The sequence below is a fragment of the Phacochoerus africanus genome, chromosome 6, assembly GCF_016906955.1.
Source record: "Phacochoerus africanus isolate WHEZ1 chromosome 6, ROS_Pafr_v1, whole genome shotgun sequence".
In the NCBI taxonomy this organism is placed as follows: Eukaryota; Metazoa; Chordata; class Mammalia; order Artiodactyla; family Suidae; genus Phacochoerus; species Phacochoerus africanus.
This window is the reverse complement of record NC_062549.1, coordinates 49,494,747-50,596,677: the sequence shown is the minus strand read 5'-3', so window position 1 is coordinate 50,596,677 and position 1,101,931 is coordinate 49,494,747. Positions and strand designations below refer to the sequence as shown.

The 1,101,931-nt window shown below is 34.8% G+C and overlaps 2 protein-coding genes and 2 pseudogenes across 2 annotated transcripts; 1 reads left to right on the top strand and 3 right to left on the bottom strand.

Annotated features, from left to right (window-relative positions):
* Nucleotides 1–15,030: 15,030 nt before the first annotated feature.
* On the bottom strand, nucleotides 15,031–166,291 carry CNGB3 (cyclic nucleotide gated channel subunit beta 3). The gene is made up of 18 exons (XM_047782944.1): nucleotides 166,181–166,291; nucleotides 160,249–160,330; nucleotides 143,295–143,421; nucleotides 91,307–91,452; nucleotides 89,528–89,656; nucleotides 88,458–88,666; nucleotides 82,643–82,693; nucleotides 79,793–79,879; nucleotides 75,806–75,870; nucleotides 74,951–75,073; nucleotides 64,773–64,914; nucleotides 59,732–59,891; nucleotides 57,268–57,365; nucleotides 46,193–46,276; nucleotides 38,902–39,020; nucleotides 18,767–18,913; nucleotides 17,861–18,035; nucleotides 15,031–15,291 (listed from the first exon to the last, which is right to left on the bottom strand). Exons 1-18 carry the CDS (start codon nucleotides 166,289–166,291, stop codon nucleotides 15,031–15,033), a joined length of 2,316 nt encoding a protein of 771 aa, XP_047638900.1.
* Nucleotides 166,292–257,838: 91,547 nt separating this feature from the next.
* Nucleotides 257,839–259,802, bottom strand: LOC125128660 (tigger transposable element-derived protein 1-like; annotated as a pseudogene).
* Nucleotides 259,803–321,303: 61,501 nt separating this feature from the next.
* CNBD1 (cyclic nucleotide binding domain containing 1) lies at nucleotides 321,304–881,980 on the top strand. Its single transcript, XM_047782853.1, has 11 exons — nucleotides 321,304–321,391; nucleotides 341,126–341,198; nucleotides 382,263–382,370; nucleotides 400,895–401,053; nucleotides 612,727–612,872; nucleotides 627,028–627,221; nucleotides 691,124–691,261; nucleotides 692,378–692,510; nucleotides 738,565–738,674; nucleotides 740,242–740,392; nucleotides 881,796–881,980. The coding sequence occupies exons 1-11, from the start codon at nucleotides 321,304–321,306 to the stop codon at nucleotides 881,978–881,980; spliced, it is 1,485 nt and encodes a 494-aa protein (XP_047638809.1).
* LOC125130021 (ornithine decarboxylase-like) lies at nucleotides 575,770–577,199 on the bottom strand (annotated as a pseudogene).
* Nucleotides 881,981–1,101,931: the final 219,951 nt, after the last annotated feature.

The window sequence follows — 1,101,931 nt, the reverse complement described above, 5'->3', positions numbered from 1 at the left end:
AAAATCCAACTGCTGAATAGGATAGAGTGGACTTTACATGCTTTTTTTTCCGAGCAGAATTTTTTTTTCCTGATTTTTTACCCTTTAGAACATAATACTTAGCAAACATTACCTTTTCAGAATAGATTCAGTAACACTTTATTGAGGACCTGTGTGCCAAGTATATGCATATCTGTATATTGGCCAATCATCTTGAACAATTTAACATTGAGAATTACATGTTTGTCCCATATCCCTAAGTGAATGCACCTTGTACCAGGCTGACGAGCCATTCAGTCTTACTGAAAGCTTGCACCACAGCTGGTGTCTCTCATTCCCTGAAAGGTCAGCCATGAACAGCGTTTGGCTTCCCAGAAATAGCTGGTGGAGTTCCCGTCATGGCTCGGTGTTTAACGAATCCAACTAGGAACCATGAGGTTGTGGATTTGATCCCTGGCCACACTCAGTGGGTTAAGGATCCCGAGTTGCCTTGAGCTGTGGTGTAGGTCACAGACGCGGCTGGGATCCTGCATTGCTGTAACTCTGGTGTAGGCTGGTGGCTACAGCTGCAATGAGACCCCTAGCCTGGGAAACTCCATGTACCACAGGTGCGGCCCTAGAAAAGACAAAAAAACAAAAAAACAAAAAAAAAAAGAAGGAAAGAAAGAAATAGCTTGTTACGAAGGGCAGGATCAGAGGGTATCTGCTTGCCATTGTGGCTGCCTAGCCTGGTGAGCAGTTACCATTTTCTCACTTAGCTTTCTGGCCTCTGGATATGTATGGTTAACCTGCAGGTACTTAGCTAGTAGTCTGTTATGCTTTATATGGTGTATCTGTCTAATTAGCTGACAAGTCATTTGACATCAGTTAGGGAAGGAAAAAGCTGATGATTCTTCCAATAGTTGGGAGACTTTGTTGTCTAAGATGTCCTAATTTCAATTCTCTTTGTGTGCTTGGAAACAGGTATATATGCTGCTCTGGTTTTCAGAATTTTCTTTTATAAACATAAGAAGCCTTTAAAGAAGTGATTTACATATATTCTCAGTGTATGGTAAAACAGTAGTAGAGGTTTTTTTGTTTGAAGCTGGGACACTTACCAGAGCCCTACCCACTGGGCCTCCTCCCTCTCCTTACCCAGATCCTGGCAGCACCTGAGTCACCTGCGCAGCACACCTGGGAACCACTGGACTTGAGCATTCATTGTTTTCATTGGCCAAATAACAGTACTTACTTATGTCACCACTGTCAAATTGATTTGGTCTTCATAATTTTTTATTCTGATTTTAACCAGAATTATTCGTTTTTGAAAATTAATTTTGTATTATGCATTCTTGATCTGGTTCATCAGTAGATGCTGTTATTCATAAGAACTGTGATTCCAGCAAATTAGGATAATTGATACCTTTTTGCAGTTTTGAAGAAAAGCATTTATAATTTCAAAATTATCATTTTATAAAATTCTTACAATTTCAACATTTCACCTCATCACATGCTGATTTAATATTATTTTATATTAATATAGTTATTTTCCTATTGTACCACCATTCATTCAAGTGCCATTCATTCTTAAAATGCATTTAAAGAAAAAAAATAAACCAAGTTGACTTTCACACTTCATATGAACAGGTATATTACAAATATATATTGGGGTGACAGTACCCTGGATAGATGTAATCTTTCTCACATCTCCATATACTGAGAAAACAGTTTACCAATTAGCATGGCCATGTCATCTTGTGCTTAGAATTAAAAGTTTTAAGATCATAAAAATTTAAAGTCAGATCAGGGATTTACAACTGTCTATGTTGGTAGTGCCTTAGGCAGCCTTTCCAGAGTAAGTTCAGGGTCCCATTCCTGTTTCTGCTTAATTTGACATACTTTGCCTTTTTCATTTTGTAAATTTTCTGGAAAGCCATCTGCAATAAACATCTCCTACTCTCTTCATGTGTGTGGTTGATAGTCAATGAAGTAGTACATATGGTAAACCAACATTTTTGTTGAGATCGAGAGAGTTGCTTTTGTGCTTTTGTGGATGTCATACTTGATAATAAGTTACTAGTATTTGAGTTAATGTTAAATGTATCTTCCATTTGAATTCCCTTTGCATAAAGTTATTACTTGATGTGATGTAATAGTGCCTTGTTTTCATTTTTATTCTTTCTCTAAATGTTAGCAGTTGAAAAGTTAGAAATAAAGTATAGTATTTTAAGCAGACTGTATTCCATATTTACTGAATTAAACACTTTAGGGGGATTTTATTATTTTGCAGGATTATTCATTTAAAAGACATTAAATTCTGGAGTTCCCGTTGTGGCAGAACCCAGCCAGTATCCATGAGGATGTGGATTTGATTCCTGGCCTCGCTCAGTGGGTTGAAGATGCAGTGTTGCCATGAGCTGTGGGGTAGGTCACAGACGCAGCTCAGATCCCATGTTGCTCTGACAGTGGCATAGGCTGACAGCTGTAGCTTTGATTCACCCCCTAGCCTGGGAACCTCCATATGCCACAGGTGTGGCCCTAAAAAGCAAATAAATAAATAAGTAAATAAATAAATAAATAAAAGACATGGAATGCCTTCAAAATTCTTTTGAGGGTACAGTAGGGGAAATGTTCGAAGCTTAGCTAGAATGGCCTGAGAATTATGATGCTTACATTTTAACAGTTGTATTAACCAGGAGAGTATATTCGCCTCACTTTAAAAAAATTCACTTCTTTATGTTGCAGTCAATTGGCAAGTTTTTTTGGTGATCTAGGCAGCCACAGTTGCTGCCTTCATAGAAATAATATACTGAGGGAGAGAGAAAACATTAAGTGGATTCTTGTAGAGACATGAGATCAGTGTGTGATGTAACATATTGGAAGGGGAGACCTGACCATCTGGCTGTCAAGAAGCGCTTTCTCAATAGGATGCGCCATTTAAGCTAAGACCTGAAAGTTCACTGGATGAAGAAAATTTAAAGCATTTACGAGAGTGTCACATCAACAGCAGGTATGGAGTTGAATGTTTTAGCAATGGAAAGAAGTTAAGTTTGCTGGAATACAAAGTGTGAGAGGGCAAGTGGTAAGAGAAGAATGGAGAAATGAGGTGGAGTGGTTGCTGGGTTTTACATTCTGTGAGGGCCTTTAGGGCATGCAAGGAAACTCACTCTTAGGCTCAAAGGTAATGAGGTGCTACTGAATGAGACTTAATCAGAGGAATCTTTTTTTTTTTTTTTTTTTTTTTAGTAAATATACTTTTCTTTCTGGCCATGCTGGTGGCATGCAGAAGTTCCCAGGCCAGAGATCGAACCCCTGCCACAGCAGTCACCAAGCTGGATCTTTAACCCACTGAGCTACATGAGGTGTGTTTTTCAAAAACTGGAGGGCCTAATATTTTGGAATTTGTAGGTGGGACCCTGTTCCCAAAATTGGTGTGGCTACTATGGCTTTGTTTTGGTGAGGCCCAGATGAGGAGTCAGTGATGGTCACCTTATGCCAACGATTCAACTGTCTGGTTACATACTTGCTAAGGCTGATTCTAGGTCACCTTGTGAATTCTGGGCTTTTCCTGGCACAACCTCGCCTCCACATCAGATCATCTGTTAGCCACATATTATCAATTCCTTAATGGTTCCAAGACTGAGTCACACCTGATGATGATATGGATCCCCAGGATTGCCAAAACTTTGCTTATAGCAAGACCATCACCCTTGTTATTTGATCCCGGTCATGGCTATGTCTGGAGAAATTGTCAAGAAAACTTGGAGCGGATTTCAGTGTCCTTAGAGAATTGTACTTTGTCTTGGTTATTGATTCTCTCTTCTGTAAAAGGAAATGATCAGTGAGGCAAATATTATAAACACAGACATGACTTCTTACAATAGGGAAGGAGAGCCATAAAACTGCACTTTTCACAAGCAGACTTATTACATACCAGGTTTTGTGATAGCACTTGGTTTTCTAAGACTGGACTCAAGAATGTCAGGGGTTGGGGAGCTCTTGAGGGTTCTCAGAGGGAAGACTGAGTGCAAAATCATCTATCTTTTTTCAACCACTCCTTCCATCCAGTAAAAACTATGTATTTGTTTTTGAACAAATATTTATTGACAAATTTAGTACTGGCCATCAACATGTGTGGTCAAAATGAGGAAAATTTCTTACTAACCTCAAAGAGCTTATGATCTAGTAGGAAAAATGAGACAGTATATGCTGCTGAAACAAAGAGAGAATGAGTAAGTGAGGCAGTCCTTTGTGCTTGGAGTGAGACTGCCCCTTCTCATGCTTTCAGTTATCTGTGGTTGTGGATACAGAGGGGACCCTGAACACTGCTTCTGGCAAAATGTTCCTCCCTCCCGCTTTCCAGCATCCATTGCTTCCCACTGCAGACTTATAACCACCAGGACTGACCTGCCAGTCCTCACAAGAAGATCAGTTATGAACTTTCTCACTCTAATCTCCAAATGGATCCTCTGTATAACCTGTATTCTGACCGCAACCCACACTCCTCTCCAATTCCCCAAGCTCTTTCACTCTGTCCTTGGGAACCGAGTCATGCATTAGCAAAATTCTTATATCAGTGTACTTTCTGACCAATCTCTTCATGTTTTTATTCTAATTAAAATCTGGCTCTCTTGGTGGTTCAGTGGGCTAAGGAACCGACATTGTCTCTGTGAGGATAAAGGTTCGATCCCTGGCCTTGCTCAGTGGGTTAAGGATCCAATTTTGCCACAAGCTGTGGCTTAGGTCACAGATAAGTTTGGATCTGCGTTGCTGTGGCTGTGGCATAGGCCCCAGCTGTGGCACTGAATTTGACTCCTGGACCAGGAACTTCCATATTCCTCAGGTGCAACCATAAAAAGAAAAACAAACAAACAACCCCCCACTCCCCTGCTGGCTTTCTTGTAACTTGCTTCCTCGAGAGCCCTCTCAAGTGGTTATTTTCTCTTCCTCATCTACCACTGGGCTTGGAGGTAGGTTAAGTGTTCCCCTATATTCTCCCTTCTGCCTTCAGATAACTTATCCCTCTTCTTTAAAACAATCAGTTCTGAATATCATATCATGAGACTAGACTACACTTTATCCCTTGTTCTAATAATCTTATTCTCTCCCTTTCCTCAGCCCTCACTCTGAAGGTGATACTCTAGACCTTTTCATTATCAAAACTTATCCTTACAAATAACCTCCCTAATCTCAATTTCAAGTGTCCCATCTTCTAAAAATGACCCACTTTCCAACTCACTCCCTCTAGTTCTACAACTCTAACAAGTAATTCTCCATTGGTACCGTCAATCCACTATACTTCCCAAGTGATCAATGGCTTTCACGGTGTAGCCCCTCTTGCTCCTTTTCTAGACTTCTTTCCTATTGATCTTTGCCTTGGCCACTCTGTTTCAACTACATGGGCTTTCTTGCTCTTATTCCAGGGTGCCTGGTGTCCTCCTGGCTCAGGGCTCTTGCGCTTGCTCTTCCCCTTCCTGAAGAATCTTTCCTGGTCGCTTGTGAGCCTTGCTCCCTCACCTCCAAGTCCTCTGTCCAGTATCAGCCAGTGAGGCCTTCGCTGATCACCCTATTTACAATTGTACATCTTTCCCCAGGGCTTTCTATCACTCTTCCCCGTTTAGGTTTTTAAAAAAATTTGTTCCATGTCCTCTTCACCCACTGGCATGTAAGTTTCAAGAAATCAGGGATTTTCGTTTATTTTGTTCACTACTGTATCTGCAGAACCTGGAAGAGAACTTGGTATTAAGTAGGCTCTCCCTAATGGACATCGAAAGAATGAATGAATGAGCTATGCATTAGAGCAATGTAAGGACAGAAGTTAATTTATATGAGAAAATGCTGAAATGTAGAGTCGGAAGATTTTCTTTTAAATGTGGGGTGCAGTTGAAACAATGGGGAGATCTAGGAGACTTTTGTGGGAGGTTTGGCATTTCATCTAGGATTTGAGGGTTACAGGGCTTTATAATGTAAAGAAGAGGCTCCAGACAAAGAAACTGATGTTGTCCATGGCTTGAAGTCAGAAAGTAGGGTGAACTGGGAACATTATGGTACAGGGAAATGAATATGTATTTACAATAACTCTGTTTCATAACTGGATCTCTTTACTCACTTTTACAAATGAGATATCAAAATTCCAACTATATTAATCTTTCACATTCCTATTTTAGTGCAATCTCTGGTTAGTCCCTTTCTGAAGGACAAGCTATATCTGGAAGTTTCCTGTAAAATTTGGAATGTAAATATGGTCCTAACATGGCAGACTTGACCATCATTTTGCTCCATGAAATCTTTGGAAATGCACTTGTTTATTTGAAAAAGTTCTTCTTCAGTGGATGTTCCTTATTTATTTATTTATTTATTTTTTTGCCATACTTTTGGCATGCCAAAATTTCTGGGCCAGGGTTTGAACCTATACCACAGAGCAGTGACCCAGGCCACAACAGTGACAATGCCAGATCCTTAACCACTAAGCCACCAAGGAACTCCAACTAAGTGGATGCTACTTTTTATCAGGTTTGTCCATTATCTTCATGTTTGAAATACAATGCAGAAATCTTTGTTCCTAGGCTCTGCCATCACACACACACACATCTGCTGGTACAATCCTGGACATAGGATTTTGTTTTGTGTTTTGTATAATGGGGCCATAGAGTAGGAATCTCAAATTTCATTTCAAGTCTGAGGTTCTGGGATAAACAAAAGAGCTTGATCTTATTTAAAGCTGAGTGCAAGAAACTGCATCACAAGCTGGTTAATAACACTCAGTATGTCCTTGTGTGCTGAATTCTGTATTACCTAGGAATGCCATCAGAGAGATTCCTCATAAATTTGTAGCATAATCATTGCGTTCAGCCAGCAGATGACCTGAAGAGCAAAAGGACATCAAGAAGGGCTGTGACATTTCAGGCATGTGTCCCTTTCCTCATCTGAGGGAGTTATTGTCTAGAAATGTCAGGTTGTATTGCTTAATGGTGTACATTTATTTGACCTTTGCACTGTCACTTCCAGTCACAAAAGTTATAGTAGGAAAAATACAGCAGTCATAAAAAGTCATAGAGGAAAGCATCAAATTTTACTACAGTGTATGAATGGGGTATTTAAAACATGAATTTCAAGTATCCTTGGTCTGATTAGGTATAATAAATTCTAGGACAGCATAATGATTAATATTTTCCAAGGATTTAAAAAATTCCTCTTAGGTAGGTAAAAGAATTATTTTAAGTATAGAATGGTCCAAATTGTAGAAAGGATACTCTTCTCTTGTTAATGTTCTATGTAGCATTTTTTCCTCTAATGCATATCTGAAATGAAACAGAGTATGTTATATATTATTTTTAGGGTTATTTAATACCAGTTAAGCCAAGAAGTTTCCTAGACTCTGGAGAGGGGGCCAAGTTACTCATTTCCTTTAGGCTTACTTGGAGCTCATTCTAACATCATTTGCTATAATTGTATACTTTAAAATTAATTTCAAGTTCAAAGTTCTCTTTCTCTTTTAGATAAAGAGAGGTTTTATTTATTTTTGATATGATCAGTGCGTAGGGTTGCCAGGTTTAGCAAACAAAAATACAGGATATCCAGTTCAATGTGAATTTAAGATAAACAAAGAATCATTTATTTATTTTTTTATAGACTTGTCCTAAATAAGTCATGGGACATACCTATACTAAAATATTCTTCATTAACTGGGTGTCCTGTATTTTATCTGGCAATCTTATCTGGATGATAGATTGCAAAAATGGCCACAATTCTTTGCCTCTATATCCACACCTTTTGCAATGTGACTTTGCAGTCTTCCCATTAAGATGTGGATTTTATTTCTCCACCCCTTGCAAATAAGCTGGTCATGTGACTTGGCTAGTAGAATGTGGCAGAAGTAATTATGTGCTAATTCTGAGCCTATACATCAAGAGCGTCAATCACTTCTGCTTTCTCCCTCTTGGAACTCTGTGCAGCCTCCAGGCCCAGCCTAGCATTTTGGAGGATGGGAGACCACATGCATTAGAGACAAGCTGTCCCATCTGAGACTTTCTAGACCAGCATCTCCCAGCCGATCCAGCAACTGACTCCAGAGCATGAATTAGCCCAGCTAAGACCACAAGAGCCACCAGCTGAACCTAGCCCCAAATGGCAACCTACATAGAGAATCATGATTGTTATTTCAAGTCCTTAAGTTTTAGTTAGCAAACTAGAGTTTCCATTGTGGCTCAGCAGGTTAAGGATATAATATTGTCTCTGTGAGGATGTGGGTTTGATTCCTGGCCTTGCTCAGTGAGTTAAGGCTCCTATGTTGCCACAAGCTATGGCGTAGGTTGAAGATAGGGCTTGGATCCAGTGTTGCTGTGACTGTGGTGTAGGCCCCAGTTGCTGCTCTTCAGCAGGAAATTCCATATGTAAAATGATGACTTTAAAAAAATTTTTTTTTAGTATAGTTGATATACAATGTTCTGTCAATTTCTGCTGTACAATAAACTGATCCAGTTTTATGTATGTATATATGTATTCTTTTTCTTGCATTATCTTCTATCATGTTCCATCAAAGTGATTACATATAGTTCCCTGTGCTGTCCAGCAGGATCTCATTGCTTATCCACTCCAAATACAATAGTTTGCATCTACTAACCCCGAACTCCCAGATTTTGCTTCTTTGACTATTTAATGTTTATAAGGTGTAGGACTTCTGCTGAGTGGCTCTCTACTTGCTTCTGTACAGATCGTTTAATGATTCATTCCTTTTAAGCAGCCCATTCTGTATTATATTCTGCATTATACCTTTGGCAACTGATTATTGAGGTGAGATCCAGGGAGGGGGTGGTTGATGGGAATCTCACTTCTCCACTAGCTTGTTTCTAGACACAGTGCAAGCACATAGAACTGAGTTAATCATGCTTCTCAGTTCATGGCACATTATCCTCCTTAGTTGAAACTCTTGATGTTTATTATTTTCTCTCGCATCTATCTGTTCCTATTGCTACTTCCATGTTCCTCTCCCCTCAAAGCCACTCTATCTAATGCATTTAACATAGTTCAACAAAGGACATAGTCCTGGGAAATTTATTCTACAAAATCACACATTGTTAGAAACTTTGCTCTTTGAAATTTTTTTTTTTTTGTCTTTTCTAGGGCCGCACCCATGGCATATGGAGGATCCCAGGCTAGGGGTCGAACCAGAGCTGTAGCTGCCAGCCACAGCCACAGCAACACCAGATCTGAGCCACATCTGTGACCTACACCACAGGTCACAGCAATGCCGGATCCTTAACCCACTGAATGAGGCCAGGGATTGAACCTGCAACCTCATGGTTCCTAGTCAGATTCATTAACACTCCTACTCTTTGAAATCCTATCAGTAAGACTAAAACATTCCACTTTTTCCCACCTAAGTCATTCTGACATGAGAAGCAGCCAGGTAGGTATACAGCTTCAGATCAGGGGATTCTGGACACAACATCTATGTTTAATTTTTTTTTAAATTTTATTTTAGCAAGAAAAGTCTTTATTACAGGGAGGCAAATACCTCCCAGGGCTGCTGAGAAGGGGGAGAAGAGTCCCCCCCCATTGTCTTATAGGGGTTTTTATCCCTTATAGATGGGGGGGTACCAATGTGGGATCCAGAAAGATGTGGTTTTCTCCATTGGTCCTTGCCCAATTTTCTATATCAGTCCTTGTCCAATAGGGATCTTAGGGGTGGAAATGTCCCATAAGTCTCATGGTTTCTTTGCCTTTTTCTTCCTGTAAACCGAGTCACAGGGGGTTAGGGATTAATGTCCATCTGGATGTAGGTACACTTCCTATAATAAAAAAAGGTCTGTGGGGATGTTACTCTCTGGAGCTCTCAAGCCACAAATGTTAACCAATAACCATATCAAAGAATGCATCAAAGCCCATGTTCCTACACTGACTACCTGAGTTATTATTCTGCCTCAATCCCCCCTTCTAGAGTTGGAGACTCTTCAGGGAGAAAGGGTGACGACTGCTCTGACTGCTTCCTTCTGTAAAGGGGCATCATTGGGGGAAAGCAGTTAGGTCTCCCTCATGGGCTGGTTGAATGGGTTTCCATATATTACATTGGGTAACCTTTCTATCACCATTTGAAGGTTGAGCGAGAAATACAATTAATTATACAGGGTCTGAACAAAAGGACCAAGATCACAATAATGACTATGGTGAGCAAATATTTCCACCAGGAAGAGGTCAACTAGTTCCAGAGGTCAACCAGTTTGGAGCTGGATTGGACATCTTATGAATCCGCTGCCCAGACATCTTGCAAGGAATCAGACACATTCTTGTGAGTGCTGGTGTGTTGGACAGGATTCCAGACTAGCCCCCAAAAGATGATGCCAGAAAGACATTAGTGGAATCTGGGTTCTTGTTCATGAAGACAAAAAATGAAATTCACAAACACACAGGTAGCAAGCAAGCAAAGTCTGTATTACAGGAAAGCAAATACCTCCCAGGAGAGTTGGAAGCGGGGAGAAGAGCCCTCCATGTCTATTTTAACTGAGTAGTTTCCAAGGAACAGGACCCTGAGTCTGCTTTTTGGCCCATGAATGATGTTATCTCCTTTACATACGATCTTACTTTAATTTGAGCTTCTGGAAGCATGACTTTCATTTAACCTCTACCTAACCTCTACCTTTCCCTAAGATCCTATCATAACCTGCGCTTGGTGAGAAATCCATGTTTCCTCTGGTGAATGGTCTTTCTTGCTGAAGCAAGTTAATAAACTCAGCTTTGTTGGCCTACGGATTTGTCCCTGATAGTCTTGATCAGATAGGATTTATAAAAATATACATGTATAATGTTCTCCATGGTGTAACCCCAGTGGGTTAATGACCCCACGTGGTCATTGCAGTGGCTCAGTTTCTGCTATGGCGCAGGTTCTATTCCCTGGCCCAGGAACTTCTGCATGCTGTAGGCATGGCCAAAAATATAAATAAAAAATGAATAAATATAGAATGAGACCTTTAGTGATACCATGCATATATTATTATTATTATTATTATTTGGTCAGAACCATGGCATGTGGAAGTTCCTGGGCCAGGGAACCAAACCTGAGCCACAGCAATGACAACACTGGATCCTTAACTTGCTGAGCCACTAGAGAACTCCTCATTCTTTTTTCTTACTTAAAAAAAAAATCCACACTAGTTTTAAAAAGAGATCTACCCATGTTGTTATGTGTAAATCTAATTCATTACTTCAAATGATAAATAGAATTTAATTTTAAAAACACATCGATACTCCACACACCATTATTTTTAAACCCATTCTCCTAGTGCACACACCCCAGTTGCCTTCAGCTCCTTTGTACTACAGACCGTGCATTTCCTCTTGCATTTTCTTTTACAGAGCTGCTTGAGGACTTTCTGGGATATGTATCTGAAGTAGTACTGCCAGAATAGTAACTCCAATTTACATGCTTGTCAGCACTGGGTATCACTGTTCACTTTCAAATATTTTCCAACCTGATGGGTATAAAGTGGTATTTCATTTTTGTTTCCATATATATTTATTTGAGCACAAGTGAAATCACAACCTTTTCTAGGTTGCTTTCTTATTTATTTTGCTTCCATGATTTGACAATTAATGCCTTCTCTCCTTTAAGAAAAACTGGGGTTTCTGTCTTATCCAAATCTTTGCCTTATTATCTTAAAACTAATCAGAAGTTAGAGAACAATGGAGTGCTGTACTCTGTGGTACATCCTGAAAGTGCAAAAGATAATCCCTTGAAATTAGAACCATCATGGGTTGATTTTTGCTTTTTTTTGGCCATGCCTGTGGCATGCGGAACTTCCTGGATCAGGGATTGAACTTGCGCCACAGCAGGTATCTGAGCTGCTACAGTGACAATCCCAGAGCCTCAATTCCATGTGCCACAAGGGAAATCCATGGATTGATATTTTTAGATGCAGTGGGAGAGATGTGAAAGTCTAGGAAAGAAGTAAGTGGTGGAGCAGAGACAATGCTCCATGCTATGTTAACGACATGGACAAATGCCAGAGAAAGAAAGGTAGGAGGGGTTCTAGAAAAAGCAAAAGACTAGCTTCAGTGGAGGGTAGAGTTGGGATAGTGGTAATTAAATTTGTATAAATAAGGTTTAATTAGTAGGAGGGACTAGTAATTCCCTGAGCAAAGAAGTAACATGGTCAAAAGTGGTTGCTTTGGTTTGAAAGTTAGTGTGCCTTCCCTCTACCACCCTTTCACCCAGAAAATTTATGTATTAAAATTCCAGCACCGAAGATGACAGTATTAGGAGGTAGGGCCTTAGGAGGTGCTTTGGGAGGTGTTCTGTCCTCAAAAATAGGATCAGTGCCTTTATAAAAGAGGCTTCTAGGGTTCCTGCCCTGGCACAGGGGGTTAAGGATCCAGCGTTGTCTCTGCAGTGGCTTGAGTTGCTGCTAAGGCAAGGACTTGATTCCTGGCCCAGTGCAGTGCGTTAAGGATCCAGCATTCTCACAGCTATGGTTTAGGTTGCAGCTACAGCTCCAATTCAACCCCTGGCCCGGGAACTTCCATATGTTGTGGGTGCAAAAAAACCCCAGCCCCCCCCCCAAAAAAAAGGCTCCAGAGGGATTCCTCCATGTGAGGACACAGTAAGAAGGCGCCTACTGTAAACTGGGGGGAGAGGGTCCTCCCCTCACCATGCTGGGCCATGGCCTTGGATTTTCCAATCTCAAAACCTTGAGAAATACATTTCTGGTGTTTATAAGCTACCCAGTCTGTAGTATCTTTGTCATAGTGGTCTGAATGGACTAAGATAGTTGTATTTTAGAAAGATCTGACTTTACCCATGGCAAAAGGATTGAGAAAGACAAGTGGTTGTAGCCAATAGTTGGTAAAAAGTGAATATTTATTTGAATTGAACAGAAAATATGTACTGAGGTATTAGCATTGGAATTGAAAAAGAAAGGACAGACTTAAGAAAGAAAAAGGATTTGGTGACACTAATGGAAGATGTACTGATTATTCTTAAGATTTTAGTCTAAGAGACTGGAAAAATGAAGATATCTAAAAAAGGATACTTTGGGAGGGGAAAGAAGTGACAGGTAAAGAGCATTGCAACGGAGTTATGTTTTATTTCCTTATAGGATGTGAGGGGAGAACATATAGTTCACAACTTCAGGATTTCTTCCTTTGTCTTTTTGCCTATTATCAGACATTTTTCAGGCTCTATTTTTACTTTTTTCTTTTTGGCTTTTCTAATCACTCTTTCTACACAAAAACTCCCATTAACAAGTAAACACAAATTTTTTTTTGGGGGGGGCACACCTGTGGCATATGGAAGTTCCCAGGCTAGGGGTCAAATCAGAGCTATAGCCACCAGCCTACACCACAGCCACAGCAACATAGGATCCTAGCCACATCTATGACCTGCAGCACAGCTCAAGGCCACACCAGATCCTTAACCCAATGAGCAAGGCCAGGGATCGAACCTGAGTCCTCATGAATGCTAGTTGTGTTCATTACTGCTGAGCCATGATGGGAACTCCAAGTAAGCATTATTTAACACTTTCTCTCCAGTCCCTTAAATCCTGGAAAACACCAAGCAACCTTTTGTAAAACTGGTCATGTTTCTGTGACACTTGAATATTATATTTTAAAAACAGTGAGTTCCAAATGATAAATTTTATTATAGTGATCAATTTATACATGGTTTGCTGAGTGTATCTATGTTGTAGACCTTTTGGCTAATATAATTTGTTAAAGCCTTCTCAGCAAAGTGCTGTTACAGTGACCATCTTCTGGGACTTGAAAATAGCCTTATTATACAGAACTTAATGTTATACACTAATGGCATTTTTTAGAATGGAATTCTATTTGTATTATTACTTCCGACATCAGACTGGCTTTTTTAGCCTCCTCACAGCATGAGACTTTGGTAATTATGCTAATGCCAGCTGATTCATGAGGACAACTTCCTAAAGCGCACTTAATTAACTTGGAGATTTTGTAAACAGCTGTACATGTAGGTTCCGCAAAGTGTAGGGATATGACAATTTGACGTGTACAGTCTGCCCTCCTAACCTCATCATTTTTTCCTACAGATGGAAAATTTTCCAAGAAATGTCACTTTAGCCTCCATGAAGATGGGGACAATCTGACTCCTGTTTATTGAGTCAGATGATCCTTTTCTGTTGATATGAGGGAAAATATTAAAGTTTGTTTCTTTAGCAAAGGGTACAGTTTTTCCAACATGTTGTTGCCATGTGATTTTGCTCCCATTTGTTAGTACTGCTGACCGACAGCACCCTTCAGAGGACTCCTCTGCAAGTCAGATTTCACATTCCTAGGTTCATTATCTCTGCTTTCCTTTAGTCCCAGCTGCTGGGTTGATTTGATAATTGACTGACTCATCAGTCTCTCTTGAATGGAAATCACCTGACTTTTGACATTTTATTAAAACCCCTAGAACCCAAGTAAGAGGTAATATACATACACATAGAGCATTTAGCCAAGACTAAAAGTGCAATGCAAGACTTTCATACACGAGCACACACACACACACACACACACACACACACACACGCAGAGAGAAAAAGTTATTTAAAGTTACTTAAAATTTCATGTTTAGAAAATAAATAAGTAAATATTTAAAAAGCAAAGAGTCCTTAGCACTAAGTCAAATAATTCAGAGACCAAGAGGGCCAACAGGAAGTGAATTCCTGGGCAGGGACAAAAATTCAGTGCAGACTAAGACCATAATTCAAATGTGACAGCTCAGGCCCCTTCTCCAGCACATCATTTCAGAGCCAAGACCAAGCTAATCAAAATGGAGGGAAGAAACATCAAGAAACAACGGAAGAAAAATAACCTTCTACATACAATTAGGAGAAATGCTAAATGAAAAAAGCTAATGACAGTAGAGAATAGGGATTTTTTTTAATAATCTTCTTATTGCCACTGCATAAGATCACACTCTTGGGTAAGTCCTAGAAACTAAGCTAGGGATTTGCCTACTGTTTCTCAAGGGTCTTGGCAAAGTCTTTCCCTCTCATTTAATTTAAGCTCCCATCCAGCCTACAATCTCTTTGGAAACCAGGTAGATTATACCTAAAGATAATCAAACATTCATTGCTTAGCTTTTTCTTTGACCTCAATCGTCAAAACTTCTTCCCCAGCCTCTACAGAAGGAGCCATGCTGATGATGAGTGACTGATGAGAAGTTCCTCTGGGTAAAACTGCCCTTCTAACTGACTGGGGTGTTTCCTCTGCTGCGATAGAATTTGTTTGACATTTGGATGTGTCCTGTGGTTTCTCTGCTGGCTCTCTTCCTTTATCTTCGTCTTCTTTTCCTTTATCCTCTTCTCCTTCGGAGTTTTCACTTTTTTTCTAGAAAAAACAGTTATTGAAGAGAATGGGTATTGAAATCACAGTCAAGGGCATTGGAGACTTTTGATTAATATGTAACAGCTAAGGAACACCACCAATACAAAGACTGTCTGAATTAAGTTAATGAGAATCATGTCTGCTTTCGATGATCATTTGACTAAGTTTTCTTTTTCTTTCTTTTTTTTTTTTTTTTTTTTTGTGTGTGTGTTTTCTAGGGCCGCTCCTGTGGCACGCGGAGGTTCCCAGGCTAGGGGTTGAATCAGAGCTGTTGCTGCCAACCTACACCAGAGCCACAGCAACGCAGGATCAGAGCTGTGTCTGCAACCCACACCACAGCTCATGGCAATGCCAGATCCTTAACCCACTGAGCAAGGCCAGGGATGGGAACTCCATGACTAAGTTTTCTGAGGTGCTAGAGAAGGGGGCTAAGCTGTCGCATTTGAATTATGGTCTTAGTCTGCATTGCATTTTTGTCCCTGCCCAGGAGTTCGCTTCCTACTGGCCCTCGTGGTCTCTGAATTACTCGACTTAGTGCTAAGGACTCTTTGCTTTTTAAATATTAACTTATTTATTTTATAAACATGAAATTTTAAATATTTACTTTTTAATAAAAATATTAACCAAATACCATAAAAATACTATAGAAACTATGGTTTTCTTCCTGCATAAACTCATGGGAAAACCTCAGGGAGATAATTCAAATCTCTTTCCCAGTACAGTCTCCTCCATTTGTCCCATGGGTGTTTGATATAGTTTTAGGACCTATTGTATTTAGTGTCATCTGCAGAAATTTCATAATAAAGTTAGCAAAAAAGTACTATGTTCTTTATTGGTGATGCCTGGGATCAGTTTGAGAGAGGCTTGTACAGGATGTGAATGTGCACATACAAAGTTGAGAATCTTAACACACTGATGTCCATATTTCTTAACTCCCATAGTCTTTTACACAAATTATTATTTTGATGCTAATTAAATGAGGCATTTGGTATATACACTGATTTTCATTGCAATGCTGTGTGTGGAAATGGAAGAGGCAAGTTTTAGTTTCTTAAGTGTGACTGACTATATAATATTTGCTTTACCAATTTTCTGAAAGATGCACAGCCATTTCTTACAGTTTTAGAGATCACAAAATGACCAGATTCAGAAAATCAGAATTCCCTGTTCTGCTTTTCAGTACCTGCCCTCAAAGGCTTATCAGGAAAATAAAATATATATGGAAAAAAGAGAAAACCAGTAACATTTGAATTTTTTGACATTTCTAGGAATTGGGAGATAGCTTGGTGTGGACCTGGAAGTCTGAATACGCAAGTAACAGCTTTTGCTCTGTCATTGATTGTGATCTTATCCAAATCAATTGATCTGGAGCTCAGTTTCTTTCCTCTCATCTGTATCATGAAGGCTTGGATGCAATCTATGAGATTATTTCTGGCTTTAAACATTAGTGGTAGTAATTGTTAGTGAATGAATCAGTTTCACTAATTAATAATTAGTGAAAATGTATGTTTTTAAAAATGTATGTGTGTTTATACGTATACAGTTGATCCACATTATTCATCATAGTTTTGGTCTATAAAACTGCCATAAACACTGAATTAGCAAAGCCTGAACTAATCGCTCCTAGGGGTAATGTAGGTTTAAGTTCCTGCGAGCCTCTGGCTATAACATTTTTGTTAATCAATTAGTACATAATCTTGTTTTGTGTGGATTTCTGTTTAGAGACATTTTATTTAGTACACATTGTTTATTCATTACATTGAACACACAGCCATCAGCTCTGTTAACTTATGCCTGAATGAAACTTAATCTAACACATGTATTTCTCCGTAAGGCACATCAGAGCATTTTTGCACTTACAAACAGTAGACAGTGCACTATGCTTGGGGGCCATTTTTAACAGCAGAGGAAGAGACACAAAAATGCAAAAACATGTCCATAAGTAGACCGTGAAAAGGTCACTTGTTTACAGCGTGAGAGTCGAAACAAGAAGGCAATGTTTCCTTGTGCAACCTTGGCTGGGAATATGTGCCTCCAGCAACTTAAATTTTTCACTGCTGTGCACATGTATATCTGTGAATGACCACAAAAACACTGTAAGTATTGATTTTGAGGTTACAAACACATTTTAGCGAGTAGGCAGATTCACAAATACAGAATCCATAAACAACAAGGGTCAACTGTATTTATGCATATATATGTTAAAACTATCCATAATAGGAGTTCCTTCTTAGGAACACCAGGTTAAGTATTTGGCATTGCCACAGCTGTGGTGTCCGTCATAACTGCTGCTTGGATTCAATCCATGGTAACATCTATATGCCATGGGTGTGGCCAAACAAAACAAACCCCCCCCCAAACTATCCATAATAAACCCATGAAGATTAAATGGGATGATATACAGACATACAGTTAGAATAATAATAAGTGCTACATATAAAGTAGTAATCATTTGCATTAGATGAATCCACAGTTTGCTAGTGTTTGAAATGGAACTAAAGTAGGACGCTTGTCTGGGTGTATTTAGCCCGGTGTTCTCTGTTACAGACCTCCTTTCACTGTATTTTATTACCTGAATGGTTTGTTCTCTCTTCAAGGTGAGTAGTCTTGCGAGGCCAGCTTTTCCTGAACCTCCCAGGAGAGCTTTAAACATTTTGGGTGTCTCTTGTTTTGGTGGGAAGAGAAAGGCAAGTCCTTTATTTGGTGGGGTTACTCCTGGGCCTGGAGCCTTCTTCTTTAGAAGCACTCTGTGGACAGGAAAGAAAAGACATTTTTGGATAGCACTGTGAGAGTTCTGGAAAAACTTAACCAGAAATACTATCATTTCTCCTAATCTGTGAGGTTTTCAATGTTTAACTGCATAAACAGTGGTTTTCTAAGTGTATCTCATGGAGAAAGTTGACTGCAACCATCATTACATAGTTTTTGCCTTAGATTTTTACAAAGTAAAACCATCTTCTTTCTAATGGGTGTCTTTTTTTTCCCTTTTCTTTATTTTTTGTCTTTTTTAAGGCCACACCCATGGCATATGGAAGTTCCCAGGCTAGGGGTCAAATCAGAGCTGTAGGTGCTGGCCTACACCATAGCCACAGCAATGTGGGATTTGAACCCCATCTGCAACTTACACCACAGCTCATGGCAATGGTGGATCCTTGACCTACTTAGCAAGGCCAGGAATGGAACCCACGTCCTCATAGATACTAGTCTGGTCCATTAGTGCTGCACCACCATGGGAACTCCCTAATGGAGTTTTATTTTATTTTTTTTTTACTTTTTTGGCCACCCTGTGGCATATGGAGTTCCCGGGCCAAGGATCAGACACAAGTGCTATAGTGACCTATGCTGTAGCTGTAGCAACGCTGGATCTGTAATGCACTGGGCTAAGCCAGGGATTGAACCTATATCCCAGCACTGCAGAGACACCACCAATCCCATTGCACCACAGTGGGAACTCCTGTAATGGGGTTTTGAAGGGTACCTGGCTTTCTTCATGAGGAGTTTTTCAGAATCTGGATAATGTACTAGAATTTCTTGTAGGGTCTTTTTGTCCAGAGTTAAAAGATTAGCAAAGCCATGGGCCACCACGTTGGCAGTTCTACGGTTTCCTCCTCTTGCTGCTAAAAGGCTGTAAGAGACAAAAGCAAATCTTTGCCAACAATTTCACTCTTCCTCCACCACAACTTTCTAAAAAAATACATAGCGAATATTATAACCATTTATACTGCTTCAGCTCATTCCCTGGAGGTGAGAGTTTGAATGATTGTGTGGAAACAGTCAAGGTGTGGTGGTGATAGAAGTGGCAACAGTTTTCAACATGTTTTGCATCTAACTCTCTTCACAAATCAAAGGCCTGTAGCTATCAGAACGCTGGGAAGTCTTTATCCCAGAGTCTAGAAGTGCAGACTGGGTATCCTCCATTTGTTCTTCTGGACTCACTTTTCTTTTTTTTTTTTTTTAAGGGCCACACTCACAGCATATGGAAATTCCTGCTGCACCAGTGCTGAATTCTTTAACACACTCTGCTGGGCCAGGGATCAAACCCACACCTCTGCATTGGTCCAAGCTACTGCGGTCAGATTCCTAACCCCCTGTACCACAGTGGGAACTCCCAGACTCGTTTTTCATCCTGTCCCATCTTCTTTGCACTCCAGGAAGCTGCCTCTGTGCTCTTGCTCTCTGACTTTCATTGGGTTCGGCCAGTGAGAAATACCAGTAAGAAATGGGAAAACAGGAAGAGAATAGTATTGGAGTATTTATTCCCCCATTCTTTCCCTGCCAGGCATTAGCAATGGTTAGAGTTCCTACCAAAATCCACAGCTCCTGACACATGGTCATCTCCTAGAAGTATAATTCCCACAGTTTCTGACTGAGTTCTGGTAACAAGCCTGCCCTGGTCCCCTTTAGGCCTAGAGGTGGTAATAGCTCCGTTGTAGCTTCAAATGTATCACCATCTCTTGTTGGATAGTTTTATTTATTTATTTTTTATTTTTTGGTCTTTTTAGGGCTGCACCTGGGGCATATGGAAGTTTCCAGGTTAGGGGTCGAATCGGAGTTACGGCTGCTGACCTACGCCACAGACACAGCAACGATCTGAGCTGCATCTGTGACTTATGCCATAGCTCCAGGCGATGCCAGATCCTTAACCCACTGAGCGAGATCAGGGATCAAACCCGCATCCTCATGGATACTAGTCGTGTTCTTAACCTGCTGAGCCACAATGGGAACTCCCTTGTTGGTAGTTTTAGATTTCCCTTCTAATTTCCTTCTATTGACTTCTGTCAATAATTCCTTTAGCGTACTTCTGTTTTTGGCCTGGACTCTTGGACTCTGTCAGATAAAGCTCTGACATCTAATCTTAACAATACTCAGGAGTTCCTGCTGTGGAGCATCAGGATAGGTGGCATCTCTGGAGCACCAGGACACAAGTTCAATTCCTGGCTCAGCCTAGCAGGTTAAAGAATCAGGCATTGCCACAGAGGTTACAATGGCAGATCTGATCCCTGGCCCAGGAACTCCTTATGCCCTGGGGTGGCCAAAACAAAACAAAGCAAAACAAAAACACCTTGATGATACTCTGGTTACATGAGATGAATTCCAATCTCTTCCCATACTTAACTCCCAGATAAAATTGTTCCTCAATATCATATATCGCTCTGTAGTAAAGTCATTCCCAGACAACTCTCCTCTTGGAATGTCAGTGAATTCTGGGCTTTATATCTCAGGGACAGAGCTGGGGCATTTTGTTTAGAAGTGACCAACAAATAGTTATGAAAGAAATGAACACTTGGGTGAATAAAACAAATGAATATAACATCTATCATTCAACAATAGTCTGGAAAATAAGGGTTGGCCTTTGAAATCAAGACAAAAAAAAAACCAAAAAACCAAAAAACAAAACATTTCAAATGTTAAAAAACAAACAAACAAACCGCTACAGGCTCTTCAGTGAGATGGTAACACAAGAGATGCAATCTCTTGGAGTCGATCATTTGGAAAGAAGTCTCACATTATTAGAAACAATCTTCAGAGATGGAAAGGACAGAGAAAGCATTCTGGCAATAGGAATATTTATGCTTTCACAGCCCTGCCTTTGGGGGCAATGAGGTGTGAGAATCTGCATGGGCCCCATGCCTGAAGATTGATATCAGACCATGTGTATTTCCTCAGCTGTTGTTGCAGAAAAGGAACATTTCGACTGGCTGTTAATCATTAAAAAACCAACACAGGGTTTCAACTCTGACTTGTAAAGAGCCTTCATGTCTCCTGTCCTTACAACATGAAAAATGTTGAACAAACTGAAAACCAATGACTTTTTTTGGACCTGTCAGAGAACTGAGGGTGCAGGGTCAACTCCTGCCCCAATCTGGAGAGTCAGGTGAATCCAGAAAGCCATGGCCAGACCCTCTTACCTGGAGTAGAAGCCCTTGGAGCAATAACTCGTAGGAACACTTAGATGATAATGTTGACAAATTGTTGTAGGTTGAGAGTGACCTATCGAGAGAGTGAAAAGCTCTGGGGAGTGGGGGGCACAATTACGGGGAAGCTGATACTTATGTGGGTTTTCCTCAAGAAACACTTCAGCAGTTTCTCATGATTAAAAGCCAAGATGGAGTTCCCGTTGTGGCTCAGTGGTTAATGAATCTGAGGGACCATGAGGTTGCGGATTTGATCCCTGGCCTTGTTCAGCGTGTTAAGGATCCGGTGTTGCTGTGAGCTGTGGTGCAGGTTGCAGATGCAGCTCAGATCCCATGTTGCTGTGGCTCTGGCATAGGCTGGTGGCTATAGCTCCGATTAGACCCCTAGCCTGGGAACCTCCACATGCCACGAGAGTGGCCCTAGAAAAGGCGCAAAAAAAAAAAAAAAAAAAAAGGACAAAATAAGTAAATAAAAGCCAAGAAAGATCTTGTGACTCTGGCAATAGAAGGGGATGATTAATAATTGTAAAATACACTCAGCGCTTATTTGTTCTCCATTATAAAGGCCTACTATGGAGGGAAAAAGATTACCAGAGCCTTATCCCACCTGGAGGAGATCCACTTTTCTCACCCCCGGCACCTCTAGCCTACCTGCCTTCCCTAAGGGGGTGAGAAACACTTGTGAAGGTCACACCCCAGGGACACAGATCCATTGAAAGATTCAGATTTAATCACTAGGTTAGAGTTCTCCCTCATACCTGAGCACCATGCCAATGGGGCTTCTATATAATAACAGTGGACCCTAGCTGCAAAATGCAGACTTTCTCTGAAGAGGAGTACTTAGGGAAAGCCAAAGAAATAGAAACAAGGGCACTAGAGACATTTAGAAGCTCTACCACCTTCAGCTGCAGCAGACATTAAGCACAGCCCAACTCCTAGCCAGATTAACATCAAACCTCATTCTAATGACCTCTTTACCTCAGGTCCTACCACCCATTACCTCATGTACAGCTTTCAACAAAAATTACAAAGCACACTAAAAAAAAAGGAAAATATAGTTTAAAGAGCCAAAGAAAGCATTAGAACAAGACTGAGATATGATACAGGTGTTTGAATTATCAGACAGAGAATTTAAAATAACTATGATTAGTATGTGAAAGGCTATGTTGGAAAAAGTAGGCACCATGAAAGAGCAGATGACTAATGTAAACAGAGAGAGAGAAATTCTAAGGCAAATTCCAAAGGAAATGTTAGGAATCAAAAATGCTGTAATGGAAATTAATACTGGCTTCGATGGGGTCATCAATATAATGGGCATGGCCAAGAAAAGAATAGATGAGTTTGAAGAAAGGTCAGGAGAAAGTTCTCAAACTGAGGTGCAAAGAGAAAAAAAACAAAAAAAACAAAAAACAACCAGAACAGAACATCAAATTCTGTGGGACATATTCATAAGGTATATACATATATATGAGATATATACGTAAGCATTTACCATTCTCTAACGCTAGAAGAAATATTTGAAATAATAATGGCCAAATACTTTTCCAAATTAATTACAGACAACAAACCATATGTCCAGGAAGCACAGAGAATACCAAGCTGAATAAACATCACCCCCACCTATTCCTAGGCATAATATATTCAAACAGTGATAAACCAAAGACAAAATCTCGAGAAGAACTAGAGGGGGAAAAACCTTACCTATAAGAGAATAAGGATAAGAATTATAGTAGACTTTTCATCAGAAACCGTGCAAGAAGAGAGTGGAATGAAATATGTGTTGAAAGAATATCAGCTGCCTAGAATGCTAGGTATAGTGAAATTATCCTTCAAAAGTGGAGGGACAAAGATTTTCCTCAGTAAACCAAAATCTGGGTGATTTTGACATAAACAGAACTACTTTTAAAAGAATGTTATAAGGTTCCTGTACTACATGTGAAGTGGCATAGTGTTAACATGAATTTTTTGGAAAAGAATTATAATTGGTATGCTAAGATAAGAGGGAAAGTGGAACCATGTAAAAAATAAAATTCTCAATGAAAACAGAGAAGGTAGGGAGTTTCTGTTGTGGCTCAGTGGTTAATGAATCCAACTAGTATCCATGAGGATGTGGTTCGATCCCTGGACTCACTCAGGGGTTAAGGATCTGGCCTTGCTGTGAGCTGAGGTGTCAGTCACGGACACGGCTCAGATCTCTCATTGCTGTGGTTCTGGCGTAGGCCGGAGGCTACAGCTCCGATTGGACCTTAGCCTGGGAACCTCCAAGTGCCGCAGGTGCTGCCCTAAAAAGACAAAACAAAACAAAAACAAAAAACAGAGAAAATAGAAAAAGAGGGGAAAAAAGCCTCTTGCAAAGCCACCTTAAAGCATCAAACAGGACTTCTTACCCATACTTCGTATTAAACTTGGGGCCAGGACTAGTCAGGCCGCTTTGGAATGGATTTACTCCTTAAGACAGAAAGTATATACTTGGAATCCACAAATGTTGACCATGTTAATGCCTACTTATTTTGCTTGATTTCACATTAAAATTTGTTTCTTGCTCCATAGCAAAACCCCCCACTTAATTTTTAATCCTTTTTTGAAGTTTTCCCTGAAATAAGCTCTGACTTAACCTTTTGTTTTTTTTTTAAGGAAGAGAAATGAATTTTACTCTATCATACATCTATTTTTATCTATCTATCTATCTATCATCTACTATTTATCCATAGTAATCTCTTCAGTCACTGATTTATTCAACCTTCTATCTTTCTACCCATCTGTCTATGAAATGGATGTTAATATCTGAAGGACAATGATTGGACGAGCCTATTTCATTCACAGTCCTGTTGCCTTGGACACAGTGTAATCCTCCAGTAGTTAGGCAGGAGTGATGGCAATGGGGAGCTTAATTTGGACCTGAGAATATCTCTCTGTGTGTCAGACTATGAGAGCAGGACAGAAATAACATATTTAAATGTCAGGTTATTTTGAGATCTCTCAAGCTTTAATTAAACTTGCCTACAGGTTACACGTTTGGAGTGCCTGATGAGGTTTTGAACGGAAGAAATTGTCTGCCAGATGGATTTTGCCCAAAACTCTCTCAGCAACGTTTAAAATAGCATCTTTTTTTTTCTCCTCTTCCTGTCCACAAAATGCTTCTCCAGCATCCACCAATGGAAAGTTTCACTCACTAAATAGCTTAGTAAGAAGATTCCTAAATATCCCCAAGCTCACATAGAATTTCTGAAAAAGCATGTGCCAGAGGACAAACAGCTGAGGTTAATGTTGACTGTCCCCAGGTCACAGAAACTGTGAACAAAGCAGTGGCCTAGGAAACAAAGGAGTGGATTGTAATTCTAGATCCACCTCTGTTTGTTCTGAATCAGAAAACCTATCTGATTTTCATGCCAGTCATGTAAGTATTTATTAAGCACATCATATATTCAGCAAGTGAAGCAGTGCAGAAGGAAAAATATTAAAGCATGGTATAGTTTTGTGGAAAGAATATAGATTTTGGGAACAGATAGCTCTACCATGTAATTAATTGTTATTTTAAATTTTTAATTAAAAATTTTAAATTGAAGTATAGTTGAATTCTACCATTTATTAAGTGTATTTCTAAGCAAGATACATAATATCTCTTTTAGGAAACAAGACCATCTTTTAGGACCTACTATAGGTATCTTATTATCTTTAGGGAGAGACAAGTGTTTACAGATTCCTGATATTCAACTATGAAGGGGTTATTAGGCACAACTCCTGGCTGAGAAGTTTGAAACCCTAATTTGTGATATGTAACTGTAAAAAGTAACAATAAGTATAATAATATTTATTACTCAGGGTTCTCCAGAGAAATAGGAAAAAATAGGACATATACAGATATATATAAAAAAGGAAATTTATTATGGGAATTGGCTCACATGGTTAGGAGTCTGAGAAGTCCCATAGTAAGCCATCTGCAAGCTGGAGACGCAGGAAAGCTGGTGGTGGAATTCAGTCTGGGTCCAGAGGCCTGAGAAGGGGAGTTTGGGGAGCCTCTGGTGTAAGTCCAGGTCTGGGTATGAAAGCCCAGATACCAGGGGCACTGATGGCTGATGTCTGAGGGCAGGAGAAGACAGATGTGTCTGCTCAAGCTGAGAGAGCCTTTTTGTTCCATCCAGGCCCTCATGGGTTGGATGATCCCATTTGCACTGGTGAGGGTGATCTTCCTTACTCAGTCTACTGATTCAAATGCTAATCTCGCCAACACCCTAGCCACACACACAGAAATGATGTTTTGTCAGCTGCGCAACCCTTAGCCTAGTCAAGTTGACACAAAAAGTTGACCATGAGAGTACTGGTGCGTCAAAGGTGAATAAGTGAATGAAATCATAAACGTCAGAGGGAGAAGGTATATTTAGTGTGAGATGACCCATATGTGCAAAACACTGTAAATGCCAGGAATAAATAGCAACATGGAGATTATATACACTCACACATACACTAATAAGTGTATTTCTATACACTTATACATACATTTTATATATATACCACGTAGCTATATATGTATGTATATAATATACATGTACATATAATACATGCATATATAATACCTTCATATATGTAAAAATATGTAAATGTATAGGTATTTACATATACATAGATATATGTGTGTGTATATGTCAGGAAGAGCAAGAATGTTCAGGTATTCATTGTCCCTAGTCAGTTATTCATTCTCAGCTGTTTTCCAGGGCTGCCACATATGGCATCATAAATTGTGCACTGCATACACTGACTATAATGTGACTGGAGCTCACTGGAGTTGTGCAAAACAGAACCTGCATAGCCCTTTTTAGCAGAGCTAGTTTATCCAGAAAGCACCCACAGGGATAAGTAGAGTACAAAAGAGCATTGAATTAGGGAGTTCCCTGGTGGTGCACAGGGTTAAGGATCCAGTGTTGTCACTGCAGCAGCCTAGGTTGCTATTGTGGTACAGGTTGGATCCCCAGCCTGGACTTTCCACAGGCTGTGGGTGCAGCCAAAAAGAAAGAAAAAAAAGAGCATAAAATGAATGGAAGAACAATAGGAAAACAAGAACAGAGACATAAAATATTTCAGCAGTAATGAACCCAACTGGTATCCATGAGGATGTGGGTTCTAATCCCTAGCCTCACTCAGTGGGTTAAGGATCCAGTACTGCTATGAGCTGTGGTGTAGGTTGCAGATGCGGCTTAGATCCATTGTGGCTGTGGTTGTGGCTGTGGCTGGCAGCTGTAGCTCCGATTCAACCCCTGGGCTGTTCTATACGTCACAGGTGCAGCTCTACAAAAAGATGACAAGAAAAAAAAAAAAGAAACCTAAAATGGGATTCACACAAAAACATAGTTTTTGCTCCAAGAGAGCTTCAAATTTGGCTTTAAATCTCATAAAAATTGATGAATTCTTAGATTTAAGACAGAAGTATTCCCTGAAAGGCTTAAGTAGAGAGGCCCTTATGTAATTGTTGGATAATATCTTCATATTCTTATTATAGATGCAAAGCTAAATTTGCTAGGACTGTTTGTGATGTAGTCCTCAGTAAAGGCTGTGTGTCACTCTAAAGGCCAATTCCATAACAGCAATTCTGTAGATAGGGTGGAGGCCAGTGCAGTGCATATCTGAAACTCAGCTCTCTTTGTTTTCAATGGTACCTAGACTATCTAGAGAAAAATAATTCTTAAACCTCGCCTTTCTCAGCTGGACTTTTGATGGTTTTTTGGATGAGTTTGAGATTGTGCAGACCATTATGTTTTGGAGGCTAATCATGCACAAGCATGATTTTCTTATGGAAATCACTACATAAATTGAAAACAAAAAGAAAAAAGAAATTAGAGATAAATTAGGAGTGCGTAGAAATAACATACTCCATAATGACCTAGATAATATGCCAAATTCTGGGGTTTAAAAGATGACCAACATCTGCCCTCAAATGAAAAGGGAACCCTCCTACACTGTTGGTGGGAATGTAAATTGGTATAGCCATTGTGGAAAACAGTATGCATATTCCTTTAAAAAAAGCGAAAAATGGAGTTATCATATGATCCACCAATCCCACTCCTGGGCATATATCTGGAAAAGTCAAAAGCTCTAATTTGTAAAGATACATGTACTCCAATACTCATAGCGGCAGTATTTACAATAGCCAAGACATGGAAGCAACCCAAGTGTCCATCAGCAGCAGAAGAGGTAAAGAAGATGTGGTTTATATATAATAGAATGTTGGCCATAGAAAAGAATGAAATAATGTCATTTGCAGCAACATGGGTGGTCCTCGAGGTTATTGTACTGAATGAAGTAAGTCAGATAGAGAAAGACAAGTTTTATATGCTATCACTTATATGTGGGGTCTAAAAGTAGTGCAAATAAGCTTATTTGCAAAACAAAAGCAGATTCACAGACATAGAACACAAACTTGTGGTTACCAAAGGGCAAGCATGGGGAGGGATGAATTGGGAGTATGGGATTAATAGATGAATACTACCATATAAAAAAGAGATAAAAGGACTTACTATATAGCACAGGGAACTATATTCAATATCTTATAATAAACTGCAATAGAAAAGAGTCCAAAAAAAGAATATATGTATAACTGAATCACTTTGCTGTATACCTGAAACTAACAAAGTATTGTAAATGAACTATACTTCAATAAAAAAAATCTTGGGAGTTTCTGCTGTGACAAGTTAAGGATCTGACATTTTCTCTGCAGTGGTGCAGGTTCAATCTCTGGCCTGGCACAGTAGGTTAAAGATCCAGCACTGCTGCCGCTGTGGTGTACGTCGCAGCTGCAGCTTGGATTCAGTCTCTGACTCAGGAATTTCCATATGCCATGAGTGCAGCCAAAAAGAAAAAAATCTGCCCTCAAACTGCTTATAAAATAGGAGTAGGATTAGTATGAGTAAGAGTTGTCTAGTTGACTTGCAAATATTTAAAAGAATGACATTAGTAACAATAATAGTACTAGCTAATATTTTGGCTGCTTATTATGAGACAGATATTTTTCTAAGTATTTTTTTTTTCTTTTTAGAGCCACACCCACAGCATATGGAGGTTCCCAGGCTAGGGGTCGAATCAGAGCTGCAGCTGCCGGCCTATGCCACAGCCACAGCAACCTGGAATTGAAGCTGCATCTGCAACCTATACCACAGCTCACAGCAACGCCAGAGCCCCAACCTACTGAGCAAGGCCAGGGATCAAATCCACATCCTCATGGATACTAATTGGGTTCGTTACTGCTGAGCCACAATGGGAACCCCTCTAAGTTATTAATATTAATACATACAATGCTTTTCAATCTTATGAGGTAATTGTGTATTATTATTTCTCCATTTTAATTGATGAAGAAATGACACTTCAGTTGAGTAACTTGCCTAGAGTCATACATGTCATAAGTTGTGGAGTTGGGATGCAAATCTAGACATACTTCTTCAACAGATTAACATAATTCAGAATGATGAATGCTTTGCTAACTGTAAAAAATGAGAATGCTTCCTAAAACAAAGACGTTTCTTGTCTAAAAGCATTTTTTTTTTTCCAATGTGGAATCATTTCCTATAGTGGAAATAAAACTAACTGTGAATACTATTGATAGAGAGTATCAATCACATCCAATGCTAAGCAAGAGGTTATGACTTCAACTATCTGTTCTCATTAAGCAAATTTCCAACCGGGTTATATTTGGAAGTCAGGAGGTTAGGTCACCTGTGTAGACTTTTTCTGAGATATTCTCTTATCCTTTTCAATGTTACTGGAAAACACTTTGTTGCTTGAAAATTTTTACCACTTCACTTAAAATAAATTCTAACGAAATTTCTGTGGGTGAGCAAATATCAGAAGATGTTCTAGTGTCACCCCTGCCCAGGCTTCTTGCACTTTGTAGATACTTTGATATTCATAAAACTCCTGCAAGGCAAACACATGTTAACCTAGATTTTTTTTTTTTTTGGTAAAATAACAGTTTGAGGAAAATCTGTATGTATGGATTTTTATGAGTTAGAGTTCAAATTTCCCAGGTACAAAGCAGGTAGCCCCCTTTCCCCTAGGAGGTCTTGATTTCAGAGTTGAGTGAGTGATCGATGAAGAATCCAGGCAAAAATTCTAAGGAAGGAGAGAGGAAAAAAAGAATAACATGTACATTTTATTCCATGCCCTGCTCATTTATGTCCCTTCAGGTACTCAGAGAATATATGATACTCTCTGGCTAAAAAAATACTGTCTCAAACAGACCAAAATTCTAACTTAACTAAATGTTCTTTGGACTCAAAATAGCTGACAATGTCGTATATTAAGGACCACATCAAACTGGTGAAATTCTTACCTACCCTTACTGACATGGAAACTAAGGACCAGAATCCAGTGAAATGACTAAGAACAAAAATATTAAAGAGTTTCATTGTTGAAATTCAAATCCAAGACCACAGCTGACTTTAAGTCATGGAGTCTTTTCTTTACACCCTAACTCCAGTGCTGCTAATGAACTCATTGTTATTGTTCTGATGATACAGATTTGCCCACGGACGTTAGAAAAAAAGATGAAGCTGGTTAGGCTGGTTGTGGTAAGCTATGCCAAGGTCTGACAATCAGGTTCTTTTCTCCCTCCTTGCTATTCCAAATGGTGGTAAAGAGCTTTGATTTTCTCAGAATTAGAGTCACCAAAGTCACTTTATTAGGAGCCCTGAGAATATTTGAATACATGTTTAAATAATGGTATTGATAATAGAGTTGTTCACAGAACTATTGTAAAACTAGATAAAGTCTCCTCTTTGATCTAAGCAACAAGATGCCTCACAATCTCAGAGACTGCATGTAAAAGAATGTAGTAAAAATGCAAACACACATTTTTTACAATGTTGTATTAGTTTCAGGTATGTAGCAAAGTGAATCAGTCATAAATATAAATATATCCACTCTTTTCCCCATATAGGTTATTAAAAACCATTGTGTAGATTTTTCGGTGCTAGTCAGTAGGTTCTCATTAATCATCCATTCTATACAGCAGTGTGTACATATATTCCCACTCTCCCAATTCTTCCCTCCCCCCAACGATTTCATCTATGCTAACTACAAAATTGGTTTTGAAATCTGTGAGTTTGTTTCTGTTTTATAAAGAGGTTCTTTTTTGTCACTTTTTTTAGATTCCACATGTAAGTGATATTACATGGTATTTGTCTTTCTCTGCCTAACTTATTTCACTCAGTGTGATAATCTCTAGGTCCACCCATGCTGCTGCAAATGAAAATAAATATTTTTACCACAGGTAGTAGTCACAGGATTGAGCTAGAAAAAATGTAAAAGAAAAATTTACCCTTCAAGAATAATCAATCTTCTTACCCCTGCTCATACTTCCAATGTAACTACTCTCTCTGTCTTTTAGGGAAGGCAGGGTAGGAGGAGAAGGAATAACAGAATTATTCTGATGAAGAATAAGATTACGTAATTAAAATAGTCCAAAAAACTAAAAGTGTACCTTGGTACTCTCATTTTGAAAACAGAGTGTTTAGGAGGACTAGACAAGCATTGTTTGGAGAGAACAAAGAGATTTAAAATTACTTTTAAAAATATTTGGTCTTTTCACAATGGTATAGAGTAAATATTTGTTAAATATGTAGAATGGGTGATTTGACTGATACAGCTGTTGAAAAGTCAGAACTTAAATACGTTAAATGAAAACCAGATTGTCTAAAACATATAAGAATATATCAGTATCTAAATTCTACTCAATAACTTGTTATATATGATGGAAAAATGATGTAGCACAAAGAAAGAAATGACTGCAGAAAGTTAATGACTGTGTTTATGAAAATAAATAAGCCCAGGGGAAGTTAATTCATTTAGCAAATATTTATTGAGGACCTATTATTTTCTAGGCACTATTTAGAGAAATGCAAATTAAAACAACCTATTAAAATGCAAAAACAATGAGAACAATGAGGTAATATCACTGATGCTAGGGAAAAATAGTTATACATTGCATGTTATATAGTAAATTGGTTCAATTTTTCTAGCAAATCATCTGCTCATACATTCTAAGAATTATAGAAATGTTTCTGCCTTTTGACCTGGTTATTTCACTTTGGGGAATAAGCTTCAAAGAACTAAAAGAAAAGTGAAATGATTTTATAAAAATAAACGTAGCAGAGCTATTCTTAATAATAAATGGACAAAAAGGGCACAAAGGTTGAATATGAATATTCATGACAAAAATGAATGTGTATCTGTACATTTGCAAAGGTAGAAAGATAATTATGTTTGTTTATTTATTAAATAACTATTAGGTACTTAAGTAGGCCAAGCACTGCCCTAAGGGCTGGAAATCAAGTGCAGATCGAATGGGGTATCTGCTAGGGCCTGTGACTTTGTGCAGAATGGAAAAATACATCCTCTCTGGTGAATGAATCATGTAGAGTCAAAGCTTGGCCAGAAAAATGCCCCCCTTTGAAAAATAAAAGGCGTCTGTTTATGAAAAGGAGTGCAACAGTGGGGCCCTTGGTCAGGAGTGGAGTTTAGGCTGCATTCCAGCCTTCCCAGCCCCTCTCTGGACATGCTGATCAGGCCATGACTGGCACAGACATATGTAGTGGTCCGGATGCCTATGATTAGTGAGGAAGGAAGAAAGACACTGAAGAAATAAATGCATCAGCAAGGGTATAATTTCAAGTAAGTGCTCTGAAAGAAAGGAATGTGATCCAGTCAGAGCATATAGCAAGGAGACCAAGGAGGTTCCTATAGTGGTGAATAAAGGAAGTCCTGAAAGATGCTAAGATTAGGTTAAAGGAGTGGGCAGCCTGTCTAGGCAGAGGTAAAACATGTGCCAAAAACTCCCTGTGTCTGCTATGGAGAACAGTATGGAGATTCCTCAAAAAATTAAGGATAGAACCACCATCGGATCCAGCTATTCCATTTCTGTATGTTTATCCAAAGAATACAGAAACACTAATTTGAAAAGATATATGCACCCGTATGTTCATTGTAGCATTAATTACAATAGCCAAGATATGGAAATAACCTGTGTCTATCAGTAAAAGAATAGATAAAGAAGTGTTATATACATAAAATGGAATACTATGAATAGGGACAGAGTAAAGGGACAAAGTAGGTGATTAAACAGTTAAATCCACTAGGTGATTATAAGTAGAAAAAAATTATTGTATTACTTAAGAGAGCAGCCTTGCTTAGCAACAAAACCATGCAACTGAAGCATGAGACATGCCCCCAAATAAGAAAACAATGGTGGACGAAACCCAGTTTTCAGTGAGGTTAGTAGGTTAAAATTCCTAGGACGTGATTCTCTGCATATACTAAAAATAAAAATATAGAAAAAGGTGATGTCATACTGAAACTGAGATGATTTTAGTGTATGTCATCGCCATTTTGCTCATATCCATCGCACAATGATAGTCCCAGCTTGACAATGTAGGGACAAGAAGACTCCCCTGCTCAACCTGGAAGAGGAGCTGATGATAGAAGACTGATGTCTACTCAAGAATGAGGAAGAAGGTGGTCTTCTCCCCCTCCCCACTCATTCTTCCTTTGATTGTAAAACTGTAGCCCACTAGTTCTCTGGGTGCCACATTCCCTTTCTCGCCCACTTGTATTTCTCACAAGGGTCCTATTTTAATAATATTTCTTATCTATCACTTTGCCTCTTACTGAATCCTTTCTGTGATAAGACAAGGAACTGAAACTCCTCAGAGCCTCCCACCCACTGAAGTGCCACCTAGTGGTTTCACCACTTAGCCAAAAAAAGATGAAATCCTGCCATCTGTGACAATATGGATAGACCTGGAAGATATTATGTTAAGTCAAATAAGCCGCAGAAAAAGATAAATACTGTATATTTCCTTTTTCTTTTTTTCTTTTTACAGCCACACCTACTTCATATGGAAGTTCCTGGGCAAGGGGTTGAATCGGAGCTGCAATTGCAGGCCTATGCCACGGCCACAGCAACACTGGATCTGAGTCACATCTGCAACCCATGCTGCAGCTTGGGGCAATACTGGATCCTTAACCCACTGAGCGAGGCCTAGGATAGAACCTGCATCCTCATGGAGACTATGACAGGTTCTTAACCTGCAGAATCATAACAGGAACTCCAACTCAAGATACTGTACCTTTTCACTCATAGGTGAAATATAAAAAACAAAACAAAATAAATGAATAAACCAAACCAAACAAAAAAACCTTATAGATACACAGAACAGAGTAGTAGTTACTGGAGGGGAAGGGGGTTGAGAGAGGGTGAGATGAGTAAAGGGGGTCAACTATATGGTGACAGATGGAAACAAAACTTTTGGTGGTGAACATACTGTGGGACATACAAAAGTCATAATGTAATGTATACATGAAACATATATAATGTTATAAACTCAATTTAAAAAGGCTTTTAATTCCAAAATAAGGTGGAAAAAACCCCAGCTCCTTATGGCTGGATGGCATGGGTAACATGCAGGGAACTGAAGTCTGGATTAAAGAGAGAAAGGGCAGGGGGTGCACGCTGAAGTAGAGAGGCAGGCACAGGCTAGACTCTGCTCTGCAGGATCTTGTAGGTTAGGGACAGAACTCTGATTTGTTTCTAAGAACATGTGAAAGCACGGCATGAGGTCAAGCAGGAGGCCAGTGATGTGATCATATCTGTGTTTCCCAAGGATATCCTCTGGCTGTTAGTTGAACCTGGATTAAGAGGGTGCAGTGGTTAGACTGGGAGACTTTGAGTAGCAACTGCAGTTGTCCAGTGAGAGAGGGAGGTGCTTTGGGCAAAAGGAAGGGCAGTGGAGAAGGTAAGGTACAATGGATTGGACACACAATTTGGAGGTAGAATTGATAGGTCTTAGAGGTAGACTGGCCAGGGAATGTGAGTGTCAAGCAGAACTTCCTTTCCCCCAGTAAAATTTCAAAGGTTAATAATGTAAAAATTTAGTATTACCTTTGTTTCCTAGGGCTGCTTACAGTTACTGAAAAATCAGTGACTTAATGTATTCAGTTTTGGAGGCCAGAAATCCAAAATCAAGATGTTGACTGGGCTGGGCTCCCTCCAAGGACTCTAGGAAAGAATCCCTTTTGCCTCTTCCAGCTTCAGGTGGCTCCAGAGACTCCTGGGCTGTGGACCTGCATCCTTGTGGACACTATGTCAAGTTCCTAACCTGCTGAACCACAATGGGCCCTGCAAATTATTTTTGAATGGAGGCAGAATATCAATGAAAACCAGAGTTTTATGTAGCTGCTGGTGATATAAAGATGGAAAGTCCTAGTTTTTATATTTTAATAGCTTAGGCTATTGAGGAGTTCCATCTGAACAAATTAATTATTAATTAGTGGTAATTCCTATAGTAAAGTCATGAATGAAATATTATGGAAGCATAGAACAGGGAGCAACTAGTTGGGGCATTTGGAGATGGCCTTAGGGAGGTGACATCTGAATTGAAGTCTTGAGAGGTGAACAGGTATTTTCCAGGGAGAGGACATTTCAGAGGAAGATGAAACCAATGGGGACTCCTATTGAAATCATGATAGCAACAGCAAGGTTAAAAATTCAGATGCGTTTGAAGAAAAGTGAGATTTTAACAGATGCAGAAGGAGGACAGGAAGTGGTTAAACACATTCAGTGAATAAGACTTGGCAATAAATATATTTGTAAAGAAAACAGTGGAGTTAGAACTACCACAAGGCCATCCCCTGCAGACCCTGGGTCTTTCTATTAAAAATGGGGTGTCTGAACTCTTCAGATGTTAATTGGAAACGTGGTCTGGGTTTTCTCTAGGACAGGCTGTAAATCTATATTTTAGTCAGGGCTTTGCTCTTTTGGATTAGTATGTAATGTCCTTGAAAGCCCTCAGTTCTTTTCTTTCTTACTTTTTTCTAAGAAAAAAGAACCTTCTTTAAAAAGCTACGTGATAGTGCTGGATTTAGCTCATTTTAACAAAGGTCACAGCATTTTTGAGTAGTAAACAGGATTACTAGATCTTTCTAGTATCTAGATGTTTGGCAGACATGCCTCCATTGCCGGAATAAATAACTAGAGCCCCAGAGTGTGTGACAGCTGTGGGCCTGTGAAGCCTGGGGATATCTGGGAAGAGGCAGATGCAGACTGTCTCCTCAACCACTGCCAAGAAAAGAGTTAAGGCAAAAATCTCCCTTTTGCTTGAATCCACCCAATTTTGAGCAAATTTAGAGCTTGTCTGGTCTACTGCTTTCAATTTGGCCTTAGAAACCCAATGGGTAATAGGAGATTTATTTGAGAAGCTGCTGTCAAGAATCTCTGATTCCTTTCAATTGCAACTCAGCAGCACCTGGACTGTATTCCTAGTGTATTTCCTCCTATGATGATAATATCAGCAATTAACATACTTGTATTTACAAAGCTTTGTTCTTCAGGGAGTACTCAACCCTTGGAAGAGGTCAGCTAATTAATTTCTGCAATGTTTTAGATTAGACTGTTGCTTGTTTTATGACCTTGAAGATTATGGTGATTATTAAGTCACTAAAATATTAAATAACTTTTGCAAGGACTCCCAGTAAGGAAGTGATTGAAAATAGGCAAAGAACATACAGAGCTGGACATTCTGAGAAGTGCCACTGCCCCAGTTTCCACCACTGCCCCAGGGTACAACCCTCACAGAAGTGCCCACCCAGTTCTAAGCCAGGAGGAAAAATAAAAACGAAAAGCCTCATCATCAATAGACAAATAACATGCTTTAACATTCTAAGGAAGCCCTAATTATGCTAATTATAAAGTTATAAATTATGCTTTATATCTCTAGACCTGAAGATAAATTCTTCTTATTCTTTATTTTTTTTTTCCATTTTTGAAAATTAGGGGAGTTCCCATTGTGGCTCAGTGGGTTAAGAACTCAACTAATACCCATGAGGATGCATATTCAATCTCTGGTGTCACTCAGTGGGTTAAAGGTCTGGTGTTGCCGTGAGCTGTAGGTTACTGACGTAGGTGGCTCAAATCCTGTGTTGCTGTGGCTGTGGTGTAGCCCTGCATCTACGGCTGTGATTCTACCCCCCCCAACCTGGGAACTTCCATATACCACAGGTGTATGCATAAAAAGACAAAAGTAAAAAAAAAAATAAAAATAAAAATCAGGACTTTATTTTTTAGAGATTAGGTTTTATAGCAAAATTGAGGGGAAGGTACAAATGTTTCCCATATACTTCTGTTCCCCCATAGGTATAGTTTTACCAACATCCCTTATTGCATTTATTGTAATTTACGAACCTAGAATGACACATCATTGTCATCCTAGGCCCATAGTTTACATTAGGTTTCACTCTTGTTGGAAGATAACTTAGCAGCTATGAAATCTGAGGTTGGTTGAACACCTTTCTTCTGTGGTGTGGTGGAAAAATCACTAGGCCCTAAACCATAAAACTCATGTTTGAATATTGTCCTTTTCACTTTTTAGTATGTTACCCTGGGCAAAATAATTGATACCTCAGAATGGCAATTTTCCTAGTTGTGAACTGACTATTTTAGTAACTGCCTGACAGTGCACTCTTCACCTTAAGATCCAGCATCTTACTTCAGAACTCCATCTTTCACTTAAACACCTGCAACTGACTTCCAACTGATTTCCTCTATTTCATTCTTCCTCCTTTACTGCCCCTTTTCTTTTTTTCTTAGTTAAAAAAAATTTTTTTTTCTTCTTTTTTTAGGGCTGCACCTGAGGCATATGGAAGTTCTTGGACTAGAGGTCAAATTGGAGACGCAGCTGCAGGCCTACACCACAGCCACAGCAATGCTGGATCTGAGCCGCATCTGCGACGTGAGATACAGCTTGCAGCAATGCTGGGTCCTTAACCCACTGAAAGAGGCAGTGGGTTAAGGACTCACATCCTCATGGATACTAGTTGGGTTCTTAAACCACTGAGCCACAATGGGAACTCCCTGCCCCTTTTCCACATAGCTACTAGAGGGGTCTTTAACATCATAATTCAAATTGTATAATTATTTTGCCTAAAATCCTCCATTGGCATCCATTGGTGTTTAGAATAAAATACAAATTCCTTACTGTGGCCTAAAAGATCTGTATAATTTGGTCCTTGCTCACCTCTTTGGCTTCATCTCCCCACAGTGTTCCTTATTAACTGAGCTCCTGCCATACTGACCTCTATGTCTTCCAACCAGACAAGCACCTTGCTTTACCTCTAGGCTTCTGCACTTGCTGTTTCACCATCTGGGGAACTTTTCCCCCATTTATGGATGGCTGCTCCATTTACTCTCAAGGGTTAGCTGGAATATTATCTGTCCAGAGAGGTTGTCCCTGACTGCTGTATGTAAAATAGCATCTCCAGTTACATTCTTTTTTCTTAAACCTTTTTTATTTTTTGTCTTTTTTAAAGTTTATTGAAGTATAGTTGTTTTAAAATGTTGTGATAATTTCTACTGTATGCATCACTTTCTAACAATTTTGCATCCTAGCAGTTATCACAGTGTGAATTTATCTTATCTAGTTAGTTGTTTATTTATTGTTAGTTTTCTCCCACAAGACTGTAAGCTCTTGTCTACTGTTTTCACAGTATATTCCCAGAGCTTAGAGTGCTATCTGACAGTCTAGCATGTATGAGATACTCAATACATGTTTATTGGATGAATACATGAATATGTTTATATACGATAATGCATAGAAAATATTTAGCCCACAAAACACTTAAAATTCCTATCTATAGTGTCAGATCTTTGTACCCATGAATTGTGCAGTCCCACATGGGCTGTGCAATCTGCTTTGCTAAATCCTGGGGTGTGGAACCCTCAAGGAGGGTGGACTCTATCATACTATTTTATATAAGGAACTTGAGTATTAATGAATTTTGGTAACTGTTGGGGTTCTGGAACCAATCTCCCCATAGATACTAAGTTGTCACTATTCTTACTCTTGGGGACTTGTAGGATAAATTTCTCCTGGCCAATAGGAAATAATAATAACTATAGTTAATACTTATTGAGCTCCAAAAGATGCTGGACTTTGTTCTAAGTACTCTTAATAAATTAACTTACCAACCCTCTAAGATATGTACTATTTTTATTCTAATTATTAAGATGAGGAACAGAGGGGTCAAGTGACAAAGGGACAAAGCTTGTAAGTGTTGGTACTGGGATCTGGACTCAGGCAATTTGGTTCTACAGTGATAATCATTATCACTCATCTACTCAAAACCACTGTCTTAGCTTGGAATTCAAATTTTCCAGCAGTCTGACAATTAACTCCCCCAGTCTCTTTTTTCATCATTCATTCATTCATCCAATCCCTTCATTCGTTATTTAATATTTACTGAGCATTTACCTTATGCCAGGCACTGATCTAAGTCCCGGACCCAAAGGGCTAAATGTGCTAGGTCTTTTGGGGAAGGGAAGGGATACATAGAAATGTGAAAACACTTATTTTATGAATTCTGTCAGCATAATCAAACCACTGATGAATTTGACCATGAAATTTAATTTTTTTTTTTTGGCTGTAACCATGGCATGTGGAAGCTCCCAGGCCAGGGATTGAACCTGCTACAGCAACAATACTGGATCCTCAACATACTGTGCAACAAGATAACTCTGTAACTTTACTTATTTTATGACCTAACATTTTTCTTTTATGAAAAATGACAGACTTAATTACTTACAATAATGGACATTGTTCTAAGGGCTCTTAATAAATTAACTCACTTACCAACCCTGAGAACAATGTCCAGAATCTTTCAGTACCTGATTTCTCCAAACACTGCCCCCGCTTTCAGAGTAACAAGAACTTGAGCACCATCAGCACCTCCAAGAACTTGGACTTCTCCTTGCTTGATGATGTACATTTCCTTGCCAATTTCTCCCTATATGCCAAATATAAAGAGGAAATGGTAGTAACTTTTTTCTTGACAATTATGTCCTAAATTAAGAAATATAAACTCTTCTAGAGGATTAAATGTAGATGAAGGAAGCAAGGAACACCAGTATAAAAGTATCTTAACACTTGAGGTAGTTTTGGACATTGGTTAGACATATCATGTGAAAGGAAATTATTAGGAAAGTGATACTCTCCAGAATGTGAGCACTGTATGCCATTGTTTCACATTGTTTCCAGAATGGGCATGGATAAAGGAAATAACAGATTTTAAGCATGATCTCCTTAGCTTTGGTGACCACTGCTATTGCTTTAAAGAAGTTGCTTGGTTTATCCAAAAAGCATGTGTTACAGACATTCAAATGTCAACTCCACTCTTCTGTCTATAACACTGAGGTCTGATTGTAGTAATTGGAGCACAGGAAACCTTTAAGCCATTATTCTTGTTCTCTACTGAGAGGAAAGTGTTAATGCAGCAGGTTGTTTTACTCAGTTCTTGCTTATCTCTGGGGACTCTGGAGCCGGGGAAGTGACCCTTGTTCAAGCCCTGAAAACTAAAATCCTGAAATGTTCACATAGCCACTGGTTAATGATGTTATTCTGTATGCTTTAGGCAGTGTGGCAGGATATACAAGGCTGTCAACACTGTTTAATGTAAACACAATGATTTATGATGTGTGCTTGGTATCTAGTTTGGAATCTGAGCCATGGCTGGTTATGCAGCTATGTGACCAGCCCCATTTAAAATTTTTGGACTCCAAGACTCTGATGAGTTTCCTGAGGCAGAGATATTTTGCCCTTGTCTCCATGGTCCCCAGTGGGAGATAAAAATGCATCCATGTGACCCTCTCAGAAGTAGGACCTGCTTTCTCTAGCCTTTGCCTATGCATATCTTTTCCCTGCTGGTCCTGTGCTGTATGATTTGCTGTAATAAATATTAAGTGATACATATAATTTTATGTTGAGTCATGCACATCACTGAACTAGTGGGTGATTGTGGAACCCGTGCAACATATCTTCTCACTCCAGGATCTGAAAAGAATAAATACGTCTCACAAGAGACCTAAATGGCACTTGGGTCAAGAAAAGTTGTTAAACTTTATTATTATTATTTTTAATCTTTTTTAAAAAATTGAAGTCTAGTCGATTTATAATACTAGGTTAGTTTCTGGTATATAGCACAACAGCTATTCAGTTATATATATAATACATATATTCTTTTTCAGATTCTTTTCCCTTATAGTTTATTACAAAATGTTGAGTATAGTTCCTGTGTTATACAGTAGGTCCTTGTTGGTTATCTATTTTACATATGATAGTGTGTATATGTTAAATTTTAAACCAGTGTGTATATTACTAGGCAAAATATTTAGATAATAGTACCTACACATCTTAGTAAGTTGAGTCTTGGGCTATTAAAAATATTAGCATACAATAAATTCTCTTAAACGTGGTTCAGGATTATTCGAATTCATCCAGTATTTGAATTCATCCAATATTCTTTTATTTTTTTTAAATTAGAGTATAGCTGATTTATAGTGTTGTGTCAATTTCTGCTGTACAGCATAGTGGCCCAGTCATACATACATACATGTATATATACATTCTTTTTCTCATATTATCTTCCCTCATGGTCTATTTCAAGAGACTGGATATAGTTCCCTGTGCTATATAGTATGACCTCATTGCTTATCCTCATCAAATATTCTTGTTAACCATATTTTCAAAGGATTAGAATACACTAAAATTGATAAGATTAAACAATGTTGATTATAGCTTATGCTCTGCAATGGCTGAGACAACGTCTATTTCGTTCCTGAGTGCTGAGCATAGGGATTATGACATAGGTGCTCATTTATGAATGATTTATAAACTAACTATTCTCTGGAGAGTTTTGAAATCCTTTAATATGAAGGGTTATTTTCCTAAACATTAATTATTGTCATATTTTAATTGTTAGATTAAGGTTAAATTTTTCAGACCCACTTCTTAGTTAACATCTATGACTGAAATTCTCATTTTATCTCCCCATGACCTTTATAAGGAAGTTAGAATATTATTACTTCCATTTTACGGAATGAAAAATAAAGGCTAAGATTGATGAACCAACATTTGGCTGAGTAACCAATGCTTCCCGTGACAGTAATTAGAAGGAAAAGGAAGCCTAGAATGCACATTTCCTAACTAAGCAATGCAAAAAGTATATTTAAATTTTGCATAGTGCAGAATATTATTCTCAAATATAGATCTAAGTAGAAATTCCAATACAGATGGATCGAATTATAGTTATTTCCATGATATCAATGCTAATACATCTTGTATTTGCCAAGGAATTTTAAAATTCATAATATCTGATTTTTCATTGCTTCCTATTTTAACGCTTATATTCCTTCTATCAGAACATGCTATTTTATAGTTTCAAAGCATTTTCATAGATATGAACACATTTAATTCTTGCAAAAATCCCAGGAAGTTCAAAGAGGAGAGATATCATTATTCTTATTTAAACATTTGTAGTAGAGGCTTGAAAAGTTAACTGTCTTGAGCAAACTTACAAGGCTGACAGATGATAGCATTAGAACTAGACACCTATGCCACTTAATAATATAATATACAGATAGACCATATCTAATGATGAATCCAATATCAAGATTGACCTCTTTAAGAATGAATACCATGGCTATGAATTACTTTAAGAATAAGAGAAAGTGTCTAAAAATTAGTTTTCCAAGAGATACTCTAGGAAGTAATGATTAGGACAGGGTCATATTCCTTAATTCTTGGCATGAAGTAATTCTCAAGGAACTGGAATGATTTTTCAAAAGCAGTTATTACAACTGACTGGAGGGAGAAGTACATAATGGGTACTTAAATATAGTTCAGCACTTTTAATTATTTTTTAACGATCATTTCAATAATTTTCCAAGGAGATCTGGCATAATCAACGAACCAAAACTTCCACTATTTCTTGCATATTTCTAGGCTAATTTAAGACTTTCCTGCAAGTTTAATTAGCATTCAAATGAAGTAGACGTCCCTTAGAGAACAAGGTCTGACAGCATGTGCAAAATAAGATCAAACCAAGCTCTTATGGTTGGTTTGTGTGTAGAAATGCAAGCCCTTCATGTACAATAGGTAACACTTAGAGAGAAAGCACTTCAAATTTTGGGGGTTCCTGTGTAGAATGCTATTTCTGAGGCTAGTGGGGCATTGTGACACTCAAGTTAATTCTTGCAAATTAATCCTGGGAAAATTCCCAAATGCTCTTTGAAGGAGTCCAAGCTATGCACTTGGTACTTTAGGGCCATTCAGAGGATTAAGCAGGTCAGCAAACTCAGTCTGAGCCCTGCAATTTCTTCAATTATTTGGACTTCCTCCAATGGAACATTTTTTTTTCTTACCTTTTCCTACAGTGATTTGTGGAAATGATAAAGCAAAAATAAAGCTGAATTCAGCTATTAAAATCTGGCCAAGGCAACTTTTCCTCTCTGTCAATATCTGCTATTAATTCAATCACTTCTTAAAAATAGAAACAAAGAAATGTGGCTTGGAATCTCATGGCTTTTTATTTCTGCTCCCCACTCCCATTCTTTTCTCATCTGTGTTCACTGATTTTGTTTTTATTATTGAGTGATGGATGTGATGTGAGGAAGAAATTAGAAATGAGAAGGTTGCATCCACTCTGCATTTCACACTTTGTTAAGCAAATTTTCACTGTCGTGGCATGGGTGCTGAGGCTTCTATAAGTTATCTCAAATTTCAGTCCTTGCTGCTATTGGAACAAATTGAAAGGCCATTTTGGTGCATTAAGGCCATGCCATTCCCAAGGCATCACTGCTCGAAAGGGGTCCTTAAACTGAGCCGTGGTTTGTACTTCCCATTTTCATGAAAATGATTTCATATCACCAATCTGCCTACTTTTTTTTTTTTTTGTCTTTTTGCCTTTTCTAGGGCCGTTCCCACGGCATATGGAGGTTCCCAGGCTAGGGGGCGATTCAGAGCTGTAGCTGCTGGCCTACACCACAGCTACAGCAACGCCGGATCCGAGCCGCGTCTGCAACCTATACCACAGCTCACGGCAATGCCGGATCCCTAACCCACTGAGCAAGGCCAGGGATGGAATCCGAAACCTCATGATTCCTAGTCGGATTTGTTAACCACTGAGCCACGACGGGAACTCCAAATCTGCCTACTTTTAACTTGTAATGATTTGTGTGGGATTCTACATTCTTCGTTCCCACAATATCACAATCCCTCCTCTATTTTTCCTCTTTTACCGCTGACAGCTCCTTTTCAGGTGCCCTGTAGGATCCTTCATTGATTTCCTCCATAAATACTGTATTCTTCAGAGTTATAGCACTGGTCTTCTTCATTTACCTTTTCTTGAGTTTCTTATGAAATCAGTTTCCATTTTATGCCAGTCCCCAAAGATTTACCTCCAGTTCTGTCCTCTCTCATGGACTAGATAATTTCTACCTGTGCATTAGTTATCTCTACTGGGTGCCTTAAAGTGCCTTCCACTCTATTTGACTGTTTTTCACCATTATCCCAGCTGATTACTTGGTTCTATTCCTTGAAAATGCCAAGCTTTGTCCTGTCTCATGTCTCCAAGTCTTCACCTAAAATACTGTCCTCTCCATTTTTTTTTTTTTTGGTCTTTTTGCCATTTCTAGGGCTGCTCCCGCGGCATATGGAGGTTCCCAGGCTAGGGGTCGAATCGGAGCTGTAGCCACCGGCCTACGCCAGAGCCACAGCAACGTGGGATCCCAGCCGCGTCTGCAACCTACACCACAGCTCAAGGCAACACCGGATCGTCAACCCACTGAGCAAGGGCAGGGACCGTACCCACAACCTCATGGTTCCTAGTCGGATTCATTAACCACTGCGCCACGACGGGAACTCCCTCTCTCTTTTTTTTTTTTTTAACTTGCGAACCATTTCTCTTTATATTTTCACAAAGATCATGTCTGACAACCTGATAATCTCCCCTTTCCTGAGTCCCCCAATCTAAATTAAGTGCTTCACCACCACACAGTCTCCTGTCAAATTCTATTTTTGTTTTATAATAGTTAACACATTTGGAGTTATGCATTCATGTAATTTCATTTGTTATTGTTTGTGTCTTCCATTAGGCCAGTGACACTCAACTTTGGCTGCAATTTAGAATCATCTGAGAGCTTTCAAAAAATATTGATCTGTGGGGTCCACCCAGACCACTTGAATTACTGGATATAGAGCCCAAACTTCTAAATTCACCTTATTCTGGTGTACACTGTGAATTGAATACCCTGCTGCTGGACTATAAGCCCCTGGAGGACAAGAACCATCCTTTTTTTTTTTTTTTGTCTTTTTTCTTTTTTCTTTTTAGGGCCCCACCAGAGGCATATGGAGGTTCCCAGGCTAGGGGTCTAATCAGAGCTATAGCTGCTGGCCTACGCCATAGCCACAACAATGCCAGATCCAAGCCGTGTCTGCGACCTACACCACAGCTCATGGCAATGCCGGATCCTTAACCCACTGAGTGAGGCCAGGGATTGAACCTGCAACCTCATGGTTCCTAGTTGGATTTGTTTCCACTGCGCCATTATGGAAACTCCAGAACCATCCTTTTTCATTTGTTGCTGAATATATTCAGTACCCAGCACAGGGCTGGTCCATGGTATTTCAAAATTATTTATTCCATTGAGTAAATGATACTAAAATTTTCTAAGTTTTGATTTACCGTAGTTCTGTGCACTCCCTCTGAAGACACAATTCCCTCCTTTCTTCCTTAGCTCATGTGAATACTTTCCTCCCTCAGGAAGTCCTATTCTTTCTCCTGGTTCATGCTGATTAATTTTTTTAATCACCTGTGGCACATGGAAGTCCTTAGGCTAGGGGTTGAATTGGAACTGCAGTTGCAGGCCTATGCCACAGCCACAGCAACACTGGATCTGAGCTGCATCTGCGACCTATGCCGCAGCTTGCAGCAACGCTGGATCCTTAACCCATTAAGTGAGGCCAGGGATTGAACCTCCATTCTAATAGACACTATGTCAGGTTCTCAGCCCTCTAAGTCACAACAGGATCTTCTTGCTTCATTTTTAAAGACAGGTTGACTAGCATCTTCTCCAGGAAATCTTCCAGTATCCCAGTGGATAAGTGTCTTCACTCTGTGTCACTCTGCTTGTGCTTACTTCTACCATGGCACTTAATACATTATTTTGGAGTGATAGAAGTGCTTCTTAACCTATTCATGTGTGAACTCCCCAGGGTTTGAGGTCATCTCCCACTTCTTTGAATTGCTCACCTTTTTCTATGTTTCATTATGATTGTTACCTTCACAACTGATTTAATATCTCAATATTTAAAACTCTAGGTCATTATTTCTTCTCTTCTTCCTTAGTAATCAGAGATATGCAAAAATGTTCATTTTATAGTTCTTTGTAATAGCAGACACTTGGGAATTTATTATCATATATTTATAGACAAGAATATTATGCAGCTTTAAAAAAGGAGGTTGTATATTTATTAATAATATGTAAAAAGTTTCTATGATACATCCTGACATGACAAAATAAATTTCAAACATAAGTAGGTATGATGCCAATTTTATAATTTTTTTTCCATCAATAGGTAAAAAAACACAGATTAGAATATATTAATATTGGCTATTTCTGGGTGGTAGAATTTTTGTCTTTGTGCTTTTAAGTGTTTTCCATTTAAAAAATAATGAACATGTATTACTATGTAATCACAAAAAGCACAATAAAAATTTTAAAAATGTGGTATTTTTATCCACTAACTGGGTGAGCTAAATAGAGGTAACTGATGGTTTGCCAAAGACATAAAAAGGGGGGAACCACCTCTCATTTCTGTAACTTTTCCCAACATTTGGAATTAATGGGGTGTCACAATCAATGGTTTACATTTACACAAAGCAAATTTTTAGACCACCCACATTTATATTCTATAATTGTAAGTAATGAAATCCATATTGTCTTGCTCCATTTGAACTCTGAGAGCACATTATCGCTTTAAAGAATTGTATCTCATGATTAGTTCTATACTATGGAATTCACCCTGGACAAATTTTCTCTAAACTATTCGCTTGACTTATGTCTGAACTCTTCAAATGTATTTATTTACTAGGCATGTATTTGAAAAATAGCACATACTCACCTTTTTGCAGACAAAGTCGCCAGGTAAATAGACAATGGATTTCAACCTTAGCAACATGTCATAAATCATCTGTGTATCACAACCCTAAAGAGAAAAATAATAAAGAGAAAAATAATTCCTATGGACTCAGCTAAAAAGCCAATATTCCAAATGATTTTAAAATGCAATATTAATAAACAGTAATAGATGATGTCTGCATTAACTCTAAAATATTAATTGCCAGTAGATATGGACTTGTCTTGACCTAAAATTTAGAAAAAAAAATATCTATAATATAATGGCAAGAATTTGGATTCTGGTCAGTTAGATTTGGTTTTTAATCCTGTTTCTACTACCTATTGCTATGTATCTATGTATCTCATGCCGTCAGTCTCAGACTGGAGAAGCTATAGCTTTTGGTTATCTTGAATGGAAAGAAAAGGCAAAAGCCAACAAGAATACCTCCAACAAATACTGCTGAGAAACTGCTATGAGCAAGCCTTTGAAACATGCCCTTGGTGCAATCAAAGATGAAAGAGAGTAAGTCTAGTTGGGAAAATGTTTTATATAAACAGAAAAGCTGTAATTTGTGGTAGACTTTAATCATGTCATAAGACATCCCAAGTAAAGATCTTTAGAAGTTTTAAGAGGAGCAGGGTTTACTTCTGCCTGGGAATAGAGATGCAGGAAGAAGGTACTCGTGTAGGTGATGAAATTTGAGTCATTTGAAGATGACAGTGATTTGTATTTGCAAAGATTCACAAAGGTCCTTTCAGGCAGAGGGATATTTACCTTTTCTTTACTTGTTATGTATTTGTTTTGAGCGTAAATGATCATATATGCTCAAGCAAATGACAAACATTAATTTCTTTCTAAATATTGTTATTTTGTTTTCAGTAAAGATTCTCTAAATTTGTAGCTCATGTGTCCTATTTCTTTTAATGCTGTCATTGACTCAGAGTCATTTCATTTTGGAAATTATTCTGATTGCTCAGATCTCTCTTAGGAAAAAACACAAACTTTGGATTGATTTCAGGGAACTCCCCCACCAAAAAAAGTTGGTATTCTTGTTATTTTTGAGAAAATTCATTAGAAATATATTTGGAAGTTCTTAAGCTTAAATATATCTGGATATCATTGCAATGAAGTTAACTCTCAATCATTCATAGCTATAAAGAATAATAGCATTGTTATTATTAATGATCAGAAAGAGAGTATCTAAAAACCCATTTACACTTACTTCCATATGCACAATTTGAGTTTTTGGTGTTAAATTTTACAGTTATAGTTTGTAGGGCAAAATAAAGTTTTTCATTACTTGAACAATTCTTGTTGGATTGAACTTTAATGACAATTCCCAACTGTATTAAATTATATTCATTGGAATTACTAATGATTTTAAATGTTGTTTTCCCATGGCAATAATTCTATAAATATACAAAGGTGTTTGTGGTAGGATTATTTTCAACTGAAGACAACAAAATGACAATCTGTGGGCAGATAAAAATATTGAAGATTTCCAGATTGCAATAACCATAGAGTGGTTAAAATAAATAAACCAGTTTTCTCTCTATACATAGATATGATTGATTTCAACAAATAATGAGGTCTGCATAAAAGCAAGCTGTAGAATATATTCAATATGACTCTAACTATGAAAAAACTATACAAAATAATACTGCCTATCATTGATATTTATATAGATAAAAATAAAATAAAAATGAGATTGGAAGGCTAAAATCATCTTAGTGGCCACCTCTGGGGAGGAGAAAGGAGAATAGAATAGGGGATTAGAATTGTTGAGACTTTGACTTAATTTTACTTACATTAATAAAAATAAAGTAAAACACACATCCCAATATCATTTGGAGGAACAAAGTCCTCTTTGTGAAGGAATGTTTTTCATCTTTTCTATCCTTCAGCTTAGCTCACCAGCAGAAAGCACTATAAAGAAACCCAATTAATGGAAAAGGTTGGACCAAAATAGGGGATAAACCCTAAAATAAATTAGCAAACAATTTGTGCTTTCCTCAGTAGAAATGCCCAAATATATGGATAGCAGTTAGCTTATAGCTTGGATTTCCTCAGAGAAAAACATTTAAACCATTGTAAGTACGAGTTTTTATCAACATACTTGCATAGTATGTGTATTAACTCATGTAAATGGAACATAGTAGTTGTGTATAATAAAAAGTACAATACAAGAAGTTCCTATTGTGGCACAGTGGAATCAAATCTGACTAGTATCCATGAGGATGCAGGTTCGATCCCTGGCCTCACTCAGTGGGTGGAGGATCCCATGTTGCTGTAGGCCAGCAGCCGTAGTGTCACTTAGTCACTTAAGAGATTCTGTCCCTTAATGATTGCTTTACGGACAGAAGCCACTGGCCTTGGGGCAGCTGTAATTTAGGACTAGACTTTTCCCTTCTGTATTTTGGTTTAGTGAAATCAGTTTGCATCATGAAGTCATTATATTTTATGATGCATTTGAGAACAATTGTCTCCCCAAGTGACCTCCCCAAATGATTATTTTTGTGTGATACAGTTTGCTCTATTATTGTATGATTAAAAAGAATTATACCCCAGCATTTTTATCTTTATAATACACCTCCATTTCCTTTATAGAAGTAATTAGGGAAATTTCTGATTTAGAGAAAGTCGGAACATAGTTATTGCTTCATATATGTTCCTTTTTCTATAAAGTGAGAGTACCCATGTAAATGTCAATATTAACATTATATTAACACAATGTTTGTATTAAATTGTACTATTTTCTTATTTTTACCTGTTTAATTCTTCCAACCTCCCTGTGTTGCTTAGCATTAATTAATATATTGTTAACACTCTTGGCTTTTAGATGAAGGAACACAGGCTCAGAAAGTCTACTGATTATTTTCCAAATGTCACCCATGCAATAGGTGTCAAAGGAAGAGACTCATCAGACAGTGAGTGTGTGTGTATGTGATCTTCATTCTGAGCAACTCAAGGGAAAGATTTATATATTAGTTATTTCCATACACCCAGGGTATTGCCAGTGCTTGGGGCATGCCAAGCACTAGATAAATATGGGCTGATGTGTAGAATGAAGTTGTTAGCGATTATTCCATTTTCAACACTGGAAAATTTGGTGGTGTATAAAAACTGTGTTACATATTTGAATAAGGCTTCTGGTGATTTGAATGAAGTTGGGAGAAATACAATTGAACACAATTGTAAAATTGGTAAAATTTATCTTTGGATGCTTACTTTCTCAGTCTTGAAGGATATCTCCATTTCTAGCCTCCTTTGAAAAGGAACTTAAGATAGTATCAGTAATATATAACTCACTATGACTTTAAGTCACCCTCAAGTATAACCAACAGTTTTCAGGGCTTTTCTCAACTCAGCCTTGTTTATTATAAAAAGAAATGCTTTATTCCATATTAAACTCCATTCCCACTGAGCAAATGATGGATGATATGTTTAGGACAGGGAATTCTGAATCTAGTTGCCCATGCTGTTGACTCTGCCAATCATGCTACTGATAGGTAGCTGTTGGGAGCAGCCAAGTCAAATGCGATAAATAATTGGTAAGGTACTATGATGTCATAACTCACTGAGTTCTAAGTGATAGCAGACTTAACCCTACATTTTACAGTTTCAAACACTAATAGAGTCATTGCCATCAAGCTTTCCTTGAGAACTGACCATAATTCTACTTTTCTAGGAGCTTCAGTATCACATAGTTAAAGTCAGAAGTCACAAGTTGGATGGAACCCTGAGGATTCTAATCCATCTTCTTATGATCGGCAGAGACATACACTGATTTTACCCATATGGAAACTCCCTCGGAATTGATTCAGTTATAATTCTTGGTAATAAGAGTAATAATAATAATAATAATAATATAACTTACTACATTCAGGGTATTGATATAAGCACTTTAAGACACTGAATCATCACACAGCAACCAAGGGCATCATCTTATTTATTTAGAGTTTCCTGACCCTTCCGTCCAGGAGGCATGGGAAAACAAGAACTGTATGAGAGTAGTATCTGGGGTATCCTAGGAGTGCTTTAGACAGAGTAATTGCTCAGCATGTGTAGTTGAATGGAGTTCATCTGGGGTTATAAACTCATTGTTCAAAATACTTTAAAAAGTCTAGCAACAATGCTACAGTTACTGTTAACACCAGGATTAAAAATAAGGTTAAAAATGAAAGGTAGTAAGTCCTCCTGTAATGCTCTGATTTCAGGCCCTAGGGAGGAAATATGCGATTAGACTGTCATGGCCGGAGGATTCTTCTGTGAGGGGAAGAAATAGCTTTACCATTTCCAATCCATTCCTGGCTCAGTCTGCCACTCATGTATAAAACTCTTCCTCCACATATTTCCTGCCACTGAAGTCACAGTCTTTCCAGGTTCTACTCGGCACATAATGACAATGAGTCAAGTTCTGTTTGGGATGAATTCTGAATTTTCACCAGAGCAGAAGATAATAAGACATTTTGTGCTTTCCTTGACAGACTGGTGGTACCTACATTCCCATTTTGGTGTCTCTGGGTCCTTCCTTTCCTAATATTTAGCAGAGGGCTGTTTCAGTTTCTAAAGGATGAAATTTTAATTCCAGACACTAGGTGGCACAACAGAACTTTTATTAAAATTTTCCCCAATTTTTATAATTTAGTGGTAGAAGCAAAATGTGTTTTCCTTAGCATAATTTGATAAAATATATTTAAAAATCAAAATCAAAATACTACATCATTAGAAAGGAAGGGAAACTGCCCAACCTCATAGAAATGAATCACTCCTTATTGGCCTAACACTTGACTTAGGCTGGAAAAACATGTGATCTGTAAGGAAGGGAAACATTTTTGTGAAAAAAATTTTAAAAATATGACTATTCATCTCTAAGCTCTTTAGAAACTCTGATAACCTCATGTGGAAGCAGAAAATTTTGCTAATTAACCACACTTGATTTAAGCAAATTTTTTTTTGTGAAAGTCTGTGACTTTATTTCTACCTGCTTTGATTAAGAGGGAGAAAAGGTCATGAGATTCAAGGTCTTTTCTTAGTAGGAGAGTAGAAAAGTGTGTGAATTTAGATATCTGGATATGAAGCTAACTGACGTGCCAAGTCTAAGTCTGTGAAAATTGCCAAAGGATGGCCTTAAGCCTGAACTGGTTTTTGACTCTAGGGAAACTTCTCGGGATTTTATCACTTATCCATGACAGGTCTGGTGGAGAACTAAAAAGTAGCATCATCGAATGGTTAAGTTTGTAGACTGGAGTAAGAAAAAAAAAACAAAAAAACCCAAAAAACCAAAAAAAAAAAAAACCATGTTCAAACTCTGTCCCATTGCTTCTAGCTCTTTGGTCTCAGTCAGATAAGTTGTTGGCACTTTTTGTAAAATGGGGATTGTAAGACTTCTCAGAGGCTTGCTGTGACAGTTAATTATCTATCAAAGCAGATAATACAGTGTAGCACACAGTCAGAACTCCATAAGCAGTAGCTATTGTTTTTGAGAAGATACAACTTGGCTAGGTCATGGTACTCAGATGTTTGGTCAAACGCAAGTCTAAACATCACTGTGAAGGTATTTTTAAGATAAGATTAACATTTAAATCAGTAGACCTTCATTCAGGAAAGCAAGGTACATACCACTTTGTGGGTTAGCTTTACCCAGTCAGCCGAAGGCCTTAAGAGAAAAATGTTTGAGGTTCCTTGAGGAAAAGAGAATTCTGCTTCCAGACTGCCTTTGGACTTGAGCTGCAACATTAACACTTCCCAGGGTCTCCAACATGCTGGCCTGCCCTGAAGGTTTTAGATTTCTCAGCCCTCACGACATGAGTTATTACTTAGAATAAATCTCTCTCTCTCATTCTCTCTCTCTCTCTGTATATATATCCTATTGATTCTCTTTCTCTGGAGTACCCTGACGAATACAGAGGCCATGGAAGAACTGGCTATAGCAAGGTATGTGGTGACAGCAGTGGAATGAAGGATTATGGACAGCAGGGACCACTTTCATGTAATGTTGTTCATTTTACAATGTGTGACACTCCAGCATTACTTACTTTACTTTTGTTAAAACATTAGGACACTCATTGTTCCACTAATATTTAAACAAAATTTTCAAGTCTAAAAGGAAAGGAATATAAGCACATCTTTTTTTTTGAGTTTTAAAAATTGAATACGATACACAATTAAAACAACAGACGTGTGTCTCTGGAAAAACTGAAGCAAGTTTACTTAGAATCATTTTCTGGTGCTGCATTGCAAACAAATTCTTCTACATCTGTATCCATTCACAAATTTACAAAATGGAGAAAAGTCCTTGTGATATTTTTGACTCAGGGACCAAGATATAAACCTAAAATATTCTTTAGGGCAACTTAAACTAGGTATTTGTGAGTTAAAAGGTTTTTCAAGTACCTTTAATTTACCCTGATCCTGAAGATTGGAAAGCTACAAAGCATGACTGCCAGCCTCCAATCTTGGTGTTAGATCTTTCTTCTCTTCTCCTCTCGCTCTTTTCCTTATCTCTTTCTCTCTTTCCTGCTGCCTGCTTTTCAAAGATATGGACAATTCATTTTCAGGGAGAATTCAGGATTTTTAACCATTGACAGTCACCCTTCTTTGTTATCTCTGGATATTCTGGTTTATTCAATGTATCTCCATCTTCTGTCTTTTGTAAAACTGAAATTTGTGCTGTGGGTTTCCCCCTTTCCAGCTTCCTTGGCCTCTAGGACTGGGCCCACATGCCATGACCTGGCTTCAGTTCTAGATTCACTTTTGGTTGTTACCCTAAGTTCTGGTCCTAATGAGTGGTAATGAGACACCTTCTCAGAAACCTCTTCTTTTTCACTCCGTAGCCTCCTAAGCATCCTCTGGGCACACTTACTCCAAAGGCTTCCTCCTTTATGTCTCAGCCCTTGAAGGCATAGGTGGCATTCAATGAACTGACTGAATCAGTAACAACACATATCAACTGGGTCTAATTTATGAGGTAAGGGTGTAGGTTTGTTAATCAAACTATTTCCTTTCTAATAGCAAATGTATATAAATGACTGACTGTCTTGGATTCGAAAAAGGAATAAATTTAGGAAGATTCCATACCTGCTTATTTCCTACCTCATTTGGCTTTAGGAAAAAAAAATAACTTTTTTTTTTTCATTTACCAGAAATATAAATAGAAACGGATTCTTTCTGGAAGGAACTACATCTTTAATGGAAATGTCAGGAAAGAATGAATCTATGTTTATGTACAACGTTAGCCAAGATGTGAAGATTTAACCTTTTTTCTCAATCGGATGTTGCTGATTTTATAGATTTCCAAAAATATATGTAAAAACAAAGGAGAAAACTCTGAGGCTGAAAACTAAGTTTCCAAATAAGAGATAATCCCATAAAAGTCATTGGTATATAATTTAAAGCTTTTGTTTTCTTTAAAAGAGAGCTGGTCATGCAAATTTAATTAAGTTAGCTAGTCATTAAGTTATACAGAATTTTATAATGTTTAAAAATACCATTTAGCCTTGTAGCTGTCATACGTTTTTTCGGCCATAATTTACAGTAACATGGACATTTACATTGTGCCCAGTACACGCATATGTATATGTGTATTTAAAAAATAAATAATAGAAACAAAAATTTTGTAATATGCTTACCCTTACTTATGTGTAAGGCACTCTGATATTTTCTCATCTATTTTTCTATGCCTGTTATGACCTATATAATTGATTTCAGGATCCTCCAACGGATTGCAAGCTGTAGCTTGAAAACTGCTGTTTATCTAGATGAACCCGTTAACCGAAATAGGAATCTTTTCCCAGTCTCCCTGATAGAGGATCAGAAAACTGTGCACATTTCCTTGATGCTTCTGCTTTACCAGAGCTTCCATTGTAGCACTCCCACTAGAAACTGGGAACCACTTTCAGATTAGGAAACTACTTTCCTGTAATCTCCAGGAACTGGCTCCAGTACATCCTTCTTACCCTCCCTTCTCTTTCCTTCTCCTTCTTCCCTCTCTCTTTCCTTTCTTTTCTGAGATCTTTACTCAGCAGTTATTCTGTGTCTGAAACTGTGCTGTGCCCTGTGGGTATCAAGACTGTTAGGACCAAGCCTTTCTCCAAGGACATTTTATTTCAGTAGATGTGTTTGCAGCTCAGAAATAGGCTTTTCAGTCGAGTGTTATTTTGCTGGACAACATAGAGTAAGTCTTAGTCCTTGTTCATGGACAGACATGTACATGTAACTTCTGCTGCTCATGAATTAATTTTTCTCTGTAGTGAAATGTCCTCAATACCTACACATTTTCTTTTGAAACTATTCTTTTTATTTAATGGATGAATAATTTATATGCAGTGAAATAAACAATTTTAAGGGATAGTTAGATCAATTTTGACAAATGCATACACTGTGGAGCTTCCCTAGTTAAGACAAAAAAATTTTATCACCTCATCAAGTTCCCTTATGCCTCCTCCTAGTCATCCCCACTCCCCACTAGAAGCAGTCCTTGTTCTGATTTGTATCATTATAGAATAATTTTATTTCTAAAACCATCATTTTGCTGTATCCTTGGTCCACTACTCAACCCATACTTATCCCCTGAAAAACACTCTTATTTGTCAAAGTCTTTCTTAAAACATTATTTGCAACAATGTTAATATAGATGTAGTAGAAATAATCAAGAAAACTAATATTATGCTAAAATTCAGGGCAATGACCCCTGTTAACTTATGTGGAGTTTGAGGTCAACTAAAACTCCCAAGTGTAAAAAAATTGTTATAAAACTATTGCTCTTTTATATTTATAATATTTAATTTTAGGACTAAATTCAAAATTTTACTTTTATGCTTGTGGAAGTTAATCTTGGCTTTGCTCGTTGTTTCAAAGTATTCAGTTAATTTTAAGTTTCATAATCTAACACATTTAAAACCATTTCTCTAGCTTTGTGCCATCTGCCAATTTGAAAATTGCATGGTTTATATTTTCATTAAAATCTTGATGGAAATTTACAACAGGACATATCAAGAAAAGAGTCTAGGATACTGACGTAACTCTAGTTTCTTTCCGAGTCTTGGGTTAAGCTAACAATGAGTGACTCTGACTAACCATTTGACATATAGTATCTGCTTCTTTATCATGTCCACAACAGGATCGATTATGCATTTTCAAAGCATATCCTTCTGTCTGGATTACGTCATAGGGGATTATATCTAGTTCCTGGCTTAAAACCCATCAATACCTTGATTTGCTCAAATTTATGGCTCCAGCTTGGATCTCTCCCTCGAAATCAGATTTATTTATCAAACTGCCTACATGACATTCTATCTGAACTCTAATGCCCACTTTAAACTAACACATCCCCAAACTGTCTATATCTACCCTCCTTACCTTACATCTACTCTAAAATTCTCAATTTTGCAAATAGTATGTTTTTCCTGTTCCTAAGCTTAAATCCTGAATCATCCTTGATATCCTCCCTCCCCCCTTTTCCCTTCCACCATCAAATAGCAAAAACTGTGGGCTCTTCCTTTGAATACATCCAATATTTGGCCATTTCTTAACTCTACTCCTACTATCCTGGGTCTGATCACCATCATCCTTATAGATGTCTATAGATCGTTACCCCTATCTATTTGACCTCCCTGCCTGCCATATTTGCTTTCATGGTCTATTTTCATACAGCAGGAAAAATAATCTCTTTCAAACAGTCCAGTAGGTCACCTTCCTCTCAGGGTCTTCAGTGGTTTTTGCACCTTGGAGTACAATCCAAAGTTTATGCTACAATTTCCAAGGCCCTCTATTAACTTACCCCCTGACTCCGCCTCTCTCTTTTTATTCTCCTCTGACTACTTTTGCTTTCCATCACTCTGCCTTTGCTCCAGCCTCTCAGCTTGGGGCTTCGTCTCATCCATCCTCCTGTAATATTCCCTTTCTGTCCATCCCTCCATTCTGGCTCCCAGTATCTGCATGGCTCACTCCCTTGCTTCTTGCAGTCCTCTGCCCAGATGCTCAATTGCACTTCATCAGAGCAGAACTTTCAAGCTCAGTACTACCCTCATTCTCCTTAATCTGTTTAATTTTGTTTACAACATTATCACCTTCCTACCTGTTACATAATTATTTTTCATTCCTTTCTTTTGGAATTTAAGCTCGATGTTGCAAGTATTTGTTTTCAAGTGTTGTATTCCGAGGGGCAAAATTGGTGCCTAGAATATTGTAGGAATTTAATAAATGGTTGTTGAATGGATTAATTAAATAGATGAATCAGTGAATGCCATACCCAGAATGAATGTTAGGTGAGAAAAACTTACCTGTAGTATAATGCATTGAGAAGAAGGTTGTGACATGAAAAACATGCAAAATGTTAAAAATTTCTCTGTCATACATTTTTTTTTTCTTTTTACAACTGTACCTGTGGCATATGGAAATTTCCAGGCTGGAGGTCCAACTGGAGCTACAGTTCCAGGCCTATGCCACAACTATGGCAACACCGGATCCAGGCTGCATCTGTGACCTATGCCACAGTTTGTGACAACACCTGATCCTTAACCCACTGATTGAGGCCAGGGACCCAGCTCTCATCCTCATAGAAATGATGCTGGTGGTAAACCTGTTGAGCCATAATGGAAACTCCTGGTATACTTTTTTTTTCCCCTTAAATCAAGACCTCTGTATTTGAATCTGGCCATGTAAAAAGTCTAAACTGAAAGCATTTGTGTTGGAGACATGATTAGGTATGATTCTCTGTTTGTCAGACCAATCCAGAGCTAATTTGGGGACTGATCTGTCATGCGTTGCTGATGTACATTTGTAAATGGGAAATGACGTGCGTAGTAGCAAAGACATAGAGCTGTAGAATTTAATTACATTTAAATTCATGCAGGAAGAGCCTGAAGAACTCTTCTTCTTTGACACCAATTAGGAGAGAGAGGCTTCTGAATAGAGAGCCATAGTTTATTTGACTCTAATTTCACATAAATTTTCCAGATTATTTTGATTTTGTTAAAACATAAGGCAGAAAGTCCTAAGTGCTGTACTCAGCAAGAGATTTGATTTTTACAGAGAAATTGATATGGTGATTTCCTATGAATTGGAAAACTACTTGCCTTAAACAAGTCGACTTTGCTGATGATGCTGAAGTTCACATCAATGGTGAGGGCTAACTGCATTGTGGTTGGCAGGGTCTCAAGTAGATCAGACTCATCTTCACAAAGATAAACACATCAACCCACAAAGCAGAATAATTAATATAAAAGACCAAAGTTTGAGAAAAATTTAAAATAGAGGAAACAAAATACCAGCTCTTTTTATAAATACACAGCTGCACCATAGTCTATATTTTCATTACTTCCCTTCCATGTACATATCTATCATAATAGCACTATGACATTCAAGACAGAAAAGAAGTATTTTCATCATTGGTGACATAATAGTTCTGAATGATTCCAGAACTTTGTGTTTGCTGAAACTTTAGATTTGAAGCTTAGTGATAATGGGTCCAAGACTAGCAAACAACTGGGATGGGAAAAGATCTAGGGCTTATCGTATGATTCGGCAGACCAGCCCTAACATCCTAGGGATAGCAAAGAATAATGAGCACCATGTAGCTTAGAGATCTCTGTCTCCATCTTATTTGAACCTCATGACAACCCCAAGGGTAAATATTCCTATTCTTGTGTTCCAGAAAAAGAAATAAAATTGTAACTGAAGCTCAAAGAAGCTGTAAGGGACTTGCTTATTTGTGCATAATTGGTGGGTGGCTGAGCTGAGAATGGAATAGAAAAAAACGTGATAAGTGAATAAATTCAAGTTATTGTTATTTACTTGCTCATTAATTCAATGAAGTATGTGATTATATTAAAGATTTTTCTATAGGTGAATTAGAAAACAATGTGCCTCCAGGCTGATATAATGTTCCATGAACAAAACTGCCCATTTTTAGTCTACAGTGTAACATGGGTTTCTGAGGGTTGATTATTATTATTATTTTTTGTCTTTTTGCCATTTCTTGGGCTGCTCCCGCGGCATATGGAGGTTCCCAGGCTAGGGGTCAAATAGGAGCTGTAGCCGCCAGCCTACGCCAGAGCCACAGCAACGTGGGATCCGAGCTGCGTCTGCAACCTACAATCACAGCTCATGGCAATGCTGGATTGTTAACCCACTGAGGAAGGGCAGGGACGGAACCTGCAACCTCATGGTTCCTAGTCGGATTTGCTAACCACTGAGCCACGACAGGAACTCCAGGGTTGATTATTTTTGATGTTTCCTTTTTTCTTTTTCCTTTTTTTTTTTTACAGTGGCACCTCTGGCATATGGAAGTTTCCAGGCTAGGGATTTGTTTGGAGCTGCAGCTGAGGCCTATGCCACAGGTGCAGCAGCAATACCAGATCCAACCGGCATCACAGCCTATGCCACAGCTTGTGGCAATGCTGGATCCTCAAACCGCTGAGTGAAGACAGGGATCAAACACACATTCTCATGGAGATAAAATCAGGTCCTTAACCCACTGAGCCACAATGGGCACTTCTATTTTTGATGTTTTCCTACATCTATTTAGAAAAGAAAAAAATTTCTATACTATGTCAAGAAATGGCAAAAAGACAAAAAAGGAGAAGAAAAAAAAAGAAAGAAAGAAATTGGAGCAGTGACCACAGGGAGATAGGGAAACAGCCTGTTATGGCCCCTCCTCCTGCCCTGCCCTCCTGCTTTGTCCTCGGGAAGCTGGGAATGCTCAAGAAAAAGGTATGTTATTTTCGCCATTTAGATTCAGGAATGCATTCTTCCAATGGTTGGTGCGAGAGTGGCAGAAAGGAGAAAAAATGGTCTTACCAGTAACAACCAGTGGTTCTTATTTGTTTTTATGACCCTTTGTGATTTGTGAATCATGTAACTTGCCTTCTGAAGGCAGTAGCTTCTTTTTTTTTGGCCTCTCAGTAGCCCTAATCCCTATTTTTATATTTTATATTAAGGAGCAAACTAAAAGTTGAATCTAACTGTTGTCAACTAGCATATTATCTTTAACTTATTTTTTTACCCTTTAAGTAAACATTATTTGTGACACCAGTTTTATAGTACCATGGTCTGTGTGCCATGCAGCAGGTTGGAAGTGGCCTGATAAAATCACTATCCTGATGGTGATATTGCAGAGAGAGCAAGGGTTTGGAGAACAGGTGCACATCTGAGTTCTATTTAGGCCATTTTCTGTCTCTGTGCCCTGGGCCAATCTTTCATTTAGAAGCCTCCATTTCCTTGTCTCCTAAAAAGGGTTGATGATATCTAATTTCCCCCAATTTTTTTTGGTGAAGATTATATGGGGGTAATATGTGTAATATATAGTGTCTGGAAGCACTGAATAAAACTCTATCTTTGTCCTCCCAGGATTTGCATAACCAGTAAGTTATGTATAGATAGTTAAGAAAAAATCCCACTGTATTAAATTAATGCTTTAAAGATTATTTAGTTGTTTCCCAATCTTTTGTTCAAATCCAAATAGTCTCTGCTTCTACTCTACAGGATTTTCATTATAGGGCAGAGTTTACAGGGATTTTAGTCAGTAATTTCCATGCTTACCTAACATTCTTTGAGAGTCCCATGTGTATTCATACCAAGTTCGGACCCGATTCTGCACAATCTTAGGAATGGAATAAGTATTCATGTAGGCAATGGTATGATCCATGCAGATGCGGAAGTTGTTCTGATTGGCTGTAGCAGCCCCAATTACATCTTGCATCTAAAATTACAAATACAGTCACTCCATACCCAGCAGAGGAAGTGGAAGAGCTACTCTAAGCTTAGTTGAATTAAGAGTTCTCACATGACACATTCCATTCTAATGAGGACTACTTGATTTTTAACACACTGATATTGAATCCTAATTTCAACCATTTACTTAAAACATTGCGCAAAGCCTATCTTCTTTCTGATCCAATAAGGGCAACAGGACCTGTTTTACCTACCATGTGAGAATTTTGTGAGAATTCAGTCACATGGTGCATGTGACTGCTGAAAATCTTCTTTGCAAACTTGTATATTACTGCAAAGATGTTAGTTGATATTTTAAAACTTGTATATCTTGGGCTTATGCAAGAAATGTGCAAAGAAAGTTGAGCAATTACCTGGCAGAACAGCTAGTCCATTTTGGTGAGTCTTGCTTTGAAAGCATCCTTCATAGATTTTGCAGTGTGACTGGCTATATAGACTCCATTCATCACGAAATTGCAACCTCTGTACTTCCCTTTGTGTTGTTTAGACAGATAAAATCAAATCTCATCATGCTTAAGGCATAGCATTCAGCAGAAGTTGAAATGTGCAGAAATTACTGAAGCATCATCTACTGCTGTGACAATACTTAAGGAACTGTCAGGTTTTAGTTCTTGGGTGTTTATAACTCAGCCATAAAAACCCACTCTAGGTTAAAAGCTGATCTTTAAGGTCTCAGCACAAAAAAGATATATAGCTCGACTCTTCCTCTCACATAGAGGGAAGCAAGTGGTTGTAAATTTGCTTTGACTGTGGATTTATAATAGGGAGGAAAACCTGGGCCTCACTTTCTTACTCTTAAGACTTTGCTCATTCATTCTAGTAGCTGAGCCTTTTCTGCTTATGGAAAAACTACTCATTCTTTGAGGTCTAGATCAAATGGTTCTTTTATTGCAATGTTTTCCTTGGTTTCCATCTTTAGAGTTAATAGGTTCTTCTACCTGTCAAATTATCTGCTGAGCAGCTATGCAGAGAGTCAAACTGGGTACATCTTTTTCACTTCCCGACTTAAACCTTAAGGGCTATTCTAAATATTCTTCAACAACCTCAATTCTCAGATCCTTTTTTTCCATTACCCAGTCACCTAAGGCCTTGAGAAGTGGGATATTAGAGAATGGGTTGAGAGATTTAATACAATTTTAAATTGGAAATCAAGGGACAATTAAAGCATTATTGATCAGTGTTGAGGGCTGAGACTTTGTGGTGACAGTCATCTGAATGCATTATGTGCAATGCTGGATTTTGATGGTGCAGGTGATGATGATGTATATTCTAAGATGTGTGTTCCAGGTGAAAAGAAGTAAATGTCAATCTCTATGAGTTGTATGTGAGAATAGAATATTGCATTTAGGATATGATGATCACATCCGGAGTGTAGTTCGTGGTGTGGTTATATGTGAGAAGTTTGAATCAGTGGAGATTTTGTTCAGGGCTTTCTTACTTTCATTTCTAACTGTCCTCCTTCTCAGCATCTTTTATTCACTGTGAAAGTTAAGGCACAAATCTCTCTCTCTCTCTTTTTTTTTTTTTTTTTTTGCCATTTCTTGGGCCGCTCCCGTGGCATATGGAGGTTCCCAGGCTAGGGGTCTAATCGGAGCTGTAGCCCCCGGCCTACGCCAGAGCCACAGCAACACAGGATCTGAGCTGCGTCTGTGACCTACACCACAGCTCACGGCAACGCCAGATCCTTAACCCACTGAGCAAGGCCAGGGATCGAACCTGCAATCTCATGGTTCCTAGTGGGATTCGTTAACCACTGTGCCACTGCAGGGAGTCCTAAGGCACAAATCTCTATCTCCTGCCTCAACCTTTCTTTTGGGCTCAGGGTCCTACATTTTTAGTGGCTTGATATTTCTTCTTGTTCCTGCCGAAACCTTACAGTCAATGTAAAGGCAGTTGTGGTCTGGTATATAAAGCAGCCCTTTCAGACTTTCAAGTGCATATGAATCACCTGAATTTCTTATTAAAATGCAAATTTTGACTCAGTAGGTCTGGGCTAGGCCTGAATTCTGAATTTCCCAAGTGATGCAGTAGTCCAAAGACCACTTAGAGCAAAATTTAACTGGAGATAGACACAGTTTTTTTAACTTTGTAAAAATTGCCTTAGATACAGTAGGCACTACATACATGTATGTTAGACTTTATTATTTTTATTAATATTATTTGGCCTTATCATGACTGTTTGAATTACATATATGAATTAGGGATGCCTCAATCTCTTTAAACTAGAGTTTTCTCAACCGCAAAACAGAAAACATTGAAGGGGATCTGGCTATCTCACATAGATTTTAGGAGGAATTATGAAATAACATTACTTCTACCATTTATATTCACATTAACTGCATTTCTCTATAAACCAGCATCTTATTTTCTTTCTTCTTTTTTTTTTTTTTGTCTTTTTGCCATTTCTAGGGCCGCTCCTGTGGCATATGGAGGTTCGTTCCCAGGCTAGGGGTCGAATCTGAGCTGACCTACACCAGAGCCACAGCAACTCGGGATCCGAGCCACGTCTGCGACCTACACCATAGCTCACGGCAACGCCGGGATCGTCAACCCACTGAGCAAGGGCAGGGACAGAGCCCACCACCTCATGTTTCCTAGTCAGATTCGTTAACCACTGAGCCATGACGGGAACTCCACCAACTTCTTATTTTCAATCACTGTTAATGCAGTCTCCCCAACCTTTAAGATTATTATAGCTTATACTTATAATATTTAACTGCTTGGTCTTTATCTTCCAAACCTAAATATTTTCTAGATAGAGTTTCCTTTACAGTCTTTCTCACTACTTGATTACCACATTCAGGCTCAAGTTGCCATATTGCTGAGTATCTGTGTTAACCACTTTTTTATTTTTTGTACTTTGATGCTTTGATACCTGGGACTATCTCTGGAGTTAGCTAATTCTTAAAACAGCAAACAATTCTAGTGGAAGTGCACCTTTCATAGGCAAAATAGCCAATCCAGAGCCCGTCTTCCAATGGCCTTCTTTATTGGGCACTTCTACATGAGGTTAAAATCCACCTTCCCTAATCACCCCAGAGCCAGGTAAGGCAGCGAGAGATAGAGAGATAGTTCCCTACACCCAAGAGCCTGCTGAAATTATCCAAACTAGCCAATCTTAAACCCGCTTATCCTGCTTATCCTCCCACCAGTTCCTGGTGTTTTTCTTATGTAGCCCTCTTGGAAAGGTGTAACCCCTCCTCCTGGATCTGTTTATATAACAGACTCTCTTTTTAATGTCAGTAGTCTCCTGATTTGGCCTCACCATTTCTAAGTGATAATAAACCTGTATTTTAAAACAGCATAACCTCCCTAACTCATATATATGTTTGCTAAATTTACATTTATTTATTTATTTATTTTGTTTTTGGCATGTGCAAGTTCCTGGGCCAGGGATGGAACTTGTGCCACAGCAGTGACAATGCTTAACCACTAGGCCACCAGGGAACTCTGAATTCATATTTTCTTTTGATTAAACTTTAAATATCTTCTTTGTTCAAAATTCTCCCCTTGTTAACTTCCCATTGCTCTTAGGATTTAGTTCAACATATTTAATTTAACCTTCATAGCCCTTAAAATGTCTCATCTCTAGCCTATTTACAAGTGTCTTTCACTCCAGTTACTCTGATACTCTATTTCCTCAAACATATCTTGTACTTTATCATTATTGTCTTCCACACATTATTTCTGATTGACTGAAGTACCTATCTATAACTATTAAAACCTCTGTTTTTTTAAGATATTGCAAATTCTCCTCTATGAGACCTCCTGGGAACTTCCCTTTTCTGATCTAATACAAAGCTTTCAAACTCTCCTTTGGCACTTGCCATGGAGAGCAGCCCCTTGACATTCATGGAGGTAGGATTTGAGTTTTGACTATTTGTAATCAGCTTAAAATGTTATAAAGAATAGTTTTCATTGCTCAGTTTCATTGAGGCATGGGTTTGTTTTATACCATTGTGTGAACTAATCATTTATCTAGTGTGAATAATAATTTAGTGATTTTTGTCTATCTAGTACATAAATCTCAACATTGCTTTTTTTTTTAAGCTGCACCTGCAGCGTGTGGAAGTTCCTGGGTCAGGGACTGAACCTATGCCACAGCAGCAACCTGAACCAAAGCATTAACAGGCTAAGTCCTTAGCCTGCTGAGCTACCAGGGAACTCCTCAACATGGCTTTTTTTTCTATCAAACGTATAATATGTAAAGTGCTGCCCAAAGAAATATGACTTCCAAAGATGCTATGTGGTTGAGCTTTTTATTTCTTGTGAATCTGAGGATTCACAAAAGTGTTGGGTTCTATCCCTTGCAAACACCAACTATCACTGTCATGCAATAGAGTTATTTGTATATTTGTTTTACTTTTTTACTAGACAATGACTCCTTGAGAATAAGGATCAGGGGATGCCATAATAGATATTTATAAACCAATGATTTATTAATTAAATTAATTTGGATAGCATTTGGAAGCCTCTGGTTTAATGGATTTTAACCCAGGAATTTTATGACAATATTTGATAAGTAGAGAGTTTCTACAGTTTTTTTTTTTTGAGTTTCTACAGTTTTTTAAGGAACACTAAGGAAGAACTTCTTAACTAACTTAGAAACTTTACTCTCTGCGAGACTAACCTGACACTCATTCTCTACAGGTCTTCTGATAGATTTAATGGATTAAAAATTGAAAGGTAATGTTGACCTATTCGCATTACCTTCAATTTATTAAAATAGATGAAAGTCAGTTAAAAAAAGCACCAGATGGATTTTGATTGTTCCTCTGTAATGTTTAAGACTTGTTAGCCTTTCAAAAGAGACAACTTTATGTATCTATGGATTCACATCTCAATTTACCTGACCAATTAAGCCGGAGAATACAAAAACTCCAGAAAAAAAATTCAACAGTTGAAAAACAATTTCAAAAGTTGTTTGTGGTTCTGGAAGGCCCCCGATGGTAATTAAAGTTCGAACTGCCCAATAATAACACCTAAGATACCTGTGAAAAAAGAAGATATATATATCGCTTTTTACCATAACAGTAAAATACCCCTATGCTTGGGAGTATAGATTATTACTAGATTTAAACACATTTCCTCCTAAACCAGATTTTCTTTTTGCAGGCGGCATTAGCAAATACCATTTGTAGTAATGTAAATTTCTTGATAAACATTGAAATGACTAAACAAACCCAAGGAGGGCATTTACTAGCTGTTCCATTCCCCTTATTTCCCTCTGCAAAACAAATCACCATAAAATTTAGTGGTTTAAAACAACAACTATTTTATTAGCCTCAAAATATTGTTGGTCAAGTATTTGTGAAAGGGCCCCCAGAGATGGCTCATCTGTGCTCCCCGGTGAGAGGATCCTCAAGTGACTTGAATGACTAGAGACAGCTGGGAGGACTTGATTGAGGCCAGAGGTCTGAGACCTTGATTCTAATTGTCGTTTTTTTTGGGGGGGGGGCACACCCATGGCAAATGGAAATTCCCAGGCTAGGGGCCAAATTGGAGCTGCAGCTGCCAGCCTACACCATAGCCACAGCAACACCAGATCCGAGCAAACTCGGTGACCTACACCACAGTTCACGGCAACACCGAATTCTTAACCCATTGAGCAGGGATTGAACTGGTGTACTCATGGATACTAGTCGGATTTATTATTGCTGAGCCATGAAGGAAACTCCATATTCTAATTGTTGACTGGGTTCCTCTGTTCTCCAGGTTATGTCTGTTTGGAATGTCTAGGTTGTCTTCTCTCACAGTCTGAAATTGAGCTAGGATGGTTGGAACAGCTGTGGCTGGCTGGGTATCAATCTCTTTTCATTGTCTCTCAGGATGACTAGCTTGGGCTTTCTTACATCTTGGAAATCTTACCGAAGGAGAACGTCTTGCCTGGTGGCTGGTTTCCCCTGGAGTGTTAGCAACCCAGGCAGTAGCTGCAACACTTCTTATAACTCAGAAGCCCTGAACATCTTAATCTCTTGTCACCTATATTTGTTAAGCAAGTCACTTAAACAGCCCAGATTCAGGGGAAGGGATATTTGAATCTACCTTTGAATAGGAGGAACAGCAAAGAATGTGAGGCAACCTTTAAATTAGTGATTTGTGAGAAATATCATAGACATCAAAGGATATGGGAGAGACTTACAGTTAAGAACTACTCATTTTTTTAATGATGGAAAAATAGAGCATATATATCTCTATGTATATAGTATAAAGTATATATCTCTATGTGTGTGTATATATATACATATATCTCTATGTATATACGTATATATCTCTATGTAGAGATATACATATATATCTCTATGTATATAGTATAAAGTATATATCTCTATGTATAAAGTATATATCTCTTCTTTTCTACACATATCCTATTATATTATTGAACATACAATCTATGGCAGAGACAGAGGGGAGCTAAATTCTATCTTAAAAGGGAAATTACTCTTGGGTGTAATAGGTTATTTATCTAGAAATTTAGTATTGAAGAAAACCAAGTATGCTCAGAAATATACTTGATAAAGATTCTTAACTTAAGCAATAGCATATGGAAGACCAGTTGTTATAGCCCAAATAGGAAGAAAATCAGGAATCAGGGCAAAAGAAAAAAAAAAGAAAGAATATGATAAAGGTTAGGGCAGAACATATAAGATTCACTTAGCTATATTTGGTGAAGGGTTTCCTGGAGTCCAGAGCGAAGTAGGAATTAAGTTACTATTACAACCACATTGTATATATATTGTACTTTTTGTGCATAATTAGGTAAACTATTTGGAAAATTCATATGGTGCTCTGATAACCTTGTCTGAATCAGCATTTCCACTGAATTGTTAAAGATGTCTTGCATATACAGAACATTGCCAGACACGGTTATAGAGAAGCATTTGGATTTAGTGGATTCTAGCTACCTATTCTAGTTTTCAGGTTAGACATAGAAAAGCAGCATTTTTTTTTTTAACAGAATCCTGCCATAGTAAGTCTTTTATGTCTTATCTGGGTGTGCCATATAAACATCTATATTTTAGGTGACTGTGTGTCTTTGAACAAGGATGGTCTTTTTCTTGGGAAAATAGATTACAATTTTCAGATCTTCAAATAGTAAGACCTTAAGGTTTACAAAGAAAGAATCAAACTGAAGTTAAAGTCAATATTAAAATAAAAACAGATCTAGAAAGAAATCACTTGTTTTGAAATTCTAACCTTGAAGGACATGAGGTTTTTTTGTTTGTTGTTTTACCTGGTGGATATACGAACACACAAATAATTAGCTCTGTGGTAGGGTTTGAAACCACTGTGCCAAGAGAATAAAAATATTACTACTCTGCGATTTTTTTCTAGCAGGCTTCCTAGGCCTTACAAATATTATAGTGAACTTGATGTCAAAGAAAACCACCTTGAAGAACTATGGAATTAATTTTATGGATTGTATTTTAACTTTTCAATTCCAATTTATAATATCCAGTCACCTGATTTCATCTGATCACAGGTCCTGGAACTGCGGGTCTCTTTGAATTAAGGAAAGTTATTGACCCCAATACAACCCATGAGAGGGAGGGGGACCTGATTCTATACCTAAGAGGCCAACTCCATTACAAGCATTTGGATTGCTTTTCCCTACAAAGTCACTCTAGTGTTAACAGGAACAAACATATGAATTACTTTTTATCTTTTTCTTATTTACAGATGTTAAAAATTCTAATTAAATGTAAAATGTAGGCATCGATTTTCCAAATATGAAGGGTTAGCTTTGAACTATTTTTTCATAATGAAATAGTCTGCTATTTTAATTGGAAGTTTTCTGCCCTGATGCTTTGAGGTTTATTTTGGGATTCTGTTCTCAGTCATGTCTTACACCCAGACATGCACAACCAAAGGTAAGATTTGTAATTTAATTAGATGGCATCTTATTGATCTTCTAGGATTAACTTAATTAGTCAAGTGTGTCCACCTCTAATATTTACACCCCAGGCAGACAGATCTTTTCAAGGAGATTCTGTCTGGCTGATTTAAGACATGAGCTATCTAACAGGCTGTATATATACAGCCCCAAGTTAAAGCACTAAGGCAGAATTTGACATAACACCATAGAACACATTTAGTGTGAAAACAGAAATTCCTCCTCTATGAAGCAAACATGACATGAAACTTTTTCTACAGTGTTTTGTTTTGAAATATTTCAAACAAACAGAAAAATTGAAAGAAAGAATTTTACAGTGAACACATATATCTACAACCTGGATTCCAGTACGGACTTTTACTCTACCTGCTTTGTCCATGGTACTCCATTTTCCTTCCATCAATCCATCTTATTTTTTGGATGCATTTCGAAGTAATTTGCAGACAGTAGACACTTCCGCCTAAATACAGTGCCTCAGACAACACACACATACATACACACACAGTGGGTTTCAATATTTGTATAAGAGTTATTTTAAAATTTTGAACAGGAATTCCTGTTGTGGCTCAGCAGTAATGAACCCAACTAGTATCCATGAGGAAGTTGGCCTCTCTTGATCCCAGGCCTCACTCAGTGGATTAAGGATCCGGCATTTCGGCGAGCTGTGGTGAGGGTCACAGATGTGGCTCAGCTCCTGTGTTGCTGTAGCTGTGGTGTAGGCTGACAGCTGCAGCTCCAATTTGACCCCTAGTCTGGGAACTTGCAGGTGCGGACCTAAAAAGCAAAAGAAAAAAAAAAGAGAGAGAAAAGAAAAAAAAATTTGAACATACATTGAAAGCACAAATCTTAAGTTTTGTGATGAATTTTAATGAATTCATATACTTGTGTACCCTAGAACCCTGTCAAGACATGGAATATTTCCATTATTTCCATCTATGTTTTCTCATTCCTTTTCCCAATCTCTGCCCCTAGAGCCAAATACTGTACTAATTTTTTCTATCTTTTGCCTGCTTTAGAATTTCACATAAATGTACAGTTTTGTGTAAGATATCTTCCACTTAGAATCATGTTTTCGAGGTTTACCCATATTGTTGTGAGTATCAGTAATTTGCTCCTTTTTGTTGCTGAACAGTATTGCATGAATATAGCAGTGTATGTTTATCCGTTCTCCCATTAGGCAGTCTCAAGTTTTTGGCTCTTATGAATAGATATTCTATAAATATACTTATATAGGTTTTTTACAGACATATATTTTTATTTCTTTTGGGTGAAATTTTTTTTTTTTTTGGCTTTTTAGGGCTGCACCTATGGCATATGGAAGTTCCCAGGCTAGGGGTTGAATAGGAGCTGCAGCTACAGGCCACAGCCATAACCATAGCATTGAGGGACCTGAGCCACATCTGTGACCTACACCACAGCTCACGGCAACATTGGATCATTAGCCCCCTGAGAGAGGCCAGGGTTCAAACTTGCATCCTCCTGGATATGAGTCAGTGTCGTTTTCTCTGAGCCACAACAGGAACTCTTGAGTGATTTTTTTTTTTGTTTTGTTTTTACAGTAGGTGTTATTTTTAGTTGTAAAAGAAACTGTCAGATTTTATACTTCCTACAATGTATGAGAGTTCCAGTTCTTTCATATTCTTACCCTAACACTTGGTATTGTCAATCTTTTAAAATTTAGCCATTGTGGGAGTTCCCTTTGTGGCTCTGCAGGTTAAGAAACCGATTAGTATCCATGAGGATGCCAGTTTGATCCCTGGCCTTGTTCAGTGGATTAAAGGATCAGGTGTTGCAGTGAGCTGTGGTGTAGGTCACAGATGTGGCTTGGATCCCATGTTGCTATCTATGGCTGTGGTGTAGGCTGGCAGCGGCAGTTCTGACTAAATCTCTAGCCCAGGAACTTATATATGCCACAAGAGGGGCCCTAAAAAAATTTAGCCCTTGTGGTGGATGTGGAGTGGGACATGCAACTTTTAAAAGTACCCAATTCAATACTGGACCTTTTAACCACTCTAATCCATCCTGGTTCTAGGTTTCTCTAAATTTATCACTCACTTGGAGAATGGTCTCATTGGAAGATAAACTCCTCAAAGATAGGTATTGCATGATAGAGGCTTAATAATATTTGCTAAATAATCTGAAAGAATAAGTGAATGGTTATGCATACCCTGACTTGAGAACATAGGAAGGCTGTATCTGTGAGCACATCTGTGTAATTCCCTTCCAGAATCCTCCCTGTCATGTTGCCAGCTGCCTTCATCTCCTTCTGGTCTACTGAATTCCGGTCTGTTACATTTAAAGGCTGTCTAAGTGTCTAGTGTAAAGACTGCTCTTTTTATTTGTTTGTTTTGTCAGTGTCTGAACTGAAATATTAGGGGACACTGAGTTAATGCCATGATCTACCCAGGTCTCATCTTCTTTATGTGTAAAATAAAGGGAACAAATTATCTTAAATTTTCCTAGCTCTAAGGTATGGAAAATCTGATTCCTTTTTTACCCCATGTGAAGTCATGATTCCCATGATAAACTTGCTTGCTTTTTCACTCTTTCTTTTGATGATCTAAGTTTTAGGAATTGAGGCTAGGGATTTGCTAAGAAGTTTGTGCATATTGGGAAATTTATGTTAGAAAATAAATAAATTGGGGTATATATAGATGAGGGGACATTGGGAACTTTTCTGGGTACCAAATAACTTTAACTGCTTATGTTTTCCTTTTGAGTGAAGTAAGTCTTTTCCTGCTTTGTCAAATTTCATGGTCAAATGAAGAATGTCATCTACTTAGGATAAATGAAAATGACTTCTTGTCCTTTACTGAAATGAACACATGTTGTTGTTCTGATGAAGATTAATGGAATAGTAATAAATGACATTTATTTTAAGTGTTCACTATGCTCCACTTATGTCTCACAGCTGCTGCATAATTCAAACCAGGACAAAGTTTACAAGTCCAATGACCTCGCAAGCCACCTTTGTTTTATAGGTCATCAGAAACCACTGCAAGGGTCAACTAAAAAAATGCTTAAAGCTTATAAGGTCAAAGGGTAATGCGATGTGACAGAAGGATATCTACATTTAAGAAAATGTAAATATACTAATAATTGCCAATTGCACATTATCTTAAAACACATACATACATATTTGCTTTAAAGGCATTTTCTTTCTGTTTTTAAAATTCTATTTAAAACTCTATTTTATGGCTACATCCATAGCATATGGAAGTGCCTCAGGCCAAGGACTGAATCCAAGCCACAGCTGCAACCTATGCCACAGCTGTGGCAACGCTGGATGCTTTAACCTACTGGGTGGGGCGGGGGATCGAACGTATGCTTCTGCAGCAACCTGAGCTACTGCAGTCAAATTCTTAACTGAGGGTGCCATAGCAGGAACTCCTAAAGGAATTTCCATTGTAAGAACATGCCTCTGACAGTTGGTAACAGGATTACTGGAGCTTTGATTTTGAATGAGAATGCTCCTATCAAAAGGAGAAGAGAATATGGGTTGTATGATACCAATGCTGTGAAATGTACTGAAACTTGCTTTTTGAACTAGAAAATGACCTCTTTTTGTAATCATTCCATGTGTGATTAAGAAGGATGAGTCCCTCTTTTTCCAAAGAGAAAATGCAGATGGCCTACAGATGCATGAAAAGATAACACTGATAATCATCAGGGAAATGCAAATCAAAGCCACAATGAGATATCACCTCACACCTGTCAGAGGATGTGGAGAAAAGGGAGCCCTTGTACACTGATCATGGGAAGTAAATTGGTGCAGTTGCTGTGAAAAATAGTACAGAGGTTTCTCAAAAAACTAAAAATAGCAATTCACAGTATCTGTAAGGATGTGGGTTTGATCCCTGGCCTTGCTCAGTAGGTAAACAAACCTGGGCATATATCCAACCCCCCCCCCCCAAAATATGAATTTGAAAAGATACATGCACCCCAATGTTTATAGCAGTTTCACATACAATTTCCAAGATATGGAAGCAACCTAAGTGTCTATTAAGAGATGGCTGGATAGGGGTTCCCGTCGTGGCTCAGCGGTTAACGAATCCGACTAGGAACCATGAGGTGGCGGGTTGGGTCCCTGCCCTTGCTCAGTGGGTTGACGATCCGGTGTTGCCGTGAGCTGTGGTGTAGGTTGCAGACGCGGCTTGGATCCCACGTTGCTGTGGCTCTGGCGTAGGCCGGTGGCTACAGTTCCGATTCAACCCCTAGCCTGGGAACCTCCATATGCCGCGGGAGCGGCCCAAGAAATAGCAAAAAGACAAAAAACCAAAAAAAACAAAAAACAAAAAAACAAAAAAAGAGATGGATGGATAAAGATGATGTGCTATATATACAATGGAATAATAGTCAGCCATAAGAAGAATACAATCCTGCCATTCGCAATATTTGGGTTGACTTGGAGGGTAATATGCTAAGTGAAGTAAGTCAGACAAAGATAAATACTGTATGATATCACTTATATGTGGAATCTAAAATATACAACAAACTAGTGAATATAACAAAAAAGAAGCAAACTCACAGGTAGAGAGATCAAACTAGTGGTTACCAGTGGGGAGAGGGAAGAGAAGAGAGACAATATAGGGGTAGGGGATTAAGAGGTTCAAACTATTAGCTATAAAATAAACTACAAGGATGGGGTCCCTGTTATAGCTCAATGGGTTAAAAATCTGACACAGTATCTGTAAGGATGTGGGTTTGATCCCTGGCCTTGCTCATTAGGTAAACAAACCAATGTTGTTGCAAGCTGTGGCAGAGGTTGCAGATGTGTCTAGGATATTGCGTGGCTGTGGCTCCAATTCAACCCATTATCTGGTAACTTCCATATGCCGCAGGTGTGGTGCTAAAAAGAAAAAAAAAAAAAACTACAAGGATATACTGTACAACATGGGGAATGTAGACAATATTTTACAATTACAATAAGTGGAACATAACCTTTAAAAATTGCGACTCACTATATTGCACATACAATCACTTAATATTGTACAACGACTCTAACAATTTTTTTTTAAGTGACTGGTCTCTAATTCTTGGGTACAAGATTTCATTTGTATCTATTAAATCAAACTTGTTAATTGGGTTCTCAAATCTTTTATAACTTTAATAATTGTCTTTGGTTGCCTGATCATTCAATAGCTGTGTGTTCATGTCTCATATTTTGATGGTGTCTTTGCCAGTTTATCTTCTAATAATGTTTGCTTTATGAGTATTTTTGATTCATCATAAGTATTTTATTAGGTGCATACATATTTAGAATTGGGAAATTCAATGGTAAATTAAAACTTTTGCCATTTTCACTAAAATAATTTTTGTTTTAAAGTCTAGTTTGAATAATTTTATTTAGCAATCTCTTTTAGTTGCTGAACTTAGTTGATATTAACTTACTCTTCCTATTGACATATTTTCAGTTGTTTCTACCATCTTATCACTTTTTTTTTCTTCTGCTAATTGTTATCCTCTCTGTTTATTTTCTTTAGTGATTATCTTACCATTCTACTCCAGCTTCAGTACACACTTTTGTTTTTTAGATTTTGGAGATCCTTTTTACTTTCTAGAGAATTTAACAATTATTAAAAACTGTTGTAATTATACTTTATCTAGAAATTTATCTTATAACAACCAATTACAATAAAAAATAGAACAAAAACATACATTTTCCTGTATTTCAGTGAAAGACACTTTGGATATCTGGTCTACACTATAGCTGGAATTAGAACTCTAAAATATTAGGACACAGTAGCTTAAGTTTGAAGCTGAGGTTTCTTTTTTTTTGTAATACAGATTTGGTCATTCCTTCCTTTTATCTTTTTTCTCTCTCTTTTCCTTTTTGCCTTCTTTAAATACCTAACATATACTGAGTGTTAATTATATAATTAACAGTATTATAGGCATTGAGAATAAGATATATGCGCTAGAAATGCTGAAGACTGGCATCCAGACTGCTGAAAAGAGAAATGGCTCCATTTTTTTTAAATGGATAGCAACTATATATTATTTTGCTAATTTAATAAAGGTGGTTATTAGACTCATGCATCTAAGGATGTTGAATTATACACTTCTAGGCCATATTTTAAATAGTTGGTACCTTATTCAGTTTTTTATATAGTTACTTATATTAAACAAAATACATACTTAGGTTAATTCACATTCTAAAGGGCATTCCTTATAGATTTGGTTATAAACATTCGTGCTTGTGTGTGTGTGTGTGTGTGTATTTTCTTATCAGTGAAGCTTTGGATTTTAAATTTTAAAAATCAGTTCTGGTTAAAAGTTCAAAAAATGTTCTTATAATCCCTCATTCACATCCTACTCACTCTAGCTAGTGTGTAATTATGTGAGGTATCTTCACTCTCTTTGCTCTATCCTATAATTGCTTTCCTTCCCAAGGCTTCTGTGAGTTGCCCTTCAAAGTCATGCTGGGACCTGCTATTTTTCAGTACGGATATTGCCTTATCATATGCTCAATGTCATTTCATTGGAGCAGAAAGTTAGTGGAATCTACTTTCCGCCAGGCCTTTGTAGCTACCAAAAAGAAACATCACTATTAAATAAGTCAGTTGCCATTATTGAGTCCTTATTCTACTGTATTAAAATTTTCAGATGATCTTTTTTATTCTTGGGGTACTTGCATATCTAATTGTCAAGTTTAGTTTATGATCCTTGTTACTCTATAAGTGTTTAATTGAGTTAGTGGTTATGGCTGACTCATAAACCCATAAAACCCTTCAGTGGTAAACTAATTAGCTGCTGCACCTGCCCTCCAAATAATTAACATCATTCATTACTAACAATCAGCGTTAGGGTTATTATAACTTACCACTCAGCTGTCTAAAGCAGAGACTTTCAAACTTTTTTGATTATAATCCAAAGTAAGAAATGCATTTTCCTGGTCAACTCAGGATACACACACATACACACATCCTACAGGTACGACAGACTGATAATTTTTTTCTGTTCTCCTCTATTCTATCCATTTTCACTTAAAAACATACCGACCCCCTAAAGAGTTTTTATTGCGTATTAATGGATTGTGATTTACAGTTTCAAAAACACTGGCTAAAAAAAACTCACACTGAAACAGAAAGTTAAGAAGAATTATAAGTGTTTCCTTTAACATTTAAACTTACTTGTTTCCTTCACCATCATACACCCATCTAGTAGTTCCAATTCCTTCATAGTTTGAAGCCCAGTAATACACACAGGCATTAATGTGCAGAATAAATAGCAAGTATCCAGTTGTTCGAATGACTCTGTCAAGGAGAATAAATGCCAAGTAAGACTCATGTTGTTTCTGGAATACAGCCTATTTTAACATTTTCTTTTCCATAGTCCCCACTGAATCTCCCTGCTTTAAATTTGTGAACTGTTAATTCTCATTAGTACAGTGTAAAATGATGGTGTCATCACATGTTTTCTGATTGCCATGTCTTCACTGAGACTGACAGAGTGGAGGAAAAAAAAAATTCTTTCTTTTCACAGATTGTATGAGTCAACACCCTGAAAGACATGCCTCTAGGGTCACCTCTCCACTTCGAGTCTCATAAAATGCACCACACTGATTTCACTGGATATCTCTGAAAAGCTCATGGGATTTTATGCTATGATTGACTGACTATAGAAGTCTCTGGGCAAGTTAAGTTCTGAGCAGCAAATGAATGAAAATTCAGATTAGAATGAATTTGTCATGAGAGAGATGTAAAGTCAACTTGCGAACAAGCATGTTTGTCTGTCCTTGTTCTCACTGAAGCAGGTAATATGTCCTCTTTTTTTTGGTCCTGTAGTCTTCTAAAATCTAATATAATTTTCATCTCACTTCAAAATGTTCAAATCTGTTTTAGAACAAAGCCCAGTATTTTACAGAGCCCCCAAATCTGACATTATTCCCTTCTCTTTTTCAGAGGGTCATATTTTTCATAAATCCTGACTAATATGTTATACCATTGCTCTCTCTCCCACCCCCAAAGTTCACTGAGTTATGTTACCTGTAGATATATGCCTTGTTCATTGTAGACTCTAGGTGATGATTAAACTCAAAAAATGAAGTGTACTATGAGAAAAGAAGAAAAAGAAATCCAAAAATACACTAGTTTTAAGTACATCTACATAAATAAAACAATAAAAATAGATTTTGTTACTGAAAATAATTCTATCCATATCTTAAAAAAAATTAAGTTCTGTTTAAAGGTATTTTCCTCTGCGCAGTGCATTTTAGCAAAGTGCCAAACTTCCATAGCTTCTTGCTTTATTTTATTTCTACCCTCTGGTTATCATCTTGTTTGTAATGCTTATTGAAAATCAAGCTTAAAAAGATTTTTTTTCCTTTTTTTGTTTTTAAAGCATATAATAGAACTTGATTCCACAATAATTAAAATCATACCCTACCAAAACATAAATAAAATAGGAATGGAATAATATAATACATTGAAGTCATAAATAGGTGTTAAGCCCTGTTGCTCATCACTACCATTATACTTAAGCAAATTGCATTAAATATATAGTTATTTCAATAAAATTTAAAGTTCAGTAAATATTAGCATTGGTTACCTATTCTTGACATTGTTCACAGATGCAGTGAGTTTATATGCATTTAATTCACAGAGAATTGTTATTTGCCTCAAGTTTTTTTTCTTTATATCTACCTCTATCTGAACCCATATTCCTTCCCTATACACCCTCCTACTTACCACCTCCTCCTTTTAACCTACATGCAAGAGCAAGAGCATGGAATCCAGAGACAAACACCAATCTCATCTCTGCTATCTACTAGCCTTGCAACCTTGGAAAAGTCTTTTGTTTCCATACTTTGGTTTCCTCATCTGTAAAATGGGGGCAAAAAGAACGTGTTTCCTAGAGGAGTTGCATGCATGCATGAGTTAATGCATTTAATTATATAATGTATTTAGACTCATTGGCTCTCACAGATAGATTATTTAGCTCAAAATTTCATCCAATGTAGATATGACTGTAATAGAACATTTAGTATTAGAAAATATCTATAATAGCAATGATTATTTGAGTAGAAATATACACGAATGATTTGTTTTTCTAGAATTCCTGAGTAGGAAACATCCATTAAACATTCAAATTAAGATAATTTCAACCCCCCCCCCCTTTTTAGTGGTTGCATCTTATGACATATTGAAGTTCCCAGGCCAGGGATTGAATCCCAGCCATAGCTGTGGCAATGTCAGATCCTCAACCCACTGTGCCACAGTGGGAACTCCCAGTTTGTGGTAACTTGTTTATCGTATGCTCTTAATAAAGGTTTGCACCAAAGGTACATTTTAAAATTTAGCTTAGGAGTTCCTGTCATGGTTCAGCGGAAACAAATCTGACCAGTATTCATGAGGATGCCTATTAGATCCCTGGCCTTGCTCAGTGGGTTAAGGATCTGGCTAGTGTAAGTCACAGACGTAGCTTGGATCTGGCCTTGCTGTGGCTATGGTGTAGGCTGGCTGCTACAGCTCCAATTTGACCCCTAGACTGGAAACTTCCATATGCCGTGGTGTGGCCCAAAAAATCCAAAAAAAAAGGTAAAAAATAAAAATAAAATTTAGCTTATTTACTGTAGAGAAAATTTATAATTTTAACCTGTTATGTCATGTATAATTTAGAGACAAATAAGTATTTTTCCTGGGAATCATGCATTAACATTATACACATGTGGAAATGACTGGACTATGGGGCTATGAAGAGAAGATTGATGTTGGCTTTCAAGATCTCCTACATTCAAAAAAAAAAAACCTTCTGAGTATAGTGAGCTCTGTAGGGATATAGAGATGGAGGATGAAGAGTTAGCATTTTATAAATTTTTATTATAATGCCAGTTAAACACTCTAATCCATAAGAACCTGAGTCTCTCTCAAAGTTGGTTGTCTCTGAGCAGTGGCTTCTTGAATTGGAAATTTGATGCTAAACAGCCAACTCACTAAGCTGCTTAGAATGTTAAGTGCTGCTCAATCTAAACCCACATTCTGTGGTGAAATCAGAAATCTCTAGAGTCGTCTTTAATGTATGAGAATATAGAGTAAAGTCCCTTTTGACTTGGAAAAATCTTGAGCGTGGAAGGAAAGTCCTTTTGGCCTGGAGTTATTTGCCCACTGAATATGGTAAAGCATTAGGAATCAGAAAATTATGTGATAGAATCCAGATACTGCCACTCGCCAGCAGCGTGTCTAGACAGATTTTTTTTTTTTTTAACCTGCTAATTCTCATTTTCCTCATCTCTAAAATGAGGCTGTTTGGAGGAATAAATGAAATAATGAATGTAAAGTTTAACAAAGTATGTAGCCCTGAGATGATATAACCTGGAGATGTGGTTGGATCCTGACCTAGAGATGTGGGTGGATCCTGAGGGTAACGACCCACCCACATTTCTAGGTTATGTCATCTTGTCTTCCTGAGGTGTCAAAGAGATAACCACCTAAATTGACAGAATCTTTGGTATTCCCTTAAAGAAGGCTGTCTAGTATTAAAGACAATATAAAATTGAGTATTAAAGACAATATAAAATTTCACATCCTGACTCTCCTCAGATTCATTTTAGGTACCTGATAAAGCTACGAGTTATAAAATATTTATGTCTTAGAATCTTTTTTGAATAGATAATACATTCCTATAGTTCAAAAACAACGGTTCAAAGTCTTTTCTCCTATTCCTGCCCCTATCCATTTGATTGTCCCTTCAGCCTCCCATCCCACTTCGGTTAACCATTTTTATTAGATTTTTTTGGTAGTATTCCACTGCTTATGCAATACAGAGAAGTAGAATACTTTTCCCTTTTTGTTACAAAAATTAGTATTGTTCTATAAACTGTTTTGTAACTAGCTTTTAAAAAATATTTCATACTTTTTCTTTATTAGTATATGTTATATTCAGAGTGATCAGTAATTTAAAAAATATATATTTTTTTTATGGTTGCACCTTCAGCATATGGAAGTTCCTGGGCAAGGGACTGAATCCAAGCCATAGCTATGACCTATGCCACAGCTGCACCAATGCAGGATCATTTAACCCATTGTGCAGGGCCCTGCATTGAGCCATTGCCTCCTCAGCAACTCGAGCTGCTGCAGTGGGATTCTTAACCCACTTCACCACAGTGGGAACACTCCAGTTTTTTTTTTTTTTAAACTTAGAAGTTTAACTTGGAGGTCTTTATCAATTCATAGAAAACTTTTTATTTTTACGTTACAAAGTATTTTGTTGTATAGATGTACTGCAATCTCTTTAAATGTCCCTCTTGATGAACATTTGAATTGTATCCAAGTATGTAAATAGGTTTATTATGCAAAAATGTGTTTATATTGAATGTTGTTTTATCTCATTTTATTTTTTATCTTTTTAGGACTGCACCCACAGCATAGGGAAGTTCCCAGGCTAGGTGCTGAACTGTAGCTACAGCCACCGGCCTACACCCCAGCCACAGCAATGCAGGATCTGAACCATGTCTGTGACCAATACCACAGCTCAAGGCGATGCTGGATACTTAACCCACTGAACAAGGACGGGGATTGAACCCTCATCCTCATGGATACTCATCAGGTTCGTTGCCACTGAGCCTGATGGGAACTTCTATAACTATAGAATTTTGGATAATTAACTTAGAGGTCATCTACTCTAATACTCTCCTTTTTACAGCCAATATTCCGGGCATTCACTGACTATGTAATAAAAAAAGAACAAATGGAAAAGAATAGAATTATAAAATATTCATTTGTAATTATAGTTGTATTTAGAAATACAAAAGCATTCCTATCTTGTTATAAAAATACCTGTTATGAGAGGTAGAATCAAAACAAGCAGGAGCAACTTTTACCAGTAGAAGCAATAATGATTTTCCTTCATTCAGTTTTTAAAATTTATAGCACTGATGAGGGCAGAAAAATGGAGGACAGTTTGGGAAAAATTAAGAATGTAATACTTCAAGATTTCCATTATTATAAGAAGACAATTAAATATAGCTATCTTACCTTTAACATCCTATTTATCCTAAATATTGGTTTAAATCCAAAAAAGAGGTAGAAAACATCAAATGGCATTATTGATGCGACATCCAACTGTTGGAAGAACACATTCACAATTATGTTGTGTTTACATGCTTTTTTGAACATGAATTGATTTATACCAATGTATGTAAAAGCTGACCAGTCATCATGAATTATTTGTTGTTTAATACGAAATTGCTTTTAGTTAGATGTGCATGGTGTTCTTGAAAAGTGTATTAATACCATGAAAACAAGAACACTATCTCGTAGCCTATTTCCAATGAATTTCCTTTCCAACGTCATACAACTGATCTTGCCTTAGGCACTTCATTTTCTTGGATTTTTTGAGCTGTCACATGTATTTCAGAGATGGCAAAGTCGCTAATGTTAAAATACATTTTAATAGTGTTTTAAGCATGGAACTCTTGGGCTGAAAATTGAGCTTATTCTTGATTTTATTTGAAACTACTGGACATTCATTGTAATGATATATATTTATATTTTAGCCAATTCTTCAATGTTCAGGGCTGATTATATTGTTGGTGGTTCATCTAGAGTCCTCAGTTCTTTCTACTGCTGTCTACTTTAGATCACGTTGCTAGCAATAAACTGCTGTGAACATATCTATCAGAGACTGTGCAGGCTAAGAGAGAGGAAAGAAATCAGTCCCATTTACAATTAATCAATAGGCCTAATGGTAGAAGATATTGGAAGTACTATTAGAGCTAAAGATACATATTTTTAATTTGTCATCTATTTAAATTACTCTGGCTTTCTATTACCTTAGTAATTGTGAAATGATGACATCACACTTGCATACTTTTCTGACTGTAGTGATAACAATAAAAACTGTTTTATGTAAGATCATTATTCATTTCCATTAATTTTTATCTCATCTTGAAAAATAGGGTGCATTAAAAAACATTTAATTTATTTAAGACAATTAAGAGCAGTTAAGACTTTTCTGTAAGACTATACATATAAAATAGAAAGTTGAGGCAATTAATTGTGTATTAGAACTTCAAAGCTTAGTGCTGTTTAAAAGAAATGGGACTTTCAGTTTGAATAAACCACATTGGATATTATAAAAAAAATTACTTACTAAAAGTATTGACTAAAAATTGCATAATATAATCTAACCTCATCGATGTTATCCTACAGATATTGAGCCTCATAACAAATTGAGAGGTGTACAGAACAGTTACTAAAATAATGTCTTATAAATAAGCAAGCAGGGGCATGGAACTGTTGACTTGCCTGGTGCTATTTCAGCATCCAACTGCTTGACTGTGCATCTGGCTTTTCTATGCAGTTATTAGTTGTGTTTGATGTTAATCCACTAGGGTGGATTTGTCTAGATAGAGAGGATTTATTTCTTATTGAATTATACAAAATTGAATTAAGCATTGACTAACACTGTACTCTGTGCAAGGAACTTTTCAAAGCGTGTTGGGTTGAAATAAGAGTAAGACATTGTTTCTGTGCTCAAGAAATCAACAATCTAATGGTGGAATAACCAAGCACAAAAATAACTATAATACAATGCTATAAGAATTGCAGGATGCACTAAGGAAATTCAAAAGGAGAAATGACTGTAATTAAATAGATGTAAAAGTTAACATTTATAAACTGAAATTAAATATACGAGTTAATTTGCTCTTATTCAAATTCAAGAAAGTGATTAAGCATTTGGAATAAGCTTTGTTGCACTTACAAAACAGTTAATCCTCTTCGTAGTGTTCATCAAATTATTTTAGATCTTTTATGAATATGTCTAAGAAAGTGGCAATATTTTACAAAGAAAATTGGTTGGTGATAAAAACAAAATGAAAGAAATTTTAATCTCCATAAATAGCCAATAGAGACAATTTGGCACGTAACCCAGATTTGTACTTTTAACAAAATCTGGAGCCACTAATTAAGTGTTGTCCTTGAAATTGGAGGTTGGAGGTCACTCAAACAGATTGGGTAACCTTGGATAATCCTCCAAATTTCGGTCTAGGGTTAGGAGGAAAAATAAAAGATAATAAAGTACTTTGTAAATAATTATGTTTGAGAAAAACCATATATCGATGGAAAAATATTATACAGTTATGTGAGAGAAGAAAGTTGCTATGTTATCTAAATAATTGCTTCTTTTTTTTATTTTTCTTATACCAACAAGAAAGAAATAGGAGTAGAAATAATTTTGTGGACTTCTACATCATCGTGCTACATGAATTAGAGTCTAGAATTCTGTATGGACAAGACAAAGTACACTCCATACTCATCTACTGATGTGTGTGTGTGTGTGTGTTTGTCTTCTAGGGCTGCACCCGTGGCATATGGAGGTTCCCAGACTAGGGGTCGAATTGGAGCTGTAGCTGCTGGCCTATACCACAGCCATAGCAACATGGGATCCAAGGAGTGTCTGCAACCTACATCAGCAGCTCACAGCAACACCAGATCCTTAACCCAATGAGTGGAGCCAGGGATCGAACCTGTATCCTCATGGATGCTAGTTGAGTTCATTAACTGCTGAGCCACGATGGGAACTCCTATTGATGTTTAAATAGGAATATAAATGTGGGCACTAAGATTTTGTTCTGCCTAATAAAGACTCACATGTTGAATTATCTATGTTGAATTACACATTTGGACATCTAAAGAAGTATATCATGTAATTTTGAGAAGCAAAAACTTTGCCTAGTAAAACTTTGTCTATATAAATTTTGTTACAAAGGCTACAATTTTGAAAGTAGATTATTATTTTTTTCAGTACAAATTTACAGGTGGGACTTAAAGTCAAAATGGTATTGGATTATCTGAACAATTTCAGAATTGTAGGTCACCTACCTGAAATTTTCTAGAACTTCTGTAGTGTTTCTTTAGTTCATTTGACTCCACCTGAAATATGTTATATTTATATTTCATATTAATTTTAGCCAATTTCATTAATCATTTTCTCACTTAAAATATTTATAGTTCCTTCTTTCTATTAGTTCCTCCCAACATTAGCCTATAAATATGCTCTTTCTTCCCATATCTTAAATCACAAAATCTTCCATGGCTTTGTTTCCTTTTTATCATTGCTCTATTGTTTGTCATACTCAAGCTTCTCAAGAAAGTTGCCTACCTTGCTTTGCTCCACCTCCTTCCCTCATATTTATTCCTCAATTCATGAAAATTTGGTGGCAATTTGACTTTTGCTCACTTCCCTTCTTCCATCAAGGCTATCAGTGTGAAAGCCAACAATGGCCTCCTCATGATCACACCCAGGAAGTCCTTTATAATTCTAACATTCTTTTATGGCACTCACCATGTTTTAAAATTACACATACATTTCTTCGTCCATTTATTTAAAATAAGTTTACTCCATGAAATGGCAATCTATCTCAGGACAGGTTTGATTTCGTTTAGCAACTAACTATACATAACTAATGACTAGTATATATTAAAAGCCCAAAAATATTTGAGTGGATGAATAGATAAAGGAATGAAGAGATGAAAAAAAAATTTTTTGACGTATTTGACTTTGGAGAATGATTTGGTCCTTGAAACTTTCTCTTTCCAAAGGATATGTAATGACATTCTTACTTTACTTCTTCATTTCCAACTTTCCAGTGTCCTTGGATTATAAGGCTAGCCATTAAAAAAACCTGTATTTCCTAGGATTCAGCCCTCTTCTCTTTTCTCTTTCTATTTACTTCCTGGGAAAGTTCATCCACTTTCACAGTTTCAAAATCACCATGTTGATACTACAAACCTCACCTCCCCTTAATATCACTTTTTGGAGCTATTAACCTGTACAGCAAATGCTTATTGTCTTCCTCACTTAGCAGTTCTACTCACCTCAAATGTAACCTGCAATGAAGCTGAATTCATCATCATTCTCCATTTCCCCTCAAGCCTAACCATGTTCCTTCTTCTGCTGAGAAGCCCAGGAACACCTTCGTCTACACTGGATAGTAATCTTAGACAATTCACTCTCAGCCCTCATCTAATCAGCAACCAAGTTCTGCTGATTCTCCTTCCTAAAATTTTCTCATACCTATTTTCTCTTTTGGGCATTGGTTTCCTTTCCTTTTGTCTTAGCTTTCTTTGAATATTTCTACAATGGCAGCCAGATGATCTCTCTAGATTAGATCATTAATAATTCCTATTTATGTCAAATCCTATGATTCCAAATGACTTAAAGAAGAAAATCCAAGCTCCTTTTCATGCTACACAAGGCTCTCCTTTTTCTGTTTCACTTACCTCTGGCAGCATCTCACACTTAGTCTGTTTAGCAGTGCATCAGTTTCTTACTTTGATATCTTTACCTATTTTGTTCCCAGAACTTGGGACGTATCTTTCACTTTTTTATGGGGACAAAGGTGTGCAGATAATTTAATTCATCCCTCAAAATTTGGACCAGGTGTTCCATCCTTTATACAATTTCCTCTGCATCACCCAGCCCCAAGGGCTTACCTTTTTTACGACTCATATCACAAAACCCAACGATTTCCCGTAAGAAAAAAAAGAAAAAAAAAAGGGAGTTCCCGTTGTGGCTCAGTGGTTAATGAATCTGACTAGCATCCATTAGGATGCAGGTTTGATCCCTGGCCTTGCTCAGTGGGTTAAGGATCTAGTGTTGCCATAAGCTGTGGTGTAGGTTGCAGATGTGGCTTGGATCCTGTGTTGCTATGGTTGTGGTGCAGGCCAGCAGCTCCACATTTGACCCTTAGTCTGGGAACCTTCATATGCTGTGGATGCAGCCCCCCCCCCCCAAAAAAAAAGACAACCCCCTCTCTCCCCCAAAAAAACCTCTTTGGTGCACTAAATTAATTTGGCATCATTAAGCCTTCTGAGGATCAGCATACTTACTGGTATCAATTAGGCATTTATTTATTTATTTATTTTTGGCCATCCCTATAGCCTGCAGAGGTTCTGGGGCCAAGGACTGAACCTGTGCTACAGCAGTAACCAGAGCCATAGGAGTGATAATTCTGGATTCTTAACCTGCTGAGCCACTAGGGAACTCCAGGCACTTTTTTTCCTTTTCTTCTTCTGCTTTTCTAGGGCCAAATCTGTGGCATATGGAAGTTCCCAGGCTAGGGGTCTAAGCAGAGCTACAGCGGCTGGCCTAGCCCCAGCCATAGCAACGCAAGGATCCATGCTGAGTCTATGACCTACACCACAGCTCAGGGCAATGCCAGATTCTTAACCCACTGAGAGGCTGGGGATTGAACTGGCACCCTCATGGATACTACTCAGGATCATTACCTGCTGGGTCACAACAGAACTTCCAGGCACTTTTTTTTAACCTGTAACCCTATTTAACTCTTTCTTTCTCTCTCTTAAAGGCTTACTTTAGAAAGGGTATGATAATTGTACTTAAGCATTTTTCCAACAGATAGTCTTTGAAGACTTTTTTTTTTTTTTTTTTTGTCTTTTTGCCACTTCTAGGGCAGCTCCCACGGCATATGGAGGTTGCCAGGCTAGGGGTCGAATCGGAGCTGTAGCCGCTGGCCTACGCCAGAGCCACGGCAACTTGGGATCCGAGCCACGTCTGCAATCTACACCACAGCTGACGGCCACTGATCAACCTTAACCCACTGAGAAAGGCCAGGGATCGAACCCACAACCTCATCGTTCCTAGTTGGATTCGTTAACCACTGAACCACAATGGGAACTCCTGAAGACTCCTAACTAAAGTATTATTATATTTATTTATTGCTTATCTCTTCCTTTAAGCAATTCATAGAAATTCCAAAATTTCACAGAGATATAAATGTTTCAGGAATAATAATATTATATAAAACTACCATGTAGATTAAACAGTTATTCAAGGAAAGAAAGTGTTTGAACTAAGACTGCCATTCTTCACTCCTTCAAACATTTCCTAAGTATACCCTCTGAGTTCCAGGGAAAAATAGGGAAATGAATTGAACACTGCCCAAACTCTCAAGAAATTTATTACCAGGTAAGAAAGCGAGATATTAGTAGATGCAAACTATTACATTTAGAATGGATAAGCACCAAGGTCCTACTATATAGCACAGGGAATTATATTCACTCTCTTGGGACAGACCATGATGGAAGATTACATAAGCAAGGGTATATATATATATATATATATATAAAACTGGGTCACTTTGGTGTACAGCAGAAATTGGCACATTGTAAATCATCTATAATTTAATAAAAAAGTGAAAAAAAGAAAGTGAGATATATATACAAATAGGAGACAAGAGATTAGTGTGTGGACATTCATTCATTTGATTCAGTCAGCAATTTACAGCACATCTTCTAGAAGCCAGACCCTGGGCTAGGTATTTACATTGTCTTACTTAGTCTTACAATAAGTTTATAAGGTGGATGGTACTAGTCCTATTTTATAGATGAAAAAGATAGTACTCAGTGAAAGGGTAAATTATTTTCCTAAAGCATTGCTATTAGTAAATATCAGGGGTGAAATTTGACTCTGGTATATTTGTTTCTATTACATTATTGTGAGCTTAATTGTTATTTAACAATATGGGGACCTGATGTATAGCACAGGGAACTCTAATCAATATTCTGATAAGCTATATGGGAAAAGAATTTGGAAAAGAATGGATATGTGTATATGTATGACTGAATTACTTTGTCGTGCAGCAGATTATCCCAACATTATAAATCAACTATGCTTCAATAAAACTTAAAAAAAAAACCATGGAAGAATTAGTAAAGTGTGCACAGCACAGAGAAGGGAGTGGTTAATCTCCTCCAGATTTATAAATAGTAACCACAGTTTATAAATAGTTACTAAAACACTAGGTGGCCCTGAGTGTTTCCATGGATCCTTGTGATTGGTAGGCTTAGCAAAGTGCTGTGCATTTAAGTCTCACATCTAAATAACCTCCACTGTCAGTTCCGGCTCTCTTCGTGGTCTCTATAAAGGAAATTTTAGATAGATTTTTTTTTGTTGGTCCTTGAGTCAAATTCTGTTCTCTGTGCAGTACCATTTTTGGAAGAAAGATATTGCATATAAACACTATGGAAAACTTGTAAATCTTCCCAGTTCCCTTTATTGTGGCCTCCAGGACCTTAGTCTGGTATCTGTTTTCTCTCAAGCTCTTGGGGAATTAATATTTCTATCCTCCAGCCCTGGAATATCTGGCAACTATAGGTATTTAATAAACATTTGTTGAATGAATGAATGAATGTTTTGTCCAACAAGGTCATATAGATAGCTAAATGTAGTGAGGTCTTCGGGTTGGGTACTCAACTTGAATAGTCCTTTTACCAAAATGTAATCAAGTTTAAAAGGCTAAAACTACCTACTCTAAATTAAAGAACCCATTAAATTACATTTTAACAAACAAAGCAATTAGTTCCTGCTCTGTATTTGTAGCTTGGGATAATGTATTTTAAATAGGGCCCATTGAGTGTATTTTTATTAGTTATTTTTCTTGGTTTTAACACTCCATTGTGTACAAAGGCCTTTTAGAAAATTGAAAATAAAAGTCTTTCTTTACTGATTTTGTCATTTTCCATTTGTCAAACATTGATTTTCTCCCCCTTTGTGCATCTAATGGAGGTCAAAATTAGTGCTCTTTTTTTGGGGGGGGGTGTTTTTTACTTATTTGCACATCATCATCATCATTCATCAAACTGCTAGTAAAAGCTCTGGGGATCATGCTGGTGAGTTAACTAATACTCTAAAGTCTGCACAATGAGTATTTGAATAGATTTTTGCTATAGTTTTAGTTTTGCCTTTAGAATTTATTCCTAGAAAAGATTTCAAATACAGGAGACATTCCCTAACAAATAATACTTTTTTAAAGACAAAAAAAGCCAAATGACTCCTTTCAGCTTTCTGATAATTTAAAATCATCTGGAGATTCAAAATAAAGTATTCAGGAATTTACCTCTATTCTTTAAAAGCATATATGAATTCAAGGTGCCATACAGTTGGATGCTATGCTCTTCCTACTGTGACCTTGGAGGATTTATTCTGTGTGGCCCTCATTGGGGCTGTGACAAGGATATCACAGTGGCCATCAGTTGGAAAGGAAGCATCATTCTAGTTAGCTAGGGAAGGGCCTGTGGGCAGCGGTATAAGAGGCTATAAAATTTGGGTACAGTGCTTGTGGAAATATATTCTATTTCTGTATTAGATTGATTGGATTGGTTATGAAATTCCCTCAACAGGAAGAATAAATTCAGAAGATAATTTCTTCTAAGGGTAAGAATGTTTCTGAGATAGACTGCTGCATTTGATGATAAGGAATGGAGTGTGATGAATCTGGAAAGTGAAGAGTGAAAAGAAGATAGGCACCAGACACAGTTCCAGGCACCTTACACACATCAAGTCAGTCAGTCTTCCCATCAATACTATGAAGGTGCTATTGTTTTTCCCATTTTTAAGATGAGGAAACTGAAGCACAAGGAGGAAACTGAAGCACAAGGAAATTCATGGTCCTCAGCACATGGCGAGTGGTCAATGGCTGTTGTGTTATTGTTATTATTATTGCAAGTATTATTATACTGGTGGTTCCAGTGGTTAAAGACATACAGACAGTGAGACAATAAAGCAATGTTGTTACCAGTCAGACATTAAATAAAGCAATGTCATAAGCTTTTTTTTTTGTAGTTCAGTCTGATATTCCTTTGTCAGTTTTTATTTCTCCCAAGCCCTACTTACTATTATGTCTCCTCCTCTCATAAACTGGAGTCTGGGTTGGATTAATAACAAATCAAAAATGTAGATGATGTCGCATATGATGTCCGTGATAAGCCAGTAGTGGACGTTGTCTGGTGTTTGATATGGAAAGACGACGCGCAGCGGTATAAGCCAGCAGTTCCAATTATAAGCAACGGTGACAAGCAAGAGCCACAGAAGATAGAATCGATCTGGAAAAATAGCGACTGAAGTAATCCCGCGGCAGGTAAAAAAACCCTTAAAATAATTCTGTTGCTTAGTTTGGTAAAGTTGGGGCACTTCCCCCTGGAGATAAACAATTTGTTTAAGAGGTTTTATTGAAAACATTCAGCACGGTTCTGCCCCTAGAGCAGAAGCACCGGGATTTGCAAGGGATGTTCAGTGATCTTATCAGCTTTTCTTTCTCCTAGAGATGTGCCCACTCAATCTGTCCCCAAGAGTAACTACACTAGTTGGATCAGGAAAGGGGAACCCAGGAAAAGTCGGAGGTACCGTGTCCGGGAGAACTTCCTCAGAGGGCTTTCTGCTGGTGGGTAGTTACCCTGCAGGGCCACCCAGTACCAGTGAGCCAAAGGCTCCAGCCTGCCTGCAGGGATGTGACTGAAGTGAGGAGGGGAAGAATTAGCTGGTGAAAGCAGCCCCTGACTCTGCACACGTGGCTTTCCTATACCCAAGGAAGGCCGTGGGAAGGGATTTGTTCAATGAAATTAATTAACAATGCGAAGCCATATGTTAGAAGATAGATATTTTATCAAAATTTTTCTTTTTTGAGGGGTGGGTTTGTCAGTGAACATACTGCTGAATGCTTTGGGACTTTTTTCAAAAGTAATTATGTACAGACAAGCCCTGGACTGTCTTATAAAAACAGACAGGAATATTTAATCTATTTTCACCAGAAAGGGGAAAATGATTCATTGTAGCAATACAGTTTAAATTCTGCTTTCTAGAGAGAATGCGGGCAGGGAAAATGGAAGCTCTTTTTGACTTTGGGTTTCAGAGGTTCCTGGTAATCGCCAGCCCTCCCACTGAGACGGTCCACCATTTGATGGTACCTGTGTAGGAGTCAATGCTTTGTGGAAGTCTAATTCGCTTTAGGTACTCTGTCAGAGGCACCTTCTGGTAAGGTTCTTCTTTTAGCTTAGCACTGCTTTCTTGTGTTGATGATACAACTGTGGGCTTTGCTTTTTAGGAAAAAAGCGAGGAAAACATTTTTAAGAGGTTAGGTTAGCATAGTGAAGAAAAAACTTGGATTTCTTGGAGTCAAAACATTCCAGAAACTTCTTTCCCTTTCAATGCAGGCAAATGAGGCATTTCATGACATTTAATATATTGTCATTTATGAGAATATCCAGATAATGAAAACAATGAAATTTGGATATAAATAGCAGATTTCAATCTCACTAATTAAGTGTCCCAAAGGTTATCACGAAAGGAATGTTTTAAATACCGAGCTTCATTCCCACGTACATGGAGCAGAAATAAGGCTTTGGATTTACACTGAACAGAGAAATTACAAATTATACCCTCCCACAGGTTTTAGTTTCATGTATCTTTAGCTGCATATATATCTTTCTAGTTATGGGTAAGTAAAGCTCAAAATATTGCTTTCAAATAATTCAAATCTTTATCAAACTATGGTGACTATATTTTAGACTCTCTCTTTAAAAAGAAACTAGTATACAATACGTAGTTTATTTTGAGAAGCCAATTTCCTTTCTAAAGAATTATAAGGAAACTCTCAACACCATTCCATGTAATTAACAATTTTATTTTTATTTATCTTTTATTAAACAACCAAACTTTCTCCTCTACTTTGTCTATACATATATAAATGTTTTATATAGATGTAATCTTGGTATATATACTATATATCTCTATATATGACATATCACTTTTACTTTCTGTTGTATTTACTAATTTTTCATAAATGCATTTCTATAATTATTAGAGACTGATAATTGTCTCTCCCCTTATGTGATTAGCTCATTGATGTCCTTTGTTCTGTTGTATACTTAGGTAGTGTTCTTGTATTTTTATTATAAATGCTTTGTAGGGAGTTCCCATCATGGCTCAGCGGTAGTGAATCCAACTAGTATCCATGAAGATACAGGTTCCACCCCGGGCCTCGCTCAGTGGGTTAAGGATCCAAAGTTGCCATGACCTCTGGTGTGGATCACAGACATGGCTCAGATCTGGCATTGTTGTGGCTGTGGTGTAAGCCAGCAGTTACAGCTCTGATGTGACCCCTAACCTCGAAACTTCCATATGCCTCCAGTGTGACCCTGAAAAAAAAGCTTAAAAAGAAGTGCTTTGTATAGTGTAGGTATTATTAATTAATATTTGCAATAAAACTTGCTAGAGCAGATATTGTCATTGGCCTGCACATTATACCATGGACCGGAGGTCATGTGCAGAGGGATCTGCGTCTTTCTCTCTGGAGATTTTCTCCCACCTGGTTTGTGGAGTGCTGGAGTATTAGGTACATGTCCCAGCAGCAACCCTTAGCCATTGAAGGGCAGGACTTAGTGGATTGCTACCCCATCTTCCTCTATCAGGATAATTCTTAGGTGTCATCCACATACATTTCAGCTGAATCAAATCCCAGTGGCCCACAGCAGTAACTCTGTCATTAGCATATTTTTATTGTCTTAAATCCCTTCTCTATCTCTCTTACCACTCTCACTTTCCTGGATCATTATTAACATAAAATATTTGTAGCTAAATCTTTGTCTTGGAGTCTGCTTTTAGGGGAACCTGAACTAAAACATTTGCAGAATACATGTTCACTCATAACCTCCTCCTTTCCAGTACTTTGAGGTAACACTGCTCACCAGTTTTGGGGCTGGCTTCAGGTGAGGACAGTTCACCTTCCACCAACTTTCTCTTGTAGAAATCTGTTCTCTGACGCAGTCTTCTCACCAGATTGTGTAGTTGGGCATCGGCATACTCATTAATAACTGGGGCTTCAAGCGGTTTGCTTTTTGGATGAAAGGAGAAAAAAGAATGATGACAGAGTTGGCCATGAGGAGATACACACAAGGAAGGGGTTATCTTCACTTTCCTTATATACCCAACATTATTAAGTGCTCCTTTCCACAATGGAAAAGAACAACTCAAGAATTACGTTTGCTGGAAATAGTGCCTATGCAATACAGATTTGCCATTGAAAAATTAGAATCCTGGAGTGCCTGTTGTGGCACAGTGGAAATGAACCCAACTAATATCTATAAGGATACAAGTTCGATACCTGGCCTTGTTCATTGGGTCGGGGATCTGGCTTTGCCTTCAACTGTGGTGTAGGACACAGATGTGTTTCAGATCCCATGTTGCTGTGGCTGTGGCATAGGCCAGTAGCTGCAGCTCCGATTTGACCTCCAGCCTGAGAACTTCCATATGCTGCAGGTGTTGCCCTAAAAAGAAAAAAAAAATAGAATCCACAAGTACCAAATAACTGTTCTTGGACATATTGAATCTTGATGACTATAACTCTGCCATTAGATCGTATCCTCGGAAGACAAAAAGTTGTAAGTGTCATGGTAGGCAATGCCATTAATGTGGGTTTTTGGTGTATATGTTCTGCATAACCCAGGGACAATGATTATTATAGATTTTACTCACATAATTAATAGTGTTATGTGACTGAGTTGACTTTTATGATAAGGGAATTATATAGGTGGGTCTGATATCATCAAATGAGCCCTTTAAAAACAAGCAGAGAGTTTTTCCAGCTGGTGACAGAACAGAAAGTCAGAGATTTGAAGCAAAAAGGAATTTTACCTGAAATTAATTCCCCATTTTTGGCTTTGAAGGAGAAAGAGGCCCCCTGATAAGAATTGTATGAGGCCTCTAGGAGCTGAGATTGATCCCTGGTGCATTGATAGCAAGGACACAAGGACCTCAGTCCTACAGCCATAAGAAACCACATTCTGCCAATAATTTGAGTAAGTTTTGAAGTAGATTCTTCTTCAGTGATTCCAGGTAAGAACTCAGCCAGGCCTGGATGACACCTTGGTTTAATCTCTGTAAGACCTTAAGCATAAAACCCAACCAAGCACATGAGAATTCTGATCTAAGGAAATGTGAGCTAATAAATGAATGTGGTTTTAGGTCTGTAAGTTTGTGATAATTTGTCATAGAAATTTATAATTAGTTGTAGAAAACTAATTTATCTCATATGTTTTAATGAATTTCTTTTCTCTAAGAAAACATACAAACACAGTATAACATATAAACCAGTATATTTCATAATGATCTAGGTTTCCCTACAGATTTTCCTCACTCCCTGCCTTTCTTTTGAGGTCTGAAACTGGGTCTACATGGGCCCTTATAGGTTCTAACCAGTCTCATCTTCTCACATCCATAGCTGCTCTTTCCATCTCACTTCCAGACTGGAACCCATGGGGTTCACATTGGCACTGGTAACCAGTGGATTCCATTTAAATGGGACATTAATATGAACCCTTCTCCTTTAATCTCCATTTTCCACATGAATCACAAACACATCATATCTGATTGTTTACAAATTCCCAGACTACTGATGTCTTTCTCCCTCCTCTTCTAATTATCATCATATAATTTATATGCATCAAGGTTCTTCAGGTGTGTCCCACTAAGACCTTTATAAACAATTCAAGGATGGTGAAGATGGAGTGTCAATGGAAGCAAATCTGATACATATTAAACAATACAGAAATAAGAGGGCATTAGGTACACAAAATCAGTAAAACTTTTTTTTTCTGATTAAGAAATCCCATTTATATCATTTAACAAATTTCTGCTTAAAAATCTTAACATGCCTAGAAGTTTATTTATATATCAAACAGTTATTGAGTTTCTACATTATGTATCAGAAATAGAAAGATGATGTAGACAGAGGCTATTCCTATGGAGGTTCACAGTTTAATGGAGGAGGCAAGGAGGTAAACAAGTAGCTAATAATAAGTAATTAAAAATATGTACAAAATGCCATGCTTACACTGAATTTGGCCTGCAGTATTAAGGAGAGGCTTCACAGAGAAAGAATCCTTAGTTCAAAAGGATTAGAAGGACTTTGACAGAAAAATGAAAGAAGGAACTTCCAGATCTTGAGGACAGTATGTTCAAAGATGTGAAAAAAAAAATCATGACGTGTTCAGCAAGTATTTTGGTTTGACTGGAAGAAAGTGTGCCTGTGGAGGGGGCCAGGTGGTGGTGGGGTGACAGGAGTGATGGGGGTTCTGTCTGGACAGGTGAGTGAGGTCAGCTTTTGATGGTTCCTTATGATCTGCTTAGGAGTTTAAACATTAACCTGAAAGCTGATGGGAACCTGTGGAGAATATTAGGCAAATGAGGAGTATAAGGAGATAGACGTTTTGGAAAAGTAACAACATGGGAGAGTTGAAGAGGAGCAGGGTAAATGCATGGAGGCGAGGAAGGAAGTTAATAGGTTAGAGTTGATGAGGAAAAAAGAGAGTGACTAAAGAAGTATTTTAGAGGCAGATCAAAGAATTTGAACTTTTTGGATAAATCCAAATAAAGAATCAAGAATAATTTGTACAAGAGACTATATTCACTAAGATAACTATTGCAAGAGACTAGATCCATGAAAACATTAATATAAATTGGAATTTAGAAATGAAATGGTTGTATGTAGTGAAAAAAATGAGTTGTGTGGACATACATTGTGTGTGTGTGTTCAATTCATGTATTTATAGGACCTCTTGTAATAAGACCTTGTTTGTGATACCCATGAAGAATTCAGATATACAGTTTTGGCAACAAGATCTTGATGATTCAGTGCATATTGGATATTTAAAGCAATGTTAGTATATGACATAATCATCAACTGACATTCTCAAGGTCAAGAATGGTATATTTTCTTTATATTCCACGAGATCTAGGACAATGCAAATTTTCAAATAAATGCTTATTAAATAAACACACCCACTACTTCCAACCTTTTTTTGGACCTTATTTGATGTGTCTCAATACACTAAAATATCTATAAAAAATAAAGTTGAGTGTTGGTGGATCATTAACTGTAAAGTCAGATAGTCAAACTATCAAAATGTCTAATTCAAGCCCTAAGACCTAAGGAGAATGTTTTCCTTTCTTGAATTATCTATAAGCCCTGTTGTCCATATAACTGCCACTTAACACAAGTTTGTACTATACAAATATACCTCATAGTTAAAATACTGAAAATTATATTAGAAAGCATGTCAGCATTTCTAAACCATAGCTGTACTTTAACTACTATGTACTTCTCTTTTGTATTAGCTGAGCATTAATATGTCAATCTATTATAGCCTTTTTTTCCCCCAGCTCTTTTCTACAGTAATCCTTGCCTGTTTTCTTTCCCACCTAAACACTTACAGAAGCCATGAGTGTATTTCTCCTTAGGTAATTTTGTGAATGAAAGAAAAAGTTAAATGGAGATGAAAAAATGTATATTTCATAGAATAAACAAAGACGTGAGTGGAATTATAAGAGGGAACCAATGGATATGCTTTACATAATAATGCTACATTTGAACTATATTTGATAATTCTAGTTTATATTATTAATTATATTTATTTCCGTTTAAGACAATAATTGTGGCATATGGAAGTTTCCAGGCTAGGGATCAAATCAGAGCTGCAGCTGCCAGCCTATACCACAGGCATGGCAAGCCAGACCCAAGCCACATCTGTGACCTATGTCATAGCCTGTGGCAGTGCCAGATCCTTAACCCACTAAATGAGGCCAGGGATTGAACCTGCATTCTCATGGACACTATGTCAGGTTCTTCACTCACTGGGCCACAATGGGAACTCTTAATTGTATAATTTTAAAAGAATTATTTCTCACAATTTCTTGATGAAGATTTGGGAAAGAGTAAACATATTTTATAAATTTTGGTAAACAACCATGAATGGAAAGTTTTATTGGTAGTCATCTCTGATTGAGATGGGTAATATTTTTAAAATTTTATATGTACCTATGGAAGAATAAAGAATTGGTTATTGTTAAGTACAATTTATTTATTTTTTTGATAGAGAGGAAACTCTTCTTTAAAAACAGTTGATACCCAGTAAGAGAATTATAGCAGTATTCCTCACTTTCTAAAGTCTAATGACTGGAGTCCAATCAGAGATATAGGCAGAAAAAAAAAAGTTATATAATCAACAATTGACCCTGTGTCTGGAATTGCAGAAAATTTTGCTTTCCAGGGCAATGTATCACAGTAATATTGAGATGGGTTAAATAGACCTTTCTTTTGTAAAGTGATAGGAAAGCCAGTGTGAAAGGAATGGTCTGCAGGTGTACTCAGGAATATCAGTAGCACTGGGAACTATGTCTAGTCACTTATAATGGAGCATGATAGTGTGAGAAAAAAGAATGTATACATGTATGTGTAACTGGTTCACCATGCTGTACAGTAGAAAAAAATAATGTATTGGGGAAATAAAAAATTAAAAAAATGAAAAAACAAAACAAGAAAGAGTACATAGGTAAAGTGTAGATTTTGAATTGATTCTTTTAAATTGGTATTTATTTGAACTCTAGGAAAGTTTTCATGTACACATTGAATAGCTTTCTGCCAGAGTAAACTCAGAATGTGACTGTATTTGGAAACAGGATCTTTACAGATGTAACTATTTAAGATGAGGTCATACTGGAGTAAGGTGGACCTTTCATCTAATGACTAGAGTTCTTGTGAGACGGCCAGGTGAAAACACAGAAGAGTCACACTGGGAGAATGCCATGTGTCAACAGAGGCAGATACTGGGGTGACACATGTACAAGCCAAGAAATACAAATGATTGCTAGTAATGACCAGAAGCTAAGGGGAAGACATGGAACAAATTCTCCCTCAGAACTTCCAGAAGGGCCATCCTTGCCAATACCTCGATTCCAGGCTTCTAGCCTCTAGAATTGTGAGAGAAAATTTCTGTTGTTTTAAGCCCCTCAATTTGTGGTAATTTGTTATGGCAGCCCTAGGAAACTAGCAGGACTAACAAACTGGATGACTATGATACCACATGGGCAGCACAGATGGAATCATAAGTTGTAAGATAAATATAAATACATTAAATTTAGTATATGTTAAACTTGAGGTGTGAATGAAGAATTAAGGTCTTTAAAATACATTCAGTATATCAGGCAGTAGAGAATTTGGGTCTGGAAGACAGTAGGGGAGACAGAACTGGATGTGTTGAACAAGGAATCACCTGTCTAGAGGAGATGGTGGAAATTGCACAGAACAAGCAGGGATTGGGAAGTCATAACCTTGGAATTTGCTGACATTTAAGGAGTGTCCTAAGTAAAAGACCTGAGAAATAGCTATTATGGAGGTAGAGCTGAGAAAGAAAAATGTCACAAAAGTTAGGGAAGCTAAGGGTTCGAAAAAGGAAGTCAGTAGTGTTTTATACTCACAGAAAGTGAGTAATACGGGCAATAAAAGAAGACTTGAAATTTAGCAAGTAAGATTTCATTGGTAGTTTTTAAGAAAATTGGTTGGGGAAAAGTGTAATGTCATCAAATTTTGTCATTTTTCTCCTCATTTGTCTTAAAAATATTTTGTAAGAAAAGCACTTAGAATCTGCCTTTGTTAGCTAAATAATATTTTAGATTTCCATTCATTAGTTCCTAAACTCATTTGAAAGTAGTATTTCTTTCCAGTAATAAATTCTTCTTGAATAACTTTTGGCTTTTGCAAACTTTGCTAGATTCTTCCTAATGCCTAATTAAGAATTAATTCACATTTCAGTGGCTTAACTCGTTAAAAAATTTCAGTTGGTTAAAGTCATTAAAACCTGCTATTTCTGTCTTAATAATACATAAGAATTAGGCAAATGATATACACATTTCGGGAAAGAGGTGGTCAAGATGGAGGAGTAGGAAGACCCTGAATTCACCTCCTTTCACAGGCACACACAAATTACAACTATTTACAGAGCCCCCATCCATGAGAAAGACCTGAAGACTAACGATTTTTTTTTTTTTTTTACAACCAAAGATATAAAGAAGGGATCACAGCAAGGAGTGTAGGATGGGTGGAGACATGGCGCTGTCAGGACCCACACCCCTGGGCCAATTAATCACAAATGGGAGGAATATCACAATCACAGAGGTTCTCCCCAAGTAGTGAGGGAATTTGGCTCCTCATCCCAGTGGTCCTATATTTGGGAGGTGAACCCCTAGATTGTCAGGCTTTGAAAACCAGCAGGGCTTATGTTTGGGAGAGCCAGAAGGCAACAAAAAACAAAGATTCTGCTCTAAAAGAGTGTCTATGAAATCTCACACACTACACGTCCTAGCACAGAGACAATAGTTTAAGAGGAGCCTGGTTCAGATCTGCTTGTTGATCTTGAAGAGCCTCCTAGAGAGGCAGGAGGCAACTGGGACTCTCCTGGGAATGGAGATGCTGGCTGCAGCCGTTTTGGGGAGCTTATTGCACTCTGTGGACACTGGTGCTAAAAAGCGCCATTTAGGAATCTTCCCTCTAGCCTATAGCACCAGTGGCTTACCTGCCTACCAGTGGACTGGCACCAGATCCATTGTCTCCTTTACTATGCTGCAAGTCATGAGGGTATCTTGCTGCAGCCACTGGCAGGTCCCTTGGCGTCCCCTAGCATAAGTAGCCAGGCATGTGGGGACTCACCTCCACTTGCCAGTAGGTCACAGTCACTGCATGAGGAAATTCCTTGCAGTCAAGTGAATGGGGAGAGCCTTGCTTACCAGTGTGCCCACAGGAGTCAGACCTACTACAACAAGAGGAGAGGAGAGCACACAGCCCACAAAGGGGCACCCCTATTTGGTCACCCATCTTTGGTGACCAGAGGGGAGTGTGTTGCTGGGTCACAGAAGGTGTCTCCAACATAAGGTCTCTTCTCCAAGATTGAGAATTGTAACTCAATTACTTAATACATAGAAATAAGAGCTGTGGGATGGAAATCCTGTGAAATCAGATTGTTATGATCATTATACAACTACAGATGTGATAAATTCATTTGAGTAATAAAAAAAATTAAAAAAAGGTAAAAACAAACAAACAAACAAAAAAGAAATAAACACAGAGAATTAGGCAAAATGAAGAGACAAAGGAATATGTCCCCAAATAAGGAATAAGACAAAACCTTAGAAAAAAAAACAAATGAAATATAGATGAGTAATTTACCTGAAGGAGAGTTTAAGATAATAATCATAAAGATACTCATTGAATTTGAGAGAAGAATAGATGGCACAGAATTTCAACAAAGATAAAAATATAAGAAGAACAAGAGATGAAAAATATAGTAACTGAAATTAAAAATACACTCAAAGGAATCAATAGTAGATTAGATGATATAGAAGAATGGATCAGTGATCTGGAAGACAGAGTAGTAACATCACCCCAGCTAAACAGAAAAAAAGGAAAAGAATTTAAAAAAAATGAATGCTACCTAAGAAAACTTTGAGGAGTTCCTGTTGTGGTGCAGAGGAAACAAATCCTACTAGTATCCATGAGGATGCAGGTTTAGTCCCTGGCCTTGCTCAGTGGGTCAGGGATCCGGTGTTGCTCTGGGCTATGGTGTAGCTGGCAGATGTGAGTAGGATCCCATGTTGCTGTGGCTGTAGTTCAGGCTGGCAGCTGCAGCTCTGATTGGACCCCTAGCCTGGCAAAATCCGTGTCACAGGTGTAGCCCTAAAATGCAAACAAACCAAAAAAAACCCAACAACAAAAACAAAAAAATACTGAGATAATATCAAGTGTACTAACATTTATATTACAGGAGTGCCAGAAGGAGAAAAGAAAGAAAAAGGAAAAATACCATTTGAAAAGCAGTAAAAGTAACCACTTATGTACAAGGTTCTAATAAGACTATCACCTGATTTAAGAACTATCAGCTGAATTTAAGAGATTATCAGCTTCAAATAATCACACACACATATATGAATATATATATATATAAAATTATATATAAATTTCATAGTAACCACAAACCAAAAATCTGTAGATACATACACAGAAAAGAGAAAGAAATTCAAACATAACTCTAAATTAGTTATCAAATCACAAAGGAAGAGAGCAAAAAAGAAAGAAAAAGAACTACAAAACAGAAGTACCCACCATGGCATTGTGGGTTAAGAATATTCACTGGGGAGTTCCCATCATGGTGCAATGGAAATGAATCCGACTAGGAACTGTGAGGTTGTGGGTTCGATCCCTGGCCTTGCTCAGTTGGTTAAGGATCTGATGTTGCTGTGAGCTGTGGTGTAGGTCACAGATGCAGCTAGAATCTGGCATTGCTGTGGCTGTGGCGTAGGCTGGCGGCAACAGCTCCAATTAGACCCCTAGCCTGGGAACTTCCATATGCTGCGGGTGTGGCCTTAAAAAGGACCAAAGATTTAAAAAAAAAAAAAAGAATATTCATTGAGTTGAGTTGCTGAGGAAGTATGGGTTTAATCCTTGGCCTGGCACAGTGAGTTAAAGGATCCAGCAGTACCATAGCTGTGGCATAGATTGCAGCTATGGCTCAGATTCAGTCCCTAGCCTGGGAACTTCCATATGCTATATGGGCAGCTATAAATTTTTTTTTTTAAAAAGAGCCACAAAATAACTAGAAAACAATTAATAAAAATGGCAATAAGTATGTACCTATCAATAATTACTTCAAATATAAATGGACTAAGTGACTTGATCAAATACTTAGAATGGCTGAATGGGTTAAAAAAAAAAAAGACTCATCTATATGCTGCCCATAAGATACTTATTTCAGATCCAAAGACACGCAGGCTAAAAGTGAGGGGATGGAAAAAAAAGTATTACACGCAAATAGAAACAAAAAGAAAGTCAGGATAGCAATACTTATATCAGATAAAATATGCATTAAAACACAGACTACAACAAGAAACAAAGAAGGACATTGCATAATAATAAAGGGATCGAGCCAACCAGAGGACATAACCCTTTTAAGTACTAGTGCACCCACTGTAAGGGCACCTAAATGTAAAGTGACTATTAAGAACCATATAAGTTGGAGTGGATAAGCAATGAGATCTGGCTGTATAGCAGAGGGAACTATATCTAGTCACTTCGATGGAACATGTGGAGGATAATGTGAGAAAAATAATGTGTATGTGTATACACACACACACACACATATATATATATATGATTGGCTCACTTTGCTGTATAATAGAAATTGACAGAACATTGTAAATCAACTATATTAGAAAAATAAAATCTTAAAAAATACATTAATTCAAAAGATATATATATATATATATATATATATACTACAATAATAGTAGGGGGTACAATAATAGTAGGGGACTTTATCATCAAACATATCAATGGAAAGATTATCCAGACCAAAAAAATCAATAAGGAAAGACTGTCCTTGAATGATATATTAGACTAGAAGATTTAATAGAAATATATAGAACATTCCATCAAAAACAGAAAAATACATATTCTTTTCCAGTGCACATGGAATATTCTCCCAGATAGAACACATTAGACCATAAAACAAATCTTGATAATTTGAAGAAGACTGAAATCATGTCAAATGTCATTTCTGACCATAACAGTATGAGACTAGAAATCAACTACATTTTTTTTTTCCTTTTTAGGGCCACACCTATAGCATAGGGCTAGGGGTTGAATTGGAGCTGCAGCTGCTGGCCTGCACCGCAGCTGTGGCAATGTTGTGATCTATACTGCAGCTTGAAGTAACACTGGATCATTAACTCACTGAGTGAGGCCAGGGATTGAACCCTCACGAACACTATGTCAGGTTCTTAACCCACTGAGCCATAAAGGGAATTCCTCAGCTACAATTTTTAAAAGTGCAAAACAAACACATGGAGTTTAAACAATATGACACTGAACAATGGGTCACTAAAATTATCAAAGAGGTAATAAAAAAAAAATGCTGGAAGACAAATGAAAATGGGAACATCATATTCCAGAATTGATGGGAGTCAACAAAAGCAGTTCCATGAGGCAAGTTTGTAGAAAGTTTATAGTGATATAGATGTATCTCATAAAAACAGGAAAAATCTCAAACTCTCTATCCTTAAACCTAAAAGATCTAGAATAAAAAGAAGAAACAGAGCTCAAAGTTAGAAAGAAGGAAATTATAAAAATCAGAGCAGAAATAATTGCAGCTGATACCCACATAACAATAGAAAAAATCAATGAAACTAAGAGCTGATTCTTTGGAAAGATAAACTAAATTGACACACCTTTAGCTAGACTCATCAAGAAAAAGAGAAAGAACCCAAATAAATAAATTCAGAAATGAAAGAGGAGAAATTGCCCCTGACATCACAGAAATACAAAGGACCATAAGAGACTACTATGAGTATTATACACCAATAAAGTGGACAATCTGGATAAATTCCTAGAAACGTATAATCTTCCAAGACTAAATCCTGAAGAGACAGGAAATGTGAATAGACCAATTATTAATAATGAAAGTGAATCAGTACTAAGAAATTACCCCCCCCCCCAAAAAAAGTCAAGGACAAGACAGCTTCACAACTGAGTTTTAGCAATCATTTAAGGAAAAGTTAACAATATTTTTACACTACCTAAATGGATATATTTTCAAGAGGACATATAGATGGACAAAAAACCACAAAGAAAGATGCTCAACATTGCTAATTATTAGAGAAATACAAATCAAACTACAATGAAGTTTCACCCCACATAGGTCTAAATGGTCATTATCAAAATCTACTATCAGTAAATGCTGGAAAGCGTGTGGAGGAGAGGAAACCCTCCTGCACTCTTGCTGGGGATGTATCTTAGTACAACCACTATGGAAAACAGTATATGTATATTCCTCAAAAAACTAAAAATAGAACTGTCATATGATCTAGCAATATCACTCCTGGGCATCTATCTGGAGAAAACAATAATTTGAAAAGATACATGCACCCCAGTGTTCTTTGCAGCACTATTTACAATAGCCAAGACATGGAAGCAGCCTAATGTCCATTGACAGAGGAATGGATAAAGAAGAGGTGGTAAATAGATATACAATGGAATATTACTCAGCCATAAAAAGAATGAAATAATGCCATTTGCAGCAACATGGATGGACCTAGAAATGATCATACTAAGTGAAGTTAGAGAAAGACAAACATCATATGATATCACTTATACATGGAACCTAAAAAAATTGATACAACTGAAATTATTTACAAAACAGAAGCAGAGTCATAGACTTAAAAAACAAACTTATGGTTAGCCAATGGGAAAGGAGGGGAGGAGGGATAGAATGAGGATTTGAAATTGACATATGCACACTGTTGTCTATGGACTGGATGGCCAACGGGGACCTGCTGTACAGCACAGGGAACTCTACTCAATATTCTGTGATAACCTATGTGGGAAAAGAATCTGAAAAATCCTGGATATGTGTATATGTATAACTGAATCACTTTGTTTTACAGCAGGAATTACCACAACATTGTAAATCAACTATACCTCAATAAAGCTTTAAAAAATTTAAAAAACAGAACTACCATATGGTCCATCAACTCTTCTTCTGTTTGTTTATCCAAAGAAAATAAAAACACTAATTGGAAAATATATATCCCAATGTATATTGTGGTACTGTTTATAGTAGCCAAGGACTTCCCATGTGGCTCACAAGAATATAGTAGCCAAGAAATTGAGGCAACCTGACTGTTATTGAGAGACAAATGGATAAAGAAGATATGGTGTATGTATGTGTGTGTGTATGTATAAACTATACATTATATATAAATTAATATTGTTGATGTTATATTATTCAACCATAAAAATAAATTAAATATTGACATTTTTAACAATGTGGGTGGATCTAGAGAGTATTACACTAAGTGAAATAAGTCAACTAGAAAAAGACAAATAACTTATGTGTCGATTCTAAAAACAAACAAACAAAACAAAATATAATGGACTCATAGATACAAAGAACAGATGGGTAGCTGCCAGACAGGAGAAGGTGGAGGTGGGTAAAACTGATGAAAGGGTTTAAGAGGTACAAAATTTCAATTATAAAATAAATAAACCCCAGGATATGACATCGTAATAAATGGTCAATAATATTTAATGATGGTGAATTATGGTTGTGATCATTTCATAATTTGTGCAAATGTCAAATCTCTTTGCTGTATACCTGAAATAGCATAATATTGTACATCAACTATGTTTAAATAAAAAAGAATATTATATTCTAGTTTGGGAAATTTAAGGGGGAGACAGTCACGGGTCACTTTTTTTGACTTGTGTTTATATTAATTAAGGATAAATTCAGAGAGTTGTCTTCAAAAGGTACAACTGAAGAAAAGAAATCTGATTTGAATAAGTGAAAAACTTTTCAGGATTAAATTTCTGAATGAAAACACTTGAAATTTTCACAAAATTCTGATTTTTCACCAATGTGTCTGGTGCTCTATGATATAAACTACAAATGTTAGGCAAACTTGGGTCATTAAGATATAATTTAACCAAGCCTCACTTTGCTGTCTTCTCACATTTACCTCTAAATACTGTGAAAATTTTGAGCTGTTTGTCACATTTCCCTTCTACATATGGTATTGTTTGTACACATTAGTTTGTACATATGGTAATGTACATATGGATATTATGATGCACAGTTTTCTAACCTAAACTATTCTTGATCTGTGCAGAACATCCTATGATGCATTTATGGCTCCAAATCTTGTTTGCAAACCTCCTCCAGCAGTCTACTTTCTCGACCTCTTCTGCTAAACTTGTAAGTGCTGGAGGTTGTATACATAACACTTATTTTATTGTTAGTGAATCACTTTCTAATGGTCCATAAATTTGGTACCTAATTTCGTTGAAAGTTAAACAACTGTTTAAGACTAAAGTCACATAAAATTTATAAAAATATTGCCATATAAATTTCATTTTATTTTTATTTTTAATAACTTTTTATTAACGATTTTTATTTTTTTCCATTATAGTTGGTTTACAGTGTTCTTTCAGTTTTTTCCTGTACACACACACATGAGTATGTATATATATATATATATAAAATTCTTTTTCTCACATTTATCCTCCATCATGCTCAAATTTATAGCCATAAAATCCATATGTACACATGTATGCACACATAGCATACAGACGTACACTAACACACATAAGAATCCTCTCCAAATCTTAACCCAATTGGAAAGAGAATTTGGGTTTCTTTTATAGCATTTCAATATAAACATAAAATGATCTTAAGAACTAATATATTTCACTTTAATAAACATCTTAAATTCCCTAATGAGTTTCAGGCTTGAGAGTAAAGTAAGCTATAACTATGTTTTTATTATTTCTTTTATACACTATCAGTCTGAATAGTTAAAAGTATGTATTACAAATGTTCCTAAAAATTGGTGTCATGGGGAAGTTGTGAGGTGCATTTTGAATGTCTCATTCATTTATTCTACAGATATTTTTGCATGTTACTTTTCATCAGGAAAGACGGCATATTCTACATTCACCACTTACTTTGAAGATTCTTTTTTTCTCTCAAGATTTTTTTTTTTCTTCTTAGGGCCACACCCACAACATATTGAATTTCCCAGGCCAGGGGTGGAATTGGAGCTGCAGCTGCCGGCCTATACCACAGCTATAGCAATACCAGATCTGAGCTGCATCTGCAACCTACACCATAGCTCACAGCAACACCCAATCCTTAATCTACTGAGTGGGGCCAGGGATCAAACTCACATCCTCATGGATACTAGTAGGGTTCATTACCACTGAGCCACAATGGGAACTCTAAGATTTTTATAAAGTACAGAAATATTTGGTGTGTATAATAGATAAATTGTAGATACTAATTATGAAATGAACACAAACATACCTAAACCTAACACTTTGAAGATTCTTTAGTTAATACCCCTCTCTTTCATTTTACTTGTGCCCTTACATCTGTTCTAACTTATTATCTGCTTCTGAGTAAATCGTATTTTCTTATTTAAGAACTGGCCTATTGGTATGTGCTACAAACTGAACCCTCCCATTCATATGTTGATGCTCTAAACCCCAATGCAACCACTGCAGACAGGACCTTTAGGAAGGTAATTCAAGTTAAAAAGGGTCATAAGGTTTAGATCCTAATCCAATAGGCTTGGTTTTCTTATAAGAAGAGGAAGAGACACCAGAGGGCTGTCTCTCTCTCTCTGTACATTTGCAGAAGAAAGGGTATGTGAGGACATAATGAGAACATAGCTGTCTATAAGCCGGGAAGAGAGGCCTTAACAAACTAGTCTTGAGAGCACTTTGATCTGGACTTCTAACTTCCAGAACTGTGAGGAAATAAATTTCTGTTATTTAAGCTGCCCAGTCAGTACTATTTGTTATGGCAGCCTGAGTAGTCTATTAGAAAATGCGTACATGTCTGGGAACAAAAGGGCTAAAGCTATTTTAAAAAGCAGATAAAATAGATCAAGATAATAGGCTGAATGCCATAAATCTCTAGAAATGACAAAAAAGCCTGCAATACTGGAAAACAGGAAATTGCTAGCTGGAAAACAGGAAATTTGAGAAGTTTCTTAATGATGGAAAGCACATGGGTTCATATGGTAACTTATTTAATTCTTACACAATATGAGGAACTTAGAAAAGATCACTGTTGTTATTATTAATGAAAAAAAAAAAGCATTGCCCAAACTACTCACAGGAATGTTTCTTGCAAAGTGAGAATGGTTCTTGCAAAGTGAGAATGGTTCTGGAAGTTCTCTACCTTTGAAGAGGGTGGATTCAAGAGCCATGGTCAACCATTAGGGTGATTACATGGGAAACCATGTTCACAGTAAATGAAGTAGGTTGCCTTTTTGCTCACCAGATCTTCACAGAGTGGATGAAGGCAGAAGCAATTGTCTGCAGGTTGGTGCAGTAAGATGCCATTTGCACTGAAGAAGCCCAGCTGTATTCCCAGTTGATGGGAAAAATCAGAGGGCATAGGGGACTCTATGTCTCGACAATGAGTGTTAGTTATAACTTTCTTAGCAATTTTAAAATTAAAGTATAGTGTGTAGTTACAATGTTTTAGTATCAGGTGTACAGCATGGTGACTTTTTTTTTGCTGATACAATTTCAGGTTTATAGGTTATTAAAGATATTGGGTATAATTCACTGTGCTATACAGGAAGTTCTTGTTGCTTATCTATTTTTTTCTTAGCAGTTTTCTTCCCCACCATCACTGCAGAAAGAAGACAGTAAATGTAACAGAATCTGTAGCAAGTTATTATCAAATGGTGGGATGAGTTGAGAAGGTGGAGTGAGACGAGGTGTAGTGGGATTGATCCCCCTCAGATGATATCAATAAGGCGAATATTGTCTGCAGGGAAATTAAAAAAACCTATACATAACTAAAAATCAGTCTTTCAGTTGTTAATATGTGCTAATAATTCTAACATTCTTGATGAGAAAATACTTCTATTCCTAAGGAAGACCATGCCTATAATTCCCTTTTTGTATACTACTGATCTACATAAGTTATGGAAAATTTCAATATAAAGAAAATCACACAAGCTCCAAATTGTCAAATAATTTTGCAAAATCAGCGCTCTGAGAAGCATTAAATAAAACAAACATAAAAACCAATACCTGAAAATAAAATGAACAAAATAGATAATAATTTTTATAAAAGATTAATATCTTCTTGGAGATAAGCAAGGGTATTTATTTTATGTCAGTTGGAATGTTAGGGAAGGAGAATCAACTAGAGACTTCAGTTAAAAATTTTAATCATTCAAAAAACAAAAATAAAACAGCAACAAAAGTAAAAACAAAAAAGAGATTAGCTAAATTGCAGAATGGACGCAACTGAAGAGAGAATTAGTGAGCTGAAGAAATTCTCCCAGAATATAACACATTAGGATGGGAGATGTAAAAATGTGCAAAGCAAGGTAAGAGAGGATTGACAGTTAGACAGGTAAGGAAGGCGTGAAGGGTAAATCTACAAGATCTAACTAAAGTTAGATATGTTCCCAAGGGAGAAAATAGGAGATAAATTAATCAAAAACTATAGAGAAAACTTTTTTTTTTCTGAGCTGAGGAAATGTGCAAATCTTTAGATTTAATTTAATTTGAATTTTTGACCACAACTGCAGCATTTGGAAGTTCCTGGGCCAAGGACTGAATGTAAGCCACAGTTGTGACCTATGCCACAGCGGCAGGAATGCCAGATCCTTAACGTGCTGTGCCACAGAGGGAACTCCGCAAGTCTTTAGATTTAAAAATCCACCAAATGTTGAGTTCCCATTGTGGCACAGCAGAAATTAATCTGACTAGTATCCAAGAGGATGTGGATTTAATCCCTGACCTTGCTCAGTGGGTTGAGGATCCAGTGTCGCCTTGAGCTGTAATGTAGATTGCAGATGTGGCTTGGATCCCAAGTTGCTGTGGCTGTGGTGTAGGCTGGAAGCTGCAGCTCTGAGTCAACCCCTAGCCTGGGAACTTCCGTATGCCATGGTTGTGGCCCTAAAAAAAATTAAAAATCCACCAAATGTGAGTCAGATGAATAAAACTTAAACCTTGCAAACTGTTATAATATAAGAACATTAATATTAAACAGAAAAACCCTAAAAGTTTCCAGAGGTGGAAAAAAATCCCTATAAGGAAAGACGCATGATATTGGCATGAGATTTCTCACTGGCACTGCTGGGTACTAAACAATTTCTAGAAATTACTAGATCTAGAAATTTCTAAGGGAAAATAAATTTTCCTTGAACTCCATGGCGCCAAACCCTATGTAAAGACCATCTCTTTGTTTTGCTCAGGAAAACTTAACTTTCCAAGCATAGCTTTGATTAGTTTAAAAAGCAGCAAATTCAGTATTTATTAATATTGACTATTTCAATATTAATGAATACAAATCTGGTATGTCCAATATTGTATGGTTGCCTCTTCCTTTGACACTAGGAATATAATTTAAAATGTAAAACGGTTTAAAAAGAGGAGGAAGATGAAGGAGTTGGGATTTTTGTTAGTGGAGAATATAGACTCTGATAAAAGCTATGTTGAGAAATTCATTTTAGACTAAAGTAAATTCTCCAATATTCCCTGAATCTAAATTTTGAAACCACATGCTGAAGAGAAATAAGCTATTTCTGTAGGGCAGACTGTGGCCTACAGTCTAGTTATGCCACTTACTAAATTTAAGTAAAAATCTTTAAATAGCAAACCACACCCTCATGGATTTACTACATGGGCAAAGACAAAACCTAGAGAAAGGGCAAGACTTGGTTTCCTTCCTTTAAGGCAAAGTAATCCCAACCATTACTCAACCATAGCGGAGGATTGCTTTGGGTTCTGACTCTCCTGTTTTGAGTAACTTGGGAATGAGAGCATGGATAGCAAGAGGCAGATGCAACAAGGGGAATACAGAAATATTTCACCCCCAACCCCCAAGGAAACGTCAATTACCCTGAAGCAGGTTTGTCATTGTCTTGGCAGCCTTGTTGTGGCCTGAGGACGGAGCACAAGCTCATGATGCAGAGACTGGTTTCCTTTATAAGGATGCCAGCAGAGGAGAGCCTGTTATGGTTCAGTGGTAACCAACCCAACTAGTATCCATGAGGATGCAAGTTTGATCCCTGGCCTCACTCAGTGGGTTAACGATCCGGTGTTGCCGTGAGCTGTGGTGTATGCCACAGATGCGGCTTGGATCCTGTGTTGCTGTGGCTGTGGTGTAGGCCAGCAGCCACACACCTATTCAGCCCTAGCCTGGGAAATTCCTTATATCACAGTGTAATCCTAAAAAGAAGAAAAAAAAAAGAAAAAAAAAAAAAAAGAAGAGGGAATGCCAGCAGAGAGCTCCTGAGAGGAAGGGGTTCCCTGTGGAGCCATTCAATATTTTATATGTGACGAGAGGCAATTTGTAGAAAGAGGGAAACCAAGACTGTCTTGAGTCAATGAAGCAAAATGAAGCAAAATCACAAGAGTTTCAGAAAGACTAGAAATAGCACAGAAGTAAATCTGACTAGGGAGTGGAAGAGAATTCAGGGTGCTGATCATCAGACATGTGGAATTATTAGGTCAGGATTCTGCACCTTGGGGTACAGGACTATTGAACAGAAGTCTAAACTCTGGTGGCCTGAATGTAGTCATGGTCAGCTTTTTAAGAATTTAAGTATAATTGACATACATTATTATATTAGTTTCAGGTTTACAACATAGTGATTTGATACTTATACATGTTATGAGATGACCACCATGATAAGTCTAGTTACCAGATGTCAGCATTTAGAATTATTATAATATATTGACTATATTCCCTATTCTGCATATTACATCCCCAGGATTTCTTTTATAACTAAAAGTTGTATCTCTTAATCTTCTTCACCCATCCTTTACTCTCCTTCTCTCTGGCAACCACACATTTGTTCTCTGCATCTACGAGTCTGTTTTAGTTTAGTTAAGCTAGTTTTGTTTTTAAATTTTACATATAAGTGAGATCATAAAGTATTTGTCTTTCTCTAAATGACTTATTTCACTTAGAATAATGCCCTTCAGTTTTACCCAGTTTGTACCAAATGACAAGATTTCATTCTTTCTTATGACTGAGCAATGTTCCATTCTCTCTCTCTATATATATATATAGAGAGAGACTCCTGCGGCATATGGAGGTTCCCAGGCTAGGGGTTGAATCGGAGCTGTAGCCGCTTGCCTACGCCAGAGCCACAGCAACTCAGCTCATATTTTTTGGTGCTTTGCTGGTGGCTCCTGAGTTCTGTGGGGTTGGCACATTTCAACACTGATCAGCGTTGCTTGGTCCCAGCCAGCATGGTGTCCTCACAGGCTCTGGAAAAGGTCTCCCAGTTCCTTGTTGGGCTAGGGGCTCAGGCTCTTGGCCTGGGTGGTGGTGGGGTTCCAGCTATAGTCACACTGGGTTATCTGCCACACCTGGACATCCATGATATATATTTTATACACACACACACACACACACACACACACACACATACATATTCTTTATCTATTCATCTATCATTAGAGACTTAGGGTTAACTTTTCTCCACATCTTCATCAACACTTGTTATATTTTGTCTTTTTTTTTTTTAAGAGCTGCACCCTTGGCATACAGAAGTTCCCAGGTCAGAGGTCGAATCAGAGCTGCAGCTGCTGGCCTATGCCACAGCCATAGCAATTCAGGATCCTTAACACATTGAGAAAGGCCAGGGATTGAACCTGTATCCTCATGATAGTAACCCACTGACCCACAATTGGAACTCCTATATTTTGTCTTTTTGATGATGGCAGTTCTGAATTTTTCTTGCATAAGTGGAATAAATCCCACTTGATCATTGTGTATGATCCTTTTAATGTATTGTTGAATTCAGCTTGCTAATGTTTTGTTGGGAATTTTTGCATCTATGTTCATCGAGGATATTGGCCTGTAATTTTCTCTTTTTTGTGATATTTTTGTCTGGTTTTGGTATCAGAATGATGCTGACCTCATTGAATAAGTTTAGAAGCATTCCTTCTTCAATTTTTTTGTAGTAATTTGAGAAGGTTAAGTGTTAACTTTTCCTTAAACAATTGGTAAAATTCACCTGTAAAGCCATTTTGGTTTTGACTTTGGTTTATTGGAAGTTTTTTTTAGTACTGATTCACTTTCATTATTGATAATTGGTTTGTTAAAATAACCTATTTCTTCTTGATTCAGTCTTGGAAGATTGTATGTTTCTAGGAATTTGTCCATTTCTTCCAGATTGTCCATTTTATTGGTGTATAATTGCTTATGGTAGTCTCTTACGATCCTCTGTATTTCTGTGGTGTCAGAGGCAAATTTTCCTCTTTCATTTCTGATTTTATTTATTTGGATTCTTTCTCTTTTTTTCCTTGATGAATTTGGCTTAAGGAGTTAATTTTTGTTCTGATCTTTATTATTTCCTTCCATCTAAATGAGCTTTGTTCTTTTTTTCTAGTTCCCTTAGGCTTAAGGATAGAGTGTTTTGAGATTTTTCTTGTTTTTTTGAGATAGCTCTGTGTTGCTATAAACTTCCCTCTTAGGACTGCTTTTGCTGCCTCTCATTGATTTTGGAATGTTGTGTTTCCATTTTTATCTGCCTTCAGGTATTTTTGGATTTCTCTTCAATATTTTTAGTGACTTTTTGTTGTTTTGTAGTATATTATTTCGACTCCGTGTGTTTGTGTGCTTTGCACTTTTAAAAGTTGTAGTTTATTTCTAGTCTCATACTGTTGTGGTCAGAAATGGCATTTGACATGATTTCAGTCTTCTTCAAACTACAGAGACATTTTGTGGCCTAATATGTGTTTTATCCTGGAAAATGTTCCATGTGCACTGGAGAAGAATGTGTATTTTTTGTACTTAATGGAGTATTCTATATATATATCTCTATAAAGTCTAATATGTCAGTGATTCCTGGTCCAGTATTTATTTATTGATTTACTGTCTGGAAGATCTCTCCTTTTCTTTGGGTGGTGTATTAGAGTCTCTTACTATTATTGTATTATTGTTGATTTCTCTTTTTATGTCTATTAATATTGTCTTTATATTTTTATGTACTCCTATTTTGGGCACACTAATATTTAAAAGTGTTATATCCTCATGCTGGATTGATCCCTGTATCATTATGTAAAATTAAAAAAAAATCTCTTTTAGAGCCTTTGTTTTATGTCTATTTTGTCTGACATAAGTATTCAGCTTTCTCTTTTTTTCCCGTTTGCATGTAGTATCTTTTTCTATCCCTTCACTTTAAGTCTTTGTTTATCTTTAGCTCTGAAGTGTGTCTCCTATGGGCATTTTATAGATAGGTCTTGTTTTTGGATCCATTCAGCCATCTCTACTTTTTTTTCAATTGGAGCACTTAGTCTATTTACATTTAAAGTGCTGATAGATATATACTTATTGCCATTTTGTTGAATGTTTTCTGTTTTTTTAAAAAATCTTCTCTATTCCTTTCTTCTTCTATTGATCTCTCCCTTTGTGATTTGATGACCATCATTAAATTAAAAAAAAAAATCATCATTAATCTGATTGGCGGGCTACCTGCTTAGTTACATTTAGCATACTTAGATAAGAAACATGGCATTCTATAACCTTGATACTCAAAGAGTGGTCTGTGGACATGTAGAATTGGCATCCCTTGAGAACTTTTCAGAAACTCAGAATATCAGACCCCAGTTAAGATCTATTGAAATGGAATCTGCATTTTGATAAGCTCCTCAGATAAATTGTGTGCACAGTAAAATTTGAGAAACATTATTGCATAAGAGTAGTCCTACAAGCTTAAATTTGTATATGTTGGCAGAAACCACATTTTTTCCTTTGCTTAAGCACTCATTATCTCTTCTTGAAGGCAAGGGGAAAAAAATCCTAATTTTTCTTGAATGCTGGTTGTGTCAATATCATATTTTTCTCAGAAAACTCAATGAGATGGGCTTTATCTTCCCTTTTCTGATGAACTGAGGCCAAGCCTATCTGATTAATAAGCCCTGTATGAAGATGGATAATAGATGTTTAGTAGCATATTATGACAGAACCATAGAAAAGAAAAAATGGAAATAATTAGAACACAATATTTGGTGACCTGTGAAATGAGAGTATTTTGATTTTAAGAGGCCAAGCTAGTCTTATAACGGATTATTTTTCTTAAAAAGTAGAGAACATTCAGATTACATGGAACATAACTGAGTGAGAATTTAGTCAGTTGGTCCTATTTTAGCAATAGGAGCTAGAAGGTGAACTTGTTAAATCTGAGTAACACTAACTTAAACTTAGTTTGCTCATATGTAAAGTAAAGTGAATATTTTATAGGGGAGAATAATATGATAAACTATGGGAATACACTTGAATCTTTAAGAAGAAAATGTGGAAAACAATGAACTATAACAAATTTCCAAGGCTTTTTGCAGAGTCAGGCCACACTGCCGATGAACATTATAACCAAGCTTTACATTCAAAAACACTTACCACATCTTGTGCAAATAATTTGTATAGTCTGTCACACACTGTATTACACTGAATATTCATTCAAATAACCTAGTTCCTGAAGGACATAACAGCACATAGTGGTAAAACTTACTCATAAATCATACGAGCATGGTTGAGAGAGCTTGCCATTTGATCTATTTGTAGTCAGTACAGATCTCGGATGTGCATCACAGATTTTTATGTAAATCAGGGACATCAATAGTCACATAAATTTGCATGTGCAACTTGATTCCTCTTAGTGAATGTGACAGAATCATCCTATTGACCACAAGCAAACTGCAGAAATAATGTAAAGGAGGTTACAGCTTTAAAATATTGCTGACACCCTATGGCTCTGTTCTTTTTAATTTGATATTTGAGAAAAAGAGGTAATTGTCAGCAGAATTGTGTGTGTATCCTTTTGGAAATAGAAATTTATGTTTGGCTTTCTAACAATAAGCTGGATTCAAGGTGTCCCACAGTTGATAAATGGCTGGGATTATTATGATTCCTGTTGTGCTACCTGCAATACTAGGTTCTTAAACATCTTACTCAGGTGGTAAGATTATTTGTCATAAAGGCTTTAAGTCAAATATGGTGACATCAAAAGCAAAAGAATACACCACCATAGCTGGAGATGAGGATATTGCTGTTATACTCCTGAAGAGCAGATATTCTTAGTTGCTTGTGTGCACAGAAAATTAAGTTTTGTGGCTGGAAACATAATTTAGAGGGCTCTTTTAATGAAAAAATAGAAAACTGAATTCTAATTTTAACACAGAATCTTCAGAGAGGAACTCTGAAATAAGATTTTTTAGCTTCTTAGTAAATTCCCCTCTACGGATGTTCAAGATGTGCTCAAAACAGTCCAATGTTTTAAAGTCACCATGAAGTGGTACCACTTCACACCCAATAGAATGGCCTTAAATTAAAAAAATGAAAAATATGTTTTGGCAAGGTTGTGGAGAAATTGGATTCCTTGTACCTCATACATTATTGGGAATATAATTCAGCTGCTGTGGAAAGTAATTTGACAATTCCTCAAAACGTTAACCCCAGAATTATTATAAGAGCTCACAATTCTCCTTTTAAATATATAACCTAAATATTGGAAAACAGGTAGTTAATCATGTGCATGTACAGACCCTATTCACAATAGCTAAAAGATGGAGGTAGCCCAAATGTCCATCAGTGAATAAGTGGATAAACTTATAGTACACTTATGCAATGGAGTATTATTTGACCATAAAAAAGAATGAGGTACCGATACTTGTTGTGACACAGATGAACCTTGAGAACATGACCCTAAGTGAAAGAAGCCAGCAACAAAAAGTTACATATTACATATTACATGATTCTATTTAAACAAAATATCCAGAACAGATAAATACATGGAGACAGAACATAGATTGGTGGACAGTAGAAGCTGGATGGAGGAAAAAATGGAGAGAAACTGTTTAATGGGTGTAAGTATTACCTTAAAGTGATGGAAATGCTTTGAAATTAGAGGTAGAAGTTAAACAACACTGTGAATGTACTAAATATAACACAATTGTTCACTTTAAAATGTTAATTTTATGCTCTATGAATTTCACCACAATCAATTATATTTTAAAAAGTCCACCATCCATTCATTCATTCAATTAGTCACTGTTACCAATGTTGTAATCTTATAATATTACCTTATATTGCGATGTGCTAAGTTCCAAGGAGAAGTGATCAAATGCTTATGGGCTACCTATTATGAACTAGGTATCTGGATATGCTAAGAAGGTAAGTCACATTACTTGTTCTTAAATAATTCAGTATAAAAATTAAAAAAATATAATCATTAACACATCTACAGAATGTGCGACATTCACAATGAGTGTTAAGAAAGGAATTGTCCTATATGTAGAATCTAAAAAAAAAAGGGTACAAATAAACTTATTTGCCAAACAGAAACAGACTCAAAGACTTTGGAAAACTTATGGTTAACTAAGGAGACATGTGGAGGGGGGATGGGCTGGGGGTTTGGGATTGGTATATGCATACTGAAGTATATGGGATGATTGGCCAATGGGCAGATGCGGTATAGCACAGAGAACTCTATTCAATATTCTGTGAAAATCTATGTGGGAAAAGAATCTGAAAGATAACTGATATGGATATTTGTATGACTGAATCACTTTGTTGTACAGCAGAAATTATCACAATCTTGTAATTGAACTATACTTCAATAAAACTAAAGAAAAGAATGGAATTGTCAGAAAAGGCTTCAAAAAGCAGGTAGGCTTGAGAACATTGTGAAGGTTATGTGGGTTTAACTAACCGAGGAAATTAAGGGGTGAGGGAGTGAGCAGATGCATGGAGATGTGAATGAGTGCAGATCTCATAGGAGCTAAAGAGAGGACCAGCAGAGAGATGCTGTGTATAAATTGGTTAGCTATTATGGGAACAAATTATAGAATTGGTGACCCAGGGAATTCCCATTGCAGCTCAGTGGAAACAAATCCGACTAGTATCCCTGAGGATTTGGGTTTGATCCCTGCCCTCATGCAGTGGGTTAAGGATCCAGTGTTGCCATGAGCTGTGGTATAGGCCCGAGGCTACAGCTCTGACTCGACCCCTAGCCTGGGAATTTCTGTACCATGGGTGTGGTCCTTCCTAAGAGCAAACAAACAAACAAAAATACCAAAATAAAACAATAAGAATGAATTGGTGACCCAGCAGGAGGCAGGTGGGAAAGGAGGTTAGTGGGAGAAATAGCATGAACAAAAGTATAAAGGTGGGAACTATCAAGTATGCTCCTGCAGGGAATCTCAACTTAAGGTTCATTGATTATTTAACGGTTCTTCTTTTGATTTCAGAAATTCCTTGAAACCCTGAAATTGCATACAATTTTTAAAATGTGCATGTTTTCTGGAGAAGATATCTCTCTATATTTTTTTAGTAGATTTTCAAAGGGTAACACTTCATTGGTTAGGATTTAGCAAAGTTCATATGCTGCTAAGAAATTGCTAGCAAACCCTCTTCTTCTTTTCATGTTTTAGGAATGCTTGTTCTTCATAGAGCCAGAAGCTTAACTTTGGGTCTGAAATAGTAAAAGGAATGTCTTATTTTGGAATCAATTTTGGAAGTAGCTTTTATCTAAAATAAAGAGGGTTGGTATCCTAACCAAAGAGATCAATTCCACTGGAATAGGAATGATTTCATGTTTGTGGTAGGAGACAATGTTGGTCTATGCTGTGCCTGGAAGGGGAGCTCAGTTTTCCATCACAGACACACAGAAAATCTTCCCTCCCAATCCTGTTAGATTGTGAGTGAGGGGCATAGTGGGAATACAGGCATTCCTAGTGGCCTTAGAAGCAGTGAGAAACAAAAGGAGATAATTTGGTGAGAGATGCACCTTGATCGTTTCTAATGGATTGAAGCTTCTTGTGATTATCCTCCTTTTCAGATGAGGAAGCTGAGGTTCTACCAAATTAAGAGTTTTATTCAGGTCTGTAAGTGGACCTTTGAAGAGAAGAATCAAGTTCCTTTAGTCTCATTTGTTTTAATCTATTATTCCAATCTGTTACTTTTTTTTTTTTTTCCTTTTTAGGGCCTGCATATGGAAGTTCCTGGGCTAGGGGTGGAATAGGAGCTGCGGCTGCAGGCCTACGCCTCAGCCTTGGTAACACCAGATCTGAGATGCATCTGTAACTTAATGTTGCAGTGCTGGATCCATACCCGCTGAGCAAGGCCAGGGATCGAACCTGCATCTTCACAGAGACAATGTTGGGTCCTTAACCTACTGAGCCACAACAGGAACTCCCCAATCTGCTACTTTTTTACACAATTACAAATGTACTTGCTATCCTACCTTATTTTGTTTCATTCATATATTTGGGACTTGCATCTTTTATGGCTTTCTCCTAGTCACTGAAAAAAAATATTGGGCTATACAATATAACATATAGAATCTGTAGTTATATCATTAGAGATCAGACTTATTTTGGTTCGCTTATTAAAATTTAGTAGGTCTGTTTTTTCAGCTAACTATGAATTCACTGAACACATTCAAATTCTTTTCTAAAATGAAGTTAATGGTACTTGTTTTTTTTTTTTTGCACTCTCATTTGCTATCTAAGGAGCATTATTTTATCTTCCAAGTGCTCAAAAATAATATTTAACAATCTATTCTAAAGTTCTGTCAAGGGTAAACATAAAACTGTGTGATCTGTAGTTTCCAGATTCTACATCATACCCCTCTTTGAAAATTAATACATGTGCATATTTTTATGTAGCAGATTCAAATCAGTTGTAATTGAAGATTCTTCTAAATGTTATTTGTTATTTAGATGTTCCTTGGAAATTAAATATAAATATCATTTTGCCTTGATGAAATATAAATTTCATCAAGGCAAAATGACGCTTCAGAATCTGCCTGTGTGTGAGCATTATTGTGACCTTACAGTCAAGGGTAAGTCATTCTCTTGAGTGGAATAGAACATATTTTTCAAGCTTGTGCTGGCTGGAGGCTTTGACTGAGTCAAGGACATCTTCATAGAAAGAAAGGAAAAGACTGTTGTTTGATTCCTTTGCCCCATTTCCTTCCTAGCACTTCCCTACATGTTTGATGATATTCAACATTTCTTACTAGGGGAAAAAAAATCTTTCCATTTCTCAACTAGAATGAGGCTTAAGTTGGTTTTTGGAAAAGTATTATATAATTTATGTTAAGATATAAATTACCAAGATTGCTTTATTTCCTGAAGTAGATTTAGGAATGGGGGTGTAGATAATGGAGTGAGCAGTAGTGAATAGTGGGAAAGGGTATGATGTTGGATGGAGTATTAAGATCTTGGGATTTGATGCAACCGACAAGGGCTTAATCTCTAGAATATATAAACAACTTATACAACCCAGCAGCAAAAAAGCCAATCAATCAATGGAAAAATGAATAAACATTTCTCCAAAGAAGATATACAGATGGCCAACAAACACATGAAAAAATGCTCAACATCGCTGATTATAAGAGAAATGCAAATCAAAACTACCATGAGATACCACCTCACCCCAGTCAGAATGGCCATCATTAATAAATCCACAAATAACAAGTGCTGGAGGGGCTGTGGAGAAAAGGGAACCCTCCTACACTGTTGGTGGGAATGTAAACTGGTACAGCCACTATGGAGAACAGTTTGGAGATACCTTAGAAATCTATACATAGAACTTCCATATGACCCCGCAATCCCACTCTTGGGCATCTATCCGGACAAAACTCTACTTAAAGGAGACACGTGCACCCGCATGTTCATTGCAGCACTATTCACAATAGCCAAGACATGGAAACAACCCAAATGTCCATCGACGGAGGATTGGATTCGGAAGAAGTGGTATGTATACACAATGGAATACTACTCAGCCATAAAAAAGAATGACATAATGCCATTTGCAGCAACATAGATGGAGCTAGAGAACCTCATACTGAGTGAAATGAGCCAGAAAGACAAAAACAAATACCATATGATATCACTTACAACTGGAATCTAATATCCAGCACAAATGAACATCTCCTCAGAAAAGAAAATCATGGACTTGGAGAAGAGACTTGTGGCTGCCTGATGGGAGGGGGAGGGAGTGGGAGGGATCGGGAGCTTGGGCTTATCAGACACAACTTAGAATAGATTTACAAGGAGATCCTGCTGAATAGTATTGAGAACTTTGTCTAGATACTCATGTTGCAACAGAAGAAAGGGTGGGGGGGAAAAAATATAATTGTAATGTATACATGTAAGGATAACCTGACCCCCTTGCTGTACAGTGGGAAAAAAATAATAATAAATAATTAAAAAAAAAAAAGATCTTGGGATTTTCAATGTGGGAGAGATGAGGAAGGTGAAAATCAGTTAAAAAGCACTCTGTAAGGGTAAAGTCCAGAGCCAGCATGTGGGCCAGCATGACAAATTTTAGCTACTTCACAGTTTAACACTGGATCCTCCTAGACCACAGCAAGTTTACAATTAAGGCCATGAAGAGAGTTTGTCATTGAAAGTATTTCCCTCTTCTCTCTTACTTCTTTTCCTCTCTTGAACTTTCTCCTTCTGGACTCTTCTGTGTTCTCTGCCCCCTACACCACCATCCTTTTTTATTAGCCCTTCATCTACTTCAGCATATAATTTGCTGTCCTGGATGCTGGGTTTAATCTTCTCAGCTAATGTTTGTTTTCTTAAAATTAGTGATCAATATAACAGGGGAGGTGATTATTTGGGTGCAGCTTTCCATTTTGAAGTTTAACATTGTAGAATACTCCCACAATTTATTTTTCATCTGAAAGCATATATTTTAAGTTCCTCTCAAGTTGACCCTCTTTTTCTATTCCAACTATTGTACCTTAATGTCATATTAGAAATTATAATTTAAAAATCATCTTCATTATAATCTTCTATTACTGTGTTAATAATTTAGTTATAAATTAATTGGCTCTTATTTAAAAATAAACAATAGAATTAAGACTATTGAATGTCAAAATATTGCAATGTGTACAATTTTCAGTGGACCACTTTTTAGCACTTATTGATTCTTGTTGAATATTGTATATGATGCTGGACCAGGACAGATAATATCTTGACATCCATAATAATCAATAAAAAGAAAAAAAAACTGCTTAAAGCTTTCAAGTCTTTCATTGCTTGAACATTGCGTTTAGTCTGGATAGAAGTTTAATTTCCCATATTTCAATCTCATTGTGTTAGATTCTTTTTGCTAAATTTATGATGTTGTCAGGGTATTTTTTTTTTTGTACAATAGTCATAATATTCCAGTCTTAGCAGGTGGTGAATCTTTTAACCTTCCCTCCCAGGCTCTCTGAGAGGAGAGTCAATTGGAATAAAAAATAAAATTTATCCTTTTTTCTACTTTTATTCTTCCGTTCTTCCTCCTCTCTTCATCCTTATCCCAATTCCCTCCCCTCTCCTTTCCCCTCCCTCCTTCCCTCCCTCCATCCCTTCCTTCCTTCCTCCCCTCTTCCTTCCCTCTCTCTCTTCCATCCTTCCTTCTTTCCCTGTTTCTTTTTCAGTCCAAATCAAGCTAAATAAAATAGCAAGACCTTGGGAGTCGCCGCTATGTTGCAGTGGGTTAAAGATCCGGCTGTTGTCTCTATGGTGGTGCTGGTTTGATCCTTGGCCTGGCACAGTGAGTTAAGGATCTGGCATTGCCACAGTCATGGTGTAGACCCCAGCTGCAGCTTGGATTTGATCCCTGACCTGGGAACATCCATATACTGAGGCTGTGGTGGAAAAAGAAAAACAAAAATAGCAAAAACTTGACAAAATTTTAACATGCTCAATCTCTTATTAATGCAAAAATACCTCACTGCTATAAACTTTAAAAAAAGGAGGCTAAGACTTTGAAAATTAGTTATTAGAGAATAAGAACAACATCCTATAAGAAGCATTATTTTTTAATAGGATTATTTCACTTTAATATAAACATCTGAAACCCTTTGTGATAATTAAAAAAATTATCAGTGATGAACTCAGCTCTGTCTAGGGCTTTTGTATACATCTTAGAGATTATGAAAGTATATTGCCTGCCATTTTCAAACCCTTATATATTCACCCCATTTAGTTGACCATATGAAAATTTACCATTAGGGAATTTCCATGAATAAATATTTTCAGCTTAGTTGTATTTAAAAAGTAGCTATAGTAAAACTTCTGGAAAATGTCCTTAATGTATTTTCCTTTTCTCCCTCCCTTCCTTCCTTCCTTTTTTTTCTTTCTTTCTTTGCTTTTTAGGACCACACCTGCAGCATATGGAAGTTCTTGAGCTAGGGGTCAAATAGGAGCTGCAGCTGTCAGCCTATGCCACAGCCACAGAAACACAGATCTGAGCAGCATCTGTGACCTACACTGCAGCTCATGGCAATGCTGGATCCTTAACCCAATGAGTGAGGTCAGGGATTGAACTTGCATCCTCATGGACACTAGTTGGGTTCTTAGCTTGCTGAGCCACAACAGGAACTCCTTTAATGTTATTTTCTATTTACAAAAAGTCTCCTAGTTACAACAAACAATATTAAGTTGTTTAAATTCTAACTCCTTTTCTACCCATATCTCTAATTCCTTCTGGTTATGATATGAATCAAAACCAGAACAGCCCCAAAGCGGTACATTAAAGAGAAGAAGTGTTTTTGGATATTTCTAAATTGTGATTTTTAGCTTTTGGATAATTGTAATTTTCAATATAATATAAAATATAGACAATATTATGAATATTGAATCCTATTTCTACTAAATCCCTGCCTCTTTAGCCTGGAAAGAATGCTTCATTTTTTAATACTTCAATAATCTATAAAAATGAGTTATTTTTATATTTTAATAGCTATGAGCTTATAATTTTCTAAATCAAAATTCATGCACATAGTATCTATTGCTCTCTTCTTTTAGATTCAGATGTTCCTTGGCTATAGAAAAATCTCTTTGGCAAGCAGAAGGAAACATATTATGAACTGGAATTTCAAAATTTCAAGTCTAAGATGGCAAAATATGTCAACATTAGCAATATTACAGATTTGATGGGATTTAATTTCTTTCAGTGTTGAAATATTTCCTGAAATATGGTCCTCTAGTGCTACTAATAACACATACGTTTCATGGACTGGGGTACATAAGGCAAGCTTTGAATAATATCTCAGAGGAACTGTAATGCAATTCTTAAGCAAGACATCTTTCTGCATTATGTGTAGACAGATAATTATCATGTTTTGAGGTGTGTCTGCTGTAGACTTCATGAAGTAATTTAAAAGATCAAAAAAACTGGAAGATCGCAGTGAAGTTGCATGTTACCTAAAACAGTTCTCCTCTCTCTCTCTCTCTCTCTTTTTTTAGCCGTGCCCACAGCATGGCATGTGGAAGTTCCCAGGCCAGGAACCCTCACCATGGCAATGACCCGAGCTGCTGCATGACCTTTAACCTGCTGTGGCACAGAGAACTCCTAAAACAGCTATCTTACTGGACAATCACTATTGTGCCATCTCATGAGACATGGAAAAACTCATTCGATACATAATCATTTGGCAAAAGTTACTTCTCCCGTGTTTTTTTTTTTTTTTTTTGTCTTTTTGCTATTTCTTGGGCTGCTCCCGCGGCATATGGAGGTTTCCAGGCTAGGGGTCCAATCGGAGCTGTAGCCACCGGCCTATGCCAGAGCCACAGCAATGCTGGATCCGAGCTGCGTCTGCAACCCACACCACAGCTCACGGCAACGCCAGATCATTAACCCACTGAGCAAGGGCAGGGACCGAACCTGCAACCTCATGGTTCCCAGTCAGATTCGTTAACCACTGCGCCATGACAGGAACTCCTCCAGTGTTTTTATATTCTTTTGTATGGTTTTCAGTTTAAGACTTTTTAATGATTAAAGATGAGTAATCATTATTGAGTTGGAAAATACATAAAGATGAAAGAATAAAAACAAAATGAGTTTTCGGCCTATTATTCAAAGAAAATCATTATTAATATTCTGGTGTATTTTCTGTAAGTCTTAGTTCCATACGTATAGACTTGAAAACATATATTTGAGAATTGGTAATATGTACATTTCTATTTTCTTTTTTGTGACTAATAGTCTAACTTTTTGTGCATGTGTCTTGTTTGTTTTTCCAGTTTTATTGAGATATAATTGACATGTGGCACTGATGAGTTTATTTGACTTACATTTATTATGAAATGTTTGTCACAAAAAAATCTTTAGTGAGTATTCATCATCTAACTTTTTTCTTTTAACATTTTAATGATATAACTTTTTTCTTTTAACATATAATAGCATACCTAGAAAATGACTATTTTAGAGAAACTCTGAAAGTGATTAAAGTCAGAGGTAACTGTCCAGGGCATTTGGCTGCAGAGACAGACCTTGTTATTATCTTAACCTTTGAGAATGCTTACTTTATCCCCCATTCCTCAGCATTGGCTGTTATTTTGAAAACATTTCTGCTATTTTTGGTAGGCTGAAAAATGACTTGTAATTTTAATTAGCATTTTTGGGGGGTTGTTCTAAAGGGGAATTCTTTCACATTTATTTGTAAGCCATTTTTTACTTTTTCATCGCCAGTTTTGAAGTCGTAGTGTTTTTCTTATCTTTCATATGAGCTTTTCATATGCTATATAAGTGTAAATATTTCTCTGCTTGTTACATCCTTGCTCATTTTTTTCAATAGGGAAGTTTTATTTCGATATAGTTAAATTATCCACATTTCCTTTATAATTTCTTACAGCTTAGAAAGTTCTCGATGTATTTGATAAAGCTTGCTTTAATTTTCTTATAATTTTTGAGAATTGATTTTGGTTTAAATTTCATGCACCTGAAATCTATTCGGCTCCTTAGACAGATGTGAAGATCTTCTTCAGAATGGCTCATCACTTAACACAATTCTTCGAATGGTCTTTTCTTTTTCTTTTATTTATTTATTTATTTTTTTTGTCTTTTGTTGTTGTTGTTGCTATTTCTTGGGCCGCTCCCGTGGCATATGGAGGTTCCCAGGCTAGGGGTTGAATCGGAGCTGTAGCCACCGGCCTACGCCAGAGCCAGAGCAACGCGGGATCCGAGCGCGTCTGCTACCTATACCACAGCTCAAGGCAACGCCGGATCGTTAACCCATTGAGCAAGGGCAGGGACCGAACCCTCAACCTCATGGTTCCTAGTCGGATTCGTTAACCACTGCGCCACGACGGGAACTCCTTTCTTTTTATTTTTGACGTTAACTTCATTTGCCATTAATGTATTATTTTTTCTATTAATCAGATTTCTATTTTAGACAAGGCTAATTAATCCTTCACAACTATCCAAATATTTATAAATAACATGTAATTCTTAATCCATAGCTTATTATAAGATCCTTTTCCTTCCAGTTACAGGTATGGTCAGGTGTGTGTGTGTGTGTTTGTGTGTGTGTGTGTGTAGGGATGTGTGTCTGTGTATTGTATTGGAAACGAGAGATGGGGGTGGGGATAGGTTGGGGAAGAGGAGGAGAAAACGAGGGCTTTTTGATAATTTATTTTGCCGTAATAAAAGTTTGCTGAGGGCCCACAATTTAATTTCTTTTCTAATCATTTCCTTCTACCCCTTAGTCATTGCGTTACTTTGATCTTTTTTTTCAGCTTTGCAATTATTCCGATGATGCATGTTGCTGCATTACATCTATAGCATGGGCACTAGAGGGCAGTATATGTGCACGTTTATGGGTGCAAACTGACGCTGCTCAAAGGCTTAGTTGTGAGGCAAGTCCAAGCTTTGTTGTGGCTGATAGCCGCTGTGCCTCTTTTTCTTAATTTAATATGTGCTTTGGTTCAGCAGCCCACAGCACGGTGGGATCCAGTGCTAGGCAGACTATTGCAGATTGTCACAAAGCTTATACAACTGAGTAAAATCTCCTTTTGGTCTTACACCATGAACTTGTTCATTTACTCATTCATTCATTCATATTTTTCAACAAAGAGTGAATAGCTCTAGTGTTATAGCTGACTGTTGTGATTATGAATGGTTTTTACTTTTAGTTTGTGCTGTTTTTCAGAATTCCTACAGAGGAATTCTCATAGTAAAAACATTATGAGAAAGAATAAATGCTATAAAAATTAATACTTATTTTTTTCTATCAGTCAAAACTTCTGCAAATTATGAAAGTGTTGTGCTTATGATAGAGTCAGAGGGGAGGAGAAATCTGCCAAGCTATATTTTCCTATATTGTTAACCATAGGTACTGAAAACAGCTATCAGGCATTGATGGAGCCAATGGGAATTGTTGGTAGGGGAGAAAAGAAAAATGTAAATCACTGGAGACTACGCCTATTTAAGCCTGCTTGATTGGGAAGCTCTGTCTCATCCTCAAAAGCCAAAAGCCTTGTTGCTTTGCTGGTTCCTTGCAGGCCTTGATCAGAAGGGCTTTCTGCCTAGGCTTTGGAACCACATCATGGGCTTGAAGGCCGGTCTCTAGTGGATGCATCTCTAGCTGATTTGATTCATCCAAGGGAATGATGAAACTCTGTGTCAGGACTGATGTGTTCTAAGCTAGAACTCAGAATACATTTACTCATAAATGAGTTCTGTAGTTTTTTCCAAGCAGTGGTAGTCTTAAATCAATTATAATCTAAATTGAAATCTGTAGGTCTACATTGTCATCCAACTGTTACTTTTAACATTGTTACAATGGAGAAATGCATCAGGAGTTTCAAACAACCAGTGACTTTCAAAACTTAATCTTTTTTTTTTTTTAAGTTTTGGGGTTCATCTGTACAAGAAAATGACAGGGGGTAGTAGGTCTTCTTCAGTTAGGGGTCACTAGCCTCTGAGGAACTGGAAATATCATATTAGCAGCTATATTTAAGAACAGATTAGAGTTAAAATTAGATTTGCAATTAATTTAAATTGGCCAATGTCCAAACATTTAAAGTTATCCACAGATGACAAACCCCTCCTCACACCTCTCAAAAAGCATCTTGGAAGAAGCCAGTTGCCTAGGAATTCTAATTATCTGCTGAAGTTGTTTGCCCGTATTTCACTTTGAGTAGAATTCTCTTATGTATTTCTGTCAGTAAATAGGCAATGTTTTCTTTGGCCAATTAAAACATAGGTCTTACAAAGTTTTCACTGTCACTGTTTAAATTTCATTCAGTCTTTTCCTGTATTTACTTGCTAAAATTATGCTGTGGTTCAGTAAACTATTTGAATTCTCATGAGTGGTTAAACCTCAGATATGAGTAAAAGGGGTTAGTAGATGCAAACTATTGCATTTAGAGAGGCTAAGCAATGAGGACCTGCTGTATAGCACAGGGAACTATATCCAATCACTCGTGATGGAACATGATGGAAGATAATATGAGAAAAAGAATGTGTGTGTGTGTGTGTGTGTATACACACACACATAATATTTACATATATGTATATATTTACACATATATGTATATTTACGTATATACATATATTTACATACATGTGTATGTTTACATATATACATATATTTACATATATATATATATAAACTGGGTCACTTTGCTGTACAGTAGAAATTGACAACATTGTAAATCAATTATAATGAAAATTAAAATAAAAAAGAATTTCAGTGAGTAAACACCAATAACAGCAACAAAGCAAAAAGTGGCTCTTCCAAAGATGTCCATGCTTTCAAACTGGCCCTATAAATAGGTGATGTTAATGGTAAGAGGAACTTTGCAGGTTACAGACTTTAAAATGGGAGATTGTCTAGCTGGGCCCACTGTAATCATGTAAGCCCTTAAAAGCAGAAAATTGTCTCTGGTTGCAAGCAGAAGAGATTCTGCAGACAAAAAATTGTTTAATCCAAATACTGTTGGATATTAGGGACGTACCTGTCATGCGTATGACAATTCAGAGGAAAGTTATCGCCTGAGCTTCTGGGATGAAACTGTAGACAGTTTACATATGGTGCCAGAGGCTTTGGCTTCTGGTGGGTGGTGAAATGGTTAATTGCTGGGCCTGCTAAATTTGTGTTTGTCCCAATGCATAGTGTTGATCCAAATGATGTGGACATAGTGAGACCTGGAATAGGAACAGGGGTGATGCAGAACCAGGTGCTGATCTGAAGCAGCCAAGACAGGAACTTATTGTTACACCTGGCTAAATGTTCATGAAGTCACTGATGAACAGGAATTGCTAACTTCAGGATTATTCTTTATTGAGGCCCTTAAGAATAAGCTAAGTATGGTAATTTAATTGTAGTTGCTTGTATAAATTGCCTGTTAGTTAGAATACATCTCCTTCCATATTGTAGTTTATATTCCTTAGTGAATCGTTTCAAAATGTCTTCATAAAGTAGAGAATGAGGTACTTTTTCAGGTCCCATTAAAACCAGATATCTTATCTAAGAAGAATACATTAGTGATTGAGTAAAGATTGCTGTGCCTAAGGGGGTCAGTAGGCAAACAGCTCCTCTTCCCCTCAGATTAATGTCTGAACAAGGCCTATTTAAGTCTACATGAACCATATGTTACATTTCCAGTTCCTTTCAAAACACATGTTGGTACGGTTTAAGCAAAACATTCATTACTTTAAAAAATACCCTCTGATTCTAATTTTGAAAGCATATGAGTAAATGCATTGCTCATTAGTGCGAGAAAAACACTGCTTTAAGCTCCAAGTGGGTGAAAGTGCAACAGCCTTGAGAGTTCTTTCATGTGGCCACCATTTGTATCTTAATCCTGGAAGCAGAACCTTTCTACAATTAGCTTTGCCCTGAATAGAAAGCTTACTGTGTCGCATAGCCTGGTGCTTTTGTTACATGGACAGATGCCTCCTGAAGTCCAGATTTTAACCATTGTTTTCCTTTCGAGTCAAAATCACGTGCAAAATTCTGGAGGTGAATACCAAGTGCAATCACCTCCTGATTACAGCGTTTTCTCCAAATCTGGCTGTCACATGAGTCATTAAAATGATTGCGGTTGAAACCAACAATTTTAGAGAGGAAATTGAGTGTATGCCTTCTACTTATATGTTTGGAATCAGTTTAAGCATGAGGGTCCAATTTTGTTTTTGACCCCAAATAGCTTAAAAGCACATTAAATTGTGAGTTTGCTGTGAGCCATAGGAAAAGACGTGGTGGTATTTTATGATAAAAATCTTGTGAACTCAGACATGTAGGTAGATCAAATATATTCATGAAAGAAGATGTGCAGTTACTAAGTGAAATTAGCTTGACAACATTTAAAATTTAAGAATTTTAAGAATGAAGTAAATATTTATGGGAAAAACATTACCTTCTCTCCAAAATTATGTAACTTGGGAATCCCATTCAATCATGCAGTCACTCATTCATTCATTTATGGTAGGTCTTTTATATGCCAGGAGTCCTCTGGGCATTGGGAATATAGAAACAAACATAATGGAAGTCCTACCCTCAAGTACCTTACTTTCTAGAAGAGAGAGACAGATGATATAGGCATTTAAAGAATATGGAATATGTCAGGTGGTAGCACAGGTGATGGCAAATGCTACCAAGAAAAACAGATCAGGGTAAAGGAGTTGGAAAAGGGTAAAGGAGTTGGAAAAGTAAAAGGAAGTGCTATTTTCTGTTGGATGGTTGGGGAAGGTCCCTCCAATAAGGTGACATTTGAGCCAAGACTGAAAGGAATGAAAGAATAAGTTATGTGGAGGTCTGAGGAAAGCCTGTTCCTGTGTGACTTGGTCAGAGTGAGTGAGTGAAAGTTGTGGCAGCTAAGGTCAGAGGACCAGTGGAGAGGGTTGGGAGGATAATATAGGGCTCCATGGGCCATTGTGAGGACATCAGCTTTCACTCAGAATGAAATGGGAAGCCATGGGAAAATCTGGAGGAGAAAGGGGTGGTTTGCATTTTAACACAATCACCCAGGCAGTTCTGTTGGACAGATTATAAGGGGGAGCAAACAGTGGGAACTAGTATGCTCCCACTGTTAGGAGGATATTTCATCAGTTAGGAGGATATTTCATCAGCTATGGAGAGATGATGTACTAGGTATTAGCAGTGGATGAGCTTTTGAGATGTGCTAAGATTCTGAATATATCCCATAGGAATGGCCAACAGAATTTGCTATTGGATGAGCTGTAATGTATGAGAGAAAGGACTAGGTGAATATTTGGCTTGAGCAAATGGAAGAATGAAGGTGCCTTATACTGAGAAGGAAATATTGTAGGAGGAACACATTTGGAAGAAATGAGGGAAATTTCTTTTGATTTTGGACATGTCTAATAACACCATAATAGAGATATTGAGTAGGCAATTGGTATTTGAAACTGAGGTTCTGGGGAGAGATCTGGACTGGAAGTATAAATTTAGGGGAGTCATTAGGGTGTCAATGTTGCTTAAAGACATAGGACCAGATACAGTCATGTAGTAAGAGAATGTAAGAAGAACAAAGGAAGGGTATGAAGATTACGCTTGGGGCTTTCCAAGTTTAAAGGTTGGGCAGCTGAGGTGGAGCCATCAATGACCAGTAAGGACAATGTCCAGTGAGGTAGGGTGACAGTCAGAGAGAGAGGCATTTGGGAAACCAAATGAAAATAATGCTTCAAAGAGGGATTGAGAGATCAATACTGCATGGCTGCTAATGGGTGGAGAAAAGCAGAACCAAGATCTGGCCACTGGCTCCAGCAGCGTAGAGGGCATCGCTGACTTTGGTAAAAGTGGAAAAAAACAATAAAAACTTTCATAAGAGTAGATATAAACTGGTGGAATGAGGGAATAAAATCTGGTTGAAACAAGTTCATTAGGACATGGGTGGATGGAGGGTAGAAAAAGTGAATATAGGTAATTGATTTGAGGAATTGCTATTGTTTATTTTTATTACTTTATTTATTTTGTCTTTTTAGGGCCACACCTGTGGCACATGGAGGTTCACAGGCTATGGGTCTAATAGGAGCTGTAGTTGCCAGCCTCTGCCATAGCCACAGCAATGCCAGATCCGAGCCGCATCTGCGACCTCTACCACATCTTATGGCAATGCCAGATCCTTAACCCACTGAACGAGGCCAGGGATTGAACCTGCAACCTTATGGTTCCTAGTCGGATTAGTTTCCTCTGTGCCACAACGGGAACTCCTGTTGCCATTGTTTAAATGTAAGAACTGCTACAACATGTTTATACATTTATAGAAATGATTCAGCAGAGATAGGAAAAATTAGACGTTGCAGGAGAGAAAGTGAACACTGCCAGAGTGACATTGTTGAGTAGGTGATGGGGGGTGGGGGGTGGTGAGCACTCCTGGAGGGGCCAGCTTTGAAAGAGAGTGTGTTCAGCCATCCATTGTAATAGGAACAAAGGCTGATTAAAAGGCTACAGACCAAGGCTCCTGTTACACATGGTGGTGGAAGCATGTGGAACTTCTCTTCTGATTGCTTCTGTTTTGTCAACTTGTCCTTTTGCTGCTTTTTCCTATTTGCAGCATTGTTTCTCTGTTGTCCGTCAATGTCTTACCATGACCAGGGCTTGGCTGGGCTCAAACAAGCCCTGTTTTTGTGAGCTGGCTACCCGAATATGGGCTCTGGTGAATACTTGCACATGAACAGTTAGAATGACATAAATCATTAGGCTAGGTAAAAGCTATTTACCTAACTGATGGTCAGCACATAAACTAGTTGTGAGACTACTTCTTGTCTCAGCAAAATTAGGGTGAACATTTATTGGTACAGGATTATTAGACATTTAAGCTCTCAGTTTTATAATTTACCATATCATATAACGAAGTGACCAGATACAATGGGATGCTGGAAGAGGGTAACAGTAAATGAAAACATTACCTTTAATATAAAGGAAAAACTAGAAATTCCAGTTGTGGCTCAGCCGTAATGAGCCCGACTAGTATTCATGAGGATGCAGTTTCAATCCCTGGCTTTGCTTAGTGGGTTAAGGATATGGGGTTGCCATGAGCTGTGGTATAGGTTGCAGACACAGCTTGGATCCCACTTTGCTTTGGCTGTGGTATGGACCGGCAGCCGTAGTTTTGATTCTACTTGTGGCCTGGGAACTTCCATATGCCACAGGTGCAGCCCTAAAAAGCAAAAACAAATGAATAAATAAATAAATAAATAAAATAAAATAAAGGAAAAACTATCATGACATTTCATGGCTAGTGAAAACAACCATATCTGAAAACTTTCCTATATTTAAAATGACAGTATTTAGGCCTTAAACTATAAGAACTCATAAAATTTTTATCAGAAAGTTAGAAAAATATGTATATGTTTCACTTTGTGATTCCCCTTCTGGAAATCTGCTTGGAATGGAATAAAATAAAAAAATAGACATAATGTCTTATTCACAAAGCAATTTTCTTCCACTGCATAAGTAAGTGCCAGACCCTGTGCTACACATTTGGGATAAGACTTTCAACCCTGCTGGCAATTGCCCTCCTCTAGCAGATGAATAATTCTTCATTACCTTTGTTGACTTGCTAAAACATTCAAGTTCCTTCCTCAGAAAGGGAGGAGAGAGTATGGGGGTGTCTGCTAAGCTTCCATTTCTCATCCTGATCCCCCAAATCAGATTACTTTTAGGTTGCTTATGGGGTTGCTCCGCTCAAATTAATTGTAAACTTTTTGCTACTTCCTGAAACTTTCTATGCTGCAAATCTCTGTGCCAGTTTTGTAATTCCCCATGGTTGAAACTTTCTCTTACTGGGTGTAAATCTCTATTTCTTTAATGACTAGGCTCTTTTGTCTGCTACTGTCACTAGGTGAGGAGGTACCTACTCCTTGGTCTCATCATGTTCTTGTCTCCTGCTAGTTCTAGGCAGACCCATAACTTTCCTCTTCCCAAGGAGATAAAGATTTAAAAAAAACCCAATGAGTCATCTAGTTATTCTCTCACATTAGGGAGCTTCCATTTTACCTATTTTAACCAGATCTTTCAGCTTCCATCAGTCAATTAACTTTCAAAGAGAATCAACAACCAAAACCTCTTTTCTTGGCTCTTGCTATTTGGATGCATATTTGGACTCTTATGAATGCATTAAAGAAACTGGCTATTAAAAACCTCTTCTTCTTATGGAAGATTGCTTATTAAATAATGTCAGATGAAAGATATCAAAAATATCCAAGATGTACTATCTAAAAAAATACTACAATATAAATACAAATCCCCAAAATAACAAAAATAATACTGAAAGGAAATGCACAAAGTTATTAATTATAACCCACAAAATAGTCTTCAGTTTCAATTCTCTCCTCTATGTGGTTTTTACATTGGGAATAGCATTAATGAATGTTTTTCCTATGGACCACATCTCTAATTTTATGAATTTAAAAAATTTTATATTTTTTAATTGAAAACTTGTTTAGAACTAGCCTACTCTTTTAAGGCAGTGGTATAAACTAGCCTATAGTTTGGACTATAGTTTTTTTTTCTATTTTTTATTTTTCTCTTAAATGGCCATACCTGTGGCATATGAATTTCCAGACTAGGGGTCGAATAAGGGCTGCAGCTGCCAGCAACTCCAGATCCAAGCCACATCTGTGATCTACACCACAGCTTGCAGCAACACCAGATCCTTAACCCACTGAGTGAAGCCAGGGATCGAACCTGAACCCTCATGGACACTATGTTGCATTCTTAACCCACTGAGCCAGAACAGGAAGTCCAGAGTCTATAGTTTAAAAGAATTTCATTTATTTTGGTGGTATTCATTTTGAGGTTTCATTGAACAAAAAAAATCAGATGCTATTGCATCACTAGACTCTTTCTCATGGCAACTCTCAGCTGAATTGGCTCTTTGTGGGAAGGAGGAACCTCTCACTCAAGTTCACTTCAAGTACCCCCTTCTCTCCTGTCTCTTACTGCTGTGCATGCTGTACTGTTTCAATACCCTGTGTGCTTTGCCTGCCTCATAGTAACCTGAATTTGCCCACTTGCATAATTTTTAAAAATTTTCAATCAATCCACCAATTATTCTCTGGTTCTTTTCTCTGTACTAAGTAAATAAGAAGACCTATTTTTTTTAAAAGTCATAATTTAGGTGCCATAAAACAATACAAAAATTGTTCCTTCTTTCTATGCTAAAAAAAAAAAAGAAGAAAAGAAAGTAGGCACAAACTCTGTCTGCTCTGGTTTTCTATGGCAACAGGCAAATGATTTGTCATCTCTCCGTGCTAAAGAGTGAAGTGATTTAAATAGGACCACAAACTGGGTCTGCAAGTTTGTTCCTCTTTCAGGGTAACTACACATATTCATAAAATTTTTGTCTTTTGTCTTCTGACATATCTAACTGCCTACTGGTAAATAACCCTTGTTGTTTCTGATAATAGACTGTTTCTTCTTGATGTGCCATGTCTGATTTTTGGCAGCAGTACTAGTGACTATGAAGAATTGAAAGCACAGACAGAGCATTAAGCAGATAATTTGCCACCTAATATACATATATATAATAAAGTATAATTACATATGTATATTTATTATGTATAATATATGCTCTTAGATACACCACTAATGATTACTTTTTTTTTTTGAGGTGAAGATAATAGACCTTTAGATTGCATCAAATTGAGTGTTAGGATCATTGTTTTACTCCTGGGATTACATGACATATTGGTTGTACTCTGTGCTATTAGTTAAGTACATTGGGCTTCTGGTATTAAATTTTGAAAAGAGGAAAATGAAATTGCAGTAGTAACATATCATAAAGATATCAACTTGGTTGAGTCATTAACAATTGTAAAGTATCTTAATGAAAAAAATTTAGATATCTGTTAATCCCCAAGAAAAATGATCGATCTTCAAGGAAAGTAGCAGTGAGAATTTTCATATCTGCATAATTTGCAGATTTTTTCTTTTTGTCTTATACTTTTTTTCATAATATGACGTTTTTAATATAGTGAAATGTGTTAAGCTCTTCTTTTTTGCTTCTGAATTTTGAATTTTGGGATTAATGTACCTTTATAGGTTTTGGAGGAATTGGCACTTTTTTTGGATTTCACTATTTTACATTTAACTGTGACTCACTGGGAATTATCCTCATGTGCTACATAAGGGACAGATCCAATTTTACTTTTTATATGGCTACCACTGATTTAAATCTACCTTTCTTGATGCCAAATTTATCATACATTTTTATATGAAATTACACATTTCTGTATTCTCTATTCTATTGGTTTATCTGTTCATGTGTCAATATCACATTTTTTTTTAAATTATAGAAGTTTTAAATAGGTTTTAGTATCTGGTAGGACCAACGCCACCTCCATTACTCTTTTTTTTTTAAAAAAACTTTTATTATAGTTGATTTACCATATTCCGTCATTATCTGCAGTACCGCAAGTGACCCAGTTATACAAATATATACAAAATATATATTAGGGTTTTCCTTGTTATTTTTGCTTGTTTGTTCTTCCAAGAAACTTTATAATCAACTTTTCTAATTAAAAACGGGAAAAGGAAAGAAAAATTCAAAATAGACAAGAAAAAACCATAACCTGATAGAATTTTTAACATTCTACAAGTTTGATGTGCAATATTTTCATTGGTTCCTTTCTGAATATTTTCTTATTTCACTCATGATTTCTTTGTTGACCCAAGGGCCACTTAAACACTTGTTTTAAATTTTAATTATAAAAGATTTTTCTTCAAAATTTTAGCTTTTAAAAAATTAACTTTTTTCTTTTTTTTGGTCTTTTTTAGGGCTGCACCCACATCATATGGAGGTTGCCAGGCTAGGGGTCTAATTGGAGCTACAGCTGCCAGCCTATGCCATAGCCACAACAACGCCAGATCCGAGCTGTGTCTGCGACCTACACCACAGCTCACCACAATGTCAGATCCTTAACCCACTGAGCAACACCAGGAATCGAACCCGCAACCTCATGGTTCCTAGTTGGATTCGTTTCCACTGTGCCAGGATGGGAACTCCTAAAAAATTAACTTCTAAGACCTACTTCAGGTTTCAGCTTGTGAAATAGTCATTTCTAGTGAAATGGTTTTCTGCCCTGGAAGGAACTTAGAATCACCTGAGGAGGTTTTCAGACACGCTAATGCCTAGAACCCACTCCAAACGAATGAAATCATGGGGGTAGAGCCCAAAATTTTGTATTTCTTTCTTTTTTTCTTTTCTTTTTTTTTTAGGGCTGCATCTTTGGCATGTGGAAATTCTCAGGCTAGAGGTCAAATCAGAGCTGAACCTGCCAGCCTAGACCACAGCCACAACAACTCCAGATCCGAGCTGCATCTGCAACCTACACTGCAGGTCACAGCAATGCCAGATCCTTAACCCACTGAGCAAGGCTGGGGATTGAACCTGCAACCCAATGGACAATAGTCGGGTTCATTACCACTGAACCACAATGGGAACTCCAAACATTTGTATTTGTAAAGAGCTCCTGGAAGGTTTTACGGTGTGCCTTGACATAGTATATCATGAAATTTTGTAATGTTCTATGTAGGCTTGAAATAACTGCTTATTCTTCAGTTTATGGACATAAAGTTTCTCTAACTGTCCTTTAGATTTAATTTCTTAATTGTGTTGTTCAAATGTGCTATATCATTAGTGACTTTTCTATTAATAAATAAAAACAAGAATTTTAAAGCCACCCACTCCAGGAGAATGGAATCATCAATTTCATTTTGTAATTGATAGAATTACTTCTTATCTCCCATCTTATAGTATTAGAATCATGTAAGTTTAGTGTAAGGAGGCTAAATACTCTGTTTTAATTAAATTAATTTTTTTCAAATATATTTTAACATGCATGTTTAATTAAGAAGTTCTAAAGTTCATCAAATTCTTAATTCTTTTGTATGCCAATTACTCCCATATAGAGGGAGTAGTTTTCTTCCATCTCACTTTTTTACCTTCAACTTAGACATTTCTGGAATTATTTCAAGGTGTCATGTTTATTTCTAATTTATCCACATGCTGCCATTTTCCTCACTCACTTCTTGAATCTGTGCTGGAGTGTCTACTTGCAATCAGTGGCTTTTCTTTTCTTTTTTATACTCTCCCATGTTATCGCAGTGGCTGAAAGCCTGAGAACCTTATTTTTAAGAATCACTTGACAGGAGGGTTCTGATTTAGAGTCCACCAATGAGCGAGGTGTAGGAGGTTTGGAAGTTGAAAGGAAGGCACAATTCAGTTGTCATCTGAAAGAAGCCCAGGGAATATTTCCTCAGAATCAGCACCAGCTTCTTGAACCTTCTTCAGACTCTATATTCTACTGCTCATCTCTAGCTTTGGAATGAAGGTGCAACTGTGGCTTTGGCAGTTACTTTCTGTACTTTCTTAATTTCCAGGTTGCAATCTCCACCCTTGAACTTTGCTCTCCTACATCTTACAACAATTTTTAAACTACCAAATTCCTTGTATTTAATTACTTCTTCAAATATTTAGAACAAGTTCTTTTTCCTAACTCGTCCCTGACTACCCCATTTTGAATATTTCCTCCTTAGATAATTTTTCTTTTCAGATGTATACATGAAAAAAATTCTAAGTTCCTATCATTTTTGCTTGCCAGAAAATATTTATATTTTACCCTAATTTTTGGATAATAATTTCACCAGGTATAGAGCCCTAGGGTGACTATTACTTTTAGAATATTGATAATGCCATTCTACTCTCTACTGGTTCCCATTGCTATTACTGAGAAGTCAGATATTAGTTCCTTCCCTTCCTATTTTATGTAGTCTGTATTTTCTTTCTGGCTAATTTAAAAATCCTTTTCTTTTGTCTTTTCTATTTTTAAGTTTCACTGGACTATATTCAGTGTTAATTTATTACATTTGCATTTATTCGGCTTATTGAATTTAAGGATTACTATCATCAATTGTATTTTCTCTTTGAATATTGATTTATTTTATTTTTTATCTTTTTCTAGAATTCTGATTCTATGCATTTTGTACTTTTTCATACTTTCCTCCATGCTTCTTAATTTGGGGTCACTCTCATATTATCCATTTTTTTTCTTTAAGGTGGAAGTTTGAGTGATTTCTTCAGATCTTTCACTCATTTTACTAACTCTTTGTTTAATCTTCTGTGAGGCTCACTGACTTACTAATTTTAGAGACTGTGTTTTTCATTTCAAGTTAACTTGCAAAGATGCCTTGTCCCTTCTGACAATGTCTTTTTCCTTTGTCTTATTTTCAATCTTCTCTTTTGTTTCTCTTAATATAAATAACATTACTTTGTATACTGTTTTTGATAATTTCATCATCTGTAGGTATTAAGTGTCTGATTCTGCAGTTTGTTTTTTCTGTTGTCTTGATCACAGTGATTTATTTCCTAATGTTTTTAGTAATTTTTGGCTTTGAGTTCATGTTCATTGAAACTTTACCCATAGGGATATTTTGAGATTTGGCTTTATTATTATTATTATCATTTTACAGTTGTACTTATGGCATATGGAAGTTCCCAGGCTAGGTTGAATAGGAGCTTCAACTGAAGCCTACAGTGAGATCTGGTCTTAAAGTTTGTCTTCTTCTAGATTGTGTTGGATTTTTGGCAGATGTCTGGGCCCTCAACCTCAATAATTCCAAATATATTTTTTTCAGAACACAGATATCTTAAGAATTTGTGCTCCATATCTATTCTAGGATGGACTTATGGCTAAGAATTTTCTTCCTCTTCTTTCCCTTCTCTTTCATCTCCTTCCCTCCCCTCTCCTTTCTCTTCTCCTCCCCATCCAATGACCCCAATTTTAAATTTCTTTCCCTTTTTTCCTGCTCAGAGCTAGGACAAAGACAAATATTACACATACTCTTTCTCTCTGAGGAATAGTTTACCTACCAGTGAGTTATCCTTTAGAATCCTAGTTTTATAAAAGAATCTCCAACCTGTTCTTGCATCTAGTTTAATCCCAGGTTTTGTTTCACGAGTGACATATTTCAACTCAAATCTAGGCTGGAAAAACTTCTCAGAGCACACAACAGTTCTTAAAACTTTCTATCCATAGAATTTATTTATCACTAGCTCAGACTACATTCAAATAGAGGTTTTATATTCTACCTAGTATTTGTAATTGCATTCTCCCCAAGGAATTTTCTACAAATGTTTAGTGTGTTATAGTGCCAGAAATATAAGTCAGCAATCATTACTAAAGATGAATTGCCAAGCTGTTGTAAAAAGTGTTTGCTGTGCTTAATTATAAAAGTATTGCTAATCACAGGAAAATTTTAATTTTAATTCGAGGCTAAAAGTAATAGTGCATTGTTTTTATTATGCATCCCACAAATTTGGCAAATGTGTAGCTAACTTATTTTTGACAAGCTTATAAATTGTTGAAGTATAAGTTGTATTTTATTTTTGTAAACTTGATAGGTGACATTCCTTTTCTATTTCAACTCTAAAGCCACATGGATTTTTAAGCATCTTTACTGCAGCGATTCTTGCTTTTTCTAGCTACGAGGCAATAAACGTCAGTGTTTATAAGTGCTGATAAGATTCTGAATTCTATTCTGCTCTCATTGTTCCTGCTGTGAAATGATTGCCTATTTTAAAACCACCCAAATAGAGACTGATTGCTATTATGAACAAAGAAGACTATTCATAGAAATAACCTTCCTTCTCGGCATTATGGGTAGCAATGGTGATGAAAAGCCATATACTGTACTATAAAAGTCAGTCTTGCGGTGCACCCCAGTCATGGGCATTGAATGTTTCAGTCACTTGCTTGTTCATCATTTAACCACTTAACCTATCAGGCATTCAACTCTGCCTTCTTTTCAGACATAGCTATTTGACATTTCCAGGCAAAACACATATTTTGCTTGCTATTCATTAGTGTCCATCAAAATACACTTTTTTATATTAAAAAATAAGAATGTGCTGAGATGGAATGCCAGAAACAGGTTGTTTTTCTCGGTAATGGACAAATGGCATCAATGGCACTTTCCAGGGGTGAACACCATGTCTTTCAGAAGCTAAATGACTCATCTGACAAGATAATGAAATTGGTTGCTTTTTTCTGGGAAGATTTGGAAAGAATATTTTTCCCCTGGATAAACAATTTAGAAAATGTTCTGAAAGGACATATAAAAGAAAAAAAATAAAGCTAGTTTAATAGAAAAAGATTCCAGTCAGAAATTTGGACATGTAATACTTGTATATCTTAAAAAAGAACTCTCCTCCTAGGCTGATATGTATTTGAGATAAGTGTTATTACTGTGGCTGGAAAATTAATTTTAGGGTCTATTTAGAATATTTAGAGTTGGATGAAAAAAATTACAGAAGTGATTTTTGTTTTATGAAATTCACATCTTTATAATCATAATGTAAACTTTACCCACCTCTTCTTTTTGTGTTTCTGTTAAAGATCTAAATAGACCTAATATGTGAATTTTGGCTTAAGCATCCATACTCTTTTATCCTAACAAAACAATACTTGAGACAAGGGATTGTTTTATAAACAAGCTATCCAACTTTGTAAACAGTTAACAGTAGAATTTCTGTTCTGTGGCAAGATGAAGATGGTTATTGTTATGTATGCCCGAGGGTACTGAGGCTCCGTGTTAGAGTTTTGGGTAAGGCTGGGCTGGGTGATATCCTACTTAGATTGGGCTGCTGTAGCAAATACAATGAACTGGTGGTATATAAACAACAGAAATTCATTTCTCTCAGTTCTGGAGGGTCTCTGGAAGTCTGAGATCACAGTGGCAGCATAGTCGGGTTCTGGTGAGGGCCCTCTTCTGGTTTGTAGGATTCTCATTGTATCCTCATGTGGTGAAAAGAGGGCAAGAGAGCAAGAGAGCTCTCTAGGGTAGACTTCTACCTTTAAGAAGGGCACTAACTCCACTCAGGAGGGGTCCATCTTAATGTCCTAAATTACCTCCTAAAGGACCCGTCTCCTAGTGCTGTCACATTGAGGGTCAGAGCTTCCACATATGGATTTTGAGGGAACAAAAACACTCAATCCATTGCAGGGGAGATGGGAGGACTATGTGAAATGGTGAGAAAAGACTGTATTTTAGCAACAGAAAAAGAAGAGCTCGTACAGTTTGAATCCCCTTACATGAGTAATGGAAATGGTGTGATGGTTATTTTTTTGTGTCAGCTTGACTGGGGCATGGGGCCCCCAGCTATTTGGTCAAACATTTTTCTGGGTATGTCTGTGAGGATGGTTTTGGGCGACATAAACATCTGAATCTGCAGACTGAGCAACACAGATTGCCCTCCCTAATGTAAGTGGCCCTTATCCAAACAGTTGAAGGCCAATCTGTAGAAAACAAAAAGGCTGACGCTTCAATGAGTGAGAGGGAATTCCTCCCGCCTGACTGGGCTGGGACATGATCTCTAGCTGCCTTCAGACTCTAATGGAAATATTGGCTCTCCTTGGATCTTGAACGTGCCAGCTTTTGAACTGGGATGACTCTATCAGTCCTCCTGTTTTTGAGACTTTCAGACTCAGACTGGAACTGTAATTGGCTCTCATGGGTCTCTAGCTCACCAACTAAAGATCTTGAGACTTCTCAACCTCCATAATCTTGTGAGCCAATTCTTTATAATAAACCTCTTTGTGTATACATATACATACGTGTATACATATATATACACGTATGTATATGTATATGTATGTATATGTATATATGTATACAATCTTGTTAAAAAATATATCCTGTTGTCATATCTATATCTATATCCATATCCTGTTGCTTCTCTTGGTATCTACCTCTATCTTATGCTGAATGTGACAGAAACTAAAGGTATAATCAATAATATCACACTGAACTTCATGCACAGAGACAGCAAAATCCACCACATGCCTTCTCCCAAATGCTCATGGATCAGCCTAGAAACATAATTCCTATTCAACCTAGGGCTTAGGCCAAAGGATAATGTAAACAAACTTAAAATGAAAAAAGAAAACTTTTAAATTTTATTTGTTAATAATCTGACTTTTTTAAATTCAAAAGTTGAGGTAAGAATCAGTCACTCACTCAGCATCTATATTTAGTGCCTGCAATCAATCAAATCCTTGGTTCAAGGAGAAAAAGCTTTTTAAAGCCTGGCCTTGCTCACTATTAAAGTTGTCAATTTTTAGTGACTGCAGATACCAAAATCATTTTTACTCAATGAGAGGATTATGAAATAACACTTTTATTTTTATTTATTTTTTTGTCTTTTTGCTATTTCTTGGGCCGCTACCGCGGCATATGGAGGTTCCCAGGCTAGGGGTTGAATCGAAGCTGTAGCCACCAGCCTTCGCCAGAGCCACAGCAACACGGGATCCGAGCCGCATCTGCAACCTACACCACAGCTCACAGCAACGCTGGATCGTTAACCCACTGAGCAAGGGCAGGGACCGAACCCACAACCTCATGGTTCCTAGTCGGATTCGTTAACCACTGCGCCACGACAGGAACTCCGAAATAGCACTTTTAATAGCAAGTTACTTCATTATTGATATTTTCTAGTTATGTCTAAAAACTATTTTCTAGGATTCTAGATGTGGTACCAGTGATGTCCATGAAATCAAAGTAGGAAGGCTTTGGTAAGTCTGATGTGGAACATTACGATTCCCAGTCATTAGTCAAAAGTGACACTGGAAATTTCAGTGACCATTTTATCTTTTATTTTTAAATGTTTTTGGCTGAATCTGTGGCATGTGGAAGTTTCCTGGGTCAGGGATCAAACCTGCACCACTGCAGTAACCAGAGCCACAGCAGTAACAAAGACAGATCCTTAATCCACTGAACCACAAAGGAACACCTCAGTGGCCCTTTTATGTTGCCCCTTGAATGCGGCTGTTACTGTCTCAATCCTGAGGAGAAGTTGGCCAGCCATAAAGCAAGAGCTTGAAACTAACTTGAGTCTACTCAGCATGTCAATAATTTTCAAGTGCCTTTGCTGCCTATATTACAAAAAAGTAATGGGTTATTCCAGAGAATAATCAATTGCAGAGTACAAGAGTCTGAAATACAACTGATGTGATGGGACAGAGAGAGGAAGGTAGGTGAGTTGTGTGCCAGGACAGGACAAGTTAAAAACAGGTGGGAGACAGATAAAGCCATGCCAAGGAGTTTGGTGTTATTGAGATATGACCCACTTTCTGGGTAATTGAAATGTTTCCATTTTCATATTTCAGAAGAGTGAAAGTACTATACTGGGTTAACAAGTATACATCTCTAAAAATGTCAGTTATGGCTTCTACTTCAGCTCTTTGAAAACCTACCTATCACTCTAGTTATTACCAAAAATTAAATATACTAAAATAAGTGCTAGAAAGAGAGATCAGAAAATGTTCAGCTGTTGATTAAGAGTGAGTGTATTGGCAGAAGGGAGGAAAAAATTCCTCTCAGGGATTCGTCTTTTGCAGAGCTGACCTTATGACTATAGGCAAACTAATTAACCTCTTTGTGCCTTTGCTTCTTATCTGTGGAGTAATGATAACAATGACTCACTAATGGGACTGTAAATCATCTGTAAACACCAACAGTTATAGAAATAACATCCATAATCACCCTAGTTGTAAGTGTCTAATCTTGACTTCAGAGTTTAAGTATCTTTTCTCTGCCTAAATAATATGTCAGGCTTAATTTTTGTCAAATTGTCTTTTTTTGTGTGTGCGTAGTAGAGTGAGCTTGTGTTTGTTTTCATATACAATCAAATGTGTGCTTATTGAAAATGCACTCTTTCTGATGCCTATTGTTTAATCTAATACACCAGGCCCTAAATTATTATGGTAACACCTATTGGCAGCATGTAGTATAGCTGCTGAGAGAACAATGGGGATGGGGAGTTGGGAGGGAATAAGTGCTTTTATACATTTTATAAATGACAACTCTTCTTGCTTGTTGAATAAGAAAGGTGTGCTTATTAACTCCAGTCAAGCAATTCAAATTGGACTTGAGGACACATAATAACTTGCCAAGAAGTGTCAAAATAAATGGGCTCCTAGTTGGGTTTTATTGTGGATTCACTGATTCCCACTGAAATTGCCATCTCCTTTGGATATTTCCAGTAATTTTGTAAGAGTTATTTATATAGCTGTATTCCTTCAGTGGCATAAAGATGATCTGTTTCTATTATTCTTGGTTATCATACCACACTTTCTTTAGCACATGAAAGGAAATAATAATCAATCTTCTGGAACAATAAACTATTTACAGAATTGGAAAAGCTATTTCTTGGTGAATTCAGAGAAAAATCTTACATTCTTTTTGATTCTTTTTTAAAAAATTCATGTCTAGTAAATGCGCAGGTTGTTTCAAGATGCTATTAATGACTGGGACATGTGACTGCAGTGTTTTTGTTTCTGTGCTTCAGCTTATGGCCAAGCTGCCTAGAATCCTGGTTAGTGGCCCTGACAGGCTGGTAAGGAACAGTGAACTAGACAGAAACAACTTTTTAGTTCTGGCCCAGTTCCCTTATGTTATGTGATGATTGCAGTTCTCTTGACCTTTGCTCAGCTAAAATGGGGGATAGCTGAGTTTTTCAGTGCAGCATTATGTATTTTATTGAACTCTCACCTGACCAGGCCTTCTTTCTCAGTCCCCACTTCCTTCTGCTCTGGCTTTGTTCCTGCTGATTCTGCAAGATTTTGAGAGTCAGGGTTTGTGGTCTGATCTCTGAGCGCATTTTTCTCGGAGATTTTATCTATGGAAAGGAAATAACATATAGATAGAAGAATATATGCCACTATTAGTACAACTATATTGGACAACATAAGTAACAGAGATGCTTCTTGTTTTTCCAGAAGTGTCTTCCCAGAAACACCTCCCCTAGGGGTTCTGCTAAATAAACTAGGACCTTGTGCAGGAGTTAACCTGCAGACAGCTACAGACTGATGAAAATGTAGACTTAAATTTAGTGTATTATGGTACAAAAAATTCACATTGTATATTTCTTTTTGATATTAGCAAAGCAGAAATTAAGAATTATTGTTCAAAAGGCATTTTCATTTCTGATAAATTATTCATAATTTATAGCTGAAGTTGATTACATCATAAAATTAAAAAAATAGGTAGAAATGATATCATTGACATAATTTTAGAATTTTACCTTCTAATTTTTTTTGATAAAAATTTTTAGTTTTGGTTCGATCGTCTTTACCTATGACCTCTTTTCTGAAGAAGCAATGAAAACTAATATGTACTAGCTTCATTTTCATCCCAAAATTAAATTTTTCTTCAAGCCTACAAATACGATTTCCAATTATTATAGTTTAAATGGTAATTTACCCAGAGAATAATCAATTCACTGGTAAATATTTGTATTTTCATAAAGATTTTAATGAAAGTAAATTACTTAATATAAAAAGAAAATATAGAGGGAGCAAAGGAATACAATAAACACAATTTAATTCACTCTCCACTGTTTCTAATTTATTTTTAATTGGATGTACTATACTTAGAAATTGAAACCAAGGCCCAAATAATAATTCTTATTTCACTGTAATACATTATAGTTTGAAAAACTTATGCTAACACAGTATTGAAAACCTGGATTTGCAAAACTGATGAGTCAGGAGATGATCACTTACTTTACAAAATTTATCAACATCCAAATACTTTAATAAGAAAATTCTGTGATCCATCTAAAAATGTTTCTATGTACTAAACTTTTCAGGAACTTGTTTCAAGAATAAAGGAGATCATAAAGTTGAGTCACTATGAAAAAGAAAGCTTAAACCCCTGGGTTTCCCAAGATGGTTTTCTTCATTATGCATCTCCTATCTACCTTTATTTTGGAATTATGAAGTAATTTTGGATGGAAAATAAGAAACACACACTTTCCATATGTCATTTTGCATGAAGAGGTTTTTGATATAAATAAGAGAAAAATATATTTTTCCCTATGTACTTAGGTCAAGCCATATTTTTGCATTTTTAAAATCCAAACTCTTCAAAAAATCATTTTTTTTTCATATCCCTGACACTGTGCCATGTATTTCTGCCTAAGAAAATGTTAGCCAAATCTTTTTCCTCTATCTACAAATACAGAGGACAATTGCTGTAAAATATTTTAAAACAGAGTTCTTAACCTCTGGCCATGGGTATTTAGTACTTTCATGGATTTTGAACCCTTGAGACTGTATGTTGTATATGAATTTTTTACATGGAGAGGATCTGGGGTTAACATGAGCTTCTCAAGGAAGTCTGGATCAAAAAAAGGGCTGTGAATCCCTTTGTGCTTGTGCATGTTTCCAGGAACACATGTCCCCAAAAGAATATTAGGATACAAATAAAAATGACAAATGAGTAAAAGAATTGAGAAAAAAACCCATCCTGAATATAAAATAGGAGAATCTGTAAAACAGAGTATTCCTTAAGAGGCTTTTAGGGACTGTTTCTTATAGAGGCACATGAGTATAAGCTATAGCATAGTCTTCCATCACTCATTCAAGCCAAAGCAGATGTGTTACATTTGCAGTGTTATTTTTCTGCTAGTACGAATGTCATGACTAAATGCTCTGCAATAGTTCTTTTCTTCCTTTCCAATAAAGAATTTTTGCTTATTTTCATAACATTTGGATTAAACTAACTCTAAGTAGATCTTCATACTTACCAGGTCTCCTCTAGACATTATACAGCCCTTCTAAGATGATTCCACCTCTATTAAGACAAATCTAGGTGATTTAGAAATTAATTAACAGTGTAATTTGCTTTGTGGATAAGCATTTTAATTACAAAATAAATCCTTAATCATAGCTTGTTGATGATGAAGATGAGAAACCAGTTATTTCCCATTCTTGGATTCAATGCAGACATACTCATGAGGGCTTAAAACAAAAGCATCTCCATTAATTATAGTCAGTGTGGGCATCTTTTTTTTTTTTTTTTTTAAATCCATGCAGAATGTTATTTGTTTGTGGGAACAGATGGTCAGATTGGTTGCACCATCCTCATCATGAAAGAGATCTACAATACATGGCCAATCTTGCTTTGGCATCTGGGTAAAGTTTTGTGAACTGTGCATTATACTTCTTCCCAGCTTCACACAGGGACAGCGGATTTCCTCTTTTGTACCTCCCCAATGAATAGAGTAAGTCTTTCTGCCAACTGTGCTCTTTGCATGTAGTGTAGCAACCGCCAGATCTCATTAGTACGCTGGGTCAAATTCTGCCCTGGAATATGTGCCCCTGGCAGATATCAAAGCGTTCTGATATGGTTGCTTTTATTGAATGTGCAAGAGTGAGAATTGAGTTTGCTCCCCACACACCTGGCTTATTCTGTCTCCAGTCTGGCAGCATCTCATTCTGGGCTTCTGTAATATACTTCCAAACAGTTTGACCTCCGTGTAGCAGGGCATGGTGGAGCCCTGCACAGGTGTTAAACACCTGCTTCCCTTTCCAAGAGAAGACATAATGATGCAGAAAGCCAGTAACCGTCCACATTTTATCAGTGGCACTAAATAATTGCTGGAAAAGGAGGGATTCAAAGAAAGAACCTAATTTGGAAATAAGGTTGTTAATGAGTAATTGGCTAAATTGGCTCTTTTTTTGATGATTATAAAAAGGAGACGTGAAAATGCTTTCCTTGGTTGGAATATTTGATGCAGATGATGATACCACTTAGTTAAGTTTCTAGCTCTTTTTTTTTTGCCCCCCCGCTTTGTGGAAGTTCCTGGGCAAGGAATACAACCCACCCATGCCACAGCAGTGACCCGAGCCGCTGCAGTAGCAATACCATATCCTTAACCTGTTGCACCACATAGAATTACAACTCTTAAAACACCAAATATATTGTGGGATCTGTCTCAAACGTGAATTCCCTTTTATTAGATACAAAGAGTATCTGAGTGTTAGATGTTAGATGAATTAATAAGGTCTAAATCTGAGGACTTTGATTAGATTCATAAATGGTACTATTATTTTCATCTTAATGAATGAACATTTGGAGTTATAATAATAACACAGTTTTAAGAAATGTATGATTAGTGATTATTTTCTGTCACCCGAGATTATATTTTTGACTCAGCTTATGGTTAATTTTGTAGTTGACAGACTACAAAATTGTTCTTAGAATAATCATAACACTTTTATCACACTTGAAATTTGAAATTTTATTACATCTGTGTAGATTGAAAAATGACATTGAGGAAGTTGACAAATATTATAGCAATGAATATAGAATGGGATCTGATGGAGTGCCCTAAAATTTCACAGAATAAAAGCATGGAGTACTTTATATTAAGAAGTGCTCATGCAATCTATAAAAATATAGAGGGAAGGAATCACAGTAGATGAGAATTATGGAAACCATCCTATAAGAGGAATGGCTAAGGAACTTACATTCTTCAGCTAAAGTATCAAAGACTAACTAGCAACCTAGCAGTTATTTCAAATTCTTTGAAGGGCTGTTTTATAGAAAAAAATAGGTTTATTTCATACATTGCAGAAGGCAAGAGAGGGATCCATCAATGGGATTTAAAAAGAAGCAAACAAACCAAATCCCAAATATTCTAACAACTAAACTTGTCTAACAGCAAAACATACAGCTTTGTGAGGCAGTGAAAGCCCCCTTGCTGGAGGGGTGCAGCAAAGGTAAGATCAAGTTCTTCAGTCGGGTCAGAGGTTAGAGTTCCTCTAGGCAGATTTAACATTCTAAAAAGTCCTGAGGGACTTTTACATTTGGGCATGTTTTTGCTTTAAGATACATCATCACAAATAAAGAAATGAATAAAAGCAAATAAAAGAATAAAGATCCATCAAAGGAAGCTTTGGTACTGTGTCAAGATCAAGGAATCCTGTCCTCTCTTAATGTCATGCTTGGTTTCAGGGACTTTTTTGTTGGGATTAATTCATCTAGAAAACACATTTTACATGCAGGTATTAAGGGATGTGGTGAGTTAGTGGTGCTGAGTACCGAATAGAGAGCTCTAATCCTTACATCACTAATTCTCTGGGTGACTCTGGCTAAGTCGCTTTTCTATAACAGTTTCCTCATCCATAAAATGAGAAATACTTTTGTCATGGGGATTTCTGTGAGGATTAGATAAAGACTCCATTTGAGAAAAATGCAGTATAAACACAAAGTGTTCCACCAGTCAGACTGGGGTAAATTTAAATTGTCTTTTTTTTTTTTTAAATATACATTAACTCTTTCATGTCTGCACAGCCCTGATGTATGTGGAACATGCACGAGTTTCTATTTACTTAAAGGGGTTGCAGGGATCAGGAAATCAGAATGTAATTTCCTACAAATCAGTTATATTCTTTAGCAGAAATAAGCCTAAAAACATTAAGTTTGATGTAATTAAATTATGCAAATGTATTTAAATCATGAAAAATACAAGAAATATGGATTTCTATCCCCCCAAAAAAAGAAAAATAAGAAAAAGCGGAAACATCCATCCTATCCACATTGGTTAGAGTCTCAAGATTTTAGTTAAAAAAAAATAGGTGGAGGTGTTCCTGTTGTGGCTCAGTGGTAATGAATCTGACAAGGAACCATGAGGTTGTGGATTTGATCCCTGGCCTTGCGCAGTGGGTTAAGGATGCGGTGTTGTCTGAGCTGTGGTGTAGGTTGCAGACGTGGCTCGGATCCCACGTTGCTGTGGCTCTGGTGTAGGCTGGTGGCTACAGCTCTGTTTAGATCCCTAGCCTGGGAACCTCCATATGCTGCAGGTGCAGCCCTAAAAAGACAAAAAAAAAAAAAAGGTGTAAATTGAAAGTTCCTGCTGTGACTCAGTAGGTTAAGGACTCAATGTAGTCTCCATGAGGATGCAGGTTCAATCTCTGGCCTTCCTCAGTGGGTTAAAAGTCCAGTGTTGCCACAAGCTGTGGCGTAGGTCTCAGATGTGGCTCAAATGCTGTTGCTGTTGCTGTGACTGTGGTGTAGGCCAGCAGCTGCAGTTCTGATTCAATCCTTAGACTGGGCAATTCCTATGCAACAGCTGTGGCCATAAAAACAAAACAAAAAAATGTCCCAAACTAAGGAATTTTTTGAATCTGGTCTTCTCTGTGCTATTTAAAACAGTGTGTGATTTCTCTGTCTACTTTCTCCTTTTAGCTGCTACAGCTCCCTCCACCTCTGCTGTCTCAACATGCAGGGATGGTGCCTGACTGCGCACAGCTGGACACTGACGTGAAGGAGGTAGCCATCCACAGCTGGCTGGTGACATGTGGTGGTGTGCAATGGAAACAAAGGTTGTATCTAAGTTAGGCAGACTGCACTCTCTGGAATGTGGACTGGGCAATGGGTAGCTGGGAGTGAAAGCCATCCAGAGTAGCTATGCAGAGAGGTAACAGCAGTCTTGATAAATGAAGCCGTATTGACTATGGGCAAGTCAGAGGAAGTAATTGCCTCCTCGAAGCTGCCTCTGTCCCCTGAATGGGTTTTCAGTTCCAGTTATCTACAAATTTTCTTACCATGAGCGCTTGCCACACAAGGTGCCCTGACTGTGTCTTCGTTCCTTGACAACTCAGCATTCTTAGGGATTTTCTTCATCATTTCAAACTATGGAGCATATGATAGTTATCTTTTTTTCTAGACTAAGTTTTCACAAATTTCACATCCCAGGTTTATTCTTTTCTCATTTCTTCCATTCATCATCACATTAGATATCATTTTTGAAAGAATATGTATTATTGAGTTGTGTCATTCTAATTGTATACTATATAAGAGTATTTCTTTCTGGACGAAGCAGAGAAATATGCTTGAGTAATTTTAATAAAAAGTTACATTCTTTTTTTGTTGTTGTATTTCCTGTATTCCCATTGTTACCCCGTGATTGATAATTGCCATGGCCAAGAACTAAAGGGTGGTTTCTTTTTTAAACAAGCTAGGATTTTCCTTCCTTTTTTCTGTCTATATTTAAAAAATTACTATATTTTTATTTATTTATTTATTTATTTATTTATTTATTTATTTTGTCTTTTTGCCATTTTTGAGCCACTCCTGTGGCATATGGAGGTTTCCAGGCTAGGGGTCTAATCGGAGCTGTAGCTGCCAGCCTACGCCAGAGCCACAGCAACGCGGGATCCGAGCTGCATCTGCAACCTACACCACAGCTCACGGCAATGCCAGATCGTTAACCCACTGAGTAAGGGCAGGGATCGAACCCGCAACCTCATGGTTCCTAGTCGGATTCGTTAACCACTGCGCCACGACGGGAACTCCATAAAAAATTACTATATTTTTAAATGGAGTTTTAGCTCTGGATTTCTGTTCAAATGAAGAGTTGGCTGAGATGCAGGCTAGGTCAATTTGGGTGGATGGTAGGGGACTGGTGGGGCTTGGGGGGCTTCTGCTGATCTGGTAATTTGCTGTACTGGAATGCTGCCATCTTGGCTGTGGAGAGCTATTTGGCCCAGAAGGTCCAGGGAAAACCCAACCTGTAGTCTGTTTGCAACACAAAGTCTGTGCTGGAGTGAAGAGGAAGGAAAGAATAAGGGGATAAAAAAATCCCTCTTGTCTAGGGCTGTTAATGCTTACAAATTTGAATAATATGGAGTACCAACATGTGGTTGGTTAGAGGTCACAGAATGGTAGTCTCAGCTAAATATTATAACTGAGCAGGACCCTATAGGGCCTTCCTGGGACAGACTCCTCTACTACGTGTAGAAAAACTGTAGCCTTCCAGGCCTTTCCTGAGTTCCAAACAGCAAATTTAATCAAAGTGAGAAAATTCAGAAAGAAAGAAAAACAATCAAGCAAGAAAAAATAATAATAGTTTATCCATTCAGCAAAGTCAAAGACTTTTATTTCCTCTTCAAGGGCTATAGATAATATTCTGAACCATATCTTTTGGATGGTTTTGCAGATACTGAAATCCCCACCAGGTGAGAGAAGTTAACTGCATGCTGCCCACAAGCATGTAGACTCCAGACCTGTTGATGTTGTTTGACTCCTGATTACCTCACCACCAACCAATCAGAAGAATTTCCACAAGCTGTTTACACAGGCACAACCCTTATTCTCACAGTCTCTTTAAAAACCTTTCCCTGAAAGCCTTTGGGGAGCTTGGGTGTTTTAGCACTAGCTGCCCTGGACTCCCTGCTTGGTGCCCTGCAGTAAAACCTGCACTTTCCTTCACCACAACCTAATGTCATTAGATTGGCTTTACTGTATGAGGGCAAGCAGACCCAAGTTTGGTTTGAAAATAATACAACAAGAATTCAGTTTTTTTTTCAGTGATTTAAAAAAGAGAATATTTAAAACATTAGAAAGTCAACATTCAAAAAATTGGAAATCTCAAGTTAAAATTTGTATTTGCAGTCTCTCTAGACTGAAGATGGAATGCTTGGCAGCACTTGACCTCATTCCCACATGGCAGTGATTAGTAGACACTTAATGGCCTCTGGGCTCTTTAGACAGGACATACACGATCCTCATTTATACTATTTGACTTCTATCAACCTTGGAATTTACCAACCTCAATGCCTCAATGCTAAATGCTTTACCTATGTTAATTAAATTCATACCCACAACCTAGAGATGACAGTATTTTCCTTATTTTATACGTGAGTAAACTGAGACTCAGAATTAAATATCCTGATGAGGTCACACAAAACTAGTAAGTAGTAGAGTTATAATTTGAATTCTTGTGTGTCAAACTCTAAAACCAGTGCTCTTCTAGTATAAAATGCTCTCTTTAGTATTAATTGCATGGTTGCTTGGAGTTAAAATTTCTTTTTTTTTTTCATTGTGACTTTTTAAAGTATGGAATATTTTAAAGCCATTTATGTTAGTTTTCTATTACTGTAGCAAATTACCACAAACTGTAGTTCTGTTAAGTCAGAAGTCTAAGACAGGTGGGAATCCTTTTAGAGGCTTTGGGAGGGAATCCATTTCCTCATCTTTTCCAGCTTGTAAAGGCTACCTGAACTCCTTGGTTCATGGTCCCTTCCCCTGTCTTCAGAATTCATCAGTTCAACCTTTGCTTCCATCATTCCAACTCCTTCTTCTGCCTTTGGCTCTCTTGCCTTCTTCTTATAAGACTGTTTCATTGCATTGAGCCCCCTTGGATAATGCAGAATTATCTTCCCATCTCAAGATCCTTAATTTAATAATGTCAGCAATTTTTTTTTTTAACGTGAGGTAACAAATTCATGGGTTTGGGGGGTTAGGGTGTGGATATATTAGAGGGGTTATTGTTCTGCCTACTATGCCATACCAGTTATGGGAACCCAACTTTGATCCACTTCCAAACAAGCAGAGTCACTTTACAGCATCATAAATCACTAGGTGAGTCATTTACATATCCTCTGCTGGAACCAAAACGTTTGTTTAAAGAAGCATTTAATGCATTATAAGTGAAGTGGAAGCCTAAGAAAGATGATTGTAATCAAAAGAGGACTTTAGTAAGTTATCTTTATTTGAATCCAAAATACATTGCATTCTTCATTTCCATGGCAGATATAAATTAAACCATGCTCTGCAGAAGATAAGAGTTCTATAATCAGAAATCAACATCTGCAGATATTATGACATTGCACCTGCATGTTTTGAAGTGAAGACACAAAAATACCAAGCATGTATAAGAGGCTATCTTTAAACACTAATAATTTTGCTTTTCAAAACAAAATATCTTAAATATAACTGTTATTCCTATTAAAGTTTTTTAAGACATGCTAAGCCTGCAAATTTAAATGAAACTATTTTTTTTCCTTCCCACTCAAATAGCTTCTCTGTTAAATGAAGCTTGTACAAAAGAGTTTTTATTACCAGCCATGAAAAACTAAGCTTACAATTATACTTTGAAAAAAAAAAATAGCAAAAATAAGAATGAACTTGAATCCCAAAGATATGATCCTTGATTACCTGCCATTAAGCCTATGTTTTTATGTGAGAACTATAGATTTGAAACCATTACTATTATAAAATAACTCCTAGTATTAAAATAATATAAAAAATATTTAGTAATAAATCTGAGCAAGGGTGAAAGATTTATATGCTGAGAACTATAAAACATTGATAAAGGAAATTGAAGAGTATTCTAAGAAATGGAAAAATATCCCATGCTCCTGGGCTGAAACAATTAATATTGTTAAAATGGCCATACTACCAAAGCAATCTATAGATATAATATCATCCCTATCAAATTACTGATATTTTTCATACAACTAGAACAAATAACCCTAAAATTTATATGGAACCATAAAAGACCCAGAATTGCCAAAGCAATCCTGAAGACAAAGAACAAAGATGGGGCATAACCCTTCTAGACTTCAGACAATACTACAAGGCTATAGTAATCAAAACAGCATTGTATTGGCACAAAAACAGACATAATGGAGCAATGGAACAGAATAGGGAGCACAGAAATAAACCCACAACTTACATTCAATTAATCTTCCACAAAGAAGACAAGAATATACAATGGAGAAAAGACTGTCTCTTCAGAAAGTGGTGTTGAGAAAGCAAGACAGCTGCATGTAAATCAATGATGTTAAAACATAGCCTCACGCCATACACAAAAATAAATTCAAAATAATTAAAGACTTACATTTTATAAGACATGAAATCATAAAATAGCAAGATGAGAATGTAAGCAAAACATTTATCTGACATATATCGTACCAACGTTTTCTTAGATTAGTCTTCCAAGATAATAGAAATGACAGCAAAAATAAACACATCAGGCATAATTAAAATTGTAAGGTTAATGGAAAAAATAAAATTCATTATAAAAAAAGTTATAAGGTTTTGCACAGCAAAGGAAACTATAAACAAAACAAAAATACAACCTAAAGACTGGGAGAAACTATTTGCAAATGATATGACCAATGAGGGCTTAATTTCTAAAATATACGAACAGCTCATGCAACTTAATACTGAGAAAAACAAACAATCCAATAGAAAAATGGGCAGAATAAAGGCAGATGGCCAGCAGCCACATGAAAAGATGTTCAACATTCGTAATTATTAGAGAAATTCAAATCAAAACTACAGTGAAAAAGAGAGAGAAAAAAGAGAAAAAGAAGAATTAGGATGGAGGAAACCACAATTGGAAAGCAATCACTTGAATAAGCCAGCATACACAACATAAAGATGTTAAAAAAAAAACCAAAACACAAAAATCATACAATGTGGGGAAGGAAAGTAAGAAAATATAGATTATTTTTTTTATTTTAATGATGTGTCTGAGCCTATATGACTATCAGGCTAAAGCAAGCAGATATAGGAAGGGGTTAACATACTTAAAAAGCAGGGCAACCACAAATCAAAACCAAACATTACTTTCACGAAAACTGAAAAGTACTCAAGCATAAAATAAATGGAAACCATCCAACTTCCCCTAAAAAGGAGAAAAGTTAAACATAGAATCAACTGGAAAACAAGGTTTAAAATGGCAATAAATATGTATCTATCAATAATCACCTTAAATGTCAACGGACTGAATGCTCCAATCAAAGGACGCAGAATGGCAGATTGGATAAAAAAGCAAAAACCTTCAATCTGCTGCCTACAAGAAACTCACCTTAGGGCAAAGGACACATATAGATTGAAAGTGAGGGGACGGGAAAAGACATTTCATGCCAATGGACAAGACAGGAAAGCAGGAGTTGCAATACTCCTATCAGACAAAATAGACTTTCAAACAAAGGCCATTAAGAAAGACAAAGAAGGGCTCTATTTAATGGTTAAAGGAGGCATACAAGAAGAGGATATTTACAATCATCAATATATGTGCCCCAATATAGGAGCACCCAGATACCTCCAACAAATACTAACCAACATAAAAGGAGAAATTGATGGGTGTGGGGAGCTGAGAAGATGCAGGGACTCAAAAAAAGGACCTTGCCTGATGGCAGAAAAACCTGAAGGCAGCTTCCTAACCAAGAAAGGGAGCTCACCTGAACGGTACAAGCCAAAGGTGGGCTTCCGGTCAGGATAAAAAGCCTACCTACATGGAACAAGCCGAGGGCAGGGCTCAGGTTACACAGCTCTCATTTTGATGTTTACAGGGAAGAATTGGGGCTTTCCTGGGAAAGCAATGTCCATGTTTGCGCCGGAGAACATGGATTGTTTCTTGGGTGACCTAGTCTTTCCTGCTGTTTTATTTGTTATTCAGTTTCCCTCAGTCTTTCCTGATTATTTACTTATTATTCTTATTTTCCATTCTTATTTTCCTGTGGTTATTTGTGATTTAACAAAGTTACAACAATAATATAATAAGAATTTCATCCTGAAGGACTTTCCCCTATTTAAATCCAACTTAGTTAAAACATGGTGTTTATCTATTAAGTAGTTATATAGTAAATTTTAGAGTTAGGATCTTAATGATGTTCATAAAAGTTAGACATATATTATCCAAAAAACCTAGCTGTGAGTTTTGCCTTTGATTTTAAAAGCTTTTAAGTGATAGCTAGTTTAGTTAAGTTGGTTTATATTTACTTACACTATCTCCCTGCCATAACGCTTTGAAGATAAGCACCAGTACACAAACAAGGTTTGTGAATGCCAAATTCTTGTGTCTATGGCCTCTTCAAAGTACTCACTAAGTTTAGTTAAGACAGAGATCTTAAAACGTGACGTATAGCTGCTATACCATGTAATAGTTAACCAATGTACTTTTAACACTGTAATGTAATCTGTAGTGAAAAATTGTCTACATAATCAACCACTGTTGCCAATAAAGTCCAGCACCCTGAAAGAAGGGACAAAGAGGCTGTCTCTGATACAAAAGCTGATGTCTGTCCATCTTCTTCGGGAAAGTGTACACTCCCTGGCCGCCGGAGCTGGCCTCTGGCAACAGATGGGAATACAATCATAGTAGGAGATTTTAACACCCCACTCCCATCAATGGACAGATCCTCAAGACACAAAATCAATAAGGCCACAGAGATCCTAAAGGACACAACAGAAACCTTAGAGACTTAGTTGACATTTTCAGGACATACCATCCAAAAAAATCAGAATACACATACTTCTCAAGTGCACATGGAACATTCTCAAGATTTGATCACATACTGGGGCACAAAGCTAACCTCAACAAATTTAGGATATAGAAATTATTTCAAGTATCTTCTCTGACCACAATGCCGTGAAACTAGAAATCAACCACAGGAAACGAAATGCGAAAAAAAAAAAAATGACTACATGGAGACTAAACAACATGCCACTAAAAATCCCATGGGTCATTGAGGAAATCAAGAAGGAAATTAAAAAAATACCTCAAGACAAAGAATAATGAAGACACATCCACTCAAAATCTATGGGGTGCCACAGAAGCAGTGCTCAGAGGGAAGTTCATAGCAATGCAGGCCTTCCTCAGAAAAGAAGAAAAATCTCAAATCGACAACTTAACCCACGACCCAAATGAATTAGAAACACAAGAACAAACAAAACCTAAAGTCAGCAGAAGGAAGGAAATCATAGAGATCAGAGAGGAAATCAATAAAACAGAGATTAAAAAAACAAGAGAAGAAATCAATAAAACCACGAGCTGGTTCTTTGAAAAGGTAAACAAAACTGTCAAACCTCTGGCTAGACTCCCCAAGAAGAGGAGAGGAAAAACCCAAATAAACAAAACCAGAAGTGAAAAAGGAGAAGTCACAACGGATAGTACAGAAACACAAAATACCATGAGAGAATACTATGAACAATTGTATACCAACAAATTTGACCACCTGGAAGAAATGGACAACTTTCTAGAGACTTACAGCCTGCCAAAACCGAATCAAGAAGAACTAGATCAACTGAACAGACCGATCACTAGAAATGAAATTGAATATGTCATAAAAACACTCCCCACAAATAAAAGTCCAGGACCAGAGGGCTTCACAGGTGAATTCTACCAAGCATACAAAGAGGCACTTATACCCATCCTCCTTAAACTTTTTCAAAAGGTTGAAGAAGAAGGAACACTCCCAAAGACATTCTATAATGCCACCACCACCCTCAGTCCAAAACCAGACAAAGACACCACCAAAAAAGAAAACTATCGGCCAATATATTTGATGAATATAGACACAAAAATCCTCAACAAAATTTTGGCCATCCGAATCCAACAACATATCAAAAAGATCATACACCACGACTGGGTAGGGTTCATCCCAGGTACACAAGGATGGCTCAACATAAACACATCAATCAACGTCATACACCACATTGACAAAAGAAAAGTCCAAAACCACATGATCATCTCAATAGATGCAGAAAAAGCCTTTGACAAAGTCCAACATCCAGTCATCATCAAAACTCTCACCAAAGTGGGTATAGAGGGAACATACCTTAACATAACCAAAGCCATTTATGACAAACCCACAGCAAATATAACACTCAATGGAGAAAAGCTGAAAGCCTTCCCACTAAAATCTGGAACAAGGCAAGGATGCCCACTCTCACCACTGTTATTCAACGTAGTCCTGGACGTCCTAGCCATGGCAATCAGACAAACAAAAGAAATAAAAGGCATCCAAATCGGAAGAGAAGAGGTAAAACTGTCACTGTATGCAGATGACATGATACTCTATATGGAAAACACCAAGGACTCAACTCAAAAACGACTTGAACTGATCAAAAAATCCAGCAAAGTAGCAGGATATGAGATTAACATTCAGAAATCAGTCACATTTCTGTATACTAGCAATGAAATATTGGAAAAGGAATGCAGAAATGCAATACCTTTTTAAATTCAATCAAATACCTGGGGATACACCTGACCAAGGACGTAAGGACTTATATGCTGAGAGCAATAAAACATTAATCAAAGAAATTAAAGAAGATGTGAAGAAATGGACAGATCTTCCATGCTCCTGGATTGGAAAAATTAATATTGTAAAAATGGCCTTACTACCCAGAGTGATCTACAGATCCAATGTAATCCCTGTCAAATTACCCAGGACATTCTTCACAGAATAGAGTTGTGGTTGCCAAGGGCGGGGGGAGGGAGCTTGGGGCAAATAGATGCAGACTGTTGCCTTCAGGATGGATTAGCAATGAGATCCTTCTGTGTAGCACTGGGAACTCTGTCTAGTCACTTATGATGGAGCATGATAATGTGCGAAAATAGAATGTGTACATTTTTGTGTAGCTGTGTCTCCATGCAGTACATTAGAAAAAAAAATTGTATTCAGGATATATCTATTAAAAAATAATAACAACAAAATAACTACAATGAAGTAGTACCTCATACTGATGGGAATGGCCATCATTAAAAATTCTGCAAATAACAAATGTTGGAGAGAGTGTGGAGAAAACAGAACCTATACTCTTGGTGGGAATGTAAATTAGATCAGCCACCATGGAAAATAATATGGAGCTTCCTTAATAAAATTAAAAATAGTGTTGCCATATCCTACTTATCAGCATATACCCAGAGAAAATTCTAATTCAAAAAGAGACCTGCCCCCCATGTTCATAGCAGCACTTTTTTATAATAGCCAAGATATAGAAGCAACCTAAATGTCCATTGAAAGATGGATGGATAAAGAAGATATGCTACATTTATACAATGGAATTCTACTCAGCTTTAAAAATAATGAAATTATTCTATTTGTAGCAACACGGATATACCCAGAAATTATCATACTAAGTGAAGTCAGAAAGAAAAATATCATATGATATCATTTATTTGTGGAATCTAAAATGTGATACACATGAACTTATTTATGAAACAGAACAGACTCAAAGACATAGAAAAAAACCTTAAGTTTACCAATGAGGATGGGTTTGGGGGATAGATAAATTAGGAGTTTGGGATTAGCAGATACTACTATACATAAAATAGATAAATAACAAGGTCTTACTGTAAATCACAGGGAACTTCACAATATCCTGTGATAATATCCTGTGTCAAACCATAGTGGAAAATAATATGAAGGAGAATATATATATATATACATACACACACACACACAATTGAAGAACCTAGATTTAGTAATCATTTGGCATGTAATATTAAACTGCATTCATGTTGAAAAATTTATTGTAGAACATTTTACTTTTTCTTTCTCATCAGGTAAGTAAATGCTGATGGTTTGGAAGACATTGTTTAACTGTCTTCTTGGCTGAGATGAAAATGCAAAAGAGAGAAGAGAAAACATCTGATTTGTACTAAAAAGGAAGTATTCTCTACATTATAATCAAATTATTAAAACCCTAGGGTTTGCTTTAAAATAAATAAGCAAATAAATAAAATAAAATAAACAAAGTGAAATTCTTCCCTCTTTTAATGTAATGTTGAAAGTGGGGAAAGAGGAGATCATGCAAATAGAAATATGAATTAACTTCAAAAATAGAATTTATAATGCTATCTTCCAAACTGGGAACATATTATTTTCCTATGGTTATTTAAGATTATTCTGTATATTTGTATTAAATTGTGATTTTCTTCACATAGGCCTTTTGTTTTTCTCTTAAATAAGAGTAGTTAAGTATGATGAAAGTGCGACCATTTCTTCAGCTTTTGATTGTGGGGCTACTCCTTTTGAGGAATTTTGTCATTTTTGTGTTTTCTAGGTGATAGTGTAGTGTTCATATATGAGAGAAATAGGAGAGGAGGCCCAGAAAGAGGATATGGGAATAGATTTCATTAGTTCCTACCAAGTCAGGTGAAGTAATTTAGATTTTGTCCTACAGGCAATATTGAGGCACTTAAGTTCCTTTAGAAGAGACTAGCAGAAACATGAGATCAAAATAGTGACTAATGGAAAGTAATCTGCTAATACTTTTAGGGCGAATGAAAAGGTGAGAGACTGGGTGAAATCAACATCCAGGAGAGATAATTTAGAGGTTGGGAATCATGTAGGCATGAGTTACTAATAAGAATAGTATTGGTGGTGGTGGGATTGGAAAGGAATGAAGTGGGTTAGAAGGCCATTATGAAAGGAAATTTGGTGACATATTTTCTTTAAAGGACAGCCTAGATTGAGGAATAAAGCATAAATTAGGTTTTGAGTTTGGAAGACCGAAAAAGTGATGGGAGCAGAAATAGAACTAAATCAGGAGAGGGAGCTTATTTGAAGGGGAAGATAAATAATTCAATTTTAGACATGATTTCTTTGGGAAGGCAGCAGAACATAAAGGTATATTTCTCCAGTGCTTACTTGGAAAATATTGGACAGGGTTTTAAAAAAGAAATTGGTCTGATATGAATTTAGAATCCTCAATGTAAAAATGAATGTGGTAGCCTTAGGAGCTGATGAGAATTTAAAGAGAGAAGAGCAGAGTTACAAAGATAGAACCTTTAAACATGTACAATCCACATCTGTTTTATTGGTTTTATAATACTTGTCTGAGGTTTCATTGTTCATTATATGCTTATGTTAACACCAACTTGGCATGTAATGTCCACCACTGTATCTCCAACCCATAGACCCATGCCTGGCACATAGTAGGTGATAAAAAGCATTGATTGAATGAGTGACTGAATAAAGAAATATTTTTTGTAAATATTCAGATCTTCAAATAGTCTCAAGTGCAACCCTAGATAATTTATCTAGTCAAGGACAAGTGTTTCATCGGACAACACATTTCAAAAAAATACATATTTTACTTTTTAGGTTTTTTAAATACAGATTTGGGTTTTTACCTTGGATTTTGGTGTGTGACTCTTGAGATGAGGCAGGGGGCATCTTGGTTTTGAGACACTTCTTTTCATTTTTGTTTTCTTCCTTCGAGAAAAAAAATAGAGGTTGTACATGTGGTTTTATATAACAGGAATGTTGAACGTAAAATGTAACAGAGTATTTCATTCCATTATCAAGCCAATCAGGAAAATTGATCATTTTTTAAAATATCCTAAAAAATGATATTTCTTGCACTTAAATGAATATTCTTTTCTCTACTATTGAAGAATCAACTTCATTCCCACAGTTTGTGTGTCACGGGCACTCTGTTTTTGTCAGTGTAGTTGCTGCATCTCTCTGGAATATTTCTCTCAATTCTGGTCCCAACTTCCCACAGCCCTAGCATTGGTCCTGGTCTAAGTCTTTAGTGGTGGAATATAAAATGGTGGAGAAAATAAAACACTTTATTGCCTTTACCCAGAGCTCTCTTCTTTTTTCTCTCCACTATTTGCCACTACCTCTTTATTCTTCTGAACATTTAAACTTTTCTTTGAAATGTAGGTATAGCTCACTGGATGTGGCCAATGTATACCTGAAGATTTTCCTATTGGGATGGAGTTACAACAAGATATAAAGTTAGAAGATAGAAAGCTTGACTCCCAAGCTGCTTACAGTCTAGTAGGGGGAACAAAAACGTAAAAATGGAACTGACACAAAATATTAAAGGTGATGAGACAATGTTTGTAGATGCTAGAGGTGGGGCATAAAGGTGGAATTGTCAATTATACTCAAGTTGAAGGGAAGGGAAGGACACTATTCAAAAAGAAAGGACTCTTGAATCTGCAAATCAAGACAAGATTTCTGTTTTTCAGATGGAGAAGGCATGAAAAATATGCCAGGCAGAGGATGCATGTTTACCAAAAACCTAAGGTGTGGTTGCATGTAGGTGAAGGAAGATTGCAGAAGTGCTTAGAAGGGAAAAAATGTGAGAAGATGAGGCTAGCAAAGTAGGAAGGGATGAGGACCTTGAGAGATTGTAAGCCTTGATATATATGAGTTTGACATTATTTATAGACACTGTATGTCAGAAATATTTTAAACTTGAAAGTGAATTAATCAGATGATTTAAGCCTCATAATAACCATGTGTTTTAGACAAGACAGCTATTCTTCTTCTTCTGTTATTGTTCTTCTTATATTATTCATATATTATTGCGTAGGAAATGACTAAGTGGCTAGAAAATATGATCTCTGGATATATTATGAAGTAGTAATAAAGGCTTCTGACTTCAATCAAGCATTTGTACATCATGCTATATTATTTATAAACATTTCCATCATATTTTTATGTACATATAAATGTAGATTTATGTGAATAATGTCTTATTCTGGAGCATGAGAGAGAGTTTAGATTAGTCTGAGTTTTCAGTTTTTGATTTAATGGTTATTGACAAAATTGAATTACTTATATTTTGGTTTGAGAATTAACTATTTGACACTTAAAATACAATGTAAATTGATTTATTCATTCCTAGATATTCTCTTGTAGGATTTAAATAATCTATTTTTATTTCAGAAACATGTTTATATGTCATTTTAAAAGGTTAAATTCTGCAGAAGAAAATAGGATTTCAACTCTGTGTCATTTTTAACATTTAGCATATTTGAAACAGGAAAAAAGTCTATTTTTCTTTTACCCACATGTTTCTGGAAAGAAGAGATGCAAGTAACTCCCCAAATATGACTTTTAAGATACATGATGCCAATAGACTTCCTGATTAACATCCATAAATTACAGCTGTCAGAGTGGCACAAGATTAATCCAAGAGTTGTTCTGCTTGTGTCTAGTCTGAGTAGCTCTCCAGTATTAACATTTCTAAAGGAAAGGTAACTCTTTAAGGAGTTTCTGCAATTTTTGCCTTCTCCCTAACATCCTTTTATCCTATAATTAAAGTCTTTGAAAAAGTTGATGTGACTACTCTTCCTCCTGTTTTGAACTGATATAACCTAGTGATTTAGCTCTTAGGAACAGATTTCAGAGAGAACAGGGTTCCAATCCAGACTCTGCAATGGGTTAGTTGTTTGTAAGCAGCAAATTATATCAGAGCCCACAAGAATTGTGAGAATTTAATACAATAATGCTTGGAAAGTTATAGCACCTTGCTTTGCAAGTAGTAATTTCTGTTAGCTATTTGTTCTCTAAGAGAAAAATGTATTAGCTATTTTTATGTGCTCTGTGAGAAAACAATCATGATAGTTGGCAAGGGTTAAACATCGTTGTAATGACTTTCCCAGAGAGAAATACAACAAGGATAACTGAAGTGAAGTAGCCAGATCAACATTTTTAAATATATAAGTAACTTTTATTTATTTTTTGTTGATTGTAATATTATATAGAACAATTTGGTCTGATTAACTTTTTTTTTTTGGTCTTTTTTAGGGCCCACACCTTCGGTAAACAGAGGCTCCCAGTCTAGGGGTCAAATCAGAGCTGTAACCAATGGCCTACACCACAGTCACAGCAATGCCAGATCCGAGCTTCATTTGCAACCTACACCACAGCTCATGACAACACTGGATCCTTAACCCACTGAGCAAGGCCAGGGATTGAACCTGTGTACTCATGGTTACTAGTCAGATTTGTTTCCACGGAGCCACAATGGGAACTCCTATACAGAACAATTGAAGGGCTGAAGAAACAAACTTAAGATGAAAAAAAGAATAAATAATTAGTTCAGAGACAAAGTTGAAAGATATTAAATAACAAAATATATGTCAATGGTGAAAAAAATACAATAAAAAAATGGTCAGGGAGTTCCCGTCGTGGCGCAGTGGTTAACGAATCCGACTAGGAACCATGAGGTTGCGGCTTCGGTCCCTGCCCTTGCTCAGTGGGTTAAGGATCCGGCGTTGCCGTGAGCTGTGGTGTAGGTTGCAGACGCGGCTCGGATCCCAAGTTGCTGTGGCTCTGGTGTAGGCCGGTGGCTACAGCTCCGATTGGACCCCTATCCTGGGAACCTCCATATGCCGAGGGAGTGGCCCAAGAAATAGCAAAAAAAAAAAAAAAAAAAAAAATGGTCAGAAGATCTAAATAGGCATTTCTTCAAAGAAGACAGAGGGTGGCCAAAAAGCACATGAGAAGATGCTCAACATCACTAATTATTAGAGAAATACAAATCAAAACTACCGTGAAGTATCACCTCACACCTGTCAGAATGGCCATCAAGAAAAAGCCATCATCAAAAAACATCAAAAAATAATAAATGTTGGAGAGGGTATGGAGAAAAGGGAAATTTCCTACACTATTGGTGGGAATGTAAATAACTTTTTTTGAGGTGGGGGCACACTCACGGCATATGGAGGTTCTCAGGCTAGGGGTCGAATCGGATCTACAGCTGCCGGCCTACACCAGAGCCACAGCAATGACAGATCTGAGCCGAGTCTGTGACCTACACCACAGCTCATGGAAACACCAAGTCCTTAACCCACTGAGCAAGGCCAGGGATAGAATCTGCAACCTCGTGGCTCCTAGTTGCATTCATTTCCACAGCGCCACGGCAGGAACTCCAGGATGTAAATAACTTTTAAAGTGTGAGATTATTTATTTTGACCTAAGAGTTAGAAAGCAGTCAAGGCCACTCTCACGAAGCCATGGTGAGCACATTCTCCTCACCTCCCCTTAACTGCAAAAACAGTCAATATTAATCAGAAAAGGAAGAGAACATAGGCAAAAGATTCTCTGACCTCAACCTTACGAATATTTTCTCAGGCCAGTCTCCCAAAGCAACAGAAATAAAAGCAAAAAAAAAAAAAAACCAATGGGACCTCATCAAACTGACAAGCTTCTGCACAACAAAGGAAACCAAAAAGAAATCAAAAAGACAACTTACAGAATGGGAGAAGATAGTTTCAAACGATGCAACGGACAAGGGCTTACTCTCTAAAACATACAAACAATTTATACACCTCAACAGCAAAAAAGCCAACAACCCAATGGAAAAATGGGCAAAAGACCTGAATAGACATTTCTCCAAGGAAGATGTACAGATGGCCAACAAGCACTTGAAACAATGCTCCACATCCCTGATTATTAGAGAAATGCAAATCAAAACTGCCACGAGATACCAGCTCACACCAGTCAGAATGGTCATCATCAATATGTCCACAAAGAACAAATGCTGGTGGGGGTGTGGAGAAAAGGGAACCCTCCTGCACTGCTGGTGGGAATATAAGCTGGCACAACCACCATGGAGAACAGTATGGAGATACCTTAGAAATCTATACATGCAACTACCATATGACCCAGCAATCCCACTCTTGGGCATATATCCGGACAAAACTCTCCTTAAAAAAGAAAGACACGTGCTCCCGCATGTTCATTGCAGCTCTATTTGCAATAGCCAAGACGTGCAAACAACCCAAATGTCCACTGACAGGTGATTGGATTGTGGTATATATACACAAGGGAATACTACTCAGCCATAAAACAGAAGGAAATAATGCCATTTGCAGCAACATGGATGGAACTAGAGACTCTCACACTGAGTGACGTAAGTCAGAAAGAGAAAGACAAATACCATATGAAATCACTTATATCTGGAATGTAATTTATGGCACAATGAACCTTTCCATAGAAAAGTAAGTCATGGACTTGGAGAATAGACTTGTGGTTGCCAAGGGTGGGGGGAGGGAGTGGGATGGACTTGGAGCTTGGGGCAAATAGATGCAGACTGTTGCCTTCAGGATGGATTAGCAATGAGATCCTGCTGTGTAGCGCTGGGAACTCTGTCTAGTCACTTATGATGGAACACGTAATGTGAGAAAAAAGAATGTATCCATGTATGTGTAACTGGGTCACCATGCTCTACAGTAGAAAAAAATATAAATAAATGATAAAAAAAAGAAAAGGAAGGCATATTTTCCCAGGGTCAACATTAGGTAATCTCACTATTTTTATACTCTAGGCTACTTTAAAACTGAATCATTAGACCATGTTATTCTAGTCCCCGAGGTACCCTCCTGCTTGTAGTTGACTTCTTTCATCCAGTTCTTTTGGATGGGAAGATAATTGTTGCTCTAAAAATTTTATGCAGTGCTTTTAGGTAAATCTAGTGAATAATTCATGAAAATTGTTATAGAAATAGTTGTGAGTGAATAGCGATCATGCAATTATCATGTGGACTTAAATCTGTCATAATAACACAAATTGTTAATAATAATGATAATAATTGACACTTAGGGAAGTCCCTATTATATGCCTTGTCTCTACTGTCTCTAGTTTGTATAACAAGACTACAAAGCAGTAATCATCATTTTATAGATGGGCGGACTTAGAACTTATGAAGAGATTTGTGTAGAGCAGGGTTCCTCCTATGTTGGCAATATTAAAAATCTTGAACTGGATAATTTTATGTTGTGAAGAGCTGTCCTGCACATTTTGGGACATTTAGTAGCATCTCTTGCCTTTACCATTTAGATGTCAGTAGCTTCCATACGCCTGAGCTGTGACAAATAAAAACTTCTTCAGACATTGCCAATTGTCCCTAGTACAAACTGCTCCTTATTGAGAACCCTTGTTCTAGAGAAATAACTGTTGAAATGTAGTTTACTAAGACCAGGATGTTTAACATTCTCTGTTGGAACCAGGTCACACAGCCAGGTTAACATCTGATAAATAATTTCTTTTTGGATGATGTTAGAAGTGAAAATCTGCAAAGTGAAATCTTAGTTGGCTTTTCCAAATCGTAGTGTCTTCTAAGTAGTTATCATTCCATTTTAAAGCCAATATATACAGAATCTACAAAATGATGGGTTGAACCCCAAAGACAAACAGCCCATGACCCAGATGGTAGCAGGTAAAACTGCAGAAAAATCATATATAACAGTGTTTATTAAAACCCATCCCCAGATAAGGAATGATGAGAATCAGGAGTGATTTAAGGAGTAGGAAACGTACCTGTCTTGTGGGTTGCTCCAACTCACTGCTCGGATCAGGACCTTGTTTATTCTCATTGTTCTCTTCACTAGGCTTCACCTTGTTAAATCTTATTGTCAGTGATTTAAACATCTTTGAGGTGGTTCTGAAAACCTCTGTTTTTATGACCCTGTGTCTTGAGGTAGAGAAGTGTACTTTGTTTTTCATTAGCAGACAAGCCAATTAGTGGTTTAATCAGGATTGTGCTCTGGATAATTCTTAGAAACAACTCTCTAGCTAGTCAGGGCTTTGGCTTAAAAGCAGCAAATTACTTCTGCTTCAGTGCTTTGAATTCTGTTTATGAACTTTAGAGAGTCAAAATACCCCTGTGAATAATTTATAAGTGAGAATTCGACAAAACTTCATTGTTGATTTAAATGTGATCAAGTTGCCCATTGGCTTGTTTATTTATTTTTTCTAATTATCTACCTATGTATCTCCATCTGTCTATTTTTTGTCAAAATAATACACACAAATGATTTAACAATGTGCATAATTGCTTAAAGCAACTCCACTAAAGTCCTCATGTGTAGTTCTGCACTGTGAAGTAAATACTTTTTCATTTTCTGTACTTATGGTGATTCCATTTAAAAAATAGTATTTTATTACCTAATTAGATTAGTGACATTCTTAGAAAATATAATGAAAAATGAGATGTAGTGCTTTCCATTCCTAGTAGTCCTTTGATGCATAATGATGATTATATTAGAATTAAGCAAAGAGAATGTGTTAGTTTGTTGGGTGGGGCTGATAGGGATAGGATGATTAAATAGCCTAAAAATCCCACTAGGTGATTAAAGACAGAAAGTGAATTTTGGGGGAGTATGGGGAGACTGTTGTAAGCTCATGACAACTCAAGAAAAAATTCAGTATCTGGAATCAATCCACACTACCTTGAAGGGAAACCAGGCTCATCTAAGCTCAGGCATACTCAAGCTACAAACTCTATAGTTAAAACCCAAGACAGTAGATATGGGGTCTGAATCTTGTTACATAGAATCAAGGAGTGAACAGTCCTGAAGAGTAGCATATCTGCATGTAGCCAAGATACAAATATAGGTAAAAGGGGAAAAAAATCTGTGTAAAAGGGGACATTATACTGAAACCTGGGACGAATTACCATATTTTAGTGTATGTTACTACCTTTTTGCAAAGATATGTATTATTTAGATAGCTCCATGTTAGTCCCCATTAAACCATGTAGGGTCAAAGGAGGAAGTAATGATGTAAGCCTTGATGTCTACCCCAAAATGAGGAAGAAGGTGGTTCTCCCCTCCCCACTTTTTCTTTGATTATGAAAATGTAGTCCTCTTTGTTCTGGGCTTTGCCAGCCCACTGGTGTCTCTCACAAATGTCCTGTACTAATAAACTCACTCTTTGTCTGCCACTTTGCCTCATGCTGAATTCTTACAGTGGTGAGACAGAAGAACCTGAGCTTTCATAAGTCCTGGCACTAGGTGAGCAATTTCAATTAAAACACAGTGGGTTTGAGTCTCCTCCTAAGTTAGAGATTATGGGCTCAAGTCTCAGTCTGAAGTGTGGGTGAATTTGAGGCTGAGCCCATGGGTTTGCATCCCAATCTGAGTTTGGGCTGGGTTTGAGGCATAGCCAAGAAGGAGTGAGGTTTCAGGGCTGCCATAATAAAGATGGGGTAACTTAACATAATTTATTTCCCCACAGTTCTGGAGGCTAGATGTCTGATATCAAGATGTCAACAAGGTTAGTTTCTTTCGAAGGCTGTGAGCAAAGGAAGTCATTCCCCTTGGTTGTAGATGGTCATCTTCCCCCTGTGTTCTCACTATGTTCATGTTTGTGTTCAAATTCTCTTTTCTTGTAAATTGTATTAGATTACATTACAATCTAATATTAAATTAGATTAAAGGCCACCTCAGTGCCCTCATTTAAACTTACCTCTTTAAAGACCTTCTCTCCAAATGAAGTCACATTTTGAGGCACAGGGGATTGGAACTTCAACATGATATATATATTTTTTCTTTTTAGGGCTGCACCTGCACCACATGGAAAATCCTCAGCCAGGGGGTTGAACTGGAGCTGTATCTGAGACCTATACCACAGCCATGGCAACACCATATCTGAGCTGCATCTGCAAACTACCCTGCAGCTTTGTGGAAATGCTGGATTCTTAACCCACTGAGTGAGGCCAGGGATTGAATCCTAATCCTTACAGAGTATGTTGGGCCCTCAACACACTGAACAACAATGGGAACTCCAAAATGAATTTTTGAGGGGTACTATTAAGCCCATAACAGAGAGATAGTATGTTTGATAAATATTACTTTAGAGGACATGAATTGCATTACTCAGAAGAAATTTGTTCCAAAACATCTTACAAATTTATTATTTTCTCACAAATTGATGAAATGTTATCAGTTATATATGTGATTACTAGTTTTATAAGTCTAGAAAATTCTGTTGGATTTTTAATTTCATAAATTGTAAAAAATATGTGTCTTTCTCCAGCACGAATTTTTTTATCTAATTCACCATTTAACCAATAAGGCTAAAATCCTTGAAGGAGGACACAATGCAGTACTTATTTTATTCCCACAATGCCTTTACACAGAAAGAAACTCAAGAATCTGCTGAATAGAATTTGATAGAAGGTTCTTTAAAAGATCTGACAACTCTAGTCCTCACTTATATCTGCTTTAACTCAAAACTAAGTAAATGTATTACACAGGCAGCATTTAAATTTATACATTTCTTCAATACTTGGCAACACAATATGCCATTTTTTAAGTAATGTTTTCCTCTATCTGTGTCTTCTCCCTGAATAGATGGAAGGATCATTACCATCAGAACTTTTGCTCTGTCAGTTCTAGTATCACCTTGTCGTCTAATATGGTGTTATTTCATTGCATCTCTATCATTTTATTTATTTTGTTTTGTATTCCCTGACTACTAATGAAATTGAGACCTTTCATTCTCAATATTCTTTGAACATTTAAATTTCTTCTGTGAATAGTGTGTTCACGTGCTAATGCACTAAGGGGCTGATGTTTTATTTTTATTTTTATTTTTTTTTATGGTTGCACCTGCAGCATATGGAAGTTCTGGGGCTAGGGACTGAATCAGAGCTGCAGCTGCCAGCCTATGCCACAGCCATAGCAATGCAGGATCAGAGATGCGTCTGGGACCTATACCACTATTCACATCAATGCTAGATCCTTAACCCTCTAAGCCAGGCCAGGGATCGAACTTGCATCCTCACGGATACTAGTCGGGTTTGGTACTGCTGAGCCACAATGAGAACTCCACAAATATAGTTTATAAATGGCACACATTAACATTTTATACAAAACTCCTCTAGATTCTATGATATTGTATTCTGCACATGTATGTCTATACATTTATACCAATAAGTGTTATTATACACATGAACACAAAGATGGTAATAAAGTCATACTGAAATTTTAAAAAAAGAATTGTCAGTGGCAAATAGTACCATGGTCTTCCTGTTTAATTTCAGTAGACCATTATCCATCATTTCAATACTATTTACATTGATTTTATTGATTTTTGAGTTTTAACTTTACAAATAAGTTTTAGCTTTGTATTTATGTACAAATAGGCAGATGGAGTTTATATCTGGTTGCAGGTTTGAACACATCTTATTCTTATTAAATTATTCAAATCATTAATAAAAATTTTCACGTAATAGAAATAAAGTTTGAAAAGCACTAAGTTTCTTTGAAAGAATCTTCAGTGATGAGATTTCAGACATCCCCACTGAGGAATGATTTTGTATGGGGAGGAATTCCTAGTAGTTATAAAATCACTGTTTCCTCTGTTTCTAAGATGGATCATGGGCTGGAATTCTTTTTTTTTTCCTTGCAAAATATTGGAAACAAAAACTTAGGTTATATTTTCCCCTATGCCTACCCAAGGAAGTAGCTTTTGGATAATTTTCTGAGATAACTCTGAATTAAATAATAAATATGAATAATATGAATATTATTTCAATATGAGAAGAGTAACCACTAAGTTATAAAGGGAATAACAAGTTTTCAGTTACTTGAATGGAAACAATCTGAAGTCTTTTCTTTCCAGATTTTGAGGGAGTTCCATTTTTAGGAGAACATAATAAACTGATAATAAGTCTGAACTTTGACTAAGTCCTAAAAAAGTCAGTGTGCTGAATACATTACATTTAGTAAGGCAGGAATGTAGATAAACTATGAGCATTTTTTCCTTTTTTTTCCCCTTGGATACCCAGCTTTTATTTATTTATTTATTTTTAATGTATAATGTTTTTATTTTTTTTTCATTATAGCTGGCTTACAGTGTTCTGTCAATTTTCTACTGTACAGCATGGTGACCCAGTTACACTTACATGTATACATTCTTTTTTCTCACATTATCATGCTCCATCATAAGTGACTAGATACAGTTCCCAGTGCTACACAGCAGGATCTCATTGCTTATCTATTCCAAAGGCAATAGTCTGCATCTATTAACCCCAAGTTCCCAATCCATTCTTCTCCCTCCCCCTTGGCAACCACAGGTCTATTCTCCAAGTCTATGATTGTAACACTTTAAAGGAAAAAGTAGGCACACTGTTGCATCATCTGTGAAGCCAGTTTTAGCCCTCAGCTGCAAAATCGAACAACAAGCTCTTAAGGATCTGGGGAAGGTTACAAAAGATAATGATTATGTGTAAAAAGTATCTGGTAAAAATTAAAGTGCTCAACAATTTAATTTCTTTAACAAAACAAATTATGTTTCTGGAGACTTCTAAAATTTAAAATGCTCTGCTTACTAAAGTATATAATTTAATGGAGCATTAAACTTTTGCGTTCTTACTGTGTTTCAGGTCCTCGGCTAGCTTCTGTTGGTCCATAAGATGATCAGCCTGTGCCCTGCTATCTTCTCTTGGTGTATAGAGATAATCAACCTGTGCCTTGTGATACACTCAGAGAGATATAAAAACAATCACAATTCACTTACTCTGAAGGATGAATGTCAGTAATGCTATAGCAGAAGAGCAGGTGACTGAGCCTGCCTATGTGTGAGTGGGCAATAAAATGGAGAGTGAATCTTTGCAGAGAAATTAATGCTCACAGTGGGTTTAGAGGAGGAGAAATTCACTGAACAGCTGTGGAAAGATAGGACATTCCAGACACAGACACAGCATAAAGTTAATCAAGGTATTACAGTAAGTGACAGCTAATGTGGCCAGCACATTGACCTTAGTAGACATGTAACAAGCTTTATTGAACTACTGTTGAATATTAACAATAAATATGCATACATACACAGTTTTCTTTACATTAAATGTTAACCAAAGTCTATATTATTTCCAAAGTGGACAAAAGACCCTGATTTTTATGTTCTTTTCATTTTTGTAGGGTTAGCAAAACTTTTGCATTAAGTTAAAAAAATATCCAAAGGAAACTTCTGAATACATTTTTTTGAGTTGATGACATTGACTATTTAATGATCTTACAAGGTAGATTTATAGCAACTTAACTTAGAGCAAATTTTCCATAATAAAATATGTATAACACTGTTTAGAAATACTTGCCAGTGTGATTTTATGTGATGACAAATTTAGAGAAGGTATTTTTTTCAATCATCTGCAGGTGTAATGGGTCTAGATGTAATGCAACTCAGGTGACATGAAGAATTTCTGAAACTTAAGTGATTTTAAATATAGTATTTCAGTAAGTAGAAATGCTGTTTCTCTGATTATAATATTTGCATTGCTTTTAATTTATAATTAAAATGCATGAGCAGCAAATGTAACAGATATTAAGGGTAAAAATGCCTTCAGGAAATTGTTAATAACTAGTGGCATCTGTGACTAATGAATGCTATATTGGTTTAGACTGTGACTAATAGAATAAATGTTTTGAGAAAAAACCCTTCTGTTAGTATTTTATCAACAGTAATCAGGTCGTGATGGATTTGTTATGTGAATATGGATGGGTAACTATGTGAAGTTTCCTTATTCTTTTACAGTTTTTTAAAAAGTTGATTAGCCTGTTTCAGTATTTGGTTGCAATTATAGACTATCATTGCTTATTTATTTATTTTTTTATCATCCAGTGAGCTAACAAAAAGCACTTCAGTTAATTGAACATCATGATCTACTGTTATGTAAGGAGATTAATAGTGCATTTCGTAAAGAAGATTGTCTGTACAATTAGCTCCCTAGATAAGCTGCTTTTAACTGGATTTTTTGGTTTTCTATATTCTAAATTTATCAATGATCTAAACCTAATGTTTTAATAATTTTTGGCCTACACCAGGGTGTTTGTAATTCTAATAAAAATATATCCAGCTACTAGTGAAAGTGGGTATTGATTTATGAATAATAGCTGTTGGTTATCTTATATAAAAGTGAATATATTAATCCATGACCCAACATGAGGATGTTATTACTTTTCAACACTCATATTTACCAATAGTGAAAACTTTGATCAATCTCTTAGTTCTAAGGGATAAATGTAATATATGGCAGTTTGAAAATCTTCTGGGAATGATTATTATTTACTTAGAAGCCAGAATCCATTTCATTCTTGGGTTTTAGTCTCATGGTTCTTACAGTCTGCAAGATGTTTAATCCGAAGTGTCTTTTATTCACTTATGATCGACACAACAAATTTGTCTTTATCACCAAAGTAGCAACTTCTTCTGACTTCCTGTTTTGTTAAATGCATTATTATTCCTTAAACTTTCTCTCTTATCCAAACTATATGAAGTATTTACTTGTTTCTTTGATTTTTCCTTTACAATCTCTATTCTTATCCTTTCCTCTTCATTCTCATTTTCACCATCCTATCTAGGCACTTAGAGAATACTTTACTATTGTAATGACTTCTGGGTTGGCGGGAGGAAGCTGGAAGCAATGCATTTGGTGTCCAGATGGCTGGCTTGTGTATGTGAAGTGAGAAGTCCATCCCTGAAAGGTAATGAGGAGTCCAGCAGAGCAGATTTTGGAGCAATGTTGTCCACATTTTTCTGTAATTTCAATGAAGTAACTGGTTTCATTGAATGTGTTTTAAAATTGATTTATAAATATCTCTCATGTTGAATTTCCAAATGCATGCATTAGAAATCAAAGAAATCCTTATTTTGTCATAATTTAAAATTTACAGAAAAGTTTCAAGAACACTATTAATAAATTAGTATTTGCTTAATTAAGATTCCTCAATTGGGTGTTTCCATCATGGCTCAGAGGTAACAAACCCATCTAGTATCCGTGAGAACATGAGTTCAATCCCAGGCTCAGCGGGTTAAGGATCTGGCATTGCTGTGAGCTGCAGTGAAGGTAACAGATGTGGCTCAGATCCCACATTGCTATGGCTGTGATGTAGACCGGCAGCTGCAGCTCCAATTTTAGACCTAGCCTAGGAACCTCCGTATGCCATAGGTGTGGCTCTAAAAAGACAAAACAAAAAACATTCCTCAATTGAAATACATTTTACTATATTTTTTCCTTTCCCTGTCTCACTCTCTATAGATATACTAATTAAGATAGTCTTTTCCTGAACCATTTGAGTACAAGCTGCCAATATTATGCCTCATTACTCCTAAGTTTTCCAATGTGTTTTTCCCAAACAGGCTCTCATACATGACCACAGTTCAAACCTCCAAATCATGGACTTAACATTGATATAGCACTGCCACCCAATTCACAGACTATCTAAATTTTTGCCAACTGTCTCAACCATTCCCCTTTCCTTCCTGATCCAGAGTCTGTTTAGAATCATGGACTGCAGTTAATTGTCATGACTCCTTTGTTTGTTTGTTTATTTATTTATTTATTTTCATTGAAGTATAGTTGATTTACAGTGTTGTGTTAATTTCTGCTCTAAAGTGGCTGAGTCACACATATGTACATCCTTTTTAAAAATATTCTTTCCCAGTATGATTTATCATAGGATATTTAATATATTTCCCTGTGCTGTACAGTAGGACCTTGTTGTTTATAATTTTATATGTAATAGTTTACAACTGCTAACTCCAACCTTCCAATCCATCCTTCCCTCAACTCCCTACCCCTTGGTAATGAAAATTCTGTTCTCTATGTCCATGAGTCTGTTTTTGCTTCATAGATAAGTTCATTTGTGTCATATTTTAGATTCCACATATCAGTGATATCATATGGTATTTGACTTAACTTCACTTAGAATCAGAATCTCTAGTTGCATCCATGTTGCTGCAAACGGCATTATTTTGTTCTTTTTATGGCTGAGTAGTATTCCATTTTATATATGTACCACATCTTCTTAATCCATTCATCTGTCAATGGATATTTTGGTTGTTTCCATGTCTTGGCTATTGTGTGTTGCTATGGAAATACAGGTGCATGTTATCTTTTTGATAGAAATTTTTAAATGGATATATGCCCAAGAGTGGGATTGCTGGATCATATGGTACTTCTATATTTAGTTTTGTGAGGTGCCTCCATACTCTTTTCCACAGTCATTGTACCAATTTACATTCCCACCAACAGTGTAGGAAAGTTTCCTTTTCTCCATATCCTCTTCAGCATTTGTTATTTGTATATTTATTATTGATGGCTATTCTGACCAGTGTGAGGTGGTACTTCACTGTGTTTTGATTTGCATCTATCTAATAATTAGTGATGTTGAGCATTTTTTTCTTATGTCTACTGGCTAATCTCATTGGAGAAATGTCTGTTTAGGTCTTCTGCCCATTTTTCATTTGGATTTTTTGTGTTTTTATTGAGTTGTACAAGATGTTTGCATATTTTGAAAAGTAAGCCCTTTTTGGTCACATCATTCGCAAATATTTTCTCCCCTTCTGTAGTTTGTCTTTTTGTTTTGTTTATGGTTTACTTTGCTGTGCAAAAGTTTGAAAGTTTGATTAGGTTTTATTTGTTTATTTTTGTTTCTCTTTCTATTGCCTTGGGAGACAGACCTAAGAAAACATTTGTACAATTTATGTCAGATGACTTTTCAGTCTCTATTTATTTTTTAAAATTTTATGATCATACCCACAGCATATAGAAGTTTATGGGCCAGGGATTGAATCTGAGCTAAAGCTGCAACATTCACCATAGCTATGGTAATGCTAGATCCTTTAACTAACTGCACTGGGCCAGGGATAGAACCTGCAACTCTGCAATGACATGAGCCTCTGCAGTTAGATTCTTAACTCACTGCAACATGGCAGGAATTCCTCCTCTGTCTCTTTAAATCTAGAATGAATCCTCTGTCCTTTCCTGTCTTTCATTACCTTGACAATATATATTTTTTTCTTTTTTGGCCACCCCATGGCACACGGAGCTCCTGGGCCAGGGATCAGATCCTCGCTGTGGTTGCTACCTTACACCACAGCTGTGACAATGCTGGTTTCTTTAACCCACTGTGCTGGGCCAGGGATAAAACCTGTGTCCTGGTGCTGCAGAGATGCCACTAATCCCATTGCACTACAAGAGGAACTCCTTGACAATTTTAAAAAGTATCAGCTTGTTATTTCACCCAACGCTTTTTTTTTTGTCTGTCAGTCATAGTGAACAGTTGATTATCATAATAATTATGTATTTTTTTCCATCATAACTGCAGTCTGGTTTATTAAAGAGTAAAATTATAAATAAATAAATAAATAAATAAATAAATAAAAACGAACCAGCCTGGAGTTCCCATTGTGGTGCAGCAGAAATGACTCCAACTGGGAAACATGAGGTTGCCGCTTTGATCCCTGACCTTGCTCAGTGGGTTGAGGATCTGGCATTGCGGTGAGCTGTGGTGTAGATCTCAGACATGGCTTGGATCTGGTGTTGCTATGGCTGTGGCGTAGGCCAGAAGCTGTAGCTCTGATTAGACCTCTAGACTGGGAACCTCCATATGTCACGAGTGTGGGCCTAAAAAGACAAAAAGACAAAAAAAAAGTACCAGCCTGTCTTCCCATAGGATGGCACTGTCTATTTTATACAACCTTGTCTGATTAGTATTCTTAAAAATTTTAATCAAATCTTTCAGATAGTGCCAGTCCAATTCCCACACTGGTTCTCTCTCTTTCTCTGCTTTTTTTTTTTTGACTATTCCTGTGGCATGCCACAGCAGCAATCCAAGCTGCTACAGTGACAACACCAGATCCTTAATCCGCCATGCCAAAAGAGACTCCACATACAGACTCTCTCATGCTTACAGTTGACTTTGGAGGTCAAGGGGTTTCCAAATGTTGCTTTTGTCACTCATGTCATTTATTAGATATTGTCACAAATGATGCCTGTGTTCATTCATTTGTTGATTTAGGGATTCATTTATTCAGTCATTAAATGTTTCAGCAAACATAATCAGAGACAGGGAAGGTAGTCACAATACATGTGTTATTTTACTTAAAGCTAATAATTACTTATCAGATAGGTTTCATTATTGGCCTCATTAATCAGATTAAAAAATTGAAACTTATTGGTAATTTGCCAAATCATATAGTAATAAACATCAAGCCTGGGGCTCTGATGCCAAAGCTATAATGTTTTTAAGTACTTATTTGTCATGGATTAGTGATGTAGAAATTAAGATACTCTGTTCTTCAAAAACTTACAGCTTAGTGGAAGACATAGTCATACAGATGAATAGGGTAAGTATTTAGATGCAGGGAGTATAATTCATCCATTTTGAGACCTGGAAGTGCCTTATAATATCCAGACATCCACTATATCCTGATGAATAAATAAATATATTAATTGGAAAGGTTAAAAACACTGTGTTTAATTAGTTACTTAATTATACCTAAGATTTGCAAATCTGTTTTAACTCGAAGTATGTTTAAATTTGGATATTCAGTGAAAATATCCTCCATTTAAAACTGTATGTAATTTTATTTATTTTTTATTTTTTTGTGTCCTTTTCCCAACTTTATTGAGATATAATTGACTTTAATTTTCTTCATTTTGTTACTCTTTAATTAAAGAATTCACGTGATCATTGAAACAAGTGAAATACAGAGAAATATAAAGAAACAGTTGATAGTCTCCCCTTCCCGACTCCACTCTCCTAAGAAAACTTGGCAGTGAATCCTCCATTTTGTTCTTGATTTCTTAGGACTGATATACATAAATAATTCGTCTTCCTTCCCTCCTCTATTTCCCCATCTCTCCCTCCTTCCTTCATTTATTCCTTCTCTTTTTGCCAAAACAGGATCACACCATTTTTGTTATTCTACAACTTGATCTTAGAACCTGAAACTATCATGGCCATCTAGCTAAATCAATAAATTGGTCCATGAGAAGGAAGTAAAGTCAATTACATTTCTCTATTTTTTTTTAATATATATTTTTTTATTTTCCCACTGTACAGCAAGGGGGTCAGGTTATCCTTACATGTATACATTACAGTTACATTTTTCCCCCCACCCTTTCTTCTGTTGCAACATGAGTATCTAGACAAAGTTCTCAATGCTATTCAGCAGGATCTCCTTGTAAATCTATTCTAAATTGTGTCTGATAAGCCCAAGCTCCTGATCCCTCCCACTCCCTCCCACTCCCATCAGGCAGTCACAGGTCTCTTCTCCAAGTCCATGATTTTCTTTTCTGAGGAGATGTTCATTTGTGCTGGATATTCGATTCCAGTTATAAGTGATATCATATGGTGTTTGTCTTTGTCTTTCTGGCTCCTTTCACTCAGTATGAGAGTCTCTAGTTCCATCCATGTTGCTGCAAATGGCATTATGTCATTCTTTTTTATGGCTGAGTAGTATTCCATTGTGTATATATACCACCTCTTCCGAATCCAATCCTCTGTCGATGGACATTTATGTTGTTTCCATGTCCTGGCTATTGTGAATAGTGCTGCAATGAACATGCGGGTGCATGTGTGTCTTTTAAGTAGAGTAAAACTGTATGTAATTTTAAAACAGTTGATAGTTTTTGTTTGCAAACTATCTCTACACAGGCAGATAAATGGAGAAATTTTGATTGTTACTAATAAATTTGTATAATAAACTATCAAATGCATCTTATTATGGTAGGGTCTATATTAGCAGAGTTAAATTATTGCATTTAATTCATAGGATACTTTATAAATTCTACACCTTGTTCTACTTCTATAGAGTACTACCAGCTATATAATTCCAGTTTTGTAAATTTTTGTAAAATTTCTGTTATGATTATTCTGATTTCATAGAACAGTTGTAACTAAAGCATTTATGAATATCACCTAGTCCATTCCTTTGTTTTTAGGCTGTGTCTCAAAAATAAACTTGTTTGTATTATTATATGAACCGTAATTTTCTCCTCTGTGAAAAAGAGATAAGCATGCCTCCGTTACAGTATTTCCATCCATAATTAAATATTTAGATATTTAACTAAATGATATCTTTCTGATAGTAATCTAGAGAATTACATTTACAAGTTTGAAAGTGCTTGACAATACAAGTTTTAATGGTAGTTATAAATAATAGGTTAAAAATAAAAATTAGCATATATTTGAAACACTAAAAATAGGTTATTCTGGCATATATACACCAGAATAACATATGATCCAATGTTCAGACCCACTTGATTCATAATTAGTTCTAAACTGGAAATCACTCAAATGCCCATTACCAAGAAAATAGTTAAAATTGTGGCCTATTCATATATGGAAATATCTCAGGGCAGTCAAAAGGAACAGAGGACTGATGTATGCAATAACATGAGTTATCTTAAAACCATATATTCAAAGAAGTCAGACACCAAATAATACACAGTTAATGATTTCGTTTATATGACATGACATAACAGATAAAGCTAATCTATGCTGTTATAAATTAGAATAGCATTTGCCTCTAAGTGGTGGGATGGCGTTGGGGATATTAGGGGAAGTTAACTGGAAAGAAGCAGGAGGGAACTTTCTCTGGTGGTGGAAATGTTCTATATCTTGAGCTGAGTGATGCTTTCATGGGTGTATTATATTTGTAGAAATTTAGTGGTCTAAATTTAATACTTGTGCATTTTATTGTATATTAATATGAGCTCCATTTATATATAGTGAGTGGTTTTTACTTTGAGGCAACGTTTTACATCTAGATTAATCAGATGAAGTCTTGGACTGAGTGAGTCACATCCCAGTGGAGGTGGAGAGTGATAAAGCAGCTGAAGATACACAATTATAATAATCTTTCAATAGAGGGATGTACACTGTACAGGGACAGCAAAAGGATGGAAAAATTTACTTATTTGTTGCATGAGGTTTTCAGAAGGCTTCCCAGAAGTTGATTCTAGATGGCTTAAATAGAAACTTGTGGGGAAGTCAAGTAGGGGCAAGGGAGAGATGTAAGGAGGGACTCAATTGTATGGGGTTGTTGAGGGGGAGAATTCCAGGCAGAGGAAAGATGACTATGAATTGTGAGAGACTGAACTGAATTTGTATGAAGATCAGCCCAAGCTATCCTCTAGAAATTGCATTTCTGGACAAAATCTCCTATTTGCTTTTTGGTCATATTAAGAAAAGAAGCTTAAATGCTCAATTAGCTACCTTTCTAAGGTGATGATAATCACCTTAACACTTAGTGACTTAAAAGAACAATCATTTAGTTTTTCTCACAATTATGTGGGTCTGTTTGACTGTGGTCAGCAGGCATTTCAGCTGGTGCTGGCAGCTAGTGGATTTTGTCTAATAGTTAGGATTTTGATCTGGCTTCCTTGATTATCTTTCATATTGTCTACCATTCTCCACCTCACTTGAGATCTCTTACATAGTAGGTTTAGAGTACCAAGGAATCAAGTCTCTATATGTAAATTCTTTTTATGTCTTTTGCAGTAATTTTGGTAATATTATGTTATGCCAAAGCAAATAATGTGTTCAATCCAGTTTGAATAGTTAGAAAGGTAGAGTACCCCTTTTGATGTGGCAAGAAAGAATTTAATAACATTTTTAAGAATCTTCATTTAAAATTTGTTTTATATATTTAGTTTCCCTTTTTTTAAACTATTTTACCTAGGCAAGATAATTCATAAAGAGGTAGTTAAATAAATATATTAAGCCATGTTATAGAATTTATCACAGTTTCATCTTTAAAAGCCTAGCAGCTAAAGGGAAGGCTGGCAAGAATAAATTTTTGAAAAAAAAATTTACAAACTATAAATAAACCCATTGTAGGTATATTAGGAATTTTACCATTTTTATACTATTTCAGTTACTTTTGATTTCATGTAAGAGAACACCAATTTATACTAGTAAGCACAAAGAAGAATATAATAAAGGTATATGGAAAGAACTTGTGGATCCCAGGGAGAATTCTATTTTGCTCTTAGCATATTTAAAATTCTCCAATATTCGTCCCTTCTCATATCATAAATTATTTATTTTGATCCTCACTCTTTGACAGAAAATAGCTGTTAACACACCTGGCCATTGATATTAGAATTCAAAATCTTAGAGAGAGAATGATGTCTGTCACAGGTCCAAAATTTTGACACACTGATTGGCCTGTTTGATGTCCTTAGTAGATGCCTGCTCATTGAGGGCAGGTAAAACCATGCAAAATAAAGTAACATTTCTCATGGCTAACATATATAGAATGGGAATAATTTCCAGAAAATTTTGGAGAACATCCTGGGAAGAAATGTGTCAAGAACATTTGGTATAGCCTTATGCTTTTAGTCCAAATAGTACCTTGTTTTTTCCCCTTTATTATTTGACACATGTTCCCTCTCTACCAAATTTGTTGTTTGCTTGCTTTTTTTAGCATGAATAAATTTTAATTTTTTTGTATATAATGATTTTTATTTTTTTTATTATAGCTGGTTTACAGTGTTCTGTCAGTTTTCCACTGTACAACATGGTGACCCATACATGGATACATTCTTTTTTCTCACATTACGTGTTCCATCATAAGTGACTAGACAGAGTTCCCAGTGCCACACAGCAGGATCTCATTGCTAATCCATCCTGAAGGCAACAGTCTGCATCTATTTGCCCCAAGCTCCAAGTCCATCCCACTCCCTCCCCCCGCCCTTGGCAACCACAAGTCTATTCTCCAAGTCCATGACTTACTTTTCTGTGGAAAGGTTCATTTGTGCCATATATTAGATTCCGGATATAAGTGATTTCATATGGTATTTGTCTTTCTCTTTCTGACTTACGTCACTCAGTGTGAGAGTCTCTAGTTCCATCCATGTTGCTGCAAATGGCATTATTTCGTTCTGTTTTATGGCTGAGTAGTATTCCCTTGTGTATATATACCACAATCCAATCACCTGTCAGTGGACATTTGGGTTGTTTGCACGTCTTGGCTATTGCGAATAGAGCTGCAATGAACATGTGGGAGCATGTGTCTTTTTTAAGGAGAGTTTCATCTGGATATATGCCCAAGAGTGGGATTGCTGGGTCATATGGTAGTTACATGTATAGATTTCTAAGGTATCTCCATACTGTTCTCCATGGTGGTTGTGCCAGCTTATATTCCCACCAGCAGTGCAGGAGGGTTCCCTTTTCTCCACACCCCCACCAGCATTTGTTCTTTGTGGACATATTGATGATGACCATTCTGACTGGTGTGAGCTGGTATCTCGTGGCAGTTTTGATTTGCATTTCTCTAATAATCAGGGATGTGGAGCATTGTTTCAAGTGCTTGTTGGCCATCTGTACATCTTCCTTGGAGAAATGTCTATTCAGGTCTTTTGCCCATTTTTCCATTGGGTTGTTGGCTTTTTTGCTGTTGAGGTGTATAAGTTGTTTGTATATTTTAGAGAGTAAGCCCTTGTCCGTTGCATCGTTTGAAACTATCTTCTCCCATTCTGTAAGTTGTCTTTTTGGTTTCTTTTTGGTTTCCTTTGTTGTGCAGAAGCTTGTCAGTTTGATGAGGTCCCATTGGTTTTTTTTTTTTTTTGCTTTTATTTCTGTTGCTTTGGGAGACTGACCTGAGAAAATATTCGTAAGGTCGAGGTCAGGGAATCTTCTGCCTATGTTCTCTTCCAGGAGTTTGATGGTGTCTTGTCTTGTACCTAAGTCTTTCAGCTGTTTTGAGTTTATTTTTGTGCATGATGTTCTAGTTTCGTTGATGTGCATGCAGCTGACCAGGTTTCCCAGGAATACTTGCTGAAAAGACTCTCTTTTCCCCATGTTATGTTCTCGCCTCCTTTGTCAAAGATTAATTGACCATAGGTGTCTGGGTTTCTTTCTGGGTTCTCTACTCTGTTCCATTGGTCTGTATGTCTGTTTTGGTACCAGTCCCACCCTGTCTTGATGACTGCGGCTTTGTAATATTGCCTGAAGTCTGGAAGAGTTATGCCTCCTGCTTGGTTTTTGTTCCTCAGGACTGCTTTGGCAATTCTGGGTCTTTTGTGGTTCCATATAAATTTTTGGATTGTTTGTTCTCATTCTGTGAAGAATGTCCTGGGTAATTTGACAGGGATTACATTGGATCTGTAGATCACTCTGGGTAGTAAGGCCATTTTTACAATATTAATTTTTCCAATCCAGGAGCGTGGAAGATCTGTCCATTTCTTCACATCTTCTTTAATTTCTTTGATTAATGTTTAATCGCTCTCAGCATATAAGTCCTTACATCCTTGGTCAGGTGTATCCCCAGGTATTTGATTGAATTTAAAAAGGTATTGTATTTCTGCATTCCTTTTCCAATATTTCATTGCTAGTATACAGAAATGTGACTGATTTCTGAATGTTAATCTCATATCCTGCTACTTTGCTGGATTTTTTGATCGGTTCAAGGCGTTTTTGAGTTGAGTCCTTGGTGTTTTCCATATAGAGTATCATGTCATCTGCATACAGTGACAGTTTTACCTCTTCTCTTCCGATTTGGATGCCTTTTATTTCTTTTGTTTGTCTGATTGCCGTGGCTAGGACGTCCAGGACTACGTTGAATAACAGTGGTGAGAGTGGGCATCCTTGCCTTGTTCCAGAATTTAGTGGGAAGGCTTTCAGCTTTTCTCCATTGAGTATTATATTTGCTGTGGGTTTGTCATAAATGGCTTTGGTTATGTTAAGGTATGTTCCCTCTATACCCACTTTGGTGAGAGTTTTGATGATGACTGGATGTTGGACTTTGTCAAAGGCTTTTTCTGCATCTATTGAGATGATCATGTGGTTTTGGACTTTTCTTTTGTCAATGTGGTGTATGACGTTGATTGATGTGTTTATGTTGAGCCATCCTTGTGTACCTGGGATGAACCCTACCCAGTCGTGGTGTATGATCTTTTTGATATGTTGTTGGATTCGGATGGCCAAAATTTTGTTGAGGATTTTTGTGTCTATATTCATCAAATATATTGGCCGATAGTTTTCTTTTTTGGTGGTGTCTTTGTCTGGTTTTGGACTGAGGGTGGTGGTGGCATTATAGAATGTCTTTGTTCTATAATGTTCCTTCTTCTTCAACCTTTTGAAAAAGTTTAAGGAGGATGGGTATAAGTGCCTCTTTGTATGCTTGGTAGAATTCACCTGTGAAGCCCTCTGGTCCTGGACTTTTATTTGTGGGGAGTGTTTTTATGACATATTCAATTTCATTTCTAGTGATCGGTCTGTTCAGTTGATCTAGTTCTTCTTGATTCGGTTTTGGCAGGCTGTAAGTCTCTAGAAAGTTGTCCATTTCTTCCAGGTGGTCAAATTTGTTGGTATACAATTGTTCATAGTATTCTCTCATGGTATTTTGTGTTTCTGTACTATCCGTTGTGACTTCTCCTTTTTCACTTCTGGTTTTGTTTATTTGGGTTTTTCCTCTCCTCTTCTTGGGGAGTCTAGCCAGAGGTTTGACAGTTTTGTTTACCTTTTCAAAGAACCAGCTCGTGGTTTTATTGATTTCTTCTCTTGTTTTTTTAATCTCTGTTTTATTGATTTCCTCTCTGATCTCTATGATTTCCTTCCTTCTGCTGACTTTAGGTTTTGTTTGTTCTTGTGTTTCTAATTCATTTGGGTCGTGGGTTAAGTTGTCGATTTGAGATTTTTCTTCTTTTCTGAGGAAGGCCTGCATTGCTATGAACTTCCCTCTGAGCACTGCTTCTGTGGCACCCCATAGATTTTGAGTGGATGTGTCTTCATTATTCTTTGTCTTGAGGTATTTTTTTAATTTCCTTCTTGATTTCTTCAATGACCCATGGGATTTTTAGTGGCATGTTGTTTAGTCTCCATGTAGTCATTTTTTTTTTTTCGCATTTCGTTTCCTGTGGTTGATTTCTAGTTTCACGGCATTGTGGTCAGAGAAGATACTTGAAATAATTTCTATATCCTAAATTTGTTGAGGTTAGCTTTGTGCCCCAGTATGTGATCAAATCTTGAGAATGTTCCATGTGCACTTGAGAAGTATGTGTATTCTGATTTTTTTGGATGGTATGTCCTGAAAATGTCAACTAAGTCTCTAAGGTTTCTGTTGTGTCCTTTAGGATCTCTGTGGCCTTATTGATTTTGTGTCTTGAGGATCTGTCCATTGATGGGAGTGGGGTGTTAAAATCTCCTACTATGATTGTATTCCCATCCATTTCTCCTTTTATGTTGGTTAGTATTTGTTGGAGGTATCTGGGTGCTCCTATATTGGGGCACATATATTGATGATTGTAAATATGCTCTTCTTGTATGCCTCCTTTAACCATTAAATAGAGCCCTTCTTTGTCTTTCTTAATGGCCTTTGTTTGAAAGTCTATTTTGTCTGATAGGAGTATTGCAACTCCTGCTTTCCTGTCTTGTCCATTGGCATGAAATGTCTTTTCCCGTCCCCTCACTTTCAATCTATATGTGTCCTTTGCCCTAAGGTGAGTTTCTTGTAGGCAGCAGATTGAAGGTTTTTGCTTTTTTATCCAATCTGCCATTCTGCGTCCTTTGATTGGAGCATTCAGTCCATTGACATTTAAGGTGACTATTGATAGATACATATTTATTGCCATTTTAAACCTTGTTTTCCAGTTGATTCCATGTTTTGCTTTTCTCCTTTTTTGGGGAAGTTGGATGGTTTCCATTTATTTTATGCTTGAGTACTTTTCTTTTCAGTTTTTGTGAAAGTAATGTTTGGTTTTGATTTGTGGTTGCCCTGCTTTTTAAGTATGTTAACCCCTTCCTATATCTGCTTGCTTTAGCTTGATAGTCATATAGGCTCAGTCATATCATTAAAATAAAAAAAGAATCTATATTTTCTTACTTTCCTTCCCCACATTGTATGATTTTGATTTTTTTTAACATCTTCCCGTTTAGATCTTTATGCTGGCTTATTTAATTGACTGCTTTTTTGATCATGTTTCCCTCTATCTTAATTCTTCTTACCCTTTCTTTTTTTAATTTAGAGAAGCCCTTCCAATATGTCTTTTAGAATGGTTTTTGTATTGCTGTACTCTTTTAGCTTTTATTTGTTGGTGAAATTCTTTATTTTCCCTTCTATTTTAAATGATATTCTTGCTGGATAGAGTATTCTAGGTTGCAGATTTTTTCCTTTCAGCCCTTTAAATATATCTTGCCACTCCCTTCTGGACTGTAGTGTTTCTGTAGAGAAATAAGGTAATAGCTTTGTGGGGGTTCCCATATAATTAATGCTTTGCTTTTCTCTTGCTGCCTTTAGAATCCTGTCTTTAACTTCTGCCATTTCTTTTTTTTTGTCTTTTGTTGTTGTTGTTATTGTTGTTGTTGTTGCTATTTCTTGGGCCGCTCCCTCGGCATATGGAGGTTCCCAGGCTAGGGGTCCAATCGGAGCTGTAGCCACTGGCCTACGCCAGAGCCACAGCAACTTGGGATCCGAGCCGCATCTGCAACCTACACCACAGCTCAGGGCAACGCCAGATCATTAACCCACTGAGCAAGGCCAGGGACCGAACCCGCAACCTTATGGTTCCTAGTCGGATTTGTTAACCACTGTGCCACGACGGGAACTCCAACTTCTGCCATTTCTATTATAATATATCTTGGTGTGGGCCTGTTTGGGTTCAACTTGTTTGGGGCCCTCTGTTCTTCCTGTATCTTGACATCAGTGTCCTTTAGATTTGGAATGTTTCCAGCCATAATTTCTTCAAATATATTTTCAAACCCCTTTTCTTTTTTTTTCTCCTTCTGGAATTAAATTTAAAAATTTTAAAATCCTTTTTCTGCATGTATTAAGGTGATAAAGTGATTTTTATTTTTTTTGTGTGGTTAACGTGGTGTGTATCAGATTGATTCATTTGCAGATATTTTACCATCATGCAACCTTGGAATAAATCCAGCCTGATGATTATTGTGCGTTCCTTTTGTATATATATTATTGGATTTGGTTGACTAATAATTTTGTTGAAGATTTTTGCATCTATATTCATCAGTGGTATTGGCTTTAATTTTCTCTTTCTTTTTTTTTTTTTTTTGTACTGTCTTTGTTTAGTTTTGGTATCAGAGTAATGGTAGACTCATAAAATCAATTTGGGAATATTTCCTCCTCTTCAGTTTTTGGAATAGTTTGAGGATTGTTATTAGTTATTGTTAGGTATGTTAGGTAAACTTCCCCTATAAAGCTGTCCACTCAAGGATTTTTGTTTTCTGGGAGTTTTTTTTTAATTCGAAATCCAATTCCACCACTGGCAATCAGCCTGTTCAGATTGTCTGTTTCTTCCTGATTCAGTCTTGGATGATTTTATGTTTCTAGAAATTTATCTATTTCTTCTGGGTTGTCCAATTTATTGGCGTATAACTCTTCTTAGTTTTCTCTTATTTTTTTTCATATCTGAATGATATTGGCTGTAATTTCTCCTCTTTCATTTATTACTTAGTTTATTTGGGTCCTCTTTTTTCTTAATGATCCTGGTTAAAGGCTTATTGATTTGTTTTGTCTTTAAAAAATTAATTCTTTGTTTAATTGCTCTTTTCTACTGGCTTTTTTTTTGATCTCTATTTTATTTCTTCTTTGATCTTTATATTTTCCTTCTTTCTTTGGGATTTTTTCTTTTTCTAATTCTTCTGGATGCTAGGTTAGGTTGTTCATTTGCAATTTTTCTTGTTTTTTTTTTTTTTTGAGGTAGAGTTGTATCTCTATAAACTTCCCACTTAGGCGGTTCTTGCTGTGGCACAGTGGGTTAAAAATCTGACTGCAGTGGCTCAGATTGCTGTGGAGGTGTGGGTTCAATCCCTGGCCTGGTGCAGTGGGTTAAAGTATCCAGCATTGCTGCAGTTGCAGTATAGTTGAAACCGTGGCTTGGATTCAGTCCCTAGCCTGGGAAATTCCATATGTTGTGGGTATAGCCATAAAAATAAAAATAAAATATATATTTTTAAAAATCTAGCAAAACCCTCCCTCTTAGAATTATTTTTAGCTGCATCTCATGGATTTTGTAGTTGTATTTTTATTTTCATTTGTCTTGAGATATTTTCTGATTTCCTTTTAGGTTTTCTTCACTGAGCCGTTGATTTTTTATGCATTTTCTTTAGTCTCCATATGTTTGCATTTTCTCCACTTTTCTTTCTGTAATTGATTTCTAATTGTACTGGTTGGAAAAAATAATTGACATAATTTCTATCCTTTTAAATTTTCTGAGTCTTGTTTTGTGGCCTAACATTCAATCTGTCTTGGAGAATGTTACATGTACACTTGAAAAGAATATGTATTTCGCTGTTTTTCAATGGGATGTCCTATACATACCTATTATATCCAACTGTTCTAATACATCATTTAAGGATACTGTTTCCTTATTGATTTTCTGTCTGGATGACATGATGTAAGTGTGATGTTAAAGTCCGCTAGTATTATTGTATCATTGTTAACTTCTCCCTATGTCTTTTAATATTTGTTCATGTATTTAGATGCTCCTATATTACATACATATACTTTAATGAATGGTATATCTTCTGTGTTAATCTGTTATCATTATATAATGTCCTTCTTTGTCCTTTGTTATAGAATTTGTTTTAAAATCTATATTTGTTTGATATGAATATTGCTATTGTAGCTTACTTCTTACTTCTATTTGCATGAAAGATCTTTTATTCATCCCCTCACTTTAACTCTGGGTGTGTCTTTAGCTCTGAAGTGAGTTTCTTGTAAACAGCATATGGGTAAGTCTTGCTTTTTCATCCAGTCAACCAGCCTAGGTCTTTTGACTGGAGGTCTTTTGACTGGATTCTTTAGTTCATTGACTGTTAAAGTGATTATTAATAGGTATCTATTTATTTACCTTTTGCTACTTGTTTTCTATTGTTTTTGCAGTTCCTCTCTGTTATTTTCTTCTTTTGGTGTCTTCCTTTGTGATTTGAAGATTTGGTCTAGTGCTATGCTTATGTTTCTCTCTAGCTTGTCTGTATCTATTGTAGGTTTTTGATTTGTGGTTACCATGGTGTTCATTTATATTGACTTACTATATCTACTTGTTTTAAGTGGTTTTAAATTCAAACTCATAAAAAATTTTGTTTTTATTCTTCTCTCCCACATTTTGTTTTTGATGTCATATTTTTCATTTTCATATTTATCCCTTACTGTTTATTGTAGTTCTGGTTAATTTTACATTTTTTTTGTCTTAATCTTTGTACTAGCTTATTTAAGTGGTTGATCAACAATGCCTTTACTCTATATTTACCTTTACTAGTGGGATTTTTACTTTCCTATAGATTCTTACTTCTTGTTGTAGACTTTTTTTTTCCACTTAGGGAAACCCTTTAACCTTTTAGGGTTGGCTTAGTATTGATGTACTCTTAGTTTTTGCATGTCTGAGAAATTGTTAGCTCTCCTACAATGCTGGATGATAATTTTGCTGGGCAGAGTATACTAATTTGTAGGTCTTTCACTCTCAGCACATTAAATATATGATACCACTCCCTACTGGCCTGCAACATTTCTCCAGAAAAATCCATTGGTAGCCTTATACAAGTTCCCTTGTATGTGACTCTTTGCTTTTCTCTTGCTGCCCTTAGAAAACTTTCTTATATTTAATCTTTGCCACTTTAATTATAGTATGTCTTGATGAGTGTCTGTTTAGATTCATCTTTGCACTTTCTGTACCAGGCTATCTGTTTTCTTTTTCAGGTTTGAGAATTTTTTAGCCACACTTTTATCAATACATTTTTGAGACTCCTTTATTTCTCTTATCCTTCTGGGACTCCTATAATGTGAATGTTGGTGTGGTTATGTTGTTCTGGAGGTTTATTAAACTGGTCTCATTTTTAAAAATTTGTCTTCTTTGGAGTTTCCATTGTGGCTCAGTGGTAACGAACCCAACTAGTATCCACAAGGATGCATGTTCAGTCTCTGGCCCAACTCAGTGGATTAAGGATCCATTGTTGCCATGAGCTGCAGGGTAGTTCACAGATGAGGCTTGGATCTGGTGTTGCTGTGGCTGTGGTATAGGCCTGTAGCCATAGCTCTGATTCAACCATTAGCCTGGGAACTTCCATATGCTGTGGGTGTGGCCCTCAAAAGAAAAAAAATTTTTTTTTTGCTCCTCTGATTGAGTGATTTTTATCCAGATCACTTATGCATTCTTCTTCATCACCTAGTCTGCAGTTAATTCCTTCTAATGTGTTTTTCATTTAAATTATTTTAATCTTCAGCTCTGACTGGTTATTTTATATATTTTCTAATTCCTTGTTAAAATTCTTACTGTATTTACCCACTGTTTCCCCCAGTTCAGTTAACATTCTTTTCATTTTCTTTTAAAAAATTGAAGTGTAGTGATTTATAATATTGTGTTAGTTTCTGGTGTACAACAAAGTGATTCAGTTACATATATATTTCTATATATATTATTAAATATATTATATATACTATATTATAATATATATATATATATATATATATATATAGAGAGAGAGAGAGAGAGAGAGAGAGAGAGAGAGAGAGAGAGAGAAAGAGAAAGAGAGAGAGAGCAATTCAAACTCATTTCCATTATAGGTTAATCCACATTCAAATGATAGCATAAGATATTTGTCTTTCTTTTGTTGACATTGCTTAGTATGTTAATCTCTAGGTCCATCCATGTTGCTACAACCAGCATTATTTCACTTTTTTTATGGCTAAGTAATATTCATTGCATATATAATGGATTTTTCTTTATACATTCCTCTGTTGATAGACACCTATTTTGCTTTCATGTCTTGGCTATTGTAAGTAGTGATGCAAGTAACACTGGGGTGCAGGTATCTTTTTGAATTAGTTTTGAGTTAGTTTTTTTTCCAGATATATGCCTGGGAGTGTGACTGTTTTTGTTTTTGCTTTTTTTTAAGGAACCTCCATATTATTCTCCACAGTGGCTGCACCAATTTGTACCTACCAACAGTGTAGGAAGTTTCCTTTTTCTCCACACCCTATCCAACATTTATTATTTATATATTTCTGATGATGGCTATTCTGACCAGTGTGAAGTGATGCCTCTTTGTAGTTTTTATTTGCATTTCTCTAATTATTAAATATGTTAAGCATTTTTTCATGTGCCTGTTGGCCATCTGTCTTCTCTGGAGAAATGTCTATTTAGGTTTTCTGTCCATTTTTGATTGGGTTGTCTGTTTTGTTTTTGAATTATTTGAACTGTTTGTATATTTTGGAAATTAAGCCCTTATTGGTCACACTGCTTACTAATATTTTCTTCCATTCTGTATATTGTCTTTTCATTTTACTTATGATTGCCTTTGCCATGCAAAAGCTTGTAAGTTTGATTAGGTCCCATTCACTTATTTTTGTTTTATTTCTTTTGCCTTGGGAGAAACATATATGAAAAGATTGGTAAATTTATTTCAGAGAATGTTTTGTCTATGTTCTCTTCTAGGAGTGTCATTTCTTATATTTAAGTCTTTAACCTATTTTGAATTTATTTTTCTGTATGATGTGAGGGAGTGTTCTAACTTGATTGATTTACATGCAGCTGTCCAGCTTTTCCAACACCACTTGCTGAAGGGACTGTCTTTTCTCCATTGCATCCTTTGTTGAATATTGACTGTAAGTGTTTGGGCTTATGTCTGGTCTCTCTATTCTCTTCCATTAAGCCATTTGTCTGTTTTTTTTCCAATACCACACTGTTTTGTTTTTTTTTTTGCTTTTTTTTTAACCTAACTTTGTAATATTATCTGAAGTCTGGGAGGCTTATACCTCTAGCTTTGTTCTTTTTTTTTCTCAGGATTGCAATGCTGGATCTTTTGTGGTTCCCTATAAATTTTATGATTATATTTTCTAGTTGTTTGAAAAATGTCCCGTATTAATTTTGTAGTGACTGAATTAAGTCTGTTAGATTGCTTTGGATAGTATTGACATTTTAACAATTTCAATTCTTCCAGTCATTCATCAAAGATACTGCCTGTGATTTTCTCTCTTTCTTCTTCTTTTTTGTTTTTGGTAGTGTTTACTTCTGGTTTTGGTATCAGTGTTAAGGTGGCTTCATATAATGACTTTGGGAGTATTCCTTCCTCTTCAATATTTTGGAAACATTTGAAAAAGATCAACATAAGCTGTTTTTTTGTATGTTTGATAGACTTCCTCATTGAAGCCATCTGATTCTGGGCTTTTTTTTGTGTGGCAGTTACCATTCTTATTACTAAAGCTTTGAATTCTTTATCTGGTAAATTATTAATCTGTTTCATTAGTTGTTTTTTTCAGGGTTTTTTTCCTTATTTTTTTTTTGAAACAGGTTTCTCTGACTTCTAATTTTGCTTAACTTTCCCTGTCTTTGTGAAATTAGGTGGAACAGTTACATATCATTGTCTGGAAGGAGTGTCCTTGTTTGTGGGCATTGTTTTACAGTCTGCATGTGGCCAGTGACTTTAGCGGGAAAGCTATATCTGAAATGTACATGGGTTATGTCTTCCTCTATGCTGTGCTAGCAGCTAGGTAGGTGATAGGGCTGGAAATGGACAGGCTGTGGCCAGAGCCAAGTGTGAGCCAGAGCTTCTCTGCTCTGTGGCAACTCTATCCTTTCTGGTGTGATTCCAGGAAAAGAAGGTAATCTTCCACTGAGAATGTGAACATGAGAAAGGCAGAGTTCCTTGTCTTTATACACCCCATTCCCACCCCCAATTAATTTCTTTAATTAGTGCTTATACTGGTGTGAGAACTACCTGTGATGCTTCAAGCCTGTATAGCCCAGCATGGAAACTTCTTGAACACGGGTTATTATTACATTAACCTTCCTGAGCTAAAAAGATTCTATCTTATATTTAGTTTGAGAGGCAACAGCTGGAATGAGCTTTCCACTATCTAAGAACACTGAAACTGAGCACTTCAGACTGAATTAATACTGCTCCCTTTTGATCTTAAATATAACATATGTTTTTGAAGAACTGGAAACTGAGGGGGAGGAATTGAGAAAGTTGCTGAAGAAGAAGCCCTGAGGGTTGAGTATGAGATGGTTTTATTCCCTTCAAGTTGTTTGATCTTCCCCTTTAAGCATTTAAACCTTGCCCTAGAGTGGAGCAGTGCTGGAGCAAAAGGGGCCAGAGTGGGTGCCTTGAATAGGCTGGAGTGAATATTGGGGTGGTTCTTGAATACCAGAGTTCCAGATTGCTCCCAGTCTGCTGCCTCCATGAGCACCCAAGTCTGCTCTTTCCCCACTCTTGTGCTGTTTCAAGTCTAAGACAGTTCCATCCCTCACTCTCCTTGTGCACTGTACTTGGCTATGGCAGTCCTTGCCCTTATGTGGAGTTGTACTGTGAAGAAAGAGCGACCAGAGTGGGCACTTAGCTTGGGCCTGGATGGGCACTGGGGTGGTTGTGGGAAAATGACCAGAGCTCCAGGGAAGTTTCAGTCTGCTTCCTCTGCCTTTTTTGAGAGTAAGCATGTATGATTGTGTTCTTCATGAGAGTAGCCTAGTTTTTACAGCCACACTGTTAGTCCTACTGGTTTTTCAACCAGCTAAGGGGACTTGTTCTCCTGATGTCACACCCTAGAGCCCCACCCCAATATGTGGTTAAAATTGCCTGCTCCCCAGGGAATCTCTGAACCCAACTAACCCCCCTCCTTTTCTGTGCCACCTCCAAGGGGCACAAGTCCTGACCTGATCACTTCTCTTCCCTTCCTACCTGACTCTGTGTGGACTTCTTATAGCTTTGGTTGTATAAGAGTCTTTCTGACAGTTTCCAATTTTATTTCAGGGAGAATTGCCCCACATGTAGATCTATTTTTGATGTCAGTGGGGGAAGGTGATCTTAGTATCTATCTCTGTCATATTAATCTCCTCTCTTCTTCCAATTTTTTTAACTTTGCATATTATGTTTTTTCCTTTCTTACGCTTCCAATTATCTGTAACGTTGTTTTATATGTATCTCCTATAAACAGGAAATACAGTAGTCCTATATTATTTTTAGCCAGTCTAAAAATTTTACCTGAACTATTTAGTGTATTTATATTTAATGTAAATTATCAATGTGTTAGTTTCAAATATACTGTCTTATTTTGTGCTTTCAATTTGTCTTATTTTATTTGTGATGGGAACAGTTTGCTCTGGGTATGAAGAATTTTTATTGCAGATTATTATTTAATATTGTGAGTATGTGGTAAAATAAAATAATTATGCTTTAGTTATCTAAAATCAATACAGCTCTTTTGTTACCTAAAAGGGACTGGCAACTTGCTGCTCCCCCTCCGCCTTGATATATCCATTTACCTTCTAATCTTTTTTTAGTACTCTTTTTAAAATTATATTCTTCTTCTCTCCCCACCCCCCCACAAATGTTTTGGATATCCATTCTGTTTCTATTCATTTTATGGTTATGCTAAAAATTCCTACATTTATCCCCAATCTATCAAACTTTGATACAAATGCCTTCACTCTTCTTCCAGACAATATAAGGACCTTAGTATATTTAACTATAATTATTTTCTTCATGATATAAATGTTATTGTTTTACCTCTCATTTTCTTGTTAAAACTTCATGCAACCTTATTTATATTATGATTTTGTAGAGTAAAAATTTGGTTTGATCTATGCACATTATTTATCATTTTTGGCCCTTCATTTTCCCCCTGCATTTTCAACTTTTTAACTGACATAACTTTCTTTTTGCCTGAAATACTTTTATTGGATCTTCTTTCATGAGAGTTTGCTAAAGGCAAATTCTCTCATTTCTTTATTTGAAAATATCTTATTTACCTTCATTCTTAAAAAATTTCTTCTAGATATATTCTCACATTGGCATATTATTATCCCCTAATTTTCTATACTGCTTTTGAGAAATCAGCTCTCACTCTAAAGATTGTCCTTTGAAGATAATCCTTTTTCTTTATTTGCTTTAAAAATCTATCTCATATTGTTATTCTTCAGCTTCACCATGCAGTACCTAAATGTAACTTTTTATTTATTTTTATGAGATTGTTGGGCACCTTAAACCTATGGATTAGTGTCTGTGACAGACAACCTCCTCCCACTGGTCCCTGCCTCCTGGTATTCATACCCTATCTAGTCCTCTACCACATTTACCAGAGTTGGTTTCTGTTGGCCAATAGAATATTGACAGAAGTGATGGTATACTACTTCTGAGGTTATGTTTTAACCCTTCTCTCATGTCACTCTTTCTCTCTCTTTGATCGTTTTATCTAAGGAAGTCAGTAACCATGTTGTGAACAGCTCTTCTGATATACCCATGTGCTGAGGAATGGAAGCCTCCCACCAAGAGCCATGTTGGGGATCTTGAAAGCAGATCCTCCAACCTGGACAAGCTTTCAGAAGACTGTAGCTCCAACAGACATCTCGATTATAGCCTTATGAAATTCTCTGAGCCAGAACATCCATTTAAGTCATTTCTGGATTCCTGATTTTGTCTTTGTGAAATAGTAAATATTTGTTGTTTAACCCACTCAGCTTGGGGGTAATTTGCTATATCATAATAGATAATTAGTACAGAGTTTTTTATCATTTCTGGAAAATTGCCAACCATATCTCTTCTTGTGTTTTTTCTTGTTTTTCTATGTTCTCTTTTGCCCTTTTTGATCCTCTCATTAAAAAATGTTTCCTTCCCTCTTTATTTTCCATGTTGTTTTGTCTCATTGTGCCATACCCTGGATAATTTCTGACTTACTGTACCTCATGAAATCGGACACTACTGATTTTAAAGGAAGTCTTATGAAGTGTTTTCTTTCTTTTTTAAAATTACTTAATGAACTTTATTACATTTACTGGTGTACAACAATCATCAAACCAAATTTTACAGCATTTCCATCTCAAACACTCAGTGCATCCCCCCACCCCCCAAAATGTCTCATTTGGAAACCATAAGATTTTCAGAGTCCATGAGTCAGTGTCTGTTCTGCAAAGAAGTTCATTGTGTCCTTTTTTAGATTACACATGTAAGTGATAGCATTTGATTTTGGTGTCTCATTGTATGGCTGACTTCACTTAGCATGATAATTTCTAGGTCCATCCATGTTGTTGCAAATGCTGTTATTTCTTTCCTTTTAATGGCTGACTAATATTCCATTGTGTATATGTACAAAATGTTTTTTATCCACTCCTCTGTGGATGGACATTTAAGTTGTTTCCATGTTTTGGCTATTGCAAATACTGCTGCAATGAACATTGGAGTACATGTGTCTTTGCGAGTCCTGGTTTTCTCTGGATAGATGCCCAGAAGTGGGATTGCTACATCAAATGGTAGTTTTATTTTTAGTTTTCTGAGGAATCTCCATACTGTTTCCACAGTGGTTGCACCAATGTACATTCCCACAAACAGTGCAATAGGATTCCTTTTTCCTCACACCCTCTCCAGCACTTATTGTTTGTAGACATTTTGATGATGGCCACTCTGGCCTGTGTAAGGTGGTACCTCATAGTGGTTTTGATTTGCATTTCTCTAAGAATGAGTGATGTTGAGCATATTTTCGTGTGTTTTTTGGCCATCTGTATGTCTTCTTTGTAGAGTTGTATGTTTAGATCTTCTGCCTGTTTTTTGATGGGGCTTTTTTTTTTTTTGGTATCGAGCAGTAGGAGGTGTTTATAAATTTTGGAGATGAATCCCTTGTCAGTTGCTTCATTTGCAAATATTTTCTCCCATTCTGTGTGTTGTCTTTTCATTTTGTTTAGGGTTTCCTTTGCTGTGCAGAAACTTTTACACTTAATTAAGTCCCATTTGTTTATTTTTGTTTTTAGTGTCATTACTCTAAGAGTTAGATCTGAGAAGATGTTGCTGTCATTTATGTCAGAGGGTGTTTGGCCTATGTTTTCCTTTAAGAGTTTTATCCATCTCAAACCCACAGTTATCGTATATATATATCTTTAATCCATTTTGAGTTTATTTTTGTGTATGGTTTGTTCTAATTTCATTCTTTAACATGTGGCTGTCCAGTTTTCCCAGCACCACTTATTGAACAAGCTATCCTTTCTCCATTGTACATCCTTGCCTCCTTTGTCATAGATGAGTTGGCTGTAGGTGCGTGGGTTTAATTCTGGGCTTTCTATCCTGTTCCACCGATCTATATGTCTGTCTTTGTGCCAGTACCATATGGTTTTTATGACTGTCACTTTGTAGTATAGTCTGAAGTCTGGGAGCCTGATTCCTCCAGCTCCATTTTTCTTTTTCAGGATGTCTTTGGCTATTTCAGGTCTTTTGTGCTACAAAATAAACTTTAAAATACTTTGTTCAAGTTCTGTGCAAAATGTCCTTGGTAATTTGATAGGGATTGCATTGAATATGTAGATTGCCTTGGGTAGTATAGTTATTTTGATAATATTAACTCTTCCAATACAAGAGCATGGTATGTCTTTCCATCTATTTGTGTCATCTTTGATTTCTTTCTTCAGTGCCTTGTAGTTTTCAGAGTACAGGTCTCTTGTCTCTTTAGCTAGGTTTACTCCTAGGTATTTCATTCTTTTGTGTCTGATGGTAAATGGGACTGCTTCCCTAATTACTGTTTCAATGTTAATATATAAAAATGTAGTTGATTTCTGTGTATTAATTTTGTACCCTGCGACTTTGCCAAATTCATAGAGGAGCTCTAACAGTTTTCTGGTAGAGTCTTTAGGATTCTCTAGGTAGAGTATCATGTCATCTGCAAATAGTGATGGTTTTACTTCTTCCTTTCCAATTTGGATTCCTTTTATTTCTTTTACTTCTCTGACTGCTGTGGCTGGGACTTCCAAAACTATGTTGAAGAGTAGTGGCAAGAGTGGCCATCCTTGTCCTGATCCTGAACTCAGCAGGAATTCTTTCAGCTTTTCACCATTGAGAATGATGGTCGCTGTGGGTTTGTCATATATGGCTTTTATCATGTTGAGGTAGGTTCCCTCTATGCCCATTTTCTGAAGGGTTTTTTTTATCAGAAATGGGTGTTGGATTTTGTCAAAGGCTTTTTCTGCATCCCTTGAGAGGATCATATGGTTTATTCTTCAGTTTGCAAATGTGATGTATCACACTGATGGATTTGTGGATATTGAAGAACCGTTGCATCCCTGGGATAAATCCCACTTGATCATGATGTACAATCCTTTTAATGTATTGTTGGATACAGTTTGCTAGTATTTTGTTGAGGATTTTTGCATCTATGTTCATCAGTGAAATTGGCCTGTAGTTTTCTTTTTTTGTGGAAACTTTGTCTGGCTCTGGTATCAGGGTGATGGTGGCCTCATGGAATGAGTTTGGGAGTGTCCCTTCATCTGCAATTTTTTGAAATAGTTTCAGAAGGATAGGTGTTAGCTCTTCTCTAAATGTTTGACAGAATTCGCGTGTGAGGCCATCTGGTCCTGGACTTTTGTTTGTTGGAAGTTTTTTTAAATCAGTTTCAAATTCAGTTCTTGTGATGGGTCCATTCATCTTTTCTAGTTCATCTTGGTTTAGTCTTGGAAGATTGTACCTTTCTAAGTGTTTGCCCATTTCTTCTAGGTTTTCCCTTTTCTTGGCATATAGTTGCATGTAGTAGTCTCTTATGATCCTTTGTATTTCTGTGATGTCCGTTGTTACTTCTGCTTTTTCATTTCTAATTCTACTGATTTGAGTCCTCTCTCTTTTTTTCTTGATGAGTCTGGCTAGGGGCTTATCAATTTAGTTGATCTTTTCAAAGAACCAGCTTTTTGTTTCCTCGATCTTTTCTATGGTTTTCTTTGTTTCTATTTCATTGATTTCTGCTGTTATCTTTATGATTTCTTTTGTTCTACTAACGTTAGGTCTTGTCTGTTCTTCTCTATTGAGCTACTTTAGATGTAAAATTAGCTTGTTTATTTGAGCTTTTTCTTGTTTCCTGAGGTGGGCTTGTCTTGCTATAACTTTCCTCTTAGAACAGCTTTTGCTGCATCCCATAGGTTTTGGAGTGTTGTATCTTTGTTGTCATTTGCTTCTAGGTATTTTTAAATTTCCTCTTTGATTTCTTCAGTGATCCATTGGTTGTTTAGTAGCATGTGGTTTAGTCTCCACGTGTTTGTGTTTTTTGCAGTTTTTTTCTTGTTGTTGATTTCTAGTCATACAGCGTTGTTGTTGGAAAAGATGCTTGATATGATTTCAATTTCCTTAAAGTTACTGAGGTTGGATTTGTAGCCCAGATGTGATCAATCTTAGAGAATGTTCCATGTTCCCTTGAGAAGAATGTGTATTCTGTTGCTTTTGGATGGAATGTCCTATAAATATCTATTAAGTCCATCTGATGTAATGCATCATTCAGGGCCTGTGTTTCCTTATTGATTTTCTGTCTGGTTGACCTGTCCATTGCTGTAAGTGGGTGTTAAAGTCCCCCAGTATGACTGTGTTATTGTCAATTTCTGCTTTTAAGGTTTTTAGCAGTTGCTTTATATATTTCAGTGACCTATGTTGGGTGCATATATATTTAAATTATTATATCTAATTCTTGGATTGATCCTTTGATCATTATGTAATGTCCTTCCATGTCTCTTAAAATATTCTGCATTTTAAGGTTTATTTTGTCTACTCCAGTTTTCTTTTGATTCCCATTTGTATGGAATATATTCTTCCATCCTGTCATTTTCCATTTGTATATGTCCCTAGAAGTGAAGTGGGTCTCTTGAAGACCGCATATATATGTGTCTTGTTTTTGTATTCATTCAGGGAGTCTAGGGCTTTTGGTTGGGGCATTTCATCTGTTAAGATTTAAGGTAATTATTGATATGTATGTTCTCATTGCCATTTTAATAATTGTTCTGGATTTGTTTTTGTTGCTCTTTTTTCTTTCTTTTTCTTGTTCTTTTCTGCCTATAGAAGTTCTTTTAGCATTTTTTGTAAAGCTGGTTTAGTGTTGCTGAATCCTCTTAGCCTTTGCTTATCTGTGAAGGTTTGATTTCTCCTTCAAATCTGAATGAGAGCCTTGCTGCGTAAAGTAGTCTTGGTTGGAGGTTTTTTCCTTTCATCACGTTAAGTATATCATGCCACTCCCTTCTGGCCTGCAGAGTTTCTGCTGAAAAATCTACTGATAATCTTTTCGGGGTTCCTTTGTATGTTGTTTCTTTTCCCTAGCTGCTTTCAAGATTTTCTCTTTGTCTTTAACTTTGGTCACTTTGATTAATATATGTCTCAGGGTATTCCTCCTTGGGTTTATTTTACGTGGTACTTGTCGTGCTTCCTGGATTTGAGGCAGTGGTTCCTTTCCCATGTTAGGGAAGTTTTGGGCCATTATCTCTTGGAATATATTTTCTGTCCCCTTCTCTCTCTCTTCTCCTTCTGGCACTCCTATAGTACGGATGTTGGTGCGTTTAATGTTGTCCCAGAGTTCTCTGAGACCCTCTTCATTTCTTTTCAATCTTTTTTCTCTTTTATGTTCTGCATTCATAATTTCTTCTAATCTGTCTTCCACCTCGCTTATTCGTTCTTCTGCCTCCTGTATTCTGCTGTTAGCTGCTTCTAGGTTTTTGGTGTGGTGACCTTTTTACAGATAATAGAGTTGTAGCCTCTCTTACTTCTGGTGTCTGCCCCCCTTGCAGCTGAAGTTGGTATGGGGGGCTTGCTGTAGGCTTCCTGATGGGAGGGGCTGATGCCTGCCCACTGGTGGGTGGAGCTGATTCCTATCCCTCTGGCAGGTGGGGCTTAGTCTCTGGATGGGATTAGAGGCAGCTGGGTGCCTGAGGGGTCTTTAGGTAGCCTGTTTACTGAGGGGCGAGGCTGTGATCCCACCTGGGTTGTTGTTTTCCCTGGGGCTTCTCAGCAGCTGACTGACGGGTGGGGCCAGATTTTCCCCAAATGGCCACCTCCAGAGAAAGGCACAGCTGCTGAATATTCCCAAGAGCTTTGCTTCCAATGTCCTTCCCTCACAACAAGCCACGTTCACCCCTGTTTTCCCAGGAGGTCCTCCAAGAACTGCAGTGTGGGTTGACCCAGATTCCCACGGAGACTTTGCTTTGCCCTGGGACCCAGTGTAGGTGAAAGTCTGTGTGTGCCTTTTAAGAATGGGGTCTCCATTTCCCCCAGTCCCATGGAGCTCCTGCACACAAGCCCCACTGGCCTTCAGTGCCAGATGTTCAAGGGGCTCTTTCTCCCCATGCCAGATCCCCACACATGGGAGTTTGATGTGGGGCTCAGAACTCTCACTCCTGTGGGTGAGTTTCTGTGAACCAGTTAGTTTCCAGTCTGTGGGGCTCCCCACCCATGAGGTGTGGGGTTGCTTATGTCATGTAAGCGCCCCTCCTATCTGTCAATGTGGCCTCCTCCTTTTCTTCTGGAGTAGAGTATCTTTTCTAAGGTTACCGGTCCATTTGGTTGAAGGTTGCTCAGTATTTGGTTGTAAATTTTGTTGTTTTTAGGATAGAAGTTGAGCTCCAGTCCTTCTATTCCGCCATCTTAAGTATGGTCCTGTTTCTTGCTACTTGAGTGGGTTACTAACAACAATCACAGATCCAATAAGACAAGGTTAAACATGTGTCCAGACCAGCTCAGCAGGATGGGGCTGAAGAAAGGATGCTGTGAAACTTAACAAAAAAAAATTTAACATAAAACAAGACACAGAGACATTTATCTTAAGTAGAGGTGGGAGCCGGGGGCCTCAAGGTCTCAGGGACCAAGAGCCCTGCCTCAAGAAACCACACTGCTTTTATTGTGCTCTTTAGATGAGATCAAGTGAGGAGTGGCTATGGGTGGATGATACAGAGTTTGTTTACTATTATATAAGTTCTTTTACTATTTAAAAAGCCACTTATGTGGTAAAGCTCTTACTCTGACCTCTAGGCACATAACAGTTCTTAAGCTTAAGTCACTTATGCCTTTAGGTCTTTGTTCTTAAGCTTAAGTCATTTACTAGCACTGTGACTGTTTTTCCAAGTAGGAAGATGGGATAAAGTAAGACAAGAAGATGGGATAAAGTAAAGAAAGACAAGATGGAGTTTTCAAAGAAACGTGTCTTGCGAGGAACATGGTCAGTACAAAGTCCTTCTCCTAGGAGCATCACTGCACTGATAGGCACAACTGGGCTGCTGCATGGAAAAGGCCAGGGTATGGGAGGCTGGTTGACATGATGCTTGGTATGAGCTAAAGGTCTCACTGGGCTTTGCTTCCCTATCAAGGGGATGAGTGGTTTTCCAGGTACCAGATGGAATTGCAGGGCACTGTGGTAAAGGCAGCTGCAAGCCTCTGTGCCCTTGGTCCTACGACATCTGCAGGAGGCCTCAGCCTGGCCAGGAAGGTGCGACACCAGGATCCATCCACCTAGGGTCCTCAGCATATAGTTCTCAGCTCTGCAATCATGCTGCCCATTCCAGTCGGGGGCCTCATGAGCCCTTCCCCCTGGCTTGTCTGAGGGCACCAGGGCCTTCCTCATGCTCCTCAGAAAACAGCTTGCAGTGTGCAGCAGGTACCCTGTACCTTGTGGATACTGGTCCTGCCAGGTGTGTGCAAGCCACGACCTCGCCAGCCCAGGGGGCAGGAACCACAGTAGAGCCTCTGGGCCAAGCCTGGCCCTGGCACTGAACAAAATGCTCGCCATTCCCTCTTCCCCTCTGGCCATCTCACTAGCTGGATGTGCCATCCTGTTCCAGACCCATGACAGCTGGGCTGAGAGCTCAGGGACTTGTCCAGAGCTCACTAGACAGCAGTTAGCGTTACAGTGATAATGATGAAGATGCTCTATTTAAGTTCAGGTGGAAAGGATGGGGCCGTGCTCCAGGCCTCTGGGGTCTTTCTGGGCTTGGGAGGCTGCAGCCTGGATGGTGTGGCCCCAGTGGGCCGAGGTGAAGCGACAGCTGGTGGAAGGCCATGTCACAAGGAAAAAATGTTTTTCTTTCCTTCCCTTTTTAAAAATGATTTTTATTTTTCCATTATAGCTGGTTTACAGTGTTCTGTCAATTTTCTACTGTACAGCAAGGTGACCCAGTCATATATACATATAGAAAAAATGTTTTATATAACTAAACAAAAAAAAAAAGTGCAAGTCATGATACAATGCCTTAGCACTTAGACCATTTTTCTTATATTTATAGAAAAATATTTCTAGGTTCATTTAAACATAAATTAAAAAATAATACATTACTCTTTTCTGTATTTGTATTTGTATAAAACATATATTGATTAAAATGTTTTTCAATAAGATCAGTAATAAACTTCTTTCTTCTGAATCATTTTTCAATTTAGAGCCATCGACAGAAATGTTTTCCATACACTATCACCATCAATGTCATCAAAAACACTAATGATGCAGTGTTCAAAAAGTGCTGTATTGGTTTATAAGTTTTGATGTTGGTCCTTTTCTATCTGATTACTCATAATTACACTTTTTTCCTCCATTGAATCACAGGTAGCTGGAAGGTAAGTGTTTCCCTTCAAAGACAGCAGGAAGTTTTTTTTCCTTCTTGTTTTATTTACATATAAATGATATCTAGAACTGTTTAAAGTATACAGAATTATAACTTGACTTACACATATTATGAAATGATTACCACAAGTTTAGTAAACATTCATTTCATATAAATAAAAAAATTAAATAGAAAAAATTCCTCATGATGAGAACTCTTAGGTTACTCTCATAATAACTTTCATATGTAATGTTAATTATATTTATCATTTTGTATATTACATTCCTAGCACATATTTATCTTATAAGTGGAAATTTGTATTTCCCAAATGCATTCATCTAATTACCACTTGTTCTACCCTTTCCCCAGCCTCTGGTAATCTCAAATTTTATCTCTTTTTCTATGTTTGTTTGTTTGTTTTTTTTTTTTGTCTTTTGTCTTTTTAGGGCCGCACCAATAGCATTTGGAGGTTCCCAAACCAAGGGGTCTAATTGGAGCTATAGCTGCTGGCCTGCACCACAGCCACCGCAATGTCAGACCCAAGCCACATCTGCGATCTACAGCACAGCTCATGGCAACCCCGCATCCTTAACCCACTGAGTGAGGTCAGGGATCAAACTCACAACCTCATGGTTCCTAGTCGGATTAGTTTCTGCTGTGCCACGACAGAAACTCCTGTTTGTTTGTTTTTGAAGTATAATTGACTACAGCACTGTTATCTCCATAACTGTTAGCACTGTTAGCTCCACTGTTAGCAACATAGTGATTCAATATTTCTATACATTTCAAAAAGATCACCATGAAAATTTAGTTATGTCACCACAGAAAGATATTACATAGTTAATAACTATATTCCACACACTGTACATTTCTACCCATGGATGAGTCATTTCACTGGCATATATAGTATTTGTCTCAGCAGAAAAGTTTTTGAGTAATGGTAGTCCTATGTAACATATAAATTGATCACACCGGTTTTTCATTGCTTTCAATTGTTTCCATTTACCTAGAGGGAATTTATCCCACCTTCAGTTGCATTGCATAATATAGAGCAGTAATATAGCACCTTGAAACATCAAAATCACCTGGGAGCTCATCAGCAATGTAGAATCTCTGGCCCCACCCTAGACTCACTGAATCAGAATCAGCATGTTTAACAAGTGATTCAAGTTAGTCATGCATTAAAATACATCATAGCTTTATCCTGTTGTGGGATTCTGCTTTTCTTAATTGCTGTAAGGTTCTTGATTGCTGCTTTGCAAGAAAATATGGATTGTGTAATTTCTCCAATGATTATTTACTTACCATTTTCCCCACTCCTCTATTTCTATGTTTTCTGTCTTTAATGATGAATTGTCATCTAGTATTTTGAAGACATTTTGAATAGTAATTCCACTCCTAGGACAAATAGGGCACATAATTCAATTGAAGAATTAGCAATATGAACAATTTATGTTCATGATCCCTGGCCTATAGTGATTATAAAATGGTGTAGTTCACTTTCAGATTTGTTAAATATGGACAAGATGTGTGTACACTATCTCTAGGGTTAGTGAAATATGGTAATTATTTTGCTAAATACTGGGCTCTTTCCTAACTTTTGATTCTTCACTTCTTTATTCTGAAAGAAAGGAGATGAAAGTAAAGTTGAGATTTTAAGTTTAAGCTTGTGTTTGGAGGATGAGAACTCTGTGGAGATAAGAATAGGAAATAGTACTGGGAGAAGATTTCAGGATGGCAGATCAAACCTATGGCTTCAGAGCCAGTTTGTGAAAATACATATTTCTTTCCATATTCATCCTCAACACAGCAATAACTGCCCCTAATCTGTTGTATTCATAGGTCTCACTTCTCCAGAATCTCCATGGCTCTTTGAATAGGGTTCTTACATATGGTATTTGCATTGCCACCAGTTCCACCAGATAGAGTCAGTTGCGAGTACCACAGAATGGTTCAGGGTTTAAGGCCAGAAGTAAAAACCCATCAAACTAATTTGGTTGGAACAAAATAGGGATACAGATTCAGTTTAGTGCAGAAGTGTTAGATTGCTCACTCCATATTTTTTTCTTTGCAAATTCTCAAGTGGTTTGGGGCTAAAGTATAGACAAAGCACTAAAAAGTTGGTATACTGAGCTTAGAACAATCTAAATTCATCCACATGAAAGCTAGATCTTAAATGCCTTTTTTAATGAATTTTTATTATTTGCATTATAGTTGATTTACAGTGCTATGTCAAATCTACTAATTTTCATACAATCATTTATCCCCCCTGTATTACCAAATGCCTTGCTCATTGAAATTCTATAATATTTCTGGGCAAATTTGACTTATAGGTCATGAATCGATGAGAAATGTATACTTTTGAACTTTAGTATGTCTTTCAAAATCTTCAGGATAATATTCATGCTAAAAAGCAAATGCATATAATATTTACTTGATATAATTTTCTTAAATTATATGATCCTTGATCATTTATTTTTATTTTTGGATATATTTTATATTCGGAGTAAGTAATTACTAGAGGAAAAATACGCATCTATTTTTGTGGACAAGGTCCTATAAGCCTCAGGGCTTTTACACATCAAAGAAAGAAAAATAATGTATTTTTCTTTCAGTAGAGAGTGAAAATAGAAACCTTTGCTTGTATTGACCTTTAGTAACCTGTAGCTCCTTGGGAAACTAAAATGTGCCATGATATCAAAGAGATATATTCCTTAAAGCTCTCTTGTTGTCTGCACTTCACCAGTACTTCTTTATTCTGTGTTGATACTGAGACTCCTGTTCTTTTATCATGAATATTTAAAGCTTGTCAGTATAAAAATCACATTAGATATTTACAGGTGGAACCTGAATATCAAATACTTCAGAGAGTGGAACTGAAATAGTCAAAAGTGAGAAACACAAAACAAAACAAAAACAATCAGGTGTGCATTACTATATGAAATCCAAAATAGGAAAATCACAGATTTATTATAATTACATTATGAAGGAGTTAGGCAGATTTATTTTAGCCCAACTCATTATTCTTTTGAAACATTTAGATGGAAACTTATCTGTGTATCAACTGTGACCCTACTAGAATGTTATTTACTTACCTTAATATGTAATGCTACCCTGCTGTGTTCACTTGGTTCTCTTGAAGGATGTCTATGAAGCATGTCTATTGCAGAATTACAAGGTTATAAGACACCGGATCTTTCTGAAATTTTGCCATGAAGCCACTAATATACTTTTACTTCCATTTTATTGCTATATTGTGGAATGAAATTAACACTTAAAAAATTGGTAGTTGTTTATGATGTATGGCTTTTTAAGTAAGTAGTAAAGTGATTTCAAAAGCATGTTTAGTGCATAAATACATGTGAATATTAGAAATACAAGCAAGTATACAGGGCTATAGCTAACTCAGGCTTCTACTCTTCAGAGATAATCCCTGTAAAAACCTTAGTTTTCAATCTCTCTCTCTTCATGTGGATAGATATGAATATAACTATCTACTGACAAATAGATAGAATACCTTGGATTATACTGTATACGATTTATACTTTTTTATTTAGTAATAACATGTCATGAACATCATTCTGTGTCTGTAAATATTATAGTACAACCTTATCTTCAGTGATGTAATAATTGCATGAATTTTACAAATTAATTAGGAAAATTCCTTGATGTTGAAAAATTTACCATGAAATGGAAACTTATTAAACCAGGTACTAATCACCTAGAATTTAGATTATCAGACTGTGTTTATACAAACAAGAGATTAAAATGTGTCAAGGAAGAAAGTGTTCAGCATTAATTATATGTTTCCTGTATGCAAGATATGCTAGAAAAAAAATGTGCTCAACTTTCAGGTTAAATAATGAGGATGGTTATAATATAAAATGGGATACAGTTAACTTTACCACCCAAACAGATTTAAGGAAAACAACCCCAGGGAATCTTGGGCCACACACTTGTGCTTAGACAAGACTTTGAAACAGACCTGCTCTGTATTTTCCTGTCTTTTGGGTATCTGGAACTATTAACCATTCTAAAGAACTTTAGACTTGAGAAGATTGTGTAAGGACCAAGGAATAAAGATCAGATTTTGAAAGCTGTTCAAACTGGAGACTATGTAATTGTAGGGAATTGTTGGCAAACATCTTGTTCATACCACTCATGAACTAGAATTATTTTGTGGAACTATGGTATGTCATAAATAGATGGCAAAATGATTTTTTTCTCTCTAAACTTCCACATTCATTGAGGGATATCATTTTCTCCAAATAATAACTTATACTTTTAATTAATATCCTTCATAATATTATTTAATATATTGTTAAATTAGAATATTATTAAAATATTCTTTTGTTTTAATTATACATCTTAAAATGACTGGAAGAAATTCACTCAAATATTTCAAATATTATTTAAATATTCTATGAAATAATTCCCCATTTAAAAGTGTATGGATGTTTTTTACAAGCTCTTCCTGATCATTTTCTACATACATATATATAGGCTTTCTCCCATCTTGTATGAATGAGGCTTTTAGGAAGATGTTAGTCTTAGTTAAACATATCCTGCCATCTATTTAGCCCCTACTATCTACACATTTTTCAGCTTGTTGCTATAATATACATATGAACTGAACATAGTTTTCCTGCTGTGTCTCTTAATTTATGCACTAGGATTATGTTCATATGTATATAACAAAGGCTATGGAAAAGTGGCTTATGATAAGGAAAAATGAGTATAATTATGATAAGTATTCTGGGAGCATTGAGAGGATATGACAAGTTCAGTTTCAATAAGGAAAGTTTTTTGGGTAGGTCAAGATTTGAGCAATATCCTAAAGGAAGACTAGATAAGGGAAATATCAGGAAGTCCTATAGCATGAGATTAAGTGAGGATGTTGGATTTTGACAGACTGGGTTCACATTTGTGCTTTCTCTGTTTTGATCAGAGTCTAAGTCCACAAACTCTGTAAATTTCAGTTTCCTTATCTAAAGAATAGAAAGATACTGTGAATACTACCTAGGCTTTTGGGAAAGATTAACAGGATAATATTCGTGTCAAATAGACATTCAATAAATTACCATAACTATTCCTACAATCTAAGCTCCAGCACCTGGGATATAGGGCTTGGCGTTTAAAAAGGGCTCACTAAATATTTCTTAAATAAAAGAAATACCAACTTGGGCAAAGACACTGAAAGTGTATTTAGGACAAGCTAGAGGAATGGTGACCAAGTTTGTACGATGTTCCACAGGGAAAGCATTGACAGTATTGATCACATGAGTTTTATACGAATGCATGGTAATGGAGGCATCAACTCTGGCAATGTCAGGGAAGTCAGATGGAGGAGGTGGGTCTATACTGTAGAACTTTTAAAGAATGTCATGTTTGATGAAATGTGAGGGAAGGGAATTATGAAAATGACCCTGATAGTCATAGGAGAAATATTCCAAAGGTGGACTTAATACATTCTATTTAAACAACAGAAATTTGATACTCTTAAGGGGCAATCTTCGTAACATAGAATAATGGCACAAACACTGATTTTTGGAGACAGGAAACTCATGCTTAATATTTGATTCTTCTGCTTAACATATGGTTACTTTAGGGAAGTTACTATACCTGTTAAAACTTCAGTTTCTTAATTTCTAAAATAAGGATAAGAATATTCATATATTCATATATATGTAGTAAACAGTGAAATATTTAACAGAATTAATTGCTTTTGCTTGATTTTGGTTCAGAGATTTTGAAAAAGGTGAAGATTAGAGGAAGATTTGAGAATATGTTGCAATAACTGTTTTGGCAATAGATGTTGTTAGAAGAGGAAAGGATGAAAGATCTATGTATTATACCCATATTTAGATGAAGAAGCAAATCCAGAGACCAAATGGAGAAGAGACTAGATAATTGTAAGAATGTAATTAGAAGCAGGACATAATGATAATCTGTTTTCTTTGCTGCTATACTTCTAATATCTAGAACAGTGCTAGCCATATATAGGCCCTCAATAAATATTTGCAGTAAAGGTAAATAAACAATGACCAAGAGATTGTAGATTTGAAACAGCAAAAAAGAATGTTTAGTTGTTGATATAATTGGAGATAAACAGAAATTAATGATCTTCCTATATGGCAATTTTATTTAGCCTAAAATATAAGGAAGCACAGAAAAAAATGCAGAATAAATTGACTAGTTGTCTATCAGGTTTATAGGAAATGTAAAGTAAATAGTAGTACTGTGAGCTTAGAGGGATGCAGTTAGTGTTGGCCCTGTGCTTTTCTAATTCTGTACACTTTACCTAGATGAGAGCATGCATTCCTGTTCCTTTAATGAATGTCTATCAAAATGTGACTCTAAAGCCTTTTCCTCCAGCTTAAATCTTTTTCCTTAAGTCTAGACCTGTATATCTAATGACATACTTTTACATATTTATATTTTAATTTCACAAAGAAAACACAAACTCAGTACTAAAAATCTGGACTAGTTCTCCACAAATCACTTTTCCTCATATATTTTCTACTGAAGTGACCATAACACTTATCTACCTACTGTGAAACTTACCTTTCCCATTCCAGTAAAACATCTGTCCATTTTCTGTGGTTATGAGGGACAGAATCCCACTCAGTGGTGCCTCAAAACATTATAGGGCTTATTGCAAGAACTAAGAGAATCATTTAAAATTTTTTTATTGAGTATAGCTAACTTACAATGCTGTGCCAATCACTTCTGTACAGCAAAGTGACCCGGTTAGATACATATATACATAACCTTTTTTATATTATTTTGTGTCATGGTCTAACCGACGAGACTGGATATAGTTCCCGGTGCTATATAGCAGGACCTCTATACTGCTCATCCATTCCAAATGCAATAGTCTGCATTTATTAACCCCAAACTCCCCATCCGTCCCACACACTCACATCTTCCCCTAACCCTAACCCTAACCCTAACCCTAACCAAACTCCCATCCATCCCACAGTCTCACATCTCCCCTTTGGGCACCACAAATATTTTCTCCATGTCTGTGTGTGTGTTTCTGTTTGTAGATAGATTAATTTTTACCATATTTTAGATTCACAAATAAGAGATATCATGGTATTTATCTTTCTCTTTCTGGCTTAACTTCATTAAGTATGAGAATCTATAATTGTATTCATGTTGCTGCAAATGTCATTATTTCATTCTTTTTAATGGCTGAGCATTATACCACATCTTCTTAATCCATTCAACCATTGATGGACATTTAAGTTGTTTCTGTGTCTTGGCTATTGTGAACATGTAGTACATGTATCTTTTTGAATTATAATTTTGTCCAGATATATGCCCAGGAGTAAGATTTGTTTTTGTACTCTTCTTTTTTTTATATCCCCAATACATTATTTTTTTTTCTACTGTACAGCATGGTGGCCCAGTTACATATGCATGGATACATTCTTTTTCCTCACATTATCATGCTCCAACAAGTGACTAGACATGGTTCTTAATGCTACATGGCAGGATCTCATTGCTGATACATTCCAAAGGCAATAGTCTGTTTCTATTAACCCCAAGTTCCCGAGCCATCCCACTCCCTCCCCCTCCCCCCTTGGCAACCACAAGTCTATTCTCCAAGTCCATGATTTTCTTTTCTGTGGAAAGGTTCATTTGTGCCATATATTAGATTCCAGATATAAGTGATATGCAAATCAAAACTACAATGAGATACCACCTCACACTAGTCAGAATGGCCATCATTAATAAGTCCACAAATAACAAATGCTGTAGGGGTTGTGGAGAAAAATGAACCCTCCTGAACTGTTAGTAGGAATGTAAGCTGGTACGACCACTGTGGAGAAAAGTATGGAGGTACCTTAGGAAACTATACATAGAACTACCATATGACCCAGCAAATCCCACTCTTGGGCATATATCCAGACAAAACTTTCTTTAAAAAAGACACATGCACCAGGAGTAGGATTGCTGGATCATATGGTAGTTCTACATTTAGTTTTCTGAGGAACCTCCTTACTGTTTTCCGTAGTTGTTATATCAATTTACATCCCACCAACAGTGTGGGAGTGTTCCCTTTTCTCTACACCCTTTCAAACATTTGTTATTTTTAGACTAGTTAATGATGGCCATTCTGACCAGTGTGAAGTGCTACCTCATTGTTTTGATTTGCACTTCTCTACTAGCAATGTTGAGCATTTTTTCATGTGCCTATTGGCCATCTGTATGTGTAATTGGAGGAATATCTATTTAGGTCTTCTGCCCATTTTTTTCAATCAAGTAGTTTTTTGTTGTTGTTGTTGGGAGTCTTTTTTAGCACAGGAAAATTAGCAAAAATTCAAAAGTTTTCTTAGAAATGAGATATTTAAGAAAGGATAGCTGGTGCTTTGAATGAGATGTTTCAATTTAACACTTTGAGAGCAAGGACTGTGTTGAATTTTTACACTCTTATTTCCCCAATTCTTAGCATGGTACCTGGCATATAGTAAGGGCTCATTGAGTCTCACTGGGAATCAGAAGCTAACTTGCTAATTACAGAATGGGAGAAAAAGAAAGTAGGTAGACTGATGAAACATTTTACTGATCCTCTAGTAACAAGAAGAACTTCTTATAAGAGCTAGAGATCCTAATAACCAAAATACCTAATATTTCAAAGACAGTCTCAGTATCTGTCTTGCCTCCAGATTGGTTTTCTCCCCATTTACCCAGCAATGTGGATAAACCTAAGCATTTCTTACTTTTCCATTCTCTACTTTATGTTTGCCCATGCTTCAAGTTAACTATATTTGATTATTGATGATAAATGGTCTGGAGATATCCTTCCCTATCAGCCCCTATTGGGCACATTCTCTGCCAAGAGGCAAACTCTGCATGGAGACACATTATATGATTCCCCTCCCCACTCCACACCTTATGAAATAGCTAAAGCGGCACTCAAGAGAAGGTGATTTATAGTATTAAACTTTTTATCAGAAAATTAGAAAGATTAAAAACAAACCAGCTAAGCATTCAACTCATGAAGTTAGAAATAGAGCAAACCCAAATAAGCAAGAAGGAAAGAAATAATAAAGGGCAGAAATCTGGGAAATGTAGTACAAAGATAACGCAAAACAGGATGGGATTAAGATGGTGGAATAGAAGGACTGGAGCTCAACTTCTATCCTAAAAACAACAAAATTTACAACCAAATACTGAGCAACCTTCAACCAAATGGACCGGAAACCTTAGAAAAGATACTCTACTCCAGAAGAAAAGGAGGAGGCCACATTGACAGATAGGAGGGGCGCTTACATGACATAAGCAACCCCACACCTCATGGGTGGGGAGCCCCACAGACTGGAAACTAACTGGTTCACAGAGACTCACCCACAGGAGTGAGAGTTCTGAGCCCCACATCAACCTCCCATGTGTGGGGATCTGGCATGGGGAGAAAGAGCCCTGGAACATCTGGCACTGAAGGCCAGTGGGGCTTGTGTGCAGGAGCTCCATGGGACTGGGGGAAATGGAGACCCCATTCTTAAAAGGCACACACAGACTTTCACCTACACTGGGTCCCAGGGCAAAGCAAAGTCTCCGTGGGAATCTGGGTCAACCCACACTGCAGTTCTTGGAGGACCTCCTGGGAAAACAGGGGTGAACGTGACTTGTTGTGAGGGAAGGACATTGGAAGCAAAGCTCTTGGGAATATTCAGCAGCTGTGCCTTTCTCTGGAGGTGGCCATTTGGGGAAAATCTGGCCCCACCTGTCAGTCAGCTGCTGAGAAGCCCCAGGGAAAACAACAACCCAGGTGGGATCACAGCCTCAGCCCCTCAGTAAACAGGCTACCTAAAGACCCCTCAGGCACCCAGCTGCCTCTAATCCCATCCAGAGACTAAGCCCCACCTGCCAGAGGGATAGGAATCAGCTCCACCCACCAGTGGGCAGGCATCAGCCCCTCCCATCAGGAAGCCTACAGCAAGCCCCCCCATACCAACTTCAGCTGCAAGGGGGGCAGACACCAGAAGTAAGAGAGGCTACAACTCTATTATCTGTAAAAAGGTCACCACACCAAAAACCTAGAAGCAGCTAACAGCAGAATACAGGAGGCAGAAGAACGAATAAGCGAGGTGGAAGACAGATTAGAAGAAATTATGAATGCAGAACATAAAAGAGAAAAAAGATTGAAAAGAAATGAAGAGGGTCTCAGAGAACTCTGGGACAACATTAAACGCACCAACATCCGTACTATAGGAGTGCCAGAAGGAGAAGAGAGAGAGAAGGGGACAGAAAATATATTCCAAGAGATAATGGCCCAAAACTTCCCTAACATGGGAAAGGAACCACTGCCTCAAATCCAGGAAGCACGACAAGTACCACGTAAAATAAACCCAAGGAGGAATACCCTGAGACATATATTAATCAAAGTGACCAAAGTTAAAGACAAAGAGAAAATCTTGAAAGCAGCTAGGGAAAAGAAACAACATACAAAGGAACCCTGAAAAGATTATCAGTAGATTTTTCAGCAGAAACTCTGCAGGCCAGAAGGGAGTGGCATGATATACTTAACGTGATGAAAGGAAAAAACCTCCAACCAAGACTACTTTACGCAGCAAGGCTCTCATTCAGATTTGAAGGAGAAATCAAACCTTCACAGATAAGCAAAGGCTAAGAGGATTCAGCAACACTAAACCAGCTTTACAAAAAACGCTAAAGGAACTTCTCTAGACCGAAAAGGCCACAACCAGTAAAAAAAAATACTACAAATTATAAGGCTTAACAGTAAAGATACGAAATCATCCAAGCACAATTATGCCACCAAAATCAGAAATAGTGAGAAGAGGATTGTACAAATGCAGGAACTGGAGATGCACTTGCAATTAAGAAGTTAACAACTTAAAACAATCCCTTATATATATAGACTCTTATACCAAAACTTCAGATAACATCAGCAAAAACAATAGAGAAATTTTAAAATGGATCTTTTAAGTAATTAATAAAATATGGAGACCTCTGGCAAGACTGTTAGAGAAAAAAAAAGAAGATACCATGCAAGTAGACAAAATACAGAGAGAAAAAGGGAAAAGTTTTAATAACATAGAGATTAAATGTGAAAGGATTAAAATGACTTGTACTTTAACCAATTTAAAATTTAATATGAAATATATACATACTTGAAAAAACACAGAGGGCACAAAATTGGAAAAATGGAAAATTGAATAGACTGAGAACATAAATAAGTTGAAATGGTAATAAAAGTCTCCTATTGATGAAACATGGGTCAAAATTTACCAATCATTCAAGAATCTATTAATTACAAACTTATAAAATTTTTTTTCAGAATATAAAAATAGCAAAATTTTTATAGTTAGCTTAAGCTTGATTCTAAAACTGGGTAACTGGCAGCTCAAGAAAAATACCTACTTTACTTACAGACACACATGTGAAACTCCTTACTAACTAATTAGCCAACTGAATTTAAAAGCATATAAAAATAATTCATTATGAAACATTTCATCTAGGAATTCATAGATGTCAGAATATATTCATGGGTATTTTAAAACATCTAATAATTAATTGACCAAAGGTAAAAAAATTAGTTACCTTAAAATTGCTGAAAGATACATTTGTAAATTCTATATATTATAATACCCTTAGAACATAAAATGGAAGAGAAATTCCTTAATTTGGAAGGTTATGTACCAAATTCTTGCTGCAAGCACATTTGATGGAAAAAAATAAATGTATTCTTTTGAGGATCAGGAACAAGACAAGAACTTCTGTCACTGTCACTGTTTTACACAATATTGGATGTTTTGACAAATACCATCATAAATAAAGAAAAAGAAATGAGCTATGAGGAATGGTAGGAGGGAAATACATGTTGTTATTTACAGATTTTTTTTTATAATTTTTTAATTTTCCCTACTGTACAGCAAGGGGGTCAGGTTATCCTTACATGTATACATTACAGTTACATTTTTCCCCCCACCCTTTCTTCTGTTGCAACATGAGTATCTAGACAAAGTTCTCAATGCTATTCAGCAGGATCTCCTTGTAAATCTATTCTAAGTTGTGTCTGATAAGCCCAAGCTCCCGATCCCTCCCACTCCCTCCCCCTCCCATCAGGCAGCCACAAGTCTCTTCTCCAAGTCCATGATTTTCTTTTCTGAGGAGATGTTCATTTGTGCTGGATATTCGATTCCAGTTATAAGTGATGTCATATGGTATTTGTCTTTGTCTTTCTGGCTCATTTCACTCAGTATGAGAGTCTCTAGTTCCATCCATGTTGCTGCAAGTGGCATGATGTCATTCTTTTTTATGGCTGAGTAGTATTCCATTGTGTATATATACCACCTCTTCCGAATCCAATCATCTGTCGATGGACGTTTGGGTTGTTTCCATGGCCTGGCTATTGTGAATAGTGCTGCAATGAACATGCGGGTGCACGTGTCTCTTTTAAGTAGAGTTTTGTCCGGATAGATGCCCAAGAGTGGGATTGTGGGGTCATATGGAAGTTCTATGGATAGATTTCTAAGGTATCTCCAAACTGTTCTCCATAGTGGCTGTACCAGTTTACATTCCCACCAGCAGTGCAGGAGGGTTCCCTTTTCTCCACACCCCCTCCAGCACTTGTTATTTGTGGATTTATTGATGATGGCCATTCTGACTGGTGTGAGGTGATATCTCATGGTAGTTTTGATTTGCATTTCTCTTATAACCAGCGATGGTGAGCATTTTTTCATGTGTTTGTTGGCCATCTGTATATCTTCTTTGGAGAAATGTCTATTCAGGTCTTTTGCCCATTCTTCCATTGATTGATTGGCTTTTTTGCTGTTGGGTTGTATAAGTTGTTTATATACTCTAGAGATTAAGCCCTTGTCCGTTGCATCATTTGAAACTGTTTTCTCCCATTCTGTAAGTTGTCTTTTTGTTTTCTTTTGGGTTTCCTTTGCTGTGCAAAAGCTTTTCAGTTTGATGAGGTCCCATGGGTTTATTTTTGCTCTGATTTCTATTGCTTTGGGAGACTGGCCTGAGAAAATATTCATGAGGTTGATGTCAGAGAGTGTTTTGCCTATGTTTTCTTCTAGGAGTTGGATGGTGTCCTGTCGTATATTTAAGTCTTTCAGCCATTTTGAGTTTATTTTCGTGCATGGTGTGAGGGTGTGTTCTCGTTTCATTGCTTTGCATGCAGCTGTCCAGGTTTCCCAGCAATGCTTGCTGAATAGACTTTCTTTTTCCCATTTTACGTTCTTGCCTCCCTTGTCAAAGATTAATTGACCATAGGTGTCAGGGTTTATTTCCGGATTCTCTGTTCTGTTCCATTGGTCTGTCTGTCTCTTTTGATACCAGTACCACACTGTTTTGATGACTGTGGCTTTGTAGTATTTCTTCAAGTCTGGGAGAGTTATGCCTCCTGCTTGCTTTTTGTTTCTCAGGATTGCTTTGGGGATTCTGGGTCTTTTGTGGTTCCATATAAATGTTTGGATTGTTTGTTCTAGTTCTGTGAAAAATGTCATGGGTAATTTGATAGGGATTGCATTGAATCTGTAGATTGCTTTGGGTAGTATGGCCATTTTTACAATATTGATTTTCCCAATCCAGGAACATGGAATATCTTTCCATTTCTTTACATCTTCTTTGATTTCTTTGATTAAAGTTTTATAGTTCTCGGCATATAGGTCCTTTACCTCCTTGGTCAGGTGTATTCCAAAGTATTTGATTTTGTGAGGTGCAATTTTAAAAGGTATCGTATTTTTGTATTCCTTTTCTAATATTTCATTGCTGGTATACAGAAATGCAACTGACTTCTGAATGTTAATCTTATATCCTGCTACTTTGCTGAATGTATTAATCAGTTCAAGTAGTTTTGGGGTTGAGTCCTTAGGGTTTTCTATGTATAGTATCATGTCATCTGCATACAGTGACAGTTTTATCTCTTCTCTTCCCATATGGATGCCTTTTATTTCTTTTGTTTGTCTAATTGCTGTGGCTAGGACTTCCAAAACTATGTTGAAGAGCAGTGGTGAGAGTGGGCATCCCTGTCTTGTTCCAGATTGGAGTGAGAAGGCTTTCAGTTTTTCCCCATTGAGGATTATATTTGCTGTGGGTTTATCATAAATGGCTTCGATTATGTTCAGGAATGTTCCCTCACTTTGGCGAGGGTCTTGATCATGAATGGATGTTGGACTTTGTCAAATGCTTTTTCTGCATCTATTGAGATGATCATATGATTTTTGACTTTTTTTTTTGTTAATATGGTGTATGATGCTGATTGATTTGCGTATGTTGAACCATCCTTGTGAACCTGGGATGAACCCAACCTGGTCATGGTGTATAATTTTTTGGTATGTTGTTGGATTCGGTTGGCTAAGATTTTGTTGAGAATTTTTGCATCTATATTCATCAATGATATTGGGCGATAGTTTTCTTTTTTGGTGGTATCTCTGTCTGGTTTTGGAATGAGGGTGATGGTGGCATCATAGAATGTCTTTGCGGGTATTCCTTCTTCTTCGACCTTTTGAAAGAGTTTCAGGAGGATGGGCAGCAATTCCTCTTTATATGTTTGGTAAAATTCACCTGTGAAGCCATCTGGTCCTGGACTTTTATTTGTAGGGAGTGATTTTATGATCTCTTCAATTTCATTTCTAGTGATCGGTCTGTTCAGTTGGTCTGTTTCTACTTGATTCAGTTTTGGCAGGCTGTAAGATTCTAGAAAATTGTCCATTTCTTCCAGGTTGTCAAACTTGTTGCTGTATAGTTGTTCATAGTATTCTCTTATGGTTTTTTGTATTTCTGCTGTATCCGTTGTGATTTCTCCTTTTTCAGTTATAATTTTGGGTATTTGGGTTCTTTCTCTCCTCTTTTTAGTGAGTCTGGCCAGGGGTTTGTCCATTTTGTTCACCTTTTCAAAGAACCAGCTCTTGGTTTTATTAATTTTCTCTATTGTTTTTTGAGTCTCTATTTTATTGATTTCTTCTTTGATCTTTATAATTTCCTTCCTTCTGCTGACTTTAGGACTTTTTTGTTCTTCTTTTTCTAATTCATTTAGGTGGAGGGTTAAGTTGTCAATTTGGGATCTTTCTTCTTTTTTGAGAAAGGCCTGTATTGCTATAAATTTCCCTCTGAGCACTGCTTTCGCAGCATCCCATAGATTTTGAGCGGTTGTGTCTTCATTATCATTTGTTTCAATGTAGTTTTTAATTTCCTTCTTAATTTCCTCATTGACCCATTGGTTTTTTAGTAGCATGTTGTTTAGTCTCCATGTAGTAGGTTTTTTGTCATTTCTTTTCCCATGGTTGATTTCTAATTTCATGGCATTGTGGTCAGAGAAGATACTTGAGATAATTTCTATGCTCCTAAATTTGTTGAGATTAGCTTTGTGTCCCAACATGTGGTCGATTCTTGATAATGTTCCATGAGCATTTGAGAAGAATGTGTATTCTGCTTTTTTTGGATGTAGTGTCCTGAAGATATCAATGAAGTCTAACTTTTCTATTGTTTCCTTTAGGATCTCTGTTGCTTTATTGGTTTTCTGTCTAGAGGATCTGTCCATTGATGTGAGGGGGGTATTAAACTCTCCTACTATGATTGTATTCTCATCAATATCTCCCTTTATGTCTGTTAATATTTGTTGTATGTATCTGGGTGCTCCTGTATTTGGGGCATATATGTTGACGATAGTAACATCCTCTCCTTGGATGGATCCCTTAATCATTAAGTAGTGTCCTTCTTTGTCTTTCTTTATGTCTTTTGTTTTAAAGTCTATTTTGTCTGATCTGAGCGTTGCGACTCCTGCTTTCCTGTCATGTCTATTGGCGTGAAATATTTTTCCCCACCCTTTCACTTTCAATCTATATGTATCTTTTGTCCTAAGGTGAGTTTCTTGCAGGCAGCATATTGAAGGTTTTTGCCTTTTTATCCACTCAGCCACTCTGTGTCTTTTGATTGGGGCATTCAGTCCATTGACATTTAAGGTGATAATTGATAGATGATTATTTATTGCCATTTTGAACCTTGTGTTCCAGTTGATTCTATGGTTCTCCATTCTTCCTTTCTTTTTTTTTTTTTTTGGTTGGATGGTCTCCTGTTATTATCTGCTTGAGTGTATTTTTTTTTTCATTTTTTGCAGATGCCATATTTGGTTTTGGCTTGTGGTTGCCCTGTTTTTTAAGTATGCAAACCCCTTCCCATAATTGTGTGTTTTAGCCTGATGGTCCTGTAAGTTCAAACACTTCATTACTATATTAAAATTAAGAAGAGAAACATACAAACAAACAAAAAGGGTTATTGATTTCCTAACATCCCTTGCCCACATTTTATGGTTTTGATGACTCTTTTTTATTTTTTTCTTTTTAATTTTATTTTGTTTGAAGCATGTTCATGATTAAATCTGTATGCTGGCTTATTTGAGTGAGTGCTCTCTGATTGCAGTGTCCTCAGTCCTAGTTCTTCCTCTTCTTCTTTTTTTTTCTTTTCTTCTTTATTCCCTTTCCTTCCTTTCTTTTTGGTTTAGAGAAGCCCTTTCAATATTTCCTTTAACCTGGGTTTTGTGTTGCTGTATTCTTTAAGTTTTTGTTTGTTGGAAAAATTTTTTATTTCCCCTTCTATTTTAAATGATATTCTTGCTGGATAGAGTATTCTAGGTTGCATATTTTTTCCTTTTAGCACTTTAAATATCTCTTTCCATTCCCTCCTGGCCTGTAGTGTTTCTGTAGAGAAGTCAGCTGATATTCTTATGGGGGTTCCCTTGTAGGTAACATTCTGCTTTTCTCTTGCTGCCTTTAGGATCCTCTCTTTATCACTAACTTTTGCCATTTTTATTATGATGTGTCTTGCTGTGGGTCTATTTGGGTTCAGTTTGTTTGGGGCCCTCTGTGCTTCTTGTATCTTGAACCCAGTATCCTTTAGATTTGGGAAGTTCCCAGCGATAATTTCTTCAAATATATTTTCCATCTCCTTATCTTTTTCTACTCCTTCTGGAATTCCTATTATGCGTAGATTGGCCTGCTTTATGTTATCCCATAGGTCTCTTATATTGCTTTCCAGTTTTTTGATTCTGTTTTCTGTCTGCTGACTGGATTGGGTGATTTCCATTATTCTATCTTCCATATTACTGATTCATTCTTCTGCATTATTCATTCTGGTTTTAATGCCCTTAGTTCAGTTTGCATCTCTGCAAATGAATGTTCTAGTTTTTCTTGGCTCCTCCTTATATTTTCTAGTTCCTTTCTGAGGGTATCTGCATTACTGTTCATATCTTCTCTTAATTCCTTCAGTCTTTTCACTATTTCTCTTTTGAACTCCAGGTCTGTCAGACTGCAGAGATCTGTTTCATTGTTGACTGTTTTAGGTGAGTTCTCCTGTTGGTTTGACTGGGGGTGGTTTCTCAGTTTCTTCATCTTGCTTGTTGTTTTCTTTCTCCTGAGGGAGTTGTACTCTCCGTTATCGGGCAGTGTTTGCCTTGTCACTGCCGTGGAATATTTCCTTAGGGCTGGCGTTGTTGGTCAATCTTTTTTGAGGCAGTGTGGCTTTTCTGGAGTGTTGATGGGGCTAACAGTGTTTCTTTGAAGCAAAGGAGGACTTCCTGAGGGCAGACAGGACTGGGAGGTCCACACCACGATGGTAGCAGATTTCACTTGGTCATGCAGAGCTTGCTCTGGTGTTTTTAGGCTGTGGGGTTCTTGCAGGGTGTTGGCGGTGTTGGGCAGCTGTTCCTCAGGAGTGCAGCACCCCCTGGGGGCTGGAGCAACTATCTGGGTCAATGAGAACTTAAGAGGCTCTTCCCTAGGTCAGCCCAACTCAGGACGGCCTGAGAATGTAGACGGATCTTTTCACAGTCTGGCCAAGCTTGTTACAGCTTTTCTGGGCTGCAGGGGCTCCTCCAGGGGGCTGGTGGTGCTGAGCAGCTATTCTGCGGGAGTGGGGCACCCCCTGAGGGCTTGGGTAGCTAGCAGGGCTGCTGAAAACCCAAGAGGCTCCTCCCCAGGGCAGCCAGACTCAGAAAGACCATCTGAAATCTTTTCCTGGCTCGGCCAGGCTTATTGCAGCTTTTCTGGGCTGTAGGGGGTCCCGCCTGGAGCTGGCAGTCCTATGCAGCTGATCCACTAGGTCTTGGCACCCCCTGGGGGCTTGGGCGGGTGGCAGGGCCACTGAAAACCCAAGAGGCTCCTCCCCAGGGCAGCCCGACTCAGAAAAACCATCCGAGAATTAGGCAGATCTATTCACGGCCTGGCTAGGCTTGTTCTAGCTTTTCTGGGCTGCAGGCCTTTTCTCTGGGGCTGGTGGTGTTTGGTGCTGCTCTGCAGAAGTGTAGCCCCTCCAAAGGGCAAGCAGGCCTGTGCAGGGACAGCCCCTGCAGTGGTAGGCTTCAGGCAATTGTTGAGGCCAGCCCTCCCGGATTGCAGGCAGCCCCAGGTCCGGCGAGAGCGTAGGGGGTGGTGGGGGGTGGGAGGAGGGGATGCACTGGGAAGCACAGCTTTCTGCTAGCTAGCGGGCCTGTAAGCTTGCTGTGGCATGGGGAATATTCTATGGGGACCCACCCCTTCTTCTCTCCCCTCCCCAGCACGTGCGCAGACCAGGCTCTTCTCCCAGGTTCCCTCTGATGCGGCTTTCCACTCCCCACCCCTAGAGTATTGCTCCCTTCCTCTGCAACAGCTTTGTTTTCTAGTCTTCCAGGCAGTCTCTGCCCTGTCAAACTTGATGGACCGGTTTCTAGACCTCCCAAGCAGTCTCTGCTCCGACCCGCCCCCCTAGCCCGTTCTCGGGGACTAACCTCTGGAGCCAAGGACTTGGTGCCCAGCCCCCACCCAGGCGTCTCAATTTTTGGTGACTGTGCCCGTAGTTCAGATGGTCCGTTCGGTTCTTGATCAGCTTTTCAGTACTCCAACTTACTGCTACACTCTTCTCTGCATCTGGGGATTCCTCAGGTTCGTTTGATCTTTCCCCCGAGTAGGTGACTTTCCAGGGTGCGGGATCCCTTTCTCCTCCTCAGTTCCCTTTCGCGAGCGCCCGTCCCACTCGGATTCACCTTCTCTCACTCTCCTCTTTTCTCCCGATCTGCCCAGTAATGTAATGAACTTCTTGCCTTTATTGGAGTTTAGGTTCCTCTGCCAGCGATTGGTTGCTGTTCTGTGCGAGTCATTTATTCTGTAGATGTGCTTTTTTTTTTGTGTTTGTGGGAGAGGGCGAGCGTGTCCCCCTACTCCTCCGCCATCTTGTCCTCTCTCTATTTACAGATATTAGGATTATCTACTGTATTATTTTCCTGGGGCTGGCGTAACAAATTAACATAAACTAGGATTAGCAGATACAGACTTCTAGACATAAAACATAAATAGCAAGGACCTGCTGTATAGCAGAGGGAACTATACTCAATATCTTGTAATAACCTAACAATGGAAAAGAATCTAAAAAAGAACATATATTTATATAAAACAGAAGCACTGCTACACACCTGAACCTAACATGACTTTGTAAATCAATTACACTTCAATGTAAGCAGATAAAAGTCCACCAGCTGGTTGGCTTAAAACCAAAGAAACTAATTCTATAACAATTCAGCCAGCCAGAAGTCCAAAATCAAGTTCCAAAATCAGCTGGAAATTTTGAGGGATAATCTGCTCCATGTCTCTTTCCTGGCTTCTGGTGGTTCCTTGACATCCCTGGGCTTATAGCTGCATTGCTCCAAAATTTGCTTCCATCATTACATGGCCTTTTCTTCATCTGTATGTCTTCATGTGGCCTTCATATAAAGACATGAGTCATTGGTTTTAGGACACATCTTAATCCAGCATGACCTTATCTTAACTAATTACATAAGCACATGCCTTATTTCTAAATAAGGTTGCATTTTGATGTTCTGGGTGAATATGAATTTTTAAGGACACTATTTAATCTAGTAAATCTGCATAGAATAAAAAATCCAACAGAATTAAGAGATGAAATTAGAATAAATATAAAGTTTTGGCAAAATTGTCAGACATGAAATCGACATTTAATAATCCTCGACATTCCTCTGCACTGTAGAAAATGCAATCATAGATCAGGCACAATAGCAACAAAACCTACAAAGTTAATAGGAATAAATATATCAAGGAAAAAACAAGACATCTACAAAGAAAACTTAGATGATCTTTTAAAATATATAAAAATGATCATAATAAAAAGAAAAGTTTCCATATCATTAATGGCATGGCTTATAATTAAATTTAAGCTTAAAACTTTAAATTTTCTTATTAAAGTATAAATTCAATGCAATCATATTAAAATTCTAGGGTTTTTTAAAGAACATGATACATTTATTTTAATAATTTTAATGTGGATGAATAGAGATCTAGGAATTGGAAAGCCAATTGTAAAAGAGGGAAAGAGGAGTGAAACTGCACATTTTACACATACAAATAAAAGGGTTTGCATTCATTAGGCACATTAGATTGGATACATATGTGAAGTTAGGGAAATAGGTAGGTGAATTAAAGTTAAAAAATACTCGAATGAAGAGAGACCTTGTTCAGACCAATGTGTAAATGACCTGAGACTTAAAATAAGTTGCTTGGTGAGTATGGAGTCAGAACAATGGCATTTTTAAAGGGATTTCACTCTCTATACAAAAGATAATATTTTTGATATCATTTCCATGTGTTAGGTATCTGTGTGCCAAGTCTGTATATCTCTAAAATGTTTCTCTTTTCTTTCTTTTCCTCCTTCCTTCCTTTCTTTTTTTTCAATCTTTTTCTTTCTGTCTTTCTTTCTCTCTCTCTTTTCTCTTTCTTCTGTCTCTAATTTCTCTATCATCTATCACCTTTATTTCTACTTCAGGTACCACAGCATCCCTATTTGGTAAGTATTCTTTCCCATTTAATAAATACATAACTGTTGCTCAAGGAAATCTTGTGCCTTTCTCTTTCCTTACCTAGTGCAATCTGATTTCTGCTTCTTTTTATTCTCCTGGAGTTAGTTGCCTTGTCTCTGTGTGTATTTTTTCTCCCAAACAATTACTGGGTATACTTGTACTCTTTATGTTTTATTCTCCTGTAATCACTTGCTTCTTTATGCCCGGACCTCTTACTTCTCCCTAATGCTCTCTGAGTGTTGCTTATGTCCCTTGTGGATTTCTTTTGCTATTAATTCACCTTAACTGTATTCTTTTTACACTCTTCTTACTCTTCTCTTGAACTTGAATGTAAGCTCCTGAACCACTAGCTGTCTGACTAGATATAGAGATTAGATGGTTATGCTTCTCACAGGCTCTGCTCTTTCTTGCTTTCCTGATGATGATGATCTCCTCGGCCTGGGCTGCTTTTCCTTTCAGACCCTGTTCTCAGTGTTCCCTTCCCTTTCCCACTCTACGCACTCTCCTCCTGCTCCCAGACAAAGTCCTCATTCAAAGTAAGCATTCCATAAATACAGTTAAATGAAGGAAAAGAAGGCACAGAAAGGAAAGGAGGGAGGTCTCTTCCAAAAGACCACTCAGGTAGGAAATGGCAAAGTTCAAGTTCAAATGTATAATTTTCAGCCATAAAAACTGGCCTCTCCAGTATGTTATTTCCTCTTCAGTCCTGATAGCGAGGCCTGCAAAAGCCACTTTGGGGACTGAGTAGGGGTGAGGTAGGGCCACACCTTGTTTCCACATATATCTTATATATGTACATTTGTAGTCTAGCAGGTCAATATGCGTTCAGAATCTGTTCATTATTGACTTTAGCCTTGTAGATTGACATTTTCTAACCTCATCCTGAAAGTCTGAGAGTATTTCTTATTTTAATCTATAATCTGTTTTCAATTGAATAGACTGAGTACTTCAACAAATCATGTTGGCTATGTCTCTTAATCCTAGCAAGGATGTCTTCTTAGAAATTCTAGCCAGATTGGTTACCTTTTTTTCATGGTTCAAAATAGTCACTTAGCTCCTCTTTCACATGCATTCATTGAACAGGTATTATGTACTTGCTGAGTGCCATGGAGCAACTGGGCACTGGGAATATTTCAGGGAACAAAACAGACCGAATGTCACCATTTAAGAAATTAATGTGGGGAATTCCTGAAGGAGTCAGACAATAAGTTAAAAATATAATATAAAATCCAACAGTGGTAACTGTCATGAGAAATAGAGTGATCAGGAGAGAGGAATGAGGGTAGATCAGGAGGCTGCTAGTTTAGATGAGATGGCAGAAGATGCCTCTGTAGGTAACATTTGAATTGAGACCTGCATGAAGTGAGGGCATGAACTCTGGCTCTCACCAGGTAGGAAGAATGGCAGGTGTATTCTTCCTACTTTGTGTGTCTGAGGCCAGGGTTACTGGAATAGAGTGAGTGAAGGAGAGTGGTAGAAGACACATTGGGAGGAGTAGCCAGACCAAGAGGTAAATTATAGGCCTGGTAAGGGCTTTGAACTTAAGCTTCAAATGGGGTAAAATTTCAGGACTCACTCTCCCTGGCCTCATCTTAATCATGGCCCTGCCAGACTGTGTCTGCCTCCCCTTCTGCTGTGTCTTTCCCTTGTGCTCACTCTGCTCCAGCCACACTGGCTAATATGTTGCTCCTTGAGCATGCCAAGCACACTTCTGCTTTAGTGCCTTTGTACTTGAGAGCTCTGGAATATTCTTCATCTAGATATTGGAATAGCCTAATTCCCAACTTCATTTAAATCTCTGGTCAACTCTCCCTTCTCTGAACAGGGAGGCTGTTCAGAGAAGGGGACCGTTCTAGATTCTACTTGAAATGTCAGCCTCCATCACATTTATCCCCTTACTTTTTTCCTCCTGGTACTTATCCCTCTTGACATCACATTATTGTTTCTTTGTTTCCTATTTTTTTTTTGGCTGGAATGGTAGAGTCTTTGTCTTCAATACCATTAATTACCAGGTATAGAAGAGTGTGTGGTATATAGAAAATACCCAATAAATATTTGTTACATGAAAGAATCCAAGAAAAGACTTGGCAAATTTACTTCTATGAGTTACATACAAAATAGTGATCAAGAGCCTTTGATAAGCCAGGCACTATTCTAAAAACTCTAAGTATATTAACATTTCATCCTTTCAATATTTGCAAATGAGGAAGCTGAAGCAGAGAGAGGCCATGTAACTTGCAAACTTACACAACTAGTGGCATTAGAACCAGATGTGAATCTAGATAATGTGGCTCTAAAAGCCAATGCTTATCTGTGTGTAATCTCACATTGTATTTTTCATTTTTATGCTTACTGTAGGATGTTAAAAATTAATATAACTGTAGTATGCTGTTAACTTTTAACATTTGACTACTGCTCTAAACATGGCAACAAATTATTTACTTGAACAAACTTTAATATTATTAAAAGTTTTATCAGGAGTTTCTGGATAAAATTATGGGAGAGGGAAAATTTACTGTGCATTTATTAATTTGTTTATGTCAGGTTGTTAGAGAAGTTAAGTATTGTTTCCATTCTAGTACATTCACTGTAAATGGCATTTTTTACTTGACTATTTTTTTCCCAATAAGTCCCAGAATGAGAGAAAAGAAAGGAATAATTCTTAAGTAGATAAGCTTCATAGGGTGGCACAGAATGAAAAACAGGACAAGGGCTTGTTTTATAAATTACTAAAAATATGAACTTAGGAAAATTATTCTTCATAAACAAGAGTGTTGTAATTTAAGAGATGTAGGCCAGATGGTCTGATAGAAACTCAACACTATTTTCCCCCTCCTATGCTTTCTCCTGAATTCTTGGAAACAACACTTCTCCAAATCTATGCCAGCAGGGTTCTGGATTAGATTCCACCCATGAGAGGCTCTTGTGCAAGATTTGGAAAGTGGAAGAGCAGCAGAAGCCATTATTGCTCCTGCAGGCAAGTTCATGGATTTAGCAGATGGGCATATGTGAAACCCTGCCAGAAGCTTCCCAGCATCCTCCTGTGAATCACCCGAAACTGCGGGCAATTGAGCTCACTGGTGGTAGTGGCCTGCACTTCCTAATTTCCTGAAAACCAGAAAATGCTTTTCCTGACCTTTGCTGCCTCAAACCATTTAACTGCTTTTTTAATAAGCTTCAAACACATTTTACTAAATTTATTTCTGCATGAACTGCTTTAGACTGGCTCTGTTTTTCTGACGTAATTCCTGATCACCATACCCACATTTTTCAGGAAAAATATTTTGTTTGGTATGTGTTTTATAATTTGTTTCCTTCCACAAGATACTTTTTTTTTTTGGTTAGAAAATAAATGAAAACATTAGTGTCAACTACTGCCTTAAAATGTTTTACTTGAGTTATTAAAATGGGTAAGTCAAAACAGTTATTTATATTTGATAATTTATATTTATACAATATTTATAAATTGTTTAGCACTCTTACAGTTTCTGGAAGAAAGCTAATGGAGATTTCCTTGATAGGTAATCATTGGCAAATTTTCAATACAAAGGAGCACCAGAAATGTCTTTCAAATACTGTTTAATATTATTTGGATGCAACTAATGTCTTCTTCAAAAGAAGATATTTACACTAACTCCTGATTTTTCCATCCACTCCTACTTTCTACCATGTTCTATGTTATTAAACTAAGGACAGAACTAAGTTGATTCATATTTGCACAAGGCTTTAATTTACAAAGCACATTCCATATATTGTATCATTGGCCTCCCCACATGTTTAAGTTCACTTCCTGGTTGTTTCCACAATTTCCTGTACTTTCTCTTAGCATAGCACTTATGCGTTGCATTTGCATTTTTATGCCTCTTTTACTACTTCTTTATTTCAGACTTTTTTTTCCCCTTATGCCTTTTATTTTTTTTATTTTATTTTTTTTTAATTTTCCCACTGTACAGCAAGGGGGTCAGGTTATCCTTACATGTATACATTACAGTTACATTTTTCCCCCCACCCTTTCTTCTGTTGCAACATGAGTATCTAGACAAAGTTCTCAATGCTATTCAGCAGGATCTCCTTGTAAATCTATTCTAAGTCGTGTCTGATAAGCCCAAGCTCCCGATCCCTCCCACTCCCTCCCCCTCCCATCAGGCAGCCACAAGTCTCTTCTCCAAGTCCATGATTTTCTTTTCTGAGGAGATGTTCATTTGTGCTGGATATTCGATTCCAGTTATAAGTGATGTCATATGGTATTTGTCTTTGTCTTTCTGGCTCATTTCACTCAGTATGAGAGTCTCTAGTTCCATCCATGTTGCTGCAAGTGGCATGATGTCATTCTTTTTTATGGCTGAGTAGTATTCCATTGTGTATATATACCACCTCTTCCGAATCCAATCATCTGTCGATGGACGTTTGGGTTGTTTCCATGGCCTGGCTATTGTGAATAGTGCTGCAATGAACATGCGGGTGCACGTGTCTCTTTTAAGTAGAGTTTTGTCCGGATAGATGCCCAAGAGTGGGATTGCGGGGTCATATGGAAGTTCTATGGATAGATTTCTAAGGTATCTCCAAACTGTTCTCCATAGTGGCTGTACCAGTTTACATTCCCACCAGCAGTGCAGGAGGGTTCCCTTTTCTCCACACCCCCTCCAGCACTTGTTATTTGTGGATTTATTAATGATGGCCATTCTGACTGGTGTGAGGTGATATCTCATGGTAGTTTTGATTTGCATTTCTCTTATAACCAGCGATGTTGAGCATTTTTTCATGTGTTTGTTGGCCATCTGTATATCTTCTTTGGAGAAATGTCTATTCAGGTCTTTTGCCCATTCTTCCATTGATTGATTGGCTTTTTTGCTGCTGGGTTGTATAAGTTGTTTATATATTCTAGAGATTAAGCCCTTGTCCGTTGCATCATTTGAAACTGTTTTCTCCCATTCTGTAAGTTGTCTTTTTGTTTTCTTTGGGTTTCCTTTGCTGTGCAAAAGCTTTTCAGTTTGATGAGGTCCCATGGGTTTATTTTTGCTCTGATTTCCACTGCTTTGGGAGACTGACCTGAGAAAATATTCATGAGGTTGATGTCAGAGAGTGCTTTGCCTATGTTTTCTTCTAGGAGTTGGATGGTGTCCTGTCGCATATTTAAGTCTTTCAGCCATTTGGAGTTTATTTTCGTGCATGGTGTGAGGGTGTGTTCTAGTGTCATTGCTTTGCATGCAGCTGTCCAGGTTTCCCAGCAATGCTTGCTGAATAGACTTTCTTTTTCCCATTTTACGTTCTTGCCTCCCTTGTCAAAGATTAATTGACCATAGGTGTCAGGGTTTATTTCCGGATTCTCTGTTCTGTTCCATTGGTCTGTCTGTCTCTTTTGATACCAGTACCACACTGTTTTGATGACTGTGGCTTTGTAGTATTTCTTGAAGTCTGGGAGAGTTATGCCTCCTGCTTGCTTTTTGTTTCTCAGGATTGCTTTGGCGATTCTGGGTCTTTTGTGGTTCCATATAAATGTTTGGATTGTTTGTTCTAGTTCTGTGAAAAATGTCATGGGTAATTTGATAGGGATTGCATTGACTCTGTAGATTGCTTTGGGTAGTATGGCCATTTTTACAATATTGATTTTCCCAATCCAGGAACATGGAATATCTTTCCATTTCTTTGCATCTTCTTTGATTTCTTTGATTAAAGTTTTATAGTTCTCGGCATATAGGTCCTTTACCTCCTTGGTCAGGTGTATTCCAAAGTATTTGATTTTGTGAGGTGCAATTTTAAAAGGTATCGTATTTTTGTATTCCTTTTCTAATATTTCATTGCTGGTATACAGAAATGCAACTGACTTCTGAATGTTAATCTTATATCCTGCTACTTTGCTGAATGTATTAATCAGTTCAAGTAGTTTTGGGGGTTGAGTCCTTAGGGTTTAAGAAAATATATTTAACTCCATATGTTGATAGATTTGAAATGTGTTAAATTATTAAATATTTGCAAAGAAAGGTAATGATCAATTGTGGGAAAATAGTGTTATTTCTAAAAAAAAAAAAAAGGAACTTTTTTTATCACTCAAGTGTCAGCAATTCTGTATTTGTTCCCATGAAAATTTTTGAGGTATGTGTCATCCTTAGATAACCATTATCGGTACAAGCAAAGAAGAATCATACACCTATAAGTTACAACAGTAAGTTATCTCGAAGTTCCTATTGCAAAGTTATAATCTCTCCCCATAGCAGAAGTAATAGTTTTAAAAATGGCTTGCATTCATAGTAACTTCCTTTCAAAAATAAAACTCTTTCAATCCAAAATATTTCCCTGAGGAGGGTTTTTGTCAGAGGATAGACACACTGTTTTTTCATTTGAAGAATTCTTTCAATGTCCCAAATATCATGTTCTCTCCTATAGTATATTCTAATGAATAATTACTCAAACTACTCTTCCTGACAAAATCAGAACTGTATTCTGCATAAATGAGTTACATACTCAAATCACCAGATGAATAAATGAATAAAACACCCAGGAGGATTTTTTAAATTAATAAAATCTCATATAATTCATGAAAACAAAGGAATGTAAAGCTTTGGGAATTGTTATAGATTACATTGTCATTAAGCTTTTGGCACCATTTCTATCCACCTGCTCCATGTTCCCCTTGATGATGCAAGAGATAAGAGCCTGTAAGCTACATTCTTCAAAATTACTGTGAGCAGAACTCTAGGTTAGAATGTGCCAGCCAGGAGCACTTGCATAAAATTTGAGTGGCAAAAGAAAAGAGGAAACTGTATTATTGTTTCTCCACTGGAGGCAGATAAAGCCACAGATGTACAGGCTTCTATAGATGGGATATTTTACATCTGCCTTTGGGTGTTTTCCTGGGAATTACTCAGCTCAGCTTTGGAAGCACATGTGAAAATAAGTGGTAGTTTCCCATAATTCCAGAGTTGTCAGCAGTTTTAATTGCTTAAAACTGCAACACTTGAGATTAAATGGCACTATTCTGTCACTCTTCCACCTCTGCCAATGGTTTTGTAAGCATGTAAGTGCTTTATAATCTAGTTTAATTTATTGAATTAAATGTATCTAATTTTTATTATATTATAGTTGATTTATAGTGTTGTGTCAATTTATAAATGTATCTAATTTAATTCAATTCATCATCTCATTTATTGAATCCTTGTCAGCTTGAGATATCTTGAGTGGTTTTTGTTTTCCTGACCAAACTTTGGACACCATATGCTATACTTTTCTAAGATGGCATATGGCTTGTTAGCAGATTTTATAAAGTTAAGAAAAATCAATAGAAATGTGTTCTTAGTTTTATGACTTGGTACATCACACAATGGTTCAGAGCTTGTGGGTGGTGTTATGTGCTCAGCTGCTGTTTTGATTGAAGTACCACTTAAATACAAATGGGTTGACACTTTGTGTATTTGCTGAGCTCTTCTTTTCCTGCCAAATAACAGAAAAATTAGAAAATGCCATGGCCCTTGCCTTCCAAATACACAAAACCTCAGAGGAGAAGTAGTAGTAATATGAATTTTAAAATATTGATCAAAACAAGGGAGAACCTTGTCAGAGAGAACAATTCCATGTCAGAGAAAAGATTCACCTCTGGTCCTTTTCGCCCATCCTCTCCATTCATCCCATCCCATCTTAACAGCAAATTAACTAGATAACAATCTCTAAAGGAAGCCTTTAATGTGTTAGAAAATGTTCTAGGAGTTCCCGTCGTGGCGCAGTGGTTAACGAATCCGACTAGGAACCATGAGGTTGCGGGTTCGGTCCCTGCCCTTGCTCAGTGGGTTAACGATCTGGCGTTGCCTTGAGCTGTGGTGTAGGTTGCAGACGCGGCTCGGATCCTGCGTTGCTATGGCTCTGGTGTAGGCTGGCGGCCACAGCTCTGATTAGACCCCTAGCCTGGGGACCTCCATATGCCGCAGGAGCGGCCCAAGAAATAGCAAAAAAAAAAAAAGACAAAAAAAAAACCCAAAAAGAAAATGTTCTAAAGGCAAAGAGGATCAAGACAAAGCATAAAGAACGAAGTGAGAAAGTGGGCTGGGGAAAAGGTCACAGGAAGAGATACTGTGGGGAGAGACACGTTTTCAAATCCATAACATCGCTTGGAGCAAAAGCCATATGAGGAGGTTGAAATGCTTACCCCTTAAGTCTAAGAAAACCCAAAGATTGCAAAATATCATAAATGGCATTAACCTGGAGCTCTGGAAGCCTGGATTTTGATCACATTTATGCTACTAAATCTGACTTTTTTATCCTTCAGCTGTCTGAGTCTTCAACTCATTGTCGCTAAAGTTATGGCTTGGAATGGATTATTCCTAGAGTCTATTTCAGCTCTACCATTTAGGCATCAGACCAACAATTCATCCAAGGTGTGTGGGATCTTCCAGCATCTTCCAGACAGTCCCATAATTCCCCCAGGGCACTAGGCAATGATCCATTCACTCTATGTGGATGTTTTTAAGCAGAAATAGATATGTCAATTTTCAAAATTCAGATATTCAATATTTGAAGCATTATATGCAATCAAAAGGAATAAGAGAATAAATTATTTTTTCACAGCCAAGGCAAAAGCATCTTTATCCACTCCATCTGACTCAGAAGAAAAACTCCCTCATTGCTATTCGCTACCTTTTAAATATACAGAAAGCTAGACAGACATATTCCATAGCTTTCTCAGAGCTCCACCATGGGGAAAAGGATTGATTTATACGAAATGTGAACGTACCTTATCTTTAAATACAGCATCTAAATTTGGAGACATTTTCTCATGAATATTTAAATAATCAGTAATAGTAGTAATCATTCTCATTTTATAATTAAAGTAGATGAGTCTTATTTTTAATTTAGGGTAGTTTCTCTCTCTCTCTCTCTCTCTGTTAGGCAATCACAGCAATTCTTGATGAATATGTTCTTTATCTGGAAAGAAATATCTACCAAAGTAATGTCACTCTGCTTTGTAAAAAAAAAAAATATATATATATAGTGAATTAAATCATGCAAAATCTTTTGACTATAATTAAGATGTGTATTTTTTTAATTTTTTGCTGTGGATATACAAGCAAAAATACGTAACATTAGTATACACACCTGCAAGAATTCAATTCAGTGCAAAACAGAACTATGAAATCTCCTTGCATTCAAAAAGGAACCCCATTCCTAAATCTATGTCCATGTTCACATTACACTCTATATTCCCACCAGTACTTTCTACTCCTTGATTCTGTGTCTGTTGGCTTGGCATAAAGGAGATACTCTTCTAGCACAATCCAAGTATGAAGCGCATCCTTTAATGTAAAGTCCCATCATTTACTTTGTGGGCTACTCAAAAAGTATCACACCTTATTGTACCTGTCGAATGAATACCTGGTTCTTCCACAAGGTGTTATACACCTGGAGGATAGACACCATGCCTCAGCACTTGTATAGCTCTTTGCCTATAGTAGTGTTCCAGAATGAATAACTCTTCTTCACCAACACAAAGACTGCCTAAAACTTGGCTCAAAATAAACCACCCCATCTGTCACTGCTTTTTCTCTGCTTCCCTGAATTTCTCAGACATTTTCTCTGCTTTCCTGAATTTCTCAGACATTGAACCATCTTTCAAGTTTTCTAGGCATATAACGTGAATTATTTTTGTTAACCATCTCCCTGTTATTCACAGCTATTGGATGGCATGGAATATTTCTGTTGGAGGGATCAGAGAGATATGTCTGAAAAGGTAGATTGAAGTTAATACAAGTTAAAAATAGTAATAAAGCCAAATTACTCCTTCTCTTTTTATTGGTTATGTCAAGTCATTTCCTTGAAATATGTTGTGGGGTTTGGTGTTTTGTTCTGTTTTTTCAATTAGTTTACCAATTTATTTGGTATCATAAATATACTCTGAAGGAGAAGTAAAGTGACATCATATAAAGACTATAAATTTCAGAATCCAAAATGCCTTGTATCAACTCAATCTCAGGCTCTTCCATCCATCTATTAAATATACCCTTCTGAGCATTCACTTAAAGCTTGGCCCTCGAATAATCATCAAGCAAGCAATGATCATGAGGACACGATTCCTTCATCAAAAAGTCTGAAATAGATTCAATGCAATCCCTATCAAATTACCCATGACATTTTTCACAGAACTAGAACAAACAATCCAAACATTTATATGGAACCACAAAAGACCCAGAATCGCCAAAGCAATCCTGAGAAACAAAAAGCAAGCAGGAGGCATAACTCTCCCAGACTTCAAGAAATACTACAAAGCCACAGTCATCAAAACAGTGTGGTACTGGTATCAAAAGAGACAGACAGACCAATGGAACAGAACAGAGAATCCGGAAATAAACCCTGACACCTATGGTCAATTAATCTTTGACAAGGGAGGCAAGAACGTAAAATGGGAAAAAGAAAGTCTATTCAGCAAGCATTGCTGGGAAACCTGGACAGCTGCATGCAAAGCAATGACACTAGAACACACCCTCACACCATGCACGAAAATAAACTCCAAATGGCTGAAAGACTTAAATATGCGACAGGACACCATCCAACTCCTAGAAGAAAACATAGGCAAAGCACTCTCTGACATCAACCTCATGAATATTTTCTCAGGTCAGTCTCCCAAAGCAGTGGAAATCAGAGCAAAAATAAACCCATGGGACCTCATCAAACTGAAAAGCTTTTGCACAGCAAAGGAAACCCAAAAGAAAACAAAAAGACAACTTACAGAATGGGAGAAAACAGTTTCAAATGATGCAACGGACAAGGGCTTAATCTCTAGAATATATAAACAACTTATACAACCCAGCAGCAAAAAAGCCAATCAATCAATGGAAGAATGGGCAAAAGACCTGAATAGACATTTCTCCAAAGAAGATATACAGATGGCCAACAAACACATGAAAAAATGCTCAACATCGCTGGTTATAAGAGAAATGCAAATCAAAACTACCATGAGATATCACCTCACACCAGTCAGAATGGCCATCATTAATAAATCCACAAATAACAAGTGCTGGAGGGGGTGTGGAGAAAAGGGAACCCTCCTGCACTGCTGGTGGGAATGTAAACTGGTACAGCCACTATGGAGAACAGTTTGGAGATACCTTAGAAATCTATCCATAGAACTTCCATATGACCCCGCAATCCCACTCTTGGGCATCTATCCGGACAAAACTCTACTTAAAAGAGACACGTGCACCCGCATGTTCATTGCAGCACTATTCACAATAGCCAGGCCATGGAAACAACCCAAACGTCCATCGACAGATGATTGGATTCGGAAGAGGTGGTATATATACACAATGGAATACTACTCAGCCATAAAAAAGAATGACATCATGCCACTTGCAGCAACATGGATGGAACTAGAGACTCTCATACTGAGTGAAATGAGCCAGAAAGACAAAGACAAATACCATATGACATCACTTATAACTGGAATCGAATATCCAGCACAAATGAACATCTCCTCAGAAAAGAAAATCATGGACTTGGAGAAGAGACTTGTGGCTGCCTGATGGGAGGGGGAGGGAGTGGGAGGGATCGGGAGCTTGGGCTTATCAGACACGACTTAGAATAGATTTACAAGGAGATCCTGCTGAATAGCATTGAGAACTTTGTCTAGATACTCATGTTGCAACAGAAGAAAGGGTGGGGGGAAAAATGTAACTGTAATGTATACATGTAAGGATAACCTGACCCCCTTGCTGTACAGTGGGAAAATTAAAAAAATTATAAAAATAAATAAATAAATAAATATATTTTCTTTGCCAGATAAAAAATTATTTCCTAATTCATTTAGGCAGTCACAAAAAAAGCTGATAGACTGCTTGTGTAAATAACAGCTATCTATAAATAGGAAGAGAAATAAAAAAGAAAACCTTTCCACTATTGTTCTTGGAGGGAAAATATCAATCTTTTGTGAGTTTGATAGGCCAAAATTTATTAATGTTGTACTGATCACAGTGCTTTATTAATTATTATTAGTAATATTATTTGCATGTTTGGACTGTACTTCTTTAAATGTAATATTGCTCTTGAATTGAATCACATGAGTTATGGCTCAAACAGGTTTTATGTGCACATAAGGCTCATAATTGGAAAACCCTACCTGGATGGGAGTGAGCCTAGGGGAGCAGGAAAATTTCTGCTCCCTAACCACTCAGGGGATCAACTACTATGCATCCTGACATGGGGGCCAGATTTGATTTGTGTGACTATGTTCTCATGCAATGATCAAGTCTCCCTTGTTGTATGAAACTTCAGAGGCTGCTCATTTCATATTTCATAGTTGGATAGTCCTACATAGAGGAGACTGACCTCCATAAATATCAAGCTAATCAGTCAGGTAGCTCAAGAAAACCCAGCTTCTGTTTTTATTTTTTTTTCTCCTATTCTCTCTCAGAATCTTTTCACACATAGATTATGACGGAATATAGGGTAGAGTTCACCATTACTATACAGCAGGTCCCTGTGGGCCAATCATTCCATATACCTCAGTGTGCATATGCCAATCACAAATCCCCAGTCCGTCCCTCCCATGCCCCACCTGGCCCCTTTGATAACCATAAGTTTTTCAAAGTCTGTGAGTCTGTTTCTCTTCTGCAAAAAAGTTCATTTGTATCCTTTATTTTAGATTCCACAAACAGGTAATATATGATGTTTGTATCTCACTGTCTGACTAATTTCACTTAGAATGATAGTTTCTAGATTCATCCATGTTGCTGCAAATAGCATTATTTCATTATTTATTATGGCTTAGTAAAATTACATTGTATATATGGACCACATCTTTTTTATCCATTCCTCTGATGATGGACATTTAGGTTGCTTCCATATCTTGGCTGTTGTAAATGGTGCTACAGTGGACATTGAAAACCCAGCTTCTTGTCCAGCCATCCTATTTACTTTGTGTGTTTGAATTAGTGTCTGAATAACCCAAGAGTTTGATATCCTGGGTAGGGGCTCTCACTGCCTTCCCTTAAGGACAAGCCACACTCTTAGACACTTTTCTGTCAGAATTCAGTCATGCATTTAATAACTATTTACTAAACAGTATGTATCAAGAGGTATGCTCAGTTTCGGAAATAAAAGGAAAGTTTTACTTAAATAAAATGTAAGTTTTCAGTCTTCATGGAACTTTCATTCAAGAGGAAAAAAGACACATTTAACTGGTGAGAAAACTTAAGATAATCACAGACTCTGATAAGTACACTGTAGGCAATAAGTAAGGTGATTAGAGACAATAGGAGAGGATACCATAGGTCAGGAAAGAACTCTGGAAATACATGTCTCATCAATGAGAAAGATTCATCAGTGGAAAAATTCCAACAGCTAGGAAGAGGGGGGAAAAATTTGCCATATGGCTCCCAGTTTGCAAAAATTTACCTTTCTTGATCCCCTTCCTTCTTTCTCCTCCATTTCATAACTTTGGGAAATTTTATTTAAACTTACTAAGCCTCAGTGTTCCTACCTTCATTGCAGAATGATGATATATAATTTTAAAGATTGTTATGTAAATTAAAGGAGACAATGAAACACCTGACATGGTCTCCAACACCTAATATGTACTAAGGAAATGATCACTCTTATCATCATCATCACCACTATTATTAGAAAAATAAAAACATAGGAGTTCCCGTCGTGGCGCAGTGGTTAACGAATCTGACTAGGAATCATAAGGTTGCGGGTTCAATCCCTGCCCTTGCTCAGTGGATTAATGATCCGAGTTTGCTGTGAGCTGTGGTGTAGGTTGCAAATGTGGCTCAGACCCCACGTTGCTGTGGCTCTGGTGTAGGCTGGCATCTACAGCTCTGATTAGACCCCTAGCCTGGGAACCTCCATATGCCGCGGGAGTGGCCCAAGAAATGGCAAAAAAAGACAAAAAAAAAAAAACTAACCCATAAACTAAAGGTGATGATAAGCCTTCCAGAATTGTGTCTATATCCTTTCAGTTTTATTCAGCAGAATGGCTTAGGTTGCCATTGATATTGTATTGGAATTACAGTTAGAGCTGTGTACCTGGAAGAACATCTGGGGAGAAATGTTACAGTTGTTATAAGCCTCTCCTACTCAATCATTTCACTATATTCATTGAAATTTAAAAAAAATCACTGAATCACTGCATAGAGGGAAACACTTTTATCCCAATTCCTCTGTGCAGCAAATCCATATGAATGCCTTAAACAAACAAACTGTCTCTTTACCAATGGTTTGGGAAATCAGGCTCAAGATTTTAATCATGGGAATAGAAAACTTAATAGTACCCTATAAATAAGTAATTAACTACCAATATTTTTTTATTTTGATTGTCTAGACTCCAATGACTAAAGCTGGGATAAATTTTACACTTGGCATGCTGCCCTGATTATTTCCATGAACTTCAAAACAACACCCCACTCAAATCAGCTTCACTGAAGTGTGCAGTTAGATAAGCTCATTTCTTCAACTGAGAAGTGTGGATTTTTTCTAATTTATTTTGCTTATGAGACACACTTGTAGAATTCTTATTATTTAAGAAGTACTTTGTAAGAAAAGTAAAATGTACCAAGTTTATATTTAAAACTCATACATATGCAAGCCCTAACTTACCTAGCTATCCTTCTTTGAATGTATCTATTCTCTACATTGAAGGAAATAATCCATGATCCTTCTAAAGATAGCAATACAAACTGGTATTAAATACAGGAAATATATATATATATATATATATATATTTTTTTTGTTGTTGTTGTTGTTGTTGTTGCTATTTCTTGGGCCGCTCCCGCGGCATATGGAGGTTCCAGGGCTAGGGGTCTAATCGGAGCTGTAGCCACTGGCCTACGCCAGAGCCACAGCAACGAGGGATCCTAGCCGCGTCTGCGACCTACACCACAGCTCACGGCAACGCTGGATCGTTAACCCACTGAGCAAGGGCAGGGACCGAACCCGCAACCTCATGGTTCCTAGTCGGATTCGTTAACCACTGCGCCACGACGGGAATTCCAGGAAATATATTTTTAAAAAGAATTTTCCTGAGTTCCCATCGTGGCTCAGTGGTTAACGAATCCAACTAGGAACCATGAGGTTGCAGGTTCGATCCTGGGCCTCGCTCAGTGGGTTAAGGATTTGGCATTGCCGTGAGCTATGGTATAGGTCACAGACACTGCTAGGATCCTAAATTTCTGTGGCTGTGGTGTAGGATGGCAGCTATAGCTTCGATTAGACCCCTAACCTAGGAACCTCCATATCACAGGTGTGGCCTAGAAAAGATAAGACAAAAAAAGAAAAAAAAAGAATTTTCCTGAAAACAGGCAAGAGTTTCCAAATAGCTGCTGGAATCAGTTGCAAATGGCATTGACTTCTGTATCAGACCAAAGCTTCAGTTAGTTTTCTTCTGCAAAAGGCAAAATCTTCCAGTATAATAATAATAATATTCCAGTACATTCACCTAACTTGTGAAGTTTTTGTAAGAGTTAAACACATGTGACATGATGACACATAGCAAATAAAAACCACCATGACAGATCCAGAGAAAAACTAGGGAAGAAAAGAAAAAAAAAGTTTTATGTCTCAGTAACTTTAATGGTAGTTTTCCCCTCCTCTTTTGTCCAAGTGGTCTCCACATTTTCATTTAGCCCTGGAACCGCCAGCCTTGCTTATTTTTGTTCTTTCCTTTCCATTGCTATTACCAGTATCTCTTACTCAGGCTTTGCAGAAGCCTCCCAGCTGGCCTCCCTACTCTCATATTCATTTCTGCTCTCCATAGTATATATTATTTGTCATTTGCCATTCATATGAGTAGGTTATTATTATCATAACTTGCAGTAATAAGATAAAATAAGTAACATGAATAGACATTCATAAATTATTGCTTTAGAAAAATAAGTTAAATATTAATATGCTCATATGTTAATAAGGAATTTAGAATGAATGACTTTCTGTGCAAGTTGGTACCTATGAGGAAAAATGTATACATGGAGACTACTTTGAATAAGAGTTTCAATATTAAGAAAATGCCCCTCAGAGTGCTTTGAATGTTGCTCAGGTGCAAGGTCTCTGAAATCAAGACATAAACTTAGAAGATAACTTGGGATCCAAGAAAAGACAGTATAATATAATAAGAAACTAATAGGCTTTGGTGCTGGCAAGATTGGAGTTTGAACCTTTTGCTCTACCATCACTACCACAATGAACTTGAAGGAGTTACTTAACCTCTAAACATTAATTCTTTCCTAAAAAATATATTCTAAAAATTCTTACTCCCTCATAGAACTGTTTTAAATGCTGAATCTGTTAACACATATAAATTTACAAATATGCTGTCAGGGAAAGAGGAGAGTCAGTAAATGCTAGTTGTTAACACAGTGACGATGTGATATGAATGAGATAAAGAATAACTGCTAAAATTTTGACATTTTCCTGAACATTGGGATGCTAAACCATCAATATGGAATCACATGTTAAAAACTGCTAAGTAGATCTTGGTAGAGGGAACAAAGGAGCTGGAAGAAAATTTAGGGAGAGAGAAATAATTAACTTTTGTGGAGATGGTTTTATGGGTGTTTACATTTGTCAGAACTGATAGAACTGTACATGTTAAATATGTGCATTTTATTGTACTTCAATTTTACCTCAGTAAAGTTGTAAAAATATTTCACTTTAAGAAAAAACAAAACAGAACACTAAGCAAAGGAAAGGTTTTTGCAAAGTAGGTCATCTCTGTATGCAAGAAGGAAGTTATGCCACATACTGGATAATGAACACAGACCACAGAAATGGAATTTGATGAGAGCATGCTGTTGAAACTACAACTAGAGCTCTCTTTCCTTTCTCTTTCTAAAATACCTAGCCATTTCAGTGCAATCACCAATCTATGGTGATTTACGAATTGAATGTCTGAACTCTGTGAACAGGAAGGGGTATATGTGAGTTTCTATGTGTCTTTGAACATTAGTATTTTTCCATTTGGCCCTTCCCCTCTCCCTAATGATTCTCTGGTCCTTTCTGCCAGAACTGCAATCTCTGTAAACTCCAAGCACCATGTCGCTTCCTGACCTCCTTTGCCCTATAGCTTTTATTTGGTTCCACGAAAGGTCACCAACTACTGGGACACAGAAGAGTGGAAGAGAGCGAGGTTGATGTATAGATGTCCTCCACACTCTGTTCTGACCTACAGCCTCCATTTGTCTGGGGCGCTCTTCCTTTCCCTAAGGACACCGCTCTCTTTAAGCTCCATTCCTGTGACAATAGAGCTACCAACCTCAACCTGAATTCTCCTTTTGCCCCTTCAGGACTCCATAGATAATGGCTCAAGTCTTGGGTTGCTTGTCCCTGGATTCCCTTAACCTTGCTTACACGCCAGCAAACAATACCTTTGGGGATAATGTATAACTCTTAGAATATATCATCTAAGGAACTTGACTGATAACACTGTTTGTGTTTCTGTGCTTATATTTCAGAGAAGAGTGAGGAAAAGGGTGATGATTCACTTCTTAGTAAACCCAAGTCTGTGGCCTTTTGCAATTTGCCTTAAACCCTTCTTACCAATATGCCATTTTGCAAAAGAGATCAGTGAGGTGATGGGGAAGAAAGATGTTTAAAAAAGAAAAAAATAAAGGATGAAAGAAACAAGCCTGAAATCCTAATTAAATTAAAAAACACTGTTTTCACAGTGGATTCATTAATGGTTAATGTAATGATGGGAGAATAGGTGGGAAAAATACCAGCTTCATTCATTGTCAGAAGAGTTCTGAATAGTAGAAGTTTATTACTATCTTCTTCTAAAGGTTACCATTAGCAAATATCATCTTAAAAAATAGTCCAGCTTTTTCATGATTGACAAAAAATTCCATGATTGAAATCATGAATGAAGATGACAGTAATCTTTAGATGTTTAATTTTTAGAAACAGGAAAAATATGGATTTAACACTTAAAGTTTGACTTTGTTCTAGAAATATATTAGATAACTGAGCTTGGATTAATAAGTGATTACTGAATAGTAGGATCTCCATTTGTTAAGAGGATCCTATAGAAAAAGAAATGATCTAGAATGCATTGTACCTGAACCCTGCTGCCAGTGGTTGATTAGAAAAAAAACTATATATATATATAAAGATGAAGTAAATATTATAATACTCTACCTACTTACCTTACTTTTAATGAGGAAAAAAATACATATTCTGTGTAGGGATACCCTTCTTGAAAGACAGACTAAAGGAAATTTAGGTAAATAGAATCACATTTCTCTTTTCACACACTAAAGAAGGAAGTCAATTGACGTTAAAATATTTTGAGTCCAAGATAAAAGATATTTTAGAATACTGACTTAGAATAATTTATAATATATAAATGCTGTGCCAAATTATTTTAAGTCTCTATGTTTTGGATAGGGAAATGAAACTCTGAGTTAGATCTTTTATAATCAACTTCAGCTCTTTCTCCATAAATGATCTCTAACCTTTAAATACCTTTATTTGAAGTGTTTATTTTAAATGATATTTTCAAAATAGGAATTTACTTAACAGTCCTGGATAAGGCTATTCACTGACTAGTGATATAGTTTGATTTAACATTTGATAAAGATATTGATAAACAATATTGTTGATATTGTTAAAAGGAGAGAGAGATTACAAAAGACACTTTGTTGCCAGGATTTTTTTACCAGAAAGGTAAAATTTTGGCTCCACACACTTCTTACTCTGCTTGAAAATCCAAAAGGATTTAGCCTTTACATTCTTGTTGATCAAATTTTAGACTGAATCAAATTTTTGTAAAATGGGCTCTTCAATATGACTCTTGATTAACAACGTTATAAAAGTCTTGGACTGGAGGCTGGAGGTTGGGGGCAGAGAGTTTACTGAGGCTGGAGTATATCAGAATTTGGTGAAAAATTATCAATCACCCTATCCTTTTTCTGATTTTACAGATTTGATTATATCATTTTAAATAATAAATTATTAAAATTAACTTTTTGGTTCCCATTTGTCCAAATTGAAAGTACTCATCTTTTTGAAACATAAATTTTATGGAATAATTTTTATCATTGACCTGAAGATTTTAGTAGGTCTTAATTTCATCCAACTTGTTAATATCATAGTTACGTAGGGTGTTATTATCTGTTTCCCTCTGATTATTCTAGTTTAGGAAAACTTGAATTTCTGGTTTATTGGTTTCTTGTGATTGGCAGAATATTTTAATATGAGATATTTTCACTGTGGGTTAATTTAATATTATTTGCTGTATATATTTATAACATTGAATATTCCATATAATATATATTTTATATAATAATCTATTAAAAGTCAGGAAATATTCATTTGGTTCTAACATAGTAGTTATGCAGGTGTATTTTAAGTTACATTCCTTTTTTTTTCTTTTGCTTTTTGCTGTTTAGGGCCACACTTGCGCATATGGAAGTTCCCAGGCTAGGGGTAGAATTGGAGCTCCAGCTGCTAGCCTACGCCACAGCCAGAGCAACACTGGATCCAAGCCACATCTGTGACCTACACTGTAGCTTACTGAAATGCCAGATACTTAACCCACTGAGTGAGGACAGGGATTGAACTTGTGTCTTCCTTATGGATACTAGTCAGGTTCGTTACCACCAAGCCACAATGGGAACTCCTTCTTCATAGATAATTTTTTTGTGTGTGACAGGATTATATTGTAGTGTAGATATGAAGTTCTATTTATAGAAATGAACAGCTGATTTGACAAACTTTTATAAAATATTTCAGTTCAAAATTCATTTCTAATTAGTTTTTTTAGTTTTGTCTGTGCAAACCTAGATTCAATTTAAGAATTTTTGTTCCACTTTTTTTCTGTCTACCCATAATTTATGTAATACTAGCAGTACAAAGGATTTAAAAAATTAGGTGCCTATAATCCCAGGAGTCTGATTTTCAGAGACTGTGTTGTACAATATTTTTTTTCTTATTTGGATATGAATCAGTTTGTGTTTACAAAATCTTTTCTAACTCCCTATTTATTATTTGTTTTGCATCTAGAAATATTTGCTTGTTTTCATAATTTCAGATACTTTAAGACTAGTAACCAAACACTATGAATATTTTCTAAGATTTATGATATTTACAAAGGACGTATTGCAAACCAACTTTTTAAGCATAGGCACTTTAAAAATGAGTTGTTTTATTGCATCCTTTGAGGAAGAAAATTTTAGTTTCTAAATGATTGTTTGAGAAGAACTTAGCAACCATTTGAAGCATTTCAGTTTATCCTAGTTATCTTATTTTTCCTTTATTGCCCATAAAATTATAATTATAAAGCTACTTTAATGTTTAGTTATAATTAACAACTTCGGTTATATTTTAATTCACATTAGATAAATCACACAGCATTAATTTTATTTATCTTACAAATTTTTTCATTAAAAATAATGCACATTTATTATAGTTTGTAAATAAATGATACTGGAAAAATAGAAAATGAAAAATTAAGAGCAATTAAAGAGGTTTTTAATTGAACATTTATTTTAAGGAAAAATGTTTATGCTGTGGGTTAGATTTAAGCTTTTGGAAGATGAATGATCATAACCAGACATAAGAACACAGTTGGACTTTTCATTTTCTGTTATTCCTCATGTGTTTTATTATGATGGCAATCACCAACCAAATGTTTCTGCCTTGGTTTAATGTAACTATAATTAAGTAGACTTAGTTTGAGGAAAGTTACATAATGAAAGAAAAGGACTTTTAAAAATCTTCGTTATGTTGGTAAAGAAATCATGGACTTTACTGGCTCAAAACATTTGATGTTCTGACATGGAGGAAATATTTAAATCTATCATTCATAGAGTACTATGTAAATGAAAGTAAATCTTCTGTCTTAAGTTTTTAAAGAGTGGATGAGGACATTTCCTTTTTTTTCAAAACGACCAAAGCCATACACTTTCCAAGTCCATTAAAGAAAGAATAGGACATCTCTTATGTTTTATATTTTGGTGGGTTTGTGCTCAAGGTTAAACCTGCATTAGAAAAAAATTGTAAGTCAATCCTGAAAAGACACATAAAAATAAATTAATTCACAACTAAAATTAATGTGGAACAGTGGAAGATTGTTATCAACATTCCATCTATTAGGAGTTCCCACTGTGGCACAGCAGGTTAAGGATCTGGCCTTGTCACAGCTTTGGCAAAGGTCACAGCTGTGGCTCAGATTTGATCCCTGGCTCAGGAACTTCCATATGCCATGGGTGCAGCAAAAAAAAAGAATAAAAATAAAAAAAGATTCCTTAATATTTTTCAGGGAAATCATTTTTTTTCTTTTTCTCTTTATTTCTTTTAGAGCCACACCTGTGGCAGATGGAAGTTCCTAGGCTAGGTCTCAAATCAGAGCTGCAGCTGTCAGCCTATGTTACAGCCACACCAATCTGTAACCCACACCACAGCTAAGGGCAATGCAAGATCTTTAACCCACTGAGCTAGGCCTGAGATTGAACCCACATCCTCATGGATACTTGTTGTAACCTGGTGAGCCACAACAGGAACTCCCCAGAATACAGAATTTCTGTATACAAAATGTGTATCTATCTAGCAAGGTGATTAATAATACTTTTAAGTTACCTATGAACATGTGCTGGAAAAAATTAAACTCATATATGAGCTCAACAAACTTTTCCCTGGTGGTAATCAAAGACAATGTAAGACTGAAATTATTATTATTTTTCTTTTGTCTTTTTTTTTTAGGGCCATTCTCTGTGGCATATGAAGGTTTACAGGCTAGGGGTCCAACTGGAGTTGTAGACCCCGACCTTCACCAGAGCCACGCAATGCCAGATCCGAGTCGCGTCTGCGACCTACAACCACAGCTCACGGCAACGCCGGATTCTTAACTCGCTGAGCAAGGCCAGGGATTGAACCCGCAACCTCATATTTCCTAGTTGGATTCGTTAACCACTGTACCACCACAGGAACTCCTGAAAGACTGAAATTATGATCAGTAAGATATTAGCTTATAGGTTGTAAATGTCCCACATGATGCTGAACAACAAACTATGAAGATGCTCTATTCTATTAAAAACACAGGAAAAACTCTATAGGAAGAATATAGTTGTTGATTTTCTTCTTGAGTTATTTTCACTACAGAGAGAGTGAGAAAAATAATATTTTTTGAAGGAAAAATAAAGAGCAAGTTAAAGGCATTCAGATGGTCAAAAATAATTGTGGTTATCTACAAGGGATAAAAATTGAATTCCATAAAATTTAAAGATTTAGAGCCCACTGCCACCATCTCAAACTGAGGTGTTAGCATGGTGCTTCTCCGTAGGGCTTCTCAAAAGGGGATGTTGAAAGCCATGGTTCTGCACTGAGAACTCGAATCTGGACTGTTTGGGGTGAGGCCTCTGCACATGGCCTTCTGTAGGCAAGCGAAACTATGCTAAGCACAAAAGAAGAGGTGTGACCTTACCTTAGCACCTGGATTCCATCCTATTATCCCCCCAGAAATCAATGGGGTTTGCCAGTCAAGAAAGTTCCTTCATGTCACTTTCCCAGTCAGTCCTCTCCTCTTGACCCTAGGGCTTAGAATCTGTCACATCCTTCATAAAATATCCTCAGTGATGAGCAGTAGAGATTAATACTTCAAAGTTCAATGAACTTTAAATTATTTCTTAGAGGTAAGATGGTGGAAGAGTAAAAGGATGCACTCACCCTCTCCTACAAACATCAAAAAAACACATCTACACGTAAAATGACTCTCACAGAACATTAACTGAATGCTGGCAGAAGAACTTAAACCTCCAAAAAGGGAAAGATTTTTTTTTGTCTTTTTGCCTTTTCTAGGGCTGCTCCCATGGCATATAGAGGTTCCCAGGCTATGGGTCTAACCAGAGCAGTAGCTGCTGGTCTATGCCAGAGCCACAGCAATGCGGGATCCGAGCCACGTCTGTGACCTACACCACAGCTCACAGCAACACCAGATCCTTAACCCACTGAAAGAGGCCAGGGATTGAGCCTGCAACCTCATGGTTCCTAGTCAGATTCATTAATCACCGCACCATGATGGGAACTCCAGGGCAAGAAATTCTTGACATAACTGGGTAGAACAAAAGAAAAAAAGAGAGAAAAGGAATCAGAATGGGACTAGCATTCCCAAGAGGGAGCTCTGAAGGAGAAAGGGAACCCACACCTTGGGAAGTCACCTAACTGACGGAGTCGGAGGGTTCTCCAAGATGCCAAGAAAAGCACAGCAGCAGATCTGAGAATGGAAAAGCAGAGTGAGAGATGCACAGATCATTTGAATCACTGGCACAGACACCACAGCCTGATATGCTTGGGTGGGGGCTGGGTGCTGAGACTTAGGCTCCGGATCAGTCCCTGGGAATGGGCTGGGGTTGGCAGTGTGGAGATGGCCTAAGAGGATAGGGAGCAGTGCACTGCAGGCAAGGGGAGCAATATGCTAGGAGCTGGGGAGTGGAAAGCCATGGCAGAGGGAACATGGGAGAAGGTCTGGACATGAAGGAGAGACAAGGCACCATTGTTGGGGAGGGGAGAGGAGAAAGGGTGGGCCACCATAGAAAACTCCTTGAGCCCCAGTGTGTGTGGTTGCCTGCAGGCTCCCAGAGGGTGGAGCATCCCTGGCACAACACCTGCCCCCATGGCCAGAAGCCACTTGCCATTTGCCACAAACTGGGTCCCCCCACCAGCAGGAAGCCACTTGCCAGCCTGCTGCACTCTGGGTCCCCTGCCCATGGGAAGCTGCTCACCAGCCTGCCATGGACTGTGGCAAACTATAGTTTGGCATCCCCAAATTTGCAGAAAAAGAAAAACACAAGCAAGATGAAGATGCTCAGAAACCCTTCCCAGTTAAAGCAACTGGAGAATTCACCTAAAGCAGTTAAAAATGAAACAGACCTATGCAGTCTGACAGACCTTGAGTTCAAAAGGGAGATAGTGAAAATACTGAAGGAATTAAGAGAGGATATGAATAGTGCAGTAATGCAGATTCCCTCAGAAAGGAAGTAGAAAATATAAGGAGGAGCCAAGAAAAAGAGGAAAATTGATTTGAAGAGACATAAATGGAGCTAAAGGCAATAACGACTGGAATGAATAATGCAGAGAAATGAATTAGTAATGTTGAAGATAGAATAATGGAAATCACCCAATCAGAACAGCAGAGAGAAAACCAAATGAAAAAACATGGAAGCAATATAAGTGACCTATGGGATAACATAAAGTGGGCCAATCTATGCATAATAGGAATTCCAGAAGGAGAAGAAAAAGATAAGGTGATGGAAAATATATTTGAAGAAATTATTGCTGGAAACTTCCCAAATCTAAAGGATACTGATATCAAGATACAGGAAGAACAGAGGACCCCCAAACAAGTTGAACTGAAACAGGCCCACACCAAGACATTTTATAATACAAATGGCAGAAGTTAAAGAGAGGATTCTAAAGTCAGCAAGAGAAAACAAAAGCCTTAATTAGAGAACCACAATAAGGCTATCAGCTGATTTCTCTACAGAAACAGTACAGGCCAGGAGGGAGTGGCAAGATGTATTTAAAGCTCTGAAAGGAAAAAATCTGCAACCTAGAATACTCTATCCAGCAAGAATATCATTTAAGATAGAAGGGGAAATAAGGAATTTCTCCAACATCAAAAGCTAAAAGGGTACAGCAATACGAAAACAATTCTAAAATAAATACTGAAAGGGCTCCTCTAAATTAAAAAAAAAAGGAAGATCTAGGATGGAGGAAATCACAATTGGAAATCAGTCACTTAAATAAACATAATAAACAGATCTAAACATAAAGATGTTTACAAAAAAAAAGACATCAAAATCATTCAATGTGGTCAAGGGAAGTAACAAAATATAGTTTCTCATTTTATTTTAATGATGTGTTTGCACCTATATGACTGTCAGGCTAAAACAAGCCGATATAGGAAGGGTTTAACATACTTAAAAAAACAGGGCAAACCACAAATCAAAATCAGAATATTACATTCACAAAAACTGAAAAGAAAAGTACTCAAGCATGAAATAAATGGAAACCATCCAACCAAAAAAAGAAAAGAAGAAAAGAGAAACATAGAATCAACTGGAAAACAAGTTTTAAAATGGCAATAAATAATCAATCTTAAATGTCAATGGACTGAATGCTCTAATCAAAGGACATAGAGTGGCAGATTGGATAAAAAAACAAAAACCTTCAATCTTCTGCCTACAAGAAACTCATCTTAGGGCAGAGGACACAAATAGATTGAAAGTGAGGGGATGGGAAAAGATATTTCATGCCAATGGACAAGAAGGAAAACAGGAGTAGCAATACTCATATAGACAAAATAGACTTTAAAACAAAGACCATAAATAAAGACAAAGAAGGACACTATTTAATGGTTAAAGGATCCATTCAAGAAGAGGATATTACAATTGTCAATATATATGCCCCAATATAGGATTACCCAGATACCTACAACAAATACTAACAGACATAAAAGGAGAAATCGATGGACTACAATCATAGTAGGAGACTTTAACACCTCACTGACATCAATGGACTGATCCTCTAGACAGAAAATAAGTAAAAACAGAGATCCTAAAGGACACAATAGAAAAGTTAGACTTAATTGACATTTTCAGGACATTACATCCAAAAAAATCAGTATATACGTTTTTCTTAAGTACACATGGAACATTCTCAAGAATTGATCACATATTGGGGCACAAAGCTACCCTCAACAAATTTAAGAGTATAGAAATTATTTGAAGTATCTTCTTTGACCACAATGGCATGAAACTAGAAGTCAAAACAGGAAATGAAATGACAAAAAATGGACTACATGGAAACTAAACAACATGCCACTAAAAATCCAATGGGTCAATAAGGAAATCAAGAAGGAAATTAAAAAAATACCTCGAGACAAATGATACTGAAAACATATCCACTTAAAATTTATGGGATGCCACAAAAGCAGTACTCAGAGGGAAGTTCATAGCAATACGGGCCTTCCTCAAAAAAGAAGAAAAATATCAAATCAACAACTTAACCCACGACCCAAATTAATTAGAAAAAGAAACAAAACCTAAAGTCATCAGAAGGAAGGAAATCATAGAGATCAGAGAGGAATCAATAAAACAGAGATTATAAAAACAATAGAAGAAATCAATAAAACCAAGAGCTGGTTCTTTGAAAAGGTAAAAAAAATTAACAAATCTCTGGCTAGACTCACCAAGAAGTGGAGAGAAAAAACCCAATTGAGCAAAATTAGAAATGAAAAAGGAGAAGTCACAACAGATACTACAGAAATACAAAATGCCATGAGAGAATACTATGAACAATTGTACACCAACAAATTTGACAACCTGGAAGAAATGGACAACTTTCTAGCGACTTACAGCCTGCCAAAACTGAATCAAGAAGAACTAGATCAACTGAACAGACCGATCACTAGAAATGAAATTGAATATGTCATAAAAACACTCCCCACAAATAAACGTCCAGGACCAGAGGGCTTCACAGGTGAATTCTACCAAGCATACAAAGAGGCACTTATACCCATTATACCCATCCTCCTTAAACTTTTTCAAAAGGTTGAAGAAGAAGGAACACCCCCAAAAACATTCTATGACACCACCATCACCCTAATTCCAAAACCAAAGATACCACAAAAAAGGAAAACTATCAGCCAATATCTTTGATGAATATAGATGCAAAAATTCTCAAGAAAATTTTAACCAAATGAATCCAACAACATATCAAAAAGATTATACACCACGACCAGGTGGGATTCATCCCAGGTACGCAAGGATGATTCAACGTAGGCAAATCAATCAACATCATACACCACATTAACAAAAGAAAAGTCCAAAACCACATGATCATCTCAATAGATGCAGAAAAAGCCTTTGACAAAGTCCAACATCCAGTCATCATCAAAACTCTCACCAAAGTGGGTATAGAGGGAACATACCTTAACATAATCAAACCCATTTATGACAAACCCACAGCAAATATAATACTCAATGGATAAAAGCTGAAAGCCTTCCCACTAAAATCTAGAACAAGACAGGGTTGCCCACTCTCACCACCATTATTCAACATAGTCATGGACGTCCTAGCCACAGCAATCAGACAAAAGAAATCAAAGGCATCCAAATCGGAAGAGAAGAGGTAAAACTGTCACTGTATGCAGATGACATGATACTGCATATAGAAAACCCTAAGGATTCAACCCAAAAACTGCTTGAACTGAACAACAAATTCACCAAAACAGCAGCATATGAGATTAACATTCAGAAATCAGTCACATTTCTGTATACTAACAATGAAATGTTAGAAAAGGAATACAAAGATACAATGCACACCCCAGAAAATCAAATACCTGAGTATACACCTGACCGAGGAGGTGAAAGATTTATATGCCAAGAACGATAAAACATTAATCAAAGAAATTAAAGATGTAAAGAAATGGACAGATCTTCCATGCTCCTGGATTGGAAAAATTAATATTGTAAAAATGGCCTTACTACCCAGAGTGATCTACAGATTCAATGTAATCCCTATCAAATTACCCAGGACATTCTTCACAGAATGAGAACAAACAATCCAAAAATTTATATGGAACCACAAAAGACCCAGAATTGCCAAAGCAATCCTGGGGAACAAAAACCAAGCAGGGGCCATAACTCTTCCAGACTTCAAGCAATATTACAAAACCGTAGTCATCAAGACAGTGTGGTACTGCTACCAAAACAGAGATACAGACCAATGGAACAGAGTAGAGAACCCAGAAAGAAACCCAGACACCTATGGTTAAGTAATCTTTGACAAAGGAGGCGAGAACTTAACATGGGGAAAAGAGAGTCTTTTCAGCAAGTATTCCTGGGAAACCTGGTCAGCTGCATGCACATCAACGAAACTAGAACATCATGCACAAAAATAAACTCAAAACAGCTGAAAGACTTAGGTACAAGACAAGACACCATCAAACTCCTGGAAGAGAACATAGGCAGAAGATTCCCTGACCTCGACCTTACGAATATTTTCTCAGGTCAGTCTCCCAAAGCAACAGAAATAAAAGCAAAAAAAAAAAAAAAAAAAAAAAAACCAATGGGACCTCATCAAACTGACAAGCTTCTGCACAACAAAGGAAACCAAAAAGAAATCAAAAAGACAACTTACAGAATGGGAGAAGATAGTTTCAAACGATGCAACGGACAAGGGCTTACTCTCTAAAATATACAAACAACTTATACACCTCAACAGCAAAAAAGCCAACAACCCAATGGAAAAATGGGCAAAAGACCTGAATAGACATTTCTCCAAGGAAGATGTACAGATGGCCAACAAGCACTTGAAACAATGCTCCACATCCCTGATTATTAGAGAAATGCAAATCAAAACTGCCACGAGATACCAGCTCACAGCAGTCAGAATGGTCATCATCAATATGTCCACAAAGAACAAATGCTGGTGGGGGTGTGGAGAAAAGGGAACCCTCCTGCACTGCTGGTGGGAATATAAGCTGGCACAACCACCATGGAGAACAGTATGGAGATACCTTAGAAATCTATACATGTAACTACCATATGACCCAGCAATCCCACTCTTGGGCATATATCCAGATGAAACTCTCCTTAAAAAAGACACATGCTCCCACATGTTCATTGCAGCTCTATTCGCAATAGCCAAGACGTGCAAACGACCCAAATGTCCACTGACAGATGATTGGATTAGGAAGAAGTGGTATATATACACAAGGGAATACTACTCAGTCATAAAACAGAACGAAATAATGCCATTTGCAGCAACATGGATGGAACTAGAGACTCTCACACTGAGTGACGTAAGTCAAAAAGAGAAAGACAAATACCATGTGAAATCACTTACATCCAGAATCTAATATACGGCACAAATGAACCTTTCCATAGAAAAGTAAGTCATGGACTTGCAGAATAGATTGTGGTTGCCAAGGGGGAAGGAGAAGTAGTGGGATGGACTTGGAGCTTGGGGCAAATAGATGCAGACTGTTGCCTTCAGGATGGATTAGCAATGAGATCCTGCTGTGTAGCACTGGGAACTCTGTCTAGTCACTTATGATGGAGCATGATAATGTGAGAAAAAAGAATGTGTACATGTGAGTGTAACTGGGTCCCCATGCTGTACAGTAGAAAAAAAATAATAAAAAAGTTAAAAAATAATTTCTCAAATATACAAACAAATTTAAAGATTTAAATTTTCAATAACTTTCAAATATGTTTTGTTAATGATTACAGTGGGGATACTTCTTGAATTTTCTCTACTAGTTTTACAAAGACAGTGAATTGTCACACCAAAAACTTATACAGTGAATGTGAACATTTTTAGTAATAGCCCACCTAGGATATAAAATCTTTGATTTTCTTTCCTTTCCCTCTTTGATTACTTTGGTGTTAGGGAAGAAATTTGTTGTTTCCCATTACCAATTTTAAGAAGTGAAATGTTCTCCTTTGTTAATGGAGAACATTGTATTGTTTTTTTTTTTAACAGTGTGGTTGTGCTATTTTTCTTTGTCACTTTACTTTAAAGTATTAGCACCAGTATTTTTTATTGTATAAGTTAAATGTGGACAATGTTATAAGCTGACACCTGCCTGCATTACAAAGTGATCACCCCCTAAAGTCTGGTTACCATCTGCCAGAGTTTTGGTCTTTTGTTTCTTCAGAGATTTAGCAGAGGCAAAATAATTCTAGAATAATCTTCATAGGAAATCACAGATGCACAAATCTTTAGAATTGGATGCAGAAATACTACTCTGTTAGTAATCAAATACAAAAATCCTCTCCAAATGTTAACATTAATTCATATAGTCGTTCAAAAAATATTTATCAAGTACCTCTTCTGATCCAGGCCCTGGTGAGCTAGTTAAAATATGATCTGGTCCTCAGTGAGTTTATAGTTGAGTGGGAAGTCAGACATACATACCAGCATATATAATAAAATGTGCAGAGTACAATGATAACATTAATTTTAGAGTATTATGATATCACTTAGAAAATTATCTAGGCATTCTCATTATGGCTCAGTGAATAACCTGATGACTATCCATGAAGATGCAGGTTTGATTCCTGGCCTTGTTCAGTGGGTTAAGGATCTGGCATTACTGCAAGCTATGGCATAGGCCACAGATGCCATGTGGCTCAGATCTGGTGTTGCTATTGCTGAGGCTGTGGCGTAAGCCAGTAGCTGCAGCTCCAATTTAACCCCTATTCCAGGAAATTCCATATGCTGCAGGTCCAGCCCTAAAAAAGAAAAAAAAAAAGAGAAAATTATCTAATTCCTGTATTTCTGGTGATGGAAGGGTAACTTCATTATATAACAGTTTCATTTTCAGGCAGCTCTTTTTATTTTTTTATTTTTTAAATTAAAGTATAACAATTTACAGTATTGTGCCAACTTCTGGTGTACAGCATATATATATATTCTTTTTCCTCAAACTATCTTCCATCATGTTCTATCCCAAGAGATTGGATATAATTCCCTGTGTTGTACAGGAGGATTTCTTTGCTTTTCTATTATAAATGTAATAGTTTGCATCTACTAATCCCAAATTCCACATCCACTCCACTCTCTCCCCACTCCCCTTTGGCAAACACAAGTCTGTTCTCTATGTCTGCTAATCTACTTCTGTTTCATAGGTAGGTTCATTTGTGCCAGGCAATTCTTATAACCAGAAATGTCTTTCTCATTTGATTTAATTATTTTAAGTCATTTCATTTGGTATGTGCACATTTATTACCAACTTTTCCCCTTTCCTGTTATTCTTGAAGTATATAGTCCATTTCCATTAATAAAAATTATTTCATTAGTTCTCAAAGGGAAGAGATAGGAAGGTATTAAAAAATAGAGGGTGGGTAGCATGTGTACTTGGTTTTCAGCTACTTTCTTGACTTGAGGTGAAACATATAATGTCAGGCAACTTAGGCCTCTTCAGTGCCAGGTGTTAGGTGGTAACTGTACAAAATGAAACACAAAGCTACAAGACAAGAATAGCTGGGAAAACTGTTAAATTGTAGCAACATAACATATCTTCCCTGTTTCATATTCCATCAAGAACCTGTGCTAAAAATAGAAACTACCCCTTTCCCTATATAACTAGCTGTTCCCTAAGCTGCAGGGAGCCTGAGTTCTCTCTGCTCAGTGCTCCCAGCCACTTCGTTGGTTGATAAACCTGCTTGAGATCTCATTGCTCCTGTCTCTTCCTCCTTCTTCCCTTGCCATTTCTAACAATGGGGAGAGGAAGAGTTCTAATATTCACTCATTACCTGAGATGCCTTGATTGAAGAAAGCTAATTGATGCTCTTACTTTCACCAGAGTGTTACAGGACTCATTATGAGGCTGAAGATAAGAAACCTACTGCCTCAGTTACAGGTACATGACCCACTGGATGTTCTGCTATGCCTCCTAAAAAATGAGGCTCATTGGCTTTTCTATTTATGGTACAATGTTAGGTAATACAGAAAAAAACTTTGAGAATATAAAAATGCCTTTTAAATATCTTAAAGAGTATTGGATGTTAATCATCAACTGTGGGATAACTTACCAGTGATTTGTGACTAATATTATTTAGAGTAATGTAATCTCGAATTACTTAAAATAACAGGATATAAATTCAACCTCATTCCTGTCAATTCTCTACCTTTCCCCTCCATCTCAATTTGTTTTCCAGAGTGGAAGAGAAAGAAATAGAATGACAGAGCCCAATGACATAGTATTGCACATGTGAACATCATCTGTTTGATGTATAATTTTTGAGCAACAAAAGGGTGATAACCATTTGACAATGAGAAAAGACAAAATTATAGATGAATATAATTTAAGGCTAAATGTTCCAAGAGTCTAGAGTAAAGTAAGAATGGAGGAAAATGGAGATTCACATAAAAAAGCAATCACATTGTGTTGAGGAATGGATGAGTAGAGAGAATACAGAAGAGCTTTAGGAAAGGAAAAGAGGGGAAAAAATTGAGCTGTGTCTTAAATATTTGTAGGGCTTAGTTGAAACAATGTGAGCAATGATGAATGAGCTTGTTATAGGTGTAGGTACCCTAATAAATTGCCAGATAAAGTTGAAAATGGAAGTTGGAGCCTGATCAGGGTGGAAGAAAGAGTCCAAATTCTATGGTCTTAGTCATGGACAATCACTAAGGATTTTGGATTTAGGGAACAGCTTGGTTATAACTGGAAATCACCTTAATTTCATCCTTATTTCTGCCATCCACCCCTTCCTCATGTCCTGTTCTTTGTTCTTTAGCTCAATAAATATTTACCAAGGTTATGTTTTCAGAATTGTGACAATTTAGTAAAAAAATCGACAATAATCTCTACCTTCTTGAAGCTTGTATTATTTCCTTTCCCTGCAGATCTCTCCTTTTCGATGTTTTCTTTGTTATCTGAACAGACTTAACAATTACAAACTTCTTTAGGAATTTATGAATAAGAGAGAGCTGAGAAGACATGAGAAATGGTAAGCACATTGGTGGAAGGCAGGAGACTGAGTAGGTAGAAATAACTGAAGGGCATTATTTTGTTTTTTTTTAAGAACAGAGGTATCTCATATTTATACTTCCATCCTTCAGGTTGCCATAACTTAAGCCCTCTCCATTTCTGCTAATGTACAGTCGTGCACATACAGACAGAGGAAGTAACAAATGTTCAAATGAAAACCTATAAGCCAGCTGAATTTTTGATATTCTACCAAAGCATTAGCAAAGTTTTAGGTTTTAATTATCCGTAGCTGACAATTCCCTTGCTGGCAGCAATAGAAATTATAAAATTTTGGATGTACCACATGTGAAAGAAAGGAACTTGAAATAAGAGGAGATGACTGAAACTGCCACAGCTGTAAATGCTCTACAATGCTGTGAATATGTCAATATTTCAGATGATACTCTTTGAAAGAAGTGACAGTATGTGTAGTAAATATAGTGTGATAAATATTTACAGTCTAGATTAAATTTCTGTGGAGAGCTTTTTCTCAATTGAATTTAAGTTCACAGTCTTTAGATCCTGAACAATTTGCTTAAACTGACTGGCATCTTGGCAAGGTTGAAACCAAGATGATGTCAAGCTACTCTCCTTCCCTCAGATGTTACTAAAGTTTTGCTGCAGGCTTTGGTAAAAGTAAAGATTGTGTGTCTTGGAAATATTCTCTCTGAGATAGTTGTTGAGGGGTTAGGTACTATTCACTTTCTAAATTTCCAAAATGGGGATTTTGAAATATGTGTTGTATTAACTTGGAATTTTTTTAAAAGTGAGGCATTTTAGTGACTTGGTGTAGAATAAATTCAATGGCTAATGTCCTGAGGGTAGGTAATACAATGAGATGAGTTTCCATAATTTATATTCTCCTAGAATGTCGTCCATTTCATACAGGCTTTTGAATACATGTGAGGGAAGTAGCTTCTAATCTTGTCTTTGAGTCATTTCCTGTTAATGATTTATCATTTTGTGCTTTTACATGCTCCTTTTCTTTTATCACCTTTCCTCTTGATTAATTTAATAGCCTGTTGAAAGTTTTTTTACAAAGAATTACTTTGTGCAATCACTTTCATTAATTTATACTTTATTTTTAACAGCTAATGTCATTATGTTGGTTTCCTTTTTTTTTCAGCTTCTTGAATTGGATACTTTGTTTTTATTTTCTTTTTTCAAATGTTAATATTTAAGACTGACTGTCCCTTTGAGTAAACGTTATCACATTATTTTGCAATACAAGTTAATTTCCTTTTTATTATTTTCTAGATGCCTTGTAGTTGATTTTTTTAATTTCCATTTTGGATTCAACAATTTTTTAAGCTAGGTGGTATGTTTTCTTTTCTCATTTTGTTATTAATTTATAGTTTTATTGTGTTGTGATCCAAAATATATTGCCTTCATTATTTCAACTTTTGGAATTTGGTTGAGTTCTTTTTGCCTACTAAATAGACAAATTTTCTTAATATTTCAGTTCTAAAAAACAGTTACAGTTTTTTTTCTTTTTATGATACAGGGGTTGAAAACACAGTGATTGCATGCAACATTATTAATTGTACTCTTTGTGATTTCCATACTTTTTACTTGTCCATTAGATATATCAATGATGAGAGAAGCAAATTAAAATTCCTTATGACTAATGCACTTGACTATTTCTCCTTGTATATCCTATAGACAATACCTTGAAAATGATGCTGGTTCATTTCTAGACCACCACAATAAAATGAATATTTCAATATAGGGTCAGATGAATTTTTTGGCTTAACAGTTAATAAAAATTTTTGTTTATATTATACTCTAGTTTATTAAGCATACAACAACTTTATGTCTAAAAAAGTACACACCTTGATTAAATAATATTTTATTACTAAAAAATTCTAACCATTATTGGAGCCTTCAATGAGTTGTAATCTTTTTACTAGTGGACAGTCTTCCCTTGATGCTGGTGGCTGCTGACTGATCAGGGTGGTTGTTGCTGAAGGTTGAAGTTGCTGTGTTAACTCCTTAAAAAAAACAACAATAAACTTTGAATGACTCTTTCATGAATGTTTTCATGAATGGCTTCAGTACCACGCAATGCTGTTTGATAGTATTTTATACACAGTAGAACTGCTTTCAATATAGAAGTGAATCCTCTCACATCCTGCCTCTGTTTTATCAACAGAGTTTATGTAATATTCTAAATCCTTTGTTGTCATTTCAAAAATGTTCACAGCATCTTCACCAACAGTAGGTTCCACCTCAAGAAACCATTTTTTTGCTTATTCATAAGAAGCAACTCCTCATCCATTGAAGTTTCATTATGAAATTACAGCAATTCTGTCATATCTTCAGGCTCCACTTCTCATTCTAGTTCTTTTGCTATTTCCACCACATTTTCAGTTACTTCATCAGCTGAAGACTTGAGCCCCTTAGAGTTATTCATGAGGGCCGGAATCAACTTCTTCCAAACTCCTGTTAATATTTTGAACTTCTCCCATGAATTACAAATGTAATTAAAGGCATTTATTATGGTGGATCATTGCCAGAAGGTTTTCAATTTACTTTGCCCTGATCCCTGAGAGGAATCACTATCTATGGCAACTTTAGCCTATGAAATGTATTTCTTAAATAAGGAGTAAATTGCTCCTTGATCTGTGGGTTGCAGAATGGATGTCATGCCAACAGGCATGTAAACAACATTAATCTCGTTGTATATCTCCGTCAGAGCTCTTGGGTGACCAGGTGCATTGTCAATAAGCAGTAATATTTTGAAAGGAATATTTTTTTTTCCACAGGAGTATGTCTCAAAAATGGGCTTATGATATTCAGTAAACATACCTTTTTCTATTTATGGAGCACAGGCAGAGTTTATTTGGCATATTTCTGAAGAACTCTAGAACTTTTGAAATGGCAAGGGAGGATTGGCTTCAACTTAGTAGCTGCATTAGCTCCTAAGAAGAGAGTTAGCCTAGGGAGTTCCTGTTGTGGGGCAGCAGAAACAAATCCATGAGCATGCGGGTTCAATCCCTGGCTTCATTCATTGGGTCAGGGATCCAGCATTGCCATCAGCTGTGGTGTAGCTCACAGACGTGGGTCAAATCTGGCTTTGCTGTGGCTGTGGTATAGGCCAGTGGCTGTAGCTCTGAGTTGACCCCCTAACCTGGGAACTTCCATATGCCATGGATGCAGCCCTAAAAAAAGCAAAAAATAAAAATAAAAATAAAGTCATCCTGTCCCTTGAAGCTTTGAAGCCAGTCATTGACTTCTCTTCAGCTACAAAGTCCTAGATGGCATCTTCTTCTGATATAAGGTTGTTTAATCTACACTGAAAATCTATTGTTTTGTGTAGCCACCTTCATTAACTATCTTAGCTAGATCTTCTAGATAGCTTGCTGAATCTTCTGCGTCAGCACTCAATGCTTTATTTTACTTTTATATTATGAGCGTAGCTTCCTTAAACCTCATGAACCAACCTCTGCTAGCCTCAGATTTTTCTTATACAGCTTCCTCAACTCAGCCTTCACAGAATTGAAGAGAGTTAGGAACTTGCTCTGAATTAGACTTTAACTTAAGGGAATGCTGTGGCTGGTTTGATCTTCTATCTAGCCCACTAAAATTCTTTCCATATCATCAATAAGCTGGTTTTTCTTTCTTAATATTTGTATGTTCTCAGGAGTAGCACTTTCACTTTCCTTCAAGAACTTTCCCTTTGCATTTACAACCTGGTTAACTGTTTGGTGCAAGAGGCCTAGCTTTCAGCCTATTTCAGCTTTAGACATACCTTCCCACTGATCTTAATCATTTAAAGCTTTTGACAAAGTGAGAAACTCTTCCTTTCACTTAAATATTTAAAGGCCATTGTACAGTTATTGTACAGCTTTTTTTTTTCTCCTGCACCAGCAGCATGTGGAAGTTCCTGGCTCAAACCCATGCCACAGCAGCAACCCAAACCACTGCAGTGAAAACGTTGGATTTTTAACCCACTGTGCCACAGGATAACTCCAATTGTACAATTATTAACTTGCCTAATTTCAATATTGTGTCTCAGGGAAAGCCTGAGGAGAAGTAAAGGACAGAGAACAGTTACGGAGCTGTCAGAACACACACACAACTTATCAACTAAATTAACTGTTTTGTATGGGCACAGTTCATAGCACATCAAAACAATTACAATGATAACATTAAAGATCAATGATCACAGATCGCCATAAAAATATAATAATAATAATGAAGAAGTTTGAAATTTTATGAGTTGCTAAAATGTCACACAGAGACATGAAATGAGCAAATGCTTCTGGAAAAGTGGCACTGATAGACTTGTGCCATGCAGTTACTGTGAAACTTGCTTGTCAAAAATGTACAAAGTGCAATGAAGGGCAGTGCAATTAAAATGAGGTGTGCCTGTAGTTTTAATTTTGTGAATATTTCTGCTGTGTTATTTGATCATGACTGTACTTCTGCATCGTGAATCATGCACATTTTCTTATAGAGCATGCTATTTTTCATAGTTTATGCTTTTTAATATGTGTACCTCAATTAAAAATGGTTATGGCAGAGTTCCCATTGCAGCACAATGGAAATAAATCTGACTAGTATCTATGAGGTGGTGGGTTTCATCCCTGGCCTTGCTCAGTGGGTTGGGGATCCAGCATTGCTGTGAGCTATGGTGTAGGTTACAGATACTGCTTGGATCATGTGTTGATGTGGCTGTGGTGTAAGCCGTCAGCGGTAGCTCCAATTTGACTCCTAGTCTGGGACCCTCCATTTGCATCAGATGTGGGCCTAAAAAGCAGCAACAACAACAACAAAAAATGGTTATGGTATTTGTTTTGTTTTCATTTGCCTTACGGATATGTGTATGAGTATGTGTATCCACATACACATATGTCCATCTTTTTATTTTTACCTTCCTGATTAGTTTTAGAAATCTCCATGGTCAAACTAACAGGTGGATTTAGCCCACTAATATATAAAAGATATGTTTGGTGTTTTATATTTTATCATATTATTGCACTTTTTTGTTTTTATATTTTTGCTTGTTTTTTTAAAATTGCAATAATAGTTTGAATTTATTTTGCTGCTTTCTTGTTTTGTGTAATTTATAGTTAATTTTTTAAATTATTTATTTTTAGTTATTTTGGCTTTTTCCTGAAAATAACATTCCTAAATGTAAATTTATAAAATGAACTTAATTCTTTCTCTCACTCTCTTTTTTTAATGGCTGCACTTGTGGCATGTGGAAGTTCCCAGGCTAGGGGTTGAATTGGAGCTGCAGCTGAGGGCCTATGCCACAGACAAAGCAATACCAGATTTGAGGTGCATCTGCAACCTAGACCTGTAACACAGTTTGTGGCAATACTGGATTCTTAAATGAATTAAGTGAGACCAGAAACCCAATCTGCATCCTCGCAGAGGTAACGTTGGGTCCTTAACCCACTGAGCCACAATGAGAACTCCAGTTCTCTACTTTTTAATGTAGAGTCTATTAACTAGTTACTGTTACTAATAATAAAATAATTATATGTCTGTTTTCTCAACTTAGGTTGTTTCTCTCTGTACCTGATTTTAATTAATAGAAGTGCTTTTCTTTTTTCTTTTCTTTTCTTTTTTCCTCTTTAGGGCTGCACCTGCCACATATAGAGGTTCCCAGGCTAGGGGTCCAATCGGAGCTATAGCTGCCAGTCTACACTACAGCTCATGGCAACAGCAAATCCTTAACCCATTCAGAAAGGCCAGGGATCGAACCTGTGACCTCATGGATGCCAGTCAGATTCATTAACCTTTGAGCCATGACAGGAACTCCAGAAATGCTTTTCTTAGTTTACATTTTTCCTTTGATTATTTTTGGACTTCAACTATCAGCTTTTGGTGACATCTCTTTCCTCTACACCAGATACAAAAGATATGAAAATAGGAGCTAAACTCAGAAGTACCTTGGTGTCAGAAATTTTGTATGCATTTTTCCCTGAGATAGCCTATGTCCTGTGAATCCATGTTTTAGTATTTTTAAGCTTCTGGATACATTTCTTAAACCAAAGCTTTTAATTTTTCTATACCATTATATTAGATTTCTTTTTTATGAACATCAATTTTGTAGATGATGGAATGTCATTTCTCCTCCATATATATGATTTTTCTCTAATTAACTTATTCATTTTTTATCTTATTCTCTTCCTCTTCCCAATCCTGCCTTTCATATCTTTACTGTATTTGCAGCAGTATTTACTGATTTAGCTTTGCACATGGACCTCATTTCTAGGATGGCATTGTTTTTTCCCCCATTTCTTTTCAAAGTTCAGCCATGCCATGTTTTACCTTATTCTGTTTTCCTACTATTTCTCACCAGAGTTCATGTCTCTTTGTTTTGAGATTTTTTTTTTTGGTGCGATATTTTCATTATATTAAAAAAATGGTGACATTAATGGTCACAAAATTTATTTGCTTTTCTTATGGAAATATAGTTGATTTGCAATATTATATTAGCTTCAGGTGTACAACATAGTGACTCATTTTTTTTTCGTTTTTTGTCTTTTTCGGGCTGCATATGGAACTTCCCAGGCTAGGGGTCGAATTGGAGCTGTAGCTGCTGGTCTACACTACAGCAACAGCAATGCAGGATCCAAGCTGCCTCTGTAACCTACACCACAGCTCACAGCAATGCCAGATCCTTAACCTGCTGAGTGGGTTCGGGGTTCGAACCCACATCCTCATGGATACTAGTCAGGTTCATTACCACTGAGCCATAATGGGAACTCCAGTGATAAAATATTTTTAAAGATTATATTCCATTTAAATTTATTTGCTTTTATCAATATTTTTCTGGTGAATTACTAATCTCTCCTGTTTTTTTCACTCCTTTTATTTATTTTTTGGTATATTAGTAGGGGCTTGTACAAAGTACTTACATACTATCACCCATTTAGTTTGAAGAGACTAACAAATGGGTGACTAATTAACATACATTCTGCCTGGACATATTTTCCAGGAGTTCATGTGAGAAAAAGGTCAAGGTAGTCTTTCAGGCTGGTAGAAGTTCTTGTTATAAAACAGCATGTGTGGAGTGAGGTATTTTATAGTATTTACTTCCTCCCAGTCATCTAAGATTGGCAACTCCAGGGCTATTGATGATTCAGTCTTTCTTTCAACCTGTCTCACCAACAGACTACTTCCTGACAACACAGTCTGCCTGCCTGACTCCTCATCCATCTCGGCTGCCAGCTTCTGTTTAATGACAAGGCATTTTTGAGACACTCCCACAGCTAGCCTGTGTGCTCTGTTCTTGTTAGGCCCTAGTTATCTCCTAATTTAAAACACAAGAGGCTGTGTTTCAGGTTTTTTTCCTTCTTGTTGTAGGTAATTTCTGAGATGAGAAGGGGTCAATACTGTCTTAAAATAAGACGTCCCATTGTCACTATCAATCTTCTTTGTCAAAATCTCTTGTTTTATTCTCTCCAAATATGATGCTATGACTAGTTGTCTGCATTTCTTAATTCATCAATATATGCACAGTGTTGTATTTTAAAGCAGTTAGTTATCTTTCTTCAAGGTTGGAGAAGTGATGTGAAGGAGTCATCTGTTTATTTCTAAGACAGAAGTAAAAATTAATGATATCATTATTGGTATAATGGCTTAAGTATAAATTTTGGGGCCTTACTGCTCAGATTAGAAACTAGATCCTATTTCTCACTGGCTATGAAATCTTTATGCCTCAGTTTTGTCATCTGCAATATGGTAAAATAAAAAATGACAAAACAAAAACTGTGCTTGAACATAATAATGAATATTTGATAAATGTAGCTCTTACCATCTCATTATCATCATCATAATAATTATTTTCACTATTATTGCGCATGCTTTTTTCATTAAAAATAAGCTTAAATGATTATAGGAACCTCTGTTCACTAGGAAAACTTTTCTTTAACTTTTCTGATCACACCAGCAAAAATTTGAAGCCAAATTAAGAAGGAGGTGATCAAATTATAAATCCATAAAATTATGAATTTTTTTGAACTATGAATGGTTAACATTTACAAATGTTAAAATATTTATGAATATTTCTGGAACTATTTCACAATTTCACAGCTATGCATAGTCTTTGTACTTCAGATGTTGTCTAATTTTAGTACTTTTATCTGACGACCAGGGCTTCTTTATTGTTTTATGTGTTTTGTTTTATTTTATGGCTGCACTTGTGGCATGCAGAAGTTCTTGGGCTGGGAATTGAATCTGAGCCACAGCTGTGAACTATACTGAAGCTGTGGCAATGCCAGATCCTTTAACCCACTTTTGGGCTGGGGATGGAACCTGCACCTTCACAGTCATGGGAGCCACTGCAGTCAGATTCTTAACCCACTGTAAGACAGTAAGAAGTCCTCTGTGTATTGTTTTTGACTAAGTCATAGATACATGTAGAAATTTGAGGGAACAAGTGAGAGGTATGTAATTGTAAAAATTATATGAAGGCAACTTCTGTTGGTGAAGCATTTCCTAATTGCAACAGAAGTCTAAATTTGTCATATTGCATTTTAAAATTTAATTCTTCCCAGCAGTTTCCCTTCCTTTAAAAATACTAACTCACAGGAGTGGTGCAAAATGTAATTGGGAGGTAATTAAAATCAAGTCTTAATTTAAGGTTTTGAAGAAATGATGTGAATACTAATTTGATATAGACTATGTTGAGTATTTATAAGATGCTTAAGAAAGCCAAATGTTTCAAATTTCCCCTTGATTTGATAATGTTGAAGTGGAATAATCAATAAAGGAGCTTTCAGGTGGAAAGAAGAATTTAGGAATAATTTAGGAATAAAATGATCAGTGAAAAAGACCAACGTGAACATCCAATCATTTTAGACTAAAGTGGAGGTCATGTAATTTCTTGTTTTTTTAAAATTATGTTATTAAACATATCTTTGTGCAGGGATCATCAATGTTTTATTATTAGTTAAGTAATTACATTACACATAGAAGAAAATTGTGATTTAATTAACTCTTACAGTTGAAAGGGACTTTGGAGTTCATCCAGGGAAAGAATTCTCCTTACGATACTCCAAACATGCAGTAATTCAGCCTTCGATTAAATTTCTATCTGAAAAAGCAGGCATGTCTAATTTGGGACATTTGTAATTGTTACAGAAACTATTGGACTAAAATCTGTGTCTCTATTGCTTAAACCCTTGGAGCCAATCTTTCCTCCACTGTCACATTAAGTATAATCACTTTTCCACTGCGAACATGAGCTTTGGGTTCCCTAGTACTGAATTAATATGGTCTCTGTTCTGTTCATTAATAGAATGACAGGTTATTAATTTTTCTCAGTCTCATATGAATCTGAGGGTATCTTTGATGAAAATCTGTTACCATCAATGTCAGAGGTAGAAACATGACTGTTTTTGCTCACAGTTAAATCCTAAGTGGTGAGCACAGTACTTGGAAAAATATAGGGATGATATCTGCCCACAGTATATGATCCTTCGAGGCCCAATGCAAACACCACCATTTTCTTAAGCCTATCTTGTCATATACAGTGTCACCCAAAGGACAACCAAAAGTGTGGTGCTACTTGACTCTATGGTGAAATCCTCTCTAGCAGTGATGGTTGGACAACTTGTCCTAGTTCCTGGGGTTGCAGGTGGTAGGAGGCTTTGGCTTAGTGAAGCAGATAACAGGTAAAGATTGAGCAGTTAAAGTAGGGTGACAGTTTCTTGGTGAAGTAGAATTTTCTGTGGTAGTAGGCCTTCCTCCTTTTCAGGCAACTTGTTTGGGCTGAGTTCTGTGATTTAAGGTGCCCCATTAAGACCCCAAACTCACTCTTTTTCCTTTCAGATTCTTTTCCTTACATTTTCTTGATTACTCTGTTACTTCCCCCAATTCCTTGTCCCTCCAGTTCTTCACTCTCTTTTTTATTTTTTTCTGGTAGATATTGAGGACTCATTAAGCTTGAATTATTAGCAAATGAAAATTAGAGGTCGAGAAGGGTACAATCTTCCAACTCTCAGAAAGAGAGGAGGAAATAATTGTATTTCATTCTTCTAATGCAAAAGATAGAGGAAGAAAACTAAAATGTTAGCTTTCCATAAAAAACATAAATGTTCATATCCTACTATATGATTCTTGATATATTTATATATTAAACAAATTTCAGTTCATGAGTGAAAAATACCAACCTGTTTATCTATCTTCATCATCATCATTTAATCTACCTATATGACCTATCACATTTTAGTAGCCTCCCCTGCTCATGAAACATAAACTGAGTTAATTATATATATTTTTGGAATGGGAAATTTAGATTATTTTGACAAGCATTTTTAGCTTCTGTTAATCAGGGAACATGGGAATTTTGGGAAAAGAAAATATCTTAGGAAGCATATTATAATATTTTTTACATATATAAATCCACATTTGTAACTACTGTTCTCAACTGCCATGCAGAGTAATTTGGGTCACTTCTGTAAAACTGTAATGAAACAGACGTTGTTTTTAAAGAGTGCAGTCTGTTCATATTTCCTTGAATCATCTTGATTCCATAAGATTGTATATCTGTGAGCCAAAGAATTTTTTTTTGGAGTAATGAATCCTAAGCATAAATTCAACTCCTAAATAGCAATTACTGCAAACAATATGAACGCTGATTTGGTATTTGGACTTTGTTGATAGTGGTCTGCTCAAAGCGAGGGAAACTTTTGTTTTGCTGAAGTTCCTCCTTCCCTCCATATGTACCTAAGCAAGGAGGATCAGTCCCTATGTAGTTATCAGCCCCATCAACAACATATTTTAGGAAACCGAAAAGACAGGCTTCTGTGGTCAGGTTCAAACTTTCTCTCGTCTCTAAAATATCCCTTCATGAATGTCTAAATATGGAGGAAAACGTAATTCTTTTTTTTTTTTAACTTTGGCATTTAGTAATAGTTGAATAGAATTTTATTATTTGTATGGGACTTAGATTTTACAGGTTCTTTTGAATTTTCATTTTTTTCTAAGTCTTTCATTAGTGAAGTTTAGAAAAAGTTTGATTTCAAATTTAAGCAAAGAACCCTGATATATATATTTTAGGCTGCCCAACCTAATTTTTTTTTTCTGGAAAGAGTAATATAAGAATATCTAATAAAATAGCTAGGAAAAAGCGAGTAGTATTTTCTGAACTCAAAGAATTATTTCCTCTTGCTTTTTACAAATGATAACAGTTTTATTATGTAAGTTTGGTGAGTTTGGGAGCAAAGGACTCAAGATACATTTATTTTGTGGTAAGTATCAAAAGGCAGTGTGCTGTTTCTGAAAACAACAAAACTCTAGGAGAGGGTTTATTATGTGTTGCCAAAAAGCTTTTTCTTCTGAATGTGTTCTGTATGCTTTCTTGGGCACCAAATCTCTGAGAGTGTCTCTTAAATGCTCATTGATGCACTTGTTCTCAACAGTGAAGCTGTATCTTTAAGGTTTTCTGAGTAAAGCCTTCTTTTATAATTACCTAAAACCCCATATATGTTCTCATGACAGCATGCAGTGGCTTATGCAAAATGATTGTAATTTTTTTTTGTAAAATATATTCTTTTAAGTCTTTCACCAAAAAGATTTAATTTGCTCATAGATGTAGATATTATTATTTAGAGATGTAGAAAGTGACTCTTGGAACATGAAGTAACTTGCACAAGTTCCCCTTATAGAAAGCAACAGAGCCTCTGAGCTTTTTTATTCTACAAACAGCCTCTTTCCATCAAACCATTGCTAGTGCTTTAGGAAACTGAACCCAAACTCTAAACTCACCCTTGCTATGATTGAAATCTCTCTTTTCCCCTTTGACTTCTTTCCCCTCTTTTTGAAAGTGAGTATCCTCCTGTGAAGAACTTCTGTCTCCCGTGGTGATCTCTAAGTGCAGTGTCTGCTACATTGATATGGATGGATATACACAGAGTAGGCGATGTTATCAAGAGCTTATAAAACCCTTTCTAGGCATGAAGAAAAAAAATGTATAAGCTTTGGGATATCACCAACAAATTTTACCAGGACAGGGAATTAGGTCATTGGTAAAGAACAGATTTTGCCAAGACAATTTATTCAAGAGTGGTGCTGATGACAATATCCTAAAAGATTATAAACTCTTTTCCCTAGAAAAGAATTGTGTATTTTAGCAGATTGTTGGAGCAGATGGAAATTTGACATTCACTACCATAATTTACATTAACACGCTACAAGACAGATTTGCCTTGATAAGGAAAAAAAGCCCATACCACTTCAAAGATTCAGAAACAGCTTTTCACCAGTTCACTTCATCTCATTGAAACTTGATTTAATTGAGTCGAATTTGAAAAGGACTTCACAAATTTATACCAGGTATGATGATATACTGCAGCAGAGTCCTTTAAAATGTCCCACCTTCAAAAATTTAATTCATAAAAATGATGATCTCTTGTTGCCAAATGTGTCTGTTTCATTATCATGTTCCCTGCTTACTGAAATAGAACAGTGAATGATGCATCTGCTCAAGGAAGCAGAGTAACATTTAAACATCTGTCTAGTATCCTCACATATATTTAAACCTACACTGAAAATTCCTTTCTTTAATTCTGGGCCTCACTTTAATGGAATTAATGTTTTTTGAGATTATCCTCAATCAATTTAATGTTAAGAATTTCCTATCATTGACAATGACAATGTAATCCTCACTTTGGAAGACTCAATCTAATTTGAGTTGTTCTGTTATTAACAATGTTTTGATTATTGAGAGGCTTATAAGAATAGAAATATGATAGGATCAAACAGATGGGATCTAATCATAACATGGCTGTTCATGTGAGGAAAATTATCTGACAAGTCTTACCAGTCTGTTTAGATCACAACTAGATGTTCTATATAGGTGATGTTCTTATAATACAGCCTCATTATATATTAGGTGATTTTGTTTTACTTCATATTGGCTGGATACATTACCTAAAGTTTAGATAAATTAAACTTTTCTGGACTGCAAGGTTAAAGATGGGCAACTGCTGCTTTCTTGAGCTAAAACTTAATACATACGATGATTAAGGTCTTAATATGAGGCTGTTCCATACCATCTTTCTAATTGCTGCTTTACAGTGGCCTTGTCTAATTTACACAATAATGAGCTACTGGAATTTATTAAGTTGAAACATGAAAATCCATTTGTAGTAGTTTATTTCTATCAAAAGAAAATGTATATACCAAAATCATATGCATTTTTTACTATATTGTAAACAAGCTCAGTTTTTATTCAATCTGTTGAGATTTGTACATGAATCATCTTTTCCACAAAGCAAGATTTATGAACTTTGATGCAAACAATGACATGTGATGAGTCAGAATAAGATCAAGTAAATTAGTCAGTATGTTCAAGGCAGTTTCACATATGGTCTGAGTTTTTATGAAGCTGTGCAAAACTCCTGGGTAATATGCAAGAGCTTAAAGCACTTCATATAAGGAAATTATTAATTATCACCTACTATAGGAAAATATTGTCATGAAGCAGAGTTTATACTAAATGAGAAGACAAAGCTCACAACTCTTTCAAGGACTTGGATAGGAAATAAGGTACACTCTGGATAATCTAGGAGATAAAGATACAAGAAACTAATATGCCTTTATGTTGTTGACTCTTTATTGGCATCTCTGCAATTCTTCCAGATAATCATTTTTACATGGACTCTGATGATGCGTTTGATAAAACTTCCTTGTGAAATGCTCTCCCTGGACCAGAAATGCAAAATTCTAAACTGGGCATATGTCACTTAGTCTGAATTGTTTCCAATTTGCAACTAAATACAGGCTGATTTAGATGCACTGCTTCTTTGAAATGTCTGTCACAACCCTTAAAAGATCTCAATTGCTATCACGTTGGTAAGCATTCTGAATTTTTAGTCTCTGACCTGAAATATTCAACTTAGTCCTCCATAGTTGGATTCTCATCCAAGTTGCTAATTATATATTCATCATTTATCAAAGTGATGATGTGTCTGCTTGTCTATCACTTGAATGTCAATAAATGTGTATAAATATCACTGTAAAGAATTGTGTGAGTTGTGCCTGATGAGGAATATTGAGGTCGATCCATAGGAAATTGGTAATCCAACATCCTATGTTCAACTTTGTATCTTTGGGCTTTGTTATCTTTGGGAAAATCATTACCTTTGCAAGCTTTAGTTTTAAGAGGGTGTGAGGTTACAGGATAGTGGGGTTATGTGGTGAGGCAATGAAAAAATGTGACTTTAAGTAAGTTTTTTTTTTCTTTTTAGGGCCACACTTATGGAAGATCCCAGGTTGAATTGGAGCTGCAGCCACTGGCCTATGCCACAGCCACAGCAATGTCACATCCTAGCTGCATCTACAACCTAGGCCACAGCTTGCAGCAACACTAGATCCTTAGCCCACTGAGAGAGGCCAGGGATTGAACCCACATCCTCACGGACACCCTGTTGGGTTTTTAATCCACTAAGACCCAATGGGAACTCCAAGGAAGTTTTGATAGACTTGATTTGATAGAATTTAAAGACATTGAAGAAGGAAAGTTTCAGATGCGTGTGTGTGTGTGTATGTTTATGTGTTTGCATGTGAGCATAGATGTGGTGAGTGTGGAGAGGGTGCTACTGGAGGGGGGACATAATAATTGTCTTCAAGTATTCAAAAGACTAGCACCTGGATGAGGGATTAAGTGGTTTGGGATAGACAGAAAAAAAAATCTCAGTGAGTAGAATTAACCGAGGACTAATTTTTGTTGCTTTTAAACACAAAGAAAGACTGGCAGGCTTATCCTTATTCTAGGATAGAATGTTCAAATAGAAGTTGGACATGCACTTGAATCATTGATGCTGGGACAGTTATGAGTATAAACAATGACATTAGGCTGACCTTGATTTGAATATTACTTTTACCACTCAACTAGTTTTGTGACCTTTAGCAAATCCCTTAATAGTTCTCAGATTTCCTTTCCAGCTCTATAATATGGGGATAACGTGGCTTAACCATTGAGCTTTTTTTTCACAAGTGGCCGCATTTGTGGCATATGGAAGTCCCTGAGCTAGGAGTCAAGCCACAGTCACTGTAGAAGCAACACCGGGTAGTTATGTTGTGAGCCACATGGGAAGTCCTCCATTGGGCTTTTTATGAGAATTAAAAGACATAATACATCTGAAATTATCCAGCATAGTAAGTCCTCAAGACTTTTTTTATATTATAGGAAGGAATTAAAAGATCACACGAGAGTGGTGGGATATTATGCAGAAAGTCATAAATAATAAAGCCAAAAAATAGCTAATTTCATCATCCAGATGATTCTTGTCATGGCTTAAAAAGTAATTTGTGTATACTGTTAAATAATTCAGATAATACAATAAGGTATAAGATGAAAAATAAGAGCTTACTTCCTCTCCCCCTTGTTATTTCATTCATGATAGCCACTGATGTAAGACTTTCTGAAAATTTTTTAGATTTACACACAAAAAGTTTAGGACTTTTTTGGATGTTTTTCATTGCAAGCAACATAAAGCTCAACTCCAAGGCTTAAATAATAAAGGGAATTTAATAAAATAATAACTAAAATATCTAGAGGGTCAAATTTAAGGCAAGAGCTTAATCTAAAAGTTTATGATGTTCTCAGGGCCAAGTCTGAGTTTTGGGGGTTCTCAACTCTGTTATCCTTCATGTGTTGGCCTTATTTTAAATTGGCTTCCCTTATGGTTAAAAGAAGAAATAATATCAGCAGCTATGGATTATCCAGACAAAGAAAAGAACTTTTACAGAAAATTCCTAGCAAAAGTCCTAAAACTCAACTTGAATATTAGACTCTGGCTTCATTAAAGTGCACCTGCATGAACTAATCTCAGCAGAGGAGAAAATATTAACAGTTTGATTGCCCTGTATCACCTATCCTACTCTTGGAGCTGGGGGACAACTCAGTTGTCTCAGAATGACATGGACTTGAAATGAATTGGGGACATTTGGAAAGTGGAGAATGGGATACAAAGATGGGGAGGTGTTCTAGTTGTCTATTATTGTATACCAAGCCACCCCCAAATTCTGTGGTTTAAAACAACTATCGCTCTATCACTCTCAGTAGTTTGGTGTATCAGGAATTTGGACAAGCCACGGAGAGAGTATCTTGTTTTCATAACATCTAATGTGTCAACTGGTAATATATGAAAGTTTAGGGGCTGAAATCTTTTTTTCCCTATTACTCAATGAATTTTATTACATTTATAGTTGTACAATGATCATCACAACCAAAGGGGGATGTGCTGAGGGTTTGGGATGTAAATGGTATAAAATTTGGTTAGGGACTGAAATCTTTTACAGAATTTTTTACTCATGTTTCTGGAAGCTGGGCTGTAATGCTGGCTCAGCTAAGACTGTTGACCAGAGCACCTGCATAGAACACCAGCTCCCATTCTTTTTAACTTAAAGGAAACTTTAGTTTTCTTTTTAAAGCAATCTGGTTCAGAAAGAAGTTGAAGTTAAGGGGAGAAAGAATAGGACACCTTCTAAGAGAAAGAGTAAGATAGGCAGACAGGAGGGAGGATGGCATGAGTTTTCCATCTTGGAAATGAAGTTGTCACAGATTCTGTTGAGTTCATTGTTTTCTTTAGTCTTCTGCCCAGTGAGTGGATGTATACATGCTCCTCCCTCAGGCTTTCCTGGAAAGGCCAGGAAAATCTGGAGCTGGGCGATTTCCTCATTTGCCAGCTCAAGCTTCTCTTCTGCATGGGCCTTCAGTGCTTGGTATCTTTGGCTTATCTTTTCAATTCTTCCTATGTAATCTTCCACACACTTCTTCAGTGATTCTTCACTGTGTTTTAGCTTTTGATCAACTTCTCTTTCTCAAACTGCTTAGAAAATCAGAGAAGACTTTTCCACCATGTGCAAGTCTATGATAATTTGATCATTTTCTATCAGGCCTTTCTGGATTTTCAGAGGTTCTCTTTCAAGGTGGTGACACAAGAGAATCCTGGGCTCATATCCTCTCAAAGACACACAGAATTTGCAGTTACATATGGAACAAATGCCTCTGAAAAATGACCCTAAAAATTTCTTGAGTAACTCCTATGCATCTGGTGAATACAAGAAAGCCTACATCAAAGTGAGTAGTAAACACTAGGACACAATCTCACCATAAACCCCATCCCAGCACAGCAACCCACTATCAGGAGGGGACTCACTCCTGGAAACTTCCCCCTGGGGAGCAAGGGGTTGAAACCTCACATTGGTTACTCCAACTTTTAAAATGTGAACCTGAGAGATGAGACCCCAAAACATGTAGCTTTGAAAATGAATGGGGCTCATGTCCATGAGAACCACAAGGCTATAATGTTCTGAAATGGCCCTTAAAGGGCTCAGGTGCTTGGACTCACCTGTCCCAGGACTCAGCTCAGAGGAAGCCCATTGAGAGGTGTCTACACTTTATGTGAGTGAAGCTCATTTGCTAATTTAAAGTGACAGCAATAGTGACACATACGTAATTTAGGACATTTAGAAACATCATCTTAACACTTTCCCTCTGATTCAATCTAGCCAGCAAGCACCATCTTTTTCTGGTATTATTTTTACACTCTTCTTTTCCTAGAATGCTGTCTATATTCTCATCCTCTACATCATTCTAGCTGATGAAACACACACCTAGTATTTCTATGAAAGAAGTCTATTTCTTTGTCTAGAAGCTTCAGCCTGAGGGGCCAAGGTTCAGGTCTGCCATTTAAATAGGGGCCTGCAGAAGTGCTCTTAGGGAATGGAAGCTTGTGGATGCAATCATTTTGCTCCTCTCTGCCTTGCTCCAACTCACCTGTTTCTCTCAGAAGGGAGCTTACATCCATGTCTGGCACTCTGATTTTTATAACTGCCACCAGGTGAAACCCCTAGATCTGCTGTCCCTGGTGGGCAGTAGGGCTTGTGACTATGGGTAACCAAGAAACATAATTCTTAAATGGCTACTGTTCTCAGGGTACAGTGAGAGGTAAAAGACCCAGGAGCTGTCTTTCTATGAAAGTTATCTATTAGCATAATAACTGAAAACTGATAGGTAGGCTTCTAATTAAACACACATTAAGGGGTAACTGTAGTCCTTTCCAGAGACCTTGGAGGATGGGCACAATATTAATGCCCTCTCCCAGCCATGCTCCAGAGAGCAAATAACTCCAGGAGGGGAATTTTACATATATCTGGTTCTCCATTTTTAAAGTCTGGTTCTCTGGCTTTTGCAGATGTTGCCCAGAGAGCACCTCTTGATCACCTGGCTCTGATGGCCAGAAAGTTTGTGTTCTTGTGTTCCATGATATTGTAACAATTGAAGAGACAGTTCTTGGAGACTACCACCACAGGGCACTGCAGAGATACCCAATTGAAACACATCCCTTGTCTTTCTCTAAAAGAGACCTATTTGTCCTGGAACTTTGGACTGAGGGGCTGGCTTTGGGTATTACAAACAACTAGGGGCCTAGGAAGTACCCTCAGGGAATATAGGTTAGTTGATACCATCTTTGCACTCTCCCAATGCCTCACTATATCTTGCTGATTGCTCCCAGAATGGAGATTAGATACTTGAACAGAATCCCTATTTTTGCAACTTCTCTGCAGGGGATATCTCCTGTTCACCTGGCTCTGGTAGCCAGCAGGCGTTATGCTTGCAGCATCACAGAGCTGTATATATTTTCATACTTTAAAACTGCTGTCTGAGAGTCTGGCTTCCAATCAGTCTGTATGCACGTGCTGACTGAGATTCTTCCCTTTGGGGCACTGACACTGCCCCCAACTACTGGGGACCATTTAAAGTAGAAGCCTTGGAGTTCCTGTCATGGTGCAGTGGATAACGAATCCGACCAGGAACCATGAGGTTGCGGGTTCGATCCCTGGCCTTGCTAGGGTGGGTTAAGGATCCAGTGTTGCCGTGAGCTGTGGTGCAAGTTGCAGATGCAGCTTGGATCCCTCGTTGCTGTGGCTCTGGCGAAGGCTGGCAGCTACAGCTCCGATTAGACACCTAGCCTGGGAACCCCATATGCTGCGGGAGCAGCCCAAGAAAAGGCAAAAAGACGAAAATAAATAAATAAGTAAATAAATAAAGTAGAAGCCTGTATGAGTAATTACAAAATTTTGAGAGAGGTGAATGAAAGGTTTATCTTCTAAACAAAGCCACCCATTCGAGACTACAAGACACGGCTGTTTTATCTAATGCACAGAACCAATATGGAGAGTCAAGAAAAATAAAGAATCAGAAGAATATGTCCCAAATGAAAGAATAAGATAAAACCTCAGAAAAATCTTAGCATTAATGAAATGGAGATAAATACTGTATCCTATAAAGAGTTAAAAGTAATAGTCATAAAGATGCCCACTAAATTAGAGAGAATGAACACAGTGAACACTCCAACAAAGAGATAGAAAATATAAGTACAAAATAGAAGTCATACTGAAGAATGCAATAACTGAACCAAAATACACCAGAGGGGTTCAATAGCAGACTAGATGAGGAAGAAAAAATAATCAGTGATAGGAGCCCCAGAAAGATAAGAGAAAGAGAAAGGGGCATAAAATTTATTTGAAGAAATACTGGCTGAACACTTCTCTAATTTGAGGAAGGAAATAGACTTCATATACAAAGTCTATGCATATGAAGGAGGCCCCAAAAGTGCCAAGTAAGATGAAACAAAATAGACTCATAGAAAGACATATTATATTTAAAATGTTAAAAGGTAAAGATGAAAATATTATCTTACAGAAGCAAAAGAAAAATAACTTGCTACCTACAAGAGAACCTCCCATAAAACTATAAGCAGATTTTTCAGAAGGAAATTTGCAGGCCACAAGGGAGTGGCACAATATATTTAAAGTGCTCAAAGAAAAAACTTCCAACACAAAATATTCTATCTCACAATGGTTTCATTCAGAATTGAAGGAGAGATATTTTCCACATAGACAAAACTAAATGAGTTCATCATTACTAAACTGGCCTTACATGAAATGTTGAAGGCAATTCTTTAAGCTGAAAAGAAAGAGTGCTAATTAATAACATATGAGAGTATATGAAAGTATAAACATGAAAACATATGAAAGTATAAATCTCACTGGTATGTGTAAATATAAAGTAAAATAAAATTATCACATATAAAGCTAGTATGACGGTTAAAAGACACATTTAGTAAAAATAAATCTGACTACAATAATCATTTAAGGGATAAACACACAAAAATTAAATGATATAAAAAACATAAAACTTTGGGGGGAGAGTAAAAATGTAGAACATGTTCAAACTTTAGTTGTTATCAACTTAAATGGATTTTTATAAATATAAGTTGATATATGTAAGCTGCATGGTAACTACAAAGCAAAACCTATAGTAAATTTGCAAAAGATAAGGGGAAAAGAATCTAAGAGTAACATTATAAATTCATCAAGTCACAAACTAAGAGAGTGAGAAAAGAAGAAAAATACAGTGCAAAACAGCAAAACAGCCAGAAAACAGCTAACGAAATGGCAATAAATAGATATCTCTCAATAATTACTTAAGTGCAAATGAACCAAATTTTCAAATAAAAGACAGAGTGGCTAAATGGATTTCAAAAAATGACAAAGCAATCTGTGTAATGCCTAAAAGAGATTCACTTCGCATCTAAGGACACAAAGACTGAAAGTGAAGGGATGGAGAAGAAATTTCATGTAAATGGAAATTAAAAGAAAGCAGGGGCAGCAATATTTATATTAGACAAAATAGGCTTTAAAATATGGGCCATAATCAAAGATAAGGGGGATCAGAAGACAGTGGATAGAAGGACTGGAGCTCAACTTCTCTCATAAAAACAACAAAATTACAACCAGATGGTGAACAACCTTCAACCAAATGGACTGGAAACTTTCAAAAAGGTATCCTGCTCTGGAAGAAAAAGAGGCCACATCAGAGGTAGGAGGGGTGATTATGCAATATAGGCAAACCCATACCTCACGGGTGGGAAGCCCACAGACTGGAAAGTAACTGTATCACAGAGACTTACCTACAGGAGTGAGAGTTCTGAGCCCAACATCAAGTCCCCATGCCTGGGCATCTGGCATTGAAGGCCACTGGAGCTTGTGTTCAGGAGCTCAATGGATCTGGGGAAAAGAGAGACCGCATTCTTGAAAGGTGCATGCAGATTTTCATGTGCACTGGGTGCCAGAACAAAGCAGAGTCTCCATAGGAATCTGAGTTGGACCTGACTGCAGTTTTTGGAGGATCTCCTGGGAAAAAAGGGGGTGACTGTGGCTTGTTGTGAGGGAAGGGCATTGGAAGCAAAACTCTTGGGAATATTCATCAGTGTGTGTTTCTCTGGAAGTGGCCATTTTGGGAAAATCTGGCCCCACCCAACAGTGCTGAGAAGCCTCAGGCCAAACAATAAACCAGGTGGGATCACAGCCCCACCCATCATTATTCAGGCTGCCTAGAGACACCCAAAGCACACAGCCTCCTCTAATCTCACCCAGAGGGATAGGCATCAGTCCCACCTAGTAGTGAGCAGGCACCAGTCCCTCCCATCAGGAAGCTTACAGAAAGCCCCTGTACCAACTTCAGCCATGAGGGGGCAGACATCAAAAGCAAGACAGTCTACAACTTTATTGTCCACAAAAAGGACACCACACCAAAAACCCTTTAAAATTAAAAGGCAGAGAACTATGACTCAGATAAGGAAGAAAGAAAAAAAACCCAGAAAAACAGCTAAGTGATCAGCATATTCTTGGGCTCCAGGAAAAAGACTTTAGACTGTTGATGCTGAAGATGATGCAATACATTGGAAATAAACTGGAGGCAAAGATGGATAATTACAGGAAACACTGAGCAGAGAAACACAAGATTTAAAACTTAAGCAAGCAGAGATGCAAAATACAATAACTGAAATAAAAAATTCATTAGAAGCTGCCAAAATAAGAATACAGGAGGCAGAAGAATGAATAAGTGAGGTGGAGGACAGACAAGTGGAAATCTCTTTGTGCCAGTACCATATGGTTTTGATGACTAATGCTTTGTAGTATAGTCTGAAGTCAGGGAGCCTGATTCCTCCAGCTCCATTTTTCTTTCACAGGATGGCTTTGGCTATTCTGGGTCTTTTGTGTTTCCAAATAAACTTCAAAATATTTTGTTCTAGTTCTATGAAAAATATCCTTGTTAATTTGATAGGGATTGCATTGAATCTGTAGATTGCCTAGGGGAATATAGTCATTTGGATAATATTGACTCTTCCAATCTAAGAGCATGGTATGTCTTTCCATCTGTTTGTGCTATCTTTGATTTCTTTCACTGGCATCTTATAGTTTTCAGAGTACAGATCTTTGGCCTCTTTAGGTAGGTTTACTCCTAGGTATTTTATTCTTTTTGATGTAATGGTAAATGGTATTGTTCTCCTAATTTCTCTTTCTGATCTTTCATTGTTAGTATACATAAATGCAACCTCATAAATAAGCTAACATGAAGAATAAAGACAAAAAGTTATAAAGTTTAACTGCAATAATCAATAAAGGGATAAATAAGATATAAATTATGACATTAAAAACACAAAATGTGGGGGAAGGGAATAAAAACATAGATCTTTTAGTATGTGATTGCACTTAAACGACCAAGTAGATAGAGTTAACATATATGAATCCTATGTTAACCACAAATCAAAATCCCACAATGGATACACAAAAACTATACAGAAAGAAACATAAACTTATGAGGAAAAACATCAAATCACAGAAGAAGAAACTAAATGAAAAAAAGCAGAACTACAAAAAATCCATAAAACCAGTAAAAAGATGGCAATAAATACATAGCTTATCAGTAATCACTTTAAATGTCAATGGACACAAGACATCCTATCCTTCCTTCTCAGACTATTACCAGGCATTAAAGGGAGAAAGTCTCCAAAATTTATTCTACTGGGTCACAATTACCCTGATACCAAAACCAGACAGACACTCCAAAGGAAAAAGAGAGAGAGAGAGAGAGAGAGAGAAAATCAGGCCAATATCTCTGATGAAGATAGACAAAAAACTTCTCAACAAAATATTGGCCAACCAAATTTAACAATATCTTAAAAGGATCATACATCATGACAAAGTGCAACTCCAGGGATGCAGGGATGGTTCAATATCTGCAAATCAATCACTGTAATACATCACCTTAACAAAAGGAGGTATAAAAATCACATGATCACTTAAATAGATAGAGAAAAAAATTGACAAAATTCAACATCCATTCATTATAAAACTATTACCAAAGTTGGTATAGAATGACCATATCTCAACATAGTAAAATCCATTTTTGACAATACCACAGCTAATTATACCAGACAGTGAACTGAATGCTTTTCTTCTAAGATCAGGAACAAGACAATGACGCCCACCCTCATTACTTCTATTTAATGTAGTATTATAAGGCACAACCATATCAATCAAATTAAAGCATCTAAATTTTAAGTAAAGAATTAAATTGTTACATTTGCAGGTGGCATGATACTACATATAAAATACCCTAACATCTCCATAAAAAATATTACAACTAATAAATGAATTCAGTAAATTTGCAAGATGCAAGATTAATATAAGAAATTTGTTGCTTCTCTATACAGTAAAAATGAATTATCAGAAAGAGAAAACAATAAAACAATCCTGTTTAAAATTGCATTAAATAAGAATAATATACCGACAGAATTCCCATCATGGTGCAGTGGTTAACGAATCTGACTTGGAACCATGAGGTTGCGGGTTCAGTCCCTGGCCTCGCTCAGTGGGTTAAGGATCCAGCATTGCTGTGAGCTGTGGTGTAGGTTGCAGATGCTGCTCAGATCCCGCATTGCTGTGGCTGTGGTGTAGGCAGGCAGCTACAGCTCCAATAAGACCCCTAGCCTGGGAACCTCCATATGCCACAGGTGTATCCCTAGAAAAGACAAAAAGACAAAAAAAAAAAGAACAATATACCAAGGAATAAACTTAATCAAGGAGGTGAAAGAGCTATAATCTGAACCTTTATAGTTTTATATATGTTTTATGAGGAAAACTGAAGATGATACAAAGAAATAGAATGACATCCTGTGCTTTTGGATCAGGAGAATTAATATTGTTAAAATGTTCACAGTATCCAAAGCAATCTACAAATTTAATATAATCCCTATTGAAATATTCATGATATTATGTATAAATATATCAGGAAAAGTGGTCCAATAATTAGAAATATTAAAAGCTAATATTGTTATCTTAAAAAAATGTCCATGAAATCTCTTGATACTGAGCAGACCTATTTAGTTCATTGCCTCCCAGAGTAAAATCCCTTTGAATAACAGGACTCTAATTTAAATAACTAATTGTTATCTTAGTGCTACCTGTTTGTTCTATTGATATGCAAATGTGTTATTATCTAAAAAATACTAAATTTAGATCTACTAGGATAATAGGGAACAAGAGATTGGAGACTATTTACTGAATCTTTGTCTCATCACTCGCCATTATATCCCTGAGGGGCCAACTCCTCAGGATCTTGATTGAGACATAACCTGCCTGGGATCATAGCCCTAAGGTACCTTGTTATTCAAATCCAACCCAAACCTGAAACTCTCTTCTCTTTCTCCTTTTCCCCTAAGCCAGACTTCCTGGGGCAGACCTGCCGCAACTCCATCTAATTGATACGAAATCTTGTTCGTCAATGCTTTCTGGAAGAAAGATTTTTATTAAAAGTAGGAAATGATGATAGCTGGAAAACATATGATACCAGATGATATCATATGAGTAATCATAGTTTGGGCATACAAAATGGAGTTGGGAAGCCACTGAGCATCTGGCCTCAAGCACGTCCTTACACCAATGAGAACTTGAATTTTCTCTGAAATAGACCAAACTCAAGGACACCAACCATTTTATTTATTTATTTATTTATTTACTTACTTACTTACTTATTTATTTGTCTTTTTTTTTTGTCCTTTTAGTGCTGCACCCACGGCGTATGGAGATTCCCAGACTAGAGGTCCAGTTGGAGCCACAGCCGCTGGCCTATGCCACATTCACAGCAATGCCAGATCCAAGCCATGTCTGCCACCTACACCACAGCTCATGGTAACACTGGATCCTTAACCCACTGAGCAAGGCCAGGGATCAAACTCGAAACCTCATGGTTCCTAGTTGAATTTGCTTCCACTGAGCCATGATGGTAACTCCAACACCAACCATTTTAAAACAACATCTGATAGCTACAAACTTTTGGTCTCAAGATTTTCCCCCCTTTCAGCCATTTTGGACCTCAACAAATTTTGGCTTAAAACACTTTTACTCTTTGCTGCCTCCAATTATAATACTTGATAAAAAACTCATATAACTTACTGCGGCCTTGTGGTTTTCAGCGTCATATATTTTATCCATTTTGTAGTTCAATGGAACACAAATCAAGGGCTTCTTAATCTGTGTCTCCTGGGTTGTAGTCCTAACAAATCCCAAATAAACACCCTCTTTATTTCAATCAGGTCTCTGTTTCCGAAGTTTTGGTTAAGAAAGTTATTGAAAATTTTAAATAAAATCTTCCGCAAGAGACAACGAACTAGTGTACATCCTTTCAAAATTTACTAAAGTGACAATGCTGTGCACTATGATTCTTTTCCTTTAATTTTTAATCTTGGGAGCCTCGTCCATGTTATCTGTAGATCAAATTCTTTTTTTTTTTTTTTTTGTTCTTTTAGGGCCACACTCACAGCATATGGAGGTTCCCAGGCTAGGGGCCAAATCAGCCTATGCCACAGGCACAGCAACGTCAGATCCAAGCCACATCTGTGACCTACACCACAACTCACAGCAACACCCACTGAGCGAGGCCAGGGATTGAACCTGTGTCCTCATGTATGCTGGTCAGATTCATTTCCGCTAAGCCAGGACAGGAACGCCCAAATTCATTTTATCTAAAGATTTCAGGGTATTTCATTGCATTCAGGCAATCCAGGTATCTACTATTATTTTTATTTTTTAGAGGTATAGTTGATTTACAATGCTGTCCAAAATTCTGTTCAGCAAAGTGACCCAGTCATACATATACATCATGCATATATACACATTTTTTAATGTATATCATTTCCATCATAGTCTATATTTTTATGGAATCTTATAATATTATCCTCGAGGTAAATTCTTTGAAATGAAATTGGTGAGTCAGAAGTTATGTGCTTTTAAGTTTGTGATATATAGCCAAATTGCCTATTCAAAGGCTCTGCTAATTTACATTCTTATAAACAGTGAATGAAAGTAACTTGTTTCCCATATCTTGGTGTATACTTGTAATCATACAACTTTAAAAATTTTGCCAATCTGATAGATTAAAAATATTATCTTGTTCTTTTGATTTCAATGATTTATGTGTGAGCGAGGCTGATCATTTTCCCTGAGCTTATTGGCCTTATACAATTTCTTTTTAATTGAGGGTGGGAGAGGGAGATTCTATTCATATTATCTTTTGTTTTTATTAATATGAGCCCTCTGAATATTATTAGATTTATCTGTCATACATATTGTACACTTTCATTCGTTTTTCATTATTTAAGGTATTTACTTGCCAAAATTAAGGTATTTTCTGTAATTTTAAGTGATTAATCTTATACATCTTAATATATGGGGTTTTTCTTATCATTAGAAAGTTTTCATCATAATTATAAATATATGTGCGCTTACATTTATTCTAGAATTTTAGTGATTTCATTTTTTGAAATGTTTAAGTTTTTGAAACATCTAGAATTTGGTTCCCACTGCTAGCTCATTGATGTTGATAACTTTCAAGCAAACAGTTAGTGAATATCAGAGTCTAAACCAAAACTTTAACTTTTTGATACCTAGATTCTGGCATTTCCACTAAGGACTACAAGAGATGGAATCCATTACAGTCAATTTAAGTAGGAAAGGAATTTATTGATAGAGCTTATGTAGCTCATAGAATCTCTACAATGGTCACAGAAGGACCAGGGAAGCCTAGTAGTCATAAGTGCCTAAACTGGAAGCTTATGTAATAAAGACAATTGCTACTGCTCATACAGGTGACAGGTGGGAGTGGACACCAGAGGCTCTGATACTGATGCTATGTTACAGTCTGCTACCAGAGGCAACAAACTAGTGAACATTACACATATATATCCTCCTTTAAGAAGCTTATCACCTACCTCGCTTCCCTTTGCCACCTAACTTGCCAGATCACTTCCCCAGAGTGCAGTCTCTACATTGCTAAATTGCAAACCCAACTCCATATGGTGCATTTGATCAGCAAAATTTAGGCTATGCCTTAGGTGCAAAGGGTCCCTGGGAATGCAGAAACTGTCATAAAATAAGTTGGCAGGCAGGAAGGCCTGCTTCAGCCTCCATCCATTCTTTTCTGATTTGTCACTAAGTTTTTTGTGTTGTTTCTTGGGAATAGAGATATCTGTTCCCTACATAGTACCTGAGTAAGATAGAATTTTCTGGCACACCATTGAAATCAGAAAGCCCTCTCATTTTTATCAGAAGACAAAAAAGAACTTGAATATGTCTGCTGATTTTTCCTCTAGTATTCAGATGAGGCAAATATACTCACAGTAGAGAATTTTTGAGCTGAATAACTTGTTTGAAGTCACATTTTTAGAATTCCACATAAACAGAGTTAATTCACAAATGATGCAGTTATTTCACCCAAAACTATCTGAAAACTTAGATCCAATTAATTTAATGCACCCCTGCTGAACATACATTATAAACTAAGCCTCATGCTCTTCTTTACATTCACTGAAGATGGGAGAATGCTTTTATATCCTGTAACAACATTTTAAGTTATACAGTTTAGTATTCAGGGAGATGATGAGAATATACAATTATTTATATTAAAAGAATCTAATTTTGGCCACTTTTTGATAGTATTTTGAACCCAAAGTATATTTACTTGCTGCTACAATACGATTGAACAAAGTCATAAAGAAAGGACATGTAAAATTAAATAGTATGATTAATCCCTTAAAGCCTCCTACTTTTATATTGAATTATTGAGTGGAAAAAATGTATTGACAGTAAAACTGTCAGCTTTAAACTATACTTTTCTTTGTAGAGCTACTAAACATGAAATATTTTTGAGAATTTTTGAGACTCATAAGTCATAATTTGGACATTCAGTTGGTGCATATATGATTTCTACTCTTGTATTTATTACTTTGACTACCCTCATTTATTACTTTCACTACTTTCCTATAAAAACAAACAGTTCTTTAAAGAGCATCACATCCAGGTACCTGAAGACAGAAATAGTCTGAAATAGAAATTCAGTAATAATCTCTAATTACTCTCTGGTTTTTCTTAAGTTTCATGGAAAAATCTATTTTGAAATTGAATATATTTTGATTAAAAACAATTATCATCAACTCTATTATAAGTTCTAAAGTAAGGGTTATTTACAAGTGAGTAAAATATAACAAAAAGTAAATATACTTTTTTCCTCAATTGCCAGGCCTATATATTTTTGTGGGTGGGGAGTATTCAGAAGAGGATCAGTTATGGCCAGGAGTACAGTTGGACTGCAGGGTCAGTGCATAAAAAGACAAGTAGAGGGAATAAAATTAAGTTACAAAATATGATACAAAGATCACATCCAATTTTTAACACAGAAAAATTTGCTCAAATGCAGATTCTAAAGTCTTTAGGGTACCTGAGGTAGAAAGTTGACTCATCAAAAACATAGCAGGCCATCCAACCATTTATCCTACATTCCATAGAAATGTCAATGTATACACTTTATCAGTGTGGTAACTAAGATTCCAGGATTACTAATTTTTTGAGCAAGATTGATGAAATGGCTTCGGACCTTGCCTATGGCGCAATAGTTGTGGCTATGCTTCCATTTATTAGCTTCTAATTATAATATTCTGTACAGAGCACATCTATTTGAAGGCTGAAGAAAAGGAAGAAGTCTTCATGTTCATAAAACATTAGTCAAGCAGAAGAATAGGCTAGAACTGGATAGTTCAAATTGGGTTCCATTACCTGGTAGCAGCAATAATATGTAATTACACTACTGACTAGTACTTTACCCACTTAAGCTTCTATGGCCAGCCTTTTGATGTATCATCTCATTCAACCCTCACAGCAACCTTGTGAAAGTGGTACATTTACTAATTTTATTTAAGAGATCCAAACAAAATCTTCAGGAGTTTAAAAATATAGCCAATATTATACAGGCAGAAAATGACTGAGCTGGGATTCAAATTCAGTTTTTATAAGATTACAGAGATCCAGCAACAAATCACTGAATTTTACTGTTCTTTCAATTGCTTCCTTTTATTCAATAAATATATCATTACTCTAGATCTCCTAAAGTAGAAAAAAATCAAGGGAAAATTTATCATAGTTTCAAAGCTGAAAATTTAGTCCCTCGAAAGAGTAGAGTAAGATAGATCTAGTACTGACTATTTATGCATTCATTTAACTAGTTCATTTAACTAGTATTTATTGAACACCTACAATAAGCCAGACCCTCTGCATATAACATTGTCCCTCTTCCAAAGACATTGTAGTCTAATAGAGAAATATGAAAACAAATAGGTATGATTGAATATCAGAGATATTTTGTTACAGAGCTAATTAGATAAAAAGAAAGATGAAGATAAAACGTGAATATATGTATCAAGTTTCAAGTGGTAATTTTTGGGGGTAGGGCTGGAATTTACTGAAAAGAAAATCTTCATGTGATAGATGCTTGAAATCAATCTTCGAAGGCAAATGCATCATTTCCAGGCTAACAAAAAGTAGTGAATGGGATAGGATGAGAGGCAGTAGGTGGCTCTCATCAGAGATGCACAAGGGCTAGGAAAGTCCTGGGTTGAGGAAGCTGAGTTAGAGAAGGCATGGAGACATGGAAGAACACTGACTGTGCCAGGCACTGTAAAATCTAGGAACTGATTGCTTTAAAAGGTGAAAAAAGAGAAAAGAGTGAAAGATAAACCTGGAAAGAGAATCATGAGTTTTAACCTATATGATAAAAAGAGTTACTGACCAGTTAAATTTAAGCCATGAAAATAAAATTTATGTGCTGAAAATATTAAAAATATATGAAGGATGAATTAAATTGTGGGGGAAGCTGTATGGAAATTTAGCCTAGAGAGTGGATGGCAGAAGAAATATCCATGAGGAGGAGTTCCCGTCATGGTGCAGCAGAAATGAATCCGACTAGGAACCACAAGGTTGCAGGTTCGATCCCTGGCCTTGCTCAGTGGGTTAGGGATCTGATATTGCTGTGACTGTGATATAGGCCGGCAGCAACAGTTCCAATTAGACCCCTAGCCTGGGAGCCTCCATTTGCCGTAGGTGTGGCCCTAAAAAAAGACAGAGGGAAAAAAAAAAAAGAAATTCAGTTTTTGGAGTTGCCGTTGTGGCTCAGTGGTTAACGAATCCGACTAGGAACCATGAGGTTGTGGATTCGATCCCTCGCCTTGCTCAGTGGTTTAAGGATCTGGCGTTGCCATGAGCTGTGGTGTAGGTTGTAGACTGCGGCTCGGATCCCGCGTTGCTGTGGCTCTGGTGTAGGCCGGCAGCTACAGCTCCAATTCGACCCCTAGCCTGGGAACCTCCATATGCCTCAGAGCAGCCCAAAAAATGGCAAAAAGACGAAATAAATAAATAAATAAATAAATAAATATCCATGAATTATGAACATAAATTGATAACTCCCACCCCTCATTATGTGACCATTATAATTCTTTATCTACAGGATTACATTTAATTAATGCAGTGCAGTGCTCACTACATATTTGTCACAGAATTATGGCCTTGAGGTAATTTGAAGGAAAGAAATAATTGTTCAGTAGAAGGAATTTTAAAATGATTTTAGGGAATCATGGAAACCTTAGTAGATTTTTCTGCAAAACTTTCATCACTTATTCCTGAAAGTACACCATCAAGGTGAAACTGAACAAAATAATAAATATGTTGCCTTTGTGTTTCAAACATCACTATATGTGCCCAGTAGGAAGGAATGAAGAAGGACTTCAAATAATCTATGACTTTGTTTCCAAAAAATTCCCTTTAAAAATGGCTTTTGAGTAAATTACTTTTTAAAACCTCTAACCACTTTGGGAAATATAGTTTTCTATTATAAAAAAAATCACTGTTGGACCTGAGAGAAATAAAAGATTTAATGTGTTTTAGAAGCATAGCCGAAAATTTCCATGTAGTACTAGTTATGCCCTCTGAAGTGTATCCCCCAGATATGCCAAATAATTTGTTTTAAAAGTAAAAAAAATGCTTTGACTGGCTTTAAATGGCAAATCTCTTTTCATTTCTCATTTGTAATGTCTGCATAACCATTATCGTACTGTTGCTGTTACTGTGACATGGTTATTGTATTGTGCAAAACTATTTCAGGGTTCTTAGTAAATTAACAGTTAAAAGATGATAAAGTTTTCTCACTATTATCCAGATTCAAATCATGCTATCAAAAAATCAGTGCTTGGAAGGAGTATATGGCCTCCTCCCAACTTAAAGTGCACAGCCATTCAATGAGGGGAAGTGGTTATAGACCCTTTTAGGTTTGCACACACACAGTGCCTAATAGAACTATTAAGGTTACTGATACTCCAGCTCACTCCCCTCTGAAATCACCTCAACATTCTAACAATTCATTATTTGAAAATAATGGTGAGTTTAGACTGTGACCTTGTTTCTATGTTGCAAGGATATAGAAAATTTCAAGATACCAGAGACATTTCATGACAAAATAATGGACCTATTTCCTTACATATTCATCTAGTGAGGCCAGAAGACATTCCCTTATTGTTTACCAAGGTCATGATTTTCCCTTGCTTTTCCTTTAGGACCTTATGTTAAAATGTTTCCATCTTGAATTTTCATTTTTAATCATTACCTCTTACCTGGCCTAGAAATATGCTCGCATTTTGCATATTTTAAAATAATTTTCTTAAGAATTTTCCTTCTAATATCTAAAATTACTGTCTTTTCTGTCTCTCTTTTTCCTCTTACTATAACAATTGCTGGTCCCCTGACTTCTTGTTTCTGGGAAAAATATTTTCTATCATTCAAATATCAAAACAGAGTCATTTCAACTCCTTTACCTTCAAAGTTCTTTTCTAATCTGTCACATAGTCTATAGCTTTTTATCTATCAACTCCTTTGTTTTGCATATCTGTACTCTTTTTAACCTTGCTGCCCAAGAGGAAACTTTCATAATTTCTTATCTGAATTATTGTACTTGCTGTCAAAGTGGTTTCTTCACTTGAGAACTACTCCCCTTTAATCCATACTGCACAGAACTGTGGATTAATCCTTCAAAATACAGCCTTGAACACATTATACTTGGGCCAATAATAATAGCACTAGCAATAACAACTACTACTACAACAAAATTCAATTGCTTCTCATTTTCTTCTGAATTTCTTTACCTAGCACCCACAATTCTTCCAATTCCAACCCAACTCTTTCCACCATTGTCTTTCTATTTCATGCATCTTATGTGCTTTCTCATTTTATTCCTGTTTCTCATCAACTTAGGTGTTTCCATTCCTATTCTTTTGTGTATGTTGTTCTCTTTGTCAGAAACTCTGTCTTCTCCAATCTTTGCCAGTTGAAATCTTTTCTATCACATAAGGCTTATCCCAAACCCCATCTTTTCTATATTTCTTTCTACAGTTTCTTAATAAGTCCCCTCCCTCCTTTTTCCTGTTAACTGAGTTTTAAAAATTAGTATTTTGTGTGTGTGTGTGTGTGTGTGTGTGTGTGTGCAGAAACAGTGTAGAAACAAGTTATCTGGGCAAAAGTTTGCTTCTGGGGCAGTCATTTTCTTCTATGTAAGTTTAGTAAGAGACAAAAAAATTATAGAGACAGCCTAACTAAACAGAAAATGTAGTTGTAAATGGAATATTTTGGACCTTACCATCATTGATTAAAAGACTCCTCTTGTTAATTTGCTCCCCTTCATCTTCATTCCATTTTGCCATTTCCCTCTGTTAATTTAACTTCTGCAAATAAAGTATATCTTTTGTTTATGTGTTCTTATAAAATGTTTACTGTTGCTTGTGTGCAAATATATTTAATTTAAGTGGTATTCTGACTATATTGACTCTTTCAGTCCAAGAGTATGGTATATTTTTCCATCTATTTGTGTCTTCTTTGATTTATTTCATCAGCGTCCTATAGTTTTCAGAGTACAGTCTCTTGTCTCTTTAGGTAGGTTTATTCCTAGGTATTTTATTCTTTTTGATGCAATGGTAAATGGGATTGTTTCCATAACTTCTCTTTCTGATCTTTACTTTTTAGTATGTAGAAATGCAATAGATTTCTGTGTATTAATTTTGTATCTGGAGATTACTGAATTTATTGATGAGCTCTAATAGTTTTCTGGTAGTGTCTTTAGGATTTTCTAGGTACAGTATAATGTCATCTGCAAACGGTAACAGTATTATGTCTTCTTTTCTAATTTGTATTCCTTTTATTTCTTTTTCTTTTGTAATAGCTATGGCTTGGACTTATAAGACTATGTTGAATAACATTGGTAAAAAAGGACATCCTTGTCTTATTCCTGATCTTAGTGGAAATGCTTTTAGCTTTTCACTATTGAAAATGATGTTAACTTTGGGTTTGTCACAAATGGCTTTTATTATATTAGGAGGTAGTTCCCCTCTATGTCCACTCTCTGGAAAGTTTTTATCAGGAATGGGTGTTGAATTTTGTCAAAAGCTTTTTCTGCATCTACTGAGATGATCATATGGTTTTTATTTTTTAGTTTGTTGATGTGGTGTATCACATTGATAGATTTGTAGATATTGAAGAATCCTTGCATCCCTGGGATAAATCCTACTTGATCATGGTGCATAATCTTTTTGATACTACCAAAGCAATCAACAGACTTAATGCAATCCCTATCAAATTACTAATGACATTATTTACTGAAGTAGAACAAAATATTTTAAAATGTGTATGAAAACACAAAAGATCTTGAGTAGCCAAAGGAATATTGAAAAGAAAAAAACAGAACTGGAGGAATCAGGCTCCCTGATTTCAGACTCTACTACAAAGCTACAGTCATCAAAATGTTATGGTTCTGGAAAAAAAAACAGAAATAGAGATCAATGGAACAGGATAGAAAGCCCAGAAATAAACTCAAATACCTATGGTCAATTAATCTATGACAAAGGATGCAAGAACATAAAGTGGAGGAAAGACAGACTCTGCAATAAATGGTGCTGGGGAAACTGGACAACTCATAAGAAAATGAAATTAGAACTTTGTCTAACACCATACACAAAAATAAACTCAAAATACATTAAAGACCTAAATGTAAGGCCAGATACTATAAAAGCCCTAGAGGAAAACATAAGCGGAACTCTTCTTGACATAAATCATAGCAACATTGGGTTTGACCTACCTCCTATAATAAAGACAATAAACACATAAATAAACCAATGGGATCTAATTAAATTCAAAAGCTGCATGGCAAAGGAAACCATTACAAAATGAAAATACAACCCACAGAATGGGAGAAAATTTTTGCAAGTGACTCAACTGACCAATGTTTAATCTCCAAAATATACACACAATTCATACAACTCAACAACAAAAAAACAAACAACTCAACTGGAAAATGGGCAGAAGACCTAAATAGACATTTCAAAAGAAGTCATGCAGTTGGCTAGCAGGCACATGAAAAAATGCTCAACATCACTAATTATTAGATGCAAATCAAAATTACAGTGAGGTACCACTTCACAGCAGTTTAGTGGCTATCACTAACAAGTCAACAAACAACAAATGCTGGAGAGGATATGGAGAAAAGGGTACCCTCCTACACTGCTGGTGGGGATGTAAATTGGTACAACATTATGTGAAACAGTTTGGAAATCCCTCAGAAAACTAAATATAGATCTATCATATGACCCAGCAATCCCACTTCTGGGTATATATCCCGACAAACTTTCGTTGAAAAAGATACATGCACCCGTATGTTCATTGCACCACTATTCACTGTAGCCAAGACATGGAAACAACCTAAATGCCCATCCACAGATGAATGGATTAAGAAGATGTGATACATGTATAGAATTCTATACTACTCAGCCATAAAAAGAACAAAATAATGGCATTTGCTGCAACATGGATGGAACTGGAGACTAATACTGAGTGATGTAAGTCAGAAAGAGAAAGACAGACATCATATGATATAATTTACATATGAAGTTTAAAATATGGTGCAAATGATCTATCTACAAAATGGAAATGATTATGGACATGTAGGACAGACTGGTGTTTGCCAGGGGGAGGGGGAGGGAGTGGGATGGATTGGGAGTCTAGGACTAGTAGATGAAAACTCTTGCATTTGGAGTGGACAGGCAATGAGACCATGCTATATAGCACAGGGATCTATATATCTAATCACTTGTGATGGAACGTGGTGGAGGGTAATGTGAGAAAAATGATGTATATTTATGTATGGCTGTGTCACTTTGCTGTATAGCATAAATTAACAGAACATTGTAAATAAATCATGTAAAAATTAAAAAAATGGTATTCTTATATACATTTCATTTTATTCGTTAATTTCTTTCTCATTAGAATTTAACTTTTTTTGGCCATGCCATGGCATGTGGAAGTTCTTAGGCAAGGGAGGGCCAAGGATAGAACCAGCACCACAGCAGTCACCTGAGCCACATTAGTGACAATGCCAGATCCTTAACTGTCTGGGCCACCAAAGAACTCTTATTTGTAATTTTCTTGATATATATTTCTATGTGAACATTTAGTCCATTTATATTAATTCATGCTTAGTACTCCATACAGGGCTGTTTCTCAGTTGATATGGTCATACAAATTGTTAAAATATAGAAATGCCTTCACATGGATTGGTAAATAGTCTCTACTTAAGGTCTGCTGAGGGCTCATTCAATATATCTCTGGATTTCTCTACCATCTAGCATCTACAGTGTTGACACTGAGATCTTTTTGGGGGAGGAGAGATGGGAAATCTCTAGGATCCTACTTCCGTGCCAAGGCTGGTATTCATTTAGACTGACTGATACTGATATCACAAAATTTGCTACATATTTTGAGCATCACCCAGACTTGTATAAACCCACCACATTTTACCTTTCTGTTCTTCCAGTGACAGACAACTAGATTGCTTCCAAAATACTGCTACATCAAGCGATGCTTGATGTACATCATTGTAAGTGTCTCCTTGCGGACATGTGAGAACATTTTGGGGATATATTGTCAGATACAGAATTTATGGGTCATAAATTGAAGCCAAATTGTTGACCCATCATTGGTCTTATAGGAATGAGCAAACTAAGAAATCCCATGGTAAACATTTTCCTTTTAAGCAGAATAGTGGGATTTTCATATAATCTTTGGAGATAACTTGGTTACATAGTCATGATTAGCTACAAGAAAAGATGGGAAATGTTTCTAATTGTCTTGCCAAATGCCCAGATAAAATTATTACCATATAAGAAAAGGAAATAGATTTTATGTAGCAATTAACATTCTGCCATGTAGGGAAGAGTTAACTCAGAAGACCAGGGTTACTTAACTACTTCACAGTCCCAAGAAAAGCTTATCTTCAGGACTGACCCTTGGAAGATGAGCTCTGAGACCTTGGAATATTTACCTGATAAGAGTGTGTTTGTATGCCAGGGGCTGTAGGCCATGAGGTACCAGTGTGATTTGATAATTTATGTAAACAATATGATTTATAGTGAACTGTTGTTTTTGCTCTGTGAGGGCTAAGGTATGAGTAACTGAGGTCAGTCATGCAAGCAAGCACCATATGCCTAGGTTGCTGAGCCCCCACTAAAAACCCTGGTCTTCAAGGTTCAGTGAACTTTCCTCGTTGGCAATATTTGACACATGTTGTTACACCATTGTTTTGGGGGCTCCACTGAAAGGACACCTGAAAACTTGTGCCTGGTTTCTCCTGGAAATTGTCCCATAAAAGTCCTTTCCCTTTATTGATTTAACTGGTATCTTTTTGAAACCATACATGTGAGTTTAACAGATTTTCCTGGGTCTGATGATCTTTCTGGTGAATCATGGAGTCTGGTGTAGCCTTGGGGATTCCTGACTCACTCAAATTTCATTCTTAAAATTTTGAAAAAAAGAAAAGAATTCAATACTTTAAAAATACTTGCAACCAAGTGCATTAATATATAAACATTTCAGGTGTTCCCACTGTGGCACAGCAGGTTAAGGATCCAGCATTTCCACAGTTGTGACATAGGCTGCAGCTGTGGCTCATATTCAGTCCCTATTCTGGGAACTTCCATGTGCCACAGAAATGAAAAAAAAAATTCCAGAAATAAGTCCTCCTTCCCTCCTTTTCAAAGTTTCTGAGAATAAATTGGGTATGTGAGAAATTGTGTTAACTCTTTCAAGTAACAAGGATACTCTGTAGCTCAGCAACTCTGGCATTGAGTCACATTAGAGGGTTTTACAGAATCAAAAACATTCATTCAACTCAGCATCAAACTGATTAGGTCTCAGCAACTGAGGTTGAAGTGAGGGGGCAAGCATTGTCAAGCACTACTTTATCATACTTGATAAGGTTCGCTGTATGAGAGATCAATCTGAAGGATAGAATTGGAAAAACAACACCCTTTTACTACCCATCATTTGAGTTGGCAGGGAAATATTGTTTCAACAAGTTGGCATGGAAACCATCTTTTCCATGATCCTAAAGGACCAGAAAGGTAGGGCTTGACATTTTGGTACAGAATTTAGAAGGTTGCTGATCCTTAATACAATGCAATTCTTTTCTGATTTTAATTCTTACTTTTCCTCCTATTTATAGTTATGTACTTCCTTGAAAATCAGTATTTCCTGCTTACTCTTCTGGATAGGTTACTTTAACTTGAGAATCTAGTGCAATTATTTTTCATGATAATTGCCTTTGAAAGTCATTTAATTTATTTTTGTAGTAGTCATTATGTGGTAGTCATTTTCTTTTGGGCTAATTGCCATTGGCCAAATTGTCTATTTCTTATTCTCCATGTTTATTTGCACTCATTAAAATGTACTCATTTTAATAATATCAGATATAAAAGACGTGCTATAAGATTATTTTGTTTTGAGTCTGAAAGATGCCACTGAAAAAAGGGAAAAGAAATAAAGATGAATGCTTGGGCAAATAGAGGCCAATGTTGACAAACATACTATGTAAGTTTGTCATAATAACTATAAGTTTAGGAAGAGAGGTTTCAGGAATAAAAACTGAATATAAACTGCCTATTGATTCTCAATATTTGGTAATTTTAGTTTATTATCTGTTTAGCCTAAATTTCAGGTTGAACCATGTGAAATTGCCATTTAGTTCAATTTTTTCAGGCTACAGTGATATAATGTAAGTCCAAAGCAACTAGTTCCTCAGACTCTAAGTTTCTTAATGACAGGACTTGTATCTGGTTCATCTTTCTCATCTATACATTTTTTGAAGATAGTTTTGCATATAATACAAAACATTATAAGGAATATTTATAAATTTTCTGGCTGGATGATATCAATTTCCTTTCCTAATTATACTCTTCTTTTGCTTCATGGAATTGTCTCTCTTCCATCATGGACCGTCTTGGTGGGCAGTTTCACTGGTAGCAATTTCCCCTTATGAAAGCAGAAGTATTGATGACCTCTCTCTCTCTGCTAGGTGATGGGCTTATGAACCTATGTCAGGTCCATTGATCACCAGGAGAACTTTAATGCATAAATAAGTAATGCCAGAATGGGAAGAGTGGTGAAGTAACAATGGAGTAATTACCAGAATGTTTTTTGCTCAAAACTGCTCCTTTGGTTTCTACTGTCATTTCTGGTTCTCCGCATTCTTTTGGCTCTTGCCCACCTCCCATTTTAAGCCTCCAGCATATAGCCGATTCTGTGGGCCTCCTAATACTCTTCTCGTCAACCTTTTTTATTTAAAACTATAATTTATTTCTACTTCCCCTAACAAAGAACCATATTGATATGATATTTGTGTTACTTACTTATCATGACTCATGGATGAATAAATATGAGTAAATACATAAGCCAGGGTCTATGAAAAGTGAAGAAAATACTGATTATTTAATGATGCCAAAATACTTAATTTACCTGTAAATTAATCCTTACAGAAACAATTTGAGCAATCCTTACAAAAATTTTTAGAGGAATAATCAGATATACTGAAGAATAATTTTTTTCTTTGGAATTTTTACAGCTGCTTCCTTTCTGCTGCTTATTTCAGCCAGATGAAAATAGTAAAAGGAAAGATTAAATATAATTCAAAACAGCTGAATGATTAAATATACTTCTACTTCCTAATATTCAATAAATTAACCAATCTGTTGATTATTCTGTAGACATTTATTAAGTACTTAATATGTCTCAGGCATTATACTTTACCTTGAAAGTGCAAGGCTGAATAAACACTAGATGATGACAAGGTACCTGTCCTAAGGAGGAATCATTCTAGTAGTGGAGGGAGAAATATGTTAAATAAAATAGCATAAGTTCTGTGTTGAGTTTTTGTGTAAATACAATGAAGGCTTAATGAAGGAGTATATCTGGGGAGGAGGAAAGTAAGTTTGTCAAAGTAGAGAAAATGATGTTTGGCTCAATATTGGAAGAGGGAAGAAATTTTTACACTCAGAAGGAACAAGGGAATAAAGTTGATAAATCGTAAGGGGTATATCATAGTGGCTTACTGCAGGTATTTTTAAATAGATGAGTGGATTGATGAATAATATTGTACAGGATATACCAACATTTTGATTTAATTCTAGTGTTTTAATTACTCTCCCTTTTATTAATCCACTTAGGTAAATTATAAATTCAAGTTCAGGAATTTCCCTGACCATGTTACACAAAAATAATGTAAATATATCATACATTTGCAGTGTAAATCTTCAGATTTTCTGTAGAAACACAGATTTATCTGAAAATAGAATTATCTCCTATGAGCAAAACTGAATTTGAACACTAACCATGTTACATTCTTATTCATTTTTATTGGGAAGGCATATTCCTTCACAGACTTGCAGCCGTTAGACCAGCTAAATCAATTTTACATGGCTTCCACATCCATCCCCGACATATTTAGCCCATAGAGGTGAAGTTTAAAATGAAAAGTGGTAAATTTCCTGAACTCAGCCTTGAGTATACGTGATTTGGAGTATGAGGGAGGGAACTAGGAAGCACTGTTGAGAGATGTTGCTACGCTGTCATCATGATGTTGCTCACCATCTTATATTCACAGGCAGTTAGAAAATGCCTTTCTCCTCAGACACCTATCTTTACCTTTATTCATTTGTGTTAAACTTTTACAAGGAATTTAATGATATTCTTTATTATGTATATCACACTCACTTCTTTATCCATGTTCTTTCTCTGGCTACTATCTATTATGTGGGAGTTTTTTTTTTTTTTGTCTCTTTGTCTTTTTGTTGTTGTTGTTGTTGTTGTTGCTATTTCTTGGGCTGCTCCCGCGGCATATGGAGGTTCCCAGGCTAGGGGTTGAATTGGAGCTGTAGCCACCGGCCTACACCAGAGCCACAGCAACGCGGGATCCGAGCTGCGTCTGCAACCTACACCACAGCTCACGGCAACGCCGGATCATTAACCCACTGAGCAAGGGCAGGGACCGAACCCACAACCTCATGGTTCCTAGTCGGATTCGTTAACCACTGCGCCATGATGGGAACTCCAATGTGGGAGTTTTTGTTTAGTCAAAATCACTTACTACTTTATCAGGTGTAAGTGATTTTAAACAGGTGTATAAAATGCATGCAAATTAAAGTTGACCCTTGAACAACACAAGCGTGAACTATGTGTATCACTTTATAGTTGGATTTTTTTTCAGCAAATAACATACTACAATACCACATGATCTGCAGTTAGTTGAATAAATTAATGTGGAATCTTGGATTTCAAGGGCCATCTATAAAGTTAAACAGGGATTTTTCAATTGCATGAAAGGTGGGTACCCCTAATCTCCACTTGTTTACGGGTCAACTGTATATGAAAAAATTGCAGGTCTATTGTCACTAAGAATTGAAGGCTTTAGTTACTGTAACTGAATATAGGTGCTCATTTTAGGATGGAAGGAATTAAATGGAATGGTGGTCAAAGGGACAACTCATGCCAAAATTTCTCAGATTATTTATATTTGCACTCTAGTAATACAAGACCTCTATTCTCTTAATGATGGGCAACACTGGAAAAAAGCCACTGACTTGAGTGCTATGGTTATTGCCAGACTCAATATGACTGCTTGTTATCCCCACTCTTTTATGAGTGTCTTGTAGAACATGCCTAGCCTATGGTAATTAAGATACACATATCTGGCTACAGAAAACAGAATGGGATGATTTACACCAAGAGGTGGGGGATGGGGCAGAAAAAAAGTGAATGGCTACCTTGCAGGTATTGATTGCTGGAGAGGGGCAGTCATTTGGCCAGGTATACCATCTTTATAGTGTTGAGTTTAATACTCCAGAATCAGGCTCTCTATCTAGCCAAATAAGAGAACAAATGTCCCTAACTCAAGAAGAATTTCTTATCGGTGATAGGAGGAGTGAGAAAAGAACTTCTGTGAGAAAGAGGTAGTTATAGTGTGGTCTTTTGGAGACAAACCATTTGGAACAACATCTCTCAGTTTCCACAGTTGCCTCTAGGATGGAGCCTCACGTGTGTACTATTACCCAAGTAGGTATTTCATGAACATACCCTAGTGAAAAGGCACTTAGAGATTCAGTTGCCCAGAGGACTAAGTCTTAGGCAAAGATAATCTGCATCTAGGTTTAGATAGATGCTGCTACTCTGGGCAGTGACAAATTCAGAGATGTCAAAAGGACTATATGCTCTGGGCTTGAATATATTTTTGGGGAATGGGACCGAAATTATAACTTCTCCATTCTGAAGCAGAGATACCTGTCTATTTTCTCCTGGAGCCACAGAATACATTTCCACTGAACATCTTGCAGGATAAAAGAGAAAAACAGCCCTAAAAAGATTGCTCAATTTGCTACGTAAAGATTCAATTTGTTCTGAAATTTAGATACTATATTCATAGAGTATTTTGCTAGAATATTGTATTTGAAGTCAAAGTCAGGAAGAAAAAATGTAATATAAAAAGTTGAGTTTTTTAAAAATATTCTGGTCAAAATAGTTTTTAAAATTTTACTGACTACCCAATTTTTTAAAAAAGTAATTTGTAATGCAATTCTGCTTTTGTCATGTTGTAATGAAGAGAATAATAGCAGGAAATTGAATAGTTTTTGATGCATTAGATTTCTATACTTTAGGTTAGCAAATAAATTGTCTCTTGTTTCTCTCTCACTCATGTTTCTGGAAAACATGTTATATATTTACATCTTTTTTTTCTTATCTGAGTTTAAATTCATGTCTTTTACTCTCCTCTTTGACTCTTTTTAGCAAACACCTGTATTCTTTTAACATTCTGCCTCCTTTTTAAAATTTAAATATAGTTGACATACAATATTATATTAGTTTCAGGGGTACTACAGAGTAATGACATTTCATACATTATGAAATTTTCACCATGATTAAGTCTAGTAACCAAGAGTCCTTATACAAACTTATTACTATATTATTGACAATATTTCTTAGGCTGCATTTTACATACATGTGACTAATTTATTATGTAACTGGAAGTTTGTATCTCTTAATCCCTTTGACATATTTCACCCATTCTTCACTCACTTCCCCTCTGGAAACTACTATTTATTCTTTATATCAATAGTCTATTCTTGTTCTGTTTGTTTGTTTAGGTTCCATACATAAGTGAGATCACATGGTATTTTTTTTCTTATTTCACTTCCTTCCAGTTCCATCCGTATGGTCACAATAGCAAGGTTTCATTTTTTATGGCTAAGTAATATTCCATTGTATATGTGTACATATATATGTATGTAACACATCTTCCTTATCCATTCATCTATTGATGGACATTTAGGTTGCATCCATACCTTGGTATTGTGAGTAATGCTGCAGTTAACATAAGAGTGAATATGTCTTTCCAGTTAATGTTGTTTCCTTTGTGTAAATACCCAGATGTAAAATTCCTGAGTTATATGGAAGTTATATTTTTAAATTGTTGAACCTTCATACTGTTTTCCATTCTTGCTCTGCCAATTTACATTCCTACCAACAATGTATGAGGGTTCCCTTTTCTCCACATCCTCACCAACACTTTTTATTTGTGGTCTTTTTGATGATAGCCCCTCTGACAGGTGTGAGGTGGTTTTAACTTGAAACTCCCTGATTACTGGCGATGTTGAACACCTTTTCATATGTCTATTGGTCACTTGCATGTATTCTTTGGAAAAATGTTTATTCAGCTCATCAGTTCATTTTTATTTTTATTATTTATTTATTTATTTATTTTGTCTTTTCGTCTTTTTTTTAGGGCCACACTCGTGGCATATGGAGGTTCCCAGGCTAGGGGTCGAATTGGAGCTGCAACTGCTGGCCTATGCCAAAGCCACAGCAACACCAGATTTAAGATGTGTCTGCAACCTATGCCACAGCTGACAGCAATGCCAGATCCTTAACCCACTGAGAGAGGCCAGGGATCGAACATGCAACCTCATTGTTCCTAGTCAGATTTTTTTCCACTGAGCCATGATGGGAACTCCTCATCTTCTCATTTTTAAATCAGGTTGTTTGAGGTAAAGTTGTATGAGTTCTTTGTATATTTTGGATATTTATCCCTCATTGGATATATTGTTTGTGAATATCTTCTCCCAATCATTATGCTTTTTGTTTTGTTGATAGTTTCCTTCACCATGAAAAACTTTTTACTTTGATTTAGTCCCTTTTGTTTATTTTTGCTTTTGTTTTTTATGCCTGTGGAAACATCCCCCCAAATATTGCTAAGACCAGGACCAAAGAGTGTACTGCCTGCTTTCTTATAGGAGTTTTATGGTTTTAGGTCCTATATTTAAATCTTTAATTCATTTGAGTTTATTTTTGTGTATGGTGTTAGCAAGTAGTTCAGTTTTATTCTTTTTTGATTGTTTGTTTTTATATAATGCTTTTTTTGAAGTATCTTACAGATGAATTTCAATAAGGATATTATTTGCTAAACAGCTGACATTTAAAATATCATTTAAAATATTTCTTTATAGTTTTTAAATTTTACACATTGATGAGTTATTGGCTTTTTTAAAATTTTTTCTTTTTTTTAAAATTATTTCCCCAATATATTTTTTTTCTACTGTACAGCATGGTTACCTGCTTACACATACATGTATATATTCATTTTCTCACATTATCATGCTCCATCATAAGTGACTAGACATAGTTCCCAGTGCTACACAGCAGGATCTCATTCTAATCCATTCCAAAGGCAATAGTTTGCATCTATTAACCTCAAGCACGCTATCCATCCCACTCCTTCCCCCTCCCCTTTGGGGACCACAAGCCTATTCTCCAAGTCCATGGTTTTCTTTTCTGTGGAAAGATTCTTTTGTATATATTGGCCCAGCTTTCTTAGAACAATTTATTTAAGAGATTCTTTCTCCTGTTGCCTCCTAGGTTGTAGATTAATTGACTATTTAAGTGTGGGTTTATTTCCAGTCTCTCTATTCTGTCCCATTGATCCGTTTGTTTTTGTGCTGGGATTATTCTGTTTTGATTACTGTAGCTTTGTAGTATAGGTTGATGTCAGAGAGTGAGATAAGTCCAGCTTTGTTATTATTTCTCAAGATTGCTTTGTTATTCAGGGTCTTTTGTGTTTTCATGCATATTTCAGAACTATTTGTTTTACTTCTGTGAAAAATATTTTTGGTATTTTGATAGAGATTAAAATGTATCTGAAGAGTGTCTCAGATAGTATGATCATTTTAACAATATTAATTCTTCCAATCCATGAGCACAGTATATCTTTCCATTTGTTTGTGTCATCTTCAATTTCTTTTATCAATGTCTTATAGTTTTCAAAGTACAGGTCTTTCACTTATTTTGTTAGTGTGTTTATGATTTTTTCTCTCTATATAATATTATGACATCTGCAAACAGTGGCAGTTTTATTTCTTTCTTTTTAAATTTGGATTCCTTTTTCTTATTTCTCTTGTCTGATTTTTCCAATACTGTGTTGAATGAAAGTAGCAAGAGTAGGCATCTTTATCTTGTTCCTGATCTTAGAGGGAATGCTTTCAACATTGTGTCTCCTTTTGCTAAACATCTTATTGGTGCTCTGCACTGTATTTTAGGGAGGGGAGATGTGGCCTATATTTGAGAAATTTGTACAAGTTTAGATATATAATTTCCTTTTTCAGCCATCAGAAGAGAAAAAAAAAATCAATGGGATTTTTCCTGACTTTGAATATTAGAGTTCTACCACAAGAGAAAAGGACTTAGATCCAAGGAATCTTGCTGAATAAAACTGTCTTTTTCCCATGTTATGTTCTTGCCTCCTTTGCCAAAGATTAATTGACCATAGGTGTCAGGGTTTATTTCCGCATTCTCTATTCTGTTTCATTGGTCTGTATGTCTGTTTTGGCACCACTTCCACACTGTCTTGATGACTGTGGCTTTGTAATATTGCTTGAAGTCTGGAGAGTTATGTCTCCTGCTTGGTTTTTGTTTCTCAGGATTGCTTTGGCAGTTCTGGGTCTTTTGTGGTTCCGTATAAATTTTTGGATTGTTTGTTCTAGTTCTGTGTCCTGGGTAATTTGATAGGGATTGCATTGAATCTATAGAGTGCTTTGGGTAGTATGGACATTTTTACAATATTAATTTTTCCAACCCAGGAGCATGGAATAGCTTTCCATTTCTTTGCATCTTCTTTAATATCCTTGATTAATATTTTGTAGTTCTCTGCATATAATTCTTTCACCTCCTTGTTAGGTGTATACTCAGGTATTTGGTTTGGGGGGTGCAATTTCAAAAGGTATTGTATCTTTGTATTCCTTTTCTAACATTTCATTGTTAGTATACAGAAATGCGACTGATTTCTGAATTTGATCTTTTACCTGCTACTTTGCTGAATTTGTTAATTAGTTCAAGTAGTTTTGGGTTGAGTCCTTAGGGTTTTCTATGTATAGTATCATGCCATCTGCATATAGTGACAGTTTTATCTCTTCTCTTTCTATTTGGATGCCTTTTTTTTTCTTTTGTTTATCTGATTGCTGTGGCTAGGACTTCCAAAACTATGTTGAATAGCAGTGGTGAGAGTGGGCATCCCTGTCTTGTACCAGATTTTAGTGGGAAGGCTTTTAGCTTTTCTCCATTGAGTATTATATTTGCTGTGAATTGCTTTGAAACCTGGACAGCTGCAAATCAATGAAACTAGAACACACCCTCACACCATGCACAAAAATAAACTTAAAACAGCTGAAAGACTTAAATATAAGACAAGACACCATCAAACTCCTGGAAGAGAACATAGGCAAAACATTCTCTGCTACCAACCTTATGAATATTTTCTCAGGTCAGTCTCCCAAAGCAAAAGAAATAAGAGCAAAAATAAACCAACGGGACCTAATCAAACTGACAAGCTTTTGTACAGCAAAGGAAACCAAAAAAAAAAAAAAAAACCAAAAGTCAGCTTACAGAATGGGAGAAAGTAGTTTCAAATGATACAACTGACAAGGGCTTACTCTCTAAAATATACAAGCAACTTATACACCTCAACAGCAAAAAAGCCAACAACCCAATGGAAAAATAGGCAAAGGACCTGAATAGACCATTCTCCAAGGAAGATATACAGATCGCCAACAAGAACATGAAAAAATGCTCCACATCCCTGATTATTAGAGAAATGCAAATCAAAACTACCATGAGATACCACCTCACACCACTCAGAATGGCCATCATTAATAAGTCCACAAATTACAAATGCTGTATGGGTTGTGGAGAAAAGGGAACCCTCCTGCAATGTTGGTGGGAATGGAAGCTGGTACAACCACTATGGAGAACAGTATGGAGGTACCTTAGAAAACTATACATGGAACTACCATATGACCCAGCAGTCCCACTCTTGGGCATATATCCAGACAAAACTCCCCTTAAAAAAGGCACATGCAGCCGCATGTTCATTGCACCTCTATTCACAATAGCCAAGAGCTGGAAACAACCCAAATGTCCATCAACAGACAATTGAATTAGGAAGATGTGGTATATATACACAATGAAATACTACTCCGCCATAAAGCAGAACAAAATAATGCCATTTGCAGCAACATGGATGGAGCTAGAGACTCTCATACTGAGTGAAATAAGTCTGAAAGAGAAAGACAAATGCCATATGATATCACTCATATCTGGTATCTAATATACAGCACAAATGAACATCTCCTCAGAAAACAAAATCATGGACTTGGAGAATAGACTTGTGGTTGCCCAGGGGGAGGGGGAGGGAGTGGGAGGGATTGGGAACTTGGGGTCAATGATGCAAACTATTGCTCATGGAATGGATTATCAATGAGATCCTGCTGTGCAGCACTGAGAACTATGTCTAGAATCTTACCACACAGCCCAACAATGTGAGAAAAAAGAATGTATACATGTAAGGGTAACTGGGTTCCCATGCTGTACAGCTGAAAAAACAAACAAATAAACAAACAAACAGCATGTTGGGGGAAATAACAATAAAAATAAATTAAAAAAAATAGAAAATAAGAAAATAAAAAAATAAAAATTCAGATCCAAGGAATTAATTTCTAATCCTAATGCCTCTATTTATCATGAGTCTGTTGGAAAAGTCATTTGATCTCTCTAAGACTCAGTTTTTCACATACAGAGAATGATGATTATAGTTAACATTTACTTTAGAATGGTTTTAAAGATCAAATAGGATAATATTTGTGTGAGTCTTTCATGAAGTGTAAAGTTTTATTATGGGTGAAACTGTATTGCTGTATTATTTAATAAAGGCTCATGGACAATTTTGAACCCATGAGAACATTGATAACTTTAATGTGTTCTCGGTGTATTAAGCACATCATTTTCTACTATGTACCAGGCACAATTTTATGAACTGCAGACATAACAGGAAGTAGCATCTCCAAGAGTTAGACAAGATCATGTGACCATAACTGCCTTTAAAGACTTGGAAATGATTATTTTATTCCATTGGGATTCTTCAGTGAGAGATTGGATTTGTTCAATTAGGCCTAGTCTTCCAAACGTAAAGGCCACAGTCCTCATCATTTCTTAGTGGCTTTTCTCCTGGAAAACAAGCCAACTATATTTTCCTGTGGCCCTTTTGGTTCCTGAATTGGGGTTTATTTTATTTGGTTGCAGTGAAATGTGTTCTCTTGACTTCAATATTAGCTTTTCCCCAAGGCTTTATCGGATTTTGACTTTTTCTAAGTCACTTGTCTGACTTCAGTTAACAACTAGGTCAGTCATTTGTTCTAACTTTTATCACAGCTCAAATTCACAGCCATGCCCTACCCTGATAATCCCAAGAAACTGTTCTTAATTTTGAAGTAAGTTCATTATCATTCTTCCTCAGGGGTGTTTAGTTCAGCAGTTCAATTTTTTTCATTTTTTTTGCTTTTTAGGGCTGCATCTGTGGCATACGGAGGTTTCCAAGCTAGGGGTTGAATCTGAACTACAGCTGCTGACCACAGCCACAGCCAGCAATTGGGATCCAAGTCACGTCTGTGACCTACACCATGGCTTATGGCAATGTGGATCCTTAACCCTCTGATCAAAGCCAGGATAGTACTAAGATTTGTTACCTCTGAGTCACAATGGGACCTCCCAGTAGTTCAAATTTTAACCTAAAGCACCATGACACCTAAAGAACAATTATAATTGTGGGACATGCACAATACACTCATGCATTTAGGAGAGGATAGTTAATGATTTCTTGACTAGTCATTCACAATTTCATTTTCCCTCTTTTTCTGTATAAAGTTGTATCATTATAATTGTTAAAGATATGTATATTAATAGCAGCCAGGATTATTCATAGGAAAGCATGATGTTATGTTTTCTATTAAATTACATTACTCCGAAAAGTCATACAGTTATTTATGTTTCTTTATATTCACCTATGATTACAATCATAAAGTAATAGGCTTAAGAAACACTTCCTTTATCATATTCTTTGGGGACATGCTTAGCCATTCGTGAATAATAACATCTTTATCTTAGATTTATTCCTGACCTTTCCTGCAATGTGAAGAATGTTGTATGGTTTGATTAGGCCCCAATTATTTATTTTTGCTTTTATTTCTGTTGCTTTGGGAGACTGACCTGAGAAAACATTCATAAGGTTGATGTCAGATAATATTTTGCTTATGTTCTCTTCCAGGATTTTGATTGTGTCTTGTCTTATACCTAAGTCCTTCAGCCATTTTGAGTTTATTTTTGTGCATGGTGTGAGGGTGTGTTCTAGTTTCATTGATTTGCATGCAGCTGTCCTGGTTTCCCAGCAATTCTGGCTGATAAGACTGTCTTTTTCCCATGTTATGTTCTTGCCTCCTTTGTCAAAGATTAATTGACCATAGGTGTCAGGGTTTATTTCTGCATTCTCTATTCTGTTCCATTGGTCTGTATGTCTGTTTTGGTACCAGTACCACACTGTCTTGATGACTGTGGTTTTGTAATATTGCCTGAAGGCTGGGAGAGTTATGCCTCCTGCTTGGTTTTGTTCCTCAGGATTGCTTTGGCAGTTCTGGGTCTTTTGTGGATCCATATAAATTTTTGTATAGTTTGTTCTAGTTCTGTGAAAAATGTCCTGGGCAATTTGATAAGGATTGCATTGAATCTGTAGATTGCTTTGGGTACTATGGCCATTTTTACAGCATCAATTTTCAGATGAACCTTTCCGCAGAAAAGAAAATCATGGACTTGGAGAATAGACTTGTGGTAGCTAAGGGGAAAGGTGAGGGAGTAGGGTGGATTGATGCAAACTACTGCCTTTGGAATGGTTTAACAATGAGATCCTGCTGTGTAGCACTGGGAACTATGTCTAGTCACTTATGATGGAGCATGATAATGTGAGGGAAAAAAATGTATACATGTATGTGTAACTGGGACACCATGTTGTACAGAAGGAAAAAAACTTGTATTGGGGAAATAACAATTAAAAAAAAAAAGAATGTTGCATGGAATTGCAGGAAGGCTTTTCTGTTATTCCAAGACCAGAATTGTGTTTCAAATACTGTGAAAGACACAAAAGAAGAAAGAGGGTCCACATAGTTAAAATGATAGATGTAGCTGATACTCAGACATAATTAGAACTATCACTCTCTTGGAACTTTTCACTTTATTCCAGCAGTAGCCACAGATTGTATCATCAAATCAAATATATTTTTCAGTATTACATTTAGACAAAGGATCAGGAATCTCGTCAGCATGGAATCCTGCTCTAGTTGGAGACACAGAGACCCATGCAGACCTGATTTAATAAATTCCTTCAGAAGTTTTGAGTTCAATTTTTGCTGTTGGTGCATTGTACTAGTTAACAATTTTGTTTGAGTTTCTCGAATCCTTATTGGGCAGACTCTTTTCTGGGTCCCCTTTCCTTTGTGGCCTGCCTATCTTGCTAGTTCCAGGATTCCTCTTCATGAATTCATAAGTAGGACTTCTGATGATGTTTCTCTTTACTTTGGGATTCTCATGCTATAATGTTCCCTGAATTGAACTGAAGAAAAGGAAATGCTTTACCAGAGTTGCTATTCTCTCTGCCCCTGCCATATCATTTCTGTTCTAAGTTAAGTACTTCTTAGGTACACCGTTATTCTCAAAATATTCTAGTGCTGAAAAACTCTGCCATGCCTCTTAAGTCAACTGGTACATTAGTAGTAATTCTAAAACTGTCCTAAAATTTTTTAAATTAAAGTTTTATGTTGGTTGAATTCTTAGTTGTTTAAGATATCTGTTTTAATTGTTTGAAGTTATACTTAAATTTGCTTTTATTGTAGAGTGTAATTCAGAAGATTCACAAAGGGGTAAATGCTCTTAGGAAAGAAGAAAATAAACACCTTCTCTTTGATTAAAACTCAAATTCAAAGGCCAAAGTTTTTTTTGGTAGTTTTTTTTTCAGCTTTCATGAATAGACAGATATGGCTGGAATCTAACAGTAATTCCAGACAGATTTGCCAATTTATCAGGAGACTGAAAAATGACTTTGATGCTTTTGAAAACAGAGCTAAGAACAGACATCTCAAGTAGGGTCAAGTGTTCAGCTTGACAGTCTTTTTCAATGTTTAGTCAAGACTGCATTGGAGTATTTTTTTTTTCCTTTGAAGAATCTTTATGATATTTTCCCCAGAGAACCTTCTTTTAAAACTTAAAAAATAGGGATGGCATTCTAAATTTGGGGCTCAGTGCATGTCTTAAACTTGATGTCAGTCCATAAGTATAATTTAGTATAAAATAAGCGAGTAAAAGAGTGAGAATATTTTTAAGGTCTTTGAATATTTTTTATACTGCTAATACATTCTTAGCAATGACATACAAATACAGCCCTCCTTATTTTCTCTTTGCAATGTAGCTATCTCAAAATACTTTTGACCACTATTATCATCATTATCATTATCAAGAAACTTTAAGACCAAATTACATTCATCGTACATAGAATTTTTAAAAGCAAGTGATCCCTGTTTTTGAACAGGAGACAATGTAGGAAAATATTATTTGTGCATGTTATTTCAAAATATCTGCATTATAATAAAAAAATAGTGATGGGTGCTAAGTTTCCTTCTCCATTTGTTGTGAAGCCACAGAATGGCTAAGTAGAGGCAGCAAGTCTTTGGTACCCAGAATTCATTTTAATTGCCCAAGAAAGAAGTACACTTAAGTTTAAGGATAAATTTCATAACTCCAGTTATCAGTTGAAAAGATGTAATAGAAAATTATGTAAATCCATTGTACTTGCTAAGAAGAACCTGATACAAAAGTCCACTTGTGATGAAAATCCTTTTAATGAAATTGCCAATTAAGTAAAAAATAAAAGTAATTCTTATTAATAAAGCACTGACACATTATATAACAATAATTAATAACTAAAAACTTTAAAAGTAAAATCTGTTAGTGCTAAAGAATTTTAGAAAATTAATGTGGCATGCTCAGAATACAAAATAAATACTTCATTAAATATAATGAAATACAGCAAGAGTTGTGGTGAGATACTAGAACACTTAGGCAAATTCTTCTCAACTTACCCATCAATCTGAAATGATGATATATCATATATCATCTCTCTCTCTCTCACACACGCACACATATATGTTCATACTTACATAGATATATGTATGTATCTATTGATTATTGGATGGGCACTCCTCTGGGAAAGAAGTACCTTTGTGAATGAGAGACAACTTTCTTTATAGCTGAGACTAACCCTGTTGCTGGGGCAACATGTTCCTCATTGAATGAAGATTCTGGTAGTTCATGTCCATATTCATAAGTACAATTCTAATAAGCCAGTTTAACAGATATCCTTGGACAATGCTAATTCGAAGGAACAAATTAGAAGTGAGAGAAGTTGCCACGTTAACAGTTCCAGAAGTAACTTCAAATATGTTAAAATTAGGAAGAATTATCTGAAATTAAAAAAAAATGAGTCCCTTATTGGTTTCTGTTGGCATTACACACCTTAATAGCATCCAAGTCATCATTACAATACTATAGTATAATAATTTAGTTCCTACAACCCTGAACTACAAGCCAAAATGTATGTTCATCAGCTTGTTATTTTATACATGTGTGTATGTATGTATATATTTGAAAATTTTCCATCTAAAATGGTGAAAACATGAAAAAGTGCTCAATGTCACTAAGTATTAGAGAAATGCAAATCAAAACTGAAATGAGGTATTACCTCACACTAGTCAGAATGGCCATCATCAAAAAGTCTACAAACAACAAATGCTGGAAAGGATATGGAGAAAAGGGAACCCTCCCACAAACAACAAATGCTGGAAAGGATATGGAGAAAAGGGAACCCTCCCACAAACAACAAATGCTGGAAAGGATATGGAGAAAAGGGAACCCTCCCACACTGGTGGGAATGTAAATTGGTACAACCCCTATGAAAAACAGTGTGGAAGGTCTTCAAAAAACTAAACATAGAACTAACATGTGATCCAGTAATGCCACTCCTGGGTGTCTATCTGGAAGAAAACATGACTTGAAAAAATACATGAACCCCACTGTTCATTGTAGCACTATTCATAAGAGCCAAGACATGGAAGCAAACTAAATGTGCAATGACAGAGGAATGGATAAAAAAAGATGAAGTACATCTATTCAGTGAATATTACTCAGCCATAAAAAATGAAATAAAGACATTTATAGCAACATGGATGGACCTTAGATTATCATACTAGGTGATGTAAGGCAAATATCATATGAGATCACTTATATGTAGAATCTAAATAATGATGAAAGTAAACATTTAAAAAACAGAAACAGATTCACAGACTCTGAAAACAAGCTTATGGAGAAAAAGGAGAAAGGTAGAGGGGAGGGATGAATTGAGTGTTTGGAATTGGCACATGCACACTATTATATATGGAATGGATAGTCAATGGGAACCTACTGTATAGCATGGCAAACTCTATTCAATATTCTGTGATAACCTATATGGTAAAAGAATCTGAAAAAGAATGGATGAGTGTATAACTTAATCACTTCTCAGTAGAGCAGAAATTAGCACAAAATTGTAAAACAACTATATTTCAATAAAATTTTTTTAAAAATTTAAAAATGGAAAAAACTTTAAAAGTATTTTGGTGCTTTAAACTTTAGGTTCAGTTACCTAGAAAAAATGTTATTGGTCTTCCTATTACCTAATGATAGTGTTGTCATATCAGGCTGTGGGCAAGGTAAGAGGCAATATGAATGGGTGGTATTTCAGGTGCTGTGCTCCTCTGAATCATTGGCCCACACAGGCCTGGTCTCAAGAGGGGAAATAAAGGACAGAGAGTCTAGAATTGAGCTACTTGTGAAAGGGGCCAAATTGAGTGTGGGAACCAGTTGGGGAATGAAAGAGCAGGAGTAGATGGAATAGATGACTGAAGTTTGTTAGAGCATACCATAAAAAGCAAATCTGAAAGAATTTGCAAGGTCATGGATGGGTCCCTACAGAAGCTTTTAGTGCAGTTCACATACCAACCTGAAGGGATGACCAAGGATACTTTAAAAAGAGCTGGCATAGGGCCACATTATGAATTATGCTATGTGAAATATCATTGTTAGTGTATTACATTCCTGAGGCTGCTGTAACAAAGGACCAAAAACCACGTGGCATAAAACAACAGAAATTTGTTGTCTCATAGTTCTAGAGCTAAATCAGAAGTCAGGATGTGAGCAGAGCTGTATTCTTCCTGGCAGCTCTAGAGGAGAAGCTTTCCTTGCCTCTTCTAGCTTCTGGTGTTTACTGGCAATCCTTGTGACTCCTTGGCTTGTGCTCCATCACTTCAGTCACATTGTCATCTCCCCTCTTTGTTTTCACAATTCTTTCCTTCTGTGAATGTCCGAATTACCCCTTTTAATAAGGACACCAGTCATATTAGAGGACGGACCCCCCCTAACTACCTCATGTTAAATTGATCATCTCTGTAAAGACTCTTTTTACAAATAAGGTCGTATTTTAAAATATTGGGGATTAAGACGTTGAAATAAATTTCTAGGCTCAACATGGAGCCATTCCTGATGGGATGTCATATCAGCAAACCAAAACTCAAATGACTTTCATGTTTCTGTAAATAATCCCCAGACATTAAGTATGTCCAGGCAGCCAATCCCCAACTGCCAAGAATCTTTAAAAACTTTGTTATAAATAAGGTCATATATGAAAGTCTAGCCAATAAATTTAAGCCAAATACTCTCCCGTTATTCCCTGATTTCTTTCTTTTATAAAAGCTCATAGCCCTGTTCCTTGCTTTGAAATTCTCTGGACTCTGGAGAGGGGAGACAGCTTGCTTCAGAAAGTGTGAAATGAAACTTGCTTAAGTCAACTAAATTGTTCTATTTGACTATTTTAACTATTTTCACAGTTCACTATTATTTTGTCATCATGTTGTCTATCACTCTCAATTATTGATTTTATACACTTTTGTCTTTGTTTAAATTTTATAACTAATTTATTAAAAGCCAAGAAGAGTTATCCTGGAGTTGGTATCCATATATTATTTTTTAATATAATGATTGGAATGTATTAGCATATAACATTTTGAATGATATTGGTGTTCTGGTCTCTTTAATGTATATTTCATGATGATTTGGCATTTTTATTTTTATTTTATTAATATTTTTAATATTTTTAGGAAGATGTTTATAGGAAAAATGGAAATCAGATAAGCTAAAATTTGGGCAATGAGTTGATGAGGTGGATTTAGATCTCTATAATAAATCCCTTATTCCATATATCTCCTAGTGGTTCTTATTCTCTGATCAAACACTGAATGATACAATTGATAGAGGAAGGAGCAGTTCAAGTTCTGAAAATCAGCCAGAATTTTTTTTTAAATCTAATCCATCAAAAAAAATGAATCATGTACAATTTTGAAGGGCAATTTGATATATCACAGAAAGTAGACAAAGCATCAGAATTGATGTGATCCAAAGCTGTTTTTCAGCCATTTTTTGGGGGGATAGTTGTTTCTCTTTGGTATTTGACCTAATAAAGTCAGGGATTTCCTTCAACCTAGCCATTTGTCATTGCCTATAAATCTTTTCTATGTTTGTTGCAGATACCATATAACAAAGTAATGATCAATAAAAATATTTAAATAGACATCAGCCATCTCTTAGTGACCTACAGTTTATTAATGCCTAAACACATATGCAGGTTTTTTTATTCAAAGACATTGTATCTAATAAGGACTAAAGCGTAGTTTTAAACAATAGCAGCCACCAAACAACTACCCCCCAAAAAAATCCAGGATAACATGACTTGTACCAGGATTTCTGAATAATAAAATGTGACTATAGTTGTCTAGAGAAAAAATGCACAACAGTGGGTATTTACCTAAGTAACATATTATGCTAAAATAGCACAATGATTTATAATATTACGGGCCATTTCAGAAGTTGCTACAGGACAACTTGTCCAGATAGTGTACTGTGTGGTGGAAATTATAGTGATTTGTGGAAGTGTATAGTGGAAGACTGGAGCAATAAAGAAAGAAGAATAATGTTCTTCCTTGAATCATTGAGGAAAAGCACAGCTCAGCACATGTCCCCAGGCAACTTTGAATAGTATAGTACATTGAAGTTCATCTCTGAAATGTCAAACCTAAATGACAAAAATATTATATGACAAAGAAAAAAAAGTCAAGATGGCAAGTGGCTCCTTTGACATTGTGAATGGTATCTTCATTAAAGTCACTTATGGTGTGGAACACTGGGAAATTCTTCAAGTTATTAGGTAAATAGGGAAATAATAACTGAGGGAAGAGAAGTTAACCAGGTGGCAGAATTTGGCTGGGCAAAAACTTTAATCCAGGTTTCAATAATGACCCCTTTTTTGATTCATTTTGGGATTTTCAGAAAGTTGAAGGTAGATGAAATGAGGTATATGGTACAATTCTGTCTGGGTACAAATGAAAAGGAGAATCATATGTTCAGGATGTAGAAGTGCTCAATAGTCTCACTCTGAGAAGGAGGAAATGTCTCATGTTCTTCATAGGCTCTGTATGTGTGTTTCACTCCTCTGATTATATAATCCTACAAACCAGAAAGTAAGAATGGGCAGGATTGGACAAGCAATCTTATGTCATGCATGTTTCTGTTACCCTTCTAGATGCTTCTCTGGGCAGTTCAGATATAGTAAAGTGAGTCTTTAGAATATCTAAGTCATACAAGAGAAAATGCAATAGAGGAGGAAAGAAAAAAAATGAACTTTTTTCCCTCTTAGCTTAGGGGGACATGGTTCACATCCTCCTGTGTTTAAAGGGGATATTGCACTTTTAAATTTAAATGAATTTTGAGCACCTGTAGAGCAAAATGTTATGAGTTCAGAGTAATATATCTGGAAAAAATTCCAGAGAAACAATTGATTGTGCATCTAAGGAACTCATGCCAGTCAGTATTCAAAGCATGCAAGAACAATCAGTAATGCTTGTCTTTGTTAAAAAACACTTGCTTAAATAGGGGCTTCCTTCAAACAAAAGGTATTGACATTTTTAAAAAGTTTGGGAAAGTGACTGATGAACATATTTTCCTTTGCTTGAATGCTGAACAGTCTGAAGATTCCAGTGGAATTTGAATCCTGAAAGTGCATTTTTAATGGCTGAAAGACCTGAGAAATTATTTATCATCATCAAGAATTTGTTTTCAAATTGTAAAATGAGAATAATACCAGTTTATGCCTCAGGCTTTTGCAAAGATTGAACTAAACAGGAAATAATGCATGGAAATTAGCTTGGCAGTTGGAATATTGTCCACAGATGTTATATATCATTCGATTATTACTTTTATGAGAATAGAAATTCAAACAGAAATGCCATGAACTAGCCTTGTCTCACCATGTTATTGATCAAATAAACTCAAAGACCTTGGTAGAAAGTTGACTACAAACAGGTTTGTGCTTTCAGAGTGAATTTTGAAAACATATTGCCATGCTATGGCACTTAATAATCTAGTAAAATGAATGGCTTAACATATGTAAATGGGAGATTGGCACTTGCCATCTGCCTCTACAATGACAGAATCATGAGCTATTGCAACAACTGACCTTCAACATGCCCTGAAAGGAGCACAGGGTGGAGATCAGGAGTGAGGCACTCTGTGCTCTGGGAAAACTGGCAGAACAGGTCTTCAGATAGTTGGATATTTTCAGGAGAAAATTTTATGGGCCCAATTCTCGTATCTCTTCATATCTAGAAGAGCTCTAGAATCCTTCATGGTGACATCTGCTCCTTGTAAGTAGTAGTAACCTTCTCAAGTCTAGGAGCAACGATCTGCAAAATGTGTGCTTGATTGCATGTACCTACCTCTTCACCCAGATCACATTTATGCTGACATTCTCCAACTTCTTTAGAACAGATTTTCAGAGCTATCTGATATGCTATCTCCCAGGCTATAGCCCTCATTTTGTCCCCAATAAAATTTAACTCTCAACTTTTAGGTTGTGCATATTTTTTAAGTTGATAATGCCACCATGGTTAAAATTCTTGGTAATGTAAATATTTTTGTACTTTTCCCCTGTTTTGTTTAGGAAAAATCTATTTTAAACAGGGAGACTCCATCTGTTTCTGAGCACCTATAAAGGGAAATAATTTTAAATTCAGCAAGAGGAGATATTTTTAAGGTTTTGTGACATATTAAATGTGCTTCAAATAATTTTTCCTGAAAGCTCTGAAAGCTATCATGGGGATTGCTAATGCCATCAAATCTGACAAGGATTTCTGATCTCAGTGGTTTTCCAAGCTACAGAGTTGTTGCAGAGTTTAATTATTCCCTTGACTTGATTTCATTTAAAGTGTTTTTCATTTACAATCAACAATTGATAACATCTTGATCATTTTAGACAGTCATTCTGCAGTGTTAATATGTTCTGCCTTTCCTGCTGAATATTTATACTTATTATAAATAGGGTTGGCACAAAATCTTACTTTGATCCTTTTGGTTAATACTATTAAGAGTTATTTAAGAAAGATAGTTTATGTGTTTTAAGAAAAGATTTGTCTGGTATTATATCTTTGGAGAAAATTCTCAATTAAAAAATTGAATTACATCAGGATTCATCCTCGTAGTGAATTATATATTAAAATGATAGGCCTATAAATGAGGCCCCAGCATTTCATACATATTTGCCTAAGAATACAGACATAGAAAATAATTGTAACTCATGGATAAAATACAGCTTTGTTATTGTGATAAAGGAGAGAGGAGCATATATCTTATGTCTCATCTTTTCCTAATCCACTCATTCCTTTTAATTTTGTCATTTTTAGGGATGCATCTGCAGCATATGGAGTTTCCAAGGCTAGGGGTCAAATCAGAGCTGTAACCACTGGCCTACACCACAGCCAAAGAAATGCTAGATCCAAGCCACATCTGTGACCTACACGACAGCTTATGGCAACACCGGATCCTTAACCCACCGAGTAAGGCCAGGGATCAAACCTACATCCTCATGGATACTACTCAGATTCATTTCCACTGAGCCATGGTGGGAACTCCCCATTAATCCACTCGTTCTTTTTTTTTTCAGCTGTACAGTATGGGGACCCAGTTACACTTACATGTATACATTCTTTTTTCTCACATTGTTGGGCTGTGTGGTAAGATTCTAGACATAGTTCTCAGTGCTGCACAGCAGGATCTCATTGCTAATCCATTCCATGAGCAATAGTTTGTATCATTGACCCCAAGCTCCCAATCCCTCCCACTCCCTCCCCCTCCCCCTAGGCAACCACAAGTCTATTCTCCAAGTCCATGATTTTGTTTTCTGAGGAGATGTTCATTTGTGCTGTATATTAGATACCAGATATGAGTGATATCATATGGCATTTGTCTTTCTCTTTCAGACTTATTTCACTCAGTATGAGAGTCTCTAGCTCCATCCATGTTGCTGCAAATGGCATTATTTTGTTCTGCTTTATGGCGGAGTAGTATTTCATTGTGTATATATACCACATCTTCCTAATTCAATTGTCTGTTGATGGACATTTGGGTTGTTTCCAGCTCTTGGCTATTGTGAATAGAGGTGCAATGAACATGCGGCTGCATGTGCCTTTTTTAAGAGGAGTTTTGTCTGGATATATGCCCAAGAGTGGGATTGCAGGGTCATATGGTAGTTCTATGTATAGTTTTCTAAGGTACCTCCATACTGTTCTCCATAGTGGTTGTACCAGCTTCCATTCCCACCAACAGTGCAGGAGGGTTCCCTTTTCTCCACAACCCATACAGCATTTGTTATTTGTGGACTTATTAATGATGGCCATTCTGACTGGTGTGAGGTGGTATCTCATGGTAGTTTTGATTTGCATTTCTCTAATAATCGGGGATGTGGAGCATTTTTTCATGTTCTTGTTGGCGATCTGTATATCTTCCTTGGAGAATGGTCTATTCAGGTCTTTTGCCCATTTTCCCACTGGGTTGTTGACATGATACTATACATAGAAAACCCTAAGGACTCAATCCAAAAACTACTTCAACTGATTAACAAATTCAGCAAAGTAGCAGGATATAAGATTAACATTCAGAAATCAGTCGCATTTCTGTATACTAACAATGAAATGTTAGAAAAGGAAAACAAAAATACAATACCTTTTAAAATTGCACCTCCAAAAATCAAATACCTGACTATACACCTGACCAAGGAGGTGAAAGACTTATATGCCGAGAAGTATAAATTAATCAAGGAAATTAAAGAAGACGTGAAGAAATGGAAAGCTGTTCCATGTTTCTGGGTTGGAAAAATTAATATTGTAAAAAAGGCCATACTACCCAAAGCAATCTACAGATTCAATGCAATCCCTATCCAAAAATAAAGGACATTTTTCACAGAACTAGAACAAATGATCCAAAAATTTATATGGAACCACAAAAGACCCAGAATTGCCAAAGAAATCCTGAGGAACAAAAACCAAGCAGGAGGCATAACTCTTCCAGACTTCAAGCAATATTACAAAACCACAGTCATCAAGACAGTGTGGTACTGCTACCAAAACAGACATACAGACCAATGGAACAGAGTAGAGAACCCAGAAAGAAACCCAGACACCTATGGTCAATTAATCTTTGACAAAGGAGGTAAGAACATAAAATGAGAAAAAGATAGTCTTTTCAGCAAATGTTGCTGGGAAACCTGGACAGCTAGCTGCATGCACATCAATGAAACTAGAACACACCCTCGCATCATGCACAAAAATAAACTCAAAACAGCTGAAAGACTTAGGTATAAGACAAGACACCATCAAACTCCTGGAAGAGAACATAAGCAAAATATTCTCTGACATCAACCTTACGAATATTTTCTCAGGTCAGTCTCCCAAAGCAAGAGAAATAAAAGCAAAAAGAAACCAATGGGACCTAATCAAACTGACAGGTTTGTCACAGCAAAGGAAACCAAAAAGAAACCAAAAAGATAACTTACAGAATGGGAGGAAATATTTTCAAATGATGCAACTGACAAGGGCTTATTCTCTAAAATATACAAGCAACTTATACAACTCAACAGCAAAAAAGCCACTCATTCTTTAAGGAACTCCTAAGAACCCCTTTTTAGTTTTAACCTCTAATCCTTTTGCTACAGATTAAAAAGTAGATCTGCTCTGCCCTTTATGATCTCTGAAGTTCATACCTCAGTTTTTTTTTCTGTAAAAGAAGGTGTCAAAATTAATGCTTGGCAAAAAGTGTGTTCTTAAAATATTGGCTATGTCATTGTCATCATGATCATCTTCATTATCATCATCATCTCATCATATCTTTTGGTCTCTGTTTCAGTTAGTATAGCTGGATCTATCGTAACACAAATGCAAAGTTCCAGGAATTCTGTAACTCATTATTCTCCCCTTTCATTCGCTTGTAATTAACTATTTCTCCTTTTCCTTCCCTGCTACCCTGCCCTAACTCAAACGCTCACCGTCACTACCCAGAACAATTCCAACAGCTCCTTACTGGATCCCTTTTCATTCACCTTGTCATCTGCAATTTATAGTCCACTAGCCCCAGAGTTCAGCTCTGAAACAGACCTCATTAAAATTCTGAGCCCTGGGGCCACTGCATATTTTGGAAAAATTTCTTCACATTTCTTGGTTTCTTCATTTGAAAACAACTATTGACCTTTCTTATGTGGAAATGTTATGATGCTCAAGTGCTGTCAGAACCTTTTGATTTCATAAAGCACCATGCAATATTAGTTATTATTAAGATGTAAACTAACAGAAGCCTGATTTAGAAGAATTCTAAATATATATTAGATGTGATTGGTTTATCCTTACATTTTCAAAATAGCTTATATCATTCATTGAATAAAATTACATGCCTTTAGTCTGGAATAAGATTGGACCACACATAAAAAAGGAATGTGTCAGGAAAGTGTAAATCACTCATTACATGATTTTTGAGTGTGCCACTATTTGCCAGAACTGGGGACACAAAGACAGGAGCTTAACATATCTGTTCTGTTCTTATTCTTATTGTAAAAAATGCACACTCAAGTTGGCATTCAAATTAGGTAGTGGATTCTACCTAAAATGACAGCAGATTTGTTAGTCGAAGAATGTTAAACTCAACATATGGAATACTATTACTACTGCTGCTCTTACTGCTGTTATTGAAAATGCCTAACTACATGAAATGATTTTGAGTACTTACATGTGCAAGGCCCTGTGCTAAGCCATTTAAAAACATTATTTCATTCAATTCTTATAACAGTCCTGTAAGGTTGAGCTATTATGGTCATTAAACAGTAACATAAATATATGAACATACAGAGAAAACTAAAAAAAGATGAATACTAATTGGACAACTATATTAAAAAAGCTGTATTACATTATCTCTATTTTTTTTCTGTTCTACAAAATATTCCTATGGATAGATATCTTTCCATTTTTACATACAAGGAAACTGAGGCCTATAAATAACTTGCCATATGGTGCAGAGTTAGTTAATGCTGAGCTGGCCTCTGAACCTCTGTCTATCTGAACCTTTATATGATAACAATATACATGTAAGAGTAGTGTGGTTTACTATAATTGATTCATTCCTTTCCATAGGTTATTGGTGAAGCTTTAGGCCTGGAGAGGTTTGAGTATTTACTCTGTCCTGCTTATCATCCTTTGATCTTGTTTTCTATTTTCTGAGTCAAATGTTGACCAGCTTTGCCTGTATTTGGGGTCTATTTTCTATATAATTCTTCAGACTTTTGCTTATTTTCTTTCTAGGGCTTTTCTATTTAAGAGTTACATGCCTGAGCTAAGGATTACAGAAGGACTGGAAATGTGACTAGTTAGTTTTATTCTTCCAATAAATCTACTTAAATATAATGAATGCTATACTGGGGAGGCTCCAGGATGACAGGAAAATTGTTTTGGTAAATCTTTTGAGATCCTCTATTAAATCATGCAAGTTTATCGTAAGTTGAGATAGTTTTCCTAATAAATAAAGTTACAAATATGCCAGAATGAAGCACTCAAAATAGGTCTAAGTTCACAGGTGCAATGATTAGTGAACCTCTGGAGAAACTGTCTTAACTGCAGAGCAACAGATTACACAGATGTGTGTAACTACATCTGTTGAGAAATTTGGTCCCTTCTTTAAGTAAATAAATAACTCATTAAAATAGAACACCACGTTTTTGTGATTTAAAATTTCATATGCATTTAAAGACTATATGCAAATCTGTGTAAGTACTGTGAACATTTGTACATGAACATACTATTATTTAGTTGCAGTATGGCAAAAGATTGTCATGAATCAAAAATAAGATTTTTAAATTTGGAGCATGATAATGTGAGAAAAAAGAATGTATACATGTTTGTGTAACTGAGTCACAATGCTGTACAGCAGAAAATTGACCGAACACTGTAAACCAGCTGTAATGGAAAAAAATAAAAATCATTATATAAAAAAATAAGATTGTTAAAATTACTATGTATCATATTATTTTTACATTATAAATAGATATTCAACTGTGTGTACACCAATATATCATTGCCAACTGGGTCTAGGAAATAAATTTGTTTCTTTAATAGTGTATTTATCAATACATTATCCAACTTATCAGTTGGGTTTTAAATTGCTTATAAATTAATCCTGAAGTAAAAATGACCATTTGGGAAGATGCAAAAGCTATACCCCAGAGAAATTTTCAAAAAACGAAACAGCAGAATTTGTTTAATGTTAATGACAATATTTTTGTACCGTTACTCATTTTTTATTAGCAAATTTGATATAAATTGAAGTAGGTATACAAATTACCATGTTTCATTTCAATACATGTGTATATTTGTATAAATAAATATTGTACTTCATTAATCAAGGTAATATTACATACAGATTATATATATTGCAGCTAATTTAAATATTATTTTTAACCATGCACATGAAAAATATGTACATATAGAAATATATTTATATATTAATAATTTAATTTGTTTTGTAGTTATGATAGGCATGTGAACATGTAATTTACAGACTGTCATTTCAAAGGACAGATTGGCCAATAATATAATATGTAACATTTTATTTTATATAAATCAGTTTTGTATCTGATCAATTTTTATTTATATAAATATTTTGATAATTATACTTTAAATGCAATAATTTTTAATCGAATTGTTTTAACTTTAAGCATTTGTCTATCTGGAATTCATTTGAAAGTTTCATAGTGCGTGGGAAATTATCATGGTAAATTTGGTTATTACTATTATATTTTTTTTGTAATGTGGAATGGATACCTAAGGAATATCTCAAAAAGTGCCCAAAATATATTCTTGCTAACTATATAACAGAAAGGGTGGAACTCATAAGAAGTGAATATTTGAGTAAAATTATTTAAAGCTTTTAAAATTTTTTTAATCCATGTGAATTTATCAAGATTTACCTCAGCAATAATATTGTTACTAGTAAAAATGATAATTGAGTGATTACTATATCTAGAGAATATGCTAGGACTTTAATATTGTTCAGAGCTAATTTAATAGGAATTTTGCAAGAGAGGTGTGTAACTTTTGTAATACAACTAAAATTTTCAATTCTAGTTACTAATGTTTTCTAGATGAGGTTGGTCTATAAATAGTTACCATGGTATATCAGGCTCAGAAGTCAGTCACAGCCCTTTTGTGCATTGCGCATTACAGTTAGAACACCAGAAAAATATTTTTGAAGTCTTTCAGAGACGACACAGAGAATTAAAAGATACATTAATTGCTAAACCCTAGCCACTGTAAGGAGCCTTAATTATCGTGAAGCAGAAGAAAATAACAAAAACATATGCCACACCCTAGCAGATATGGTTAAATATAAACAGAGGTGAGTTTATCCCTGTCTGACAATTAGAAGGTATGTTTTACCCTATGTATGTAGTCATGCAGACCAATATAAATATCCTCTTGCTGCTGCTACAAAGAGATCTCTGATTCTAAACATAGGCATTCAATAAGCAGAAAAAAGGCTCTGGACGATGGAAAACCAATTACATGAATTCTTCCCTTATCTAACTTCACTTATGTGTGCTATTGATTCTGCCCTATCTGCCCGTGGATTATAAATTGCCTCATAAGTCCTACTACTTGCTATAGCTCACAAAGCCGCTTTCATACTTTCCAGTGGACTAGGATTTGTTCTGGTCCAGGTAGGGTTCATGCCCCAAAATACTGTACACACGTTGTAGAACTGTGCTACGAAGATTCCATTATACTCAACCTATCAGAGAGTACCTCGAGGGTTCTGCTTTGTGATTCCTCAAGGAAAACAGTGGTCACTTGACCCTCAAGTAGCCTTTGGTCAGCTGCTTTTGAACCGTCAAGATGCCCATGTCCTCTCTCCCAGCAGCCATTTTGTCTCATATGATAGCAATAAGCAATGTGCCTCCTCCTCCACTTCTCAGGATTCCAAGTGAGTGGGGAAAACCTAGAGGGTCTGCCAAAGTTTTCAGTGGTATTGAAAAGAGGCATTGATAGGCACACTAGGAATTTTAGTGGGATGGAAAGAACATAGATGTTTAATCCAGCTTTGTCCTCCTGAAGCCATTTCCATTTTCTAGGTCTCAAGTACTTTATTTAGTAAAAGGATCTTTATGAACTCTTAGAGCTTCAAATAACACAATTCTTTTGAAGAAGAGAGAAAATGAAGGCTTAGAAAGATCACAGGGCTAGCCAGTGATTGGGGCCTTGTTTCTGACATGTCTTCTGGTGCCCACCTAGAATTACTTTTACTGCCCTTTGTGAGAAAATTAATGCATAACTTTTACTAGGAGAATTCTTACATAAATTTTTAAGGAAGAGAGATAATTCTCATCTTTGCTATGAAATTTATTCCCATTTTGTTTTAATTTTGTAGTGTTTTTAAAATAATATCCTAAGAATTAGAGTTAAATATTTTGAAGTTTATACAATTTACAATATTTTCTTATTTTATATAGTTAGACTAACTCAGCACATTTTTCTCAAGACTTCATAGCCATCAAAGTCATAGATCCATTATTTGATCACCAGTATACTGACTAATAATATATATATATAGTCAGTCTTAGAGATGGTTGAGATTTAAAAATCTTTTAGATACTGGAAGTAATAATTGTGACCCTTTCAACTTCAATAAAGCATTTACCCTATTATTTTAACATTCATTTGATAGATTTCTAGCATTGATTTGAAAAAGCTAACCCATCTATTCTTTTATCTTCTTGTGAGACTTTACTCTTTTATGTGTATATATTTTAAAATTAATGATCAGAGTCTCCAGGGAAAAATTGTCACAGGAAGCAGTTGGTATTCTTTGAAAGCCTATCCTTATGTCTTGAACAGCTTTAGATGAAGTCCTTACATTAAATCAAATTAATTCCTGCATATGTTATTTTATACATTTTCATTATTATTGTGAAAGACTTCTTGTATGTAGTCGGTTATACTTCAGCGCAAGTTGAAATAAGTATTGAATGTAATTTTGCAAAACCCCACATTTTCTACTGTACAGGAAAAAAATTCACCCTAAGACAGATTCTTTTTTTAGCAGTCTAGGAAGTGCAGTAGCTGGGAGTTAAAAGATCAAATTAATTTAGAATCAATGGGATGAGATATGTGCTACCCTCTGTAGTGTCTCCCAAGGAAACACTTAACTTGTGTGAAGTGATTAAAAGATGAAAAATCAGCAGCAATTTAGATCTCAGCACTGAATAGAGCATAATGGAAAGCAGTGGAGTTCCTGATTTTCCTTTTAGATGTTCCTGCTTGATGTTCTGTGTGTGACTTCTCTTTGTAGACGTGTCCTGCTTGCTTAGTAGCTGTTTCTTTGTGCTAACTCTGGCAAGGCGGCACTTTCCCTTAGTGAAATTGTCAGTGCTGAAACAATGACCTCAGTAAAGAGTATGTGAAGGTGCTTTTAATCCATAATATGGGTGAGTCTGAATTATAAAGAAGATATTAAAGGGAGTGATTGCAAATGCAATGGACATACATAGGGAGGTTCAGTTAAGGACCGTAAAGAAAATCTAGGCATTATACACATTCTTGTTTACTATGGGTGACGTTACCTAGGTTATGTTTAGTGAGTCATGTTTACTTTCTCTATAAATTTTATATGTGAATAACATTTATCGAGGGCTTCCTATAAACAGTATATAAGCATTTTATGTTGTTAGTTCATTCACTTCTTACAAGAACCTATGAACTCTGTGGTCAGCAGAATAACAGCCCTCAATGATATTCGTATCATAATCCCCTGATCTTGTGAACATCCTATGCTGCTTGGCAAGTGGAATTAATGTTGCTGATGGAATTAAGGCTGCTAATCAGCTGACCTTGAGATAGGAGAATATTCTGGATTATCTGTAATCACCTTATAAGTAGAAGAGAAAAGCATATGAGTCAGATCCATGGTGAGAAAGGCTCAATGGCCATTACTCTCTTTAAAGGGGACCATGAGCCAAGGAATCCCGGCAGCCCCTAGATATGGAAAAGACGAAGAAACTGATTCACCTAGAGTTTCCATAAGGAATGCAGTCCTACTGACAATGTGATTTTTGCCTAGTGAAACCTGTTTCAGACTTCTGACTTCCAGAACTATGAAGTTGTGTTGTTTTTAATACAATAAGTTTCTGGCAATTTTTTACAATAGCTATAGAAAACTAACACATATTCTATTTTCTTGTTAGGGATAGTTAGGCTTAGCTTTCATACTAAAGTTCACGTAATTGTCAAGTGGTAGAAATTCTTCATAATGTCATCCATGTGATGAATTTTCTCTCCTCATAAAAACAACAAAGTCAGCAGCGCTCTGGTTTCCTCCTGGCCCAGTACACTGAAATCTCTTGCACATTTTATCAGTTAAATGATGCTTGTGCATTTGTTGAGTTTTGCCATTTTGGCTACTTCAACCAACACTGTTTTGATTTAAAAAAGAGAACACATCAAACATCTTTAAACACCCATCCAATGTTGTCTCCTTAACTCTGAAATTCAGAGTCACAAATACTCCAAGTAGTTAAGCTTCTTAAGTCACTTAAAAATATTTTCTTTATAACTTTCAAGTCTTCTCCTTCTACAGTCTCTCTGACTTGTGTCTCTGGATTCTTCATAGCATGCTAACTCTAGGAAAGAGGATTTTTCTCAGAAGCCAAAAGGCCATGCCACTTTTCATTCTGAATGAGAATTGTTTCAAAAACATGGTTAGTAAAGCCTGCCTTAGTTTTACAACCTATGTGAAAAGCACCTTGTCTAGTGACAGACATTGACCTGTTATTATTAGAAGCTGATTTTCTGAAGAGACAAAAGACAAAAGGTTGAAAAATGTCCTCCTTTTTTTTTTTTTTTTTTTTTTTTTTGCTAGAGCTGTGGCACGTGGAAGGTCCCAGGCCAGGGATTGAACCCATGCCACAACAGTCACTACCTGAGCCGGTGCAGTGACAATGCTGACCCTTAACCCTCCATGTCACAAGAGAACTCCTCATACTTATGATTTGGGTTAATAAGGATTGCCTTTATTTTATTCATGCTTACTGGGCTTATCCTTCTGAGAAAAGACAGTTTCAGAAATGTACTTTACATTTTGTCTACTGGTATATCTGGGAGAAAGAATTTCTGTGCTTTAATAAAAAGTTTTAGTTTGTTTTCCCAGTAATATAAGAATTTCAGGTTCACAAGATATCCGTAGGTACATTTTGCTTGTTCCAATATACAAGGATGTAGAAGAAAAAAAATTGTTCACGAGGAGACCAGAGACACTTCAAGGAATTTAGAAATAAGATGCTACTCTTAAGTGAATGTTTTTTTCCTTTGCTCTTTTTTCATTTTATGAGCATGCATTTACAGAAAAACTAAAAAAAAAAAAAAAACCTTGTCATTATTCCTAACACTTCAAGGGCTTTTCCTGTAATTTGAGAGTTTTCAGTTCTTTAGCAGTGAAAGATGAAAGGAATATACATATATCTAGAAAGGTGAATGTTTCTCCATGTAAGTTTTACACCATTCAAATCCTAAGAGTTCAAGTAATAAAAATGGGAGCTTGTCAGAGGAGAAGCAGATTTCGTAAGGTGTAAGGAAAGCAGGATTAAAAAGCAGAGGTGAAAGAAATGAGAAGTGACATTATAAGAAGGAATTCAATTTGGAAAAAGTGGTTGAATGCTTATGTTTTTACGTTGGTGTAATAATAGTCCCTATGGAAAACACCATCAGATAATTTAGGAAAAGAAATATTAGGAAAATATTTTCTCTGTTTTTTTAGTGTAAAGGAGAAAAGATGACTTTTATTGAAAAAGCAGTGCTTCTATTTTTTTAATTACTGCTGTTACAACTATCTCAATGTGCTTATACTTTCTGTCAGAAAATCTTTAGTGACCTTTTGAAATCAAGCTATAGCAACTTAAATTTGAGCTTAATCATGACTGGGGTGTTCAGGCAGCAAACCTTGAAGTAAAGTTCAGTGCAAATCAGGTCTCTCTACTAGAGGTCACCCCTCAGTCTCAAGCTACTGCTCTGTTCCTCGGCATCTGTCTCAGACTTCTGCATTGGTCCTGATATCAATCTTTCAGCCATTCACATCATCTATCACTTGCCTTCCAATATATGTTATCAACTACATTTCCATTCTGATATGATTGCAGAACTTTGATCCTATTTATTCTCTGCTCAAAAGTTGTCAGGGCCTTACTTTCCTCCAAAATTTAGATTACAATCCATTTCTCTCAATTTGGCATTTAAACTTTTCATGACTTGGCTAAAATTTCTCTCTCATGTCCGAGACTTTACACTTCTATCGATAGAACTCTCCACTTCTGCTAAAATACTTTGATAGATGTACTCTAAACCCATCCATAACACTGCTCAGGGGAACAAGATAACTTTCTAGGTCCAGGTAAACCCTCAGATGGCCATATTTGGAACACGTGCTCAGATAGATGTAGGATAGAATCACAGTCATCCAGAATGGCAGTGTCAGCTGTGTCCCTTTTGTGGAAGCAGGCCTCACAGCTGCCTGGGCAGCAGCTCACACAGTTCTCTTTTAGCCCCTCAGGTGGTATTTCAGGTCCAAGGAAATAAGAGTCCCAAAGGGCAGACCCTAAAAAGCCCTAACTTAGAAGCCCCATACATACATAGCAGGCGACATCTCATAAAAATTCCATAGGCATTGTTTCCTCCATGGAAACTCTCAGTTAGAAGGTCATTGTGCTGAGGGAAGTCCATTTCAAAGGCTCTCCATCAAGTTTTGTACATCATCTTGAGCTTCTCCTAGTCCAGGTACAACTCACCAGTCAGAGATCATTATTATCATAAGCAACGTTACCCAGCAGTCTGGTTGGCACTTTATCACCACTCTAGGGAATAGAGCTAGAGATTACTCATCCCCGGTTGTGGGGAGGGGGAGCTACTCCTTGAGTTACACCATCACAGTCCCACTCTACCCTTCTGCCCTAGCTCGTATTTCCCCTTGGGTCTTCCTTCTATTTGTTCCTGTCATTCCAGTTCTTCCAAGTTCTGCATCTTCAATCTGCACAGATTCAGTCTTTGTCTTCTCCAGTATGCAATAATATCTTCCATATCTGTGAACTCCCTTAGCACTTTCTCTACACCCTTTCTGTTCTTACCACCTTTTAACCTCACATTAGACCCCTCATATTGGGTGCCTTAGGGCTATGATTCTTACTAGACGATTATCTGGAGATAAGTGGTTATTCTTCACCTGTCCTTGTTTCTCCAATGTCTGGCATTCAAGTGTGTAGTAAATTGACAGAAGAATGAACAAATCTCACACAATTTATGGGAATTTTGGTGAATAGTTCTCATTCAAAAATTATTACATAAATAAGACCTGCAATCAGGCACAAGGGAATATCAAAAAGTGAGTGACTTTTCCTCCCAACCCATACTCTAATCTTATCATCAGAAATAACTATCACAATTTTTTTTTCTTAAAATTTTCCATGCATATTCATGTTTGTATGTACATACATTTATTTTAATGGTTATGTTGTGTTTCATTGTTTGAATACACCAAAATGCTACTAACGGATGTTTTAGTTATTGTGTCTCATCTTCAAACCTACCCTTCTCTATTCTGTTGGGACTCCACAAACTAGTTTTTTCCAGGAAGCCAGGGGGCTTCCTTTTAGGATCTGTCAACATCAGGTGTTAGAGGGGGATCAGAAGACAAGACGATGGTTAAGGAAAGTGTTTATTCTCTTAATTTCCATTTCTGGTTTGCCTCTCTTTGTGAACATCTCTCTAGCAGTGGATCTTTTTCACCCAAGCAATGGCTTTTTTGCTCCAACAGAAGCAGTTAATTCCTTTTGCAGTTTTCCCAACATTCCCAGAAATAACTCCAATCTCACCTCCTCAAAATTCCAATGCCAGATGCTTATGGCCTGTCCTCAGATGATCACATTTCACCTTGGAGGGGCCATGGCTCCATATTCCTAAGTTTTAGTAATTAAACCTCTTTCCTTTGCTTCATCAGCAGAGATAGTAATGGTAGATGCATGATACTTGGTGTTCTGTTTATAGTCTCTTTAGTTCTTTAATACCTAATGGTTCTTTGTATCATTTTTTTTTTCCATTAAAAGTACTGGTCTGGTTTCTGTTTCCTGACTAGTGGGTCCTAATTAATATGGTGGTACCCTATTTCTAGTTCCTGTTACTATTAAAATCAAATAAACATCCTCTACCTGACTTAAGTTGTTAAGCAAGTATATCAATAAAACTGCAGGGCCAAATGATATGCACTTTTAATATTTTGATAACTACTGAGAAATTGTATTCCAAAGAGGTTGTACTAATTTCTAGTCCTATAATCAGTATATGCAAACTTCTATTTCACATTATTCTATATCATGTATTATAAAATAAATATTTCACCAATAAATTAGTTAAAAAGAGTTTTAGTTTCTCAAGTTTTTTTTCTTAAAGAGTAATGTTTAGAATCTTTTCAGGTATGTATGGCTATTTATATTTATATGAAAAGCCTGTTTTGTGTTCCTTGCCCATTCACTGAGTTTTATTTTTCCTTTTATTAAAAAAAACCACTATTTGTTTATAAAATAAATTAGCCCTTTGGTGTATACTTTAAAAATATTTTTCTCAGTTTGCATTTTTCTTTTGTCTTTATGACTTTTGTGTTCTACAGAGTTTTAGAATGTTGTGTATTTTTTTTGTCCTCTGTTATTGTTTCTTGTTTAGAATGTCATTCTTGATGCCAAAACTTAAGCATAATTCCTCCTTGCTTTCTTTTAGTACTTATGTAGTTTTATTTTTCAATATTAAGCTTGTTAAATATTTGGTGCATCTGAAATTTATTTTGCATGCATTTACTTTAAAATAGTGATGTAAAGCTACAACTTCCTATTTTTCAAAGTGACCGACCAACTGTGCTAATGCTGTTTGTTGAGTAATTCTCTTTCCTACTAATTTGAAAGGCCAGTTTTTATTATATACCAATTTTTATGTGCACTATGGATCTATTTCTGGAATATGTTATTTTTTCCACTTATCTCTCATCTATTTATGCATTTGTGTTGAACAGTTAAAAATTTGAAGCATTATATTTCAAAGTATAGTAAGATTAACCTTTATTGATTACTCCTTTTAAAAAGACTTGCTGGCTATTGTCTCATTTCTATTTTTCTAGGTGAACTTTATTTAACCTTTCTACTTTTTTAAGGTTTTATTGAAGTATAGTTGATTTACATAATAATCTGTGATAATTTCTGCTGTACAACAAACTGATTCAGTCATACATATATGCATATCCATTCTCTTTCTGATTCCCTTCCCACATAGATTATCACAGAATTCTAAGTAGAGTTCTCTGTGCTATACAGCAGGTTCCCTTTGGTCAATCATTCTACATATCTCAGTGTGCATATGCCAATCCTAAACCCCCAGTACATTTCTCCCCCCCACCCAGCTATCCCATTTGGTAGCCATAAGTTGGCTCTTTCAACAAATAAATATTTTGGTATTTTAATTGGAAAAAAAAAGGTACTAAATTTAAAGATTAATTTATGGGGAATTGACATCTTTATGATCTTGAATATTTCTACTGAGGGTCTGTTATCTTTATTTAACCTTTCTACTTCCAAGTTATGCAGTGTCCTTTTATAACACAAAAAATTATTACTGGGCATTTTATCTTTTTTTCTTGTTATTATAAAGATTTTTTTATTATATTTTGTAACTATAAAAGTCATCATAGGAGAAAGCTATTGATTTTAAAAAATAAAATAAAACAATTTGAGACCACAGTCTTATCAAAATATTACAAATTCATGATAAAGAAATATACTTTTCCAGAGCCATTTGACACTCTATCATCCTTAAATATTTTAGTGTTTATTTCTTAAAAATGAGGACATTATCTTAGTATATAATCACAATACATTCATCAAAATCAGGAACTTAACACAGAGAAATTATTGTAATATAATCCTTAGACTCCAATCAAGTTTAGCCAATTGTCCTGATAATGTTCTTTAAGTGAAAGTATTCAATTCAAAATCTCACGGTGCGTTTCACTGTCTTGTCTCTTTGGTCTCCTTTAGTCTGGAACAGCTTCTAAATTTTCTTTGCTTTTCATGACCTTGATGCTGGGAGATTACAAACCAGTAGAATATGCTTCAGTTTTGTTTGTGTGATGTTTCTTTATGATTAAAGTTAGATATCTTTGGCAGGAATGTTATAGAAGTAATTCTGCGTTCTCTTTCTGTCTTAGGTGGCACATAATTTCACTTTAAGGTGATACACAGAGTTTCTCTGTTATAAATTTACTCTTTCCCCTTTTGCAATGAATAAGTATTTTGTGAAAAAGTATTTTGAAGGTGTATAGATATCCCATTTCTCATCAAATATTTAATCAACCATCAATCAATGTAAGATTATGATTTCCTAGTTTATTCAAAGGGTTTTAATGAGTTACTATCATATTTTTTGATACCCAAATTGTTCATTTGTTCACAGTCTGGCCACTGAGACTGTACTCAAGGTGATTTAACATTTATTTGACTTCTGGAGCAATAGTATTTTTCAGGCTCATCTTGTACTTTTCTTGTACAAAACTCTGGAGTCAGCCATTTTCCCAAAGAGCCTTAGTTCATTTTAATGCAGAATTGTATTTAGTTAGTATTTTTAGGGCCACACTTGTGGCATAAAGAAGTTCTGCAGGCTAGGAGTTGAATGGGAGCTGCAGCTGCTGGCCTATACCACAGCCACAGCAATGCAGAATCCGAGTCACACCTGCAACCTACACAACAGGCAATGTAAACACTGGATCCTAAACCCACCAAGTGAGGCCAGGGATTGAACCTGCATCCTCATGGATCCTAGTCAGGTTTGTTACTGCTGAGCCATGATGGGAACTCCAGGATTGCATTTAAAAATCAAGATCTGGGCACTATGTATGTTCATTGATGTTAGAGGGTCACCTCTCCCAGGCCCTCTCAGGGGACAGATCTAAAGAATAAAATTTACATTTATGTTTGTTTGCACATCAGTTTGTATCTACTGAAAACCAAGAATTTACACCAATTTGTTCAAGTCCAGTGCAACATTACAGTCTTTCTGGTCTTCTCCCTTCTCTCAAGTGAGAAACCTGGCTCCTATTAACCTTAACACCTTTGATCATTTCCCCTGTGTGTAGCCAATCTTTCACACCACTGCCATCTCATCCCCATGAAGGGTCCTATACCCAGCACTGGCACATCACCTCTGTCCCCCACCTCCCATCCCTTGCTCTCCTTACCCCTCCTGGTGTCTGATACTCTGCACAGGCCCACTTCACATGTGGATGCTCACCACCACATGCTGGTCTTGTTCATTTTAACACTCCACCACTCACCCCACACCTACTGCTGACATTGATGCCTACATTCCTCTGCTGCCCTATGCATTTTAGGACTCATTTTTTCAGAGAAAGAAATGAGCTTCTGAATATTTAGTTATTTTAATAATCAACCACCTCAGTCAATATCCTAATGGATTTTCAGTCTATGGAATTCTATTTTCTATATAATTACTTTCATCTCTCTTTTTTTCTAATTTTTATAACATATTTCTTTTATCAGATTATATTATTCATACTTCCAAAAATATGTAGCACTGGTGGATATTAGTATCCTATTCCTGGATTTATGCTATTGCTGCTAGAGTTTCAACATTAAACATGATGCTCTCCTTTGTTTTGATAAAATTAAGAAAATAAACTTTTTTAAAAAAATATTTAAAAAAACATTGAGTTTTATTGAATACTTTTATATCTGTAAAGATTATGATTTTCAAATGTAAATTCTGTGGATATATTTTTGTTGTTGTTGTTGTTGTTGCTATTTCTTGGGCCGCTCCCGCGGCATATGGAGGTTCCCAGGCTAGGGGTCGAATCGGAGCTGTAGCCACCGGCCTATGCCAGAGCCACAGCAACGTGGGATCCCAGCCGCGTCTGCAACCTACACCACAGCTCACGGCAATGCCGGATCGTTAATCCACTGAGCAAGGGCAGGGACCGAACCCGCAACCTCATGGTTCCTAGTCGGATTCGTTAACCACTGCGCCACGACGGGAACTCCATAAATTATGTGGATATATTTTGTATTTGAATTTCTTTGAATTACTTGGATAAATAAATCTTACTTTTTTGTAGTGTTACTTTTTAATATGTTCCTGAGCACCATAAACTTATTATTTTTCATTTATAAATGAGATCAGTTTCTGATTTTCTTTTTCACACTGTTGTCACATTTGGGTATGGTTGTTTTGCTTGCTGCATCAAATAAATTTGGAAGCTTTTCTGTGTTCTCTAACATTAGTTGGTATTAGAATTTTTCTCCTATAAGGATTTCATAGAATTAACCTATGATAACACTTTGGTATGGTGCATTAGTGTGTGTGTTTATGTGTGTATGCATGTAGCAGAGAGAAACTGCTGTGAAGTTACTTTTTACTTCTATCAAGGCATTGATTCATTTTTCCTCCCTTCTATGGTCAATTTAGGTAATACACATTTTCCTGAAAAGTCATTCATTTTTAATCAGAATTTTAATTATTTTGGTATGTAGTTGTGGAAAACACTTTGATCACCTTTATAATGATGTTCATATTTAATGACTTCCCAATTATGTGTCTGACATTGGGTATTTGTGACTGTTTTCCTTGTTTAGATAAGCCAGTAGTTTATTTTTTCCTTTTATAGAACCAACTGTTGAACTTGTTTACTTATCTACAGTCTTTCCTGGTTTATAAGTTCATTAATTTCTGCTTTTCTATTTTCTCTCTTCCATTTCTCTTTTTAAATTTTTTTTTTATTGTTATTTCCACAATACAATTTTTTTCTACTGTACAGCATTGTGACCCAGTTACACACACATGTATACATTCTTTTTCTCCCAATATCATGCTCCATCATAAGTGACTAGACATAGTTCCCATAGTTCACTGATTCATTTCTACTTAATTTTGGGGTAATAAGGGAAGTTACTAAATATGTGGAAATTATTTTGTCTTCTGATTTTTTTTCCAATTTGCTCTTTTTTTAATCTGTTTTTAAAAACTGAAGTATAGTTAAATTTACAACTCCTGAGACTTCTGATTTATAAATTTATGCCATATAATTTGGAATGCAAAAAATATTTAATAGTAAGACTTCATAACTAAACCTCTATTTCTTAATTTATCAGCTTTAGACAACAAATATTCACAATCCAGTGTGAAATGAGAAAACTTTCCTTCACATCTTAATTTGACTATTATTGTCTAACTTGAATATTAACATCTAAGTCTTTGGCTAATTACATTCATACCTTCAAATATTATTATTAAACATCTAGCATATAAAAATATTATTTAGACTGTTACTATTAATTATCTGCTATATGAAGGAATCTATATAAATGTATTTTATTCTTTTACTTCTCTTCTGAAACTTCTAATTATTATTATTTATGCTATCTCCACTAGACTCTATGAAGAATTTATATTAAGGTTTACAGAATTTACCCACTCTTTATTATTACAGAGTCCATACTATTTAAGCATTAGTTATATGCTCATCAAATTGTATTTTTCAAAAGAGGGCTCATGGTACTTTATATTATCTGAGGTCTTATATTTATATTTATTAATTAACTTTATATTAATTTTAGACTAAAACTCATGAGTCATGTTTTTTTCCTTTGAGATGGCCTTGCTATTTGCCAGAAATTTGCTGGGGGGAAGACTAAGTCCAAACTGAGTTTTCACACTTGTATGAGACTTCCTGTTTTGGCTGGATGCTAAAATAATTGTTTATCTTTGAAACTAACATTTAGTTATTAACCTAGTGACATCTAGAATATCTAGTCTTTTTGTACTATTATTTCTTTTTCTCTTTCTCGGTCATGGTACTGAATTTAACTCTTTAGGCTCAGGTATTTATATGAAACAAATACTCTCGTATTATATGTTTGATCAATTTTTTGGTACCATTATTATTTTCTTATTCAGGAACCACTTTCACATGAAGTGTATCTATCTGTCTTCATTTATCACTTTCTCCTTTTCTTTCATCAATTTATTTGAGTATGTTAACCTCTGTGTTTTGTGATTATATTTTCTTAAATCTCTGTTGCCATTTTTGCTGTTTCTAATGTGGATTTTGTCATAAAAATATTTTTGTCATTTCCCAAATATACCTTGTTTGTAATTTATTTATATTATCTTATTTATATTTAATGCCTTAGAGTTCTTTTTTTTTTTTCTTTCATCAAGGGTGTGTGTGTGTGTGTGTGTGTGTGTGGCCTTTCTCCTCATTTCCTACCATACTACATCTTCTGATGTGTATTGTTTTATTTTTATTTGGTAAGTATTTGTTTTTCACACTTTCCCTAAGAGTATGCTATACCTATATATCAGTATTATTGAATGACGGATATTTTTTGAAAGTAGATTACTTGCTAGAAAAATAAATAATGGTGGGGAATGAGCCTGGATAGCAGACAGATGGAATTTTCTTGTATGTTAACTTTCAACACTTTCTCATCAACTCTGTTCTGTACTCTTCCCTAAATCATATGTCTTTTGTTAATGCTATCATAATTCATATTCCCATGGTTTCTTGGTAGTGATTTGACTTCTACTTCTCTTCAGTGACTGAGATCGGCTGCTTCTGTGTTGATTGCTACCTCACATCTGTCCTTTATTTTACCACCACCACCTCTTAAAAAATATGAGTATATGTGGCATCCTTGTTTTGCTCTACATTCCATATATATCATGGGCTTGAGGTTCCTCTTAGGCTGTCCAGTCTCAAAAACGTTCCATTCCAGGTGAGAGTTCATTGGTTTTACTCTTCAGGGCACCACTTTTCCTGGAGAACTTTACTTACTCCCTTAAACAAGAGAAGTATGCATTTGCATGCTTCTTTTAAAGTTTATTTAAATTACACTATGTGGCTGATATTCTTCAGAATTAGTAGTAAGGAAATGTGCTTAATCTTCATATTTAATAAAGATCAAAATTTTTTTTTGCCCTTTTACATTTTGTTAGCCAAATCTTTGCCATGGTGAACATGTTTTTAATGTCAAAAATTACAATTACATGATCTTCAATCTCATGTAGAAAGGGAGGTGTGATGATTAAAGTATAATACCTTACGAGAGGTAGAGAATGTTTGCTTTTTATTGTTGTTTATTTTTAATTAGTTTTTGGTGAATATTCTTTGCCACATTCTTTAAATACACCTTAATATTCTGCTTCCTGACTTAATTATTTTTCCTTGATTTATTTTCCTTACATACCATTGACCCTCACCTGACATACTACAGCCATGTTCTTTTTATTTATTCATAATAATTTTAAAAATAATATTTATTTAAATTCAAGCACTGTGATAAGTTCTAGTGTTTCATATATGAGTAGGAAAAGGATCCTACCCTTAGGTGATAGTGATAAACTGAAAAAAATATTAGGTATAAATGAAAAGGATAAAGCTTAATTCATTGCAACTATTTTCAGGTTTAATGCAACCACTTTTTTTCTAGGAAAGATAAGTATAAATGTCACAGAGAGGTTAACTTCTGAGCTGGCTCGAAATGGATGGATAAGTTTTTCATAAGTTAGAAAGAACGAGAGAGAATATCGTATTGAAGGGATAAGTTATGTTCATGGAATAGCCAGAAAGTTTGTTGTTGAAAGATGGGAGCCATGGGTGACAAACATGGCGGTGGTATTCAGTGAGGGTCAATGAAGGTAAATTGGGTATGATTATAAAAGGCATCGTATTCCATACAAAGACACAATAACATTGGAATTTTAGAAAGTACTATGGTAGTAGTGTGAAGGTTGGGTTGGAAAAGAGGAAGTTGAAGTTAGGGAGACTAGACAGGAGGTTAAAAAATACTGACTTGTTTCATGCAAAGTGTGCACACCATATAGCCCTATTTAGTGGCCCTGCCGTTAGAGAGGATATGTTTGAAAGATGCATAGGATACATTTCAAAAGATGCAGAACTGATGGTTTTCATTAACACATTGGTCCTGAAGGGGAAAAATAGAATAGGTTCCCAAGGTTGGTGACAGATTTATGAAAAGTGGTAGGGATTTTCTTTTTTTTTCTTTTTTCTTTTTTTTTTTTTTTTTTTTTAGGGATGCAGCTGCAGAACTTATAAGTTCCTAGGCTAGGGGTCAAATCAAGGCTACAGGTACAGCCACAACAATGTGAGATCTGAGCCATATCTGGGACCTGTACTGCATCTTGTGGCAATGCCAGATCCCTAACCCACTGAATGAGGCTGGGGAGCAAACCTGCATCCTCATGGTTACTAGTTGGGCTCTTAACCTGCTGAGCCACAGTGGGAACTCCCAATAGAGATTCTCTTAATCCAGGTGGAGAATTCATGAGGGGGATCAAGTTTTTGAGGAGAAGTATGAGAGAAATTTTAAGTGAAATTTTTGTTATCCTGAAATTGATTTTCCTGGGTGAAATTTATGTGACTGTTAGTAGAGTGAAGGTTAAAGTCCTGGGCTGGAGAGTTTCATTTGAGGATCTGAAGTGTATGTGTGATAGCTGGAAAAGTGGGTGCTGACAAGGAGAGAGTCTAAATTGAGAAGAGGAAGATACTGAGAATGGATTGGTGGACAACATCAATTATCGAGGGAAGAAGATAGGAGTTAGTAGAGTGGTCTAACAAGGAAGAAGCAAGCGCAGAGAGAGTGGTGTCAGAAGCCTCCTATAAAAAACTTCACCAGTGTTAAATGTCACACAGGCTAACACGATGAAGACTGAAAAGAGGTTATTGTACTAGAAACTACAAGAATTCCTATAACTTTAGTGAAACAAATAGTAATAAATAATGGAGGATGATAAATTTTAAAGAGTGGAGAAGCAAATTTGAGTTGAGGAAATAAAGATGAATATAGATGACTTTTCTAAAAACGGATATAAAAGGAAGTTATTTTGATAATTTGTTGTATACATTTCCCCCTTTTTCATTTTGTGTTAATATATTTCTATTTTAACATCTAACGACTCATATAAGGGGCAGGGACAACATAAGCCCGCTTGCATAATTGTCCAAGTTGGCATGCCAACTTCTATTCATAGAACTCCTTGATTAGACACTATTGCTCTGCCTTTTGATGTCAAAGTTTTTAAGTCAAAATTTTTAAGGTGCCTTAAGTTTACTGAATGTTATTTGAAGAAGGATTAACTTTGGGTTGTATAAAACGAAAAATTATTTGAAAGGGAGAAAATAAACACACAATTAACCGTTAACATAAGTATGTTTAATTCCCTTTTATTATACAAACTTAAATTTATTTAAAAATATAGAACTGGATCAATTAATTTTCCAAGTATATAGGGGGAAATAGTTACACATATAATCTCTGATGGATATTTCTTTTTCTTCTGTCCAGCTTCTAGCTCTATACTTTAGGTCTATTCTAGAACTCACTTCTGTGAATTAGTGCAAGAACTGCTATTCTCACTACAAGTTTGTTGATGTTTCTGTTGCTATTGGTGCTGAAGTGTTTCTTTGTGCTCTGAATATTGTATTAAGGAAAGTTATCACTGGATTAACTATAAGAGTATGCACTACAATTACTTTGAAGAAGTCTGCTTTCTAGTCTACTGTACTCTGACATTTATACATGTTGTTGTCACATTTCCTCTTCAGCTCTGCTGTCTGTCCCCTTTACCTTGTCCTATGAGCCACACGGGGGAGTTTAGTCTCATTGTAAACAGTGATATGCATTTACAATACTGCTAAGTCTTCACTTATTCTATTGCTTCCTTTTAGCTCTACACAAGGGATATTTATCTATCTTTTAAAGGAAAGTTCACTGGAGAAAAATAGTTTTAAGACACAACCTCCAGAGTTCCCATCATGGCTCAGTGGGTAACGAATCCGACTAGGAACCATGAGGTTGCGGGTTCGATCCCTGACTTGGCTCGGTGGGTTAAGGATCCAGCGTTGCCATGAGCTGTGGTGTAGGTTGCAGACACAGCTTGGATTCTGCGTTGTTGTGGCTCTGGCGTAGGCCGGCGGCTATGGCTATGATTCTATCCCTAGCCTGGGAACCTCCATATGCCGCGAGAGCTGCCCAAGAATTGGCAAAAAGACAAACAAACAAGAAAAACAAAAGCAAGACTCACAACCTCCACCCCCTTTTATTTGGCCACACTCACAGCATGTGGAATTTCCCAGGCCAGGGATTGAACCTGTACCCTAGCAGTGACCCAAGCCTCTGCAGTGACAACACTGGATCCGTAACCCGCTGAGCCGCAAAGGAACTCCCTAAACCCATTTTTAACATATCTTTTAAACCCCCATCACAAATACACTTAATTTACCATACTATGCAAATATGAAAATTATATGTCTACCCTTAAGCAAACATTAATACGTGTAAATTAAATATCATTGATGTGACACTCAGATAAAACACTGGATTTCAATTTCTGTATTCAGTAATATGCAGTGGGCCTTATATGAATAAAGATAATTTTTTAAATTGCATCATGGATTTTGAAGTTCTTTGTAACCACCTTTTATATCAGCCTCCAAACCTCTTTCAAACTGGAGCTTGGGGTTAATGGATGCAAACTATTGCTTTTAGAATGGATTAACAATGAAATCCTGCTGTGTAGCACTGAGAACTATGTCTAGATACTTACAACGGAGCATGGCAATTGGAGGAAAAAATATATATACATGTATGTGTAACTGGGTCCCCATGCTGTGAAGTGGAAAAAAAAAATGTGTTGGGGAAATAACAATTAAAAAAATCCTCGATTTTTATTCCTATTACAAGGTTAAGACCCCTCTACTTTGCCAAAAGTCCGGGCAAGACATTTTCATGAGGAGAAATATAAATATTGAAAAAAAAATGTAAACGTAGTACTCTTTGAACTCTTTAAGCTTTATATACTTTTTATATATATTTTTGTCTTTTTGCCTTTTCTATGGCCACTCCTGCGGCATATGGAGGTTCCCAGGCTAGGGATCCAATCAGAGCTGTAGTTGCCGGCCTACACCAGAGCCACAGCAACACGGCATCCTAGCTGCGTCTGCGACCTACACCACAGCTCACGGCAACGCCAGATCCTTAACCCACTGAGCAAGGCCAGGGATTGAACCTGAAACCTCACGGTTCCTAGTCAGATTCGTTAACCACTGAGCCACGACGGGAATTCCGAGCTTTATCCCTATATTAAATTTGATCACCAGAGAAGCTCAACTTTACAATTTCATGGTGAAGTCTTTTGCTTTTTTCTTTTTAATGAAACTGCTTCAGTGACAAGATCTAGTTTGTTACTCAGTGGCCTATATAAAAGCCCCTGTGATAAATACTTCTTGGAAATGTGAATTAGTGAAGACATTTTTTGATGAGACTTGTGGTTGCCTGGGGGGGCGGTGGGATGGACTGGGAATTTGGGGTTAATAGATGCAAACTATTGCCTTCGGAATGGATAAGCAATGAGATCCTGTTGTATAATAGCGCTGGGAACTATATCTAGCCACTTATGATGGAGTATGATGGAGGATAATGTGAGAAAAAGAATGTATATATGTATGTGTGACTAGGTCACCTTGCTGTACAGTAGAAAATTGACAGAAAACTGCAAGCTAGTTACAATGGGAAAAATAAAACTCATTTAAAATAATAAAATAAAATAAAATGTCCTTCTAAGCTATGAGTGCTATATAGCCTGTTTGGGTTTTGAGTTTATTTGGCTGTGCCAAGCCTAGCGCAAAGCCATACTGTCAGGTGCTGTAACTTTCCTCAGGCCAAGGGAATTTTCAATTTTTCTATTCTTTGCTGGCAATTCTTAGTCTTATGATATCTGTCCTGCGATTTTTATATTTTTGTAAGTTGGTTTAACTGAAAGATGAAGATATTTACTTTTTTGAAGTGCCTTTTAAAGTCAGAATTTCTCAAACCTTGTCTATTTTCCAAATCTCTATGGCACCACCCCCCTTTCATGTTCACACCAGTCCCCAGGGTTATTTCTGACCCTGTTTTTAAACAGGGTTAGGAAAATAAACTAAACCAGTATTTAGCAGAAGTCTTTTCTTAATCCATGTATATAAAAATACTATATAAAGATTTTATATAATATCCTATATTCCTAGGGAATATTACTGTATGAAAAGTATTTTTTGGTATAATCTAGCTGTAACTTGACTCATTTAAAACAATTATTCTGGGAGTTCCCATCGTGGCTCAGTGGTTAACGAATCCGACCAGGAACCATGAAGTTGCGGGTTTGATCCCTGGCCTTGCTCAGCGGGTTAAGGATCTGGCATTGCCGTGAACTGTGGTGTAGGCCGCAGATGTGGCTTGGATCCCGCATTGCTGTGGCTGTGGTGTAGACCAGTGGCTATAGCTCTGATTCGACCCCTAGCCTGGGAGCCTACATATGCCGCAGAAACGGCCCTAGAAATGGCAAAAACACAAAAATAAATAACTAAATAAAATAAAATAAAATAATTTTTCTGTATAATGGTAAAATGTAATTAGGTTTTTTTTTTTTTTTCTAAGGCCTGAGTAATGGAAGAAAATATCTAAATCATGTAATTATTATTTTCAAGTTTACTAAGTGGTAATGATTTATGTTAATAGCAACTAGTTTTCTGTTCAAATTTTCCTCATTTAAATTTCAGATTTAGAAAGTGGTATCTGTTATTGATGATTCATTTTTAGATCACCAAAGGCTTAAACAAAATGTTTTTGATATTTTATGACTCAGTACCAGGAATTAAAATAGATAAATTTGGACAGGTCAAATTCCAATTCTTCATTATTGGGATGTGGTCCATGAAGACATTTTAAAAAGCTTAGAAATGCATCAGACCACTGATTTTCTCCATACTTTTTTACTAAGAGAAGGAATGATGTACATCTTGGTATTTATTTTTTCTTTCTCTTTTACAACATTTCGAATAGCATGAATTCTCCTGGGGTAAGGAGAGACCTGTGTGATGTGAGTGCCCATCTTTGCAAAGGTGCTTGTTGTCAATATTCTATCTTCCTTTTCATCTCCTTTGAAGGAGGTCAGTTCTTTCTGGCACTAAAGGAGAATCACAATTAGTTTTCTTCTTGGCTATGATTACTATCTTTCTGCTCATGAAGGAGAGTGTGTGATTTGCTTACACTTGAACTTCAGAAAGAATTGCACACTGAATCCAGACACTAAAAGCTGCTCTTAAGAGGGGCTAGCCAAAGATCGGCCTTGTATAGGACTGATTAAAAATTACTAATATTCCAGAGAGGGAGAGGTAGACCTCAGGGAAGCTCTTCTTTGAATTCATGTCTGGAGTTTTGGAACCAGTACACATGCTAAAGGAATAGGAAAAGGATTATGAAAGGCTTACTTCCTGAGTAGTGACATTGTATGACTCATACAAATTCTGGCGTTTACTGGAATTAAGCAAATAAACAAACAATGCCAGACCAGATTTGACATCAATGAAAAACATTAAATTCTTTCTCATTTTAATCACTCTACTCAATTTTGCCTGTGTATCAAACAAACATTGTTAATACCTCACTCCTATAGTCACAGAATTATTTTACTATGATGAATATTCACAATTAAACTCTATTTACAAATCTGGTTAATAAGATTACAGAAAATTACTCACATTCTAATTGATTTATTTAAAAATTTGCAGGCTTGCACATGTCTAAGAATATTGATTATAGTCAACTGAATGCATTATGCCACATGAGAGGGCTACAGCATAGGTAAGTTATCATGGATTCCTTTTCCTGTCAGTCAAATAAATATGAATATGTTTGTTTCATGGATAAAGTATAGTAATAAAACCATTCTTGACTCTCAGAGGTACCTGATTTACCACACAGATAAAAGCATTTGAAAACCTGGAGGTTATTTCTCCAGACTGAAGGGCAGAATATATATGTCATGTTTTAAGGAAACAACTTAGTGTGAAACGAACATAACTCATCCCTAGCTGAGCCCTTTCTAGTACTCAAAAAGCAGTCATAAAGGAAAAAAGCTTTAAATGGTTGAAAACACAAATCCTCAGTGAAATAAGTACTTTAGCAGTGCCTAGGAAATGCCCAGTTGAAATATATTGGCGCCGAAGAACCAAGAAATATCACGGTTCAAAGTTCAGTATTCTTAAGATATATGATACTTGAAGATATAACTTTTAAAAATCTATTTTCTTGTCAACTCCTTTTCCCAAGATGGATTTTTGAAATTATAAAACTACTTAGTTTCTCCCTTATCCATCAGTGTCCACGTACCCTCCTGCCTTTCTTCACTAGGAGAGGAGCGTGCCTCATCTTAAGTCATGTCCTCTTAACCACTTCAAATTATTTCTATATCTTCATTGATCTTTCCACTCCTCCTTTTTCAGAGAAAGGGAGAGGATACCACAAAAGCTCAATCTTTAACACTGATTAATATTACCAATATGGAGCCACATATACTCAAATACAGTTGTAGTTATGCTGATTCTTATTTATATACTTGGAGAGACTATAATTCATAAATAGGTTTAGTCTAAAGTTCACTTACGATTAGGCTACCTAGCATTCAGGATTTTCCCATGGATACAGCATTGTAAATTTAAAGGATTGGAGAAGAGGAAATCAACTTAGAAATCATCTAGTGGAAACTCCTTAATTTACAGATTGTTAAATGTGCCCAATTGACCCCAAATGTATCTTTAAATTACACACTTTCATGATATAAAGATAAAAATGATATTGTTCAAAGTACGTAATTAAATATGATACCAAAAAAGTTGTGATTATTTTTCTTTCATTGCTTCCTATTAAGGTAAAGTACATCAAATTAGTCGAGTATTAGAAGTTGAAAGAGACAGTTATGATTTTAAGGAGACTCCTGGACAAGATCAAGACTTTAATTAATTATTTAATTTTTATTTTTTATTTTTTTTTGCTTTTTAGGGCTGCACCTGTGGCATCTGGAAGTTCCCAGGCTAGGGGTTGAATTGGAGCTGCAGCTACTGGCCTACGCCACAGCATTTCAGGATCCCAACCGAGTCTATAATCTACACCACATCACATGGCAATGCCAGATCCTTAACCCACTGAGCAAGGGCAGGGATTAAACCTGCATCCTCATTAATATTATTCAGGTTCGTTACCACTGAGCCATGATGGGAACTCCTAATTATAATTATTTTAATTTCAAAATGTGTTATCTTTAGTTTCTAATTAAAGGTGCTTTGCTAGTTTTGTTGACTTACCAGATATGGACATTATTTTCATAAAAAAGAAGATATGAAGAAATAGATAATTTTTTTTAGGGAAAATAAAATTTGGAAGAGATAAGGGAGACAGGAAGAGCTTTAAAAAGATGGCTTATGTATATATGAAAAAAAATTAACTGAGTTGTGATCCCATAAACACTGCTCTGACTGGAATGATGTCCATTTTTATTTTGAACAATTTCCATTGACAACTACTGATTGGCACTGCCAATCCAAAACAGATTTGTTGTCTTTTGTGCTGGCCAAAAATGTGGGCAGAGACTGAGGAATCTTGTTTTTATTTAATAGGTCATGAACAAGTTGGAAGTTTATGATTCTAGGTTACCTATTGATGTTATTTTACCTAAAGTTTATACTCCAGAATTGAGCTGTCTGGAGCAGGATTCTTTACCTGAGCATTACCTCTCCTAGGGGGGATTTGGAAATGTTACACATTTATAGATCACACAATGACTGAGAGGTAGCACTAACACTAAGTTAGGCATTGTGAACAGCAATGTGCCCTAAAATCCTGCACATTTTTCCATCTAAAAGGCCAATAGACCTCTGTGGTATTATAATTTGTAATATGAAGTGTATGTTTGGTTTTCAACCCCATTTCTGGCATACTGCTCCAAAAACCCTTGGAATTTCCTAAGAGATGAAGTGATAAAAGGGGGCCTTTTGTTATGCTAATGAGGTGACTTTGGGACCCTCCCCCACACCTAAGGGTCCAAGTTGCCAGGGAAACCAACTCTGTGATTGGAGGATTGAAACTTTCATTCCTATTTCCTGACCCTGGGCCAATTATTTAATCAATAGTATTTATGTTATGAAGCCTCTTTCTAAACCCAGGACTGGGTTCAAGGAGCATCAGAGTTAGTGAACCTGTGGAGGTGCTGGGGTAGTGATGCCTGAAGAGAGCATGGAGGTTTTGTGCCCATTCCCACACACCTTATCCTAGGGATCTCTTCTATCCGCATGCTTATCTGTATTATTTATCATATCCTTTTATAATAACCTGGTCAATGTAAATAAACAGTTTTCCTGAATTCTCTGAACTACTGTAACAAACTATTCAAACTTGAGGTGGGGATTGTGGGAACCTGTGTTGGCTTCGATAGTTTCCTAATGTTATCTATCTGATACATTTAGGTTAATATATTTGAATATCATGTCGTCAGACTATCCAATGCCTTTTCGCTATGTAAAAGATAAAGTCAAATCTACTTATACATCAAACGGTAACCTCAAACTTCACAAATCTAAAGCAGAACTTTTGACTTTTTTCTTTTCATCTATTAATCTCCTGAGCTTACATTTTAATGAATGACAACTGTACAAATTCCATCTGGTTGAGCCCCAAACCTTGGAATCATCAGAGCCTGATCTCTTTTTTTATACACCATACCTAACCTTAAAGATATTCTGATAGCACCACCCTCAAAATACATCCAGAATATAACGATTTCTTACTACTTCTCTGTTGATACCGTCCTAGTCCAGAGCACCAAGGCTCTTACCTAGATTACTGCAATAGCCTGTTGATTGGTTTTCTTACTCCATCCCTTGACCTTTTATAGTCTGTGATTGGCACAGCAGCCAGATGAAACTTGTTAAAATATATATCAAAACATGTCAGAACATTATTTGCTCATAATATTCTAATGGCTTCCATATCACTCAAGGCAAAAGCTAAAATCTTCACTGTGGTTTGCAAGGTTACACATGGTTTCATCCACACTGCATCCCTGACTGCTTCTTCTGGACAATACCCTCTTGCTTGTTTTGCTCTAGTCACAGTGGTCCAAGCTCTGTTCCTAACACAAGTAAGGTCCTGCCTCAAGGCCTTCACACTTGTACTTTCTATCTGGAATGCTCTTTCTTCAGATGTCTACTCTCCTTTCTCCCTTATTTCCTTCATTGGTGACTAGCCTATATGAAACAGATACTTTTTAGCTTTTCTTATCCCTGATCGTCTTCATTTCTTAATAGTATATCTGATGTAGAGTTACGAATTTTATACTTACAAATTTATCTTTATCAATTCTTCATTCTACATTGAAAACTTCATGAGGACAAAATTTGTTGTATTTGATGATGTATTCCCAATGATTAGAATAGTATCCGGCACAATGTTGGTGCACAGTAAATATTTGTTGAATAAATCTTTTCTATCTGGTAGTTAAAATCCTTTACAATCTGAAACAATCAATATATATTTGTTACTACTTGCTAATGTGAATATTACTCCTGAGCAAATAACCTCTAAACTCCCAACCTTTATTTATAAATTCATTTATCCTGATATACTTATTAATTTCCCCAATTCCTAGTTTAATTTTACTTATCCTTCAAGGTCTGGATTCTCTTCCATCAAACTTCATAGTTTTTTTTTTAATTATTATAGTTGATTTACAATGTTCTATCAATTTCTGCTCTACAGCAAAGTGACTCAGTCATACATACCTATACAGGATATACATCCTGTTTCTCATACTATCTCCCATCATGTTCTATTCCAACATAGCTTTTTATTCTGCTATACGTCTGTTCTAAAAAGACTGTGGGCTGAGAGTCTGAAGGAATGCATTCTAGCCTTTGCTTTACCATTACATATGATTGAAGCTCTTGGAGTATCGGTTAAACTCTAAGGCCTTAGTTTTCTCATTTGAAAGGGGAAGGACATGCATTTTATTTGACACAAAAAAAACCCTTTTAGTCTTATTACTATATAAAGCTGAAGTTATATTTCTATCTATATTTTAATCTTAGTGAATGGTAAGATTATCTACCCAGCTGTCCAAGCCAGAAACTTTTAAAACACAGAATCCCATCTTTCCTCCATCTTAGGCACACATTTGATATGGCAATTGTAATCACACTACTTATAAAAGCTTTTATTATGGGACATTTTCCACATTTAGAGCCTACTTTCCCAGTGACTTTCCCTTTCCTCCCAGCCATGGCATGATTTGTAGTTTCTTGACTACACCCTCATCATGTTATTGAGAGCCTTGTATTTTTAATCATATTGATTTTTCTGTCTGAAATATCATCCTCCCACTCATCCTCATTCACCAATAAATAGGTGAACTAACCTTTTATATTCAATCTGAAATCTCCTTTTCTAAGAAGAGTTTTCTTGATTTCCACTTTACTCTGCATTTTTTTTCTATCAGAACACTCCTGATAATTTCTTATTCATTTGTTTAAAGTCTCTTTCTATATTTTGATATAGGTTGCTCCCTTAAGGCTGCATTCATTGGATTAGCCCAGTATGACATTAAAAATAATACTAAAAATGACTGTGGTTTAAGTAAAAGCTTTTTCATCCTTACTTACTAGTCTGAAGGTGACACTCTGGTTGTGTATAGAAGTTCTAGCCCATGAAATCATTCAAGCATGTTTACTGGCCTCATGTTGGTGTTTTGATATCAGCTTATCATCATTTTCTTCTCAATATGATTGAAGACGGCCACTGCCGTATCTGGTTTCTACTCCACGGAAAAGAAAACTGTGAAGTCAAGGAAAGCAATTTCCTATTTGTCAAAAGGAGGCAGAATTTCTGCAATCACTTCTTACATTCCTCTGGCAAGAACCTTATCTTAGGCCAAATTCAGTTGAAAAGAGGCTGGGAAATGCAGTCTTTATTATGTCTGGGAAAAAGTGGACGGTGAATTTGAGTGGGGTCAAAAAAAATCCTATTTTACTAATCCATCTGTTACTAGAACCTAGAATACCCTAGGGGCTCAATAAATGTTTTTAGTTAAAAAGAGAATGTATTATAATTCTTTATTCTGGTTTTGATCTCTTTATTATTCTATGTAGATATTTGGAAATATCTATAGATATATATTTTCAACTTTATTAATCTCTCATACAGCAGTCTCTAATTTTTAACCCATTCATTGTTCTTAATTTTAATAATTATAATTTTCATTTTGAGGAGGTCCACAATTTAGCCTTGTCATTCCTGATAGTCTTTTGTTGTTGATCATCATTGTAATTTCACCTTTTATTTCTATAATCTTTTATACCTATATGTTTTATACTCTATATCTAGCACATTAGGAATTATGGACTCTAAGAGTGCAAATCTTATGTTTGTTGCTTCTGCTGACATGCACTCATGGTAGCTGGCCTTTATAGGTAATCTTTCCATGAATTTTTTTTCTTGACATATAATAATGTATGACCTAAATTGTGCTTAATTTTCCCCAGAAATAATTTATATCTGTCTCTACTTCGAGCCAGGTTGCTACCATCAAGCTAGGACTACTTCATTCTTTTCCTAGTCCTTCAAAGCAGGTTCTGAGGCTGGGGTCCCCTCTTTTATCCTGGGCCAAGGCTCACATTCTTTTGAGCAGTGCTCTTATCCAGTGACTGCTCTCTACATGACCTTATCCTTCTTCTGTGCTCATTGCTCACATCACGGTCAGTTTCACTGATGTTTTCTTACCACCTTTGGTAGTCCTTGGCGATCTCGATTACCTCTTGTAAGACTTACAGTTCACCAAAGACTTATGAAGGTATGTGCAACAAGAGGATTTTTCAGAGAATCAAGCCTGTCATGATGTAAGTAACTTGAAGATTTTTCTTTTCTTTTTTTTGTCTTTCTAGGACCGCACTTGCGGCATATGGAGGTTCCCAGGCTAGGGGTAGAATTGGAACTACAACTTCTGGCCACAGCCATAGCAACATAGGATTCAAGCTGCATCTGTGACCTACACCACAGCTCATGGCAATGCCAGATCCTTAACCCACTGAGCAAGGCCAGGGACTGAACCTGCATCCTCATAGATGCTAGTCGGGTTCATTAACCACTGAGCCATGATGGGAACTACAGATTTTTATTTCTAAGGTAAGATATTCTATACCACAGGACAATGAGTACCAGGTATTTCATCTTTAACATTCTGTTCCAGTGATGAAACATCTCCTTCAAATTGATGGTCTAGGTCCTTTTTTTAATAATGAAATCTCTTTCTCATGGATAGAATACTCTAGTACCAATAACATTTGCTTTGACATGAATTTAATTCAAAAATGGTACTATAGGAGATAAGGACTTCAATTCTTATCTCCTTTCCATTGAAAATGGAGTTTATATCCCAACATTTTAAATAAAATAAACAATTTTTTAGTAGTGCTATGTATTCTGTACTTTAATTTACATTAATAGTTATAATTTTTACATGATAATATATTTTCAACAGTGAGCCACCATTTACATTTGTCTATAATTGTCCTATAGGTAGCTGTCCTATAACTAGGTAGAGGTAAAAATATAAATAAGAGGCTGAAATACCTTAAATAGGGATAAAACACAACTTCAGCTTTAAAAATTTTAATTATGTGTTTCAGGCATACAGCATTACATTTAAACATCTGTACACACTACAGAGTGATCACCCCTTCTACTTACCATCCATCGTCATACAGTTAGTTGATCTTCTTCCATTTTATTGCTCCACCCCCTTTGTCTCTGGTAATCATTAATCTGTTCTCTGTGTCTATGAGTTTGTTTTTATTTTATTTTGTTCATTTTTTTTTACATTCATCATGAGTGAAATCATATAGTATTTGTCTTTCTCTGTCTGACTTATTTCACTTAGCATAGTACATTTGAGGTCCATCCACATTGTCACAAATGGCAGGATTTCTTTCCTTTTATGGCTGGGTATAATTCCATTATTTGTACATACTGCAACTTCTTTATCCATTCATCCATTGATGGACACTTATGTTGGTTCCCTATCTTGGCTATTTTAAATAATGCTAGAGTAAACATTGGAGTGCACAATTTTTTTTCAAAGTAAGGTTTTGTGTTCTTTGGATAAACACCTAGAAGTAGAATAGCTGGGTCATATAGTAATTCTATTCATAACCTTTTGAGGAATCTTTTTACTGCTCTCCACGGTGATTGCACCAATTTATAGTCCCACTGACAGCTTGAGAGGATTCCCTTTTCTCCACATTCCCTCCAATATTTGTTAGTGCTCGTTTTTTATACCCTTCTAACTGATGTGAGGTGTTATTTCCTGTGGCTCTGATTTGAATTTCCTTGATAACTAGTGATATTGAACATCTTTTAATGTGTCTGACAGCAATATGTATGTCTTCTTTGGAAAAAGCTCAGTTCAGATGTTTTGCACATTATTTAAGAAGGTTAATAAATAATTTGAGATATGTTTCCTCTGAACCCATTTCATAGACAGTTTGTCTTAATCATAAATGGATTTTGAATTTTGTGAAATCTTTTTTATACATCTATTCAGATGATCATATGGTCTTTATCCTTCATTTCATTAATGTGATATATCACATTAATTGCTTTGAGGATGTCGAACGGTCATTGCATCTATAGGGATAAATCCCTCTTGATCATATATCCTGATTATCATGTATGATAATTTTTAATGTATTGTTAGATTTGATTTACAAATGTTTTGTTGAGAAATTTTACATCTATGTTCAATGATATTGGCCTTTAATTTTTTTCTATAATGATTTTTATTTTTTCTGTTATAGCTGATTTACAGTTTTCTGTCAATTTTCTACTGCACAACAATATACATACATAGCTACATTCTTTTTTCTCACATTATCATGCTCCATCACAAGTGATCAGACATAGTTCCCATTGCTATAAAACTGGACCCAGTACTTATCCATTCCAAAGGCAATAGTTTGCTTGTATTAACCCCCAATACCCAGGCCCTACCATTCCCTCCCCCACCCTCTCAGCAAACACAAGTCTGTTCTCCATGTTCATGATTTTCTTTTCTGTGGAAAAGTTCATTTGTGCCATATATTAGATTTCAGATATGTGATATCATATAGTATTTGGCTTTCTATTTCTGACTTACTTCACTCAGTATGAGAGTCTAGTTTCATTCATGTTGCTGCAAATGGCATTATTTTTTTCTTTTTATGGCTAAGTAGTATTACATTGTGTATATATACCACATCTTCTTAATCAAATCATCTGTCAATGGACATTTAGGTTGTTTCCATGTCTTGGCTATTGTGAATAGTGTTGCAATGAACATGCAGGTGCATGTGTCTTTTATAAGGAAAGTTTTGTCTGGATATATGCCCAAGAGTGGATTGCCGGGTCATATGGTAGTTCTATATATAATTTTATAAGGTACCTCCATACTGTTTTTCATAGTGGTTGTACAAATTAACATTTCCACCATAGTGCAGGAGGGTTCCCTTTTCTTCACACCCCCTCTGGCATTTGTTATTTGTGGACTTATTAATGATGGCCATTCTGACTGGTATGAGGTGGTATCTCATGGTAGTTTTGATTTGCATTTCTCTAATAACATTTAGAGAGCATTTTTTCATGTGCTTGTTGGCCATATGTATCTCTTCCTTGGAGAAATGTCTATTCAGGTCTTCTGCCCATTTTTTTCCATTGGGTTGCTGGCTTTTTTACTGTTGAGTTGTATAAGTTATTTGTATATTCTAGAGATTAAGCCCTTATCAGTTGCATCATTTGAAACTATTTTCTCTCATTCTGCAAGTTGTCTTTTTTTTTTTTTATGGTTTCCTTTGCTGTGAAAAACCTGTCAGTTTGATTAGTTTCCATTGGTTTATTTTTGCTTTTATTTCTGTTGCCTTGGGAGATTGACCTGAGAAAACATTTGTAAGGTTGATGTCAGAGAATGTTTTGCCTATGTTCTCTTATAGGAGTTTGATGGTCTTCTGTTATGTCCAAGTCTTTAAGCCATTTCTTTTTTTTTTATTTTATATTTTTATTTTTTTCATATCCAATTTTTTATTACTCAGTGAATTTATTACTTTAACAGTTGTAAATGATCATCACATTTATTTTCGTGCATGGTGTGAGAATGTGTTCCAGTTTCATTGATTTACATGCAGCTGTCCAGGTTTCCCAGCAACATTTGCTGAAAAGACTATCTTTTTCCCATTTTATGTTCTTGCCCCCTTTGTCAAAGATTAGTTGACTGAAGGTGTCTGGGTTTATTTCTCGTTCTCTATTCTGTTCTGTTGGCCTGTGTGTCTCTTTTCGTATCAGTATCACACTGTCTTGATTACTGTGGCTCTGTAATATTGCCTAAAGTCTGGGACAGTTATGCCTCCTGCTTGGTTTTTGTTTCTCAGGATTGCTTTGGCAATTTTTGGTCTTTTGTGGTTCCATATAAATTTTTGGATTGTTTGTTCTAGTTCTGTGAAAAATGTCCTGGGTGATTTGATAGGGATTGCATTGAATCTGTAGATTTGCTTTGGGTAGTATGGCCATTTTTGCAATAGTAATTTTTCCAACCCAGGAGCATGGAATATCTTTCCATTTCTTTACATCTTCTTTAATTTCCTTGATTAATGTTTTATAGTTCTCTGCATAAAAGTCCTTTACCTCCTTGGTCAGGTGTATTCCCAGGTATTTGATTTTTTGGGGTATAATTTTAAAGGGTATTGTATTTCTGTATTCTTTTTCCGATATTTCATTGTTAGTATACAGAAATGCGACTGATTTTTGAATGTTAATCTTATATCCTGCTACTTTGCTGAATTTGTTGATTAGTTCAAGTAGTTTTTGTGTTGAGTCCTTAGGGTTTTCTCTATATAGTATCATGTCATCTGATACAGTGACAGTTTTACCTCTTCTCTTCCAATTTGGATATCTTTTATTTCTTTTGTTTGTCTGATTGCTGTGGCTAGTACTTCCAATACTATGTTGAATAAAGGTGGTGAGAGTGGGCAGACTTGTCTTCCTCCAGGTTTTAGCAAAAAGACTTTTGTCTTTTCTCCAATGAGTTTTATATTTGCTGTATTTTTGTCATTAATTGCTTTTAGTATATTACGATATGTTCCCTCTATACCCACTTTAATAAGATTTTTCATCATGAATGGATGTCGGACTTTGTCAGATGCTTTTTCTGCATCTATTGAGATGATCATGTGGTTTTCGACTTTGCTTTTGTGCGGGGAGCCGAGGAGATACAGGAGGCTGAAGAAGGGAACTAACCTGATGGCACAGTTCCGAAGGCAGGGTTCCTAACTGAGGAAAAAAAGCCTACCCACCGGCACAGTTCAGAGGGCAGGTTTAGAAATAGGGAATGGGGCTTACCCAGCGGGCGGCACAGTTCCAAGGGCAAGTTCTAAAAATAATGAGGCTCACCTGCTAACCTGACAGCAATGGCTACAATAACAAAATGAAGGCTTTGCACAACAGTGCAAGAATAAAAATCGCTTCTTGGAAAAATCAGTCTTTCCTGTTATTTACTTACTATTCAGTCTTTCCTGTTATTTGTTTGTTATTTTTTGTTATTTTCCTATATTGTTTTGTGATTCAATAAAATTGGAACAACAAAAATTGGAACATTAATAAAATAGTAAGAGTTTCACCTTGGTGAAATTCCCCCTATTCAGATCTAATGTAAGCAAAAACAAAGTGTTCATTGGTTTGTTACAAGTAAGAATAGGTTTTAGAGTTAGGTAATTGTGGAATGTACAATAGGTTAGAATAGATTAGACATACATTATTCTTGGTGGGAAAAACAATAATATTGCTTTTAATAAGTTTTGTAGGGGGCTTTTAAGTTTTATGAAATTAAGTTGCTTTGATATAAAAAATATTTTCTCATACTGTCCCCTGACTATAATGCTTTGAAGTTAGTACCCCAAGCTTTAATCTAAAAAATGAGTTTTTGTAAATGTTAAATTCTTGTGCTTGTGACCTTTCTATTGTTAAAGATTAGCTTAAAACAATAATGGGTGGCTCTTGCTGAGAGTAACCACAAGACGTTTTATACCGAATTGCCTTATTTTCATATAATGTTTTTTCCACATAATATTTTGTACCCATTATAATTTTACATGATGCATTGTATCCATTAGTTTTAATTAAAATTCTTAGAACACAATGTATATCTACTGTACCATGTAGTCTGAAATTTAACCTTTGAAAATATGATTTAAGCACTGTGATGTAAGTTACAATTAAGCGGTCTATATAAACTGTTACCTATGTTAATAAAATTTGAGCAGTCCAGCACTCTGAAAGAAGGGACAAAGAGGCTGTCTCCGTGTGCTTCGCTGACACTGTACATCCCCGGAGGGACACCCTGGCTACTGGAGCTGGACTCCGGCACTTTTGTTAATGTGGTATATGATGTTGATTGATTTGCATACGGTGAACCATTCTTGTGCACCTGGGATGAATCCCACTTGGTCGTGGTGTATAATCTTTTTTATATGTTGTTGGATTCAGTTGGCTAAAATTTTGTGGGGAATTTTTGCGTCTATATTCATCAGAGATCCTATAGTTTTCTTTTTTGGTGGTATCTTTGGTTTTGGAATTAGGATGATGGTGGCATCATAGAATGTCTTTGGTAGTGTTCCTTCTTCTTCAAACTTTTGGAAAATTTTAAGGAGGATGGGTACAATTTCCTCTTTGTATGTTTGGTACAATTCGCCTGTGAAGCCATCTGGTCCTGGACTTTTATTTGTGGGGAATGTTTTTATGACATATTCAATTTAATTTCTAGTGATCAGTCCGGTCAGTTAATCTATTTCTTCTTGATTCAGTTTTGGCAGGCTGTTAAGTCTCTAGAAAGGTGTCCATATCTTCTAGGTTGTCAAATTTGTTGGCATAAAATTGTTCATCGTATTCTCATGTTTTTTTTTTTTTTTAATTTTTGCAGTGTACATTGTGATTTCTCCTTTTTCTTTCCTTATTTTGTTTATTTGGGTTTTTCCTCTCCTCTTCTTGGTGAGTCTGGCCAGAGATTTGTGAATTTTGTTTATCTTTTCAAAGAACCGAGCCGCGTCTGCAACCTACACCACAGCTCACTGCAACGCCGGATCATTAACCCACTGAGCAAGGGCAGGGACCGAACCTGAAACCTCATGGTTCCTAGTCGGATTCGTTAACCACTGCGCCACGACGGGAACTCCCATGTTGGAAGTTTTTAAATCACAGTTTCAATTTCAGTTCTTGTAGTTGGTCCATTCATCTTTTCTATTTTATCTTGGTTTAGTCTTGGAAGATTGTACTTTTCTAAGAATTTGTCCATTTCTTCCAGATTTTCCATTTTCTTGGCATATAGTTGCACATAGTAGTCTCTTATGTTACTTTGTATTTCTGTGACGTCTGTTGTTATTTCTACTTTTTCATTTCTAATTTTATTGATTTGAGTCTTCCTTTTTTCTTGATAAGTGTGGCTAAGGATATATCAATTTTGTTGATCTTTTCAAAGAACTATCTTTTAGTTTCATTGGTCTTTTCTATCGTTTTCTTCATTTCTATTTCATTGATTTTTCATCTGATATTTATGATTTCTTTCCTTCTGCTAACTTTAGATTGTGTCTGTTCTCTCTCAAGCTGCTTTAGATGTAACGTTAGCTTGTTTATTTGAGCTTTTTCTTGTTTCCTCACTAGTCTTGTATTGCTATAAAATTTCCTCTTAGAACTGCTTTTGCTGCATTCCATAGGTTTTGAAATGTCGTATCTTTGTTGTCATTTGCTTCTAGGTATTTTTTAATGTCCTCTTTGATTTCTTCAGTGATTCATTGGTTGTTTAGTAGCATGTTGTTTAGTCTCCACATGTTTGTGTTCTTTGCAGTGGTTTTTGTTAAGCGATCTCCAGTGGCAGTGGGCCATGCCTACCTGTGGAGTCATTGATAACTGTAGTGGTTTGCCCCCACCACATGCAGACTGCATAGAAAACACCCCGTCCCACATAGCCTACACAGGATGTGCTGCACCAACTGCTCCCAGTTCTACGGCTTTGGGAAGGGACAGTGATCAAGCATCTAGGTACCACCCAGAGAGTTTGGTAGTGCAGCTGCAGCACAGGTGTGTTACCACGGTTGTGAGCAATAACATGTGGTGCTTGGTTGAAGTGCCCTTTTTTTTTTTGCCAACCCCTGAGGTGACTGGGGCTGCAGGTGGAGCCCACTTACAGGCCCCCTATGGTGACAGGCCAGGCCTCCCTCTGGTCTCTGAGAAGATTGCTGCAGTCTGTCCCTGCCACCTGTAGATCACAGAAGAGGCACCACATTGCACTTAGCCCCCTGTTCTCCCCAGCCCACACAAGAGGTACCCAGCCTCCTGCAGCATGTACAAGAAGCACCCAGTCTCCTGTAGCCTGAGCAAGTGGCTTCTCACCACCTGTAGCCTGTGCAAAAGCTTCCCCACCCTCTGAGAGCCTGTGGGCATTCATGGGGAGATTCCTATGGTGGTCTGTCCCTCCTCCTCTCACCCTGCCCAACAATGGCACCTTACTTCTCCCGCAGGCCCAGATCTTCTCCCAGGTTCCCTCTGCCATGGTGTTCCACTCCCCAGCCCATAGCACAAGGCTCCCCTGCCTGTGGCACACGTCTCCTTACCCCCTCAGGGTGTCTCCAAAGAGCCAACCCCAGTCTTCTCCCCAGCACTGACCTCTGAACCTAGGTCTCAGCTCCCAGCACCCAGCCCCCACCTGAGTGTCTCAGGCTGTGGTGTCTGGGGCAGTGGTACAGATGATCTATGTGGCTCTCATTCTACTTTACCCTCCTCAGTCCAGCTGTTGTGCTTTTCTTGGCAACTTTGAAGTCCCTCCATCTTGGCTGATCTCCCTGTCAGTTAGGTGGCTTCCCAGGTTGTGGGTTCCTTTTCTCTGTCACAGCTTCCTCTCAGGAATGCTAGTCCTGTCCTAATTCCTTTTCTCTCTCTCTCTCTTTTTTCTTTTGTTCCACCCAGTTATGTCAAGATTTTCCTGCCCTTTTTGGAGGTTTAAGTTCTTCTGCCAGCATTCAGTGGATGTTCTGTGCAAGTTGTTTTACATGTAGATGTGGTTTTTTGATGTGTTTGTAGGAGAAGGTGAGTGGGACATCTTACTCCTCCACCATTGATCCACTTCCCTCTGGCCTTTAATTTTATATTTTTATGATGTCCTTGTCTAGTTTTGATTTCAAGATAATGCTCACTTTGTGAAAGGCGTTTGGAAGATTCCCCACCCTGCTTCAATTTTTTGGAAGAGTTTGAGTAGACTAGGTATTAAATCTTCTTTGAATGTTTTATAGAATTTGCTGGTGAATCTGTCTGGTTGGGTTTTTGTTTGCTGTGCCACAGCAATACCATATCCAAGCCTCATCTGCCCCCTATGCTACATCTTGCAGCAATGCCAGATCCTTATCCACTGAGCAAGGCCAGGGATTGTATCCATATCCTCACAGAGACAACATCAAGTTCTTAACCCAAAGAGTCACAATGGAAACTAATGTTGTGAGTTTTTTGATTACTGTTTTAATCTCCTTATTAGTAATTAGTCTGCTAAGATTTTCTATTTCATGATTCATTCTTGGAACAGTGTATATTCCTACAATTTTTCCCATTTTTTCTAGGTTGTGTAGGAGTCACCTGAACCTTTGTTTATTTTGCTGTTGGGTGTAACTTTTTTTTTCATTTTTGATTTTATTTATTTGAGTCCTCTGTTTTTGGTGAATTTAGATAATGATTTCTAGATTTGGCTTGTATTTGCAAATAACTGTTTTTTAGTATGGTTCATTTTATTTATTTATTTATTTTGGCCCATATTTTATCTATTTTCAATCTTAGATTTATTATTTCCTTACTTCTGCTAATCATGAGCTTTTTCCTTTTTCTATTCCATTTATGTATAAAGTTTGATCTTTTCTTTGATTTTTCTTGCTTCTTTAGGTAGGCCGGTGTTACTATAAACTTCCTCCTTTTACTCTATTCTGTAGATTTTGGTATGCTATATTCTTGTTCTTATTTTTCTCTTGGTATTTTTTAACTACTTCTTTGATTTCTTTGAAGACCCATTAGTTACTAAGTAGCATGTTGTTTAATTTCCACTTTTTTGCTTTTCTCAGTTTTTTTCCCTGTGTGTGATTTCTAGTTTCATACCTCTGTAGTTAGAGATGATGCTCAATATGATTTGTCTTGAATTTATTGTGACTTATTTTGGACCTAGCATGTGATCTATCCTGACAAATGTTCCAAGTGTACTTGAGAAGAATGGGTACTCTGCTGCTTTTGGATGAAATGCTCTATATATACTTATTAAGTACATTTATTCTCATGTGCCATTTAAATCTAAAGTTTTCTTACTGGTTTCCTGTCTAGATGATCTATCCATTGATGTAAGTGGGGGGTTAAACTCTCCTACTATTATTTTATTGATTTCAAATTCTTCTTTTAAGTCTGTTAATATATGCTTTATATATCTTAGTGCTCCTATGTAGGGTGCCTATACATTTATAAATGTTATATCTTCTTGAAGACTTGACCCTTTTATCATTATATAATTGTCTTTGTTTTTTATTACAGTGTGTTTAAAGTCTATTCTGTCTGATATATGTACTCCAGCTTTCTTTTCATTTCCTTTTCCATGAAGTATCTTTTCCCATCCCTTCATCTTTAGTCTGCATGTGTTTTTACTTTTTTTTTTTTGTCTGTTTAGGGCTGTGCCCATAGCATATGGAAGTTCCCAGGCTATGAGTTGAATTGGAACTGCAGCTGCTGGCCTATGCCATAGCCACAGCAACTCAGGATCTGTGCTATGTTTGCAACCTACATCTCAGCTCACAACAATGCTGGATCCTTGACGCACTGAGCAAGGTCAGGGATTCAGCCTACATCCTTGTGGAGGCAAATCAGATTTGTTTCTGTTGAACCATGATGCGAAATCCTGTTTTTATTCCTGAAGTGAGTCTCTTGTAGATGAGCCTTGCTTTTTAACCCATTTAAACACTCTATGGTTTTTGATTTGCAAATTTAATCCATTTACATTTATAGTAATTATTGATAGATATGAACAAATTAGCGTTCTGTTGTTTTCTGGCTGGTTTTGCAGTTTTTGTCTATGCCTTTCTCTTTCTTTTTCTCTCTTCCTTTGAGCTTTGGTGATTTTCTTTAGTGTTATGTTTAGATTCCTTTCTCCTTTTCTTTTGTGTACTTACTACAAGTTTTCTCTTTTCTTTTCTTTCTTGTGGTTAATGTGAAATTCACATACAGCATGCTATGTAAAAACAGTCTGTTTTAAGTTGGTAGAAACTTAATTTTTAAGGCATTCCAAAGCTGTATCTTTATACTCTGCCCCATGTTTTTTATACTTTTGATGTCACAATTTACATCTTATCATTTTATGTATTCCTTAACTAATTATTGTGATTTTAGTTAATTTTATTATTTTTGTCTTTTTTTTGTCTTTTTTGCTATTTCTTGGGCCACCCCTGTGGCATATGGAGGTTCCCAGGCTAGGGGTCGAATCGGAGCCATAGCCACTGGCCTACGCCAGAGCCACAGCAACGTGGGATCCGAGCCGCATCTGCAACCTACACCACAGCTCACGGCAATGCCGGATCATTGACCCACTGAGCAAGGGCAGGGACCGAACCCGCAACCTCATTGTTCCTAGTCAGATTCGTTAACCACTGCGCCACGATGGGAACTCCCTATTTTTGTCTTTTAACCTTTATGCTTGCTCTATAATGATTGATCCACTACATATCTATCTTTTTATGTGAGATTTTAGTTTTACAGATTTTATTATTTATAATTAGTGCAATTACTTTTAAGCTTAAATAATTCACTTTAACATTTCTTAAAGGGATATTTTAGTGGTGAGATTCTTTAGTTTCTGCTTATCTGGGAAACTTTTAATCTCTCCTTTTATTCTGAATGAGAACCCTGATGGATAAAGATTCTTGAAAGTTTTTATCACTTTGAATATTTTTCCCACCTCATTTTGGCCTATAAGTTTTTTGGTGAAAATTCTGCCAGAGGTTTATGGAATTTCTGTAGTACATATAATAATTGTTTTCCTCTTATTGCCTTTGAGATTCTGTCTTTATCTTTGAATTTTACCATTTTAATTATAGTGTCTTGGTGTGTGCCTCTGGTTTATTTTTATATAGGCACATTCCTTTACTTTGTCTTAAACCCTGCTGATTCATTCTGCTACCTCTTTCAATCAACTATTGAACCCCTCTAGTGTATATTCAGCTCAGTTATAACTTCTTTTTGAAATCTCTTGTATTTTGTATCTCTTTGTTGAAGTTCTAACTGTGTTCTTCCATTCTTCTGAGTTTTTTAAGCATCTTTATTAACATTGTTTTAACCATCATTTCAGGTAGATTGCTTATGTACATTTAAAAATGAATTAAACAATTCTTTTCTTGGGGACTTTGCTTGTTCTTTCAATTGTAACATATTCCTCTGCTGCTTCATTTTCCTAATTATCTGTGTTTATTTCTATGTATTATGCAAATTAGAGACCTCTCCAATTCTTAAAGGAATAGCCTTACATAATAGATGTCCTGTGGGGCTGAGAAATGCAATTATTCCTGGTCACTAAGGCCAGGCACTCGAGGAGTGTCCCCTGTGTGGGCTTCATGCAACCTCCTACTGTGGCAGGGTTGTAGCTGCTGTGACAGTATGCTAAATTGTGCTGGGCCTTGGAAAAACTGCAGGACCTGGTCACTGTGGTTGCCAGGTGCCAAAGGGTAGGGCATCATCCAGCTGTTTTTGAGGCCTGGTAGAAATGTAAGGGTGGATGAGTCTTTCAACATGTTATGCCCACTGACATTAACATGTTAGATAGAAATTTCCAAAATGATGTCCACCAGTGCTGATATTAGCAATGTAGCCTGAGATCATAAAAATAACCCCTACTGGTTTCTCAGTCACAGGAGGTGTCTCAACTGATTCTTGCCTCTATAGAAGATGCTTCTAGATTTGTAAGTGGGTTTCCCTCACTTATGGTCCATGCACTTTTCAATCTAGTGTTTTTTTAATTGGTTTTTGAGTCAAGAGAGATTGGATGAACCTGTATGTGAGCCCTTTAAACGTAGGTTTAGTGTTCTCTGTAGAACTGCATAATTTTCCTGCACATATTCTCCTTTGGTTTCCAAAGCCAGGTATCTGGAGACTTGTCTCTTCTGTTCAGTATCTAAGGGTTGAGCAGCTTGATGTGGAGTTTGAATCACTTACTCCTCTAGGAAAATAACTGCCTTGTGATACTTCCTGATTATGGATTACTGTGGCTAGGGTGTGATTTTTTTTCATTAGTGAAACTGTATCTGTTTCTCCTACCCATTTGATACTTTCTTTTTACCCTTTGTTGTGGAGATGCTATTCACCAAGTTTTCAGGTCCCTTTCAGAGGGAATTATCCTACATGTAGCTGTATATTTTCTGTGTTCACAGAAGGAGGTGAGTTAAGGGTCTTTCTACACCATCATCTTGAATCTTCTCCCTCGTAAATTTAGTTTTATACACAATTCAGATATTTGTTATCAAAATAGGGAGGCTTTCAGTGATTTTACAGGAAGTAAAACTTTAACAGATTATTGTCTCTCTTAAAAGCTTCAATTCAGTTTTTGAATCCTAATTTTGTAGTTTCACTTTGTCAACAAACTTTGTTAAAACATATTTTTAAATTATTTTCCAGGAACTTTGTGAAAATAAAAGAAAGTTAGGAATTAATTTTTTATGATTATCTAATTACAGTGGCGTGTGGAACTCCTTTGAAAAAAATATTATTTTGAATGCACTTTATCCATGGATAATGAAGATGATTACGTGAATTCATAAATGGAGACTAACATTTCCAAAAATTAAACAAAAACAAGTACTGAGGATATTGAATAAAGTGATGCTTTGTAGTGGCAATATCTGAAATCTGCTGATTTATTGCTCTTTTCATTTAGGCCTAGGGCATGTTAAATATGTTGGAATTATTACAGAGAATTTCTTCTTCAACTTAATATTGTAAGAAAAGTATGAATCCATTATACATAATATACTAAATTAACTAAATATATAAATCTATTATACATAATAAATTATAATATATAAAGTATATTTTATATCCATATATATCATGTACATTATATAAATATGTATATATATATATACATATAACATTCCTATTGCTTTCAATTTTCATCAAATAAATGTATAGAAGCTACAATATTTGTATGACAAATTCAGGAGAAAAAATCTATAAGCAGTTAAATAGATTCAGATTTTATTACTTATTTTAATTGATTCAAAACAAAAATGTAAATTTCCTTAGGGTAATCACATAAATGTAATTAATTAATAAGCATTTTAGTAAAAGCTTATTATGTTCCCAGACTTTAAGCATAACTGAATGGGATGCAGAAGATACAGTGTAGTAGTTAGGAAATTTCTAGCTGCTATAGATAAACCCTAAATCACAATGGCTTAAGAACAGAAATTTATTTCTTTTCCACATCAAATCTTGTAGGGCCATTTTTGACCAGTAGGCTGTTTTTCTGGTTTAGGAACTTCCAGAGTCTTGCTTTGCAATCTTTGTGTGTGTGTGTGTGTGTGTGTGTGTGTGTGTGTGTGTGTGTGTGTATCTTTCAAGCCTAAACTACTCATTTGCTTCAAGCTTGTAAGGAAAAAGACATGGAGGATCTCCCATGGGAGGAACTTTTTTGGAGGCTGGGGAACAATTCTGAAGATCCTAGTCTAGAGGTGGTACACATCCCTCCTACTTCCTCTTCCATATTCTCTTGGTTGTAACTTAGCCACATACTATACCTGATTGCAAGGGAGGTTGGGAAATAGAGTCCAGCTCTGTGTCCAGGAAGAAGATATGGTTTGGGGGAGCACAAAGAAATCTTTGAGATAGATATAAAGCCATTGAATAAAAGACATAGAGATGTTGATCTTATTTAGATAAAGCTATCATTTCATGGTAAGGAAATGAGGGACATAAAGTATAAATGTTTGCCTAATTTATGTAGAATATAAAAATTAGTACACAAATAGATCATCTTGACTTCAAGACTAGGATTCTTCCATTTCTCATCATAAACACAGTCTAGTAGAGTAGACAGGAAGTAACTACATGCTATCCAATCAGGAAACTCTCCCAAAGTCATTAACTGGTTCCCCTTCTCCTGACCTCAGATAAGTGTACCACCCAAAGACTTATTTTGATTGATCCACATAGAAGTTTAAATATTTTAAAAAGTAAGTTACTGTCTTGTCTGCTTTAGCTGCCATAAGATAATACCATAAACTATCTTAAACAACAGAAATTCTCACAGTTATGGAGGCTGAGTTTTCTAAGACCAAAATTCCAGCCAATTCAGTTTCTGGTGGGAGTGTTCTTCCTAGTTTGTAGATAGGTGTCTTCTCACTCTGTCTCTCATGACCTTTTCTTGGTTCTTGCCTATGGATGGAGAGATATCATTCTTATTCCTGTTCTTATAAAGCCACCAATCATGCTAGTTTAGATACTCATCCTTATAATATCATTTAACCTTAATGATATCCTAAAACCCTGTCTCTGAACACAGTCAAACTGGGTACTAGAACTTCAACATAAATTTTAGGGGAGACATAATTCAGTCTATAGTAGCTACAATTTATTTATTGATTTATGGATTTATTTATTTTCTTTTTATGGATACACCTATAGAAAATGAAAGTTCCTAGGCCACAGCCACAGCAATGTCCGATCTAACCTGTATCTGTGGCCTACACCACAGCTTGTGGCAATGATGGATCTTTGAGACAATGATCAAGGCCAGGGATTGAACCTGCATCCTCATGGATTCTTAAACCACTGAGCCACAATAGGAACTCCCAGTTACTAATATTTAAAAATCAGAAATTTTCTCATGAGAGTTCAGATTTCTGGCCTCTGTTAAAAAATTGTGGGATCAGACCACTTCAGACCTCTCTTACTAGGTGAAAAAAAATGGGCTTTAAAGAGGGGATATGGCTCTTTCTTTGTGGGCATGATCTCCCCAATTCACCACAGTACACATCTTTTGAAACCTGCTTGGCCATTATAAGCATTTAATTTTGTGATCCCTGAATAAACAGCATCCCGGAAGTGCTCTAGATTTCTGGAGTGTAAAACTATATGTTTGTATATTTATTTATTTTTAATCATTAGTTGATTTAAAATATGTTAGTTTCAGGTGTAAAGCATAGTGATTCAGTATTTTCATGGAATATTCTCCATTAAAATTTATTACAATGTAATGGCTATAACTCAACTCCCTGCACTATACAAAATTTGCTCTTTGTATATTTTTGATGCTAGATATTCCAACAGGTGCACTTGATCACTGTTGTTTCCTTTTCTCTTTAAAAAAATTATTTAAAAAACTTTCAGTGCAATATTAAAAAGCAACACAGCCAGCTGGAGCAACAGCAAACAGAAAGATAACAGAGGGATAGGAAAAAGCCAGGGATCCCATCCCGAGCTGCTCTCAGAGGCTGGAAGCCAGGGAAGGATTGGGGAGGGGCCTTGGTGGTAAGAAGGGTGGAAAGATAATCCACCAAAATGAAAAGGCAAAATAAAACATTTACATCAGAAACATCTGGCTGAACTGAAAAGGATCTAGGGGAGATGGGAAGCCCCCTTGTTTTTTAACCTCTTGTTAGTCATAACATTGTAAATATTTTCTCCTAGTTCATAGGCCATCTTTTCATTTAGTTGATGGTTTCCTTTGCTGTGCAAATACTTTTAAGTTTAATCATGTCCAATTTGTTTTTCCTTTTTTTTTTGTCGTAGAAAGATTGACAGATTAAAAAATATGGTTACGATTTTTGTCAAAAAGGGTGTTCTGCCCATTGTCTTCTAAAACTTTTATGGTTTCTGGTCTTACACTTGGATATTTAATCAATTTTGAGTTTGTTTTTGTGTATGGTATCACACCACACACAAAAACATGTTTCCCAGCACCACTAGCTGAATAGATTGTCTTTTCTCTACTGTATATTCTTGTCTCCTTTGTTAAGATTAACTGAACATAGGTGTGTGGGTTTATTTCTGAACTCTGTTTTGTTCCATTGATATTTGTGTCTGTTTTGTGCCTGTACCATGTTGTTTTGATGATTATAGCCTTGTAGTATAGTCTTAAGTCTTGGAAGATAATACCTCCAACTTTATTCTTTTTTTCTGGAGATTGCTTTAGCAATTGGGAATGTTTGTGCTTCTATATGAACTTTATGATTGTTTATTCCATTTCTGTGAAAAAATGGGCATTTTTATAGGGATTACATTATATTTTTTTATTATTGCTTTGGGTACAATGGCCCTTGAAACAATATTAATTTTGCCAATCCAAGAGCCATGGGATATTTTTACATTTCTTTGCATGTTTGATTATTTATTTATTTATGTATTTACACCACATCTTTGGCATGTAGAAATTCCTGGGCCAGGGATTAAACCTGCAAGAAGCTGCTGAAGTGACAATGCTGGATACCCAAACCACTCTGCCACAAGGGAACTCCATTATCTTCAATTTCTTTCATCAGTGTTTTTTTTTTGTCTTTTTGCCTTTTCTAGGGCCACTCCTGTACCAATATGGAGGTTCTCAGGCTAGGGGTCGAATCGGAACTGTAGCTGCCGGCCTACACCAGAGCCTCAGCAATGTGGGATCCAAGCCACGTCTGCAATCTACACCACAGCTCATGGCAATGCCGGGACCTTAACCCACTGAGCAAGGGCAGGGATCGAACCCGCAACCTCATGGTTCCTAGTCGGATTCGTTAACCACTGCGCCACGACAGGAACTCCTTTTTTTTGTATTTTTGATGTTATTTTAAAAGCGTTTTTTACAGCTTTTTCTGATAGTTCATAATGCATGTATTAAAAAACAAAAAATATGTATCCTGCCACTTTGATTAATTTATTTTTTAGTGGTAAAAGGTTTTTGGTGGAGAGTTTAGAGTTTTCTATATAAAGTATTATATCATTCACAAATAGTGGCAGTCTTAGTTCTTTCTTTCCAATTTAGATGTTATTTATTTCTTTTTCTTATCTTGCTGTGTCTAGGACTTCTATAACTGTGTTTATATAAGTGGTGATAGTGGGCATCCTTGTCTTGCTCCTGAGGGGAGGTTTTTGTCTTTTCACCATTGAATTAGCTGTGGGTTTCATGAGTGGCTTTTATTATTGAGATATGTTCCCTCTATACACACTTTTATGAGCTTTTTATCATGAATGGATGCTGAATTTTGTCAAAAGCTTTTGCTACACCTTATGAGATAAACGTGAATTTTATCCTTCCCTTTATAAATGTGCTGTATCACATTAGTTTATTGACTGACCTTGCATCCCTGGAATAAATACAACTTGATTGTGGTGTATGATCACTTTTATATTGTTGGATTCAGTTACCTAATATTTTGTTGAGGATTTTTTCATATATTAAACAGAGATATTGCCCCGTAATTTTCTTTTTTGTAGTGTCTTTGTCTGGTTTTAGTATCAAGGTAAATGTGGCCTCTTAGAAAGAATTTGGGATTGTCTTTTGGATAGTTTCAGGAAGATAGGTATTGGCTTTTCTTTGTATGTTTAGTAGAATTCCCCTTTGAAGCCATCCAGTCCTGGACTTTTGTTTGCTGGTACTTTTTTTGATTACACATTTAATTTCACAACTAGTGATCTGATGTTTAGATTGTCTATTTCTTCCTGATTAAGTCTTGGAAGATTGTATGCTCCTAGAAATTTATCCATTTCTAAATTGGCCAATTTGTTGCCATATAACTGTTTATAATCTCTTCTGATTTTCTTTACATCTGTGTGATACCAGTGGTAATTTCTCCCCTTCATTTCTTCCTTTGGGTCCTCTCTCTTTCTTCTTTTTATTATTATTAAAGTATAGTTGGGAGAAGGGTCAAGATGGTGGAGGAGTAAGAGGTTGCATTCACCTTCTCCCACAAACATAAAAGAAACCCACATCTACATGGACAATGGTTTGCACAGAACATCTACTGAATGCTGGCAGAAGAACTTAAACCTCCAAAAAGGGCAAGCAATCCTCCACATAACTGGGTAGACCAAAAGAAAAAGAGAGCATGAGAGACAAAGAGAGAGAGAGAAGGAATCAGGATGGGACCAGCATTCCTGAGAGAGTGGTGAAAGATAAAAAGGAACCCACACCCTGGGAAGAAACCTAACTTGTGGGAGATCAGCAAATCACTGAGAAAAATACAGCAGATGGGCTGAGGGCTGCAAAGTAGAGTATGTCAGACGGGGGCTGGGAATTGAGACTCAAGCTCCAGAGGTCAATTCAAGGAGAGGATAGTGTTGGCTGTGTGGAGAAAGCCTGAAGGCTAGGGAGTGGTGTGCAACAGGCTGGGGAATGGAATGCCACAGCCAAGGAAAACCAGAAAGGGTCTGGGCTCATAGGAGAAGCAAGGTGTCATTGTCAGGGAGGGCAGGAGAAGGAGGGGAAGACCACCATAGGAATATTCCTGCACACATGGGCTCTCAGAGGATGGGGTGACTCTTGTGCAGGCTATGGATGGCTAGAGGCCATGTGCTCAAGCCATAAGAGACCCAGCATTTATTTTGTGGACTACAGGTGGCTGGACATCTCTTGTGTGGTCTAAGGGCTGCAGGGGTCTAAGTGTGACACAACGCCTCTTGCCTGATCTACAGGCAGTGGGGAGAAACCAAAGTAGTCATCTTAGAAGCCAGAGGTCAGCATGGCCTGCCACCACTAGGGGTCTCTGAACAGGCTCCACTTGTGGCCCCAAATCACCTGAGATTTCAGCAAAAAAGAGGACACTGCAACTGGACACCACCTGTTGTTACTCTCCCTCCCCTGGGAACTCACATACTCTGCCTCTGCCACTGCCAAATGGTCTGGGCACCATCTAAATCTGCCTGAGGCTCATTACTATTTCCCAGGGCTCTGCAAATAGGAGTAGCCTACGCCACCCTCCTGTAGTCCTTGCTACAGTCAAGGGGCCAGCAACTAGGCACTGACTACTAGCCCTACCCAATGACTCCTCCTCCCTGGAAACACACTCAGCACCCTGGGGATTATAGAAAGCTCACACCAAAGTAAGAGACAGAAAAAATCCAAACTCCCAAGCCAAAAATAAATAGAACCCCCCCCCCAAAAAAAAATACAAAGGCACACACTGGCATAGAAATAGCCCTCCAAGACCTCAGCTTGATTCCCCTAAACTCACAAAAAAAGAAAAATATAAGCATGATGAAGAAGTTCAGGTACCATGCCCAGTTAAGAGAACAGGAGAGTTTACCTGAAGCAGAGAACAGTGAGACAGAACTCTGCAGTCTAATAGACACTGAGTTCAAAGGAAGAGAGTGAAAATACTGAAGGAATTAAGGGTGAATATGAAGGAATTAAGAGGGGGAGGGAGAGGGGTGGATTGGAAGCTTGAGGTTAATAGATGTAAACTATTGCCTTTGGAATGGATTAGCAATGAGATCCTGCTGTGTAGCCCTGGGAACTATGCCTAGTCACTTATGATGGAGCATGATAATGTGAGAAAAAAGAATGTATACAGGTATGTGTAACTGTGTCACCATGCTGTACAGTAGAAAAAAAATTGTATTGGGGAAATAACAATTTAAAAAATAAAAAAATAAAAGAAATGTACTTTAAAAAAGAGCACATATAAACAATAATGAAGATTATATTAGAAAGAAACTAGAAGATTATATTAGAAGGAACCAAGAAAAATTAGAAAATTCATTTGCAGAGATGTGAACTGAGCTAAAGGCCTAAAGAGCAGAATGAATATTGCAGAGGAATGAATTAGTGACTTGGAAGATAGAATAATGGAAATCACACAATTAGGACAGCAGACAAAAAACCAAATGAAAAAATACGAAAGCAATAAAAGAGATCTATTGGATAATATAAAGTGGGCCGATCTATGCATAATAGGAATTCCAGAAGGAGAAGAAAAAGAAAAGGGGATTGAAAATATATCTGAAGAAATTATGTCTGAAAAGTTTCCAAATCTAAAGAAAACAGATTTCAAGATATACAAGAAGCACAAAGGGCCCCAAACAAACTGAACCCAAACAGGCCTACACCAAGACGTATTATAATAAAAATGGCAAAAGTTAAAGAGAGTATTCTAAAGGCAGTAAGAGAAACACAAATCATTAATTATATAGGAACCCCTATGATGCTATCAGCTGATTTCTCTACAGGAACACTACAGGCCAGAAGAGAGTGGCAAGACACATTCAAAGTTCTAAAAGGAAAAAAAAAATTCATCCTAGAGTATTCTATCCAGCAAGAATTCCATTTAAAATATGAGAAATAAAGAATTTATCTAACAAACAAAGGCTAAAGAAGTATAGCAATACTTAATCCATTCTAAAACAAATACTGAAAGGGCTTCTCTAAATAAAAAAGAATCAAGAAGAAATAGGATGGAGGAAACCACAATTGGAAAGCAATCACTCAAGTAAGCCAGTATACAGATTAAAAAGAAAATAAAAACCTACTGTAAAAGTAGAGCAAGGAAAGGACAAACATGAAGGTGTTTAAAAAAGGATATCAGAATCATATAAAGGGAAGGAATGTAAGAAAATCTACACTCTTTTTTAAAAATAATGTGTTTGAGCCTATATGACTATCAGTATAAAGCAAGCAGATATAGGAAGTGGTTAACATACTTAAAAAACAGGGCAACCCAAATCAAAACCAAACATTTCATTCACAGAAATTAAAAAGTTCTCAAGCATAAAATAAATGGAAGTCATCCAACCAAAAAAAGGAAAGGAAAATAGGAGAAACATAGAATCAACTGGAAAACAAGATTTAAAATGGCAATAAACACATATCCATCAGTAATTACCTTAAATGTAAATGGACTTAATGCTCCAATCAAAAGATACAGAGTGGCAGATTGCATAAAAAAGGAATAGCCTACAATCTGCTGTCTACAAGAGACTCACTTTAGGGCAAAGACGCATATAGATTGAAAGTGAGGGGATGGGAAAAGAAATTTCATGTCAATGAACAAGAGAGGAAAGCAGGAGTTGCAATGCTCATATCAGACAAAATAGACTTTAAAATGAAGACCATAAAGAAAGACAAAGAAGGACACTATTTAATTGTAAAAGGATCCATTCAAGAAGAGGATATTACAATCATCAGTATATATGTCCCTAATATAGGAGCACCCCAATACATACAACAATACTAACAGACATAAAAAGGATAAATTGATGGGAATAAAATCACAGTAGGAGACTTTAACACCCCATTCGCATTGATGGACAGATCATCTAGACAGAAAATCAATAAGGCAACAGAGATCCTAAAGGACACAATAGAAAACTTAGACTTGACATTTTCAGGACATTATATATTAAAAAATCAGACTTCACATTCCTTTCAAGTGCACATGAAACATTCTCAAGGACTGACCACATACTGGGGCACAAAACTAACCTCAACAAATTTAAGAGTATAGAAATTATTTCAAGTATCTTCTCCGACCATAATGGGATGAAACTAGAAATCAACCACAGGAAATGAAATGAGAAAAAACTGACTACATGGAGACTAAACAACATGCTACTAAAAAACACATGATAAATGAGGAAATCAAAAAGGAAATTAAAAATATCTTGAGACAAATGATAATGAGAACAAAACCATTAAAAACTTATGGGATGCCACAAAAAGAGTGCCCAGAGGGAAATTCATAGCAGTACAGGTCTTCCTCAAAACAGAAGAAAACAATCCAAAAATTTGTACGGAACCACAGAAGACCCAGAATTGCCAAAGCAATCTTGACGAACAAAAACCAAGCAGGAGGCATAACTGTCCCAGATTTCAGGCAATATTACAGAGGCATAGTAATCAAGACAGTATGGTACTGGTACCAAAACAGACATATAGACCAATGGAACAGAAGAGAGAACCCAGAAATAAACCCAGACACCTACAGTCAATTAATCTTTGACAAAGGAGGCAAGAACATACAATGGGGAAAAGACAGTCTTTTCAGCAAGTATTTCTGGGAAAATTGGACAGCTGCATGTAAATCAATGAAACTGGAACACATTCTTACCATGCACAAAAGTAAACTCAAAATGGCTTAAAAACTTAGACGTAAGAGAAAACACCATCAAACTCCTGGAAGAGGACATAGGCAAACATTCTCTGACATCAACCTTATGAGTATTTTCTCAGGTAAATCTCCCAAAGCAACAGAAATAAAAGCAAAAATAAACAAATGGGGCCTAATCAAACTGACAAGTTTTGCACAGCAAAGGAAACCATTAAAAAAAACAGAATGGAAGAAAATAGTTTCAAACCATGCAACTGACAAGGGCTTAATCCCTAATATATACAAGAAACTTATACAACTCAACAGCAAAAAAGCCAATCACCATGTGAAAAAATGGGGAAAAGACCTGAACAGACATTTCTCCAAGGAAAATGTACAGATGGCCAACAGGCACATAAAAAAATGCTCAATGTCACTGATTATTAGGGAAATGCAAATCAAAACTACCACGAGATACCATCTCACACTAGTCAGAATGGCCATCATTAATAAGTCCACAAATAACAAATGCTGGAGAGGGTGTGGAGCAAAGGGAACCCTCCTTCACTATGGTGGGAATGTTAATTGGTATAACCACTACATAAAACAGTATGGAGGTACCTCAGAAATCTAAATATGGAATTACCATATGACTCGAGCATATATCTGGCAAAACTTTTCTTTGAAAAAGACACAGGTACCCATATGTTCAATGCAGCCCTATTTACAATAGCCAAGACATGGAAATAACCTAAATGTCCATCAACAGATGAATGGATTAAGAAGATGTAGTATATATACACCATGTAATACTACTTAGCCATAAAGTGAACAACAACAACAACAACAAAAAACATGGATGGAACTAGAAACTCTCATACTAAATGAAGTAAGTCATAAATAGAAAGACAAATAACATAAGATATCACTTATATCTGGAATCTAATATATGACACAAATGAACCTTTCCACAGAAAATAAAACTCATGGATTTGGAGAACACACTTGTGTTTGCCAAGGAGGAGTGGGAGGATATGGGATGGCCTGGGAATCTGCAGTTAATAGATGCAAGCTATTTATTGCTTTTGGAGTGGATTAGCAATGAGATTCTGCTGATAGCACTGGGATATATATCTATGGAAGATAGATGTAATGGAGGATGATGGAGGATAATGTGAGAAAAAGAATATATATATGTATATGACCGGGTCTCTGCTGTACAATACAAAATTGACGAACTCCATAAACCAACTATAATAAATAAAAAATCACTATTAAAAATATTATTGATTTATAATGTTTCTCCAAGTTCTGTTGTACAGCAAAGTGACCCAATCATACACATTTCCCTGGGCTATATAGTAGGGACCCATTGACCATCCATTCCAAGTATAACAGTTTGCAACAAAAAAAGCCCCCAAATGCCCATCCATCCCACTCCCTCCCCTCCCCTCTCCAGGAACTCCATCTGCTCTCCTGGGCCATGATCTGTTTCTGTTTTTTTAAAATAGGATGACCTGTTCCATATTTTAGATTCCACCAATAAGTGAAATAATATACTGTTTGTCTTTTTCTTTCTGGCTTAATTTAGGATGAGATTCTCTAGTTCCATCCATGCTGATGCAAATGGAATTAGTTTGTATTTTTTATAGCTGAGTAATATTTCATTGTGTATATGTACCACATTTTTTTAATCCATTAATCTCTCAATGGACATTTAGGTTATTTCCATGTCTTGGCTATTGTGAATAGTGCTGCTATGAACATTGTGGTGCATGTATCTTTTCCAATGAAAGTTTTTTTCGTATATATGCCCAGCAGTGGGATTGGTGGATCATATGGTAGTTCTATGTTTAGTTTTCTGAGGTACCCCCATAATATTTTCCATAGTGGTTTTACCAATTTACACTCCCACAAACCATGCAGGAGGGCACCTATTTCTCCACACCATCTCCAGCATTTGTTTTATATTGACTTATACTCTTATCTGCAAGGAGATACAGTTTTCTTCCTTTCCAATTTATTTCTTCTTCTTCTCTGATTGCTGTGGCTAGGAATTCCAAAACAATCTTGAATAATAGTGGCGAAAATGGACATCCTTGTCTTGTTCCTGATCTTAGTGGGAATTATTTCAGCTTTTCACCATTGGGAATGACGATAGCTGTGAGTTTTTCATATACGGTTTTTATTATGTTGAGGTAAGTTCCCTCCATCCCCACTCTCTGGGAAGTTTTTATAAGAAATGTATGTTGAATTTTGTCAAAAGCCTTTTCTGCATCTACTGAGATGATCACATGTTTTTTATTTTTCAGTTTGTTGATGTGGTTTATTACATTGATAGATTTGCAGATATTGAAGAATCCTTGCATCCCTGGGATAAATCACACTTGATAATGGTATATATTCCTTTAAATATATATTTGGATTCAATTTGCTAGTGTTTTGTTTAGGATTTTTGAATCTATGTTCATCAGTGATATTGGTCTTTATTTATTTATATTTTTGGTGGTATCCTTGTCTGGTTTTGGTATCAGAATGGTGGTGGCCTCATAGAATGAACTGGGGAGTGTTCCTTTGCTATATTTTAAGAGTTTAAGAAGAATAGGCATCAACTCTTCATTGAATGTTTGATAGAATTCAACTGTGTAGCCACCAGGTTCTGGACTTTTGTTTGTTGGATTTTTTTTTGGGGGGGTTGATTTTTAGGGCTGCACCTATAGCATACGGAAGTTCCCAGGCTAGGGGTAGAATTGGAGCTGCAGCTGCCCGCTTACACAACAGCCATAGCAATGCCAGATCCAAGCTGCTTCTGTGACCTACACCACAACTCATGGCAACCCACTGAGTGAGGCCAGGGATTGAACCCACACCCTCATGGATACTAATTCAATTTGTTTCCACTGAGCCATGATGGGAATTCTTTTGGAAGTTTTTAAATCACATTTTCAATTTTGGTACTTGTTGGTCTGTTCATAGTTCAATTTATTCCTGGTTCTGTCTTAGTAGGTTGTACCTTTGTAAGAATCTGTCCATTTCTTCTAGGTAGTCCAGTTTATTGGCATATAGTTTTGTATAGTAGTCCCTTATGATCCTTTGTAGTTCTGTCATATCAGTTGTACCTTCTCCTTTTTCATTTCTAATTTTATTGATTTGAGCCCTCTCCTTCTTTTTCTTGACATGTCTGGTTAAAGTTTTATCAATGTTGTTTATCTTTTCAAAGAACCAATTTTGGTTTCATTGATCTTCTCTATTTTAATTGTCTCTATTTCATTTCTGCTCTGATGTTTATGATTTCTTTCATTCTGCTAATTTGGGGCTTTGTCTACTCTTCCTTCTCTAATTGGTTTAGGTGTAAGTTTAGCTTGTTTATTTGATCTTTTTTCTCTTTCTTGAGGTAAGATTGTATTGCTATAAATTTTCCTCTCAGAACTACTTTTTCTGTGTCCCATAGGTTTGGAGTTGTTGTAGCTTCACTGTCATTTGTCTATAAGTATCTTTTAATTTCTCCTTCGATTTCTTCAACGATCCATTGGTTGTTCAGTTTAGCTCCTAGGAGCTTGCGTTTTTTTTGTTTGTTTTTCCTTGTAGTTGGTCTTACAGCATTGTGGTCAGGGAGGATGCATGGGATAGTTTCAACTTTTTTACATTTACCAAGGCTTGGTCTCTGTCCCAAGAAGTGACAGATTTTCTATCTTGGAGAATGTTCCAGGTGCACTTGAGAAGAGTGTATTTTCTGCTGCTACGGGATTCTATAAATATCAGTTAAATCTATCTGGTCTAGAGTATTGTTTAAGGCCTGTGTTTCCTTGTTGATTCTCTGTCTGGATGATCTCTCTCTTGATGTAAGTGGGGTGTTAAAATATCCCACCATTATTGTGTTGCTGTCAATTTCTTCTTTTATGGCTGTCAGCAGTTGCCTTATATATTGGGGTGCTTCTATATTGTGTGAATATATATTTACGATTGTTTTGTATTATTCTTGGATTGTTCCTCTGATTATTAGGTTGTGTCCTTCTTTGTCTCTTGTGATTTTCTTTATTTTAAAGTCTATTTTGTCTGATATGAGTATTGTTACTCATGATTTCCTTTGATTTCCATTTGCATGTAGTATCTTCTTCAATCTTTTCACTTGCAGTCTGTATATGTCCTTGGGTCTGAAGTGAGTCTCTTGTAAACAGCATATATATATAGGTCTTGTTTTTGTATCTACTGTGCCAGTCTGTGTCTTTTGTTTGGAGTATTTAATCCCTCTATATTCAATGTAATTTTGGATAAGTATGTATTTATTGGCATTTTGTTAATTGCTATGAATGGTTTGGGTTTTTTTTTTTCTTCCCTTCTTTTGTTGTTTTCTCTTGCTATTTGCTGGCTATCTTTAGTGTTGTGTTTGGATTGCTTTTTCTTTTTTATGTGTGTGTCTACTAATTGTTTTTGTTTGCAGTTTGTTTATTTTTTTAATGCTTTTTCGAAGTTCTCCATTTGTCTTCTCCTCTTCTTAGGTCTGCTAGTTTTGATATTTTGTCAATGGGTGATTTTATACCTTTATATTATCTTTGTCTTTACTGATGAGTTTTCTCTTTTGAAATTTTCTTGTTTCTATTTGTGATATGTCTTTTCTGCTTAGAGAAGATCCTTTAGTAGTTGCTGTAGGGCTGTTTTGGAGTTGCTAAATTCTCTTAGCTTTTGCTTGTCTGAAAATCTTTTGATCTCTCCCTCAAATTTGAATGACAGCCTTTCTGGGTATAGTATCCTTGGTTCTTGGTTCCTCCCCTTCATCACCTTAAATATATCTTGACACTTCCTTCTAGCTTGCATAGTCTATGCTGAAAGAGCAGCTGTTATCCTTGTGGAAGTTCTTTTGTATATTATTTGTTGCTTTTCCCTTGGTGCTTTAAATATTTTTCTTTGTATTTATTTTTTGTCTGTTTGATTAGTATATGTCTTGCTGTGTTTCCCTTTGTGTTCATCCTGTGTGGAATTCTCTGTTTCCTTGACTTGAGTGACTGTCTCCTTTCCCATATTAGAGAATTTTTCAACTATACTCTCTTCAAATATTTTTTATGGCCCTTTTTCTCTCTCTTCTCCTTCTGGAACCTATATGGTGTCAATGTTGGTACATTTAATGTTGACCCAGAAATCTCTTAGGTTTGCCTCAGTTCTTTTTATTATTTTCTCTTTATTTTTTTCTGTGGCTGTGATCGCCACCATGCCACTTATTTGTTCTTCTTCCTCTGTTATCCTGCTGTTGATTCCTTCTAGTGTATTCTTCATTTCAGATGTTGTGCTATCTTAGTTTCTTTTTCTTTAGGTCCTCTAGCTCTTTGTTAAACATTTCTTGTAACTTTTCTATTTGTGTCTTCATTTTTTTCCCAAGGTCTTGGATCATTTTTACTATCATCACTCTGAATTCTTTTTCAGGTAGATTACCTATCTCCTCTTCATTTAGTTGTTTTTATATGTTTTTGTCTTTTTCCATTGTCTGATTATTATTTCTTTGTCTAACTAAATTATATAATGTCTAACTTTCTGTATATGTATTGTCCCCTCTATCTCAGGTATGCAGATGTCATGGTTGGTGTCTTGTCTTGAAGTTTGCAAGGATGTCAGTGGCTCACATGTACCTAGATAGAGCATGAGATGGGAGCAGTTTTATTACACTACCTCTGTGAATCTAGGTGGCTATTAGGGATGAGGTCCTTGTGAATGTTGGTAGTAGTTAATGGTTCACAGGATTTCTTTCATGCCAGGGGTGGTGGTGAGGGTCAGGCCTGTCTCCTTTGACTAATCCTGCTTCCAGGCAGCTCTCAGTACTGTTTCCTGTGATTTGAAATATTAGCACTTGATCCTGCAGTCCCTTCTTTTGTCAGGGATGTTCTAGGTTCTAGCTCTCTGCAGCTGGGGTGTAGGTGCCTCTCTGTAGTCACTCCCTTAGTTTGACCAGTCTAGGAGACATTCTCTGTAGCCCTAGGGGAAGGGCCTGCTCTCTAACTGTTGTTAAAGGCTTTCTCTGTAGCTGTAAGGCCTCCTCCATTCCAGTGGTCCCTCCCCCTACCAGCTGATGGTAGAGAGCTCTCTATAGCTGTTGAACTATAAAAATGCATTTTGGGGGTCCCTCTTAACACCTTTGGCCAGCCATGCAACACAAGCTGCTTATGCAGCCCGCTGGTTGATTGTTGGCAGGAATCACAGAGCTTGTGCTTTTCCTAAGATCACTCTGCCAATTCACCAGGATGTTTGTGTCTCCTGAGCTGTGCATATTATTTCTAAGTTCACTTTGCCCCTTCACTAGGCCTTTTGGGGCTTTCAGCCCACTCACCTGGCCTCTTGCAAGTCCCAGGATCCTTTGTGCTGTTTCCAAGTTCACTTTCTCCATCTCCTATGCAGACTGTAGCTCCTTGCCCTCCCACTAGGCCTTTCATGATTCCCAGGATCTTTTGTGCTGTTTCTGAAATAGCTTTACCAGTTCAACAGTCTTTTCACAGCTCTCAACCTGCCCATAAAGTCTCTTGCAAATTTCTAGGATTCTTTGTGCTGCTTCCAAGATACTTTTCACCACCCTCTAGGCAAATCACAGCTCTGTGCCCAACCAGGAATTCCCTTATAGAACCTGGAGAGTCCATGCTGTTTCCCTAATCACTCTCTGTCTCTTAGGCAGATTGCAATTCTGTGACTGCCCCAAAGGCCCCTTTTGGAATCCTGCCCCTCCCCCCTGCTTCAGAAATAACTTTCTCTATCCCTTAGGAAATATGTGGGTCTCTGTCAGCTCAGTATGTCCCCTTGCAGAATTCCAGACAGTCTGTGCTGTTTCCAAAATCCCCTTCTCTCCCCTAGGCAAATTGCAGGTATGCACCTGCCCAGAAGACCCTATGTGGACATCCAGGAACTTTCCCTGTTTCTGAGGTAAATTTCTCCACCCTGATAGGAGATAGCGGCCCTATGCCCACCCTGGGGGGAACTTTCAGAATTCTGCCCCTCCCTGCTGCTCCATCAACTCAGGAGACCTCCTGCTGAATTCCCAGATCATCCACACTGTTTCCAAAAATACCTGTCCCTGAGGGGAAAAAGGGGCTCTTCACCTACACAAAGGGTCTTCTTAGACCCCCCCCCCCTCCAGCCTTCTGCACTGTTACAGCAGTCACTCCTGCACTCCTCCACATGGCTGCTGGCTGGGGCTGTGTGGACTGCACTATTCCCAAGTTTCATCTATCTGCTCAAAGATGTCCCTCTGCTTGCTCCACTTTCTCTGTAGTCTTAATGACTCTGGGCTACTTCACAACTGCTGCTGAGCAGCCACTGCTTGAGGATAAACCCTGGAGCTGGGGAAGTTGTGGTCTTGCAGTCTAAGAACACTTGTAAGGGATAAAACTGTAGTGGTGGATCCCATTCCTTCTCTCCAGCACCTCCTAACAATGGCATCTAGCCTCCAAGCCTGAGTAGGATTCCTCAGCTTACAACTTCAAATGTGGTCATTCTAGACTTCAGTCCCTCCAGGCTCTCTCTGGGCTACCAATCCTAGTTTTCCACCAGTAGCCAGCCCCAGTTTTCTGTCTGAGTCTGATCTCCAAAGTTGGAATTTCAGTTCCTGGCCCCTATCTGCCCTTGCTTATGGTTGGGAAGTGCTGTGTGATGACACTAACCATTTGTAGAGGACTATTTCCATTTTAACTACTTTAGTCTGATTGCTGTGTTCTCCTCCAAAACTCCAAAGTTCTTCCTCTGTCTCAGCTGGTCTCCTCGCTGGTGTCTGTGACTTCCAGGATGCAGAGTTTTGCTTGCTTGTTTGTTAGTTTTTCCTCCTTTTCCTGCTCCCTCCCATGGGCTTGTGTCAATGTGCATTGTTTCTTTTTTTTCTCCTTTTTTTTTCTTCTTTCTTTTGTCCTACACAGTTTTGTGAAGATTTTCTCTTTCTATTGGAATCCTGGGTTTTTTTGTAAGCATTCAACAATTTTTGGGTGCATGTAGTTACACATGTAGATGGATTTCAAAGAATTTGTGGAAGTAGGTGAGCCTCGTGTCCTACTCCTCCACTGCCATCTTTTTTCTCCTCTCTTTTCTTCATGATCAGCCTAGGTAAATACTTATTAATTTTTTTATCTTTAAAAAAATTGTTTCATTTTTTCTTTTATATTGTTTTTGTCTCTATTTTATGTATTTTCTCTATGATCTCTAATTATGATGTGTCTTGCTGTGGCTTCATCTGGTATGGGAAACTCTTTCCTTTCATTGATATCTATTTCCTTCTTCAGGTTTGGGAAGTTTTCAGCCATTATTTCCTCAAATATATTGTGTTCTCCTCTTTCTCTTCTCTTTCTGAGACCCCTATAATTCAAGAGGTGATGTACATAATTTTATCACAGAGCTATCTTAAATTACCTTAATCTATCATCTATCTATCTATCTATCATCTATCTATCATCATCATTTTCTGTTCTGATTGGGTAATTTCCATTCATTATTCTCTCTTCCAGATCACTTACACATTCTTCTCTATCACTTATTCTGCTCTTTATTCATTCTAGTGTGCTTTTTATTTCACATATTGAGTTTTTCCCTGGTGCCATATTGCTTCTGCTTCCCAAAGTTGGGTCTTTCTGTGTTTTGGCCTTTCCAGATCCAGTGCCACACTGTGACATGGAGTGAGCAAGGCTGTAGTGTTTGTTCGACTGAGGCTGGGGTACTTGTCAAGGTGGTTATAAGAAATCAGCAGTGTCTAGAGTAGATCTTTCTCTTCCTTGCCTTGGGGGAAAGCCAGAGTGCATGTCCCTTATAAGTGGAATCCAGGCTTCCTGCAGTCCTCCTTTTAGTCCTAGAAATCTTTCAACCAGCCAAGGGGGCTGGTTCCCACCCATGTAAGGCATCTGGACTGGGGCACCCAGTCTGGATTTTCACCACTCACTTGCCATGGCAGTGTCTTATTTTGTTATCTTTCTTTTCCTTTGAGACCCTTCCCATGGGTACAGGCCGGACTCCATCACTTTTCTCCCCTTCCTACCAGCCTTGGTTGTACAGAATTCCTTCCAATTTCACATTTGTTTTCAGTGAGGATCATTCTTCATATTGATATATTTTTCTGTTTTTTAATTTGACTTTTGTTAAGGTATTATTGATTTACAGTTTTATAGTCCTTTTTTTTTTTTGTACCCATGATGACCTATTCTTTTTCCTCATACTATCTATGTATTTCTTGATGTATTTGCTAAGGGGAGATGAGTTCTATTGCTCTTACTCTGACATCTTGATTGATCTCTTAGAGCTATAGGTTTTGCATGTATTTTTCCTTCATCTTCTTGAGAAAGTTGGGATATTTTTTCCTTATGGGAAAAAAATTCCTTGCAGATGAACTTTAATGGAGTGGAGAATTTTGTTCATAGGCAGTATTTATTCATAACCTGGGAAATTATGAAAGTATCTTCTGGAAAGTATTCAAATATAAAATGGTTATTTGGATCCACGATTTATTCTCCAACCCGACTATAATTCTAAATCTTTCTTTGACTCTGGCTTTCTGATTATATTTATTTCATGTTTATTCTAATACACTTCTCTTATTCATATTTAGAGGTGTTCATTTGCAGATTTTTTTTGTTTTTTAAAGTTTTGTTGAAGTATAATTGATTTACAATGTTGTGATATTTTCTGCTGGAAAACAAAGTGATTCCGTTATTCATGTACATGCATCCATTCTCTTTCAGGTTATAGATTATCCTGAATATAGATTATCACAGAATATTAGGTGGAGTTCTCTGTGCTACACAGCAGGTCCCTTTTGGCGAATAGTTTCATATATCTCAGTGTGCATAAGCCAATCCCAAACACAGTTCATCCCTCCCTCTGCCCCACAATCATCCCTTTTGGTAATATAAGTTTTTCAAAGTCTGTGAATCTGTTTTTATTCTGCAAATAAGTTCATTTGCAATCTTATTTTAGATTCCACATATAAGTGGTATCATATGATGCTTCTCTTTCACTAACTTCACTTAGTATGATAATCTTTAGATCCATCCATATTGCTACAAATGGCATTATTTAATTATTTTTTTATGGCTGAGTAATATTCCATTGTACATATGTACCACTTTTTTAATCCATTCTTCTGTTTATGGACATTTACGTTGCTTCCATGTCATGGCTATTGTGAATAGGGCTGCAATGAACATATGGGTGCATGTGTCTTTGAATCATGGTTTTCTCCATATAGGTGCCCACAAATGCTGGATCATATGGTAGTTCTGTCTGAAGGTTTTGAGGACTCTCTGTACTGTTTTTCGTAGTGGTTGTACAAATTTACATTCCCACCAACTGTGTAGGAAGGATCCTTTTTCTCCACACCCTCTCCAGAATTTTTTGTCTGTAGACTTTCTGATGATGGCCATTCTGGCTGGTGTAAGGTGAAACCTCATAGTATTTTTAATTTGCATTTATATAATAATTAATGATGTTAATCACCTTTCATGTATCTTTTGGCCATCTGTATGTCTATGTATAAATGTCTGTTTAGATATAAACAGTTTTTGATTGGGTTATTTGTATTTTTGATACTGCAGCTGCAGGAGTTGTTTATATATTTTGGAGTTTATTTACTTGTCAATGACTTCATTTGCAAATATTTTCTCTTGATCTGTGGTTTCACATGGTTTTGGACAAAAAAATGTATTCCTACTGGACATATAGGACTATATGTTTTTGTTTCAACAATAGAGTTAGAAATAAGAATAACTGCTAAGTTACATTTTATGACACAGAATATCTATCATAGAACACTTAGGGCCTCATTCTGATAGTCATATTTAGCTCTGGAATTTGACTAGCATCTTTCATTTCAATCTTCCACATCTTTCCCTTCTTGGACCAATTACTTTGCAGGTACAAGTTATAAACACCAGGTACATGTATACCAGCCACCACATCTTGAAAATTCTTGAGGATGAAGCAGAGGAAGCAGACATTTCAGTCATACACATTGCAAAGGACAAGAGTGAAGGTTTTGGCATTTTGGTATATTCTTACTGGCCACTCCAAGGGTGATTTATCTAGAGCACAGACTGGAATAATGTTCCAAATCTTTTAGCATGGGCTCCATGTAGAAAAATAAAAATATTACACTTTCATACTGCTTTGGGCCTTTGTTTTATTAACTACAAAATGGAGGTGATGGGATATAAGCTAATATATTGGTGTAAAGATGAAAAGATCTGATGCATGTAAACTTCCTAGAATAATGCCTGACAATTGTTAATAACCAGTATATTTTATTATTTAGGGGGACAGTATATCCAAAAGGTTTAGAGAATTGGTTCAGAAGCCAATTCATTTTTCATAGTACCCTTTGTCATCCATTTACTAGTTATATGAATTGAATTAGTAAGTTTCATACTTAATGTGTAAAGTGAGAATTAAACAATACCAAAATATAAATATACAATAAGACAAAACAATGTCAAGACCTTAGCACACAATGTGTGGCATATAACAAGTACCCAAAATATAACAGGTAAACTTGTAAAATGGATATTTGTAGAATATGAGTTACAAATAGGGAAAAAAGGGAGAAAGATCTTGGGAAATCTTCCAATGATTTTAGTGGTTTGAGATTAAAAAAAGTATGTTTTTGGTCAATGTATCTTTATGGTGTGAGCAGGGATGAAAATTCCTAATGACATATTAAATCATATTCACATTGCATTATTTGAATCAAGTCAAATTAAATTAAATAGGATTCTAAATAGCATTTGTTTTGTGTAAAGAATTAACACGGTGTTTCATGAACTCTGGCCCAGGGAAAAAAACTTGTTATAAATATTTTAAAATGTGTTGTTAATATTTACATTGACAATGCAGTAAGAAAAGCCTTCTCAAGGATTTTCATATTCATTGCCAGGAGGCAAATATTGAGATGTTTGTAAGTTTTCAATCTTTATGATTGTTTTGATGATTATTGAAATAAAGAGTCAAGTTGAATGTTCTGCATTAAAAAAAAAACTGACCAATTTTCATGGTTGTTGTCAATTGAAAATTGAATAGGGTAGATTTTCCAGAAACAAATATCTTTACCTGACATGGAATGACAATTTTCTATATTCCCGTGAATCTTTTTATTTACATTTTTAGTATTCACAGTAGATTGAAACTTGACTGCAGTTAAGAATCACATGGAGGCTGATATTTAACATAGAGAAATCTACCCATACTCTAACTTTGGAGTTCTTGCTTCATCAATAAAAGGATTATAAATCTCTACTTGTTAAAAAAATTGCAGATAATTCCAGTGATTCGGATTTGGGAAATGCGGACATTTTGGTCTAATACATCTGTAGTCCAGTCTCAAAACAATAGAGCACGAAACTTTCATAAGTTATTTCAAAGATTCATATAAATATACCTTCCACTAGTGTATATGTAATCTATAGATGAATCATTTTGGGGGAATTTTAATTATGTGGTATATTTTATACAAGAGCTTTAACCAACTACAGAAATCTAAGTTTTAAAAAGGCTAAGCTTAAAAATTAAAATTTTGGCAATTACCATAAATTTCACATTCTTAAAATATTTTCTACTGAAGGACACTATATACAATTTTTATAGTGGCTATTTTTAAAGTATAAAATGTTTCATATTTTTGTAATTGGATTCTTAGATCAAATAGTATAGGATTAAGTTGTATATATTGAGTTAAAAATCTTTCCTTTTGGAATCTATTATCTTATGAAGCTTATAATTTAATTTCTCTCTCTTTTTTTGAAAGCCGGACCAATATCCTGTCAGCTCACAATGCATTTATAAAGCAATATCCTAAAATATTCATTCAGAAAAAAACCAGACTGCCTAAAATTGTCAAAGAGGAAGTGAAAAGGTAATGATTCCTTTTTTTAATTTAATTTTTAAAATTTTTTTTATATTTTATTATGTTCGCATGAGTGTCATATGGAAGTTCCCAGGCCAGGGACTGAATCAAAGCTACAACTATGACCTATGCCACAGCTGTGGCAACATCAGAGCTTTAACACACTGTGCCACAGTGGGAACTCCTAATGATGTCTTCTTTTGAAAGCAAAGTTGACATGTGTCTGTGGGTGTACATATGGGTATGTGGGTGTGTTTGTATGTGTGCCTGGAAGAACAAGTGGAACTCAGTACAAAAAGAATTTGATCAATTCTCAGTGCTCCATGTCAGGATCTGAGCCATGTTAGTAATTTACACCACAGCTCATGGCAACATCAAATCTTTAACCCACTGAGCAAGGCCAGGGTTTGAACCTACATCTTCATGGACACTAGTTGGGTTCATTACTACTGAGCCACAATGAGAATTTCCATTCAGACTTTTAATCAATACATTTTAATCAATTATTTCTGGAGGAAAAATAAGTTTAAGGAAGTGATAACAACAGGAAACAAATAGTATGCATCCACAGAATTGTGGAAATCTGTGTAAAAGATGTTTTTTAAAAATGAGATTGGAATAGGAATTCAATTATTTACAAGAAAACCTGCCTTCTTGTTAATATCTTACTTGATTTTTATAAAAACTACTGTTTGATGCTATTTTAAGGAGACATATGTAAGGAATATACATATTGGTATCATATTATATTTGGTTAATATATAACCAAATATTACATTGGTTTCAGAGAAAATAGCAGGATAAATACTACTTTGAGAAGCAGGACGATATACAATGGGGGCATATGGGGGAAAGGAGAGATATAGAAAAAGAGGAAGTTAGATGAGCTCCAGAACTGTCTTCATCCACTCTCATCCTTGGTATGAATATGTCCATAAGGATATGAAGGCTCTAGGAACATCCAGATAACTTTTGAGGAAGCTGCACCCTCTAGGGCAGTGATGAACAACTTGGATTGCACATTAGAGTCACCTGGAGAGTTTTTACAAAATACTGGTTCGAGGTCTCTATCGAACCCAGACTGTCTAAATTGAAATTCCTTGACTTGAAGCCAAGGTCTAAGTATTTAAAATAAATATCTAGGAGTTCCCATCTTGGCTCAATGGAAATGAATCTGACAAGGATCCATGAGGATGAAGGTTTGATCCCTGGTCTTGCTCAGTGGGTTAAGTATCTGGCATTGCCATGAGCTGTGGTATATATTGCAGACACAGCTTGGATCTGACATTGTTGTGGATGTGGCATAGGCCAGTGGATACATCTCCAATTCAACCCCTAGCCTGGAAACCTCCATATGCCATGGGTGTAGCCCTAAAAAGACAAAATAAAACATACAGTATAATAAAATAAAATAAAACAAATATTTAGATAAATATCTAGGTGATTCTTGAGAATCATTGTTACAGTAAGACCTAAACTGGGCTTCTTTTAACATGAATTAAGAATAATAGCACAGTGTTTGTGGACAAAGATGTCTAGAGATAACCTGGAACTAATGCCATTGGTTCCACTTGGTCTGTGTCTAACATGTACGAAGTCCATAAAATTTCACAAACACTGGTGAGGAGACAATGAGATACTGAAAGGACTGAAGGTCTGGACAATACTGGAGGGGGAAGAGAAGGCTGCTAGGGTAGAAATCTGGATGACCCAAGGGAAAGGCAGTCAGCAAGAGCTGATGACATAGCCAAAATTAGAAGTCTTGCCTCAATAGATGCCAGTGTAGGTGCCTGTGTAGACCTACAGCCACCTTGTGACAGGAACATGATGTCAATCAGCTGGTGAGAAGAATTCCGACCCAACCTTCCCCAACACACCCAAACCAAGTTCCAAAAGGAAGTGGAATGGACAGAAAATTGGTATGACTGAGCCTTATTTAACTGAGAAACTTACTTTAATCAAACTATTTCACATTAATGGACAGACGCATTTGATGATATTGAGGGAAGAGTGTCTGTGACCTTATGAGAAAGTCTTATGTTCTTTATAAAAATAAGCAAGTTTCCTTCTTTGTACATCTTAAGATTTAAATAAATTTCAACCCCACTAATCTATTTAGGTATTAAAATATACAACCTGCATCTATATAAAGAGGAATAAGAGGAAAATGTCCTTGAACAAGAGGCTACAGTGGTTCCTATCTGTATAAAATGGGGTTTGGGATTGGCATATACACAATGAGGTCTGTGGAATGATTGGCCAATGGGGATCTGCTCTATAGCACAGAGAACTCTACCCAGCATTCTGTGATAATCTATGTGGGAAAAGAATCAGAGAGAATGGTTGAGTGTATATGTATGACTGGGTCCCTTCGTTGTGCAGAAGAAATTATCACAACCTTGTAAATTAACTATACTTCAATAAAACTTCAAAAAAAGTTATTCTAAATTATCACAACTCAGGGTGGCTGTGTTATGGCACAACTAACATGGATTCTGTCATAACACTTTTAAGGATAAAAGCAACTGGAAATCTAGTTAGGACATTGTGCAAAGGAAATTTCATAGAGTAATGATATCAAAAAATAAACAACCTCATATGAATAGATGCTTTACATCATGTCAGGGAAATGCAACTTGAAACAACGAGTTATCACTCCACACTTACTAGGATGGCCAAAATCCAGAAACTGACAGGGCCAAATACTGGCAAGGATGTGGAGCAACAGGAACTCTTATTCTTTTCTGATAAAATACAAAATGGTACAACCACTTTGGAAGCTAGTTTGGTGATTTTTTACAAAACTCATCATATTCTTACCACGTAATTCAATAATTACAGTCTTTGGCATTTACTCAAAGAAGGTTAAAAAAACTTGTGTTCACACAAAAACTGTCACATGAGTATTTATAGCAACTTTATTCATAATTGCCAAAACCTGGAAGTGATCAAGATGTCCTTCAGTAGGTGAATAACTAAACAAACTGTGGTACATCAGATAATGGAATATTATTTAGTGCTAAAAAAGAGCCATCAAGCCAAGAAAAGACATGGAGGAAACTTAAATGTTATATTAAATGAAAGAAGCCGAGTAGTATTCCATTGTGTATATATACCACATCTTCCTAAAATAAATAAATAAATAAATAAATAAATAAATAAATAAATAAATAAATGAAAGAAGCCATTCTGAAAAGGACATACTCTATAATTCCAACTGTATCTTGTTCTGGAAAATGCAAAACCATGGAGACAGTAAAACCATCAGTGGTTGCCAGGGGTTAGGGGGAAGGGAGGGATGAATAGGTGGAGTGGAGAGGATTTTTAATGAAAATACTCTATAAAATACTATAAGGGTGGCTATATATCATTATATGTTGGTCTAACCCATAGAATGTCCAACACTGAGAGTGAGCCATAATGTAAATTATGGGCTTTTGTTAATATTGTTTAATTAAATTTAATATTAATGTTGTAACAATGTTGGCTAGTCAATTGTAACAAATGCTCTAGTCTGGTGGAGGATATGGATAGTGGGGTAAGCTGTGTATGTGGGGGGGGCAGGGGATATATTGCTGTACCTTCTGTTCATTTTTTATAAACAGAGAGATGCAAATACATATAGGATTTAATTATTTTGTGATCCAAAAAGATATACTGTGGAAAATAGTAATCTCTCCTATGTGGGAATTTATTGTTAAGGGGTAATTGTTAGGCATTTACAGAGGTAGCATTACTTGAGATAAATGACAAAAAAAAATTGACATTGCTTTCAAAGTAACTTTCAAAAAACTCCAGATCAGTGCTTCTCAAATTTTAATATGTGCACAAATTCTCCCAGGGGTTGTGAGTGGGAGCTTATTCAGAAGGTGAATTCTGATTCAGAAGGTCTGGGGTGGGGCTGAGACTCAGTATTTCTAACAAGTTACTTGCTGCTGCTACTGGTCAACAGATCACAATTTGAGTATTAAGCCTAGCAACTATCTACTTTTTTTTTCTTTAAGAAAATGAAAAAAAAAATTAACTAAACTTCAACTTTTTTTTTTAGTAGGGAAATTTAGCCACCATTTAAAATAATAAGTTCATCTAAGGGCTTCTTTCAGTTAGTTAAACTACATTGTTGTGCTGGGCCTTCAGTAATAATGTACTTCTTTCATTCAATTTAGCAGCAAATTTCATGTTGCATTTAATATGCAGAGTGTGGCATTTGAGATTTATTTGGTAGATTTTTACTCAGGACATTTTAATGAAGTCCAATTAGCCTCTATTATCTTAAAATTTTGAATTCTAATTAGGCAAAGAATCAGATAAGGGAAAAAAGAGAGTAGCTTGCTGTGTTCAAAAGGAGAGTCTAGGTTTATAACTTGTAGCAGGTTATGACAAGTTGATAACCAGATGATGGTCATATTTTGTAAAATTATTTTCTCTTAGTTTGTGTTATATAATAAGCAACTGAATAATTTAACTTTGGAAGAGCAAAAGGATTTTGGTTGTGTACAAATGCTGTTCTCCCTACTCTCCAGCCCCAGGACCCCACTAAGAGAACTCTCCAAGGTGCCAAAGACAGCCTGACCAGCTGGCGATGTTCCTCCTGGGCCCAGAAGTCTATATGCTCAGTTGGCCAAATTACTAACCACTCCAAAAGCTGTCAAAGTATGCTTTGTGCAATGAATTAATGCTTCCTTTTGGACTTTAGATTCTAAAAAGACTAGGATATCCCAGCTGCTTGAATTGAAGCTCAGAATTTCACTTCTAGATCTAAAAGCTGTAGTAGCAAATGGCTTTTATCTGAGTTAAAATGGTGTGAAACATTTGTAATACGCATATTGTTCCAAACATTTTAAAACAATCATTTGATATAGTACATATACTAGGTAGATGGATTATATATTATCTCTGAAACTGTAAGTGTGAAAGATATTGGAAAATAAAGATGCATATTTGGAGATTAAAGCAACTGAATACCTAGACAATTGGATTCTGATAGATTGACTTAGAAATATCTCTCTGCAAAATTGCTTTTTTGCTTGTGATTTTCTTTCGAAATTTTGGATTCAACTCAATTCTCTAGCCTTGTCAAAATTACTCATGTGTTAAGTTACATCCAAGTCATACTTATTTCATGCTAGCTTGGATCTGGCTTCAGGATAATTAACCATAGTCTATTTGAAAAATATGTATTTAACATCAGAACAAATGCAGCTATTCTTGTTATGATTGTAAAACCCATATTTTCACTGAAGTTCTGAGATCCATTGAGTGAGATTCTTCTTGTATTTTTTTTGAAGTAATTTGAAGTAAGAACTAGAATAATTCTGTTTCACTATTTTATTCTAAAAAGACAAGTAAAATTTTATGTTATCTGGAAGGAAACCATCACAAAATCTTATTTTATATATATATATATAGAGAGAGAGAGAGGGAGAGGGAGAGGGAGAGAAGTGACCGTGTGCTGAGTGTTAAGCCAGACAGGATCTCTGTATACAGAAGGTGCAGGTTGATGGCACTGACAAGCCACTAACAAAAGGGATAAATGAGGTTTAATGGGTGACAGAGGTGATTAAAGGTTCAGGGGCTCATTATACTGAGAATTCTTATATTAACTCAGATGTTGTCCTGACAGATCAGTGGAAGCATCCCCCAAGAAAGGATGTTTAAATTCAAGGAAAGTAAGAGTTGGCTAGATCAAGAAGGGAAAGGGTCCCTGAGGCAAAAAACTGCATGTGATAGTCTTCACCATTGATTGTCCAAATGCTTTTGAAGCTGTCTTAAATGATACTTACCCAGTTAATAGTTGTGACCAGACACCTGAAAACAATTTTTTTTTCAAAACTTGTACATGATCCCCTCCAAGGATATCAAGATAGAAATGGTAGTGCAGGAAGAGAAAGAAAGAAGAGAAGGGGAGAGAGGAAAGAGAGAGAGAAAAGCAAAGAAGGAAATATATAGGAAGAAAGAAACAGAAAGGGAGAAATACAAGGGAGAAATAAAGGACCATCATGCCAGCTCAGGAGTAATATTTTGACCTTTTGAAGAATTCTGTGAAGGGAAAAGGTAGGAACTTTATAGAAATAAATTGCCTCAGTCATACTCTGATGCCATTCTTTGTGGCCCAAATTATGACATAAAAATGAAACTCTATACAGCCTGGGACAGTATTGTAGGGAAGTAGTGACAATTTGTAGAAATTGCCTACATGGATACGGTTTACCCACCTGAGCTGATATAAGAAAGTTTCAAACCCGAGTGTAAAAAAGAAGTGCCATTTATGTTTATAACTAACACCTAGGAATGGTAGATTATGCTTTTTTCCTGTTAAGGTGTCTAGGAGTAGATGCTGATGAGGGCTTAATTGCTCTGCCTGACAGAGGTGTTCTAATTTGGAGCTGTGGAGAAAGCCAGGAGCGAGAACAGGCAGAGATAAAGGGGTAGGAAAGAAATGAGAATATCTGGGAAATGAGAAAGATGTGCACTGAGAGAGATGAACCCCCTGGTCCTGGGGAAAAGAGTGAGGACATTTAAAAAAAGGAAGATTTATTAGTTATTTTCAAGTACTCTGGGTCATATGTGATATAAACATCTCTTTAAGATAACCCCAGTATTTGATGGACTCCACTATGCTTATAAATGCTCTGAGTACTTGGCTTAGTTTAGTTTAGTTTTGCTGTGGAAATATAGGAAAGCTTGGTTTTACTTTTAGATAAATAAGACATGGAACAAAGAGGGCATTTAAGGAAGAAGCTCAGTGGCAGAGGTGACATCAGGATATCATCTCTTGGGAAATTACTGAAATTTTAAGAAAAGCTTTCCACTTTCATGAATTTTCATGGGATATTTGTTTGTTTATTTATTTATTCATTTATTTAATTGCTGCATCTATGGCATATGTAAGTTCCCAGGCCAGGGATTGTATCTGAGCTGCAGCCACACACCGTGGCATATGGAAATTCCCGGATTTTTTTTTTTAGGGCCGCACCTGTGACATATGGAAATTCCCAGGCTAGGAGTTGAATTGGAGCTGTAGCTGCTGGCCTACGCCAGAGCCACAGCAACATGGATCCAAGCTGCGTCTGCGACCTATACCACAGATCTTGGCAACACTGGATCCGTAACCCAATGAGTGAGGCCAGGGATTGAACCTGCAACCACATGGTTACTAGTCTGTTTTGTTAACCACTGAGCCACGGTAGGAACTCCCAACACCAGATCTTTTAACTCACTGTTCCTGGCTGAGGATTGAACTCAAGCCTGGGCCACTGCAGTTGGATTCTTAACCAACTATTCCAGAGTAGGAACTCCCATGGGACTTTGTTTAGATTTTAAGAGGCCAGTAGATCCCAACTGATACCATCTGTATTGCATGTAACTCTTGACTAATATCCCAATAATGGGAAAAATGTGATACCATCAGTTAAGAGTTAGGTCCAGTGGATATGATGAAATTATGAGTCTAGCAGAAGAAATAATGTCATTGATGTCTTGTCTTATAAATCCCATTGACCATATACAAATTATGTTAAAAAGTCATTTTTGATTCAAAGGGAGTCAGTTCTATGGTTCAAAAGGGTGTAGTTGAAAGTTTGGAGCTTTTACCAGATCCTATATCATTCTTGGCATGAAATTTCCCTCCCTGACTCCAAATTGGCCATCTCATCCCCCATGTTAAGTATTCTATTCATTATTTATATTAACCCTATGGGGTTAAGATCTACTTGAGGAGATTAGTATGACATCAAAGTAGAAATTCTGAAAATTCACAGGTCACACTTTTTGCCACATTAAATTTTCCTCTACAATAAATTAAAATTTTGTCCAACTTGAGTGACAGAACACCTGAATGATTGGAATGATGTTTATAATTATTTCTCAACAACCATTAATAATAATCATTTCCTATATAGAGGTCAGATAGGGAGTGTTATTACTGAAACAAGGCTGTCTATAGAATGTGGAAATGGGGATGGAAAGGAAGTAGATGAAAGCCATTGAGGAGAGTTAATTTAAGAATGCTAAGCAAAATCAAAGATTAGTTAAAATTAGATAATATAGATTTGTAATTATTCAAGTGTGTGACCAATTCAGCAATGTTCTATGGGTGGAGAAAGGGTGATTTCAGTAGAAAAATGGAAATGATTCATATGTGGGAGCTGAGATGGTGAACATAATGAATTTTTCTTGGGCTAAATGATCAATGAATGTTTACTGAATTGAATTGTGACTGTAGGAAATTTAGATTATAAGTAAAGGTAGCACATGGAAGTTGATATATATATATATATAAAATATATACACTAATTTATTGCCATATTAAAAGTTTTCCTAATATATCTCATTTTGACTTGAGCTTTAACTTCAATTAATCCTTAGGAAGTAAATCTGTGTAACAGTCTTTTTTTAACTCAATGAATTTTATCACATTTTATAGTTATACTGATCATCACAACCCAATTTTATAGCATTTCATTCGCAAACCCCAGTGCATCCACCAATATGTAAACCACCCCCAACCTGTCTCCTTTGGGAAGCATAAGTTTTTCCAAAGCCTGTGAGTCAGTATCTGTTTTGCAAAGAAGTTTATTGTGTCCTATTTTTAGATTCCACTATAAGTAATAGCATATGATGTTGGTGTCTCACTGTCTAACTTCACTTAGCATGATAATTTTTAGATCCATCCATGTTGTTGCAAATGCCATTATTTCTTTCCTTTTAATGGCTGATTAATATTCCATTGTGTATATGTACCACATCTTCTTTATTCACTCTTCTATTGATGAACATTTATGTTGCTTCCATGTCTTGGCTATTGCATATAGTCCTGCAATGAGTTTTGGGGTAAATATATCTTTTTGAGTCATGGTTTTCTCTGGATAGATGCTCAGAAATGGGATTGCTGGATCAAATGGTAATTCTATTTTTAGTTTTCTGAGGAATCTCCATTCTGCTTTCCGCAGTGGTTTCTGCAATTTACATTCCCATCAACAGTGTAGTAGTGTTCCCTTTTCTCCATATCCTCTCCAGCATTTATTGTTTGTAGACTTTTTGATGATGGCCATTCTTGCCTTAGTTTTGATTTGCATTTCTCTAATAATAAGTGATGTTGAACATCTTTTCATGTGTTTTTTGGCCATCTGTATGTCTTTGGAGAACTGTCTGTTTAGATCTTATGCCCATTTTTTTGATGGGGTTGTTTGGTTTTTTTTGGTATGAAGCTGCAGAAGGTGTTTATAAATTTTGGAGATTAATCCCTTATCAGTTGATTCATTTGCAAATATTTTCTCCCATTCTGTGGGTTGTCTTTTCATTTTGTTTAGGGTTTCCTTTGCTGTGCAGAAATTTTCAAGTTTAATTAGGTCCCATTTGTTTGTTTTTGTTTTTATTGTCATTACTCTAGGAGGTGGATCTGAGAAGATATTGCTGTGGTTTATGTCGGAGAGTGTTCAGCCTATGTTTTCCTCTAAGAGTTGTGTAACAGTATTTAAATAAGTTTCTTACATATTTGTATAACTTGTCACATATTCTAGAAAATGCATTGCTGCTTTATTCTATAGAATGCATGTAAGTCCAAATATTTGTTTCTATCTGTGGATTCTCTGTTGCTCTTTGCAAGTAAAAGAGAAGACTGCAAGGACATTAACTTAGTACAAACCAGGGAAATATTGCTTACCTCTGTCTAACCTTAAAATATTCTTTCTTAGAAGAGATGACAGGATTCCAGTGTTGACTCTCAAGAGTTTATAATGGAACTTGCCTTCAACTCTCCTCAGTTTTAACTTTGGATATGTTGGCAATGTGTGGGACAAAATCAGCATTCCTGCTCAGCAGAAAACAAAGTCTGCAGCTGACCAACTTTCATCCTGGGGGTGCAGATTGATCCATTTTTATTTCCCTGGCTTGGCATCAGTGGTAATTAAGCTAAATTCAACAGATGAAGTTAACTTAGTGCAGTTAAAGTGACAATTTAATTTGTATTTTTATGAGTCAAAATAACTTCGATCTAAAAAAAAAATGATTGAGGAATCCAAACATCTAAAGAAAGAGTCCATATATTACCTTGGATCTAACTACTACCTGGTAAAATTTGTATCAATTTCCAAAAATTGATGGAGGGGTTAAAGAAAACTCTTGAGGAATGATAAAAAAGAGTTTGTAAGAACTCTATTGCAAGAATTTATGGAGAATAAAGTTCTATGAGAGCTTCCGGACTAATCAGATCTGGGTTTGAATTTCAGTTCTGAAATTTGGCAATTACCTTAAGAAAATTACCTCAAATTTTGAATCTTAGGCCCTTCTTCTGAAAATGAGGACAGTAATGAATATTTTACAGTGATATTGGAGGATTTGATGAGATAATGTATGCTAAATTTTATTTTGCTTGGTGGTGGTGCTAATCTTTATCATCTGAGTTTACTGAGACGTTTAAATAACCAAGAATACAGCAAGTTTAAATCACTGATATCTATAAAAACTATATTTTGCACATGATTGGCTCTTTCACCAATGTATGGTTTTGTAATACATGCATTGGTCATTTGGAAAACATTGGTCCATTGAACTATGCAGAACTTGCAAATGTTGGTATTTCTTTATGTAATATTAAAAAAATCACAATTGTTAATATTACAACTTACTTCATCAGAAAAGCCTTTAAGTATTGGGAAGCTGTCAAGTTTATAGAAGGTGATAAATGGAAGTTTTCCAAAATTCTAATTTTCACTTGAAAGCTTGCATTTTATCATTGGCAACTTCTTTGAACTGACAATCTTCATTTTAATATTTTCTGAAAAAAATTCCAAATATCCAAGTCATATTAAAATATCCAAGTCAATTATTAGAGTTTGTTGATTGTTCTTTCAAGTAAATATAGAGTGCAATGAAGACAGTAGATAACTGAGCTTGCAACTCAGTAGCAGAAGCACTTTTCTTTGGACAAAAATTTCCTTGGAGTGCTACAAAAACACTATTATCTTTTCTCTATTGTATACAGTGTCTTCAATAGTGGTATTGGGAAAACTGGAAAAATGGATTAAAGACCTAGATATGAGACAGGGTACTATAAAAATCTTAGAGGAAAACATATGCCAAACATTCTGTGAAACAAATCTTTTCAGATCCACCTCCTAGAGTAATGAAAATAAAAAAAAAAATAAATGGGACCTAATTACAAAGGTTTTGCACAGCAAATGAAACCATAAACAGAATGAAAATACAACACACAGAATTGGGAGAACATGTTTGCAAATGAAGTGACTGACAAGGGATTAATCTTCAAAATATATAAACACCCCCTGCAGCTCAATATCAAAAAACAAACAACCCCATCCAAAAATGGGCAGAAGATCTAAATAAATATTTCTCCAAAGACATGCAGATGGCCAAAAAACTCATGAAAAGATGACCACCTTGTGTAATTATTAGATAAATACAAATCAAAACTACAATGAGGTACCACCTTTCACCAGACAGAATAGCCATCATGAAAAAGCTCACAAACAATAAATGCTGTAGAGGATGCAGAGAAAAGGCAATGCTACTACACTGTTGATGGGAATGTAAATTTGTGCAACCACTATGGAAAACAGTATGGAGTTTCCTCAATAAACTAAAAATAGGAGTTCCCATTGTGGCTCAGTGTAAATGAGCCTGACTAGTATCCATGAGGACAGGGGTTCAATCCCTGGCCTTACTCAGTGGGTTATGGATCCAGCATTGCTGTGAGCTGTGGTACAGATGTGGCTATCTAGTGTTGCTGTGGCTGTGGCAAAGGCCAGAAGCTGTAGCTTCAGTTTGACCCCTATGAAGGGAACATCCATATGCTGTAGGTGCAGCCCTAAAAATCCCCCCCCCAAAAAAAAAGAATAATAAGAACTACCGTATGATCTAGCAATACCACTCTTAGGTATCTATCAAGATAAAACCATAATTTGAAAATATACATGTGCCAAAGTGTTCACTGTAGCACTTTTTACAATATCCAAGACATGGAAGCAAGCTGAATGTCCATCAACAGAGGAATGGATCAAGATATGGTACATATATACAATGGAACATTACTCAGTCATAAAAAAAGATTGAAATAATGCCATTTGCAGCAAAGTGGATGACCTAGAGATTATCATATTAAGTAAAGTTAGACAGTGAAAGACAAATATCATCACTTATATGTGGGATCTAAAAAAAGGATACAAATGAACTTATTTATAGAACAGAAACAGACTCACAGACTTTGATAACTTTCTGGTTACTAAAGGGAACAGATGGATGGGGGTTTTGGGATTGGCATATACATACTGAGGAGTGACTAGTCAATAGAGACCTGCTGTATAGCACAAAGAACTCTACCCAATATTCTGTGACAATCTATGTGGAAAAAGAATCTGAAAGAGAATGGATGTGTATACATGTTTAACTGAATGACTTTGTTGTGATTCAGAAGAAATTATCACAATATTGCAAATCAACTACATTTCAATAAAACTTTAAAAAATGAAAAAAATGCTTTAGCTTCCCTTCTTATTTTGTCAGAGAGAGTGTTTATATTCGAGGGTCAAGGGGTTAAGATTCAATAATATCAATATTTTACTGGCTTTTTAAAACAGCAAATGTGTGGCAATGAGAAATTCAGTGACTGCTGGTAGTTTGTTGCCATTGTTTTGATTCACGCTTACATGCAGAACAATGCCAAAAAATTTTTAAAGTCAGTAATAGAGAAACTAATAGAATTATAAAATTACTGGCACTCTCTGATATCTAATTCTATAAATAATTTCATGCAATGGTATAATTTACTTGGAGTAAAAATTAATTCACAAATAATTGGACATGGTAAAACCAAAAAATTATGAGTAGATTCATAGAGGATACTTATTTGTTGAACAGTGGCTTTACCTGTTTGACTCAGTAAATATATTTTTGAGTAAAATTTAGCATTTTTTAGAAATTTTTCCTCCAGAAAAATTCCTTTTATCTTCTTATTGGAATATTCTTTGCATAATTCTTTGTCATTTTATGTCTTAGCTTAAATCTCTCTTTTTAAGAGACAATGTCTTTTCTTGGCAAGAGAAGGTTCTACGCTCTTTTAAACTTTTTAAGTCCACTGTGCTTTTTTTTACAACATGTATATTCTTCACATCACTTTTAATGGCTTTCAGTAACACATTTACAGAACTGATTGTTCTAACAGTGTTTACTTGCATTAGATATTAAGACTATATAGGCAGAAATACAACTGATATTTTGCGTAGTAAACATTTACTCAACTTTTTTACTGAATTCCCTTATTGATTCTAGCGTCTAGTGTCTAGTGTAGATTCATTTGGATTCTCCATGTATATAATCTGTCATCTAAAAAAAAAGCTTTACTTCTCTTTCCTAATTCTTATACATTTTAGTTATTTTTATTTTCATTTTTAAATTTTTTGCTTTGTAGGGCTGCATCTGTGGTGTGTGGAAAGTCTCGGCCTAGGGGTTGAATAGGAGCTACAGCTGCCAGCCTATGTCACAACCACAGCAACACAGGATCTGAGCTGCATCTGCAACCCACATCACAGCTCACAGCAATGACAGATCCATGACCCACTGAGCGAGGCCAGGGATTGAACCCACATCTCATGGATAATAGATTCATTTCTTCTACACCACAGTGGGAACTCTGTTCTCAGTTATTTTCAAAATTTTAATGCCCAAGACCTCCACTATGGTATCATATAGGTTAGAACAATTTTTGATTTCAAAGGCAAAGCTTTTTTAATATTTCACTCTAAGTATTGTATTTTTTTACAAAAACTTTTGTTATATTAAGAAAGTTCACTTCTGTTTTCAATTTGGTTAAGATTTTGATTACAAATACATATTGTGTCATATAAAACAGTATTTAGATATTATTACTATTATTATTTGCCTGTGTTCTGTTATTATGTTGAATAACATTCTTGGAATAGTATTCCTGGTATAATCTCAACTAGGCTATGTTTTCTTATCTTAAATTTATCACTGGATTCAGTTTGTTAATATTTTTCTTCAGATTTTTTTTCATCTATAGTCATTGGGTATTGGCTTGTAATTTTCCTCTCTTGTAAAATCCTTGCCAGATGTTGATATCAAGACTACGTGGGCTTCAAAAAAACTCGACAGAAATTATGTTTGACCTTTGTATTTTCTGGAAGTGTTTGGTTTTATTTATTTATGAAGAATTTGTAGAATTTTTCAGGAAGGTCACTTTTGCCAGGAGTTTCTTTGTGAGATGATTCTTACTTATTAATTATATTTAAAATGTCTAGAAAAATTCAAATTTTCTATTTATTCTTGTGTAATTTGGCAATTTATATTTTTGTCATTATTTGTTCACTTTACCTAAATTTTCAAATTTATTACCATGAAATTTTTCATTGTGTAATCTATCTTTTATTCTCTGGGATATGTGATGTTTCCTTCTTCATTCCTGATATTATTTATTTCTGCATTTTCTTTGTGCTTGAATGTTTTGCCAAGCTTATTAGATTTTTTTTCCCAAATTTATTACATTTTCCTCTTTATTGTGTACTTGTACTTATTTTGGGTGTAATTTGCTCTTTTTTCCCTCACTTCTTGAGATGGATCCTTAGCTCATAGATTTCAACTATTTTTTCTTAAAAATATGCATCTAAAGAAAGAAAATATATTTTACCTGCACCTTTTATCTGCCACGTAAAAAAATTCTTAAGATTGTCAACTGAAAAAAAGAGAGCTCATTAAATTAGATTATTACTGGGAAAAGGAAAAAATAGTTTTCCTATGCAACCACAATGGTCAGTAAAGCCAATTTTAGAAAAAAAAATCCTAAACACATCAGATACAGAAATATTATTACGTATATACAAGTAAAATAATAGCTCAAATATTATATATCTTGGAACAATCTTATGTAACAAGTAAGACTTGTATTAAGAAAAAAACCTTTACTGTCCCAAGAATAACACAAAGGAGTCAATTATTATATTATACCCAAAAGAATCAGAGATCTTGCCCAGTATCCAACTTCACTAAAAATTTAAAGGTACAGGTAATTGTGAAAACACAGAAACATAGAGAAGATGGATATTGTCAACATAGCGCCCCAGAAATGATATGAAATCCTGTCCATGACCTGCTATATTCCCACTTGCATTGCCATTATCACATAAAATGATTTTGTATTTTATATGACTGAATTTTTAACACTATATATATTGAATAGTTTTACTATATAAATATAATGATGAGGTAGATGGTTTTTCTCTTTTTGTTTTTTGTTTTTATTTTTTTATTCGTTAAATACTTCTTTTATTTGTGTGTATATTTTTTCTACTGTACAGCATTTTGACCCAGTTACACTTATATGTATACATTCCTTTTTCTGACATTACATATTCCATCATAAGTGACTAGACAGAATTCCCAGTGCTACGCAGCAGGATTCCATTGCTAATCCATTACAAAAGCAACATTCTGCATCTATTTACCTCAAGCTCCCAGTCTCTCCCCCTCCTTCCTCTCCCCCTTGGCAACCACAAGTCTATTCTCCAAGTCCATGATTTTCTTTTCTGTGGAAAGATCCCCTTGTGCCATATATTATATTCCAGATATAAGTGATTTCACATGGTATTTGTCTTTCTCTTTCTGACTTACTTCACTCTGGATGAGAGTCTCTAGTTCCATCCATGTTGCTACAAATGGCATTATTTTGTTCTTTTTTAAGGCTGAGTAGTATTCCATTGTGTATATATATCACATTTTCCTAATTTAATCATCTGTGGATGGACATTTGGGTTGTTTCCAGTCTTGGCTATTGTGAAAACTGCTGCAATGAACATACGGGTGCATGCGTCTTTTTTTAAGGGGAGTTTTGTCTGGATATATGCCCAAGAGTGGGATTTCCAGGTCATATGGTAGTTCTATGTATAGTTTTCTAAGGTACCTCCATACTGTTGTCCATAGTGGTTGTACCAGCTTACATTCCCACCAACAGTGCAGGGGGTTCCCCCTTTTCTCCACAACCCCTCCAGCATTTGTTTTTTGTGGACTTATTAGTGATGGCTATTCTGACTGGTGTGAGCTGGTATCTCATGGTAGTTTTGATTTGCATTTCTCTAATAATCAGGGATGTGGAGCATTTTTTCATGTGCTTGTTGGCCATCTGTATATCTTCTTTGGAGAAATATCTATTCAGGTCCTTTGCCCATTTTTCCATTGGGTTGTTGGCTTTTTTGCTGTTGAGTTGTATAAGTTGCTTGTATATTTTAGAGATTAAGCCCTTGTCAGTTGCATGGTTTGAAACTATCTTCTCCCATTCTGCAAGCTGTCTTTTTGTTTTCTTTTTGGTTTCCTTTGCTGTGCAAAAGCTTGTCAGTTTGATGATGTCCCATTGGTTTCTTTTCACTTTTATTTCTGTTGCTTTGTGAGACTGACGTGAGAAAACATTTTTAAGGTGGATATCAGAGAATGTTTTGCCTATGCTCTCTTCCAGGAGCTTGATGGTGTCCTACCATTTCCCAAAAAGCATAGAAGACAACTTAATTTATTAAACGATTAAAGTATATGATCTTCTATTTGTGCTTTTTTGCTTTTGGTGGTTTGGTATCTCCTGGTTTGCTGCAAATGGCTTAAATATCATTGAGAACTATTCTAAACGCTCTGTCTGGCTTGAGATTTTTCAATGCAAAGTCAGGAATTCCAGGAATTTCTTGCCTTGGGCAAATATAATGTATTAGGCCTAGAAGAGTACTAGGTCCATGGGAAATCACTCTCCAAATTTCTACCGCAATATCTGCCATATCTACCTCCACCTTGCCCTCGTACATGAACCTCTCTTCTCTAGAAGATAAGAACTTTACTGTATTTTCATTTGAGAATCAGAGCTAGGTGGAGGAAAGCAGCCAATTGCTTTATATCTGAATCTTGATCGATGCTGAGTTTTACTGTACTGACTACAGAAGTAAGTAGGGACAGAGTTTTAAATAAATAGCATTATAAGTGTCTATGGATAGAATGGCTGAGGTTCTGTGAAAGTGAGAGAAAAGAAACTGATTTTGCCTTATAGATTTTAGGAAATGGATTTTGGTTTTTAATTTATTTTTGAAAGTTATGTTAGGATATCTTATTTCTGAATATGTCAGGTACGTAAGTTTTGCTATTAAGCTTTAATAGTCTGTGAACTTTAGAATATACAAAACTCTTTCCAGCTCTACTGTATATAAGTGGTTAAACAAATTATATAAACTCTTTAAGCTGCAATTTCTGTATCTTATATGTTGGGAATGATAGTGTTTATTTTACATAGGTAACACTAATGACATTTATGTATATACTGTTTAATAGAGTAACCATCACATTTAAAAGAACTCAAGTATATATTAGGTGTTAATGTGATTATTGTTATTATCATTCCACACAATGTTTACCTTATATTTAACTTTATTTTTATCTTTCATGTATATACTTAAAGGTAACTAATTATGATAGCTTGAGTTTTTTTCTTTTTCTTTTTTTCTTTTTTAGGGCCAAACCCATGGCATATGGAAGTTCCTAGGCTGAGGGTCAAATTGGAGCTACAACTGCTGGTCTACACCACATCCATGGCAGTGTAGTGTCAGAGCCATGTCAGTGACCTACACTATAGATCACGCAATGTTGGATCCCCAACCCACTGAGCAAGGCCAGGGATTGAACCTGCATCCTCATGGGTAATAGTCAGATTCATTTCATCTGTGCCACAGCAGTAACTCCAATACTTTGTGTTTTTAATCATCTCCCTCACTAATTATTTTTTCCATAAGGATAGATAACATTTGCTCAATTGCTTTTCCTTATGTTTTTGGTGACCTCCTAATAGGAAAGCTAAGACCTGGAGAAATGAATGGGAAATGATCATTCACTCCACTCTTAGAAACTTACACATATAACATACTATAGCATAAGAATGAAGTATGTAGCTGCTTCCAAGATGTTCTTAATAATGTACCTTTTGGGAACAAAAGTCTAAGAAAAGCACTTTTGTCATTGATGGAAAAGCAGAACAAAACAAAGCCCCAAAACCCTCCCACCAACACTGAAAAACAACTGTGAGAGTGTAAAAGAAGTGTATTAACCATTGAATGGAAATATTTCCCTAAATATATGCACCTAATTTATTATGAAAGATATTTTGATCACTTGGGGCAGTTATAATACCTCTAGTCAAATTCTGTACATACAAAATATTTTATATGTGCTAATTTTTTGTAGAAATATATTTATTTTTTTAATTAATTTTTTATTGTTATTTCCCCCAACAAGCTTTTTTTTTCTCCACTGTACAGCATGGGGACCCAGTACCACATGCATGTATACATATGTGCTAATTTTTAGACAATATTTAATTTCATTACTGATGAGTGGAAAAAAATAGACATTGAAAAAAGAGTATGTTATTAAAATGCCAAATTATCTCAAAACTGCACTTCTACTCTTGACAATAAAGAGTTCATGTCAGTAATTTTTGTGCTTAATGCAACACCATAAAATATTGTTTCCTTGTTCAGAAAAACTGCTGAAGGTGCAGAAGAAGATAAACCCCAACAACCTGATGATTCTCACAATATAGCTGTTCATGTTAAAAGAGCACGTGGTGGCCGTACTTTATATGGACCCAAAAAATCTGAAGAAAAGTTAGTAGAATTCATGGCCATTTTAAAAATACTGTAAGTATTTTAAATATATTACATTTTATAGTTGAATAATTTTTTTTGAAAAGCTGTGTTTGAAGCTAAGTATACTTTATTTATAATCTAGCACTAATGGTTGATTTAGGAGAGCTGGAAATACTGGAGACTATTTCTATATGAGTGCAATTTGTATCAATTTAATCTTCATGGCATAGAATGGATATGTTGGTAATATATCCAAATGTGGCACATAATTTTAAGTTGCAAGAAAAATAGGTGTCATTTACTGATTATGCTAAATCACAATTGTGTTCAAGATTTCATTAACTTATGATTAGGCAGTCCTTCACAGAATTTAAACTGTCTTCCCCATCAAAGAGCTTTTACATAAATTTACCTCATATTCTCCTTAAGTTTCTGGATCCCTTTATGCTGTGAATGGGGTACAACTGTCTGAAGGAGAAGAAGCTGGAGGAAGAGAGAATTATATCTGGGTGGAGGCTGTTTACTGGAGATGCTATCAGATTTGTGAATAAAACTAAAGTTGAACTGAGATCATGGAAAAGTGTTGGATATTGGAATTGAGATTAGCAGCAGAAACAAAGCCAAAAGTGAAATTATCAACACTAGAACTGCACCTAAAAGAGAGACCAATAGCATCGATAAGAAATGAAAAATTTGGCATTTATGTTTGGAGGAAGACACTAAGAATTCTATGCTATGAGCACTGTTCTTCAAAATTGTAATTGCAAATTTGAGAAAATATGATAAAAATTTCCAGGAAATTTGAGGGTGGCCTGATTTCTGATGTTTTTACTTGTAATAACGACAAAAAAATAAACACTATAAAGACTAGTTACTTTATAAGAAAGCATGTGGAAGGGAATTTTAGGGAGGCAAATCACAACTCTTGCCACACAGAAGTAAAAATAAACTGGTAAGCTTTAAAAAATAGGAAATTTAACTAGAAAGTGTTCACCAAATGTGCTAAAAATATACTTTGGTAGAAAATAACCAAAGCACTGAAAGTTATTGGAGCTATAGGATGCTACAGCCAATTTTATTTCATTAAGTCATAACATTAACTAAAATTATACTGGATTAAACATTTTAATTTTCTAGAAACCCATGAATAACTGCTGATTTCAGATTGTTCGTGGCTGCAGAATTTTCAGTGGATTTTCAATCGCATCTTTCTGAAAATAAGGTAGCAATTTCTGGATAACAAAAAATTTCTTATCTTAGATGCAGGAGGGGTTCTTGTGGCTATGGTTTGCCAGCAAAATGTCAAAATACTTGGAAGTCTATGTTCAATTCATAATAGGAAAAAGAAATGAATGAGAAGCAAGCATCATGTTAACAATGGACTATTATGAAAAGGAATCATGGTAGAAGGTTATCTAAACAGAAGAAAATAACTTAATTATAAAAAAGAAACAAACACAAAATAACTTATTTATAAAAAAGAAAATAAACACACAGATTTCAAAACCAATCTTATTTGAAAATGCACAGATTTCAAAACCAATCTTATTTATAAAAAAGAAACAAATACAAAATAACTTATTTATAAAAAAGAAAACACACAAAATAACTTATTATAAAAAATAAACAAACACACAGATTTCAAAACCAATCTTATGGTTCCATTGGTAAAACCATTGTAGGGAAGGAGGAATTGGGAGGGTGGGAATAACGTAACATACTACTGTATAAAATGGATGATTAATGAGAACCTACTGTATAGCATAGGAAAATCTACTCAATAGTTTGTAATAATCTATATGGAGAAATGGATATATTTAAATGTATAACTGATCCACTTTGCTATACACCTGAAACTAATACAACATTGTAAGTCAACTACAAATAAACATAAGGGAGAACAAATAAGCTACTGTTGCATCCATATATTGACCTCAGTGGTCCACATAACAATAAGTCTACAAATACTATAGGCAATAGATGCTGAGACAGTGGCAATTTCCATACCCCACTCCTAACTCAAATGCGAGAGAATGGATAGATGGGCAGAAAAGATACTGAAGTACTGCAAGCTTCCACTTCAGTGGCTCAGAATAGGCCAATTCTTCAGGGCCTTGACAGTTGCCAGTGGGTGGGGCTGTGACACTGTGAATGAGAAGGAAACTCACTTTAAAAAAAACATTATGATTGATTTACAATGTTCTTCAATTTCTGCTGTATAGCAAAGTGACCTGGTCATGTATACACACACACACACATATATATACATACACATATACATATATGTGTATACATATATTTTTTTTCTCGCATTATCCTCCATCATGTCCATCACAAGTGATTAGTGATTAAATATGTAGTTCCCTATGCTATTCAGCAAGATCTCATTGCCCCTCCATTCCAAATGCCAGAAGGAAACTCACCTTTATGAGATGCTGAATATTCACACAAATCCTTAATCTCTATAATAAAATTTCTGATTTAATCCTCTCACCAATGCTTTGAAGTTATGATGAACTAGTAAGTGAAAGAAAAATGCATATGCTAAATCCACAATCTATGTTTGCTCTACAGACATGCTTTTTAAAAATAAAGTAAAATTTAGAGTAATGTTGTAATAGTTTCAGGTGTATAACAAAGTGAATCAGTCACGCATATAAATATGTACTCTTTTTTCCTGTATAGGTTATTAAAAATTATTGAGTGAATTTTCCTATGTGATACAGTAAGTTCTTGTTAATTGTCTATTTTATACAGTAGTGTGTATATTTTGTTCCAACCCTCCCAATTCTTCCCTCCCCCAATAGTTTCACCTATAGTAACCAAAAGATTGGTTTTGAAATCTTTGAGTTTGTTTCTGTTTTTAAAATAAGTTCTTTTGTATCATTTTTATTAGATTCCACATACAATTGATATCATGTGATATTTGTGTTTATCTGACTTAATTCACTCAGTATGGTAATCTCTAGGCCTACAGGCATAGAATTTATTTTCTTGTCTCCTTGATACATTAAGATAATTGTTTTCTATTACTGTGTAACAAATTATCATGGATATAGTGGCTTAAAATAGCTACATTTATTATCTCTCTGTGCAAGGTTTAGCTGCTCATGTTTCAGAAGCCTTCAACCAAAGTATTTGCCAGGCTACACTCTTTTTCAGAGCATGTGCTGTTTAGCAGAATTTAGTGCGTTGTGGTTGTAGGACTGAAGTCTCTACTCTTTTTCTGGCTCCAGTTGAAGGGCCCTCTCAGCACCTGAGGACCCAAAGGTCCTTTTGCTGCATCATTGTCTTTCAAACCTTCTCACAACATGGAAGCTTAAATCTTCAAAGACATCAAGGGAGAATCCCTCCCTTTCTCATTCTGCTAAGATGAAGTCTTATATAATTAATTAAGGGCATTCGTAGTCCATCACTCTTGCCATAGTATATTGGTTAGAAGCAATCACAGGTTTTGTTCCCATCTGCCAAAGTCCAAGAAGGGAGGAGGGTCTCTTTGGGGTGTGTTAACCATTTTTGGTAACATTATAAATCTCATTGTGACTCTGTTAATCACATTTTCAATGAGCCTGTATGCTTTAAGTACTCACGAAAAACTATTTTGATTAAAATTTGTTTAGTTGATGGATAAGTTGTCATGCCTATAAGACCCCTGTTTATTTCTAACTGAACCATGATCAGATTGATGTGCTACTTGAGTGATGTTATTTAATACATTATTAAAGGTAACTAACTTATACTCTCTAAAATTCTTCACTTTGTTATCCAACTGGAAATTTTAAGAACTTCATTTTAAGTAGCAATAGCCTCTTTTTAAAAAATTAAAATACACATGTCAAGATTAAGAAGCTATTGATTATTGATAACTTTGTGTATTTTGGCTTACTTGTACTGATTACCTCTTAACTCCTGTTCAGCAGCTCTGAGTAAACAGTGCTAGATGGGAGGAAGGAAAAATGATATTGAAACATTAAAATAATTGGAAAGGGTGCCTATGGGGGATGTCGCCAGAGAGGAAGGGTTTAAGGAACTAGAAGGCACTGTGTAATTGGGAAGCATGTGTAGAGAACAGACAGTGGGTGGGAGAGATGAGCGAGAGAAAAGAGAATTGAGAGACTTTCTGTTAAATTTTTTATTTTGAGGCATATCACATTTAATATAAGCTTATCATGTGTGAAATTTTGGATTCTAAGAAACAGAAACTGACTATGGTTAATTAAAACAAACAAAAAAATGAAGGGTAGGGGAGAGAGGGAAAACCTGTGGAGGAAAACTGGACATCTCCCCAAATGAAAGATGAACTACTAGATGTAGTATATGATATGCACCTCTGGGTATCTCCTCAAGGTACAACAATGACTCAAATCAGCTACAATTATTTTTTGATTGGGGTTATTAGGCTCATATTTTAGTTTTAGGGATAGGAAGTCAGATTGTTACAGTTTGTTTTCATATCCACCTCTTGGATAAATTCTGAAGGGGACAGTATATTTCAGTTTACAATTTCACTGAATTTATATTCAATTGGTAAAATGTAGAATTTCAAAAGAGAAAGTATTTCAGAAGGAGAGGGAAATGGATCATGGATAAACAATATTCAAAGTAATGAACTAAAACATGGCTTGGAATTTTAAGTTATAAATAATTTGGACTTATTTTATTTTTTACCTCTTAAGGAATTCAGTATACACTTTTGAATTCCTATATGCTTCTGGTAATACTCTTGATGTTGGGACTGCACTGGTGAATACACACTACCTGTGCCTTCATGGGGAGCTTGTATTCTAATGTAAGATAAATAATAAGTATGTATATATATACACACACACATATATATGGACACACACACACGCATATATATAATGTCAATTAGTAATAAGTGCTAGAAATAAAAACTAATGCAGAATAAGTACACAGGGCATGCTGGAAATGGTTAAAAAAGTCAGATAGTTAATGAAATGAGAAAGGTAGTCATTAAACTACCTTGAAGATGTGCATTCCAGACAGAAGAAACATGAGTGCCAGAGCACAGGATGGCAATGTGTTTTGCAAACTATAGAAAAAATAATAAGCAAGGAGGCCAGTATTGTGAAAGTGCATTAGTGTAGAGAAGAGTTGGTGGAGGTGAGTCTTCAGAGGTAGCTAGAAAGCAGATCATTAGGGTTTTATAGGCTACAGTAGGTTTTTAACCTTGGTGTGATTGGCAACATGGGAATGATGTGTTTTGATTTACATGGTAATGGGTCATGTGTGGAGAGTCTACTTTGGGTGCCAGAAGCTGGTTTGGGATGGCCTGTCAGAAGGCTACATGGAATTGGTCTAGAAGAGAGGACCATGGTGACCGTGGACTGATTTCTATTTTAGGGAGTTCAGTTTGACATGTAGAATTTGATTTATATTTTTTAAAAAAGATATGAGCTGAACAGTTTTCAATTTGATATTCTTGGAAGCACATTAGATGATTTGCTCAACTTGACTAACAGCAAGAATACTGGGCAAATCATCTAATGTTCTCACATGTTTCTTTTTTTATGGTATTGTCTATAACACCATTGGCTTTAAAAATGCAATTATGGATTGCTTTGGTAAAAATAATTGATTTCTTTATAAATGACTAATTTCTGACAAAAAAAAGGTGATGTGCATATGTAATTGTGGGGGTTGTAGAAAGAGTAGGAGAAGAGAAGTTTATAAATGAGCTGTGAAAAGCAGTTTAAGATCCTCTGAGAAAACTTGGCCCAAATGTTTTTTTCTCCTACTTTCTCCAATTAAAGATGTTACCTTTGAGGGAACGAGGCATCTGAAGTTCATAATGTTTCAGTGGAGCAGTGATGCAAAGCCACTTCTCAGGAATGATTCAGAGGAATTGCTCCCTGAAAGGACATGAGGATTTTTGCTTTTCAGATTCAGGCTGTTTAAAATCCAAATGCAATATGGTTCTTACAGTGCTGTTTTCTAGTCAAATGGCATATAAGATGAGGAATTGTAATCTCAAACTATATTTTTAGGCTATGTGCTGATGAGAGAAAAACACTTTCTGGGTTATTAATTCTTTTAAAAATACAGAGCTGGGTTAAAAAGTAAGTGAAATTGGAGAGGCCCTATGCCCTAGAAAAGAAAGTATTTGAAGCTAAAAGGAAACAAGCCAATAAACATTGGTATGAATGCTAAAAGTAATTTAGATTTCTGATACAAACCATTATTGTTTATAAGAATGGGAACTAAAAAATGCAAGTTATTTGTGTTAAGGAGATGAAATGACAGATACTAAAACATCCTTGACAGGGCATTGATAGTATAGAAGAATAAGGTACTGAATTTTGGTCCACCAATGACAGTGATATTTAAAATTACATTTGGGTCACACATATTGTAAAATGCCTGGACTTTGGAATTAGGAAGGAATATGTTCTGAACTGGACTCTTCTAATAATTAGTTGTATGATCTTGGGCAAATTTCTACCTCTTGATACACAATTCACTAATTAATAAAAATGGGCACAGTTATTAACCTCATAGAATCATTGTTGTGAAGACTAAATGAAGTTAAAAATGTAAATGGATATTGCTTGGTCCATCACAGACCTTTTGTACAGGTCAGTCTTCCCTTTCCCAAAAGCCCTTCCGTATTATGGTAGAGTTTTTTTGTAAAATATTTTGCTATTTACTTGCTACAGCTGAAGTACAAAGTATCACAGAATAATAATGTCTCATTTTTCTATTCTTTTTAGAAAGCATATGCAAATTTTGCTTACAGTTTGTGAATAAATAATAGCTATTAATTATTTATCATATATTTACATTAGTTTACAAAGTTGCCAATGATACTTTTGTACTGGATTTTCAGAAACTACTGCTTGGTCACAAATTAACTGATGTTTAAGAAAACTATAGCTTTGTATTTTTGCTGTTGTTTGGAAATAAGCAAATACCCTTGATTACAATATTTCTTGCAATTTTTTTTTCACTGTGTTGCTATATCTTCCTTCATATGGGTTGCTGTAACAAAAATACCTGGACTTGGTGGCTTAAATGACAGGAATTTATTTCTCAAATTCTAGAGTCTGGGAAGTTCAAGATCAAGGCACCTTCAGATTCTGTCTGGTAAGGGCCCACTTTCTGTCTCATGGATGGCCCTTCTTGCTGTATCTTCACATGGAAGATGTATTGAGAGATCTCTGGGGTCTCTTTTACAAAGACACTAATTGAGGTGTTCTGAAACCCAGTGTCCAATGTGTTGAGTGGGGGTTCCTCACACCAACAATCAATTTAACTCAATTGTGACACTACCTACTCAGAGAGAATGAGATTGCACATGTTATGGGTTCAGTACTACAAGACCACTGCCCCTTTCCCACCACAACCTACCCTTTTGGACACCAGTTGAAAACCTGTGCTTCTGTTTGACCTCCTATAGATTAGAGGTTCTCATAAGGCCTTCCTTTGACTTTTGATGCCTGTTATACATCCATATTTTTACATGTACTTCTGACCAATTGACTATAAATCATTCTCATGCCACCTTCCTTAGATTCAATTAATGTGCTAGAGTAGCTTGTAGAACTCAGAGAAATAATTTGCTCGCAAGATCACTAGGTTAAGAGTTCCCATCATGGCTCAGTGGCAATGAACATAACTAGTATCCATGAGGATGTGGGTTTAGTCCCTGGCCTTGCTCAGTGGGTTAAGGATCCAGCATTGCCATGAGCTGTGGTGCAGGTTGCAGGTACTGCTCAGATCCTACATTGCTGTGGCTGTGGCATAGGCCGGCAGCTCCATCTCATATTCAGCCCCTAGCCTTGGACCTTCCATATGCCACAAGTGTGCCCTAAAAAGAAAAAAAAGTCACTAGGTTCTTATAAAAAGATATAACTCAGACGGAAAAGATGTATAGTGCACAGTATATGTATAGGATGGGGAGCTTCCATGCCCTCTTAGAGCACATCTCCCCAAATCTTCACGTGTTCATCAACTTGGAAGCTTTCCAAACTGCCCTCTGGGTTTTTATGGAAGCTTCATTATATAGCCGTGATTGAGGAAATCACTGGCCATTGGGATTAATGCAACCTCCAGGTCATCTCCCTTCCTGGAGGTTAGGTTGTGGTGGGGAGGTGAGGTGGTGAGGGTTGTGGGTAGAAGATAGTTCTGAAAATTCCAACACTCGAATGGTATGGTTGGTGCTCCTGGCAACAAGCCCCCTTTCTAAAGTGGGGTCTAAAAGTTACTTTATTAACCTAAAAAGAGACTTTTTTTGTCACTCTCAATGCTTAGAAAAGTCCAAGATTTTGGGGATCCATGTGCTCAAAACTATGGACAAAGAACAAAACATGAGAAATATCTTTTGGTCACCTGAATGATCAGATCTATATTACTGGTAAATCACAATATTGAAGACACTAATCCCATTTATGAGGGCTCCACCTTCATGACTTAATCATTTCCCAAAGGTTCCCCCTCCCATTACCACATCACATTTGGGCTTGAGATTTTAACCTGAATGTTGGGATGACAGAAACAGTCAGTCTATAAGATATATGTTATTTAAATATAGATGTGTATGTTAAAGCTGAAACTTCTTACCTTGGGTGACTATTCATTTGTGCATTTCAAGTTAGAATCCTTTTTCCTCATAGAAATATTTTACTAAGTGGTATATGTTCTTTCTTACTATATTAGATTTATGTGTAATGAAAATCACACTTTGTGCATTGAGAGATCAGAATGAAATAAGTGCAATGGGAGTTTTTATCATGTGTTATATTACAGATTTAATGACACAATAGAATATGATGCTTTAAAAATATTTCTGGTGACAACTGCTGACATTATCAAAAATGCAAATTTTTGCTACAAATTTAATATCTGGCCCTACATAGAACATTACTTGCCATCTTAATGTAATTACTTATTTTAACAGTCTATTAAAGTCATCTTGAAACTTAGTTCTAACTTTATCAAGCAAGATGTCTTAATTTCATAAGTATGAAATTGTGTGTTTTATATGCTCGAGGAGTTATTATCTTATGGCACGAAGCATCATTTTGGAGAGACTTCAAAAATAAGTCCAGGTTCAAGTAATACCATATTAGAAAATCTTAGAAATACTTGATTGTTTCTAACAGAGTGTAGGTCTTTATAGTCTTGTGTTTCAAATCCTGGGTTTAACTAGAGAGAAGTAGTGAACAATCCCGATGTGGTGCAGAGGAAATGAATCTGACTAGGAACCATGAGGTTGCAGGTTGCATTCCTGACCTCACTCAGTGGATTAAGGATCTGGCGTTGCTGTGAGCTGTGGCATAGGCCAGCAGCAACAGCTCCGATTAGACCTCTAGCCTGGGGACCTCCATATGCCACGGGTGCGGCCCTAAAAAGACCAAAAAAAAAAAAAAAGAATAAAAGCCTGGAACGTATTTTCTATATGTCTCTCCTCTTTCATCCATTAAACATTTATTCTTACAAAACAGTGATTTAATTGGTTCCTTTAATATTCAAGGATGACATGGGCCTTATACATGCCTCGATTTGGCTAAAGAGAGTATGGATAGTCGTCTGCTGTTTCCAATATCCATGTGTACCTCTCAATGGATTTGTGACTCTGCTTCCTATCTCATGGTCTGCATGGAATTTAATTTCAAGATGATCTACTTCTTTGGGCTTGTTGTACAGCAAGTTATACTGTCAGCATATACTTCAGTGTTCTTTCTTCAGTGCTCAATGTATTGTCGACTAAACTGATCTGAAAACTATATTGGCAAAAATTCTTCTCTGAAGCATTCATTCTCTATTCGGTTAATTGATAATTATTGTCATATTCTTGCTAAACATTTCCAAACATTACTTTTCTGTTTGCTATTTGGTATTACATATTTAATAATTTCAGAGTTAATTCCTACTTGGTTTTAAGTTTTTAACGTGTAAGATTCTTATTTGAAAGCAACAAAACCTGACTCTTTAGCTAAGAGAAACGATCAAATTTCTGGTTATTTAGAATGATTTCCTTGGGGTTCCCGTCATGGCTCAGCAGTAACGAACCTGGCTAGTATCCATGAGAATGCAGATTAGATCCCTGGCTAACTCAGTGGGTTAAGGACCCAGTGTTGCTGTGAACTGTGGCAGCAAACAAACACAGCATTGCTGTGAGCTGTGGCAGCACTGCTGTGAGCTGTGACAGGTTGCAGACACAGCTTAGATCCTGCATTGTGGCTGTGGCTGTGGTATAGGCCAGCAGCTACAGCTCTGATTCAACCCCTAGCCTGGGAACTTCCATAGGCCATGGATGTGGCCCTAACAAAACAAAAAAAATAAAAATAAAAAAGAATGATTTCTTTGAAATGAAATTACTAGTAGATAAAAGAGTACAGATAACATAAGTATTGATATTTCTAGCTACATTTATTTTCGGAAAGAGTGAACTAACTGGTATTGCCCTTAGCAGTGAAATTAGCTTTAAAATATTTTTCAGGTTCATAGAATAACAAAGCTGTCACTTTGCCTTTGTTTTTCTTCCTTTTTAAGCTGATTTTTTTCTTCATTCTTTTATTGATCTTTTGTCAATTTATTTGTTTTGGTATGGTCTATCTGATCATAGCCTTTTCCCATCTTTTCTATTGTGCTTTGTGAATTATTGACATAAAGAGCTTTGTATATTATATTGTATATATTGTAGATATGGATATAATATGGATTGAGTGTCATTTATGAAATGGAGAGCAAAAGCTTCAGAAAAGGATTTTACCTAGTACATATAGGTGCCCAATATACTTGATATTTATTCAGCATATACTCATAGGCCATGATAGAAGAAATGGAGCAGAAAGAATATATATGCATATATAATATTATTACAAAATATATATCATATCTTATTAATATGTTACCAAATTTACTGAGGTATAATTTACATATAATAAAATGCATATTTTAAGCATACAATTTGACATGTCTTGATGTATGTATGAAACATTTATGAAACCATTGCCACAATCAAGATAATGAACATAGTCATTCTCAAGAGTTTCTTTGTGCACCTTTGTAATCCTTTTCTCTTCCCCAACCTTATACCCCTTTCCCTGTCCCTAAGCAACCACTCAACTGCTTTCCTTCAGTGTAGATTGGTTTATGTTTTCCAGAATTTTATATTCATGGAATCACGTAGTGTATTTTAGTCTTGATTTTCACTCAACACAGTTATTTTGGAGATTCGTTGATGTTGTTTTGTGTAACAGTAATTCATACCTTTTTTTTCTGAATGGTAATACACTCTATGAATATGCAACAGTTTCTTTATCTGTTGATAGACATTTTGTTTGTTTTTTGTATTTGGCTATTGCATAAAGCTGCTATGAACATTCATGTACAAGTCAGTATGGGCATTTGCCTTCATTTCTCTTAAATGAAAACCTAGAAATGGAACAACTCAATCATATGGTAAGTGTATTTCAAACTTTTTAAAAAAATGTCTAACCACTTTCCAAAATTCTTATACCACAAGACATTTTCACTATTAGTTTATGAAAGTTTTAGTCCCATTATAATTCTTGTCCAATCTTGATTTGACCATTCTTTAAATTTTAATCTTCCTAATAAGTTTGTAGTAATATATCATGATTTTAATTTTCACTTCCCTAATGACTAATGATGATTCATGTATTTGCGTGTCATTAAAACCTATTCTTTTTTTTTCTTTTATTTTTATGGCCACACCTGTGGCATATAGAAGCTCCTGGGCTCGGGGTTGAATTGGAGCTGCAGCTCCTGGACTATACCACAGGCACAGCGATGCTGGATCCTAGCTGCATCTGTAAACTATGCCACAGTGGGTTAACCCACTGAGTAAAGCCAGGGATCAAACCCACATCTTCATGGAAACTATGTTGGGTGCTTAACCTGTTGGGCCACAGTGGGAACTCCCATATGTATTCTTTGGTGAAAGGTTTATACAAATATTTTGCACATTTTGAAAGTGAAAACCTAATTTTAAAAATGGAAAATATTTGCATAAATATTGATAATTGTTTACATATTGTGCACATATGTCTGAATATACATCAGATATATGCTTTGTAAATATTTTCCCAGTCTTTGATTTTTCTTTTTCATTTTCTTAACAGTGTTTCAAAAGGTAAAAATATTTAATTTCAATTAAATCCAATTTAATATTTTTCTTTTATGAACATGCTTTTCATATTGTATATAGGAAGCATTTGTCCTACTTAAAATCTCAAGGTGTTTATCATATGTTTTCTTTTACAAGTTTTATAATTTTAGGTTTTGCATTTAAGTCTATTTTCCACTTTAAGTTAAATTTTTATATATGGTATAAAGTATAACGAAGTTTTTTTGTTTTGTTTTGCTCATTGATGTCTTTAGCACATTTATTGAAAAGAAAACTCTTTCTGGATTGCAATGCCTTTGTAGCTTTAGTGGAAATTATTTGTGTGTATATTTGTGAGTCTACTTCTGGAATTTCTATTTTGTTCCATTGATCTATGTTTATCTTAGTACTACACTGCCTTGATTACTATAACTTTTTAAACATGTTTTGAAATCAAGCAGTCTGAATTCTTCCACTTTGTTGTTCTTTTTCCAAAATTGTTTTGGCTTATCTTCAGTCTTTTGTATATTCATATGAATTTTTAGAATCAGCTTGTATGTTTCTAAAAAAGAAAATCTTCTTTGAAATTTTACCTATTTATTGCAAATTTTCCCTCATTTTTTATCTGCTTCTTAATTTTATGTTTGTTTTAGGTAACAGAAGCTGTTGATTCTTAATAGATTAAAAAAAAATCTAGCTGTAGATCTCATTTCAAAATAAACTTTATATAGATAAATAATCTGTTAAATAAAAGCATAACTATTTTGGTTGAGAGATGGTGGGATCTGAAAACCTTCCTACTGTGTATAAATCCTACTAAGACTTTAAAGACACTTTTTTTTCTCCAGGTAGATTAATCCACAGTTTTAACCTTTCCATCTCTTAATTTTTTTCTGCCTAAAGTATACTCTTTAATATTTTCTTTTGTGTGGTCTGCTGATGAAAAATTCTTGCAAGTTTTGTTTTTTAAAAAATGACTTTACTCCTCATTTTTGGAGAATGTTTTTGATGAATATAGAAATTGAGATTGGCAATCATTTTCTTTTATCACTTTATGGTTTTGTTTCAATTACAAAGTCAGCTGTCCTGTTGTTACCACTTTGTTACTTCTTTGAAAGTAATATGACTTTTTTCCTAGTTGTTTTTACTATTTTTATCCTTTTACTCAGTTATTAAAAACTTTACTCTGATTTCCCTAAAATTTGACTTTTTCTTCTTTGCATTTAAGGTCATTTCTCAAGGGGTTCCCATCATAGCTCAGCAGTTAATGAACCCAACTAGTATCCATAAGGACGTGGGTTCGATCCCTAGCATCACTCAGTGGGTTAATGATCTCGCATTGCTCTGAGCTGTGGTGTAGTTTGCAGATGGGGTTCAGATCTGGCACTTCTGTGGCTGTAGTATAGGCCAGCAGCTGCAGATCTGATTTGGCCCCTAGCTGGGGAACCTCTATATGCTGTGGGTATGTCCCCAAAAAGACAAAAATATAAAAAATAAAAAATAAAATTCTTCTCAAAGTTAAGACTTGATGTCCTTAGTTTTGGAAAACATCTAACCATTAATTTATCAAACGTTGTTTCTGATGAACTCTATTTATCCTGCCTTTCTGGAACTCCACTTACACATGTGTTAGAACTTCCTATAATGTCCTATATGTGTTCTTTTTTTTCCCCTGTATTTGCAATCATTTTTTCCCATTATCTGTCATTTTGTGTATTTTATTTTGCTCTTATTTTTCTGTTAATCCTTTCTCTTTAGCTTATTCATGGATTTCTTTATTTGTTACTGCATTTGTCATTTCTAAAAACCTCCAGTGGAAACTTTTATATTGTTTGCTGTTCTTTGCTGAAATTTTCATATTATCTCTTAAGTCCTTGGATATTTCAGTCATAATTATTGATATGTGATGCATTTTGGTCCCATTTTAAACTTATATACTTGGGATGACTATTGTTTTATTGAGGTCTAGTCTTATGCCAAATTCATCTGAATTAAAAATAATCTTAACTCTATGGAATGTGTTGATATCTGGCAAGACAATTTCTTACTATTCCATATAAGGAATTCTCTTGTGGTGCAGCAGGTTAAGGTTCTGGCATTGTCACTGAAGTGGTTCAGGTGATTGTTGTGGTACAGGCTCAACTCCTGGCCCAGGAATTTCCATATGCTGTGGGTGTGGAAAAAAAATTAGATGTATGAAATAGTGACTTTCTCATTCAAGAGCATGAAGTATATTTTGCATTTATTTTAGTCTTCTTTTGTGATTCTTAGTAGAGTTTTATTTAAATTCTTTATTTTTTGAGGGAATAATTTCCTAGTTTTTATATCTTTTTACGAATGTTATAAATGCATTTTTTCTCATCGTATTTTTTTCAAGGCCAGTCTCAAAGGAAACTTGTGAACAGAATTTATGTTAAAAAGTACTTTCTCTTTAAGTTTTATTGATGTATAATTGATATACAGTACTGCGTACATTTAATATATAGCATAGGGAGTGCCTATGTGGCACAGCAGCAATGAACATGACTAGTATCCATGAGGATGTAGGTTTGATCACTGGCCTCATTCAGTGTGTTAATGATCCAGCATTGCCATGAGCTGTGGTGTAGGTTGCAGAGGCAGCTCAAGTCCCATGTTGCTGTGACTGTGGCATAAGCTGCCAGCTGAAGCTCTGATTCGACCCCTTGCCTGGGAACTTCCATATGCCATGGGTGCAGCCCTTAAAAGACATACACACATAAAAGTTATACAGCATAATGACTTGGCTTACAGGTATTAAGAAATGATTACAAAAATTTAGTTAAAATCCATAATCCCATATAGATACATAATTTTTTTTTCCCATTTGGTGGGAACTTGTAGGATCTACTCTCTTAACTTTCAAATCATTGAATTTTCTAAGTATTATAATTCTATGGGAAATCTATTTAACTAGGTCTATATATGTTTGTAACTGACTTCCTTTCTGAGCAAATATTAATTCTAATAGATTTCATTTGACTTGACTGATTATTTTTAAGTTCCATAATACTGAGGGTAATTGTCATTTTATTTCCTTTCAAATAGATATATTTTGTTTTTATTTATCATCTTAATAAACCAGATATAACATTACAATAATATTAAATAAACAATTGTGGGGATAGCGAGAAGCTTTTTTCATGTATTTTATTTTAATAGTATGCCTCTAGTGATTTACCATACTGTGTGATATTGGCTCTCAGTTGAAGGGAGAAAACATTTTAGTTTTTATTTTTAATTTTTTTATTAAAGTATATTTGATTTACAATATTGTGCCAATTTATGCTGTAAGCAAATCATACACATTTACATTCTTTTTTATATTATTTTTCATCTTGGTCTATCACAGGAGATTGGATATAGTCCCCTGTGCTATACAGTAGGCCCTGATTGCTTATCCATTCTAAATAGTTTACATCTACTAACCCCAAACTTCCAGTCCCTCCCACTCCCTCCCTCTCCCCCTTGGCAGCCACAAGTCTGTTCTCCATGTCCATGATCTATTTCTGTTTTGTACATAGGTTCATTTGTGCCACATTTTAGAGTCCACATATAAGTGATATCATGTGGCATTTGCTTTTCTCTTTCTGGCTTACTGGCTTTTGATAATCTCTGGTTGTGTCCATGTTGCTACAAATGTCTTTTTTTTTTTTAATGGCTGGGTAGTAGTCTATTGTACATATAATATGTACTACATCTTCTTAATCCAGTCATCCATTGATGGGCATTTATGATGTTTCCATGTCTTGTTTGTTGTGAATAGTTCTGCTATGAACATTAGGGTGCATGTATCTTTTTGAAAAATTGTTTTGGTCTGGATATATGCCCAGGAGTAGGATTGCCAGATCATATGGTATTTCCATATTTAGTTTTCTGAGGAACTTCCTTACTGTTTTCCATAGTAATTTTACCAGTTTACATTCCCACCAACCACTGTAGGAGGGTTCCCTTTTCTCCACATCCAAGAGAAAACATTTTATTTTATTTTATTTTATTTGTCCTTTTTGCTATTTCTTTGGGCCACTCCCGTGGCATATGGAAGTTCCCAGGCTAGGGGTCGAATCAGAGCTGTAGCCCCCGGCCTACGCCAGAGCCACAGCAACGCGGGATCTGAGCCGCGTCTGCAACCTACACCACAGCTCACAGCAACACCAGATCGTTAACCCACTGAGCAAGGGCAGGGACCGAACCGCAAACTCATGGTTCCCAGTCAGATTAGTTAACCACTGCGCCACGACAGGAACTCCAGAAAACATTTTAGATTAGAACATTCCTTTCAAAAAATCCTGAGTTAAAAACCTAACACAATCAATCAACATCATACACCACATTAACAAAACTCAAAAACCATACAATCATTTCAATAGATGGAGAAAAAGCATTTAACAAAGCCCAACATCCATTTATGATAAAAATTCTCACCAAAGTGCGTATATAGGGAATCATACCTTAACATAATCAAAGCCATTTATGACAAACCCACAGCAAATATAATACTCAATGGAGAAAAATTATAAGCCTTCCCATTAAAATCTGGAACAAGACAGGGATGCCCACTCTCACCACTGCTCTTCAACATAGTATTGGAAGACCTAGCCACATCAATCAGACAAACAAAAGAAATAAAAGGCATCCATATACGAAGAGAAGAGATAAAACTGTCACTGTGTGCAGATGACATAATCCATAGAAAACCCTAAGGATGCAACCCCAAAACCACTTGAACTAATCAACAAATTCAGCAAAGTATCAGGATATAAGATTACTATTCAGAAATCAGTCATATTTCTGTATACTCAAAATGAAATGTTAGAAAAGGAATACAGAAATACAATACCCTTTAACATTGCACCTCAAAAAATCAAATACCTCAGAATACATCTGACCAAGGAGGTAAAAGACCTATATGCAGAGAACTATAAAACATTAATCAAGGTAATTAAAGAAGATGTAAAGAAATGGAAAGATATTCCATGTTTCTGGATTGGAAAAATCAATATTGTAAAAATGGCCATACTACCCAAAGCAATCTATAGATTCAATGCAATCCCTATCAAATTACCCATGACAATTTTCACAGAACTAGAACAAGCAATCCACAAATTTATATGGAACCACAAAAAACCCAGAATCACCAAAGCAATCCTGAGAAACAAAAAGCAAGCAGGAGGCATAACTCTTCCAGACTTCAAGAAATATTACAAAGCCACAGTCATCAAGACAGTGTGCTACTGGTACCAAAACAGAAATACAGACCAATGGAACAGAATAGAGAACCCAGAAATAAACCCAGACACCTACGGTCAATTAATCTTTGACAAAGGAGGCAAGAACATAAAATTGGAAAAAGACAGTTTATTCAGCCAGAATTGCTGGGAAACCTGGACAGCTGCATGAAAATCAATAACACTAGAACACACCCTCACACCATGCATGAAAATAAACTCAAAATGGCTGAATGACTTAAATATAAGACAAGACACCAACAAATTCCTGGAAGAGAACATAGGCAAACCATTCTCTGACATCAGCCTTACGAATATTTTCTCAGGTCAGTCTCCCAAAGCAATAGAAATCAGAGCAAAAATAAACCCATGGGACCTAATCAAACTGACAAGCTTTTGCACAGCAAAGGAAACCAAAAAGAAAACAAAAAAAAGACAAAAAAGAAATGGGAGAAAATAGTTTCAAACGATGCAACGGACAAGGGCTTAATCTCTAGAATATACAAGCAACTTATACAACCCAGCATCAGAAAAGCCAACAACCCAGTAGAAAAATGGGCAAAAGACCTGAATAGGCCATTCTCCAAGGAAGATATACAGATGGCCAAGAAGCACATGAAAAAATGTTCCACATCCCTGATTATTAGAGAAATGCAAATCAAAATTACCATGAGATACCACCTCACACCAGTCAGAATGGCCGTCATTAATAAGTCTACAAATAACAAGTGCTGGAGGGGGTGTTGAGAAAAGGGAATGCACTGTTGGTGGGAATGCAAGCTGGTACAACCACTATGGAGAACAGTATGGAGGTACCTTAGAAAACTATATGTAGAAATACCATATGATCTAGCAATCCCACTCTTGGGCATATATCCACACAAAACTTTCCTTGAAAAAGACACATGCACCATCATGTTCATTGAAGCTCTATTCACAATAGCCAAGACATGGAAACAACCCAAATGTCCATCCACAGACGATCGGATTAGTAAGAAGTGGTATATATACACAATGGAATACTACTCAGTCATAAAGATGAATGAAATAATGCCATTTGCAGCAACATGGATGGAGCTAGAGACTCTCATACTGAGTGAAATAAGTCTGAAAGAGAAAGGCAAATACCATATGATATCGCTCATATCTGGTATCTAATATACAGCACAAATGAACCTTTCCACAGAAAAGAAAATCATGGACTTGGAGAATAGACTTGTGGTTGCCCAGGAGGAGGGGAGGATGTGGGTGTGATAGGGAGCTTGGGGTCAGTGATGCAAACTATTGCTCATGGAATGGATTAGTGGTGAGATCCTGCTGTGTAGCATTGAGAACTACGTCTAGAATCTTACAACACAGCCCAACAATGGGAGAAAAAATTATGTATACATGTATGCGTAACTGGGTCCCCATGCTGTATAGTGGGAAAAAAAGTGTGTTTGGGGAAATAACAATAAAAAATAAATTAAAAAAAAAACTAACTTGCTTATGTGATCATAGACAATTTATCTAAACTGAATTTCTTTATTTTTAAAATGTGTTAACTATATCTAGTTCCCATAATTTTTATGATGCTTAAGAGTGCGTATGAGGTACATAAATGTACAGAGTTGTGCACATAGTAGGTGAGATACATACACATATACACATACACGTCTTTATTCCTTTCTACCCTGATCTGTGCCCCAGAAGGATAACCTATATAAACTGTCAGCTACTCCTCCTGGGCATCTTGTTGAATTTAGTACAATAGAAGACACTAGAAGATAAAAGTGGATGGAAGGAGATTGAAGTCAGAGTTATTACTTCTTTGGGTCCTCTCTTGCCAAGTAGACAATGTTGGCTATGCCCTTACATTGAATGATATTGTAGACCCTCTTGTACAACTATAGCCCTCTTGATATAAAAAGGACCCTTCCTTTCCCTGGTACTCTCAGACCTACTGGTGGTAACAACTTCCCACTGTCTCTCATTGGTCTTTACTCCCTTGTAGTTTTCCCTCAATTTGGTCTAAACTCCAGTAAGTAATTCCTTCATTAAAATCTTCTTAATTACTCTTTCTGAGTGTGTATAATCTAATTCCTATTCATGTTTATATATATATTCATGTTTATATATATATTCGTTTATATATATATTCATGTTTATATATATATTCATATTCATTTTCATGTTTATATATATATATATATGTATATTTTTACCCAAACTCCCTAGAATGCTACATCAGCATTCTATTTCTAGATAGAAATACTGTAAACCTTATATTTGGTCCCTATCTTTTTGTGTTCTAAGACCTAGCCATGCCAAATCAACTGTAGTTCTCCAACCAGGCTGCTGTTTCATGTGCCTGTGCTAGTGCTCTTCCCTCTGCCTTGAGCATGTTTCTTCCAAACAACTTTTCAACTTCCTCTATGAAGGCTTTTTCTGACACACCAGGTAAAAACCTGCAATTAGCTCTTTGAACCTCTATGAGCAAACATGAATATAAACTTTTCTCCAAGAATAGTTTGTTTGCATGATCAAATGTTATAATTTTGTTATTAAACTGGAATCTTCCTGAAGGTTGGGACATGTTTCCTCATCATTTTTTTATTTAATGCCTAGTATATGTTTTCTAGTAGAATGTAGGTACTGAAGGAATATGTACAGAATAGTAGAATCTAGTCATTATTTATAGGAATTAATCTAATCTAGTCATTATTTATAGGAATTAATCTATTACAATCTATGTTAGGACTGAAATATTGTGGATAAGGTGTAAACCACAATGATTCGGAAGTTACATTTAAGGTGAAAATCTGGCTTATATGTTTTACTGCCCTGAAATTATTTTAATTTTTTTGATTAAGCATTCTGTTTTATAATACTAGGTTGAATTCCACAGGGCTTGACTTGACAGGGATTAACTCTTTTCCTGACAGATCTGAGGCAGATGGTGGGAGTTTGAAGAAACTAATTATTGAACTTCTAAAAAAAAACAGTAATTTTCTGGTTTCTGGTAGTAACTTGTTACCATGGAATTTAGCGCCTCCCCCCGCCCCCGGAGTCCACCTGGAACAGAGTAGGGTTAATTTTTATTGACTATTTCACACACAAGGATTCAATATTCTAGGGAGATATTTTATATTGGAAAACATACCCCAAATTATCACTCTGAAAAAGGGAAATATTTTGTCTTGTAACGCTAATTTTAAAAGTTCAAAGGCATAATTAGACTGTATAATTTTATAGAGGAGGAAATAGTAATGAACAAAACACATATGAAAAACAGGAGAATACAAGTTAAAATTATTGTGGAATACCAGCACATACCAAACAGATTGAAAACATCACTAAATGGGAAAGTAAAAACATTTGGCAGGAATGAAGTACAATAGTTATTACACACTGGTTTTGAGAGTATAAAACAATGCAAACACTTTGAATGCATTTAGTGTTCCTTAGCGTAGTTGAATATTCATGTAATTACAATCTGCTCCTAGGCATATACCACAGAGCAACTATTACACATATATGTACTGAGGCATATATAAGATTATTCACAGTACCATTTTTCTAGATAAAAATACTGTAAACCTTATAAATGCATGGTAACAGTGGGATGTATAAAAGTAGCAGCATATCTATAAATGGAACTGTATATTGCAGTTAATGAATAGACTCTTACAACAATTCATGCATATCACCGTGGATAAAACTCAGAAATATACTAAATGTAAAATAACAAAGTGAGTTTAGTGACATACAGCATTATACCTTTTGTATGAAATTCCCAAACAAGTAATACTGAAGATAATGTTATTTATATAAGAATACATATGTGTATAGCAAAATATAAAGAAAACAAAATGAAATGTCTTGAAAATGTTCTATTCTTTTTTACTTTCAGTTTTATTGAGATATAACTGACATAAAGCACTAAATAGATACATACGTATAGACGTATATATATATATATATACTTATATGTATTTACAGCATACAGTATATGATGGTTTGAGTTATATACCATTGAAATTATTATTTATCAAAAAATCCATCATTTCATGTAGATGCAATACTAAAGAAGTTGGAGAAATATTTTTTCCTTGTGATGAGAACTCTTAGGATTTACTCTTTTAACAACTTTCATATATAACATAACAGCAGTCCTAATTACATTTTTCATGTTTTACCTTACCCTAGTGCTTATTTTTCTTACAAATGGAAGTTTGTAATTTTTGACTACCTTCATTCAATTCTCCCCTACCCTAAACCTCTGGTAACCACAAATCTAATGTTTTTCTATGAGTTCGTTTTTATGGTGTTCTGAAGCATAATTGACCTACAACACTATGTTAAGTTCCTAGTGTACAACATAGTAATTTCATATTTTGATAAATTTCAAAATAACCATGATAAATAATGATACAAATGTATCACATAAATACTTACTGTATTTTCTACACTGTATACCCATGACTCATTTATTTTGTAACTGAAGGTTTGACCTTCTTAATATCTCTCTCCTATTTCTCTTCTCCCTCTAGCCCCTTCCCTTCTGGCAACTACGTGTATGTTGCTTGTGTCAATGATTCAGATTCTTAGTTGTGTTTTTTTCATTTGCTTTGTTCTGTCAATTTCTACTCTATAGCAAAGTGACCCAGATACACACACACACACACACACACACGTGTCTATAATTCTAACTTTTTTCTAAATGTTTGGTATAATTCACCTGCGAAGTCATTTAGTCCTAGACTTTTGTCTTTGGGGAGCTTTTTATTTTCTTAATTACTAATTCAATTTTATTACTGGTAATTTGTCTGTACATGTTTTCTACTTATCCATGATCTGTCACATTAATTGTGCATTTCTAGGAATTTGTCACTTTCTCCTTGGTTGTCCATTTTATTAGTGTATAATTATTTGTAGTATTATCTTATAATCCTTTGTATGCCTACAGTATCACTTTATCTTCCCTATTTTTTTTCTTTGTCTTTTTAGGACCACACCCATGGCATATGGAAGTTCCTAGGCTATGGGTCGAATTGGAGCTCCAGCCGCTAGGCTATGCCACAGCCACTGTACTGTGGGATCTGAGCTGTGTCTGCAACCTACACCATAGCTCATGGCAAAGCCAAATCCTTCACCTACTGAATGAGGCCAGGGATCAAACCAGTAACCTCATGGATACTAGTTGGGTTTGTTACTGCTGAGCCATGACAGAACTCTGATCTTCTCCATTTTTGTTTCTAATTTTATTTGGACCATCTCCTATTTTATTTTCTTTTTTTCATTTTTAAAAGTTGTATTGACATACATTTGACTTACAATGTTGTGATAATTTCTGCTCTACACCAAAGTTGTTCAGTTGTGCATATATAGATGGTCATTCTTTTTCAGATTCTTTTCCCATTTAGATCATCACAGAATATTGGATAAAGTTCCCCATGATACACAGCAGGTCCCTGTAGGCCAGTTATTCCATCTACCACAGTGTGCATATGCCTGTCCCAAACCCCCAATCCATTTCTTCCCCTCACCTGTCTCCTTTGGTAACCATAAATTTGTTTTCAAAGTCTATGAGTTGGTTTCTGCTCTGGAAATAAGTTCATTTGTATCCTATTTTTAAAATTCCACGTATAAGTGATATCACATAATTTTTGTCTTTCTCTGTCTGACTTTCTTCACTTAGTATTATATCTCTTGTTCCATCCATGTTGCTGAAATGATGACATTATTTCATTCCTTTTTATGGCTGAGTAATATTCCATAGCATATACACATTGCATCTTTATCCATTCTTCTGTCGATAAACATTTCGGTTGTTTCCACCTCTTGTCTATTATAAGTAGTGCTGCAGTGAACATTGGGGTGCACATATCTTTTTGGATTATGTTTTTCTCTGGATAAAGGCCCAGGGGTGGGATTGCTGGATCATATGGTAGTTTTATTTTTTGTTTTTTAAGGAACTTACATACTGTCCCAATTTACATTCCCACCAAGAGTGTGGGAGGATTCCCTTTTCTTTGCACCTTCTCCAGCATTTATTTTTTGTAGACTTTTTGATGATGACCATTCTGACTGATGTGACGCAATACCTCCTTTCAGTCTTAAATTGCATTTCTCTAATAATTAGTGATGTTAAGCATCTTCTCATATATATATATATATTGGCCATCTCTCTGTATTCTTTAGAGAAATGTCTATTTAGACATTATAGTTGTCTTCTTAGGTTGATCCAACTGGGGACCCCCTTTGCTTGTTGGGCCTAGAGATCTTTTTCTTTTTCCAGTTTAGGGGAGTTTTCAGCTATTATTTCTTCAATTATATTCTCTGCCCAGTTCTTTTTCTCTTCCCTTTCTGGTACCCTTGATGAGAATTTTATTATGCTTAATTCTATCCCAGAAGTCTCATAAACTTCTCATTTTTTAAATATTCTATACTGTTATTGTTGTTCAGCTTGGGTTGTTCTCCCTTTGATTTCTTCCAGTTCACTGAGTTTTTATTCTGTATCATTTAATATACTGTTGATTCCTTTGACTACATTTTAATTTCAATTATTATATTTTTCAGCTGATTTTTCTTGTTTATATTTTCCAATTCTTTGTTAAACTTCTCACTGATTTTATCAATTCTTCTCCTGAATTTTTTGAGCATTTTTATGACATTGCCTTGAACTCTTTATCAAGTAAATGGGTTATCTTCACTTCACTTATAGCTCTTCTGTGGTTGTACCTTCTTCCATTGTTTAGAGCATATTCCTTGGTGTTCCTGTTGTGGCTCAGTATATTAAGGACCCAGTGTGCTGTGAGGATGCAGGTTGGATCCCTGATATTGGCCAGTGGTTTAAGGATCTGAATTGCTGCAAGCTGTGGCATAGGTCACAAATGTGACGCAGATCTAGTGTTGCCATGGCTGTGGTATAAGCCACAGACACAGCTCTGAGTCAGTCCCTGGTCCAGGTAATCCCATATGTCACAGATAGGGAAGAAGAAAAAAACAGAACATATTCCTCTGTTGCTTCCTTTTGCCTAATTTGCTGTTTTTATATCTATGTATTTGGTAGGTTGATTAGTTTCCTGACTTTGGAGAAGTAATCTTATATAGAGAAATCCTATGGTGGGGCTATATGCTTTACAAGTACCCTCTTGTGGGCTGTATGGGTTCTCCTGTAGTTTCAGGATGGCAAGTGTACAATGCAGGTAGGTATGTATGGCCCAGTTTGTTTGGTTGCCAGGCTATCTTTGGCAGAGGCTGCTGGCTGCAAGTGGCTGGGGCTGGGTCCTGGCACAGCTTGCTATGGGGTTAGGGGAGTCCCAGTCCTGGTGCTGGCCTGCTCATGGCTAAACTTGGTCATGAGTTGCCTGGCGGCAGAGCTCCAATGGATCCTTAGGCTAGGGTTGGCACACTGATGGGGAGAGCCAGATTCAGGGCTGGTTGGATGTGAAGCCAGGGATCTTTAAGCCAGTGATGGCCTGCTGGTGGGCGGGGCCAAGGCCCATGGTGTCCTGAGACGATGCCAGCCTGCTGATGGCTAGGCCAGGTCTTTATATGACTGGCTGCATGGTCCTGGGTATTCCTGGTCTGGTCTCTACTTACTTGTTGAAGGGGGGAAGGCCCTGGAGGTCCTTGGGTTGGTACACACCTTCTAGTGGGTGAGGCCAGGTCCTAAAGCTAGTGCCAGCTCATTGATTAGCAAATCCATGTCCTTGGTCTTTGGTCATTGGTCATGGAAATTCCAGCTCTGGCCTACTAGTTGGTTAGACTGTGGCCAGTGGCTTCTGGATCTATTGCCGGCCCACTCATAGGTGGTGCCAGGTCTGGACCTGGGTGATTTTCAATTGTTTTTCTGCTTCTTTGGGAAGCTCTTCAAGATCATCAAGTGGGGGTCTGACTCAGGATCCTTTCAGATTACTGCTTCTACTCTGGGTCTCATAATGTGTGAGATTTTGAGTGTGCTCTTTAAGAATAGAGTGTCTATTTCCAACAGCCCTAAACTAAGTGCTACTTTTATTCAAAGCCAGACATTCTGGGGGCTCATCTTCCAGGTGCAGGACCCCTGGGTTTGGGAGCCCAGTTTGGGGCTTTTTCCTCTCACTCCTTGGGGAGAACTCTACAGTTATAATTATTCCCTCATTTGTGAGCCCCTACCCTTTTGGTATGGGTCTTGATTATACTGCATCTCTGCACCTCCTACTTTTCTCACAGTACTTCTTCCTTTGTATATTTAGTTAAAGAATACTGGGAGTTCCCATTGTGGCTCAGTACTTAATAAACCCGACTAGTATCCATGAGGACATGGGTTCAGTCCCTGGCCTTACTCAGTGGGTTATGGATCCAGCATTGCCGTGAGCTATGGTATAGATTTCAGATGGGATCTTGTGTTGCTGTGGCTGGGATATAGGCCAGCAGCTGCAGCTCTGATCCGACCCACAGCCTGGGAAGTTTTAGTGTGTGACCCTAAAAAAATGACAAAAAAAGGATACAAATTCTGTAAGTTTTCAAATCATGCTCATTAATAGTTGCTCTATAAATAGCTTGATGTTTTGCTCAGGAGAAGAAGGTGAGTTCAGGGTCCTTCTGCCATACCATATTGGACACTATCTTGGAAATATTTTATTCTTGAGCTAAGTGATGAATACATGGGTGTTCAGTTTCTTTTTATTGTTATTTTTTAAAATATGCAGGTGCATTATATTTTTTACATATCTGACATACTAGGAGAGTTAATAAAAATAAGTAGACCACCTTAAATTGTCTAATCCTATCTTAAAATGCAAAAACTATAAATCCATTCTATGTAAGGCTAAAAATTTGGTGATAAAAGTTATTGGCAAAACTCCTTAATGAACAAATGGAATGACAATATTCTCTGGACAAATTACATTGCTGTATGTGAACCCTTCCTATTAAAGCAATCTATACGACTTATGAATTAGTACATTCTCATTTGGTTCCACAAGATGAGAATGCACTGTTCCATCCCCCCCCCATTTTCTTGTCATTTGAGCTTATGTTTGTCATTTACAGTCCCATTAATTGTTCAGTAGATAATTTAGAGAATAAACAAGCCACTTTTCACTAAAATTTACCTTGATGCATTAATCTAATTTCTAGAAAGCCAATCTCCATATTGACTTTCATTGCTTTATGTGTCAGTGTGGGTTGGTGAGATTTCTCTTGAGGAAACAGCAATAACATTAATGGCAATAAAATTCAGCTTTTAATCTTATCTTCTAAAAACATAAATGAGGGGAAATAATCTAGACATTGCATTTAAAAAATGTGTCACTAATTCAAATGTAAGGCTGGATACTATAAAAATCCTAGAGGAAAATATAGGCAGAACACTCCCTGACATAAACTACAGCAATATCTCTTTGGATCCACCTCCTACAGTAATGAAAATAAAAACAAAAATAAACAAATCATGCCTAATTAAACTTAAAAGTCTTTGCAAAGAAAACTATAAAAAATGAAAAGATAACCCATCTAAATAGAAAAAAATATTTTCTAATGAAGCAACTAAGAGATTAATCTCCAAAATATATAAATATCTCATGTAGCATTATGTAAAGAACTCTGTACAACACAATCAAAAAAGGGACAAAAGATATAAATAGACATTTCTCCAAAGAAGACAGATAGATGGCCAAAAGAAATATGGAAAGATTTTCAACATCTTTGGAGAGAATCTTAGAGAAAAGATTCTCTGATTATTAGAGAAATGCAAAGCAAAACTTCAATAAGGGACCACCTCACACAGTCAGAATGGCCATCATTAAAAAGTCTACTAACAAATGCTGGAGGGTTTGAAGAAAAGGGAACCCTCCTACACTATTGGTGGATATGTAAATTTGTCCAACTACTATTGAGAACAGTATGAAGGTTCCTTGAAAAACCTTAAATAAAACTACCATATGATCCATCAATCCCACCTCTGGGCCTCTATCCAAAGAAAACCATAATCCAAAAAACACATGCATCCCAATGTTCATTGCAGTGCTATTTATAAGAGCCAAGATATGGAAGCAACCTAAATGTCCACTGACAGAAGAATGGATAAAAAAATATGGGAGACACACACACACACACAGAGAACAGTATTACTCAGCCATAAAGAAGAGTGAGATAATGCCATTTTTAGCAACATGAATGGACCTAGAGTTTATCAAACTAAGTGAAGTAAGTCAGACAAAGACAGACATCATATGGTATCTCTTATCTGTGGAAACTAATAAAAACTATATAAAATAACTTATTTACAAAACAGGAACAAACCCACAGATTTCAAAATCAAACTTTCCGTTACCATAGGGAAAACCGTGGTCAGGAGGGATGAATTAAGAGAAAGGAAGGTGATTGACATATACACTCTATTGTATAAAATAGATAATTAACAAGAACTCACTGTGTAGCAAAGGGATATCTATTCAATTGTTTGTAATAACCTATATGGGAAAATAATGGATATATATATACACACACACATATATATAAAACTGAACCACTTTATTGTATAGAAGAATTTATCACAACATTGTAAATCAACTAACTCCAATAAAATTTTTAAAAAAGCGAAACAAATTTATATTGACCAGTGGATTTACTTGAAATTAGATTTATAAAACATTATGAATTTAGTGTTCCTGATAAGTAAGCATGTCTCTTTGCTTTCATTTCACAGCACATACACAAAATCCTTGTAACTTATCCTAATTTCAATGTTTATAAATGACATGCTTTTTTAAATTCTTTTTTATTGTTATTTCCCCAATACAATTTTTTTCTACTGTACGGCATGGTGACCCAGTTACGCATACATGTATACATTCTATTTTCTCACATTATCATGCTCCATTATAAGTGACTAGATAGTTTCAAGTGCTACCCAGCAGGATCTCATTGATAATCCATTCCAAAGGCAATAGTTTTCATCTATTATCCCTAAGCTCCCAATCTACCCCACTCCCTCTCCCTCCCACTTGGCAACCACAAGTCTATTCTCCAAGTCCATGATTTTCTTTTCTTTGGAAAGGTTCATTTGTTTTAGTAACTGTATTCTTATATCTCTCTATGAAGCAAATGAATATCCTTTTATAGAGAGAAGTTCAATCTATACAATCTAGGCATTTGAATTTGAGTATATATATACTCAAATTGAACATTCCAAATAACAAAGCACACAAACAATGTAATTTCTCTTCTTTTTTTTTTTTTACTTATGGAAATATTATGATCATGTCTTAGAATCAGTTCAAGTTTTGAATCTATCAATGAGTTATTAATCCATAAAGTAAACTTAAAAATAAGGTCACATTTTCCGGTTTTAATCAACATTGTCTTTATCATTAATCACTAAAGAAAATGAGTATTTGTTTTCTTGTCTATTTGTAATATGGGCAATATATTTCCCTCAGTTTAAATAAGAAAGTGTCAGAATGAAAACTATAATAACTATGAACATCTAATTCCAAATTATTACTCTCCTAAAAATATTTCTTAATACTTTGGTATTTCATATAAATTAGCTTTTCACTATAGAAATAACTTTTTATTTAGAAGCAAAATAGGTTTCTCCTATAGGTGGTCCTATAGAGCTGTGTTTCTAAAGCTATTGCCTGTCCCAAAGGCTGCATATGTTCTCAAAATCTCAGCTTGGACCACCTACCATCTGATTCTCAGGTTAACAGTCATGTTTTTACAGAGTAACAATAGAATATAAGCACAATGTGGTGATGTAGGAGATTCTTGTAGTGTTATTGAAAAATGTAACAATTTAAGGTGCTTGACAGAAAAATCTTTCTGATTGAATAACTTTACTTATAATAAATAACTGCACTCTCACAAACACATATTACTCAATTTTTGTTATTTTCTGTGATTTTGATACTTATACATTCTAAAAGGCAGATTTATCAACAGCTCTCAAGCATTTGTTTTCTCTTCTGACTACCTTTTTTGGTTGCCTTTATGCTTGAGACAGAATTTATAACATTTGGAAATGTATTACTTTAAAGAATGAGGCAAATCAAACAATATACCAAGAAGAATTACTTCAGTTTTGGTATGAACAGTCTTCTTGCCCTCAAGGTGATTATTCCCATAGCTCTTAGCAGTGTCGCCAGCTCCTGGGTCTCAGCTGTCATCTCTGAGTAAGAGAGCTGTCCAGCCCAAGCTTCTGTTCTCTTTCTGGCTTTCAATGACTCCGGCAGGGTTGGAGGTTGTTTTATACCACATTCACTTTACACATTTCTTTACTTCTTTAGTGGATGTCTAGCTCACTTCTCAATTTGTATCTCAGTGTGGATTTATTTTCATATTTTAAACACATTTTGATAAAATATAGAAAATTCACTAATTTAGATGTAGCACCAGAGATACGATCCACAAAAGAAATAATTGATAAAATAGAGTTTATTAAAATGAAAACCTTCTGTGCTGAGAAAGACCATGTCAAAAGAATGAGGAGTTAAGATACATTGAGAAACTGAGAGAAACTATTTGCAAAAGACACATCTGATAAGGAACTCTTATCCAAAAGATATAACAAATTCTTAAAACTTAACAATAAGAAAACAAACCCATTTAAAAACTAGACCAAAGACCTTAACAGATACTTCATTAAAGAAGCTATGTTGATGACAAATTAGCATCTGAAAAGATATTCTGCATCACGTCATCAGGAAAATACAAATTGAAATAACAAGGAGATACCATTATGCACCTATCAGGATGGCTGAACACTGACCATTTCAAATATTTGTGAAGATGTGGAAAACAGGACCCCTCATTCATTTTTAGTGGAAATGCAAAATGGCACAGAAGCTTTGGAAGGTAGTTTGGTGGTTTCTTACAGAACTCAATATTCTCTTCATATTTATCATCCAGCAATTACACTCTTTTGCATTTATCCAAAGAAATTGAAAACTTATATCCCCACAGAAGCTTGCACATGGATATTTATAGAAACTTTATTCATAATTGCCAAAACTTGGAAGCAACTAAAGATGTCCTTCACTAGGTGAGTGAATATGTAAAAAAAATGAAAGTAACCTAATTTTATGACTGAAAGTAATCCCTGATACATTTATACCAATTATGTAATAAGCATGTATTCTTCCCAAACCATCAAATAGGATTAGTAATTCTCAAATAATCTACTTGTTACCTTTATATATTTTTGAGTAAATCACCCTGTTTGTATTTCTCTAAATAGCAGATAAAACCACATCAGTTAGATCCTGATGTCTATTCTTAAAAACTTTCAGTTGAAGTATAAGCACTACATAAAAAGTTCACTGACTCAGGCAAATACACAGTTAACATGCTATAGTAAATTAAAATTAATATATGGTAGATTTTATTTTAGAGATAAAATTTATTTTAATAGCTTTGTAAATGACTCCAGTCATATGTATCAGAGAATCATTAAGAGCCTAAAGGGATTGCTTAAGATTTTTGGTTACACTTTACTGTGTTTTATGGGGAAAATTATTTGCTCTAGTGTTTTTAAGGGATTTGTGAATATCTTAAGATATAGGCTATAATAAAAATGTTGACATTTATTGAGCTTTATATTTGTTATCACTTTTAATATTTACAACATCTAATTACATCTAATGAGGTGGGTGTTATTGTTCCTAAGCCTTCCTCACCCCGATTTTAACAGATGAAGAAACTAGGGTTTGCCAGTATTTATTAGGACTTGGATTTGGCACTCAAACTCAGAATAGTCTGATAGTAGAACCTCAGTTCTCAATCAGTTCAATATATGGGCTTGAATATTAGTGACCTGCAGAACTACTGCACACATAAACTCAACATCTTTTGATTTACTCATAGAGGGTATTTTCAGAAAATGTGTTCAGTGGGTGGGGGTGGGAGATTGGAAACAGTAATTTTGTCAGAAAATAAGTCAGGCTCCTGAAGCTTTACGTAAAATTAAGAACATTAGCATTCTACATAAAAGAATAGAAGGCCAGTTGGATTAATGCAGATTGTAGGAATACTGTGGCCTTGCTCTTTGTGTGCAAAGTGTATGTGTATGTTTATACATATTCAAACCTTTCCAAAAACATGGTATAGGTACCTGACTACAAGGGTTTTAGATTCCACTAAACGTCATGGTATACCACTTTCTTTTTCTTATGATGTCATTTTTTTTTTTTTGTCTTTTTGCTATTTCTTTGGGCCGCTTCCGCGGCATATGGAGGTTCCCAGGCTAGGGGTCGAATCGGAGCTGTAGCCACTGGCCTACGCCAGAGCCACAGCAACGCGGGATCCGAGCCGCGTCTGCAACCTACACCACAGCTCAGGCAACGCTGGATCGTTAACTCACTGAGCAAGGGCAGGGATCGAACCCGCAACCTCATGGTTCCTAGTCGGATTCGTTAACCACTTCACCACGACGGGAACTCCGTGATGTCATTTTTGGTTTCATTTGTTTTATTTTCTTCACATATACTGTTTCTCTCTCTCATTTATAGAGCCCTAAGGATTTTGTTATCCACTTCCCTTGGTGGCATCATAGTTCTTACTATTGAGCTTCTGTTTTTTTAATCCAAGCCTTGTTATCATTTATGTAAAATTAAGTTCCCACATTAAAGTGCCCAGTTTGATAGATTTTGGCAATTGTATACATTTGTTTAACTGTCACCACAATCAAAAGACAAAACATTTCATTACCCTGAAAAGATCCTTCACCTCCTATGTAGTCCATTTTTTCCCATCCCTGAGCCAATGTATCTTTTAATCTACTTTCTTTCATTAGAGTTTGGCGTTTACTAGAAATTTATAGAAAAAGAATCATATAGCATGAATCTTTTTTATGCTTAACTTTGTTTCAATTATGTTAATATTTTTTTTGAAATTCATTCATGTTGTTACATGCATTAGTATTTTATTCCATTTTATTGTTAAGTGGTATTCCATGGTGTGACTATACCACAATTTGTTTATCCATTTACCAGGCCATAGCCATTTGAATTGTTTTGAGTTTTTGACTTTTGTAAATGATCCTTTTATGACCATTCATGTACAATTTTATTTGGACATTGTTTAGATTTCCCTTGGGTAAACACATAGAAGTGAGATTGCTGGGTCGTACTGTATTATGTCTCACTTCATAAGAAACAGACTGACAGTTCTCCAAATAATCTGTACCAGCTTTCATTCCTATTGGGCCATGCATGCATGTACTGTTTACTCCCATTCTTCATTAACACTCAGGGCTCTCATCTTTTAAATTTTAGCTATTTTGTGAGTGGGTAGTGGTATCTCACTGTGAATTTGTTTCATTTCTATAATAAGGTTGTGCATCTTTTCATGTGCTTATTTACCACTTTTACATCTCCTTTTGTGTCCCCTTAACATTTTTTTGGCTGTCTTACTGAGTTTTGTGAGTTTCTCCCATTCTCAGATGTATTCTGTGTAAATATTTTCCCTCAATTTGTACCTCTCCCTTTTATTTTATTCATTGTATCTTTCAAAGAGCAAAGGTTTTAATAAGTAAATTTATAATAATAATTTTCTCCTATGTTTTATTCTAAAAGTTTTAGAATTTCAGCTTTTACATTTAGGTCTGTGATTCAAATTATTGTTTTTCTCTTGTATATGGTGTAAAATAAGGGCTGACGTTCCTTTTTTTTTTTTTTGTCTTTTTGCCATTTCTTGGGCCGCTCCCTCCGCATATGGAGGTTCCCAGGCTAGGGGTCGAATCAGAGCTGTAGCTGCCGGCCTATGCCAGAGCCACAGCAACGCGGGATCTGAGCCGTGTCTGCTACCTACACCGCAGCTCATGGCAACGCCGTATCGTCAACCCATTGAGCAAGGGCAGGGACCGAACCTGCAACCTCATGGTTCCTAGTCGGATTCGTTAACCACTGCGCCACGACGGGAACTCCTGATGTTTTATTTCCATACAGATAGCTAGTGCCATTGTTGCAAGGGCTGTTTTTCCCACTGAATTACCTCAGTAAGTTTGTAAAAATCAGTTGGTCAATAATTATGAGTCTCTTTCTAAATTCTCTTTTATGTTGTGTATATCTATAGGTTGATTCCTGTGTTAGTACAGCATTGTCTTGATTATAATAGCTTATATTAAGTCTCATAATCAGGCAGTAAGGGTTCTTCTACTTGTCCTCTGTTAAAATTATTTTTGCATTTTTAGGTCCCTTGCTTTTCCACATAAGTTTTAGAATCAGATTGATAATTTTATACAAAATGCATGCTATGATTTTGAATAGGATTATAGTGAATGGATAGATCAATTTGGGGAGTTTGCCATTTTAGCAAAATTTAGTGTATTAGCAAGAACATATTATCTTTCTCCATTTATTTAGATCTTAATTTCATTTTGCAATGTTTTATAATTTTCAGTGTATAAATTATTCACATCATTTGTTGAAATGATTTCTAGGAATTTTAATTCTTTGATGTTTTCCTTTTTTTTAGGGCTTCTCCCGTGGCATATGGAGGTTCTCAGGCTAGGTGTCAAATTAGAGATGCAGCAGATGATAGCCTATGCCACAGCCACAGCAATACCAGATCCAAGCCATGTCTTCAACTTACAGTTTATAATTCTGGATCCTTAACCCACTTAATGAGGCCAGGGATTGAACCCACATCCTCATGAATACTAATCTGGTTCATTACCACTGAGCCACAAGGGAACCTCCAATTATTTGTGGCTTTTATAAGTGAAATTTTATAATTTTGGTTTTGAGTTTTTTAATTTTATTGGTAGATTATTAAAATATTAATTTTTGGTTTTTATATTGACTATATACTATGATCTTGATAGTTTACTTCTTAGTCCTAGTTGCTGTTTTGTAATTCCCTTAGAATTTCTACATACACCATAATATCATATGAAATAGTAGTTTTACTTATTCTTTTCCAACCTTTTTTTTTTTTTTTGTATTTTTAAGTCTGCACCTGTGGCATATGGAAGTTTCCAGGCTAGGGGTCAAATCTGAGCTGTAGTCACTGGCCTACACCACAGCCATATCATCACCAGACCCGAGCTGCATTTGTCACCCACGCTGCAGCTCATGGCAACAGTAGATCCTTAACCCACTGAGTGGGAGCAGGGATCAAACCCTCATCTTCATAGTTACCAGTTGGATTTGTTACCACTGAGCCACAATGGGAACTCCTGCAGTTGGATTCTTAATGCCACCGCAGGGATTCCTTTTGGCTTTTTCTTAATCTTAGAAAAATTAAATCTTTCGCCATTGAGTATGTTGGTTGCAAGTTTTTTGTAGATGTTCTTAATAAGGTTGAGGAAAATTTTTCTATTTCTAGTTTACTAATATTTTATTATTTATTTACTCATTCTGCTTTTTAGGGCTGCACTTGCAGCATATGGAAGTTCCCAGGCTAGGGGTTGAATTGGAGCTGCAGCTGCTGGCCTATGCCACAGCCACAGCAACAATGGATCTGAGCTGCATCTGCTACCTACACTACAGCTCAGGATCCTTAATCTACTGAGCAAGGCCAGGGATCAAACTCATATCTTCATGGCTCCTAGTCTGGTTCATTACTGCTGAGCCACAACAGGAACTCCCTACTAATACTTTAAAAGAATGGGATTAATGGGAGTTCAGTTTTGTCAAATGTTTTTTCTGCATCTACTGAAATCATCTTAAGTTTTTCCTATTTTATTTTATTATATGGTATTACATTGATCAATTTTCAGATATTTAACTTGTGATCCCAGTTGAATTGCAATAGATCATAATGCATTATATTTTTTACACATTGTAACATTCAATTTGCTTGTATTTTCTTAAGAATTTTTACCTGTATATTCATGAGAGGTATGAGTCTCTAGTTTTATTTTGTGACCTCAACTTTATATTTTTCTAGATTTAACATTGGAGTCATATTAATCAATAAGGGAATTTTCCCATCTTTATTCTGAGTTTGTAAGAATTCATTTTATTTATATCTAAATATTTGATAGAATTCACTGGTTAAGATATCTGTGCATGGATATTTTTCTTAAGGATGATTTTTAATTATAATTTCAGTTTCTTTAATAAAAGCTTATTCAAAATTCATATTTTTTCTTTATCAATTTTGCTAATTTGTGATTTTCAAAGAATTTGTCTTCAAAATTGATTCTCAAAATTACAGGTATTATAATATTCACTTTTTCTTTGAATGTCTATGGAACTTGAAGTGATATCCTTTCTTCATTTCTTAATTGTTTAATTTGTGTCTTTTTTTCTTGATCAGTCCACCTAGAGGTTTATCAATTTCAGAATCAGAAACTGTGCTAGTATTTGTGGTAGAATTACTAGGTCACTTGAGGTTATAGTGATGAAAAAGCAGACGTGTTGCTCACTTCCATGGAAATTCACAAAATAATCAGATAATTAGCAAGTAAATGCTATGAATTAAGTATATTAAGGTATTAAGTATATTAAGTATATTAAGGTATTTTGATAAAGAATAGTAATAGGAGTGGAGGATGGGGGTTAGGGGTTACATATGATATTCAGGAAGGAGGTATTTTAAAGTCTATGATAATTAAACTTAAATACAAAGCATGACAAAGAGCATGCCTTATGAATGGCAAAGTGAAAGTTGCTCTGGACAGAGGGAAAAACCTGTGTGAGGGTCTCCAGTTAAGAACACTTTTCTAAAAGCATTAAAATAACTGAGTAGAAAAGTCAATAGAGATTGAAGAGGATGCAAATAAATCAATAAATTTGAAGAGTAAGGCAGGATTTAGCTTAAGCTGGGATTTATGGAACATTGTAGGAAACAGTTTCTGATTTAATTTATGTATGATAAGCATACATAAGTAAATATTTATGAAACAGCATAGTAAGTTCTACCATGGAGGTATAAATTATAAACCAAAGTTGGCATTTTTACTTTAAATGTCCACATAGGAAATATCTCAGTTTTTTTGGATCATACAATCTCTGTTGCAACTACTTACCTCTGTATTATAGGACTGAAACAGTCATGGTAAATAAATAAGTGATAAAGGCTGTGTTCCAAAAAATCCTTGTTTAAAAACAAAAACAAAAACAAGATCAAAAAGCAGTCATGAATTAGATTAGCCTATAGGCTGTGGTTTTCTGACCCTTGGCATAAACAAAAAGTTTTCACTTTTAATTCTGATTTAGACCACAAATCACACAGTTGGGAACTTAAGTGGAGTATTCAAGAGTGAGAACTACTTTTTAAAATAAAAATAGTGTAGATCTATAGTGTAGATCACAGACACGGCTCTGATCTGGCATTGGCTGTGGCTATGCCGTAGCCCTAGCCTGGGAACTTCCATATGCTGCAGGCATGACCCTAAAAAGACAAAAAAATAAAAAAATAAAAAACCTGTGGGGATTATTGTGCTAGATCAAGAAAAGCATAGAGATGTAAAAGAGAATATGTTATTGCTGAAGTGGCATCAAATGGGGTACTATTTGGGCAGCAGTTTTTTATAAGGGTGGTGGTGTGCATGTGTGGGTGTGTGTATGAGTGTGTGATATAGATGCAGTGAAATGACCAGAAATGAGACTAGTAAGGTAGCAGGACTGAAAAATGTGCTAAGGTGTTTGGAACTGGCTAAGATGTAGAGTCTTAAAGTGTTTTATAACCATACTTATGTTTAGATAACATTTAGTGAAAGATAGAGATGGATAAAAGTAGAAATATTTTTGTCAAAACACCCTGATGTCTTCCTCTTTCTTGCCAAATAAGTCTAAACTCCTGTTGCTATTGAGACTCTCCATGATCTCCATCCATTATATCAGTCTAATTTAATTTTTCCTTATTCCCTCAAGTAGAAATCTCATCTCTTAGGCTGATTCCTACTTGGTAATTTGGAATCTGTTATAAGCCATAAGGATCAACTGCCCCTGTTTATTATTATTATTAATTTTATTTTTATTATTACATATATATATTTAATTTGGGAAATACTTCTAGAGGTTTCTAAAGCTTATTTTTCTCCCACTTCACCTCTCCTTTGTTGACTGCTGTTCATAGTTATATAAGGTGTTCTGCATGCTTTTGTTTTGTTTTGTTTGGTTTTGTTTTGGCTGTAGCCATGACATGTGGAAGTTCTGGGCCAGGGATTGAACCTGTGCCATAGAAGTGACACCATCCACTGCAGTGAAAATGTCATATCCTTCACCTCTGTGCCACAATAGAACTCCTGTTTTTTTGTTTTTTTTTTCTTATATCTCACCAGGATTATAAACTTCCTGAACATAGAAATCATGGCTTCCTACCAAGTGCTTATCCTAATGCTGTGAATCATTATCATGCTCAGAAAGCACAATAAACACATTGATTTTCTGATACAAATATCAATAACATTGCTAATTCTACCTGAGAGCAAGCTAATGCAAAAACTATAAACCAAAAAATGCTTTTATTAGGATTTCTAGAACATTCTTCATGTTCTTGTTTAATATTTATACATGAATTATTTGTGCTTTAAAACACTGTAGTTTTAACAGAGTATTTATAAAGTTTTATACCTTCTGTTTTCAGTTTTAAAAACTAACATATTTTCTGCCCTAGGGCAGAAAGACATGTTCTATCTTAAATAATTAGATTCAGAGGAGATAGGAGAAGAGTTAAGTGTCACAAAGATGAGGCAATGAAAACATAATGAGGTTAGATTCTAGGCAATGATGTATTCTCCACCTTCAAAGACCCAATGCTTATTATACTACAAAGCCACCACTGAAATTTTTGTCCTAAGATCATAAATTCCTTGCTACATTTCCTGAGGACACACAACATAATTAAGAGCCTTTAACCTTTTTTTTTTTTTAATTTTTGTGAATTAAAGTGACATATTTAGAGGGGCTTATTGCTTAAACATAAAATTATAAAAACTCTTTTCAGAAAAGAGTTCTTTAGTCCTTTAGGCATATCTTAGAAAAATCCAGATATGAATCAATCTCCTTGGGCATTGTTACGGTTTCATTTTGCTCTTCCTGAAGGAGGAAACTATCTTCGGTACTTTCCTACATTATCAAATGTGGTTAGGTAATGATTAATTTTTCAATAATCACAAATTTGGCTATTCCAAACTTTTAGTCCTCCTTGAAAAAAATTAAGCCATTAGTCGCCATTGGGGCTTCCTTATTCTTTGAAACAGTGGTTAGAGAAATATTTGCTCTGAGGCCGATTTCCTATTTGATTGAAACTGGCCTGTAAAGGTGGAAGACAGTTGGTGAGTCCTGATTGCTTCTTCCCAGGCCCATTGTGACTTTGGCTTGTGTGTTATAAAATGGCCTTTATTGCAGTAACCTCAAGCTCTCTAAGGAGTCACATCTAGCAGGGTTTGTAGATATTGTTCCAGCTGATTTAACCTTCTTCTCTTAAGTTTTCCTTCAGACCCAGCGGTGGCTACTTTCTTAGTAGTTCTCAATCTTTGTTGGTGGCAAGGTTGTGCTGCCTTATAATATGGCTTCTCTACTACAAGCAGTTCCTACCTTTAGGTGCAGCGCAAGAGCAAAACAGAAGTAGAGTTTAAGTAAGCCCATTGTGCACTCAAGATTCCTTTCCTACACACCCACATTGCAAAACAAAGGCAAATCTATTTCATAAATACTAAGTAGATATCACTGATTTTCATTATCTGCGGTAATTGTGGTCTATAATGTTGTTATCAGTACTGACCATTGCTTCCATGGGAAATATAGGGTTAGCTCCCTTGTGGCCTCTGGGCTCTTTTTTTATTTTTAATTTTTATTTTTTATGGCTGCATCTGTGGCATACTGAAGTTCCCAGGCTAGGTGTCAAATAAGAGCTGCCTCTGGGGCCTACCCCACAGCACAGCAAAATAGGATCCAAGCTGCATTTGCAACACATGCCACAGCTTACAGCAACACCAGATCCTTAACCCACTGAGCAAGGCCAGGGATCAAACCTGCATCCTCACACAGCTATGTTGATTCCTTAACCTGCTAAGCCACAATGGGAACTCCTAGGCGCCTATTTTGATCAATGCATATCCTGTTTTTTGTGTGATTCTCTTTAGAGATATTTTATTTAATGTGTATTATTGATTAATTAACATTAAATTCATGGCCATCAACACTATAACTGATACCTGAATGAAGCTACTCTAACACATGTATGTTCTTCATAAAGCGCACTGCAGTTCTCTTATATTGGGAACACTAGAGGGTAAGCACTTAGCACTGTGCTTGATGGCCATTTTTCTTGAAATCACCAAAAAAAGCACAACAATGTGAAAAAAAAGGGGTACTAAATAGACCCTGAAAAGGACACTTGTTTATAGTATGAAAGCTGAAGAAGACAGAATGTTGCCTTTGTTGACCTTAGCTGGAGTTCTCTGTGTTGGGAGTTTTTTGGTGCCCACTTTCCATGTGCTCATGAATCACTGTGAAAACATCATAAATATTGATTTTGGTATTATAAATAAATTTTAGTGGGTAGGTGAATTAAAAAATACAGAATCCATGAGTGATGTGAATCTGTATACCACTGGCACCATACTTAATTTTATATTTTCTGTACTCTAAACCCTTAGAATAAATTGGAAATGTACATTTTAGAACATCTCAATAATGAAACATACTAACCAGTGTAGACTGTCTCACCCAGTTTTGATATCCTTTCACAGAGATTTTATACACAGGCAGATTTATACCTACAAATGTGTCTTCCCTTATACGGATATTCAGAGTTTCCCACACTCCATCTCAGTGTAGCTGTTTTGTTTGTTTATTTTGCTTTTTAAGGCTGAACTTCATTCCTAATTAAAGTCTCATTTGGAAGAGTGACTTTTGCATTGAAGAGAGGGACTATTTTAGGCTTCTTCTCACTTTTGTGGACCAGTTTTTTGCTTTTTCTTTCAAAAACCCACAAGCTAAAATTTTGCTACTCTCAGGGTCCAGAGGAATAGGATATTAGGGAAAAAATACAGCCTTTGGTATCTAGGATTCTAGTGATCTTTACTTGTCCTCTGGTTGGATCACCTTCTCTGTGCTAACTATTTCATTTTGCACCTTTTGTGGGTTTCTCAGGTATACTACTTCTTGGAACTTTCATGTGCAGTTAAATAATGTGATCAATGCTTCTGCTGTTTATCTTTTGTAGCTTCCAAACTTCAGCTAAACCTCTCCTTCCTTGACCTTCCATTATGAGATATCTATCTGGACCTCCAGCTGACTCCCTTCTGAGAGTCCAACCCTTCAAGGAAAAAATCATATGTTCTTTATTTCAAAGGGCAACTTGTTCTCCAAAGCAGTTTGGTCTCTTTCCCTTTGCCTGCCCCTCAGGTTGAAAGTCTTTTAGGTTTGTTAAGCACATATCAGAGACTAATCCCTTATTTCATCAAACTTTAGAGGATACCATGTAAAACTCTTACAATTGATTTTTTCAAGTTCTTTTCACTTATCTTGAGGTTAAGTGGATATTCTCTTCCCTTTACCTCTGGTAAGAAAGCTACAAACACTTCAGTGATGCTCTTCAGGCATCTGTTCCATTCCTTTATTGATTACACATGGGCATTAACTCACTGGGTGAGAACCAGCCGCATAATTACTTGGCACGTTCTATCTATGTATTCTACAACTTTGCTTTGCAGTGGGGCACTTATTATTTTGTGTGCCTGAGGCTGAACTTTATCAATTTTCTTTTTCATTTTTGTTTACTGAGAAAAGCTCATAGGTGCTGTAGTCATCAAATATTCTTTAAGTTCTTAAGCTTTCATTTTTCATAAAGGAGACAGTATAGCTAAACATAGTCTCTGGAGCCAGGCTGTCTGGATTCTAGTGGGACTTTGGGCAAATTATGTAATTTCATTATACATTAGTATTCTCATATATAAAATTGGATAAATAATAGGACCTTTCCCATAATGTTATAAAGTTAAATGAACAATTCTAAAGCATTTAAAAACAGGCCTGCCACATGGTAGATGGTAGATATGTAATAAGAGTTATTATGCTCAATAATATATTATGATTGCTTTTACATCTGAATAACATCTTGGTGGGTGTAATAATCTTGACTCAATCTTTAGAACTTTTATTTATTTTTAAATATTTTTATTTTTCTATTAAAATTGATTTACCATGTCTGTCAATTTTTGCTGAAATGCTTTTCTATCATCATGCCATTTATTGTTACTTTGTAGAAATCTGATGTTACCTTAACTTTATTTTTTGTGGGTCATTTACTAGAATAATTATTTATCTTTGAAGTTCATTAATATAACTAGAATAGGTCTCAATATCAGGTGTTTAACAATCAAATTTTTTCCTGTAATCTTCATATTTTCTAGATAAAGAACCAATAAAGGCAATAAGATCTATATTTACATCTATATTAATGTATTTAGAAATACAAATATAGTATATATATATGAAATATAAATATTAAAATGACTATATGCAATGTAGGGCCACACATTCTCCTGAAGAAAGAGAGAAAGAAAGAAAGAAAGAAAGAAAGAAAGAAAGAAAGAAAGAAAGAAAGAAAGAAAGAAAGAGAAAGAAAAAGAAATAAAGAAAGGGAAGAAGAAGGAAGGAAGGAAGAATATGAAAATGACTTATGCAGTCAAGGAGGCTGAAAGTCCATGACCTGTGCCTGTGAGTTGGAGACTGAGGAAAGCCAGTTGTGTAATTCAGTCTGAATGTGAATGCCTGAGAAACCAGAGCATTCAAGGAAGATCCATGTTTCAGCTTAATCAGAGAGGAGGGGGAAATACTATGTTCCTATGCCTTTTGTTCTGTTCAAACCTTGTACAGATAGAAAATGCCACCTACATTGGGGAGAGCCATCTATTGAGTCCATGAATTCAGGTGTCAGTCTCATCTGACAACATTCTCACAGATACACCTAGAAATAATGTTTAATATTAATGTACCCTGTGGTTAGTCAAGGTGACACATGCAATGAAATACCACACTGCTGTTTTTTCAATTGTCCTAATTAATTCTTCATTTTAGGAAAAGTTTTTATTGGATTTTTATGCGTTGCTTGTGTTATGTTACCTTTCTGGTTGAGTTATTTGTATTTTTTAGGTGTCACTCTTCCTTCCCTCTTATTTCCCTCCCTCTCTCTCTCTCTTTCTTTCTTTCCTCCCCCTCCTTCCCTTCATTCATTTCCTCTCTCACTCTTTCTTTTTCCTCCTTCCTTCCTTCCTTCCTTCCTTCCTTCCTTCCTTCCTTCCTTCCTTCCTTCCTTCCTTCCTTCCTTCCTTCTTTCTTTCTTTCTTTCTTTCTTTCTTTCTTTCTTTCTTTCTTTCTTTCTTTCTTTCTTTCTTTCTTTCTTTCTTTTCTTTCCTTCTTCTTCTGCTTCTTCTGCGTCTGCTTGTTCTGTTTCTTCTTCTGCTGCTTCTTCTCCCTTCCTTCCTTCCTTCCCTCTTTCTATCTTCAGGAGAATGTGTGGCTCTACACTCTCTGGATAGGTGCCAGCTCTTTCTTTTCCTCTTGACCATATGTAAGCAGATCAGATAAGGTAGTATATTTGTGTTCTGTCTGATAGAGCCTATGTGATTGGAGGAGGGCGTCTTTTTACACTCTTTCTGAGCCCAGTGGCTCTTGCCAATAAGCGGGTGTTTAAGACTTGGTTATTTTATTTATTTACACACAAGTTTTGCTATAACCTGGGAGCATAAAGGAACAGGGATAAACTCAACTGAGGGAATGTTCAGTCTATTTTTGTGAGAATACTTTTTTACCTTAAAAACTGTTTTACCTCCTGGGATTTTTTTTTAAAGTCTTTAATTGAAGTTCAGTTTACTTAGGGAGATATTTTTTTATACCCATTGTGGAGCATATCAAAGTCTCCCACTCAATCCAAATTTCACTTTAGTGACTACCAGTGAAATCTTTAATTCTTTAAGTCAGCTGCCCTTTTAATTTTCTCTAATTATTTTTAACTATTACTTCTAGTAGTCACATATAGATGCTCTTTGTAAGAAGAGGGGAAGAGAGAGACATCCCCTCAGTTTGTTTATCTCAATATTGGGGGGAATAATCAAATTCTATAGATACTGTTATTTGCTGATATGGCTTTTGGAGAGTGGAGTCAGAGATAGGAGTCTCCAGTATATGCCGTTGCACATTGCATTCTGCTATAGAAATTTTAATTTGATGGAAATTCACATACAAATTGCATAGTACTCTTTTTATCTTTCATACCTTACATCTAGTTCAAAAGTTAGTCCTTCTCAGATAACCTTAAAAATAGGGTACTTCCAGAAGTCAATCCAGTTACTCTTCTCTGTCTCCACTGAAACAAATCTAGTCAGAGCTGCCATCACCTCTCTCCTGGTTCATTTTCATAGCCTCCTAACTTGTCTTGGCTTCTATTCTTCGTCTCCTGCAGTCTATTCTCACCACTTAAAAGAGTGGTCCTTTAAAAAATAAATTAGATCATGTCTGTCCTCTGCTCCAAATCCTAGAAGATAAAATCCAGGGTTCTTTAAATATTTCATAAGGTGGTATATGTTTTTCCCTCCCTCTATTACTTCTAACCTCATCTCTTAGTAATAACTCCAATGTTCATTCTAATCTAGCCCCATGATCTCCTTGCTGTTTGTCAAAAATGCCAAGTACATCCTCTCCTTTGCATTGATACTTACTTATCCTGAAACCCTTCTCTCACATATCCTTATGGTAACTCCTCATTCAAGCCTTTGCTCAAACGTCACCTTTTCAGTAAAGCCTGTCTTGGTCACCCAGTTTAAACTGGCAACCTATTTGCTCTGCTTTACTTTCCTCATCCTCCTTTCCTTAACGTATTTTTCCCATATTGCTTATTATCATCTAACATGCTATATAATTATTTAATTATACTTATTTATCTCCTCTCTTTACAGTGTTAAGTGCACAGACACAAGCCTCTATGTCCCAAGACTCTTGCATCTCAAGTACCTAGAAATGCGCCTGGCATGTATTATGTGTGTAAGAATATATTTACTATTTTCATCATCTCTTTCTTAGGACAGATGATAAGAAAATGAAGTTCAGTCACCTTTTTTCCTTGAAGCACTTATCAGTTCATGCCCATGAAACTTGGCCAAGGGCACAATTTTTTTCCTTTTATGCTCTTCATTTTGGAAGGAGTCCAGTTTTGTTTGAATGTTTGAAAAGACACTTATACATCAAAGATCATAAAAACACTGTAAAATATTTTATTTAATATGATCTTGTGCATAAATGAAAAGATATTTTGGAAAAACCTTTGATTGTTCCACATTCCTTGCTTCTTAGTAGTTGAAATGTTTGTGTCACAACTTTCAAAAATAAATCATTGATTAAAAATGAGGGAGTGATTCTTTATTTTATGATATCCTAAAATATCTAGACTTTAGGATATGAGACTCCTTGTTTTTGTAACAGGGTAATATGGAGGCAGGGTAGTATGGAAAGAGCAGTTTTGCAGTTGGGTAGATTTAGTACAAATCTTAATTCAGCTGCCACTTATCACTATGTGATTTTGGCAAAATACTATTGAATTTTGGGGGTCTTTATTTGTCAAGTAGGACATAACAAAGACTTTTCAGTTGAAAAGGAAAACAAATAATTTTATTAGGAAAAAACAAAGTCTTTTATATAAAAAAGAGGGACTTTAACCTATGGAACTGGTAACAGATGAAATGCCAAACAAGAAAAAGCTAAGAAACTCAGAAACTATTACAACAGGAGGGACCAAGAGAAAAAGATGAAAAAGTAGAGTCCATGAATTAGGGTCCCCAGTAGAAATGATAACAATGGGCTGGATCAGATGAGCCTGAAATTAAGTAGGAGGCTAACAGTTGCGGGAGATGGTGCCCAAGGAAGAAAGAACATGGGGAAGAATTCTCTGGCTTCTCTCTCCTGCCTATCCTCCAATTCTGCCCCAGTCCCTCTGCAGACAGAAAGAGAAGTTGGGGAAAATCAAGGAATATATGCAATGAATATGCCAACACTGACCCAAATGCTTGTTAATTAAATATGATACAATATATGAATAAAGAACCTATTATTTTGCTCCTGCCTATAGTAAATCATCACTTTGTATTTCTTATTATTGCTACTCCTAGACTTATTTTTTCTTAGTTCTATTTTTGAAAATTATAATTTCTGTCAGAAATGGATGTAATTTTACTTCTAATACACAAAGCACAAAAATCTAAGGATATATGTGTCTCTGTCTCTATCTGCCTACCATCTATTTCTCATATTTCTCTCATATTTAAGAACCTCTCTTAATTATTTATTGTCATCAGTATAAAGTTTAAATTCTTTAGCTGTAAATAAAGGTTCTTCTCAAGTAGCTACAACCTACCTTACCAGTCATTTTTTAGCCTACACCAGACTTCCTTCTTTTCTCTGAACACAGTTTTCTATTTCACACCTTTGTGCCTTTTCTCATATTATTCCCCTAAGGAAAATGCCACTCCACTCACTTTGGCCAATTCATTTCCTCCTTTGGTGCCCAACCCAGATTTCAACACCTTGCAGAAAAGACACCCTCTTCAGCTTCCAAGGCAGACTTCAGGGCAAGATATATGATATTTAGAGCCTGGATGGAGAGTTGTGGAGAACCAAGCTCAGCGTATCTCCCAATATTCAGAAATCAGGAAGGATTCAACAAAAGAGACTGAAAAGGAACAAACAGTGAGGTAGTAGAAGCAACAGTGTGGTGTGATGGAAACCAAACAAGAGGGGAGAGATCATGCTGGGAGGGTAGTAAAATGAAGATGGACAATTGAATATTGGATTTGACAACATAGTTATTGCTGTCAAATCTAATAATAGATTAAATTGATGTATCAAAATTCAACAATCAGCAGTTTAAATTTCAAACTTTTTGCTCTAAAGGTAATAAAAATTACAAAATCAGACTTACTTAAATATTATGTAAGACAATTCATTATGTTGGTTGAAGTAACACAGGTATGGTCTTAGCTACAGGTTTTTTTCTCACCTCTTCTTTTTATATATTGTATTTTTATTCAAGAAATGCCTTCTAGATAGTGTATCTATCCTATGCATGGGTTGCTGTAATGTATAAATGAATCTTCAATGCTGAGTCTTCAAATGTATGTGTTATACTAGAGAACTGATACAAAGTCTTTCCTGGACTAACCCTACTCCACCAGCATACCACCTTCAAGTTTAAGACTTTTGAATATAATACTGCTAGTTCTTGAAATTTGATACATGAAAACTAAAGTTTTTTTTTTTTTAATGAGTGATGATAAAATAATTTTTTTGACCACAGTTCCCAAAATTATCTTGGATAATCCCAACTTAAGACAGATTCTGAAATAGAAGTTTTCATTTGATTTATTTAATGTTAAAATGGTTGTTGAAGTATTTGAAAAAAAAAATGTATTAACATAGGACCTGAAAGTGTAAGCTCCTAGCAGAAAACATTGGGAAAAACATACAAATAAATCTTGACATTGGCTTTAGCAATAATTTCTTGGATATGACACCAAAAGCTCAGCCAAAAAAAGAAAAAAAAAGCAATATAAACAAGTGGGACTACAAAAAACCAAAAGCTCCAGCAAAGGAATGTCAACATCAACAAAAGAAAAAGGAAAGAATGGGAGAAAACATTTGCATATATTTGCATATATCTTCTAAGAGCTTAATATACAAACTATTTAAGAAAATCATACAGGTCAACAAGCAAAAACCCAAATAATCCATTAAAAGGTCAAAAAGTTGAATAGCCATTTTTCTAAAGAAGACATAAAAATGGTCAATCTGTTCATGAAAATGTGCTCAAACTCAATAATCATCAAGGGAATGCAAATCAAAACAGCAGTGAGATATCAACTCATACCTTTTCAGATGGCTATTATATATTAAAAAAAAGTATTGGGAAGGATGTGGAGAAAAGGGAAACTGCAGATTATTGATGGCAGTATAAATTAGTGCAGTTGCTGTGGAAAATAGTATGGATGCTCCTCAACAAATTAAAAAATAAAATTAATATATGATCCAAATTTCAAGAATTCTGAGTATATATATGCAGGAAACAAAATCAGTGTTTCAAAGAGATAGCTGTACTTCCATGTTCATTGCCGTATTGTTGCAATATCCAAGATACGGAAACATCCTAAATGTCCTTCAATAGATAAATGGTTTAAAAAATGTAATATATACATACAAAGGGATGTTATTCAATCTCTAAAAAGAAGAAAATCCTGTCATTTGTTAAAACTTGGGATGGATAAATGTGGAAGACATTATGATATGTGAAATAAGCCAGACACAGAAGAACAAATACCATATGATCCTACTTACACTGAGATTCTTAAATAGCAAAACTTACAGAAACAGAGTAGTTTGGTAGTTACTGGGGGTTGGGTGGTGGTTGGGATCAGGGAGATGTTGGTCAAGGGTATAAATTTCACTTATGCAAATGCATAAGCCCTAGAGATCTACTCTCCTGCATAGTGCATATAGTTAACAATACTGTATTTGTTGAAGGTGACTTTATTAAATGTTCTTATAAAAAAAGAGGGAGATAATTTTTAGAGGTGATGCTAAATTTATTGCATTGTATATGATGATGGTTTTGTGGGTGTTTACTTATCTTCAAACTCATCAAGATACAGGAGGATGACATCTGGGAACATCTGTCCCAGGAAGGCATCATAAAGTCCTGCCTGGTTACAAAATGTATTCATTAATTATGTACTGATTTTGTATGTCAGTCAAATATCAATAAAAATAAAATTATAACTTCTAAATAAGAAAATGAAATCTTTGGGTCACCAAAGCTATAACTTGTGATAATAAGAAGGAAGATTTGATTGATTAATTTAACTTAATATTCCTTCTAATTAAAACACTGTAGGATCTCTTATTACTCATGTCGAGAATAAAATATTAATTCCATAATTTCTTCCCACATTTTTAGCACTTTATTTATTGAGCAACAGATATGCCTTTCTCTTATCCTTGTAACTGAGTAGGGCCACAGTGTCAAAGAAAAAAAAATACTAGGTATGTTAAATAGGAAAATAAGACTTTATTCAAGACTATTGCAATAAGGAGAGAGAACGGAGCTCAAATCTGTTGAAACAAAAGATGGGAGAGTTTTTGAACACTGGGATGAGCTTGTAGAAAAGTACCAGACAGCTAACAGGAGAGAGTTTGGTCAATGTGTTTAAGGCATCTGTATTTCTTAATCGTGCTTATCTAAGTTGGGCTCCTACCCTCCCATCGATACTGATAAATAGGGTCCCTATGTTTTTGGATAATATATTTCAAGTGACAGCTCCCAGGTTCTTGAGAAAGACCTTCCTGGGTTGTAGAACAATTATGCCTCAAAGAGTTAGAAAAAGAATTTATAATTCTAAAGTAAATGCTCTAAGAAAATGGAGATTATGGGCTTAGAGTCAAGAAAAATTCTGTCTGAAATTTAGTCAAGCTGAGGGGAAAGTTAAAGTCCTCTTGGTCAAAAGATCTTATAGACACATTTTGGAGTTGAGAATTAGGTTAAAGGCAAGACTGAGCAACCTGCTTCAGGCATCTCTTTTCCATAAAATCTGTCTATATTCTGATTGACCATTTCACTCCATTTCTCTAAGTGGGGTAACAACAGTGACCTTCTTTATTAAGTTTCCCTGTTGTCCATGTCCTCTGCCCTTACATTAGTTCTAAGAGAAGTTCCTGGTAGGAAATAATATTTCCCAGACAGAAGGCATTAGTACTCCCATTTTCTATAATTATAGCAAGTTGTGAAAAGAATGAGCCAAGAAAGACAATTTTAACCTCCTTCCTTTCTTGCCTTAAATGTTTTACTTCCTAATATAAGCTGTTTTGCTGATGAAAACTAAAGACATTAACTATTATGATTTTCTTATGTTAGCATTTAATTGAACATTGTGAAATAAAAATATACATTATTATTGATTTTCCTAAATATATTCCCTCATTTATTTCCATCTTTTTATACTTTAGAGAATGCAGAAATATTAAACTCATTGGAGACTCAATTCTCAGAAAACTGGAAAATATTGTCTTAAAAAATTTAAGCACTTCCTTTTATATTTTCAAGTACCATGTGCTTTTGTATAACATGACTTAATTTTCCCTTACTTTATATTTCATGCCTACTGGATATAAAAGTATCTTTTGAGTTTATAATGCTAGGTTTCAACAACTGACAGGAATTTTGCTTTATCTGAAATTGTAACTTCCCATTTTTGTTCATTGAGCTAAGTTATCTTGGTCTCTTTTTTCATGTTATTGATATTTTATCCCATGAAGAAATGGTTCTTGATGTTAATTTTGCCAAGCCTATTAAATTTTTTCCCTTATTGTACTTCAGTGGAATGAAAAAAACTTTTATTACTAAAACATACATTAAAGATGACATTGTTAATGTTTTCCTTAAAAAATTTGCAAAAGAATATTTAAATATTCCTACCTATATGTTTACAGCAATTTAGTAATTTTCTTATTACATTTTTTGAGGTTGGGCTCAGGACTCTATATGTTTTTATTTTTTTAATTCTTCAAATTTTTATACAGAATCAAAATTTTCTCTCCATTTACAGTTATTAAAAATATTTGCTATATTCCTTATGTTGTATAATACATCCTTGAGCTTATCTTACACTCAATTTTTTGTGCCTCCCAATCCCCCAACTCCTACATTTCCCATTTCCTCTGCCCAGTGGTAACCACTAGTTTGTTTTCTATATCTGTGAGTCTGTTTTATTTTTTGTTGTATTCACTAGTTGTATTTTTTAGATTCCACATATACATGATATCTTTCAGTATTTGCTTTTTTCTGTCTGGCCTATTTCACCTAACATAATCCTCTCCAATTCCACCATGTTAACTAAAAATTACAAAATATCCTTTTTATGGCTGTTTAATATTCAATGTTATATATATATGTGTATATATATATATATGTGTATATATATATATATGTGTATATATATATATATATATGTATCTATTGAAGAAACTTAGGTTGCTTCCATATCTTGGTAATTATAAATAATGCTGCTATGAATATTGGAGTGCATGTACATTTTTGAATTATTATTAGTTTTCTCAGATATACACCCAGGAGTGGAATTGCTATGCCTTATGGTGGTTTACTGGTAGTTCTATTTTTAGTTTTTTATTTTAATCCTCCATTTTTTTTCAACTGTTGCAGCACCAATTTGCATTCTTACCAACAGTAGACAAGAGTTCTCTTTTCTCCAAATCTTCACCAATATTTGTTATTGGTGTTCTTTTTGATGATAATCATTCTGACAGGTGTGAAGTGGTATCTCATTATGGTTTTGATTTTCATTCCTCTGATGGTAAGCAATGCGGAACATCTTTTCATGTGTCTGTTGGCCAAGTGCATTTTCTTTTTGGAAAAATGTCTATGTGGTTCTTCAGCCCATTAAAAAATATATATATTTGGACACACTTGCAGCATGTGGAGGTTCCCAGGCCAGGGAATGAATCTTAGCCACAGCTGCAACCTATACTGCAGCTGTGGCAATAGTGCATCATTTTTTTTTCCACATTTTTAAATTAAGTAAAGCTGATTTATAATATTGCTTCAATTTGTTTTACAACTAAGTGACCCAATCACACATAGTATCCTGTGCTGTACAGTAGGACCCCATTGCCCATCCATTTCAAATACAACAGTTTGCATCCAAAACACCCTAAATGCCCATCCATCCCACTCTCTCTCCCCTCACCCCTGCTCTCCTTGGCTGTGATATGTTTCTGTTTCGTAGATAGGATCATCTGTGTCATGTTTTAGATTCCACAAATAAGTGATATCATCTGCTATTTATCTTTTTCTTTCTGGCTTACTTCATTTAGTGTCAGAAACTTTAGTTCCATCCATGTTGCTGCAAATGGCATTTAGTTTATTTTTTATGGCTGAGTAGTATTCCACTGTATATATGTACCACATTTTCTTAACTCATTCATCTATCAATGGACATTTAGGTTATTTCCATGTCTTGGCTATTGTGAATAGCACTGCCTTGAACATAGGGGTACATATATCTTTTTCAAGGAAAGTTTTTTCCAGATATATGCTGAAGAGTGGGATTGCTGGATCATATGGTAGTTTTTTATTTAGTTTTCTGAGGTACCTCCATACCATTTTCCATAGTGATTGTACAAATTGACTTGTTAATGATGAACATTCTGATTGGTGTGAGGTGTTATCTCATTGTAGTTTTGTTTGCTTTTCTCTAATAATTAGTGATGTTGAGCATTTTTTCACGTGCCTGTTGGCCATAAATATGTCTTCTTTGGAGAATTGTCTATTTAGGTCTTCTGCCTATTTTTCAATTGGGTTGTTTGTTTTTTTGTTCTTGAGTTGTATGTGTTGTATATTTTGGAGATTAGGCCCTCATCTGTTGCATCATTTGCAAAGATTTTCTTCCATTCTATAGACTGACTTTTCATTTATTTAATGGTTTCCTTTGTTGTCCAAAGACTTTTGAGCTTAATTAGGTCCCATTTTTTTATTTGTGTCTTTATTGTCATTATTCTAGGAAGTGGCTCAAACAAGATGTTTATGTCAAAGAGAGTTCTACCTATGTTTTATGTCAAAGAGAGTTCTACCTATGTTTTCCTCTAGGAATTTTTTTATGTCAAAGAGAGTTCTACCTATGTTTTCCTCTAGGAATTTTTTTGTATCTGACCTTATATTCAGGCCTTTAATCCATTTTGAGTTTATTTTTGCCAATGACATTCTTCACAGAATCAGAACAGAATATTTTAAAATTTGTGTGGAAACACAAAAGACCCTGAATAGCCAAAGCAATATTGAAAAAGAAAAATCAAAATGGAGGAATCAATGTTCCTGACTACAGACAATACTACAAAACTAGAGTTATCGGAGTTCCCGTCATGGCGCAGTGGTTAACATATCTGACTAGGAACCACGAGGTTGCAGGTTTGATCCCTGGCCTTGCTCAGTGGGTTAAGGATATGGTGTTGCTGTGAACTGTGGTGTAGATCACAGATGAAGCTTGGATCCTGCATTGCTGTGGCTCTGGCATAGGCCGAAGGCTACAGCTCTGATTAGACCCCTAGCCTGGGAACCTCCATATGCCGCAGGAGTGGCCCTAGAAAAGGCAAAAAGACCAAAAAAAACAAAAAACAAAAAACAAACAAACAAAAAAACTGCAGTTATCAAAATTATATGGTACTGGTATAAAAACAGAAATATAGATCAATGGAACAGGACAGAAAGCCCAGAAATAACCCTAAGCACCTCTGGTCAACTAATGACAAAGGAGGAAAGAACGTAGAGTAGAAAAAGTCTCTTCAATAAATGGTGCTGGGGAAACTGCAAAGCTACATTTAAAAGAATGAAAAGAAAACGCTATTTAACAACATACACAAAACTGTGGATCATTTACACTGCACCAAGCCAGGGAGAGAACTTGTACCTCTGCAGTGATATGAGCCACACCAGTCAGATTCTTAACCCACTGTGCCACAGTGGCAACTCCATTCTGTCCATTTTTTTATTTAGTTTTTTTTTTTAATATATGTAATGATTTTTATTTTTTTCCATTATAGCTGGTTTACAGCATTCTGTCAATTTTATACTATACAGCGTGGTGACTCAGTTACACATACATGTATACATTCTTTTTTCTCACATTATCATACTCCATCATAAGTGATTAGACATAATTCCATTTGCAGCAACATGGATGGAACTGGAGACTCTCATACTCACTGAAGTAAGTCAGAAAGAGAAAGGCAATTACCATATGAAATCACTTATATCTGGAATTTAATATACAGAAACTTTCCACAGAAAAGAAAATCATGGACTTAGAGAATAGACTTGTGGTTGCCAAGGGGGAGGAGGAGGGGGAGGCATTGGGATGGATTGGGCAGTTGGTGTTAATAGATGCAGACTATTGCCTTTGGAATGGATTTGCAATGATATCCTGCTGTGTAGCACTGGGAACTATGTCTAATCACTTATGTTTGGTTTTTTTGATGTTGAGTTGTATGAGCTGCTTTATATGTTGGTTATTAATACCTTATTGGTCATATAATTTGCAAATATTTTCTCCCATTATTTTGTCAATATTTTCCTTTATTGTGAAAAAGCTTTTAAGTTTAGTTAGACCCTATTTGTTTATCTTTGATTTTATTTCCTTTACATTAGGAGATGGATCCAAAATTTTTTTACTAATTTAAAAATTCATTTATTAAATTTCTAAATGTCTAAATAAAATAATCAAGCAACTTTATTAATCTTTTTCTTTAGTAGGATAGTGCTCATATTATCACAAAATATTTCTAGAAACATAATTTTTGCATAAACATTCTTTAATGGTATTTTAGGTGAAGGACAAGAGAAGAACTAATCCTAGTAAATTAATATTTTGGTCTACATACTTACTTTCAAACAGTTTGGCCTATTACATTAAGCTTTTAGAATTTTATCTATATACATTACTTCTGTGAGATGGAGAAACTTCTCTTATCACCTACTAGTCTGAAATGCACATCATTTATTTCTTCTTTTTCAAAATGTCAATTCAGGGCTAATGTAGTGGGTTGGTATAAAGGCCAATATTAAATCTCATGTTCTCCCAGTTGTTTATTTGTTTTAAATGTCATCTTTATTTGAATCTATTTACATTTGTTTCTGAGCATGTTGCTTGATGTACTCTTAGTTTTATGTGTTTTTTATTATATGCTTAATTTAATTTTAGAAACACTGGATAGAGAACTGTAGTGCTAAATGTCACTGTTCTGGTATTTCTCAGATGTTTTACACAGTAATTGCTTTCCTTACTATAGCTTTTTTTTTTTTTTTTTAATCTTAAAAGTGCTTCTTGAAGAATTTATCCAGGAAGCACTCTTAGTTTTTAGATGTGCTGTGGTTTATCTTCAATGTGTATCTGAATGCTCGGTGTTGACAAGTCAAATGTATCCCTGCATCTCAGGTCCTGCTGAGTGAAATGTTTTGCCATAGCTAAATGTCTGGAAAGAAAAGCAGAAATCATCAGGGAATTAACTTGATGTATGAAAGACCCACCAGAAATAAAATTGAATTGATGTTAGCCAATAGTAGCAATTAAGAAAGAATGGGCCTGTGCCAAAATATTCCTGTAAGCTTATTTGGGGAACCTGTATTTCTTTGCTTTACCAAACATTTATTCATCTTTTTATAATAAAAATTTCCTGTTCATAATTGCAAAAACATTTTCCTTCAATGCAAAAAAGTTTTTGTTCACATTTTCAAAAAGTTTATGTAGAAAAAAATTTATTTTCTGACAATCTTTGCTTTAATTATGACATCTATTCCATTTATTATTTAATGTAAGTACGATATATTTGGGTTGAAATTTGCATTTGGTTTTCTATTTGAACTATTGATTATTGTTTATTTTTCCTATTTCATGCTTTCTTTGATATACATTATCTTGTTACCATGTTTTATTTCATTTATTTCCCTAGTAATTATTACATGTAACCTTGCTTTAAGAGAGTCTATGATAAATTTGTGTTTTTCCACTTTTTATTTTAAGTGCATTAAAAAAACTATTCCATTGCCTCAGGCCTCTGCTGCTGCTTCTTTGCCCCCATCCATCCTCTTCCCCCCTTTCTCCTCCTTATCTTTCTCTTCCTCCTTCTCCTTCTTTTCTTTGTTCTTTTTTCTTTGAAATAAAGTTGACTGAGAATCTTATTTCCCTGTTTGAATGAGATATCCTTTCATCACTCTTTCTGCTTTTAAATTTTCTTCCTTATATTTGACTTTTAGAATCTTTTCCTGCAATATATTGATTTGTTGTTTGTTAGTATGAATATTTCAGGTTAATAAAATGCAATAAATCTACAGTTCTTTTATTACTCTGGAAAAAATTTGCACGGTCTCATCAAATATTGCTTCTGCCCTCCTTTTTTTTTTTTTTATTCTCTGGCACTTTAAATGTATGTGTTAGGTGTATAATCAAATGGCCTATGTATTTCTGTAATTATTCTAGTTATTATCTTTTCATATATACAAGCTTTAGTCTGGATATTTTCTACTGATCTAAGTTCCAATTTAATAGTGCTCTATTTGTGTCTAATCTTTTGTTAAATCTATTTACTAGGTTATTTTTTCTGTTATTGTATCTTCAATTCTAGAATTATATATTTTTCTTTTTTATAAATTCCAGGTCTGTGCTAAAAGTATCCACATTGTTATCTATTTTCTTGAATATATTGAAAACATTTATTTGAAATCCATGCCTAAAAACTATAATATCTGGATTACTTCTAAGAATGTTTCTTTTTTCTCTTTTTCCTCTTTCTTGATTTTTAATTATTGGGTTTATTCTCCTGGCACATCTAGTAATGTCTGTTTGTAAGTCAGACATTGGGTGTTTAGAACGTAGAGACTGAATAGTGAAATCTTTTGGAGGAAATTAAATTTTTTTCTGACTGGAGAATGGAAACAGAGCACCACTTTGTAGACGTAGTTGGAGAATTTAGGACTAGATTTAGTCTTTCCTAGGGATAGTTTTGTTTGTTTTGTCTTTTTTCCTAAAGTATAGTTCTCCAGGGATTTCATTTGAAAATATGGGAGGCTTACTAGGGTTTTCTTCCTTTTTGGCAGTCTCTGAATTCTAGTATTTAATCTCCCCAGTACCATGAGACCACAGAAAACTCTGCTTAGTTTTTATCCTGTTAAATTTTGTATTTTGCTTGGATTCTTAACTTCTTAGCTTATGTAGCTTATGAATTACCGAATGCCTTGGGAGGAAAATTGCAAAAACCGTTGGGCTCATCTCTATGAGTTTCCCTTCTTGGCAGCACTTTGACTCCTGTCTACCTAGGTTTGCTTTGATACATTTAAAATCATGTTTTTGTTTTTTTCCTTTTATTGAATTTATCCAACTTTTTATGATTTTTCTTTCTTTCTTGTTGTGAGGAAGTAATCTGAGAAGAGTTGTTTTTTTTTTTTTATTCTTTTTTTTTTTTTGTCCTAGCCAGAGCAGAGTACTTGTTTAAATCTTCATCTAATATCTTCCGGATACATTTTAAAGATACTTTATTAAGTGGGTTAAACCTTTATTTCCTTTCATTTGAATAACCAAGTAATAATTTTGATTAAAGAAAAATATTTTGTTGAAAGGACACATTTTCTTATTCTTTGTTTTCAGAGTTATTACTAGGTATTGTCAGTTCGTTCCATGATAATACTTTAAAGAATAGACATGAGGATCATAATGTTTTCAGAGAAGACTAATTGAAACTCTGGAGAAGATAAACAATATTAGAAGAGTAACACAGATAATTGACACTAAGAATAATTGCAAATGGGAAGTTTGTGCTGGAAGGAGAACAGATTAATTGGAGTATAAAAGATAAGGAACATCTGTGAACTTTGTTTTTGTACTTTTTTTCTATGAAGCAAGAAATTCTATTGTAAATAAAACCACATAGGTGAAATTCCCTAGAGGACATCTAGATCTCTTGTGGGACAAGCTCATTGTGGTTTTTAAACTTACAAGCTACAAAGTATTAGAAAGTCACTAAGCAAAGACTGGAGAAATGTCATCTCTAACAGCTGATGAAGGAGCAGGAAACTTGTCCAGCTTTATAGCAGAAACCTTTATCTGATTTTGTTGGTGGTGGTTGCTGATTTTTGTAGGGACAGGGTTGTAGATGAGACATATAGCTTATTAGACATTTTTTATTCTTTTAAAGTACTTTTATAAATATTAGAGTTTTCCTACAGCTGGAAAATGCTTTCATAATAAGTATATTATTATTCATGTTATATTTCAGTGTGTTATTCATCTTGTATAGACACAAGGAATAGGTATGGATAATTAAATATGATTTGAGAGCTATATTTCATACATATTTGAGCTACTTTGAATTACAGACTTTCTAGTTTTTAGCATTTTAATGACTCTATTTTCTTATGAAAAGTTAAAATTTATATTCATTGATTTAAACCAGTGGGTCTCAGCTGGGGATGGTTTTGCCTCCTTGGTGACATTTGGCAATATCTGTAGATATTTTATGTCACAACATGGATTACGTTCTCATTGGCACCCAGGGAGTAGAAGTCAGGAAATCTCCTTAGTTCCTTAAAGTACATGAAGTATCCCCTTACAACAAAGCATATCTAGCCCAATATGTCCATAGTGTCAAGATTGAGAAACTTTGACCTAAAGATAAAATTAATATAAGTAAAATTTTGGAGAAAATACACATATATACACTATTATTCAAATCAGCAAGGATGATGAATGTCTAATATTTATCAGACACATACATTTTCAAAAGTGAATACATGTAGATCCTGTGTTAGAGAAAATTAGCACATAAACATACATTTTAATAAATGAAAATCTGTTTTTTCATGAAAAATAATTTTTGTAATAAAAATGGTATTAATAGTAAGAATATGTGCATGCCAGGTCATGTCTTCATTTTGGCTTATAATTGTACCTGCACTATTTTCCATGGCTAAGACATGGAAACCACTCAAGTGTTCATCAACAGACAATTGATTTAAGAAAATGTGATATATATACCACAACAAAATATATACATGATGGAAAGTTACCCATGAAAAAAATGAATGAGACAATGCCATTTGCTGCAACATGGCTGGATTGGAGGGCACTATGCTAAGTGAAATAAGTCAGACAGCATAAGACAATACTGCATGATATCACTTACATGTGTAATCTGAAAAAATAATACAGATGTATCTGTATACAACACAGAAACAGACCCATAGACATAGAAAACAAACTTATGGTTAACAAAATTGAAAGGGAAGGGGGAAGAATAAATTAGGAGTATAGGATTAACAGATACAAACTACTATATATAAAGTAATAAGTAAGCAACAAGGATTTATTGTGGAGCACAGGTAACTATATTCAATATCTTGTAATAACCTGTAATAAAAAATCTGAAAAAATATATAACTGAACCACTTTGCTGTGTATTTGAAACTAACATAATACTGTAGATCAATTATACTTCAATAAAAATTTATTGTGGAGAGTTTTATCTTTTTCTTTTTCTTGGTGAGAAGAGAAAGAAAAGATTGCATCAAATGAGGCCCAATGAAACAAAGAAATGAACAATAGTTTATCTCAGATGTTTCCAAGTGGAGTACTCTACCATAAGAAAACAACAACAAGAAATATTGGATGCTCTAAGCTTTAAAGTTTTTGCTTCAAATTTCAGATGACCTTGATTATACTTTGTTTTCTCTGGCCCTTGTATTTATTTAAGGCAGAAATCTTCAGCTGAATACACATTTATATTATAGCTTTTTATAACCACTATTACTGAGATCATAGTTTTGAAATGATTTAGCCTTTTTTTTTTTGCGTATTGTCAAATCTACGGCTCAACTCTTAGAAAGGTGAGTATAATACCAAATCGTTTCTCAGTAAATACCTAATTGCTAAAAACATTTAAATAATTTATTTGATGTAGATAATTTGATATACAAAGACAACTTGAGGATTTCCCTTCATTGCTCAGTGGAAATGAATCTAACTAGTATCCACAAGGATGCAGGTTCAATCTCTGGCCTCACTCAGTGGGTTAAGGATCTGGCGTTGCTATGATCTGTGCTGCAGGTTGCAGACACTGTTCAGATCTGGCATTGCTGTGGCTGTGGCATAGGCCAGTAGCTATAGCTCTGATTTGACCCCTAGACTGGGAACCTCCACATCCCATGGATGTGGCCCTAAAAAGAGAAAGAGAAAGATAGATAGATAGATAGATAGATAGAAAGAAAGAAAGAAAGAAAGAAAGAAAGAAAGAAAGAAAGAAAGAAAGAAAGAAAGAAAGAAAGAAAGAAAGAAAGAAAGAAAGAAGAAGGAAGGAAGGAAGGAAGGAAGGAAGAAAGAAAGAAAAGAAAAAATAAAAAGCTAGACAACTTGAATTTGCTTGCTTGAAATCACAAAATTTGGATTCCGAATTTAAAAGAAGGGAGGGAAAAAATTGAGCAGTATAAGAAAAAGACATTCTGAGGCCAGCCATCTTCAAATATTACAGTTTTTAAACATTACAGTAACCCTTCTAAATGCAAATTATCCTCACATAAAAGGAAAGAGAAACTACTATTTTTAGTGTCTCTCAGTCCCTAATTAGAGAGATGAATTTTTTTTTTTTTTTGTCTTTTTGCCATTTCTTGGGCCGCTCCCTCGGCATATGGAGGTTCCCAGGCTAGGGGTCCAATCGGAGCTGTAGCTGCCGGCCTACACCAGAACCACAGCAACACAGGATCCGAGCCGCGTCTGCTACCTACACCACAGCTCACGGCAACGCCGGATCCTTACCCCACTGAGCAAGGGCAGGGACCGAACCCGCAACCTCATGGTTCTTAGTCTGATTCGTTAACCACTGAGCCACGACGGGAACTCCGAGAGATGAAACTTAAAAGCAAAGGTAATTGATTGTTATGGAATGAAAATTTGGGCCCCCTTCCCCCCAAATTCATATGTTAAAGTTTAACCCTAAAGTGGTTTTATTTTGAAGTGGGGGGCTTTATAAGATGATTAGGTCATGATGGTAGAGTCCTCATGAATGGGATTAGTGCTTTGATAAAAAGAACCCTGAGAGCTCTCTAGCCTCTTCCATCATGTGAGAACACAGCAGGACAGCTTTCTATGAATCAGGAAGTGGGCTTTCACCAGACACTGGACCTGCTGGTGCCTTGATCTTGGACTTTCCATCCTCCAGAACTGTTTTTCTGTTGTTTATAAGTTACCAAGTTTGTGACATTTTATTACAGCAGCCCAAGTCAACTAAAACAGTTTTTCTTCAAATCATGCTTCCTCATTTGACAGAATACTGTACTTACGTTCATGACTTCATTGAATTTCTTTTGTATGAGTGATTTTGCTGAGGATAACAAATGGAAAATACATAGGCATTGCTGATAAGGGGCTCACAATGAAGACTCTTTGGATTTTGTAGATTGAACACAGAAACCTGCTAACAGTATAGAATACTATAGTAAAATATACTTTTAAACACCTCTAAAACATATTAAATAATCATCTCAAATTAGTTATAGAATTTGCAAACTGCTTTATTTTATATTGCACTTTTATTCTCTTAGTGTGCTCTTTGAATCTGAAAATGAATGTCACATATCCAAATACAGTTTTTACACTTGGACTTTCTGTACTATTTATTTATCTTTAGGAACACTTAATACTTCTTATGCAAAACAGTAATTGGATCATAAGTTTCCTTAGTAAAATTTTAATTGAAGTATTCAGTTGTCATCTCAACCACCTCTTCCTTGTAAGCCTGAACACCAAACAGTCTATATTATAATGAGTTAGAATTCCTAACCACTCTCTTAATGTGGGAGCATGGTTCAATAATATGGCTAAATGTCTTCACCTGCCAGAAAACCTAGGCTTTATCACTTTAAATGTTTATTATGACTTAAAAATTTTCTTAAATTTACTTATCTTGATCATTAATGAAAACAAGTATAATCAGATATTTAACTTTAAACATACATTTTCTTAATGTTAAAAGACAGATTATACCTGAATAGTATTTCGCAAAAAAGAGAGCTGTCCATGAATTTGCAATACATAAAATATAGAAATATCTTTTTAGAATCAAATATTTCATTACTTATAATTTTATAGTTTTGATAAAGCATAGCATTTTGATAATTGCAAACTCATCCTGTCTTGTTTTAAACACTTCCTCAACTAGATGACAGTGGGATAATTTGGTAACTTAGATGATTCTGAAACAATTTCTATGATTTCTTAATGGCAGTTTATCCTATTGAGACTGTGCAAATAAGAATAACTTTGAAAAATTATATTGTGAGGATGGAAGAAAGGTTTATAAAAAACAAAGTTAAATCATTTGAAATATGACAACTTTACTTGAAAACATAGGAAGTAAGAAATAAAAATAATTTGACGTCCTTTTGTGTATATTGGAATAATTTGTTGGGTGGGATGGGATGAAGTGCAGAGTAGGGAAAATGGATTGATGGAAAAGAAGGGAAATGAGATAAAGTCTATGATCCTAAATTATGGTTGATATATTTTACTTTATAGGAAGCATTTTACAAGTTTTCCAAAAGAAACACCATTATGTTTTTAAGCAGTTTTTTCAAGTTTTACTTTTTTCCCCCACAAGTCATCTTTTATTTAAGATAAAAAGTTTTCCTTTTGTTTTATTTTTAAATTTAACTAATTAATTAATTTGTTTTTCTTACAGCTGCACCTGCAGCATATGGAAGTTTGCAGGCTTGACTTTACAGGCAAGTCAGAGTGGCAGCTCTCTGCTTATACCACTGCCACAGCAGATCCAAGCCTAGTCTGTGATTTACATCACAGCTCACAGCAATGCCAGATCCTTAACCCATGGAATGAGGCCAGGGATCTTACGCACATTCTCATGAATGTTAGTTGGGTTAATTACTGCTGAGTCACAATGGAACTCCTTTATTTTAAATTAGAATAAATTGATGTTGCAAAAACTTTCCTTTTAAAACATCTTTTCAATTCCACACAAATCAGTGAGCCATAAACACTGGGAGAACCAAAATTCTGTATTTATAGTGATGATTTTATTCCATTTAGAGTACCATGACTAAAGAGTTTTCTTTTTAAATTTTTTTCTTTTCTTCTTTTTGTTTCTCTCTCTTTCTCTTTTCTTCTGTCTCTTTCTTTTTGCTGAAAGTATAGAGTTTCTCTACTTGAGAGGAACATGTGATATTTCTAATCTTTAAAATATATAAATAAAAACTCTTCTAAAAGCTACCTAATTTTCAGATTATGGACTTAAAGTTCAAAATGAAATATGGGGTCTAGGAGACTATTTTATGATTCGAGAGGCTTTGGGGCCCAATAATCACTCCTTCTTAGAAACAATTTCAGGAAGAGGAGTAATGCTAGAATATTAAAGTGTCTCATCTAAATGACTATTACATATGAATAAGGAAACACATATAAAAAGTTCTTTTGTAATATCTATTTATTCTACTATAAAACAAGCAAAATATTTGATTTTAAATTGAAGGTGATCTGTGAGGAAAGAAAAGCATTTGTTTGTCCTAAAAATTTTTTTTGTGAGAAGAATGTTTTTACCTCTCTTTCCCAATATCCTTCTTTTTTTTTTTTTCCATTTTGAAATCAGAGTATGTCTCATTGAAAAATATTCTTTCAGGGGAGTTCTCATCATGGCTCAGTGGAAATGAATCTGACTAGCAACCATGAAGATGCAAGTTCAAATCGCTGGCCTTGCTCAGTGGGTTAAGGATCCAGTGTTGCTGTGAGCTGTGATGTAGGTCACAGATGCAGCTCAGATCTGGTGTTGCTGTGGCTGTGGCATAGGCCAGGGGCTACAGCTCTGATTCATTCCCTATCCTGGGAACTTCCATATGTCATGGGTGCAGCCCTAAAATAAATAAATAAATAATAAATATTCTTTCAGATTTGCTTACATGAAGAGCAAAATACACAGCAGTTTCGTGCAGGAGAGACCAAACAAAAAACAAACAACAAAAGAATCACAGTCATGGTACTCTTCAAGGGCAGAGTACCATGCCTTTTAAATGCTAAATATAGACAGAACCAAAATTATTGCAATTTTCATATAGTTATATTATTATTATAAAATGGGGAGTTAAACTAATATAGATAAAGAAAACAAAAATAGTCAGGGTGGTTGACCTATATGTGACAGAGACAAGGAAGGGGTGAGAAAGGGTCTCAAGTATTTTGTTAGAAGTTTTTTAAAAATAGTATTTGGAAAATAAAATTGTGTCACTGGAAAAAAAACCTTAACCTTAACAGAAAATAATTTATATATCATTACTTTGAATCTTAATTTTACTTTATTGGTATAACTACTCTATTTAAATTGTAAGATTATGAGGTGTTATTTTTAAGGTATACTTTCATTTTGAGGGATTAATTTCCTGAAATACCAAGTCTAACCTATTTAAAAAATAAAATAGTTATAATCTGCCATAACTAACTTTATGACAATCTGATTTTTCATATATTGTTGCAGGCATATATATGTGTGGGTTCAGCATTCCATATCCTCAGAAAAGAAAATCATGGACTTGGAGAATAGACTTGTGGCTGCCTGATGGGAGGGGGAGGGAGTGGGAGGGATGGGGAGCTTGGGCTTATCAGACACAATTTAGCATAGATTTACAAGGAGATCCTGCTGAATAGCATTGAGAACTTTGGCTAGATACTCATGTTGCAACAGAAGAAAGGGTGGGGGAAAAAAAAAAAGAAACTGGAGTCACAAATATAATCAGTTGAAGATGAAATAAATTTAGATATGCATTTTCTTAGTGAATGCTGTACATTGTTCGCTGAATTTAACACATATGCTGAGTTTTCAAAATTATTATCATCGTACAACAGAGACGATTAGTAGTCAAGATAAACGTTTCTAAAAATTTTTTATTAATTCTTGACGACACTATCTTTTTTTAAGTAGTCTGCTAAATGTTTTATGGTTTGTGGAGCTAATAGAGGTAACCATGGAAACTGTCTTACAATGCTTTGTGGTTGAATGGGTCTTAAAATATCCATTTTAAAACATAAACACTTTGACAGCTGTGAGACTATTTACATTGCCTCAAGTTTGAATTGATGGCATTATTTCAAAAATGGAAGAGATAAGCATTAAAACAGGAGTAGTTTTAATGATAAGCAAAAATGGGAGAGATAAGCATTAAAACAGGAGCAGGAATTCTTATGAAGTAATTTGGTTTACCTTTATAGACTGGCCTACGTTTGGGGAGGTAGTGAAGGACTGGGTAAATTATAAAATTCTAGAAATCCTATCCAGGTACACAGAAATCATCTGTTTTTTGTTGTTTTGTTTTGTTTTTTCTCCTTATATCTGTATAATCCATTCCTTTTGGTCATTCTTCCCATGTCCTCTCTTTCTAGTCTACCTGACTAAAAACATTTTTAAATATTTAATATTTTTGAAGTAAAATTGCTAGTGTATTTTGATGCTCCAGAATTTATTTAGGGATGCAGTATTTCATTAGTAATATTTCATTAGTAATATTCTTAGTAAAAACACACACATTTGTCACCTTATCTGAAATGGGATATGCAGTTATTCAGCTAGAGCTCAGGATATGATGGAGGGAAATACAGATCCATCCATAACGTCTGTGTTCAAGGAAAGAAGGAGAAAAGATGATGATGATGGTCTTTCTTTTTTATCGGCAGGAAAATGTAGCTTTCCTGGAAGCCTTCTTCACTGGGCATATTTTTGATCATGTTTCATAGTTGGGTGTTATGGATGCTCCTAGGTTTAAAGTTTGAAAAAATATAAATATGTCTTTCCACCATCAATGTGTAGTGAGATATTATGGCAAGGGAAAGAGGCTTGAAAACAGCATTTTTTAATAATCAACCAGCAATGTCTCTCCCAGAGAATTAATGATGGGAAAAGTGGAGAAGGAAGATGTGTTAAGCCCACATTGAAGTTTTAGATGAAAATTACTAAATTATAACCTTCAAATATACTTTGTCATGGAAATGTGCCCAAAGATCTCTGGCTAATTACACATGTGAGGGTTAAGTAATCCAGTATCAGGTAATAAGGGATAAAAGCTCTAAAATTCATGATTGCTTTAACATGAAGGGTAAGGACATTTCTTTTATAAGTAAGAGAGACAGAGATAGTCTGTGTTTTAAGGAAGACCCTGGAAAACTAACATGTGTCATATCTACAGGTCAGAATTCAATTCTGTAACTGTATCTGGAAACAAAAGAAGTGGGAAATACAGTCTTTGTTTAGAGCAGCTATGTACCTCCATAGTTTTTATTGTTGCTGTGGAGACATATGGGGGTGTAGAAATATGGGGGGGGGACCAATTGTCTCTGGCACACTTTTATTTCTTTATTTTTCAATTTTAGATATTCTCTATTCATTTCTTATTATGGAAATTTAGGATATCCATCAAATCCCAGGTCTTACTCCCTCTCCCTATCATTCATGCTTCTTATAATTTTTGACTAAATCTCTATTTGATGTTTTCCATTATTTTTACAGAGTAAATATTAGTCACAGCTGTTCTATATAGCATTTATATTTCCTTTCTCACACAAAACTTTCTGCTTTTCCTGGAAATAATAAAGTCTTTGATTTTTTTACTTATTCACTTATTTTTATATTTATCATTAATTTAAATTTATTTCCAACTTGTTCAAAAAAAGTACTCTCACTTAGGTCATATATATCAAGTTATCTATCTATCATCTATCTGTCTGTCTATCTATCTATCATCTATCTATCTATCTATCTATCTATCTATCTATCTATCTATCTATCATCTATCCAGCAAGTTTTTTTTTTTTTTCTCTTAAGGCAAGCTGCCTGGAGACTGCTGTCCTCCTGCTTCAATCTATAATAAGTGCTGCCAAGGCCTAATGCACAGCTGCCATCCTGGGACTTTCTCATCCTTCACCCTGTTAAGTCCCTTCAACTATCACTTGTGATAGTTCACTTGGAAAATTCTGTGTCTTCCCTCCTTTATTGACTCCCTCCTTTGAGGGTAGCAGTTCCTCTATGAATTTCCAAGCATGCATGCATTTTTTGAGAACTTGAATAAAAAATAGGTCTTTTATTCTACTTTTACATTTAATTATTAGCTTTACTGGACATGGAATTGTCAAGGTAAAAATAATTTTAATCAGAATTTTGTTAACTTGTCTTTCAGCTTCCAGTTTGCTTCTGTGAGGGGGTTTGATATTATTGTGATCGACAGTTCTTGAAAAGTGTATTTTATTTTTTCAAAATGTTTTTTCCTTCTGGAAGCTTTTAGGATCTTTATTTATACAGTTCTGAAATTTCACAATGATGTAACTCTTGTGGGCATTTTTTTCATTCATTTATTTTTTTCACCATCTGATTTCCATTGAGGGCTCCGAGTTATATCCTTATAAAATTTCTTATATTATTTCTGTGATTACTGACTCACATTTTCCATTTTTTTTGGAAGATAAATATCTTTCAAATCTTCCAACACCTTCCATTAAATTAGTATAGGTGCTTTTTTTTTCAAATATTTTTTCTTTCATAGCATATTTTCATTATTTTAAGGATTTATTGTTCTCTTGTCTTTCTTTTGTTACTAAATAAAAATATTATTGTATGTATTATTATATGTATATTTCCAAACCCTTCATAGAACATTTTTTGATTCTTCTTTTTTTCATTTTTAAAAGTTTGAAATATAGTTGATTTACACGGTTGTGATAATTGCTGCTGTACAACAAAGTGATTCAGTTATACATGTAAGTACATTCATTCTCTTTCATATTTTTTTCCACATAGATTATCACAGAATATTGGGCAAAGTTCTCTGTGCTATACAGCAGGTACCTGTTGGTCAATCATTCCATATACCTCAGTGTTCATATGCCAATCCCAAAACCCCAATCCTCCCCTACCTCCTCCCATCCCCTTGGTAACCATAAGTTTTTCAAAGTCTGTGAGTCTATTTCTGTATGCAAATAAGTTTATTTGCATCCTTTTTTTTTAGATTCCTTATATAAGGGATAATATATGATATTTATTTAAAAGTTTATTTTTGTGGTTTTGTTTTTGCCACTGTATTTCATGTTGGAAACTTTTCTTGACTATCACCTGTTGTCTATTAATATTTGAGTGAGATACTAAAATGCTGATTCACAGTTGTGCTTGTAGGCCTTCCATTGGATGAAACAGCTTGTTACTAAGAAATTGCCGAGTATCTCTGTGTCATTTCCTAGGGCTATGTTCATTCACAAACTGGTCCTCATACATGGAGGGCAAGGAGCGACTAAGAAAGAGACCAATCCAGCTAAATAGGGGCAGGTTTAATAGGCCAGAACTTATGCACAAGGCTTGTCTTGGGCAGCTGCAAGATAAGGAGATCTCTGAACCTGCCAACTAGACCCTTAAATGTTTTTATAAGGGCCTTAACTTGGTTTTGGTCACATATATTTTCCAGATGGTCTCAACAACACATTGCTTTCTTAGGCTGAGTCCTATGAAAATAGTTCCTACTGTGGGGCCTTCTAAGAATAGGGGAGGGAGTAAGGAGCCTCCTATTGCCCTGGTCCAGCTTTAAGGTCAAATGATGGTCATGTCCTCTAATGACCTCCTCCAGTAAATGAGTTAGTTTCTGCCACATGTAATTTTTCAATCTCTGGTCTATTTAGACTATGGGTCAGAGTCAGTGGGTCATGGCCAATGTTCCTGGCACCTGATGATGGGGAAGTGAGCCAAGAGGGGTCTCACAGCTTTCTGGATAAACTTACACTTTAATCTTCCTGTTTTCAGTAACATACCTCACTCTGTCTTCTATTTCCCAGAGCCTGCACAAATCATAAACATTCTAGTGTCACCTATATGGATAAGGAAGGGAATCTAGAGACCTAATATCTCTATGCTCATGTTCAATCAGCATCCCTTTTTTAGAAGTCCCACCTCCACTTCCCATGAATGCCTTTAGTGAGACCAGTGCCTCTAATTCCTGAGACTTTCCTGGGGTTTGTGTAGTAAATCTTCTATTTTTGTGGGTTTCCTCCCAACTGCAAAGCTTTAGTATAGCAAAGAAAGTTGAAACTTAATTAGTATTATGTAAAATTTTGTTGACCTCTCTTGTCTGCACTTAATTTTTCTGCGTTATGTATGAGTGTATTTGAATTTATATATCTTTTAAAATTCTATCACTTGTATTTTATTGATATTTTAGGAGGAGAAATCTTGAACCTGCTATGTTCCTTTGCATGTTGGTTATCTATTGCATATGCGTACTTTTTAATCTCTGATGATTTTTTTATGGGTGTACATCTTTGGGATTAAAAACAATGATTTTTCTATGCAATTTTCTACCTCTTCCCAAATTTGCCTTACAAATACAGAGAGTGGATCACAAATCTCTAAAATATTTTTGTGCTGACAGGTATTTGATCTTTTCCTTAGCCCTTTTCTCATTTTTATTTCTGAATATTCATGAGTCCTCCCATTTTGGGGTGTCACATTTATCACAGACATCTATTCCATTGTCTTTCTCTATGAAACTATTCTTGGTTTTATTTCCCACTTTTACTATTTCTTTTTTTTAAAGTGTGATAAAAATGGATTAATTATTTTTCTGTCTTAATTCTTAACATATAATTTTCTTGCTAGTATTTTGTGGTTCTTACTCTTGATTATTGTGTTGAATGCTTAATTAACCTATTTTTACTATTTTTCATTTAAGAATAAAAAAGCTTTATTTTATTTTATTTATTTCTTTTCTTTTTTTTTGTCTTTTTGCCATTTCTTGGGGGGCCACTTGCGTGGCATATGGAGGTTCCCACACTAGGGGTCGAATCAGAGCTGTAGCCGCCAGCCTATGCCAGAGCTACAGCAATAGGGGATCTGAGCAACGTCTGCGACCTACACCACAGCTCACAGCAATGCCCGGTCCTTAACTCACTGAGCAAGGCCAGGGATTGAACCCGAAACCTCATGGTTCCTAGTCAGCTTCGTTAACCACCGTGCCATGACGGGAACTCCAAGAATAAAAAAGCTTTTAAATTTTCAATTGAGTATTATAAATTATTATATGTTTTGTTTGGAAGTATTCTTCCTATTATTAATTTCTGTGTAGTACATTATTTTGCTTTCTAATTAAAATAATTTATTGTTTTCAAATTACAAAAGTAATGCAAATATTTTAGAATACTCAAATATAGAAAAAAGATTATATTTGTTAGGGAGATTGCAGGCAATATAAGGTAAAAATTAAAAAAAAAAGTGTAATCTGAAGTTGTGATAAATGCTGCAACCACAGCTCTGGATCCTTAACCCACTGACTGAGGCCGGGGATCAAACCTGCAACCTCATGGTTCCCAGTCGGATTTGTTAACCACTGAGCCACAACAGGAACTCCTATAGTGGTTTCTTTTACTCTAGGAAAAGGCTCAGGGGAGAACAGACTTTTGGGGGACAGATGACTCAAGAAATGTCTTCAATACATTAATTTTGATATATCTATTCAATATATTGCAGTTGAGAAATTGATTTGACAATGGAATGTAAGCACCTGAAGCTCAGGTGAAGACCTAGGGCAAGAGATAAATGAGTCATTAGCTCATGGATAGTATTTAAAATGATGGGCCTGAATAGAATCACCTGAAGTGATTCTTTTAAAGACATATATGTAGAGAAAAGAGTTAAATAATAAGCAATATAGTGAGTCTGTGGAAATCTGAGGTAGTTAGTGATTTCAACAAAAGTTAAATGATGGAAAAGAAATCTTGGTTGAAGTGGATTAAAGAGAGATTGGGTAATGAGAAGCAAGCAACACTCCTTTGGGGAGTTTTATGTGAAAGAATGCTTACAAAAATTCTATGCCCAACAAAGCATATTCTGTTAATCTGTTTTCAGAGAAAAAAATTGTAAATACATAGATAGGGAGATGTATACTATCACTAACAAGTGTTAAAAATACCAATTATACAATAACAATAATGTATATTTAATAATATATACTATATAAAATATATTAGAACACAATTATAAATAACTAGTTATAGTTTTATTTCTCCATAACATCAGAAAAAAATATATATTTATAATCTGAAATTTTGGTTTTACCAATTTCTCTTTATGTTATTCTATATATAGAACTCTTTTTATTGTAGTTGATTTACAATGTTGTGTTTATTTCTGCTGTATAGCAAAGTGATTCAGATATATATATATATATATATATATATATATATATATATACATATTTGTAAAAATATTCTTTTCCATTATGGTTATCCTAGGACTTTGAATATAGTTCTCTGTGCTGTACAGTAGTATCTTGTTGTTTATCCCCTCCATGTATAGTAGCATATACCAACTAACCCTAATCTCCCACTGCATCCCTCCTCCAACCCCCTCCACCTTGGCAACCGGAAGTCTGTTCTCCATGTCCAAGAGTCTGTTTCTGTTTTGTAGATAGGTTCGTTTGTGTCATATTTTAGATTCCACATATAAATTATATCATATAGTATTTGTCTTTCTGACTTAACTTCACCTAGAATAATAATCTCTAGTTGCCTCCAGGTTGCTGCAAATGGCATTATTTCATTCTTTTTTAGGGCTGAGTAGTATTCTGTTGTATATTTGTACTAAGTCTTCTTTATCCATTCATCTGTCAATGAACATTTAGGTTGCTTCCATGTCTTGGATATGGTATTGCTATGAATGTTGTTGCTATGAACATAGGGGTATATGTATCTTTTTTTAAATTTATTTTTTATTGTTATTTTCCCCAACACACTTCTTTTTTTTCTACTGTACAGCATCAGGACCCAGTTACACATACACGTATACATAATTTTTTTCTCCCGTTGTTGGGTTGTGTTGGAAGTATCTAGACATAGTTCTCAGTGCTACACAGCAGGATCTCATTATTAATCCATTCCAAAAGAAATAGTTTGCATATGTTAACCCCAAGCTCCTGATCTGTCCCACTTCCTCCCCCTCCCCCTGGGGCAACCACAAGTCTATTCTCTGAGTCCATGAATTTCTTTTCTGTGGAAAGTTTCATTTAGATACCAGATATGAGTGATATCATATGATATTTGTCTTTCTCTTTCTGACTTACTTCACTCAGTATGAGAGTGTCTAGTTCCATCCATGTTGCTGCAAATGGCATTATTTAATTCTTTTTTATGGCTGTATAGTATTCTTTTTGAATTATAGTTGTAGCTGGATATATACCCAGGAGGGAGATTGCTAGATCATATGGTAACTCTTTCTCTATAGAACTCTTGATTCAACTTATTTTATATATAAACTTTATAAATTTTACTCTAATGTTTTCTAATTTTTGACACTTTAGTTTTGATATCCAAGTCAGCTCATGTCCTATACTCAGTGGCCTTTGGACTCTGATATTAGGACCAGGTCAGTCCCCTTGAAACTCTGAGTCTTTCAGTTTTCTTAGCAGGGTAGGAAAGAACCTCTGGATCACGTGTTGATCACATACAGGCTATAGTTAACCAGAACTGTTGCCTCAGAGAACTCACCACTACTTCTGTCCAACTCTGTTGGAGTCAGCTGTATATCTTAGAGGTGTACAACCTCCCCTACTCCCTGCCCACTGGGAAGGGTGAGTATAATGTTCTTAGACTCCCTCCTACCTTTCCTGATATTTTTGAAAACTCCTTCTTTCTTCTTGGGGGGTAATAGTGAGAAACTTGGTATTTGGCTCCACTGATACATCCCCTGCCATCATTTTGTCAGAAGGGATTTCCTCTTCCTCTTCAACAGCACACTCATTGTTTGATGTAATCTAGAAAGAACCACCCAGTATGCAAAATCCCCTGATATTAATCACTCTTGCTCTTTGTATGTTAATGCAAGGTAAATGATTTTAAAAGGAGTTTCATTTTACTTTGAAGATGTCTTTCTTTAAAATTCAATTTTTGTCACCTATAAATCATGTCCATATATTAAATTTTGGTAAAGCATACATTCCTTGAATTTAATGAAAATTGATTTTCAGGGTCATTAACCTGAATAGTGTTGCCAAGGCCCTGGGACAAACCCTAGCAATTTGTTCACAGGTCTATATGATTTTGTAATTTTGCAAACCACATTATTTTTGTATTATTTTTATTAAAGAGAGCCAATATTATACAAAACTCTAGCTCTATAAAATCTGGAAAAGCCCTTGGACTTTTCTTCCAGTTTTATGAATACATAATTGGCATACAGCACTGAATAATGTATAAGGTATAAGGTGATCAACATACATCATGAAATGATTATTACATTTTGGTGATAATCACATTTTAATGATTTATCATATTGGAGTGAACATCCATCATCTCATATAGATATAAAAGAAAACAAAAAGAAAAAAATTTTTCCTTTTGATGAGATCTCTTAGGATTTACTCTCTTAACTTTCATATACAAAGTACAACAGTGTTATTTTATTGATCATATTGTACATTATACTTTTAGTACTTATTTATATTATAATTAGAAATGTGTACCTTTTGATTGTCTTCATCCAGTTCCTCCTTCTTGACCCTCCACCACCCTTGGATATTTTAAGTAAAATATTTGTTTTTCCTTCATTCTTTCCCTCCTTCCTTCCCTTCCTCTTGCCCTTCCTTCCTCCCTCATTTTTCTCACTGATTTTTTTCCTTCTTATCCATCTCCTTTTATTCTTCTTTCTTAAAATGTTCTAACAATCTTAATATTCCTAAGAAAAATGGAAAACTTTTTAGGAAGAAATACTAATAGGAGTTCCTGCTGTGGCTCAGTGGGTTAAGAATCCGACTGCAGCAGCTTGGATTACTGTGGAGGTGTGGGTTTGATCCCTGGCCTGTTGCAGTGAGTTATAGCATCTGGAGTTGCCACAACTGTGGCTTGGATTCAGTTTCTGTCCTGGGAACTTCCATATGTGTTGTCGCAGCCATAAAATTAAAATAGTAATAATAACAGCAACAACAACAACTACAGTTAAAGTTTACTAAGCTCTTACTAAGAGCCAGAAATTGTTAGTTTACACAAATTAATTATCTATGTAGTGAGTAATATTCTTATCACCACTTTACAGATGAAGAAATCTAGGCACAGAGAGGTTAAACAACTTGCCTAGTATTACCTAGAAAAAATAGATAAAACAGAAGAGTTGTTAGCCTATACAGAGCCCTTGGACAGTTTATAAAAAAAAGCACCTCTACCTCTGAGTGCAGAGATTACAAAAACACCTCTCAGGGGATGAACCACTTTATTTTAACAAGAGGCATTCTTTCCACCGCGATGCCTCACTACATAGTGCACTATAGTAAGCCAGTAGTGCAGGAATGGATGTCAGGCTCCTCTTGCACTTTTGCCTGTTCCTTTGGGAAGTACACAAACCACACAACCATGCACAGTGTCTTAGCTTTAGAAACAAGGAGGATAAAGGAGAATGAACTTTAACACTTATATTATTAAAAATATCCCAGGGAATTCCCCTCGTGGTGCAGTGGAAATGAATCTGATTGGAATCCATGAGGATGTGGGTTTGATCCCTGGGATCACTCAGTGGGTTGGGGATACAGCATGAGCTGTGGTGTAGGTTGCAGACATGGTTCAGATCCCACCATTGTTGTGGTTGTGGATAGGCCCACAGCTGTAATTCTGACTGGACCCCTAGCCTGGGAACTTCCATATTCCATGGGTGTGGCCCTTAAAAAAATGATCCTAGAAATCTGCAAGAAGTTTCTTAAAAATTATATTAGAAAGAACAAAATATTTCAAAAATGTTTTTAGACCCAATATAATTACAGCATATAAATCAATGTATTTTAATAAATGAGCAATAAATAATCATAGCATTTAACGTTTAATAAATACAAATCTTAATCTCAGACATACACTTGGCAGTGGAATTGTTGGGTCATGTGGTAGCTCTACTTTTAGCTTTTTGAGAAAACTCCAAATTATTTCCTACAGTAGCTGCACCAATTTACATTTCTACCAACAGTATATGAGTTCCCTTTTCTCCACTAATTCAAAAAGAAACATGCATCACAATTTTCATAGCAGCTTTCTTTACAATTGCCATGATATGGAAGCAACCTAAGTGTCCATTAACACATGAGTAGTATATATGTATATGTGTGTGTGTGTGTGTATAAAATTGAGTACTACTCAGCCATAAAATAAGAATGAAATTTTGTCATTTGCAGTAAAATGGATGGATTTAGAGAATATTATGCTAAGTGAAATGTCAGAGAAAGACAAATACTGTATGATATCACTTAAACATGGAATCTAAAACATACAACAAACTAGTGACTATAATAAAGAAAAGCAGACTCACAGATACAGAGAATAAATTAGTGCATTGCCAGTGGTGTTCATGAAGGGGGAAGTGCAATATAGAGGTAGGAGATTAAGATGAATAAACTATTATGTATAAAATAAGCTACAAGGTTATATTGTACAATACAGAAAATATAGCCAATATTTTATAATAACTAAAAATGGAATATACCCCTTAAAAATTATAAATCATTATATTATACACCTGTAAATTACATTATATTGCACATCAACTTTACTTCAATAAAAAAGTAAAAAAAAATCAGTCTCACTGGCCATTAATTTCAAAAAAAAATCACTCAACCAGAATATATATAAACTATGTGAAGATAATTATTCTCATTATAATATTTTAATAACATGAGCATTTGGATAGATCTGTGACTAATGTTTCCAATTGGGAATATAATATATTGTAAAGGTAACATTTTCTTCTGAAATAAAATTTATAATTAATTTAAACAGATGTATTTCACAACTAGAAAACTAAATTTGTAAAAATAACAAACACACATCTGAAAAAACATTAAAACTTATTTTCAAGCAAATCTGTAGATCAAATTCTACAATGGGTCTTATGTCCTTTGTCCCTGGTGTTATGCTTGTGACTCGCTTTGTGTGTGAATGGAAACTGTGAATTATTCCTAATGAATAGAATATGAAAAAGGTGATGGAAAGTCACTCTCATGATTTTGCTACATTTTGTCAGACAATTTAGCAGATTGGAGAGGACTTTCCACTTTAGAGAAGTGTCCTGCCATGCTGTGACTGGTTATGGAAAGGCCCACGTGACAGGGAACTGTCCATGGCCAGTAAGACCTCCACCTGATGGCCAATAATAATTGGGGCCCTCAGTCACACAAATGCAAGAAAATAAATTCTGCCGCCCTTGAGTAAGCCTGTAAGTTTTCTCTTCATTAGTTAAGCCTCCAGATGGAAATGTGCTCAGTTGAGACATTGACCACAGCCTAGTGAGACCCTATGCAGTGGATCCAGTGAAGCCATGCCCAGACCCTGGACCCACATAAATGGTTACATAATAAATTACTGTCTGTAGGGATCATAGAGCATCTTAAAAAAATAAGACTGTTTGCAGTATTATTATGCAATCTGCTGTCAGTGTAGTCTAGTCAGTCAGATCCAAGTTCCTTCTGAACTTTTCTAACCACAATTATTTAATCCTCTTAATCTCCATCCTCACTGACTTCCCAGAATAGCCTTCATAAGGTTTATACTTATGTTGAATTTACTATTTTTTTTTCCAACGGAGATTCATTCACAAAAATAACCATTTAGTGTGAATTTACCAGGGCTGAATAAGTTATGTGTGCCCCATTCTGAGATTTGTTTAGGAATATGGGAATAAGCTGATCACATTCCTAGTAGCTTAATTTGTCTTTTTTTGTGTGTTCCAAGCAAGTGTATTTCAGAGGATGTGAAAATTGCATAAGAATATTTGTTTTCTTTTCTTTCTTTCTTTACTTATTCCGCTGTACAGCATGACGACCAAGTTACACATACATGTATATATAATTTTTCCTCCCATTGTTATGTCGTGATATAAGTATCTAGACATAGTTCTCAATGCTACACAGCAGGATCTCACTGTAAATCCATTCCAAGAGCAATAGTTTGCATCTGTTAACCCAAGCTCCCGATCCCTCCCATTTCCTCCCTCTCCCCCCGGGGCATCCACAAGTCTATTCTCCAAGTCTATGATTTTCTTTTCTGTGGAAACCTTCATTTGTGCTGTATATTAGATTCCAGTTATAAGTGATATCATATGGTATTTGTCTTTGTCTTTCTGACTTATTTCACTCAGTATGAGAGTCTCTATTTTCATCCATGTTGCTGCAAATGGCATTATGTCATTCTTTTATGGCTGAGTAGTATTCCTATACAAGCACATTTCCCCCAGGAATTATATAAAAAAATAAACAGTAGCTCTGACAGAGGACATATAGCTCTCTTTAATGGCTTCTCTGCAGGCATCTCCATAGTTATTATACCCTGTGAAAGTCTGACAGAGAAAATGAAATGATCAATATTATTCAGGATCTATTTTCAGCTGAGCACAGATAGTCAATTATCTATTGGTGTGTATAGGCCATTAGTGACACAAATGTGTGACACCAGCCAAATGAAAAGTGAACTGAGATTGTTGCTAGTCAGCAACTCAACTCCTGGGCAAGTGGTAACATCCATTGAAAAACACTAGCCAATTGCAGAGGTCTGCAATGACGACTCAGTTACTTTCAATTTCCACATAGGTTTATATATTTTTTATCATTCAGGGTAAAGTTAGTTTCAGTGAATAATTCTTGATATTGGCAGTTTCTTTCAACATTGTAATTTTAGGCTTGAGAAAAAATTACACATCAATGCCTATATGTGTATTTGTGTCGAATGCTTGCATATAAGTGAGCTTTGATTGTCATCTTCTTAGAAAGTATCTAAATTATTTAAGGAAAATTTGACTTTTTTTTTAAAAAGCCACTTTTTCATTGCTTACTATAAACCAGATATCACATTAAAGTGCTATATATGAAATTAGGGCAGCAATCCTATTTACCATCACATCCAAAAGAATAAAATACCTACGAGTAAACCTACCTAAAGAGACAAAAGAGCTGTACTCTGAAAACTCTAAGACACTGATGAAAGAAATCAAAGATGACACAAACAGATGAAAAGACATACCACACTCTTGGATTAGATGAGTCAATATTATCAAAATGATCACACTACCCAAGGCAATCAGTATTAAACTACCAAGGACATTTTTCACAAACTCAAACAAAATATTTTAACATTTGTTTGGAAGCACAAAAGACCTAGACTAGCCAAACACATCCTGAAAAAGAAAAATGGAGCTGGAGGACTCAGGCTCCTGACCTCAGACTATACTACAAAGCAACAGTCATCAAAACCATATGGTACTGGCACAAAGACAGACATATGGATCAGTGGAACAGGATAGGAAGCCCAGAATTAAACCCATGCACTCACCATCAACTAATCTATGACAAAGGAGGCCAGAATATACAATGGAGAAAGGACAGCTTGTTCAATAAGTGGTGCTGGGAAAACTGGACAGCCACATGGAAAAGAATGAAATTAGCACACTTTTAACACCATACACAAAAATAAACTCAACATGGATTAGAGACCTAGATATAAGGCCAGATACTATAAAACTCTTAGAGGAAAACATAGGCCAAACACTCTCTGACATAAATGACAGCAACATCTTCTTAGATCCACCTTAGAGTAATGACAGTAAAAACAAAAACAAACAAAAGGGACTTAATTAAACTTAAAAGTTTCTGCACAGCAAAGGAAACCCTAAACAAAATGAAAAGACAACCCACAGAATGGGTGAGAATCTTTGCAAGTGAATCGACTGACAAGGGATTAATCTCCAAAATTTATAAACACCTTCTATTGCTCAATTCCAAAACAAACAAACAAACCCATTGAAAAATGGGCAGAAGATCTAAACAGACAATTCTCCAAAGAAGACATACAGATGGACAAAAAACACATGAAAACATGTTCAACATCCCTTATCTCTGGAGAAATGCAAATCAAAACCACTATGAGGTACCACCTTATACCAGCCAGAACGGCCATCATCAAAAAGTCTACAAATAATAAGTGCTAGAGAGGGTATGGAGAAAAAGGAACCCTAGTACACTGTTGGTGGGATTGTAAATTGGTGCAACCACTATGGAAAACAGTATGGAGATTCCTCAGAAAACTAAAAATAGAACTATCATTTGATCCAGCAATCACACTCCTGGGCATCTATCCAGAGAAAACCATGACTCACAAAGACACATGTACTCCAACGTTCATTGCAGCACTATTCGCAATAGCCAAGACATGGAAACAACCTAAATGTCCATCGACAGAAGAGTGGATAAGGAAGATGTGGTACATATACATGATGTATATGTATATGTACCATTAAAAGGAATGAACTAATGGTATTTGTAACAACATTGGATGGACCTAAAAATTATCATGCTAAGTGAAGTCAGCCATACAATGAGACACCAACATCAAATGACATGTGGAATCTGAAAAAGGACAGATTGAACTTTGCAGAACAGATACTGACTAACAGACTTTGAAAACCTTATGTTTTCCAAATGAGACAGGTTGAGGGGTGGGGGATGCACTGGGCATTGGAGATTTAAATGATATAAAATTGTACAACTATAAATGTAATTGTACAACTATAAATGTAATAATTTCATTGAGTAATATTAAAAAATAAAAATAAAAAATGATAAAAACAAAGTGCTATATATGTTATACCTCACCTTCCCCATAACTTTAATAAGTTTTTGTAAACCTTGGGGCTTAGATTAAAAGTATTATGCTACTCCACAATTCAAAATTGTGGAGATAGGTCTTAATATATGTGGAAAAAAAAGTTTTTGCTGATAACATTTTAGTACAAGGTATCTACTGATGTGGTTGCCAAATAATTAACATATAATTATATAAAATTGAAACACAAGAAATTATAGTGCAGATAAGATTCACTCAAAGTGTTTATTCACTTTTGGTTGTGTCCTGAAAAAGTGATTGGTAAATTGTGGTTTACTGGGATGAAGGTAACAGTAGTAGTGAGTGGCCTAGAAGCTATGTCATATGATGGACAGTTCAAGCAACTTTGGAATTTAGTTAGAGACAAGAACACATAGGAGTGGTTCAACAGTGAGAGCTGCCTTTAACTTCACTGCACCTCCTGAACACAGGGCCTGTGTTCCTGGAAAAGCAATTGTTTACTGAATCAGTATTAAATGTCATGGTCCATGTGGACCCCATGTGGATAACCAGCTGCCACAGAATTACTTACTGAAAAGACCATTAATTTGGAGTTCCCATGATTTCTCAGGGGATACAAATCTGACAAATGTACATGAGGATTGGGTTCGATCCCTGACCTCACTCAGTGGGTTGGGGATCTGGCACTGCTGTAAGCTGTGGTGTAGATCAAAGATGCAGCTTGAATCTTGCATGGCTGTGGCTGTGGCATATGCTTGCAGCTGTAACTCTGATTTGACTTCTAGCCTGGGAACTTCCATATGCTGTGGGTTAAGACCCTAAAAAACAAAATAAATAAATAAATAAATAAATAAATACCAACCATGAATTTTCCAATGCTCTGCAATACTATGTTTGCTGTAGATGAAGTGTCCAAATTCAAGTGGTTGCTTCTGGCCTCTATAGTCTATTTGTATAGCTTTATGCTGAGCGTGATCACCTTAAATACTTCTAATTAGGCTTAATAATCTCAAAACTTCTCAACTGTAGTTCTATAACTATGAGAATCATAGTTACCCTTGAATCTCCATACAAAGTTTAGAATCAATTCATTAATTTCCAGAAAACTATTTGGTATATTGAGATTCCATTTTCAATATATTGATTTGAGGAAAATTGACCTCATTTTAATATGTCTTCCAACTCATGAATAACATGTCCTTTCATTTATTTATAACTTTCAAAATTTCTCTAAATAACATTTACAGTTTTTTAAAAATAGGACTTGATATCTTTTTAAAAGTTATTTGTAAGAGTTTCGGATTTTAGTATTACAAATGGTATATTTAAAAAATAATATTCTGTTTTATTAATACCACTGTATAGAAATGTAACTGATTTTGGTATATTGACTAAATAGCAATATAATTAGTACCTTGTTAAACTCACTTGTTAATTCAAATAATTTGTCTGCAACTCTGTGTTTTCCCTGGACACAATCTTATCATCTATGAATGTTGAGAGTATTTTTCCTTCATTCCAAACTCTATAATATTTTCCCCATAACATTATTACTACACTGGCTTTATTATCATAAAATGTACCTCTTGGAAACAAGATTGTGATTTTTCCCTCTACTCAGTGAAGCTTTAATTATTGGGGTTAGTCCATTGTTATTTACCCAAAGTCTTAACATATCTAATTTTAAATCAATTATCTCACTTCCTTTCTACTTTAAAATTTCTATATTCTGTTTTCTACTAGCTTGTCTTCTTTTGGATGTTTCTTATCATGTAAGTTTCCAGTATATTAGCTTGAAAATTAAGAGATTATTTTCCTTTTTTGTTTGTTTGTTTGTTTTTCTAGAAATCACCACATATATCCTTGACTTGTCAAAGTGCAATGTTAATTGATATTTTATTCTCTTCTTAGACTGGGAAAGAGCCTTAGGACATTGTAAATCCATTCTTGTCTGCCCTGATAACATGCCATTTTTTTCATGTCTTTTAAATTTTTTAAAATTAAATTTATTTTAAAATTTTATTGTTTTTATTTATTTATTTTTATTTACTCAATTTTTAGTTTATTTTGGCTGTGCCCATGGCATACAGAAGAACTGGGGCCAGGGATCAAACTGGAGCCACAGCAGTTACAATGCCAAATATTTAGCTGCTAGGCCCCCAGGTAACTCCATGTCTTTTAATTTCTCTATATTCAAACTCCGAAAAATGTTATTATTTTACAAAGTCAGTATTATGTTTTAAATGCCTTTATTTCTACTTATATATCTAATTTTCTTAGTCTGAAAAACACCCTTTTAATATTTTATTTATAGCTCAGGTATTCTAGTGACACATGTACTCATTTTCATTTGTGTGTTTGCCTGAAAATGTTATTACATCTCTACTTTAGAGGCTATTTTTCTCTATAGATAGATTTGTGGGATTTTGCTGTGGTATAGGTAGGTTTCTCATTATTAATTCTCTTTTATTTTCCATGGGCTTTTAAAATCTATGCCTTGTTGTCTTTTATTGCTCAATAAAACAGACACTACTTAAAATTTTGCTCTGTTCCATTCACACTTCTCTTTTCTTGCAACAATTACATGTATGTTGGACCTTCTCAATGTATTCTCTATAAATCTTAGCCTCGTTATAATTTTCATTCTTTCAATTCATGCTTCAGTCTGGCTATTTTCTTCTAATTAGTTTTGGTTCATAAATTCTATATTTATGTTTATTCTTCTGTTACTTCCATCTATTCAATTCTTAATTTGATTGCTTTGTTTTTTCATCTTTGTAATTTCAAATCTTCCATAGGCTTCTTTGCAGATTTTTCCTGTTCTCTGCAGAAGTTCTAATGTCTCTTTGAAGCATCATAAATATGGTTTATTTTATAGCCTGTGCTTGATTTGTATCTAGAATTGTGAGTTTATGTCTATGACTGCTTCTCTGTTGTTTTGTTTTATTTATGGTCTCTTTCTTCTTCTGCACATGATTTTTTTTAAAGTGCCAGCCACTGTATTTGAAAAATCATAGAAACGCTGTGAGCATTAGTAATTTTACTTCTCTCTAAACAGAATTTATATTGCTTCTGGTGTACTTTCAGGAGCACCTGCACTATGGTCTTTTTAATTAAATTTGAGGAATTGGAGTTATTCAACTTTGAACTATAGTCCCTCTGTGGTCCTAATTCTAATTTACTCTTAGTCTGAAAATTGACTTTTTGGACTACCAACCAATTTGTAGGGTATTTAACTGGTACACCTTTATCAGTCCTGGATTCTAATTTTTGTTTTCCATTTTCCATCTTAATAGTTTAGGAATTAAGAGATTTCTAAGGTAAAGGCAACTCCAAATACTGAGGGTACTTTTCTTCATGGCATTATTAACTTTCTGATGCCTTCATGTAAATATTTTTATATTTTTTCATACATTAAAATTGCCCTCCCAATTTTCCATCAAACTTAGTAATAAACTGTGCCTTGTCAAAATGCAGATGCTTATTAATAATTTTGCTTAACTCAAAGCCAGCTCTCTCTAGTACTAAAGCACATATTCCTAACCAATATGTAGCTTTTTCCTACTAACACTATGTCTAAGTTTCAAAGGACAATACACAGTGATTCCTAGATGCCATATGAAGGAAGTACAGATTACTGGAAGTTATGAATTCCAATCAAGTTCTGTAGCAAGATTTGGGATTTCACCACAGCCAGGACTAGACTTCATACTGTTAGTTTTAGTGACCCAATATTGTAAGCTTAATAGTGACAAATCCTTGGATACAGTACCAAGCTCAAAGAAGGTGATGTATAAGTCAAAATGCCAACCTACTCATCTATGGTTAAAAAATAAAAATATCTTGAAGATTAGGTTTATGTCACCAAATTATTATTCTCTATTACTGTTGGTAAGTAACTAGAAAAAAAATGAACTATAATCAGAAGGTCGTATGTAATCAGAAAAAGAATTACTTGTATGTTACATAGGCTACCCTACTCTCATAGCCAAGTATGGTTCAGAACATTCTCTTCTCTGGATGAGTGAGTGATACTGCCTTATAAATTTTGGTTTTGCATTTTTTATGAACTAAGGTGTCAGCCCTTGCCTCCCTAAAAAAAATATGTTGTATACTTTGATCAGAGATTTAAGGTATTTTTTCTTTTTTTTTTTCTTTTCTTTCCCTCTTTGTTTTGGCTTTCCATGGCATGTGTTCCTGGGCCAGTGATCGCATCAGAGCTACAGTTGCAACCTAACCCACAGCCTTGACAATGCCAGGTCCTTTAACCCACTGTACCATTTTGGGATTTGAACTACATGCTCAGGTTCAGAGAAGCCACTGATCCCTTTGCACCACAGTGGGTACTAGGTATTTTCAACCAAAGAATTACAGATATTCTTGGTGTATTTCTAGAGTGGTTAATTACTTTGATTGTGTTGATGAGTTTTTTTTTTTAATTTAGTATGTAGTCTTATGTGTACTAATAGAAGCTATGTATGTTTCATTGCCCGATATATTGATAAACCCTTGTATTTAGAACTTCACAAGTTCTGGAAACTGCCTATATTAGACTGTAATTTAATACTTTAAAAACTAATAATTTTTTCTAAAAGTGTGATTAAAAATATATATCTTATGTTTGTATAGGTCCATATAATTTTTAAAATGCATTTCATTTTACTTCCTATAAACTACTAATTGTGTTACAACTTATAATTAGTTCCTCCTGTCTCCAGGCTAGCGACTTTGCTTCTCTGGGTTTTATTTGTAAAATAATAGTTTTGGATTAGATAATACCAATTTCTTTCCAGATCTAAAATTTCATGACTCTATGATTCATGTAGGCTTAAAAAATATCATTATACCACCTGCATTTTTAACTTAGCTACTGTTAACTTAGGTACTGCATTTTTAATTTAGGTACTCTTGTGCTGCCATCATTAGGGGCACATCATGCATTTAAGTGTTGAGCTCATTTCTCTCTTTCTTTTTTTTTTCCTGTCTTTTTCTCTTTTTTAGGGCTGCACCCACAGCATATGGAGGTTCCCAGGCTTGGGGTCTAATTGTAGCTGTAGCCTCTGGCCTATACCACAGCCACAGCAATGCCAGATCTGAGCTGCTTCTTCAACCTACACCACAGCTCATGGCAATGTCGGATCCTTAACCCACTGAACAAGGCCAGGGATTGAACCTGCAACCTCATGGTTCTTAGATTCGTTTCCGCTATGCCATGATGGGAACTCCAGAGAGCTCATTTCTTTAGAGATGGAACATCAAGCATGTCTATATATATATACACACACAAACATATATATATATATTTCTAATTCTCCTGATGGTCTTTTGACTTTGCTTTCAAGATCTTAATTCACCTGATGTTAACAGAAAACATTTGTTGTGGACAAATATAGCATTTTTTCTTTGGTTTTTGAAGATAGTATTTATTGAAGTTTTATGACAGAGTGATTCTATACACACTGAAATACTTGAAAAAATTAAAATAAGACCAATAAGGAAGTTTTAAAGTGAAAGCAAGTTGTATTAAGTCACAAATATTTAAACTGTTTTCCATATTTCTCTAGGGTAAATGTCAGCATTTTCTTTCAGAGATTTTGGAGCATTCTTTTCACTTTTCAATCATCACAAATTAATTATTAATCAATGTCCATCTGTTTTCACTCAGTACTTAATTCATTACTTTGTATCTTTGTATTTTTAAAATTTGCCTTTTAAAAATGTGATTGTTTTCCACTAATATATTATTTTTCTGTGTAATGTTTTTCAGGCCTCCTAATATATTGAAGGTTTTCAATTGAGGAGACCTAAGACTATCCTTTCATTTTCATGTTTCTCTCCAATAAATAATTTAAATAATCACTCACAAATAGGGGAGTTTTGACCTAAGAATAATTATCTACTAAGGTTTTCTAAGAAATAATTATCCAAAAAATACTGAATAATTTTGTACTCTAAAAAGATGTAACAAATATTCTCCTCTATAGCTTTAGAAAATTAGACTTTGATAATGCATTAAGCATTCTGAGGTGTGGACAGGTAATCATCTGTTCTTTCAGCATGTAATTGCTTTTCAAATTGCATCTGTGATTTTGATCTCCAATGTAAAGCAAGCATGACTTATCGGGTTGCTCATAGAGCAGCAGAATCACTTGTAGATGTATGGTATCTTACTCATTGGATTCCAACAAAGTTTTTAGTTAATCTACAGTGCCTTGGACATGGGGACACTTAAAATGTGTTTTCAATGAATGAATGTAATAAAGTTTTAGATAATATTTCTTAAAATGGTAAGAAATATCCTTTTTTTTCATTTTGAATGTGTTAAAGTGTCTAATAAAGAAATATTAATTGCTTTTCTGCATTAATTTAGTCTTCAAACAAAACTTTGTGTTCATTAAAAAAAACAAAAAACATAAGAAAACCAAGGGTCCATGTGGTTAAATATTTTACCAATGTGCCAATATGTACATGTGCTCAGTTTTTGTGTGTTTAGGCCAGGATTTGAGCTGAACTTGCATAGTTAACCTTCATTGTGTTTTGATGTGCTGATATCAAATCTTTTCTAGAGCAAAGGGACATATCAGACAGTAAGTTCATACAAACTTAATAAATCAGAGGAAAAGGATAATTTGTCAGAATGTTTTGAGTTTGAGGTTCAACATGCAAAACATCATTAAAAATGCACTTAAAGAATCCGAAAATAGTTATTTTCTCTTCTCTTTCTCAACCAGCCCATTTCCGCTCACTTAGTCTTCTCCCTTCTCTCAAAGTATCTCTCAGCCAGGAAGGCCATGCTTTGGAAGGATCTAAATATTGCACCCTGGAAATATGTAAAGCTTTAGATCTCTTAGAGTAAAATATAAGATTATCTCACCCAGAAAGGAAAATAGTGGACAACTTTTAGGATTGCTCAGGAATATTGCCAAATGCAGAAAATATCTTCAACAAAACTGTGTGTTCATTGAGACATGTGAACAAAGAATATAAGCCTGGTCAAAGTGAGAAAAAGGAACAAGTCTTGTTCTTATATAAGCTATACCTCCTAGTTTGGAGCAAAGATGAAGGACTTTAGAATGTATAAACCTCTACTTCATAAACTTATCTGTTAATATCTTCTGTATTATCTAAATGATTCTGGTGTTATTTCATCATTTATATGTTGTAACTATGGCTACTTCTCCTGTCCTTGTTTTGAATAATTACAACCATAGAGAAGAAATTTTGTAGATGCTTATATCAAGAAGTAACAAATATAGTGAACAGTGGAAACTTGGAATGAAAAGTTCTAGGGATCCACTCACCATTCTCATTCCACTTTGACTTAGTCTTATAAATCTTTCATGCTTTTGCTATTTAGCATTTTAGGTGTAGGTAAATCTCATATAAGCATTTGTTTGAGCTTTTACACTGCTCGAATGTTCCAACTTATTTTTCTCATTAACTCACTCATTCACAAATAGTGGTGATGTGTTCACAGCTGCTCAGCTCCTAGGAGAATTCCCTTATGGTTCTGTCAGACTCATTTTGATTGGAGAATGAGGCTTTTATTTGATGTCTCTATCTCCAAATAAATGTGTAATCCCTCACTGTGTTCAGGAGTTGTCAAAGACTTGGATGCTCACAGGCAATAAATAAGGGCATGTCCTCTCTCGCTGACATTTGGGCACGGTGTCTCCTGCAGCACCTAGTGCTTAATGAGGGAAGAGCCTTATTCTGCTGCTATTCTGACCTTTCTTCTCTTTTCACATCTTTTTCTGGCTCAGTCATTGTTATAATGCCTTTTCACAGGCAATAAATAAGGGGGTGTCCATATTCCCTGACATTTGGGCATGGTGTCTCCTGCACTGCCTAGTCCTTGTCAAAGAAGACCCCTTTGCTGCTGCTACTCTGAGCTTCCTTCTTTTTTTATGTCTTCCTCTTTGGCTCAGTCATTGTTATACTGCCTTCTTTCTCTTTTCACTGTTCTAATCCTAACCAGGATATATCAGACTATTCTCTCTTGAATAGAGAGTCTTATTTCTGTCTGGGATGGGTGAGGGAACCTTTGGTATAATTGGAGGAAGAGGTGAGAGAGAGGAAAATAAAGATGACGTGGTTATTATTAATTGCAGATAAACCTCAATCACGTATTTGTTCATCACATATTTATCAAGTGCCTCTTACTTGTTAGGGACCCTTTTAAATGTTCAGAATAACACATTTTATAAAAATAAAAAAGATCTCTGCTCCCTTGTAGATACTATGTACAACTTTGAGGGAATAGTGAGAATGGACTTGTTTTTTTTTTTTTTTTTTGGAATTGTAATGGGAAGCCATTGGAGTATTTTTAAGCAGCAGAATTGTATAGCCTGTAGTATGTTTTTGGAGGATTCATTTATGTTATGAAGAACAGATCAATAGCTGGATTAAATTTGGAAAGGGAGATAAGGGAAATAGAATCAAGAATAATTACTTGAACTTTTCATTAATTAATTAAGCATTTAATCTGTATTAAGCCTTACCACGTGCTAGGCACAATATTAGGCCAACAGTAATAAATATTTTTATATTGATCCCATTTACCCAGAGATTCGATATTTTCATTATATTAATAATAGAGCATAACAGTGTTTTTTATTGTTGTAATTCCAAGACACTAGAGAATAATAAATTTCAAAATATGGAAAAAGAATATGAGAAATATTTTTCTGTTTATTTACTTCAATTTTTGATGAGCTAATTATTCTTTGGAAGAGAAATTTAAACAAAAAAAATCAATAAAAAATGCAAAGGAAGCATCTGTATGATCGATGCAAGTAAATTCTTTCTGCTGTAGTTTTTGAATGATAATGGCCCCAAATATTCTGTGAAGTTTTCCTATTTTTTTAAGTTCTTTTGCATTTTTTCATTGTTACCCAATACACAAATTTCTCTAGTTCCTTCCAAACACTTTGTAAGGTTTTCAAGTATTTATAGCATTTTTGCTTTTACACATGATTGCATATTCTTGTTCTGCATGTGGCAATGCAGCCTCAATTGCGTTCACTATTGGGATTTAGACTTTTTTGAGTACTTAACTCTTTCATGGCATAGATTCATTTACTATCATGCTATGTGATATACTGAAGGTTTTTTTCCTAAAAAGCATATAAACAGTAACTCTAAAAGTAAGAAAGAGTTAAGTAGTTAGGATAGGCTGTCTTATTGTAAGAATTGGTAAGATTTCTGAGAATGCATATTGTGAAATCTGAGTGAAAACACAGACCTCCCATCAAAAAAAAGAGAAGAGTTTCCATAGTGGCTCAGAGGAAACAAATTTGACCAGTATCCATGAGGACCCAGGTTTGATCCCTGGCCTCACTCAGTGGGTTAAGGATCTGGCCTTGCAATGAGCTATGGTGTACTTTGCAGATGTGGCTCAGAGCTGGTGTTGGTATGGCTGTGGCACAGGCAAGTTGCTACAGCTCCGATTTGACCTCTAGCCTGGGAACCTCCATATATTGTGGGTGTGGCCCTAAAAAGACAAAAAAAAAAAGAGAGAGGAGAGAGAGAAGAAAGAAAGAAAGAAAGAAAGAAAGAAAGAAAGAAAGAAAGAAAGAAAGAAAGAAAGAAAGAAAGAAAGAAAGAAAGAAAGAAAGAAAGAAAGAAAGAAAGAAGAAAAAGAAAATGCAGACCCTCAAAAACCCATGTCTGGTTTCTATGAAGGTGGCTACAGGTGGGGGTAATGGAGGTGGAATATATAGATATGAAGGAAGAGGAGTTCTCATAAAATTTGGAAGAGTTGTTCTAATAGTGCTTTGTAAGATCTAAATTAAAATAACCTTAGTTTTTCTGTCTTTCAAAGCATAGATTAATATTTCTTCCTTCCTTCCTTCGAAATATGATAGTATCTAATTCAAAAGTTTCCATTTCTTGGAATAAGTGAAGTGAGACCAAGTCACTCTTTCTTCCCCACTCAGAGAGAGAGAGAGAGATCAGTTTTTAGTTTTAACTATATTGTTGGGTGTGGCTGTATCTCATTGTTTAGTTAGTTTGACTTTGATGATCAATAAGTTTGAGGGCATTTTCATTTGTTTATTGACAGAAAATATTATTTTTAATGAAAGATGTTCCAATATTTTGCCCATATTTTTGTTGCTGTTTTTGGCCACACCCATGGAATATGGAAATTCCCAGGCCAGGGACTGAACCCACACCACAGCAGGGAATTGAGGCACTTCAGTGACAACAGATACTTAACCTGCTGCATCAGCAGGGGACTCCAATATTTTGCCTGTTTTAAAAACTAGATTGTCTTTTTCTTATTGAGAATATAAGCCCATTGTTGGTTACATGTGTTGCAAAAATCTCCCACTGTGAGACTTTACTTTTTAGTCTCTTAATACTAAATGAGCACTATTTTACATTTTAATATAGTCTAATGCATCCATCTTTTCCTTTCTGATTAAAAATTTTTGTGTCTTGTTTAAGAAATCTTTCCCTACTAATGCTTTAGAAGACATTCTTTGTCATCTTCCAGCGTTTGTGATTTGTCTTTCACATTTATATCTACAGTTCACCTGAAAATGTTTGGAATTTCATTCAATCTGGAGATTAATCAATAATGAACTTGCAGCTTTATAGTAGTTAGTCTTCCTGTGTATGATAATAATTTGTTTCTTCTTTTATTTGGCCTTTTCTATTTTCTCTCAATAATGCTTTATTTTTCTTTAAAAAATTAGATTTATTTTATTTAGATCTATTTTTTTTTCTTTTTTTGGTTGTATCTGTGGCAAAAGGAAGTTCCCAGGCCGAAAATCAAATCCAAGCCAGAGCTGCAATCTACTCCACAGCTGCAGCAATGTCAGATCCTCAACCCATTGCACTGGGCTGGGGATCAATTTGGGTTTACACGGAGACACGCCAGATTATTAACCCACTACACCACAGTGGGAACTCTTATTTGTTATATTTGATGCTATTGTGCAGAGTATCTTTTAAAATTTCATCTGATGTATAGAAATACATCTGATTATTATATTGATCTTATATCTAGCATTGTTGACTTGTTATTTTATTAAATTTTCTTTAGGTTATTTTGGATTTTTTTACATGTGTAATCATTTCATTTGCAAACAAAAGCATTTTTCTCTATTTCCTCTTTGTATAACTTCTTTTCCTTGTCTTACTATATTGGGCCTATAATCCACTATCATTACAAATGATAATAACTGTCAAACATCATTGCATCTCTTATCAGAGAGAAAGCTTTTAGTTTTATATGTGATGCTTGTTTAAAAATAAATGTTTTGGGGTTCCCTAGTGGCCTAGTGGTTAAGGACTCAGCATTGTCACTGCTATGCCTGGCCTGGGAACTTCTATTACTGTGGGTATGGACAAAAATTTTTTAAAAAATAAAATAACTATGTTTCCCTTATCATAATAAAGCTTCTTAAGTTCTCTTGTATTCTGGTTTTCTATTTTTTTTCTTAAGATTGTTGAATTTGAATTATTTTTGTACATCTATTATGATTATCATTTATAATTTTTTCCTCCTTTATTCTGCAAATGGCAAAAATGTTGGTAAGTTTTTGAAGATTAAAGCATCATTCATTCTTGCTATAAATGTCATATCATTCTTACTGTTGGGTTAATTTTGCTAATATTTCTTTTAAGTTTTTTTGGACTCATTTTCACGAGTAAACTTTGCCTTTAATTTTTATTTCTCTATAGTCCTTGTCAGGTTTTATTTTTAAGATTTTACTGGCCTCATAAAGTGAACTATGAAATGATTCCCAATTTTCCATTTTCTGAAAGCATCTATGGAGGTTTGGTTTCTTTTCTTGCAGCCCTAGGGATTGAGTGCAGTATAAGTTTGTGGATAAGAGTATGTGTCTTGGCTCTTACAATTACTTTATCCTTTTGGTAAATTTTATAACCTCTGTACATCTCAGTTTGCTCACCTGTATATAGTAATAATAATTATAACTATCTCTTAGAAATTTATGAATATTAAACAAGTTAATATGTGTAAAACTTTTAGAATGCTCTCTGACACATAAAAGCACATAATACAAAGTGGCTTTTATCTGTACTTCTCAATAATTAATAAGGTAAACATATAGTATGCCCATGTGCCATTTGAACTCCTTTTTAAACTGCATATACATGGGAGTTTTGGAATGTTTTTCTGTTTATCTTGTTATTTTTGTTTTTAATAGCTCACTGAGAGCAACTTCTTCAGCCCATGAGTCTAGCCTCTGTCTTTCAAATTTCCACTGACATACTAAAATGAACATACATATCGATGGTATAAATCAGTATCCATTACACATGCAGCAACTTCAAGACATTTCTGAAAGACAGTACAGATGGATTGAGAGAGAGGAAGGTAGAGATTTACCTCTTATGTGAGTAAAGCTATAATATTCCTATAATGAGTGAGGTGAGACTACAGAGGAGGTTGAGTGACAGGGCAGGGAGTAGTTCTTATTAAACCTCTGAGAAATGCCCTGGTTTCTAGAGTCCACAGAGAGGGGTGATTCTATAATGGTAATTACAGCCTTCATCTGGATGGTATGTTAATAGGGCCTGATGAAATTTGTCCCTAAATTACAATTACTCGCTAAATAGGACTTTTGACTATATTTTTGATGATTTACATTTTTATAACTTAAATTAGTAATTATCCTAATTGTAGTAAAATATTACTTAATATAAGGAAATATTAATTAGAATTGAAATTATAATTATAACTACTCACCTGGTTAAGTACAATAAAGTTCTGAGTGACATGTTAGGAAAATGTAACTGAGCAATTTGCTGAAAAATTTGGAACAATCGTTCATGGTGAAAAATACAGATATTGTATGAATTGATTTCTTTGAGACTGTCTTGAATGATTCATGATTTGAATGAGGAATTAAGCATTCTGAAGCTTCTTGGCTTTGTTGATGTCAAAAGCTATAAAATATTTGTTTCTTGAAAACCAACAAAATAACTCGAAACAAATGGCTTACCACAAAAAGGGAGATGTGTCTTAATAGTCTTTAATAATGTCTTAAAATGGGAAGGGCAAAGACAAGATATTTATGAAGCTTTGAGTGACATGGCTTAGCAGGGTTCTTTTCAATGATTGGGCTTGGTTAGGATTGGGCAAGGTTCAGGATATAATATTTTATAAGTGATAGAACAGAGAGACGGGAATATTGAGGCAAGAGTTTCTAAGTAAATCTTGGAGAGTCCATGAAACTAATTAAGCTATGATTTTTAGATGAGTACTTTCAAAAAGTTCCTGAAACACCAATTAAATATATATGCAATTTTATTTTCTTGGAAAGAATTTGCCAGAATAGTACTGTTAATATAAACTGCAAGCCATATATATGTGGTTGGTTTTCACTTCCTAAAGTAGTGTGTTTGAAGATAAAATACCAATTCTAAGCAATGGAACAAGGAACAAATGCCATAGGAATAATTAAAAAGACTAGGAAATAATGCACAGACAAGATTCTGGTTTTAATGTCTCCCTTAAAAAATAAACACAATTAATTTGAGGGGAGTCATTGCATTAGATCCATGGCTTCTTCATCAAAGATACTCATATGCTTGGGTTTCCCCATTTGTGAGAAGTCTGCTGTAGTTGGGACTAGAAGGCTAAAAGCAACTACTATGGGTTTAAGAGCTTTAAGTCTTTCATTTGTGTTTAAGAAAAAAACATTTGAGATGCTTGTATGTGAAAGAGCTATGGATTTTTAAAGGCTACTCAAGCTTGATTTGAGGTTCTTCCAGAATACTGTAAGTGGTGCCCAATACTGTAGTCTAGAGCACTGAATAGTATCTGATCTTAGGAATTTATTCAGAATTACCATAATATCAATTTTATATAGGCATAATTTATTTACAATAAGCTGCATGTATTTAAAATGTATAATTTGATGAGGTATGACAAACATTACTGAATGGCAGAACTACAAACACAAGATAAAAAAAGAATTCTGTCACTTCCAGAAGTTTCATTGTTCCCATGGGCAGATAGGCAGTCCATCCCTTCCTCTTCATTCTCTCTCTTGGCCCCAGGAAACCACCAATTGCTTTTTTTGTGTGATTCTTTTCCATTTAAAAAATTTTTATGCAATACGCACTCTAGAGTGTCTAATTTCTTTCACTCAGCATACTGATTTTGAGATCATTCATGTTTTATATTAAGTTTTTTAATACTGCATTATTTTCTATTGTCAGGATGTATTACATTTGGTTTTCACTTTCATTGTGTATTTGTGTTCATTACAGTTTGGGAACTGTGAACAAATGTGCTCTGATGCAGATTTTCTTCAAATTTTTTTTTCCAGTTTTAACTTTTACATTTAGATTTTTGTTTTATTCGGAGTTAATTTTTATATGTATGATGTGAGGTAAAAGTCAGTGTTCATTTTGTCCATATGAATATCCAATCTCTCCAACAAGATTTATTGAAAAAATTTTATTTCCCTATTGGCTTTCTTGGCAACATTGTTGAAAATCAGTTGAACATGTGTTTGTGTGTCTATTTTTTAACTCTTCATTTTACTTCATTGATGTGCATATTTACTCATGAATATTATACTGTCAAAATCTGTAGTTTCATGTGTCTTGCAATCACATAGGGTAAGTTCTCTAATTTTGTTCTTTCTTAAAATTAATTAGGATATCTTAGATCACTAAATTTTTATGTAATTCTTAGAAATAGCCAATTTTTCTTCTATTTTTAAAAATGATTATATAGGATTTTTTTTTGTCATTTTAGGGCCACACCCATGGCATATGGAGGTTCCCAGGCTAGGGGCTAAATTGCAGCTGTATGCACCACAGCTGCAGCAATGCTCTATCTGAGCTATATCTGCAACCTACACCACAGCTCATGGCAACGCTGGATCCTTAGCCCACTGAGAGAGGCCAGGGATCAAACATGCATCCTTATGGATGCTAGTCAGATTTTTTTCCACTAAGCCATGATGGGAATTCTGATTATGTAGGATTTTATATCATTTCATAGTTAAATATTTTGTAGAATTTTCCAGGGCAGTGAACTTTCTTAGAAGTCTTCATTGTTGGATGGCTTTGAATTCAAATTATATTTCTTAACAGATTTATGTCTATCCAGGTGATCTATTTCTATTCCCATCAACTGGTATAGTTTGAGAGTTTCAAGGAATTTGTCTATTTAAAATAAAATTAAATATGTTTTTGCCATAATGCTAACCAACTATTCTTCTAATATCTGTAGGATCTACAAGCAATATTGTTTCTTTTCTCATTTTTGATATCAGCAATTTATGACTACTTTTTTTTGCATTTGTGATTAAGGATTTAATTTTTTTCTGTAATCTTGTGCTTTTCATTTATAAAAATTTTATATTTTAAATTTATTTGTTTTTTGCGTTTATTGTTCTTTTTGGCTTGGGCTTATTTTGCTCTTTATTATCTTGTTTCTTAAAGTAGATTTTAGATCATTGATTCAAAACTGCTACTGTATTTTAAATAAGCGTTTATTGCTCTAAAGTTCTCTCTAAACACTGCCTTAGCATCATCCTGTAATTTTTGATATGTTATCATTTTATTTAATTAAAAATATTTTCAAAATTTCCTATTGATTCTTCTTGACCCATGGGTTATTTAGAAGTGTGTTGCTTAATTTTCAAGTATTTTGGATTTTCCAAATATCTTTCTGTTATTTATTTCTAATTTAATTCCCTTCTGTGTTTTTAGCTGTTTTTTCTTTTTTTTAATTTAGGTTTGCTTTTACCTAGAATGTAGTTTATCTTAATGAACATACCTTGTGTATTACTTTGTTATTGGGTGGATTATTTTATAAATGTAAATTAGTTCAAATAGACTGATCATGTTATTAAGGTATACAATCTCATCTCTAATTTTCCTATCTATGCACTTCTTTGAATACTGACAGAGGACTTTGAATACTGAAGTTTCTAACAGTAATTGTGGATTTGTTTATTCCTCCTTTCAGTTCTATTAATTTTTGTTTCATTCATTTAAAAACATTGCTATTAGAAGAATACACATTTAACATATTAATGCCTTCTTGACCCCTTTATGATCCTGCAAAGTCCGTCTTAATCCTAATAATATTCCTTCCATGTTGTCTACATTATTTGCATTAACATAGCCTCTATAGTTTGCTTTTGATGAATGTTTAAAAGGTATATTTTCCCCTTTCATTTTACCTTTAAATTATTTATGTCTTTACATTTGGGGTAGGTTTCTTGTATAGTGCATGTACCTGAATTGCCTGTGTGTGTTTAATTAAATCACTATATTTTAATTCAGGTTTATAGATCATTTACACTTCATTTAAGTATCACTGTGGTTGAATTAAATCTAATTTGTGTTTCTCAGCTTACTTGGTAAGCTGACATGAACTTGGTAAGTTAAAAAGTATTTACACTGATTGTAGGACTAATTTTTTTTCGCTTCAGCGTTTGGAATGGAAGACAGCTTTTTTTTTTTTGCTGTGGCTTATTGCTGTGTGGTTACCCTCGGTTTCTTCATTCTGTGTTGCCACAAGGATCTCTCCTAAGGTCCTGGTGAGATCAGTGAAGATTTTATGAATGGATGTGAACTGTCCTTGAGTCTGAAGGTCCTAAAGATTTTCTAATATCACTGTAACCCTCACTCACATCCTTTTAGAAAATTTAAAATGATTTTTAGTTTGATTCTTCTTAACAGTATAGCACTCAGTACTACCTCTTCCTCTCATGCTCAGCTTAGTCACTTCTCTTCTTCGTCACAGCTGGCTTTCCTTAGATTTCATGTGTGTTTTATGCACTACAATTTTGCCGAGACCAGCTCAGCAGGATGGTGCCGAAGAATGGGTGCTGTGAAACTTAAGGAAAAAGTTAACATAAAAAAAGACACAGAGACATTTATCCTAAGTAAAGGTGGGAACTGGGGGCCTCAAATTCTCAGGGACCAAGAGCACTGCCTCAGGAAAGCTTACACTGCTTTTATTGTGTTCTTTAAGATGATGTCAAGTGAGGAGGGGCTGTGGGTGGAGGATTAGGGTTGTTTATTATTGTATAAGTTCTTTTATTACTGTAAAAGCCACTTAGCTGGTAGAAGGTTAAGCTTTACTCTGACCTTTAGGCACGTAACAATCACTAGCATTTGAGTTAGCTATTTTTACATAGCATTCCAGAGAATCCTCCCTGTACTTCCGCAAAGGGTTTGCCTATTTGCTGCAACCTGGTGTGCCTAGGTTTGCACCTTGGTTCTCTTTGCTAATTCATATATATTCATATTCTGCTAAGGACTGCTCCTAAACTCCTTGGCCATGAGGTTCCTCTTTCTCTTATTCCTTAAGGACATATCATGCTTGTGCAAACAGCGTGCCAATCTACACAAGTCCTGCATGCCTAGACCAATGTATTATATCCTCATTCAGCTGACCCCATGAATAGCTTATGCTTTTAGGTTTTTGTTCTTAAGCTTAAGTCATTTAGCAGCACTGTGACTGTTTTTCAAGCCGGATGATGGGATAAAGTAAAGCAGGACAAGATGGAGTTTTCAGCAAAGAGCCTAAGAAAATATTGTAGAAACATATCGGCTTTCTAATTTATTAAAAAAGCATTGTATTTTTATAGGCTTTTTGGCTTTTTCTGATTATTAAAGCATAGGAGACACATTCTTCCTAGCTTTCTACTTGCTTCTCAGAATTCAAATAGGATTTTGAAAAGTAAAAATAGAAAAATAGGGAATAAAATATTTTTAAACAAGTATATGGAGATATTTCTGAAGGCAATGCTTATTATATTCATATTTTCAGATGTTGCTGTTTAGAAATATTGTCACTTGAGCAATACAAATGTTATAAGCCTGCCTTTAAGGCCAAATCATTTTTTGTTTTCAAAATGATAGTTAAGAAAAATAAATGAACTCTTTAAATTATGGATTATATTTACTAAAAATACAAACTATAAAATTTATGTTAAACTATAAAACAAAACAAAGTATTGTAATAATATATCTTGTATAGTGAATATTTAGTTTTAAGAGATCCCTGAGGTATTGCTAATCAGAACCTTTGCAAGTTCATCAATTTCCTGCATTTGAATACTTTGGTTGCAAGTGAAAGAAAATTCTATTTAAACTGCCTTGAACTGAAAAGTAAATGCACTTTCTCATAAAAGTAAAAATCCAGAGGCAGTAAGAATTTTATTTACTGGTTGAACAAGGGGCTTATAATGTTTAACATTGCTCTAGTAATATTTCTCTGCATTCACTTCCCTTGGCCTTCCTTTGAGTGTTTTTTGTCAAACCTAGCTATTTTAAACCTTACATGTGGACATGATATTGTCAAAAGAAGGAAGAGGGCCCAGCATTCAAGACAAAAACTCGAGTCATTCTGTTCAAATCAGGTTTTGTCACATGCCTACATTTTCAAGTGCCCACTTAAATTACTGAAGTAGACACTTTGGAGATTTAGAGTGCATGGAGAAAATTCACTATCTAAATATTTTTAGATATTGAAAATCTAAATCTATACCTAAAATTGAGTAAAAATAGAGCAAAATATGAAAGAATGTGGCAAAATATCAATAAACATGTTGTTGAGGAATATTCTAAGGGAGAACTTTCAGAAATTCTATTGAAATATATTCCTGAGAGTTTAGGTTTTTAGAGCTTAGAACTACCTGAGAGATCATTGAGTTCACTTTTTTCATTTTACAGGTGAGGTAACAGAAACCAGATTTGCTAAATTACTTGACAAAGGTCACATGTGTGGCAGGTGTTGCAGCCTGGGAGAGAATACAGTTGCTTTAGCTTTGAGTCTGTAGCTCTTTCTATTTCCCTGTGCTTATTCTAAAACAGAAAACTTTTGTGATCATTTATGTGCACATAAAGTCATCTGTCATTATACAATTGCCTTTTTCAAGTGATAAATTGATTGCAAAAGTTCTATTCTCTTTGCAAAGGCAAGGTTGTATGTATGCCTGCTTATAAAAGTAACTTTCAGATTGAAAGGCATGTTAGATTTTACCCCTCTGTTTCAAAGACATTCAAATGTTTCACCTTTGACACTGCCACCTACTAACATTTATGGATATTAAGTAATGTTAGAGGTTAATGCACTCTAATGATAGGTTGCTGTAACTCATTTGGACCTTTTGGCATGAAATGCCCAGTAAAATGATCTTTTTATAACAAAACTAAATAATCTTAGTGATATTATGCCTGTTTGAGGACAATAGGATATTTTGCATATCCATATGGAATTTATGTCTTTCAAGATTATTTGAAAAGAGCATATATGACTTTAATAAATCATTTTATAAATTGTTGATAAATTAACCACTTTTTCTATGCTATGCCATTCATAGTTATGACCATTTTGAGTAGTGCTTGTTTTTAAAAATCATGCTAAATTAGCTTGTAATAATATTTGATAAAATTTTAAATCACATTTGAAGAAAAAAATTATAAAAAATTAATAGTAGTAGTAGTAGTATGATTAAATTTCTTAAGGAGGAGTAAATTTGGCATTGGTTTTACTAGAATTTTTTAATCATAAGTCCTCATCAACCCCATATCTCTTTATATTAAAGGTAAAGTGTATTTTTAAAAACAAGTCTATAAGCCAAATATTCTTGAAAATAAATTGAAATATTTAATGTAATATAACAAAAAATAATTAAGCACTTACATTGTTCTAGGTATTTTAGCGGACAGAAGTATGACCAAAAGCGAATTTCTATCTGAACAAAACTGAACATCTTGTAGGAGAAATATGGAATGAAGATATAGCCAAATACAATATGGGTTACATGGTTAATATACAGTAATTTGAGAACACAGAAGAGATGACTTTAATGGCAGAGATTTAGGGAAGATGTCATAGGTAAGAATGTAGTTGAGCTAGGCTTTAAAAAGTCTTAATAGAAATTTGGACAAAATAAACATCAAAGCATGAAAGCAGGAAGTATCACACAATTTTCGGGGAATGACATGGGGTCTTGTTTATGGGAAAGATAGGTCTATGAAGTGAAGTAAATGGAGTCACAAATGAAAAAGTAGGTTGAACCTGGTGGAACCAGATCTAATAGTGCTGTAAATAGTTTTAGGCAGACTATAGACTTGATTCTAGGGTCAGTGATAGTCATTAAAATTATGCTCTTGAGAGTCACATGATCAAAGTATCTCAATTTAAGTAAAAAATTTGCAACAGTATTGAATAGACTCAAATGTGTGTGTGTGTGTGTGTGTGTAAAAGAACAAGGCATATGAAAAAATTTGAATATTACTGCATATTCTTAACCAGAGATATTAAGTTTAGTCCTGGTAGTGAGAATTGGAATGAAGAGGTTAAATATAATTATTATTATAAAAATTGACGACAGAACATAGTGAATTTGATCACTGAAGACCCTTATTTCTACAAAGATCAGTTTTATGGAGTCATAGAGGTGAGAGCATATTGCAAAATTTGAAAATAAGTGAGAGGTGAGAAAATGGGCTGGGAGTTATGATATACTCTTGCTTTTCTCCCAATAATTTTTTTCTTTCCTTCTATTTAAAAATAGTTTTATAGTATAAGACTTCGATAGTATTAAAAATATCACTTGTTCATACAAAATGTCTTCTATTTGTAGGTATTTGTTAATATAGCTAATCAATTCCTCAGATTGGATACTCAGATACAGTCTTAACTTACAGATATATATAGGAAATTCAGGTTGGACATATTTCTTTTTCTTTTCATTTTATTTGTCCCTTTCTCCTATTTTATTTTTCTACAAATGCAAATGTAAACTGAATGTTCCTTTATAATATTTTAATTTTTAATCACATTGTTCTTCCGGTATACCCAAAGAATGTAAAATTTCTTTTTCATTTAATTGCTATTTAATTAGAGTTGCAGTTTGTGGGTGAGGAAGATAAATAATTCACAAAGGATAAGCAAGTAATGATTTTAGAATATAAAACACAGGGCATATTTAATAAATTTAGCCTCAAATAAGATTATTTCTCTGAAGAATGACACTCTATAATATGTTCTCTGAAGAATGACAATTTATGTGAATGACTGCCTTATGTGAAAGCCAATAATCTTCTAAAATGTTTGACTGATGGTGATACAGTGTTCATCAATATCTGCTGAATTTGAGGAAGTGATTGGAAATATATTAATCCATCAGAATATCTATTTCCAATATTCTACTGAATTAACAGCTGAGGTACTTTTAAAGTACATTTATAGTCAAATGCAATTGATGTAAAATGTCTACAATAGGATTCTTAGTTTATCTTCAAAGTTAATTTTTTTGTTTTAATTTTTTCAACTTTCTTGAGCAATCATTGACAACTATAATTATATATATTTAAATTATAGACTGTAATGATTTGATACACATATGTACTATGGGATGATTACTACTTTTCAATATTTCATATTGAGATTATTAGCTCCATTGATTTAATTCTTACACCTAACAATTACATATAGATAATTTAATTTTCCTAAAGACAAAATTGAGACACTGAAATTAAAATATTCAGGAGTGAGGATCAATTTCTAACTAAATTCAAATTATAGTATAACATAATATATTCTATAATATATAATATATTTTAATGTAATATGATATATATGAAATAAAATTTTCTTCCCTCTCACCTGTTTTGCTGTTTATTTTTATCTCCTGTGCTAGCACCTCTTCCTGTACTTGACTACCAAATTTTGGTAATTTTCAGAGCTTATTATTTTTTCTTATTCTATTTATTTTTCCTACCAATGACATAGATAAGAGATTATAAGTCATCATCTCATAGATTTGTATCCCCAGACCTGATCTCTCTTCTGATCTTCAGATCCATCTATCAGTTCTGACACTGGATGTCTCATGGCCACCCATATTCAGCATCCTCAACGATTAACTTAATCATCTCTTCAAAAACCCTGTGATTTCAAACAGGTTCCTGCCCTAGTAAAATTTATTATCACAAATACAGAAACTATGAGTCACCTCAGTTCCTCCTCTCTCTTATTCATATCAGCAATTTTGAATTTATCATTGAGTCTTTTGCTTTTTCCTCCTTAATATTTGCTACAGGGCCTAAGTGTTATTCATATATAAATAAGTACAGTATTTTCATCTTCTGACTTCTAGGATTAATGTGTGCTATTTTTTTTGTGAACTCTTTGCAACTCCTTTCCTTTACTTGCCTAGTCTTGGCAAGAGACTAGGAAATGCTTCCATAAAGCCCTATAATCATTTGTTTAGAAATTTATCCCTTTCTAGGCATATTAGTGCACACTAGGTATGCAATAACTATTGAATTCATGGCTAGATGTATTTCAGAACACACCTCAACATGGTGTTTTTCATAATTTTCTGCTTTTCTGAGAGTGGTATCTGTGTCCCTTCCCACTCATCTCTACTTTAATTATGAGAGAAAAGGAATTGGATTGGGCAGGTCCATTGATGACTGTGCTAGGAACATGGATAAGCACATATATTAAAGGCTCAGATTTCTCAGAATAAGGTCATTTGAATTCACTTTTTAGCATTTTTTTCTCTCTTCTTTGAAGGCACTGCTACACTTAGACCTAGAGGTTATTACTACAGGTAGGAATGGCCCAAGCTTTGGAAATATCAAGCATGAGCTCTTTGGTAAAGCTCTTCTCAGGTCTTGGAGAGCAAATGTTTCCTCTTCTTGTTACTTTCCTTGATGTTTCTTTCTTCTCCAGTGCTTTTTAAATTTTAAATTATTATTATTATTTTTTTTTATTTTGCTGGTCAGGTTTTGTTTTATAGAGTGATTTAAAAAAACTATCAGGAGTTCCCATAGTGGCGCAATGGTTAACGAATCTGACTAGGAACCATGAGGTTACAGGTTTGATCCCTGGCCTTGCTCAGTGGGTTAAGGATCTGGCATTGCCATGAGCTGTGGTGTAGGTGGCAGTTGTGGCTTGGATCCCACGTTGCTGTGGCTCTGGCCCAGGCCAGCAGCAACAGCTCCGATTGGACCTCTAGCCTGGGAATCTCCATATACTGCAGGTGCGGCCCTAGAAAAGGGGGGAAAAAAAACCCAAAAAAAAACCTATCAAAAAAGAGGAAGAAATATACTTATGCATTTATTCATTTCACAATGAGAATATTAATTTTTTAACATTTTCAAAATATGTCCAAACTTCTGAGATGTTAGATGAACTGGTCCCATTGTTATGATATTTTCAGTGTTTAATCCTGTAAACCATGTGTGCACAGTGGCTGCAGGACCTAGAAACTTTAATCTGGAAGTCAGCTTACCAGGGAATTTTGCTCAGTGCAGTTCTATTAAATCGACAAAAATTACTTATGCACAGTGAGTAGATGTCCAACCCATTAAAACATCATATTCACAGTAACATACCCTCTTCACCTAAACTGTGAAAACTTCAGATTAAATAAATGTAAATTATGTTACCTAGAGTGTTTTATTTATACAAAGTGAAATATGCAAAGCTAAATAACCTAGAAGCAGCAAATTAGAGTTACCTTTTACTCTCTTTAGGGGTCTAAGAGATTATTTAGTTTGGATTTGGACTTCTGGAAAATTTAGGACTTCCTTAAGATAAGTGGTTCTATATTGAACATACTAAATTGATTGGAAGATAAGTTTGTGCTTTTTTGGATAGCTTCCCATTTGAATATCACTATTTTCCTTATTTTCCTCTAATTTAACTAGATTAGATTTCACTCTCCTCTGCTATTGTAACAATCAATAGATAGGTTTCATTTTTAATTTGTGATTTTGCATCATAATTACTAGATTATGTGTCTATGTTCTCTAATAAATTGTCTGTTGACAAGTGGTAATTTTATTGTCCTTGCGACTAGTCCTATGGCAACCACTTGATTATTACTTTCTGAGTGAATGAATGAATGGCTATGTATTTGCCTTTGTCTTTGAAACATCCTTTTTTTGGTATTATTGAATGCAACCTCAGAGGATGTTAGGTAATCATTATTAAGCAATTGTTCTGAGGCATTAAATTCCACAGAAAGGAATTGTTTTCTGTGAAATCAAACAGGGGCTTTATTAGTTACTCAAACCACTGTAACACAAACTATATATACTAGGTGGCTTAAATAACAGAATCTTATATTTGGACATGGAGGCTGAGAAGTCCAAGATCAAAGTGTTGGCTAATTCAATTGCTAGTAAGGGCATTCTTCCTAACTTGCAGATATCTGCCATCTTGTTTGTCCTCATATGGCTGGGGTGTGGTGAGGTGGTTTTCGTGGTGGTGATAGTGGTCTGGTTTCTCTTCTTATAAGACACTCGTCTATCAAATTAGAGCTGTGTACTATGACCTCATTTAATCTTAATTACTAATTCTAAGTACAGTCATATGGAGGTTAGGATGAATTTTGGGAACTCCAGTCCTTAGAGGGGCATTGGGTAATTTTTAATGTAAAGGTCTATTTTTAATTGCTGAAAAGCATGATTGAATATGAGGAATCTGAGAGAATTCAGCAAAGCTACTGTTGTGCAATAGGGCACTTTCCTTCCACAAACTTTCTGCCCTCCAGATGGAAAAATAATAGGATGGAGTTCCTGTGGTGGTGCAGCTGAAACCCGACTAGTATCCATGAGGATGTGGGTTCGATCCCTGACCTCGCTCAGTGGGTGAAGGATCCGGCTTTGCCATGAGCTGTGGTGTAGGGCAGCAGCTACAGCTCTGATTTGACCCCTAGCCTGGGAACCTCCATATGCCGCAGGTACGGCCTTAAAAAAAAAAAAAAAAAAGGAAAACTATGTGTCTTATTTCCAGTACAATCAATTAGACTCTTGAGTTCCAGCTCACAAGTTAGAAAAAAAGTTCACAGAGCAAATCAAGATGAGGGATCTTTGTTTCTTTTGAATCTACTCGTTTTTTCTTCTTTTTTACTCTTCCTCTCCCTACTTTTTGTTTACAAAGCTGTGCATAGTAGTAATAAATTTGAAAGAAGGCAAATGTAAACACCAAAGAGGACTCCATGAAGCACTGGATGAAAAGGAAATTAATGTGAGAAGAGGAAGGTGATAGCATAACAGGAATCAGACAGAAAGCCTTAATCACAAAGCTTTCTTTCTCATTTGACATTATCCTTTCCAGAGCACTTGCTGAGCATCAACAGTTCACATTTAGTGATGGAAAAAAAAAATGTATAGGCTATGTTGAATTTTGGGGGGATAAAGGAAAGTGTTGGGTTTTCTGACTATTTCCTTATGCAAAGAACCTTGTATATGTAAACTTTAATTTGCTTTTCCATTTCTATTCTGATTTTGCTACCACACAATTTTTTCTTTTAAATCTGTACTCATATTGTTTAAAACTAATTTTTGATTCACTAGCTGAACCTAAAATGAGTGTGAGGAGTAAAAATTTTTTCTGTAATTTGCAAAAGAAGATACTGAGGCTCACAACTTATGTAACATTCATGAGATCACGTATACAATCACTTGGTGCAGCTGATTCACACCCAAGAAAGTCTGACTCCAAAAACTGTTGTCTTTTCGTATAAAACACTTCAATGTGTAGTAAGAAAAACATTTACGTTTCTTTACTTCATAAGCACAGGCTCTGTCTTTATAAACTGTTAGAAATAATTATAGTCTTCACAGTGGGTCAGGAGGCAGTTTTCTGCTCTGATGTATGTCTTGTAGGGAAGAATATCATTTTAACTATGATTTTTGACTTTGTTTTTCATTCGTTTACACCATGTTGAGTTCTTTGTCTTTCTGCTTTCCTCTGAAGAATTTTACTGCAATTCATATCACCACATATTTGATTAGATCAACTGTATTTGATTGTTCTCTGCCTCAAACTTTCCTCCTTGTTGCCTCAGGTGCTTTTTTAGTTTCCTGCAATGGTCAGCAACTAAGGAGATTTGCACTCTTGACTCCTTAACAGATAAATTAACTTCATGATCTGTCAAATTCCACTGGAGTCATCATAATTCTGACTGTTGTGACATACAACCCTTGTAAAGTATTTTAAATGGTTTGAAGATTGAAGATACATAAATATGTATATATAAAGATGAGTATAACATAGTAATGCCACCCTTTGCATATTACTGTAGAGAAAATCTCTCATTTTGCCAATGAAAAATTTCCAGGGATGATCAATAACTTATGCTGGGAAAAAGGTGTAATACATTATGATATATTTTTAGTCAAGCATTCTTATAAGAAAATTATGTAACTCCTGAATATTTTGTGTTGAAAGAATGTGGTGATAAAAAGACAGATGTTGAGATATTAGTTTATTCACATCATGGTATTATAGCCATAAGCAAACCTTAGTTTACTCACTTCTAAATACTTTAGGTTAATGGTAATAATACTTTTCAAGCTTTATTTTTGACAAATGCTATATTTGACCAACTATTTGGATTAAAATAGAGCACAGAAAAGAGGCAATCTTGCTATGAATGACCTAACATTTTAAGCTTCAGTTAATAAACAAATACTACATTGAGTAACATGTATTCTGGGCAAGATATAAAGCTAGTCCAGACTGGGATAAATGTTTCTAAAAAGTAAAAGAAATATTTTTGAAAGATGAAGCTTAAAACATAAATATATATTATTCATGTGGGGAGAAAGATTATTTTAGAGTCATGAGTCTTTTTGGAGGTATATACAAGTAATATTATCTAGAAGGTTATAAGACATATTAGAGGTCTGGACTATTTCCAAAGATCAAAGAGAAGTCAGGTAAGATTTGCTTCATTCCTTTAGTTATTCATTCAACAACTATTCATTACCAAGTTTGTGTTAGGCACTATTCTGGGTTCTAGCAACATAGTACTAAACAAACAAATAACAAAAATAAAAGTTATTACCCTTATGCTTATATTCTAGTGGGAAAAGAAAACCTAAATATTAAATAAATCGATTGCATTTGAAGCAAGAATATCAATGCTTAGGGAAAAATAGGGAGAAAAGCTAAGGGTCTGCATTTTTAGAAAAAATAATCCAGAATGGTAGCTGTATACTAAGCAAATAACAGAAGTGGTCCTAGGCCGGACAATATAGGACACTTTAGGTCATTTTAAAGACTTCGGCTCTCACTATAATTGAAATGGAAATTATCAAACAGAGAAATATTTGTTTTATACTTTTAAAGATAATTTTTGGCACAGGAATAGTATGTTTTATATTTTAAAGGAATAACAGCTAATGATTTGAGAAAAAGAGTGTGGTGGCAATGGTGGAACTTTAAAAATGACTTAGGAGGCAATTATAATATTAAAACAAGCAATAATGACCAGAGTGCATTTGACCAAAGGCAAATAGGAAACATATTCTTAAATACTAAATGCTTAAATATTTTCAATATTATATAAGTATATATATAAATTTATAATATATTTATTATATGAATATACAAATTTAATATTCTCTGATAGTTTGAATATGAATATGAGAGAATGGAAATCCAAGGAAGAACTTAACTTTTCTATTTATCTGAGCAAATGTAAATTTGGCATAATCAATAATGATATATTGAAGAATTCAGGTTAAACATGTTTGGGCAATGTAATATTGAGTTCAAGTTTTAACATATTTGTATTTGAGATATCAGTTTTTCAAGTGGAAATTGTGAGTTGTGAGTTAGATACATGGAGAATTCACTGCAAATGGAATTCATTGAGAATAGCTATACCTTTGGACATTTTTAAAGCCACTAGATTGGATGACATCACCAAGGAAATGCTTATAGACATAAAATAGAAGTTGCAAAATTGATTCATGGCCTACTTTTAAAGTTAGGAGGTTTAGAAAAGATCACGAATCTGAAAACAACCTAAGAAGGAGAGGCCAGTTAGGTAGGAGAAAAATAGAATATGATTGCCTGGAAAACAAGTGAGGAACCATATCCCAGGAGGAAGGCATTTCAAATTTTACTGAAAGTTTGGGTTAAGATGAAGACTGAGAATTGACTATTAGATCTAGTAATGTGGGACTATTAGTGATACTAACAAAAGTAGTTTCTGTAGAGTTGGGGCTATGGCTTTTGGTACTAGAGGATCTTTGTTATCCTAATGAATCTGCAAATGACAGTAATAATATCTGGATGGATTAAGATGCTTTAAAAGAAAACATCTCTTTGAGGGAGCTGGAGAACAACCAAAAACATCTCTTTGAGGGAGCTGGAGAACAACCAAAAAACAGGCAGAAGCTGTGGGGACTCTAACATTTAAAAATGAAAACAGTATCAGATGAGATTTGTGTATTTGCAACTTTTATTTCAGTCTGAGGTCAAGTTAGCAGAAATCTAAGTCCTAAAGGCTTAAGTTGTCAGAGGCTAGAGTGCAGAGCAGGCAAACTGGCTGGAAAATTTAAGTGGGTGAGCCTCAAAGTCCATATAGTAATTCTACCAAAATCTTTGTTTTCTTACTGAACTATGCCTATAGAGAAGGTTCCAGTTTTACTAAAATCAGCAGGAGGAAGAAATAAATGAACAGAAATTTTCTTCCTATTGCAGGAGGTAGATTTTGCGTTTTTAATATGACCACCTATTAGAGCAAAGCCTCAACACATTTCAGAGAAAAATAAATCCAGAGTATCTGCAATGTATAAAACACAATTCCAAGCACACAATAAAATCTTAACAGGCATAAAGTAGCAGGAAAAAGTCACTCAATAAAAATATCCATCAGTAGAAACTCTTAAGACAATACAGATGTTGTAAATAATAAATAAGTTATTATACATATATTCAAGAACAAAAGGAAAAACAGAATCATAATGAATTAACAGATAAGGATTCCAAGCAAAATCACATTAAACTTCTAGAGTTAAAAACAAGCAGTATTATGATATCAACATCATGGCAGCATGAGAAGCTCCCTTCATCTCTCCCCTTTAATCTACACCTAGTATAACATCCATAACTCAGTAAAGGTTCCTCTGCGCAAAACACCAGGATGCTGGATAGATCCACACATTTGTATATCTGAAGGTGGGTGGTCTGGAATACATGGAGGTGGTGGAATGGGGGAATACTACAGGTGGTACCCATGATTTCAACCCCCTAGCATTGGCTTCTGAGCCCATAACCCCAGAGAACCAAATAGCAGTAGAAAAAGTGGTACATATGACTCCAGTCTCCTGGCAATAGTAGTGCCTACAACCACAAGGAATTAGAAAGCAATGGCAGTGGGGCTTGAGACTTAGGTCCCTCCAGCCTTGACAGGCTTATGACTCTAGCCCCCTTCCCTCAGCAGCAGTGCCCCTAAACCTGACAACTCAGGAATGGCAGAGACCTCTGTAATCCGGGCTACCTCCTGCAACCTCTCCCTCTCCAAAATGTAATGGCAGTGCCTGGAATCCAAGAAACCCTGGATGCAGCACAGGTGCCATCCAATGCCAGTGGCAATAGTGACACTGGCTGCAGTAAGTCACCAGTAATCCCAGAAGCACAAGCAGTTCCAACAAAAGCACCAGCAGCATCTCTGGCAGGGGTGGTGGAGGGTTGAAAGCGCAGACTCTCAATAATAGCCAGAGGAAGCACAGGTAAGAGAAACCCAAAACTTGTGCTATGGTGCCACCTACTGAAGAGGAAAAGAAAAGCGTCTAATTACAAATGTTGAATTGTTAGAATTAAAGCAATTTTTTAAAAAAATTTACCTATATAAGAAAGTTTTTCCCTACTTCAAATGTACCAGCAATGGAACACAACTCATTAAGCACCATTAAAATAATTAGGTAAAACAGTATGATACACACACAGGATAAAGACCATTCTCCAGGAACTAAACTTAAAGTCATGGAAGTTTGCAATCTGATAGAGAAATCAAAATAGTTGTCATGAAGAAACTTAATGAGCTACAAGAAAACTCAAAAGTTATATCAAACGTATCTCAATTAAAAAAACTCTTAAAGAAAGAGAAAATTCAAAAAGTCAGTGAGCTCAGAAATAGAAGGAAACTTTAGCCAAGAGATTGAAACCCTAATCAAACAAACTTACAGAAATTTTGGAACTGAAAAGCTTAACAAATGAGAAGAAAAATGCAATAGAAATACTAAACTGGAAATACACCAGACCTTACGGAAGAGAGAATCAGCAAACTTGAAGATAGAAATCTAGAAATGATTCAGGTAAAAGAGGAAAACAAATGAAGATTTTTTAAGAAATGAAGAAATTCTACAGGAATTATTCGAGTCCATCAGGAAAGCAATATAAAGGTAATGAGCCTCCCAGAAGGAGAGAAAAGGGACCAGAGAGTTTATTTAAAGAAATAATAGCTAGGAAGTTCTCAAACCTGGGGAAGGAACTGGATACATGTCTATGAAGACAAAACAGCACCTAGTTATCTCAAAGCAAAAAGACTTTCTTCAAGACACATTATATCAAAATTGTCAAAAGTCAATGATAAAGAATTTTAAAGGCAGCCCAGGAAAAAGGACAGTGATTTACAAAGGAATCCCCATGAGGCTATCAGTTTTTTTAGCAGAAATTCTAGGCCAAGAAGAAGTGAAATGACATTCTAAAAAAATACCAAAAGATAAAATTTTCACAGAAGAATACTTTATCCAGCAATATTATCATTCAGGCATGAAAGGGAAATACTTCCCCAGACAAACAGAGGCTAGGGAGTTCATCACCACTAGACTTGTCTTACCAAAAATGTTGAAAGGAATTTTTCTGCCTAAAACAAAAAGAAAAAAGTACAAAACTTTGTGTGACATGACAAATAGAGACTCCAAATCATAAACAACAGCTTCATGTCATAATAGGTTGTTAAACAATTAACTATAGCATAAAGGTTAAAGAGAAACATATAGCAAAACATCTTCAATCTGGTAATGAACCACAACATAAAGCAAGATAATTTGAGACAACAGAAACATAAAAAGAGAAGATGAAAAGGATAGAACCTATATAGACAAATGAAGAAAATATGCTATCAGCAGAAAAAGACTCTATTATCTGTGAGATGTTTATATAACCTCGTGGTAACCACAAAACATAAGTCTGTAGCAGAGACATGAAACATGAAAAAGAGGAAACCAAGAAAAACATCATAGGAAAAAAACCCACTACATTAAAATGTCATCAGAAACACAAGGAAAAAAAAACAACTGAGATATAGACAACAAGAAAACAAAAGACAAATGGCAGAACTAATCATTATCTATCAATAATCACCTTAAATGTAAATGGATTGAGTTCACCAAAGACCTAGAGTGGCTGGATGGATTAAAAAAACAGAGCCAGGAATTCCTGTCATGGCTCAGTGGTAACAAACCCAACTATTATCCATGAGGATGTGGGTTTAATCCCTGGCCTTGCTCAGTGGGTTACGGATTCAGCATTGCCATGAGCTGTGGTGTAGATCACAGACACAGCTCAGATCCCACACTGCTGTTGCTGTGGTGTAGGCCAGCAGCCACAGTTCTAATTTGATCCCTAGCCCAGGAACTTCCATATGCAGCAGGTGCAGCCCTAAAAAGACAAACAAACAAACAAACAAACAACAACAAAAAAACTATATGCTGTTTCCAGGAGTCTTATTTCAGTTCTAAAGACAAAATAATCTAAAAGGTGGGATATCAAACTCTAAGAAAATGGGAGACAAAAGAAAGCAGGTGTAGCCAAATTTGTATCAGACAAAATAGACTTCAAACCAAAATGGATAAGAGGCAAAGATGGAAATTATACAACAATAAAGGGGACAATCCACCAAGAAGGAATAATATATTAATATATATGCACCTAATATAGGAGCATCAAAATATATCAATCAATTATTATCAGACCTAAAGGGTGAAATTGACAGCAGCACAGTAAGAAGGGTACTTTAATGCCCCACTTACATCATCCAGACATAAAGTCAATAAAGAAACATTGGCCTTAAAAGAAATATTAGACAGATGAATATAATATATTTATATAGAACATTCCATCCAGATGCAATAGCATACACATAATTCTCAAATGAACATGAAACATTCTCAAGGATAGCCCATATGTTGGGACACAAAACATATCTGAATAAACTAAAGTGGATTGAAATCATATGAAGATCTTTTCTGACCATAATGGTATAAAACTAGAAATCAACCCAGAAATAAAGCTGGACAAAACATAAATATGTGGAGACTAAACAACATGCTACTAAATAACTATTGAGTCAACTAAGAAATCAAAGAAGAACTAAAAACAATCTGAAGACATGAAAATAAATATTCATATATATCAAAATTATATGGCTTGCCTCAAGAAATTAGAAAAACATCACATTAGCAGTCTAACCTTACATCTAGAACTAGAAAGAGAACAAGCAAAGCCTAAGTCACTAGAAGGAAGGGAAAAAATAAAAATAAGACTGGAAGTAAATGAAATAGATACTAAAAAGACAATAGAGAAGATCAGTGAAACTAACAGCTGGTTCTTTGAAAATATAAACAAAATCGATAAACTTTTAACTAAATTCACTAAGAAAAAAAGAAAAAAGGCTCAAATATATACAATCAGAAATTAAAGAGGAGAAATAACAATGAGTACCACAGAAATAAAAAGAGAATACTATGAACAGCCAGAGCCAACAAATTGGATAACATAGAAGAAATGCATAAATTGTTAAAGTCATACAACCTTCTAATACTGAATCATGAAAAAACAGAAAATAATGTAGTGTATTTGAAACAGCAATCAAAAACTTACCCCAAAAGTCTAAGAACCATTGGCTACCCAGGTGTATTATAATAAACATTCAAAGAAGATTTAATACCCCCTTCTCAAATTCTTCCAAGAAATCAAACACAAAGAAACACTTCCAAACTCATTTTACAAAGTCAACATTATCCTGATGCAAAAACCAGACAAGGAAAACTCAAAAAATAAAATTATACACTAATATCTCTGATGAATATAGATGCAAAAACTTTGAACTAAATATTAGCAAACCCAACACAATACATTTAAAAAATCAGACATCATCATCAAGTGGTATTTATTCCAGGGATGTAAGGATGGTAAAACACCCACAATCAATTAACATGATACACCACATTGACAAAATGTGTAATAAAAATCATCTGATTATCTCCATAGATGCAGGAAAAACATTTGACAGAATCCAACACCCATTTATGATAAAACTTCAAATAAAATGAGTATAAAAGAAATGTACCTCAACATAATAAAGACAATATATTACAAACTCACAGCTAAAATAATATTCAATGGTGAAAAATTGAACACTATCTCTCTGAGATCAGGAATTAGACAAGGATTCTCACTCTTGGAACTCTTATTTAACATAGTATTAGAAGTCCTAGTTGGAGCAATTAGACAAGAAAAAGAAATAAAGTTCATATGAATTGGAAAGGAAAGAGTAAAACAGTCATTATGACTTGAGAAATTCTAAAGACTCCCCAAAGAAAACTAGTAGAAATAATAAATAAATAAAGTTACAGGAAACAAAATCAATATACAAAACCTGTCACATTTCTATATACTAACAACAAACTAGCAGAAAGAAAAATTAAGAAAACAATCCCATTTGTGATCATAATGAAAAGAATAAAATTACAAAAAATCAATTTAACCAAGGAAGGGAAAGACCTGTATACTGAAAACCTAAGACATTGTTGAAAGAAATTGAAAGATATTTTGTGCACATGAATTGGAAGAATTAATATTATAAAAATGTCCATATTACCTAAAGCAATCTACAGATTCAATGCAATCCTCATCAAAATCCAAATGGCATTTTTCACAAAAATAGAACAAAAAAAAAACCTAAAGGAAAAGAATTAATGTTTTAAAAATGTCCATATTACCTAAAACAATCTACAGATTCAGTGCAATCCTTATCAAAATCCAAATGGCATTTTTCACAAAAATAGAACAAAAAAAAATCCTAAAAGTAAAAGACTTCCAAGTAACCAAAGAAATCCTGAGAAAAAAAGAGCAGAGCTGTAGGTATCACGCTTCCTGATTTCAAAGATATAATAATCAAAATAATATAGTGTGGGCAGAAAAACAGACACAGAGACCAATGTAATAGAGTTAAGAGCCTAGAAATAAACCTACACATATATGAGCAATGAATTTATAACAAAGGATCTAGGAAAATACAGTGAAGAAAGAAATGTACCTTCAACAAATTGTGTTGGGAAAACTGTACAGCAACATGCAAAAAAATGAAACTGGACCACTATCTTACACCATACAAAAAAAATTAACTTATAATAACTTAACAACTTGAATGTAGGACTTAAAACTGTAAAATTTCTAGAAGAAAATATAAGTATAACCTCATTGACATTTGTCTTAACAATGTTTTTGTGGATGACTCCAATGGAGAGGAGGATAAAAGAGAAAATAAACAGATGGGTCTATATGAAACTGTAAAGCATCTACACAGTGAAGGAAACTGTGATCAAAATGAAAAGGCAATTTATTAAATGGGATAAGATATTTGCAAATTATATATCTAATAAAGGGTTAATATCCAAAAAATATAAATAACACGTACAACTCAAACACAAAGAAATAAACAACCCAATTAAAGAAAGGGGAGGGGTTCTAGGTTGATATTTTTCCAAAGAAGACATACAGGTGGCCAAAAGGTACATGAAAAGATGTTCCACATAACAAGTCACTAGGGAAGTACAAATTAAAATCACAATGAGTTATCACCTCACACCTGTTAGAATGGCTATTATCGAAAAGACAAAAAATAACAAATGTTGAAGAGGATGTGGAGAAAAGGAAACACTTGCACACTGTTGGTGGGAATGTAAATTGGTGTAGCCACTATGTGAAACAGTATGGAGATTTCTCAAAAAATTAAGAATAGAACTGCCTCATGGACATGGAGAACAGCCTTGTGGTTGTCAAGAAGGAGGGAGAAGGAATAGGAGGGACTGAGAATTTGGAGTTAATAAATGTAAACTATAGCCTTCGGAATGGATAAGCAAGGGGATCCTGCTGTACAGCACTGGAAACTATGTCTTGTCACTTGTGATGGAGCATGATAAGGTGAGAAAAAAGAATGTACACGTGTATGTGTGACTGTGTCACCTTGCTGTACAGCAGAGAATTGACAGAACCCTGTAAATCAGCTATAATGGAAAAAATAAAAATCATTATAAAAAAGAAGAATAGAACTACCATATGACTCAGCTCTCTCACTTCTGGCTATTTATCCAAAGAACACAAAAAAACTAACTCAAAAAGATACATGCACCACTATTTCATCACAACTTTATTTACAAGAGCCAAAATATGGGAAAAACTAAGTGCCCATCTATGAGTGAATGGATAAAAAAACTATAGTATGTGTATACGTATACATAATATGCACACAAACACACAAAGTAATACGACTCAGTAATAAAGATGAAATCTTGACATTTGTAACAACGTTGATGGTCTTCGAGGATATTATGCTAAGTGAACTAAGTCAGACTGAGAAAACTGATACCATACGATTTCAATCTTATGCACAGCGTATTTAAAAAAATAAATAAAATAAAGGAGTTCCCTTGCAGTGCAGCTGGTTAAGAATCAGGCATTTTAACTGCAGTGACACAGCTCACTGCTGTGGTGTGGGTTCAGTCCCTGGCCCAGGAACTTCTGCATGCTATATAATTTGAGTATATATACATGTGTATATATGCTCAAAGAACTCATACAACTAAACATCCAAAAACAACCTAATTCAAAAAAAAAAAAAGAAACAAAAACATACACGTAGATACATAGAACAGATTGGTCACTACCAGAAAGAAAGGGAAAAATGGGTAAATTGCGTGGTGAGAGATGGAAATTATGCTTTTCCTGGTGACTATGCTGATGTACTCTGAAGTTAAGTTATAATTTTGTATATATGAAAATAGAGGTTATAAACTAGTGTTTCCTCAGTTAAAAAAGAAGGCAAACAAAATTGAAAATATATTTGTAAAATGTATGTTAAAGTTTTAACTTTTTTTATATGTAAAAACCTGTTGTGGGTCAATTAAAGATTGCAGGAAAAAAATAGAATTACTGGAGAAAAAAATCACAAATATAAAAAGGTAATTATCTCAGGAAAGTACAATTATAAATATATAATATTACAACTCAAAGTACTTGAAGAAAAAAATGAATTGAACTAAAAGGGAAACATAGAAAAAAACATATTTATAATTGTTTACTTTACACATTTATCAGGAAATTAGCCTGAAAAAATGTCAATGAAGATATTGACTGCATGAAAGTCTATCTACTCTATCACCTCCATTTTTTGACATTTACACATGATAACTGCAGAATCAGCATTCTTTTCAAGTGCATGCAGAATTTCATGAAGATAGAACATGCTAAGCTATTAAGAAGTCAGTTAAAATCATCCGTTAATGTCTGATAGAATATGTTCTTTATCCACATGGAATAAAATTAAAAAATCAAGACGATAATGGAAGAAGCATTGAGACAGTACTTTTGAGAGTAATTTTCTGTTATAGGTAGTTGAAAGGAAAGTGGGATCAAAAGATTAGAATTTTTATATGATGCTGGATATAATCAATTGGTGAGGGCAAACTTGATATGAGAGGATACTTTGAGATTCCTACGTAGACAAATGGAACATGGGTTTCCCTCACATAGGAGCAGACATAGTGTATTGTAGTAACCTGAGGGAAGATAGTTTATGTGTGGAGATGTTGAAATATAGGAGATGGGATAGTGGGATTTCTAGGAATCCACATTTTATGTCATTAATAGAGAAGTTATCTGACTAGATTTGTGTATTAGAAAGCTATTTTAATTACAGCGTGGATAAAGTATTGTTGTGGGTAAGGTCGCAAATAGCTCTACTCAGTATGAGGTGTCTGTAACCCAAATAAGAAATAGTGATTACATGAAATGGTTTAGAATTATTGGCTATGTAAACAGTTGATACATTTGAAAAGTATTTGACATGTATTGGCAACAGTACTTGTCAAACAATAGATAACAAAAATATAGGGAGAGACAGACTCACAGAACTGAGGAAAATGCCCAGGAGTTTAATTTAAGGCAATTGGTTTTAAGGTGATAGTATTTACTGAAATAAAATCCTAAAAAGAACAACGTTGGGAAAATACAAGTTTAGGTTTGGAAATGGTTAGGTAGGTAGGTTTATAGTTCTTCTGAGAGGTCTGAGATAAAGGTAAATATTTGCAAACATACAGATAGAGATTTTATTTGCAGCCAGCCACAGGATTGTTGTGGTCTCCAAGGAAAAGTGTGGAGAGTGAGAAAGGAAAGGAATGGAAAAGAGAAAATAATTGAAGGTCCACTGAAAAGCCATGATTTATTGAGTAATTCTTCTGGGCCATGCACCTTTGGATAAGTAGCTAATTGGAATATATAAATGTCAAGGACTGTGGCCCCAGCAAGATCAAAAGACAAATTTAATGTCAGTTGGTGAGCAAAAGCAGAACCAAAAATATTTGGAGGTTGAAGTCTGAAGCTGGGGTCTTTGAGTTAAATATTTCAGAACTAGAGCACTTCTTAATGATGGAAAGTTTCAAGAATGGTTATGAGAATTAGTGGGAATTAAGGCAATGGAAATGAGAAGGGCAAAGATAAGCACAAATAGATGATTCGATGACTTTTCTTCCATGGATTAGAAATACCAAGAATGCTGGCAGAATTTGGGATGGAGAAGAAAAATGGGCATGTGAAGTCCAATATTCAGAAATTGAGGTGGAGGCGTAATGAATTGTTTGAGGAGACCAATAAGATGGAATAAAGATCTGTGTTTAATTTCCAAGGAAAAGGTACTTCACAGGAGAATGGAGAAGTGTTAGTATGGATTGTGGAGGACACCAAGAACACCCGCTAAGCTGGAAATCCATCCAAAATAAGAACTCAAGAAAAGAGAGACAGTGCTCTGGTCTAATATTTTCCTTGTATATATTTGTCTGCCTTTTAATTTATGCTATGATTAATGTAAATATTCTTACTGGCCATGAAATTAAGCATTATTTTCTCCCAATGGAAAAAAAAAAAAACAAATACTCGAATCCTGCATTGCTGTGGTATAGGCCAGCGGCTGCAGGTCCGATTCAACTCCTAGCCTGGGGACCTCCATATGCCATGCGTGTGGCCCTAAAAGGATAAAAAACAAAAACAAACAAAAAATACTATTTGCTTGGTTTATGAAATATAATTATAGAAGTCATGCCTTACTAAGTAATTCTATAATTTTATGTCATAAAACCATCCTTACACAGGGAAAGAATTTTCATGTAATAGATTTAGTTTAATAATTTTTATTCCATTGTATGGAATTTTTTTATACTTGATTTTACATTATTTTTCCTTTAGAAGTACAGCAGTGATATATAATTGATTTTAAAGACTGAAAAAATTTTCAATACACAATAGAATGTCTCAGAAACAATTGTTTTCACTTTTTGAAAAAATCACATTAGATACCAATTGTTATAAATGAAAATAAAAATGAATTTCAAATTAAAATAGATTTTGAAAAATAAAAAAAACAATTTTATTATATGATAGAATATCTCAGAAACAATCATTTTCAAATATGTTTTGAAAAAGTCACATCAGATACAAATTGTTATGATTTATTTATTTTTGTGTTAGTTTCTGTGAAAATCGATTGATACATATTAGACTGTTTAAGAGATAGTAAAATTATCTCTTAAGCAGTTCATTTAAATTATGATAAAACGGTGGGTTCTAAATCTAAAGCCAAATGCACTCATTTTTGGCCGAATCAAGATTGTGAAAAACTTTTCTTTTAAAAGGACATATTTTTTGATAATAAATGAATATCCTGAATATTTATTTTAAATTTCTCCTAAAATTAATAGGGACATTAATAAAAGCATCACAAATTCAGGTTTGCATTTTATTGAGTATACCGTAACGAATAGGTGGAAAATGATTTAGATGTACTATAGATATCCAAATAGCCAGGGATGCCATAGACATGGAATTACCCTATATTTTTGTAAAAACCTTGATTTACTTCCTTTGTTACCCTTGGATACCAAGCTCTTTCACTGGGACCTTCACAATTTGTTCAGTTGTTTAGAGTACATGCCCTGTTTCAATCTAGAGAGTCTTCCCCCACCCCAGGACAAAAGCAGGACTACCTTCTCAGCAATGAGTATGGCTACTATGCCTTCATCCTTATAGATTCAGCATTCAGGCTGAGACCTTTTTAGATTGGATCTTGGACACTGAAGATGAAATGTATGGTCCATATTTTGGATGCCAGCCCTAACCCTAATGAAGCTGAGGTCTAGTTTGCTTCCCTTTGTTTTCTGACCTTCAGATAAGGTCCCGGTATCTTTTCAGGAGAAGAATCACTGTCAATGCAGTTTTTATTTTGTCAGCAGGGAAATTTCTTTACTTTGTCATATAGTTACATAATTTGATCTACCAAATGGGACGAAAGGCAAAGTATATATTTGACAGAGCAGTCGCTTGACAACTCATCACCCTATAAAATCTGTTACTGGGCAGCAGTTCTTTCTCTGATGTTCCCCAATCATATTCTGCATTAGAGTTAAATGTGAGTGATTTCTACTGTTCACATTTGAGACAAAGGTAGATGTTTCTATAGCAAATACATTGAGGTTCTAATAAAATAACAACTATTATATTCTGATACATGAGAGCCATCTTGACCTTTGCAACATTTTCATTCCTCTTCCACATCTGTTTTTTTCCTCTACCCTCATTCCATTCCCTTCTTATCCTTTAGCTTCTGTGACAGAAATGCAAGCCATATTTATCTGTCCTTTTCTTCAACTTCCCTGAATGTTTTTGCTGGCTTTCATTTTCCTACACCCATACTCTGAAGATAGATGTTCTTGTATTCTGAGATGCTCCTGGTTTTATGTATTTTATGTTTCATGTCACTAATATCACAAAAATAGTATGTACAGAACTAAACTCTTGGTTTAAGCTCCCACCCCAAAATCTGAATTCTGATTGTACTTAGAGTAATTCTTCTAATTGTTGCTTATAAGAAAATGTGTTAACTCTCTACTGCCATCTCTCCCTTCATTTCCTAACAACATTCCCCTTGCTCCACAGTTCTAGCAAAATACATTTTGCTCATTTATTGCACAAAGAAAGCACATTCCCACGTCAGGATGCTGTCCATTCTGGTCTTTTTGACTTTCACATTCTTCATTTACATCTCAGCTTAAATATTTCCTCTGCAGAGAGCCCATTTCCAACAACTCCTCTAAAATTGTTATCTCCAACATCCATTATTCTCTATTTTAGCATCTCAGTTTTTTTTTTTAATACCACTATTTACTCTAGTTTGAAAATGTTGGATTTCTTTTATCTGTAAAAACATAAACTTCAGGAAGGTAGAAACCACATCATAATACTAATATCCTTATTACCTAATTTATTACATAGTGTCTATCCATTAAATATTTGATGAATGACTGCATCTTAAAATTTTATTTTGTTAGGGTACTTCCTTTTAGTTGTCTTTCAGCACTTTGGTGTTGATGTCACTGGAATGTTTTCCCAAAGGAACAAGTCTAGACTTGAATCTGACCTCTGGGAAAACCCAGACTTCTCTTTCCTATGAATAGCTTAATCCAACCCACACTCTGAAAAATACCCACAGAACTGATCAATTTGAATTCCTTTAATATCTCTGCTATCAACTTTTTTTAGCTATATGCATTACCTCTTTCAAAAACATACTCATTTATCCCTCTATTTATTTGTTTCATTTAAAAGTGAAATCATATGATGATATTTATATAACTGTAGGAATAATAAATAGTTTTTAATTGATAAAAGAACTCTCTTCTTTTAGTGACATAAGAATCTTGCATATAAGTAGTTCCCCACAGCTGTAATCCCTGAGTTTAGGTGAACTGACATTACAATCATACTTTCCCACAAAAGTTATATCATATGTGTGGTTGTTAAGCTTCCTGCCTAATCTTCCAGCTAGTTTTTAAAGTATATTGAATATGTCTAAATTAAAATCTTAAGCTATGATTTCAAACAAGATCTTTTTTTTTTCTTTTTTTTTGCTATTTCTTTGGGCCGCTTCTGCAACATATGGAGGCTCCCAGGCCAGGGGTCTAATCGGAGCTGTAGCCACAGGCCTAAGCCAGAGCCACAGCAACGCGGGATCCGAGCCGCATTTGCAACCGACACCACAGCTCACGGCAACGCCGGATTGTTAACCCATTGAGCAAGGGCAGGGACCGAACCCGCAACCTCATGGTTCCTAGTCGGATTCGTTAACCACTGCGCCACGACGGGAACTCCACAAGATCTTTTTAAAAATGTTTTATATTCTATGAAAATAGGGTTCGGAGCTTAGACTTGAGTAAACAAATTTCATTTGTTCAAATAATCAGTAATTCTCAGGTAAGGGTGTATAACAGAAACACTCATGGATAATTTCTTCACTTTTATTGAGGTATAACTGACAAAAATTATGTTTAAAGTGTACAATGTGATGATTAGATAGATGTATACGTGATGAAAGAATTCTTGTGAAGCTTTTGAATTACACTAATGACTAGACTCAATCTGAAATGTTATGAATTAGTGAGTCTGGATCATGGCTATTGCTTTGTGTACATTTTTGAAACAAATCTCTTAAGAACCAACACTCAAGGTAACTTACTATCCAAATTTCCCACAGATTAAAGGAGCTTTGTAGAGCATAGGGGAGGAAAACCGTAAGAACTTCACTATATGTATATTAAGGCCGTTATAATTTAGGGTCTTGGATCATTTTTATTTTCTTTATCTCCTTCATATATTTTGAATTTTGGTTCCTTCTTCATATGTATGAGACTTCTTAACTTGTTTTTTTAATCTGTAATCCATTCCTATATTTATGATACAGGCTTTTCTGGTTTGTATGAGGATGTTTAATAGCTTACCTTGGTTTACAATGAAATAAATACTCTTACTGTGTTTCAGTGTCTTTAATCCTTTAGTGTATACTATAGCCAAACAACTTGTATGACTTCTATAGGAACAAAATGTAGGCCTTCATATATAACAAGAAAGCATTTGATAAAATGCTGCTATCTATAGCTGGCAAAATGTTACTTTAATATATCCTCCACTTTATTCTGCTTATATGGTATTTTTAAAATTTTTTCTATTAGAGTACATTTGATTTACAATGTTGTGTCAATTTCTGCTGTGCAGCATAGTGACCCAGTCATAAATTCTTTTTCTCATACCATCTTCCATCATGTTGTACCCCAAGAAATTGGGCATAGTTCCCTGTGCTGTACAGTAGAACCCCATTGCTTATCCATTCCAAATGTAATATTTTGTATCTACCAACCCCCAAATCCCTGTCCTTCCCACTTCCTCCTCCCTCTCCTCTGGCAACCATAAGCCTGCTCTCCCTGTCCATGATCTGCTTCTGTTTTGTACATAGGATCATTTCTGCCATATTTTAGATTCCATATATAAGTGACATCAAATGTTATTTGTCTTTATCTTTCTGACTTTACTCAGTATGAGAATCTTTCGTTGAAACCTTGTTGCTATAAATGGCATTATTTTGTTTTTTTATGACGGAGTAGTATTCCACTCTGTATATATGTGCCACATTTTTTTAGGGCCAAGGGTACAACAGACAGAGGTTCCCAGGCTAGGCATCAAATCGGAGCTGTAGGTGCAGTCCTATACCACAGCAGTGCAGGATCCAAGCCATTTCTGTGACCTCTACTACAGATCACAGCAATGCCAGATTCTTAACCCACTGAGCAAAGCCAGGGATCAAACCCACATCCTCATGGATACTAGCTGGGTTCATTACCACTGAGTCACAACAGGCACTCCTGTCCCACATCTTCTTAAAATGCATTCATCTGTCAATGGGCATTTAGTTTTTTTTCATGTCTTGGCTATTGTGAATAGTGCTGCAATTAACATAGGGGGTGCATGTATCTTTTTGAATAAAAGTTTGTCTGGCTATATACCCTGGAGTGTGATTGCTGGATCATATGGTAGTTATTTTTTCTTTTTAAGTTTTATCGAAATACAGTTAATTTACAAGGTTGTGATTCAGTCGTACATATACACATATCCATTCTCTTTCATATTCTTTTCCCACATAGATTATTGTAGAGTATTGGGTAGAGTTTTTTGTGCTATGCATAATGTTTTAAACTGAAAGTGTTAATGTATTTGGCTTATCTAAATACATAATCAAAACTAGATTTAATTTCAGTAAAACCTGGAATATATGAAGATGCAAAATGGATAATATGAAATTTATGATATATCACCTCTTGTAAATTATATGATATTATTTCCTGTTGAGAGGAAGATAAATAAAGGCTGAGATAATACTCTAAGTATATCCAGCAGTAGAAGGTGGTACATCATATCTCTGGGATTTTTCTCAGAGACCCTAAAGGGCAAATCAAATTTACATGCTGTGACAGAGTATCCTTTGGTTGATATTTAGTGTATTTATGCATAGAGATTGAAGGATGATATTTTTGTATCAAGTAGACTTGGCACACTCTGTTAAGAAATATGAGCACTCTATATTTAAATTAATATCTGATTAAATAAAAAATATTTATTATAATTCAATTCACATAAATATCATTATAATATAAAGCTGTATTAGTGTACCTGAACTTGGAGGAAAACATAAAAGTCAAAGGTTTTTTTTTTTTTTTTTTTTCTAATACAGAATCCTGGCCTAGACAGGCTTAAAGAGAATGGTAATGGAAAAGAACAAAAGTAGTACTCTTCTGCAGTGTGTTTACATTATGCCTCTTCCCCGACTTCCTTGTCCAGGATATTACCATTTTGCTTCTTCCAGCCATCTGATGAATCAAGTCATTTGTCACTGTTAATAAATCTGTTTATATTAGTATCTACTTTTCTCTCCACCCAAAAAGAATGGATGACCAAAAGTCACTATCTGAAGCTCTGCCCATTGGGAGGATGTCTCCTCACCACTGTCTTCAGGCCTTGATTGGGGCTATGGTACAGTAACAGTACCTTCAAAAGGTGTGTAGATCTCTGTTGCAGGCAGGCACTTGCTTTATAATATTAGGTACCATCCTGTGAAAATCCTGCTGGAGCTTGTTAGAGATTCTATGCAGAAATTTATACTTCTGGAATATGACCTAAGCATATGGGCAGCTTGGACCTGCTTCCATACTATTCCTTGCCTCCACTTGAAAGTGACCTTCTGCAACACCTAAAAAAAATAGATCAAAGAGGTTTACCAAATAGTTCTTTGTAGTTGGTGACACAAGGTGTGATAACTGGCCTTTTACATGCTAAATTGTTTCAGCATGCCCCAGACCAGGGAACTCCTGAAACTTTTACTGATATAGCAGATATCTCCTGTCTTCTGGAGCGAGTATCTGATCAGGACATCCAGAGTGCATGCCATTACCTGCTCATTAAGTAAAGTTGATATAGTACCTTTACATGGTATACAATACAATGGGCATATCCGATATTTTGTCCAGTATCCAGATGATCCAGGTCTTTTTGGAGTATCTTGTAGCAGAGGGTTAAAATTAGTCTTTGGTCAGAACATAATAAAATATATATGTTATCCATTACACAAGAATGTAACATTTTCTAATCTTAATAATTGATATGAAGAAAAGGACATATTTGCTAGATCAATAGCTTCACATCTCATACCAGGGCAAAAATGAATCCATTCCAGTAAGGATATCACATCTGACATGTTAGCTGCTTTAGTGCTACCATCACATAGTGGAATTTTCAATGGTCCAACCTCATTCATGATGATTTATTTTATTTTTATATTTGCATGTGACAGACAGGTGAAGTAAATGAGATATGATGAGGACCACCACCTCTGCATCTCAGTGGGTAAAACTAAGCTTTGCAAGTAACTCCAGGATTTGATATATACATATATATTTGAATTATAAATTTGATCTGTTTTAAGGTCTTACACTTGTCTTTCCCTGCAACAAAAATCCTTATACCACTGGCCAAGGAATCAATGTAAAAGTTCTGATGGCTGCTCAGTATGTTCACTTGAAAATTTCATTCAGGGGCTTGGGAAATGACCACCAAGTGGGCCCATGGACCCAGTGCAAGACTGAAATAAACCTCTGCTAAGACTCCATTTATTATATGATCCTATAATATCACTATTAGCTCTAATCCTATGTTTACCAGCCTTTGAAAAATGTAAGTATTCTCCTTAACCTAGAAAACACTTCCCTCTTTGCAGGGCCTCTTTGGTGATGGACTAGGGGAGAACTCTTCTGTAGGCATTTGGCAAGGTACTTCTGGGTATTCTTCAAACACATCTGGCCTCTCCTTCAGTCAATGCAGTCTTGGTCTGAGAACTGATTCAAGGCTGAGAATTGGACAAAGGACTAAATTTCTATTGAGGGAGCTGATAAGCCTTTGGTTCATCCATTCTTGATCGCTGTTGATTATTACTAAACTATACTCTTGGTGACTGCTCATCTATCCTTGCTCAGGGAACATCATGCTCTACTTGCCATCTCCATAGATCTGTGAATCATTTACACTGTTTTTCCTAAAAAGGTAATTACTTTCTCCTTGTCTCTGACAATTAAACGATGCCACATGGTTTCTAATATTTTTGAAAGCCATTGTCTTTATTAATAGCAAGGAGCCTTTGTTTCTCTCCACTGCAGCTTTGTCTCTACACTACAAAATTCTCAAAAATATTGGTGCTTCCCTATGAAGGCATTCCTTGCTACTCTGATAAATAGAAGGTGTCATGGACACTCCTGAAAACAGCATCAAGTGAAGATGTTTTGGTCTTATGTAAAGGATCAACTCCAGCATGATCACTTATCCGAGCCTTTTAATTTTTACTTCCAGAGTTCTGAAATCTCTTTTGTATTTAATATAGGCCACTTCCTTCTCTGATCTTCTAGTGGAGCTTCTTGTGTATTAAAGTGCCTTTAAGGGCCATTGCTAGGGAGTTAAATTCTGAGTCATGGGAGAATGACCTATTTCTGACAGGATTTCTTCTATCTAGTTTAACATGAAGAAAATGTTAAATTCTCAGGATCCATTTCCAGGCTAAGCTCCTCCAAAACTACTGAAAAACCAGCTATATCTTATAATTCTTTCATCATAAAATCACATTCTCCCTTAATGGGCTCAGCAGTTCATCTATTATCAGGCTATTTGTCCCTCATGAGACTTGACACCCATGGTTGCACTGGTAGACAGAAGAAGAGGTGGGCAACACTAAAGATGGCAAGCATTATTCTATAAGACTTTTTTGTGAGGCCTTTTCATAGTCTTTAAGTATTAAGAGCTGTTCTTAATACTGTCAAGGGGAAATGGAGTATTTCTCCAGCTCAGAAGACTCAGGGTAACCTAGAGATGCACATTGATTCACTGCAGCCATACAAATATCCACATCCCAAACTTCAAGGTCCCAGTCTTTTTCTCATAAGTTCTAATTTTGGTATGTGAACATGGCCTAGGTGAAAATTCAGCATTCTCTGATGTTCTGTTACTTTTGCAGTTAAGTTCTATAATTAATTGCAGTTAAGTTCTATAATAAATTAGATGACTGTTTCCTTAAACGCTGCCAAGGACGTACTGTGACTCTCACACTTTGCTTTAAATTGCTGATTGAATGATTGGAGCCTGTCATTTCTTCCTAATATATTAGTAGCTCTCAGAAATACTCAATTGCACACTAATTTTAGTTACATTTTCTCCTGTATCTATGAAATGCCAAGACACCAAATGAGCTAGTACCATCTGTAACCTATATCCTGTCCTGGATCAACTACAGTGAAAGTCTCAGCAATTGTCCTGCTTCATCATGCTAGAGACTACCAAATTCCACCGTGACAAATGATAGGGTCGTCATTGTTATTTAACTAATGAGAAATTTGATTTTAAAGTCCTATCATTTGAGTCTACTTCCTAGATACTCCTGGCATCAACTGTCTTAGGACAGGTTTCCTATCAGCAAAGATTGAAAAAGGAATTCCTTTGTGAACTAGAGTTCTTAGGGAAAGCCTGTAATGGAGTAAAGTAAGTAGGCCAGGAGAGAAGAAGATAGGAAATTTTGGACATTTCAGCCTGATTTTACAGGGGTTCTGAAGCATATTTGCGCTAATAAGATTATTCTCTCCTGGAGGAAGGAAGGTAGGTATTGACCAAGAGTTTCCCCAGGCAGAGAGTAGATACAGACCACCTGGGCATCTTTGGACAAGTTGGCTCATGCCTGTCAAATACAAGTCTTCAGAGAAGAGTTCCAGGTGAGCCATTGGCAGTATTTAGGAATGGGTGAAGCAGCCTGATAAGGAGAGTCTAGTGGAAACAGCCACTAGTGAGGCCAGGGATCGAACCCACAACCTCATGGTTCCTAGTTGGATTCATTTCCACTGAGCCATGACGGGAACTCCTACACTCTCAATTACTTCAAAAAAAAAAAAAAAAAAAAGAAAAGAAAAGAAAATGTGGCACCGTACCTCTTAGTTCAGGGCAAAATAAATGAAAAAAATCAGAAAAACGCAACATTGACATCACGTGTAGGAATAAAAGTTTGCAATATTTAACCATGATAAAGAAGACATTACATATTCATAATCAATGTTATTAATGCTCAGAAAAGCAGGCTACTCTTAAAATTTCTTTTCAGCATACAACTCAGCAATTTTTGAAAAGGTTATTGGTAAAAATCTGTGCATGAGGTAAAATTCCTCATGCACATATAAATCTCTCTACAGAGTTTAGGATGTCACTTTTTTTCACTAGTTGCTCTTTGGGCACCCTAATTTGAGTGCCTTAGTTTAGAATTAGATTTTCACTCAAGTAAGCTGATTTTTTTTATGTTTTAATGATTTTTATTTTTTTCCATTATAGCTGGTTTACAGTGTTCTGTCAATTTTCTACTGTACAGCAAGGTGACCCAGTCTCTCTCTCTCTCTCTCTCACACACACACACACACACACACACATATATATACACATCCTTTTTATCTCACATTATCATGCTCCATTGTAAGTGACTAGACAGAGTTCCCATTACTACACAGCAGGATCTCATTGCTTATCCATTCCAAAGGCAATAGTTTGTGTCTATTAACCCAAAATTCACTGTCCATCCCACTCCCTCTCCCTCTCCCTCCCCCTTGGCAACCACAAGTCTACTCTCCAAGTCCATGGTTTTCTTTTCTGTGGAAAGGTTCATTTGTGCTGGATATTAGATTCCAGATATAAATGATATCATATGGTATTTGTCTTTCTCTTTCTGACTTACTTCACTCAGTATGAGAGTCTCTAGATCCATCCATGTTGCTGCAAATGGCATTATGTCATTCTTTTTTTATAGCTGAGCAATATCCCATTGTGTATCTATACCACATCTTCTTAATCCATTCGTCTGTCGATGGACATTTGGGTTGTTGCTATGTCTTGGCTATTGCAAATTGTACTTCAGTGAACATATGGGTGTATTTGTCTTTTTCAAGGAAAGTTTTGTCTAGATATACACCCAAGAGTGGGATTGCTGGGTCATATGTTAGTTCTATGTATAGACTTTTAAGGTATCTCTAAATTGTTCTCCATAGTGGCTGTATCATCTTACATTCCTGCCACCAGTGCAGGAGGGTTCCCTTTTCTCTACACCCCTTCCAGCATTTGTTGTTTGTGGACTTATGAATGATGGCCATTCTGAGTGGTGTGAGGTGATATCTCGTGGTAGTTTTTTTTTTTTTTTTTTTTCCCACTGTACAGCAAGGGGGTCATGTTATCCTTACATGTATACATTACAATTACATTTTTTCCCCCAGCCTTTCTTCTGTTGCAACATGAGTATCTAGACAAAGTTCTCAATGCTATTCAGCAGGATCTCCTTGTAAATCTGTTCTAAGTTGTGTCTGATAAGCCCAAGCTCCCGATCCCTCTCACTCCCTCCCCCTCCCATCAGGCAGCCACAAGTCTCTTCTCCAAGTCCATGATTTTCTTTTCTGAGGAGATGTTCATTTGTGCTGGATATTCGATTCCAGTTATAAGTGATGTCATATGGTATTTGTCTTTGTCTTTCTGGCTCATTTCACTCAGTATGAGATTCTCTAGCTCTATCCATGTTGCTGCAAATGGCATTATGTCATTCTTTTTTATGGCTGAGTAGTATTCCATTGTGTATATATACCACCTCTTTCCAATCCAATCATCTGTCGATGGACATTTGGGTTGTTTCCATGTCTTGGCTATTGCGAATAGTGCTGCAATGAACATGCGGGTGCACGTGTCTCTTTTTAAATAGAGTTTTGTCCGGATAGATGCCCAAGAGTGGGATTGCGGGGTCATATGGAAATCTATAGATTTCTAAGGTATCTCCAAACTGTTCTCCATAGTGGCTGTACCAGTTTACATTCCCACCAACAGTGCAGGAGGGTTCCCTTTTCTCCACAGCCCCTCTATAGCACTTGCTATTTGTGGATTTATTAATGATGGCCATTCTGACTGGTGTGAGGTGATATCTCATGGTAGTTTTGATTTGCATTTCTCTTATAACCAGCGATGTTGAGCATTTTTTCATGTGTTTGTTGGCCGTCTGTATATCTTCTTTGGAGAACAGTCTATTCAGGTCTTTTGCCCATTTTTCCATTGATGGATGGCTTTTTTGCTGTTGGGTTGTATAAGTTGTTTATATACTCTAGAGATTAAGCCCTTGTCGGTTGCATCATTTGAAACTACTTTCTCCCATTCTGTAAGTTGTCTTTTTGTTTTCTTTTGGGTTTCCTTTGCTGTGCAAAAGCTTTTCAGTTTGATGAGGTCCCATGGGTTTATTTTTGCTCTAATTTCTATTGCTTTGGGAGACTGACCTGAGAAAACATTCATGAGGTTGATGTCAGAGAGTGTTTTGCCTATGTTTTCTTCTAGGAGTTTGATGGTGTCCTGTCATATATTTAAGTCTTTCAGCTATTTGGAGTTTATTTTTGTGCATGGTGTGAGGGTGTGTTCTAATTTCATTGCTTTGCATGCAGGTGTCCAGGTTTTCCAGCAATGCTTGCTGAAAAGACTGTCTTTTTCCCATTTGATGTTCTTGCCTCCCTTGTCAAAGATTAATTGACCATAGGTGTCAGGGTTTATTTCCGGGTTCTCTGTTCTGTTCCATTGGTCTGTCTGTCTGTTTTGATCCCAGTACCACACTGTTTTGATGACTGTGGCTTTGTAGTATTTCTTGAAGTCTGGGAGAGTTATGCCTCCTGCTTGGTTTTTGTTTCTCAGGATTGCTTTGGCGATTCTGGGTCTTTTGTTGTTCCATATAAATGTTTGGATTGTTTCGTGGTAGTTTTGATTTGCATTTCTCTTATAATCAGCGATGTTGAGCATTTTTTCATGTGCTTGTTGGCCATCTGTATATCATACTTGAAGAACGGTCTATTCAGGTCTTTTGCCCATTTTTCAGTTGGGTTGTTGGCTTTTTTGCTGTTGAGTTGTATAAGGTGCTTGTATATTTTAGAGATTAAGCCCTTGTTTGTTGCATGATTTGAAACTATTTCCTCCCATTCGGTAAGTTGTCTTTTTTTTGTGTGTGTGTGGTTTCCTTTGCTGTGCAAAACCTTGTCAGTTTGATTAGTTCCCATTGGTTTATTTTTGCTGTTATTTCTGTTGCCTTGGGAGACCGACCTGAGAAAACATCTGTAAGGTTGATGTCAGAGAATGTTTTTGCATATGTTCTCTTCCAGGAGTTTGATGGTGTCTTGTCTTACATTTAAGTCTTTAAGCCATTTTGAGCTTATTTTCGTGCATGGTGTGAAGGTGTGTTCCAGCTTTATTTACATGAGGCTGTCCAGTTTTCCCAGCACGAATTTCTGGAAAGACTGTCTTTTTTCCCATTTTATTTTCCTTCTTCCTTGGTTGAAGATTAATTGACCAAAGGTGTCTGGGTTTATTTCTGGGTTCTCTATTCTGTTCTCTCTTGTCCGTTGCATCACTTGAAACTATTTTCTCCCATTCGGTAAGATTGGTCTGTCTGTCTGTTTTGGTACCAGTGCCACACTGTCTCGATTACCATAGCTTTGTAATATTGCCTGAAGTCTGAGACTGTTGTGCCTCCTGTTTTGGTTTTTGTTCCTCAGGATTGCTTTGACAATTCTGGGTCTTTTGTGGTTCCATATAAATTTTTGGATTGTTCCAGTTCTGTGAAAAAATGTCATAGGTAATTTGATACGGATTGCCCCATTGAATCTGTAGATTGCTTTGGGTAGTATGGCCATTGTTACAATATTTTTTTTTTTCCATCTCGAAAGCATGGAAGTTCTTTCCATTTCTTTACATCTTCTTTAATTTCCTTGTTTAATGTTTTATGGCTCTCAACATATAAGTCTTTCACTTCTTTGGTCAGGTTTATTCCCAGGTATTTGATTTTTTGAGATGCAATTTTTGTTTTTGTTTTTTGTCTTTTTGCCTTTTCTAGGGCCACTTCCTGTGGCATACGGAGGTTCCCAGGCTGGGGGTCCAATTGGAGCTGTAGCTGCCGGCCTACACCAGAGCCACAGCAATGCAGGATCCGAGCTGCATCTGCAACCTACACCACAGCTCATGGCAACACCTTGCCACTGAGCAAGGCCAGGGACTGAACCCTCAACCTCATGGTTCCTAGTCGGATTCGTTAACCACTGTGCCACGATGGGAACTCCGAGATGCAATTTTTTAATTTATTCTTTTTATTATTATTATTTTTAATAGTTATCTCCCCAATACAATTTTTTTCTACTCTACAGCATGGTGACCCAGTTACACATACATGTACACATTCTATTTTCACACATAATCAATTTTAAAAGGTATAGTATTTTTGTATTCCTTTTCTAATATTTCATTGTTAGTATACAGAAATGCAACTGATTTCTGAATATTAACCTTATATCCTGCTACTTTGCTGAATTTGTTGATTGGTTCCAGAGGTTTTTGGTTGAGTCTTTAGGGTTTTCTATATACAGTATCATATCATCTGCATACAGTGACAGTTTTACCTCTTCTTTTCCTATTTGGATTATTTTATTTCTTTTGTTTGTCTGATTGCTATGTCTAGGACTTCCAACACTATCTTGAATAACAGTGGTGAGAGTGAGCATCCTTGTCTTGTTCCAGATTTTAGTGGGAAGGCTTTCAGCTTTTCTTCATTGAGTATTATATCTGCTGTGGTTTTGTCATAAATGGCTTTGATTATGTTAAGGGATATTCCCTTCATACCCACTTTCATGAGAGTTTTTATCATGAATGGACGTTGGACTTTGTCAAATGCTTTTTCTGCATCTATTGAGATGATCATGTGGTTTTTGACTTTTCTTTTGTTAATGTGGTATATGATGTTGATCTTTTGTACTGCACAACCAAGTATTGTTTCCTATGGACATTGGCCCTGCACTAACTGTACATAAGTGATTTATTACAGTGCAAGGCATTGGATATATACAATGGCTATTTCTTGACTCTTTCTATCTCACCTTTTTTAATTCAATTTCATTTCATCTCTGAAATACTGCTTTTTTATCTGCTAATTCTTATTTTCTAGCTCCATTTAGCAGAAGGACCTTGGCAAGTACTCTTGTATTTGAATTTCTTCATCTACTTATAGAAATCTGTTTGCATGTAGTGAATGATCACAATTTACCAAAGAGCTTTTGGATATCCTTTGTGACTGCCACTTATGCCTCTCCAACACAATAACACACATGTTCTCATTCACATATAATGAATAAGATTCTTATTGCTAACCACTTCACTCTGGGAGGCTGCCCTCTAGGTAAGCATATTTCCTTCATATTTGTTTCAAAATGAGAAATAGGCAATCAACTTCTAATATAAAGTTAAAACATAATATGATGCAATTGAAGAAAGTAATCATAAGGTTAAGGCTGCAGCATGAATTAATTTATTTGGTTCTTAATTATAATTTAACCTAATCTGTTCTACCAAGGTGATATGTAATGACTAATATATTGACTCCATCAATAAATGCTATTAGAAAAAGTATGTATAAACATTGGCTTTCCAAAAACACATCTCTTGCAGGCATACAGCTTTCCTTTCACTTTATAAAAAAAATACAGAATACAATAGCAACAATAAAAGCTATGAAATATATGCAGTCATGATATTAATTAATGCACTATTCTTTTGTTTCCAAAAACTTCCAAAAGATTGTAAAATGGCATATGTATTTATTATGTTGTCTCTGTTTACTGTGCAGATTATGACATCCACTGCATTTCATTTGTTTTTCATTTTTTTGGTTGTTTTTTATGGTCTTGCTTGAAGCATATGGAAATTCCCTGGCTAGGGGGTTGAATTGGAGCTGCCTCTGGCAGCCTATGCCTCAGCCAGAGCAATGCATGTTCTGAGCTGCCTCTGTGGCCTACACCACAGCTCACAGAAATGTTGTATCCTTAAACCTACTGATCAAGGCCAGGGATGGAACACACATCCTCATGGACACTAGTTGGGTTCATAACCTGCTGAGCCACAATAAGAACTCTTGTATTTAATGTTAATATCAACCAATTTCAAATTATTTACATTATGTTTGACAGAAACTAATATATATGACAGGAAATAGATTTTAAAGTTGCTCCTAGTTCTTAAGGCTTTCCTTCAAAAAGAATAGTGGAAAGAGGAGTCCACACTATAGACATGAAAAAATAGCCACACATGTTTACAGAGTTGTATGAAGTGGAAAGGCACATATACACAGTATTTCGACATGTGAAATAGTTTGTAAGATAGGAGTTCCCACTAGAGAGCTTATGGCATAGGTACCCAGAACATGGATCCAATACATTTGAAATGATACAAGTAGGTTTTACTTTCTACTTACTATCTCTCAAAGGCCAAAGACATTGCTTAAATCCTACAGAGGCTTCCTTGCTGCAAATATTCATGTTTCACAATACCTTCAATGAATTGATTACTTTACTTTCTCACTATCCATCAGGTCCTCCTATCATTGTTACCCTCTGTATCCAGCTCATTATTGCAAACACTTTTATTGCCCAGTGCCACGATCTTTAGATTATCTTTGCCTTTCGAAATGCCAACTCTAGATGAATCCCAAATCTCTTTTCTTGGAACACTATTCCCACTTATTTCTCTGACATTTTCCTAACTCACTGGTCATTTTTATTAGCCTCTTTTGCTGTTTTTTCTTTATCTATTGAGCTGTAAATTTTGTCCTGAATCTCTTCTCTGTCTATATTCCTTTGCTATTCAATTCTCATTTCTTATATGCACTTTAAAAAATTTTTGTGTACCAAAGTGATATATTTCATTGCCTTTTTGACGTGTTGATTTAAACGTCTCATAGATCTTTGAATTACCAGGCTCAATTTTAATTCCTGCCGCCTAAATCTGTGTTCCTTTCCTCCTCTCATGCACATTATCTATCTTTCCCATCTAGTCCCCAGTTTCAGTAAATGATATTAATCTGGGAGCTTGAAATAGAAGATAGTCATATTTGATATTTATTTTATTCATATCCATATAAGTCTATCAGCAAGTCATTTTCTTTCTATATTTGAATATACCTCAAATCTTATTCTTTCCATATCATAATATATCTCAAATTGGTTCATGTCTAACTTACTACCTCCTCTCCAGTCAAGAAATCTTATCTGGGTCAATGCAATAGCTCTTAACTTTACCCTTTACACCCCATGTAGTGCCCTTCCAATTTTCTCTGCACATGGTACCAAGAATATCTGTTCCTGCTATTATCTCCTCTCCAACTTCCCAATGCCTCCTTAACAAATGGGGAAAAAAAATGGAAACTTCCCATCATGGCCTCATAAGCCTTTGCAAGTTTGGTTATTACTCACCTCTCCAAACCTTATTGACATCATTCCTCTTTAACTAACTATACTCCATCAAATTGTCTATTTTTCAATTTCTCAAACATTCTATCCTATTACACAAACCTTGTTCATACTGCTCTAGCTGTATAGAATTTTTTCTTTCAGTTCTTTATTATCCTTCAGATCTGATCTCAATTGCACACCCAATAGTAGCTGCCATTAACACTATTGAAAATAAGCCCCTTTTAACTACTCCCCTGCAAAACAACACGCACACACATTTTTCACCTCTTCAAGAATTCTAGTTCCCTAAACAGTGCTTATCACAGTTTATTACTACATATTTCTTACTTTCTTACTTTTCCTGTTTTTTCTTACCAGAATTCTTGAGAGCACAGCATTTGTCTTTTAGCCTATTAAATCTTCACCACCTAGCAATGTAGGTGTCACACAAAGGTACTAAATTAGCAGCTTTGAGTAAATGGTAGAATGAATTATCATATCTCTCTGAGCATAATTTATGAGAAGAATTTGAATATTTGAGACAATTTCAAATGAAGATAATGAACCTAGGTGTATTGGACTTGTTGTGGGGCACTTTTTAGAGTTATTGACCACAAAAGGATGGCCAACAGCAACTAGGAGTATCATCAGCCTAGAGCCACCTTATTTCCAACAACCAGGTGTTCCTGACCATCCAATTTTTGATTTTAAAAAAATGTGTTATAATTAACTGCTAGTTTAGAGACAAGGTTGTAGAGTAGAGGGACTTGACCTCACTTCCTCTCAAGAAAACACCAATATTACAACTAACTGATGAACAACTATTGACAAAAAATACTGGAACATACCAAAAAAGATATTCTACATCCAAAGGCAAACAGCCACAATGAGACAGTTGGAAGAACACATTCACGATATCAATAGATTCCCATGCCATCCTGGTGGATGATCCACAAACTGGAAAATAATTATATCACAGAAGTTCTCTGACAGGAGTGAGAGTTCTGAGCCCAACGTCATTTTCCCCAGGATGGGGGCCTGGCATCAGGAGGAGGAGCTCCATAGTATCTGGCTTTGAAGACTTGTGAGGCTTGAGTGCAGGACTTCCAGAAAATTGGGGGAAACAGACTCCATTCTTAGAGAACACCACACAAGTTTTCACATGAACTGGGACACAAGGAAAGGCCAGAACTGTACAAGAGCCTGGGCCATAACAGCCTGCTGATCTTGGAGGCTCTCCTGAGGCAGAAGTCAGGAGTGGCTCACTGTGGGGAAAAGGACACTGATGGCAGATACCCTGGGGGGAATATTCATCAGCATAAGCTCTCCTGGACTGGAGGTTGCCATTTTGGCATCAAGAACTGCCCCCCACTCCCCCCAGGTTCCAGTGCTAGGACGTCTCAGGTCAAATAACCAATAAGATGGCAATAGAGCTTCATTCGTAAGCATACACGCTGTTAATGTCTTCCTGAGTCCACAGCTGCCTCTAAACACACTCCTTGACATTGCCCTGTCTACCAGAGGACAAGATGCAGCTCCACCCACCAGAGGGTGGGCACTGGTCACTCCCACCAGAAAGCCTTCACAAGCCTGTAGACCAACCTCGCCCACCAGGCGGCAGACACCAGAAGTTGGAAGAACTATAGTCCTACACTTTGCAGAACAGAGACTGCAAACACAGAAAAATTAGATGAAATGAGACTGATAACCTAATGGGGATTCCCTTATATGATATTTGCTGTTTTTCCCTTTTTGCTTTTAATATATTCTCTTGTCTTTAATTTTTGTTAGTTTGATTAATACGTCTTGGCATGTTCCTCCTTGGATTTATTCTCTATGGGACTCTGAACTTCTGGACTTGAGTGTTTTCTTTCCCATGTTAGCAAAGTTTTCATATATATATATATACACACAATGATTTTTATGTTTTTCCATTATAGCTGGTTTACAGTGTTCTGCCAATTTTTTAGTGTACAGCATGGTGACCCAGTTACACATACATGTATACATTCTTTTTTCTCACATTATTATGCTCCATCATGAGTGACCAGACAGCCATAAAAAAAGAACAACATAATGTCATTTGCAGCACAGTGGATGGAACTAGAGACTCTTATACTAAGTAAAGTAAGTCAGAAAGACAAATACCCTATGATATCACTTATACCTGGAATCTAATATATGGCAAAAATTAACCTTTCCACAGAAAAGTTTTCTTTTATCTCTTCAAATATTTGCTCAGACCCCTTCTTTCACACTTCTCTCTCTGGGACTTCTTTAATGTGAATATAGGTGCATTTATTGGTGCACCATAAGTCTCTTAGGCTGTCCTTATTTCTTTTCATTCTTTTCTCTTTATCCTGTTACACATCAGTGATTTGCATGGATTTGCCTTCAAGCTCATTTATCTTTTATTTTATCTCATTTATCCTACTATTGTCTCATTCTAGTGTATTTTTTATTTTTTATTTTTTCAACTCTGTTTTATTCTTTATCTCTAGTTCTTTGTTAAACATTTTTTTTGTCTCTTCTTGGCCTATGCATCCAATCTTTTTTTCTGAGATCTTGGAGATCATCTTTGTTATCATTACTCTGAATTGTTTTTTTGGTACAGTGCCTATCTCCAATCCACTTAGCTATTCTTATTTATTTATTTTTTTAAGTTCCTTTGTCTTGTATATATTTCTCTGCTGTCTCACTTCTCTAGGTGAAAAAGAAAATATCCCAATTAGAAACAAGAAAATTACAAATGGGAATCCTCATAGGTAAAGACAAACATACAGTAAAGGTAGGAAATCACTCCCACACAAATATAGCAAAACCAGCAATTGTGAGAAGATGATAGTACAAATGCAGGATATTGGAAATGCACTTGGAATTAAGAGACAAGCAACTTAAGACAATATTTCATATATACTGTAGAGCCTAAAAAATATGCTACTAATACTGAAAAAATTAAAAAGGAAATACAAAAATAACTATAGACAAATGAGAATGAAACACACAATGGCCCAAAACCTATGGGACATAGAAAAAGCAGTTCTAAGAGGGAAGTTTATAGCAATACAGTCTTACCCCAGGAACAAGAAAAATCTCAAATAAACAACCTAATTTCACACCTAAAGCAGCTAAAGAAAGGAAACAAGCAAAACCCAAAGTTAGTAGGAGAGAAATCATAAAGACAAGAGCAGAAAAAAATGAATTAGAGTTGAAGAAGAAAATAGAAAACAAAACAAACAATGAAAAAAAACTGGCTCTTTGAAAAGATACAATTGATAAAATTTTAGTCAGATTCATTAAGAAAAAAGCGAGAGGGTTGAAACCAATAAAATTTAAAAAAAAGTTACAACTGGCACAGCAGAAATACAAAGGATTATAAGGGACTACTAAAAGCAACTATATTCCAGTAAAATGGACAACCTTGAAAAGAAATTCTTAAAATGGTAGAATTTTCAAAGACTCAACTAGGAAGAAATAGAAAATATAAATAGACCAATTACGAATTCTGAAATTGAAACTGTGATTTTAAAACTTCTAACAAATGTCCAGGATCAAATGGCTTCACAGGTGAATACTATCAAATATTTAGAGAAGAGTTAATGGTTATCTTACTGAAATTGTTCCAAAAAGTAACAGAGGAAGAAATGCTCCCAAACTCCTTCTATGAGGCCACCATCCCCCTTATACCTAAACCAGACAATGATGCCACAGAAAAGAAAATTACAAGCCAATATAACTTATGAATATATATGCAAAAATCCTCAGCAAAGTATGAGCAAACCAAGTCCAGTAATACATTAAAAGGATAATGGACTGTGAGTAAGTGAAATTTATCCCAGGAAGGTAAGGATTCTTCAATAGTCACATCAATCAGTGTAATGAAGCACATTAACAAAATGTGAAGAATAAAAACCACATGGTCATCTTGATAGATGCAGAAATGCCTTTTGACAAAATTCAATACCAATTTATGATAAAAATTCTCCAGAAATTGGGCATATATGGTACATACCTCAATATAACAAGGACTGCATATGACAAAACCACAGCTTAACATCATTCTCATCAGTGAAAATCTGAAATCATTTCCTCCAAGATCGGGAAGAAGACAAGGATGACAATTCTTGCCAGGGTTATCCAAGATAATTCTGGAAGCCCTAGCCACAACAAGAAGAAAAGAAAATGAAATAAAAGGAATACAAATTGGGAAAGAAGAAGTAAAATCTGTCACAATTTGCAGATGTCATGATACTATACCTAGAAAATTATAAAGATGTTACCAGAAAATGACTAGAGCTCATCAATAAAGTCAGTAAAGTTGAAGAATACAAAATTAATACATAGAAATCTCTTGCATTTCTATGCATTGACAATGAAATATCAGAAAAGAAATTAAGGAAACAATTACATTTACAAGCCATCCAAAAAAAAAAAAAACTAAGAATAAACCTACCTAAGGAGGCAAAAGATCTGTACTCTGAAAACAATGACACTAATGAAAGAAAACAAAGATGACACTATTGGAAATTTATACAATATTCTTGGATAGAGAGAATCAATACTGTCAAAATGAATATACTAAGCAAGACAATCTAAGGAATCAATGCAATCCCTATCAAAATTACCTTTTTTCACAGAACTAAGAACCAAAAATTGTAAACCTGTATGAAATACAAAAGACCAAGAATAGGCAAAGCAATCTTGAGAAAGAAAAATGGAGCTGGAGGAATCATTCTCTCTGACTTCAGTCTATACTACAGTTACAGTCATCAAAACAGCATGTTACTAGCACAAAAGCAGAAATATAGATCAGTGGAACAGAAGAAAAAGTACGAAATAAACCCATACACTTATGGTCAATTAATCCACAACAAAGGAGACAAGAAAATATGACGGCAAAAAGACAATCTTTTCGATAAGTAGCACTAGGAAAACTGGACAATTATATATGGACAAATTAAATTAGAACATTCTCAAATACCATATATAAAAATAAATTCAAGATGGATTACAGGCCTAAATACAGGTTTGGATTCTATAAAACTCTCAAAGGAAAACATAGGTAGAACACTCTGACATAAATCAGAGCAATAAATTTTTGGATCCACCTCCTAGAGTAATGAAAATAAAAACAAAAATAAATAAATGGGACAATTAAAAGATTTTTGCACAGCAAAGCAAACTATAAACAAAAAAGGTCACCTATAAAATGGGATAAACTATTTACAACTGACTAGGGATTAACCTCCAAAATATACCAAGAGCTTATATATATATTATATATATATATATAACCCAAATCAAAAATTGGAAAAATACCTAAATAGAGATTCTCCAAATAAGACATACAGATCACCAAAAAAGCACATGCAGTGATGCTCAACATCACTAATTATTAGAGAAATGCAAATCAAAACTTCATACCAATCAGAATGGCCATCATCAAAAAGTACAAATCAGTTACTACTGTGGCACAACAATATTGACAGTGTCTCCATTAGCAGGAATACGGGTTTGATGTCTAGCCTAGTGCAGTGCAGTAAGGATCCCGAGTTGCTGCAGCTGTGGTGTAGGTCACAACTCTAGCTCAGAATCGATCCCTAGCTCCAGAACTCCATATGCCATGGGGCAGCCAAAAATGAAGAAAAAATGTCTAAAAATCATTAACTCTGGAGAAGGTGTGGAGATAAGGAACCCTCCTACTTGATGGGAATATAAATTGCTATATCCACTACGGAGAAAAGTATGGAAGTTCCTAAAAAAATAATAAAAATAAAACTGCTATATGAACCAACAGTCCCACTCCTGAGCATCTATCCAGAGAAAACCATAATTCGAGAGGATACATGCACCACAAGTTTCATTGCAGCACTATTTGCATTAGCCAATACTTGGACGCAACCTAAATATCCAATCACAGAGGAATGGATAAGATGCGGTACACATATACAAAGGGCTTTTACTCAGTCATAAAATAAAAGTTAAATAATGGCATTTGCAGCAACATGTCTGGACCTAGAGATTATCATACTAAGTGAAGTCAGACAGAAGACAAATATATGATATCACTTAAATGTGCAATCTAATAAAAATGATACAAATGAACTTATTTACAAAATGGAACCAAAATACTCACAGACATAGAAAATAAATTTATGGTTACCAAAAGTCAGGGGAGAAGAGATAAAATAGGAGTTTGGGATTAATATAAACACATACCTATTATATATATATTTATATATATATGTCAAATTTATAATATATATATGGTAATCAACAAAGACCTACTGTATAGCACAGGGAATTCTACCCAATATTCTATAATAACCTAAATGGGAGAAAATCTTAAAGAGAATGTATATGTGTATATACATATATATATATATATATATATATATATGAATCATTGTGTTGTACACCTGAAACTAATACAACACTGTAAATCAGCTATACCCCAATAAAAATTAGGAAAAAAGCATTTATGGGAATGCATAGGTGTTGTGGTCTTTCATCACACACTTCACTAAATTACAGAGAGGAACAATTTCTTGCCAAACAATTTTCTGCCAAAGTTAGAAATCAAATAAGGAGTGAAATTTAAGCGGCAAAGACTTTTAACTGTTAACATAGTCCTTGGATTGATAGCTGGGAAGATGCACCATTTTGAACTGTAGGCAAAAGCTATTCTAGATGTTTGGCTATATTTTTTGAAATACTTTTGGAATATTAGGACAATTCAATTTTCAAGTATATTCTATTTATTTAAACATATTTTTGATTGTCTGTAATGTAGTAGCAACTTGGTAGTCATTGGTGAACAAAATAAGAATCCCTGTCCTAGTAACATTTATATTCTGTGGGTGAAGGCAAACAATAAAAAAAAATACAAATAAAATATGCTAGAATATATTAAGTGACTGTAATTTGTATTCCTTCTATCTATACACAAATGTGTATGTATATATATCTATACACATATATAATCTGTTTATATATAAAATCTGTATATACACATAACAATATTTCAAAATTTCTTAGAGGAAAAAAACTCCTTGCTTTGGAAATCTGTATTTAATCCACACATGGCTCTGATTTGTTCTGCTGTTCACAATTATGAGATTTTTCTAATGCTGTCAAAATATTTCTCACAACATACAGAAATAGTAATGGAGAAATTCCAATGACTTTTGACAGCTGTATAGTGGTTTCTAATGTTAAAATGGATTATGTTGGAGGTTTAAAATATTATTCAAATCAATAGCACTAATCCTATTTCTCTAATTCAGTTCTGCTTGTCACTGAATGAAGACTGAATATATATGTGCCATGTTTGCAAGAAATATTTTACAATGGATATGGCCATTATATATATGAATGTATTTAAGGAGTTTATTTGCCTTAATACAATTTTACTCTTTCCTCTTGTAATACTATACTGAACACCTAAGATTTGTATCTTCATAACAATGAAAATTTAAAATAGAGAAAGGAAAGGAAAGAAAACATTTGACATTAAAAATAAAAAAATGAAGATTTAGGTTTTTTGTGTTTTTGTTTTTTGTCTTTTGTCCTTTTAGGGCTGCGCCTGCAGCATATGGAGGTTCCCAGGCTAGGGGCCTAATCGGAGATGTTGCTGCTGGCCTATGCCAGAGCCACAACAACACCAGATAGGAGACGCTTCTGCGACCTACACCACAGCTTAAGGCAACGCATGATCCTTAACCCACTGAGCAAGGCTAGAGATCAAACCCTCAACCTCATGTTTCCTAGTCGGATTTGTTTCCACTGTGCCACTACAGGAACTTCCAGATTTAATTTTTGCATTGAAGATAATAGCTACTTCTTATATAAGTGTATTTAGAAAGAATGATGCTTTTCCTTCACTCCTTTAACAAAGTTCCATAATTTGTTATACTTTTATTATTATTCATTTAAAATATTTTAAAATTTCTTCCTTGAGTTTTCCTTTGATACTCATTGTTTTTCAGAAGTGTGATTTTTTTTTATTGATATGTATTTGACCTTTACTAAGTGCATTATTCTTATTGATTTCTGAATACTTTCATTTCAATCAAAGAACATTCTTGCAGGATTTCAATATTTTGAACTGTATTGAGACCTATTTTATGGCTCAGTGTATGGGCTATCTTGGAGAATTTTCCATGTACCCTTGAAAAGAATGTGTATGCAGCAGCCTCTGGATATATGGGTTTTATAATTATCAACTAGGTCAAAGTAAGTGATAGCATTCTTCAGCTCTTTTGCCTTTTCCAATTTTTTTCTCTTTATCTTTTTTGAAATTCTTGAGAGAGGATTGTTAAGCTATACAACTATGATTGTGAATGTTTCTATTTCTTCCTTTAATTTAGTCATGTTTTCATTATATATTTTGAGACTCTATTGTTATATGCAGGCATATTTATGATTTTTGTACACCTTCCTTCTGATTTTACTTTTTTCCCATTATGAAATATTTATTTTACTCTTGCCTCAAATTATACTTTAATTAATACTAATATGCAACTCTAGCTTTCTTACATGATTTGCCTGGTTAACCTACCATTCTTTTACTTTCAACCTACCTTCATTTTTACATTTTAAAGTATGCCTCTGTAGAAAGTATATAGTTATATCTTACTGTTTTATAATTTCTGAATATCTCTACATTTTAAAATTGGAATCCTCAATTTATTTGCATTTAATATAACTATATGTTTAGATTTTTACCTCCCACTTCATTACTTGTTTTCTATTTTCCCCATTTTTTTGTTTCTCTTATCTTGTTTCCTGACTTCTTTTGTGTTAATTTATCTTTGAAAATGAATTTAACTTACCTAATGGCTTTACAGTTCTATTTCTTTGCAAATTTTAATGGTTTCTCCAATCATTCCAACATATGTTTGACTTTTCACACTCTATTTTGAGTTAAATATTATATCATTATATCATTCCATGAAAAATGTAAAAACTTTGTGTCAATATAGGACCTATGCCACTTTGGCTATAATTATAGTATATAGTTCATCTATATGTGTTCTAACTATATGTGTTGGACTTACACTCTTTTACTTTTCTCATTAAACATTTAAAGCTATTTACTTGTAAATTTTGCTTTAGTAATTTATCATAATTTTTTATTTTTATAGTTAAATTTAAAATATTTGAAAATTTCTCTTGAGTTTTTCTTTCATCTACAGGCTAATTTTTTGGTTCTTGTTTTGAAATATTAGGACACACACACATATTTGTATTTAAGTCCCACTGTACAATGCTATGTTTTGCTTTAGTCACTCATAAGTTATTATTAAGAGGAAAATATTTGTGTGTAGTAACTTATATCCCATTTCTGATGCTTTTGATTTCCTCTCTAGAATCTGAGATTTCATTTGGTATCATTTGCCTTCAGCTAGAACTTCCTTTATTATTTCATAAAGTGTTGCTCTGCTAAAGATGAATGCTCTTAGTTTTTATAAATTTATTCATTATTTCCCTTAATTCTTACATGGCATATTAACTGGATTTATAAATCTGAATTTTCCGGGTTTTTTTTTTTTTTTAGCACCTTAAGTATTTTTTACAATTTATTTTGATCTCTAATTTTTTTGAGATGATGAATGAACATTTGTGGTGTTTTTATCTGTAGGTAATGACTTTTTGAGTAATTACTTTTAATGTTTTCTACATTTTTTTTGAGTTTCAACTGGCTTGACAATACTTTTCTTTATATTTAATGCATTTGGGGCTTGCTAAACTCCAGAGCATGAATGTCATGACTTGATAATATTTTACGAATCACTGAGGTTCTGTTAAAACTGTTTTTGATCTTTTTTCTTTGCTTTCTTCAAATTGGTTAGCTTGAATTGATCCATCTTCAAGTCTACTGTCCACTGACTATAGTTTTTTTTTTTAATCTAATTGACTATTACTACTTGAGAATATTTTTTAAAAATCATGTTTTTAGTGCTATAATTTTCATTTAATTTACTTTTATACTTATTTCTTTACTGAGATTTTTTAATTCTTTTTTGAAATACTTCTTGACAATGGTTATACCTCCTGCTTTAAAACCCTTTTTCTACTAATTCTTTTTTTTTTTTTTTTTTTGTCTTTTTGCTATTTCTTTGGGCCGCTCCCGCGGCATATGGAGGTTCCCAGGCTAGGGGTCGAATCGGAGCTGTAGCCCCCCGCCTAAGCCAGAGCCACAGCAACTTGGGATCCGAGCCGCGTCTGCAACGTACACCACAGCTCACAGCAACGCCGGATTGTTAACCCGCTGAGCAAGGGCAGGGTCGAACCCTCAACCTTATTGTTCCTAGTCGGATTCCTTAACCACTGCGCCCCGACGGGAACTCCTACTAATTCTAACATCTGTGATTTTTTTAGTATCAATTTTTATTTTTTTCCCTCTGTGTACTAGTCATCTTCTATTTTTCATATATCTGATAATTTTGAATTATTTCTTCAAAGGCTCTGGATTAAGTTGTGTTTCTCTCAATGTTATTGATTTTTTGTTCTAGCTGGCTGGACTGAAACTCCTAACTCAGTCTTTCCTCTAGTGAGAAGAAGCTAAGAGCTCTGTTTAGATTTTTAGCTGTATTTGGGCTGCTTGTATGTGCATTTAATCTGGATAGTTTAGAGCTCAACTAGACCTCTGGTTTATATGGTGAATGAATCAGACAATCAACATGTATTCAACTCCTACACTAATACTAAGAACAAGTAGAGAAAAGGGAAGTTAGCCCCTCTCTGAAAATTGTTACCTAATAAAGCATTTCATTTTCTGCTTTATAGTTGAATTTTTGGATGTTAAAACAGACCAGAAATTACCACACATTAGTATATTTGCCAAACATGTAAAGTGTTGATGACTCCTTTATTTTATATAAATGTTTGTAACATTCAAAAAGTGTTTTTACTTTTAAATTTGTTCATGAAGTACATTGACATAGGGCTACTAGCAGTGTAAGTCAGTGAGACCTGTGTGACTAAAATGTTTAAAATATAAATGTGAATTATTTAGAATTTAACTCAGGAACTCAGAAAGCCAGAATATTCCTTGGGTTTTCAGTTTCCATGTACCACATGAACAATGTTTGGCAACAGGTCAATCCACTGAACTTTTGGCATATATTGGCATAGGGAGACTACTGCCGAGATTTCTGTAGCCAGGAGTGGTATAGGAAAGTTATATTTACATTCCTAAGTTAGTGGTATGAAAGTATTTTACTTGCTGCACTTATTTCACCCAGATTAAGCTCTTTAAAAATGAGAGGAACACAATTTGTAATTGCTGCAAGGCAGGGATCTGTTACACAGAGAGAAGTATCTAATACTGACAAACATATTTTCCCCACTTATGGCTAGGTACATGCTAACTAGTTACATCAGCACTTCATACACTTTGCATTAAATATCTCTCTCTCTTATATTCACGCATTCACACACAAACACGCATACTCTTTACCTTCCTATTTAACTGATGAAGAAACCGAAGATGTCATTTAGATTGATCAAATCTGCATTATAAATGAACTAGAATGTAAATTGTAAATTCAGGTCTACTTACCATTGAAGATTTTGCTCTTCTCATTTATTATCGTGGCTTGAAGGAGTTGATTCCTCCTCATTATATTTCTTCTTACTAACCAATGGAAAATGATTATAAAATTTTGAGCTTGAAAACAACTATCCTATAAAATATTCTATAAATGTTCAAAAGCCTTGTGGGCTACATAATCTGTTAATATTAAACACAATGATTTCCTAAAATATTGATATTTACTGAAGTCTATAATATGGAATGAGAGATTACATCAATTCCTATCTAGAGAAATGACACATTTCCTTATAAATTTTTTATATTCAATTTTTTAAATTATAGCAATGTAGCAAGATTCATGTTAGATATATTAAAGATTCAAAGATTCAGCCATTTCAGTTGTCAAGATACCATAGTATGTAGAATCAGAAAATTTAATAAGAAAAAAAAATGGGATAAAATGAGAAGAAGCCCTAGAGAAGGTGTAACTTGTGGCAGTATGTGTGGTAACAATGGTGACAATTATCACATTTCATCTACAAGATCCAGATTATTCCTAGATCTTGTCTTCCTGTCATAAATAATACAAAATTACTTTTGGTCTGATGAATATTTTGCTATTTTCAGGAAATAACTACGAATGAAATATATCTTCTAAGGCATTCACTTTCTGAACATTAAGAATGTTCTGTTAAGATTGTTCATTATTTTACTTTTAAACATCCATAAGTTGTAAAGTTCATAACATTCTGTTCACTACTGAGCTTTTCAGAATCAATATACTGAGTGGAAATGACCATAGTATTTAAAAAAGATGTCCAGTTTCCATTTAACAATGTAACTACCACATAAAAATTTATTCTCTGATTATAAAATCTTACCATGTCTTATTTCAGTATCCTTCTATATTTCCGGTGACATAAAATATGAAGTAACATAAAAAATGAAGTAGTGACTAACTTAGTGGAAGTGTATAAATTGTGTTTGGTTTTGATTTCTTTGTTCTGTGAAGAAGAATAAACTGAGTAATTATATGTTCCTATACCTTTCTTTCTGCTAATCATATTATAAAATATTAGTTTAGTAACTCTGTGTATCTATAGTTTAAACTGTCAGAAAATGAGAGCACATGGCCACCTCTCCTACCTATAGTCAAATTTTCTATCCCCTTAGGATAGATGATTTTCCAACCATTTTTAGTATTTTCTAGATTTAGATATTTCTGAAATCCTCATAAGTATAGCTTATTTCAGTAATTGATCCTATATTGGTCTTTGTGTATAATATTTTCAAATAATAATGGTTAAAAAGATGAAAATATATTCACAATAATATCAGATAAATTAAGAACAGCAGATATACTGTTAACCTAATGCATAAAATGAAGGACAAAATCAATTAGTAAAGATCCAGGAACACTCATAAAATTTTTAATTTGACCTTATGTCTAATTATATTTTATATCCTGAAAAAATAGAAAAATATATATTTTTAAATTTTACAGTACTCAGGGCTCACACTAATCTTTTATATGTTTTTAATACCAGTCATGTGCATGAATTATATTTATTATTTAATTGTTTCTTTAGTTTTTTTTTTTTTTAAACTCCCTTAACCATAAAACAGATTTAATTGCACAAAAGGAACTGGAATATTCACGTTTTGCTATTAAATCAGTAGCCTTTACTTTCACTTGAACGTCATTTTATTAACATATTTGTCAGCATTTAAGTCCAACTATTTTGTAAGCAAGAGCAAAGAGAATAGAAAAGGTAATAAATTAATAAGTTAAGGCCATTGGATCACCTTTAGAAATGATCTGTATAGTTGTTTTGAGGAGAGTGTCAATATTTGGAAAAGCTATTTTATCAGGTGAATGAGAAAGCTTTTTAGAGATGAATAAAAGTTTTGTGAAAAACAATGGGAGTTGTGAATAATCAGCAATGAAATTCTTTAGTACAATTATATGATATTTTCCTAGGAGCTTCAAACAAGAGCAGACAAAATGAATGTCAGGCTTTTCCAGGGTTGGAAATTGCCAAGGAGAACTAGGATTACCTGTGAAGAGTAGGACTGATGACAAGTTTGTTTGCAATGTTCAACTATGAAGTTCAGAAATGATATGACATCATAAAAAGCCAAAACTGTTTAAATATTCACCATATTTAACTTAACTGTAATGATATTATCTTTTATATAATATAAAACTTTTTGTAATGTTATTAAAATAAATATAAAACAAATATAAAATTACATTGAATTCATACTAAATCATATTTAATATGGCATTTATCAACATTTGCAAAAATGTGCATTTGTCTCTCCACATTTGTAATTACACAGAATTATTCAGTTTGTGCACAGGTAGTGATGCTTTTTTGTTGTTGTTTCTGATCTATTAATAATTTTGAAGGAATTTAGGCTAAAATAAATACTATTTTATAGACATACTGATATGAGAATTTGGTGAAGCATTTCCATTATCTGGTTCTTAAAGCAACTGTTTTTTTAACAAGCCTGGAATGTTTGCTGTGCTTGTTTTTATAAGATTTTAGTGTGTCCATGTATTCATTTATTAAAAAATATTTATTGAGGTCCAGCTAGTTACCAAACATAGTTCTAGGCACTGAAGATATAGTAGCGAACAAAACGGAAAACACACATAGTATCTGTTCCGAATTTGAGATTTTAATTCTATTTTTGGGGCTCTATAATTAGTCACAGCCTAAGATATTCACAATACAAGATATTTTATTACCATAGTTTCCTCATTGTTATAATTAGTAGCTGTTACGTGGATTTTTCATCTAGAGGTACTAGAGCCTCATTAGAGGCAACTCATTTTAATTTTGAGGTTTTCAGCTGCTTTTGTAGCCATGATATAGCCAACTCTTGATTTCTAACTTCAGGTCTTCATATTCCATTGTCCATAACATGCTTGGTGATGTCTCAATCGCAACTCCTCTTCTATTGGTTCTAGGTGAGATATTACCTCAACCTCTCAGAATAGCTATCATCAAAAAGAACACAAATAAAAATGGTAAGGATGTGAAGAAAGAGAACCTTCATACACTGTTGGTGGGAGCATAAATAAGTGCAGACACTGTGGAAAATGGTACAGAGGTTTCTCAAAAAACTAAAAATAGTGCTACCATATGATCCAGCAATTCCACTCCTGGGCCTATATCCAAAGACAGCAGAAACACTAATTCAGTAAGGAGATTGGGTTGGTAGATACAAACTATTACATTTAGAATGGATAAGCAATGAGGTCCTACTGTACAGCACAGGGAACTATATCCAATCTCTTGGGATAGAACATGATGGAAGAAAGTATGAGAAAAATAATGTATATATATATGTATGACAGGATTACTATGCTATACAGCAGAAGTTGACACAACACTGTAAATCAACCATACTCTAATAAAAATAAAATAAAATTTACAAGATAAGAAAAACACTTAAAAAAAGATATGTGCACCCTGATATTCATAGATATGGAAGCAAACTAAGTGTCCTTTAACAGATAAATGCATAATGATATGATATACATATCACATTGTATATTTATATACAATGAAATGCTACTCAGTCATAAAAAACAATGAAATTTTGCTATTTGCAACAACATAGATGGACTTGCAGGGTATTAAGCTTAGTAAAATAAGTCATAGAGAAAGACAAATACTATATGATATCTTATGTGTAATCTAAAAATACAACAAACTGGTGAATGTAACAAAAAGAAGCAGACTCACAAAGAAGCAGCAGATATAGAGAATAAACCAGTGAGTAAAGGGGGGCAACATAGATGTAGGAGATTAAGGAATACAGACTATTATGTATAAAATAAGCTACAAGAATATATTGTAAACACTGAGAATATAGCCAATATGTTACAGTTACTATAAATGTAGTATAACCTTCAAAAATTGTGAATCACTATATGGTATACCCATAACTTATATAATATTGTATATCAACTACACTTCAATTAAAAAAAATATCAACTGAGGGGAGATTTCTCAATACTACAATGGTGGATACCAAAGGATTGTAGATTAAATGTTTCTGAATTCTCAAGAAAAAAATAATGTGAACTTTAGAATTTGTACTTGTCGGAGTATTATTTATGGATCAGGACAAGATAAAGACATTTTCAGATACCAAAGATTCAATACATGTTCACCAAAGGAACTTTTAAAGGTTATATTTTAGGAAGAAGCAAAATGATCCCAGACTCCAAGTTTAAGATGCAAGAAGAAATTATAGGCAAATGATCTGTATAAAATTCATGTAAATAAAATATTGTCTATATAAAATTAAAATAAGTGATAGAAATACTCAATTAAATATACAGAAATAAAAACAAAATAAACAGTATGTAAGATGAAGTTTGAATAGGTTTTAGGTATTGGAAAAAAAATTTTTTTTTCTTACTCTTTAGGGCTGTTCCTGCAGTAAATGGAAGTTCCGAGGCTAGGGATTGAATTAGAGCTGCAGCTGCCTGCCTGTGCCACAGCCACAGAAATGCCAGATCTCAGCTGTGTCTGTGACCTATACCATCGCTCACATCAGTGCTGGATCTTTAACTCACTGAGTGAGGCCAAGAGTTGAACCTGCATGCTCATGGATAGTCAGGTTCGTAACCTGCTGAGCCACAACAGGACCTCTCAAAATCATTTTTGTTATTTGTGAGACAGTTTAAGATACTGATTAACTTTAAACTCAATGGACAAAGATGAATAAACCTTCAACTGGAAAGAACAGACTATAGAGAAGGGTTTGGGATTTCTGGATTCTCAAAGTTTTTGAATGTTTCCTTTAATTCCTGTTCCAGTTCATGGGGTACCATATTTTCTCAAAAAGTACCAATTTATACTTAATAAAAACAATGAGGCAGTGTATTCAGTGAAAGTTAACAGTCTATAGGATTTTACTTTGCTGTATACATTTGGCTACCTCATCTACCTTATCACTAATACAGAAAATTCTCTGGTTGTAGTTAATCCCTTCAACTGAAAACTTATAAATGTTATTTTCTAACCCCCTTTTGTCTCTGCATTGGAAAATGAAGTCTTGTCCTCAGATACTTTGGAATTTTTTTTAAATGTAAATAATATTTAGGTTATGTATTGCTAAAGCTTAAAAGTGTACAATGTCCACTCTCCATTTATAATTATTATAATGGAGTTTTTCTCTATGTTGCTGCTGCTCACTCTTCTAAAATTCTTAATATATTTCCACAAAATGCCATTTTTATACATTATAAGTTATTTTTAAAATATTAATAAAATTCTCTGCACTAGAACTGAGTACTCAGTTAATATTTATTTCTATGTTTTTACTTTTTGGATTTTCTAATATATGATTTTGTAAGCTTTCTTAAAAGGAATCATGAAATAATGAAATAGATATTCGTAGGTCACTTCTGCAATGTCTTTAGTCTCAGGTTTTCAAATTGTCTTCAACTTCACTTACAAAATTTAGTCCCATGTCTTTAAATGTTTTCTTTATGCTGATAAACATAAAGGGATCAAAGAAAATTTCTCTCTCTACCAGTTCTGAATTCCTATCTTTTCTACTTTGATAATAAGCATGCCATCAACCTACTTGCTCTAGTCAAAGCAAAATTTATCTATGATTCTTCTTTTTGCCTCATTTCTGCACCAATATCAAGTCCTATTAAATATTTGTTTCATGTCCTCAATCTTTTCATTTCATATCCATTATGACTACCATTGTGCAAGTCACTTTCATCTCTCACCCATGTCACTGTAGTAGCCTCCAACTCTTCTCTGCTTCCAGTCTTGCTTTTTCCTAGTATATATATTTTTTTACCAAAGTAGCTACAGTGATTTTTTTGAAAAATACATTTAAAAATGCAAATCAAATTATGCTTATCCTCTACATTAAATCTTCTAGTGGCTTACATCACAAAGTAAAATCCCCCAATTTTTTATGTCTATAAAATCTTCACTCCCATACCATCTCTTCCAAAACCACTATGTCTTTGGTGTTATTTATTCCTCTCTGTTGAAATTATCTTCTCCCATCTTTTTTTAGGCCACATCTTGGGCATATGGAAGTTCCCAAGTTAGGGGTCGAATCAGAGCTACAGCTGCCAGCCTACACCACAGTCACAACAACACTAAATCTGAGATGTGTCTGCAATCTATACCACAGATAATGGCAATTCTGGATCCTTAACCCAGTGAGTGAGACCAGGGATAGAACCTGCCTCTTCATGGATAGATACTAGTCAGGATGATTAACATGGAGACACAGTGGGAACTCCCTTTCCCCATTTTTATAAGACTAACTTTAGTGTTATTTTTGTCTCATACTAATGCCATTTCTTAGAGTCCTTTTGACCATCAAAGCCAATCAGACTTCTCTACAGAATTACCAGATATTTTCTTCTATGTCTACCTACTTGTCTATCTATCTATATAATATTCTCTAACACCTATTTTCAGAATATTATGTACTTAGAATATAATATAATCAATGAAAACAGAAAGCTTGTATTTATTTTTCATTAGTGTGTCTGCCCCTTGAATGTTGCTCAATAAATCTCCATCTTGTGCATGAAAAAATTACTTTTCTGCCATTGTTAATTAATACATTTTTACTTGTGTGGAAAATTTTGTTAATATGATTATTTATTAATAATAGCTACTGATCTTATCATCCAAGTATTTAAATGTACATTTATGACATTTGTAAATGTTGTATTACATTTTTGTTTTGTTTTGTTTTTAAATTATTAAATTTTATTTTAAAATTATTATTTTTAATTTTTTAATTTTTAATTTTTTAAATTGTTATTTCCCCAATACAATATTTTTTATACTGTACGGCATGGTGACCCAGTTACACATACATGTATACATTCTTTTTTCTCACATTTTGCTCCATCTTATGTGACCATAGTTCCCAGTGCTACACAGCAGGATCTCATTTCTAATCCATTCCAAAGGCAATAGTCTGCATCTATTAACCCCAAGCACCCCATCCATCCCACTCCCTCCCCCTCTCCCTTGGAAACCACAAGTCTATTCTCCAAGTCCATGAGTTTCTTTTCCATGGAAATGTTCATTTGTGCCATACATTAGAGTCCAGGTATAAATGATATTACATGGTATTTGTGTTTCTCTTTCCGACTTACTTCACTCAGTATGAGAATCTCTAGTTCCATCCATATTGCTGCAAATGACATTATTTTGTTCTTTTTATGGCTGAGTAGTATTCCATTGTGTATCACATCTTCCTAATCCAATCAACTGTCAATGGACCTTTAGGTTGTTTCCATGTCTTGGCTATTGTGAATATTGCTGCCATGAACATGTGGGTGCATGTGTCTTCTTTAAGGAAAGTTTTAAATTAAAACTTTTTGAGATATATTTCATAGCAGTTTCTACTAAATTTGTTGAACTTTGGGAAATTCTAATACCACATGAATAATAATTTATTTCTATCTAGTCAAACAGAAGTTCAACACGATAAAATCATGCCTATTTTTGAGTACTTTGCACTGTGAACAACCTCAAGAATGATAAATTTTAATTTTTAACATCCTAGACAAAAAAAAAAAATATATAAGGGTAGATGCATTTATTAGTGAATTCCTCTGTGCTGAAAAACTGATTAAACAGTAGTTTTTGTTTCTTTTTTTTTATATTGGTATTTTTAGGGCCATACTTGCAGTGTATGGAATATCCCAGGCTAGGGGTCGAATCAGAGCTGCAGCTGCCAGCAGGTGCCACTGCCACAGCAATGCTGGATTTGAGCCATGTCTGAGACCTACACCACAGCTCTTGGCAACATATGGATCCTTAACCCACCGAGTGAGGCCAGGGAGGAAACCCGCATCCTCCTGGATACTAGTTGGGATTGTAACCTGCTCCTGCTGAGCCACAAAGGAAACTCCTGAATTGTGTTTTTAAGAAGCTATTTTACTATTACTGTTTTTTTTTTTTTTGGCTTTATGTACAGTGATTCTTCCCATTTTTATATTTTCAGTATAAATTTTCTTTATGAAGTTTCTAAGCTTTTTTTTTCTTTTAGCATATCCAATTAGTTTTTTCTTTGAAATTTTAACCCTATATTGAAGGAAATATACTATCAGATAGAAAAGTTTCTTATATATTTGAATACTCAACAGATTAATTCCTGTATAAGTACTGTAGGAGAATAGTTTACTGTTCTGAATAGTGATTTTGTAAGTTAAATTTATGTAATTTGTCATATTTCTTACTTTCAAACTTGTCAGGATTTAATCATTTTTTCATTTTAGGTAATAGTCTTTTGCCAAAGTAGTTACATTGTTCAAATGTATCTTGCCTTAGAGGTGGTTTGAACTGTTATTAATTTAATTTCGTTTACAAGATGTTGGACTTCATGAATAAACATGAATATATAATAATACTTTTAATTTTGATCATTCCCTAGAGTAGTCCTGTAAAATATATTTATCGATATTGTTTATTTTACAGAACAGAGATTCAGATAGGTTAATAACCTTTCTACAAGACATAACTAGGAAGAGGCAGAATTAGATTTGAACTCAGAATGTTATGTGGCAGCCAAGGAGGAATACTAATATAAAAGTGAATATATTAACATGCTACAATCTTTAATTTATAGACTACAGAATCTCTGTAGAGAATATTGACATGTAGCCTACCATGCTTTTGTGAGTCATGTACTGCCAAATTCTCTAGCCTTGTTGAAGAGATATCTAAATCTGACTCAAAACCATTTGTATGTGTCCTCTGTCACTCAGACAATTTCCAGATCTAAGTATAAAGGATAAAAACAAATTTGAGGCCATATTTTCAGAAGTCTGCATAGGCTAGATGATACCACCCTGAAGTGGACTCCTATGATTGTACAGATTCTAATCACAGGGGATCAGTTTCCATGGGAAACTGAAGGAAATCTAATTGACCAAATAATTCATTTCACTGAAAAATGAGTGAGACCCCAATCTGTTTTATTACCTTCTCCAACCACCACAAACATGAAAATCCATATTCCAAGGATGTGGCACTGCTCTACAGAACATCTTATTCTATTGCTTTGAACCAACAGTCTTCTTGTTGTGCACCCTATCCACAGCCTGAACACCTGCAGTTAGAAATCTGGGGATAGATTTTTTTTCTTTCTATACTTAGGTAGAACGTATTATTTATTTGTTATTGCTACTGATTATACAGTATGCATTGATGTTGATCACAAGTAACATTGTGTTCACTGATTTCAGAAAAAAAAAAAAAAAACAACATTGGTGGCATTATGAATGTGTTAGAAGAGAAATGGAACTCCCTCGGATTAGGATCATAAGACTACTGGCAAGCACAATTTCAAATAGTTTTATGACATTTTCTCTATCTGAAGAAAGCTTGTATTATTTTGCTTTATTACTTGATTGAGAATGGTTGGGATGTATTAATAGCTGAATCGTGATAAGAAATCATGTTAGGTAAGGAACATCTTTGACACACTATGTATAGAAAGGGAGAGTATAGCTGAAAATTGAAGGGTGAAATGTGTTACACATGACCATCATTGTGTCTACCATTGTCATCTGCAACACACTATCCAGACTGAGTAGCCATGGCCAAACAGATTTTATTTCCATGTGCCTTGACCCCCACCCCTGCACTTCCTGAGCTTATGTAATTGGATTGTGGGTAGAACTTGATCCAAGAACAGCCAATCCATAGATTGGCCAACAGGATATGAAATGCACCTTTGTGAGGGGATAAAAATGAGTCTTTCTCTTGACAATTTAAACTTGAAAAATAGTGGTACGAGTCAAGCAGTAGTGGGAATAAAAGCTAAAATGATGGGGCAAATTAATGAAGTAAGAGAATCAAGGACCATTGATAAACCAAAATCATTAGGGAACAGAAGGGACTTAATAAGGAAAAATCATGAAGTAGAGGGTAACAATACAGAATAGAAAAATAAAAGCATTTTGTTTACAAAGCCTAAACAACAGGAATAGAGAAACACTAAGTCAAAAAATGACTGCAGTGGAGTGAAGATCTATATGGTTTTCCACTTATGTTGCAGTTCTTAGAGTCTTTTGAATTATAAAAGAGATTTCATTACTAGCTCCTCTTAGGCCCAACCATATTTGATTAAAATTCTTTGTCTCTTTGGAGTTCCCTTTGTGGCGCAGCAGAAATGAATCTGACTAGGAACCATGAGGTTGTGGGTTCGATCCCTGGTTTCACTCAGTGGGTTAAGGATCTAGCATTGCTGTGAGCTCTGGTGTAAGTCACAGATGCAGCTTGGATCCTGCATTGCTGTGGCTGTCACGTAAGCTGGCAGTTGTAGCTGTGATTTGACCCCTAGCCTGAGAATCTCCATATGCTGCAGGTGCAGCCCTAAAAAGCTAAATACATAAATAAAAATAAACAAAGATTCTTTGTGTAGGAATTGATGTTCATTTTCTCTCAAGCAAGTGGACTAAGTCTGAACAGCTTAGGCAAAATCCACAATTCATTTCAAGATATGTGAAGGCAAAATAGCACTGGACAGAATAAAACAGACAAGGAATACTTTATTCAGTTGCAAAAGGAGTCAAGACCATTGAGATAGAAAAAAGAGATTAAACTTAACTTCTCTGAAACAAGAGGTGGGAGAGTTTTAAGTACTGGGATGAGCTAGTGAAAAAAAAAAATATTGGAGGGCATTGGTAAGAGGCTGTCAATTTGATTAGACCATGTGTCTTTGCTAAATGGCACTTACTAAAAGACTTCTAATTTTCTACAAAGACCAGGAGATAGGGGTGTCTTTCTTGATTACCTTTAAAAGAGACTGCTTGAAAGTCCTTGAGAAAGATATTCCTGGCTTGTAAAACAGGCCAGAGGTTGTGAGATTTACATCTCAAAGGAGCAGTGAAAGAATTTACAGTTACCCTTTTCTAAAGTGAATGCTCTAAAAAAGGTCAGGGTCCTATAGTCAGGAACAAACCTGTCTAAAGTTTAGTCAGTCTGAGGGGAATGTTAAGGCCTTTTTGGTCAATTACTCATGTATTCAAAGAGCTAAAACCTTAAAACCTTTACAACCAAGATTCCGGAATTCAGGCAGTAGAAAAGTTGTAGTGATGTTGGCAGTAAGAGGTCTGTGTCCTCCCAAAATACTGTCATTAAGGTAAGACAGTTCCAACTACTCCTTGGCTGTATCTTTGCAGTTCATTTAAAACTACCAAAAGAATAATTTTGACCCAAATTAGAAAACGTGGACATATGTGCATTCATTCAGGAAATATTTATTAAGTACAATGAACCAGACACTTTTTAAACAGTAAGGATTTATTTATCAAGAAAATGGTCAAAATTCTCTATACCTAAATTCATAGAACGGCAAGAGATGATGACTAAAATAAGTAAACAAAATGTGTAGGATTTAAGTCAGCAAGATTGTGGAATGGGAATTTTCTGCCATCATTCTCCCACAGAATATCAAGTCTGACAACCCACAGATGAAAGTATCTTTTGTGAGTTCAGGTGTCTAGCAGAAAAGTTTCAGCACACTATTAAGCAAAAAATGTGAGAAGTGCATTGAAGAAGGTAAGAACAGTTTGACTTCATTTGCATCATCCCTCTCCCAAGGCAGCAGAGCTCAGTGCCACACATTTTCTCTCATGGGAGAAAGTGAGAACATAGTGAATAAGTGCTTTTCTTCCCCAGCTGTGAAGGATGCTGCTAAAGGGGCTCACTTATTTCTCACTGCACCCAGAATACTGAGGTTATAAAAATGAGAGGGAAGGAGAAAGAGACTGGTCTCAGATTTCATCAAAAGCCAGTAGAAGATTTGTGAACTCAAAAAGCCCTCCCATGAGCTACTTGGGATGTCTAGACTGCACACTCTTCCAATTGACACATGTGCATCCTTATTACATTCTCCCTATCCATCACCAATTTTAATATTCCCCAAGTGGCCCCATATACAGTTATAGCAAGCCTTTGCAGATGAATAACAAGCATGCATAAAAAGCTGGCCAACTCTATGGGATTGGGAAAGGATACATTAAGCATTTCAGGCACTGCCCTGTTGGAAAAAAAATGGGAGGCTCTCAACATCCAGTTTGGCTTTGTAGGATTTACAGAAGATATACACTTTAAAGAATTTCCTCTCAAGAAGGAGCAAGAGGTATGGAGAAGGTGCATTCATAGAAAAGATCTGATAAAACCTTATAATCTCCAGCCAGGGTGACTAGTGAAAGTTCTTATCTATTAAAACTTTAATGAACATGAACAATCAAGGAAACATGACCCCACTGAGGGTATACAATAATTTTTTTCAGTAACTTCAGTAACTGACTTTCCATAAAGGAATATACAAAGTGTATGACAAAGAAGTCAAAATAAATGTTTTAGAGAAGTTTAGTAGTTTATAAGAAACACAAATAGATCACTCAATGAAATCAGGACAAAAATATGTAAGTAAATTGAGAAGTTCAACAGAGAGATAGAAATTATAAAAAATACAGAAATTCTAGAGCTGAAGAATACATTGAATGAAATAGAATAGACTGTCAAGAACAGATTTGATCAATCAGAATAAAGAAATCTAAGACAGTCTATGAGATTTATGGTATATCATCAAGTGAACTAATTGCATTATGGGAGTCACAGATGTAGAAGAGAGAGAGAGAAGGGCAGAACATTTATTTCAAGAAATAATGGCTGAAAACTTTCCAAATCTGAAGACAGATATAGACATCCAAGTGCATGAAGATCAAAATTCCAACATAATATTTAGCCTAAAGATTATTTAACTGACAAATCAAACTATTGAAAAAAAAGTTTAAAAGCAACAAGAAAAAATGGACACATTACAGAAAATAAACAGCAATAAATATATCAGTGGATTTCTCAGCAGAAACTTGCAGGCCAGGAGGCTGTGGAATGATATATTTAAACTTCTGAAAAGGAAAAAAAATGCCAAGCAAAAATATTTTAATTGGCTAAGATGTCCTTTGGAAATGGAGGACTTTCCCAGACTTAAAAAAAAAAAAAAAAAGCTGAGTCTATCACTACAAGACCTGCTTTAAAAGAAATTTGAAAAGGAGTTCATGCCAAAGTGAACTTGAAATGCTAATTTATAAGGATAAAACAAAAGTACAAAACTCACTGGTAAAGGCAAGTATATGGTCAAATTTGAAATACTCAATGTAATGGTGGTATGTAAATCACTTTTAATAATAGTATAAAGTTTGAAAGGCAAAAATACTAAAAATGGCTGTAGTTATAATTTGTTAACAAATGCTCAATTTTAAAAGATGTAAATTGTGCCATCATAAACAAAATGGAGCAGTTTTGTATGCAATTGAAGTTGTTATTATCAACTTAGACAGTTAAAACTATAAGAGATTTATATAATCCTTATGTTAACCACAAACCAAAAATCTATGGCAGATGCACAAAAGAAGCAAGTGAAGGAATCACAACATGTCATAACAGAAAGTTGTCAAATCACAAAGGAAGACAGCAAGAAAGAAAAAATCAAATGAACTAAAAAAAATCATGAAACAATAAAATGGCAGTAGAAAATCCTTACATAACATTAATTACTTTACATGTAGATGGATTAAATTTTCCAATCTTAAAGCATAGAGTGAGTGAATTTTAAAAAAACACAACTATATCATACCTAAAAGAGATCCATTTCAACTTCAGGAACATAATGGTTTAAGGTGAAGGAATGGAAAAAAATACTCCAAATATTCCAGGCAATTGGAAACCAAAAGAGTGGATAAAAAAGATGGTGTATAAACACAATGGGATATTACTCAGGCATTTGTAGCAACATGAATGGACCTAAAGAGTATTATGCTAAGTGAAATAAGTCAGAGAAAAAATAAATCCCATATAATTTTACTTATGTGGAATCTAAAAAAGAAACCAACTAACTGAACTAAAAAAAAAAATAATATACTAAAAAATAAAAACTACACACACAGAGAAAGCCAGAAACAGACTCATAGTTATAAGGAATAAACTAGTAGTTGCCAGAGAGGAGGAGTTGGCAGAACAGATAAAATACATGGATGGATTAGGAAGTATAAACTTGCAGCTTTAAAATAAGCCATGGGGACATAATATACATGTAGGGAATGGAGTCAGTAACATTGTAATAACTTTGCATGTTGCAGGATTGTAACTGATCTTATAGCATTGATCATTTAATGATACATTAAAATTACTCAATCACTGTGTTGTATACCTGAAACTAATGTAATATTTTATCTTAATTATAACTAATAAAAAACTAGGAGTTCTCATCATGACTTAATGGTTAACAAACCCAACTACCATCCATGAGGACGTGGGTTTGGTCCCTGGCCTTGCTCAGAGGGTTAAGGATCCAGCATTGCAGTGAGCTGTGGTGTAGGTCACAGACTTGGCTTGGATCTCGCATTGCTGTGCTGTGGCATAGGCTGGCAGCTACAGCTTCGATTCGACTCCTAGCTTGAGAACCTCCATATGCTGCAGGTGCAGCCCTGAAAATACAAAAAAAAAAAAAAAAAAGGACAAGGACAAAAAAAACCTAAACAAAATAACCATACCATTAAAAACTGATTTTCAAAGAAGAAATCAAAAAGGAAACTAAAAGTTATTTTGAGACAAACAAATGGAAACACAACATACCAAAACCTATGAGATGCAGCAAAAGTAGTTCTAAGTCAAGATTATGGCAACTAATTTTAGCAAACAAAAATTAAAAAAAGGAAAGTTCTCATCCTAATTTAAGTTCTTAAGGAACTAGAAAAATAAACAAATCACAAAGTAGGAGGAAATAAATAACAAAACAATAGAGGGTCAATAAATGAAATAGAGACTAGAAAAACAATACAGCAGATCTATGAAACTAAGAGATATTTTTGAACAAATGACAAATCTTAGGATATACTAGCACAAAAAGATGACACAAATTCAGAAATGTAAGAGGAGGCATTACAACTGATACCACAAATAAAGCAGATCATAAGTGACTACTATGAATAATTATACACCAAAAAAATTGGAAACCTAGTAGAAATGCATACATTTCTAGAAATGTACAGCCAAACAAACCTGAATTAGGATGAAATAGAAAATCTGAACAGACCCATAGTGAATAAGGAGATTGAGTTAGTAATAAGAAATCTCCAACCAAGTCCATGGCCAGTTTTTTCCTCTGGTGAATTCTAACAAACATTAAAGAGGAATTAAAACAAATACTTCTCAAACTCTTTCAAAAAGTGAAAGAGAAGGGTACACTTCCAGACATTATGTACAGCCAGTATTTCCTTGGCAACAAAGCTAGATAAGGATACTACAGCAAAGAAAACTATAAGCCTCTGATCTCTGATAAATACAGATCCAAACCCTCAAAAAATAGTAGTAAACTGAATTTGACAGCACACTAAAAGGGTCATTCAACATTTTCAAGTAGGATTTATCCTCAGGATAAAAGGATGGTTCAATACATACAAATCAGTCAATGTGATATACCGCAATAACAGAATGAAGGATTAAAAATCACATGATTATCTCAATAGCTGATGAAAGCTTTTGACAAAACACCTTATCATGATACAAACTCTCTACAAGGTGAGTGTAGAAGGAATGTACCTTCTGTAATAGAGATTATATAAGAAAAGCACACCTGCTATCATACTCGACAGTAAAAAACTGGAAGCTTTTTATCCAAGACAAAGATGTTCACTCTTATCACTCCTAATAATAATATTGGATGTTCTAACAAATTGATTTAGAGAGAAAAAGAAATAAAAAACATGCTCTGATTTATACAAAGAAAATCCTAAATATTTTATACACATATACACAAATGATAAAGTACAACTTCAGTAAAGTTTTAAGATACAACACCAATCCTGCTGAACTGGTTGTGTTTCTATATACTAACAAAGAACTCTCTGAAATTACGAAAATTTCATCAAATCTCATTACAATTTCATCAAAAATAATAAAATACTTGGAGATAAGTTTAATAAAGTAGGTGGAATTAATATGGTTAAAATATCCGTATGAACACAAGTGATCTGTAGATTAAATGCAATTCCTATTAAAATTCCATGGTAAATTTCACAGAAATAGAAAAAAATTAATTTGCATGGAACCACAACAGAGGCTCAAAATGAAATTAACTGTGAGAAAGGAGAATAAAACTGGATAACTCTTACTTTCTGATTTCAATCTATGTTAAAATACTGTAATAATCAAATTGTGTGGTACTTGCACAGAAGCACTTAGATCAATGGAATGCAATTGACATCTCAATAATAAACCTGTGTATATACTGTAAGCTAATACTTGGCAAGGGAGTCTAGAATAGACAATTGGGAAAGTGTAGCCTCTTCAATATAGGATATTGGGAAAACTTGATAATGACAAGCAAAAGCAGAAATAAGACCTATATCTTCGCCATACATAAAATCAACTTGAATTAAATTAAAGACTTAAACATAAGACCTGAACTGTAAAAGTCTGTAAGAAGATGTAGTAGAAATTATTTGTTACGGTCTTGGAAACAATTTTTTGGAAGTGATACTAAAACACAAGGAAAAATAAAACTATAAAATTAAAAAGAAAAATAGAAAAATGGCACTATATCAAACTAAAATTCCTGGACACCAAAGGAAAAAAAAATCAACAAAATTAGAAGGCAACTTATAGAATGGGAGAAAATATTTTTCAAAATATACATCCAATAAGGGGTTAATATCCAATGTATAAATCCTATATGTGTGTGTGTATATATATATATATATATATATATATATAATATCTGATATATCTTACAATTCAATATTTGAAAAAAAAGAAACATACAAAGAAACTGAATTGACCTTTTTTTCCCACAGAAGAGATGTTAATGGCCAACAGGAATATGAAACATACTTAACATCACTAATCATCAGGGAAATGCAAAACAAAACCACAATGAGATGTTACTTCAATCTTGTTTGGATGTCTTTTACTTAAAAAATTAACAAAACAAAAATGTTGGTGAAGACATAGAGAAAATAGACCCCTTGAACACTATTTGTAGGAATATAAACTGGTAAGCCCTTTATAGGAAACAGTATGGAACTTCCTTAAAAATTAAGATAGAGCTACAGTATGATCTCGTGCTGGGTATATACATAGGAAATAAATCCAGTATCTCAAAGAGATGTCTGTAACTTCCACATTCTTTGCAGCATTATTCATAGTAGCCAAGATATGGGAAAAAACATTGTTCATTAACAATTAAGTTGATAAAAAGGTAATATACCCAATGGAATATTATTTAGCTTCAAAAGAGATGAAAATCTTGCCATATGTGACAACACGGATAAACTTGGAGAACATTATGCTAAGTGAAACAGCCAAACACAGAAAGATAAACACCACATGATCTCCCTTGTGTGTGGAATCTAATATAGTTGAACTCATAACAGAGTGTAGAACTGAGTTTAACCAGGTGGGAGTAGGGATAGGGTGTGCAAACGAGGGAGATGTTGATCAGAAGTACAAACTTTTAATTATAATATAAACGTATTGGAAACCTAACATCCAACATGGTGACTAAAATTAATAATTTATTGCATTTTTTTTTTTTTTGAAATTTACCGAGGCGGGAGGTAAATCTCAAGTTTTTATACAACATACACAAAAGTATGGTGACTACATGAGGTAAAGAATATGTTATTTAGCTTCATTGTGGAAATCATTTTAGATTATATACATATATCCATTATATACTTTAAATATATTTAATTTTTACTTTTAATCATTCATCCTCATGACTTAAGCACTGCCAAAAGGCCTCATCTTCTAACTCCATCACACTGGAAGTTAGAATTTCCAACATGTGAATTTTAAGGGGAACACAAACATTGAGACCATAGCAATGGTGTTAAATGCCATAAAGAAAATTAAAACCAAGTAAAGGGAATATATTATCTCTACCTACCATAGTCACACATGCCCAATGTATAGTCCCCCAGCTACATTGGAGGATCCAGCTATATTATCTAGGTAATTAACAAGTGGGAGGGAACTGTAATGAAATGGAGAAATACCTAAATTAGTGTTTATAATGCCCTTTTCATATATGTGTCTGCACCATGCACTCTCATTATTTAAATTATCGTAAATGTGTCTCTGTCCTTTTTAAATTAAATACATTTATAAATTTGCACTAAGTACATTTGAAATAGGTTGTAAAGAGCTATATTAACAGTGGTTAAATTATTTTCATCTCTTTTTGGTATTTTGAAAAATTTCATCCTAGGTCATAATACTTTCATCTTAATAATTGAATTTTTTTAATTTAAAAAGTTTGTGTATAACATCATTATCATTATTATAATAGTTATTATTACAATAAGCACTTCTAGGACTGAATTCATCTTCTTTGTCTTATTTAAGTCCTAAAAAATTATGTTAGTGAAATTAAGGTTAGAATATCGAAGACCTAGTACATACGTTAGAGAGTTAACAATAAAAGAGTTAAATGTGCTTAATGTGAAGACTGATACCATCTTATTTATTTTGGAAAAAGAAAACATGTGAGTTTTATGTAGGGTGGATCATATGGGGAGAATCTTGATTTGGCCAAGACATGGGTGGGTAGAGATATGAGTGTAATTATAGAAGGAAGAAACTATTAGGGTTTAGCTAAAGAAGAAGGTTAAAGAGACATTTTGCAAATTGGAATAAGCAAGAGTTCACTTAATTCACAATACTTTATAGAACAAATCCTACATTTCTTGTCAAGAAGTCTCTAGGTTTACAACTCTCAATCATCCCTCCATATTAAACTACCTATTCTTGGCATGTTCTGAATGCTCACATATAATTCCAGTCTCATATGGTGCCAGTATTTTTATAGTGGGTCTTCAGATTATTTTTATTTAGCCAATTTTCGGTGATAAAAAATATATTATTTTTTAAAACAGAAGAAAATAATTACAAACAAGATCTCAAGATTAAATAAGGCAGTCAATGTTTGCTTTGTGGGAACCATTGTGATTTTAGGAAATTATGTCCCACTAATTTCACCTTCTTTAAGTCTTTTATCCTAGCCTTCTTCCTCATTTAAAATAATATCAAAACAATTTTCAATAAACACCAGATGCAAGGAAAACAATATATTAATATGATTCCCTCCACATTTGTTGAGAAAGATACTCCATAGCATTCCTGTATGTGGCCTACTTTGAAAAACAGTGGTTTGGGTTTACATGCTCACAGATGTTTCTAGCTTGTCTGGTTAGCTATTTACTCTTAGCTTGTTGAAGTCGTCCCTAATTGAATGGAAAAGGTGTATTTACTCACCACAACATAAAATATTGGAAGGTGACATGAGGAAAGCATTTTGCTAGTCTCTTGGGAAAGAGAATTGTTTATCTGTCATTGTTTTGCTCTCTGAAGATATATATCAGACTGCCATTTCCACATGAATTTTCTGGATAGAGTGTGACCTACTATTTTAATGTCAACAGAAATAAGCCCTGTAGAGTTTCTCAGCCTTTTGTAAGTGCTCTAGTTAACCTGAGGGATTTTTAAGCTATAATTTGTAGACAAAGACCATGGCATGACATGGAAGAAGTAGGGATTGATTTGTAAGTCATGCCCTTGCATGCAGGTGACAAATTATAGGCAGAAGTATTGGGAATAGGAAAAACAAAAATAAAACATGCACCTATCATTTTACCTAAAAGCAGATACTATAGTGGGACAGTGATTAAATAAATATAATAAAATTCTAGACTGTTGTCTGGAGCCTGGGTGAGAAACATAACAAATTTCTATGCTTCATTTATTTAATGTCTACTTTTTGCTCACCTACAGTGTATCAGATACTGTGCTAGACAATGGAGATACACTAGTCAGCAAAGTAGACATAATCCCTGCATTTAGATAGGATATACAATTAAATTAGCATTGCAAAAACTTATGTCAGAAAGAGAGAGGCCATATTTTGAGAATTGTACAAAGACATCTCATCTCATTATGAGAGAGGATAGAAGGACTAAAATGCATGAACAATAAATAAGGGGTTCAGTATACAGAAGCTTTAGGGAGCTCCAGAAAGAGGGAACAGTACCTGGGAAGGCCAGAGAGACAAGTAATAGGGCTCAACAGAATGAAATTCAGGATGACTGGAATTTGGCATGGGGCAAGTGGGCTGAAACAAGAATTGGAACCCAAGCAGGGTAGCAGGCACAGAACATCATGTTAAAGTAGAATTACCCAAATAAATACCAGTTCATTCTTCCTTCTACAATGATTTACCTAATGAAATGAAAAATTTACCATTTTTTAACTAAGATAAAAAGATAAAATATTTTCTAAACTTTAGTATCTTCAGTTTGTTAAGATGGAAAATCAAATAAAACCAACAATGATGCAGAATGAGAAGTAATATGATTGTAGGAGCCTGAAGCGCTATGGAAACACAGAAGTAGGAAGATGGGGAGAAAAGTCTAAGGACTGAAAAAGGTTGAAGAGGTGACTATTGCATTGAGTTTTAAAGGCCATGGAGAGTTGGTTAAGAAGAGGAGGGAAGTATATTTAAGCAGTGGAACAGCATGTTCAGTAGTTTAAAGACATGAGAGAATGAGATATATTCAGAACTGTGAGTGGAATGCTTTTACTATTTTCCAAAGAATGCCTCAAGAACAATCCTGTATGATCTGCAAACATGTATGGTCTGTCCCCTCCTTGGAAAATCACAATGCCCATTAGCATATTAAAGGATATGAATATACTCAAGGTGAAGAAAGCTGTTTATCTTTATTTGACGCAGCATTTTTCAAAATTGCTCAATTACAGAATTTCTGCTATTACCAACTTTGTTGTTCTTGTTCAAAAACTATTAACCAGCTATGAAATGTACTTTGAAATTGACAGTAAGACCTAGGTGACAGGGAGTGTTGCGGATAAAGATACAGGAGTAGTTGCTAGTGGTCAGATCACAAAGGCCTTGGTGGGCCAGGCTTGTCATTATGGCAGAGCAAACATGACTTTTCTTCCAGTGAAAGGAGTTCCACTGGTACAATATACACAGCCTTACTTACTCCATTCTAAGGGGCTTGTGTGGGACCACCTCTTTGAGAGGTCAATTAATATATCTTTAAATGAAAGTACTAGCATATATTCACCATTCTTCCTTTTTTAAACTTAAATTTTTTCCTCACTGTGTTAAGAACATTTAGGAGAGCCTTATTTATTTATTTTTTTTTAACAAATTTTTAAGTGTATTCAGTATTGTCAACTATAGAAACACTATACAGCGTTTATCTAAAAGCTAATTATCTTGCAAAACTGAAACTTTATACTTACTGAAAGTCAACTCCCCTTTCCCCCCTCCTCTCAAACCTGGGAAAACACCATTCTACTCTTTTTTTTTTAATTTTCCTTTTTTTTGATAACTCAAATAAATTTATCACATCTGTAGTTGTATAATGATCATAAAAATCCAATTGCACAGGATTTTGATCCCACAGTCCAAGCACATCCCCGATCACCCAAACTGTCTCCTCCGGAGACCATAAGTTTTTCAATGTCTGTGAGTCAGCATCTGTTCTGCAAAGAAGTTCCGTCTGTCCTTTTTTCAGATTCCACATGTCAGTGAAAGCATTGGATGTTGGTGTCTCCTTGTATAGCTGACTTCACTTAGCATGATAATTTCTAGGTCCATCCATGTTGCAAAAAATGCTGGTATTTCGTTCTTTTTAATGGCTGAGTAATATTCCATTGTGTATATGTACCACATCTTCTGGATCCACTCCTCTGTCGATGGACATTTAGGTTGTTTCCATGTCTTGGCTATTGCAAATAGTGCTGCAATGAACATTGGAGTACATGTGTCTTTGTGAGTCATGGTTTTCTCTGGATAGGTGCCCAGGAGTGGGATGGCTGGATCAAATGGTAGTTCTATGTTTAGTTTTCTGAGGCATCTCCATACTGCTTTCCACAGTGGTTGAACCAATTTACAATCCCACCAACAGTGTACTAGGGTTCCTTTTTCTCCACACCCTCTCCAGCATTTGTTGTTTGTAGACTTTTTGATGATGGCCATTCTGGCTGGTATAAGGTGGTACCTCAGAGTGGTTTTGATTTGCATCTCTCTAAGAATAAGTGATGTTGAACATCTTTTCATGTGTTTTTTGGCCATCTGTATGTCTTCTTTGGAGAATTGTCTGTTTAGATCTTCTGTACTCTGAAAACTCTAAGACAGTGATGAAAGAAATCAAAGATGACACAAATAGATGGAAAGATATATGATGCTCATGGATTGGAAGAGTTAATATTTTCAAAATGACTATACTACCAAAGGCAATCTATAGATTCAATGCAATCCCTATCAAAGTACCAAGAACATTTTTCACAGAACTTGAACAAAATATGTTAATGTTTGTTTGGAAACACAAAAGACCCAGACTAGCCAGACATCCTGAAAAAGAAAAATGGTGCTGGAGGAATCAGGCTCCCGGACCTCAGACTATACAACACCATTCTACCCTATTTTGTGTTTGAGTATTTTCGATACCTCATGTAAATGATATCATGCAGTATGTACAGCTATACCTCATATAAGTGATATCATGCAGTATCAACTTTTAGTGAATGGTTGATTTCATTTAGCATAATGTGCTCAAGAATAATACATATTGCCACATATAGTAGGATTTCTTTTTTCAGGGCTAAATCATATTTCATTTAATATGTACATTCCATCCATCCATTCATTGATGAATGATAGTTTGTTTTCACATCTTTGTTGCTGTGAATAATCCTGAATATGAGAATGAAGATATCACTTTGAGATAGTTATTTCATCTGTTTTGGATAAACAACCAGAAGTGGGAATTCTGGATCTTATGGTATTACTATTTTTAATCTTTTTGGGAAATTCTGTACTATTTCAAGAATGGTTTGGAGTTCCTGTCATAGCTCAGTGGTTAACAAATCCGACTAGGAACCATGAGGTTGCAGGTTGTATCTCTGGCCTTGCTCAGAGGGCTAGCGATACAGCATTGCTGTGAGCTGTGGTGTAGGTTGCAGACGCGGCTCGGATCCCATGTTGCTGTGGCTCTGGCATAGGCCGGGGGCTACAGCTCCGATTCGACCCCTAGCCTGGGAACCTCCATATGCCACGAGAGCTGCCCAAGAAAATGGCAAAAAGACAAAAGACAAAAAAAAAAAGAATGTTCGCACCATCTTGCATTCTCATTGACAGTGTACAATTTCTCTTCATCCTCATCAACACTTGCTATTTTTTGTGGTTAGGTTTTTTGATAACAACCACCCTAACAAGTGTGAAATAATATCTCATTGAAGTTTTGATTTGTATTTCATTGATGATTAAAAATGTTGAGAATCTTTTCATGTGACTGCTGACCATTCGTATATCTTCTTTGAGAAATGTCTATTCAAGTTCTCTATTTTTTTTTAATTGGGTTACTTGGTTTTTTGCTATTGAATCGAAAAAAAACATAAAATTGAAAAAAAAAATTATTATTTTTGATATTAACCATTTATTAGATACATAGTTTGTAAATATTTTCTCCTATTCCATGGGTTGCCTTTTCATTGGGTTCATCATTCTTTGCCATGCAGAAGCTTTTTAGTTTAATGTAGGCCCACATATCTATTTTTGATTTTGTTGCCTATGCTTCTTGTGTCATATTTAAGAAATCATCGCCAAGGCTAATATTTGACATAAAGACAGAAGCCTATCTCAACAAATAGAAAGTCCTCAGATAAACTCATGTGTACATCAGCTGATCTTCCACAAGGGAGCCAAGAGTATACAAAGGATAGTCTCTTCAACATATGGTGTTAGGAAAACTGGTTATCCACGTTCAAAATAATGAAATTGTACACTTAAATCAACACAAAATCTATTAAAGACTTAAACATAAGACCTGAAACTGTAATACTTCTAGTAGAGACCATTCTTCCTCTTGAGAATGGCAGTTGTACTGCCATCTGGGAACACATTCTTCAGGTGGGAGGACTTGCTCTAGTTCGGCTCCACCTGGGGCTGGGAGGGTAATTTTTCTGATTGTGGGATTCAATGTTAAGAAGCACACTTAACTGAAAGTATAAACTATATATTCATTATATTTATCAGTAATTAAGGAAGTGTTTTACTTACCTATTTCTCTTCCTTTTATTTATTATCTTCATAATTTGGTAGTAAGAAGATGACATTTATCTAAAAGGTCCAGACATTAAAGAATTTGGTCTTTATCCTGTTGGTAATTAGGAGTCACTAAAGTATTTTACTAGTGAGTAACATGGTCAGATTTGCCTTTGGCAGCTGTCGTGGCAGTGTGGAGATATACTGAAGGGTACACAAATGGAAGCTGAGAAATCAATTAAAAAGGCCAGCAGGAATCCAGGCAAGAAATGATCAGATCTTGAAATACACATATGGCCCTGGTGATAATGGATAAGGATATATGGACATGGACTATACTTAGAAAATTGAGGGAATTCCCATCATGGTGCAGTGGTTAACGAATCCGACTAGGAACCATGAGGTTGCGAGTTCGATCCCTGGCCTTGCTCCGTGGGTTAAGGATCCGGCGTTGCCATGAGCTGTGGTGTAGGTCGCAGACTCAGCTCAGATTCCGCATTGCTGTGGCTCTGGTGTAGGCCGGTGCCTATAGCTCCGATTAGACCCCTAGCCTGGGAACCTCCATATGCCGCAGGAGCGGCCCCAGAAAAGGCAAAAAGACAGAAAAAAAAATTGAATCAACAGAAGTAGGAAACATTATGTGTGATGTAAAAAAGGGAAAATCTAGGACAACTTGTACATTTTTGAATGGAGGTGAATTATATTTGGTTGGATGGAAATGTAAAATTTTTTCCAGCACACTGAGCTGGGCATGCTTTGTAAACATCCAAGTAGAGATGTACAGTTGTTCATTATATATATTTTCCTGAAGCTCAGGCATATTTACAGTCTAGCGAATACACATGGCAGATGTTCATGTTTAGTGGTACTTAAAGTCATAGTCAAGTCTTAAGAGGAGTGTGTGGGTAATAGGCCTGTTCACTATCAATACTTAACATCTTATTATGTGTGCAGTGTATATCAGCACAACAGTAAATATTTTGCATGCATGGTTTCACTTAATCCTCATGGTAGTTTTTAAAGTGAACACTATTACTACCATTTTGTAAATGAAACTAAAGCATTTCCACTTCTTTCAGCAACTAATAATTTCTTTGGCTCATAATTATCCCCATGATCCTTTAAATGTATGTGATAAAATATACTTATAATCAGACATATACATAGATATGTCTTTGTGGTTCAATATATCAATTATTATTATATTTAAAAATGTTGCTGTGTAATGCCTTTTGTCCAATTTAATTTTAACCAGGGCTGGGATTTCAGTCTGTTATGGGAATAAAGAAGAGAGAATCATGGTGCTGTCTTTCTCTTTTTATTTCTCTATCAAAGGTCAAATTCAGAAGCATACTGTCTATAGTAGTTATGAGTCAGAAGCTCAGTTTCCTGATAGAATTCTAGTCAGAAAAAAGGTAAAAAAGGAAGCATACACTTATTTGCTACATGCATTTGGAGTAGGGAAGTGGACCAAGATCTACAATTTGATGAAAATCTCTTACTGTGAAATCTATGGTACAAAGTTAAAGGAGCTTGTGACCCCTTGCATCGGGTGAGTTATTAGGATAGTAAAGCTTATGGAAAGTCTCTGCATTTATGAGTTTTCATGGCAGAGGTACCAGAAGATGAACATTATCTCAAAAAATAATTCTCTCCAGAAAGCAAGTTAATGCTGCAGATTTATCAGCAACTGTTTACACACCATTTTATTTCTAAGATTTAAAGTTGATTAACAATATTATTTCTTTTGTAATCAGCTTTTTAAATCATTGGTCTGTCCAACTGACTTTGAATAATTTATGCAATGAGATTTTTTGTATGCATATCTACATATTTCAATAAATCAAAAATAGAAAATTATGGAGCTTATCTAGTGGGAAACAAGGAAGAGAAACCTTAACAACAGTGGATGACGTTATGTCAGTTCGAATTGCAGAATTCAAGCCAAAGTTAAAAAAATACATTGGTACCCTACATTATGACTGCCCTGTTTACCTAGAGTCATTGACAACTGACTAAATATAAAGACACATTTGATTTCTTTTTCTTTCAGGAGAATGCATCAGACAATACTTTGACTGACATAAAAATAAAAAATGATGTTTTTTCCCCTGCCTTTCCCCATCTCCTTTTTGAAGTGTCTATACACAGGGGGCTTTACTTGGAGGCTTGAATGGGCTCCCAGGGCTACTATTGCTGTCAAACAAGCTCAGGCAGGTCAGCGAGATCTCAAAATCTTGAGGTTTTGGTTGTAACTTTAGTATCTGTATGATTGATGTATTTTCATTCCTGGTACTTTTGTCTATTTTCCCTTTTATTGTGCAAAGCAGTCTGTTTGATTTTTGAAATGCAAAATAAAATGTTTGGCATAAGTAAAAAGCTATGATTTCTCTATTTGATATATCTCATAAAGTTGGAGTACTGAAGGTGGCCATAAATTTTCCTTGTCAATAGCATGGGCTTCTGAATCAGGCAGATGAATTCAGGATCCACTAATCATTGCGTTATATGACTATGAGCACATTACTAAATTTATGATACTTTTTATGTATATACATGTAAGTGTAACTGGGTCATCATGCTGTACAGTAGAAATATATATATATATAAATAAATGATTAAAAATAAAATGAAATTGGGTTAATATATGTAATAGGTTTTTATACAAATGTAATGGGTTATCATGTACAAAGTGCCTAGGACAATGTCTGATCCTGAGAAGATAAACAGAGTGTGCCTAGATTATTATTTGTCAGTCCTTAGATTTGATCTCTTTTGAGTCACACTGCCTGGCATAAGATCTGGACTCAACATTTAGCAGCTTTGACCTTGGATAAGTTACATAATATCTCTGCTCAATTACTTCTTTTGCTAAGAGGAGTTCATAAATAGGATCTAGTTTTTAGGTTCATGAGAAGACTAAATGAGTTAACACATAGAGCTCTTAGCATGGCTCTAGACACACACTAAGCCTCAATAAATGATTTTAATGAAATGGATTATGTTATATATCAAAATTATGATCATTGTGCAGTGCTATCAAAGATATCATGGGAAATTATAATGAGAGTTTAATTTTTACCCAATGAATTTTACGCTCAACAGCAAGTTATGTTTATCATTAAGATAAAATCAGGAGTTGAGGGTCTGTCCAAAGATCTGTCATTCAAAGTAATGAATACTCTAGTACTATCTTTAAAGACTTTTTGTTCTTAGTCTAGTTCTTAGTCTAATCAGTTCAAAATATCACATAAAAATTGTCAGCATAATATCAATCCAAGGATTTACATTAAGTACACTATCTGGAGTAAAAGAAAGTGAACACAAACTAAAACAGAACCGTTCCTTAATAAACACTTTTCATTATTATGCAAGTTACATTGTGTAGGAAATAAGATATCTCATTTTCCATGCAATTTAATGGCCTGCTAATTATCATTTGGCAGGATCAAGCTAAAGTATTTTACACAGTTTGAGAAAGGATTATGGTATCCATTACTTCTTTCAATTAAAAAAAAATTCTAGTAGTCTTTTTTCCTTTATATGTAAAGAGCTGCCAAACTCAGTTTTATAGTAGAATCCAAGTGTATCATTTTACTTTTTATATTTCAGTGAGTATTTATTTGAATTTGTTTGTGAATTCCAAATAAGTAGAGAATCAGTTTCCACCAGTATTTGCCATAATCTAAGTGCATAATCCTTCAAACTGTATTTTATAAACACCAAGGGCTTTTATTGATGTAAATGAGGCAGGATATTCTTTTAGTTTGGTCCCAAAGATATATAAAAAAAAAAGTCTCATATAAGTTCTAGGAATTTTCATGGGATATTAAAAAATTGACTGATTCAAAAATTATTCTTCTAACCCCCATAGGAAGTGGAATTAAGCAGAAAGTCCTAATTTAAAAAAATGCAGCATGGTGCAGTCTTGGCTGTGGCTCCTCTGTATTTGTGGCCTTGTGAGGTAGGAGTAGAATGGAAGTTGAAGGAATTCTCACTTCCATATCTGCCTTCTTATATATATGACAAATTTCTGTTATGCCTTTTGAAGTCATTATGTCAAATGACGATACTTTTCATCTGCTCTAATGTGGAAGTAGTTTTTCTGATTATAGTTTCTGAAGACATCTTCTGTAACCATTCTGAAGCAGTTGGTTCTTTTGTTCAAAGCATCATGACTATGCCGGAGCCACCAGCTCTTGGTCTTACATTTCTGCTTCCCAAATTATCTAGGCACTTAACTTCTGGCTTTGGGGGCCTCCTATGATCAAGACACTGAGTAAGATACCCTATTCCAATGAATGATATAATAATACTTACAAATATAAGTGAGTGTCAATATTTTTAGTATTTAACAACAACAACAACAAAAACAAAAGAAACCTTCCCCATACCTTGGGTTCAGGAGACTGGTGTGCTAAGTGAAATAAGATGGAGAAGACAAATACCATCTAATCTCTCTTATATATGGAGAACACATAACAAAACAAAACCAAAAAGAAACAAGCTTATAGAAATAGGCAACAGATTGGTGGTTGCTGGAGGTGGGGGGTGGGAGAAATGGATGAAGGGAATTGAAAGGCTAAAAAAAAAAAATCCATATTGATTCACAAGTAAATTCACAAAAAAAGAATACATAGGCTAATAAGTACATTTTAAAAAGGTTAGCCTAACTAGTAATAAAAAGATAATTTAAAAAATGAGATACTATAGTGTCTGGATCAAGATAATGGAAGGACGATCCTGAGCTAACACTGGCCCACAGACCCTTAGAAACTACAACTATATATAGCACAACTGTCTCTGAGAGCAACCTGAAGACTGGTGGAACAGATTTTCTACAACTAAGAATATAAAGACAAAGCCCATGAGGTGGGTAGGAGGGGCAGAGATATGGTCCAGTCAGAACCCACATTCCAGGGGCAGTGACCTATAAGCAGAAGGGGTACTACAACTGCAGAGTTCCCTCAAGGAGAGATGGTACTAGGACCATGTTGAGCTCCCTACCCCAGGGGGACTTGCCCTGGAGCATGAGTGCCCATTTGTTTGACTTTGAAAAATTTGGGAAAGCCTGAGTTTATGGGAAGCCAAGATTGTTCTCTTGAAGAGCTCATGAATAAACTCACTTGCTCCAAATCCCAGCACAGGGGCAAGAGCTTGAAAAAATCTGTATTGGATGAGAAGGAGATTCATTTGCCAAACTTAGGGAGAGTGCCAGAAGGGAAGGGATCCATTAGAACTTTCTATAGGGACAAAAATGCTGTCAGACACCATTTTTTAAAATACTTTTTCCACCTAGCTGGCCTAGTGCTGGTGAGCACCATTTCTGTCACTCTCAGCAACCTAATTAATAGCATGTGCTAGGCCCTGACACTTCTCTGAGGACCACCCCACCCAAAACGCTCACCCTGACCAGTCTCTGGGGGTGGCTCCTGCCTCCCCCTACCTGGCAGGCTACCCTGGCCAGGACTAATGCCCCTTCATAGTGGCTTCTACTCCTGGGATCCAGCCTTGCACCATCTGATGAGCGGACTCTGCCAGTACTGGTCCCCTCCAAAGTTGATCCTGCTCTGGAAGGCCAGCCCCCCATAACAGCATGCCTATGACAGGTGTCATCAGGCTTTGCAGCCAGTCATTCAGGGGCCAGGCCTGTAAATCAGCACACCTGTAATAGTTATAGCAAGGCTTCATAGACAGCCAGGTTAAGGACCAGTCCATGCCACTAGCATAATTGCAGTGGAGGCTAGGCTTTATAACTAGCTGGCCTGGGGGCCAACTCCACCCACTGGCATGCTGAAGCAATCACAGCCCAGTGGAAATCTCCTTAGATCCAGGAATGCCACCACTAATATCAAGCAAATACATTTTGAAACAAACCTCAACTGCCATGTCGAAGACACAGCAGATATCGAGAAATGGCCTGCAAGAGTCTTAGGATGAGCACAGACATTTGGTGGAAGCTGACACCAATGACATTAATATTTTTTTAGCTCTTTTGCTCATTCCAAAAGAAGCCTGCTAGTCTTGAGTGTGGTGCCAAATTTAGCACTGTGGAGACAGACTGCTTTGGAATCACTAGTTGCAATCCACAAAAACAACTTTACCTTTGAATGTTCCCTGAAAACTGTCATCAACTTGACTTCACTATCAAAAGCCATAATCTGAACTACATTATTGACAGCATACCTAATTTGCTACACTTAATCTTTTTATAGGAATTCATACAGGTACCTCCCTGGAGACATCTCGACACTATGCACCAATTGTTTTTCAGTCATGCCGGCACGGTCAAATTCTGTTCTGATGGCAGCTAAATTTTTCACTATGGTTCTGCATTCATTGCATTTGACTGCATTAAAGGGGATGACAAGAGGAAGACTTTTTAACCATCTCAGATGTTTCTTCAGAATATCTCCCAGGTCTGCATTATAACAGAGAAAGCATCCTTATTATCAGAACAAAGAAACTTTATTAATTTATTTGGTCCAGAATATACTTGGCAATAAAGCCTTTATTCAAGAAAAGGCAGTCAAACTCTTTAATACCAAAGGTGTTCAAGGTTTCCTGATATTTTATGAAACAAAACAAAGTGGAAAACAAAGAGATGGATTTTAAGAAATTTTTGCCATTGGGGTTCCCATTGCATCTCAGAAGGTTAAGAACCACCATAGTATCTGTGTGGATGTGAGTTCAATTCCTGGCTTCATTCAGTGGGCTAAAGATCTGGCATTGCCTCAAGGAGCCATGTAGGTCACGGTGTGGCTTGGATCTGGTGTTGCTGTGGCTAAGCTATAGGCCTGCATTGTGGCTCCAATTCAGCCTCTAGCGTGGGCACTTCCATATGCCTCAGGGATGGCCATAAAAAGAAAAAAAAAAGAAAATGTTTTCATAAAAACAGTACTCCAGGAATTTCAAGGCCACTGAAGATGAGTGTGTCCTCAGTGCAACAGTGGAAATGTTCTGATGAACACAGAATTTGTTGTCCACCTTAAAATGCATGGGTTTTACAGACTGGATTCATGGAAATGCCACTGCCCAGTGTGCAGGACCACAGGCTGCCTCACTGCTGTCCACATGGCCTCTGTCTGTTATACACCTAGACACTGGCCACTTTGCTCCCTCTCACAGAGGACCACCAGTGCAAGGTGACACTGGAGTGCTGGCAGAGGGGTGGTGGTAACTGAGGGGACTATCCTTAAAGGGACTTCTTTAAATGGAAAAGAAAAAGCCATAACTGGAAACAAGAAAATTATGAAAGAAAAAAAAATCTCACTGATAAAAGAAAACATATAGTAAATGTAGTGGATCAATCATCTGTAAAGCTAACATGAAGATTAAAACACAAATGTAGTAAAATTATTTATATCTAAAATAGTGGAGACACACAAAATAAATATATATATAATATGTCATCAAAAGCATTGAATAGTAGGAGGACATAAAGACATTCTGCTTTGAGAATGCACACAAATTTAAACCACTATCAACTTAAAAATATATAGCTATATACATAGGTTGTTATATATAACCATCATGGTGACTACAAATCAAAAACCTATAACAGATACACAAAAAAATAAAGAAAAAGGAATGTAAATCTAACCAAAAACAAAGTCAGCAAATTGCAAGGGGGGATAAGAAGAAAAACAGAAAGGAAGGAGAACTACAAAAACAACTAGAATGCAAATAACAAGATATAAATAATTACATACCTATCAACAATTATTTTAAATGTAAATTAACAAAATGTCCAATTAAAAGATATAGGGTTCATGAATGAATTAAAAAAATAAGATCCATATATATGCTGCCTAAAAGAGATTCACTTCAGATCTAAAAACATACACAGATTCAAAGTGAATGGATGGGAAAAATTATTACATGTAAATGGAAATGAATAGAAAGTTGGGGTGCAATACTTAGACCAAATTCATTTGACCCTTGAACAACACCGCTTTAAACTGTGTGGGGGGACCATGTATATGCGTCTTTTTTTTTTTTTTTGATATGTATACAATTGATTCTCTATATCCATGAGTATGGAAATCATGGATTGGGATGACCCAATATGAGACCTGAGCATCTGTGGGTTTTGGTACTCACTGCGGGTCCTTGAAACAATTTCCTGTGGAATCTGAGGGGTGACTCTAGACTTTCAAAAGCTTATTTATTTATTTATTTATTTATTTCATTTTTGTCACCCCATGGCATATGGAGCTCCTGGGTCAGGGATCAGATCTCAACCACAGTCACAACCTAACCCACTGTGCTGGGCTGGGAATCAAACTCATATCCCAGCACTCTCAAAATGCCACAGATCCTTTGTGCTACAGCAGGAACTCCTCAAAATCTGCTTTAAAAGGCTGTATACTTTAAATCAAGAAACAAGGAAAGACACTTCATAGTGATAAAAATTTAATCCAATAGGAGTATATAAAATTCGTAAATATTTATTCACCCAACATAATAATACCTAAATGCACAAAGCAAATATGAAGACATAAAGGGAGAAACTGACAGTAATACAGTAATAGGGTATTTTAATACCCCATTTATATCGATCAACTTAGATTATCCATACAGAAAATCAATAAGGGAACATTAACTGTAAAGAGCACATTATAGACTTAATAAATATATACAGAACACTCAGGAGGAGGGGAACACATGGAATACAAAATCTTTTCAAATGCACATGGAACATTCTTTGTGATAGGTCATATTTTAGGGCACAAATAAGTCTCAGTAAATTTAGGAAAACTGAAATCATACCATAGGTATTTTCTGACCACCATCATTTTCAATTATAAGAAGAAAACTAGAAAAAACACAAACATGTGGCTTCTAAAAGAGATGCTTATGGACAACAAATGGAACCATGAATAAATGAAAGAAGAAATTAAAAAACACCTGGAAATAGACAACAATGAAAACACAACTGTCAAAAAGTCTATGTGATGCAGCAAAGTGAGTTCTACAAGGAAATTCATAGCAATAAATATTTAAGACAAACAAGCAAAATCTGAAATAAACACTCTAAACTTACAAATTAGAAAAAGAGGAACAAACAAAGCCCAAAGTTAGAAGAAGGAAGAAAAGAATAAAGATCAGAGCAGTAATAAATGGAATCAGACTGGAAAAAAAAAAAAAAAGAAAAGATCAATAAAACTAAAACCAAGAGTTGGTTTTTTGAAAAGATAAACAAACTTGGTAAGCCTGTAGCCAAACTCATCAAGGAAAAAAAGGAAGGTCATTTATATTTCCGGGGTGTGAGTTGTAAATTTTTCATTTCTGACTTTATTGATTTGGTCCTTCTCCCTTTTTTTTCTCCAATACCTAAATCAAAAAGTAAAAACTATGTGATCATCTCAATAGATGCAGAAAAAGGTTTGGATAGAATTCAACATCCATTTACGATAAAAACTCTTCAGAAAGTTGTCATATAGGGAACATACCACAGCATAATAAAGACCATATATAACAAATCCATAGTTAACATCCTACTCAGTGGTGAAAAGCTGAAAGCATTTCCTCTAAAATAAGGAACAAGACAAAGATGTATGCTGTTGTGTTGCAGGCATGAATATGCGACGTGACAAAGAATGGAAAGAAAAGACTGGCGCCAAAGAGTGGCTGTAGAAGGTCAGTCTATACTTTATAAAGTCTTATGACTCTCTTTTGTTCCTTGAGGCAAAACAAATGAGAACAACATCAAAAAATGGCATCTTGAAAACAAGATTGCTGAAACACTGATGTTGCCGATGGAAAACCATCAGCTCTGACATTCTCAGGACTGGAGCCTTGGGGGTTTATGGGAGAAGCCATAGATGGCTTGAAGCAAACAACAAATTATGGCCTGGGAGGGCTAAAACATTTATGATTATATGCTCAGGAATGACTGTCCTGGCATATCTTGCTTCCAATAAGTTTGAAGTAAAATACCGATGTATGACCTGTACATACAAGGAAGTAGAAAATAGTAAATAAAAACCATGAGTTGGTTCAGAGGGTTGCTATTGCCTCTTGAAGGAGGTAGCCCCCTGATCCCTGCTCTATTTCTGTGTCTCTTTCTTCTTATTTCTGCAGCACTGCTGACTTCGGAACCTGGGTTGATGAGCAAGCCTCGTCACTCTTGTCTATTTCATTCAACATGGTTTTGGAAGTCTTAGCCACAGCAATCAGATAATTAAAAAAAATAAAATAACATGAATTGGAAAAGAAGTAAAACTGTCATTGTTTGCAGATGACATGATACTATTCATAGAAAATCCTAAAGACACTACCAGAAAACTATGAGAGCTATTCAATTAATTCAGTAAAGTTGATGGATACAAAATTAATATACAGAAATCTGTTGTATATCTATATGCTAACAACAAAATATAGGAAAGAGAAATTAAAGAAACAATGCCATTTATCATTATATCAAAAATAATGAAATAACTAGGAATAAAACTACCTAAGGAACTAAAAAGCTATAATTCAAAAACTACAAGATGCCAGGGAAAGAAATTAAAGACAACACAGCAGATGAAAAGATATACCATTTTCTTGGATTGGAAGAAGAAGAATTGTTAAAATAAACATACTACTCAATGCAATCTACAGATTCAATGCAATCCCTATCAAATTACCAATGGAATTTTTCTCAGAACTAGAACAAAAATTGAAAAATTTGTATGTAAACAACTCAGATCCTAAATGGCCCAAACAGTCTTGAGAAAGAATGGAGCTGGAGGAATCTCCCTGACTTCAGACTAAACTAAAACTTTACAGTTATCAAAAAAGTGTTGTTTTGGTACAAAACAAAATATAGATCAGTGGAACAGGGCAGAAAGTCCAGAGGTAAATCCAAGCACCTGTGATTAACAATCTTTGACAAAGAAGCAAGAACATACAGGAGAGGAAAGATAAGAGGTTCTGAGAAAAATGGACACCTACATGTAAAAGAATGGAATTAGAATATTTTCTAATGCCATATACAAAAACACCAGAATAGATTACAGACCTAAATGAAAGACTAGATACAATAAAAATCCTAGAGGAAAACACATTTAGAAAACTCTCTGATAAAAACCACAGCAATATCTGATTTGGATTTATCTCCTAGAGTAATGGAAATAAAGACAAAAATAAAGAAATGTGAACTAATCGGAGTTCCCGTTGTGGCTCAGTGGTTAAAGAATCTGACTAGGAACCATGAGGCTGAGGGTTTGATCCCTGGCCTTTCTCAGTGGGTTAGGGATCCAGCGTTGCTGTGAGCTGTGGTGTAGGTTGCAAACGCGGCTCGGATCCCCACATTGCTGTGGCTGTGGCGTAGGCCAGTGGCTACAGCTCTGATTGGACCCCTAGCCTGGGAACCTCCATATAGCATGGAAGCGGGCCAAGAAATGGCAAAAAGACCCCAAAAAAAAGAGAAGAAAAAGTTTTTGCACAGCAAAGGCAACCATTAACAAATGAAAAGACAACCTACAGATTGGGAGGAAATATTTTCAAATGATGCAATTGACAAGGGATTAATTTCCAAAATATAAAAACACCTCATACAGCTTAATAATAGTAATAATAATAAAAACAGTCAAAAAATGAATGGAAGAACAAAATAGACATTTCTCCAAAGAAGACATACAGATGGGTAACAGGAACATGAAAAGCTGCTCAAAATCATTAATTGAGAAATGCAAATCAAAATTACAATGAGGTATTACGTCACACCAGTCACAATGGTCATCATTAAAAGTCTACCTATAATAAATGCTGGAGAGGGAGTAGAGAGACAGGAACACTCCTACACTCTTGCTAAGAATGTAAATTGGTGCAGGCACTATGGAGAACAGTATGGAGATTCCTTAAGAAACTAGGAATAGAGCTACCATACAATCCAGCAATCCCACTCCTGGGCGCATATACTAAGAAACCATAATTCAAAAAGATACATGCACCCCACTGTTCATAGCAGCACTATTTACAATAGCCAAGACATGGCTGCAACCTAAATGTCCATCAACAGATGAATGGATATAGAAGATGAATTTTATATATACATGAATTTTATTCAGCCATAAAAATTAATGAAAAAATTATGGATATTATGCTTAGTGAAATAAGTCGTATAAAGACAAATACTGTTTATTTTCACTTATATATGTAATCTAAAACACAAAACAAATAATGAAACAAAAATAGACTCATAGAGAACAAAGTGGTGGTTGCCAGAGGGATATAGGTTTGATGGTTGGGTAAAATAAGTGAAAGAGATTAAGAGATACAAACTTCTAGCTGTAAAGTAAGTCATAAGGATGTAATGTATAACACAGGGGATATAGTCAATAATATTGTGATAACTTTGTATGTGACAGATGGTTACTAAATTTGTCATAATGATCTAAGCATAGCATGTATAAATGTCAAATCACTATTTTGTGAACTTGAAAATAATATAATATTGTATGTCAATTATACTTAAATAAAAATAAGAAAAAAGAAAATGAGATATTATCTTCACTATACACACCCATATATAATTATTTTTTTATTTATATATAGCCTTGGAGGCCAAAAGGAAATTACACAATATTTTTAGGTGCTGAAAAAAAAAATCAACTCAAAATTGTATATAAGTAGAAATATCCTTCAGGTATAAAGGAAAAATGAAAACATTCTCAGATGAATGAATAATAAGAGAATTTGTCACCAGCAATCCTATTCTAAAACAACGGCTAAAGGAAATTCTCTTAACACAGGAAATGTCAAAATAAAGAATCTTGGAACATCAGGAAAACAGGAAACAGGAAAAATGTGGGTAAATAAAAGAGACTGTCCTTCTCTTCCTGAGTTTTCTTATAATGTTTAATGATTGAAGCAAAGAAAGGGAAAATAAAAAGACAAAAAATTTATATACCTTAAATTGTACAATGTTGACATCGGGATACTTTGAAAAGTTTTGTGTATAATGTAATACCTAGAGCAAACACACACACACAAAAGCCACACAAAATGATACACTCAAAGACACAATAAAACATTATGATGCTGAATCAACTAGATAGGCAACATGTAAAAGAATGAAATTAAACTCTTATTTCACATTGTATATACAAATATATTAACTCAAATGGATCAAATATTTGAGGTAACAGTATAAAACTCTTAGAAGAAAACAAAGAGGTAAATTTTTATAAGCTTGGATTTTGCAAAAGATTCTTATAGATGACATCAAGCAAAAAGAAAAAATATAAAATGGACTTAATCAAAATTTAAAATGTCCGTGCTTCATAGAATACTATCAAGATAATGAAAAGGCAACACACAAAATGTGAAAAAAGAAATACGCCAAGAAAATACTAATTATAAGAAAACAGGGGATTTCCCTTCATGGCTCAGCAGTTAACAATCCTGACTAGGATCCATGAGGATGTGGGTTTGATCCTCACTCAGTGGGTTAAGGATCCATCATTGCCATCAGCTGTGGTATAGTTCAGACGCAGCTGGGATCCTGCGTGGCTGTGGCTGTGGCATAGTCTGGCTGCTGCAGCTGATTTGACCCCTAGCCTGGGAACCTCCATATGCCACAAGTGTGACCCTAAAAAAATAAAACAAAACAAAAAAAGTAAAAAAAAAAAAGAAAAAGAAAAAGAAAGCAGATATAATTCTATTGATATAAAACAAAATTTACTATGAGGCAACAATTGTAAGTACTCTATGCAATGGCAAGAGTTTAATTCTTCAGGAAAATATATTAGTTCTAAAATTGTGGGTCCTTACCAAAACAGCATCCAAATACATAAAAATTTATAGAACTATGGAGAGAAAGAAAATTATCTGAAGAAGAAATAGAGAATGCATGAGCGAGAGAAAGTGTAGCTATCCATTAGGATGAGGTTAAACATCTGATGTTAAACCCCCCAAAAAATGTCACTTTTAAATATATATACAAACTTTTTCATGTGCAAATCATCAAGTAGATTGCATTAACATCATCTGTAAGATTAAATTTTGTCATCTTAAGTGTTTCTATGCTCCAAGTTATTTTTAGGCAAATAGCATTATAAAAATTAATTTCCAAATACTACCTATAAAAATTGTTTATGTTTTTCTTAAAAATGTTATCAAATATGTAAATATGTTGTTAATCATAGGTATAAAGAACCAAGGGATGGAAAAACCAAGGAGATTTTTAGAATATATTTTTTTATTTGGATCTAGCTTGTAGTACTAACTTTTTCATAAAACAAAACCCATCAAAACCATCTAAAAACTAAATATTAAAAAAAGTATACATATATCCTCTATGACTTAATCTGTTGCAGAGTGACATTTGAGATGAAGTTCAAAATTCACTATGTCTTTGAATTATCAATATATTCTTCTAGAACAATAATGTCAACAACTTAAAGCAATAGGATGTTTTTAAATTATTAAAAATTTTATATATTATACTCAACTGTCAGTCTTTATTGAAATCACTTTGAGTCAAAACATAAATCTGTAGAGGAATCTGTGCATAACAGATTCAATAAGACACCGAATCTTATGTAAAGAATGGGAAGATTCCTGAACTAGCTGTAACTTCATTTAAACTTTTCTTTCAGTAGAATTGTTCAACTAGATGCAATTCCCTATGATAATTATAAAATCCAGGATATATTGTAGTGCAGCATTAGATGATTGAACTAAGGTAAGATGTATTTCCTATAATTCAAGCATTTTATTTTAATGATTTTGTTTCTAACAAAGAGATCTTAAAATTTAAGGATTTAAATAATCTAGAGTTGTTGTTTTTTTCCTTGCTTGTGTAACCAGTTAGAGATGTTACTAAATTTGCTCTCATGTTACTCTGCCATTCCTTAGGATATTGAGTTTTTCTTAAGTGGAGAAAGATAAGGTCACCTACACATATATCTGCAAGGAAAAACATAAGAGTGGAAGTGGAAGGGAAAAAAATTTCCCCTTTGTGTATGTAATCTGGAAAATTATCCACATCACCTTCATTCACAATGCTTTGGCAAGAACTTACTCTTATAGACACAATCAGCTTTAAGGGGGACGGCTACTGCACAGTTAAAACTTCAAGAGAAGGCTGATTGTGACAGAAAATTTGCAATCTCTCCTATTCTTAATGATATCATCAAAAGGGACTAATACAATGACAAAACCTACATGATCTGTTAATTTTAAACATAGAAAATACTGAGCAAAATCATTAAGCAAAATTGAATGCACATAAAAATCAGTCTAGAATCCACAAAATAGTAAAAATAGAGAATTTTAAATTGCTAGAACATTAAATTTGATAAGCCTATCTTTTAGGTTTGATTGAGGAATCCCCTGAAAGTTCTAAACCAATTTCTATAGCACCCAGTCTAACTTACCTGGACAATATAATTTGTCAGATATGTCTTACCAGGAATTCAGCAAAACTAAGTACCTATCCACTTCTAAATATAGAAGATATAAAATATGCCATATTGTTAAAATACAGTACATATTTCATAAGTTTATTTTGAACCTTGAAAACCTCTAGAATATGAGATTTAAAGTTCAAAATGTGATCAGAGTCCTTTTTTTTTTTTGGTTTTTAGGGCCTCACTGGTAGCATATGGAGGTTCCCAGGGTAGGGGTCGAATTAGAGCTGTAGCTGCTGGCCTATGCCAGAGCCATAGCAAAGCAGGATCTAAGCCGTATCTGCCATCTACACCACAGCTCAATGCCAACGCCAGATCCTTAACCCACTGAGCAAGGCCAGGGATCGAACCCACGTCGTCATGGATGTCATTTGGGTTCCTTAACCACTGAGCAGTGATGGAAACTACCAGAGCACAATTTTATTAGTTACAAAGCCATTTCAAACTTAGGTCTTGATGTGGGAGAGTTGCTCTGTACAGGGCATTTTCAGGGAGTTAATCCAGAGACACTGAGTGTTCAAACATATTGCAAGTTGTTTCTAAAACACAGACTTAGACCTTCTGCCTCTCTTTGATGCACTATGTTAGGTCATGGTTCAAAACATAATGACTTGATATTTCTATACATTTCAAAATGATCATCATGATAAGTCCAGATATCATCTGCCATCATACGATGATATTACATATTTATTGACTATATTCTTCACATTGTGCATTTTATATATGTGACATTTATTTTGAAACTGGGATTTTGTACCTATTAATCCCCCTCACCTATTTCTTTTAACTATTTTTCATTCTGAAATTTTTATCCATATCTCCAGCACTTGTTTTCCCTAGTGACAATGCCAATACAAGATCAGGTCTATGGTGCTGGGATGTTATATGTACATGGAGGAAAAGAGAGATATGGAAACCATTCTATATGTTGCCTTCTCATTTTGTTGATTTCCTTTTTCTTTCACCAAATCCTAAATTTTCTTTGTAATATTGTTTATTTATGCACATTCTCCTAGTTTCATTACTATCATATATGATGAAATTATTGTAAATGAATTTATGTCCACATTTTAAAAATTTCCTAAATATAACTTTCCATAAATGAAATTTTTTTATTAAGGTATAGTTGATTTACAATGTTGTGCCAATTTCTGCTGTACAACAAAGTGACATTCTTTTTTTTTATATTCTTTTCCATCATGGTCTATCCCCAGAGATTGGACATAGTTTCCTGTGCTATACAGTAGGACCTTGTTGATTGTGCATTCTAAATGTAATAGTCTCCATCCATAACTCCAAACCCTCATTATATCTCACTCTTTCCCTCCACAAGTGAAATTTCTAAGTCAAAATTTATGAACTTGTAAAATGAAGTAAGTTTTTAGCTATTGAAAAAATACAAAAGCAAATAAGCCATGATTTCTTTCTCTGAACTCTACATTCATGTTTAGGGCCATTTTTTGGCTTATCCACTTTATCATGCCCAAAATGGAACACCTTTCTCACTCCAAATAACTCTAAAACTCTCTCTTCCATTTCTCTTTCTCTCTCTGTAAATCAGATCAGGATCCACCGAAGTGACAAACCTAAGCATTATACTTGATACTCCCTACCGCTTTTACACACAAATATCTGGAAGTATTTTCAGATTTATCTCTAAAATATATCTTGGTTTTATTTTTCTGCTTTATTCCAATCACACTGACTTCATCTCTGTGCAAGTCACCCTAACTTTCCACTTGGATAGTGTAATAGTCTCCTATGTAGTTTCTTGGTGGCTACTACTTCTGCCTTCCAGTCTGGTATTTACATAGCTTCTGGAATGTTGTTTTCAAAACACAAACTGAATTTCATTGATTCTCTAGTTAAATTTGTTTATTGACTTACCATTGCTCTTCTAATAAAAACTAAATTCCTTAAAAAAATCCACATGTCCTAGGGGATCTGACTCTGACCATTCTTCCCAAAGTCCAGCCCTTTTCATTGATCCCTGGCTACTCAAATACCTGGTCAACTTCTCTCTTTTTCCTCAGAATTTTTGATCTTTGCACATCTGCTTATTTTATTTGGACAGTTCTTTCCCAACTATTCTTGCCACAAAATTTTATGGCTGGATCCTTCTCATACTTCTGTTTACCCTTAAATGTTTCTCTCTGAGAGAAATTTTTCATGCACAACCGGTGTCAGGAGCTCTGCATTCCCACCACACAATACAATTTCTTCCCCTTTTCTATGACACAGTATAGTTATATATTTACTATTTCTTTTTTATTAACAAGGAAATTATAGCCCGTGCTTGATCTGTCATTTTGAGCAAAGTCCTCAAAGTCATTTTTGAAACTCAAATGCAGTTGTTGCTGTGTGATTATATAAAATACTTAAAATTTTTAGTCATAGAAATAATATGCATTCATTGTGAAAAATTTCAGCATTCCTTGGAAATATTAGGCATATAATAATATTTACCTTAAATCCCACAACTTTGATGTTATCATCATTAATATTTTTGTGACCATTCTTTCAAGTATCTCTATTCTACCTTATTCAAACAACTTTATGCTTATTTATACTAATGAAATCATAACATGAATACATTGTTATATGAACATTTATTTTTAAATGTCATTTAGAAATTTGGCTTACTCCCAAATAAACCTGCTTTTCTTCCTCCTTTTCTCTTCAAGGTGACTATCCTAAAAGCTACCACATTGCTGTATAAATGCGTATATGATCAAAATAATTTACAGTGGTTAATTTTACAACATTGGGATAATATTGATATATTTTGTATTGTTTTTCTGTTATCTACTATGTCATGTAAATGTCTCCCACTCAATGATGTAGAAATAATTGTTTGTAATGTGTCTGTAGTATTTCTGGCAACAATCTCCCAGTTGAGAAGCATATTCTCTAAATTGTTCTGCAGTAAACATCCTTGAAATGTTGCTTAGGTGGTGAAGCTAAGATTTAGATTTGGAAGTCTGATTTAAGAACTCATTATCTTAGTATGCTCTAGTCTAAGACAACATGCACCTTTTGTTGAGGTAGATTATTTCAAAAGACAGAACTTTTCAGTTATATTTTTTTGATGATACTTATATCTGGGATTAAGGCTGGGATTAAGATCAGGGGCTAAATTGAAGGGAGTATACCGAAAATCCCAGTAATCAAGATGAAATATATTTTAGTGGAATTTTTTTAAAGTTAACATTAAGAAACTGAAGAATAAAAACCGTATGATCATCTCATTAGACACGGAAAAAGCCTTTGACAAAATCCAATACCCATTTCTGATAAAAGCCCTTCAGAAAGTGGGCATAGCGGGAACCTACCTCAACATCATAAAGGCCATATATGAAAAACCCTCAGCTCACATCATTTTCAATGGTGAAAAGCTGAAGGAATTCCTGCTGAGATCAGGAACAAGACAAGGATGTCCACTCTCACCACTACTCTTCAACATAGTTTTGGAAGTCCTAGCCACAGCAATCAGAGAATTAAAGGAAAAAAAAGGAATCCAAATTGGAAAGGAAGAAGTAAAACTATCACTATTTGCAGATGACATGATACCTAGAGAATCCTAAAGACTCTACCAGAAAACTGTTAGAGCTCATCCATGAATTTGGGAAAGTCACAGGATACAAAATTAACACACAGAAATTGACGGCATGTATATATACTAACAATGAAAGAGCAGAAAAGAAAATTAGGGAAGCAATCCTGTTTACCATCGCATCCAAAAGAATAAAATACCTAGGAGTAAACCTACCTAAAGACACAAAAGACCTATACTCTGAAAACTATAAGATGCTGATGGAAGAAATCAAAGATGACACAAACAGATGGAAAGATACATGATGCTCGTGGATTGGAAGAGTTAATATTTTCAAGATGACTATACTACCTAAGGCAATCTATAAATTCAATGCAATCCCTTTCAAATTACCTAGGACATTTTTCACAGAACTTGAACAAAATATGTTAATGTTTGTTTGGAAGCACAAAAGACCCAGACTAGCCAAAGACATCCTGAAAAAGAAAAATGGAGCTGGAGGAATCAGGCTCCCTGACATCAGACTATACTACAAAACAATAGTCATCAAAACTGTATGGTACGGGCACAAAGACAGAAATATAGATCAGTGGAACAGGATACAAAGCCCAGAATTAAACCCACACACCTACAGCCAACTAATCTTTGGCAAAGGAGGCGAGAATATACAATGGAGAAAGGACAGCTTGTTCAATAAGTGGTGCTGGGAAAACTGAACAGCTACATGGAAAAGAATGAAATTAGCACACTTCCTAACACCATACACAAAAATAAACTTCAAATGGATTAAAGACCTAGATATAAGACCAGACACTCTAAAACTCTTAGAAGAAAACATAGGCCAAACACTCTCTGACATAAACAACAGCAACATCTTCTCCAATCCACCTCTTATAGTAATGATAGTAAAAACAAAAGTTAAAACAAGAATAAACAAATGGGACTTAATTAAACTTAAAAGTTTCTACACAGCAAAGGAAATCTTAAAACAAAAAGCCCACAGAATGAGAGAAAATCTTTGTAAGTGAATCAACTGATAAGGGAGTAATCTCCAAAATTTATAAACACCTCCTATCGCTCAATAACAAAAAAACAAACAACCCCATCAAAAAATGGGCAGAGTATCTAAACAGAAAATTCTCCAAAGAAGACATACAGATGGACAAAAATTACATGGATAGATGTTCAACATCCCTCATCACTGGAGAAATGCAAATCAAAACCACTATCAGGTACTAGTTTACACCAGTCAGAATGGCCATCATCAAAAAGTCTACAAACAACAAATGCTGGAGAGGGTGTGGAGAAAAAGGAACCTTAGTACACTGTTGATAGGAATGTAAATTGGTGTAACCACTGTGGAAAGCAGTATGGAGATGCCTCAGAACACTAAAAATAGAACTACCATTTGATCCAGCCATCCCACTCCTGGGTACCTATTCAGAGAAAACCATGACTCGCAAAGATACATGTACTCCAATGCTCATTGCAGCACTATTTGCAATAGAAAGACATGGAAACAACCTAAATGTCCATCGACAGAAGAGTGGATAAGGAAGATGTGGTACATATATATCACAATGGAATATTACTCAGCCATTAAAAGGAACGAACTAAAGATATTTATAACAACATGGATGGACCTAGAAATTATCATGCTAAGTGAAGTCAGCCATACAATGAGATGCCAACATCTAATGCTTTCACTGACATGTGGAATCTGAAAAAAGACAGACGGAACTTCTTTGCAGAACAGATGCTGACTCACAGACATTGAAAAACTTATGGTCTCTGGAGAGGTAGATTTTGGGTGGTGGGTGGATGTGCTTGTGTTGTGGGATGGAAATCCTGTGCAATTGGATTGTTATGATTATACCACTACAGATGTGATAAATTCATTTGAGTAATAAAAATAAATTTAAAAATTAAATTAAATTAAAAGTAATGTAAAAATCTATGATGAACAAAATATCAAAATTTAAATGGACTGTTGTTTTCTTGATTTTTTTTTACAATCCTTCATTTTTGTTCAATGGCAAGTGCTATTGTTTTCCATCTGCCCACAGTTTCGGAACCACTGGGTGGATGGGTCCCTGCAAGGTGGATTTATGAAGGTTAACAATGGTATGTGAACAGACTGGGAAATGCAGAGCTTTATAAATACTCAATTTTTGTTACAGAGCTTTTTATTAATATTTTCCACATGACACAAAATGAAGGTTAAATGGTAGGTATATATAGAGGGCATATTTTCCTTTTTGCTTCAGTTTCTAATATAGCTCCACAGGGCATTGCTAGATGACTATATTGTGGTTTATTCATCCAGGAAATATGATTGTTTATTATGTTCCCTTAGTCTTCAATTTCTCAAGTATGTTGTCCATTAGTAGTCTTAATTAAATCCTACTCACACTAAATGCAGTCTGGCAAGATTATGTCTGTTAACTCAGATTAAAACTCACTTTTTCAGGAGTTCCTGTCATGAAACAGTGGAAAAGAATATGACTAGGAACCATGAGGCTGCAGGTTTGATCCCTGGCCTTGATCAGTGGGTTAAGGATCTGGTGTTGCTGTGAGCTGTGGTTTAGGTCATAGACGTGGCTTGGATCTGGCGTTGCTGTGGTTTTTGTTGTGGCTTAGGCCAGCAGCTGTAGCTCCAATTAGACCCCTAGCCTGGAAACTTCCATATGCCACGGGCATAACCCTATAAAGCAAAACACAAACAAACAAAAAACCTTACTTTTTCATAATACTTACTAGGAATATTTCCTGACTTTTCAGTTTTAAGTTAATATTTGTAATACAACATACAACAGATAGTATTTGTTTCTTATTATTGCTGACTTCATAGTTTATGTAAGATAAAGATAACTATAAATAAGAGTCATCAGGATAAAATTCTTTTAAGAAAAATATTATTTCTGTATTCTTCTTTAAGCAGAATAACAAGACAGGGGAAAAAATGATATCTACAACCAGGCTTAATCTGTATGTTAAACTATCAGTATTATCTTGAAATCTGAGGTTTCTCATGTTCTTTAAATAATGAGAAAATATCAAATATTTAAATTTACAGTGTTATTGTTCAAGTTAAATGACACATTATAAGTGAAACTGCTTTGAAGATGTCAAAATGCAATTCAAATGTTAATTATTTTTATGATTATATGCATCATTTTTTTCCTGGGAGGTAGTAGGAGACATTTAAGAAATATAAAGTGGAAGTAAAATACGAAAGGGAATATTTAAGAAGTAGTTGTCATGATCCAAATTGTAATACTGTGACTAGTTTTGCTACTTCCTAAAAATAGATTTAGGACAAATAATGGATTTAGGACAATAGACTAAGACTGATTCCTAAGAAACCTCATGGTATTGAGAATTATTTTATAAAATCATTGTTCCAATGGGGAGAAAGATTGGAATTTCGAGAACTAGAAAACTTTATCTTAAAAATAATGAAGTTATTTTCTTATAGGAATTTCAATACTGGAGTTTTTTTTTTTTTTTTTTAGTAATACAATTGCTTAGTTTTAAATCCTATTACACCATTGAACAAATCCAGCACTGATAATGTATATCAGCATCTGAAGAATATGGCTTTTGTTTTCCTAAAATCATTGGAAAAAAAATTAACATAGTACTTATCATTTTATCATACATTTTTATAAAAATGCAAAGCCTCAAAGTTTTATTACTATCCATATGTCCTAGCTTTCAGCCACTTTGTAGTCAGCAATTATGAGATAAATGCAATTCATAATCTTTAATTATTTATCATGTTATAGTAAATAAAGTTATAAATTCTTACACTGTAGTAGATTTATATGTATTATAAAAACAACCATACCTTTCTAATATGCTAAAAAGAAGTCAGCTCTGAGGAGAAGTTGAACCAATAGAAGGTTTGGATATATATGGCAGGAATTTCAGTAGTTGTAGAAGGTATATAGAGAAGACATACAAAGTAATATGGTAATAATAGATACTGAAGTAAAATTCACCCACTTTAAGCAAATTTATAGTCATGAATTTTGAAAAAAAATGGGGGAATTTACTAGCAGACAGAAATAGCCTAAGGAAATGTGAACTAATTCATTTATTCTCAAATATATATTGAACATCCTAGCACTGTTGTTCATAGTACAGAAGCTAATAAAACCCTGCCTTTATTTGCTTATGTTCTTGTAGGACATAGCCATCAATAACAACAACAACAGGAGTTCCCATCATGGCGCAGTGGTTAATGAATCCAACTAGGAACCATGGGGTTGCAGGTTGGATCCCTGGCCTTGCTCAGCGGGTTGAGGATCTGGTGTTGCTGTGTGCTGTGGTGTAGGTTGCAGACACGGCTTGGATCCAGCATTGCTGTGGCTCTGGCGTAGGCCAGTGGCTATGGCTCCTGTTAGACCCCTAGCCTGGGAATCTCCATATGCTGCGAGAGTGGCCCTAGAAAAGGCAAAAAGACAAAAAGCTAGAAGAACAACAACAACAACAAAATACATGATTACTGGAATGTAATTAGAATTATGAACAAAAATCAGGGAGTTATGGGTCTTAGTAGGAGTATGGGTAGATAATTCGATTGTATTTAGATGTATTCAGAGAAAATATTACTAAGAATCTGACGTGAGCAGAAACACAAAGTGAGGTAGCATACAATGGAAATGTCTTGAAAGAGCACTTTTGAAACAGAGGAAGTAGGAAACGCAAAAACCCTAAAGCGGGAGTTATCTTGGTGTATGTGAAAGGCAGCAAAGAAACCAATGTGACTAAGCGGTAATGAATAAGTGTGAACTTCAGAAGATGAGGTTAAAGAGATAGGTAGGCCCATTGTAAAAAACTTGAGGTTTTACTTGGAGCCTGATGGAATTTAAGAATAAAAGCTGTCTTATTTTAAAAGGACTTCTCTGTCTGCAATATGGAACAATGATGTAAATAGGGGGCACATTTAAGAGAATATTATATTAATCCAGAAGAAAAATAAGGATTGGATTATATTAGTAACAGTGAAGGATAAGAAATGGTCATGTTCTCCAAAACCTACCCAGAAAATACAAGTGTTTCATAGAATCTAAGACAGAGATTCACTTCAATGGCAATAGATACCTAGAACCAAGGTCTTAAATATTTCTAGAGAAGTAGTTGAATCCGTGAATTCTTAGTTTCCATAAAGCAGAAGCATTAAAGACTTCAATAGAGTAATTGAGTTTAAATATGTAGTAGTGTAGGCCAGCAGCTACGGCACTTTGTTGATGCCTAGCCTATGAGAATTTCCATATTGCACAGGTGTGGCCTTAAAAAGCAAAAATAAATAAATATGTAAAAATAAAAAGTGGCCAAATTTATTTTTTTCTTTTAAAGAAGAGATTAAATGTAGTTCTACTCTGAACATGAAAAAAAGGAAAAAAAAAGAGAGAAAAAAGGAAAACATAAATAACTCCAAATCAAGCAATTTATAGTTGTAAATGATTTATTTTTTGTGATAAATTAGTAAGGCACATAAGCAGAAAAGTCTATAGAACAATTCAAAAAGAGAAGTGAAAACCTACATCTCAGAATCATTTGCCTGCAAATAGAAATCAAGGCATGTATGGGACTGCCTGGGAAATGCATGTAGAAATTTTTAAAAGCCCACAGATTATAATATTTCCTAAAAAACATTAGAAGAGGTAGAGTGAAGGAAAACAATTTATTTATTGTATTTTAAACATGAATTAGTTGTTTTCAGATTAATGATAAATTTATGTGCAGATATTTTTTAGTTATATTTTGGAAAACATTATGTATATTGGTTATCAACTAACTTTCACTGAAGTACCACTTTGTGCCAATTCTGAACATATTTCTTAAAAAATACATCGAATATGTTACATTATGCATTGTTCCTTAACTACGACTTCCTTACCTTTGCATGTATCCTCCTGTTTCATACTAGCTTAGGAAGTAATTTTGCAGAATAGTGACCTTCAAACCGTCTTTTCTCTTTGCAGCTCCACATCTATTCTTTTCTTTCATTTAATTTATTAAAGACAACTCTAGAGTATCTTTTGAGACTTAACAAAGCACACAGATCATCTCCTCTGCTGCAGTTGCCACTCTTATGACTACTCTGGACTTTGTGTTTCTCCACTGCATTTCATTTGTCTATGAACTTCTGTACACATTCTTCCCACAGGAATGTGATGGACTCTCTTATCCACTGACTGATTACATTTCCCTTATTTTCTTAATGTTTTGAAGAGTAATTTTGAAGAGTAATTTTGGGAGAGTGATTAAGACAGCTATGTCTGGATTCTGTAGCATGCTGTTTAGTCTCCATGTGTTTTTGTTTTTCCCCTATTTATTCCTATGATTGATTTTTAGTTTCACACTGTTGTGATCAGAAATGATATTTGATATAATTTCTATCATCTTAAATTCATGGGTCTTTGTTTTATGGCCTAGCATGTAATTTGTTCAGGAGAACAGATCATGTGCACTTGAAAAAAATGTGTTTTATTTTTTTGTTTGTGTCCTATAGATGTCTATTATGTCTAACAGGTCTAATGAGCAATTTAAGACCTTTGTTTCCTTATTGATTTTTTGGTCTGGATGATCTTTCCATTGATAAAATGCCCTACCATTATTGTATTATTGCCAATTTCTCCCCTTATGTCCATTAATATTTGCTTTATATATTAGGTGCATATATATTTATGAATGGTATATTCTTTTCTTGGATTGATGCCTTTATCATTATATAATGCCATTCATTGTTTTTTTGTTGTAGAGTTTCTCTACTTTGTCTAAAATGGGTATAGCTACCCCAGCTTTATTTTCATTTCTTTTTGTATGGAATATATTTTCTATCACCTCACTTTCAGTCTGTTTGTGTCTTTATCTTTGAGATGAGTCTTTTGTAGGCACCATATATACATATATATACAGAGAGAGAGAGTGTTTTAAATTCAATCAGCAATCTTAATTCCTTTGATTAGAGCAGTTAGTCCATTAATATTTAAAGTGGTGATAAGTTTGTACTTATTTGCTATTTTGTTACTTGTTTTTCAGTTGGTTTTGTAGTTTTTCTCTGTAATTTTCTTCTTCTTTTAGTCACATACCTTTGTTTGTTTGTTTGTTTAGTGTTACATTTATGTACCTTTCTCTGAGTATCCATTGTAGGTTGTGACTTGTGGTTATTCTGGCATTCATATATGTTGCCTTAGAACTATATCTACTTGTTTTAAGCTGATAGTCATTTAAGTCCAAACACATTCTAAAAACTGTACATTTAATATGCACCTCTCCACATTTTGTGTTATAGATGTCATGTTTTACATATTCATGTCTATAAATTGTTTACTGTAGTTATAGTTGACTTTCTACAAATTATCTTTTAACTTTTGTATTATTCTAAGTAATTGATCTAGAGTCTTTACTATATATTTGACTTTATTAGTGGGTTTTTTTGCTTTCTATAATTTCTTTCTTGTTGTAGACTCTTCTTTTTTAAAGAAGACACTTTAAAGCTTCTTATAAGATTGTTTAGTATTGATGAATTCTTTTAATTTTGCTTGACTAAGAAGCTCTGTCTCTCTCCTTCAATTCTGAATGATAACCTTGCTGGATCCTAGGTTTTATTTTATTTTATTTTTTTACAGTTAAGACTAAATTTATTATGCCACTCCCTTCTGACTTGCAAAATTTCTCCAGAGAAATCAGATGATAATTTTATGTGGTTTACCTTATATGTGACTTTGTTTTTGTCTTACTGCTTTTAAAATTCTATCTTTAACTTTTGCCATTTTACTTATGATATGCCTTGGTGTTAGTCTCTTTAGGTTCATTTGGTTTGGAACTCTCTGTTTTTCCTGTACCTGGATATCTGTTTCCTTCTTTAGATTTTGGAATTTTTCAGACATTATTTCATCAAATATATTTTGGACACTTTTTTCTCTCTTTTCCTCTTTGGACCCCCTATTATGTGTATATTAGTATACTTGGTGTTATCCCAGAAGTCCCTCAAAGTATTCTCATTTTCAAAAACTTGTTTTTCATTCTCCTGTTCTAATTGGGCCATTTCTGTGATTCCATCTTCCTTGCAGTTCACTTCCATATACTGTAGCACCTATTCTGTTCATTCTTTCTAGTGCTTTTTTCATTTCAGTTATTGTATTCTTCAGCTCTAATACTTTTTTACACTTTCCAGTTCTTTGTTAAAATTCTCACTGTGTTCATCTATTTTTTACCAAAGTTCAATTTGTATTCTTGTTACCATTGCTTTGAACTTTTAATCAGCTAAATTATTTATCCCTGTTTCATTTAGTTTTTATTTGTTTGTTCGTTTGTTTGTTTTAATTCCCAAGGGTTTTCTTCTTTTTCCTTCCTTTGAAATATGGCTGTTGTGGTCCTGGCGATCCAGTTAAATCCCTAGGCAGTTTTCAACCTGCTGCTTCTTAGCTTTTACTGTGAGTAAGCAAGTTTGTGCCTTCACTTTTCAAGAGGGGGTTCTCAGTTTCTTATAACCCTTCATTAAGTCCCACTGTGTTTTAAACCAGCTAAAAAGACTCATCTTTTTGGTGTCAGACCCTAGGATTGGAGTACATGATATGTAACCTCACATATTATGCCTCACATATTGAAACAGTCACTCCCAAGGGAGAATCCTTAAGCCTGTGATTCCCAAGCCCCACTCTTCAGTGCTCCTACCTCCCAGTTAGGGATGATCCTGACTGAATAACTTCTTCCTTCCCACCAGACTGTACATATCTTTCTTTAGAACTTGGATTGTAGAGGAGCTGTACTGCTAATCCCAGGTAAATTTCAGTGAAATTTGTTCTACATGTAGTTGTAATTTTGATATATTCAGGAGGGGAGGTGAGCCTAGCATCCTCCTATTTTGATCTTTTCTTGCAATATCTGGATGTTGACTCAAAAGCAATGATTCATTTTTTTAAAAAAGCTCTTTTTTGAGTTATAGTTAAGACACAATAAACTACATATATATATATAAAGTATAATATTTAATACATTTGATAAAGATATACATCTGTAAAACCATCATTACAATTAAGATAATATATAATATATGGATAATATATCCATCACCTCCCAGAGTTTTTTCATTGACTTGCAATTTCAAATTTTTTAAGGCCACACTTGTGGCATATGGAGACGTAGTCAGAGAACTCTGTTATTGATTTCTAATTTAATTCTATTGTCTGAGGATATATATTTTATGATATGACTACTTATAAATATACTGAGACTTTGTATAGTACAGAATGTGGTTTATCTTGACAAATGTTCCATTTATAATGGAAAAGAATGTATATTTTGATTTTTTGGGTGGGGCTGTTATATAAATATTAATTAGATCAATTTGTTACTGGTTTTCTGTATTTTGTCTATCAGCTTTTGGAAGACGGATGTTTAAATTAATAATTATAATTGTAAATTTGTCTATTTATCCTTGAAGTTCTATTAGTATTTGGTTCTTTGCATGCCCAAAAACATTTGATTGGAAGCCAGTCATTGTGATTTTACCTTGTTGGATGCTGAATATTTTTGTATTATTATAAATAATTTTGCACTTTATTCCAGTATTAGTAAAATTCATTGGAAGCATGTTGATTCTTTAAAATATTGATTTTAGATTTTGTTAGGCAGGACCAGAATAGCATTTAGTCTAGGGCTTGTTTTACCCTAATCCTGAAGCAAACCCTCATGTATCCAGTCTTGTAAATTATACATTTCCCACTTTGCCTTTTGGTAAAAGTAACTAATCCCAGACATGGTTGTGTTCCAAATATTGTTCCCTGTGATATTTTCAGGCAGTTCATTTTCCAGACTATGATAAAGAACCAGTGTTCTTTGCATATCTCTGAAGCTCTCTCTGTTCCTCTCTTTCTACATTTTTCTCCTTTACAATAGTTTTCTCTATGAACTCTGGGCTCCTTAACATCTCTTGACTCTTAGACATGTCTTTTCAATTGACTCTTGGATATGTCTTCTCCTCATGATGCAGCATAGAAATTTTCTTTCCTCTGTGCACAGCAAATTACATAAGTCTTACCTTCATTTGTATCTTGTTTCCATGGATCACTAGTTTTCATTTGATGTTCAATGTTTATAAAATCATTATTTTATATATTTTATTTTTTAGCTGATTCAAGTAGGATAGTAAATCTAATCCCTGTTAGTACATCATTCCCAGAAAGAGATGCCTAACAAGCATTTCTTTTCTTTTTTTTTTCTTACTGTAGTAATTTGGATTTATTTATAATTACTTACCTACTTGATATGTTCACTTATACATCTCACTTTGTAAATTTAAAATTGAATCTTTGTTAATTATACTAAACTTGAATCTTCTGAAGTCTTCTCCATCTCAATATATTCTGCCAACATATAATTTTATAAGTCAGGGAGCTGGTGGTCTTACAATAATTTTTTCTCTCTCTTTAACTACCCAATCTAATCAAGTTCAAACAATAATTTTTATCTGTTGCATTCCATGTCCTAGTGCTATACATCACCCACTATCCTTTTCAATCCTCATCAAAATTAAAACAAAAAAATCCGTAAGAAACAGAGGAATTTTTCTAAAAATATTCTATAACTGCTGATAAAAACAAATATAGTCTGTCCTTTGAATCTCATTTCAATCAATGCACCACAATACAATGTTCTTATTTGAAATTTACTATGTGTAATTACTATTTAAAATTTAATCTTGAATTCCTGTTTTAAATTTCATTTAAATGATTTTAACTTTATTATTGAAATGTATACTGAAAGATATATTCCAAAAATATTTCTACTAAAGGCATGCCTATGACAATATTGTTATAATAAAAATAAGCAAAGTTTATTTTGAAGTGGAGGAATATTATTAACCACTTGAGCTAAACTACTTGCTGTGTTTTAGCACTGAATTTAGCTCAAACATTTTTATACATCTCAGAAGGAAATAGAAGTACATTATAATCAACTTAAAAGAAACCATTTTAGTGTCAATTTTTCTGCCCAAAACCAGAAATATTGAGGTGCATAATTGGGAGCATAATGCAATATTTTATGCTGTCTATTTATTTACTCAATGCCTAACCTAAGAGATTTTCTCTGTATTGTTGTTTTTATTACCAGTCTTCAAAACAGTAAGCATTTTTAATTTTTAATATGAAAATATTTATATAGCCATATTTTAATATCTATCTGTGATATATACATATATTATAGATAAATATATAGATTTGGATTAGATATATAGATGTAAATTTCAATATCTATTTCAACATCTATATATGCATTTCAGATATATAGAGATATGTAACTATAGATAGATATTGAAATACAGCTATAAATATATATATGTATATAAATATATATTTTTTCTTTTTAGGGCCTCACTTCTGGCATATAGAAGTTCCCAGGCTAAGGATTGAGTGAGAGCTGCAACTGCCAGCCTACCCCACAGCTACAGCAATGCTGGATCAGAGCCACATCTGTGACCTAGGCCACAGGTTGTGGCAATGCCAGATCTTTAACCCACTGAGGAGCAAGGCCAGAGATCAAATCCTCATCCTCACAGAGGCCATGTCAAGTTCTAGCCCACTGAGCCACAATGGGAATTCTGAAATATTTCAAATATATATATCTATATAACCATCCACTGATTTCAAATATATATACCTATATACCCATCCACTGATTTGTGACTATGGCTTGGCTAAGCATGTATTTCCCCTGACATTATGAAAAAAATAAAACTAACCAGTAAAATTTTTTTATAGATTTCCTTGATCCTCATTTTAGATTAGAATAGATCATATCCTAAAATATATGTTCAAGAGGAGAATGATAGGGTATTTCATATAGTTCATTTTTTTTTCTGGCTAGCATTTTGACAGTAACTGAAATGCAATCACAAATTCAAGACACTAAACCTAACAAACTGGAATGGAAACATTTTATTTTATTATTTTCTTTTTTTTTTCTTTTTTTTTTTTCATATAGAATTTCCCAGGCTAGGGTTCAAATCGGAGCTTCAGCTGCCAGCCTACCACACCCACAGCAATGTGGGATCCAAGTCACGTCTCTGATCTGCATCACAGATCAATGCTGTATCCTTAACCCACTGAAAGAAACAAGGGATTGAACCTGTATCCTCATGGGTTCATCACTCCGAGCCACAATGGGAACTCCTGGAGTGGAAACATTTTAAACTGGTGTTACCAGTCAGCCATCTTCAGAAAAGGAGTCTCTCCAATCATGATATTGAAAATTAAGTGTTACTCCTGTGGGAGAGCATTCTTGACATTGACTTTCCTGCCTTTTCCTTGATCCATTAAGCTAACTAACTATATTCCAAACTAATTTTAAAACTTTTTCATGCTAAATGGAATTGTTCATTGTATAATGTGCTGTAATAGCTTTCTAACCAATCCCAGTGCATTAGTCCTACAATACTCTAATATTCCTCTGTGCAGCAAAGTGAAATTTCAAAGCTAAATCCTTATAGTTATTACTATTAATAAAGGCCCTTAGAGTACTTTCCCTTTCCTTATGACAAGTCTGAAATTCTCAACAAAGTTTACAATGCTCTCTAGGACTTTTCCTTGCCTGACATTAGTGCTCCACTTCCTCACTGCCCTCTCTTCTCTGACTTCTCTGGGCCTTCTTCACCAGTGTTTCTTGAATAGTTGTCTCTGGACCTTTGAACATGCATGCACTTCCTATGCCTTCAACATTTTCCCATTGCCCAACTTATTCTTCATGTGTCAGTTACATGCTACCATATCTCGAGAATATGTCTAACCCCACTAGACTAGGTATGTTTCATTAATTTCCATAGAACACAGTACCTCTACCTTTTGTAACACTCAAGATATAAATTTCCTTTAACATCTGACTTCCTTACTAGATTTTATGTTGTATAAGGCAAGAACCATATTTGTGTTTTTCCTTGTTACATGCCAATATTTAGAATAATACATGAAAATTAATCATTGCAAAAAAATATTCCTGAATAAAGAGATGAATGAATGATCAGACAATAGGGGCTCTTTTTTAGCTGACCTCAAAAATCCAAATATGTGTAGAAACTACTGCTTGCCTTCTGATTCTGACATGTAGCTAGTACATTCTTTTGAGCACAAAGAACTAGGGGGTTTTAAGTTAAGAATAATTAAGATTCCTGACAAAATTGTTTGTCAGTGTCTCTTACAGAGAGATCCATCACATTAATTTTGTGTCTTGGATGCAGCTCTTTCAAATGTGTAAGGAAAAAGGATGTAGTGACCTTAAATAAAATCCTAAATAGCTGTGTATTTTGGTAATCTAATTTTATTTATTGCTGCTGAATGTGTTTAGAAAGATTATGGGTGACTTTTGAAATATTTTGAGGCCTTACTTTTTGTGTTGTTACTTTTATCCACTCAGGTCTTAGGAACAGAGTCTGTGAAAAATGCTAAGTGCTCTTTGATGAGGTACTTTCCTAAGGATTCTCAAAATTCTCAAATTTGTTGTTGGAATCACAAATATATAAATATTTTTAGAGCCTAATTTTTCTCTTTGAAACTTGTTTTATGACTCCCCCCATTTTTTTTAATTAGCAGGCAAATTTAATATTTTCTTTAGGCATGTCCTTGTGAAATGAAAGAAAATCTGCTATTTTACTCTGATGGTACACTGTGTCTTTTAATTTCTTTCCCTCCACAAGGAAAAGCCCAGGTTGCCCTCCCCAAATAAAGAGAGATTTTTTTTTTAAATAAAGTATTTTCTAATCATAGAATATTTTTTTAAGTTTGAAAGAAGAATTAAAGTTACTGGTACTGATCTTTCAATTTTCAACTGTGTATAAGAAAAACAAATAGAGCCCAGATCATACTGTGACTTTGATATCTATACTTCATGAATGATTAAGCCTAATTTATGGGAAAAAAACTGATAATGATCATTTGTCTTCTGAATTTCGATGATCAAATAAAATAATTGTTAATTCTGTTCATTCATCCTTGACTGATTAGGCAATTCAAATGAGAAGTCAGACAGAATGTGATGTACATATTAATGATTAATGATTCAAGAAAAATTCAAGGATGCATTAGATTTCAGGAAAATAATTCTATAGGAGATTACTTATGAAAACATAAGGAGAAAATGGATAAAAATAAATTACATTTGGGGAAAAATCACATTTTTAACTGTTTTAAATAATTTTTTAATTGTCATAAATGCTGCTTTTTAAAACTACTGGGGGGCCCAAGGATGTGTGTGTTTGTATCCTTTAATTAAAATGACATTTTCAGCTGGATTTTTCTATCACATTAATCTGTGGTTCACAGAACATTTGATCAAATGTTACATTCTTGCTAAAACCCAGGAACTTTAGCTGTTCAATTTCTGAGATTGTTTTTGTATCCCCAAACATAACATCATCAAATTACGGCTAGTTTTGGGGTTCCTTGATGCATCCTGTGGCTTGGCACACTGGGCATGTGCTCTAGGGACAGATATAACCAAATGGAACAGGTTCCCTGGTATTCTCCTTCCAGCTGATAAATCACATTGGAATTTCCACTATTTCCTTTCCCCCAAATTGTAAATCTGAGCCAACTCCTCCAGGGCTGCTCATAATTTTACCTTGCTCCAAGTTCTTCACTTTCACACTTTTTAAAAATTTCTACCTCTTTTTATTTAAGATTCAAAGCCTTTGGTTTGTAATCCAGTTTGATTACTGATCCAATTTTCTTCTAATTGTTTTTTTTTTTTTTTTTTTTTGCTTAACGACTAGATCTTAACTCAGAGTTAGATGTACCCTGAAGGTAATGAAGCTTAAACTTTAGGTTTGACATTTGATTTGTACAGGTTCTTTCCAAGGCCTTGGGAAAGGTCTTAGAGATGTATTCACATGCTCATAAATTTTCATAAAATTTGCAAAAATGAGATATTTTAACTTTAATCACTTGTTTTCTCTTAGCTTGCCAACTTTTTCTTCTTATAATTCACATTCATGGCACCTGGCATTAGAGTGGCTTCAGGCATTTAGTGGATCTGGTTTATGGAAAATTGAGTTTGAGATACATTTCCTTTTGGTCTAGTGGGCTGTAATTTTTAGTTCTTAGTCCTTGATGTACATGAATGTGATTATTGTTCGCTGTGCTAGTGTATGAATGACTATGAGGAATAACCATATCACTTATTGAGTGGACTCAGCAGCCTCTCGATATGGACCAGAGTTGTCACAACCATATACGATTATCCTATGGCAACCTGGTACCCTAAACATGTGGGCAATGGAATGGAACATACTTTGAAATCAGTGAAGAGAAAACTGAACTTGTGGAAACATTCTCTAAATCTTAAGACTCATAAATTAAGAAATTAGATTTTCCCAAATACGACAGTATTCCTAATGTTTAAAAAGAAACATTTCTCAATATCAACTTTTTAGGAGTTCCCACTGTGACTCAGTGGGTTAAGAACACGACATAATGTCCCTGACGATGTGAGTTTGATCTCTGGTCTCACTCGGTGGGTTAAGGATCTGGCATTTTTGCAAGCTGCAGTGTAGGATCCTGTGTTGCTGTGGCTGTGGTGTAAACCTCCAGCTGTAGCTCTGATTCAAACCCTAGCCTAGGAACTTCCATATGGTATAGTTGTGGCCCTTAATAAAAGAATAATTTTAAAAAATTACCAACCAAGCTCAAGAATTTATTCATTAAATAAAAATGATAAAAAATTATTGTCATACAAAGAGGTAAAAATATATAATAAATGCAATAAAATTTTTAGAAAAGTAAAAATAGTAGAGGTTCTTAAGAAATTAATTGATTAAAAACTACTACTTTTTCTGGATTTTTTATGTTTTTAAATTGTCTAGGTTTTAAAAAATTATACTGTATTGTCCTTTCTTCCTTTTCTAAAGAATTATTCACATTTGTTCCAATTTTCTAATTTATAAATTAGTTTTATTTTTACTTATTTTAAACCTGGAAAAGCCCCTACCCTAGCTCAATTAGCCCTATAACTCAAAAAAATGTAAACCACTCTAATGAAGATTTGACTTAGTGCGGTGGCTAAGTGGATGAGAACAGAAGGTCCAGAGTAAGACTACCTGGGATAAAATCCTGACTCTACAGTTTATTATCTATGTGACCTTGGACAAATTATGTAACATATCTAAGCCTCAACTTTCTTCTTTTTTTTTTCTTTTCATAGTCACACCTGCAACATATGGAAGTTCCAGGGTTAGGGGTCAAATTGGAGATATAGCTGGGGCCTACGCCAGAGCCATAGCAACACTGGATCCAAGGCACGTCTCTGACTGATGCTGTAGATTTTTTTTTTTTTGTCATTTCTTCCCTTACTTTATTGATGTAAGTATACAGGTATTAGTTTTCAATATGAGCAATATAGCAATGCATAGTATCACTTGTATGATAGATTAGATATTTGTTGTGGTCTATTTTTTTATTACTAAAATGAATTTATCACATCTGTAGTTATATAATGATCATAACAATCCAATTTCACAGGATTTCCATCCATAACCCAAGCACATTCCCCCACCCCCCAAACTGTCTCCTCTGGAGACCATAAGTTTTTCAATGTCTGTGAGTCAGCATCTGTTCTGCAAAGAAGTTCAGCTGGGAAAACTGGACAGCCACATGGAAAAGAATGAAGTTAGAACACTCCCTAACACCATACACAAAAATAAACTCCAAATGGATTAAAGACCTAGATAGAAGACCAGACACTATAAAATGCTTAGAGGAAAACATAGGCCAAACACTCTCTGACATAAATGACAGCAACATCTTCTCAGATCCACCTCTTAGAGTAAAAACAAAAATAAACAAATGGGACCTGATCAAACTTAAAAGTTTCTGCACAGCAAAGGAAACCCTATACAAAACAAAAAGATGCTATAGATTTTGGCAGCACTGTATCCTTAACCCACTGATGGAAGCCAGAGATCAAACCCGCATCAAAATGGATTCCAGCTGAATCCTTAATCCTCTGAGCCACAATGGGAATTCCAACTTTCTTATTTTAAAAGGAGATTGGATTTAGAAAATATAATTCCTTGTAAATGTATTGATGATATAGAAAATATAGTGGGCAAACAACTAAATAAAATAATAGAACATTAATATTGAAACTTAAATTTCCATAATTTTACATCAGCCCTGTGGATTTCTCATGGCTCCTTCAGATGTATGTGTGAGGGGAGAAATGAGTCTAGTATCAAAATTCATTTAAACTTTCACTCCTTAAGCTAGTGTAGGTCTACTTTTATTTATAAACACTCCATGTAGGATTTGGTTTGAACAAAACACTCTGTGACTATGTGTGTAAATGTTTGAACACCACGACACTTATCCAATCCTTGTATGAGGAGGCATTTGACAGCATTAGTAAAAATATTAAAAATTGAAAACAAGTAGTAATCTATTCTCTAGCTTATCTGAATCTCATATGTAGGGATGATAAGATGTCATTTAAAAGTAAACAAGCTAGGAGTTCCAATTGTGGCTTAGCAGTAACAAACCTGACTAGTATCCATGAGGATGTAGGTTAAATCCCTGGCCTTGCTCAGTTCATTAATACTCCATGTTGCCATGAGCTGTGGTGTGCTTGCAGATGCAACTCGGATCCTGTGTTGCTGTGGCTGTGGTGTACGCCAACAGCTGCAGCTCCAATTCAACCCCTAGCCTGGGAACTTCCATATGTTGCAGGTTTGGCCCTGAAAAGCAAAATAATAAATAAATAAATAAAGTAAACAAAATAAAACTGACCAAACACAGAAAACTGTCCAGATCAGAGCTTAAGTATTCAGTGAAAATAAAAGATAAGAAACACCTGGGAGAAATATAAGCTTCCCTTAAATTCTCAGGGATTTTGAGAATTATCAAGTTTCCTATAACACATAAAACTGAGCCTCCTGTCACTTTATGTTTGGTTGGTTATTTTCAACCATTATTAGAAAACATGAACTCAAACAGCAGGAGGACCTTGGTAGGGAAGTAACACTTGAATTTTGTATATATTTCCCCAAGAATCTGTTTTTATTTTTAGTATTTTTAATTGTGTTTTTTAATTAGAAAAAAGTGACCTCTTTATAATTTCTACTCAAATTTGTGGACAGAATAATCTTATTCTCTCTTTAATTTGAAAGCTCTTCAGATATATGATTCAAATCTATCCACAAATATCCTCACTTTTAATTAAAAATTGTTTTACAACAAGAAATAGAGATATTTTCTTTGATGTTTATAAATCACTGAGGTGTAAAAATTAATCAGCATCTGAAGTTTACTTTTAGTTTTAGAGACCTTCATATGCCTTCTGGTATGACTTGCTGAGTGAAGTTTTTCTTGCAATCAGAATTCCTCCTCCTGTTTTTTTTTGTTTTTGTTCTTTGTGTTTGTGTGTATGCATGTGTGTGTGTGTGTGTGTGCTAGTAAGATTTGTTCTTTGTTTAGCAATTTTCAGTATTTCAATTTCTTTTTAATCATTGTTAATTATGTGTCCTAAAGAAATTAAACTATGATTCTCATTTTAAATATTGCTTCTTATGGCATATTCTGCCACTGCTCTCTCCCTCAATTGTACCTCAGTTTTCTGATTTATTACTGTTTTATTGGCAAACATCCTGCCCAAACTAAATGTCTATTTATGCATTCTGTAATATAAGCTGAGTATACTTCTTCAACAAAATTTTCAGTACATACAGACCAATTATTCCTCTAGCCACTCCCACAAGGACCAGTAAATCCTCTTACACACTTAAATCCCTTCTTGGGGAGAGGAATTTGGGGTGGAGTGACTCTGGAAGACTAAGCACTTTTACTAAAGAGTCTAAATCCTCTGAAAAAGGCCACGTGAATCAGCCTGTGTTGGAAGCTAAATTTCGTGTAGTCTCTATTTAAATTGAAGGAGACTATCTATATTAGAAGAGTTGTAGTATTGTTAGGAGACAAGTGCAAGGATTTCTGTTGGTTTGTTTTGTTTTATTCTTCAACCTAATAGATTGGGGATTATTAGAAAGATTAGATTAAATGCAGAAGCTCCACTTCATTTGCACATCTGAGTAAATTTGTTTTAGGGGTATAGAGACCTAGGAGAGCCCTAACCAGTTTCCTCTTCCACAGAGATGTTTCCTGAAACAAACTCTCTCATTACTACCAAGGTGAATGATGAATTAGAGGAGAGTAAAAAAAGTCAACAGGTTTACAAGAACTTTTCAAAATATAGATCATGTGTTCCTACAATTTGAAACATTTAGGTATTCAGTGGATGGGTGCCAATGGCTATACATAATAGAACTCAGCAGATGCCAATGCAAGCACATAGGTACTAGTGATCAGAGGCCAGATACCTAATTGTCATGACTCTTTGTAAGCTCCTAGGTTTGAAATGATCACCAGGAGAGAAAGAAGTAGAAAAGAAATCTAATAATTATTTTGTTTTCAACTGTAATACCTGAAATACATGGAATTCATTAGAATTTTGCTTTTTGTCACAAGCTAGACTTGGAGCTGGAAATAGAAGCTAAAGGTGAGTAAATGAAAATACAAGGGAAAATAATTTTTTTCAGATTGTTGAAAGTGGTCTGATAATTCATAATGATGATATTGATAAGAATTGGATGATTAGGAGTTCCCCTTTTGGTGGAGCAGAAAAGAATCCAAATAGGAACCTTGAGGTTGCAGTTCGATCCCTGGCCTCGCTCAGTGGGTTAAGGATCCAGCATTGTCATGAGCTGTGGTGTATGTAGGTCGCAGATGTGGCTCATTCCAGCATTGCTGAGGCTGTGGCTGTGGCCAGAAGCTGTAGCTCTGATTAGACCCCCTCGCCTGGGAACTTCCACATGCCATCATGGATGTGGCCATATAAAGCGAAAAAAAAATTAAATAAAAACAAACAGAAAAAAAAGAATTGGAAGATTAAGCGACTCTATTTACTAGTAATGACTTGGTCATTAATCAAGCTACAACTGCTGGCCTATGCCATGGCCATAGCAACTCAGGATCCTGGCTGGGTTTGCGACCTATGCCACAGCTCACTGCAATGCAGATCCTTAACCCACTGAGTGAGACCAAGGATCAAACCTGCAACCTCATGGTTCTTAGTCGGATTATTTTCCTTTGCTTCATGATGGGAACCCCATGGTCATTATACTTTTTGAAACATTTCTCAATGTATGCACTTTTTCTTTTTTATTAATGTAGTTTCTTTTACTGAAGCTTTTCTACATTGAGAGTTGGTCAGGAGATATGGTAAGAAGGAGTGGGTATGATGTATATAAAAGTTCCTAGCAAACAAGAAATGCGGAGATTGGAAGAGGAATTAAGGCCAATTTAAAGAGAGGAAGTGAAGGATTAGTTTTCAGACCTGAATATCTTGTTTTATCATTTCAAAGCTAGAATCATACCCCTAGACCAACAAGCCATGCTTGTTTTATCATTCCAAGATGGTAAACACAAGAATGTATGTTAGAATCTATTGAGAGGTTTCAGGGAAATTTCAGAACTGCACATCATTTGCATTGTAAAAGCCAGTGCCCAAATGGAACAGAACGGGAAAAGTAGAAATTGTGGTACTATGAAGATAGAGGGGTAAGTTACCACCCCTCCAGTTTCTTCATTTTCCAAGCATGGTATTCCATATATTTGAAAATTCTGGAGTGCCCATGTTGGAAAAGCAGGAGAAAATTGAAAAATAGGGATTTATCAGTTATAGGATTTCCAAAGTAAGATTAGCTTTGTTGTAAGAAGAAAAGATGTTTTGTATGTTTAGTCAGAATAAACTCATTATTTTATCAAACTAATAGTTATAATTTTTGAGTGACTTCCAGAGTTTTAAATAATAATAATAATAATAATATTATTATTACTATTATTATTTGCTTTTTAGGGCTGCACCCATGGTATATGGAGGTTCCCAGACTAGAGGTTGAATCGGAGCTATAGCTTCTAGCCTACACCACAGCAGTGCAGGACATGAGACACACCACAGTTCAAAGCAATGCCAGATCCTTTAACCCACTGAGAAAGGCCAGGGATTGAACCTGCATCCTCATGGATGCTAGTCAGATTCATTAGCCACTAAGCCATGATGGGAACTCCTTAAATATTATTTTTTAAATCTCTTCTGTTAATGGTATTATTTCCCAAATGTTTTTGGTTGTTCCACTCACAATGACCACATGGCACTTCCCTATTGTTTGTCATTAGTTGATTAAAATCTATATTTGACTTTGAGCTGGGGAGGAAATTAAGGGTATTGTTAAAAATCAGAAAATTTAAAATTTGTTACAGAGTGCAGGACTTCTACAATGCAGAGTAAGAACCTCTGTACATCCATTTCTTCATACAAAGAATGAAATACTGCTCTCTGAAAATTAATTAAATGTTTGCAAAAAATAAGGAGCAGTTTGTCAAGAAAAATAGCATAACCTTAGAATAGCATGGTTAATAGCTTTTTATCTTGTCCTATTTTAATCCTTCTTTCTAAAATTCTGTGATAATCTTGAAAACTGGCACGCTTGAAGCTATCAGAGGGGCAGACTTGTGAGAGGCTCCTCACAATGCCGACTTTCAGAGCATTGCTGCTCTGCCATTTGTCTAGTAGTTCCTTGAACAAGCCACATTCGCAGATCGTTGTTGTTGTTTGACCGTAAGAAGGAGAAGAAAACTTATTTCTAGACTTGCCACATTACCTAAAATATCTAATTTCAAACAAAAATTATGAAACATATAAAGAAACAACAAAGTATGCCCCGTGTGTCAGGAAAAAAGCAGTCAGAGCAAAGAATGTCCAAAGAGGATTCAAATATTAGACATAATAGACAAAGGTTTTAAATAAACTACTATGAACCTGTTCAAAGAAATAAAGAAAACTAACTAAATAATAAAAGTAGAGCATGATGACCAACAGCCTTTTGCAGCCCATCAGCAAAAGTTGGGGGATTTAAGAAAATCTGCGAATAATTCTTAGATGACTACTAAGTGAAATGAACAGAAATTTAGGTAGCTGCATATTATAAGGGATGTGGACTTTATAGAATTAAAGGAACTCATGACAATAATCTCATCACATAGATAATATCAATAAAAAGAAACTGCAAAAAATAAATAAAAGAGCCAAATAGAGATTATGGAATTATAAAGCACAATAATTGAAATAAAAATTTCACTAGTGGGGTCCAACAACCCCACTGGCAGATTAGATCTGGAAGAAGAAAGTGTGGCAAATTTGAAGAAGATATATCAATTAATATCATCCAATCAGAGGAACATAAAAATTAAGAATGGAAAACATGAACAGAACCTCAGAGACCTATGAGACAGTATCAAGTATACCAGAATCAACATAATGGGAATCCCAGAATGAGAGGAGAGAAACGGGGCAGAGACTATTTGAAGAAAGAATAGCCAAAACTTTCCAATTTGATGAAAAACATTAGTCTATTCATCCCTACTGTAAAAGTTACTATATTCATCTAATGACATGGCTTTTAAAATCATGCCCCACATTTCTGATCCTCTCTATTATTTTTCAATTATGCTTGAAAAAACTGGTCTATTTTTTCCAGCTAGGCAATATATTACTATAAACAAGTAACATTGAACAAACAAAACACAATAATTTCCTGGGCTTTCACCAATGATTTTCTGTGAAGTGGCAGGTTACCTAGGCTATTGGTCTACCTTCCAAATTATTATAGGCAACAAATATAGCAAATATTTTGCCACAAAAAATTGTATATTTGTTTAAAAAAGCTGTGATATTATTTCTTTGTCCTCCCCCTCTTTAGTTGTTAAATCAATGGCATATATTTTAGGATTTGGTTATGATACCATGCCATTTCTGTATATTAATTCTTAATTATTGTATCTGAAGTATACATTTTAAAATGATATAAAGTGTGGAGACAGTTTTCTCAAGACCATTTTTTAAGACTATCTACTAAACTAGTGTTTTTCCAACTATATTTTTTTTGCTACAACACATAACACCAGCAAAAGAAATTTCTGTTGTCATCTAGTAAACATGCACACATAAACACACACATAGCAGATGGGCCAACAGGTTATCATGTCCAAACTGGGACTGTTTCTGGCAAACCTATGTGAGTATTCTGAATATCCTTTCTACTGTTAAACTGATTCTTCACAGATTTTTTTAAACTATTGAACATTTAGCAATGGCATGACAGCTGGGTTAGTCCCTTGAGGACTTGGAATCAATATGAATTTTATATCTTGATTATAATGTTATGTTTATTAAATAATGAATTTAAATAAATAAATCTAATTTACTAAATTACATTTAATGTCATCTATCATATGATAAATATGTTTTATTTTAAATTATATATGCATCTTTTCACTTAAAATTTATATCCTCAAATGTTAAATTACAGCTTCACTTGATCTAACTTTACTGGTACTTAAAGAATTAAAAAAGTAGATAAAATATCAATCATTTTACTGTCTAAAAGAGGTTTTATTATTATAATGACTAATAATGAAAAGTATAGTCTTAAAATTGAAGCACTGAACTTTCTATAAAAAGAAGGTAAAGACACCATGTAATTTTCTAAAGTTTAAAGTTTCATGGAGCTGCGTCTTTATTTGGAAAGAGAGCAAATCTTAAAGATTACTAAGACAAAAGAGAACATCACAAGTATCCGAAACCCGTGTTAAAAAAAAAAGGGGGGGAAATACAAACCTAGAAGCTTTTGGTTTGTTTGCTTCTTTGCATTTATGCTGTGGTCTCTCAATTTGCCATCTTTTTTTAAAGGCCCATTCACAGGACGCCATCCGAACACAATGCTGTGTGGAAGATGTTGAAAACAATTCCAGATTTAACTTCTCAGCTAAGTGATGAGCATCTGAAAATACTTAGTAAGAATGTCATTTCTGAAACCTGGATAAAAGGCAGCACAGGTAACAAACGAATCTGGAGGGACATTTGGCAAGACAATATGTGTATCACTATTTTGAGTTCTCTATTTTTATATAATATTCATAATTTCTCTTGATATGTTAAATTTATTGTTTGGATGCGTTTCATTGGTAAGGTTATAAATAGTTAAACAAATAACATTTCACATTTCGCATTTTAGTTATATTTTTAAGATGTGCGGTGGTGATTCTTAACTTTGAGCATCCGCCAGAATCCCCTGGAGGACTTACTGAAATGTGTTGCTATGTTCAGCCCCTAAAGTTTCTGGTTCAGTAGGTTTGAGAGGGAGCTTAATTTACACTTCCAATAATATTGCAGATGATGCTACTAGTCTGGGAACCACACTTTGAAAACCACTCATTGACAGAGGCATTTAATAACCATCTAGTATTGGTTTTCATAATTAAGAGAGTAAGTGGTCAAAACAATTGTTTGATCCAGATATTGAATCAGATACTGAGAAAAAAATCTCTTCAGGTTCTAGTTTATTTTCCCAATTTAAATTTCTAGTCCCTTTACCAAGGATATATTGGATACATTATTAGAAATATTTTATATTTTAATGTTTTGGGGAGTGATATACAAATAAACACACAGAGTCCCACATACACTTAAACCAGCAGAGTTCATTTTTTTTGATTTATTGAGTAATTATTAGAAAAGAGGAACTCAATTTATTTAATCCATTCTTTGTGTAAGAGATATCCCTTATTTATTTTTCACAGTATCCAATAAAAATAGATATTATTATTCTCTATAGATGAGGAACATAAGGCACAAAATAGCATGCAGATTGATCCTTATTAAGAACTGAATTTCAAATATGTTTTAGCCCTAATACTAAATTCAATCTTTGTCCACCACACTACTGCTCTTACAAAATGGTTCACCAGGATGATGATATTTAAAATTGAACTGGAACTTTGGAAAACATGTGTCTTATAAAAAGATTTACATATTTTGAGGGTTTCCTCCCAATGCTTCTCTCTCATAATTAGTTTCATTTAATCCAACGGCAAGCAGTGAAAATTAAATCATAGGAATTCTGCAGAGAATAAATGATTTTGAAAAGGAAGAACAAAATTCAACATTGCTTTCCCATTAGCTTGAGGATAGTAATTAAAAAATTAATTTGTTCTATCATAAACCTTTGAAATTAAACTTATTAAGGTAAAAAATATGGAGGCAACCTAAATGTCCTTTAATAGAAGATAGACTACATTGTGATACGTTATTCTATGGAATTCTAGGCAGGGGTTAAAAAGAATGAGATTTACGTACATGGACATAGAAACTTAGGACTATAAATGAAAACAGAATAATTGCAGAACCATATAAATAACATGATAATATTTACAGTATAAATCTTGAAAGTATATGTGCATATATATATATATATATATATATGTATACACACAGATAAAAACACACTGTGAAACTACATAGAAGTAGATTCAGAAGGATACTCCAAAAATACGTATTTTTTAAATTGTTATCTTTGTGAAGGGGAGGAGGAATAGATGGGTAGTGAAAGGAAATATTTAACTTCTTCTTCCCATAAAGATGTATGTGTGTGTGTGTGTGTGTGTGTGTGTGTGTGTGTGTGTGTGTGTGTGTGTAGTCTTTTTATGGCCGCACCCACAGCATATGGAGGTTCCCAGGCTAGGGGTCGAATCGGAGCTATAGCTGCTGGTATAGCCAGAGCCACAGCAATGTAAGATCTGAGCTGCATCTGTGACCTACAACCACAGCTCACAGCAACGCCGTATCCTTAACACACTGAGTGAGGCCAGGGATCAAACCTACACCCTCATGGATCCAAGTCAGATTCATTTCTGCTGAGCCACAATGGAAACTCCATCTTTTCCTATATTTGTGTTGAATTTTTCCATAATAAATAAATGTTCATGTGTTAGTGTTTGGAAGTAGTTATATTTATTTTTTCAGTAAGATTTAAAAACTATTATTAGAAGCAAACAGTGTGTCCTCACTGTATCTTAATAACCCATGTATTAAAATATGAACTTCCATTCGTTGACAGATATCAACTTTAATTTGATCATTTATATTAAATAAGGCTTTGTAACTCACATTTCAATATTGCATATTTTCAAACAAAAAATTCTGGAATTCTCTATATTTACACTTCCTGTGCCTCAACCTTCCTCCTGAGTTTTTAAGACATCTAATTCTGACAGTTTAGATCTATTTCACTATCAAAGCAGTCAACTCATTAAATATCTGACCTTTGTAAATCTCTTTGTTCATCCAACTTAAAAAACAAGCCCAACCAGGTGTCTTTCTTTTTCCCTTTTCTTTATTCATGTGTGCATTGCCCTCCCTCTGTTGTTATTTAAAGTATTCCCCCTTGTAAAACCTCATCACCAGGCTGCTGACTTCAATCTGCTGCTGAGGCTTTTGTTTCTTTCCTGCAATTCCACACAGCTGTTTGCACCTTCTGGTCTCTTTTCTGGCCACAGGTTCTTTGGAACTTCATTATTTAAGGCAGTTTTCTAAACTTACCATTACTCACTCAAGCCTCTCATGCATTCCATTTTCTTAAACAATAAAACATTATCAAGGATAGTAATGTTATGATTTCAAGTGCTGAAGAACACATATAAATGGTGCTAAAACGCTATTCTTATATTAAGATCACTACATATAGATTTCTTATGTTACTATAGTAAAATATGTAACATATATTACGTATAGTAACCTCTTTCTATATGTTGTATAGATATAGAAATAGGTTACTTAATTCAGGTTATTCAAGAGTTTTCTTGGATCTCATTTCATGACCTGGGAAGAAAGCATTTTTATGATTGCTGAACTAAAGCTCATGAAAGCTAAAAGAATCAGCTTACTTGAGAATCCAATTTAATGGCTAACTAGGAATTAGATCTCAGATAAAAATTTCATTAATATCTACCTTTATATTAACATTAAAACATCCCCATGAAATACTTAATATAGGGTTTTCTCTTTGTAGGTTTATATCATCTTTAGTATTTTTTTTTAAGTCCACTAACTCTTATAGTGTTCTATTCTACTTCATTTTATCCCACTTTTTATGAGGTTATATCTCAAAAACACCATAGCTCCTCATTTAAAAAAATCTTATATTTATTTTCATGATGAAAATAGCTTTAGATTACTGAATTTTTTAACTTTTCTTAACCTAATTAGACTTTATTTTCTGTCATGGTTTAAATTTCATATAACAAAAACAAAGTAGCTAAATCTCATGAAAAATTTAGTGGTAATCTTTCCTTTATATAAATTAACCATAATCCAAATAATATGCTCTTACAATAGAATTAGTAAAATATTTATTTCTGTCATAATGACCATGGCTTCCTTAAAGGCAAGCATCGCCTTGAAGAATATGCATCGGTTCTAAAGTGTGGATGCTTTCACTGCAACTAAAATGTTCCTTATGGTTCCTGAAGATTCATCCTTGAAAGTGCATTAATTTTCTCAAAAACTCACAATCATCTCTTGGATAGGGGAAGGGAGAATGGAATTGGGGCCTCAAAAAATTTCCAGAGTTTTAATATGAGATTTTAAGTATTATTAACTAATTTGAATATTATTAGTAGATAACATTTCTAAAAGTTTTTAATTGAAGTTAGCCAAATTTCTTAAAAATAATCTCTAAATTGGTAAAGTTTGGTTATTTATATTTGTTTTAAATTTATAATGTATTTAAACTTTTATAGCAATTCCAACATTAATAAGTATTGTATTCATTGAATAATTAACAAAATAAAAAAATTAATACATGTAGATTATTTTATTTAGAATGACAATTTTGGAACTGGAAGCTGAGCCTAGAAATACTTGACTGTCTCAAGAGTACATAATGAATGCAACACTGGGACTAAATCCAAGCCTCCTAAAATAGTACTTGATCTATTTATAGTACTGTATTTTGAAAATAAGTATATAGTATACATAAAGTATATACATAGTACATTATATTGATTACTATATAGTAAACCATTTAAAATGTTATATATTTAAAGACCTAAATGTAATACTGGAAACTATAAAACTCCTAGAAGAGAAAATAAGTGGATCATTCTTTGACATAAATTGTAGCAATATTTTTTTTTGGATGTTTTCTAAAGCAAAGGAAATAAAAGTAAAAAATAAAGAAATAGAATCTATTTAAACTTAAAAGCTTTTGCACAGCATATAAAATCATCAACAAAACCAAAAGACAACCTACTGAAAAGGAGATAATACTTGCAAATGATACGATTTTTATATAAATAGAGTTAATATCCAAATATGTAAACAGCTCATACAACTCAACATCAAAAAATCAAAACTGAATAAAAAACCAAACAAATCAAGCAGAAGACCTGAAGAGATCTTTTTTCAAAGAAGACATAGAGATGGCCAAAAGGAATAGAAAAGGTGCTAAACATCACTAATCATAAGGGAAATGCAAATTAAAACGTAGTGAGATATCACCTCACACCTGTTAGAATCACTGTCATCGAAAAGACCAGAAATAACAAATGTTGTCAAGTATGTGGAGAAAAGGGAGATTTCATTCACTGTTAGGAGGTATGCAGAAATGTATCCACTATGGAAAACAATAAGGAATTTCTGAAAAAAAACCAAAAAACAAAAAACTGAAAAATAGAACTAGCTTTAGACGTAATTATCCCACTTCTGGGTATTTATCCAAAAAAGCCAAAACCACTAATTTGAAAAGATACATGTACCCCAGTGTTCATAGCAGCATTATTTATAACTGCCAAGATGTGGAAACAACCTAAGTATCCACCTATAGATGAATGAATAGAGAAGATGTAGTACACACACACACACACACACACACACACACACACACACACACACACGAATATTATTCAGCCATAAAAAGAATATTTTTCCACTTGCAACAACATGAATGGACTTGGAGGGTATTATGTTAAATGAAATGTCAGAGAGGGAAAGAAAAATGTTAAATTATATCACTTGCATGTAATCTGAAAAATAAAGCTACTAAATATAATAAAAAAGAAACAGACTTACAGATGTAGAAAACAAAGTAGTGTTTACTGGTGGGGAAAGAAAATGGGAGAGGGGCAAGATAGGGGTTAAGAAAAGGAAATTACTCTGTGTAAAATAAATAAGCTACAAAGATATAGACAATATTTTATAGTAACAATAAATAGTATATAACCTTTAAAAATTCTGAGTCATTATTGTACACCTGAAACTTATATAATATTGTACATCAACTATACCTCAGTACAAAATTAAATATATACTTAATATTAAAAAAATTTTCTTTTAAAATATAGCCTCCTTCTATGCCATTTCAAGTACAGCTATCTCTTTCATAGAAGTGGACTTAGAAACTTTCAAAAAACAAAAAAACAAAAAACAAAAAGGAGTTCCCATTGTGGTGCAGCAAAGACAAATCCAAAGAGGAACCATGAGGTTGCAGGTTCAAGCCCTGGCCTTGCTCAGTGGGTTAAGGATATGGCATTGCTGTAAGCTGTGGTGTACGTGTGGCTTGGATCTGGTATTGCTGTGGCCATGGCGTAGGCTGGAAGCTGTAGCTCTGATTTGACCATAGCCTGGGCACCTCCATATGCTGTGAGTATGGCCCTAAAAAAAGCAAAACAAAACAAAACAAAAAACTTTCAGAATAACTTAATTTGATAATTTTTAAAAATATGTGTAATCTGAGTATTGATGAGATATTTTCTGATGAAAAAAGTTTTCCATTGATCTCAAATTCCCTATATTACTTAAAGTCCTTAAGGGTCTGTCTCCTTAATACCTTAGATATTTTAATAGTGCAAACATGAAAATTAATGTATTGTAAGCAGAAATTACTTAATCAAATTCACAGTCACTGGGCCAAGGCTGGAAGAAAAGGGAGATTTTCTCCAGAGGAACGGAAGAGTTATTTTCATCAGTAAGGTGAACATATCTTATGGGTAGAGTTAAGCAAAGCTCCAACAATAGCCACACAGAAATTGTGTCAGCTGTGAGTAATAGAAAACTGGAAGAAACTAGTTTACAAAAATTTTCAGGTTTATTGATGTTGCATAAGGATAACTCACAAGACAGTTTAAAGGTGTAGGATGAGGCCTCTGAGATTCCCCTTGCCTGCTGCTTTTTATTGCAAGATACTTGTCCTAGCTCCAAAATCCTATCCCTCTTCTAGGTAGCAAGGAAGAAGGCATGCTGTCTGCACACTTGAAAAGCAAAAATCTTACCACTTTTTTATTAAGCAGAATGTTGTCAGATGACCACACAAGTAAAAGTGTCTTGGAAATGAAATTTTAATTAATTAATTAATTAATTAACTTTTTATTTATTTTTGGCTGCACACAAGGCATGCAGAAGTTCCAGGGGTCAGGGATCAAACCCACGTCATAGCAGTGACCCAAGCCACTGTGGTGACAATCTGGATCTTTTATACACTGCACCACAAGAAAACTCTGGGAAATGCAATTTTTAAATTAGCCGATGAAATACCTCAAAAAATTTTGGTTCTATTAGTAAAAGAAAAGGAAAGCATTCATATTGGGAAGGGCACTAGCAATCTTTGCAATAAAATTATTCCACACAATGGATTTCTTTCTATAGCTTTTATTCTATACTCAGAAGTGTCTATTAAACAATATAAATGCATATATTAGAATAAATATTTTCCCAACAGCTGTTCTCCTTTTTGTAAGTGGTCAAAACCATTACTAGTTTTACAAACTCTTATTTTTTTTTCTGTTTTATTTTTTTGTTACTTAATGCTTTTTATTACATTTATAGGTGCATACCAATCATCACAACCAAATTTTACAGCATTTCCATCGCAAACCCTCAGTGCAACTCCCTACCCCTCAAACTGTCTCATTTGGAAACCATTAATTTTTCAAAGTCTGTTAGTCAGTATCTGTTCTACACAGAGGCTGATTGTGTCCTTTTTTAGATCACATATGTAAGTGATAGCATTTGTTGTTGGCGTCTCATTGTCTGACTTACTTCACTTAGCGTGATAATTTCTAGGTCCATCCATGTTGTTACAAATACCTTTAGTTTGTTCCTTTTAATGGCTGAGTAATACTCCATTGTGTATATGTACCACTTCTTCTTTATTCGCTCATCTGTTGATGGACATTTAGGTTGTCTCCATGTCTTGGCTATTGTATATAGTACTGCAATGAAAACTGGAGTACGTTTTTCTTTTCGAGTCATGGTTTTCTCTGGATAGATACCCAGGTGTGGGATTGCTGGATCAAATGGTAGTTCTATATTTAGCCTTCAGCAGAATCTCCATAATGTTTTCCACAGAGGTTGCAGCAATTTACATTCCCACCAACAGTGTACTAGGGTTCCTTTTTCTCCACACCCTCTCCAACACTTATTGTTTGTAGACTTTTTGGTGATGGCCATTCTGGCTGGTGTAAGGGGGTACCTCATCATGGTTTTGATTTGCATTTCTCCAGTGATGAGTGGTGTTGAACATCTTTTCATGTGTTTTTGGCCATCATATGTCTTCTTTGGAGAATTATCTTTTTATATCCTCTGCCCATTTTTGGATTTTTTTTTTTTGTATTGAGCTGTTGGAAGTGTTTATAAATTTTGGAGATTAATCCCTTGTCAGTCAATTCATTTGCAAAGATTTTCTCCCATTCAGTGGGTGGTCTTTTCATTTCGTTTAGGGTTTCCTTTGCTGTGCAGAAACTTTTAAGTTTGATTAGGTCCCATTTGTTTATTTTTGTTTTTATTGTCAATACTCTAAGAGGTGGATCTGAGAAGATGCTGCTGTCATTTATGTCAGAGAGGGTTTGGCCTATGTTTTCCTCTAAGAGTTTTAGAGTATCTGGTATATATCTAGGTCTCTAATCCATGTTGAGTTTATTTTTGTGTATGGTGTTAGGAAGTGTGCTAATTTCATTCTTTTCCATGTGGCTGTCCAGTTTTCCCAGCACCACTTATTGAACAAGCTGTCTTTTCTCCATTGCATATTCTTGACTCCTTTGTTATAGATTAGTTGATGGTGGGTGCATGGGTTTAACTCTGGGCTTTCTATCCTATTCCATTGATCTATATTTCTGTCTTTGTGCCAGTACCATATGGTTTTGATGGCTGTTGCTTTGTAGTATAGACTGAAGTCCGGGATCCTGATGCTTCCAGCTCCATTTTTCTTTTTCAGGATGTCTTTGGCTAGTCTGGGTCTTTTGTGCTTCCAAACAAACATTAACATATTTTGTTCGAGTTCTGTGAAAAATGTTCTTGGTAATTTGATAGGGATTGCCTTGAATCTGTAGATTGCCTTGGGCAGTATAGTCATCATGATAATATTAACTCTCCCAATCCACGAGCATGGTATGTCTTTCCATTTATTTGTGTCATCTTTGATTTCTTTCATCAGTGTCCTATAGTTTTCAGAGTATAGGTCTTTTGTGTCTTTAGGTAGGTTTACTCCAAGGTATTTTATTCTTTTGGATGTGATAGTAAATGGGATTTCTTCCCTAATTTCTCTTTCCACTCTTGCATTGTTAGTGTATAGAAATGCCATTGATTTCTGCATATTAATTTTGTTCCTGGGACTTTTCCAAATTCATGGATGAGCTCTAAGAGTTTTCTGGTAGAGTCTTTAGGATTCTCTAGGTATAGTATCATGTCATCTGCAAATAGTGATAGTTTTACTTCTTCCTTTCCAATTTGGATTCCTTTTATTTCTTTTACTTCTCTGATTGTTGTGGCTAGGACTTCCAAAACCATGTTGAAGAGTGCTGGAAAGAGCAGCCATCCTTGTCTTGTTCCTGATCTCAGTGAGAATTCTTTCAGCTTTTCAACATTGAGAATGATGTGAGCTGAGGGTTTGTCATATATGGCCTTTATGATGTTGAGATAGGTTCCCTCCATGCCCACTTTCTGAAGGGCTTTTATCAGAAATGGGTAATTGATTTTGTCAAAGGCTTTTTCTGCGTCTATTGAGAGGATGATATGGTTTTTATTCTTCAGTTTGTTAATGTGGTGTATCACACTGATGGATTTGTGGATACTGAAGAACCTTTGAATCCCTGGGATAAATCCCACTTGATCATGATGTACAATCCTTTTAATGTATTGCTGGATTTGGTTTGCTAGTATTTTGTTGAGGATTTTTGCATCGATGTTCATCAGTGAAATTGGCCTGTAGTTTTCTTTTTTTGTGGTATCTTTGTCTGGTTTTGGTATCAGGGTGATTGTGGCCTCATAAAATGAGTTTGGGAGTTTCTCTTCCTCTGTGATTTTTTGAAATAGTTTCAGAAGGAGAGGTGTTAGCTCTTCTCTAAGTATTTGGAAGAATTCATCTGTGAAGCTATCTGGTCCTGGACTTCTGTTTATTGGAATTTTTTAAATCACAGTTTCAGTTTCAGTACTTGTGATTTATCCATTCATCTTTTCTATTTCATCTTGGTTTAGTCTTGGAAGATTGTACTTTTCTAGGAATTTGTCCATTTCTTCTAAGTTTTCTGTTTTACTGGCAAATGGTTGCATATAGTAGCTTCTTATGATCCTTTGTATTTCTATGATGTCTGTTGTTACTTCTCCTTTTTCATTTCTAATTTTATTAATTTGAGTCCTCTCTCTTTTTTTTCTTGATAGGTCTGGCTAAGGGCTTATCAATTTTGCTGATCTTTTCAAAGAATCAGCTTTTAGTTTCGTTGATCTTTTCTATGGTTTTTGTTTCTATTTCATTGATTTCTGTTCTGGTGTTTATGATTTCTTTCCTCCTGATGAATTTAGGTCTTGTCTGTTCCTCTCCCTCTGGCTGCTTTAGATGTAAAGTTAGGTTGTTTATTTGAGCTTATTCGTGTTTCCTGAGGTGTGCTTGTATTGCTATAATGTTTCCTCTTAGAACTGCTTTTGCTACATCCCATAGGTTTAGGAGTGTTGTATCTTTGTTGTCATTTGCTTCTAGGTATTTTTTAATTTTCTCTTTGATTTCTGCAGTGATCCATTAGTTGTTTAGTTGCATGTTGTTGAGTCTCCACTTGTTTGTGTTCTTTGCAGTTTTTTTTCTTGTTGTTGATTTCCACTCATATAGTGTTGTGGTCAGAAAAGATGCTTGCTGTGATTTCTATTTTCTTAAAGTTACTGAAGTGTGATTTGAAGCCCAGGATATTATCAATCTTAGAGAATGTTCCATGTGTACCTGAAAAGAATGTGTATTCTGTTGCTTTTGGTTGGAATGTCAAATAAATATCTCTTAAGTCCATTTAGTGTAATGATTTCTTCAGGGCCTGTGTTTCCTTATTGATTTTCTGTCAGGATGGTCTGCCTGTTGCTGAAAATGGGGTGTTAAATTCCCCCACTAATATTGTGTTATTGTGCATTTCTCCTTTTAAAGTTGTTAGCAGTTACCTTATATATTGTTTTCCTATGTTGGGTGCGTAGATATTTAAATTGCCATATCTTCTTCTTGGATTGATCCTTTGATCATTATGTAGTGACCTTCCTTGTCTCTTAAAATAATCCTCATTTTAAGGTCTATTTTGTCTGATATGAGTATAGCTACTCCAGCTTCCCTTTGATTCCTGTTTTCATGGAATATTTTCTTCCATCCTCTCACTTTCAACTTGTACATGTCCCTAGAAGTGAAGTGGGTCTCTTGAAGACAGCATATATATGGGTCTTGTTTTTGTATTCATTCAGCAAGTCTATGTCTTTTGGTTGGGGCATTTAGTCCATTAACATTAAGGTCATTATTGATATATATGTTCCTATTGCCATTTTATTAATTGTTTTAGTTTTTCTTTTTTTTTATTCCCTTCTTCTCTTGTTCTCTCCTCTTGTGTTTTGATGACTATATTTAGTGTTGTATTTGAGTTGATTTTTCTTATTTGTTTGTGTATCAATTGTAGAATTTTTGTTTGAAGTTACTCTGAAGTTTTGATATAAGAGTCTATGTACCAGAGTTCCTGTCATGGCTCAGTGGTTAACAAATCTGACTAGGAACCATAAGGTTGTGGGTTTGATCCCTGGCCTCACTCAGCAGGTTAAGGTTCTGGCATTTCTGTGAGCTGTGGTGTGGGTTCCCTAGTATGTTATTTGTTTCTTTTTTCCTAGCTGCTTTCAATATTTTCTTTTTGTCTTTAATTTTGGTCAGTTTGATTAATATGTGTCTCAGGGTATTCCTCCTTGGGTTTATTTTATATGGTACTCGCTGTACTTCCTGGATTTGAGGGAACGATTCCTTTCCCATGTTAGGGAAGTTTTCGGCTATTATCTCTTTGAATATTTTATTTGTCCCTTTCTCTCTCTCTTCTCCCTCTGGCACCCCTATAATATGGTGCATTTAATGTTATCCCTGAGTTCTCTGGGACTCTCATTTCTTTTCAATCTTTTTTCTCTTTTCTGTTCCACCTCATTGATTTCCACTAATTTGTCCTCCACCTCACTTATTCATTCTTCTGTCTCCTGTATTCTGCTGATGGTTGCTTCAAATGTTTTTTTTTTTTTGTCTTTTGTCTTTTTTGTTGTTGTTGTTGTTGTTGCTATTTCTTTGGGCCGCTCCTGCGGCATATGGAGGTTCCCAGGCTAGGGGTTGAATCGGAGCTGCAGCCATCGGCCTACACCAGAGCCACAGCAACGAGGGATCCAAGCCGCGTCTGCGACCTACACCACAGCTCAGGGCAACGCCGGATCGTTAACCCACTGAGCAAGGGCAGGGACCGAACCCGCAACCTCATGGTTCCTAGTTGGATTCATTAACCACTGCACCATTATGGGAACTCCTCAAATGTTTTTTTATTTCACTTATTGTATTTGCATCTCTACTTGCTTAAGTTTTATATCTTGTCTTTCTTTGCTCAGTGTTTCCTGTGAATTATTGAACTTTGCCTACAGTTTATTTCCAATGTCTTGCATCATCTTCAGCATCAACTGTCTAAAGTCTTTTTTCTGGAGGCTGATAATCTCCAGATCACTTACCTGTTTTTCTGGGGTTTTTTTTTCTTTCTCCCTTATCTGAGTTATAGTTCTCTGTCTTTTCATTTTTAGAGCTTTTTTGCATTGTGACCTTTTTGCAGGCAATAGAGTTGTAGCCTCCTTTAATTTTGGTGTCTGCCCCCCTTGTGGCTGAAGTTGGTATGGGGGCTTGCTGTAGGCTTCCTGATGGGAGGGACTGGTGCCTGCCCAAGGGTAGGTGGGGCTGATTCCTATCCCTCTGGTGGGAGTGGCTTTGTCTCTGGGTGAGATTAGAGGTTGCTGTGTTTCTGGTGGTCTTTTGGCAGCCTGTTTACTGATGGGTGGGGCTATGATCCCACCTGGTTTGTAGTTTGGCCTGGGGCTTCTTAGTATTGGTGGGCAGGGTTCCCAAAATGCTCACCTTCAGAGAAACACACATTGATGAATATTCCCAAGAGCTTTGCCTCCAATGCCCTTTTCCAACAACAAGCCACATTCACCCCCTGTATTCCCAGGAGATGCACCAAGAACTGCAGTCAGATCCGATTGAGATTCCTATGGAGCCTTTGCTTTGTCCTGGGACCCAATGCATGTGAACGTCTGTGTGTGCCTTTCCAGAATGGGGTCTCTGTTTCCCCCCAAGTCCTATGGAGCTCCTTGAGCACAAGCCCCACTTGCCTTCAATGCCAGATGCTCTGGGGGCTCTTTCTTCTTGTGCCAGTACCCCAGGCTTGGGATTTGACATGGGGCTCAGAACTGTCACTCCTGTAGGTGAGTCTCTGTGATAGAGTTACTTTCCAGTCTGTGGGGCTTCCCACCCAAGAGGTATGGGGTTGCTGCTACCTCTTGATATGGCCTCTTCTTTGTATTGTGGAGTAGGATATCTTTTTGAGAGTTTTCAGTCCATTGGGTTGAAGATTGCTCAACATTTGGCTGTATCTTTGTTGTTTTTATGAGAGAAGTTGAGCTCCAGTCCTTCTGTTCCTCCATCTTAATCCCATCTCCTACAGTATTATTATTTTTTTACCTTTCCAGTGTACTTACTACAATGTAGCCCTCATAGAGGTCACTTGATAGCTATTAAAAAGCAATGTTTCTGCAGCATCCTCACCACACAGGTTAGATGTTTAATAAGAAGTATTATTTTGTACCGAGGAAGAATATATTTTAAGCCCATTCATCCAAACTAACACAACCCTTGCTTTAGTGAAGATTGAAAAAAAAAAAACTATCACTCTCCTAGAGTCACTGTGTAGAGATGGTGACTGAAAGAGCCCCACCAGTAAGGATTTAGTTCAGAAAAGAGCAAAGTCAGGCAGTTAATATGTCATAGGGCATAAAAAGAAACGCAATTGTCCATTTAAATCACTTTGTAAAGTTTCCATTTATAGCAAGCTAATAAGCAAAGTGTGAGAAAAGAACTTCTCACAGCACTTGACTAATTTTCTCCAATCTTTGGAAGTCATACAAAGGACAAGAAATGGAGAGACACCATCCATTTCTTATTCCCTGATTATCTGAAATGACAGGCTTCAGAAGAACTAAAGTTGATACATTGCATTCAGAATGCTCACATGTGAACATACCTGCCAGAACTGCCAGCACATAGTTAAACTTTACAAGTTGGGATGATTAGGTGACAGGTTGTGGAGAGTTACAATATGGATTATGAGAAATAATGGAAAAAAAACCTGTTTTTCTTGGTATGATCACTTTCCTTTGCTACATTATATTCTTGACTCAGTTTTATGAGTGACCATAATCTTGTCTAGAGCAAAGATAAATGAAAATCAATAGGAATATGTTGTTACTTATATAAAATAGGCAGAATGGAATTTTTGATGGAGATGTTAACACTTTAAAAATTTAGAGTGCTTTTCTAGTCTTTTTTCTCATGAAGTCTTAAATCTATTAATTGTGATATGGTACTTTCCTAGAATTCATCAATTTCATAAGAGGATTGATTACTATAAATAAATTTCAGAAAAGAGTACTCTAAATGTGTAGACATGTCTTTGTCATTTTTGTTATTTGAGTAACTACTTGTTAGTGCTACTCTAAAGTCACTGTTATTGTATCTAAAAGAAATCTGTTAAACGTGAAGCAATTGTAAGATGTATTGTAGTCATATTTAATATCAAAAAGAAATCTGAGAAATAAAGTCTACAGTATATCTTGTTTGATTTGGTTTTGTTTCAGTGATTGGAAATGATGGATTTTATATAATACTGAAAGGCTTAGCTCGACCTCAAACACAGGTATATAAAAATCTGATTGAAGATAATGAGTCAACGACTTCTTTCATACCTCAGAGTTTCCACAATTTTGTTTTCAGTGAAGACTTCAAAAACTCTGTACTGACTGAGAAGCAGTTAATTCCGTGTGACTCAATGGTAAGAAATGAATATTTATTTTTTAAATAATCAGCAAGTTATTATTATTATAGAAATGTATCTCTTCCAGATATTTAAATCTAAGTATAGTCAGTGCATCCTGAAATATTAAGATGATATATCATTTAAAAATAAAAATTATCTAACACTGAACTTGAATGTGTTTAAAAAAATTACTGAGGGATTCCTTCCACAACATACTGCACACTAGCTAGTGTTATGTGGTATATGTGATTATTGAGAAAAGGCCAATGTAGTTGGATCACTGAAAGAAGAAGGAAGGTCATTTTGATATAATGCAAAGGGAATAGGTGATTTGAGAAACAAAAAAAGAATACTGATCATAAAGGCCTTTTTTTAAAGTATAGTTGATTTATAGTTGTGCCAAATTCTGCTCTACAGCACAGTGACCAAGTTTATATATACACACACACACCTATAGACATACATATATACACACACACACACACATATGTATATATACAAACAATTCTATAAATACACATTCTTTTTCTTCACTACCTTCCATCATGTTCTCTCCCAAGAGACTGGATAGATTTCCCTGTGCTGTATGGTGTGACATCATTACATATCCATTATAAATGTAATAGTTTGCATATACCAAACCCAAACTTCTCATCCATCCTATTCCCTCCATCCTCACCTGGGAAACCACAGATTTTCTCTGTGTCCCTGAGTCTGTTTCTGTTTTATATATAGGTTTATTTGTGCTATATTTTAGATTCCATATATAAGTAATATCATGTGGTGTTTGTATTTCTCTTTCTGACTTACTTCACTTAATATGAGAATCTCTAGGTGCATCCACGTTGCTACAAATGTGATTATTTCATTCTTTCTTATGGCTGAGTAATATTCCAGTGTATATATGTACCACATCTTCCTAATCCATTCATCTGTTGATGGACATTTAGATTGTTTCCATGTCTTAGCTATTGTGAATAGTGCTACAATGAACATAGGGGTACATGTATTTTTCTGAATAATAGTTTTGTCTGGGTATATGCCCAGGAATGGGATTGCTGGATAATATGGTAGTTCTATATTTAGTTCTCTGAGGAACCTTCTTACTGTTTTATCTAGTGGTTGTACCAATCTACATTCCCACCAATAGTGAAGGAGGGTTCCCTTTTCTCGACACCCTCTCCAGCATTTGTTATTTGTTGACTTGTTAATGATGGCCATTCTGACCAGTGTGAGGTGGTACCTCATTTTAGTTTTGATTTGCATTTTTTGGTCTGCATTTGAAATAAAAAGATAAGAAATTAAGAAAAAAATTCAGTACATATATAGATGGTTAGATCAGCATATAATGGGTACCACAAACTAAAAAACTACAGTGCGTAAACACATAAAAAAGAAATAGCAAGTCAAATACAGCACTAAATATAGTTAGCAAATCAAAAGAGAAGAGAACAAAAGAGAAAAGGAAGAAAAAAGACCTAAAACAACAAATCCAAAACAATTAAGATACAGGCAGTAAGTACATAGTTATCCATAATTACACTGAATGTAAATGGATTAAATGCTCCAACCAAAAGACACAGACTGGCTGAATGGATACAAAAATAGACCCATATATATGCTGTCTTCAAGAGACCCACTTCAGTTTCCTAAAGACACATACAAACTGAAAGTAAGGGGTTGGAAGAAGGTATTATATGTCAATGGAAATTAAAGGAAAGCTGGAGTAGCAATACTCATATCAGGCCAAATAGCCTTTAAAATGAAGGTCACAAGAGACAAGGACATTACATAATGATCAAAGGCTCAATCCAAAAAGATATAATAATTATAAATATATATGCATCCAACATAGGAACACCACAATATATAAGGCAACTCCTAACAGCAATATAATATTGGTGGGGGACTTTAACACCCCTCATACATCAGTGGACATATCATCCAGACAGAAAATCAACAAGGAAACGTAGGCCTTAAATTACATCCTAGATCAAATAGACCTAACTGATATGTATAGAACATTCCATCACAAAGTAGCAGAATATACATTCTTCTCAAATGCACATGGAACATTCTCCAGGATAGATTGCATCTTTGGCTACAGATCAAGCCTTGGTAATTAAAAATAATTGAAATTATTTCAAACATTTTCTCTGACCACAATGCTATGAGACTAGAAATCAACTACAAGAAAAAGAAAAAAGCAAAAAACGCAAACTCCCAGGAGCTAAACAATTCACTACTAAACAACTAACGGATCACAAAGAGGAACTCAAAAGATGCTTGGAGACAAATGACAATGAAGATAAAACAATCCCAAGCCTATGGGACATAGGAAAAGAAGTTCTGAGAGGGAAGTTTATAGCAATACAATCTTACCTCAGGAAATAAGAAAAATCTCAAATAAACAACCTAAACTTATACCTAAAACATCTAGAGAAGGAAGAACAGACAAAGCCCAAAATTAGTAGAAGGAAAAAATCATAGAGATGGGAGCAGAAATAAATTAAATAGAGGCAAAGAAAACAATAGAGAATATCAATGAAATCAAAAGTTAGTTCTTTATAAAGATCAGAAAAATTGATAAAAAATATTTAGCCAGACTCATCAAGCAAAAAAGGGAGTTAATCAAGTTAAGAATATGTTCTTATGCTGTTTATCTCAAAGGCAATGCTAAGGTAATCAAGAGATTGATTCCATTACAATCTGAAGTTGTACTTGAAGAAAATTCTTTACTTATATGTAGTATTTCAAGAATATATATATATAGTATTTCAAGCTAGTAAAAAACATAAAATTCAGTATATTTCTGGATGTCTGGATATTCCATATGTGAATCAGATACGGTTCAACTAACCAGAATTGTGACTAACAAAAGCCAGTTTGGATTTATGATGATCAAGATATATTCAGAGGAGAAAGAGCCAAAGAAAGCAATTAAAATCAAATTTGTTTGGCACTATAGATTGAAGTCAGGAAAACCTTGAATGTTCTCAGATTAAAGAAGGATGAACATGGATGAAACCAATAAAGAGAATTTAAAAAGGAGACAAGACCATAAAAGTATCATTTTTGATCACACATAAAGGGTAATGTTTCTAATGTATTTGATAGGGATGGAAAAGAATGCATTCACCACTCAATGGCCAAGTACCATGTACCGGATACTTTTTGTCAGTTTACTTTAGAAACAAAAGCACATTTAGCACAGCTGATGTAATTACTGCTGCTACTTTGTTGACTTTGTCATAGTACACTCCAATCCTCTAGGATCTATTTTTTGGAGGGGGGTGCAAAACTCATGAATTAAATGAGAATAAGATGGGACTACCATCTCTGAATCCTGCATTTTAGGTCTACTAATGCATTACCAATCTCTGTCATTCTACCTGGGATATAGTATTGTTTTTGTTCCAGCTTTATTGAGGTATAATTGACAAAGCGTATATATTTAAGGTGTATATATTGATGTTCCAGTATGTTTACATTGTGAAATGAGCACCTCAATCAAGCTAATTAATATAACCATCATCTCACATAGCTTTTTCTGTTTGTGGTGAGAACACCTATCAATTCTCCTAGTAAAATTCAAGCACACAATACAGTATTGTTGGCTATAGTCACCACACTGTACATTAGCATGCCAAGATTTACTCATCTTGCATACCTGGAAGTTTGTACCTTTTGATCAACATCTCTCCATTTGACCTATTCCTACTCACTTGTAAACAACATTCTATTCTCTTCTATGAGTTTGATTATTTTATTTTATTTTATTTTATTTTTTGTACTTAAATTGGATTATATTTGCACACATCTATAAAGTTACTTAGACACTGAATTGTATACTTATGATGGTTAAATTTTACCATCTATAAATTATAAAACAATAAAGCAATAAAATATTGTTTTTCCTTAATCTTATATTGATAGGTTTATTTTTTAGATTTTGTTGTTTTTTGCTTTTTTTATCTTATATATATATATTTTTTCTATTGTACAGCATGGTGACCAAGTTACACTTACATGTATACATTCTTTTTTCTCACATTACATTTTCCATCATAAGTGACTAGACAGAGTTCCCAGCGCTACACAGCAGGATCCCATTGTTAATCCATCCCAAAGGAAACATTCTGCATCCATTTACCCCAAGCTCACAGTCCCTCCTATCTCCTCCCCTTCCCCTTTGGCAACCACAAGTCTATTCTCCAAGTCCGTGATTTCCTTTTCTGTGGAAAGTTTCCTTGGTGCCATATATTAGAGTCTAGATATAGTGATATCATATGGTATTTCTCTTTCTCTTTCTGACTTACTTCACTCAGTATGAGAATCTCTAGTTCCATCCATCTTGCTACAAATGGCATCATTTTGTTCTTTTTTATGGCTGAGTAGTATTCCATTTTGTATACACCTCATATTCCTAATCCAATCATTTTACAATGGACATTTGAGTTCAACTATTTTAGATTATAGGTATAAGTGAGATAATACAATATTTGACTTTGTATATTTGACTTATTTAACTCAGCATTATGTCTTCCAGATTCATGAGCATTGTCACAAATGGGATTTCCTTCTTTTTCAGACTGAATAATACCCCATTATTTATCTATGTCTGTATTTATGTATTTATATATCCTATCTTCTATCTCCATTCATTCATGTGTAAACACATAGTTTGTTTCCAATATCTTAGCTATTGTGAATAATAATGCAGTAAGCATAAAAATGTGGATATCTCAAGATCCTGTTTTTATTTCTTTAGATGTCTACACAGAAGTGGGATTGCTAGATCATGTTCTGTTTTGAATTTTTTTTGGAGAAGCTCCATACTATTTTCCTAATGGCTGTACAAATTTACATGTCCACCAAGAGTTGGTGTACACAAGGATTCCCTTTCCAATATTTTTTTTCCCCAATATTTACCCTTTGTCCTTTTGATAATAGCCTTTTGACATGTATGAGGTGTTATCTCATTGTGGTTTCAATTTTCATTACATACATTTTCGTGTACCTGTTGGCCATTTTACATCTTCTTTTGAGAAATGTCTGTTTAGGTCATTTTCCCATTTTTAAAAATTGTGTTATCTATTTCTTTCCTATTGAATTGAGTTCTTAAATTTCCATTGTTAACCCCTTATCTGATATAAACTTTGAAACTATTTTCTTCCATAATATGGATTGGCTTTTCTTTTCTTTTTTTACTTTTTCTTTTTTTTTTGTTTTTTGTCTTTTCTAGGACCTTACCTGTGGCATATGGAGTTTCCCAGAATAGGGGTCTAGTCAGAGCTGTAGCTGCTGGCCTATACCACCGTCACAGCAATGAGGGATCTGAGCTGGTCTGTGACCTACACCACAGCTTACGGCAATGCTGGATCCTTAACCCACAGAGTGAGGCCAGGGATTGAACCTGCAACCTCATGGTTCCTAGTCATATTCATTAAGCACTGACCCATGACGGGAACTCCCTGGATTGGCTTTTCATTTTGATTTTTGCTTAAAATAAATGCTTTGAAGAACATTTTTAAGTTTAATACAGTTCGATTTGTTATTACTTTTGTTATTTGTAGTTTTGGTATTGTATCCAAAAAATCAATGTAAAGACCAATGTCATGGAGCTTCTTTTTATATATTCTTCTAGTTTTACATCAGATCTTATCTTTAAATCTTTAACCCTTTTCAGGTTAAATTTTGTAGTGTGGTATAATTCTCCAATTTCTGCATTTGGTTATCTGGTTATCTAAGCACTATTTATTGAAGAACCTATTCTTCCTCTTTTGAGTGTTCTTGGAACCCTTGTCAAATATAAATTGACTGCATGTGATGGTGTTAATTTCTGAGCTCTCTTTTTTGTTTCATTGTGTTTATTTTATTGGTAGTACCATACTGTTTTATATTGCAGCTTTTAGCATAGTTTGAAATCAGGAAGTGTTTTGCCTCCAACTTTGCCTTTTTTTTTTCCTCTCAGGATTGGTTTGGCAATTCAGGGTCCTTTTGTGGTTCCATACAAATGTTAGGAATATATTATTTCTGTGAAAAATGCCAATGGAGTATTGATAGGGATTACATTGAATCTATATATGGCTTTAAGTAGTATAGACATATTAATAATATTAGTTGCTCCAATCTACGAGCATGGGATCTGTATGTATCTTCATCAGTTTCTTTCATAAAAATCTTACAGTTTTCATTGCACAGACATTTCAGTTCTTTGTTTATACATGATCCTAATTATTTTGCATCTTTGATGCTATCATGAATGGGATAGTTTCTTTTCCAGATGTTTTGTTAGTGTATAGAAATACCACTGATTTCTGTGTAAGAATTTTATATTCTGAAACTTTGAACTAACCCTAACACTAACCCTAACCCCTAACCCTAACCCTAACCCAACAGTTATTTTTGTCTTTTTTCTGCATATAAGGTCCTATCACCTGAAAATAAGAAGATTATAGTGTCCTGTCTTTATTTCTTTGTTTTGACTAATTGTTCTAACTAGGACTTCCAGTACTATATTGAATAATGGCAGTGAGAGTGGTGCCCTTGCCTTTTTTCTGATCTTACAGGAAAAGCTTTCTACTCTTTCATGATTGATTATGATGTTAGCCATGGCTTTGTCAGGTATGGCTTTTATTATGTTGAGGTTTTTTACTTTCTGTATCCATTTTTTGAAGGCTTTGCAATGAAAGACTGCTATGTTTTGTCAATTTTTTTTCTGTATCTATTGAGATGATCATAGGATTTTTATCTTTCATTCTATGAATGTAGTGTATCACATTTATTGATTACATATGTTGAACCTTCCTTGCATCCCAAGGATAAATCCCCCTTGATCATGGTGTATAATTCTTTTAATATGTTGTTGAATTTGGGCTAGAAGTGTGCACATTTTATCTATATTAACTTTTTCTATCATGAACACAATGTTTCCATTTATCTATGTTTTCTTCAATTTCTTCATTAATGATTTATAATTTTCAGTGCACATATCTTTCACCTCTTTGGTTAAGTTTATTCCTAAGTATTTTATTATTTTTGTTATTCTTGTATATAGAATTGCTTTCTCAATTTCTTTTTTTTTTGTATAGCTTGTTCTTGTGTATAGAAAAGACAGTTATTTGTATGTTTATTTTGTAATATGCAATTTTATTGTATTTATTTATTATTGCTAACAATTATTGGTGGAGTTTTGGGGGTTTTGTACATATAATATTATGTCATTTGTGAACAGATAATTTTACTTTTTCCTACTGACCTGGATGTCTTTCTTCTCTGCTCCTTCTCCTCCTCCTTTTCCTTCTTTTTCTTTTTTTTTGTACAATTGCTCTAAAATTTCAGTACTATGTTGAAGAGAAGTAGAAAAAGTGGGCATCCTTGCTTTTTATTGGATCTTACAGGAAAAGCTTTTAGGTTGTACCGTATTGATTGTGATGTTTGCTGCAGATTTTTCACATATGGCCTTTACTTTGTTAGGTTCATTACTTCTACAGCTATTTTATTCAGCATTTATCATGAGTGAATGTTGGATTTTGTCAAATGCTTTTTCCGCATCTATTCATGATCATGTAATTTTATATCTGATACTGTTAATGTGGTGCATCACATTGATTAATTTATAAACATTGAACCATCCTTGCATCTCAGGGATAGGTCCCACGTGGTTGTGGTGTATTATCCTTTAAGTTCGTTACCATTTTATTGAATATGTTTGCATCTATGTTCCTTGGGGATATTTGCCTGTAGTTTTCTTTTCTTTGGTATATTTGTCTAGCTTTGGTATCAATGTTTTGGTATCAATGTTATGTTGACCTAATGCAATGAGTTGAAAGTGATCTTTCTATTTTTTTTTTGAATAGTTTAAGAAAAATTCATATTGATTCTTCTTTGTACTTTTTGTAGAATTCACCTGTGAAGTCATTCTGCTCCGGGCTTTTCTTTGTTGCTTGATGTTTGGTGATTTAATAATCCTGTTTCTTATTCATTGGCTCAGGTTTTTATTTTTCCTTGATTTACTTTTGATAGAATGTGTATTTCTAGAAATTTATCCATTTATTCTAGGTTGTCTGATTTTTTGGAGCATAATTCTTCATTTAAATCTTTAGTTAATCTTTTTACTTCTGAACCATCCATTGTAATGTCTTCTCTTTCATTTCTGATTTTATTTATTTAGACTTCTTTCTCTCTTTTTTTCTTACACTAAGAGTTTGTCAACTTTATATTTACAAAACTTTATTGATTATTTCTACTGCTTTTCTATTCCCAATGTGATTTATTTTCACTCCGATCTTTATTATTTTTTACTTTTGCTAACTTTGGGCTTAGTTTGTTCTTTTCCAGCTTCTTGAGTTATAAAATTTGTGGGAATTTCTTTGATTCTTTTTCCTTTATCATTCGTGTATCCACTATAGGTTGTATGTGTGTGTTTACTTCAAGACTCGCATAAAATATCTCATAGTTACATCCATCTATTTTAATTGATGATAACTTTAGTCACATAAAACTATACTTTTACACCTGCCTTTGTGTACTTGTAGTCAGAGACACTTCTTTTTTATTGTGTACCACTAACAAATCTAGGTAGTTATACTTCTTGATGTTTTTGTCTTTTAACTTTTATTTTAGGGTTTGAGGAAATTTAGGCACCACCATTACAATGATAGATTATTCTGTATTTGACTATATATTTACCTTTACCAATGAGAGTTATGCTTTAATATACTTTCACATCTCTATTTATCATGTTTTTGTTTCAACTTGAAGAAATTCCTTTAGCAACTCTTTTAAGGCATATGTAGTGCTGATGAACTCCCTCAGGTTTTGTTGATCTGGAAAAACATTTATTTCTATTTTATTTTTAAATAATAGTTTTTCCAGGTATAGTCATTGGCAGTTTTTTTCTTTCAGTAATTTCAATATGTCATTTCACATTGTCCTGGCCTTGTAGGTTTCTGCTATGAAAATCTACGGAAGGTTCTTTTTAGGCAGCAAATTGCTTTTCTCTTGCTTCTTTCAAAATAATGTCTTGACATTCAGATTTTAGTATGTCATGGTATAGACCTCTTTACATTTAAAATACTTGGGTTCTTTGGGCTTCATGAATCTTGGTGTCTATTTCCATCTCCAGGTTTGGGAAGTTTTTGATCATTATTTCTTCGAACTTTATATCCTTTTCTCTCTCTCTCTTATATCGGTAGAGCATGTTTGCTGTAGCGGTTCTGTGTCCAGGGTGTGTATGTGTATTATTTCTTTGAACTTTATATCCTTTTCTCTCTCTCTCTTATATAGGTAGAGCATGTTTGCTGTAGCAGTTCTGTGTCCAGGGTGTGTATGTCTGTGGCTATGGTGGTGCTGACCCTGAGGAGTGCACAGTGGTTTCAGTTTCAGGGAGGCATAGCAACATGTCATCTCTGGTAGTTGGGGTCTACACTGGCAAATATTTTGGAAGTCCTCAGTGACGAAAGCTGTGATATCATTTTGCTCTTATTTACTCCCCCTGGAGATGTCACAAAGGAAAGAATTCATCTTGGCACTTAGCTGCACTGCCCTGGACCTGGGTGACAGAGGCAAAATATTTTCTTCATGTTCTAGTTGACCATTTTCAGTTTTTGTGCTCCAATGTGGTGTTGTAGCTTTTTACTTGTACTCTGACATTCTATTTTTATTTGTGGACAGTTGTTAAATCATTGATTTGGTGATGTGTGTGATTTTTTTTGTTGTTTTTTTTTTTGCTTTTTAGGACCTCAGGTGCAGCATATAGAAGTTCCCATGCTAGGGGCTCAAATCAGAGCTACAGCTGCCAGCCTACTCCATAACCACAGAAATATCAGATCCAAGCCACATCTATTACCTATACCACAGCTCACAGCATTGCCAGATCCTTAACCCACTGAGCAAGGCCAGGGATTGAACCTGTATCCTCATGGATCCTAGTTGGGTTCATTACCACTGAGCCACAAGAGGAACTCCTGTGATATTGTTTTGATTTACTATCTTGGCTAAGGTAGAGGCAAGTATGGAGAGAGAAATTTCAGATTTACTATCTTGGCTAAGGTAGAGGCAAGTATGGAGAGAGAAATTTCAGATGCCTCCACTTGGTCTTCCTTACTGATAGCTCTTACCACAAAGACCAAGAACTCAATGCGGCGCCTCTATCAAGTATCCATTCAAATTACACATTTAAAGTCTATGGAAATTTCCATCAGATTGGTCTATGAACCCAGGGGAGCTACTGTGAACCAGACCTGGATAAAACTCCATTTTTTTTAATGCATTCGCTATATTTCTTCACTGTAATGATGGCAGTCACGACACTTTATGTACCAGGTTTTAAAGTCTATCCCAAGTTTTGGGGTTCAATAGAGTATTTGCTGTGGCTGTGAATGCAAAATTACTTGAAGCTGTGATTTCCTTATAATTAAATACTGAGTCCAAGCCTCAATTTTTTTCTCTCTTCCAACCATAGAGGTGGAGATTTTCTCTGTATGCTACCATATGAGCCCTTGGATTACATCACCCTTAAACTGATGGTTGATTTTCCTTAACCTTTCATTATCATTCTGAAGTGTAATCACATCCCTTAGCAACAGATATTATTTTCTATGATTCTTTTAATTACTCATTCTCCAGCGTTTCAAAGGTCCTGAGTGTTCTCTTCTGCCAATACCCTATCCATGTTCAACAACATTAAAAGTTTTATCAGTTGTACTGCTACAGCATGCCAGGATTATCAGTACTACAGTGATAGACTTTTTTAAGCAGTTCATAGCTCTAAATCCTTCTTTATTCTACTTCTGATAGAACATTTTGAAAATAGAAATAAAAGCAGACAATTTTGTTAACTCTCAGAAAATCTAGGGCTTTTGTTCTTAAGTCTACTGAAGGATACCTATGTGACTATTGACTAAAATTTATTTCATATTGTTAAAAATGCAAATTATCTTTGTTGATTCTGTCCCCTATAAGAAATGTGAGTTATATTGTTATACAGTGGTAACAAACCCAAGTAATATTCATGAGGAGGTGGGTTAGATCCCCGGCCATGCTCAGTGGGTTGAGGATCTGACCACAACCATGATCGCACCACAGCCATTTCCTGTGGTGTAGATCACAGTTGTGGCTTGGATCCGGTGTTGATCTGCTGTGGTGTAGGCTGGCAGCTACAGCTCTGATTCCTAGCCTGGCAACTTCCATATGCCTCAGGTATGGCTCTAAAAAAAAAAGCATATTTCTTTAGAGTCAACTATTAATGGTATGGTATATGCTAACACATACAAACATACATATACACACTCTGCATTTTATACTTTACACTTTATATAGTCCTATATCTGATATATATATTTTGCTATATTGCTGTCTTTTATTAAAATGTATTTTTGACATAATAACATTTAGAAATATTATGCATTTTTTAAGCTGAAGACACTCGGTAATTATTAAAATAAATTTATAGTTGGGAGTTCCCATTGTGGCGCAGTGGTTAACGAATCCGACTAGGAACCATGAGGTTGCGGGTTTGTTCCCTGGCCTTGCTCAGTGGGTTAAGGATCTGGTGTTGCCATGAGCTGTGGTGTGGGTCGCAGACACGGCTCAGATCCTGCGTTGCTGTGGTTCTGGAGTAGGCTGGTGGCTACAGCTCTCATTAGATCCCTAGCCTGGGAACCTCCATATGCTGTGGGAGTGGCTCAAGAAAAGGCAAAAAGACAAAAATAAATAAATAAATAAATAAATTTATAGTTTATGAAAAGAAGTATTTTTTGAAAAATAAACATTTGAAGCCATGTGGAAAGAAAATAATTTGATAAAGAAAATATATATTGAACAATTTGGACTCTGTTGGGTGAACTTATAATAGCTTTATTTTTTTTCAAAACTTTCAAACAAGCTATATAATATTTTACCATGCTCCCTGGACAAAATCTAAGTCAGATCCTGGTTATTAACAAATATACTCATTTTTTAGATATTAAAACCTCCAGTCCTGTCTTCATATCAAAATTTGAACTCTCATGCTTAATAACACTCTGCCTTATTGTGGCATAAGTCTGCAGTTGGGGAAAGGAGTTAACATCAGTTTTTTTCCCTCTTTACTTACTTTGCATCCTCTTCTATTCACCTGCAGCTTTTTTGCTCCTCTCAGAGGATCAGGAAGGAAGGGAGAGTGGATATTAGAGGTAAAATTTTATGGTTACCTTCTCTGATCTGATTGCTAAGGGGGGTATTGTGGGAAGAGAACTAGTCATTTTTGAACTATTCAATTCTTTTTTATTTCTTTTGATCTAAAAAAAGAATCAACAGGTTAGGCAAGGCATTGTGTGTATTCAGTGGAGCATAAATCAGGAGTTAGGTTAAATTACCTCATTCCTGTAATTAAGTTAATTTAAGGTCAGAGGGGAAGAAGGCAGACCTGAAAGGGGCAAAAGAGTTCCTTTCATTCTTATTTTGAGCTTTCAGGCAAGGGGTAGAGGAGGGAAGGAGATGACTGAAGGACTCTAATAACTCTCACTAAACAGACCCTCTCAAGCTTTTCCATTAATTCCCTGACCTCAGTTTGTGATCTCTTGGGATGGAAACTGAGCTAAACGTTACAAAACCAATTTTACAATTTATAAATCTCTATGATAGTCCTGCAAAGTTTAATTTCTAAAACTCTGAAACAATGGAAAAAGTCACTTTGACAATGGGATAACCACACAAAGAACTCTGTTACAATATCTATCTATATCTATCTACCTATCGTCTATCTATCATCTATCATCTATCTAATACATGTTAGATATATAGTCTACTTTGTATCATTTAAGTCTATATGAATATAAGGTTAATGTCTTGGGATAATTGGAAAAATTTCATTTAATATTCCATGCATTATGTGTATAACACATCTTATGTAATGTATGTATCTTTTAATATAGCCTATATATGGAAGAGGATATATCTATATGTATGTAATAGGGTGTTTTGTGTATACATATAGAATATACAGAATATATAGAATGTAATAGAATATGTATTACTTATTTCCACATGAAATCTTACATATACTTTTATTCATGTTTTTCTCGAAGCCCACATCAATTTGGCAAAAACCATGATATTGAAATGTATCTCTTTACTCTGATGTTTGCCACTCAAAATATCAGTTTCAACAGCTAGTTTTTAAAAAGGAAGGGTTTTTTTTTTTAATTTTGTATGTGATGCTACATTTTCCATTAAATTGACTACTTATAGTAAGTACTCACTATAAGAATTTTTTTTCTTAAGTGTTGTGCTTGGGTATACAATGCAATCTTGAAATGTCGAGATATAGATTTTGAAATTGTCTATAGAGAAATTGATATTCAGTACATAATAGATTTTGAAACTTTCTACATAGAAATTGATATTCAACTCATAAAAATAAATTAAGCCCTCCAAAAAATAGTATTAAAAAGAAAAGCCAAACTCAAAGTGCAAATCTTGATTAAATTCCACACTTGGGAACCACAAAAAGCCCAGCAAAAGAGCCCGACTAGAATAGTTACAGGGAGAAGATATTTCCCCAAAGGTAAGATTGAGTAAACGGTTATTGATATTTGGGGGTCCTTCCTTTTACAGTGAGAGCTCTACATGTCACGCTCATATTTACTTGCCTGGTTGTTTCTTATGACCCATTGTGAGTATTTGTTATATAAAACAATATCATCCTAGATGGGAAAAATACATTTCATTTGAGGAATATAATTTAATTGATAAAGTTCAAACCTTTAACCTGAGAATATTTTTTGTGCTTTTCTTTGGTAAGTTATCTAATTTACTCTAAAAATAAACATGATTGACCTAATTGCTTGTTATCCTTTATCAGACTGGATGCTTTGTTGTCTTGATATCTTTTTACAAAATTAGTATTTCACAATGATAAAAGTAATAAACACAAAATATATGTTTTTCCCCATCCTCCTGCTCTTGTAAATATCAAGACAATAATACATATGCACACCTCTTATAGATTTGACTTTTTGTTTTTGGATTTTGGTCAGCATGTCTACAAACTGGCAAAAAATAACAACACACACACAAACACACACACACAATCTATTATTTGACAACATTGTGATAGAGCTGGGGATCCCCGAAATAAAACATAGGAAATGTTCTTAGTCCTCAGTAGGGCAACAGAACTAACTCTTGTTACAAGAATGAGAAAGACACTACATGATTACATGAACAGGTCCTGATAAGGAGATCTATGGCATTTGGATAAGAGCAGGTTCATTGTGGGTTCAAGTGGCCAGGAACATATCATGGAGTTAAGAACTTGTGTTATGTCTCTAAGAGAACCCTGTTTATAGGTCATTGATGAAAACAGGCACTGCCTCATTATTTTATAGAATTCCAAAGGAAATGCATATAATGAAGAAGCTGTGGGTTTTGTGCCCTGTCCAAATGGTGTGACCATTGTAGTTCCATTTTTGAGAGCATGGATGATGAAATCAGATCATACACTTTATAGCTGTGGAAATTTGGACAACTTAGTAAGACTCTAAGCTTCAGGTCCCTTATCTGTAGAAACCGAGCCAGTAGCAGTACCCACCAACATACATCATTGTTTGAATGAAATGAGATCAGATAAAGCACTGAGAACAATGCCTAGTACATTGTGAGAGTTCAGTTTTTACCTACCATTTTTATTGTTAATTATGTTTTTGTCTTTCATTCCATTCTTTCTACTAATTTTTACCTTCAGTCTCTTATATTATTTTTATAATGCTATGACCACCTCCTATCCTTGTTTAATATTTGAACTTCCTCAGTTCGTCATCCACATTGTCACTAGTGACTTCTGTAAAATCAAATGTGATTATGTTGCTCCCTTACGTAAAATGCTTTAGTTATTTCTAGTCACTTACAAGATAAAATTTAAATTATTTTGCATTGATTTCAGGGCTTTCCACAAGGAGTTCTGCTCGCTAGTGCAACCTTTTTGCTAGCCATGAAAGACTACTTATAGTTCACTGGCAGTTTATGTTGTCTCCATGTCTCTACACATCTTGTTTTCTGCACCTTGTATAACATGCTGTTTTGGAGTTTCCTGGCAGTCTTTCATGCATTCTCAAGAAACTAATTAGGCTTTACTTCCTCTGAAAAAAGTCCCTTAATGTCCCCTGTGCCCTCATGTACTTAGTATAAGTTCTTAGACTTTTTTATGTGACTTAGTTTTTTTTTTTTTTTAAGTTTCTGTTTTCATTTGACTGTAACCCCTCATTGAAATTTTACTCCTGTTTTATAGATATGGTGGTTAGTATGGATACATAGCTTATTTAAAATAAAATAATTTTGAATAAGATAACTTAAAGAATGGACAAGTGAAAGAATGAAAATATCTCAATAGAAAGAGCAATGTGGGCAGAAAGTGGTATTATGGACAGCAAGAAAATACTTTGGTCCATTGGATATAGAAAGCAGTTATTAGTCACTTAGGCAGGTTCAGGCAAGCAGTTTGTATTTAGACCAGCTAGAACAGTTATCTTTGATTAAAGCATAGTAAAGAACTATACTAGTCACTTGAAGAGAACTCTAACCACACGAATTCTGGGAAGATGAATCTGGCAGTATAAACTCTCATATCTTTTGATTACTGTTGTTTCAAGAGATTTGATGCATGCCTACAGAAAACTACTCTTTATAACCTTTTGATCAAATTTAATATTTTAATGTCAGAGCCAATGGATTTCTCTGCATATTTAATTACTTTGCTCTCTGTCAAAGAATGTACTTTTTAAATTAAACTTTTCCATTTACTCCAAAGAATGTCTTCATAAATTTTGCACTAAAAATAACCAACCTAACTAATATATGCTAGATATTCATAAAAAGTAAGATTTCTTGGGAATATTTCATTATAGTAGCTTTTACAACTCTTCCACTACATAATTTTTAGTTAAAAAAATAGCATTTCAAAGAAATGATTGAATTATTTTGGGGCATTCCAGTAATCCTTTGCTTGAATATAAAAATAAAAATGCCATGTTTTAAATATCTACCAGGATTTTTTGAAAAGCAGAGGAGTACTATGATATTATTTACATATGAAAAATTCATTTTGGCTGCTGTGGATACAGTGGAGTGGATTTAGATAATATGGTGCTGGAGGCAAAGCAGAAAAATCAGTGAAGCTCTGGTAATAATGCATGTTAACAAAGTTCTTTGCTGGGATGGTGTTGCTTTATTACAGACATAGATGGCTTTGGGATACGTTCTGGATGTAGAATTGACAGGAATTGATTATGGGTTAGAAATGAAGGAGGATTAAAGAGAAGTCAATGATTATTTCTAAAATTTTGGATAGAATTGGTAGATGATAACATCACTTCTCAGGATTGGGAAGACAGACACAGGAGGATTTGGGAAAGGCACTGAATGCTCCAGTTAAGTTTGAGATTTGAGATGCCACTTAGATATCCAGGGGAGGGATATAATAATGACTTGTAATAGAAGTCTAGATCTTAAGAGTATCACGTTTCCATTTTGTTTCAGTAGATTTTACCTTTTGTTTCTGAAGAGCAGTAAATTGTATGAATATACTGCAACTCATTTATTCATTATTCTGTTTCTAGGCATCTCAGGTATTTCCAAAGTAATGAACATTCATGTACCAAGACTTTTTCTGATAAATATTTGTATATTTCTTGGATAAAATATCTAGGAATGAAGTTATTAGTTCATAGAGAAGATGCATATTTTTAAATTAAAGCATAGTTGATTTACAATGTTCCTTCAATTTCTGTTGTACATCAGAGTGATCCAGCCTCCCATACACACCCATTCCTTTTTTTTCTTAACCCAATATACAGGACACAGTTCCCTGTGCTGTACAGCAGGATTCTATCATTTATCTGTTCTAAATGTACCAGTCTACATCTAAAAGCCCAGATATTTATTTTTTTGACGAAATTGCTAAATATTTCTCCAAAGAAATTGTAACTTTAAGAAGTATGGATTTTTAAATAATATTGTTATTATTAAGCATAAGGCCTAACATCTTGTTATTTATTCACATTCACAATGAAGGGGCAATAAGAATGGATAACATATAAAAACCTAATTTAGACTTTTGTGAATGACATGCGTATTAATTTGAAATCTTTTTTAAGTGGCAAAACTGGTCTCTAGAATTATAAGCCATCTATATATAGTTCAGAGGAAACTTGGTTTTTTATTTAGTCACTTGAGTCCTAGAAACTGAGAAAAGCTGCATTGAGAGGCTGAATAGAGAGTGTTAGGTCAAAAGAGAGTCTCTTTATATGAAAATTCCAAGAAATTTTCATCCCTTTACAACTCCTGAACAAGGGAACAAACCTGTATGTGACATCGTTACTCATGGAGAAATCTGGTTTAATTAAAATAATAAGTTAATACAAGTGTACAATGTTTAAAAAATAAATTAAAATATAGGTTTTAAAATTATGCTGTTACTACTAAATCTATGACCTAGCATTTTTGTTGTTTATATTGCTAAGTATAACATGAAATATTATATGGATTTGTTTGATTACAGTGTTAAATGAGACTAAGAAGTAAATATAGTTAATACTACAGTCATAAGGCTGATGATGATAATGATGATGAGAAAGATGATAAGTAATAATAGCAGCTTTTATTTAATGAGTGTTTGCTATGTACTTGCATTAAGTTAGAACTAAGTTCAAACTTTTATAGAGTATTTCAGGTAATCCTCACAATAATCTTATAAAACATATGTTATAATTTTATAGTTCTCGAAAAGACTAACACTTTCTTTACTTGTTCAAGGTAACACAGCTAATAAACACTCAATTATACTAATGCAGAACTGAGGTTTGTTTATGCTAAAGCTCACACTTTTGATCACCGAGACTTCTTGTCTTTCTAAGCAAATACTTATTTCTCAAGTGAAATTTTAAAATAAAATAACTGCAAATAACCTTTAGCATAGGCTTTAAAATTGGAGTTCCACATCACTGAGTGACAAATAATCACATGTACAATGACAAACAGAAATTCTGAAATACTATCAAGTAGAAATGCTGTGTCTTTGTCCTGTGTTGTAGTGGTTGAGAATGCTGTCATCAGAGACTTGGCTAAAGGTAAACTAAAATGACCTTTAGATATCTAAATAAACTCATTGGCCCCAGCAGCTGCTGTCACTTGTGTTAAGAACCAGACGAAAATATATCTTTGCTGATATGTGAATATTCATCTCTAGAAGAAATTTTATATGATACTAGATCTTTAATATTATGATTGTAAGTTAATGACTTAAGATATTATTGGTGACTCAAATGGCCTTGCCTAGTTGTATTGAACTAACTTACCACAATTTTATCTTTTGTTTGGCTACTGCTGGTAAATATAAAGCATTGTAGACCTGCATCATAAAATCAGTAGTAAGCACAGATTTTTGAGAGCAGCTTTTTAAAATAAGCATCCTTTGGCCACTTACAAATTGTGCTACAACTTGACAAGTTACTTGAGACTCAGTTTCTTCATCTGTAAAATTGGAATGATAGCATCCACCTTAGGAAGTTTTGTGAAGATTAAATGAGAAAATGCCACCCTATTTCTGGCAAAAAATATAGGTTTAATAAATAATAGTGTATTATTATTGTGATTACTATTGTAATTGAATCAAATTAAGAATAATTTATGGAGAATATCTCTACAGACATAACTCTTCTCCAACTTTTACCGTGGCTACTAAGCTGGAGTCAGTCAGTAAGGTAAATACTTCCTAAAACATTTCCACCAAATCATATTTTACCAGAAAGATCATTTCTCAGGTATGATACATGCAGTTGGTCTTCCTTAGCAGTAAGCTTACTCAATGTGTCAAGAATTAGGTGTTTTCTTTTCATTCCCATTTGAGAAACTCTGCCCCTTAAGTAACATTTTCAGGTGCTATAGGGATTGGAGGAGAAGCTTATATGCACCATGGAGACACTCTGTTTTTCCTCCTCTCCCCTTTATTGCCTCCAAAACATGTCACAGAACTTCCTTTCCATGCTCCCATACCTACTGATTCAGGTATATAACATGACCCACCTCAGTTTACTAATTAACTCATTATAAATTATTTATTCTCATTCATTATTTAGGCTACACGAACGCTTAGTCAGTTTTCCAGTGGGTGTATCTGGCTAATCCATGATCTTGAAACCCACCTCTGGATCATGTTTTGTTTTACTTGGCTATTCTATATAATCATCATTGCTAATTAATGTGTGCTTTCTGTCTGCTCTCCAGCTCAGTCACAATATCCAAAAATTCATTTCATTACTTACCAAATAGAAGTATATATATCTATGCTGTAGATACTTGTATGATTAACAGAATGTATAAGATACTCATATACATCCATGTTAAGAAGGATATGGGAGTTCCTGTCATGGCTCAGCAGAAAAGAATCTGACTAGAATCCATGAGGATGCAGGTTCAATCCCTGGCCTTACTCGGTGGGCTAAGGATTCTGCGTTGCTGTGAGGTGTGGTGTAGGTCACAGACGCGGTTCAGATCTGGTGCTGCTGTGGCTGTGGTGTATGCCTGCAGCTACAGCTTCAATTCGACCCCTAGACTGGGAACCTTCATATGCTGCAGATGCAGCCCTAAAAAGAAAAAAAAAAAAAAAGAAGAAGAAGAATGATAGGTATGTGAGTGAGAAGGTAAAGAACAAGGGAAACACCAGGTGCAGTTTGAAATAATAAAAATGGTGATAAAAGCACAGAACTTGATATGAGTCAATCCTAGGTGCAAATTCTGGCTCTGCTATTTACTAGCCATTTGGCCTTGTATATATTTCTTAATTTTTCTAAAGCTCTGTTTATTTATCTATAAAATACATTTAGTAGTAGTAGTATTAATAATATCCTTCTCATAGTACTGTTTTGAGGATTAAATTAGATGATTTGTGAAAGTGCTTAACACGAAATCTGTTTTGGTTATTATGTGTTAGCAATAGATATAAATTGCTACTTAAGCTATATATGGAACAATTAATATTTAAGATGAAAGGACAGAGTTGTGCTTTAAAGAAGATAGATTGAGAAGGTTAAATTTTAAATGGATATAACAAATTAGAGAAGGTGTTCGCTGCTGTTGTAAAGTGCCGCTAAGAATACTTAATAAAAATCCATGGAATATTTTTGGTATTAGTGAATAAACTCTATGACTAGAAAGATTAATTCATCTAAGAGCATTTTGGAAATAGTTCTAAAAATAAGTAGGAGGAAAGATGATCTTGAATTTGAGGTTTAAAGGGCTTGTATTTATTTGGGCACTGCTTGAAATCATGGACATTGGCATATACCCCAATAGCATTTAACAACACTTTATATGTGGCATATTTTTGAAAAAAAAACAAAACAATAGAACTATCTATGGTGTCTGGTACATGAAGAAAGGAGAACAGTTCTATGATCACTACTGTGGTACAGGAGTAATATTATAATGGCTGTAATATGCAGTGATTAAATTATTAGTTTGTGCCTCTGTAAATCAAATAGTTTAAATACTATGATACAAGTACCAGTGCATAAAGGGAAGAAAATGATTTTTATTTGCAATCATTTTGGGAGTTATAATTATACCATTTATACACTTGTTAAAACAGGAAAAAGCAATGAATCTATCTCCCTTTGTCATTGAATAAATTGGGTAACCAGAGATAATAAGCCCATGTGCATAATTTAATTGCTTGTTGCATAAATTTATTGTCAATATTTACCTTAATAAATATGCCTTATGGGAATAACTCCCCTCTGATAGGTCTTCTATAATGATGTATAACAACTGCTAGCTAGTCAGTCAATAACAAACTGCATGATTAAGGATTAGATATTGAGCATGGGGATCGAGATGGGAATTGATAAATACAATGTGCTGCCAGTATGTATGTATCCTTAAGTGAAAGCAAACATATTTTGAGCAAGTTAATCACTTGATCATTGAATTTCAATTTTTCAATATTCCAGCTACCAAATTCTTCTGTCTTGTGTTATTAGCATAGGTTGCATCTTTCTTATATCTGAGAGTAATTACTCATGCTGCCCAATACATTTCAGGTTTTATCAAATATCTCGATAAATTGGGGAGAGACTTCAATAGAATTGATAAATGATTGTTTCCACTAGAGAAATTATACCACATTTTAATACTGTAGTTGAATAGCTATTTATTTATTTATTTATTTATTTAATTTTATTTTTTTCCCACTGTACAGCAGGGGATCAAGTTATCCTTATATGTATACATTTTTTCCCCCACCCCTTGTTCTGTTGCAATATGAGTATCTAGACATAGTTCTCAATGCTACTCAGCAGGATCTCATTGTATATCTATTCTAAGTTGTGTCTGATAACCCCAAGCTCCTGATCCCTCCCACTCCCTCCCTCTCTCATCAGGCAGCCACAAGTCTATTCTCTAAGTCCAATGATTTTCTTTTCTGTGGAGATGTTCATTTGTGCTGGATATTAGATTCCAGTTATAAGTGATACCATATGGTATTTGTCTTTGTCTTTCTGGCTCATTTCACTCAGTATGAGAGTCTCTAGTTCCATCCATGTTGCTGCAAATGGCATTATGTCATTCTTTTTTATGGCTGAGGAGCATTCCATTGTGTATATATACCCCATCTTCCGAATCCAATCATCTGTTGATGGACATTTGGGTTGTTTCCATGTCCTGGCTATTGTGAATAGGGCTGCAATGACATGCGGGTGCATGTGTCTCTTTTAAGGAGAGTTTTGTCCGGATATATGCCCAAGAGTGGGATTGCGGGGTCATATGGAAGTTCTATGGATACATTTCGAAGGTATCTCCAAACTGTTCTCCACAGTGGCTCTACCAGTTTACATTCCCACCAGCAGTGCAGGAGGGTTCCCTTTTCTCCACAGCCCCTCCAGCACTTGTTCTTTGTGGACTATTTAATGAGGGCCATTCTGAGTGGTGTGAGGTGGTATCTCATGGTAGTTTTGATTCGCATTTCTCTTATGATCAGCGATGTTGAGCATTTTCTCATGTGTTTGCTGGCCATCTGTATATCTTCCTTGGAGAACAGTCTATTCAGGTCTTTTGCCCATTTTTCCATTGGGTGATGGGCTTTTTTGCTGTTGCGTTGTATAAGTTGCTTATATATTCTGGAGATTAAGCCCTTGTCCATTGCATCATTTGAAACTATTTTCTCCCATTCTGAAAGTTGTCTTTTTGTTTTCTTTTGGGTTTCCTTTGCTGTGCAAAATCTTTTCAGTTTGATGAGGTCCCATGGGTTCATTTTTGCTCTAATTTCTATTGCTTTGGGAAACTGACCTGAGAAAATATTCATGAGGGTGATGTCAGAGAGTGTTTTGCCTATGTTTTGTTTTATGTTTGGTGGTGTCCTGTCTTATATTTAAGTCTTTCAGCCATTTTGAGTTTATTTTTGTGCATGATGTGAGGATGTGTTCCAGTTTCATTGCTTTGCATGCAGCTGTCCAGGTTTCCCAGCAATGCTTGCTGAATAGACTTTCTTTTTCCCATTTGATGTTCTTGCCTCCCTTGTCAAAGACTAATTGACCGTAGGTGTCGGGGTTTATTTCTGGGTTCTCTCTTCTGTTCCATTGGTTTGTCTGTCACTCTTTTGGTGACTGTGGCTTTGTAATATTTTTTGAGGTCTGGGAGAGTTATGCCTCCTGCTTGGTTTTTGTTTCTCAGGATTGCTTTGGTGCTTCTGGGTCTTTTGTGGTTCCGTATAAATTTGTGGATTGTTTGTTCCAGTTCTGTGAAAAATGACATGGGTAATTTGGTAGGGATTGCATTGACTCTGTAGATTGCTTTGGGTAGTATGGCCATTTGTACAATATTGATTTTTCCAATCCATGAACATGGAATATCTTTCCATTTCTTTGCATCTTCTTTGATTTCTTTGATTAAAGTTTGATAGTTCTCGGCATACAGGTCCTTTACCTCCTTGGTCAGGTGTATTCCGAGGTATTTGATTTTGTGAGGTGCAATTTTAAAAGGTATTGTATTTTTGTATTCCTTTTCTAATATTTCATTGCTGGTGTACAGAAATGTGACTGACTTCTGAATGTTAGTCTCATATCCTGCTACTTTGCTGAATTTATTAATCAGTTCAAGTAGTTTTGGGGTTGAGTCCTTAGGGTTTTCTAGGTATAGTATCATGTTGTCTGCATACAGTGGCAGTTTTACCTCTTCTCTTCCTATATGGATGCCTTTTATTTCTTTGGTTTGTGTAATTGCTGTGGCTAGGACTGCCAAAACTATGTTGACGAGCAGTGGTGAGAGTGGGCATCCCTGTCTTGTTCCAGATTTGAGTGAGAAGGCTTTCAGTTTTTCCCCATTGAGTATTATATTTGCTGTGCATTTATCATAAATGGCTTTGATCATGTTCAGGAATGTTCCCTCTCTACCCACTTTGGCGAGGGTCTTGATCATGAATGGATGTTGGACTTGGTCAAATGCTTTTTCTGCGTCTATTGAGATGATCATATGATTTTTGACTTTTCTTTTGTTAATGTGGTGTAGGGCCTTGATTGATTTGCATATGTTGAACCATCCTTGTGAACCTGGGATGAACCCTACCTGGTCATGGTGTATGATTTTTTTGATATGTTGTTGCATTCGGCTGGCTAAGATTTTGTTGAGAATTTTTGCATCTATGTTCATCAAAGTTATTGGCCGATGGTTTTCCTTTTTGGTGGTATCTTCGTCTGGTTTTGGAATGAGGGTGATGGTGGCATCATAGAATGTCTTTGGGAGTATGCCTTCTTCTTCGACCTTTTGAGAGAGTTTAAGGAGGATGGGCACCAGATCCTCTTTATAATTTTGATAGAATTCGCCTGTGAAGCCATCTGGCCCTGGACTTTTATTTGTAGGGAGTGTTTTTATGACCTCTTCAATTTCATTTCTAGGGATCGGTCTGTTCAGTTGGTCTGTTTCTTCTTGATTCGGTTTTGGCAGGCTGTAAGATTCTGGAAAATTGTCCATTTCTTCCAGGTTGTCAAGTTTGTTGGCATATAGTTGTTCATAGTATTCTCTTACGGTTTTTTGTATTTCTGCCGTATCCGTTGTGATTTCTCCTTTTTCATTTCTAATTTTGGTTATTTGAGTTCTTTCTCTCCTCTTTTTAGTGAGTCTGGCCAGGGGTTTGTCAATTTTGTTTACCTTTTCAAAGAACCAGCTCTTGGTTTTATTAATTTTTGCTATTGTTTTTGGAATCTCTATTTTATTGATTTCTTCTTTGATCTTTAGAATTTCCTTCCTTCTGCTGACTTTAGGTCTTTTTTGTTCTTCTTTTTCTAATTCGTTTAGGTGGAGGGTTAAGTTGCCCATTTGGGATCTTTCTTCTTTTTTGAGGAAGGCCTGTATCGCTATCAATTTCCCTCTGAGCACTGCTTTTGCAGCATCCCATAGATTTTGAGGAGTTGTGTCTTCATTATCATTTGTTTCAAGGTATTTTTTAATTTCCTTCTTGATTTCCTCTTTGACCCATTGGTTTTTTAGTAGCGTGTTGTTTAGTCTCCATGTAGTAGTTTTTTTCTCATTTCTTTTCCCGTGGTTGATTTCTAATTTCATGGCATTGTGGTCAGAGAAGACACTTGAGATAATCCCTATGCTCCTAAATTTGTTGAGGTTAGCTTTGTGTCCCAATGTGTGGTCGATTCTTGAGAATGTTCGATGTGCACTTGAGAAGAATGTGTATTCTGATTTTTTTGGATGTAGTCTCCTGAAGGTATCAATGAAGTCTAACTTTTCTATTGTTTCCTTCAGGATCTCTGTGGCTTTATTGGTTTTCTGTCTAGAGGATCTGTCCATTGGTGTGAGTGGGGTATTAAAATCTCCTACTATGATTGCATTTCCATCGATTTCTCCCTTCATGTCTGTTAGTATTTGTTGTATGTATCTGGGTGCTCCTGTATTGGGGGCATATATGTTGACGATAGTAACATCCTCTCCTTGGATGGATCCCTTAATCATTAAATAGTGTCCTTCTTTGTCTTTCTTTATATCTTTTGTTTTGATGTCTATTTTGACTGATATGAGTATTGCAATGCCTGCTTTCCTGTCATGTCTATTGGCGTGAAATATTTTTCCCCACTCCTTCACTTTCAATCCATATGTATCCTTTGTCCTAAGGTGAGTTTCTTTTTTCTTTTTTGTCTTTTTAGCTATATCTTGGGCCGCTACCAAGGCTTATTGAGGTTCCCAGGCTAGGGGTCCAATTGGAGCTGTAGCCACCAGCCTACGCCAGAGCCAAAGCAACATGGGATCCGAGCTGCGTCTGCAACCTACACCACAGCTCACGGCAATGCCGGATCATTAACCCACTGAGCAAGGGCAGGGACTGAACCCGCAACCTCATGGTTCCTAGTTGGATTCGTTAACCACTGACCAGGATGGGAACTCCCAAGGTGAGTTTCTTGTAGGCAGCATATTGAAGGTTTTTGCCTTTTTATCCACTCAGCCACTCTGTGTCTTTTGATCAGAGCGTTCAGTCCATTGACATGTAAAGTAATAATCGATAGGTGATTATTTATTGCCATTTTAAACCTCGTGTTCCAGTTGATTCTATGGTTATCCATTCTTCCTTTCTTTTTTTGGTTGGATGGTCTCCAGTTATTATCTGTTTGAGTTTTTTTCTTCATTTTTTGTGAATGCAATGTTTGGTTTTGGCTTGTGTTTGCCCTGTTTTTTAAATATGCTATCCCCTTCCTATTATTGTGTGTTTTAGCCTGATGGTCCTGTAGGTTCAAATGCTTCATTACTATATTAAAATTAAGAAGAGAAACAAACAAACAAACAAAGGGTCTATTTATTTCCTAACACCCCTTGCCCACATTTTACGATTTCGATGACTCTTTTTTTATTTTTTCTTTTTAATTTTATTTTGTTTGAAACATGTTTATGATTAAATCTGTATGCTGGCTTATTTGAGTGACTGTTCTCTGATTGTGGTTTCCTCAATCCTAGTTCTTTCTCTTCTTTTTTTTTTTCTTTTTCCTCCCTTTCTTTCCTTCCTTTCTTTTTTTTTTTGGTTTAGAGAAAGTCCTTTCAATATTTCTTTTAGCCTGGGTTTTGTATTGCTGTATTCTTTTAGCTTTTGTTTGTTGGAAAAAAATTTTATTTCCCCTTCTATTTTAAATGATATTCTTGCTGGATAGAATATTCTAGGTTGCATATTTTTTTCCTTTTAGCACTTTAAATATCTCTTGCCATTCCCCCCTGGCCTGTAGTGCTTCTGTGGAGAAATCAGCTGATAATCTTATGGGGGTTCCCTTGTAGGTAACATTCTGCTTTTCTCCTGCTGTCTTTAGGATCCTCTCTTTATCACTAACTTTTGCCATTTTTATTATAATGTGTCTTGGTGTGGATCTATTTTGGGTTCAACTTGTTTGGGGCCGTCTGTGCTTCCTGTATCTTGAACTCAGTATCCTTTAGATTTGGGAAGTTTCCAGTGATAATTTCTTCAAATATATTTTCCATCTCCTTATCTTTTGCTACTCCTTCTGGAATTCCTATTATGTGTAGATTGGCCTGCTTTATGTTATCCCATAGGTCTCTTATATTGCTTATTGCTTTCATGTTTTTTCATTTGGTTTTCTGTCTGCTGACCTGATTGGGTGATTTCCATTATTCTATCTTCCACATCACTGATTTGTCCTTCTGCATTATTCATTCTGGTTTTTCCTGCCCTTAGTTCAGTTTGTATCTCTGCAAATGAATTTTCTAGTTTTTCTTGGCCCTCCTTATATTTTCCAGTTCCTTTCTGAGGGTGTCTGCATTACTGTTCATATCTTCTCTTAATTGCTTCAGTCTTTTCACTATTTCTCTTTTGAACTCCAGGTCTGTCAGACTGCAGAGATCTGTTTCATTGTTGACTGATTTAGGTGAGTTCTCCTGTTGGTCTAACTGGGGGTGGTGTCTCAGCTTCTTCATCTTGCTTGTTGTTTTCTTTTTCCTGGTTGAGTTGTACTCTCTGTGGCCAGGCAGTGTTTGCCTTGGCACTGCTGTGGAATGTTTCCTGAGGGCTGGCATTGTTGGTCAGTCTTCTTTGAGTCAGTGTGGCTTTTCTGGAATGTTGGCTGGGCTAACAGGGTCTCTCTGAAGCAAAGGAGGACTTCCTGAGAGCAGACAGGACTGGGAGATCCACACCACGATGGAAGCAGATTTCACTCGGATGGGCAGAGTTTGCTCTGGTGTTTTTGGGCTGTGGGGCTCTTACAGGGGGCTGGCGTTGCTGGGCAGCAGTTTTGCAGGAGTGCAGTGCCCCCCAAGGGTTGAAGAAGCTATCTGGGTCACTGAGAACCCATGAGGCTCTTCCCCTGGGCAGCCTGACTCAGAAGGACTGTCTGAGAATGTATGCAGCTCTTTACACAGCCTGGCCAAGCTTGTTGTAGCTTTTCTAGGCTGCAGGGACTCTTGCAGTGGGCGGGCAGTGCTGGGTAGCTGTTCTGCGGGAGTGCAGCACCCCCAGAGGGATAGAGCAGCTAGCTGAGCCACTGAGAACCCAACAGGCTCTTCCCCAGGGCAGCCAGACTTGGAAGGACTGTCTGAGAATTAGGCAGATTTTTTCCCGGGCCCGGCCAAGCTTGTTCTAGCTTTTCTGGGCTGCAGACATTTTCCCTGGGGCTGGTGATGTTTGGTGCTGCTCTGTGGGGTGTAGCCCCTCCAGAAGGCAAGCATGCCAGGGCAGGGACAGCCCCTGTGGTGGTAGGGTTCTGGCAATTGTTGAGGCCAGCCCTCTCAGGTGGCAGGCAGCCCCAGGTCCAGCGTGTACATAGTGGGTGGTGGGGGTGGATGCACTGGGAAGCACAGCTTTCTGATAGCTAGCGGGCTGGTAAGCTCGCTGGAGTATGGGGAGTATTCTATGGTGGCCCACCCATTCTTTTCTCCCCTCCCCAACACTGGTGCAGACCCAGCTCTTCTCCCAGGTTCCCTCTGATATGACTTTCCACTTCCCCGCCCTTAGCATATCGCTCCCTCCCCCTGTGAGCCTCTGCTTTCTGGTCTCCCAGGAAGTCTCTGCCCTGTCAAACTTGACAGACCGGTTTCTAGACCTCCCAAGCAGTCTCTGCTCCACCCCACCCCCCACCCCTTCCCCAGGGACTAACCTCTGGAGCAGAGGTCTTGGTGCCCAGCCCCAACCCAGTTGTCTCAATTTTTGGTGACTGTGCCCGTAGTTCAGATGATATGTTCTGTTCTTGCTCTGCTTTTCAGAACTCCAACTTACTGCTACACCCTTCTCTGCATCTGGATATTCCTCTGGTTCGGTTGATCTTTCTGTCAAGTAGGTGACTTTCCAGGGTGTGGGTTCCCTTTCTCCTCCACAGTTCCCTTTCAGGAGCGCCCATCCATCTGGATTCCCCTTCTCTCGCTCTCCTCTCTTCTCTGGTTTTAACTGGTAATGTCATGAAATTCTTGCTGTTATTGGAGTTTAGGTTCTTCTGCCATAAATTGGTTGCTGTTCTGTGTGAGTCATTTATCCTGTAGGTGTGTTTTTTTTTGTTGTGTTTGTGGGAGAGGGCAAGCGTGTCCCCCTACTCTTCCACCATCTTGCCTCCTCCACTCTCTGAATAGCTATTTTATCTCTAGATCCAGAATAAAACTCAAGCAATAATTTCAAATGGGAATATATTCCAGTTAATTTTAAGCTATGGAGCAACCAGAACATTTGAGTATCTTAATGAGGAAAGGCAAAGCCATGTTTGAGAAGCATAAGGTATTTATCATTAGGATATCTACTTCCTAGGCTTCCAGATTTCTGACAATGAAAGTTGCCTTTCTGGGATGTTCTTCTTCAGTCTAGTCATGCTTTGTCTTTTTCTTGTCTCTCCACATGAAGTCACCCCTAGTCCAGACTTCTACTGATACCTTCTACCTCTTATTTCATTTATTCATAAACTGTCTTAGATGGATGTTAACTTAGTTGTGGATCTCCTTAATGCCTTTCTCAGCTCCCAATATGAAGGTGACATCCTTGAGGTTGGGAAGCTTATTTTCCTCTAATTCCTAGTATTCCAGGAAATTTTAAGGTCTTCAATAAGAATAAATCTAATCGAATGTATATGTATTGCTGCTGTTTTTGCGTACTGTGTTTTAAAAATCTACACTGATATGTTTAAAATAAGTACAACTACTTTGTTATTGAAAATAAAATGTAAATACTAGAATATTTAAAATTAAAAAACAACAAGCCACTTAAGAAATATTTTTGTTATTGATAATGGAATTGGACCTTAACTTCAAATTGTTTCCCCAGTCACGTAAAAATTCAATATAGATAATTTGTGATAAATTTAAAATGTGAAGCTATTTCTTATCACTACTACATGTAGTGGCCTCTTATTTTCACAGAGTTAAAATGTATCATGTAACTAAAATAAAAATTGTCTTAGAAAATTTACTATTAATTGAAAATAAGTTAGAAAAAGAGTAAAAATTATACTATCTGTAAGATGTTCTTACAGCTCTTATAATAAAATATTTATTGCTACATATTTTTTATTTACAAGTGCTTTTTAAGCGTATCATAAAATAAAAGCACTTCAGATATAAGTATTAACTGATATATCTCATTTCAAAAATATATATTTAATAAAATTAAAGCTTTAAATCAGTTCATTTTATATTTCCCCCAATCTTTTTAGGGACTATTTCTTATTTGACTACCTTATTTATTTTGAAGATACCAAAATATATTCAAGTATGCTTTTGTTTTTAATCATCTTCTAAAATATTAGATTTAAGAAGTTTAAATGATAAACAATTTCAACTTTATGTAAATTTAAAATAGGTGTTAATCCTACATAATACTTATTTGGAAGTAGAAAAATAACCGTAGTTTCTGGTTTACAGACATTTGTATGTCTTCTGTGAAATGCTTATTTCATGTTTCATTAATTAATTCTCAGGTTTTTCTTTGTGTTTTTGCTTATTAACTTATAAGATCTTTGAGTATAGTATGGGCTCAACTTTTTTTTTTCCATTTCATGTGTTGCGAAGTTGATCGTCTGATATATTATGTTGTTCATGCTTTAGTTTATTGTTCTTTATGCATTGATTTCTACCTTAAATACCTCTAAGCTACTCTTTCACCATGATAGTATTTATTTTTGTATGCTAATGATTTTTATTTTTTTCCATTATAGCTGATTTACAGTATTCTATCAATTTTCTTCTGCACAGCAAGGTGACCCAGTCACATATATTTATTCTTTTTTCTCACATTATCATGCTCCAACATAAGTGACCAGACATAGTTCCCAGTGCTATACAGCAGGAGTACATTGCTTATCTATTCCAAGAGCTATAGTTTGCATCTATTAACTCCAAGTTCCAAGTCCCTCCTACTCCCTCCCACTCCCTCTTGGAAACTACAAGTCTGTTCTCCATGTCCATGATTTTCTATTCTATCACCATGATTTCACACAAATGTTTTTAAAATCCATACTTTTGTAAATTTTACTTTTACATTAGGAGCTTCTGAAGATCTGAAATATAATTTTCATGTAGCTGCAAAATAACTTTATGGTTTTTCATTTGGGAGTCCTATTGAACCAACACTACCATTAAATTTCTAAATAATTGTAATTTCTGCTTTGACTTCCTCATTGAATTAGAAATTAATTTTTAAGCACTTTAAAATATTGGTTGCATCATTATATTCCTTGCTACTACAGCACATTTTTATCTGCTTAATTTGTAATATTTTTATTTTTTTATTAATATTATCCAAATTACATTGTGAATTAATGAAACTATACTCATAGTTTTAAGGGATTTTTGCCTTATTTTATACACTCTGAAATTCAACATTAATTCTTTTCTTTTCTCCCAAATATTTTTGGAAGTGTTACTATATATTTTTATGTTGATAATGTTTATTTTCTCATTCTTAATATTATTTATGATGATAAGGGTGCTAATAAATATTGAATGCTTACCGTAATGCTGTGTTCATTTAAAACTCTTGATCAGGAGTAAGTAATTAAATGCTTTGATCATGATAATTAAAAAACCCAACTCTGAAGTTGGTATTATTATTTTTATCCTATTTTATAGTAGAATAAGCCAAAATAATAAAAAATCAAATAAACTGCTCAAAAATATACACCCCCAAAATAGTAGAATTTGAACTCTAATTTGGGCAATCTGGCTTTGATACTCATGCATTGAAAGAAACATCATTCCCTATAACCTGTCTTATTAATTACATTTTCATCTTTAATCATTGATTCTCCTCCTTCTTGAGAAATCTCAGAATTTATATCCACTGTCTCCCAGATATCTCTTCTACTTTTTTTTGTGATTTTTATTTCTTAGCAATTTTGCAGTTTGTTATGTAAAGGCTCTTCTATTTAATTTCCAGATTGCAAATTCAATTTTTATACTTGTCCATTTTTTAAATTCCTCTATTAAATTTTCTAAATTTGAAAAAATTGGGTGTTTTTTGTTGTTGTTGTTGTTGTTGTTGTTTTGGTCCAGAAACTCTTTTGCTTCTATCATTATATCTGCTTAGGAAATTTTACTATATATTTTAAGGCTTTACACTTGTTTTTGAGAACTTTTAGGTTCATATCAATATCCCCATGACAGTGGTTCATTTGTTACAATTGATGAACCTACTTTAACACAACAGAATCACCCAAACTATCCACTTTTTTCTTTTTTGGGTGGGGTCACATTTGTGGCATATGAAACTTCCCTGGCACTAGGGGTCAAATCGAAGCTGCAGTTATTGGTCTAGGTCTGCAGGCACAACAACACAGGATCCAAGCCCTTGTCTATGAGCTACACCACAGCTCACAGCAACTCAGAATCCTTAACCTGCTAAGTGAGGCCAGGGATCAAACCTGAGTCCTCATGGACAATAGATTTGTTTCCACTGAGCCATGATGGGAACTCCCCCAAACTGTCAACTTTCAACTGTTATTTTTCATGAAATTATTTATGCTATCTCTGTGGTCAATTCACTCTATATGTTGAGGTCTTTGACACAGTTTGTCCATCCCATGTCCTTCAAGCAGGTGTGCACCTGCACATCCTCATCCCAGACTTCTTGAAAGGTGCTAGGAAAGCTAATTTCCTCCTTTCAGGTATCTGTAACTTGTTCGCATCCCCACCCAAGTTGTTAACAATAAATACTTGACATTTCAACACTGCCATGCAAACATCTTTGCCTCAGCTCAAAAACAAAATGGTAAAAATATGATGGAAAACAAATTGGCAATCCTGGTATGTAATTTTCCCATTACTTCTATAATAAGTTTATTTACATGTTTTCATTTTCCAAGTCATAATTTCTCTAATTGCTTCCTCTCATTGATCACACTGAGAATGGGAAGTCTTGGGGATTAGTTACTAACAAACTAGATTGCCAGAGGTTTTGACATTATTAGAAACTTTGAGTATGATCTGTAAGTTTTTAAATATATCTTATTTTTCCTCTTATAGATGAAATCTGTTTCAAAACACTTAGAGAATTTGATCTTAAACTTTGTATCAGTTAAGAGGATTTTGATGTGTATAATCTAAGCCCCATCAGTAATGGCTTAAGAATTAAGTATATTTATTATATCCTTAAAGGAAGTCTGGAGATAGATGGTTCAGGGACTGGTTAATTGAGGGCCAGAACAATGTTACCTGACTCTGGGGCTTCCCCATCTTTCCATTCGGCCATCCTTAGAATATTGTATTTCTTTCTCAGATTTGCCCTTCAATTGTTGTTACTACTCCAGACATGGGGTAGAGAAAATGTTCATCATGCGTTCTTTTACCAGTGAAGAAAACATTTCCACAGAATCCACAGCATGCACAAACTTCCACTTTTGCCTCATTGACCAGATTGTGTCATAGGCCCATGCTATTGTCTGAATGTATGTAAACTCTCAAAATTCATACATTGAAATACTAACTCCCAAAGTGATGGTATTAGGAAGCAAGATCTTTAGGTTATGAGGGAAGAGCACTTCGAGAGATATGAGTGCTAATATAAAAGATGCTCCATAGAGACATCTCATCACTCTTCCACCATGTGAGGATATAAGAAGTCTACAAACCAGAAGAGAGCTTTCATTCACCCATGCTTGTACTCTGATCTTAGACCCCCAGCTTCAAAACTGTGGGAAATAAATTGCTGCTCTTTATAAGCCATCTGGACTTTGATATTTTGGATTTTTTTTCTGTGTTTTAGGGCTGTGCCCGTGGCATTTGAAGGTTGACAGGCTAGAGGTGGAATCATAGCTACAGCTGCTTGCCTATACCACAGCTACAGCAATGCCAGATCCAAGCCATGTCTGTGATCTACACCACAGCTCACAGCAACGCTGGATCCCTAACCCACTGAGTGAGGCTAGGGATCAAACCCACAAGTTCATGGTTCCTAGTCAGGTTCTTTTCTTCTGTGCCACCATGGGAACTCCTAGATTTGACAGGAACAGTCCACCTTGAGACCATTAATGTAATTTCAGTTCCTTAGTTTTTGTGGTATTGCCTTCCTAATATTTTGAGTGTTGAACATAGCTGGTGCTTTTGTAATATGAGATTCTTTCTTAGAAGTTGGATTGACCACTTCTATCACCATTTCACGTTTATTCTTTCCAAATGCTATGGTACAACTCAATGGCAGATGGCTGTAAATGTGTTCCATCATATTATTTTTGTCCAATTTTACTCTTTAGTCATTTTAAGACCAGCATGGGCAAACATAAGTTTGGGGTAAAACACTCCATTGATCCTCATATGCTGATTTTCAGGCACGTAACTCTTACGTCAAGAACTATTCCATATTCATCTTCTTAATAGTTGCACTTCTAAGAAAGTTTTCTTGAAGAAGTTATTTTTCAAGAGGTGAGGGTAGGCAGATTTGAAAAACATCATTGTGAAATCTATCTTGATTATAATACCACATGATGGGCACATTCATGTATTCTTACATAAATTGAAAATAATATTAAGTATATTTATGGACCAACAAGTAGATAAAGATACTTAAATTAAATTGAATCCCTGGTGTGCCTTCCACCATTCATTTCTATTTTTTCTATTCTATTATATCCAGAATTATATTCATTACTATGATAAATACAGTGCAATTGTGATTCAAGATATACTGGATCTTATATAGAAAAAAGAAAAATAGTTTTTCTTTCTATATTTATTTAAACATGAAACAAAGTGTACTTTTTCCTTATATCTGACTCTATGAAACTGGTTGAATAACATCAAACAATGATAGTTGACTGTCAATATTTTGTTATTACAATGAGAGTTTTAACATTATTCAAAATCATTATGATTTTACTTCAATGATTATATTTACATGAAGAAAAACAATTTCAATCTACACTTTGGAAACTTCTTTATGATCAGAAAAGCAATTAGTTATTTTACTTAGAGAATAACTTAATAGAAACAGATAATTTATTCTTTCACTGGTTGTTTTAATATGTTAATTAAGCAAACCTTAAGTAAGTGCCCAAGTTGTGCCATGTATTGACTACTGAATACTAGGGAAGCAAAAATGCTTTCAATATTATTCCTATTCTTTTTTCTGTTTGTTTTTAGGGATGCACCCATGGCACATGGAAGTTCCCAGGCTAGGGGTTGAAATAGAGCCGTAGCCACCGGCCCACACCACAGCCACAGCAACGTGGGATCCAAGCCACATCTGTGACCTACACTACAGCTCAGGGCAATGCCAGATCCTTAAGCCACTGAGTGAGGCCAGGGATCGAACCCAAATCCTCATGAATACTAGTTGGATTCATTTCCATGGCACCACAATGAGAACTCCTTGTTCCTGTTCTTAAATTTGAAATCTAACATGCAATATTTATAAAACTTTACTATATGTTATGAAAAATCCAAAACTTAGAGGAAATATTTTCTTGCTTCTAAAGAGTTTACGATCTAATAAGGGCTCAATACATAGACACATACAAATTATATGACAATATGAGATGTCGTTATTGACGTCTGCATAGCTGGAACTAAAAGTTCTATAGGATGTCAGTGGTGAGAGAGATAACTATGGGCTGGGTATCAAATAATGCTTGTTGAGAAAGGGGAGCTTGTGATAACTTTAAGAGACAAGAAAGGTCTGACTATGAAGAAACAGGACATAAATTTTCAGTGAAGAATCCTGTTTTAAGCAATAATTTAGAAATGAAAATGATTAAACATCTGGGAGGTGTAAAATTTAGAAACTTTAGTGGTAAGCGAATAAAGTACAGGTCTAGGGAAGGAGGAGAGAAGAAAGAGAAAGTTAAAAGGTAGAGACAAGCCAGATATCCTAAGGTATCTAAACAATAAGCTGAAAAGCTAAGGCAACAAAGTTCAGATAACTTCTCTTTTCCCTTATTCTCCCAAGCCATTCTCCATCCTTCTCTTCCTTGCTTTACACACCATGGCTAGCCTGCAGGGATTAAAGACAACGGTTCTTTTGCTCACTGGCCCAAAGTTTGATTTAGCACATGGACAGCACCAGCAGGAGAATGGAAAGGGTAAGGAGAATGGAGGTCAAGGTATGTGTTCCCTGGCTCCCTTTCTGTAGTGTCACTGGCTGAATCTCCCCCACCTGAAGGTCATAGCTCATGTCCGATGGCCCTTTCCACACAGAGCCTCCAGTCTTCAGGATCTCCCTTGTCAGGCTTAGGGGAGATTCCTTGTGCTGTTTTCTTAGCCCCAGGATGTTACACCATCCTATCAGGTTTCCCTATATACTTAGTAAGTAGTTCCTTCATTACATTCTTTCCATATTACTCAAGTGACATATGGTATCTCTCCACTGACTAACAAAGAGGTAAATATTGAAGTAATTGTTATAGGAAGATGAATACTGTGGCAGAGAAGAAGAAATAGATTGGCAAACTAGAATTATGGAGAGAATTAATGAGCAGAATTGAGAACATAAAGGCCATATTCATGTAATGAAGATATATAACTACAATAAAAGAAGTAATAACAGAAAGGGATAGACAATAAAGATGATCACAAAATATTAAATGTGAATTGAATAGTCACAAGTATTGCAAGTATGTGAGAATTAGAAGGGAATGAGAATTTAATTAAATAATGATGGTAACAACTGAAGTGTTGTGTTTGAGTAATCAATAAGATTATTTTATCACATACAAAACATAAAAGTAGAATGATAGCTAAATCAGAGTAGCCATTTTGAGATGTGATTGACTTTATAGATTTTGGTCAGAAATGGAGAGCAGTATAGGAGTATTCTAAGTAGTGATAAAACCCTGTCATTAATATTGAACTCTCAGATAGTAGAGTTACATATTGTTTAGTGGAGACCTGAGAACTAATTCTAATTTTTTAAAAAGCTCCCATCCACTCAGTGTGAAAAGGAAAAAAAAAAAGGGCAGCCAAAGAAACAGAAGAAAAGATTCCAGAGAGATTGTTGGACAAGGACCCAGAGACAAAAAAAAATTAAGAAAAAGCCTATTTTGATGCTATCTAGATTATCTATATTTTTTAATCATATTAGTTGTATGTTACAATCAATAGTCATAACTTATACTATAATATTATTAAATGATTTTTTTCTCTTAGAGGAAGTAAAAATAAAACACATTGTATTTTTTGTCATATTTCAGTGACCAGTTGAAAAAAATCCATGCTACATTGATTAAGAAAAGATGTTTACTGTCTGATCCTATATGCATTCAGTAAGGCCTATGTATCTACAGTTCCAAGAAAGGGTTGGATTATAGACCTTAATGATGCAATCAGACAGGAAAAGTTCCTACAGGTAATTAATACCACTTTTACTTTTCTTCAATCCACCAAGGATTGATAGTCACAAATGTATTTTATAATCTTCTACATAAGAAAAATATGTTAAAGTGTAAAGAATTAGTATCTAAAGACCTGGAATCAAATCCTAGTCTTGTTAATTGTGAGCTACAGGAGTCTGGGGGTTGGGTCATCTAAAATCCTTTGAATTACAGTTAGATTATGTCATATACTGCACAGAGTATAGAAACTAAATAGAGGCAATTATGCATGAGTAGAGCTTGGAAGTCACCATTCTTTCTTAGCAAGTAAAAAGTGAACAGATTATAATATTTGGTATAGGTTTCAAGTCCTCTTCTAGGAGATTAAGCCTAAAAGCCTCTAGCCATGTCTCATTATAATGCCCCTTTCCCCACTTTGAATGGCATGAGCTGCTACTGGGGAAGAAATGTTGTCCATTCTTCACCCCACCACTACATAACCCATTTCCCATGCAAATAAAGTATGCTGCCTGAAACCAATGAGAAGTCGAAGATGCTACTTACAGAGATCAAACATCACTCAACCCTTACACACAGGGTAGGGGATTCTGGCAGGAGAAATGGGGTCCCCACTCAGGTCCATGGTGTGGGTATATAAAAACAATTGTAAAGCATAATAGGGCCTCTTTTTAAACCAGCACCAGACTTAGGAGAAATGTTGGAATTATCAGACTAGGAATTTAAAATAGCTATGATTACTTTTTCAAGACTCAAATGGATGAAGTAGACAGTGTATAAAAAATATATGGACATTGTAAGCAGAGAGAGGGAAATTCTAAGAAAGAAACAAAATGTAATGTTAGGGGTCAAAAACCACTGTAACAGGAATCAAGAATGCCTCCAATAGGCTTATTAGCAGGCTGGAAATGGCTGAGGAAAGAACCTCTACGAGCTGGATGATATCTCATTAGAAATCTCCAAAACTAAAAAGCAGAGAATGAAGACTGGAAAAAAAAAAAAGAACAGCGTATTCAAGGACTCTGGGATTACTATAAAGGATAAAATATATGCCCAATGGAAGTAACAGAAGAAGAAGAAAGAGAGAAAGGAACAGAAGAAATGTTTGAAGCCTGAATGCCTGAGAATCTCTGTAAATTAAAGTCAGACACTAAATCACAGATCCAGAAGCTCAGAGAACACCAAGCAGGATAAATATTTCTTTACACACACACACACACACACACAAAAAAAAACCCAAAACCCTATAAAAGCAAACAAAAAAATCCAAGAGCAAAACTACACATTACCATTTTATTTTAAAATTACAGAAAATCAAAGATAAAGAAAAAAAATCTAAAAGTAGCCAGGGAGAGGGCAGAAACCTTTAAGTATATAGAATAATTAATAATTTCATCAGGCTTTTCAGAAGCCATGAAAGTAAGAAAGAAGGGGAGTGAAATGTTGAAAGTGTAGAAAGAAAAAAACGCCAACCTAGAATTCTGTATCCTGGCAAATGATCCTTCAAAAATGAAGGCGAAATTAAGTCTGTCTAAAATAAATAAAAATTGTCATAACTTTTTGTTATGCCTACTTTGCTGTAAAGCTTAACTTCTTTAGAGATAAAGGAAATAAGTCAGAAATTTGAATCTAAGTAGAAGAAAGGAAGAGCATTGGAGAAGGAATGAATGAAGTTGAAATGAAAACTTTTTTCTTCTTAACTGATGTAACAAATAACAGTTTATTCAAAGTAATAATGGCAACATTGTGTTTGACTGTGTATGCTTATGAGAATGTATCTGCTTAGGTACAAGTGGAAAGGATGACAGCAACAGTACAATAGATTAGAAGAAGAAATTAGGATTATTTGGTATTAATAAAATAATCACACTATCCAAATTCAAAAAATGTATAAAAATAATTATATAGCATGATGGTGTGAGATTTATCCTAGGTATGAATGTCTGGTTCAACATTCAAAAATCTATTATTGTAAACCATCACATCAACAGGCTGAAGAGAAAAATTACGTGATCATATCAATAGATGCAGAAAAAAAATTCATGCTAAAAACTTAGTAAACTAGGAATAGAGGAGAACATTCTTAACTTGATAAAAGCTATCTACAAAAATATTTTTTTTTTGTCTTTTGTCTTTTTTGTTGTTGTTGTTGTTGCTATTTCTTGGGCCGCTCCCGTGGCATATGGAGGTTCCCAGGCTAGGGGTCGAATCGGAGCTGTAGCCACTGGCCTATGCCAGAGCCACAGCAATGCGGGATCCGAGCCGCGTCTGCGACCTACACCACAGCTCAGGGCAACGCCGAATCGTTAACCCACTGAGCAAGGGCAGGGACGGAACCCGCAACCTCATGGTTCCTAGTCGGATTCGTTAACCACTGCGCCACAACGGGAACTCCTACAAAAATATTATAGCTAGCATCATACATAATGATGAGAAACTCAAAATTTTTCCACTAAGATCAGATCAAGGCAACAATATTCCTTCTCACATTTCCTTTTAAACATTGTGTTGATAGTCATTACTAATTCAACAAGACAAGAAAAGAAAATAAAAGGTATACAGATTGGGATGGAAGAAATAAAACAATGTTTGTCACAAATGGCATGATTATCTATGTGGAAAGTCTGGAAGAACAACAATAACAACAAAAAAACCCTTCGGGAACAAATAATATAGCAATGTTGCAGGATATACGGTTAATTTAAAAAGCCAGTTGTTTTCTTATATAGTAACAGTGAACAAGTAGAAATTAAAATTAAAAACACAAAACCAGGGAGTTCCTGTCACAGCTCAGTGGTTAACAAACCTGACTAGGATCCATAGGGACACAGATTCAAACCATGGCCTTGCTCAGTGGGTTAAGGATCAGGCTTTGCCATGAGCCATGGTGTAGGTTGCAGACATGGCTCGAATTCAGCATTGCTGTGTGCTACGTGTGGTGCAGGCTTGCAGCTGTAGCTCTGATTCGACACCTAGCCTGGAAATTTCCATATGCCGTGGGTGAGGCCCTAAAAAGACAAAAGACAAAAATAAAATTTTATAGCACCCCTAAAAATAAAATATTATGTATAAATCTAACAAAATGTATACAAGAGCTATATGAGCAAAACCTCAAAACTCTGATGAATAAAATCAAAGAACAACTAATACAGAGAAAAATCCATGTTGAGGATAGGAAGTCTCAATATTGTCAAGATGTCAGTCCTTCTCATTTGATCTGTTTATTCAGATCCCAGTCAAATGGCCTGCAAATTGTTTTGTAGATATCAACCAATTCTAAAGTTTGTACAGAGAGGCAAAAGACTCAGAATAGCTAACACAATATTTAAGGAGAAGAACTAAGTTGGAGAACTGAGGCTATCCAACTTCAAGATTTAATATAAAGCTACAATAATAAAGATAGCATGGCATTAGTGAAAGGAAAGACAAACAAATCAGTGGCCAGAAATAGAGCCCCATAAATATAGTCATTTGGTCTTTGACAAAGGAGTGAAGGCAGTACAAAGGAGCAAAGATAGTCTTTTCAACAAATGGTGGTTGAACAACAGGACATTCACTGGCAAAAATTTGAATCTAGACATATTCCTTACATGCTTCAGAAAATTAACTCAAAATTAATCACAAATCCAGTTGTAAAACACAAAATGTTTACATCAAATTCCTAACAAGAGGAAACTTTAGGTGACCCTGGGTTTGACTGTGCCTTTATAGATACAACAGCAATGATGTAATCCATGAAGCAAAATTGATGGGCTATACTTCATTAAAATAAAAATCTTCTTCTCTGCAAAAGATAGTATCAAGAGAATGAGAAGGCAAACCACAGAGAGAAAATATTTGCAAAAAAAAAAAAATTGGATAACAGTCTGTTATTCAAAATATACAAAGAATTCTTAAAATTCAGTAATAAGAAAAACACCCTGATTAAGAAATAGGCCAAAGGCCTTAACGGAAAATTTGCCAAAGAAGACATATGATTGAAAATAAGAATGTGAAAAGATACTCTATGTTATGGAAATGCAAATTTAAACAGTGAGATTTCACCACGCATCTGTTCAGATAGTCAAGATCTGGAAGTCTAACCACCAAATATTGGTGAGGATGTGGAGTAACCGGAATGCTCATTCATTTCTTATGGGAACGTAAAGCCACTCTAGAACAATAATGGTTTCTTACAAAATTAAGTAGTATTACTATATGATCCAGAAATTTTGTTCTTTGGTATTAACCCAAAGAAAACTTATAAAAAATGTACCATTTTGGTGAGTGATGTTGATAATGAGGGAAGGTATGCATCTGTGGAAGCAGAGTATTTGGTAAATCTGTACCTTCTATCAATGGTATTGTAAACCTAAAACTGCCCTAAAAAATAAAGCCTCAAAAAAAAGTATTTGAGGTGCCATGTATGTGACCTCAGGACCCCAGGAACAATCTGAAGTCAGTGAAGGGAATAGGAGAAAAAGCATGAGGCAAAGAAAGACAAAGCAAGGCCACAGGAAATAAGACTTAGAAGGTATAGGAATGAACCTGGTACACATCAACAATTTATTGAGTAGTTATAATTCTATTTGCTGTTAACAATCTGGTTTAATTATGCCTGTGCATGAAAGTAGAGCTGTGCTATAAAGAGAGAATAAATGATGACAATTTATTGAGGGAAAGGATCCAGAGAGGTAAAGATAAATCCATGTAGAATAATTTGTTTCTGTTATCTCATACATAGCTTTGAGACAAATTTTTGAAAAAAATCAATCAGATTTTTAAAATATAGTGAATATTAAATTGAATATCTGTAAGTTACCCTCTTTTTTTTTGTCTTTTTAGTGCTGCACTGTGATATATGAAAGTTCCTAAGCTAGGGGTCCAATCAGAGCTATAGCTGCCACAGCCACAGCCACAGCAACACTAGATCCGAGCATCATCTGAAAATCAAACTGCAGCTCAGTGCAATGCTGTATCCTTAACTCATTCCTAGTGAGGCTAGGGATCTAACCCATGTCCTCATGGATACTAGTTGGGTTCATTACTGCTGAGCCACAATGGGAACTCCTATAAGTTATCATTTTTCAACATCAATTTTTCCTCACCTTTTCTGTGCTTGGCTCTGCACATACACAGGTGGCATAACGGAGTCACTGGGCAGGCTCAGGCTCTGAAGCAAGACTGCCTGGGTCCCTATACTGACTCTGCTACTTACTAGCTAGGTGACCTTGGAATCTTATGAATCTCACCTGCATCTTCTTGAAAATGAGAATAGTAACAAACTCACAATCATAGAGCTGTTATGAGAATTCAGTGAGCTAATATTTGTAAAGTCTTGAATGTGGTGCTATTATCAGGAAGCGGTTTATGTCTTTCTTAACTAGAAAACCACATAAGATGGAGGTTGCAAGATTAACATGTATGAAAACAATCTATTCTGACATAATATGATTAGTAACTATAAAAACATAAATAAACATTTTGAATTCAAGCCTCCTGGGTGACTCTCCCATTGACCAACTACTGACCTGTCTCCCCCAGTCCCAAACTGATGTGCAGGTTTCTACAGGTAAATTTCCTCACCATTGCAGGTGTTCTACATCTGCTGAAAGTTTATTTCCTTTTCAACAAATCCACCCCTTCTTTCCCTCTTTGACCCAAGAGAGTTTTGACTACTAACATTTTTTTCCTTTCCATGGCTAAAGATCAGTTATTTTGAAAAACAAAACAAAAAAATTTTTATTTGATTCGGTATAACAATTTCTTTTCTCTACTAGCACCATAAATCTTTAAAGTGTTCTTATGACATTCTTGACAGCTTGTGAAAACACATAGTAATAAATATTTTGGAGTTCCCATCATGGCTCAGTGGTGAACGAATCCGACTAGGAACCATGACTTGGTTGCGGGTTTGATCCCTGTCCTTGCTCAGTGGGTTAAGGAATCTGGCGTTGCTGTGAGCTATGGTGTAGGTCGCAGACATGGCTCGGATCCTGCATTGCTGTGGCTGTGGTGTAGGCTGGCGGCTACAGCTCCAGTTAGACTCCTAGCCTGGGAACCTCCACATGTTGCGGGTGCAGCCCTAGAAAAGAACAACAACAACAAAAAAAATTGTTTGAAGTTGGCTTTATGTTTTGCTAAAAATTCCTCCAGCAGATTGCCTTCCATAGCATGCTGTTTTCAAGAGTTGTTTGATTCTTTCCATTTGTTCAAGCAGCGAAAGACCTCAATATTTTATTCAAATATACATTGATATTTCGATTCACCCTACATTCTTTGTAATATTCTTTCTTACCATACTATTTCTTACTTCACCATTTAGAAGCATTTGGGATTAAACCACCAAATATTCAAGGTGTAGCTGAGTACAGATACACCATGAATATCAAATGTCTTTCTTTTTTTTTTTTTTTGTCTTTTTAAATGCTGCACCTTTGGCATATAGAAGTTTTCAGGCTAGGGGTCAGATTGAAACTTCAGCTGCCAGTCTATGCCATAACCACAGCAAAACCAGATCCAGTTGGCATCTTCATCCTACCCCACAGCTCACAGCAACGCTAGATCCTTAACCCACTGAGTGGGGCCAGAGATTGAACTTGCCTCTTCATGGATACTAGTCAGGTTTGTTATCACTGAGCCACAAAGGGAACTCCCAAACATCATTTCTTTCCCCTATGGGGTAAAATCTGATGATGAAAAAATGGTCCCTTGTTCATTAGTGTGTTCCTCCAAGATTTATTACTGAATTAATCTGAGCATACCAGTAAGAGTATCACAGGCCTGAAGTTCATACCTCTGTCTAACTTATCAATGACATAAATCCAAGTACATATAGGCATAGTTCAAGAACTATGCTTTGTCCCTAGTCAATTCTTTATTAAGCACAGCAGAGAAGATAGTCAAACATTATGTTTTACTTATATAATCAAAAAAGAAAAACATTCTGATTAAGTCTAGGGATAGACCCTTCACCTTTAGTAACATTAGTTTTCAACTGTAGATGGAATCTTTCCCTGCCTTTAAGAATCCCATTAGCATATGCCCTAGGCAAAGGTAAGAATATAAATTTTTTTTTGTCTTTTTTCCTTTTCTAGGGCCACTTCCTGCGGCATATGGAGGTTCCCAGGCTAGGGGGTCTAACCAGAGCTGTAGCCCCTGGCCTACACCACAGACACAGCCACAGCCACAGCCACAACAACGCCAGATCTGAGCTGCGTCTGCGACCTACACCACAGCTCATGGCAATGCCAGATCTTAACCCACTGAACAAGGCCAGGGATCGAACCTGCAACCTCATGGTTCCTAGTTGGATTCGTTTACCACTGTGCCACGATGGGAACTCTGTAAATCTTCAGCTTGGTTCTTCCAGTTGAGATAGATTATCATGAAATTTACCACTTTAGCCTCCAAAATATTTAAATGGTTTGAGTTTCTTATTTGTTCTGATAAATGACTATATTTAGGCATTTTCCTTACGGTCAGTACAGTTCCACAGACATTTTTGGACATCTGTTAGGTATTTGGTAGTTAGATAAATAAGAAATGGCCTTAGTTTTGGAAGTGACAGTGTGGTAGCAACAGCTAAAAATGCAGTTGTAGCTTCAGTTCAATGTGATTAGGTGACTAAAGTAAGCACTGATCACTGTGGGAGCAAAAAGATGGAAGAGTGGGCCCTGCTTTGAGAATGGGGAATGAACTTCCTTAATTTAAGTGGAATTACTCTTATATGTGTTCTTTGCATGATATCACATGAAAAGAATGACCAAAATCATGGTGGTAAATACTGGTTTCAATCCTGAATGTCTTTAACGTTTAACATTAAAAAAAGTTTATGTTTACAGTAGTGTCCTTATCGGCTATGATCACCATAATTCACTTCTTTTTTATAAGTTTGTCATTTGTATGAAAACCATATGTGTGTGTGATAATACTGAAAATTAATTTTGTAGTTTTTTGCAAATAAGTTTTAAAAATACTGCTTGAGCCCATCTTCAGTAATCTATCTGCTTAAATCAAACTGGATGAAATATACAAATAAATGATGATATTATTCAAAATCAGTATGAAAATATTTATTAAAGATTTTAGTTAAATTTTGTTGTAATATATTCTAGATGGTGACAATTCCTTAAAGATGTGACTAAAATTTTATAAATGTTTATATTTAAACGTTTATAAATATATAACACATCATTGTTTTCAGACTAACTGTAATTATTATTTTCCCAGAGTATTTGCTTTATATTCATGTAGTAATATCTCATCTAATAAGAATGTGTTTGTTTTTGTCAGTTTATTATTAACAGAGATAAACCTGAAAGAATTTATAACAGGTCCATTAAATTTTACCAAGGCAGGCTATTCTCAAGCTTTATAAGTTACTCCTAAAATATTATAATAGATGTTTACATAACATATAAGTATAACAAGCTTTGAAATCAAATTTCTAAGGCCAAAGAAAAATCAGATATGAAACATTGGCAGGGAATACAAGGAGCTACTATAGGAGAAAGTGTATCATTAAAAAAAAAAAAGATACTTTTTTTTTTAAATTTAAACTACATAAATATCATATCTTAGTTATACTCTTTTATGCCATATATTAATGTATTATATGTTAAATAATAGGATCATTTTCATATGTGGCATAATTATATTATACTTTTCAAAAGTTAAAAATCAATAATAAATAATATAGGGACTTGATAATATGAATAAAGCTCTAATTTGATGTTGGCAAACTCAAGCTCTTGGGCAAAATCTGGACTATAGCCTTTTTTGTGAATAAAGTTTTATTACAATGAAATCACACTCATTTGTTATATAGTATTTGTGACTGCTATAGTCTATAATGGCAGAAGTGCATAGTTGTGACAGATACTAAGCAGCTTACAAATCTGAAAATATTTGCTCGCTAGTCCATTATAAAAAAGGTTTGTCAGCCCCTTCTCTAAATGGGAAATACTGAAGCATTGACTAAAATGTAATGAAACATTATTGTAAATACATTGTTGATGTGAAAATAAAATATTCACAGAATTATAGATAATCACTTAGAAAATATCATTAAAAACTTGAAAATATAACAAAAATTGTGTGGCAACACTGTTTAGAGAACATTATGTGTTTCCATTAAAAAAAATTAGACAAGGCTTGAATGTTATTACATTCTGTTCATGGACAGAACTATTCAATATTTTAAGTCCCCTAAAATGATCTATAAGTTTTATGCAATTCCAATGAAAAAAAATCTAGTTTCCTTGTGGAACTTGATGAGATGATTCTAAATATTGTACTAAAGATCAAAAGATCAAAAATAGTGTAGCTATATCTTAAGGTGACACTTGAGAAAGGGATACTTGGTCTACCAGATAGCAATACTTAAAGTTATATAATCAATACAGTGTTTTATATCACTTCTTCCTTATCCATTCATGCATTATGGGCACTTAAGTTGCTTATATATCTTGGCTATTGGAAATAATGTGCTGTGAACATTGGGGTGCATGTATCTTTTAAAATTTCTGCTTTCATTTTCTTCTAATGTATACCCAGGATTGCTAGATAGTAAGGTAGTTTTATATTTAGCTTTTTGAGGAAAATTCATATGGTTTTCCATAGTGACTGCACCAATTTACATTCTCACCAACAGCACACAATGTTTCTCTTTTTTCCACATTCTTGCTAATATTTTTTATTGGAAGACTTTTTGATAATAGCCATTCTAACAGGTATATCATTACAATTTTTGTTTGCATTTTTCTGATGGGGTAAGCAATCATCAGAGAATCTTTTCACATGGCTGTTGGCCATCTCTATGTCTTCCTTAGAAAAATGTCTATTTCATTCTCCTGACCAATTTTTAAATAATGTTGTTTGAGGTTATTTTTTTTTATTTGACATGTATGTGCTGTCTATATATTTTGGATGTGAACATGACCTAATTCGTAATGTCATTTGAAAATAATTTCTCCCATTCAGTAAGTTGTCTTTTTGGTTTATCGATGGCTTCCTTTACTGTGAAAAAGCTTTTAAGTATAATTAGATCTCACTGTTTATTTTTACTTTTATTTCTTTTGCCTTAGGAGATAAATCCAAAAAGTATTGTTAAAACTTTTGTCAATGAGTGTTCTGCCTATGTTCTATTCCAGATCTTATATTTATGGTTTATACTTTCAGATCTTATATTTAGGTCTTTAATCCATTTTGAGTTTATTTTTTATATGGTGTAAGGAAATGTCCTAATCTCATTCTTTTACACGGAGCTGTAGACTTTTCCAAACACCACTTATTGAAGAGATTGACTTTACTTCGATGTATATTCTTGCTTCTTTTGTCATAGATTAATTGACCATATGTGCATAAATTTATTTCTAGGCTCTCCTTTCTGTTGCATTGACCTATGTGTCTCTTTTTTTTGTGCTGGTACCATGCTGTTTTGATCACTCTAGATCAATTACCCCCATACCAAAACCAGAAAAAGTCACTAAAAAAACAAAAATTACAGGTCAATATCTCTGATGGTTATAGATGTAAAAATTCTCACCAATGTATTAGCAAACCAAATTCAACAATATTTTTAACGGATAATACACCATGACCAAGTTTATTATGGAGATGCAAATATGTTTCAGTATTCATAAATTAATCAATATGACACATCACATTACCAAAAGGAAGGCTAAAAATCACATGATAATCTCAATAAATGCAGGAAAAACATTTGACAAAATTCGACAATTCTCCATGATAAAAAAATTTCATCAAAATGGGTTTAGAATAGGGAGCATAACTTAATAGATGAAAGATCATTTATGACAAATCCACAGTTAACATTACTCAACAGTGAAAAGCTGAAAGCCTTTCCTCTAAATCAGGAAAAAGTCAAAGAGTACCACTATTGCCACTTCTATTTAACATAGTATTAGGAACGTCTTAGCTACAACAATCAGACAAGGCAAAGAAATAAAAGGAATCCAAATTGAAAGGGAAGAAAAAAAACTATCACCATTTGAAGATGTCATGACACTGTATATAGAAAATCCTAAAATCTCTACCAAAACACTATTTGAACTAATAAATCAATTCAGTAAAGTTGCATGATGCAAGATTAATATACAGAAATCTGTTACTTTTGTATACATAAATAATGAAGTATTTGAAAGAAAAAACACTAAAACAATCCTGTTTAAAATTGTATCAAAGAAAGAATATCTAGGAATAAACATTTTATCATTATTTTTATTTACTTACTATGCAATGGACACCTGAATACTGTGGGACTTAGGGACACTAATACCTGTACTGTTAAAAACCTGTGTATAGTTTTTCACTCTCCCTGTACTTAACTGCTAATATTATTCTTCACAAGAAGTACCAATAATATAAGCAGTTGATTAACACACATTTTGTATATTGTAGGCATTATATACTGTATTATAAATAAACTAGAGAAAATATTATTAGGAAATTCATGAGAAAGAGAAAATGCATTTATGGTAACCTACTGTATTCATCAATACCATATGTTTACATTATCCTTTTACAAGATAAATCATCTTCAATACCTACATCACTGTAGATGTTATCTACATTAACACTAGACATCAAATGTAGAAAGAAAATTAAAAAAGATTCATATTTATATACAAGTAAAACAATTCATGCATTAATAATGACAAGGCAGTGATATAGTTGCAGTAGGTTGACCTAGTGTAATCTATAAAATTGCTTCCCAATGGCCTAACCTATATACATTAATGAGTAAATTGTTATATGTTTCTGATGGCATGCAGTATTATAGACATATCAATGATAGAGTATTGGAAACATCGTTATTAAAAAAAACCACCTGTGATATAGGCTGATGTATCACAACTTCTCCAATTGTGAGAGTCAAATTGTATGGCAATGTAATTCTTTGAAAACAAAATTTTAAAACAATAAAGAAAACCTTTATTAATTTATATTAAATATCATTAACCTTATATTTATGTAAGGATAGACTAGTGTCTATATATAGTTTATACTTTCATGACATATCTATTTTTTAAACTTTTTTGATATTTCTAGATTACAAAATTTGGGGTTTTTCAAATTGTCACAAATCTCCAAAACTCTTTCCAATACATTTATTAAAAAAAACCCTGCATTTATGTGGACTCATGCAGTTTGACTCATGTTGTTCAAGGATAAATTGTACATTGAAAAGTTTAAAAAATAGGCTATTCAGTTACAAAGGGGGAGAGTATATTTAAGAAACTTAGAGTTCTTTAATGGCAAATATGGAATAGTCCAAAATGAAATTCTAAGTACTTAACTTTTACTATAACTGAAATGTAAATGTTAAATCATTTTCACATTCAGATTAGGTTGACACCATTATTTTAGTTCATATCTAAGCTTATTCAACTGAATCTTCTTTGTAAGAATACATTAAACTCAGAAATAATGGATATATGAACATTGAATTCAGCGTTATGTGGGGGAAATGTTCCATTTTGAATATAAAATCAGGAAGTAGTGTTTCTGGCTTATTAGAAAAAGAGAGTCTGCTATATAAAGCTACCAAGATATATAACCTTTTATGTAAAATTCAAATCACATAAAAGCAATTAATTTAAAAATTGATAAACCCTACAGCACATGAATGGCGTTAACCCATTAAGGTGCTCTAGATTTTATAACTGCAATAGCTATTGGACATTTGATGAGTACTTATGTATGAAATCACATCAAATATTCATTTCAACACATGATCCATTAATTTTTTACTGACCATTACATGCTAATTTTTAAAGCTTATGACTATTTAAAGTAGAAGCTAGCATTTCCTTTAGTTGACGTTGAATTTCATATTATACAGAAATATTTTTAACTTCTTAATGCTTACCATTAAATTATTGTGACTATACCATGCATAGTTCTTGCAGTATAACCTCTCAGGATAGAAGGGTCATTTTGCTGGAATGATTATTTCTACTGGTTGAATGGTTCAGTCCTATATATCAGATTGATTAGATTCTCCTTTGTAATAATAAAATAAAAAATCTCAAATAATAGACATATGAAAAGTTATTTTTCTCAGCTATAACTAATCAGTAGTATTAATTGAAGATCAAAAATGTTTAGAAATTATGAAATATATGAATTTATCTCTATGAAACATAAAAAAATGCATGAGGAAATACTGGGAATCCATCTGAGATTTAGCTTATGGTTATCAGCTGAGCTATTCTGAGATAGGTTGCATTCTAGGCTGTTCAGAAGAATTTACATTGTGAGTGGAATGACACACATCAGGAACATATTTCTTATGAATTCTCTGGGTGATTTTTTTCTTTGTTCTTCTACCCTTTTCTGCATCCCTAGTTATATTTGGTATATGAAATAGAAAATATATAGCTCTTTAAAAGACTTTGAAAATAAATTTAATTCAGAGAGAAAAATAAACAAGATACACTTACATGACAACTTGCAAATTGCAATTAATACTAAGTACTCACATACTCTCATTAGTATCCAATGTGTACAAATAGATGAATAGTTCTTGATGGAAAATATTATGAGAAAAAGAATGTGTATATATGTATAACTGGGTCACTTTGTTGTAGAGCTTAAATTGATAGAACACTGTAAATCATCTATAATAAAATTTTAAAAAAAGAATAGTTCTGAAGGTATTTAAGGGCAACCAAATTAACCAGGATTTGAAGGGCTTTGCTTCACAAAAGAAGAGAAACACATTGCTTTGATACAGACATTTTCTGTGGCTTTTTCTCTGAGGCATCTGACAATTTTTAAATATCATAGGGATGGAACAACTAAGAAGAAAAGAGTGAATCCAAACTTTCATAAGTCTTAGAGTACCAGAGTAACAGAACTTTGAGTTCAGTCAAAAATTTAGGGGCCAAGATACTGGAAAAAGAAAATCAGAGTAAAAGAACTTGGTATCTCTCTTTTCTTTGAGACATTTGCCTATTCCCAAGTTTCACAGAACAAAACGCTGAACTCTGTAAATACTTATATGTCAGAGCCGATAGAAGATAGAAAGATAGATATATAGAAAAATAGATAGACAGATGATAGATAGAGAGATAGATGATAGAAGAAATTGGCGAAGGAATTCTGAAAGCTGGCAAGTTCAAAATCTGTGACCAATATCCAATTTGAGTCTGACAGCTGGAAACTGCTGCAGAATGAGATAAAGAAATTCTGAATAACGCAATTATCAAAGTTGATCTAATAGACCTGTATTCAACATTGCAAACAGCAATTGCAGAAAGTACATTCTTTTTAAATGCATTTGGGACATTTAAAAAATTGATTTGGTGCTAAATCATAGGTTACTTCTCAACAAATATCAAATGGTTGATTCAACTGATTTAAACTTGAAATATTCTATAACCACAGTGGAATTAAAAACGACATCAGGTAAGCCATTTAATTTGAATATTACTGGTCTTAAAAGTGGCACCATGTGATATTACACAACTCAGGTTCATTTGCTGTTGAAAATCTCCCTATATTATTATTATTATATGGAAGGAAACAAATTTCTTTATCCTCACAATTTTAAGATAGTAATATAATATTGTCTCTTATTTTGTAGAGTGCCCTCACTTATGAGAGCATTGCATGTTATATAACAAAACAGCATAGTACATATTTTATTGGAAATCAGAGGGATAATTGTGATTAAACCAGGAGAGTTTCCGAAAAGGATAAGATTTAAACTGGACCTTGAAGCTGGGTAGAATTCAGATAAACAGTCAGTGTGCTAGATATTTCAGACAAGTGTGTCATGTGAACAACTGAAGAGGTGGAAATATCCTGAGGGTGTTTGAAAGAACCAACTGTTTTAGAGCAAATAAAAAGAACATCTTTTCTTATCCATTATGATGTCTAGTCTCTTGCTAAAATGTGTGAAGGACATAAAAGATGTTTCATTTAGCCAAACTTTTTAAAGAGGAATTTATGGACTATATCTAAAAATCAACTTGATTTGTAGTTTTACTTAGAGACTGCATCATTATCTTTATAATCTTAAAATATCAGTTATTTTCCTACAATAGAAAATGTCTTCTTTGACTCAGCATACAGGTTGGAATGAATGTACCCCGGGAACTACTACAGAGACACACAGTGCAGTATCTCAGCCAGTAGAATGTGTTAAGTTCCAAGAAGATTGTCCTCACATTAAGTCTGTTCCTGTTTCTTCCTTCTAGATATCACAGTATAGCCCCAATATGGCCCAAATTCTCTCTAAGTATGTGAAAGATTATAAAATACATCTTTTTATCCCTCTATTATTGTACAACATTGTTTAGTTGTAAGAAAGTACTTTCTACATAAGCCATTTAATCATGGTGGAAAAATAATATTTTTCTATCTGCAACAGTGCTTTTTAACCTATGAGAACACAGAAAACTTTGAAAATCTAATAAATGCTATAGAAACTCAAGGAAAATGGAAATTTACAAATAATCACATAATGTGGCATAATACATTAGGAGTTTGAAAGTCTTTAAAAGTCTGTCTTTAGACCTCAGTCATGAATCCCTGATCTAAAAAGCCTTTGCATTTTCTCTGTCTGCTTTTTCAGTCCCTTAGAAAAGGAAATATGTTTCATAGTGTTAAGAACAAGACCTTTTCTTGGTTTAAAAATAGAAGCTGTAATTTTAGATATTGATCTCTTTTAATGTGTCTAGAAGCTTGAAACAATGGAAAAAAATAAAACAAAACAAAAACTATACCTGTGAAAGTGTTCTGTTTTTCATTTTGGCAAAATGCAAGTCTCAACATGATGTTTTTATTCAGAAGAAATCTTAATGATTTTACCAACTCCTAATATTCAGAGATAGGTTGTTTGGGTTATGCATTATTAGAGAAGTTAATTTTTAAATCATGAGAATACATCATTCCCAATAAAGATATCTATCCATTTTCAATGAAATAACAAAACCTTAGAGATGAGACAAACTATTTGTTTTGTGTATTTCTAATAAATATCTCCAGGAAAATAGGAACATCTACATAGACTTAATGAATATTTTCCAAAAAACATTTAGAAAGATTGAGTTGTAAGTCATGTAAATGGCCTTATAATGTCCTATTTTAAAATATATTTATTGAAAAATTCAGAAAATGCAGAGAGACACATAAAAATAAGGATAATTACCTGCAATTCCATCATCCAAAGATAACAACTGCAAATATTTGATGTATATAATTTAAGGCATTTTAAGTATCAATATAAAGATATTAAAATGATTGATTCACAATATTGTGTTAATTTCAGGTGTACAGCAAAGTGATTCCATTATATGTATGTTTGCATATATATATTTTTTCTATTCTTTTCCAATATAGTTTATTTTAAGATATTGAATGGAATTCCTATGCTATACAGTATATCCTTGTTGATTATCTATTTTACTTATGGTAGTATTCATGTGTTAACCACACTCTCAGTTCACGGCTACCTAGCCTCCACCCCCTTTGGTAATTATAATTTTTATGTTTGTGAGTCTTTTTCTATTTTGTAAATGAATTCATTTATACTATTTTTTGGATTCCACATATAAGTAATACCATATTTTTGTCTTTGACTTATTTCACATAGTATGATCATGGCTAGGTCCATCTATGTTGCTGCAAATGTCATTATTTCATTATTTTCATGGCTGAATAGTATACCATTGCCTATATGTACCAAAATTTCTTAATCCATTGCTATGCAAATGGACATTTAAATTGATTGTATTTCTTTCTTTCTTTTTTTTTTTCCCTGTGGAGGCTCATATTTTTTTTTTTATTTTTTTTCCTGCTGTACAACATGGGGATCAAATTGCTCTTACATGTATACATTTTTTTTCCCCATCCCTTGTTCTGTTGCAATATGAGTATCTAGACATAGTTCTCAATGCTACTCAGCAGGATCTCATTGTAAATCTATTCTAAGTTGTGTCTGATAATCCCAAGCTCCCGATACCTCCCACTCCCTCCCTCTCCCATCAGGCAGCCACAAGTCTATTCTCCAAGTCCAATGATTTTCTTTTCTGTGGAGATGTTCATTTGTGCTGGATATTAGATTCCAGTTATAAGTGATACCATATGGTATTTGTCTTTGTCTTTCTGGCTCATTTCACTCAGTATGAGAGTCTCTAGTTCCATCCATGTTGCTGCAAATGGCATTATGTCATTCTTTTTTATGGCTGAGGAGCATTCCATTGTGTATATATACCCCATCTTCCTAATCCAATCATCTGTTGATGGACATTTGGGTTGTTTCCATGTCCTGGCTATTGTGAATAGGGCTGCAATGAACATGCGGGTGCATGTGTCTCTTTTAAGGAGAGTTTTGTCCGGATATGTGACCAAGAGTGGGATTGCGGGGTCATATGGAAGTTCTATGTATAGATTTCGAAGGTATCTCCATACTGTTCTCCACAGTGGCTCTACCAGTTTACATTCCCACCAGCAGTGCAGGAGGGTTCCCTTTTCTCCACAGCCCCTCCAGCACTTGTTCTTTGTGGACTATTTAATGAGGGCCATTCTGAGTGGTGTGAGGTGGTATCTCATGGTAGTTTTGATTCGCATTTCTCTTATGATCAGCGATGTTGAGCATTTTCTCATGTGTTTGCTGGCCATCTGTATATCTTCCTTGGAGAACAGTCTATTCAGGTCTTTTGCCCATTTTTCCATTGGGTGATGGGCTTTTTTGCTGTTGCGTTGTATAAGTTGCTTATATATTCTGGAGATTAAGCCCTTGTCCATTGCATCATTTGAAACTATTTTCTCCCATTCTGAAAGTTGTCTTTTTGTTTTCTTTTGGGTTTCCTTTGCTGTGCAAAAGCTTTTCAGTTTGATGAGGTCCCATGGGTTCATTTTTGCTCTAATTTCTATTGCTTTGGGAGACTGGCCTGAGAAAATATTCATGAGGTTGATGTCAGAGAGTGTTTTGCCTATGTTTTGTTTTATGTTTGGTGGTGTCCTGTCTTATATTTAAGTCTTTCAGCCATTTTGAGTTTATTTTTGTGCATGATGTGAGGATGTGTTTCAGTTTCATTGCTTTGCATGCAGCTGTCCAGGTTTCCCAGCAATGCTTGCTGAATAGACTTTCTTTTTCCCATTTGATGTTCTTGCCTCCCTTGTCAAAGACTAATTGACCGTAGGTGTCGGGGTTTATTTCTGGGTTCTCTCTTCTGTTCCATTGGTTTGTCTGTCACTCTTTTGGTGACTGTGGCTTTGTAATATTTTTTGAGGTCTGGGAGAGTTATGCCTCCTGCTTGGTTTTTGTTTCTCAGGATTGCTTTGGTGCTTCTGGGTCTTTTGTGGTTCCGTATAAATTTGTGGATTGTTTGTTCCAGTTCTGTGAAAAATGACATGGGTAATTTGGTAGGGATTGCATTGACTCTGTAGATTGCTTTGGGTAGTATGGCCATTTGTACAATATTGATTTTTCCAATCCATGAACATGGAATATCTTTCCATTTCTTTGCATCTTCTTTGATTTCTTTGATTAAAGTTTGATAGTTCTCGGCATACAGGTCCTTTACCTCCTTGGTCAGGTGTATTCCGAGGTATTTGATTTTGTGAGGTGCAATTTTAAAAGGTATTGTATTTTTGTATTCCTTTTCTAATATTTCATTGCTGGTGCACAGAAATGTGACTGACTTCTGAATGTTAGTCTCATATCCTGCTACTTTGCTGAATTTATTAATCAGTTCAAGTAGTTTTGGGGTTGAGTCCTTAGGGTTTTCTAGGTATAGTATCATGTTGTCTGCATACAGTGGCAGTTTTACCTCTTCTCTTCCTATATGGATGCCCTTTTATTTCTTTGGTTTGTGTAATTGCTGTGGCTAGGACTGCCAAAACTATGTTGACGAGCAGTGGTGAGAGTGGGCATCCCTGTCTTGTTCCAGATTTGAGTGAGAAGGCTTTCAGTTTTTCCCCATTGAGTATTATATTTGCTGTGCATTTATCATAAATGGCTTTGATCATGTTCAGGAATGTTCCCTCTCTACCCACTTTGGCGAGGGTCTTGATCATGAATGGATGTTGGACTTGGTCAAATGCTTTTTCTGCGTCTATTGAGATGATCATATGATTTTTGACTTTTCTTTTGTTAATGTGGTGTAGGGCCTTGATTGATTTGCATATGTTGAACCATCCTTGTGAACCTGGGATGAACCCTACCTGGTCATGGTGTATGATTTTTTTGATATGTTGTTGCATTCGGCTGGCTAAGATTTTGTTGAGAATTTTTGCATCTATGTTCATCAAAGATATTGTCCGATAGTTTTCCTTTTTGGTGGTATCTTCGTCTGGTTTTGGAATGAGGGTGATGGTGGCATCATAGAATGTCTTTGGGAGTATGCCTTCTTCTTCGACCTTTTGAGAGAGTTTAAGGAGGATGGGCACCAGATCCTCTTTATAATTTTGATAGAATTCGCCTGTGAAGCCATCTGGCCCTGGACTTTTATTTGTAGGGAGTGATTTTATGACCTCTTCAATTTCATTTCTAGGGATCGGTCTGTTCAGTTGGTCTGTTTCTTCTTGATTCGGTTTTGGCAGGCTGTAAGATTCTGGAAAATTGTCCATTTCTTCCAGGTTGTCAAGTTTGTTGGCATATAGTTGTTCATAGTATTCTCTTACGGTTTTTTGTATTTCTGCCGTATCCGTTGTGATTTCTCCTTTTTCATTTCTAATTTTGGTTATTTGAGTTCTTTCTCTCCTCTTTTTAGTGAGTCTGGCCAGGGGTTTGTCAATTTTGTTTACCTTTTCAAAGAACCAGCTCTTGGTTTTATTAATTTTCTCTATTGTTTTTGGAATCTCTATTTTATTGATTTCTTCTTTGATCTTTAGAATTTCCTTCCTTCTGCTGACTTTAGGTCTTTTTTGTTCTTCTTTTTCTAATTCGTTTAGGTGGAGGGTTAAGTTGCCCATTTGGGATCTTTCTTCTTTTTTGAGGAAGGCCTGTATCGCTATCAATTTCCCTCTGAGCACTGCTTTTGCAGCATCCCATAGATTTTGAGGAGTTGTGTCTTCATTATCATTTGTTTCAAGGTATTTTTTAATTTCCTTCTTGATTTCCTCTTTGACCCATTGGTTTTTTAGTAGCGTGTTGTTTAGTCTCCATGTAGTAGTTTTTTTCTCATTTCTTTTCCCGTGGTTGATTTCTAATTTCATGGCATTGTGGTCAGAGAAGACACTTGAGATAATCTCTATGCTCCTAAATTTGTTGAGGTTAGCTTTGTGTCCCAATGTGTGGTCGATTCTTGAGAATGTTCGATGTGCACTTGAGAAGAATGTGTATTCTGATTTTTTTGGATGTAGTCTCCTGAAGATACCAATGAAGTCTAACTTTTCTATTGTTTCCTTCAGGATCTCTGTGGCTTTATTGGTTTTCTGTCTAGAGGATCTGTCCATTGGTGTGAGTGGGGTATTAAAATCTCCTACTATGATTGCATTTCCATCGATTTCTCCCTTCATGTCTGTTAGTATTTGTTGTATGTATCTGGGTGCTCCTGTATTGGGGGCATATATGTTGACGATAGTAACATCCTCTCCTTGGATGGATCCCTTAATCATTAAATAGTGTCCTTCTTTGTCTTTCTTTATATCTTTTGTTTTGATGTCTATTTTGACTGATATGAGTATTGCAATGCCTGCTTTCCTGTCATGTCTATTGGCGTGAAATATTTTTCCCCACCCCTTCACTTTCAATCCATATGTATCCTTTGTCCTAAGGTGAGTTTCTTTTTTCTTTTTTGTCTTTTTAGCTATATCTTGGGCCGCTACCAAGGCTTATTGAGGTTCCCAGGCTAGGGGTCCAATTGGAGCTGTAGCCACCAGCCTACGCCAGAGCCAAAGCAACATGGGATCCGAGCTGCGTCTGCAACCTACACCACAGCTCACGGCAATGCCGGATCATTAACCCACTGAGCAAGGGCAGGGACTGAACCCGCAACCTCATGGTTCCTAGTTGGATTCGTTAACCACTGACCAGGATGGGAACTCCCAAGGTGAGTTTCTTGTAGGCAGCATATTGAAGGTTTTTGCCTTTTTATCCACTCAGCCACTCTGTGTCTTTTGATCAGAGCATTCAGTCCATTGACATCTAAAGTAATAATTGATAGATGATGATTTATTGCCATTTCGAACCTCATGTTCCAGTTGATTCTATGGTTATCCATTCTTCCTTTCTTTTTTTGGTTGGAAGGTCTCCGGTTATCTGTTTGAGTGTTTTTTTCATTTTTTGTGAATGCAATGTTTGGTTTTGGCTTGTGTTTGCCCTGTTTTTTAAATATGCTATCCCCTTCCTATTATTGTGTGTTTTAGCCTGATGGTCCTGTAGGTTCAAATGCTTCATTACTATATTAAAATTAAGAAGAGAAACAAACAAACAAACAAAGGGTCTATTTATTTCCTAACACCCCTTGCCCACATTTTACGATTTCGATGACTCTTTTTTTATTTTTTCTTTTTAATTTTATTTTGTTTGAAACATGTTTATGATTAAATCTGTATGCTGGCTTATTTGAGTGACTGCTCTCTGATTGTGGTTTCCTCAATCCTAGTTCTTTCTCTTCTTTTTTTTTCTTTTTCCTCCCTTTCTTTCCTTCCTTTCTTTTTCTTTTTTTTTTTTTTTTTTGGTTTAGAGAAAGTCCTTTCAATATTTCTTTTAGCCTGGGTTTTGTATTGCTGTATTCTTTTAGCTTTTGTTTGTTGGAAAAAAATTTTATTTCCCCTTCTATTTTAAATGATATTCTTGCTGGATAGAATATTCTAGGTTGCATATTTTTTTCCTTTTAGCACTTTAAATATCTCTTGCCATTCCCCCCTGGCCTGTAGTGCTTCTGTGGAGAAATCAGCTGATAATCTTATGGGGGTTCCCTTGTAGGTAACATTCTGCTTTTCTCCTGCTGTCTTTAGGATCCTCTCTTTATCACTAACTTTTGCCATTTTTATTATAATGTGTCTTGGTGTGGGTCTGTTTGGGTTCAACTTGTTTGGGCCACTCTGTGCTTCCTGTATCTTGAACTCAGTATCCTTTAGATTTGGGAAGTTTCCAGTGATAATTTCTTCAAATATATTTTCCATCTCCTTATCTTTTGCTACTCCTTCTGGAATTCCTATTATGCGTAGATTGGCCCGCTTTATATTATCCCATAGGTCTCTTATATTGCTTATTGCTTTCATGTTTTTTCATTTGGTTTTCTGTCTGCTGACCTGATTGGGTGATTTCCATTATTCTATCTTCCACATCACTGATTTGTCCTTCTGCATTATTCATTCTGGTTTTTCCTGCCCTTAGTTCAGTTTGTATCTCTGCAAATGAATTTTGTAGTTTTTCTTGGCCCTCCTTATATTTTCCAGTTCCTTTCTGAGGGTGTCTGCATTACTGTTCATATCTTCTCTTAATTGCTTCAGTCTTTTCACTATTTCTCTTTTGAACTCCAGGTCTGTCAGACTGCAGAGATCTGTTTCATTGTTGACTGATTTAGGTGAGTTCTCCTGTTGGTCTAACTGGGGGTGGTGTCTCAGCTTCTTCATCTTGCTTGTTGTTTTCTTTTTCCTGGTTGAGTTGTACTCTCTGTGGCCAGGCAGTGTTTGCCTTGGCACTGCTGTGGAATGTTTCCTGAGGGCTGGCATTGTTGGTCAGTCTTCTTTGAGTCAGTGTGGCTTTTCTGGAATGTTGGCTGGGCTAACAGGGTCTCTCTGAAGCAAAGGAGGACTTCCTGAGAGCAGACAGGACTGGGAGATCCACACCACGATGGAAGCAGATTTCACTCAGATGGGCAGAGTTTGCTCTGGTGTTTTGGGGCTGTGGGGCTCTTACAGGGGGCTGGCGTTGCTGGGCAGCAGTTTTGCAGGAGTGCAGTGCCCCCCAAGGGTTGAAGAAGCTATCTGGGTCACTGAGAACCCATGAGGCTCTTCCCCTGGGCAGCCTGACTCAGAAGGACTGTCTGAGAATGTATGCAGCTCTTTACACAGCCTGGCCAAGCTTGTTCTAGGTTTTATTGGCTGCAGGCCTTTTCCTAGGGGCTGGTGGTGTTGGGTGCTGCTCCGCAGGGGTGTAGCCCCTCCAGAGGGCAATCAGGCCAGGGGAGGGAAAGCCCCTGTGGTGGTAGGTTTCCAGCAAATGTTTAGGCCAGCCCTCCAGGATGGCAGGCAGCCTCAGGTCCTGCACATGCATGAGGGGTAGGGGGAGGGGGGATGCACTGGGAAGCACAGCTTTCTGATAGCTGGCAGGGTGGTGATCTTGCTGTGGCGTGTTCTATGGTGGCCCACCCCTTCTCTCCCCTCTCCAAAACTCACGCCTTGTCTCTCCTGCAGATCCAGCTCTTTTCCCAGGCTCCCTCTGATGTGGCTTTCCACATACCAGCTGTTAACATATTGCTCCCTCCCCCTATGACACTCTGCTTTCTAGTCTCCCAGGCAGTCTCTGCCCTGTCAAACTTGACAGACTGGTTCCTAGACCCCTCAGGCAGTCTCCACTCCACCCACCCCAGCCCTTTCCTGGGGACTAACCTCAACCCAAGTGTCTCAATTTTTGGTGACTGTGCCAGTATTTCAGATGATCTGTTTGGTTCTCACTCTGCTTTTCAGAACTCTGACTTACTGCTGCACTCTTCTCTGCATCTGGAGATTCCTCTGATTTGGTTGATCTTTTTTTTTTTGTCTTTTTGTCATTCCTTGGGCTGCTCCTGCAGCATATGGAGGTTCCCAGGCTAGGGATCGAATTGGAGCTGTAGCCACCATCCTACACCAGAGCCACAGCAATGCAGGATCCAAGCTGTGTCTGCAACCTACATCACAGCTCACGGCAATGCTGGATCCTTAACCCACTGGGAAAGGCCAGGGATCAAACCCATGACCTCATGGTTCCTAGTCGGGTTCATTAACCACTGAGCCACAACGGGAACTCCTGATTTGGTTGATCTTTCCGTCGAGTAGGCGACTTTCCAGGGTGTGGGATCCCTTTCTCCTCCACAGTTCCCTTTTGGGAGTGCCCGTCCTGCTCGGATTCCCCTTCTCTCCACTTTTCTCTTGTTTTACCCAGTTATGTCACAAGATTCTTGCCATTATTGGAGTTTAGGTTCTTTTGCCAGTGATTGATTGCTGTTCTGTGTGAGTCATTTAACCTGTAGGTGTGTTTTTTTTGTTGTGTTTATGGGAGAGGGCAAGTGTGTCCCCCTACTTTTCTGCCATCTTTCCTCCTCCTGATTGCATTTCTTAGCACTTTTAAAAAGTGCTCTGATGACCGTTGGGCTGCATGTATCTTTTGAAATTGCAGTTTTCTCTGGATAGATGCCCAGGAGTGGGATTGCTGGATCACATGGTAGTTCTATTTATATTTTTTTGAGGAACCTCCATACTGTTTTCCATAGAGGTTGTACCAATTTACATTCCCACCACCAGTGTAGGAAGGTTCCCTTTTCTCCATATCCCTCCAGAATTTGTTGTTTGTACACTTTTTGATCATGGTCATTCTGATCAATGTGAGGTGGTACCTCATAGTAATTTTGATTTGTATTTCTCTAATAATAAGATATGTTGAACACTCAATGTTTTTTGGCCATATATATGTCTTCTTTGGAGAAATGTCTATTTAGATCTTCTGCCCATTTTTTAATTTTTTTTGAACCTGCATTTTAAATGTCTAAAAAGTCTACAATTTTATAATACTTCATATTATTGATAAAATACAAAAAAGTTTAAAGAAAAGTTTAATAGGTACTCTGTCATTTTTACCCCACTTCTCTGAATAAACTGTATTTATACTTCTACACCTTATTCTGAACTGGCAACAATTTTCTATATTAATCTCTTTGCATAACTTCATTTTGGATTAAATGTTGTTCTATCTAAAATTCATTTTTTAGCAATTTGTTTCACATGCTTCCGAAAATTATTGCTTTTGTTTTAGTTTTATACTCACACTATGTTATTTTAAGCAAATATTCTAGTTTGATTGTTCTTTTTCCTGAGCATTTTGAAGATGACGATAGTTATAGAATGGAATGGAAATGCAATAATAAAATTAATTCAACCAAAATAAGTGAGTGTGTGAAGAGTATTGGAAGTTGAATACTTTCCTAATAGTATTAGGGAGTCTGATGATATTGGTTAATGAATCGAGAAATAAAGCCTTAAGAATGTTACTCAAAGTTACATAAGATTTATGCTTATAATGCTTTATTAGGTAACTCAGACTAAATCTTATACATAAAAACAATCAGAAAAATCTGGAAAAATATATAGAAAACATCTATTTGAAATTTCTGACAGCTAATAAGATGATGAAGTTGGATTTGGAGGAGGAAGTTTAAGGAAATACAGCAAATCTTGAGCAATGATATAAAATATAAATATACATATATGTAGATTTTGTGTCCTCCTTTATTTTCAAGATTCATCTCTGTTCTGGAAATTTGAAGCCATTGTTACTTATTAATTACCTCACTCTCATTCTTTTTGCTTTCTTTGGAAATCCTAGTAGATTTATGTTGAATGGTCTCTATCATCTATATCTTAAGAAATACCCACTTATTCCATTCCTTCTATATTTTTATGGTTTATTCTGAATAATTTTCTCATATATTTTTTCCATGTCTTGAACTCTTTATTTATTTTTTTCTACTAATTAATGCATTCCTTATGTTTTTTTCTTTCAATAAGTTAATTTTTTATTTATGAAAATTTAATTTTGTCCTTTTACAAAATGTTTCTTTTTGCTTCTGTAATGTCATGTTCTCCCTTTATGGTCTAAGTATAATAAATGTACATCTTGTTTTAGGTTGTTTAATTTTTTTTTTTTTTTAGTCCTTTGTTGAGTTTTTCTCATAAGGGTCTATTCACTTGTGTGACTTGCAATTTTTAATCATTATTTTATTATCAAGCAAAGATTGCTTTCTGATGGAATTTCTTTTCTCCCAAATTCATACATAAGGTTTTAAAATTGCACTTTCCTGGATCCTAGTTTTGCTTTGTTTTGTTTTTCTTTTTTTCAGTTGTGTACCAAGCTTTACATTATGTTTGGGTCCTGTATTTTGTGTGAATGTTTACTCTGCATTCACACAAGTAGCAGACCTAGGATCCTGATTTTATGACAATTCTCCCCAGTTCCACAGGTAGATTAATGAGTGAAGGTTTTGTTGTCTCTGTTTCAGTTGTCTGTTTCACACAAGGGGGAATCCTTCCATGTCCTAGGCTTCAGGCAAAAAGGCTCAACTCCAGTTCCTCACCTTATATGGTTCTGAGTCTCATCTCCTATTTCCATTGTAGGACAAGCCCCAGAACTTAATCCCTCAGGGCTTTGTTCTAGTTTGATATCAATGTGGGCCACTTTGGCTTTTGGAATAACTGTTTAAATCCCCTCTTTATTTATGAACTTGCAGATTCAATCTCAGCTATTCATTCAACTAAAATAAAAATATTCAGCCTTTCTATGCATTTGAAGTGGAAGAAAGGAGGTTCGCCTATATTGTTTTTAGATAGCCATATGGACCCAATACTTTCTCTAAGAAGTTTTCCTTGTTTTACTTTAAGTCCTCCAGTTTTTCACAGCAAACCTGAATATAGATCCTCTATGTAGATATACACATTCTCTCTACATCCTAATAACTTACAACGTGCATTCTAGTGAAACATTTTTGCCATGCTTAATATTTATTTATTACATAATAAATTAAGAGGCCCTACATGAATACATATATATAACAGTAATTTATACACTGCCTAACACTACATTCGTTTTCTTTGTTACTACCAATATATGAGTATAATAAAATCTACAGAAGACCATGGATAGTGTACTATTTCCTCATTCCTTCAACAAATATTTATTGAGTGGCTACTATGTACCAAGCACTAGTTCAGGTACTTAAAATAAATTAGTGAATAAAACAGGAGATCTGTTCCTTTATTTTCTTTGTCTTAGTGAAAAAAATAAAAATGTTTTATTGCTTTTGGCAAGTGACATTGGGCAGAAGGAGTATAAAATCCATGCAAATCTGTTCAGACTCTTTCTTTCAAAGACCTGAAGTCTGACCTACAATTCTTCCTTTTGCAAACTCTTCTAGATTGTTCCTATCACCATCACAGTTATTTTTATATAGACAAATAATAATGAAAGTTAAGTTGCCTTTGGTATTTTTATAGCTTGGGCAATGGAGTACCTTTGGAACCCTGGATATTACAGCTCGGATTGAATCAGAAGCAAAGGAGTATGCAGTGGTGACAGAAGAAGATTGTGAAATTCTTAAAATCCCTGCAAAGAATTATGCAAAGTTAAAATCGGTATGACCATATCTAATCCATATATTAACACAATATGGGTATAAATTAAAATGCTAAGTTTTGCCTCTCTGGACAGAAGATGTCCATATGTCTTTTCTATTTTAATTTGACTTTAACTAGAGACCACAAAAATATGATTTATTTGATGAACATCATTTAAGCCTGTGATGAGTAGCTGAAGTGGAAAGAAAGCTCTCTATGGATATAATTTATTATCTTAGAGTGTTTTTGGTTTTTCATGTATCTAAAATTCAATCATTCATTCACTCATTCATTTTTCTCATTAATTCCACAACTGTATGTTTTGGGCGTCAAGAGCATGTCTTGTATCAGGAATACCAGAATGTTCAGACAGCCAGATATCTAAATCTCTACTGTCTACCTTAGGAGAAAAAAATACTTGGGAGTTATTGACATGCTACTTCATAGTTATAACACACATCAAACCCAGAGATATATTAATAGGTGATCTCAGCTTAATTCTGCTGCATTAGGATATTTTCTTCAAATGTAACAATTTATTGTCTTTTAGTTATATTCCAAAATTTATCCCCTCTCCTATTTCACCTCCCATGGATGACAGGGGAAGTTGGTATAGATAACATGCTGGAGTACTCCTATGGCCATGCTCTGCCAGATCCTGGGGCAGGTGCTATAGGGCATGGGCATCAGCAACAGTGAGGAGACATCTATCTTTTTTTATTTAATCCCTAACAGTTAGGTTTCTTTTGATACAATGATCTTCATGTCAGTGGTTTCAAGTGGCTGGCTAAAAAAATTGTTTTGTATGTTTGTTTTATTTTCAAAATGTCAGTATCACATATTTGATGTCAAATTCAACTTTAAGTTCAGTCTTGAATATAATAGGATTTTTTTAAATGGAAAAAATATTTGTAGATGTCTAAAAAAATTTGGAAGTATTTTAGTAGCAGATCTGAAGATTAAAAGTTCAATATAGTTATGTGGACATGCTCCCCTAAAATTCAAATGCATTTTGTATTAATTTTTATTCATATAGATTTTATTTTTTTACATCCATTGATCTATCTTATATCCTTTCTCTCTTCTTTTTAAAAAACACCTAGTATAAAATTTTTGATAATGCCTTTTTTTTAGGAAAAAACAAAGCTAGAAAATAAACATAAGGTGAAATTAATTCGTAAGTGTCCGTATTATGAAGAGTGGCCTACTTTATCCATATATGAGCTAGTTACACTCATTAAATGGAAAAAATTCCCTCCAGGTCATGGTGAGTTTAATGCAATTTTGCATCATTTTCTTTGTATGACATTATATTATTGGAATTTGTAATTTGTCTTAGTTTTAATATTTTTACAGTATTTCTTAATGAGTGTTTCTCTAATATATTTAATGTTACCTTTGAATTGGAGTATTGCTTTCTTAAATTAAAAATCATTCTATATTGACTTGAACAGGGATCTCAGAAGTGGGCTTACTTCTACATCCTCTTATTTCTTCTCACAGCCCTATCCTTGCCCTACCCTGTCAGTGTAAGTCAGGACCAAACCATAAAAAGTAATTATGCAATGAGAGTTTATTGTCATTTTTTTCTGTTCTCCTAGTATAACACCTACCTAAGCAACATGTTTGTTTATCAATCCTTGTGATACCCCTTATCAGGGAAAATATCATTGTAGGGAACAGGTAAAACTGAGATAAGGGATAATAGCAGTGAAGCTTCCTGTATTTCCAATATTCAGCATTGCAATGATGCATGAGTTTCCTCTGTTTTATATATACATAAAAAGTGAAGTTAACATTGAGTCATTCTGTACAATGATTCCATCCCGGAAAGCCTTCTAAGTAAGAGACGCCAACTGCTATGGACTGATATTTATGTCCCACAAAATTTTTGTTGAAGCCCTAATCCCTAATGTGATGCTATTTGGATGTGGGAACTTTGGAAGGTAATTAAGACATGAAAGTACAGCCCTGATGAATGGAATTAGTTTCCTTAAAATAAGAGATGAGAGAGAGAGTTGATCTCTTTTGGCCATGCAAAAATATCACTAGAAAGCAGCTGTCTGCAAACCAGAAAGAGGGCTCTTAATAGAATTGAATCTATTGATCTTGGACTTCCCAAGTGCCAACACTGAGAGGAATGTTTGTAGTTTAAGATCTATGATATTTGTTATAGCAGGTAAAACTGACACCAACACAAAAGGGACTATGATATGTGGGTCAGAGTTTTAGATTTCCTTCAGTCACGAATCACTAGCCTACCTCAAGCCTGCAGAGCCATGACTGTGGTGAGGGAGGTGGTGCCAGGAGGAGGAGAACATTTATAAATTAAATTAAAAAATTAGGAGTTCCTGTGTGGCTCAGTGGATTAAGAAGCCTACACAATGTCCAAGAGGATGTAGGTTCAATTACTGGCCTTCTCAGTGGGTTAAGGATCCAGATTTGCCATAAGCTTCTTTGTAGTTTGTGTATTTGGTTTGGATCTGGGATTGTTGTGGTTGTAGTGTAGGCTGGCAACTGTAGCTCAGATTCAACCCCTAGCCAGTAAATTCTTTCATATGCAGCAGATGAGGCTTTGAAAAAAATTATAAAAAGTATGGGTGTAAGTTATAAATTCCAAAATGTGACTATTCTAATAATAAAACTATGGTGAAGTAGTTAAGGAATCTGGCTAAGAAAATCTTTGATGGAGTCACTATATAATAGAAAAGTGAGGTTTAACATAGCACCATACAGAAAGTTTACCTTCTAGAAAAAAGTAAACACGGTTATGCTTCGAAAACCGAGATTCCCTAATAAACTTATTAAATTTAATGAGACTATGAACCTTTTCCTGATTTTGTTCCAAATTTATACCTATGCTTATTTTAATGTTTTATTTGTCATTATTTTGAAATACAGTATTTAGCCCATATTTAACCTAAAATAATTTTTTTAAATGTGGATGGTTGGATTTATCATGTGTTCTCCTTTTTATATTAGTAATACCAAATCTTGGTCCGTGCCTTAGTTCTAGGCTATTTTATGTAAAAACTTCTTAGCTTTGCTAATTTATCAGGACATTAATATTTTCCAGATGATTTTAAAGGAAGAAAGAAACCATAATCAAGGATTTTTTTCAACTATGTGTGCCAAAAGAATATAAGATTTGGAAAAGTGGAATGATTATATGTTTTAATGTATTTGATAATTTATGATGAATATGTGTTTCTGTCTAAAATACGACTTAAAAAAGATTTAAACTTAGATCACAAAATCAATAAAATGCTGATGTGACATGTAGTTTCTCAGACATACTGGGTTTAAGTTCTTTTTGGTAAATGGCTTTTAAAATAGTGGTGGAAACTATCTATTGCACTGAACAATCTGTGATTATTGTGTAAGTCAAAGGTGACATTCTTTATCCACTGAGTCCCAGCCCTTTGAATGTTTGGTGCTTGTACTTATACAGTTTTAAAAACCATTTATCCTACTTAGAGAGGAATGACAATTTCACTAGATGTTTTTCAAAGCTTCTTTAAGCTCTGAAATACTATGGTTCTTAAAAATAAACATACCCAGATGAAGAATAAGTCCTTTAAAGCTTATCTGATTTTCTTTTGATATATCAAAAGTGACAAACTTGATGTATCAAAGAAAGGCATTAGATATACTTCTTGACTTTACTCAAGATTTATTTTGAATTTTCATCAGAAAACAGTGTAGCTCAAATCTCAAATTATATTTCCATTTAGCTAGGTTTAAAATTAGCAGCAGTATGATTCCTAAAGCATAGTTATGTGTGTTTTGATCTTATTTTAAGAATGTATATTGGATGATGTTTCAGAGAGATTTAGGATTAATTCCTGGAAATTTATGAAATAATTAAAGCTTATTTCTGGCTCTGTTTCTCTTGTTAACTTCCTAAGTCTTCTCACTTTTGCTTCAAATGCAAAGGAGCCTTTCTATAAGGAATGTGTACAAGGTTGATTGTAACTTGGACCTGCCTGGTTTTTATCACACCAGCTAAAATCTTCCCATGGGATATTTTTCCAAGGTCTGACTGGCTGGATAATGGCAACCAGTTGATCTCACTTACACAACTTATTTCTATGCATATAAGGAAAAAAAAGAAGGTAAATTAACTTGGCATCAACAAACCATTTGGGTACATTTTATTGTTATCCTGCTTATGTTCATATGCTCTATTTTTTCCAGGTAGGATATGATATAGAAAACATAACAACTAGAGATACTAAAAATGTAGTAATCAATTTAGTTTAAGAGATAAAATTTGCCAATATAATAATAATAAAAAATTCTAATCTTCACAAACTAAAAATAGAGTTTCAACCACAGAATTTCTACTTAATGGAAATTTGAAGTTCTAGGCTCTAAATTGCAACATTTTTGATACAAGTCCTCTCAGGTCAATTAACTCTGCAAGGTATCAACACTTAGCCTCAAGCCATATTCTTGAGCCTCCTAGAACCAGGTTTGTGCCATTGATTGCAATGTTTTTCTTCCTATTCTCCTTTACTGGTCTCTTTTGCACTAAATGAATATTATGCAATGTAGCATATTAATTCATTTAATTATTTTAGTATACTTTACTATTTAGAGTATTTTTAAGTTCACAGCAAAACTGAGCAAATGATATAAAGATTTCCCATATATCCCTCAGCTCCCAATCTTGCATACTACGCCTCACTATTAACATGCTGAACCAGAGTGGTACATTTGTTGCAGTGAATGAACCTAAACTGAAACATCATCAAACAAAACCCATAGTTTCCCTTAAGGCTGACTTTAGTTGTTGGACATTTTGAGTTGGACACATATGTAATGTTATTTATCCACCATTATTGTATTGTACAGAATAGTTACTGCTTTTTTTTTTTTTTGCCTTTTGCCTTTTTGCCTTTTTGCCTTTTCTAGGGCTGCACTCGTGGCATATGGAGGTTCCCAGGCTAGGAGCTGTAGCTGCCAAGCCTATACCAGAGCCACAGCAACGCGGGATCCGAGCTACGTCTGCAACCTACACCAAAGCTCAGGACAACACTGGATCCTTAACCCACTGAGCAAGGCCGGGGATCTAACCGGCAGCCTCATGGTTCTTAGTCAGATTCGTTAACCACTGAGCCACGATGGGAACTCCAGAATAGTTAGTGCCTTAAAAATTCTCTGTGTTCCACATAGTCATCTCTCTCTCCTCCCTAAACCACTGGCAGCCACTGATATTTTTACTGTATTCTTTTGATTTTTGCCATTTCCAGATTGTCATAGAATATGCAAAATTTCAATTCTGATACAGTCTTTTCACACTGGTTTATTTCAGTTTAATAATAGGTATTTGTTTCTTTCAAATCTTTCCATGATTTGATAGCTCATTTCTTCTTAAGATTGGATATATACTGTTGTTTGGATGTACCACAGTGTTTCAATCTTTTGCCTACTGAAAGGTGCTGGCATTTTGAATGTAGCTACTAAAAACATTTGCATCCTGTTGTTGCACAATGGGATGTGTGGCATCTTGGGAGAGCTGGGATGCAGTTTTGCTCCCCAGACTGGCACAGTGGGTTAAGGGTCTGGCATTGCCACAGCTGCAGCTTAGGTCACAATTGCAATTCAGATCTGATCCCTGGCCCTGGAATGCCATGTGCCCTGGCATGGTCAAAAAAAAAAAAAAAAAAAAGAAAGAAAGAAAGAAAGAAAGAAAGAAAGAAAGAAAGAAAGAAAGAAAGAAAGAAAGAAAGAAAGAAAAAGGGAAAAATAGCCAAAAAAAAACCAAAAAAAAATTCCCCCCAAAAAACCAAAACAACCGCAAACAAACCAAAAACACTAAACATTAATATCTGCCAATAGATTTTTGTGTGGACATAAGTTTTTAACTCTTTTGAGTAAATGCAAATGCAGGATAGTATGATCAGAATATGTTTAATTTTGTAGGAAACTGCTGAATTGTCTTCCAAAGTGGTTGTATCATTTTTCATTACCACTAGTAATGGGAGTTCCTGTTGTTCCACATCCTTGCTAACATTTGGTGTCAGTGTCCTGGATTTTGGTCACCCATGTAGATTTCCAGTGATGTTTCATTGTTTTAATGTGAGTTTCCCTGATGACATATGAGTAGGACATATTTTCATGTGCTTGTGATCTATATATCTTCTTTGGTGAAGTGTCTGTTAAAGTCTTTGGCCTTTTTTTAATCAGATTTTTTTGTTTTCTTATTGTTGAGTTTTAAGAGTTCTTTGTATATTCTAGATAAGAGTGTTTTCAGATGTGTCATTTGCAAATACTTTCTCCCAATGTGTTTTTGTTTTCTCATATTCTTAATATTCCTTTTACAGAGCAGAACTCTTTAATTTTAATGAAAGCATCACCACACTCTAGATTTTTTCTTATATTACCTTGTGGAACTTAAAGAAAATTTACATTTATATCTATGATCCATTTTGAGTTAATTTTTGTGAGAGGTTAAATCTTTGTCTGGATTCTTTTTTTTTTTTTTTTAACATGTGAAGTCCAGTTGTTCCAGCACCAAATTTTTTTGTCAGTTTTTTTTAGGGCCACACCTGTGGCATATGGAGGTTCCCAGGCTAGGGGTCAAATCAGAGCTGTAGCCTCTGGCCTATGCCACAGCCACAGCAATGCCAGATCCAAGAGGCATCTCTGACTTACACACAGCTCATGGCAATGCCGGATTCTTAACCCACTTAGTGAAGCCAGGGATCAAACTTTCATCTTCATGGATAATAGTTGGGTTTGTTTCCCCTGAGCCATAATGGGAACACCTCTAGCACAGTTTGTTGAAGAGAATATCTTTGGTCCATTTTATTACTTTTACTCCTTTGTCAAAGATCAGTTAACTATGTTATGAGGTATATTTCTGTGCTTTCTATTTTGTTTCATTATCCTATTTGTATATCCTTAAATCAACATTGCCCTGATTACTGTTGATTTATAATGTTGGTGATTTGATTACTGTTGATTTATAATATTGAGCTTAGGTAGTGTCCATCCTCCAACTTTGTTCTTCACTTTCAATATTGTGGTGTAACTTTTGCCTCACCATAAAAACTTTAGAATCATTTAGTCAATATTCATTAAAAGTTTATTGGGAATTTGAATTAAATTGCATGAAATCTATAGCTGAAATTTGGAAAAAGGACATTTTGACAATATTATCTTCCTATACTGAGCATGGAATATCTCTCTTTTAATTTAGCTCTTTGATTTCTTTTATTAGAATTTTATAGTTTTCCTCATATAGAGCTTTACATATTTGTTAGATTTATACCTAGATTTCATTTTTAGAGATGTTAATGTAAATGGCATTGCATTTTTAATTTCCAGTTTCATTGTTCAATGTTGGTTTGTAAAACCAGCTTTTGGTTTTGTTCATTTTCTATTAATTTTCTGTTTTCAGTTTCGTTGATTTCTGCATTAATTTTTACTATTTTATTTTTTCTGCTTACTTTTTATTTAATTTGCTTTTCCTTTTCCAATTTCCTAAGATGGAAGCTTAGATTTTTTTTTATGTTAGATATCTCTTCTTTTCTTTTTTTTTTTTTTTTTTGGCTTTTTAGGGCTGAACCAGTGGCATAAGGAGGTTTCCAGGCTAGGGGTCCAATTGGAGCTTTAGTTGCTGGCCTATGCTGCAGGCACAGCAATGCCAGATCTGAGCCACGTCTGTGACCTACACCACAGCTTATGGCAATGCCAGATCCTTAGCCTGCTGAGCAAGGCCAGGAATTGAACCCTCAACCTCATGGTTCCTAGTCTGATTCATTTCTGCTGCCCCATGATGGGAATTCCTATTTCTTCTTTTTCTACTAAATGCATTCAGTGCTATAAAGTTCTCTAAAAGCACTGCTATCATTATATCCTACAAATTTTGATAAATTGTATTTTCTGTTATATTTAATTCTAAATATTAAATTTCTCTTGAGATTTCTCCTTTGACCCATGTATTATTTGGACATGTGTTGTTTAATCTGAACATATTATGGAAATGTCCTCTTTTCTTTCTGTTATTAGTTTCTAGTTAATTCTGTTGTGGTCTGTTGTCTACGATCTAAGAGCACACATTTTATGATTGTTATCCTTTTAAATTTGTTGTGTTTACAGCCCAGAAAGTGGTCTCCCTTGAGAATACTCCACGCAAGCTTGAGACGAATGAGTTTTCTGCTTTTGTGGATGACTTAGTCTATAGATGTCCTTTATTCATTTGACTGATGGTGGTATTAAATTCAGCTATGTCCTAGTAGATCTTTCCCTTTGAGAAAGAGAAGAGTTGAAGTCTCCAGATTTAATGGTGTATTTACCTATTTCTCCTTGAAGTTCTATCATTTTTGCCTTACATCTTTTTCCTTTTTTTTTTTTTGTTGTTGTTTTAGGGCTACACCCATGGCATATGAGATGCCTAGGCCAGGGATTGAATCATAGCTATAGCTGCTGGCCTATGACACAGCCACAGCAACACGAGATCCAAGCCACTTCTGTGACCACACCAGAGCTCATGGCGATGCCAGATCCTTAACCCACCGAGTGAGGCCAAGAATTGAACTTGAAGCCACATGGGTACTAGTCGGGTTTGTTACTTTAAGCCATGACAGGAACTCCTTGCCTAATATGTTTTGATGCACATACAAGGGAAAGATCATTATGCTTTCCTGTATAACTGACCCCCATATCATTATGCAATGCCCTCTTTATCTCTCATAACATTTCTAACTTTGAAGTCTGCTCTTCCTGAAATTATATAGCTATCCACACTCTTTTTCTATTAGTGCTTTCTTTTCTCCATTTATCTTTAATCTATTTATGTCTTTATGTTTAAAGTGGATTTCTTTTAGGCACCATATTTTTGGGTCTCTTTTTTTATCCACTCTGAAAATCTCTGTCATTTAATTGGTGCATTTAAACTATTGATGTCCACAGTGATTATTGGTATAGTTGGATAATATTTACCATATTTATTACTGTTTTCTATCTATTACCATTGTTCTTTGTTCCTGTTTTAGGCTTCTACTCATTTTTTGTTTTTTATGGCTTTAATTGAATATTTCATATGATTCCACTTTTCTCTCCTTTCTTAGCATGTCAATTATACTGATTTTAGGAAGTTTTTTCTCACTGTTTTTAGTGTTTGCCATAGAGTTTACAATATACATTTATAACTAATCCAAGCCCACTTACAAATAACACTTATTGATTCACAAATAGTGTGAATACCTTGTAGTAACAAAATAATACTCATTCCTCCCTCCCATCTTTTTTAACATTGCTGTCATTCATTTGACTCCTGTACAACATAGCTAAGCATATATATATATAAAAGCATGCATAGTCAAATATAGTGTTTCTATTATTATTTTGAACAAAATTTTATCTGTCAGATAACTAAAAAGAAGAAAAATACAATTTTTATTTTACCTTTATATAGATCTGAATTTCTGGCCTACCTCATTATCATTCTCTGTAAAGAATTTATTTTGACAGCTAAACAGGGTACAGAGTCCTTATTTATTTATTTATTTTTTGGGTCTGTATTTCTCTATCATTTTTTCTTTTTTTCCTGTTTCTTAAGGTAGCACCAACAGCATATGGAAGTTCTCAGGCTAGGGGTCAAATGTGAGCTACAGCTGCCAACCTATTCAGCAGGCACAGCAATGCAGAGAGCCACATCTGTGACCTACACCACAGCTCATGGCAAGGCCATATCCTTAACTCACTGAGTGAGACCAGGGATTGAACCCAAGACCTCATGGTTCCTAGCTGGATTCATTTCTGCTGCACCATAACTGGAACTCCTCTGTCACTTTTGAAGGATTATTTCAAAACTAGAAATAGTTTCTAATGAGAAGTCAGCTGTCAATCTCATTATGGTTCACTCTTTAGTGATGACTCATCACTAAAGAGTGATGAGTATACTTTTAAGATACTCTCCTTGTCTTTGGGTTTTATCATGTATATTATATGTCCCTGTGCTTATTCCATTTTACCCAGAACCAGAATTTTGTCACCACTTTTCTTTTTTACCTTTCCTCTCTTCCCACTCTTCTTTTCTCTCAGTTATACTATACTTTATACCCTCAGCCATGCTGTTACTAAAATAAAATTTATCTTATCACTCATCTCCTAACCAACATTTTTCCCATTGTCATCTAGATTAAAATTCTAAACCCTAATATTGTTAAAAGGCTACTTCTGGAATTCCCATCATGGCTCAGCAGAGGAATCTGATTAGTATCCATGAGGATGCAGGTTCAATCCCTGGTCTTGCTCAGTGGGTTAAGGATCTGGTGTTGCTGTGAGCTGTGGCATAGGTCACAGATGTAGCTCAGATCCCTTGTTGCTGTGGTTGTGGTATAGGCCAGTGGCTATAGCTCCAATTCGACCCCTAGCCTGGGAATCTCCATAGGCTGTGGGTGCACCCCTAAAAAGACTAAAAAAAAAAAGAAGTAACAAAAGGCCACTTGAATCTGGGCCAGTTCTGCGTCTCCAAATTTTACATAGAATCTTCTTCTAACAAGTGCTTAGGATTTGTAAACTCTTGAAATATATGTTGAATTAAAAATAATAATCATTTTTATGTTGGTGTATGCCTTTAGACAAAAATTATGACATATTTTTTTCAGAAAAAATGAAAAAAAATGTCATAAATATTTCATTAATATTTTTACTGTGTAGACGTGGATATGGGTTGCATTAATACTTATCATATACTAATTTTTAGAGAAATGATATTTAATGATTTACTTTTAACACACATAAACATACTTTTGTTGTTAAATTTTGATTAAAACAAAATTTATTGCTTTATTTTCATTTAATAGAGATTTAAGGAAATTATATTACTTGTTAGGCACTGAGAATGCTTAGAGGCCAGTGTTTTCAACTCAACCTAGATAAAAACCAATTTTAACTTAATATACTACTATTAAATAAGGTAAACGTTAACATGGTTTTAAGGATAACACTCAATAAAGGCAGTTTGAAAGTCTGTTCTCTTCAAGAAATCACCAGGGGTAAAAATTTTTGAATCTACCAAATAATTATTTTTATTTTTAGTCATTATGTTCAATTCTTACTGTATATCCAGCCAACTTTTTGTAATATAAGGAAGTGGAAATGGAATAATAACTGATACGTATATATATAATCTCCTTCCCACTTTTAAAAATTTTTCATAATGCACATAGTTACTACAAATATTCCTGTATGAAATAATTTCTGAGTATGGTAGATCCTGTGTAAAAGCTTTAATTTTGATTTTGGTCTGAGCTCTGTCTCGCAGATGTGCTTTTACACCATTTGAAAGCGGTCACAGAACAGCTCTTATAAGCATGGAGATGAGCATGGTAGTTCTAATTTCACTCCTAGCATTTCTACTGGAGATTGGCAGGAGCAACAGGAAAGAGGTTTCCTCTAAAAGTGCCATACTGTGGGACAAGTTTTTCATTGGCTGATTTTTTTTCCTGACTCTAATAGTTTTGAAACCACATTCCATGGCCCTCCTACAGTTTTATAAACCTTCTAATAAGTCTTATATTTAAATTTATATTAAAAGAGTCTATCTTTTTTACCCAGAAATGAAGAGTAATGCCCTGGTGTCCTTTGTATTAAAGATGATCTTTATTGAAAATAAGTCCTTTTTCAGAATTTCTTCATTTAATATTTAGTCAATGTGCAAATGTGCAAAACACTATGGTACTTGTTTTGTAGAGATTAAAAGAAATGCACTAAAAAGTTGTAAAATCAACTACTTGGGGAAGCTACCATGTAAGGTACTTTAACTTTGATTTTGGTCTCAAAGATTTAACAATTAGAAAAAATATGTGAAAAAAGTGTGGTTTTAAATTAATTAGATGGATCACAAGTATACACTAAAATAAATTTCATTATCTCACGGACATATATATTATCTATGAGAGTGATTGTTAAATTACTATTTTCCAACAGATGCAGTACAAAATGGATGAATGGAGGAATTTTGGGACATAGTTGGACAGTGGCTGGAAGTGATAGTTGTTACACATAAGCCAATATATGGTTTGCAGATATTGATTCAGGACAGCATATCAAACAACCCAATTCAAGTAAAGTGCCTATTCATGAGCAATGGGAGCTCTGTCAAAACTGTAGAAAGTGTGAGGCATTTTAAAATGTCATATTCATGAGCATGTATGTTAGTTTATTGCTAATGTCATATCATTATAGGTTTTTAAATAATAGGAAGGGACTGAGAAGTGAAAGTTTTTGACGAATGGATCAAGGAGAGGAATGTGAATGATGGTTAAAGGAGAGAGGCTCTAGAAAAACAGAAAAAAAGTAGAAGTCTACTTTGGTAGTCCGGAAGCAATAAGTCGAAAGACAATTTTGACAGTAATAATGGAAGGAAATTAATATGAGAGATATTTTAATTATTCAAGGTATTGTAGTATGAAATAGACCATTTCCAGTATATTTTCAACACTCTTTAGCACTGTTACCAGGACACGCCATGTTTTGTTTGTTTTTTCCAACCAGAATAGCTTATTGCTGCATAGATGCATAGATGTGTGTATATCTGTGGATGTCAGCTCTTACCCCAGCCACCAGGCAGGATTCACAAGCAGGGATTTAAATGAACCTGTGCTCTAACTCAACACCTTGGGTTAGGACAAAATTTTTCTCACATTTCCCAGAGGTATTTAAATACAGACCACCCCATCCCCACTCCTAAGAACTTTGTGAATGCAAATAAGCCATTATTTTAAATATTCATAGGAGAGTTGGATTTTATTTTATTTATTTTATTTTATTTATTTTATTTTTTGCTATCCAGAACCCAAGCTAAACATAGTTTTCTCAAAGATTTGTTCCATCAATGGATAAATATTTGTAATTCATGTTTTCATTGAGAGTCTTGGCATTACATGGCGTGTTCTTATTCCTTACCTTGGAAAAGCATGAAATTTTTCCTTTTTTCTGTTTGTCGTTAAAGCCCAAGATCTTTGGTTGTTGCCATCTGCAAATGTTCCCAAAGCTGTGGAGGATCTGCTTACCACTTGACTTTTTTTTTTTTCCTTTTTAGGGCTGCACCCATGACTTACAGAGGTTCCCAGGCTAGGGGTTGAATCTGAGCTGTAGCCCCTGGCCTACACCACAGCCACAGCAACACCAGATCTGAGCTGCTTATGGCAATGCTGGATCCTTAACCCTTTGAGTAAGGCCAGGGATCGACCTTGCATCCTCAGGGAGGCTAGTCAGATTTTATTCCACTGAGCTACATTGGAACTCCACCATTTGACTTTTAAGCTTCGTTGTTAGTTTGCGTTTCTATGAAAGGATTTATAATGATACTGATTATCTAAAAATGCAAATTCAGAATATGCTTATTTTTATTATTTTATTTTCTAAATTTATTAGTCACAATCACTTAAATATAATCCAAAATTTCTACATGGAAATGTCTATGTTATATTTCTTTGACAATTCAAGCAATATTTTTCATGACGCTGCTGCTTTTCTTTAATACTCTTTCCTCATGATTTGATAGTACATCTGTTTGCTAGAGTAAAAATTAATAATGGAAAAGTGTAATGACTATGTAAAGTTTAATACTTAAATTAACATTTTATGAAAAAATATTTTACTGTTATTAACATAGAAGCTTTAATAAATTACCTCAAAAATATTATGGTTAGAAATATTGTTAAATGTAATTATATTAATATTTTATTGTTAAAAATTTTATTTCATAACTATTTGCTCATATAGAAAATATGTGAATCTAGATGCACTTAGATGAGATCTTTAAAATTAAGCTTTAAGTTTATTAGATTCTGCATGCAATATTCTGAACATTTTTCCAATGGAAAATAAAACACACTGCTATTAAAATCCAAAGATCTTTGTTGCTTGAAAAGTCACTTTGGGGAAGTTCTTATTTGGTTGACATAACATTTGTGCATGAAAATTGCACACATCTTGATAAATAACAAATTTAAATATTGCAGTGAGATTTTTTTCTTTATAATTATTATGACAGGTGTAAAAATGACTCCCCAAAGGTATATTTGGTTTCTAATCTTGGAACCTGTGAATATTAGTGTACATAGCAAAGGATGTGGTAAGACTCTCGAGAGAAATTTTTCCTGGATTATCCAGATGGGTCCTATATGCCAGCACATGTATCATTATAAGAAGGATGCAGAGAGAGATTTGATAAAGACAGAAACAGAGGAGAAGGTGATGTGAATAGCTTGGAGCGGTGCCTTCAGAAGGCAAGGAATGACAGTGCATGCCAGCAACTACCTGCTAGGAAAGTGAAGTTATGGATTCTCCTCACAGGGAAACTCCTGAGGGAGCACAGCCTTTTTGACGTCTTCATTTCAGACGTCTGGCCTCCAGAACTTCAGTGAATACATTTCTATTGTTTTAAGTCACTTAGTTTGTGATAATTTACTACAGCAGCCATAGGAAACTAATACAACTATATACTATAAAACCACTGATTTTGTTCTCACTTGATTTTGCAATTGGACAAAGGTATATAAATATCCATAGACTACATTCAGACAAACTTTGTAGAAAGTATCATTTAATTTTTTTTCTGTTAATTTAATTATAGTAAGATAAAGACCAACAATATGTAAAACAATTATGTAAAGCAGAAAAACAATTACTGCTGATTTAAATAATTATCTAACTACTAGATAGTAATCAAAATAAATCATTTATTTAATTCAAATACTTTGAAAAGGATATGATACAAACATATTTTAATAATAAAACACTCTATTCAAATTCTCTATGAGTAAATAGAACCCTTTTTAGCAAACATGTAATGCTGAAGCTCTTTATGGAGCACTTTGCTTTACCTTTTTCTACTTCCCTCATATGACCGTTGCCTCTTTTATTTCATAATTATAGAATTTATAATCTTTCTCATGAATACAATTAACTTTTGGCATTCTATCTCATGATACTTGAAGTAAAGTTGCATTTTCTTCCATGTAAAAAATAAAATGACCCAACACCATTTTCTCACATTTTAAGCAAACCAAATATATGAAAATAAATTTTCTTTTCACTAAGCAAACAAAATATAGAGATGCTTAAAACAATACAAATGCTGAATTACAAATACCATTTGTTTTAATCAAAATCATCTCAAATTTCAGAGCAGAATTTCTTTAAATGGTAACTCCTCTACTGAAAAATAAATATTATTTATAGCCAAAATATTAACAGGGATTCTCATTGCTCAATAGTATTGATGGCTTTTTTCTACTTTTCTGTTTATCAAAAGTATTCTGTGATAACTATTATTTTTACAAATAAATAAAATATAATTATAATTTGGTTTCTAAAAACCCAAAGCAATCTATTGATTAAAAAGCAACCTATATTGAATGTTGTGGTCCACCATCCAATCTCCATTAATGTAAGTTCTTGCCATATTTGAAGATATTTCATCTCATTTGAAGATTTATGCTTTCTGAAATGTCTTCACTTTGGAAGGTTCTTTCACCTGTGGAAAGATACAATACACAAAGACAGATACTAAAATAATGGAAATAGGTATGTGGTATTTGCTGTGTGATAGATTTTAAGCAGTAATTGAAGTAAATATAGAAAATAGTTTTATTTTCATTTACTTCCAAATTCTAAGGCCTAGCTCATTACCAGATGAAAGCAATTATAGTTCTACTACAAAACTGTATAAGAAAAAAAAAGGTGGATTGGACCAAAGGGTTCCTTTTCGGTATGGTGAGATCTTACATCTAATAAGTTGACATAAACAGGTAGGAATGACAATATTGATTTTTCCAATCCAAGAACATGGTATATTTTTTAATCTGTATTGTCCTCCATTTCTTATATCATTATCTTATAGTTTTCAGAGGGAAACTATCTGAAAAGACCTCTGAAAACTATCTTATAGGTAGGCTATAGGCCTCCTTAGGTAGGTTTATTCCTAGGTATTTTATTTTATTTTTGATACAATGGTAAATGTCATTATTTCCTTAATTTCTCTTTCTGATATTTTGTTGTTAGTGTATAGCTATGCAACTGATTTCTGTATATTAATTTGGTATCCAGCAACTTTAATAAATTCATTGATGAGCTCTAGTAGTTTTCTGGTAGTGTCTTTAGGATTTTCTATGTATGGCACCAAGTCATCTGCAAACAGGGACAGCTTTACTTCTTCTTTTCCAATTTATATTCCTTTTACTTCTTTTTCTTCTCTGATTGGTTCGGCCAAGACTTCTATACCTATGTTGAATAAAAGACATGAGAATGGACATCCTATCTTGTTCCTGTTCTTAGGGGAAATGCTTTCAGCTTTTTACAATTGAGTATGATGTTAGCTGTGGGTTTGTTATATATGGCCTTTAATATGTTTAGATAGGTTCTCTCTATGCCCCTACCCAAGGCAATCTACAGATTCAATACAATCCCGACTAAACTACCCATGATATTTTTTAACGGAACTAGAACAAAAAAATGTTAAAATTTCTATAGAAACACAAAAACCTTGAATAGTAAAAACAATTATGAGAAAGAAAAATGAAGCTGGAGAAATCAGGCTTCCTGACTTCAGACTATACTACTAAGCAAGTCATCAAAACAGTATGGTACTGGAATAAAAACAGAAATATAGATCAATGGAACAGAATAGAAAGCCCAGAAATAACCTTTCACCTAAGCTCAATTCATCTATGACAAAGGAGGCAAGAATATACAATGAATAAAAGACAGGCTCTTGAATAAGTGGTGCTGAAAAAACTGGACAGCAATCTGTAAAAGAATGAAATTAAAAGATTCTCTAATATGATAAAGAAAAATAAACTCAAAATGGATACTATAAATCTCTTAGGAAAAGACGTAGGCAGAACACTGACACAAAGCACAGCAATATTTTTTTTGGCTCTACCTCCTAGAATAATGAAAATAAAAACAAAAATAAAATCAATATAAAATCAAATAAGATCAATATATGTGATCTAATTAAACATAAAAGCTTTTGCATAGCAAAGGAACCATAAACAAAATGAAAAGACAACTGACAGAATGGGAGAATATAATCACCAAAACATCAGAAAACTGTAGCTCAATATAAAAAATAAAGAAACAACCAATCAAAAAATGGGCAGAAGATCTAGGTAGGCATTTCTCCAAAGAAGACAGGCATATTGGAATTCCCATTGTGGCTCCGTGGGTTAAGTACCTGGCATAGTGTCAATGAGGATGTGGTTTTGATACCTGGCCTTGCTCAGTGGATTACGGATCCAGTGTTGCTGTAAGCTGAGGCTTAGGTCACAGATGTGACTGGGATCCAGCATTGCTGTGGCTGTGGCATAGGCCTGCAGCTGCAGCTCCAATTCAACCCCTAGCCCAGGAACTTCCATATGATGCAGGTGCAACTGTGCAAAGAAAAAACAATGACAGATGGCCCCAAAGCACATGAAAACATGTACAACATCACTAATATATATATTATGTGTGTGTGTGTATATAAAATCACTATATTATATATTCTGTTTTTTCCTATATATGCATACCTATGTTAAAATTTAACTTATAGTATAGACACACAAAATTTTAGCCAACTGAATCCAAAAATATATAAAAAATATCATACACACCACGACCAGGTGGGATTCATCCCAGGTTCACAAGAATGGTTCAACATACCCAAATCAATCAACATCGTACACCACATTAAAAACAGAAAAGTCAAAAACAACATGATCATCTCAACAGATGCAGAAAAAGCCCTAGACAAAGTCCAACATGCATTCATGATTAAAACTCTTACCAAAGCGGGTGTAGAGAGAACATCCCTTAACATAATCAGAGCCATTTATGACAAACCCACAGCAAATATAATACTCAATGGAGAAAAGCTGAAAGCCTTCCCTTTAAAATCTGGAACAAGACAAAAATGCTCACTCTCACCACTATTACTCAACATAGTCCTGCTCAACATCCCTGATTATTAGAGAAATGCAAATCAAAACTACCACAAGATACCACCTCACACCAGTCAGAATGGCCATCATTCATAAGTCCACAAACAACAAATGCTGGAAGGGGTGTGGAGAAAAGGGAACCATCCTGCACTGCTGGTGGAAATGTAAATTGGTACAACCACTATGGAGAACAGTATGGAGGTACCTTAGAAAACTATACATACAACTACCACATGACCCAGCAACCCCACTCTTGGGGATATATCTCTTCAAAAATTTCCTTAAAAAAGACACATGCACCCACATGTTCATTGCAACACTATTCACTATAGCCAAGACATGGAAACAACCTAAATGTTCACTGAAAGATGATTGAATTAGGCAGATGTGGTGTATATATATGCAATGGAATACTATTCAGTCATAAAAAAGAACAAAATATTGCTGTTTGCAGCAACATAGATGGAACTAGAGAGTCTCATACTGACTGAAGTCAGAAAGAGAAAGTTAAATACCATATGATATCACTTATATCTGGAATCTAATATATGGCACAGATGAACCTTTCCACAGAAAAGAAACTCATGGACTTGGAGAATAGACTCCTGGTTGCCAAGGGGGAGGGGGAAGGCATGGGATGGATGGAATGCTTGTGGTTAATTTGTGCAGACTATTGCCTTTGGAATGGATTAGCAATGAGATCCTGCTTGTAGCACTTGCAACTATATCTGGTCACTTATGATGGAGCATGATAATGGGAGAAAAAAGAATGTATACTTGTATGTACAACTGGGTCACCATGCTGTACAGAGGAAAATTGACAGAATACTGTAAGTCAGCTCTAATGGAAAAAAATAAAAATCATTATATTAAAAAAATTTAAAGTAAAAATTAGGTACGATTAGAGTGTAACCGCAACAACTAGTAATAAAATAGAGTGATTATAACAATATAATATAATGAAAGTTATGTGAATGTGGTCTTTCTCAAAATATCTTACTCTATGAATTTAATGTCTTTTCCATCTTAACTAAGCACGTATCAAACACTGTGGCTGTAACTTTTGCAGTTTGAGGTAGGACAGCAACACTAGCACAAATGTCTTATTCCTTAAAAATTTCAGAGAATATTATTACCACAGACCTTAGCCACTTCAGCATATCATTTTTTCATTCCTTATTAATTCAGGAACTTTCACCTGTTCTTTTAAAGGAAGCACTTACGGCTTCTCTTTGGCATATATGAATTGCTAGCATCACTACTCTTGCACTTTGGATCTATTACTAAGTACAATATGTTTTCTTTTTAATTGAAGTATAGTTGATTTTACAGTAAAGGTTATTGAACACAAACACTATATTAGCACAACAGTTGATCTGAATACCAAGAAGGCTACTAAACTAAGGGGCAGGATATGCAAGACAAAAGGATGATTTATATCCTGCTCAGGACAGAATAAGTCAATGTGAGATTTCGTGCTACTCAGAGCAAGGTGCAGTTTAAAACTCGTGACTTGTTTATTTCTAGAATTTTTTAAAAAATATTTTCAGACCCTTGTTGATTGCAGGTGACTGAAACAAAAGAAAGCAAAACCATGGGTAAGGGTGAAGTATTGTGGCAGTCACCATAAAATTATTAATTAGATAATTTCAATCATTTTATTTATAAAATATGTTCATGTTAGATATTTGAAATGTACTGTGTATTTTATTTTATTTTATTTTATTTTATTTGCTTTTTATGGCCACACCCAAGGCATATGGAGGGTCCCAGGCTAGGGATCAAATCAAAGCTATAGCTGTCAGCATACAGACTACAGCACAGCCACAGCAATGCGGGATCCAAGCCACATCCTCCACCTACACCACAGATCAGGGCAATGCCTGATCCCAACACAATGAGCAAGGCCAGTGATCAACTTGGATCCTCATGGATACTAGCTGGATTCATTTCTGATGCACTATAATTGGAACTCCTGCACTGTGTATTTTATAGTGGTAGCACATCTCTGTCTAGTGGCTCCATATTGGACAGCACAATAACTTCCTGATAGTGAAAAACATAAAAAGGCAAATATTGGTATAACAAATTTACAGAATTGGATTTTTAAAACTGCTGACAGTAAATATGATCTTTATGGTGTTTTTAAATAATCTTATAAATCATTATAATTATTACTTCCTAAAACGTGGCTATAGCTAAGAAGGTAAACCATGTCATTATAGATTTGTTTTTCCTACTCTAACATTTGAATATCTAAAATTTCTCTGGAATTACATATTTACATATGAGTGAGCTTGTGTGTGTGTGCTCATGTGTGTTTGGGAGGTGAGAATATCTCAGGAAAACAAAAACATATTTATATGTAATATTTGTATTTTCATTTTTAAGCAGATTATGTTACACTAATAAACAGATAAATTGAGATACCACAAGCTTTATCTTTATAGATCTTAATGGGCCCGATAAAGTGATATTCATAATATTTCTAACATATTTAATGTAGAATGCAATTGTATTCTACATGCATCAGAAAACTTAGTATTGAAAAACATACTGTAATAATTTATATGAGAAAAGGATATTCAAATAGCTTTGTAAATCTGATTTTCAGTAATGAGATTTTAACTACATTGCTGTACTTTTTTATGGAGCTAATTTGATATTTCACAAAGCTAGAATATATACATACATGCATACATATATAAATTATCACATATATAATGTTATATATTATTAAAATTTATATATATATATATATATATATATATTTGCAACTAGTGCTTAGCTTCCCTCTTCACCCTGCAAAGAAACAGTGTTATCTACTTAGGTTCCTAGAGCAATATAAAACCTTATTAAACTATGTCATCCCTAAATATGATGGAAGACTTGAAAAAAATCATTTTCTGCTTCTGAAATGAAGGCACCCCTTAGTCCACCACTAACACCTTGACCCACTGAATGACAAATGATTATGCATTCAGCCTAATTTATGTTCATTGCTTTACTGTGTTAAGACAGGGAATTCAACTGATTGGTTAAGAGGAAATGAAGATTTATTGAACTCTGTGTCCAATACTCTATAGCCACTTTTACACATATTGTCTCATATACTTCTCAAAAACCTCTATCAGTTAAGTGCATTCATTTTATATTAATAAAGGGATACTATATTAAGAGAAACTGATATTAAGGAAAACTAAAGTTCAAAATTTACTTTTCCAAGGTTAGATATTAAATAAATAGCGTATTTGAAATCTAGAATAGACTAGTGAGAAAATGGATCTTTTTTTCCACTATATTATGCCATTTATCCAAGAGGTATTCTAGTATTTGGAAAAGTCAAAAGCAAATGCCTATGTGTTAGTAGAGAGAGGTGTGTCAGAATACACAACACAAAATCTGGAGTTTGATTATTTTTAAGTTTAGTTGAGTTCCTATTACTTCACTTATTCGCCCCTGTGAGGTCTGGGGATTAACCTTCCTTCATCAATTTCCACATTTATTAATCTGTTTTTATTGCTGGTCATCCTGTTCTTGTTAGACACTGTCAGTTCATAGAATGTGCCCTGCTTTCTCTTTCTGAAGGAAACATCCAACTGTTTGATGTTTTAAGAAACATTTATTTTGGAGTTCTCTGTGACTCGGCTGGTTGAAGTTTCAGCATTGTCATCGTGGTGGCTTGGGCTGCCGGCTGTGGTGTGGTTTTAATCTGATCCCTGGCCCAGGAACTTCCATATGCCTTGAGCATGGCCCCTGCTCAAAAATAAATAAATAAATAAAAAATAAATAAATAAAGTGAAAAATAGATATATAATTTAAAAGTTCCTCATAACATTTTGCATCCTTCTTTCTTGCACTTAGGCCTTATAGAGAAGTACTGTAAATGAAACTATTACGTCAGAATCTTGGGTTAGATTTAAATACTTTACTCAGAAAACCATAGGTGGAAGGAAGTTTGGATTCTACATTTGGTAAAGATTATTGGGTCCCTGGCTTGTTTAAGAACAGAGTAAGGACAAAAAACTCAGTCTAAATATGAGGCAGAGTGAAGAGTAGCTATGGAAATTGCCCCAGACCATATGAAAATTGCCCCAGACCATATGATGAAAATTGCCCCAGACCATATGATGAACTAGAAAAAGACATAACTTCCTCTTGGCAGATGCAGCCCTAGTGTCAGGACACACAGCATGCTGATGAGGACATGAGCTGCATTTCAACCACACTAACCCCTGCAGCCAGGTGCCAGTGAGCTTCCATCCCTCTCTCCTTTTTTCCATGTACATATAACATCCCAGCATTATAGACTTGATCTGGTATTGTTATTGTAACTAGGGAAAACAAGTGTTGGAAATACACATAAAAATTGTGAAATAAAAAATAGTTAAGGAAACAGGTGAGGGAGATTAAGGGGTGTGAAATTCTAGTTCCAAATAAATAAGTCATGGATATGAAATGTATTGTGTGGAGAATATAGTCAATAACTGTGGAATATCATTATATTGTGACATATCTTTTTTGGGGGAGTTTCTCATTCTAATTTTATTTTATTTTTAATTTAATTTAATTTATTTATTTATTTTTGTCCCCTTTGTTTTTTATTTTTTGAAGAGTGTGAACATATTCCATAATTATTTTTAATTACAACAATCATAAAAACTCCATTAATGAAGCAAATCTTGTTGGAAGCTAATTAAGAAAACTTGGTAGAATTCAAATTGGAAACAGTTTGAATTGACAATTCTGAGTAAATAGTAGTAAGAAACTATCTATCATATAGTAATTAAAGAACATTTTAAATCTTACCCTTCATCTGTATCTTCATAGCTCTTTTATAATTGCAGGTAACTAGCTAGTTAACAAATTCCAAAGCAAATATATTCATCACTGTATATAATTTTCTTCTCGTGTTCAATAATATCTAGTGATTGGTTTGCATAGTTTAGGAAGAATGCCTGTGCTTTAAATTTTTTTTTTAAATAAAATACATACACTTAAACACAGATTATTACATTCACACAGATTATTATATCATGGATCTTAAGAAACAGATTAAGTGACTTCCTTTGAAGAAGTGGAATGGAAAATATGCTGAGACAAATAGAAAATTTATTCTATACTTTATCCCATTCTGTATGGCTTTCATCTTTACTATGTAGTATTATCTATTACATTTCAATTTTTATTTCAAAATTAGCATTATATTAAAATTATGCAACTAAAACTTATAAAGAATAAAGCCTTATATACCATTAAATATTTTATATAATAAAAAGAATAACTTAACTGGTGAGAATAACAAAAATAATACACTCTCTGAATATAAGTAAAATATAAAATGCATAAATTGGTTAAAAAACAGTGTAACTATATAAATATGTCCCCACAATTTGTTACATCTTATTGATTCTTCAATAAAGGCATTACACCATTCTAGGTGATGTGATAAACAAGACATTATAGACTTTACATTGTACCATGGAGAGAAATGGTTATTAATAATACAATTGTAGAACTGTATCATTTAATTGTACAGTTGCATTATATAATTATAATTATCATAAATTCTTTGATGGAGAGGAAATCAGAATCAGATCTAAGAAGACTTCAGCATTCCAAGAATGATGTCAAATGACCCCCTTCATGGTGGATTATGCACTTATTTACTCTGAGATATATTTCTTCAGAGATTCCTTTTTTGAGTATCAATTGTAGATTTTTGGTTTGCAGTTATTCTGAAGTTTTGATATAAGAGTCTATATGTATATGAGATTGTTTTAAATTGTTGTTCTCTTAATTGCAAGTTCATCTCCAGTGTCCTGCATTTGTACCCACCTCTTCTCATGATTTCTAATTTTGGTGGTATTATCGTTCATGGATGATTTTGTATCTTTATTGTATATATACCTTTACTGGTGAGCCTTGTCATTTGTGGAATTTTTGTTTCCTGTTGCTGTGTTTTCTTTTCTGCCTAGAGAAGTTCCTTTAGTATTTGTTGTAAGGCTGGTTTAGTGTTGCTGAATTGTCTTAGCTTTTGCTTCTCTGTGAAGGTTTTGATTTCTCCTTCAAATCTGAATGAGAGCCTTGCTGGGTAGAGTAATCTTGGTTGGAGGTTTTTTCCTTTCATCACGTTAAGTATATCATGACACTCCCTTCTGGCCTGCAGAGTTTCCGCTGAAAAATCTGCTGATAACCTTATTGGGGTTCCCATGTATGTTACTTGTTTCTTTTCCCTAGCTGCTTTCAAGATTTTCTCTTTGTCTTTAATTTTGGTCAGTTTGATAATATGTGTCTCAGTGTATTCCTCCTTGGGTTTATTCTATATGGTACTCATGTTTCCTGGATTTAAATGAGTGGTTCCTTTCCCATGTTAGGGAAGTTTTCGGTTATTATCTTTTGGAATATTTTTTCTGTCTCCTTCTCTCTCTCTTCTCCTTCTGGAACCCCTATAATATGGACATTGGTGCATTTCACATTGTCCCAGAGTTCTCTGAGACTATCTTCGTTTGTTTTCAATCTTTTTTCTCTTTTCTGTTCTGTATCCATAATTTCCACTAATCTGTCCTCCACTTTGCTTATTCGTTCTTCTGCTTCCTGTATTCTGCTGTTAGCTGCTTCTAGTGAATTTTTTATTTCAGTTATTGTATTTTGCATCTCTCCTTGTTTAAGTTTTATATCTTGTATCTCTTTGCTCAGTGTTTCCTGTAAGTTATCCATCTTTGCCTCCAGTTTATTTCCAATGTCTTACATCATCTTCAGCATCAACAATCTAGTCTTTTTACTGGAGGCTAAGAATCTCCTCATCACTTAGCTGGTTTTCTGGGGTTTTTCCTTTCTCCCTCATCTGAGTTATAGTTCTCTGTCTTTTCATTTTTATAGGTTTTTTTGGTGTGGTGACCTTCTTACAGATGATAGGGTTGTAGCCTCTCTTACTTCTGGTGTCTGCCCCCCTTGTGGCTGAAGTCTGTATGGGGGCTTGCTGTAGGCTTCCTGATGGGAGGGGCTGATGCCTGCCCACAGGTAGGTGGAGCTGATTCTAATCCCTCTGGTTGTTGGGGCTTAGTCTCTGGATGAGATTAGAGGCAGCTGTGTGTCTGAGGGGTCTTTAGGTAGCCTGTTTACTGAGGGGTGGGGCTGTGATCCCACCTGGATTGTGTTTGCCTTGGGACTTCTCAGCACTGACTGATGGGTGGGGCCAGATTTTCCCAAAATGGCCACCTCCAGAGAAAGGCAGCTGCTGAGTATTCCTGAGACATTTGCCTTCAATGTCCCTCCCTCACAACAAGCCATATTCACCCCTGCTTTCCAAGGATATCCTCTAAGAAGCACAGTCAGGTTTGACCCAGATTCCTATGGAGACCTTGCTCTGCCCTGGGATCCACTGCACGTGAAAGTCTGTGTGCGCCGTTTAAGAATGGGGTCTCCATTTCCCCCAGTCCTTTGGAGCTCCTGTACACAAGCCCCACTGGCCTTCAATGCCAGATACTCCAGGGGCTCTTTCTCCCAGTGCCAGATCCCCACTCATGAGGGTTTGATGTAGGGCTCAGAACTCTCACTCCAGTAGGTGAGTCTCTCTCTGTGAACCAGTTAGTTTTCAGTCTGTGGAGCTTCCCACCTGGGAGGTATGGGGTTGTTTATATCGTGAAATCACCCCTCCTACTTCTTGATGTGTCCTCCTCTTGTTCTTCTGGAGTAGGGTATCTTTTCTAAGGTTTCCAGTCCATTTTTGTGGGGATTGCTCAGGTTTTAGTTGTGAATTTTGTTGTTTTTAGGAGAGAAGTTGAGCTCCAGTCCTTCTATTCCACCATCTTAATCCTCTCTCTATTGTGACACGTCTTAACTAGACTTATGGAGACTGTTTTGAAATGTGTGGAAATATTGAATCACTATGTTGTGTAACAGGAATTATATAATGTTGTAGGTTATACTTAAAAAAACAAATAAACTCACAGTGAAAGAGATCAGATTTGTGGTTACCAGAGGTGGAATGAGGGAAGGGCAAATTGGGAGAAAACAATCAAAAGTTACAAACCTGAACTTATACATAAGTATTACGGCTGTAATGTATGACATGTACATATAATTAGCACTGGAAATTGTTAGGAGAGTAAATTCTAAAAGTTCTCCTCACAAGAAATATATTTTTGGTTTTCTATTTTTTAACATTGTATCTATATGAGATGGTGGATGTTCACTAAACTTATTGTGATAATCATTTCATGAGGTAAGTCAAATCTTTTTGCCCTAACCTAAAACTTATACAGTGCTGTATGTCAATTATATATCAATAAAACTAGAAGAAAAATAGTGGAAGTGAAACAAGACAGTTCCTTAGTCTCTTGGACACTTGATTTAACTCTGTGAATGCTAACATGTGGAGAACATATATAAGTCAGTCATTCACAAGTCAGCAGTTTAAAAAATACAGATATGCATCAAAAGATCAATATAGTTATACCTTTAATGTTATAGAGTATTTAAAATATTTATGTATTAATTTTGCTAATATTCTCAGTAATGGAAAGATTTTTACAAAACATTTATTTATATGTTCATGAATATATACAGAGACTGGACATAAAGAAATTATAATGAAAATGATAATATCTGTTAGTATTTGCAATATATAAAACCCACAACTCTGTAAAGGTATCAGAAGTAGTACCTGTCCTCACTGAGTTTAAAATCCATACTAAAGAACCAAAAAAAAAAAAAAACTGAGGTTATGTATTATTCAGTTGAAAGCTAGGCACATTAGCTACTAAGAGGCCAAAAATTTACAGAGGTACTGGCATGTTAGAACCAGTAAGTCATAATTTAATTGAAACAAATTTAGAGTTTATATAAAATGACTTATAAGCTTAAGCTTCTTACTTTATTGAAAATATCTACCACATATTCCCTACTTCTTATGTTATGATGGGGTGAGAAGGCCTCTTTGGATATAGATGCATATTAGAAATCTGTATTTTCATACACCCAGTAGTATGAGTGTTAATTCATTTAAAGAGAACAAGAAATAAAATCTTTTGTGAAGATTAAATTTTGTTTTGTTTTACCTAGGCTCTTACCTATATCTAATTAGGATATCTTCTTTTTCAACTCAATACCTGTTTGTATTTCTGATGGATTTCATAGAAATATCAACTCTCTCACACTTAGAATATTTATTGGTTTAATATTTGATTAAAATTTTAATCAAAATGAAAAAGGCAAATGATATGAACAGCATTTGGAACAAACACAATTGACTGTTGTCAAGAATACAACTCATCTGATGGTAATTGAAGCACATTCTTCAATTAAATGAATTAAAGTACAACTTACTAGCTGCAGATACTCAATGAGAGAAAGGAATGTGCCACATTTTACAGTCATTTGGTTGGCACACATGTTAAATGGATCTGGTTTACAGAGATTTTGCTGAAAATTTAAGTGGTCAGAGCCTAGCAAAGATATTCTAGGAAGACTTCATAGATTTTAAATTTAATATGATTTATTAGGCATTTTTGCATTTTAATTAATGAAATCAAACAATGAATCATGAGTAAAAATAACAATAAATGACACATAATTTATTGATATGTATACCTGGGAATTTCAGAAACTTTCAGAAATGCCTGGATCCATGGTCTGAACTATTTCCCTGTGATTATGTTATAGTCCTTTATTCCGTTTTGCTTTGTGCTCATTTTCTTCTCTAGCAAGTTTCCCATGTTACGACAAAAATAGCTACAGAATACATTTTTATCACAGCCAACAATCCCTGTGAAAAATCTTTTTTCCTTGTTCCAGGAAAAATCTGGTATGACTCACTGGCTAGGTTTGAGTCACATGTACTCTCTGAAAAATTCAGTCTGACTAGAGTATGGAATTTGTTGTTCATTTGGAGCTGGATCACAGTTCTGTCCCTGGAAAATGGTAAAGTCCTCCTCAAACCACTTGGACTGCCAAAGAGAATGAGCGTGTTTCTTCAGAGCTGCTGAGACAACAAAAACACATGCTTCATCTAAATGGGAGTGTGGTTATTACATAAACTTCGTTAAAGTATTTGTGCAGCACTCAGGCAGAATTAGTGAGAGGACTGCCTCCTTTGGGGCCATCTACGCTTTGTCTTCTTTGTGAGTTTATTTCTTCATGATCCCAAATCATTTCTGTTTCTGCCTCTCACTATAACCCAATAGGATCTGTCATTTCCTGGTAACTAAAAAAGTTACCTTGCTATTAGTTTTGGTCTTTAAATTACAAATTTTCCTCCAAACTTCTCAAAGTCCATGTTTCTAGTGGTATTGCTTCATGTACTTTTAGTTGCAACTGCCTTTCTATTACTTCTAAGAAATGTGATCTCCCCTCGTGGATTTTCTGGAATCTCTAGAATGACTCTAAATTCACAATTATTATAAGAGATTTGTAAGCTTCCATAATTTAACAAAGCAAGTAACTATATCTATCATTTATATTATCTCCTGTACTGAATAAGACATTTCTGATTTTTTAAAAAGAATGTTACCCTTTTGCACTTTCTGTCTCCTTAAAGCACCATATCAATGCTTAGAAATAATAATCTATTTTCAACAAATTGATACTTTGTTCCAAGTTTGCAGTCTTTTCACTTTATTTCTCACTACTATGTGTGAGTTACGTATGCACAATCTTCTGTATTCTTTTAGGACAATAACCACAGGGTTAGTCTTATCACTTTAAATATTGACACTACTGAATTTATATCAGTGGTATTGCTGTACATTTTGGATCCCAAACAAATGTTTATCCAAGGTTTCTCAAACTACTAGTTAATGGCAAAATAAGCAGATTTTCAACTTCTGTGAAATATGATGGATATTCACATTGCTTAAAGAAAGAAAAATAAGACTGCTAGGGGCAATCTACCTTTGACTTGAGTATTCTTATTTCCTATTTTATTTTTAAAATTTTTACAGTTAATGACAGACAATGAGCAATTAATAACCCATAAGTCCATATGCTGATTTTTAAACTTTAATACAACTCTTATTTGCATGTTTACATTTTTTTATTAAATTCAGCATTTTAGAAGACTTAAATGCTTCAGATAATGATACTCCATGAAAGTCCTTTGTAAAAAGAAGATAAATCTTGGATCAGTAGAGGGCAGCCATGTCAAAGACCTGTATTTCTCTTTTGGTCTCTTTAGGTTCCCAAATTTTACAAGACCTTTTAGAAGATAGTTACAGCTGTGGGATTAATACTTGCTCTGAGAAAAATGTGGGCATTCATACAAAAATAGGCTTAAATGCTATAGCAGTTCTGCTTAAACTTCTCAACTGGCCTTCTTTTTAGTTTTTTAAATTATTTTTTCACCATGTTTATGAGGAAAGTGCCATTTTCCAAAGTTTATTTTAACTTAAAGTCAACTCCTGACTCAGAAAGGTTGGAAAAGCTTTCTATTAAAATACTGTGTACCTAATTCTATTTTAGACAAGACAAAGTGTTATTGAACTTGAGAGGCTTGCTTCTTTTGGCACATACTATATTAATATTAATCCACTTATGTTTGCTTGACAAATGTTATTTCAGAAAATATTGCTGGAATTTATCTGGAAATAATATTTGCAATAGAATATGAATTATAAATCAAATTTGGAATAAATGGCATGTGTCTGAATAATGTGACACTAATTATTCAGTCCTTTTAAACAGAAGAATTTTATGTGCTTAGCAATTATTCTCAAGAAATACTTTGGCCCCTTATTTATTCATGTTATTTATCAAATATTTAAGAAACCATTTTAAAGCACAGAAATATAATATACTTTATTTGAATAAATCTTTCAATCATGAAGTTGCCATCAATAATTTTTAATGCATGTGAACCACAAAAATAGCACTTAACAAATTACCTCAACCACTCATTTAGTGCTGTGAATAACCTGGAATATAGTTGAAAAGAAAGTGATCTTTTTGCTTATTACAAAGAGCTCTGATACCTTTCATGTTGTTCTGATGTTCTCTTAAAAAAACTATTTTAGGGATCTCAAATATGGATATATCAATATCAACACTCAAAAATTATATTGGAAACATAAACTAGCAGCACTTTAATGAATGATACACCCAAACAAAATTGGCTCATTCTAGGAATTCAGTGAGAACTAACTCAATATTTTTTAAATGACATTAGAGTATTTTGTGAAAACAGAGATCAAGAATTCTTAATAAAATATGAATAGATGAATCATTCCATAACATGATAGAATGATCTGTCTCAAAAATACCAGAAATATTTTCATTAAATTGATGAACTTACATTTTTAGGTAAAATAAATAATCAGCAGGCATTTGAAAAGGAAGTTAAAATCATTATTACTTACTCATTATCATATAGTTGAATATTTATGGTGAGTCACTGGGAAAGCCATTAGAAAACATGGATTTGTTGCAAGATTAATATGTAAAATTTATTTTATGTTAATTACAAAGTTTAGATGAAGAGATTTTGTATTTAATAGCAACGAAAAAGTCAAACATACAGAAATAGATAAGATATGAAGGTATTCTATAAAATATAAAACTTAACTGAATTACATAAATAAGGCAATAATTGAGTCATAACTTGTTACTGAATGGGAAAACACATCACTACAAAGAAGTCTCTTTCACTAAATTTATTATCCCAATGTGAACTTAAAAAAACCAATATGATTATTTTGAAAGATGATGTTTATACCAATGTCTTCAAAATAATTAACCTAAAACTTAGATACATATAAAACACTGAGAATGTACTACAAATCAAACATTTTATTTGGTAAACAGATTAATTGAAAAACTAAGGAAGTAGAAAAATATAGCCATTTAGCATAATTTAGAGATCTTATTTCAAAAGAGCAGGGAGGAAGATAGTTTATTAAATACCTGATTGTTGAACAAGTACTAAACAGAGAATAAATACATACAGGTGGATTAAATGCCTTTGTGTAAACTATGATATCATAACGTTGCTAGGAGAAAACATTGGCAGATTTATTTCCTAATCTTTGTCAGGGAAAGTTCTTTTAAGCATGGCTAAAGAAAAGGTTAATATACATTTTTTGAAATTGAAATTTCACAATTTAAATAGAAGTAATCACAGAGTAGTAAAAATTCAGTATTATGAACAGTAGTACCTTCCATACTTAATACACACAACAGCAAGCTATAAAAATTGTTGTACACCTGAGAAATAAATTATGATTTTAATTAAAGCTACTCATCAATCAACTGTAAAATCTCAAATAGGCAAAAAGAGAGAGCAAATGAAGAAAAGAGAACAAAACTACATAATTCAGCTTCACTCATCATTGTTAATATTCAATTTTATTTAACATTTTCCACCTATCATACTGGCAAACATTCAAAAGTTCATTAATAAAAAAGATTCTCTAGGAAGTTAGAAAACAAGAATTTATGCACTTTAGGTAGGCATATCAATTGGAACCACATGCTTCAAGACTAATTAGGAAAATCCTATAAAAAAATCACAATCTTTAAACAAGCAAACTTTATTTCTAAAAAATTATACTATCAGTGAATGTGCACTTCTTTATTCAAAGATATATGTATAATAATTTTATTGTATTTTTTTTACAATGGTAACAAATATCCATCTAGAAGGGGCTAGTTAATAAATTATGGAATATTCACATGGTGGGACTCTACCACCAATATAAAGAATGAGCCATATCATATATGCAAATGTATAAAGATTGTCAAGATAGACTAAATAGTGAAAACGTGCCAGAATGTGGGGAGAGATTTTAGTTGTTTAATTATTCACTATATAATATCTCTATATAACTATATAATTATACAAATATTGATATGAATTTATAATTATATAATATGTATTAGAGCATGGCTGGAAGAGGGAATTTGGATTTGAATTCTGGCTCTACTACTTCCTAATTGTGAGGCCTCGGGTAAATCATGTAACTTCTCTGTGCTGTATTTTTCTCCTTTGTAAAAATGAGGATAATGATAGTACTTATCTCAGATGGTGGTAATGAGATTTTTTTTGTGTCATCTGTCTGGCTAAAGATCAATCAATTTTAATGATCTCAAAGAATTAGCTTTGGTTTTCACTGATTTTCTCTATTGTTTTTCTATTTCCTCTTTCATTGATTTCTACTCCTGCCTTTATTAGTTCCTTTCTCCTATGTATTTGGGGTTTAATTCACTCTTTTTATTTTAAACCAGGGATTGAGTTTATTGATTTGAAATATTTCTTCTTTATTAATAGAGCCATTTGATGCTATTCCCTTTAAATACTGATTTAAAGGTATATGCAAATTTTGTATGTTGCCTTTTAGTTTTCATTCCATTCAAAACACTTTCTAACTTTCCATTTGAATTCTCTTTCACCCATAAGTTATCTGGTAATATGTGTTTTGTTTTTGTTTTTAATATTATGACTGCACCCTTGGCATAGGGATTGAATCCGAGCCACAGGTGAGATCTATGCAACAGCTGCAGCAATGCCAGATCCTTTAACCCACTGTTTAGGACCTGGATCAAACTTGTGTCTCCATAGCAACCAGAGCTTCTCTAGTCAGATTCTTAACCCATCGCCCCACAACAGGGAGATATGTTATTAAGTTTCAGCGTATTTTTGGATTTTGCCTTTTAACATTTGTAATTCTAATTCCATTTCATTCAAAGAACATATTTTGTATGATTTATCCTCCTTTAAGCTTACTGAGACATTTTTATACTCCAGAATATGATCTGTATGGGGCCTTCATGTGCACTTGTAAACAGTATATATTTTGGTGCCATTGGTTGGAATATTACTTTTTTTTTTTGTCTTTTTGCTGTTTCTTGGGCCGCTCCTGCGGCATATGGAGGTTCCCAGGCTAGGGGTTGAATCGGAGCTGCAGCCATCGGCCTACACCAGAGCCACAGCAACGCGGGATCCGAGCCGTGTCTGTAACCTACACCACAGCTCAAGGCAATGCCGGATCGTTAACCCACTGAGCAAGGGCAGGGACTGAACCCGCAACCTCATGGTTCCTAGTCGGATTCATTAACCACTGCGCCACAACGGGAACTCCTGGAATATTAGTTTTAATTAAAAGTTGAATATTTTGAGATATTATTTCTTCAAATGCTCATTCACTCTTTCATGGGTATGAAAATTACATGTGTATTAGACAATTAACCTGTCTCTTGTTTCAATATCCTGTTTGTATGTGTGTGCGTGTTTGATTATTTTTTTCTTCAGTGTTTCGTTTTGGATAATTTCTATTGCCATATCTTCAAGAACACAGATATTTTTGTCTGTAGTGTCTTATCTGTAAATTAAATCAACTATCTTTTTCACATCAGACATTTTAATTCTCTTCTTTGGAAACTTGATTTGCATCTTTTTAATATTGTTCATTATTTTACTTAAAACTCATTCTTTCACTGGTTTATGGGATGTATGTGCAAGAGGAGTTTCAATGCCATTGTCTTCTCATTCTATCATCTATAACACTTCTGGTATACATTCAATTCATTCATTCTTCTCTTCATTATGAGTTATATACTCATTTATTTTTGCATTCATGTTTCATAATTTTGCACTGAATTCTAAGTATTCTAAATTTTACTTGGTTTAGTGATGAATTTTTTTTCCTCCAAATTTCCCTAAGTATTAGTCAGGAACTCAGTTCAGTACTTGACAACAGTTCATTATTTTCATATCTTCCATTTTTTTATGTCTTTCTTAAACAAATTTAGCTTAGGTCTAATTATTCCCCACTACCAAAGAAAAATTCTTCTGCATATTCTACTTGATGCACCATATATTTTTGAGAGAATACACTTAAGCTTATAGGAAGAGAAAATATCCCCCGCCATTTGTTTACCTCAGAGATTATTCCCTCTCATCATTTCCCCAATGTTGTGTGTTTACTTCATATTTGAGGATGCTAATATTTTTCATCAGAGATTGGAAGTGCTCAATAAAATAATGCTGTACAGTAGAAAATTGACAGAACACTGTAAACCAGCTACAATGAAAAAAATAAAAAAATATTATATATATATAAAATAAAAGAATTATATTTAAAAACATGGAAATACTCTCTTCTGAGAATAGGGGGTGAGGTCAGAGAATGACAGAAAGATAGAGAGATGAGAGAGAGAGAGGAAATGAAATTCAGAAACCTGAAATCAATCTTCTATAATTGAGACAGTCCTAGAAATATCTATTTTGCCAATTTAATGGAAGATACTTTGCTTTCAGGGAAATGAAGGCAGTCACATCAAATAATCATACCTTAGCATGCCTCTGCCCTTTTGGAAATAGCACCCTAGCCCTTCATTTCATAGAAGAGTGACAACAAATTTGCGAGAATTCTGAGAGGGCCAAAGTTTATAGCATAGAAAGAATCTCGGAGCAAAACATTTTTAAATAATTAAAAGAATAGTAAACTCAATCATAAGATCATTAAAATTAGACAAATATGTATTCAACAGTATGTTTAGGATATAGTGCTAGCATATATCAAGGCTATCAGGAAAGGGTTGGCTCCCCAGTTTGGGGAGCATGAGGATATTGACTAAGAAAAGTAGCACTTGTTTCCTATTTAGAATGTCATTAGTTCCCTTCTAGAGGTTAGTTTTAAGAGTGAGGGATGACTAGAGTTGGAAGAGGCAATCAAGATGATGTGACTATCAGTTGACCTGGGCTTTTGTAGGTTGTTCAACCCCTACCTTGTGCTGGGCATGTACACTCTGACTACAATTCCCACAGTGGGAGCTCTTCCAAGAACACAGCCTTGACAGAACAAGATGCATTAAGACTATCTGGATGTAGTACATGACTGAAGCCAGTGAAGGCAACTAAACTTTTAAGATTCTGGTGGGTCGGCTAAAAGATCTGCTCATGTTGAAGCTGCCCAAAACAAGCCTTTTAAGTAAGTTCCTTTTTGTCTTTTCAAACTTGCAACCTGTCAACCTGGAGCAGATTACCTCTTTCTTTGGTCAGTGTCTTCCTTCCAGATCAGGGGGCCAGTTTGAAAGGCAACAAATGTGAGGAGCAAACTCAGGACCCAATAAAAGGTGGTGAGTCTCATGTCCTTCTGATGTAGTTTTCACACTGTTCTAAAGGTCTTGCCTAAAGTAACAATATCAAAAGCTAATGAGCATTTCTTTTTTCCACTGACTATACTTGTAGAATTTTTACCTCAAATATATGGAGAGTAGAAGAGAGTACTCATAAAGAAAACAATCAATATGAGTTCCATATGAGGAATTATTAATGCACAAGTATAAAATAATTTTACATGATTAGAAAGTCCTACCAAACACAAAAAGATATAAGAGCAAAATTAACAGTAGAGTTTGGTAATTCAGCTATTTATAATGCAGAAGAGGAAAATATACTTTCTCTCAATAGATAAATAAAAGCATATTGAGCTATAGAAAGTTAACATAGTTTTACCTTAATTTAATTTTTCCAATTTAAAATATTGTTTATTACAGAATAACATTGCTCTGTAAGAAAGAAATTAACAGTAGAAATTATAGAGTTTGAATAATAGAGACAGAATCAACCAATCAGGAAAAATAGAGTCTGTGCAGTTTATGAATTTTTTTATACTGAAAAAGTTGATAAAGGTAATGTGTATAAATCTGCATAATTTATTTTGATGCACTTTTATTTTCTATGCCTTTTCTTTGAGTAGTTGCAACATTTAAAAATTATCTGAATAAAATTTTTAAAAATTGGGTCTGCTAGCTTGAAAATTTCATGTTGAATAATAACAGTTCAAACTTATGAAAAAACACATTTTCATTACTTTCAGAAATTTGAATAAAATTTCTGTTTTGACTTATTTTTATCTGCTTCAGTAAACACACATGACCACAGTTTTGGAGTTTCTATAGGGAAAAATTATCTTGTCAAAAGTTAAAATTACATATCATCTCTGTAAGGTCTTGAGGGATTAATTAAAAATATTTCAAACTCCATCCTGGGGCTGGCCTAGTCAGAGAGCAAGGAAGACAGGCACTGGAAGTAGGCCATGATCAGTGGGCCTCCTGCCCCCGCTGCCTGAGGGGAACCCCCTGCCTACCTGGGAAGAGAGCGGCTCCCTAATTCCAAAATCAACTAGTCCCCTAGGCTGAGGGGGCTGTTTGGTGAGGGAGGGCAAGACAAAACTGGTATTGCAAATGCAAAGATGAGGCACCATACCCTGTAGTCTCCAGCCAGAACTGCTGGGGGCAGCATGGTCTCCCTGAAGACATCCCCCCACTCACCTCCTTCCCCAGGAGTCCAGAGTAATATTTCATTTTTCTGGGTTGTGACTGAGGTATCTTGACTCCCAGCCATAAGTTATATTTTTATAACCTGCCTATTGACTGGCAGGGTCAGGTTCACATGGGCTGTCTTCTCTTCTGGATTTTTCCATTTAATTATTTACAAAAAATAATCAGAAACAAATGAGACATTTTTGTTCATAGAAAATTGTGTGTGTGTGTGTGTGTGTGTGTGAGAGAGAGAGAGAGAGAGAGAGAGAATTATTTAAGGTGTATTTTGGTGAAGCAAAAAAGAAACTATTAGTAACTCAGGTTAAATCTTAAAACTATTTATTTATATATTTTATTGTGTAACATGAGACCTATAACAAATTTTAAGTATACAGTGTTGTTGACCATAAGTATAATGTTTATAGCAGATCTCTAGAACTACCTTGTATGTGATGAGTTGTTTATCCCTGCTGCTTTCAAACTTTTTCTATTACTTAAAAGTTTCATTATGATACCTCTCTGTGTAACTCTTCTTAGTTTGTCCTAGTTGGAGTAAATTGAACTTCTTGAAGTTCTATGTCCATTTTTCTCAATTGTGAGAAGTTTTTAGCTATTGTTTCTTCAAATAGATTCTTTGGGCTTTATGATGTGTATGTTGTTCTATTTAATGATGTCCCACAAGTTATTTAGTGCTCTTCAATTTTGTTCTGTGCCTCGGTAATTTCAGAAATCCTGTCTTAAAGTTTGCTGACTCTTTCTTTTGTCTGATCAAGGGCTCTTAAGTACCTCTGGTGAATTTTTCAATTCTGTTATATTATTTTTTAAATTCAGAATTCCTGTTTAGTTCTTCTTCATGGTTTCTATCTCTGTTAATATTCTTTTTTTGTTCATAACATTTTCCTGATTTCATGTAGTTATTTGTCTATGTTCTCTTTTAATTTATTGAACATCCTTTGGTGGTTATTTTAAGCTCCTTTTCTAGTAGTTTGTATTTATCCATTTCTTTGGGGGTAATTTTCTTGTGATTAAATTTGTTCCCTTGAGTGGCCCATATTTCCTTGCTTTTTGTATGGCTCATTATCTTCTGTTGGGACTTAGAATTTGAAAAATTTAACCATTTCTCCCAGTCTTTGTCTCATGGCTTTGAACAGGGAAGACCTTCTCCATTCAGCCCAGTTGGATATTCTAGAGATATTTTAGGCCTTTTGGAGGATTTGTTTCTTTGGATTTATTTTTCTAACCTCCTTGTTGAAGAGGTTTGCCAAGTTCCAACCATGAGTGCCACCCAGTATTTGTCTGTGGTACAGTAGATTTTGTTCTCAGTGGACCTAAACCTAGTTTCAGACAAAACAGAAATCAACTCCCTAGGCCAAAATCAACTCTCTCCCTCTTTAAAACATTTTTTTTTAATGTTACACATCTTTACTTACCCAGAAAGAAGTTGAGAGTTGGGGTTTCCTCCCAATCATGACATCCCATAACTGGTGGAGGAGCTCTGGTAAAAAGTGCCATGAATTTTCCCACCAGATGTGTGATTGGCTTTGTGTTTGCTGGTGTGTGTGTGTGTGTGTGTCTGTGTGTCTGTGTGTCTGTGTGTGTGTGTAGGAACTTCTTAATCGGTTTCTGGATTTATCAAAAAGGCAATTAATTAGTCTGTGTAACGTTAAGTCCATATGTCTTGGGGTAAGGAGGGCCTGGAGCTCCCTATTCTACAATTGCTGGCTTTTCTTGTTGAAAATATTTATGATGTGTTTAATGTACTTTCATTTTCTTACAGTTAATTTCTGGAGATTTATTTTGTTCCTGTGGTTGAGCCATTTTTTTATGTTTATTCATGTTCTTTATAACTTTGTGTTCATTATCTGCATGTTTGAAAAAACATCTACCTCTCCTAGTCTTTTTTTTTTTTTCCTCCCAATCTTTAAGGATTGTGTTTGTGCAGGGAAAGAACTTTGTCTTCTCAATTAGAGAATCTGGGGGGCCACTCAAACCCTTTCTGTGAATGTGTCTTCTCTGAGTTTCTGTGGGTAGATTCTTAATTAGGGGCATTTGGTGGGGTTTTTTGTTTATTTATTTATTTATTTATTTATTTATTTTCTGGAATTAATAATCTCTCGTACCATAGATGGTGCATGTGTGCTGTACTTAGGAACTTCTGAAGAAGCAAGATACCGCTAGTTCTTTTTTATTCTCAGAAGCTCCTACCCATCTAGAGTATGCTAGGTACCAAGATTATAGAAAGTTGAGACAGAAGCCAGTCTATCAGGCAGCCTGCTTAAAAGTCCGAACATTGAATGTATGTACCTACCACTCTTCTCTCTCTCCTCCTCAAATGAGAGACCATCAACCTGTTTTGGCCTTTGTCTCTGTGCCATGGGTAGTCTGGAGAAGCAGACTGTTCTCAGCAGCCCAGGCATCTAGATAGAGTATGCTGGGTCCTATCAGTGCTCTCAAAGATGCAGAGTAGAATCCAGTCCCTCAGACAGTTCTTCAGAAAGGTATACAATCCAACCTCTTCTCCCTCCTCAGAGAAAATTCAGGTGGTAGGAGTTTTGATCATAAGGAGCCTTGCTGTGGGGTGGGCAGTAAAGGGGGGGAAAGACTACCAAAAGAGGGTGCCATGATTTCTTTTCACCAGATTTGATGAAGCTGTTTTTATGCTCATCTGGAGTACAAGGGCCACTTAATTGGTTTCTGGATTTTTTACAAATGGAATTGGTCTATGGATTGTTGTTGAATCAGTGCCTCTGTGGAAAGGAGGAAGATCTTGGGCTTCCTATTATATCATATTGCTCACAATAAATTTATTTTTATTTTGTAATTATAGTATACTTCTCCCAGAGACCACATTATGAATAAATTTTAGAAGAAATTTTCTTTCATGTAATTATGCACATAATGTCTAAACAAGGTACATATTTTTGGAAAACAGATTATAAATCAAAAGTATTTTTCTAGGTTTTTATTTCAGAAGCAAATTGTTTTTGTATATTTTTAACCAAAGTTGAATAATATGAAGTTAATAAAACTCATTTCCATTGACTATTATAAAATGAGCATATTCCATGTCAGTAACAGCTTTAAAAATTATGAATTTTAGTAGAAATTACTATATTATGTGAATTATTATAATTTATTTAAACATTTCCCTATTGAGTATCATCTAAGTTAAAATATCTTACATGTACATCTTTGCATGCTTATATTTTCATATGTATATAAAGCTTATATAAATATTTAACTATTTACATGACTATTCCCCTAAGAAAAATTCTTAAAATTAGAATGAGTTATTTTATCAATTTGTCTAAAATATTATATCATTCTTGAAACATGCTGTAAATTTACTTGTTATAAAAGCTCTAACAACTTTTTCATACTCTTGCCTTAAGTTTTTATTAGAGTGCTATCTTATAAAAGACTCTAGTGTACACTAGAATGAAGTACAGTATATAATGGAGGAAGTATACACCAATTGGGAAAAGATAGTATTTTTTTAAATAATAAGTGTTAGGAAATAATCTGTACACAGGGTAAATGTTAGGAGTTAGCTATTTAACATGATATTATGTGGCAAAATTTATTTAAAATGGACAGTTATCCAGTTAAAAATAGAAAAAAATAAGAAGAAACTATGAGCATACAGTTTATATTGAGTTGTTCAATATTTATTAGTAATGAGATTAAAAGGGGAACAATAGTTTCAGTCAAAATAATCAATAACACATAATATAAAATAGGATTAACATAGAAAGAGTTTATAAAACCTAGGGATAAAAGCATTCATATTCCCTTTTAATGGGAATAGGATTTATCAAGTCTTTAAATTTTTTATGAAAATATAATTGAGTTGATTTACAATGTTGTGCCAATTTCTGCTGTATAGCAAAGTGACTCGGTTATGGATATATATATATATATATATATATACACACACACACACAAACTTTTTTTTGATATTTTAGGGCTGCACCCATGGCATATGGACATTCCAAGGCTAGGGGTTGAATTGGAGCTGTAGCTGCTGGCCTACACCACAGCCACAGCAACTCAGGATTAGAGCCGCATCTGTGACCTACATCTCAGAGCAACACCAGATCCTTAAGCCACTGAGCAAGGCCAGGGATCAAATCCACATCCTCATGAATCCTAGTCATGTTAGTTAACTGCTGAGCCATGAAGGGAACTCCCATATACACTCTTTAATATTTTTTCCATCATGGTCTATTCTATGTCAAGTCTTTTTAAAGTTGTTTTGAAAAATATTGAAGTGTTTAAAACAACAATTTGACACATTTTTCTTGTCAGAACAGTGTGTACAAAAATTAAGCTGGGTCATGAGTAGGTGTTCTGAAATATGCTTTTGCACAAATATTATATACAGTGATTGGACAAATTTTAGTGTAAAGAACTAATATTCTGAAGGTATGCAATAAAATAAATTTCTTTACTCAAATTGTTTACCTACACTGGTCCAGATTATATTCAGATGTATCAAATGGAAAATATCTTGAATGAAAATTAATTATTGTGAAGTTAATGAGGTAAATCATTACTTCAAATAATGAAAAAACTTAATTATAATGTGTATTAAGTACAAAAGATAATCACACTATTTATGTACTTTCCTGGGACAGTCCATTTATTATGTGATTATTCATGTCTGAAATAATGCTGCTTAAGCAATTGAACTGAAATCAATGTAGAAGGTTAGGTACTGTTAGAACAAGGTAGCTAGTCAGAGTATCCTTATTAAATGGACAATAATCATGATTAACTATGATTAAAATATATGACTGTCAGGTGAAAATTAATAAATTTTATTTTTCCACAAATATGAAAATAATTAGTGTCTATTAATTTAGTGCTACTTATAAAGTATTCTCTCTTATAGATTAATTTAGGTTATTTTTTGGTCCTCTAAAGAATCCTGTGATGATAAAAGCAAATTTATTTACAAAACAGAAAGATACTTAGAGACTTCAAAAAGAAACCTATGACTACCAAAGGTGTAGGATTGAACAGAGAGATGGATTGGGATCTTGGAGGGAAGGATTAGGGGCTTGGGATTAGCAAATGCACACTTTTGTACATGGAATGGAAGATCAATAGAGACCTGCTTTACAGTACCAGGAACTCTACTCAATGTTCTGTGACAAAATATAAGGGGATAGATATGTGTATAGGTATGGCTGAATCATTTATATGTGTCCTTTGTCCTAAAGTGAGCATAAGGTGAGTATCTTATAGACAGCAGATTGACAGTTTTTGCTTTTTTATCCAATCTGCCACTCTGTGTCTTTTGATTGGAGCATTAAGTCCATTGACATTTAAGTTGATTTTGATAGATATGTATTTATTGCCATTTTAAACCTTGTTTTCCAGTAGCTCCTATATTTCTCTTTTCATCCTTTTTTTTTTTTTTTTGATTGGATGATTTCCATTTATTTTATGCTTGAGTACTCTTCTTTTTAGTTTTTGTGAATGTGATATCTGGTTTTGATTTGTGGTTGCCCTGTTTTTAAGTATGTTAACCCCTTCCTGTGTCATCATGCAGGGTTTTTTGCACTTACTTTATCATGATCCTGTGCTCTAACACACTTTCAATTATTTTACTATTAGAATATGTTTTGATAACTGTGAGATAAAGTCTGGCTATTGTGCAATGAACATGAGGGTGCATGTAGATTTTTAAATGCATGATATGTCTGGATATGGGATTGCTGGTCTGCTGGTCAAATATTTGTCCTATATTTAGTTTTCTCAGGGACCTCTATATTGTTTTGCATAGTTGATTTACAATGTTGTGTTGATTTTTGCTGTACCAAAAAGTGATTCACCCCACTCACATCAATGCACAGATCCTCTAGATAGAAAATCAATAAGGCAACAGAGATCCTAAAGGAAACAATAGAAAAGTTATCTTAATTGACATTTTCAGGACATTACATCTAAAAAAATCAGAATATACATTCTGTTCAAGTGGACATGGAACACTCTCAAGAATTGATCACATACTGGGACACAAAGCTAAACTTAACAAATTTAAGAGTATAGAAATTATTTCAAGTATCTTCTCTGACCACAATGACATGAAACTAGAAATCATACAAGAAAATAAATGAGAAAAAACTTACTACATGGAGACTAAACAACATGCTACTAAAAAACCAATGGATCAATGAGGAAAGCAAGAAGGAAACTAAAAAATACCTTGAGACAAATGATAATGAAGATACAACCACTTAAAATCCATGGGATGCTGCAAAAGCAGTGCTCAGAGGGAAATTCATAGCAATACCGGCCTTCCTCAAAAAAGAAGAAAAATCACAAATCAACAACTTAACCCACCACCTAAATGATTAGAAAAAGTGGAACAAACAAAACTGAAAGTCAGCATAAGGAAGGAAATCATGGAGATCAGAGAGGAAATCAATAAAATAGAGATTCAAAAAAACAATAGAAAAAGATCAATAAAACCAAGAGCTGGTTCTTTGAAAAGGTAAACAAAATTGGCAAGCCTCTGGCTAGACCCACCAAGAAGAGAGAAGAAACCCAAATAAACAAAATAAGAAATGAAAAAGGACAAATCATAGCAGATACTATAGAAATACAAAAAAAAAAAAAACCATGAGAGAATACTATGAACAATTGTGTGCTAACAAATTTGACAACTTAGAAGAAATGGACAGCTTTCTAGAGACTTAAACCTGCCAAAACTGAATCAAGAAGAAATAGGTCAACTGAACAGACCAATCACCAGAAATGAAATTGAATATGTCATAAAAAACCCTCCCTATGAATAAAAGTCCAGGAACAGATGGCTTCACAGGAAAATTCTGCTAAACAAAGAGAAACTTATACCCATCTCCTTAAACTTTTTCAAAAGGTTGAAGAAGAAGGAACACTCCCAAAGACATTCTATGAGGCCACCACCACCCTAATTCCAAAACCAAAGATACCACCAAAGGAGAAAACTATAGGCCAATATCTTTGATGAATATATATGCAAAAATTCTCAACAAAATTTTAGCCAACTGAATCCAACAACATATAAAAAAGATCATAAACCACAACCAAGTGGCATTCATCCCACGTTTACCAGGATAGTTCAACATATGCAAATCAATCAACATCATACCACATTAACAAAAGAAAAGTCAAAAACCACATGAACTTCTCAATAGATGCAGAAAAAGCATTTGACAAGTCCAACATCCATTCAAGTCCATTTTTTTTTAATATGGAAGAAATATTTTTTAGGGAAAGTAAAACCTGACTCTATTAGTGCTGTACATAGAGGATAGTCTGTGTCCTCAGCACTAAGAAAATAATGTTCTTATAAGAAAAGCAGAAAAGTGTGTCAAAGAGAGATTAGTTAAATCTGTTGATTACTGAAGATAAAGAGTAATTAAGGACTATTGGTACATTCCTTGAAGAGGTGGCTGTTTTAAATTTTTATTCAAATAAACTAATATTTAAAAGGATGGCCCAAGGAAATGTGACCTTAATTATAATGCAAAAAATTATATAACATTCAAGTTAGTTTTATTAATACAATTTTAGGATATAGCCTTGGTTTTTTAGTTTAATGTTTAATTCACTTGATTATATTTTTGTTTGGATTGATCACATTTTTCTAAAAGTTATATTTGGTTAATTTTGGTATTCAAACTGATTAATTCTAATTTAAGTATACTCTTATTTTTATAAATATAATTTTATTTTATTCTTTCCAGTTTCTGATTCTGATGTTTTCTATATATGTGTATAAATCATGTGTGTATATATATATGCAAACGTACCTAGAGCAATGTGTATATATATCCAGAAGGAATTTTTCCAGACATTTAGAGTTGCAAAACAGCAATATAATTTTAAAAAATAAATGGTACCTTACAGGTGGTAAACATGCCAGTTCTCATACTATGAGCTATGACTAGGAATTTTCAGAATTTCTCTTCTCCCCTTTTCTCCATCTCTTTTAGTACCACAACTAAGAGAGGAAACTATCTTCCAGAACTCTTTTTATGAGGTGGGCTTTTTCCAGTTCACCCCCAAAGAATATTGCTCTGAGGTCCTATGAAGGAGGATGTCCATATCTGATCTCTCAGACAGACTTTGCCACTGACTCCAGGGTTTTCCTACCCCTGTGACTGCACTTTCTTTTTATTCATGATTTTTGAGGGTTTTTTTTTTGCCTTTTACTCCTTCATATTTTTAAAAATATTATCCAGAAGTTTCAGTTGTGTTACTTGGTTTCATAAAAACCTAAACTACTGTATTTTGAGCTTCTTCTTGTGCTCAGTTAACCTTTTAGGGAAACTGCAGTTTAATATTGAGATCTCATTTTTTCAAGAAACATTTACTGAGTGACCACTTTGCAGATACACCAGGTGAGCTAGAGATATAGATTCTTGTCTTGATGGAGCTTGCATCCTAGTGTCTAGAGGGAATAATACATAGTAAGCACAAGAAATAAATCAGTAGATTAGATAGTATGTTAGATGGTAACAGAACCATGGCAGAAAATAATCAGGGTAGGGTGAGGGAGCTGGGAAGAGCAGGTTAAACTCTTGGTAGCAGAATCATGTAGATTTCTTTGAGAGGGTGAGAGTTGAGCAAAGATTTGAATCTGGCCAGATAGGTGAGATAGGGGTCTGGCTTTCTTGGCTATCAGGTTGTGCATCAGATATCCATTCTATCCTTGCCTCTAAATGGCTCTAAGTCCCAGCGTTTGTCCCATCTTAGAAATGTAGAGAAGGAAAGGGGGAAATGGGGGAGAATGAGGTGGGGAGAGGAGGTGGAGGGCATCTAATACCAAACCTGGCCTTTCATCTGCCCTAATGTGAAGTGAGTAACCAGTCATATATATTGTTATTTTTCTTTTAAAAAATGGTTTTATAAATGTTTTATTTTGATAAATTCTTTTCTTGGAATAGTTTCTGAGGCATGTTCAAAATTTAAATTTATTCCACTCATATATCTCTGGGTTTCCTCTATCAATAATTAATATAACTTTTTTCCAATCTCATATTTGTGAAATTGGAGAAATGCTCACTTATTTTAAAGTTCTTATGCAAATTGACAGGTACTTAATATGCATGAGATTATTTTACATATGGTATTCATATTTTATAAGAATGACCCATTTTAATGTACCATGAATTCAGAAGGCATAGCATAATTAGAAATTAATTAATCAATGATCAATTTTTCTGATATGCATTTCTATTCAGGATTTGCTTCTACTTGGCCATTAATGCTGTTTATCTGCATGCAAATGTACTTTTTTAAATAACAAAGAGGTAATGTTTAACATTGGTTAGTTTCTTTAGTAGGGGCCCCTTATGGAAATATTCAGTAAATGCAAAGCTCTTTCTAACCAAGATATTGCTTCAGATTATAAAAGCAAAAAAAATTCAAAAGTTTTCCCCAAATAAAAAATAAAATTTAAAAATATCTACTATTGTTCTTTTTCTAGTAGTCTAGTTTTACAAGGAGAACAGATACCCATTCAACTATTGCATGTTCTGTTTGAAGCTGCCTCAGTTTTACTGATACTCAGATACGCTTCTGCTCCAAACTGTGTTTTGTTCTGTTAAGCTAATGGACTGGAGTTTATCTTAATTAAGAAGATGCCCTTTAACAATCTTTCTAATCACAAGTTTCCATTTAAACTGAGACCTTAGCTGTCCCAGTGCTGATGCTAAGAGCCAGTTGGGAATTAAGTTTATCAAGTTTCTTCTTCTAACCTGATCTGAAAATTGGAATAAAGTAGTTTTATTACATTTGAGACTATTTACTGGTATAGGACAAACAACATAAAGGAAAAGATCAATATTTGATATCACTTTCTATGAATCCTTCAGCTTTTTTTCTTATTTACCTTTAAGAGAAAATCTAGTTTGTTCTTTTCATAATGGTCTAATGCTTTCAGGTTTTGGAATATGAATCTGCGTCTTGATGAGGCTCTTTAAAACCTATTTTTAAAATCAATTTTATTTCCACATTAATTAATGTGACGCTTAAGTAATAACGAATACATTTTTTATTACTCAATGAATTTATTACATTTATGGTTGTACAATGGTGTGGGATGGAAATACTATAAAACTGGATTGTGATAACCATTGTACAATAATGAATACATTTTTTCTGTATAGTCTATGACTAAAATTTTTCATTTAAAATTGTGTTATAATTCTTTGGATCTATGTTCTTTATCATTTTCTATATAAGCCCCCAAAATAGGGTATGGAGATGACAGTATCTATTTTGACATCACTGTCCTATTGATTCACTAAAGGAAGTTACAGTCTCTACTATCATATAACATTTGGCAAAACAGTACTCTTTACTTTTGAGAGTAGGGTCTATGAAAAACATTGCCCATGTCTTTTTAACTTACACACAATTCTACAGCTATATTATAGTTTTATATTTGAAGATAACTTCATAATATAAATTTTTGACTATTAGAAATGTAAGACAAAAATAATTACTATAATTTTATATAGGAAAAATAAATAATTGGTGACAATAAAATATCCTTTTTTTTTCAGTTTGTTCCTAAGTATTTTATTCTTTCTGTTTCCGTTATAAATGGGGTTCTTTTCTTTTTTTTCTTTTTTTTTAATAATTTTTTTATTTTCCACTGTACAGCAAGGGTAATGTATACCCTTGCTGTAAAATATCCTTTTGATTTTTTATTATACACTTTTAACTCTCAAGATCCAGATGTTAAATATTCAGAGATTTTTTGAACCAGTTGTTTAACCACTGGCAAACTATCCATGGTAGAAATATATACACCATGAAGATCAGCAAATGCTGCTATTTGGGGCTTGCCCCACACTTCTCTTCCTCTCCTCCACCAGACAGATTAATACACATCATTGATTTTACTTCCCAATTGTTGTCAATGTTTTCTTCTATATTAGTTAAAGATATAAATATAAGATATAAATTTTTATCATGTATTGCCTATTAACTGGAATCCATTAGGAAATTTACTATTAACAGTTGTTAATGTCAGCTTTTATTATCATAATATCTAAAATAATTTCTTATATAAAGATGTGTGAAATAATGAATTATCTCTTTTGTTTTCAGTGATAGTGGAAAGTGGAAATATAATCTCCTTTGTGGCTTATATTAATTCTGGATATTGCAAAATTTATAGAAATATTGTAGGACTTTCAAAAACACAATCAAAAAGAGTGGTAAGTTTTAACCTCATGTGTTCTTTTAAATCAGATGTACTCTGGTGAAAAGAAAATATTGAACATGTTTTTTTGTGCTTATTGGACATTTATTGGTTGTCTTATTTTGTGAAGTTTCTGTCCATTTTTGACTGTTTGTTGCATTTATTTTCTTCTTTTTACTCAGTTGTAAGATACAGGAATGTAAAATACATTGTAAGATATGTTGAGTTGTACAATTTAGGAATGACCAAGAAGGGTGGTCATCCCTCTTTATCAGAAAAATGCAAACTAAAAACATAACAAGGTACTGTTATAAGCATATCAGATTGTCTAAAATACCCTCAACATATGTTCCAGAAATTCCACTCCAGATATTTACTCAAAAGAAATGAAATATGTGCTCAGAAAAAGACTTGCGTGAATCTTCATAAGCCCCAAACTTTAAGTAATCCAAATGTCCATAGACAGTTGAAGGCATAGAAACATTGTGGCATATTCAATCAATGGAATGTCAGCCTCAATAAAAAGAACTGATGGTGCATTACAAGAAATGGATGGATCTCAAAGTATTATTTTTGGTTAAAAAGTCAAACCCTGAAGAATGTATTCTGTATGATTCTAGTTTTATGAAGATCTAGAACAGGCAAAACACTAATACGTCATGACAGGAAAGTTAGAACTAATCCATCTTTGTTGGTTAGGCAGTCTTCAGCGGAATTCAACTTAATATGCAAACCTCTTTGAACTCTGCTGTACCAGTCATATTAAGCACAAAGACATGTTCATATAAGTGGCATGTTTTTAACTCAGATATTGGCTTTTGACACTTACTTATTAAATGTTTCACTTCTTTTGAATTTCTGTCACCTTCCTAACCTGAGGGCTGCATTCTATTTTATTGTTTTAAACTTACTGCTCAGCAACTCCTCCCTGTTTCATTATTGTTGAGCCCTCCCTAAAAATATGATTTGGAATTTTAACTTTTTCTCCAGAACCATGCATACTGAAAGTACTCTTGACTCTTTTCCAGAAAGTTCCTTTTTTGTACTTAAATTGCTAATCAAACTCGATTTCCACTATTCATTTTTATTTATACAGAAAAGTCAGGGTAGAATCTCACCTTTTGCTGTTAATCTTTTCATCTCTTCTATTCCTGGCACTCTCTACTTGTTTTTAATGTCCTTTGTTAGACCAAAAATTGTGCCTTACAACTGGGGCTGAGATAACAAATGGTGGTTCACATAACATGCTAAGCTAAGTTATGCTTACAAAACAGTATCCTATGACCTTGAAAAATGGAATGAGTTAAAGATTACATAAACATTTTGGTGGATTAAAACTAATGTATGGGTCACTAAAGGAGAGTGTTTTCAATTATTCAGTACTGCTAAAGTTCTCATCAATTTACTATTGTTCTAATATAGTTGAAATACATGAATAAGTAAATATTTGCATAAAACTGCGAACTTATTTTAAATGCCATATGCCAAAATTATTTATGAATGGCGAGTTTATGATATTAACATTATTTATCCATTATATGAAAGCGGTTTCACTGAACATCAATTATCTATATCTCTTACAGAAAAAAAATCAAAAACGTGTTTATATGGGTAGACTTAAGGAGAAAGAGTCTTTTGGTGAGATTAGTGTTCTTCTTCAAGTTCCTTTCACATGCACAATAATTACTGGAAAAGACGTTGAGATGGCAATCATTGAAGATAAAGACCTATTTGGTAAATGCATAAATTATTTTATTTCAACTGTTATTTTATTTGATTGGTGTTTGACAATAGTAGACATATTTCATAGACAAATTGGGGCAGTCAAGTAAATATGTATGTGTCATGTTATTTTCAGAGACAGCAAACCTATAGATAACTCCTTTATAACTTCATAGTCTATCTGACTTAATTGTGCTACTTTTAGAATACATTAGCAATATGTTAAAAGTCTTCAATTTTAAATTACTAAAATCTCTCTGTTTTTCCCAAGTTATCACTAATACCAACCTTCTCCCATTTTCTGAAATATCTTTTGTTTTTTTTATCTCTAAAATAATTGTTTCTATGCTTCTGGTTCAGGTCAAGTGTGTACTGTACTCTAATGGACAATCTAGATCAATTGTATATTAATATCCTGTGTTTAAGCCTTTATCTGAAATTTTAGAGCTCTAGTGATATTGAAAGAATAATCATGCAGTCACCTGTGAATGGTCCTACAAACATTATAAATATGCAAATAGGACATGTAAATATAAATGAAATATAAATGATAACATTGGTAAAAGATCTAGAAACTCATATAAATTAGCATAGGAGAGAGATTTACCCCTAAATTGATTCAATTAGAGAATTTTTCATATTATTTGTGCATAGATTTGACTGAATTCTCTTTTCTAAATTTCAAGGATTTTGTTTGTTTGTTTGTTTGTTTTGCCTTTTCTAGGGCCGCTCTTGCGGCATATGGAGATTCCCAGGGCAGGGGTCCAATCAGAGCCGTAGCCACCGGTCTATGCCAGAGCCACAGCAACGCAGGATCTGGGCCACGTCTGCAACCTACACTGCATCTCGCGGCAACAGCGGATCCTCGACCCACTGAGCAAGGCCAGGGATCCAACCCGCAACCTCATGGTTCCTAGGCAGACTCATTAACCACTGCGCCACGAGGGGAACTCCCAAGGATTTTTTTAAATATCTCTTAGAGAATATGTACTCTTTACTTTTGTAATTCTGATTTGGTTCAACTTAAAATTCATATATCCATTTTTTTCCTTATGGCTCACACATGAGGCATCTGGAAGTCCCAGGCTAGGGGTCAAAAAAGAGCTATAGTTGCCAGCCTATAGCCTACAAAAAAGAGCTATAGTTGCCAGCAATGCAGGATCTGAGCTGTGACTGAAACCTAAATAGCTCAGAGCAACACCTGATCCTTAACCCACTGAGGAAGTCCAGGGATCAAACCCACAACCTCAGGGATACTAGTCATGTTTGTTACCACTGAGACACAAGGGGAACTCCTCATATATCCATTTTTAAAAGTCATACATTTAAAATAATTAACTTTCCTTCTGTGACATTCAAATGTCACCTCCCTCAATGTAAAGATCACTTAAAAATAATTACCAACCACCAATTATATTTATAATATTCTCATTTGACATAAGCTAGATTTTTCATTTACTGTACTAGTTATGTTAACTTACGCAAGGTAAGTACACTGAATTATTCTGTGTAAACCAACATTTTATGTAAGAAGTATTTCTTTCAAACATGCATTAGAATCTTTACTGGCAAACTAAAATTCAAATAGATGGTATAGTGTAAGCTTTGTGTTTTTCTGTCTGTTTTTCCTATTTTAAATTTCTATCAATAATTCATTCATTTGAAACATATATTAAAGCAATTGACTTGTGTGAATAATTAAATATTCCCTAAATAGAAATGTTGAGGACAAAATCTCCTTGTTTGCTAAAACTTAGAAGATATCAGAGTCTTTTTATTTCTAACTACCAGTAATTTTATATTTTATTCCCAAACCATAAAAAACAAAATTGACAAGCCTCTGGCTAGACTCACCAAGAAGAGCGAAAAATTAACTTTACTTGAAAGGATCATCTTCACCCATGAACAATTATGATATTTAATTTTGAATTTTTGTATTACTTCATTCTATTTCCATCAATTCCACTCCTTTTATCATCTGAAATATTGATCCATCTATTTAAAACAGCATAGGGTAGGGCCCAGGAGAAGTAAAATGAGCCTTAGAAAATATCAAATTGAAGAAAACTGAAAATATTAAACTAGGATAAGAAAGATGAGTAAAAACCCATACTATTTATCTTGCTATCAAGAAGATGTTAGTTTATTACCTGTTATATTACACTTGTGCTAGGAATAATTGTTTATATTTGAAGTAGTTTATTAGAAAAATAAAATAAAACCAATAGGTTACAATAGAATTCTTGGTCATATGTGAACTATGCTGCCTGCATATTCTAGAGTATCAAAGATTTTAACAAATAGTACGGTAAATTTGGGGGAATTATAAAATATACTGGAAAACTAAATTAAAGTTTATATTTTTGTCAGGTATACAATTCACGCTTTCTATTTGCTCCTGTATAAATCACATAAAGAGCCAATATAAATTAAATAATCCAGTTTATCAAAAATATTTAGCAAATACCTAAAGGAAGCAATATATTCACTATACCTGTAAGTGGAGATTAGTAAAACAGAATCCAAGAAATATAAAAGAGTGCATAAATGTTAAATATTGCATCTGGAGAATTATGCATGTAACTGTCTATATACAATCATAGAGGAGGCTATACAATAATTATTCTGACAATATTTAAAAAGACTTTAGTAGTGAGTCCTTTCTTCAATTAGGTTGTTATCTTTTGGAAATAGGAAATAATGTGCTTTTTCAGCTGTATACATGCTTCTCAGATATTACCTTGAACTATCTAAAAAAGTTGAGAACAGGGTTATTAGGTTTAAACAATGTAAATATATTCCTTTTCCCATATAATGCCACTGGAAATTAAGTTTACCTGATTACCATTTTTCTGAAGGTCATATATTTTTGTCTAGATGCAGAATTTATACCCCAAATCATTTAAATTAAAATTATGCATACCAACTATCTCAATTTTACTGACATCTGGAATTCTCATCCTACCACTAAAATAAGTGCAGTACTTTTGCAATGATAAATAATTGCTTTTCATACAAAAATGGATTGCTACTGTTATTAATTTTATCTCATTCAACTGTGCATGATTAAATCCATAGCTATGGATTTAAATGGTCTTTTCAAAAATGAAATTTTCAATTCCAAACTGAGATCAGTACAAACTATCTGAAAGTTTTTGTTTTTAAACAAAAAGAGGATCCAAAGCCTCTTATCTCTCATAGTAATTATTTTAATCAAAAGCCTAGGAAAACATATTTTGTTTACTATAGATAAGTCTGTTAGATGTTTCTGAAGTAATGAATATATTCTTATCAAAAAGATCTTCTTTCCAACACATCAGTACTTTTCTGTGCTGAGGCAAGTTATAATCAGGTGTCTCCTTGGTAACAACATTAATCAGAAGAGCTTAAACTCTTGAATGATTTGCCACAGTAACTATGTTTTCATTTTCCTCTTTGTGTTTTTTTTTTTGGTTGATGATAAATTTTTTGTATAAAAATAAAAACTTCATTACTAGTTAAAAATAACATATGACAAAAATATTTTTGTCTTAAAATCCTTTTTGCTCACTACTAAAAAATGCAAACATTTTGAGTATAACTTTTGCTTTATTTTGGAAAAAATTTCAGTAAAAAAAATATGCTTCTTTTAACTATTTCCCAGTAACTAATGGAGTAAAACCTTCTTAGGAACTTTATAAATACATTAAAGAACATTTTCTTTTTTTTTTTATATTGGCATTTTAACTTTATTTATTTTTTAATTTATTTTTTCCACTGTACAGCTTGGGGACCAAGTTACACTTACACGTATAAGTAAGTGTAACTTGGTCCTCCTCCCTTTGTTTTGTTGCAATATAAGTATCTAGATATAGTTCTCAATGCTACTCAGCAGGATATCCTTGTAAATCCATTCCAAGAGCAACAGTTTGCATCCCATAACCCCAAGCTCCTGATCCCTCCCATTCCCTCCCTCTCCCATCAGGCAGCCAGAAGTCCATTCTCTAAGTCCAATGATTTTTTTTTTCTGTGGAGATGTTCATTTGTGCTGGATATTAGATTCCAGGTATAAGTGATATCATATGGTATTTGTCTTTGTCTTTCTGGCTCATTTCACTCAGTATGAGAGTTTCTAGTTCTATCCATGTTGCTGCAAATGGCATACGTTGTTCTTTTTTGTGGCTGAGTAGTATTCCATTGTGTATATATACCCCATCTTCCTAATCCAATCATCTGTTGATGGACATTTGGGTTGTTTCCATGTCCTGGCTATTGTGAATAGGGCTGCAATGAACATGTGGGTGCATGTGTCTTTTTCAAGGAAAGTTTTGTCTAGATATACACCCAAGAGTGGGATTGCAGGGTCATATGGAAGTTCTATGTATAGATTTCTAAGGTATCTCCAAATTGTTCTCCATAGTGGTTGTACCAATTTACATTCCCACCAACAGTGCAGGAGGGTTCCATTTTCTCCACAACCCCTCTAGCGCTTGTTATTTGTGAACTTATTAATGATGGCCATTCTGACTGGGGTGAGGTGGTATCTCATGATAGTTTTGATTTGCATTTCTCTTATAATCAGAGATGTTGAGCATTTTTTCATGTATTTGTTGGCCATCTGTATCTCTTCCTTGGACAACAGTCTATTCAGGTCTTTTGCCCATTTTTCCATTGGGTGATTGGCTTTTTTGCTGTTGAGTTGTATAAGTTGCTTATATATTCTGGAGATTAAACCCTTGTCTGTTGCGTCATTTGAAACTATTTTCTCCCATTCTGAAAGTTTTCTTTTTGGTTTCCTTTGCTATGCAAAAGCTTTTCAGTTTGATTAGTTCCCATTGGTTTATTTTTGCTCTTATTTCTGTTGCCTTGGGAGACTGACCTGAGAAAATATTCATGAAGTTGTTGTCAGAGAGTGTTTTGCCTATGTTAAAGAACATTTTCATTAATGATAAAACCTGTCAAATATTTTGAACATCTGAAGACATGTACATCTTATTGGGGAAATTAAGTTTAAATTATGAGACATCACATATATTACTTATATTACATTACATATGTCATATATATTACATATAGGTAATCACATATATTACATGTATGAAAAACATATATAGAAAGATATGAAAACATCACACATATTACATATATGAAGAAATGATAACATTAATTAGAAAACTATGTTGACCACGGTATTATAGTTTCATTATATATATTTAACCATTGATAAATTTTGTAAACATTTGCTGTTGTTTTTTGCATAAATAAGTCAATGATTTTATTGTTTGCTTTTTCAATAAGTTACTTCATAAACAAAAATATGAACCATTTCAATTTATGCATTTTTGGATGGCAGAGTGTACTCTAGCCCATTATAGGAAAAGCAGCAAAAAAGATATCAAAAGCATGTTACAGATTTCAGATTTGGTGATGCTCTGCTTTATACTACACATAAAACTGCTAGTTCTAATACAAATGTAAGCTTTGATGAATTATGTATTCAGTGATTCAAAGGTTCTATGTTTGCATCATCCTGCCATGTCCCTCAACTATATAGCCTACTTGTGAGTATGATTATTTGCTATTGGTGAAATTGATCTTACACAATTTTTACATTTTTAGTTAAAAAATAACCATAATCATTTTCCATTTCTATTGCATATAAAAATTAAAACCAATATTACTCTGGGTTTTTGAATGTTTCTATCAGAATATTATTACAAACTATTCTATGTACAAACTCTTACGAGTTTATTGGACAAGTTTATATTTGCTTTCACAAAGCAGTTTTATAATGTTTCCTACATTCTTTGATATATTTTTAATGAGAGGAGCTTTTCCTCTGCCCTTTGAAAACTCAATCTAATGATCTTATGAACACTTAAGTCATAAAGTAGCCTATATGTTATTTTTAGCTTCCAAATATTCTCAATTGAGATATTAATATATCTAGCCTGATAAGAAGCATGTATCCAAATTTGACATATGGTTTGGTGGGCTTGCTTCATGCTTATATTAGTTTTCTACTGTTACATAACAAATCATTGTAAATTTAGCCACTTTGTTTTTTTAAGTTTTATTGAAGTATAGTTGATTTACAAAGTTGTGGTAAGTGCTGCTGTACAACAAATTGATTCAGTTATACATGCACACACATCCATTCTCTTTTATATTTTTTTCCACATAGATTACCTCAGAATATTGAGTAGATCTCTCTGTTGGCCAATCAGTCCTTATACCTCAATGAACATATGCCAATACCAAACCCCCAATCCACTCGCCACCAACTTGTCCCATTTGGTAACCATATATTTTTCAAAGTCTGTGAGTCTATTCCTGTTCTGCATATAAGTTCATTTTTTTTTAGATTCCACATATAAGTGATATCATATGATGTTTGTCTTTTACTCTCCTACTTCACTTAGTATGATAATCACTTAGTACGTCAACTCAAGTTGCTGCAAATGGCATTATTTCATTCTTGTATACAGTGAGTAATATTCCATTGTATGTATGTACCATATCTTTATCCATTCCTTTGTCAATAGGCATTTATGTTGCTTCTATGTTATGGTTATTGTAAATAGTGCTTCAGTGAATTTTAGGTGCATGAATCTATTTTTTTAATCTTTATTTATATATATATATAGTTTTCTATTGTACAGCACGGTGACCCAGTTACACTTACATGTATACATTCTTTTTTCTCACATTACATGTTCCATTATAAGTGACTAGATAGCGTTCCCAGTGCTATACGGCAGGATCCCATTGCTAATCCATCCCGAAAGCAACATTCTTCTTTCTGAGTTATGGTTTTCTCTGGATAGATGTCCAAGTTTGCTCAATCATATGGTAGTTCTATTTTTAGTTTTTTGAGAAATCTCCATACTGTTCCCACAGTGGTTGCACCAATTTACACTCCCAATAACAGTATAAGAGAGTTCCCTTTTACCCACACCCTCTCTAGTATTTATTGCTAAATAGACTTTTAGATGATTGCTATTCTAAGGTGGTACCTCATAGAGACTCTGATTTGCATTTCTGTAATAATGATATTGAGCATGTAATAGTGATGTTGAACATATTTTCATGTGCTTTCTGGCCACCTCTATGTCTTCTTTGGAGAAATGTCTGTTTAAATCTTCTGCTTGTTTTTGATTGGGTTGTTTGTTTTTATGATATTGATCTGAAGGAGGTGTCTGTATACTTTGGAAATTAATCCCTTGTCCATAACTTCATTCGCAAGTATGTTCTACTGTTATATGGGTTGAGGAAAGCTCTCTGCTTTTAAAGGGCTTATTCTATGGATGATCTGGCTAGGACCTTCCCATGTTAAGGACAGCTGGTTAATATCCTTACTTACATCTGCAAAATCTCTCTGCTGGGTATTACAACATAGCTATGGAAGTTACACCATGGTCATGGAGGCTATCTTAGAATGCTGCTACCACAATACTGGAAGCATGTTAGGCATCTTTGCTTCCTTAACACCAGCATTCCTTCTGTGGTTTCTGATCTCTCTGCTGTGAGACTTGTTGGGGCAATGGGGAAAAAAAAGAGATAAGTGGACTGAAAATATCTTAGTTGATCATTTCTATTATAAATTTGCTTCTCACTTTTTGTACTTGAAAATGGTTTCAAGCTAATCATTTCTTAATGAGTGCCTTGAAATGTTTTTAGAAATGTCTTAAATTGGAAAGAGTCCTTTCACTTATAATTCCTTAATAGGGATGTGAGCTTGAGATGTGATGCTTTAAACTTTATTCTTACTTCTCAAGATTGAGAAAATTCAGGGTCTATTTGTTCCCATATAAATTTTAGAATTGTTTTCCATAGTTCTGTGAAAAAAATACCATTAGAATTCTGGTAGGGGTTGTGTTGAACCTGTTAGAGGCTTTGAGTAGCATGGGCATTTAACAATATTAATTTTCCTAATGCATGAGTATGTATTATTTTTCCACTTCTTTTTGTCTTCTTAAGCTCCTTCATCAATATCTTATAGTTTTCATTGTATAGGTCTTTCACTTCCTTGGCTAAATTTATTTCAAGGTATTCTATTTTTTGATGCAGTTGTACTAGGATGGCTTTCCTGATTTCTCTTTTGGATAGTTTGTTGTTAATGAATAGAAGTATAATTGACTTTGTGTGTTGGTTTTATATGCTGTAACTTTCCTGAATTCATTTATTATTTCTAACAGTTTTTGAGGAGTTTTAAGTATTGTCTCTATATAATATCATTAACAAATAGAGTTAAAGACAGTTTTACTTCTTTCTTTCTAATTTGTATTTTTTTTTCCCCAAATTGCCCTGGCTAGGACCTCCAATACTATGGTGAATAATAATGGCTGAGTGGGTATCCTGAGTGGTCTAATATTTGATCTTTAGAAAAAATTTTTCAGCTTATCATTGAGTATTATATTAGCCGTGGACTTACTATATATAACCATTATCTTCAGGTATTTTTCCCTATTATTAATTGAAAATTTTTATTATAAATAGACGTTGAATTTTTCAAATACATTTTTTTAATCTTTTGAATTGAGTATATGATTTTTATCCTTTGCTTTATTAATGTAATATATCACATTGATTAATTTGCAGATATTGAACTATACTTGAATCTTTGGAATATATTCCACCTTATGATGGTATATGCTCATTTTAATGTATTGTTGAATTCAGTTTGCTAATATTTTGCTGAGACTTTTGCATCGATTCTCATCAAAGATATTGCCCTGGAATTTTCTTATCTTATAGTGTTTACATCCAGTTAAATTCATGATATTTTCCACTTTTACTAGATTCCCAGGAAGAATAATGTCACACTTGCCTTTAATTGTTGTAGCTTCTTTACCTAGATAAACTCACATTATTAATTCTTCCTTACTCTCTCTATTTTTATTTTTTTTTACTTTAATAAAATTTTATATATGATTACATATTTACCTTATATCATATTTTTAACTATATTTAAAATTTTAAAAATATAAAAATACATCAAGTATATAATATGGAAGTGGATGGATTCATTAGTTCAATAGTAAAGAAAGGTAGAGTTTAGATATGTTTTTAATGAATAGAGTTAAATATTATCTGGTGTTTTTATCTTAAAAAAAAGCAAGTTTTATTGAAAAGTAGACTTTTCTGAAGCTGATGATTAATGACTAGTACTGCTCCTACTGACCCAGAATTATAGAAGTGTCAGCTCAATAGATTTAGCTGAGACCACCAACCACATAGGTATATTGAAATATATAGTTGACCCTGACTACAAATAACTTAATTTGAAATGCAGCCAGGCAGCATTTTGGCTTTAGTGCATAATTTCAGAGTTCATGATGCCTCTCTTGCTTACTTAGACATGAAAAATTTTGATAACTATAATTAGTTCAGTTTTAGTCCTTAACCTTCATAGGTTTTGATACTTCAAACTTGTAATTATATAATGCCTTACTCATGAATGTACATTCAGCCAAAATTTTGACAGGTCATATAAAGTTATAGGCAATATATTATCTTCACTTAGAAAAGGTTTTGTATGATTCGTAATTGTGATTATCTGAAAACAAAAGGAAATTAATGTAAATTTTTAGCTAATAGAATAGGAAATTATCAATCCATGACAGAGTGCCTTTCTGCTTTAGCAGACAGTAAAATATTAATCAGATATCAGCAGAGCTTCTTTGTCTGCCTGCTTGTATCTCTCACAAGGTCCTATCTCAATAAACCAATTTCTTGCCAAAAAATTATTAATCAGATCTCAAAAGTTCAAATCAACCCAAATATTGATGAAAGTCCTGTATTTCTTAAACATAGTTTTTGAATTAATTCACATAAAATTTCAGGCCAAGTTTCTCCATAAAACCTATGCTTCAGTATCTTTAGACAGACTTGAAATTTATGTATATGGATTGCATAATATATCTATTACACAAATGTAATTTTATAAAATTATAATTGGATTATATTTCTGATAAATTTTAAAGTTTATAAGTTACAAAGCTTGCTCAATTATTGGAAACAAAAATAGTTTACATCCGATTAACTCAATGTTACAGCTTATAATTCCAAATATATTTTATAGTACAGTATTTTTATCTTTTGGTTATTTATATCATTTGACAAAACTAATTCCTTACAAAATACTGGAGTTCCTGTCATGCTGCAGTGGAAACGAATCCCACTATGAACCATGAGGTTGCAGTTTCAATCCCTGGCCTTGCTCAGTGGATTAAGGATCCTATGTTGCTGTGAGCTGTGGTGTAGGCTGGTAGCTGTAGCTCCGATTAGACCCCTATCCTGGGAAGCTCCATATGCCACAGGTATGGCCATAAAAGGCAAAAATAAAAACAAAAACAAAATTATGATCTCTTACAAATAATTCATGAAAAAGAAAATTAAAATATAATTAATACTGTGCTCCATCAATAGGTACATGGCAGTTATAGCCACAGAAATATAATAATTAAAGTGAATAGCAGAGTTCCCATCGTGGCACAGTGGAAACGAATCCGGCTAGGAACCATGAGGTTGTGGGTTCGATCCCTGGTCTTGGTCAGTGGGTTAAGGATCCAGCGTTGCCGTGAGCTGTGGTGTAGGTCACAGATGCGGCTCGGATTTCGCATTGCTGTGGCTCTGGTGTAGGCCAGCGGCTACAGCTCCGATTCGACCCCTAGCCTGGGAACCTCCATGTGCCGTGGGAGTGGCCCTAGAAAAGGCAAAAATAAATTGAATAAATAAATAAATAAATAAAGTGAATAGCTACTTTATACTTTATCTGTCTTGTATTTTGCCACATTGTTTTTCAAGAGTATTTCTGGTATTGTATGGTATTGCATGATTGCTAAATATTGAATATCACTCAGTTTTTCAGGAAAGCATTTAAGTAAAATGTATCTAGTAATTTGATAAAATCACTTCTATTTAGAGTTATGCACGAATAATAGAAGCACTGCATTTTAAAATCTGTTTCCTTAAACTGAGATCCTAATAGTGAAAATTTTAATAAAAGGAGATATCACTGAGGATTTTTGTTCTTATTTCCCATATCTGCTTCCTCTACCATGTTCTAGACCATTATGCTTATATGGAAGATATTGACTTGTGGTTTCACAATCTTCCTTTTCTCTTTCTAAGCACAGAAGAAGGTTTAATTCCCCAGTCTTCAGTGCAGTTAGGTTGCAGCCATATAACTGGCTCAGGTTAATAGAATAGAAGGAAATTATCATAGCCTGGCTCTGAAAGATATCATCCTCTGTGATCTTATACTCTGTTTGAAAGTGAACTTCTCTAAGATTGCTGAGTCACATGATGGTGGGAACTTGGAGCCTTGAATCCTTTTCTTGGATAGAATTGCTTCTGCTTATAAAAACATTTCAACTAGGAACATCTGTATTAGACTTTGTGTAAGTGACAAACATGTGTTGAGTAAACAACCAAGATTTGCTTTGTTTGTATAAAAACTAGAAGTGCTACTCTGAGTCATACAACTGGCAAAATGCAAGATTTTTTTAGGAGTTCTTAGAAAAGTAAGAATTCCCAAATTAGGACATGAAATGAATATTCTTTTCATGATAATTCTTTAATTCTTAACATCTTAGAAAAATACTCGCAAAGATTTTCAAGGAACATTTTTGAATAAGAAAATATATGGGCATAAGGAAAGTATATGCTAAGCTTTAGATAAGATTTTGAATTATATTTGATTAATTTTATAATAAGTATTTATATACAATAGATGGCAGAAACATAATTTCAGCGGTTTTAAAAAACTAGTATAATTAAAAATCCCCTGACAAAATTTTTAAAAATCTGCTTATACTTTAGTTATATATTTCCAGAACATAACCAATGCTCTAGAGTATTCAGTGTGTTGTCTGTTAACATAGAGAAGTAAGTTGAATTTAGTACATTTCAAAGAGAAAGCAAAAAGTTAGACAAATCAATAATCAAAATGAGTCTCAATAGACTATGTTTGATGAATTTCTACAAAGATTTACTAGAAAATGACTAGAAATATTTGCAAGCAAAGTTATTAGTAAATCTACTGAGAATGTTCACAACAGTAATCTTTTCTAAAGGCACAGAATTCATTATAAATATGTGTACATATTACACAGATTCTCTTTTCTTAGGATGTTATGTCATAAATGCTGAATTAAAGCTATTAAATGGAAATATTGGTTTAGAAAACATTCCAAAATCTCAAAGAAAAAAATGAAATGCATTATTACATGCAAGGCAAACTTTCATCCTTTATTTTTTAAATGTCTTAGAGCACTCCACAAAACTGCTTATAGTTACCATAAGCCGAGTTTTAGGATAAGGTTTAGAATTTTTTACCATATTATTAGTTACCATATATTAGGAATTTCATTTGAGTTAAATTTTTAAAGTGTATTCCACAGGAGTATTGATTTCTTTCCTAATGCTTTCCTGATTTGCTAGTAGGAAATACATTCATGATCCCATGTCTGTCTATTTTCAGGCATGCTGAATATTCTGGACAGTCATTAGTTAAAGGGTACATAGATTTGTAGACAGAGGAGTTACTCTGTCTTTAAATACTATTAATAGTTTACTATTTAACTATATGATAGATAACAATTTAGGAAATAATGTAAGGAAAGGAATTGTACATCAAGTAATAACAGAGATGATATTTCTGTGGTTGCTGAGACTTCTGTGTTATTTATATATTGGGCTATGCTATTGTGCTGTATCTTTCTGATAGGCTCATTTAATGTTTACAACAACGCACGTTTGTTATTTTATTGGAGTTGGAAAAAAGAAGAGATATTTTTTAAAATAAGAGAATATCTGAAGACAAATTAACAAATATGTATATAAATAACATCTATAGGGATTTAGAACTAAGGTATTCTGGGAATGCAGTCTTCGTTGGGATTTGAGAGCCAATTGGTTCAGAAAGCAAACAGAGAGAAGACAGATACTCAGTTGGTAAATTGGAGATGTCAGATGTAGGGATAAGGAATGCATAATTGGAGAACATGAGTTAGGACTCTAGATAAGATTATCTGGGCAGCACATCAGGAAATGAGATTAAAATTGATGTGCAAAAATGGGTGAATATCCTGAAAAATCAAAATTAGAGTAAGAACAGTAGAGTGTAGTATTTTGCCAAAGTCTTTGGCACTAAGATGCTGTCTAGATAGTCTTACAGAGTATCGTCAGTATCAAATTCAAAAGGTGAATTTATGTAATTCTGCAGACAAATGATGTTCTTGTCACCTGGTCAGAGTGGATAACTCAAGGGAAAGGGAGGAAGGCATTTTTTACCATCTTCTATGTTTGCAAATTAGGGGTGAGTAAAGGATGTCCAAATTCATCCATCCATATATACATACATACATTCTTTCATCTATCATTGGGTCCGGTAAGATATAACTTTGAGCACTTGCACTATCCAGGCATTCTTCCAGGTGTTAGGAGAATGGCACCTGAAAAGAACTCTAATATCATCAGTTCACATTATAAAGTAATAGATAGACAATACACAATTAAACATAAAAGTGGGAAATGTAATGGTTATTTCAGATGAGTAAGAAAAAATGATAACAGGAGAATTCTTAGATGTACTTCTTTAGCTGTGGGTCCTCTTCTCTGAGAAAGTTAAATTTGAGGTAATACCTGCATGTTGAAAAAGATCCAAGGAGTTCCCATTTTAGTGCAGTGGAAATGAATCCAACTGGTATCCATGAGGATGCAGGTTCGATTCCTGGCCTCACTCAGTGGGTCCGGAATCTGAACTGCCATATGCTGCAACTGTGGCCCTAAAAGCAAAAAAAAAAAATAAAAATAAAATAAAATAAAATAAAATAAAACAAAAAACAAGAAAAAGAAAAAAAAATAAAGGAAAAGATCTAATAATAGCATGAAGATCTGGAGTGGAGATGAACATTTTAAGCTGAAGGAAGAAGTATAGGCACAAAAGTTTTGAGAAAGGTAAAATTGTGGCATGAATATCAAAAGAATATTGAAGCAGTCATATGGATGTAGGAAGGAGAGAAGTCTGGGGACATAGAAAGTGGTAAGAAGATGTAAGATTCACCAGGCCATGATAATATTCTTGTTTGAAGAGAAATGCTTGAAGAGAGTTTAAGAAAGATTTTTACAGGAACTATGGTCAATAACCTTGGAAAACTTCACATGCTATAGAATATACTTCAGATTAGCATTTTATAGGCTCTAAAAACTGCAGTTAAGAAACTATTTAACTTTTAGCTTAGGAGGTTTCAACTTGAGAACCAATTTGTTTATAATCAAGTCTAGGCTTTCTGGTTGAGAATAGTGAGAATAGTAACCTTTGTTCTTATCTACATTATGTTTTCTCTCCATTCCAAAACATATTATTTAATCCAATCAAGTTGAACACTTAAAGTTTCCTTCCCCCATAGCAGATGTTTACATTCATTTCTATAACGTTATGCTCAATGCTAAAAGGCTCTTTTTCTCTCTTAACCTCATATCAAAATCACATTTATCCTCTATGACCTATATAAAAATCTCCTTTTCTATGAAGCTTACACATCCCTTCATTAATTTTATCTTTTGATGAAGAGTGTATGATATAGTAAGAAGATCATGAATGTTTCAGTTAAAAATTCAGTGCTCTAGGGAGTTCCCATAGTGGCTCAGAAGTAATGAGTTGGACTAGTATCCATGAGGACATGGGTTTGATCCCTGGCATCGCTCAGTGGGTTAAGGATCTGGTGGTGTTGTGAGCTGTGGTCTAGATTACAGATGAGTCTTAGATCCAGAATTGCTGTGGTTATGGTGTAGGCCAACAGCTACAGCTCCTATTTGACCCCTCACCTGACAACTTCCATATGGCAGTGGCGTGGTCCTAAAAAGACGAAAATAAATAAAATAAACAAACAAAAAAGTGCTCTAATTTATCCTTTATAATTTACTGTAAATTGTGATTTTAAGAAGTTACTCTAACCTAATTTCCTAATGTTTTAATAGTAAAACTTGGTATTAAAATAATTAATTTTCGGAAATTTCCTGACACAGCTAAAATCACTTAAAGTGTCTGACACACTTTCAGGCATGCATAGTCACATTTAGGTAATTTATTAGAAATCTCATATTAGTAATTAAAATAGCTAACCCAGTAATTATTTACTGAATTAAATTGCTTTCTTTTCTTTTTTTTTTTTTTTGTAATCCTAATGACACTCTTGGTTTAAGGAAGGAAGCCTTATAGAGAATAAGCCATCTGCACATTTGAAAATTATGGAGCCAGATTTCAGACCCAGTTTTGTCCAAAGCCCATACTCTTACCTAGGCTTCTCATTTTATTGAGTAGAAATTGGAATGTTAGAAAGAATGACAAGATTAACTGAGGATACATGTCCAACATATGTCAGAGCACATCTTGGAAACCAACTATCTTGGTTAACTTATATAATATTAAGCGATTTGGCATCTATTCATTTAGTTTATGAGAAGTAGAGTCATTCTATTTTAGGCATAATACGTACCACACTAAAATACTATTTATGGAGGTAATGTTTTTGAAAAAATAAAAATTAAGAAAAATTAAATGCTTTATAATAAAGTAATTTTTATTAGTTTAGAGGAGTGGCTTTAAAATAAAGATCATTTAAAAAGTTTTGGAGTTCCTCCAGTGGGGAAAAAAATCAATGAAACTTTGATATATAACTTTTATGAGAAGTCCTATTTATGGTATATTTAGAGATTATTTTTTAAGTAAAAAATAATAGATAAAATGTCTGTCATAATTCTTGAGATAATTTGGGCCAAAAAATATGGTCTAGAAGAAAAAACTTTTGATTGTTCACCTATTTATTATTTTAATAGGAATAATTCTGTGCAGTAATCTTCAAAATTTTTGAAGGCACAATTTTATCAATGGAACATTTTTGAAGATATACTTCAATAAATCTATATATATATTATGTACATGCTATTGTATTAATATCTAATGATTGTAATAAAATCAAAGGAGATATTTTTTGTATAAGAGTAAAGTAAATACAAAAAGAAATTCTAATATTTTATTTCCAAACCATATTGCATGCTTTTGTGTAGGAAACCAGAGGTGTATGCACCTTCCTTCAGAGAATACTAGTTTATACATAATGGTAGAAAAAAAGAAGCAAAATATACATTTGGCTTTTAGCCTAATGATGCTGATGACAATGTTTTACGGTTTGAGAAATACAAACTTTAGATTATTTTGCCTCAAAGATAAGAAATGATGAAATCAGATATAACTGTGAAAATATTTTGTAAGGTTGGGGATAGGACAATATTTAGAAAACAGGAAATGTTTAATGATTGTGTACAATGTAGGAAAAGTAATTGTGTCATAAAAAATGGAGCTTTTTTAGCCTATTTTTGTGCCTTGAACAGCCTAAAGTTTTGCAAATATTTTTGAAGGGTTTTCATAAGAGTTAAGTAAGGAGAAATAGTAGTGTTATAATAAAAGAATGAAGTCAGTAGAGATGATAACAATATCTAAAAATGTCATTCTTCAGTCACCTGAAACAAAATTGCTAAGAATTACTTTTGTCGTGTTAGAGGTAATTGTAACCAAATTCATGCAACATATAGTAATTTGAATAAGGATTTCTATTTCTCTACTTGAAATGCCATTGCGTTTATCCAGCTATGACTATATTGTATCACAAGAGTGACATATCTGAAAAACAAAACAGACTTAGGAGTTTCCCATGGGTTGTGGAGAGGAATAAGGTAAAACAACTTCCCTGTGATCCATTTATCCTTACTAGGCATATGATTTAAGGAGAATAAAGAAGGCAGATGATCCAGTATAATTCCTTGGTGCTCTTAGGAGATAAACTGTTGATATTTGTTAGGAAGAACTCCTTATCAGTGGAATGCTCTTAGAATGATGTCTGGCTATAATACTTGTAATAAGCAAACCTAATATACAATATGTATAATTTTATGGAAAATATCAAATAATATCACATATCTGGACAGTCTGGAGTTTCCTTAAAAAAAGTAAATATAGCACTGTCATATGACCCAGCAATTCCACTTCTGGGCATATATGCAGAGAAATGACAATTTGTAAAGATGCATACACCCAAGTGTTTGTTGCAGCCTATTTAAAAAGCCAAGTTATGGAAGCAACCTACATGTCCATCAACAGAGGAATGGATAAAGAAGATGTGGTACATATTTACAATGGTATATTATTCAGCCATAAAAAAATGAAATAGTGCCATTTGCAGCAACATGGATGTACCTAGAGGTTAGCATACTAAGTGAAGTAGATCAGACAGAGAAATACAAGTATCACATGATATGTGCACAATCTAATGAAAATGATACAAAATAACTTATCTAAAAAACAGAAACAAACTTAGTTGTCAAAACCAATCTTATGGTTACCATAGGTTAAACCATTGAGGTAAGGGAAGAATTGGGAGGGTGGAAACAACATATCCACACTACTGTATAAAATAGGTGATTAAGTAGAACCTATTGTATAGCACGGGAAAAATCTATTCATTAGTTTGTAATAACCTATATGGGAAAAAATAATGCATATATTTATATGTATGACTGATTCAGTGTGCTATATACCCTAAACTAATACAGCTTTGTATATCTGCTATAGTCCAATCAAATTAAATTAAAAAATCACCTATCTAGGTATAAACTAAAAATGTTTCATAATCTTTATGCTTCCAGCTCTATGAGGTAACTGACATGTCTTACATGGAGACCTCATCTGGTAGTCTAGACTAGAAATTTTAGGTCTAATAAATGACATAATGACCTGATGGGCATCATTAATATTCCAGATGTCTCCCTACTGTACTTGCACTTGCCACTAGCTTCTATCATTGAGCTATATGTAAATATGTAAGTCCAATCTGAAAAATATGAGTCTTAGTTTAGCTCAGGGGAGAGAAGATGAAAGAAAAGAAAAGAAACTGTAAAAAGTTGAAAATAAAGTAATTAGAGAAAAAAAGAAACTTGAATTTACTAGGACACTGATTTAATCTGGAAGAAAATAAAATATACCCTCTCTATCTTATTGCAAACATAAAATTAATTCCAGTTTATATGAAGAGTTAGCAATACAAAAGTATTCCAAATATTTTTAATAGTTTCTCCTCTTTTTTTTTCATACTTTAGCTATTTAATGTAACACCGCCCTACTCTGAGGTACTGAAATCCTTTTGCTTTTGGAATATATTACTGAAAACTTAGTGGCTTCACAAAAGAAATTTGTTATCTTGTAGTTCTGGATGTTGGAATTCTGAAATAGGTGTCACTAGGTGAAAATTAAGGTGTCAGTAGGCCTGCATACCATCTAGAGTGTCCAGGAGAAATCTGCCAGATTCTATAGATTTCATGCATTCCTTTGTTTGTCGCTTCTTCCTCCATCTTCAAAGACAGCAGTGTAGTATCTTCAAATCTCTCCCTGACTCTGACACTCTGCCTCATTCTTCCACATTTTTTTAACTATAAAAGGAATTTTATTTATTTAATTTTTTTTAATTTTATATTTTAAAGGTTACCTTCCATTTACAATTATTATAAAAAATTGTCTATGTTCCCTGTGTTATACAATGCATCTGTGAGCCCATCTTACACCTTATGGTTGTCTCTCCTCCCCTCCCCATTGGTAACTACTAATTTGTTCTCTGTGTCTGTGCGTCTGATTCTTTTTGGTTATATTCACTAGCACATTGTTTAGATTCCATATATGTTATATCATGTATGTCTTTCTCTCTGATTTATTTCACTTAGTGTAATGGCCTCCAAGTCCATCCATGTTGCTGTGAATGACAAAATTTCACTCTTTTTTATGATTGAGTAGTAACCATTGTACATACATATATATGAGATATATATGCACAATGGAATACTACTGTGAAATATATATACACATATAGTTATATTAATAAACATGTTTTTTGATGTTAGGTTGTATGAGCTGTTTATATATGTTGAATATGACCCTTATTAGTCATATAATTTGCAAATATTTTCTCCCATTCAGGTAGTCTTTCCATTATGGAGATGGTTTCCTTTGCTATGAAAGAGCTTTCGAGTTTAATTATGGCCCATTTGTCTTTTTTTTCCTTAATTTTCTTTATTTTAGGAGATGGATTCAAAAATATATTGCTGTGATTTATGTCTAAGAGTGTTTCACCTGGTTTTCCTCCAGGAGATTTTTAGTATTTGGTCTTACATTTAGGTCTTTAATCCATCTTAAAGTTTGGTTTTTGTTTTGCTTTGTTTTTTGCTGTATATGGTGTTAGAATCCACATTTAAAGGACCCTTCTGGTTACAATAGGCCCACCTGAATAATCTGGGATAATGTCCCATTTTAAAGTCAGCTGAGTAGCAACCTTAATTCCATTGGCAACCTTAATTCTCCCATGCTTTGTTGCCATGTAACATAATATATTCATAGATTCCAGGGATTAGAAAATAGGGCTTTTTGGAGGAGAGCATTATTCTGTCTACCACAGATATTATGACAATAAAAACAAAATATGTAATATATGTATATTAATTTCTACATTCAAATGAGCTCTTACAATGTATAGATGGTATTTTTTTTGTCATCTATACTTTTCCTAATATCTATGGGATGATTATAGATTCCATGCCTGGTTGCCCACTCACTCTGGCCTGGCCATATGAATTATCTTGGGCAATGAAATGTAAATGCAAGGATGTGTGTTATGTGTTAGCAGAAAATATAAACATCATAGTGTGCCCCAACATATTTATTTTTTCTCTCTGTGATGATATCTGAAATATTGCAGATAGTGGTTATTTCATCAACCTGAGTCTAAGGGATATGGAGCTTGAGTTAAGAAACAAACCTGTTAACCATTAGCTCTTTCAATTATGCAAATCTTGATGAGAGGAAAAAAAAGGAAAAAAAATCACTAAATAATATAATAATCATAAAACTAGAAATTGAATGAATTCAGACACATAATTTCACTCTCAGAAAATGAGCAGAAAAATTTTAAAAGCAAATATATTATTCGTGAATTTATATTAATGCATAAATCTACTCATGTATAAAGAATGAAGATAATATTAAAATCAAATAAGTGATCTAAAATATAGCTTTACAGAGACCATGGAAAACATATTTTCTAGAATCTTGTAGCAATGCCTGAAAATTCTGAGTGAAAGAAAAGTACAAGAAAAATAAAGTAGATAAAAATGATTTACCAGGAACCAATTGGAAATCTCTCTTAAGTGAGGAATGCTGAAGCTATTGCAGATAAGAGCTTTATCAAGACAAAATGGCATCACCCACTAGTATTTTGGGGGAGATTTTAGATAATAAAATAAGACAATAACATGAAATTCTAGGAAAAGGGACCATAATTCTTTATTTGCTTGTTATGATTACATATATAAATGGGTGCTCATTTAATTTCTAGCTAAAATTCAATATAACTTCATAATGTAAATATTTTAATAATAATATGTCAAGTATCAATAATATAAGTTGTTGTAATTAAGAGTTATCTATAAATTAAAATAGTAAGAAAAATATGAAAATAAGTGATTTGATAAGAGAGATTTGGGCTCTATATAATTTATAAAAATATTAAAGAATGTAAAGCAAATAAATAAGGGCATATCATTTGTGATTTGATGGCAAAATTTAATTTCATAAAGTGTCACCTTTTCCAAAATATACATATAATTTAAATACAATGTGTTTGGTATTTTAATATTTCAATAAAAATATATAACTCTCCCACCACTAGCTAGTACATGAGATAAAGTGATTTTATATTTATATGGAACAATGAATATCTCAAGTTTAGAAAATTAATAATTTAAAATAATTGAAGCAAAATCATGTAGTCCTAAAAAAAAAATACAAATACAATCCATGGAAATACAGATTTTACTTGTGGAGAATTGAGTGCTTTCCTATGACTCGAGGAATGTAAGGTGATTTTTTTTTTAATGGCCGCACCTAAGGCATATGGGCCAAGGCTTGAATCCTAGGGCATACCACATCCTTTAACCCACTGAGCTGGGCAGGGGATTGAACTTACACCTCCACAGGGACCCAAGACCCTGTAGTCAGATTCTTAACCTAATGCTATAGTGGATTGCTTTTTAGAATGTGCTGTTTTTCTTTCAAAGTGTAAACCTCCTGACTCGGCAATGTGATTTTAGGATTTTCTCCTACAGGAAAATAATTAACAAAAATAAATATTGTGAAGAAGTTAAATGTTCTTTGGCTTTTTAGTCTAGATGACTGTTTATGAGATGCCAATAATTCTTTGGTTTTAGATCATAGTGATATAAATTTCAGTGCTTACCAGGACTGGTGATGATTATGGGACCTTAGTATTTTTGACTTGCTGAAAATCAGGTTCAAAGATTTATTCACTTAAGACTATGTTGGTCTTTAAAATCATTTGGTAGGTCATTTAAAGAGAACATACTGCTTGAACAGTGCAACAGTATTGAATGTAACATGGAAAAGTTTTGTGTGTTATCTGCCTGGAACATTGTCTAACAGAACTCTGCTTAAATTAACTACTTCATCTGTAGTTTTAGGTAGTTTTAAAATATTTTGTTCATCTTTCTACAGATATTTACTTGAGTGCCTGCTCTGTGGAAGATAATTTTCTAAGCACTGATGATAAAATAGTTAACAAAACAATGTCCTTGTTTACATGAAACTTACTTATTGGGGAGATAAATACTAAATAAATACTAAATACTAAATAAATACTAAATACTAAAAAAAGATATATTAAATGTCAGGCAGTGGTAAGTGCTCTGAGGAAAGACAAAGCAGATCAAAAAATAGAGACAGATGGAAACATGCTATTTTAAATAAAAGGATCAGAAAAGACCCTTTAATAATATATTATATTTGAGATCTGAAGAAAGTGTAAAATGTCTGGAGGAGGAAAGATATGGGCAGAGTTAATAGGGGGTATAAAGAATCTGAGGTAGAGCCTGCATATAATGATTAATGCTAAGTTCAGTGTAGTTCAATTGAGTCACTGAGTGGGAAAATTGTAAGAGATGAAATTAGAGTAACAGCAGAAAAAAGTAGATATGAAACCATTAAGGTATGGTAAGAACCTTAGATTTTATTCTGGGCAATGCATAAAAGCTTTGGAGCTTTGCAATGGAGGAGGAATATAATTTGACAAGTTTTTAAAGAATCACTTTTTTATTTGAGGGGCAAGGATTGAAGTGAAAAGATGAGTTGTGAAGGCATTAGTAAGTCCATATAAAAATGATGATGGCATACTCTCTCAATTAACCTACAAATTCAGTGAAATTCCCACCAAAATCCCAGGCTGCTTTTTTGCAGACAATGACGAAATGATACTAGAATTCACATCAAAACACAAGAGATGCAGAATAGCTAAATAGTCTTGATTAGAAGAAATATAGAGGACTTTTTATTTCCTACTTTTAAAACTTACTACAAAGCTACATAGTAGTGGCATAAAGATATATATATATATATATATAAATTATATATTTTATATAAACATGTATTATATATTTAAATATAGAAATATTATATATATATATGTTATTGGTTGTTAGAGCTGGAAGGGAAAAATGGGGAGAGATGAAGTGTGACTTCTAAAGCTTATAAACTTGGGGAGGTGATAAAAATATTCTAAATTAGATTGCGATATGTGCACAACTCTGAATATAGTAAACATCACTGAATTTTTCTCCTTCAGATGGGTTAGTTGTGTGGTATGTGAAATATAACTCAACAAATTCTTTTATATGTGTGTGTGTGTATATATATATATATTTTTTTTTGAAGACCACACCTAGGGCATATGGAAGTTACAAGGCTGGAGTTGAATTGGAGTTGCAGTTGCCAGCTTATACCACAGCCATAGGAAAACCAGAGCCAAGCCATGTCTGTGACCCACACTAGAGCTCATGGCAAAACCAGATCCTTAACCCACTGAGCAGGGCCAGGGATTGAACCCACGTCCTCATGGATACTAGTGGGGTTTGTTTCCACTGAACCACAATAGGAACTCCCAAAGCTCTCATATTTTTGTTTATTTGTTTTTTAAGAGATGGTGATGGCCTGGCCTGGAATGGTAACATTGAAGGCAATGAGAAATGGTCTGCTTCTCAACACGTTAAGAGTAAACATCACACGTTGCTGGCTTTTAACTACTTTTTATCTACAAAATGACCATTTAAAATGGTTCAACTTCAGGAGTTCCTGTCATGGCTCAGTGGTTAACGAACCCGACTGGGATCATTGAGGATGTGAGTTTGATCCCTGGCCTTGCTTAGTGGATTAAGGATCCGGTGTTGCTGTGAGCTGTGGTGTAGGTCGCAGTTGAGGCTCAGATCCTGCATTGTTGTGGCTGTGGCATAGACTGGCAGCTACAGCTCTAATTGGACCTCTGGCCTGGGAACTTCCATATGCCATAGGTATGACCCTAAAAAGACAAAAAAAAAAAAGTTCAACTTTATATTTCGAAGGTCTATCTACAGAGGGTTTTTTGTTTTGTTTTGTTTTGTTTTGTTTTGTTTTTATGCCAGATCTATGAAATGACTATAAATTCTTAGGCAAAGGAATTGACAATATAATGATGACATTAATTGGAATCTAAATTTGAGGAGTAGATTAAGATTGGGGATAGAATCAAGACATAATTTTTAGACATGTTAATTCTACAGACACTAGGTAATCACTCGGGGGAGATTCCAGTAAGAAGACTGGCAGCAGTGCATTGTTTAGGAAAAAGTGAGAGAACAGTTTCTACTGACAAGACTCAAGCATAGTTCACAGTGTGACTTAGAACATTTTTCTTGCTCTTCTGGTAATATTCTACCTCTAGAAACAGTTCATCTGTGCTGTTATTAGATATGATCAAGTAAACTTTATACTTTCCCAAAATAACAAAAGATTGGGGTTTGGAAGTAGATATATGCAGTAAATTATTATTTATTCTTGTGTTTTATCTAACATTAATTCATGTTTTTAGAAAGCATCTAGTATATAATGAGAACTAGGCTATGAAAACATTAAAGAAATATAAACCACTGTTTCTTTCCCCAAAGAGATTGTGACCGTTGGTAGAAGTCAGTTACAGCAAGAAGTTTAAAAATAATAATGGGGGCTTTCCATTGTGGTGCATGGAAACAAACACAACTGGTATCCATGAGGATTCAGGTTCTATCCCTGTTTGTTCAGTGTGTCAAGGATCCAGCCATTGCTCTGTGATGTGGGTTGCAGATGCAGTTGTATCCCATGTTGCTGCGGCTGTAGTGTAGGCTGGCAGCTGTAGCTCTGATTTGACCCCTGTCCTGGGAACTTCCATAGTGCTGCAAGTGAGGCCCTTAAAAAAAAAAAGAAGCAATAAATAAATTAATTAATCAATTAACTTGAAAGAATGGGAGTTCCCTTTGTGACTTAGTGGGTTCAGAATTTGACTAGTATTCGTGAGGATGTGGGTTCAATCCTTGGCCTTGCTCAGTGGGTTAAGGATCTGGTTTTGCCACAAGTGGCAGTGTAGGTCACAGACCCACTTCAGATCTGGTGTTGCTGTGGCTGTGGCATAGGCCAGCATCTGCAGCTCCAATTCAGCTCCTAGCTTGGGAACTTCCATATGCCATAGATGCAGCCCTATAAAAGGCTAATAATAATAATAGTGGATAAATATATGAGATGTAACATACTAAATAATAATTGCCAAGATAAGTGTACAAATCACAAGTGCTATATCTTGGAAGAGGGAAAGAAAACCACATTATGAATTGGCACAGTCCTAGAAGTGCTATAAAATAAGTGTGACTTCTCCCAGACCCCAAGGCAGCAGACGTGGATACATTTATGAGAGAGATAAAGTTAGCCAAAATTCAATAAAGCAACTGCAAATACAAGTGAGACAGCTGGCTTGTGCATTGACTGTTCAGGGAATAGTGAATAAAAGATGTTTTTTTTTTGGATTTCTTATAGTCCTATATATAATAAAGTTAGTTGAATAAACGACTAGCTGAATGGAGAAGAGGATCCGATCAACTCCTTCTAGGTTAAAGGTGTATTAAAATAAAAACAATAATTGAAATACTAATAATGACAATAATAATAATATCAAATTATAAACTACAGGTTTATTTTTGTGGGCATGATTAAGGGTTTATCTTTTCGTATGTTGATTGGAAATAATCTTCCATACTGAGTATGCTACTACAATAAAGACTGTTTAAAATTAGAAATGCCTTAAATGATCACATTTTAACTTAGTGATATAAAATAAGAAAACACTTAAAACTATAAAGCACTGATAAATGTCAAGTAATTGTTCCCAACTCTAAAGCTAATAGCTGTTTAATTGAAGAAATAGTCTATGAGCTGGGGAGCAAAATGTCTGCGTGTGTGTGTGTGTGTGTGTGTGTGTGTGTGTGTGTGTGTGTGTGTATTTGGGCTTTCTTTTTTTAAAAATATTTTTTGCATTTAAAATTTTCATTCTCCCTTTTATACCTGCCTCCTTTTCTGTGGCTAGTAAGAAAGGATAGAATAATTACTTATATTCTTCTATCTGTATCTCCAAGGCTGTGATGATAAAAATCTTCCTAGATGGTATTTGAGATTTAAGAACCTCTGTGTTTTACTTTTCTGGTAAAAGAGTGACTATCATATATCAAAAGGGAACATAAATTCTTAAATAGTTATTTTTTAATGAAAACATTTAGCTTTTGTTTCAGATAATTAAACTCATTATTCATTTGCTTAGGCCATCTTGATTTTAAAATTTTGTACACTTCTTTCTCTGCTGGCTCAAAAAAGAAAACATCGCTTTTTCCTAGAGTTAAAGAAATACCTATATTATTCCTACTACTGCCATAATGAAGCAGATCAAGGTGAGATATAATTTATTTCCTTTTCAGTAAAGACACTAAGCCACCAAATTAATTAATTGAATTAAAGTGAAATGATATTGTTTTAATAACTTGTTCCCACTTGACTTCCTAAACATAATCAACAGCTCAAGTATTTTGCTTAATGATTTCCCCCTGAGAAAATAATAGTGTAAAATTAAATATATTCTTTGAACTTGGCATGTATGGCAATAGACTCTTTCTAGATAAAGATTTAACATGAAATCAAATAGTTATAAATGAATTAAAAGATTGTTCAGGTACAGTAAGTAGATGTATGTATGCTTATGATATTGGAAAAATAATTTTTGGCAATAATAAATTTTTTTCTGCAATTCTGTAGCTTCTAGAATAGTTCTAGGGAAAAGAGAGGGAAATAATTTTTTTAAAGTATAAATCAAAGGCACCCAATTAAATTCAAAGCTTTTGAACACAAAAGGAAATAATTTTTTAAAAAGAAAGAGAAAACAACCCCAGAATTGGAGAAAATCTTTCCAACCAATGCAACAGACAAGAGCCTAATCATTGAAATATACAAACACATGTAATTCAACAAGAAATATCAAACAACCCAATTAAAAAATAGGCAAAAGACCTAAATAGACATTTCTCCAAAGAAGACATATGGATGGGCAATAGGCACATGAAAAAAATTCTCAACATCACTAATTGTCAGAAAAATGCAAATCAAAATGAAATGATGTACCACTTCTCACTGGTCAGAATAGCCTATTTAACAAGTAAACAAATAAAAATGCTGGAGAGGGTGTGGAGAAAAGGGAACCTTCCTTCACTCTTGGTGGGATTGTAAATTGGTACAACCACTATGGAAAACAGTTTGGAGGTATCTCAGAAAACTAAATATATAACTATCATATGATCCAGCAATCCCACTCCTGGGTATATATCCAGAAAAAAACATTGATTCAAAAAGATATGTGCACCTCCCTTTTCATTGCAGCACTATTCACTATAACCAACACATGGAAACATCTTAAATGTCCATTGACAGATGAATAGATTAAGGAGATCTGGTACATATATACAGTTGAATACCACTCAGCCATAAAAAAGGACAAATAATGGCATTTATAGCAGCATGGATGCAACTAGAGATTCTCTTACTAAGTGAAGTAAGTCAGAAAGAGAAAGACAAATACCATATGAAATCACTTATTTGTGGAATCTAAAATATGGAAGAAATGAACCTATATACAAAATAGAAACATAGCATGGCCCTGGAGAGCAGATTTGTGGTTGCCAGGGGTGGAGGAGCGAGGGAGTGGGATGGATGGGGAATTTGGGGTTGGTGGATGCAAACTTTTACATTTGGAATGGATGGGCAATGTACATCACAGGTAACTGTGTGTGACTAGGTCACTTTGTTGGTTGTACACAACAGAAATTGAAGAAACAGTGTAAATAAACTATACTTTAATAACAAGAAAAAGAAACATTAAAAAATAAAGCATGCTCTATGTAGTATAAATAATGAATTGTTGACTCATTTAAGAAATATTTACTGATGTCCTAATATACGCCAAATAATTTTAAATGCTGTGATCAATATTTACAAAGTAACAAAAGCCTAGCAAAGGAAAAATTGTTTTGTCATGGTGCAAAACCTTAGTGTGTGCATAAGTCATTTTAACCCTTTGAAAATCTCATACATCTGGTGATCATTCCCTCCAGAGGCAAGGCAGGAAGTTTGCATAAATTTGCAAACAGAATATTTTCCTTACATTTTAGGAGTTCATAGAGGTTAATGGAAAGCAAATAAAAACAGTGTAGTCTAATAAAGGCAGGCCTGTGGAAGAGGACGTGTTGAGATGAGCCTATCTGTATTTTCCCCCGTCTTATTCCCTCATTAGGGTACTGGAGTTATGAGACCTAGCAACCTTCTTCAGTCTTTTGTGAGTGTTTTTCTATAATCTGACGTGATAATCTATGCAGTTCTATCAATTAACGTTCTCTGAACACCATATCATTAGTTTTATAGGACTATAGAATTTTCCTTAAATCACTGAGAAAATGACTATTGGACCTCAGATATTGCTGTTTTTCACTGAAATGTCCATGCTCAACTTAGAATCAGCTGCTCTTTCTCATGGCATCTTTTACAATATTTTGTAATGTAATTTTGAAATTTGTAGCAAAATGTATTCTTATTTTTCTTACTAATCATTAAGCCTTCGGGGCAAAGATGATTTTTGTTGTTGTTTTCCAGTAAATCTTTCTTTTCGTAATATATTTTTACATAGGAAAAATTACTTTTAACATTATTACTATGGGAAAAATCAATGATATACCACCTAAATAGTAAAAATAAATAAATAACATATGTAAAAGTAGTAAAACTTCCCTTCATATATCCTCAATGTCCATCTTTGAGATAAGCAAACAATTATTTTTCTTTATTTTATTCAATACTTTATTTATTTATTTTCTTTTTAAGGCCATACCAGTGCCATATGGAGATTCCCAGGCTAGGGGTCCAGTCAGAGCTACAGCTGCCAGCCTACACCACAGCTACAGCAACATCAGATCCAAGCTGCATCTGTAACCTACACCACAGCTCACAGAAACACCAGCTCCTTAACCCACTGAGTGAGGCCAGGGATTGAACCTGCAACTTCATGGTTCCTAGTTGAATTTGTTTCTGCTGCACCACAACAGGATCTCTGGTTTTCTATAAGACTTTAAACATATATTTTTATGAGTTTAAAAAGAGAGTTGATCTCTGAGCAATGTGGGTTTGAACTGTGTGGGTCAACTTCTATGTTGACTTTTCTCAATAAATATATTGGAAATTCTTTGTAGATTTGCAATAACTTAGAAAAACTTATAGACAAATCGTATAGCCTAGAAATATTGAAAAAAATTAAGAAAAGTTATGTCATAAATGCATAAAATATGCATAGTAGATACTAGTCTATTTTATCATTTACTACCAGAAAATTTGCACAAATATATTATAAAAATTAAAATTTATCCCAATTCATGCATACTAACACATGCCATACATGGTGCCATTCACAGTTATGAGAGAAATGTAAACAAATGCAAAGAATTGCATCAAATTAACTGTAGTAAATACTGTCTTACAGTCATTATTTCATAGCCACTCCTGTTGTTAAGAGCACAATGAACTCAAGTGTTGTGGGTATCTGCTTAAAAAGCCATGTGATACTAATCACCTCCACATGAGCAGGTGGTCTCCCCAGGAAATTGTGTATCACAGTAAAAAGTGATCTCTCATGGTTCTTGTGTATTTGTCACCATGTTTAGCGTGATACTGTAAATCTTGAATAACACCATGATACCCACACTAAGTGCCTCTAGTGATCCTGGAGGTGCTCCCAAGAAGCAGGGATAAGACATGATGTTGAAAACCTGCCTGAAAACAGGTTTTTCATGAAGATGAAATTTCCCTATTCAGGAAAAGTAGTTCAACAAAAGACATTTATTAGCAAGGAAGAAAAATGAGCCCCAGGATTTAAGATAGGAAGGGATAAGACAACCTCAGTGTTTTGTTTAAATGCGGTTAGGTTTATATTCAGGATTGCCCCTATCTCAAAAAACTTCTAACTCCTGAACTTTGAAAGCAAAAGATAAATACCAGCTGCCAGACAACAAGAAGGCCTGGACGATGGGAAACCTTGATGCTGTGTCTCCAGAGTCAGGAAGTATCTTGACAGTAGGGACTGCATTTTAAAGTTTTTTGCTATTTCACAATGCTTCTAGTCACCTAGAACCCCATGAACTCAACACTGAAGTAATCTTGTGCACAAACCCAATGTCTCTAAATCAGTTATTAGAGCAGGGTATCATAAGGACCTTTAAGGTTCTTTATGAAGGACTGTCAGCTCCATGGAAGAGAATCCTGATGAAACATCATAAAAGTCTGGAAAGATGACACTATTGAAGTTGCCGTCATCTTTATAGAAAAAGCTATGAAATCCATCGAGCTTGAAATAATAAATTCCTGATGGATAAAACTGTCTCCAGATGTTGTGCATGACTTCATAGAATTTACAATAGAACCAATCAAGGAAATAATGAAAGAGATTGTGGATGTGACAAACAAAAATAAAATAAAAAGTAGTGGGTGAAGGATTTCAAGAAATGGATCTTAGAGAAATTCAAGAGCTAATAGACATCACATCAGAAAAATGAACAGAAGATAAGGTGATGAAGTGAAGTGCTTATAGACTGTGCTAAAGAAGACATAGAAGAAGCCAAAGCCAAAAAAAAAAAGCCAAAGCCAAAAAAAAAAATTTGGATAGTCTAACAGAAGATTTCTGATTATTCAAGACTGCTTTTGTTTTTTTTTTACAGCATGGACCCTTTTATGATATGGACACTGACACTAAAACAGACAGTGGAGGAAAGATTAGTATATACAGAAACATTTTTAGAGAAGTGAAAAAGAAAAAAAGTCAGACAGCCATTAGGATGTATTCCTGTAAAGTTACACTGAGTGTGCCTGCCTTTCCTGCTTCCCCTCTCATCGCTACCTCTTCTGCCTCTGCTACACCTCTACCTCCTTCTCCTCAGCCTACTCAATGTGAAGACAATTTGGATGAAGACATTTATGATGAAAAACTTCCATTTAATAGTTGTCATGACAAACAGTTAATGCACTTATCTGTTGTGTCTATGTGTGAGTGTTTTCAAGCAGAAGACTGTGACAAGAAGAGTGTATGACATTTTTGTGTCATTATCATCATCACCTAAGTATTGATAACGTAGCGCATCATGGGCAAGACTTGTATTGAAGTAGATGGCCTATCCTTTCATAGGCATAAGGAGTGTGCCATTTAGTATAATATAAATAATGTGTTAGTTTTCCTAATTTTTATAATTTTGCTTTAAAATAATTGCAGGTGTTTCCTGCTGTGGCTCAACAGGTTAAGTATTCAAATGCAGCAGCTTGGGTTGCTGTGGAGGTGAAGGTTTGGCCCCCAGCCCCGAGCAGTGGCTTCAAAGTATCTGGCATTGCCACAGCTGTGGCTCAGATTCAACCCCTAGTCTGGGAACTTCCATATGCCATTGGTGCAGTCATTAAAAAAAAATTGCATTACCTATGGTATGCCTCTCTCATAATTAGAGAAAGTGTGTATCAGCCTATCATTGCAGGTAATTTTTTAAATGTAACGATGTATCTAATATTGTATTATGAATATGACTATAATGTACTGTATGCTATAAAACTTTGCAATTCATTAGTTTTAGGCAAGGCTATCATGAAGCTATTTTATAGATTACACTAGAATATCATATAGTAATCATATCACTTCTGCTTCATTGTCAATGCATAAATCACTATACCTATAAATAAATATGAGTTTTTTCACATTATCTTTTCATTTTGATGTCTAGTGTTAGTAATATGTATAAAATATATAATTTTTGTATCAAATAAGATATTAATGCAAATCCTGACAGACAATTCATCTTATAGACATTTCTTTACAGTATTTATACAGCCCAATACTGTAAATGTATTTTTTCTTGTTTATGAGTTTCTTAATAGCATTTTCTTTTTTCTAGCTTACCTTATTGTAAGAATATATACATAACATATAACATACAGGATATCTGTTAATCAAATCCTTATGTTATCAGTAAGGCTCTTCATCACTAGTACACTATTACTAGTTAAGTTTTGTTTTTGTTTGTTTTTGTTTTTTAATGGCTGCACCTGTGGCATATGGAAGTTCCCAGGCTAGGGGTCAAATCAGAGCTACAGCTGCTGGCCACAGCAACACCAGATCCAAACCACATCTGCAACCTAGATGCAGCTTGCAGCAATGCCAGATCTTTAACACACTGAGTGAGGCCAGGGATCAAATCCACATCCTCACGGACACTATATAGAGTTATTAACCCACAGAACCACAGTGGAAACTCCTGTAGTTAAGTTTTGTAGGAGTCCAAACTCATATGCAGATTTTCGACTGCACAGGGCTTGGCACCCCAACATCTGCACTGTTTCAATATTAACTGTATATACAGAATTTTAAATATTTATATAAGTTGGTATATTAGCATAAATTAATGTATTGCTTTTCAATTTCCCCTTCTTAATGATATATATAAGATGTCTTTGGGAGTATATATAGATCTAACATATAATATATCCTATGGAAATTACTATAATGTATACCATAGTAAGGATGCACTGTAATTCTTTTTAATAGTCTTTTATGTCAAAATGCTTATATTGTTTATGAAATTTTGCTTTGAGAAATGTTTCTTATATATAAAACCCCTTATATTTACATTTTTATATACTTTTATATTTCAAAATAGGCAAGACCTAGAAGTGGTGTTACTTAGTCATACTGCATGCACATTATAAATTTTGTATATACTGTCAAGTTTGATATAAAAGAATACCACATTCCACTAGCAGAATGTTCAAATCCCTGTTCCCACAAAGCAACATTGAATATATAATTTTTTGAGACTTTGCTCATTAGATGATTTGAAATGATTCTTAATATCCCTGGATTCCCTATTTGTGAACTTGCCTGCTCATTAAAATTAATTTTTAACCCTTGATCAATATTCATGGTGCTTTCTGGATCATTTTTAGATATACTAATGGTGGTGAAAAATTTCAGTCACCCAACATATACCTTCCCAGCTGAGTAGGAATAAGACGATGCTCAATTCTAATACCGTAAATAAGTATAATTTTTGCAGTCTGTTTAGTGCCACATTTTCCATATTTTCTACTTTGTGGTGATTTTTCTATTTAAGTGCAAGAAGGCTGTGATGTACCTTAGGGAGACAAGTGTGTGTTAGGTAAGCTTCATCAGGCATGAGTTATATTGCTGTTGGCTGTGAGTTCAATGTTAATTAATCAACAGTATCTATTAAATAAGCTGCCTTTAAACAGAAACCCCCATTAAACAATGTTATGTGTTGATCAACTGATGAAAATTTTGTGACTGGAAATTCACAGAAACCTAACCTTTTATTTCTCCGAGGAAAAATAGTTCAGTTTTGATGACAACTTTATAGAACATAAATACCATGAGTAATAAGAATAAACAAATAAAATAAATAAATAAAATTTAAATAAATAAAATATCATTTGATTTTCTTTTCCTTAATTATTAATGATATGAAACTTTTTGTTGTGGGTGGAAAGTTTTTTTTATTAAATTACAGTTGATTTACAATGTTTCTTTAATTACTGTTGTACAGCAAGTGACCCAGTCACACACAGTTTCCTCTGCCACACAGCAGGTCCCATTGCCTACCCATTCCAAATGTAAGTTTGTATCCACCAAGCCCAAACTTCCAGTCCATCACACCTCCTACCCCTAGAAAAAACAAATGTGCTCTCCATGGCTGTGATTTGAGTCTATTTTTTAGATAGGATCATTTTTGCCATATTTTAGATTCCACATATAAGTGCTAGCTTTTGCTATTTGTCTTTTTTTTTTATGGCTTACTTCACTTAGTATGAGAATCTCTAGTTCCATCATGTTGCTGCAAATGGACAAACTAATTACTCCTACAGTGTGATTTTAAGTTGTCAGAGCTGCAAATTTCATTTACCTTAAAATTTGGCAGATAATGTCAATAATATTTGTACAAGTCAGATGAATAAAATGCATTCCATGACTAGAAATGTCCTTTAGTGTTATTTCACCTTGATACAATAACCTAATAAAGATGTACTATTATGAACTAAATCATTTGTTTTGTAAGAGTGAAATCAGACTGAAAGAAATTATATGCAAGCACTGTTTTGCCTAACTGCTAGAAAATATAGATGAAACATAATTTGCCGCAAAACAGTTTACCTCTACAGTTCATATAGTTAGCTAGGCAGTTCCTGACAACAGTTAGACCTTGTCTTTCTTGGTTAGTGTTGGAGATATAGTGAAATTATATTTTGTCTTCATAGTCTTCAGAATTCTATGCAGACTTCCTTCATTTTACTGAAGCAGAATAACTGCCTAGATGCAACTATGGTCATGGCTTCAATTTTGCTATTATTGTAAATTGATGATTAAATTATAATCAGCAATATCCTTTATGTTTTTAGATGCCAGTATCTTTATATTATGTCCTAGATTATACCTGTGTTAAAGGCAAACACACTTCTGCAAGTATTCCCTTGTAAATTTGAAATATTCTCATATCCTCTTAACTATTTATTTCCTAGAGACATTTAACTATTTTTGTTTGGATTTTAAGCTTTTTAAGAATTAACCTGTCTTCTATTTCTACAACTACCTCATTTTCTCCCTGTGTGTTGGACACTCTGTTTTACAGAAAGTAGATCTCTGGAGAAAATAGAAATTCCCTAGTTCTATGTGATCCTCTTAGTTGATCTGTAGCAGAAATGTAATAAACACTTTCTACACCTGAGCTGAATATAGTTAAGTGCATTAAATATATATTCTGGTGATCCCTTTCAATTTTTAACATGTTATTTTACATACTTTTACTCTCAGTTGCATATATATCAATAAAATTGTATATTTCTTTACATAATCCATCTTTCTTTAAACCTGATTCATCATCCTGATATTATATTTCATTTTGAATATAATATCTTAGTGCCTTTCATCACTCTAAGTCTCAGGGAGGCCTATAGTGTAGTAAATAATTTCTTTGTCTTAGAAGTTTAAATTTACCATGTTACCCATGCTTAGTACATTAAGTGGTAAACATGTTTTGCCTGAATGTTTCTACCTGCCTTTTATAAAATTTTTCTTATGACTTATTGTGCTTTAACACTATTGTTAATATTCTTTTAGACCAAGACAGGCAGTAAATCCAAAACAAACTTACAAATTTTACTACTGTAACTTCCTAACCACTTATTCTCCTATGAGGAAAAAATTATTCCATTATTGGGAATTTTTTTCTACTTAGATTATTATTCTTCAATGATTAATTCTTTAATTAAATCCCCCTAGAGGTTAAAGATACTAAAATAAAATTATTTATATCCATTCATATTTTCACTGTAATACAACAAATACATTGCTGTTTTCATGCCTCATTCTAATTCACTAGTTTAACCTCTGATGATTCAATAGATGATGGTCATTATTAGCATTCTTTTATGCAAAAATATAAATAATGGAAACTAAACAAGCAAATAATTTAAATCAGATGCCAAATATGTGCTAGTCCTGAGGATGCTAGTACTAAGGATGCCTGTGTCCTAAGGCACCATTAGCTTGGGGCACTATGCACGCACATGCTATGATTTTAGGGCTGCTTAAGCACTCTCTCTGATCAGCTTTTCCCGGTACCTCCCACCACTTCAGTCTGTGAATTTTGTGGGAAAAATTCACTTAATTGGATATAAATTTATATAGAGGATACTAGTATGATTTTTTTGTTTTAGAGCCTTGACTCTGGAATGAACCTGCTGTGTTTCAAACCCAGGACTCACATTGACATTCTCAGTTCTCTTGGATAATTTATGAAACCACTTTACAACTCCCTGTGCAAAAGATTCAGTCAAATGGGACAGGGGAGGGGGAGGTTATTCAAATATTAACACTTGGAAGAGCCCAATCCTGATCCATTCAGAAAAAAGAGCTCAGAGTAGGGTCTTAAAGAATCCTGATGGGCCAATCATTATGTACTTAATAGTGAGAGATCATAGGCACTGCAGCAGCTGAGGTACTTATAGGATATTTGGTGTATTTATGGTGCTTTGAGAATGGTTATTTAACTCAACTGGTGAGTAAATATTTCAATGTTGTTATTGTTCCTGTTGAATAAGTAAGCCAGAACTAATTGTCTCTGATTCTAAATTATTTACATCAGATCATTTTCAGATACATTTTTCTTTGTTTTAAAAAATATTTTATTGAAGTATAGTGGATTTATAATTTTGTGTTACTTTCTGGTGTACAGCAAACAGATTTGATTATAAATGTATCTAATAGTTTGCATTTGCTAATCCAAACTCACAAGGAATCCCTCCCCCGACATGTCTCCTTTCCCTGCACTTTGGTAACCATAAATCTTTTCTCTATGTCTGGGAGTCTGTTTCTGTTTTATAGCTAAGTTCATTTGTGCCATATTTTAGATTCCACATATAAGTTATATCATATGGTATTTGTCTTTCCCTTTCTGATTTACTTTGCTTAATTTGATAATCTCCATGTCCAACCATGTTGCTGTAAATTGCATTACTCCATTCTTTTTTATGGCTGTGTAGTACTCTGCTGTATTACATGTGTGTGTACACACACACACACGCACATATATACATACACATCTTCATATATATATACATATATATATATATATACACACACCCATACACTATATCTTCTTTATCATTTCACCTTTCAATGAACATATATGTGGTTTTCTTGTCTTGGCCTCAGCTACTGTAATTGTGCTGCTATGAACATAGGGGTGCACATATCTTTTCAAATTATAGATTTGTCCTGATATATGCCCAGGGGTGAGATTACTAGATCATATGAAATTATATTTTTCATTTTTCAAGGAACCCCCATACTGTTTTCCACAGTGGCTACACCAATTTACATTCCCACCAATAGTGTAGCACTTATTGTTTGTAGATTTTTTATGACGGCCATTCTAACTGGTAGTTTTAGTGTGCATTTCTCTAATAATTAGTGAAGTTGAACATTTTTTCATGTGCCTATTAGCCACAGATATGTTTTTCTAGAGAGAATAGTAATTATACAAGAAAAAGATCAAAGACATAACCAGATCAATTTAAAAATGTAGAAGAATTGGATCCCCTTAAGCACACATTACCTACTTCACAGATTAATAATTGGTAATCAATAGCACCAACAATGTCACCTTGTGTAACTTTTTCCTGTGGTAAGATTCTAGTTATACCTTAACTTTATTTTGTCCCTCTCTGAAGTGACTATCCAGAATTCCCAGAGATTCTATGAGCTACCAATTACCCTTCCAGTATAATCCTTTTTTTATTTAAGCTAACCAGATTTAATTTTTCTGGTTTACAACAGAGAATACTTTTAAAAAATATGATTCTAGGACTGGATTACTAACAGTGATAAACCCTAACATGAAGAATTTTTTTGTTGAAGGGCTCTATCATTCCTGGGTAGAAATTATTTTTTTTGGCTATATTTGGTTAAATTATGGTTTGTTGTATATTTGGAATAAGAACAATGTCTTCAGGGACTTGTTAGGAAAATATCAGAATGTTGCAGTTTTCTGATTATTTCTTATGGCCATCATATTTTTTTTCTAAAAAGAAAACTTAGGCCCTTCTGGACAAAAGGAATAAGGAAAAGACAGTTTTCATAATAAATATTTCTCCCCCCTGATGAATTGTTATCCATATTGGCTGAAGTTCTGATAATTTGATTATTTGTATTTTGGAAAAATACATTGTAATATAAATTTATGTTCTGATATACTGAAGTAGAAAGATTGAATTCTCAGAGGATAAGATTAGGTAAAGGATAAATATGAACTCTTAAGCCTCTCTCAGATACTTCTGGTTAACTCAGCGGTTTCAACTTTGGCTGCACATTGCTTTTTAAAAAATAATGATGCTTTGTTTCCAGCCCCTTAAATTTTTATTTAATTATTTTTTTTAGAAAGTGATTTGAACATTGTTTTTTTTAAGAATGGTCCCTAGGTAATTCTTGAAGAATAATTTTTTTTCTCATTGGAGAAGTCTCTGGAATGTAGCCTGGAGGACAGAACCATATGCCAGATTTTGATTTACCTTAGTTTGAAGCTATTAATTTGTGAACTAGAGGGTGCTTAGTGCACAAAGCTTTGCTGTGATGAAGCAGAAAATCCCACATACTAAAACTGTGCATAAGTATCATTTTTGGCTGTGGCTTCTAGTCAACCCAATAAACCTAAACCAAATACATTGGAAATTTATTGAGGTTTTTAAAATAATTATTTAAATAAAATGAGGTTTTAAGGTTCCATATTCTTATCCTTCTGACAAGTGAATAAAATATTGTGTTAATTGTCTAGCACAATGCCTCATACAATGTAGACCCTCACTGTAGGGAGGTTTTCCTTTTTAAATAATTATTACTATTATTATATTTCCTCCTCCTCCTATTGAGATAACGAGTCCATGTTTTCTAAGTAAATCCAGTAAAAAAACTTTTTTTTTTTTTTTTTTTTTTTTGCTTTTCAGAGCCACAACCACAGGATATGGAAGTTTCCAGGCTAGGGGTCAAATTGGAGCTACAGCTGCGGGCCTACACCATACTTATAGCAATGTGGGATCCAAGCCATGTTTGTGACCTACAGCACAGCTCACTGCAACGCCCAGATCCCCAACCCACTGAGCTAGGCCAGGGATCAGACAAATGTCCTCATGGATATTAGTTGGATTCGTTTCCACTGTGGCACAATGGGAACTCCTCCAATAAAAAAACTTAATGACAATTTTAAATTGTGCTTCTTATATGCTGCAGTACACACGATACATGTTTTCACAGCTCTTTTGGACGCATGCTGTATTTTACCTAAGCAAAAAATTGTTATCAATAGTGATTAGGGCGTCAGACCCAGCCTCTGAAAGCCACCCCATAAACACACTATAATGTGATTCACTTACAGTACAAATGGTAACTATTTTGATAGTAAATGACCATGATTTATTGACAAGGTTTTAGGGATTTGTTTATTTTTTGTTTGTTTTTGTAGATATCGCAAATATCCATCAACCAAGGGCCCTATTAGGGAGTGGATTAATGCCAGTATTCTGGTGATGGATCCAGAACAGAACCATATGACAAAAGGCTACAATTAGGGAGGGCTTTTTTTTTGGGGGGGGGTACAGTTGATTTAGAGTGTTGTGTCAATTTCTGCTATACTGCATAGTGAACTAGTCACTATGGGAACAATGGGAACTCTTCCTGTGATTTATTCTTTTTTTGTTTTCTTTTACCATTTTAACTATTTTATTACTTTTTTAATTTTTATTACAATGTTATGTCAATTTCTGCTATACAGCAAACTGACACAGTTTTATCTTCCATCATATTCCATCGAAAGTGATATAGTTCCCTGTGCTGTACAGTAGGATCGCATTACTTATCCACTCAAAATGCAATAGTTTGGGTCTACTAACCGCAAACTCCGAGTCCATTTCACTCCCTCCCCCTACACCTTGGCAACCACAAGTCTGTTCTCTATGTCGGTGAGTGTGTTTCTGTTCTGTTCTGTTCATTTGTACCATATTTTAGATTCCACATGTAAGTGATATCATATGGTATTTTACTTTCTCTTTCTGACTTAGTGTGAGAATCTCTAGTTGCTGCAAATGGCATTATTTTGTTCTTTTTTTTTATGATCAAGTAGTGCCCCATTGTGTATATGTACCACATCTTAATTCATTCATCTAATGTTGATGGACATTTAGGTTGTTTCCATGTCCTGGCTATTGTGAATATACAGAATCAAGGAGGGTATTTGATCAACAGAGAAAGAGAATAGGGTAGGAGGACCACTCTGATGGAAATATTTATGTTAATAAGCAAGCACAGGAGACGAATCTGGGCAGAGGACAGGAGCATAAAAGCAGAGAATATAATGTTTCGTTGAGTGATATGCCTGAGAGAAATGTTGTAAGATTGTGGGATTTCTTTGATTTTGTTATATCACAAATGTGTATGGCATGCATTTAGCAATAATTTACTAATGGTTACTAATTGCCTAAGACAAAGTTACCAATTCTCTTAATCTTTGATTTTGTGAGGTACATAAATGAGTAAATGATCACGTGGTTGATCTTCTGAAACACTAACACATGGATGGAATAAAGCAAAGGAGCCATCATAAGCATTACTCACGCTCTGCTCTGCAGCTCTTGAAAACTCCACCCCTGAGATAGGAGAATTCATTTAGCATGAAATGTGACTAACAATATCAATGGTGGATGAAAAGCCTGCATTCAGTATTCTCGCCTATATTCCCAGGTCGCTATTTCAGCGTAGTATCTGATTCTATTGTGATTCCCATTGGAAATACTAGAATTGATATCTGTTTCAGCAATGAAAATTTTAGCTCTGAGAAATGACAAACATCTGTTATCTGATGATGCATGAAGAATATTTAGATAGATTAATCACCCAGGGACAATATGAAATCCCTGCACATTTGCATCTTACTTTAATATGTTTCTATGTGGACCTGGAAGTGGAACCCTTCTTTTAGGGTTCATCAACTACAAAAATTATTTTGATAGCTTGTATCTTTTTTTCATTAATCATGCAATTGAGAGTGATTTTAGAAGATCCATTCATTTAATGACTTGTATCCAAGAATATCACCTAAGCTGTCGATTCCAACCTTTGTTCATAAATAGGGAATTTTTTTAAAATTAAATTATAATTGATTTACAGTGTTGTGTCAATTTCTGCTGTACAGCATATATATATATACTTTCTTTTTCTCATACTGTCTTCCATCACGTTCTTTTTTTTTAATTACTCAATGAATTTGTTACATTTGTAGTTTTACAATGATCATCACAATCCAATTTTATAGGATTTCCATCCCACATTATGTTCTATCCCAAGATATTGGATATAGTTCCCTGTGCTGTACAGTAGGACCTCATTGCTTATTCATTCTAAATGAAATTATTTTTAATGTGAAATACTTTATAAACATCTTTAGTATGACATTATTAACAACTGTCATTTGACACAATACCTAATAGCAAAAAGCTACTATGAATTCAATAACACTTTAAGTGATTTTGCATCAAAATAAATCCTCAATGCATTTAAAATATTACTTAAAATACATATTCCATAATTTGTATATGGATTTACATGCTACTGGTAGTATCTTCATGCCTGCCCATGGTCAACAGCCCCAAATTGACAGAATATAAATCAGCCTTTTAAAACAATTCTCTCTTGACCTGTTCCAGTTATTTACAAAACCTGTCTGCATCTTCAAAGCTAATCACTGTTCTTGCTGGTAATTCTGTGAAGAAGTTTTGCTCATTTTTAAATTTTATATAAGGAAATATAGTGTGTAGTTTAGTATATGGCCTCTTTTGCTCAATATTGTGTTTGCAAAATTCATCCACGTCATTGCTTAAATCATATTTTATTTTTGTTGCTGAATAATATCTTCTTACTGAATATACTATACTTTTAAAATAAATTAACTTAAATCATATTTTATTTTTGTTGCCGAATAATATATTCTTACTGAATATACTATACTTTTAAAATCAGTTACATGATTGATAAATATTTTTGAGGATATTGGTTTTGTTTGTAATTCAGATCTGTCATGAAAAAATAAACATTCCTACATTCTAATAAATGCCTTTTATTGCATGTATTCCAAGTAGTCTATTTCTCAGAATTGAATTTCTAGGTCATAGTTTATGCATATGTTCAATTTAAGTAAATATTGAGAAAAAATCAAATTATTATGTACAAATTTTCACTCCATCTCTTAGCCTATGTATAAATTTATCATTACTTCCAATACTTGCCAAGTCTTGATATTATTGTCTTTTATTTTTTTCAACAATTTGGATAGGAAATAAAGTTATCTCATTGTAGTTTCAATTTGCATTATTTTGAAGAATAATAAGGTTAACCAATCTTTAAACTACTCATTTTTGATTTGTAAATATATTTGCTCATTTGAATACTGGGTAGCCTGTATTTTTATTGATTTGAAAAAATTTCAGTAAGTTATATACATGAGTCAGATGTATGTGTTGCATATATTTTCGCCCATTTCTTGTCTTGAATTTTCCTTTAATGTATTTCTCTTTATATTTCCATTAGATGAGAAGTTCTACATGTAAATGCAGGTCAACCCATCATTTCCCCCATTTTTTTAATGTTCTTTTGAGGAATTTCATATCTACCTCATATTCTTGAAGGTGTTTTCCTACATTGTCCTGTAGATATTTTTCTTTATTTTACCATTTCCCCTTTAGTTTTATAATTAACTATAAATATTTGTTTATTTATGGTTTGAATTCTTGGTGACTACTTCCTAAAATATTACTTCTACTGTATTTTTTTCCTTTGTTCATGGATTATAATTTTTGTATATTGGACTTTTTTTTTGTCTTTTTGCCTTTTCTTGGGCCGCTCCCGTGGCATATGGAGTTACCCAGGCTAGGGGTCTAATCGGAGCTGTAGCTGCCAGCCTATGCCAGAGCCACAGCAATGCGGGATCCGAGCCGCGTCTGCAGCCTGCACCACAGCTCACGGCAACGCCGGATCGTTAACCCACTGACCAAGGCCAGGGATCGAACCCGCAACCTCATGGTTCCTAGTCGGATTCAGTTAACCACTGCGCCACGATGGGAACTCCTGGACATTTTCTTAAACTTTTTCCTCTGCATTTTCTTTCCAGTCTTCAAGTTGAGTATTTTCTTCTGAGCTATCACCAATTCATTAATCCTCTCTGTTTAATCTTCTCCTTATATCAAGTCTTTTATTTGTGCTATTTTATTGTTAGTTCTATGATTATATTAATGTTTTTATTAAGAGATGCTAGCTAACTACTAAAATTCTCTATCCTGAAGTTGTCTTCATAAATCTAGAAATCAAAGTTATTATAAAGTCCTTATAATTTTGGAGTTCCCATTGTGCCTCAGTGGTTAACGAATCCAACTAGGAACGATGAGGTTGCAGGTTCGATCCCTGGCCTTGCTCAGTGGGTTAAGGATCCGGCATTGCCGTGAGTTGTGGTATAGTTTGCAGACGTGGCTTGGATCCCGTGTTGCTGTGTCTCTGGTGTAGGCTGGTGGCTACAGCTCCGATTAGACCCCTAGCCTGGGATTCTCCATATGCTGCCGGAGCGGCCCTAGAAAAGGCAAAAAGGCAAAAAGACAAAAAAATAAAAAATAAAAAAAGAAGTACTTATATTTTTAACATCTAGATCACTTTGTGAATCTCTATTTTTCATTTTTTTTGTTTTATGTGTATTGATCTTGTGTTCTAATAGCCAGCTAATATATGCTTTATTCCTATTCATTATGTAAAAATGTTGGGTTAATTTTCATTGCCAGATGATCTTATCTATATCATAGATATTTACTTTGCAAATTGAGTCGAATATTAAACTGCATTAATTTAAAGCTGCATTTGAGATTTTTAGGGCTGGTATATTTCAAGTTTGCCATGATACTTTGAGTGTAGTCTTCGAGGGTCTCATGTGTTAGGCTCTTTTATTGGCCCTGAGTTTCGTTTTTGTCCTTCCCCATACTGTAAGACTGCCAAAAAAATCTATATAGTTTCTTAGGCTCATACAGGAATCTCTAGTTCATTCTTAATTTCTAGGTTTTCTCCTGCTTAGGAATCAGCAGCTACTAGGAAAGAAAAAATGGCACCAAGCCACAGTTTCATTTCAATATTTTCCTGTTTCTCTGAGATTTTCTCCTGTTATAGAAGAATGACATGGTTGTCTTGGCAATTTTCTGATGACTCCAAAGAAATTTTATGTGTTTTATCCAACTTTTCTGGTTGTTTCTGTCATTAGAAGTGGTCTGACATGAGCTGGTCTCTCAGACACAAAAGCAAAGTCCCAAATATAATGTATTTTTCATAGGTTTGCCATGACCTGTTCTATAGGAATATGAAGAAATAATATCTTTCATTTACATGATGTCACAACTTTATAGTCTAACTAAATAGCATCAATTATTTTTACTTTCCTTCATAAGGAATTGTTTCTAGTTAGCATCGTCTTTGCCAGATCTCTTCCTGATTTACACCCATTTTGAAATGTAGGGACACATACTGACCACGAATTTTTAGAGTATGCCTTATTAATAAAGAGAATAAGAGAATTCCAACTCCTATTATTTATACCTTTCTGAATCTTTTCTAAGGGCTTTAGGCTATTTTTCTCTTTCTCTTCTGCTCTGATAGTATTTATTATAGGATTTTTCATATTTTAATTAATTAATTAGTTTACTGATTGTTTATGGCTGCACCTGCAGCATGCAGCATGCAGTTCCCAGGCTAGGGATAGAACTCAAGCCTCAGCAGTGACCCAAGCTGCTACAGTGGCAACCCTGGATCCTAATGCCTCATATTTTATTGTAATTATTTTAATTACTTCTCTCTCTTTGTCAATAGAATATATGGCCACCCATAGCTATATTTTATTTATCCTTATTTCTGCCACATAGTTGAAGCTAACCATGTTTACTGAATGAATAACAGAATTCCTTATAGATCCATGTATTAACTTGTGATACACTAAGAATACAAAGTCTTTTTCCTTCTATATCTAACCTCAGGCATTTCACAGGCAGGATTAGCCTATATCAAAGATATCTTTATTTCATTCACACATATTTAAAAATTCATTCTGAAAGATTCTTACAAACATTGTGCTATTGCCAAATATGTTGATTTATAATCTACCAAATAAGCTGTTCTTAAAAAGACATTAATAAACACAGAGTAAATGATAAACTGAAGCATATTTATTGAAGTTTTATTGATAGGAATTTATCGACATTGTTTAGTCTTCTGCTGACATGCCATATGTTCTCTTTTAATTTTTTTGCATATATCTCTATAACAATTTTAGAATATTTCATCAGTTTCCTAAATCCCCACCAAATTATTTATACTGAAACATTCCTTTGTAAATTAGCTGGATTTTCCCATTAAAACAACCATAGCAATAATGAGACAAATGATATCTTAATGTCATAAAAATATAATTTTCCATAAATACTAAGATGAAACGGCCACACAGTGAATAGAACACTAAATAATATTGTTTAAATAGTATGTAATTTTCCAGAAATGAATGTTTTGATTATGTACAAAAATATTTGACATAAGTGTTTTTCTCCCTCTTTATTGCAAATGAATGAAATTTTAAAAAGATTATCTCAATATTCATTGGTACTTTGGGGGCACAAATCCACTGGATTGCCCTTTCTATTTTTTTTTTTTACTATTTTAGGGCCACACCCCTGGCATATGCAGGTTCCCAGGCTAGGTGTCCAATTGGAGCTGTAGCTGCTGGCCTATGCCACAGCCATAGCAATACAGGATCCAAGCTGTGTCTGTGACATACACCACAGCTCACGGCAATGCTTGATTCCCCCACCCACTGAGCAAGGCCAGAGATTGAACGCACATACCTTTGGATCCTAGTTGGGATCGTTAACAGCTGAGCTATGAAGGGAACACCGCCCTTTCCTGTTAATCAGATGTGACATCAATATATTAGATTTAAGTTACAAAAAAGTTCAGGAAAAATTTAAATAACTTCAGGTGTTTTTCATTTTAAATTGAGAAGAACATATTCTTCATTTTGTCCATGTGGACAAACTGGAGAATGATAATTCATGTTTACTTTTTATAGAAAACATAATGTCCATTTTCTTATAACATCCCAGTTCCTCTAATATATCATGTTATTTTCTATGTGTTCCTTTTGAATATTAAAATAGATGAACTGGCATCTGGGTTCAAAGCAAAACATAAAAATAACAAAAGCAAAACAGTTTATACTGTATCAATATGTCACTTCTGGCCAAACGATATGGCTAAGATTCTGCTCTCAAATATTAAATAAAATAAAATGATGTGCCTAAAATGCACAAGTAATTTTAATAAGACATGTCTATGTTCTTATGCTTTGTAAAACAATCATCTGAATGTTCCCTGTGTGAACAATTATTTTTAAGTGCAACATGAAGCTAAACCTTGTTATGTTACAATTACCAAGAAAAATACAAACTTTCATAATATACTAGGAGGCACTATATTTTCAAATTTGTGTTTCTTGCTATTTTAAAATTTCTATAGCTATATTTTGAACTGATTAATGTTTTCATTCACCAGAAAGATTGCTTTATTTTTAACTAGTATCATTTTGTTTTAGGTGTTTACCTTGGTGCATTTTATATCCCATTTTAATTATAACCCTTGAATTTTAACTAGTGAACTTAAACACTAGTTTAGGTTGTATAGTCACTGCTTGTATAAATGTTTATGGTATTATTATATTTGTCAAATGGCCAGATTTCTTTTGTTTAGCTATTCTATTTTAATGTGCCTACCTCATGCAGATTTGGAAATGGATAATATATACTAGATATATGTGGGTAGAAGTTTAGGAAAGCAGAAGTTCATAGATAAAAACTAATAATATTATACCTTAAGGTAGTAATAAAATATTAATTAAACATACTGGTTACACTGTTATGTATTTTTCTTTATACCTTTACTTTGTTCTAAAATTTAATGAACATCTTTTCTTATTAAAGAATTAAATTGAGTTTCTACTGTGGCACAGTAGGTTATGAATATGACTGAAGTTGCTCAGGTTGCTGCAGAGGAGCAAGTTCAATCCCTGGCACAGGGGCAGCAGGTTAAAATATCTTGCATGGCCACAGTTCCAGAGTAGGTTGCAGCTGTATTTGGAGTGTGATCCCAAATACGGGAATTTTCATATGTTGCGGGTGCTGCCATAAAAATAAAATAATTTAATTTCTATCATGAGAAAATGCTTTTAGTAGTCAGTGATTTTTATCTCATTTTGCAAGCTTCTGGGGATATAATGTTGGAATGGTGAATCCATTTTTTTCTGATAATAATACCAGCATGAGCAGCATTTCCCCAAATGACTTAGGGATGTGTCCAAGAACTGTTATATTCTCAGCCCTCAGGGACCTGGGTGCCTGGATGTTGCAGATCTGTTTCCTCTGGCAGTAACCTATCATATGTAGGATTCTCTAAGAGAAGTAAAGTGGAGAGGAATCTGCTGAATTCCTAGTAATACCTTCCAATGGTGATGTGAGCAACAATTGACATTCATTGCTACACTGCAAAAATCTGACCATAGCCCAAAATGTGCCATCTCATGTGGATACTGACTTCAGCAGGTTACCCCTGCTTTGGAGTATGTGGCATTAGTCATCTCTATACTGGCAGTTGTCTCCAGGAGAACTAACAGAGTTCCAACTACTAACCCAAAACTCAGGGTTTCTCATTCAGTAGGTCTGGGCTGTGGCTTAAGAGTATGTCATTTCGACAAGGACCAAGGTGGTACTTATATTGCTCTGAGGACCACACTTTGAGAACTATTGCCTCATGGAATTTTTTGTGGCCATAGTTTATTTCTAAATATTGCCTTAAAATATCCTGTTTTAAGCTCTTGAAATTCTACACAGTGGTAATATTTCAGGTGCTGTTATCAAAGAAGCAGTCTCAGAACACAGATGAAATCCTTGCAGCTTCTGGAGCCTCCCTGTATTACTTGCTCATCTCTGTATTAAGCAATAGAATGCAGATGACTACTTGTTGCAATTCTTGAAAATTTTCCCAGAACGTAATCATATACTGATGAAGACTACTTTGTCTATTTTTCCCTATTTCACTGCAATGCAAACATTAATAGACATTCTGTTATTTCTCTCTAAATCTCAAAAAACGAGAGTTCAATTTCCTTTTACAAAGGCCTAGGTTATTCAGATAAACCTTCTGTTAAAAGAGCTATTAAAAAGATACATAAAATATTTTCTAAAAATATGTAATTGGACAACCTAAATGTCCACTGACAGATGAATTAAGAAGATGTGGTATATATATGCAATGGAATACTACTCAGCCATAAAAAGAAGAAAATATGAGTACCAATTGTGGATCAGCAGAAACAGATCTGACTAGCATCCATGAGGACACAGGTTCAATCCCTGGTCTCCCTTGGTGGGTTTAGGATTTTCATGAGCTGTGGTGTAGGTTGCCGACGTGGCTTGGATCCCATGTTGCTGTGGCTGTGGCATAGGCCAGCAGCTACAGCTCTGATTAGACCCCTAGCCTGGGAAACTACATATGCCACAGGTGTGGCTCTAAAAGAAAAAAATAAAATATAATAAAAAGAACAAAATAATGCCATTTGCGGCAACATGGATGGAACTAGAGACCCTCACACTAAGTGAAGGAAATAAGAAAGAGTAAGAAAAATACCATATTATATCACTTATATCTGAAATCTAATATATGGCACAAATGAACCCAATGGACATGTAGAACAGACTTGTGGTTGCCAAGGGGGGAGGGAGAGGGTGTGGCATGGACTAAGGTGTTTGGCATTAGTAGATGCCAACTATTGTATTTGGAGTGTATAAGCAATGAGATCCTGCTGTCGTAGCACAGGGAAATATATCTAGTTACTTGTGATGGAATATGATAGAGGATAATGTGAGAAAAAGGATATATATATATATATATATATATATGTTTATGTGTATGAAGGGGTCTCTTTTCTGTACAGCACAAACTGATAGAACATTGTAAATAAACTACAATAAAAAATTGTAAACCAATAAATACTTCAATAAAAATAAAAAAAAATAAAAATGGGTAACTAGATATAAATTACTTCCTTTTTTTTTATATTGTCTAGGAAAAAGTTAAGAGAATTAGATTAATGTTTAAAAGAATATATATTTTCATCTCCAGGGTGCACTTTTAAAAGATAGTAGCAAATAAGAGTTCCTATCATGGCTCAGTGGTTAACAAATCCGATTAGGAACCCTGAGGTTGCAGGTTCGATCCCTGGCCTTGCTCGGTGGGTTAAGGATCTGGCGTTGCCGTGAGCTATGGTGTAGGATCCCGCATTGCTGTGTCTCTGGTGTAGGCCAGCGGCTACAACTCTGATTAGACCCCAACCTGAGAACCTCCATATACCACAGGAGGTGCCCAAGAAATGGCAAAAAGACAAAAAAAAGATAGTGGCAAATAGTCTGTGGCATAGGTTCTAAGCTTCAGCTATGATTTGACCCCTGGCCTGAGAACTTCCATATGACTCAGGTACAGCTGTAAAAAAAAAAAAAAAAGGCAAATATATAAATATGAAATTAATAAATTAATACAAAAATATGGAATAATGCTAAAATTTAAAATAAATTGAGAAAAAATTTTAAATAAAAGCTGATGGGGATAAAAAGTACATAGTAAAATGAAAAAAAAATCCAACTCTATACTGCTTGCAAGAGGCAGAATTAACATAAAAATATTGAAAGTTAGAAAAATATTTATCATGTGAAGAGTAACAAAAAATATATACAAAAATAAAGAAAATAAGTTTTAAGAAAGAAACTTTACTAGAATTAAAACACTTTCTAATTATAACTCTTCTCATACAGATATAACAAAATTTGTGTGTTAACAATATAGTCTCAAATTTTAAGATTTTTGCAAAAGTTATTAAAGAAATCTGCACATCTACAATTATAGGATATAATATACCTCTTGAAATATATAGCAAAGTAAGAAATTAAAAATCAGCAGAAATGATAAAGGGCCACCAAAAATTAAATTCCATAAAATAAAAAGAACAATACTGGCCAATTCATGAAAATCAACTTTTTTTTTAATTTACTGAAAATTAACCAAATGCTTATAGCAATCTGGGAGCATTTATTTAAGTAATACAGCTAAATCTCAGAAAGACCAGGGAGCTTTATGGCACTTGCCTTAGAGTCATGTTCCCTATCCAGCCATGCAGTAGATTTGAAAATCAGCAGTGTACCTTCGTGGTCAAAAGTGGAAGTCTGGTAGCCACCGGAGAGACTAAAACAGAGAGTTGTGACCCCTTCCAAGTTTCATTCCCAGAGAAGTTACATTCTTTGACCCTGAACCACCTGTTCAATGGTTTTCTGGAAGACAATGTGAAAGATTGTCTTTATGTGACATGAATCAGCTCACCAGTGCAAAACTTTTTTCCCCAGGTGCTCCCTATTGTGCTATGAAAACAATAAGAGGGGATTGTTTAACCCTGGTAGCTGCTGAAGTCAGTGGTTAAAATTGGGGCAAACAAGAAGTTACAACCCCCCAAAAAATATAAGAGTTCCCAACTAATTCTATGAGGAATGTATTACTCTGATACCAAAACCCAACAGAGATATTAAAAGATAAGAAAACTATAAGCTAACACCTTTAGGAATATAGATGCAAAACCTCAACATAATGTCAAATGAATCTTGTACCATATAAAAGGGATTATATACCATGACCGAATGGAAGTTCTACTAGGAACACAAGTTTATTCAGCATACAAATATCAGGCAGTTAACAACCAAATATGTTTAATATGCCACAATGGTAAGAATAAGGAACGAAAATTACATAATATCTTTAATAAAATATTCAACAAAGTAGAAAAATACAGGAATTTTCAGATGCTGATTAAGATTACTTGGTGAGAAACTAGATAAGAAAAAATTAGAAATCCTTATTGAAATGGAAGAATTAGCATCATCTCCCTTTGGTGATAATATAATTGTGTATATAGAAAATCCTTAGAGATTCACAAAAACAATCAGAATCAATAAAGGAGTTCAGCAGTATACAAGATTAATCTATGGAATCAACTCTATTTTTATGCACTAGCAATGAACAATCTGAAATTTCAATTTAGAAAATAAATAAGTCCAGTCATGGCTCAGCAGAAATGAATCTGACTAGTATGCATGAGGATGCAGGTTTGATCCCTGGCCTTGCTCAGTGGGTTGAGGATCTGGTGTTGCCGTGAGCTGTGGTGTAGGTCACAGATGTGGCTCAGATCTGACATTTGTGATTGTGTCATGGGCCAGCAGCTAGAGCTCCTAACCTGGGAACCTCCATATGCTGCAGGTGTGGCCCTAAAAAGACAAAAAAGAAAAGAAAAGAAAAGTCCACATGTAATAACATCAGAAAGAAAAAAAATACTTAGGAATAAATTTAATAAAAGAAGTCTTGGGGGAGTTCCTGCTGTAGTTCAGCAGGTTAAGAATCTGGCATTGCCACAGTGTGGCATATTGCAGCAGGTGAAGCAAAGAAAAAGAAGTTTTTGTGTTATATACTGAAAACTAAAAAACCTCATGGAACAAATTAAAGAGAGACTAAATAAATAGAAAAATATTTCCTGTTCATTGATTGGAAGACCTAATCTTGTAAGATGGCATACTTACCAAATTGATCTATAGGTTTGCCATAATTCTAATCAAATCTCAGTTTTCTTTTCTCAATTTTCAGAAATCAATATATTGATGATATATGGAACCTATAATAACCAAAAGCATCTTGTAAAAGAATAGTGAAGTAGGAGGCCTCAAACTTTGGATTTTAAAACCTACTAACCTAACTACAGCAGTCATGGTTGTGTACTACTAGCATAAGGATAAATATTACACTAACAATATAACTAAGAATCCAGAAATAAAGCCACCTACTTATTGATTTTCAATGATAGTACCAAAACAGGAGTTCCTGCCATGGTGCGGTGGTTTATGAATCTGACTAGGAACCACGAGTATGCAGGTTCAGTCCCTAGCCTTGCTCAGTGGGTTAAGGATCTGGCATTGCCATGAGTTGTGGTGTAGGTCGCAGACATAGCTCAGATCCCACATTGTTACGGCTGTGGCATAGGCTGGTGGCTGCAGTTCCGATTAGACCCCTAGCCTAGGAACCTTCATATGCCAAAGGAGTGGCCCTAGAAAAGGCAAAAAGACAAAAAAAAAAGTACCAAAACAATTTAAATAAATGGTGCTGGGACAACTGAGTATCTAAAGGCAAAAGAATAAATTTTACATCCCTACATCACACCATATGCAGAGAACAAGTTAGAAATGCATCAAATACTGAAATGTAAGAGCTAAATCTATAAAACTCTTAAAAGAAAACACAGATGTAAATTTTCATGACCTTGCAGTAGTCAAAGGTTTCTACATATGTACTTACAGAACAAGAAACCAAAGAAAGGATAGATAAGTTTGACTCCATAATTTTTTTAAAATGTAACTTTCATGTACTTCAAAGGATACTGTTGAGGAGAAAGTGAAAAGATCATCCACAAAATTGGAAATATATACTTTGCAAATCATATATCTAATTGGAGTCTAGTATCAAGGATATATATGAAACTATTACAATTCTGCCAAAATACTCAAAATAAACCAATTAAAAATTGAGCAAATAATTTAAAATATACATTTCCCCAAATTAGGAGAAATGCTAATCAGAAAAATGTGATATTGCTTCACATCCACTAGGATGAAAAAATAAACAATACAGAAAATACATGTAGAAGAGATGTGAAGAAATTAGAGACCTCATATACTGATGGAAATGCAAAATGGTACATTGGAAAAAAGTTTGGCAGTTCTCAAAAATTAAACCACTCAGTTTTCGTATGACCCAGTAATAACACTTCTAGGTATAGACCCAAAAGAATTAAAAACATATGTCACACAACAAATTTTACATGGATGTTCATAGCTCTAGAGTGAAAACAACCTAAATTACATGGACTGATGAATGATTAAAGAAAATACGGTATATCTATACACACACTTACTCAGCCATAAAAAGTAATGAATTACCCAATTATGCTACAACATAATGAAGCTCAAAAACATTATGCTAACTAAAAATCCAGACACAATAAGCTACATATTATTTGATTCCATTTGTACAAAATATCCAGAAAATGCAAACCTATAGAGGCAATAAGTAAATTAGTGCAGTCAAAGGTCTGGGTTGAGGTGAGAATGGTGAGTGAGTGTTACAAGGTATAGCACTTATTTTCACAGATGAAAATGTTCTGGCATTAGAAAATAGTGATGGTTGCAAAATTTTGTTAATATACTAAAACTACCAAATTATGTATTTTTAAAATGGTGAAAAGTATTTATTTTGTTATGAAAATTCTATCTCAATAAAAACATCAGTAAGAATGCATAACATTTGACCAATTACTGTTATAATATTTATAAAAATTGATCTTATACTGTACCATTAGACACAGTTTGATTTAAAAGAATATAGTCATTCAGTGTCTGTTCTACAATTAATCCAAAAATAAAACAAAGAGATAACTAAAATATTTTAATACTTTTGGAAATTTAGAAAAATACTTCTAAAATCCAATAGATTAAGAATAAATCATAGTAGAGGTTGGGATCAAGATGGCAGAGGAATAAAATGTGGCACTCACCATCTTCCACAAACACATCAAAAAAGAATTGTACATGTAGAACGATTTGCACAGAACATCTACTGAATGCTGGCAGGTGATCTTAAACGTCCAAAAAGGGAAGAAACACTCCACATAATTGGGTAGAACAAAAGAAAAGAGAGAGAGAAGAGAAAAAAAATAAAAAAAAAAGGATTCAGGATAAGATCAGTACACCTGAGAGAGAGCTGTGAAAGAGGAAAGGAATCTGTACCAAGGGAAGATAGCTAACTGACAGGGATCAACTGAGATGGAGAGGAAACTTCAAAGCCTCGGAGAAATACACAGCAGCCAGACTAAGGAAGCAAAGCAGAGAAAGAGAGCTGCACAAACCATTGTTAAGACTGTCCCTGTACACTACAGCCTGAGATGCTTGGGCAGGGGCTGGGAACTTCTGGGAAGGGCTCCAGAAGTGAGTTCCTAGAAGAGGACAAGTGTTGGCTGTGTGTAACTACCTGAGGGGATAGGGAACAGAAACTGTGCACCATGGGCTGGGGAGCAAAGCAATGAAGCTGAGGGAGCAGGGGAGGAGGCCTGGGCCCTCAGGAGAAGCAAGGAGCCATTTTAGAGAAGGTGAGGAGAGGAGGGGTGGGACAGCCATAGGAATATCTTTCTTTGAACATGTGTGGGCTCTAGGGTGGTGGGACACCTCTTGCCTGGGCTATGGGCAGTAAGGGCAAAACTCCTCAGCCACCTCAGACTCTAGAAATGGGCATAGCACACCACTCCATGAACAGGCACCACCTGCACCCCCAGTCACATCAGGGATTGTCATAAAGGAGGGCACTGCAACCAAGCACCACTATTATTGCTCTCACTCACCTGGGAACAAAAAGACCCTGTTGTTGCCACTGCCAAAGGCTCCGGGCACCGCCTGCACCTGTCTGAGGGTCACTGCTACATACCAGGTCTCTACAATCAGGAATAGCCTGCTCCACCTCTGCATAGGTTCTCTCCTCTATCAAGGGCCCAGAAACAGGCACTGGCTACAGGCTCTGCTCATGGCCTCCATCTCCCTGGAAGCACATGCAGGCTTTATACTGACACACCACTATCAAGGGGATAACAACCTGAACACACTGATGGAATGTGACAACAAACATCCAAACCAAAAGTAGCATTCATGCCAAAAATAAATAAATAAAATAGTAAGCCCTCACAAACTACCTAGGGGCACTCTCATATATAAATAGCCCTCCAAGACTACAGTAGTTGTTTTCTCAAAACTCACAGAATAAGAAAAATATAAGCAAAATGACGAAGCTCAGGAAAAATTATTAAAAAAAACAGGAGAATTCCTCTGAAGGAGCAAACAATGAAACAGGTCTCTACAGTCTAACAGAGATGGAAATGAAAAAGTAGGTAGTGACAATTCTGAAGTAACTAAGAGTGACTATGAAGGAATTATGAGTGGATATGAACAGTAATGCAGATTACTTTAAAAAGGAAATAGAAAATATGAGGAACCAAGAAAAATTACAAAACTCATTTGCAGAGAACTAAGCAGAGTTAAAGGCATTGCAGCACAGAATGCATCATGCAAAGAAATGAATAATTGACTTGGAAGACAGAATGATGGAAATCACCCAGTCAGGACAGCAGACAGAAAAACAAATGAAAAAACATGAAAACAATATAAGAGATCTATAGAATAATGTAAAGTTGGCCAATCTACAGGTAACATGGATTCCAAAAGGAGAGGAGAAAGAAAAGTGGATTGAAAATGCATTTGAAGAAATTATGGCTGAACACTTTCCAAATCTAAAGGAAACAGATATTAAGATGCAGGAGGCACAGAGAGCCCCAAGTTGAACCCAAACAGGCCCACACTGAGACATATTATAATAAAAATAGAAAAATTAAAGATAAAGAGAGGATTCTAAAGGCAGCAAGAGAAAAACAAAGACGTAATTATAAGGGAATCCATGCAGGGTTAACAGCTGATTTCTCTACAGAAACACTACAGGACAGAAGAGAGTGGCAAGATACATTCAAAGTTCTAAAAGGGAAAAATTTGCAACCTAGAATACTCTACCCATCAAGAATATCATTTAAAATACAAGGAGAAATAAAGAATTTCTCCAACAAACAAAAACTGAAAGAATATACCAATACTAAAACCATTCTAAAATAAACACTGAAGGAGCTCCTATAAATAGGAAAGAAGTAAGAAGTAATTGGATGGAGGAAATTACTATTGGAAAGGATTCAATTAAAGAAGGCAGTATACAGATTTAAAAGGAAAAACAAATCTATTTGTAAAGTGACAATAAATACAAGGAACAGCAAAAGGATAAACATGAAGATGTGAAGAAAAGGACATCAAAACCCTAAAATGTGGGGAATGGAAGTAAGAAAAGCCAGGAATTTTTTGGGGGGGGGGAATGTGTTTAAGCCTATATGACTATCAGGCTAAAGCAAGCAGATACATACATGAAAAACAGGACAACCACAAATCAAAACCAAACATTACATTCACAAAAACTAAAAAGAAAAGGGCACGCACATAAAATAAAAGGAAATTAACCAACCAAAAAAATGAAAGGAAGAAAGGAGAAACATAGAATCAACTGGAAAACAGGGTTTAAAATGGCAATAAATACATATGTATCAATAATTACCTAAATGTCAATGGACTGAATGCTCCAATCAAAAGACATAGAGTGGCAGTCTGGATTAAAAAAAGCAAAAAAAAAAAGCAAGAGCCTACAAGATGCTGCCTACAAAAGAATCACCACCTTAGGGCTAAGGACACGTATAAATTGAAAGTGAGGGGATGGAAAATGATATTTCATGTGAATGGAAAAGACAAGAAAGCAGGAGTTGCAATACTCATATCAGACAAAATAGACTTTAAAATGAAGGCCATAAAGTCAAAGGAGGATGCTATTTAATGATAAAAGGATCCATTCAATTAGAGTATATTACAATCATCAATATATATGCCCCAATATAAGAGCACCCAGATATGTACAAAAAATACTAACAGTGTAAAAGGAGAAATTGATGAGAATACAATAATAATTTATAGAATATAATGGACAGAGCCATTATATTCTCTACAGTAAATCAATATGGCATGAGAAATCCTAAATGACACCACAGAACAGTTAAACTTAATTGATATTTTCAGGACATTACATCCCCAAACATAGAACTTACATTCTTTTCAAATGCACAAGGAATATTCTCAAGGATTTTCCACATCCTGGGGCACAAAACTAACCTCAAAAAATTTAAGAATATAGAAATTATTTCAAGCATTTTCTCTCACCACAATGGCATGGAAGTAGAAATCAACCACAGGAAAAGAAATGAAAAAAAAAGTAAAACTGACTATATGGAGACTAAACAACATGCTACTAAAAACCAATGAGTCAATGAGGAAATTGAAAGGGAATTTTAAAAAATACCTCAAGGCAAATGACAATGAAAAGATAAACATTCAAAATATATGGGATGCTGAAGAATATATGGGATGCAGCTCTTAGAGGGAAGTTCATAGAGATACAGGCCTTCCTCACAAAGGAAAAAAAATCTCAAATCAACTAACCTACTACCTGAAAGAATTAGAAAAACAACAAACAAAACCTAAGTCAGCATAAGGAAGGAAATCATAAATATCAGAGGGGAAATCAATAAAATAGAGATTCAAAAAACAGTAGAAAAAAATTAGTAAAATTGGTAAAACAACTATGGAAAAGAGTAAGGAGGTACCTCAGAAAACTAAATATAGAACTACCATATGACCCAGCAACCCCACTCCTGGGCATATATCCAGATAAAATTTTCATTGAAAAAGATACATAAACTCATCTGTTCTTTGCAGTTATACTTACTATAGGCAAGACATAGAAACATCCTAAATGTCCACTGACAGATGAATGGATTAAGATGTGGAGCATATACACGACAGAACACTACTAAGCCATAAAAAGACAAAATAATGCCATTTTCAGCAACATGGAGGCAACTAGAGATTCTCACACTAAGTGAAATAAGTCAAAAAGAGAAAGACTACCATAGGATATCATTTATATCTGGAATCTAAAATATGGAACAAATGAACATATCTGAAGAACAGAAACAAACTCATGGACTTGGAGAACAGATTTGTAGTTGCCAAGGGGGAGGGGGAGGGGGAGGGGGAGGGGGAGGGGGAGGGGGAGGGGGAGGGGGAGGGGGAGGGGGAGGGAGTGGGATGGATTGGGAGTTTGAGGTTAGTAGATGCAAACTATTACATTTAGAACACATAAGCAATGAGGTCCTATTGTATAGCAAAGGGAACTGCATTCTACCACTTGTGACAGAACATAGAAAATAATACAGGAAAAAAATATATAATATATGTATGAAATGACTGAGTCACTTTGCTATACAGCAGAAATTGACAGAACATTGTATATCAACTATAATAAAAATTTTAAATATAATAAAATGGTTAAAAAGGTGAAATAAATAAATAAGTAAATAAACCACTGTTAAGAGTCCCCATTGTGCCTCAGCAGGTTAAGAAACTGACTAGAAGCTATGAAGATACAGGTTTGATCCCTGGCTTGCTCAGTAGGTTAAGGATCCTGCATTGCCACGAGCTGCAGCATATGTTACAAATGCAGCTCAGATGTTATGTTTCTGTGGCTGTGGCACAGACCTGTAGATACAGCTCCAATCAGACCCCTTGCTCAGGAACTTCCATATGCTTCAGGTGTGGCCTTAAAAAAGAAAAGAAAAAAAAAAGAATAAAGTAGTGGAAATGGAAAAATACCTTACCTGATTTGAAGTGAAAATACAAATTAAAAACCAAAACATGTTTGTTATAATTTGTCCTCTTCATAGAGGAAAATGTAATAGGTATAAATAGAAGAATGGGATGAAATCAAATAGCTCATCTCTATTACATAAACTTTATATGTAATTTAAAATCTTCCCACAAAGTCCCATTTGTTCTGGTAATTCATGAATTCTACTAAATATTTAAGGAAGATATACGTCTATACTACAAAATCTCTGCTAAAGAATGGCGGGGGGAACCATCCTAAGCTTCTTTTATTAGCATTTATACTAAAACCTGGCAAGGATATTGCATGAAAAATATTACTGATGAATCTGGTAAATAAATATATACATAAAATTATAATAATGTCAGTATATTGAATCTAAAATATATAGAAAGGACTATTTATTACAATCGTTTGATTTGCTTCAGAAATGTAAAGTTAGTTTCACATTTAAAAAAATAATCAACATATATTTCACTGAATTTTCAGAATTGGAAACATGTTATAGTCATTTTTCAGAAACCCTTAGTTTTCAAGTTTTCATTTAATGAAATCAAACATACCACAATTCCTATAGCTATTATTGAGGTTTCAGAGCTTTGTGTAAGCACTCTCATAAAAACACGTCAATTTTTGAGGGCACTCTTCAGGAAAAGCTTGTAACATCAGGACCCTTTGAATCATATTCTGTAAATTCAATCTGACATTACCTTTTCAGCTGTTCCTTTTAAGCTCTTTCTGAAGCTAAAAAGAAAAGGAAACAATAATTCTTATATAGCTATCATAATAACTGAAATGGAATCACATGGTATTTCTGCACCCACTTTTGCAAAAGTGTGCCTCATTCCTTGTTAAAATGTTAGGAAAGGAGTGAGAAGTTTTACGTGTGTCACAGTCTTCTTTGAAGTCCTGTCTGTGCTGGTTACTTGAAGTGGAGAGAGGCAACATCATCACAAATAAAATCTGCTTAGCGAATGAACATTCACTCCTATGTATTGTTTTACTGTTCAAATACAATTTAAATTTTATGATAATACTATAAGAACACCACAAACTGCTTCCTAATTTCAGTTTAGTTGTGCATTCTTTTCTCTGATAAATTGCTTGATATTTTTTTTTTTTTTAGTCCAGGGATTGAACTTGCACCAGAGCAGCAAGCAGAACTGCTGCAGCAACAACACCAGGTCTTTAACCTGCTGAGCCACAAGCAAACTCCTTGATATTCTAAACTGTTAAAAGCCGCATCGTGATCTGAGTAATCTTAGGTTGGCGTTAAAAAAATAAATAAATAAAAACGTGAATAATATTGCTAACACCTATTAGGACAAAAATGATGTTACTATACTTTTCCATGGATATAATTAAGGAAAAATACATACAATTCCAGGCTGTGCCTTATGTTGAAAAAAAAAAAATAGCAGAAACCATTGTCTATAAATTACAATAAAGTCATTATCCATTTTTTACTTTTTATTGAGACAGACATACCCTGGCTAAAATTCTGGCAATGACAGTGGCTTGATTTTACTGAGGCATCAATTTCTCATTTGTATAATTGTTGCAAGACTGTCTTATAGAAATTATGTGAAGATTGCGTGAGATAATATGAATCTTGTCTGAGGGGTGCCTCATATATACTATGCCTGATTAAATTCGAGTTTGCTTGATGTTTCTCATATCACAAATTTTCATATTTGTGGCCAATTCATAGGCCCAGAAGTGAGAGTTTCTTTTTATTAACTTCTTAAATTATTCAATGAATTTTATTACCTTTATAGTTGTACAATGATCATCACAACCCAATTTTATAGCATTTCCATCCCAAAAACCCAGCCCATCCACCCACACCCCAAACCTGTCTCCTTTGGAAACCAGACGTTTTTCAAAGTCTGTGGGTCCGTATCTGTTCTGCAAAGTCCATTGTGTCTTTTTTAGATTCTATATGTAAGTTATAGCATATGATGTTGGTGTCTCACTGTCTGACTTTCTTAATTGATTTCTTCTAACTGAACCAGAGATAGACCCTTAACCTAATATAAACAAATATATAGGTTTGGCCAAACAAGTTATCTTTTCTCAATAAGTAAACTCTGTCATAAACACTGGGGCCAAGTTGTGGTTTCCTGAATTACAATACTACGTAAACTTGGTTTTGGGGCTTCTGCATTAAGAGACTGTGAAGGAAGTGAGGGGATAATGTAAAGGGAAGAAAATGCTGCTGTAAAAGAGGGCTTTATGTAGGAATTCCTGCTGTGGCTCAGCAGTAGAGAACCTGACTTATATCCATGAGGATGCCGGTTTGATCCCTGGCCTCATTCAGTGTGTTGAAAGATCTGGCATTGCTGTGAGCTACAGTATAGGTTGCAGACAAAGCTTGGATCTGGTGTTTCTGTGGCTATGGCATGGGCTAGCAGCTGCAGCTCTGTTATAACGCTAGCCTGCGAACTTCCATATGCCACGGTTTTTCCTCCCACCAAAAAAAAAAAAGAAAAGAAAAGAAAGAAGGATCACATAGTTCCCAACATACAAAGCTAGCTTGTTTCCTGATATTTCTAACTTCAGATTCAATTCTCAATATGTTATGATGTCATTAGAGCTTGCCCTGTTATTTTGTACACCCTTTTTAGGCATACGTCTTTTTTACTTTAGTTGGTTTAAATGTGTTCTAATAATTATCATCAAATGAATGTGAGTTATAAATTACTCCATTGTTTTTAAAATTCTGTTGTTTAGAGAAATTTTGTTAGTTTTAAAGATTAAATTGCATTGTGAATTTTAAATTAATATTGCTTTTTAAGTAGACTGTAATATTGGTTTTTAAGTAGATAGAAGATATTACTTATATCCTGTAGTGTGTTTTGAAACTGAAATGAGTGTATTCATTATATATTCCATTATTAAAGAAAAAAGAGAATATAAAGATTACATAAACTTTAGGAAGAAAAAGATTATCAAAATAGTTTTGTACAATAGTTGAATGGGTTGTGTGTGAAATACCACGGTCCCTTATTTTATTACATACTAATATTTATAAAATATTGTTTAGACTGCTTTTGATGTGAGAAGATAAAAAGAGCTAATTAAAAAGGTAAAGCTATGTAATGTATAAGAAAAAGCAAACTATTCAATAATGTCAAGAAGGATTCTGGCCCTTTCTGTTTTTTCATTCAGTTATCCTCAGTATGTTGGCTGTTGTCATTTTCATGTATCCAAGATGCTGCTGCAAGATTTGTGATCCACAACTGCCTTAACCAAAACATAAAGGGCAATTGCCCATCCTAAGTTCTTTTTATATCCTGGAGTCTAGATATTCCCAAAAATCCCTGGCATATTTCCTCTAATTCCATTGGTAAAATTTCTGATGTGCTCTCTTATCCAAGAAGGATTATGAAATTTTTCTTCTCAAATATGCCCTCATTTGGTTGATAAACTCTGAATACTTTAAGTTTGGCTAGAAATTAGGAGCATGGTATCTGGTAAAAAAGGCATATGTCTGGTGTTTTTAGCCTCTGTCATGGAAAGTGATTCTGGCAAGGGATAAGGTAATAGCTTTGGCATAGATAACCAATAATGTTTTCCACATGTTAAGTACTAAGCAATTTCTAATTTCTGATTATGAGGTTAGGCATTGTACAAATTAGATTAAATAATTCATGCTAAAATTCTCTGTGATGATCTGGTTTTCTGTCAATGTGAGTTTAAAAAGAAGCTCTAATGAGTCAATATTCTTATTAGGGAAAATTAAATTTTGTCCTATGTATCAAAATATTGATAAAAATTAGCAACGTCTCCACTTTTTACTTAGTTTTTATTTTTTGATGATATTCTAAATATTTTATTTGATTTTCCTCTAGAATTAGACGCAGTAACCAGGCAACTTATGCTTCAAACAGCTAAACCAACTTTTGGCCATCTGACAGATGTAAGTAAAATGTTCAAATTATAACAAATATCACTATTCATGTCAATTGAATGTAAGCATCTATTATGTTTTAATATTTAGTTGCATTACTACTAAAAGTGACTTCATATTATCCACTCTCTAGAAAATAAGGGAATAGGATATTTATAAAAGTTCTTATAATAATCCATCTATCTACTTATATGTGTTAATATTACTCATCATAATACTTTATAATGTAGATTTATAACATACAACAAAAACTTTCACAGCCTATCTCACTGAAAGTATTCCATATAATGTCTTACATGGATAGTTTCATCTATGTTTTCTTCTAGGAGTTTTACAGTTTCAGATCTGATGTGTAAGTCTTTAATCCATTTTGAGTTGTTTTTTATATTTGGTGCTAGATAAAGGTCCAACTTTATACTTGTGTATGCCTGCAATATGCAAGATCTTAAGGATCCTATGCTAAGCGGAATAAGGCAGTCACAGAAAGACAAATGCTGCATGATTTTACTTACGTGCGGTATCTAAATTTGACTCGTGGAAGCAAAAACTAGAATTCTGGTTGCCAAATGCTGGGGGAAGAGGGAAATGGTTTGTTTCTAATTAATTGATGTAAAATTTCAGTCATGCAAGATAAATATGTTCTAGAGAACACCTGCATGATATTCTACCCATAGATAATAATGCAGTATTACATATTTAAAAATCTGCTAAGATGTTAGGTCTCATGATAAGTGTTCTTTACCATAATAAAATAATAAAAGCATTTCATATTTTCAAGAGCAGTGAAAATAGTTAAGCAAATATTTCAAAAGCTATAGGTCATTTTATTTTTCATTTCAGCGTGTCCTTTTTATATGAACAAAATATACTTATAGTTGTAATAAATATACCTATGCCAGTCACTATAAAACCTATATTTATAATGTGCTATAGAATGTATAGAGGGCCATTATCAATTAGACCATATTAGAAGATTTAGTTAGTGCATGCTAGAGTATTTGACAATTTATGCAAGAAATGAAAATCTTGAACAAGTTTGTGATATAATTATTAATATGGAGAACGTTTAAATCAGTAACATTCCTAAGAGGATCGGATAAGGCCAGATGGCCTGGTACTATTACTCTACATGAAAGGAAGGGAGGACCCATGTCCACATGTCTGGAGTAGGTTTTGTAAAAGGTGGAAAACTATGATGTGTGATATGAGAAATTGGTAGAAAAGTCAAAGGGAAAAGCAAATAGGGTTTGGTAGTTTAACCAAATATGGTCCTTGAGGACTAGACATCCCTAAAGGGAATTTTTAAAGACCACCTTGTTTGTAGTGTGGTGCTTAATCCCCACAAAATCCTTAGTCAAACCCATATAGGTTTTTTGTTGTTGTTGTTTGTTTGTTTGTTTGTTTTTGTCTTTTTGCCATTTCTTGGGCCGCTCCAGTGGCATATGGAGGTTCCGAGGCTAGGGGTCTAATCAGAGCTGTAGCTGCCAGCCTACGCCAGAGCCACAGCAATGCGGGATCCGAGGCACGTCTGCAGCCTACACTACAGCTCATGGCAATGCCGGATCGTTAACCCACTGAGCAAGGGCAGGGATCAAACCTGAAACCTCGTAGTTCCTAGTCGGATTCGTTAACCATTGCACCACGACGGGAACTCCAAATCCATATAGTTTATCATGATGATTTCAGTGATTCCTTAGGGTTGATTTTGAACACACATTGAATACTCCATTAAGACTAAAGTGTGGTGAGAATAGAAGTTCCCCAAAGGGGACAACATCTGGATCATACTTTAAGAACACATCAGGGATCTATGAACTAAGGTGCAGCTTTCAGCTGTATTTTGGATTAAATCACCAGAATGAAAATGAGACAAGAGTGTTTATCTTATTCTAGTTGCCAAATGACATAAACCATGATGGTAGTTGTCATACGAATGAATAGAAGAAGGATATTATGAGATAAATGTTGGGCCAGTTTAATATTGAAAGATTCAAATAAATGCTAAGTGCATGTAGCATTCCACATATTTGAGTGAGAGAATTAAGAAATATTATTCTGAAGTTTTAGGCTAGTAATGGATGTATAATTGAGCCACAATAATTAACCAAATCTAAAGATATTGAAACATTCCCAGGATTGTTCCAAGACATCCATGGTAGATGTCACCTGTAGAGGTAGAATTCCCTAGAGCAAGTACTCTCTTGGGATACATGGTCATCAAGCAAGTATTGGAATGATTTATAGAGGTCAAAACTACCAGAAAATAAAGAGATGCATTGGGAGAGTAATGCCAATGACATGACAAAAATAGTTGATTTGTGGTTAGAATATGCCACTGAAATGTTCAGGAGTATCATGTATAAAGCGATTATGAAATCATTTGTAAGAACAATGCCAGGACTTAAGTAAGGTGGATTTGTCTCTGCTTCAGTATTATATGATAAAGCACAAAGTAACTGGGATGAAGGTGTCAGGATTCTGATCATAAGTCAAAAAGACAGGTACTAAAATACTTTCATACATATTTTAAAAACTTAAGAGACTTTGAAGGAGTTCCCGTCATGGCGCAGTGGTTAACGAATCCGACTAGGAACCATGAGGTTGCGGGTTTGGTCCCTGCCCTTGCTCAGTGGGTTAAGGATCCGGCATTGCCATTAGCTGTGGTGTAGATTGCAGACGCTGCTCGGATCCCGCGTTGCTGTGGCTCTGGCATAGGGCGGGGGGCTACAGCTCCGATTGGACTCCTAGCCTGGGAACCTCCATATGCCGTGGTAGCGGCCCAAAGAAATGGCAAAAAGACAAAAAAAAAAAAAAAAGAGAGAGAGACTTTGCAATCAGCCTTCTGAAATGTGATGTGAAGAAAATGCTGGACTATCCAGACATAGTCACTTTAAGAGCAATTTATAAGTTACCTTTTCTGCAAAGACCTGGAATTCATTAAAAACCAAACTTTCCCCTTTATATCTATCTCTTAGTCAAACCGATGCAAGAGGGAGAAAACTAGAGGTAATAATGCCTGCCTTCAGTAGATAAAAAAGAAAAGCAGACTTGAAACTTCAATCGTCAGTCTAAAGTGGACCATCTGCAGATTACTAACATGTGGCTTAGCTGCCTGAGGTCATACATGCTACAGACCAGGAAGAAACTGGCCTCCAGAACTTGCCCTAGGCACTGGAATTGCCCACTAATTTGATTCTGGTCTGGTGGTTGTCCTACATAGAGCTGGAAGGACCATCTGAGACATGAAAAAGTAGGTTTTGGAAATAAAAGGCAGTGTTTTCCAAGACCCTAGGAAATAGAAACACTTAGCTATTCATTTGGTTGGTTTATGGGTAGAAATGATAATCTTGTCCTAGAGAAATTAAGTTCATGAAATAAGAGAGTTGGAAACAATGCAGAGATATCAATATTAGGGGCTAAAGTTGTTCTTGGAAGGTGGAGCTATGGCTCTTAGAATGAAATGTGGTAAGTGAGGACTGAACTTTTAAGTTCACCTCTAAATCTCCCCTTCTGTATGGAAAATAATTATATAGTTCCTTCCTGAATTAAGAAAACCTACTGACCTCTGCTGACACACGTATAATTTTGCCTGACTTGACTGAGAGAGGGAAAAGTCCAGACTCAAGAAAAGAGACTTTCTTCACAGTCGAGTCATCACACTGAGATAGGATACTGAGAAGCCTCCCTTATCTCTTAGTTGGGAGAGGAATTTAAACAAATAAAATCAATGCAGCCCTGGGAATAACAAGTAAATCCTGGTGTTGTCTTCTCCTTGATAAGATTTTGGGGGAGGCAGGGATGTGGATTTTTTTCTGTAAGAAATATACAAATAGGAAAGAAAGAATGTGTGTTATTCACCAGGGTTAGTGGATACAGGAAGTGCTGGGAAGGGCTGGCAAATTTGCTAGGAAAATCATCCTTGTGAGCAGAAATCTAGCCAATGCATTCTGGGGATCTGAGCATAAAGGGGAGTGTGATGTGTCAGAGAAAATGACATTTAAAAAGGTTTTGAGGCAGCAGAAAAAGCAAAGTGGAACAAGGAGAAAAATCCTAGATTGGAAGTGTGGCCAGAGACTTAGAAGAAAATAGACATTTATAAACACACTATGTTGTTTGCAGGGGCAGGTGTAAAGTAAAAGTTCTGTTTCCCTTCAAAATCTGCACTTGCTTATAATGATTTTGAATTTTTAAAACTCAATGGAAAAAATGTGCCAATTCCAACTTCCAGTTTAGCAGTGGCTGGAACAGATGCCGCCTACAAAATCAGACACATATGTTAAACCATGCAGCACAGGAAAATAAAACACACTTTATTCTCTAAATGTGTTAATGATTGTGCAAGTGTCCACTTTTAATTCTGTATATGTAAATATGTTATTTTCTGACAATTCTAAACCTTCTTTAATTCTGTCTCCTTCAGGGGCATCTATTCGGGTGCAGTGCACAAACTAGAGTGCTTTTGTTAACTAATTCTGGCAGAATTAAAACTATTTCATCAGAATACAACCTATCTAAGTAAAACATATGTATTCTTTATTAATTTTTTTCATTCTAATCAGCAGTTTTCCAGACCTAGAACAATTTGGACTAATTTTTTTAAAATGATGGGTTTCAGACACAGAGCAGGAGTATCTGTATAATTATTAGAATTTTCAACAAAACCAAATTTTTATGCCTGGTGCCACAAAAGCCAGCTTCAGTATTTATCCTGGAGCTTCCTCTCCACTCAACTACTAAAACTGTGTTTAATTCTCCTATGTTTACTTTAAACACACTATTGTTTTACTTTTAGCAATTCATCTGCAAAGAATCTGAAATTGGCTTTTGAGAATGGTGTGAATTTAAGGCCAAGTTTTTTGTTTTTGTTTTCTCCATATGGATATCCAATTTAATGAAAAGACTGTCCTTTATTCACTGAAGTGTATTGCCACCATTGATATAGACAAGGAGACTCTATATGCACAAGTTTATTCATGCATTCTCTATTTTTTAAATGTAGGCAATTTGTCTATTTCCACACCAGTGCTGCAATGGCTTAATTTTTGAGATTTATATATAAATTTGGGGCTTTTTGCAGATTCCGTCCTTCTACTTTGTTCTTCTTCATGATTGCCTTGTCAATTCTCTACCTATTGAATTTCCATTTAAATTTTACAATAAAATTATCTTATCAATATACATATAAAATAACCTGCTAGGATTTTAAAGTTTCCTATTTGTCTTTGCTTTTCAGTAGTTTTATTTGATGTGAGTACCTTTGGTTTTCACTTTACTTCTGCTTATTCTGTTCCAGTTCTTTTTCAATCTACAGGTTTATATCTTTTATTAGTTTTGGAAAATTCTCAGTCAGAATTGTTTCAAATATTGATTCTGATGCATTCATTTTCCTGCACATCACAGACTTCACTTAAATATACATGTGAGATTTTCAGTCTGTATGTCTTTCTCCTACACATTTTCTATATTTTTATTTCTTTTAATCTTTGCTTCAGTTTGCACACTTTAAATTATTTTTTCTTTCCAGTTCATTGATCCTATTTTCTACTCTTTAATGTGCTATTAAATCCATTGATATCTTAATTTGCAAATATATATTTATAAATTATATAAGTATGTAATATATATAAATATATAATATACACATATCAGATGATATGTATATTTTTCATCATTTTAATACATCTTTTCCCACTCTTCTTGATCACATTTGTCAAAATGATTTTCCTTTACTGTGATAAGAACATTTAACATACATTTACCCTCCAAACAATTTTTTTTTTTAATTTTTTGAGGTATGGTTAACTTACAATGTTTTATTAGTTTCATGTGAATTGGTTATTCACAACAAGAGAATATATACTATTTCCTCTTATAGATGCCTGTACGGTATTGTTAACTGTAGGTACAATGTCACATAATAGACTTCTATAACTTACTCATCTTATATAACTGAAACTGCACCTACTGAAGAGCAACTCTACATTCTACTTTCTATTTCTGTAAGTTTGACAATTTTAGATATCTCATGTAAGTAGAATCATGTGGTATTTGTCCTTCTGTAACTGGCTTATTCACTTTGTGTAATTTCCTCCAGTTCATCCATGTTGTTACATATGGCATAATTTTCTTCTTTTTGTGTCTAGAATAATATTCCATTGTATGTATCTATTTCTTTATCTAAATGATGGACATTTAAGCTGTATCCATATCTTAAATATTGTGAATGATGCTTCAACAGACATGGGAGTTTGATATCCTGATTTTAGGATTTTTTTGACTATATGCCCATAAGTGGCATTGATGGATCATATGGTAGTTCTACTTTAATTGTTGAGGAACTTCCATAATGCTTTCCATAGTGAAAAACCAGCCAATTTACATTTCTATCCACAAGCTACCAAGTGTTCTAATTTATCTGCATCCTCATCAACAATTATCCTTTGGTTATTTGATAATACACATGGGCGAAGTGATGATCACATGTGGTTTTGATTCTCGTTTGGCTGATAATGATATTCAGCACATTTTCATGTACCTGCTGGCCCTATGCATGTCTTCTTAGAACTATTTCTATTGAAGTTTTTGCCCATTTTAAATCAGTTTTTTTGTTTTTGTTTCTGTTCTTCAGGATTAGGATTGATTTCCTAATATGTTTTAGTTATCACACTCATATTAGGTATTTGGTTAGCTAATATTTTATCCCATTCTGAAGGCCATCTTTTCATTTTATTATTTCCTTTGCTGCAAAGGAGTTTTTAGTTTAATGTAGTCTCATTTGTTTGTTTTTGCTTTTACTGTTTGTGCTCTTGGTGTCATTTCCAAGAAATCATTGCCCACATCAAAGTAACATAGTTTTTCTCCTGCACTTTCTTCTAGGAGTTTTTCAGTTTCAAGTACTACATTCTAGACATTTTGAATTGATTTTTATGTATAGTGTAAGATAAGGTTCCAGTTTCAATCTTTTGTGTGTGCATATTCGGTTTTCCCTTTCTCCATTGTACACTCTTAGTATCTTGTTGAAGTTCAGTCAGTTGACCATACATATGTGGTTTATTCCTGGTATCTCTATTTTGTTCCATTGGCCTATAGGTCTTTTATGCTAGTAGCATACTGTTTTAATTACTGTAGCTTTGAGGTTTGAAATCAGGAAGTGTGATGCCTCCACCTTTGCTCTTATTTCTCAAGATTACTTTCTATTTGGCGTCTTATGTGGTTCCATGTGAATTTTAGGATTGTTTTTCCTATTTCTCTAAAAATATCATTGAGATTTTGATAGGGATTGCATTTACTCTATAAATAACTTTGAGTAGTATGGATATTTTAGCAATATTAATTTTTCTAATCCATGAAAGCAAGATGTCTCCATTTATTAGAGACTTCAATTTTTTAATCAATGTTTTGTAGTTTTTAGTGTAAAAGTCTTTTCCTCATTGGTTAAATTTATTCTTAAGTATTTTATTATTTTTATGCCACAGTAAATGGGAATGTTTTTTTCTTTCTTTCTTTTTTTCTTTTTTTCTTTTTAGAGCTGCACCCATGGCATATGGAAGTTCCCAGGATAGGGGTTGAATCAGAGCTAGAGCTGCCAGTCTACACCACAGCCACAGCAATTTAGGATCCTTGATCAACTGAGCAAGGCCAGGGCTCAAACCCAAGTCCTCATGTATACCAATCGGGTTGGTTTCCACTGCACTACCATGGGAACTCCCATATTTTCTTAGTTTCCTTTTCAGATAACTTGTTGTTAGTGTATAAAAATGCAACTGATACTGATTTTGTATCCTGCAATTTTAAAACCAAAAAAAAGCACTACAAAAATACTGTAACCCAATATCTTTTAAGAAAATAGAATCAAAAGCTATCACAAAATTCTAGTGAACCAAATTTTATAGCATACTAAAAGGATCATACATCATGATCAAGTAGGATTTATCTCTAAACTGCAAGGATGTTTTAACATAAACATATCAATTAATGTGGTACACCAAATGTATAGAATGACAGATAAAAATCACGTGATAATATCAGCATATACAGAAAAAGCATTTGATAAATTTATTATTCTTTCATGATAAAAACTCTCGACAAACTAAGTATAGTAGAGAACACATGTCAACAAAATAAATGGCATCTATGGCAAGCTCATAGCTAGTTTCATTCTTAATTTTTAAAAACCAGAAGCTTTTCCTCTAAGTAAGGACCAAGGCCCATCACACCACCAATTTTACTCATTGTGGTACTGGAAAATCTAGGCAGGACAATTGAGAAAGAAAAAGAAATAGAAAGCATCCATATTGTAAAGGAATAAGAAAAATTGTTTGCAGATGACATGAGCTTATATGTAGAAAATTCTAAGAATCTATAGAAAACTATCAGTTATTTTAAATTCCTTATCTCCTAACTTTGTCATCAGAATCATCTGTCTGTCAATCTAGATCATCTAATTCTTATTTTTTCCCCTCTTGTTTACCGATCATGTTGTTGTTCTTCCTTCCATTCTTGGTGATTTTCAACTTAATGCTGGATATTGTACATAAAATTTTTTCAGACTTTAGATGATACCTTCCTACTGATAGGATTCTTCATTTCTTCACTAGGCAGATGGACTGGGGGTTTCAACACTTTAACCAATCAGAGCATTGAGGCTGCATCACAATTTTGGTAATGCTTAGCCTACTGTTTCATCCTGTTACTCTCTAGGGTTTTCAATAGAATTTTGAAAACATCACGTGGGACCCACCCTTTAAAATTCCTGAGCTCAATTTTTCTCTCTTCAGGAGACAATGCTGAAAACCCAGGTTTTTCCAATGGTTTTAGTCAAATGTTTTAGGTTTTTGCCTGACACAGATTCAGGGTAGGGGGAAGATTTACTGTATATTTGAACCCCAGAAGTCTTTAATTTTGTTCCTATACTTTGTTATTTAGTCTTGAAATTTAAAAAATAAATAAACTACTTTTTAAAGACCATTAGCCCAATCCAGGTATATGCATTCCTCATCTGCTCCATTACTTTTAAAAAGATAGTGACATTGATCATCTTTTATTTCCACTAGCTCTTAAAATAAGTGGTTTTGTACTGGACAATAAAAATAAAATAGTTATATTACAAAAACCTGTCAGGAAAGATAATATGGAAGTAATTATCACTTATTCTTACTCACTTGAGAATCAGTGAGAATTTCTAAACAATATTCCGGCTGGCTCATTGCTTAGATATGGAACTTTTCAAACTGTCCTTTAGAAACAGACTAACAAATTCAAAACCTTTCTACATATTATGCCATACAATATTTAAAACCAGAGCAAAAAGAATAAATTATTAAAATTTTGGTTGAAAGCTGTAGTGGATTTCCTTTTATCTATATGCCCATATGTACACCTAAACACTCGTGTGCACACAGGACAGCTCCTAAGTTAAAATGAAAATATTAAACCTACTACAGTAGACATTCTGCAGTGGCTTGCTGGATTACGCCTTATCATCTGATAGCTGTGCTCATCCAAATTAGCTTGCTTTGGCTTCACTGAATCGTTCTCTGTGTCATAGCACAGCCTAAGTTGAAAATGTTATTACTAGAAATGTCAGGGCATTTCTGACTGTACTATACTGTAAGGATGTAGATGTGGGTGTAATTTCTAATAATTTTTTTATTAGAGTGTAGTTGGCTTATAGTGTTCTGTTAATATCTACCCTATAGCCTAGTGACCCAGGCATACATATTTATACATTTTTTTTTCTTCTACCATCTTCCATCATGTTCTACCCCACAAGATTGGGTATAGTTCACTGTGCTATGCAGTAGGACCTCTGGTTTGATCCCTGGTCTAATATTCTTTTTATTAAAACACATGAGGGGAGTTCTTGTCAGGGCTCAGCGGTTAATGAACCTGACTGGCATCCATGAGGACACAGGTTCAGTCCCTGGCCACACTCAGTGGGTTAAGGGATCCAGCATTGCCATGAGCTGTGGTATAGGTCTCAAACGCAGCTTGGATCTGGTGTTGCTGTGGCCGTGGTGTAGTCTGGTGGCTACAGCTCTGATTGAACCCCTAGCCTGGTAACTTCCATATGCCGAGGGTGTGGCCCTAAAAAGACAGAAAGACAAAAACAAAACAAAACAAAACAAAACAAAAACACCACATGGGAAATGTTTTTCTGGTTATAATACCAGTAGTATGTCTTTTCCTGAATGAATACTTGATTTTCATTTTGAGGATACTGTGACCCATTAAATGAATCATTGATCCATCTTTGGGCTGAAAGCTTTGAGCTAGATTTTTGTCGCCTCTCAGACTGATGAACGGGAATAATTTGTATGCTTTCCTATGTACTCATCTCACTTGTGACATCATCCCCTTTTCCTATCCTCATTTTCCCTCTTGTCCCAATTTTCTCAATCTTGGTTTATTTTATTCACAGTGTAGAATGTATTTTTATAGAAGAACTTTTTAAGATAAATATATCTTTTAACATGAAAAGAAAATAAATTGAATTTAGATTAATCATTTTCAAATCATACCAAACAGATAACTTAAAAAATTTACAACTTTAATCAATATAATCAAAATTATATAATTTTCAATGATATCCTTTTGATTACTAGCATATTATTTTATTCATTGTTCAAATATAAAGCAATATATTAAAATGACCAAGATTATTACCAGAGAATTTTAGTAAGAACTTTTTAATTACTAGCTTGAATTAATATATGATAAAGGACAAAAATAATGATTATACTGTTAATAAATTAGAAAAAATTAATTAAAATTGACCTTTCTCTTTAGATACCTTCTGAATAGACTCAATAGGCTAGCATTTAATTTTATTAATCATTTGATATGGTCAATTTTTTCTATTACATTTCCAGTCCTAATTATTATGACTACCAGGGATTATCCTTAATATATAACATAATTTTAAAACTTCAGCTTAAACTGTAATGTTTTCTAAAATAAATACAGGTAATAACTATAAACCTAGAAGAATTTTTTAAAAGATTTAATGTGACTACCATATTTAACATTCCTACCAAATAAATTATGAAAATAAAGTTTAGGAAGTAAAAATCCAATGTTATGTTATAATATGAAAATTTCTCTGCTTCTCATTAAAACAAATACTATGGTCTCAAAATTACTCTTGATTTAGTATGGTCTTCTTTTCATGCTTAATTATGGTGAGAAATCCTTCTGTTTGCAATAATAACTTTCCAGAAAAAATAAAACCATAAAGCAAATTTCTAGAACTTGGCAATGATTTCTGCTTTTGAAAACATGTTTTCAAATTTTCTGAAAACATTTTTCTAATTGGAACGGTGATTTTTTTCTTACATAAATAATTTAAAAATAATAAAGTGCATTTGAGGTTCTCTTATTTTAATGAGTAATATATTTGAAAAAATTCAAGTGGTAAATTTGCACTTACAATGATACTTTCATTATTTTCATTTATTTATATGTATAGGATGCAATATATTTTTCTTCATGAAATACATAAGTGCAGATACATGCAAATTAATCAATAGTAACTGTTATTTGATGTACAGTTAATGTTGCTTGGTTGTTCCTTTTGTACCCCTATGTAAATACTATACAAATGATTCAATCTGTATTTAACAGAATGACCAAGACCACAGCTATACTACTGGTATACTATACTACCAGAACCACAGCCACAGGTATGCCATATCTGAGCCACCTCTGTGACCTGCACTGAAGCTCACAGCAATGCCAGATCCTTAACCCACTGAGTGAGGCCAAGGATCAAATCCGCAGACTCATGTATTCTAGTCGGGTTCATTATCATTGAACCGCAACTGGGACATTGCAGTACTTTCATTTCTGATATGCGATAATCTTCTAATAGCTATGCATTTATTTTTTGGACCAAAGGATTAAATTCTAAGGAAAGTTATGATTTACTACATAGTAATAGAATTCCCTATTACCATGGCTTTTTTTCCCTGAAACTTTAGAGGTTAATGTTCTTCATATTTAGGTTTAACCAAAATCTGAAATCCTTCATTATTTTGGCTTTATTTCAAATTAGTGATAAATATTTAGCTATTTTTAAATCTGAGGATTTATATGATTCTGGATAAAACTGTTTAATGACTCTACGTATACATATATGACAGAGAGAAAGAGAGATGGGGGTTGAGAGATGAGGTGGTAGGTAATTTGTTAAATTGATCTCATGAGGAAGATAGAACAATATAAATTAACTAAGTAGCAATTATAGTAATCTTGGAAGTTTTTCACAGAAAAATTGATATACAATGTGATATAATCACTGTGTTCTTCAGTTTATTATATTGAAGTATAACATTAATACATATTATACATGTGGTAAAAGTGTAAAGTTCTTTAGAGTGTAGGTCAATTAATTTACATGAAGTGACAACAACCATGTAGTTCACAAGGTTCACCAGTATTTCAAGAGCCTCCCTTGTTTCCACTTCACATCAATGATCCATCCTTAAAGATAGCAATTTGTCTGACTTTCTTATCATAGGTTAAGTTTCACCTCCTCTTGAACTTTATGTAAGTGGAATTATATAGTAAGCATTATTTAGTTATTAGTTTTATCTCCTTTTATTATGTTTACAACTTTTACCAGTACTATTGAGTATAGCAGTTTGGGGCTCTTTTTCATGGGTAAATGTTAACACTTGGTATAAATATAACACTATTTCATGATATAAGGATATACAATTGATTTTACCTTTTCTGAATGTTTCATGTTTTCAAGTTTCTGGTTATTAAGATTAATGCTATTGGTCCTAGTTCTAAGTAAAATAAGAATAAACAAACTCCTTCCTGTCTCTCTCACTGAAATGAAGCTATAGGTCCTAAACAGAATGCAGAAAGAGGTGATTGAGCATTCTAAAAAGTAGATAGTGGCAAGTATATTGGGGAAGAAATATCAAATTAACACAAAATTGGCAGTGAGTTTACCATGTATTTTCTCCTGGGTGAGTAATATTGCTTGGTCTTTAAGGTCAGTGAAGCATCAGAAATGCAAGGCAGAATGGGTTAACTAATGTCCCAGTTTTCAGGCCAGGGAATTGGAAAGGAGAACCACAGGGGACTGGAAATTATCAGAGAGAAAAATGTGGCAAAAGAGATCATAAAAATGAATTTATAAGTTTGTTTTAAAAAAAATCCTGTGCTCACGCCCAAACTGCACAGGCATAGATCTGTTCCTAATCAGTATGTGTTTATATATATACATAAAGACTGTGAGAACTGAGCCAGGAGATAGTCTACCACCAGCCTGGTTAAGGGTGGCATATATTGGGGACAGATCTGAAGAATACATCAAAGTCTTTGAAAACTTAACTGATAGTGGAACTACAGCCCACAAAAGGTGCTTTGTACTTGCTGCCTGAACCTAACCAAGTTTATTGCCTATTTAAAGAAAAATGGCATCATTCTCAATATGATTTAAATAACATACACACATACGTAATATCTATTTATTTTTCTGTCTTATTTTGGTTAACATAATCATGTTAACTGTGAATAATGATAGATTTATTTAACCTTATTTATTACAGTGAATAATTTATTTACTTGACTTGTTAACCAAATAACACATGTACCATAATATTTAATAAAAGGTATAATGGAATAATGTCAATATTTCACCATGTGTATTGCATGTTTATATGTATATGCTCTGCCAGATTGAGGAAATCTCCTCTAGTTCTGGTTTGTGAAGGGTTTTGTTAAAAATATTATTGAATTTTGCATGGTCTGATCTTTTGAAAGGATAATAAAATTCACCTTCCATCTTTAAAATAAGATACCAGTGCTGTGCACATATTCAATAAATGTTGTCCTAGTGTAATAAAACCAACTTGATATTATTTTGAGTAGAGTAATTCCTTATTTAAAATTTTGTCATCTACTCGCCAAAAAAGGAACTATGTGATCTGATGTGTTAATTGTGTTAAAACTTGATCATAGTAATTCATTTGACAGTGTAAACATATATCAAATCACCATGTTGTAAACTTTAAATATTTACTTTTTTTTTATTTTTATGACTGCCCCCACAGCATTTGGAGCTTCCCAAGCTAGGGGTTCAATCAGAGCTACAGCTGCTGGCCTACACCAGAGCCACAGCAACACAGAATCTGAGCTGAATCTGCAACCCACACCACAGCTCATGGCAATGCCAGATCCTTAACCTACTGAGTGAAGCCAGGGATCAAACCTGCAACCCCATTGTCCCTAGTCAGATTTGTTTCTGCTGCACCATGATGGGAACTCCTACAATTTTATTTTTAAATTACATGTCAATTAAGCTGGGAAAAATAAACAAAATATAATATCATCAAAACGATGAAGGGTTTAGGTATACTGTATTTTTTTATATGTTGAGAAATAACACAGAAGACAAGTAATTGTAGAAGTATACAATGTTCATGGATTGAAAGACTCAAAATTGTTAATATGGCAATCATTACCTATCTGATTTAAACACAATTACAATATTAGTTGCACCATGTTTTTCTCTAGAAACTGACAAGTGGATGATAAAATTTATATGAAAATGTTAAGTGCACAGGATAGGCAAAATGATTTAGAAATACAAGAAAACATTTAAAATAGATGAGCACAATTTAGAACAGATTAACCAAATTTCAAAATGTACTATAGAACTACACTTATCATGCAATATTGACATATGAATCAGTGGAACAGAACATACAATATAGACATAGACCTGTACATACATATATGGTCAATAAATTTATCAAGGCATTTTGAGGAACAAACAATGGTCTTTTCAACTTCCTATGATGGAAATATAGGATATAGGTATGAAAAAATATAAAGGTTGTGCCTTACCCCATCTCACATACACAGCTTTACTAAAGAATGTCAAAACTGCAAATGTTAAGAAAAAAATAGTAAAGAACATTTACAATTTTGAGTGGAAAAATATGTATTTTATAGGAAACAGAAAATATAAAACAAAGAAAAAGTGATAAATTGAATTAAAAATTGAAAATATTTCTCCTCTTCTAAAATTAAATGGTGTTGATTATTGTACAACTCTGAGAATACATGAAAAACCATTGAACTATATACCTTAAAATTATAAATTTTATCTTATGCAAATTATATCTCCATAAAACTGTTATAAAATATATGTTTAAATTATAAATAATCCACATGTTAAAACATATTTGCAAAATATATATCTAATAAAATACTTTTATCCAGAATATTAAAAAATCTCTTACAGAGGGAAAAATAAGGAAAGAAAAACTAATTAAAATATGTCAAAGCTTTGAACACACAACACACAAAACATGATATACTAATAGCCAAAACCACATTAAATTAGTCTTTAAATGAATAATAAAACTGTCATGAAATATCATCACACAGGTAAAACTGACCATACTGAGAGTTTGCAAAGATGTAAACCTACTGGAACTTTCATATACTGATGGGAATGAATTATGATACAACCTCTTTGAAAAACATTTTGGTAAAACTACAGAGGTTCTGAATAATGTCATTTTCCTCCAAAATTTTAATTTTTTTTTCTAGGGAACAAAATGGTTATGGGAAGTTTACCTTGATTTTATTAAGACTGCTACATTTTTGGTCCTTGGGGTTCTAACAACAGAATCTTCTTGGAGCTTTCCATTCTAAAAATAACATCTGAAATTGTTCCCTACGTGAGGTATAGGATTATTAAAATTTCAGAGCTTTTCTTCAAGTGGTTTAAGATTACAAACAGACTTGAACATAATTAATATAAGTAACTGTAATATAATAGCAAAATTAGTTAGTCTTAGGGCAGTTGAGGAAACACGGAGCCACTTACATACTTATGCTTTCAATCTTCTCAACTTTAGATTCTGAAATTAAAAAAAAAATTTTCTCAAATTCTATCACAGCTAGAATGATCACATGGCCCAGTTCTAGCCAATGAAATACTTCCAGGTGTTTTCTGCAGAGGGCTTGATTTCTAAAGAAACAGTCAATATATCACTAGCAAAAAATTTACCTTTACCATTAAACTAACCTGGAACACAGGTTGTGAGTAAAGATGTAGCAAGAAGACAGCAAGAACCTATTTCTTTGATTACATCTATTAATTGGGCAGCCTACCCACAGATTTCATTTATCATTAATCTAATCAATCTCTGACTTCAAGTCATTGCAATAAGTCTACATATATTCTTACCACAAATAATGAGACAAGAGAAAAGAATGACTAATTTTGCAGGTAGAAATTACATAGTAATTACAATTACTATGTATTTTTCATGATTCTACATGAAAAATACCATAGTTTATCTAAGCCTTGAAAAATGAATAGTTTGTTTTTTTTTAGATGTAGATATTAGGAAGTGGCAAGATAATCTCTAAATAAAAGGTTGAAATAGAGAGAATAATAATGGACCCCCACAGCAAATAAATCTGAGAAGTAATTTGGTATCATATTTGCTAGTGGCTTGATTTTTACATAGCCATATCTTCTCCTATGGTCGCTATGACTCCATTGACTCTTTTTTTGCCTTTCCCTCACTCTTTTTTAATGGCCACACCCATGGCATGTGAAAGTTCCCAGGCTAGGGGTCAAATGGGAGCTACAGCTGTCAACCTACACTGCAGCAACAGCAATGTGAGATCCAAGCCTTGCCTATGACTTACACCGCAGCTTATGCAATGCTGGATCTCCAACTCATGGACTGAGGCCAGAGATTGAACCCGCATCCTCATGGATACTAGTTGGATTCACTTCTGCTGCACCACAATGGGAACTCCTCCACCAACATTTATAAATAAGAGGGTCTTCTTGGGTTCATGGACCCAATTCAAAAGCATGTATGCATATGCATGAGCACACATCTGTGTGTGTGTGTGTGTGTGTGTGTGTGTGTGTGTGTGTGTGAGAGAGAGAGAGAGAGAGGCTGTGGAGGCTTTCCCACACTAACAAGCAATTCTCAGATACCAGCAGGGTGTCCAAAAGTTTAACTCAATTTAACTTAATTCAGACAAAATCTCCCCTGAGATAGCATCATATTCCACAGATAAAGGGTTTAGTCCCACAAGATAATCCCTCACTTTAGAGGTCTATGCAAGCCCTATGCTTCTGACCAACTGGCTATAAATCAGAAGTTCCCATGGACTTCCTTCTTCAGTTCAGTTAATTTTCTAGACTAGCTCTTCAGGAAACTCAGTTACTTACCAGGTTAGTGATTTATTACAAAGGATACTAAAGGACAAGAATAGCCGGATAAGAAAATAAATAGGGTAAAATCCTGAACAAAGGAACTTCTGTCCTTGTGAAGCTTGGCCTAGCACCTAGAAGTTTTGAGGTTTCATTACATTGGCATAATTGTATAACTCATTGGCCATTGATGTTTGATTAAACTTCTAGCCCTTCTCCCCTCCTAGGAAATCAGGATGTGGGACTAAAAATTCAACACTTTCTTCTTGGTTGATTTCCCTGGAAACCAGCCCTCATTCTGGGGTGCTTTCCAAAAGTCTCTTCATTGGTGGAAAGGCACTAACTATGAATAAGAAGACCACCATCCCACCTTTATGGGTCTGAACTGTTTTCAGGAACTGAAGACATTAGACCAAATATTTAACATAACAGATTTCCTGTTGTAGTTCAGTGGTAAGGAACCTGACTACTATCCATGAGGATGTAGGTTCAGTCCCTAGCCTGGCTCATTGGATTAAGGATCTAGTGTTGCCCTGAACTGTGGGGTAGGTCACAGACATGGCCCAGATTCGGTGTTGCTGTGGCATAGGCTGGTAGCTACAGCTCCACTTAGATCCCTAGCCTGGGAACTTCTGTATTCCATAGGTGCAGCCATAAAACAAACAAACCAAAAAATCAAATATTTTAACAAAAGATGCACCCATTGCTCTTATGTCTCAGGAAATTCCAAAGGTGTTGTGAGTTGTAGATGAAGGAAAAATTAGAATCCGTGGATGAAAATTAAATATATACTAGAAACATATTTTGATCATCTGAATGAGATCATAATTCTCATAAATAATGATAATGCAGAATATATACAGTTGATGTTTCATAAAAATTACTAATGTGGAAAATAGATGGGGGTATGAGTATAGGAAGGTTTTGATGCAAGTTACCTACCTTAGGTATACCTAGTTCTGTGACTTCCATACAGAATATATTGAGATGATGCAATATAATATAATTCATTAGTGATGTAATTCAAATGTAATCTTTACATCTCCATATGACAGTGACTTTTGATATTTTTGGAGAGATATAAATATATACATGAGTTAGGATGAAATCAACAAGAGTGCTCCTATTAAGAGTCTCAAAACCTTTAGTTTGTTGAACTTTCTTTTTCTTTTCTTTCTTTCTTTTTTTTTCTTTGACCTGACTGAGCTCCAGTTCATCAAACTTCTGGGCACAAAGCAGGGGACATCTGTTCTTTTGAGATTTTATTTATTGATATGCTAATTAAAATGACTTTTAGTTTTTAACATTTTGTTTATTTTTAATGATACATATGCCTTATGGCATTTCACAATGGGTGTTGTCCTAAAATTCTCACATAAAAATAAACAAAGCAAGCTATTCATTATTGCTTCTGGACTTAACATTGTATATGATGTAACTCTAAGTGCTTTCTTTCACCTTTCTCTGGCCAGAATATTCTGGGATTTCCTCCAGGATAAAGATCAGCTCAGTGGGATTCATGTATCTGTCACATCTGGACTATCTCAATAGAACCTAGTCAATGTGCGCAGAGGCCAGATGAAGGTTGAAGTTTTCATTAAATACAGCAGTCTGCTTATATTTTGCAGCCAAAATCACAAGCATATTATCAAACTCCCTTACTTTCCAATGCAGGATTCTGATACATTACTTTTAGACTCACACTAACACTAGTCACAAAATCAAGACAAAATTACACCAAGCTAGAAACCAATCAGTATCTCTGTGGAATGAGGGAGAAAGAAGATACCTAAACCCTTCCTTTGGAATCATGGCTTTTAAACAGATATGATATATAGCTTGTAAGAAGATATAGTAAAGATATAAATAATAAAAACATAACTATAGAGCAAAAGTAAAAAAAAAACTGCAATGAACCTACCTGAATATATGTGTAACCTGTTGGGGCTTTCCCATTTTCTTCTCCTATCCAGCCTCTAGCAGAGGGACTATCCATTTCCAAAAGTGCTGAAGATTAGTGGAAGGAGGAACTGAGCTAAAAAAGTATATTAGATAATAGGGTATTAAAAATGAAAATTGATAATATTTTGTAAATGAACATAGATATAAATGTAGGAGTTCCCATTATGGCTCAGTGGGTTAATAACCTGAGATAGTGTCCATGAAGATGTGAATTTGATCCCTGGCCATCACTCATCAGGATCCGGCATGGCTACAAGCTGTAGTATAGGTCGCAGATGCAGCTGGGATCCTGAGTTGCTGTAGTTGTGGCATATGCTGGCAGCTGCATCTCCTATTTGGCCCTTAGCCTGGGAACTTCCATGCATATGCCATATTAAGTACATTTAGTACAGCAGTCTGCATATATTTTGCAGCCAACAGCACAAGCATATTATCAAACACCAGGATGTTGCCATAAAAAATAAATACACAAAAATTAAAACATATATATATATATATATATATATATATATAGTATTTTCCAGTAGGGTTACACATTTACAGTTCAAGATTAAACATTATGCTTAATATTTCATCAAGTACACACACACACACACACACACACACACATATATATATATATACAGGCCCACATGATAATACACATTTGTAGGTAATAATGTACTACAAAATGAAAAATCATGAAATTTAATATTACCAGAAGAACCAAAAAGAAGTTTAACATATAATTGTTTTAATTTTAACCATCAAAATAAAATAAATCTGAATGTGCTGATTTATTTAATCCTATTACAATAGAAAAAGTTCTTTATAGATTTACAAAAATAATTTGTTATAAGCAGCCTAAATGTCCACAGACATATGAATAGATAAAGAATATATGGGAGTGGCAGATACAAACTACTATATATAAAATAGATAAACTACACGGACCTACTGGGAACTATATCTTGTAATATCCTATAAAGGAAAAGAATCTGATAAAGAATGTGTGTATATATGTATACCCACTGAGCAAGGCCAGGGATCAAACCCACAACCTCATGGTCCCTAGTCAGATTCATTAACCACTGGGCCATGACGGGAACTCCAGCACTTTAAATCCTCATGTCCTACCATCCTGGATGGTAGTTTCCAGTATGTTGGCTTGTGTATCTTGCTTATCTGAATTGCTCTGCATTTAATTTTCTTATTCCTTCAACTTTTGACATAGACTTTGTCTTCATAATAAACTCCAGTGTTGTCTGCATCAGCAAAACTTTGCTGACACCTGAAGTCCCTGACCACCTTCCCCATTTGCTTCTGTATCTTTATGCACATATTTATTACAACGTTTACCTTGTATGTTTATCCCCACTCTTCACAGATTGTAAGCCCTCCAAGAACAAGGTTTATGTATTTAAGTCTTTTATTTTTGTATATGGAACATAATAGACCTGAACACAGTAAATGTTCATTAAATGAATAAATTAATGACTCCTTTTTATTTTATAGATAAAAGAACTATAATATGGGGCTGATCTATTAAATATAAAAAAATACACACAATGTCTAAGATAATGTTATCTTGATTTCCAATTTAATTCTCTGTTTATAACAACACTGCACTACTGTTAAAATCTAGCATGGGTTTTATCTTTCTAGGTTACCCTTGTATATCTAGTATCTAACATAATGCCTGGTAAATAATGATGAAATGAATGGCTGAATTTAAATAGCAAAATACATTATTTTCCTCACATTATTCTTCAAAATGTTCCATCAAAAGTGATAGATACAGAAAAAGAATAACCAATATGTATGATTGGGTCACTTTACTGTACAGCAAAAAATTGACAGAACATCATAAATCAAATATAATAGAAAAAATAAAAATCTTTAAAAAAAGAAATAACAAAAGCAAGACAAAAGGAAGAATAAGAATGAAGTGAGAGGACAATTAGTTCTTTAAAACAGGGATGTCTTCTCCAGTTCTTGCTACATTAAATGTCCTGGTACATACTAGACTTTTGATAATTATGTAATCACATAATTGAATGTAGTTGCCAGGCATTTGGGATGTCAGATATTTAGCTTTCCATATTAAAAAGTTAAAGAGAGACTAAACTATTTCTCCCCTAACAAATAGAATTATTACTTTGTAAAATTAAATATTTCATTAATTTTGTTAATAATAAGTGAAGTATTTTCCAGAAGCAGAAGACTAAGATGTGTAATAGGAAAAGAGAAAAGAGGCTCAAGGAGCAAGGTACAAAAGGATAAAATATGAATGTTGAAAGAAGTGCATGTTTGGTTTAAAACATTCTTTAGCTCCTTCATCTGAAAAAATAAATTCCAATCTTGTTCCATGTCTTCTGTCACGTTGACATTTGTCCACTAACTTTTAGACATTACATGTGTGTTTTACAAGATAGATGTTTGAGATCTAGGCTAAGTATAAATATTATTCAATTTGAGAATCACTATGCTTATGGATAGCTGGAATTATAAGGTCAAAGACTGAGGAGATGGATAATTTAGTTTGCTATGTTCCTGGAAAAGTTTCTTAGAGAGGATGAAATTTGAAGATTAACGTTCAATGGTAGACCAAAATTGGAAAGGAAGCAGACAATGCTGATAGCTACAACAAAAAATAATAACAATAAGGAAGAAATGCACTGTGTTCATCCACTTATGCAAGGATTCAGATTGTTATAGTTTGTGCAAATTTTGTGTTTTTTGAAATTATGTAGTGAGACCCAAAATTTTCAAGCTTTCTTTTGTCATAACTAGGCATTACAAAAAACGGTAAAATAAAGAGTGAATTCTAACAAATAATTTCCCCAAAATGTTTAAGGTTAATAATAAAACTAGATAATCTGTGATTATCACCTATATTAACTTCTTTTCTCTAAATCATACAAGTGCTTATCTTCAATGACAGAAATTAGCATCCAAATATTTGTGCAAGTTATTTCATTTTAAAAAGTAAAAAAAATCTGTAGAACTTCCTAGAAATATCTTTTTGATTTGCAATTATCTTTGATTTTATATTGCCACAGTTGAGTAGTAGTAGAGAGCATTTACAATATGCTTTACATTTAATAAATTAAATCTTCATAAAATTCTATGAGGTTGTGCTATGAATATCTCTTTTCAAGATTTAAAGATTGAGGTACCAGGAAGTAATATACATTTTTCAAGGTCACTGGCCTAATAAGGCCTATGGTGGAATACGACCCCTATAGATCCAGTAACCATACTCTTAACCATGGGTATCTTTAGTAATACATCCTAGAAATGTCATCTTTTATAGTAATACTTCATACTTTGGAATCTTAGGTAAAACTTAACCAACCCACAATTTTATTTAAATATAACAAATTTCTGTTTCATTTAATCTAGGTATTGGATCTAGATCTTTATGAATTCTTGGTTAAAATTTTATATAGTGTGTAATTGTCACGATTTCATTTTAGCTTCTTTTTTTTACCTGATACGATATTACAATTAGATATGTATGAATGTTTATTTTTATCAATGTTATTTTAATAGCTGTAAGATAGTCTTAATTTGAAATTTCTACTGTCATCTTTTGCTTATAAAATACCATTGATAGACAGTCTATGGATAACTAAAATGAATTTGAAGTTTAATTCTTATACCACTTAAAGTAAAATTAGTACAAAGAAAATATTCAGAGTTCCTGCTGTGGCACAATGGGATCACCATCATCTCAGTTGATCCAGGAAGCAAGTTTGATCCCTGTCCCACAGCAGTGTGTTAAATGATCTGACGTTGCTGCAGCTGCAGTTCAGATTGCATCCCTGGTTGGAGAACTCCATATGTTATGGAGCAGTCAAAAAAAAAAAATACAAAAACAAAAAGAGAGAGAGAGAGAATGAAAATATTTACATTAATTCAAGGATGAAATAACAGGTATGCTGATACCCTGTCATTGCTTAGATGATTGTTGATTGCCAAGACATTCAACATCTTATCTCTTTAGTTATAATTTAGGCCTCACATGCTTTTCAACTTATTCTTGAAATTATTGCATTTGAGATATAGTGATCCTTGACCAACCTTTGGTAATAAATGGTACCATATACAGCATTCAAGATTTAGTCCATCAGATATTCAAATGATATATTACTCTCTTTCACACCCTTTAAAATCTAGAAGTGCTCTGGGATGCTTTGGAAACTGACTGAATGTTTAAGTACAACTTCAATTTTCATCTGCAAAGGTTTGACTCATAGACAAATTACCACTTTGTCTATTTACATTTTATTGCAATTTGAGTAAATTCTACTACTTGAACTAATGTATTCTATTTTTTCCATTGTTAAGGATCCTGTATTCTCATCACCTTCCTGTGGTATTTCTCAATGTGCCTTATGATATCCTAACTCTAGATCCAATAGTGTAATCACAGACATATTATTGGTGATTGACTAATGAATTAGACTAGATACATATGGTAAGATTTATAATTAATCTTAGAATTGAAGATAATGGGGATTTCTAAAGAAGTCACAAGTGGATAGTTCTTATTTCTTTAGCAATAAAATTCAGCAAATAGAGCTGAAAAAATTGCACTTTGAAATAATTTAGGAGTTGAAAAGTGTCTTTACACTTTGTCTTTAATACTCTTGACCAGAAATACCAGTTTCTTTTTTTAAAATCTTGACTCATATGTTTCAAGAATGAAATATATATACAGGATATAACAAGTTTAGAGTTAGTAGATGCAACCTATTGCATTTGGAGTGGATAAGTAATAAGACCCTGCTGCATAGCACAGGGGACTATATCCAATCACCTGTGATGGAACATGATGCAGGGGAATGTGAGAAAAAAATGTGTCTCTCTGTCTCTCTCTATGTGTATAAACTCAGTCACTTTGCTGTACAACTGAAATTCACAGAACATTGTAAATCAACTATAATAAAAATTTTAAAATTTAAAAAAATTAAAAAATAAGAATAGGGAACACCAAGTTAAAAATAAAATAAAACTAAAGTCCTTTTTGTCCTCTATTATTTCCTTAACACAAAATGAAACAAAGTATTTCTATTGGAAATCTATATATAGAAATCAAAATAAACACTATTCAATGATCTAGTTACATGCTTCTATTTTTCCAGTACAAATTAATTTTTAAATACAAATATTATGTATTAAAATGTTTTATTTTCAACTCACATTTGCTTACTGTTTATTGGGTAAATAACTGCAACTTCAGTTCATTGCACATTTTACAGATAAATAATCTAAACTCAACCTCACTTTCCCCTGGGTTTTATTTTTCTCTTAAATTTATATCTTGACTCTCCCTTTATTCTTGAGGTTGTTAATTTCACATATATATTTCTAAATGTGGATCCTTGCTGATGAAAGTTGTGCTCCCTCATTCTGAACACATAACTATTTATAGACTGTGGGAAATTTTATTTGATGTCTACCATTCAACATTTTTAAAATTAATATCAAATATTTATTAAGTATTTACTATGTTTCAGTCAGTGTCTGAATACAGAGGACAGAGTAAGTGAAAAAGAGGAGCAAGTGCCAGCAAGCTGGAGAAGGAGGCCAATAACAAAACATAAATAAATGATTTTGATTATAATCAATATTGTGGGGATAAATATAGAAAAACCAGGGAGGCGTCTTTCATGTCCTGCATGAGGCATGTTATTTTATAAGGAAAAGATAGGGAAGGCTCCATGGATATGCTGATATTTGAGCAAAGACCTGAAAAAATTGAGGCACTGAGCCTTTTGTTTTGCAGATGTGTTCCAAAAAGAGGGAACAGACGCATCAAAAGGTCCACCGCTTAATTTGTGTTGAAAAACATGGTAAATAAGTGCAAGGAATGGAAAGGAAGTCAGTGTAGAAGGAGTAAGGATGAAAGTGGAAGGAGTTGATTCAGAAAAGTGGTTGAGGCAACTGAACACACAACTGAACACACAAGCTCTCACATTGTAAAGGCTCTATTCTCTGTTATCTCTTCTGGCACATGTGAAATTAATATTGAAAATCCTTTCATCTTTCTAACTTTACTCATTCTTTTCATTTCATTTTGCTTTTTTAAGTGTTAAAACTCCAGTTCAATCTTGTAGCTTACTAGAGTGACTCATCAATTTTATCCAGTTTACTCTCCATCTGAAACATTAAATTAAAAAAATCTAGTTATGCTTTTAATTTCCAAGGATGTAATACAGTATCAAATATATCGCACATTTCATGGTTCTTGAATTCATGTCTATTTTTTAATAGATGAGCCTCTACATTGGTAGTTGGAGTGCTATATTCAACCCATTATGAACTCTGTAAAAAACCAAGAAATGCAGAATCTGCTTAAAAGAGGCTTACCTCTGTTGGGTTATACAGAAAAAGTGGGCAGCAGGGGGATAATATGAATTTCCCATTGATGTGCAGCCTGTGTCTCATTCCTTCAGGGGGAATGTGTTCAGAGCCTATAGTAGCAGGATTGTGTGGAGTTCTGATATGCCACCCTATTTCTCTGACCCAGAACTTATTTTGGGTTCCTTATGAATGAAAAATAATTTACCATTCTAACCATAGAATAATTTAACTTTATTCTGAAGACCCATACTGAAGTCAGTCACTTTTAGTGTGAATAAATATTCAAAGAACCCACTTATTATATTCATTAACTGATGGGTATCTGAAGAAAATACTCCTTCTGTAGGAAAAGTATATATATATGTGTGTGTGTATATATATATATATATATGTATATATATTTACAGCATTGCTTTATATGACATTGTCATTATCTTTGTTTATCATATCCTGTTTGCCTTTTATCTTATATCTTACTGGTTTGTTCTGATGCCTTCCCGATATTTCAAGCACATAATTTTATTTCACTTCACTTGAATGTGACTGGAGAAATGCTCAACACGTATTTTCCAACCATGTTAAATTAAATGTCCCATTGGATATTTACTCTACCTAAAACAGATGTACTCTCTCTAGTTTGGTGCATAAAAATATAAATGCTAGCAAAAATTAAGCAGGAACTTTTCTATACTTGAGAAATTTTTCCTCTGGACATAGTTCTGAGTAGATATGTCTACTTGGAATTTCTTTGATAGTAAGTATGTATAAATTAAATAGTAAAGATTGACATGATTTTTCTCCATTTTTCCAGTTCATAGGTTGCATTTGTGTGGTTCTTAATTGAAAAAAGCAAATCAGATTACTTTTTCTTCACAAAGTGAAATATTAGTCAAATAAGTTAGTCTCTGAATAATGATTAAATCTACTATTAGATCTTTTAAAAAAAACTATGTACTTGACAGAGAGTATATTTGTCAAAAACTAAAATAATATTTTCCAAATCTTCCCCCACCTTATCAAATGCTAATTAGTTGCAGTTCTGAGAATAGCAAAGTTCTTGGCTAAGACAAATTGGAGACTTTTATGTCTTGTTACTTTGACCATTTTTGCTTTAAAAACATTTACATTTGCATAAACAAGTTTAAAATGTTTTACTGCATGTGAAACCACATCCAATTATTCAAATCCTATTGAGTATCTTGCTCTAGTCCCACATTTTTTTCTTGAGAAATTAAAGTTATTATGCCAAATTTTGTGAGATCACAATACCGCCATTCTTTAAAAAAAGTAAATACAAGTAAGAGAATATGGATATAACATGATTTCTGATCATATTTGCACAAGAGATCTGAAGTTCCATAATTTCATTATGGAGATATGCTACTTTTACTGCACATTTTTAACATTAAAAGTGATATAACTAATGCCCAGTGTGTTATTTTTCATCTCATACATGTTTTTCTGGTTAGTAGCTTAGGCATTTGGAAAGGGGAGCTGACAATTTAGCTAGAAATATTAGATAATTTATATAAAGAAAATTGCTTAAAGACGAGATAAATTATATCTCTAGCATCCATATTTAAATATATTTACAGAGGAGATTTAATGTATCCATTTTCTGAGGTCATAGAATAAGTACTTATCCTGAAAGTCAAAAAAAATTTCCTTTGAATCAATGGAAGAGAATATGTTATAAGATTCTATATATCCACCAATGACCCCTATTGACCTGTGAATCAATGAAAGCCCAACCATTGAAAGTACTCAAGCTAACATGGATTCCATGAGTCAAAAGAATTATGGAGGGGATTCCACTCCTATGGTGCTAAGTGAATTATGTCTAAGATTCAATCTAAAAAACGTTATAATATTTTCCTAAGTGTTGTTTATACTCAGATACAAGGGTCAAAAGTTGTGTGTCTTCACTTTAGGTTATATTAGTTCTTTTAGAAAGCAGTGTTTTGCCTTTGCTGAACAGCAGATTTTGTTGTACTTTAAAGTAGTCACTCCCTCTCATTCATTAGCAATACTGCAAGTGAATTTCTTTCTACAATTATAAAAATACGACAATATAATCTGATTATTATTTATCCTTCTTTAATCTAGCAGACAATGTTTCTGCTTTCTTGGAACATGAATGTTATGTTTAAATCATAAGAATCTGACCTTTCTGTGATTAAATTTCACTGTTAAAAATTTAGTTTAAATTTTAAAAAGTTTATATAATATTACTATTTTCTCTCTTTCACTCCAGTTGCCTTGTTTGTTGTTTTTTGTTTTTTCCAAAGATAATATTTGTTGATAAGTTTGAGAGCTTAAGTGGAAAATTAGAACACTTTAAATAGAAATAATTGAAATGAGCAAATATTTGCCTCCCAAGTGTAGCATATTCATTATCTTAAGCTGTAGGTGATTTCATGGATCCTCTATTTCTAAATGCTCTAAAATTGGGTACTTTCTTAAGGGTTATTTAAATAGGAATTGGATAAAATGAATATTGTATAGAACTGCCTCATATAATAAGCTCTTTTATAACAAAATCTGAACAAATCTATTACAATTTATGACCTACCAAAAATCCCCCAAATTTATCAGTTAAAAAAATCCCATTATTGGAGTTCCCATTGTCGCTCAGTGGTAAGAACCCAACCAGTATCCATGAGGATACAGATTCAATCCCTGGCCCCGCTTAATGGGTTAAAGACCCAGAGTTGCCATAAACTGTGTTATAGGTCACAGATGCAGCTCAGATCCTCTGTGGCTGTAGCAGTGGCTGTGGCTGGCAGCTGCATCTCTGATGTGATCCCTAGCCTGGGAACTTCCACATGCTACAAATGAGGCCCTAAAAAGCAACAAAACAAAATAAAAAAAGACAAACATCAATATTGGTTAGAATTTCTCTTCACTTTGAAATATATGGTAAAGATATGATAATAGTAGGAAAATCACAAAGCTCATTTTCTTGTATCAGTGAAGTGACATGTTCTGTGGTTACTAAAGACAGAGTGGTATGGAGATACAGCTGTAGTATGCATATCTAACGGTTTTACTAGAAGGTGATATGTACAAAGTTAGAAGGGTAATATTTACTCATTTCCATATTATTCTAATCCTGAAACATAATCTTTAAAATCCTTATAATTAGCTTTTAAATTTAAATTCCAGCAGTAGTTTTGTCAATTAGTGTGTCACCTGGGCTTTATATATTTCCTTGATGTAGAAAAAGAATGAGAGATAAAGGAATTATGGGGAAAATGGGAAGAGAAAGACAGAAAGAAAGATAAAAGAAAGAACATAGAAGGGATAAAAGAAAAAGAAATTAAGTGATTTATAAAAATAGAAAAATTTAGAGTTTCTAGGTTTAGAAACTTCTGATGATGAGACTATGTCAAATAGATTGTACAACATGTTCCAAATATATACTTATTTCATTATTTATCTAAATCATTTATAATCATGACTATGCATATGCAACCATTACATTTAATTCCTGATGTAGGAAATATTACATATATATATATATATTCAAATAGTATTTTTAATTTCAAAGGTAGAAACAAATTAACAATAATCAGCTTTTACCCCAAATGTGTCCCTAGCCAAATAATGTGTTGACTCGATTAATGTGTGGACCCGACCAAATTCCTTCTAACTTATAAAAAGCTACTGTAGGTAAAATATACTTTTTTCAAGTATTGAGGGATAAAATGTGCTTTGTCACTGAGTTAGCAAAAAAACTAATTTATTTTTCTCCCAGGTACTTCTCAACTTTCTCTAGCTATTGAGAATATATCTTTTTCCTTGGATCTATGAAAATGTGTTTTACGTTGTATTTATACAAGAAATTTTTACCTTTTTTTTTGTCTCTTTTTTATGGCCACACCCATGGAACATGGAAATTCCTAGGATAGGAGTCAAATCAAAGCTGCCGCTGTCAGCCTACACCATAGCCACAGCAATGCCAGATGTGAGCCACATCTTCAAACTATATCACAGCTCACGGCAATGCTGGATCCCCAACCCACTGTGCGAGGCCAGGGATCGAATCCTCATCCTCATGGTTACCAGTTGGGTTTGTTACCACTGAGCCACAAAGGAGCTCCAAGAAATCTTTATCTTTATACAGTAATTTTTTCATGATTGGAAATAAATTGTAGGAAATAACTGAGTCCTATTTTAGGACCATCATAAATATATGTAAAAATTGATCTCTCTATGCTAAACAATTACTTTTAAGTCATTTGCTTGCATTCACAACAGAATTACTAGATTTGTGCCAAAATATAAAATCTGAGACAAAGTGCTTAGTTTAAATATTATTAGAAGATTTTCTTCATTATTAGCTTGTGCTCTATTGTAGATATATATTTAGGATTTAATGTATAAACATATTATTAGCAACTTAAAAAAAGTATAAGGGTGCTTCCTTTTTGTCTCCTCATTCCATTTCCTTCCCTTCCTGTACCATATAACCCTGGGGAAAGAGGCATGTGCCAGCAAGAAAAGATGGACTCTGGCTGGACCAGGTTGCAGAGACCTAGACAAGACAAGGTCCCGTCTACTTTCCAAGGTTTCCTGGTAGGGGTGTTAGGGATGGTTAGGAGGCTTTCTCCACAGAGCAATGGTAGATGCAATGTCAGAGATTGCACAGGGTAAGGATGGTGTGATGGGCAGGTGCTGAGTGTCCTTTGCAACTTGAGAAAGCTGCCTAAATAAGAGCTTCCCTATTTAGGAGTGCAAAGGGGAGAGGGCAGAGAGTAGGTCACTCCAGAAAGTATGCATATTTCATGCAAGGTTTGGGAGCTTAAGTAGGGAAGCAGGGTGCCTGCATAGTGTGCTGCCAGGCCCTAGTGTTGGAGCCTGGACAGGGCGAGAAGGACAGCCACAGGGAAGGAAGCAGGTTCAGATTATCATGCCAGGTATAGTGAAGAAGTTGTCCTCTATCCATTAGGAAGAATCCACCCATGGGGTGTGAATATCTAAGCTTGCTAAGGAAGGTGCTGTGATAGCAGGACTAGGTCCAAAGTGGGATATCTGAGAGTGATCTTCCTTAGGAGGGAATCCGATAAGGGAACTAGGCAGCAATGCTGTTAGGAAATTGGTTACATAAAGGAGGATTAATCAAATGCATAAAAATGTTAAGGATAATTCAAGTTAGGCTACTCACTATTAGGAAACTTAGTTACAATATGAAAAAGAGAAAAAGAAAACTAGAATGAACCCTATAGTCATGTGTTGGAATTAAAAGTATTAGTATTAGCGTGTGCGTACTCATTTTATCCACTGGGATGGCTTGGGAGCAGTGACACTACATAGCAATGAGAAACCCAGCAGCTAACTCATGGATTCTGAGCAACACTCTCTATTCTTAGGGTTTCCTGAAGAAGGGAAATTAAAACAGGAACTTGAACTATCTTCATGTATGAAAGTATATACTCAATGAAGGATGATGATATGTCAATAGGCCACAGAAGGAAGTATTTCTACTAGACAACTCTGGGAAAAAATTGAGCACTAAAATGAATAATAATATTGATTTTGACTGAATAAAATTAAAAATCATGTTTCCAAATATGATTGGAATATTCCAAATGTGATTTATCATATAAATAAATAAGTGGACTTAAAAATGTAAAGAGGAATGGAATATTTCCCTAATTTCAAAGTAACTGCCCTGTAATTTATTTCCTAATTAAAAAGGGAAGAAAATGGAGTTCATGTCATGGCTCAGCAGAAACGAATCCAACTAGAAACCATGAGGTTGCGGGTTCGATCCCAGGCCTCACTCAGTGGGTTAAGGATCCAGTGTTGCTGTGAACTGTGGTGTAGGTCACAGACTCAGCTTGGATTTCATGTTGCTGTGGCTGTGGTGTAGGCCAGCGGCTACAGCTCAATTCAGCCCCTAGCCTGGGAACCTCCGTATGTCACAAATGCAGCCCCCCAAAAAAATTTAAAAAATTTTTAAAAATAAAAAGGAAAGAAAGTAATATTATAGTGGAAAAGTCTGGCAAACACATTCTTAACTACATTATCAAAGTTTTCTTTTGATGATTGTAACATGAGCATGTAGGAAAATGTCCTTGCTGATAGGAAATACTAAGGAATATGGGAATGAGGAGTGGGTTTGTTTAAAAGAAATAAAAAATAAACCTAGAAGTTTCAGTAAGTATACATAAATTTAAGAAGCTAACCAATAGAATAACTGCTACTAATAATCGTACTGGCAAAAAAAAATTGTGAGGAATAGCAAAGGAAGTGTGGAAAGTATGTAAATGTGCTAAATTTCCAATTTTTTTGTAGGGTGAGTAGAAAATATGTAAGTTTAATATGTCAGGAAGACACAGGTTCTTATAACCTATGGAAGTCAATTTGGCACATCTATCAAGATTAAAAAGATACATATCCAGTAATCCAGAATTTCCACTTTGGGGAATTTATCACATGCCTTGGAACTCACATGAAATGATGTCTGAAAAGTTTTTAAATGCAAAATTGTAAGAGTGGAGAATGGATTGGCAAAATGTTCATCAACAGAGTCTGCTAAAATAAGATTGATACACTCTTTCAAAGTATACAAAGGGCTAAAAAAAAGGAAATATTTCCAATTGTGTCACTATGGAAAGATCCCCTACATATTATTAAGTGAAAAGGCGAGAAATGAGGCAGGGCACATAATATGCAATGTTTAGTGATAAAAATGATAAAAAATAAGAATCTATATTTATAATGGCCTATACATAAATAAAAGTTTTTGAAGATTCTGGAAATTAAATAAATAGTAAGAATAACAGCTTCCTAAGAAATAGAGGAGTGGAACAGAATGTGGTTGAAAGAAAGAAGGGATATTGCCACCTCTTAATAAATTTAATTTTTAAAACATGTTGGAAAATTGCCTATGAAAAATTAAATTTGATAATTGGATAGAAAAAAATAGAAAAATAAAAGAATAAAGACAAATATGGTCGAGAAAATAATAACATATCCTAATTCCTAGGGCCTGGGAATATGTTATAATACATGACAAAAGGACTTTGCAAATGTAACTAAGGATATGAACCTTCATAAAGAGAGATTATCCAGGTGGGAATAATTTAATTTTATGAGTCTATAAAATATAAAACTTTTCCCAACTGTGACCACAGAATATGTCTGTGGAAAAAATGAACATTACCCTCTTGCTTCTTCATCTAGACAAATGAAGAAGAATCTAAGATAGATCAAACAGTTAAACATAAACCCCAGAACCATAAAACTTCTAGAATAAAGCATAGCCAAGTAGGTTTCTAACCTTGATGTGGACAAATATTTCCAAGGACACAAAAGTCACTAATAAGTTTTTCTAAAATGATAAAGAGTTCTTCATCAATATTATCAGTATCTGTTTATGAAAATACATGATTAGCAGAATCAGTAGGGTATCTACAGACTAAGAAAAATAATCACAGCACATAAGTCTGAGTAGAACAGAATATGTAAATTACTCATGTCAATAGAAATAAAAATGAATACTCAGCTATAAAACAGCAATGATTTGAACAGGCATATCCCAGAATGAGATGTGGGAATGATCAATAAACACATGAAAAAGTGTTCAGTTCATTAATCATTGGGTAAATCGATTTTAAAAACCACAATTAGATACTATTTCATAGGCAGTAAAACAGCTAAAATTTTAAAGTGAAAAAAGAAAAATATAACTGAAAGTTTCTATAGGAAAAATGAATTTCAACCCATCCTCTCGTTAAAAAGATAGTAATAGTAAATCAAGGCAGATTAAAAAAACCTTAAAACCTAGAACCATAAATCTTTTATAAAAAGCATAGGAGAATTTCTTTATGACCTTTATGTCATAGATTGGCATGTAGCAGGATGAGGAGCAATAAGAACTGGTATATTGCTGCTGTATGTATAAAATAATACAACACGCTTCGAGAAGTCTTTGACCATTTCCTATATATTAAGCATATACCCACCCTATGATTCAGCATTTTTTCACCAAATATTTAACACAAAGTTCAATGAATACAAAAGTATTTTAACAAGAATGTTCATAGAATTCTAAGTCTTAATAAAACAAATAAATGAAAAATACAAATACCCATCAACAGGAAAATTAATAAACAATCTGTGATTCACCAAATCAAAGGAATACTGCTTGGAAATGTAAAGTAACAAACCAGTACACAGAACAGTTTGTACACAGAACAACATAAAGAATCCTAGAGATATTATGAAAAGTAAACAAAACTAGAAACAAAAGAAGGCACTTTGTGGTATTTCATTTCCTGAAATAGTCAAAAAGAACCTACAGTGGTAGAAGTCAGAAAGTTTGTGAGAAAGGGTTTAATTGAAAAAGGTTATGAGGGAAGTTTTCAGAGTGATAGAGAAGTTCTTTATTTGTTTTAGATGTTGGTAATATATGCGTATACAATTGTCAAAGCTCAGCAAACAACATGTAAAAAAAGTACATTTTATTGTACATAGTTTATACTTTAACTTAAAAATAATGTTGGCTGAAATATCACTTATCAATGACTTGGTTAAAGCAGAATTTTAATTCAGTTGAGTAGTGTTTATTGCTTATCAAGTTCAGGGTACTGGGATACTGACTGGGTGAGGATGACACCTTACCCACAAAAATAAGGCAGAAAGAAAAGAAGACAGGAAGGAAGGGAAGGAAGGAGGGAAGAAGGAAGGGAGGAAGGCAAATAAACCAAAAACATGACTTGATTTTTATTCTCTTTCATTTAGTCAACAAATATTTACTGAGAACCTTCTATATTCTAGACTCTTGAAATTGATAAACAAGTCACTTGACTCACTGCCTTCGCAAAGCTTCTAGTAGGGAGGAAAACATGAGTACAATGTCAAATATTCCACCTGAATTGAACCAGGGAAGTTAACATTGAGAAGAAATTTAAGTAACATAAGAATGAACATGAAAGAAGCTACTTGGAATTTTTGGACAAAAGAGATTAAGAATTTATTTTGATAGTGCAGATAAATGATCTTTGCATGTAATAGTCTTTTATTTCATTATTTTACATAGAGATAGTATGAAAATAATAAAACAGTATGATTTTTAAAATATAACAGATTGTTATTTTTGAAAGAAAAATAGTTTTGAATCAGTGTAGAGATTGGAATGTATGAGGATATCATTATGTAATACATGAACACAATTCTATCCTTACAAAACTGAATGATGCTACACTCCCTGGTCAGAATGTTTTACACATAGAGGATCTAGAGTTTCCATTCCCTGCATATGTTTAGTGTGTCACCCTGGACATCTGCTAATGTTGAACATCTGTTTTATGTTTTCATTGAAAGATGTCTCATTTGGACTGCCAAAAGAGAACAGGGTCATTAGTTATTCTAAAATGTAAAGTTATCCAGCTGATTATCCCTGTATGTGGAATAATAATGTCAATATATTCATAACCACGACAATTAATCCTAAGGATTTCTTCATATTGGGGATCATTACATGCATGATTTCAAAGGACAAGCCAAACTATCACAAATCTCAAATAAAAACAAAAGTAGTTTTATACAATATTTATCACCAGGGAATCACTGTAAACCAATATATCTAAATACAAAAGTAAAAACATAAGTAATGAACAAGGTAGATTCTTATGTACCTGCTAAATTCTCAAGGTTTGAATTGTGGATAAAACAATTTAAGTCACATAAGTCGTTTTGAAAATGAATAATCTATTTGAACTTACTCTGTACTGTTTATTTGATTATTTTATTAATTATAACGTTATTATTTGTCATGTTGAACAACTAGGAACTTACTATTTTATGTGAAAGACCATATTCTGGAAGGGAAATAAGCTGCTGTACATTATATATCTTTAATATCCTTATTATGTGTGATAATATGTAAAACCAGTTCATAATGATTTGAATTATTTTGATCATACATCATCCAGAAGGTGCTATTACAGGTTTTATATGAATAGTTGGAATGTTAAGTAGTTCACTCATTTTTCTGCTTAAGAAATCTTTTTTTTTTTTTCTTTTTATGGCTGTACCTGCAGCATATGGAAGTTCCTGGGCTGGGGTCAAATCGGAGCTGCAGGTGCCTGCCTACACCACTGCCAGGGCAATGCGTGACCCAAGCCACATCTGCAACCTATACACAGCTAGTAGCAACCCCGGATCCTTAACTCACTGAGTGAAGCCAGGGATTGAGCCCTCATGCTCATGGACACTATGTTGGGTCTCAACGGGAACTCCTTAAAAAAGAAATCCACAACTCAGCTTGTGGCAACCCAGATCCTAAACCCACTGAATGAGGCCAAGGATCCAACTGGCATCTTTGTGGATACTATTTTTGGATTCTTAACCACAATCGGAACTCCAAGAAATCTATGTTAATATAGGAGTGTTTTATTGCGTTCTTTTAAAATATGTAAATGTAATAGACAGGTAATAGTGTCCTTCTAAAATGTAAAAATGCCCTTTTGCATTTGATGAAAAAAAAATTTGGGAGACTATTAATAAGATAGTTGGTGGGTTTTAATTTTTAGTACCTATTATATAAGCATTCATTCAACATATATGTAGACTTATTTTCACTCACTATGTTTACAATCTAAATTAAAAGCAGTAAAAATAAAAACTATGATACACACAATAGAAATAGAATACTTGTCTTAGTGTTACACAGCATCATAGAGATCATGTTGACTAAATCTTCATTTTAAAAATGGGAACAGTCCTAATTCCATCCCTCTGTTTCTTAGTTGTTTTATATTTCATAAAATGGAAGTTTTATTAAGATAAAAGAATGCCTGGAAAGACTCTGTGTGTATGTGTGTCCCTTTATATAGATATAATTAGATTATTTCAATATTTAGTTATTCATTATAAGCTACAACATTATTTCAAAACCATGTTTGTCTTTGATGATATGACTCTGACTTCCTATCTGATGCATTGCTCAAAATGTCCCATATTTTTACCACGTGGCTATTCAACTTCTCTGAAACTATTTTCCAGCTGCCCAGTTATACGTGCTCAAGACTTGAATCACACTGCAGGATACTAAATAATTGAAGGGAAATATCAGCTCATTTAATCAATATGATCTTATATTTTCTTATAGGAGGATGTCAAAAATGAATATTTGCAAAAGGAACAAAAAAGGGAATGGAGAAGTTTCAAGGTATAAACAGTATACTGCAACAAAATATGTAGGATAACTAATCATGTTTTCCTATGTTAAACTGTGTTAAATTAGTGATAAGTTCTTCAGAGTGTATGACTGTTAAAGAAAATGAAGTAGTTATAATACATTGATGGTAAAGAAAAAAGTCTACAGAAAAATTTATTGCTTAATACTTTATAGAATACTATTGTCTTATAAGAAACATTCAAGATAAATTTTTAGCAACTCCATTTTTTTCTTGGAAGAATATTCATTAAGCACCTACTGTGTAATAAGCAGTTTGTATATGCTGTTTCATTTAACCTCTTTCACTGCAGTGGATTGGTTTTCTTATTTTATGAGTGAGGAAACCAAGGACTGGGCATTAAGGGACTTGCCTAAGTAACACAGATGATGTAACTCCCAGTTTGCCCAACTCCAGGAACAATGAGTTATTTGTAATGTTATGGTGCTTTCTATGAATGCTGCTGAATGGGATTGGCAAGTGAAAATAAAACTATAATTGTAATATGTATGTCAGAGAAAAGGTTATTTTGACTATAATGATTTTCATGATGCTATGGGATTAATCCAAATTTTTGACACTTGGAAAAACTGACTGTCAGATTGCCGTCGCTATTACCACCACCATCATTACTCCGCAATTATTTATCCAGTTCCTTTTTACAAGATACACAGAGTGGGTGAAACGCTTTAAATTAGTGTGTACCTTTAAGTATATTTAGGAAAAAAAGGATAACTTTGAAGATTGTGCTACAGCTGAGACACAATCTCCAGTATGTGTAAAAAAATTAAAAGGAACACTACAAAAGATCTAAGACAATGTACACTTTTTAAAGTAGGAACCTCTCTTTATTTTTCTGGTTAACACAGTATTTTATTGTAGTATGAGATATCACATCATCAACAGAGTAAAAATCATAGGCAGATATTTTTAAGTAAGGATTTTTATTTAAAAAAATACAACACTGGACTCCTCAGATAAATAGAAGAAGGGCAAAGATTTTTCAAATAGCTCAATCTACCATAACTAAGTGCTACACAACTACTCTGTGACTTTAAACTCAGCACGTATCTCTCATATATCCTTTGTGTTGAAGTTGTATAGGATGTGGTAGGGACATTCGCCATTTAGAAAGGATGAGTGTGAGAAAGACTTTCCAATATTTATTTCTGTTAAGAGAAGAACAGTGAATAAAAGAGTGGGATGAATTCCCATATCAAAACACTACCTTCTATAACCATGTGCAGTGATGCAATTTTGATGTTTGCTCTTGCCTGATAAATTCCTAATTCTACGTCCCAGAAAAGTTAATTCTTTTAAGTTTGTTTATGTTGTCAATGAGTTTTGATTTTGATCCCATCAGGAATTTGCATTGTGCCAAATATTATAATTTACTAATTATATTTTCTTTTAAATTATAGTTCTCTACAAAATAACTTTTGATTAGTTCTGTACTATATATAAAATAAAAATAAGTATTTTAATAATTTCCAATTTCCCCTAAGGAAATCCAAATTTGTTTTTAAAAATTAGCATGTGATTTTATAAGAATTTTGCTCCTACTAAAATATCTGCCTATTGAACTTTCAGTTCTCTAAAAGGCCATTCTCTCTTGTCTGAAACACCTTTATCTGAATTGATTTGTAACTGCTTATTGTCAGTTTCACTTCTAGACTGTAAAGACAGACATAGTGACTGTTGCATAACGGGAACTCAATAATTATGAAGGAAGAATGAATGATATACATAATATTAGTAGATGTTTTTACTGTTGAAACTGTCCAGAATAAAGATGCAGTAATTTTGTTGATGTCACCTCAAATTTATGATTGTGGAATCCCTGGAAAATCCTGGATTTCAAGGTCCTTCATTCATGCTGTTGTTTCTTGAATGATTCCCTGCTGCAGAAACACTGTCATGAGACATTAAGAAAATGATTCATGGAACTTCTAGCTGAATATTTAAGATTATTAGATTTATTAAATTTATTGTGGCAACAATTAATGAAGAGTGATTCAAAAATTGTCTCTCAAGTTATTGCTCTTGTCAAAATGCCTAAAATCTAGATTATTTGCCAATTATGAAAATTCATCTGCCACAGGAATTTTTTTTTTTTGTATTTTGTTTTTTTTTAGGGCCACATACATGGCATATGGAGGTTCCCAGGCTAGGGGTCTAATCAGAGCAGCTGCTGCTGGCCTGCACCACAGCCACAGCAATTCCAGATCCAAGCCATATCTGTGACCTACAACATAGCTCACAGCAACGCTGGATCCTTAACTCACTGAATGACGCCAAGGACCGAACCCGCAACCTCATGGTTCCTAGTCAGATTCATTTCCGCTGCACCATGACAGGAACTCCAGAAATTCTTACTTAAAATGTTCTGCTACATAATATTTGATGATCAGCCCTGGAAAGATTTCTGTTCTAAAGCCAAGGAGTTTTCATGGTTCAACACATGAAACACATGGTTCAACAACATTTCTTTTCTATAGTGAAACTCTTAGCCATTTCTTTAAAAATCCTGTGCAAGGGAGCACCTCAGACAGAGTTCATTAACTACTCCCCCCTCTCAAAACAAAGAAAAACAAATAAATAAACAAAAAACTTTTGGCATGTAGAATTTGAAAATTTTCATGGTGTAAATATTTTCATCATAGCCAACCTCAAGCTCCCAATGTGATGTCACTGTTCATCATGGGAAGAGGTTGCACACAATCTGCTCTCATGGGACATGAACTGGATCTAGTACACAAATCGTTCCTGACAGCTATAACATTACATGCTTACACAAATATGATTTAACTAGGTCCAGGAAATTGTCTTTAATTTAAGAACCTCCAGAGAATAAAGGAAGTGATGAGGAGATAGGGAACCAATCTGCTAGGACTGGTTGTGTCATTCCACCACAACTCATGAGAGGTGAAGTAGCCACTTAGTGCTGTTATGAAAGATTAAATAAAAGGTAGAAATCGGGGGGATACTTATGGTCTATAATTTACAGTTATGTAATTTGTTATATACTGAACTGTTATTTGCTAAATGTTTTATATATTTGTCTCACTCTTTTATTCTATTTTAAGGTACTTACAGAGACCAGACAAAACAGAATAGCACTGAACACAAGAAAATAAAATACTTAATACTAACTTGAATATAGAACTGGAAGAATAATTTGATAAATGACTTTACGATAACTTTATTACATTTCACTTTCATTATTTTAAAATATTGGAATCCTTTAATAATTTGAAGTAAAAAATGATATCATGATAATAGTTACAATTTGTGTACTTGACTCAAATTTATTCTCAGCATAGGGACTTGGGATTTTGTTTGTTTTATTTTTGGATAAGGAATGGATTGGTAATTTTTTATTGTTTCACTCTATTTAGAATAAAATAATGAATAATTGTGAATTGAAATAGAATTTGGAGTCATTAGAAATTCATTTTAACATTAAAAAACTTAAAAACACTACAAGAAATTAGAATGGAATTCCATTTCAAAATATCTGGATTAATAACTCCATATTAATTTGCAAACTATATCTAAAAGTTTAAATATTCAATAGGTTGTAGAAATAGTAGTCCAAATCATGGGCTCTGATCCATAATTATAATTTTTTTTTGGTCTTCTTGCCATTTCTTGGCCCGCTCCCGCGGCATATGGAGGTTCCCAGGCTAGGGGTCGAATCAGAGCTGTAGCCACCGGCCTGCGCCAGAGCCACAGCAGCGCGGGATCCGAGCCACGTCTGCAACCTACACCACAGATCAAGGCAACACCGGATCCTTAACCCACTGAGCAAGGGCAGGGACTGAACCCGCAACCTCATGGTTCCTGGTCGGATTCGTTAACCACTGCGCCACGATGGAAACTCCCATAATTATAATTTTTGTGGGTTAAATGATTTTATAAATTTTGGAAAATGTGGGCAGTAGTTGGTAGTCTCATTTTGACTTACCATATTAAATGATTTATTGTATTTGGGTTTATTTAAATCAGTGTTTAAACTTAATAAGCATCTCAGATTAATTAAAGAGTATTAACTGCCTATTACTTTCAAGAAAAGAAAAAATGGACACAATTTATTGTATATCTCCAAATTGTAAAAAACGAACAAAAAAAAACCCTTCAAATAAGAACAAGCAATTATTCCACAAAAATGTGAAGAAAACAACACAAAAAATTCTCACCAGTTAGTTATGTTATAGCTAATGTAAATTATTTTGTGTCCATAAGTCCAGAGTCAAAAACACATAATTATATGGGGAAAACATTCAAGTAAATATAAATGTCCAAAATGGCTTACTTGCATTATGCATTCTAGTATTTATGATTATTGACATGTATTATGTCAATAGTTATGTATTTTTACATAATTATGTATATATTATGTCATAATGTTGTATTTTTGATTATTGACATATATTTAAATCAGCATTCACACTGGTCCTTTGACCTTAAAATAATATTTCTACTATATATCCTTTTAGGTGAAATTAAATATATATTCCTATTCTTCTCTCAGGCTATATTTCCTTAGTTCCTTCAGTTACCCTCATAAACGTTATATTTCTTTTTTAAAGTTATTTTGATGCTCTTTTTGACCCCCAATGATTAACATAAAACTACTAAATTAAATTTCACTTCCTTTTTTTTTGTCTTTTTGCCTTATCTAGGGCCGCTCCTGTGGCACATGGAGGTTCCCAGACCAGGGTTCCAATGGGAGCTGTAGCCGCCAGCCTATGCCAGAGCCACAGCAACACGGGATCTGAGCCACATCTGCAAACCACACCACAGCTCATGGCAATGCTGGATCTCCAACCCACAGAGCAAGGCCAGGGATTGAACCCTCAACCTCACGGTTCCTAGTTGGATTCGCTAACCACTGTGCTATGACAGGAACTCCCTAAATTTCACTTCTTATGCTTAAGTTTTTATGTACCAAGTTATCATATTAATTGACCTGATGCCTCAGGCTATTTTCATGACTAAAATGGAATATGTTATTTAGATGCAAAAATTTTCTTTCCCTGTTATACTAAGGTTATCTCTTTACCATAAAATTAACATTTTATTACTTTTTTCATTAGGGCTATTACAAAAATAAATATTAACCATTGAACTGTATTAAAAGTTTTTAAATGGAGAATTGAAACTTTTTTTTTAACATAACTTTCTCATCTCTGAGAACATTGTCTCATTATTTGACATTCTCCTTCTGTTTACCTATGTAGATTTTAGATTCTTTGAAGGTAAAGTCTCTGGTTTACTGAAGGATGCCCATAATTAAGTACAAGAATGGCAGGCCTTCAGTAAAAATTTGTTACGTGATGAATGAGTGAATATCTGGATAATCAAAATAAATGTAAACAAAAAAGAAGTCTTATAATTTGCTAATATTTATTGAGCACTATTCCATGTCAGGCAAAGTAGTTAGGGGTTTGCATAAAAGAAATAGTCACTCTTTTTATGGATCTTCTAGATCTCTTTAATGGCAGATACAAAAATTATTGAAAGAAGGAAACAGGTAAGTATAGGCATAATACTGTGAAAGTTCTCTAAAGGATGTTGTAAAGGAAAAGAGATAGGCATATGGGATAGAATAAGAGGTTCATCAAACAGATTTTCATTTGACTTATCTGAATTTGCTTTATCATCTTGTTTAAGACTGAACCGAAAACCTTAGTTAAATTAGGCTTTATTTGTTTATTATTATTATTATTATTTTGTCTTTTTTTTTGCTATTTCTTTGGGTCGCTCCCTCGGCATATGGCGGTTCCCAGGCTAGGGGTCGAATAGGAGCTGCAGCCCCCAGCCTACGCCAGAGCCACAGCAACGCGGGATCCTAGCCGCGTCTGCAACCTACACCACAGCTCAGGGCAACGCCGGATCGTTAACACCCTGCGCAAGGGCAGGGACCTAAACGCAACCTCATAGTTCCTTGTCGGATTCGTTAACCACTGCGCTACGAAGGAACTCCTGGCATTGTTATTTTTGATGTAATCCTTTTTAGAACTTTTTATATTTAATGTTTTAAATTTTTATTGAGGTGAAAAAATTGCATAAAATGAAAGTATTTTGAAGAGGACATTTCAGGAGTTCCCGTTGTGGTGCAGTGGTTAATGAATCCGACTAGGAACCATGAGGTTGCGGGTTCAGTCCCTGCCCTTTCTCAGTGGGTTAAGGATCCGGCGTTGCCGTGAGCTGTGGTGTAGGTTGCAGATGCGGCTCGGATCCCGCGTTGCTGTGGCTCTGGCGCAGGCCGGTGGCTACAGCTCTGATTCGACCCCTAGCCTGGGAACCTCCATATGCCGCGGAAGCGGCCCAAGAAATAGCAAAAAGACAAAAAAAAAAAAAAAAAAGGACAATTCAGTGGCATTTCTAGAGTCACAGTATTAAACAACCACTGCTTTCATTCAGTTCTAAATTATTTGACACCCCAAAAGAATACCCATATGCACTAAGCAGTTATTCCCCAGTGTCCCCTTTCTCCTATCCTCTAACAATCATTACTCTATGAAATAACATACTCTATATATTTTCTATAAATAGAATTATACATTATGCAACCTTTTGCATCTGGCTTCTTATTCTTAGTATAGTGTTTTGGAGGTTCATCCAAATTGTAGCATGTTCTCCATTCATTTTAATGGCTAAATTCCTTGCATGTATATATCACAATGTTTGTCCAGTCATCTGTTTTTTTATTCCGGTTTTATTGATATTTAATTGATGTACACCACTGTATAAATTTAAGGTGTACAGTATAATTATTTGATTTACATATATCATGAAGTTATGACAACTTTTCATGACAATCATCTCCTTATAGACAAAAATCAAAGAAATAGAAACAAATGTGTTTTTCTTATATAATTAACCCTTAGGATTTACTTACTAAAAAACTTTCACATATAGTGTATAGCAGTATTTATTAAACACGTCATGCATTATATCACTTGTACTTATTTCTTTTATAACTGTAAGTTTGTACATTTTTACTACATTTACCAATCTTCCCTTCCACCTGCTCTTGCCTCTGGTAACCACAAATTTAATCTTTTTTAATATGAGTTTGTTTGTTTGTTTTTGAAGTTCAACTTACTCATGTTAGTTCTTGGTAACAACAGAGTGATTTAATATTTCTACACACTTTTTCAAAGTGATCACCAAAATAAGTCTAGTTCCAATTTTCACAATAACAAACATATTACATAATTATTTATTATTTTCCCACATTATATATTTCATAACAATGACAATTATTTTGTAACTGGACATTTTTATCTCTTAATCTTCCTCATCTATTTTCCTCCTCCATCCAACTCTCTCCTCTCTGGCAACCACATGTTTGTTCACTGTGTTTATGACTTTCTATTTAATAACTTTATTCATTTGTTTTGATTTTTAGTTTCAAGATATAAGTGAAGTCATACAATAATTTGTCTTTCTCTGTCTGACATTTTACCTAGGATAATACAGTCTAGATCTATCCATGTCGTCCCAAATTGTGAGATTTCATTATTGTTTGTGGCTGAGTAACATTTTGATTTGTGTGTGTGAGCGTGTGTCTGTGTATAGTCAATTATCTTGCTTCCATATCTTGTCTACTGTAAATAATGTAAATAATGCTACAGTGAACATAAGGGTGCACACATCTTTTCAAATTAGTGTTTTGGGCTTTTTTCTTCCAGATACTTATCCAGGGGTGAAATTTCAGGATCCTACAGTAGTTCTATTTTTAATCTTTTAAGGAATTTCTATACTGTTTTGGATAGTGGCTGCTGCCCACTCCTAGGAATGGTCCATTTTTTTTCTAGGTTGTCTATTTTTGACATAAAATTTTTCATAATAATCTCTAATAACCCTTCATATTTCTGTGGTTTTGATTATAACTTCTCCTTTTTTATCTATGACTTTATTTATTTGGACTCTTTCTCTTTTTTCTTGATGAATCTGGGATTTATTTCTTCAAATTTCCTCTTATTTTCATGAATTTTTATTTTTTAGTCTATTTCATTATTTCTGCTCTGATATTTTGATCTTTATTTCTTTCTACTAACTCAAGACTTTGTTCTACTTTTTCTAGTTCCTTAAGATGTAAAACTGTTTTCTGAGACTTCTTATTTCATGAGGTACGCCTATATCAATTTAAACTTCCCTCCTAGAAATGTTTTTTTGGCATCCCATAGTTTTTTTTTTTTTTTCCAGGATGTTTAGCATTAATTCAGAGTATTTCAGAAACTAAGGAAATACAAAAGAAGATATAGTGAAAAAATTACAAAAAATAATTTCCTCCAATTTGAGGATATTTGTGTATCCTTAGATTGAAAAAAATTATGAAATTCCCAGAAGAATAAATTAAAAGAAAAAACTATTTAAAGAAACACCATCATGACATACAGGAGCACCATGGTAAAGAGGCTTCTAGAAGCTTCTAGAGACTAAATACACTGGTTACAAAGGAACAACTTTTAACATACCATTTCACTTTTCAGTAATAACAATGCTACTGCAAAGGCAATGAAGGAATGGTTGCAAAAATACCAAATAAAATTCTTTTCAATCTAGAACTTTATACCAAGCCAAATTATCATCAATTTGGAGGATAAGATAAAATTGTTTTCATACATATGAGTCATGCGAAGTCTAAAAAATTACAACCACAAGTAAAACACAAAATATGTATAAAAAGGAAACTGCTTAGCTCTAAAATTAAAATATATTTAAAAAAACAAAATAATGAAAACTCTGATAAGTTGTTTAATAAGGACATGCTAAATAAAAACACTAACAGTAATTGTAATATCACTAAGGGGATATGAGAAGTGGGCAATGGTGGTATGGGAGAGCTGTCTTCACTAACCATAAAAGGAAGCCGATAAATAATATCTAAATTCATAAATCAATAAATAGTAATCATATTATTCAGAAATATGGAAGGAAACATTAGAAGATATAATGAGATAAAAGATAAGAAATGAGCTAAAGAACTGTTGATATTCACTTGTTTATATTTTTTAATTTTTTTACTTTTTTAAGCTTTTTTTCTTATTTTTTTGTCTTTTTAGGGCCACTCCCATGGCATACAGAGGTCCCCAGGCTAGGGGCTGAATTGGAGCTGTAGCTGCTGACCTACACCACAGCTCACAGCATCTCCAGATCCTTAACACACTGGGCAAGGCAGGGATCAAACCTCACAGCATCTCCAGATCCTTAACACACTGGGCAAGGCAGGGATCAAACCTATGTCCTCATGGATACTAGTTGGTTTTGTTAACCACTGAGCCGCCATTGGACTTCTCACTGAAGTTTTTAAATACTATTACATGTTTTAAAATTATGTTTATGTATTTGTACATAAACAAAACTTAAGGCAAAAGTTTCTTGTGGTGGAGACTACATTGAAGAGAGGTAAGGTTGGAAATAAGTGGCTATTTCCCGGGTCCAGCCAAGAGATGACAGTGCTTTGGACCAGAATGTCAGTGGTGGGGAAGTGAACAGATTTAGAATGTGTAATAGAACTGATATGATTTACCGAGGTGTTGGCTGTGGAGCATGAGGAAAAGATAATCATCAAGGATGACACCTAAGATATCACATGGTCATACCACTTGTTAAAGTAAATAAGCCTGAAGAAAAACTCGGTTGGTGAAAGCATCAATAAATTTATCTTTTGTGCATATTGTTTGACATTCCCACCCAAGAAGAATATCAGGGGAATGCTTAGATGGTGTTATGGATTGAACTGTGTCCCCTCAAAAGAAGTGAAGGCCTAACCCCTCAGTACCTATGTGACATGTGACATTATTTGGAAACAGAATCTTTACAGATGATCAAGTGAAGGTGAGGTTATCAGGGTGGGCCCTAACTCAATATGAATGTCTCCTTACAAAAAGGAGAAATTTGGACACAGAGGCTGTCATACATAGAGGAAAGATGATGTGAAGACACAGGAGGAATGCCGTATACATGCCAAAGAATTTGTAAAGTTATCATAAAATAGGAGCAAGAAAAGAAGCAGGTTCTTCCTTACAGCCCTCAGAAGGAACCAACCATACTGGCATCTTGATCTTGGATTTCTAGCCTCCAGAACTGTGAGAAAATAAATTTCTATTGTTTAAGCCACCAAGTTTGTGGGACTTTGCTACAGAAGATCCAAAAAACTAATACAAGCAAATATGCATCTGGAGGTTCTAGAGGAGGTTCTAGTGGATATATACATTTTAAATCATGTGCATATAAGGGGCATTTAGAGCCATATAATTGAAGGAAGTCATTGCAGTGGTGAATGTAGATGGAGAAGAGGATAAGTTTCAGGAATCAGTACTGAGGCCAGAGTGACCCCATATTTAGAGATTGAGCAGAGGGGGAGAAGTCTCCAAAAAGGAATGAGAGAATAAGTGGTCTAGGAGGTAGGAGAAAACCAGAAGAGTGTGGTAGTATGGAAACAAAGGAAATAAATAAAGCCTTTTGTTGTTGTTTTAAAGAGAGCATGAACAATGTTACTTGCTCAGATAACAAGGAAGATTAGGACAAGGAAGAAACACTGCTTTTGGAAATATGAGATTCATGATTGACTTGAGAAGGTCACTGTTGAAGAGGGTTGAGGATAGAAGGCTAGGGGTTCAATCAGAGCTGTAGCTGCCAGCCTACATCACAGCCACGTGGGATCTGAGCCACGTCTGTGACCTACAGCTCAGCTCACAGCAATGCTGGATCCTTAACCCACTGAGTGAGACCAGAGATGGAACCCATGTACTCAGTGATGCCAGTCGTGTTCCTTAACTGCTGAGCCAAGATGGGAACTCCTGATTTTTTTTTCTAATCCATGTAGCCCCTCTATGTTTGGATTGGATCATTTAGACACTTTACATTTAAAGTAATTTTTGATAGGTATATGATTATTGTCATTTTATGGAATTATTTGGGAGTTGGTTTTATCATTTTTTCATCCCTGTATTCTTCTTTTTCTCTCTTCGTGATTTAAAGACTTTTGTAAGAACTATCTTTGGTTTCCTTTCTCTTTTTTTGTGTGTGTATCTATTATTGGTTTTGGTTTGGTTACCCTGAGATTATTTTATAACAATCTATGTATATAGCAGTGTGTTTTAATTTGATGACTATTTTTTTTCCAGTCCATTCTAAAAGCATTAGATTTTTACTCTCCCCTCACGATTTGGTGTTTTAATGTCATTTTTACATTTGTTAATTTTATTACTCAGCTAGTTAATGTATATATTATATATTATATAATATAATTATATATTGCATGTTGTATATACAATGTATAATATATATAGTATGTATATTATATATGTATATATTAATGTATATATATGATTTTACTAGGTTTTTTTTTTCCTTTGTAACATCTGTATTCATGGTTGATCTACTACCTTTACTATATTTTTGCTTTAAGAGTGATATTTTTCTTTCACAATTTTTATATTTCTAGTTATGGTGTTTTCTATTTAAATAAGTTCCTCAATCATTTCTTATAAATCTCTCTTTAGCAATAATGAATATTTTTGGCTTTTGTTTGTTGGAGCAAATTCTTAATCTCTCATTCAATTCTAAATGAAAAACTGTGCTGAGTAGTGTATTCTTGGCTGAATTTTTTTTCCTTTCAGTACTTTGAGTATTTTGTGACACCCCTTTCTGGCCTAGAAAATTTCTGCTGAAAAGTCCTCGTAAAGTCTTATGGGCACTCTCTTATGTAACTATAGGCATAATTGAAGAATATTGAGGTTTCAGTTCCAGACCACAACAAAAAACAGAATATCACAATAAAGTGATTCACACAATATTTTTAATTTTCTAGTGTATATAAAAGTTATTTATACTATGCTATAATCTATTGTGTGCAGTAGATTATGTCTTAAAAAAAGGATACGCATACTTTAATTAAAAAAAATCTTTGGAGTTCCCGTCGTGGTGCAGTGGTTAACGAATCCGACTAGGAACCATGAGGTTGCGGGTTTGGTCCCTGCCCTTGCTCAGTGGGTTAACGATCCGATCCGGCGTTGCTGTGAGCTGTGGTGTAGCTTGCAGACGCGGCTCGGATCCCGCGTTGCTGTGGCTCTGGCGTAGGCCAGAGACTACAGCTCCGATTAGACCCCTAGCCTGGGAACCTCCATATGCCGCAGGAGCGGCCGAAGAAATAGCAAAAAGACCAAAAAAAAAAACCAAAACAAAAAAAAACTTCACGCTAAAAAATTTACCTTCTGAGCCTCAGTATGTCTTATATTAATATCGCTGATAATCACATAGTAAATGTAGTAATGAAAAACTTTGAAGTACTGTGAGAATTACCAAATTGTGACACAGACTTTGCTCATGGAGTAAGCAAATGTAGTTGGAAAAATAGCACTTAACAGACTTGTTTGCTGCTGGGTTACCAGAAACCTTTAATTTGTAAAAAATACAATATCTACAATAAACAATAAAACACAATAAAATGATAGAAGCCAGTGGTTGCTTTTATATTGCTGCTTTTAAGATTATTTCTTTAACTTTTGACATTTTAATTCTTTATCTTTGGTCTTTGTTTGAGTCTCTTTGGGTTTATCTTGTTTTGAATTCTATGCTTCCTGGACTTGGTTGTCTGTTTCACCAGGTTAGAAAGGTTTTCAGGCATTATTTCTTCAAATGATCTTTCACCATCTTTCTCTCTTCTCCTTCTGTACCTCTTATAATGCTAATATTAGTATACTTGATATTGTCACAAAGGTCTCTTAAACTATCCCCTCATTTTTGTGTTTTGTTTTTTCTTGTTGCTGTTCTTATTGGGTGCTTTCCACTATTTGGTCTTCCAGGTTGTTGATCCTTCCTACTACATCATATAATCTACTGCTGGCTCCATCTTATGTATTTTTCATTCATATTATTTTATTATTGGCTCTGATTGGTTCTTTTTTTTTCTGTCTTTTTTTTTTTTTTTTTTTTTTTTTTGCTATTTCTTGGGCCACTCCTGTGGCATATGGAGGTTCCCAGGCTAGGGGTTGAATCAGAGCTGCAGCCACTGGCCTACGCCAGAGCCACAGCAACGAGGGATCCGAGCCGCGTCTGCAACCTACACCACAGCTCACGGCAACGCCGGATCGTTAACTCACTGAGCAAGGGCAGGAACCGAACCCGCAACCTCATGGTTCCTAGTCAGATTCGCTAGGAACCGCTGCGCCATGACGGGAACTCCTGATTGGTTCTTTTTATACTTTCTCTCTATTTGTTATGTTCTCACTGTGTCCGTCATTTCTTCTCCAGAGTTCAGTATCATTATGATCATTACTTTGAAGTCTTTATGTGAAAGTTTATCTGTTTCATTTAATTTTTTTCTGAGGTTTTGCTTTATTCTTTTTTTTGGAACTTATTTTTTCGGTCTCAATTTGCCTAACTATCTGTGTTTGTTTCTGTTCATTAAGTAGATCAGCTGTGTCTCCTGGTCTTCAAAGTGTGACCTTGTTTAAAAGGTGTCCCATGAAGACCCAGAGCCAGTGCTTCAGGAGTGTTCTATTTTTGTCCTTCATGTTTTCTACTGTTGTGGCTGGGCCATACTTGCTGCAAGAACACTAGTATGTGTATCTGGTACTGATGCAGATGGCTGCAAGGCCTGGTCACAATTCTTATGAGTGCTCTGGTGTGTTGGGCTGGCCGTAATCATGGACGTTGCTTCGAGGGATTGGCAGTGTAAGCAAAGGGCATTGACCAAGTTTGGTGGGGCATGAGCTGCTTTGGAAGGTCTCTGGCGATCACCAGCGGGTTTGATGGGAAGAGTCAGAAATGTTTTCCAGCACTGACCCAGCTAGGTAAAAGTTGAGCTATAAGTAAACAAACAAACAGAAACATTACTTATTTATTTTTTTAATGAATGAAGACTGGTACCTACCAGCCTCTCTGTACTCAGAGTAAATTCCAAAAGGTCTCTACTCTTTGGATATATACTATTAAATATTTAATAAATCTCCTTTATGTATGGCCCAGGTGCTTTTCAGAAGGTTGTCTCTGTACTGGAAGTTAGAAAGAGTTTGTTTTTTCAGATGCCACTTAAGAGAGGTGTTTCAGTTTCCTACAGCCCTCCAGCTGCCATAGATGTAAGCCCCACTGGTTTTCAGATATTATGGGGGCTTATATGTCCAGTGCAGGTCCCCTAGCCTGGGGAGTCCGATGTAAGGTTTGAAACCCTCTATTCTCAGGGGGAAATCTTCAAGGCTGTAATAACCCTCTTGCCAATGGGGTATTACTTCAGTAATAGGGGTGTGTTTTTCAGCCACAGTGTGTCTCCATCCCTCCTACCTACTCACTGTAGCATTTCCTATTTATTTATTTATTTTTGTGTTTTTAGGGCTGCAATTGTGGCATACGGAGGTTCCCAGGATAGGAGCTGTAGCTACTGGCCTACACCACAGCCACAGCAATGCAGGATCCAAGCCACAACTGTGACCTACACCACAGTTGATGGGAATGGCAGATCCTTAACCCACTGAGCAAAGCCAGGGATCAAACCTGCATCCTTATGGATGCTAGTCAGATTCATTTCCACTGAGCTATGATGGGAGCTCCTCCTTTTCATTATTTGCTGTGGAAAATATTTTCTCAGAGGTACTTGCTCTACATGAAGTTGTAATTTTGGTGTGTTGTTCATAGGAGGACATGATCTTTCTGTACAATCATCTTTGTAACAATTCATAAATGTGAAAGTTTCTAGCTGTCATGAAGCTTTTCTTTTGGAGCTTAAAATTTATTTTAGATCCTAATATAATAATATGGAACTTGTGGAATATTAATGTAATTCAAAGTATTCTAAAGGAATCAGTTATAATTTCCTTATTTTTCCCATTTGTATGGAAAAAGTGAAAGATTTAATGTTAATTGTGTGGATTATACACTATGATGTCTTATTTTTATTATGTGCAGCTCTGTGATTCTTCCTTTATTGTAAAACCCAAGCCAATTTCCATGGTTCTTAATGTAAAGACATAAGTATTTCTTGAGACCACTGTAATTTGTATGTTGTTTCACACAGTGGTTAATGATATAGTATCTGTCTAAATTGTATAAAAACCAATTGCATATATTATATTCAAAGGATAGAGTCCATTTATCAGTGGTAGAAGGATAAAAAAAAATTCAAGGATTGAGCATAAAAAAATTAAGGAGCAATCTATATGAAATGCAGAATATGTTATTATTATAAGTCTTGAAGTGAGAAAATAGCACATCATATGAAAGAAAAGTTTTCAAGGCCATGTAGGGAATTAATATTTTGGCATTTCTTATTTGGCTGCTTTCATTGATCTTAGAAATCAAAGCAGATATAGAGTATGAAGGAAAAATCAACAAATGATTTTATATAAAGCAGGATTCAGCATGGAGAAGGCTAAGCCAGGTCGCAAATGTAATCTCTTGATAGGCAAACTTTTAGTAAGATGTATAATCCTAAGAAAAAGTTAAGAAACTAGGTTATTGGCATAAGAGCCCAGAAATAAGCCCATGTGGATACAGTAATTAATTTACAACAAAAGATCCAGGAATATACAATGGAGATAGAAAAGACTCTCTTTATAAGAGGTAATAGGAAAACTAGACAGTCACGTACAAAAAAAAATTCAATTACTATCTTACACCATAAACAAAAATCAACTCTTGAATAGATTAAAGACTTGCAAGTAAGACCTAAAACTCTAGGACTTTTAAAAGAAAATGTATGGGGTAAGCATTTAGACATTGGTCTTGGCAATGATTTTTTTAGATTTGAAAACAAACACAAGGCAACAAAAACAAAAATAAACGAGAAAGACTATATCAAACTAAAAAAAATTCTTCATAGAAAAGGAAACTATCAACAAAATTAAAATTCACTCTATGTATTAGGAGAAAATGCCAGTAAATCCAATTATTTTTATGATGTTTGTACATACAAGAAACTTTTATGAAGGAATTACAACCATCTATTAAAAAATATATTTCTATGGACACTTATGTAGAGGCATATCTGTATGTATAATGTGCACAAATTCTGTTTATTTTATTTTTGTACTGAATGTTATACATTTTATTGAGGCTTTTGACTCATATATATCAAAGATGAAAAACACAAACTAAGTTTATAAATAAACCATTCGTTTCCCCAAAGAAAAAACTTTGCATCTGGTAATCAGTGACTTTTTTCCATCTTTAATGATATACACTTAAGAATCCAAACCCAACAACAGCCTTGCTTTCATTCCCTCTCCTATATTGTCTGTAGGTGAAACTAGTCATCACAGCTGGATTACTTTTCTGATGCTCAGCTTCCCCATTTCTTCACTGCTGCTTTTGATAAAAGATGCAATCATCTGGGAAATATAAATGCAGTTTCTGGAGAGAGCTGAGCCCTTTCAGAATGATTGTCTGGTGGATCAAATTCTGTCATTAGAAACTCACAGAAAATTCACACTGGAATACATGTGTAAGAGTGTGGGAATATGCAGACAGACTTTTACTCTTTGTGTTTAACTTGGCAGTCTTTGTCCTCACTGCATCACTTTATAACAATGACATCTTCTTATTTGATTCCCACGACTAGGTTCTTAATAGAAAAACCTGCTGGTTTTCATAAAATTTGGGAAAAGAAGGTTGGATAGGGAGACTCTTAACAAAGTTTTTGTCCATTTTCAAACCAAGCAATAAATCTAAAAAGCTCTGTGACTAATGTGAACCTGAAATTAAGAAGTGCTGAAAAGTGTTCAAATTAATTTTCCACTGTAATGGAAAAAAAGGCAAGTGCTATAATATCAGCTTCTGCATTTTCTCTTTTGGCTCCCCCCATTTTCTCTTTCTCTAGCTTTGTCTCTCTGTCTCTCTCTCATGAAAAAAAGATACACTTCAATTTACTCTCCACTAAGCTCATTTTGTCTAATTCTTTTTGAGCTTTTTTCCAAACATGCTTATGTATCCAGCTAAAGAAACTATAAGAGATAATGTTACATAGCACAACATGGGTGAAGCTAGAAAACATTTTGCTAAGTGAAAACACTTATTTCAAAGTGAAATAAGCTAGACATAAAAGAACAAATATTGTATGATTCCACATATATGAGGTTCTTAGTCAAATTCTATCTTACATTCATAGAGAGAGAAGGTAGAAAAGTAATTACCTGGGGCTTAGGGGTCTAAGTGAAGTCAGAAAGAGGGAGACAAATGAAATATGATGTTTCTCATATGTGGTATTTAAAATATGACACAAGTGAACTTATCTGTGAAACAGAAACAGACTCACAGAAAACAGATCTGTTGGGGGAGAAGGGCTGGGGATGGGAGGGATGGATTGGGTATTTGTTATTAGAAGGTGCAAACTATTATACACATAATGAATAAACAATAAGGTCCTGCTCTATAGCACAGGGAACTATATTCAATATACTGTGATAAGCCATAATGGAAAAGAATATAAAAATCAATGTATATATGTATAAATGAATCACTTTGTTATACAACAGAAATTAACACATTGTAAATCAGCTATATATCAATATAAAATCTTTTTAAAGTGTGACTCCATTCAATTTCTTGTATGTCCCCCCAAAAATGAAATGTTCAGAGTAGATTAAACTTAATTTAGAAAAGTAAATTATTGCTACTTTTATAGATTAAAACAATAAAAAAGTAAATATGATGTACAGTAAAGTAAATTTTAGGACAATTGAATGTTTACTTTTTCCTAAAAAAACTGTTATTAAATATATGCTACATATTACCACCAATGGTGTCTAACTATATCCTGAGAAATAGGTTTGTTTTATTCAGAAATTCATTGACTTCCACCAAACAAGAGTTCTTATCTTATTACTTTCCTTATGTCCTATGAATCGTCATCTTAGCTGACTTTGTCTTCCTTGATTTTATTGACTTTCTTATCTCCAATAGTTTTTGAAAATATAGCAATGTAAATAAAAAATAAATAAGCAAATGTAAAGTGATTTGATGTTAATTCTAAAAAAGTATTATTTCTGTTGCCATCAGCTTCTGAACAAGAAAGAATCTATGATTCACATCTTCCATGTCTATGTATTTGGTCTGCTCTCCTTTTGGTCAACAATTCTATTCCTTTTTACTTTTCAGTCATTATTATAAGATCATAAGTTTTGTGGTGTTTTAGAACTATTTACTTTAAATAGGATTCTGTTATATTTAGAACTTTAATTTCGTGGTAACATGATAATATTGAATTGGATTCAAATCTGTGCTTTACCATTTTTGAGCTGAATGACTGGCAGTTTACATAACATTTCCAAGCCTTACTTTGGGATCAACATGTGGAACTCAAGTTCCTTATGTTTCATAAGTTCAAATTTCAATGAAATAATTGATGTATGTATAATATTTTGTATCTCTTATTTTTACTATAAATCTATATATTATTGCTACTTAATAGAATATTAAATTAATTAATAGAACAGACAAGTAATATAAATGCATCTTGAACTATTTGGATTACCACTCTTAAGCATCTGTTTACTGCTCAGCTTTATTTTCTCTGTCTTTTATGGTACAGTTTTTATTACTCAAATGAATTCATCACATCTGTAGTTGTATAATGATCATAACAATCTAATTTCACAGGATTAGGTACTGTTTTAACTATCTAAGTTTTATGAAAAAAAGTTGACAAACTTAATACATAATTATTTCCTTTGTAGCAGCTGAATGGAAAATAACCTAATGTTGGTCTATTAAGTGGGAAAAAAGTTTTTCCGTCCTACAAATTAAAAAAATGTGGTAGAAGTATTAAATTAATATGTTGAGCACAAGAGTCTAAGCATATCAAACTAAAAACCAAAAAGTTATGCTGCAATAATCAATACCATATTTATTTCTGAATCACAATATAATTTCAGCATAACTATAGTATCTTTCAAATTAAATTAATGCTAACTTGAATATTATTGATTTCATAGTTTTTTATGGATAATTGCTTTGTTTTAAGAGTTGCAAAATGTTTATGTTCTAAGAACTAAATATAATTTTATCATTGTACATTTAAATAATATGTAATTATTCACAAAACCCTGGGAGTCAGAAGTTTTTATTAAAAACCACTTTAATGTCTTCAACTAAAAAGTAATCAAATACTCCCTATCTTTCAGGTTTGTAGTGAAAGTTAATTGAGACATGGTAGGCAGCCAACACAAACTCATTTCCTTTACTTATTTATAAATATAGATTGATAAAGTTATCTGTGGCTTTATTTTAATCTCTATTTTCAGAGATTAAATAAATTCAATATAGATAAAATCAAATTTAAAATAATATATATTTTTAAAATTAATGTAATCTTCCAGATTAAGCTAAGTTTTGCTATGGCATTAATGACTGCCAAGTCCTCAATGTCTGTCAACCACAAGGGTTCACTTCTTACCCCCTTACTCAGCATGGGTTGACTTCTGTCTTCAATATAATGGGATTCAGATTGTTGTCTCACTTGGAGAAAAAAGAGACAAATTAGGAAACACCCAAAGGCTCCCAAATCTTCTTTTTTAGAAATGGCACACCTCAAGTCTCAATCCACTGACCAAGGCAAGTTACAGAGACACCGCTGCCATCAGTGGAGCAGAGAGGTCTAACCTCTTCTAAGGAGGGACACTATAAAAATTTCCCAAATTAAGAGGTTCCCAAAAGAGGCATCAAATATTTTAATGATAAAACAAGTGACTCCAGTTCTTATAATAGTTTATCCTCTTGGCAAAAGATAAAAATAGGACAAATAATTCCTTGTTTTATCAGCAAAATGATAAATTAAATGCATAGCAACATGGACGGACCTAGAAATTATCATGCTAAGTGAAGTCAGTCATACAATGAGACACCGATATCAAATGCTTTCACTGACATGTGGAATCTGAAAAAAGAACAGAACGGAACTTCTTTGCAGAACAGATACTGACTTTGAAAAACTTATGGTTTCCAAAGGAGACAGTTCAGGGGGTGGGGGCTGTGCTGGGGTTATGGAATGGAAATCCCATTGGATTGTGATGATCATTGTACAACTATAAATGTATAAATTCATTGAGTAATAAAAAAATGACATATATAGAAAATTTCAAAATTAAAAACATACTTTATAAAGTCGGAATTATAGTTTCTCATATTCCTGTTTCTTGCTTTGAAAAAAAATAGCCCCATTGAGAAATAATTTACATATATGAATATTGTTTTATTTAATAGAAAATTGTGTATAAATTATAATTTGTGTACACTTTGATTAGGTGAAAATTCTACCTACAAAACTTTTAAGAGAGATTCATATCATGCATTTTTTAATTGCTATATGGAATTTATGATATTATGAGTTTTAAAGTTTAGATTTGATAGGGTTTTTTAAAATAATCTTTCTTTTTCTAGGATAAGACAATGAAAAACTCCTTGTATTATAATGGAATTATCCCAGGCTTTGGAAAATGGAACCATTCCTGCACAAGCCTCCGTCGGCATCTCAAGGATACTCTAGTCAAATATTAAATATGATGACTCATAGAAAACTGGGGATTTTGGCAAGAATTTTTTTTTTCTTCACTTAAAATCACTATAATGATCTATATAATTACCTTACAGCTCTACTTCTTCTGGTTGACCAGCTCCATATTAATTTACTCATATAAATGAAATCCTACCAATATGCTAATACTGGACAACTGAATCTTTATTTTGTTCATGGTATTGGGTATTTCATCATAAAAAGAGTTATAAATATGTTACATAGCAAATTTTTAGAGGATCAAAAATTTTAAAAGATTTCTGCTAACCTAAATCCCAACTGGTATATTTAAGTTAAATACCATGCTTTGTTTTCATTTTTGTTTTGTTTTTTTCAGATTCTTTTCCCATATAGATCATCATAGAATACTGGGTATCATTCCCTGCGCTACACAGAAGTTTCCCCTTGGCCAGTCATTCCATATACAAATGCCAATCCTAAGCCCTCATTCCATCCGTCCCTGACACCTGTCACTTTGGTAACCATATTAACATATTTACTAAGTAATTATGTTACAAAATTGCAATATGTAGGATATGTATAAAAATATATCTAAGATTTTGGAATAACCAAATGAATGTAAGGGGATTTTTCTAACCACATACTTTTCGGTTTGCTTTGCTTATTAATAAGTATGTTTTATGTAGGAAGTAGAGAAACTTGGTTAATTTGGTAGATTTATTAAACAGTGATTAGTTAGGAAAGTCTCTACTGTAATAATAATTTTAAATTTGAACTTATTGCAAGTTTACAGATAAGCTCAATTCTTTCAAAAATCATTTGATGTAGATTCTATTACTATTCCCAGTTGTACAGATAAAGAAGATTAGTATTCTAGTAAATATTAGTATTCTAGTAAATGTTAATAAGTTTAGTTTTGTGTTTGTCAGTTTATTTTTTGATGAGAATCATAAGGAAAAGTACAAATCATAATAAGATAACCAATAGGTAGCTAGTTTGTCAAAGCTTTAAAATGCCCCTAAATTGGAGTTACCATCATGGCTGAGTGGTTAACAAACCTGATAGTATCCATGAGGACACGGGTTTGATCCCTGGCCTTGTTCAGTGGGTTAAGTATCTGGTATTGCCATGAGTTGTGGTGTAGCTTGCAGATGCTGCTCGGATCCTGCATTGCTGTGGATGTGGTGTAGACTGGCAGCTACAACTTCAATTTGACTCCTAGCCTGAGAACCTCCATATGCTGCAAGTGCAGGGCTAAAAAGACAAAAGACAATAAAATAAAATGATCCTAAATGAAAATAAAGCAAATCTCTGGCTTTATTAAGCAAGTGTGTCCATTATTATAGAAAAGAAAGGTCCTTAGTGGTTCCTAGAAGAGGTCTATAATCCTTTATTAGCATCCTCAAGGTGTGGACTTGTGTTTGATCTGAAAAAGAAGCATAAGCTATAGCGGCTTTAACTAGCACTCTACAGCTTTTCTGTCTTAATTTATTTTATGGTGTGCTGTTTCATACTTTCCCTTTATAAATAATGCAGGCTTGCATACAGTTCTTTTAAATCTTTCATGCTTAAAAAACTGAAAATATATCAGATCATGTACAAATTGTTGTCTGAAGGTGGTTTTCAAGCTCTTATCTTATAAATGAAATAAAATACAGGAGTTAATGCCTGTTCACATAAATGGAGAATATTGACAGCATAAAGTGGTTTGATTCACCGTGAAATTATAGAATTATAGGATAATAGAACTATAAAGGGCCTTGAGAAATCTTCTGTTCCATCTGCCTGTCTTTAGGCAGGTAAATAAATGTCTGAAACACTTTGTGAAAATATTTTTCTAGTCTCTTTTTGAATATCACAAAGCAAAAAACTCTAAAACCCACCAGAGAATCTCATTTAATTGATTTTGGTCACAAAAGGAAAAAAATTACTTATGTACAACAAAAAAATCCCCCTATTTTCTATTAAATGGCAGTTTGTTTTTCCCTCTTCACTAAATAAATGCAAATATCTTCATGCCTCCTTTTTTAACATTTTTAACTATAGAGTTTAATGTTTTGACAAATATATACACTGGTGTGCCCACTTTCCCCAGAGAGATACAGAATATTTCTATTACCCTGTAAAATTCTCTTCTCCACTTGTAATCAATTACCCCATCCTCACCTCCAGAAAACTAGGGATATGACTTTTATCACTCCAACTTAGTTTTGCCTATTCTAGAACTTTACATAGATGGCATCAACATTAAGCACTTTTCTGTGCTTGGCTATTTCTGCTCAGTATGCTTTTGAGATTCATCTGCATTGTAGCCATCAGCATTTCATTTCTTCATATTGCTTTGAGCAGTATTCCATCACACAAATATGCCACAATTTGCTTATCCATTCATCTACCATGCTTCTTAGAATTTCTTTATTATCATTCTAATAATTTTGTTACTTGCCACTGTCTATTTCTAGATTCTTAGATAATTTTTCAAAAGAAATATTGAAAATTGAAATTTTACTAGTCAATCCTTGTAGAATGATGCTCCACAGTAATGTTGTTGCTCAATCACTGTGCATTATTGTGATTTTGAATAAAACTTAATTGAATTTTGCTTTCATATATTCCATCCAATTATACTAACCATAATTAGAGCTGAAATGCTCTTAAGATAACTAGACCCCGATTATGATAATAGTTATTTTGATTAAAACAGGTTATTTGTCCATTTATCTTTACACATTGTGTATTTTTTGGCCACACCTATGGCATGTGGAAGCTCTGGGGCTAGGGGTCTAACCTGCAGCACAGCAGAAATCTGTGAAAATGCCAGACGCTGGAGTTACCATTGTGTTTCAGTGGAAATGAATCCAACTAGTAACCATGGGGATGTCGGTTCAATCTCTGGCCTCACTCAGTGGGTTAAGGATCCAGTGTTGCCATGAGCTATGATGTAGTTTGCAGATGCGGCATGGAACCTGCATTGCTATGGCTGTGACGTAGGCTAGAAGCTACAGCTCTGATTCAACCCCTAGCCTGGGAACCTCCATATGCTGTGGGTGTGGCCCTAAAGAGCAAAACAAAAAAGAAAGAAAGAAAGAAAATGCCAGATCCTTGACCCACTGAGGCATCAGGAAACACACATACTGTTTATTTCAATGGTCCTTAAAAGGCTCAACTATGGGTTAACTGGAGAATAATATTGAAATTATAAAAATCTTCACTTGGAAAATAATGTCAAAAGAAAAATTTTGTGATATCACTCAATTATCACTTTAATTCTTGTCACTATGTTTAATAACATTCTTACTTTGGATTTATACTTTTTTTTTTGATGTTGTTTTTTCCCTTCCTTCACAAAGTGACTTTACCAAGTTCCCATTGAATATTTCCACAAAGTTATTACACAGTTGCCTCAAACTCAATATATTCAAAACTGAGTTCACAATTTTCCTCTGAAAATTATCTCTTCATCCTGTTTTGTTATTCAGCTGATGGTGTCATCATCCATTTAAACATATTACCTTAGAAGTAACTCTTATTTTCCTTTTTGGTTCCCAAGGTAAAAATCCTGGAAAAAGTACCATGTCAGATTTCATAAGGTATACCTAGGGCCAGTTAGATGTGGCCAAGACATGGACTATAAAAATATATCAGTTGTCATAAATTTGAATTAAGTACAGGGATAATAAATGATATTCCCAGAAGTTGGGACTGATATCAGGGTGATAAATTAATTAATATCATCTTCTACTGGAGTAGTGATAGATTAATTTCACCAAGACAAGAAAAGAAACAGGTTTAGGGGAAAGTTCTGAATTTAGTCTAGGATAAGTTGAATTTTCAGTTTCCATGTAAATACAGACTGATATGTCTAGGAAATCACTTGATATTTAGATTTCAGACATTAAAAATGGGGATCTGGGAGCTGAATTTGTGAAAACCCCTTATGTCACATGAAGTAGGTTATGCAAGAAGTTTATAAAAATACAATAGGCAAATGGCAGGAATACAGCTAAGCCTCAGGAACGGCTAGAGTCTAAAACACAAGTGTCATAAGAATTCCCTGTATCCATATTCCATCTTTTATTAATATGAAAATCATTCTGTGAAAGTTTTCTTTGGCAGATAGTAGTTTTCAAAGAAGGCCACGTCGATGAAGATCCCAACCTACATGGTCTTTTTGTAATGTAAAGCTGAGACCCTTCTCATCCAAAAATAAAGAATGTGCTCCTTCACCTTGAGCATGAGCGACCCTTTGCAACTGTTTTGACCACTAGAATGAAACAAAAAGGATACTGTATTATTACGAAAGGTAGATCACAAACGATTATAAGAGTTCCATATGACACATTTCTGCTCTCTTTCCAAACTCATACTCTGGGAATTTGGAGCCAACATGTAAGAAGTAGGGCTACTCAGATGCTGTCATGCTTGAGAGATTTGCCATTTGGAGAGAGATCCAAGAAAACTTGACTGTTCAAATATTCTCAGGCCAGGTTCCAGACAGGTTCATTACAAATCTGTAATATGAGCCCAGCAATAGCCACCATCTTACTCCAGCTCAGGAAAGAACCTGAGGCACTCCTATTTATTTACTGTCTTGGAGGCTCCGTCATAACCAAAATCTCTGCTTCCTGTGAAACATTCCGGTGCCCTCAATTTATATAGCTATTGAGGCATTGGATTGTCTTTGTTCTTCTGTGTTTGGAGCAGATATATTGGATGGTAAGAATGCCTGAGAAGCTGAAAAATACCAAGCTTCCATTTGACTGTCATGGGGACTTTCCAGAAATGCAGTTCTACTAAAAACTTACTTGGCCATTGAATATTAGTTTCATTTGGGTGAATTTCACTGCATAATATCTGGAGTCAGAAAACTTGTACTGATATTTACATTACTATTTGTTTTCTCTTCTGAATGTAAGCAATAGGCCTGTAAGTTCAGCCTATTCTTTAATATTCTATTTTAAAAGTGGCTTGCTTTATTCTATCATTTAACATTAGATAACAGGATATTTAGATGCGAAATAGAGCTCAGTTTTCACAGAAGTATACTCCTGACTAATAGAAAGAAGGTATAAAACTGGAGATACTAGGTTGGGGTGTGGATAACAGAAGACATTCTCAATTCCTCTGACTCTTCCAAGGTGGACACTTTTAAAGTTGTTGTAATACAGCATTCCTTACTGGACAAGTGCATCTTTCACAGCACAGAAAACATGATCTTTTTAACCTTCAACAGTGTGGATCCGCAACCAAAGACATAAAATGACTTCATCACCTAAAAAGCATATGCTCACACAGTCTGGTCTTTCCCACCTTCTTTCAGATGAGCCAGCTATATTTTTTTATATTATTTTAGTATTCCATTAAAAGGCCACATAAAGTAGTTATTCTCATTCAGCTTCAACCTCTGTGGATATAGAAAATAACAAAATATATTTATTTTATCAACTACTTTCTTATATAACATTAAATTTTATATTTCCAGTAACTGGACAAAATAATAAATATTTATAATAATAACTAATGACTGCCAAACAGTGCTGCTATGTAATATAAATATATAAGGTGATCTAATTTAGTTTCCTTACATTGGGATATGGGATATGGGGGTTATTACTACACCAATATATAAAGAAAGGAAATGTGCTTATCCAAGACTAGAATGACCAACAATCCTGGTTTACCCAGGACTGAGGAGTTTCTTAGGACACAAGAATTTCACTTATAAAATTGAGACTTTTAAGGGCAATTTGATGTAGTTTGTTACTATATTAGTAATAAATACAGAGTAAAAATCAGCTTTACTGAGGCCAAAGGCTAAGATTATAATTTCTAGGAAATTTTATTTATTAAGGAATAGAAGGATATTCACTATTTCCCATTCATTTTGAAATAATCATTTACAAAATTTTTGTCCTTTCACTTGAAATTTTCTAATTCCAGAAACCAATTTCTCTCTCAGGTAGGATTTGTTGTTGCCAGCAATCAGAACCCAATATTAGCTAGTTTATTTCAAGGAGATTTTAGCATTTCACCATTATCTTCAAACTCTACAAAGAATGTAAGTAATATAATATCTAAGAATCACTGAAATTTTTAATTATTTAAAAAAAACAATTTAAAAACTAACCTTTTGGGTCAGTTCTTTTCCTTTAATATTCTTATTTGATACATTTGGCAGATAGATATGCTGAGGTCTGTCTTCACCTCATCTTTATTATTATATGTCATATTTGTAACCTAATGAAGCTACTCTAGTTTGTGTTTATCAAAACATGGAAGTAAATAAAGACAAAGACAAGTATAAGATCCAGAATAAGAAGACTCTAATTTAAGGGACAGATAAAGAAAATGGTTCTAGAACAGTGAAGAAAACATTGTGACAACATGGTTAGAGTAGGCCTAGAAAGCAACAGAGGTAGGTGGAAGTAGAAGAGTTTTCCAGGAAGATGTCTCCAAGAAAAGAAATAGAATCCGTAAATTGCCTGATGGTATTTCCATTGAGGAGAAATTTCCTGAGGAACAACTGAAAATAGGGGAAGAAGTTAGAAGGAAAAATAACAAGAGAAAACACAGAAATTACTGACTTAAAAAAAAAGCACACACTTACTAGGATGGCTGTAATGAAAAAAAAAAAAACAGACTAAGTAGTGTTAGTGAGAATGTGGAGAAATTTTAATCCTCATATATTACTGGTAGTAATGTAAAATGGTACAATGGCTATGAAAAGTACTTAGCAGTTCTTCACAGTTTAAACATAGAATTATTATATAACCCTGAAATTCCACTACGAAGAATTACAAACAGGTTCTCAAACAAATAATTACACATGAATCTCCAGAGCAACACTCTTCACAATAACCAATTTGTAGACACAACTCAAATGTTCCCCATCAGTTGAATGAATAAACAAAATGTGGTACATATACACCATGGAATATTACTGATCCATAAAAAAGAATGAAGTACTTATGTACGACACACCATGAATAAACTGCACAAACATTACACTAAGTGAAATGACGCAAAAGATTACATAGTGCATGATTTTATTTATATAAAATACGCAGAATAAGCAAACCATAGAGACAAAAAACAGATTTGTAGTGTCCCTGGGCTTCAGAAAGGGGGGTGGATTGGGGTTGGGATTTATTGCTTAATGGGTACAGAATTTTCTTTTTAGGTGATAAAGCTATTTGGGGACTAGATCCTAGGGTTGGTTTCCGTCTTGTGGATATACTAAAACCACTCTTTAAAACCACTGATTTTCAGAGTTCCCATTGTGGCTCAGTTGTAATGAAACTGACTAGTATCATTGAGGATGTGGGTGTAATCCCTGGCCTTGTTCAATGTATTAAGGATTCAGTGTTGCCACGAGCTGGGGTATAGGTCACAGATATGGCTCAGATCCAGCACTGCTGTGGCTGTAACATAGGCTGGAAGCTGCAGCTCTAGTATAACCCCAGCCTGGGAACTTCCGTATGCTGTGGGTGTGGCCCTAAAAAGACAAAAACAAAACACATTAATTTTGTGTTACATGAATTTTAACTTGTTTTTTAAATGAAAAGAGAAAAACAGAAATCAAGAAAGAAATGAAATCATGACGTGCTACAACCTCAGTATGAATCATAATTTTTAATAGAAAATTTCTGAAAAAATTAAAGAGGAATAAAATAATCATGTTTACAAGAAACATAGAGATGAATAAACACACTAAAAAGTGAAATTGATCTGCCTTTTGGGAGAACAACTGGGGGAATGTGAAGGAAGGGGGCAGAAGTGTCTAGATATTTCTATAAGCTTTTGATAATATCTCTTTTTTGATATAATGTGTATATATGACCCTGGCATATATAATAGTTAATATTATAATAGCCATCAATTGATTAAATGTTAATGTAAGAATGATAACTTAGACAACACAATATTTTTAAACTAAGTCAAATGAAAAACACCAATGATCATAATTATTTTGAAAAAGAATAAGAGCCTTTAAGAAAAATCCAAAATGTTGAATATGCAATTCCTGGAAGCAAATTTCAAGTCATTAAGCTGTGAAAAGCATATTGACTTCTCACGGTTAAATGAGTTAAAAGAAGTATGTCAAATTGGAAAATATTAAAATAATCAGATTTTTAATTCACAATTCTTTCAATGATGTGAGGCTATGAATGTTTGGAATACTAAAAAAGAGTATTATTCTGAGAGAACTGGGTAATATTTATCAAGACCTTTAGCATTTTCAAATTTCGAACCACTTTCTAAACTGGATATCAGTTATACATGCAGTCTCATAACAAAATTCTACAACTTCCTTCAAAGTCAAGATCTCTCACAAGTAGATAAAACCTCAAATATAAAGATATTTGAAATATTATTTTAACAGGATACTGATTAAATTATAGTTAGTCATTGGATAGACTACCAGGCAGCCATTATAAGGATGCTCTAAAAAGCAAAATTCATCTGCTGACAACAGACAGTGTGAAAAGCATGTTAATAAATAATATATATTATTTGAGTTCATTTATGCATATAATGTAATTTAAATATTTGTTGGCAGATAGTGTATGGAAAAATTCAGAGATTGTTAACAGACTACTTGAAAGGGACAGGTTATGAAGAGATAAGCAATTCAAATTTTTAATACAAATTTGCAGAGTTTCTCCAATGCTAATACATTAGTTTTCTTATTAAAAATAAAATAGTATCAGAGAAGAAATTATTCATGTTTTTCTTGTCAGATTGAAAATCAGTCATGGATAACTCACAACATTAGATCATATAGACATGAGTAGGTGTAAGCAACAGGTCTTAATGTACATTTAGTTCATATTGATCCATTAATAAACATGATTGTAGAGTAGCAAAGGTAGACAGAAGGAAATTGACTACTTCTAATCCCTTTAGTTTACAGGTAAGAAAGCAGAAAACCATAGGCATTAAGAGAGTTTCCAATCACCAGGTTAAACAAAAACACTTAATGTTCACATCCTCACATCTCTCATGTCAGTTTAAATCTATCTATCTACATAACTTCTTTTTTTTTTACTTGGATTCATCTGATGTAATGGGATCATTAATTTAATTTGACCTATTTTTCCTTAAATCTTCCCATAAAAAGGCAGCTACTCCATTTTTTTTTGTCTTTTTGCTATTTCTTTGGGCCGCTCTCACGGCATATGGACGTTCCCAGGCTAGGGGTCCAATCGGAGCTGTAGCCACTGGCCTACGCCAGAGCCACAGCAACGCGGGATCCGAGCCGCGTCTGCAACCTACACCACAGCTCATGGCAACACCGGATCGTTAACCCACTGAGCAAGGGGAGGGACCGAAGCCGCAACCTCATGGTTCCTAGTCGGATTCGTTAACCACTGCGCCACAACGGGAACTCCTCCATTCTTAAATAAATAGTGGAAACACCTACTGCATGAAGTATCCCACTTTTAGATTTTTTTAATTTCTTAAAGAAACTGAAGGCTCTGAGGACTCTTGTGTTTAACATTATTTGATGAAACTATTCCCTGTTATCTAATATCAGAGAACGAATATTTCCTGAAACACATCTTGGCTGGTTTATCTCATTACTGATATTTATTCATTCAACCTTTGTTTATTTGTTTTTAATTCTCACATCATGTCTTTCTAGTACTTGCAGAGAAGTTGGCCAAATGATCCCAATTTTATGCCTGAAGTTTTGGGTATTTGTCATCTAGAATCACAAAAATATAGAGATCTTTTTTAGGAAAACTAAAATAATTTATTGGCAAATTTTTAAGTTTTAAACTTACATAACTAGTTATAATAGTTACCAGACAAAGAAATAACAATTTGGAATGATCTTCTTTATTAAACTTAAAACATATGCTCAGTCATGATTTGCTTTCTAGTGCTCTCTCAAAACAATCTGCTTTCTCTTAGGTACATAAGCCAACAGAGTGAAATGCTTTTCTTGGTCAGAAGCCTTATGCAATATTTGAAACTTCTCTGTTGTACACCCAGACCTGTTAAAACACAACTGTCCCATTCTGTTCAAAGTCAAGATCTCCTAGTTCTTATTCAGGAAACAAGCCTTGAAACAACCTATGACAGTTCTAAGGGATTTGACTGTAGGTGGATTTAGGCTGTTTTAATTTTTAAAAGCTGGAGTTGATGCTGTTTTGCACAGTGCTTTGAATTTCAGCTTGCTCTCTTGAAGCTTCCTGTCTCTAATTATGCACAAAATGAAACAACTAAACAAACTCTTTCATCATTGCTGCTCCTGAAATGACCCAGGTTTGTGTGTGTGCATGTGTATGTATATGCATCTAGCTTGCAGTCTAGCCCACATCCCTTAGTATTTCTATACAGTTATTATCAAAAAGATGGAGTTCCCACTGTGGCTCAGCAGAATAAGGACCCACCATTGTTTCTATGAATACGAGGGTTGGATCCCCGGCCTTGCTCAGTGGGTTAAGGATTCTGCCTTGCCACAAGCTGCCGTGTAGTTCATACATGTGGCTAGAATCCAATGTTGCTGTAGGCCTCAGCTATTGTTCTGACTGGACCCTAACCCTTGGCTCAGGAACTTCCATATGTTGCCGTAACAGCCAATAAAAAAAAAAAAAAAAAAGTACGGGTAAACTGATATGAGTTTGAATCAACCACATTGTCAGTCTACATACTGGCATTTATATTCCATTCATGTTCAGTTCATTTATATTCTCCTGGCACACAGCAGTGTTCAGTAATGCTGTGCCTACTACTTCCCAGTTTTTACAAAACAATACACCATTTACAGTTTCTGCCATATTCAATATCATTTCAGATAAGGTTCCTTACTAATTGAACAAAATACTTTCTTACTGATTTTAAAGGACTTAAAACTGTTCCTAAAAATTGTAGATAATGTTTGTACATAGATTGTTTTTTAAAAAAACAACTAATGTGTCCTTTTTTGCACAACATAACTTTTTAGCATTCTTAATTTAATTTCTAACCATTAGCATATATTTTTAAATCTGTTGAATTCAATTATTGAAGTCAAGAATTTTCTTTTTTTTTTTCCTAGAGGAAAAGGCATTAAGATTTAATAAAGGTATAGAGCCATTTGGAAAGGTATAGGGAATACAAATTTAAAGGTATCCATGAAATTAAAAACATTTGAGCTGTTTCTATGCAATCTTGATACCCCAGAGACTTTAAATATTTGAGAATAGATGGCTACAAAAATTATATGTATTATTTATTTGTCACCACTCTAATTTATATGGTCTTAGTATGATTTAAATAGTTTTTTTGGCCTGAATCCTGTAACAATTTTTCTAAATCTTTCATTTAAAAAAAATGACTTAGTTGCAAATCATTTTGGCACTTCCTCTCCCTTAATGTCATCATTTTTATTAATGACCTACAAAACATGCCTTTCCAACAGTCTTCTTAATAGTCACCTATCAGTGATATATTTTATATCATCTTTTAAAAATAAAAGCTTTAAGAAAAAATTTTGATCCCAGATATTTAATAGTTCTTTTTTTATATTTTCATCTGCTGTAAACTACAAGGAAAATAAATGACAAAGACATGTATTTCTGCTTACCAGATGTGAAGGCGTGGTGGAGATAAGCTTATTGGTATGGTAAGGATTTCCATAATTTTTTCTTCATATATTTCACACTTCCGTTTTACTGATAGTAAATCCTTTGACACTTATAAAGGCAACATTTCAATTGAATCATATGTGTAACATGTAGCCTAGGTAAGCAAAGATTTTGACATTGGGTATAAGGTAGTTATCACTGATTCTGCTTCCAAACATTAGTAAAGAGTTTACAATGTAAAAAAAAAAAAATCTAGGTTTGATTTTTTGCTTATCTAAGTACTGGAAGTACTAAACCAAACCAAACCAAACCCCTATTCCGTTTTTTCCTACATGTACACTGTCTAAGACATTGTTTCTCAAAGTATGATGTTATTAGCAGAATGATTGATCTCTCTCTCTCTCTCTCTCTCTCTATATATATATATATATATATATACATATATATATATAAAATGCCACATATAAATATGGGAGCTAAATTTCTTAACTCATCATTTTTCAAAAGCTTTTTCCTTCCTTTCTGTACATACATTGAATGGCATTGTAATCTATATAACCAATGACTCTATTACTCTTAAATGATTTGTGTCCATTTTGGCAAAATAGGCTATGGAAAATAAAATAGTTTTCCTATATATGGAGATAATTTCATAGGAATTTCTAATGAAAATAAGAAATTAAGTAAGCAAACTAGCAAATTGAATTTACCTCTAGCTATCATGTTTAATTCTTCAGGAATAGATATAAGAGATCATCTATATAAACCTGCATGCTAAAAATTTACATTATAGCATAGTTCTGTTTTTACTAACATGTTAGAATTGTCAGTTTTTAGTGGACTAGTGATTAATGTACATTAGTTTAATGCATATTTTTGCACCAAAATATAAGCCATTGTTCTAATAAGTATTTCATGGTTTTATTAGGTAACAAGAGCTACAATTTCAATGTTTATTTTGTTAACTTCTCTAAACCTTGACTCTATAGTGGACATAACACATACTGCCAGGATTATTGTAAAAATCCATTGAGAGACTGATATCCAATGAATATGACTAAGTGTATTAAAACAACTAAGCAGAACACATAATTCTGATAATAATTTATAAATCTGCAAAATAATGATGAGTGGGAGCATGCAAGTATATGAAATAAAATAGGGAAGATAACCTACTAAATAAGGCAAAAATATTTCTATTGATAAATGAACAATGTGTCTCTAAAGGGCAAAAGTATATATAATAGTGCTAAATATTCAGAATTAATGAAGGAGCCCAGGGATTTTGAACAGGAATACACACACACACACAAAATGGGAAATAGAAATGAAAAATGATGAAATATTATAGGTGTGAATAACTAGCAGATAATAAATACTAATTTATATATTAGCAGATGACTTCATAATATTTGTTATGTGACTACATGGTTACAATGATGTGGAATTTGTTGATGTTATGTCTCAATGGAAAAGGAAACAGTCAAGTGCTTATTATTTGAGGATGAACAATTTATCAGCCATTTGTGAGTTCTCTGTTTTTAAATCTTTCTCATCTGTTCTTAAAACTTTGGGTTGTTATTCCTGCATTTGGATTTCTTAAAGCAAATAGCCACAAAGAGCAAACTTTAAATTAAGAATTATTATATTGATCAGATAAGATACTATTTCGTCAAATATATATTAGTTGTAATCAAAGTTATTTAACAGTTATCCCTAAATATCTATTTTTCTGCTATTGAAAAATTTCTAAGGTCTGTGTTTATCTTATACTTCATGGGATGGACAATTTTTTGAGGATGAGAGGTTGTATTTTTGCTGGCTGGAGAACTGGATCTCAATTCTCTTCATGGTTGATTCAGAAAGTACTCTTAGGAGGTCTATGCTTCAGCAACCTTTGTTGGAGCAGAACTGGGCTTTCCATTAATGCACATAGTAATTTGACCATGTGATCTGATTGCTCTGCTAATCACTAACGAGCAAGGAGAAGGAAGTAAGATCATCTTTTGTCTGACAGCAAACATCAGAGAAGACCTAAAATTGTTGGTTGCCTGGTTTTACAGTGCTACACAGTAGCTCTGGGACTATCCAGTGAGTAGTGGAATGCATGAAAATGATTGCTTGTAGGGGATCTGGTGCCTTTACTTTTGATAGATAACATAAGAGCAAGCTTTGGTCCAAGACATCAAAAATTTCCTACTAAAATGGCTTACATATCAAGTATGGTTAAAAGCCTGCTACAGTGAAAAGATCTCTAAGATAAAGTCCAGGAGAGAGGCAGAGTGGTAAAGGGAGGCTGAAGTGAGGAAAAGGGTAAAACAAATAGAAGAAAGTTTGAATTAATCCTTTCTCACTGTTAGAGAGTGCCTTGGATTAATTAACACTAAGTTATTGTTTAATTTTTCCATTGTAATTTAATGAAGGAAAAGAATGGAAAAAGTTGAAAAGAGAAGATTTCAAATTTTTCATAGTTATTAAGAATGGTGGGAAGAAAAATCTCTTCTGTAACTTATGCAACACTGAACAAGTTAGTAAATTTTGCTAATCCTCAATTTCTTCCATTGTGTAATAGAAGTAATAATGTATCCAGCTTTATATAGTTGTTGTGGGATCAAATGAATTAATAGAGTAAATAACTTAGAACAGTGCATGATACTTACTCAGTACTTAATAAATGTTTGCCAATATAACTTACCATTTACTCACATAGTCGTCATCTATTCAATACTTATAATGGCATGCTACACCAACATACCAAAGACTTTTGTCTTAGGATAAGTTTCCTAGAAAATAGATTTAGATGAAATGTTATAAGCAGGAAGTTGATTGGGGAATACACTTAAGTATTAAAGTATGTGGGAGTGAGAGAATTATATTTTTGCCTGCCTCACGTGTATAAGAGAATCACACAACTGATCCTAATGATTATGGTCAATTATCCCTGTCAAATGTGACTTCATTTCTTTCCTGTTCTCTTGATAACAGGAGGATAAAGTGACCAGTAACTGCCATAGCTTAAAGTTTCTTCAAACTTTTGTGTTCGCTGGTGGGAAGTGTTTTCCCTTGAGAATAAGGAACTCTAAAACCAAAGAGCCCAGAGTTTCAGGGAAAAGAAGTCTAACTTCCTCAATTAAGTCACCATTACTAAGTGAAGCCTTTCCTGTTAGTAGTCCTTGGTAGCTAGATAAAAGTATTCTACCCATTTGGGCACACACAAAATAATATTCATCAATTTGGGGTGTACATTGTTTCTCAGAGAATGGTACCCCATCTACAAGTTGCCGTCACAACCTGAAGCCCCAGGTATGCCTTTAAAAGGCTATTATCTATTATCAGTTTATCTATCGACCTACCAGTTTCTGAGTGGTAGTGTTTATGATGAAGCTAGAAAATATTCTTTGTTCATATACCCACTGCAGTCCTCTATTGTTATAAACTAGGACCTATGGTCTGATCTAATACTGAATGGGATATTGTGATGGCAAATCTTATTCTCTAGAGAGTAGTTCCAATATTCTTAATCCCATGGTCATAAAGCAAGCTAAGAAATTGCAGGCAAGAAAGGCAAACTTATATGTAGAATATGTGGCATTCCAGTCAAAATGAATCTTCCAGGCATAAAATGATCTAGTGTGATTAACCAAATATTTAGTATTTCCAGGGGTGTTACCATATTAAGGACTCAGCATTGGTTTCTTCTACTGGTTAGTTGGACTTTTAGCTGTGGAAGCCTTGGGGAGTGGAGTCTCATGAAGTTGTTCCCATGAATAACTTCTATGGTTGCCACTATAGCTATGCCATTAATCTGATCATTTGCCATACTGGAGTTGGCTCATGTCAAACACTGAAGTCATCCTGTCTACTTGATTGTTCAGTTGCTCTCCATAGAATATGCTCTTTGATGAGTGCTAACATGTGAAGCATAGATGTTTTCACTTCATGACCAAACCCATATGTTCATCTATATATTTCTTCCCTGGAACTCTTTATCCCTAGCCTTCCAATATTTTTTCTTTTAGGCCTCTGAACAACCAGCCAAGCCATTAGTCACTCCTTATGAAACTGTATATATTCTGTCTTCAAGCCAATTATCTTTCCACACCAAGGAGATGATGAAATATACTTCCTGAAGTTTGCCAATTAAGAGGATGTCCCCTCTCCTCTGTGTTTGAGCTCCTCCTGTGGGGGGTGGGGGTTATAGAGCAGCAGCCTATTATTAGCTTGTACACATATACCTAGTTAAACCTTTGTGAATCCAAATCTGAATTTTCATATTCAGTAGGATGATCATAAAAAATTCTCCATGCAGCAGAAGTATGAGCTGAAGGAGGGGTGTCAGTGCAACAGTAAGTAGATGACTTGAAAATTCAGGCCAATTCAACTTATTTGTGCCCTCTGACCCAGCTCATGCCTAGTCCAAATGTATCAATTGCATCTTCACTGTGTTGCTGCTGGGCCTGCCCAAATTATGACTTGGTGGTTCTAAATAGAAACTAGTACATGATTGGCACTTGAGCTCCTCTGGTTAACAGCTCTGTTCCTGTGAGTCAGGAGCATGCCAACACCAATTTCACATTGTCCTTCTTATAAAAACTCAAGTCCTGGAGTTCCCATCGTGGCGCAGTGGTTAACGAATCCGACCAGGAACCATGAGGTTGCGGGTTCGGTCCCTGCCCTTGCTCAGTGGGTTAACGATCCTGCGTTGCCGTGAGCTGTGGTGTAGGTTGCAGACGCGGCTCGGATCCCGCGTTGCTGTGGCTCTGGCGTAGGCTGGTGGCTACAGCTCTGATTCGACCTCTAGCCTGGGAACCTCCATACGCCGTGGGAGCGGCCAAAGAAATAGCAACAACAACAACAACAACAACAAAAACTCAAGTCCCTTTATTTGCCATTTTATATATCACTGAACTTTGCATTTAGGATTGTGAAAATTGGCCTATGGTTTTCCTTCCTTGTAATACTTTGTTGATTGAAGTTATGCTTGTTTGCATACTCTTAAAGAGTTTGTATAGTTTCTTCCTTAATATTTGGCAGAAATTATTGCTGATGCTATCCAGGCCCAGAGTTTATCTTCTGGAAAGATTTTTCATTATGGTCTTAATTTATTTAATTGCATAAGAGTAATCAGTTTTTCTATATATATATATTTTAGTCACTTTGAATGGCTGATTTTTCTGGGAATATACATGTCATCAAAATTTTCAAATGTATTACATGAAGTTGTTTAAATTTCCTCTTATGGTTTGTATAACGTGTAGAATATACATTTGACATTGCTAATATGGCATATTTGTGCAAGTTTTAATAATCAAATAACCAACATCACATAGTCCTTATTCTCAGACTATAGTACAACTGAATTTGTTTGTTTTTTCTTTTTTTCTTTTCTTTTTTTTATTACTCAAATGAATTTATCACATCTGTAGTTGTGTAATGATCATAACAATCTGATTTCACAGGATTTCCATCCCACAGCCCAAGCACATCCCCCCACCCTCCCAAAATGTCTCCTCTGGAGACCATAAGTTTTTCAATGTCTGTGAGTCAGCATCTGTTCTGCAAAGAAGTTCAGTCTGTCCTTTGTTCAGATTCCACATGTCAGTGAAAGCATTGGATGTTGGTGTCTCATTGTATGGCTGACTTCACTTAGCATGATAATTTCTAGGTCCATCCATGATCCTAAAAATGCTGGTATTTCGTTCCTTTAAATGGCTGAGTAATATTCCATTATGTGTATGTACCACATCTTCTTGATCCACTCCTCTGTCAATGGACATTTAGGTTGTTTCCAAGTCTTGGCTATTGCGAATAGTGCTGCAATGAACATTGGAGTACATGTGTCTTTGCAAGTCATGGTTTTCTCTGGATAGATGCCCAGGACTGGGATTGCTGGATCGAATGGTAGTTCTATTTTTAGTTTTCTGAGGAATCTCCATACTGCTTTCCACAGTGGTTGCACCAATTTACAATCCCCCCAGTGGTGTACGAGGGTTCCTTTATCTCCGCAACCTCTCTAGCACTTATTGTTGGTAGATTTTTGACGATGGCCATTCTGGCTGGTGTAAGGTGGTACCTCAGAGTGGTTTTGATTTGCATTTCTCTAAGAATGAGTGATGTTGAACATCTTCTCATGTTTCTCGGCCATCTGTATGTCTTCTTCAGAGAGTTGTCTGTTTAGATCTTCTGCCCAATTTTGGATGGGGTTGTTTGTTTTTTTTGGTATGGAGCTACAGAAGGTGTTTATAAATTTTGGAGATTAATCCCTTGTCAGTGGATTCACTTGCAAAGATTTTCTCCCATTCTGTGGGTTGTCTTTTAGTTTTGTTTAGGGTTTCCTTTGCTGTGCAGAAACTTTTAAGCTTAATTAAGTCCCATTTGTTTATTTTTGTTTTTACCGACATCACTCTAAGAGGTGGATCTGAGAAGATGCTGCTGTCGTTTATGTCAGAGAGGGTTTGGCCTATGTTTTCCTCTAAGAGTTTTAGAGTGTCTGGTCTTATATCTAGGTCTTTAATCCATTTGGAGTTTCTTTTTGTGTATGGTGTTAGGGAGTGTTCTAATTTCATTCTTTTCCATGTGGCTGTCCAGTTTTCCCAGCACCATTTATTGAACAGGCTATCTTTTCTCCATTGTATATTCTTGCCTCCTTTGTCATAAATTAGTTGGCTGTAGGTGCATGGGTTTAATTCTGGGCTTTCTATCCGGTTCCACTGATCTATATATCTGTCTTTGTGCCAGTACCATGCGGTTTTGATGATTGTTGCTTTGTAGTATAGTCTGAAGTCTGGGAGCCTGATTCCTCCAGCTCCATTTTTCTTTTTCAGGACGTCTTTGGCTATTCTGGGTCTTTCGTGCTTCCAAACAAATTTAACATACCTTGTTTGATTTCTGTGAAAAATGTCCTAGGTAATTTGAAAGGGATTGCATTGAATCTGTAGATTGCCTTGGGTAGTATAGTTGTTTCGATATTGACTCTTCCAATCCAAGAGCATGGTATGTCTTTCCATCTATTTGTGTCATTTTTGATTTCTTTCATCAGTGTCTTAGAGTTTTCAGAGTACAGGTCTTATGTCTCTTAGGTAGGTTTACTCCTAGGTATTTTATTCTTTGGATATGATAGTAAATGGGATTTCTTCCCTAATTTCTCTTTCCACTCTTGCAATGTTAGTGTATAGAAATGCCATTGATTTCTGCATATTAATCTTGTATCCTGCGACTTTCCCAAATTCATGGATGAGCTCTAAGAGTTTTCTGGTAGAGTCTTTAGGATTCTCTAGGTATAGTATCATGTCATCTGCAAATAGTGATAGTTTTACGTCTTCCTTTCCAATTTGGATTCCTTTTATATCTTGTTCTTCTCTGATTGTTGTGGCTAGGACTTCCAAAACCATGTTGAAGAGTACTGGCAAGAGCAGCCATCCTTGTCTTGTTCCTGATCTCAGTGAGAATTCTTTCAGCTTTTCAACATTGAGAATGATGTGAGCTGAGGGTTTGTCATATATGGCCTTTATGATGTTGAGGTAGGTTCCCTCCATGCCCATTTTCTGAGGGCTTTTATCAGAAATATGTGTTGGATTTTGTCAAAGGCTTTTTCTGCGTCTATTGAGAGGATGATATGGTTTTTATTCTTCAGTTTGTTAATGTGGTGTATCACACTGATGGATTTGTGGATATTGAAGAACCCTTGCATCCCTGGGATAAATCCCACTTGATCATGATGTGCAATCCTTTTAATGTATTGTTGGATGCAGTTTGCTAGTATTTTGTTGAGGATTTTTGCATCAATGTTCATCTGTGAAATTGGCCTGTAGTTTTCTTTTTTTGTGGGATCTTTGTCTGGTTTTGGTATCAGGGTGATGATGGCCTCATAAAATGAGTTTGGGAGTTTCTCTTCCTCTGCAATTTTTTGAAATAGTTTCAGAAGGAGAGGTGTTAGCTCTTCTCTAAATTTTTTATAGAAATTGCCTGTGAAGCCATCTGGTCCTGGACTTTTGTTTGTTGGAATTTTTTAAATCACAGTTTCAATTTCAGTTCTTGTGATTGGTCCATTCATCTTTTCTATTTCATCTTGGTTTAGTCTTGGAAGATCGTACTTTTCTAAGAATTTGTCCATTTCTTCTATGTTTTCCATTTTATTGGCATATAGTTGCATATAGCAGTCTCCTATGACCCTTTGTATTTCTGTGATGTCTGTTGTTACTTCTCCTTTTTTCATTTCTAATTTTATTGATTTGAGTTCTCTCTCTTTTTTGCTTGATCAGTCTGGCTAAGGGTTTATCAATTTAGTTGATCTTTTCAAAGAACCAGATTTTTGTTTCATTGATCTTTTCTATGGTTTTCTTTGTTTCTATTACTTTGATTTCTACTCTGATCTTTATGATTTTGTACATCATAATCAAGTGGGATTTATCACAGCCACAGCAACATGGGATCTGAGCCGTGTATGTGACCTATAACCCAGCTCACAGCAACTCCATATCATTAACCCACTGAGTGATACCAGGGATCAAACCTGCATCCTCGTGGATAGTGGTTGGGTTTGCTACCACTGAGTCGTATTAGGAACTCCTGAAGTTGGTTATTTTAATATTTATTTCTGGAAAACCCTTTTGATTCTTTTTATAGTTACTATTTCTGTTTCAATTCTCAATCTTATTCTTCCTTAACATACACAACATAATTATTTAAAGTCTTTATCTGATAGCTTTCATTATCTGGATTTTCTGGATATTCTGTTCCCTGTTATTTTTCATTTCTAAGTTCTTTCTCTCCCTCCCTTACTTCCTTTCCCCTCTCTGACTCCCTTTTGCATTAACCACTCCCCATTTCTCTCTCTCTCACCTTGTCATTTATCCTTCTGTGGGCTGGTTATTTTGTAATGAGAGATTATTTAAATTTTACTGTTGCAAAAGGCAATAGCCATTAGCAATTTGGGATCATGTTAATCCAGTGTCAGGGACTGATTAAGAATGTATAAAATGGAACTTCACTCCTTGAAAGTGCAATTCATTTCTCTTCTTTACTCTTGCTCCTAAAGTGTAGCCTGCCAAGGTATTAACTCTCCAAATGAAAATTTTATAACAATTCCCCTTGTTTCCAAGGCCTGGACTTCAAATTTTGCCATTTTAAATCTAAGAGGCTTGGCTTTGCTTCTTGGTCCTCATTTGCTCATTCTAAAAATCAGTAAAGAAATTCTAGATCTACATACCAAGCTTATCTTCTTAAGCCTTTCTTCTCTCTGATCTTGACCCTGTAAATTATAGCCAGCATTGTTAGCATTCTAATTTCTTCAGACAGTCTTCTTTTTATTTTGTATAGACAATCTAATACTCAGCAGGAGAATTTCTCTGACTTTTCTATTCTATTCTATTCAGAAATAGAAGTCCAATGGAAATTTATCACTCAGATAATATCAAAATGTTTTGGGTGGGTGTATGTGTGCATACATGGGTCAGAAATTGTGTTTGTATGTGTAAAGTGTGAGAAAAATCATCATATGGTTTTATTTCCTTCTATCTCACTGCTACCTCATAATTCAATTATTAAGCACATATATTGATAAGGTGCTCAAAAATGAAGTTCCTGGTCAAATAACGTCACATTGAGTAACAATTCTCTTTCATGCTAGATTTCAGGAACTCGTTTAGCAATACACATTTCAAGATTTCATGTATTTGGGGTTTTGGGGAGTTTCATTTTGTTTTCTTTTTATTCAGTTGAACGAAAATAGAAGTTTTATCTATCCAAATCTTAAAGAGTACAAACTTCTAATATTGCACTTACTATATGTCTATAAAATGACAAGTAGCATATAGTCTAATATTTCTATTAGATTAGGATATGACCCTCATTTTTGAATAAACAAGTTTATACTGGTAAATACTATTAAGTCAGTAACAATGAGCTTGGTTTGACTTTTAGGATTTATCATGACTTTTCTTACTGATGAAATCATGTTTCTCATTTAATTAAAATATTTTGAATAATGTGAATAGTGTTTAAAAAATATTTTTCACAGCACTATGAAAACATACATTCTTGCAACAATACCAATTTCTTGCTTTTCTGTTCCTCCACTGTGTTTCTCCCACTTTTTATTGCAGTGAAAATTACACTTAAATGATTGTCTGCCAAATATTTTTGCTAAGAAAATGTTCCATGAATATTAGGACTCCTTTCACTTTCATCTCTAGATTCTTCATAGAATGTTTACTACTAAACTTTGTCATAACTCCTTTTAACTATGTCAAAACCAGTACAAATTTTCTCGTGAAATTAGGTGGATCAAATGGCTTTGAGTGGAAGATATTCCTCCAATAAACTTTCCTCAAAATGGACACTTATCCTCCTTGTATTTTTCTTTGTTATGAAAATTGTATTACTCCAAGACAAGGGTGGTTGACACTTTTTATAAGGTTTGAGCAAACCATGTAAATTCAGATCATGAATCTGATGGATCAAATAATAATTTCCAGTTATTATAATACTCATTTATAGTTTGAAAAGAATACATAACTTCAGTAGCAAAAGCTTTAAAAAATTCACATTGCTTTTAGACTTTTGAAGCTTTCTAGAAAGACTTTCTAGGCCAAACTGCAGTTAGTTGCAGAACAGCCCTTTTGCCTTCATTGATTCACTCAAACGTATTTACAGAGTAGCCACTACGTGTTAGGAACTTACTATATGGGGATAAACAAAACGTCTATGATACTTGATAGACTAAAATGGTTGTAAACATTTCATGAGAAATTAAATAATAATAAATTTGATTTCAGCATTGAAAGTCCAATGGGGAACGTCTTACTAGAGAGTCTTTCCTTATATTATGTTAACTTTATAAAAATGGTAAAGTTGAAAAAAATTCTACCATGTGAATTAGCTCAGTGTTCACCAGGGTTTCTCTAGTAATGGCTTATGTGGTTCATATCTTCATTTTCTGTTTCTGCTAATCCAGCCTCTAAAATTAGATAAGATCAGTAATATGGGTAATAGTTCCATGTATGTTATTTATATCAAATTATTATGTAAAATAAAATAAAGTCTGTTGATTGAAAATTTTTAGGAAAGTTTCTCGATGTTTCTCTGTTTATTTCCAATAAAATTTTTGCAAAATATTTCACCTACCTCAGGCCTGTGGACCTGAGCTCCAGAAGAATGGCTGGAGCTGTTAAAACTGTTACTTCAAAAGAGAAGCTGAAAACGGTCGGCTCCAGATATCAGGTTCATTCAATTTATGCACATGATTGAGTGGTATTATATGTGTTAGTGTCTATGCTAAGCAATGGAGATTATTGCTGGTATTATTTAAGCTCCTTCATAGAGTTTTATAACTGCATAGACCTAGGAATACTTTAAGAGGTATTTATGAGTACTTGGAATAAATTCCCTAAGGATTCTCAGAATTAAATAGAGAAAGCTACAAGAACGGCTGTATGACCTGGAACACTAAATAGATGCCCTAATAAAAGACCCATTGTAAACATATGTAAGAACATAAACGTGTGTGTGTGTGAGTGTACACACTTGTGGGATAGTGGTCTGGAAACAGCATTTATAAAAATAAAAAACAAAGATAGAATGAGAAAGAAACTCTTATAGAAAAAAATTAAGAAATATTAAGCCTGATTATAGAAAGAGGAAAAAAGAAAGTATTTTATATTGTTATAAACTCAAGGAATGAGAAATGCAATGCCCCTCATTTCTATCATATTTAATATTTTTATACAGTCATCTTGGAAATGGAGATTGGATTTTCTTTGCTTTGTATGAATTTTTGAGTCTTAATTGTAATATATATTTTATAAAGGGAGCTATTCCTTTGAATATATTTGAGTATGTAGGAATAATCTTTCAGAAATGATACATTTCCAGTGAAGGCTCAGGGCCAAGAAAAGAAAAGAACTAGTGGTTTGGGCAGCTGGTTATATTTATCAAGCCTGGGGTTCCTCTTGTGTGGTGGCTTTGCCTGAGTTTTTAGCTGTGTGGTTAGCTAATAATATGAAAACAGAATATAATGGGATAGCCAAAAAATGTTCAATTCTCTAGCCAACAAATGTTCTATTTGTGCCAAGAGATATGTCTTTTTTACATCATACATTATAGAAGTATGATATCATTTAAAATAAATAGTGTGGGGGAAAAAAAGAGAATGCCTAATAATGTTATCTTGCTGATACATACAAGGATTTTTTTTTTTAACTAATGGCAGCCCATGCTTTAAAAAAGAGGAATAAACTACCCATTATTTTTAAATACTAAAAATCAGTCACAGAAAGAAACAAATTTGTTTTCTATCTACCTAAGCATTTTTCATTATAATCTTGGAATGTATTTTTTTCACAAAGAGTTTGATTTCATTCAATGTCAGCAAAATGCCTTACATCATTTTATTAGTTTTTTTTTTCCTACAAAGATTGAATATATTTGATAGTGGAAGTATGTGGTAAATAGTCATATTGGGGGGTAGAGGCAGGAGAGAAAAAGAGAGGCAGAATCTGAAATGATGGTCTTTATTTTAATCAATAAATTTGGTATCATAAAACTTATCATGCAGTTATTCAACCTTATCATGCAGAGTTTATGATTCAGGTCCACTTTTGCCTTCTAACCTTTCACTTTGTGTAGACTGTACACTTTTGTGTAGCCTCTGCTAGAACAGAGTTCTCAGAACATTTACAATATGGAAAAGTTACTATTACTCAAATACGTTTTGAGTTCTCATTTTGAGAGGCACACAATAAGTTACTTCTCACAAGTTATTTTAAAATAAAGTGAAACCAAAATATACTTTATCATTAAAACATTTATTTTCCTAATATTATGTGTTTTATTTTTTAAGAGAAAACAATCATTAAATTATAGTGAACACAAAGTTTTGTTCTAACATCTTTGTGCTTTCTCTAGCATTTAACCAATTAAAAACTATTTTATGCCAGAATAACACATTTGTATCATTAATTAGAATAGTTCTATCTGGAAGGGGTGTGAAACATGTAAAAATAATAAATTATATTAAATCAATTAGTAGTATACATTTATAGTACAAAAACAAATGTTTCTGTGTAAGAAGGCAGCAATATAAGGAATATAAATGAACTTACTAATTTGACGTCAGAAGAAAAATTTAATCAGTGGGAAGACAGATCCTATAGAGACTCAAAGAAAGGATTTTAGATTTGGGAACTTTTTTTTTTAAATAACAAAATACAAGACTGGATGGATTAACCACACACATTATTTTTTGACAGTTCTGGAAACTGGAAAGTCCAAGATCAGGATGTCACCTGATTGGACTTTTGGTGAAGTGTCTTCTCTTGGCTGGCAGGCGGCCACTTCTCCATGTATCCTCAAATGTTGGAGAGAGGGCCAGCTCCAGCCTCTTCCTCTTTGCATAAGGTCAGGAAACCTATCTTGGGACTGCACTTCCTCTAAACATAATGACTTCTCAAAGGCCATATTTCTAAATATCATCATATTGGGAGTTAAAGCTTCAACATATAAACTTTGTGGAGACAAAAACATTAGTTCACAACAACATTTATATTTATAAAATGGTTACTAATTGCAGCAATGTTTTTAATGTCATATTATGGACATCAGAATGCATATTTACCACTAAAGGAAGCTGTATCAAGATGTCCTCAATGATTATCCAATATGAAGAGGGAATTTAAGAATAGAAACATATGTTTAATCCATACATGAACAGCTGAAGAATTGTATAAAGTATAAAAAGGCAGTGTATTTGAAAATGAACCAATGAAAATAACATTATTTGAAAAGAATATAGTGATGAGGCCAGTTATAATGCCACTACTTAACATTATTCCAATCATATTGCATCTTTTCTCCGTCTGATCAATAAGTTGTATAATAAAGGAACAAAAGCAAGTCGATACTCTTCTACATAAGGTTTTATTTCTGGTGCTTTTACAGTGGAGATACACTGTTCATTATTTTCCATAACTTCTTTCATTTCTCTTTATTTCATTGTGCCTTTCACTTTTGAATATATGTAGAAACGATTAAGTACATATGTTTAAATGCTTTTTTTTCAGAATATCTATTTTAGTCTGCTTTAGTATTTTGCCATTTTTTTGCCCTTTGAGCCCTATTCCTTTAGTAGATTTTACATACATGACTATGTCTCTTTTTGGTAAGACATGTTGCCAATATATTCTTCCATTGTATGATGTGTGTTTTTACTCTTTACGGAAACTTGAGGAAATTTTAATGTATCAGTATTTTTCATTTTGTCTATTATTTCTTACACCATGTCTATGAAATCTTCCCTTGTTCTGAAATCATACAATTATTTATTTATAATACATTCTAAAGTTATCACTTTTTCTTTATGTATAGCCCTCTAAGTTATTTTGGTGTTTGTATTTGGGGTGTGTGAGTGTGTATTTATATATATATATATATATATATATATATATATATATATGTTTATATATACGCAAAAAACATCTATTTCTCTTTTTTTTTGTCTTTTTGCCTTTACTAGGGCTGCTTCTGTGCAATATGGAGATTACCAGGCTAAGGGTCCAATCAGAGCTGTAGCCGCTGGCCTACACCTGAGCCACAGCAACACCAGATCCGAGCCACGTCTGCGACTTACACCACAGCTCATGGCAAAGCCAGATCCTTAACCCACTGAGCACAGCCAGGGATCGAATCTGCAACCCATGGTTCCTAGTCGCATTCGTTAAACTTTGAGGCAAGACCGGAACTCCAATTTCTTGATATGTTAATTTTCCATTCTTTATACATTGTGAGTCCCTGAGATAGAACCAATTTTGTCATGATGCCCCTCTTTATGTGGCATAGGCTGGGCCACTAATCCAATAGTGTCCTTATAAAAGGCAATGTTTGGAGACAGACACACAAGAACAGAAAATGACATGTGCAGAGAAGGTAAGATGGTCAGATGATGCATCCATAAACCAGGTACCAGCAAAGTTTGCCAGCAAACCCTTAAAATTTAGGAGAGAGGCATGGAATTAATTCTTCCTCCAAGCTATCAGAAGAAACCCTCCCCTCCCTGGTGGTGGAAGATCAGTTACAACACTAACTGTAACTCCTTTAATGAGAATTTATATTATTCCTCAGAATTCTTTAGAGATTATCTTTTTTTTTTCACAACTATGAAACTATAAATGTTTAGGTTTGGATTTTTTTATATACATCTGAGTTTTGTTGGATTTTTTTTTTTTTTTTTAGGGCCACACTTGCAGCCCCACAGCATATGGATCTTCCCGGGCTAGGGCTTGAATTGCAGCTGCACCTGCCAGCCTACACCATAGCCACAGCAATGCCAGATCCAAGCAGTATCTGTGACTCAAACCCCAGCTCACAGCAATGCCAGATTCTTAGCTCACTGAGTGAGGCCAGTTATCAGACTGACATTCTCATGGATGCTAGTCAGGTTTGTTACTGCTGAGTCACAATAGTAGCTCTTTGTTGGACTTCTTAAACTTGTGAAATAAGGTCTTTCATCGATTGTGGAAAATTCTCAGCCACTACCTCTTCAAATATTTCTTCTGAATCATTAAACCTCTCCTGCCTCTGGAACTTTAATTAAAGATATGTTTGTCCTTTTTATTCCATCTATATTGTCTAAAATATAACCTGAATTGTCTATTTTTTCCTCATGCTGAATTCTGTATTATTTCAATTTATTTGATAATTCAATAATTTATTAATTTAGCTGTTTGCTTATCTGCCTTTGAACCTGTTCATTGAGTTTTTACTTTGTTTATTTATTTTTTTAAATTTTAGAAGTTGTATTCATTCTTTGCCACATTTCCTATGCCACTTTTTGTATTTTCTGTTTTCTATTGGTATTTTCAAGTGTTCCATATCTTTAAACATATAAAATGAAGTGGTTTTATAGTCTATGCCTGATTTCAATATATGAAATCTTTGCTGGCCTGTTTATATTGTTTATATTTCTCCTAGTTATAAATTATACGTTTATAATTGAATATTTTTAATAGATATTGGCCTGTATGAATTGCTTTAAAATTAAATTGACAGCTAGAGTGAAGGCAACTTCCTTAGGGAAGGGTTTGTGTTGCATTCTTCCAGAACAACTTTAAGACAAGTAAAGTAACCCCCTACATAGGTATTTCGATCCATGTGAAAACTTGTCTGTTTCTTATCCAAGCTCATCCTCAGGTACCAGATTTTGGATCCACAGTTTATAGTGGGAGAACTTCCTATTTTACTCCTTACCTTTTGTGAATACTTGGTTTAGATATTTTGACCCACTCACTTTTTAAAATGGTAAAAATAAAAATCTAGTGTTTTCATATCAGGCAATATTTTATGGGAAGAGTAATTTTTTTCTTCGCTTATATCTTTGAATTCCCATTTATACCCTAGGACTAGTTTAGTGATTTCTTACAACTGTCTGACCATTTAAAGGCTTTTAAGATTTTTAAAAATGTACTTAAAAAAAAAATCTTTGGTGACTAATTTAATCACTTCTTAGAAGAGATGAAAATCTCACCATAAATCTTTTTAAAAATGCAATTTAAGTTTTTGAGGCACATTTTTAAAATTTAGATAACATTCTTTGTGTAAGTATAAAGGATTCATGTGATTTGTAATAGTTATCCATAATAATTAGGCTTCCTCAATGGTTTTATAGTAGAAAAACCCCTTTCTATTTACCATTTTAATAATACTTCTTATTCTCTAATGTAATTCTTTGCTTCCATGATATACAAGGTCTGTAGCCCTCTGAGCAGAACTATGTCCTATTCTTACACACAGTACAGCATAGTGACTGTGTACACAACCCTGGAAACCTAACATTTCCACAAGTCCCTCTGTGACCACTACACCTTCTAAACCTCAGTTTTCTCATTTATAAAATAATAATATAATGTATCTTATAAACAGTTTGAGGATCAACTGCACTAATGTAAAGTGAAGTGGTGAAATTTCCACATCATAATAAATATCAGTCATCATTATTTTAAGTATCTATCCTATTAATAAGCATATACTTTTGGCAAAATATTCAACAAATATGTAGTTAATGATAGATCAGCTATAGTTATTCTAACACTGGCAAGCAATTGCAATGGTAAAATGCTGCATGGACTTTCTGAATACTGGAAATTTAATCTCTGCAAATTTAAATAGTCCCCAAAGGATAGTATTGAAAGCAATGATTTTATTTTAAAGTTGACAAACTATTAAACATGTTAGAATTTATATCAAAGTCAACAAATATATTAGAGAACAGGGAAACTGATATAATTTTTCTTAAATTACTTATTTATGTAGTTGATAATACATTTTTTGGATTGTACTAAAAGAGCTCTTTGAAATGTAATGCAGTTCTCTGCATGTATTATGACAAGATTCACACAATGCCAGAAAATCTGTTATATTTAGCATTTACAGAAAGTTTTGATTTCTTGTAGCTAAAGTTCACATCTGATAAGTAGAATTAATTTCAAACAACAGCATCCAAAAACTTGTAAGTGGTCATTTTATCATTTCCTCACCCTGGTACAGATATGCCTCAGGGAAAACAAAGAGAAGGCTTTTCTCAGTATAATTCAGTCCTACTCATTTGTCCCATACTAAGCACAAGCTGTTCTCTTATCTTGTCATTTTTTTTTGGCCAAATATAAAAGTTTGAATAAAAGTATAAAGGAAAATAATTATCACTTCTGAACAAGAACCCAGCCAGAGAGAATCTCATCATTTTGTCAGAGAGATAAAGTAAAAAAAGACAAAGAAAAACATTTTGACAATTTTTTTCTGTTTTTTAAAAATATTCTAAACTGATAACACATTGTGACTGTGCTCCAGGATAATTTTGATTTCAGCTTTTGTCTCACTCAACACCATATTCTTAAGAAAAGAATATATAAACTGCATTTCTAAATCATATAATATTTTAATATGGAACTGTTTTGTTCAAATAGAATCTTGATTAAACATACATTAAGAAACTCAAACAAACACACAAACAGAAAACTAAGTTCCCATTGTGCCTCAGTGGGTTAAGGACCTGGCATCTCTGTGAGGATGCAGGTTTGATCCTTGGCCTCACTCAGAAGGTTAAGGATCTGATGTCACCACAAATGCCGTGTAGGTCACAAATGAGGCTTGTATCCATTGTTGCTGTGGCTGTGGAGTAGGCCCCAGCTACAGCTCTGATGTGGCCCTTCACCCAGGAACTTCCATATACTGCAGGTGTGGCTATAAAAAGAAAAAAAGAAGAAACTCATGAGCTGTAGTTTCCTGTTATTTTTTTTTTTAGCAAATAAAAAAAGTATTTTTTTCAAACAAGTGTCTACTTTTTGAAACAGATATTCATTTTTGTGTTAATTTTCTCATTCTTATTTTCTAAAATTTTCTAAAGATTTCACCATAAATTATGATTACTATAAGTTTGCCTTATTTGACCTGTTGCTATAAGTTTTATTGCTAGACTGTTAATTTGAATCTCCACTGAATTGATTTGGAGACAAATTCTTTTTAGTCATGGTAGATTATTAATATTCAATTAAATTTAATTTAATATATTATCATTTGTAGTACTGGTTTTTATCTCCTACTAATTAGCATCTGTTTAACATGGTTTTGGTATCAAGATCAGTGATATTAGAAAATGCATATGAATATTTAAACATTTTACCTGTTTTATCTAGGATTTTGGGAGTTTCTTAAGGGAATTAAAACATTCCCTTTTCTGTGACTTAGAAGCAGCTCAAAAGCTCTGAAGATGGGAAGAAATACCCATGGATAACTATCTTCCAACAGTTGTTTTATCACTTTGTTTTCAAGTATATCTTAAATTTTCCCCAGTTTATAATATACCATTTATTTTTACCTTTTATATATCATTTTTATGTTTTTTTTTGCTACATCTGTTTCTTTTTTCATGATTAAATTCAACCTAGTTGCTTGTTTGCACAAAGAACTTAGTCTTGGATGAAAATGCTCACCATGTTACTGAGTGTCATTTTTGCATATATCCTTTTCATGTATTAGGTATTTTTTTGTATTTTTAACCTCTGAATTATTATTTTGTTTTCATCTTATGGTATTTAAAATTAAACAGCTGATTGAGTTCCCCAGCTTTATTAACCAATAGAAATATTAAAACCAATTTTCAGGCCCATGTACAGGAAGGTGGCTATCTTTGTATAGTGCTTTTGAAAATTATGTACAATTTCACTTTAGCCTTAATGTTTGGTTTCTTTTTCCTTTTTCCCCAATATGGTTGAATATAAATAAATTAATAAGCATTGGTATCTTTTTTTAGTGCACTGTGACCAAATAACGCAACATACAAAAAAATCCTCCAAGCACTGAACTGGGTGGTAGAGATAGGATAATGAATCAGAAAAATGATCTTTGCCCTTGCAGAGCTTGCAAAATGGTATATATCCAATATAGTATTTTTTATTATTTCAATTTTGCAATATTTTGTGAAATTATTGTTTTATTGACATGTAGTTTATTTTCAATATTGTGTTAGTTTTCAGGTGTACAGCAAAGTACCTCAGTTATATGTTTTTTCAGATTTTTTCACAAATACGCTATATAAGAAATTTAATATAGTTTCCTGTGTTATACAGTAAATCCTTGTTGCTTATCTATTTTATGTAATAGTCAGTTGTATATGTTAAGACCCTACTCCTAATTTATCCCTGCCTCCTTCCTTTCTGCTTTGGTAACCATAATTTTTTTCTATGTCTGTGAATCTGTTTCTGTTTGCATATAGACTAATTAGTATTATTTTTTAGATTCCACATATAAGTTAGATTATTTATTATTTTTTAAAGATATTTTCTTCCTCACTTGACTGTAAGCTACATAAGAACATTGACTATACTCCTATCCACACATTGCCAAAATGTCATTCTCCTACCTTATCACTTGTCATAAAAATAGGACTTCTCCTTATTTTAAAACATTTAATTATTAGTTTCTCAAATAAAATGACCTTTTCACCTCAGTTTCATACAGTGTACCTAATTTATTTATTTGGCAAGTTTTCTAAGGTTTCCTAAAAGGGAGTAAGACTTTCTCTGAGGTTGAAACATATGTCAGAACAAATTACTACATATAAAGATATAGCTCCTCAACCAACAGTCAATTTTCCATAATTAAGTCAAATATCTTTCCTTTATCTTAATTCAGTGTGAAACCCCAGCTCACTCAGAGTATCTCTAAAACATGCTTATTTATTATTTATTGCCTAATAACCAGAAATTATGTCCTTTAATCATTTCTTTGAAATATATATATTATATATATATATATATATATAATATATATATATATAATTTGCCCATTTTAAAGACTTTGGCTTTCCTTTTTCCTTTAATACTTTTAATTCCAAGCATGGAGTTACAGATTGTTCATATTAAACTCCATGAAATTTTCTGAAAACAAAACACATCTACAATTATTCTATATGCTCCCTGGATTCCAGTTACTAAAGGTAATGTTTAATTTTTTTATTTTTAAACTTTATATATGAAAGTAAAAAACTTTCATACAGTTACCAAAACTCAGCCTATGTCCATTGGTACCAAATAGAAATGCAGAGACAGAATTTTGGGTGAAGTAGAAAAATTAGCTTTGCCAGGCAAAGGAAACCATAGCAGGTTAATGCCTTAAAGACTGTGGCCCCCTTTAGGGAACAGTTGGCAGAGAGTTTCATAATACAAAAGGAGAAAAAGTTTTCAAATAAGAATCACAGCTGGGAAAGACATACATTCTACTTTCTTTGGGGAAATCTTAGTTATCAAAGCTGGTGTCAGGAGATCCAGGTGTGATCCGATCCTGGTGGTGGTCAGGATTATTCCCTAGAATAAGAGTACTTTCAAAAAGGCATATTGATCAGAGATTTGAACAAACTAGGAAAGTTCCTGAAAAACATCATGTGCTAATAATCTTTAACTCCCAGGCAATTGTGCTCAGGGTACCTAATATTTAGTTTTCAGGTGTTTAGGTGCAATCAAATGAGGAAGAAATACAAGGAAGGGCTCCAAGCTGTTCAGTTTTAAAGTATTCATGTATAAGAGAAGCATAAGGAATATAGCTTTTCTCTTAGGTGTATAATATGTTTACATCATTATGTGTATCCCTTGAGAGGGAACCAGGATACTGCCCCAAGTCTATACTATTGTTGCTTTACTATTCCTCCCTTATCTTTGCATTCCCTCCCTTCCCTGATCAGCAATTGTCTGGGCCTACCCCTTAGAGCCCAAGGAATGCCATGGAAGCTGAATAAGGCCCATTTCCTAGAAACAAGAAACGGGGAATGCAGAAAGGCTTTTTTGCTCAGGATCCCCACAGGGCCTGGCTCAGTTCTAATGTCTACACCCAGCCCTTTCAATTGGCTATGGTCAAATAATTAATAAGTAGAACAGACAACAGGGAAAATTCATTAACCAAAATAATATAATTAAGGACAGTTACAGTGTCCAAACTCTTACTGCTCTCTGCAGAACAGGCCAACAAATCACTGGTACTGGGGCAAGAAATAGCAATTTTATTTGGAAAGCCAGCAGACCAAGAAGATGGTAGACTAGTGAGTGTTCTAAAGAACCACCTTACCTAAGTTAGAATTCAGGTTTCTTTTATACTAAAATGAAGGAGGGTATGGCTCATTGTTGCAAAGTTCTTGGTGTTATAATCCCTGTTCTTATAGGTTACCCATGTAGATCTGGTCACAATGTTCCTATAATCCTCCAATAAGACAACTCTAAATTTCTGTTCTGAGTGGAAAAGTATTATACATTTAAAGGTAAAGCCCACTAGGCATGGCATTGAGAAAGAGCTATTATGTATATTTCAGATTATAGGCAACACTCTTTTACAAAGATACAGAGCTAGCATGACTAAGCAGAGGAAACAGTGCACAAAGATTAGAGCTAAAAGAAAAGATCCAATATGGAGTCAGGTTTGTTCTTCTTTGTTACAAAACTGTAGCAAACAGATAAATTGAGTGACCTAAAGAAGAATTAAAGGAAAATGCACAGATAACCTTTGTAAATAGGTTAAGAGAAAATAAATAAACACTTAAATTCACAGAAATAGGAGGCTCCAAAGAATACTGAATTCCCCAAGCTGTCTGGAAGCAAAAGAACTAAAGCAATAACAAGAAAAGAGAACCATTGAAATCATCAAAGAATAATTATTAAAGTTTTAAAAGAAGTTATTCCCAAGAGCTATTATGAAAACAGTAATTTGAAATTGGGCACAAAGCCATGAGTCTGGAAGTGAGATTTCTTAGGTCATTACAGGAATTCACTATTAAAGTTCATAGAATTGCTACCATGTAAATTATAAATTGGAGAAAAATGCAGGAGATTTATCTTAAAAAAAGGAAGTGACTACACCTGCCTTAATAGTAATGTTAGTTCCAAGCAATTTATCTCATCAAATGCTAATGCTAATCAAGAGAATATAGTTATATTGTGATCACCACATACTAGTTAGGAATACTTTCAGCCAAAACATATTTCTTGAATAAATATAACATTAAAGAAGATAGGGAGAATAAAACATATTACTTTCATGATTTAATAATATATAATCATATTTTATGCCAGTTTATCTTGGAAAAATATCCCCAAATATATTGTCACTACTACTAGAAGTGAAAATTAAAGCTATCTTCTTTAAAGATAAGGCATGATGATAAGGATGCAAAATAGTACATTCTAAACATGAACCAATGGGTTAACTAACTGACTAAATTGTTAATTTTTTATCACAATCTTCATGGAGCATCTAGAAAAGAAAATAATGATTGAAAGATGGATGTGAAACAAATTTCTGGCATATTTCCAGAAGAAAACAAAGTAAAGATTCAAATGGTGTCTCATTTTACTAAGTTTTGTGTACCTAGATTCTAGAGCCTTAAAACAATTTTTTTGATTAATAAATGAGAGATAATAGTTTCATAATTGCTGGCTGGATAAGACTTAGATACGGAGTTCCCATCATGGCTCAGTGGTTAACAAACCTGACTAGTATCCATGAGGATGAGTGTTTGACCCCTGGCCTTGCCCAGTGGGTTAAGGATCTGATGTTGCCATGAGCTGTGGTATAGGTCACAGATACGGCTCAGATCCCAGGTTGCTGTATCTGTGGCATAGGCCATCAACTACAGCTCCAATTCAGCCCCTAGCTGGAACCTCCATATGCCATGAGTGCATCCCTAAATGGACCAAAAAAAAAAAAAAAAAAGACTTAGATGCTTAAGATTCATAAGCTATTTATTTAAAGTTTGTATATTAGGAAGTAAATTACTTCATGACATAATAAGTATGGTTAAGTTTATGTACACCCACTTTTTATTTTTCTTTTCACTTTCCTTTTTTCTTTTTTTTATTTTTAAATTTTACTAGAAAGAGGATTTACAACAATTTTCAAAGGAGAAATGAAGTTTTGTAGAAGTGGATATTCACAGAGATTTCCAGTGTAAGTCTACTTTGCTATACTCTTTTATACACTATCTGCCTCATCCTATGATATTACAATGTATACAATAAAATGGGACTGTATGTAACTAGCAAACCAGGAGAAAAATTAACATATGGAATTCTAGCAGAATTTGCTTCATTCAATTCATTAATGTATATATCTTAAAAAATACTTATTATTAAGTTTGCAATAAGTGACATATTTTTGTTTTTAAAAGAGCATTATTATGCCTTATCAGAAGAACATGGAATTAAGAATTTTAAACAAATTAGGATATGTCACATCTATAAAAAAATTCACATTTTACTGGAGTCTATTCTTTGCATCATCTCTCATAGTTCTGTTTAAACAGATGTATCACAGATGTGGAAACATCTGGCAAGTCAACACAATTCTGCCATGACCAAACTCAGGTTAGAATTGTGCATTTTTTTGACATCTAATTGTTAAGTAAGAATACTTCTCTGGAAAAAGTTTGGTACATTACGTCAAATGATATATTTCCACTTGCTTCTCTTTTCTTTCTAATAAGTATTTTCACATGTGCTCACTAGAAATATTTCAGTGTCCATGGTTACTTTTTGTTTTAGAAATGTGTATATAATTCTCAATAGCCTTTAAATAATTGCCTACTTAAGTGTTAGAAATAGGTTGAATTTTAATCAAAAGATTTTAATTTTGCTTTTTTCCAAAGAGTTTTATAGATCTATTTAAATTATAAAAAAATTACTTAAATTGTATACCATTAAATATACCAATCCATCAAGTTCTGAGTCTTCTTTCTTCATTTAAATCACATATGTCAAAGAGATGAATGAAATTTTTTTAACATTATACATTACCACAGAAAAGGCTTAATTTGGCTTCTCTTTTTTATTAACATAATGTAGAGGATTGAGTATACATACAATGTACATTATGATAATATGTATGGGCTTAATTTTAGGAATTTTTGATAGAAGAGGGAATAGAAATTAGAAGATTATAGATTTTGAAATTTTATTTTTGTAGTATATATTTATCAACCTAACAATGTTAAGCAAAAAGTTGCAATGTTTACTTCAAATTATCTCTCTGCTTTTGTGAGCCAGGAACATTTATGAGACTAAAGAAAATATTTTACAAAGTTCAGTGTCTGAATATCTATAACATTTACCCAAATCAGAGTGAATTAATAAGATTTACAGCACTTTGCAGAGAGTGTTAGTAAATCCTAAGGGAAAAAGCAGATTGTGCCATTTCATTCAGTGCTGGGAATTTGGGTAATATGTAGTGACAATAAGAAACTTTTCACTCCTGAAGAGAGTGAGACTGTGTGACCCCAGGGATTTACATGCACTGTGGGATGCAGTAAAACCCCATCTAATATTTATCAAGATGTGCAATATAATGAAAACACCACACAAACAACTTCATCTGGGGAACAGAACAGAAAAACAAGGACGTATAATGATAAACTCAGTTTTTATGCTATGTTTCTCAGCCCATTTCTTTAGGTTCATCAACCATCTGTCTATTTTTCTAGCTACTTTAGAATTACTTGTTGAAGGAGATTTATTTTCAAATGCATCATGAATACCACATTTTCAAGGTTCTTGTTTGTTTGCTTACTTCTTCTCCTTCACAACATATTTTCTCTAAAAATTCTGCTTTTTTGTGTGTTTAAAATCAACCACTCCTCCATGTTTTAATCAGGTTTTGGTAATCCTAAGTAGTAACTCTGACTCGGAAATCCATGACCACCCCACACCTACTTGGAGGATCAACAAACATAAACTCTGAATTTACACAGTGTCACCACAAGACAAAAGCACTAGGAGGGAAAGTTCGAAGTTCTGATAGTCTGTTCCCTTAAAATTTTCCATTATAGATACTGAAAACAGATTTTTTTCCACAAAACCAGAAGATTGTTACAGTGTTGGAACAAAGAAGTCCAGAAATTCTCACCGTCTGCGTGGCAATCAGCCCACAATGGGCTTCTAATTCCTTCACCATAGAGGCCAAGTCTACTTCCAAGTTTCCAACCAGGATGTTTGCAATGTGCCTCCTTCTTTGACAGCTGTTAAATGCCATAACGCTTACAATAGCGTATGCTGGGAACACTCCAGATGTCTTCACACAGTGGTAGGTCCATTTCTAATAAAAGACAATGAGAGGGAAAGACTGACATAATATTTATAGGAACTTCTTATTCTCTTGTGCATTGTAAATGTTTAAGGTTCAAGGTGGGGAACCTGGCTGCTGACCAAATGTATTTTTTCACCTCAAAGTTTAAGCATCAGACTATACTTAAATATTTCTATTCCTTCTCACTATCCGTATTTACTCTCTGTCTCAAGTCTAAATCAATTTCTTTCTCTTTCACTCTTTCCTCCTCTTTTTCCACAAATATTTACTGTGCACTTTTTTCAAGGTGTATTTAACTTATTCTTGCCTATCTCTGGCAAGTAGGAGTTTCCATCCTTTGAATATGTCTATATACAAAAAAATGCTCTGGACTGATTCAATTCGTCATTGGCATGGTTTTTAAATTATTAAACCATATGGAAAGATGCCTTATTGAAATACTGAAACAATTTACTTCCTAAAGAGCAGTTTTCCATGGACCTATTTGATTTTGACCACAATCTCTGTGTGCAGAAATGTTGCTTTTGTCTTGCCCACTGCATGAATTATAAGAGATGAATGAAGAGAGAATTAGTTTAACTGAATCGTTTAATTTTAAAAAGACCAAAGGAATATCATTAAAAGATGCTGAAGAAGACATTACAAATTATGATATTGGATGAGTCAAAAGCTTATTTTTGACAGAGTGGTAAGTAGAATTCTCTTTGGTAAAAGGAGAGAATTCAATGATATTTTTATGGTTACTTCCATCCTAATATTACTAATCTATGGTGCAATGTTTTTGAGCACTCTGGTCTTCTAAAGCTCTCATGAGCATGCCCACTTTTTTTTTTTTTTTTTTTGCTACATCCCCCACACATGGAAGTTCCTGGGCCAGGGGTCGAACCTCTGCCACAGCAGTGACCTGAGCTGCTGCAGTGAAAACACTGGATTGTTAACCCTCTGCACCACAGATCCTTAACTTTGAGCATGCCCTCTTTAATGTCTGATGTCACCTTTAAAAGTCATCTTGTTCTTGGAGTTCCCATCGTGGTTCAGTGGTTAATGAACCTGACTGGTATCCATGAGGACACAGGTTCTATCCCTGGCCTCGCACAGTGTGTTAAGGATCCTACATTGCCACGAGCTGTGGTGTAGTTCACAGACATGGCTCAGATCTGGTATGGGTGTGGCTCTGGCATAGGCCAACATGTGCAGCTCCAATTTGACCCCTAGACCAGGAACCTCCATATGCCACAGGTGTGGCCCTAAAAAGACAAAAAATACGACATCTTATTCTTAATGACTCCCTTCTCTTCAATTACCCCAGAAAATAAAAGAGGGGAGAAAAAAAATCTCTTAATAAAAGAGAGAATATACTTTTGCTCCATCATGCTATTTTCTAGATTGAAGGTACTAAAAGAATCATTCTTTGATGACTTTCTTTTGGAACCACAATATTATTTTAATTACTCAGGGCAGAAAAAAGCTACTATACGAAAGTAAGCAAATTGTGATTTGATTTTGGCAGTCAAGTTTGATTAATACAGCTACAGAAAACAAAAGTCTTAAATAGACTAAAATTAAGATCTACTGCAAATCTTAATAATCTGTGTTTATTTTGATTAATAGTAACATGAAAATTAGTGAAAGGTTAGTGTCATTTAGTTAAGGAAACCTGTTTTGATTTTTGGAGATATAAAAGGGAGTACACCTTCTTTCCTTGGTTTACTCATTTCTATACTACAATCTAAGTACAATCTAAGATATTTCAGTTCAGAACTGCTCTGTCATAATGACCTCCAGCCACCTCTTAATCAATAAAAATGCTTTGCTGTTTTTATTCTAACCAAATCATCAGTAAGCTGCTTTACTTTCTAAAAGTTCTTTTTCTACCACTTATTTTGATACTTCAGTCTTATGAATAGTATGTCTTCCCATTGGTAATTTAGGTACTAAAAATGTAATAGTCATGTTGTGATATTTAAGACAAATGCACAAATTAAAAGATAACATTAATTTTTTGAAGGAGACATAACTAAGTTCTAGTCTTAGCAACTTTGCAGTTTGTAATAAAATTGTCCCTCAGTATCTCATAAGGATTGATTCCTGGACCCCTGTGGATAGCAAAATCTGAGGATGCTCAATATATAAAATGGTATAGTATTTACTTACATCCTACTCACAACCTCCCTATACCTTACATCAACTCTAGTTTATTTATAACAACTAATATTATAGCTGTGAAAATAGTTGTGAATACAATGTAAATGCTATGTAAATATTTGCCAGCACATGGCAAATTCAAGGTTTGCTTTTTGAAACTTAAATTTTCATTTGGTCAAATCCTTGGATGTGGAACCAGCTGATTCAAAGGATCAACTGTACAGTGTTGTTGACTATAATCACTAAGCTCTGCATTAATCCTCCTAGGCTAATTTATTGCCAAGATCTAAGCTTTTACTCTTAAACAATATATCCGCAATAGCATTATTATATGAAGAGATTTAAGACGTGAGTTAGATTATATCATCAGATATTGAACAAGTATCAGGAGTACTATTAAAAAAATAAATGAAAAAAATACCTGAGTTGACCTTAAGCTTCCTGTTTAGAATGTAACAAGGAACCAAATTTTAAAAAGATTCTCAACTGCTTCTTAGGAACACAGCTCTTGAAAATCACTACGCTACAGATGGTAGCAAGGATCTAACTGATCTGTTCTTTGTGAATCCAGGATAGGAATAACTGAATTCCCAGAAGGTATCTAATGGGTCTCAAGGTAGAGGCTTCTAGCTTCCCTACCATTGTCAAAAAAACTTTCTTTTTCCCTCTTCCAATGAGAAGGAATTCGTACTTTAAAGTTGGCACACTCACCCCTGTCCTTCTAGTCCCTCAGCTAGTCCCTGAGATACTAGTCCTAAAATATTTAGCAACAACTCTACCACATGGTCAATGCAGCTCGGTATAACATGAGTATTTATTTATAAAGGAAAATACATCTAATTTTTTCTGTAAAAAGAAATTCCAGCCTCCCATGGCAAGCCTAAAATAATATATGTTGGTGTTCCCATGGTGGCTTAGTAGGTTAAGAACCTAACTAGTATCGACAAGATGTGGGCTTGTTCAGTAGGTTAAGGATCTGACACTGCCGTGAGCTGTGCTAGAGGTCACAGACACGGCTTGGATCCCATGTTGTATGGCTGTGGTATAAGCCTTCAGTGGCAGCTCCAATTTAACTGGAAACTTCCATATGCCACATGTATGGCCCTAAAAAAAAATATATATATATATATTTTACATGGATATCTATCTATCTATCTATCTATCTATCTATCTATCTATATGGATATATATGGATACATATCCATATATATATCTTGTTTTATAGCACCATAAATTATTTCTAAGTTATGCTAAATGTTAAAGGACACATTCTAATAATAAGTTGTCTTAATAATTAAGATTTTCAACTCGGTGACACAAATTAAGGTTTAGACTTATCTAAATGTAAGGTCTGAGGTCCTGATTTTTATATAAAAATGACTTACAGTTTGTATCCCTTATTTATTTCCTCTTAAAGGTTATATCAATTTGCTCTAATTAGCTTTTCAACGAACAAGAACTAAAGTCATGAAGGTAAACAACTATTATTAATTTAAAGTAAATTAAATTAATTTACTTAGCTTACAGTAACTGAATTAACATTTCTTGATGACTCCATAGTCAATTATAATACTGCATTAAAATTATAGGCCTTTCAGTTCTGACAGTTTCAATTTTTTTATTAAAGTTTATTTTTTTATTATTTTTGCTTGTAAAAAAATTAATTATTTAAATATTTATTTTGTAAGGCTTGAATTATATTAATTCCTTCTCTTTCCCTTTCTTTCTCACCTCTCTCTCACTCTTCTCTCTGTCTTTAATCTATAACATTTTCCATTATTGATTGATCATCTTGTTTTGTTTTTTGACATATTTTCAAACTTAATAAGGACCTGTTTTCTGCTCATGCCCTCCTTCACATTTTGGGAGCAGGAATTCTACCTTATGGTAATGACAAGATGGAATACTGAGATCTAGAATTAGATTATGGCTCAAAAGTGCAGAATTAGTGGGAAGAGAAGAGAAGTTTTAAGTCATTTTTCAAATGGATGATGTTATTTGTCCTTTGTGCAGCTTCTTTCAAACTGATTCCCTTTCACTCTTCTTTGTGTCCTAAGCTGAAAAACAAATACACAAACACACATACACACATATATACCAGCATGTTTTATGCATGTTAGGGATATAGATATATGTGGAACACATCTAATTCCGGAATGATTTTTCCATTCAAAAAGAAATGGGTTTTGATGTCTTTCTATCATATCAAAATAGTTTTTTACACAACCTCATTTGAAATGTAGTTTATTCCTTACACTAATTTCTAATAATTTGTATTTCATAATCCAAAATGAATTGATATTGTTGTTTTGTATCAATTGTTTATACAACTTGTAACAAAACAAGTGTTTACTAAAAGCTAGGGTTTCAGTATAGGTGGGAATAACAGTTGGAAATTTCTCTTCATCACTGAATTAGCAAAGGATCAGTCATTTGATATGGATATAGGTGCTAAAAACTGGAGATTACTAGATGTCCAGACTACAAACTTGACAAACTGTAGATTACTAAGAGTTAACCTGAGGTTATCAAGTTCAACATCCTTACTTTATTGATAAAGTGTTATCTGGAAATTGTTGTTGATTTTCCCTAAACCTATATCAGATAATTATATTCTGCATTTTATTTAGTAGATGACTAGAGTTAATCTAGTAGAATGGGTGGCTTGGTGTAGCATCACCGTTTCATCTGTAACTTTAGCAAGTTCATTACTCTGGATAAATCAGTTTCTTTATCTCTAAAGTAAGGATAATGATAGTTCCTACTTGTAGATGTGACTTTATTTAAAATAAGACATATAGAAAATTAAAAAGAGTAAAACAATTTATTGAGTAAAGCTCAATGAATACTAGTTATAATTATTAATTATATTATAATATTTATTCAAAATTTTAACTCAAAATATTGACTTTTATTTAATTTAAATTCAATTAATTTTGAATGCCAAATAATAATATAAAGCTTATAAAAGCCAATGTTCTTATAGTTTAGGCAACAAAATCCTAGAGCTTACACTGCCAGAAACTCTAAGATACACATATACAATAGTGAAAATGTGGGCAATTATTTTTTTGGCCACACTCATGGCATTTGGAATTTCCTGGCTTAGGGATCAAACCTGTGACATAGCTATAACCAGAGAGAGCCCAGCAGTAACAATGCCAAATCTTTAAACCACTGAGTAATTTGGGAACTCTTCGGCAATTATTTTTATTCCATTTCAAGAAACAATACCTTTATGTATTTAATACCATATTTAAATATATTTAATTAGGAATTTTGTCCTATATTTGATTTATATAAACTCAATCTTCATTAAACTACATTACTTATTATAAATTATCATTATCTTTAAATTAAATTATGTATACATTTTTATTTTATAGTGAAGATTTTGTAGCATCTTTAGTATACTTCTAAATTTTGGAGTGCTTCTTTTTTTTAATGCAACTTGATAATATGCTGATAATTATATTCAAGCCCTTTTCAATCAAACGAACAAAAAACTCGTTTTTAAAATGTGTGCTCTTACTCTATTTCTGTTCTAAATAAAGAAAATAATAGTATTCTAAACTTAGTTTAGTACTTATTCTTTAGTAGCCCATTTATTATGATCTAAATTTTCTTTATCTTTAAAGTACTTTTTTATTAAATCATTCTTTGTATAGAATGGGTAAGTTATTTTGCTTTCTAGGATCATCTTAAAATTATTCTTATAATAAAATACCTAATCTATTATCATATTTGGATAATTCCAATTTTAATTACTATATTAATTATTGAGAGATAAGATGTTTGGCTGCCTGTTGTAATTTAAGATTAATTTTCTTTCCACATAGTTTTATGTGGCTGCAATATAAAAAGGATAAAAAATGCTGGTAGAAGGAAGTCTTCAAACCAATGCTTTTGACAAATAGAGAAGTATTTTTTAAATTATACTAAATAGTTTCCAGTAATGAAATAGATTAAACTACAGTCTAGGTTAAAATCAAACTTTAAGGAACTTTGAGGTCAAGGAAGATTTTGCAATGACAGGCTAAGGAATTTATCAATTAAAACTTGGGATTAGAGATTACAGTCAATTTGGTTCAAGTCACTAGTTTTAAACCAAACTTCTGTGGCCAAACATGCCAAAGAATCATGAGGATACAGTGAGGGAAGACACAATTCACTGAAGAGAGTTGTTTTGTTACAGAAGATGAGGTCAATGGAAAATAAAAATAAATAAGAGTCTACCCCAGTCCATTGCTTGACTTCTCAGTAAACACACACACACACACACACACACACATGTTGGTACCAAATCTTTCACAATACTTCCAAGGCTGTTCTCACCCAACATGATGCAGTGTGAATCATTTTTCTAAAGAGAGATGTCCCAAACTCATTCCAAAGTTAAATACTTGTGGGCTGCTGATCTGATAACCATTCTTTCTGACATTCATTTTGTTTTATTTTTTTGACTGTTCAATCTTGCAAAATTCCATAAATTCCAAAAAATTATTATAAATACTGAAACTGGTAAATTATAATACAGATATAGAAACCCTGAAAACTCTCAACCAATACAATAAAGAAAATGAAAAGTATGCATTAAAATTTTATTTATATGCCACTTCACCCCCTCTCAGGGTGTAGTCATAACAGAAAGCACTGAAGAGTAGAAATTGATTCCCTGACTTGTGTAGGATTTTCCCTACATCTCCTTTCCTGGTCCAAGATCCTACTAGTTCCTATCTTACTCATTAACTTTAGGCTCTGGTAAAGAATCTATCTTTTGCATTTAAGAAAGGTACACAGTCTTTTATATTTGCACATTCCTTACTTTAGGCAGACCTGTCCCTTAAAAACGCATGGTTACTTTCTATTGTCTCTCTGCTTTTAAACATGCCACATGTTCCAAAATTTAAATGCATTTTTTGACTCTTGGCCAAAATTTAGAAGGTGCTGTGAATATCATTTTGAACTTGTGGAAGTATATGAAAGAGAAAAAATTTCCTTGGGCTAGAGCTTGTTTCTCTCTTGTATCATCACAAAGAAGTTTACTAGAAATGGGTTTAACTCTTCTTTCTGATTTTCATGATGAACAGTGTTCTTTATACACTCCTGTACCATCTCTCCTGAAAATAAGCAACCACCATATTTTTTCTCGTCTGGATGAAATAAATCTACCTAATGCCTTAAGACTTAGGAAACTGATTTTCTTTTCCTCCTTCCCTGTCCACATCAACCAGTGGAAAATAGAGACTAGGTAATGTTCATATAAACTCAAACTCCCTCTCAGGTAGGTAATTCCAAGGTCAACAGTAGAAAGAAAGAGCTGTTAGTAAACCTGGTCTAGCTCTCACATTAGCTATGTCCTATAACCAAATCTTAATAAGAAACAGAGGAAAATTTTTTATTTTTTATGTAATGATTAGCTTGTATTGTCATACATTTTATTCAGAACTTAGGCAGGAAAGAGGAGTATTTATTGGATCCCATCAAACACTAGAATTTGAAGGAAAATTAGGGATATATTTAAGCAATTTTACTGAGGATTTGTGATATCGATTCTACTAGCTCAGCTAATAGGTCCTGATCATTCTCTCCACACAGAAAGTATCCATCAATATATACAGAAAATTTATTCAAATTATGGATACTACCAAATGTAAGAGAACAATATTTTCTTTATTCTTAAAGATAACTCACCTTTTCTGTGTTGGGGTAGAAAGGCAAAAGAAAAAGTTTTGCAATACCAGGGGTAGTTCTTATTCCATTTCAGGCTAAACAGTTACAAATATTTTGCTTCTATTTCCACTCATAGTTCTTTTTATATATTCAATGCATTAGGTGGTGGAAGAGTGGATGGAAATAGGTAGAAGGTGGGAGAATGGAAATGGAAATACCATAACACTTTAGTGCTGTCCCTTTTTATGCCAGAAGTTGCAGTTTAACCCCTTCTTTATTCCAAGTCTTATTTTGGTAATTTGAGACTATTTTATGTACAAGTAGAGTTATTTCCCTTCATTAAAATGGATATAGCCATTGATCCATGCATCAGTTTCTCCTATAATCATAACCTCATAGAAAATTAGAGAACAAAGTCAACTATTCATATAATCTAGAATCATATTGTTATACTCATTGTTAACTGAGAAAAGAACTTCAGATTTCAATTACCTCAAGAACTTACTTTGATTCTCTTTCTCCTCTGAAATGTTTTGATACAAATTTGCATTTAATCCACTGTTTTTATTTTTTATTATTTTTAATATATTTTATTATTTTAAAAATTATTGTGTGATTATGTCAAACCTTTTTGAAAATGCTTTGTTTTCTGGGATTCTAAAATCCAAAATGAGTACACAAACAATAAGTCCATCTGTTGTAAAAAACTAGATTTATTTTTTCTTTCTTGAGATTTTCTGAGATTACACTAAGTCACTACTCTGATACTTTTTTTTCAAATTTTCTCCTTTTCTGGTGTTGCATTACTTCCATAAGGCAAAAAACAAAGAGGTAAAGAAAAAACATCCATAAAGGAGATTTAAAGCAAGAAGAAACAACATAAAACCCAGAGAGAAAACAGGGCTTCTCTCAGGATCCAATCTCTATGAGAGAAAGGAATACCTCTGAACTCGTTCTATGTGGTCAGCATCACCCTGATACCATAACCAGAGAAGGATATAATACACAAAAATTTACAGGCCAATATCACTGATGAATATAGATGCAAAGATCCTAAACAAAATACTAGCACACCAAATCCAAAATGATCATATGACATGATCAAGTGGGATTTATGCCAGGATGCAAGGATTTTTCAGTATCTACAAATCAATCAGTGTGATATCCACATTAACCTATTGAAGAATAAAAACCATATGATAATTTTAATAGATGCAGAAAAAGCTTTGGATAAAATTCAACATCCATTTAAGATAAAAACTCTTCAGAAAGTGGACATAAAGGGAACCTACCTCAACATAAAAAAGGCCATATATGACAAACCCACAGCTAACATCACACTCAGTGGTGAAAAGCTGAGAGCATTTTGTAAGATCAGGAACAAGACAAGAATGCCCCTCTTGCCACTTTTATCCAACATAGTGTTGAAAGTCCTAGCAACAATAATCAGAGAAGAAATAGAAATAAAAGGAACACAAATTGGAAAAGAAGTAGAACTGTCACTGTTTGAAGATGACATGATCCTTTACTCAGAAAATCTTAAAGATGTTACTAGAAAACTTCTTGAGTTCATTAATGAATTCATTAAATTTGATAGAAACAAAGTTAATGTATAGAAATCTCTTGCATTTCTTTACACAAGCAATGAAAGATCAGAAAGAGAAATGAAGGAAACAATCTCATTTACCATCATGTCAAAAAGAATAAAATACCTAGGAAGAAACCTACTTAAGGAGGCAAGATTCTTCCTTTGTAGTGCAGTAGGTTAGAGATCCAGTATTATCACTGCAGTGGCTCAGATCACTGTAACGGTGTGGGTTCAATCCCTGGCCTGAAAACATCCACATGCCACAGACTCAGCCAAAGAAAAAAAAAGAAAAAGAAAGAAGGCAAAAAACCTGTACTCCAAAGACTGTAAGAAACTGATGAAAAAAACTGAAGATGCCACAAACAGATGGAAAGATGTACTCTGTTCTTCAATCAATATTGTTAAAATGGCCATATGACACAAGGCAATCTTCAGAGTCAATGCAATCCATTGGTAATTCTTAAATTACCAATGGCATTTTTATATAAATAGAACAAAAGAATTTTAAATTTTTATGGAAACACAAAAGACCCCGAAAAACCAAAAAAAAAAAAAAAAAAGAGCTGGAGGAACCAGGCTCCCTGAGTTCAGACTATAATACAAAGCTATGGTCATCAAAACAATATGGTCCTGGTACAAAAAAATAAGAACAGGATAGAAGGCCCAGAAATAAACCCACACATGTATGGTCAATTAATCTACTACAAAGGAGGCAAGAATATACAATAGAGAAAGACAGTCTCTTTAATAAGTGGTTCTAGGAAAAATTAACAGCTGCATGTATAAGAATGAAATTAGAACATTCTCTAAAATCTTATACAAAAAAAGACTCAAAATAGATTAAAAACCTAAATATAAGACCAGATACTCTAAAGCTTCAGGAGGAAAACATAGGCAGAACACTCTTTGACATAAATTGCAGCAATATTTTTATTTGGATATATCTCCTAGAGTAATGGAAATAAAAAGAAAAACAAATGAGACCTAATTAAAATTAAAAGATTTTGCACATCAAAGGAAACCATAAACAAAATAAAGAGACAATCCACAAAATGGGGGAAAACATTTGCAAAAGATGCTAATGACAAGAGATTAATTTCCAAAATATACAAACAGTTCATACAGCTTAATATCAAAAACAAACAACCCCCCCAAAAAAAGTGGGCCAAAAACCTAAATAGACATTTCTCCAAAGAACACACACAGATGACCAAGAGCACATGAAAAGATGCTGAACATTACCAATTATTAAAGAAATGCAAATCAAAACTATATTGAGATCTCACGTCACACTAGTCAGAATGGCCATCACTTAAGTCTACAAGTAACAAATGCCGGAGAGGGTGTGAAGAAAAGAGAAACCTCCTACACTGTTCCTGGGAATGTGATTTGGTATAGCCAGTATGGAGAAGAGAAGGAAAGTTCCTTAAAAAACTAAAAATTAGAGCTACCAAATGATCCAGCAATCTCATTCCTGGGCATATATCCAGAGAAAACCACAATTTGGAAAGATACATGCACTCCAGTGTTTACTGAAGCACTAGCTAAAATAGCCAAGACATGGAAGCAACCTAAATATCACATTGACAAGTGAATGGATAAAGAAGTTATCCATATATATATATATATATATATATATATATATACATATATATATACACACACACAAAATGGGCTATTACTCAGAATAAAAGAGAATGAAATAATGTCTTGCAGCAATATGGATGACCTATGAATTATCATACGCAGTGAAGTAAGTAAGACAAAGATAAATATCATTTGGTATCTCATATGTAGAATCTAGGAAAAGGGTACAAAAGAATTTATTTACAAAACAGAAATAGACTTACAAAAACAGAAAGCAAACTTACGGTTAAGGGGGATGGAGGGGGTGGTAGAGATAAAATTAGGAGTTTGGTATTAACATATATATACTACTATGTATAAAATAGATAAACAATGATTTACAGTATAGCGCAGGAATCTATATTCAATATCTTGCTATAACCTATAATGGCAACGGACCTGAAAAAGAATATATATGCATATATGCATAACTGAATCACATTGCTGTACACTTGAAACTAACACAACATTGTTAACTATACTTTAACAAAAATAAAATAAAATAATTTTAAAAATGATTTACTAAGAATCAGTCAACAGGGTGAGAAACCTTAAAAGAAAAAAAATTGCTCTATTGCCATATTTGAAATTCTGAAGTATTCATTTACCAAATGAATGAAAAAGAAATGTATGTGAAATAAAAGCTTTCCAAAAGAAAGAAGGGTGGGAAGTTATCTTCCTTTCAGGGAAAAAGTACACAATTTTCCAGGGACGTAATTACTTTCACTTCAGCTTCTGGGTCTGACACCAGCCCTTCCCCACTGATGCTAAATAGCAATGGTGATTGCAGCAGGCAATACTGAAAATAACTCTGCTCCAAAATGCTCTTTCCTTTGAATGCCTGGATAGCCTCTGTATCAAGCACATCACTACTTTGTTAGTATCAGTGGCAGGTCTGCTGCTAATAGCTCATAAGTACTCAAGAAATCTGTCTTAGTACAGGCTGAACATAAAGAATTCTGAGGACAGTTAATGAGACAGAGTCCTACGACTAGGTATTATAAGGTACCATCATTCCTCTACTTCTTAACTTAATAAAAACAGTCTATTGACAATGAGCAAAATCTCTCCTTATCAACATTCCATTTTTTAAAAAATAAATATCAAATAGAATCCTACTGTTAATAATAATGTGAATTTTTCAATTCTTCTGCTTTCCTTTTAGTCAGCCTATACTGGAAACGATTTGTTTCAATACTGTAATTCATAAGAGACTGCTTTTCTTTTCTCCTGCATTTACATTTCAGGAGTGACAATATAATTGTATATAGAATTTCAAAATAGTTACCTCAGTGAGCTGGACGTTGCATTAAGGAAATATTTCAATTTGCCATGATAGAAATCCCAGAACCAAAACTAAATAAGAAATACTACCACAACTACTAATAGTGTCCAGTAAGTTGTATTTTTATACTTTTATTTATCCTCTGTTTTGATGTGTTTGATTATGTTCTGAGATCTTTTGGGGGAGCAGAACTCTATCAACAAGGCACTATCTTTGCTCTAGCTGGGTGATTCTTTAAAGGGCTCAATTATCCCTCTGTTGCTTTTGATGGAAGACAATACTGTTTTTGATAAACTACAATGATGAGAACTTGAAATATATAAGTATCACATGAAATTAAAAACATAAACATACTTGATAATGAAAAAAAGTAAGCTCTCAAATGAAGCATGAGCAATTATTTAAAGGTTGTTCAATTATTTTCCATTATAACAGATACTGTATTTTAACAATGAAAAGGATATTAAAATGAGTAAATTCTACCTGTTTTCCTGACATTCTAAAAAAAACAATGTTGTGTTTAATTTTAATAATGAAACATCTTTATTCAGATAATATTATCTGTCTTCAACAGGAATACAGATTGTCACTGTATACATGGTTTAGATAACATTAGGTGAGTAAAAAAAAAGTAACTGAAGGTAGATAGAATTTGAAGATTTAAATGGGACCAAAGCATATGCCTAAGACAAATGCAAAATTTTAACCAAATGATTGAAAGCGACAAAACATTTCAGAATCTGTAATTGTAGTACTTCCAAATAGAGATTATCATTATTCACAATTAAATTTTTCAAAACCAGGGATGTAGACATAGGAATGACCACAAAATAAATCTAAGTAAATAAGTTAAAAAAAAGAGTTAAAAATATCTACATCATTTTATCAACATCACATTTTACCTAACAGTTTCCCATTTCTGCTTCAATCCTGCCACTCCCGCTGGTTCCCCTTCCCTTCCCAGTAACTGGTTTAGAATTGGGTGTCGACTCCAACTGTGGCCAGTGAGGAAGGAGGAGAACTTTTCTTGAAGTATTTGAAAGTACCTTTCTTTATATTAAAAAAAAAAAAAAAACTACAACGAACAAACAAAACCCCAACTCTTCTTCCTTGGCTTCCTGCGAAGTGATATCTAGAACTGCTTGTAGCTATTTTGTAATTCTTAAGAGTTAATATGAAGGGTGACAGAGCAGAGAGAAGAGGAAAAACATCTGGATTTTCAATGATATTTATACATTTCAGAATATACCAAGGAAACAGCCTGCTTAATTCTGGCTTTATTCTTCAGTGAGATAAGTAATGATGATGATGAAGATGATGATCATTCATATTGTTCGAGACAAGTTGAACTGAGTTTTCTATTTTTTGCAGCCAAAATATTCCCCAAATATCCAATTTCTTACACATACCAAAAAACCCTGTCTGGTGATTTACATAAAATCAAATTGAAGGAGCTAAGTGTTCACAAAATAAAAAGAAAATAAACAATATTGAGACATTTCATTCAGGAGTATTTGTTACACCACAAATAACCCAATGCTCATATACTCACCCACTCATACACAGCCTTGAAGGAGAAAAATGTCTAACTACAGAACATTTCCCCAAAATATCTAGCAATGCCAAAATAGCCAGTTACTTTGTCAACATTGATATTTCAGTGTTTATGTCAATTTGTTATTATGTAGACCAGTTAGTAAATTGATTTCATTCCAAGTAGTTTGGCATAATGAGGAATAATCTAGGATAACTGTGGAATTTCATTTTAGGACAAGCATTTCAGTTCTAGTGAGATATATTGATTGAGTACATATACCATATCCCACATACTCTGTTAGGTGCTAAAATTAGAGAGGTGAATAAAATATAGAGCCAACTCTAACCTCTCAATGCATAATTCAAGGTGCTATCATTAGTAATATCTCAGATCTTTCTCAAAGGTATGGATAAAAGAAAATGAAGTAGCTCTCATAAATATATTTCAAATATAATCCGTGTTGCCGGAGCAACCATCAAAATGGAAGAAGATTTTTAGACTAAATACGTTTACAATGCAAATCTGGGGGTAACATTGTATAGATATCAGTCAACAGTGTGCTATTGTGGGTGATCTAGTTCACAACATAATTGTTTAATTTTGCTTTGTAGGTCCTTTTTTAATCTTTAATAGAGGAGACATGAAAATCTAATTCAATCATTTGCTTTTATTAAAAACCCACCACCAAAACAGCTTCTATTTTAATGTTATCCCATAACATCTGAGGATCCATTTTGGCTCACATAATTTTAGCAGGAAGAGCATGAAATGCATTTCAAATAATGTGTCCTTAGTATGTTGGAGTTAAAAATGTTAGGCTATTTATTGTTGTGAGGCATTCAAATTTGAAAGGGACAGCCGATAAAGATGTAATTAAAATCTTGCCTGTTAAGGAATCTTATGAATTATTAAAATCCAGATCCTATTATTCCTTCTTAAATTATTCTTTTCAACTTCTTGTTGCCACGTGCACCATCCTCCCTCAAGTGTTAAGCAATTACCCTTTCTAAGGTCAAAGAAGCACCTATAGGGCCCATCTGGAAAGCTGAGATAAGGGCCTTTAGTTCAGTTGAAATAGCTGTTGAACTGAAACATTATGATCAGGTTGGGGAGGAAGCCATTACTTTAGGGTTCTCTGAACAGCTAAAAGAGATTTATTTTAGTACACTTTAACATCAATTCTTGGATTTCTTTCTTTGTTACTATACAGATTCATTTTCATCCAACTTCAAAGTGTTGACTCTGGCTTGATTTATGTGAAATGCTAGATTGAAAATTGGATACAATTTTTTCAACTAAAAAATATACTTTATGAAAGATGGATTTCTATTTTTTAATTTCATTAAAAATATTAAACAGAAATGACTCTTATTAAAACTGTCTATACTTGAGGGTTATTTTGAAGCAAAACTTCTTTACATATTTATTTTTCTGAGGAAAATTTTTCTATATTTCCAGAGGAGAGAAAATCTTATTTAATAAATGCTTGAGTTTAAAATAATCATAAAGAGGAATTCTCTTTGTGGTGCAGTAAGTTAAGGATCTTTGGCATTGCCGCAGCAGCTGCAGGGGTTTGATCCCAGGCCTGGGAACTTCCACATGATGCAGGTGTGGCCAAAAAAGAAGTCATAAACATTCCATCAGAGGAATTTCTAGGCTACTGCTATGATTGCGCCTTATAGAACCACTGATAAACATTTATATCATAAATTTGGTCTATTCTTATATCCATTAAGATGAATGTTCTCAGCGATATGTTGAACTTTGGCTTATGACCTGTTTACACAGAGAAAGTTATACCAGCAACTTTACTGAGTTCTTAGATGCTCACAATAGATCTTTAGACTGGAGTGCAGGGGTGAGGGTAGTGAGGGTGGAATGAGCAATGCCACTGCATGACTACAGTATAAGTTTATGAAAGTAAATATTTTGCTCCAAAATCAGCTCTCCATCAAAATAATTATAAATACACCAACAACAAGCAGTTTTGATTCTCTTCATACATGGGCATTAGCAAAAATATTTCTAAGTATTCCAGAGTTAACATAGAGGCTAAAACATAACATCATGACTTTAGCTGGATCAAGGCAGTAAAAGAAGTGGTATATAAGATCATCAATGCAAACATAAAATATTTTTGCAACATCATCTGAGCTTAGATCTTAAAGTATAGGGGAAAATGTCCTGATAAAAATGTAGAAAGGAGAGACTCCAGCCATGATGACTAAGCAAAATCTAGCCAACTGCCCCAACCACCCCTCCCCCACACATGTGCTTCTGTAAATTTGTTTCTGCATCTACTACCTTGCCTGACATCACTCGGGTCCAACTAGCCAAGCATGGACCCAGAGAGGTAGCCCATAAGCCTTGTGAAACCCTTCTTCAGGGCTCAGACTCTGGAGATCGATCTCCTCTGAGCCTGCCGGGATAATAAACCTGAGTTCTCCAAATCTCCGAGTGCCTGGTAAAAGAGTTGATACACTGCATCCCGTCGTGGCGCAGTGGTTAACGAATCCGACTAGGAACCATGAGTTTGCGGGTTCGGTCCCTGCCCTTCCTCAGTGGGTTAACGATCCGGCGTTGCCGTGAGCTGTGGTGTAGGTTGCAGACGCGGCTCGGATCCCGCGTTGCTGTGGCTCTGGCGTAGGCCGGTGACTACAGCTCCGACTCAACCCCTAGCCTGGGAGCCTCCATATGCCGCGTGAGCGGCCCAAGAAATAGCAACAACAACAACAACAATAATAACAACAACAAAAGACAAAAAAAAAAGAGTTGATACACTGCAGCCACAGAGCTGATGGAGTTAGTACACTGCAGCCACAGGGCTGTCACTAGAGCTGGTATGCTGAGGCACAGGGCTGCTGGGTAGCTGCCGTAACAAAGAAAAACGTTAATATGAGAGTGTGGATAATTTTTTTTAGCCAAAGTTCAGAAGCTACATGTCTATTTAAACCACTATGCAAGAATTCTTCAGACGTGTATTGCTAAATTTTCATCAATATGTACTATTTATTTTATTTTATTATGACAGCATAAATCACTTAGAACATTTCTTCAGTGAGTCGTTCAATGTAATAGTAAAATTTTCATATACATATATAGTATTATATAACATATTTTCATTATGTTTCATTTATGTGCCATATGTTTTTTTTAATCATTTACTGTACAGTGCAAGACACTGAAGTAAGTATTTTCATGTATTATCCCATTTCATTTTTTTTAATGTTTTTTAGGGCCACACCTGTGGCATATGGAAGTTCCCAGGCTAAGGGTCAAATTGGAGCTGCAGCTGGAGGCCTACCCCATTGCCACAGCAAGGCTGGGATCTGTGATGCATCTGAAACCTACACCAGAGCTCACAGCAATGCCAGATCCTTAACCTACTGGACAAGGCCAAGGATTGAACCAATATATTATGGATACAAGTCAGATTTGTTTCCACTGAGCCGCAATAGAAACTCCAAGGCTTTAATTTTTAATTTATTTTTTTATTAAAATATAGTTGATTTACAATGTTGTGTCAATTTATTCTATATATCAAAGTGACCCATATACATTTCCTTTCTTATATTATCTACCTTCACAATCTATCCCAAGAGATTGAATATAGTTCCCTGTGCTATACAGTAGGACCTCATTGCTTATCCATTCTAAAATGGAATAGTTTGAATCTATGAAGCCTTTAAAAATCATGTATTTTTTTACTTTTTGTTTTTTTCTACCATGGTTGACTGATAGTGTTTCCTAAAAGGTACAGTCAGACTGCATTACATCCTGAATTATGGTAGAAATGTGTTAATAACAAACCTTAACCAAATTGAATGGGACCAAGAAAGGGTCCAGAGAATAATATAATAATTATCTGAGAAGTGGAGACATTTTCGTATTGCGAAGAAACTAAATCCTCAGTGTTTATTATTATATTCGTTATTCAATATGGAAAAGAAAGTCATGGACAGACTGAACCTTTTAATTGGAGGATCTGGTAAATAAGTAATTATTGATCCAACTGTAGATAAACAGAACAAAAGGGAAAATATGAAGAGATAGGTCCAGAACAAGGGAAATGAAGTACCTCTTTACCCTTTGAAGTAGTGGGAGGTAAAATAATACAATATGTTATCCTTAGAAAAGGATTTTCAAAATATTTTCATTGGAGCTCTAGGAATTTCAAGACATTCCTGGACATTGCCTCTCTACCTCAGACACATTTCTGCCTATATCCTATATTATAGACACACATTTTTGAAAGAAAGTAAAGAAATGAAAGCAGACTGTGTTTATGAAGTGGCCCCAGGAATCATGTCCTATAGGTACAAGTAAGGAAAAATAATAACAGGCTGATCTTAGGGGTTTATTGATACATGTGGAACTAACTAAAATCAAATCAACAAAAGTTTTGCTTATACAAATAAACCCTGACTGGGTATGTATGTAATGGACTAGTAGTGCTTGTAGGGAATCTGAAATTGTTCTTCAGATCAACCAGGATAAATAAGAGCTCATAAGTAAGAAATCTTATTATGATGATACCTGTTTTGAGTGTAGAAGTTAAACAATTGGAGCTTTTTTGGACACCAAGATTCACTTTCTAATACCTTATCAAGTTTGAATGTTTGTTACGACCCAGTGTTTTGCATCAACTCCAACAATACAAGTAACTTGACAATAATGGCATTATTTCATTCTCTCAGAAAAAGTCTGCAAGTTATGCTTTGTGAGTAAAGAATGAGAAAATTTTTGTTTGTTCCTAATTGTTGGTTTAAATGTGAATAAGAGATGCTAAGTCATTGCCGGTAACAATAAAAGTAGAAATGCAAGCATGGGGAGTAGTACAAACTCAATAATGTTAACTGAATTAATTAATGAATTAACTTAATAAACATCGGTAGGGAAAAAATGTTATTTTTGCCTTGAAATTCACTGACAACTCTTAGTGACTGTGCAAGCATAGCTTTATAAACACTAATTCTTTAACTACAAACTTTCTACTGTCATAAAAATGATTTTAAGATTTCCTGGCAGAAGCCTCAAGATCCAGGAATTTTTTTTTAATGCTGCTTAAAGATTTAAGCTTTTAAAATAATCCATGATTTTTTAAAATGTTTTATGCATTTGTAATTCTAAATAAATTTGGACATAAAAAACACTTATGTCTTAAAAGATGACCATCACCATCCTTGAACACTTGTGAGAAAACTCTGAAGAATCTTATTAATGGATACAGACAAAGTTTAAGAGGAGAATGAAGGTATTATAATCACAAGCAACTGCTTAACCAGCACAAATGCTAAGACCTCATTGATACCAAAAACTTGTAGAGACTGGGAATTCTGGATTGGCAAAAAGATTCACTTCACTTTATCTTCCAGGTTTATTGATGTTGAATACCACCTACTGATATTCAGAAGGGTCAGTAATGATTAGTAGTTGGGTTGGGGCTGAGTACAAAGTATCCAATGAAACTAAAAGAACTATTTCTGAAACAAATTGCAGCCAATAAATGCTATTATTATTTAACTATTAGCCATTTATTCTGTAAATTCAGGAAACAATGATCCCAAGTGACCCCTTGAGTCCACAAAAGAGAGGAAGGAAGATAGGTATCAGAATATAAAACATTGCACCTTATGGCTTTATTTAAATAACTATGTATGAATAAAAGCTGCCTTATAAATTATAGTCAGCCTGCTAAGAACTAGTTTGAGGAGCAAGAGGCATTTTGCCCCTATATATACCAATGTTCTCAAAATACATAACTTCATTTAAAGCAAGAAAAATTAAACTGTAGTGTAAGGAAAACCTCTGTAGAATTTTTGTTTAAAAATGTGATATTTTCATTTTTATGAAAAGTGGAGTTATTTAATGCTTTATGGATTCCACAAAATAACAGGCAGAATCTTACAGAGAACATTATAACAACTTCTAATTTAAGGTTTATTGAGCTCAGAAAACATGTTGGACACTGCCAATTGGCAGAATTAGATGAACATTTTCTTAGAGTGATTACAAAATAAGAGTAATACACATTTTAAGAGAAGGGCCCTCAGTGCACATGGTTTAGTATATCAATTGTCCAAGTGGAAAAAAGACTCTCATCCTTCCTATTGAATTTTGTGTTTTATATAACAAGAAATCAAATTTTATTTGGAATATTAAAAATTGTGGAAAGTAACATAATGTCTTTTCTACCAAAGGAAATCTTGCTTACTCCATTTTGCTCTGGTTTTGGCTGAAACACCTTCCTGCGACTCCCCTCCTCTTTCCCTCTTCTCCCAGTAATTAGCCAACGGAGAAGAATATGCACCCTGACCTAACTAATGGGAAGGGGACAGGTACATCACCTGTGTTAGGGATAAGTAGAGAGGTCTTTTCTTCTTTGAGCATGCGTTTTGAGTACCAGCGCCCTTCTGCAGAAGTAAAGAGCCTTGTCAAGATCTTCCCATGTCCATATGTCTCATTTTCCAACACTGACGATCTGAGCCATGTCTCCAACAACCTTAATGACACATGTTAGATAATTATGAAACATGACTTAGTTTAGTCAAGTATTGACATGTCTTCCAGATGAGTAGTGTTCAGTACTCAGTGAATATTGGTTGAATGCATGTTTAAATCAAACAATGATTTTTTTTGTTTGTTTCATTATACTTGGAAAGATCTTACATAAATTTCAAAATTTTAAATGTGCCAATAACATAATTTTATAAATATAATAAGTCTTATATACTTTCCCCTTGTGGTTAAAAGATAAAAAGATAATTATTTATTAAGAGATTTGTGACTCAATCATTTATCTGAATTGATAATAAAATGTATTATGCCAAAATATATAAAAGTGTTCTAACCTATGTTTCCACTTTCAGAGTATATAGAGTACTCTAGGAATGTATAGAGAAAGTGAATCTAGAGAATTTGTGGGTAATTAATAAAAGGGACTGATTCAGGGTTTTTTTTTCCCCCTTTGTCTTTTTGTTTTTTAGGGCCGCACTGGCAGCATACGGAGGTTCCCAGGCTAAGGGTTGAATCAGAGATGTAGACACTGGCCTATGCCAGAGGCACAGCAATGTGGGTTCTGAGCCTCATCTGTGACCTACACCACAGCTCACAGCAACTCCAGATACTTAACCCACTTAGGGAGGCCAGGGATCGAACCCACATCCTCATGGATGCTAGTCGGGTTTATTAACCACTGAGCCACGATGGGAACTCTGACTGATTCAGTTTTAACTCAACTTCAAATATTGAATTTATTAAAGAAATACTGTAGACTGGATATCACAGAACACACTAAGAACCCAAGCTGTGACGAAATGGTGAAGTGAAGAAATTAACAAAGTGATGGCTGTCAAGAAATGAACAACTCAGTCACTCTGCAAAGTACTAATGATCTGTAAGAATGTTGATCTTGAGGTTAGAGGCTGTGAAAAAGAGGTAAACTTAAGAAGTTTAATTTTTATTTAAAGCACCTGTTTACTTGAAATTTCTGCATTCAACAGAACAAAAAACAAAATTGAAAGAACTTTATATATAAACACCTAATGTCTTTTATCAACCATTCTTTTTAATATTCATTTATTAATATATTTTAAATGCATTTAAGTGACTAGCAACAGGACAATCTTCCCTAAATACTTAAGAATTTAAGTTGATGACATTGTATTTGTTTATTATACTTTTTGATGTAAAATCAAAATAAACTGTGCAAGCATATGTTCTCTAAGATTAGTCAAAACTTTTGAAGATACAGGTTATTAACATTACCTCCAAAAATTCTCTCTCTCCCTTCCCAATGAACAGCTGCCCCCATATCCTGAAATGATTGTTCTGATTATTTTTCAGCATAATTTTGCCTGTTCTAGGATATTATAAAAAGGGAAATATAGAGCAAAACTACTTTTGTGTGAGTTACTCAGCATAGTGTCTTCTGGATTAATTCAGGTTGTTGCTCGTATTAGCTATGTATTTATTTTGCTAAGACATACTACTTTATATGGATATATCAAAGCTAGTTTACATACTGTTTTTCTGATGGATATCTAGGCTGGTTTCTATTATGGAGGTTAGAAGTTAAATTGCCATGAAAATTCTTACAAAAGTTTTTTTGTCAAGATATGCTATCATTCTCATGGCCCAAAATGTAAGGATAAGTAAATGAGGTTGCAGACTTCAATATTTATATCAGATAGGTGTAAATCTTTGGTAAAGTTTCTGTCCAAATATTTTCCCATCTTTTATTGCTTTATTAATCTATTTATTATTATTAATGAGAGGTGGAAATTAAGCATAGCTATAGGTATAGATCCTGAATATCAGTCTTTTGATACATTTTTTCAATATTTTTCCAAATACTGTTGTGGCCTAAACATTGATTTTTTTTTTTTTTTAAGCAGCATATTCTGGTTAACATAAATTATTAATTTTGGTGTCTTGCTTTTTTTTTCTGGCATGGTTATTGCTTTTTGTAAACTACATAAAGAAAAAAATGTTTGCCTGCCACCAAGACAAAAAATATTTATTTAAAAGCTGCTATCAGAAGTTCTCTTGTGGCACAGTGGGTTATGGATATACCATTGTCACTACAGTGGTTTGGGTCACTGCTGTGGCACAAGTTTGAACACAGGACCAGGAACTTCCACATGCCAAGGGCACGGCCAAAAAAAATAAAATAAAATAGTAAAAACTGCTATCATTTGTTAAATTGAAAAATTTTAAGATAATTTTTAGATAAATGTAGATTCACATGCTGTGGTAGAAGTAATACAGAGAGATCCCCTGTACCCTCCAAATGGTTTCCTTCAATAGTGACATATACATAGTATCACAACCAGGATATTGATATTGATATAGACAAGATAGAAAACATTTTTATCATCATAGCCACATTCACTTCTATCCTCTCCTTCATCCCTGGCAACCGTAATCTCTTTTCCATTTTTATTATTTTGCCTTTTCAATAATGTTAAATAAATGAAATTTTACTACTACTATTTAGTGTGTAACATTTTGGAGTTGGCTTTTTCACTCAACATAGTTCTCTGGAGATTATTATATATATCTGTATTTTTAATATGTTAATTGAAGTTATTTCTGAGTAATATTCCAGATATATGCACCATATTGGCTTAATTTATCTTTCACTCATTGAAGGGTTTCTAGTTTGGGGATATTACAAATAATTGTATAAAACTTTGTGTGTATGTGAGTCTTTACTTCTCTGGGACAAATACCCTAAAGTGAATTTATTGAGTCATATGGTAGTTGCTTAGTTTAAAAAGAAAATGTCAAACACTTTTTCTAGGTAACTATATCATTTTGCATTCCTGTCAGAAATATATGAGTGATCCAATTTCTCTCACCAACATTTGAAGTTGACACTATATTTTAAAAAAATTAGCCATCTTGGTTGCTTATGAGGGTCATTTCCAAAAGTTAGTTTGACTTTGGATATTGATTAATTCTATTGGCATATGCTTTGAGTCATGAGTTTAAGAGTATGGTGCCCCATTCTATTACTTTAACTTGGTACGTGGGAGAATCCAAAAGATATAAATTTATAAAAAGTAAAATCTACCATGATACTTAAACTTCCAAAGTACACTCCTTTTTTCTTTTAAAACACTTTTCCATTTTGTAATTGCATGTTTATTATGTTACTGTATGGTATTAGATTATTTGCTTATTGTTATACCTGCCTCCACCACTAGAAGATAGGAATCATGTCAGTCTTCCCCACTCTATTATTGCTGCTGCCTAGTGTATAATACCTAACAGAAATGTATATTTATTGAATGCTAATACACTTTCTAAATGTGTTCATATCTTGAATTTGCAATTCATAAAATATGATTTAAATTGGTGGTTACAGAAATAGTTGTTTAAAGATTACCAGTGAAAATTCTATAATACTTTAATTTCAGTGCATTGACTTAATGCAATTTATCAGATATAAAAGAGTTAGAAAGACCTGAGTTAACTCACTTGCTTTTAAGTATTAGAGAAAAGTATATTCTTATTCACAAAATAGATTTTTCTCTTTCAAAACATTCTAGTGAAGAATATTTTTAATGCTTAAACATCAAATCTTTAGTACAAATAACAATGACTAATTTTTATAACTATATATTTAACCACTCTGATAGAAAGCTACAGGAGTTATTCAGCATTCTTTGCTTCAGACACAATACAGATAAAGTTTCCCAAGTCAGAAATAAAATCATTCTTAATTTGTTTCCAATGAAAAAATCGAACCATGTATTACCCCCATCTTGGTATGTGATCCATTATACATATTTGATGCTGTGAGTGCCCTGTTCAAATGTTATTTACTTTTTTTATTTATTCATTTATTCATTTATTTTCCTGCTTAGGGCTGCACTCATGCATGTGGAAGTTCCCATGCTAGGTGTCGAATTGGAACTTCAGGCCTATACCACAGCCATAGCAACATGGGATTTGAGCATTATCTGCAACCTACACTAGCAATGACAGATCTTTAACCCACTGAGCAAGGCCAGGAATTGAACCTGCAAACTCATGATACTAGTAGGGTTCTTAACCCCCTGAGTCACAAGGGGAACTCCGTGTTCATATATTCTTGCCCTACACAGGGCAGGCTCTTGTCAGCATGTGTATTTTGTCCGAGTACCCGCCCTCACTGTTAGTGTTGCTTTGTCATCTACTTTGCACACTGGCACTCCATAGAATGTCTCTGAATATAGCTCTCTAACAAGGACTGATGACGTTGGAGTAGAAACATAGGCTGCCAGAGTTCTAGCAGGATTAAGCTCTAGTAACCAACAGTGTAAAACTCACTTCAAAATGAACACTTTAATGGCTGCCTTCCTTTATCTCCCTTACTTTCTCATCCCACAAATTGATTTTAATTTATTTTTTTTTTTGGAACCAGTTCCAAAATAAATTACTTGGATTCTAATCCTTGTTTCAGGGTCTTCTGGGGATCCAAATGTAAAATAAAAATTCCTATTTGTCATAGAAAATGAATAGCAGTTATCGCTATCATTCTGAATATTTCGAATTTTCATGAGTGTAATGGTGGTAAATTTCATGAGTGAACTGGACTCTGCCAAGTGCAGATAGAAAGCAGTGTTGTTTTGTTCTCCCTCACTGAAATCCTATTAAACCTATTATGCCAATTCTCCTCTGTCTCTAAGCGAAAGTTTATGAAGCTCTCATAACTTTACTGTTCACTTTCAAATTTAATAAACAGAAGTGTCATGTTTAAGCATAAAACCTGTGATCTTTGTAGCCCCAGACACAAATGATCAGACTCAGAAATTAGCACCAGAGAAAGAGGCAAGTTTTCTTTTTTACCATTTATCTACTGCAGGGGAAAAAAGTTTGCCACTTGGAAATTTGTCTCTTTGCCATATTAATTAACTTAAGCTGGTTATTTTCTTTTTTCTTTTTCTTTCCTCTCTCTCTCTTTTTTCTTTCTTTTTTTTTTTTTTCTTTTTTAAATCCTTTTAGGGCCACACCCATGGCACATAGAAATTCCCAGGCTAGGAGTCCAATCAGAGCTGCAGCCACCCATGCATACCACAACCACAACAATGATAGATCCAAGCCATGTCTGTGACTTACACCACAGCTAATGGAAATGCCAGATCCTTAACCTACTGAGTGAGGCCAGGGATTGAACCCATGTCTTCATGGATACTAGTTGTGCTCATTACCACCCAAGCGGAATTTCTTATTCCCTAAGAAACATCAGACATGGGAAAAAACTGAAAACCAACTGCGAGTATCCCCCCGTAATAAATAGTTATATTTGTAAGGTAAATCCTTATTTATAAGGGTCTATATCTAGAAACTTATCAATGGAAAAGGCTTTGACTTATATCTGCATAACAACATTACCCTAGTTTACTGTTCATTTCCTGGTAATCTCCCATAACTGACTGCCCACCTCAACACTCTCTTTGAGAATGGTATTTAAGGTGAAGGTTTTGGCTATTTTGGTCAGTTACTCAGTTTTACTGGGTCTCTCCCATTATACATGTTGGTAAATATCTGTCTGATATTTCTCCTGCTAATCCGTCTCATGTCAGTTTAATTCTTAGACTGGCCAGAGGAACCTGGAAGAATAGAGGGAAATTTCTTCCTCCTGGACACATTGTTACTCATCTCCTCCTCCTCTTCTCCTTGTCCTCCACTCACTCTGCTGCCTCTGGCTCCTCAGGGTTAGAGCAGAGAAAGAAAAGAGAGGACAAGGTAGGAATGGTATAATATGGAATGATGTGGCTGAAGCCAGAGGGCTGGCTCTTTCTCTTCTGGGACTTATGGGAGGCCAGAAATATTCCCATCCTTGCTATAGATCTTACTTAGCACTATTGCCTACAGCATTAATGGAGCCCCCCACCCCAGCTGGAACTTTTTAAATTTTGTCCTTTCTTGCCCTCTCCATCTTCATCCTTTCCTTCAGCATTAGACAACACACCCCTGCCTCTTTCAGCCAGGATCATCACTCCTCAAGCAAGAAGCCCTTTGAGTGAACCCACTTTCTTTTTTTTCTTTTTTCTTTTTTGCTTATTCATATAATTATTTTTATTTTTTTCCATTATTGTTTGTTTACAGTGTTCTGTCAATTTTCTGCTGTACAGCATGGTGACCCAGTTACACATGCACATATACATTCTTTTTCTCACATTATCATGTTCCATCATAAGTGACCATACATACTTCCCAGCGTTACACAGAAAATAATTCAGGGCTAGATCATTTCAGAGTTTCATGAGGCCTCTAAAGATATTCATGTACCCCTACCTGTGGTTGGTGATGCTTCCATCAAAGGATTCTCTGCAACTCCACCAGTCAGGCCACTATAGGCAGCCCCGCCTCTTGACATCAAACATCTCCAAGGATGGGTCAACACCAAGCTTGGTCCTCTGACTCCAAGGCATCAGGTCAAGTTCTGAGGGTCTTTCAGTTTCCTTGCTGCAGATTAGTCTCCCGCCTGGTGCTAAACCTGCCTATGCTCTGTGAGGGCATTTCTTAAGTTTCCCCACTTAGCTTCAGATATGGAGAAGAAAGGAAAAATATACAACTCTTCCTACAGAAACCCATGTGTTATTATTTTTGCTTACTGAACTTTTTGCTTCTCTTCATATCACCTTGAAGCAGCTAATAGACAAACACTGATCTATCTATCTTCCATGTTACCCTTCGCAAATTCTGCATAGGGTATTTAACATCCAATCTTCTCATTTTTGTGGCCTCAGCTGAAATTTTGAAACTGCAGAGGAAGTTTCATTTTAACATCTGCCTACACCTATAATTCAAAATCTAAGTAAAGGAACTGAATTTTTTAGGGTTTAACTTATTCCAAAATTTGTTCTACACTTGATTATACACTATCTTGTTACAATCGACATATATCATATGATAATTTTCATTAGTGACACCCAAGTTAAGAATTCAATTTATAAATGCTTTCCATAAAATGATATTTTTAGGCATTAAGACCAATCTATAAGTATATATAGGGAGAGTATGTTTAAGAAAACACCTAGGCATTTGCAGATATTTTTAAGAGTTGTTAAAAAGGTCTTATATAAAAATATGTTGTGAATCTTAAAATGACAAAAGAAATATTTCATATAATATTCTGTAAACTATCATTACCCAAATTTTTACACATTCAATATCAAATAGGATTTTAAAAGTCTCCTTTCTAATAATTTTCTATACTTCCATTTTTTCAATAATCAACATATATTCAACATGTATAAAATTTATTTTTAGAAATAAAATTGGCTTAAACAGAATCCAGCAGATGTTTTTTAAGAAATCTTCAAAGGGTTGACGATCTTTGAGTTCGCTTTGCCTCAAGAAGATCAGTAACATCTCTTAATTGACATGGCAGTTATTTAATGATATAATTACTTTAGTGACTGGGCAAAAGTGACTGGCTATCTTATTGCTAGTTTACTTCATGCTTTTTCATAACCAATAAAACATCTGTAAAGATGTTCACATTTTATTTCAAGCTGAAATATTGATCTGAGATGTGGTTGCAAAGTCACTGTATCCAGAGGCATATTGTTTATGTGCAGATATTAAGAATAATGACTTTTATAGAAACTCATAAACCAGGGATATACACATTATATTTTTCCCTCATCTCCAGTTGGGAAACAGAGCCTTTCTTAAATCAGAAGACTATTTAGTATATTCATCTCACTAAAAGTCGAAGTTATTTTTTGCCCATGGGCGATTCCACTTTATGATAAATAAACATGGGCTTCAGAGACTTACTGATTTCTAGATTGCACTTGTTAGTGTAATTTTTCCCATTTCCTTTTAAATAAAGAATTCCTTGATATATGCAAAAAAATCAATTAATTTAAACTCATTATTTGTAGTAATATCAGAACTTATGGCATTTTTCTGAGGTAGAGACTATAAAATTGTCCTCTTGGTTATAGAAATTAAATTGTTCTTAAAAAAAAACAAAAACCTGTGTTTAAACGAAGTTATTGTCTTATTACATAAAAATCATAAAAATGTATTTTCTGGGAAGTAAAATCCTATGCATTCAACCTGCCAATGACCTCTACTTACAGATTTTTAAAATGCCTTTTCTCAATGTCAGACAGTTAGCAGAACTTGAATTTTAAGAATCATACCCTGTCCTTTCTGGTTCATATCACAGGTTCTGCAATTAAAACTCAGCTAACAATTTGAGTGATGAATGCAGCACAAAAAGACTTCTGACTGCTCTTAAACAACTGCATCATTGGCTTTGTATAATATCAGAAGCATTCAGCTTTTCTTCAGGAATTAACTTAGAAAAATAGAGGAAGCAGCTTAGATAATTATTGTCTCACATTTAAGTTGTGTACTAACATTCTCAGGGCAATACACAATGAGTAAGAAAAGAAAACAAAAATCAGTAAGAGTGGGAGGCAAGAGTTCCCTCAGAGGCTGCATGGGGAGGGGTGGTTCATCAGCCAGTAGCCTGGATCTGAGAAGCTTAGAAAAAATAGGAGGAAGGGCATGGACTGCAGCATTGAGATATATGTTTTTTTTTGTTGGTGGTGGTGTTAAAAAAAACTTTATTTGCTATAATAGACTTACAATATTATGTTAGATTCAGGTGTACAACAAAAGGAATCAGTTATCCATTTTTTTCAGATTCTTTTCCCATATAGGATATTATAGGTTATTGAAAAGATTTCCCTGGGCCATACAGTACGTCCTTGCCATTTATCCATTTTATATATAGTAGTGTATATGTTAATCCCAAACCTCCTAATTTATCCTTTATCCCAACATTTCCCCTTTGGTAACCATAAATTTTGTTTCAAAGTCTTCAATTCTATTTCTGTTCTATAAATAAGATATCTTAATAACCACTGCAACATTTCTTCAAAAATATTGAGTAAAAACTGCTATAAGGTTTTTCATCATTTTTTTAAATATTTTGTTTCCAGCTTACAGCTTAAAGAAATATTAGAAACAGCCAAGATCATTTGGCCTCACAGTTAATTAACATCTTATTCACATTTTAAAAGGTGATAATCAAAGAATTTTGCTTGAATACTCAGTTTCTTCCTATCTAGGTTCATGTTTGCAGAGTTAATTTTCATTACACTTTTAGATAAAAGAAAAGACATTGAATTTTGTGCTGTTTTGTGTGAGATTCTATATTCATTTTCTGTTTAGTGTCATAGCAGAGTACCACAAACTAATTAAACACACACACAAACTAATTAAACATACACACACAAATTCATAAACTTATAGTCCTGGAGCTCAAAAATCTGACACAAGTCTCACTAGGCTAAGATCAAGGCATTGGCAGGTCTGGATCCCCTTCTGTTAACTCAAAAGGAGAATTGTTTCATTTATTTTTTTCAGCTTCTAGAGGCTGCCCTGATTTCTTGGCCCCTAGCTCCTTCCTCCATCTTCAGACCCACCAATTGTGGACTGAGTCCTCACATTGCTTCTCTCTGAAACAAACTTCTGCACTCTTCTTCCTCTTTTAAGGTCTCATACAATGAGATTGGGCCTACCTGGATAATCTAGTTTGGCTGATTAGAGTTGCACTTGTAACCTTATTTCCTTTTGCCACATGAGGTAACATAATCATAGGTTCTGGGAATTGGGATGTGAATACCTTTGGTGAGGGTCATCTGCTGCCAACAAATTCCTGCATCACCTACCAATTATGTTTAGTTGTAATAGAGACTCAAAATAACAATGATTTAGAAAAAAATAAAATTATTTTTCTTTTACGTAAGTGTTTTATTTGGTTGACTACATCTTTATATTATAGATGTTAGAACTAATTACTTCAATGAATTACATGAATGACAGATATTATTAAAAGATGAGTTTGTTTCCATTTTAACACCATCACAAATTTCTAAAATAGGCTAATTCTTTGTACACATTAACTCATGAAGACTAGTCATTTATATTAATTTAGTACAAAACAAGATTGTTTTCTAAAGAGAAATAAGAGAAATAGCAAAGATTACTTTTGTTTCATTTGTATTAGTTTCACATAGCAACAAACTGTATTGAGAATAGCAACTTTCAATGAAATCAATCATAAAAATGTGATTTTTGAGAATATTAACTGTTAATACAGTTAATGAGACTTGGCTATACGAATATATAAATGTATTTTTAAAACGCTTATGGGAACAATAAAATTATAAATGGCAAAGTTAACTAGTAAAGGCAAACATAAAATAAAAGCAGGAAATCATCCACAGACAAATATGACCTCAAAACCAGCAATCAAAAGAAAAGGAGATGATGAATGCTGAATATTTAAAAAGTATTTGAAATTAAAAAAACCAGGAATGTAAGACAACTTTGTGTGAGTGTGTGTGTGTATTTATTGCTATATGCTATATCAAAACCTTGTGGAAAAATAAACCAAAAAAAAGTGCAATAGATACACACATTAAAAAATTTTTTAAAAATCAAATACAATACTAAAGATAGACATAAGATCACAAAAGAAGAGAATGAAAGAGGAAGGAAAGAAAAAAAATCCAACAATAAAATCCAAAACAATTAAGGAAATGGCAATAAGTAATACATATCAGTAATTACCTTGAATTTAAATGGATTAAAAGCTCCTATCAAAAGATATATACTGGCTGAATGGATACAAAGACAAGATATACATATATGCTGTGTACAAGAGATCCATTTCAGACCTAGGGACACACATGAAAGTGAGAGGATGGATGAAGATATTCAATGCAAATGGAAATTAAGAAGAAAGCTGGAGTGGCACACACATAGGCAAAATAGACTTTAAAATAAAGAATATTATCAGAGACAAAGAAGAACACTATCTAATGGTCAAGTGATCAATCCAAGAAAAAAGATATAACAGTTGTAAATATATATGCACCCAACAGAGGAGCACCTCAATATATAAGGCAACTGCTAGCAGCCATAAAAGGAGCAATCAACAATAACACAATAGTAAAGGGAGATTTTAACATGCAAATTTTCATCAATAGACAGATCCTCCAAACAGAACATCAATAAAGAAAGAGAGGCCTCAAATAGCACAATAGATAGATTTAATTGATATCTATAGAACATTTCATGTGAGAGAAGCAAAATACACTTTCTTTTCAAGTGCACATGGAATATTATCTGGGACAGATCACATCTTGGACCATAAAGCAAGTCTCAGTAAATTTAAGAAAACCGAAATCATATCAAGCACTGCTTCTGACTACAATACTATGAGACTAGAAATCAATCACAAGAACTGCAAAAAACAGAAACATATGGAGGCTAAACATATGTTACTAAATAACTGGTGGGTCACTGAAGAAATAAAAGAGGAAATAAAAAATACCTAGAAACAAATGACAACAAAGATAAAATGATCTAAAATCTATGTGACCCGGCAAATCAGTTCTCAGAGGGAAGTTTATAGCAGTACAATCTCACCTCAGGAAACAAGAAAAATTCCAAATAAACAATCTAACCTTACACCTAAAGAAACTAAGCAAAGAAGAACAACAAAAAAAAAAACCCCAAATTTTCAGAAAGGAAGAAATCATAAAGATCGGAGCATAAATAAATGAGATAGAGATGAAGAAAACAATAGAAAAGATCAATGAAATGAAAGGTTGGTTCTTTGAAAAGATAAACAAAATTGATAAACTGTTAGCCAGATTCATGGAGGAAAAAAAAGGGGGGGGGGAGGGTTCAAATCCATAAATTTAGAAATGAAAAAAAGGGAAATTGCAACTGACACCACAGAAATATAAAAGATCATTAGAGATTACTACAATCAACTCTATGCTAATAAAATGGACAACTTAGAAGAAATGGACAAATTCTTAGAAAGGTGCAACCTTCCAAGACTGAACCAGGATGAAATAGAAAATGTGAATAGACCAATTCTAAGTACTGAAATTGAAAATGTGATTTAAGAATTTACAAAAAAAAAAAAAAAAATTCCAGACCAGATGGCTTCACAGGCAAATTTTATCAAACATTTATAGAAGAGTTAACATTAATTCTTCTGAAACTCTTCCAAAAGATTGTAGAGGTAAGAATGCTGCCAAACTCACTCTATGATATGATCATACTGATACCAAATATCATTGATAAATATAGACTCATTGGAAACAACACAAATGTCCATTAACAGGCAATTGGATTAGGAAGATGTGGTATATATACACAATGGAATACTACTCAGTCATAAAAAGAATGAAATAATGCCATTTGCAGCAACATGGATGGAACTAGAGACTCTCATCCTGAGTGAAGTAAGTCAGAAAGAGAAAGACAAATACCATATGATATCACTCATATCTGGTTTCTAATATACAGCACAAATGAACCTTTCCACAGAAAAGAAAATCATGGACTTGGAGAATAGACTTGTGTTTGCCTGGGGGGAAGGGGAGGGAGTTGGAGGGATTGGGAGTTTGGGATTAACGAATGCAAAGTATTGCTTTTGGAATGGACTAACAATGAGATCTTGCTGTGTAGCACTGAGAATATGTCTAGATACTTACAAGGCAGCACAACAATGGGAGAAAAATTTATGTATACATATATGTGTAACTGGGTCCCCATGCTGTACAGTGGGGGGAAAAAAGTGTGTTGGGGGAAATCATAATAAAAAATACATTTAAAAAATATAGATTCAAAAATCCTCAACAAAATTAGCAAACTGAATCCAATAATACATTAAAAGAATCATACAACAAGATCAAGTGGGATTTATCCCAGGGATGCAAGGATTTTTGAATATATGCATATTAATCAATGTGATACACTATATCAATAAATTGAAGGAAAAAACAATATGATCATCTCAGTTGATGCATAAAAAGATTTTTACATCATTCAACACTGATATTTTTAATAAAAACTATCCAGAAATTGGGAATAGAGGGAACTTACCTAACATAATAAAGGCCATATACAACAAATCCATAGTTAACATCATTCTAAATAGTGAAAACCTGAAGTTTTCCTGCTAAACCAAGAATGATACAGGGATGTCCACTGTCACTGCTTTTATTCAACATAGTTTTGGAAGTCCTGGCCACCAAAATCAATGAAGAAAAATACAAAATTAAAGGAATCCAGAGTTCTCATCATGGCTCAGTGGTTAATGAATCCGACTAGGAACCATGAGGTTGCAGGTTTGATCCCTGGCCTTGCTCAGTGGGTTAACGATTGGTGTTGCCGTGAGCTGTGGTGTAGGTTGCAGACGTGGCTCGGATCTGGTATTGCTGTGGCTGTGGCGTAGGCCGGTGGCTACAGCTCCGATTAGACCTCTAGCCTGGGAACCTCCATATGCTGAGGGTGAGGCCCCAGAAAAAAGACCAAAAAAAAAATTAAAGCAATCCAAATTGGAAAAGAAATAACAGTCATTATTTGCAGATGAAAAGATACTATACATAGAAAATCCTAAAGATATTACCAGAAAACTATTAGAGCTCATCAATGAATTTGATAAATTTGCAGGATACAGATTAATACACATAAATCTCATATCTCTTTACACTAACAATGAAAGATTAGATAGAGAAATTAAGGAAACAATTCTATTTGCCATCACGTCAAAATACCCAGGAATAAACCTACCTAAAGAAGGAAAAGACCTGTGCTATGACACTGATGAAGGAAATCAAAGATGACAAAAACAGATGGAAAGTTATATCGTGCTCTAGGATTAGAAGAATCAACATTGTCAAAATAACTGTACTACCCAAGGCAATCTACAGATTCAATCCAATCTCTATCAAACTACCAATGGCATCTTTCAAAGTACTAGAATAAAATTTTCAAAATATGTATGGAAGGACAAAAGACTCCAAATAGTCAAAGTAATTTTGTGAAAAAAAACAGAACTAGAGGAATTAGGCTCCCCAACTTCAAACTAAACTACAAAGTTACAGTAATTAAGAGTATGGTACTGGCACAATAAACAGAAATATAGAACAGTGGAATAGGAAAGAAAGCCCAGAAATAAACCCATACACCTATGGCCAATTATTCTACAAAGGAAGCAAGAATAGACAATGGAGAAAAGACAACCTCTTCAATAAGTGCTGTTGGGAAAACTGGACAGCTACATGTGAAAGAATGAAATTAGAGCACTGTATAATACCATACATAAAAATAAACTCAAAATGGATTAAAGACCACAACATAAGGCCAAATAATATAAAACTCTTATATGAAAACATAAGCAGAATCCTTTTTGACATAAATCACAGCAATATCTTTCTTGATGCACTTCCTAGAGTAATGAAAATAAACACAAAACTTAAAAAAAATGGACCTAATTAAACTTAAATGCTTTTGCACAGCAAGGGAAACTATAAAAAAAGATCATCTACTGAATGAGAGAAAATATTTGCAAAATGACCCACCAACAAGGGATTAATCTCCAAAATACACATCTCATACAGCTGTCTAACAAAGTAAAAAATCCAATTAAAAAATGGTTAGAAGATCTAAACAGACGTTTCTCCAAAGAAGATAGATGGCCGAAAAGTACATGAAAACATGCACAACATTGCTAATTATTAGAGAAATGTAAATATAAACTACAATGAGGTATCACCTCACAACCAATCAGAATGGTCCTCATCAAAGAGGCTACAAACAATAAATGCTTAAGAGGGTGTGTAGAAAAAGAAACTCTTCAACACTGTTTGTGGGAATATAAATTGGTGAAAACACTATGGAGAACAGTATGGAGGTTCCTTGAAAAAACTAAATATAGAACTACCATATGATCCAGCAATCCCACACCTGAGCATATATCCAGAGAAAAATATAAATCAAAAATATACATGCACCCCAGTGTTCACTGTGGCACTATTTACAATAGCCAAAACATGGAAGCAACATAAGTGCCCAACAACAGGGGACTGGATAAAGATGTGGTACATATATAAAGTGGACTATTACTCATCCCCACAAAAAAGAATGAAATAGTAGCATTTGTAGCAACATGGATAGACCTAGAAATTATCATACTGAGTGAAGAAAGTCAGATGGATTATCCAAAGACAAATATATGAGAGCAATAATATGTGGAGCCTAATAAAAATGATACAAAAGTACTTACAAAACAGAAATAGACTCAGAGATTTTGAAACCAAATTTATGTTTACCAAAAAGCAAACATATGGGGGAAGGAGGGATAAATTAGGAGTTTGGGATTGACATATGCACACTACTATATATAAAATAGGTTCAAGGACTTACTTTATAGCACAAGGTAACCTATTCAATACTGTGTAATAACCTGTATGGAAAAAGAATCTGAAAACTGGTGTGTATTTGTATATGTAGAGCTGATTTATTTTGCTGTACACCTAAAACTAACACAATTTTGTAACTCTACTCCCATAAATTTTATTTAAAAGGCCATATGTACACTAATAAAAGTATAAAAATTTTTTAAAAAGGTCTACGAGAAACCAAAACTCCAAAAATATCTTAATGAAAAAAAATAAAAACTAAACATTTTCGCTCTCTCTCTCTTTTATTTATTTATTTATTTATTTATTTTGTATTTTTTGGGTTGCACCCATGACATGTAGAAATTCCCATGGTAGGGGTCAAATTGGAGCTGCACCTGCTGGCCAGTGCCACAGCCAGAGCAATCAATGCATGATCAAAGCTGAGTCTGTAACCTATACCACAGCTCATGGTAACACTAGAACCTTAACCAGTGAGCAAGGCCAAGGATCAAACCTGCATGCTCATGGATCCTAGTCAGGTTCATTACTGCTGAGCCACAAAGGGAACTCCTATGTTTTAAATAAATCTTAAAAGGTAAAACTTAAAAAAGGATAACTTTGAATTTAAAAAAAATACAGAGACAATAAGAATATAGCATTTTAGCAGACACGTTCTTTTAATTTTCTTTAGCCTGTAATATAGACAGAATGTGTTAACAGTGTAATAGCCATGTGATAATTATATCCTAAAAATAATAAATAACATTATATAGAGAATATTTTTAAAATGTGGTAGGGGTTATGGCATTCTGGGCTACTCAGAACACACCTGAATATAAAGTACAATTTTGAACACAGTAGCAAATAAAGGCATGTTTATGCTGGAGCACTTCCACAAGAGAATAAACCACCAATTGAAAACCTGAGACTGTCCCAATTCAGAAGCCAGAACTGTATGTCTTGTGTAGACAAACACATAGCTATCTTAAAATATATAAGATGTATCAGGTTACAGGACATTAAACCTGGTCTATATGGTCTCAAGAGATAGTACTGAGACCAGAGTCGGTTTTGGTTCAATATAAAGTCAATATCTTTTTAGTAACCTAGAGCTTTTTGGAAATAGAATAGACTACAATCAGTAGGAAGTGAATGATCCCACACAAAATTGTACTTGCACAAACCAAGAATGTAATTTCTTTTTTTTTGTCTTTTTGCTATTTCTTGGGCCGCTCCCACAGCATATGGAGGTTCCCAGGCTAGGGGTCCAATAGGAGCTGTAGCCACCAGCCTACGCCAGAGCCACAGCAACACGGGATCCGAGCCACATCTGCAGCCTACACCATAGCTCACGGCAACGCCGGATTGTTAACCCACTGAGCAAGGGCAGGGACCGAACCCGCAACCTCATGGTTCCTAGTCGGATTCGTTAACCACTGCACCACAATGGGAACTCCAAGAATGTAATTTCTAGGGACATTTCTAGAAAAGACTTAGGTCCAATCCTTAGAAGTTCTCTAAGCCTCCTTGACCAATTATTCCTATATTAAGTAAAGCATAAATAATACTCAGACATAACATCCTTATTTGTGGATTCTCGATAGTCCACTTTTCAGACTTTGGGATGCTACATTCTTTCAGCCACTATATAAGGAGGAGAATTCTGAAAATTGTATTTTAGCCCAAAATGCCAAAGTATATTTTGACTACTACTGGGGGCAATTCTATAACGCAGAATATAAGTTATTGGTATCTTGATGTCAAATTTGGCATAGAATTTAGGACTATAAATTGAAATTGTGTTAACAGGATAGCAACAATGATCATTCTCAGAGCTCTATTCAGGATTTCCTTTTTTTCCTTTGAAATGAAAGTAACTAAGACTGCCAATTTGGATAACTCATAAAATCCTTAAAAGTATTGTAGGGTGTAGAATCCCTGGAAATGAGAGATGCATTTGGTAATAGAGAGGATGGGGGGTTTATCTATTTTATTTGAATAGCTCCAGCTGTAAAATATTAGTTTATATAAGATCAATATTCCCACCAAGAGAAACAAAGAAAGCTAGACAACACAACACACACACAAACACATGCACAAACAACAGAAAGCAAGAAAAAAAAAAAAGCTGTTTGAAGGCATAGGAGAAAAACAAAGCAGCCAGACCAAAAGGACGAAAGGACGAAAGATCCCAGTAAATTTTTTTTTTTTTGTCTTTTTAGGGCCGCACCCGTGGCATATGGAGGTTCCCAGCCTAGGGGTCTAATCAGAGCCGTAGCCGTCGGCCTACACCAGAGCCACAGCAATGCCAGATCCAAGCCGCATCTGTGACCTATACCACAGCTCACAGCAACGCCGGATCCTTGACCCACCCTTCGAGGCCAGAGATCGAACCCACGACCTCATGGTTCCTAGTTGGATTCATTTCTGCTGCACCACAACAGGGAACTCCCACCTCCTGGCCTTTTCAACTAAGCAGACAAAATCAGCTTGTTGTCTCACAGTCTCATGAGGCTGGACAAATAAAACTGAAGTTTATGGTTAGCAAGGCAGGCACCATACTATAAGGTAAGATTTAAAAAAAAATATTTGGGGGATATATATTCTCTTGGGGCATTATGCCAATTCCTAAACTGTGTACAAGATGTTGAAAAGTTAAAAAATTGAGATATGAGAAGCTAAAATCAATCAGGGACTTCAAAAGTCCCACATGGATGAGGAAATAAAAACTGGAGTTCATGCCCCTGCAAAGAAAATGGGTTCTGGTAATCAAGACTAGACCTTCAGTTGAGACTCTAAAGGACCACACCCTACCACTAAGAGGAAACCAATTATGAGGAAGCCCTTAAAAATCACTGTAAATAGTCTTTAATCATCTCAGTTGCTGACTGGATTAAGGTTATTTCCCTCTAATTTAACTGCTTTCCACAAAAAAATCATAGATCCTCCCTAAGGAAAACTGGCATCAGTCAAAGACTACTACTTTTTTTTTTTTTAATACACAATATCTAGGGTTTAATTTTAAAATCCACAAGATATGCCAAGAGTTCAAGTAGCTGAAAAATTAAAGTGGAAACAGAAGATAGAAATAGATCCACAGCCTATTCAGATACTTAGGGATATTAGACATTGTTCTAATCTGATACTAATGTTTTCATGGCCACAGTGATAAATGTACAGTGAACACTATGATTACTATATATTTTGCTTTTTTTTTTTTAGGGCCACACCCATGGCATATGGAAGTTCCCAGGCTAAGGGTCTAATCAGAGCTACAGCTGCTGGCCTATGCCACAGCCACAGAAATGCAGGATCCAAGCTGGGTCTGTGACCTATACCACAGCTCACAGCAATGCTGGATCTCTATCCCACTGAGTGAGGCCAGGGATTGAACCCATAACCTCATGGCTCCTAGTCAAATTTGTTTCTACTGTGCCACAAACGGATTTCTGAAGATTACTATATTTAAAGAAAAGATGAAAAATTTTACCTGAAAAATGGAAACTGTAAATAATTAGATGATTGCATTTGAACCAAAAATATTATAAAATAAATTAAGAAATCAATAGAATGTTTAACAGCATTCTAATTAGCCAGTCAGTAGAAAATATCTGCACTGAATTAGAGAGAGTGAAAAGAGCATAAATACAGAAGTAAACATCAAAGTCAAATAAGATAACATAAAAAAATCTGCCGTATGTGTGATTGATGTTCAGAAAATAGAAATAGTACATGACAATATATTGATGAAGACTCTTCCAAACTGATGGAAAACATTAAGCCACAGATGAAAGAAGTTCTATGACCCACTTATAAGAATAAATAAAATTTAAATCACATTTAAGCATATCATAAAAAAGCATATAAAATAAAGAAAAAGAAAAAAAGGAAGAAACAAAGAGAAAGGAAAAATGAATTTTTAAAGAAGCAAGAATACCAACAGTTGAATTTTTAGCCAAAAAGATTATGACTGGAAGAAAATGAAATAACATTCTAAATAGCTAAAACAAAACAAAAACAAACAAAAAAATGAACCCAGCAAAAATACTCTTCCTAACACAGGCTAAATGAAAATATTTTCAAACAAATAAAAACTGAGCTAATTCATCATCTATGATATGACAGGTAGCTCTCCATATGTGTATGTAAACATACCAATGATTCATGACTGATATTGTGCAAAGGTAGACAAATAGACCAATGGAGGTGACAAGAACAGCAGCAGGCAAATTATGACCTGTGAATCTGCTGTCTCTTTTAAAAAATTTTATTAGAACATAGCCATAGCCATTCATTTACATATTTGTTTATGGCTTCCATATGATCCACAGGGTCCAAAATACTTAATATCTGGCCTTTAAAAAAATTTGTCTCCCATGTATTGAAGAGTTTAAAAATAGATGTATGTGCATATTACCTTTTGACTTAGGACAGATGTTACACTGTTATGCAACAGGTATGACTATTTTAATAAATTTTGTCAAGTCTACGTAAATGCATAGAGGAAACACAACTCTTGAACCATTCTCCGCATTATACTCAAAAATATTTCACAAAAAGTGCAAATCTAAATCTGAAGGGTCAAGTTTATAAAATAAGTTTGGGGAATTAACAATAGAGACCTTGGGGTAAGCAAAGAGTTATTGAATAGGAAAAAAGACACTAAAGGAAGCCATGGATAAATCTGACTTCATTTAAATTGAGAATTTTTTATCAATAGATACCAGCCTACATATTGAGAGAAGGTATTATCAATATATCTTGACAGATAGACATGTGTGAAAGAGATATTATAAGAATATATACTTACTGCAAGTCAATGAGGAAATACAATCTTAAGAAAATGTCACAGACTGTAAGAGTAATTTCAAAAAAATGATACAAAGTTTCCAATAAATACATGGAAGAGGTGCTAAAATCAAAAGTCATAAGGCAATATTCTTGAAGAAAATGAAAATGAAAAATCATAATAACATTCTCCTACTTTCTCATCAGCAATTTTTTAAAAACTGACAATAGAAAGTGTTATTAAGGACTTGGAACAGCTGGAACTCTTACACCAGTTGAAATGTAAACTTTTATAACCACCTGGGAAAATTGATTGACTGCATCTACCAAAGAGAATACGCACTGTATGCACGCAGTAACTCAGTAACTCAGTAATTCTATTTCAAAAGAAATATATCCATGTGTGTACCAAAGTACATGAACAGATATGTGTATAGTAACACTATTCTAACTGCCCCCAAAAGGAAACCACCTAAACATTTATCAAACATTAGAATAACTATATAAATTAGTTTCAATTATATTAAAGGACACTTTTAAACAATGAAAATGTCTGAAATATGCATACACACAATGATATAGGTGAACCTCACGAACAATATCAAGTGAAAGAAACCAAACAAAAATTCCCATTGTATGATTTCAGGTACATACATTTCACAAGGAAGTAGAATCCATCTACAATGATAGACTTCAGGACAGTAGTTCTTTGGATGAGATGTAAGTTTTTGTTTTTTGTTTTAACTGGGGTATAGGTGACTTAGAAAGTTGTGTTAGTGTCACGTTTACAACAAAGTAAATCATTTATACATACACATATACCATTCCTATTCAGACTATTTTCCCATCTAGATTATTACACAGTATTAAGTAGATTTCCCTGTGCAATAATCTATCCTTGTTACCCACCTATTTTAAATATAGTTGTATGTAGTTTATGTAAAGGACCATGAAGGGGCTTTCAGTGTGCTGGAGATATTCTATTTCTTGACAGGGATGATAATTATACAAGAGTATTCACTTTGTGAAAATTAATTGATTTATGTATTTATAACTTATGTACCTTTGCGATGAATGTAATATGTCAAAAAAGTTTTACCTGAAAAATGTGACCTTATCATATTCCTCAGCTTTTGAAGCAGGTAATGATGTTTATTATATCATGACTACTCTGTCAAAAAAGATAGAGAATTTTTTTAAACTGTAATTGTTTTGTATAGAAAGTTTGATACATACACATACATAAATTTTTTAAATCGTATACATTGAACAGGAATTACTTCTATGTATGAGTGAAATAAAATAAGCTTCATTCACAATAACAGAGTTGGACTTTTGATCTCAGATATGCAAGATATATTTATTCTCAAAATTCTCAGAATTAGGTATACCACTGACTTTAAATTGCAATAAATTCTTCCAAATTACTTTTACAGAAGGCATCCTGAGAAGTGCCTTTTATTATAAGTGTGTTATCTGAGATTTTATTGTCTAATCTGTCCTTAGGTAATACATTTGAATGTCTAAATACTGACTAACACTAAAGTAGCCTCATCCTCTATGCAATTTTTCCCCTATTTATCACTATTTCGCCTTCTCTGTTCCTTACCATCTCACTAGCATTATGCTTGAATTGGGCAAATAAAGTTAAAATCACCTGATATTCTACATTCCTGAATACGACTGTTTTCCTTATTTATTCTCACTTTAACATGGATACAATTGTCCCCTGCAGGTGTAAAATACACTTGAATCTATTTTGTGGACATCAACTTTCCTTTATTGTTGTTGTTGTTATTAAATTAAGCATGTTCTCTTCCTTCCAGATCATCACGATTCCAAATCTTACATTTTTCAGTCTGTAGTAATTCTTTATTGAATAGAATTTTCCCATTTAAGTACCGAAAAAAAATCTATTGGCATCTGAGCTTTTATTTGTTTCTATTTGGAGTCCCCATTTTTATGCACCTGAATACTAAATCTATTCAATATGCTCAGAAAAGTAAGCATATACTATATAGACCAAGGCACTTCAATTATTCCTAAATTTATGCAAAATTTGGGGCCCAGCATGGGGCCATGATCAAGAAGTGAAGGCAAAATTAGAGCTTCTTGAGCTACAAATTGTGATCATTTTAATTTTCAAATATCCTCTTAAAAAAGGTATTATATTTAAAGCACAGGTTGCAAAGATCACAACAACAAATTGAAAAACTTCGACTTACATTCTCTTTAAAAGCAAGGTGACCCGAGTTGCACGGCAAACAGTATCTCAGTTTGTACTATATGACATGTAATATGCAAATAGGTCAAATGTATAAAAGACTTTGAACTTATCAGAATGAGGAAAATATAATCAAAACAATACAAAATTAGTAGCTTTTAACAACTTGCAAGGTTATATGGACCATCATAATGAGAGAGTTTTGAGGTTCTCTTTTTCGCTATAGAAAGCAAGAACATTTTTTTACAGACAGAAAAGATGCAAGATTACTCTTTAAACAGCTCTGAATATGGTCTTTCTGAAAAATTTATAGCATTTACTAACTTTTAAATACAGATGAAGGAGCGGCATGGACATTTTATTCCCCTTCCCTGATTCTACCTAAAGGTATTTATGTTGAGAAAGGAAGAGAAAGATTCCTTTATTGGTGATAAAAAAATTGTTCAGTAGTATGCACAGCTTATACCATTTTGGTATTCTTCATTATGGCCCATATATTCAAAGAAAAGGGAAGTGTATAGGTTATTTTGACAAATCTCTTGAAGGCATACATATTTCATTCCACTCTGCACTACAGAGCCCCTTTTGGTATTTGTTGGAACTGTTCCCAGCCTACCTGGAAATCCTAAATTTGATTTTCAGAATTCCTTATTCAGTTCTCTCATACCATTTTCAATATCTACTCAATTTTAACTCTGTGGAAAATTGTGCAATATTCCAGTTTGTCCCTTCTTGCTGCTGTTAACTTTATTCAACCATATGAAAGTTGAACAGCAGGTGGTAATATTTTTCTCATCACTCAGAGACAGTCTTTCCTGAAGGAAGTTGGGGAATCCTATAAATGGTATGAATCCATGGATTCTTAGAAGTCTAGTTAAGGCAAACCAATTTCTGAGCTTCTGAAAATTCTTTTCTGAAAACAGCCAGCAAATATTTTAGCCTCTACAGTAAATATTCAATTAGATGCTATAATAGTGTGCAAGGAGACGTAACTGCCATAAATACATGGTGAGGATGGCTGTGTTCTAATAAAACTTTACTAACAAAAACAGCTCTCTGACTAAAACTGCCCAGTGGCCCGTAGTTAGGCTACCCCTCTGACAATTCATTCCCCAGATTTCATCATTCCTTTATTTAAAGACAGTGATCCTTTTATAATATAATGGAAAAATCTGTACACTATCAGCTATCATAAATAATTTTGTAGAAATAGTCTTTTGGTTTCAAAAAAGCAGTTTCCAAAAAGGGGGGAAAATACTGAGAAACCTAGGTATAAGTAAAGTTGATATCTTGCATCAATAAAGAGAAAAATTGACTTGAAAAATATTGACTGTAAACAGAAGGCAAACATCACTGAATTAAGAATTTTTCCAGCATCCATATCAATTCACTCATTCATTCACTTACTCATCTATTTAGCCAAGCATAACTGAGCATTTACTTACATCAAGGGACACTTTATTAGGTGTAAGGATAGGGCGATGAATACATATCAGCCAAAACCCAAGCCTTAACAAAGTTTTCAATCTAATAGGATATATATATGTCAAGGAAGTAATTAAAAGTATAATGAATACTGCCAAGGAGAAGTAGAATATGCTGTGAAAACAGATGATGGGAGATCTTACATAGAAAGTTTGACTGGACGGAGACGGGGGATGGTAAGAAAACATCTCTGAGCAAGTGATGTATAAGCCAAGACATTAGGAAAAAGTGAGTCCACCAAGTGAGAACTGTGAGGAGGGGTAAGGTTATTAACGGATTTTTTTTTTTTCTTCAGCTAGTTCTCTGTTTTTTCCAAAGTCAGCTCCTTTGCATTTGTACTTAAGATCCCATGGATAACCTTGTTGCACTTGATACATTAGAGTAAGTGTTTTACTATTGGGACTACTGGATGGTATTTCAAATGCTTTAGAACAGAAGTGAAAGTTAATGTGATCCCCTTGAATGAGTTTTGAACTCTAGGCCAAAATTTTACCTAGTTTCAAATTTGACTTTTATCTATTTAGCAAATATAATTAGTTCATAGATAGGAAATTAAAGACATAGGGGGAAAATTTTAGCCAGGGTAAAAGTTGAATTGATGGATTAACATTTGAAAGAAGGAAGGAAGGAAGGAAGGGAAAGAAAGAAAGAAAGAAAGAAGGAAGGAAGGAAGGAAGGAAGGAAGGAAGGAAAGAAAGAAAGAAAGAAAGGAAAGAAAGAAAGAAAGAAAGAAGGAAGGAAAAAGAAAGAAAGAAGAAAGGAAAGAAGGAGTATGGAGGGAGGAAGAAAAAAGAAACTAGAGAGAAGGGGGAGGAAGGAAGAAAGAAAAGAAAAAGAAAAAAGTAAGGAAGAAAAGAAGAGGAAGGGAAGGCAGAGAGGGAGGGAGGGCGGAGAGGAAAAAAAGAAAAAAAAAAAAAAACAGCCTTGATATGAAGAGATCCTAATGACTCATAGTAGAAAAAATATCTTTATTTCTTTAAACTTAGAATGCTTCCCAAAAGGCATTTGGGGAATTGTTTTGAGAGTAGATGTCATATCTGAAGAAAAGAGTAATACTCTCTCTGAACTGTAATGGTCTGGCCTCAGTAAATTATACTGTCGGTTTTTATAATACTTATCCATGGTGTAATGGGTAAAGCTTTTGTCTCAAAATTAGAGTGTCCCTGATAAATAGTCCCTGTTACAGTATTTAATACTCTGTATATTGTGCGAGATACATTAGGTTCATAACACTTGGGTAATGAGAATTGGCACAACACTGAGTCTTGCTTATGATCCTATCCGACATTTTCATTCAACAGTAATGCCTACAACTTTAGCAAACCATGTAACATAAAAGGGCAAATACATTCATACAAATGTCATCTCTTTTATCACACATGGATATGGCCATAAGGGCCACTGAGGCTCAATGGTCATGAGTTCTCAAATTCAATATTTATCAAGTCTCCTGGAAAGGCTTCAACATCTCAGATCCAGTAGATTGGTCTCTGATATATCCAGGCAGTTGCTTCCTAAATGGAATATCAGTGCATCAGCTTTAGGGGTAAAATTATTGATGAATTCTCCCAGATAATTAATGCCAGTCTTGATAGCATCAAGAATCAAACATTGGCGTTCCCATCATTGTTCAGCAGAAATGAATCTGACTAGTATCCATGAGAAAGCAGGTTCAATTACTGGCCTCACTCAGTGGGTTAAGATTCTGGTGTTGCCTTGAGCTATGGAGTCAGTCATAGATGTGTCTTAGATCTGGTATTGCTGTGGCTGTGGCATAGGCCAGCGGCTACAGCTCCAATTCGACCCCTAGCATAGGAACCTCCATATGCCAGGGGTGTGGCCCTAAAAAAACAAACAAAAAAGAAGCAAACATTGAGGTTGAGGGAACAACTGTACAGGACAGGACACAGATAACTATTTCAAGTTATTTCTCTTTAAGAGGTAATACAAACCCAATATGTACATTGTAGATGGTTAACTCCTGTTCACCTTTCAGATATCTTCACAATGGTCACTATGCATAGATGCCTTTTTCCATCTTACAAACATCCCCCACTTAAAGACTCTTACAGCTTAATGTCCTTCTCCTTTTCTGTAGTACTTATCACATTGGATTTTTACCCTTATTTCAGTACTTATCGGATAAATATGTCTTCTACAAATACCATAAATGATGTGAGTTTGGGGCACATGTCTAGTTTTGCCCTGCCTTTGTGTTTCAAAAAGTGTCTGCAATATCATGTAGTGGGTGTTGAAAATACTTATTAAATGAATAAATCAATGAAGATAACCAATAAATTATAGAGGGCAAAATAAATTTATGTAAGGCAGGTGTCTAAATGCTTTGATTTAGGGAGTATAGCCCAAAAAAATCCTCTCAACAAACATATACACACAATCAGATGGCTCAATGCTTTTAATTCAACAATACTTGAAATATAACTTTTCCTAAAAATTTTCTGATAAAAAGAAATAACCTACAAGTTAAGATAATGCATTAAATACTGCATTAGATAATTAATTCCATAGCTGGGTTTATTAGAATCTGTCCATTTTGGGATCTCTCAGTGAGTGGGAAAATTTTTAAAATGTTCTTTTTCAGATTAATATTTATACCTTGATAAATAAAGAAGATGAAAGAGGAAATATATAGGTGATTGAAGCAGGGAAGAGGGAGAGGAAGAAGGAATAAAACTTAGAGCAACTATGGGGTAGTATTTAGGGCCTGCATTAGCTCCAGATTATTAGGATTCATAAACCTTTCTCTAGGGGGTATTCACTGTGTGTCTTATGCAATTTTTACAACTCCATCGAGGCCTCAGTTTTTTCATCTGTAAAATAAGCTTATTAATGTGCCTACAACCATTAGGCAATTGACAGAAATAATTATGGCAATGCATGCAAAGTGTTTAAAACAATGGGAATCATATTGCAAGTGTTCACAATTCATTTTCCACCCTTCTCTAAAATTAATATATTTCAATCCCAGAGGCATATTTTTTGCCCTTTTCAGAGTCATAATAACCCTTTAGAATTTGGCTCTCTTAGAATATAAAGTTATGATTCAACATTTAGGAAATACTGCATAAGGTGGTTTGCACTTAAATATTCTTGTTGAGTCTTTAGCATTTGTATTTTCTGTGGTAAACACTAAATTGTGTTAGGATAGATAGCAAAACAGGGAAAGTGATGCAGTTAAAACATTTTACCACACTTCTTTTTTTCTGGGTCCCAAGTGTTCCATATATTTATATTTCATGGGTGGTAATTAAACAATAATTTTAATTAGTTTTAAAACATACTTAGATACACACATACACACACACGCACACACACACACACACACACAAGCATAAAAGTTAAGATTGGAGTCTTTTAGTACAAACTGTATTGGCCTTATCAACCTTTATGGGACCAGCATGGCAACCACGCAGCTTGGGTTTCAAATTATGATGCAAATTAGATAGGACATCTAATTTCTCAAAATGCTTATTATTCCCTAAACCTTGCTATACTGCAGAGTAGCTCTCCCCCCCTTATTTATCTACATGTTGGAGTCTCCATTTAAGTTGAATCTTCACTATACAATCAAATTAATATGCACACACTCACACACACACACACACACACACACACACACACACACACACTGGCTCTATTGCAATACAGCTAGTAATTATTTTCCTTCTGTAGCTCCAAATATTTTAGGAAAGAAACCATTTTCAAGATATTCTGAAGATGTCAATTTTAATATCAGTCCTACTATACTTAAACTGGAGGAAAACATCAATTAGAAAGATTAGAATTTGAAAAATCAGGGTCAAAACTTTCTGCACTCATGTCCTGCTTCCTGTATTCATTTTTATGTAACATTAATGGAAGTGTTATCCATTTTCATCAATGCTTACTGTGATTTTCTAGAGCATCTGTTACCTCTCTAAAACTGTCATATTCAAAAACCAAATCCAGTATGAGAGAAACACAGTTCAGTGAATCAGAAAGGAGTCATAGTTATAAAACAAATACACTGAGTTTTCTGTTTCAGGATTGAATGAGTTTGAGGACATTGGCAAGGAGTTTTCAAATGTCAGGAAATGCCAGTATACTAAAACTGTTAAACAAAGCATAGCCATTAAAGGGATAGTTCCTAATAAATGCTTTATACCAAACCAAAATACATACATGATTTAAGGTTTAAAATCTGGAAACTAGGTAACTGTATTTACAGTTCATTCATTTAGCCTTTAAAAACATATAAAGAACCAACTGTGTTCCAATCACAGTTCTATTTGCTCTAGAAATAAAGGTTAAAATAAAGTATTAGTTAATAAGTTACTTACATATATTAGGGGCCATGGAACCAGTTAAGTAAAGAGGTAAAATACTTTTTGAAAATAATAAGTGATATGAAACATTTGAAGGGCTTATATTAGGCTACGATATGGCCAGGAGGAAAAAGTTTTTTGGGAATAGCTACAGACAGAAAAATCACCCTGTGCAAAAGCCTTGGCAAAGTAGCTGGCTGAGTCTGGCATGTGTGTACAGTAGTCAGAATGTATTGGTGGCTAGAACTCAGTGTGTATTTATTAGAGAGGGTAAGTGGTAGGCAAGGACTAGATATTAAAAATCCAAGAAGTCATTGGAGCACAACTTGAATTGTCTTTATTGTCTTCAGTGTATGATATACAATTAGAAGCAGGACAGTGTCATGATATGAATTAAAGATCTTTTTAGTTGCTACTGAAGCAGTTTAGATGGGACATGATGTTAGACTAGAGTGGTAACAGTAAATGGAAAAGACTGTAAGGTAAGAAAAGGAAAATGTTCTGGAATAATGGCAAAGTTTCAGTGTGACCAAATGAGTTCATCAAGGTAAAATGTACTAAGGAAATTTTGGATGAAGAATACATTTTCGGGAAAATATGCATTTTATTTTGGCCATATTATATTTCAAATTCCTATTAGACCTCCAAATGGAGTGGTTCATTAAGTAATTGGATACAAAGCTGTGGGAGAAATTCTAGAATGGAGATATACATTTGAAGAAGTTGAGAGTAGAGATGCATATAGGTGGAATTCACCAGTTGAAGAAGAGTGAACATTTCAGAAATAATATTGAGGTCATGCTGACATTTGTTGCTCTAGCAGATGATTAGAATCTTATAAAAGGGAAATGTGAAGATAAACTGTTTTAATATGTACCCAGAATTTGTTTTAATCAGGTATGACAAGACATGAAGACACTGAAATGACTGTCATGAAGGAAGAGCAGCCATGAAGATCCACATGGCAAAGCACCAAGATTGGTCAAGAGGGAGAAGAAGTAGAGGAGAAGTTGAGCCAAAGAATATGTTTTTATTCAGGAAGGAAGGCTGAACTGTGGCTAGTTGGAATAATTTTGGCAAGCTCTGGGGTGTAGGGATTGTCCTTAGTTACCCGTTACCTGGGCCTGGGGCAATTAGGGTGAGGGAATATTAACTTTGAGTTTAACAGCCCTGTGAGAGCCTGATAAAATAAGTGGTTTGGGGTATAGGCTTTGGATTGACTGGTTCATGAAAGGTACATTCATAGAGGAATCATTTGCCGTCTTTAGGAATTAGCTAGCCCTGGGAGGGGCAGGCTTTCCACCCTAAGCTGTCAAAGCATCAAATAACACATAAAATGAAAAACATGATGAATACATTGTTTTCTAAGTATAAAAGAAAATAAGGAAAATGTGCTATGAAAGAGAAAAAAGAAATCTTAAGAAAGAAGGCACTTTCAGTTACGTCAGATATGACTGAGAGTAAAGAAAGTTGAGGGGAAGAAAGATGCTGTCGACATTGGCAAAAAAAAAATTTGAAAAAATTTCTTTTTTTTGTTGCTGTTTTGCTTTTGTTGTGTGTGTGTGTGTGTGTGTGTGTGTTTTCTTCAATTGTTTATCTGTTTTTGTTATACAGAAAAATTTTCCTATCTTTTTTTTTTAGTCTCTTAAATCTAGGATTGTGGAAGGAAAAAGCATCCACATTCAGAGATTTAGAGAGGAAAGGGAAGAATAAATACTAACCTCTCATTTTCACCCCATTCTAGGAGAATACTAAACCTCTAAAATTAACACTTATTTTGCTGCAGAGCAAGTTGCCACGTAATTCTACTAATCTAGGAAATTTCCAATGAAGGAAGTACAATATACATGTTCTTTTCCAATGCCATTTTACACAGCAGGGACAGGGGAATACATTGTGGAGCCATTAAATTTAAATTAAAATTATACCTTGGAGGGAAATTCTGCACTAATGTACATTATGTTACTTTAGGGTGCCTTTGCTTCTTTTCTTCATTGAGTTAAACATGGCCTTGCTTTCATTTGAAAATCTAAGGAGAAAAAAAGAGCCTCACAAGATTACCGTTTCCATTCTATTTTGTGCTGGCTAGCCCTGAGGTCTGAACATTTTGTGAGGGTTCTCTCCAAGTCTTCTCCTGCCTCTACTCAAACTATGTAGGCTCTAGGAGGTAAGGGAAGGAGTCATAACATGCTGTTCAGTACTTCCTTTAAAAGGAAAAACTGCAATGTGATATATTTGAAAAAGACTTTCTCCCATGATGCCTAATTACAAAGGTGGCTCTATTGCTGCAAATTTAAAAAAGTGTTACAGAGGTATATAGATTATTTAAAATTTCTAAGCACGTTTCATATTTTCTTTCTATGTGATTCAAAATAAAAGTCTGTATGCATAGTTTCTTTTGAGCTATACTTTACAATGAAATATAAAATGGTGTGTGCATCTGCATATATAAACCTTATATACATATATATAAGGTATACACACATATATATACATATACTCACCTATATATGGCTTACATGAGTACATGAATAATAAATATTCATATGTTTTGGAAGGTTTAACTCTTACCTATAGTGACAGTGTTTCCTCCTCATATGCCTTATATCTGCATGTGTGTATGTATATATATACATACACACTCTATATATATATAATGAATAATTTGGCAGCACATATAATTTAATCTGATTTATTTTATAGGGAATAGCCTGTCCATTTGCATGTAGCTTCTCCTCTTTGTAAGTGTTTATTCAAAAATGGCCCAGATTAAACTGAACTGAAAAATAAATTTTACAGTTGAACTACTTGAACTTTTCTACCAAATGGCTATGATCTGTTTTTACCTATTCTTCAACTTGTGAAATTGTTAAAATCTTACTTTTACTAAGAGAAGTGAAATAAGGCTGCCTTCTTGCAAAAGTCTTTGAATCCGCATTTGCTATCTCTCCATATTTAGCTCATGAACCTAGTTCTATGTGATGAACTGAATGAGAAGTAATCAGAATAAATGTTTTCCTTATGTGATAAAAAATTCCAAAATCATAACATAGATATATGTAAAAAAATAGTGTTCAACATTTATAAAACTTCTACAAGAAAATTTAAAAGGCAAACATTTAAAAATATGGTAATGTCAATTATAATCAGTGAAAAAACAGAAAACTTCAGTTAGGACCAATTTGGCTTTGTGTGGAAATCTATGAAATGCAGGACAAAAAGCAACCTACTTGAACATGGTCCCTTCTTTGTAACCCAAGGCCTTTAAAAGACCTATTTAGGTAATTGGAGCATTCTCCCAACTAGAATCCCTAATACCACTTTCTCCTCACTGCAATTCATCTCCCATTCTGGCTCTAGAATGTATTTTCTAAAGACAAATACAGTATATCACCCCTTGCTTTATAACATTATTTTTCTCTCTGGCTTTTCACTGAGGTTAAGACAGAACTGTATGGAGAAGTCAGTGTTAACATGCACAAAAAAAAAAAAAGCCTTTTGTGTCTCACTTCCTGTCACCAGATACACTTGAGATTAAATATATTCTACCACCCAGGGAAGATATATTTGAGAGAGAAAGTAGCTCAATTAGTAATTACATTGGCATAACAGGCAAACTGAAAATGTTTGTTGAAAGTTTACTCGTCCATTACATCCAAATATCTGGGGAAAAAGAGGCTTTTATTTTTTATTTAATTTTCACCTATTTGTATATGCATTTACTCAGCAAACATTTATGAATGCTTACTCTTATGCTGATCATTCTGCCAGATGAGCAAATTTCAATTCCTGCTTTTGAGAGGTAAGGACAAGTGCTTGCAAAATTGCTACATAGATGGCAAAGTCCACTCACCATCTTGACACAGCTCTCTCAGAATTTACCTTATACTTTCTGCTGACATTATTAAATTATTACCTTATGACTTCAAATTTCCTTTGTGAACACATTTACTTAGTGGATATTAACTATCAATATTTCAGTCACTGATTAAAATCAAGAAAATATATTTAATTATATTTTTCAAAGCTTTAGGTAAAATACAATGACATGTGAATGAATATTTTTTGAGGGACAGGAAATTAGAGAACTGAAATATGTACTTTACTATTTTAAATTGGATGCAATAAATGGGAATCTTATTAAAGTTCATCCTATGAGCTTGTAGTCATTCTCAATAAGTTTTTAAGGAATTTGTATAAAATAGTCTGGTAATATTAAAGAAGTTACAAGAACAAGAAAAAATATAAACTACTTACATAAGTACTATTAATATTTTGCTTCCAAATTGTTTTTTACCTATTTATTTTACCTAATTATAAATATAATTTCACAAAACTTCATATTCTGTAATTTTTTAAATTTTATTTATGTTACTTATGTCTACATAGTATTATACTATCATAGTGTAACATTTTGAGTTCTAACTTTTTTTTTTTTATCTTTTCTAGGGCCACACCCACGGCATATGGAACTTACCAGGCTAGGGGTCTAATGGAGCCTTAGCCACCCGCCTACTCCGGAGCCACAACAATGCAGGATCCGAGCCACATCTGCAACCTACACCACAGCTCATGGCAAAGCCGGATCTTTAACCCACTGAGCGAGGCCAGGGATCGAACCCTCAACCTCATGGTTCCCAGTCAGATTTGTCAACCACTGAGCGACGATGGGAAATTCGAGTTCTAAACTTTTTCTAAAACTTATGGCACCTAGTTATATAGCCAGAGACAATGCACGGAACACCAGTTACAACAGGCTCATAGCAATTATGGACAAATCATGCTCTAATTTTCCTAATATCAGAGAAAAAAATGGAACATATTATTTCAGTTTATGTTCCCTTATTGTTTATTGTCATGAAATATTTTCTCCGTATTTTGCTCCTTTGAATTTTCCCATTTGTAATACCTCAATAAATCTTAATGTTTTAAAATAAACTAATACTATATCCCTGGTCTTTTTTTTTCCTTTTATATTTTCCTTTTTTTTTAATTTATTTTTTATTGCTTTTTAGGGCTGCACCTGCAGTATATGGAAGTTCCCAGGCCTAGGAGTTGAAATTGAACTGTAGCTACTGGCCTCTGCCACAGCCACAGCAATGTAGGATCAGAGCTTGGTCTGAGACCTACACTGCAACTCACAGTAACACCAGATCCTTAACCTGTTGACAGTCACTGTTTCCTTGGTCCCCATCTTGCTGTGCAAAGCACTGAAAGTCAGATGTTTTACAAATTTATTATAGCAAAAGCACATTTTCAAAGAGGGAGAGAGGACTCACTGTGTGCAGGTTAAAAAAGAGGACCTGACACACTCTGCAATATTTTTTATACCCCTGAGTTGAGACCCAATTTTATCTTTTTTTTTTGTCTTTTGTCTTTTTAGGGCTGCACATGCGACATATGGAGGTTCCCAGGCTAGGGATCTAATCAGAGCTGTTGCTACCGGCCTATGCCACAACCACAGCAACGCCAGATCCGAGCCACATCTGCGAACTACACCACAGTTCATGGCAACGCCAGATCCTCAACCCACTGAGTGAGGCCAGGGATCGAACCCGCAACCTCAGGGTTCCTAGTCGTATTCGTTTCCACTAAGCCATGATGGGAACTCCCCAATATGATCTTCTGATTGGTCTTGAGCAGGATACCTATCTCATGGGGAGCAGGTTATATAGAGGCAGAGTGAGGAATGGGTGACATTCTTTCTTTAGCAAGGAGTGAGCAGCCCAGGCTGGTCAAGGTGGGGGAAGGGGCATTAAAATGAGATGTGGCTGTAGGCTTTTGGGTTTAATCTTGAAGGAGACTCGAAACCTGTAACAAACCCACTGAGCAAGTCCAGGGATCGAGCCCGCATCTTCATGGATACTAGTCCAGCTCATTACCACTGAGCCACAATGGGTACTCCCCTTTTGTCTTTTTCCATTAAGGAATCCTGAGATATCATTTAGTTTGATCAAGGCGTATAGAAATGATTACCGTTAGTACATTGTAGAATTATTTATATATTCCACTAATAGTGTGAAAGCACTCAGTGTTCACCTGAAGATTTGTGTGTGTGTCTGTAGGAGCAAATTGATTTGTGAATAATTAATTTTGAGATTAACTGCTTTGGGACCTTTTAAAGGGTTTTGTTTCATATGCATGAGTTTTACTAACAGAGGTCAATGACTAAGAAACTTCTTCCAAGAGAAAACTTGGACAAATTCTTACTAGATTAGCAACTGTAATAAAAAGTTTATGACACATTGTTACAGACTGTTCTATAATAGGAAGATCAGTACCATTAGTGAATTAAAAAAACATATCTGCTTTCTGCATAACAGACTGCACTACAGTTGCTTTCCAATGTTACAAAAAGCTAACTTCTTGGCATTATAAAGCCATTGCATGCCAGCCTGACATGTCTTTGCCTATTTTGTCTACAATCTTCTAAATTCAGCTCACTAACAGCAGCTACTTAAATAAAATGGTAATATTTTCTCATCCATTGAAAGAGCAATTTGGCACTGAATTAACATTGTTTTTGTAATGATAAACGCCTTTGTTAGGAATTATATTGGTGACTAAGGTAGTTAAGTTTTGGTATATAATGCTCAGTGAGCCTGAGAGGAAGTGACATGGCACAGCTCTATATGGTAAATGAAGGAGATTCCTTGTTGTACAATTCCAGTCACTAAGAAATATTTTGTTGGTTTTACTTGTTTTATAAAATATTCAACATGAAATTTTTGATAAAGGAAAAACTTCTTCTTTACTTGCATTTCATACATGTAAATTATGAAGCACTGCAGCAGAAAAACACCTGTAAACCCACTAACTCAAGAACTAGATTATCCTCAAAAACTTTGCCTTTCTAGTTGTATGCTCTTTATTCCATACTAATTTTGTTTTTAATCAAAGTAACAACTAGACTGAATTTCGCACTCACTGTTTAGAATTTTTAATCAGTTTTTAATATTTCATTGAATGATTGAATTTTTAATAGTGATAGAATTATATAATTATAAAATTTATGCATAGAATACATACTTTAGCATATACTATAGGAATACAATGTTTAATGTTATATATTATTTTATAAATATAACAACTTCCATAGAAATATGACACAAAAAAGTCACAATTTCTGGTTAGAACTATACATCTAATGAAATCCTCTGTAGCTAAGAGAGACTGTTCCATTGTTTTTATTGTCATTACTCTAAGAGGTAGATCTGAGATGTTGCTGTCATTTATGTCAGAGAGTGTTTGGCCTATGTTTTCCTCTAAGCATTTTTTTTTGTCTTTTGTCTTTTGTTGTTGTTGTTGTTGTTGTTGTTGTTGCTATTTCTTGGGCCGCTCCCGCGGCATATGGAGGCTCCCAGGCTAGGGGTTGAATCGGAGCTGTAGCCACCGGCCTACGCCAGAGCCACCGCAACGCAGGATCCGAGCCACGTCTGCAACCTACACCACAGCTCAAGGCAACGCCGGATCGTTAACCCACTGAGCAAGGGCAGGGACCGAACCCGCAACCTCATGGTTCCTAGTCGGATTCGTTAACCACTGCGCCACGACGGGAACTCCTCCTCTAAGCATTTTATAGTGTCTGGTCTTCTTTCTAGGTCTTTAATCCATTTGGAGTTTATTTTTGTGTATGGTGTTAGGAAGTATTCTAATTTCATTCTTTGATATATGGCTGTCTGATTTTCCCAGCACCACTTATTGAACAGGCTGTCTTGTGTATTCTTGCCCCCGTTGTCATAGATTAGTTGATCTTAGGTGTGTGGGTTTAATTCTTGGCTTTCTACCTTGTTCCACTGATTGTTATTTCTGTCTTTGTGCCAGTACCATATGGTTTTGATGACTGTAGCTTTGTAGTATAGTGTAAAGTCAGGGAGCCTGATTCCCCCAACTCCATTTTTCTTTTTTAGGATGTCTTTTAAGATAAAAATAAACAAATGGGACTTAATTAAGCTTAAATGTTTCTGCACAGCAAAGGAAACCCTAAACAAAATGAAAAAATAACCCACAAATTGGGAGAAAATATTTGCAAATGAATCGACTGACAAAGGATTAATCTCCAAAATTTATAAACACCTCCTACAGCTCAATACTAAAAAAAAAAAAAAAAACATCAAAAAATGGACAGAAGATCTAAACAGACAACTCTCCAAAGAAGACATACAGATGGACAAAAAAACACATGAAAAAATGTTCAACATCACTCATTATTAGAGAAATGCAAATCAAAACCAGCATGAGATATCACCTTACACTGGCCAGAATGGCCATCATCAAAATATCTACAAACAATAAGTGCTAGAGAGGGTGTGGAGAAAAAGGAACACTAGTACACTGTTGGTGGAAATGTAAATTGGTGCAACCACTGTGGAAAACAGTATGGAGATTCCTCAGAAAACTGAAAACAGAATTACCATCTGATCCAGCAATCCCAGTCCTGGGCATCTATCCAGAGAAAACCATGACTCGAAAAGACACATGTACTCCAATGTTCATGGCAGCACTGTTTTCAATAGCCAAGACATGGAAAAAAACCTAAATGTCCATTGACAGAGGAGTGGATAAAGAAAATGTGGTACATATACACAATGCAATATTACTCAGCCATTAAAAGGAAAGAAACAATGGCATTTGTAGCAACATGGATGGATGTAAACATTATCATGCTAGGTGAAGTCAGTCAGACAATGAGACACCAACATCAAATGCTGTCACTTACATGTGGAATCTAAAAAAGGAGACAATAAACTTCTTTGCAGAACTGATGCTGACTCATAGACCTTGAAAAACTTATGGTTTCCAAATGAGACTGGGTGTGAGGGGAATGCATTGAGGGTTTGTGATGGAAATGCTGTAAAATTTGGCTGTGATGATTGCTGTACACCTATAAATGTGATACAATGCATTAAGTAATTTAAAAAAAAAAGTATCTTCCATTTTTTTTTAGACTACCATAGGGTATTATTGGCACACTCTCTGTGGGCCTCCCCAAATTCCCATTTAACTTTCTTTTTAACCTCTTTTTTTCCCCTAATGTGTAAAAATATATACAACTAAAAAAATTACTTAAACAAACATGTTATCATTACTCACGTCAATAAATATAATGTTTTCATCATACCCAAAATTTGTTACTATCTTAGTTTTTATGATTATCACTATTTTGTTAAGTGTATACACCTAACACATTGTGTAGATTTGACATATTGTGAATTTATACTTTATGTCTGTATTTTTCACTCAAAATTATTTTAGCAAGTTTCATCCACAATGCACATGACTTTTATTTCTTTTTTGCTTTTTAGGGCCTCATTTGTGGCATATGGAGGTTCCCAGAGTAGAGGTTGAATTAGAGCCATAGCCTACGCCACAGCCACAGCAATGTCAGATCTGAGCCATGTCTGCCACTTACACCACAGCTTGTGGCAACACCGGATACTTAACCCACTGAGTAAGGCCAGGGATCAAACCCACAACCTCATGGTTACTAGTCAGATTTGTTTCTAATGCACCACAATGGGAACTCCCTGATTTTATTTATTTATCTTGCCTTTTCACTAATGTGAGGGGAAATTTATTAACCATTTTGTTAATTTTGATTGTAGCTATAGTTGTTTTTATGTGTCTTTTAAATAATTAAGGAACTTCCCTTTTATTTATATCCTGATGATAATTTTTAATGTCAATGGTTTTTGAATTTTGTCAAAATTTTCTGCATTTCTTTATCATGTAATTTTTTATGATAAATTATTTTGATTACCTTCAAACTCTTAACCAAGACTTACATCCCTGCTTTTTCAACATGTATTATCTTTTTTGTTGTTGTTGAATTTGACTTTCTGATATTTTGTTAAACATTTTTATTTTCATGATGTGGAAAGTTATTAGTTGCCAATTTTTTTTCTTGCAAATAACTTATAGGGTTATAGCATCGGGATAATGGTGGTCTCAGATGAGTTAAGGAGGGTTTCCTCCTCCGTTACTTCTGGGGAAAATTGTACATAAAATTGGAATTATTTCTTATTTGGTAACATTTGGTAAAATCACCAGTAAACCCACATGGGCCGCAAACCTCTTTATTGATTAGGATTTTGCCTTCACATTTAATTTATTTAGAATAAATTCTGTTCAGGTATTCTATTCTTCATGTGTAAGTTTTGGTAATTTGTTACATTTTTGGGGCAATGCACACTTCCTTTGATTAACCAATTTTCCTGGCACATAGTTTATCGTACTTCCTTTTTTTTTTTTCCTTTTAATATCTGTAGGATTTGTAGGGCTACTTCTCTATTATTTATACTATTTGCAATATGCCTCACTTTCTCCTTTTATATTCAACAATATAACTAAAAACATATAAATGTTTTATCTTTAAAAATAAACAGCTTTGGATTTCATAGATTTTTTCTGTATTTTTTATTTTCTTTTGTTGCTATTTCTTTTTTTGTTCTTTTCATTTACTTTAGCACATTTTTGTTTCATAGTCTTTAAAGGTACATAAGTAGATATTTTGTAAGATTTTTCTTCTCTTCAATTTTAAAAACTTCAGCTTATAAATCTTTGTTTTCTTAGATCTCTCTCAAACTTTAAAGTTTATTTTTCATTCAGTTAATTGTATATTATACTAACTTATTTATGAATTCACCTTTTTATTACTTGGATTGAGTCCTCTTTATCACTGGTAATATTTCTCATTCTTATCCTGTTACTAAGAGTAATTGGACTCTTGTTAGCTTTTGCCTAATGTATTTTCAAATCCTTTAACTTTTTATTGGACTTTATTATGAAGAGCATGTTTAGGTCTATAGCAATACTGAGCAGAAGGTAGAGATTTTCCATATCATATGCTACCTGATTTCATACAATCATAGCCTCCCTATTATATAATTCACCCACCAGAGTGGTACATTTCTTACAGTTGAAAAACCTATGGTAACACATCAAATCACTCAAAATTATTTATATTAGATTTCACAAATATGCAATAACATGTATCACAGTATCATGCAGAGTAGTTTCATTGCAGTAAAAATTTTTTTGCTCTACCACCTTGCATTCCACTCTCTCCCAGCAACTACTTATTTTTTTTTAATTTACTATCGTCATAGTTTTGCCTTTTCTAGAGTGACATATTGTCTGAATCATTCAATATGTAGCTTTTCAGAATGACTTCTTTAACTTTAGTAATATGTATCTAAGCTTCCTCTTTGTCTTTTTATGGCTTAATGGTGTTTTTCTCTTTAGCCCTTATTCTATTTACCTATTTGTACCACAATTTATCCATTTACATACTAAAGGACATCTTGTTTTTTCCCAGCTTCAACAATTATGAATAATTTTTCTGTAAACATCTCTCCACAAATTTTTGTGTTGATATAAGTTTTCAACCCTAGGTAAATACCATGCAATTTGATTGCTGGATCATGTAGTTTAATTTTATAAGAAACCATCAAACTCTCTTATTTAGTGGCTGTATGTTTTGTTCCCTTTTATGAAATTATTAGTCAAGTGTGGCCACAAGAGGAGACAGGGGAAAGACTCGGAAATAAATAAACAGGGTTTATTATTCTCACAGGTCCAAAAAACAAGAGGTATGGAAGAAAACCAGGGTGTTCAGGAAGTGGAAGAGAGGAATGAGGGGAAATCATTTAGGCCAGAGCCTTAATGGGTATTCCGTAGGAAAAGGCAAAGCAAGGCAGGATGAGTAGTTTAAGATTGAATAATTTGAATAATTTGGGTGGTCTCTAAGGTAGAGGGGTGATCACTCATTGCTGTTAAACTGGCCCAGGCAGAAGAATATTGTCTCTCAGTGTGTATAGGACTGCTAGAGGAGGAATGGCTCTCTGGATTTATTTGCATATGAAAGACATGCTCTCAACAGGCCCTTTGTTATCTCTAAGAATTGATTAAACTGACTGATTCCAGCTAGAAAGATTATATATAACTGTTTTTATTTCCATCAGTGGTAAGTAAGAGTTCCTTTTGTTCCACATCCTCACCAGCATTTGTGGTTATCAGTATTCTAGGTGGTGGCCATTCTAATAGGTGTTTAGTGGTATCTCATTGTTATTTTAATTTGCCTTTTTCTGACAACTTATGTGTAGCATCTTTTCATATGCTTATTTTCCATCTGTATCTTTTCTTTAATGAGTTATCTGTTAACATCCTTTGCCTATTTTTTTAAATTGAGTTGTTTCCTTATTTTTTTGAGATTTAAGAGATTTTTGCATAGTTTGCATAAAAATCTTTTATCAGCTATGTCTTTTACAAATATTTTCTCCCATTCTTTTCCTCGTCTTTTCGTTCTCTTGATATTGTTTTCACAGAGAAGTTTTTAACTTTAATATAGTGCAACTTATATATTTTTTTTTGAATTTTTCCTTTTTATCTAAAAAGTAATTGCCAAACCCAAGGACTTCTAGATTTCCTTCTCTTCTATAGAGCTTTATAGTTACATGTTTTACATTTAAGCCTATGGCCCATTTTGAGTTACTTTTTTTAATGCTGTAAGGTCTGACTCTAGATTCATATTTTTGAGGGTGTCCTGTTTTCCTTTGCTTTGTTATCAAAGATCAGTTGACTATATTTAAAAGGGTGAAATATCTAGGCTCTCTACTGTGTTCTATTGATCTATTTGTTCCTTCACTAATGGCACATTGTCTTGATTGATATAGCTTGGTAAGTCTTCAAGTAGTGTCAGTCCCCAAATTTATTCTGGTCATTTGCCTTTCTATACACATTGTAGAATCAGTTCACTGACACTCAAAAAATAACTTAACTGGTACTGATTAAGATTTTAGGAGTTCCCATTGTGGCTTAGCAGAAATGAATCTGAGTAGTATCCATGAGGACTTGGGTTTGATCCCTGGCCTCACTCAGTGGGTTAAAGACCTGGCATCGCCTCAAGCTGTGGTATAGGTCACAGACATGGCTCAGATCTTGCATTGTTGTGGCTGTGGTGTAGGCTGACAGGTACAGCTCTGACTCAACCCCTAGCTTGTGAACCTCCATATGCTGTGGGTGTGGTCCTAAAAAGACAATTTAAAAAAAAAAAGGTTGCATTGAATTTATACAGATCAATTTGGGAAGAACTGACATTTTGACAATATTGAATCTCATAATATATGACCATAGAATATCCCTGCATGTTTTTCATTTGTCTTTTATTTCCTTCATTAGACTTTTGTAGTTTTCCTCACATATTATACATTGTTAGATTTATTCCCAAGTATTTTATTTTGAGGGGCGCTAATGTAAATAATATTTTGTTTTTAATTTTAAATCTCCCAAGTTCATTGCTGTCATATAGGAAAGTGATTGACTTTTGCACATCATTTTGTATCCTACAACCTTGCTGTCATCACTTATCTGTCCTAGGAGTTCTTTTTTTGTTGTTGACTCATACAGATTTTCTATGTAGATGATTATGCCATCTCTAAACAATAAGAGTTTTATTTCTTCCCTCCCAACCTATATACCCCTTTTCTTTTCTTCTTGCATTAGCTAAAATTTATACCATGAGGCTGAAAATCTATCATGAGTCGGGGTATTCTTCTCTTGTTCCTGATCTTAGTGGGAAAGATTCAAGTTCTCCTCCATTAAATATGATGATTGCTATCAATTTTTTTACCTTTTATTTTTATTTTGTTTTATTTTTTGTCTTTTTGCCTTTTCTAGGTCTGCTCCCATGGCATAGAGAAGTTCCCAGGCTAGGGGTCTGATCAGAGCCGCAGACACCAGCCTACACCAGAGACACAGCAACACGGGATCCGAGCCATGTCTGCAACCTACACCAGAGCTCACAGCAACGCCAGATCCTTAACCCACTGAGCAAGGCCGGGGATCGAATCCGCAACCTCATGGTTCCTTGTTGGATTCATTAACCACTTAGCCATGACAGAAACTCCTATTTTTTTAAATCAAGTTGAAGAAGTTTATCTCTATTCCTAGTTTGCTGAGAGTTTTTATTTTATGGGTGTTGAATCTTGTCAAATACTTTTTCCATATCTTTTGATATGATCATGTTATTTTTCTTCTTTAGCCCACTGATGTAATGGATTACATTAACTGTTCTTTGAATTGTGGACCAGATAAATTCCACTTCGTAATGGTGTACAGTTATTTTATACATGGTTGAATTTGATTTGCTTATATTTTGTTGAAAATTTATTCATGAGAAGTGTTGATCTGTGGTTGCCTTGCTTACTACAAATGTCTGGATTTAGTATTATGATAATGCTGGCCCCATAGAATGAGTTAGGAAGTATTCAAGCTACCTCTATCTTCTAAAATAGCTGGTGATTTTTTTCTTTAATTTCTTTTTTAAATGTTTTGTAGAATTCACCATTGAACAAATCTAGATCTGGTGCTTTTGATTAAATACTGATCTGACGTCTTTGATAAAAATGGCTCTATTCAGGTTATCTATTTCTTCTACATGACTTTTGGCAGATAATGTCTTTGAGGGCCCATTTCTTTTAGATTATTCAATTTATGGTCATGGAGTTGGTCATAGCTTCCTTTATTAATCTTTTAACATCCACAAGTTCTGCAGTAGTGTCCCCTTTTTCATTTCTGGTCCTAACAATTTGTGTCCTTTACCATTTTTTCTTAGAACAGACAAAATATGTTGAATGCTAAAGTGCTGTGGCAATTTAGGTACATCGCTCAGCTAGGTTGGAAACTTTATGCATTGCACCCACTGCCCTCAGGCCTGTTTTGATTATATTGTTTTTTATTTTATTGAAATCAGCAAATCTGATTTTGCTATTGTGGAGAAAGCAGGTAGAAGAAAAAAAATGAAGGTATTTCACCTTTGGAAAGTTCAGAGCTTTAATTTGAATAGGCACAAAACTTTTCAGTGTGCTTTTTTATTCCTTGGATTTGCAGAATTGCTCAGAACTGCTAGCCTAGATATTTTGATTCAGTTTATCTTGGGTGAGGCCTGGACATTTGAATGTTTCAAAATCTTCATAGATGGTTAGGAACAATTGTGCAAAATGTTTAATTAATATGAACAATTTCTTGTATAAAATGTGTATGTGATCACCTCTGTTGAAGGTATTTGAAATATAGATTATTTAAGATTAATATTATACTTGGAATAAATAAGAAGGGTTGAAATCATATAATCAATTTTGTGGTTGCTCCAAAATTTGTTATTTACATTTTAATTTACCACACAGAAACATTATCTTTAACATTTCTTCTATAGTAATGTTCTACAGAAGATTAATTTTATCTGCTTTTTTATTTGAAATATCTAATATCTGTATTTTTTTTTCTTTTCTTTTTTTTTTGGCTGTATATGTGGGATAGAGAAGTACCCAGGCCAGGAGTCAAATCAAAGCCTCCAAGCCACAGCTGTGACCGGAGCCACAACAAAGACAATGACAGATCCTTAACCCACTATGCCACAGTGGGAACTCCTATATTTATTTCTGTTTTTGAAGTATATTTTTACTGAATAAACATTTCTTTGTTCACAGGGTTTTTGTCACCATTGTTGTTGTCTTCTTTTCTTTTCTTTTTCTTTCCAGCCTTTATAAATACTCTTCTATTCTTTCTGATTTATATTGTTTTTGATAATATGCCTGAAATTACTCTTATTTTGTTGCCCTTTGTATTGTTTCCTTTTTATTTTCTTTTTTTCTTTTTTTTGTGTTTTTTTTAGGGCCATACCTTTGCATATGGAAGTTTCCATGCTAGGGGTCATATTGGAGTTGTAGCTGCAGGCCCGTGCCACAGTCACAGCAATGCAGGATCCAAGCCATGTCTGTGACCTACACCACAGCTCATGGCAAAGCCAGATCCTTAACCCACTGAGGGAGGCCAGAGATCAAAGCCATATCATCATGGACACTAGTCAGATTCATTACTGCCAAGCCACAGTGGGAACTCCTATATTAATTCCCTTTCTATATTTTTAAAATATTTTCTTTATCTGGTTTTTAGCAGTGTGATGATGATGTGACTTGTGGTTTTCTTTGTGTTTATCCTACTGAAATTTGTTCATCTTTTTGACAATTTGATTTATAGTTTCGTCGAATTTGAAACTGTTCTGCCATATTTCTCTCGTTTTTTTCCTATCTACCTTCCTTTTTTGTGAAACCCTTGCTGTGTGTGTATGGGATAATTAATATTTTTATTAGCTCTTTTTTTCTTGTTTTAATTTGGATATTTTCTGTCATGATACGCCTATGCTTGCTGATCTTTTTTCCTATCATATTTATCCTGCTGTTAACGTCATCCATTTGTCTTCCCTTTCAGACACTGTAGAACTTTGAATACTGTATCAAAAAGATTTATAAAATACAAAATATCCTCTGCTCAGCCAATTCTGAATGCAAAATATTCAGCATCTATGTCTGAATAAGTCCATGATATGGATGTATAATATATAGATGTAAATATTTTTCACATATAAATTTGCATATTATTCTCTCTCTATTTATAGGTATACTTCTTTTATAATTGTGATATCCATCCTCCACCATTTAGTCTTTTGCTAGTTATCTAAATCTTGGATTTCTTTCCATTATAAACAATTCATTAAAACTCTAGTCATTGCTACCAGGGAAGATCCTGCTCCAGAGAGCTATTAATATCAGAAAGAAGTACTACTTCATACCATCTACTTCTGCACACAAGTGACAGAGTTTATCTGAAGATGTGGCTGTATACTTCCAACAAGGATGGTGTTTTTCTTTGGTAGTTGGCATGCCAATTGCTTTATATGAAAACTATTCAGGGATATCACCATTTAAAATTGATAATTATTGTCTCTTTAAGCTCAATTACATCTGCATTTGTTGCTCATTGTTGTTGAGTGAGTAAATTGTGAAAAACCATCATTAATTCCTTCAGTTGAGAAGTGCCATAAGTCTCAGTTCATTGCATCTCTAGCACCTCAAAAAGCAGCCCAAGCTCTATCACCATGAATGCCTTGTACTCTGCTGCATTTTTGCCTGGAAAGCTTCCAATAAATGAATCTCTCATTGTATAGGTAGGTGTTCTTTACTGCTTCCAGACTTCTTCCGGATAGAATTTCTACTAATCTACTTAGTACCAAAAGCACTCATATTCTTTAACATGAGATATGTGCTGGAATACCTCTTAAGCCAAGAGGAAGAATAAAAATTTTTACATCCAATATTTTAGTTAGTGCACTCTGACAAGAGTGTCATTTGAGATCATTTTCATTTTCACAATAAAGCCTATCTTTGATTATGTTTAAATGAAAGTTAAAGAGTTCTCTGGCATAAAATGCTTGTAATAAACAAAGAACGTTTCTAAAATCATACTGTTTAGATGACTCAGTAATCTCATTTGCAAATCCTACAGTGAAGCACAGCCTACTGGTCTGTGACATACATATCTGTAGCAGGAATGAAATTAGTTTCTCTACTGGAACCAAGCATATCCTGCCCCCTTCCACCCACTAAAAACAAACAAACAAAAAGAAGCAGAGTGTACTGCTAAACTTGCTAATTTCTGGCAGCATTAAGAATAGATGAGCCAACTGTCACTTTAATGACAACACAGGGTTCACCTACCCACCAAGGAAGTATATCAGCAACATAGTGAGGCCCTCTGCTTTGATCTTTATTCCATTGATGACAACATTAGGGTTAATGATGCTCCCAGAGGTTTAAACATCTTATTTCTCCTTCTCCAAAGGTAAATCCATGAACAAACGCTGTCTTACAAGGTGTTTGTTTGTTTGTTTGTTTCCTGGTTTTCACACATGATAATCAAAAAAGACTGAAACCAGCCATCAAGCTGGACTTTTCCTCTTAAATACTCTTTAGTTCTTACCTAGGGGAATATAAAACCATGAAAATCTGTCAACAAAATTTTCAAAATGTTCAGGCTTAACACATATTCCAAGGCATCAAAACCACCAATCTGAGATTTGACTTATTTTGGAAATAGTTTCTCAGGGGAAGGAATCTATGAGATATCAGTGCTAAGTTGTTCCACCTGTTCAATCACAAGCTCAAAATTTGGTTGCCAATCAATAACTTATCTTTTGTATTAAGATGAAGCACAAGTGTTGGAACTCCTCAAACTCTTTGTCATAATATATATTAGTATATAATATGTCCAGGCATATTTTGACCATGGATTCCCTCTTGAACAAGGAGTAAGTTCCTCTCTGGCTGTGCTCTTATTATTCATGTGTTCTTAATATCTTACAAACCAGTTCTTACATACATGAATTACCAGTTTCTTAGTCTTCCAGTCACAAAGATAACTATATATCAAATTATTCTTTTTCAACAAATGCTTTGCCACCTAAATCACTTACCACATCAGGTCCTTCTTCAAGGACAATTTTGAAGTTTAGGATCTGCAACAAATGTGGAAGTACCATCATCATCCCTTACAAAATTCATTAATATGATTGTTTTGAAAATCTTCAATGTAATCTTCCATATTATGAGCTGGGACTGTGTGAACCTACCAGTTCCTTTTGTCATGGTCACATAATTCACAGATAAAAGAGGAGAGCTTTATCAGGAAATATAGGATGGGTACAAACACCATTTCTTAAATATGCACTCGAAAATATTTAAATAACCTTGAATATTGTTTCCAGAGGCAGTAGATATTATATTATCTGCAGTCATTATATCTAGATATTTCCAGAATTGGCACATTTTCCAATAGGGTACTTGGATTCTGGCACATAGAAAACCACCTGATAGGCTAGAAATGTTCAAAACTGTGAGGTCCAGACTAAAAAAGCTAACAGGAGATAAGATTATAGGGGACCTCAACTTAGAGGGTTTCAAGAGGGAGAGTTTTACATGTATAGAACAACTGACAGACTCAGGATTTTATTCAAGTTCTGCTTCAACCCAAACAGCCTTTGATCTAGGAAACCAAAAAACAGATTTTAAAATCAATAAACCAAGCAGTTGTCATACACATAATAGAAAATTCTCAATTGTGTGGCTTCATATTTTCCATCAAATGTAGAGTAGTAATTATTGTCAACTATCATTATTATTCTAAGAATAAATGCCGATTTCTGTTTCTCATTGGCTGCTTTAGCAAATGAAATTTCCAATTTCACAGATGAAAAATTCTGAGCTTTTTCATCAAGTTCTGGTAATACTTTTACATCAATGAGTAACCCATTACAATCTCAGCCTGACATAAATGTATTTTGGAACCTTTCATCATAAGCTATCTGTTGGTGGTGTCTTTCAAAATCTTATTTAAAACGTCCTACTTGAAGGTCACTCTATGCATAGGAGGTCCATTAGGAAGACAGAATTCTGACTTTTCTTCCTCATTGTCATGAAGTTCTGAAAACCCACATTTATAAAAGTTTCTTTACGTATATTTTCAGCCAATAAAATCTGCTGGATCTCTATGCCTGAGTGGCTGCTAGTGGCACAGTAGCTTCATGGCAAAGAGAGCTTACAAACGCAGCTCCGTGTCTGCATAGTAGCTGCTATTCAGGTTAGGCAGCTTAGATTATGGACTCCTGTGAGTAACCACAGCAGAAGCCTCATCTTGCTAGGTTCCTTGCCTTTCCAGGTGACAGGAAAGTCAGAGTGGCTTCACAGACTCTTGGAGTGCCTGGCTCCCAGGAGCCCAGTTCCAAGCCCACAGAGGGGTATCCATGTGTCCTCTCAGATGTCTGGTGCTTGGCTCCTGCAGCTCTTGGCCCCAGAGAGTATCCAGATGCCACAAACAACATGTATGAACAAGGTAGGGAGGGAAATTGTGGTGACGGTTTCCTTTCAAATATTTTATTTTTCCTCACTAAAAGTTTTTAAGTACATATATAAATAGGGTTTTGTTTTATATCTTTATTTTAAACTATTTATTTTGTCTCTATTTATTTCAGAGTTTTGAATGTATTTCTAATAGGTGTTTGCATGTGTTGATTACAGTAAGTCCTCTTTTATGGTGTTTCTACCAAAGGGCTGGTGGCTGCATTATGGATAGGAATGGAAATGAATGCCTGGGGCTTGAATTTTTAGTTTTAGCTATTAAACTTTTACTGCTATTTTCTATTTCTGTCTTTTAAAAATGTCTTACTATTTCTTCCTCATATTTCTAATCCAGGTATTAAGCATTTTAAACATTTTGCAGATAATTACTTATGAGTTCCTTTTTGCTGTCTTTTGCTTACATTGACTCCTTTCTCCGATACATTGTATTTTTTTTCACTATGAGCTCATTACCAAAAAAGGTGGGTTGAACTGAGCTAAATTCATCCAATACATTATCAACATGATCAATGTAGTACAACCTGTTATCAATACAGTATCAACCTGGTATTTCCAAAATGGGTCTTCATAATTAATTATTCAAACATACTTAAAGTTTAAAAATCATATAACTGATTAGCTTATTTGATATTAATTTTATAGTAAGAAAATATTATTTCTCAATTTTAAGAAACTTTGTTATGAGGGTGAATTTTGTAGTGCAGACCATGGCACAATTAAGGAATAGATGAAGTTTGTCTTTATATATTCTCTTTTCTCTCCACTTGTCCAACTTTGTTCCCCACCAGTATTTAGTGATCCCATTTCTATGATGTAGTCTTAGTGTACTATCATTCCAAACAATGATATACTATGATTTTTACCCATAAAAAATATGTAGTGCTTTGTAATTTAAAATGTGCATTTTTTATATATTACAGCTTTTTAGAATTATCATCACACTGAAATAAATAATACTAGCTCAACTTTAAAGATGATAAAACCCATTTTAAGAGAAGTAAAATCACTTATTCAAGCAATGTCAGGCTCTAAAGCCTTAGGACTAAATCAGTGTCCTCTAATTCCAAATCCTATTTTGATAATTTAATTTTTGATGTTAGAAGACTTACCTGTTACTACCCAAATTACATTTGGTGTCATCCAGTTCCAATTAGAAACTAAGTATGGATCTTTTATTTCTTGATAGTGTTAATGATACTAAAATATAATAGATCATATAAGTGATAATAGAAAATAATCCTTCATTTAACAAATATTGTGTCCCTAGTCCCTACTATGTGCAGGACACTGTATTGGACAAGGTAAAATGTATGTAATAAAGACATAAATACTGTCAAATCAGTATACTTAATCCCCCATTTCTAGTCCAGATAACCAGTGGATAATTCCTTCTCTTTCAAACAATATCTGATTAAATGCTTTACTGTATTCAGACTCAGAGAAAATAAAATGTGGATTAGAATGGCGGTCATTTGATGTGACGTATTGATCTCGTTAATGAGCTAAAATAATCCTTTCTACAGAAACCATACTCAGCAGCATAAATATCTATTTTGATGCCAAAGCAATACTATAAAGTGTATCATTTTAACGCTGAGTAACAGATGAAGGATTAGATAAATTTACGAAGCTGACAATGGTCCTGAGAGTTAATAATTTACAGTCTTATCTAAAAAACAATCTTTCAAATTGTATTTTAGTTATCTTTATAAAATCTAGCTTTCTGGTATTAGATCATTGAGGATAAACAAACTTCACTTCCAAATTCTTAATTTTTCTACTTGACAAATGCTATGAAAAGATTGCTGTTGTTTTTCCACATTTCCTGTATATGAAATGTTGGAGTTTATATAATAGTGATACATCCATTACTGTGATATATTTCAGTGGATTTACAACATTATAGTCATAATTACTCTTCGCTGAGACACCTGCTTTCACCATTATACAGACTAAATAAATAGCATATTATAAATATCATAAATAGCAATATTTATATACAGAATGTCTATGATAGGCTCAAGCACATAGTTAACTTTCAATGTTAATTAATAATTAGTTAGGCAATGACTAAATAATTAAAAGAAGTAAGTAATAAATATTTCCAAATTTTATGTAATACAGAATTGAAACAAACTAAATTTGTGGTAATATACATAGTGTTTCATTCTCAATATTTTTATTTTTAAATTCTTCAAATGTCCTCCATAACCCTCTCCATACACACACAGACACACACACATACAGTGAAAGCAAAAGTAGAAACAAACAGTGGAAAGATTGATATTTTATTTATTTATTTATTTATTTAACTTTATTTTTTTATTACTCAAATGAATTTATCATATCTGTAGTTGTATAATGATCATAACAAGATTTATATTTTAAAGATATATCTAAAATACTTTAAAAATCAAAGGAGAAAATATTTGAACATAACACTTACTGATCATTTAATTAGAAATGCAGTACATATCAGTTATAGGAATCTACTATATTATCTCACAGAGATGACTGTTGTAAACATTTTAGTATTTTTTTCCAATTTATAGTCATTTTAAAGATAAATTGTCAGGAGAGGCTAAAAATGACTTCACTATATGATTGCACATGTTTTTGAATGAGTTAGTTAAATACTGTTAAGCTCATGCTATTTAACTGGAAATTTTCAGTTTCATGATAGGTGAAAACCAGTACAGAGATACTGTTTCTAAAATTATGACACATCAATACCACCTCCACCTATATCCTGAAAATCAATTATGAGTAATGATATTAACCATGGCCTTGTGTGTAGCTTGTAACGTAATAAATAGTAAAACTGGTAAAAGCAGGCTTTTATACTGAGTGCTTCTCTACATACTTTCCTGTACAGTGGTACCCTGACAGAGATGTAGTAGTGTCTATTGTTAAAACCCCATTACATATTGATGAGAACAGATGGTTACAGAGAAATATTTTAAATCTCTATAATGACTGCTGTTTTGACATACAGAAGCCAGTCAATAAATAAAATTGAAACATTTTTTTCTTTTTTAGGTGCACCCATGTCATATGGAAATTCACTGGCTAAGGATTGAATCTGGGCTGCAGCTGCAACCTATGCCACAGCTTTGTCAACACCATATCCTTAACTCACTGCTTCAGCCAGGGATCAAACTTGAGCTGCCCCAGAGACCATACTATTACTGCATCATAGTGGGAACTCCTGATGCATGTATTTATATACCGCATTTGTGATGAACTTATGATGGCATGGTGAAAGTTGGCATGACTCTTTACAGCTATTGTTAGGTAATGGTTTGTGTGACATCAGAAACAATGACAGCATTAATGAAGTTTACAAAATACCTTTCCATTGTGCACAAAAATCAATACTGTTGATACTGTAGTTTTAAAAAATATCAGTCAAGTATATACAATTTTGACTGACTATATATGCTAACAAATAGTTGCCCACATTGTGAGCAAAACTTACCCTTAACAGACTTAAGACTTCGGCAAAGGCAGAATGTAAATCCTTGGTGGGTCTACATTATTAAAACAATAACATGCCACCAATAACAACTCTTATTTTGTAAAGCAAATAAACAAAAAATAAGAGCAATATTACAAAACATGGTGGGGGCACCTTAAAAATCATAATTAAATGGTAAAGTTCAAGGATATGTACATTTAATTGTTGGGATATGATTTGTGAGTTTCACAGGGTAAACATTATGAAAATTTTAAGTCTGTAGTGTTTAGCCTCAGCCTTATTTTTCTTTTACCGTAATTTTTTCACCCCAAAGCAGTGAAAATGGTACTCACATCTGGAGTAAAGAAAAAGAACATAAAATGGGGACACAGAAAAGGATCTTTCGTCCTTCTTCTTTGTAGCTATGAAATAACGGGATTATCTTCAAAACTACTCATAGGCTTATCCTCATTTTAAATTCCTATTGATTTCAAAAATACTCTAAAAAAGTTTTAAACTAATTAACTAGAATAAAGATCTACCAATATATATATATAACCATATAACAATATAAAAATGGAGTGTTTTATAACTCTGCAGTTTATGGCCCCCTGGAGACAACTTTTAGGTAGAATCTAGCAATATACTAATTCTGATATTTCTTATTTTAAAAGTGGCAATCGCCATAGTTTTCACTGATATTTTGAAGCATTTTCCAAATGTCTCCATGAGAAAGAGTTCCCTGAGCTATTAATAAATATCTGTTTGCTGCTATTGTTCTTCTTACTTTTTATTTCTATGATTAATAGGTTTGGAAAACGTTGGGATTAAGCAAGTAAAAGATATTTCTTTACTACAAGACTTTTTTGGAATCTTTAAATATTTTTCAATCTTCGAGAAGGATGATAGAACATGAATTATTTCACAAAATTAGATAATCAAGGAAACTATTTTTGTTGAGACTTAGGGGTTGGTGTTAGGTGGGGCAAAGTGCCTTAAGGGAAAATTCTGTTATGGAATTTTATTTGAAAAACACTTATCTTATCTGAATATTAAATAATATGCTGTGAAGACTATATGGATATAGACAAAAAATTATTTTAGTGTCTCATTTATAATTAAATGTATATGTAAATGTATATGTATATATTTAATGATGAGCATGATTGGTGGATGATACGTTAATTATTTGGTGATAATTTAGAACACTTTAAAAATCCTAATATACTTAATTTACAATTTACATTAGTTTTGGTGTGCACCATACTGATTCAATATTTTTATCATTTATTCTCCATTTAAGCTTATCACAAAATAACAGCTATATTTCCCTTTGTTGGGCAATAATATATCCTGTGGCTTATTTGTATTCTGTATCTCTTAACCCCATACCCCTCTCTTGCCCTTCTCTTTCCTCCACTCCACTAGTAACTATTAGTTTGTTGTCTGAGAGATCCCTGAAATGGTTTTCAAATTTTTTAAAATATTTCATTAAACAATAGTTGATTTACAATGTTGTGTTAGTTTCAGGTGCACAGCAAAATGATTCAGATGTATATATATTCTTTTTTTTTTTTCTTTGTCCTTTGTCTTTTTTAGGGCCATACCTGCAGCATATGGAAGTTCCCAGGCCAGGGGTCACATTGGAGCTGTAGCCACCTGTGTACACCACAGCCACAGCAATACCTGATCTGAGCCACATCTGTGACCTTCACCAATGTCAGATCCTTAACCCACTAAGGAAGGCCAGGGATTGAACCTGCATCCTCATTATACTAGTCAGATTTGTTTCCACTGAGCCATGAGGAACTCCTATACATATATATATATATATATTATATATATATATATATATAATATATAATATATAATATATATAATATATATATTTCTTTTTCAGATTCCTTTCCATCATATATTATTACAAGATATTGAACATAGCTCCCTATGCAATACAGTATACCCTAGTTGTTTACCTATTTTGTATGGTATATCCTATACATATATATATATATATATATATATAATATCCTATACATATATATATATTATATATAATATATAATATATATAATATATATATTTCTTTTTCAGATTCCTTTCCATCATATATTATTACAAGATATTGAACATAGCTCCCTATGCAATACAGTATACCCTAGTTGTTTACCTATTTTGTATGTAGTAGAGTGTATCTATTAATCCCTAACTCCTAATATATCCCTCCAACACCTTTCCCCTTTGGTAACAATAAGGTTGTTTTCTATGTCTGATACTGTGAGTCTGTTATTGTTTTGTAAAGTTCATTTTTATCATTTTTTAGGTTCACAAATAAGTGATATCATATTTGTCTTAAACTTTGCTTAGTATGGTAATCTCTAGGTCCATTCATGTTGCTGCAAAAGGCATTATTTCAGTCTTTATTATGGCTGAGTAGCATTCAATTCTTTATCCATTCCTCTGTCAATGGATGCTTTGATTGTTTCTATGCCTTGGCTATTGTAAATAGTACTGCTATGAGCATTAGGGTTCATTTACCTTTTTGAATTACAGCTTTCTCTGGATAAATATTCCCAAGTGTGAAATTATTGGATTACATGATAAATTTAATTTTAGTTTTTGTTCTTCATAGTAGCTGCACCAAATTGCATTCTTGTTTTCATTATTAATTTGTGTTTATTTTTGCTGTTATGATTGGGTGATTTCCATTATTCTAACTTCTAGATTGCATATGCATTTTCTGTATTACCTAGTAGGCTGTTAATTCTTTCTACTGTGTTTTTTGTTTCGACTATTGTATTAGTCAAATCTGATTGGTTCTTTTTTATTGTGTCTAATTCCTTGTTAAAGTTCTCACTGTGTTCATCCTTTCTTTTCTCTTAACTCAGTATTAGTATTCTTATTACTAATGCTTTGAATGCTTATTTAGTAATTGTTTATTTCTGTTTTATTGATTGTTTTTCTGGGGCTTTCTTTTGCTCTTTCAATTGAGGTCAACTTCTTTCATTTTGCTTAACTTTCTCTGTATTAATGAAATTAGGTGACATCTCATATTTCTCATATTTCTTTATTAGAAATATTCGAAAGGTTTATAGTACTTATAATTTTAGCTAGTCATGTGGTGTCTTTTACTTTTCATTTGAAATTATGAAAATATTCAATTGCAAGTAAATTCAGTAAAGTTTATAAAATCATTTTGATACTTATCAATTCCATGTAAATGTTATATTTTAATTTCTTCATGGATTAAAGAACATACCCCCATGCAGGGTTTAAAGATCTACTTATTTTAATATTTCCAGTAAATATAAAATTGTGATTAATACTATAAGTAAACATGTGTAAGGTGATCATTCTGAATGATAGTAGAGGGAATTCAATCAAAGTAAGTGTACCAGAATTATATAAGCTATAAAAGCTATAAGAACAGAAAATGGCTGTTTTTAATAATTACACTAATTCTACATAGATAATTTACATTTCCAATTGGTCAAATCTATGTTATTGCAAATGTCCCTGAATAAGCTATTTATTACCCTTTTCTTCTTTATTTTATTTTGATAGTATAAATATAGTGATATAACTCAATTCAAAAATATAAATGGTATGAAAATACATAAAAAGTTAATTTTGATAAAATAGTAAATACAATATAACTATTATATAGTCAATCTCTCACATATTCAAAACATATAACTGTGTGATTTCTAAGAAATTAATAGGTCCCTGATTACAATGACAATTTTTCTCTTTTCTACCAGATCTAAATTATGTTCCAGTGAAGACCCTTGATTTTGTAGAGGATCAGTGTTTTGCTTGGATAGGCCTAAAGATAATAACAATTTTACTACACACATCTCAAAACTACAATTTCTAAATTATTTTTTCACAAGAAGTTCTTTTTTTAGAAATGGTTCATGCTACAGGTCAGAAGAGTATGACAAGATATATTCAAAGTTCTAAAAAAGAAAAACTTGCAGCCTAGAATTTTCTACCCAGAATGAATATAATTTAAAATAGAAAGAGAAATAAAGAATTTTTCAGACAAAAACTAAAAGACTACAACAATATTAAACCATTGTAAAACAAGGGTTGAAAGGTATTCTTTAAATAAGAAAGAGCTAAGAAGATACAGGATGTAGAAAATCACAAGGAAAGGAACCACTTAAGCCAGAATACAGATTTTTAAAACAATTGTAAAAACAATGATTAAAAATAAGCAATACTCACTGGGTCACTTTGCTATACAGTAGAAAATCGACAGAACATTGTAAACCAACTATAATGGAAAAAATAAAAATCACTGAAAACATAAGAAATGCAAAAGTATAAACATGAAAATGTAAAAAGGAAAGTAAAATCATAAAATGTGGAGAAGAAGAGTAAGAAAATCTAGATACATTTCTTTTTTTTAGAATGTGTTTGAACCTATATGACTATCAGGCTAAAGCAAACATATATAGGAAGGAGTTAACATACTTGAAATAGGGCAAGCACAAATCAAAACCAAACAACATTTACAAAAACTAAAATGAAGAGGACACAGCATAAAATAAAAGGAAGTTGTCCAAACAAACAAACAAAAAAATTAGGAACAAAGGGAAAACACCAAATCAACTGGAAAACAAGGTTTAAAATGGCAATAAACACATATTTATCAATAATTAAATGCCAATGGACTGCATGCTCTGATCAAAGACATAGAGTGGCACACCCAAGGAAAAAAATGCCTACAATACATTGCCTAAAAGACACTTACCTTAGTGCAAAGGGCACATGTAAATTGAAAGTGAGGAAATGGAAAATGATATTTAATGTGAATGGAAATGACAGGAAGTGGGATTCACAATACTTGTATTAGACAAAATAAATTTAAAAACAAAGGCTACAAAGCTGATAAAGAAGAACACTATTCAAGGATAAAAGGATCAATTCAAGAAAAGGATATTACACTCATCAATAGAAATCTTCCAAATAGTACAACAAATACCAGCATAAAACCAGAAACTGATGAGAATACACTAATGGTAGGAGATTTAACACCCTGTTCATATCAATGGACATATCCACTAGAGAGAAAATCAACAAGGGAACACAGATCATAAATGACACAATAGAAAAGTCATACTTGAGTGATATTTTTAGGACATTTTACAGCCCCCACCATAAATACAGACTACACATTCTTTTCAAGTACACACGGAATATTCTCTAAAATTGATCATGTACTGAGGCACAAAACTAACCTCAACAAATTTAAGAATATGGAAATGATTTCAAGCATTTTTTCTGTCCATAATGGCATGAGACCAGAAATCATATGAAAAGAAATGAGAAAAAAATTGACTACATGGAAACTAAACAACATGCTGCTATAAAGCCAATGACTCAATGAGGAAATCAAAAAGGAAATTAAAAAAAAATTATTTATATGGAAACAAATAACAATGAAAACACAAGCATTCGAACCCTATGGGATGCTGCAAAAAGCAGTTCTTAGAGGGAAATTCATAGCAATGTAGACCTTCCTCAGAAAAGAAGAAAAATCTCAAATAAACAACATGACATATCACCTAAAAGAATTAGAAAGAGAAAAACAAAACCTAAAGTCAGCAGAAGGAAGGAAATTATAGAGATCAGAGAGGAAATCAATAAAATAAAGATAACCACATGTAAAAGAATGAAATTAGAACAATTCCTAACACCGTACACAAAAATAAACGCAAAATTGATTAAAGACCTAAATATAAGACCAGATACCATAAAACGCTTAGAGGAAAACATAGACACAACACTCTCTGACATAAATAACAGCAATATCTTCTCAGATCCACCTCCTAGAGTAATGATGATAAAAACAAAAATAAACAAATGGGACTTAATTAAAAGTTTCTGCACAGCAAAAGAAACCCTAATCAAAACAAAAAGATAACATACAGAATGGGAGAAAATATTTGCAAATGAAGTGACTGAAAAAGGATTAATCTTCAAAGTTTATAGACACCTTCTGTAGCTCAATACCAAAAAAACACAAACACCCCCATCAAAAAAGGCAAGAAGATCTAAACAGACAACTCTCCAAAGAAGACACACAGATGGACCAAAAAACACATGAAAAAATGTTCAACATCACTCATTATTAGAGAAATGCAAATCAAAACCAGCATGAGATATCACCTTACACTGGCCAGAATGGCCATCATCAAAATGTCTACAAACAATAAATGCTGGAGAGGGTGTGGAGAAAAAGGAACACCAACACTGTTGGTGGAAATGTAAATTGGTGCAACCACTGTGGAAAACAGTATGGAGATTCCTCAGAAAACTGAAAACAGAATTACCATCTGATCCAGCAATCCCAGTCCTGGGCATCTATCCAGAGAAAACCATGACTCGAAAAGACACATGTACTCCAATGTTCATGGCAGCACTGTTTTCAATAGCCAAGACATGGAAAAAAACCTAAATGTCCATTGACAGAGGAGTGGATAAAGAAAATGTGGTACATATACACAATGCAATATTACTCAGCCATTAAAAGGAAAGAAATAATGGCATTTGCAGCAAAATGGATGGACCTAGAAATTACCATGCTAAGTGAAGTCAGTCAGATGGTGAGACACCAACATCAAATGTTGTCACTCACATGTGGAATCTAAAAAAAGGATACAATAGGCTTCTTTGCAGAAATGATACTAACACAGACCTTGAAAAATTATGGTTTCCAAATGAGACAGGTTGGGGGTGGGGCAATGCACTGAGGGTTTGTGATGGAAATGCTATAATATTGGCTTGCAATGATCACTGTACAACTATAAATGTAATAAAATTCATTGAGTAATAAAAAAATAATAAAGAAGAAAAAATAGAAAAAAAATCCATAGACCCAAGAGCTGGTTCTTTGAATAGGTAACAAAATTGACAAACATCTGAATAGACTCACCAAGAGAAAGAGAGAGAACACAAACAACAAAATAAGAAACAAAAAAGGGTAAAACTCAAAGGAAACTGCAGAAATACAAACAAAATATTAATAGAATATTATGAACAACAAATACTATGCCAACAAATTTGACAACCTAGAAGAAATGAACAACTTTCTAGAAAAATATAGTCCACCTAAACTGACTCAAGAAGAAAGTGATGCATTAAACAGACCCATCACCAGAAATAATATTGAATATGTAAAAAAATGCTCCCTACAAACAAAAGTCCAGGACCAGATGGCTTCACAGGTGAATTCTAACAGCATACAAAGCAGAATTCATACCCATTCTTCTTAAAATTTTCCAAAAGACTGAAGAAAGAACACTCCCAAAGACAATATATGGAGCCACCATCACCCTAATACCGAAACCAGACCAAGATACTGCCAAAAAAGAAAATTATAGGCCTATATCTTTGATGAATATAGAGACAAAAATTCTCAACAAAAGTTTAGCCAACTTAATAATAAAAAAAAAAACTCACAAAGATTATACACCATGACCAAGTGGGATTCATTCCAAGTTCACAAAGGATTCATTCCAAGTTCAACATACACAAATCAATAAATACATATACCATTAACAAAAGAGAAGTAAAAAAACACATGGTCACCTTATTAGAAGCAGAAAAATCATTTGATAAAATTCAACATTCATTCGTGATTTAAAAAAAATTACCGGAGTTCCTGTCGTGGCACAGTGGTTAATGAATCCGACTAGGAACCATGAGGTTGCGGGTTCGATCCCTGGCCTTGCTCAATGGGTTAAAGATCCGGCGTTGCTGTGAGCTGTGGTGTAGGTTGCAGACGCGGCTTGGATCCTGCATTCCTGTGGCTCTGGCATAGGCCAGCGGCTACAGCTCCAATTGGACCCCTAGCCTGGGAACCTCCATATGCCGCAGGAGCAGCCCAATAAATGGCAAAGAGACAAAAAAAAAAAATTACCAAAGTGGGTATAACCATATCTCAAACAATGAAAGCCATTTATGACAAACCTACAGATAATATCATACTCAATTGAGTAAATCTTAAAGCCTTCCCGCTAAAATATGGAACAAAAAATTATGCCTACTCTCACCGCTTTAATTCAACATAGTATTGGAAATCTTAGCCACAGCAGACAAACAAAGGAAGTAAAAGGTATCCAAAGTGGTAGAGAGGAGGTAAAATTGTCAACATATGCAAATGGCATAATACTATATAGAGAAAACCCTAAGAATTCCACATAAAAACTACACAAACTGATCAATGAATTCAGCAAAGTTAGCATAACAGAAGATTAACATTCAGAAATCAGTTGTATTTCTCCATTCTACAAAGAAATGTTAGAAAATGAGTATAAAAAACAATACCTTTAAAAATCACACTCCCCAAAATTAAATACCTAGGAATAAGCCAGACCAAGGGAGTGAAAGACTTTATGCTGAGAGCTATAAAACATTAACCAAGGAAATTAAAGAGAATTCAAAGAAATTGAAAAATATCCCATGCTTCTGGATTAGAATAATTAATATTGTTAAAATTGCCATACTACCCAAAGCAATCTATAATTTTAATGCAATCCTTATCAAATTACTGATGACATTTTCTGCAGACCTAGAACAAATAATTCAAAAATTTATACATGGAAACTAAAAAGACCCAGAATTGCCAAAGAAATCCTGAGGGGGATAAAACAAAAATACAGGGCGAGGCATAACTCTCCCAGACTTCAGGCAATATTAGAAAGCTACTATAATCAAAACAATGTGGTAAAAGACATATGGATCAACGGAACATAATAGAGAGCCTAGAAATAAATCCAGACACCTGTGGACAATTAATCTTCAACAAAGGAGGCAAGAATATAAAATGGGAAAAAGACAGACTTTTGAGCAAGTTGTGCTCAGAAAACTGGGCAGCTGCAAGTAAATCAATGAAACTAGAACACACCTTCACATCATGCACAGAAATAAACTCAAAATGGCTTAAAGACTTAAACATAAGGTAAGACACCATAAACTCCTAGAAGAGAACATAGGCAAAATATTACTAACATCAATGGTACAAATGTTTTCTTGGGTCATTCACCCAAGGCAATAGAAATAAAAACAAAAATAAACCAATGGGACCTAATCAAACTTAACAAGATTTTGCACAGCAAAAACAACAACAAAAATAACAAAAAACAACTTACAGAATGGGAGAAAATATTTACAAAAAATGCAACCAACAAGGGCTTAATCTCCAAAATACACAAACAATTTATGCAAGTCAACAATAATAAAACAACTGCATCAAAATGTGGGAAAATAGGTATAATATCTAAATAGACATTTCTCCAAAGAAAACATGTGGATGGCCAGTAGGCACATGAAAAAATGCTCAATGTCACTAATTATTAGAGAAATGCAAATCAAAACTACAATGTGGTATTACCTCACACCAGTCAGAATGGCTATTATTAATAAGTCTACAAATAACAAATGCTGGAGAAGGTGAGAGAAAAGAAACACTGTTGTTGAGAATGTACAACTACTATAGAAAATAGTGTGGAGCTTCCTCAGAAAACTAGATATAGAACTGCCATGTAACCTAGCTATCCCACTCTTGGACTGGGCATATATCCAGACAAAACTACAATTAAAAAAGATACACTCATAGCACTATTCAAAATAGCCAACACATGGAAACAATCTAATTGTCCTTGACGGATGAATGGAGTAAGATGTGGTACATGTATGCACTGGAATACTACTCTGCTATAAAAATGAGCAAAATAATGGCATTTACAGCAACATGGATGCAATTAGAGATTCTCACACTAAGTGAAGTAGTCAAAAAGGGAAAAATAAATATTATATGATATCACTTTTATGTGGAATCTAAAATATGACACAGATAAACCTATCTACAGAGCCAAATCAGACTCACAGACAAAGAGAACAGAATTTTGTTTGCCAAGGGGCAGCAGAGGGGAGGAGAAAGGTGGATGCTCTGGGAGTCTGGGGTTAGTAGATGTGAACTACATTTAGAATGGACAGGCAATGAAATCTTATTCTATAGTACAGGGAACTATGTCAAATCTATTGTGATAGAACATGATGGAAGATAGTATGAGAAAAATAATGTATATATATATATACATATACACACATATGCACACACACATATATATATATGACTGGGTCATTTTGCTGTATAGCAAAAATTGGCACAACATTGTAAATCAACTATATTTTAATTTTTTAAAAAAGTTTTCTTTTCTTTTTTCTTTTAAAAAAATCCATGTACCATATTTATTGTGAATGCATAATTCTACTTTTTGATATATTTACAGGTAATTGAGAATCTTGTTTAAATATTCAGGATAAATAATCAAAGAATAAGTTCTCCTAGAAAATAAACAGAATTAAAAACAAGAAACATAAATTTCTCTATCACTTAAAAGATGTGGTGGGTAGATTGTAGCATGAAATCCAGTTTGAAAATCCTTCTGGCAAAATGACCTTTAAATAAACTACCAGTGTACAATTGATCTCTTCTGTTGTCCTGGCTCCACAGGCTTTCCTTGATAGGATTCCACTTCAAAGCATGCAGCCTAAATTTTAGAAAAGGGAATTTACACCTAAGTTTACTCCATAAGCTGGTTTTAAAACGTCCTGATCTGTAATGAACTTTACTATTTTTCTACTCTCATTACATTCAGAATCAGAGTCAACACATAAAGTGTTAACTCTTAAAAACTTAGCAATATTGAAAACATTTCAGAATGTTTAAATTGTACAGTAATAAAGTACACTTTTTGCCTATCAATAAGGTGTAAATACTGCACCAAAGTTTACATTGTTTGCATACAACTGAAATTTGGATTGCATCTGGGAAATAACCTAGGTGTCTGTTTATTAACTCTTTTACACATGTTCATAGGTTTTCTAGTAATTAATTTTTTAACAGGGGTGTTACTAGGGAAGAGAACACAAAATCAAAGGCTTGGTAAACTTAGAAATAATATCATTTCAAATCACCCAAAATCCTTACCTACTCTGATCTTGAATGTTCCACAGCTCTTAATTTTTGCTGAATAATATTGATTGTTCTCAAAAAGCATCTAGAATGTTGTATTTTAGAGGAAGGAGTTATATCTCTCCCTTTGAGAGAGAAAATATCTTCATTTATCCTCAGAAACAATGGCATTTTCTTTTTAACAAGATATCCTAATTTCAACTCTAATGTCAAAAAAGCTATAACTAAAACTGTTACAAATAATCAGAATAGATTTATTTTATATATAGATTAAGAATATAAAATAATTCCTTTTAAATAAGCAAATTGAATTAACTAGTAGTTATCCCAAGAGTAATATAAAATGTATACATACTTATTTTAGGCAAATAATGTATGTATATTTTCTTTAAAGGGTTTCTGTAAAATCTGTAAGATTTATAGTCCATTTATAGTCCAATTTATAACCAACTGAGTTACTAAATAGAATTTCAGTAAAAGTTTTGTCTTTTTTCTTTTCGTCAAGATGTTATATTAATAACTCCAAAAATTCTGAAAATAAATAAAAGCTATCACATGTACAAGTGTTAAGATGTATTTTCAACATGTGAGCAATAAAGTATGTGTGAAAACACAAGCTGGTACTGCATTCAGTGTCATTTTAATATAGCACATTACCCTTAATTTCATAGTAAATAAGGAAATTATACATTTTTTCAGAGGATAGATATATTACTGCTATTAGACTTTAAATTTAGACCAAAATTTCTGAAAGAAAATCTAATATTCAAACTACTGATACTTTTAAATATTATTTTCATATAAATATATCATACAAAATAAGCATTAAGGTAGTATGGCTCATAATAGAGTCAATATATTTTTATTAAAACATCTTTAAACTGCGAAGATATTCTTGGAGATATTTTTAGTCATTTTATTATGTAGGATAATGTCAGAAAAAGAATGTATATATGTATTATGACTGGATCACTTTCCTGTACAGTAGAAAATTGACAGAACTGTATACCGACTATAATGGAAAAAATTAAAATAATTTAAAAAATTAAAAAATAAAAATCTAAAATTTCTGGAGTTGTTTTGGCTTTGGAGATGGTGGGCATACATAACTGTAAAACTGTTGGGCTTAGTGATCAACTATTATTATAAAACTGCTTACCATCCTTTTCATATTGATTTTCCTAAAGAAGATAGACATGTAACACCAGTCTGGCAAGCAACCTCAATCACTGTTGATGGCTAAACATTGGACAGATCATCCAAATTAAAGAGATGTAATTATTACATTTTTCGAGGATTACTTGGAAAGATCATCTCTATTTGGGGTTACTAAAGAATCTAGACAGCATAATAATACGTTTTATTAAATAATACGTGACAATGTAATAATAGTAACAGGGACTGAAAGTGGGTCTACTTTAGACTGAGATTTCAACACTATCTTCTCTGAGGAGGTGACATTGTAGCAAAGTTCATAATACAAAATTCAGACAAGAAAGCTTCCAAGCAAAAAAAAGGAAAGAAAGAAAGAAAGAAAGAAAGAGAGAAAGAAAGAGAGAAAGAAAGAAAGAAAGAAAGAAAGAAAGAAAGAAAGAAAGAAAGAAAGAAAGAAAGAAAGAAAGAAAGAAAGAAAGAAAGAAAGAAGGAAACATTTTAAAATAAATTACGAAGAAAGTACTTATGATTTGGCATGAGAAAGAAAGATCATCCCTTGGGAAATGACCTTTTACATCTCTGAATTTCAATTTTAAATTCTGATTTTGTTGGTAGTAAATGAAAAACGATTTGGGAATTACATAGATTGCTTTGCCTGTTCCTTCCTCAGAGTGTTAGAACACCTTAAGATTATTTCGAATTGAGAATTTTTACCATCATTGTCCTCAAGCCAATATGCGTTACCTTTGCCAAGGTGTATATCAGTGATAAGCCAGTAAGAAAACAATTATTTAATTTAAAATTTTCCTCACCAATACAAAATAATTCCAAGATAATCTGGCAATGTTCTCTCTGTTCTTTCAGGAAAATTGACCAGTTTATTATTTTCACCCCTTTCCTGAAGTTGTAACTACAGTCCTGAAAAATCCTACTGTGTCTCATCCTTATTCTTTATGATTGCACCATGGACAAAATTGTAAGTCACTGATTTATATTTTATTCTTATAGGGAGTAAAGGCATTTATATGTAGATATATCTTATTCTTTTAACTGAATAATGGTTTCAAATCAAGAGAATTAACTTCCCTACTACTATTTTTCTCTTAATTAATAAAAACAAAACAAAACAAAAAAACCAGTATAGGAATGGAGATGAACAGAGTCAGTGGGGGTTATTTACTATTAGATAAAAATACTTCAAGAAGTATTGTAGGGAAAGTCAGTGAGTTTCTGCATGAAAAGACAGAGATTACCAAGTTCTGCCTCTTTTCTTTACCATGTACATGGGATAAAAATGATGGTTGAAGGCCCTGAAACTCATGAAGACTTTTCAACAATAAGCAACCTCTTTGGCATAAATGTTTACGCCTAGAAAAAAACACTGAGTTACAATGCAAGCAAAAATGACCATCTTAATGAATGTACTATCAAGCATCACAAATGCTGTATCTCTGCACAGAATAGAAATTATATTTTTCTTCTAGCTATAATTTTGTTTGACCAAAAAACATTTCTACCATTTTAGTGATTTCGGAAGTCTTTGGAATTCTATGTCTTAGGAACTAAATCATGATGACATTGGCATATATAGAGATGGATAAAAATTAATAACTTTATACATTGAAAAATATAATTCCATACAATTGCATGCTGAAAATAATTGAATAATTGCGAACTTCTGTGGCTTTTTCAAAATTCTAGAAAAACAGGAAAATAATTTACAGTATAAGTAGGTATTCAGTCTTATCACATTCTCCCCCAGGTATTCTGGAAAGAAAATAATATCTAATAATGCACTTTTCATAAAAGTAATATTTTTCACTAATAAAATTTCAGAATAATATGAATTAAATATTTATCCCCACAATATGTATGTGTACCTTTGTAAGATTAGATTGTATTTCATTCTTTTTCAAATTATGCTCTGTAGATTATGTACATTGTCTTTATATTAACTATACAAATAACAATATACTACACATTTTCATGAGTGCGTACCAAGTGATTGGAACTTTTAAGCACTAGATTTATAGCAGAGCCCAAAAGAGGGGAAAAAAATTTTCTGAGATTATAGAGCTTTCATTTTAGTTACAGATGGGGGGAATCATGAAAATGCAGAAGACAGGCATTGAATAAATGGAACAGACATGAAGACTTTTAATTGGCAAAATTGTAATTTTTCAATTAATTTATTTTTATTGAAGTATAATTGACTTATTATATTAGTTTCAAGAGTACAACATAGTAACTTGCCTTTTTATAGAATTTACTTCATGCAAATTATAAAATATTGAATATATTCCCTATGCTGTACATTGTACCCTTCTTATTTATTTTGCATCTAGTGGTTTTTCCTTCTTAATCCTCTTCACCTTTGCTCCTTTCCCCACCACTCTCCCCTCTGATAACCACTAGTTTTGTTCTCCATGATTTTTACAATCTATGTGTTCACATTGAAAGGAAGGAAATTTTGGCTCAGATTCCACAATTAGTAACACATTTTGATTTTATTTCTGAATTTCTCTTTGGTCTCTTCACTTAAAAAGAAAACAAATTTAAAAATTATTCAAAGAAATTTTCTTGAATCTTTTCTGTGTGAGGACTTTTTATGGACACTGAAAATAGTAAGATTTTATTATTATTATTATTATTTTGGCTGTGTCCAAGGCATGTTGAAGTTCCTGTGCAAGGGATCAAGAATGAAACCCACATCACAGCAACAACCGAAGCCACAGCAGTGACAATGCCAGATCCTTAACCAGCCTGCACCACAAGAGAATTTGGATAATATCTTTTATTTAGAAATCATCTCTCATTCCATTGAAAATGAATATATTTCTAACAATACAGAGAAGATAATTTAGACTTGACATTTATAATCCTTGTCTCTATTATTCAGTGGAAGGGTGAAAGGAGCAGTTGTCTTATACTGGGGAGAGAATTATCATATTTGTTTCATATTCAAACATATTTGCTATATTTGACACAAAAACACAATTTGAGTCGTTCCTTCTCTGGTGGGACTCAAAGCAGCCAAAACTCAGATTGAGGAGTCCTTGTTGTAGCTCCGTGGGTTAAAAAATCATCATAGTGTCCCTGAGGATGCAGGGTCCATCCCTGGCCTCATTCAGTGTGTTAAGGATCAGGTGTTGCCATAAGCTGTGGCATAGATCACAGATGCAGCTCAGATGTGACATTGTTTTGGTTGTAATATAGGCTCCAACTTCAGCTCAGATTTGATCCCTAGCCCAGGAGCTTCCTTATGCTGCAGGTGCTGCCCTCAAAAGAAAAAAATAAATAAATAAACTCAGATTGAGGCTTGAACACATGATCCCTGGCTAGAAGGGTACTCGAACCCATTGTCTTCCTTTTTAATTTTTTTTATTAATTATGGTTGATTTATAATGTGCCAATTTCTGCTGTACAGCAAAGTGACCCAGCTATAAATACACACACACACACACACACACACACATATATATATGCACATACACATTCCTTTACTTATATCATTTTCCATCATGGTCTATCCCAACAGAGTGGATATAGTACCCTGTGCTATGCAGTACAACCTCATTGCTTATCCATTATAAATGTAGTAGTTTGCATCTACTAAACCCAAACTCCCAGTCTATCCCACTCACACCTTCCTCCCCCTTGGCAACAAGAAGTCTGCTTTTTATGTCTGTATGTCTGTTTCAGTTTTGCAGATAGCTTCATTTATGCCTTATTTTAGATGCCACACAGTGTGTGTCTTTCTCTTTCTGACTTTATTTACTTAGTATGAGACTATCTTGTCTCATCCATGTTGCTGCAAATGCCATTATTTCATCTTTTTTATGTCTGAGTAGTATTCCATTTTATACATGTACTACATCTTCTTAATCAATTTATCTACTGCTAGACATTTAGGTCATTTCCATGTCTTGGCTGTACAGTGCTTCTATGAACATAGGAGCGCAGGTATATTTTTGAATTGTAATATTGTCTGCCGGGGCCAGCTCAGCAGGATGGAGTTGGAGAACGGGTGCTGTGGAACTTAAGGAAAAATAGTTAACACAAAACAAGACACAGAGACATTTATCTTAGGTAAAGGTGGGAGCCGGGGAACTCAAGGTCTCAGGGACCAAGAGCGCCCTCAAGAATCCACACTGCTTTTATTGTGCTCTTTAGATGAGATCAAGTGAGGAGTGGCTATGGGTGGATGATACAGGGTTTGTTTGCTATTATATAAGTTCTTTTACTATTTAGAAAGCCACTTAGGTGGTAAAGGGTTAAGCTCTTACTCTGACCTCTAGGCACATAACAGTTCTTAAGCTTAAGTCACTTATGCCTTTAGGTCTTTGCTCTTAAACTTAAGTCATTTACCAGCACTGTGTTTTTCAAAGCAGGAAGATGGGATAAAGTAAGACAAGAAGATGGGATAAAGTAAAGAAGGACAAGATGGAGTTTTCAAGGAAACATGTCTTGCAACAATTGTCCAGATATATGTCCAGGAGTGGGATTGCTGGATCATATGGTAGTTCCATAATTTAGTTTTCCAAGGAACCTCCATACTGTTTTCCATAGCGGTTACACCAACTTTATTCCCACCAAGAGTGTAGGAAGTTAAAATATAGCACACATGAATCTATCTATGAAACAGAAACAGATTTAGAGACATAGAAAACAGACTTTAGGTTTCTAATGAGGAAGCAGAAGGGAGTAGGATGGACTGGGATTTGGGGGTTTATTTAGTTTTGTTTTTATTTCTATTACCTTGAGAGACTGACCTAAGAAAATACTTGTAAGGTTTATGTCAGAATGTTTTGCCTATGTTCTCTTCTAGGAGTTTTATGGTGTCGTAACAACGTTTAAGTCTTTAAGTAAGCCATCTTGAGTTTATTTTTATGTGTGGTGTGAGGGTATGTTCTAGTTTCATTGATTTACATTCAGCTGTCCAGTTTTGCCAGCACTGCATGCTAAAGAGACCATATTTTTCCCATTTTATATTCTTGCCTCCTTGTTGAAGATTAATTGGCTATAGGTGTCTGGGTTTATTTCTGGGCTCTCTTATCTGTTCCATTGATCCGTACACCTGGTTTTGTATGAATACTGATAGACTTTGTTCCAGAATGATAAAATTTCAGTTTCTTTGGTTCCCCGTGCTGCCATAACAAAATACTGAAACAATGGAAGTTTTACAAATTTATTAAAACAAAAGTACATTTTCAGAGAGAGAGTGAATGCAAGTGCAGGCAAGTGCATGTTGGTAAAAAGAGAACCCACCTCACTTTTACAACTGTTTTAATATTCCCATGGTATGGACCTGAGTGGAGACCCAATTTCTCCTGCTCCAGCCCCCTATTCCCTGCGTAAGGACTAAGTATTGTTTGATCACTGTATGGGGCATATTTAATCTTCTGAATGGTTTTAGGAAGGATAACTTATTTGCATGGGAATCAGGTCATATAGAGGTGGGGTAAGGAATGGGCAACATAATTTCCCTAGCAGGGAGCAAGTGACCCAGGCTGCTCAAGGTATAGGAAGGAGCATTACAATGAGATATGGTCAGAGGCTCGTGGGCTTAATCTCCTTGAAGGGGACTTGAAGCCTATAACAGTACCACACTGTCTTGATTACTGTAGCTTTCTAACATTGCCTGAAGTCTGGGAGAGTTATGCCCCCTGTTTTTTTGTTTGTTTGTTTTTCCTCAGGATTTTGCCAACTCTGGGTCTTTTATGGTTTCATATATAAATTTTTGGATTTTTTGTCCTAGTTCTGTGAAATATGTCATGGGTATTTGATAGGGATTGCATTAAACCTATAGCTTACTTTGAGTAGTATGGTCATTTTAACAACATTAATTCTTCCAATCTAGGATCATTGGATATCATTCCATTTCTTTGAATCCTCTTTAATTTCCTTTATTGTATTTTATAGTTCTCAGCATATAAATATTTCACCTCTTTGGTCAAGTTTATTCCTAGGTTCTTTATTTTTTTTTGGGGGGTGTGACTTTAAAAATATTATTTTTATATACCTTTTCTAATATTTCCTTGTTTAATCTTACATCCTGCTACTTTCCTGAATTCATTGATTATATTGTGTGGTTTTTGTGTGGAGTCCTTAGGACTAAACCCATTGTCTTTTAATTAAAACAGTTCACCTGATTCCAGAACTTAATGAAGCTCAGTTTCTTTCGTCTTGTCACAGAAGTAATTCAGTGTGAGGGAAAATGTCAGGCAAAGAGTGAATGATACAAGCAGCCTGGCTCAGAGCAGCCCTGGAGAACAAAGAGGGCCACGTTTTTATAAGCAAAGAAAAAGGGGGGGAGACTACCCTCTTCCTCATTAGGTAGGTATCTAGGCTTAAATTGTTAGTTCCTCCTTTGACCATTTATAGTTTAACTGGTATTGTCATGATGGTATTTAAATCATATGTATAATAGCAAAAGGTTGGTAGCATATACTAAAATATGGTAATATATTTCATTTTTAAATGATTTTTATTTTTTTTCCATTATAGTTGATTTACAGTGTTCTATAAATTTTATACTGAGTTCCCTCGTGGCGCACAGGAAACAAATCCGATAAGGAACAATGAGGTTGCAGGTTCAATCCCTGGACTCTCTCAGTGGGTTAAGGATTGCCGTTATGAGCTGTGGTGTAGGTTGCAGACACAGCTCGGATCTGGTGTTGCTATGGCTCTGGCATAGGCTGGCAGCAACAGCTCTGATTAGACGCCTAGCCTGGAAAATACCGTATGCCACAGGAGTGGCCCTAAAAAAAAGACAAAAGACAAAAAAAATTTATACTATATAGCAAACTGACCCAGTCTCACACACACACACACACACACACACACACACACACACACACACACTCTCTCTCACACACACACATTCTTTTTCTCACATTATCCTCCATCATGCTCCATCACAAGTGACTAGATATATTTCCTGGTGCTATACAGCCAGATTTCATTGCTTATGGATTCCAAATGCAATAGTTTGCATCTATTAACCTCAAATTCTCAGTCCACCCCACTCCCTCCCCCTCCCCTTTAGCAACCAAAAGTCTGTTCTCCAAGTCCATGACTTAATTTCTGTGGAAAGATTCATTTGTGCCATATATTAGATTACACATATAAGTGATATCATATGGTACTAGTCTTTCTCTTTCTGACTTACTTCTTTTAGTATGAGAGTCTCTTGTTCCATCCATGTTGCTGCAAATGGCATTATTTCATTCTTTTTTATGGCTGAGTAGTATTCCATTATGTATGTATAACACATCTTTTTTTTTTTTTTGTCTTTTTCCTTTTAGGGCTGCACCTGTGGCATATGGAGGTTCCCAGAGCCACAGCAATGCCAGATCCGAGCTACATCTGCAACTTACACCACAGCCCCTGGCAATGCTGGATCCTCAACTCACTGAGCAAAGCCAGGGACCGAACCTACAACCCCATGGTTCCTAGTTGGATTTGTTTCTGCTGTGACATTATGGGAGCTTCTATACCACATCTTATTAATCCATTAATCTGTCATTGGACATTTAGGTTGTTTCCATTTCTTGGCTATTGTAAATAGTAATGCAGTGAACATATAGGTGCATGTGTGTTTTTTAAGGAAAGTTTTGTCTGGATATATGCCCAAGAGTGGGATTTCTGTGTCATGTGGTAGTTCTATAGTTAGTTTTCTGAGGTACTTCCATACTGTTTTCCATACTGGTTGTACCAGTTTACATTCCCACCAATGTAGGATGGTTCCTTTTTCTCCACACCTTCTCCAGCATTTGTTATTTGTGAACTAATTAATGATGGCCATTCTGACTGGTGTGAAGTGGTATCTTATAGTAGCTTTGATTTGCATTTCTCTAATAATTAGCATTGTTGAGCATTTTTCATGTACTTGTTGGCCATCTGTATATTTTCTTTGGAGAAATGTCTATTCAAGCCTTTTGCCCATTTTTCAATTGGGTTGTTAGGTTTTTTGCTGTGAGTTGTACATGTTGCTTATATATCTTAGAGATTAAGCACTTGTCAGTTGCATCATTTGAAAATATTTTCTCCCATTCTATATGTTTTCCTTTTTTGTTTTTTTTTTTTTTATGGTTTCCTTTGCTGTGCAAAACTTGTCAGTTTGATTAGGTCCCATTGTTTCATTTTTGCTTTTAGTTCTATTGCCTTTGGAGACTGATCTAAGAAAACATTTGTATAGTTGATGTCAGAAAATATTTTGCCTATGTTCCGTTCGGGGAGTTTGATGGAGTCTTGTCTTATGATTAAACCTTTCAGCCATTTTGAGTTTATTTTTGTGCATGGTGTTAGGGTGTGTTGTAGTTTCCTTGACCTACATGCGACAGTCCAGTTTTCCCAGCACCGCTTGCTTAAAAGTCTGTCTTTTTTCCATTTTATATTCTTGCTTCCTTTGTCAAAGATTAATTAACTGTAGGAGTCTGGGTTTATTTCTGAGTTCTCTATTGTGTTCCACTGGTCTGTATGTCTTTTTTTGGTACACAGTACCATGCTTTCTTGATTACTGTGGCTCTGTGATACTGCCTGAGGTCTAGGAGAGTTCTGCCTTCTGCTTTTTTTTTGTTCCTCATGATTGCTTTGGCAATTCTGGTTTATATATGGTTCCATATATAAATTTTTGAATTATTTGTCTTAGTTCTGTGAAAACTATCATGGGTAATTTGATAGGGATTGCACTGAATCTGTAGATAGTTTTGGGTAGTATGGCCATTTTTACAATATTAATTTTCCAATCCAGGAGCATGGAATATCTTTACATTCTTTAAGTTATCTTTAATTTCCTTGAAAAAGTCCAATATCCATTCATGATAAAAACTCTTACCAAAGTAGAATAGATGGAACATACCTTAACATAATAAAAGTCATTTATGACAAACACACAGCAAATATAATACTCAATAAAGTAGAGCTGAAAGACTTTCTGCTAAAATCTAGAACAAGTCAAGGATGCCCACACTCACCACTTTTATTCAACATAGAATTGGAAGCCCTAGCCACAGCAATCAGAAAAACCAAATAAATAAAAAGTGTTCAAATTGGAAGGGAAGAGCTAAAATTTTCACTGTATACAGACGACATGGTACTGTATATAGAAAACCCTAAGGAATCCACACAAAAACTACTGAAATGATGAACGAATTCAGCAAAGTAGCAGGATACAAGATTAACATTCAGAAATCAGTTTTGGGAGTTCCCATTGTGGCTCAGTGGAAATGAATCTGTCTAGCACCCATTAGGACATGGGTTTGAACCCTGGCTTTGCTCAGTGGGTTAAGGATCCAGCATTGTCATGAGCTGTGGTGTAGGTCACAGATGAAGGTAAGATATGGTATTACTGTGGCTGTGGTGTAGACCAGTGGCTACAGCTCCAAATGGACTCCTGGCCTGGGAAGACAAAAGACAAAATAGAAAAAGAAAAAGAAAGAAATCAGTTGCATTTCTGTATACTAACAAGAAATATTAGAAAAGGAATATAAAAATACAATAATTTTTTACATAACACCCCAAAATAGTAAATACCTAGGAATAAAACTGACCAAGGAGGTGAAAGACTTATATGCTGAGAATTATAAAACATCAATCAAAGAAATTAAAGAAGACTCAAAGAAATGGTAATTCATTTCAAGTTTCAGTATAGGACATGGGTTTGAACCCTGGCTTTTGAACCCTTTTTCCTAGTTATAGTTTTGTTTTGATTTATTGAAGAGGAGGTTTTATTTTTTTTTGGACTTCATATAGCAAGATTCAGATCTCATGTCTATCACCTTGTGCTCTATTTGAATTTGTGACTTGAGTGTGCCTGTTGTTTAGATACACCACATCTTCCTTCAAGGTAGAATAGATTGTTGCCAGGTTACTAAATTCTCTTTTGAGTTGTCAAGAGCTTGCAACCATCTCCCAAACTCCCTTAATATTTCCTTTCTGTCTATTTCTCTAGTGGAATTTTAAACAGAGTGTTTATTTATCCTACTCTATCCCTACCAAAACTTACCTTGAACTGAAATTTAAGGTTCTTGTTAATCTTTTAAGATTCATTTTTCAAGAATCCACTTTAAAGTGCACAAAATTTTAATATCATTTTCAAATATATCTTTCTCTAGGGAAAAGCTGAAACTATGATCCCTAAATAATAAATTCCCTCAACTCAATTGGTCTTTAGATGTCACTCCTCTGCCAAACGGATGCAGCTGAAAGAGGGTCTGTTTTCCTTGGCAATGAAAGCAAATTGCATCCAATAAGGAATAAAAAAGCACTTAAATGGGAAATACAGATGTGTGAACCATTTGGAAAAATAACTTGCCCTAAGTCAAATTTATGGAACTCTTTTGAACTAGCTTAGGACATTTTTAAAAGTTTATATCATATTGGAAGTACCTTGTATTTATCTTTACCACACTACTGTATATAGCCCTTAGTGGTTGCCTTGTTTTCTTTGAGTAAATTTAGTCTTTTCTAAACATCCAGAAAGTCATTCCTGTAGATGAAAGCCTACTCAAAGTACAAATAATGACATGAAGAAAAAAATATTTTACTCTGTCCTTGCTTTATATATACATATCTGTAATAACCATATGTTTAATTTTCAATATAGAAAGAATTACCAAAAAATTCTGAATAATAATGTACTTATATTCCTAGTGTAGGTTGAAAAATCTGCTGATCTAGTAACAAAGATACAGATAGCTTTGTTAAGTATGCCAGTCTTCTGAGGTTTTTCCTAATGACTCTCTTCCTCTTTCCTTTGAGGTCCTAGTGTGTGTCCCAGTTTGGCCATTGGACAAAATTTAACTTCCATCCAATAGAGTCAGTTGAACTACGTGCATGTAATGTAAACCTGACTAGTCTAAGAAGAAAGCTGTGGAAAACCTGAAAGGTCACTTGCTTTCACAATTTTTATTTTGTGTTATTCATATTATGCTGTGAAAATCAGTTGAACAGGCATATGTTAGCAGTATGGCAGCAATTTTTTTTTTAGTTTTGTTAAGACTAATTAAAGACATCAGGAAGGAAAGTGTCAGGTTAATTTTTTTTGTTTTATATGTGACTTAAAACACTAGTCAGTAAGTAAATAAAACTTAATCTGTTTCATTCTTGATGCTTACAATCTTTGTAGAATTTCTGGGATTATGCTTCATTCTAATTAACTTTTCTTTGTATAGACCAGATGTGGTTCAGTTTATATAGGATTAGGTAATCTGAAAAGAGAAACAACTCATATTATTAATTTAAAAAAGATAGATTGGGGAGTTCCTATTGTGGCTCAGTAGTAATGAACCTGACTAGTATCCATAATGATGTGGGTTTGATCCCTGGACTCACTCAGTGGGTTAAAGGATCTGGATTTGCCTTGAGCTGTGGTGTAGGTCACAGACACGGCTCAGATCCCATGTTGGTGTGACTGTGGGGTAGGCCAGCAGCTACAGCTCCATTTTGACCCCCAGCCTGGGAACTTCCACATGCCATAACCCTAAAAATAATAATAATAATAAAAATAATAACAGACTGCCCACAAATGAAAAATATTTAGCACTCTATAATCAAAATATTTCAAGATACCCGTACCAATGAGCAAGTGATAGTGGAAAAATTACATCTTAAATATGTCTATTTTTTTAATTGCTTTATATTCAGATTTAAAGTCATAAGGAACACAACAGGATACTTTAATAGACAGGAATAATATTTGCAAACAAGTCTTAAATTATATGCTTGCACCTGCCTTCATTTTTAATCCGGGAAAATTGCTCTACATTTATATTTGTATAATGTAATAGTGGGAAACTAAAAAACAAATCATAAGTGTAATAGGTAAAGAGTGATAAATATCCTAGCTTATAATGACAGTTTTTTGGGTACTATAGGTTTATATATGTTTTTGAAGCTCATATACTTTTTTAAAATCTAGTATTTATGGTGTTAGATTTAGTGTATCACATATTTTTAAATACTATGTTAACTTTAATGTCATAATTATAATTTTGAGAAAAATTTTATTAATAGCACACTTGTCAGGGAAAATATAATGTGCCATACGACTCTTGGTTCTAATGAAGATGAAGTATTAAAAAGAGTGGATAGAATTTCCTCTACTGGAATTTTTACTCTCTTACTTACCTGCTATTTCTCATGGCAGCAAAAGCGCTTAGTTCTCTTTTTTTATGGAGTACAGAAACATTTTTAACTTTCCTTGGGGAAGTAGAAAGAGGATTTGAAGATTTATAGTGATTATTTCTTAAAGGCCTTCCAGGGTTATGTGCACTTTGCTGCACTCTGCATGATTTGCTAAGTTTTGTTTCACCTACTGCTTTGCTTCCTCATTTCTAAGGCAAAAGGAAGAATAAATCTTGGTTGACTTATTTCATTGTGATCAATTTTTGTTTCTTTTTTTAAATTCTATTTTATTGGAGTATATTTGGCTTACCATGTTGTATTAGTTTCAGGTGTACAGCAATGTGAAGCAGGCATATACATAAATATATCCATTCCTTTTCCCCATATGGGTTATTATAAACTATTGAGTAAATTTTCCTGTGCTATGCAGTAGATTCTCCTTAGTTATCTATGTTATACAGTAGTATGTGTATGTTCTTCCCACACTCCCAATTCTTCCTCCCTCGATGGTTTTACCTATGGTAACCTTAAGATTAGTTTTGAAAAGTTTGTTTCTTTTCTTTGAGTATTTCTTGAATATTTATTAAATTGTTTTATATTTATTATAACACTTAAGTAACTAGAAGATCAATAATTATATAGACATATGAAAAGGAGAATGTAAAAACTCAAGTATTTTTGGTATTCAAAAAATAGAAGTAGGAATAATAATAACAACTAAAACTTAATAAAGACTTACTATATACAAGGCACTTGATGGATACTCTATTAACACGTTTAATTCTCCCAAAAAAAATTTTGAGGAAAATTTCTGTCATTTAATAGACAAAATAAAAGAGCACTGAAAAGCTAAATAGCTAGCCACAGTCACTCTTAAATAATTTTTACATGCAAAAATTCTCAATTATCTATCTTGTCTATTTAGCTCATGGAATATGAAAATTTTCATTTAATATTTGTTAAATAAGCACGATAGTTAATAAATTAACACATTTTATTTAAGTTTAGAAATCAAGAGATAGAAGCTATTTGGACTTTAAAAAGGGAATGTAAAAACTTTAGTAAACAATGAAATTAAGAAAGGATTAATGAAATATAAGAAAAGTGGCTTTAGAATTAAGCCTTTGATGGTAAAGTGGGTAGCATGGTTTAACGTGGGAAGAAGAGATTATTTAGTACAATAAAGTTAGGAAATTTAGATTAAAAGATATAGGAAGACTTCTACATTATAGCCATGCATACGTGAACACTCAATAAATTAAAGACTTAAATGCAAAAGCTAAAAATATAAAATGAATGGCAGAAAATAGATTACTTTCTTCATGAAAGAAAACATGGTGGAATATCTTCATGATAGAAAAATACTTCACAATTTAAATTTTTGAAAACAAGGAAGCAAAAACTTGATGGAATAAATTATGTAAATTTTAAGGATTTTATTTTTGCAGATAGTGATCACTGTCTACATACCATCAAAAGTTTCCTAGCCTCTCATGTAGCTATGTGGGGGAACAGTGTCTTGTATTGGCCAATGAGCCATTTGCATGGTGACATGGGTTATTTCTCTTAAAAGATACTTAGGAAAGCCTATGGTTAAACCATGCTCTTGGTTATCCTTTTCTCTGTATTAATTGAGACAATATTTAAAATGACAGATCAACAGATGGAAAGCTTTTAGATCCCTAAGTCCACACTCTGAATGGGACTCTTAATTTAGACTGCCAGAACTGCCACAAACTTTGGATGATATTCTATATGTTAAGACACTTAGATTTTGAAGTCATTTGTTACTATAGTACAGCCTATTCTATCCTATTATGCACTTCAACAAAGGACACATATCACAACAAAAGGCTAGAAAATGATATCCTGTCTGAAACCCAAAAAAACCATATAAGTGGAATATAAAATGAATTCTCAAAAGTCAACAAGAAATAATAAGAAATCTAATAAAAATCAGTGAGCAAAGGACAAGAATAAATATTTTGAAATAGAGTATCATGAAATTTCTGATAAATATTTGATTTTCTAATTCACTAAGAAGTTTGTCAATGTGAATTTTTTAAATGAGAATACTGAACATAGAAAAAAATGGATAATACCAATGTTCGGATGAAAAAATATTGAATGTTGCCTATATTTCTATTGAGAGTTTAAATAGTTGCAGCCATTGTAGAAAGTGCTTTTTTTCAGGGCTCAGAAAAATACTATGTATATATTTTGGGACTTATAAATTCCACTTCTGGGCAAATATTTCCACTCAGTTCCATAACTCCTTCTCATTTGTTTGTAATAGAAGATGTCCATTTTCTATAGAACAGATCATTAAAATTAAATTACAGATTATGTAGTAGGTAGAAATAAAGACTCAATAAATATATGGCAAACAATCATAAAAACATAATATTGTTTGTTTGAAGTTTCCGTCATGGCTCAGTGGTTAACGAATCCAACTAGGAACCATGAGGTTGTTGGTTCAATCCCTGCCCTTGCTCAGTGGGTTAAGGATCCAGTGTTGCCGTGAGCTGTGGTATAGGTTGCAGACATGGCTCAGATTCCATATTGCTGTGGCTGTGGCATAGGCTGGTGGCTACAGCTCGGATTAGACCCCTATCCTGGGAACCTCCATCTGCCCGGGAGTGGCCCTAGAAAAGGCAAAAAGACAAAACCAAACAAACAAAAACATAATATTGTTTGGAAAAGAAATAAATTATTTAGACACAGATTTCAATAGCATTTATGGAGATTTAAAAATATATACAAAATTATATTTTATGCCAGATATGTGTATACTTAAAGACATATATCAAACACAGTGAAGAGGTGCCTATGTGAGAGGAAGCATTGAGATTATGGCATAAGGATGAAAAAATTAAAATGAAAAAAGAGTGAATTTTTGACATAGATAAAAATAATAATGAGGTATGAGCTGGAAAACATGATTAACTCAAGCCTTCTGCAGGTGAGGCCAAAGAGAAATCGAATAAAATAATAAGATAATGGAAAAATTGGAATAATAGGAAAAGTTAAGAAATTCCCAACTGTGACCAAAATTAAAATTTTGGATTTTTAGGCTCATAGAAATAATATGAAAAAATAATATGAAAAAACACTAATATGAAAAAACACTTATGAGAACAAATCCAATTGATAAAATAAACCCAATTTGACCCAAATTTTTATTCTGTTGTCTGAAACACAAAAAGAAAGTCACTTATTACTCCTTATAATTCTATGGTTCAATATGTTTATCGAATTACCCTCCCACATTATGAAAAGCCATGAAGAAATATTTCTGCACTTTGAAATGTTTATCTTTTTTCTTGTATAATCACAGCACCAAGACAAAGAAAAAATATTTTTTAATGCCATACAAGGTTGGCTGTTATTAAATATAGCTCTCTTTGGCAAGATTCATTTTTAGTAGATTTTATTTTCCTAAATATGTTTATTAAAATGGAGGTACAATAATAAGCAAATCCTAGTGAGTTGCCCACGCAAAATCAACTAGTTTGAATGATGACATAAGGAAATGTAGTAAGAGACAGTATGTGGGTATAATTTCGTTCAGATATTCAGGGAAATAATCACCACAGGAAGAACAGCTGGGATTGTAGTCCAAGTTCACAAATTCTCAGGTTTTCTAATGGTATCTAATCATTCAAATCTTAAATAGTTTTCATACTAAGTAAAAATAAAGGGGCAAGCCCATATTTTATAACCTCTTGTGGATCCAACTTTGCTTATCCTTGGCAGTAAACTTACGAATAATTTTTTGGACAATACACAGTGAGATTTGTTACAATGGCTACTAATAAGAGCTTCTATTGTAAAGAGTTTGCTAATTTTCAAAAGAGCCTTTTGAGCATGAAACTATATACCACCATTTCTTTTCATCTTTGGGTCAAGAAAAGGTCACTTTATGAGAGTATGGTTGATTATATGTTAACATTCACAGAAAACAGACTACAGTTATTTTAGGATGAAGATGACAGCTATATGAAATGTAGCTATATTGGGAAATGTAATTAAACTGCCTTTGTGCTTTGGATGATAATTGCAATGAGACTGTTCAGTGAAAATTTGATGATGAGACATGAAAGAATTTGAAATGCTACTGACTCCAGTCTTATTTAGAGGCACAAAATTCAATCTAGTCTGGTGGAAAATATTTGATTCTAAGTGTTAAGTGAACAAGCAGTTAAAAATTATTCTTCCCTTTTAAGTCAGCTAAGTGTACTAAGACTATCTCCCTTCTCCAGATTGGAGAGGAGTTTCTCTTTGTATAAATGAGCCCAAAACAGGCCAAACTTTTGCCCCAAATACCCCTCTATTGTAAGCACAGTGTAGGACTCCAGAGCCCTGCTGCTAAGCACTTCTACAGAGAGACTGAGCAGGACCCCAGGGGACATGCAGACTTTTTATATAGAAAATTCTAGTGGCCCTGGAATCAAAAGAGTTTCACAGAGTGCTGCCCTTGCCACATGTTTCCAGTGACTCAGGATACCACAAATTACTTCAGTGGATTTCCTGAAGTTAAACCACCCTCACATTCCTGGAAGAAGCCAATTTGTAAAGTGCATGTTATCCAAACAATAACATATATTTTAAATAATTTTATTTTAATTAAATATATTAAAATTCAATGCATCTTGCATGTGATGAAACTGTTATTAATTTTTAAGTTTGTATTCCCCCTCCCCCCCCCTTTTTTTTGTCTTTTCAGGGCTGTACCCAGGTCATATGGAAGTCCCAGGCTAGGGGGTTGAATAAGAGCTGTAGCTGCTTCTGTCCTACACCACAGCCACAGCAACACAGGATCTGAGCCACATCTTTGACTTGCACCACAGTTCATATCCTTAACCCACTGAGGAAGGCCAGAGATTGAACCTGAACCTGCATCTTCATGGATAATAGATGGGTTTGCTACCACTGAGCCATGACAGGAATTCCATTAAGTTTGTATTCTTGAAGAATATTTTTTTTATTCTTAAAAGTCAAATGTTCTTTATTCGTGAAAGTCAAAACATGACATATATTTCATATATAAATATATGTATATGCGTGAATGTGTGTTTGTGTATATGTATAATTCAAGGATAATATAAGGATTATAGGAATTGTACTATAACTCCTCATATAGATATTTTTTTCTTATTTTAATATATATATATATATATACACACACACACATATATACTATATATATTGTTTTATAGTTTTTTTGGTGAAAGGATATCTATATATGGTCTTTTTTCACTGCAGTTGCACCAGAGTGGGTGGTTTTGCTTTAAAAATGTAGGTATTCCTCGGTTTATACTGCATGTTTATTTACATTTCTAGCAGTCATGTTCTATTTCCTTTTCAAGATTCTGATTATCTATATAAAAAGGGTCATGCCCCTTCCTTCCACAGCCATCATTTTTTTGATCATTTTTTCTCTTTATTCTTTCTCTTTACTCTTAAAACAACTTCCCTAACTATTTCTAAACATCACTGATATAAATTTCTATTATATAATGAAATACTTTCTCTCTTGGTACCCTCTAATGAACATTGTTTGCTACTGTCTTTTTCGTTACCCTTTTATCACTATCTCTTATTAATGCCTATTAATTCTTTCTATTTCTCAAAAATGGAGTTCTATTTTCACCTCAGTTTCTTCTCTTCTGTAATGTCTTTTACTATTTTATTTTATTGAAGGTCTAGCATATGTAGTGAAAATATTGTTCTGCCTTTTGTAGAAATCTTTAATATATTTATAACTTTTTCTGCAACTTAAGGTCAATAATATAATTTTTGTTCTGGTTATCACCTAAATAAAATTTTCTCCCTCTTTATTCATCCTGGAAGGGAAGATGAACTATACATATTCAATATTTGTCACCAACAGGTATGTATAATCCCTTTGAACCACATCACAATCACATGAAACAATTTGTATGTATTGTTTCTAAAAGGTAGCTGTCATTAGCACTCCCCTGGACAGACATTTACTTCTGCTACCATTACCTAGTCCTCAGAGTTTAAAAAAATGTATCTCTGCATTAGGTTATTTAGAATAAATTATAGTTCTTCTTTAGAAATTGTGCAATTAAATAATGTATTAATTCTCAGAGCATACAGTTATTGCCATTCTTTTTGTAAATGTCTACCTAACTTTATATCCAGGATGTTCTCTTTTTAACCTATGGACATATACCTGAATTTTTAGGAAAGCATAAAAGATCTCAGAGTTTTTACTTTTAATTCTAAATTTTATCATTGAAACTTTTTAATAGAATGTAATACTTTTTTAAGTGGTGTTAGTCCTTTCATAGTCATCTCAAAAACTCAAGAAAGGTGCACTTTTTCAGCTAAGGCCTGGTATCATAAAATGTTGGTGACATGTTTCCAAAAGCTTCAAGAATTTACTCATCCTTGAAGTTTCCCAAAGATATTCTTTGACTTTGAACAATGAATAGTTCTTTGTCTAAGAAAAACAGCTTTATTAAATTATCTTCAGTAATTGAAAAGGAAGACTATCTGAATTGCAGGAAGTCCAGAGTAAAATAAAATCATATGACGTAAACTAAACTTTTCTTATAAATACCATATGTGTAGATTCATTAGACAATGGCTTTTGTTGGTTTAGTATGAAAGTAATAGAATAGGAGGAGCATGTATCATTGTCTCCAACAGCAAAAGTTTGTAACAATTTTGCAGAATTGGTTTTTTTCTTAATCCTACACTTCACAAATAAAGCCCTCCCATGTTATTTTTACATGATAACATGGTTTGAATAATAAAAGATCTGACTGAGCTTTTGTTGTTGGTGTCTGATTACTTTTTGGAAGCACATAGAAAATCTATTTACCTCTCTGCCAGACTTGGCCTTCTGCCCTTGGTATATCCCGCAACAACCAATAGCCATAGTGACTATGAGATACAGAAAAGAACAATCTTTCATCTGCATGTAAGTTAATGAATCACATTGTCTTCAGAGTAGGGACACTCAGCACTGAGACTCTGAAAGTAATTTATTTTATATTTTGTGTTTTGAACACTTTCAGTGCCCACCTTGATTATCTCTTTATAGACACAATCCTTAGACAGTTGGTAAAGTTCACAAGATTCCAGGGAATTGGTACTTCAAAATTTCTACTTCTCTCTGCCAGAAGAGAATATGTAACAATTAAGTAAATATTAGCATCATAGTGTGAATTGCTTCAGTATTAATTTCCCATGTTATAGCCATTCTCCAGGATTCCTGGTGAGGATTATATATATCATACACGAGAAAAGGTGGAATAAAGCTGATCTGGGTTAAGATTTAACATTTTATTTTTATAGTAAGAATTTAAAAATTACTTAAGGGGAGTTCCCATCATGGCTCAGAAGAAATGATCTGAGTAGCATCCATGAAGATGCAGGGTCAAACCCTGGCCTCTCACAGGGGTTAAGGATCCGACATTGCATTGAACTGAGTTGTTGATAACTGACATGGCTCAGATCTGGTGTTGCTGTGGCTGTGGCATAGGCCAGTGGCTGCAGCCCCCATTCAGCCCCTAGCCTGGGAACCTCCATATGCCACGGGTGCAGCCCTAAGAGATAAAAAAATAAAAAATAAAATGAATAAAAATTACTTAAGTCTACCTACCCTCAATTTCTTAAATTAATAATTTCCATATTAATTCTCATGAAGTAATGAAACAAGACAAGGGAAATAATTTGTTATTTAATAGGCCCTCAAAAATGTTTATTTTTAAATGACTTGTAAATTAAATTTAGAGCTAGAATATCTGAAAAGAGACTATGTGAGGAATGGGTAATGATATAATCTGCTTGTGTGTACCTTCATTCTCACTTTTAAAGACAGAATCTTGAGCAGTTATTTTAGGAAAAAGGATATTCCCACTCTCTTTGCTAATTCCAAAATAAAACTTGGGAGTTCCCTTAGTGGCACAGAGGAAATGAATCCACTAGTATCCATGAGGATACAGGTTCAACATCAGGCCTTGCTAAGGGGGTTAATGATGAAGCATTACTGTGAGCTCTGGTGTAAGTCACAGATGCAGCTTGAGTCCCACATTGTTGTGGCTATGGCACAGGCTGGCCCCTGTAGCTCCAGTTTGACCCCTAGCCTGGAAAGTTCCATATGCCAAAAGTGAGGCCGTAAAAAGACAAAATAAATAAATAAATAAATAAATAAATGTTTGTATAACCTTGGAAGTATTTAGAAAGTGTATGCTCTCGTTAATTAATTTACCCTTCCCATTGAAATTAGGTGAGAGAAATTTATCTGCTTGGGAGTTATGATATTTTTTCTTCTTTTTTTTTTTTTTCTTACCTAGGGCCACTCCCGGGCAGATGGAGGTTCCCAGGATAGGGGTCTAATCCGAGCTGTAGCCACCAGCCTATGCCACAGCCACAGCAATATGGAATCTGAGCCATGTCTGCAACCTACACCCACAGCTCACAGCAATGCCAGATCCTTAACCCACTGAGCGAGGCCAGGGATGGAACCTGCAACCCCATGGTTCCTAGTTGGATTTGTTAACCACTGAGCCATGATGGGAACTCCAGATATTTTTTCCTTAATTAGCTAGATATTATATAATAAAACAGTGGCACTGTCATAATACAAGTCCTTTATGAGTAGATTATGGGTTGGAATAGATCAGTAGTTTTAAAATATTTTGGTTTCAAATTATCTTTTAAAAGTGTGCAATATTCATGTGTAATCACCTATATAAAACAGATAAGAAAATGGCTGGGTATTTTGGGGTGTTACGCTATTATACCTTGTGGCCCATGGAAAATACTTCTAGCCTTTCATATATAATCCTGGAAAAGAACTATGTGACAGGCTGGGAACTGGGGCCTGGGACATTGGCTGGGGTCTTGGCTGTAGTGATTGTACCTAGATGATGATCTCCTTGAGCAACTGAATATAAAGAAACTACAAGGAACTAAAAATAACCATGTACATGTGCTGTTGCTGCAAATTATGAACAAGATACAAAAAGATTAAAAACTCAACTACTACTTCTGAAGTGTCAGGGACAAAAGCAGGGTCCTGTGCACAGCACCACCAAGGGGGGGGGGGGAAATCACCTGAGCCACCTCTCTGGCCTGGCCCATTAGCATATCCCTAACCTCATCCCATTTAATGGATCAACTCACAGACCTTCAGGGAGTGAGCAAGAGCACCTGTCATTTGTTTTCACTCCCTTGTGCTGTGGCACAAACCCAATAAAGCCTTGACTGAATTTTTAGTTTGGCGTTTTAAAAATTCCAGTGATTAAATGCAATGATGAATTTCTTTTTTTTTATTATCTCCCCAATACAATTTTTTTTCTACTCTACAGCATGGTGACCCAGTGACACATATATGTATACATTATTTTTTTCTCCCAATATTGCTCCATCATAAGTGACTAGATATAGTTCTCGGTGCTACATAGCAGGATTTCATTGCTAATCCATTCCAAAAGCAATAGTTTGCATCTATTAACCCCAAGCTGCCAATCCATCCCAGTCCCTCCCCTTCCCCTTGGCAACCACAAGTCTATTCGCAAGTCCATGATTTTCTTTTCCTTTTTTTTTTTTTTTTTTGTCTTTTTGCCATTTCTTACACCGCTCCCATGGCATATGGAGGTTCCCAGGCTAAGGGTCTAATCGGAGCTGTAGCCACCGGCCTATGCCAGAGCCACAGCAACACAGGATCCGAGCCGTGTCTATGACCTACACCACAGCTCATGGCAACGCTGGATCCTTAACCCACTGACCATAGGCCAGGGATCGAACCCGCAACTTCATGGTTCCTAGTCGGATTCATTAACCACCACGCCACGATGGGAACTCCCATGATTTTCTTTTCTGTGGAAAGGTTCATCTGTGCCATATATAGATTTTAGATATGTGATATCATATGGTATTTGTCTTTCTCTTTCTGACTTACTCTCTAGTTCCATCCATCTTGCTGTGAATGGCATTATTTTGTTCTTTGTTATAGCTGAGTAGTATGCCATTGTGTATATATACCGCTTCTTCGAAATCCCATCATCTGTCGATGGACATTTGGGTTGTTTCCATGTCTTGACTATTTTGAATAGTGCTGCAATGAACATGTGGGGTGCATGTGTCTTTTTTAAGGAAATTTTTGAATAGATATATCCCCAAGAGTGGGATTTCTGGGTCATATGGTAATTCTACGTATAGTTTTCTAGGGTACCTCCATACTGTTCTCCATAGCGGTTGTACCAGCTTACCTTCCCACCAGCAGTTCAGGAGGGTTCCCTTTTCTCCACACCCCCTCCAGCATTGGTTCTTTGTGGACTTATTTATGATGGCCATTCTGACTGGTGTGAGGTGGTATCTCATGGTAGTTTTGATTTGCATTTCTCTAATAATCAGGGATGTGGAGCCTTTTTTCATGTGTTTGTGGGCCATCTGTATATCTTCTATTCAGGTCTTTTGCCCATTTTTCAGTTGGATTGTTGACTTTTTTGCTGTTAAGTTGTATAAGTTTCTTGTATATTCTAGAGATTAAGCCCTTGTCAGTTGCATCATTTGAAACTATATTCTCCCAGTCTGTAAGATGCCTTTTATTTTCTTTTTGGTTTCCTTTGCTGTGCAAAACCTTATCAGTTTGATTAGGTCTCATTGGTTTATTTTTGCTCTTATTTCTATTGCTTTGGGAGACTGACCTGAGAAAATATTCATGATGTTGATGTCAGAGAATATTTTGCCTATGTTCTCTTCCAGGAGTTTGATGGTGTCTTGTCTTATATTTAAGTCTTTCAGCCATTTAGAGTTTATTTTTGTGCATGGTGGGAGAGTGTGTTCTAATTTTATTGATTTGCATATAGCTGTCAAGGTTTCCCAACAATACTTGCTGAAAAGACTGTCTTTTCCCCATTCTATGTTCTTGCCTCCTTTGTCAAAGATTGATTGACCACAGGTGTCTGAGGTGTCTGGGTTTCTTTCTAGGTTCTCTATTCTGTTCCATTGTTCTGTCTGTCGGTTTTGGTACCAGTAACACACTGTCTTGATTGCTGTTATCACAAGGATGGTTCAACATATGCAAATCAATCAACATCATACACCACATTAACAGAAGAAAAGTCAAAAGCCACAAGATGCAGAGAAAGCATTTGACAAAGTACAACATCCATTCATGATCAAAACTCTTACCAAAGTGGGTATAGATGGAACATTCCTTAACATAATCAAAGCTATTATGACACACCTACAGCAAATATAATACTCAATGGGGAAAAGCTGAAAGCCTTCCTACTAAAATCTGGAACAAGATAAAAATGCCTACTCTCAGTACTGTTATTCAACATAGTCCTGAAGTCCTAGCCATGGCAATCAGACAATCAAAAGAAATAAAAGGCGTCCAAATAGGAAGAGAAGAGGTAAAACTGTCACTGTATGCAGATAACATGATAATATAGAGAGAAAACCCTAAGGACTCAACACAAAAACTACTTGAACTGATCAACAAACTCAGCAAAGTAGCAAGATATAAGATTAACATTCAGAAATCAGCCGTATTTCTGTATACTAACAAGAAATATTACAAAAGGAATACAATACCTTTTAAAATTGCACACCCAAAAGTCAAATACTTGCAAATACACCTGACCAAGGAGGTGAAAGACTTATGTTGAGAAATATAAAACATTAATCAAGGAAATTAAAGAAGATGGATAGAAATGGAAAGATATTCCATGCTCCTGGGCTGGAAAAATTAATATTGTAAAAATTGCAATACTACCCAAAGCCATCTACAGATTCAATGAAATCCCTATCCTATTACCCATGACATTGTTCACAAAAGCAGAACAAACAATCCAAAAATTTATATGGAGCCACAAAAGACTGAGAATTGCCAAAGCAATCCTAAGGAACAAAAACCAAGCAGGAGGCATAACTCTCTCAGACTTCAGGCAATATTACAAAGCCACAGTAATGAATGATCAATTTCTATTGATAAAAGAGTCTAAGAACCCTGTTAACAACAGGATTGAATAAGAATAGCAGAGGGGTGTGTACAAATAATTGTATATTCTAATATTTTGTATCATTTTCTCAGGTCACCATTTTCTTATTATCTCCATGACAATTATAAGTAATTAAAAATAATAACAGGATATCTCATGGTGGCACAGAGGAAATGAATCCGAGTAGCAATCATGAGGTTGTGGGTTCAATCCCTGGCCTTCCTCAGTGGGTTAAGGATCCAACTTTGCTGAGAGCTGTGGTGTAGATCACAGACACATCTCAGATCCTGCATTGTTGTGGCTGTGGCTTAGGCCAGCAGCTGTAGCTCTAATTTGACCCCTAGCCTGGGCTCCATATGCCATAGGTGTGGCCTTAAAAAGCAAAAAACAACAACAACAAGCCAAGCATCAGGTCCTTATATACAAAATTCCAAGAAAAGTAGCAACATTATTCTTTTCATATATACCTTGTCTGTCTGCCAGCCATGTAAATTTTTATTACTATTAATGAAGAAATGAAATCACTACAAATTTATCCAGGACACAATCCACTAATTATAGTAATAAGTAAAAGCAAACATTTTCTGATCTGCATTGCTTTGTATATCATGAAATAATTTTATCAAAATTGTTAAGTATTTATTTGAAAAATCGATGTATTCAATTCTTCGGCATTTCTTCCAACAACACAGCTCTTCAAAAAATGCTTATATTGCTACTTTTTGACTTTTTGATTATAGACATTTATATTCCAATAGTCATACATTTTCATCTCAGGACTCCTTTACACCCTTAAAAATAATGGAGGATCCCAAGGAAATTTTCCTAATGTGGGACATATCTACATTGATATTTATCATACTATAAATTAAAACTTTGAAACTTTAAGAAAACTTATTTGACTTTAAAATAATAATAACAGAAGAACAGAAAGGGCCCAAAATTAGCAGAGGGAAAAAATCATAAAGATCAGAGCAGAAATGAATGAAAGAGAGACAGAGAAAACAATAGAGAAGATCAATGAAACCAAAAGTCAGTTCTTTGAAAAGATCAAAAAAATTGATATACCCCTAGCCAGACTCATCAAGGAAAAAAAAAAAAAATAAGAGAGAGAAAGAGCACAAACCAATGAAATTAGCAAAGGCAAAGGAGAAATTACAACCGCTTCCATAGAAATATAAAGGATTATAAGAAAATAGAAACAACTGTATGCCAATGAAATGGACAACCTATAAGAAATGGACAAATTCTTAAAAAGATATAATCTACCAAGCCTGAACCAGGAAGAAATTAAAAATTTTAAAAGACCAATCACAAATACCAAGTAGCAAATGTGATTAAAAACCTTCCCAAAACAAAAGTCCAGGCCCTGATGGCTACACAGGCAAATTCTATCAAAAATTTAAGGAAGAGTTAACACCTGTTCTTCTGAAACTCTTTCAAAAAATAGCAGAGGAAGAAACACTTCCAAGCCCATCCTATGAGGCCACCATCACCCTGATAACAAAATCAGACAAGGATACCACAATAAAAGAAAATTACAGTCCAATACCTCTGATGAACACAGATGCAAACATCCTCAACAAAATACTAGCAAACCACATATGAATATATATTAAAAGTATTACACACCATGATCAACTGGGATTTATCCCAGGGATGCAAGGATTTTTTTAATATCTGCAAATCAATCAATATGATACAACATATCACTAACTGAAAAATAGCAACCATGTGATCATCTCAATAGGTGCAGAAAAGGTTTTTGGCAGAAGTCAACAGCCATTTCTGAAAAAACCTTTCCAGAGAGGGGGCAGAGAGGGAACCTACCTCAGGATAATAAAAACCAAATATGAAAAACCCACAGCTAATATCATTCTCAATAGGGAATGATACTACCTATCAGGAACTTATCAGGAACAAGACAAGCATGTCCACTTTCATCTCTATTATTCAGTAAAGTTTCAGAAGTCCTAGCGATAGCAATCAGAGAAAAAAAATTAAAGGAATCCAAATTTGAAAAGAAGTATAACTATTACTGTTTGCAGATGACACAATACTATACCTAGAAAACCCTGAAGACAGCACCGGAAAACTGCTAAAACTCATCAGTGTTTTGGCAAAGTTGCAGGCTACAAAATTAATACACAGAAATCAGAGAAATCATAGAAATCATCCCATTTACCATTGCATCAAAAAGAATAATATACCTAGGAATAAATCTACCTAAAGAGGAAAAATATATATACTCTGAAAGCTATAAAACGTTGATGAAAGAAATCAAAGACAACACAAACAGATGGAAAGACATACATTGCCCTTGGTTTGGAAGAATCAATATTGTCAAAATGACTATTTTCCCCAAGGCAATCTACAGATTCAGTGTAATTCCTATCAAATGTAAAAGAACATTCTTCACATAACAGAAACAATATTTTTAAAGGATTTTTATATTTTTTCTGTTATAATTGGCTTATAGTGAATATTTTAAAATCTGTTTGGAAACACAAGAGACCCCACATAGCCAAAGCAATAGTGGAAAAGAAAAACAAATATGGAAGAATCAAGCTTCCTGACTTCAGACAATACTACAAAAGTACAGTTATCAAAACAATATGGTACTGGCACAAAAACAGAAATATTGATCAATGAAACAGAATAGAAAGCCCACAAATAAACCCAAAGATATCTCATTGTGGTTTTGATTTGCAATTTTCTGATGATTAGTGATGTTGAGCATTTTTCATAGTCTGTTAGCCATCTATATGTCTTATTTAGAAAAAAATTCTATTTCAAGTCCTATTTTGCATATTTTGATCAAAGATTTGTAACATTACTTGAGCTATATAATGATTTTTCATTTCATAAAACTCAAAGGAAAATGCAACAAACAGTCCCACAGTTTCTTTTCCCCAAATGTACTTATAATATACTGATATACTGAATGCTAATACCTTTAAGTAGACATTACTTAAGATAGCCATGTACATATATTTATATATATATATCTGTAGTGTTTGTGTGTGCATGTTATGGGTTGAACTACATCTCCTCCAAAATTCATGTGTTAAAAGTCTACCACTAGCACCTCAGAATGTGACTGATTTTTAAGATGAGGACTTTAAAGAAGCATTTGTGTTACAAGGAAGCTGCTATGATGGCCTAATCCAACCTCACTAGTGTCCTAATAAGATGAAAAATTTTGGAAAGACGTAGAGACACAATGGATATTCACAAATAAAGATTACATCAGCTTGTAGGGAGAGGCAGTCATCTACAAGCCAAGGAGACAGGTCTTAGGAGAAAACAAACTTAACACCTTGATCTTCACTGCCTAGCATGTAGGCTCTCTTAAATTGATTTATAACCTATGGATGAAAACTTCATCAAGGAGTGAAAAAGGGTGATAGCTACATGAAAATAGGGGTTAAAATTCAAATTTTTACTGTCTCTGTGTCTTAGTTTTTGTCATTTTATGAATTTTTATGGAAATTTAATTTATTAATATATTTTGTGATTCCAGTGCTAAAGTTCAAAAAATGATTCATCGAAGCACATATCATGAAAGCAGTATGAATGTCTACTAAAAATAGAAAGAAGCATCTTGAAAATTTCAGATATTCAACACTGTTTATTTGCAAAATCACAGACTTAACAATCTAATAATCCTACACAGTGAAATTCCTGTGTTCATTTTGGATATTTCCTGGTGAAAAAAAAGCTAAGTCTTTGAAGAAATATTGGTACAACTCTAAGTACTTCAGAAACATTTCCAGAGGGCTCAGTTAAAGAAAACCCTGAAATCACAAGTGATATGGATTTTTTTAAATTATTAAAATATTAAATGTATGAGCCAGAAATCCTTGCATAGGGATTTCTTTACTCTCTCTCTTACATATAAAGTGAATAGTTTTATTTCATTTTGTGGAGAGAAATTTTGAACATACAAGTTTACCAAATAAATTTGTAATAGGATAGGTAGGAGTTAAGCAACACAAAAATGAACAGAACTTGTGTCACTATTATAAAAAAAAATAATAGGTGTTTTATTTGTATAGAACACCTCCTCTGAAAAAATGGATACATACTAAAATATATTTTCATATTCCAGATATTGATTGGAATGTATTTAATGTCTAAATAGAAGTAGTTCAAGTGCTTAGTTGACTCACAGCCTGTTTTCTAGAGGCAAATTCTCTTTTCAATCTTCGTCATATGCAGCCCACTGATGAGTAGGAGGAGGAAATTACATTCCATCATCCTAAATTTAAACTGATAATAAAACCAAAGTACAAAAATTACCAAATTCTCTGTGAATTTTTATGACCTCAATTTGTGATAAAATACATATTTTCTTGTAATGCACCACATTGTCTCATCAGCTAAAACCTACTTTTTCACTCCTCTTGATTTCCACTTAAAAGGAGGCCACTCCATTTCCCATTATTTCAAAAATTATAAAGAAAGATTAGAATGGTTTAACATTCCTCTAGTTCTACACTGCCTGCCAACTGCCATTCCTTTCACGAAATCTCAAGTATGTTTACCACTTCTTATCCTTGTCTCATTTATCTATTAACTTTCTTTTTTAATTTATAATGATTTTTATTTTTTCCATTATGCCTGGTTCACAGTGTTCTGTCAATTTTCTACTATACAGCAAAGGGACCCAGTTACACATACATGTACTAACTTTAGAATTACAATTTGATATTTTAAAAAGATCATTATACCTGACTCACTTTCTTATCAACCTCATAATCGACCGTCATCAGAATATCCATATGTACTACTATCACCATGGTAGCCAGCCCTATGGTTAGTTCTATACAGTTACCGCCTGTAATTCAATGTGTTTCTTTAAATCATCCATCTACTTTGGTAGACTTTTAATATGGCTACACACTGGATGAAGACTTTCACATTATCTTTCACATATTGAAATTTGAAATTTCTGATAACACCTTTTTAACCCCATTTCGATCATTGCATTGAATTCAAACTTCAAACCCAAGAAATCTATCGATTCAATCACCTCTTTTTAAATATTATCATCATCTAGTTCCTTTATGCTTTCAATTCCCTTTTTTATTCCTGATATTTTGGTTCTACTCTCACCAAAATTTCACATCCCTATGACCTTCCACTATACTTGCTTTTGCCAGTTCCTACGGTTCAAAGCAAAGGTCTATTTGCTTTATCTGGATAAGATTGCATAATCTAGAAAAACTGATAGTTTCCAACCTCAAATAGACCCTCAACTGTTACTTACTGGTCTTTTCACTAACTTCTAGTTTCTTAAATTTTCTATTTTCTTATGTGGTTAGTCTCAGCCACTTCCTTTCACTCGGTCAAGCAAAACCAAACCAAACAATATAAAATATGCCATTAAAAAATGAACATTTGAGAATGCTCAAACACAATTATAGGTTCACTATTCCCAACATCTTTCCCTATAGTCTCTAAAATGTGATCAAACTCAAGCAATGGTGATCCTGTCCAATTGTGTCATTTCTCAGAAACCCTCTGATCTTCTCTGGAACTCACAACCTTGTTATCCTCTCTCTTTCTCACCTTCTCACTTGTCCCTTTCAATCATCCTAGAAATATTTTAAAATATTCCTTACTCAAAAGAAGACATCAATGTTTAAAATTCTCCCTTAAATGGGGGAAGGTGGGGAACATGGCAAATCCTCTTCAACCATGTGAACAAGGTCAGTCATTAATTGTGTTGATTGCATGTAACCTTGATATGATGTAATGAAAATAACACTTTACTTCTAGAATTCTCAAATCCATAATCTTAGTCTAGTCATGAGAAAGTGTACTTATACTGCAGGTTCATCTGAAACAATGAAAGTCAGAGAAATTGTCACAGTCAAGAGAAGGCTAAAGAGATATATGACAACTAAATATAATGTGGTATCCTAGAAGAAATAATTGAGTAGAAAAAGAACATTAGGTTAAAACTAAGCAAACATGAATAAGCTAAAAATTTCATTTAATAAATATGTATCAATATTGGTTAATCAATTGTAATTACCATAGTAATATAAAGCATTAATAATTGATTAAGCTGTGTGCTGTAGGTATATGAGAATTCCCTGTACTATTTGCTCAATTTTTTGTTGTTAAACTGTTTTGTTTAACAGTACTTTAAAACAAATCTAAAGCCTATTATATTAAAACAAACAAAAAAAGACAAGGAATTAGGTAGTTGGACATGAAAAAATCACCTATATTAGTAATGAAGCTCACATTCACATTAGCAATTGCAACTTAACTGCGCGCCATAATATATCTCCCGATTCTAAATTTCATATATTGGTTGCAATGAAAAAACCTTAGCTTCCCCATATGGAGATACTCCTGCAAAAGCTACAACGTGAAAGGACAGAACAAAGCTACTTGCTCTTTCTGGCTAGCTTCCTCTCAAGAGTTAGGAAAAAGTCTCATATGTACGTGCTAGCATTTATTCTCAAAGATGACATGAAGTCAACAAGAGAGGATGGAGTAAGAAAGTTTATCAATGGGAAAAGGATTATAGGAGTCAAGGTCTCTTAAAACAGAAACAAGAGAAACAACCACTTGAAATAATCCCTTTCTTAGATTGCAGTCACTCCTGGTTTTCCACTTAATTCTTTGGCTGCTCTTCCCATACTGAACCAACAAGAGGTTCATTCTCTTCTCTCAAAATCTAAAGATTTTACCAGAACGTACCTTGGACTTTTATTTATCACACATTACCTAAGTAATCTCATCTTGTTTAACATCTTTATATATAATCAATATGATTAAAATACTCTTAATATGCATCTAAAGCCTACTAAATCTATGATTCCTTTCAAGCATCTTCTTTTGTAAAGTTTGAGTAAGGTAGATTTTAAGGTTTATGTATTTTTATGAATATGGATATGTGCGTTTTATAACATCATTTGTTGAAGAGTAACTTTTCTGCTAAATTACTTTGGAACCTATATAAAAAGTCAATTGACTGTATATTGTATGGAACTGTTTCTGGGTTTTCCATTGATCCATTTTCCATTGATCCACATGTTTATTCTTATATTGTGATCACACTAGATTATAGTAGCTTTATACTAAGCCTTGGAATTAAATAGTATAAGTCTACAACTTGATTATCATTTTTAAAATTATCTTATTGCATGTCCTTTGCTATGATATATAAATTTTAAAATCAGATCATTATAACTACAAAAGAGACTGCTAATATTTGAAATTAAATTTTATTGAAATTAAATTTTATTCAATTCTATGAAGTGGGGAAAATTAACATTTTAATAATATTGAAACTTCTGATCAGATGCATACTATATGTTTTCATTTATTTAGGTTTTAACTGCTCTCAGCGGAGTTTTATAGATTTCAGTATTACCATCAGTACTATGTAGATTTTAATGCTGTTGTAAATGTCATTGCTTTATTAATATCAATATCCAGTTTGGTTTGGACCATGAAAATATAAATTTGTAATGTCTTTGTATCAATTGAATCTGGTGATTTTAATTAACTCTATTTGTACATTGCTTATTTTTTATGTACAAATCATGTCTCCTGTGAATAAAATTTTTTATATGCATAGTTTTTTCCTTTGACTATGTCAGTGGTTAGGTCCTCATGTATATTTTTTAATAGAAATAATGAGGGGCGATATCATTGTATTGTTTGCAATCTTAGGTGCTAAGTTCTTAGCCTTTCAGCATCAAGTATAACTTAAAATGTAAGCTTTACTTATCATAATAATTGAAAGGATGAGAAAATTTTATTCTATTTCTACTGGACTAACTGATATTACCATGATCATAATTGAATTTTCCCAGTTACTATTTTTTAGGTGAATGTAGACCTTTAATTTTTTTAGTCTTCTATTTTGACCAAATAGCAAATTATAATAATTTCCTTCCAAATGTTAATCCAACCATTCATTCCTGGGAGGGGAGATAACTCCTATGTTTATGTTCTCTTATATGTTATGCATTTGATTTGTGCTTATTTTAAGATTTTTGCAGTTCTGTAAATTTATTTTATTATATTGTTTTTATCTGATTTTAAGATCAAGATTATAATTGTCTCACAAAATGAGAAGGGAAGTATTTTATTTTCTTCTATTTACTAAAAAGGTTTTATGTGATTTTTTGTTAAATATTTTATAGTATTCACCAGGCCAACTTCTTCTGGCCTGGAGTTTTATTTAGTGATAAGCTTTCAATTATGAGCTTCTTAAAATGATCTAAGAGTATTAAGATTTTATTTATTCTTGATTCATTTTTGATAAATTGTTCTGCAAATTTCTCTCTTTCCCCCGGGTATAGCATTTATTGACAAAGTTATTCATAGAATTTTCTTTTTTTTTTAGTATCTGCAGATTTTATAGCATCATCATACCATTCCTGATATTGGTAATCTGTTTCCTCTTTTTTATTTTTTTTTTTTGATCAGTCAGACTGATAGATTTTTTTAAAATTTTATTGAAGTATATTTGATTTACAATGTGGTGATAACAAAGTGATTCAGTTATAGTACAGATTTTTCAAAAGAATTAGCTTTTAGCTTAAAATGTTTTAAAAATATTATTTGTCTGGAGTTCCCGTCGTGGCGCAGTGGTTAACAAATCCGACTAGGAACCATGAGGTTGCGGGTTCGGTCCCTGCCCTTGCTCAGTGGGTTAACGATTCGGGCGTTGCCGTGAGCTGTGGTGTAGGTTGCAGACGTGGCTCGGATCCTGCGTTGCTGTGGCCCTGGCATAGGCCGGTGGCTACAGCTCTGATTGGACCCCTAGCCTGGGAACCTCCACATGCCGCGGGAGCGGCCCAAGAAATAGCAACAACAACAACAACAAAAGACCAAAAAAAAAAAAAATTATTTGTCTATATTCTCCTGCATTGAGTTCTGCCCTTAACATTATTTTTCTTTCCCTCTACTTTGGGTTTAATTTGATACTTTTAAACTAACTTCTTATTGTGTTGATTTATCTTAGGCTTTATTGATTCTAAAATAAGCATTTTATGAATTTCCTTCTAAATGCTGTTTAAGTTGCATTCTACAATTTTCATATATGATTATTGCATTTTTCACTATTTTCAAAATATTTAATTCCTCTTATTGATTTTATTTTTCACTGAAGTTTTATTTTGAATTGTATTGTTCAATTTCTAAAAGTTTGTAGATTTTTTCAGTTCTCTTTTGTTCTTTGTTTGCATAGGCTCAAAGAATATACTTTATATAATTCTGTTAAATCATCAACAATATATACCAATTTGCATCAGGCAGCATTTCATTGCACTTGAAAAATGACATGTATTTTGCTGCTATAGGGCAGGTATTCTGACATTCTGCTCACTTGTTTATCAGTAACTCAGAGATGAATATCTAAATATCTAAATCACCATCCTAAACATAGATTAATCTTCTACCAGTTCTGTCACTTTATTAATGTATTTTAAACTCTACTTTTGGTTGCATCCTCAGATAATTTTACATTCTATATAAATTCATCTTTAATAATTATGTAATATCTTTCCTGGAGTTCCCATTGTGGGTCCCTGGGTTAAGAACACAGTCAGGGACTTCCCGTTGTGGCGCAGCGAAACAAATCCAACTAAGAACCATGAGGTTGCTGGTTTGATCCCTGACTGTGCTCAGTGGGTTAAGGATCCAGTGTTGCCATGAGCCATGGTGTAGGTGACAGACGCAGCTTGGATCTGGCATTGCTGTGGCTCTGGCGTAGGCCAGCGGCAACAGCTCTGATTAGACCCCTAGCCCGAAAACCGCCATATGCCATGGGAACAGCCCTAAAAGACAAAAGACAAAAAAAAAAAAAGAAAGAAAGAAAAGAAAAAGAGAACAGGGTCATGCCAGGGCCAGCTCAGCAGGATGGAGCTGGAGAACGGGTGCTGTGGAACTTAAGGAAAAATAGTTAACATAAAACAAGACACAGAGACATTTATCTTAAGTAAAGGTGGGAGCCAGGGAACTCAAGGTCTCAGGGACCAAGAGCGCCCTGCCTCAAGAAACCACACTGCTTTTATTGTGAGATCAAGTGAGGAGTGGCTATGGGTGGATGATACAGGGTTTGTTTACTATTATATAAGTTCTTTTACTATTTAGAAAGCCACTTAGGTGGTAAAGGGTTAAGTTCTTACTCTGACCTCTAGGCACATAACAGTTCTTAAGCTTAAGTCACTTATGCCTTTAGGTCTTTGCTCTTAAGCTTAAGTCATTTACCAGCACTGTGACTGTTTTTCCAAGCAGGAAGATGGGATAAAGTAAGACAAGAAGATGGGATAAAGTAAAGAAGGACAAGATGGAGTTTTCAAGGAAACATGTCTTGCAACAGGGTCAGTATCTATGAGGGTGTGGATTCAATCCCTGGCCTTGCTCAGTATGGATCCAGCATTACAGCAAGCTATGACATAGGTCACAGATGCTGCTCAGATCCCTTGTTGCTGTGACTGTGGTATAGGCTGGTAGTTGCAACTCCAATTCAACCCCTATCTGATAATCTCCATATGCCACAAGTGTGGCCCTTAAAGAAAAAAAATATATTTTTCTTTATCCTGGTAATTTTTCTTCTTCTGAAGTTTTTTAATTTGACCACTCCAGCTTTATTGTTATTAGTGTTTGTATGGTAATCCCTCACACAGTTGAAAACCCATATATACCTTTTTTTTTTTTTGTCTTTTTGCTATTTCTTGGGCCACTTCCATGGCATATGGAGGTTCCCAGGCTAGGGGTCTAATCGGAGCCTACACCAGAGCCACAGCAACACAGGATCCGAGCCGTGTCTGAAACCTACACCACAGTTCATGGCAACTCTGGATCATTAACCCACTGAGCAAGGGCAGGGATCGAACTGGCAACTTCATGGTTCCTAGTCGGATTTGTTAACCACTGAGCCACGATGGGAACTCCATCCATATATAACTTTTGACTCCCCTAAAACTTAACTAATAGCTTACTGCTGAACAGAAGTCTTACCAATAACATAGAACTAACATATATTCTATATGTTGTATATACTATAAAATGTATTCTTACAATAAAATAAGCTACAGAAAAGAAAATATTATTAAGAAAATCATAAGAGAAAATATATTTACAGTACTGTACTTTATCAATACCCTAAGTTTATGGCATTTGTGTACAAGATTAATAATTTGTCTATCAGTACTCTGTATCAATACTGTCTTAAATTATACAAGTGTAGATGTTGTCCATATAATTAACACTAGACATAACAAATGAAAAAAGTCAGATTAATTTATGTTTACTTATAGATATAACAATTCATGAACTGATAATGAAGAATCAGCAATATAGTTATTTAATGGAAACCTAGTGTAATCAATATGATTGATTCACAGTAGCCTAGCCTATATAGCAAAAAATGAATCATTATAAAAGTTTATGGAATACAAGATTGCTGTCATATTCATAACACAGTATGGGAAATACTGTTACATTAAAATGTATTAGACACATTTTTTGAGTTTTGTATCTATTTATTGCTGAAACCACATTTTTTTGGTCTTGAAATATCTTTGGTCAGCATAATGGATGTAGTGGTCCTGCTATGATACATCAATGAATGTAGGGAGTTCCTGTCATGGCTCAGCAGAAACGAATCTGAGTACCATCCACAAGGACGCAGGTTTGATCCCCAGCCTCACTCAGCGGGTTGAGGATCCAGTATTGCCATGAACTATGGTGTAGATTGCAGATGTAGCTTGGATCTGGTGGTGTTGTGGCTGTGGCATGGGTGGGGGTCTACAGCTCCGATTCGACCTAACCAGGGAGCCCCCATATGCCATGGGTGTGGCCCTAAAAAGACAAAAAAAAATCAATGAATGCACATCCTTTGAAACATTATACTGTACTCCTTATATGGAAATATTTCTTAGTGCTGATACAACATATCACCTATCTACTAGAGATCATCACTACTTTAAAATGGAGAAAACACTTATTGGAGGCTGAACATGTATAAACAAATACAAGCTTGATTTTGCCATTCCTCTGCTTTAGGTGCTATATTATTTAGAGAATAACAAAAATACTTCGTTTCTTCTGCTTAATTTGACACAACTCATTATCCAATGTTAACTTTTATCACAATACACTTTTTCTCTGTGTTCCTGGGCCATATGTCAGTTGTATAACATATTCTCTCTGCTTCCATGGGGCTTTTGCACATACTATTCACTCTTTTTCAGATCTGCCCTTGACAAACACGTGCAACTGGTGAATATTTTTCACCGTTCTAACCTCAAGTTATTTCTTCAAGGAAACCTTAGATGACTCTTTAATTATGCCCAATTCTTTGCTATCCATTCTTTATAGATATCATTTTTGTTCTTTCTAGCATTAATCATAGCTTTAATATTTTTATGAGTATGTGAATAATTTATTTTTCTGCTACTATCCTTTAAGCTCCATGACAACATAGATTATATCTACTTTTACTCACCATTTGACTCCCAGCATTTAGGATTGTTATTCAAACAATATCTGTCAGTAAATGAATGAATCAGTCCAAGAATAAAAAATAAGTCTATAAGATAGAATAATTCTCATTTTACAAATGAGAAAATTACAGCTTAGTGAAGTGCATTATTTTCCCTAAAATTATATAACCAGTAACAACACTGTATCTGATTCCAAATGTATACCTTTCCACACAAAAAGAGACAAACAGTAATAACAACCATAGAAATGCATGCAGGACAGAACAAACATAACTTAGTCTTCTGGAATCCTTAGAAAAGACATCTGAATGCTTGTATACATAGAGATTTCATTTCTTAGAGGACTGACACATAATCCACAGGCCAACAAAGTGAAAATTATAATCAAGATACTGTCAATGTTGAAATACAAAGAATAAGGCAAATTCAATAAATGACTTTTCGAAGTAGACCTTTAAACAATAAGTTCAGGGTTCCCACTGTCGCTCAGTGGGTTAAAAATCCACCAGTATCCGTGAGATTGTAGGTTTTTGGTGGATTAAGGATCCAGCATTGCTGCAAACTGTGGCATAGTTTGCAGATGGGGCTCAGATTTGGTGTTGCTATGGCTGTGGTTTAGACTGGCAGCTGCAGGTCCTATTCAACACCTAGCCTGGGAACTTCCATATGCCACAGGTGTGGCCATAAAAAGAAAAAAATAATAATAATAGGTTCAACTCTTCCTCATTACTCCTAAATAAACGTTTAGGAACTATGAATTAATTGATCAATGGAAATAAATTGTTCTCATATATCAGTGTAAATTATTTGACAGATCACTCAATTCTTTGACAGAATAGTTTTGTTTAATTCTGGAAGTATTGAAAAGCCAGCCATCATTTCTCCCAGGCATTCCTTTTGCTCTCCATTGTCATTATAATCTAATTTAAAATAGTTCTCATATGTCAGTCCCTCTACATTTCTGACATTCTAATTTTTAAAATTATCTGCATTTATCTTCATGGAACATAAAACATTATTTCATCAAATTTGGTACTTGTCACAATTCAGTTAGAAAGAAAATAGAATTATTTGAATTTTTTTTTCTGACTGAATTTAGCATTATTTGTGGTAGGACAACACAAAGCTCTCCTCTTCTTCATCCATAGATTTCCTGCTTTATGTAAAGCTCTTTCCTCAGCTGAACTTACTCTTCTTGGTGTCTATTCCTCTAAGCCTAAACACAATGTTCCACATATCTATCAAATCCCTTTCTCCACTGACACTGTCACTTGCACAATTCACAATGCTACTACTAAAAATACTGCTTCCTTTATCATATATATGCCAATTATTGAGTCAAAATACTTTGCCCTACAACTATACCCCCAAAGATAAGATAAAATAAGAATATTCTAGTACTTCAAAATATTTCAATGCATAGAACATATTGTAAATGTTGATCTTTACCAGGGAGATTTTTTAATCAGTAAAACTTGATAAATTAAGTGAAGACTTTACTCTGTGTCTCTACTCTGAGGCTACAAATGTCTTTCAAGTATTGAACTAAGCAGAATATATTTAGAAAGACAAACTTCAAATAGCAAAAAGGTGTTTCAGCTTCAATTGCTATAGCATCTCTGATGTTTCCATTTTAAAATATTTTTTTTGAAGTATAGTCGACTTAGAATTTTTCAGGTATACAGTAAAATGACTCAGTATTTAGCATATATTATATATATATATATACACACACACACACATATATATACACATACACCCATAACATAATCATTTTAAGATGCTTTTGTATTATATATGATTACAAGACACTGAATATGTTTCCCTGTGCTATACAGTAGGCCCTTCTTGTTTTTCTATTTTATATATAGTAGGGTTTATCTGTTAATCTCAAACTCCTAATTTACAACTCCCCAATCTTTCCCCTTAACTATAAGTTTGTTTCTATGTCTGTGAGTCTATTTCTGTTTTGTATATTCCAATTTCTATCTTTTTTTAGATTCCCCATATGTGGTATTATATGATGTTTGTCTTTGTCTGACTAACTTCACTTAGTATAATAACCTTTAGGTCCATCCGTGTTGCTGAAATGACCTTATTTCAATCTTTTTTATGGCTTCTTTATGGTATATCTTCACATTCCAACTAGAGTCATCTTTTTGAAAAACAAATCTGAACTTCTTCTGATCCCTGCATTGTTTTCATATTCAAAATATTTGAATAATTAATAATTGCTCTCAAATGAAACTGAACATACTTAGTATCTCATGCCATGCACTCTACTCTGGGGCCTGATACGTAATTATTTTACATATGGATTTTAGAGTGCATTAATAATAGTATTTAAAACAATAATAATAGCTAAAATTTGATAAGGATTAATTTATTAAGCATTGTGCAGAAGCACTTTATGTGTACCTTATCTCATTTACCTATAAAACTATTGGAGAAAGGTTTTAATAGTATCTTCTTTTTATAGCTATAGAAACTGTTGTGTAAAGAAATTAAGCAACATAACTATCTTATCACAATTTAAAAAAATGGAGGGGAAAAAAAAAGGTGTGTCCTCTTCTTGAAAAGTTTTTCCTTCATTGCCATCACTTATGCAAGATCACCTTCTATTCCTTCAGTTTGGGATCAAATTTCAAAGTTATATATGAAGATGTACCTGAATAGTTTCATTATCCCATTACAAGTTCCAACATGCTCTCAGAACAACATGCAATTCAACAATTAACATCTATTCCCTCTGCAAGTACCATTCTCCACCATTAATTCTTCAGCACCAAGAATATTGTGTGACTAATGAATAAATTAATAAGAAAATAAATTGGCTAAATTTGATTATAATGCCATTTATATCTAGAGGGGATAATCAGTGGCAGTCATAAATCACAAATAGATAAGTGATAACTGGTACAATAAAAAAGAAAAACTTGGGACATTGAACCTCTGTAATCAATTTTTATGTAACCCTAATATTTGGTTGGCTCTTCTTGGTAACTAAGCTATGTTCTCAACAGCTAGAGCATAGCAAATGGAATTTAATCCATTTTAGTGCTTATGATCATGATTGAGAGTATTAATTATATTCTTTTAAATTTTCTTTCGTTCTTGCAATGTATAGTGAGAATTTAGTTTAGCAAGTATCTGATAAGGCACAGGAATAAAAACTACTTTATACATAGGCTGCATAGTTTAATATAAAGAATGAAGAAAAGGAAACCCAAATTTATCTTTGACTTCTGCACTGGAAATGATCTGACCTTTTAGCTGGGTGAATAGGAATGAATCAGGTTACCGGAGCTTATTTCTAGGAAATGAGTATATTATCTATCTGAAAAAATTATTTTAATAAAATGATAAAATATTAACTATTGTGGTGACAGTATCTTTTCCATTCATAGCATTTACTGCTGTTTCCATTGTTGGATATTGATGTTGGTTATAATGATGGAATGCTCTTGCTGCTGTTGATGTTAGGGCTGGGTGAAACCCAATGGTCTTATCTATAGAATAAGAATAATTCAAATGTATCTGCTACTCAAACAATTTAATATATTACAACTTTTGTATACAATAGTTGTTATTTTAATACATTTTCTGCTTGGATTTATTTCTGTATAACTTACATGATTAATCATAATTTTCATTTACTCTGTTTATGCAGCTATTGCAATCTCATTACTTTTCTGATTCTTCAGGAAAAACAAAAGATCAATACTGAGTTACTTAAAGAAAACCAATGAAGGTCATTTAAATCAATGTGTTTAATTTGCAGTCATTTATAATGCACATTTATAGAAGCAAAAGATTAGTTCACTGAAGTTTCATGTATAGTCAGCAAAAATATGCAGAAAAAATGCAGTTTTTAGCTATATTTCATTTTAAATGAGGAAAATGGAAACAAATATTTTTTGTATTTTCAATGAGTAATTTCTTCTACCTTAAATTGTAAATGTGTTAAAATATTTCTTTGAATATGATTGCAAAATATCCATTTTTAAATAATTCTGGTAACTTGTGAATATTAGGATAGATATTTTCTTGACATTAATAGACCAATTATATAACCTTAATTTTTATTCCATAATTTGGAAGTGTGTAAATATCATAATACAATAAACCTTAAGTGTTTCTTTGCAAGTGATCTGAGAAAACCCTGCTTGATAGGAAAAAAAGTGGTAGTAACACTGTCAAAACCAAAGTAATAACCCAGAAAATAGTAGGTGAAAATAACATATATGAAATTTGTTTCAGGCAATTATTCCAAAATTAAGAGAAGATTAAATAATTTTTGGAAAAAAAATCCCCAATCTGCTATGAGGAAAAAAATCCCCAATCTGCTATGAGGAAAAAAAAAAAATCCCCAATCTGCTATGAGGAAAAAAAAAAAGTCTACTATTCTTTTTATTGGTCATAATAATCTCTTACATTTCAAAAACAGCACTTCTATATACATTATTAAATTTGGATCTCTAGAACAACCACATGAGGTGAATGAAAATGCCAATATTACCTCAAAGAGGTTAAGTAGGATTTTGAAATTGGATAAGTGTCAGTAAGCACTCTTTTTTCATTGCCTATCTAGTCTTCATTCCATGCTACTCCAAATTCTCTAACAGTTATTATTAATATACATAAATATATTATATATGCTAGTATACTTACAAATACATATTTAAAACATATATTTAATATTTAATAAATATTAAAATTTATTTTAAGCCAATAGAGGAAAAAGATAAGTACAATATTTTCACTATTTTTATGTTGGGTGGTGTGGGAAGTGGGAAAACTGACTTCAAATTTATCATTAAGCAGAAGTAGTAAAATTCACTGAATAATGCAAAAGTATTCAAAGCATCTGGGTCCAAAACAAATTTAAACTTACAATTTAATATATTTAATTTGAACAGTGACTGTCACTGAGCACAGGAGAAGCCCTGGATCATATATGGCTCCAACTCTAGCCCCACCAATGCTAGCCTTTCTTTCCATCAGCATGATAGCTGCTAGCACACCCCAAATGAAGACAAAACCCATTCTCAATTCAGATCCAGTTCTATCACCAAAGCCAATGGATACATTTTGACTTCATAAGGATGTACCCACACCTGGACACCACTTCAAGACTCAGATAGCTAACTGTTTTACTTAATGCCTAAACTGATCTTGCAAAAAGTATACACACTGTGGTATATGGAATAGCTGGCCAACAGGGACCTGCTGTATAGTACAGAGACAATCTATAAGGATAATCTATAAGGAAAAATAATCTGAGAAAGAATGGATGTATGTACATATAAAACTGAATCAATTTGTTGTGCAACAGAAATTATCACAGCATTTCAAATAAACTATACTTCAATAAAACTTTAAAATTAAAAAAATAAGTAGAAAAAGGTTTTCTTCAAGTGTAAAAGAAAAAAACTATGACAAGAAGTAATAATTTATAGGAAAGGAATTTTAAATTTAAATTTAAATTTAATTTAAAGGCAAATATATAGGAAATTCCAAGGTCCAACCACTTAAATAAGCTAAAACAAATATTAAAGAAAAAAATTATAAAATTAATTATAACTACCATAAAGAGTTAAGGGATAGATAGAAAAAGTAAAAATATGACTTCAAAACACAAAGCATGGGGGAAGGAAATAAAAATGTAACATTATTAGAATATGTTTGAATTTATATGCCTATCAGTTTAAAACATGATATTGGTAAAGGTCAACAATACAAACTACATGGTAATCACACATAAAATACCTATTAAAAAATACAAATATATTATATATATATATATATATATATATATATATATATATAGAGAGAGAGAGAGAGAGAGAGAGAGAGAGAGAGAGAGAGAGAGAGGAACATAAGCATAACACTAAGAAAATAATCAAACCACAAAGGAAAAGAATAAAATAAGAAGGAAAGAAAAGAGGAAAAACTTAAAAAAAAAACCTAGAAAACAAGTAACAAAATGGCAACAAGTACATACTCATCAATAATCACTTTAAATGTCAAAGGACTCAATAGTATAATTAAAAGACATAGGGTAGCTGACTGAATTTTTAAGAACCATCTGTATGCTGAGTGCAAGAGACATACAAAGATGAGACAATGGAAAAGATATTCCATGAAAATGAAAACAAAAGGAAAGCTGGTATAGCAATGATGATAACAAAGTATAATTTAAAACTGTCTATCACAAAAGACAAAAGGAAGGCATTATAAAATGATCAAATGATAATAAAAGAAGAGGATATAACACTGGTTAACATAAATGCACCTAATATGGGAATACCTACCTATATAAAGCAAATATTAACAGACAAAAATGAAGAAGTAGGCAATAATATAATAATGAAAGGGAAGTTTAGCACCCAACTTACACCAACAGATAGATCATCCAAAAAAAGAATGAGTAAATAAAGAGTGATCTTAAAAGACACATTAGAGCAGTTGGACTTAATAGGTACCTACAGGATATTTCATCCCAAAACGACTGAATAAACAATCTTTTCAAGTTTACGTAGAATTATCCAGGATAGATCATATTGTAGGCCAAAAAACAAGTCAATAAATTTAAGAGGATAAAAATTAAATCAAACATTTTTTCTAGAATCCCTATTGTGGCTCATCAGGTTAAGAACACAGGTAGTATTCATGAGGATGTGGCCTCGCTCAGTGGGTTAAAATATCCAGAGTTTCCACAAGCTCAGCATAATTCACAGATGTGCTCTGATCTTGCATTTCTGTCTCTGTGGTATAGGCCAGTGGCTATGGATCTGATTAGATCCCCTAGCTTGGGAAGCTCCATATGCCTCAGGTGTGGCCCTAAAAAGACAAAAAAAAAACATAACAAAAAGACACATTTTTTTTCCCACCACTCTAGTATGGAACTAGAAATCAATTACAGGAAGAAAAATGGGAAAAGCACAAGCACGTGAGGACTAAACAACATGCTGCCAAGAAACAAATGGGTCAATAAAAAATCAAAGAGGATATCAGAAAATACTTCTATACAAAGAAAATAAAAATATCACTTTCCAAAATCTATGGGATGCAACAAAAGAAATTCAAAAAGGAAAATATATAGGATTCAGGCTTATGTCATACAACAAGAAACATCTTAAATAAATAACTAAATGTACTATCTTAAATGAATTAGAAAAAAAAGAATAAACAAAACCGAAAGGCAGAAAAGGAAAGAAATAATAAAGATCAGGGTGGAAATAAATTACAGACAAAGAAACAACAGAAAAGACAGATGAAAACAAGAGCTGTTCTTTGAAAAGATAACAAAATTGATGTCTTTAAGCCAACCTCATTAAGAAATAGGACCTAAGTTAAAAAAAAAAAGAAGAAAGAAATTAAAGAGGAAAAATTACAGCAAATACCACAGAAGTATAAACCAAAAACAAAACAAAACAAAACAAAACAAAACAGAATATCCCTATACAAACTGGACAGCTGCTGTCCAATTTGTATAGGGATATTCTGTGTGTGTGTGTGTGTTGGTTAAATGTGTAATGGAATATTACTCGGCAATAAAAAATGACACTTTGCAATTTGCAAATCCATGGGAAAGCCTGAAAGATATTATGCTGAGTTAAATGTCAGACTGAGAAAGACAAAAATTTTGTTATCCCCTATATGTGGAATCTTAAAAAATAAAACAAATATATATAACCAAAAAAAAGAGACTCCTAGATATAGAGAACAAACTAGTTGTTACCTAGAGGGGGAGGGATGAAGGAAGGGTAAAATACGAGTATAGGATTAAGAGTTACAAATTATTATGTAGAAATATATACACATATATATATTTCTGCACAGGAAATATAAAACAAATATTTTATAATAACTTTAAAAGGAGTATAATCTATAAAATCTATAATCTATAAAAATATTAAATCACTATGTTGTATTCCTGAAACTAATACAACATTGTAAATATTGTAAATCAACTATAATTTAATATATATATGCATGTATATATCTATTGACAGCATTAGCAACATCAATAAGAAGTTACAAAATATTATTTTCAGAAAAGAGCATATCAGTCTTAAATATCACAGTTAATAATGAGTCCTTCAAGTGGTCCACACTTCTAATTATCACTATCAAACAGAAAAAAAAAAAGGCAGTAGGAATAGATGGCCTGTTTCAAAGCCATTGTTTTTGGTTTTCCTGCTACTCAGAATATGCTTCCTCTTCACATGTTCACCTCAGGCCTCAGCCTAAATGCCACTTGCTCAAAGAGGTCTTTCCTGACCAGGATAACCACAGCAGAGAAGACTCAGTATGGTGATATTATAGTGTTTAGTTATTTTCTTCATATTCTGCCTATTTGAGTTGGTTGACACCAAGCAGTCATTCGAGTTGATCAATGAGTCAATATGAGACACTCTTACTCATCTGGTTGTGCCTACTCTGCTCATGAGATACCTATGCATGGCAGTAACTTGGAGAGGTTAACTCCTGTCTTTATGAAAGGTAACAAACCAATTTGCTGAAAATGACTGATTCTATCTTGTATGGTGAGAACTACATACATTTTGTGGTATACCAACATAAGCAAAACTATATACAACTAATCAATTTTAACGGTCCTAACTTCCAAATTTTTTCTCAGTATTGAGTAAAACCATGAACAAGTATGATTAATGGAATTTTTTGCTGTCAAAAATTTGAGAGTAGGATTTCTCTTTTCCTGGGTTGTTGTAGATCAGCTGTTAATCTCCATTGCACTCCCCACCCCCTGCCAATGTCTTATCTCATGACACTCTGTAATGATATGTCATTTATTTGTTTTAGAGCCCTTATTTTTATTTGTAGGTAATAAACCTAAAAACTCAAGTTGGTCTTAAAAATTACCTCAATTTTTAAGTAAACTCTTAAAAGGTTACTACCTTAAAATTCACTCCTCAAAATGCTGGCTTTTTTTTTTTTGTCTTTTCTAGGGCCGCTTCTCTTGGCACATGGAGGTTCCCAGGATAGGGGTCTAATTGGAGCTGTAGCCACTGGCCTACACCAGAGCTGCAGCAACTCAAGATCCGAGCTGTGTCTGCAAACTACACCACAGCTCACGGCAATGCCGGATCCTTAACACACTGAGCGAGGCCAGGGATCGAACCTGCAACCTCATGGTTCCTAGTCGGATTCGTTAACCACTGCACCATGATGGGAACTCCATAAATGCTGGAAATTTGTTTAACCAACTAATTTGGTGATGAATTGTGTTAGCCTACTTAGGCATATATATACATTTTTCTCTGCCTTAGCACATTGCCCTGTTATTTGCTGTCTCTACTAACTACATCTTTTTCTTTACTTAGTACTCATAACAGAAAGCTGGTAGAGTATATTCCCTTTGTCATCAAGATTCAGTTTCTGAAGTTAAAAAACAAAATGTTTATTGTTTCACTGTATTTGAAGGTAAGTTATCCTTCCACCAGGTTATGGGTACTTACAGAAGACATGAGTCTTGGACCAGAGACCAAGTACTTTAAGTAAATAAAGCATTAGAAGTATCAAGATGATCAGTATCTTCTTATGCCATGTTCTTAAGCCACAATCTCCACAGGGTCACTTGAAGAAGGCAATATGATACAAGTTACAGGTGAGGAAACCTGGGCTTAGGGAAACTAAATATATTATAACAGACTATAAGCATGCTGGATGTGTGTGTGCGTGTGTGTTTAGAACCAGACCATCTCTCTTCTAGGGCTATAAGCAAAAGGAAATCAAACCTTTCCTCTAGAGGGAATCATTATCTCTATCTTCTCAGGTTGTTCACTATCTACAAACATCTTTGGAAAAAGTCAGGAATTATAGCTGCCAGTCCTTTGCATACCACATGAGTAGAAATATAAAAGACCTGTGTGAAAGACTCGTGTCTCCCAACAATACGCACCCTTCCTTTTAATCTACATTTTATACACTCTTGGTCTCTGTTGAGTTTTCCTACTCCATCAACTACATTGATTAAGTGATAAAATAATATGATTAATACAAAACTATTTTGTGTAATTTTTATTATATAGCACATTTAATAAAAAATTCCATCAACAGGACACTTAGCAACAGATTGAAAGCGACCTATAATATTGACATCAAGCATGATCCAGGGATCCTGAACACTCCTGGCTGAACAAATCCCATAAACCATCACAGGCTATCTTAAATATACAGATGATTGTGTACTTACATTCCTATTTTGACTCTTTCATTTTCCCTGAGGCATTAATCCGAGATCAGAAGTATATATTAGTAATTACACTTACTCCACCTTGGCATGCGAGAATGCCTAGGGCAATTTTATCATCCATAAAAAAATCCTGGGACAGAGAGTTGATAGTGGTGTAAATGTCTTTCAGGAACAGAGTTATGTCACTTCAGTTAAAATCAGCAACAAATTTCATACAATCATTTCTAATTGTATGACTCCTATCACAGGAATGATTTTTTTTTTCCCTATAGAATTCACATCAGTTATACCTCTGGAGGCTGCCCTCAATAATCAAGGGTAGTATGGCTTGGAGAGATCTCTGTAGTTATCTGAGAGTTACAGAATCTACTGGTATTTCTCTAATAGATAAAGTCTCTTATAATCTCTTCTAAACTCTAAATTACCATGGGGAGAAAGGCAAGTTAATGACAGTAAGTAGAGTATTGGGGTGCACACGGTGTCATTGGACAAAAGGAGCTTTTACAGTTATTGAGATCCCAAGTAGGACCTTTGTCAGCATGGGACCAGGTTGACAGTCCCCTCATTGTGGCCTGCCAGTAAGCTGGTAGATTTTAGAGTTCTCATTTCAATTAAAATAAGTATGACTAAGATGTGGTTTTGGTTTAAACATCTTGAAGGGAGCCAGTTCTTTTCTGTTGTTCATGCCACCAGGAAGGAGGCATTTGTCTCCCCAGAAAATGAATCGGCAACCGTTGTAGGAATGGAAGTTGGAAAAATATTTCAAGGTACTGACATAGTTTTTACATGGAAGGTATACAAATTAAGGCTGTGCTTTGCAGTTTTCACAGACTTCCATGTAAAGAAAAAAAGTAGTAATTAAGTCATAATCAGAGTGTCTTACCAAGGTTAATAACAGTCAACTAATTTTACATGCTTGATGCAGAAAGTTTTCCTTAATGAGAGCTGTACAGGGGTGGTTGGTAAAGAAAAAAAGATCATTGTTGTCTCGCACATCACCATATTTCTTTAGAGTCTGTGGTTTCTCACCCTCAAATATCATCACGATTCCTCCTCCCTCTATTCCCCTACTTCAGACTTGATGTGTCCCATTCTAGCAGCTATAAACTCACTTTTTCTTCAACCATATCTTACTTGAATACAGAACTTTTGTCCAGAGAGGTCAGGTTAAAGAAGGATAGTGTTTATATGTAACTTAGATACATCATCTGCCACTTTAGCCTATGAAGGCCACCATTGGGAGACTTTGTATCCAATGTACTCAACCAAGTGCTGTTATAGTTATGATCTATAACCATCTCAATTCAAAAAAAGAATCCATGTGATTGAATTATTTTGAATTCCATAGGTCTTCTTTGGCTGTACGCAGTGTACCAACTAGACTTGCCTAAAGTTGTTGTTACAGACAAGAAATAACTGTTATGCCCAGGAATGGATTAAATCTTAAATTTTGAAAAAGGATCTATATAACTATACCCATCTTGTCATGAAAATTAGCCAGGAAGTAGATTAGGGATGATAATCCATTTCTTGGGACAGTTGTATTCAATGAACAAAAATTAACTTACTGAAATGTGTGGACCACAAAGAAATGAGGAAAGTAGAGTTAGAAGTTTTTTTTTTATTTTATTTTTAAGCATACTTTCCAACACAAGACAAAATCAGATGCTTGTGGAAGACAGGAGGTATGAAATGTTGATCAAATACTTTGACTCAAATATAGGCTCATTGTGATTGGCATTTACAAAAACAGGAGGGGGGAGTAAGATAAAGAGGAGGAGAGTGGGCAAGGGGGGCAAATGGAGGGAGAAAGGGAGAGGAGAGTGTGAAGAGAAGAAACAGGAGGAGGAGGAGGGGGCGGTGAAGGAGGAGAAGGAAGAAAGGGAGGAGGAAGAAAAAGAGGACAAAGAAGGATGTCTGTCTTTAACTTGGCGGTCTTTTATTTTCCAAGTGGCAGACCAAACAGCTACACCTTTGGCAAGATTTAAAAGGTTATTAAAAATATAATAAGGTTCATCAAAGAGAGTATTATCCAGAGCTCTAAGAACAGCAGAGTTCTATTTATGGGTGGAATAACAGGTCTAACATTAGTTCTCCATAGCTGATTGATAATAGGTTGAAAAGGTATACAAACCAACTTTATACCTTCTAGTTTTAGCTTAGTCAAACCATCAGTGAACCAAACTGCAGCATTAGGTAAATCTCTATGAAGCAAGACTCCATTGAATTAAAAGCTATGCTTCAGCTGATAGAGTGAAGCAAAAATTATATTATTTGTAAATAGGCAAATAACTAAGCCCTGTAAGTCTCTGATAGTTTCTGAGTTGATACATGTGTATCAGCTGTAAAGAAATAAACTTCACTCAAAAACATGAGGGAGGTTATTAATTCTTAAATTCAGTTTTTGAAGTGAGGTATATTAATTTATTTTCTGGTTCTTTTAAATTATATTCAGTATCTATATATCTGTACCAAAAAGGAAATAAAGCAGTCCCTTCTCTCAATATATAAGCCTGACTGAAAATGTAGTATTGTTAACTATCAAAAAATGGCACATTTCTTCGAAAAGAGGTCAAAGAGAAACTCACTTCGAAAAGGGGTCAAAGAGAAACTCACTTTGTTGACCAATAGGATTTAATTAAAAAACTGTTCTACAGGGACTTGGTATACTTGAGAACCAAATTAAGGTATAATTCAATGTGTAATTGCCAAAGTAAACTTTATATCTATTTTAGATGAAATTGAGTACATTTATTTCTACAGTTTCATAGAATACTTACTCAATTTAGTCAGAGTTTAGAATAGTTTTCTTGCTTACATGGTCCAATGAATTGATACAATTTATCCCAACAATGAGTTTAAAGCTATTTTATTTTCCCCTGAACTGACTAGTTGATTTATCTTCATGTACATCTCAGTTCAAAAATATTTCTTCTGAATCAGCATCACCGCTTCCTTCAGCTCACCATAAAACTAATTTCAGCAGAAGTTTGAGATAATGAAATGGGCTGACTATCTGGCCCAGACCATAATTTATAGTTTTGTTTAAAATTAAGATTGGGCTTGTCTTTGGTCTTGAGACCAGAGAAATGTTTCATGCTAGACCTACCATTAGGTTAACCAAAAGAATGTAGCTGAATTGAAACTATATTTGTCCTTGGAATCATTCATTTTCTTTATTTCTCCTACTGTTCCTGCCTTGACACATAGGTAGTTTAGAATTTCCTTTCTCATGTACCAAGTCCAAAATGGAGTGTACCTTGATTCTCTGCTCTAACACTGCTTCTGTGCTAGAATTCCTTTGTTCTATTTTTCTCTAAAATATATGTCTAAAGAAAATTGTCTCAAATAATTCTTAAAATGTTTTGCCTTTCAACCCACAGAGGTTTTTCAAGAAGCAAATGCTGAGTTAGAACTTGGAGTGCACGATATGGGATTAGCAGTTGAAAGAAGGGGAAGGAGGTAAGATTAGGCAGAAAAAGAATTGAAATTAAGGCCAGATAACTTCAGCCAATCAGCAGGGAGTTCTGGGGCTAACACTGCCCATCAGAAGTGTGATGTTTGGCCTAAATGACCAAAGTTTTATACCCCTACTTTGTTCAATCACCACATTCAAACTCCCCTAGGAGCTGTGAACTTTTGCACAGCACCATCCAGAGATGTCAGCTTGAGAGTGTGCTGACAGCTGTACAGAAGTCTTTCTTTGAAAAGGGATCTAGATGAACATCTCTGTGTCATTCTAACTCGTATGATCAAGTAATTCATACTAAAGTCCTGAGTGCTAATGGCTTAACTCTTTTTCAAATGTTACTTCGAAGAAATGCTAAGAGATGTTCTGTAGAAAAAAATGTTTTGTGCTCATGGAATTCTATGAAATTTTCATCACACTAAATTAGAGAGATACTTTTGCTGCAGAATTTATCATTCTTACTAATATTATATATTATCTAGTATACAAAAAAACATCAAGAAGAAAGTCATAGAATGGCTATTTCCTAAATATATTTATATATAGAAACTTTCATTTTCTTCCAATGATGTATTTAATATCATTCAGATACTAATGACCCACACAGAACAGTTTAGAAAATTGTCTTAATATAGAACACGTATCACAAAAAATATAAAATTTTAATTTCTCAAGAGATTTGTGAAAATAGAAAATCTTGACACAAGATATTAATTCAAATGCTGTGAATATACGTGCCATGATGACAAGTGTTGAAAGTGCTTCTTAAGGACAGGATCTCTTTGAAGCCTTCGAAAGAAGGATTCTGTCTATTCTACCATGTTTATAGCAAAAAGAACAAGGATAGAATGGAATTCTTGCTCAAGAGAAATGAAGTCATATGAAAATATCAGGAAAATATTATTAATATCCTTTTGCTTTAACCTTTTTTTTTAAGGAGATCAATTATTAAACCAGAAAGGTTAGGATAAACACCTTAAACAGAAAACTGGAATGCATCATGTGAATATATACTAAAACTACTAATTATTTTTATAAAAAATCAAACACTGATGAGTCTAGACTTTTAAGACAGGTTAAATTTTTAAGAAGAGTCACATGGCTGATTTTAGAAAACCTAAACTTATAAGCAAATCTGAATTCCTAAGATAAAAATTTAGAATATCATATTAAATAATTTTGGTGAAAATTTTCAAGTTAATCATGCCAAAATAACTTTATTTTTAATTGTTATTAATTGGAAAATTAGTATATTATAAATATTGCTAAATTTTTCTTAATATAAGCTATGCTAGATCATTTATTATCTTCTTGTGGGCTCTGTGATAACATTGAATGATATTAACGTTATTCTGTAGGTTCCTATCTGATTGAATAGTTTTCATTAAAAGTGATAAATTTCTTGATGCATTAATGAAAGCATTAATGGCATGCTTATCAAATTCTCAAGCAATGCAAAATTAGGGAATTGATCTTATGTACAGAATTCAAAATCCAAATTAGACATAAGCACTATAGCTAAATGCATAACCTCAAACTGAAGTCAATTTTCATGGGCATACAATAATATGTATATTAGTTCCCAAATCCCTTGCTCAAGTGTATGCTGGATATGTCCAGAATTTGGTAAAGTTTATAGGATAAAAGATTTGTAAGATTTTAGTATAGTGCAAACTTAATATGTCAACACTGTAATGATACTCTTTAAAAGTCTCACATAATTATTACATGGAAATAATAGAATTGTTCTGTTCAGAGATTAAATACAGACGTATTTTACTTCCCTTGTATATCCCACATCTGGAGAATGCTCAGTCTTGGCTGTGATATTTTAATAAGGGGTTGACAAACTGTAAATCTTGAGGTACAGGAACCAAGATATAATTATACTACATCAAAAATGTTTAAAGGAACTGTTGATTTTAGCTTAGAGAAGGCCAAACTAAGAGATTAAGGTAGGCATTGGAAGCTCTGTCATAATAAAAGGGAATAAGTTCATAATTGTTGTTCTACAGAAAAAGATAAAGTGGTTTTTGTATGTTTGTGTATTAGCTTTCTTGGACTACTGCAACACACTTTCACAAACTTGGTAACATAAAAAGAGAGAAATACATTTTCTCATAGTTCTGGAGGATAGAAGTTCAAGATGAAGGTGTCAACAATGCCATGCTCACTCTGAAGGTTTTAGCCTTGTCTCCTTTTAGATTTTGGTGGTTATCAGCAACCCTTGGTGTTCTTTGTCTTGTGGCTGTATCACTCCCATCCCTGTCTCTGTCATCACCATGGCATCGTCCTCTCCTGTGTCTTCTGTGTCTTCAAATAGCATTTTTAAAAGGACACTGATCACCATCTTAACTAATTACATATTCAAACACCATATTTCCATATAATGTCACATTCTGAGGTTTGAGCTAAATGTACATTTGAGGGGACACTGTTCAACACAGTATAGTCTGCCCCCACCCAATCTGCATCTGTCCCATGTGCCAAATATACTCACTGTATTCCAATACCAACTCAAAAAGTTTCATATCTCACCATCAAAATCATCTAAATCAGATGTGGGTGAGACTCTGGGTGTGAGCCATTCTGGAACAAAATTCTTCTCCATCTGTGGGCCTGTGAAACAAGAAATCAAGTTATCTGCTCCAAAATACAATGGCAATACAGGCAAGAACAGATATTCCCAGTAGGGAAGCAAAAGAATGGATATATACCCTTCCAGTCTCTGCTTTCTACAGTCACATGACAATTTTCTCTACATGTTTTCACAAGCCTTTCACATAAAGATACTAGTCATTAAATTTAGAATTCTCCTTGGTAGCAGAATTGGCAGTTCCAAAAAAAAGATGAAAAACTTAAATTCTCACAATTCCTTTTTCTATGTTTTAAAATGTTGTGCTATCAGATCTTAAAAAAAAAAACTTGGTCAAACATGGTTCTGTATTTTCTGACCACAGACATACTGTAGTTCTCATTTCAAGGTGACTTTCACTCTGTGTGTGATGAGCATAGGCGTTTCTGACACTTGAATCTTGCCCTTCCGAAGGGCATGGGTTAAGCTAAAGATGAGCAATAAAATTCATGTCACTGACAGAAAAGTGTTCTTGACACATGAATGTTAAAGATTTATTCCTCAAAGATTTTGGCTCCTTTTCTTCAAATATCAATACTATTTAATGTGGGAAAATGATAGGACAAATTTGGACAGTGTATAGTTCTTGTTCACTCACTATCCCCACTTAATTGTGTTTGTGAATGCAAATCTATTGCAAGGAATCAACTGAGACTTTGAAAGACTTTTACCTAAAAGAGTTGGATAGTTCTGGGGGAGAAGATCATGTGTAGGAGTATACGAGGAAAAGGAACCAGTTATGAATAATCTTTACACAGGATTCATTTTTATAAAAACCTGAAGTCTTATGAAAATAAAAAAGATTAAAGAGGTGTGCTAATGAGGGATTGCTATATGATCCAATAACCCACCAAATACATTAGTCCTTAAATCTAGTATATTTGTAGAAGAAAATATCCAAAACTCAAATAGCTCATTTTGTTTATGGATTATCTGGATTAAGCATATCAATATTCTACTTTTAGATTAGGATATACTCCTTTTGGACTATTCTGAAGAATAGTTAGCTTCCAGATGAGTGTAAATTATGAGGCTTTGAAATATGTTCCACAAATATATCTTCAACAGAGAATACTTTATTTAGGGAAAAGAAGATTAAAGATGTACATAGGACCTGTAATTTAACACCTGAAAGATGAACATGATAAAAATAATGCAGATATATTTATTATGGCCTGAGAAGACTAAAAATTCTGGGGTATCTGAGTTTTTTCCCACTTATGTATCTTTGGGATAAAAACTATGATAGGCATATGATCATCACTTAATATATATTTGCTGGATAAATGAATAAAGCCAAAAGTCAATTTCACATTAATACAAAGATTTGTTTTAATAGGCATATTCAAAGTTAGAAGCAAGCTGCCTATTACTGGAAGATTAATTACCAAAATTGTTAAGCATTTGGTTAACACATATTTAAGTATTAGGTTATTCCACAAGAGAAGCTAATTTCAAGCAATTGTGAAAGTCTGTAATTTTAAAATGCTATTCTCCAGAGTTCTCATTGTGGCTCAGCATTAGCAAACCCAGTTAGTATCCATGAGGATGTGGGTTCAATCCCTGACCTTGCTCAGTGGTTAAGTATATACCTAGCCTGGAAACTTCCATATGCTGCACATCAGCCCTAAAAAAAAAAAAAAAAAGAAAAAAAGACTATTCACCAGAGTGGACTTGGATTATATGCCAGGTATACTATAAGGGATATCCTGGTAGCTGCTGACTGCTCTGGGTGGAGAACAGGTACTAGGAAAGAAACAGACAATGACTCTGAGAAAGATGGCATTGGGTTTGAAAGGAAAGAGAGAAAGAAAAAAAAGAAAAAAGAGAGAAAGAGAAAGAAAGAGAGAGAAAGAAAGAAAGAAAGAAAGAAAGAAAGAAAGAAAGAAAGAAAGAAAGAGAAAGGAGAGAAAGAAAAAAAGAGAGAAAGAAAGAGAGACAGAGAGGGAAGGAAGAAGAAACAAAGAAAAAAAAGGGAGAGGAAGGAAGGAAGAAGAAAAATGAAAAGAAATAAAAGGAGAGGGAGGAAAGGGGGAAGGGGGGAACATGATATAAGAGATCAGCAATGTTGATCCATGTATGTATGAGTTGTTTCAGGTGATTTCAGTGTTTTCTGGAGTCTATAGCAAGTTACATTTCTCCCACTTTCCTTACTCATGTGACGAGGATAATAATAATTACCTTGGAGGGTTATTTCATGCATTAAATGAGATAATCTATTAAAGAATTGAGCAGCATTTCAGGTACAGAATAAGTCCTCTGTAAATATCAGTGTTCAACATCAGCATTACAATGCACTTATCTTGAGGAAAGTAATTGAATATGTACATAGTTTTCAGCTTTCATACCAAAATAGCAAAAGGTTAAGTGGGTTTTGTGACCATCTTTGAGAACTTCCTGCACTCCTAGCTTGGGAAAGGCCTGTCTACACGGATTGATGGTGTAAAAATCTCTTAAATTGCACAATATTGATTTTAATAGACTGACCATAACTATTGTTCAATGTTTCAATAATTAGTTTTGTTGAATTGAAATAATAATAACAGCATTATAAAAAGTGCAAACCATAAACATTTGAGTTGGAGTAAGAATCAAACTTTAAATGGATAATTTTACTTTTTTCTTTTTCATAATACTTTTTCAATGTTTATTTTTTGTGTGTGTATGCCACAGTGTACATCGAGAGATAAGCAAGACTTTCTGTGTTTTGCACCATCCAAGCAAACCAAAATTTTTTTTCTCCAAATATTTGAGCATGTGCAAAATACATACCTACATTTTACAAGCACCTTTCTTTTAATTAAAAACCCAAATGTGTGCCATGGGAAATTTATTTCACATCTAATGATTCATTTGTACACAAGTCATCATTTGGTAAAGCTGTTTGATGTTAAATGTTTTGTATAAATTTAGTGATTTTAAAAAAATTATAATTTTGCTAATCAGAAATTAATCTGAATCCTCAAAGCTCAATTTCATATTTGAATTTCAAGATTTAAGCTTTGATGGTTAGCCTTGTAAACATCTTCCCTCAATGTCTCTTTACATAAAATATTTATGCTACGTAATACTAGAGCAGATTCCATATAAAGCAATATTATTGTTCTTAAGTTTTCAAAAAAGGTACTCTCAATGAAGGCAGTTTACGATTTAGTCTATTATCTCATAAGAGAATTCACTGTATTCCTTTTTTTTTTGCTCTGATCCTCAGTAATAAATATACTTCATGTTCTGTCATCACACGTACACACACACCACTTACAAATAACCAAAAGTATAATGAAACAATACCTAAGCTTACATAGGAAGGTGTGACTGTATATTTTTCTTTTCTGGTTCTATCTCACTCTGCCTATTCTATTCTATCTATTCTCTTCCACTACTGTTCTATTTTTTTAATGAAATTCTTATTGATGCTGACTAAATTAGATTTATGACCCATTATGGTCAAAATAAGCAATGGAATGAGCCCAACACCAAACAATTATTCAGAAATTACTGCTAAGCAGCAGCCAATCAGTCCATCCCATGCAGACAGATGGTGTCCAGAAAGAGGAAGTCTCATTCTGAATAACACTGAGTAGCAGAATGTCAAAATGTCTGTTAGAGCCATTGGGGGCAAATTTCTTTCCTGGAAAACAGACTCCTTTAGAGGTCTGCACTTTTCTAGTATAAGGAGGAAATAGTCCTGGCCTATTCCTGCTGACAGAGTCCCATCCAGTTCAGATGTTGTTCCATATTTTTCACTTTAAGGAAGTAAGTATTATAATTAATGCACCATGGTTGCAGTAAAATCTTCTAAAATGGTATAATAACATAAAAGATTAGATTTTCGAAGACTTGCATAAATCAAAGATTTTACTCAGTATAAAGATTTACTAATAATTTTAAGGATATAAGCAATTTCAAGGCATAAGCACAACAGGAATGGTATCAGTTCTCCAATGCATTTCCCCAGGCTCCTTCTTGCTGCAGCAAGATGGACTATAGCCCCAAATATACAGTATCTTACATAGAAGGAGCCATTTTAGTCAGGAAACTTCTCAATTTATCTTCCTATAATTACATATCTTCTATGACATTCCTCAGGGAGCCATATCCTGTAAAACTATAGATTACAGGTTTGTTTACCATAATATAAATGAGACATACCCAGTTAAAAGCATTTAAAAAATAAAGACTCACCAGAAAATAGTATTGCTTTGTTTGCTGGTAGAAGTACATGACGGTGTTTATAAAAAGATATGACAGGGTCAACTTCTTTCTCTCTTGAGAATGCCTCCTCCAACTGAAAAAAAAAAAAAAACCAGCATGTTAGTCATTTATTTATCAAATGATGTTTTTTCCTTTTTAAAAAATTTTATTGAAACATAGGTGATTTATAATGTTGTAATAATAAAATTCAGTTACATAAATATACTTATTCATTTTTAGATTATTTCTCCATATAGATTATCACAGAGTATTGAGTAGTTTCCTGTGCTATAGAGTAGTTCTCTGTTGACCATCCATTCCACATAAAATAGTGTGCACATTAACCATAAGTTTGTTTTAGAAGTCTTTGTGTCTGTTTCTGTTTTGAAATTAAGTTCATTTATGTCCCTTTTTTTTAGATTTTTAGATTCTACATATAAGTGATATCTTATAATGTTTGTCTTTCTCTGCCTGACTCACTTCACTTAGTATGATAATCTCTGGGTCCATCCTTGTTGCTGAAAATTAAATTATTTCATTCTTTTTTTTTTTTTTGTCTTTTTGCTATTTCTAGAGGCACTCCCACAGCATATGGAAGTTCCCAGGCTAGGGGTCTAATCAGAGCTGTAGCCAATAGCCTACACCACAGGCACAGCAATGCCAGATCTGAGCCATGTCTGCAACCTACGCCACAGCTCATGGCAATGCTGGATCCTTAACACACTGAGCAAGGCCAGGAATCGAACCAGCAACCTCATGGTTCCTGGTCAGATTTGTTAACCACTGAGCCACGACAGGAACTCCTATTTCATTCTTTTTTCAATGGCAGAGTAAGACTCCATTATTATATATATATATATATATATATATATATATATATATATATATATATATATATATAAAATCCATTTCCTAAGGAAATCTTCTCTATCCATTCCTTTGAAAATACCTAAGGAAATCTACAGATTCAATGCAAACCCTATTAATTACCAATGGCATTTTTCACAGAACTGGAACTATTTTTTTTTAATCTGTATGGAAACACAAAAGACCCAGGTAGACAAAGCAATCATGAGAAAGGAAAATGGAGCTGATGGAATCAGGCTCCCTAACTTAAGACTATACTATAAATCTACAGTCATCAAAACAGTATGGTACTGGAACAAAAAATAAAAAGAAATACAAATTGATGCAGCAGAATAAAAAGTCCAAAAATAAATCCACCCACTTACGGTCAACTAATCTAAACAAAGGAGGCAAGAATATATAATGGATAAAATACAACTTCTTTAATCAATGTGTTGGGAAAACTAGACAGCTGCATGTAAAAAAATGAAATTAGAACACTCTCTAACATCAAACACAAAAATAAACTCAAATGCTCTTGATGAGCCTCCATGTTGTATCTCTAGGTTCTGCCATGGTTTTGTCCAATATAGTATGACAGGTATGGGCACTAACAGTTCTCTGTTTAACACTGAGTTAACATAGATATAGAGAATAGATTTGTGGTTTCCTAGGAAGGGAGAGGGAGGGAAGGATTGAGAGTGTGGGGTTAGCAAAGACAAACTATTATATATGTGATGAATAAACAAGTACTGTATAGCACAGGGAAATATATTAAATGTCCTGTGATAAAATGTAATGGAAAAGAATATGAAATATATTTCACATATATATATATATATATATATTTATATATATATATATATAACTGCTTCACTATACAGCAGAAATTAACACAACATTGTAAATCAACTATACTTCAATAAAATTTTTAAAAATAAAGCATTAAGAAAAGTACACACTACTGTATATGGACTGAATGGTTAATAGGGACCTGCTGTGTGGTATGGCATAGGGAATTCTATTCAATATTCTGCAATCACCTGTATGGGAAAAGGAAAGAACCTGAAAAAGAACGGATATGAGTATGTGTATAACTGACTCACTTTGATGTACAGCAGAAATTATCACAGCATTGTAAATTGACTATACTTCAGTAAAACTTTAAAAAATGAAAAAAGCATACATACATACATACATAGCATACGTACATACATACATACACACACACACAGAGCTAAATGGGAAAGCCTACAAGAGGAAATCGGGCTCACTTTCTTAATCTGATCTAGATTTAGCATCATAACTAACACCTCCTTTTCAAGAAGACCTGATTAATTTCTCTTTAACATTAAAAGTTAGAAAAATCTAATATCTTCCGGTCTTTAGTGGGAGTTAAAAGTATTTAATGACGGTGTACATTTTGGCTATTTGATGTGCTAGCCAATTGCTCTTTGGCTCATCCTATCCCTGTCAGATTCACAAAACTGCCATCTCACTTATCTGTGAGGTCAGTAGAAAATGTAGCAGGTATATGGGAAATGAATGCTGAGCAGTCCTGTCTTAGGTTATATCTACATATCTTGATATGGATGTTTTGTCAGATATTCCAAAGTGAAAATATAAAACATGAAAAAAATTCATTCTAAAAAAATTGGTAATGTGTATGTGATTTGCCTAAACTGCCATCGTTTAACACATTTAACATATACTAAGGTGGGAGGGAGGAGGTATGCCTAATATAATACATCACCTGAAGACAAAATTTACAGAAACATTGACATCTAATTTGAAAGTAAATATTTTAAGATTATTAAAGGAGAGAAAGTACAGCTGTAGAATTCATGTTTAATAATACTCTGTGAAGTAAGATTTTTATCTAGCTCAAATGATAGTTTTAAAATTAATTTTGTTCATTCACTTATCAATGTACAAATTACCAAGCAGCTGATACTAATGATTGCTTCATTAGCAGAAAAAATATACATTTAGATGATACACATTTTATATTCATGTCATTAGATGCCTGAAATAGAAAATCAATTCATTTAAATCTAAAAATTGTTAGTTTTTATCTAATTATTTAAATCAAATAAAGATTTAGGAATTTCATTCTATTTAAGTTAATGTCTAATATTATTGCAAATATGCATTTATAGTAGTAAAAATTTCAACATAGAAGATAGATTGTTTTGTGACAATATTTAAAATTTTTGCTGAATCCAGCTTTATGGCATAAGAATATTATTAATAAATTAAATGTATGTAAACTAATTTCATGTCAAAAATCTATAATAGTCTGACAATTGACATAAAAACATTATGTCAATAATTACTTATGTTTTGTATATATTCATCATAATTAAACTGCAGAACTACCCTACAATAAGAAGCTGATATTGAATACAAACAAAAAACTGCAGAAGGAGCACTCTGCTGTGATTTTCTCTCATTGCTGCTTTTCAACAAATAGAATATAGACATATTTGAACCTCTGAGAAGTTACTTTGTAAGTCAAAAGGTCATGTCTCTTCTAAATTTTTGTCTTTTTCACGTCGTCTAAATTTTATATATCTCCAAAATTTTACTTGCTCACATGAATCAGAAGTTTGCAATTAAAGTAATTCAGGGAAAGAGTGGAAAAATAAACAATCCTTCAGTTTTTGAAGTTTTTAGCAAGTTCAGTATCAAAGAAAATTGACAGAACACTGTAAACCAGCTATAATGGAAAAATAAAAATCATTATGAAAATAAAAAATATATATGAATATAGCAAAACATTCAAATTTATCAAAAAGAAAGCGGGAAACTGAAAAAATTAAATTATGAGTTCTGAAATGTAATACATATTTAGATTGATCATCAATACTGGAAGTGAATAAAACTGAAAAATATAAGATTTTTCAGCAAATACATTTGACACAACATTGAAACGAATAACAAATCAAGAAAAGAGTAAGATTTGTATTAAAAAAATTGTTGAGAACAAGTAATTAAAATGGTAGCAAAAAGTACCTAGGAAAACACTTGAATGAATGTATTTATAATAAAGCCCAAACTAAAATTAGAATTTAAATAAATTGCTTTTGGAAGAATTTGCTTTGCATTTACAAGGCATCTAAAATATGATTTTTCCAATTATAAATATCATTTACAGAAAGGAATTAATTAAAGATTCAACTTCACTTATATTCTCATAAAATGTAATTATGAAAAATTAAAAATAGAGTCCATATTCAAATATATTCATCAAAAATTATATTAGAAAAAATACAGCAAAGGAACTAACCAAATAATACAAATATGTATGAAGAATAACTTAAATTTTTTTTTATGAAAGTTCAAATAATGAGTAAAATGAGAGGGTTTTTTGACTACAATGTGTGTGAATATGCATTATTTTTATTTTCTTAATAATTTCATTAAAAATCATTAATGAATAATCTTTATAAGTCCACCAGTAATAACAAATTTGTTGCTTAAACAGTTAATATTTCAAAATAATACTGCTTGTTTTAATGCTCTCATTCACTCTTAAAGTATCCCACTTTGAATATATATATATATATATATATATATATATATATATATATATAGAAGTTTCTTAAAATGTGTTCCTATAGGATATTCTCTGAAAAACATACTTCACAGTCAAAAAATTGGGAAACAATATCTTCCCTAGAGGATTCATAATCAGAATGATACAATAATTCTCCAAGAAACTCTTCAGCAATTTGTTAAATTTGATTTAACCAAGATATTTCCAAACACATTTGAACACAAATATAATTAGATCTATGTACCTTCTACATAAAGTTTCTGAAATTCTTGTTTTATAGAACACATTTTGGAAGATTGAAGAGCATGATCTTTAGCCATTCTGGCTGGTCACCCAATAAAATAATGAATTTGCATCTTTGAGCTTAGGCTGAGAAATTTATCCAATAATTACATTTATGAACTGAAAACTATTCACAACATTAAACAGTTTCCTGAGAATGAAGAACCATGAGAGATGAACTACATGGAAAATATGGAAGGATATATTAATTTATGAATAGCACCATAGAGTCAAAGACATGGAATAAGAAGCAGAAGTCTAAAGAAAACCTTAGATCTTCTAAATCAGACGAGGAAATATGAATTTCTCAGATTCTCAGCAAGACACGTCAGACCTGGCTATTTGTTGTAGTTTAAATGAACACTAACAGTTCGATCCTAGGATTTCCAGGACAAAGAAGCTCTTACACTATTAAAAATTATTTCTTTTATATATTTTCTCCAACTTCTTTGGTCTATTTTATCTATGGTCTCTCACAGTAATAACTGAATCATTACAAAAAGTTCAAAAAATCTGAGAAAGAACTAAATTGTCTAGCAAATTCATAAAAGATAGTTACATATGTAGTCAATTAATGTCAGAGAAAATTACTATGAAGGTATTATAAGAAATAATGTGTGCTCTTATGCATTATTCAGAGTATTTATATTTTTCTTTATTAACCATTTTTAGAGTTGAGATGTGATGGACATGAAAAAAAAGCTGTACATGTTTAATATATTAAAAGAACGAACTTGGATATTATTATATGCTGGTGAAATCATCAGCATTATCTATGCTATAAACATATCCATCAGCTCCAAAATTTCCCTCTCACCTCTTTAGTAATTATGTTTTATTTAATGCTACCAAAAGCTTATTATTTAAAGATTCCTGCTAAGAACAGAAAAATGTATGAGATTAAGCTCAATTTTCTAAATTTTAGCTTGTAAATATCATGTAATAATTTCTATAAATATATCTAATGTCTTACAGCCAGTTCAACTTTACAAAATATAACTTCACTGTTAATAATAGTTCCATTACTTTCTATGCAGAATAGACTAATTTCATCTTGGTTTTTCTTTTAAAATATAAATACTCCAATGTCATAAAATATTTATGATTATTATTCATTAATTTAGCAGATAAAGAAAAGTAGTTACAGAGGAAACAATGAGGTCCCAGATTACTATTGGGTGAGGGAGATAAACACTTGACACAAATTCAATATTATTTTTTTTCTGTTTAAGATAGGTAAGAAGTGCCATGGAACCACCAGAGAAGGAACATTTTCTTTCTTTATAAGTAAAACTAATTAAATTTGTAGGACTTTGTGAAGGATCACAGTCCAAAGGAGAAAACAAAATCATGAAAATGATTGGCTGTTGTACCTGAGAAAACTTTGCCTACACCAATTCTACCAGGAAATCCTTTGGGACAAGTAACAAATCAGAGGCTCTCATTTTCTTTTTTTTAAATTTTAAGACCTCTTTACACTTTTGAAAATGATTCAATCAGAAAGTTCTATTTATTTGGGTTATATCCAGTGATGCAATCAATCCAGCTCACACCGACTCACAAGAACTGATCCTGTGTGATTATTCCATACTCTGTGTTCAATGACACCACCTTGCTAGCTTTAAATTGATTATCATAGAAGAATATATATCAGAAATTTAGCAAAGGCTATATCAGGGTTTGGTGTTTAAGGTTCAAATACTTTGCTTTCAAACAGTTAACAGCGTAACAGTATTTGTATCTATCAATATGTAATACGTTAGAAAGCAAAATTGAGAAATATTTAAACATAAGAGAAATAGTAACAGTATATTTTATGTAGCCTCTGAGAAACTTCATTATACACTCAGAGAGAAAAGTAGTGTAAAAGGCCAATAACATTTTAGTTTTTTAATGAAAGTAATTTTGACATTGCAGACATCTGAAATCGGGGTTTTAGAAGTTCCCAAGCATTGTCAACTCATGCCTTGAGAATCACTGTTCTAGAATAATGAAAGGACAAATATTATTTGAGACCCTTTTTTGAGAGTGGGAGTAGTATAGCTGATTTACAATGTTGTATTAGTTTTAGTTTACAGCAAAGTATTGAGACCTTTTATAACATCTAATTTTTATCCTTTGCTCTATAATTTTATTATTTGTTACTCACTGGGAAATAATGAATCAAGAATGATGAATGTTATAATGTGTATTACTTTGGAAATTATTTTCATTTATTTATTTATTTATTTATTTATTATCATTTATTTATATATTTTTCTAATGTACAGCATATATTCCAATTTTACTCAAATGATTGCATATTTTCACCATAAGTAGTCATTATTGCTTCTTTCTGGGATGTTTGTGAAGTGACAGTTCAGTCAAGGTGTCATTGTCTAATCCTACAACCACAGAATTATTAATGTTGGACAAATAAAAGTAACACCATGAGAGGGAAAATCTGTCTAGAAATAACCATCTGTACACACATAGGGAACTTAATAGAATATTAAAAGTGTATTTTAGACATGATCAAGAGATAGCACATGAAACATCATATCTTGATATAATTTAACATAAATATTTAGAATACTTTGTGAATAATACCTTACTCTGCACAACTAGAATTTTGTCTTGTAAACTATTAACTAATAAGGGATCTAAAACTCAAGAATATTTTCCCATAGAGAATACTTTTAATAGTAATTGTGGTAAGAAGACTTTGAGGTACCTCCAATGATCGCTGCCTTGTAGTAGTCCTTGTGTAATCCTTCCTATTGAGCGTGAGTGTATATATATAAAAACATACTTTAAATGAAGTATAAGCCATGTTATTGCTCCTCAATATTTCAAAGCCTGACCTAACTCATTCTTCTTCCAAATTGCCTTCCAAAAAGTAAAATTTGGACTGTAATTTTAATTTAACACTACCTACTAAGTGTTACTTTCTTTGTCGAGGATTCATAGACTGTGGGTATGTTTTTTTTTTTAAGTTCACTTGAACAAATATAAATAAAGTCCAATACAATTACTGCAGAATATCACCCTAGTATCTAGAAACAATCCTTAAGGAACTCTCACTTATAATCACAAATGACCTTTTCTTTCTTATTCCTAGCCCTTTATTAATGTCTATTATTTGTTTCCAAGTAGTGCTGGAACCATTTTGAGAACTCTAGTTTTGACCAGGAAACTCTATATATTCTCATTTCCAAGAGCTTTTTTTTTTAGTATACTGGAGTCTTGCTGTACTTCACAGAATGGGGAAAATGTCCTTCTTTTGCAAGTCTAGGTCATCATCACTAAGACACTCAAATTTCACTATATGTGACAGTAAAACAAAAAGAAAACTTCACTCATCATTATAAAAATTAAATGCAATAAGGTATGTGGAAAAGCCTCCCACAAAGGCCTGAAACAGAATAGGAAGCCAGAAAATTAACTTTTTCAATCATCGAACAATTTTTGAACAAATACAACTCCCAAGGTCAAAGTGGGGTGACATAAATATGACTTGGAGTGACATAAATTAGATAGAATTTGCACCTTCAAGAAAATAGAAAGCAGAGACAACTATCTAACTAAATAACATAAGAACTTGTTACATGTCCTTTCCATTGAGTTTTTCTGGTTACTTGCATTCAAAAGCATGAAATTCAAACTTTTCTAACAATTACATGATATTGGTTCACATAACCAAAAGTCTAGAGGCACAGTTGTATTTAAAAACAGTTTACTGGAACTTCTATCATATTTTTTGTTTGTTTGTTTTCTTAGCTCTTCTCCTCTCTCTCTCTCTCTCAGCTGCTTTGTTCTCAGCTTGTTACCAGTAGCATAATTTGTGTTTCACATTCAGTAAAATAGAAACCCAGAACTCCACAGCTCTCTCTTAAAAGTAAGAAAACTTATTTTCTAGCAGTTCCCAGTGAAAATTCTTCTGTTTCAAAGTCCCAAAATACTACTTAGGCCAGTCTTTCCCTGGAAAAAAGAGAAAAGCTTTCCATTGGAAGCTCAGACAAATCAAGAGCCTCCCATTCATGTGGTTCAATCCCCCTAATCACGTTACTGCTACACAAAGAAAAGAAGCCAACAGTCCATTTTTAGGTACCTAGATGGAAGACTCAACTGGGTAGAGGAGAAGCACAAAAGAGGAATGGTAATGACAAAGTAGTCATTTGATTGATTAGGACAAACTTCACAGAAGACAATTTGGAGTAGGGGTAATGAAAACGTGTTTGCCAAACAGACAAAGCAGGAAAAGAGACTTAAACAATTATGACAAAAAATGAAAGCATAAAACAGTGATTGTGGACATTCAAGGTGTCTGACACACAGCAGTATATGGTCTCACATTAACAGCTGCCATAGCAATTGAGGATCCAGGATTATTTGACTGGAGTAAATCATAAAGAGCCAGAGTTTAACTTTTTTTTTTCCTTTTTCTGTCTTTTTAGGGCCTCACCCACGGCATATGGAGGTTCCCAGGCTAGAGGTCGAATGGGATCTGTATTTGCTGGCCTATGCCACAGCCATAGCAACACCAAATCTGAGCCATGTCTGTGACCTACACCACGGCTCACAGCAATGCCAGATCCTTAATCCACTGAGTGAGGCAAGGATTTGAATTTGCAGCCTCAGGGATACTAGTCAGATTCATTTCCATTGAGCCATGATGAAAATTCCCAAGTTTTAACTTTGTACTCAATAGAACCACTAAGAATTTTCAAGAGAATTATGAGGATGTTCATATTTTTGCAGCTGTATGGAAAAAGCACTTGAGATTGTCTTTATGAAATCAGGTATACAGAAAGGTAACAAGTGCAAGAGCACAGGTAAGAGATGATAAAATCCTGAACAAAGGTAACAGTGTGCACATAAAAATGTTCATGCCAGAGTCCCTATCGTGGCACAGCGGAAATGAATCTGAACAAAGGTAACAGTGTGCACATAAAAATGTTCATGCCAGAGTCCCTATCGTGGCACAGCGGAAATGAATCTGACCCATGAAATTGTGGGTTCAATCCCTGGCCTCGCTTGGTGGGTTAAGGATCTGGCATTGCCATGAGCTGTGGTGTAGGTCTCAGACAACGGCTCGGATCTGGCATTGCTGCAGCTCTGGCATAGGCCAGCAGCTGTAGCTCCAATTCAACCTCTAGCCTGGGAACTTCCATATGTTGCAGGTGCAGCCCTAAAAAGACCAAAAAAAAAAAAAAAGTTCATGCCTTGGTGATCTTTATGATGTAACAAATAAGAAAAATATTGATGAGGTGAAGCCACTAAACAAAGAATCATATTATTCAATGGTATATTAGAACCTAGAGACAAAATAGGTTTTAGAGAATCTTAATGCATCCTAAGACTGGTTAAATTTGGAGTGCCGCTACACATCTGGTGATCCTAACAAGAAAACAACTGAAAGTGAGAGAAGTCTGGACACACCTAAGACACTGAACTATAGATGTTAGCTGAAAGTATTAGCATATATTTGAGAACACTAACAGATAAGAAGTAGAAAAGGAAAAAGGAATCCACATGAAATTTGGGAAGAATTTCCAGAGACATAAGTATATCTAATAAAAGTAACAATGGCCAGCAGACATTCAGTACTTAATTTAGCTGGGTAATCTACTAAAAAATGGTGTTTATTATTTTACTTAATTCATAAGAAAGACTTGAAATTTCATCACTATTTTCTTCATTGTACAGATCAAAGTATGCAGTTTCTGAGGAAAATTAGTAAAGTTCTCCCAATATTAAGTAGCTAGGAGAGTTTAGAGCAAACTACTTTAACAAATAATTTAAAGGTGTTAAATCTGTCTTGACAAACTATGTGAATAAAAATGACTGGGTATTTTCATTGTATCCTACACAATGGGACTAGTTTTTGTTTCATTTACCTTGGTTGGAGTCCTTTTAGTATGCAGGACTAGAAATGAATAAAACAACAGAAAATCAGAAAAGTTAGATGTTACAATTCTTATGATACTGTAAAAAAAGCAACCTTTTGAACTTAACTGTTGACCAGTGTACTACCTCTAGAGAAAAGTTGGATTTTTCTTTCTAATTCCACTCTTATCCTACCTTCAAGAAGAACATTTTCCACTATGAGGCCATGCTAGTTCTGAAAGGAATTTTAATGGGGATTTTAATAGCAATCACATAATGCAAAATGCAAATAAAAAGATAAAATAAAAAGATTATAAAAATAAAAAGATTATCTTAGGTGTCAGTTTCAGCAATATTTTTGCTTATTTTTAATATCATACATCTGTAAAAGATAGATTTGTAGTTTCAAGGTTTATTTATATATTTAAATCACCACCAAATTCAAGTAGATACATTTTATAGGTATCGATTCAATACATTTAATGTGAGTGTGTGAATATGCCAATTTGTATGAATAAAATCCTCATAACAGAAAAATATGAGGTAATGCAAATGTCAAGAGTATGGAACTGCCATTCAGTATATAAGGTGACTGATTATTTAGAATTATGTTTCAAAAAAGGAAAAGATTCTCCTTTTTTAATTCTATTCATTGCAATTTAATTTATTGAGGATGTAGTGCTTCAGAGATTTTTTTTTTCCTTTTTTAGCCATCCCGTGGTGTATGGAGTTCCCACACTAAGGAACAGATCCAAGGCAAAAGTGAGAATTATGCCACACCTGTGGCAGACCCATAACCCACTGAGCCAGGCTGGGTATTAAACCTGTGTCCCAATGCTCCAGACATGCTACCAATATCATTGAACCATGTCAGGAACTTCCAAAGGTTATTTTTGATTATAGTATTTAGTGACAGGAGTTGGCATCAAGACAAGTTTTCACATACAGTTTTACTACAGATAAAGTATAATTATTATATCATTTTCCTCTTGTGACATCAAAATGCTAACCAAATTAACTCATGGATTTTCAATTGTCATTTTAATTGAGTTTTGCTCTGTCTTGCTTCCTCTAAATATAGTCCAGAACAAAGAATAAGGGAACTAGGAAGTAATTAAGATAAAAGACAGTTTACAAGGTCATATTTTGGGAAGATTATATCTGAGGGAAAGGGACTTAGGTTTGTAGGTTACTTTCCATGCTCCTTCCTTTTGTCTAGTTTTTGAGAAATCCTGTCTGGGTCAATTCTCTGGCAGACTTACATAGATTATGTATGAGGCAGTTTTCTGCTGGTAGGTTTCCTTCCATTCATACCAGGTGAGATGGGTCATATTTATTTGCAGTCTTGAATGGTACTAAAGAGTGAAAGGATACCTGGAAACTTCTACGTGCCTTGGATATGGCCACAAAATAAATAAATAAATAAATAAGGAAAAATATACATTTGATTAGTAAGAAAGAATTATGATGTTAAATAATAACACCTAAGTTGTACCCAGATTTATAAATATTCCTGACAAGTACTCATATAAGGTGAGAAATCACTGTCCTAAAGAAGATTTTGTATTCCATTTAGCTCTCAAATAGGTATAAGGGCAGCAGGTGGTCTCCACGAGCCTCCTGCATAATAGCCATGAGTCCATTTGTCATTCAGGTTCCCACTCTTTTTTATTTGCAGAAGACATCATCCATAGAGAGTAAGAAAGACAGAGGCTAAGGAAAGTCTCAGGTTACTCAAGGGGTAAAGTGTTCATTTGTGACCAGATAAAATAATGAATGCTGGCCAACTCCAACCTTCTAAAGCTCCACTAATCTCTGTATTTATCTCATCAACTTTTCCTCCATCTTGCCTCCTCATTCTGCCCTGGGAATTTTTTTCTAGTATTTTGGGAGTGAGGATGTGGTAGGAGGATCTCTACTCTTTCATATTATTCATTTTTTTAAATCAAGGAATACAGACAGAATGGCCAGTTACTTGAATGAGGAGTGACTATTGGAAAAGGTAGAAGAAAAGCAGAGGAGAGTGAGGAAAAATTGCAGGACCTAGACAAAAAAAAAAAGGACAAGATTTTATACCTTTAAATTATTATCTTGGTCTTAAGAAAAGGAAGAAGGTATATTGCAAATAGACAAAACATGTAAAAGACACTTTGAATGGAACTGATGTTTTATCCAGAGTTACACAAATTTCAGATTATTTTGAATATTTTAGGTCATGGCAAGACGCTTAAGACTATTCTAAAAATACTTGGATAGTAGTGAAGTTTATCAAGCAGAAAAATCATTTATGTTCTAGAAAGATAATTCTGGCTAACTGCTGAATTGAGAAAAGACTGTAGAGGGATAAAAATTGACATAGGATCTCAATAAGAAGCTATTGCAGTAGCCTATGTGACAAATAATGCCATTTGTCTTAGCACTGTTGCAGTGGATATGAAAAGATGTGGCCAGATTTGGACTATATTTTGATGGCAGGATCTGAAAAGGCTGCCTGGTGAACTGGGAGTGAGATGTAAGGAAGAGGCAGGAGTGAGTAATAATTTCTACTTTGATATTTTTCTTGAGGAAATAGATTGGAATAGAATGGGGACATCTTGGGGACAGCAGATTTGGGTGTTGGAAATTAAGCCTTCCATTTGGAAATGTCGTATTTGGGATACTACTGAGATCCAAATGAAGATGTTGGGGAAAAAGTTTGAAAGGGACCTTAGCATATAGAGCCTGTTTGAATTTATGCAATGAACAGTAAATAGAAGAACAAAGGACAAAGCTTTACTAGAAAAGTAGCTAGTAGAAAACTAGCAAAATAAAAAGAGGGAGTTCCCGTCGTGGCGCAGTGGTTAACGAATCCGACTAGGAACCATGAGATGGCGGGTTCGGTCCCTGCGCTTGCTCAGTGGGTTAACGATCCGGCATTGCCGTGAGCTGTGGTGTAGGTTGCAGATGCAGCTCGGATCCCTCGTTGCTGTGGCTCTGGTGTAGGCTGGCAGCTACAGCTCCGATTGGACTCCTAGCCCGGGAACCTCCATATGCCACAGGAGCGGCCCAAGAAATAGCAAAAAAAAAAAAAAAAAAAAAAAGACAAAAAAATAAAAAGAAAAGCAGGTGAGTCTAGAAATGAAATTATTTATTTCAAGAAGTAGAGAATAGTCAAACTGTCAAAGTTGCAAGGAAGCAAGAAAAGGACAAGAAACCAGCAATTTATTTTGGCAAGATGTAGGTCATTGGTGAGACTTTTCAGAAGGAAGAGAGGAAAGAATAGGCAGATTTAAATAGATTGAGGGGGAAATAAGCTGTGAAGAAGTATGTAATGCTTCTTTAAGGAGAGAAGTTTCAAAAAAACTTTAAGGAGTTTCTTTGAAGAGGAGCTGAGAAATGGAGAATAACTGCAAAGAAATGTAAGGTCAAAAGAAGATGAAATGTTCTTAAATGTTAAAAGTGGATAATGTTGATACAGAATATTATGATGATGAGAATGTTCTGGTATGTGGAGAAATCATTAAGGCAAATAGTAAATTGCATTGCTGTTTTCTGCTTCCAGATAGTAGACTTTTGAAACTGAAGTTAATTCTCACATCAGCAAAAAAAAAAAAAAAGACTGGAGAAAGAAGTTTTTGGATGTCCCTTAGTTTAGTAATGGTCTTCATTACATTCTAAGTCTTAATTGTAACATTTTACAACTGAAGAGATAAAGATCAAAAGAGATGAGAAGACTAACAGATACTTGTCACCCTAAATATTGCTTGAGTTATCTAAATCAAATCTTGTAAAAAGTCCCAAAGCTAATAAAAGATTACAACCATTTCTGAAAGGTGAGGTGAATTTAATGTCTCTTGCCCTAAAAGGAAAGTAGCTGATGAAAGCATTTCAAAAATCCCAGGAAATGAATGTCACAAAATTATATGACAAAATATAAAAATCTTGCTTTAAATTAAGGAAAAAGCAAGCTTGGAAAGTTAGCAAAACTTTCTTTAGTAGTGGATTATTAGTGTGTGGAATAAGCTGCTGAAGAAAGCAATAAAATCTTTGCCTATGAACATACCAAAAATGATTTAGGCATTTGACCATAGAGTTGACAGACTTTAAACATTAGCAGTGTAAGTAGAGAGATCATTAAGCACCACATGGGGTCTTTCTTTGAAAAAGCATTATTTCAGGAGTGTGAAAGATGGAAAGGAAACAGGATTTCTATTTTAAACCTCAAATTGTTTTCTTTTATTCTTTTGAAACAGGCCTTTTTTTTTTTTTTTTTTAGGGTTGTACCTGAGGCATATGGAAATTCCTAGGCTAAGGGTGGAATCGGAGCTGCAGCCATCAGCCTATGCTACAGCCATAGCAACTCAGAATCTGAGCCATTTCTGTGACATGCACCATAGCTCATGGCAATGCCAGATCTCTGACTCACTGAGTGCAGCCAGAGATAGAACCATCATTCTCATGGATGCTAGTCAGATTAGTTTCCACTGTGCCACAATGGGAACTCCAAGGAAAATATTTAATAAGTAAAATCTACTGTTATTATAGTTAATATAGTAGCAGAAACAAGTCAGTATGAAGTATTTTCAGGGGAACATCTTGCCTATGGTTATCCAAGGCCAAGGAAGAAACAAATAGAATTCTTCAGAGGACTGAAGCATTATCGAGCAGTAGCAGTTTACAATGATAATGATCTTACAGATTAACTATATTTAAACATATCCAGCAACTTGATCATAATGCAGTTCTGTTTTCCTTGGACAATTATAAGCATGACAACACAGAATGCTGACAATACCATTTATACATTTACGAATGGAAGAAGATCATTAAGTAAAATATTTTAATACTCAGTGTCCCCAAAAGTCCATTATCTCCCAGAACATCCAGGTCGCTATACTGTGCTTTATTTACCTGTTGCAATCAATGGGCTGATAATTACCACATTGCTTAATACTCCTGAATATTATTCATCCATGACCCACCACCAGCTTCCAGTTGCCTTTCCTGTCACAAAGTTGGGTGCAGTGCAATCAATGTGCCAGAATAAAGCATATTGTACATATCTCATGGCAAATATTGATTCCAACATCAAGAGGCTTTCCTAACAAACTAAATGTTAAAGTCAGAAGTCTGTATAATTTTGAGCTTTCTGAAAACATTAATTTTCTGATTTTTATGCTATAGAAATATTTTAAAATATGATTTATTTGGGAGAAAAGGAATGTCCCCTTGCTTTCCTTTAAATTAAATAGAATTATCAAAATTAAGATAGGACTTATAACCATATTTCTAAAGAATTCATGTGACTTAAACACATACAGTCTCTTTCAAAATTCTAACTATCTGAAAAGGATGTGGTCAAGAATCAGGCAGGGGCAGGTTGGTAGGAAGTACTTGAGATATAATCAAAACCTGAAAGGAAAAAAGCAGAGTGAAAAAAATCCAGAGTAACTGAAATGTCCAAGTGATAGGAATAATGAAAAAAATATACCCTCTGGTATAATAGATTTTTATTTGCACATCAGCTCACACACAATAATAACTCTAGGTGTGATGTCAAAGTAAAGCGGAAATTGCCTTCATTCACAGGCATTTTCTTCCTAGTTAGGATTTTGTTCCACTAAACAACAGCAGTTGAACGGAAAGTGTTCAAACTGAGCTAAACATAATGAGCCATGAAGGAGAAATGTGTCCACAGATGTCCATTCAACTTCAGTCTTCTTGGTTTGACTCAGGCATGTGCTCTGTTCAGAAACATTGTGTTGCTCAACAATCCTTGGGCCGTGTCTGAAACCTACACCACAGCTCATGGCAACACCATATCCTCAACACACTGAGTAAGGCCAGGGATCGAACTCACAACCTCATGGTTCTTAGTCAGATTCGTTAACCACTGAGCCATGACGGGAACTCCTAATTTTTGGATTTATTTATTTATTAGAAATTTAATGTGTTCTTTTAACTGTGCTTGTTGTTTTAATGAAGTATTATGTTAGTTGGGGCTCTATTTAGAACATCATGCAACATCTAAATGCACTGGCCTTAACTCTATTTTTTCATACATTTTTATTATTTTCAATATATGATTTACAGAATAATTTTTTAAATATATATATTGCAATATATCAAAGTGTCTCTAGTAATATTCAGGCTTATAAACCAGAACACTAGAGAGAGAGAAAAAAATCATATGCTGTCCTAAGAACATTCCCTTTTGAGTCTTATTTATAAGACAGTAGAAAGGAATATCAGGGTTTCCACATTCTTCTGATGTCTTTGATTTTTTAGAAATATGTGTGTGTGTTTGTGTGTGTGTGTGTGTGAATGAGATAGAGGTAAGAGACAAATATATAGACAGAAAGACAAACAGAGATAGAAATATACATAGAGCTAGAGATAGAGAGAAAGATATTCCAGTGATCCCAGGGCTAAAATACATTTTGTCATTACCTTTTGCTATTTTAACTAGGTTACACTCTGTTTAATCAACATTCAAAAATTATACATATTCACAAAGGAGCCCAGGTCTTGAAGATGGGGAAGTAAGGCCACATTTAGACATTAAAAAGTGGTCTCATATTCAACTCACTTTTTCAAGAAATGTAGCTGAGAAATGCCACTTTAATTTTATACATGTTCATATATAGTTTATAAAAATATGAATATACAATTCAATTAAACAAACCAAGAAGATTGCTTTGTCTCATAACAACAGAATGTGCTCTTTATTCTTTATGTCTAACTCTGTGGTTATCATTAATGTATCATGTAATAGATAACCTTCTTAGTGTCTGCCTCTCCCAGAGAAAATTTGAGCCATTTAAAAATAGGTAATGTGTCTTAAACATCTTTGTATCCCAAACACAATGCTTAGAAATCAACTGCATTTCTATACACTAACAATGAAAGACCAGAAAGAGAAATTAGGGAAGCAATCCCTTTTACCATAGTATCCAAAAGAATAAAATAACTAGCAGTAAACCTGCCTAAAGAGACAAAAGACCTGTACTCTGAAAACTCTAAGACTCTAATGAAAGAAATCGAAGGTGACACAGAAAGATTAAAAGACATACCATGCTCTTGGATTGGAAGAGTCAATATTATCAAAATGATTATACTACCCAAGGCAATCTACAGCTTCAATGCAATCACTATCAAACTACGAAGGACATGTTTCACAGAACTCGAAGAAAATATTTTGAAGTTTGTTTGGAAGCACAAAAGACCCAGAATAGCCAAAGACATCCTGAAAAAGAAAAATGGAGCTGGAGGAATCAGGCTCCCTGACTTCAGACTATGCTACAAAGCAAAAGTCATCAAAACAGTATGGTACTTGCACAAAGACAGAAATAGAGATCAGTGGAACAGGATAGGAATCCCAGAATTAAACCCACGCACCTACTGTCAACTAATCTACAACAAAGGAGGCAAGAATATACAATGGAGAAAAGACAACCTGCTCAATAAGTGGTGCTAGGAAAAACTGGACAGCCACATGTAAAAGAATGAAATTAGACCACTCCCTAACACCATATTACAAAAATAAGCTCAAAATGGATTAAAGACCTATAAAACTCAGAGGAAAACATCAGCCAAACCTTCTCTGACATAAATGACATTAGCTCCTTATATATGTAAGTTTGTACACTTTGACCAAAATCTCCCTATTGGCAACAGCCATTCTTTTCTCTATTTCTATGAGTTGGGCTTTTTTAGATTTGGTATACATAAAACATACAGTACTTGCCTTTCTCTTCTGAGTTAGTTCTCTAGCGTAATGTCTTCAAGGTCCATCATTTTGTCACTATAGGCAGGATTTCCTTCATTTTATAGCTTAATAGTATTCCATTGTATATATCCACTAAGTTTTATTTATCAATTCATCTAGTGGAAAATCAGCCTACTCATAGATTCAAATGTATCAAATAGAATCACCATTCAGGTGAGACATTGGTCTTATATTGAATGGACCTGTGGTATGAAGTTTATAATTCATAGGTCTCAATTACCACTCCACATTAAAATCAATTGGGGGATTTTTTTTGAAAATATATATTCCAAGCCATATCCCTCTCATTCCATTTCTACTGGACACAGGCATAACTTCTTTCTAAAAGTTGCTCCAGCCATTTTAAAGTATGGTGAGGACTGAGAACCAGCCCAATAGCATAACCAAAAGAAACATGAAGAGAGATCTGATTGAGCAAACCTAAGGTCACTAGACATTACAATCTCTTATTAGCTCTGCATTAAAAAAAAATCCTATGGTTAATATCTCCAGAAAAATGTTTTTACTATAGGAGTTCTCAAGTCTCTAAAAACAATAAAGGCCCTGTGGCTCTGCTATAGCAGTAAACAAGCTACAAAGATGCTTATGAACCAATAAAATTTGCTGTTGTGAATCAAACACTAATAAATTTGCAACTTCAAAAGGAAATACTATTCATAACAGTGTCAACTGCTCTTAAAAGTGTTTAAGAAAGCACTAGAAAGACCTATGAAAAGATCTATGTAACAGCTCAGAAGGAGAAAATGCTAAGGGAATCCTTGCCAACTGGCCTCTACATGAGTTTGTGTTTTTTTTTTTTTTAATTTTATTGAATTATAGTTGTTTTACAATGTTGTGATTATTTCTGCTCTACAATGAAGTGATTCAGTTGTACATATGTATACATCTTTTTTTTTAGATTCTTTTTCCATATCCATTATTACAAGATATTGGGGAGAGTTCCCTTTGCTATATACCAAGTCCCCATTGATCATCTATTCTATATACAGTAGTGTGCATTTGCCAATCCCAAACCCCGAATCCATCCCTCCCTGTCACCTTTTAGGGATTGTCTGGTGTTACCTGGATGTATATTCAGCCAAACTTTATGATATTTTCTGCAAAAACTAATTAAGAGTACATTAACTTCTAATACTTCATATACCTGAATCTTTATAAAAAATAAATAAAAACCTTCTGGACACAATTAATGCATTAATTATTTAAAATGAAAATGTACTTTTGCTATTAAAATAAAATTAAAGCAACATAACATAATAGTTTTTCCTAAATTCATTACAGATATTCAAATATTTATAATAATTATAGTTGACCAAGAACTTAGAATCTGGTAAGTCAGGGACTCCACCAAAAATAAGAGAAGTCCCAACCAAGAGCAGCCATTATCTATAGCCAGAACTAGCCAAGAAATGAGAAAGTCATGTTAAAACTTATTTTGGCTAAGGGTGTCTATATATGGCCAAAAATGATTCTCTTTCATAAGTGTCACCTATTGCATGGGCACTTACATTTCAACTATGAGTTCATCTCTTTCGCAAGTGAAATTTTCCATTGGATTTGTATACTATATTAAGATACTATTTTCAAATGAAAAGGAATACACAAAAAGCCTTTAGGAAAGTTATCCCATGTATCAAGAATATGAGTTTTTTAACAGAAATATAATAAATGAAAATTTAATTTTGGAGGTTTTGTATTAATTATGCAGAGATTCAATTCTACAGGTATGTTAAGGAATACATCAACACTATAAACTGAAGTTAAGCTTCCAGTTCCCCTAAGGCTGCCCAATTTGTACAGTTTCTTTTTCAACAACAAAAAAAGCCCATCATTGCAAAATGATTTTGTCACCTACTAGATAAAAAGTGTTCCACAAATTTGGATTTACCAGAGTGAGGCTGTAATGGGAAAAGTCACACTGGTATTTATGTACTTCCAGTTTTGTGCTGATGCATCACAATGAATATAAGCCACTCTTTCTTACTTCAAATACTTCACTTTAAGTTACTGGAGTTATTTAAAACTAGAATACTGAAAGACATTGAAAAAAATCAGGTCTTCTTTCCCTAAGGAAAAAAAAAAAACCAAAGAAACAAAAACTATCCACAAATACACTAAAAACAGAGTAGAATGAGACAAAATAAAATGTTATGAAGAAGAACATCAAAAGTTCTGGAGCTACCACACATTGCCAGTACTTTCATGGATTATACTCATTTCTGGTCTTTATCCCCTCAGGCCACACTTTCCAACTTTGATTACACATTAGAATTCCTGGGGATTTTTTAAAGTAGCAATTTTCAAGCCTCACCCTCAGCAGAGATTTAGACTTAATTGATCTAGGGTGGTCATCATTATATTTTTTTATATTTTTAAAGTGCCCTGGGAGATTCTAATGTATAGTTAAGGTAGAGAACCTTGCCTCATAGTATATCATTGACAGCATTTTCTACAAATCTGAAAAAGTGATGTTAACCCAATAACCTATGTGACCTTCAATAACAACATTAAGCAAATTCCCAAATAAATTTGCCTAGTAAACAACTTTCTTGATCCATCTTTTTCAGTCATTAAATTGTATGAATATAGATTTGCAGAAACATAGACCAAGTAGATGCCTGATGAATATCAGACATCTGTTATCCCAACAACCCTCACCTAATCAAGAGATTTTCAAGGGGAACAGTGGTGGCAAGTGAAGGCAAATTTAACTGAAGTTAGAGGATGCAGTTAGATATAAGACTATATCTTTTATATGATTTGTAAGGATTGTCTTTTAGAAAAAGAGTTTGAGGTATTCAAATCCTATCTTTTCTAGGAGGAAAGGAGTAAAGAGTTTGTACAATTTTAAAGTGTAAATATATCACTGATTTTTACTATTCCCTCTTGACCTATGAGATTGTTTCATCAGATAATGAGGGAGGCTTTCTGTAGCAATTGCAATTTGGAGTCTGGAACCATGGTAAGCCACTGGCAAGTCCCTGACTGCAAAGTAAAGAGAATTTGTTTATAGTGGGAAAAAGGATTTTTGGAAAACTGTAATAAACAAAGAGTCCATGACTTTTCATTGGCTGAGCCCTTGCCAGGAAAGAAGAGGAGTCTTGCTTCTTATTGGGCTCTGCTATCTTCATAGGGCATGAGAGATTCCCATTCTCCCTCTCTCTTTTTGGAGGTTTTTTTCATTTAATATTTAATTGAGGCCTCTGCTTATTAATTTTTTTACACAAAGTTGAAGAATTATTTCTTTTGTGTTTTATGTTCTTTTTAAATTAATAACTAAAAAGAAATAAGGATATCACATGGAAGTCAGTTTCCTACAATGTATGTTTGGTCAACATGAAATCCCCAGACTATTTTGCAAATATCAATAAGGAAGTTTACTTTAGTGGTATTTGAGATGCATAAATCCCATCTGTTAATCACTGACCAAACCTTTTTTTCAGTCGCGCTGAAGGTCCCACCAATCTGATGCTTCCCCTCTCCTTTTTGTGCTCCTCCCCAACTAGGGATCTATACTTACACAGGAACATAAAATATCTAAAGCTGTTTGAGTATAATTAACATTGCCTCCTAAACACACACACACACACACACACACACACATCATTCACAATATCAACACAGCATTTAAGCTTGTTTATTACTTGAGACCCTCTTCTTGACATAGACTACATATTCGCCCAAGGTCCACAACTTATTTAAATTCCAAAGGGTAACACTTACATTTCTATCTATAAAACCACACAAAAAAGTATTTTCAAACCTATAAATATGTTATTGTCAATATATGAAAGAATGGTTAAAACATTTTGATGTAAATGTAGGGTTAAATTTTGACTTTTTATAACCTCAGATTTGAGTTAATATGACTTTTATAGTGACTTTAAATAATCCATAATGGTTAAATTTGTTTATTATCCTTATTATTGTTAAATACTGTTTAAAATTTAAACAAATGTGGTTTTTTTCAGGTTCCTCTGTGTTATTTCTTTCAATTCTTGCCCACACACACCAAGGATATGGTGGTGCCTGCTGTTGGTAAATGCTATAGCAGTGCTGGGAGAGAGCCAGCAGAGGCAGGTGGGCTGGGATTTACAAATTCATTAAAGCAATAGTACATTTTCAGAAATAGGGAGATCTCACATGCACTCTAACATATGGGTTAAAAGAAAGTCCAAACTCCCTTCTCATTTGCTTTTATAACCCCATGATGTAGACCCAATTTATCCTGCCACAGCAACCTATCCATGCATAAGGGCTGAGTGTTGTTTGATTTCTATATGGGGCATATTTGATCTTCTGATTGGTTTGGGGCAGGATACCTTATTTGCATGGGGAACAGGTTATATGGAGGTGGGGTGAGGAATGGGTGACATTCCTTTCCTAGTAGGGAGTAAATAGCTCAAGGTATTCAAAGTGGGGAAATGGGGCATTATAATGAGACATGTCCAAAGGCTTTTGGGTTTAATCTCCTTGAAGGGGAATTGAAGCCTATAAGTGTTTCAGGAAGTTGGATATACTCCAGTTTATTAACCACATGCCTACCACCACCAAAAAAATAATTTCTAGTATCATTATTTCTGGTTCTAGTTTTCCATAATTATATACGTAATTTTCCATTGCTCCACTTTTCTAAAGATAGTGATTGTGTTTGGTTTTTAGTCACTGTACAAAGTTGATAGGTTGAAGAGAAAAAAGTAATTTACATTCATATGAAGTTCAGTCATTTAGAATGATGTCTTCGAATGCTAGAAAACCAACACTTGATTTGAATATAGGTAGATGAAGGGAAAGAGAATCAAGAGTTATCCTGATTTTTATCTAATCTAAAGTGTACTACAGAGTAAGAAAAGGGGAAAGTTTCACTTTATAAATGTATAACAGTTAATTATCAGTAAAGAAGAATTGATCAAATATCACTTTGCAAGCCAAGTAAATTAATGGATTTAGACATTAGAATATTGGTGAAAGAAAGGCATCCAAACACTATGTGACTCTGAATGGAAAAAAAAATACCACCTATACTTCAGTCTTAGCAAAATGTCTAACAAACCTAAATTGAATGAAGTTTATATAATCAACTACGAATTTACAGAAAATACAGCAAAATAAGAATATGTTAAATGACATTATGGACATAAACCAAGAAATTCTAGATTGTGGAAATATTTACAAAATAGTATGTTTTTTTTTCTTTAATAAATACACTGTCAAGAAAGTGAGAGAATATGTAGAGTAAAAGAGACAAAAAAGTTACTATTAATCACAACATGTAGACTTTATTTCTATCCTGGTTCAAAATGCAAAATGATGAAATCAGAATAAATAAAATTGTAATCCATTTAGAAATTTCAATGCTGACTTGACAGTTGAGGATATTAAGGAAATTTTTTTCATTTTTCTTTTTTCCATTTAAGACCATACCCAGGCCATAAGGAATTTCCCAGGCTTGGAGTTAAATTGAAGCTACAACTGCCAGCCTAGCCACAGCCATAGCAACACAGGATTGAAGGCACATCTGCAACCTACAGCACAGCTCATGGCAATGCTGGATTGCTGACTCACTGAGGACAGGGATTGAACTCGCATCCTCATGGATACTAGTCGGATTCATTTCCACTGAGCCACAATTTGTAACTCCCAAGGAAATATTAAGTTTTAAAGATACAATTATTTCATTGTGGTTCTTCTGAATCTGGAATAATTTGATTAATATGACATTAAATAAAATGAACACATTGTATAATATAATGCGACTTTAAATGTAATTTGACAAACTAGGCTAAATTATATTATTTCTGAGTGAATTTTAGGAATAATTACTAGAGGACAGTAATAACTATAATGAAAGAAATTCAGGTATATTTAAGTCTCTAGGTTTGTCGAATTACATTTTATCTTTTATTATTAATGGCTCATTTCACATTAGTTCTTAAATTCAATATGAATCATATTAAAAAACACATTGTTGTTACTATGTGCAAGGCTGTATTTTACAGAACAGAGATGTCTTTCATGCCCAGTCACTTTCTCTTCTCCCCTTCTCAACCCCCAGAAGGGGATTCTCTTAGAATAATGACAAATGCTAAGAAGGATAATAAAAAAAGTAGCAAGAAAAATTGTTTCACTCTGAAGGATCTATAAGCCAAATCCTAAGGAAGATTTTAAAAGTTAACAGACTGAAAGGATTGATCTTTACCTTAAAAAAATTGTGTAAACAAGTCATTTTCTTCCAGAATTTTTAGGAAAAAAAAAAAGAATTGCAAACAGAAACTCATAGTCATTTTCGTACTTCACAGAGTTTACAAAATTGAGGAGAAAAGAGCAGCACACTAACTCTCCTTGATCCTCATATCCCCTAATAAGTGCTTTTCTCAATATGACTAATGAAATCACATCTGAGAGCAAAAAATGAAATTTCTACCTCTTATGTGAAAGAAACATTTACAATAAGAAGCAATTTAAAATATTTCTATTTTGATACAAAGATTTATGGTCCATTGTTCTGTCATATATCATAGGCTTCAAACTTTTTTCTTTTGAAATGTTGTCATTATTGATAAAAAAAATATACCTAAGATGAGGAGATCCAGTTTTCCCAGTGCCATTTGTTTGAGACTGTCATTTCCAAATTGTGTCATCTTGGAAAATTATTAATAGATTTAAGAGGTAATAAAGTAATGGGAGAATATATTTGAAAACCACATATATGATAAGGAATCAATATTTAAAATTGTAAATAAAGTCACAAAAAAACAAAGCACAACAAAAAAATTCTCAAATATCCAATTTAAAAATAAGCAAAAAAAAAAAAGAATAGACTTTTTTCAAGGAAAACATACAAAATACAAATGAACAGATATATGAAAATATTCAATATGACTAATAATCAGAGAAATGTAAATCCAAGCCACAATGAAATATTACCTCATATTGAAATCAAGCAGGGCCCTGTGGGGCTCCTGGACACAAAAAACTTTCTGTGTCCCCGATTTCTTGGTTTTAGGAAATGTGCCTCATTCAGCCCCCATGGACTTCCCTGATTTCCAGGGGACAGTTTCAGATATTTGCTGATCAAGGAAGGGAAGATGCAAAGTCAAGGAAGGAACAGTAGAGGAACAATAGTACAGCCTTGGTGAAGGATACTGGTCCTCCCTCAAGGAATAAAAATAATGATGTCAGCATCTTATACACCTGAGAGAAACGATATATTCCTTATGCTTCTTTAGAAATGAATAATTTAATATTGAAGAGAATGGAGCCCTTCCTTTTTCTTCTCCCTCATTTGCTTGCACCCTAAACACAAGCAACTCTAAGCTAAAAATTAGACAACACAATTACCTGTAGGTTAATGATTATTACCACATAATGTTTTTCAGGAACTTGTTTTTTTATTATTTTTTCTTGTAATTTTTATTTTTAATTGTTATTGATTGCCACAGTACAATTTTTACCCTACTGTACAGTATGGTGACCCAGTTGCACATACATGCATACATTCTTTTTTCTCACATTGTCATGCTCCATCATAAGTGACTAGGCATAGTTCCCAGTGCTACACAGCAGCATCTCATTGCTAATCCATTCCCAAGACAATAGTCTGCATCTATTAACCCCAAGCTCCCCATCCATCCCACTCCCTCCCCCTCCCCCTTGGCAACCACAAGTCTATTCTCCAAGCCTATGGTTTTCTTTCCTGTGGAAAGCTTCCTTTGTTCCAGATATAAGTGATATCATATGGTACCTGTCTTTCTCTTTCTGACCTACTTCACTCAGGATGAGAGTCTCTAGTTCCATCCATCTTGCTGCAAATGGCATTATTTTGTTCTCTGTTATGGCTGAGTAGTAGGCCATTGTGTCTATATACCCCGTCTTCCTAATCCCATCATCTGTCGATGGACATTTGGGTGATTTCCATGTCTTGGCTGTTGCGAATAGTGCTGCAATGAACATGCAGGTACATGTGTCTTTGTCAAGGAATGTTTTGTCCAGATATATGCCCAAGAGTGGGATTGTTGGGTCATATGGTAGTTCTATGTATAGATTTCTAAGGTACCTCCGTACTGTTCTCCATAGTGGTCATGCCAGCTTACATTCCCACCAACAGTGCAGGAGGGTTCCCTTTTCTCCACACCCCCTCCAGCATTGGTTCTTTGGGGACCTATTGATGATGGCCATTCTGACTGGTGTGAGGTGGTATCTCCTGTTAGTTTTGATTTGCCTTTCTCTAATCATCAGGGATGTGGAGCATTTTTTCATGTGCTTGTGGGCCATCTGTTTATCTTCCTTGGAGAACAGTCTATTCAGGTCTTTTGCCCATTTTTCCATTGGGTTGTTGACTTTTTGCTGTTGAGTTGTATAAGGTGCTTGTATTATTTTAGAGATTAAGCTGTTGTTAGTTGCATCATTCGAAAGTGTTTTCTCCCTTTCTGTAAGTTGTCTTTTTGTTTCCTTTCTGGTTTCCTTTGCTGTGCAAAAGCTTGTTAGTTTGATGAGGTCCCATTGGTTTATTTTTGCTCTTATTTCTGTTGCTTTGGGAGGCCGACCTGAGAAAACATTCGTAAGGTTGATGTCAGAGAATGTTTGGCCTATATTCACTTCCAGGAGTCCGGTGGTGTCTTGTCGCATAGTTCAGACTTTGGGCCATTCCGAGTTTATTTTTGTGCATGGCGTGAGGGTGTGTTCTAGTTTCACTGCTTTGCAAGCAGCTGTCCAGGTTTCCCAGCAATGTTTGCTGAAAAGACTGTCTTTTCCCCATTTTATGTTCTTGCCTCCTCTGGCAAAGATTAATTGACCGTAGGTGTCAGGGTTTCTTTCTGCATTCTCTATTCTGTTCCATTGGTCTGTCTGTCTGTTTTGGTACCAGTCCCACACTGTCTCGATGACTGTGGCTTTGTAATAACTGCCTGAAGTCTGGGAGAGTTATGCCTCCTGCTTGGTTTTGTTCCTCAGGATTGCTCTGGCAATTCTGGGTCTTTTGTGGTTCCATATAAATTTCTGGGTTGTTTGTTCTCATTCTGTGAACAATGTCATGGGTAATTGGATAGGGATTGCATTGAATCCAGAGATGGCTTTGGGTAGAATGGCCGTTATTAAATTTTCCGACCCAGGAACATGGAATATCTCTCCATTTCTTTACATCGTCTTCAGTTTCCTTGATTAATGTTTTATCGTTCTTTCTCCTCCTTGGTCAGGTGTATTCCCAGGTATTTGTGCAATTGGGGGGTGCAATTTTAAAAGGTGTTGTGTTTTTGTATTCCTTTTCTAATATTTCATTGTTAGTACACAGAGATACGACTGATTTCTGAATGTTAATCTTATATCCTGCCGCTTTGGTGAATTTGTTGATCAGTTCAAGCAGTTTTTGGGTTGAGTCCTTAGGGTTTTCTCTATATAGTATCATGTCATCTGCCTACAGTGGCAGTTTTACCTCTTCTCTTCCTATGTGAATGCCTTTTATTTCTTTTGTTTGTCTGATTGCCATGGTTAGGACTTCCAGGACTATGTTGAGTAACAGTGGTGAGAGTGGGCATCCTTGTCTTGTTCCAGGTTTTAGTGGGAAGGCTTTCAGCTTTTTTCCATTGAGTATTATATTTGCTGTGGGTTTGTCATAATGGCTTTGATTATGTTAAATATGTTCCCTCTATACACACTTTGGTAAGAGTTTTGATCATGAATGGATGTTGGACTTTGTCAAATGCTTTTTCTGCATCTTTTGAGATGATCATGTGGCTTTTGACTTTGCTTTTGTTAATGTGGTGTATGGTGTTGATTGATTTGCCTATGTTGAAACATCCTTGTGCACCTGGGATGAATCCCACCTGGTTGTGGTGTATGATCTTTTTTATATGTTGTTGGATTCGGTTGGCTAAAATTTTGTTGAGGATTATCGTGTCTATATTCATCAGAGGTATTGGCCTATGGTTTTCTTTTTTGGTGGTATCTTTGCCTGGTTTGGGAATGAGGGTGATCGCGGCATCAGAGAATTACTTTGGGAGTGTTCCTTCTTCAAACTTTTGAAAAAGTTTAAGGAGGATTGGTATAAGTTCCTCTTTGTATGCGTGGTACAATTCACCTATGAAGCTATCTGCTCCTTGACTTTTATTTATAGGGTGTGTTTTTATGACATATTCTATTTCATTTCTAGTGATCTATCTGTTCAATTGATCTAATTCTTCTTGATTCAGCTTTGGCAGGCTGTAAGTCTCTAGAAAGTTGTCCATTCCTTCTAGGTCATCAAATTTGTTGGCATACCATTGTTCATAGTATTCTCTCATGGTAGTTTGTATTTCTGTAATACCTGTTGTGATTTTTCCCTTTTCATTTCTTATTTTGTTTATTTGGGGTTTTTTTTCTCCTCTTCTTGGTGAGTCTAGCCAGAGGTTTGTCAATTTTGTTCACCTTTTCAAAGAAATAGCTCTCATTTTTACTGATTTTTTTTCTATTGTTTTTTATCTATATTTTTTATTTTCTCTTTGATCTTTATAATTTCCTTCCTTCTGCTGACTATAGGTTTTGTTTTATCTTCTAATTCATTTAGGTGGTGGGTTAAGTTGTTGATTTGAGATTTTTTCTTATTTTTTGAGGAAGGTCTATATTGCTATGAATTTCCTTCCAAGAACAGCTTTTGCAGCTTCCCATAAATTTTGAGTGATTTTGTCTTTATTATTATTTTCTCTAGGTATTTTTTAATTTCCTTCTTGATTTCCTCATTGACCCATGGGTTTTTTAGTATTATGTTTTTTTAGTCTCATGTAGTCAGTTTTTTCTCATTTCTTTTCCTGTGGTTGATTTCTGGTTTCATGCCATTGTGGTCAGAGAAGATACTTGAAATAATTTCTATTCTCTTAAACTTGTTGAGGTTAGCTTTGTGCCCCATTATGTGGTCAATTATTGAGAAGGAACTTTCACAGTTTGTTCTAATCTCTGATCAATATGTCCTTTTCACAAGTACTATTATTCTAGGCAATAACCCAGATGAGCACCACAAGGATCAAACCAAGATCTCCTGATGCCAGCTTTAATGAATAAGATTCCCTCAAAGAAATAAGAATGTATGTTTGCCCCAATCCTGATAGTTATTTGAAACCCTGCTTTTATCCCTTTAGACCAGAGAACTCCCTGTAATTCTTCCTCAAGTAGGGATACTGTCTTTAAGGCATTAGCCTGCTCTGGCCTCCTTTGCCTGGCAAAGCAATAAAAGCTATTTTTTTTCCCTTTCATCCAAAACTCTATCTCCACATTTCTATTTGGTAAGATGGACAGAGAACTGAGTTTTGGCGATAATATATATTATGATGAACATTATTAAAAAAAAAAAAACCAGGAAATGAAAAGTGTTAAGGAGTTTGGTTTTACTATTTCTTCAATAATATTACTTTCTATAATAACTTATTTCAAATTAAAATATATTTATGTAGCCAAAAAACAAATCTGGCTTCCTAAAAAGAATCAGAGTTGGGAAACCATAACATAGAAAGCCTAGAGGAGATTAATAAACCTCTGGAAAACAGAATTAAATCTAAGTAATTCCTGGCTATTGAGATGTAAAATTTTATAATACTAAAAATTATTCTCAAAGAAATTAAATATGTATATTTGCTCACACACACACATATAACATAAAATGATAGCTGATGATATTATTTTGTTAAGGATGCCATAATAAAATTCCATAGATTGGATGGCTTAAACAATAGAAATTCATTTTCTCAGTCTTGGAGGCTTGAAGAGCAAGATCAAGGTGTCTGTAGGAAATTTGATTTATCCTGAAGTTTTTCTCTCCTTGACTGGCAGATGGCTGACTTCTTTCTGTGTCCTTGTGAGGTCATTTCTAGGTGTAAGTTTATCATCGTTATACCACGCTCTTCTTATAAGGATATTAGTCATATTGGACTGATGGGCTCATTTTAATGTAATTATTTCCTTAGAGACCTGATCTCCAAATATGGGATATATTTTCAAGTACTGAGGGTTGGTACTTCAACACATGAATTTGAAGGCATACAATTCAACCTATTATATTTATACATATATAACTATTTGGAATATAAATACAAATGACTTAAACTATTCCTCAGGGTTCAATCCCTGGCCGAAGAACTTCCACATGCTGCAGACACAGCCAAATATATATATATTGTATGTATTATATATATATTTTTCTGCTTATTTTTTAGATAAGACACAGCCAAATATATATATATTATATGTAGATCAGACACAGCCAAATATATATATATTATATGTATTATATATATTTTTCTGCTTATTTTTTTAGATTTGGCTTAAAATAAACATTAGGAAAATTTTAACACAGTGATTTTATTATTATCTGTAACAAAAAGTGTAGAATGCAAGAATTATACTAAGTTGGATACCAACAAAAAAAATAATTTTATTAGCCAGGATCCTGGCATGAAAACATGGCATACTCAAAAGGGCCTAAGCAAAGAAATTATTTACAAAGTTTAGAGCAGGGAACATGACAAAATAACAAAGCTGATGAAGCCCCCACAGAGTAACAAAATGGATATTATCACTTACTCTAGTGCTAGAGGAAAGTAAATGGTGTTACTAAACCCTTCAGAAAGCATAAGAGCAGGTCTTTAAGAAAATAATTACATTAAAATGAGCCCATCAATCCAATATATCAGAGCCTGGGTGGGACAGGAAGAGAGCAAGTGGAAAAAATACTAGTATGTGTTCTCTTACTGTCTCTCAACTCTTGCAAATAGCTTCCATTGGATAAAGCCATTCACCAGCCAGAGGTAAGGAAGAGAACGTGACAGTCTACAGGCTTAGCTTTCTGGAACACAAATGAGGGCAGAAAAGAATGTAGGATAGTAACTTGGGAGATGGAAAATAACAAGCAAACTATCTCTTTATGTCAGTCAACATCTGTTCTTGCTCTGTGTGTGTGTGTGTGTGTGTGTGTGTGTGTGTGTTTGTGTGTGTGTGTGTCTATTCAATTTAGGGAAAACACAGGTGCCATCATGTAATGTATTGTGGCAGCATGATTTAAATTCAGCCATACTCCTGCCTGGAAGAGAAACTATAATGCTAGCTTCCACCAGTACATTTCATTTACATAATACAGCTAAATAAAATAAAATGTTGCTGCTGCAGCTCCCAATCTGTAGATGATCATGAGGCCTAATATGATATCACAGGTGATATTCTCCACCATATACTGCTGTTCTTCTTATCCTCTTCCAGAACCTCAGCAGATTGGTTTTAATTTATATTTTTGATTTGGTGGAGTAAATAGAATCTTCACTCTCATTATTATTTTTACACAAATTCAGGTTTGCATATTTTAATAAAAACTGATAAAATAAATAATAGCTAACATTTACTGGGCTCTTCACATGTACTGTCACAATGACAGAGCTTAACCTCGTCTTAAGAGTCTCATGCTCTACTGATTGAGCTAGCCAGGCAATGCTTCACCTCTTTTTAGGTCTTTTAAACAATCCCAATGCTTCCCAATTTTTTTTAGATGAGGAAACAGACTTTGAATGCTTTCATGATACATAAGTTTTTTTGTCTAATTACATTGTAAATATATGTAACTCCAAAGCTTACCATGGCCCCATGGCCCACAAGGATTTTGGACTCTTAATTACAAAAAACAAAAACCAAAAAACAAAAACACTCTTCCATTTTTTAACAATGAAAAGAAAGTATAAATAATACACAAATTATAAGATGATATTAATACTGCATAAATCCTTAAACTTTGAAAGTAAAAATTAAATATTCATTTCTATATATATATTCTCTTTCAGTTGTGTGAGCATTTACGCACTAATAAAATCATTTTCTCCTTCAGCAGTCTGTCAAAAAATATGCTACTTATTTATTTATTTATTTATTTTCCCACTGTACAGCAAGGGGATCAAGTTATCCTTACATGTATACTTTACAATTACATTTTTTCCCCAGCCTTTGTTCTGTTGCAACATGAGTATCTAGACAAAGTTCTCAATGCTATTCAGCAGGATCTCCTTGTAAATCTATTCTAAGTTGTGTCTGATAAGCCCAAGCTCCCGATCCCTCCCACTCCCTCCCCATCCCATCAGGCAGCCACAAGTCTCTTCTCCAAGTCCATGATTTTCTTTTCTGAGGAGATGTTCATTTGTGCTGGATATTAGATTCCAGTTATAAGTGATATCATATGGTATTTGTCTTTGTCTTTCTGGCTCATTTCACTCAGTATGAGAGTCTCTAGTTCCATCCATGTTGCTGCAAATGGCATTATGTCGTTCTTTTTTTATGGCTGAGTAGTATTCCATTGTGTATATATACCACTTCTTCCTAATCCAATCATCTGTCGATGGACATTTGGATTGTTTCCATGTCTTGGCTATTGTGAATAGTGCTGCAATGAACATGCGGGTGCACGTGCCTCTTTTAAGTAGAGTTTTGTCCGGATAGATGCCCAAGCGTGGGATTGTGGGGTCATATGGAAGTTCTATGTATAGATGTCTAAGGTATCTCCATACTGTTCTCCATAGTGGCTGTATGAGTTTACATTCCTACCAACAGTGTAGGAGGGTTCCCTTTTCTCCACAGCCCCTCTAGCACTTGTTATTTGTGGATTTATTAATGATGGCCATTCTGACTGGTGTGAGGTGGTATCTCGTGGTAGCTTTGATTTGCATTTCTCTTATAATCAGCGATGTTGAGCATTTTTTTCATGTGTTTGCTGGCCATCTGTATCTCTTCCTTGGACAACAGTCTATTCAGGTCTTTTGCCCATTTTTCCATTGATTGATTGGTTTTTTTTTGCTGTTGGGTTGTATAAGTTGTTTATATATTCTAGAGATTAAGCCCTTGTCGGTTGCATCATTTGAAACTTTGTTCTCCCATTCTGAAAGTTGTCTTTTTGTTTTTATTTTGGTTTCCTTTGCTGTGCAAAAGCTTTTCAGTTGGATGAGGTCCCATGGGTTCATTTTTGTTCTTATTTCTGTTGCTTTGGGAGACTGACATGAGAAAATATTCATGAGGTTGATGTCAGAGAGTGTTTTGCCTATGTTTTCTTCTAGGAGTTTGATGGTGTCCTGTCGTTTATTTAAGTCTTTCAGCCATTTTGAGTTTATTTTGTGCATGGTGTGAGGGTGTGTTCTAGTTTCATTGCTTTGCATGCAGCTGTCCAGGTTTCCCAGCAATGCTTGCTGAATAGACTTTCTTTTTCCCATTGTATTTTCTTGCCTCCCTTGTCAAAAATTAATTGACCATAGGTGTCAGGGTTTATTTCCGGATTCTCTATTCTGTTCCATTGGTCTGTCTGTCTGTTTTGATACCAGTCCCACACTGTTTTGACGACTGTGGCTTTGTAGTATTTCTTGAAGTCTGAGAGAGTTATGCCTCCTGCTTGGTTTTTGTTTCTCAGGATTGCTTTGGTGCTTCTGGGTCTTTTGTGGTTCCATATAAATGTTTGGATTGTTTGTTCTAGTTCTGTGAAAAATGTCATGGGTAATTTGATAGGGATTGCATTGACTCTGTAGATTGCTTTGGGTAGTATGGCCATTTTTACAATATTGATTTTCCCAATCCAGGAACATGGAATATCTTTCCAGTTCTTTACATCTTCTTTGATTTCTTTGATTAAAGTTTTATAGTTCTCGGCATATAGGTCCTTTACCTCCTTGGTCAGGTGTATTCCGAGGTATTTGATTTTGTGAGGCCCAATTTTAAAAGGTATCGTATTTTTGTATTCCTTTTCTAATGTTTCATTGCTGGTATACAGAAATGCAACTGACTTCTGAATGTTAATCTTATATCCTGCTACTTTGCTGAATTTATGAATCAGTTCAAGGAGTTTTGGGGTTGAGTCCTTAGGGTTTTCTATGTATAGTATCATATCATCTGCATACAGTGACAGTTTGATCTCTTCTCTTCCTATATGGATGCCTTTTATTTCTTTTGTTTGTGTAATTGCTGTGGCTAGGACTGCCAAAACTATGTTGACGAGCAGTGGTGAGAGTGGGCATCCCTGTCTTGTTCCAGATTGGAGTGAGAAGGCTTTCAGTTTTTCCCCATTGAGGATTATATTTGCTGTGGGTTTATCATAAATGGCTTTGATTATATTCAGGAATGCTCCCTCTATACCCACTTTGGCGAGGGTCTTGATCATGAATGGATGTTGGACTTTGTCAAATGCTTTTTCTGCGTCTATTGAGATGATCATATGATTTTTGACTTTTTTTTTGTTAATGTGGTGTAAAAATATGCTATTTAAAACCAAATACTGGAGTTCCCATTGTGGTGCAGCAGAAACAAATCCAACTAGGAACCATGAAGTTGCAGTTTTGATCCCTGGCCTTGCTCAGTGGGTTAAGGATCTGGTTTCATCATGAGCTGTGGTGTAAGTTGCAGACGCAGCATGATCCTGCATTGCTATGGCTGTGGTGCATGCCAGCAGCTGTAGCTCCAATTCGACCCCTAGCCTGGGAACCTCCATATGTTGTGAGAGTGACCCTAAAAAAAAAGCAAAAAAAATACTGATGATTGATATTTCGTTTATAGTTAGAACCATAGACAGAAATTCATGAGTGAATACTGTTTTAAAACACTTCCCATTAAAAAATATATCCTCTTATGAAACTCATTGAATTTGTAAAGGCAACTGGCTTTAAGACAAAATGGTAATGCTGTAAGAATGATGGAAAAACAATTTGTGACCCATGCACATAAAGTACAGCACTTTAGATAAAGACACAACAAATCTTTAGATGTAATTCTCCTCAACTTGAAAACCACATAAAATTGAGTGCATGAAAGTTGCAGGTTCAGCTTCCCAGAAATCAGACTCTGAGATAAAGATTAGCATACATAAAGTTCTCTCATAATTAAAACCTGTGATAGAAAAAGGAAGTAAGAAATCCAGCTTCTGCTGAACTCATGGGGAGCTCTGAAGCTAAGATGCCCCTTCAGAGTTATCTGATTTTATTTTGAGGGGACTAGAATTTTATAGTAGTCATACAACCCTAGCTGAGACTAGTACAGAAGGCAGTATGTCCTTAGAAAAAGCAGTTATTTTTAGCTGAGACAATTCCCAAAGAGGACTGGACACTAAAAGCTGAGAGCATAAATCCTTCAGTCCTGAAAGAGGGACCCAAATATATTGGCACAACTTTCACAGGAGTCCACCTGGTGTGCATTTAGATACACCCTCGTCATGTTATATATGATATAATGATCACAGATTCTGGGTAAATACTGCATTGTAGAGAGTAGTGACTCATACTTCAACATACCATCCCGAACCTCTCTTGGCCTTTCAGCAGACCATCCCACCATTCTCTCAGGCTGTAAGATTCTATTAAGTGCAATATGGGATAGTGTTCCCACTGTATGTCTTTGCTATAAAGTAGATCTTTTTGCTCAAGGTCATTTTATGTAGGATCTCAGTGAGTTAGAAAGTCTGCAAGACCTTAAATAGTGCTATTATTTGATACTCTGTAATCAGAGGTGGAAAATCTGTGCTAAGTATCAATTCCCAACAAAATGAATCACTGCCCCTCTAAGATAAAAGGGGTCCAAGCCAGTCTACTTACCGCCAAGTGAACTGCTAGTCTCCTTGAGGGATAATATTGTATTAGGGATTCTGCATTGGTCTCTGATGTTTGCCAATATATTAAGCAGCAGTAGTAGCTAATCAGTCTTGATAAATGGGAGTCAATATTTTAGGTCCCATGTATAGTGTTCATCCCTACCATAATCACTACTGAATTTATGAATACATTGAGTCAATATTGGAGTGACTTATAGAAAAACAAATGGATGTTAATTGTTTGATTCACCTCAAACTTGATGCCCAATTAAAAATAATTATTGCTGCCCGGCTTATAATGTTGAAGGCCCACCACTGGCCCCTTTCTTTTGGCTCCATATTATTATTATCAATAAACCCTGGTCTATGACAGCATCATCATTTAGAATAAGTCCTGGCCAAAAGAAGCCAACAGTGATCTTCTCAATAATGCTGGTGCCCTTTACACCATGAAAAATGTAGAGGATTAGCATAGCCGCTATAGGAAAATTATGCCAGCAATCTATGAAGTTTTTGTTTTTGTTTTTAGCACTGAATGACAAGTTAAGACTCCAATATATGGTTATGCATTTTTTTGTCTTTTTTTTTTAGGGCCTCAGGTGTGGCATATGGAAGTTCCCAGGCTAGGGGTCAAATCAGAGCTTCAGCTGCTGGCCTACACTACAGCCACAGCAACGCAGGATCTGAACCACATCTGTGACCTATACTGCAGCTCATGGCAATGCCAGATCCTTAACCCACTGAGCAAGGCCAGGGATTGAAGCCACATACTTATGGATACTAGGTAGGTTCTTAAGGCACAGCAGGAACTTCCTGGTTATGCATTTTACTTGTAATCTCTCAATTGCAGTAAGGTTCTAGGATGTAGCATTTTCTTGTAGTAGAAGCAGAGGTTTCTAAATGAAGCAATCCTAAATTTAGATTTCTGTTTCATTTTTTTCTCATAAAAGAAAATTATTTAGTCTTTTGTAGGCTTAATTTTCTCATATGTAAAATTAAATACATAAAATCTATTTACAGAGTGCATATTAGAGACAATCCTTACTATACAGTGGTTGGCACACAATGAATTTTCAGTAAATACGTTGATAAAGAGGAAATTGGGTAATTTAATGGCACGGAGTTGTCAAGCTTTAGGAGTGTTCTGATCAATTAGGGCATAAATCTCAGGGAGCAAAGGAATTCTAGGTATGAAAAAAAAATAAGAGCTGAAATTATGCACTTTTAGCTTCTATGGCTAGAGAAAGTTAAAGTCACACAAGGCTGAAAGTGGAAGAAAGAAACAATCAGTAAACTCTGAGATTGAGAAGCAAAGTGGCATGAATACGGAAATGAGAAAGTCAGAGATATAGGGAGCTGTAGTTGGGGATTAGTGTTGTAGAATCTGAAGTTTTATAAGTATTTCAATTCTGATACATAAAGACCCAGCATACGATATTTGTTGGAGGTTGCAAAAATGCAACGATGGCTACTTTGAAGTGCTACAGAAAATGAATTTTAGTGCCAGAGCACTAGAAAGCTAGCATCTGTGTAGGTAGTGAGATCTTCCATCATAGTGCCTGGAGCTAGTAATAGAGTGGATCTAAAACATGTATTAAAAAAAGGGAACATGTATGGTCCCAATGAACCCCTTTTATCTTTTAACTTAATAAAGGTTCTTTCTATATTTATCAGAAGTTGCATAATGTTCATGTCAACAAAAATAACCAGGGAACATCTTAATTTTGGGAATGTCTTATTTGCCCTACGTTTTGTATATTTAGTGTGAATCACGATGTCATTATTCTGACCAGGTTCTACATATGCCAGACTTTGAGAAGCACTTCATTTGGTGTGACCCAGGTAAAGATTTAGCTACTCATTTTCATCTTGATAGTTAAGTAAAATGCAATTAATGTCCCACAGATGGTTCTGGATATGATTAATCTCTGGGGTGCAACTAACTTATTCATGGAATTAATGTTGAACTTCTGGAGATAACAAATCTAGTAGTGTTTATAAAATTGGATTGTATAATCTACAGGGACAGAATATTAATACTTTGGTTCTTTTCCCCAAAAACATTTTAGTTATAATTCTACAATAAATTTTACATGGTATAATTTATGGAAATAAACAGGGTATTTACAATATTTAAAGAACAAACATTCATTAGTTAGAAAAGAAAAGCAGTTATGTCACATCTTATACAATACATTTATCCTTTATTATCATCCTCTTATTTCCTCTTTTGATAAGGATTTTTAAATGAATAAGTGATTTTTATTGATTATTCAAGATATCTATATATACAGAGTCCAGGATCCAAATGCTGGCCTGATTCTTAATAAAACGATGCCTTTTAAACATCCTGCTTCATAAAAAAACACATATTTTCCTGAATTATTTGGATTTGGAAGCCAAAATTTTATTGTGCTTTAGGTCGTGATCAGAACAAGCATAATTATAATAGCTTCGATTCTTTACTTTAACAATTGTGTGCATTTTGCAGAACGCATATATAAAAGAAGTCTAAAGTAGAGAAAGATTCAGTATGATTGGATTATGTATTGTTTGTTGTTGTTTAGATGTTAATATAAATTCCATAGTCGTAAGTTAAGGACTTTGACTTTAATAGCTTGAATTGCTTTAATGTGAACCTGGATTGTTACTAGAATATTTTGCACACATATGTGGTTATTTTGTTAGCATAACAGTACTATAGAAATCCTCAATAATATACTATGTGCTAATGAATTGTCTTTGCTGCATAAACAAAAATCTGCATTCTATATTAAATGTTCATAAGTGAATTACTGGTTCTGCATAAGTCTATACCAGTAACTAGAGGCTTATTTTCAGATAAATTGCTGGCTATTTATTAGCATGGTGTATTCTGAAAAGAAAAATTGCCAGAAGTATTTCAGAAGATTAAGTAATAGTAATTCTCTGACAACTTGGAAATCCAATAAAAGTTTCTGATGGTTTCCAGATAAGGTGCAACAGCTTTAAGTTCAGAAATAAAATAATCAATTCTTCAGACCATTCTATAAACAAAAAAGTGATCAGTATTATTTTTCATTTGAAAAAGATAAACTAAGTTTCAGACAGCTGAACAGGGTGTTTTGTGAGCTTAATTTTGTGGAGGAGAGATATTTATGTGATAAAAGAAGACAAAGGGGAAATTAATTTCTATCTAATTCTAGTTGGTGGTTTTGAAATCCTATTAGTAATTTCTCTCTAAAAGCTGGCTATATTTTGCATTCATTTCCTGACTATACCAATATAATATCAAATATGAAGCACATATCCAGCTAAAAAGTGAGAAATTCTGACAAAGCTGTATATTTAGCTTTATGTATATATAATATATCTTGTATTTAATAAAATTAATTTTTTAGGTAACTCACCTTGGGAATATATAACTTGTGAATACCATCACATATAGCTGTATTTGGAGAGGAATGTGAGAACAAAAGATTTTGTTTTGTTTTGTTTTAAGATAGTAGATATTGCTATAATGGCAAAGTAGGATGATCCTGTGCTAACCTCCTAACCCTAACCACACTAAACTATAACTACATAGAGAAAAACTCTCTCTCAGAATCACCTAAAGACTCGCAGAATAGCTATTCTACAATAAATAATTAAAGGGAAAACACATGTTGAGACGGGTAGAAGGGGCAGAGATGCAATCTAGTCAAGACATAAACCCCTGGCAGATTACCCTAAATTGGAAGTGAATATCACTACTGAGAGGACGTCACTACAGTTCAAAGAGTGTGAACCTCCACACCAGGAAAATGAGCCTCCACAACTGTTTTTGAAATCTAGAAAAACATTCATTCAAGACAGCCTGAGGGCTGTAGGAAAATGGCACTCCATTTCTATGGGGGTAATGCATAAACTTACCTACTCTGAGTTCCAGTTTAGAGGCAGAAAATAGAAAAGCACCTGGTGCTCTAGCTGAAATTCTTAAATCACACCAGAAGCCCCATGGCCCATACCCAGATTCAGCTCCAGCCCTCCTGCCGATATGATGGCCCCCATGTGGCCTGGTAAAGGCCTAGCCCATAAATACACTAAGTCCAGCACTCCCAGCAAAACTGCAGGGCACACATTAGCTATAGTTGGACGTTCCTACACAAAGCTATACCTTCAAGACTGGGAGAGGTCATGTTTTGATTCACTCATAGAACCAAACACAGAAAGTCAAACAAAATGAGAAGACAAAAGAATTTCTTTCAAATAAGAGAACAATATAAAATCCAAGGGGAAAAAAATCTTAATAAAATGGAGATAAGTAATTTACCTGATGACAAATTCAAAGCAATAGTAATAAAACTGCTTAATCAAATTCAGAAGAAAAATGGATGAACACAGTAAGAGTTAAAAAAAATTAAAAGAACTGGTAAGAGCTAAAGAATACAATAATTGGGAAAAAATACACTAGAGAAGATGACAGTAAATGAGATGAGATAGAACACATAAGTTACCTAGATTACAGCATAGTTAAATAACCCAATGAAAAAAGCAAAAATGAAAAAAGAATTTTAAAACTTTGATAATTTAAGCAACCACAGAGACAACATAAGGCATACAAACATTCATCTTATATGGCTCCCAAAAGGAGAAAAAGAAAGGGGCAAAAAGCCTATTTGATTAAATAATTGCTAACAAATGCCCTTGCCTAGGGAAGGAAACTGTTATATAGGTATAAGAAGCACAGAGAGTTCCAAAGAAGATGAAATCAAAGCAAACCACACCAAAACATATTATAATCAAAATGACAAAATTTAAAGAGAATTTAAAAAGCAGCAAGAGAAAAATAATAAACCACACACAAGGGAATTCTCATAAAACTGTCAGCTTATTTTCCAGCAGAAACTTCACAGCCCCAAAGGGAATGGCAAGATACATTTAATGTGCTGAAGGGGGGTAAGAGGGAAGACAAGGATACTCTACCTTGCAAGGTTATTATTCAGAATTGAAGGAGAAATAGTTTCCCAGGCTTGTAAAAGCTAAAAGAACTCATCACTACTAAACTGGCATTACAAGAAATATTAATGGGTCTTCTTTAAGTGAAGATTCAAGTCATAACTATAAATAAGAAAATATATAAAAGAAGAATATGTCACTAGTAAAGGCAAATGGATAGTAGAACCAGTGGTTGAACTATATAAAATGCTGATATGGAGGTTAAAAAACAAAAGAGATGTAATGAGCAACAACCATAATAAATAGTTAAAAGATATAAAATATGACATCAAAACATAAAATGGGGAGTGTGGTAAAAATGTACATCATTTAGAATGTCTTTGAACTTAAGTGAACATTGGCTCAAAAATGTGTATATGGCTAACGAATATACATATATTCATACATATTTAATGATAACCACAGAATAAAAATCTACAATGGATAAACAAAAATAAAGAGAAAGGAACACAAATGTAAACTAAAGAAAATCATTACACTGCAAGAGAAGAGTCCTAAAGAGAAAGAAGGGAAAAAAGAATTACAAAATTAACCAGAAAAAAAAATTTTTAAATGGCAATGACTACACACCTTTCAGTAATCACTTCAAATGTAAATGGACAAAATGATCCATTCCAAAAAATAAAGTGTGGCTGAATGGATTTAAAAAAAAGTGCTCATCTATATTATGCTTCCTATTAGAGATTCATTTCAGAGATAAGGACACACATAGACCAAAACTTAAAGGATATCAAGAGATAGTCCAGGCAGATAGATGCTAGAGGAAAGCTGAGATATAATATTCAAAAAAGACAATAGTAATCTTAAGACAAAGATTATAAAAAAGAAGGGCATTATATAATGATAAGTAGGTCAATACAAGAAGAAGATATAATACTCATAAAGATATATTTCCCAACATGGGAGTACCTAAATATACAAAGCAAATATTAACAGACATAAAGGGAGAAGTTGATGATTATATAATAATAACAGAGGATTTTAATATTCCACTTACATCAATGGATATATCATTCAGGCAGAAAATCAAGAAGGGCCTTTTGGCATTAAGGATGCATTAAACCAGATGAACCTAATATCTACAGAACATGCCATACCAAAACAGAAGAATACACATTATTTTTGAGTGCATATGTAACATTATCTAGGATATATCATATTCTAGGCCACCAAATAAGTAAATTTTAAGAGCTTGAAAATATATCAAGAATATTTTCTGATCATTGTGGTATGAAACTAGAAATCAATTACAGAAAGAAAATTGGAAAAATTCATATATGTGGAGGCTAGATTACATGCTAGTAAAAAAAATTGATCAATGAAGAAATCAAAGAGGAAATAAAATAATACACTAACAAATAAAAATAAAAACACAAGCTTCCAAAATCTATGAGGCACAGCAGAAGCACGCTAAGAAAGAAATTCATAGTGCTACATCCCTACATCAAGAAAAAAGGAAAACATTGAATAAACAAACTAACTTAACACCTAGAAGAAATATAAACAGAAGAACAAAACACAAAGTTAGTAGAAGGAAGGGTAAAAATCAAAGTGAAATAAATGAAACAGAGACTAAAAAAGAATACTTTTCTATTTTTTTCTATGAGACTAAGAAATGTCTTTTTAAAAGATAAACTAAATTGACAAATATTTAGCCTGATTCATCAAAAAAGGTGGCAAAAATATTAGAAATGAAAGAAAAGACATTTTAACATTTTAGAGAAATACAATATATCAGAAGTTGGTACAAAAAATCAGGTACTAACAAATTGGACACCATAGAAGAAATGGATAAATTCCTAGACACATATAATCTTCCAAAACTAAATCAGGAAGAAACAGAAAATCAGAAAAAAAATGCTGCAATTAAATTTATTCAGTATTCCAAAAACACCCAACAGACAAAACCTAGGACTGGACAGCTTCATGGAGGAATTTTACCAAACATTAAAAAGAGAGTCAATACCTATCCTTTTCAAACTATTCCAAAAAACTTGAAGAGGAGAGAATGCTACCAAAATTATTCTATGAGGCCAAAATTACCCCAACACCAAAACCAGACAAAGATACTGCAAAAGAAAGAAAAGAAAACAAAACAAAACAAAACAAAACAAAACAAAACAAAAGAAAACAAAACAAAAGAAGGAAGGAAGGAAGGAAGGAAGGAAGGAAGGAAGGAAGGAAGGACGGAAGGAATTACTGGCCAGTAACCTTGACGAATTTAGATGTGGAAACTCTCAACAAAATATTAGCAAACCAAATTTAACAATACATAAAAGGGAACATACAACATGATCAAGTGGATTTATTCCATAGATGCAAAATTGGCTTAATATCTGCAAAGAAGTGTGCAAAATATACATCATTAACAAAATAAAGGATAAAAAAATCACGTGATTATCTCAATAGATGAAGAAAAAGCATTAAAAAAATCAACATATATTCCTAATAAAGACTCTCAACAAAGTTGGTATAGAGGCAACATGACAGAGAATATAAAGGCTATTTATGACAAACCTATAGCTTATATCCTGCTCAACACTGAAAAACTTAAAAGTGTTTCCTCAAAGATTTGGAACAAGAAAGGATATTCATTCTTACTACTTTTATTCAACATAGTTTTAGAAGTCTTATCCATAGTAATCAAACAAGAAAAATAAATACAAGTAATTCAAACTAAAGGGGAAGAATTAAAACCATCGCTGTTTGCAGATGACGTGAAACTATAAACAGAAAACCCTAGGCATTATACTAAAAATCTTTTAGAATTAATAAACAAACAGTAAAATTTCAGGATACAAAATAAATATTCAGAAATCAGTTGCACATCTATACACTAGTAATGAATCAGAGTGTAAAATTAAGAAAACTATCACGTTTGCAATAGAATTACAAAGAATAAAATGCCTAAGAATAATATTATCCAAGGAGGGGAAAGGCCTAGTCTCTGAAAGCTATAAGAATTTGATAACACAAACAAATGGATCATGGATTTGGATCATCTGATCCATCTTGTTCATGGATCAGAATTAATATTATTAAAATATCCATACCACCCAAAAGAATATAAAGATTTAGTATAATCCCAGTCAAAGTAACTATGATAAAACTATAACAAATACTATTAAAATTTATATGGAATCAAAAAAGGCCCCTAAAGTCCAAAGCAATCTTGAGAAAGAATGATGCTGGACGTATCATATGCCTTGACCTCAAAGTAAACCATAATGTTATAGTAATCAAACCAATGTGGTATTTACAAAAAAAGGCACACAGATTAATCACATAGAATAGGGATCTCAGATATAAACCTATATTCATATACTAAATTATTCTACATCAGTGGAGGCAGAATATACAATGTGGAAAAAATCAATCTTTTCAATAAACAATGTTGGGAAAACTGCACAACTACATATAAAATAGTGAAACTAGATTATTTTCTTACACTTGATACAAAAATAAACTCAAAATGGATGAAACACTTAACTGTAAGACCTGAAACCATAAAACCTCTAGAAGGAAAAAATAGATAGTATGCTCTTTGACATCAACTTTAGCAATATATTTGTGACTCTCCTCAGGCAAGAGCAGTAAAAGCAAAAATAAATCAATGATAATGTATCAAACTAAAAGATTTCTGTGTAATGAAGGAAACCAGCAGCAAATGGGAAAGTTAATCTGCTAAATGTGAGAAGATATATGCAAATAATATGTTCAATGAAGGGTTAATATTCAGAACATAGAAATAGCTTATAAAACTTAGTATCAGAAAATCCAATTTAAATTTTGTGGCTCAGTGGTTGATGAACCCAGCTAGTATCCATGAGGACTCAGGTTCAATCCCTGGCCTTGCTCAGTGGTTGGAGAACTGACATTACCGTGAGCTGTGGTGTAGGTCACAGACTTGGCTCAGATCCTGACTATGCATGACTATGGTGTAGGCCAGTAGATATAGCTCTGATTTGACCCCTAGCCTGGGAACCTCCATAAGCTGCAGGTATGGTTCTAAAAAGACAAAAGACTAAGTAAGTAAGTAAGTAAGTAAGTAAATAAATAAATAAATAAATAAAGGCAGAAAATCTAAATAGACATTTTTTCCAAATAAGACATAGAGATGGCTGACAGGCACATAAAAAGTTGTTCAACATCACTAATGATCAGGGATTTTCAAGTTAAAATTACTGTATCATTTCACACCAGTCAGACTGGGTATTATCAAAAAGATAACAAATAAGTTCTGGAGAGTATATGAAAGCTTCATGCATTGTTGGTGGCAATGTAAATTGGTACAGCCAGTATGGAAAATAGTATGGAATTTCCACACACAAAAAAAAAATAGAACTACTATACAATCCAGCAATTCCACTTTTGGCTATCTGAAGAAAACAAAAATACTAAATCAAAAGGCTATATGCTTCCCAATGTTCACTGCAGCAGCATTATTTATGATAGTCAAGATATTATTTACAATAGCCAAGATATGCAACTTAAGAGCCCATCCCTAGATGAATGAATAAAAAAGTTGGGCTATGATGTATATGTGTGTGTGTGTGTGTGTGTGTGTGTGTGTATAATTCAGTCATGAAAAGGAATGAGATTTTGACATTTACAACTTGGATTGGCCTAGAGGGTATTATTCTGAGTAAAATAAGTGAGAATAAGAAAGGAAAATACTGTATATTTTCATTTATATGTGGAATAAAAAATACAAATGGACATACATAACAAGACAGAAACAGACTCATAGATACAGAGAACAAACCAGTGGTTGCCAGAGGGCTAGGGAGTAGGGAGTTCAGTTAAATGGGAGAAGAGTATTAAGAGATACAATCTTCCAGTTATAATATAATAACAAGCATGTAATGTACAGCACAAGGAAAATAGTCAATGTTGCAAAAGATTTGTATGATTGCAATGTATAAAAACATCAGATCACTATATTGCACACCTGAAACTAATATAGTATTGTGAATCAATGATACTTCAATAAAAATGGGGTATATTACAATTTGAGGTGATGAAAATAATTCTGTAGAGAAGCACACTGAAATTTCAACTTCTAGTTTTAAAATATTAAGAAAAGTAAGTTATTTTAAAACAATAATGAGATATATCTACACATCTATTAGGGTGTGCCAAATCTGGAATACTGATAACATTGAATGCTAGAAATAATGTGAAATAATAGGAATTCTCATACATTGTTGGTAGAATTGCAAAATGGGTATAGCCTTTTTGGGAGACAGTTTGGCAGTTTCTTATTAAAGCAAATACACTCTTACCATGTGCTCTAGCAATAATATTCCTTGATATTTACCAAAAGGAGGTGAAAAATAATATCTACAGAAAAAGCTGGGCAAAGATGTTTATAAAGGTTCATTTATAATTGCCCCAAATTGAAAGCAACAAAGATGTCCTTCAATAGGTAAAGGGATAAATATATTCTTGTATGTCCAGTGGAATAATGGCCAAAAAGAAATGAGTTGGCAAGACATGAAAAGGCATTGAGGAACATTAAATGAATATTATTAAGTGAAATAAGACAATTTGAAAAGTCTATATGCTATATAATTCCAACTATATGACATGCTAGAAAAGGCAAAACTATGGAGACAAAGAAATGATCAGTGTTTGCAAGGGATGGGGGGTACATAAATATGTTGAACACAGAGGATTTTTAAGTCAGTGTGATATTATGATGGATATATAAATTATACATTTGTCTAAACCCATAAAATGTACCACAACAAGAGTTAACCCTAGGGAAAACTGTAAACCTAGGGTTGTCTTGATACGTTACTATAGGTTTGTACCACTTTGCTGAGTGGTGTTGATAACAGGGGAGACTATGCACATGTGGGGCAGGTAGTACATGGGAAATCTGTGCACGTCCCTCTCAATTTTATTGTAAGCCTAAAATGCTCTTAAAAATCTAAAGTCTAAATAAATCAACACAAATAAAAACAACTAAATACATAAATAATAAATTGTTTTAATCCTTAAGGAACAGTGTTTCACTGCAACTTATCAGAATGTATTATTGAATCTACTGAAAAAATAAATTTCCACAGTTCTAATCCATGACATAGAAATACTTTAATCTTTACTCAGTTTTTCAATACTTTGTTAAAATGTATACTTTTAGTTATACAAACAGTTTTTATAAGTCATTAATTTTCCATATTCATGTCACATTATTAATATTGGTGCTAAGTATATGTGCTAAGAATGTAATATCCACTGAGGCATGTGTGGCAGATAGTCAAGTGTGAACAGCATCAATATATTGAGAATTTCTCTCAATATGTCTTTAAAATTTTATTAAGCCTATTGCTTCAGGTACTCTATAAAGCCAAAATTTCTATTTATAATAACTAAGATTTATTATGAAGTAGATGCCAGGGAATAGTTTTTAGTATATCATATTCTAAAACATCTGCAGGGCATTTCATTAACAAAAACTAGAGACTGTGAGGTCATACTCAAATAAATCACAACATTTCCAGTTGGGCTTTGGATGATTTTTTTTAGTTTGGGGAAAATTGTTTAAACCATCCCGAAATTATATAATATTCTATAGTCAGGGATTTATCTGTTGATATTCAAGTGAAGAAATCATACTTATTATTCTCATGTATCTTAGTTCAACATTCATCTTTTGTGAAATATTTGGTTTGTGAATATCACAAAATAAATTTAATAATTGACAATTAGAAAACATTTTGAAGAGAGGAATGGGTAAATTTTTAATCTCCTTTCAAACACAAAGAAATTTTATCCTCTATTCTCTTTTATGTTGCATCTAAATAAATAAGTAAATTCAGAACAAGAAGCTCTGAAATACTGATGAAGCTAGACAGAATGTGTAAGATGCACATTGGCCAGTTTAATCATCCAAAATAGTAAAACTCTGAACTTGCACTCTCCTCTTCTATTCTGGGTTCAATAATTAACTGAGAACCACTGCATAAACTTTAAACTATTCCATAATAAACACTCCAAGTGCCCTTTCTTAATGAAACACTACTTTTATTAACAACAGAAAAGGTGACACAAAAAAATCTTGGATTAAAGACAATAAATACACATTTTCTGCTTATCAATACAAGGTCAAAACCTTATATTACAATAACAAGGGAAAGGAAAAAGTTTATATTTCTCAATAATCACAGGAATGAAATGACCACAGTTAGATAAGCTTAATTTCTCATGAAAATTTTATACACATTGACATATAAAATGTGAACCATTCTCATAAGAAAGTTAATTAGGAGAAATTCAATTATTTTTCACTAAATTTTGAATTTGTGAATTAAATATTTTATGCCCATCTATAAATTATTTTGTTCACAGCTGAATCAGAATATGTTTAGGCTGAATTTTGGATAAACTAAGGCTTTAAAGCAATACATTTTACACGTGGAAAGTCTTTGATTGTTAGTGTTGTGTTATTTCTCCTTTTATTCACATACATTCTTGAACCAGTCTACTCCTAGGTCAAGTTTTTGTTATAAAAATTTTTCATGTAAGCCCCTTCACCAGCAAATATTTGCAAATGTTTCAACTTGGTGTGTATGCTTTATTTCTTTTTTTTCATTGTTCTTTTTTAAAAATTTACATATTTTTAAAAATTTCACTGGAGCATAGTTGTCTTACAATGTTGTATTAATGTGAGGTGTATACCAAAGTGAATCAGTTATACATATAAATACATCCATTCTTTTCTTCTCATATAGATTATTGCAAACTGTTGAGTAGATCTTCCTGTGCTATAGAGTAGGTTCCTATTAACCATCTATTTTATACAGTAGTGTGTATGTGTTATTCTCACCCTTTAATTCCTCCCTCCCCCCTGTAGTTTCACCTATGGTAACCTTATGATTGGATTTGAAATCTGTTTTTTTCTATTTTATAAATAAATTCTTTTGTATATTATATTCCACTTATAAGTGATATCATATGATATTTGTCTTTCTCTTTCTGATATTTCACTCAGTATGATAATGCTGTATGCAGCATGCCATGTTGTTGCAAATAGCATTATCTTGATTATATTTTGTTCCTCTTGTGACATGGAAGTAAGGCCTTAAGCCAATATTCATGTTATTCAAAAGGGAAAAAATTAAATTCAATTATCTGAAAAGTGATAGATTTAGCAAAAATTAATTGAAATCCTACTCTATTATATGTGTTATAACTATGCTTGGTTTTGAAAGTAAAGGTAGACAAGATAGAGAAAATTCAGGAAAATCTATGTGTTTTCCAACCCATTTTTTCCCATGGAAACAGAAACAATAATAAGTTCTTCATAAGTAAATATAGTAAAATTATCAAATAAATATCTAGAACATCCATCGAATAATATTATCACTGGAATTGATACACAGAGTTATCAGATACTATAAAATAAAAGGTTTTTAAGTATGCACATCACATTTAGTGAATTCACTTTATTTTGTATGATTTAGCAAGGAATTGTAGTCAACTTTTATAAGGTAAGTCAGGAGATCTTAATAATAACATCTCATACAACAAGGTTTACTTTTTTACATACCTATTTACATATTTACTTTTCAAAAATATTTATAATGTAGTATAAAAATTGAAGATCATAAAGCAATAAAAATGTGCCCTCAAATCAGTCACTCATAGATAAAAACAATTTACAAAAAGTATTACTATTTGCCTTCTGAAGTTTCAAAGATATTTTTATACTATGGCAACATGACAACAGAAAGGTGTTCATTCTACATTTTAAAATTATAAAATACCTACCCTAGGATTTTCTTAGTGAAATTGACCTCTCACAAGGCCAAAAATGCAATCATTTAGATTTTAAGAAAAGATCAAGAGTGTTGTACACAAGCGAAAGTAAAAGAGTTAAGCACCGGCTTTATAAAAAAGGTTAAATGGGCTTTTCTAAGCAAAAAAAAAGTTACAACTAGAAATATTAAAATTATTAAAGGAAAAACCTCATCGATAAAAGTGAATATACAGTAAAGAGAGTGGATCAAACACATATAAATTTAGTAGGCAAGTTTAAAAAAAAGCAGTAAAATGGGAGTTCCCTTTGTCGTGTGGCAGAAATGAATTTGATTAGTATCCATGAGGATGCAGCTAGATCCTTGGCCTCACTCAGTGGGTTAAGGATCCAGCATTACCATGAGCTGTGGTGTAGGTCACAGAAGTAGCTTGGATCTGGCATTGCTGTGGCTGTTTTGTAGGCCAACAGCTGCAGCTCCCATTCAACCCCTAGTTTGCAAACTTCCATATGCTGCACAGGCAGCCATAAAAAGAAAAAAAAAAAAAAGGCTGTAAAATAATCATATAGATTATACCACAATAAATATTTAAATGGTACACAAAGCAAAAAGATATAAAATATGACGTCAAAAGCATTAAACTTGGGAAAAGAGTAGAAATGGAATCCAATTTGTTAAAATGCATACCAGGTTAACATATCAGCAAATAAAATCACCATATATAAATATAGACTGGTATATGTAAATTGCATGGTAGCAACTATCAAAAATTTATAATAAATGCATGCATACACAAAAAAGAGAAAATAATCCAAACATAACACTAGAGATAGTCCTAAAATCACAAATTGCTAAAACAAAATTAAAACCAATTAACAAAATGGCAATAACTATACATCTAACAACAAATACTTTAAATATAAATGAATTAAATAATCCAATCAAAAGACATAGAGTGGCTGAATGGATACAAAAACAAGACCCATATATATGTTGCCTGAAAAGGACTCACTCCAGATCCAAGATAAACATAGACTGAAAATGAGTGCATGGACAAAAAGGTATGCTATGAAAATGAAAACAAAAAGAATGCTGGAGTAGTAATACTTATATCAGACAAAACAGACTTTAAAACAAACATGGTCACAAGAGAAAAGAAGGATATTACAAACCTTTAGCCAGATGCATACAAAAAAACAAAAGATAAGGTTTAAATAAATAAAACAAAAATGACAAATGAAGGTTTAAAATCAACAACACAGAAATGCACAGAATCATGAGATTACTATGAAATATTATATTCTAATAAAATGGACTACTTAGAAGAAATGGACAAATGCTTAGAAATATAAAATCTCCCATGACTGAATCAATAAGAAATAGAAAATATGAACAGATGAATTACCAGTAATGAAATTGTTTAGTAATCAAAAAATTCCCAATAAACAAAATTCCAGGACAAGAAAATTTCACAGGTGAATTCTACCAAACATTTAGAGAAGCATTATCCTCTCAAATTATTCAAATAAATAAATAAATAAATAAAAAGATACTTCTCAACTAATTCTACAAGGCCAGTATCATACTGATATTAAAACCACAAAAATATATAAAAAAAGAAAATTACAGGAAAATATCCTTGGTGAACATAGATTTTAAAAATCCTCAACAAAATTGTAGCAAGCCAAATTCAACAATACATTAACTGGCTCACATACCAGAATTAAATGGCGTTATCTCAGTGATTCACGAATTTTTCAGTATCTGCATATCAGTCAATGTGAGGCACATTTATAAATGAAGAAGCATATGATAATCCCAATAAATGCGGAAAGCTTTTGACAAAATTCAACATTCCTTTAGGACAACTCTTATCAAAGTGAGTATAGAGGTAATATACTTCAACATAAGGAAGGCCATATATGACAAACCCACATCTAACATCACACTCAACAGCAAAAAGCTGAAGCATTTCTTCTAAGATCTGGGACAATACAAGTCTGCCCACTCCCACCACTTTTACTCAACATAGTATTGGAAATTCTAGATACAGCAGTTAGACAAGAAAAAAAAAAATAACAGGAATACAAATTGGAAAGGAAAAAGTAAAATGGTCACTTTGTTTTACTTAGTAAAATTCTGAAGCTACCACTAATAATTATTATAACAATTCACTAAAGTTGCAGGATACAAAATTAAAATACAGAAATCTGTTGTGTTTATATACATTAATAAACTATTGGAAAGAGAAAATAAGAGAACAATTCAATTCACAACATCATTAAAATTAATAAAATACCTAGTAATTAATCAAAAATTATAAAGACCTGTATTCAGAAAACTATAAGCCACAGATGAAATAAATTAAACACAACACAAACAATGGAAAGATATACTCTGCTCATGGATTTGAAAAACTAATAATATTAAAATAAAACATACTACCAAAGTCAGTCTCCAGATTCAATGCAATCTTTATCAAAATACGAATGGCACTTGTCTCAGAAGTTAAATAATTCTAAAATTTGTATGAAAACACAAAAAAACTCAAATAGTAAAAAAATCTTGAGAAAGAAAAATAAAGCTAGAGGTAATACGGTCCCTGATTTCAAACTATACCACAGTACTACAATAATCAAAATAGTATGATACTGACACACAAAAAAGATGAAGATCAATATAACAGATAGAGAGCCCAGAAATAATTATGTATTCATATGGCAGTTGACTAGGAGAAAAGAGCCAAGAATATACAATGGGAAAATACAGTCTTCAATAAATGATGTTGGGAAAACCAGACAGCTAAATGGAAAAGAATTAAAGTGGACTATTTTCTCACACCATATACAAAAATAAACTTAAATTGCATTAAAGACTTAAGTGTAAGATCCAAAACAATAAAACTCTAAGAAGAAAACATAGACAGTATGTTCTTTGACATTGATCTTAGCAATAAATTTTTGGATATGTATCCTCAGGAAAAGGGAATGAAAGAAAAAAAAAAAGACTTTGGGGAATTCCTGTCATGGCTTAGTGTGTTATGAACCCAAAAAGTATCCATGAGGACATGGATTCAGTCCCTGGCCTCACAGAGAGGATTAAGGATCCAATGTTGCCATGAGCTGTGGTGTAGGCTGGCAGCTGCAGCTCCAATTCAACCCCTAACCTGGGAGCTGTCATAGGTGCAGCCCTTAAAAATAAATAAATAATAAATAAATACTTTTGCACAGTGAAAGAACCTATCAAAAAAAATGAAAAGACTGCCTACAGAATGTGAGAAGATATTTGCAAATGATATATCCAATAAGGAATTAATATCTAATATTTTCTAAGAACTCATACAACTCAATATCAAACAACCTGATTAAAAAAAAAAATGGGCAGAGGACCTGAATAGACATTTTCCCAAGAAGACATACAGATGTCAAAGGGCACATAAAATTATGGTCAACATTGTTAATCATTAGTAAAATCCAAATAAAACCACAATGTGTTAACAGCTAATATCCTAACATCTTCTAGTAGAGCTATTATTTTAAAAGACAACAAATAGGTTTTTTTTTTTTTTTTTTTTTGAGTATACACCTAGGTGTGATATCACTGGGTCAAATCAGAGTTTATTTTTAGTTTCTTTTTTCCTTTTTTTTGGTCTTTTTTTTAGGTCTGCACTTGTGGCATGTGGAGGTTCTCAGCCCAGGTGTCTAATCGGAGCTGTTGCTGCCAGCCCACGCCAGAGCCACAGCAATGTGAGATCCAAGCCATGTCTGTGACATACACCACAGCTTATGACAATGCCATATCCTTAACCCACTGAGTGAGGCCAGGGATCGAACCGCAACCTCATGGTTCCTAGTCGGATTTGTTTCCTCTGAACCTCTATGGTAACTCCTATTTTTAGTTCCTTATGAAACCTACAGTGGCTGTACCAATTTACATCCCCATTAGGAGTGCACAAGTGTTCTCTTTTCTTTCACATCAGAGCTGCAGCTTCAGTCTTCACAGCAGTTTGCAGCAACACTGGATCCTTAACCCATTTAGTGGGGTCAGGGATTGAACCCCCATCCTCACAGATACCATGTTGGTTTCTTAATCTATTGAGCCACAATGGGAACTCTTAACATAGAATTCTTAATCATCTATTATTTTTTTATTTCTGTGATCTTTAAAATTGGATAGATTATAAAATGCATCTGCACAGCATGTACTTTATATTCTTTACACTTGGCAATTATTTGTTTATTCATCATCATTTTCCTAAAGTCTTCCTTTTACATTGCACTTGGACTCTTTGATTGCAAGGACCACCAATCAATTAATATTGATTATTGGTTGGATAGCATTTTAAATAGCTACTTTACTATTGAATTACTAAAGGTGAAATAGTGAATCTGTGTCTCCATGCCTGAAAGAGTAAATAGTATATTTTGTTGAATGTTCACTAATAATCCCCTTTTACCAGAAGGTCTAGTTGGGAAATCATATCACAGATTAATTTATAAAATATAAAGTCCAATTCTGGCTTTGCAAATGGCCTATCATCTACACTGCCATGGGACCATAGGGTTAAACATTAAAATGTGTGAAGCCAGGGATCAAACCTGCATCCTCGTGGATGCTGGTCAGATTCATTTCCACTAAGTCACAACAGGAACTCCAGGGATAACTTTACAACTATTAATACACAAAAGAGTCATCCTCGTTTCCTTTCTAGTGAACAGATCAATCATCCATCTCATATACTATTTATCATCTCAATACATGCCAAAGAAGCATTTGAACAAATTCAACATTCATTACTGATAAAAAAATAAATAAACTCAATGACCTGTCTATAGAGGGCATATGCCTCCAGATGATAAAGATCGTATATGGCAAGCTCACAGCTAACATAGTACACAACAATGAAAAGCTGAAAACATTTTCTTAAATATTTGGAACATCAAAAAGATGCCAACTCCCACCACTTTTATTCAACATAATATTGGAAGTTGTAGCCAGAGAAATTAGGCAAGAAAAAATAGATAAAAAGGAATCTAAACTGGAAAGGAAGAAGTAAAACCATCACATGTCACAGGTGACAAAATATTATACATAGAAAATTCTAAAGAAACCGTCAACAAACTGTTAGATCTAATAAACTCAGTAAAGTTTCAGGATACAAAGTCAATATAAGAATTAACTGTGTTTCTATACACCAACCAAGTATTATCACACAAAGAAATTTAAAAACAATTCCATTTACACTAGAACCAGAAAGAGTAAATATTCATAAGTAATTTTAAACAAGGAAGTAAAAAAATCTGTAAGATATTGGTAAAATAAACTAAAGACAGAAATGAGTGGAAAGCAATTCCATGTTCATGGATTGGATAAATTAAAATTATTAAAATGTTCATACTATCAAAAATCATCTATGAGTTCAATGTAATTCCTTTCAAAATGTCCAATGTCATTTTCACAGAAACAGAAAAAAAACTAAAATTTGTCTGAAACCAAAAAAGACATGGAATAGCCGAAGTAATCTGGAGAAAAAAAGAAGCTGGGGGCATCATATAACCAACTTTCAAACTCTAATACAAAGTAATAGAAACTTATACCCATCCTCCTTAAACTTTTTCAAAAGTTTGAAGAAGGAACACTCCCAAAGTAATTCTCTGATGCCGCCATCACCCTAATTCCAAAACCAGGCAAAGATACCACCAAAAAAGAAAACCATAGGCCAATATCTCTGATGATCACAAAAATCCCCAACAAAATTTTGGCCAACTGAATCCAACAACATATAAAAAAGATCATACACCACGGCCAGGTGGGATTCATCCCAGGTACACAAGGATGGTTCAACATACTCAAATCAATCAACATCATACACCACATTAACAAAAGAAAAGTGAAAACCCACATGATTATCTCAACAGATGCAGAAAAAGCATTTGACAAAGTCCAACATCCATTCATGATCAAAATTCTTACCAGTGGAGTTCCCATCATGGTACAGTGGTTAATGAATCTGACTAAGAACCATTAGGTTGAGGGTATGATCCCTGGTCTTGATCAGTGGGTTAAGGATCCGGCATTACCATGAGCTGTGGTGTAGGTTGCAGAGGCAGCTCGGATCCCTCATTGCTGTGGCAACGGCGTAGGCCCGTGGTTACAGCTCTGATTCAACCCCCAGCCTGGGAATCTCTATATGTCACAGGAGTGGCCCAAGAAATGGCAAAAAGCCAAAAAAAAAAAAAAACTTACCAAAGTGGGTATAGAGGTGTTGCCGGGGGCCAGATCCGGCGGCCAGGGAGTGTACACTTTCCCAAAGAAGAGGGACAGACGTCAGCTTTTGCAATGGAGACAGCCTCTTTGTCCCTTCTTTCAGGGTGCTGGACTGCTCAAATTTTATTGGCATCAGTGGTTGATTATATAGACAGTTTTTCATTACAGATTACATTACAGTGTTAAAAGTACATTGGTTAACTATTACATGGTATAGCAGCTATACATCCTGTTTTAAGATCTCTATCTTAACTAAACTTAGTGAGTACTTTGAAGAGGCCATAAACCACAAGAATTTGGCATTTACAAACTTTGTTTGTAGACTGGTGCTTATCTTTAAAGCGTTATGTCAGGGAGATAGTGTAAGTACATATAAACCAACTTAGTTAAACTAGCTATCACTAAAAAGCTTTTAAAATCAAAGACAAAACTCACAGCTAGGTTTTTTGGATAAGATATGACTAACTTCTATGGACCTCATTAAAATCCTAACTCTATAAAGTTTACTATATAACTAGTTAATAGATAAACACTATGTTTTAACTAAGTTGGATTTAAATAGGGGAAAGTCTTTCAGGATGAAATTCTTATTATATTATTGTTGTAATTTTGTTAAATCACAAATCACCACAGGAAAATAAGAATGGAAAATAAAAATGACATGTAAATAATCAGGAAAGGCTGAGGAAAACTGAATAACAAATAAAACAACAGGAAAGACTAGGTACCCGAGAAACAATCCATGTTCTCCAGCACAAACATGGAAATTGTTTTCCCAGGAAAGCCCCAATTTTCCCATCAACATCAAAATGAGAGCTATGTAGCCTGAGGCCTGCCTTTGGCTTGTACCATGCAGGCAGGCTTTTATCCTGACCAGAGGCCCACCTTCTGCATGTACCGTTCAGGAGAATTTTTTCATGGCCAGGAGCCCACCTTCGGCTTGTACCATTCAGGTGAGCTCCCTTTCTTGGTTAGGAACCTGACTTCAGGGTTGTTTTTTTTTTTGCCATTAGGCAAGGTCATTATTTTGAGTCCCTGCATTTTCTCGGCTCCCCGCATAGAGAGAACATACGTAACATAATCAAAGCCATTATGACAAACCCACAGCAAATATAATACTCAATGGAAAAAAGCTGAAAGCCTTCCCACTAAAACCTGGAACAAGACAAGGATGCCCACTCTCACCACTGTTACTCAACATAGTCCTGGAAGTCCTAACCATGGCAATCAGACAAACAAAAGAAATAAAAGGCATTCACATAGGAAGAGAAGAGGTAAAACTGCCACTGTAGGCAGATGACATGATACTATATAGAGAAAACCCTAAGGACTCAACCCAAAAACTGCTTGAACTGATCAACAAATTCACCAAAGCGGCAGGATATAAGATTAACATTCAGAAATCAGTCGTATCTCTGTGTACTAACAATGAAATATTAGAAAAGGAATACAAAAACACAACACCTTTTAAAATTGCACCCCCCAATTGCACAAATACCTGGGAATACACCTGACCAAGGAGGAGAAAGAACGATAAAACATTAATCAAGGAAACTGAAGACGATGTAAAGAAATGGAGAGATATTCCATGTTCCTGGGTCGGAAAATTTAATAACGGCCATTCTACCCAAAGCCATCTCTGGATTCAATGCAATCCCTATCCAATTACCCATGACATTGTTCACAGAATGAGAACAAACAACCCAGAAATTTATATGGAACCACAAAAGACCCAGAATTGCCAGAGCAATCCTGAGGAACAAAAACCAAGCAGGAGGCATAACTCTCCCAGACTTCAGGCAGTTATTACAAAGCCACAGTCATCGAGACAGTGTGGGACTGGTACCAAAACAGACAGACAGACCAATGGAACAGAATAGAGAATGCAGAAAGAAACCCTGACACCTACGGTCAATTAATCTTTGCCAGAGGAGGCAAGAACATAAAATGGGGAAAAGACAGTCTTTTCAGCAAACATTGCTGGGAAACCTGGACAGCTGCTTGCAAAGCAGTGAAACTAGAACACACCCTCACGCCATGCACAAAAATAAACTCGGAATGGCCCAAAGTCTGAACTATGCGACAAGACACCACCGGACTCCTGGAAGTGAATATAGGCCAAACATTCTCTGACATCAACCTTACGAATGTTTTCTCAGGTCGGCCTCCCAAAGCAACAGAAATAAGAGCAAAAATAAACCAATGGGACCTCATCAAACTAACAAGCTTTTGCACAGCAAAGGAAACCAGAAAGGAAACAAAAAGACAACTTACAGAAAGGGAGAAAACACTTTCGAATGATGCAACTAACAACAGCTTAATCTCTAAAATAATACAAGCACCTTATACAACTCAACAGCAAAAAAGTCAACAACCCAATGGAAAAATGGGCAAAAGACCTGAATAGACTGTTCTCCAAGGAAGATAAACAGATGGCCCACAAGCACATGAAAAAATGCTCCACATCCCTGATGATTAGAGAAAGGCAAATCAAAACTAACAGGAGATACCACCTCACACCAGTCAGAATGGCCATCATCAATAGGTCCCCAAAGAACCAATGCTGGAGGGGGTGTGGAGAAAAGGGAACCCTCCTGCACTGTTGGTGGGAATGTAAGCTGGCATGACCACTATGGAGAACAGTACGGAGGTACCTTAGAAATCTATACATAGAACTACCATATGACCCAACAATCCCACTCTTGGGCATATATCTGGACAAAACATTCCTTGACAAAGACACATGTACCTGCATGTTCATTGCAGCACTATTCGCAACAGCCAAGACATGGAAATCACCCAAATGTCCATCGACAGATGATGGGATTAGGAAGACGGGGTATATAGACACAATGGCCTACTACTCAGCCATAACAGAGAACAAAATAATGCCATTTGCAGCAAGATGGATGGAACTAGAGACTCTCATCCTGAGTGAAGTAGGTCAGAAAGAGAAAGACAGGTACCATATGATATCACTTATATCTGGAACAAAGGAAGCTTTCCACAGGAAAGAAAACCATAGGCTTGGAGAATAGACTTGTGGTTGCCAAGGGGGAGGGGGAGGGAGTGGGATGGATGGGGAGCTTGGGGTTAATAGATGCAGACTATTGTCTTGGGAATGGATTAGCAATGAGATGCTGCTGTGTAGCACTGGGAACTATGCCTAGTCACTTATGATGGAGCATGACAATGTGAGAAAAAAGAATGTATGCATGTATGTGCAACTGGGTCACCATGCTATACAGTAGAAAAAGAAATATTGTATTGGGGAAATAAGAAAAAATTAAAAAATGAACAGTTATGGTATTGACATAAAAACAAACACATAGATATATAGAACAGAGTAGAGAGCCCAGAGGTAAACCCATGTATATGTACTCAATCTATTATTGATACAAGGAGCCAAGAATACACAATGGGTAAAGTACAGTTTCTTCAATAACAGTGTTGAGAAAACTGGGTAGACAAATGCAAAATTACGAAAGTGAATACTTCTTTTATACAAAATGCACACTCAATTCAATATTGACTGAAGACTTCATATATTATCTGGAAATATAAAAATACCAGAGGAAAACAAAAGGGGTATGTTTTTGGATATCAGTCTTGACAATGATTTTTTAGAATTAACAAAAACCAAGTCAGCAAAAGCAAAATAAACAAGTAGAACTACATCAAACTAAAAAGCTTTTGGAGTCTCCATTGTGCCTCATCAGAAACGAATCTGACTAGCATCCATGAGGATGCAGGTTCAATCCCTGACCTTGCTCAGTAGTTTAAAGATCCAGGATTGCCTTAAGCTGTGTTGAAGGTCAGAGATGTGCCTTGGATCCTGCATTGCTGTGGCTGTGGCAGAGGCCAGGAGCTACAGCTCTGATTTGATCCCTAGCCTGGAAACCTCCATATGCTTTGTGTGCAGCCCTAAAAAATATATAAATAAATAAAAAGGTTCTACACATAAAGGAAACTACCCACAAAATGAAAGGATAACCTATAGAATGGGATAAAATATTTGTAAACCATATGTCCAAGAAAGGGTTAATATAAAAAAAATATAAGGAATACTTATAGCTCGATAGCAAAAAATTAAATGAGACAATTAAGTATTGTCTGAAAATTTCTATTCAATATCTACCTGAATAGATATTTTTTCCAAAGGGGTATACAACTAACCAAGAAGTACATAAAAAGGTATTCAACATCACTACTCATCATCAGAAAAATGCATATCAAGACCAAAATGAGATATCACCTCACACCTATTTGAGTCTGTTATCAAAAAGATAAGAGATATCACATGCTTGTGAGGTTGTAGATAAAAGGAAACCGTGTACTCTGTTGGTAGGAATATAAATTAGTATAGTCATTATGGAAAGAAGTATGGAGGTCCTTAAAAATTTAAATTAGAACTTATATTTGATCCAGCAATCTCGCTTATTGAAATATATCCAAAGAAAAGGAAATTATTACCTTAATGATATACACTTCCCTGTTAATTGCAGCATTATTCACAATATTCAAGATAAAAAACAACCTAAACATCCATCAACAGATCAATGACAAAGAAAATATAGTATACATACACACACACAATGAAATATTATTCAGTCTTAAGAAGAAATTCCCGTCATTTTGGACAATATAATGAACCTGGAAGGCATAGTGCCAAGTGAAATAAGCCAGATATGGAAAAACAAATACCACACGGTACATGCTAAAAATTTTGTGTGAAATATAAATTTTTAAAAATAAACTCAGAAATCGAGTGTAGAAAAAAACATAATGCCATAGTAAACACTATTTCATTAAGCCTCGTGGATATGAGAACAATAGGATTTTCACTATGAAATATTTAAACAACATATGATGAAAATGAAACAAAGAAAAGGAGCAAACTACATACTTCTGAAAAGTTTTGACAGAACAGTGTCAGATACAGAAAGTGAGAAAGATAAAGAAGGATAGATATAGCCTAATGATGCACATCAAAAAATTTAGAACAGATTTTTATAAATAATATATAAAACTTGTTTAACAATTTATTAGCTGTTTTTTCCCTCACACTAGTTTTCTAGATCCTCATTTTTTCCCTATAGAGTTGGTAAGTTTGGATATTTGAATATAGAATATGTTCTACCAAGCAATGGACTTGCTTTATAGTCACTATTGTCAGCACTAAAAATTTTTGTGTTTATTCTTATTAATATTTAAAAGCAATTTGCCAATCATTTTAATATGCATGTATTAAGACCATAGTATTTTGACAACTATGCTATTTTATACAACTTGATTTAGTTTTGAGAAAGTTGAAGCCAAGAGAGCTTGTCCTACTGGCTTAAAAACACACAACCACACAGTAGATCTACTCATATGTCCTGTTTGACAGACAACAGTTTAACCACCATTCTACATTTCAAATAATTTTCACAGGCTTGTCACTCAGTCCTCAGGCTGTTACTTATTCTCATTTCTATATATAAACACAATGAATTCTTCTTTACAAAATCAACATCTTGTATCAGAGTAGAAAGTTCAAACACAAATCTTGGTCCCAGTTTCTCCTTGCCCTGTACTCTGGTTAATTACAGATAAGTGATTAGGAAGAAAAATGTCATAAAGCTCAAGGATTAAAGCTTTAAGATGTAACATCTTCAGTCTAACAATTTTTGTAGGAATAATTCAAAACAAATATTTTTTAAAAGAAAATGCAATTGTACTTTTTAAAAAAGTATAACACTACTAGTAAAATAATTGGCGATATAATTATTGGCTCTCAATCAGCATCAATTACAGATGCTAAGATTGTAAATGTGACTTTTTTCTAATTGCTTATTCATTAATTCCTTAGATACTTAGGTAGTTAGTATGTGATAGGAATTATGTTTGATGGTAAGGTTATAACAGCAAAGGAAGCAGCTTTGTTACTTCCATAGAGGTCCAGAAAATTGTATCAGGAGTAAGCTGCCACAAAAGAATTAGCAATAATAGCAGTTTTCATTACTGTTATGAACTTGGGAATGTGATTTTAAAACTCTGAGGAAAAGATAATCATTTTTCAAAAGTGTTTCTAAGCAGAGTTTGAACAACATAGTTTATCAGTCACAAGTCAGTCAACTAGCATAAATTTTAATGGGGAGACTTTCCCAAATACATTATTAATGTAACTAGGGTACAGGATCTCAATGGCCAAAACAAAGGGTTTATATATGGATTGTTGAACATTTGGCCTGTGGCACATTTTATAGGGTCCCGGGAGGATAGAGACAGACCACCCCCCCAACAACAACTGTGGTTGTTCACCTTGGAGACCTGCTGTAGACACCCTCTCCCAGAATGTGGATGCTGAAGTTGGGCAGCAAGAAACAATGGCCTGAGGAAAACAACTGCCTGCATAAATTAACTGCCAAAAAGGATTAATTTCCTCTGTCATGGGACTCAACCCCCTACCCCTCCTTTGACCTTCCCTCCTCCTTCTCATTGTTCCTGCCACAAGTTCCCACCATGACCTCCAGCCACAGATTCCCACCACAAGATCCTTTATAAGTCTAGCACCTCCTCGCAGTCAAGGCTGGTGCCATCTTGAGCTCAGCCTGTCCCTCTCTGATGCCTTAATAAATCTCTATTGTGTGACCAACTTGGCCTGGTGCATTCCTCCCTTGGGAAACCTAAGAACATTGACTGGTCTCAACAATTTTTTTAAGACCTGTGGGTGCTCAGGATATAAAATTAAGTGAGAAACATTGGGGAAAATGATTCACTATCTCTTAAAGAATTGGAGATTATGAAGGAAAAATATTATGATCTACTAAGCTAAATATTTTTGTCTTGTATTGACTTAATAGAAAGAAAAATAAGAGATTTGATTCTGGTAGGGTTAACTTCTATTAAAATGTGTCTATTTATTTTGTCTTTTATTGAAGAAGACTGAATTTGAAGCACTTGATAGTTTATTCTGACATAATTTGTTTGCCCTTATCTGAGAATATCTGAAGAACTCTTGTTTATGCCCTCAAGCCAGGATTTCAACTCTTACCTGCCTGGCTTCTTGAAGGCCCCATTAACTGCAACTTAAAGGACTTTGATCATGGACTCTTGGCATTCTCAAACTGCCTTAGCTCATGCATATATAAGGCTCTCTTATTCTTAATTTTGGAAATACTTTGACTTTCCTATTTAATTAAATTTATTATTACTTTTACATTGCTCTAAGTTTATTTTTATTATTTTTATTTTTATGGTTTGTCTTTTTAGGGCCACACTTGTAGCATATGGAAGTTGCCACGCTAGGGGTCAAATCAGAGCTGTAGTTGCTGGTCTATACCACAGCCACAGCAATGCAGGATGGTTAACTCACTGAGGGAGGCCAAGGATTGAACCCACATCCTCATGGATACTAGTTGGGTTCAATACTGCTGAGCTGTGAGGGGAACTCCTTGCTCTCATAAGTTCATAAATTGCAGTAGTTTATACTTTTATTTATTTACCAGATTTATTTTTCTTCTTTGGAATTAATATTTTATAATTCTACTTCTTTAAAGAGTTGTACTGGCCTTTGCTTTTCTTTCTTTGTGATATTGGAATCATACTGAATCATAATCAACTAGGCTTCTCAGTTATTTTGTTACAGTCTTCAAATCCCCTTCAAGGAGATTAAAGCCAAAAGCCTCTAGCCATGTCTCATTGTAACACCCCTTCCCCGACTTTGAACAACCTGTGCTGCTCACTCCCTACTTAAGAATGTCATTCATTCCACACCTTGCCTCTATATAACCTGTTCCCCATGCAATTAAGGCATGCCAGCCCAGAACCAATAAGAGGATCAAAATGCACCCCTTATACAGAGGTTAGGGTTAGGGTTAGGGTTAGGGTTCAAATAACACTCAGGGCAGGAGGGCTGGAACAGGAAAATTAGTGGGCCTAGGCAGAATTGGGGTCCCCAAACATATCTGCTACATGGATACATAAGAAAAGATCCAGTTGCATCCAGGGCCAGCCCCTACCCCAGGATGGCCCACTCTCTCTGAGGGTATAAATAAAATCTACTATACACTGCTATGACCTTGACTCCTGATTGTGAGCAAGAGGAAACTTGTGGCGGGAGCAGTTTTTCACTCACTTGGAGACAACTGGAAACAGGCAATGAAGACTGCCCTATCAAAGAGTTCTGACTTTCAAACTAAGCTGTGGTCATGCCCAGAGCTGCTCCAGTCCTGAAGTGAAAGTTCTTGCCTAGAGAGACTACCTGTCTCCATCCCTGTACAGTGAGACCACTGACTCTATCCTAGAACTGCTGCAGCACTTCCCAGCCAGAATAGCTCACAGCCAGACCACCTGCATCTCTAAATCTTTATTGCATGTGTGCAAAAATAGAGAATGCAGAGTGACCTGACATTCTAAACCATCCTCGGCTACCAGACCTGACAATTTTCTCTCATTTTTAGCTTTTGTGTTTGCTGTCTTGATTATTGTAATTATTTTTAGTGCATTTTGATTTCTTAACTTTGTTAATTTTTTTGTTCCAAGTTTTTCCTATATTAAATAGTAACTGCTTCTGATATTTAAAAAGTATAAGGCAGCAAACAAAAGACCAGGGAAAAAACATGATAAAGCAAATAAGCAAAACATAATCACAAAAAAAATTAAATGACCATAATTGTTGACTTCCTAATTCTCAAATAAAAAAAGGAAGCACTAGTAGAATGTATATATACACACACACACACACACACACACACACACACAGCTACCTAAATATAACCAGAGCTCACAAGGAAGAACAGTAAGCTATGGCCAACTCCTTTCCATTTCCAA

Bases quoted from the DNA above. Each gene is read 5' to 3' on its own strand.
- CNBD1 (XM_047782853.1), top strand. From the start codon at position 321,304: ATGCCCATGTCCTCTCTCCCAGCAGCCATTTTGTCTCATATGATAGCA. The intron at 321,392-341,125 runs GTGAGTGGGGAA...AAAAATTTGCAG, and splicing joins TCCACTTCTCAGGATTCCAA to GCTTGCACATGTCTAAGAAT. The intron at 612,873-627,027 runs GTAACAAACGAA...GTTTTGTTTCAG, and splicing joins CTGGATAAAAGGCAGCACAG to TGATTGGAAATGATGGATTT.
- CNGB3 (XM_047782944.1), bottom strand. From the start codon at position 166,291: ATGTTTAAATCACTGACAATAAGATTTAACAAGGTGAAGCCTAGTGAA. The intron at 91,453-143,294 runs GTGAGAGTTCAA...TCATCCAAAAAG, and splicing joins GAGAAAGAAGGCCTGGTCAG to CAAACCGCTTGAAGCCCCAG. The intron at 39,021-46,192 runs GTGAGTATGTGC...TTTGGCATATAG, and splicing joins GCGACTTTGTCTGCAAAAAG to GGAGAAATTGGCAAGGAAAT.